At 42.3% G+C, this 1,153,433-nt stretch overlaps 2 protein-coding genes and 5 non-coding genes across 25 annotated transcripts; 5 read left to right on the top strand and 2 right to left on the bottom strand.

Annotated features, from left to right (window-relative positions):
• Positions 1–109,622: 109,622 nt before the first annotated feature.
• Positions 109,623–109,760, top strand: LOC114810883. Its single transcript, XR_003758573.1, has one exon. It is a non-coding gene; the product is annotated as a small nucleolar RNA SNORA7 (small nucleolar RNA).
• Positions 109,761–206,709: 96,949 nt separating this feature from the next.
• Positions 206,710–207,181, bottom strand: LOC100079173 (nudC domain-containing protein 2-like). Its single transcript, XM_039911313.1, is given in 2 exon segments — positions 206,710–207,067; positions 207,069–207,181. Coding segments are annotated over 2 exon segments (471 nt in total).
• Positions 207,182–227,658: 20,477 nt separating this feature from the next.
• On the bottom strand, positions 227,659–1,106,824 carry KCNMA1 (potassium calcium-activated channel subfamily M alpha 1). 19 transcript variants are annotated; one of them, XM_029059250.2, is made up of 32 exons: positions 1,106,480–1,106,824; positions 855,216–855,377; positions 633,991–634,052; positions 563,622–563,715; positions 557,792–557,903; positions 516,694–516,769; positions 499,199–499,274; positions 496,452–496,622; positions 494,801–494,892; positions 471,376–471,486; positions 466,539–466,644; positions 464,839–464,921; positions 460,122–460,191; positions 443,373–443,528; positions 414,498–414,607; positions 398,555–398,623; positions 395,467–395,478; positions 387,017–387,103; positions 384,046–384,122; positions 380,502–380,510; positions 345,800–345,893; positions 329,164–329,287; positions 321,836–322,060; positions 315,892–316,084; positions 279,933–280,046; positions 277,839–277,922; positions 273,419–273,549; positions 253,017–253,211; positions 248,581–248,699; positions 245,463–245,687; positions 243,271–243,299; positions 227,659–233,268 (listed from the first exon to the last, which is right to left on the bottom strand). In XM_029059250.2, the coding sequence occupies exons 1-32, from the start codon at positions 1,106,786–1,106,788 to the stop codon at positions 233,114–233,116; spliced, it is 3,732 nt and encodes a 1,243-aa protein (XP_028915083.1). In that variant the 5' UTR covers positions 1,106,789–1,106,824; the 3' UTR covers positions 227,659–233,113. The 19 variants fall into 19 exon arrangements, with proteins under 19 accessions (XP_028915083.1, XP_039767491.1, XP_028915084.1 ...); XM_039911557.1 differs by having other exon boundaries at positions 227,659–233,265; positions 1,106,480–1,106,821; XM_029059251.2 differs by lacking the exon at positions 380,502–380,510.
• LOC114810637 lies at positions 383,226–383,363 on the top strand. Its single transcript, XR_003758332.1, has one exon. It is a non-coding gene; the product is annotated as a small nucleolar RNA SNORA7 (small nucleolar RNA).
• Positions 732,323–732,460, top strand: LOC114810897. Its single transcript, XR_003758587.1, has one exon. It is a non-coding gene; the product is annotated as a small nucleolar RNA SNORA7 (small nucleolar RNA).
• LOC114810794 lies at positions 760,023–760,161 on the top strand. Its single transcript, XR_003758487.1, has one exon. It is a non-coding gene; the product is annotated as a small nucleolar RNA SNORA7 (small nucleolar RNA).
• Positions 998,272–998,409, top strand: LOC114810386. Its single transcript, XR_003758086.1, has one exon. It is a non-coding gene; the product is annotated as a small nucleolar RNA SNORA7 (small nucleolar RNA).
• Positions 1,106,825–1,153,433: the final 46,609 nt, after the last annotated feature.

Below are 1,153,433 nucleotides of genomic sequence, written 5' to 3'. Positions count from 1 at the left end.
CTAGAGGAGCTAAGTGTGTGGACTGTGCCTGAGTATGCAATCAGTGAGGTGAGGTAGGAGGGGGCAAGGTGAATGAGTGCTTTAAAGCCTATGCTTAGGAGTTTCTGTTTGATGTGGAGCTGGATGGGTACCCCCTGGAGATTTGCACTTTTTGTAGAAAAAATGATCAGGGCAGCAGAGTGAAGTATCGACTGGAGTGGGGAGAGACACAAGGCAGGGAGGTCAGCATGGAGGCTGATGCAGCAATCAAGGCAGGATAAGATAAGTGCTTGGATCGGTTTAGTAGCAAAGCGTGGATTTGGGTGACCTGAAGGCTGAACCGACTGGATTTAGTTACAAATTGGATTGACGGAGAGAGATGAGTCGAGGATAATGTCAAGATCACAAGCTTGTGAGATAGGGAAGAGAGTAGTAGTAGAAATGGGGAGGAGAAGATCTGGGTGGGAAGATGAGGAATTCTGTTTTGGACTTGTTTAATTTGAGGTGCTAGCAGAACAGCAAGTTAGAGGTTCCTCAAGGCAGGAAGAAATGAGAGACTGCAGAGAAGGAGAGAGGACAGGGCTGGATAGGTAGATTTGGGAATCATATGGAACCAGGGGAGTGAATGAGATCTATAAGGGAATGAGTGTATGTGGAGAATAGAAAGGGGAACCAGAACTGAGCCATAAGGGACCCCTGCTGTCAGAGAGTGGGAGGCAGAGAAGGCAAAAGAGACTGAGGTAGTAGGAGAACCAGGAGAGGACGGTGTCAGAAAGCCAAGTTTGGAAGATGCTTCAAGGAGAAGAAGGCGGCCCACAGTTTCTGAGAGATCTAGGAAGATTAGGATGGAGTAGAGGCTGACAGATTTATCAAGAAGGAGGACATTGGTGACATTAAAGAGGGCAGTTTCCATGGCAGTAAGGGCGTGGAAGCTAAATTGGAGGGGGTCAAAGAGCGAACTGAAGGAGAAAAAGTGGAGACAATGGATGCAGAAAACTCTCTTAAGTAATTTAAAGAATGGTAGGAGGGGGGGTGGGGCAATAACTGGAAGGAGCTGTGGGGTCAAGAGAGGGTTTTCTAAAGATAGTAGGTGCATAAGCCTGTTTAAAAGCAGAGGGGATAAAGCCATTGGAAAGTGAACATTGGAAAATGATGGTCAGGGAAGAAAGTAAGGAGAGGGCAAGTATTTTGATAAGATAAGAAGGGATGGGGTCAGAGGCCAGGTGGTGGGTGTAGATTTTGTAAGGAGGTGAGAGACCTCCTCATGAGATACCGTTGGGAAAACTGGGAGAATTGAAGAGGGTGCAGTGAGAGGGAGGGGTCGGAGAGGAGCAGGGGAGATTTTACGGCATTCACAATCCTTTCTTGATTGCAATGTGCCAAGTGGATAATAATAATAACAATAATAATAATAATGTTGGTATTTGTGAAGCGCTTACCATGTGCAGAGTACTGTTCTAAGCGCTGGGGTAGATACAGGGTAATCAGGTTGTCCCAAGTGAGGCTCACAGTTAATCCCCATTTTACAGATGAGGTAACTGAGGCACAGAGAAGTTAAGTGACTTGCCCACTGTCACACAGCTGACAAGTGGCAAAGTGGGGAATTGAGCCCATGACCTCTGACTCCCAAGCCCGTGCTCTATCCACTGAGCCACGCTGTAGCAATTGATTCCCAGTTTTAAACTGGGATGTCATATTATCCGAGGCTTTGTTTTACAGAGTCCTAAAAATATTTCCACTGACCTCCTCACTTTTTATTTTCTGTCTTGCCATTTGCTAATGCGTATGGTCCATAAATTACATTTATGGAACTGCTCAAGGATTCAAATGTGACATCTGTGTGGGGTCCAAGTCTCATGGCCTTGGTTAAGCTTGGAGAGAACTGCAGCTCTGCAGAGCATTGATTTGGTCTGGAGTCTAATAATAATAACAGTAATAATAATAATAACAACAGTACTTGTTAAGTGATTTCTATGTGCCAAGCACTGTTCTAAATACTGGGTAGACACAAGGCAATCAGGTGTTAAGCAGGCTGGGGTTCACACTCTCATCCCCATTTTACAGATGAGGTAACTGTGGCACAGAGAAGTTAAAGTGATTTGCCCACAGTCACACAGCATACCCATGGTGGACGCAGAATTAGAACCCAGGTCCTTCTGACTCCCAGGCCCATGCTGTGTCCACCAAGCCACACTGCTTCTTCCATGCTAGCCCCTCCCTCTGAGAGATAGCCTCCCAGAGTATGAGCTGGCCTTCTTGCTTTCTTCTTTATTACTGAGTCATTGGCCACTGTGGTGTGCTGCCTAGGTGATAGAATTCTGTTACACTATTTAGCTCTGTATTCCCAATATAGAATCTTGGTTTCTATGCCCAGATTTTTTGTCGCAGACCGATTCATAACCTTGGTTTACTTTAGACTTATTGTCAGCCTAGCTGATCTGACAAAGTAGGTTACAATCCTTGGCAAGTTTTGTTTTTTTGTCTATAGGCTGCACTCATCTGCTTACAGCAGTTCTTGAAAGGCGGACTCTGGGACTGCAGATGACACCTGAAGTTGGCCGACTCAAAAGAGTTATCCAGAGGTGGGAAAGTGCATTCTAAAACTTCCTCTTCCAGCCCCACACAAGATATGAAAAGGAACCAGGCCCGATTTACTCCACTTATAATGCAGAATGGACCAGTCAAGCATCCTGGTTCTGACCCAGCCATTTATGCTATCATTAAGAAGTCTCAGAGCCTTGGTGAATTTTCCATTAGTAATAATAATAATGATGGTATTTGTTTAGCGCTTACTATGTGCCGAGAACTGTTCTAAGCGCTGAAAAACAGATAAGCAGTGTGGCCTCCTGGAAATAGCACAGATCTGGGAGGCAGGGGACCTGAGTTCTAATCCCAGCTCTGCCATGTTCCTGGTTTGTACCCTTGGCCAAGTCACTTAACTTAACTTAACTGTGCCTCAGTTCCCTCATCTGCAAAATGGGGTTTCAATTCCTGTTTTCTCCCACCCACTTAAACTGTGAAACCCAAGTGGGACCTGATTATCTTGTCTCTATCCCAGTGCTTAGTACATAGTAAGCACTTAACAAATGCCATTATTATTACTATTATTATGTACCCCAATTATTATTATTATTACTGAGTACCACTATTATTATTACAGAAGATAATTGTTTTTCCAGAAATTTTTAGAGCCCACAGTACTGATGGCATGAAAATATTTTGAAAGATCTATGAAAACTGTGCCGAAATCTTAGGGCTGTGGCCTAAACTTTTCCTATACGTGCCATGCTGCAAACATCATGATCTCTAGAGCATGCTTAGAATTCCTTAACTCCCATTCTCTCCTAGACCCCCTCCAATCTGGCTTCCGCCCCCTCCACTCTACCGAGACTGCTCTCTCTAAGGTAACCCGTGACCTCCTTCTTGCCAAATCCAATGGCTCCTACTCCATTCTGATCCTCCTTGACCTCTCTGCTGCCTTTGACACTGCCAACCATCCCCTCCTCCTCCATAGCTTATCTCACCTTGGCTTCACGGACTCCATCTTCTCCCGGTTCTCCTCTTACCTCTCTGGCCGGTCATTCTCGGTCTCCTTCGCTGGCGCCTCCTCCCCCTCCCATCCTTTAACTGTTGGAGTTCCTCAAGGGTCAGTTCTTGGCCCTCTTCTGTTCTCCATTTACACTCACTCCCTCGGTGAACTCATTCGCTCTCACGGCTTTGACTACCATCTCTACGCAGATGATACGTAGATCTACATCTCCGCCCCTGTCCTCTCCCCCTCCCTTCAGGCTCACATCTCCTCCTGCCTCCGGGACGTCTCCACCTGGATGTCGGCCCACCACCTAAAACTCAACATGAGCAAGACTGAGCTCCTCATCTTCCCTCCCAAACCCGGTCCTTTCCCAGACTTCTCTATCACCGTGGATGGCACGACCATCCTTCCCGTCTCTCGGGCCCGCAATCTCGGTGTCATCCTTGACTCGTTTCTCTCATTCACCCCACACATCCTATCCGTTACCAAGACCTGCTGGTTTCACCTTTACAATATCGCCAAGATCCGCCCCTTTCCTCTCCACCCAAACGGCTACCTTACTGCTACAGGCTCTCGTTATATCCCGGCTAGACTACTGTGTCAGCCTTCTCTCTGACCTCCCTTCCTCCTCTCTCGCCCCGCTCCGATCTATTCTTCAATCCGCTGCCTGGCTCATCTTCCTGCAGAAACGATCTGGGCATGTCACTCCCCTTCTTAAACAACTCCAGTGGTTGCCTATCAACCTCCGCTCCAAAGAAAAACTCCTCACTCTAGGCTTCGAGGCTCTACATCACCTTGCCCCTTCCTACCTCTCCTCCCTTCTCTCTTTCTACTGACCACCCCGCACGCTCCGCTCCTCCGCCGCCCACCTCCTCACCGTCCCTCGGTCTCGCCTATCCCGTCGTCGACCCCTGGGCCACGTCCTCCCGCGGTCCCGGAATGCCCTCCCTCCTCACCTCCGCCAAACTGATTCTCTTCCCCTCTTCAAAACCCTACTTAAAACTCACCTCCTCCAAGAGGCCTTCCCAGACTGAGCTCCTCTTCTCCCTCTACTCCCTCTACCACCCCCCCTTCACCTCTCTGCAGCTAAACCCTCTTTTCCCCCTTTCCCTCTGCTCCTCCACCTCTCCCTTCCCATCCCCTCAGCACTGTACTCATCTGCTCAACTGTATATATTTCCATTACCCTATTTATTTTGTTAATGAATTGTACATTGCCTCGATTCTATTTAGTTGCCATTGTTTTTATGAGATGTTCTTCCCCTTGACTCTATTTATTGCCATTGTTCTTGTCTGTCCGTCTCCCCCGATTAGACTGTAAGCCCATCAAACGGCAGGGACTGTCTCTATCTGTTGCCGACTTGTTCATTCCAAGCGCTTAGTACAGTGCTCTGCCCATAGTAAGCACTCAATAAATACTATTGAATGAACGAATGAATGAAAAAGTAATTATTAAATGCTTACTGTGTGCAGAGCTGTGTAGTAAGCACCTAGAAAGTATAAAGAGGTTGAAATTAGAGGAATCCCTGACCCTCAATGGATTCATAATCTAAGTGGCTCACCATAGTGCCATATTGTCACCTGAAGCCATATTGTGATTCTGGGAGCATTCCGTTGATGATATTCTTCAGAAGCCAATCCAGGAATATCCTGGCTAGAAATTTCCAGAGAATAGAGTATAATGAGATGTCTCGATCATTGAAATTTTGATTGTTCTCTTTCTTCTTGAATACAGTGATGATGGTGTCATCTTTGAGATGCTGAAGCATTTCATCAGTCTTCCATATGTTAAAGAAACACTTGCATAAGTGTTTAAGGAGGATGTCTCCTCTAAGCTTTTGTATCTAAGCAGATCAACCACTGGATCGAGGCGCTTTGACATTTCTCCAGGCTCAAACTGCTGCAGTGACAATCTCCCTTGTGGGACAAGTCCCACGTGTATGTACTTATTAGATGCAAGGTTTGTCTTTGAACTCAGAAAGCAAACTGGAGGCCTTAGGGCTTCAAGAGCCTGGGTTCTACCCAATGTCATGACCCTACTGGTACAGGCCATTGTTGAAAACTGGTTCTTTTGACTCCATCCTAAGTCAAAATAAGGAGGCATGAGCACTGTCTCTTCTTACTTTGATGATATTTAACATTTTTCAGTGGGTTCCATCATTTCCTAAGGGTTTTGATTTCAGTTGAGTCTCCCACTAAACCAGTGCACTGGTGCAATGGCTAGCAATGATTTTCTGACATTATTTGAGCCAGGTTATATATTTAGTCAAAATGAATAATTCATTCACATTAGTAGAAAAAAATTCACTAGATTTGGATAAAATTAATTCACCTGATAGAAGAGGGAGGAGGCACAAAGATAGCGTTAGATGGTTAACTCACTGTCAAGTGGTTCGGAGGTCTTAGACCAATGTCATTACCCTGCCCTACAAGGGAGATATTCTAACTCCTGCCGTAGGCATTTCCAAAATGCTGATTGGGCAATGCAGGGGAGTAGGGTGTGGGAAGGTCAGCGGGAATCATCAGAGCACATCCTCAGCGTGATAAACATTTTCTCTGGTTCATCGGAGAGAAACCGAGGTTTAAAGTCCACAATTTATGAGGAGGAGGAAAGGGCCTGCTGAGTGTTCCAGATGCATAAAGTGCATCATGTCTCTGATTGTGTCCAAAGATTGGCTGCAGAACTCCCCTACTGTGGCAGGCTAGGTTTGGCGAAGCAGTGTTGCCTAGTGGAAAGAGCTTGGGACTGGGGGTCAGAGGACCGGGGTTCTAATATTGGCTCTGCCAATTGCTTTTCCAATTCCTGGGACAAGTAACTTAATTTCTCTGTGCCTCAGTCTTCTCAGCTGTAAAATGGGGATTTAATACCTATTCTGTTCCCACTTGAGACTGTGAGACCCATATGGGACATGGACTGTGTCTGACCTAATTAACTTGTACCTATCCCAGCGCTTAGAACAGTGATGACACATAGTAAAGTACTTAACAAGTAGCACCAAACAAACAAATACAGTGACTTTAGGGAATGATTGTTTAATGTTATTCTGAGCTGCTATCTCTTCTTCCATTTGATAACCATTCTGAAGAAAAGGTATTGTTTGCATTCCCTTTAGGCATTTAGACGATATCAGAATCCTCTTCTCACCTTCTTCCTCTGTTTATTGACCCTTTCCTCAAAAAGCTGCCTCCAGATGAATTTCTCCCCTTCTCCCAAAATTAAACTGAATCTGCAAATTAAAGTTTTTTTCATGCCAACACTAGCGCCGAGGCTGGAAATAGATATTTCCTTCTTCAGCTCTTTTGGAGCATATAGTGTGGCTGTTTTAATTTCTTGATTCTTTACATAATCAACTAACACTAATCTCCTTCTGCTCTGTCCCCATTTGTGGAGATTGTGGTATGGGGAGAGATGTGATGAGAGGTGAGGAGACAGCATGACCTAGTGGAGGTCCTGGGAGTCAGAAGATCTGGGTTCTAATCCCAGATCTGCTCTTGGTCTGCTGGGTGCACTGGACAAGTCACTTACCATCTCTGTGCTTCAGCTTCCTCAAATGTTATGGGAATAAGATGCTCTCTATCTTTTAGACTGTAAGTTGTGTGGAACAGAGATTTTTTTTAATGGTATTTGTTAAGTGCTTACTAGGTGCCTGGCACTGTTCTAACCACTGGGGTAGATACAAGATAATCAGGTTGGGCACTATCCCTGCCCCATGGATTTATCTCCATTTTGAGGTAACTGAGGCACTGAGAAGTGAAGTGATTGGCCCAAGATCACACAGCAGACAAGTAATGTAGCTGGCTTTAGAACCCAGGTCCTGCTGATACCCGGGGTCTGTGTCTCATCCATTAGTCCATTGCTGTTCCTCATTGTGCCTGGCTTGATAATTTTCTATTTTTCCCAGATCTTACACCATGCTTAGCCCAGGTCAGTGTGTAATATTTCCCAATATTATCATTGGATGTACCTCAACCTAAAGGCAGGACAGAGGAAGTAGAAGTGGGTTAACTGTTTGAAGGGTGCTGTTTTCACTTGACATAAAAAACTTGTTGAACTTAATGCCCTTCAGCATATATTGCTTCCTGTGATCGCAACCACCCAGACAGATAGACTCCAAGTGAAGACCAAATGTTGACACATCATCAGGGGTCCCAGTTAGGATAATTGCACAGGAAAAGCTTGAGGTAATGGTCAACAAGTATAGTATAAAGGCTGAGGAAAATGCTTGTCACTGCTGCTCACTGTGCTCTGAAGGGAAGGCAGAGACAACCCGGCCAGAGGGACCTCTTTAGCCTGGACACCCATGTGGGTCTAGTTTGGTCCTTACCTGAACACTGGACAAGACTTATCATCTTGCAGTAGGAGACCTCCATGCCCGTTTTGGGCGAGGTACAGTTGTATTCTCTGCTATCCCTGAATCTTTGACTTTCTGTTGATTGCCTACTGAAAATTAAACTACTTTCTGACTAAATGGAGGTGGTCATTTCCTCAGTGGCTCCAAGACACGAACCCTGTAACATAATCTCGTAATGAGTTGGCCACTCGGGTCTCAACAATCAGCAGCAGCAGCACGGAACTCTTCCCTCAGCACCCAAGGAGCACATCCCCCCCAGCTTGAAGATCCATCTAGCTCAGACTCACTGCCATGGGGGAGTCCAATCCAGGCAGTTGCTCCCAAAGGGAAGCAGCACTCTGCTGAGCCAGGAAAACCAGGCAGGCAAGACGTGATGGGAATCCCAGCCCCTCAGCCCAAGCCAGAGCGGTCTGTGGTGTCAGGACTAGTTCCAGCCACGAAGTGATCCAGCTATTTTGTTTATTTTTAAATGGTATTTAAGTGTCTACTATGAACCAGGTACTGTCCTAAGCGCTGGAGTAGATACAAATTAATCAGGTTGGACACAGTCCATTTTTCATGTGGGGCTCTCAGTCATAATCCCCATTTTACAGATGAGGTAACGAGACACAGAGATGTTGTGACTTGCCCAGGGTCATAGAGAAGGCAAGTGGCAGAGCTGGGACTAGACCCCATGTCCTTCTGACTCAGAGGCCTGTGCTCTAACCACTAGTCCACACTGCGTAAGGCTACAGGTACAGAAGAAAAGTGAAGTATCCTGGGTCCAGAAGTGGCTACCGCAGATGGCACTGGTCCGGCCATGTCTGTTGCCCACCTTACCCAGACATACAATAGTTTGGTCATTCATTCATTCATTCAATAGTATTTATTGAGCGCTTACTATGTGCAGAGCACTGTACTAAGTGCTTGGAATGAACAAGTCGGCAACAGATAGAGACAGTCCCTGCCGTTTGACGGGCTTACAGTCTAATCGGGGGAAACGGACAGACAAGAACAGTGGCAATAAATAGAGTCAAGGGGAAGAACATCTCGTAAAAACAATGGCAACTAAATAGAATCAAGGCGATGTACATTTCATTAACAAAATGAATGGGGTAATGTAAATATATACAGTTGAGCAGATGAGTACAGTGCTGAGGGGATGGGAAGGGAGGGGGGAGGAGCAGAGGGAGATGAGGGGAAAAGAGGGTTAAGCTGTGGAGAGGTGAAGGGGGGCGGTAGAGGGAGTAGAGGGAAAAGGGGAGGTCAGTCTGGGAAGGCCTCTTGGAGGAGGTGAGTTTTAAGTAGGGTTTTGAAGAGGGGAAGAGAATCAGTTTGGCGGAGGTGAGGAGGGAGGGTGTTCCGGGACCGCGGGAGGTCGTGGCCCAGGGGTCGACGGCGGGATAGGCGAGACCGAGGGAGGGTGAGGAGGTGGGCGGCGGAGGAACGGAGCGTGCGGGGTGGGCAGTAGAAAGAGAGAAGGGAGGAGAGGTAGGAAGGGGCAAGGTGATGTAGACCCTCGAAGCCTAGAGTGAGGAGTTTTTGTTTGGAGCGGAGGTTGATAGGCAACCACTGGAGGTGTTTAAGAAGGGGAGTGACATGTCCAGAGCGTTTCTGCAGGAAGATGAGCCGGGCAGCGGAGTGAAGAATAGACTGGAGCGGGGCGAGAGAGGAGGGAGATCAGAGAGAAGGCTGACACAGTAGTCTAGCTGGGATATAACGAGAGCCTGTAGCAGTAAGGTAGCCATTTGGGTGGAGAGGAAAGGGCGATCTTGGCGATATTGTAAAGGTGAAACCGACAGGTCTTGGTAACGGATAGGATGTGTGGGGTGAACGAGAGAGACGAGTCAAAGATGACACCGAGATTGCAGGCTTGAGAGACGGGAAGGATGGTCATGCCATGCACGGTGATAGGGAAGTCTGGGAGGGGACCGGGCTTGGGAGGGAAGATGAGGAGCTCAGTCTTGCTCTTGTTGAGTTTTAGGTGGTGGGCCAACATCCAGGTGGAGACATCCTGGAGGCAGGAAGAGATGCGAGCCTGAAGGGAGGGGGAGAGGACAGGGGCGGAGATGTAGATCTGCATGTCCCTGGATCTGGGCTGAAGCATTTTCCAGGGGTGCAGTTCCCAGGCTTACAGTGGCACAGATCCTAACAGGGACACTGTGCAGGGGACCAGACTCATTCTGTACCAGAGCGCATGTGATGTCATGACATGCTAAATATGTCATATCATCCTGGATCAAAGCTGACTGTCGATCTCCTCCCATCACTGAGTTCCCTGCTCCTGGGACCAACCCCACCACGAACATAACATTCCCAGCTACCTCATACTGGTTGAAAGATCTTTGAGGGTCCCCTTCATTCAGTGATATTTACTGAACATCTAAGATGTCCAAAGCACTGAAATCTGCCAAAAAATGCAATAAAGGATGATTAAGACTCAGTCCCTGACCCTTAATAGGTTCATAGTCTAAAGGCAAGTGCTGGAAAGTTGGAGATGGGCATACAAGGAAAGATTGTCCATTGTTAGAATGACTGTCCTTTAATGATTGGGGTATTTGTAAGGCACCTATAATGTGCCAGTCACTGTGCTAGGCACTGGGAGTAGATACCGAGAAACATGGCTTAGTGGAAAGAGCATGAGCTTGGGAGTCAGAGGTCGTGGGTTCTAAATCCCAACTCCACCACTTGTCAACTGTGTGACTTTGGGCAAGTCATTTAACTTCTCTGTGCTTCATCAGTTACCTCATCTGGAAAATGGGTGTTAAGACTATGAGCCCCAACTGGTACAAACTAATAACCTTGTATCTCCCCCAGCACTTAGAACAAGTGCTTGGCACATAGTAAGCACTTAACGAATACCATCGTTATTATTATTATGCATACGATCATCTTGGACACAGCCCCTGTCCCATACAAGGCTCACAGTCTAAGAGATCCTTTGGGTCCTGGAGTCGACTGCCTTAAGTAGTGTGACATAGTGGATAGAGCACGGGCCTGCGAGTCAGAAGATCGGGCTACTAATCCGAGCTCCACCACCTGCCTTCTGTGTGACTTTGGGCAAGTCACTTCACTTCTCTGTGCCTCAGTTACCTCATCTGTATATTGGGGATTGAGACTGTGAGCCCCACGTGGGACAAGGACTCTGTCCAACCTGATTACCTTGTATCTAGCCCAGTGCCTAGAACAGTACTTTATACATAGTAAGTGCTTAACAAATACCATTATTATTATTATTATTATTCTCATCCCTTTATCTAAATATCCACCATGCTTCTTACACTTTAACCAGAAAAGAAGTGGAAGTGAGGTGTTTACTTTTACATCTATAAGATCTATGGGTCAAAAATCCAACACAAAAATGCTTGAATATATGTTAAAATGAGTATGTGGAGATATTTTACTCCGGAGGGAAAACGGGAGGAGATTAGGGGTGACAAGTTGCTGCAGAGGGAAGACCAAGATAGCAGCATCACAGGTGAGTGAGGAGAAGAGGCAGAGAACACTGGCAAAACGTGTGCCCAAGAGCAAAGTGGAAATTGTGGCCAGAGATTGCAGTTCAGATGGAAGGGGGAAAAGAGAAGGCTTCAGAGCAACCAAGAGAGCAAGGATGGCAGAGTTGAGAGTTGAGAGTTTGAGGGTGAAATCACTCCAGGCAGAAAGCAGAAAGTGTTCAAATAGGTGGGAAGAAGGATAGAAGGCAAAGTGAGATTCTCCAAATTCTTTGCCCTAGCTGACACTTGCCTGCTTTGTGACCTTGGGCAAGTGACAACTTCTCTGTGCCTCAGTTTCCTCCTCAGTAAAATGGGGATTTAATAACTCTTCTCCCGCATCTTAGCACAAGCCCCATGTGAAACAGGTACTATGTCCAACCTGGTTATAGTGTATATATCTCAACATTTATAACAGTGTTTGGCACATGGTGATCAATTTCTTCTCCTTCTCCTCTCCTGCTCCTCTTCTTCTTCTTCTGCTGCTCCTCCTCCTCCTCTTCCTCCTCTTCTTCCTTATCCTTCTTTTCCTCCTCTCCCTCCTCCTCTGCCAATTCACTGGTGAACAATTTAAACCAGGAATTGAGACCGTTTCTACAAACACCAACACATTTTTTTTGTGAGAGACAGACACTTTCCCAGAATCATGCCTTCAAGAAAGGTACTGAAAATGGTGATAGTGATGGGAGAATGATACTAGAGGAGAAACAAGACCCAGCTGGTTAGCTAGGAATAAGCATGTTATTTTTTGAAACCACTCAGTGAAAGAAAGAGGAGATAAGAACAAATAACTTAAAGAGAAGCAGGGAACCCTGAAAACTATTCCATAAACATCCTTCTTCAAAGCATTTAAACAGAAGAAGCCAGGAAGTGTGTCTGATGGCATTTTCCAGATCTTAAAATTTAGAACTCTCTGTAATCACAGTTCCAGAAAGCCAGGTGAATCAATCCCTTTTTGATATAAACAGCAGGAGCTTTGAATCATCTTAAAAGTTGCCTTTTAGGGGAGGTGTCTTGTGATGAGCTCGCCTGTGGTGGTACTGTTAAATCAAAGTTGATCTTGTTCCGGTCTTTCTAACAATTGGATTCAGCTTTCAAAGCAGGAGTTTCACAAGTCTGCAAAGACTAGACATTGTTGAGGATAGGCTTAATTCATGGTCACAGTGCATTCCCAAAGCATCGTTGCCATTTTGGTGTCCTGGACTTCACTGAACAGTAGCCAGGAAATATACCATTTGGTCTCATGAAGAGTAAGTGCTCTGCCTTGAACACTATTAACTCAGATGTAGATATGGAAAATGTATTTGTGAAATTTTGACTTTATGGTAGCCATCTTATTAGTCAATGGGGACAGCTATAATAATGATTATAGTACTTGTTAAGTGCTTACTGTGTACCAAGCACTGTTCTAAGCGCTGGGGTAGATACATAGTAATCAGGTTGTCCCATGTGGGGTTCACAGTCTTAATTCCCATTGACAAATGAGGTAACTGAAGCACTGAGAAGTGGTTTGCCCAAGGTGACACAGCAGACAAGGGGTGGAGCCAAGATAAGAACCCATGTCCTCTGACTCCCAAGCCCACGCTCTTTCCACTAAGCCATGCTGCTTCTCTATAAGCTGACAGCAAGTGTCCATTGCCAGAAGTCCAGGAAAGGCTATTCTGAGAGAACAAAACTTGCCAGCTCTTGCAGGGTTGGCAATGTTAATTTGTATCTGATTCTATTGTTCATCAGTCACTCCATAGTACTTACTGAGCACGTACTATGTTCTGAGCTCTGTACTAATCATGTAGAAAAGAACAATGTGAACCCCATATGGGACAGGAGACTGTGTCTGACCTGATTGTGTTGTATATACTCCAGTTCTTAGCACAGTGCATGTCACAGAGTAAGTATTTAGGAAACACTATGATTATTAGTTATAAGATAGTAGTTAGAATAAATAATTCCAGCCACAAGAAACTTTCAGTACAGTGGAGAGTTGGACATGACACTAATTACAGATATAATTACAGATATGAAGAAGGAGAGACTAAGGTAGAAATAGCAACATGGCCCAGTAGATAGACCACTGGCTTGGGAGTCAGAGGTTCTGGGTTCTAATTCTGCTCTGCCACATTTGCAGGGTGACCCTAGGCAAGTCACATCACTTCTAGGTGCCTCAGCTACCTCATTCTGTAAAATGGGGATTAAGACTGTGAGCCCTATGTGGAACAGGGACTGTGTCCAACCTGAGTAGCTTATATTTACTCCAGCGTTTAGTACAGTGCCTGGAGCATAGCAAGCGCTAATGAAATACCATAAGAAGTAGCAATTGGGAATACAGACAATCTGTTACTTTCCTGAGTTGCCCCAGAAGTGAGCCAACTTTTTAAAATAATGCCTCTCCAGATCTTTAATATTTATTAGTAATAATAATGATGCCAAGCACTGTCCTAAGCACTGCAGTAGATACAAGGTAAAAAGATCAGGTAGAGTCTCTGCCCCACATTGGGCTCACAATATAAGAAGGGAGAAAGTTGTTTCCCACTGACCAGATAAGGAAGCAGAGGCACAGAGCAGTTAAGTGACTTTTCCAATACAGAGCAGACCAGGGACAGACCCAGTACTCTACTAGGAACTTCCTGACTCCTAATCCTATGCTCTATCCTCTCTATTCTATGGCAGAATATGGTGCAGTGCTTTCCTCTGCCATGTAGAAGTTAATGATGGCCATTGGCTGGCCACAGGAGTCCATACGAAGCTATAACGAAGGTCCACCCACCTAACTGTGATCAGTTGTATTGACGAAGCTGTTGTAGCTTTAGAAGAAAAATAAAATATGAGAGCAGAACAGAGATCTAGAAAATGTGGATAAGCTGTCAGATTCTTCAGAATAAGAAGCTGTACTGACGAAGCTGTTGTAGCTTTAGAAGAAAAATAAAATATGAGAGCAGAACAGAGATCTAGAAAATGTGGATAAACTGTCAGATTCTTCAGAATAAGCCTTAAATAGCGCTTCTGGGTGGAACCTCATTTCACTTTCTGGTGGGTGCTCTTTAAACATGATCCTTTCTGTAAATTTGTTCACCTTAGATCACCAACTGGTTAGTTCACAGAAGAAGTGAAATCAGTTTGGTTTTGAAGCCTGAATTGGTTTGTCAGTTGAATTGTATGGCCCTTGCCCTGCTGTTTTGTCCTTTGGATGGAACGCTGCCCTAGTTGTGTTCACAAACCATGCCCTCCCTCTTCGTATCTGACAATTACTCTCCCGATCTTCAAAGTCTTATTGAAGGCACATCCCCTCCAAGAGGCCTTCCTTGTCTAAGCCCACATTATGTCCTCTCCATTCCCCTCTGCGTCATCCTTGCACTTGGATTTCACCCCTTTACTCACCCCTCCCTCAGCCCCACAGCACTTGTGTACATATCCATAATTTATTTATTTTTATTAATGTCTGTCTCCCCTCTAGACTGTAAACTCATTAGGGGCAGGGAGAATGTCTACCAACTTTGTTATATTGGACTCTTCCAAGCGATCAGTACAGTGCTCTCTACACAGTAATCACAATTTATTGATTGATTGAGAAATGACATTGAGGGGTCCAACAACAAATAATTATAATAATAGCTATGGCATTTGTTAAGTGCTTACTATGTGCCAGGCACTGTACTGTTAAGGGTGGATACAAGCAAATCGGGATGGACACAGTCCCTGTCCCATGTTGGGCTCACCGTCTCAATCCCCATTTTACCCATGAGGGAACTGAGGCCCAGAGACATGAAGTGACTTGCTCAAGATCACACAGCACAGACAAGTGCGGAGCTGGGATTAGTACCTTCTGACTCAAAGGCCTGTGCTCTATCCACTACACCATGCTGCTTCTCAACAAAGAAAGCAAAGAAAGCAACGGGGCACGGTGATTGTTCAGAAGGCCATCCCTGATTAACCCTCATGTCCCCACCATTTTCATATCTCTTCTGCATCACCTACATACTTGGATCTGTACAAGCACTCTGATACTCAACTCACCCACAGCTCCTCAGAACCTATGGTGCATGCCCTTATAATCTTCTGCTTCCCCAATCTGTAATTAATTTTAATGTTTACCTCTCTCCACTAGATCATAAGCTTTTTGAGAGTAGGGGTAATGCCTACTAATTCTACCATTTTGTACTCTCCCAAGGGCTTTGTACAATATAGTACCCCTGGATAAATGATTAGTGGTTTGGCTCTTATTCTCTTCTGGATGGAGTAAGTAGAGCCTCTTACTTCACCAATAGCTCCATCACCAACATAAAATCTAGACTCAAATCAAGCTGGAGATGTACAGTCCCACCTCCTGCTTTTCCTGTCACCTTAGTGGGCTCCCATCCTCCCCACAAAGCATTAGGAAAATAGTTAAAGGTGGTATTCACCCTTGATTTTAATCCAGTTTCTCTCTCCAGTGCTAAACTTTACTGAGGCTACCTAGTTCCCAGACTGTCATCCGTTTAGTAACAGTTTATGGAAAGGCACTGAAGGCCTAGTCTTTAGGCCTGAGAATTTCTGTTTGTTTTTTGACACATTTTGCCCTCCCTGTATCTCTCACATTGACTGGGGTGGTGTGATTTGAGGGTAGACACCTGGATGTGGCATGAAACATTTAACCTTCATAAATTCATTTTTATCTTGATGAAGTCCCTACCTCTCCGAGTCTATTTCCAGGAGAGTGTCACAAGAGATTATCAAACTGTTTGGGCAAAATAAACAATGACTAGAACTCTGAACAAAACACTAAAGGAGCCTTTCAGACACTTTGGAGACTTTCCTTTTTCCTATCCCTTTTCGTAACCTTTTCCCAAAGAAGATGATAAAGAAACCTCACTCATTTTATGGACACAAATTAGTCCTCCGTTTTACTGCCAGCTCTTCAGAGGATTGACTAAGGGCTGTAAAAGGAGGAAGTGAAATTGACTAGAAAAGCAAAAAGCATCAATTGGCCTTTCTCAAGCTGCTAAATTCCCTTTTTCTCCAGTGGCTATCCGGTAAATTTAAACACTTGAGGAGTCATTGTTCTTTACTTAGGGAATTTGAAAGAGACTTTCATCTGGTTCCTCACTTCCTTTCAGTTAGTAGATACTGCAGGGTGTTATACGCAGCATGGAGTAAATCCTTTTACCTCCATCAGAGTCCCAAATAGTTTGACAGATTACACCTTGTCCTACAGGGAAATTCTAAGACTATGAGTTGAAAAGGTACCCTCTATTTATGCGTTTTAATGTAGAATCTTTCAGTCCAATGCCATTGAGTTAGTAGTCAGTGGTTCAGCAAGAAGTCAGGAAAATGGCATAAAATCCCAGGACTGGCATGAAATTTACATGAGAGAAAAGAAAAGGGAAAGAATCCTTTGTATGGGATAAAGGAAATGCCACAGTGTATCTGAGAATGATCATTTTCCATTCACAGTTGATGTGGAAAGAGTCAAAAGGCTTTAAAAAACTGGGAGTATTTCCAGATTCAAGTGCTGCTGAGACCCAACTCAAAAAGGGTTAGTTGAAATGGGCAAAGAGGTCCCCAGAGTGAAATTACCCAGTTTAACTGTGTGAAACAAGTTTGACTTTCCATAATCAGTCATTTGAAACTAAAAGAATATCCAGAGTTCTCAAGTTGCCTTGGGAAAAGGAGGAAAAGGACTATTTATAATATCAATTAAAGCCAATGGGAAAAAGGGTGGAATGAAGAAGAGTTTGTGCTGTTTCTCATTTTACAGTCTTTTTCGTCATCTTAAGTTAATGAGAATGCTAATGTATTTCAAGAATGTTTATATTTCTGGAGCTGTAATGTGCCCTAAACCCTAGATTTTCAGTTTTTCATCTCCTTCTCTCTTTCAAAATCTCTCCGGGCTTTCCTGTGCCCTGTCACCTTCTAAAATATTTGCTCTCACCTTTCTTTCTTCCCCAACAGCCATTTCCACTGCTCAATCTCTGACGACTCCTTCCCCCCACCTTCAAATATCCTCAAGTCTCCTCTATTGTAAAAAGGTTCTCTGGATCCCAGTGCATCCTCCTGCTATCACTTCATATCTCGAAACCCTTCACTGACAGAACTCCTTGGGTGCCTTTTCAACTCATAGTCTTAGAATTCCCATCTAGGACAAGGTGTAATCTGTCCAACTATTTGGCACTCTGATGGAGGTAAAAGAATTTACTCCATGCTGCGTATAACACTCTGCAGTATCTACTAATTGAAAGGAGTTGGGTTGCATACAACTGCTCTTCTACCTCCTCTCCACCAACTCCCTTCCTTGCCCACTACAAACTGGAGGATTGGATGGATTTTAGCGATGCTGTGAAAGTAGAATTGACAGGATTTGACAGGATTTAGTGACAGGTAACAGAGATGAATTGAGGATAATGCCTAGGTAATCTCTGAGGGCAGGGAATGTATTTGTTTATTGTTATATTGTACTTTCCCAAGTACTTAATACAGTGCTTTGGACACAGTAAGTGCTCAATAAATTAGATCGAAAGAAGGAATGAATTGTAAAACAGGGAAGGGTGGTGGTGCTGTCTACACTGATAAGAAGATCAGGGGGAAGACAGGGTTTGGGTGGGAAGTTGACGAGTTCTGTTTTGGACATGATAACTCTTGCTCAATTCTGTCAGTTTTTCTTCACAACATTTTTGGGATCTGTGCTTTCCTCACCTCCTAAATCCAAACACTTGTCATATTCCAAATACACGACTGTGTCAGCCTCCTCACTGCCCTCCCTCTGCCAGCCTCTTCCTCTCCAATTCATTAACTCATACTTCTAAAGCGTCATTCTGTTACTCATTCCTCTCTGCTTCAGCCAGAAACTCTGGCTGATGGCCACTGGCTCTAAAGCACTCCATTAGCTCTCTCCCTCTGGCTTTTCCATTCTCTTCTCCCACTTCCATCACCTCACACTCCTCATTCCTTCCAAACCCCTTTAATTCACTGGGCCTCATTCTCCTTAATCCCACCCTCTGGATGTGGTTTCTTTGGTAGATCCAGCTCTCTCAGCCACATAGAAGTCTGCTCAGCATAAAAACTTTGTAGAAGTTCACTTTGGTATGAAGCTTGAAGCTCCTTTGTTACCAATTTATGTCATTCTTCCAAAGGATATTACCCAGTTGTCACAAAATGTGTGTTTTCACTACATTTACGGGTAGAAAACGCTACTGTCGAAATAGGAAATATTCTTCTAGCACTATATAAGCCATCTGGGCTGAACACAATTGTTTTGTTTGAAGAAATGGCTGGGTACATATGTGGTTTGCTTAACTAAAATCAATTAATTAATCATATTTTTTGAATGCTTACTGTGTGCAGGGCACTGCACTAAGGGCTCGGGAGATTATGACACAACAATATTAAAGATGCATTCTCTGCCCTCAACAAGCTTGTAGTCTAGAGGTGGAGACAGATATTTATATGAATACAGGCATTATGAATATGTAAATAAGGTCTGTAGGGCTAGGGAGAAAGGGTGATGAATAAAGGAAGAAAGTCAGGAAGATACAGAAGGGAGTCGGAAAAGAGAAAATCAGGGCTTTGTCAGGGACATGTGCCTTCAATGAGGCTTTGAAGGCTGGGGAGAGTCACTGTCTGTTGGATATGAAAAAGGACAGCTTACCAGGCCAGAGGCAGGATGTGGGCGATAGGTCGGCGGTGAGATAGAAGAGATTGAGGCATATTGAGTAGATTGGAATTAGAGGATTGAAGTGTGCTGGCTGGGTTGTAGTAGGAAAGTACTGAGGTGAGGTAAGAGAGGGCAAGATAATTGAGTGCTTTAAAGCCAATGGCAAGGAGTTTCTGTTTTATGTGGAGGTGAATGGGCAGCTACCAGAAGTTCTTAAGAAAATGTGGACTAAACCTTTTATAGTAAAATGATGTCGACAGAAGATTGGAGTATTGGTTGGAGTAGAGAGGCAGGAAGCTGGGAGGTCAGCAAGGAGGCTGATATAGTAATCAAGGTGGGATAAGATAAATTCTTGGATTAAGATGATAGCTGTTTAACTGGAGAGGAAAAAACAGATTTTGGTGATGTTGTGAAGGTTGAACTGACAGGATTTAGTGATGGATGAAATATGTAGGTTCAATGAGAGAGGGGAGTAAAGGATAACTGAACTATAGAGCAAATGTGCCTTAATGTAAGAGGAAGATTTTAGGAGAACTGAGTCAACTTGATTTTTTTAATTTGCTTTCTACTTCTTTATCTTGCTGGGCACCATTCAATAATGTTCTGCTTAGGTAGCATAATTCCATGACACCATTAAGTTTATTTTATGCCAATGAAAACCTCTATTGCTTGGAGTATCCCTGGATTTGACTGATATCAACCTTAGTTTTTTTTCAGTCTTAGTTAGATCATCGGACTGGATTGATATAAGGATAATTTTCTGTGGGACTTTTTGTGCGTGCAACTCAATATGTACATTCATACATTTGTATACATGTTCTTACATAAATTTGTATACATGTTTGAACTGTCTTTTAAAAACTAGGCACTCAGCCGCCTGTCAACCCTATCAAATCAGGACATTACCTAGAGGTTCTTCATTCTTCAACCAAACATAAAATTAAAATGTGAATATTTCCAAGCTTGGATAATACAAAATAAATCTCCCTAATACTTTGAGGAGTTTATATGCCAAATTATTCCACTTTAATGGAAAAAGAACATAAATGTTAAGGAATTCATGTGTATCTGAGTTGTGCAAATCCATCTTGCAAGGCGGTATATAACAAAGGTCAGAGATAGCCTGGTTCTGGGATTTGTGTGGTCCATCATTCTATCAGAAAATGTGCCCATATTCCCTTTACAACATTGTTTTCGAGCCTGATTTCCACTGCCGCTTTCTAAATGACAAAGTTTATTGGCCTGCATTTTGATATGCGTAGAAGAAACTTGTCCTGACAGTTAGAGGAGGCAGTAAGAGCAAGCAGCAGGAAGTTCTGCCCCAACCCCAAATGTCAACTCTTCCCCAGCCAGGCAGCAGAGGCAACCTGATGAAAAAGAGAGCAGACACGTAAAAGTTTCTGACGTGTGTCACAGATGCAATCATTGAGCCACTGCTCATGATGTTGCCTGACATGACAGTGTCAGAGTCACTGAGGTGGCTGCAGGACATTCCAAGTTTGGTGTGTGTCGCTTTCAATCTTCGTCACACCATGTCCAGAAAACGGAAAAGTCAAGTCGACAAGCCATCAGAAATAGTGCAGAAAACTTAAAAGTATACTCCCTTGTCTAAATGATATTGAAAAGCACAATAGCTCATCACCAGTTGTCCCAAAGGAGGAAATGATGCTGAGTCTGTGAGCCGACTCCTTGGGTTCCTTGAATTCTTTTGCTTTTCCCAGTAAATTCTCTAAGTCATGTGCATAAACCTGTCAAGTAGTTTTCCACATTTGGCTTAATACATGAATTGGGACATGCTATATCACGTCATTTTTTCAAGTCAGAGTTTCTCCTCCATGCTCATGGCAACTTCTGAATCTTGGGAATCGACGATCCCCTCAGCAAATCTTCCAGGATCTAAATATTTTGCAGACCTGTTGCTCTCCCTAGGCCTAGGATATGATTTATAATTGGAATGTGCAGCCAGCTTTTTGGTAACGCTGTTGAAATTATTTCATAAATATTACTCTGAAGTTTTCTTTGAAATATTGCTTCATTTAACAGCCTGCCAGAAGTCAAATATTTTTGGAAATAATAATCCAGTAGTGGCCCTTCATGGAGCAGGTTGCTACAGAGCTCCCTGGATAGAGAACCCTACCTGGTGAGATCACATCCGGAGGGTATCATTAATTGTCACTAATTTTTGATTGATTATACAGATGAATGCGTAATCTTCAAACTGCCTTTCAATCAAGTGAGAGGTCATGTTTAGTTGAATGTTTCCAAGTTGAGTAAAGTGACCTTTTCTTTCAAATTTTGCAAGCACAGTCAGAACTTGATAATGCATTTTTTCCAAGCAAAGTGTGCAATTTCCAATTCCTCCCCATTAAAATGTCAATGGTACATTTGGGCCATCGGGCTCATTTTATTTAAAATCTGTTGATGATTCAGGCCTAATGATAAATCCAGTATGATTAAAAGCTTTTAAATCTCTCTGAATTTTTAAATGGTATTTATTGAGTGCTTACTATGTACAAGACACTGTCCTAAGCACTGAAGTAGGTACAAACTAATGATGTTGGATTCAGTCCTTGTCCCATGTGAGCCTCATAGTCTGAGTAGGATTTAACCCCTATTTTATAGATTAGGAATCTGAGACACAGAGAAAGTGACTTTTCCAAGGTCACACAGCAGCTAAGTGGAGGATCAAGGAATAGAACCAGATCCTCTGCCTCATAGGCCTATGCTGTTTCCACTGGGCCACACTGCTTCCCTATTGGATTGTGAATATGATGGTGAAAGTGATAGCTGGCATCCAGAGAGAGTTCCAGGGGCATTGTGACCGGCTAGGATTTTTTTTTTAAATGCTATTAAGCATTTTCTACTTGTCCGGAACTGTACTAAGCACTGGGGTAGATACAAGCTCACTAGGTTGGGTGAGTTTAGTTGCTGTCCCCCATGAGTCTCTCAGCCCTAATCCCCATTTTATGGATGAGGAAACTGAGGCCCAGAGAATTTCAGTGATTTGCCCAAAGTCACACAGCAGAAAATTGGTGGAGCCAGGATTAGAACCCTGGTCCTTTTGACTCTCAAGGCCATACTCTATCCACTAACCACATTGCTTCCTGAGACAGTGAGATCTTGGGATGGGAGGACCCAGAGGAGTCTACTTGTATACATGGTTAGATAAAGGAGAATAGAAAGAGAATTTCACCATGAATTTAGAATTTTAAAAATTAGCTAAATTCCCCAAACCTCCTGGCAAAACTAGTGACTACAAAGGAGAAGCAGTGTGACATAGTCGAAAAAGCTTGGGAATCAGGGGATGTGGGTTCCAACTCCAGCTTTATCACTTGCTCCTGCGAGATCTTGGACAAGTCACAATTTCTCAGTTTCCTTATATGTAAAACAGGGTTAAAAGACCATTTCCTCCTCCTAGTTATATTGAGAACTCCATGTGGGACAGGGATTGTGTTTGAAGTGATTATCCTGTATCTACTCAGGTGATTAGTACAGGGCTTGCCAAATACTAAGAGCTTAATGAACACAATTATCATCGTTATGGAAGATCCTGCATGACCTGTGAGACTAGTGAAATTTTATATTTGGGACTGAGCTTGTTAGGAAGCAATGAATATATAAATGAATGCATCATGCCTGGTCATATTTGCTCTCAACAACTCAAGGTAAGAATCACCTCCTTGGATGGCAGAGAGCCTGCTTCCTTGGGAGACCAGGACTCCACTGTTTGACTGTTCAGGAAGCTTCCCATGGACTACACCTCAGCTAAATATATCTAACACTGAACTCCTCATCTTTCCTCCCAAAATCTATTCACCACCTAATTTTCCCATTACACTTGACAATACCACCACCTTCTCATCATCAAGGCCTGCAATTTTGGCATCCTTGACTCCTCCCTCTTTTTCAACTGCTTCCTCTTTTTAAAATGGGAAGCAACATGGCTTAGTGGAAAGAGCACAGGCTTGAAAGTCAGAGGACCTGGGTTCTAATCCCAGCTCTGCCCCTTGTCTGCTGTGTGATCTTGGGCAAATCAGTTAACTTCTCTGTGTCTCAGTTACCTCATCTGTAAAATAGGGGTTGACACTGTGAACCCCCAAGTCAGACACAGACTGTGTCCAGCTTGATTAGCTTGTATCTACTCCAGCACTTAGTACAGTGCCTGGCACATAGTAAGCACTTAAAAAATACCATTTAAAAAAAACTTCTAAATTCAATCTATTTTTAAATCCTGTCTGTTTTTCCTAAACATCTCTCTCACATCTGCCCCTTCATCTCCATCCAAAAGGCCACCAGTGTGGCACAGGTATTTGTCATATTTCCTTTGAATATCAGTCTTCTCAGCAGTTTCCTTGCCTCAAGTCTCTTTTCTCTCCAGTCGATCTGCCTCGCAGATCATTTTCCTAAAATGCCACTCTGCTTCCATCTTCTCAATCCTCAAAAACCTTCAAAAACCCTATTTCCCTTTGCATCAAATAGAAACTTCTGAAAATTGGTTTTAAGAACTCCACTCTCTCCTACTTATCCATTATCTTTCCCCTTTACATCCAGATTTCACTCTTTGCTCCTCTCAAGCTAAACTACTCACTGTCCTCTTGTCCTCTTGTCTCCCACTTCCTTAAACCCTTGCTCACATTCTTCTTCCTATCTGGAACTCCCTCCCTCCCCCCCCCATCCAATCCACCAGAGTACAGCTCTTCGTTTCTTAGAGAAGCAGCATGGCCCAGGCTATATCCCCTTAATTAAGACCTTTAACACTTCTCCACCCCCAACTCCATGCTTATTTAGTCACAACTTTCTATAGACTTCTGTACCTACAGTCTTGGATACCCTATTATTTAGGCACTCACTGATCTTATGCTGTCGAGTCATCTCCAATCCACTGTGATGCCATGGACACATCTCTCCCAGAAAGCCCCATCTCCATCTGCAATCATTCTGGTAGTGTATCCTTAGAGTTGCCTTGGTAAAAATACAGAAGTGGCTTACCATTGCCTCCTTCCACACAGTAAACCTGAATCTCTGCACTCAACTCTCTCCCTGCCGCTGCCCAGCACAGGTGAGTTTTGACTTGTAGCAAATTACCTTCCACTCCCTACCCACTGGCCAAGCTAGGAATGGAATGGGTATGTCTCTGCTTGCGTCTCCCTCCCTCGAGACTGGTAGAGTACTGGAAACTCTTTAGGTGTGACCCTGAGAGGGAGACTCACTCATCTACAAAGCTGCTGTTACTTTTTCTTTTCAATCTGGGGAAACAATGCGAGAAGAGGGAGGAAGTAGGACAGTTGAGAGTGAAGTTCATTTAGAAGGTGAGCTTGGGAGTAACCAAGAATTCAAGCTGCTTAACAGTGAGTGAAATGAACAGTATGTAAGATGGAGAAAGCTGGTTGAGGACCTTGATGTCAAGAATAAGAGGTTACTGCTTAATGTGAGCAGAGGTGTGTAGCCTCCGAAGACTTGTGAAGTGGAGAAATGAGAAACAAAAGATGCTTCTGAAAGGTGATCAATCATATTTATTGAGCATTTACTATGTGCAGAGCACTGTGCTAAATGCTTGGGAGAGTACAGTACAACAGAATGACATGTTCCCTGTGCATAATGAGCTCACAGTCTCTGTGCTGCAGCTTGAAATAAAGATGAAGAGGAGAGAGACTGGAGTCTGGATAGCCAGTGAGTAGTCTGGTACAGAATTCTAACCATAGCATGACAAGAATTTGGCTAATGGGAGTAGCTGTTCAGATAGAGAAGAAGGGACAGAGCTGAGAAATATAATAGAGGAAGAAGTGTCATGATTTAGAATTGAATGAATGAGAGATCTAGAAGGCAGTGAGGAGTTAAAGTTGACACCAAGGTTGAAGCCTTCTGGTACTGAGAGGATGGTGTTCCTATCAGCAGAGAAAGGAAAGTGAAAAGAAGTAGGTTTAGGAGGGAAGATTAGAAGTTCAGCTTTAGACACGTTAAATTTGACGTGTAAGGTGGATCTCTGAATGGTTATGATATGAAGTCAAGCAGAAATGAAAGATGGTAGATTTTGAGATGTTGGGACTGAAGAGTCAATCAATCGATCATATTTATTGAGAGCTTATTATGTGCAGAGCTCTGTACTAAACACCAGAGTGAGTAAAATATAACAAGATGGTAGACTCATTTCCAGTTTACAAGGAGCTTACAGCCTAGAGGGGGAGACAGACATTTATATACATAAATAAATTACAAATATCTACAGAAATGCTGTGGGGCTGAGGGTGGGGTGAATAGAAGGTGCCAATGCAAGTGCAGGCTTGTTTTGGTAGTCTTACCTACACAGTGGTGACTGAAGCCAGGTAAGTGGATAGTCTTGCTGAGAAAGTGATGTGCAATGAGAAGGGTGGAGGACCCCAGACAGAGACTTCTGGGGGTAAATTAGTGAATGAACAGTGGAGAAGGGCCAATGAATTAAGGCTCTCCATCACCTTGCCCCCTCCTACCTCTCCTCCCTTCTCTCTTTCTACTGCCAACCCCATAGGTTCCGCTCCTCTGCTGCCCACCTCCTCACCGTCCCTCGTTCTAGCCTATCTCGCCGTCGACCCCTGGCCCACGTCCTCCCGCTGTCTTGCAAAGCCCTCCCTCCGCATCTCCACCACACTAACTCTCTTCCCCTCTTCAAAGCCATACTGAGAGCTCACCTCCTCCAAGAGGACTTCCCAGACTGAGCTTCCCCTTTTCCCTCTGCTCCCTCTGCTGCCTCTCTGCCCCCCCCCCCTTCACCTTCCCTCAGCTAAGCCCCTTTCCCCCCGTTTCCCTCTGCTCCTCCCTCTCTCTCTTCCCCTCCCCTCAGCACTGTGCTCATATGCTCATTTGTATATATTACCTTATTTATTTTGTTAATGAGATGTATATCCCCTTGATTCTATTTACTGCTATTGTTTGTGTCTGTCTGTCTCCCCAGATTAGACTGTAAGCACATCAGTGGGCAGGGATTTTCTCTATCTGTTGCCGAATTGCACATTCCAAGTGCTTAGTACAGTGCTCTGCACATAGTAAGTGCTCAATAAATACTACTGAATGAGTGAATGAGTGATCAGTGACAATGGAGAAAAGAAAGGTTTGCATCTTGATGGTGAGACCAAGATGTGAATGTTTTTCAACGAAGGATCCCTAAGGAACTGGAGAAGAATTTGGATAGGAAGAGGAGGAGGGAGCCTGTGTCATTTCTGGAAGGGGCTGGAGAAATATAGAAAAGGATTTTTTAAGTAAGGTGAAATCTGAGTGTTTCTCTTTCCCTTTCTCTTTCTCTCTCCTCCCACTTTTTACTTAGGCCTTAAGCCCATCCTCTATATCATGATCCAAAATTGTATTACCTTACAAAGGATATGGTCTGGAAAATAAGGTAGATGAAAGCTCAGAGTCAGAAGGCCAGGAACCTTTATAGAATGAAGTATAAAACTGGATTTTAGTAACGTCCTTGTCTTGGTCATTTTGGCTCCCAGCCAAAGGCCTTGTATAAACATGTGATAGAAAAGAAGAAGATACTTCAAAACCACAGGTTAATGCCTTCTGGGAAGGCTACTATTTGAAAAGAGACTGACCTAAAGACACTTTTTTTTTTAGTTTGAGCTTTATGAGATTTCCTGCTAATCCCAATTCCTATCTTCATAAATCTCACGTGATTACAAATGAAATTTAACATTCCACTCCTGCAGCACATTTAAATATAATAATTCCACTCGAGAAAGCAAGCAAACAATGAAAAAGGGGTAATAAATTTTCCTTCGCTTAGGCTGAAACTGGAAGATAAGAAGAGAAGGCAGGGGGAGAGTGAGGGAGGGGGTGAAAGTCAAAGAGGCCAAGGTGAAGGGGAGGAGAGAGAGAGGAAAGAGAAGAGAGAGAAGAGGAAAGGATATGAGAAAGTGTGGTTGAAAGACTGTGACGGTACCCTCTCCTCAGGTTACGACTTTAGAATTGAGATGCTTACTTTGCCACCCTAATTGAGTCTAGTTAGGGTGACAGCTATAATAACAGTTGTTCATTATTTATCTTCAATGCAGAGACCCTAGCTGCTGCTTTCCCATCAATGTAGTGGGGATTTATGCACAGAATTCCCATTAGCTTTAATAGGAGTTACCCCCCTATATTAAATCACCAGGTTAGTGACAGAAGAAGAACCCCTTATAGCATGTTACTATTTTTAAGAATTTATTTTCCTCTCATCACTGACTTCCACTGCAGCCCACATAGCCATACCAATTGTATGTCATCCGACTTTCAACAGGAGACATTAATCCTGAGACCTCTGTGGAGTGTGACATTAGATCTGAATATTGGGTAAAAAGAGGGTGAAAGATCCAAGTGAAATAGATATGGTCAATTTCACACCAGTCCCATCTCAGCTCAGACTACACAAAAGCAGGGCTAACCTGATGGAGGATATAGGTCGTGCAGTCCGTCACTGGTTTCAATGAACCCCGACAACTATTCCTTGTGCTCTGTTCTAGGCCCTGTTGATCGACATGGGTCATTTAGATTGAATGTTTATCAGGGTCTATCTTTGTAGGTCCATAACCTTGGCTTTATCCTCGACTCATATCTCTCTCATTCAGCCCACAGATTCAATCTGTCACCAAATCTTGCCAGTTCTACCTTCAAAACATCACTAAGATCCACCTTTTCCTCCTCATCAAAAGTGTTACTATGCTGATCCAAACACTTAACCTACACAACTGTGACGGACTACTGTATCAGCCTCCCTGCTGACGTCCTTCTGCTGTGTCACCTTGGGCAGGTCACTTGACTTCTCTGGGCCTCAGATCATTCATCCATAAAATGGGGGTTAAGAGTGTAATCCCCATGTGGGACGTGGACTGTGCCCAACCTATTAACTTGTATTTACCCCGGTGCTTAGAACAGTACTTTGCACTTGGTAAGCACTTAACAAGTATTCTATGTATGTGTCTATATTTCCTGTCTCTCCCCACTCCAGTCCTTATTTTACCCTGCTGCCTGGATTACTTTTCTAAATAAACAATAAGTCCACATCTCCCCAATTCTCAAGAACCTCAGATGGTTGCCCATCCATCTCCGCATCAAACAGAAACTCCTTAACATCGACTTTAAGGTACTCAATCAGCTTACCCCCTTTTACTTCAACTGGCTGATTTCCAACTAAAACCCAGCCCATATACTTTGCTCCTGTAACGCCAACTGACTCACTGAACCTCGATCTTGTCTGTCTTGCTGCTGACTCCTTAGTCATGTCCTTCCTCCAGCCTAGAACTTCCTCCAAATTCATATACAATAGGCCAACACTCTCGCCACCTTGAAAGTCTTGTTAAAATCACATTTCCTTGTAGAAAAAAATATCTCCTTGTTAAAATCACATAAAATCATTAATGTAATAAATTAAAATAATTGAATTTATTTTAATTAATGCCTGACCACTGCTCTCCCCACCTTCAAAGCCATATTAAATTCACATCACCTCCAAGAGGTCTTCCCTGATTAAACCCCCTTTTCCCCGATTCCTTCCCCTTTCTGTAGCGCCTATGCAATGGATCTGTAAGCACTTGATATTCATCCCACCTTCAGCTCTTTCAGCACTTTCATGCATTCAGTCGTATTTACTGAGCACTTACTCTGTATAGAGCACTATACTGCATATCTGTAATATCTTTATAGTCATGACTATTTCCCCATCTAGGCTATAAGCTCCTTGTGGGCAAGAAAGTGTCCACCAGCTTGATTTTATACTACTCGCCCAAGTACCTATTACAGTGTACTGCACACAGTAAGTGCTCAATAAATACCATCGAATGATTGATTAATGTATGTCCTTCTCTAGACTATAAGCTCCTAGTGGGCAAGGAACGTGTTTACCAATTCTGTTATATTATAATCTCCCAAGCACTTAGTTCAGTGATCTGCATGCACTGAGCACTCAATAATCCATTAATTTCTTAATTGATTGTGGGTATTCAGCGATTTGCCCATTCCTCATCTTCAGCATTTTAATCAAGATGGCAGCATTTAGTCTAGATCTCAAAGCTTGATTTTGCCAAAAGTTAAATGGGGCAGGACGTCTCATTTGTCACAATTTTTGGTGGTTTTCGAAGAAAGGCAGGGAAGGTGGGAGATATTATTATCATCAATAGCATTTATTAAGTACCTGCTGAAAAGAAGTGTTCTAACTGGGAGATAGTAGAAAATGAAGACAGGCACTCCGTGCCCTTCAGGTATTTATTATATAATATGAGATGTATGCTTTGTTCATCCAGGCTAGGGACAAAGGTGTCAGTTCTTATGCTTCCTATTTTTTCCTTGGTACCAGGTTGTTTTCTGTCTTACGATCTTCAGGCAGGAACTTCAAATTATCCAGAAGGCATCTGAGGATGACTTTTACTAGAAAGCCACATCTTTTCATTATTTAAGTACTCAGTTCCCAGGACTTTTAAAAATTGGTCTCTGATTGAATTGGTCTAATTCAGTCATAAAAAATTCAGGAAATGCAGCAAAGCACCATGGATATACTACATAGAAAGAAAACCAAGATAATATTGAAAACAAAGAGAGGCTGGGGAATGTCCAGCTGATGCTTCTTGGTTCAGGAAGGTTAAAAGTAATTTGGAAGTTACTGGAAAGTTAGCCTTTACAATGAAGGCATTTCTCTTCCCTTAAAACCAGGTAAAGCCACGGGGAGTTCAGCAATGTTTAACACTTTCCCTCCAAGGCCCAGTGCACTGAAGACTATTCAATGCACCTTATTGAAGCTGATAGTGAATGAATTTGTCCCTGTAATTGAAAGAAGATGAACCTATCCCATTTTTTGAGCAATTGGACCACTTATATAAACATACCTGGGTTCTGCTTAACCTTAAATCAGCCATAAATTTTAAACCTGGCCCCGGATACCAGCTGCATGAAAGCTAGTTCCAGAGGTGATCCTACCCCCTGCTCAACCGAATAAAAGACAAATACTTTAGGTACCTTTAGTATATACCACACACATATCCAATCTAACCCACCTCGTCAATGTCGGTTCAACCTTCATAACAGTGCTAAATCTGCGTTATTCTTGCCATCCAAAATACTACTACTTTAATCCAAATATTTATACTATCCGACCTTGATTATTGTATCAGCCTCTTTGCTGACCTCCCTGCCTCCTGCCTCTACCCAATCCAGTCCACACTCTTGCCCGTCCATTTCTGCATCAAGACTTCAGCTTTAAAGCACTCAGACATCTTAACCCCTCCTTCCTTACCTCCTTGATTTCCTACTACAACCCAGCCCACACATTTTGTTCCTTTAATTCCAACCTACTCACTTATCTCAAGCTCATCTATCTCGCCACTGAACTCTAGCTCACATCCTGCCTCAGGCCTGGAAAACCCTCCATCTTCATATCTGACAGACTATCACTCTCCCCACCTTTAAAGCTTTATTAAAAGCATATATCCTAAAAAAGGCCTTCTCCAACTAAGCCCCCATTTCCTCTTCTCTTGCTCTCTTCTACGTTACCCCTGCACTTAGACTTGCATTCTTTATTCATCCCCTGACCCAGCTCCACAATACTTATGTACGTACCTGTAATTTATTTATTTACATTAAGGTCTACATCCTCCTTTAGGCCATATCCTTGTTGTGGGCAGGGAACATGTCTACCAACTCTTACGCTGCACTCTCCCAAATGCCTAAAACAGTGATCTTCATACAGTAAGCACTCAGTAAATATTATTGAATGTTCAATTGATCATGGTGTTATTCATTCACTGGGGTCCAGCCGTGGCTCAGTGGAGAGAGCACGAGTTTGGGAGTCAGAGGTCATGGGTTCGAATCCCTGCTCTGCCACTTGGCAGCTGTGTGACCATGGGCAAGTCACTTAACGTCTCTGTGCCTCTGTTCCCTCATCTGTAAAATAGGGATTAAGACTGTGAGCCTCATGTTGGACAACCTGATTACCCTGTATCTACCCCATCACTTAGAACAGTGCTCTGCACATAGTGAGTGCTCAACAAATGCCAACATTATTATTATTATTATTCCAATTTTTTTCCATGTGATTTATTATTTCATCTAATGCATACTGTCCACATTAATCCCTTTTAATCTCAGCCCATATTTTCCTGCTTGCCAAACATCTCCAGTGGTCACCCATCCACCTCTGCATCAAACAAAAATCCTTATCATAGGTTTTAACGCACTCAATCACTTTGCCCCCTCCTATCCTATGACCCGGGACACTCACCTCAGTCATCTAACACCAACCTACTTACCATACCTCGATCTCATCCATCGTTCCATCAACCACTCGGCACCTCCTACTTCTGTCCTGGAACTCCCTTCTGCTTCATATCTGACAGACCACCATTCTTCCCTCCTTCAAGGCCTCAGTTAAACCACATCTCTTTCAAGAGGTCTTCCCCCGACTAATCACTCCTTTCCCCTAACTCCCCCTAGCTTCTGCTTTACACTTGGATTTGAATCCTTTAAGCACGTGATATTCTTCCCACCATCAGCCCCACTGCACATATGTACATATCTGTAACTTATTTTAATATCTGCCCCCCATTTCTAGACTGCAAGCTCCATATGGGCAGGGAAGTTGTCTACCAACTCTGTTATACCATACACTCCCATGTGATGAGTATAGAGCCCTGTGGACAGTAGACACTCAATAAGTACCAGTGATTGATTGATTGATTAAATTAACTTGATTTTCCAATATTTGAAAAAAGCATGCCAGCGAAGGTGCATGGACTTGGTAGTGAAGTGGAAAAGTGGGAAGAAGTAAGTTTTCACAAAAGCTTGGGTCATGCAACCCTTTAGAGCTAAACGTATGAATCCTTTAACACATGGGGAAACCAAATTGGTTGTTTATGTGTTTACATGGATTTTCCTGCTTTAGTGAGTAATGCTTTTATGCAACAGACCGGTTGCTTTATCTGTAACTCATTAATTTATATTAATGTCTATCTGGCCCTCTAGACTGTAAGCTGGTTGGGAAGCAGGGAATGGTTTATAGTTATATTGTACTCTTCCAAGCACTTACTACAGTGCTTTGCACACAGTAAGAGCTCAACAGATATGATTCACTGACAGACTGATTTATCAGAATGGCAGTTTACATAACAGTTGGCCCACAGGAGCACTGGAATTTATTCAGCTATCGCTCTTTAGAGTGAACTTCGGGAAGCTACCCCACTGTATCCCTTCTGCATAACATTTTTAGATCAATCTCCAAACCGTTTCTAGATTAGGAGTTTCCTAATGACAGGGTTATTTTCTAAAAGCATCAACCAGGCAATAAGCATCATTCCTGGAAAGATTTGGTGGGGAAAGGGAGGGAGGGAGGGAGGGCCTCCGTGGTGAACCTACATAACTCACTCTGCTGAAATAGCTCTTTCTCCTCACCCCAAGCACCCTCACATGGCTCACCTTTTATAATATAATAAAGGATGAAGCGGTTAAATACATCACTGATTTGCCAATAATAGGTGTTGGTGTATAAGTCTAACTGGCAGTCAGACAGCCGTGGGTATTGATTTTACTGTCTAATGGCTGAGAGAGATGTTATCTTGATTAATTAGAAGTCAAAAACAAATGCATCTTGCTTCTATTAGATCTCCAGGCTCCCATTCTTTTTTTATTCTTCTGGGGTTTTTTTGATTTTTTATTTTTTCGAGAACCGCATGTGCCTCTCAAATGTTGGAAACTGAAAAGATCCTAGGTTAGAAATGAACAAACCTCTATTGTTTCCGTTGTCTCTTCTGTTCATGTGTGATGTCATTGATAGCTGAGAGACCTAACATCTTTTCAACCTCACTTTTGAGCTTATTGAATTTTTTTGTACAGAGATTAACAAAAGAAAACATGGCTTGTCCTAGGGCCATCACCACATCCTAACAGCAAAACCCTTAATTTTCTGGAATGGGGCATATGGCATTTGGTTTCTTGTCTCTGATGGATTTGCAAATGGTGGGAAAGCATGTTGCCTTTGGGTGATTAAATGCAGCTCTCTCTGTATCTGTAACTAACTGACATTGGAGACCTATTCCCAGAAGCAACATTATAAAACGATAAATAGGTGACCATAATTTAACCAGATCCCTGAGGATGAAAGCTATTAACATATTTTTTAAAATAAAGATCATGAGATTAATAAGTCAAAAGCAACGACTGCAAAAAATTCTGGGAGAAGTGAAATTGCTTTGGAATCTTATGAGCTCTGCCACAGTTATTTGAAATTAAAAATATATTAAATGATTTCAAAATATCAGATTAATCAATTAATTATATTTATCGAGCACTTACTATGTGCAGAGCAATGTACTAAATGCTTGGAAGAGTACAGTATAATTGAATTAGCAGAGACAATCCCTGCTTATCTTGAGTTTACAGTCTAGAGGGGGAAACAGACATTAATATGAATAAATAAGTAGTTTATAATATATAATTTAAAGATGCATAAGCACTGTGTGGTTGGAAGTGGGGTCAAAGCTCAAAGATTGAAGTGTATAGATGACACAGAAGGGAGAGATAGCTGGGGAAAACAGGGCTTAATTGGGGAAGGCCTCTTGGAAGAGATGATATCTTAATAATGCCCTGAAGGTGGAGGGAGTGGTGGTCTGATGTATACAGAAGAGAATGGAGTTCCAGGTTAGGGGGAGGCTGTGGGAAAGAGGTAGTCAATGAGAAAGACAGGATTGAGGCACGGTGAGCAAACTAGTGCTAGAGGAGTGGAATATATGGGCTGGGCTGTAGTAGGAGATTTGTGAGGTGAGGTAGGGTGGGTCGAGGTGATCAAGAGCTTTAAAGTCAGTGGCATTAACAGTGGTACTGTTTGATGCTGAGGTGGATGGGCAGCATACTTTTGGTAATAATTTCTATAACTAGGGCTGATAAAGTACTTTCCTTTTGAAACTTTGTGCTAATTTGAATAAGGAACCCATATTTTTTTCCTTTGGCAGCCAGAACTTTCTATGGTTGCTCTCAGCCAGCCTCAAACTATTTTGTTCAAGTTTTTCTATTTTGAAGATTTGCAGGTTGTTTTTTTTTTTGAATGGTTGTTGAAAGTGGGGAGCAGGTTCCAGAACCTCTAATTTGCCTGTAACCGTATTCATTATCAAATCCAGAAGGGGGCACCAACAATTAATCAATCCATTGTATTTACCAAGCACTTACTTTGTACAGAGCAGTGTTCTAAATGCTTCGGAAAGTGCAGTACAACAGAGTTAGTAGACACTATCTGATTACTCTCAGATTCACAGTTTGGCTAAGATGGGATATGAGGATGGATGAGAGCAGGATACCTAAGCAGCTCACTACAAATTCAAGCAGGGTGGGCAGAAGAAATGTTACAAATGTTGCAGTGTTTCAAAGACACATTAAAGAAAAACTTCAAGCAGCAGAGCAGAGTCATTGACTTCTAAGAAGCCCCAACAGCAGAAATACTATGCAATCAATTGGCTAATAATATTTATTGAGTGCTTACTCTATGCAGAACATTGTACTAACACTAAAAAGAAGATTTTTGACTACTGGAGATATGCACTAATGAGACAGAGAATCAGCTCTGTTAATCCAATATCTAGCATCCCACATACTAAATGTAGGAAGGAATACAGGTTTTAATTTGGAAAATACATTCAGAAACATTCTCATAGGCCATGTGACTCTGTCAGCAGCAACATTCTTGAACACGGAGGATAAGAATTAAACATGAGCATATAAATCATATAAAATATTGAAAGTATGGTCCAGTGGATAGAGCACGGGCCTGGGAATAAGAGGATCTGGGTTCTAGTGCTGGTTCTGCCACATATCTGCTCTGTAACCTTGGGCAAGTCACTTAATTTATCTGTGCCTCAGTTACCTCATCTGCAAAATTGGGATTAAGGCTGTGAGACCCATGTGGGGTATGGACTGTGTCCAACCTGCTTAGCTTTTATCTATCCCAGCACTTAGTACAGAGGCTGGCACATAGCAAGTGCTTAACAAATACCCTAAAGAATGATTAAAACATGAAACTAACATGAAACTACCTCCAAACTTTTCATTCTAAATTGAAAGCATGGTTTCTACTCCCTGGAAGGTAAGATACAAGATGAAGCCACAAGAGTTATCATTCGGACTTTTATTTTATCTCCAAGGGGGTTGTAAGTAGAAAATCTATGAAGAGAATGAGCAAAAAGATTTAAGAAAGCATCCAAATCTCCATTCTGGAAGTCTTGGAGGATTATATTGTCCTGAGGTGAGATAGAGATCAAATGGCTAGTCACATCACAATATCCCCCATTCTCTAACCAAGATTCTGTCCTACATCATCACGGTATTTTGGTTTTCTTCACCAGGGTTAACAGAGTGGTATATTATTACAAATCTATTTAATTGGATCAGAAATCCAGCTAAATCCAGGTAGATACAGTTTTTAATTATGTTACTGTTTGTCTCCCTTCAAGACCATAAGCTCGTTGTGAGCAGGGAACGTGTCTACTGACTCTTTCCTAAACCTGGGAATGCCACTTGTCTGCTGTTTAACTTTGGGAAAGTCACTACACTTCTCTGTGCCTCACTTACCTTAACTATAAAGTGGGGATTATGACAGTGAGCCCCATGTGGGACAGAGACTGTGTCCAAACTGATTTGCTTGTATGTACCCCAGCATTTAGTGTAATGCCTGGCACTTAGGAAGCACTAAACAAATACCACAGTTATTATACTGTACTCTCCCAAGAACATTGCTCTGCACCATACACTGCTCTGTATACAGTGAGCACTCAATAAATATGATTGCTTGAGAGTGAAATGGTTTACAATGATCCAGATTTCCCAGAAATGGGAAGGCTGAAACTTGGGCAGAAGTGGGGGAAAAAGGATTTGGGAATGAACTCTAAACAGTCAGTAGAAATGTGGAACTGGAAGGATTTCCACCCTACATTAACTTCTTCCCCGAATTAATCCTCTCACTTCACCGGGATATACACACTGCACGCGAGGGGAATGACTGGAGAAACCTGGCCTCCAACAGCATACGATTTATAGATGAAGAATGGTTTAAAGAAACAAACTTTTAAAGTTTCTCACTAAATTAATGTGGGTTTTTCCAAAGGGTTTACCTGAAAGTGTATAAAATGCCCACACTTTAGCTATTCAATTATCCCCTTTCTCCTTACTGTGCAGGTGCTTCCATGAAGGAAAATCGTCTCAGCTATGGTAAACTATAATCATTCACAGAAAATAAGAAATACAAATATCTCTTAAAAAGGACAAGGCATAAATGAAGGCTGCTCAAGGGCAGTTCTAATTGGCACTCTTACCATTTATTCAAATTCTTGCTACAGCTCACTCTGCTGTTTAATAAAATGAATAGTTTCTATAGCAACCACAGCATCTCTGGGCTTTTTCTATGGTTCTTGTGTGGTGTCCAGAAAATAGCAAATAAATAAAAACAGTTAGGTAGACAGACAAAAGCACACATGGACAGATTGATTAAAAATGTAGTCTTTGTAGCCTAACAAGATCCTGCATTATGGAAGATTTTGGAAAACACCTAACATTCATTCATTCAATAGTATTTATTGAGCGCTTACTATGTGCAGAGCACTGTACTAAGCGCTTGGGATGAACAAGTCGGCAACAGATAGAGACAGTCCCTGCCGTTTGACGGGCTTACAGTCTAATCGGGGGAGATGGACAGACAAGAACAGTGGCAATAAATAGAGTCAAGGGGAAGAACATCTCATAAAAACAATGGCAACTAAATAGAATCAAGGCGATATACAATTCATTAACAAAATAAATAGGGTAATGGAAATATATACAGTTGAGCGGACGAGTACGGTGCTATGGGGATGGGAAGGGAGAGGTGGAGGAGCAGAGGGAAAAGGGGAAAAAGAGGGTTTAGCTGCGGAGAGGTAAAGGGGGGTGGCAGAGGGAGTAGAGGGAGAAGAGGAGCTCAGTCTAGGAAGGCCTCTTGGAGGAGGTGAGTTTTAAGTAGGGTTTTGAAGAGGGGAAGAGAATCAGTTTGGCGGAGGTGAGGAGAGAGGGCGTTCCAGGACTGCGGGAGGACGTGGCCCAGGGGTCGACGGCGGGACCCCTGATTCTTTCAATAATGCATCAACCTGTGGTCTAATAGGCTCATGTTGTTGGACAAGCATTCCCTAATTCCCAAACAAAGTTTTAGTCAAAACATCTAGTAAAAACACACATTCTAACATAACTGTATGTGAATGTGTGTTTAATGATGTTTATGAAGTGCTTACTATTTGCCCGGCACAGTATTAAACACTGGAGGAGATATAAGGTAATCAGGTTGGACACAGTTCCTGTCCCACAGGGGACTCACAATCTTTACAAATGAGGTAACTGAAACACAGAGAAGTTAAGTGACTTACCTAAGGTCACACAGCAGATTACAATTTAGGGTTTAGCAACCTAGGCCTTCTGACTCAGGCCCATCCTCTTTCCACTAGGCCGCACTGCTTTTATTGTATGGGTCTGGGTGTATATGTGGGGAGGCGTGTATGTGATATAATAATAATAATAATAATGATAATGGCATTTGTTAAGTGCTTACTATGTGCAAAGCACTGTTCTAAATGCCAGGGAGGATACAAGGTGATCAGGTTGTCCCATGTTGGGCTCACGATCTTAATCCCCATTTTACAGATGAAGGAACTGAGACACAGAAAACTTAACCAAAATCACACAGCTGACAAGTGGAAGAGCCGGGATTTGAAGCCATGACCTCTGACTCCCAAGCCTGAGCTCTTTCCACTGTAAAATGGAGATTAAGACTGTGAGCCTCACGTGCGACAATGTGATTACCCTGTATCTACCCCAGCGCTTGAAAAGTGGTTGGCATATAGTAAGTGTTTAACAAATCTCAACGTTATTATTATTATTCTAATTCCAGATATGCTACTAGCCTGCTGTGTGACCTTAGACAATTTAAGTTCCCTGTGCCTCAATTTCTTCAACTATATAGTGGAAAGCAAATAACTGTTCTGCCTCCTCCTTAATAATAATCCTAACAGCAATGATAATTGTGGTGTTTGTTAAGCCCTTGTTATGAGCCAAGCATTTTACTAAGTGCTGGGGTAGTTACAAGATAACCGATTGAACAGTCTCTGTCTCATATGGAGCTAACAGTCTAAGTAGGAGGGAGAACAGGTATTAAATCCCCATTTTAAAGATTAAGAAGATAAAGCATAGGAAAGGTAAGTGATTTGCCCAAGGTCAAACAGCAGGCAAGTGGCAGAACCAGGTTTAGAACCCAGGTTCTAGGATTCCCAGGCTTATCCAATAGGCCTCAGTGTTGAGGCCCAGCTAAAGTCCCTTTGACTGTGACCCCTTAGGTGGAACAAGGAGTGAGTCTGATCCGATTGTACTATATCTGTCCCTCCACTTAACACAGTGCCTGGCACACAGGAAGTGCTCCACAAATACTACAGTCATTACCATTAATATTCATAATTTTGTGGTTATTATCACTGCACACCCTTAATCAGGAGAAAAGACAATTTGTAATTCTTAGATCCATTTTCGCTTCTCTCCCACTGCGCTCATCCAGAGCCTGCAGGGTCCTTTCTTTTCACAGGACTTGGTAGTACAACCTGAGATGCCTGTGGGGAAACTAGGTCACACCACTTTTCTTAAACCAAATAAAAATATTGTTTACTGTATTTTAAAAGTTCAGGTTATTTTGAATCATTGCAACTTGGTTCTGTGACATATCAGGGTGAATCATTTATTCAGTGACATTTATTTTCTTTCATCATTTTAATGGCATTTGTTAAGCACTGACTATATTCCGGGCACTCTTCTAAGTGCTGGGGTAGATATGAGCTAAGCAGGTTAGACACAGACCCGTCCCACGTGGAGCTCACAATACTAATCCCCATTTTACTGATGAGGTAACTGAGGCACAGAGAAGTTAAGAGACTTACCCAAGGACGTACAGCAGGCAAGTGGCAGGGGTGAGGAGTCATGTCCTTTTGATACCCAGGCCTGTACTCTTTTCACTAGGCAACACTGCTTCCCTAGAGAGAAGAGAGTACTTGGGAGAGTACAACTGTGGACTCAAAATCACCAGGAGAAATTTTGTTCCTCTCGCCACAGCTTCCAACTGACTTTTGTTTTTTATTTCATGCATTTCATATTTGTCTTTACCCCTTATGCTGGATTGATGTTTTGGTGTTTCAGTGCTCCCGATCTATCTGCCTACGGTCTCTGTGTCCCTTTCTTCTCGCACACCCACTTATATGCACAGATTGTGAGACCCTTGAGAATAAGGTCCATGTCTAATTCTCAGTGATTAGTTGCAGTTTTTTTGCACACTGCAAGAGCTGGAGAAATAGTGGACAGAGCACAGGCCTGTGTCAGAAGGTCATGGGTTCTAATCATGACTCTGCCACTTGTCTGCTGTGTGGCCTTGGGCAAATCACTTCACTTTTCCGTGCCTCAGTTACCTCATCTGTAAGATGGGGGTTGAGACTGGGGGCCCCATGTGAAACAGGGAATGTGTCCAACCTGATTTGCTTGCATTCACGCTAGTGCTTAGTAAAGTGCCTAGCACATAGTGAGCGCCTAACACATACCACAATTATTATTAATGAAAACTTCTAGTACCAACAGAGGCAGATTTTTTTTTTTTACTAGGCTGTTTTTCATCTTGGAGGTAGTGAAAATGACAGGGCCCTGGGAACTTCCTCAAATCTTTTTGCCTAGGTTAAAAGCCCAGCAAGGAAATATCCTCAACAGACTATTTTACTTCAGCAACACGGTCTTAGGACCGAAGGACAACAGTATCTAAGTTTCCAATTTGATTTTCCAAATAAATACCCAAACCTGAGCATCTCTGCCCTTCCTCCTTCTCCAGTTAAACCCTAGAAGAATTAAAAAAAATTAACTTTAAAGAACTTGACGGATCATTAAATCATCCCAGAGACATCCATGGATTATGAATAAATAAATACGTATGTCGACTCCAGTGAAATCCTTTTTAATCTCCCCAACCATCCATGAGCATTTGGGAAATCAGCCGTAAGCCCTGAAATGCTAGCCAGGGCTGAATGAAGAGCAAAGGCTATTTTCCTAGATTTGAAGTTGTCATTTGAGGCTGACTCAGTCTGCTCTAAAGAAGGTCCTGGCTAATCCATCCAGGTTTACTCTTTCTGCCCCGCTCTGACTGACAGGCCTGCCCCATGAATGTCCACGGGAAACTAGCATCAGGGAATGACATACAGTTTGATAACATAAGATGCTTAGGTTTTTTGGCTCAAGTGAGATGTTCAGAGCTAATAGCCCTGCGAGCAGAGTTTTAGCTGCGATCTGCACCTTGAGATATCGGTTATGTCTGGCTCAAGAAAAAGGGGAAAGAATAAGAGCTTATTTCTAGAAAGGTTTCCGATGAGCAGCGTTTGTCATTGAAGGGGGAGATGGGTATAATTAGCTTGTCAGTCTAGTTTGGGCTGAGCTGGCTCTCTGTGGTAAGAAAGATGGACTAACTGCCAGAGGAACTGACAGGCAGTCGATAGCGCGGCAATTAATGTCATAAATAATTCTAGAACCAATTACATCAAAATGGACTCCGAGCTTTAAAAGGGAACAGAATTCCCTTATTCTTCCTGCTAACAGCAAGAAACAGCTTTCATTTTTCTCTGTAATTACTTTTCATTGTATATAACAACACCATAGAGCTTTTTCTGTCCATATTTAAACCTTGTCGCTCTTGCCGCCTTTCCCCCCCCCCCCGAACTCTGCCTGCCTCCCTCCCTCCCTCCCTCCTTTACCCCACAAGATAAGGCTGTTACGGTCGATCTTCACTGGAGGTGCACTGGGGTGAATGTATAATCTTTTAACTTGGCTTATACATGGTAACTTCTGCTACACCTAAATGATTAAGAGCCAAGTTTTCTAAAATGTCATGGACAATGACAGCAGAGAGCACCAAACAATGGCATTTGGAAATGAAGACATTTGTGAAATAAATGGATTTGTCTTATTATTTTAAAGGTTGCTGTGACTTTGCTTACATTGAACATATTGATTTTTTTTTCCCTCCTCCTGTACAGTTACAATCGTGGAAGCTGAGACAAACTATTCCCTTTACGCAACAAACACAATTCAATAAAGCCCATGTGTGTTAATGGACATTTTGTTCCAGGCAAGATCAGTCCCTTTTGCAAAGCGTTTTGCTTAAAAGCCATTTGCCAGCACTGAGTACTCTTAAGCTATTTCACTGTGCATTACAGTACATATGTAGATAAGCAAAGTCTATTATAGCCCTAATATCAAGAGTACACAAGCCTGCTAGGGCTAATAGCCTTTTTCTCTAGCCCCATCAATGGTTTCTGCTTAAGGGAGAAGACTAGAGTTTAGGGAAGCAAATTACTGTAGTATTCATTCACAGCTTAGTTCGGCGCCTGACAAACATTTCCAACTTTTCAACCATGGTGGCATTTACTCCCGAGAGGCTGGAAAACGGTTTATGAAGTTCCCACATTCTCAAAAGCAGAAAAAGCTGCTGATATCCCATACAGATTAGTGATTATGATCTGGAGTTATAGGACCTGCAGCTGATCAGCTCACCCTTTAGCACTGTGTGACATAGCAGTGTGGGGTAATTACAGTGGGAGATTTTAGAGAACACAGGATAATTAGGCCAGCTACCAATGCACAGACCCTGACATTCATCTTATTTAAAACTAGAGATGCTGCATTCTCCTTAATTCCAAGCTCCCTTCTTCTTCACCTGGCCCTCCCCTCCGCCTTCCAGAACCACAGCGATAGAAACCTCTTCAGCTAAAACAGGTCTTCAAGACAGAAAGGGCTTTGGTTTAGGAAGATTACTCACTGGGTTTTCTGTTCCTTTGTAGTGGGCTAGTCTGCTGGACAATAGCTACTCTTATGGAGACACTAGTCTTGATGTGGCGACGCTTTTCCACATCTGCTCCCCCGCCACCCGCCTCCAAGCTCGCAGTAAGCAGATGTGGCTCTGCCAGATGCAGAGCATCCAGATGGTGAACAGGGTGAGAGCGCCCAAACAGCGTTCTCCGAATGATGAATTTGGTTCAGCACAGGTTGTAAGTTCCTCTACTATATTGTAAGCTCCTGTCTGCTCTGTCACCTTGGCCATATCATTTCTCAGTGTTTCAAGTTCTTCATCTGTAAAATGGGGATTCAATACCCATTTCCCCCCAGTTCAGACTGGGAGGCTCATGTTGGGACAGGGACTGTGACTGATCAGATTACTCCAGCATTTAGTACAGTGCTTGGCACAAAATAAGAACTTAATCCGTGGTGTTTATTGAGCACTTATTGTGGGCCAAACTCTACATTAACAAATACCACAAGCCCCTTGTAGGCAGGGAGGCTGAGTTCCAACTTTGACTACCGTTATACCATTATAAAAATAACGTTAACGTTGGTAAATTCCAACCTTACTGCTACAGGCTCTCGTTATATCCTGGCTTGACTACTGTGTCAGCCTTCTCTCTGATCTCCCTTCTTCCTCTCTTGCCCCGCTCCATTCTATTCTTCACTCCGCTGCCCAGCTCATCTTCCTGCAAAAACGTTCTGGGCATGTCACTCCCCTTCTTAAACACCTCCAATGGTTGCCTATCAACCTCCGCTCAAAACAAAAACTCTTCACTCCAGGCTTCAAGGCTCTCCATCACCTTGCCCCTTCCTACCTCTCCTCCCTTCTCTCTTTCTACTGCCCATCCCACACGCTCCGCTCCTCTGCCGCCCACCTCCTCACCGTCCCTCGGTCTCGCCTATCCCGCCATCAACCCCTGGGCCACGTCCTCCCGCAGTCCTGGAATGACCTCTCTCCTCACCTCCATCAATCTAATTCTCTTCCCCTCTTCAAATCCCTACTTAAAGCTCACCTCCTCCAAGAGGCCTTCCCAGACTGAGCTCCCCCCCTTTTTTTCCCTCTGCTCCCTCTACCCTTCCCCTTCACCTCTCCACAGCTAAACCCTCTTCTCCCCCCTTTCCCTCTCTTCCCCCTCTCCCATTCCACCTCCTCAGCACTGTACTCATCTGCTCAACTGTATATATCTTCATCACCCTATTTATTTTGTTTGTTTTGTTTAATGAGATGTACATCACCCTGATTCTATTTATTTGCCATTATTTTTATGTTCTTCCCCTTGACTCTATTTATTGCCATTGTTCTTGTCTGCCTGTCTCCCCCGATTAGACTGTAAGCCCATCAAAGGGCAGGGACTGTCTCTATCTGTTGCCGATTTGTACATTCCAAGCGCTTAGTACAGTGCTCTGCACATAGTAAGCGCTCAATAAATACTATTGAACGAATGAATGAATGGTATGGAGCTAAGCAATAGTAATAAATTACAGGAACAACCAAGCACAATGGTGGTGAGCACCTGCCTACCTTCAAAGGTGAAGGGAGTCCTTTGCTGGGCCTGAGAAAGGTGGAGAATCCAGGGTGTTGGCTTAGTGGATTTATAATTATTCTTATTACTTTTTTAGTACATACTATGAGTCAAGCAAGGTACTCAATGTTGGTGTAAATACAAGATTATCAAGTTGAAAACAATCCCTTTTCCAGGTGGAACACACAGTATAAGCAAGAGGGAGACTAGCTACTGAATACACATTTTACAGATGACAAAAGTAAGGCGTGGAGAATTTAAGTGACTTACCCAAGGTTTCACAGCAGACAGGTAGCAGAGCCGGGATTAGAGTCCACGTCCTCTGACTCCAGGTTTAGCTCTCCACTGCTACTGATCCAACTTCTACTGCACCAGCTCCCAGGATTTCCCACCATGATGGCTGCTGGCCCTTCCTGTTGGCCAAAGGGGGAATTTTCTGGCCATGCTGGTCAATCAATCAATCAATCAACCAATTGATCATATGTATTGAGCACTTACTGTGTGCAGAGTACTGTACTAAGTGCTTGGGAGAGTACAGTATAATAGAGTTGGTAGACATGTTCCCTGCCCACAAGGAGCTTACAGTCTAAAGGTACTGGTCTTCTGTAATAGGGGATATTTGTGCCTGTTCTGCCTAGCATGGAACAGAGGGTCCCATCACTTTAATCAGTTCTATTCTCCCTCCGACCACTTGCTACTAGGCACTGGACTAAGGCAGACTTTCTTAGATGGTGGCATCCTGTGTCACAAGACTTGGGGGGGAAAATGTCAGAGGACTTGGAGGGTATGAGCATGACCACTGAAAAGCATAGTGGCCTCCTGGAGGGAGAATGGGACTAGGAATCAGGAGACCCAAAGTTAATGATGTTGGGATTTGTTAAGCGCTTACTATGTGCCGAGCACTGTTCTAAGCGCTGGGGTAGACACAGGGGAATCAGGTTGTCCCACGTGGGGCTCACAGTCTTAATCCCCATTTTACAGATGAGGGAACTGAGGCACCGAGAAGTTAAGTGACTTGCCCAAAGTCACACAGCTGGCAAGTGGCAGAGCCGGGGTTTGAACCCATGACCTCTGACTCCAAAGCCCGTGCTCTTTCCAGTGAGCCACTCTGCTTCTGCCCCTGGCTCTGCCTTTTGCCTATGGTGTGACCTGGGTCAAGTCACTTAAGTTTTCAAGACTTCTTTTTCCTCATCTGTAAAATGGGGATTAAATATCTTTTCTTCCCCTCCCTTAGATTGTGAGCCCCATGTGGACAGGGCCTGTATCAATCTGATTATATTGTATTTAGCATAGAGCTTGGCACATAGTAGGCTATTTAAAAATACCGTTATGATTTATAAGTTTATGTTATCCTTGGCATGGAGAGGTCATAGGATTTCCCCTCCTAGAGTATATTTTAATGTCTACCTCCTACTGTAGATTTATTCATTCATTTATTCAATCGTATTTATTGAGAACTTACTGTGTGCAGAACACTGTACTGAGTGCTTGGGAAAGTACAAAACAACAATAAACAGACAAAATTCCCTGCCCATAACGAGTTTACAGTCTAGGGACAACCTTACATTCTAGAGGTAAACTTGTGTGCATGGATCTTGTCTACTTACTCTATTGTATCACACTCCCAAACACTTAGTACAGTGTTCTGCCTAGAGTCAGTGCTCAATCAACACTGTCAACTGCTTTCTGAGAAGTAATTAATAAACATTTTCTGCACTGTGTGCTCACATAAATCTTGGCTCGCATATATCACTGTAACCAAAATGTACACAGGCTCCATAACCCTTTGTGAATATTTTATGGTTGTTTAGATTTGAATGTAAGATAGGGAAATATTGCATTTTTCATGTAGATTTTTATGTTGGTTTAGTCTTCAGATTATTCTCAGGCAGAACTGCAGAATTCTGAATTGAGCTAGAACTTATATTCCTTCTATACTTTTTTAAAATTACCTAACTTTCCTTTAGTTCTTTATAAATTTTTTTTTGTCTTTAAATAATATCTGTGGTACTGGATTTGTAATATTCCATTTAATTTGTATTTATTCGCTACTGGGGATAGTGGTTAAGAAGTTATATTCAACTATCAGGACCAGGCTAGTCACATTGAACTGCTTTGGGAATTGTTCAAGTCATTTAGAAACACCTTGAATTATATGCAGAGCTTGATAGCGAATACAAGCTTCTTGTCCCAAGAGTGATCAATGCTTCTGTCTTAATATGATCAGACATTTCACTTGAGGCAGAACCTCCATGATTTTCTAAGTTCCATTCAGCGCGTGAAGGGCTTCAGCTGGCCTGGAGAGTCAGAGGGGAGCCAAAAGCAGTGATAGGAATGGCAGTGGTGTGAGATAATACAGAGGATTTATAATTTACCAAGTTCTGAAAACTTTTGAGGTTCAGAAAGCCCTCTGAATTTCTTCCCCAGCAGGTTCTTTTCCACCCTCGCCTTCGGATCTTATCTCCATCCAATCGGTCATCCTGTGGGGACAGCGAGGTAAATAGACTCAGCATGTTTCTGATTCATTTTATGTCTAAACCAACAAAAATGCAGCTTTTTTTCTGACTTCTTTGATCTTCAGGATGGCCAATGAACCTCTTCTTTAGAAAGTGTAAGTGGCTCTTTATCAAGAGTAAACAAGCTCCAACCTCAGCGGTTTCAAGTTCAGTTTAAACCCCTCAAACCACCAAGTTCAATTGCATGCTAAACTCAGCAGAGACAGCCATCCTGTTGGGACTCATTAGGTGGTTAGAAAACTAGGGTTGTTCTTGGCTGATTGAAAGTTACATTGAGAGTGTTCTTTCCGGACTTTGATTTCCCTTCAGGTTCTCTGGGAGATGGTGGGGCATTTACTCTGGAGCTCTGGCAGGGTGGGAAGGGAAACCTATTTGTGAATGTGACTTTAGCCCATAAAGTGCTGCATTCATGGTATAGAAGGGCCCATTCTTTCTCATATTTGTTATCTCTGGTACAGCCAGGTAGACAGCTTTATTGTTTGACCCGGGGTGGGTAAAATAGAGGTTACAGGTCAGATCTGAATGGAAAGCGAGGCACTCAGGTCTGTGTAGTGGGCGGTGGCGAAGACAGAAGCAGTGGTAATTTTTCCCCGCAGCAGTTCCTGTCTGCCCCTTGAGCCTGCTTAAGGAGAAATTCTGTGGCCTCCAGAGTAGCTGACCCATTAGGGGTTGTGCCATATGGGGTTTTTTGGCTGTATTATCTGAGTACTCAGAGCCAGGTAGAAGCTGCTACAGGCAGAATTTCAGCCATTTCCACCTCATGAGAAGCAGTGTGCTTAGAGGATAGAACACGATCCTGGGAATTGGAAGGACCTGGGTTCTAATCCCAGCTCTGCCACTTGTCTGCTGTGTGACCTTGGGAAAGTCACATAACTTTTTGGTGACTCAGTTCCCTCATCTGCAAAATGGGGATTAAGACTGTGAGTCCCATGTAAGACAGGGACTGTGTCCAATCGATTTACTGGTACCCATCCCAGTGCTTAGTACAGTGTCTAGGACACAGTGAGTGCTTAATAAATTCCACAATGACTATGATTATTATTATGAATAATAATAAAGCCCCTCTTAAAGCCCCTTTTCCCCTGCCCAACTTTCTCCACACCATGCTGTCAATCAGTTAACCAGTCAATCAATGGTATTGATTGAGTGCTTACTGTGTGCCAAGCACTGTAGTAGGTGCTTGGGCGAGTAAAATAGAGAAAAGTTGGTAAACATAATCCCCTCCCACATGAAAGGGTAGGTGGGTACAGGCATTCTGGGTAACACAATTTGACTGGTAAGTGCAGTCTATTTGGTCTAATTCTAGGATGAAATATAAATGTAACCTTACCTTGCTCCTTCCTACCTCACCTCGCTACTCTCCTGCTACAACCCAGCCTGCACACTTTGCTCTTCTAATGCCAGCCTTCTAATAGTACCTCAATCGTGTCTTTCCCACCGCCGACCCCTCGCCCACCTCCTGCCTCTCGCCTGGAAGGCCCTCCCTCCTCAAATCTGACAATTACTCTCTCCCAATTCAAAGCCTTATTGAAGCCACATCTCCTCCAAGGGGCCTTCTCTGACTAAGCCCTCCCTTTCCTCTTCTCCCACTCCGTTTTGTGCACCTGACTTGCTCCCTTCATTCATTCCCCCATCCTAGCCCCACAGCACCTATGTACATATCTGTAATTTATTCATTTATATTAATATCTGTCTTCTCCTCTAGACTCCAAGCTAGTTATAGGCAGGGAATGCATCTGTTTATTGCTATATTGTACTCTCCCGAGGACTTAATATAATGTTCTGCACACAGTAAGTGCTCAGTAAATACGACTGGATGAATGAATTAAAGAATGAAATCTCCGTAGTGTGTATGGAGGTAAGATATATATAACCTTTTATTCTAAAATCAAATCAAATTGAATGGTAGTTTAGTTGGTTAGCAATTGCATTCTATATGTGAGGGAATCCTACAAACTATAGTAATAAGAATATTTGTTAAATGCTTACTATGAGTCAAACGCTATAAGAACATGTCTCCCAACCCTGTTGTGTTGTACTCTCCCAGACCCTAGTACAGTACATTGCACACAGTGAGCACTCAATAAACACAATTGATAGATTACAAGCTGGGTTAGATACAAAATAATCAGATTGAACACAGTCTCCATCCCACATGAAGTTCACATTCTCAGGTGAAGGGAGAACAGGTATTCAACCCCCATTTTACAAATGAGTTAAGTGTGATGCAGAGGTTACATGACCTTCTTAAGGTCATACAGCAGATGAGTGGCAGATCAGGATTAGAACCCACATTTCTGATTCCCAGGCCCATGTTTCTTCATAATGACCATGCTGTGTCTCAAATTACTCCACTACCTCAACTAGATTGCTAATAGAGTACTTACCCATCATAGAAAAAAATTAAAATAATCATAATAATTATGGCATTTGTTAAGTGCTTCAATATGTCACATGCTGTTCTAAGCACTGAGGTAGATGCAGGTCAATTAAGTTGGACACAATCTCTGTCCCAAATGGGCCTCACATTCTAAGTAATTTAAGTCTTTTAGGAGCTATCACCAGTTGTTTTTGTGGAAGATAGAAAATTTAGAAACGGTGTACGATAAATGTTGCCAAAGTATGGTCTAAAATAGATTTATAGCCAAGACCTAAATGAACCTGATACCTGACTATTTCTGAATGAGGAACTTTCCCAGGCACCATGTTGGTTTGCACTTCCATGGGACCATCTGAACCTACATAAGGTGAGTAAAGGCCTATTGAAGCCATTTTTGATCCCTGCCCATTAATCGCAGCAGAACTTAATCTGTAATAGAAGAGGTGTAAGGGCTCTGCAAATCGGTGCTTCACCTGGTTATTTATTAGAATGTGCCTTCCTGATTCAGATGGCTTGAGAGCAGTTGGGAGACAGTTTGAAAGGCAAAAGTTGCCCTATTTCACTTTGCCACACCATGCTTCCTCACTCCCATCTTGGGCGCTTCTTGTTTCTTGTTTCCTTGCTGGCTCTGGGTATAAATCTTTCCCCAGGAAGTGACTGAAAATATACCTGATGAACATTATCAAACACAAAATTCTTACTTTAAGGTGAAGGTCAAAGTGCTTGAAGGGCTAGAAACCATGCTTACGAGGAAACAAACCGTAGATTTTATGGTTGACTTTACAGGGAAAGTTGCTAACTGGGATGGAAAAATCCTTTCCTGGACATAGAGTTTAAGTTGGAATGAATCCCCTCCAGGAACTCTGTGGGATTTGTACCAGTGGAAAGGGGATGACAGGGTTTTGGATCAAGTCCATGAGACTGTTGACACTTCTTCTGGGATCCTGGGTACCAGAGTTCTATCCAGAATTTTCAGGATCACTGGGCGTCCATAGAACTGTGACACAAAACCCGCTTGGCAGGTGGAGGAGACAGCATGGATAGTGGAAAGAACACAGGACAGAGAACTGAAAGACCTGTTGTGTGCCCTTGACCAAGTCACTTAACTTCTCTGAATCTCTATTTTCTGTCTTTGAAATGGGGATTCAATACCAGTTCATTCATTCATTCATTCATTCAATAGTATTTATTGAGTGCTTACTATGTGCAGAGCACTGTACTAAGCGCTTGGGATGAACAAGTCGGCAACAGATAGAGACAGTCCCTGCCGTTTGACGGGCTTACAGTCTAATCGGGGGAGACGGACAGACAAGAACAATGGCACTAAACAGCGTCAAGGGGAAGAATGTCTCGTAAAAACAATGGCAACTAAATAGAATCAAGGCGATGTACAATTCATTAACAAAATAAATAGGGTAACGAAAATATATACAGTTGAGCGGACAAGTACAGTGCTGTGGGGATGGGAAGGGAGAGGTGGAGGAGCAGAGGGAAAAGGGGAAAATGAGGCTTTAGCTGTGGAGAGGTAAAGGGGGGATGGCAGAGGGAGTAGAGGGGGAAGAGGAGCTCAGTCTGGGAGCGCCTCTTGGAGGAGGTGATTTTTAAGTAAGGTTTTGAAGAGGGAAAGAGAATCAGTTTGGCGGAGGTGAGGAGGGAGGGCGTTCCAGGACCGCGGGAGGACGTGACGCAAGGGTCGACGGCGGGATAGGCGAGACCGAGGGACGGTGAGGAGGTGGGCGGCAGAGGAGCGGAGCGTGCGGGGTGGGCGGTAGAAAGAGAGAAGGGAGGAGAGGTAGGAAGGGGCAAGGTGATGGAGAGCCTTGAAGCCTAGAGTGAGGAGTTTTTGTTTGGAGCGGAGGTCGATAGGCAACCACTGGAGTTGTTTAAGAAGGGGAGTGACAGGCCCAGATCGTTTCTGCAGGAAGATGAGCCGGGCAGCGGAGTGAAGAATAGACCGGAGCGGGGCGAGAGAGGAGGAAGGGAGGTCAGAGAGAAGGCTGACACAGTAGTCTAGCCGGGATATAACGAGAGCCCGTAATAGTAAGGTAGCCGTTTGGGTGGAGAGGAAAGGGCGGATCTTGGCGATATTGTAGAGGTGAAACCGGCAGGTCTTGGTAACGGATAGGATGTGTGGGGTGAACGAGAGGGACGAGTCAAGGATGACACCGAGATTGCGGGCCTGCGGGATGGGAAGGATGGTCGTGCCATCCACGGTGATAGAGAAGTCTGGGAGAGAGCCAGTTCTCCTCTTAATTAAACAGTAAGCCCCCTATGGGACAGAAAACATGCCTGACTCAAAAATCTTATTCATTCAATTCATTCAATAGTATTTATTAAGTGCTTACTATGTGCAGAGCACTGTACTAAGTGCTTGGAATGTACAAATCTTATATCTATCCTAGTGCTTAGTATCTTGCTTATCACATATTCAGCACTTAATATTATTTGTTACTATTATTAACATTATTATTAATAATGATCTGAAACAGAATTGGGTTAAGAACTATGTACCAAACACTGTGCTTAGTGCTGGGTTAGATACAAACTGATCAGGTTGTTGCACATGGAGCTCAGAGCTTTAATCCCCATTTTACAGATGAGGGAACTGAGGCACAGAGAAGTTAAGTGACTTGCTCAAGGTCACACAGCAGACAAGTGGAAGATCTGGAATTAGAACCCATGACCTCTGAATTCTAGTCTCGGCTCTTTCCTCTAAGCCACGCTGCTTGAATCCAGGGATTTCTTAAAAAATTAGAGAGATTGGAGCAGTTATGAAGCAAATAATAATGAGGATAATATATGAATATATGCAATGATAATAATAATCATACTAATTAAACATTTACTGTGTGTCAAGTTCTGTGCTACTATCCAGGGTATATTATCATTATTATTATTAAGGCATTTGCTAAGCATTAACTATGTGTCAAGCAATGGGGCAGATAAAAGTTAATCAGATTGGACACAGTCCCTGTCCCACTGGGGCTCACGGCCTAAGAAAGGGGAATGGGTATTTTGTCCCAATTTAGACATGAGGTAACTGAGTCACAAAAAAATAAAATGACTTGCCCAAGGTCACAAGCAAGAAAGTGACAGAGCCAGGACTCATACCTAGGCCCACTGATTCCCAGACCAATGTTCTTGCCACTATTTATTCATTCATTCAACCAATCATATTTATTCATTCAGTCAGTCAGTCATATTTATCGAGCACTTACTGTGTGCAGGGCACTGTACTAAGCACTTGTACAACTGGGCAACAGATAGAGACAACTCCTACCCATCAAAGGGCTCACAGTCTAGAAGGGAGGAGACAGACAGTAAAACAAAACAAATAGATGGGCATCAATAGCATCAACATAAATAAATAGAATTATAGGTACATACACATCATTAATAAAAAGAAATAGAATAATAAATATGTACATATATACACAAGTGCTGTCGGGCAGGGAGTGGGGTAAAGCAGAGGGAGGGAGTAGGGGTGATGGGGAGGGGAAGGAAGGGGGAGCAGAGGAAAAGGGTGTCTCAGTCTGGGAAGGGCTCCTGGAGGCTGAATTTCCCTTCCCAATGCAATGCAGGACAGATTGGTCTTCTTGTTTTTTTGTAGAAGTTCTGGGATTGCTTGAGTCAGCCTCCAAGGTGTCTTTTCCCTCCCCTCCCTCAATATAAGGTTACCATAATTAAGCCTCCACTCGAGAAAGTCCAATACCATTCATTCATTCATTCATTCATTCATTCATTCATTCATTCGTACTTAATGAGTGCTTACTGTGTGCAAACTTTCAGTAGGGCTTTGAAGGGCGAAAGTGAGCTAGTTTGGCGGATGTGAGGAGGGAGGGCATTTCAGGCCAGAGGTAGGATGTGAGCCAGAGGTCGAATGTGGGACGGGCAAGAACGAGGCACCGTGAGGAGGTTAGCTGTGGCAGAGGAGCGGAGTGTGAGGGCTGGGTTGTAGAAGGAGAGAAGGGAGGTGAGGTAGGAAGGGGCAAGGTGATGGAGAGCTTTGAAGCCAATAGTGAGGAGTTTTTGCTTCATACGAAGGTTGGTAGGCAACCACTGGAGAGTTTTGAGGGGGCGGGTGACACTAGGCCACAGAGGGAAATGGTATTTGTTAAGCACTTACTATGTGCTTACTATACTAAGCACTAGGGTAGATAAAAGCAAATTGGGTTGAACATGGTCCCTGTCCCATGTGGGGCTCACAGTTTCAATTCCCATTTTACAGATGTGGTGACTGAGGCACAGAGAAGGAAAATGACTCTCCCAAGGTCACACAGCAGACAAGTGGCAAAGTCAAGATTAGAGCCTGTGACTTTCTGATTCCCAGGCCCATTCTATATCCACAACTCCCTGGTTCCAATTCCTGGCATCCTCAGGGCTCCCCTGTACAAAAGCATTGGCTTATTAATGTGGAAGTTGAAGGAGAGCTTAATGAACAACTCTGTTCTTTCTCTGTCCAGGGGAACTCTGGGTTCAAGATTCTCCTTTGCTGAATTTCTCTTCCCAATGCAATGCAGGACAGATTGGTCTTCTTGTTTTTTTGTAGAAGTTCTGGGATTGCTTGAGTCAGCCTCCAAGGTGTCTTCTCCCTCCCCTCCCTCAATATAAGTTTATCATAATTGAGCCTCCATTCGAGAAAGTCCAATACCTTTCATTCATTCATTCATTCATTCATTCATACTTAATGAGTGCTTACTGTGTGCAAAGCATAGTACTAAGCACTTGGGAGAGTACAGTACAATAAGAAACAGACACATTCCCTGCCCACAATGACCTCACAGTCTAGCACTTACAATTTACCTCACAATGTACAATTGTGTGCTCACAGGAACACACATTCCACTACTACGTGTCACAAGGATCCGTTCCCTCCTGACATCCTTTGAAAGAAGACATTTTGGAATTACTATGGGGATGATTGCAACTTTCTGTACTTTTTTTCAAAATGTAAAGTGGATTTCTTAAGGGATTTTCTCTGGAAAGCAACTCTACCCTGCCAACCCTTCTTCTCGGTCCTCTGGGCTTTACCCAGGCTCCTGACCCTCTGCCCATCTCCTCCACCTCCAAATTTCTATCATTAGGCAGCCCCATTCCCCTACTTAATAGCTCGCTCCTGCTGGCTGTACTGTTCCTGAGCAATAATTTGTCATGGATTTGGACCTGGCATTTCCCACCCTACCACCACTAACAAAAAGAGAATGTAAAAGAAGAATGAAATTTAACATTAGTGAGAAAACATAAATCTCCTTTAACATACACATTGAGGAAATAGAAAGTCCTGCTTATACACACTCATTCAGACAGGGCCAGATCCTCCTTCTCTTCCATACCTCATAGAGACCTTCCCTGGGGCTTTGAAAGGAGCTTTGCTTCTGGGAGAGATGTGTAGGTTGGAAAGGGGATGGGTAATCTGGCCCATAATAAATAATTCATTTCTTGAGAGAAGGACACTTGTTTCTCATTTATCTTTTCCTGTCCAAGTGAACATGAAAAGCTTTGCTGGGTATTTTCAGGCAGCACACTTGATGTAAGTGGGAAAAATTAAAGGGATATTTGGATCTAGTAAACAAAAGCTCCTAGTGAAGAAGCAGGGTACCGAGTGTCAGTAAAATTAAAATTAAAATCTGAAACTATGTTTCCTCTATATTTCCTCTAGAGGTAAAACCATCCAAAGAAGAAGTCTATTGGCTGTAGCTCCTGCTTTCATGATTTCAGTGGAAGCCTTGTAAAGCAAGGATATAATTAGCATGAAAAAAAAGCAACCCCCCTAGATTCTTGGAAAATCTGATGTGTGTTCGTAAAATGCTTGGAGGCATAAGAAGATGAGTGATAAATGTGTTCATGAGTACTCCAGGGAACCACCCATTTGCTTGTTAGAACACACACTCTCAAATTCAACCCTGACTGTATCTCCAAGGGGTCATGTAAAGAAGCTTCCTTCACGACCAACTTAGTCTAGCAAGCAGGAAGTTCCATAAGAGATGTGTGTCGGAGTCTCTGAGGAACATGTTGTACCTCCACCTAGCTTTGGCTTCAAAGCCAGTTTATCATTTTCGAGGGGGTTTTGGTTCAACCTGAGTTTACATATCATCTGACGCACATTCATTTGATGAAATCTGGGTTTTGGCTTTCACTGCCTAAGTTCAGCTGCTATGTACACAGTGTCAGCAATATGGAAAAGGAAAACATGTGTTGAATGCATCTACTGTGTCTTGGGTCTCTGAAGGTCACTCGCTCAAGTAATATATGGTGCTAGTGTTGGTGGCTCAAGGTCAAGTCATCTTGCTTTTCATAATGCATAAACCTGAAACTCTCCCAGACACCAATCATCTGACCTAAACCTTGGAACAAATATTTTACTAAGTAAATCAGTGAGCATGCTGGCATTTCTATTAACCTTCAATGCACCGCTGACAGAAAATGAATAATGATAAATAATAACTCAAGCCCGTAAATCATGCTTAGCATTAAAGGGGGAAAAAATTGCATTAGCTCGCTGACATCTGTTAGGAGAAGATCTGAGAGAGTTCTTGGGAAAGGTAGAAATGGGGTTGGGAGGGCAGCCCTTTGGCTGGACAAGTTGATTTTTGGTTTGCCAAAGAGGTAAATTGGTGAAAGGATAACTTGATTTAGTATCCGTGATGCTTTAGGAATGAGGAAACCCAAGTGAGTAGTAAACCGAAGTAGGAAATCTTTGGTGTGGGTTGCCCAGAGGGTACTTGGGTCTCTGCCCTCTTGCTGAATTTTTATTGTGTATCTAATCTACTATAGGAAATTGATGCCCTCTTTTCAGAAGCAGATTCCTACATAAAAATTTCCAGGTACCAACACAAAATCGTGTGGGAAATGGTCAAACCAGCTCCAGAAAGAGACAGACAATTTGGTTCACTGGGAAAGAAGGGGATTAGCAACCTCTTATGGCTGAATTCCTCCAACCCTTTTTTTTAAAGTATGGTTCAGTATTCACTATGTATCAAACACTTTTCCAAGTGCTGGGTACAAGTTAATTAGGTTGGACACAGTCAGACATAGGCACCAACTAATGACTCAGAGAGGAGACTAAGAGGTTCCTTTAAGAAAAACTGCAGCAAAGGTCCATAAACTTGCATGGGTGTGTCAGGCAAAGTCTGTGTCAGGGGATAGAATTATTTCTATTTTTTCTAAAAGGGTGAAAATTGGATACTTTGTAGCTAAATGACAGACTAAGACCTGTTTTGTAGCTGATTTTATTGGAATGACTACATTTACACTGCTATTTCTTGCAACAATGAGGAAAAAGGAGACAAAACTATTCTGATCATGGTTTTATGAAGAGGCAAATCTAAGTCACAATGATGCTTTCACTCACAGCACTTCGAAGACTGAATGATGAAGTGATATATAAAGTCTAAAGAGTCAAGGTATAGGACATAAGCAAGTCACTGAGTATTACACATAAGCAACAAAGAGGTATAGATAAATGAATCAGATATATGGTGCATCGGACCCATAATTCTGACTCTGATAGTGGAAACAAAAAACACTTAGAGCATGAGGAATTTGATGATGGCCCTAACTGACACAGAGCTTCGTGGCTGGGGATAGACCATTTATAATCCCTAACTTCTTTCTCTGGCAACTCTTTATGGATCTCTCATCTATGAGCCAGCTAACCTAACTTAACTTTTCCCAGGATCATCCCTTTGCTTATCAGAGTGGAAAGGAATGCAAATTTTTCACTAGAAGCCACGTGGCTCAGTGGCCCGTGCTTGGGAGTCAGAGGTCTTGGGTTCTAATCCCGGCTCTGTCACTCATCAGTTGGGTGACTTTGGGCAAGTCACTTAACTTCTCTGTGCCTCAGTTACCTCATCTGTAAAATGGGGATTAAGACTGGGAGCCCCACGAGGGACAACCTGATTACCTTGTATCTCTCACTGCACTTGAAAGAGTGCTTGGCATGTAGTAAGTGCTTAACCAATACTATCATTATTATTATAATGATGGTATTTAAGGTCCTACTATCTGTCAAACATTTTTCTAAGCACTGGGGTGAATAGAAGTTAGTCAGATTGGACACAGTCCCTATCCTTCTTGAGGCTCACAGTCCAAGGTAGAAGGAGGACAGAAAAGGAATCCTCATTTTCAGATGAGGAAACTGATGCAGGTTAAAATTAAGTGATTTGCCCAAGGACACCCAGAAGGCAGGTGGCAAAGTCGAGAGTAGAACCCAGGTCCTCTGACTCCCAGGCCTGTGTTCTTTCCACTAGCCCTCTTCATGCTGCTTGTTTAGACATGCCTGATCCCACCTCCCCATAGCTCTGTCACAGCCGCACAAGTGCGCTAAGCGCAGGGGAAAGGCAGGATTGCACACTAAGTGCTTACTACAGTGCTCTGCATGCAGTAGGAGTCCAATAAATACTGACTTTCCTAAGCCCTCCTTTCCGCTTCTCCCACTCCCTTCTGCTTTGCCCTGACTTGCTCCCTTTATTCATCCCACTCCCAGTCCCAGAGCATTATGTACATATCCGTAATTTATTAGTTTATAGTAATGTCTGTCTCCCTCTCTAGACTGTCAGCTCATTGTGGGCTGGGAATATGCCTGGTTATTGTTATATTGTACTCTCCCAAGCAGTTAATATGGTGCTCTGCACACAGTAAATGCCCAATAAATACATTGACTGACTGAATAAATACCATTGACTGATTTACTGCTTTTTCTGCTCCCAAGGCCTCCTCACCCCGGTCTGCCCACTGTCATCTTTCTCTGCTCCCTATTCACTCCAGCCTTTGTCCCTTTGGGTGGAAAAACCTCCCACTCATTTCTGGGATCCTGAACCTTCAGTCCCACATCTCTTCCTTTGCCCTCCCCACACCACATCTTCACTGGTATGCCAAATCTACCTGAATGACCTTATTTCTTTAATAATAATAATAGTATTGTTAAGCGCTTACTAGGTGCCAAGCACTGTTTTAAATGCTGGGATAATCAGGTTGGAAACAGTCCCAGTCCCACATGAGGCTCACAGTTCATTCATTCATTCAGTAGTATTTATTAAGCACTTACTATATACAGAGCACTGTACTAAGCACTTGGAATGTACAATTCGGCAACAGATAGAGACAATCCTTGCCCACTGACGGGCTTACAGTCTAATCGGGGGAGACAGATGGACAAAAGACAAACTGAATCACGATAAATAGAATCAAGGGGATGTACACCTCATTAACAAAATAAATAGGATAGTAAAAATATTTACAAATGAGCACAGTGCTGAGGAGAGGGGAAGGGAGAGGAGGTGGAGTCAATCCCCATTTTACAGATGAGGTAACTGAGGCACAGAGAAGTTAAGTGACTTGCCCAAGGTCACACAGCAGACAAGTGTTGGAGGCAGGATTAGAACCGATGAACTCTGACTCAGTCACTAATGCTGCTACAGAACTCTGATCCCTTCATTTGGTATGCTTCTTCAAACTTTTGATGTTGGTTCCCTGCATGCTGCCTATGGTAGCAGGTTCCATATGCTTAGATGGTAGGAAGAACAATGGAGTTTTATGCTCCTTCACGAAAGTGCTAAGTTTTTGTAAATAAAAGCAGTGTGGCCAAATGGAAAGAGTACAGGAGTGAGAGTCAGAGGACCTGGTTGTAATCTCAGTTCTGCCACTTGCCCACTATGTCACACAGGGCAAGTTATTTCATTTTTCTTTTTCTCACGTTCTCATCTGTACAAAGAGGCTAAAATACCTGTTCTCCTTCCATCTTAGACTGTGAGCTCCATGTGGGACAGGGACTGTATCCAATCCAATTTAAGTTGTATCTACCCCAGCACTTAGAACAGTGCTTGACACATAGTAAGTGCTTAACAAATGCCATAATTATCATATGATGGCCTTTCACCTTTCTGTATCTCCGTTTTTCCTACAGGGAAGAGAACTGAAAGCACTCTGAGACCACTAAAAGTTATCACAGGGCAATAGTTCTTTCACATCATCAGTTAAAGGTGCGTGGTGGATATTTTTGGTCTTGGTCTTCATCAGGAGGTGAAACATTTGAAATATGTAACTTAAGATATGATGCATTTTTTTTTTCCACTTTCAAGACAGGCACTTGTAATTTAAAAAGTGATAAAAATCTGGAGTTTCCCAAGTGCCTAATATTGCTTACAGGTAACTGGAAAACTAGAAAGATTGTAGAAAAAAAAAATAAAACAATTTTGCACAAGATTCTTTGTATACCTCTTAATGTTGATTTCTGTTTCTTATTTTCTCTAGTTGTTCTTAACATCTTAACATAATCACACTGGACTAGAGTTTTCATTTTTTTCCCCCATCCGGTTTTTCATTCTGCTTTTAATTAGAAAACAAATAGTTGGGGTGTAAAGGAAAGAAAATCCTGAAAATGAACATTTTCCTAATGGTTTATTTTTGTTATGTATATTGCAATTTGAAATAATGAAAATCGGGAAACGTGAAAGGTTTAAGGTTTGCATGGTGGGTTGAAATCATTCTATTTTCCAAGTTTGAATTTCAAGTTGAGCTTCATTATGCAGTATTTGCAATATGAGCAAGCTAACAATGCCATAAAACCTCAACTTTTACATTTTCTGACTTTAATGTTGCATTACTGTGGCTTTTGCTTTTAATATGCTGCATAAATACAAAAACGCATATTTGGAAGTACAGGTACATCATGCATGTTTTTACTTTTATTTTTAAATATGGCTCTTGAAAAAACAAACCGTTTGCTCTGTGGTACTGTTGACTTTTGTTGAGGGCAGGTGCCAGAGACTTAGGGCAAGGTGAGTTACTTAGGAACAATTCCCGATTAATATGGAAATCTGTTATGAAAGATAGAAGTTTTTTGCTTCCACCACAATTTGCAAAGGATTTTCATTATGAAGATAGAGAGTTCCTGGGAAGGTCATGCCTAAGCCTAAGACTAGATTTAGTTTAGATGGCCATTACTTCACCAGTCCTCTCTAATGAGTCAGCAAGATTCCTTTAATTTTGTTGGGTAGCTGGGATGGTTCAGTACCTTGTTTGCTCTATTCCTAATAGTGCCATAAAATGCTGTTCAAGTTGGGTAGTGGAGAGAAGTCTCCGGATGAGTTGCTACATATTTTGCCTGAACTAGACCAAACACTTCACTGTCTGAATTTGGATAATTAGTGCACAATTGTCTCCTCTCTCTGGAAGGGGTAGTGTAGATTCTTTACTTTTCAGTCCTTTTCTGCCCACAGGTTTTTATTTTGGATTGTGTCTCCGTCATCTGGATTGACTATTGGGAGTCCATATATCTCCAAATGTTGGCTGTCTACTTACGCTTTACTCCTAACTCTTCTCTCATACACTAGTGTAAAATGACTGTGTAACTTGGGTTAGTGACATGGGACTGAAGCATGGAGGGCATTATATCTTCCTCATGACACTTTGGTCAAAAAGGATCTTCATTATCGTCGGGTACTCAGAATGTTTTACTGGGATGGGGAAGTTAAGAGAGAGATGGGAACTTGAATATTTGCTCCCATACCAATTGTCTTGTCAGATTATTTGATGCATAAATATCCTTCTAGTCTCCCAGGAGAAGGTTCTTGTGCTGATTGATTCTGCTTTTCATGGAACCCCGATCAGAAAATACACTGGAAGTTAATTTACATGTCTCCTTTCAGGAATAAGAGCTTCCACTCCTGAAAAAAGCTGAAGACACTTACCTTAGAGGCCTCCCTCAGATTTCACCAAAACATGAGGAGGAAGTAATGACTGACTTTATCCATTAGAGGTGAGGCATGATTTTCATGCGTGAACTGATATGGGCTGAGGACAGGGAGGTGGCTGGATTCAAATGGATGCAGACTACAAGCCTTGGAAGTAGAGATGACAATGAATCAAAAATTATCTTTTGATACTTGCCAACTCATCCTTGAAAGGGAATTTCATCCAGCAAAGAGTGTGTGTATGGGTATGTGCGTGTGTATGTGTGTGTGAGGAATAGAGCGGACATTTCTCCACACAAACATGGAATTCAGAGTACCTAGTTGAAACATGGGGATTCAAATACTGCTCCACTGTCAGAGACACGAACCTTGATCAGAAGAGGCTATTTATAAAAGTGATTTATCCCCTGTTCTGACTTGACTTAGGTTTCTCTAGAGAAGGGCTAGCCGATCCAATAAAAACCAAGGCAAATGGCTTGTGTTTTGGAGTCTGGTGGTGTCTGCTCCCCAAGAGAGACTCACAAATTAATTTTCATATTTTAGCACTTCCTCAGTAACCAACTCTAAAATGGAAAGCTCAGCAGTTTATCCTCTTAATCTCTCATCTTCTTTTATCCCCTTTTTTCAAATAAAATTAAATCAGTTAACCACAATTTAATAAGCACTAAAAAGTGTAATGAACCAGATAATGAAGAAGAGCCCATATCCTTTCCTTTATCTGCTTTGTACTTAATTTATTTTGCATGTTTCTCCCACACTCCTCTGCCCCAAGAGCATTTCCTAAAGTATTAGAATTTTAGATAAATGTTTCCATTTGTTTCAAATGAAACACAGTTAAAGTTTCTGATTTGAAGAGCCACTCTCATCCGATATATAGATGGTTCACCTGCCCCAACCTCCTGAGAGAGGGGGGACAGTGCCAAAGCTAATCACAAGCAGTAAATTTCACACCAAGCTTTTTTTTATGGTATTTGTTAAATGGTTTCTAAGTGCCACGCACTGAGGTAGATATAAGATAAACAGGTTGTACCCAGACCCTGTTCCATAAAGGACTCACAGTCTTAATCTCCATTTTACAGAATGAGGTCACTGAGGTACAGAAAGGTTTAATGACTTGGCCAAGGTCACACAGCAGACAAGTGACAGAATCAGGATTAGATCCCAGCTGAGATAAACCAGCCCTTGGGGTGCCAATGAATTCCACGTACCCAAACTACGGTGTGAGGGAAAACATTTTACAGAACTGGATTCAGACAGGCTCACCTCACAACCTCATGTGAGCAGAAGATTCCTGCTGACATTCCCTCACTGTCAGAAAGAAAGACTGCGTTAGCGGGGAAGGGATCACCACAGGGAGTCCGATCAATATTTCAGGTGAGTTGAAAATGGGCAGTGGATTGAATGAGACCTAAGACTAGAATTTAGAGACTGAGCAGCAGGAGTTGAAGACCAAGGCCAGACCTGCACAGAGAAAACCATGGTTGCTATCTAGAGGCTTGTTCTAAAATAGTCTGTCTCAAACAGAAAGAGTGGTTCCCTTGGGGACCATCTCTCTGAAAGTTCTGTGGCCGGTACATAGAGCCCTGAGCAGGTATTAGTGATATAGAATAAGCTGTGGATTATATGTCTTTTGGATCATCATTCTCCCTGCAAGCTTTCTCCTTCCTAGCGTTAATTTCCTATGATAATACCAGCAGCGAAATAATCAGTGGCTTTTGTTTCTCGGTTGGAGGAATGATTGAGGTTGATTGTAAAGACCTCAGGGACCTGTGGGAAAATGTGGAGAACCACTGATCTCAAATGAAATACTACTCTCAAGATCTCGGAGCGACCTTCATTTGGGTCTGGTAACCCTAGAGGCCTGTATGTCTGGGAAAGGTAAGCCCTAACTGCCAAATGTGTTGCAAATTGTCTGGTACCTGCTCAATATTATAAATGGCTCCCTTGGGGCTGTTGGGCTTTGCTACAGAACTTTAGCCAGGTCTGGTCCTTCAAAATGAATCCTTCTCAGAGTCCATAATGTAGGCTCGGGTCTCCGCAACAAACTCCTTTCTGTTTGCAACCAAGTGAGTTGTTCTGGCTGTGACTGCTGAACCCTCTCTAAATATTGTGTGGCAGCCACACTGCATTGGTGTTAGTGGAAAGAAACACCAATATATGCATGATTGAGCCTGGTGAAACTTCCCAGCAATAAAAGTGGGAAAAATGGGACCTGGTTTAGATAAATTTTCGGTGCTCCTTGCAGGGAATGTATCTGCCAACTCTACTGTACTATACTTTTCCAAGCTCTTAATACAGTGTTCTCACAGTGTTCTCACAGTGTTCTGCACACTGTGAGCACTCAAATATCATTGATTGGCTGATTGTTTTTCCCAACCTTTAGACCCAGTGCTTTTGAGGAAAGATTCCTCCTTTAAAAAAAAACAAAACACAGTATTTTTAAGCACTTTACTTTGTGGCAGACATTGTATTAAGTGCTGGGGTAGGTACAAGATAATCAGGTTGGACACAGTCCCTGTCCCACATTGGGGCTCATAGTCTAAGTAGAAGGGAGAATAGATATTCAATTCTCATTTCGTAGTTGAGGAAACTGAGGCACAAGATTTTAACTGACTTGCTCAAGGTCACACAGCAGGCAAGTGGTGTAGCTGGGATTAAAACCCAGGTCCTCTGCCTCTCAGCCCCATTCTTTATCCACTAGGCCAGGCTGCTTCCCTCTTCTCCTGCACATGCTCTCCCCCTCTAGATAATCAAATAGATCCCCACTTTTCCTCTTCTAACGTCAGTAGGATAAGAAGGGATTTTCTTGAATGGGTTGATTAAAATGTAACAGCAGATCTTCATTTTGTGTCACTGTGTCTGTGACTAATAGCCATGAAATTTGTGCCACAAATAAATAATTGGTCTTTCAGCCATCTCCTATGTCTTTATAGACATGCAAACATGATCTATCACAGACAGCCAGAGACAACTCAATGAGCATAATCTCTAGATCATAATAGATCATGTTACATTTGTATACATTCAGGAACATAATTTACCGTTAAATGGTGCCAGGACTTGCATCACAGAAATGATCTCTCAGCGGTGAAGAACACTTTGGCTACATTACACACACTGTGATTTTAAAAATATTAATAATATTGTAACCTAAAGGTTTGCTTTATGTATCATAAATCTTAGTGTATCTTCTTTCTCTATGCTCAATAAATATACTTCTCATCAACTTTTAATTATGCTGTTTGCATTATTCTGTCCTGAAGAGGATAGTGCTCACTAAATCATCTCCTTCTAATGTACACCACAGCATAAGTTTAGTTAATTAAACCATATATTTTATTAGTCCTTGCAATTCCATCTTGTAAAACTATGTATTACTGTGTTGGAGGGGGGAAAACATAAAACAACACAGTAAAGCTTTTTTAAAATTTATGACAATGGAGTTTAAGATGACATTAGGCAAAAAGTTTAATGCAGTTTTCCACGTCCAGTGCTGCTGCCCTGTGGTTTATTTGTGAATTTCGAGCTATGAAGAACAACTGAATACAGGAGAGTGTTGGGAAAGACTTACTCAGTAGCTATACCTGTTGGTCAAAGAAGTGTCTCTGGGAGAATTTTCAGAAACCGAAAGCAGCTCGTGCTTCTCCTGCTTTGAGATATCTAGGACAAAAGATGCGACTCATCAGCCTTTCCCTTTTAGGCCTGACTCAGATATCAAGGTTATTGTTTTCTAAAACTTGAAGGGTGGAGGGAGTTTACTTATGATGGGCATGAGGATGAAGTGAGTTGGAAATGGGAAGATAGTTCTGTTATCACTTGCTCTGGGTGGTGAGAAGCAGTGTGGCCCATTGGAAAGAACATGCTATTGGGAGTCAGAGACCCTGGGTTCTAATCCTAGTTCCACCATTTAGCTGCTGTGTGCCCTTGGACAAGTCACTTAATTTCTCTGTTCCTCAGTTACCTCATCTGTAATGTGGGGATTAAGAATGTGAGTCCCCTGTGAGACGTGGACTGTGTTCAACCTGATTATAGTGTATCTACCTGGCCCATAATAAATGCTTAGCAAATACCACTGAAAAAAAGATTGGGCCAGTGGAATAATGACAGTGGCATTTGTTAAGTGCTTACTATGTGCAAAGCACTGTTCTAAGCCCTGGGGTAGATACAAGGTAGTCAGGGTGTCCCATGTAGGGCTCACAGACTTCATCCCCATTTTAGAGATGAGGGAACTGAGGCCCAGAGAAGTTAAGTGACTTTCCCAAAGTCACACAGCTGACAAGTGACAGAAGCCGGATTAGAAGCCTTGACCTCTGCCTCCCAAGCCCAGGCTTTTTCCACTAAGCCATGCTGCTTAGTGATGGATCAGCTCTTGATCCAAACAGCTTATTTCTTAGCAAAGTGATTCAAAAAGGAAAGCTTTGACTTTGCTGTAAATTGACAGATCCCTTCCTCCCAATCACATGCCTTACACGGATCACCTTGGAAGTTTTCCAACAGAATCATCACTCTAACAATTGCTGTCCTATGATTTCCACTTCCATTCTAATTTGATTGATATATATGTCCTTTATTAAAAGAGAGGCTATAATTATTTTAGGATATCAAGTCACCAATGACAATATTTGGGCTTCATTTGGTCAGGTTCAGCCTTCTGGCTAAAGTGGAACTCTCTACCTCAAGAGTGTTCTGTCCCTCTCTTGTAGAAAGGAAATGTGCAAGGAGGTGGGTGTTCATAAGACAGAGTTCAAGTAGATAATACTTTCCATAAAAAGGACATAAAATACATGTTACTTGAACTAAAAGTATATATGAAAAGGTGAAAGTAATAATAATAATGATAATAATGGCATCTGTTAAGCCCCTACTATGTGCCAGGTACCATACTAAATGCTGGGGTAGACACATGATAGTCCCTATCCTCCACAGGTTTCTCAGTTTAAAGGAGGGGGAGAATAGGTAATTAAACCCCATTTTACAGATGAGAAAATTTTGGTGCAAAGAAGTGAAGTGACTTTCCCAAGGTCACTTGGCAGGCAAATTAGCACACATCCCCCCCTTTAAAGCCCTCCTGAAAGCTCTACTCCTCCAGGAGGCCTTCCCAGATTGATTCCCCCCTTTCCTCTGCTCTTCCTCCCCTCCCCATTGCCTGACTCCCTCCCTCTGCTCTACCCCCCTCCTCACCCCACAGCACTTGTGTATATATGCATATATTCATTATTCTATTTATTTTATTAATGATGTGTATATATCTATAATTCTATTTATTTATATTGATACTATTCATGCCTGTCTATTTGTTTTGCTTTGTTTTCTTGTCTGTCTCCCCGTTTTCAGACTGTAAGCCTGTTGTTGGGTGGGGATTGTCACTATTTGTTGCTGAATTGTACTTTCCAAATGCTTATTGCAGTGCTCTGCACACAGTCATCAATGATGATGGCATTTTCTAAGTGCTTACTATGTGCAAAGCACTGTTCTAAGCGCTGGGATAGATACGAGGTAATCTGGATGTCCCACCTAGGGCTCACAGACTTCATTACCAATTTAGAGATGAGGGAACTGAGACCCAGAGAAGTGACTTGCTCAATAAAGTGCTCAATAAATACATTTGAATGAATGAAAGTTGCAGAACTTGGATTAGAATCCAGATCCTCTGTTTTCAGGCCTATGCGCTTTCTACTTGGCCACAGTGTTTTTTAACTGGGGTTTACATTCATCTAATATTAGCCTAGTAATCTTCCCCATCACAAATCCTTATCTACAGTTTTAAAATTATTAATCAATTGATGGCATTCATTGAGTGATTACTGTGTGCAGAGGACTGTACTGAGCTCTTGAGAAAGTACAGTATCGTTAAGTTGGGAGAAATAGTCTTTGCCTACAAGGAGCTTTCTGTTCAGAGGGGGAGAACAATATTAAAATAAATTACTTCTAGGATTCCAAAAAGGTTTAGTAATAGTAATGGTAGAAATGATATTCTTTGTATGCTACTAGGTACCATGTGCCATCCTAAGTGTTTGAAAAAGTACAAGAAAAGCACAAGATAGATTGCCCGCCATCAAGGAGCTTGTACTCTATCATAGGAGGCCGACATAAAACTATTTGTAAAAATAAATGCAATAAATAATTGAATGTACAATTGAATATGCATATAGACGCAAGGGCTGAGGATGAATATAAACTTGTACAATAATAATGGTATTTGTTAAGCACTGTACTAAGCACTGGGGTGGATACAAAGAAATTGGCTTAGACATAGTCCCTGTCCCACATAGGGCTCATAGTCTTAATCCCCATTTTACAGATGAGGTAACTGAGGCACAGAGAAGTAAAGTGACTTGCCCAGGGTCACACAGTGAACAATTTGTAAAGTCTGGATTAGAACCCATTCATTCAATTGTATTTATTAAGCACTTACTGTGTACAGAGCACTGTACCCATGACCTTCTTTCTCCCATGCCTGTGCTCTACCCACTACGCCACACTGCTTCTTGGGTTGATATGACTTAGAATGTTGGGAATTGACTAGGCAAGACTTGTTGGAGAAGGTGGGATTTTAGTAGGGCTTTGAAGATGAGGGGGGATGGGGGCTTAAGTCAGGTAGATTTAGGAGTTTACCCAGTCTAGGTTTGATTAAATTTCCTCTTCAGCAGACCCTCTGCTATCTCTATCTGGGCTGTTTTACTCTCCATGTGGCCAACTGCCTTTCTTCCATTTAATTATTTTACTTTGTCCCAATCCCAGACTACTGTAGTATTGCTAAATCCCTGGAAAAATGCAATAGAAGAAAAAAATACCATTCCTGCCTTTGTGAAATTCACATTCTAAAGGTCCCCTCACCATTTCCCTTTGAGGGGAGAATCTACTTTCCCCTCCATTGCTAGATGTCCTCCTAATCACACAAAAGAGTGACTGCTGGACTTACTAAGGGACATACATGTACAAATGTTTGCACAGGAAGTGCTCCTATACTGCTGTTTCTTCTTTTGGTTCCTGAGCTTTGCCCTGCAAGTCTCAACCCTAAATTGCAGAGATTTCCCATGATAATCCCATGACATTACCTTATCTCTACCTTATACAGCCCACTTCTGGAAAGATTTTCTGTGATGACCTAAGAAAAAAGACTGAATTATAAAATAGAAACATATTTTTTATATTACATTTATATGTCTAAATATATGACAAAATGCTGTAGAGAAAATACTAATCCTTTCAAAGACCAGCCTTAGTCCATCTATAACTGGGAGAAGCCTGGATTTTAGAAGAAGCCACACCAGACCCAGCCGCTATTTAGCATGGAAAGAGGGGATGGAGCTGTCATAATTCCACTAAGTTGAGGAAAGAAACAGTGTAGTTGAACATGTGAAAAGAATGAAACAAACAAATGTAACCTCAGGTGGAGCTTGTAACTTCCCCTGTGGGGAAGCAGTGCTATGACTGTACCCAGGCCCAACCAAAACTTCAGCTGATGCGTGTTGTGAGATATTCTGCTTTAGACCTCTGGGACATAGGTTAGAGTGAGTCAATTTAATATTCCCAGTTTCAGCTCTCTCTACCTTATGAGGCACAGTCTTTGTCTCAGCAGAGTCCAGGTGATCAGTTTTTGGCATTCTTCCAAAAGGTATTATTTTACTCCTATGCCTCTGACAATGCCTCAGTTTCTCTCCTTGGCTATACTTTTGCTTCCCATCCTCTTACTGTGCGCATTCCACAAGGCACATTTCTGGGTCCCCAATCCAGATACACAGTTAATTTGCAGTTTGCAAATCTACAGGTCCCATGATGAAGGAAAGGTTACAAGGAAACTTTTGTTGATTGGTTTCTTCCAATTAAAACACATTTTCAATCTACCTTTCACATTCCCTCCTCTGATTGACTACCTCAGGCCAGATCTGTTTGGAGGGCAAATAATAATAATATTAGTATGTAAGCGCTTACTATGTGCTGAGCACTGTTCTAAGTGCTGGGATAGATACAGGGTAATCAGGTGTCCCATGTGAGGTTCACAGTCTTAATACCCATTTTACAGATGAGGTAACTGATGCACCGAGAGGTTAAGTGAGCTGTCCAAAGTCACACAGCTGACAGTTGGCAGAGCCTGGATTAGAACCCATGACCTCTGACTCCTAAATCCATGCTCTTTCCACTGAGCCATGCCGCTTCTCTATAATTATGATATTTTTTATGCACTTACTATGTGCCAAGCACTGTTCTAAGCACTGGAGTAGATACAAGGTTATCGGGTTGTCCCCAGTGGAGCTCACAGTCTTTATCCCCATTTTACAGATGAAGTAACTGGGGCACAGAAAAGGTAAGTGGCGGTAATTCAATCACAGAGAAGTGAAGTGACTTGCCCAAGGTCACACAGCTGACGAGTGGCAGAGCTGGGATTAGAATCCATGATCTCTGATTCCTAAGCCCAGGCTCTTTCTGTTAAGCCACGCTGCTTCTCTAGCTTCCTTTTGAGTGCTTATGACACTCCAAGTAGGCTTTCCAACTAGGGAGAGGAAGGAGGAATCTAGGAGTTTCACTCTTAAATGTCTCATCCTGAGGAAAGCTTAATTATCATGAGAAGCAGCATGGCCTAGAGGAAAGGCTGTGGGAGTCAGAGGACTTGGGTTCTAATTCCAGCTCTGCCGCTTGTCTGTTCTGTAACCCAAGGCAAGTCATTTAACTTCTCTGTGCCTCAATTATCTCATCTGTAAAATGAGGATTAAATTCCTCTCCCTTCAATTTCAACAGTGAGCTTCATATGAAAAAGAGATTGTAGCCAACCTGATTATGGCATTTATTAAGTACTCACTATGTGCCAAGTACTGTTCTAAGTGCAGGGGTAAATACAACCCCTGCACTTAGAACAGTACTTGACACATAGTGAGCACTTAATAAATGCCATAATCAATTATTATTATTAAGGAACTATTGATGCCTTACAAGGGACCGGCTTGGAATTCAGTCAGTTAGGAGGAAGGATTGGGAAGGACAAAGGTGGGCCAGGTATTTGGGGAAGAGACTCTCAGCCATTTTGGGGAGACAGGTATGAGCAGTGATCCTGCGAGAACAGAACACAGGGAAAGCTCAGAGCTGAGACCCTGGAAGAACAAGGGTAATATGCTCCAAGAAATTGGAGGTAAATGGGTGGTCTTTCCTGTAAATAGGAGGGGAGTATCTTATCCAGGGGACCTAGGAGACAATATGCTTTGTGCTAGGAGCTTTTCTCCTGCTTCCCTGCAAATATCCACCCAAAATCTATGGTTTTCTTCCTTGCTGGGAGCAAGATGGTGGGAAGTGAGGAGCTGGGACCAAGGCTTCCAGTTCCGTGAAAATTAAATGTAAATGAATGGTCTCCAGCCAGGCAGTGTTGGGGGTGTCTCACCCAGAATGGGGCCAAGGAGAGCTTTCCTGGCAGGCTTTCTCCACATCAGTCCATCAACCAATCATATTTATCGCTTGCCCAAGGATTTCTTATCATACAAACCCACCAGCAATCTCCATCTCCTATGCCCTTATTTATACCCTTCCTCAACAATGTGCGAATACATATATACACAGAGACACTTATATAATAGCACATTCAATTACTTTGAATAATCTATTTGTGTGTGTGTGTATATATATATATATATTGTTTACAAGATGTTCTTCCCCTTGACTCTATTTATTGCCATTGTTCTTATCTGTCCGTCTCCCCCGATTAGACTGTAAGCCCGTCAAATGGCAGGGACTGTCTCTATCTGTTGCCGACTCGTTCATTCCAAGCGCTTAGTACAGTGCTCTGCACATAGTAAGCGCTCAAATAATAAATAAATATTGAATGAATGAATATATATATATATATTTCTGTCTCCTCCGTTACAGTGTAAGTTCTCTGTACTTTCCAAACATTTAGTATAGTGGATTGTAGTCAGCAGCCACTCAATAAATATTGCTATACTCAACTACTATATTACCACTGATACTAATGTTGTGATTGAGGTAAAGCATTGGAAAAGGAAAAAATGTGATTAGTCCCTCAGGAATTAGGATTGACAGATCAGAATGGGTAGACAGTAATTACGAACACAGGTACTTCTTATGTGATTCAAAGGGAGGAAAACCTGAAACACTGAGACACTGAACGTGGGAAATGATAATTTCCACTCATACAAGATTAGTACGGTCCTAACAAATTTAGAACAGGTGACAATGAAAGCAACAGATTCACAAGAATATTTTCAGTACTTTATTTTCTGGGGTTGAAGGTGGGAGGGCTAAAATGCTTCTTGCGGTCCCTGTAGCCAATCTTGGTAATCATGCCTAAGAGATAGATCATAAGATGGTATTTCCTGTGGGATTTTGCAGAATTTGCTTTTTCCAGTCAGGGACAAATCTGTCATTCACCAAGTTTCTGTTGACTAAACATTGCAGTTATAATTAAGTAGGATTTGAAATAATCTGCGTTACTTTTGGAAATGTTTTACATAATCTCAAGTAGAGAGTTGATAGTACAAGCTTGGGAAAAAAAGTGTTCCACTTCAAACATTAGGGGATGTTTTTTGAATACCTCCCTAGGTAGTAAATGTGTTTTGGGAGAAAGCATATGTGGCAGTAGGTAAAGCTAATTTTAATGCACATTTTATCACAAAATAAATGACTACAGCAATTCGATTTTTCTTATCCTCTTGAATTGACTGTAGAAAATGGAATTGGATGAGTGCTTTGGGAGATACTTAGAAATTAGAAAATATTGGGATATCTTGAATCAGTATTGGCAGAATGAATGCTATTTTTGTTGTTGTTTTGTCAACCTTAAGGAGGTTGAGACTTTCAGCTTCTCTGTTCCTCAGTTAACCTCATCTGTAAAATGGGGATTAAAAACTGTGAGCCCCATGTGGTACCACCTGCTTATCCTGTATCTGCTCCAACACTTAGAACAGTTCTTGGCACATAGTAAGTGCTTAACAAATACCTTCATTATCATTATAACTGCTAGAAAGCCCTAATTCATTCAATCTTATTTATAAAGCACTTACTGTATACAGATCACTGTACTAAGCACTTGGGAAAGTACAATAACGATAAGAGTGACAAATTCCCAGTTGTGCCTTACCCGGCTAAATCAACCAAGTGCTCCATATGTTAGCTGTGATTGTCCCATTCTGGCAAAACACATATCAATCAATCAGTGGTATTTACTGAGCTCTTCCGTCAATCTACCAATGGCACTGAGTGCTTACTCTATGTAGAACATTCATTCAATTGTATTTATTTAGCACTGTACTAAGTGTTTGGGAAAAGACAGTATAGCAGAGTTAGTAGACACAAATCCTGCCCACAGGGTGCTTACAGTCTGGAAGGGGAGACAGACATTAAAATCACTTAGAGAAAATCACTTAGAGATAAGGGAAATGGAAGAGTATAAGGGTATGTCCAAACTACTCTTATTTCACATCTCCCTCCACAGGACAGAAGGGTTAAGGCTAGCACCCAGAGTCTAGGCAGATCTTTAGGTGGGAAGAAAGAGAACTTAGGGCCAACTATCTTTCCAGCCATTTTGGGTCAAATATGCAAACTTCAGCCAGTCAACAAACAGGAATAAGAGACTAATCCCACCAACATGCTGCTTTGCCTGCTTGGGCTCAATCTAGTGTTTTCCAGTCCTGCTGTGCTGATTTGCAGCAAAAATACTTCCCTTCTGCTTGCTTGAAAATGAGCCTGCTAGGGTTAGGATTTCTGGGAAGCAGCCGGGAGCCATTCGCTTTTTATTTTTATCAACCTGACCTAAGTTCACTCTGTGCCGACATGTGGCTTTATTCTTTCTCAGATGGAGAGAGCCTTCTCAGAAGAGGGTGTTACAGAAGTTGGTTGAAAGCAGCACTTGACTTGATATAATGAGTAATGTCTCATAAACAAGAGCTGGAGGACTTTAAACTAGGCAAGGCAAGTGAGATGGGGCTCAGAGGGCCAATGCCTGACCTAAAGTCAATTAAGTTGCAGTACGTGTGAATTTTAATAGGACCCTGATTTTGGCAGGGGGAATAACAAGTGTTTCTTGTTCTCGGCTCCTTTAAAGAGACCTGACCCTTCAGCTGACAGGAAGGCCAAGTTGATGAGCAACCCAGCTGTGCCTTATATGGGACAATTACCTCGAGTTACCCTGCTGAGTTGCTGGAGAAGGGGAGGCCTTAGAATCAGGCTGAGGGATCTGAAGAAAATTTGAAGGAGAGTTAAGTAGAGCAGGGAGATGTTTTGAAGGTGAGCCTAAGCTTAATATCTGCTTTGGGAAGTGGAGGTCCAGATGATTCATGATTTTGTGAAGAGGAAGAGTCTGAGATGCAGAAAGATTGGGTAAGCCACAAATCAAGTGAAAGTGACTGGACAACTCCTGTGAGTAAGGAGCCTAAGAGATAAAGATGTTTGGGCTGTTCAGTAGGCAGTGATCACCTCCTTGCTGTACTCCTGAAAGTAGATTAACTAAAGATAATTTTGTTTGGCAAATATGTTGAGGTTTAGCCTGTGTTCTTGAGAATCACAGTTGTTTACGGCTAAATCTTAGTCCTAGGTTGCTCTTTTCTGGACATCTGTAATTTTACTCACATCAGGTATCAGCAGTGACTGTGGGATGCAGGTAAGGGATAAATGATGATGATGATGATGGTATTTGTTAAGGGCTTACTATGGGCCAGGCACTGTACTAAGCAGTGGGGTAAATACAAGCACATTGAGTTGGACAGGATCCGTGTCCCATGTGGGGCTCACAGTCTCTATCCCCATTTTACAGATGAGGTGAGGCACACTGAGGTAAAATGACTTGCTCCAGATCACACTGAAGACAAGTGACAGAGCCAGAACTAATAATGTTGGTATTTGTTAAGTGCTTACTATGTGCAGAGCACTGTTCTAAGCGCTGGGGTAGATACAGGGTCATCAGGTTGTCCCACGTGAGGCTCACAGTTAATCCCCATTTTACAGATGAGGTAACTGAGGCACAGAGAAGTGAAGTGACTTGCCCACAGTCACACAGCTGACAGGTGGCAGAGCAGGGAGTCGAACTCATGACCTCTGACTCTGAAGCCCAGGCTCTTTTCCACTGAGCCACTGACTCCCAGGTCCATGTTCTATCCACTACAACCTGCTGGAGGTAGGGCAAAAAATGTTTGGTGACCTAACTGGGTAAACCATTCAATTAATTTAATGATCAGGATCAGAGTGGGTGACTGGACCTGAAAGTCAAGCTGAGGCCTTTCATATGGTATATGCTTGTAGCTTAGAGGCTCTGCCTTTATTTTCAAGTGCCTCTGTTTGGGCACGTAGGGCTGTCTTGCTCACACCCAAGTTCTTAGTACAATGTTTTACACAAAGTAAGCAGAGAAGCAGCATTGCCTAGTGTTTAGAAATGGGCCTGGGAGTCAGAAGGATATCATTTCTAAACCTGGCTCTGCTATTTGTCTTCTGCGACCTTGGGCAAGTCATTTACCTTCTCTGTGCCTCTGTTACCTCATCTGTAAAATGAGGATTAAGACTTTGAGCGACATGTGGGATAGGAACTGTGCTCATCTTGATTAATACCCCAGTGTTTAGTACAGTGTCTGGTACATAGTAAGCATTTAGCAAATATCATTAAAAGAAAAAATAGCATTCAAATGGCATTGAACGGAACCCAGCTCTTCAGATTCCCAGGCCTGTACTTTTTTTTGTAGAGAAGCAGCGTGTCTCAGTAGAAAGAGCCCGGGCTTGGGAGTCAGGTCATGGGTTCAAATCCCGGTTCAGCCGCTTGTCAGCTGTGTGACTTTGGGCAAGTCACTTAACTTCTCTATGCCTCAGTTATCTCATCTGTCAAATGGGGATTAAGACTGTGAGTCCCATGTGGGACAACCTGATCACCTTGTATCCTTCCCAGTGCTTTGAACAGTGCTTTGCACATAGTAAGCGCTTAACAAATGCCGTAATTATCATTATTATTATTATTTCCACTAGGTCACGCCACTTCTCACAGCTTAGAACTGGACTCTACTCTGGGTTTATCATTGTGTGCAGGGCACTATACTAAGCACTAGGACAAATGATGATAATAATTGAGGTATTTAGGCACTTACTACGCTGTTAGAGTGAGAGGCAGAGATTTCCCTCAAGGTACTGGGAGTCGGAGGACTTGGATTCAAATCCTGGTTCTGTCGATTGCTTGCTGAATTACCTTAGGCAAATCATTTAACTTCTCTATTCTCAGTTACCTCATCTGTAAAGTAGGGATTAAGTCCTTGTCCCTCCAATTTAGACTGTGAACCCCATGTGGGACAGGGACAATGTTCAACCTAATAAACATGTATGTATCAGCTTTAATTACTGAGTGCTTGCTTTGTGCACAACGTTGTACTAAGCATTTGGGAGGATGCTTAACAAACACCTCGTGGATAGAGCATGGACCTGTTTTCTAATTCCAACATGTCTGCTGTATGACCTTAGGCAAGTCACTTAACTTCTCATTGCCTCAGTTTCTCATCTATAAATTGGGGAATAAGACTCTGAGCCCCATGTGGGAGCCCATTGTTGGGTAGTGATTGTCTCTATCTGTTGCTGAACTGTACATTCCAAGTGCTTAGTATAGTGCTCTGCACATAGTAAGCGCTCAATAAATCCTATTGAATGAATGATAGAAACTGTGTCCAACCTGATCTTGTGTCTGCTCCAGTGTTTATATAGTGCCTGGCACATAGTAGGTGCTTAATCAATGGCATTTATTGAACATTTACTATATGCTGAGCACTGTTCTAAGCAATTGGAGTACAACGCAACAAATACCATTATTATTATTACCATTATAAAAAACTATTGTCTCCCAATCCCTTTCCCTATCCACTGGGCCATACTGCCTTCACTATAGCTATTAGTCATACTATCTGAGAATGGAGTGAGTAGCAGCTCCATTCTGCTAGAGAGCTTAAAGAAACAGCGTGGCTCAGTGGAAAGAGCATGGGCTAGGGAGTCAGAGATCATGGATTCGAATCCTGACTCTGCCACTTGTCAGCTGTGTTACTATGGGCAAGTCACTTCTCTGTGCCTCAGTTCCCTCATCTGTAAAATGGGGATTAATTGTGAGCGTCACGTGGGACAACCTGATTACCCTGTATCTACCCCAGCGCTTAGAACACTGCTCTGCATATAGTAACCACTTAACAAATACCAACATTAATTAGCATCGAATTAAGTCATTCATTCAGGCCATGAAGCACACCAACTCCCGTGTGTCTGGTAATGTTGCTGCTTGAAATCTTTGGACCTGGGTGACATGGGTGCAAAAGAGAGGGACCTGAGTGACTGCAAAACCTGCTGAAGAATGCCGAGTGCTTGTGGAAGTCTTTTAAAAGCATGTTCTCTTGTAAACAACTCTTATCGAGTACTGATTTTATTGTTCCCTAATTCTCCCTCTAATGGCATGGGCAAAATCTGCTTGTGTTCAGCAAAAAACAGAGTTTGAAGGTGCAGCTCTTGAAGAGCAATAAAAGTGTCTTGTTCTCTTAACTGCCTGTAAAAGAGCTAAGGAGCCCTAGCTTTTTGTCCCTTCTTTATCCTCCCTTCATCGCCCCTCTTCAATGGCTTTAGGTGGGGTTGATGGCAGGGATTCTTCTCTCTAACCTCCATTATAGAACAGGAATATGACCTGAAGCCTTGAATCAGAATGTCGGATGAAAACTCAAACAGGCTGACCCAGAGCTTGCTGAGACTGGGGCATTGTTTCAGAGGATTATCACCAGGGTCTTGGAGGGAGATAATGTTCTCTTTTTGACTCTGCCTCCCTAATGGATCCCATCTGACTAGCATCACTCTCTGATTCTCTAGTTATGGAATACCAATGTCTTTGGCTGTTATTTTTTTTGATGGAGTAAGAACAGTTGGGCCTCTGATGTGGCGTTAACAGTTAAATGTTGTATTAAGCATTGAATCCTAATGTTTACTTTTCTAAAAAAAGAAAATGTAGGATGTGTGTGGTCTTAATTCTACTCCCCTCTTCCCCCCCCCCCCCAAACGTTTTTCTTTAACAGGACTTTTTTCACTCTTTCACTGCTTTATTACGTGTTGCAGCCACAGATTGCAATGAAAACAGCATGGACCTGGGTTCTAATCCCAACACTGCCAAATGCTTGCTGTGAGATGTGGGCAAGTAATTTCATTCATTCAGTCAATCGTATTTATTGAGTGCTTACTGTGTGCAAAGCACCATACTAAACACTTGGGAGAGTACAATATAACAACAAACAGACACATTCCCTCTCTGCTAAGAGCTCACTGTCTGCAGGGGGAGACAGACATTAATAATATTCATAAATAAATTACAAATGCATGAAAATGTGTGGTGATAGAGTAAATAGATATGGTTCCTGCCCTTGAGGAACTTACAGTCTATTGGGAGGGAAAGATTTACTGGCTGTTGTCCCTGTCTGTTTAACCCTATAGATAGATCTGGCAGTGATGCAAATAACTTGGTTCTACAGGGAATGAAGTAGGGAATAATGCTTTTCTTTTGTATAGTGTTATTTTTCCAAAGCATTTTTCTTTTCATTATTTAATTTTATCCCCACAATATTCTCATGAGGGCAAGGCAGCTATTGTCCCTATTTTATTGATTAACCAATCAATCAACCAGTGATATTTGAGTTTTCCTGTGCACAGAGCACAGTTCTATGTGCTTTGGAAAGCACAGAAACGTTGGTAGTTGAGCTTACAGTCTAGAAGGGGAGATGGGCATTGATATAAATATTTTACAGTTTTGCTCCTAAGTGTTTTGGGGCTTAGGGTGTGGTGAATACCAAATGCCCGGAGGGTTCATATCCAAGTACAAGATTCTTATAAATGAGGAAACTGAGGCACAGATAAGTTGAGATTTACCCAAGTTCAAAAAGTAGGCCAGTGACAGAGCTGGGGCTAGAACCTAGGTCTCCTGACTCCCAGCCTTAAGCTCATTGTGCTAAACCACACTGTCTCCTGTTGGATACATCTTTTTGGGTGGCAGGCTTCATATTCATTCATTCATTCATGCAATCATATTTACTGAGTGTTTACTCTGTGCAGAGCACTTTACTAAATGCTGGGGAGAGCACAAAACAACAATAAACTGGCACATTCCCTGGCCACAGTGAGCTTACAGTATAGAGGTGGGGAAATAGACATTAATATAAAAAGAGACAGAAAATGACAGATAAGTGCTGTGGGGATGGGAGGGGGGAAGAACAGAGGGAGCAAATCAGAACAATGCAGAAAAGAGTGGGAGAAGAGGAAGGGGGGTGCTTAGGAAAGACCTCCTGGAGGAGTTGTGCCTTCATTAAGGCTTTATACCAGGGAAAGTGTTCCTTGAAACTTTAGGTGCACTGTGCTCCATTGTACTGGGGAATATGTTTTCCCAAAAACCATAAATGCAATTTACTTTCCTAACTCCTGACATAATTACTGAGCCCTATATATAATGACAAAATATGCTGCCACCTCTCTCCCATCCAGTCCAGTGTAGTGGATAAAGCTATTTTTCTATAGCTTTAGAAAAATAGCTATATCTATATTTTCCCCACTCCCCAAGAACCTACAGTGGTTGCCCTTCCACCTCCTATGAAACAGATATGGCTGTAAAGCATTTGATCACATTGCCCGCTCCTACGTCACCTAGTTACTCTCCTGATACAACTTGGCCCGCGCACTTCGCTCCTCTAATGCCAACCTACTTATTGTACCTCATTCTTATCTATCTTGCTGCAGGCTTCTCGCCCACATCTTGCCTCTGGCCTAGATTGCCCTTCCTCTTCATATCCAACAAACAATTACTCTCCCCTCCTTCAAAGCCTTATTGAAGGTATGTCCCCTCCAAAAGACATTCCCTGACTAAGCCCTCATTTCCTTTTGTCCCACTACCTTCTGCATCACCCTGATGTGCTCCCTGTGTTCACCCTCACCTCAGCCCCATGGTACTTATGTACATAGCCATAATTTATATTAATGCCTGTCTCCCCCTCTAGTCGGTAAGCTTACTGTGGGCAGGGCACGTGTCTGTTATATTGTACTCTTCCAAGTGCTCAGTACAGTACTCTGTGCACAATAAGCACCCTATAAATGATTGAGTGCCTGCACTCTTTCAGGTTTCAGGATTCTTTATGATGGGGGAAAGCTGAATCTACACCTCAGTGCAGCAGGGAGAAGATTAGCATCCAACCTTATGGTATGGTGGGCCTGTCCATCAGAGTGGGGCAATTTTCTGGCTCCAGTGATTTGTGTCACAATTTGAAGTAAACCGTCTTCCTCTTGCCTAGTACCTCTTCCTCAGGTAAGAAAAAGTCAATAAATGTTCCCTGATTTTCCTCGCACTGAGAAAAAGAATCCTTGAATTTGGTCTGCTAGCCCCAAACCTGTCAGAAAGAGTGGATGTGTTCCTTTAGAATTTTTCTTATGTCTGTTCCACACTATCCACAGCCTCATAATGGGGAATAGACTAAAGGCAAAGATGTAGTAAGTCAAATGAAAGTCCTATAGACTGAAATCTTCAAGGATGTTAAAGTTCTAGCACCTTGGGTTCAGGCTTGGAGGAATTCTATTTTTAATCTGAATGATTTCTCTGCATCCCCAGAGCCACAAATCTGGGATCTGGGAAGGTAGAAAATGAGAGCAAATCATCAGCACTGAATCCCTGATCGAAATGACATCATCATATTAGGCTGGGACATTGATTATCTAGTTTAGACATCATAAATTCCATCTCCACATTACATAATGGAAGACTTCAATATGAACCATTAAGACTTCTCAGTTTCTAAATCTATACCCATGCTCCTTTGAAGCATTTTGAACCTTTGTTTTCCTTCCGATGATGTCCCGGATTTTATTCTTTAACATTGCCCTTGATTTATTATATGTCCACATTTCCCTGGGTAGTATCATCTTTTGAGTTATACATCATCGGAGTGACTCATTCTGATGATGTATTACACCAATACATCATCAAAGCTCCTTGCTCTGCCGTTGCACTAATGATATGTTAGTGTAATACATCATCAGAGGGAGCTGCACCCGTGATGAATGGCTTGGATGGTGATGGTACTCCATGGAGAGAGAGGTTGAGGAGCAGGTTCAATATTGGCACAGGAGAAAAATCCGTCAATATGGAACATAACTGCTTTCTGGGTAGCAATACTGATGCTAAATTAGCACCTTTGCCTCGATTCTGGAGCCTTAAAGAATCACAGGAACATATGTTATCCCTGGAAGAGGGATGAATTCAGAACTCACGGGTAAAGAATATTGCAGAAGAAAGAAGAGGTGGAACTATACCAATCGCGGAAAAGTTAAAGGTTATATATGGAGTGATAATTACTGGCTCCTTGGGAGGGTGGATGAATGAAGTGGGGCTGAACCAGGGCCCTGAGGAGCTGAAGGGGAAGTGGCTACAGAAACCACTGACTACACTGGGAGAATGGAATATTAAATGCTGAAGAGAGAGCAGAGACTGGAAAAATGTTACAAATGTGGACACACCTGTTATTCGCCCCCCACTCCCAGGAATGGGCTAGTATTCTTATGTAGGTATTGGGCCCAGGGCTATTCTTCTTCTGGGTGTTTTTTTTTCATTTCCTTTGGCTCCAGATGAGTTTTCTTGCATAGGATCTTCAGAAGGCAGAGTCAGACTTTATCTGCCACCAAAAAACAAAACAAACAAAAACAAAAAGCCTTTTGTAGAAGGTTGAGCTAAATATGTTAAGTGAGGGAGCATGATCTTAGCTTAGCAAAACTGTGATATGCCTACTGTCGATTGTACCTGCATATTTATGCGCTACTGTGTATGTCCTAGAGTCAATCTGGCTGCTTGGTCTTGTCACCTGACTCTGAGTGTTCTGGGCAACCTTCTAATTTCTACCTTCTATACTGCTGCAATATAAATAATGATGGCATTTTATTAAGTGCTTGCTGGGTGCTAAGCATAACAGCAAATCAGATGTGACAGTTCCTGTCCTACACCGGGCTCACAGTGTAAGAGATAGATAATTGTCATATTTAAATACTTATAGGCTAAGCACTAGAGTAGATACTAGGCAATCAGATCAGATGCAGTCCCCATCCATGGGGCTCAAGTCTAGGGGGAGGTAGAGCAGGGATTTATCCCCCATTTTACCAGTGAGGCTTCTGAAGCACAGAGTGATCAATCACTGGTTTTTACTGAGCACTTGTATGCTGAGCTCTGTACTAAGCATTTAGAGAGTAAACTACAACAGAGTTGGGAAGCAAGTTTGCTCCCCATGGAGCTTACAGTCTAGAAGGGGTGACAGACATTGAAACAAATTATGGATATAAACAGAAGTGCTAAGGGTGGGATGAATATCAAGTATTTAAAGGGTATAGATCAAGTATATAAGTGATGCAGAAGGGAGAGGGAGTAGGGACAATTAAAGCTTAGTTGGGGAAGGCCTCTTGAAAAAGAGGTGGTGAAATTTTTTGTGGTTTTTTTTGTTTTAATAAGGCTTTGAAGGTGAGGAACAGCAATGATCTGTCATATATAATGGGGGAGGGAGTTCATTCCTTTAGCCGTATTTATTGAGTGCTTATTGTGTGCAGAGCACTGTACTAAATGCTTGGGAAAGTACAACACAACAAAAACAGTGACATTTCCTGCCCACAGTGAGAGTTCCAGGCCACTGGGAGAACGTGAGCAAGGAGTCAACAGTGAGCTAGATGAAATCTAGGTACAGTGAGGTGGTTGCTATTAGAGGACTCAAGTGAGTAGATTGGGTTACAACAGATAATCTGCAGGTAAGATAGAAAGGTGGAGGTGAGCTGATTGAGTGCTTTAAAGCTGACGGTATGGTGTTTTTCTATTTGAATAGCCTCTCCCCTCTAGACTGTAAACACACTGTTGGAAGGGAACATATGTAGTCTACTCTCCCAAGCGCTTAGCACAGTGTTCTGTACACAGTAGGTACTAAAATATTGATGATGATGATGCAGAGGTAGATGTATGTGCAACCACTGAAAGTTTTCTGAAGAGTGGGGAGAAGTGGGGTGAATGTTGCTGTTTAGAAAAATCATCTGGGCAGCAGTATAGTGAAGTGTAGACTGGAGTGGGGAGAGACAGGAGACAGGGAAGTTAGTGAGGAGGCTGATGGGAGTAAAGGAGGAATATTATAAATTCTTGGATGAGAGCTGTAGAGTTGACAAGGCAAGGGGTGGAGTTGGGTTTAAAACCTGTGTTTTTTAAGTCCTTGTCCCTCAACCCTTACACAAGGTCATGCTGCTTCAATAACTTTAGGTAGCTCCTGTACATTGAGTGATCAGGTATCTTATTCCTGTTTTAGACCTGAGGTGTAAAGTGAAATAATTTGCCCAAAACCACATAGCAGGTCTGGGCAGAGCTAGGATTAAAATACAGGTCTCCTTACACCCAATCTCTTGATCTTTCTTTTAGGCTTTGCTGCCCCATGACTACTAAGTGATAATGGACTAAGAGGAAAGATTCCATGATTTGTATTCTTCTATGATCATCTATTTAAATGACCATATCTGTAATTTATTTATATTAATGTCTGTTTCCTCCTCTAGTCTGTAAGCTAGTTGTGGGCAGGGAATGTGTGTTTATTGTGATTTTGAACTCTCCCAAGTGCTTAGTACAGTGCTCTGTACACAGTAAATGCTCAATAAATATGATAGAATGATTGAATGACCCCAAGAAGTGTTGAGAAGCAGAGTGGCCTAGTGGATGGACCACAGACCTGGGAGTTAGAAGGATCTGAGTTCCAATCCCGGCTCTTCTGCCACTTGTCTGCTGTATGACCTTGGGCAAGTCACTTAATTTCTCTGTGCCTCCATTACCTCAGCTGTAAAATAGGGATTAAGACTGTGAGCCCCATGTGGGACAAGAACTGTATCTAATCCTACTTGCCTTTATCCACCCCAGACCTTAGAACTGTACCTAGCACATTGTAAGTGCTGAACAAATGTCACAATTTTTATTATTAGTGTTATTCTCTTTTGTGAATAGCTGAGAATAGAGAGACCACTTCCTATAGCTGATGTGGGGGCAAATGAGTTTGTAGTGCTTAATTGATAAGAATGGATTTTCTAGCTTTCTGGAGAATGGGTAAGGCAGAAATGGTCAAGAGGGACCAGTGTCATGAGGATTCTGAAATTTTGCTTCTCAAGCCAGTGCATCCTGCAGATCTCTGTTTGGGGTTTTTCTGCCATTGTTTTGTTGCGGCTCTCCTTACGTGTCTGTCACCATTCCCCTCTCTTCCTTTTTATTTTTGGATTGTGTGCCTTGCTACTTGTATATGCTTTCTCAGTGCTCAATAGAGTGTCCTGATTACAATATGCACCAAATATGAATACTGCTAGCAATACTATTCCTAATATCCTTTGAATTCTTGGATCTAGATTTCCTAGTGATTCTTACTAGTTTTCTATGCTAAACCCCTTAGAAATAGGGAGGAAAGGAAAACCCTAATTTAATCAATCGTATTTACCGAACACTTACTATGTGCAGAGCACTATACTAAGCACTTGGAAGCGTACGATACAACAGAATTAACAGACACATTCCCTGCCCAAAATGAGCTTACAGTTTAGAGGGGAAGACCAACACTAATATGAATGAATAAGTAATTTATGTAACTTAATGGTAAGCTTTGAAGGTGTGGAGAGTGCCATTCTGGTGTATATATGGACAGGGAGAGAATTCCAAGCTAGAGGGATGAAGTGGGAAAGGGTTTGGGGGTGAGATGGATGAGATTGGAATACACTGAATAATTTGGGGTGAGGGAAACAGAGTATACAGCCTGGACTGTAGTAGGAGATTAGTGTGGTGGGGTGGAGCAAGCTGATTGACTGCTTTAAATCGAAAGTAAGGAGTTTCTGTTTGATGTGGAAGTAGAAGGGTACCCAGTGGAGGTACCTAATAATAATAATAATAATGATAATGTTGGTATTTAAGTGCTTACTATGTGCCAAGCACTGTTCTAAACACTGGGGGTGATACAAAGTCATGAGGTTGTCCCGCGTGAGGCTCACAGTCTTCATCCCCATTTTACAGAAGACGGAACTGAGGCCCAGAGAAGTTAAGTGACTTTCTCAAAGCCACACAGCAGACAAGTGGTGGAGCCGGGATTAGAACCCACAATCTCGGACTCCCAAGCCCGGCTCTTTCCACTGAGCCAACCAGTGTGTTTCTTGAGGAGAGGGGAGACATTAACTGAATGTTTTTGTTCATGATTTGTGCAACAGAGTGAAGTGAATTGGAGTGGGGAGAGATAAGAGGCTAGGAGGTCAGAGAGGAGGAAGATGAGGTAGTTAAGGCACGGTAGGAGACATGCTTTGACATCAATACGGTAGCAGTTTGGACAGAGAGGAAAGGGTAAATTATAGAGATGTTGTGAAGGTAGAACTGACAGGATTTGGTGACAGATTGAATATGTGGGTGGAATGAGAGAGATGAGCCGAGGACAACACCGAGGTTAAGGGCTTGTGAGGTAGGGAGGATAATGGAGTTGTCTACAGTGATGAGAAAGATGGGGAGGACAGGGTTTGGCTGGGAAGATAGGAGTTCAGTTTTGGATATGTTTAATTTGAGGTTTTATAGGGACATCTAAATAGATATATCTTAAAGGCAGGAGAAAATATGAGATTGGAGGGAAGGAGAGAGATCAGGTCTGGAGATATAGATTTGGAAATCATCTGCATAGAAATGACAACTGAAGTCATGGGAGCATATGCATTTTCCAAGAGAGTGGGTTTAGAGGGAAAATAGAAGGGGACCTAGAACTGAGCCTTGAAGGGCCGCTACAGCCAGAGGGTGGGACATAGAGAAGGAGCCAGCAAAAGAGACTGAGAAGAAGCAGTTGGAGAAATAGGAAGAGAACCAAGAGAGGGCAGTGTCAGTGAATCCAAGGTTGAATAAAGTTTCAAGGAGTAGGGGGTGGTTTACAGTGTCAGAATTGACTTAGAGGTCTTGGAGGTTGAGGATGTGGAGTAGAGGCCTTCAGATTTGGTGAGAAAAAGGTCATTTGTTGCCTTAGAGCTATTTCTGTGGAGTAACATGGGTGGAAGCCAGATTGAAGGGGATATAGGCGAGAATTGAGTGATGGAAACAGCAAGAGTAAACAATTCACTCACAAAGTTGGGAGAGAAATTGTAAGAGGGAGATGGGGTGATAACTGGAGGGAGCCATGGGGTCAAGGGAGGGATTTTTTTTTTTTAGGATAGGGAATACATAAGTATGCTTGAAAGCAGTGGGGAAGAAGCTGTTAGAAAGTAAATAATTGAAGATGGCAGTCAAGGAGGGAAGAAAGGAGTGGGGGTGAGTGCTTTAAAAACATATGAAGGGATGGTATCTGAAGCACAGGTGGAAGGGGTAGATTTAGAGAGGAGGTGAGAGATTTCATCTCGAGTTACTTCAGGGAACATAGGGAGAGTCGAAGAGGGTCAAGGAGGATTAGCCGTATTAGTGTGACTACTACTAATACTCTTTGACTTCTGGGGTTTGACATTCCTAGCTATTTTTACTAGATTTCTATTCTAAACCTCTTAGAAATTGGGAGAAAAGTGTAACTTTCTTTATAAACACTATAGTATCTAGATATTCTGGGGTAAAGTGTTATCATGTTTTGTGTCCAAAACTGAACTCAATCTGTTTATTCACCACTCATTCAGATGAGGAACCTGAGGCTCAGAGAGGCTAAGTACCTTTCATGAGGTCACACAGGAGGCTAGTGGCAGAATCTGAATCTTCTCACCCCTAGTTTCTTTCCCTTTCCAGTAGTCCACACTGTGAGAGTAAAACAAATTTTATTAATATTTCCTTGTAATCAACCAATCAGTGGTATTTCATAAGCACATACTGTGTGACTATAAGTTTGTTGTGAAGCACTTAGTACAATGATCTGCACACAAGCACTCAATAAATGTGACTTATCGCAGAGCACTGTACTAAACATTTGGGAGAGTACAATACAGTTAGAAGCGGCCCTGAAGGAGCTTACGTCTTCAGTGCTGTGAAAGGAGATATGCCTTGCCACTGGGTATTTTGAGGAGAAGTTTCAATTGTTATAATAATAATAATAACAGTGATAGTATTTGTTAAGGGCTTACTCTGTGCCAAGCACTGTCCCAACTGCCATGATAGATACAAGGTATTCAGGTTGGATACAGCCCCTGTTCCACATGGGGCTCACAGTCTTAATCCCCATTTTACAGATGAGGGAACTGAGGCACAGAGAAGTTAAGTGACTCACCCAAGGTTGCACAGAAGACAAGAGGTGGAGCCGGTATTAGAATTTGGTTCCTTTCGACTCCCAGCCCTGTGCTTTATTCACTAGGCCATATCTGACTTTTCTAAAATGGAATAAAAGTGAGTAGGTGCCTTTATTTAAGTGCATACTATGGGCCAGGCACTGTCCTAAGCACTGGAGTAGATCAAGATAATCAGGTTGGACACAGTTCCTGTCCCACTCTCCATTTTACAAATGAGGTTGCTGAGGCACAGAGAAGTTGAGCTTTACCCAAGGTCACACACTGCAAATGAGTGGCAAAGCCAGAGAAGAACCAGGTCCGCTGACTCCCAAGCCCATCCTTTTTCCACTAGGCCATGCTGCATCTCACTTTGGCTAGAGTGGTTGCTTATAAATGGTCCCACTTCTATTCGTTGCAAATAACGCTGCAGACTGGATTGTAATGTAACCAGTTGCAAACATTTTGTCAGTAATTTAACTATTGAAAATTTGCTTTCCTTCCTTGGGAGTGGACGTTTCTGTTGGTTTCAGGATTACATTAGTTGCTTGTGAAACAATAAGCACTCTCACTGGATGACTGCCTCAACTCAATCCATTACTCTGTTATGCAGCCCATCTCTGCACTCAAAACTCAAACTGTGAATGAGAAATTATGTGTAAATTGCTATCCATAGCATTGGGACAAGCAAAGCTGAGCATGCTACAGTGTTTGAAGGAACAGCAACATCAATCCAAATCCAAATTTATATCTGTCTTAAGTCTTTGATCTGAAATGTAACTTGAGACACTGGCTATACAAAAAAAAAAAACATGCATAAAGGGCGATGAAAGGAATTATGACAGCTGTGTACTTGTGGCTGAGTAGTCTCTGGAGCTGGGTACTTGGGCTTAAATCCAATTCGTTCTATTCTAATAGACTGTGAAGTGGAATTCAGGTGACTGTTATACCAAGAATAGGCTATAGTGAAAATCTCACTGAGGCAAATCAATGAGTTGTTGGAGCATATGGATATGTTACTATCTCTGGTTAAAGTGAGCATTTAAAAAATAAACTGCTCATTCCTGGCCAAATTCTTTGTGGTATGTTAATAGTAATGTGTTGTTATTGTACTCTCCCACATGCTTAGTACAGTGTTCTGCATACAGTAAGCATGTATAAGTATGATTGACTAATTGGGTTTTCATGTGAGAGTAATCATGGGGTCAAGGTCATGACAATAACCACCTGGGTTTCTGACGCCTGTGTAATCTGGGCTCTGCCATGGTCTTGTTGGGCCATTTGCAGGCAGACCACCAAGGTCTCTGACCTCAATTTTACCAACTTCAGATCATAAATATTAATTTAAACTCTTAAACTAAACAATTTTTTTTGTTATGGTATTTAAGTGTTTTCTATGTGCCCTGCAGCTTTCCACTTGTTTTCCCTATCTATCCACCTACCACTCCTCCCAAGCTGAATTTTTAATGTGACTTCTTGCTTTTTTGTGGCATTTGTTAAACATTTACTATATGCCAGGCACTGTTCTAAGCAATGAGGTAGATACAAGGCAATCAGTTTGGACACAGTCCATGTCCCTCCTGGGGCTTGCAGACTTAATCCCCATTTTACAGATGAGGGAACTGAGGCACAGAGAAGTAGAGTAAGTTGTCCAAGGACACGCAGCAGAAAAATGACAGAGCAGGGATTAGAACCCAGGTTCTTCTGACTCCCAGGTCCTATTTTAATCACTAGATCACATTACATTTGAAGCTTTCTGCTTCCCCAGGCTGAACTCCCTCCCTCTTTAAATCCACCAGATCACAGGCTCTTTCTTGTCTTCTAAAATCTTGCCTCAAGAGGCTTTGCAATTCATTCATTCATTCATTCAATAGTATTTATTGAGCGCTTACTATGTGCAGAGCACTGTACTAAGCGCTTGGGATGAACAAGTCGGCAACAGATAGAGACAGTCCCTGCCGTTTGACGGGCTTACAGTCTAATCGGGGGAGACGGACAGACAAGAACAATGGCAATAAACAGCGTCAAGGGGAAGAACATCTCGTAAAAACAATGGCAACTAAATTCACAACATCTCTATCATTCAGTTGTATTTAATGAGTGCTTACTGTATATAGAATACTGTACTAAATGCTTGGAAGTGTACAATATAACATAGCTGGTAGATAAGATCCCCGCACACAATGGGTTTACAGTCCACAGGAGACAGATATGTACATAAGGGCTGTGGGGCTGAGGGAAGGGTGAATAAAGGGAGCAAAAGAAGTATTAGGGTAACACAGAAGGGAGAAGGAGAAGAGGAAATAAGGGTGTAGTCTGTCAGCTTGTTGTAGGCAGGGAATGTCTGTTATATTTTATTTTTCCAAATGCTTAGTACGCTACTCTCTCCACAGTGAGCACTCAATAAATACGACTGATTGTAAGGCCTCTTGAAGGAGATGGGCCTTCAGTAAGGCTTTGAAGGTAGGAAGAGTGATCATCCACTCGATATGAAGAGGAAGGGAGAAGGCCAGAAGTTGGACATGGACGAGAGGTTGGTGGTGAGATGAGATGAAGCACAGTGAGGAAAGCTGGCACTAGAGGAGCTAAGTGTGCAATTTGGATTATAGTAGGAGAATAGCGAGGTGAGATAGGAGGGGGCAAGGTGATTGAGCACTTTTAAAGCCGATGGTAAGGAATTCCCGTTGCTGCAGTGGTGGATGGACAACCACTGGAGGTTCTTGGGGAGTGGAGAAACGTGGACTGAATAACTTAGTAGAAAAAATGATCTGGGCAGCAGAGTGAACTATGTACTGGAGTAGAGAGAGACGGGAAGCAGATAGGTCAGCAAGGGGAGTGACACAGTAATCAAGACAGGATAGGATAAGTGCTTGAATGAATGAGACAGCAGTTTAGATTGAGAAGAAAGGCTGGATTTCAGCAATGTTATAAAGGTTGAAACGAGAGGATTTAGTGACAGAACTGAATATGTAGGTTGAATGAGAGAGAAGAATTGAGGATAGTGCCAAGGTTGTGGACTTGAAACAGGAAGAACGGTGGTGTTGTCTACAGTGACAGGGAAATCAGAAGGGAGGACAGGGTTTGAGTGGGAAGACAAGAGTTCTGTTTCTTTCAGACATGTTAAATTTAAGGTGTCTGTGGGACATGCAAGTAGAGATGTCCTGAAGACAGGAGGGAAATGGGGTGATAGGAGGGAGCTGTGGGGTCAAGAGGTGACATAAGCATGCTTGAAAGCAGTGGTGAAGAAGCCACTGGAGAGTAAACAGTTAAAGATGGAGGGGGCAAGTTTTTGATAAGGTGCAAATGGTTGGAGTTGGATGTACAGGTGAAGGAGGTGAATTTTGAGAGAAAGCTAAATATCTCTTGAAATACTGCTTGGAAAGATGGAAACGTTGAAGAAGGGACAGGAAGAAGGAGGGACTGGAGAGAAGCAGCAGGGGAGATTTTGGGCAGACCATGCCTGATAGGGCAGTGGCCATGGGTATCAATAAGGATGGAGAAGTAGTTTTGCTGAGAAGATGGGAGGACAGAGTTAAAGGGTGCAAAGATGAACGTGAGGTGGACAAGGTCATCCTGATAGCTAGGTTTGCACAAGCAGTGCTCTGCAGCTCGTGCACAGGAGCGAAGGAAGTAGACTTTGGATGTGATCCAGGCCTGTGGGTTAGTGGTACAAAAGCAGAGGAGGGATAGGGGAGCAAGAGAGTTGAGTTCAATAGAGAGGTGGTGTTCGAGGCATCAGTTTGGACATCAGGGAAAGGCAGTTTGTGTATGGAGGCTAAACAAGGCATGGTAATTTGAGAAAATTAGATGGGGTCAAAAGATTGAAGGTCTCTGCGGGGGGGAACAGAACGTTTGGAAGGAGGAGGTGTGTGGAAGAGAAGGCAGGTGAGGAGGTTGTATTCAGTGGGATTTCAGAGTAGGTGAGGGCAGAGCTTGTACAGCAACTAGAGATGATGAGATCGAGTGTGTGCCCAGATTGGTGAGTGGGTAAACTAGGGCGACGCAAGAGGTCAGTGGAGTTGAGAGCAATAGAAAGTAGGCAGCGGAAGAGTGGTCTGGAAGGTCTATGTGAATATTGAAGATACCAAAATTTCAATGTAGAGATGGAGAAAGGGTGAAGTGATGTGTGAGAGAGAGATCAAAATGGTTACAAAGGTTGGAACTGGGCCTGAAAGTTAATAATGCTGGTATTTGTTAAGCACTTACTATGTGCAGAGCACTGTTCTAAGCACTGGGGTAGATACAGGGTAATCAGGTTGTCCCACGTGAGGCTCACAGTTAATCCCCATTTTATAGATGACGTAACTGAGGCACATAGAAGTGAAGTGACTTGCCCACAGTCACATAGCTGACAAGTGGCAGAGCCGGGAGTCGAACTCATGACCTCTGACTCCGCCCAGGCTCTTTCCATTGAGCCACAAGGGTCATCAGGTTGTCCCACGTGAGGCTCACAGTCTTCATCCCTGTTTGATAGATGAAGAAACTGAGGCCCAGAGAAGTAAAGTGACTTGCCCACAGTCACACAGCTGACAAGTGTGGGCCCAGAGTGTGGTGAAGAGGGAGAACATATCGGGAGCCGAGGATGGACCTCAGGGTCCTCTAATCACAGTGAGTTGGTAGAGGTGGATGATATGGGTTGGGGGAGTAAGAAGGAAGTGGAATCTTCCTCTTTTCTGAAATAGTTTGGAGGAGTGGGTAAAGATGAGCCCCTATCTAGAGAAAGCAGAAAGGGAGACAGTGTCATCTGAGAAAAGCCAGGTTCCTGTGGTGGCAAGGAGGAGCGGTGACTAGATCAGGAACAAGATGAAGGGAAGTTTTCCCATAATGGAGCCTGGATTCCACTGGCAGCATTAAACTGAGGCTGCTGAGAGGGGGTGCCGTGCGGGGGGGAGATGACCGGCACTAGGGGTGGAGAGGAATTGGATGGGAGTGAGCTGATGGGGCAGGCAGTGGGTGGGGAGGGGTTGGATAAAGGGGATGATAGGAAGGGAGGAGACGGATGGGCCGATTGGAGGGAAGGGATTGAGGTGACATGTTGAGATCCTGAGATCCAAGAAGTTTAAGAGTTGTAGGCGAGATTATCAACAGCAATGACTGCATAATCCGGGGTTTCACGATTGAATTGCTTAATCCTTTGCGGGTACTTAGGTCTTTTGAGAGTGAAGAGGGGAATGGTTAGGGGGAAACAGAAAGCTGGGTTGATGTAAGGGCAGGCAGCTCTTGATGTGTAAAAATCTGGGTCCTTGTCACCTGAGTGTCAGACACAATCTATGTTCTCCACTGTGGATTCAGGATAGGTGGCAGGGAGATCAGGGAAGATGAAGGAAAGGCTGCTTCTGGGCTTCAGAGCTTGAGGAGCAAAATCTCAGTGTCTTGTCCCTAGTCATATCATCCTGCTAGCCACCCTTCATACTTATACATTTATACCCATCCTTGCACTTGCGAGTTTATGTTCAGTTATTCCCAATGCTTTGTCCTGAAACAGTCCTACTTGCTACTTGTTCCTTCTCTTGCTCTCACTATAAATAATCTTTGTCTAGATTCCCCATTAAATTATAAGTTCTTGAAATCAACTAATGTTCGATTTCCTGTACTGTTGTGAGCACTAAGTATAGGACTCAGTAAATATCACTAATTGCTCATCTGATTCGGAAGGTAGCTTTTTTTGGCATTCATTCTAATGTTTAGCAACATATACCTTTATGTATCTTTGTAGGCTTGTTTGTAAACGAAGCATTTGTCAAGTTATTTCTTTGGGACTCCTTAACTTTTAGGCAATGCTTAGTCATTAGCTTGATGAAATAAACAATTGTTTGTTTGTTGCATGCTACTTGCCTCTCTTCTCCTAAGGACCCATGTTGATGATCATGATGAGAAGCAACGTGGCTCAGTGGAAAGAGCACGGGCTTAGGAGTCAGAGGTCATGGGTTCTAATCCCGGCTTGGTCACCTGTCAGCTGTGTGATTTTGGGCAAGTCACTTCACTTCTCTTTGCCTCAGTTACCTCATCTGTAACATGGGCATTAACACTGTGAGCCTCACCTGGGACAACCTGATTACCCTGTAACTACCCAGCACTTAGAACAGTGCTCTGCACATAGTAAGTGCTTACAAATACCAACATCATCATCATCATCATAGCAGTAACCGTGGTATTTGTTAAGAGCTTATTATATGCCAAGCACTCTATTATGTTTTGGGGCAGATACAAGATAATCAGGTAGGACACAGTCCCTATCCCACATGGGGATTACCATCTAAGTAGGAGAGGAACAGGTATTTAATGTCCAGTTAACCTCTACGTGAGATACAGATTAATTAAGTGACTTGCCCAAGGTCCCATGGCGGGTAAGTGGCGGAGCCAGAATTAGAATACAGGTCTCCCAACTCCCAGGCTTGTGTTCTTTCCATGAGGCCATGCTCCTTCAAAGATCCTCTGTGTTGTCTTTGACAATAGGCAAAGCGGTTTCTTCACAGAATACTTATAGCCAGATCTGAAGCAGGTTCGGTAAGCAGATAACTTCATAGACAATTCTGAAAATGTAATCATTACAGTCCTGTGGCTCTGATATACACCCATGACTTTATGAAGTTGATTGCAGTAAAGGATATTAGAATTGAAGGTTGAAGGGTATTTACACAAAGAAGCCTTAATAGCTAAAACATTTTGGCAAAATAATTTGGTTTTGACTCAGCTCTTGGTGGATGTTTAAACACTATATTTCAGCAAAAATCTAAAGTCTATTATTAACAAAGGAAAATTGTTAGTCACTGGGAACCATAATACTGTCTAGCCTTGAGGAGGAACAATTAATTATCATCTCTTTTGTTTTTATTTTAATTAAACACTTCACACATTTAAAGTATTTCACAGATATTAATTACAGAATTAATGCACAAACATAAATTATACATGTACAGAGAAGAGACGAGTCTCTAAATCAGGGATAAAAGAGCTGCTAGCTTGAGTCTTGCGCTTTTTGGGGGCAGAAATTACACCACAGTGGAAAAGGATATTTAGTGGCAGGAAAAGAATGAATTAACTTGTTAAAGTTTTTAATGTGGAGCTGATTTCAATGCACAATTTTATGTTCAGAACAGTTTCTCTCAGGGAAAATTGCATTTCAGGATCAAAGAGACTTTGCTTGTTGACTGTCCATGTTGCACCTATGGCAGTGCGTATAAATATAAATCTCACGAGTTAGTCATCTAATAAATCTAGTTCTGTTTAGGAGAAGCAGGGAATCTTTTGGTCCTTTTCTGTGTCTTAACCTAGTAGGGATTCTCATAGTCCTAGGCTTCTAATGAAAGACAACGTTATTTTTCAGCTAATCAGTATCCTGGTAGTACAGTACTTTTAAATAGGACCTTTCTTCGCCAATAAATATTTTTTTTTTCACCAAGAATGGCACTGGGTCATGTTGAGGCATTAGCATGCTCTCTGTCCCAGTCCCCTGGTAAACTCTTAATGTCTCTTGTGAAATGATTGGCTGGGAAGGGGTGCGATACATGACTTTCATTCACTCATTCAATAGTATCTATTGAGCGCTTACTATGTGCAGAGCACTGTACTAAGCGCTTGGAATGAACAAGTTGGCAACAGATAGTCCCTGCCGTTTGACGGGCTTACAGTCTAATCGGGGGAGACAGACAGACAAGAACAGTGGCAATAAATAGAATCAAGGGGAAGAACATCTCATAAAAATAATAGCAACTAAATAGAATCAAGGCGATGTACATTTCATTAACCAAATAAATAGGGTAATGAAAATATATACAGTTTAGCAGACGAGTACAGTGCCGAGGGGATGGGAAGGGAGAGGGGGAGGAGCAGAGGGAAATGGGGGGAAAAGAGGGTTAAGCTGTGGAGAGGTGAAGGGGGGTGGTAGAGGGAGTAGAGGGAGAAGGGGAGCTCAGTCTGGGAAGGCCTCTTGGAGGAGATGAGTTCTAAGTAGAGTTTTGAAGAGGGGAAGAGAATCAGTTTGGCAGAGGTGAGGAGGGAGGGCGTTCCGGGACCGCGGGAGGACGTGGCCCGGGGGTCGACGGCGGGATAGGCGAGACTGAGGGACGGTGAGGAGGTGGGCGGCAGAGGAGCGGAGCATGCGGGGTGGGCAGTAGAAAGAGAGAAGGGAGGAGAGGTAGGAAGGGGCAAGGCCTTGAAGCCTAGAGTGAGGAGTTTTTGTTTGGAGCGGAGGTTGATAGGCAACCACTAGAGGTGTTTAAGAAGGGGAGTGACATGCCCAGATCGTTTCTGCAGGAAGACGAGCCGGGCAGTGGAGTGAAGAATAGACTGGAGCGGGGCGAGAGAGGAGGAAGGGAGATCAGAGAGAAGGCTGACACAGTAGTCTAGCCGGGATATAACGAGAGCACGTAGCAGTAAGGTAGCCGTTTGGGTGGAGAGGAAAGGGCGGATCTTGGCGATATTGTAAAGGTGAAACCGGCAGGTCTTAGTAATGGATACGATGTGTGGGGTGAACGAGAGAGATGAGTCAAGGATGACACCGAGATTGTGGGCCTGAGAGACTGGAAGGATGGTCATGCTATCCACGGTGATAGGGAAGTCTGGGAGCGGACCGGGTTTGGGAGGGAAGATGAGGAACTCAGTCTTGCTCATGTTGAGTTTTAGGTGGTGGGCCAACATCCAGGTGGAGACATCCTGGAGGCAGGAGGAGATGCGAGCCTGAAGGGAGGGGGAGAGGACAGGGGCAGAGATGTATATCTGTGTGTCATCTTCGTAGAGATGGTAGTCAAAGCCGTGAGAGCAAATGAGTTCACCAAGGGAGTGAGTGTAAATGGAGAACAGAAGAGGGCCAAGAACTGACCCTTGAGGAACTCCAACAGTTAAAGGATGGGAGAGGGAGGAGGCGCCTGCAAAAGAGACCGAGAATAACCGGCCAGAGAGATAAGAGGAGAACCGGGAGAGGACGGAGTCCGTGAAGCCAAGGTGAGATAAGGTATGGAGGAGGAGGGGATGGTCGACAGTGTCAAAGGCAGCAGAGAGGTCAAGGAGGATTAGAATGGAGTAGGAGCCATTGGATCTGGCAAGAAGGAGGTCACGGGTGACCTTAGAGAGAGCAGTCTCGGTAGAGTGGAGGGGACGGAAGCCAGATTGGAGGGCGTCCAGGAGAGAATGGAAGTTAAGGAATTCTAAGCATCCATTGTAGACGACTCGTTCTAGGATTTTGGAAAGGAAGGGTAGTAGGGAGATAGGGTGATAACTGGAGGGGGAAGTGGGGTCAAGAGCGGGTTTCTTTAGGATGGGGGAGACGTGGGCATGTTTGAAGGCAGAGGGGAAGGAGCCATTGGAGATTGAGTGGTTAAAAATAGAAGTTAAGGAAGGGAGGAGGGCAGGGGCGATGGTTTTAATAAGGTGAGAGGGAATGGGGTCCAAGGCGCAGGTGGAGGGGGTGGCACTTGCGAGGAGGGAGGAGATCTCCTCTGAGGATACTGCAGGGAAGGATGGAAAAGTAGGGGAGAGAGTTGGTGGGGGGGAGGGGAGAGGCGGAGGGGTGACCTTGGAGAGCTCAGACCTGATTGTGTTGATTTTTGTGATGAAATAGGTGGCCAGATCATTGGGGGTGAGAGATGGGGGATGGGGAGGAACAGGGGGCCTAAGGAGAGAGTTAAAGGTCCGGAACAATTGGCGGGGGTGACGGGCATGGGTGTCGATGAGGGAGGAGAAGAAGTTTTGCCTGGAGGAGCAGAGGGCAGAGTTAAGGCAGGAAAGGATAAATTTGAAGTGTGTGGGGTCGGCTTGGTGCTTGGACTTTGGAATAGAATATCTCCTGGTTCACCACAGCAGCAGATGACCCCATCTGTTGCTCTTGGATTTGGCCCATGTGCTTGGATTTCCTCCCTTTATTCACCCCTCCATCAACCCCACAACACTCATGTTCATATCTGTGATTGATTGATTTATATTAATGTCTATCTCTCTTCCCCTAGATTGTTGTTGTGGGTAGGGAACATACCTACCAACACTGTTATATAATGTACTCTCCCAAGTGCTTAGTTCAGTGCTCTACACATAGTATGCACTCAATTGATGCAATTGATTGATTGACATGAGAAGCAGGGTGACCTAGTGGAAAGAGCACAGACCTCAGGGTCAGAGGATATGGATTCTACTCTTCAATTTGCCATATGCCTGCTGTGTAACCTTGAACAAGTCCTTTAATTTCTCTGTGCTTCAGTTTGCTCTGTAAAATGGAGATTAAATACTTCCCTTTAGATTTGGAGCTCTGTGAGGACAGGAACTATCTGATATAATTGCATTATACTTCTCCCAGTACTTAATATTTGTTAAATACTCAGATATAGTGCAGTGCTCGGGAAATATTTAAGTAATTACTATGACAAGCATTTTACTAAGAGCTGGGGAAGGTACAAGATACAAGGCACAGTCCCGGTCCCATAAGGGGCTCCCAGTCTAAATAGAAGGGAGAACAGGTATTGAATCACCATTGTAAAGATGAGAAAATTTAGACCCAGATAATCTGTGACTTGTTCAAGGTCACTCAGCCAGTGGCAGAACTGGCTCATAACCTTGGTGTTATCCTCGACTCATCTGTTTCACTTAATGCATACATTCAATCTCATGAAATCCTGTAAGTTCCACTTTCATAACATCTCTAGATGGTAGGGGAAGAAGCCTGGGTAGTGGATAAGGAGCAGCCCTGGGAGTCAAAAGGCCATGGGTTTTTAATCTCAGCTCTGCCACTTTCCCATTGTGTGGGTAAGTCACTTCACTTTTCTGGATCTCAGTTACCTCTTCTGATAAATGAGGATAGAGACTGTGAGCCCCACATAGGACAGGGCCCGGATTGTATCCACTCCAGCGCATAGTACAGTGCCTGGAATGTAGTAAGAGTTTAACAAATACCACGATGATGATGATTATAATTATTATTAGAATCCCCCCTTTCATCTTCATGGAAACTGACACCTTGTTGATCTGCACACTCTTCCTTGACTACTGCGTCAGCCTTCTCACTGACTTCCCTTCATTTTTTCTTTCCCTTTTCCAGTTCAATTTGTTGTCCAGTTCACTTTTCTGAAAACTTCTTCAGTCCAAACTTTCCCGATTCCTCATTGACAGTCTGTCTCCCCAACTAGGGTGTAAACCCGTTTTGGCCAAGGAGCGTGTCTACCAACTCTGATATATTGTACTCTACCAAGTGCTTAGTACACTGCTCTTCACCCATTAAGCACTCAGTAAATATGATTGAAACCTCCAGTGGTTCTCCGATCAACCCCAAACAAACAGAAAGTCCTTACTGTAAACACTTAGGCACTCAATGAGCTCTCTCTCTACTACCTATCTACTACAACCCAACCAACACACTACACTCCTCTAATGCCAAACTAATCTCTGAAACTTGATCTTGTTTATCCCACCAACATGTCCATTCTCCAGTCTGGAACTCCCCAGCCCCTTCACATATGATAGACCACCACTCTTCCCACCTTCATAGCCATATTAAATCACATTTTCTCCAGGATTTCTCTATTTCCCTTACCCACCCTCCTTTTACATCAACTATGAACTTGGCTATTTATCTCAATTCTTTTGATGCTCACCCTGGCTTCATAATACTTTTATAAATATTCTTATACTCTTTTTCCTGTCCTTAGTCTATTTTAATTTGTCTCCTCCTATAGACTGTAAGCTCCTTATAGACAGGGATCGTCTATACCATTTCTCTTGTATTCTACTTGGCCATGCTCCGCATATCAAGCACTCAAATACCATCGATTAGAACCCTGGTTTTCTGACCTCCAGGTCATGCTCTTTCCACTAGGCCACACTTCTTCCAGGGCTGGTCACATAGTAACTACTTAATATCATTATTATATTGTATAATATATTATTCTGTATAATAATATTAGATGAGGAATTTTCTTCTACTCTACAAAATTCTAGGAAAGAATAGGAAAAAAATTGAAAAAAAAAGGTTAAGGGTCAAATATGGACAAAGTAGATTAGCAGGATATAGAGACCAAGAGACTCAGTATTAAAGAAGACCCACTACAGAGAAATTAATACATTGCATAGTTGACACAATTTAGGAAAACACCGATCCCAATGACCTCAGATATGGAAGAGTTAAGGGCAAGAAGTGCTTTAAAGCAGGAAGCAAAAACACGAGAAAATTTAACATCAGAATGCCTAGGAGACAGGAAGTTCTGGACTCAGTCGATGGAAACCGGAGCAGAAAAATCATAAATTTAAATGAAACTGGATGAAATAAGGAGAATGGAGAAATGAGAGTAATAAGTGCAAAGACAAGATGCGGAGGGCTAGTAGACAAGTAAAGCATTTTAGGAATGAAACACAATAAATACATTAAGGGAAGTAATAAAATCCTAAGTACTATTAAAACATCATATTTTGGGATATTAAGAGTTTTATTTAGAGAGGAATGAAAGGGGAATGGCAAAATGGATGCAAACTATATATGTTATGTTCTAGAGGTAATTGTAAATATGTAAGTAGGGTACCTTTCAATTTCCAAAAGATGTTTATCATGAAAGGAAATATCTTTGATTTTTGCCAAAGCAATTCGGGAATACACCTTTAATAAAAATGACCTAAATTTAGCTAGTACATATGCCCAGTGTTTCAAATCGCTTGTGCTAACAAGAACCTTTTATCATGCAGAGTATGAGCCTCGATCAAATGCTAAAAACAAATGTAAGGGACTAACAAGGGCCACGTGAGCAGATCAACCCTTAATAATAATAATAATGTTGTTTGTTAACCGCTTTCTATGTGCAGAGCACTGTTCTAAGCACTGGGGTAGACACAGGGGAATCAGGTTGTCCCACGTGGGGCTCACAGTCTTAATGCCCATTTTACAGATGAGGTAACTGAGGCACAGAGCAGTTAAGTGACTTTCCCACAGTCACACAGCTGTGTGGCAGAGCCGGGATTCAAACTCATGACCTCTGACTCCAAAGCCCGTGCTCTTTCCACTGAGCCATGCTGCTTCTCCGAACTAAAGAACTAAGATGGCTGACAGACTGACAGGATCAGAAAGGTGGGGGGTTAGGGATTCCTTTAGAGGAGGTGACTTTTTTTCAGAGAGATTTTGAAAGTGAGAAGGGATGTGGTTTAAAGCCAAGTAGGAGGACATTCATTCATTCAACTGTATTCATTGAGTACTTACTGAGGGTAAAGCACTTGGGAGAATACAATCTAACAATAAAGGGACACATGCCCAGCCCACAAGGAACTGAGAGTGTGGGACAGGGACTGAGTCCAACCTTCTTAGTTTGTATTTACCCCAGCGCTTAGTATAGTGCCTGACACTTTGTAAGCACTTAACAAATACCATGATTTTTAATATTACCTCTCTTCCTCCTTGATCCCTCAGCAGCCTTCGCTTTGGGAAGAGTCCATCACATGGCAAATTGTGGGGAGAGACAGGAGGAGAGGCTTATGAGGAAAAACCACTTTGTCATTAGGAGGTCCTCCTGACTCCTTCTATCTCCCTCCCTTTTCCTCCCTCTACTCACCCTCAAATAAAAGGCCTCCTGTTCTGTCCATCCCCTGCTCCCCACATTGAGGCTGCTCATAGTTTCCCTACCATCTCTGGTAGATGGTGCTAGAATGACACCACTGAGGATCACATGGGGGAGGCCCCCGCTGGACTGGCCAGCCTAGAATTTCAACTTCTTAGCATATGGCCCAGGACATAATGCACAGGATGGTAAGAATTTGGGAACAATGGAAAAATGGCATCCAAATGAAGCAAGGTAAATCTATTTTATAAGCAGCCCTTAGCTAGAAAGACAATCCTTAATCATCCTCCCAGCATTGACAAAGCTTATCTCAAAATGAAGACAACAGAGAGCAAAGCTCCACCGGAAGCAAAATCCCCAGTGTAACTGAAAGTCATATCAGAAACAAACTTTGATGTGATTCTGCTGAAACAAATGAAAACCCAAGTACTGAGAATCATAAATCTTCAGCACCTAAAGACAGTAATTGACAATAGGAAGGGAAAAATTGGATTGAGTATTACTTTCCATTTAGTTTACTTGTTAGCTGGGTACATGTAAAGTATAATTTCAAATAGAAATATAATAAAATCCTATTTTAAGCAAGCTGGGGATATATGAGTAAATGCTCCTGATTTTTATCAAAGGGAAAGGTTTTATCTTAGGTCTGTTTGAATTCAGAACTTTTTCTGGATAAGATTAGGAGAAAAGAAGGACTAGGCAAAGGCAGATTGTTCTTTGGGTATGCAAGTCTGCCCTTTTTAGAAGAAAAAGAAATGTCTGAGAGGAAATGGCTTGTGGCAGGTTTCTGAAAAACTGAGCTGAAGGATTTATAGATCCTAGATTGAGCTGAAAGCTCAGGCACTTGTACCTTCAAATCTTCTTCTGATAGCAAACCCCTTCTGTGACTTTGGTCTTTCTACATGGTTTTAATTTTCTCATCTATAAAGTGGAGATGATGGGGTGTTGTGAAGGATTGTACAGATTTTTTCAAAGTTCCCTGAATACTTTTAGAAAGCCTAAACTGTCTTATGCATTTCCCTTCAAGAGCTAATATAATTAAACTTCTTCTTCTGCCCCACCCCATGAGTTTACAATTACATGCCTACCATAATCGAAATTCACCCCACCACAAAAGCAAAGCCCATGGGATGCCATTTTGAATGAGAAGATGGAAACACTTGGGAATCATGGACAAAGCCATGGTAGTCCAGTTTTTTCTTATCTATAATTTTTACCCTCATATCAGGAAAAGAAGATATACCATCCTATCCCAAATCCTATGCTGTTATTTAAATTTAACGAATGAATTCTCTCCCACTTTAATATCCAGTGTTGACATTCCATTTCTGATCTAAATCGACAACAGCCTTTAACCACTTAACTAAGTACTGGGGATTAAAATTTAGACCAGATGGTAGCATATTTCTTGAGTCTAGAGTTGGTCATAGCTAGCATTGTTCTTGAGTCTCATCTCTGACTGCAGAAAGCTGGGTAGGATTATAGTGTCTGGCTAATGAAAGTGATGGAACACACTGCTCATTCTAAGAGAAAATATTCGTTTTGCACAGACTACCCTTTGCTTTATTATCTGTGAGCTTGTGGACAGGGATTTGAAGATTGACGTACATCTGTTAAGGGCAGAGTTTGAAGTCAGCGGATTGGGATGTACTCTTCCCAAAGTCAGCTGAGAATAGTTATGGACTCGTTTCCAGAAGAGGAAAGGGGCTAAAGATGGATTCAAAAGGAAGAATGTTCTTCTCACAAAAGCATGTTGAGATCCAGGAAGAGGGCGGTTCTACCTAACAACAGATTTTCTGTCCACCAGACGTTGTAGAGATTTGATTAACACGGTGCTGCCTAGTCTTTAGGGTCAGGGCTGATAGTATTACAACCATGACAAGGAGTTAATGAATTTACATTCACCAATCCATACAATGCTAAAGATTTTTCTGTCAGGATTAATAACCAAAAAGAACAGAATATACTTTCTGATATACGGCTTTACTTTGAACCACTTAACAAAATACTGCCATGGGGTTCAATATCTGTGGAACTCCTTGCACATCAAGATGTAAAACTATCTTGACTGTGATTATGGTCCCATAGTGTAAACCATTTTGGAATATATATTGAGTGGAAATGCACTTATCATCAATGGCCATTAGGGTTTGGGATAAACTTGTCAACAGAGATCAATGGCATCAGTATAAGGCCATATATATCAGTTAAACAGGAACAATGAAGGTAAAACTTGGTGAAAGAAGGTCCCTTCAGAGTGGCCAAGAATTCTTATTGGAGATTGACTGCCCTTGAAAGCCACTGGTGTTGGATTTGGATATGACTTCAACTCTCATCCTCCTAGACAGCAGCACCGAATAGTCTACTGTCTGTGCAGCTCAGTGGAAAGAGCAGGGGCTTGGGAGTCAGAGGTCATGGGTCAAATCCCGGCTCTGCCACTTGTCAGCTGTGTGAGTGTGGGCAAGTTGTGAGTGTGGGCAAGTCACTTAACTTCTCTGTGCCTCAGTTACCTCATCTGTAAAATGAGGATTAAGACAGTGAGCATCATGTGGGACAACCTGATTACCCTGTATCTACCCTAGCACTTAGAACAGTGCTCTGCACATAGGAATTGCTTATCAAATACCAATATTATTATCATCCATTGCACGTGAAAGAATCACTTGCCTTCTCGCCATCATTTGAGCTGCTCTTGCGTCTCCGGTTGCAGTGGGCCTGGAGACCGAGGATCTGTGTCCAGCTATCTGTTGTTCCAGGAAGGGAGGCATCAGTCCCCTTTTTTGCAGCTGCTACTACTGTCTGGGAAGGAGGAGGAGCAGTGGGGAATCCAACTATTCAGGTGTGGCTCAGTGGAAAGAGCCTGGGCATGGGAGTCAGAGGTCATGGGTTCTAATCCCGGCTCTGCCATCTGTCAGCTGTGTGACTTTGGGCAAGTCACTTCACTTCTCTGGGCCTCAGTTCCCTCCTCAGTAAAATGGGGTTGAAGACTGTGAGCCCCACGTGGGACAACCTCATTGCCTCGTATCTACCCAGCACTTGGAATAGTGCTTGGCACATAGTAAGCGCTTAACAAATGCCAAAATCATTATTATTATTATTATTTTAAGATACAAACAGTACCACTGTCTCCAGTTCCTAAATCCTCCTTTCTCACACTCTGGTCCTGCACTACCTAAACTCCAGTGTCCTCAGCAATGCCCCAGGAGATGGTAGGTGACATTATGGAGGCTCTCTGCAGAGAGAACATTGGCCTAGACTGAACCTTTGGAAGAACCAAGTAACAAATCTTTATTGAATACCCTCAGAGAATGCAGCCCTAGCAGCTGGGATGTATTAGAGACCAGACATGGTCCAGTAAGAAGGATAGAGTCTGTTTCAACTTATACATGATAGTATAGGCAAATTATTTCATTCATTCAATAGTATTTATTGAACACTTACTGGGTGCAGAACCCTGTACTAAGCACTTGGGAGAATACAATACAACAATGAACAGACACATTCCCTACCCACAATGAGCTTACAGTCCAGGGTTGGGGACATAGACATTACTATAAATAAATTACAGATAAGTACATCTTGCCAAAGTAAAAAATACTGAAAAACTACACAATTGCAAAACATGTTGGAGGGGAAGCATGTGAGAGGGTGAAATTAGATGAGAATGAATATGCCAAGTTTTTGGCTGAGGAAGATACTCTCTTTCTCTCCTTGTGAGGGTGAACAAAAACTGCTTGTCATCACATCTAGAACACCCCTACCATACCCATCAGTATTTATATCTTATCTATGATGTCCCAGTTGGTGTCTGGGAGGTTGATAGCAATGTATCTGATAGACATGGCCTTGATGGGATGAATCAATCCTTAAAATAAAGTCAGAATGAAATAATTTGCTACAAATTTCATATTTAATTTTTTTCTGAGTGAGAATGTATTCTGGAGAGTATTCCTGTGTTATCTCCAGCTTCTCTAGAGCAAGTGGAGTGAAAATCTTCTCCCGCAGCTGCCCTGAATGAGAAGTTAGAACATCCTACTTCTTACCCTTCCCTCCATCCAATTTGTAAGAATTTATATGTTCTAAACTTGAATTAGCCCTCTCATGATCTCATCTCCATGAAATCCAAATGTCACCTACCCATTTGTAGAGAAAGCAAGTTATTTGCATCACAAAATGGGTTCCATCTGAATCACCCGACAAGGCACCTGTGGGTTGGATTTTAGTGAGAAGTGTCACCTGCAGGGATGGAGGACTCTCCACCAGTTGTCCTCAACTACTTGGGCCACTTTGCTTTGACAATTTCCTGAAGAATAATGTTAGTGCTGAGATTAAAAATTGGGCCTCAAATAGCCCTGGATTATATGAAAAGAGCGATAAAGCAATATCAATCAATATTTAACTCCTATCCTTCAAGGGAGCACCAATTATGAAGGATATTAAATGTGATTTACTTGGTAAGTAATGCTGTTGGCTAAGTTTATATCCCATTGAATGTAACCATCCATCATCCTAGCTTCATGCACTTTGGGGCAATATCACATGACATTACCACTCAGCTTTCCCCTAAGCCAAATGGGGCTACTGAGAGTTGGTGCAGTAGATCCCTCTCTGTCACCTTTCCTCTAATAGTACTGTCATGTGCCGATTTGAAGTGTACTAAAATGCTGATCAGGACACATTACTCAAAGATGGTCAATGGCTCCCCAATTGTTTCATGAAAAAAATAATCACCCCGTCACCTCCATTACCTTCCATCATCTGGCTCCCTCTTCTCAATCAAAGGATATATTAAGACCTTACTGTGTGCAGAACACTGTACAAAGTTCTTGGGGGAGTACAGCAGAGCAGACACCTTTCCTAACCTCAGTGAGTGTTCCCTATTTCTCCTTCTCCCCCTTTCTCCCTCTCCCCTCTCTCCCACCCTGCTTTGACAATGGGCAAGGGGCCCCTGCCCTATTGATTCTACTTGTGAGGTTGATGTTGGTTTGACTGACTGCAGCAGTTGGTTTTCTCTGAGATCCAGATGCTTCTTCGATAAGGTACAGTAAAGCTTTGTCATCCTCTAGGCTGAGGAAGGGGTAGGTGCCAGTTAGCCCAACTTCCAGGTATCTGTCCCTACAAAGACTCCTGGAGCAAGCTTTTGTGGAAGGTCAGGGGGAACTGCACAGAGCTTGAATTTTCAGGTCTTTCCCTACTATAGGGACACTCGTAAGCATTCTGATCATTTGAAACCATTCCTGCTTGTAAAAGTTTCTCTGTAAGATCTATCAGCAGGTTTGCTCTTTGCTGGGGTAGATGAGAAGTACCTTTCATTAATACAGTATTAGATAATGAAGCTCTTTCTCTGTCTACCTGCGTTCTCAGCCACTGTCAGAACCTTTCCCACTCTCCTTAACCACTCATTCAATCCTGTTTCAATGTTTACTGTGTGCAGAGCAATGACTAAGCTCTTGGGAGAACTCAACAGAGTGGGTAGACATGTTCCCTGCCCACAGCAACCTTTCAGTCTTTAAGAGCTTTTGAGCAACACTTCATCATTCATAATGAGGTGCAGCATGGCCAAGGGGATAGAGCAGGGGCCTAGGAGTCAGAAGGTCATGGGTTCTAATCATGATTCTGCCACTTTGCTGCTGGGTGGTCTTAGACAAGTTGAGATTGAGATTGTGAACCCATGTGGACAGGGATTGTGTCTAACCTAATTTGCTTGAATCCACCTCAGCACTTAGTATAGTACCTAACACATAGTAAGTGCTTACCAAATACCACAGTTATTATTATTATTAAGGTGATACTGGGGTTCAAATTACTGTCATTTTACATTTGAAATTTGAAATAACTTGGAATGGGGAACACTGTTACCAGTGTTATCAGTGCCAAAATCAATGAGCTACATTTTGTCCTAAGGTTATTCGAGATTGTAACTCACAGGACTACATGAGAGATTGATGTTTTCAACACTGAAGACGTTTACCCAGCTCAGCATCTAGATTTACTTTGCTTTCATAGCCGGAAGGGAAAGTTCTGTGCTGTCCATTCCAGAGGGACCAGATCTGAGTCCTAGCAAACCCCAGAACAAGTTTGCATTCCATCTGAGGCAAGAAACTTGGGACTCCATCTTATTCTCCTACTTCTCATCATACTGATTGTAAAACACATTTCATTCTAATTTATTTTTCTGATCACTTGTGGGCTGATCAGTGCTTATCAGGGTTAGGGTTTATATTAAACGGTGAATACTTAAATATGTCGCTTAGTCAAATCCAATTATTTTCCATTTATCTTTTCATCTCTGAACCCTAGGAAAGTGATAGACTACTAATTTTTTTAATGTTGTCCAATCTTATCAGACCCTCTCCCTGTTCTACACAGGGCTTGTAGTCTCAGGAAGAAAAAGATCAGGTACTCCCCATTGTGTAGAAGAGAAAACTAAAGGATAGAGGAATCAAGTGACCTGTCCAAAGTCACACCGCAGGCAAGTGATAGAGCCAAGATTAGAATATAGAATGTAAGGTCACTGTGGGCAGGAAATGTCTGTTTATTGTTGTACTCTCTCAAGTGCTTAGTACAGTGCTCTGAACTCAGTTAACGCTCAATAAATACGATTGAATGAATTAAAACCCAGGTCTGCTGGCCCTCAGTCCTGGTACTCTTTTCACTAGGCCACTCTGGTTCTCTAAGTCAGGATGGAAGTGAAAACATATTACAATGATTTTCTGGCCCCACATTGGGTCCTTTGCAAAGGCTTACTTGACAGGATCGAACAATAATATCTCAGTTTTCCAATGTAAATCATTCCTCTCACCGCTCATTCTTATCCATATGCCATGATTGAAGCAAAATGCTAAGCTTGCATAGTCAACCTACTCTGCAGGGGAGTGTGTTTTCATTTCTGTTCACTGCTTTATAATGCTGTTGATTTAACATCTGTAAGGATTTTCAGTAAAAACAATAGTAACTTTGGAAAACGTGAGAGCTTAAATCCTCTGCTGTGAGGATTGCTGGAGTTCAAGAAGTTCTCCAGCTGAGCTTTGCAAACCAAAGTAAAACATCTGGAGTCATCCCAGAGCTTTAGTTGCAGTATAAACCCTTATTCTGAGATTGCAGAGTTCATAAAATTCAGGCTTAAGCAAGTGTGGTCTCTTGGCTTGTAGAGGTTCCATTATGTGTGTCTGTGCTTCAGGAAGAATCAAAGAAGTCAGGAAGAAAGGGACAGTGAGAGAGATCAATTGGTCAATCAATCAATGGTATTAATTGAGAAGCAGCATGGCTTAGTGGATAGAACCTGGGAGTCAGAAGGACCTGGGTTGTAACCCTGGCTCCACCACCGGTCTGCTGTGTGACCTTGGGCAAGGCACTTTGCTTCTCTGGGCATCAGTTACCTCATCTGGAAAATGGCGATTAAGAATATGAGGTCTATGTGGGAAAGGGACTGTGTCCAACCTGATTAACTTGTATCTATCCCAGCTCCTAGAACTTCGCTTGGCACATAGTAAGTGTTTAACAAGTGCAATTATTATTATTTTTAAGGGCTTACTGTATGCAGAGCACTGTAGTAAATGCCTGGATGTGTCCAATGCAATAGAGTGTGTAGACATGATCTCTGCACTTAGGGAAGTTACAATCTAGTGCTTAATACAGTGCTTTCCACATCTTAAGTACTAAAATACCAATTATTGATTGTTTGGGAAAATAACCTAATGGAAAAGCATCGGGGGGGGGGGAGGGGGGGTTAACTGAGGTTAATGGGAACTGCTGGCACCCCAGAGGAGTGGATGAATGGGAACAACCTTTCTTCACTCTGAGAATAGTCAGAGCAATAGGGTAAACTATCCAGTTCTTTTCAGCATTTCTGTCTGCCAAGATTTGGCTTCAGAATCAGGGCTCACTCGGTAAGAAATTCACATTTCTGAAACAGAAGACACATAAAACTAAAAATTGCATATGCCAGAATGACTCGTATCTTGGGGGTTTCCTGATGGATTCCTAAAAATCACAGATCCATTATATCTCATTAGTGGCATATGCTGGTTTTAATGTGCTTTCAGCAAGTACTTACAGAATTTCTCTCATTTTTCGGTGCCATAAAGCGAATCGTCCCAAAGCTGTATTCATCTGGTTCTTCCCTTTCGCTAATAAAGTTTATTTATTGAAAATGAAAGTCAAATTCTCATCCCTTCATGATTAGTGCCAAAAGAACTGTTGCAAACTTTGAATTATGGGCAGGAGGCTGAAAGACAAAGGTCCCCACCCAAACCACACACAGACACGTGTGCACACATGCTGAAAAATATGTCCCCTGCTTATGTTGGCCTGGCAGGGTTTGCTTAACTGAGAGATTTCTTTTCCTTTATGAAGAAGAAACTCTACATTGCTCTCCTCCTCATGTGGAATGCCAAAGCCAGCCTTTCTATCAGGTAACATGTTATGTGGATGGGGGGACTAGAACAGTCTAATTGAAAAGAGAAGAAAGGATATTAGTCAATCATATTTATTAATAATAATAATTGTGGTATTTAAGTGCTTACTATGTGCCAGGCACAGTGCTAAGCGCTGGGGTGGATACAGTCTTTGTCCCACCTGGTGCTCACAGTCTCAATCTCCATTTTACAGATGAGGTAACTGAGGGGCAGAGAAGTGAAGCGACTTACCCAAGGTCACACAGCAAACATTTGATGGAACTGGGATTAGAACCTATGACCTTCTGGTTTCCAGGCCCGGGCTCTATTCACTACACTTAGGCTTAGGTTTGCATACCAAAGATAATATGTCGTCAATTTGTTCTAGCAATGGTCCTTTGTTTTTGAACTTTCAGACCCCAACATTCAATAAATGGTATTTTTTAGTGTCCACTGTGTGTGCAGGTCACTGTACTAAAACACTGGGGAAAGTACAAGGCAATAGAGTTGGTAGATGCAGTCGCAGTCTTCAAGGAGCTTACAGTCTTTCCTGCTTATTTTCACTTCAGTCTTTCCCAAAGTACCCGCTGTAACTAAAATAGAGGCAAGGAATAGGGTATTTGGGGTGGAATAGCCCCATTTCTCTTTCTATTTCCATACTTATTTTGTCAGAGTAGCTGGGTATTTTGATTAAACTGCCTTTTACATGGTTAAGAAACATTCATTCATTCAATCGTTTTTATTGAGCGCTTACTGTGTGCAGAGCACTGTACAAAACACTTGGAAAGTACAATTTGGCAACAGAGACAATCCCTATTCAATGGGCTCACAGTCTAGAAGGGGGGAGACAGACAACAAAACAAGTAGACAGGCATCAATAGCATCAATATAAATAAATAAAATTATAGATAAATAAGCATATTAATAGAATAAGAAATATGTACATATATATACACAAGTGCTGTGGGGTGGGGAGGGGGGTAGAGCAGAGGGAGGGATTCGTGGCAATAGGGAAGGGAGGAGGAGCAGAGGAAAAAGGGAGCTCAGTCTGGGAAGGCCTCCTGGAGGAGGTGAGCTTTGAGCTTTCATATTCCAACAATAGATAACTATGAATTATTTAAATAAGGCAAAACCCTGGTGGTGGTATTTATCGAGTGCTTACTGGATACAATACACTACACTGAGAACTTGAGTAGTACAGCAGAAGTATACAACATGTTCCTTGTCCATATGGAGCTAATCAATGGTATTTATTGAGCACTTAATGTGTGCAGAGAACTGTACTAAGCACTTGAGAGAGTACAATAAAACTGAATGGGCACTCTAGTAGGGAAATAGGCAGGAATATTTACAATCAGTAGAATCAGAATAAATAGAATTGAATTGTCAAATATTCCCATACAAGTGATGCAGATGGACATAGGTACATGTATACATAAGTGCAATACAGATTGGTGTAGTTTTAAACTACTTGGATTTACCTACTATTGGCTTTCAAACTGTTATCCCTTTTCTTAAGCTTATTGACTTAAGCTTCATTGAATTCGTATGTAGTGTTTAACAAATGGTGTCCATATGAGTTTGAAATGGGATTTATTTCTGGGAGGAAATGGTATCATTTTGAGTGATATAATGCCTTTCAGCTGTTGGATATCATTCTCTGTGGTGGGTGGTAACTTTAGCATCCAGTTCAGCATGATTAGTCTTGCTACCACCCGGAGAGGCTCATTTACAAATTCAATTCTTTTCTAATTCAGTCTAACAATCTCATGACTGTATCCTAAAATGTGAGGCAAGGATGTGCTCAGAGTCCTGGAAACCAAATCCAATACTTCACTCCAATGCTCAGTTTATGGCCATCACATGACCAGGTAGTAAATCACCTACATTCCCTTGGCTAAAAATTGGAAGAGGCAATTTTTCAGGAACTAATTTGGAGTTAGTAGTTGTTCCGTGATTGGTTATTGAAAGCTCCATATTTTCATTGACTGCTGAGCTCCTATCAGCCAACCAGTAATTATATAAATATTTACTAAGCTGCTAGGAATAAGGTATCAAAGGATACGTTTGGGATAAAATCTCCAAAAGGTGAGACAGGCTTAGGAAACTGATTTTTTAAATGACCGATACGTACATTATTGTCTATCCTATCTGTTGATTTTTTTTTTAATGTAGCTTCTTCTGCCAGCTACCACCCATAGGATGCAGGTGTCCTCCCTTGCCGATATGTGTGAGACCAATCATATTTGCCTAGAAGACTTTAGGAACTTGTTGTAGTCCAATTTGATGGTGGAGGGGAGGCTCTGAAGGAGAGAGGTAGAGGGTCAAGACTGGTGGAGAAAGAGTTCCAAGATTCAACTTTCCAGAATAGGACTTCCAGGGGCTGAATCAGTGGAGAGTAGATGAAGGCAATAGGTGTGAAGTTATTTGTAGACAGGTCCAGGAGTTTGAATAAGTATGAGAAAAGAGAGATGGACCAATAAATAGCTGGAGGGAGGCATGAGATTGAAAGAGGACTTTTATGAAGTCTAATCCTTTCTCAAAATCCAGTACCTAAAATCCCCTCTCAGTATTGCACCTGGAGAGTTTCCAATACTCTACCAGTCTCAACTACAGGAGGGAGAGTCAAGCAGAGACATACCCAATCCAGTCCTAGCTTAGGCAGTGACTAGTAAGTGGAAGGCAATCTGCTACAAGTCAAAACTTCCCTGCGCTGGGCAGCAGCAACATGGGAGAGAGTTGAGGGTGGAGACTTATGGTTTACTGTATGTAAAGCACTTCTGTATTTTTACCAAGGAAACTCAATGGATACACTTCCAGAATGATTGCAAACAGAGAGTGGGGCATTCTGGGAGAGATGTGTTCATTGTGTCACTATGGGTTGAAAATGATTTGATGGCATGACACAGAACAAGTATCTAAAATGCCTCAATCTTCATCCTCAGGAAGAATGTCTTTATTTCTAACCTACATCTCTCCTTTTGCTATTTTTTATGGCACTTAAGTGCTAACTATGTGTTAGGCACTGTATTAAGTGTGGGGTGGATATAAGTTAATCAGGTTGAACATGGTCCATGACCCACATGAGGCTCTCTATTTTAACCCCCCAATTTGCATATGAGGTACCTGAGGCAAAGTGAAGTGACTTGCCCAAGGTTACACAGCAGAGAAGTGACAGAGCTGGGCTTAGAACTCAGGTCCTTCTGACTCTCAGGCCTGTGCTCTCTCCACTAGACCAGGTTTGCTTCTCTGCAGCTATTTTATCTCCTTCTTTCTATTCTGTCTGTGAAAAAGACCTTAATGGGAGCCAGTGAAGCCTATTGAAGAAAGCTCAGGATTGGGAGTCAGAAAACCCAGGACTGAGTCCTGACTCTGAGGTTTGTCTGCTTGTGACTTGGGCAAGTCACTTGACTTATCTGTGCTTCAGTATCTTCATCTGTAAAATGAGAATAAAATGCCTGTTCTCTCTCTGAGATAGAGACAGAATCTTATATATTATCCATACATATTACAAACTCACCGTAAGTAGGGAATATGTCTGTGTATTGTTTTATTGTACTCTCCCAACTGCTCAGTACAGTGCTCTGAACACAGTAAGCACTCAATAAATACAATTGAATGAATTAATTTCCATAATTTATTTATCTACATTAATGTCTGCTCCCCCTCTAGAATGTAAGCTTGTCGTGGTCAGTGACTGTGTCTCCCAACTCTGTTATACTGTACTCTCCCAAGCCCTTAGAGTGCTCTGAGCAGAGAAAATGCTCAGTAAATCCAACTGATTGATTATCTTGTATCTGTCCCAGTGCTTAGCATGGAGTTTGGCAAGTAGTACATAGTTAATACCATTATAATTGCCTTCCAGATTATTCTTTCTCTGTACATTCATGGAGAGTACATATCTGTAGTTAATTTATTTGTATTAATGTCTGTCTCATCTTCTAGACTGTAGCTGGCTGTGGTCAGAGAATGTGTCTGTTTGTTGTTATAGTGTACCCTCCCAAACGTGTAATCCAGTGCTTTGCACACAATAAGTACTCAATAAATACGAATGAATGAATGAATGAATGAATGAATGGATAAAGCAGAAGCTTGGGAATTGAGGTGACCCAGTCAGTGTGACTCTCATTACTAGAACTGGTGCTCATATCCAGGAGTTTCCCTTCCTATCAAACAAATCATCTCCCTCTGCTCCATATATTCCAACGCTGCTCCTGTCAAAAGAGTTTCAGAACCAAAAAGATTTCATGTTTAGACATTCACCAACCTCCTAGTACAGCCCTGAAGAGGATAGTTGAACATGATAAGGAATGGCAGCTTTTTTGAGTGGAAACTTAGAAAAATTAGTTTGAAAATTAAATAGAAACTCCTCCGCAAGATAAGAAGATTTCTGAGGGCAAGGATCATGTCTACTTACATCTATTTCATGCTTCCAAACAGTATAGATTGAAACTTGCTAGATTTTCTTTGACTGCTGCTACTGTACAGTCAAAAGTCTTTATACATATTGAACCCTAAAGTAATAGAGTTAGTGCTTATATCCACCAATTCCTCTGTGAATTTACATGGTTTATTGTTCTAGTGAATTATTTATTGAATGCCAATGGCATTCTGCATTTAATACCAGACATGGAGTCCTTGCCTTGAGGCTTACAACACTCACTGCGGGTCCATATGGAAATGATGCTTTCTTGAGTTTTTTTTTTTTCTCATAATAGGTGCTTAGTACAGCCTGATATATAGTAGGCACTTAACAGATGCCATTATAAAAAGGTGAAGATGAATCTTCACTGGAGAATTAACCTTAAATATCCCCATTCAAACAAGCGTGGCTACAATCCATTTAAATCTATTAAAGGAAAATTCATAAGAATTGGAATTTAAAGCAAGGTTTAGTGGATGGAGCTCGGGCCGGGCAGCCTGAAGGTCACGGATTCTAATCCCAGATCCACCACTTGTCTGCTGGGTGACTTTGGGCAAGTTTCTTTGCTTTATGGGCCTCAGTTATCTCATCTGTAAAATGGGGATTGAAACTGTGAGCCCCACGTAGGACAGGGATAGAGTCCTTGTCCAATTTGCTTGTATCCACCCTGTACTTAGTACAGTGCCTGGCACATAGTAAGCTCTTAACAAATACCATAATTATTATAAGCCACTGAATCAGGATTGATAGATGAATGTGAAGTGTTGTATTGAGGTTAAGAATGTAGGAATATAGTTTCCAGGAACAATTTAAAGAAGGCAAGACACAGGATTCCATATGGCCAACATATTGGAAACTTTGGTGGGTTTATTCAGCAGCAAGAGAAAGAGAATGGAGGAGAAATAATCAAGCCTGATGGATGAAGAAGACTATTCATCCATTCGTATTTATTGAGCAATTACTGTGTGCCGAGCACTATTCTAAGCACTTGGGAGAAAACGGTGGAACAATAAACAGGTACATTTCCCTGCCCACAATGAGTTTATGGTCTGGAGGAGGTATATAGAAAGCAGGAGGCCTATAATGATGCCTCAAATTTTTTCTCTCTACAGTTAGGAACTGGTCCTCCTATATATAGTTATGGAAATATATGATGATGTGATGTTGAATAGTTGGGATAATTTCTGAGGAGAGAAAACTGGTGAGATTAATTATTCATTCCTCAAAAATTCACAGGAAATCTTAATTACATTTACTCAAGAACAAACTGATTCCTGGAACCCCATTGCTGGATTGACTCCAGCATGGCTTAGTGCAAAAAGCATGGACTTGGGAGTCAGAGGTCAGGGGTTCTAATCCTGGCACCATCCCTTGTCAGCTATGTGACTTCGGACTTAACTTCTCTGTGCCTCAGTTACCTCATCTGTAAAATGGGGATTAAGACTGTGAGCCCCACCTGGGACAACTTCATAATCTTGTATCTTCCCCAGCTCTTAGAACGGTGCTTGGCACATAGTAAGCACTTAAGGTATGCCATTATAATTGTTATTATTATTATTATTATTATTATTATTTTTATTTAACTAGACTACAACTCCCGCCTTGTTACTAATCACTAACTACAAGAAGCTGTGTGGCTCAGTGGAAAGAGCCCAGGCTTGGGAGTCAGAAGTCTTGGGTTCTAATCCCGGCTCCGCCACTTGTCAGCTGTGTGACTTTGGGCAAGTCACTTAACTTCTCTGTGCCTCAGTTCCCTCATCCGTAAAGTGGGGATTAAGTCTGTGAACCTCACTTGGGACAACCTGTATCCCCCCCAGCGCTTAGAACAGTACTTTGCATATAGTAAGCACTTAACAAATACCATCTTTATAATCAGGAGAAGAGCTGCATGCATGTCAATCATCTCATATTTGCAAGACTATATTAGTCTTCATTTCTTGTGCTCTGTGAGTGAAATGCAACCCCCATTTTAGGAGTGAAGGTTATGCTTGCCGAAGGGTTACCTGAAAGAAGGTCTACACTAGACTGGCCGAGGACTCTTCCTAGAATTCTAGTGCTGTTGAAACAGTAGTTTAAAACCGAATTTAAAGGAAAGGATGGGATTTTCTAAAATATGCTCTTTTTGATTATAATTAATGTTGCTTGTTACATCCAATTTGTCCTTGATTTTCTGATCGATATTTAGATTTAGCAAAAGTGATTTTACACCTTTTTTCTATAAAGAGCAATACCTGTTCTCACTGAGTTTAGTGTATCTTGTCCAGGCTCGTAATCATGCCACTGTGAGATGGGACAGAAATACCTTTGTGAGGCAGTTATATTTAAGTTTGGTGGCCCCAACCCAGGCATCGGAAACAGTTTCATTCAAGTTAGATGCGCAAAATTACAACCGTTTGCGCAGTGGAAAGAGCACGGGCTTTGGAGTCAGGGCTCATGAGTTCGAATCCCAGCTCTGCCACTTGTCAGCTGTGTGACTGTGGGCAAGTCACTTAACTTCTCTGTGCCTCAGTTCCCTCATCTGTAAAATGGGGATTAACTGTGAGCCCCACGTGGGACAACCTGATTCCCCTGTGTTTACCCCAGCGCTTAGAACAGTGCTCGGCACATAGTAAGTGCTTAACAAATACCAACATTATTATTATTATTATTACTAGAATTGAAATTATTTTTCAAGGACATGGAAGGTTGCAGCATCAGGTAAATTTGAGGTGCTCTATTTAGAAAACTCATCTTGGTGCTAAGTAGAAAAACTAGGGACTGGTTTACCAAAACAGGTGCAGAAGTCTGAGGAAAGACCTGAAGGGTGCAGGTAAAGGCCAGGTCTTGTACAGCCATGGGAGTCCTGACGGAAGCTTACAACCAAGCCAAGCAGACCTCTGGAGGCCAAATTAACTGTCACAATACCCCCTTGATCAGTTTTCTCCAGTTGTTTCCTTGACACAAATGGAGATGAGGGAGATCTAAGCCAATTGACAGGAGGCACTAATCATCTCTTTCAGGGGGCTCCCTCTTCTAGATAGAATAACCTAGGGAAAGTCCAAAGAATCTTACTGGGATTTCAGTCCAGATTGCTATTCATCAGTATTCCTTTATGTTCCAGGTACCATAGTGAATAGGACTTGTTCCTAAATCAGGCCATTTTCCATACCTCTGGTCTCAGGCAAGAGCTCTCATTGGGCACTTTTCCACCTACTGTAATTTACACTGCTTTGGAAACTGAACATGTGGAATTATTGATAACTGATTAGTTTACTAAATACATAAGAGACTGAGAATTCATAGCATTTCTGTTGAAGGACTCAGTTAATTGGCCTATGGTGAGAAAGCACAAAAACAGCAGATCTTCTCCCAGGTTACCTTGGTTTTGGATGATAATCACAGTTTAGCTGTGGGAAGTCATGATCCTTGGACTACAGGGATGGGTACTTGATTGCGGGGGTGTGGGGTGATTTTCATGAGAGGCATTAGTTTGGATTGCAAATCCGGCTGGGTATCCTGTCAGATCTTCCAATCCCTAGAAGAAGGGGTTGAAGAATCATGACCCAACATGGTGTCACATCCTCAATCAATCAATTAGTGGTACTTGATGAGTTCTCACCGCATTTAGAGTATTATTATTATTATTATGGTATTTGTTAAGCGCTTACTATGTGCCAAGCACCGAGTGCTTGGGAGAGTACAACACGACAAAGTTGGCGGACATGTTCTATGCATACAAAGAACTTAGAGCCTAAAGGGGCTGACATGATTGACATCTGCCAGTTAGGTGACGCAATCTGACTCCAGCCTAGCACCTAACAATAATAATAATTAGGTACTTTTGAACCACTTACTATGTGCCAAGCACTATTCTAAGTGCTGGAAGAGACAAGCTAATCACGTTGGACATGGTCCCTGTCCCACCTTGGGCTCGCACTCTAAATCCCCATTTTTTTACAGATGAGGTAACTGAAGCACAGAGAAGTTAAGTGATTTGCTTAAATTCTTACAGCAGACAAGTAGCGTAACTGGGATTAGAACCCATGACCTTCTGACTCCCAGGCCCGTGAGCAGCGTCGCTCAGTAGAAAGAGCACGGGCCTGGGAGTCAGAGGTCATGGATTCGAATCTCAGCTCTTCCACTTCTCAGCTGTGTGACTATGGGCAAGTCACTTAACTTCTCTGTGCCTAGTTACCTCATCTGGAAAATGGGGATTAAGACTGTGAGCCTACTGTGGGACAAACTGATTACCCTGTATCTACCCCAGTGTTTAGAACAGTGCTCTGCACATAGTAAGCGCTCAATAAATACTATTGAATGAAGGAATGAATCACCAGCTGGAGAAATTCATGCAGATTCCTCTGACAGAAGAAAGTGTGCAAGCATCCCCAGCAGAAGAAACTGTGCATGTCTACCTAGTAGGAAAACTATGCACATGTACCCAGCAGAGGAAATTGTACCTGTATACCCAGCAGAGGAAACTCTATGCTTATCTCCAGAAGAGGAAACTGCATACATTCCCGGAAGAGTTAGTCAGTCAGTCTATCTTATTTATTGTTTACTGTGTGCAGAATACTGTACTAGGTGGCTTGGAAGAATACAGTATAATTATAGACATATTCTCTGCCCACAACAAGCTTACGGTCTAGAAGAGGAGACAGACATTAATATAAATAAATTATAAATATGTACACGAGTGCTGTGGGGGTGGGAGGGCAGGATGAATAAAGGGAGCAAGACAGGGAGACGCAGAAGGGAGTAGGAAAAGAGAAAAGTAGGGCTTAGTCAGGGAAGACCTCTAAGAGGAAACCTTGTGTGCATTCCCAGCAGAAAGATTGTGTGTCCGTCTCTGGGAGAGGAATCCTGGCAGCAGGGACTCGTTCCCCGTGCCCCTGTGAAGGGACTCGGGGCAGCAGTCTTGTAGCTGGGTGCCCGGGTCCCATTTCACTCTCTACCCTCTGCAACCCCCACACATCTCGAGCAGAAACATCTGCATGCCAGAGATTTCATCCCCCTAATCCTGGTACTGGGGCAGCTCTAGAGGAAGAGGGGCCCGAGAGAGAGATGAAAGTCATAATCAAAGAGGGAGTGGCCGCCTATGAATTCCTAAATAATTAAAAAGGGGAGAACATAACAAGTATTCTTAAGTGCTCTTCCCTGCCTGCCCTTCCTCCACCTATCCCACCTTCATTTCACTGCTGAAATGAGAGTCATGGAAAGTCCCACCTCCCCTTCCCTGGCACCACTCCCTTGTCTCATGATCAGGTGACTTCATCATTTAACCTTGAGAAGCAACTTGGCCTAGTGGAAAGAGCACGATCCTGCGAGTCAGAGGATGCGGGTTCTAATCCCGGCTCTGCTGTGTCTGCTGTGTGACCATGGACAAGCCTCGTCTATAAAATAGGGATAAAGAATTTGTGCCCCATGGGGCACAGGGACTGTGCCCACCCTGATTACCTTGTACCAACCCTGTGCTTAGAACAAGGCTTGGCACATAGTAAGCACTTAACAAATACCACAGTTATTAACTGTGAAGACAGTCCATCAGGAGCAACTATAAACTGTTTATCAGATCATCCTCAAAATTTCTCCTGATGAAAGTGTCACTGTGCAGTTCGTGCCGATCCATTGTAGAACCAAAGGGATCTATAGGCAGTTGGATGGGGGTAAATTGACATCTTTGCTGCTCTCCATCAGCTATAAGTGCTTGGACTGTGCCTCATTGTTCATTCAATCATATTTATTGAGCACTTACTGTGTGCAGAGCACTGTACTAAGCCCTTGGGAAGTACAATTCAGCAACAGAGGCCATCTCTGTCCACAACGGACTCAAAGTCTAAAAGAGGGGGAGACAGACATAAGCAGTAGTCAGACATTGTTCTCTCTTCACTGCTACTGAACAACCACTTTTCTTGATCTCTGCTAGATTATAAACTCCTAAAGGACAAGGATTCTGTCTACAAACTGTCCACAACTATACTTTCCTAACCTTTCTACTGTCCACAAGTATGGCGTACAGTGTTCACTAAGTTTTTTGTACAGTGCTAGAAAAATGCTCTAGATTGTAAGATTGTTGTGGAGAGGGACTGTCTGTTCATTGTTCTACTGTAAAAATGATAATAATGTTGGTATTTGTTAAGCACTTACTATGTGCCAAGCACTGTTCTAAGCGCTGGGGTAGATACAGGGTAATCAGGTTGTCCCATGTGAGGCTCACAGTCTTCATCCACATTTTACAGATGAGGTAATTGAGGCACCGAGAAGTGAAGTGACTTGCCCAAAGTCACACATCTGACAGGTGACGGAGCTGAGATTAGACTCCATGACCTCTGACTCCTAAGCCCGTGTTCTTTCCACTGAGCCACACTGCTTCTCTCCCAGGTACTGAGTATAGTGCTCTGCACATAATTAGGGCTCAATAAATATGATTGAATGAATACCATTCCTTGATCGCTTCTTAAAGTAACTTCCATTTTCCTTAAAATTCCATTCATTAATATATCAGGTAATAATAATAATAATAATAATGATGGTATTTGTTAAGCACTTACTATGTGTCAAGCATTGTTCTATGTTCTGGGGTAGATACAAGGTAATCAGGTTGTCTCACGTAGGGCTCACAGTCTTAATCCCCATTCTACAGATGAGGTATCTGAGGTACAGAGAAGTTAAGTGGTTTGCTCAAGATCACACATCAGATAAATGGCACAGCTGGGATTAGAACCCACGTCCGCTGACTCCTACACCCGTGCTCTTTCCACTGTGCCACGCTGGAAGTCAGGCACAATATAAAACCACTTTTTTGTTACAACAGGAGCTGCTTTCTTAATGCAGATTTTGCTGAGATGATTTCTTTAATCCATTTAGGGCATTTGTTAATGTCTCCTTCAGTCTACATCAGCAGTTCTGAAAGTCAGGGTGTAAAAACTGTACTGCTTTACTTTCTTTAACCCTTCTGTGCAGGTATGTTTTCTTTTCTTCATGTGTAAAGTCTTACTGAACCATGGTTAGTGTTCATTTCTCTTCCTGCTGATTCATTAGGTGCTCCCAGAAATATGACAGTGCTTCTTATACGCATTTGGTACATGCTGGGTAGCTCTTGAGATGTTTTCTCCTCTGTACTGAGTTTTGGAAAAATGTCTCTTGGCAGGAGGCAATGATTAGTAACAGAGAAGTAGTGTTTCCTCGTCTAGCTGAACAAAATTAATAGGTCTTGGTCTTATGTGACTTGTAGATTTCAACCAATTAGAATGCAAGTTTAAGTAAATAGAGTTTCCAGGAGAGTCTTGAGCTTTCTGCTATTCCTTTCCAGTTTCCCCTGTTTGATCCATTTCACCCTCACTGAACTTGCCCTCCTCTCTGAGCCCTTCTGATGGAACCACTGTTTCTGCTGGTAATACTCAGTTTCATCAATTACCCTGTATCTACCCCAGCGCTTAGAACAGTGCTCTGCACATAGTAAACGCTTAACAAATACCAACATTATTATCGATTGTTAGTTCCTGTGAGTCACAAAGCTAGGGACATGTCTGAAGAGCTCATCAGCTTTGACCGTCAGCGGCAGATGCCTGAGTGTATGTTGTTCATTTTAATCATTTCTTGCTTTATTGTCTTATGTATTGAGCATTTGCAATTTTTCAAAGGTTCTTCCCAAACTGTATTTCTAATATCAAAGCCGGCATGGACTTACTGCACCTTCAAACATATGAAATAATTCTAATCAACCTAGTTTCCCTATTTGGGAGCACTAAGTGATAGGATGGAGTCTTGCAGCCAAAGGCAATGTGGTGAAATCCTGACTTATAGATGCTATTTCTCATATTGAAGGGAATTTGGAGAGAGGCAGGAAAGAAGGAGATGACAAAAGGACTAGGTGAGATCTGACTCTACTATTTGCAGTATGCTTCAGAAAAGTGAGGCCTCGTGACCATGGGGCTGAGATTGAAGACACATGGGTTTTAGTCCCAACTCTGCCACTTACCTGCTGTGTGACCTATGGTAAGTCATTTGAAATGTCTATGCCTCAGTTTCCTCATCTGTAAAATGGGGATTGAATACCTGTTCCTCCCACTTAGAATCTGAGCTCCATGTGGGACAGAGCCTGTGTCCAATCTGTGTCCATGCTTCCATGTGGGAAGCAGCATGGCTCAGTGGAAAGAGCCTGGGCTTCAGAGTCAGAGGTCATGAGTTCGACTCCCGGATCTGCCACTTGTCAGCTGTGTGACTGTGGGCAAGTCGCTTAACTTCTCTGTGCCTCAGTTACCTCATCTGTAAAATGGGGATTAACTGTGAGCCTCAAGTGGGACAACCTGATTACCCTGTATCTACCCCAGCACTTAGAACAGTGCTCTGCACATAGTAAGCACTTAACAAATACCAACATTATTATTATTATTATTATTATCTACCCCAGAATTTAGTACAATGTTTAGTGCTTAGAAGCAGTATGGTTTAGTGTATAGAGCACGGGCCTGGCAGTCAGAAGGTCATTGGTTCTAACCTCAGCTTTACCACTTGTCTGCTGCGTGAGCTTGGGCAAGTCACTTCTTTTCCATGCCTCAGTTTCCTCCTCTGTAAAAGGGGATTGGGACTGTGAGCCCACGTGGGACAGGGACTGTGTCCAACTTGATTTGCTTGTATCCAACCCAAAGCTTAGTACAGTGCTTGACACAAAGAAAGTGCTTAACAAATACCATCATTATTATTATTAATGATTGGATCTATTCCTACATGCTTCTGCTCTCTGCAGCCATGGCAATGTTTCTACGGAGAAGCAGCGTGGCTCAGTGGAAAGAGCACGGGCTTTGGAGTCAGGGCTCATGAGTTCGAATCCCAGCTCTGCCACTTGTCGGCTGTGTGACTGTGGGCAAGTCACTTAACTTCTCTGTGCCTCAGTTCCCTCATCTGTAAAATGGGGATTAAGACTGTGAACCCCACGTGGGACAACCTGATTCCCCTGTATCTACCCCAGCGCTTAGAACAGTGCTCGGCACATAGTAAGCGCTTAACAAATACCAACATTAATTAATTAATTACTCCAACCATTTATGGATGGTACATCTGTCTCTCCCATTAAATTGTAAAATACTTGAGGACAGGGTCTCTCTTACTCAAATGTAGTCTCCCAAGAGCTCATAGAGAAGCAGTGTGGCTCAGTGGAAAGAACATGGGCTTAGGAGTCAGAGGTTATGAGTTCTAATGCCGGCTCTGCCACCTATCAGCTGTGTGACTGGGGGCAAGTCACTTGACTTCTCTGTGCCTCAGTTACCTCATCTGTAAAATGGGAATTAAGACTGTGAGCCTCACTTGGGACAACCTGATTACCCTGTATCTACCCCAGTGCTTAGAACAGTGCTCAGCACATAGCGATTAACAAATACCAACATTATTATTGTTGTAGTGCTCTGCACACGATAGATGTTCAATAAAGCTGTTGCTTTGTTGATTTTACTATGAAGTAAAAGACCTTATTGGGAAGTTGGACCAGGGCCAAAGCTGGGGGAGACTCGAGCTTGCTTAATGTTAAAAGTGAGGCTAGGGCAGCAGTTGAGGTAAGCCAGAACTTTCCAGAGCAGAACAGAGAGTACTGGTAAAATACTAAATGCCAGTATTCCCATTCTGGTTTGAAGTATTTAAAAGTGGACTCTACTCTGGGCAAAAAACCGTGTGTCCATTTTGAGTTCTTGGGAGACTACAATTGAGTAACACGGATGTGACCATTTTAAACAGTGGGAGAAAAGACAATGCTACAGCTGCTGAGACTCCTCTTAGGGTCACGCCTGGAGAGTTTTCAGGGCTCTACCATTCTCGACTACAGAAGGGAGAATCAAGCAGAGGCATAACTGTTCCATTTCTAGCTTGGAGAGTGGCCAGCGAGTGGAAGGCCTTCTGCTACAAGTCAAAGCTCACCTGCGCTGGACAACAGCAGCATGGAAGAGAGTCTAGGTGGGAGACTCGTTTTCTGCATGTTAGGAGGCAATGGTAAACCACTTCCATATTTTTACCATGAAAACTCTATGGATACACCACTCGAATGATTGCAGATGAAGGTGGTGCGTTCTGGGAGATGTCTATAGTGTCACTATGGGTCGGAGATGACTCAACTGCATAAGATAAAACAGCTGCTGAGAGAAGAAGCAGGTAGAAATTAATGCAACAGTTATTAAACATAAGTTAATATTGGCACGAATGTAAGCTAATGAGGATAAGTAAACCAATATAAGCACTGAGGTTAGCTGATAGTTGGCACATTACCTGCCCATAAGGAGCTTACCATTGGAGGTTTTGGAATGGGAAGACTTGTGCAGTGAGATGTTTCAGAAAAATGATTCAGACAGGATAGTGAAGTCTAAACTGGAGAGGGGAACATCTGGAGGCACAGAGGTTGTGGGGAGTTTGCCCTTGTTGATTCGGGAAATGAGAAGTATTTGGTCCCATATGGTGTCATTCAGCCATCGTATTCATTTAGTGCTGTATGCAGGCACTGTACTAACTTGGAAAAGTACACTATAGCAACATAAGAGACATATTCCCTGTCCACAAGGAGGTATTTGGATGGAGGGGAAAGGGTGGATTCTGGAGAAGTTGTAAAGAATGGTCAGGATTTAGTGACTGACTGGCTCTGGGGGGTTGAAAGAGAGAGAAGAGTTACAAATAAAGACAAGGTTGCAGGCACTGGGAGGATGATGGTGTTGCCAATAGTAATGAGAAAGTAAGAGGGAGTAGTGGATTTAGGCTGGGGAGATGAGTTCAGTTTGGAATGTATTGTATTTTAGGTCCTAATGGGACACCCATAGAGTGATATCCTGAAGGTAGGAGGAGAGGCAAGATTACGGAGTGGAGAGTGGGACTAGTGAGGTATATTTGGGGGTCATCTACCTAGAGGTGGTAGTTGAAGCCATAAGAACAGATTAGCTCCCCTAGTGAGGGTGCGTAGATTGCCAATAGAAGTGGGCTCAGAAATGGGTCTTGCGCAAAACCCACAGGAAGTGGGAGACAGATGAGTTGCCAAAGGACACTGAGAAGGAGCGACCAGAGAGGTAGGAGTATAAGTAGGAGAGTAGAGTGTCAGAGAAACCAAGGTTAGTGATTCCAGGAGAAGGGCTTAGCACAGTGCCCAGTGCTTAGTATAGTTCTGGAGTACAGTAAGTGCTTAACAAATACTATGAAAAGAGCTATTCCACAGTGTCAAAGGCAAATGAATGTTCAAGGTAGTTTAGGTTGGAGTAGAGTCCATTAAATTTTATGAGAAGATTGTTGGTGTCCTTAGACAACAAAGCAGTTTAAGTGAAATTCAGTGGGCATAAGGGAGGGGTTTGGATGGAGATGGGGAAAAGCTGGATGGTGCAGTAGGGTCAAGAGAGAGGCTTACTAAGGATAAAAGACATGTGGATATATTTAAAAGCAAAGGAAAAAGGGACATCAGAGAATGAGAGTTAGAAGTAAGCGCTCAATAAATACGACTGAATGAGTGGGCACAGTACTTTTGTAAGGTATGAAGGACGGATAGGGTCGAAGGTGCAGGCGGAAGGGGTAGATTGAGAGGTAGTTGGGACATCTTCCCCTGAGGACAAATGGGGAGGATGAAAGAAGAGGTGGGAACTGGGGAGAGGAGTGAGAGACTGTGTGACTCTGTGCAAGTCACTTCACTTCTCTGTGCCTCAGTTCCCTCATCTGTAAAATGGGGATGAAGACCGTGAGCCCCACGTGGGACAACCTGATCACCTTGTTTCCCTCCAGCACTTAGAATAGTGCTTTGCACATAGTAAGTGCTTAACAAATACCGCCATTATTATTATTTGAGGTATTCTCACCTGAATTCCCCAATTTGGATTCTGACAACTTATTTTGTCCCCTACTACCCTGCACAATTGGATTAGGGACCACTGTTGTTAAGATGGTTTTGAGTAGACTTTCTAGTTCTGGTTGGTCTACACACCATATGTTTTGGAGTTCCTTCGGAAAGACCTGGCCAAAACTAAGAGTTGCAAAGTTCCAGAATGTATTTAGAGCATATATATTTAAAGTATTGTCAACCATCTTTCACATTCGGGTGAACATTCACTGCAACAAATCTTATCCAAACTGGTTCTTCCATCACTAACAGAGATGAATCTTGCTTTTCCTGTAATTACTTCATCTCTGGTTATACAGTGAGTACATGATGAAAGCAGGAAAGCAACATAAAAATAAACTTGCAATGAAAGGATTACAGTAAGGACAAAGAAATGCAATTGTATGGCTGTGCCACTAGAAATACATTTCATTTTCATCAATCAATGGTATTTAGAAGCAGCATATTGTGGCAGAAAGAGCATGGCTGAGATTCAGGAGGACCTCAGTTCTAATCCAGGATCTACCACTTGTCTGCTGTGTGACTGGGAATAGTCACTTCACTTCCATGTTTCTCAGTACCTCATCTGTAAAATGGGGGTTAAGATGTGATCCCCATATGGGATAGGGCAGTGTCCACCCCAATTATCTTGTATCTACCCAGAGCAGAGTATAGTGCCTGGCTTATAGTAAGCACTTAACAAATACCATAATTATCATTATTATTATTTATTGAGCATCTACTGAGTGCAGAGTCACAATTTATCTTTTAAACCTTTTGCCTAGGGGTAATGCAAACTGGAGACATTTCAAGTGAGAAAGACGTGTGAGGTGTTTTGGAGGGGATGGATAGGGACTTTGTGAGTCCCCAAACACTTTTACTGTATCCAAGAGTAGGTAAGTTATTGTGCTTCTGTTAAAGTGGCTTCCTCAGCATCGTGTTAAAGTTTGGAAGTTCTAGCCCTTAAGGCCTGGAAATCAAGACTTCCCCTATTAATCAATCAATTGTATTTACTGAGCGCTCACTGTGTTGAGAGCCCTGTACTAGGCACTTGGGAGAGTACAATATAACAGATATGCTAGAAGCAATCCCTGCTCATAATGAGTTTACAGTCTAGAGGGGGACAGACGTTAATATAAATAAATACAAAAGTCATGGCTATGTACATAAGTACTATGGGGCTGAAGGAGAGGTGAATAAAGGTGCAAATCTAAGTGGAAGGGTGTCACAGATGAGAGTGGAAGAAGTGAAGGTATTGAATTACACCTTAGTTTGGGAAAACCAACAGGTTTGTATGAGAAATGCAGCCAAACCCATTGGTTTCCAGGACTAAGCTGTAACTCCTTATATAAATGACAATGGTCCTGTAAAGAGGTTTGTGCTTTTGACAGGAACAAGCCAGTTTGGGCTTCAAAGCTGTATTTGCCCTTTCTTACCTGACCATAAAGAGGCTTCAAGTGCATTTTTCTAGCTCTACAAACTCACGACGAATATAATTTCCTAGATGCAAGGATTATCTCTGATATTTAAGGGATGCTAATTGGAAGCAGAGAAAATAATAATAATGGTATTTGTTAAGCGCTTACTTTTGTTTCAAGCACTGTTCTAAGTGATGGGATAGATATAAGGTAATCAGGTTGGACACAGTCCCTGTCCCAAGTGGGACTCACAGGCTTAATCCCATTTTACAGATGAGGTAACTGAGGCATGGAGAAGTGAAGTGATTTGCCCAAGGTCACACAGCAGACAAGTGGTGGAACCAGGATTAAAACATGTGAGCTCTTACTCCCAGGCCTGTGCTCTATCCACTGCTCCATGGTACTAATCATTACTTCGACTCTGACTTTGAAACTGTGAGAAGAATCCATGTGAGAAAGTGCTCCGAGACACAATGTCATTTATTCATGAATTCATTTAGTCGTATTTATTGAGCACTTTGTGCAGAGCACTGTACCAAGCACTTGGAAAGTACAATACAGCAAAAAAGAGAGACAATCCTCCATGCTCAAAGGAGGATGTAGAGTGCTTTGTTGTTTTGGAAAGTCATTCCAACAGCTGGGCAGTAGGAACTTTCTGAATCTTTTTTCAAACGTAGTTAAAAAAGATATTTGAATGTTTCCCTGCCAGTAAGAGGGCATGTTCCTATAGCTAATGACTGGTTGAAGAAGTGGAGATTGTTGGTCATTAAGTGTTGTGAAATGGCTGATCGCCAGGTCATTATTAGTATTAGAGGCTTAATAGACATTTTTTGTCCCTCCAATTTTTACCTCCAGAATCTGGTTGAACCTCCTAGTTAATGTATTGATGGAATCACTGCATCACAAGATATGGAATTTTCCTGGGATCAGATGCACAGAAGAGTTATAGTGTGAAAGCAGAAATTGTTTCTCTTTCTGGTATATCTATTAGAAAAGGTTAAGACAGCTTGTCCTGGTGGAAAGCATTGGCTTCAAAGCTCTCCTTTACCTTGCCCCTTCTTACCTCACCTCACTCTCTCCTTCTAAGTTCCAGCCTGCACACTCTGCTCTGATGATGTTAACCTACTCACTGTGGCTCTTCTCCCTTGTCCCACTGTCGACCTGTGACCTGGAATGCCCTCCCTCCTCAAATCCACCAAACTAGCACACTTTCCCCCTTCAAAGCCATATTGAAAGCTCCCCTCCTCCAGGAGGCCTTTCCAGAATAAGCCCCCTTTTTCTCTGCTTCCTCTCCCCTCTCCATTGCCCCAACTCGTTTCCTTCACTCTACTCCCCACCCCACTCCACAACACGTGTGAGATATATACACACTTATAATTATAATTCTATTTATTTTTTATTAATCATTGATATATGTATATAAATATATATATATAGTAATTCTATTTATAATGTGCTACTGATCCCTGTTTACTTGTTTTGTTTTCTTTCTCACCCCTTCTAGATTGTGAGCCCATTGTGGACAGGGATTGTCTCTATTTGTTGCTGAATTGTACTTCCCAAGTGCTTTGTACAGTGCTCTGCACAAAGTAAGTGCTCAATAAATATGATTGAATGAATGGGCCTGGAAGACAGGAGATTTGAGTTCTAATTCTAGCTCTGAAATTTTCCTGTTGTGTGAGCTTGGGCAAGAGAAATTAATTTCTCTGTGACACATTTTTCTAATCTGTAAAATGAGGATATGAGACTCTTCTCTCTCTCCCTCTTAGACATATGTGGGACTAACCTGATTATCTTGTATCTATCCCAGGCTTTGGAACAAAGATTACCACATAATCAATCAATGGTATTTATTGAGGGCTTACTATATACAGAGCTCTGTACTAAGTGCTTAGGAGTTCACAACATAATTAACAGGCCCGTTCCCTCCCCATCATGACATTATATAGTAAACACATAACAAATACCATTATTATAATTAATCCTAATCCTGTGTTTCAATTGTATCTAGTAAACCCTGATTTTAATAGGACACCCAGAGGACTGGAAATGTGAATAAAGTTAATATAAAAGTAAAAATAAATGATCTCCGATTTTCTTTAGCTATTTTTTCTTCTGTATCTTCCTTTTGGGACCAGTTTCTACTCTTTGTCCCATATTAGGGATAAGCAGCTAACAAAAGTGATACACCTCCTCCTATCCTTCTGGGGAAGTATTGTGTACAGTGGCTTTGCTCCTGTAAGAAACTCTGCTAGGTCCTGTCAGTATTGCCCTGAAAGCTTAGTTTCATTGAACATTCTGGGTATTTTCTTTTACTTTAAGGTTCTCCTATGGCTTCAGTCATTTTCCCTAGAGACGCAACAGCCCTTTTCGTCTTTTGAATAACTGTTCAGAATTCATAGAGCTGAATTTACAATAAAGGACTTGCATTCTGAGAATTAAATTTAAAATATATGTCCCTGATTCCCCACTCATCTCTCCCCATCTCAGTCTTCGAGTCTTTGCTTTGTGAATATTTGCTCACAACTTGCTCATTCTCTCTAGGCCTGTCAGAGCGGAAAGCAAGTCAAGATTAGTGGAAGCTGGTCAGGTTGATTAACAGCCACCAATTAAGCAGCTCCCCAGTGAAAGAAAGGAGCATTCTTTAATTCTTGCCACTGGAGAATGTGGATCTCAATACCTATTACCCAGATTGTCAACTGGGATTTGGGAAATGGGACTAGTTGTATTCTGTCAGCTTCCTGCTGAGCGACCTGGGAATCTTGCTGACAATATATCTGGAAGAGTCTCCAGGTCTCTGCACAGTCTCCTTGCTACAGTTGACTAAAAACACTTAAGACCAGAGAATGAAAAATAATAATGTATGATTACCTGTATTAATGGGAATTTCAGGCTATGTTGATCATCTCATGCAGGGAATGCAAATTTGTAGGTTGCCTCATAAATTATTATATTTGAACACTGATGTGTGTTTTTCCACAGTGATATGTTAAAAAGGAAGCAGCAGTCCTAGTGGGTAGAACACAGGTCTGAGAGTCAGATGACCTCGGTTCTAATCCTGACTCTGCCACTTATCTGTTGTGTGGCCGTAGGCGAGTTACTTAACATCTCTGGGCCAGTTACCTTAACTGGAAAATAGGGATTAAGACATTGAACCCCATATGGGGCAGGGATTGAGTCCCACCTGATTATCTTGTCTTATGCTGTTGAGTCGTTTTGGAGCTATAGCGACACCATGGACACATCTCTCCCAGAACGCCCAGCTCTCCATCTGCAGTCGTTCTGGTAGTGTTTCTTGGTAAAAATATGGAATTGGTTTACCACTGCCTCCTCCTGCTCAGTAAACTTTGAGTCGCTGCCCTTGACTCCCCTGCCACTGCTGCCCAACATGGGTGAGTTTTGACTTGTAGCAGATTGCCTTAGCCACTGGCCAAGCTAGGAATAGAATGGGTATGCCTCTGCTTGACTCTCCCTCCCATAGCCAAGTCTTGCGACCCTGAGAGGGGCCAACCTGATTAGCTTGTATCTATCCCAGCTCTGAGTACAGGGCCTGGCACATAGTAAGCACTTAACAAATGCCTTAAAGAAAAAGCATGATAATGCAAATGGACTCTCCTGGTCATAATTTAGTTGTTGCATGTGGCTGAAGAGCAGAAGCCAGACAACACGCCCACTGGTTCAATAACAATAATGGAAACAAAGGATCTTGCCCCTGTAACTGGCTTAGAGTGAGAGCAGGTAAGGCCTGGATGGGGGGCTGACAATTTCCTATGCGGTCATCTCAAATTTCCTGAAGCAAATTATGGCAAGAATGCCTATTTTCATTTCTCTAACCTGGGTCCCAGTTCTTAAACTCCCAGTGTACAGTGAATGAATGCCAAATTCTGAGGATGAAGTGAATAAGATCTGAAAGGACTCTCAGACCATTCTTCTAGTGCTGGTGGATGTTGATTGGCAGCCCTTGAGATTGAAATCCTCTGTGTGAGCATGCGGCCAAAGAAGGAAAGAGAAGCAAAGGTGGGGCCCTCTCCAGAGTGATTCACCAGCATGTCAGGATCCATTTTAAGTGGGCTTAAAAACAAATTTCTCTGGGCCCTGAGAGATGTTGCTGACTATTAACTGGGGATCCCTTGGAATTGTCAGTGGCCACAATCATGGTGATTTGGTCCCTGCTTCCCGCTACTTAAAAAATGGCTTCAGAAATTTCTCCGCAGAAACTTGGTGAGTTAAAGGAATTCAGTGGATTTACAGCCCATATCTGCTACTGCCTGGAATTGTGGCAGGTGGCTTACAAGTCCTCCCAAGGGGGGTCACAAAGGCAAGCCTATGGAACACATAAGGGTAGTGTAATAATGACTGAGGAATTTGACCAGGTCCAGCATAAACAAGTGATTCTTCCCGAATGAGGAGTTTTGAGGGCATATTGTCAGGGATTTCTGAGCAAAAGCCCTAAAGGGTCTAGAGCATTACATATGAAGAGACTTACTGGTCCTAGTTCACCAACGGTGGTCTCTAGTAAAAGAGCAGTAGTTTTTCTCTCCTTCATCCTGAGAAGAATGGGATTATTTTCAAATGGATGTAAGACCCAAGGGGAGGAAACCTGTTCAATTATATTGAACCTACTCTTTCTATTAAGGAGAAAATAAACACGTTTGTATTTGGGCATTTTAGGTTATCAGTCTGAGCTTTTTATGGAGATCTCAGAATTTGTCAAATTCTGGAACTCAGTTACTTCCTATGCTCATTCATATTTTTGTGACTCACTGGGTTTTGGATGTTACTGTATTTTTATATTAATTTCAGAATAACATTATCTGGTTAATATGGCCAATAAATGCAGCTGGGGACTAAAATAAATTTTAAAGAATTTAGGAATCATGGATTTTCTCATTTTCAGGTTTTCTGGATGGGATTTAACATCCTCCCTCCCAGCCCACCCCACAGTAGCTTCTATTTTCCTTTTGATTGAGTAGGTTAGTAATCTGGACTGATAAACTGTGGGGAAACATGATGCAGACATAAAGATTTCCTCAAGCAAGTGTAGAATGGCTCCAACTAAAATAAAAGAAGTACTTTCACAAGACATAGATCCTTTTTATCATGGCCTTTGGTTAGGCATTTTCAAAGTAGCTGTTAAATGTAAAGGTGAATGAAAGTGGTGTCCTCATTGGTCACTGTTCCAATTTACATTCACAGAGAATGTAACATTAATTTATGGCTATTCTGAAGCATGTGTCTTAACTGAAGTGAGTCCAGCATTGTTTATACTGAGAAATACAAATTCATGAAAACTTTTATGATTTTCCTGGTAAATTTTGTGTGCCATATCTGCTGCTTTTCCAATGGATGCACATTTTTATTAGAAGATTTAACATTCACTTTGAGATCTTAGGATGAAGATTCAATGAATAAAATAATCTAATTTTTTAAATTACTAATGTATAAATACAACATTTCGGTTATGCCTTGTCTTGATGCTCTATCACCGATCCATAGCGACTCCATGGACAAATCTCTCTAAGAATGCCCCACTCTCCATCTGCAATCATTCTGGTAGTGTAGCCATAGAGTTTTCTTGGTAAAAATAGGGAAGTGGTTTACCAACGCCCTTCGAGTTTCCACCCTCGACTCTCTCCCATGCCACTGCTGCCCAGCACAGGTGAGTTTTAACTTGCAGCAGATTGCCTTCCACTCACTAGCCAATGCCCTAGCTAGGAATGAAAATGCCTCTGCTTGTCTCTCCCTCCGGTAGCGGAGACAGGTAGAGGACTGAAAACCCTCCAGTTGCAATCCTGAGAGGGGAAAAGCTTATGTACACACCTGTAATTTATTTATCTTAACGTCTGTCCTCCCCTCTGGACTGGAAGCTTTTTGTGATCAGGAAATGTGTCTATCAACTCTGTTGTAGTCTCCCAAGTGCTTGGCACAGTGCTCACCACAAAGTAAGTGTTCAATCAATGCCACTGATTGATTTGGGATTCATATTTGCAAAATTATAAGACATCATGCCAGGAAGCTATTTACCTAGGAAATTCCATCTTCTGATTATTGCTGTGTTTGGCTGTAGAGTGAGTGCTCTCTTTCCATATAATGTGCTTTGCAAATGCTGTAATATGTGGTAATGAGATTAGTGTGAGCCCCTCCAGAAAAGATTAGGCTGGGAATATTTATCGAGATTGTTCTTTAATTTGGTGAAGAGATCTGGTAGATCATAAGCATTATCCTTAAGAAGATAAAGCATAAAATCTTGTGTGTGCCTTTGTTGTGTTACTTTAATTCCGTTAATCGCCGTAGGTAAAGATTAGCTGCTGTTGTCAATTTAATTCAGCTTCAAACAAAGCAACAAGGTCACTTTTTTCCCCCTTTTCTCTCTCACTCTCTAGTGGTGTGTATTTTCTTTTTTTCTTTTTTTTTTTTTTAACAAACGGGATTGAGTTGTCATGTAGTTCTAATAGGCAGCACAGGGAATCATTAGTCCACCTCAACGCCCTGACTGATGGGCATTTCACTTCAATCATCTGACTGAGCACTAGTGGCCCAGTACTATTGACACCATGTCAGGGCCGAGAGAAGATGCCTTAATCGGCTCAGACACTCTCTGCATTGATTTGACAAGTTGCTGTAATGACCTTCTTGTTTTTCTGAAGGATTACTGTTTACTCAGGGAGGTGCTGCCGACTAAGTGTACTTCATTGTCATGGAAACTATTTATTGTTGCAACTCGATCCTGTAACCTTAGTGGCATGTGACATTGATATGAGACACTGAATATTTCAATGAAGCAGTCCACTCCAATAATACTAATCTGAGTTCATTAAACAGCTTCACAAAATCCACACTGAAGAGATAAGAAGAAATTAAGAACCACCCTAATGAAATATCCTTCAAAAGCCCATTTCCCATGAACTGACTGTGTTCTAGAAGCCACGTTTGGAGAAATGGCCCTGTGGAGGTGTATGGCTGGGTCCTCTGTATGGCTGGGTCCTCATTTCTTTCCCACCCTGCATGGTATTATGTAGGATGCTTACCAGTTTCAGGTTATAAAGACCCTTGGATTTAAAAAAAGAGAGAAAAAATGGAAGAGCAGCTATTAACTTCAAATTGTTGCTAAAATCCTGCCTTTTCTCTCCATCCAAACTGCTATTCCTTCCTTCCAAGCACTTATCCTAGCTGGTCTTTACTCTTGCATCAGTCTCCTTGCTGACCTCCCTGTCTCCTATCTCTCTCCACTCCAGTCCATAGTTCACTCTGCTGGCCTAATGATTTTTATAGAAAAATGGTCAGTCCATGTTCCCCAAATCCTCAAGAACTGCCAATGGCTCCCCATCCTAAATATTGGCTTTAAAGTACTCAATCACCTGGCCCCCTCCCATTGTACCTCAATAAATGCTTACTTCCCTCCTCTAATGCCAACCTACCCAATGTACCTTAGTGTTGTCTATTTTGCCACCAGCCCCTTGCCCGTGTCCTCTTCCTTCAGGTTCATTCATTCATTCAATCAATTGTATTTATTAAGCACTTCCTGTATGCAGAGCACTGTGCTAAGCACTTGGGAAAGTAGAGTACAACAAAAAATAGTGACATTCCCTGCCCACAATGAGCTCACAGTCTAGAGAGGGGGAGACAGACATTGATACAAATAAATAAAATAAATGTATATACAGATATATACATAAGTGCTGTGGGGCTGGGACGTGAGTTAAAGAAAAGGGATTAAGTTGGGGTGAGGCAGGAGGGATTGAGAGCTGAGGATAAATTGGGCTTAGTCTGGGAAGGCCTCCTGGAGGAGATTCATTCATTCATTCACTCATATTTATTGAGCACTTATTGTGTGCAAAGCTCTGTACTAAGCGCTTGGTAAACTACAATATAACAGATGCATTCCTGCCCACAACAAGTTTACAGTCTAGAGGGGTAAAGAGACATTAATATAAATAGATTAATGGATGAATAAATGAATTACAAATATATAAATATATATATATATGTGCTGCGGGGATTGGAGGGAGGATAAATGACGGAGCAAGTAAGAGTGGTGCAGAAGGGAGTGGGAGAAGATGAGAAGGAAGGTGTCTTGGAGGAGATGGGCTTCAATAAGGCTTTGGGGGGAGAGAGTAATTGTCTGCCAGATTTGAGGAGGGAGGATGTTCCAGGCCAGAAGTAGGGTGTGGGCAAGGGACAGGTGCAGGCGAGATCAAGGCACAGTGAGAAGGTTAACACTAGAGGAGTGAAGTATGCGGGCTGGGTTGTAGAAGGAGTGAAGTGAGGTGAGGTAGGAGGGGACAAGGTGGTGAAATGCTTTAAAGCCAATGGTGAGGAGAAGATGGATGGGCAACTACTGGAGATTCAGATCTGACAGAATCATCATACTCCTTACCTTCTAAACCTTACTCAAATCACATCTCCCCCGAAGATGCCTTCCCCAACTGAGCCCTCATTTCCCTTACTCCCTCTCCCTTCTGAATTGCCTATGGGCTTGGATTTGTGACCTTTATTCACCCTACCTTAATTCCCACAGCATTTTTGTAATAATAATAATGATAATTATCATACTTGATAATTGTTTACTATGAGCCGAGAACTGTTTTAAGCACTGGGGGTAGATACAAGTTAATCACATTGGACACAGTCACTGTCAGTCATGGACCTTACATAAACCCCTCTTTACAGATGAAGTAACTGAGACCCAGAGAAGTTAAGTGATTTGCCCAAGGTCACACAGCATACACATGGCAGAGCAATAAGTAGAGTATATTGTACTCTCCCAAGCATTTAATACAGTGCTCTATACACAATGCACACTCAGTAAATATGATTGATTGGTTATCTAAAATGTAGACGTTCCTCACCACCAGCTGTAAGGCACTCAATCATCTCTCTCCCTCTTAACTTACCTCACTGATCCCTTACTGCAACGGGGAAAGTGAGGGTCTCACATACTGAAATCAGGTGGGCTACAAAAATGTAACTGATGAGAGGAGAGAGATTTCTTCTCTTCAGGGGTGAGATTTATGGGGTTTGGGTTTGTCTTCGATTGAGTACACCAAAAAAAATGGTTCAGAACATCATCTCCTGTGATTCCTTACTTCAAAACATGCCCAACTCCTCACCTTGGCACTATTCAGCACTCTGTCAGGAAAGAAGCCTGTTTGAGAGATCTTGTTTTCCACCCAATTAACGGTGTTTATGAATTTGAAGTTGAAGAGCATTTCTCTTATTTAAGGATTATATTTGTTTTCTCTCTCTCACGTTTCAGAAGCATCTTTGTGTCACTCTGTCAGTTTAATTCTTCCAAATTCCCAAATGTCACTGGTTGGGAGAGACATCCAGGAAGTAATGAATCACTTCAAGGCCTTATCCTGAAGTTACAGGTGTATATGCTGGCTCAGTGGAAAGAGCACAGTCTTGGGAGTCAGAGGTCATGAGTTTGAATCCCGGCTCTGCCACTTGTCAGCTGTGTGACTGTGGGCAAGTCACTTAACTTCTCTGTGCCTCAGTTACCTCATCTGTAAAATGGGGATTAACTGTGAGCCTCACGTGGGACAACCTGATTACCCTGTATCTACCCCAGCGCTTAGAACAGTGCTCGGCACATAGTAAGCGCTTAACAAATACCAACATTATTATATGCTGGTATGTGTAAGGGAAACAGAAAATTTGCATCCTCAAACATGGGATGGGAAAGTGATAGTTTAAGCCACTACTTTGTTCGATATTTTCTTAATCAATCTTTGCTGCTTTAGTATGATAGGGAGAAATAGCATGGGCCAAGGTTTGGTATTGTTAGGTAGGTGTGTGAATTTTAAAGGCTGACTGAGAAAAAGATATTTTGACTTTGCTTGCAAAGTAAGACAAACTTCATTGAGATCAGCTGCTGCTTAGTATGTGAATGAATTTAGGAGCTGGGAAAGAGGATTCTTCCACTAATTAGTTGGTTAACTCTTTTGGATTGAGGTGAACTGCAGATAATTTTTAGTATGTATCCAATATGTTGGTCAGAAGGAGTGGATCATAGATTATAAATTCACTTTTTGAATTTGAGATGAGTTTTTCCACAGATGGTCTTCACCACCCTCTTTCAGCTTCTTCTCTATTTGCTGTTTGAGGATTTTTTTTTTAATTATAGGCGCAAACAAATGACATGCAAACAATTAGGGAAAGATTATCTGATTTAAGTACTTACCCCTTTTCAATCTTGCTTAGAAAATATTCATTCATTCAATTGTATTTATTGAGCACTTTACTGTTTGTAAAGCACTGTACTGAGTGCTTGGGAGAGTACAGTAGCAGAAGTAGCAGAAGCAGCATGGCTCAGTGGAAAGAGCACGGGCTTGGGAGTCAGAGGTCATGGGTTCGAATCCCAGCTCTGCCACTTGTCAGCTGTGTGACTGTGGGCAAGTCACTTCACTTCTCTGTGCCTCAGTTACCTCATCTGTAAAATGGGGATTAACTGTGAGCCTCACGTGGGACAACCTGATTACCCTGTATCCACCCCAGCGCTTAGAACAGTGCTCTGTACATAGTAAGCCCTTAACAAATACCAACATTTTTATTACAGTAAAGCAACAAACAGACACATTCCCTGCCCTTAACAATCTCACAGTCTAGAGTGGGAGGCAGACATTAATATACATAAACGAATACATAAATGAATAAAGTATGAATATACACATATATATATGTACATATATGTGCTGGGGGGATGGGAGGGAGGATAAATGAAGGGAGCAAGTTGGGGTGACACAGGAGGGAGTAACAGAAGAGGAGAGGAGGGCTATCCAGGGAAGGCTTCTTGGGGGAGATATGCCTTCAGGCTTTGAAGTCGGGGAGAGCAATTATCTGTCTGATATGAGGAGGGAGGGCATTCCAGGCCAGAGGTAGGATGTGGGCGAGATTTCGGTGGTGAGATAGATGAGATCGAAGTACATTGAGAAGGTTAGCATTAGAGGGATGAGGTGTGGGGGCTGGGTTGCAGTAGGAGACTTAGCGATGTGAGGTAGGAGGGGGCAAGGTGATTGAGTGCTTTAAAACCATTGGTGAGGAGTTTTTCTTTGATGTGGAGGTGGATGGGCTGGAGTTTCTTGAGGAGTGGGGAAACATGGTCTGAACATTTTTGAAGGAAAATCATCTGGGTAGCAGAGTGGAGTATGGACTGGAGTGGGGAGAATGGAACCAACTCTGATGTAAAATGGAAAAAAATATTGAATTATTAGGCTGAAATAGCAGTTGATCATTTCTTTGAAGGGTAAGAATAGTTAGGGAAAAAGATGTTGGTGGCTGTATAATTCTCCAGATAGGTCCTAGGCCCTTGGGAAGGGCCTTTTAGGAAGTGGCAGATTCCGCCCTCAGAGTGGGATAATGGAGATCTGGACTCCATGTACAGTAAGTGCTCAATAAATATGATTGAATGAACCACACCTCACCCCCTATTTCTATTTGTCTCTCCACCTTCCCCTGAGATGGGGGCTAGGGGAGGGAAGACTACTGTTATGGGTCCCAAACTCTTGGTCTCCAAGGGGTAGGAAATATGAGCTTGATTACCCCCTCCCCCCTACCCCACCATCTCCATTGCTATCTTTATCCACTCACTTATTCTCTAAACAGCAAAAATGGGGTCTGATCGACATCAGAGTTGTACTAAACCATAAGAACTAGTATTGTAAAGACAAGCAACTCATTAGGATTGGAGGAATGAACCCAGTGCATGAATGTGCAGCTGTAACTTTTTAATACCATCTTGTTGAGTTCAGCTGCAAAACCAGCTATATCCAGAAAACCCTTCCTATTTGTTAGTTAATATGAAAAATATAGAAGTGTTTATGCTCCTGAAAATTTTTAGTTGGAGGAAAATGGTTGGCTGGGAAAATTAGAGCAATTTTGGTTTGAAAATGCATTACGGGGAAGCCCAGAAAGGATCCAGGGGTCCAGCAAAGACTGTGTCCTCATGCCAGCATCAATTCAAACTCATTTTCTCATTTCTCACTCCAGCCAGGCAAGCCTCTTGTACTGCAGGAAAGAAAAGGAAGACCATTGTCAGTTCTGCTGCTCACATTAATTTCATTGTGCTCACGCTTTCCTTCTTCGTGTCACTAAAAATGTTATTTATTGATCCTGCTGACACCGGCAGTAAATAGAGCTCGTGATGTTTTACATCGTTGATGAGAATGCATGACCCATAACTCATCAGCCCCAATCTGATTGCACATCATTCCCCTTCTTCTTTTTTCCTTTCCCTAGATGTATTTCATTATGTAAGCGAGAATTAATACACACGGGTGGAAGAGAAATGAGTTCAGTTGGTTTTATGGCAAGTGTTAGGAAGGTGCACATTTTCAAAAGCTCCCAGAGAAAAATTGCCAAGTGAGCTTTCCCCACCGATAATACATCTTATTCCTGCCACAAACCATAATAGATTTGGGACCAATGCACTTTGGAGCTTGAGGGTAGGCTTTCAGTGCTGTCTAAGGGCAAAAGTGTTCACTGCCTGCCGAAATAAAGAACTTCTCAGCCACCTGCCATTTAGTCAATCCTTTTTTTGTTGTTGTCGTTGTTGTTTGTTACGTTTTTTTTCTTTGTTTTTGTGAGGTTTTTTTCATTACTAAGCCAAGAATGCCTTTCAAACTAAGGATTCTGTAGCTGACCTTTTGGACACTGTCAAAACCACAGGTGTATGTTGTTATTGAGCTTCTCTCACTACATACTCAGGCCTAGACTGGACTAGAAAAACTGGCTAGAAAACTTTGAGAATTGGGCAACTCTTTTAGCTTTAACCAGGAGAAGAGGTTGGTTGATTTTGGTTTGTCTTAAAAGGACTGTATCACTTACAAAGAGAGTTGGGGCTAGAAAATGTATTTCCCCATGTTCCCCAGCACAACTTTTCTGCTTTTCTAGTTCTGACTTTGTTCCCATAGAGCTGAGAAAATCTGGGGGCCATGTTGCTCTTTTTCTAGTTGTTTTTGTGTTCTCATTGTTTCTCTTCCTTTCTGTGTCTATAGCCTACCCCCTCCTCCCTTCCTTCCGCCCCTCATTCTGATATTGGAAATTCCTCATGGGCCAGAGACCATATGTAAGTCTCATCCTGTATGTCTTTCCAGGTATCTCTTCCCAGCTCTCATGGCAGGATTTGCACATAAATGTTGAATAAATATTCTCACTACTACTGAAGCGTACAATAGAGTTCATAAGACATGGAATGTGTCTACCAACTCTGCTATATTGTACTCTCCCAAGCATTTAGTACGGCACTCTGAACACAGTAAGTGTTCAATAAATATAATTGGTTGATGAATTAGGGTGGTTTCACCATTACTGTTTCCTAGAGCTGCTCCCTACCCAGGTCTGCCTGTCTGGCTTTTACACAGTCTTGAGAAATATGAGAATATGAAAATATTTTTGTTAAAAAAGAAGAAAAGAAAAAAACTTTACTTCTTTGGAATAATATTCGGGGAAATTGTCTGTTTTTGTGAGGGAAGGATTTTATATGATATAAGAGCTTGGAGTCTCAGGCTGGTCTAATTTCGTTTGTCACCACTTGGTTCATTTACTGTTTGCCAATGGAAATGACACACCATCTTTAGACGTTTGTTTCATAAAGACTACATATTTTCAGCCTTTGCTGCAACATTTCTGGTTTCTCACATTTGAAAGTGGATTACAAATGAAATTTAATACAGACTGTTTTGTACCAGGAAAATCTAATGCCCTACCTCCACCTCACTAATGAATGCCAAAATCATCATAAAGTCAAGCTTTATGAATAATGTATAGCCTCCAATTAAGTACAAATGTTTCAGTTCTTGTAATGGGCTACTACTGGCAAAACCAGCTTTAGTAATGGCACTGATGATAGGATGGTGGAGGGGGGAATTGGGGTTTGAAGTTCTTTGTTTATTTTTGACACAACTTGCAATACCCTCTAAAATTTGAGCTCTGGGAATTTAACCTCCCACTGAAGTTATCAGAGATGCTTTTTTCAAACCCTAAGTATGCCTTGTATTGAATTTCTAGGTCCCCAAACATCTTCCTTAATAATCTAGGGACTGTTGTATGAATATATGCCCTCAGGCATCAGAATCTGCAACTACAATTGGCCTGGAAGATGTCTGTGTGGACCATCTCATGATGGGACAGCTTCAAAGAAAAATTCTCTAGGCTGTGAATTCCTCCAGAGGGTGGAGCAATATGGGTCACTTCCTTTCTTGCCCTCATAGTATAATGTGAAGACTTAGCATGGGTTTGAATGGTACATATGCTTGGTACGACAGTCCTAATGAGTGTCCCTCATGACTGAGCTCCTTGTGAGAAGCAAATATGTCCACAAATAAGCTGTATTGTTCTCTCCCAAGTACTTAGGTCAGTGCTCAGTACATAGTAAGCACTCGATAAATACCCTTGATAGATTAATTGATTGTCTTGCAATGGAAAAATCACCATCTTTGCCACTGAACAGTTTCATTGTCATGGTGAAGTCACACATCAGCTCTTTGGTGATCAGTTTCCTCTACATTGCTAAAGCGTTTCTTGTCAATTCCCTGCACTTTGAGTTAGCCAGCTCAGCTTAATATCTGGGTATTTACCATAATAATCGTAATTATTATCACTGGTTTTTTTAGCCTTTTACTAAATATCAAGCACTGTACTAAGTACCAAGTTAGACACAAGATAATCCAGTGAGAAACAATCTCTGTCCCACATGGGGCTGACAGTGCAGTGAGCAAGGAGAATATGTATTTAATACCCACATTGCAGATGAGGGAACTGAGTCACAGAAAAGTTTAGGGACTTACACAAGGTCACACAACAAGCCAGTGGCTGAACCAGGATTAGAACCAAGGTTCTGACTGCCAGGTCTGTGCTCTTTTCAGTAGGCCATGCTAACCACCTGCATTATTTTGCGTTTCATGATGTAAAACCTACTGACATTCATGTCTTTACTGCTTTCTTAATCAAAGGCAGTCCTAATTTCCCCAAACATACATAAGGGGAAACATACACATATTGTCAGAGCATCTTGTCAATCATATTTACAGACAGAGGCAAAATCATACCATTAGGAACATCATGCTTATGAGAAGCAGCATGGATTAACGGAAAAAGCATGGGCTTGGGAGCCAGAGGTCATGGGTTCTAATCCCAGCTCCACCACTTACCAATTGTGTGACTTTGGTTCAGACACTTCACTTCTTTGTGCCTCAGTTACCTCATCTGAAAAAGGGGGATGAAGACTGTGAGCCCCATGTGGGACAACCTGATAACCTTGTATCCAACCAGCTCTTAGAACAGTACTTGGCACATAGTAAGCACTTAACAAATACCAAAAAAAAAAAAAAAATCATCTTGGAGAGCAAAGAACAGGTATATGTGCATATACACATTCATATATATAAAATTACTCTGCTGGTTCTACAGATTGGGGAAGTCAATGCCCAGTTATGCTGCAATAGTGAAGAGTTGTTGAATAATGTCCATAAAATACATGAAAATACTGATATGTTGATGGTCTTACTTGTAGTATTTAGCCTCTAAGCTTCTAGACTGCAAGCTTCTTGAGAGCAGGAAATATGTCTATCAACTCTGGATGGGGGCGACATTTGGGGGGTGAGAGGAGTGTAGCCTGACAGATAAAGTGTGGATCTGGGAGTCAGAAGGAACTGGGTGCTAATCCTGGCTCCTCCACGTCTCTGCTGGGTGACCTTGGGCAAGTCATTTCACTTCCTCTGTGCCTCAGTTCCCTCATCTGTAAAATGGGGATGAAGACTGAGGGACTGTGTCCAACCTGATTACCTTGTAATAATCATAATAATGATGGTATTTATTAAGCGCTTACTATGTGCAAAGCACTGTACTGTGACTCCAGTGCTTAGTACAGTGCCTGGCGCATAATAAGTGCTTAACAAATACAATTAAAAAAGCACTTAATATAGTACTCTGCACATGATAAGTGTTCAATAAATACCATTGATGATCGATAGTATTTAGCTTTGAGAAGCAGCATGGTGTAGTGGAGAGAACATGGCATGGGAGTCAGAAGGACCTGGGTTTTCATCCCAGTTCTGCCACTTGTCTGCACTGTGACCTTGAGCAAGTCACTTAACTTCTGTGTCTCATTTGCCTCCATTGAAATGAGGATTAAGACCGTGAGCCCCATGTGGGACATGGACTGTGTCCAACGTGATTGCCTTGTATCTACCCTGGTGATGAGTACAGTGCCTGGCACATCGTAAATGCTTAAAAAAATGCTATAAAACAGAGAGGATTTTCTTATGATTACACCATTTAAGGAGTATGTATGTAAGCATATATATAATACACTATCCTACCACTGACCTGAAATGCCCTCCCTCCTCACATCAGCCAAACTAACTCTTTTCCCTTCTTCAAAGCCCTACTGAGACCTCACCCCCACCAGGAAGCCTTCCCAGATTAAGTCTTCCCCTTCCCTCTGCTCCTGCTCCCCTCCCCATTGCCCCTACTCCCTCCCTCTGCCCTACCCCCTTCCCCTCCCCTCAACACTTGTGTATTATTTGTTACTCTATTTTATTAATGATGTGTATATATCTATGATTCTATATATCTATTTTGATGGTATTGACGCCTGACTACTTGTTTTGTTTTGCTGTCTGTCTCCCCATTTTAGATTGTGAGCCCATTGTTGGTCAGGGATCGTGTCTATCTGTTGCCGAATTATACTTTCCAATTGCTTTGTACAGTGCTCTGCACACAGTAAGCGCACAATAAATACGATTGAATGAATGAAATGTGTGTATTTATAATATCTAGCTTATATTCAGTGCTTACCTTTCTTCAGGGGGGCAACTGGTACCGAAGCTGACATTCAGAGTAGGTTTTAATATCTCAAGTAGAATAACACCTTTCCTTAGAGGCCACATCAGTTCAATTGCACAGGTACAAATTTATTGAAAGTGCTTGGGTACTTAGCTTTTCTCTATTGGCACTAATGGAGTTCAAATTTATAGCAGGGTGATGAATTTCAGATAAGAGAACCATTACCTTACAACAACATTAAGAAAAAATATATAACTATGATTGCTGAACCTCAACTGAGTGTTGTTTGAATGTGGGCAAGATGGATGTAGTGGGTTGACATTTCTGAAACCAATTCTTTCTATGTCAAGAGGAAGCTAACCCAGAGGCTTGAAAATATTTCAGAAATGGCACTGGAAATGCAGAATTCATTACTATTTTCATTCTTTTCAGGAAACATCAAGGTTTTTCCCTGATGATGAGAGGTTCTCATGCTGTTTAAGGGGTAGTTAGTAGGTAAGGAGGCTATGAACATACAAAATCTATTTATCTGTAGCCTTTCTAAGGGTTTGTTGTTCTAGCTGCTAAAGGAGACAGGGGAAAAGACAGATCAATCTTGGCCAGGCACTTCAAACGATTTCTCAGAAGCACTCTGTCTTAAACAGCTGCCCTTTAAGTTTAAGTTCCGGAATGAAGTAATAGCCACCCCACCTCTTAAAAACACTACTGAGAAATAAGACGGAATGGAGACAAATGACAACCAGCCACATTAATCCCTTCTGACCTTCTAGAAAAGACAACAGTGAGAGAGAAAGAAGATGTGAAAATTCTGTAGTTAAAAAAAGAAAGCCAAAAACAAATGAAAACCCAACAACATACCCACAAAAGCTTAAATCAGGGTTTGAAAACAGGAAAAGGTAAGAATGGGATTCAATTTTAAATTTATTTTGGTGAGACAGACTTATTCAAAATAACTGTTAAGGTCTATGTTTTCTAAAGACCCTGAACATAACTAATAGGGTTAGAGAATGTAAATGGTTACTTGAAATAGTTAACTTTTGGAATCAAAGCCTCTATTTTTCCTAAGGAGCATTAGAAGTGGTTTTTTTTTTAAAATTTTTCCCATTTTGAATTGTGCATGACCTGGAGAAGATCTGCCAACCAGCCCACAGTCTAGCGAAAAACTCTCAATTTGTTACCTTGTAATCCCTATCCAACCACTCAAACTGATCTGACTTTCTAGTGTTCAGAGAACCCTTCATTTTTTTATTTTTTTTTAACCCAACTAACTTTTCCAAGTTCATTTTGGCAACAGGAACTGTCAAATCTTCTCCTGGATTTGGTTGTCTTGACACTGCCCAGATCACAGTAGAAGATAATTTCTCCTTTTGGTCCAGTTTTAATCCTTCTCAAAATTTGTAACATATAATTAAGGGAATTTTTTAAAACATTCTGGAAATATTAAATTGATAAATAGTTTCATGTGGTCCTGATGACTTGATTAATTAATCACTGAGCAGTGGTACCACTTCAATTCATATGTCAATTCAGACTATTTTTGGGAAATGATTTGAATCTATTGGTAATGAAATTGAAAAATTTAGGAGGAGGTGTTTGACTCCAAATGACAGAACTCATATTTAACACAAGAAATGTAGCAGTTAATGACAACATAAAAGCACCATGAATTATTTTCTAGATTATGTATTACAGCATCTTTCTATTCAAACAGCTCATACTTCATCAGCATGAAAATAAATGGCCCTTAATCACATACTTAGAAATTTATGATGTGATTTAAAATCAAGATTCTTTCAAAATAAACAAAGAACACGATCTTCATGCATACTTACATTACTTTATAATCTCCCAAATTAGCTCAGAGGGATAAATGAACAGATTCTGTTAATATTATAGCTATAATCTGGTGGGGAAAAAAGTACAGTATCTCTCAAATCTAATTACTTTTAAACCTTTAAAATAGTTTATTTTTTCTTTGCTTTAATTCCCTGTCTCACACAATGTTTTTAGCATTTTTGTATGTTTCCATTAAACTTTTAATTTTCAGGCAGACTTCTATATTAATTTAAAACTTCACCTCAATATAAAAAATAATTATTATGCTTGAAATGTCAATGGAAAGTGCACTAATCAATATTTAATCTATTTAAGGTGTATACAAGATCACACTTCTGTGTAATTAACTCAAAACTACATAATGAACACATGCATATTTAAATTTTTATTAATATTTGTTGGGAATCTTTAGATCAAGCTGTTTTATGGGTTTAAATGCAAGATATAAAATTAAAATGTTTGTCAAGATGTTTTTGGAGCAACTATTAAATGCAAGCCTTAATCATTTTTTACCATACTTAAGGTTCCTATGAAATTCTAATACTCTCACTAAGAATGAAAGATTATTTTGCTTTAAATGAAATTCCACATTAAAGGATGCCTAGAAGCTTCTAAAATATTTTAAATGTTCAAATGCTAAATTTCAAGTATGAAATGTGGGAGTTGTTTAAACAAGAAAATCTGAAATAATTACTATTTGTGAATGTTTAAGAAAATAATTGTTGGAGACCCATTTAATAACTAGCAGTATGTTAGTGTGTGATTATCATATGCTTTTCAATCCCCTGGGTTCCTAAAGTTCCTCAGACTTTCATTACACTTGAAAGGATCTCTGAAGTAAACCTACCATAATCTAGTGCTTGGCACATAGTAAGCGCTTAACAAATGCCATAAATATTATTATTAGTCATAGGCATATAATTTGTTAACAATGAGACATCATTATGCCTCTCAGGGGACACGTGAGAAAGCATGTATATGGGGAAATTATCCTAAACCATATTAATGACCAGATAGTTCAGAATGGAAAATGAAACTCAGCATATGAGGCCCAGGACATGTTGCTTTGAGCAGGTTTTGATGAGCAAACTTTCAAACTTTGGAAGTTTAGGTGTTTTTCAGTGATGTGTCCCTAGGTTTAGACTCCACATTTTATTTGAATCATTTTTTATCCTAAATTTCAAAAGATTCTCTGAATAGTCTGGATAGCCATCTTCATTATGCTGCCTTAATTCAACTCCACTTTCAGCCATGGCACATAGACAAAGCAGAAGGTGAAATACAATCATTTACAATTATCCTTTTCATTTTGCCATTCATTTGATCAAGTAGAGGACTTTTGTTTCATTCAGAATGGTTCATTTGCTCCTACTCCAGTTTATCAATTCTGAACCAGGTAATTGAGACAGATTAGGGACAACAGATTATCTTTCCAGTGGTGAGCATAGAGTAAGTAAATAGTGGTAAATACAATTTTATTCTAGTGAATAAGGGATGACTTAGGTCATGAATTCTCCTGGGCTATAAGTGATCAATTGATCAATCATTGGTACTCACTGACAGTTTATTGTGTGCAGAGCAATGAATTACATGCTTGGGAGGGTACAATACATCAGAGTTAGTAAAAATGATCCCTGCCCACAAGGAGCTTACAGTCTAGAGGGGAGACAGACATTAAGATAAATAAGTCGTGGATATGTACATAAGTGTTGTGGGGCTGAGGTGAGGTATGACCATCCATTCCTTAAAGGGTAAAGACCCAAGATTATAGTCGTTCCAGAAGGGAGAGCCCATTACAAGCCCATAACCTTGACTCCTTCCTCTCCTTCAATGCACATATTCATTCATTCAATCATATTTATTGAGCGCTTACTATGTGCAGAGCACTGTATTCAATCTGTCACCCAATCCTGTTGGTTCTACCTTCACAATACTGCTAGAAATCTTTCCTTTCCTCTCCATCTAAACTGCTACTATGATGATAATAATTGTGGCTTTTGTTAAGCGCTTACTGTGTGCCAGGCACTGTACTTAGCAATGGGGAGATAAAAGCAAATTGAGGTGGACACAATCCTTGTTCCTCGTGGGGCTCACAGTCTGAAGCCCCATTTTACAGATTAAGTAACAAGTGAAGTGTCTTGCTCAGAGTCACAGAGCAGACATATGGTGGAGCAGGGATTAGAACCCATGGCCTTCTGATTCCCAGGACCAAGTTCTATCCACTAGGACATGTGGTTTCTCTATCCAAGAACTTACCCTAACCCACATTGCCTACTGAATCTGCCTCCTTACTGACCTGACCCACCTCCCGTATTTCTCCACTCCAGTCAATGCTAAACTCTGCTGCATGGATCATTATTCTAAAAAGAATGTTCAGTCTACATCTTCCCACTCCACAAGACCCTCCAGTGGTTGGTCATCCATGTCTACATCAAATGGAAGTCTTACCATCAACTTTAAAGCACTCACTCAGCTTGCCCCTCCTACCTAACCTCTCTGATCTACTACAACCCAGTCCACACACTTTGCTCCTTATAGCACAAACTTACTCACTGTGCCCCAATTTCATTTACCTGGTTGCCAACCCCTTTCCCAAGTCCTCTCGCAAGCTTGGAACTTCCTCCTACTCCATAAATACAAGACCACTGTTCCCCCCAACCTCAAAGGCTTATTAAGGTCATATCTCCCCGAAGAATCCTTCCCCAGTTAAGTTCTCTTTACCCCAGCTCCCTCTCTCTTCTGCAATGTATGTGCATTTGGATTTGTGATGTTTGGGCATTTGTATTTGCCCCACAATCAGGCCTTCGACACGTATCTATAAATGATTGTAAATTTTTTGTTCATAATGTCTCCTCCTCTAGACTAAGCTTGAGGGAAGGGAATGTGTCTACAAACTGTTGTCTTGTACTCTTTCAAGAACATAATACAGTGAGCTGTACACAGTAAGCACTTAAATACCATTGCTGATGATGATGATGACCAGAGGGAGTAGCAGAAAAGAGGAATGACTCTTGGAGGAGATGTGACTTTAATAATGCTATGCAGGTGGGAGAATGTTGGCCTGTTGTAAAAATGCAGGGGCAGGGAGTTTCAGGCCAAAGAAAAGACATGTGAAAGAGGTAGGCAGTGAGATAGACGAAATTAAGGAAAATGAATAAGTTGGCAATAGAAGAGCAAAATGTGTGGATTAGCTTTTAGAAGAAAACTAGCAAGGTAAGGTAGGAGGCAGAGAGGTGATTGGCTTCTTTAAAGGTAATGGTAAGGAGTTTCTGTTTGATGTGTTGGTGGACGGAAAATCACTGGAGATGCTTCAGGAGTTGGGAGGTGTGCACTGAAATTTTTTTTTTTTAGAAAAATGATCCAGACAACAGAGTAAGATATACTCTGGAGTGGTAAGAGACAAAAGGCAGGGAGATCAACAAGGAGGCTGATGCAGTAGTCAGGGCAGGATAGGTAAGTGCTTGGATCAATATGGTAGTAGTTTGGATGGAGAGAAGGTATGGATTTTAGCAATTGTGATGGTTATACTGAGAGGATTTGGTAATAGATTGAAAGAAATGGATTGAATGAAAAAGATAAGTCAAGGATAATGCCAAGGTTAAGGGCTTGAGAGATAGGGAGGATAGTGGTCATGGTTACAGTGACAAAATAGAGGGACAGGGTTGGGTGGGGAGATGAGAAGTTATGTTTTGGACATGTTTAGTCTGAGATGTCAGTGGGACATACAGCTAGAGTTGGCCTGAAGGCAGGAGGAAATGATAGACTGCAGAAAAGGAGAGAGATGAAGGCTGAAGATGTAGATTTGACAATCATATGTGTAATGAATCAATGAATTGTATTTATTGAGCACTTACTATATGAGGAGCATTGCATTAAGTGCTTGGGAGAGTACAATATAACATGGTTGGCTGACACCTTCCCTGAACATAATGAGCTTACATCTAGACAGGGAGCCAGATAATATAAATAAATTACAGATATGTACACAAGTGATGTGGGGATGAGGAAGGGCGAATGCAGACTATAAAAGGGTGACACAAAAAGGAGTGGGAAAAGAGAAAATGAAGGCTTAGTGAGGGAAGGCCACTTGGAGAAGAAGTGCTTTCAATTAGGCTTTGAAACTGGGGACAGTGAGCTCTGCCAGATATGAAGAGACAGGGATTTCAAGGACAGAGGCAGGATGTGGGCAAGGAGTCAGTGATGAGATAGACAAGATTGAGGTCAAATGAGTAGGCTGGCATGAGAGGAGTGGAGTATGTGGATTGGTTTGTAGTAGGAAATCAGGGAGTTAAGTTGGTGGGGAGGGGACAAGGTGATTGAGTGCTCTAAAATGTGAGCAGATGAGTTCTCCAAGGGAGTGGGTTTAGTTGGAGAATAGAAAGGGATGTGGAACTGAGCTTTGAGGGATTCCCAAAATCAGAGAAGGAGGACTTTGTAGAAGAGACTGAGAAGGACCAGTCAGAGAAATAGGAGGAGAACCAGGAGAAGACCATTCATTCAATCATATTTATTGAGTACTTACTGTGTGCAGAGCGCTCTACTAAAAGTGCTTGGAATGTACAATTTGGCAACAGATAGAGACAATCCCTGCCCAACAACAGGATCACAGTCTAAAAGGTGGAGACAGCAAAACAAAACAAGTAGTCAGGCATCAATACCATCAAGATAAATAGAATCATATATACACTTGATTAATAAAATAGAGTAATAAATAACATATACAAATATACACAAGTGCTGTGGGGAGGGGAAGGGGTTAGAGCAGAGGGAGGGAGTAGGGGGAATGGGGAGGGGAGGAGGGGCAGAGGTAAAGGGAGGGTTCAGTCTGGGAAGGCCTCCTGGAGGAGGTGAGCTCTCAGTAGGGCTTTGAAGAGGCGAAGAGAGTTAGTTTGGTGGATGTGAGGAGGGAGGGCATTCCAGGTCAGTGGTAGGACTTGGGCCAGGGGTCGACGGTGGGACAGGAGAGAATGAGGCAACATAATAATGTTGGTATTTGTTAAGTGCTTACTATGTGCAGAGCACTGTTCTAAGCACTGGGGAAGATCCGGGGTAATCAGGTTGTCCCACATGAGGCTCACAGTTAATCCCCATTTTTACAGATGAGGTAACTGAGGCACAAAGAAGTTGTGACTTGCCCACAGTCACACAGCTGACAAGTAGCAGAGGTGGGGTTCGAACCCATGACATCTGACTCCCAAGCCCGGGCTCTTTCCACTGAGCCATGGAGGTTAGTGGCAGAAGAGCGGAGTGTGCAGGCTGGGCTGTAGAAGGAAAGTAGGGAAGTGAGGTAGGAGGGGGCAAGGTGATGGAGAGCTTTGAAGCCAAGAATGAGGAGTTTGTGTTTCATGCGAAGGTTGATTGGCAACCACTTCAAGACACTGTCAGTGAAGTCAAGGTTGGATATTGTTTTCAGGTGAAGGAACTCTACAATGAAAGCAGCTGAAAGTTTGAGGAGGATTAGTATGGAGTAGAGGCCATCGGACTTGGTAAGGTGGTCAGTGATGACCTCAGAGAAGGCAGTTTCCATGGACTGGAGTTCACTTAATTTATATAATACATTTTTTTCTTCCTCTTGAAGGATTTGAAATTAATTAGTGGATACTTATGAGAGATGACAGTGCTTTGGAAGGTTCCCCCCCTTCTAGAGTGTGAGCCTGTTGTTGGGTAGGGATTATCTCTATGTGTTACTGAATTGTACTTTCCAAGCTCTTAATACAGTGCTCTGCACAGAGCAAGTGCTTAATAAATATGATTGAATTAATGAATTAAAGTTTGTAAGTTATTCCTAATGGTGCTAATTTTACCATTAGGTCTGTGTGGTTATCTTATTAATGAACATAACTATGGGTTTGCCTGGTTAACTAGAAACCTGAGGATTGCACCATGCATCTTATATTTTCCAGGACAGGATCATGCCAGATATAATTTGAACCCAGAAGTCCTTTTCCAAACAGTTGAAATAAAGAATTTATACTGACATTTACCTTGTCTCCACTTGAACAGGTCAGAAATGTATTCCCCCTTCAACTGGCTTCACAGCTATCCATTTCCAGGTTGGATGGTTGATTTGTGGGCCAAAGCTTCAGTTGTGACATATTCCATCTCTCTAGACCACAAGTTAAAATCTCAATCATTTTGGCAGCCGTGGAAACCTCACTATGGCCAAGACTTTGGTTTTTCTTTGAAGTGTGCATCATTTAAAAGTGAGGTTCCTTTATTCAGTAGCATAAATAAGATAATTTTTTCTTCAAAAATAATTTAAAATATCTCTTGATATTATCTGGATGAAATGTCTTTTTTTTTCAGGTGAAACCAGGACCATGGTGGTGATACCTCCAGTGAGGGGAAAGTCAGGAGGAGGACAGTATTTGCGTGGGAAGATGAGGAGTCCCATTTTGGACATATTTAGTTTGAGGTGTCAAAGGGGCACCTACGTTGAGATATTCTGAAGGCAGAAGGAAATACGAGACTGTAGAGAGAAAGAAATATCGGTGCTGGAGATGCAGATTTGGGAATGACCGGAATGCAGACGGTAGTTGAAGACATGAGAGGGAAATGAGTTCTGCAAGAGAGTGGGTGCAGGTGGAGAACAGAGGGGGACCTAGAGTTGAGGGACCCCCACAGAGGGTGAGATGCAGAGAAGCCGGTGAAAGACACTGATAAGGAGTGGTCAGAGAGACAGGAGGGGAACCAGAAGAAGAAAATTTACACCTGCTCTCAAATTCCTCTCCTCCAATTCTCTCCTGGGCCCACTCCAATCTGGCTTTGTCCCCCTTCACTCCATGGAAACCACCCTCTCAAAGGTCACCAATGATTTCCTTATTGCCAAATCAAATGCAGTAAGGACCACTCCTTTCTCCTGGAAATGTTGCCCAACCTTGGCTTCACTGACTCTGTTGCTGACTTGTTCATCCCAAGCGCTTAGTACAGTGCTCTGCACATTGTAAGCGCTCAATAAATACTATTGAATGAATGACTCTGTCCTCTACTGATTCTCCTATTTCTCTGGTCATTCATTCTCAGTCTCCTTCACGGGCTCCTCCTCTGCCTCTCACCCACTAAATGTGGGTGTTCCTCAAGGTTCAGTTCTCAGTCCCCTTCTATTCTCCAACTACATTCATTCCCTTGGAGAACTCATTCGCTCCCACAGCTTCAACTACTATCTCTATTCTTGATTATTAAAAAACAAGTGTTTTCATAAATCTACATCTCCTCCCCTGATCTCTATCTCCATGTTCGCGTCTTCTCCTGCCTTCAAGACAACTCTCTTTGGTTGTCTTCTGGTCACCTCAAACATAACATGCCCAAAACAGAGCTCCTTATCTTCCCACCCAAACACTTTCTTTGCCCAATCTTCCCCATCGCTGAAGACAGCACCATTATCCTTCCTGACTCACAAGCCCATACGTAACCTTGGCATTAACCTTGACTCCTTTCTCTCATTCAACCCATATAATGCCAAGGTTACGTGCGGGCTTGTACATATAAAAAAAAAACAAAAAAAACACAACTCCTCACCATTAACTTCAAGGCACTCCATCACTTCTCCCCCTCCTACCTCAACTTACTTTTCTCCTTTTACAACGCAGCTCACAAACTTTACTCTTCTGCTGCTAACTTTCCCACTGTGCCTCGATCTCACCTGTCTCACCTCCGACCCCTGGTCTGCATCCTACCTTTGGCCTGGAACGTCCTCCCTCTGCAAATCAGACAGACAATTACTCTCCCCACTTCAAAGCCCTACTGAAAGCACATCTCTTCCAAGATGCCTTCCCTGACTAAGTCCCACTTTTCCTTATCTCCCACTCCTTTCTGCGTTACCCTGACTTGCTCCCTTTGCTCTCCCCCCAACCCCACAGCACATATATGTAATTTATGTCTGTTCATTTGTCTTGCTGTCTCCCCCCACCCCAGACTGTGAGCTCACTGTGGGCAGGGATTGTCATTCTTTATTGCTGTATTGTACTTGCCCAAGTGCTTAGGATAGTGCTCTGCACACAGTAAGCCCTTAATGAATACGATTGGATGAATGAATGAAAAAAGAGTGTCAATGAATTTAAGATTAGTGTTTCCAGTGGAAAGGGGTGGTCCACAGTATCAAAGACAGCTGAGAAATCAGGAAGGATTAGGATGAGGAGGTGTGTGATGGGGATACGATTTGCATAACAGGCATTTGATTGGATTACGAATGTGCCTGGGCCACCTAGCTTCGAGGGTCCTGTGGAGTCAAAGGAGGCCTTTTTGACATAGGGAATACATGGGCATGTTTGAAAGCAATAATGAAGAAGGGGAAGCAACACAGCCTAGTGAACAGAGTATAGGCCTGGGAGTCAGAAGGTAATGGTTTCTAATCCCTGCTCCATCACTTGTCTGCTGTATAATAATGTTGGTATTTGTTAAGCGCTTACTATGTGCAGAGCACTGTTCTAAGCGCTGGGGTAGACACAGGGGAAGCAGGTTGTCCCACGTGGGGCTCACAGTCTTAATCCCCATTTTACAGATGAGGGAACTGAGGCACAGAGAAGTTAAGTGACTTGCCCACAGTCACACAGCTGATGAGTGGCAGAGCTGGGATTCGAACTCATGAGCCCTGACTCCAAAGCCCGTGCTCTTTCCACTGCTGTATGACCTTGGGCAATTCGTTTAACTTCTCTGGGCCTTAGTTCCCTCATCTGTAAAATGGGGATTAAGACGGTGAGTCTCACTTGGGACAACTAGATTACCCTGTTTCTATCCCAGTGTTTAGAACAGTGCTTGGCACATAGTAAGCGCTAAACAAATACCAACATTGTTATTATTATTAAGAAATTCTATTTATTTTTGCTTCTATTTGAGAAGCAGCATGGCTCAATGGAAAGAGCATGTCTTGGGAGTCAGAGGACATGGATTCTAATCCCAGTTTCACCGCTTATCTGCTGTGTGACCTCGGGCAAGTCACTTCACTTCTTGGTGCCTCAGTTACCTCATCTGTAAAATGGAGATTAAGACTGTGAGCTTCACGTGGGACAACCTGATTACCATGTATCTATCCCAGCATTTAGAACAGTGCTAGGCACATAGTAAGAATTTAACAAATACCAACATTATTATTATTATTATTATTATTATTATTATTTTATGGGACAGGGACTGTGCCCAACCTATCTTGTATCTACCCCAGAGCTTAGAACAGTGCCTGGAACATAGTAAGTGCTTAACAAATACCATTATTATTATTATTATTATTATTATTATTATCATTTTTACTATTAAGCCATTGGAGATCAGTTGAGCAGTTGAAGATGAGGGCAGAAAGAAGGGAGGAAGCAGGTGTTTGATTAAGATGCGAGGGGTAGATTTTAGGAGGAAAAAAAGAGATCTCTTCTTGCGATAACCCTGGGTAGGTTGGTAAAGTTAAAAGGCGGGCAGGAGGAAGGTGGGATTGGAGATGTGCAGGGGAAACAGTGGCACTATTGTACTGTAGACGTGATCCAGGGTTGTGGATTGGTGGTATGAGAATGACAGAGGGTCAGGGGAATTGAGTTCAGTGGAGAGAAGGGAGGGAGTGTGGTGTGATGGAAGGGATGTGGACCTGAAAGCTGGAGTTCCCGGGTTCAAGTTCTGGATCTGATACCCATTCCCTGTGTGCCTTAACCTCTCCATGCCTCAATTTCCCCAGCTGTAAAGTGGGGGGGGGGGTAATAATATATGAACCCTACCTTGAAGGGGGGTTGCAAGGAGTAAATAGCTAAATAAAGTAAGGTGCCATTTTTTCTCCAGACTGTAAGCCCGTTGTGGGTAGGGATTGTCTCTCTTTATTGCTAGATTGTACTTTCCAATGCTTAGTACAGTGCTCTGTATTCAGTAACCGCTCAATAAATGCAATTGGTTGATTGAGGGCAGAGTTGAGAGTATGGATATACTAGCAAAAAGCAATGTTATTCGTGGGTTAGACTAAGAGTCTAATTAGCCTAGTAGTCTGACTCAGTTGCAACAAAATGCTTAATAATAATAATGATAATTGTGGCATTTGTTAAGTGCTCCCTATGTGCCAGGCACTGTTCTAAGCGCTGGGCTAGATACAAGCAAATCAGGTTAGACACAGTCCCTGTTCCACATGAGGCTCACAATTTTAATCCTCATTTTACACTTGAGCTAAATGAGGCACAGAGAAGTTTAGTACTTTCCCAAGGTCACACAGCAGTCAATTGGCAGAGTTAGGATTAGAACCCTGGCCCTCTGACTCCCAGACTATCTATCTATCTATCTACTAGGTACAGATAGATACAGAAGGTATCTATCTACGCTGCTTAGAAGAACCTGTGATGGTTACACTCTATGCCATTAATCCTACTGATTTGAGAGGTTCCATCTAACATCCCCTACACAACTTTCCCCCATTACACCTCTAGCATTCTCTCTAATGACTCATCCAATAATTTGTCCAAATCCCTGGTGAACCTGACACTTTCTGTCTACATAACTTCCTGTGATAAAGAAGTCCATATGCTTATGCTATTAAGGGCCTGCATCCCTTCACAGCCAGAACCTGCTCAAGATATTTTACTGATTTAGTAATTCATTCATTCATTCAAACGATTACTGTGTGCAGAGCACTGTACTAAGTACATGGAAAGTACAATTCAGCAACAGATAGAGATAATTCCTACTCTACAACGGGCTCACAGTCTAGAAGAGGGGAGACAGACATCAAAACAAGTAAACAGGAATCAATATCATCAATATAAATAAATAGAATTATAGATGTATACACATAATAAAATAAAAGGAATAATAAATATGTACATAGATACAGAAGTGCCGTGGGGCAGGGAGGAGCAGATGAAAAGGGGGGCTCAGTCTGGGAAGGCCTCTTGGAGGAGGTGAGCTTTCAGTAGGGCTTTAAAGGGGGAAAGTGTGCTAGTAGAAGAGATGTAGAAGGCAGATGAACCATGAAACAAAATGTCTAAGTGCCCGAAAGTCAAATCATATCCTCTACAAATGGCCAAATTTTCCTGCAATTTTGAACCAATTCTCTTTAGAGTTAATAATAATACCAATAATAGTGATGATAGTGGTATTTGTTAAGTGTTTACTAGATATCAAGCACTGTCCTAAGTGCTGGAGAAGATGTAAGATAAGCCAGACACAGTTCCTGTCCTACATGAAACAGTCTAAGTAGGAAGGAGAACAAACATTGAACCAGAGAGGAAATTGAAGCAGAGAGAAGTTAAGTGACTTGCCCAAGTTACCCAGTAGTATGCGATGTATCTGGGATTAGAACCCAGGTCCCCTGACTCCCAGACCCATATTCTTTGCACTAGACCACACTCGCCCTGCTCATGGTTCCCAGGTTAGTTAGTTATTGTTTATTTTACTGATTAGCTATAAAGCATAAGAGCCATTGTGTTGACTGGTGGATGACAGTATTCCATATTCAAATACTTCTTGATTTGTATAGGTTTCCTGTAGAAAATATACATTTTTCTTTCCTGAAATATGAACCTTCAATTCCACAGTGAAACTGATATTCTCGGTTACAATATTAAAGGTCCATTGTATCGAACTCTAATGGCAGGTTTCAGTGTCAGTGTTTCAGGGACTTGGGTCTCATGGTTCGGAGGAATTCAGCTACCTCTGGTAAGAGTCGAGTTCTCGAGTTTAATCCCTCATTAAAGCATGTTTGACTTGTTTCTAGAAATTGCTTTCATGAACTTCATAATTTTCAATTGCTGTTTTGTCAAATCCATTGTGTTTGGGGTACTTGATAGAGAAGCATCACATCAAAGTTTACTAACAGAAAGTCATGAGGAATTCTAATGGTAGCTACCTAGTATTTACTAAGCATGCAACAGGCAGAAGAAAATTGCATTACATCCACTAGAATCTGAAATGGTATTACTACTAACAATTCTGCTACTAATAAAAAAAATGGACAGGGAACATGTCTACCAAGCTCTAGGGCATTATATTCTCCTAAGTGCTTAGTACAGTGCTCTGCACACAGTGAACTCTCATTAAACACCAATGATTGATATGTGTTAAGCACTTACTATATTCCAAACTCTGTACCCAGTGCTGGGGTAGATGCAAAATAATCAGGCTGGACACAGTCCAGTGGTATTACTTACTAGAGGTACTTGTTAATTTGATACCCAACAAATTATAGAGTTCATTGGTATCTTTCCTAGTAAGCTCTAGGGAAAATATATACTAACTGTCAGTATCTTCCCAACCTGTCTGTCACTTTTTATACTGTTGATAATTTCCATAGAAACTTGTCATTTTGTTTTACACACTCAGCCACCTGATTTCTATTCTACCTCTCTGAACACTCACTCTTTCATTTGCTGATTTACTTTCTTCTACTCCCACTAACTTTGGGAGTCTTAAAAGACTCATTTCTCAGTCCTCCCTCCTTTTAATTTTGCACTGGATGCATCAGTGGTATTTATTAAGTATTTACTGTACACAGAGCCCTGTGCTAGTTTTTTAGGAGAGTTCAGCAAGGCAGATAGACAGGATTCTTGTCCTTAAGGAGATTTGAAACTTACACTTTAGGAGAGTAAATCCATTCCTTTGGTTTTAGTTACTATCTCTATACAGATGACTTTCGATTATATTTTTCCACTGCTTACCTTTCAGCTAGTAATAATCATCATAATTGTGGTATTTGTTAATCATTTATGTGCCAGGCACTGTACTAAGCACTGAGATGGATACAAGCAAATGGAGTTGGACACAGTCCCTGTCCTGCATAGGACTCATGGCCTCAATCTCCACTGTACAGATGGGGGAACTGAGGCACAGAGAAGTGCAGTGACTTGCCCAAGGTCACAGAGCAGACAGGTGGCAGAGCCGGGATGCTTAATAATGCTCCTCCTCCTTCCTAAACATCTCCGTTTTGTGGATCTACCAACACATGAAACTGATATGAACCAAAATGAACTTGTTTGGCCTCCTAAAATCCCTTCCTAGCTGTTCAATCACTGTTGACTACTATCCTCTCTGTTCTACTAGCTCACAATCCTGCTGTCAATTTTGACTCTTCCCTTTCGTTATCTCCTACCTCCTATATTTGCTCTGTCTTTTTTTTTTTTTATATTTGTTAAGCGCTTTCTGTGTGTCAGGCACTGTTCTAAGCACTCAGATAGCTACGAGCTAATCAATTTGGAGACAGCCGGTGCCTCAATTGGGGCTCACAGTCTTAATCCTCCTTTAACAAATGGAGTAAATGAAGCACAGAGAAGTTAAGTGACACAACCAAGGTCACACAGAGGTCACACAGCAGACAAATGACAGAGTCAGGATTAGAACCCAGGTCCTTTAGACTTCCAGGCCCGTGCTCCATCCACTAGGCCATGCTGCTTCCCTAAATCATGGGGTGTCTTCTTTCTACCCTTATTTCATAAATCTGCCCCTTCTTTTCATTCATTTATTCATTCATTCATTCAATAGTATTTATTGAGCGCTTACTATGTGCAGGGCACTGTACTAAGTGCTTGGAATGTACAAATCGGTAATAGATAGAGACAGTCCCTGCCCTTTGACAGGCTTACAGTCTAATTGGGGGAGTCAGACAGACAAAAACAATAGCAATAAATAGAATTAAGGAGATAAGCATCTCATTAAAACAATAGCAAATAAATAGAATCAAGGTGATGTACATTGCATTAAACAAATAAATAAGGTAATGAAAATATATACAGTTGAGCAGACGAGTACAGTGATGAGGGGAAGGGAGAGGGGGAGGAGCAGAGGGAAAGGGGGAAAAAGAGGGTTTAGCTGCAGAGAGGTGAAGGGGAGGTAGAGGGGGAGCAGGGGGAGCAGAGGGAAAAGGGGAGCTCATTCTGGGAAAGCCTCTTGGAGGAGGTGAGCTCTAAGTAGTGTTTTGAAGAGGGGAAGAGAATTAGTTTGGCGGAGGTGAGGAGGGAGGGCGTTCCAGGACCGCGGGAGGACGTGGCCCAGGGGTCGACAGCAGGATAGGCGAGAACGGGGGACGGTGAGGAGGTGGGCGGCAGAGGAGTGGAGTGTGCGGGGTGGAGAGTAGAAAGAGAGAAGGGAGGAGAGGTAGGAGGGGGCAAGGTGATGGAGAGCCTTGAAGCCTAGAGTGATAAGTTTTTGTTTTGTGTGGAGGTTGATAGGCAACCACTGGAGGTTTTTAAGAAGGGGAGTGACATGCCCAGAGCGTTTCTGCAGGAAGATGAGCCGGGCAGCGGGGTGCAGAATAGACTGGAGCGGGGAGAGATAGGAGGAAGGGAGATCAGAGAGAAGGCTGACACGATAATCCAGCCGGGATATTATGAGAGCCTGTAACAGTAAAATAGCCGTTTGGGTGGAGAGGAAAGGGTGGATCTTGGCGATATTATAAAGGTGCTACCGGCAGGTTTTGGTGACGGATTGGATGTGTGGGGTGAACGAGAGAGCCGAGTCAAAGGGAACAGGGGGCCTAAGGAGAGAATTAAAGGTCCGGAACAATTGGCGGGGGTGACGGGCATAGGTGTCAATGAGGGAGGAAAAGAAGTTTTGCCTGGTGGAGGAGAGGGCAGAGTTAAGGCAGGAAAGGATAAAATTTCTAATGGATAAGGTCGGCTTGGTGCTTGGACCTTCGCCAACAGTGCTTAGCAGCTCGAGCATAGGAGCGTAGGAGGCGGACAGAGGTGGTGATCCAGGGCTGTGGGTTAGTGGAGCGAGAGTGGCGGAGGGAAAAGGGGGCGAGAGAGTTGAGATGAGTAGAAAGGGTGGAGTTGAGAGCGGTGACCTGATCAACGAGAGTGAGAAGAGAGGACAGAGGGGCAAGGTGGGGAGAGATGCTTTTGGAGAGATGGATGGGGTCAAGAGAGCAGAGATCTCTGTGGGGGAGTAGTATAGATTTCCACCCTTAGAACCACAACTATGATTCCAACTCTTGCCACTTTCCAGCTAGGTTACAGCAACAACTTCTTTATTGGTCTCTTCAGTGTTCGCTGCAGACCACTGCGAAATTATCATTTGAAGCCTATCACTCCCATGCTCAAAAACCTCCCAGTGGTTACACATCTTCTCACACTGAAACAAAAGCTCCTAACCCCCCCATCAGCTACCTCCTTCTGACCTATTTACTCTCTTCTCCTGCTTCCCCAGACTCATGTTCTCTCCTGCTCCTAAAATGACTGCCTAATTCTCCCTAGCTTTTGACTCACTACTCTCTCACTGTTAACACTTTTTAACCTACCTGGAAAGCCCTCCCTCCTCACAGTCACTTCAACACCCCTCCCTGCTTTAAATGTTAAGATGAGATAATTTTAGTTGACAGGATAAGAATTAAATAACAAGGTGATGGAAAAGCACTTTCTCCTCTTATTGTCTGTGCTTTGTAACAGGAAGAAATCAACATTGCAAGCAGATTCAAAAGGTATTTTTGGTCTGTCTCCTCTCTGTACCTAAAATGCCTTTTTCAAAGGGCAGAAAAGTTTGAAAGCCTGCCTTCTGATCAGTGTTCTTCAACTAAAGTTGGCCATAGAGCAAGTATACCTCCAGTCCTAGAAAACTATAATCCTAGAAAACTAAGAAAGTAACTTTGTTGTCTCCTGGAGAAAATCAACAGAAAAAAAACATTTGCAAAATGAGAGAAAGGAATGGTCTTTCTCTATGGAGTCCATTCAGGATTGGGACTATTAAAGTTTGGGAAAAGAAAAAGAATTCAGGGAGTACATCTTACCCTGCTCTCCTAGTTTGAACATTTTAACCTCCCGGAATGCATCTTCTTGAATCAGGACATTTAAACAGGAAACAGCTACCGATTTCATTTATTACTCAGTATGTAGAAGTCATAAGTTACAGCAAATCTGATTCCCCTTTCATTATTGAACACTGTGAGGTGAAAGTTTTTAATGATTCTTTACACAAGAATACCATTACTGTCACCATACACCACTACACCATATATTAGAGCTCTTTACATTTCCAAACCAAATTGCCATGAAATTTACATTTGCTCTAAAGGATTCAAGTCTATCACTATTAATTTTCTTCTCCAAATTACGTTTAATTATCATCCATATCCACCTGGAAAGAAACCCCTTTTGAATTCCTGTCTCTATCTAGATATAAAGAAGTCTCTCTGAAGCATGAATCTTAAAAAAAAAATCCATACCCCTGACTTATCCTTGCTTCTGTCTTTAGGTGTACAGCTTTCTTAGAAATATGAAAATGAAAGGTTCAGTTGGCACCAAGTTTCCTGAATACATAAGACATCTGGTCTCTCTAAGTGGAAAAAAGTAAATTCCTTTAGCTCTTGCCTCTGGGCAATTAGGAGAGACATATTCCATTTTAAGATTAAAAGCAACTTTGAAAACTCACTCATGATTGACTGTTTAATGGTTCATACTCTACATCCAAGGAAGCATCTTTGAGATCCAGTTGTCATCCTGGAGCTTCAAGGATGATCTTTAATTTATTTAACTCTTTTTATTAGCTTCAGAACTCTGAAATAAATGTGTCCCATGCCCCCACGAAAAATATGAAATTCAATACAGCATCAGTTTTCTCTTCAGATCAAAAACATCACTGTTTGAGATTTCATTCTCCCCTGTTCTGTCACACGAATGAATAAATGGCCATGCCACATGTACTCTTTGCCTGATTAAGCAGCTCTTTCATCACTCTAATCTACTACTACCCCTCACTCTCTGCATCTTGAGCAAAGGCCATCTATGATTTCCCGCTCCATCCATGACACTCTTCTGCCTCCCTCCTTGTCCTCTATTTCTCAGGCAGGAAAACAATACAATAAATGAGTACAATGCATGCTTGTCGTTTCCTAGTGGGACGCAGGATGGCCATTTATGCACATCTTCATCTATTTCTGCAGATTTCCTGACAGCAGCTACAGAATAACAAGGATGATAATAATGATTATGATGGTTTTTGTTAAGCACTTAGTATGTGTCAAGCACTGTTCTAAGCACTGGGGTAGATACAAGCTAATCAGGTTGGACGCAGTTCCTGTCCCACATGAGGCTCACAGTCTTAATCACCATTTGACAGAGGAGGTAACTGAGAAGCAGAGAAGTTAACTGGCTTGCCCAAGGTCACACAGCAGACAGGTGGTGGAGAGGGAGTAGAACCCAGGACCTTCTGATGTCCAGACCTGTGCTCTATCAACGAGGCCAGGCTGCTATGAGAGATAAAGAGTTATGTTATTAGCACTGTACTCTAAAATCAATCAATCAATAGCACTCACTGGGTGTTACTGTGCACAGATCACTTTACCTACCATTTGGTAGAGCACAAAATGATGAGTATACATGATGCCAGCCTCGATTATTTTACAGTCCAGGGGCAAAACCAGACACATAAATAAATTCAGATAGGAGAATATATAAGATATGCACATAAGTGCAACAATTGGGTGTGAGTACCAGAGTTTATAGATGGTGTGGAGGGGCTGAAGCGGCAGGTGAGAGATATATGATTAGTAGATGAGAGAGAAAGCATGGGAGACCTCCTGGAGAAGAAGCTATTTCAGCGATTTCCAGATGGCTTCAAAGATTAGGGAGGGCTGCACAAGGTAGGTTATCTTAAAAGGAATGAAAATTGCAAATTAGGGTGGGTAAATGTGAATAAGTAGGAGGGAGAGAAATGATTGAGTGCTTTAAAGCAAATGGTCAGGAATTTCTGCTGGATGTGAAGAGAAACAGCATGGCCTAGTGGAAAGAAATCGCACCTGGGGGTCAGAGGACCTGTGTTCTGACGATGACTCTACCCTTTCCCTGTTATGTGACCACTTCACTCCCCTGTGTCTCAGTTTCCTCATCAGTAAAATGGGGATTCAATAGCTGTTCTCCCTTCCCCTTGGGATGAGAGTTCTGTGTGGAACAAGGACTATGTCTGACCTGATTATCTTGTACATATTTCAGTGCTCATTATAGTGTTTGGTGCAAAGTCTTATCTTATGCTGTTGCATTGTCACTGACCCATAGAGAAGCCATGGACACATCTCTCCCAGAACACCCCATCTCCATCTACAATCATCCTGATAATGTATCCAATAGGGTTTTCTTGGCAAAAATATGGAAGTGGTTTACCATTGCCTTCTTCTGTGCAGTAAACTTGAATCTCTTTCCTGGACTCTCACTCATGCTGCTGCTGGCCAGCATGGGTGAGTTCTCTCTTGTAGCAGATTGCCTTCCACATGCTACCCACTGCCCAAGCTAGGAATGAAACGGGCATGCCTCTGCTTAACCCTTCTGCCCATAGGCAAGACAGGTAGAGTACAGGAAACTCTCTAGGTGTGAACCTGAGAGGAAGTTTGGAGAATAGTAATAATAATGATTACGGTATTTAAGTGCTTACTATGTGCCACACACTGTTCTAAGCTCTGGTAGTAAGTGCTTAACTATGATGATGATGTAACATTTGGTGATTTTGAAGGAGTAGGAAGGTAGGATGAAAACAACGGGGAGACCTTGGAGGTAGGGAGGTGAGAAGGCAGATACAGCAATCATACCCGGACATTACAATTCACTGGACCAGCATGGAGACCGTTTAGACAGGAAGGGCAACAGAGGAAGGAATTTGGCATCAAAATAAATATGAGGGTAGGAAGAAAGAGGAGGATTCAGACAGGGATAATGCCTAGGCTCTGAGGGTGAGAGGCAAGGAGGATGGTGATGGTGTTTTAAACGTGGTGGAAAAGTTAGGTGGAGGAGAAAATTTGGAAGGGAAGATAACGAGTTCAATTTAGCACTTGTCACATTTATTCACGTAATTGTCCCACTATATAATTTCTGTTACATTAAAATGGAGGAGGGACTATTACGTAGGTCATCTAAGAATTAAGTTTTATAATAAAAGGAGCAGGACAAAAAACAAGAGGAAATAAATGGGGAAAGGAAAAGAAAGTTAAGAGGTCACTTGAGACTGCATCTTTTATTACTATTACACTCTCCTAGGTACTACACTCAATGAATCAGTCCTCTCACTTCCTTCTTCTTCTCCTAGAACATGCCCGATTCCAATTCCCCATTCCCCATAACTAGTCTGTTTCTGCTGTGTTTTCATGTTCTGACCCTGCTCTGCTTGCCTCTCCCAAATGTGCACTGTTTTCATTACTAATAATTATGTTGTCAAAAAAATGGCGTTTTCTTTGCTCCTCAAAAATTGGGATAGACAATTATGTTGTGGAAATAATTATGCAAGTAAATATATTTTCGTTGAGGTGTGTCAGTGGGTCATTCATCTAGACATGGTCTCCTGGAGACAGGAGGAAATGAAAGATTTGAGTGAATTTGGAGGTCAGGCTTAATGAGGTAGATTTGGGAGTCATCTGAATAAAGATAGTAGTTGAAGTCATGTGAGTGGATGAACTCCCCAAAAGAGTGAGTGTACACTGAAAAAAGAAGGGAATCCAGAACACCCAGCCCCAAACTGTGAGAGTCCCTCAAGATTCAATTATGGGTAATTTTTAATTCTTCAACTATAGTCTTTCCCTTGATAGAAACTACTATTATCATTCCCGTGGCTAAACTACCATTTCTATGCTTATGATTCCCAAATCTACCTCTGTAACTCCAACCTGTCTCCTCTCCAGTCAATCAATCAATGTCTTTTATTGAATGCTTACTCTCTGCAGAGCACTATACTAAGTTTTCAGGAAAGTACAGTACGATAGAGCTGGTAGACATGATCCCTGCTCACAAGGACCTTACAGTCTTGAAGGGGGGGACAGATGTTAAAACAAATTACAGAAAAGGTAAATGGGAAACCATATAGACATTTATAAGAGTATAAAGTACACTTCGTAAAGAGAGTATAAGTGAAATGGTAAGTGAATATCAAGGGCTTAAGGTGTAGAGATCCCGGGGCATAAGTGATACAAAGGGAGGGTGAATAAGGGAAAAGAAGGCTGAGTCAGGAAAGAACTCTTGGAGGAAATATGATTTTAGTAATGAATCAATCCTATTTATCAAGCATGTACCATGTGCTCTGCCTAAGAACTTGGGAGAGTACAATATAACAACAGACACATTCTGTGCCCACAGTAAGCTTACAGTCTAGAAGAGGACAGGTTTTAATATAAATAAATAAATTGTTGATAGGTGCATTAGTGAATACAGGGAGCAAATCAAGGTGCGTAGAAGGGAATGGGAGAAAAGTAAATGAGGGCTTGCCCAGGAAAGACCTCTTGAAGGAGATGTGCCTTCAGTATGGCTTTGAAGTGAAGGAGAACAATTGTCCTGCAGATGGTGGTCAGGAAAGGAGAGAAAGGAGGGAGCAAGTATTTTGAGGAAGGTGTGAAGGGATGTGGTTGGATGTGCAGGTGAAGGGGGTAGATTTTGCGAGAAGGCAGGAGTTGCTGCCGGGAAGGATGGGAGAATTGAGGGAGGGATTAGAGAGGAGCAGGGCAGATTTTTTAGAGATCATGCCTAGTAACTTCAATTTTCTCAATAGAGTAGGTAAGCAGGTCATTAGGGACAAATGATGGAGGGAGGGGGGGCAGGAGGATTGAGGAGGCAGTTAAACATCTGGAACAACTGGTGAAGACAGTGGGCATTGTTGTCAATAAGGAAGGAGAAATAATTTGGCCGGTCAGAGACGGGGGCAGAATTAAAGTAAAAAAGGATGAACTTGAGGTGTACGAAGTCAGCTGATATCTAGATTTTCACGTCATGATCTGCAGATCATGCATATGAGCAAAGAAAGTGGACCATGGTGGTGATCCGGGGCTGTGAAATGGTGGTACAAGAAGACGCGATGAAGGGAGAGTGAGAGAATTGAGAGTGAGAGTGAAGTGAAAGTGAGAGAACTGAGTTCAGTAGAGAAGGTGATGCTGAGAAGGTCAATTTATTCATCAAGGAAGGGTAATTTGGTTATGGAGGCTAAATGGGGCATGATGAATTAAGAAAATTGGATGGGGTCAAATGATGGGAGTTATCTGTGGGGGAACAGTACAGATTTGAGGGGAGGAAGTGTGAGGAAGAGAAGGCGGGTGAGGTTGTGGTCAGATAGAGGGATGTCAGAGTTGAGAAAGGAGAAGAGTTGAGAGAGTTGAGAAGAAGTTGAGAGTTGTACAGTGACTAAAGCTGATGAGATCGAGTGTGTGTGTCCAAATTCTTAAGTGGGTGAACTGAGATGGAGCAGGAGGCCAGTGGAGTTGAGGAGGGATAGAAAGTGGGCAGCCGAAGGGTCATCAGGAACATCTACATGGAAGTCCCCAAAGATCGATGAAGGAATGGAGAAAGAGAGAAACAATGTGATAAAGGGATTGAAATGGTTCAGAAAGGTAGAATTTGGGGACTGGGGAGGGGTACATGACTGTGACTGGTAACTGGAGTGGGTGGTAGAGGCAGATGATATGGGCTTCCAAGGAAGGGAAATAGAGGGATGGAGTAGGTGGGATAGTGTGAAAGCAGTGAGTCTGGGAGACCCCTCTAGAGAAAGTAGAAAGAGAGACTGTAACCTGGAGAGAGCCAGGTTTCAGTTACAATGAGGAGGAGCATTGATTGGGTCAGGAACATTCATTCATTCAATCGTACTTATTGAGTGCTTACTGTGCGTAGAGCACTGTTCTAAGCACTTGGAAAGTACAATTTGGCAACAGAGACAATCCCTACGAAACAGGCTCACAGTCTATCGAGGATGAAGACAAGGTGAGGAAAATTGTGGTCTGATGGATGTGAAGGGGTCAGGTGGGGGAGTTTCAGGCCTGAAGGAGGACATGGGCAACGTGGCGAGACAGATGAGACTGAGGTACGGGGAGTAGGGTGGTGTTAGAGGACTCAAGTTTGTGGACGAGATTGTAGTAGGAAATCAGCAAGCTAAAGGAGGAGGAGAGCTGTTTTTGTGCCTTAAAGGATTCCACAACAGAATGGTGGATTTGTACTTTACGGAATGTTAATCAGGCAAAATGCTTCAAGATGATCTCATAAAGTGGCTTTTGATAAATTATCCCAGCTGGCTCTCTACATAGTTTAGATTACAAAATCTCCGGACCTTCCGAGTAGAGGGTGGCTCTGGGGAAGAGGGAAGCGGGACTTTGCGTGAAGCTCCAGAGGAAGGAAACCAGACTGACCCCGGGAGGCATGCACAATTTCCTCCACTGTTCCAGTTCATTTTCCTGGAATCTGGAGGGGCAGTAGGGCACAGACCACCCCTCCCCCCACCTTTAAAGCTCTACTAAAGTCATATCTTCTCCAAGAAGCAGCGTGGTCTAGTGGAAAGAGCAAGGTCCTGGGAATCAGAGAACCTGGGTTTTAATCCCAGCTCTGCCACTTGCCTGATGTGTGACCTTGGGCCAGCCACTTAACTTCTCTGTGCCTCAATTTCCTTGGCTATAAAAGTGGAGATTATACTCTATTCCCTCCTACTTAGACTGGGAGCCGCTTGTGAGAGAGGGACTGTGTCCAATCTAATTATCTCCTAACTACCCCATCATTTAGTGCCATGCGTGGCACATAGTTGGTGCTTAACAAGTAGTTTAAAAAAAAAAAGAAACCTTCTTGACTAACTTTTCTTTTCCCCAAACTATCCACCTTCCCTATATTCACTTGGATTTGTCCATCTTAAGCATTTGGATGTTCACCCAACACCCAGACCCAAGGCACTTATGTACACGTCCCTCTACTCTACCCCTTCCCATATCTAATTTATTTTAATGTTTGTCTCCCTCACTTTGTATGCTCCTCATGGAAAGGAAGCATGTCTACCATCTCTATGATATTGTACATTAGAGAAGCAGCGCGGCTCAGTGGAAAGAACCCAGGCTTGGGAGTCAGAGGTCATGGGTTCAAATCCCTGCTCTGCCACTTGTCAACTGTGTGACTGTGGGCAAGTAACTTAACTTCTCTGTGCCTCAGTCACCTCATCTGTAAAATGGGGATTAAGACTGTGAGCCTCACGTGGGACAACATGATTACCCTGTACCTACTCCAGCACTTAGAACAGTGCTCTGCACATAAAAAGCACTTAACAAATACCAACATTATTACTATTACTCTCCCAAGTATTTAATATAGCTCTCTGTGTAGAGTTAGTACTCATTAAATATCAGTGTTTGATGGATTGCTTTTTTTCTCTATTATTAGATTGAGACTCTCTGCAGGTAAGGGATGAGAAGCAACAAGACCAAGTAGATAGAGCATGGGCCTGGAAGACAGAAGGACCTGGATTCTAATCCCAGCTTTGCAGCCTGTCTGCTGTGTGACTTTAGGCAAGTAATTTAACTTCTCTGCACCTCAGTTTCTTCAACTGTAAAATGGGGATGAAGATTTTGAGCTCCAATGTGAGACATGAGCTGTGTCCAACCTGATGAGCTTCTATCTACCCCAGCGCTTAGAACAGTGCCTGGAACATAAAAAGAGCTTAACAAATACTGCAAAAAAATAGGGAATGTGTGTCTTGATACTTTCATCCTCTCCCAAGTACTTACTAGAGTGCCCAGCACTAAGTAGGTGCTCAATAACTAGCATTGATTGGTATTTCATTTTGTTTTTTCCTTCTTTTTTGGGGAAGGGGAGATAAAAGCTGCCTGGTCCCTGGGGACAGGGAACATGTCTACCAACTCTGTTGCATCGTACTCTCCCAAGCACTTAGTACAGTGCTCTGTACCCAGTAAGCACTCAGTAAATACCAATGTTGATCATGTCTTAAGCAAACCTATCCTACCTGCACATGCATAACCAAAAGTTTCCACTCTTAAAGCCTATACTGACTTTCAAATGAAAAGGACTCACAAGCAATCTTTAAGGTTGGCTGAATAATTAGTCAGCTCTCAATCTATTCGAATTCCTACTTCAAACATGGCTTGGCCAATTGCACCAGGCTTTTAATATAGTGTAAACCATTGCATTTCCTAGAAGAACTCTTCTAGGTTACTTCCTCTGTTGCACCTAGAGTAGTAGTAATAGTATTTATTTAGTCCTTCTTATGTGCAAAACACTGTATTAAGTGCTGGGATAGAAATACATAGATGAGACATAGACACCGTTTTTGTCCCCAGCAGACCCACTGACTCAGAACGAGGTTGGGGCAAAGGAGGTTGTTGGGGACAGGCACTGAAGGAAAGGCAAACAAAGGTACAAGAGAACAAAGATGATGACAAACGTATGAGAGGATCCAAGGATTTAGGCCTCCACTTTGCTCAGAGTAGAAGACACAGATAGCTGGTCACATTCTCTATACCACGAGAAGCAGCACCTGATCACTGATCACTACGCCATGAGAAGCAACATGGCGTAGTGGATGGAGCACAGCCCTAGCAGTCAGAAGGTTCTAATCCCTGTTCTTCCATTTGTCTGCTGGGTGTCCTTGGGCAAGTCACTTCACTTCCCTGTGCCTTAGTTACCTAATCTACCAAATGGGGATTGAGACTGTGAAGCCCATGTGGGACAGGGATTGTGTCCAACCCAATTTCTTGTATTCAGCCCTTAGTACAATACTTAGCACATAAGTACTTAACAAATGCCATTATTATTATTATTATTATTCTCTACATTTTAGGAGGTCAGAAGGTGTACTGCTGGTGGGCGAGGGCTTCCCTGGGCTGGAACAGGAAATCATGGGAACCTCGGTGTTCTGGGGAAGAGGCAGCATCCTCGCTCTCAGCCGGGCCCTGGGGATTGGGAGTCGGAAGAGTGAAGGACAGCTCACAAAACTGCAGATTGAATGATCTGTTTGTGGATGTAGGGAGGGGGAATGATAATAATAATAGTGATAACCTTATCACTGTCGCTCAACCTTATCTATCTCACCTCTGACCACTCATCCACATTCTGCATCTGGCCCAGAACTCCTTCCTTCCTCATATCTGACAGACAGTGACTCCCCCCTTACCCCTTTCAAAGCTTTACACAAGGCTCATCTCCTCCAATAAGCCTTCCCTGACCAAGCCCTCCTTTCCTCTTCTCCCATTCCCTTCTGCATCACCCTGACTTGATCCCTTCATTCATCCAGCCCCACAGCACTTATGTACATATCTGAAATTTATTTATATTAATGTTTGTCTTCCCCTCGACCGTAAGCTCGTTGTAGGCAGGGAATATGTCCACTTATTTTTGTACTGTACTCTCCCAGATGCTTAATACAGTGCTCTGCACGCAGTAAGCAATCAGTAAATACGTTTGAGTGACTATGCCCTTACTATGTGCCAAGCACTGTACTATGAGTTGGGGTAGATACAAGGTAATCAGGTTTGCACAGTGCCTGTCTCACATGGGGCTCACAGTTATAACCCCCAATTTACAGATGAAGTAACTGAGGTACAGAGAAGCAAAATGTTGCCCAAGGTTATACAGCAGACAGAGTAGCAGAGTTGGGATTAGAAGCCACATCTTCTGACTTCCATACCCACGGTCCTTCCACTAAACAACACTGCCTATAATGACATGAGCTTAGACCAAACCTTTTCAAACCCGTTTTGAGCAGCATTTGCTAGTAAAACTCCAATCTTTTTTAAGCTTCCCTTTATGAAAGGCGACTACCACTTTCCCCATTGGAGAAGAGTGCTAGGCAAGGCCCTTTCCTTCCTTTCTGAATCTCCCTCGTCAGAGTCTTGAATCCATGTTGACGGCCTACAGGATAAACAGAACAACTTAATTTGTAATCTTAGGTAGAAAATGATAGCTGCGCTGTTTCTGTCATTGAGCACTCTGCCAGTTTAAACAGCTGATTAGTCAGCTCCCCTGGAATCGATCTGCATCAGTTCCACCTGCATGCACCCACCAGGAGCCACTTTATTGTAAATCAATCATTCTGAAAACATCTCACAAAGGGGCCAGTCCGCACTAACAAGCCGTCAATTTAAGTTGCCTGTCTGGTAGGGCTCTACAAATGAGGAATGCAGCAACATTTATTCAAAAATTATCCTTTCAAGTCATTTGCAAGCGAGGTTCTGGGTTTCAGAACCTGTTTTGGGGATCGGGGCAGACTGCACAAAATTAGGAAGTGTGGGTACATGTATGTGTAATGTGTGATGTGAGGGAGACCACAGACCAGGAGCTCGAATAGTAATGGATGGGATAGACGGCCTTCATTACCCCAAGTCAGCATTAACGGTTACTCAGCGACTTCTTGTCCTGCCCTTATGCCCCATGGGTCTTAAGATCGATCCCTGGAGTCAGAGAAGTTCTCCTTATTCCTTGACAAGATGAATTGTTAAATTCTCACTGCGCAGATAGCAGGTCTGCCAGCTAACTATGGTGGAAGCTCTGTCCCCAGGGAACACATGCAGATATAAGACTTGATCTTTCAGTCCTTCCTGAAGACATTTCCAACTACCCTAAATAAAAGAGAATCAAGAAGGACGTAGTCTCCTTATTTTTTCCTCTGTCGGTTGCCTATGCATCACACTTACGTGGACACAAAAGCAGTGGAAAATTGCTTTTTTTTTTCCAAGATAACAACATTGTTGAGAGTCCCCGCAGAGACTTATTTGCTTAAAAGAACCATGGTAACAACTTTAGTTTACAGGGTGCAGCGAAAATGATCGCGTGCAACCTGCTATGTTAATTTGCTGACATATTATTTCCCTGCCAATCCCGCACATTTGAGGGTAATTGTAGGATTATTATTCCCCGGTAAATGTTGTATCAAAAAGAAAAACTAAGGCAGTAGAAGTTCAAATGGTAGAAACGAGTACAAATAGCAATAGGCAGGTAGGGAGTTGACTGGCTGTAACCCAGGCAGACACTGCTCCCACTAACTTCGATGGGGGGTTTATATAGGCACAGATGGGTGAGCCAGGCTGACTGTCTCAAGGGAGTCAGTTATAGTAATGAAACATTACAAGTTAATGGTTACAAGGTAACACGGTTAGAAGGAATCAAGGATTTATTAGAAGCCTGCAGAAAAAAGTTCTAACGGAAATGAAGTAACCACGGATTTCATTTTCCCATCACAAATTTCAAACTGTTGCTGTTAATGTTAATAACTACTTCTACCTGACCAATCAATATCATTGTTCTTTGCTCTTCCAGCAAATTCATGCTTTGAGGATCTGTTCCGTGACTTATCTTTCCTGCATTTCCATCCGTTCATTTCTGGATCTACTGTTGCAGGTTCTATTTCCCAGGAACTTTAAGGGCAGTAACTCTATGTTATATTGCTCCCTCTATTACCCCACCAAAAACATCTAACTCTAGGATGCTGGTCACAGTGGGTGATTGATAAATGCAATGAAATGTCTGGTCCTCGGAGGAGATCAATCAATCAATGGTATTAATTTAATCCATCAGTCGTATTTACCCAGGACCCGCTGCATGCAGAGCACTTGGGAGAATATGACACAACAGAGTTGGTAGACACGTTCCCAGCCCACACGGAGCTTAGAGTCTTGTTGGGGAGATTGATTTGTGTAAATCAATTATGGATATGTATACCATCATCATCAATGGGATTTATTGAGTGATTATTAGTAGAGCACTCTACTAAGTCCTTGGGAGAGTACAAAATAATAATAATAATGTTGGTATTTCGAATCCCAGCTCAGCCACTTGTCAGCTGTGTGACTGTGGGCAAGTCACTTTACTTCTCTGTGCCTGTTACCTCATCTGTAAAATGGGGATTAACTGTGAGCCTCACGTGGCTGATTACCCTGTATCTACCCCATTCCTCCCTCTGCACATAGTAAGCACTTAACAAATGCCAACATTATTAAATATGATTGAATGAATGAATGAATGAAATAGGTAAGGACAATGTCTGGACTAATCTTTCTCCTCCCCTCTGTGTCGACTATGCACTTGGCTAAGCACCCTGTATGTACTTTGATTCTCACACCATCCCCAGAGTTCCTAAGAAAATTCTTATTCTTAATCTATTTTAGTGTCTGTCAGCAACTTGTGAGCAGGAAATATGTCTACTAATTCTTTTATATTGTACTTCCCCTAGCACCTAGTACAGACTTAGTACTAAGTACTTAGTACTTTTAGATTGTGAGCCGGTTGTTGGGCAGGGATTGTCTCTGTTGCTGAATTGTACATTCCAAGCGCTTAGTACAGTGCTCTGCACACAGCACTCAATAAATACAATTGAATGAATGAATGAATACTTAGTACTTACAGACCAGTATTGACCATAGTAGGTGGTCAATAAATACCACTGATTGATAGAGAAGGACAAATAAGATGATCAGGGATACAGGGCAGCTTCTGTATGAGGATTGTGAACAGAATAGGCTTAATTCATCAGTCAAGAGTTTATGCGGAGCACTCCTTGTGTGCACAGAGAACACCACTCCTTTAAGAGTACTATCAAGAGAACAGCCACAATCCCTCTACCTCAAAAAATGTTTAACTATCATTTCCAATCTGAAAAGACAAAAGGGGACACAGTTTACAAAATCATAAAGAGAGTGGACAGATGAGCACAGGATATTATACACTGAATTCACAAGAAGATGAAGGGGTGTCTATTGAAGCTTGAAGGAGATATGTCAGAACAGATACAAGGAAACACTCCTTCACCAGCTGATACTAAGTATTATCACAAGCAGAAAGCATCAGTCATTTCAAGAAGGAGCTGGATACATTCATGGATGAGAAGTCCATGATAGGGGGAGTTGGGGAGGTTAGAGGACCATCCCAAACCAGGAGGATGAAGGGAAATTCCCAGCACCATGCTTCCACCCAGATTTCTGCCTCTGAGAAGGGGTTGTGAGCTTAGTTGGTTTATGGCAGCCTGGTCAAGTGCACAGAGTAATGGCCTAGGAATCTGAAGGTCCTGGATTCTACTCCCAGTTCTGCTATTTGTCTGCTGTTTGGTCTTGGGCAGGTCACTTCACTTCTCTGTGCCTCAGTTACCTCATCTGTAAAATGGGGATTAAGACTGTGAGCCCTTTGGGGGACAGGAAGTGGCTCCAACCCAATTTGTTTGTATCCACCCCAGTGCTCAGTACAGTGTCTGGAACATAGTAAGTGCTTAACAGATGCCACAGTTATTATTATTGTGATTATTAGAGATACTAAGCTTATTGCTGTCACCTAGTTGTTCTTTTAAGCAGCATGGCTCAGTGGAGCACAGGTCTAAGAGTCAGAAGATCTGGGTTCTAATCTAGGCTCTCTCACCAGTGCATCAGACCTGCGTTATGGGATCCCACGTCCACCTGCTGGTATGAGCAAGGGAGCTGGATAGAACAAGCCTAGGTGAACTAAGAGGTATATTGACTTATTTATTTGGTCCCACTCGCACATGTATGCCAAAAAGGTAATTAGAAACAGCAAGCAAAAAAGTCAGGGCCAAGCAACTGGCTTCACCTAGGTCCTCAAATATACCAACGAATTCTATTTTCATGATGCTAGATTCCAGGTTTCCATAGGAAAGATGAACCAGCCTCCCTATATTCCTAGCAGGGCCACTCTAGAGAGGATGCCCCTTCCTCTGGGTAGAGAAGAATGCTAGTCCTGCTAACAGGTACCTCATAGCGCTACAAAAGGTCTATTCCCAGGTACCAATTTTTGGGGAGTCTGAGGTGGCTATGCCCTGCCTTGTTTTGCTCATTACATCAGGGTTGGGTGACTATCCCTTCCTTATCTAATCTTATCATCAGCAGCTGTGGGTAGGTGTTGCCCAAAGGTGCCTTCTGGCTCTGAGAGATATGAAAGATACATGACGGGAATGGTACGCTCGCTTCAAGCAAATGATGAATTGGTTAAACAAGGTGGAGTTCCAGGCCTTAGGCCTGTCACAGTCTCTACTACTTGTATGCTGTGTGACTCCGAGAAAGTCACTTAACTTCTCTGTGCCTTAGTTACTTCATTTGTAAAACTAGGAATAAAACACTTCTTTTCCCTGCCTCTTAGATGGTGGTCCAGGGAATGGGTCTGATCTGCTTACACTGATTCTGCTGTAGAATTTGCCACATAGTAAGCACTTAACAAGTACAATTATTATTATGATTATTATTACAAGCCTAAAATAATTAAAATTGTTACATACTCTCAAATTTTTGACTCTATCATGAACTTCAAAGTTCACTCACTACCGCACCTTGTCCTTTCTACCAGTAAAGATCAAGGGAAACGTTTGACAACTTAATTTTTTTTCTCAATCATTTTTCCATTTAGCTCACTTTAAAAATTCTCCATTGAACTGTTTCCCCCGACTCATTATTTGCCCCCAAAAGGCATTCAGTTTGGCAAACATGACCACACTGTTCTCCACAGCTGACTCATTTCTGGTTCATTATGGTCAGTTCAACCAATCAAGAAATTTATTGTGTCCTTGCCCTTCTACAGAACACTGTAGTAAGCATTTGGGAGACTACAAGAGTTAGTAGATATGATGATCCCTGCCCTCAAGAAGTTTATAAACTAATGAATTCCTCAAATTGGTTACTTGGTTGGAATACTTATAAGTCATTAAATGCAAATTGCAACTGGAAAAAATATGCATTTTGAGCTATAGAAAACTTTTTTATTTTTTATTAACTTTTTGTTCCCGAAAAATTCTGGGTCCTTTCCATCCTTAAGATGTGCTGTTCTAAACAAGCCCCTAACCAACCTAATGGAGAATTCTCCATTACCTCCATTTCACCTTTGCTGTCACCCCTTGAAAGAGAACACTGGGCCATTTGGTCGAACCACTGGACTGACCCAGTTTGGCATTTCTTGTTCTCACCTGAACAACTTTTCAAAAGGTCAAGTCAAACCTCCAACTTTTAGTTTGGGTCCTGAGCCCTCTATCCTAGAATGAACTAATTGTAAATACCTTTTATATATTCCATTTATAGACAATTGCCCCATTGTTGCCGTGCATTTCCATTTCCATGTGCATTTAGCGATGTGTTGTCTGGGTCTTGTAAACTTTTGGCAGGAAAGAGTGCACTCTGATCGTGCCCAGCTTGGTACCTTGCATTAGTTCAATTTGATACTATAAAAATCCATTTTAGCTAGGAGAAATGTTTACCTAGCTGTCTGAGTACTTCCTGAGTATTAGAAAACTATAAAAGTTTACCTTTTCTTCACTACCTTCTCCTTTTCTCCGTTTTGTTCTTATAGTTAACCCACAATTTATATTTTAGCTCATATTTCTATATATTCTCCAAGCACTTTGGACTGTTCCAGACACACAGCTGACACTAAAGCCATGTTGCTGAAGATTATGACAGCTTCTGTAAAAGGTAGCCAGAAGGCAAGGGACTTTAACCTCGTAAGAAAACTCCCTAGAAATGAGGCTAACTTGAAATTATAGGAGACAAAAAAGGGGATCAAAATATAATCACTCAATCAATCATAGAATCTTGGCTCTGCCCCTTGTCTGCTGTGTGATTGTGGGCAAGTCACTTCACTTCTCTGTGCCTCAGTTACCTCATTTGTAAAATGGGGATTAAAATTGTGAGCCCCACGTGGGACAACCTGATCACCATGTATCTACTCCAGCACTTAGAACAGTGCTCTGCACATAGTAAGTGCTTAACAAATACCAACATATTCATTGAACACTTACTGTGTACAGAGTACTGGGCCAAGTGCTTGGAAGAATGAAATATAACAGAGTTGGTAGACATGTTCCCTGTTCACTATGAGCTAACCGTGGCTTAGTGGAAAGAGCACAGGCTTGGGTATTTGAGGTCATGGGTTCTAATCCCAGCTCTGCCACTGATCAGCTGGGTGGACTTTGAGCAAGTCGCTTGACTTCTCTGTGTCTCATTTACCTCATCTGGAAAATAGGGATTAAGACTACGAGCCCCAGGTGGGACAACCCAATTACCTTATATCTCCCTCAGCACTTAGAACTGTGCTTGGCACATAGTAAGCACTTAACAAATGCCATCATTATCATTATTATTACCATAAAAAATCTCTTATGGACATATTTTTGTCTCTGTGAAATACTTTGCAATTACTTATTGACTATGGACCATTTTAATGAAGGTTTTGAGAAACCAAGTTTTCTCTGAGTCTTGGGAGGGAGGAATGGATAGTTTGGGAAACACAAATGCAAACACTGAGTCACCTGATACATCAGGATGTGTAGTAGGAAGAGACATTGTGTGGTCTATCCAAGTTACTGATAGCACTTAGTGGTGTATTATTCCATCATTTAGATCGCTTTTCCTTCCTCTTTCCCTGTTTTTAACTTTGTCTCCCTCTTCTATTATTCCAAATTCTTGTTATTTTTTATCCTCACATGGTATTCGTTAAGTGCTTACTATGTGTCTCATCATTTCTTTTTCCTTCATCCTGCTTTCACTAGTGTCCGTGGAAATTTCTAAGCCATCTCTCTTATGGTGGTCTTAAGGCTAAAGCAGTTACTGACCTCTCCCCCTCCCAAGTGATCAAGCAATTTTTTTATTATTATTATTATCTGCAGAGAGGTTGTCAGGGGTTGAGAACTATGAGCAGCTAACACTGGACACGCTCTCACTGCATGATGCACGTCCTCTCTCCCCTGCCTCAACTGGAGCTAAACCCCAGGTTTCTGCCCTTCTTGCCTTTTCTTCCCACGTCCTGGAATGGCATATTGTCTTGCTGGCTTTAACAAATTCATTCAGTCACATTTATAGAGTGCTTACTGAGTGCAGAGCACTGTACTAAGCACTTGGGAGAGTACAACACAACAAAAAAACAGACACATTCCCTGCCCACAACAAGCTTTAACAAAAATAGGCAAAAATAAATTTATAAGTTTGGTACTCAGAATTCAGCCATCCTTCTGCCTACCTCAAACTAACTTTGTGCAGAATGCTTTACAAGAACTGGGATAGAAACTAGCAAAGACTCATGTGGCCCAGAGCTTCTAGAATGCCGGGAACTCGATGTTCTTGTAGATTATTGATGATGGACTACTATGAGAGAATAGCTTACTTACATAGTTATTTGAACAATGGAGAGACTGTGATGGTTTTATAACAATGTGCCTGGACCTTTGAGGACTTTTCCCTCCAAGAACTGTTTTTTTTCTTCTTTAATTTTGTTTTCTTGGATGGTTGATTTTGATATTTATTGTTTGGTATTTCTCTGTTTTGCTCTGTGTCTGTTTGCCCTCATTTAAATAGGTGGACCCCTTTTGGGACAAGGATCTGTTTAAGATGTAATGATCCCAACATTTAGTATAATGCTCAATAAATGTCTTAAGTAGACTGGAAGAGAGGACTAGGAGACAAAACTCTATCTCCACCAGCAATTCAGGATGACTTTGAGAACATTGTTGTCATCTGTCATCAGCTTTGTCATTAGTGGGATCACATTATCATAGGTGTAACTCTAGCTGTGCCCACACAATCTTAATCTTAAATGTAACCCCCACAGACGATGTAAAGTAAAAAGAAAAGAGATAATATGAAGATTTGAGGCCAATAGTTGATTATTTTCACCTGAATGTGTCAGATAATTTTCCACAGGGTTCTAATACCCTCTTTTAACAGAACTTCCCAGATTATCCATAAAACAGAAATAATTCCATTCTAAATGGAACATTGCATTACAAGCCATGGAACTCTACTGTGATCTGTAATGCAGAAATGAACATAAGCGACATTCTCAAATACCTTACTATATGTTTGCAACCTTTATGTTAGATAATCTACTGGATCAAGAGGTGAATACTGATCAGAGGTAATAGACCCCATCCCATAAGAAAGGGCCATTAGATCAGAAGCTGGGAAAATAATATATCTAAAACCTCAAATGTGGTAATGAAAGAAACACAAGCTGCCTGGCACTACAATTTTGTATTACATAATGCCTACAATTATTTTCAAGCTGCTGATACACCTGACTCCCTCCCAATTTGCATTCAATTTCATTTAACCACAAATCTATCAAGAATGCTTCCTCTTTGAGTGATTTATAAATGCCGTATAACAGAATTTAAAAAAAAATAAACATTTAATTTTTAAAAAGTGAGGTCACAGAGTAGGAGAAGCAGAGTTGGCCTAGCGGATAGAGCAAGGGCCTGGAAGTCTGAAGGACCTGGTTTCTAATCCTGGCTCTGCCACTTGTCTGCTGTGTGTCCTTTAGCAAATCATCTAACTTTTCTATGCTTCAATTACCTCATCTTAAAGTAGGGATTAATTCTGTGAGCCCCATGTGATACATAGACTGTGTTCAAACTGACTAGCTTATATTTACCCCAGTGCTTGGCACAGTATCTAGCGCAGAGTAAGCACTTAACCAATGCCATATAAAAGAAGAGTAGATAGTGCTGAAAATCATCTCTGTGAAGAGTAACTCCAGCCTATTAATGGACCCCTGAACTTTTACCTTTATTCTTTCTACTTGAAAGTATGGTAAAAAGATTATGTAGTCAGTAAAGAAATACAGGGAGAAGAATTTAGGGGATATAAATCTGAGAACCACTAAAATAAAGACCAGGCAGCTGGCTCATACCATGGGTTTGTGTCTGTTCTCCTGAAGCCACCTTCATCCTAGAACACAGGTAAATCCTTGTAAGGAAACTCTGTTTTTTTGGCTTTTCCATCAAAAACTTCAAAATAATTAAAATCCCATGCAGAAAAAATCTCCCTATGGATTAATCCAGCAGTACAGCAGTGTGGTCTAGTAGTCTGAGCACAGCACTGGGAGTCAGAGGACCTAGGTTCTGATCCCATTTCTGCCACTTGCCTACCGAGTGACCTTGGCCAAGTCACTTAACTTCTCTGTGTCTCAGTTTCCTCATCTGTAAACGGAGATTACATTCCTTTTCTCCCTCCTACTCAGACTATGAGCCTCATTTAGGATAGGTATTACATATGACCTGAATTTCTTGTATCTACCCTAGTGCTTAGAATGGTGCTTTGTATATGGTCAGTGCTTAACAAATATTATGAAGATGATTGATGAATCTGAGAGGCATTTGGAAGGTTTTGATTCAACATCCAGTTATGGAATATTCTTGTGCTGCCTTCTGTACTCCAGTTTTAGTAGGATTTTATCTCCTAGTGCCATCTGAGTGTATGTTGGGTATGGAAAAGTTAAAAAGTACTTTGAGGCTACCTTCCCTTTTGTAATTACTGTACTTCCTAGGGCCCACCTCTACCAGTATGAGGCCAAATTGATCATTGAAGAAGTTGTGAAAGTCAATATTAGTCTCCACAAGCCGGGTTTGAAAGAAATCATTATGCTAGTTGGAAAACGAGCAGAGCTAAATGAGGGTTATCCCACTGCCTCTTCTTTCTATTCTCTCTCCCTTAGGATTTTTCTATCTGATGATGGAGAAGTTTGTTTACATGGGACAAGAATTTCTGGTCTCTTGACACAGAACAAGAGGTGGGGGAAAGTAGGCGAGGATGGGACTTGGTATAAGTGAGAAGGACCAGCACAAAGTTGAGGACCAAATTGGACTTTGTAATCTTGTGATTTTTGAAAACAATTTGAAAGGTTACACTACCATCTCTATGCTGGTGACCCAGGTCTACAACTCCACCCCAAGGTCTTCCCCTCTCTGCAATCTCTAAATTTCCTCCTGCCTCTTGAACTTCTCTACCTAGATGTCCCATGTCACCTCAAATTCAACCTGTCCAAAACTGAAATCTCATCTTCCCATTCATAATCTCTCCATAATCTTTCTCATCATTGCAGACAACACTACCATCCTTTCTGACTGACAACCTCACAATCTTGGCATTTTCCTTGACTCAGCTCTCCTTCAGTCCACAAATTCAATCAGTCACCAAATCTTGTTGATTCTATTTCCATAATACCTCCACGATCTGCTCTTTCTCTCCATTCAAACTGTCGTCACACTGGTTCAAGCATTCGTCTATCCTGTCTTGACTTCTTCATCAGCTCCCTCTCTGCCCTCACTGCCTTCAGCCTATCCCCTTTCCAGTCCATACATCACTCTTTGCCTGAATGATTTGTCTAAAACACAAATTGTTCTGTACATGTCTTTTCATTCAAGTACGTCCAATAGTTGCTTATCCATCTCCCTATCAAACAGAAAATCCTCACCATCGGATTCAAGGCGCTCCTTCAGCTGTCTTCCCTTATAATTTCCTCCTGACACCCTCACTGAAATGCGCTTCATCCACTACCAACATACTCACTGTCTACTGCTCTCTGACCAAAAACAGATGCCCGGAATCTCCTTCACACATAGTTGTTTACCACCATCATTATATTTTCCTGAGAGCCGAATGTATCAATTAATCAGTACTGTTTACTGAATACCTAATATGTGTAGAGCACTGTTCTAAGGGCTTAGGAGAGTGCAGTAAACTAGTCGTAATCCCTGTTCTTAAGGAACTTTCAATCTTCTCTAGGTTTCAGATGACTATAAACACTGGAATGTGAATGTGGGTTTAACAGCATCCCAGTAATACTATGTGACTCTTGAATAAAAGGAAAAACACTTCAGTTAATTAATCGATAATAACTCATTGAAGCTTTCATTAATGACATTCAAGTAATTCTCACTGAAATTCTGTCCCTTGCTAGCATGCTTTCCTTTCTCTGTCTTCTTCCTCTCTTGTTATTTTAAACCTTTCCCCCAGCCTCCTTTTTTTATTTTTTCATTTGTAAGCATTCCAGCAAGGGCTTGCAATTTTCAGCACTTAGAAGAGTGCTTTACAAATATAAGCACTTAAATACCATCATTATTATTATTATATCATTATTATTATTATTTTTGTCTATCTAGTATGGCCTAGTGGATAGACTACAGGCCTGGGAATCAGAAAGACCTGGGTTATAATCCCAGCTCTGTCACTTGTCTTTTGGGTGATTTGGGGAAGTGGCTCTAACTTCTGTGTACCTCAATTATTTCATCTGTAAAATGGGGATTAAGATTGTGAGGCCCATGTGGAACATTGAATGTGTCTAACCAGATTAGCTTGTATCTACCCAAGTGCTTAATACAGTGTGTGGCACATAATAAGCGCTTAACAAATGCCATAGGCAGGTTTTTCCCTTTAGACTGTAAACTCGTTGTCGGCAGTGAATGAGTGTTTTTATTGTTATATTGTACTCTCCCAAGTGCTTAGTACAGTGCTCTGTACAACAGTAAGTGCTCAGTAAGTATGACTACAGTCTAAATATAGCTCCTGATTGATGTTGAATGTACTTATTTTTTATTGTGGTTAAATACATCGTATGGCCCATTCATTCAATTATTCAATCGCATTTATTGAGCACTTACCATTTGCAGAGTACTATACTAAGCAACTGGGAGAGTACAATAAACAGACACATTCCCTGCCCACAGTGAGCTTACCATCAAGAGGATGAGCTTACTGTCTAGAGACTAAAAGTCTGAGGCTTTCCATTAAAAAATGAAGATAAAGACAAACAGGGAATAAGAATCTTGTTCAGTTATTCTCAAGGTGAAAAGAATGGTGATGACTTTCAAGCTGTCCAAATTTGGCCATAGACCAATCTTATCTTTGAACTCAAGGATCCCAACCCAAGAATTAGTGGCTCATAAGCTGATATTAGTTGGCACATGGAAATGCTCTACAAGCAAGTACTAGGTAGGTACTTGCTTGTAGAAGTTCTGCTAGGGAAGAAACATTTTGGAAAGGGAGAGGGAAAATAAAGTTAGTCACTTGGAATCTGACTTCAGCACATCTAAGGGAAGGGTGGAAATTAAATCCATTTCATTTCTCAAAGCCTTAAACCAGAATTGCAACTTTTGTTTGTACAGATTGGTGGTGCCGAACATCAAACTAGAGGCCAGTAAGGGCAGAGGAAGTGGGGAGGAGAGGTGGCCTTTCTTTCTCTTTCCCCCCCAGCAAACACACACACACACACACACACACACACACACACCCATATATATATATATAGATAGGTCCATCAAAATTTGGCTGTCTGCAGTGATGGGAAAGATACATAATATGATGAAGCTTGGTAGCAGGCATGTGTGATTGAACAGACCAATGAAGAGATAACATTTGAAAGCTTTACAGCTCGGAAAGCTGTTAGCAAGCTGGTGTCCCGTTCATCATGTTTAATTTTACTTTTACTACCCTTCATTTGCTTTGACGGGTTGATGTTGCCATGGTGCAGTTGGAATTCTCATAAAAGTGCTGTTACCCTTTCAAGATGGCTATTTTTTTCTAGGGTTTATACCACATTTTATAGTTATGTCAGAAGGTTTACTTGGTTTATGAATTCTCCAAGCTCTGAGATTGCTGAAAAAAACCCCTCTGGATGGCATTCAGTCTTTGCCATTTAATTTGTGATCCTTTAACAGCTACATCAGTGTCTGATGTCCTGACACAATTAGAAAGTTATCACTATGCATCTCTTGACTAATATCAGTAAAGAAAGCACAGATATCCTCACCCCCAGAGAAAGCCAAATCAACTGGCAGCACAGGGATTTGTATTTCCTTTCTAGCTCAAACTCCATCTAAATATTATGTCGATTGAAAGAAAAAGTAGTAATATATTAGAGACTGGTGATCAACTATGAAATGCAAAGATTATGTGACCATATAACTGAATGACTCATTTATTTGCTCTACAAAAATTCATGTTTGGTATACTGAAGAAAAAATGAGGTTTTCCTCAGTCACTAACTGATAAGGGAACATACCTATCCCAGAGGAGTTTGCTGTGCTACTTCTGAGAAGACCTTCTCCTTGTTAATCATACTGCTGACCCTGGTCTTTCCTCTCTTTTGCTTTCTCTTTAAGAGAAAATGGAATCAATCAATCATATTTTTTGAACACTTACTCTGTGCAGAGTACTAAACTAAGGGCTTGTAGGGCTTGGGTATGCGGATGATACCCAAATCTATATCTCTTCCCTTGTTCTCTCTCCTCCCTCCAGGCTCACATCTCATCCTGTTTCAGGACATCTCCACTTGGATGTCTTCCTGCCACTGGAAACTCAACATGTCCAAGACTGAGCTCCTTATCTTCTCTCCCAAATCCTATCTCCTGTCCTCTCCCTGACTTTCCCATCACTGTGGACAGCACTACAATCCTTCCCGTCTCACAAGCCTGCAAACTTGGTGTCATCCTTGACTTTGCTCTCTCATTCACCCTACATATCCAATCCATCACCAAGACCTGCCAGTCTCACCTTCACAACATCGCCAGTATCTGCCCTCTCCTCTCCATCCAAACTCCTTCCATGTTAGTACAATCACTTATCCTATTCGGACTGGATTACTGCATCAGCATCCTTTTGATCTCCCAAACTCCTGTCTCTCCCCACTTCAGTGCCTGCTGCCTGGATTATCTTTCTACAGAAACATTCTGGGCATGTCAACCTCCTCCTCAAAAATCTCCAGTGATTGTCTATCAACTTCTGTTTCAAGCAAAAATGCCTCACTACTTGGCTTCAGAGCTCTCCATCACCTTGCCCTTTCCTACATCACCTCCCTTCTCTCCTTCCACATCCCAGCATGCATATTCCGCTACCCTGGTGTTAACCTTTTCACTGTGCCTCATTCTTGCCTGTCCCACTGTCGACCCCTGGCCTACATCCTACCTCAGGCCTGGAATGCCCTCCCTCCTCAAATCTGCCAAACTAGCACACTTCCCACCCACCCACTCTTCAAAGCCCTACTGAAGGCTCACCTCCTCCAGGAGCCCTTCCTAGACTTAGCTCTCCTTTTCCTCAGATCTCCATCCCCTCCTCATCGCCCTGACTCGCTCCCTTTGCTTTAGTGGGCCCCGCCCCCACCCCTGCCCCCAACACTTGTGGATATATGTACATATCTATAATTCTATTTATTTATATCTGTGTTATTAATGCTTGTTTGCTTGTTTTGATGTTGTTGTTTCCCCTTCTAGACTCTGAGTCCTCTGTGGGCAGGGATTGTCTCTCATTGTTGCTGAATTGTACTTTCCAAGTGCTTAGTACAGTGTTCTGCACTCAGTAAGCGCTCAGTCAAAGCAATTGAATTAAATTGAATTGCTGTGTGATCTTGGGCAGATCACTTAACTTCTCTCTACCTCAGTTACCTCATCTGTAAAATGGGGTTTAATAATTGAGCCCCAAGTGGGACATGGACTGTGTCCAACCCAATTAATTTGTATTTACTCCTGCACTTAGAACAATGCTTGGTATATAATAAGCACTTAACAAATCCCATTTTTAAAAAATAAACCAAAAGAAAACAACAACAACAAAACCTGGAACAACAGAAGTACCCAATTTACCTGTTAACATGGTCAATCAGTGAGAAATTTAATAGGTGTCACATTGTTCTGTTTCTAAAATAAGTACCTCGGAACCACAATTTTTAATCTCAGCTTTATGAAAGTAGGATTTATTTGTATGGATACTTACTGAATAGGGATAATAATAATGGTATTTGTTATTAGTAATAATAATGATAATTGTGGTACTTGTTAAATGCTTACTATGGGCCAGGCACTGTACTAAGCGCTGGGATGGATACAAGCAAATCGGGTTGGACACAGTCCCTGTCCTACATGGGTCTCCCAGTCTTAATCCCCATTTTACAGATAAGGTAATAGAGGCACAGTGAAATGATGTGTCTTGCCCAAGGCCACACAGCAGACAAGTGGCAGAGTTGGGATTAGAACTCATGACCTTCAGATTCCCAGGCCCGAACTCTATCCATTATGCCCTGAGTCCCAAGCACTGAATAAAGTATAGGGGTAGATACAAGATAATCAGACAGGACACAAGTCCCTAACCAAGGAGGAGCTCATTGTTTAAATAGGAGGAAGAATAGGTTTTGAATTATCCTGAGGTACAGAGCATTAAAATGACTTGTCCAAAGTCACAAAACAGGCAAATGGCAGAACCAGGATTATAAAGCAGGTTATCTGATTTCCCAGGCCCATGCTCTTCCCACTGGGCCCTACAAACTACAATATTAACTTGAATTAATGTTAAAGCAATTTTTGAATGAGGTTTTCTTATTTCCCTGCAATTTCTAAGATAGTGGAAAAAGATCCAAGAGTATAAAAGACACAGGATAACATTTTCAGGTAGTAGGCTGGGTTTCACATTTCTGTTTTTTCTCCATTTGTTCTTCTCCTGAAGAACTGCTGACCATGATCTAAAGTCAGCTATTTGAGAAACCCCTGAATATTATCCAAAAAAGGTTTGACAGTGAAGGTCTTGCTGTACAGCTTTTTCTGGTTGAATTGCAGCATTTGCTGAGTTCAAAGGACTGTTTCATCTGCCAATTTTAGTTCTATCTTCTGACAAACCCCCAAGGTAAGCTTCCAACTCTGGGGTCTCCATGACACAATATTTTGGCCGGAGAGAGATACTTTCCTGCAAAGAAGATTTGTGGGTCTGCTGACTTCCACATCCCAGCCTGCTGATGAGTTTTGGGGGCAGAGCGGAAAGATTTATAAATGACTTCTCCAGAGATTGGATGTGGGCAGCTGAATAGCTCTTTGGGGGTTACAGAATCAGGATATCACCTTCAAATCCCTCTCTTTTGCACTCTCCTACTTTTCGCTTAGCCTAAGGGCTTGTTCTCCACTTTCCCCCTCTCCCCATTGGAAGCTCACACTTTACTGATATCGAGTTATCGAATAACCAATTTTGTACTTACCACCATCCCCACCTATTGATGTCAATAAATCAGTGGTATTTATTGAGTGTTTACTGTGTGCAGAGCATTGTCCTAAATGCTTGGCCAAGTACAGTACAACACAGTTGGTAGACATGATCCCTGCTCACAAGGAGATTACAGTCTACAGGATGAGAGAGACATCAGTTATAGATTAGGGGAAATAGTAGAGTATAAGATTACTAATAGCAATAATAATAAAAATGATAATTGTGGTCTTTGTTAAGTGTTTACTGTGTGCCAGGCACTGTATTAAGCACTGAGGGGTGTACAAGCAAATCGGGTTGGACACAGTCCTTGTCCCATGTGGTGCTACCAGTCTCAATCTCTATTTTACAGGGATCAAGGAATTGAGGCACAGAGAAGTGAAGTGACTTGCCCTAGGTCACACAGCAGTCAAGTGGCAGAGTCAGGATTGCAACTTGCTACCTTCTAACTCCCAGGTCCGTGCTCTATTCACTACTCCATACTACGGGACTGGGGTATAAGTAGCCACGCCCCACAGATTTTCCTTACAAACCAGAAAGAGATGGCTAACTCTCTATGTGTGATTTCTCTTTGCCCATTTCTACCTCTGGATCTCCACTAGTCAACCTATTTTTTCAGATATCCATCCTTGGTGAGAATCCTAGGGATTTCTGGGAAGATAGAGAAGGATGAGGTAGAGACTGGCTTCTCCTCTTTGAGCCTCTGTGTCTGGGATGCCAAACAATCAATAAATCCATCAATAGTAAGCGATTGAGATGTTCTGGTACTCCATTTCTGTCTGTTTCAACTTTTTACTTTTACTGCTTACTATGAGCCAGGTATTGTACTAAGCACGGGAGTAGATATAAGTTATTCATAATAATAATAATGGTATTTGTTAAGCACATACTATGATTAAAACTCATGACCTCTGACTCCCATGCCCATGCTCTTTAACTAAGCCATGCTGCAGTTTCAATAATAATGATATTTGTTAAGCACTTAATATGTGTCAGCACCTCTACTAAGCACTGAGGTGGTTACAAGCCATTCGAGTTGGACACAGTCCCCGTCCCACATAGGGCTCACAGTCCCAATCCCCATTTTCCAGAGGAAAGGACTAAGGCCCAGAGACGTGAAGTGACTTACCCAAGGTCCCACAGCAGATAAATAGCGGAGCTGGGATTAGAACCCATGACCTTCTGCCTCCCAGGCTCAAGCTCTATCCACTAAGCCAGGCTGCTTCTCTACAACATCCCTGTCCCATATAGGATTCACAGTCCTAATCGTTTTTCAGGTGAGGTAACTGAAGCCCAAAGAATAATAATAATGATAATAATTTTGGTATTTGTTAAGCGCTTACTATGTGCAGAGCACTGTTCTAAGCGCTGGGGTAGATACAGGGTAATCCAGTTGTCCCACGTGAGGCTCACAGTTAATCCCCATTTTACAGATGAGGTAACTGAGGCACAGAGAAGTGAAGTGACTTGCCCACAGTCACACAGCTGACAAGTGGCAAAGCAGGGATTCAAACCCATGACCTCTAACTCCCAAACCCGGGCTCTTTCCACTAGGCCACGCTGAAGTCAAGTGAGTTGCCCAATGGCACATAGCAGACAAGTGGTGGACCTGGGATTATAACCGAGGTCCTTCTGACTCCCAGACCTGTGCTCTATCTGCTAGGCCACACTGCTTCTTTTGGTATCGGTTTAGTGCTCACTAAATTAGGACTTTAGTTCTCCATATAGTTCTCCTCTTCTGTTCTGCATATATCCTCACTCCCTTGGTGAATTCATCCGCTCTCAGGGCTTCAACTATCATCTCTGTGCAGATGACACACAGATCTACATCTCTGCCCCGTCCTCTCCCTCTCCCTTCAGGCTCGCATCTCCTTCTGCCTCCAAGACGTCTCTAGGGATGTCTGCCCGCCACCTAAAACTCAACATGACCAAAACTGAGCTCCTCATCTTCCCTTCCAAGCCCAGTCCTCTCCCAGACTTCCCTATCACCGTGAATGGTACGACCATCCTTCCTGTTTCTCAGGCCCGCAACGTCGGTGTCATCTTTGACTCGGCTCTCTCGTTCACCCCACACATCCCAGCCTTCACCAAAACCTGCCGGTCTCACCTCACCTCACCTTAATATCGCCAAGATCCACCCTTTCCTCTCCACCCAAATGGCTATCTTACTGTTACAGGCTCTCATAATATCCTGGCTGGATTATTGTATCAGCCTTCTCTCTGACCTCCGTTCCTCCTGTCTATCCCCGCTCCAGTCTATTCTTCACTCCGCTGCCCGGCTCATCTTCCTGCGGAAATGCTCTGGGCATGTCACTCCCCTTCTTAAAAACCTCCAGTGGTTGCCTATCAACCTCTGCACAAAACAAAAACTTCTCACTCTGGGGTTCGAGGCTCTCCATCACCTTGCCCCTTTCTACCTCTCCTCCCTTCTCTCTTTCCACTTCCCACCCCGCACGCTCCACTCCTCTGCCGCCCACCTCCTCACCGTTCCCCATTCTCGCCTATCCCGCCGTCGACCCCTGGGCCACGTCCTCCCGCGGTTCTGGAATGCCCTCCCTCCTCACCTCCGCCAAACTAATTCTCTTCCCCTCTTCAAAACCCTACTTAGAGCTCACCTCCTCCAAGAAGCCTTCCCAGACTGAGCTCCCCTTTTCCCTCTGTTCCCTCTATCCCCCCCTTCACCTCTCCACAGCTTAACCCTCTTCTCCCCGCTTTCCCTCTGCTCCTCCCCCTCTCCCATCCCATCCCCTCAGCACTGTACTCATCCGCTCAACTGTATATATCTTCATTACCCTATTTATTTTGTTAATGAGATGTATATCACCTTGATTCTATTTATTTGCTATTGTTTTAATGAGATGTTCTTCCCCTTGACTCTATTTGTTGCCATTGTTCTTGTCCGTCTGTCTCCCCCGATTAGACTGTAAGCCCATCAAAGGGCAGGGACTGTCTTTAGCTGTTGCTGATTTGTACATTCCAAGCACTTAGTACAGTGCTCTGCACATAGTAAGCGCTCAATAAATACTATTGAATGAATGAATGACTTGGGTCATGAAATCATTTCTGACTTTTAGACTGTGAGCCTGTTGCTGGGCAGGGATTGTCTCTACCTGCTGCTGAGTTGTACATTCCCAGCGCTTAGTACTGTGCTCTGCACACAGGAAGCGCTCAATAAATACGAATGAATGACTAACCAGTCCCTTCCTCCTCCACATGGGATCTTTGTAGACTCTCAGGAATAAGCTGCACATTAAACAGAAGCTGATTCTGTGCTATGGGCTTGGGTTTTCCACTCTTCCTTCTTGAATAGGTTGGAAACCAATGATAAGTGCAGTTTACGCTCAGGGCATGAGTTGTTTTCTGGAACACGGTGGTTGAAACGGGCACAGTACCCAGGTGAAATATGCTGCTATCCCAGTTGAAAAACTAGGGCCTCAGCACTGTTGTAACCTCACCATTGGCTTAACAGGCAGTAAATTTTAATCGATTCACCTAAGAGTCTTTTATGGAAGGAGAAAGAAAAGGCACTGGCTTGTAAGAGAAGTGGGATTAGGAGGCCCTGACAATTTCACCAGTGTGTCTCTAATTGCCCATCTCTAGTTTTAGCCGAGTGGCACTTAAATAACATCGTAATTACCTTTGGTCTCGAAAGAGTATTATTCCATTTGGGTCCCTTGTTTCAGGTTCCATTCTTAATTGCCTTTTCATCCCAACAGAAGACATATAGGGGCAACAACTGCACTGTTGAAAAACAATTCATTGTATCAGTCACTAGACCTCATAACAGAGCACCTTAATAAGAGCAAGTTCTTTACTTCTTGAAAGTGTAAGATGGATAATGTTCATAGTCCATTATTTGAACAAGGGTATCTGACTTATGGCAAATCTATCTGGAACGGCATTGTAGAACTGTATTTTATCTTTACGAAATGTATTTTATAAAAGTAGGATATTTATTTCTGTGCAGAAAGGAATTTAAGCAAAAAATTTCTCTCTAATGTTTGTTGAATCATGGGAGAATGATGAGGTGGAAAAGAGAGATATATCAACAAACCAACTTGAAAAACTTGGTTGTATTTTCATTTCAGGGAGAAAGACTGAGCTAAGAACACCCAATGGTACTACATAAAATACTCTTCTCCTTCCAAGTCAAGCACATTGCCCAGAACTTCCCAGGGGAAACATCTCCATTCTCTATTGCTAAAATTTGCACAAGCACACGATCAGTTCTTCTTTCCCATACATCCTCTTTAGTGCTGGTGAAAGGGGGTGAAGATTTATGATCTTGGATGATGACAACCTTTGTTTATCTACAGACCAAGAAAGCTCCAACTCTTCATTTCCTCTGTAGTTGTTCTATTAATGCAGCTTAAAGCTGAGGCCTGAAAAGACCAGGTGAGGAGGGAAGTTCATTTTTGGACTTCATTCTGATTATATTTTCAACAGTTTCAAAAGCACCAAATGTGAGGTCATATTTTTGTTTGTTGTTATTTTTATTATTGGGTAGGAACTAAATTGGGGGAAGTAACTCATTTAATGTTTTAGCTCCCCGAATAGAAAATTCTAGGTGTCAATTATCTTGGCTAAGTAGGTTACATGTGCAAGCAGCCAAAGCAGAGAGCATTACTGCCCATCCAGGTCTTCTACAGGAAGAGAAGTGATACTTCAAGAGCTTAGTACAGTGCTCAAGTGATTAAAACAGAGCTCTGTACAAAGTAAGTGTTCAATAAATACCATTGATTAGTTCTGGAAAAGACTTCTAAAGTTGGGCAACTTCTTTCATTCATTCAGTTGTATTTATTGAGTGCTTACTGTGTGCAGAGCACTGTACTAATAATTTTAATAATAATTTAGGTATTAGTTAAGTACTTACTCTGTGCAAAGCAGTGTTCTAAGCACTGGGTAAATAGAAGGTAATCAGGTTGTCCCACATGGGGCTCACAGTCTTAAACCCCTATTTCCAGATGAGGTAACTAAGGCACAGAGAAGTTAAGTGACTTGCCCAAAGTCACACAGCTGATAAGTGGCAGAGCTGTGATTAAAACTCACAACGTCTTACTCCCAAGCCCGTGCTCTTTCCACTGACCCACGCTGCTTCTCACAATGGAGGGGGAAGGAGAAGCACTTCATATATTTCTTTGACACATACAGCATATTGAGAGGGCTCAGATTGGAGCACATAAGGGACAGAGAATGGGCTGGTGTGGGGAGAGGGCAGAGAATTGTTGGATGACTTCCTGGGTCAGCGGAACTGGAATTAGAAGCCAGGTCCTTCTGACTCCCAGGCTCGTGCTCTATCCACTAGGACATGGAGTTGGGAAACATTGACTGATTTTTTTTTTAAATGACTTGTCATTGGGTAGTGAGACTGTAGCTACTATGATGAGCATTCATTGAGTGCCCCACATAGAGTGCACTGATCTGATGAGTGAAGCAGAAGGAAAACTTCCCCAGTGTCATGGGAAGCAGAAGAATGAGGGACTGATATTGCCATTGCACTTGGATTTCCACCCTTACGTCAACCCACCTTCAGCCCCAAGGCACTTATGTACATATCTGTTATTTATTTATTTATATTAATGTCTGTCTCCCACCTCTAGACTGTAAGTTCCATGTGAACATTGAATGTGGCTTCCAACTCTGTTGTAGTCTCCCAAGAGCTTAATATAGTGTCCTGCATACATTAAGTGCTCAAATACCATTGATGATTGTGGTGATGATTAGAGGGAGCACAGGTAAAGCAGGCTAATTAAGGAAGGACTCTTGGAGGAGATGTGGTATCAATAAGGTTTTGAAGCTGGGGAGAATGATGGCATGTTGTATATATGAAGGGAGAGAGAGCTCCAGGCCAAAGGGAAGACAGGCAAAAGTGTAGGAGGCAAGATAGATGAGAACAAGGGAAGTGAATAAATTGGCAGTAGAAGTTCAAAATAAACTGATTAGGTTTTAGAGGGAAATTAACAAGGTAAGGTAGGAGAGATTGAGCTGATTGACCTATTTGAAGGCTATGGTACAGAGTTGCTGTTTGATGTGGAGGAGGATGGACAAACACTGAAGGTTCTTCAGGAGTGGGGGAGATGTGCACTGAACATTTTTTTTTAGTAAAAAATAGATTTTTAGTTCCTTGGGGACAGGGAAAATGTCCTCCAACTCTTATACTCTCCCAAGTGCTTAGCATTGTGCTCTGTACAGAGTAAGCACTCAATGAATACGATTTATTGATTGATTTAGTATTGTACTCTCTCAACTGCTTAGTACAATGTTCTGCACATCGTAAGTGCTTAATAAAAAACATTACTTGATAAATTGATAGAAATATAGGTCTTGATTCCTCCTAAATTATTACTGTATTAAGAAAAATAAGCTACCTACCAAGAAAAGGTGAAAAATGAGACATTTTTAAGAGACCTGCTTACATTGCTTATTAGATTGAGCTGTCTTATTGGGAATAAACTAGGCTTGCTTCTCTAATTCAGAATTCACTCATTCATTCATTACACTTTGTTTTAATGGTTTGTTTGTCCTTTTCTTTGAACTATCTCCCTTAGACTTGCACGGCTGGCAGATTTTACAAAGGAGGGTCAGGTTTAACCCAAATGGACTTTGTCATGTTGTCAGGGCTCTGATTCTAAATCATTTCAGGGACTCACACTGTAAAGTCTCTAAGGAGCAGCCATCAGAGAGGATTCCCATGTAATTATTAATTCAAAATTATTATACTTCAGAAATAATCCTCTCACCCGCAGCCTCCAAAGAGGACTTTCTTCTGGCCACGTCAAACTCCATAAATTGTCTAAGAGACATTTTCAGGAACTGCCTGTCATCAATCCAGACTCAGTCCACTGTAGCTCATTCAGTCGTTTTCATTGAGCCTTACTTTGTGCAGAGCTCTGTAGTAAGCACTTAGGAGAGTACAATATAACAATAAGCAGAGACATTCTCCAGAGGAGGTGGGGAATCTCACTTCTTGCATCTCACTTCCATCCCTGGAATTCTTATTTCTTTTAGGTCAGTTGTAATGTAGTTTCCCTGATTATTTTGTGGGGGCTGTAAGTCTTGGGGACCTGTAATCCTTTTCACACTGAGTGCTAATGTTGTGTGGCCTCTAGAGTGCCACTGCAAGGCCTTTTGCTGTTGGCTGCTCTGCTTTTCCCCTTCACAGTTCATCTTTAGGAATCTGTTTCTCCTTTTGCCTACTATCTGGTCAACCCCAGTTGATCTCTTCCAGTTCTTCTTCAGCATATTTCACAGCTTGGAAGCATGACTTTAAGTTGCCTTTCAGTGCCCTGCTCCATTCATTCATTCATTCATTCAATCATATTGATTGAGCACTTACTTTGTGCAGAGCACTGTACTAAGCACTTGGAAAGTATAATTCGGCAACAAATAGAGACAATCCCTAGCCAGTGCGATCACAGTCTAGAAATTCCAATGTATGTTTAGACAGGAGAAGCAAGAGAGTATAAGGATATGTATATAAATGCTGCGGAGAGGAGGAGAATGGGGAGTCATTTCTATGACTTACTAACTTACCACTTGGGGATGTGAGTTTAATTAGATTAACTATTGTCATCCATCATCCATCTTCTTCAAGCATTTAGCCCAGTGGAGTTGGGTTGAAATGAGCAAGACTTCGATGCTGGAATTTGACAGGATTCCAGAACTATGTTAGTGGTGATTTTGCCTCACTGTTAATGTGATTCAGAGATGTCACTGATGATACCCCCTTCCTCCTAATAGCAGACAGATACTTGTTCTCCCCCACTTCAAAGCCTTACTGAAGGCACATCTCCCCTGAGAAACCTTCCCCGACTAAGCCCTCCTCCTCTTCTCCCACTCCCTTCTGTGCTGCTTTTACTTGCTCCTTCATTCTTCCTCCCTCCCATCCCCACAGCACATAAGTATATATCTGTAATTTATTCATTTATTTATGTATATCATTTATATTAATGTCTATCTCCCCCTCTAGACTGTGAGCTTGTTGTGATAGGTGATGTGTCTGTTGTTATATGCAGAGAAGCAGTGTGGCTCAGTGGAAAGAACACTGGCTGGGGAGTCAGAGATCATGTGTTCAAGTCCTGGCTCCACCACTTGTTAGCTGTGTGACTTTGGGCAAGTCACTTACCTGCTCTGTGCCTCAGTTACCTCATCTGTGAAATGGGGATTAACTGTGAGCCCCACGTGGGACAACCTGATCACCTTGTATTCTCCCTAGCACTTAGAACGGTGCTTTGCACATAGTAAGCGCTTAACAAATGCCATCATTATTATTATACTGCACTCTTCCAAATGCTTCGTACAGTGCTTTGCACACAGTAAGTGCTCAATAAATACAATTGGATGAGTGAATAATAATGTTGGTATTTGTTAAGTGCTTACTATGTGCAGAGCACTGTTCTAAGCCCTGGGGTAGATACAGGGTAATCAGGTTGTCCCACGTGAGGCTCACAGTTAATCCCCATTTTACAGATGAGGTAACTGAAGCAGAGAGAAGTTAAGTGACTTGCCCACAGTCACACAGCTGACAAGTGAGTCCCACGTGGGACAACCTGATTCCCTTGTGTCTATCCCAGCGCTTAGAACAGTGCTCGGCACATAGTAAGCGCTTAACAAATACCAACATTATTATTACTATTAAGTGGCAGAGCCGGGAGTCGAACTCATGACCTCTGACTCCGAAGCCAAGGCTCTTTTCCACTGAGCCACGCTGAGTGAATGAATGATATTGTCTAGAAGACTCAGCTATACCCGACTCATTTCTGTGAGTCTCATTTGCACAGGAAAGGTCAGAAATTTCTACTACTATTTAGACCTTCAGCTTGTTCTAAAACTTGAACTCCCGAAAGATATGCTGCTTTTCTATGTTTTCAGGTAGAGGTGGAGGAGACTTCAGCTGGAATCCATCGATCAATCGATTAATTAATGGAATTTATTGAACACTCTCTGCGTGCTGGGCCCTGTTTTTGAGAGAATATAATGGGAATTGATAGGTAAGGGGCTTGCAGTCTAGTAGGGGGAGTATGTGTTAAAAAAAATTACAGATATGAGAAGCAACACAGTACCAGGATATATATGTAAGTGCTGTGGGGTAGGGTAGAATGGTTAGATCATTTCTAAGATAGACAGCTTTGGGGTGAGAGTTGTTTGTGACCAATAGACATTGGAGAGAACAATGTGGTCTCCAGGGAAATCTCCCATGGCTTCAAAATGGCACAGTTGTGAAATCCTATCCTTGCAAGAAAAGGCACCCCCTTTATCCCAATGCTTAAGAAGGGAAACCCCTCTGAACTCCTCGAAGGACAGGGTCCATGTCTATTTCCCACCTGTATACGCTTTCTTAGAACTTAATGAGGTGCTCGGCATAGTCAATCGTATCTGAGCTCTTACTGTGAGCAGACATTCCAAGCGCTTAGTACAGTGATATGCACATAGTAAGTTCTCAGTAAATACTATTGAATGAATGAATGGACGAGTACAATACAACACTGTAAGACACATATTCCCTGCCCACAATGAGCTTAGAGTAGTAAGCATTTAATAAATACTATTAGTACTAGAACATTCTGGCTATCACTCTGCTATTGATCTGATGACATTTCTCCTTTATCATGTCTGAGGGAATGCTCCCTTGTGCTGGAGTCACCCAGCGGAAAAGCCGCATGAGCCTCGATCCTGTCACTTCTGGTGGTCCGCAGGTTGTGTGCAGAGGCCAAAGTGGACCTGACTGAGTGCGGGCTGTGTATGTTTTGCTCATCAATGATTGCAGCATGGGATTGACGGTGGCCTTTCGCTGGCACGTTTCTGCTTTGCAGCAATACTGTGCTCATCCGCAAGCATTCCCTCAGCATGTGAACCACACCCCACCAAGGTGGGGTGGGGAGTGTAACTGCTAGAAGCAGGAGAGTACCTGCTTGGGCTCTGCTATCAGTGGACAAAGTTAGCAGACAAAGTACTACCAGGGCATGGCATGTGGCAGGCAGGTTCAACGGGAAACCTGGGTGGCTCGTTTATGATCCCTGATAGGAAAACGGAAACCCAGCAGCCCCGGAGTAAGGCAGATTGGTTAGTTGCGCCACCAAAGAAATGGTTTTGGTCTGGGCCATATTTCTCAAAATGCAATACGGCATCATTAAATTGCTTGGCATTTCATCAAGACTGTAAGCTCGTCTCTAGACTGTGAGCTCATTGTAGGCAGGGAACTTTTCTACCAACTCTGTTATAATGTGCTTTCCCAAGCGCTGGCTACAGTGCTCTGCACAGAGTAAGCACTCAATAAATATGACTGACTGAATGATATGAACTTGGGTGTCAGGTGTCACGTACTGTCTGTACCTTTCTGGCTGGGGATGTCAGTTCCCCAGGCTCAGAAGAGCAGGTGGGAGGGGATAGTGGGGATGTGGAACTTCTTAAATCAAGAGGCAGCAACTGGAGGTAAGATGGACCTCCTGAGAATGCCCTCTCAGGATTAGATGTAAAACCTCAATGAAATACTTCTCACTCTTCTGTTCGCAACTGCAATAATCATTGCCCAATCAGATGGTCTAGAAATCAGGTCGAGTCAATGACATTCAAAAAATATGAATGGCAATGATAATTGTTGTTCTCAGCACTGGGGTAGATACAAGTTTATCAGGTTGGACATAGTCCCTGTCCCATATGGGGCTCACATGCTAAAGAGGAGGGAGATAGGTATTTAATTCCCTATTTGCAGATGAGAAAACTGAGGCACAGAGAAGTTAATCAATTTGCCCAAGGTCACATAGCAACTGACAGAGTGGAAACAGCATAGGCCTAGGATTCAGGAAGTATGGGTTCTACTTCCAGCTCTATCTCTTGTCTGCTGTGAAACCTTGCCCAAGGTCACTTATTTTTCCTATCCGTCAGTTTCTTCATCTGTAAAATAAAGATAAGAATACCTATTCACCCTCCTACTTAGACTATGAACCCCATGTGGGGCAGAGACTATGGTTAACTTTATTTTCATATCTATGCCAGTGCTTAGTACAGTACTGGGCATATAGTAAGTGCTTAAGAAATACCATAGTTATTAATATTATAATACCAATCATTTTCAGTTACTTTGATTACTCTATTTCAATCAATTAACTGCTGACTTACTTACAGAGTACTGTACTGAACACTTGGAAGGGCACAACAATAAAGTTGGTAGGCATAAAGCTTGCCTTTAAAGAGTAAGCAATCTAGTGGGGGAGGCAGATAAAATAAATTATACATAGGGGAAGTAACAGAGTAAAAGGATGGAGACATAAATGCAATGGGTGTGAGGTGTATGGACTCACTAGCATAGGTAATGCACTAGAGAGGGAAATTAGATGGGGGATTAGAGATTAATCATAGATGAATTCCGGGAGGAGATATGATTTTAGTAGGGTTTTGAAGATGAGAAGAGTGTCTATCTGTAAATGGTTGCACGCTCCTTCAATTTATAAATCAATTAAAAATAGGTTTCCAGGATTTACTGTGTGCAGAGCACTAGAATAGATGCTTGGAAGAGTACAGAAATAGAGTTGGTACACAAGATTCCTGTCCACAAAAATCCCACCACTTAGTGTGGAAGACAGACATCAAAAGAAATTCCAGATTGGGGAAGCAGCAGAATATGAGATAGGCATTAAGCACTGCAGGAAGGAAACGAGCTGGAGTTCACAGAGAGCTGTCCATGCTACCACCTCCAAGGTGGGTGGGTGAATGGTAATGTTCACACGGAGGTGGCGACTAATAATAATAATAATAAGAATAGTAGCATTTGTTAAGCACTTAGAGTGTGCTGGGCACACCAGCAAATCAGGTTGAATGCAGTCCCTGTCCCACGTGGAGCTCAGAGTCTTAATTCCCATTTTACAGAAGTTAAGTGACTTGCCCAAGGTCATGAAGCAGACAAGTGGCAGAGCCAGGATTAAAACCCAGGTCCTTTTTTCTCTCGGGCCTGTGGCCTATCCACTGGGCCACACTGCACCTTCCCCTCAAAGCAGGAAAGAGATATAATCTGAAGCGGCTTTTTTTATCTTCTCAGGAGGGTTTGTGCAATCCAAGGTCCAGATGTCCTGTGGAGGTTACCATGGGGTCCCCTCAGAGGTGGAGAGTAGTGGGAGGGAAAGGAAGAGGCTTGAAATGGGTTTGAGCTGTGGCAATCGATCAGTGGTACTTATGGATTGTTTACTATGCAGAGAGTTGATAGATACTCCCTGCCCTCAGAAAACTAGTGTATGAGGCAGATGTTAAATTACAAATAGAGGAACCAGCAGAGTATAAGTATGCACATAAGTGCTGTGGGCCTGGGGTAGGGTGAGTATCACAGTGCTTAGTGGGTACAGACTCAAGTGCTTAGATGAGAAGAAGGGAGGGAAAATAGGTGGAGACATGAGATACTAGTCAGGGAAAACATCTTAGAGGAGAAATGATTTCTATAGGGCCTTGAAGATGGAAGGCAGTGGTGATCTATACTCTGAAAGGAGTTCCAGGCAGGAGTGGCTGAGCTGAGTTGTGGCCAAGACAGAGGAATTGAAAGGATAGAGGTGGTGAAGGGGAAAAGTGAAGAAAAGAAAAGTCCTTTACCTTAGCAACTTCTTAAAATCAATGTAACACCAGGAACTTTGGGAATGCTGGGATTATGGTTCAATTCTCCTTGCAGAGACCAGTGTTGGATGTCAGTTCTGAGACAAAAGCACTGCACCGGAGGATGAGAAAATCATTCAAACTCTCTTGGCTGACAGGGAGTTGCCATTCATGATTGGTTCCATTGTCCTGAGAGCTGTTCTAGAAGCTTCAGGGCAACATTTCTGATTTGAGGGGATGAGTAAATGTGTGTGTTTCTATGCAAGGATCATTATGCTAACCATGCTAGTTCATACGCACATATTTTCAATCTTTGTCTTTATATAAATGTAGCATTTATGAAGTCTAGAACGACCTAATTCATGCAGAAAGGGTCGGGATTTAGTGGCCAAAATCCACCAGTTAGTGAGGGGATGATCTGGCTGGGGGTGGGGGTAGGGTGTGTGTATATGTGTGTGTTTTGAAGCAACTCAAAGTGTCTTGACACCAAAGAAAGTGACACACCATGAAATGATGGCCATGAAATGCAAGTACACTGCAAATCATTCAGAGGCACAGGCTCAGAATCAGAGCCCTGCAGAGCTGATGTATAGGCTGATGGTCCCTTTTAATATGATCTTCCAACAAACCTTTCATAAAATTCATGACTGTTGCTGACCTCTGTACCATGTTCTCCTCAAAGCAAGAAATACATCCACATATTTACGTGTATATATATGTTGCAGCTTTATAAAGCACTGCAGAGAAAACAACTGGGAGAAAGATGAGAGGAATTCCTATTCACCTCCCCAGAGACGCTAAAGGCAAATCTTCAGTCAAACAGTTGATTAAATACCTCATCAAATTAGGCGGTCTTCTAGCCTGCCAGGTTTTGTGGTCAGGGAACTTGTCTACATACTTTATTATATTGTTCTCTCCAAAGTGCTCAGATCAGTGCTCTGCACACAGTAAGCGCTCAATAAAAATGATGGATTGATTGTTCAGCTCCAACTGACTGCCATTAAGAGGCTGGAAATAGAATTTCTAGCATTTGGAGAAATGACATCGCGACTGACTGTCCTTTGCAGGAATTTGGGACTTTTACCAAATGGAGCATTCTGTAGGGGTTTTTAGCTTACTGTAGATTTTCAGGATGTCACGTGTTGGGTAGGAGCTCATGGCAATGCTCATCACTGGGTAACAGGTTTAAGCCCTAATGGCTTAGTCTTGGAATCCAGCATCTCTGGCACTTCCCCTAAAGTTGAAGTGCTCCTTTGTTCTTCGATAGTATTTCTATGGTACTTTAAATATGGGAAGCACCATGGTCTAATGGAAAGAGCACACTCCTGAAAATCAGAGGATCTGGGTACCAATTCCAGCTCTGCCAACGGCCTGCTGACAAGTCACCTTCGGCATGTCAGTGTACTTCTCTGGGTCTCGGCTTCCATTCAGATAAAATGGAGATTTAATGTCTGTTCTTCCTCATACTTAGACAGTGAGCCCTAGATTGGACAGGAACTGCTTTCTACCTGATTATCTTGCATCTACCCCAACTCTAAGTACTGTGCTTGGTACATAGTAAGCACTTAACAATTTCATCTCCTTATTATTATTACACTGCAGTGTTTTGCAGCTCTCTGGGAATTATAGGCTGTTGAGCCTTACGCTCGGTGGGTCAAATTCAAACTGACGCAAGGTTACTTCAGATCCACGGTCTGTAGTGAGGACACCCCTGATCTATAGGATCACCACTCCTCATGATCGTGGTTATCTTAAAATGGGCTAGGTCAGCTGCAGCCCATTTTGGTCTTATCTGCAGGTAGCTAAAAGCTGTCTCAGTTCAGCTGGTCTGTAGTCCTGAGAAGCTGTATGTAATAGAGAGCAGTAAGTATAGCCTAAGCAATTTACAGTATAATGAATTTGTTTTATTCTAGTTCTGTCTGGGCTATATAGCTCCTGCCTGCTTTCCTGTTGTTTTATTTACTCCACAGCTATTCTCATTTTTGTAGCTATTCCCTTTAGCTTGTACACTTTAAGGTCATCCTAAGGACAAGATGTTGCTTCCTAGAGATGAGTTGTGAACAAGTGGCGCATGGGCTATGGGTGGTGATTCTTTCCCTTTCCTTGGACTCTGGAATCTAGTAAATAAAGAAAAATATCCCACTGCTCAAGATTTAGATCCTGAATTCAGATTTTGAGGTCTGTGTCATTGAGACGAATGCCCACGAGTAAGGCACAACAGAGTAGTTACTGAGAAAGATAAGGTGATTCAGTACAGTGCCTTGGTAAGCTGTAATTCAAAGAAGTAGAGACGGTTTATTCGCAGCTACTAAAATGTATAAGGGCAGAGCCCAAGTTCTGTATATTGTTGCTTTCCACAATAGTAGCTTCTTTTTGGAGAAGGAGTTGGATTTTTGGAAACATAATCTAAACTGGGAGCATTGCAAATTAGTTGGTATACCACACTGATATTGTTAATACCCTTGGCAGGACAGGAATATGGGTATAATAGTCACTGGCCCAGCTCTATAAATATTTTCATTATTAGGGCAATGGATCTTAACCTTCATCCAGTACATTTGATTAATAGAAATAGTATCTGGCCACTACAGAAAGCCGGCTTCCCATTCTTCTTTCCTGGGCATCGTGAATGTGCCTGGTCTAAATGGCTTCATTTATATGTGAATACAAAAGAGATTAGTCTTTAATTATTTCTGGCACATGCCCTTTAAATTCAGAGCGGACAAATCACAATGAGCACAGGGTAATACATCCTAACAGGTTACAGTGTCTCGAAGGATTTGTTGATTGACACCAAAATTGTTTTTTTCTCCCCCTTCTCTGATTGATGGGATGGCAGGTGTGAAATGATAGCAGGGCCCTGTAATAATGTGTCAAAAGACCTTAAATCGAGACTAATGTGACCTCAGTGCTAAGTTTCCAAATGTTTGTATGATGGCAGATGTTGGGGGGACTACAGTCTTGGGATCTGTGCCTTGGGGACGACCGACCATCCTTTAAATTGAGATCACTAGAAATTTGGAGGAAATATGCTCTAGAACTTCGATTTTCTTCTTTCGTGGCCGGCCGATGAAGGGAATCAAAAATTGTTCTATGAATTCTGCCTTGTATAGGTGATAGACACTGGGGAAAGGGAATGCGACCATTTATTGTTGTATTGCACTCTCTCAAGCACTTAGTACAGTGCTCTGCACATACAAAGTGCTCAATAAATATGACTGACTCACATTTCAAATTTGTCTGCTCTGCATGTGACAAAGACACTTGTAAAAAGCAGCATTTTGTAAATGGTATTTGTTAAATGCTTGCTATATTTCAAGCACTGTTCTAAGTACTGGAGTGGGTGTAATTTAATCAGATCAGGCACAGTCCTGGTCCCACATGGGGCTAAGATACTAGACTTGTAAACTCCTTTCATTCAATAGTATTTATTCAATAGTATTTATTGAGCGCTTACTATGTGCAGAGCACTGTACTAAGCGCTTGGGATGAACAAGTCGGCAACAGATAGAGACAGTCCCTGCCGTTTGACGGGCTTACAGTCTAATCAAAACTCCTTGTGGACTGGGCAGAGTTTACCAACTCTGTTATATTGTACTCTCCCAAGAGCTTACTAGAGTGCTCTGCACAGTAAGTGCTCAATGAATACAACTGATTGAATTATGAGGGATTTCAAGTATTGAATCCTCATTTTATAGTTGAGAAAACTGAGACATGGAGAAGTTAAGCAAGTTACCCCAGGACACACAACAGGCAAGTGGCAGAAATGGGATTAAAATTGAGGTCTTCTGACTGCCAAGTCTGTGCTCATTCCACTAGACCACATTTCTACTCTCTGCATTAGCTGGGGGTGTATATTTTAGTGCCATTGTTCTTGTCTGTCCGTCTCCCCCGATTAGACTGTAAGCCCGTCAAACGGCAGGGACTGTCTCTATCTGTTGCCGACTTGTTCATCCCAAGCGCTTAGTACAGTGCTCTGCACATAGTAAGCGCTCAATAAATACTATTGAATGAATGAATGAATGAATAGAAGGACTACAGTTCTTTTGGGAATTCGCATTCAAAAAGAAACGAATCTATAGTGTTTTGTCTCTATGGTGAGAAGGATACACTGCTCTGCCCTCCTCTCCCCCACCCACAAATGTCCACAGAGATGCTACAGGAAGAGAAACAAATTAAGTCCCAAAGGCCTAAATCCATACAAGGCCAAATGTTCCCTTCACTCCGGGCTGTGTTGTGCTTGGTCACAGAAGGCTGAATGCACAACTTCTCTCAGTTGCAAAGTGTTTCCTAAAATGTGGACCATTTGGATGGTAGTAGCTGGATGTTCTGCACAAGAAGGAAGGAGGGTGGATCTTTCCTTTATCCATGGATGTGTATATCATCGTACAGAACAATGCACAGGAGCTAATAGTGCTTATGATGTCTTGGCTAGGCATTCAGGGTCCTGCATCCTCGCAGCCCTAGCAGCCCTAGCATTACTAAATGAGTAAGTGATGAGGTTAGAGAAAGATCCCATTCATTGTGGCCTCAAAATGTTCACCTTCGAGATGTGGAGTTTCTGATCTTTTCCAAGGTTTTTTTTTTTTTTCCTGGACTGCACCCCAGAGGTTTCCCTGGGTTATTCCTGAAATGGTTGACAGAATGGTTGACACTTGACATCCAGGATTTGGGCTAACATCAAATACAATCAGAAAAATTGTCCTCTGCCTTTAACATTTTAAGGGTTTGATTCATTTTTCTAAACTGTAGTCTTTCCCAAGTATGAATAAATCTACACGCCAGGTTCATCTCTTCCACTCCCACCTATGAATCTGAATGCAAGTGTCAGGACCCACGCGCATGCCCTGAGTCTCTGTGAGAGCTTTTTGCCTATCTGGAGAAATCATTTGACTTCTCTGTGTTGCATTAGACCACTGTCATTAACGACAGGGGTGTCATTTTGATGTGATCTGTGAGGCAGTGGGAGCTTTGAAGTTGAAAGATAGAACAGACGCGGATAAATTGTACTCTGAGTAGGCTGCTATTGCACCATTATTGCCAGCAATTATTTCACCAAGTGACACATCTGATAAAAAGTCAGCCGCTTTTCTCCAAGAAGCATCTTCCATAGTGCAACAATTTCTGCCTCTGTGTGTGTGTGCTGTGCGTTTTATCAAGCTGACAAAAGCTTGTTAGTTTTCTAGGCTGAAGCCTTCAGCCTTACTGTTCTGCTTCCTGTTGGTATATTCATATTTGGGTTTGGGGATTTTGCCTCTTCGGTTGGTCTTTCAGCAAGGTTACCTCTACCTATTCCCAAAAGGGCAGTTCCACTCATTGTTTCCCTTTGTTAATCTCCCTCTATCTGTCTGTCAGTGATGCCTTTGTTGGGGCTTTGTTGGTGGCTGTGATTGTTATCGTCCAGATAGGAAGATAAGTGCACAGTTTATTTGCTTGAGCCAAAATGAGTGGTTAAAATAAACAAAACTATTTGAGGCCTCATGTCACAAATGAAATAAGGTGGATTCTACAGAGGCCTTCTCTGGGATGAATAAATAATACTGGAGAATTTCAGTGAATGGTTATTCTGGCCATTCTTTAAAGACATGAGAATTTCCATGCATGGATATTCTGGCCATTCTCTAAAGACAGTCATTGTCTCCTCATCGTTTATGTTACTGGGTTAATGGTTGTGTATGAGAATAAGCAAAGTGAATGCCAACTACCATAAAGGGAAGGTTTGCCCTTTATCGGAGCAGAGGGCAGGGAGAAACCTGCTTTCCCAGCACTGATAATGCCCAGTCTGCCCAGTGCTCCTTCTCAAGCTTCTCAAGGTGGGAATTGGTCGATTTAAAATGTCGAGAAAGATTTCACATTCTGGGCCCCTGACCATGACAGCCTTTAGGCTTCTTGAATTATTCAAGCTTTTAGTTCTTGCTTGCTTGCTGTTCATAGCTTGTCCATTTTTCTGATGCTAAGAAGTAACTTCCCCCGCTACTTCAACTCCTTAGATTATAAACAATTTGGGAATGGCTAGATTACTGTGTCAGCCTGCTCTCTGATCTCCCTTCCTCCTGTCTCTCTCCGCTCCAGTCTATTCTTCACCCCGCTGCCCGGCTCATCTTCCTGCAGAAATGCTCTGGGCATGTCACTCCCCTTCTTAAAAACCTCCAGTGGTTGCCTATCGACCTCTGCACAAAACAAAAACTTCTTACTCTAGGCTTCAAGGCTCTCCATCACCTTGCCCCCTCCTACCTCTCCTCCCTTATCTGTTTCCACTGCCCACCCCACACGTTCCGCTCCTCTGCCGCCCACCTCCTCACCGTACCCCATTCTCACCTATCCCGCCGTCGACCCCTGGGCCACGGCCTCCCGCGGTTCTGGAATGCCCTCCCTCCTCACCTCCACCAAACTAATTCTCTTCCCCTCTTCAAAACCCTACTTAATACTCACCTCCTCCAAGAGGCCTTCCCAGACTGAGCTCCCCTTTTCCCTCTGCTGCCTCTATCCCCCCTTCACCTCTCCGCAGCTAAACCCTCTTTTCCCCCCTTTCCCTCTGTTCCTCCCCCTCTCCCTTCCCATCCCCTCAGCACTATACTCGTCTGCTCAACTGTATATAATTTCATTACCCTATTTATTTTGTTAATGAGATGTACATCACCTTGATTTTTTTTATTTGCTATTGTTTTAATGAGATGTTCATCCCCTTGATTCTATTTATTGCTATTGTTCTTGTCTGTACGTCTCCCCCGATTAAACTGTAAGCCCGTCAAAAGGCAGGGACTGTCTATGTTACCGATTTGTACATTCCAAGCGCTTAGTACAGTGCTCTGCACATAGTAAGCACTCAATAAATACTATTGAGTGAATGAATGAATGAACAGTGGCAGAGTTTACTTACAGTTTCTGCTCTATTTCTCCAGCAACTAGAACATAATTTCGCTCATTTGTATATATTTTTTATTACCCTATTTATTTTGTTAATGAGATGTACATCCCCTTGATTCTATTCATTGCTATTGTTTTTGTCTGTCTGTCTCCCCCGATTAGACTGTAAGCCCATGAATGGGCAGGGACTGTCTCTATCTGTTGCCGATTTGTACATTCCAAGCGCGTAGTACAGAGCTCTGCACATAATAAGCATTCAATAAATACTAATGAATGAATGAATAATTTTATACGAGGTAGTGCATTTGGTAAATATTGGAAACACTGATGGTGGGAGTGGAATTTGACATAATAATAATAGTGATTTTGGTATTTGTTAAGGGATTATTATGTGCAAGGCATTGTTCTAAGTGCTAGGGTAGATACCAGTTAATCCAGGTCCCCCACAGGGTTTAAAGTCTAAGTAGAAGGAAGAACAGGTATTTAATCCCCATTTTACAAGTGAGAAAATTGAGGCTTGGGGAAATGAAGTGACTTTACCAAGGTCACGGAGTCAGACAAATGGCAGAGCTAGCATTGTAGTAAAACTGATACAAATTGTCATAGATGGATTCAAGAAAGGTGACCTGCCTGACCAAGAGGTGGGGTTTAAGAAGCAGCATGACCTAGTGGAAAGAATAGTGGCCTGGGAATCAGAGGACCTTGGTTCTAATCCGTATTTTGCCTCTTGCTTATTGTATAACCTGGGACAAGTCATTTAACTGCTCTATGACTCAGTTTCCTCAACTGTAAAATGCAATCCCTGCTCTCTTTAGTACTTAGACTGTGAGTCTCTTGTGGGACAGGTATTATGTCCAAGCCCATTGTATTTTACCTTCCTCAGTTCTTAGAATGCTGTTTGAAGCATAGTAAGCATTTAAGTACCATTTATTATTAGTATTATTAAGAAGGTACACAAAAGGTATGCAGTTTGCTAACCTGTGGCGATTCCCACAAAAAAGTGGTACCTTTCGATCCCTCGAGTTGCAAATGTTTTTATGTTTGTCTCTCTTGTAGAGTATAAACTCCTTGTGGTCAGGAATGTGTCACTTCACTGTTCTGTATTTCCCAAGCACTTAAGAAATGGCCCATACTACATGAGAACTCAAAATTCCTTCTACTACTAAAGATCATTAAAATAATAATAATGATAATAACAATGATAATAAAGGTAAGAATTTACTGTATGTCAAGGACTGTACTAAGTATTGGGATACATAGGATAATAGATTGGATGCTGTCCCTATCCCACAGTCTAGAGAGAAGGAGAACAACTATCCTATCCCCATTTTACAGGTTTTTATTTATCAGAGACCTGCCAGGGAGCAACAGGGTGGTAATGCTAGGTTACCTGTCAGGACCTAAGATCGTCTATGATGGTGTAACAAGGGGCTGTTACCCACTGCTTTCTGACCGAGGTCAGACTACATATAAAGGCAGTGATGTGTGTGGACCTGGGGCTTTTTTCGCTGGAGCATTCATGAATTTGGGGGCTGCTATCCATTTGGAGGGGCATTCTGCCTGTGAGTCTTGTAAATCTCTGAAGGATGGGAATTTTTAAGTGGAAAATAAACTTCACTGAGCTACAACCACCTTTGAGGACAGAGCCTGGTACTCTTCAGTCAATCTGTATTGAACATGTACTGAATGCAGAGAGCACTGTACTAAGCAATTAGAAGGATCATGTCTACTAACTCTATTGTATTGTACTTTCCCAAGTGTTTAATACACAGCTCTGCCCACAGTAAGCACTCACTGAATACCATTAACTGATTGATTGATTCTCACATAGCACCTTCCCTGGGAGGGACATTCATTAAGTAGCATTTATTGAGCACTTACTATGTGCAGAGCACTGTACTAAGCGCTTGGAATGTACAAATCGGCAACAGATACAGTCCCTGCCCATTGACGGGCTTACAGTCTAATAGGGGGAGACAGACAAAAACAATAAAAATAAATAGAATCAAGGGGATGTACATCTCATTAAAACAATAGCAGTAAATAGAATCAAGGTGATGTACATCTCATTAACAAAATAAATAGGGTAATAAAAATATATACAATTGAGTAGATGAGCACAGTGCTGAGGGGATGGGAAGGGAGAGGGGGAGGAACAGAGGGAAAGGGGAGGAAAAGAGGGCTTAGCTGAGGGGAGGTGAAGCTGAGGGGGTACAGAGTCAGCAGAGGGAGCAGAGGGAAAAGGGAAAGCTCAGTCTGGGAAGGCCTCTTGGAGGAGGTGAGCTCTAAGTAGGGCTTTGAAAAGGGTAAGAGAATTAGTTTGGCGGAGGTGAGGAGGGAGGACATTCCAGGACAGCGGGAGGATGTGGCCCAGGGGTCGACGGCAGGATAGGCGAGAACAGGGGCTGGTGAGGAGGTGGGCGGCAGAGGAGCGGAGAGTGTGGGGTGGGCAGTAGAAAGAGAGAAAGGAGGAGAGGTAGGAGGGGGCAAGGTGATGGAGAGCCTTGAAGCCTACAGTGAGAGGTTTTTGTTTCTTTATTTTCCAAGACTGGAAAAGTCTGGGCCTCCTTTGCTGTAGTTTCCTGGGATTTCTGCTACACTGAAGTCAAAATCAGGATTCTCATTTTGGAATCTTTCCAGCGTAAGTTTCTTCTGCATCTGGTCCTGGACCCAAGGATCAGCCACATAATTGTTCTCTAATAGAGAACTCCAACAATTTCCAGCATCTCTCTTGGCCTTGGTGAGAACGATGCGCACCATTTTTCTGTCCTCTAATGTCCACGTTCCCTCATCCACTATTGTAGAATCAAAGAGCTTACCCTGGAGGATGTGGCGGCCGTTCAGGTGGAGAGCTAGGTGGCGGCTGTGCAGGCTACAGTAGATGTCCTGCGCTGGTACCTGGCGGCACCCGGACCTCGATGACCACCTCATCCAGGGTCTGGTACCACCGGCCCCATGGCATCCCGCACCACACCACCCCGCTGCGCTCCTCAAAGCAGCCCGACATGGTGGCCAGCCCTCCGCCCCCTCCACCCCCCAACCGTCCTCCGGTTGTGAAGGATACCAAAATATCTGCTTTTTCATGAGTTGAAATGGGGCATTAGTAAACGGGTAGACAGAGAAAATGCTGGAAGACACAACACCTCAAAATCTTAGCTATTCCTGTGAACAGCAGGGAGAAGAAAAGCATACTGGTATATTAATTTCAGAAACAGGTAGATTGTTTTGAATGGAAGTTTTGGGAAGGTTGTGACACAATAGGAGAAATAAAAATGACACCAGGCATGGTGTGGTCAAAAGGAACAGGACACAAGGGTGATTAAGGTCTGCCCAGGATATGGAAGGGATTGATGATCATACATTGATTTTATCAGTCACATTTGCATTTGCCAGTAAAATCCTATCTCCTCTAGAGTCATCTTTTAAATTGAATAACTTTTAATATGTGTGAATCATATTCATATAGATATGAATATTTGTGTGTGTGTGCATGTGTTTCACCTCTCAGGCTCGCACCTAGAGAGTTTCCAGTTCTCTACCAGTCTCGACTACCGGGGGAGAGTCAAGCAGAGGCATACCCATTCCATTGCTTGGGCAGTGGCTAGTGAGTGGAAGGCAATCTGCTACAAGTCAAAACTCACCTGTGCTGGGCAGCAGGGACATGAGACAGAGTCGAGGGCAGAGACTCAGGTTTACTGTGTAGAAGGAGGCAGTGGTAAACTGCTTCCATATTTTTTCCAAGAAAACTCCCTAAATACACTACCAGAATGATTGCAGATGGAAGTTGGGAGTTCTGGGTCAACTGTATCCACGGCGTCTCTATGGATTGGACACAACTTGACAGAATAAAAGAACAACAACACATGGATACCTGTGACCTGTATGATTGTCTGTGGAACTAAATCCCTGTGAGCTCTAGTAGGAAAATTTTGAGTATAATTTTTTCAGCTTGGTAATTATTTAAAAAGTTACAATAAGTGAGTTTAAAATACTTTAATTACTAGCAAAGATTTCCCTTCCTGATTTTCCAGTATATCTCCAGAGAATCAGGGAGAGAGTTACAGATTGGTCTAGAGGAAAGAGCACATAACTGGGAATCAGAAAATCTGGTTTCTAATCCAGGCTGTATCACTTTCCTGCCGAGTGACTTGGGGAAGGTCATTTAGCATTTCTATTTGTTTCCTTGTCTATAAAATTCATTCATTCATTTATTCATTCAATAGTATTTATTGAGCGCTTACTATGTGCAGAGCACTGTACTAAGCGCTTGGGATGAACAGGTCGGCAACAGATAGAGACAGTCCCTGCCGTTTGACGGGCTCACAGTCTAATCGGGGGAGATGGACAGACAAGAACAATGGCAATAAATAGAGTCGAGGGGAAGAACATCTCGTAAAAACAATGGCAACTAAATAGAATCGAGGCGATGTACAATTCATTAACAAAATAAATAGGGTAATGAAAATATATACAGTTGAGCGGACGAGTACAGTGCTGTGGGGTTGGGAAGGGAGAGGTGGAGGAGCAGAGGGAAAAGGGGAAAAAGAGGGTCTAGCTGCGGAGAGGTAAGGGGGGGTGGCAGAGGGAGTAGAGGGAGAAGAGGAGCTCAGTCTGGGAAGGCCTCTTGGAGGAGGTGAGTTTTAAGTAGGGTTTTGAAGAGGGAAAGAGAATCAGTTTGGCGGAGGTGAGGAGGGAGGGCGTTCCGGGACCGCAGGAGGACGTGACCCAGGGGTCGACGGCGGGATAGGCGAGACCGAGGGACGGTGAGGAGGTAGGCGGCAGAGGAGATTCAATACCTGTTCTCCCTCTCCTTTAGATTCTGATCCCCTGGTGGAACAGGGACTGTGTACAATATGATCTTGGTTCTACCCGAGCACTTAGCTGATACTAAGTATTTAAATATCAGAAGAAGAAGAATATTTATTTAATTGATAGCACTATGTTAGTAGAACAAAGAATTAAAGTTCAAGCTAGATATAGCCTTGGTCTTTAGTTTAGAGTTTCTGCTCCATCATTCACTACCATGGCCTAGGACCTCAGCATGCGTGCTTTAACCTACGTATTTAACCTCAGCATGCGTATTTAACCTTTAATAGCAGCCTTTAAGAAAGAGTGGTAATGAAAAGCGTTTCTGAAACTGTGCTCCCATTTTTTTGGCTTAAAAAGAAGAATATTCTATCTGCACAATCCCAACAGCCACCGATTGAATCAAAGGCTTATAAAGAGTCTGTATTCCACAGCAAGTGATAGGAGCCATCCTGCTCATGACTCTTGGATGTCCTTTAAGTACAAAAAAAGTGCCTGCAGATGAATTTGAGATGATGAAGGAATGCTAAGGGAAAAGAGGAAAACTGAAGTAGTTAGTAAATTTAAAGAGACCCTTTGTCATACAAGTCAGCTGTCTGAAAAGCTGAGTTATTGACATCACATGTGGCAGATAATCGCATCAGCAAGGTGAAACACGCTAGATGCTATGCTCTGTCAACTGATTAATTGGATAACACTTCTGATATTGCCCAAATGTGCATCTTTGCTAGATGGACAGTGGCACAGTTTTATTTTGCCTGCACTCTCTTTGCTGAAGCAGACAAGAGGTCCTGATGCAGTGTGTGTACCAGCTAGAATATCTGCAAACTTGGAATGGTTTAAAAGTTTTAGTTGTCACCCCGAAAGAGATTCTGAAAAGAAGTGTGAAGCAAAGGGATATGAAACTATAAAGTTGGTTTTTTTACCCTGAATACTCTATCATCATCTGTAGTGTTTATTGTGTGTAGAGCAATGAGCTAAGTGTTAGGTAGATTCAGAATGCACACTCCTAACTTCAAAAACCTCCAAACTACTCTTTTTCTCCTGGGTTATACAAAATCCTTTAATTATTGGATTTAAGGTTTTCCATCATTGTCTCCCTCTTTCTTATTGGTGCTCTCCTTCCCACCACACCCTGTGTGCTCCTCCCAAGCTAACTTTTTTCATTAAATGCTGCTCATAATTATCTCATATCCAGGCCATAGTTTCCATTTTTTTTTCCCTACTTGGAACTCCATCCCTGACTCACTTCAAACAAAACCTTGACCATCTTCACCTAGAAAAACTTATTCAAAATGCCATCTCCTCCAAGAAGCATTCCCCAACTAATCCCCTCCCATCACGAAAGCCACTCAGCACTCAAGTTTATGACTGCTTTCTTTAATAGCCTACTTGCATGTTTGATAATCTGTATCTATTTTATCGCTCTTTTACCAGTAGATATCTTGTCTGCCTTCTTTGTTTCTTTTATTAGACTGTAAGCCCCTTGAGTGCTGAAATCATGTCTCTTACTTCTATTTTATGTTTAGCACATAGCTCAGTGTTCTGCACCAGAATGTGCACAATAAATGCTACTGCTGACAGCTTCACATCCCACATATGCTAAACCCTTGGCAAGTGACACTGGTATTCATTTATTTTTCATCATCATATTTTTACTGACTGTCTGCAGTGTGTTTATGTTGGCCTAAGAGGGAAGTAGGAGAGATTCAGTGTGGATGAAGACTTTCAGTAACCACTTTCTTCAGGGAGGGATTTCACTGCAGCCTTACTAGGCTTGTCCTTTGAAATCTCATAAGTAAAGAGTCCAATTGCTACGCTGTGTGCATTTGAGCTAGCAGATTGACCTCTAACTTTGGGCAGGGCAATCTTCCTCCATCATTTTCTCTTTAAAGATTTTCCATTTATAGTCTCTATGGTCCGGGGACACTGTGTGCAACTTTCCTAGTAACATCATGCCCCCTTAGACTCAGTTTTAGAACAAGAAGGAGCTTGGCAGCTGAGGCTGTAGTTACTCGGTCCTTGGTTTATGGGGTAAACCAATTCAGGAGAGACTATCAGCCTGGAAGGTTTAGATTGGGCAGTAGGTATTAGATTTTCAGGGGTACTGGTTGTGGGTCTGCCAGAGGGCTTCTCTGCTAAAGATATAGCAGTTCCGACCCTGGACATTTAGGATACCCTAGGGACTGAGAAGCAGCAAGTTGCCCTACAACTTCTGTGAGCTTTGGGGCTATTCTCATTGGTCAATGCCACCAAACATCTGACTGCTTTTGCATTAAAATATTAAAATGAATCTCTATCGCTCTCTAAATCCCTCCTAGCTCATCAGAGGAGAAGTGCAAGTGGCAGGTAACTCCAGTGAAGGTCTTTGAGTTTCATGCAGGATAGAATTCAGTGATATGGTGACAGAAGCCTGCCTAACATCGATGAATCTGTGTAACTGACATTTTCTCCTCACCCTGAATCCTAAAGTTGGCCAAAGTGGCACAGGAGTGTGTGACATTTCACAGGACACCGTTGCCACCATTCATGTGATATTTCCAATCGGTTTTTAGGGAGGAATCCCCAGAGCTAGCCACTGAATCCTAATATTAATAATTATGGTACTTGTTCAGTGTTTCCTATGTGCCAAGCACTGTTCTAAGCACTGGAGTAGATACAAGTTAATCAGGCTGGACACAGTCCCTGCCCTCTATGGGGTTTATAGTGAGGGCAGGGGCTGGAAAGAGCTCTCATCTTTCTGAAGGCCCCTGAGTCTGTTAGCAGAGGAACCACTTAGCCTCTCATCTTCCAGATGTTCCTCTCAATCCCCTTCCCAGTTGTTGCAGATTTCTGCTCTCCCTATTGTGAAGCAGCATGGCATAGTGGATAGAGAATGGGCCTGGGAATCAGATAGTCATAGGTTCTAATCCTGACTCTTCCACTTGTCTGCTGTATGACCTTGGGCAAGTAACAATTTATGTGCCTCAGCATCCTCATATGTAAAATGGGGATTAAGACTGTAAGCCCTATGTGGGACACAGACTGTGTCCACCCTATTATTTTGTATCTACCCCAGTGCTTAGAACAGTGTCTGGCACATAGTAAGTGCTTCATAAATGCCATAATTATTCATCCCCATTTTCCAGATGAGGTAACTGAGGTACAGAGAAGTTAAGGGACATGCCCAAGTTCACACAGCAGACATGTGGTGGAACCGGAATTAGAACCGAGCTCCTTCTGACTCCCATGCTAAGTCATCCTGCTTCTCCATGGCTATTCCCAACCAGGATGAGGACTTCCTTGGGGTTTCTTGCAAATGCACCTTGAGATTATCCCAATTATTTGCTCCCATTCGCCCATGACTGTTGGTTCAGTTGGCCAGTAAGGGTCAGCAACAGGGGTACTAAAAGCCTAAGGTGCATTTGATTGGATGATGAATGTGCCTGGGTGCTCGTATCTGACCGTCTTCTACTCGGTTGAAGAGGTTGATTTATGATCTCCTAATGAATTGCCACCACTGACTTGTTCCTGCAGGGGGCATTTGATTGTTTGAAGTGTCTGTCAATCATAAGACAGAATCGGATGTGGGCAATATTCATTATTAACATATGCATGTCTGCTCCAGTTAATCCAAAAAAGGTGAGGGGAAGGAGCCAGTGTCTGGTTCCGGGAAGAGGTGGAAGCCTAGGAAGGATGATAGCCTATTGTCTTTAAAACTGTTACCTCCCATTTTTACGGGGTTTCCAGCTGGGTAAAGTTTTTCTTGACTGGTGGGTACAGTTTAAGTTAATAAAATTGTCTTGCTACAATTATCTTACAGAGTTAATGCACAGATACAACCAGAGGCCAGCATAAGCACTTGTCTTATGCTGTTGAGTTGTAGTTGTCTCTGACCCATAGCAACTCCATGGACACATCTCTCCCAGAACGCCTCACCTCCAACTGCAATCATTCTGGTAGTGGATCCATAGAGATTTCTTGGTAAAAATACGGAAGTGGTTTACTATTTCCTTCTTCTGGGCAGTAAACCTGAGTTTCCACCCTTGACTCTCCCGTGCCACTGCTGCCCAGCACAGGAGAATTGGTAGAATCAAACTCTTAGCATGCCTTATCAACTATCAATAAATGGCAAATAGGTCAACTTGTGGGGCTGCCTATTAAGCTAGATGAAAAATTCCTTTGAAACCCATCTCACATTAACTGGAAATAATTAAAAGTGGGGTGGGGCACAGGAGAGAGTATTTAGAATACTTAAATTATGGTCTTCTCCAGTTTTCAAAAATGGCCATGTAGGAGTCCAGCTCTGCTTTAAAATATTTAATTTACTCCCTAGGGTTGGAAATTGGATAAAGGCTGGGGGTGATGGTTGGGAAAAATTTTCATCCAAATGAGTGGACTGTGTGGAGCTGTGGCCCACAGACTCCTTTGTGTCTCTTTCCTTCATCCTCCCTTCATATAGTTGTGTCTGACTTTCAATCACTCCTCTGAGACTGTTTAGAAAACCCAACGGAGTCCTTTGTGTCTCTTTTTACCCTTTCCCCCCTTGTGTCTTCACCAAATGAAGTGAAATGTCTGAATTTCAATCACTCATTAGTAATTGTTTAGAAAATATTCCAGTTTCCATGATTTATTTAATTATTTTCTTCTTCTTTAATTCTAGTAGATTTTTATTTTTTGCCTACCTTAATCATATAAGAAGCCACCGTCCTTTTTATTATTTTTTCATATCTCACTGAAGCAAAAGTCAGTCATCAGATTTAATTTTTTTCAATTTTAGGGGTTTTTTAAAGTATTGAGTTCTATGTGCTGAGTATTATCCTGGGTGCTGGATAGCATGACTGCAAACTGTATCATTCCACTTAATCACTTCATATGAAAGTAATTCTTTTTTTTTTCAGATCTGTTCATTATTTTGACCATCCACTCTCATGCCTAAAGTTGATTTCCATTTTAAACTAACTTTGGCTTTCACAGATATAATTCTTATATCCTGATAAGATGTGAGAAAAAAACTCACTAGAACACTTTCATTTTATCAGAAAAAATGTCTTTAATAAAGCTTATTTTAATCATAAGTACTGAGGATATAAGGTGAAAAATGGGAAATAAAAAATAAAGAGCTCTTTTTGCATTCTTTTTGCATCTATTCAATCTGATTTTAAGCTTTAAATCTGTTAATGCAAAACCTAACTCCAGGCATCACCTATCTATCACATATTACTCAGCGAGTTCAACACTCACCTCCCTTTAGTAAAAAGTCAGTTGTTCAGCTTTAAGCAAAGTTGATTAGGTAATCTCCTAGCAAATATAAAACTTAAAACCTTCCCCTCCATCACACATCAACATAACCAAGTAGTTAAAATATGTGTACTTTTATAGGAAACTAAAAGACTGTTTTGGCAAATGTTAACATGAAGAAACTGAGGCACAGAAAAGTTAAGTGACTTGCCTAAATCACACAGCAGGCAAGTGGTGGCACTGAAATTAGAACCCAGGGTCCCTGAATCCCAGGCCCTTACTTTCTCATTTAGGCTCTTCCCTTCCTCCTGGGTGCCCTTAGGACTGAAAGAGGGGCAAAAGAGAAAGGGCAAAGCAGCATGGTTTAGAGAAAAGACCACAGTGTCTGAGAGTCAGCGGACCTCGGTTCTAATCCCAGCTCCACCATTTGTCAGCTGCATAACCTTGGGCAAATCCATTCACTTCTCTGTGCTTCAGTTACCTCATTTGTAAAATGGAAATTACGATTGTGAGTCCCATGTGGAACATAGACTATGTCCACCCCGACTGGTTTTTGTCTACCCCAGCGCGTAGATAAGTATAGTAAAATTGTGGTATTTGTTAAGCTCTTACTATGTGCAAAGCACTGTTCTAAGCACTGGGGGGCACAAGGTGATCAGGTTGTTCCACATGGGGCTCACAGTTGTTTTTTTAATCCCCATTTGCATTTGGCAGATGAGGTAACTGAGGCACAGAGAAGTTAAGTGACTTGCCCAAGGTCACACAACTGACTAGCGGCGGAGCCGGGATTAGCCTGGCACGTAGTAAGCATTTAACAAATACCATAAAAAAAAAATGATGGGGAGGAAGGTAAGTGCTTCAGCCCTTCTTGCTGCTGGTGTTCCTACCTGCATTTTCACTACTGTTTCTCCTCCTGGCAGGAGACGGTTGAAAATGTTGGCGGGGGAGGGAATATAGCACACCACCCTAAGTGGTAAACCTTGAGCAAGAGCCCAATTTACCCAATGGAAAAGGAAGTCCTCATCCTGTGATTGATATGCTGGGCGACCGTGGGCAAATCACCTAACCTCCCTGTACCCAGTTTTCTCCTCCCAACAAAATCTTGCCCCCTCCCTTGGGGTGGTCTTGACAAGAGAAATGAGCTCACGTACATGTGTTAGCAAGTTACTTTGGATTTCAATCAAATGTATTTTTTGAGCACTTAGCACTGAACTAAGATCTTGGAAGAGTATAATAAAACAGAGTTGGTAGATTCACTCTCTGCCCACAGTGAGTTTACAGCCTTTTTTCTGCAGAATACTTATTTTCTGTTTCCAGAATGCATCTCTATAATTTTCAGATGCTTTGGCAAGGGCATCTTGACAACATTAACATAGCCCTGGAAAAGGTTTCCTTTGCCTTTCCTATTTGTACAATAGGAACCTTGCACACTGGGATCCTGACTGAACCATCTCTGTCACTTACCTCCTGTGTGACCTTGGCCAAGTCCCTTAACTTCTCTGGGTCTCTGTTTCCTCATCTCTAACATAGGTATTAAGTACTTGTTCTCCCTCCCTCAGTAGACTGTGAGTCTCATGTCAGACAGGGACTAGTTCTGACCTGATTTTCTTATATCTATCCAAGTGATTAGTACAGTGTTTGGTACATAGTAAGTGCTTAACAAATATTATTATTATTATTATTATTGTTATCATAAGCAGCGTGGTCTAGTGGTTAGAGCATGGGCCTGGTAATCAGAAGGACCTGAATTCTAATCCCAGCTCCACCACTTGTTGTCTGTGTGGCCTTAGGTAAGTCATTTTATTTCTCTGTGCCTTATTTACCTCATCTATAAAATGGGGATTGAGATTGTGAGCCCACTAGAGACAAGGACTCTCCAACCCAATTTGCTTGTATCCACCCCAGTGCTTAGTACAGTGATACATAGTAAGCATTTAACAATTATTATTGTTATTAGCATTATCATTATATACAGGAATAACCACCTTTCTGAGATCCAGTAGCTATTTATAACATGATCACAGGGCTTACTGTCCCTCTCTGGGCCCATTCTATAAACTTCTTCTGGCAGCTCTTCTGAGGGGGACTCTGTCCACAGGATCTTTCCTGGCCATTCATCATCACTCTCTGTGAACATCTAAAATGGAGACCTTTCCCCATGTCTGTTCCTTGCCTAAAATGGGTCTGGATATTCTTCCTCAATTTCCTTGATCCCCTCTGCCTGCCCAAATTTCTCCCATGTACTTGGTTGTGCTCTAGTTATGTCACTATGCAAGTGATTGGCATCCCTTGTAAGCACAACTTTCCCTTTGTAAGAGGCCTGAGCAGTTTTTTGGTTTTTTTAATGGTATTTGTTAAGCAATTACTATGTGCCAGGCACTGTACTAAGCACTGAGGTAGATCTGCCTGTCTTGCCCTGGAAATTTCTACTACTCTCTTATCTCCGTATTGGGCTTAGTGTAGCCTGGATTGTCACGGTCTCTTTCATCACCTTATCAAGAACTATGGCATCTGTCTTAAAAAAGAAAAAAAGAAAAACAATTCAGACATATTGCAATTTCTAAAATTGCCTTTTCTTCATGCTTTCCTTTTGCTCTCCTTTTCTTCTGATCCACCTGATTAGCTTGTATCTACCCTAGCACTTAGTGCCAGACGCACAGTAAGTTCTTAAACAAATGTCCGCAAGTTGTTTTCAACGCATAGTGACTCCATGGACACATCCTCTTCAGAAAGTCCCATCTTCTATAATAAAATCATTCTGGAACATGTAACTGTAGAGTTCTCTTGGTGAAGATACAGAAATGGTTTACCACTGTCTTCTTCCAAGTAATAATAAAAATAATTATGGTATTTGTGGAACGCTTACTGTGTGCCAGGCACGGAACTAAGCATTGGGGTGGATACAAGCAAATCGGGTTCTCCATTCATCCCTTACCGTGTCCTCTCCCAAGCCTGGAATGCCCTCCCCATCCATACGTACCAGACCACCAATCTCCTCACCTTCAAAACATTATGAAGTTCACACCTCCTCAAAGAGGCTTTCCCTGATTAAGTCCCCTTTTCCCCAGCTCACTCCCCCTTCTGTCACATCTGTGCTCTTAGATCTGTGACTTTGAGCATTTGATAGTCAGCCCACATTCCACCCTGCAACACTTACATACATATTTTTAAGTTGTATATTATAAATTATTTACATTAATGCCTGATTTCCCCTCTTGACTACAAGATCGTTATGGACAGGGAATTTGCCTGTTACATCTGCTGTATTGTACTCTCCCAAGCACTTAGAACAGTGCTCTGCACATAGTAAGTGTTCAATAAATACAGTTGATTGGTTGATGGATTGAAAAAAATTAACATAAAGGCAGTTAAAACAGTTGGGTTTAGAACAGTGTTTGACACATAGTAAGCACTTAACAAATACCATTATTATTATTATTCTACTACATATTCTCAGCTCCTGGTTCTGGGCACACTTTAGCTACCCAGTAATGGAAAAGTCTAAGCCAAAGCATCAAAGTCAATTCATAGGCAACAAAAGCAAGGGAAAGAGTTAAAGGCGACTGATCAAATGATCAAAACATCGATCAAAGACGATGGCAGAGACTCAAGCTTTTAGCCCGGGCCTGGGAGTCAGAGGTCATGGGTTCTAGTCCCAGCTCCACCACCTGTCTGCTTTGTGACCTTGGGTAAGTCACTTCAATTCTCTGGGCCTCAGTTGCCTCAGTTACCTCATCTGTTAATTGAGGATTGAGACTGTGAGGCCCACATGGGACGGGGACTGTACCTGGGAGTGAATGAAGGGTACAAATGCAAATTAATTTGCATAGAGAAGCAGTCTGGCCTAGTGGAAAGATCATGGGCCTGGGAGTCAGAGGACCTGTGTTCTAATCCCAGATTCTCCACCTACCTACTGTGTGACTTTGAGCAAATCTGGGCCTCAATTCCTTCATCTGCAACATGGGGATTCAATACCTGTGCTCTCTCCTACTTAGTTTGTGAGACCCATGCTGGACCTGATTATCTTGTTCTTCTATCTACCTCTCTGCATAGTACAGTGCTTGATACATCATAGGTGCTTAACAAGCATCACAATTGTCATTAATTACTAAGTGCAATAGAGATGCAGAAAGGAGAGGGAATAGCAGAAATGAAGGCTTAGTCGGGGAAGGCCTCTTGGAGATGTGATTTTAATAAGGCTTTGAAGGTGGGAAGTGTGGTGGTCTATTGGCTATGATGGAGGAGGGAATTCCAGGCAAGAGACTGGCTGTGCTCAAAGGATCAGTAGTGAGATAGACAAGGTAGAGGTACAGTGAGCGGGTTGGCATTAGAGGAGCCAGGTCAGGTTATTTAGACCTGTTTGTCACAGTTCCATTGGAATTAAAGCAGTGCAAATCCATTATTCATATTTTGGTGCCTCTTTGGCTTAGTCTTTAATTCCTTGGTCCATCTTGCTACTCTCCGATAATTGTCTAGGCAGAATATATTTTATCTGCTGCTGCAAAGCATTTAACGTTGATTTTTGTAAATGATCTACTTTGATTTTTGCTACAGGGAAATTTTAGTACAAATTCACATATTTTATCAACAAATGGAAAAATGTGGAACGCATTCATCATACTATGTATACAGAGCATGCTAATTTGTGACAAACTATCTCAATCTTTTATTTGTCTAATCTGTCACTGTTGATCCTTTCTGAATACTTTATCCTTTATTCAGATCCTGACTATGGAGTGAATTTGGCAGTTGAGTTTGTTTAACTGATGGAGATCATATGTTGAACAATTATGATCACTAACACAATTCAGATATTTTGAAAATATCAGAGAAAGCAAGTGGAGTATCTAAAAGATACATGATTTAAGACTGTGATCTTCATGTGGGACAGGGACTGTGCCTGACCTGATCATCTTGTAACTGTCCCAGTTCTTATTACAGTGTTTGGTACATAGTAAGCACTTAACAAATACTAATATCATTATTATTACTATTAGAGTAAAGCCCCATTCATAAAGAAAGTGAAGAGTTACCCAGGGCTGGTAATATGGAGGCTGAATGTCAATAAATTCAAATTAGGGTCTACGGATTGTTTGCTGTATTTTGAAAAGCTGAAATCTTTAACCAATTAAATATCAAATTCTGTGTTTTTATTCACTTTCTTTTTTTCTCATTCAATCAGTCATATGCATTGAGTGTTTACTGAGTGCACAACATTGTACTAAGCACTTGGGAGAATACATTATAACAGACACATTCCCTGCTCACAGTGAGTTTAAACTATAGAGGGGGAAATAGACATCAATATAAATAAATAAATTATGGGTATCAATCAGTCATATTTATTGAGTACCTACTATGTGCAGGGTACTGTAGTGAGAGCTTGGGAGAGTACAATAGTACAGAATTATCAGAAACGTTTCCTGCCCATAACAAGCTTAAGTGCTGTGAAGCTGAGGGAGGGATGAATAAAAGGTGCAAATCCAAGTGCAAGGTTGACACAGAAGGGAGTGGGAGAAGAGGAAATGAGGTTTAGTTGGGGAAGGTCTCTTGGAGGAGATATACTTTTTAGTTAGGTGTTGAAGGTGGAGAGACTCATTGTCTGTAGGATATAAAGAGGGAGGGAGAGAGGGCATTCCAGAGCAGAGGCAGGACGTAGGTAAGGAACACGGTGAGAGAGATGAAATTGAAGTACAGTGAGAAGGTTGACTAGGAGACAAGTGTGAGGGCAGGTTTGTGGTAGGAAATCCGGGAAGTAAAGTAGGAGAGAGCAAAGTGATTGCTTTAAAGCTTACGGCAATGAGTTGATGTCTAATGTGGAGGTAGATGGACAACCACTGGAAGTTTCTGAGGTATGAGGAAGCATGAACTGAGCATTTTTGTTGAAAATTGATCCAGTAAGCCGAGTGAAGTATGAACTGGAGTAGGGAGAGGTAAGAGGCAGGAAGGGCATCAAAGAGGCTGATGCAGTAATCAAGGCAGGTCAGCACCATGGCCTAGTGGAAAGAGAATGGGCCTGGGAGTCGGAGGGATCTGGGTTCTACTCCTCTACTTGTCTACTGTGTGACCTTGGGCAATTCATTTAACTTTTCTGTGCCTCAGTTACCTTATCTGTAAAATGGGGATTAAGACTGTGAGGCCCCATGATGATGATGATGATGATGATGTTGGTATTTGTTAAGCGCTTACTATGTGCCGAGCACTGTTCTAAGCGCTGGGGTAGACATAGGGGAATCAGGTTGTCCCACGTGGGGCTCACAGTCTTAATCCCCATTTTACAGATGAGGGAACTGAGGCACAGAGAAGTTAAGTGACTTGCCCACAGTCACACAGCCGACAAGTGGCAGAGCTGGGATTCGAACTCATGAGCCCTGACTCCAAAGCCCGTGCTCTTTCCACTGAGCCACGCTGCTTCTCTAAGCATGTGGAACAGGGACTACACCCAACCTGATTGGCTTGTGTCTACACAGAGCTTACTAGACTGCCCTCGTAGTACGGTGCCTTGTCTTGTCTTATGCAGTCGAGTCATCTCTGAGCCATAGTGACTCCATGGACACATCTCTCCCAAATGCTCCACCTCCATTTGCAATCATTCTGGTAGTGAATCCATAGTTTTCTGGGTAAAAGTACAGAAGTGGTTTACCATTGCTTTATTCCATGTAGTAATAATAATAATGATGATGATGGTATTTGTTAAGTGCTTACTATGTGCCAAGCAGTGTTCCAAGTGCTGTGGTAGATACAAGGTAATCAGGTTATCTCCCTACTCTTCAGAGAACGCCAGTGACTGCCCATTCACCTCTGCATCAAACAGAAACTCCTTACCACAGACTTTAAAGCACTCAGTCAGCTCGCCCTATCCTACCTCGCCTCACTGATCTCCTTTTACAGCCCAGCCCACCCACTCCACTCTTCTTGCATGAGCTTGTCTACTTTGCTCCATTCTCATCTATCTCTCCACTGATCTCTTTCCCACATCTTCCCCCAGCCTGGAATGCCCTCCCCATCCATAATAATAAAAATGTTGATATTTGTTGAGCGCTTACTATGTGCAGATCACTGTTCTAAGCGATGAGGTAGATACAGGGTAATCAGGTTGTCCCACGTGAGGCTCACAGTCTTAATCCCCATTTTACAGACGAGGGAACTGAGGCACAGAGAAATTAAGTGTCTTGCCTGCAGTCACACAGCTGACAAGCGGCAGAGTGGGATTCGAACCCATGACCTCTGACTCCCAACCCCAGGCTCTTTCCACTGAGCCCTGCTGCTTCTCCAGTATATGCCAGATCACCACTCTGCCCCCCTTCAAAGCATTGTGAATTTCACACTTCCTCCAAGAGGCTGTCCCTGATTAAGCCCTCTTTTCCCCAGCTTGCTCTCCCTTCTGTCACATCTATGCTATTAGATCTGTGACTTTGAGCATTTGCTAGTCACCCCACACTTAACCCCACAACACCTACATACATATTTTTAAATCGTATTTTATACATTATTTACATTAATGCCTGATTCCCCCTCTTGACTGTAAACTCGTTATGGACAGGGAATATGTAGGGTGATTCTGTTGCACTGTACTCTCCCAAGCACTTAGTACAGTGCTCTGCACATGGTAAGTGTTCAATAAATGCAATTGATTGGTTGATGGATTGAAAGACATTAATTTAACACATTTATTTATGTGAATTATGATGACTACTAACTGTCACTGAGGGTCTTCCCTGCTCCTCTCCCTCCTGTCACTTCCATCTCCCTGCCACAGCTCCCTCCCTGGAAGGACTTCTGGAACTCCAAATTTGGGGTGCTTTGGAAAGAGAACAGGATCTGGGTCCTAATCCAGTTCTGCTTTGCTTTGTGACGTTCATTGTCACTTAACTTCTCTAGGTCTCAGTTTCCTCATCTGTAAAATGGAGATTCAACACCTCTTCTCCCGTCTCCACAGACTGTGCGACCAAGAGGGTAGGGACATGGGCTTTGTGCAACCTGATTAGCTTTTATCTACTCTAGCACTTTGTACAGTGTTTGGCACATTGTAAGCACTTATATCCTGAAATTGTTGTTTTTATTATTATCATTATTAAGGAAAAGAAATTATGCTGGGCCATAAATGGATTTTGAGTAGTCAGTGACTGGTATAAAAATGGAAACTCTAGTATACAAGAGTTTTGTAGTACTTCAGTCTCCTAAATAGACAAGTTCCTCAGATCTGCATCATTGCAGTAATAACGGTAAGGTTAAGAAGAGCAGAAAAGAAATTTGGCAGTATTCCATCTATCAATTTGCTATTCAGCTACGGATTTGCTAATACAATCATAGAGATTTAGATCTACATACAGAAGCAGCATGGCCTAGTGGATAGAGCATGGGCCTTGGAGTCCAAAGGAACTGGGTGCTGTGTGACCTTGGGGAAGTTACTTCACTTCTCTGGGCCTCAGTTACCTCATCTGTAATTTGGGGATTCATTCAATAGTATTTATTGAGCGCTTACTATGTGCAGAGCACTGTACTAAGCGCTTGGGATGAACAAGTCGGCAACAGATAGAGACAGTCCCTGCCGTTTGACGGGCTTACAGTCTAATCGGGGGAGACGGACAGACAAGAACAATGGCACTAAACAGCATCAAGGGGAAGAACATCTCGTAAAAACAATGGCAACTAAATAGAATCAAGGCGATGTACAATTCATTAACAAAATAAATAGGGTAACGAAAATATATACAGTTGAGCGGACGGGTACAGTGCTGTGGGGATGGGAAGGGAGAGGTGGAGGAGCAGAGGGAAAAGGGGAAAATGAGGCTTTAGCTGCGGAGAGGTAAAGGGGGGATGGCAGAGGGAGTAGAGGGGGAAGAGGAGCTCAGTCTGGGAAGGCCTCTTGGAGGAGGTGAGTTTTAAGTAAGGTTTTGAAGAGGGAAAGAGAATCAGTTTGGCGGAGGTGAGGAGGGAGGGCGTTCCAGGACCGCGGGAGGACGTGACCCAGGGGTCGACGGCGGGATAGGCGAGACCGAGGGACGGCGAGGAGGTGGGCGGCAGAGGAGCGGAGCGTGCGGGGTGGGCGGTAGAAAGAGAGAAGGGAGGAGAGGTAGGAAGGGGCAAGGTGATGGAGAGCCTTGAAGCCTAGAGTGAGGAGTTTTTGTTTGGAGCGGAGGTCGATAGGCAACCACTGGAGTTGTTTAAGAAGGGGAGTGACATGCCCAGATCGTTTCTGCAGGAAGATGAGCCGGGCAGCGGAGTGAAGAATAGACCGGAGCGGGGCGAGAGAGGAGGAAGGGAGGTCAGAGAGAAGGCTGACACAGTAGTCTAGCCGGGATATAACGAGAGCCCGTAATAGTAAGGTAGCCGTTTGGGTGGAGAGGAAAGGGCGGATCTTGGCGATATTGTAGAGGTGAAACCGGTAGGTCTTAGTAACGGATAGGATGTGTGGGGTGAACGAGAGGGACGAGTCAAGGATGACACCGAGACGTCCCGGGCCTGCGGGACGGGAAGGATGGTCGTGCCATCCACGGTGACGGAGAAGTCTGGGAGCGGACCGGGCTTGGGAGGGAAGATCAGGAGCTCAGGGATTAAGACTATGAGCTTCATGTGGGAAAGCGACTGTGTCTAACCTGAATGGCTTATACCCACCCTGCACTCAGTACAGTGCCTGCCACATAGTAAATGCTTAATAAAGTAATGGTATTTTTTAAGTGCTTACTATGTGCCAAGCACTGTTCCAAACACTGGGGTAGATGCAAGGTAATCAGGTTGTCCCATTTTCCAGATGAGGTAACTGAGGCACAGAAAAGTTAAGTGACTTGCCCATAGTCACAGAGCTGACGGATTATAACCCATGACCTCTGACTCCCAAGCTTGTGCTTTTCCCTCTAAGCCATGCTGCTTAACAACTACATCATTATTATTATTATTATTATTATGCATTTCTAAGCATTATTGTGTTATACATTAATGTCAGAATATTCAGGTATACCACATAAAGCTTGGCACCAAGGTCAAAAATAATTTTACTCTTTCTTGGAATGCCAATCGCTTTGTACCAAATACAATGATAATGTAGTAAATATATATTATATTTATATAATATAATGGAACTAATAGCTTTTGTTAACCACTTACTATGTTCCAAGCACTGTATTAAGCATTGGGGTAGATACAAGATAATCAGGGCAGACAAAGTCTTTGTCCCACAAAGCGCTCATAGTTTGAAAAGGGGGTGGGAAGGCAGGTATTTAATCCCACTTTTACAGATGAGGAAAGTGAGGCACAGAGAGGTTAAGTGATTATACCAAGGCCATAGCCCGGGCAAGTGATAGGGTCAGAATTAGAACCCAGGGCTCCTGTCTCCCAGGGTTATGTTCTTTCCACTAGGCCATGATGCTTCTCTGACGTTTTATGAAGGGAAAAATTTGACAGTGTAAAATCTTTTGGATTTTCACTGGAGTATTTTAGGAAAGGGTCTTGAAAGCAAAAGTGTTTTAATGACATAGTTAAGCACAGTCTTAATCAACCAATCAACAATACTTATTGAGTGCCTACTGTGTGCAGAACCCTGTACTAAGTGCTAGGGAGAGTACAATATAACAGTTGGAAGGCAGGTTCCTTGCCCCTGAGGATCCTAAATCTAGAAAGGGAGTCTCCTGGAAGCCAATAGAAACAGTCAAATCTAACACTTGAAAATCAGGAGCGAAGAGGTAGTATTCTTTCATCTGACAGACCACCACTCTTCCTACCTTCCAAGCCCTCTTAAAAATCACATCTCCTCCAAGATGTCTTCCCTGACTAGCCCTCCATTTTCCCTACTCTCCCTCTCTTCTGTGTTACCTGTGCAGTTGGATCCGAATCCCCTAAACACTTGATATCTACCCCCAACTCTTGATATTCACCCTGCAACACTTACATAACATAGCTTTACACGCTGCCATTTCCCCCTATCTGGAATTGGTTTTAATGTCTGTCCTTCCCTCTAGACTGCAAGATCCTTGTGGGCAGAAAATGAGTTAGCTAACTCTACTGTGTTGTTTCCGCCCAAGCACTTCGTACAGGGTTCTGCATACGGTAAGTGCTCAATAAATACCACTGATTGATTGATCGATTGTAGCAGGGGTTCTACTCCTCTAGCAGAAGATTTGGAGAAGAATGGGGCCAGTTAAGGAACTAGGGGCAGCCACTGAAAGTGCCCACAACCATTTAGATACTCCTGGGTACCTAGATCCAAACTCTCCACCCCAATGTGTGTGACTTTTCTGTCCCCACTCACAGCAACTAAACTCCCCCCCCATCTCCCTGGTTGTCTGACACTCCCCTACACTTAATTTGGATTCTTTGAACTGTTACACTGTCCTTTTCTAGCCAGTTTGATAGGGATCGGTGAGAAGCAGCGTGGCTCAGTGGCAAAAGCCCAAGGTCGGGATTCAGAGGTCATGGGTTCTAATCCCTGCTCCTCCACTTGTCAGCTGGGTGACCTTGGGCATGTCACTTCACTTCTCTGTGCCTCAGTTCCCTCATCTGTAAAATGGGGCTGAAGACTGTGAGGCCCACGTGGGACAACCTGATTACCTTGTATCTACCCCAGCGCTTAGAACAGTGTTTGGCACATAGTAAGCGCTTAACAAATACCAACATTATTATTATTGGGACATCTTGCCACTACTGTCACCATCATCCCCTTCCACAGCCTATGGTTCTGGCCATCCAGGGCTGCCACACTGGAAGCTAGAATCACATTAGGGAGGGTGGGTGGGGCAGAGAATCCATGGACTGGGAACTGGGTATGACTGGGCTGGGAGGCTTGGGAAGAGGGAGGGGTCAGAAAAGGTTTCCTGTTGAATTTTAGATTTGCAAAAATCTAAAATCTTGAATGACAATGACTTTAAGAGAAAAGGATTGCTTTGGGGCTGGCATGGACCCTTATGCACTCAGGATGTATTCTTCAGTCACAGGACACAGAGCCAGCCCCAAATCAATATCACTTTTTCTTTTTTCTTAATGGCATTAATTGCTTACTAAGTGCCAGGCACTGTACTAACCACTGGGATAGATAGAAGCTAATCAGGTTGGACGAAGTCCATATTCCACATGGGGGTCCCAGTCTTAATCCCCATTTTACAGATGAGGTAATTGAAGCAAAGAGAAGTAAAGTGACTTGCCAAAGACCACACAGCAGACAAATGGAGATCCTTTCTGATCTCCCAACCTCCTGTCTCTTCCTGCTCCAGTCTATAATTCACTCTGCTGCCCGGATTATCTTTCTACAGAAATGCCCTGGGCATGTCACCACCCCCCCCCCAAAAAAATCTCCAATGGTTGCCTATCAACCTATGTATCCAGCAAAAACTCCTCATTATTGGCTTCAAAGCTCCCCATCACCTTGCCCCCTCCTATATCACTTCCCTTCTCTCCTTCTAAAGCCCAGTCCGTACACTCTGCTCCTCTGCCGTTATCCTCTTCATGGGCCTCATTCTCACCTATGCCGTCATCGACCCCTGACCCACATCCTACCTCTGGCCTGGAATGCCCTCCCTCCTCACATCTGCCAAACTAGCTCTCTTCCCCCATTTAAAGTCCTACTGAGAGCTCACCTCCTCCAGGAGGCCTTCCCAAACTGAGCCCCCCTTTTTCCTCTGCTCCTCTTCCCCCTCCATCACCCCTATTCCCTTCCTCTGCTCTACCTCCTTCCCCTTCCCACAGCACTTGTGTATATTTGTACATATTATTATATTTAATTAATGATGTGTATATACCTCTAATTCTATTTATCTTTTTTGATGCTATTGATTCCTGTCTACTTGTTTTGTTGTCTGCCTCCCCCTTCTAGACTGTGAGCCCATTGTTGAGTAACAATAATAATAAGAATGTTGGTATTTGTTAAGTGCTTACTATGTGCAGAGCACTGTTCTAAGCACTGGGTAGATACAGGGTAATCAGGTTGTCCCACGTGGGGCTCACAGTCTTCATCTCCATTTGACAGATGAGGGAACTGAGGCCCAGAGAAGTTAAGTGACTTGCCCACAGTCACACAGCTGACAAGTGGCAAAGTCGCGATTCGAACTCGTGACCTCCGACTCCCAAGCCCGGGCTCTTTCCACTGAGCCACGCTGCTTCCTAGCGTGGGGTAGGGATTGTCTCTATCTGTTGCTGAATTGTACTTTCCAAGCGCTGAGTACAGTGCTCTGCACACAGTAAGCGCTCAATAAATAAGATTAAATGAATGAAATGGTAGAGGTTGGATTTGAACTCAAGGGCCTCTGACACCCAGGCCTGTACTCTTTCCATTAGGTCATGCTACTGCTTCCTAGGCCACAACGGCTTTTGGCAAAGACAAATCATTTGGAGATGTTGATGCTATTTAACTGACTCTTATTGAGAGGAAAAAAAGTGATGGGACAGTCTTTTGGTTTGATGCCACATTTCTTGCCGAACCAATCTGCTGCATGAGATAACTGTTAGAAAAAACACAGGAGGCACTCCTTGTTTTAGAACACAAATACATAAATTTTAATCTGAGAAAAATACAAAATGAAACCATGTACAAGTTATGTACAAACCCTTTTTACAAGACAATATATTTATCACTGGATATTACAGATGACGGGTAGATCGATTCTGAGCACCAGCATTTGTTCTCTCTCACTAATAATCCCTATTTAAATGAAAACAAAACAAACCCAAAAACACAACGATGAATCAGCTACACTCCTTTTTCTTGATGAACTTCTAGGTAGAACTCTGGGTGTGCTTTCTGTTTCACCCCCAAAACAAGCCTCAACTGTGGAATTCCTATAAGGTACCTGGGCTGTAGGAAAAAAAAACAATTTGAAGGCAGGATTTAGTGTACATCATGGGAATTTCAAAGCTTTAATAACTTCCAGGAAAACTTGGGTTTCTGTTTGAAGTTTTGCAATTTTTAGGCACCAGTGTCTAATGCATTACCAAGGAGAATGAGAAGAAGCAGAAAGGAACAGTTATGGTTCTAGTTCCTTGCCATAGTTTAAAAATTATTTCTGAAATCTTAAAGGAATTAGAGGCAAAGAGTTCAGCAAACCTTTGGGTAAAGGCCACAAACAGTTCTCCTCCAACTGATTACCGAGGAAATTCTCATTCCCACATTTGACAAATCCAGCATCAGTAAAACACTAAGCTGCCAGAGTGGAACTCTCTGTATGTGTTGGCCTCATGTGTATATTCCCTCATGGTACTCAAAATAGTATATCCTGATGAGCTACCCTTTCTTTATTAGAAATAACAATTATGTTTGAGAATTTTGGTGTCATTTCCAATCTAGTTCTGAAACTAACCACCAGTGCTCCACAGTTCCAAAACTGTGGCATTTGAGAGAAAGTAGTGTACAGCACAGTGTTGTAATTTACAGAAGGTGGTAATTATTTAACATCTACTACATAATACGAAGGTTTTTTTTTTTTTAACTTGGCATCTGGGGATGCGGGAAAACTGTAAATGCAAATAAATGCCGTGTAATATTTATCTCAGGAATCTTAAAGTCTGCTGAATTCCAGAAGGCATTTATGATGTCGAACAGATAGAAGGGAAAAAATAAAAGAAAGAAGCCTACATTGTTAAAAATCACAGAGGATAACACTGCCTCCCTCTTATAGATGATATTATTTTGATCTCTCTGAGAAAAGATTTGATTTGGGGTTCTCTTGGGAGATAATATGCTAAGCAGAATTTATTAAATTATATAGGATTAAAGCACACTGTTTTGAGAACTCTTTTACATGTTTTAATATTTTGTCTCATATGCTCATGACACCGATATTTCAGCTAGGTTAAAATGAGCCTTTTTTCTAGTAGTTATCTTCCCTTGCTGTTTTCCCAACACATACAACCAGTTCAATGGAATAGGGGAAAAACCACTCAGACTACTGGAAAGATAAACATGTTAAATATACATTTCCTAAAACCCAAATGGCTAGTAAAGTTACAGAATTTCCCCACAAAGGAATAACATTTCTAGAAATGTATTTCAAAAGTTGAACTCCCCAGTTCCAATTTCAACCAATTAGGAACGCTGACAGAAAAGGGATATTTCTTTGTACGATTGTTCCCTCCCAGTGTCCTCTACAATAGAAGAGTAAAGAAAAATGGTGGCCTGAAACCCGGAAATGGTGCTTTCCTCCTTCCCTGGAGTTAAACACGGACCCTGATTTGATTTAAAAGCAAACTGCATGGAGAAGGATGGAGATGAGGTAAGATGGCCCAAATTTCAGTCTGCCTCTTTTACCTTCTTCATTTTTCCATTTTGCCCAAAAGTTTTATTCTCACAAATGGAATGCTTTGACTAATCTATTGGGAGGAGTAGGCTGATAGGAAAAGGAAATGTTTGATGCAATTGAGGTATCAAACCCAGATGGAAACCTTGGACTGAATAGCCAAGTAGGGAGAGATTAGTGATCCGAGAATGGTGGAAGAGGATGGGCCTGAATAGCTGAAAGCAGGAACCAGAGACGTTTTAAATTTCACCAGAACACCATACCCATGGAGAGATTGTAGGTATCAGGGACAAATCTTGTCATGTTTAAGAGTAGATTTGGTGACCAGGGAAACCTAGGCTTTGAATTTGGGCCCTTGAAGTCAAAGATTCAATGTGAACATTTCAGACAAACCAAAAATGCATCCATCAAAGCCAGAAAATGTGAAATGATGTCAGGGACTCTGCTACTATACAGCTCCTCTGCTGTTGAATTATTGCTTTTATAATGCAGCAATTTGACCAGCTACTCTTTGCTCGATAAACTCAGCTCATTGGGTTCCATTCCTTCTCTTCCCCTCTACCTTGGGCCTAAACCACATCTCTTCAGTACATATGCATCGCTTCCTCCTGTTGCTTTGGCAGGAAACATTTAAGGTGTGCATTAGGCATTGGCTGGAAAAAAAAACTGTTTCACACATTGTCATGTGAAGATTCCCTGGCCATGCTGTTTGCCATAGATGCTTGTTTGTGAATAACTTCGAGTCAGTCATTCATCTAAAACATTCCAGAGTTATGCTCTGAAAGACCCTTAGTGACTTCTCTGAGGAGGTGGTGGTGCCGCAAACACCAGGCTTTGTGAGATTAGTGAGCGACCTGGGAGAAAGACAACATATTGGTTTCAAAGGGAAAGATGATTAATGTTGGGTAGAGATCTCAGTAAATCCAGCGCTTAGAACAGTGCTTGGCACATAGTAAGCGCTTAACAAATACCAACATTATTATAACAGCTTTGAAAGTAAAGGAGCTTTGTAATGTATGTCCCTGAGAATTCTGATTTCTCTCTTTCCAGTTGATACTAACGCCTCCCAGAGACCAATTATCTATGGATGCTAGTCACCCACCTCTTCATAAATACGAGTTTAAGAAGAGTTGTCAATTAGCAATTTTATTGGCCAAAGAACATAACCATTTGCTTATTAAGGAGAACTCATGACCTAATTCATTAAGGTACCATGGCAGAGGGGCCAGCTTTTCCTCAAACAAGTAGTTACCATCACCTCACATTAATACTACTGGTCTACAGAGAAAGGTCTTGGCTTCGGTTTCAAAGTCATAACTTTTCAACAGTGAAGATACAGGTATACGTGGTTTAACCCCTTTGACTTAAGTTGCACAAATTTTGGAATTAATGAGAGACCATTTGATCCTTTGTTCCTAGAGGGCCTGATCGAAGATTGCTGTCTAGGTTATTTACTAAACTCTAGGAAATGCCCAGCATTCAGGTAGCTTTTAGAAAAAGTTCACCTTTGCTTTCCTACACATCCAGGACCTTTTCCCCTAATGAAGGATACTAAGTAATGGCACCGTCCACAGTTCTAAAAGTAATGCACTGAATATCAGCGTGCCAACTAGCCTAAGCAAATCAAATGTATTTGGAAAAGGTGGAGACCAACGCCAATATACCTAGCAAGAGTCAATTCAGTCTGTTCACCCAGGAAGGATATTTTTGCCATTCATTAATGAAAAAGGAGCATTGGCCAAACTAAAGCCTTGAAGATGTTTCTAATGCAAAAATGAAAATGAAAAGAATGCCTCCTTGCTGCAAAAGTGTAGTCTCACAATTAGGTTGGGTTTTTTTTCCCCCTCCTTTCATTTGGGAACCATGAAATGGGTTTAATCCTGTCAATTTTGTTCTCTGAATAGGTTAGTGATTATAAATATTTGAAAGACAATCCCATCTTACAGACATATCCACAGTTCTTTTTTTATATAGCTAATTCTACTAAATGGAAAGACAAAGTAATCACAGTCCAAAACGTCACTCCAGGACAAAGCCTACTAAGGTGGCCGTGTGAATATATTACTACTGCAGCCAGTGGACAAACATTAAAGCTGAGATAGTTTAGCTTAGTAATTGGAGTACATAGTGGACAGAAGTATTAATGGTGAGTGTACTCAGTTCCCATCTAATTCATTGGTATTTCACTAATGTAAATAGTTACCACAGTATGCTGGATTTTGGCGTTTGAAATTCTGCAACAATCACAAAGACTGAAAGGGTAACCTCCATCCACCATGGGACTTTGGGTGTTTCTGTTTCTTTCATTTTTCCCAAGTCCCAGCATGTTTACAAAAACCAAACAAAATAAACCCAATAGCTTGTCTGTTCTTCATCTAGAGACTTTGGATTGCATGTATCAAGGATCGAGCATTTCGAGGTGAAAGACTTGCTAAGTTGTTCAGAACATCAAAGACTCGGGTGACTATAAATTCTGCATATTGCAGTGAAGCTAAGAAACATCACAATTATGTTTGATGGCCAGAATAAGGTGCTGACCATTCTTTGAAACTGTCGATACCTTTGATTTCACCGCTGGCTGTTTTTAAAGACCTGTTGTAATATGTTCTTTGGTTTCCTAAATTTTATTTTCATGTTGTTCTAACAGTTATGTGTGCAATGTCCCAGTCAATACAGGAAACCCACAAATTATACCACAGGCTAAGAACTTTGAAACCTGGGCCTCCCTTCTCTTCCCCCGTAAAAATCAAAGGTATTTCCAAGGTTGAACTTACTCAGCAAATGATATTTGAAAAAAATGAAAGAAGAAGCCAAGTGGAATGCAAACTTCACATCCATTCAGAAACAAACAAGTACTATGCACTCATCTGCCCATAGTCCCTTGGCTTCTATGTTGTCCACTAGCCTATGGAGGAAGCAACTTATCCACGATTCTTTATGGATCTTAGAGTGATCAATGACTTTCCAAGATTTGCAAGAATGTCTTCCCCTCTATATAGGTCATAAAGTCATGAGGAATCCAGAATGAATGCTAAACATACAAAAATATGACTTTCAAATTTGAAAATAAATACATTTCTGTTTATTAAGAGCTGGTGTCAATGCTGAACAAAAAGCACATCTTCCGGTAAAGGAATGGGGAGGGAACTGTATTTATTTTTCTCTATCTCTCCTTTTAATTTACCAAAATACATGTACACCAGGTTGGAACTCTTGGAACAGTTTTATTTTGAAATTTGATCCCCTTAATTACAACTTTCTGTGGGGAGGGATTCCCGTGGGGAGGAGACCATCATTCTCCTTGGAAACAGAGGCAGGAAAAAGATGAACGTTTCCTTAGGAGTCTGGCCACATAACCAGTTTGGCTCGTTGTTTGGCAGGGAAGATACTGGATGATGGAAAAAAAGAAAAAATATATATTTTCTTTCTAATAAATAAAAATAATTTAAAATGTTAGAGGCTATACATGATTATTTTGACTATGTTCACTTATAAATGAAATATTTTCCAAAATACATGGAAGCAGTATTAAAGGCAGACAAAAAGAAGGAACTGTCTACTTAATTTTTCTCATAATGCTTGTTTTTCACAACTTTTCCACCAGTGATTCTGCATGTTAGAGGAAAAAATGTCACATCACCATTTATGAAGTTTGTCAGGCTTTAAAAAAAATAGTCCTGGGCTCCTGGGAGTCAACATTCATCTTCCACTTCTCTGATTGGTGGTATCAAGCTGCTTGTCGATTTATATTGGTTGATCTGATTAGCCATATGGGTGCTCATTGGCTTGATTTGAATGTTTCTGGGATAGGCATTATCCGGTTCATCTGTAAACCATTTCTTTTCTGCTAAAGAGCAAAATAGGTAGAGATGGAACAAGGAGGAAAAATGAGAAGCTTAATTAGTCCTATGGCAAGGCAGTCAGAAAGTTCATTGAAAAAAGGGCAATCAATAGAGGGAAGCAGCTGAGTAATTGCTAAGAAATACAGAGCTGGAAACACGTTCCCCGCAAACACCTTTAACCCAAGTTTTAAAAGTTTGCGGCAAGTAGGTGAAGGTAAGCAGTAGCGTGTGCCCTCTGCTGAGCTATGCTCTAAGCTAAAATGAGCATCAGAATTTGAGGAAGAACCACACTCCAGAGGACTTGAGCTTGGTTGCTATGCAATGGTGTGGGAATGTGTAGGTCAGGAAGTGTGGCTGAATGAATCAGATAAGCGGTGCTTGTACACTGACTGTATGTAGATATGAAAAATGCCCCACAAGGCAATTGATGTTAGTGGAATGCTAATGGAAAGTAAGTGCTCACACAAGTTTTGGAGTGGACTCCGGTCACGAATCAGGCAAAAGGGCACAGTGCCCTTTGTACTTCCTTCATAGTTTAGGCCAGGTCTATACTGACGATGATGGCATCTTCCGTCGCCAATCAGGATGAGAGTAAATCCCGAGACCTTGGGACCGCAAAAATTGTTCCTGCTATACTGAGCAGATATATTTAAACGGATGTTACCTCTACCTTATTTTTTATTAAAGGATGAAATACTTGCATTTTCAGGTTGGCTGGCTGTCAGAGTAACCAAAGGCCTTGTGTTTTGGGTTAAGACTATTTGGGATCTTAGAGATCTTTGAAATGGGCTGGCATAGATTTCACCACACAAAGCACAGCCTAGTAGATAGAAGACAGCCCTGGAAGTCAGAAGGAACTGGTTTCTAATTCCGGCTTTGTCACTTGTCTGCTGTGTGACCTTGGGCAAGTCACGTCACATCTCTGGGCCTCCGTTACCTCATCCATCAAATGGAGATTAAGACTGTGATCCCAAGTAGAAGAGGGACCGTGTCCAATCCGATTAGCTTGTATCTACTCTGGCACTTAGAACAGTGCTTGACACATAGTAAGTGCTTAACAAAAACCATTATTATTATTCCTAATATAGGTGATTAAGATATAGAGCTATTCAACTTAACCTCCAAAGGGGAGCTAGAACATCTTATAGGGCTTTAGGGGAATTGGTGGCTTCAGAGGAAGTTCAAAGTCACAAAAATGGGAATTGCTAGTTAATCAATCAGTGCTATTTACTGAGCACTTACTATGAGCAGAGCACTGTTCTAAGCACGTGGGAGAGTACAATACAAGAGAATTAGCAGACACATTCTCTGCCCATAATGAGTTTACAGTCTAGCTAGTCATCTAGCCATATTTTCTGAAATGCCTTCTCCTGGCCAAGTCTGGCAGAGTCTTCTCCCTCTCCATCTGGATGATTATTTTTTGTGTATTTTCAACATACCCCCGCCATTATCAACAGTTTGATGGATCTATAGAGGCGAGAGATGGGTCATTAAGGAATTGAAAATGCCTGAGTTAAACTATTGAAAAGGCAGTAATCGAGCAAGTGGTGTAACTCTTCAGTGAACTATTATGTCTGTGCTTTGTATACCATGGTCTTCTGGTAGACTTGAAAGCAAAACCACCTCGCTTGTGGACATGTGTTTCTGGATGTATTAGCCGAATTATAAATTAAGCATTTAGGATTAGGCTTTGAAAGATTATGAAGAAAGGAGACAAAGACCTAGTAATTGTTTTCTGTTAGCTAAATAGATAGAGCTCTGAAAATCCCCGCTGAAGTGGGCAATTGTTTTTAGAAGCAGCACCTGCCTTTGTTCAATGGCTATTTCCCCCTCAAGTAAACTTCGATCCTTCTCCTCCCTCTCTCTGCTGCTCCTGCTCTCTCACCTATTATAATTAAGTTCACTTTGATTTGAACAGATTGGAAGATAGGAATTCATAATGTTACATCCAGCATAGTGAAGCTAACTGATTAAGTGCTTTAAATTATTCTCCCTGACAGAATGATAAAGTTACAATCTGTTCTGAGATGATCTACAGCTTGCCAGGCTCCTACAGCTTCTTTCTACATTCATTTATCTTTTTGTCAAGCAGAGGAGTTTTTTTTAAAGATTCAATTCCATAGATCTTTTAAAGTCATCAGCACATCTGAATTATTAATGAGGCTTTAAAGGCAAGGCTCTTCTGATGGGCTGGTTAAAGAAAAGATTGTATAAAAATCTAGGAATGTGTACACATCAAAATAATTTCAGCTCCATTTAAAAAACCATTTAGTTCAAGTGTGACATATATGAACCATTATGCATTTGTGGAAACCAATTTTATGTGATCTACGATTAAACTAACCTTTCAGAGAAGTGTAAAGTGTGATGGTTATCATGTTTTAAAAGCACTGCAGGATCACCTAAACAATTTCAAACTAACAGTTTTCAAGTGGTGTGTGGGCAAAATGATTTGGAGAGAAATTAAGCATTGTGTAGTATTATCTCTACACTGGTTTAGGGTTTTTATGGCCAAAATGTTATCCACATTTATTTTGCATAGTGTCCTTACGGAAGTTATGGTATTCCATGCTAGACTGTCAACTCTCATGGTATGAATGGTTAGGACTGAAGTTTTTGAATGATCTTTTTGGGTAAAAGATCAAGGAAAGTTTCATTAGAACTGCTTTTTCTTGAATTTTTGTAACAGCTACGGAGAGCAACTTTTAAAAATTCAGGCTTTACGGTTCCATTTGCATCAGTATTTTTGACCTTTCACAGTACAGAGATAATCAGTTTCCTTCTGCTTGCCATAAGAAATGCAGAGCATTGCTTGCAGAGTCCAGTCTTCTTTCTGACTCTTTAAAATTCTTACCATGAAAATCACAGCACAAATCCATCCGCAATTTCATCGCTTATGTCTCTACCAAATGGCACCGCCACATTCAAATCATTTCCTATGGGATGCAGAAGCAATGGTTCTTGCTATGAAATGCCAATTTATTTTTTAAAAGATTCCTGCATTAAATGCAGTGATTGTGAAGAACTTTAGTTATTTAAGAAGGAGAGAAAATGGAACTAAAAGAAATCTGGATTGTGTTTTAGAATGGAGGAATCTTTTTATAATGTATCCTCAAGAATATCATATATCTTATTCCTATCATCTGAGTTTCTCAAAGCACTTTACAATAAATGCCTGGTGGCAAATATTAGTGATTCCAATTCAATCTGCCTCCACAGAAACTATTCTGATCATGGAGGGAGTGTAAAAAGAGATGTGAATATGGTTTCATTAGCTCCTTTCTAGTAGCAGTGGGTGGGTAGGTAATTTGTCCCAAGGAACTAAATCTCAGCCACCTGAATATGGAGAATGATCTAAAAGGCATTTCACAAAGGCTTTTCCTACTCTGGCATTTTCACAGAATCCTGGGAATAAGAGCCTTGAAATATGAGTAAAGACCATATCAAGAAGTTCAAGAGAAGCAGCATGGCCTAGTGGTTCTAATCCCAGCTCCATCACTTGTCTTCCTGGTGACCCTGGGCAATTTACTTATCTTCTCTGTGTCTCAGTTACCTGACCTGTAGAATGGAAATTATCACTGTGAGTCCCATATGGGACATGCACAGTACCCAACCTGATCATCTTGTATCTACCCCAGTGCTTAGTACTGAACACTGAGATCCTCATCTTCCCTCCCAAGCCCAATCCTTTCCCAGACTTCCCTATCACCATGGATGGTACAACCATCCTTCCCATCTCTCAGGCCCGCAACCTCGATGTCATCTTTGACTCGTCTCTCTCGTTCACCCCACACATCCGATCCGTTACCAAGACCTGCCGGTCTCACCTTTGTAATGTCACCAAGATCCACCCTTTCCCCTCCACCCAAACGGCTACCTTACTGCTACAGGCTCTCGTAATATCCCGGCTTGACTACTGTGTCAGCCTTCTCTCTGATCTCCCTTCCTCCTCTCTCGCCCCGCTCCAGTCTATTCTTCACTTCGCTGCCCGGCTCATCTTCCTGCAGAAATGCTCAGAGCATGTCACTACCCTTCTTAAAAACCTCCAGTGGTTGCCTATCAACCTCCACACAAAACAAAAACTTCTCACTCTAGGCTTCAAGGCTCTCCATCACCTTGCCCCTTCCTACCTCTCCTCCCTTCTCTCTTTCTACTGCCCAACCCGCACGCTCCGCTCCTCTGCCGCCCACCTCCTCACCGTCCCTCGGTCTCGCCTAACCCGCCGTTGACCCCTGGGCCACGTTCTCCCGTGGTCCTGGAATGCCCTCCCTCCTCACCTCCGACAAACTAATTCTCTTCCCCTCTTCAAATCCCTACTTAAAGCTCACCTCCTCCAGGAGGCCTTCCAAGACTGATCTCCCCCCTTTTCCCTCTGCTCCCTCTACCCACCCCCCTTCACCTCTCCGCAGCTAAACCCTCTTCTCTCCCCTTTCCCTCTGCTCCTCCCCCTCTCCTTTCCCACCCCCTCAGCACTGTACTCATCCACTCAACTGTATATATCTTCATCACCCTATTTATTTTGTTTAATGAGATGTACATCACCCTGATTCTATTTATTTGCCATTGTTTTAATGAGATGTTCTTCCCCTTGACTCTATTTATTGCCATTGTTCTTGTCTGCCTGTCTCCCCCGATTAGACTGTAAGCCCATCAAAGGGCAGGGACTGTCTCTATCTGTTGCCGATTTGCACATTCCAAGCGCTTAGTACAGTGCTCTGCACATAGTAAGTGCTCAATAAATACTATTGAATGAATAGTACAGTGCCTGGCACATAGTAAGTGCTTAAGAAATTGCTTAGAAAAACACAACAGGCTATCACTGAATAAACTGGTCCCTTGAACAAAGTAGCGTTGTGTGAGGTCATTTTTTCCTCCATTCCACCTCAAAAAGGCTCTGTCATTTCTAGTACATTCTTTAACCTCCAGAGAGGGGATTAAAGCATACCATTCAACCGCTACCCTGCTGCAAGTGAGAGAGGTTGTGGTAATAACATTTCTGTTTGTATATATGCATACATCTGTCTCATCCATTAAAGTGTAAGCATCTTGTGGGCGGGGAAAATATCAGTCTTGTAGTTCCTGAGTTTTTAGTACAGTGTATTGCACCAGAGGGTGCAGTGTAACTTCCTTGTGCCTCAGTTACCCTCTCTGTAAAATGGGGATTAAGACTCGGAGCCCCACGTGGGGACAAGGACTGTGTCCGGCCTGATTATCCTCTATCTACCACAATGCTTACTTCAGTGCCTGGCACATGCCAACTTGTTCATTCCAAGTGCTTAGTACAGTGATCTGCACATAGTAAGTGCTCACTAAATACTATTGAATGAATGAATGAACATAGTAAGCACTTGAGAAATGCCATTAAAAAAAGTTGTTCAACATATCTACTTATTTGTAGTACTTCTTCGGATTTCTTTGGGAGGAAGATGTTATGGAAAATAAAAATGGCAGCCATTGCCAGGAGTCATTTCCAGGCCAACCAATCAGACAGGAAGATGTTAGCTACATGTGGTGGTCCTGTAGGAAGAGGAGGTAATGTTTGCCTGGGATTTTCAATGTGACATTTTACCAGGAGAGCCTTTCTTGGTGCTTCTAGAAAGTGATCTACTGGAAATACTGCAATGCCAAGGAAGGCCTCAGGAACCTGTGGCAGTTTGGTTGTGCTCTCTGTTCAGAGAAGGGTGGAGAAGGGGTGTCATTTACTGCCTACAACAACAGGGCTAACTCAGCTGGGATAGGAGAAGATGAGTGGAAGGAGTCCAGGTTCTGGCTCTATGGAAACAGAGTGCTGGCCTGGGGCATTTACCAGGCTAACTTGGCTGTGGATTGTTAGGTTGGTTCTGTTGTAAGAACTAGTAGAAATCTGACAGAGGCTTAGTACAGTGCTCTGTAGACAGTAAGCATTTAATAAATACCACTGATTAATTGATTAAAGTATGAAGGATGCAACTGGATCAATCCAGATCTAGGTAAATCAGTCCCGTTCCTTAAGCACAAGTTGCAGCAGTGAACTTTATTTTCACAGAAAGGTATGGCAGACTGATGCGAGGTAAACGAGGGGACATTTTGTGAATTGGTTTGAGTGCCTCCCTTACTTTCAACTCCTCCCTCCAATTCGATCAATCGATCAACAGTATTTATTCAGTGCATACTCTGCAGAGTCCTAAACTCCTGGGAGAAGACAACCAAACTGGTGGACCTGATCACGGCAATCCAAGAGTTTACAATCGAGCAGGGGATTCAAACACTAAAATAAGTTGCAGGTTGGGAAAGCAGCAGACCTAAAAGATATGCAAAGTCACTACTCTGAGCCTCAGTTTCCTCATCTGTAAAGTGAGGAACTGTAAGGGGGCAAGAATGGTTAAGATTGAAGTTTCTGAATACTTTTTTGCATCAGCGCTTAGAACAGTGCTTGGCACATAGTAAGCACTTAACAAATACCATAGTGTTATTATTATTATTATAAATGATCAAATTCAGTTTCATCAGAGCTGCTTTGTTTGAATTTTTGAAACTGCTACAGAGAATTGTTAAAAATTCTTAGACTGTGACCAATCTGATTATCTTGAACCTAACCCCAAACTTAGTACATAGGAAGCACTTAACAAATACAACTGTTATTGTCACGTACATAAACTCTAGGTGGGGAGTGAATACACAGGTGTTTAAAGGAAGTGCTATGGGTGGGGGCAGGGTAGAGAGATTAATCAAGGAAGACCACTTGGAGGAGATGAGATTTCAGAAGGACCTTGAAGATGAGGAGAGCAGTGTTCTGTCTGATGTGAAAAGGGAGGCAATTCCAGGAAGGAATGAGGGTGTCAGCAAGAGTCCAGCCGAGGGAGAGAGATATGAGCATGACCCTTCCCATCTGGGATCTGGATCCTTTTTTGGAATGTTGAACTCGGTTTCTGGTCTAGATCTGCCAGGTGTCTGTTCTGAAAAAGCGTGTGCACTGAGGCCTGGCCACTGAGTATTGAATGGGAAATCAGAGGACCCAGCTATACTACGGTAATTGCATCCATTTGCTAGTCCCAAAGGAGCTGTCACCGCTGTAGAATTTAGCCTTTTCACAGTAAGTACTCTCAGGGGAAGAAATGGAAAAGCAGAAAAGATGATGTAGCAAAGGTACTTGGAATAATTGGACACATTTCTGCAGCCCCACAAGCTATGGTGTAGAGATAGTGTCTGAAGGAAATAACTTATTTTGGGAAACAGCAGTTAAAATAACGGAAGCTAACAATACATTTAAGCATTTGAGGAGTATCAAGTTTTTAATTTGTTTTTCTTTAGTTTTTCTTCCTCTCTTCACTCTAGCTGCAGACTTAAGATAGCAAACCATTAGCACAGAAGGCTATTTCCAGTATCTGGAACCTCTCAGATTGGTACTGTGGCATATTCCGTGTGAATGTCTCATTAAAAATATGAAGATCTTAAGACAAGATAATGGGAACGCAAGGTTGAATCTGACTGAAGACAGCATGCCTATACATGGATATTTCATCTTCTTTCCATCTGTTTTCTAAGCACTAAAGAGCAGTGTGGTCTAGTGGAAGGAGTAGGACCTGGGCATCAGATGACTTGGATTCTAATCCCAGCTCTGCCAGTTGCCTATGTGATGTTGTGTAAGTTACTTAACTTCTCTGTGCCTCAGTTTTCTCATCTGAATAATGGGGACTGTAAGCCCCATTTGGGACAAGTACTGTGTCCAATCCAATTAACTTGTTTCTACCCTAGAACTTAGAACATTGCAAGTGCTTAACAAATACCATATTAATGATAATAATAAAATACTGACATGTATCGTGTGTAAAATACCCTTCCGCCATTTAATGTTTTGTTACATTGTATTTTTCCTAACTTGTATGACTGATGGAGTCCTCTCCCCCAAAAGTCTCTCCGGGAAAAAAAAACGTCCTTGCGATGCAGTCGGGACCACTTGATAACTCAGTCATTGTGTTATAAGAAAAGTGAAACATGCTTTGAACTTGATTGAGGCATTGAATTGTTTTTCCTTTTCCTTGACTTACAGAGAGTCTGAAGTTTTTGCACTCTATTTCTCCTTCAAGAGGTCAGTTTCCAGAGGAAACTGACAGGTTTATTTAATTGCTCCTTTGGGATGCAGACAGTTCTAGGCTTTTCTTTTACCAGAGTGGAGTCAGTAAAAGGTTCCCTTCTGGTTCTACCAGAGAATGATTCTACCTCCAAGCTTCTCAATATAAGTTCTTTACTTTTCACCCTGATATTCAACGGCTCCCTCATCTTGGAATTTACAAGCCAGATTGAGAAATTAGTTCATGCATTAATATAGTGTGGGGAATCTTAACCTGACTTTTTTTGTAAAAGGAAAGTAATTGGATAGTTAATAAAAGTTTTCATAGTCTATCTAATCATTCTCTACATTTATGAGTTGGGAAAACCCATTGCTGACAAATGCTTACTAGTGTTTGGGGGATAATGATCTCTTTCTCTCTCTCCTAGAAATGTTAATGTGACGTCTGGAAAACATGAATATTGCTGGTTACTGGGGATCGCCTGTGCTTTTGACTATTTAGTCAAATAGGATTTCAGGTCCTTGGTATTTTAGTCAAGTGGGTGTTGAATGCTGCTTCTTTAATTAAGAACAATTGGGTTTGCATATGTTAAAGTTGTTCCTCTGTTTTGAGGAGTAGCAATAGTTCTCTTTAGTCGATCTTCCTTTTCCAAAACATTAATTTTTCCCCAATCCTATGTGCTATTTATATTTTGAAAGTTTATATTGTTTGAACTCTCATCTCAATGTGAATGGATGAATTTCTCAGAGTGGGGGTTGATATGGATTCTGAGGAGATGAGGCTGCTGTGTAATAACATAGTGGAGGAAATAGGGGCTAGTCAATTATTTTCAAAATCATAAATCATATGATCCTAAAATCATAGGAGCACCCTGGTTCCTGAGTACTAGAACTACATTCCCATTGTTCCCCTATATCTTTACCCCTGAAAACACAATTAGTGAATACAAATAATTTCCAATTATCCACCTGATACTGGGGGCAACACTGGCCTGGATAATTTAAACTCACTCATTTTTGCCATCAATTTCAACCTCCCTATCCACCAAACCATTTAGCACAGCGGCCGACAACTTGACACTTAGCAAAAGTAATTCGTTTCCACTCCTTTCCCTCTCCTGTCCTTCCTACGATCAGATTGCTAGTGAATAGAAATGCATCCATAACTGATAGTCCTCAGAAGATAGGCAGGAGGAACTCTGGAAAATCCACAGACAATCAAACCCCAAATAATTAGGTTGACTGCAACACAAACACATACAATCATTCAATTCTAAGCCTTGATTATTTCCAACTGACTCAAGTAGAACAGTACTTTTTTGGCTAATAATCCTCTTCCCTGTTAAAAGAAAAAAACAGAGGAAAAATTAACCCCAAAGCATGTTAACCAGGTGGAAAGACTGCAAACGCTTTCCAGAAATGTTAATTCACTGGCATGATAAGTCGATTCAGGGTATCACCAAGAGAAACGGAAAGATGTTCATAGGTGTGGACAGACTGATGGGAGGGAATGAGATGATGGTGGGGTGGGATTGGTAAGAGGAGGAGAAGACAGAGCAGTCGGTGGAAAGATGCTTCTTTTTGAGCAAGATTCCCAAGAGGGCCAGGAGCCCCGTGCAAGTTAAAGGCAAGGCAGATGTGGTTAAAGAAAACCGGGGATCGAGCAGCAGTAGCGGCAGCCTCTTTACTTCTGGCTCGGGGTGGGGGAGATAGGGTGAAAGTTGTAGGGGCAGGGGTGGAGGGGGAAGGTGAGGGAGGGAAGCGGGGAAGGGTAGCAAAAAAACAACACAACCCCAAAACCAAACAAACAAACAAACCGGAAATGAAAATAAACAAACCAATAACTGAATAAAGTTTGTAACTCTTTTGTTTAATTTCACAAGTTTTCACAAGGACAAAGTTATAGAAGGGAACCCACAGCAGTTGCTAGGTCATGCAGAACCATTAATGATCATACCTTGGCCCATTCTATTCATCCTTGTTGCACTTTAGAGAGAGAAGTAAGCTATGTAAGTTTTACAATGCTTTTAAACTGTCATATTTCCTGTTGAGCACTTTAACTGGCATATCCTTGTAGTTATAAATGTTCAGAGGGCATAACTTTATAACTTTCTTTGCAAAGGATACACGAAGGTGTCTTCATGATCCATAACTAGCATATATAGAGTTATATAGAGCGCTATAAATAGATATATATTTTGAACAAAAATCATTTGAAAAATATTCCACTCATAAGACTTCTAACCCCATTTAAATATATTTCCTTCTTCACTCCTCCCCACTCCCACCTCTCCATTTCTGTTTAGAACACTGCACTGTCCTTCTGTACTGTGGGTGGTGGATGTGAAGTGGGGGAGGGAAGGGATGTAATTCCTTGCCAGGTTTTGTCAGTAAAAGTGCTTGTCAATTCACACAGCAAGCAAATCTCCAAAAATAACATGCTTGAGGGCATAGGAGATCAAAAACATTATTCAGAAAAACATCTCTTTAGATTTGGTACATGTATGACGATTCCCCCCATCACCCCAACCCCCAGGCACAGTAAAAAAAAAAAAGTTTTCCAAATACATACCCCCCTTTCCATGCTGGGTAGCCCTTCCACAGAGACACCAAAAGAAAAAAAAGTGGTATGGGGTGGTGATATATTTTAGGAAGAGTTCTTCCTCCTCTAGCCCATACCTTTACTTTGAATGAAGACCAAAGTCTATACTTGGAAAAGATTTAAGTCTTTTATCTAAAGGTATTTTTAAAATGAATCCATCCCACTACTGTGGTGATTTTTCCCCCCTGCAGAATGATTTACCTAGCCGTGGGGACCTAAAATTTTTGCAGGCTTTCTGGCATACTGAGGAGTTTACCCAGCTGATCTGTCAGTTGTTTTTGAAAGACTGTGCTAAGATAGCTCCAACAGTAGGGGAAGGTTAGCAGGTGGGCTAGTGAGCTGTTGGCTTCACTAAATCAATTGTGCCCCGAATCCACATGATGGTTTAGCAAGCCTCTTCTTGGAAAAGTCTACAGTTTGCTTCTTTTTTGTATCTTCCATTGCTGTTTCCTCCCACCAGCCTCAATAGACTAGAGGGGATTCAGGCCCTCACAAATCAACCTCGGAAAAAGGGGGTTAAAAATGGTCCTGTGAGGACGAGTGGAAAAATACTTGCTCTTTTCTGAACACTATTTATTCTGTACATAAGGTGAACACTTCACCTTTTAAGATGTAAAAGTCCCAAGAAGGCAATTTTTAGTGAAGACTACCTGATATTTATGATACATATGGCTTTTCATCCCAAATGTCAAAAGTGAAGTTAAAATAGCTATTCAGAGGCAGCATAAATACACAGTATAATAATTTAATATGCAATTAGATCTCTTTTATACTTCATTTAAAAATCGCTAACGTTTTTAAGAGCTCCATGAACTGAATACTTCAGGTTGTGTTTATTCCAAGAAATTACTAAGAGAGAGTAGTATTGGGAAGGAAGGCCTAGAGGAGAAGCAGAGAAGTTCCTGATGTTATATCTTTCTCCAAGCTGATGCTTGTGAAAACACTCTCTCTGCTTTTCCAATACTTCAGGCTGGATGTGGAAACATTCAGTAGCTTTGCAGTGGATTGATTTTTTTAATTTCATTTTTTCTACTTCCAAATAAATGTACTAACTTCCTCAGAGGAAAATTTCAAAAACATCCTGCCCCCCAAAATAAATCCCCCACCAAAAGCACCCTGATACATCAGCATTAAATAACTTTCTTTCTTAAAGAATCTGGACATCAAGAACAAGTGTTGATCCTGAATACACTATCTTCTGATATGTAGCATAGTCACTGCAGTGAGTTATTTATGTTTTCAACATGTCTATGGGTTTTGGGTTTGTTTTGAATAGAATCATAAATAACTTTTGGTCCGTCTGCTTTGTTGCTGTTGTGCTTAAGGGTTTTATGGTGGTGAAATAAAAATGACAATCACATGCACACCGTCATACATATGCAAAATGTTTAAAAAAAAAGGGGGAGGGGGAGGAGTTGGGATGGGCGAGAACTCCAGGGAAAACCGGGAAAGCTATTGTTGGGAAGACTGGGAGAATGCGTGGAGGAGACAATTTCACACATGATAGGAGGGGATGCACGTATCAAAGTCTTTCTTCCTGCACGTACTTCTGTTTGTCTCGAGAATCCCTGGCCTTGGGACGGTGTTGTCTGTTCGCGGTGGAGGGGATGGAGTGAACAGAGGAGCTCTTCTTGCTGGAGGAGTGGGAGGAGTGGGAGGAATGAGAGAGGCTGGCCCGAGATTGGCCAGCGTTGTGGTCAAACTGCATTAAACAGAAGATCAAGTCTGTCGGCACGAGCTCAAACTCGTAGGGTGGATTGGTGATGACATACCTAGAGAGGAGGAAGAGGAGAGTTCAGACTGTTAATGGAAGTGTGGGGGGGTAGCCAGAAAAGTGCAGCCACTCGGGGTAATGAGGGCTGATAGAGGCCTCAAAGAGGTCACATAACTGAGTCCCTGTTTCCCGTCAGTGCTGTGCCTAAAACATCCCAGACCCATGGTGGCCTCTCCTTTTCTTAAGTATCTCTCAGGAGGGAGATTGTGCAGTCTCCCCTGTCCATGTGTAACAGCAACCGGTCAGGAAGTTACTCTTAACTCGACTATTTTAATCCCCCAATCTTCGGAGAGAAGCAGCGTGGCTCAGTGGAAAGAGCCTGGGCTTTGGAGTCAGAGGTCATGGATTCTAATCCTGACTCTGCCGGTTGCCAGCTGTGTGACTTTGGGCAAATCGCTTAACTTCTCTGTGCCTCAGTTACCTCATCTGTAAAATGGGGATGAAAACTGTGAGCCCCATGTGGGAAAACCTGATCACCTTGTAACCCCCCAGCGTTTAGAACAGTGCTTTGCACCACCATTATTTAAGTCCAGGCCTTCATGTTTAGTCCTGAGTAGATTCTGGGTAAGATAAAATTTACTATACATGAAAACTGTCTTAGGCTTCTCCTCAGGTTTAAAACTAGTCCATACCTAGGCTTTATAATATATGCTCCTTTTTAAGCTTTCTTCATGTGTCTCCATTCTTGGTTGCGCTCAACCATTTCCAAATTCTCCTTCATAACGTTTATAAAATACAAACAGGACCCTAGTTAGGAGTTTTGTCCTGAATATAGGGAGATTATTTCCTTTTGATTGCAAAATCCAGATTCTTTTATCTCAGTCCTAGCACATTTGCCCTGTCTCTGGTCCAGATGAGAGGGGCAACATCTCTCCTCCTCCTACCCTACTTCTGTCCTAGCCTAAGATGCTCTCTCCATTTTCCCTGGAAGGCCACCTTCCTCCACAGTCGATCACTAAGCCTATGGGAGGGTACAATTAAATGGTATAGCTACCCCTCCTTTCATTCAATCATATTTATCGTGTACTTTATTTAGTAGAACACTGTATTAAATGCTTGGGAGAGTACAATGTAACAATAAAGAAGACACATTCCCTGCCCAAAACAAGCTTGCAGTCTGGAGGGACTATGGGGCAGGGAATGTGTCCAGCTTCCATTTACCCATCCCCCTGGTTTTCAGCCTAAAACATCTCCGTACTCCCCCCATCCCCCGCCAACTTACCTGCAACCAATCCAGAGGCTAGGAAGAGACCTAGCCTTATTTCTCTTATAAATGTAAGGATCTCTCCTTACGTATCAGACTTGCTCTTTCCTGACTTTGTCCAACTTATCCTCCTTGGTGCCAAGAACCCCTTTCCCCTGTTGACACTTCTCAGCTTAGATTTAGGTTGCTCTAGAAGAGTGTAAACTCAAAAACAGTTCAATTAATACATTCACTGGCCTGAAGTCTGGATATTTGGACTCTAATTTCTGTTTTAGGTATCTGAAAATTTCATATCACCTTTCGAGAAACCATCTTCTCTGCTTGTGGAACTATGAAGAAGGGACTTTTCAAGGTTTAGGTAAGCAGAACATCTCTAGAAGCAATGCACATTGCTTGGCATTGTCTGTTCAAATAATGTTAGAGGGTGTATTGAGCTCAATATCAACAATATTCAGAAATAGCAAATGTTTCCTAAATGAGCTTAGCCATGATACATGCTAATGATTACTGGATTCTCTAGTATAACCTGTGCCCATGTTCTATCTTTTCCTTGGCTTCCTATGTGCTCTGGTATCTACCTATTCCAGCAGTGAATAGATCTCCTCTTTGTGAATAGGATTTCTGAGTCATCCTTTGAAGATGCCCCTTAAAGCAATGATGATTAGACATAGGGGTCACATAACTTTTTGTGTGTGCAGGGACAACCAGGCGGTTAAGCAGGAGGTGGACCATTCACCAACCACAGGGTGAATGTATGCATATAATGTGTCTTTATGAAAAATCGATATAAATGGCTGAGAAGCAACATTACCTAGTTAGTAAAGCATGGGCCTGGCAGTCAGAAGGACCTGGGTTCTAAAGCCAGGTGGCAGCTATGTGATTTTTGGCAACTCATTTAACTTCTCTGTGCCTCAATTCATTCAATAGTATTTACTGAGCGCTTACTATGTGCAGAGCACTGTACTAAGCACTTGGAATGTACAAATCGGTAACAGATAGAGACAGTCCCTGCCCTTTGACGGGCTTACCAGTCACCTCAACTGTAAAATGGAGATTAAGACCGTGAACTCTATGTGGAACATGGACACTGTCCAGTTTGCTTATATCTACCCGAGAGCTCAATATGTGCCTGGCACATAGTAAGGACTTAATAAATACCTCGGGTATTATTATTATCATTATTATATCTTGGCTTTCTTGTCTAGTTTGTTGTTTGGGGTAGTGGAAACACTTTTAAAAACTACTGATCTCGATTTCTATTATTCCTCTTCATGCGAAGGCACAGGAGTTCAGCCACCTAGACCTGTGGCAGGTGAAAATATTACGAATGAAAACATAGTGATGATTTGAATGTTTTTAAAACACCAGGTAATCATTCAGAACTGCAATTTACATGCTTCTCAAAATATAGGAGAATCAAACTTCTTATCTTATATGATAATGTATATATACATATATAGTATAACATATATAATACATATATCTGTGTGTGTGTGATTGTGTACATCTCACCAGCAGCAGTGAACTGAAAGAGGAAATCTTCATAGCAGTACTGACACTGGTTGTTCAAAAAAAAAAACGTTGAATCATTAATAGGCTGAAAACACTGGAATTTTCTGTGAGACCCAGGCATCTCAGGAGAGCACTTGCTGCACTGTCGTAGAGAAGCCCAGAGTGCAGGACTCACCGTTTTGTGCACTGACTAGGTGTGCTCAGATGGGCGTCCCTCAGCCGGTAAATTCCGAAGCAGAGCATGTTGTATGTTTTCAGAGCTTTACAGAACAAATCTCCATAACAGCCACCATCCTAGGAAATGGCACAGAAAAAGAATACCATTTTTATTTTTCTTGGGACCAGTGTTAAGGGAAAATCCATTTTTGAAAAAGTTTTGTCTCTTTTTTTTAAAAGCTTACCCAGCTAGACAGAATGCTTGCCAATGAACAAGGTCATGCCCCTTTTCCCACTCCCTGCTGCATCGCCCTGACTTACTCCCTTTATTCACCACCCACCCCTGTCCCCAGCCCCACAACACTTATGAACATATCCATAATTTCTTTATATCAATGTCTGTCTCCCTCTCTAGACTGTAAGCTTGTCTTGGGCAGGGAATGTGTCTGTTATATTGTTTTGTCGAACTCTCCCGAGCACTTAATAGAGTGCCCTACACACAGTAAGTGTTGAATTACTACAATTTATTGAATGCTTCATCAGTCAGCTGTGTTACAACCTGATGCAGTTGGGTAACACTGATCAAGAATGATTCATCCACAGACTTAATCTTGGCACTCGATGATAGTCAATGGGGTGTGCCCTAATTGCTTTATCAGTGACTTTACCCTGTATATGGAAGAGTGGATAGTGAATGACCCCAAATTTATTTGTAAAATATTGGCTTGGGCAATAATAATCATAACTATCACCATAACCATAACATTAACAAAAACAATAGTGGTAATAAAGCATTTGTTAATTACTTGCTGTGTGTCAAGAACTGTTCTAAGTGGTAGATTATTGGTACATACAAGTTCATTAGGTAGTAAGCAATCCCAGTCCCATGGGGAGCTCACAGTATAAGTAGGAGGGAGAAGAAGTATGGCATTCCCATTTTATAGATGCGATTCCTGAGGCACAGAGAAGTTAATTGACTTGCCCAAGGTCACCCAGCAGGCAAGTGGCAGAGTAGAGATTAGAACCCAGGGCTTCTAACTGCCAGGCCCATGCTATACTGCTTCTCTTCTCTGGGATATGTGTCTGCCTCTTGTGGGCAGGGAATATGTCTAACAACTCTGATATATTGCATTCTCCCAGGTGCTTATCACAGTTCTCTGCACACAGTAAGTGCTCAATAAATATGATTGATTGATTAATTGATTGCACACTCTTTGGGTTCAGGTTAGGGGTGATGGAAGCTAATATATATGTCTAGAAATGTAAACAGGGAATTACCAAAATCCTCCTTGACATCTTGACATATGGGACATCACGGAACGTGGGGTCTCTAAAAGAGTTACAAATTTTTTTGCTACAGCATAAAAATAACTATTTCTATATGTTTTTGTTTATTTAACTGTGATGTCAAAGTCATTCTGGTGATAATTAAAATCACAGTAAGGAGAAAAGGCAACAGCGAGCAGTACGGTGACACCCTGCCGTAGGTAAGAACTGTGTGAAAAGCACAATTTGCAGAGTTTGGAAATGGTGGTGAAGAAATGTGTTTCCCTGGAGCAAAAGGTTCTACGTATTGAATAATGGGGAAGCACAGTTCTAATCATCTTTCCATCTCTCTCAAACAAAGCCTTCTGTCTTGCTAATATGGAATGCATATGATGATGAACTTAATTGAATATGGTGTTATGGGAATAATAACGTAAAATGATTTCACCAATAATCTTGGGACCTGTGGGATGATCCCTGTCATCCACCCTGGAGTCTGGCCACCTTTCAGAGCAGAGCCATGGTGGTTGGAAAGGGCAGTGCTGAAATAAAATTTGCTAGGAATAAATAATAATAATAATAATAATAATGTTGGTATTTGTTAAGCGCTTACTATGTGCAGAGCACTGTTCTAAGCGCTGGGGTAAACACAGGGGAATCAGGTTGTCCCACATGGGGCTCACAGTCTTAATCCCCATTTTACAGATGAGGGAACTGAGGCACAGAGAAGTTAAGTGACTTGCCCACAGTCACAAAGCTGACAAGTGGCAGAGCTGGGATTCGAACTCATGAGCCCTGACTCCAAAGCCCGTGCTCTTTCCACTGCGCCACGCTGCAGCATGGCCTACTGGACAGAGCATGGGCCTGGCAGTCTGGACCTGGGTCCTAATTCTGGCTCCACCACTTGTCTGCTGTGTGACCTTGGGCAAGTTGCTTCACTTCTTTGTGCCTCAGTTACCTCATCTGTAAAGTGAGGATTAAGATTGTGGCCCCATGTGGGTCAGGGACAATGTCCATCCTGACTGTCATGTATTGAGAAGCAGTGTGGCTCAGTGGAAAGAGCATGGGCTTTGGAGTCAGAGGTCATGGGTTCGAATCCCGGCTCAGCCACTTGTCAGCTGTGTGACTTTGGGCAAGTCACTTAACTTCTCGGTGCCTGAGTTACCTCATCTGTAAAATGGGGATGAAGACTGTGAGCCCCATGTGGGACAACCTGATTCCCCTGTGTCTACCCCAGCGCTTAGAACAGTGCTCGGCACATAGTAAGCGCTTAACAAATACCAAAAAAAAAAAAAATCTACCCCAGTGTTTATTCCAGTGCCTAGTACCCAGTAAGCACTTAACAAATACCATTGCAAAACAAAATAAAACAAAAAAAAATAAACAAAAAATGCTTTTAGAAAAAAAAAAGCTAGATTGGGTTTATTCGAACAATCATAGGAATAAAAAATGTCCCTAGTGTGATTGGAAAAAGGGATGCTATTATTCTTTCCCAATTCATTTACCTGTTTGCAGTGGGCATATATGGTCCATTTCTTTCCTTCTTTAGGCCCAATGCATTTTGCACAAACCATGAAAAGTATGTAGAATTTGTGGAGAAAACCCAGGTCTCATCATATACTGCCCTAAAATCTTCTAGGTTACTCACAGTTCGTGGGGAAACAAGTAGGCCATTCAGGAATTTTCAGGCTAAAATAGAAACTAGGGTTTATGGGTTGAGCTGTGACTAGGAGTTAGGTCACAATCTTAATCAAGAATCAGCATGGCCTAGTGCATAGAGCATGGGCCTGGGGCTCAGAAGACCTGGGTTTTGACTCCATGACTCCAGCTCTACCACTTGTCTGCTGTGTAATTTTGGGCAAGTAATTTAACTTCTCTGGGCTTCATCTGTAAAATGGGAATTCAATACCTGTTCTCCCTCTTACTTAGATTGTGAGGCACATATGGATAGGTACTGTGTTTGATTATCTTGAATTTGCCTCAGGACCTAAAGGTCCTTGGCACATAGTAAGCAAGCACTTAAGAAATATTATTATCACCCTCATCATCATCATCATGATTATCTTTAAGGAAGAAATACTCAAGTGATCAAATTGGAATTTGCCCTGGAGATATATCAGCTCTGTAGGGTTGAGCCTTGTGAAAAGACACATTTTTATGGCCTCTAGAGGTAAGGTTTGGCTGGCAAAACCTCCCTTTTTGAGGTGTTTGAATGTCAAGGGTATTTGATATTTGGTTGAAGAGGAAGAAGGATAAGTGAACGCTTTTTCACTTGCCAGGAAAAATAGAACAGGTAGTAGAGGAAACTCCAAGGGGCAGCAGGGTACCTTCTGAGAGACAAGGACCATGTCTAATTCCCATCTCTGTATTGTCTACCAGAACTTAGTACAATACTCTGATACCGAAAACACTTAATAAATAGTAGGAGTAATAACAATAATTAATAATTTTGATATTTGGTACTAAACGCTGGGGTGGATATAAGCAAATCGGATGGGACGCAGTCTCCATACCACGAGAGGCTCAGACTCTCAATCCCCACTTTACAGATGAGATAACTGAGGTCCAGAGAAGTCAAGTGACTTGCCCAAGGCCAAACAGCAGACAAATGGCGGGGCCAGGATGAGAACTCAAGACTTGCTGACTCCCAGGCCCGTGCCCTATCCACTACACCACACTACTTCCCATTATCAATTGTAGTAATACAGTGCTCTGCACAAAGTAAATGCTTAATCAATACCATTGATAGATAAAAAAATAGTATTTATTAAGTGCTTACTGTGTACAGAGCATTGTATTAAGTACTGGAAAAGAATATAAAGTGGGAATTAGATGTAGAACTAGTCCCTTGAGGGACTCCATAATAAATCTGATTGAATGAATATTAATAAAGGTGAGGTTGTGGGCACGGAATATGTCAATGAACTCTGTTATATATTTATATTGCTTTCTCCCAAGCACTTAGTACAGTGTTCTGCATAAGGTAAAAGCTCAATAATTATGATTGATCAAGAGAGGGCTTGAGACAGACGCATGGGGAGCCATGAAACAAAACATTCAAACAGCAAAAGAGACAAGGTCAAATATATAATCCACAGTATCAAAACCAAAGTCAGTAGGGAGTTGTAGCTGGGAGGAGCAGAATTTCAGGCTCCTCATGATTCAGAGTCAGAGTCCACCTGAGCTTACCCCTAGATCAGCAAATGGCCCGTCAAGCAGAGCTAACTGAGCAACCCGACACCGGTCTCTGTTTGCAAGTGTTTGGGGCGTGCTGTAGCCACCTCTCAGCGCATTCTCCTCTGCGATCAGCGCTTCCAGCTCTGGGGTAGCTCCTCCCGTTACCAGGGTCCGGATCAGGGTGAGGATATTGTCATTGAAGTATGTCTAAAGAGATCAAATAAAACTCTTAAAGCAAATACCATTAAAGTCACAACTGAAGACATTCAAATTCAACTTTACTGGATTTGTATTGCTTAAAGTTCTAGGCTGTCTCTTCAAATACTTTTATGTTGGAAGTGAAAAGACAGCAGCCTCCAATTACTCCAATTTTTTTTCTGTCTCATTAGTTTCATACACCAGGGCCTTTGTTTAGAAAACCAATTCATTCACAGTTTTATTACCGGACTATAATTTGAATGATTTTTTATATTCTTTATGGGCAGGGAATGTTTGGGTTTTTTATGGTATTTGCTAAGTGCTTATTATGTACCAGGCAATGTAGTAGATACAAGATCATCAGGTTGGACACGGTCCATGTCCCACATGGGGCTCAGAGTCATTCATTCATTCATTCAATCGTATTTATTGAGCGCTTACTCTGTGCAGAGCACTGTACTAAGCACTTGGAAAGTATAATTTGGCAACAGATAGAGACAATCCCTACCCAACAATGGGCTCACAGTCTAGAAGGGGGAGATAGACAACAAAACAAAACAAGTAGTCAGGCATCAATAGCATCAAACAACATCAATAGCATCAGTCTTAATCCCCCTTTTCTAGATGAGGGAACCGAGGCACAGAGAAGTTAAGCGACTTGCCCATGGTCAGCCAGCAGAAAAGTGGCAGAGAAGGGGTTAGAATTCAGACTCCTAGCCCTGTGCTCTATCCACTAGGTCACGCTGCTTCTCTTCCAACTGGTCTACCAACTCTGTTATATTGAATTCTCCCAAGTGCATGGAACAGTGCTCTGTACAGAATAAGTGCTCAATAAATACAATTGATTGATTCTCTTCCTTGGCATTAGTGGAGGTACAGTGGTTTATCATTATCATTACACTGTAGTCAAGAGCTAAGAGGCTTTAGGACACTTGGTTATAAACCACTGGGCTGCACTCAAAGCTTACAGAGGTTGAAAGCCCTCTTCAATGCACCAGGGGATGCTTTTTGCTACTAATGTCGTTAATTCTTACTGTGGCAGAACTCTAACCTCTGGACTAAACAATTTATTAGTGACTCGAACAGCATTCGGCCATAATATATCAATTAAGCATTTGGAATTTATTCCACAAAAACTCTTCAGGGTATGGAGTAAGTGTAGTGTATCAGAGATTTACTCCACTGAGATTTTGCCAGCATTTGGACTATTGTTGGCAAACAGTGGGCATTTAAAATATTAGTCAATCCACCCATCATTGGTATTTGATTATTCCTTATGTGCAATGCACTGTACTACACACTTGGGAAAGTACAAGTGTGCCACGTGTCAACTGTGTGACTGTGGGCAAGTCACTTAACTTCTCTGTGCCTCAGTTACCTCATCTGTAAAATGGGGATTAAGACTGTGAGCCCCATGTGGGACAACCGGATTCCCCTGTGTCTACCCCAGCGCTTAGAACAGTGCTCTGCACATAGTAAGCACTTAACAAATACCAACATTATTATTATTACAATGCCAAAGGGTAAGTAGAGATGATCCCTGCCCATAAGGAGATTACAAACTAGAGGGGGAGACAGGCGTTAAAATGAATTACAGTTGGATATGTACATACGACTTGTGGGATTGGGACGGGGTGAATATCGAAGTGCTTAAGGGACTAATTTCCTTTAATGTCAAATGGATGGTTTCAAGTTTGCTTAAGTTGGACTGTCTAGTTCATGAGACAGCCCAAGTATCTGGGTACCCTCAACACAGAGAAGCAGTGTGGCTCAGTGGAAAGAGCCTGGGTTTAGTCAGAGGTTGTGGGTTCTAATTCCGGCTCTGCCACTTGTCAGCTGTGTGACCTTGGGCAAGTCACTTAACTTCTCTGTGCCTCAGATACCTCATCTGTAAAATGGAGATGAAGATTGTGAGCCCCACGTGGGACAACCTGATTACCTTGTATCTGCCCCAGCGCTTAGAACATTGCTTGACACATAGTAAGTGCTAAACAAATACCAACATCATCATTATTATTATTCATTTAATTGTATTTATTGAGAAGCTGAGTGAGTTGCCCAAGGTCACAGAGAAGACAAGTGGAAGGGTCGGGATTAGAACCCAAATTCCCCGACTCTCAGGCCCATGCTTAAACCACTAGGCCATGCTGGTTTTGGGGGGGAGGGGGAAGAGTCTATATCCACAGTAGCATATTAAGTTCATTTGCTTTTTAAATCTCGAAGTCATTACCATACCTATTTTTCCCCCTCAGTGTTGAAATCTGGACCAGCTATGAAACACACCTTTTTTTGCTGGGTTAAATTTGGATGGGCTTGAAGGGGTGGAGCCTGCTGTGAAATGGTATGCTCTTTTTCACAGAGAGAGAAAGACTTTCAAAATCACTCTTCCGCAGGCAGAAGTTTGGAGAGGGATCTAAAGAATTCTTCAGTGCGCGAATAAGTTATCTATGGGCCTAATCTATCAGCGTGATGGACTCGGTATTCTCGGCCGGGCAAGGCCCGCGAGATCTATCTTTTCCACTGCACATTCACCATGGGTAGTAATGCCCTGAGCAGCAGCAGCAGCATCTGGGAATGTGATTAATGATGTATATCTGTCAACCTAGTATGCGCACACTACCACAGGCAACAAGACAAGTGCAGAATAAGACTTCCACCTCTGACTTTGCAAGGATATAAGATGAGGAAGGAGAGGGCCTACAATCTCTTATAATAAGACTAGTTTGGTGAGAAAGCTTTCTCTCAGTAAAATCTTTGAGACAGGCATGATGATATTAATAATTATGGTAATTGTTAAGCACTTACTATGTGCCAAGCAATGTACCAAGTGCTGGTGGGATGCCTACAAGCAAACTGGGTTGAACATAGTCCCTGTCCAGCATGGGGCTCACAGTCTTAATCCCCATTTTGCAGATGAGGTAACTGAGGCACAGAGAAGTGAAATGACTTGGCCAAAGCCACAGAGCAGACAAATGGTGGAGCTGGGATTAGAACCCAAGACCTTCTGCCTTCCAGGCCCACGCTTCTTGGTGGTTAGAGCACAGTGAAGTGCTTGATTGCACAGTGTTCCTGCTGTAATAGAGAAATCCTCAAAATTCCACCCATTACATCTGAAAACATCAAGCACCAATGTCCCCACCTTCAAATCATTATTAAGGTCATATCTCTTCCAAGAGGCCTTCTGGGATTAAGCCCTCTTTTCCCTGTTCCCCATCTCCCTCTTCCTTCTGAGTCATCTATGCACTCAGATCTATGACTTTTAGGCAGTTGATATTTCCCCACCCTCAGGTGTACAGCACTTATGTACATGACCTTTATTATGTCATAAATTTTCTGTATCAATGTCCGTTTTCCCTCTGGACTGTAACCTCGATGTGGGCAGGGAACATGTCTTCCAACTCTTTTACCTCATACTTTTCCAAGCACTTAGTACAGTGCTAAATAAATACCACTGAGAGATTGGCATTTATAATCCCACTGGGGACTGAAGATGATTTATTTGCACTCCTGAAGTCGACTGGGTTCATTCCCTTTTTCATATGTGCTTTCAGTAAATTAAAGAGAAGATTGCATTTCCTCCCTCAACTCACATCTCCTTCCCAAATCACCTGTAGAAATTGAATTAAACAATAATTTGTATTACACAGAGGGAATTTCACTTTCTCACCTGTGCTAGTCTTTAGCACATCATTCACTTCTAGAAAATTAAGTTCATATATGCTCAGTTGATTTTGACTCAGTTATTGCTCTTTTACCTGCTGTCTACCAACTGGACTTGACTCCCACCAAAGCACAATACAGTGCTCTGCTCACCCTACACTATCGACTGATAGCTTATTCTCTTGTAATAGGGGCTTCATGACAGCAGCGTGTTTCTCCTTTGCAGGTGTGACCACCATAAAGGAGGCTCATGTCACCATCCACCACCCAGGCAAGTCTTTAAAATTAGTTTTCTTTACAGGCGCTGCCTTCCATCTGACCTATCCCCTATCCAATCCATCTCAAAATTTTTCCATCACCACGGTCCCCTTCACCAGATTCCCAAACTGCCTCCCCTAGCCTCTGTACTAACCCGTCTTGCTTTATCCTGCTGCAGCTGTCTCTGCCCCATTTTGGCAGTGCTCGTGACTTCTAATCCTGGCTCTGCCACTTGTCTGCTGTGTGACCTTGGGCAAGTCCCTTCACTTCTCTGGGCCTCAGTTACCTCAACTGTAAGATGGGGATTGAGACCGTGAGCCCCATATGAGACAGGGACCGTGTCCAACCCTATTTGCTTGTATCCACCCCAGTGTTTAGTATAGTGCCTGATACATAGCAAGTACTTAACAAATACCACAATTATTACTAATTATTATTATTAACATTGCAGCACACACCTCCCACACCCAAGCCTGTGAGGGAAGGCAATGGGCCTGAGTAGTGATGGAGGTCAGAGTGAAACTACTGTCACTTTCTCCCTTTCCCCAGGCCTACACCACCCATCCCAGCTCTGCCACTTGTCAGCTGTGTGACTGTGGGCAAGTCACTTCACTTCTCTGTGCCTCAGTTACCTCATCTGTAAAATGGGGATTAACAGTGAGCCTCACGTGGGACAACCTCATTACCCTGTATCTACCCCAGCACTTAGAACAGTGCTCTGCACATAGTAAATGCTTAACAAATACATTATCATCCCCTTCAAGTTCAGGGTGTTTCGGACAATATGGACTGTAATGAATCCACGGAGTTTATATGGTACGGGGGTAGCAAAGGACACGGGGAATATGGGGACATGGCATGGGGTGGGGAGGCTTAGGGGCTCTAAAGGGATTAAAGTTTAAAGAGTTAGAGGAAGGCAAAATAAACACGACCTGGGGCAAGGGAATGGTGGGGCGAGAAAAGAAAAACATATTTTGAAATGGGTCATCCGGGTGACAGGTAGCAATGTGAGGATAAATTTAACTGGGCATGCCTGGGATGGCAAGCAAAAGACACCAACAGTGCTCACCCATACCTGGGATGACCGTGTCTTTGATGGAAAAAATGTGTGCAGTAAAAGGTAGTGAAAATGCAATTAGAGTTTCCTACAAGAAGTACCGCAGTGCAGATGTTAAGACATTTTTTGTTTCTAGGCGGCAAACCCAGAACTTCAGACAATCTTCCTTATGGTCATCTTTCTGCATAAATACTTGTGAGAGGGATGTGACAAAGAATGGCTGTTTCTCGTGAGTAAGAAACTTTTAGCTCACATGGGCAGAAACTGGATGGGGCATCAGCCCTACTAGAAAGGGGTTGTTCCAAAAGTTTGAGCTAAAGATCAGTCTCTCAGCAACAGGCTTTGGTGGAGACTTTGATTGTTTGACTCCATGCCTAAATAAACAAGACCTGACATACTCAATGAGACCAATACTATATCTGAAAGTAAGTGGCAACAGAGGTTGTTTGGAGAAAATGTGATGATTACTTCGCTTGACATCAATCGATTAACCAATCATCGTATTTACTGAGTGCTTACTGTTGCAGAGCATTGTACTAAACAACTGGGATAGTCCCATGTAACAGAGATGCTAGTCACATTCCCTGCTCACAATGAGCGTACAGTCTGAAGGGGGAGACAGACATGAATAGAAATTAATAAATTATGGATATGGACATAAGTGCTGCGGGGCTGAGGGAGGGATGAACAAAAGGAGCAAATTTAAGTGCAAGGGAAATGCAGAAGGGAGTCCCCTTCAGGAACCTCAGTGTATCCCTGTAACATGCCTAATATTTCCTCTGATAATCCATTAGCGAATACTTCTTACTTATGGCTATCCAAACTTTTGATTCTTTGTGCCTCTGCAGACTTCCCTTGGTAACATATTCCTTTGGCTGACTTTGAATTTACCATTTTTACGCTTCAGTGGATGCTGGCTCGTACTGCTGTTGTGAGATCTGATGAACAACAAAGCCCTGATCTCCCCATCCATGCTCTTTGTGATTTTGAAAAAACCTCAATTCATGACCCTTCTTGCGTTTTTTTGTTTCTAAATACAGCATCCTAATGCTTTCTGTCTATCCTAATTCGTAAGCTATTCCATGCCTCTGATCATTCTCATGATGACTTACACTTTGCTAAACTCTCATCCTGGTCTTTTCCACTCCATCTGGATTGGAATAGATCAGTTGTGAGAGATAAGTCATTTTGCTGACTGCAAGCGGAAAAAAAAAACCCACCACCGAATATAACAATCTAAAAGATTTCAGGAGAAAACAGTGAAACTTCTCCTCTTCTGAAGTTTTATACCTGTAGAGAGATGGTTTTGAATTTACAGATAGTGAGACTTTATCAGGGCATGGACTCCTGATTGATAAGATCAATATGGTAGTAGGAATCTCTTTGGTATTATGAGCATGTAAAGATTCCTATGCTAGGCTAATGCATCTTTTACCCATAAGTGTCTAGCACTGCTGTCACCATTTCCTTCTGATCACCATGATCTTGAAGCCTCTACTTTTTTTATGGTATGAAACCATCGCCCCTGCCCTCCTACCTTCCTTAACTTCTATTTTTAACCACTCAATCTCCAAGGGCTCCTTCCCCTCTGCCTTCAAACATGCCCACGTCTCCCCCATCCTAAAAAAACCCGCTCTTGACCCCACTTCCCCCTCCAGTTATCGTTCTATCTCCCTACTACCCTTCCTTTCCAAAATCCTAGAACAAGTCGTCTACAATGGATGCTTAGAATTCCTTAACTCCCATTCTCTCCTAGACCCCCTCCGATCTGGCTTCCGTCCCCTCCACTCTACCGAGACTGCTCTCTCTAAGGTCACCCGTGACCTCCTTCTTGCCAAATCCAATGGCTCCTACTCCATTCTAATCCTCCTTGACCTCTCTGCTGCCTTTGACACTGTCGACCATCCCCTCCTCCTCCATACCTTATCTCACCTTGGCTTCACGGACTCTGTCCTCTCCTGGTTCTCCTCTTACCTCTCTGGCCGGTCATTCTCGGTCTCCTTCGCTGGAGCCTCCTCCCCCTCCCATCCTTTAACTATTGGAGTTCCTCAAGGGTCAGTTCTTGGCCCTCTTCTGTTCTCCATTTACACTCACTCCCTCGGTGAACTCATCCGCTCTCACGGCTTTGACTACCATCTCTACGCAGATGACACGCAGATCTACATCTCCGCCCCTGTCCTCTCCCCCTCCCTTCAGGCTCGCATCTCCTCCTGCCTCCGGGACGTCTCCACCTGGATGTCGGCTCGCCACCTAAAACTCAACATGAGCAAGACTGAGTTCCTCATCTTCCCTCCCAAACCCGGTCCTCTCCCAGACTTCTCTATCACCGTGGATGGCACGACCGTCCTTCCCGTCTCTCAGGCCCGCAATCTCGGTGTCATCCTTGACTCGTCTCTCTCGTTCAGCCCACACATCCTATCCGTTACCAAGACCTGCCGGTTTCACCTCTACAATATCGCCAAGATCCGCCCTTTCCTCTCCACCCAAACGGCTACCTTACTGTTACGGGCTCTCGTTATATCCCGGCTAGACTACTGTGTCAGCCTTCTCTCTGACCTCCCTTCCTCCTCTCTCGCCCCGCTCCAGTCTATTCTTCACTCCGCTGCCCGGCTCATCTTCCTGCAGAAACGATCTGGGCATGTCACTCCCCTTCTTAAACACCTCCAGTGGTTGCCTATCAACCTCCACTCCAAACAAAAACTCCTCACTCTAGGCTTCAAGGCTCTCCATCACCTTGCCCCTTCCTACCTCTCCTCCCTTCGCTCTTTCTACCACCCACCCCGCACGCTCCGCTCCTCTGCCGCCCACCTCCTCACCGTCCCTCGGTCTCGCCTATCCTGCCGTCGACCCCTGGGTCACGTCCTCCCGCGGTCCTGGAACGCCCTCCCTCCTCACCTCCGCCAAACTGATTCTCTTTCCCTCTTCAAAACCCTACGTAAAACTCACCTCCTCCAAGAGGCCTTCCCAGACTGAGCTCCTCTTCTCCCTCTACTCCCTCTGCCATCCCCCCTTTACCTCTCCGCAGCTTAACCCTCTTTTTCCCCTTTTTCCTCTGCTCCTCCACCTCTCCCTTCCCATCCCCACAGCACTGTACTCATCAGCTCAACTGTATATATTTTCGTTACCCTATTTATTTTGTTAATGAATTGTACATCGCCTTGATTCTATTTAGTTGCCATTGTTTTTACGAGATGTTCTTCCCCTTGACTCTATTTATTGCCATTGTTCTTGCCTGTCCGTCTCCCCCGATTAGACTGTAAGCCCGTCAAACGTCAGGGACTGTCTCTATCTGTTGCCGACTTGTTCATCCCAAGCGCTTAGTACAGTGTTCTGCACATAGTAAGCGCTCAATAAATACTATTGAATGAATACTTACTACGTGCCAGGCACTGTTCTAACACTGGTTAGATACAAGTTAATCAGGTTGGACACAGTCCAGGTCCCACATAGGGCTTATGGTCTTAATCCCCATGGTCTTAATCCCCATTTTACAAATGAGATAACTGAGGCCCAGAGAAGTAAAGCAACCTGCCCAAGGTCACACAGCAGACAAGTGATGTAGCCAGAATTAGAACCCAGGTCTTTCTGACTGTCAGGGTCGCTTTATCCAGTAGGTCACGTCTCTTCGATTGGGCACCAGTCCATTTCTGGTACTGCCCTTTAGGCTGACCCTCCTTCTCTTTCTGTCTCCCAACAGCCCAATGCTATCATTTGAAGTTTTGCTCCATGCCCTTTCATTTGACCATATAATATTTTGTTTGGGGATTTTGCTATCAACCATTCTCCTTCTGCATTCTGCCCTGCCAGACTGAGTTATGATGAGAGTAATGTTTTGATGTTGATGGACTCAGATTCCAGGGCCATGCTGTTTGTCGGCCCATCTCGCTGCTTGACGACATGTACTGTGCTCAGGTAGTGTTGGTGGAAATGCTTTGAATGTGAAGTGCGGCACCTGTAATAGGCCTTCATCTCACCAGTGATAAGCAAGGTGGGATACTACATCGACTCTTCAGGTCTTCCAGTAGTTGCCCATCCACCATAGCATCAGATAGGAACTCTTTACCATAGGCTTTAAAGCACTCAATCACCTTGTCCCCTCCTACCTTTCCTCTCTGATTTCTTACTACAACCCAGCCAGCACACTTCACTCCTCTAATGCCAGCCTCCTCGCTGTACCTCAGTCTCATCTATCTCGTCACTGGCCCACGTCCCATGCTCTGCCTCTAGCCTGGAATGCCCTCCCACTGCACATTCAACAGATGATCACTCTCTTTACTTTCAAAGCCTAATTGAAGGCACATCTCCCCAAAGAGGCCTTCCCTGACTAAGCCCTCATTTCCTCTTCTCCCACTCCTTCTGTGTCACATTTGTACTTTGATTTGCACCCTTTATTCACCCCTCCCTCAGTCCCACAGCACAGATGTACATAGCCATAATTTATAGTAATTTCTCTCCTCCACTCTTGACTGTATGCTCGTTGTAGACAGGGAATGTTTCTACCGACTCTGTTATGTTGTACTCTCCCAAGCATTTAGAACAGTGCTCTGCACAGAATAAGCTCTCAATAAATATGATTAATTGATTGTTTGGTCTGAAACCTGATGCCTCATTGATGCCACAGTACGTCTTCCAAGTTCCAGAAGGACACACTAGTCTTCTTAATTCAGACTTCCACCTACTCATCTAGCCTTGCATCTGTCAATCAATCAGTGGTATTTATTGAGCATTTATTAAATGCAGAGAACTATACTAAGTGTTTAGAAGAGTACAATACAACATAATTAACAATAATCAATTGATGGCATTAATTGAGCAGTTACTATGTGCAGAGCACTGTAGACACATTCCCTGTCTATAAAGAGCTTACATTCTAGAAGACTATATTGAACAAGATGCCACACAGGTAAGAGAATTCAGTGACAACATTCAATACTATCTTCCTGAAGGCATTCAACTCTGCATCATCCAGTCTCTCTGGGCACATGGTCTTTCCCTGCCTTGTTGCACCTCGAACTCGGTGAGTCCGATAGCCCTAAGCGATCGGTGTTTCTTGTCCGTAATCTGCAAGGTTATGGATGAACTGGATGGGGGAGTCAGAAATAATGAGAAGCAGCATGGCTCAGTGGAAAGAGCACGGGCTTTGGAGTCGGAGGTCATGGGTTCGAATCCCGGCTCTGCCACTTGTCTGCTGTGTGACTGTGGGCAAGTCACTTGACTTCTCTGTGCCTCAGTTACCTCGTCTGTAAAATGGGGATTAAGACCGTGAGCCCCACGTGGGACAACCTGATCCCCCTGTGTCTACCCCAGCGCTTAGAACAGTGCTCGGCACATAGTAAGCGCTTAACAAATACCAACATTATTATTATTATTATTATTAATTGATGGACTTTGGTCGCCTCTCTCCCAACTCCTCCCATGCTTCTCTCTGGTTCAGACTCCTCTTGGTGGTAGAACTGAAGTGAAAGAAAAGAACGGCAAGTGGGAACTTCACCTGTGATTTATTTTAACATCTGTTTCCCCTAATAGATCATAAGGTCCTTGAGGGCAGGGAACTTGCCTACTTACTCTCTTGTATTCTCCCTAGTGTTCAGTACAGTGCTCTGCACAGCAGAAGACTTACTTAAATACCATTGATCGAATAACTGATAGTTTTCCAGGTTCAGGAAAGAACATAGCTCAGAGCCCCAAACTTCTTCAGGCTAATAGCTGATCTGTAGCGCTTTGCTGACTCCCGAGAGGAAGTTCAGAATCATCGGCATGCCTTCTCGTGTCTCCAGGTAATTCAAATAGCTCGTTCCACCATGTCCTGTATGTCTCCATTTCCATGTAACATCGTTTCCTGTCTGTCTTTGCCTATGGAGGAATTGCCTGCTTGGGGTTTCACATCTGTGTAGAAGTTATGACTAAAGAGACCGATAGGGGAATGAGCGTTCTCTCCAAAGTTACTATCAGTGGAATGTGCACTTTGGTTGGGTCCTGTTGCCGTTGTTTTCAGTGCCTGTCTCTGGTTCTAGTTGTGGTTGGTGTCATGGAGTCCAGATGGCACCACAGAATTTAGGGTGATGTTTTCCAGTGTGTGTAAATATAGGCCCGTGTATTGGATAAAATTCCGAGCAGGGAAATGCAGGAAAGCATGAAACATGAAATTTTGAGTAAATGACCAAACCAACCAATTCCAATATGGATAATTGAGCCCGCAGTGCCACCTAGCCCACATTGTAGTGTTGTTGAAAGTGACGTTTCAGTGCTGCTTTCCAGTTTGCTCAAGCATTTTTTTTAAGTATAATTACCAGAGCTTATGTTTCACAGTTAATGCTGTCAAGCCTTTTAAACTAATTGGTCTTTTATAGAAAATTTAACTGGAAATTAACACATCTTTTAATAACATTGCTTTAACTTTAATGACATTTTGCCTTTCGTTTATAATTGCTCTAAAATTGTCATTTTCCATGTCATAGTTGCCATTTTTTATAGTTGCTAGTTTTCATGTTGTTTTTTTCCTATGAGCCAAGAGAATCGGTTGATGATTTTCATCTATTTTTGGCTTGGTTTAGTAGTACTAGGAGGTATTTCCTTATCATGCAGAATTCAGGCAAAGACCCAGGGTGCGTGTGCACAGACAAACACAACTGATTATTGCCAATCCTAAAATTGCTGCCATCGGCACTCATTAAGGTAACACTTTGACAAAACACTGAACTCTCTGAAGACACTGTTTTCTAACCACAAGCTTAGTTCAACCTGAACCCTTCAGACAGATAACAATAATAATAATAATAATAATCGTATTTGTTTTGCGCTTACTTTATGCCAAACCTCTTCTAAGCTCTGGAGTAGATACAAGGTCACAGTCTTAATCCCCATTTTACAGATGAGTTAACTGAGGCACAGAGAAGATAAGTGACTTGTCAAAAGTCCTACAGCTGATGTGGCAGAACCGGGATTAGAACCCATGACCTCTGACTCCCAAGCCTGTGCTCTTTCCACTAAGCCAGGCTGCTTCACCAATATATCATTCTAGAAGCCCGACTCTAACATCTTATTTCTCCAATCTACGAGTCGGAAATGACTCAATGACATTTCATTCCATCATATTTGTACTAAGCGCTTGGAAAATACAATTCAGCAATAAAGAGAGACAATCCCGGCCCATAGTGGGCTTTCAACCACTCTCCCTTCTGTGTCACTTATGCACTTGGGTCTCTACCCCTTTGAACACTTTGATATTCACTTCACTCCCAGCCCACAGCACTTGTGGGCATAGATTATACACTGCTGCTACTTCTAGCTGTAATTTAGTTTTAGATCTATCTCCCCCTCTAGACTTTAAGCTCCCTGTGGGCAACTACCAACTCTACTGTATTGCTTTCTCCCAGCTGCTTAGTACCGGACTCTGTATAGAGTAAGTGTTCAGTATATATATAGTAAGTGCCATTGATTGATTGTTTAACAGGTGCCCGGGGCCCAAATAAATGGTGGACTTGTGAAAGGTAAAAAACTTGTGTCTATCTCCTCCTGCCTTCAGGACATCTCCATCTGGATGTCCGCCCACCACCTAAAACTCAACATGCCTAAGACTGAGCTCCTTATCTTCCCTCCCAAACCCTACCCTCTCCCTAACTTTCCCGTCACTGTGGATGGCACTACCATCCTTCCCGTCTCACCTGCAACCTCGGTGTCATCCTTGACTCTGCTCCCTCATTCACCCCACACATCTAATCCATCACCAAAGCCTGCCGGTCTCACCTTCACACATTGCCAAGATCTGCCCTTTCCTCTCCATCCAAAATGCTACCTTGTTGGTACAATCTCTCATCACACCCCAACTGGATTACTGCATCAGCCTCCTTTCTGATCTCCCATCCTCCTGTCTCTCCCGGCTTCAGTCAGTACTTCACTCTGGTGCCTGTATTATCTTTTTACAGAAATGCTCTGGGCATGTCCCCCACCTCCTCCAGTGGTTGCCTATCAACCTTCATATGAAGCAAATACTCCTCACTATTGGCTTCAAAGCTCTCCATCAGCTTGTCCCCTCCTACCTCACCTCCCTTCTCTCCTTCTACAGCCCAGATCACACACTCTGATTCTCTGCCGCTAATCCCTCACGGTGTCTTGTTCCCGCCTGTTCCTCTGTCTACCCCCGGCCCACATCTTACCTCTGTCCTGGAATGTCCTCTCTCCTCACATCTGCCAAATTAGCACACTTTCCCCCTTCAAAGATTTACTGAAATCTCACCTCCTCCAGGAGACCTTCCCAGGTTGAGCACCCCTATTCCTCTGCTCCTCCTCCCCTCCTCATCGCCCCTACTCCATCCCTCTGCTCTACCCCACTCCCCACCCCATAACACTCGTATATATATATGCATATATTTATTATTCTATTAATTTTATTAACAATGTGTATGTATCTATAATTTGATTTATTTCGATGTTATTGATGCCTCTTGGTTTTATTTTGTTGTCTGTCTCCTCCCTTCTGTACTCTAAACCCATTGTTGGGTAGGGATTGTCTCTATCTGTTGCCGAATTGTACTTTCCAAGTGCTGAGTACAGTGCTCTGCACACAGTAAGCGCTCAATAAATATGATTGAATGAATGGTAGAGGGATGTCCTATAGCAAATTTATAGTCACAAGCCCTGCACCTAAGGCAGGGCTTAAGTATGCACCTAAGGCCTGTTGTGAAAATATTGTGGATTCTGCCTGCTTTGATGCACTTGCATTTTCTGACTTTTAAAAGTGGGCCCCTCGACCTGCAGGGATTGTGTGGGCTGCTTTGCTGTGTGACCTTGGGCGAGTCATTTTTCTTCTCTGGGCCTCTGTTACCTCGTATGTAAAATGGGGATTAAGAGTGTGAACCCATGTGGGACAGGGACTGTGATCAACCTGATTACCTCATATTTACCCCAGTGCTTAGAATAGTGCTTGGCACAAGGCAAGCACTAAATAAACACCATAGTTCATTTATTATCATTATTATTATTATTGTTATCATTATCATCCAGGGAAGTATGGGATGAGGTGGGGAGGACTGGTGCGGAGAGGAGAGGCAGCAAGAATATCAGGCTTAAAGGGGTTGTGCTCTTGGCTGAGTCCTGAGTGGGCTCAGATTGGCCTGGGGGAATCAGTGGTATTTATTAAGTGCTTATTGTGTGCAGAACACTGTACTTAGCACTCAAAAGTCTACTCAGTACAACCCAACCCCTAACATTCCATCGGCATGAAGGGACCATCTCAGTGAAAATTTGGCACCACTGTACTTTTTAATTAAAACATGCTTTCCAAAGCACATTTGCCTTATGTGAGTGAATGCAGGATGAGGAAGATAGGCTACTTGAGCTTTCTGATAATCTTGCACTGGAAATCACAGATGGTTTGTATATTGTTTTCTAAAATATCACTGTTGTAGTAAAGTGTGATCCATCAATCAATCAGCTGTATTTATTGAGCACTCACTGTAGAAGTGTTTGGGCGAGTACAATATAGGAGAGTTGGTAGACATGAGATAGAATGGGATCTAATATAAGCACCGGTTCTGTTCCATGAAGTATCTTTAACAGGACAACATGTATTCTTCTCTATTCTCAATCAATCAATCATTGATATTTATAGAGCAGAGTACTTTCCTAAGCACTTAGGACAGCATAATACAACAAAGTTGGTGAACACATTCCCTGCCTACAAAGGAGCTTACAGTCTAGAGGGGAGACACATTAAGATAAATAAATTATGGGTACAGATAGAAATGCTGTGAATCTGAGGGTGGGTTGAATATCAATATATATATCCCTCAATATATTTTGTTCTTCTAAAGTCTTCCCCTCCACAAAGGGGAGTTTTGAAAGCACAGATGCCAGTCCACTCTGATTACAGAGGGCTCCAGAGCCTGAGATAACTACCCTACCGTTGGCCAAGGGGAAGGGGAAGACAGGTGGCTGTCTTTTAGTATAGCTGCTTTCCAGGCTCTCCTAGACCATGCCAAAGACTAGCGGAAGAAGCTGCATGGCTTACTGGAAAAAGCACAGGCCTGATAGTCAGGAGACCTGTGTCTTGATGAACTTGACAAGTGCGAGCTTGGGAAAGTCACTAAATATCTCTGGGTCTCAGCTGTCTTATCTATAAAATGGGAATTAAAGACCTGCTCTTCCTCCATCTTAGACTTTGAGTCCCATCAACCAATTAGTCAGGCACTGTGTCCAATCTGATTTCACTGCTTCTAGCCCAGCACTGAGCATAAAGTTTGGCAATAATTAAGTGCTCAGCAAACACCACAGTTGTTATTAACAGAACAATAATAATTCCCTGCATGATTTCCTACTAGGCCAAGGGCATCTGCCTGCCTTCTTGGGCCAGTTGTGACAGACTTGGCAAAATGACCCTTTATTAAACTATTGAGAAAAAGCATTCTCTAAAGGGGTATTAAGTGGAACATATGCATTCAATATCTTTATGGTCTTAATTGTGAATGTTATTTGGCATTTGGAATGGGGAGGGTGAGTTTGGCATTTGCCACTTGCCCGTTGTGTGTCTCTTAATTTCTCGATGCCTCGGTTTCTTCATCTAAATGGTGATTCAAAACCCGTTCTCCCTCATGCTTACAATGTGAGCCCTGTGTGGGACAAGAACGATGTCCAACCTGATCACCTCTATTCAGTTCTGTGTTTGTCACATAGTAAGGATTGGTACATAGTAAGCATTTTACAAACACCACCATTATTATTATTATAAATAGCATTATTATTATTATTATCATTATGATTATAAATGGCAGCACCACCCTTCTGATAACTTAGTCTTCAAGTGGTGTAGGTGCCTGCATATTAAGGAATGGGTAACCAAGAATCTCTGAACCTCAGATTTGGCTTACAGCTTGGAGAACTACAGAGTTCTCTATTATGCTAGTCTCAGTTTCTTGGATTTGCTACATGGATGAGACCTCTACTTTACTGAGCTTCTGAGTATCCAGACAGGCCTTGCTATTTGTCTGCAGTGAAGAAGCAGAATGTGTCTCAAAGGGCTAAACAGGTGAATGGAAATATGGGTCAGAACAGCTTCTCTTCTTTCCACAAAAGGGAAGCAGTGGGGCAGCACTCAGAGAAGGTTGGTAAGTGGAAAATGCAGCAAGAAATAGACTTCTAAGGTCAAATGTTTTGATGGCAGAGGTCACCGCTTCTCTGCCAGTTGGGACCTTTGCACATAATAATGGATGCTGCTAGTGTCCAAGAAAAGAATGTCATCCTTCAGTTTTGACAAGAGTCAAAGGCTTAAGCACAAAGCCAGCTGCATCTACTGGTTGACAAGTGCCATTTGTGGTCACTGGATACTGGACTGAGAAATTAGATCATAACTGCCCTTGGATAGCACTGCAGTCCTGCCATCACTTCAGACTACAATCCTCAGCGTTTCATTACCAAAATGACTCAGACTACAAGGACGATCAGAAAACTTGTTGTCGTGGCTCTGAAACCAGTAACTGGAGTTTTAGTTGAATCTGCTTTTTGAATTTGCCTTAAAGAATGCACTTTCAAATTGTGATGGTCCATTCTGAGCTGTCTAGCCGTAAACATCATTATTCTCTCATAATGTACTTCTGCTGTTGATTAGCGAAATAAAGCCACAAAGTTGCATCTGTAACACCCCTATCTGTTACTCGAAGAATGCCTGGCATAAATAGACAGATTATCCCTTCATCAGATGGAAGCAGGACCCAGCAGGAGTTGAATTACAAAAGACAATGTTCAGTGAATGTTTAGACACCTGATTAAATGGCAATTCTGGGAAGAGTGCTAGAAAAAAGAAATTATGAAAATTGAAATGGACTTGTGTTTAAATGTGGTTTGTGAATGCCTGCCTAAACTGGAATGCTGATCTCAGGCTTCCGTTGCCTGGAAGTCTCTCACTCACAATGGATATTTATTCTGTCCCTTTCTTAGCTGCTTTTAATTACCGCTTCTATCCTCAATTCTTTACTAATCCCCAGCCTCTTCTGAAAAAACAGAGTCGCCAATTTACACTGAATTGTTATCTAGAAATCTAGCTGTTTTTTGAACCAGACCTGATTCCAAAACCTCACTTTGGAACGCCTCCACTCCAGGTAATGAAAACCTGTCCTAAAATGTCAACCCACAGAAGCAGACTAATTAGTCACGAGTGAGTTAAGAATGACTTAGATCACCTTTAACAATTCAGAGGTTTCCTCACATTCTTACCTGAATAGGAAGTCTTATAAGAATAGATTATCTGGAGGATTTCTGATACAATGTCAAGTCCAAAAAGAATGACTTTTCCCAAAATGTTACATCTGGGTATGCTCACAACTGAGACAGAAAAAGGAAAGGCTATGCATCTATGGAGATATTGTTGAACATATATACTGAAAATACTGTATCCTTAGGTGTATATGTCATGTTTATGAAAAGACAATTTTGAAGACTGTCCATGGGCTCCCGAAGTCCCGCCCTATCAAACAAAAGCTCCTTTCAAGTGGTGTTAAGGCTCTCCAACAACTCATCCAATCTTACCTATCCAGTATTCTCTATGCGCTATTATCCAGTTTGTTCTTCATATTCTTCCCAAGCTACCTTTCTGACTGTATCACCTCTCTCTCAATTCTCCCACTTTCCATCCCTTAAGGCCCACTCTCCCCCTTGATGGGAACTTCCTCCTGCTCCACATTCAAAGAGAAGCCACCTGGCTTAGTGGATAGAGCACGGGCCTGGCAGTCAGAAGGACCTGGGTTCTAATTCTGACTCCACCACATGTCTGCTGTGTGACCTCGGGCAAGTCACTTCACTTCTCTGCGCCTCTGTTACCTCATCTGTAAATGGGGTTTAAGAGTATGGGACAGGGACTGTGTCCAACCTGATTACCTTGTATCTGCTCTAGCACTTAGAACAGTGCTTGGCATGTAGTAAGCACTTAACAAGTATCATGATTATTATTATTCAAAGATCAGCTAAGATCCTACCTTCTCCATCAACCTTGTCTGATTATTCCCAGCACTCTAACAGATGCAAACCCAGCAGCCATTACTAGAGGTTAATGTTCTCATTGCAGACACCACAGTACCTTTGTGGGTATATTTACTCAACTGCTCAACTGTCTTGCCTTGCTTTATGCTGGAGAGTCTTCTCTAACCCAAAGTGACACCAAAGACTCATCTCTCCCAGAATGCCCCACCTCCATCTGCAATTGTACCGGCAGTGAATCCATAGTTTTCTTGGTAAAAATACAGAAGTGGCTTACCACTGCCTCCTTCCATGCAGTCAACTTAAGTGTCTGCCTTCGACTCTCTCCCATTGGCAGTGCTTGCTTTGTGCCCCTGCCCAAGCTAGGAGTGGAATCGATTTTCCTCTGCTTGACTCTTCCTTCTGTAGTGGAGGCTGGTAGAGTACTGGAAACTCTTCAGGAGTGACCCTGAGAGGGGTTACTCAGTTGTAGATTCACTTATTGATTTTGACATCTATTTCTAAACAATTTTATGTCTGTCCCAATTCGAGAATAAACTCTTTGTCGGCCAGGAATGTTTCACTTCTTTCTTTTTTGTACTTCTCAAATACCTGGAACCAAGTGGGTGCTCAATAAATATTAATAGCATGACTTCTCAGAGAAGATATGGATTGGAATTTTCTTTGGCCTACTTGGTACTCAAGGGAAATGAGCCAATTCCAGTTTTTAACCAGTGGCTCCCCTTTACCAGGCAGAGAAAAGTCTGCTGCTGAGGATCTCATTCACAGTTCTTTGAAAGCATGCAGAACTCTATTTCCATGAAGCAGTTTGATTTAAAATGGACATCTGAAGAAGAGATGCTAATGAGAAATGTTTTCCAGGTTTGTTTGACTTCTTTTTTGATCTAATGGGACATTACATAGATCTAAAAAATATCGCTTAGTATACTGCTCTGCACACAGTAAGCACTCAATAAATATGATTGAATGAATGAATAAACATTTTAAGTCAATCACAGCAACAACAGAGTCTTAAAATATCTTTATCAGGATCAGAGGTAAAGTGAAATTTCTAAAGGGATGAATTTGGGAAATAATTTTTAAGTATATTTAATTTTAAGTATATTAGGCATAGTTAATGGAGTTCAACATAAGCTGTTTGTGCAGGTCCCTTCACTAATTCCAGCCCTCTTACCAATATGCCAGTGCTGAGAACATTGAGCATTACTCCCCATGAGAGGCTCTTTGGTGCTGGTAAAGCTGACTGCTAGCTATGGAGTTTGGTCTGGTATCTGTAGAATAGGTCTCGGTCAGCTGATAGGGAATCCCCTCTGCTCTGGTTTGGAAAACATACCCAGAATAAACCCTCATTGCCCCTATTCACCCTTCCCTTGACATCACCTATGCACTTGACTTGGATCTTTATCACTTAAGCACTTGTTATTCATCTCAGCCTCAGCCCCACAACACTTTTGTACATTTCCTTAGGCTCTGAGATGTCTCTTATCTGCAATTTATTTTACTGTCTCTCCCTCTAGACCAAGGGCAAGAATCATGTCTGCCAATTTGTTGTGCAGTACTTTCCCAAGTGCTTAGCACAGTTCTCTGTACACAATAAGCACTCAATAAATACCATTGATTGATTAATTGAGGACTCTCCTGAGATCATTTTAGACTGTCTTTGAAAGGACTCTAGTGGATGGTTGACTCTTTTTCCCCTTTTATCCCACTTTTTGTTCCTTAAATAAAGGAAACAACATAAGCAATTTGAAAACTATTTGGTGTTAGGGATAATAAGTTAGGATCATCATCCTGAAGCCATCATTCTCTCTTTTTTCATATGCTTTGACCCCTTATTGATGAGGACGATGATGATAATGATAATAATAATAAAAACAATTTAATAGCTGTGGGATTTGTTAAGTGCTATCTAGATCCCTAACACTGTACTAAATGTTGGAGTAGATAAAAAAAGAATTAGGTTAGACATAGTCCCTGTCCCACATAGGAACCTCAGTCTAAGGAAGAGTGAAAACAGGTAATGAATCCCAATTTTTTCGATGAAAAAACTGAGACCCAGTGAAATGAAACAACTTGCACAAGGTCACACAGCCAGCAAGCTGCAGATGCAGAATCAGAAGCCAGGTCCTCTGTTTCCCAGGTCCGTGTTTTTTCCACTATTTCACATGGTTCCCTTACCCTCCTGTCATTCCTCCTTTACCGAATTGCACTTTGAGCAGGATAACACTGTTGTGATACTCTGGGAGAGAGAGGAGGGGGGTCAGAATTTACTCACCGCACTCATTAGGGAGTCCAACACACTGACAGCAAATGCCGTCCCACAGGCAAATGGCTGTGTGAGGTACAGTTCGGTATCAGGATCGTCGTCGTCATCTTGGTCCAAAAACTGAACATTAGTATCATTCACTGGAAAAGTCATAGAACACTGATTAGTCTTTGGTGCACTGGCCACCAGAGTTACAAGAGGTAAGTTGGCCTAGAAAGAGTCAGCTGAGTCTTTGACGTCACTGAAAATGAAATCAAGATGGAAGTGAAATGGGTATGGAAAAAAATTAAAATCTGCTGTTGGCTCAACAGTGGCTCTCCTAGTGCTTGGAGAATACAGCAGGCAAGCCTCTGGGTCCCCAGATTGCACTCCATTGAGGATAATTTCAGTTGCTGCCAATGTTTTATTTTGGAAAGGTCTGAGGATAATGGCCAAGTGGCAAAGCCCCCACTTTGGAGGCTGCAATCCCCAGACAATATACACAGATGCTTTTGGACACTACAGTCCTGAGAATCATTCCAGCTGCAGAGGCAGGATCCAGACTCTATTACAAAAACCTGGGATCATCACCAGGCCTGGTATGAGAATGTCAAAATGACACAGGCTGGGGGTATCCAAACTGGTGTGGAATAAAAAAGCATTCACTGGCTGTGTTCAAAAGCCATAGATAGGACAGAGACTCAGCCTTATCCCTGTTAAGCCTCTGGTTCCATCTCAAGTCTGGGTCAAAAGCCCAAGTTGGGCACATAGCTAGACCTGGCTGCTTTCCAAGTTAAATGCTTTGCATTCTGATTTGGATGTGGTTACCAGAGTTTTTCCTTTCCCTTTTCAACAGCTTAATCTTTTATGAAATTCTTCTTAAGCAGACTCAGTGTTTGATGCTGCTATTTCATTTCCACATGAGGACTCCTCAAGGACTCCTCAGGCATGAAAGTGCAGACTGATTGGCTGTGTCACTGAGATGTCTTTAACTTATTAAAAATTAAATGACAAATTAATTTCAATTCCCATCTTGGGTTGGGAAATTATCAGTTTTGCAGAGCAAGTTTGAAAAGAAAAAGCACTGCTGATGCCTGAAGTAATTATTGTGTTTTAAGGCGCAAGCCAATAAAGTTTCCCATTCCTTCCTGACTTCAAGAACTGCTCTTCTTTTTAAGAGACAATTTTGCTCTCAGTGACATTATTAACTCTAGTATTTAATTCCCTTAGGTTTGGTTTTGTTTGAACTCTCCTTCACACTCCTGTATACATGTCTGTTCTGTTCATTATATCGGTACTTGAATTGTAAATATGTTTCTGCCTTTCCCCCACATTAAAATGCACGTTCCTTGAGGGCAGGGAAGGCACTGCTTTGTTATTTTATACTTCCCAAGTAGCTAGTACAGTGCTCCACATCAGGTGGGTGCTCAGTAAATGTTTCTACTCTTTCTACTGCTATTTTGGAGAGAAGGGCAAAAGATGACTTTAAATTTTTAAGGCTATTGTACTCTTTCCTTAGAGAAAGAGTTACAATATCTTGCAGTTTCTGTCATCTGAAATCAGAAGCCAGCTTGATCCTACCGTTAGATCAAACCCCCAACTTTCTGAGTGTGCCCAGACAAACCTCTTCCTTCTGTTCCTCCTCCTTCCACTGGACCTGCTCATTCATGACACATTAACAGCGTGGCAAAGAAGATCAGGCATATAGATTGTAAGCCCCTCATGGGCAGCCAGTCACTGCCTCTAAGTCAGTTGCATCGTATCCTCCCAAGTGCTCAGTAGAGTGCTCTGCACTCAGTAAATACCAGTTTGACTTAGAGATTCTTGATGATTCATACTAATGACAGCCAAATGCTCCATATATTAGCAAACAACTGGGAATGACTGAAAAAAATGATATAAACATCAACTGGAGTGTGAGACTAAATGCACTTTGCTCATTATTCTGATGAGCAGAGTTCAGTTTTAATTACCGATAACTCATGGTACATGAGTCAATTTGCTGTAATAAGCTTTATGAAATGAAGAGTGTCTTTGAATGTGAGCCCCCTTGACAGCTCCTACGGATTAAATCTTTGCCAAGAAAAGGGAGGAGACTGTTGGGATTTAGGGAAGAAAAACTGGGATTGTTCTATCCCATTACAGGCTACAGACCCAAGACAGATATTTAAGAAGCTACTTTCCTTGACATATAGAAGCGAAGTTGCCAGCAAGATTATCTAGTTCTAGATGGGCACTCATTCGCGTTGTGGGTTCCAGAATTGAAAAGGGATGTGGAAAAGATGGAGTACAGGAAGTGGAAAAAATGGTTCATGGAAAAAAAGTCAGAAGTCTGGGATTTTACTCTGGAAAGAAGCCCAAAAGTAGATTTAGTAAAAATTTTAAAATTAATGAAACATAGACGATGTTGACCAAAATCCTCTCCATTTTCATGGAACAGGATGAAATGGAGCTTGAATTGTGGCACTCCAAATTTAAGCTTGCTAGAACAAGGATCGTTCAATCAGTGTAAGCTGTATGTAAGATAGCAGCTGAGGAGGGTGAACAATAGGAAAGCGAAGGCCCGACTTGCCTCTTAAAGGCCCATCCTCAGCACTCATGTTCAAAGGTACATTCCGTTTACATATTTCATTTATACATTTCTCTGTTCTTCAATTATTTGTTCAGGAGCTTTTGTCCTACTGCATTTCGACTGCTTCCTTTATACTTATACTTCCTCTGGTTTTCCCTATGTGGAAATAACTTTCATCTGCTCCGAGCACTTTTTTTTAAGGTATTTGTTAAGCGCTTGCTATGTACCAAGCACTGTACTAAGTGCAGGGTTGATACAAGCTAATCATGTTGGAAACAGTCTGTGTCTCACATGGATCTCAGAGTCTAATCCCCATTTTACAAATGAGGCAACTGAGGCATAGAGAAGTCAAGTGACTTGCTCAAAGTGACACAGCAGGAAGTGGCAGAGCTAGGATTCAAACCCAGGTCCTTCTGAATTCCAGGCCCAACCATCTTCTAGGCCACCCTGCTTCCTGAAGGGAGGGAACTCGCACTGTACTTTCCCAAGGACTGAGGGGGCTTAATTGGTGATCTGAACAATTGACTGATATACAGCCTTTAGTTGCTCAGTAAATACTGGATGACTGAAAGAGGTCTTTTCAATACAGGTGAGAATTCTGGGTCTCACATATGCTTCAATTGTGAATCTGCTGTCAGAGGAAGGACTATCTATAATCCTGTTGTCTCAGAGTGTCTGCTGTCTCTGTGAGACTGGGAAATCTAGTTCACCTGTCCAAGGTCTCAGCACGATGCACTGAACAATAGAAGAGGCTGATTCAGTTTTAGGCCCAAGACAGAGATATTATAGGACTTGGTTGGATTTTGTCTTCTGATAAATAGCCACATCTGCAATAATGCAGTGCAGAATGGTTGACAATTTATTCTTCCGTTTCTGGACACATTACCAGGAAAATTACCACCTGTAAAGTCCATTCCCTGTCTTGAAATATATTTTGGACCAAGAAAATGGAGTGTTAGTTTCATTTGCCATTGCAAGGAAAGGTGCTCTTTCCCAGTAGCACTTTTACTACCTACATCGGTCAAAGTTGTGAGGCTGATCTCTGATTCTTACACATGCTGCCGAATTGTTTGGTAGCCGATGTCATTAATCAAGTCATGGCCAATCTTGTGTGAACTCTATTAATCAATCATGCAGCTGTAGCTTTACTTGGTGCCTTTATCTTCTTGATGTGAATCTGCTCTGAATTTCCTAGCAAGGTCCTTGAGTTTGACAGGACTGAGCTTCAGAGTGCAGAATGGCACCACAGTGGTTGCTAATCTAACACTTCCCAGCTCTCTTGAAATCTGGCTTTAGTGAGAAAGCACCTCCCAGGAGCTTGGCTGCTTTCATAGCTTCAGGACCTTTCCTCCCGAGAGAAGGCCCAGCGAAAAAGCAAAATAAAGTAATAATAAAGGAAAACAAACAGCTGAAGGGAAGGCATGATCAGGGGTTTTATTTTTTGCTTCGTATACTTCTTGGACTCCCTATGAGAGCCGTGAAGATACGTCAGTCAAACTGACAGTGGGATGGAGGTAAATAGAAGTCGTGGGGAAGGAAGAGAGGAAAGAGAGATGGAAGGAGGAAAGAAGAAGGCGTGGGGGGGGTCCAGGCCAAAGAAAAAATATACTGGTGCAAAGATGCCATGGAAACAGCTGCCAGATCAGACAGGTGTGATCAAAGCCTTACTGATGCTGCGTGAAAAAAAAAATCATTAAGAAAAGCCAGAACAAGACTGTCGATTCTAATCAGAACCACAAATAAAATACATTCAAAGCAGTGCCGTGAGGGTAGTCCCTCTGTTACAGCCAGAGAAATAAAGTACAAGCTGATGACTGTCAGAACACCAACAACCGAACAAAAGAGGACACCGACGTGAAGGAAAAAGGTACTTCTTACCCAGTTCAGTTATCATTAGAATGTGGGTCCCACTGTTTTTTTCCTGACTGATTGAAACCAAAGGCAGAAGTTTGCCAGGTTTAGCTAATAGGGTACAGCAATGATGAGGTCGGGGGGAGAAGGAGGGAGGTAGGGGAAAGGAAAGAAAGTACAGAAAGAGAAAAAAAAGTGAGGGAATGAACAGGCCATGTTCTAAAAAAAAAAGGACGAAGGACCACATATCAAATTTGAATTTGCCATTAAAAAAAAGAAATACAGGAACTCCCCTACTTCACGGTACCATCCGGTTACACACAAAGGCACAGCCGCACCAAGAGTCAGAGCTGAGTGGCCGGTAGGAAACACTACGAGCAAAGGCCTAGCAGTTAAGGCCTACTATCATTATTATTTTGTTTTTCACAACCAGTGACACTCTAACTTAGAAAATAATCTTAAAAGGACTCAGCTTGTACTGAAGAGTATGGCATATACTAGAATTGAATCTAGCAGGAAGGAAAATGTGGTTTAGTTATTCCTTTAAGTAGCATGTGTTTTCACTACCTGTTTCCGTTGGAGCACGATTGGGAAATCAGGACACTTCCCTCCCATGATGCACATCTGTCTGGCTAGATTACTATGGGATTGGCAGAGGAAACAATTGAGCTCATTCACATGACACCAGTATAGGCGAGATTAGATGAAAGTTTTCCTTAGTGCAAAATTTGTCAAGAATTTTAACACTGTATTAGAGCATTGAATACATTACACACTCTCCCCTGCACTGTAATATTAGCAAGTAATTGTGAGGTTCTCCACTAGACTGAAAGTTCCTGGAGGGCAGGGATCATGTAGACAGTAAGCTCCTTGAAGGCAGGGATCACATCTGTCTACTTTAGTCTACTGTACTCTCCCAAACATTTAGTACAGTACTCTCCACACATTAATTGTTCAATAAGTGCCTTTCATTTTCGCATGCCAACTCTATGCCAACTCCCAAATGCTTAGTACAGTGGTCTGCCCATAGGAAGCATTCAATAAATACCACTGATTGGTATTTCACAAACAGTGAAAATCCCAGTGCAGACAAGAGACTTTTTGAGAGACATCCTCTAGTGGAATATCTATTTTTGACTTGAATCGGCCCAGAACTAAACAAATGTTGCAGGGATTGCTTGGCAGCAAACCTATTATTTTTGGAGCCAGTTACCACTAGTAAAATATGGTCTCGATTCAGCACAGCTATCTGATTACAGGCTGAATGACAGGCATTTTTTACCCACCCCCGGGACCGTCTCCCTACCCTGATGCCTCCTTGGGAAGGTCTGAGAAAGTGTTATCAAACTTTTAACCCAAGAGACGCAATAAGCAGATATGCAGGGAAAGATATTATATACAAAAATGCTAGCTCAAATGCCTGCCTTCTGTTGTCTAAAATATGAGGAGGTACTTGAATGACTGAATGGTAAGAAAGGGTCCTATGGTGGAAAACAAAATAGAACTGTTTTTTTTCCAGATTGTTCCCAGGAACAACAGATTGGAGCAAATCACAAAATATGGGCAGAAAAGAAGAAATAAGGGCACATTAGGCCCCCTAGTTGTAAGGTAGATTCCTGGCCCAATCAGGATCCTAGTCTAAGAACAATTTCACAGGTGAGAAGCAAACAAGAACTGTCGTACATTACCTCAAATGGGAAATCAGGTAAATTACAGGGATTATGACAGAATGAATTAGTCTCGAGTCCCCTTTAGCCTGACTGAAAATGGAGCTGCTTCCTTTCATGTCATTCAAAACAGATGAGTTTGAGAACTCATTTTTCTTGAAGAGGTATTTCTCCTGCCCTTTGCAGTCATCATCACTGTGCTGTACCATTCAATGATATTTATCAATCAGTGGCATTTACTGAGCACTTACTGTGTTCAGAGCTCCGCACTAAGAACTTGGAAGAGTACAATACAGTAGAGTTGACAAACATGATCCCTGCCCACGAGGAACTTAGAGGCTACAGGATAAGATTCCAACCTTCAGACTACAGTCTAGGTACATAAGAATTATGAGGCTTTCACAATTAGGGAAATAAACATATTTTAGGACTTTGTCCTCCCATTCTCCCTTACCCAGCTCAGTAATGATGGGGATATTGACTCCGGTTGTGATGGATGGCTGACGTAACATCCCATGGACTGGGCTGTTGTCGGGAGACGATCTATCCATCCCTGGTGGCGTGAACCCTGCAGAATCAAATGGAAAGAAGAGGCAAAGAAAGAAAAACAGCACATTAGAGGTTGCAGAGTGTTTGACACTTTATTCTGCTAAGAATCAGTCATGACAGTAACTAGAATAGTTACAATTTGAAGTAGTGATGTAAATAAAGTATCTCTACCTGGAGGTATTTTTCAAAATGTCAAAGGATGATGCAGTGATTGTTTTAATAAAACTGTGGTATTTGTTAGGTGCTTACTATATGCAAGAACTGAATTAAGTGCGGGGGTAGATACAGGTTTATCAGGTCCCACGAGGGGCTCGGAGAGTAAGTAGGAGGGCAAACAGATATTGAATTCCCATTTTGCAAATGAGGGAACTAGGGCACAGAAGTTGAATGACTTGCTAAAGATCACACAGTAGATAAGTGGCAGAGCTAGGACTAGAACCTCTGACTTTCAAGCCCATCGGTCCCTGAGTCAATTGCCAATCCTAAAGTCATCAATATAATGTTGGGGTCAGGTCATAAACAAGACAACAGAACTGAATGATTAAAAAAATACATTTCTTAATTCAGACCTTGGGAGATGAAAATGTGAGTCTAGGTTGTAACAAACCTAAAAGAATGGTTTCAGTATGATATTTATAATAATAATAATAATAATTATGGTATTTGTTAAGTGCTCCCTACATGCAAAGTGCTGTTCTAGGCACTGGAGCAGATAGAAGGAAATCAGGTTGTCCCATGTGGGGCTCACAGCCTTAGTTCTCACTTTAAAGATGAAGTAAAGTGAGGCACAGAAAAATTAAGTGACTTGCCCAAGGTCACACAGCAGACAAGTGGTGGAGGTGGGTTTGGAACCATGTCCTCTGACTCCCAAGCCTGTGCTCTTGCCACTAGGCCATGCTGCTTCTCTATTTATACTTCTTTATACTATTTCTAAAAAAGATCCTAAAACAATTTGATTTATTCACAAAAATTAATTCCATGCAAATTGACCTATCTAGGCATTCCTAGTGATATTACATGAGCCTCCAGGTGTTCAGTCCCATTGACAATGTGTGGGAGACTTTGGCATATTCAATATTGAAGAATCAGGTCAGCTTTCAGTCTATTGGCAGTTTAGACTTTGAGGTTTAGGAGTGCATAAATTAATTCTTAGCTACGAGTTGTAATTGGTAGCCAAGAGATGATTGACTGCTAATCCCTTCTTGTTAATAACAAAGAGGTTTTTTTTTTTCTGCTCAAACTCTTTGGTTCGGGTCGAAACAGATGCACCTCAGGGTTCCTACAATTCTGGGTCCTCCTGGCTCTGAAGATCTGTGGAAAGCTGAGTAAGTTCTGGACACCATGGGAGATAATCTGTGTCCAGAGGGACCATGATCTGAACCCTAGTGCAACCTGGTATGGCCTATTGGAAAGAGCACAGACCTGGAATCCAGTGGACCTGGGTTCCAGTCCCATCACTGATGGGTGATCATGGGTCAGCCACTTAACTTCACTGTACCTTATTTTTCCCAACTGCAGAATGGGAATTCAATATCTGTTCTCCCTACTACTCAGACTGTGAGCACTTTGTGGGACAGGGAATTCATCGAACCTGATTAACTTGTATCTACTCTTATGCTTAGAACAGTGTTTGACACACACTAAGCACTTAACAAATATAATAGCAATAATAATAATAGAACTATGAGTCCCAGACACAAACCCTTCAGATTCATTGGATCCACGAGTCTCTGACGAGTTCTTGTGATGCCTCATTCACAAACACAAACCTCTGCTTTTCTCTCCTTCCTCATTGTTTTTCTCCCTCTTTCTCCCTGAACCTCAAATAATGTTTTAAGTCAGTACATTTCAGAAATGACCCCAAAGATTTGTGAAGAAACTACATCAGGCCAAATGAATTATTGTCCTCTCCTTGGTTTGTTTCCTTGTGGTGCACTCTGACATTTAATTGTAACCAAAAGACCATATAAAGCTCAGGGAAGAATTTTCAAAGGTTCTCACAGACTTTTCTCCTGTTTCTCATCCTCCCTCTCCAGCTAGTAAAGGAAACTGAAAAAAAAAGTGGTTGAGCTTTAAAGGAAACTGAAAAAAGTGGTTGAACTTCTTTTGTTTCCTTTACTGGTGACTCTTCTTTGCCTTACCCTATAACTGTGGGTTTTTTCATCGACTCAATTCTGGGTTCTCTGCTCTTCTTGCTCACATTTATCGACTTTTACTATGACTCACATCATTTCAGCTATCACCACTAAGAGGAAGACAAACTTGGTGCCATTTTGAACACATCTCTTACATATAAATCTCTAAATCCTTTCAGACCTTCTATAATGTTTCCTTCCTCTCCACCCTTACCACTGACACTCTGTCAAGCCCTCACATCTACTAACTAAACTACAGCTGAACAGCTGTTTCACTTGTGACTTCACCTGGACCTCTTGTCCTATGCCACCAAGTCGTCTCTGACCCATAGCGACGGCATGGACACATCTCTCCCAGAACGCCCCATTCTCCATCTTGCAATCGCTCTGGTAGTGTATCCACAGAGTTTACTCGGTAAAAGTATGGAAGTGTTCTACCATTGCCTCCTTCTACACAGTCAACTCGAGTGTCCACCCTTGACTCTCTCCCATGCCGCTGTTGCCCAGCCCAGGTGATTTTTGACTTGTAGCAGATTGCCTTCCACTCGCTAGCCACTGCCCAAGTTAGGAATGGAAATAACGTTGGTATTTGTTAAGCGCTTACTATGTGCTGAGCACTGTTCTAAGTGCTGGGGTAGACACAGGGGAATTAGGTTGTCCCACGTGGGGCTCACAGTCTTAATCCCCATTTTACAGATGAGGGAACTGAGGCACTGAGAAGTGAAGTGACTTGCCCAAAGTCACACAGCTGGGAAGTGGCAGAGCTGGGGTTCGAACCCATGACCTCTGACTCCAAAGCCCGGGCTCTTTCCAGTGAGCCACGCTGCTTCTCGTGAGCCACGCTGCTTCTCAGAGGAAATGCCTCTGCTTGACTCTCCCTCCCATAGTTGAGACTGGTAGCCAACTGGAAACTAGAGAACTAGATAAGCAGCGTGTCTCAGTGGATAGAGTTCGGGTTTGGGAGTCAGAGGCCATGGATTCGAATCCCGGCTCTGCCACTTGTCAGCTGTGTGACCATGAGCAAGTCACTTCACTTCTCTGTGCCTCAGTTCCCTCATCTGTAAAATGGGGATTAACTGTGAGCCTCACATGGGACAACCTGATCACCCTGTATCTACCCCAGTGCTTAGAACAGAAAACAAAAAAAAACCTCTCCAGGTGCGACCCTGAGAGGGGTCCTGGGGCATCTGCTCTCTTCAAAATATATCATATATATAGCTGCATGCATCATCTTTTAAATTGTCCTCTTCAAGGACCTCCAACAGCACTTCCTCTTACATAAAACAGAAGCATCTTAACCATTGGTTTCAAGGCAATTCCTCAGATCCCCCCCCCAAACTTCCCTATACAGTCTCTTTTAACACTAGACTTCTAATCACATTTCCTTCCCTTTAAAAGAACTCCTTTCTCAGCATTAGCTCCATCAAAACACATCCTACCTTGGAAGTGTGGAAAGAGTATAGGCTTGGGAGTCAGAGGACCAGTATTATAATCCTGGCTCTACATTTACCTGCTGTGTGACCTTGGTCAAATTTCTTAACTTCTCTATGTTTCAGCTCCTTCATCTGCAAAATAGGGATTAATTATCTGTTCTCCCTCCTTTTAAGACTCTGAAACCACATGGGACCTGATTATCTTGCATTTACCTCAGCACTTAGTACAGAGCTTGGCACATATTAAGCATTTAAACATACTAAAATTATTACTCTTATTGTTATAATTCTTTGAAGCCCTCCTACAAAATCACATTCTCCAAGAGGCAACTCCCACTTCAACTCCAACCTTCATCAAGATAGGGCACAAAAGCCACCCTACTAGTCAAGTATATCTCCATTTATTTCTTATTTAATTACTTATTAGTTATTTCATCATTTGTAGTATTCTTAGGGAAATTTTCCACATACATGTTGGCTGTGAAGATAAAACAGGAAAAATGTTTGGCACACAGATTGGTAAATTCACCAGTGACCTATCGACTAAAGTTGGCAATGTAGCCTAATGGAAAAAATAGGTGTCTGGGAGGTGTGAGATCTGGGCTCTAATCTCCAATCTGTCAAGCATGCTGTGTAGCCTTTGAGGAATACTTTAACCTCTCTCTGCCTCAATTTCTTCCTATGTAAATGGGAATGTTCCCTGCTTTCCCTATCCTGAAGTCTGTAAGCTCGATGTGGGAAAGAGATCATGTCTAGTCTAATTATCTTGTACCTACCACCATGCTAGTATATTGTTAGCGCTAAATATCATAACTGGTATTATATACCAAAAGCAAGACCTGAAGGATGTTCATATTACTGTTGCTGTACATGATGCTTAGGGCAGAATTTATGATTGTGAGATTCATATTTTTAATAGTATTTGTTGAAGTGCTTACTACGTGCCATGCACTGTACTAAGAGCTGGGGTAGTTACAGATAAACAGATTGGACATAGTCCATGTCCCACATGGGGCTCACAGTCTTAATTCCCATTTTAAGGATCAGATAACTGAGACAAAGAGAAGTTAAGTGACTTCTTAACTTCTGGTCATGTGTTCTAATCCTGGCTCTGCCACTTGTCAGTTGTGTTATTTAGGGCAAGACACTTCACTTCTCTGTGCCTCAGTTACTTCATCTGTAAAATGGGGATTAAGACTTGAAGCCTCATGTGGGACAACCTGACTACCTTCTACCTTCCCCAGCGCTTAGAACAGTGCTTGGCACATAGTAAGTAATTAAAAAATACTATCATTATTATTACTTGCCCAAAGTCACACCGGAGACAAGTGTCAGAGCCATGCCACTTCATGCAGATTCATTTAAAACTTTTACTCATTTGAAACCCATTATATGACAAAGTGACATTAAATTTGCCCAAGTGTGGCTCAGTGGAATGATCTAGGATCTGAGAGTCAGAGAACCTGGGTTCTAATCTTGGATCTGACACTTGACTGCTGTGGGACCTTGGGCAAATCACTACCCTTCTGGGCTTCAATTTCCTCATCTATAAAATGGGGATTCAATACCTGTTTTCCCTAGGACTTGGAATATCAGCCCCATGTGGGAGAGAGACTTCTCTGATCTGATAATCATGTACCTAAGCCAGTGCTTAGTACAATGCATGGAAGATATTAAGTGCTTGGCATATATTAAGTGCTTAAGAAATAGCATGATTATTTAAAACTTCTTAATACCTTTGAAGCAGGCCTGATAAGTAAGATACTCAATTATGCCTCTCTACCACTGTGACTCTCTAAGAGTCTGGGAGCTTCAAGAAATTAATATCAGGACAGATTTATTTAAAGTAATGCTGAGCTCAAAGACTTACTTGCAATCAACAATACCTTGTTGAACCTCATAACAGAAAAAAGTGTTTATTACTGAAGCCTATATAGTGACATATACAATCATATAAGAAATGTGTGCAAAGCAATGCGACACAAAGACAGAGCTACAAGGCTGTGTAGATCAAAACCAAAGTAAGGACTTCTCTGCAAGGATTCTCATCCACCCGAACCTGAGGGTGATTTGAGTTGACTCCACCCTCAAAACAATAAAGATGGAATCTTGCAGAGAAAACAATAGTCTTCACTCATCACCTAAATATAACTTCCCTCCTGGAGAATAATTACACCAATGAAGAATAGCTTGTGTCCCAAGAGTTGAATACACCATATCAGCCCTTCACCAAGTTTCTACAGTAGGAACAGCTGTGAAGCATGGTAAATTTCCCAGACGGATGGTGTTCTAGCTGAGATTTACAAAGAAGTAGAGAAGAGACTTTTTATGAAATTCTGAGGAAATGCCATAGGATTTCAATAATGCTACCATGATTACCTTCTTCAAGAAGGAAAGGGAGCTCACAGTTGAAATTATTATGGGACCTCAGTGCATTTCATTGCTGGCAAGATAGCCTGATTCTTCAGCGGACAAATAAAAAGCCCATGCTCACAGACTCGTGATATGGCCTCGGACTACAGAAAATATGATCTTCGCTGCATGTTCACACATGGAGAAACAACAAAACCTCTCTACTGTGTCTGTGGACAGAAGGAAAGTATTTGACACTATTTAGAAAGGGAGCGTCCATGAAGTTGAAGGAAGCGAGAGGTCAAGGAGGATTAGGACAGAGTGGAGTACATATGACTTGGCAAGGAGGAGGGCATTGGCAATCTGGGAGACAATGGCTAGCTGAAGGTGGCAGTCAGGGAGAGAAAGAAGATGAGTAGGTATAAGTGCTATTAGAAGGTGAGAAATGATGGGGTTGGAGGCACAAGCAGAACTTAAAAGGATTTTATTTTCTCCCTTAGACTACCCATGTTTATATACTGTAGTTTTGGAAGGAAATAATTGTTTCTTTAATTTGTTTTCCAAGTATTATGGTTTGTATAAAAAGCTAAAATAACACTGGGCCCACGTTTGCAAATCCCTTAGGCATCTGATTCCAGCCTATCATATAACTGAGGTGATGAATTTTCTTTGCTATCTATTTTCTTCGTCAACAAAAGTGAAGGGAAAAACGAAACTGTTGGTTTTTTTTTATCAAAACTTTCATTCAAAGGCATGGAAAACTACAAGTGACAGCTGTGTGGATTCAGTGAATGTGACGTTTTTGAATTTCTTCAACTTGACAAGTAAACACCTTAAATCGGTAATGCTATATGCATAATACATGGCCCGTATTTTGACATCCATCATCAAATGCTGACTCGAGGAAATACGGGTTTGTACATCAAGGAATGGCATCCATAAAGCAGGAAAAAATCCAGGTCACCGGGTTTTAGGAGAACGGTATCTTATTTCAGAGTGAAGAAACAAGATATGGCATCATTTCGGTTTTACTTTACTTAAAGATTCCATTTACTCTCGTGAAAAAGACTCAGCTCCTTGGCAAGAGACCTTCATTTAAAAACAACAGCTCTTCCCCATCACCCTTCCTCATTTTGCTTTCAGATTCCATTTTCTCCTTCAGTCACCAAGCCTTAGTCCATTAGCACTCAGCTGATAAAAAAGGGTGGACGGCTACCCAACTGTAGTTGGGTGTAGAAATTACCCCTAGGAGACTAAGCTTCCGTCAGCACAAGAAATTCTGCCTTAATGAAACTCTTCCTCCTTCACTCTCCCTTGATTTGATAAGAAGCAAAGAGCTTGGGTCTATTTTCATTTTGGTTTTGCTGGAGAGACACTGAATTAGAGAAAGCATTTTTTTTCTTTTTTGGATGATGAAATCCATTACCGGAAAATTAGTCAGGAACAGCAATCCACTGTCCCCAAAAGACCTTTTCCATGCCCACAGAAGCCAAGTTTGGTTTGCTGAAATCTGCCTTTCTTTGCAAGGGAAAAAAATCAAATGTGCTACTACAAAATGAGTTTTAGGGACTGATTTGTCTAAATTTTGCAATGGTGTAGCAGTTGGGGAAGGATCTAAGCTTTGTTTAAGCTATCAACTTTATTGGCCTTACAATGGGAATTTTTCTTTTTTGATAGCAGATAAAACCTTCATTGAACTCTAACTCCAAATATGCAGTGCAACGTTGTATTTGGTGTGCATATGCTAGCGGCACATAAAATATTCTCTAGAGGTTCTAATCAACATCTTAGTGAGTAATGAAAGAGGGAAACACTTCTTCATTAGTTAAACTAACACACGGGAAATTAATTTTTAAAACAACCACTTATTTAGCTGGGAGAGATAACTAATGGGTGAGGAAATGGGGAGAGAAGGGAAAGGCGTAGAAGAGAAAATTCTTCAAGTGAGAATTCACTTTGAATTCCCTTCATGACCAAGCAACACTGTTACATCAGTCCAGTACTTGGCTCCTTGGAATGTGTCATCATAGTAACTGAAGTAACTATGCTCCTATAGTAACTAGATAATAGGAGCAGAATGTGAGCAGAAGTGTCCCTCTAGAATTTGTCTCATCCTGCACTTAGCAAGGAGGGGAAGTCCTTCTTGGGCTTTGGCAAATTCAATCAGTCCATAAATCAACAATATTTCAGTCCCTGAGTGCCTAATGGGTGTTGAGCACTGCATTAAGTAGCATGGTAAAACAAAATCCCTCAAAATTGTTTTCTCCATCCTCATAGACTCCTGTGCTCATGGTCCTCACCAGTTGTTCCAGTCATTTAACTCTCTCCTCAAACTCCCTGTCCCCTGGCCTCCCCCATCTCCTCTCCCTGATGACCTGGACATGTACTTTATTGAGAAAATTGAAGCCATTAGGCATGATCTCCCTAAAATTTATCCTGCTTCTTTCCAGTCTCTCCTTCAAAGCTCAGTTTTGGGCCCCCTTCTATGCTCCATGTACACCCACTCACTTAGAGAACTCATTTAATTGTACTTTCCAAGTGCCTAGTACTGCGTTCAATAAATATGAGTGAATGAATGAATGAATTTAGCAATAATAATTATAGTATTTGTTAAGAGCTTACTCAGTGCCTGGTACGGTACTAAGTGATGGGGTGGATACAAGCTAATTGGGATGGACGCAGTCCCTGTCCCACATGAGGCTCGCAGTCTTATTCTCCATTTTACAGATGAGGTAACTGAGGCACAGAGAAATGAAGCGACTTGACTAAGGTCACACAGCAGGCATGTTTCAGAGCTGGGATTAGAACACATGACCTCCTGCTACCATGGATTCAACTACCATCTCTATGTGGCTGATTCCCAAATCTTCATCTTCAGCCCTGATCTCTCTCCTCTGCAGTCTCACATTTCCTCCTGCCTTCAAGACATCTCTACTCGGATGTCCCACTGACACCTCCAACTTAACATGTCAAAAACAGAACTCCTTGTCTTCCCACCCAAATCCTGTGCTCCCCATGACTTTCCCATCCCTGTTAACAGCACCACCATCCTTCCTATCTCACAAGTCTTGGCGTTATCCTCGGCTCCTCTCATTCAACCCACTTATTCAATATGTCATTAAATCCTGTCCATTCAACCATCACAACATCGCTAAAATCTGCCCTTTCTTTTCCATGCAAACTGCTACCAAGTGAATCCGAGCACTTGTCCTATCCCACCTTGATTACTGTACTAAGAGTTTGAGAGAGTACAAAGTGTCTAATAGAGGGGACAATGTTCATGGCCAGGTGAGTGTTGCCATGGAGGGAGGGATTTGGATGGGTTTGGGAGGAGATTTACAGAGGATGAGGTAAGGACAATGATCTACAGGAAAAGGAGAGTATTCCTGTTCCACAAAACCCTAGATCTGCTACCCAAGGGCCAAACTGTAAATCTCTCACTCAGCCTTCTTCTTAAGGAAGATTGGAATCAGAGCTGAAACCACAAAGAAGCTTCAGGCTATCTGTGCTGTTTTCTTCCTCTTATTTTGCCTGCATTATTTAGATCAGGAACCCACAACATTTTCTCTGCATGAGAGCACAGCAAAATGAAACTTTTGAGCTGTTGTGCTCAGAGATCCAATCTTAGGTCCTAGTGTGATATCTGACACCAACGTGCCATATTGCATACGGAACAGGGCAATAAAATCACTCCCCCATCTTGGCTGCTTCACACTGGCAACACACCGACCGTGAGGGAAAGGAGAGGAAGGAAGGGGAAAGTTAGGAAAGAGAGGGAAGGGAGTGTTAGGGAAGGAAGTAGAAAGGGAAGACAGGCAGAGGAAGAAGGAAGAAAAGGGAAGGAAGCATAGGGGAGGGAAATCCCTCACTCAATGGGGTGAGGATTGCCCAGTCCAAATGGCATAGGATTGGTGTCTGTTGAGCGTGAGACTGGACCACTGCACTTGGACTATTTTGGGGTCAGTGGCCACCTCCACTGCCAGTCAAAGGGTCCTGAGCGGGTTGCCCGTTACTGAGGCTTCCTGTTACTGACTCTTCTTGCCCTCAGAAGCAATGGGTGGGACTAAGCCCAGTGGCCCAGGCTAGCTGCCGGGCCTCTAGGCAGGCTGAGGCAGTCTGCGGTACATCTTGGGAGCAGAAATGCATGTTGTTTAGGTGGGGAGCTCCTCAGAGCCCAAGACCTTAGATGAGAGCTTAAACTACCCTACCTGAATATTTTTTTAATGTCCGTCTCCCCATCTAGATCGTACGTTTGTTGTGGGCAGGGAATATGTCGGTTATAGTGCTCTATTGTATTCTCCCAAGCATTTAATACAGTGCTCAGCACACAGTACACATTCAAAAAATATGATTGACTGACTGCCCCAACCCCTACCACCCCTGGCTGAAGAACCACATTTAGTTTGAAGAAGAGTCCAATATGGGTATCGAGCTACAAGTTTAGCCATTCTAGCATATATTTTAAGCACTTTCTGTGTGCAGAGCACTGTACTAAGTGGTTGGGAGAGGAGAGAAGCAGAATGACATAGTGAGAAGCAGCATGGCGTAGTGGATAGAGTGAGGGCCTGGGAGGCAGAAGGTCATGGGATCTAATCCTGGCTATTCTACCAGACTTTGGGCAAGTCACTTCACTTCTCTGGGCCTCGGTTATCTCATCTGTAAAATGGGGATTGAGACTGCAAGCCCCAAATGGGAGAGGGACTGTGTCCTACCTGATTTCCTTGTGTCCACCTTGGCACTTAGTACATTGTCTGACACATAGTAAGTCATAGTTATTATTGAGCACCTAACAAACACCATAGTTATTGTTATTATTATAACAGGCATATTCCCTGCCCACAACAAGCTTATATTCTAAACAGGGAGACAGATCCATGTTTGATGGACAGCACTGAAGTCTAAGAGGGGGAAAACTGTGAGTGAACAAGTGAGTCACATCAGCACGTTTCCCAAAATCATCCTGTTGCTTAAAAGGAGAAGCAACCTGGCTTAGTGGAAAGAGCATGGGCTTGGGAGTCAGAGGTAGTGGGTTCTAATCCAGGCCCTGTCATTTATCAGTTGTGTGACTTTGGGCAAGTCACGTCACTTCTCTGGGCCTCAGTTACTCAGGTGTAAAATGGGGATTAAGACTGTGCGCCCCACATGGGACAACCTGATTACCTTGTATCTACCCCAGTGATTAGAACAGTGCTTCACACATAGTAGGTGCTTAACAAATACCATTATTATTATTATTATTATTATTATTGTTAAAAGCAGCACCTTGCCCATGTGTACTGATCTGTTCCTTATGTAGAGACATGAGTGTCAGGAATAGACTTTGATTTCTTTCTACTTAAAATAGCAGGAATTAAAGGATACCCATTGTAGCTCCAATTTAACTTGTTTAATCTGTTGATGCCCATTAAATGTTTTCCATATGGGGGAACTCAAAGCACTTACAAAATCTGATTCCATTAAACCTCCAACTCCCCAGGAGGGCAGGTGAGATTTCTTATTAATCACATTCTAGGATATAGATGGAGATGTCAAGGTAAATGCTGCCTCCAATGCTCCCAGAAGATTCAACATAAAAACCTAGTTCAGATGCATTGGCCAAATTATCTTTTATTGTGTGCATATAAATGATGGTTAGAAATCCATATGCTATGTTAAACTAGCCAAATAAATTAGGCCAAGTCACCTCGGTTTCCTGAGACAGGTATTCAATACGAAGTTGTAAAAGGGAAAGATCACAGTTAAAAATGATCTATAAAGACACGTTAAAACTCAAGAGAAACATCTCAGATTATGTTATCTTTGAGATAAATTTCCTGGTAATGCAAAAAAAAAAAAAAAAAGAGGCAGCAAAACCAAATGTCACAGTGAACGAAGATCAATAAAAATATTTTGATAAGTAAATGCAACAATACTATTTAACACATGATTGGCAACTGCTGAAACATAAATTATACAAATTTCCCATTGCTGCTTATGGGAAAATTATGCAGATTAGAACTTGATTAGGCTTATATCATGAGACTCAATTTGGACTTTTAATCTATTAAGCTCCAATAAATGAGGCATCTGAATAGCTCCCCTGAGCAAGTACAGTAATAACCACAGCAGTCATTTTCGCAATATGTATTCCAACAAATTCTTCAACAGAGGAAGTTAAGAAAATTCCATGTCTAGGAGTACAATTGCCTTTTAACAGAGAAAAAAAATGCAAGCAGACTTGAATTGGGGAATAGATTTTTATAAATGGTTGCAAGAGAAATCTAGTAGGGTCAAACCTCAGATTAACCTTGTGGTTTTTTTTTCCTTTTTTGAATGGTTTTCAGTGGTAGTCTATGAAGTTAGCATCAGCCCAGTCAATCTTGGCCTGACATTATTACAGCCCCCATCTCTCCTTTCAATCACTTAATCATATTTGTTGAGCGCTTACTGTGTGCAGAGCACTCTGTTAAGTGCTTGGGAGAGTACACTACAACAGAGTTGGTAGACGTGTTCCTTGCCTATAATGAGCTTGATTGACCTCTGCTGCAAGCTCAATAAAATTATGTTTTTGTATAGATATGGCAGTTTCTCTGCAAGGCACAAGGCCAAATCCTTAATTGCCTTTAGAAACTTTGACTGAAACTTTGCTGGAAATCTGCTGGAGTCTCATAGGTAGAGAGTAAAAGCTCACATTTCGTTTCACCCTAGACACTCAACCACCTTCAAAAAACGACACAGGTAATGATAATAATAATTGTGGTATTTGTTAAACACTTGGTATGTGCCAGGCACTGTTCTCGGCACTAGGGTAGATAAGAGCTAATCAGGTTGGACACAGTCCCTGTCCCACACGGGGCTCACAGTCTTAATCCCCATTTTACAGGAGAGGTAACTGAGGCATAGAGAAGTTAAGCGACTGCCCTGAGGGAAGAGAGTGGAAATTAAAGTTCTCCCTCAGGGTGCACCTAGAGATGAGAATTCCCACATAGTGTGAAAAGTCACCATCTAAAAGTGATTTACTATCAGATCTCTCAAATCTGAACCAAGTTGTTGGATCTCATCTTGGCTTCCAATCCAGTCGTTCCCCTTCTAGGGGTGGAATACTTGAAACATTTCATCATCTTTAATGAATGGAATATTTATTGAACATGCACAAATTCACCCTCATTCAGTGGGATTCTAAAGAAATCCTTCCATTATCTTCCAAGGGAGGAAATTACTATAACTTGTCTTTTTTCTTGCATACAATTCCTAACCACCACTGCACTGGTGTTTTACTATAGCTTTTTCTGAAGATTTTTGCCCACCTTGAGAGGATTCACCTCCTAGAGCATATGAGTGAAGGTGCAATATAAATGATCTTCCTAGTGCTTCACCCCACTCAGCATTTTGGAAGAAAAACATAAAGACTCTAAATTCTTTGAGTAGATGGACAATATATTATAAATACATATAAGCTTAATAAAAAGAATACAAAATTGAATCCTCCCCAGAACTCAACTCACTAATTTTGCTCCTAAATGGTATCATGTTTTATAATAATAAAAAGCATAGGCCACCCCAAATGAGCATGCATTTGTAGCTTAATTGTATTTTATATTGTTTAAGGAGTAAGTATATGGAGGCAGAAGATATCACACAGCAACCATTCCTGAGGAGCTCTAATTGATGTATGAATTTTTTTAAATGAAAATGTTCCATCATCCTTTTCTAGTACCTCGAGGCAGGTATTATCCCTCTTTTACACATGAGGAAACAGATACAAAGAGGGGATGCTATTCCCTCAAGGTCATCAAGAATTCAGGGTGGAGCTAGGAATATAATGTCAGTCTCTTTCCCTGTCAGGGGCTCTTTCCTCTAAAATACACTGGCCCTCAGGATGATTAAAATGACTCCATCAATTAGAACCTTTCCCTTCATGCTAGATTACATTTCTAATAAACTGGAGGAATATTATAATATCCAAGCAAAGACAGAGGTATAAATTGCAAGGCAGCGATACTAATAAAATTACAGAAGACCGACCCCCATGCTGCCAAGACCATAACATTTTTGTTTCCAGTACACCAATATTTTTTCCCTCTTCATTGATCCTTAATCCTGGATACATAGGGTGCTCATTAAAATGATCGATTGACTGAAAATGTAACCACCTTTACGTTATAAACAGCGTTTTCACAGTCTTGGTGTTATGGGCTTTCATTTTAACATTTGTCATGCAGTTCAAATGCCATTTTATATTTAAAATGCCAAATGCCAAACATATCCCTGTGCCAAGGAATCCCTGATTGTTTAGTTTATTAAGACCCAATAGGCAACCCAGCAGAATCAGAGCTAGTAAATCACAAACGTACTGAATGTTCATATCTTACTTGCACAGAAACATAACTAGCTGAAAAAGACATATTTGCCAAGGAATTGAGTACATTCACATGCAGTTCAAGCACAGTAATTTCACACCATAAAAAAATTTCACCAAGCAATATTTGAAAGTTTACTATTTCCTAGAGGTTACTTGTCACATGCCTGCCATATTTTAAAATGTTAAGCATGCTTTAATGTGTTTCAATTTACCCCCAAAATTTAATATAATTTTGATAAAATGCTCTAAGCCTTACCCTGAGTTTTCTTAAATTTCTGAATATGCTATGCATGTGAGAGTTTTTAGTAGATATAATTGGATGAGCCAGTATTATGAAGTTTGAGGTATATCACCTCCACTCTTACCAAAGATCATTTCTATTTGAGGTTTGTTGGCAGTAAAACTGGCTTCTATCCTTAAATGCTCTAAGTATCCCCCTTCCCTTGTTTCCCAAATATCCCTTCTTTCTTAAAATCAATTTATTTCTTGGATAGTGCTGGCCTGTGGAGTACTTCCTAATATTATTATTATTATTATTATTAGGATATGTTCTCCTCTTCCCTCTAGACTGAGAGCCCGTTGCGGGCAGGGATTGTCACTCTTCATTGTTGTATTGTACTTTCCCAAGCGCTTAGTACAGTGCTCTGCACACAGTAAGTGCTTAATAAATATGATTGAATGAATGAATAAATAGGAGAGGGGGGACACTACTCCCCCATAGACCCTTTCTACCATCTCCATTCTCTCCATCAATCAATCATTCAATCCATCAATGTTATTTATTGAGCACTAAATGTGTGGAGAGCACTGTATTAAGAGTAGTACAATATAATAAAGTTGTAGACTCAGTCACTGCCCCAAAGAGGTTAACAGTCTAAGGGGAGACAGGCACTAAAATAAATAGCAGATAGGGGAAACAGGAGAGTATAAAGGTATGCACATAAGTGCTGTGGGACTGTGGTGAGTATCAAAGTGCTTAAGGGATACACAGCAAAGTGCATGGCTGGAGCAGAGGAGAGGGCAATTAGCGGGGAAATGAGAATTTAGGGAAGGCCTGACAAAATAAGTATGTAATAGTCCTCAGTCAACATCCACACCTACTCTTTGTCATCCTCTGCTTAATGGAAAGAGCACAGGCTTGCGAGTCAGAAGATGTGGGTTCTAATTCTGGCTCCACCACTTGTGTGCTATGTGACCTTGGGCAAACCACTTAACTTCTCTGAGCCTATTACCAAATCTGTAAAATGGGGATTAAGACTGTGAGCCCTATGTGTGACAACCTGATTACTTTGTATCTACCCAGCACTTAGAACAGTGCTTGGCCCATGGTAAGTGCTTAATAATTACTATAATAATAATTATTATTATTACAATGAGCAGCTGCCTACGGGAATGGGCAGAGGTTTCAGAGACCCTTGTGAGTCAAGACCCAGGGGTGAACGGCCCTATCAGGCTGGAAGACATACTTGGGTGGATAATAATTCTTAATCTAGATACAGTGGTAGCCATTGAATCTAGATACAGTGGTAGCCATTGCAGCTTCCTCTACCATGAGTCCTTGCTTCTGTGTCTTCCTCTGGCCTGAAAACTGTCCAGCGACTGGACATTTTCTTCGGGAGATCAAACTTAAAATGACTGATTCCCCTATGTTCAATATAATCCAAGGCAAATCTGGAATGAAAAACTCCCTCCGGAATCGAAGTGCAAGGTCTGGCCAGAGGTTGTCCTAGTGGCATTGGCTAAATCAGTTTCCCAAAAAAGCAAAATCGGGAATTGACTTCGTATCACAAGTTAAAAAGCCAGAGACGCAATAAACCCCAGATTAAAGTAATGACTAAATTAACTTGCTCTACCTTTCTTTTTCCCCCAGGTGTAGCTCAGGCAGACACACTTCATCACAAGAAGATCCCTTGTGGTTTGAGTCTCAGAGGAGCAGGCAGGTAGAAACCAAGGCTAAACCAGCTAAACCAAAGCTAATTGACTGCCTGAGGAGGATTAAGCCCTATCCCGAAGTCAGGTGGGGCTTTCCCACTACTGACAGAAGAGTCAGCCTCATCCCAGAGTTCTCCAAATGATTCTGGAGGTATATGTGTGTTGGGGAATGGAGGGGTTAGGTGTTCGACTTGGTGCAGTGGATAGAGCATGGGCCTGGGAGTCAGAACGTCATGGGTTCTAATTTCAGCTCCGCCATATTTCTGCTGCGTGACCTTGGGCAAGTCATTTCACTTCTCTGGACCTCAGTTCCTTCATCTGTAAAATGGAGATTGAGACTGTGAGCCCCACATGGGGCAGGGATTATGTCCAACACAATTTGCTTTTATCCACCCCAGCGCTTAGTACAGTGCTTGGCACATAGTAAGCTCTTAATAAATGCCATAATTCTTCTGCTCATTATTATTATTACTTCACTTCTCTGTGGCTCAGTTACCTCATGTGTAAAATGGGAATTGACTCTGTGAACTCCACATGGGTCAGAGACTGTGTCCAATCTACTTTGCTTGTAACCACCTGGTGCTATTAGTGCTTGGCACATAGTAAGCGCTTAAGAAATATCCTTTTTTCTTTTTCTTCCAGGCTTGTGATCTTGCTATCACCATATCTGAGGCAATCCACACAAATCTGCCATCCTTATGGCCACTTTTTAGTTTGTGAAACCCCAAGGGAGCAGAGCCATCCGTGTATTCATTTTCAGAGTTTAGTACAACACTCTGCATGCAGTAAGTGCTTAATTAAAAACTATTACTACTGCTATTTGTTCCCCAGAAACTGGAACCACTGGGCAATTGCCCCAGGCCTCTTCCCTCACTTACTCCAGCCCTACATACTATGAAAAAGGCAGGAGCTGGTAATATGTTTGAGGAAGAAAATAAGAAGTTTGGGACTTAACGAACTGCAGGTCACTAATCAAGGAAGTGTGTCAGTGTATTCTTTTCTGAGAGCAATTAGGACTGCAGAGTTTAAAACAGGAATTATAGGGGGAAAAAACTGTCCTTATGGGTCATACAAGGACGATAGCCATTGCAGCCAGAGATCAGTGAAGCTCCCTCAAGTTGTCAGAGGCCACGAAACCACATAACATTAAAGGAATGAAAAACAGCAGAAATGGAATTAAGAAATCAATTGAGCTCAATTTAAAATGAAACCCTTTTAAGTAAACCTGCCTGATTCCATTTTCTTGCATCGAGCAAACTTGTGTTAGGACAGATTGTCTAGTACCTGGATGGAACCTCAATATCCTGTTAGAATTTTTTCAGTAAAGTAACTCATGGCAGGAGCAACATGGGTATATTTCAACTGCCTCCCTCACCAATTCAGGATCTAAATAATTCTCCAAGTTGTCAAAACATGAGATGATCAAGGCCAAATTGTCATTTTTTGATCACTCTCAATGTTTTTGGTTCTACGCTCAAGGCCTCTATCTAGCCGGTTGCCAGTTCTATGATGACAACTGGTGAATGGCAGAAACACTTAGTGGCTGAAGGAAGGAGAGTCAGAGGAACTCTCCAATAGTATTTATCCCAAAATCTAATGTTCAAGGGCTTTCTCTTCATGTGCTCTTGCACACAAACCAGCTAGCTTCTGAGAAATGTTTTGACTTTCTTCTCCAAGTTATGATTAAACTGCTGTGAGATGGTGATTGTCAGACAACAGCTGGACAGTCCCCCTCCCTGGATGATCTTTCTCTTTTCCAAGCCTCCTTAACCTAGGTGCAGTTGACAAGAAAGCTATTAGAGCTAGAAAACCTAAACACGACGAAAGTTAAGGAACGCTTTTACATGGATTCCCTTTTTGATCCGGCAAGACAAGACAAATCCGAATGTTCCGGCTAATGACTTATTCAGTTTCCACCGGAGAAGACATGCCCACAGCTCCCTGGGGGCAAAAGTCCTATCTGTTTCTCCCAAAGCTGCCCAGATGTTGAAAAAAATAACCATTTGCTAAATAAACAATATTGGCCCGAACCAGGGAAGATGCCACACCTATGAGACTAGCTGCAACTAACGGTGGAACTCTTGTAATCTCCATGACATATCAAAAGTTCCATTTTCTTAGTGTTAGTTTCATAATCAAGATGCTCTCAGTACCACTGTGGGCTTTGGAACTATTTTTAATTTTAATTTAAAGAGCAATTAAAGAAAGACAATGGATACACTGGATAATAAAGTAAGTGATTAGCAGCATGCAAATGACAAAGGCTTAATGATAATACCCTCGCTATTCTCCAAAGGGCCCGTGGAGAGAAAATCCTTCCGACATGTGGTTTTTCAGCTAATGTGCCTCAACCCACAATTACAACATTGCTGACACCATTAACCACTGAAACAACATCTCTTTGTGAAATCCTTGTTGTCTCATTAAAATGGAAAGGGTCAGGTAATTTACCAGCTTTGTATGTCTAGTTTTGTTGTTGGTAATTAGCAAGCATTACCCAGCATGGACTCCCACTGGGAGCTAGGGAAACTTTGTGAAATATTAAGAGGAACTCTTTATGTTTCACAGTAACACTGAAAACATGCACTTCAAGGCCCCTACTTCTTGTTGCATTCTGAGAAACTAAAATCTGACTTGAGAGAATCTAATTTGGGGAGTCCCACCGGTGACAAAGCACTACTTTGGAGAGACAGTGTGCAAAAACTGAAGCTCAATTATGCTCTTGAACAACTGGGTACAATTTCCTTCCTCTGCCCTGTTTGCCAAATAATGTTTCGGGAATAAAGAAAAACAGCTACAGAAAGTTTTCTTTTTGGACCATGTTTGTCATTCAATAAACAACAATTCAAAATATTATACTCTGTGAAAATCTGGAGATTTGGGAAACGCATTGTGATGTCTTCAGACCGTCGACGTCCACCTCCTAATTGAAGCCTCCCATCATCATCGTAACGCAGCGTTTCTAACATTTGCTATCACTCGGTGTGTTGTCAAAGAGTGAAACGGTATCTTATTCTTTAAATGGAACTTTCGGGGCATAAAACACATTCCAATAAAAGTGAACAGAAAATTATGAATTCATTAAACTACTTTGGTATCTTGCGTCGTTTATAATATTTATATTCCGACTCGTGTAAAATATGCTTTAATATCTTTAGGCAACTATACGAACTTAAATATTTATAAAATGGCTAAAGATAAAGTATGGCCCTCTTATTCCTACATACAGATGATATAAGGCGTGCAATCAAAGACAATAACACTTTCCACCCATTTGTCACGTTAAAGGAGCCTCTCAACTTGAGATCCCTGGTGTACCATCTACATAAGAGTTGTTGCCTACATAGGCAACTCCAGAGGAGTTTGCTCCTTAAAAACTACCAAGAGTGCTATACTTCACAGAAAACTGGGTTTTCTGAAAATGGAGACAAAACTATAAATTTGCAAGCAAAACAGCTCCAAGTGGGGCTTCAAAATACTGCTGTATTTATCTCTGGGACATCTGGGAGCAGGAAGCATTTTGATTTAATATTTCATAACATGGAGGCAATTGCTTCCTTGCCCGTGTATAATTGATGCTCATAAAAGAGGGTTGTTTTTTTTTAATTTTCCTTAGCATCCGAAATGCAAATAAATAAATAAATAAATGGGAGCTATACCTGCATAATAGGTGGCTGATCTGGAGATGTGGAACCACAAATAATCACAATAAAGAGAAAGCCGCCGTGAATTTATAATCACCTGGGGACTATTAAACAAGGGTTTATAGAATAAGTGAGAAACCTCAGCCATGATGTGCTGTATTATTTACCTTCCTTGTCCGTTTTTATTTTATTCTGATCCTAGATGCTAGTTACCTCATGGATGAATAATGGGGGAAATTCAAAAGTACTATAAGTCAGGCTAATCTCATCCTGCACTCTCACCCCGCTACCCAGTTCTTCCTATTTCTTCCCCTTTGTGGCTGGGTGACATGAAAGGAAGGAGGCTAGAACTGGGAATTTAGACCTCTGCCATGGATATTTTTCAGCTTTCATCACCATCAATGGATATGCACTGAACTCCCTCAGTGGGCTGACTACTATGCTACTTGCAGTAAAGGAAGCCACAGGAGACTTGGCTTCTGGTCGCTGGGAGCTGACTTTTGAAAGGTTATAAAGCCTTGGTGGAACCAGATTTTATGAAAAGATGTCATTCAGCCTTCACATCTCAATTGGATTCCCTAAAGGGATTTTTATTCTGCCTAGGGCTCCTCTTTAGAAAAACAGTACCAACACTATAAGCCGTAAGCAACCTGGGTTTACCTCACTTTACAACCCACCTGACCTACAGTAGGACTCAGCAGAAGAGCTTAAATTGGATATATATTCTTACTGTGATGTATGCTGCTGATTTTCACATTTCAAGATGATTCTGCCTACATAATCACTGTCCACACGTACTGTATGACCCATCAAAGTCTGATAACTGACCAGCAGGCGTCTTGTTCCTGTGAAAGCGCCCTCTGGTTAATCTACTCTTGGTAGGACCGATTGCTTTCTGTGAGTTTGCCTCTTTGACTCCTAGGTCTTGAGTTGCCCCACTCAAAATGAATTGCCCCATTTTTGATTGCTGTTTGCTCTGCTTATTGCTGCTGTTTCCCAGCAGTCAATATAAAGTTGAATGGCTTAGAATTCCTCTTCCATGAGTAATTTTGGAGACAGGAGAAGTGGCTTAATGGAAAGATCATGGGCTTGGGAGGCAGAGGTCATGGGTTCTAATCCCGACTCCGCCACTTACCTGCTGTGTGACCTTGGACAAGCCAATTAACTTCTCTGTGCCTCAGTTACCTCATCTATAAAATGGGGATTAAAATGTGAGCCCCAAGAGGGACAACCTTGTATCTACCCCAACACTTAGAACGGTGGTTGGCACACAGTAAGGGCTTAACAAATACCATAATTGTTATTTTTATTATTATGACAATAATAATGATGACGATAACAATAACCTACCAAGTGTCTACTAATTGTCTTGAAGTCCCTCAAACATATGGTATAGTGCTCTGTCCTCAGTAAGCACTCCATAAACACTACCGATGAATTGAATGATTCCTTGTAAAGTGATTACCAAGTGTCAAGTATTGGACTAAGTACAGAGTAGGTCAGACCTAGTACCTTGTCCCACAAATGGCTCACAGTCTAAGTAGGAGGAAGAACAAGAATTTATTCCTCATTTTGCAGGTGAGAAAACTGAGGTGCAGAGAAGTTAAGAGGATTGTTCAAGGTCACACAGCAGACAGGTGGCAGAGCCGGCACAGAGAGAAACGGCATGGTCTAGTGGCTAGAGCACAAGCCTGGGAGTCAGAAGGTCATGGGTTCTAATCCTTGCTCTGCCACTTGTCTGCTGGGTGACCTTGGGCAAGTTGTTTCGCATCTCTGTTCCTCATCTGTAGAATGAAGATTGCAACTCTGAGTCCCACATAGGACAGGGACTGTGTCCAACCGGATTTGCTTGTATCTAGCCCAGAGCTTAGTACAGTCCCCAGCACACAGTAAGCACTTAACAAATACCGGTATTATTAGAACCCAGGTCCTCTGCTTCCCAGGCCTTTGGCTTTCCTCTAGGCCTTGCTGCTTCAAGAATTCCATTCTAATTCACCATAAAGGCTCCACTTATCCATCTTTATGCATTCTTGGCACAGCAGAACTGAGTTGAGGCTGTAGTTCACCTCTTAAAAGACAGGGATGTTCTGTTGGCCCCACAAAGCCTGATATAATTATGGTATTTGTTAAGTGCTTACTATTTGTCTAGCTCTGTTCTAAGCCCGAGGGTATATATAAGTTAATCAAGCCAAACACAGTCCCTGGCCCACATGAAGCTCACAGTCTAAGTAGAAGGGAGAACAGGCATCGAATTCCTACTTTACAGTTGGGGAAACTGAGGCACAGAGCCACTAAGTGACTTGCCCAAGGTCATGCAGCAAGCAATTGGAAGATCTGGGTTTACAGCCCAGTTCATCTGACTCTCCAGCCCATGTTCTTTCCAATTAGGCCATGCTGCTTCTCCACCAGGCTGGTGTATACCGCTTATGTTCCCCAACGTGCTTTGCTTATATCGATCAATCACTTGTAGTTACTGAGAGCTTATTGTGTGCAGAACAATGTACTAAGTGCTTGGGAGAGTACAATATAGCAATATAACAAAGCCCATCACTGAAGGCCCATCTCCTCCAAGAGGCCTTCCCAGATTAAGCCCCGCTTTTCCTCATCTTCCACTCCCATCTGGGTCACCCTGACTTGCTCCCTTTTCTCTTCCCCCCCACCCCACAGGACCTATGTGTATGTATATATATATATATATATATATATATATATATATATATATTTTTATGTCTGTCTCCCCCGCCCCCACCCCCAAGACTGAGCTCATTGTGAGCAGAGATTCTCTCTCTTTGTTGCTGTATTGCACTTTCCTAAATGCTTAGTACAGTGCATTGCACATAGTAAGCACTCAATAAATAAGATTGACTGAATGAATGAATGAACAATATCAACGGAGCCTGTTTTGAAGTAGGTCTTTAGTTCATCTTATCTCTTCTCTGGCCACTGCCGGAGCTTCCTCCTGGGCTAAACTCTCCATAAAAGATGGTCTTATCTGGTCAATCTGCCATCCATCCATATGGGATGACTCCATCATCACTGCGGAGCTATGGTGATCACTAGCATGATGTCTCGGTGCCTTTTTGTCTACCAGGCAGCATGAATGGACTTGCTCAAATTGTGTACATACTGTTCGGGCAGAATCTGTGCCTCATACTGCCTAGCAATGCTGTGACAACAGCAACATGACAGACATCGATCACTGCCTGCAGGCTTGACTCCACCTTCTTCGCTCTGCACAAAGTAAGTTCTCAATAAATACAACTGATCGATTGGTTGACTGATCGATTCCAGAGCTGACATTCCAGCCTTCCAACTGTGGCTCTGGCCGTGCCGATAAGTCTTACGACAGGATCGTCCAGTTGCATGGTTTGTGAGAGTGGGCTAACCAAGAGGAAAAATTTTAGATGAATTTTAAATTTAGCCCAATCTGAGTTAGATGGGCTAAGTACTTGGACAAGCTTGGAATTGTCAAGGATTCCAGATATCACTGTATCACTGATTCCAGATAGGTAAGTGATCTGGAGCAGAGTTCTCTATTTGATCGCCTCACTCTTCTGTCAACAACAGCAGAATGAACCGATGGTATTTACTGACACTGTGCCGAGCATCGTACTAAGTGCTTGGGAAAGTATAACTGTGTTGGACAGTCTGACAAGTTGGCTGAAAAATATAGTTTTTTTTTCAAAAAATTTATATTTGTTAAGTGCTTACTCTGTTTGAAGCACTGAGAAGCAGAGTGGCTTAGTGGATAGAGCTCAGGCCTGGGAGTGACAAGGACCTGGAACAGTGCTTGGAGCTTAGACTAGTGCTTGGCACATAGTAAGCGCTTAACAAATACCATCATTATTATTATTCCAGTTCCACCACTTGCCTGCCATGTGACCTTGGATAAATCACTTAGCTTTCCTGTGCTTTAGTTGCCATATCTGCAAAATGGGGATTAAGACTGTGAGCTCCATGTGGGACATGGATTGGGTCCAACCTGATTACCCTGCATCTACCCTGACACTTAATACAGTGCCTGGCATGTAGCAAATGCTTAACAAATTACCATATCAAAAAGCTCTCTGGAGTACGTATGAGCTAATCATGTTGTATACTGTCCATATCCCACTTGGGCCTCATAGTCTTAATCCCCATTTTAGAGATGAGGCAACTGAGCCACTGAGAAATTAAGTGACTTGTCTGAGGTCACACAGCAGACAAGGCAGGGCATGGGTCTGTTTGTTGTTCTATTATACTCTCCCAAGCACTTAGTATAGTGCTTTGCACACAGTAAGTGCTCAATAAGTACAACTGAATGAATGAATGGATGAATCAGGTTTCGAACCCAAGTCCTCTGGGTTCTGGCCCATGCTCTTTCTACTAGGCCATATTGCTTTTCCTGAAAGTCAATGTGGCTCTTGGTCCGGATGTGGTACTGACGTGATCTCTGGCCCCAAACAGCTACAAGAGAGCCAAATCAGGATCTACATATGATCTTCATTGACTTTGCAAAAGCTTTTGACTCAGTAATTTGCTATGGCCTGAGGGCCTATCTTCTCATATTTGGCTGTTGGGAAAACTCTGTTAACCTTATGAGGTCATTTCATGATGGAAAGACAGCCATAATATTCATTCATTCATTCAATCAATTGTGTTTATTGAGTGCTTACTCTGTGCAGAGCGCTGTACGAAGCTCTTGGAAAGTACAGTTCAGCAACAAAAAGAGATGATCCCTGTACTGTGTCTTGATGACACAAACTCATTTTAACATGTGGTGCAAAGGAAGGATGCATTCCCACACCAATCCCTTTTACCATCCTAGTTGGTGGTCTTGCTGCCTGATGTGTTCAAAGGCATGGGACGTGGGGTTTACCTGCAGCATCATCTAAATGGTGTATTCTTGAATTTGCAACAACTTCGTGTGAACACAGAGGTGGGAAAGGGTCTCATCCATGAAACAGTATACTCAGATCATGCATAAGAGTGGCCTGTTCTCTTGGTTGCACACAATAACAGTTTTATTCACGTAACTGCTTCCTTGGCATAAATTGTCCCACACCTCTTTTTGAGGAGAAAATAAAAGGTTTTTTCATTCCATATAATTGTAAGCCGTGATAGACGTGCACACTGGGAGAGGAGGAGCAGAAGGAAGAGAATGTGACAACACAGTGGGGTGGAAAGTAAGAGGAGGGAGTTTTCCTTAAGACTGCAGCAGGCTGGGAAGAGAGAGTGGAAGTATGATTTGCTTGTACCCACCCTAGCACTTAGTTCAGTGACTGGAACCTAGTAAATGCTTAACAAATGCTATAATTATTATTATTATGCCAACCGAGTAGGTGAGAAAAATCGATTCATTAAGACTGCAATGGGCCAGGGAAGGAGGAAGAGATGGGCAATAGTGGGACAACTCTGAAGAGTGAGGATCAATCAGTCGATTTGCTGTACTTATTGAGTGCTTACTGCGTGCAGAGCACTTTACTAAGTGTGTGGTAGAGTACAATATAATGATATAACAGAGTTGGTAGATTTTGGTAGACACATTTCTAGCACACAATGAGTTTACAGTCTGGAGGGGGAGACAGATATTAATATAAATAAGTTATGGATATGCACATAAGTCCCTGGAAGAGTGCAACAGAAATAAAGAGAATCAATCTCAAGTGCCCTCTCAATCCCCATTTTACAAATGAGGTAACAGAGGCACAGGTAAGTGAAATGACTTGGCCAAAGGTACAAAGCAGACAAGTGGCAGAGCCGGGATTAGAACCCAAGACCCTTTGGCTCCCAGGCCCGTGATCTATCCATTACACCCTGCTGTTTCTCTATAATTATGGTATTTGTTAAGCGCTTACTATGTGCCACGCATTGTGCTGAGCTCTGGGGTGGGTACAAGCAAATCGAGTTCGACAAAGTCCCTGTCCCACATGGGGCTCAGATTCTTAATCCTCATTTTACAGAGGAAATAACTGATTCTTGGAGGTGACTTGCTTTAGGAGGGTTTAGAAGATCAAGGAGAGTGGTGGACTGTCATATGTGATGAGGGATGGGGAGTTTGGGGCCCAAGGGAGAATCTGGACAAGGTGACAGTGATAGGATAGTCGAGATCGAGATACGGAAAAAAGGTTGGCATTATAGGAGCAGAGTATGTGGGTTGGGTAGTAGCAGGCGATCATTGAGATGCCATAGGAGGGAGAGAGTTGATTGAGTGACTTAAAGTCGAAGGTAAGGATTTTCTGTTTGATGCAGAGCTGAATGGACAACCATTGGAGGCTTTGAGGAGTTGGGAAATATGGACTTAGCATTTTTTCCAGAAAAATGACACGGACCTTAGGCGGAAGAGCCAGGGGCGCAACTATATGTTCATGGGTGTGGGAAGACAAGTTGTTCCCGTGTGTATCTCCCCTGCCTTGCTGTATATGTACCCGTGCTAGATAGGGATACTAAGAGATCAGCAGCATGGCCTAGTGGAAAGAAAGTGGGCCTGAGAGTCAGGAGGCTGGGCTCTCATCCTGACTTTGCTACCTGCCTGCTATGAGATCTTGGGCAAGTCACAACTTCTTTATGCCTCAATTTCCTTACCTGTAAAATGGGGATTAAATGTTTGCTCTCCCACCCACTTTTACTGAGATCACAAGTAGGACTGGGTTTGTGCCTGACCTGATCAGTAGTACAGTGCTTGGCACATAGTAAGTGGTTCTCAAATACCCTTCCTCAATGCGCACAAACACACACACACACACACACACACACACAAAACCACCCACCAGTAAAAACAAGATAATAAAGCAGTCAATTTGGCTGAGCAGGGAGGAATGTTTCACTAGTACCAAAAAAACACTGACACAGATCTGGGTAGAGAAAGAAGAAGAAGGCTTACAACATGCTAGGAAAGACTGTGGTGAGGTAATATAAGGAAACATTTCTGACAGGAGAGCACTGAATAAGGAAGTTCCTCTGGTTTCCTCTGCAAGAAACTCACAGGACTTATGTACATATTCATCTGAACTTTATTTTAATATCTATCTCCCCTTTGAGTTTGTAAATTCCTTATGAGTCTTTACCTACTCTTTTGTATTGTACTCTCCCCAAGCACTTAGTTCAGGGTTCTGCACAAAGTGAGCACTAAATCAGTGCGATTAATTGACAGATCGAATGAGATCAGGGCCTTATATAGCACTTATCTCACCTTAACTATTTATTTTCCAATCCAGCATCAACTTGCTTGATACCGATAAAGATACACATATATATATATAGTTTCTAGTTAATAGCATAGTTATATACTAGTTATGCAACCACCCCCCCCAAGCTCGCTCCCACAGCTTCAACTATCATCTCTACGCAGATGACACCCAAATCTACATCTCCTCCCCTGTTCTCTGCATCTACATCTATAACTCCACCTGGATGTCCGCCCGCCACCTAAAGCTCAACATGTCCAAGGCTGAGTTCCTTATCTTCTTTCCCAAACCCTGTCCTCTCCCTGACTCTCCCATCACTGTGGACAGCCCTACCAGCCTTCCCGTCTCACAAGCCAGCAACCTGGCTGTAATTGTTGACTCTGCCCTCTCCTTCACCGCACACATCCAATCCATCACCAAAACCTGCTGGTCTCGCCTTTACAACATAGCCAAGATCCACCCTTTCCTCTCTATCCAAACTGCGTCCTTGCTGGTACAATCTCTCATTATATCCCGACTGGATTATTGCATCAGCCTCCTTTCTGATCTCCCATCCTCCTGTATCTCCCTGCTTCAGTCTATATTTAACTCTGCTGCTCAGATTATCTTTCTACAGAAATGCTCTAGGCATGTCACTCCCCTCCTCAAAAGCAATAATAATAATAATAATAATGTTCGTGTTTGTTAAGCGCTTACTATGTGTAGAGCACTGTTCTAAGTGCTGGGGTAGATACAGGGTAATCAGGTTGTCCCATTTGAGGCTCACAGTTAATCCCCATTTTACAGATGAGGTAACTGAGGCACAGAGAAGTAAAGTGACTTGCCCACAGTCACACAGCTGACAAGTGGCAGAGCCAGGATTCAAACTCATGACCTCTGACTCCCAAGCCTGTGCTCTTTCCACTGAGCCACGCTGCTTCCAGTGGTTGCCTCTCAACCCTCTCATAAAGCAAAAACTCTGAACTCTTGGTTTCAGAGTTCTCCATTACCTTGCCCCCTCTTACCTCACCTCCCTTCTCTCCTACAGCACACCCCATACACTCTGCTCCTCTGTTGCTAACCTCCTCACTGTGCCTCGTTCTCGCCTGTCCCACTGTCGACCTCTGGCCCATATCCTACCTCTGGCCTAGAATGCCCTTCCTTCTCACATCTGCCAAACTCTCTTCCCCTCTTCAAAGCCCTACTGAGAGCTCACCTCCCCCAGGAGGTCTTCACAGACTGACTCCCCCCTTTTTCCTCTGCTCCTCCTCTCGTCCCCATCACCCCTACTCCCTCCTTCTGCTCTACCTACTTCCCCTCCCCACAGCAATTGCATATATTTGTATGTATTTATTACTCTATTTTACTAATGAGGTGTATATATCTATAATTCTGTTCATCTATTTTGATGGTATTGATGCCTGTCTACTTGTTTTGTTTTGCTGTCTGTCTCCCCCTTGTATACTGTGAGCCTGTTAATGCATAGCAATTGTCACTATTTGTTGCCAAACTGTACTTTCCAAGTGCTTAGTACAGTGCTCTGTACACAGTAAGCGCTCAATAAATATGATTGAATGAATATATAACATAAGAGAGCAAACATACTGTACATCTGATCTTTGGGATCTGAAAATGTTGCTGATAGTGAGAATAGTGAACACCAATTCCTTCCTCATCATATGCATGCAAAGATCATCTCTTGCTATCCCTTTTACTTCCTTGAGTACCCAGTACCGATTTCATTTCTCCCTCTTGGTGTTTCAGCCTTCTTGAATCCTCTGCTCCAAGAGAATCACCTCATTTCTAATTGCTGGATACCAGGCTGGTCTGTCTTCTGCTGGTATCTCCCAGTTTTAAAGGCAGAGTGAAACAACACCTTAGGTGACCTGGCATCTACCCTAGAAATTCAATAGCCAGACTTCAGGCATTCAGGATGTACAGCAACTTGTGTCCACCTCTCCATAGAGATCTGCTTCTAGCAGAGGGCAGTCGCTGTACTCCTACTCCAAAGTGGTGTTGTGCTGTTAGGAGTACAGTTGTTATAGACAACCAACAAGGTATAATGGATAGAGCATGGTCCTGGAAGTCAGAAGGTCATGGGTTCTAATCCCAGCTCCACCACTTGCCTGCTGTGTGACCTTGGGCACGACACTTCTCTATGCCTCAGTTACCTCATCTTTAAAATGGAGATTGAGACAGTGAGCCCCATATAGGACAACTTGATTTGCTTGTATCCTCCCCAGCGCTTAGTACAGTGCCTTGCACAAAGTAAACACTGAACAAATGGCATTATTATTATCATTATTATTAAAGGGGGAGAGGAGTAGCTTCCCTTCACGTAGCACAGAAAGGAGTGATCTTCCTCCAAAGAACAATGCTAATGAGGCCCCCTCCAAGGGAGTGCCTTCTCTACTCCCCTATCCACATTGGTTGGAGACTAGATTTCTTCCTGATAAACCAGGGGACAATTAATGGATAACCAAGTCCAGATGCTCCACATTCATTAACATATAAGTTGAAGGTCAAAGAGGACAATCATCACTCACACTCTTTCACCAAGCAGTCTGTCACCTTGGAGGCCCATTTGATCTGCCCCAGTACTGCTATTTTCCTGTGTTCTTGTCTGCCCTATGAGCTTCTGAAGTGGTGTTCAGTCCCCTTTCCTTAACAGGCTGTGGAAGCTGAGCGTAACTTCAGGGTAATGTCCTAAATACCAACATTCCCTTTCTTATTTAAATGTCAGAGTTTAAGTGGTCTGGATGGGGATGAAAGAGGAGCAAAATAATTTGAATTATCCCAGAAAATCAACTTTCCCGAGAAGGCTCCTCGAAAGATTCAACACTGAAATTGAGAAAACTCTTGGATTTTTGTCCTTTCCAGCCCAAGTTAGTGCTTAGGCATTTCTCTGTTTGACTACAGGCTGGAACCAGCATTGATGTGATCAGAACACTGAAAAAGACCTCTGTAACATCTGGTTTATGTTCCTGAAACTAAGGTTTTCCTTGTCTGCATTTGTCTTGTCATTCATTGCCTGAGTTAAAACGTTAATCTGCCCCATTTTGTGATTTGAAAAGAGGCACTTTATTCTGTCGGATTTTCCTTCTTTATCCTGCTAGGATCCTTCACTCATGGAAGAACATAAATTCTTCCAAGCCTAAGAAGAAATAGAAGATCCTTCACTGCTTTGTTTTCCTTTTTAATTTCCTCCTTCTCCAGGAGTCTATTACAGGGATGGTAAAAGGAGGGCCTTAAAAGGATCTTTGTGGTGAAATACGCGTGTAGGAAAAATTCTCATAAGTTGAAGTCATTTAGAAAACAGCTGCAATTGTTGCTTTGCTGAAATAAATCTGCACTGTTACACTGCGATCTGTCTTGTAATTTCCACAGAAGAAATGCTACAGTTCACCCCCATCCTGTACTTCAGACCTGCTTGAAGCCATAAGCCAGCTTTTCTTTATTGTTTAGTAAGCACTTTTAATGAAATGTACTGCTCTTATTATATAGGACTCAAAATAAAATCTAAATCACTAACCAATAAAATAAAATTATTGCGCTGGGTATCTAAAGTTACTACCCAGAGGCTACTCCAGTACAGTATTTATAAATCTCTAAACAGTTAAGTGTAATTGTCTTTCTAGTTTTTGGGAAGGGAGCCAATAGTCGTTTCAGTTACAACTGAAGAAAAATATTTGAGCGTGGAGCTCTGTTCATTGGGTGAGCATAAGAATTAGAAAAGCAACCCACCATTTCAGAATTTAAAAAGCATATATTATGGAACTGAAATTTTCGAGTGGAGTTAGTCTAAGAAATAGCCAATAGCCAGACTGATATCTAAGTGTGTTTGCTGTATGAAATGGAGCGACGAGAAGCCAAGGATATGCATGTGAATGGCAGTAGGTCTCTGGAAACTGAGAAGATAAGGGACACATTGAGGAAAAAAGGACTTTGAAAAGTGATTTCAAGGAATGGGAGGTGATGTGGGAAATTATTAGTTAGGTTGACTAAGCAGTTTCCACCGAGGTAAAATTTGAATGCATTCCAAAAGATGGCAACCACTTCAGTCCTCTGGGACAGTGGAGGATCTGAAATTCACCAATAAATCCCTAAAGAATGGAGTTGAATTAATACCCATTCTAGGATGCAAGATCAGTGGAAGTGGCCATTTTTAACCAGAAAACAATGGAGTATCTGAGAAATCAATATTTGAGGAATCAACTCCTCAGATTCAAACACATAACCTAGTAATCATAATGATAATAACTGTGGTATGTGTTAAGGGCTTACTATGTGCCAGGCACTGTACTCAGTGTTGGAGTAGATATGGAACTAACACACAATGATTGGTCTTTCCTAAGCCTCTAGGACTCCACCTTCTAGCCGAGCTTAAAAGCCAGCTTTCAAACAAATAAGGGGCAACTGGAGAATGAGGGTGTGTAGATGCATGCCAATGAGTCTGGCCTTTATTGTGACTGGGAATAAAACTGTCAGTCAGATCCATGCAGGGATACCAGCATGGACTGACACAACAGTCAGTTGGAGAAGCAGCGTGGCTCAGTGGAAAGAGCATGGGCTTTGGATTCAGGGCTTATGAGTTCGAATCCCAGCTCTGCCACTTGTCGGCTGTGTGACTGTGGGCAAGTCACTTAACTTCTCTGTGCCTCAATTCCCTCATCTGTAAAATGGGGATCAAGACTGTGAGCCCCACGTGGGACAACCTGATTCCCCTATGTCTACCCCAGCGCTTAGAACAGTGCTCGGCACATAGTAAGTGCTTAACAAATACCAACATTATTATTAACAGTTTTACTCCCAGAAGTAGAAACCACCCCTCTTTCTCTCAGTTGTGGAACTTTAGGCACGCAGAGCACGCTTTGTATTTGAAATGCATAAAACATGTTACCAATCACGAGAGCCATGATAGAGCTAAAAGGGATGCAATGGCAGGCAATCACTCAAGAAGATTTTTCTATTGCAAACTGACTGGCTCTGCCACATTTCTGGGGAGAGAGGCCCTCAAAAAGCCAAGAGACAAAAAGTGAGGGAGAATCTACTGAAATAATCAATCAGTCATATTTACTGAGCACTTTCTATGTGCAGAGCTCTGCACTAAGTCCCTAGGAAAGCACAATACAACAGATGATAACCATATCAACATCTCCTCCCCTATCTCTCTTCCTCTCTCCAGGTTCGCATCTCCTCCTCCCTTCACAACATCTCTACTTGGACATCCTCTTGTCACCTCAAATTTCACATGTCCAAAAGAGAGCTTCTTATCTTTCCACCCAAACCCCATCCTCTCCCAGACTTTCCCATCACTGGAGATGGCACCACCATCCTTCCTGTCTCACAAGCCAGGAACCTTGGCATTATCCTTGACTCCTTTCTCTCCTTCAGCCCACATATTCACTCTGTCGCCAAATCCTGTCAGTCCTACCTTCAAAACATGGCTAAAATCCTCCCTTTCCTCTCTATCAGACTGCTACCATGTTAATACAAGAACTCATCCTATCCTGCCTAGATTACTGCATCAGCCACCCTGCTAATTTCCCAATTTGCAGTCTCTCCCCACTCCAGGCAATACTTCACTCTGCTTCCCTGATCATCTTCCTGCAGAAACGTTCAGAATATGTCACCCCCTCCTCAAAAATCTTCAGTGGTGGTCTATCTATATCTGTATCAAACAAAAACGCCTCACCGTTGGCTTTAAAACTCTCCATTACCTTGTCCCCTCCTACCTCACATTTCTTCTCTCCTCCCCAGGTGCTAACCTTTTCACTGTCCCTCAATCTCACCTGTCTTGCTGCCAATCCTTGGCCCACATCCTGCCTCTGACCTGGAACAACCTCCCTCCTCAAATCCACCATAGAATTACTCTCCCCCTCTTCAAAGCCTTACTGAAGACACATTTCCTCCAAGAGGCCTTCCCAGACTAAGCCCCATTTTTCCTCATCTTCTACTCCCTCCCGTGTCACCCTGACATGCTCCCTTTTCTCTCCCCTGCTCTCCTGGTCCCATAGCATTTATGTATATATCTGTAATTTTATTTATTTGTAGTGATGTCTTTTTTTTTTTGTATTGGTGTCTGTCTCCCCCGCTCTAGACTGTGAGCTCGGTGTGGGCCAGGATTGGCACTCTTTATCGTTGTATTGTACTTTCCCAAGAACTTAGTACAGTGTTCTGCTCTCAGTAAGTGCTTAATGAATATGATTGAACGAGTGCATGAATTAGCAAACAAATTCCCTGCCTAAAATGAGCTTACAGACTAGAGGGAAAGTCAGACATCAGTATGAATTAAATTAATCTACTGGTAACATTCTGGACACTAAGGAACAAAATAATAATAATAGTATGTGGTATTTGTTAAGTGACTACTCTGTGCCATGCACTTTACAAAGTGCTGGGGTGGATATAAGCAAATCGGATTGGACACAGTCCCTGCCCCACATGGGGCTCACAGTCTCAATCCCCATTTTACAGATGAGGTAACTGAGGTCCAGAGAAGTAAAGTGACTTGCCCAAGGTCACACAGCAGACTAGTAGCAGAGCCAGGTTTGGAATCCATGACTTTCTGACTCCTAGGCCTGTGTTTTATCCACTATGCCATGCTGCTTAGGGTTGGGGTTGCCTACGATCCATAAATTCATCTAGCTGGGTAGTTGTATCTGTCCCCGAAAAATCTGGTGAAATGACAAGCTGAAACCTTCTACTGCCACATCATTTATGGATCTCTAAATATTTTTATGAACTTTACTGACACCACCAATTTTAACTTATGGTTATGAACTGTCTGTGAATTTACATACCGTTGGCAACCTTAGGTGACGTTTCATACCATACATAAGGGGAGCAAGAGAAGTCAGATAAACTATTTTTAAACAGTGTTGCCGGACAGTCAAATAAAAGGCAAAGAGAAAGAGAGAGACAGAATGTGTGACTCTGTGTAAAAGGATAATGATCTCCACAGCCCAGAAAGTTATACAAATAAACTGGGACTTTCAGAAGCAGGTAGCCCAATGTTAAATACTGATTGCACACTTCTTTGGAAAGAGAATCACCTTCATCATCAATGCTTTTCAACTGAGCACCTTGTGCATGGGAAGCACTGAACTAAACTAAGTACAGTAGAAGCAAGATACACTAGTACAGCCCCCCAGAAACTTATGATCTACCTTAGCGGACAGACGGACAAGAATTATTGACAAGTCACAGAAACTAGAGGGAGAACAAGGATACATCTGCGAGAAGTACAAAATGCATCAGGATGAAATAGTGTATAAGTCTTAGTCTAGAAAAGGGAAAAAAAAAGTAAATAAACCATAGTCTGGCAATATCCCTCCATGTACTGGCTGATTTAGGTTGAAACGTTTTCCCCAGATAAATGAGTGTTAAATAATACACAAGATCTTCAGCCAAAGGGAAGTGACAGCCGCTCTGTAAATAAAGGCACTTAGCTGCCGGTAAAGAGCTGAAAAGTGGTTCTGATCTGATGTTTGCTGACCAGCAGAAACAGCTTCACCTGCTTTCTAGAAGTGTCACTGCAGTCATGCCTACTGTATATTAAAACAGCATCTCCTAGACTAAAATGGCTCATTGGATGTGCTATCCAATAAGGTTGAGGCCTCCTATGGAACTAATTGTTTCTGACAACTGAGCCAAAACATTCAAGATCTTTTAGGAAAGCAGGCAGTAACAAAGTGTCAGTTCTGAAGCAGTGGGTATCACGGGAGTGAAATTATAACAGATAAGGGAATGGGGAAGTTGATGCTTTCTAAAATGTGGAGACACGACTTAAGAGCCCAGTTTTCAGATGCTGAATGGAAGATGAACAAGTGTCGGAAACATACACATTTTTAAGTCAGGGCATCACACCACAGCACAGTTGGAAGTTCATAGAAATTTTCTATGGGATGAAAATCCAAGTTCAATCAGAGGATACTGCTAAATACTATTTGATGTTATCTTTCACTGGTCTGAATGGAACAAATACCTCAATCAAGCCCTAACTCAGCCATAGTCAATTTGGGTCAGAAATCCCAGTTTGGTTTGGATGAGCATCTGGGTTTGATAGATGATCACAGTAACTTCTAATCACTATCTGAATTCCACTTTTTCTCTCGGACAAGAGGCCACTAATGTAATCTAGGGGAGTTACAATCCAACACACTGAGGTTTCCCATTTCATTTCCAATGTATTACTACATCCAGGAGACATATCCTGCTCTCGGAAAAGAACACACAATTCCACCTGAAGCCATCAATGGGCAACCTAGCTGTCCACTCTACTTGTTCAGAATTAATCTTGGAACTGGAAGGAAAGTGTACAATAATCTTTGGGATGATTTTTGATGGACTTTACTGGTACTACCTCACCTAGTCACCCAGGGCAAGGAACAATTTAATCTGAGAAAGTTGTAGGACATGTTGATTTCATTTCTTTTATTTCAGCACTTCCCTCCCTTACCGGATGAGAAGTATGGTTTAAAAAAGAAGTTAGCAGTCCATCTGATGCTGTGCTGTTTTCTGGTAAGATGGATGAACGTTAACAAATATCCCTTGATTAATCTTGGGATTGTGACGGAGTCACGCAAGAGCCTTTGTCAGACTGAACCGTCGTGACTCCGCCTCGGGTCTGGAAAGGGATGGGAAGTTCCATATGCAACCAGGCCCTCCCAGTAACGTGACCCTTCAGATCCAAAATGGGCTGCCCATTTCAACGGGAGAAGGACGAAGCTACCCCTTTAAGAGCTATCCTAATCATCAGCAGACTTCACTGTCAAACAAACTGATGTAAGGTTCTTTGAATTACTGAGTGAGGGATATTCTTCCTGCCAAGCCCTGTCCCCCGTAGGCACTGCAGGAAAGTATTATAGGGCAGTCCTTACCTTGGGAATTAGCCTGTAAGACCCCGATGCTGTCATCAAACTGCATAGATTTGATGTTGAGTGACGCCAAGATGCATTCCTTGTCCTGCAGCGAAGTATCATCAATATTATTCTGATTGGCTGACAGGATAACGCACATGTCGCAGAGGTTGATGTTGACAGCCCTTAAATCAGCCCGGCTTAATGGTGTACCCTTTGGCACAGAGGGAGAGAGAGACAGAGAAAAGAGAGAGAAAAAGAGGAGGAGGAGAAGTGGTACAAGTGAGAAGGGGAGAGGAAAATAAAAGAAAAACAAATTAAAGATTGAGCAGGAGCTCTGGGAAATTATTTAACAAGTATCTTTTTTATGTTCTGACATTAAGCTGCCCTAACTATATACCAGGGAATAGTTGCTATGTGCTAATCTAAAGGGTACTTGATGCTGATGGAAGCATTTTAGACTCACTCTTAATACTCAGCCAAGCTATTTCTCACAAACAAGGATGAGAAAGAATACGAACATTCTACATCTCCTCTCTGTCTTGAAATTGTTTTGATTTAAGTCCCCATCATGTGGCAACCTCCGGCATTCGGGATGTAATGAGGGGCTGCTTTTAAATGACTGTTTACCTAATACCAAGCTCCCTGAGTCTCTGGTTAAAGAATAGCACTTCAAATTAGACAGCTCCAGGGTCCTAAGCATTTTTTTTTGTAAGTGCCTGGAAAATAACTTTTTAGAATGGGCTGGCATCCTAGTATTGTTGTGGTTGTTTTTTCTTTGAGTGGCTTTTGTTAAGTGCTTACTATGTGCCAGACACTGTACTAAGTGCCGGGGGAGGTACAAGATAATCAGGTTGGTCACAGTCCATGATCCACAAGAGGCTCATGATCTTAATCCCCATTTTATAGTGTGGTAACTGAAACACAGACAAGTGTCTTGCTCAAGGTCACACAGCAGACAAGTGGCGGAGAGGGAACTGGAACCCAGGTCCTTAGAATTCCTAGGCCAGTGCTCTATCCACTAGGCCATGCTGCTTCTCTAAGTGTATATCACCATCGGTGGGGAGGAAGGTGAGCTGCATTTAAGAGTATTTGGGAGTGGCAGAGTTCCTCAAGAGGGCAGAAATTATGGCATTCACATCACAAAAAAACAAGTTTTGAAATGAAAGTGGGACTTAGGTGGGATAAGGAAATATACTTCAGAGTTTAATCAACGATGACAATCCCAACATCAAGAAGGATTTATCAACACACCTGTTTTCCTTAGCTAAGAATTTCGACAGGTGCCCCAGTGAAACCCAAGGTTGAATTCATGGTCTGATCTTGGATTTCTTTTTTATAGCAGTCATTCTTCTGTAACTTGGTAGATGTAGTTTCGAGTAACCTCATGTTAGGAGAAAACTGTGGCATAGTAACTATTGAGTCAACAGGAATCCACAAGTCAGGGTATGGATGATTTGAACAACATGACTGACATTTTACATTTATCTTATTTGAGTATCTGTCTCCCTAACTAGATTTCAAGCAGGGATAGTGTCCATTAATTCTAGTGTACTCCCCAAGTCCTGGGTACAATGCTCTGCCCAGGTTAAGTGTTCTATGATATTGATTGATTTTTCAATGCAAGTTCCTATATTATGTCCATAATTAGCAGAATGCATCACATCCTTACAACTCAGAGTTCTTCTACAATACTAAATCTTGTAAAGTAACAGAAACACAGAGAAATGAAGAGTACTAAATGATACAGTACAGTTAGTCTGGGAAGCATGTTAGTAGAGAAGCAGCGTGACAGTGGAAAGAGCACGGGTTTGGGAGTCAGAGGTCATGAGGTCTAATCCCGGCTCCACCACTTGTCAGCTGTATGACTCTGGGCAAGCCACTTAACTTCTCTGTGCCCCCGTTACCTCATCTGTAAAATGGGAATTAAGACTGTGAGCCCCACGTGGGAACACCTGATTACCTTCTATGTACCCCAGCACTTAGAACAGTGCTTGGCACATAGTAAGCACATTATCATTATTATTATCATATCTTGACTTAAGCCTTGTCCTTATGCATAACCATTTCTTCCTACACTGAAGCTACTTGTGTCAATCTGAGGGTCACATTGCACCAAAACAGACTTGTACTGTGGGAAAGACATTCTTCAACACTTCCACTGTGTTAGTTCCAAATTGTGTAAGGAAAACATGTATTAGACCTATTACTATCATGATTTTCTTAGTATTGAATTTTAATTTGTACATAAATTAGGGAAGCAGTATGGCCTACTGAAAGGCCTGGGAGTCAGAGGACCTGGTTTCTAATCCAGGGTCTGCTACTTATCTGCTGTGTGACCTCGGGTATGCTATTTAACTTCTCTGTGCTTCAGGTCCCTCATCTGCCTTCTCTGTGCCTCAGTTCTGCAAAACAGGGATTCCAAACTTGTTCTCCCTCCAGCTTAGATTGAACCCATTTGGGACCTAATGAGAAGCAGCGTGGCTTAGTGGAAAAAGCCCAGGCTCGGGGGTCAGAGGTCGCAGGTTCTAATTCCCGCTCCACCACTTGTCAGTTGTGTGACTTTGGGCAAGTCACTTCACTTCTCTGTGCCTCAGGTCCCTTAACTTAAAATGGGAATGCAGACATGAGCCCCATGTGGGACAACCTGATTAACTTGTTTCTACCCCGGCACTTAGAACAGTGCTTGACACATAGTAAGCACTTAAGAAATACCAACATTATTATCATTATCATTATTTCTTGTGCCTATACCAGTGTTTAGCTAATACATAGTAAGCTCTTAAATTATCATCATTGCTTTACTATTATACACAAAAGTAGACTGTCCACTGATGTGCCTGAAACTAACCTGTACCTATTGAACATATACGCATGGGTCTGTGTGTATGTACGTGTCTGTGTTTAATATTAGAATGATCAATTTCTCCTTTAGACTGTAAGCTCATAATGAGTAAGGGAATGTGTCTACCAACTCTTTTAAAATCTACTCTCCCAACCTCTTAGTACAATGGTCTGCACATACTAAGTGCTCAATAAATATGATTGATTGAAATATGATCGATTGCTAAGGAATTATCAGAGATTCAGTGTGAAATAATTTTGATTTTTTAATAAGGAAGAAAGTATTGTTATCTTCTAAAATGTTCTCAATATATGGACATTTATCCTGCAACATGACATATTTGGGAGTTCTCCCAAAACCCTATGTCAACAACTGTTTTACAGGGAAATTTAGGGTTAAGGGAAATATGGCTCCGAAGCAATTGAAATATAACTTCTACTCCACCAGGTGAAATTCAAGAAGGTTGCAGAAGTTAAGTTGTATAAAATTTGAACGTCAAATGATCTATTACACTTCTTTCTGTCTTTTGAAAATAATTTTTGCTTAATGGAAAGAGCACAGGCCTGGGATTCAAAGAAGCTGGATTCTAATCCCAACCCTACCATTTGCCTGCTATATGACTTTGGGCAAGTCTCTTAATTTCTCTGGGCCTTGTCTCAAAAATTAGGATTTAAATACTTGATCTCTCTTTGTACTTAGACTGTAAGCCTTGACAGGGAGGGACTTGATAGGGAGAGAAGCAGCGTGGCTCAATGGAAAGAGCACGGGCTTTGGAGTGAGAGGTCATGGGTTTTAATCCTGGCTCCGCCACTTGTGAGCTGTGTGACTGTGGGCAAGTCACTTAACTTCTCTGTGCCTCAGTTCCCTCATCTGTAAATGGGGATTAAGACCGTGAGCCCCACGTGGGAGAACCTGATTCCCTCGTGTCTACCCCAGCGCTTAGAACAGTGCTCTGCACATAGTAAGCGCTTAACAAATACCAACATTATTATTATGTCTGCTTTGATTATATTGTATCAACCTCGTTACTTAATATTAGTGCATGATACATAGAAAATACTTAAATGCCATTATTATTATTATTATTTTCTGACATTTTTAATAATAATAAGAAGAAGAAATCATTTGCAAGTATTTAAAAGGCATTGTTTATAACAAAATGATTTTAGGCAGTGTACCATGGTTTCCAGTGATACCAATGATAAGTGCTAGATAAGAAGCAGAGAAATTGGTTCAGTGGAAAGAGCATGGGCTTGGGAGTCAGAGGTCATGGGTTCAAATCCCGGCTTTGCCACTTGTCTGCTGGGTGACCATGGGAAAGTCACTTAACTTCTCTGTGCCTCAGTTACCTCATCTGTAAAATGGGGATTAAGAGTGTGAGCCCCATGTGGGATAGGGACTGTGTCTGACTCAATTAGATCACATCTACAGCAGTTCTTAGAACAGTGCTTGACACATAGTAAGTGCTTAGCAAGTACCCTAATTGCCACATATCTGTTGTGTAACCTTGCTGTGTGACCTTGGGCAAGTCACTTCACTTCTCTGGACCTCAGTTATTTCATCTGTAAAATGGGAATTAAGGAGTGTGAGCCCTCTGTGGGACAGGGACTGTGTCCAACGTGACTAACTTGTATCTATCTCAGTACTTAGAACAGTGCTTGGCACAGAGTAAGTACTTAATGAGTACTATTATTATTATTACCATCATTATTAGTTAACAAATACTAGTCACATTTTTATTTTTCTTATTAATTACTACCTTGTTCTTCATGAATTGAATCCTCTAGAAAAAGGGAACATTCTTAAAATATATGACATTTTGAGAAGAAATGTTTTTTGTTTTTACTTCAATGTGTTTTATTTACCTTGGTGAGCATATCATATTTATGAGTCCAGTATTTAATGGTTCTTAGAAAATCAATAGTGGTATGTCTATACTAGCCATATGAAATAGTTCCTTAGTAGAAAAGGGCATGTAGAGATATAACCTAATTCTCCTGCCTCACTTGTATTATACTTAAGCCCCCAAAATAAAGAAAATCCTGCAATAAAAGTTGAGTTGATATTCTCAGTGGTGCCCTTTTTCAATCTTGATATTCTAAAAATTGAAACCAATTTCCCTGATATTGAATTAAAAGAGTTCTTCATTGTTCTCTGAAAGAGTACAGCTGCATCTTTGATAAATTCACAGAACTATGTTTTTCCACAGCAAGGACAAAATCTGACTTAGGGAAGTGACTCCATCAGCTATTCTGAATAGCAAATATTTGCTTTTTTTAAAAATGAAAAAAATGTGTTTCAGTTTTAAAGATTTTCAAATTGGAAGATGCATTCACTGGAGATAAGATTTTAAGCAAGGCCATCCCAAGTCAGCACAATGTCTCACTTGTTTCAGGACACTTCTGACACTGGCCCCAAAAACTGCAGGGAGGAGTGGAAGGATGGTAAGAGTGTGCAGGGTTTCTGTAGTACTCCCCCTGCCCCTTCCTCCCATTCAGAGCAAACCTGTCAAACTGATTTGATTGACTCACTCCAAAAACAGAATTGTTCTTGGGTTAAGAGTCTGGCGGCCTTAAAATTTTCTACCTGCTAAGATCGGAATCCGTATTAAATTGTAATCACCACATGACAACAAACGAATGCAATATGGAATTGAAATGCTATCAGGCTGTTTAAATGCAGTGGAACTGAGATCAGTATACTGCATTCAGAGATAAGTATGCCCACTCCCATCTATGTACAAAATTAATAAAAAGGAGGGTTTTAAAAGCTTTCCAAACATGAATGTTGTCATACTTGACTACTGCCATGGTATCACGTAAACCACACATCAGACAATCACTGTACAAGGTCTAGGAGCAAGTGTTCGAAAGCTAATGAGACTAGCATTTGTGATGCCAACTGAAAGTCATTCTCAACGAGGGAATTGCAGCACATTTCTTCTAATAAGGTCTCCCAGGACTTAGTTCTCCCAGAAAATGAAAAGGGGCTGGGCTAAATCCTGAGTTTTATAACCAGGCAAAGAGGAATGCCTCAGATTAGAGGCACTATGTTTCTTTTTGGTTGGGAATCTTTCTTTTTTCTTTTTTTTAAATATCAATCATGTGCATCTAAACTTACAGGCAGTATTGAAACTTTAGGGAAGTTATGCAGAGTCTCCCATTCTCTCTTTAAGTATTCGATGGATCCCACAAATACTATATGTTTGAGTTCATGGTAATGGAAGTTGCTTGCTCGGAGGGGCATCACTAAATTCCTCAATCCAATCAATGCAGACGTGACGTCTCCGAATATGCAGACCACGACGTGCCCGCTTAAAACTGTCATAGCAGCTTCACTTCGAGTCTGAACAAAAAACACAGAAAAAGAGAAGGGGGATAAGAAAACATGTTAGATAATTGAGCCTGGCACTTCAAGTGTTTTATAAACTCAACAACCTACTTTTTGATTTACTAGCCTACCAAATATTTCACCAGAATGCCACTGATGAGTGTGAAAATCAGTTGCCTGAAAACCAACAGGGAAGGTCCTGAAGATACTTTTCATTATTCATTATCATATTTTTATTTACCCTGTCCTGTGGGTGAGTATCAATTTGCTTGGCTGTAACAAATCAATGAATTAAACTGCACAGACAAGAACAAACAGCCCCAATAAATACCGCTTAGTTATATGAATCATTATGTTGAGATGCACTGTCGAAATAGCTCTTCGGGAGGAAATATTTAAACTTTTGTGCTAGAAATAAAAAAGAAAATATGTGATGTAAAGGAGAAACCCTGGTATTGGTATTTAAACAAAACTCCAAAAAAAGTCAAGGGCTGGATTTCCATCTAAAATCATCAGAAATTATTCTAACATATGCAGTTTGGAGACAGAGATTAAATGAAAGAGCTGTGCATGTGTGTGTGTGCGTGTGTGTGTGTGTTAGAAACATTCATTCAATTGTGTTTTTTAAACACTGTCTGCAAAGCACCGTACTAAGCGCTTGAAAAATAGCACAGTTAGTAACCAAGTGTGCTTAGAGAATCAGCATGACATAGTGGATAAAGTCTGGGCCTGTGAGTCAGAAGGTCATGGGTACTAATCCTGGCTCAGCCTCTTGTCTGCTGGGTGTCTTTGGGCAAATCACTTCACTTCTCTATCCCTCAATTACCTCATCTGTAAAATGGAGATTGAGACTGTGAATCCCATGTGGGACAGGGACTGTGTCCAACCCATTTAGCTTGTATTCACCCCAGCAATTAGCTCATTGCCTGGCACATAGTAAGTGCTTAACAAACACCATAATAATAATGATAAGAATATTTTCAGGGAGGACTTATTGTCACTTAAAATTTTTGCTCATGATTTGAATCTTCACTCACTTCAGACCTGATGTAAGAGGGGAAAGTGCTGAAAAGACATGTGGAAACAAGTGAATAGCCTTTGTCCCACAACACTGAGCTCTTTATGTCTATGTGCTTGAGGGCAACATTTTAGATTTAACCAGTCCCTTCCATAGCCACTGGGGATGGTCTCCGATTGGTGAGACATCATTTGTTGCCTGACACTGCCTCCTTAATTGGAGGGAGCCTATCTCATACTAGAAACTGTCTCTGAATGGAGACCTAGCTCAACTGACAGGGTACTGACTCTCATTCATTCCATCAATCATATTTATTGAGTGCTTACTGTGTGCAGAACACTGTACTAAGAGCTTGGGAGTGTACAATACAACAATAACAGACACATTCCCTGACCACAATGAGCTTGGAATCTAGAGGGAGTATCTCCAGACGACTGGAGAGGACCAGTGATGAGAGCCTGTGAAATTAGTTCTAGAGCTGTTGATTCATAGAGCGCCTCTTTCAATTTCCAGTGGCTGGCTGACACCAGTGCCAAACAGCACTGTGGGATTCCATCACCCATAAGCAGGAGCCATCGCCCAAGCCAGATATCAAGTTAATGAGAAGATGTGCAGAATCATAGTTTATGACCCAAAGAGCTACTTGCAAATCCCATTTTATTTAATAAGACTGTTTCTATTCTGTCATGAAAAAAACAATAACTTGAGGATTCTGAATTCAGTTTTGATTTTCTTCACGTGGTCACTTGTACTGTCTCAGACAGACATTGACTGGATGTTTAAATCGAGTTATTAATTTAGTGAAGGTTCTTTCAGTTGGGCAAAGGAAAAAACCAAAACAAAATCCAAACACTGAAATGGCACCAAAACCAGGCCAATAGCTTTCTCTCTGGTCCTTCAGAGCTAGCTTGGAAAATATTGTCTTTGGTTGGGTGTCAGTATTGCCTTGGTTACCAAGGATAACCACCAACTAGTCTATGATGCTCTGGTACAGCATCAACACTGCTGCAGTTTTGCATACCCTTGCGAAGTGCTGCACCTCTGCTCGTGAATCTTCTCCTATGCATGTTCATCAGAAACATGTCTGCAGGGAAGAGAGGGTGCAAGAGATGCTTCGCAATTCACTATAAACTGGCCTCAGTTACCTCACTTGTAAAATGGGGATGAAGACTGTGAGCCTCACGTGGGACAACCTGATTACCCTGTATCTACCCCAGCGCTTAGAACAGTGCTCTGCACATAGTAAGTGATTAACAAATACCAACTATGAATAATTATGGTGTTTATTAAGCACTTACTATGCTCATACACTGTGCTGCCTGGATATCAGACAATCAGATCTGACCCATCCCTGTCTCATCTGAGCCTCAGAATCCAAAAGCTATAATTAGGATCTAGCTTCCCAGATCTCCTTGACTGGACCGTCTCATCCATTATTCTTAGTGGGAGACTTCAACATTTCTTCACCATCATCATCAATGTTAATAATAATAATGATAATAATCATAATAATTATGGTACTTGTGCTTAATATGTTCCAAGCACTGTTGAAACACCTGGATATGACCAAGCCTCCACATCTTTGGCCTGATATATTGAATTGCTACCGATTTTCACTCAGAACATTTTGCAGAAATATTCACTCCTATAGAGTCGTAAAGATGGAAGGGATCCAGAGAGGTCATCTGGTTTATCCCCCAGCTTCCAGGCAAGTGAATAATTAAACTATTCTTTTTTTAAGGGTCTTCAAAGATGGAGACTCTATTAGTATTTTGAATTGACCAAATAATATTTATTAAGCACTCCGTAAACACTATCTCGGCTAACAATAGGGATATAATCTCATATTATATATACTATATAATATAATCTCAGCTATCAATAGGGATAATTGACTCATGAATGGACACTGATTTTCAAGCAATATTTGAGGAGTTATTTTTAAGTAAGTGAATGAAGTACTTAGGAGAGAGAATTTTTAGTTCAGGTGCAATTCAAGCATTTCTGGAGGATAGTAGGGAAAAAAAGCACCACATAGATATTTCCAATATAATGACCATGAGCCAAGATTTTTTTGTGTGTGTGTTAATCACCTATAATGTCAAATGTTTCCCAGCATGCATGATCTAAATATGAACACCATCCCTTTAATCTGCAAAACCAGACATTCTTCATCATATCTCGATGTACTAAGTCTTTGAAATAAGGCTTTGGATGGTTTTGCTGGTCATACATACAGTTCAACTACAATATTGACAGTTTTCAGACCAATCAGTTTTCAGACAGTTGTGTCCAATCTGATTGCCTTATAATTACTCCAGGGCTGAGATCACAGTAAGTGCTTAATCAGTACCATAAATAAAAACAGAAAAAAATTAACCACGTGGAAGTTCAGAACTGCCTAGTTCTGAACAAGTTTTTTAGACATCTCTATTTTGGTTTTATCACTGCCGATGCTCTGCCAGATGTCATATTGTGAATGTACTTTTTGGGGTCTCTAATATAACCCAAAAGGAAGGAAGTTCTATTTGGAGCACGGGAGAAGGAGAAAAGGTTGGTGGCAGAAAAGAGTATAACAAAGAATGACATGAGAAGCAACATGGCTTAGTGGATGGAGCATGGGCCTGGAAGTCAGAGGGTCACGGATTCTAATCTGGCCTCTGCCACATGTCTAATGTGTGACCTTGGATAAGTCACCTAACTTCTCTGGGCCTCAGTTCCTTCATCTGCAAAACGGGGATTAAGGGTGTGAGCCCCAGGTGGGACAGGAATTGTGTCCAACCTGATTAACTTGTACCTACCCTAGTGCTTAGAACAGTGCATGACACATAGTGCTTAACAAGTACCATCATTATTATTATTATTATTACTATTAATAATTATTATTGAAGAGCTACTGGCTTTGGTGGCAGCATGATCTAAATAAGTCACAATTAGGACCACAAATGTGGCCTGTGGATAGCGTTCTGGACTCAGGTGTGTGACTGTGTGGGTCAGGAAACTTCTCTCCCTTCCTGAGCATCCTGCTCTGAGAAATGAAGAAAACAGCATCTAATTCACTAAATCAAGGATAACGTTTGAGGCCTCTCCTACAGCATTATGAGGAAGACATTTAATGGAAGGTTCTTTTCAGATGGAAAAGACTGAAGAACTAGTCTCTTTCAGCACCTCAGAAGCCCAAACTGAAAAAAATAAAATGATCACGGACAGAATTAGACTGTAAGCCCGTCAATGGGCAGGGATTCTCTTTATCTGTTGCCCTATTGTACATTCCAAATGCTTAGTACAGTGCTCTGCACATAGTAAGCGCTCAATAAATACTATTGAATGAATGAATGAATTTAAAGCTCCACATGTGAACAAATAATCTGGCCTCTAGACTGTGAACTCGTTGTGTGTAGGGAATGTGTCTAATTATGTTGTATTGCTCTCTTCCAAGTGCTTAGTAAAGTGCTCTGCACACAGTAAGCACTTAAAAAATATGACTGTCACTGTTTTTACCTGGCTCTTGTATGCCATTATGAATTCTATTATAGAAATAAGCAAATTTTTTGTCCTTTTTCTCTTCTCTACCAACCCCTGCCCCCCCACACACATACTCACATTGTCTCTCTCTCTCTCTCTCTCTCTCTCTCTCTCCTTTACCCCATATACTGTACATGGAGATGGCCCCTTATGATCTCCAACATCTCCAGAGAGGCATATTAATTTCAAATGGCCAGATCAAACTATGGTTGATTTAGTTCCCTGAATTGACTGCTGTTATTGATTCCTTAAATGCCAATATTGCATTCCACAACTATGTCAGGGTTATTACAGCAACCCCAGAGGAGAAGCCAGAACAAGCTTACATACCCTGATCGTTAGGAGGAAGCAGGGCTGTCACCGTTATTGGATTTACTCTGCAACAGTGCAGGGAAATCCAAGATACTGGTCTCAAGAAAAGCTTTATAAACTGCGACAAACATGAGGATCCACTGGGGAGCTCATTTCAAATATCATCAGTTTTGGGTTGGAGATCGGGAGTTAGTTACTGGCCGCTCGAAGCCTGAACAAGTATGAATATGTGAACACTAGCAGTGGAGACTCAGCTGCTGACTGTAACGGCTTGTGATGGGACGCCTAATTATTTTTAATTGGCTGAGTCAGCTGGGTGGCTAGAAAAGTGTAGCAAGTATAATGAACATGAACGGGACCCAGGAAAGTGTCTGAGACTGCTCTGTGGAGTCTGAGAGGAAGGAGAGGGCAGGGGACTGGGATACAGGTAGAGTCAAAAGGCCTCTGAATATTAAACTCTGGCCTCATTTACCATAATAATAGTCAAATGCTTATTATGTGCCAAGCCCTGTACTAAGCATTAGGGTAGATAACAAGAATATCAGGTCAGGCACAGTCCCTTTCCCAACTGGAGCTAACCATCTGAGAGGGAGGGAGAACAGCTATTTGATCCCTGGTTTATAGAGGAGGAAATTGAAGCCCAGAGAAGTCAAGTGACTTGGCCAAGGTCACACAAACAGGTAAATAACAGTAGGAAGGTGTTATTTTTACAACACCTCAGTTCCTCCAACTGTAAATAAGATAGACCCTTTTAACATACCTCCCTAGGTTGTTTAGAGACAGGATTGTCTGGCTTAGGAGGGAGTGGATGGGCGAAGCTCTTGGATCTTCCCTTAGCCAGATTTTGGACAAGTCACAGAATCTCTCTTTGCTTCAGTATCCTACCTCCTTCAGAAGACTTTTCTTGATTAATTTTTCTTCCTCCAAGGTCATATCTTCCCAACTACCACCTCAGCATTTTTATGTCATCTTCACACTTTCATTCAATAGTATTTAATGAGCACTTACTATGTGCAGAACACTGTACTAAGCGCTTGGAATGAACAAGTCGGCAACAGATAGAAACAGTCCCTGCCGTTTGACGGGCTTACAGTCTTCACATAGAACCCCTAACAACACTTCTGGACATACTGACTTTCATACTCTTCTATTTTAGCACTCACTCATTCACATATCTATCTCTCCACTATCTTTTTCCTCCCTTCTGCAAATCATTTAGTGCTTGTCTCTTCCATCAGACCATAAGAGTGGAGTGTGTATCTAATTCCATTTTACCCTCCCTGGTGCCTCATAGTTTGCACATAGTAGGTGCTCAATAAACACTGGTGACTGATTGATAATCCCTGTCCATTCCCAGATATCCTGAGGATTCAATAGAGGTGCTGTGTTTTGTAATATTTCAAGCCTGTAGAAACATCCCAGTGAGGCTGTTTAATAAGTGCTATTTGACAATGAATCTGAAAAACGCAAACCACAACCCCAGTGTTTTGAAACCAAAATATCTGATCGAAGAGATTAGATGCCGATCATTTATAAGCAAAGATGGACCATGTTTGCTATGTTATCACGTCCACGAAAGCTCTCTGGCTTTCAGATTGGAAGCACCAATTGCTTGGTTCTTTATTTCTAGGAAAGTAGTCCTTCCAGTCCCTGAGTAAAAGAAAAACCACATGGAACTCAAAATAACTCTTCATCTGAAATAGTTCTTAAAAAACACAGAGTCCCTTAAAAAACTGAATGCAAAAACATGGAGACCAAGGACTAAGATTTTTGTGGAATTGCTTGAAAGGGAAGGGGGAGACCTAACAAAGCCAGTTTGACATGTCTGATGCATCCCCCCACCAAAAAATTCCATGATTAGAAGCCAACAATCCAAATCATTGCTATTTATTGAACACTTAACTGTGTGCAGAGCACTGTACTAAGAACTTAGGAGAGTATAATAGAACAGAATTATATATCACAAAATAACCTATAAAGATGGAAAATGGGCACTGTAACCTCAACTTTACAGGGTCATTCTCACCTTGATTTCCAAAAAACAGCATGAAACCTTGTGATTTGGTCAAATTCAATAGGAAAGAGAATTGAAATTGTGGGACCTAAATTCCTAATTTCAAACCAATTGCATTTTTTGTTGTGGTGTGGTTTGGTTTGGTTTTAAATAGCATTGGTGTGTTCAAAGCAGAAGACAGATGGTAAAGTCCATGGCCATTTAGGCCAAAGTAAGACAGAGTGCAACACTTCTTTCTGAGTCACCTACCAGAATGACCTTCTCTATCTCTTTGGCTGCACACCAGTGAAACATCCCTGTAGAATCATATTTTTTCACATTGGAATCCATGTTGTCGATCTGTTCATTGCCAGGAATTAACAAGGGGTCATGCCTGTAAAAGAAACAGGACAAGTGGAAAATACGTAATAATTAATAATTATGTTACTTCTTAAGCACTTATTGCATACTGAGCTTCCTTGGGGTAGATACAAGATAATCATACAAGATACAAGGTAAGTGCTGGGGTAGATACAAATAATCATGTTGGACTCAATCCCTGTCCACATGTCACTGACAGTCTACGAGTAGGATTTAATCCCCATTTAACAGAAGAGAGAAAAGAGCCACAGGAGTGAAGTGACCTGCCCAAGGTCACACTGAAAACAAGTGGTGGAGTCAGGATTAGAACCCAGGGCCTCCGACTCCCAGGCTCATGCTCTTTCCACTAGCCAATGCTGCTTATATAAATTATGGATGGGAATGTATTCCAAGAGCTGAATTTTAGAAGAGATAAAAGCCCAAAGTGAAATAGTCATTCTGAAAGGTGGCTCTTTCATTTTAATCTATTCCCTTACAAACAGTAGAAAAGCCATCGCTACCATTAACGTTCTAATAAATCCTCTTACATTTTGGAAGGGGTCCAAATATCACCAATTAACTTTAAACATCACCTCCACACCTCTCTAACCTGTCTCCTGGAGGCCCCAAAATGTCCTCCCCTCTTCCCTCCCCTTTCCTCCCTACCCCTAAAACCCAAAAGGTTGCTATTAACTTTGGCAGCAAAGTGGGAGGAATAGGAACAGAGCCTCATGCTGACTGACTGGCATGAGGATGGAAAGCCAATTACTTGCTCTATCTGACTAAAACTCCTGATGCGATGCTCTTCACAGTAAAAGCTTTAACAGGCTGCACTTTAAATATTTTAGCAATTTGCCCAATCAGATTTTGCTTTCCCAAACTGAAGTCCTTTAAAGATTCAGCAGGCTGTCACTTCAGAGCAGATTGACTACCAAATGTCCACATCTGGAATACATAATTTCAATTCTAAACAACAGTTGCCTCCTCTTTCTTGACAACTGTATCGGCGTTAACCTTCTAACTGCTTCCACATCAATTTTTTTTTCAGACCAGAGAATTGCTCAGATGAGAAGTCAAAGCCCAGGAGCATCTTAATAAACTTGCCTTGAATACACTGAACCACATTCACACTACACTGCCAGATGTATTTGTTGGGAAGCAGTGATTAATAGGAGAAGAGTTAACAAAAAGACCAAAATGAAGGGCATGGGAGGCCACTCTGTGGGCATCTACTGGAATGGTAGCAATGTCCTGGAGGGTACAGAGGAAGGATGCCAGAACAGAGGTATTTTCTTTGTCAGCTGCCCTACTGAGAGCTCACCTCCTCCAGGAGACATTCCCAGACTGAGCCCTCCCTTTCCCTCGGCCTTTCGTTCCCTCCCCATTCCCCCTATTCCCTCCCCACAGTGTTTGTGCATATTTGTATATATTATTTATCACTCTATTTTATTAATCTCCCCCGATTAGACTGTAAGCCCGTCAAATGGCAGGGACTGTCTCTATCTGTTGCTGACTTGTTCATTCCAAGCGCTTAGTACAGTGCTCTGAACATAGTAAACGCTCAATAAATACTATTGAATGAATGAATGATGTGCATATATCTATGATTCTATTTATCTCGATGGTAGTGATGTCTGACTACTTGTTTTATTTTGTCTGTCTCCACCGTTTAGACTGTGAGCCCGTTGTTAGGTAGGGATTGCCTCTACCTGTGCCAAATTGTACATTCCAAGAGCTTAGTACAGTGCTCTGCACACAGTAAGTGCTCAATAAATATGAATGAATGAATGAATCCCAGCGTTTGGTGGAATGGGAAGGCTGGTGGGAAATTTAAACAGGATCTGTCCCGCGTCAGATCACGAAGTGGCTGTTTCAGTGGATCACCCCCGAGGAAGCATGGCGGAGTGGAACTGAGAGTCAGGAGATCTGGGTTCTAATCCCAGGTTTGTCATGCTGTTTGGTGTTGAGAAAGTCACTTAACCTCTCTGAATCTGAGTTTCTTTATCTTTAAATTGGAGAGAAGATACCTGTTCTCCCCATGTCATAAAGTGCAAGCCTTAAGTGAGACAAAGACTACGACTGTGCTATCTTGAAAGTGAACAAGCTTTTAGCATAGTGCTAGGAACATGAGAAGCAGCGTGGCTCAGTGGAAAGAGCACGGGCTTTGGAGTCAGAGTTCATGGGTTCGAATCCCGGCTCGGCCACTTGTCAGCTGTGTGACTTTGGGCAAGTCACTTAACTTCTCTGTGCCTCACTTACCTCATCTGTAAAATGGGGATTAAGACTGTGAGCCCCACGTGGGACAACCTGATTCCCCTGTGTCTACCCCAGCGCTTAGAACAGTGCTCGGCACATAGTAAGCGCTTAACAAATACCAACTGTTAACATAGTACTTATTTAATAAATACCATAATTATCATTACTAATATGAAAAAGGCATTTAGTATGTTAGGTATATTTAATTGTATATTTGTTAATTTTAACTCATGGTCAATTTTATTACTCATTCTGATTTTTATCTGGGCACAGTTGCATAGTTTTGTTTCTAGGTGGATAAGGATTACTCTTCAGGGTTAATCTTCTTTTGCGTATAGTATAGTATAGTATACACAGGTACTCCAAGTATAGTAGCTGGAATAGGACTTGGCACATAAATACCAATGATGATGATAAATACAAATGAATTGATTCCCAAGAAGAATGGTAAATAACCGGGCAGACATAGCCTGGAGCTATAAAGAAAGTCTGATCTTGGTTCTGTCGCTGTCTTCCTGAAATCATTCCTAATTCTGCTGGGCCTCAGTTTCCCACTCAGTAAAATGAAGCTAATCCCATTGATCAAACTCTTATAGAGCATCGGGGGAATGAAAGTACTACAGAAAAGTTTAATGACGGATTAAGGTTGGAGATGTCCTAAGTAAACAGAGAAAATCTAGCAAGTTACATTTTTCACATCTATGTTCTTGTGGTTCCACATAACACCCCCAATGTCCTATGCTACAGATTGGGCAGACTTGATTTAAAATGCCATTCTTTCTGGATTTGGCAGCAGACAGAAAGTCTTTTATCATCTTAGGAAAGAAACTAAATGCTAGCCTACAGCAGCAAACTGAAAAATCCTGTCTGTAAGACAAAAGCCTAGTGAAACCACAAATCCCCGTTCTAACAAGTGCTGTGAGGAAGCCAGCATTATATTTTAAAGAGCACTGATTCCCTTGAAGGCATACACAATAGCCCCCATTTTATTTTGCTACGGATTCTTTAATTTTGGCCTTTCGAACTTTGGTCATAGGTAAAAGTAATATGTAAAAGGACAGTAAGCTCACTGTGGGCAGGGATTGTCTCTTTATTGGTGTACTGTACTTTCTAAGCACTTAGTACAGTACTCTGCAAACAGTAAGTGCTCAATAAATACGATTGACTGAATGAAGGAAACCACCTGAATGTTGCAGCCATTTTTTGTGCTTCAACTTGGTTTTCCATTCCCATTTCATGGCTGATCTGAACCTGTCTCGGTATATTGATCAATCTTATTTATTGATTGCTGCATACATAGGACTGTACTGAGTCTTTGGGAAAGTACGATATAAGAGAGTTGATAGACACATCCCCTGCCCGCAAGGCACTTGCATTGTAGGTGGGGAGACAGACATTAATGCAAATAAATTAAGGATATGTACATTAGTGTTGTGAAGCTGAGGGAAGGGTGAATATCAAGTGCTTAAAGGGCACAGATCCAAGTGCATAGGTGACACAGAAGGGAGAGGAAATAGGTGAATAGAGAATTTAATAGGGGAAGGACTCTTGGAATAGATGTGATTATAATAAGACTCTGAATGTGGGGAGAGTTGTGGTCTGTCATATAAGATGGAGGATATGGGAAAGGGCTCAGTGGCAAACAGCGTGGCTTAGTGGAAAGAGCACGAGCTTGGGAGTCAGAGGTTGTGGGTTCTAATCCCGGCTCTGAAACTTATCAGCTGTATGACTTTCGGCAAGTCACTTAACTTTTCTGTTCCTTAGTTAGCTCATCTGTAAAATGGGGATTAAGACTGTGAGTCCCATCTGGGACAACCTGATAACCTTGTATAACCCCCAGTGCTTAGAACAGTGATTGGCACAAGGTAAGCACTTAACAAATACCATCATTATTATTAATAGACAAGCAGCGCGGCTCAGAAAGAAGTAGTGTGGCTCAGGGAAAGAGCATGGGCTTAGGAGTCAGAGGTCATAGATTCAAATCCCAGCCTTGCCACTTGTCAGCTGTGTGACTCTGGGCAAGTCACTTAACTTCTCTGTGCCTCAGTTACCTCGACTGTAAAATGGGGATTAACTGTGAGCCTCACGTGGGACAACCTGATTACCCTGTATCTACCCCAGCACTTAGAACAGTGCTCTTCACATAGTAAGCGCTGAACAAATACCAACATTATTATTACTATAGATGAGATCGAAGTAGACAAATAAGTTGGCATTAAAGGAGCAATGTGTGTGGACTGGGTGGTAATATGAAAGCATGGAGGAAATTTCGGAGGGGGTAGGCTGATTGAGTGCTTTAAAGCTGATGATAAGGAGTCTCTGATGCTGATGTGGAAAGGCAACAATAGGAGATCCTCGAGGAGTAGGGAGACATGGGCTGAAGGTTTTTTTTTAGAAACACTGTAGAATATGCATATAGTAAAAGTAGTATATATGCTAACCTTTATCTGAAGCCTAGTTCTAAATGGTATCTATCAATACTGCTTGCATGGATAAGTAGAAGGCATTTGGGGCCTCAAGAGAGAAATCTCGATGAGTAAATTGAACATCAAGAAACCTATTTCTTGGTTCCTTGGGAATATGCCGAAGACTGATAAAATGTAATTGCCTCTAATTTGTTTCCAAATTCTCCTCGGATCTTTGGAAAATTGGAAGGTTTTCTCATGCACGATCATTTGCTCTGGTGGCTGGTAGGAGGAACCCAGAGAACAGTCATTCCAAAGACCAAGAGGATAATAATAATAATAATACTTATAATAATTGTGGTATTTGTTAAGCACTTACTATGTGCCAGGCATTGTACTAAGTGCTGGGGTGGATAGAAGTAAATTGGGTTGCACGCAGTCCCTTTTCCAAATGGGGCTCACTGACCTAATCCCCATTTTACAGCTGAGGTAACTGAAGCCCAGAGAAGTGAAGTGACTTGCCCAAGGGCACAACAACAGACAAGTGCAAAAGTCACCATTAGAACCCAGGTCCTTCAAAGTCCTAGGCCCAGGGTGTATCCACTAGGCTACACTTCTCCTCGAGAGGACACCTGCCTTTCTTAGATAATGCCAACGCCACTGAAATTTCCTTCATTCACTGAACTGACTTGGGCTCAACTCCTGGCAAATCATTTTTCCACTATGTTGCTTTAGAGTAGATAGGTGGAAGAGGTTGGGAGTGTGAAAAGTGGAAGTTCTCTTGCTGGTTGTATTGACCTCCAATTTGGTTCACATAGGCACTGGCCCACCTGGAGTTTCCTTGGGTTTCAAGGGTGAAGATTATTTAAGAGAATAGAGTTAGACGGCTGGAGAGTTGTATAAAATTGGTCTCTCACTTGTCAATTTTCACTATATCCAGCCTAAGAAATTGGTGCAATTAATATGTTTCTGATGTTAGATGTTTGCAGCCAATACAGGTGCTATTAATAGAAAAAGGATTTAGTGTTTCTAGACTCCAACTGAATATTTCATGATGTGTGCATTTTTCACTATTATTTAGTAGGCTCTTTCGGTTTAATCTCCGTGTTTTTGGTTGGGTCTACATCAAGGTGGAATGATGATGTGTCACAGTCACACTTCAGTGAAGAGTGTGGCTCATTGAGAATAGCTATGAATGTTGACACACTGCCCCAGTGGAGTTTGCCAATTGCTTTGTGATGAGAACACCCTATCTTTGTTTCCTTATATTATGCTTTGCCGGTGACCCAATGTGGACCCATAAAGATGGTGTTAAATTCTAATGAGAATTTGTTGCTTGTGTATGTTACTATGATGACACACTCTAGCTGACCTTTACTTTCACAAGTTAATCCGAGCACAGATCTAAAATACTTAGCAGGATAGGAACACAAATCTAGGGGCAGAAAGTGTGTTTCTTTCAATCTCCCTCTCTCTCTGTCTCCCCCCACCCCCGACCCATCTTCTCCCTCTCCCTCTCTTTTTCCTAATCCTTCTCTCCAGGGAAGAGATGGGACTGATATAGTCTGTATTGGCAAGGCCAAGTTAGGTTTTAGAAGTTATTTTCTTGTAAAAAATTTATCTTTTGGGCTGAATCCACATGGAGGAAACCAGATGACGAGTCAATTTAATATCAGAGAGGATTTTGCTATTCTGGCTGTGTAATGATTTTGGACACCTGCCTCTAGCTTGCTTTGAGAACTCTTGAAAACCTGTCCTCCAGATTGATAGAGTGTTTGTCACTTTTTAATCAATCAATCAATCAATTAGTGGTATTTATTGAGTGCAAACTGGATACAGAGACTTTACTAAATGCTTGGGAGAGTGCAATTCATCAGAATTGGTTGACACAAATTCTGTCCTCAAGGAGGTTACATCCTAGTGTGGGAGACAGAATCCACTGATGAACCACAGGGCAGTTCTGGCAGCCTGATGGTCAGATAAAGGAAAACAGTGTAGATGTGGTAACACCCGGCATCTGTCATTCTAGCAGAATCCTCAGTCAATTAAGACACATTATCCCTAATGCACCTTGAGAGCAGGGATCATGTCTATCCCATTCCCTTCTGCGTCCCCGATTGCTCCCTTTAATCATCCCCCCCTCCCAGCCCCACAGCACTTATGTACGTATCTGTAATTTTATTTATTTCATGTCTGTGTCTCCCAGAGAAGCAGTGTGGCAGAGAAGCAGCGTGGCCTAGTAAAAAGAACATGGGCTTGGGAGTCAGACGTCATGGGTTCTAATCCCAGCTCCTCCACTTGTCAGTTGTGTGACTTTGGGCAAGTCACTTCACTTCTCTGTATCTCAGTTACCTCATCTGTAAAATGGAGATTAAGACTGTGAGTTCCGCGTGGGATGATCTGATTACCTTGTATCTACTCCAGCTTTTAGAACAGTGTTTGGCACATAGTGAGCGCTTAACAAGTACCATCATTATTATTATTGTTATTAAACTTTCTGGGGGCACAGAATGTGTCTGTTCTTTTATGCTCTCCCATTTGCTTAGTCCAGTGCTCTGCACATAGTAAGTCCTCAATAATTACAATTAATTGATGGACTACTAATGCTAAAGTAATTCCACAAGCACTTTTGGAACTCTTCACGTGGTAAGTGCTCAATAAATGCTATTTATTGATGACTTCAATCCTATACATCTATCAACCTGACTTTCCTGAATTGTCCCTGAAAATTCTAGCACTGAATCATCCTTACATGAGCTTGTAATGGGTCAATTATTGTTAGCACCACTAAGACTCATCCAGAGTCCTTTTTTTTAAAAAAATCTGACATTAGGTCTGCCTCATGGTTGACTGCACATTGGTCAATCTTCCAAAATTTACTGACTGATTTTCAATCCTTTTATTCCAATACAACATTGACTAATATCTTTCACTGAATATCCTTTTATTGTTATTATCATTATTATCATCTTTGCCAGGAGCAACCCTCTCAAACCGGGTTAAGTTCTTCCATTCAAGAGACATGCAACCTAGACTGTAAGCTTGTTGTGAGCAGAGATCACATCTACCAACTTTGTTGTACTGAACTCTTCCAAGCACTTAGTACAGCGCTCTGCACATAGTTAGAGTTCAATAAATACCACTGACTCATTGATTGATTGATTGATGCAATTCCTGAAATCAGCCATGTTCCATGAAGCCAGTGGAAACCTTGATTGGGTAATCAATGACGGTAGCTCACCTCTCAGAAGAAAAATAGATTATCGACCACACACTGATGAACAGTTTGTGGTGATAAAGGATCATCTCTTTTCTTGTTAATTTTTATAGTATTTGTTAAGCACTTACACTGTTCCAGGTACTATATTAAGCACTGGGGTAGATACAAGCTAAACAGGCTGGATACAGGCCATGCTCCTCATATAGCTCACGGTCTTAATCCCATTTTACAGGTAAGGTAACTGAAACATAGAGAAATTAAACCACTTGTCCAAAGTCACACAGCAGACAAGTGGAAGAATGGGGATTAGAATCCAGATCCTTCTGATTCCCAGGCCTGTACTCTTTCCACTAGGCCACACTGTTCATCTACGGAAGGAACGTGGGTTCTGGGAATCAAAAGACCTTGATTCTAGTTCCTTCTCTGCAAGAATGAGAATGTCTCCTGGTGTGATGCCAGCAGTGGTGAAAATTTCTAACAGAAGAAGCTCCTAATGTAGAAAGATGAGGTGGACAGACCCAGCAGGAATCCTGAAAAAGTAGCCTGACTAACATGGGCTGAGAAGACCACAGTGGCTTCCAGAGCAAATTCCTGCAGATCTGTGGTTCAACACAGCATAGCATCAACACTTTAATGTAGTCACTTTGGCCACCAATGTTTCCTACTTGTAAAATGACCTCTGCTTGGAAATCGTAACTTGCTGCACCCCTGTCGGCCTACTCACTTGTCGCACTTTGGGTCAGAGAAGCAGCCTAGTGGCTAGAGCAAGGGGCTTGGAGTCAGAAGGACCTGGGTTCTAATTCCGGCTCTGACACTTGTCTGCTGTGTGACCTGGGGCAAGGCACTTCACTTCCCTGGGCCTCAGTTCCCTCATCTGTAAAATGGGGATTAAGACTGGGACATGTGGGACAGGGACTGTGTCCAACCCAATTTCCTCGTATCTACCCCAGTGCTTAGTAAGGTGCCTGGCACAATATAAATACTTAACGAATACCACAACTATTGTTAGTAGCAAAATGATGGCAGGGGGCAAGAGAGGACAAGTGGCTTTCTAGCCCTGTAATCAATTCCTTCTCTGAGGTCCTTGGTCCTAAGCATTAAAACCAGAGATAGTTGCTCAGTCTTGATGGATGACACCATCAACTAGATTTTGCCTGCTATCACGGCCAAGAGGTAGAAAATGGATAAAATATAATTTGGTCAAACCATTCTCTGTAAAGCAAAGCTTATAGCAGCAATGTGAAAATAAGAAATGACTTCTCATTTGATTATTCTGACAGCTCCCTGGCTAACATGATTAATTTGTATCTACCAAAGCTCTCGGTATAGTGCATAGAAGCTGCATGAGAAGCAGCATGGCTAAGTGGGACGAGCACAGGCTTGGGAGTCAGAGGTCATGGGTTCTAATCCCAGATCCACCACTTGTCAGCTATGTGACTATGGGAAGTCACTTAACTTCTCTGTACCTTAGTTACCTCATCTGCAAAATGGAAATTAACACTGTGAGTCCCACGTGGGACAACCCAATACCTTGTATTCCTCCAGCGCTTAGAACAGTGCTTGGCACATAGTAAGCACTTAACAAATGTCATCATCATCATTATTATTATTATTAGAACCTATTAAGTGCTTAACAATACCACAAATATGATTAAAAAATGGCTCTTCTGCTCAACAAAAGATAAACTCTTCATTCTTTCAACAACTCTTCTCCCCTGAAATAATATTCGTTATGGAAGTGACTTTTCGGGATTTGGGTTGTACCAATTTATTGGGTGGGCTAGAATAGGGTGAGCTGGGATGGACTGGGATGTTAAAGAACATTTGGGCTTACACACACAAACACACATATGCTCGCTCTTTCCCCATTTCTTCTACCCTTACAAATGAGGACACCGACAACAATGACACTTTGTCGAGAAGGCTGTTTGTCTAAAGATCTGTGTCAAGTACACCCTTCCACTCTGAGAGGATGGGACAAAGTATCTGTTTGATCTTCAGGCCCCTTGGGCTTAGTCACATGCTGTATGTTTAAGCTTTAAGAGGTAGCTTGACTCAGCTGAACCGACATCTCCTTCTCCTCAATTCATTCCACTCAGTAGCAGGAGTTATGAGAGCAATAAGTATAGAGGGCTCTGAGCCACGCCAACCTAAGCAATTCTAAGTGAATTGCTGGCATGAATCCAGGCCTTTCCACCACTTTTTTTTTTAACCACCCTTGATTCCTGAGACATTCCCTTCCATTGAGTAGCCACTACACCTGCTGGATTCCCACACCGAGCTGTCTAAATGCAGTTGGAATGACCCCTCGAGAAAATCCTGAAAACGATGGAGAAGAAGCAGGACTTGACAAACAGGTTTATTTCCTTAACGACCTAGGGAGAATCAAGCATTTCTTCCTTTCCTTTTTATTACATCAGTAGAGAGAGGGACCCATCATTTCTACCTACATATTTTCCTGTAATGGAATCCTTACCTTTCCCTGTAGGCAGTTAATGTTAGCAACTGATAATCCTTAGAGATTTGGAACAAGACAAGCTTCTTAAAATATACACTTCCCCTGCTCTTGACACCAACTCCTGAGCTTCACTAATCAAATTACTTGGGCCTCTGATTTTATTTTAAGTCTGATTATTCCCTTTCCAGCCCTTCAACAACTGTCCCTAAAAAAATCTTTATAAAGTGAACAAATTCAGGCTCAGAGGCCTACTGGTTTCTTGGTGAGTCAGTAGCGGTGCTGTGTGTTGGGGATGCTAAAGACATGGACAGTCCCTAACAAGAAAATCAAGAAGTTGTTTACCCATTCCATGACTGACTGTCCAAAACAACACAGCCCATATTTTCCAAAACTGTGCACTGCAAAATAATCTAAGGAGTCATAAGGCTTTGAATGAAACTAATGTGGAGTATAGCATCTCTGCTGCACATCTGTTTCTTGGTTCACGCCACAGATTACTGGTACTGTGGTTAAGGTCATTGTGAAATCTCCTCTGAAAGTTTTAGAAAAGAGAAAAATTCTCATCTTGGATGGCTTCAATTTAATTCTTCCTAAGAGCAAATATATGAATTAGCTGAACTCTTTAGAGCCTTGCCCAACTGAGGATTTCATGACTCCATTAACTGCATTGGAATGGTCGCTAATATGTTGTGCCATAGTCAATCGATCAATCACTTACTTTCTACTGAGTACTCACTGTGTGAAGAGCACTGAACTAATTGCTTGGGAAAGTACAATATAATGGAGTTGGCAGACATGATCTTTGCCTAAAAGGGGCTACAGGAGGAGACACACACTAAAATGATCAAGCAGTCGATCAGGGGTATTTATTGTGCACTTATGGTACGAAATGGTCTGTAATGTACTGTAATAATAATAATAATGATAATGGCATTTGTTAAGTGCTTACTATGTTCCAATCACTGTTCTAAGCACTGGAGGGCATAGAAGGTAATCAGGATGTCTGACATGAGGCTTACTGTCTTAATCGCCATTTTCCAGATGAGGTAACTAAGGCATAGAGAAGTTGAGCATCTTGCCCAAAGTCTCACAGCTGACAAGTGGAGGATCTGGATTAGAACCCATGACCTCTGACTCCCAAGTCCTTGCTCTTTCCACTGACCTATGATGCTTCTCAGCACTCAGAAGCTCAGAGTCTAGGGGAAGAAGCAGATAGTAATATAAAGGAATTGTGGATATTCATTCATTCATTCATTCAATCATATTTATTGTGTGCTTACAGTGTGCAAATATGTGCATAAGTGTTGTGGGGCTGACAGTGGGTGATTATCAAGTCCCAAAAGGTACAGATCCAAGTGTGATGTTGAATGGAGAGGGAGCTGGGGAAAAGAGGCTTAATCTGGGCAAGTCTCTTACAGATGAAATTACAATAGGGGAAATAGCCGATCATAAGGACATGTACATGTTGTGGGGTGGTGTGAGTACCAAAGTTTTTAAGGGGTACACAACCAAATGTATAGTTGAGGTGATAGGAAGGCTCATTTATTCTTCATAAAACATACTGATTTGGGGGATGCTTAAATGGGGACTTTCCTCCTATAAATCTTCTTGAATCAAAGGTCTCCTGCCAAATGAGGTCCAAAGCCCCAAGCTTTCAGTGAACTGCACCAACATTCCACTGAATCTTCAGGAAGCATCTATTGGAAGGAACTTTTACACAGCTACTAGGGTGTTGCTTAGTGCATCACAGTAATGTATTCATAATTTAGGTAGCAAGGCAGGAAACTGTCCTTTAAGGGGAGTAACCTCAGTCCTAGGAAAACTGGGCTTGAAATAATTTGCCCCAGAAAAGGAAAACAAAATAAAGTAACAACATAAAAGCTAGTAAGCTCCAAAGCCCCTGACATGTCTAGCAGAATCTTTAGCTGCAACCAGCCAATGTAAACTCCTTAAGGGAAGGATCTGGTATAGCAGCTCTGTTTCTACCATACTCTCGCCAGCACTTAGAACAGTAGGTCTGTAAACAGTAAGTGCCAGTGAATACTATTGATTGACATCATGCAGAAGCACATTTTAATTGATAAAGCAACTGTTTCTTATATCCCGTGCCTAGACATTTGCTTCCTTGAATCTAGGTGGCAGAAATATTCAACTGTTCTACAGGTACTCCAGTTCAATCTTGAATCATTCTTCCTGCTCTATAGGTTGTCCAGATGATGGAGAGTGGTTTATAGGTACATAAACCTCTCAGAGTCCCAAATGAACTTAAGCAATGGAAGGGAGACTGAGAGAGAAAAGGAGAAAGAGAGGGGGAGAGTGAGAAGGAGGAAGGGAGGGGGAGAGGAGAGAGACTCTACCTATGTCATGCTGAAAACTACAATAGAAAATAAAGTGATCTAGTTCAACGTAGCCATGAGTGGGGGGGTACCAGTGCCCAGAAAATGAACTCAGGAGTTTAAAAAAAGAGTGCCATCTAGTCTCAAAAGGCTTTCAAAATGACAAGGCAACAGCAAAAATATATCCACTGTGAATCCTAGAATCCATTCTCTGGAAAGAAACAAAGGGTCCTCTGTAAAGTAAGAGTTGGGAGAGATCACTGTCTAGAAATCAGAGTTGACCAGTAAAAGAGAGAGAGAGAGAAAAAGAGAGATTGATGCTGGTGTTGGTGAGAGATGGCCATTTTCCCAATCTTATCTTGTGGTTTGAATCCCTAATTATCACGTGACTCTCAGACTAAGTCACGATCTCTGTAGCAAATGGAAAGAGGGGATTCCAGTGGAGAAACCCAGCAGCAGGGTGAAGGAAGAAAAAGAAGAAGGTCCAGTTCTGATGAAACTTGGCCTGTTCTCTCTTCTCCTAGCCCTGCGTTTAGCAATTCTGATGTGCTTCTGAACAGCCAGCCCAAGCTGGATGGCTCCTCTCCCTTAGTCCCTCTTCAGCAGGCAGGGAAAGCAGGATCCACTTTGAAAATTTCCCCCCATCATGCAAACTGACACAGGCATGATTTTCAAAAACCCACAGCCAATCTGTTGATCATTACTTATTTACAAAGGCCTTTGGGCACAAAATCCTGTAAAAACCATCCTTGATACCGTATACACTAGCTTTTTCTGCTTGTGGAAAAAAAGTACCCCTTAGGCTACCTCAAACCATCACTTTCTATTGCACATAAAATGTACCGTGTAACACTAAAGTATTTAATATATATGGTATAATATATCTACAGGAAAGGCATTTGTGTAGAAGTATGTTACCCTGGATTTGGTAATTTGATGTTTTGCTGAAGGCTATGACTTGAAAAAGCCTGCACTTCGCACAGAGGACCTGTCATCTCAGTACCCAAGAGCCAGCAGAATAAAGAAGTACCCTTAAGCAGCAAAACTTTGACACAGCTTTGAAGCATACGAAAACAGTATAACTCCCCAGAATTATTATTACTCAAGATCAAAGGAACGAGGCATACTTTACATAGCAAACAGGGACAGGGTGCTTGACTCGAAAGGTTTTAGTCTTTTTTTTTTTTCTTTTTTGCTTCTCCAAATTTAGGGAAACGAAAGCTCCCATGATTTTCAACTTTAAATGGATAAAACTATTAGCGCGAGATAAGAAGATTACCCAAAGGTGAGTAAATTGAAGATGAATGCTAGCATGACAACTGGCATCATAAAAATGAGAAGCCTGGCAGTTTGTTCATTTTATTTCTCCTCATAAACTGTAAACAAGCATGTAAATCAGTGTCATCCAGGCAGGGCTGAGCTAACAGGAAGGCAGAGAACCTTTAACGATACATTTAACAGGAATAGATGGTCAATGGTGGGGGTGGGGGGTTGGGGAGGGGCAGAGCTGGCTGCATTACCCTCTGAGAATCAATCTACCTATTTTTACAGACCTGCAGACTAAACACTGAAGGAAAAAGGCTTGAAGATATGCCCTTGAAGACGCCCTAGACAAGTCAATATGGTAGTCAGGAATGGATACCTATGGGCACTGGCAAAGTAAATAGAAATGGAGAGTAGAATAATCATTATTACCTATCTATAGCCAAAGTGCACAGGCTGACAGAAGGGAAAATTCCTGGAAAAGAGTGATATTCCATTTGGTTTCAGAATTTGCCAGAATTTGCAATGAAAGCATTTAACAGGGTCACATAAAACCCCAAAATACTTTTAATGCATTGCAGTTTAAGATCAATATATCAAAAACTGAAGTCCTTACCTTTGGCTCCAAATCCCTTTCTCCACCCAGTTTTAATCAATCAGTGGTATTTATTGAACACTTACTGTGTGCAGAGTGCACCAAGCATTAGGGAAAGTGATTATATTGTATCAGTATAGTTATTTACAGTCTCATATTATAAATGTCATAGAGTTAGGACATGCAATCCTTGACCACGAGGAGCTTACATCCTACTTCCTCGACAGTATTACCAGGATCACCCCATTCCTCTCCATCTTATCTGCCATCACACTGATCCAGGCACTTATAACCCAACTTGACTTTTGCACTGGCCTCCTTGCTAATGTCCCTGCCTCCAGTCTTTCTTCTCTCCATTTCATACTTCACTCTGCTACCCAGACCTTCCAATTTTTCAAAAACCTCCCAGTGTTTCCCATTCCTCTCCACATCAACTGGAAATTCCTCACCATTGCCTTTAAAACACTCAATCAGCATTTTCCCTTCTACTTATCTACTGTCTTCTCTGACTACACACTTCATTCCTTTCAAGCAAACCTACCTTCTGTGCCTTGTTCTAAACTCTCCCATCTCCATCCTCTGTTTTTATAGTATTTATGTGTCAAGCACTGTTCTGACCACTGGGGTAGCTACAACATAATCAGATATAACACAGTCCCTGTCCCGCAGCAAGATCACAGTCTAAACTGGAGGGAAGAGGAGTTAAAATACATTTTCTAGATGAGGTAACTGAGGCACGGAGAAGTTAAGTGACTTACCCGAGGTCACACAGAAAACAACTGGCAGAGGTAGGAATAGAACCCAGGTCCTCTGACTGCCAGGCCCAAGCTCTTTCCACCAGGCCATGCTGCTTCTCCACCCTCTTGCTTGTGACTTCCCTTTAAATATTTGACAGAGCGCAGATCTCCACTTCAAATACCTCCTGAAAATACATCTCTCATTTCTCACATCTCCCAAATGCCACTTCTTCAGTCCTTTCCTTCCACCTAAGCACTTAAGAACTTATAATATCCCCTGAAACACTTCTGTATTCATTTATATATGCTATTACTTTTTCCTGTCTTCAACTTACCTGTATCTGCCTCCTCTGTTAGACTGTAAGCTTCTTGACGGCAGGAGTCATGCATATCAATTTCTACTGTATTCTCAAGCATTTAGTATAGTGTTCTGAACACAGTAAGCACTGAATAAATCTTTTAGGACTGATCTGAAGGGGGATATTGGTCTCAAGTCTCTGCTTAATATTTTTGGGATGCAAGAGCTTGGACAGATGTAGAGAGACGAATAAGCTAAGAAAGGCCAAGTGCAAAGTGTGTTTGAATAGTTTCATCCAATGCTCTTAAGGGATAGACTTACCTACAATGGAAAAAAAAAATCCTGTATTTCATAATTAATAATGCTTTTAGCTTGAATAAAACTCCATTGGTTTTGAACTTTACTTTAGCAAGTACATAGATTATTAGACTTTTTTATCAGTCAAAATCAATTAAGAGAAATTTGATTTCAATCGACAGGATAAAAGGAAGGTAATATTCAGGTTCATTTTTGATTGTGATGATACATCTCACATATGGCCTTAAGTACAGAAAACAGTACTCAGAGGGCCTCCAACAGAAAGAGAATTGCCAGAGGCAAACTAACCACATACACTCTTCTGATTGGTCCCAGCTATCATTAGTGCCACTGCTGTTTAAGAACTACATGCAGACGGGACAGGGTGACAGCTAAGACTTTAAAGTCTATGTATTTTTCAAACAGCTTTTCAAACTGTTTTTCATGACAGAATTTTTTTCAGCTCTATCATTAGCTGCTGACAAGCTGACAGAATAAATACTTCAGCCTTTAAGAAGTCATCTAATGATCTCTTTTCCCCCTTCCTCCCACTGCTGTTTTTATTCCCCACTCTGCATTTGTGTATGTGGGGGTGGAGGGGAGGACAGTGGGAAAAGGGAGAAAGAGGAGGTGGGAGGAGGATGAAGGAACCTGGGCTTCTTGCAGTTCCCCTTTTCTTACCTCATCAGCTTAGGTGAGGAATTCGGTGAATTTCGCATGCCTCCATTTCGTTGCTTTTTTTTGGGTGACAGAGTTGACGGCTGCTCATCTTCAACTGGAAAACAGGCAACTCATGAGATTATGAACAGTCTGGGAGAGACTGTGAAATACAGGCAAGATACCAAAGGACACACACTCAACGCTCAGTCATTCACTGGTAAATTCGCTGCTATCATTTTGGACCCAACAAAATACCAGATGTGTTAGTCAAAGAGGCTGGTTGAGGAAGGAGAAAGCAAAGACATCATCCCAACATGACAGACCTTTGAACATAGGCGTTCAAAATGACATCATAGTTTTACCCAGCCTCTATTTCAAGTCACAAATGCCACCCACCCAAAAAAAACAACAACAACAACAAAAAAAAACCTTCCACAAAAACCAAGAAATGGCACCAGCAATCATATTATTCAGTCAGTTAATTTTGGTTAATGTGAGCTACTGGCTGTCAAGATTAGTGTTCTAAATATATCAAAAAGATAAAATTCTATTTGAAACACCAAAGTAACAGCTGTTAGCCTGCGTCAGCTAACAAACCAACTATCAGTTAGTTCTTGTTCCTCACATGCCAGACAACAGGGCCTTTAACACGAGGCGAGGTTTACAAGAGCGATTTAGTTGGTGCTTCAATTCAGCAACATCACAAATGTTGCTTCAATTGTGCACGGATCTCCAGCACAACTCAGGTCCTGCCACTCTTCCCTTACAAAAGGGAAGAGAACAGGATGCTGATGAGCCGATTTGGTCCAACAAGCATGAATATACTGAAGTGAAAGAAAATCGGCAGAATCAGTCAGATGGGGATGGGGCTCCCGCTTAGCTCATGGTGCATGAGGTGAAATGGTTCTTTTAATGTAAATGGAGTGTCTTTGAAACCAAGGGCTATTTTCTAAATATAAAATCACTTAGCTCATTAAGAGAGGTGTAACTTCATCTCCATTAGCGCAAACCCACATTCTAATAACCATTGTTAGGCATTAACTTTCACAGGGTCTCATTTTAAGATCAAGATGTGACAATGAGCAGATTTGTACCATGTCAGGTACCATAGGGAATCAGCTTCAAATTTCGGGTTTCCTCCACCCTATTTCTACCGTTCAGGCTAATGCTGTAATATGACGAAGGAAAAGTGCATCCTTGGAATCCTATAGTTGGCTGTGAAGCAGACTAGGAGGAAATGCAACGTAATCCTAGGTTGCATAGCTGATATATTGAGAGTTGAGAAGAAAGCAATTAGCAGTGAAGATGTTTAACATTTAACACACATAAGCAGTACTGTAAGGCTGGAAAGGTATACCTAAACATATTTTTCAGAAAAGAAAACCACAACTAAACATGCACTGTTAGATCAATTGAAGAGTTAGTAATGAATAACCTTCACAGCAGTTCTCCGTTAATAAGGAGCTGTAGTTATTGTTTCACTTTCTCTTTGAGATAGCTTTTTTACTTCTGCACTTTCCTCTAGCACTTGTTCATTTCAGTAGTTTGAGAAAACATTGTTCTCTATTGGAATTGTCCAACTATGCATACCCAGTAGAAGGAAACAACATTGGGATGAGGGGAAAATGAAGATGCTGATATGTTTATAGTAAAGAAGGGAACTGAGGATCTATATATTCTAGCACACTACCTGATCCCATCTGTTCCAGTAAACCTAGTCACATGATCTCCGAAAGAGGAACTCAAGTTGGTTGCAGAATTTCTCTTTTTTATCAAAAATGAATATCCAGAGCCAAATCCCACGGAGATTAAATAGCACAAAAAAGATGAAAGAAAAAGTACGCTGCATAAATGGTATTGAAAAAATTAACTTCAAGTTACTGGCAAGTAAGTAGCAGCTCCGAGCTTGAGGAGAATTAATCCACCTGAGAAAAAGTTCATCATAATCATTAATATGATTAAAAATATTGTGTGTTCTGTTATCAGTTCTATAGGCTGAAAGATGCCCTTTAAAGAATCAAAACATATGGAAGGGCTTGTCTTAATTCAGACCAGCTGTAAAAGTCCAAAATGGCCTGTATTAGCTGAGTAGACTGTTTAAAAAAGGGATTTTAAAAAAACCCAAAACGAAGCTTCCTCTGGTTAGAGTGACTTATGCTTTCTACTTTCAAGTGCTAAAGATAAGTCCAATTTGGATCTTTCATACTGCATAGTCCAATACAGTTAGCTCTTTCCAAGGCTACCAGATGTTGCCACGGTATCGGCCAATTCTGGAATGAGCCTGAATTAGTGTAGGCCCAGAACAGCTGTCATCATCGCTAGCATTTCTCTTTATGTCTACAGCTTGTTTCCCCTTTGCATTGTACACATAATAAATAATCTCCCTCTTTAGTTAAGTGCCTATCATCTTTTTACCTTGTCACTGTCTGTTTTTACCTACAACACTTTACAGCTCTATGGTTGCAAGTTAATACCTGTGACAAGAGTCTAGTGAGACACCCCATTTTGATCATAAAACTGCCTTACTTCAAGCCAGGGAGCCATTTATTTTCATTGCAACCAGAAAAGATCATCCATCATCATCAAATTGCATTTAAACTGGGATTTGTTCTCTTAAATGAAGCCTGCGCTCCAAGGATGCATCCTGTATTCACAGTCTAGAAATGTAGATTTGATCCCTGAAGAGGAGAGGAAAAAGCATCACAAAGCTTAAATAGGTGGATGTTGCATAATGGACTCTACTCCATATGGCACCAATCCTATAAGATATAAAGTGATATCTCTTATTAAATGTTAGCCCCTTTAATGATTATTCTTTATGTGATCTTAATCAACTTAAAGAAAATAGATCTCATAAGATTTTACTAAAGCTATAAAATATCATTTTAATTTCATAGTTCCCGAGGGTGTCTGCATGAGATGAATAAAACTCGAATGGAAAGGCCCCGAAAGTACACTCAAGGGAGACTCAACTATTCTGTTGTATTCTACTCTCTCAAAGCCTTTAGCACAGTGCTCTGTGCATAGTAAGGGCTCCATAAATACCATTGAATGATTGATTTAGAAATCTGTATTTAACCTTCTGCTTTGGCTAAATTAAAATACACTCTTATCTTTAATATTCTCACTTGCCTTCAGTCCTGAGAGAGTCAGATTAAAATTCAGTCATATTTTGAAATCCTGCTTTCCCCGTTTTCTTCACTGTGCAACAAGCTCAGGGATCCAACATGGAATTTTTATGGGACCTGAACACCATCAAACCTCTGAGTCCTCATAAAATTCAAGAGCTTGTTTTTGCACGTCCCTAAATATAATGCTAAATCCACTCCTGTAACAACTCCGCACTCACTTGTGTAATAGGCACAGAATATAACAGTTTTACAGTTTCGGAAGACTTGGTGCTAGAAAAATGTCAGGAAAATCTAATGAGGCTTCAGCTACTCTGGTTGACACTAGAGTTTAATTTAAAGTTACAATGATGTTTTAACATGTTTGCTTATACTTGAGGAAAGAGGATTCATTATTTCAATGACATAACCTCCAGACAACGTCTGTGAATTGATTTAAGATGTGGTGGTAATTCTAACGGCCTTAATGTGGAGTTGAACATCTGTAACAACATTTTACTTGACTTTTCATTGGCAATCTGCTTTTCAAGTAAAAGAAAGGCAATGTCTTCCAGAAATACTGACCAGAACGCCAATTTTTTTTTAAAGGTCATCTTTTTACTAGATGTTGTGGTGATCTGTTTTGATCACTAACTGAGCCTGGTTGAGGGTATCGTTTAAGGTTTCACCATTGCTAGATCATAAACTCCTTGAAGACAGGGAACAGGTCCTATTAACTCTACTGTTCTCTCCCAAGAGCTTATACACAGTAGGTGCTCAGTGAATACCCTAACATGAAATAAAGCAGACAGCAAACTTAAGAAATCCAGCAAAACCAAAATGTGAATTTGTGATGAACCACGCATTCTGTTCCAATCCAGAGGCTAGTCTCTCTTCCCGTCCCTCCTGGAACAATGATGGTGGAGCCTTTGTGACCAAAGGACTGAGAGTGGGTTATGTGCCACTGCCTGGAATTAGAAATACCTCAGAGCAAATAGGACACAGAAGATGATAAAAGCCCAGCCACCCAGTATGTGCTACTGCCTGGAATTAGAAATGCCTCAGAGCAAATACGACACAGAAGGTGATAAAAGAACAAGCCACCCATACACATTAGTTGACTAGCTATCTCCATTAAGTTATTAATCACCACATCTGGAGAAACCAAGTCCGGCAAACATTTTACAGGCCATTAGTAATGTCATTTTCACAGTGAAACACTCAGAGTCATGCAAAATGCTTTGATTGCCTAGGAATCCAGCTAAAGGGGCTACCTACGGGTATCTTGGGCCTGCCCCAGATTTGGGGGATGGAACCGGTATTTTCCAGGCAAGCTGAATGCCTGTTGCAATCTACAGTAAGTAGATTTTCCTTGTTCAACAGAGCTCAGCAAGTTAAGGTGCAGCAGCGAGGGGTGGCTGGGCTGGAGCAGGCTCCCTTTACGATTATTAACAAGTGGGACTGGTTCCGGGAGTCCTTCACTGGGCTTGGTCACAAGCCGTGAATTAGAAGGTGCTTTCTTGAACTGAAATGCGCGTTTGGGGTAACGTGATCTAGCTTCATCCTTGACTGCCGAACGATAAGAAAAAAATGGAAATTAATCTTTTTATTAAGAGGATTTCAAGTCAATTTTCAGAAAAGATGAAATCAAAGCTATCCAATCAAGCCAGTTGATACTGTCCCAGCTAGAGAGAGAGAGAGCAGATTTTCCCCCAGCCTTGTTACTTCGGTTAACAGTGTTTCATTGGTGGTGGCAATACTTGCTGAGTGATTGTTCAGTGATGACCAAAGTTGAGCAGAATAAAAACTAAATATAAAATGTAAATATAAAAATTAAAATTAGAGAAGTAGCGTGGCTCAGTGGAAAGAGCACAGGCTTAGAAGTCAGGGATCATAGATTCTAATCCTGGCTCTGCCACTTGTCAGCTGTGTGACTTTGGGCAAGTCACTTGACTCCTTTGTGCCTCAGTTTCCTCATCTGTAAAATGGGGATGAAGACTGAAAGCCCCAAAGTGGGACAACCTGATTGCCGTGTATCTACCCCAGTGCTTAGAACAGTGCTCGGCATATAGTAAGCACTTAACAAATACCAACATTATTATTATTATTAAAAACACCTCAAATAATTTATTTCCCATCAATGCCAACATTTCGATAAAGGTCTCTGGGCTGATTAGCTGCAAAGAATGATTTCTCTCTCCACTTCTACTTAAAGTGACAAAAGTCACAAGAATTCATCATTTAACAGCTGACCAGATTTTTGTGGCTTATGCAGTTGTGCACCAACACCTCTAAGTATACCTATCATGTTTTTCCATGTTGTGTACAGAGGCACCAGTACCTGGAAGTCATAGGATACACTGGTGACTAGGTATTGTGGGAGATAATGTTTTCAGTGAAGCAAAGGTGTATTATGGGGCTCTTCCAGACATACTATTGATAACTCTTTTCTTGTAAATAAGATGAAGGAAAAATTAATAGAAGGGAAATATAGCAGTATCATTTTCAATCATTTTCCAAGCTGATTCTTGAAAAGATTTTCTAAGTGGCTTAAAATTGGAATATCTCAGCCTTGTTTTATGAAGCCTAACTTATGCTTGTTTCTTTTACAGTTGAACACCAGAATGGAGGGAAGAAATAAGCATCAAATGCAACCTGTCATTCAGCAAAAAAAAAATCCAACTCTCACAGATTTTGTGATTGACTGCCTGTTCACTCAAGAGGTGTCACCTATGGGTTATTCTGAGAAAAATGATCACCATTATCTATTTCTATCTCAAACATGAGCAGTGGAGATGTATTCACCAACTGATGAGATAAAAGCGATACTGAAGGGCCCCAAGTCCTGCCAACTAGTAGGCCTTCACCGTCTGCTAACTAATTACTGCTTCCTATCCAGGTACAGTAAGGAACAAACACAAGATTCCAAAAAGGTAACCACAAGGCTTTGGTAAAACAATCCAATTGCAACAATTATCTTTGTGCTATGGAGGACAGATGAAGCATTAATGGAATTATTTAAAATACTTTTTGAAATAAATGTAATTATCATTATTAATGGTATTTATTAAATGTTTACTGTACTAACTGCTTGGAAGAGAACAGTATAACAGAAATGGTAGACTTGGCCCCTGCTCACAAATAGCTCAAGGTCTAGAGCTACAAGGTCTTTGTAATTAGAACAAAGGAGGAGAAAGCAAAAGTCAACTACTGGTTAAGAAGTCTAATAGAAGTACCTGAAAAAAACTAGTTGGCAAGGTCAAAAGGTTAATTTGCACCTTGAGAATAGTTGGATTCACTGCAAGAAATAGAAAGGATTTTTAAAGAACCGGACATACCCGACAGATGAGTATTTCCAGATGAAATTTGAAGATTATTAATAAGAATATCCATTGGATTTTTTTTTCTGTAGGTTAGAAATACTGGGAACCTTCCTTGTCTTTTGGACAGATCAGGAACCCCTATATGGGGAAAATAAGATCCCTCTCCTTCCTCACCAAAATTAATTCAAAGGATAAAAGAACAGATAACTCTTCAGTGTTTGCAAAATACTTTTCTCCAGAGGTCTTTCACAACCAAAGTTCAATTTCCTAAGATATTTCAGGTGCAGTCCTTCATAGAAGCAGAAGGAGAGTTCAGATACCTTCCTTTTGATCTTTTAAAATCCTTTTTATCCATATCTTTCTATGAAAGTTGGACATTCTAGACCAAAGTGGGAAAGCATTTTTGTGGAAAGGAGCAAAACTGGGGGGAGATGCAATCACATGAAAAAGGCAAAACGTAATGGCAATGTGATGGAAAGTATCACTCTGGTGGCAAGAAAGAGCAGACTATAAACCATGCTCCATGGAGCAGGGCTGAATCTCTATCAGTAGATTTTGAACAAAGTTGAATTGCTCAGAACATTAAAGGACATTCATTTGGGAAAATGTCCATTCGGCTGTATGAAACTAGCAATAGATTTTGTTGGAGTTAACAACCAGTTATCGTCCTTGTTCTAGTTATTAGATGGCAGACTTGGATCGTTTATGTTAGAGACCATTAACACAGAGTTAAAAAAATATTTATTGTGTGGGATGATCCAATTAGAAGAAAATTTATATATACATGTTTCCTTGATCCATGAAGCCTTTTATGCAGTGATCTCTGCAGACAGGCTGAATACAGTACTTGAAAAAAGTTCCAGAAAGAAATCACATTTGTAGAAATTGGTTTGTTTCCAAATTCAAGGGCAATTGTAAAGAAAATATAGGGTCAATATTCAATCTCTGGATCAGTGGTTCTCCTACTTCACATTAAATTTAGTTGAGTCCACGTTGATTAGCACCTCAACATTGTTTGAAACAAATCTATTAACTAGTTTGGTTGCCTCTGGCTGTCATCTTTAGATTTCCTGAGACTGGGCCTCATTGCAACCTCAACTAATTTTCTTTATCATCAAGCCTGAAAACAGGGTATTACTTTGAAAGAAAAACATAAAGATGGTGTCTGAGAGATCTGTCTTCCCAAGGACAGACGATGGAGACTGTGAAACTCAAAAGAAAGAGGGAACATAAGAACCTGAATTTTTTTTTTTTAATAATTTTCCTAATTGTTTTCCCTCAAATTTGAAACCGGAAAATAAACAAACTCCAGGGTACCTCCCCTTCTGGTTTGGTTTTTCTCTCAGCAGACAGAAAAATCGGCTCCTCTTTAACCTCCACCAATAGTGAAGTACCCTCCTTCCACCTATCAGACCAAAGACCCCTCTGGCTGATTTTATGCCTCTCAACTCTTGAGTCATTTCCCCCTCATTTTGGGCTCTTTATTCTCCTTCCCTCTTCTTAATAAAGAAATTTCCAGTTCCGGAAGCCTATTAGAATGATTCACAATTCAAACTAATTAGCTTCAGGATGGGGTGGGTAGGAGGTAGAATCAGTAAAGAAAGTTGGTTACAGATTTTGGATTTCTAACCATTACTGGGCTCCAGGGTCACTGAGGTTTTTGGTTGTCCACAGCAGTCCGTAGGGCTTTCTTTTTCCTAATGCAAGCAAGTTTAGGCTCTGCAATCCACCACTTAGGGAATTAGACTTCTACCAGAAGCAATTTCTCCATTCCATTAATATTTGCTGGGAGTCCACTCAGTACCCAGTACAAGACAACAGATTAACCATTAGACTAGCTATGTTGAAAATATACAGCTTCAACCTTTCCCGGGCTAGCTCAGAGCGATATAGAGATGATTATTTCAACCGTCAGCTGCCGCATAGATTTAAACCCCTGCACAATAACTCCTGGATTCATCTGCCCCTTGTCAAACTTGCACAGCTTTAGTTACAGGATACGTGGTATGGCAGTTTCACTGTGGATCTAGAATAATCCAGACGGCTGCTGTCTCTTTGTTAACCGGAAGCCAAACTGATGAGTTTGTAATGCATTTCTTATCAAAGGTAGCTTCAGCAAGAAAATGTATCCCATCAGTTGCCTGGAATCTAACTGGCAACAGAATATGGCTTAATCGGAACATCTTTGTTATTTTGACTAAGAAATATAGAATTCCTTATGCATCCCTTTAAAAACATTTTATGCCCATGAATTATGTATTTATGAATTTATAATTATTACTTGCTTTTTCTGCAGCCCAAGCAATGAAATCACTGACTGAAGACTACAAGGCCTTGATAGATACAAGAATTTTAATTTTAGAAAACCTAGTCAGTGAGTGTCTAAAATGATCAAGCAAAGAAAGGATTGCAATCTTCTCTTACACATGCATTTAGAATAAGATGGGCTTCATTTTTTTCTTGAAAGAATAATGAATATATTTTACATATATTTACATGCACGTTGTCTTTCTAGGGTATTTATGCAAGAGTGTAGATACATAGAAACTCCCTACTACAGGTATTGAGCAGTAAAACAAAGATATTGTCTACAGATGAGCAAGTGCCACATATAGAAGATTTTTAAAGATGGCACTGGTAGAATATGCTTCTATTTGGAAAATGGTCAGAAATCCAGAGGCGAGGTCATTTAAATGACGGTGTCCAACTTGATTTGCTTGTATCCACAACAGCACCTACTACAGTGCCTGGCACATAGTAAGTGCTTAATAAATACCACAATTATTATTATTAATATTAATAAATAATTGCAATTTTCCCACCAACTTTGAAAGTAACAATTGCCTGGAAATGGAAAAGCTATTCCACATAAGTAGGAAAGAATACAGATTTCACTGAGTTACTTGTAAGGGTCATGGACTGGGGGAACCTTTGAAAAATCAACATCTCTTTCATGGGATGGTCCACTTGAAGCCTTATTTGTTTTTCTGCCTAATTGCAGGGGGGTGCTCTCTCATTGGAATGGCTTCTCTCCTTGCCGAAAGCTTTTTGCTCAAGAATGGCTGCAAATAAATGCTTTTATATACCCTAGTCCACTATTCTTATCTATATATTGAAATTTGAATATAGATCCTTCCGTTGCTCCCCTTATCTTCTCAGTCTAGCTCCCCAAACTCCTTCTACTCTCATGGCTAAACCCATACGTGGACTCTGACCTTCTTTCTTGGACCTCTTTGATCAAAAGGCAGAGTTTCCTTCCTATCGCTCAACTAATCCATGTTCAGAATTCCCAAACTAGTTTAACCCATTAGGATAAACACATTGATCTTCAGTTCGAAAGGAACACTCACAGTTACACAGAAAATACAAGGCTGATTTTTCATATCTATGAAGAAGAGTCTATTTCTCTGCTGATTTACAGTAGTTAGTCTCTGGGATCTTATTCTGACTCCTATTTTGGCTCTTTGTAACATTCATCTTACTTTTCTTGTCATCCCTTGAAAGTTACTTTTTCCCTCTGATTGACGATTTTTTACCCTAGCTATTTATCCAGACATTAGATGCTTTTTAGCTGGCTTTTAGAAGAAAGAGCAAAAGGATATACACTCATTAGTATCCATTTTTTGAAACCATTTGCCATGAACCTGGGGCCCTATTACTCAGGTCAAAAATTACTAATTGTCCAGGCTTATAAACAAAGGAAAGAATGAGAGATTAAGCTTGGCCTCATCATGATGGGCTACCCATGTAAAACAAATGCTAATGGAAAAGATGAACAAAAAGGGAAAGCAATTGCAATTACCAAATTTACACTGGGGGTAGAGAAGGGAGGTCTAGGAAGGGGCCATTTTGCAGATTCCATAAGAAGGGAAAACTGTATCTAGAGGATCCTAGAAGTTTCCTGCCTCTGGGGAAATTATGGAGCAACAAATTAATCCTATGCTATTTCATCAGGCAACACATCAAAACCTGTGGAATAATAATAATAATAATGTTGGTATTTGTTAAGCGCTTACTATGTGCCGAGCACTGTTCTAAGCGCTGGGGTAGACATAGGGGAATCAGGTTGTCCCACGTGGGGCTCACAGTCTTAATCCCCATTTTACAGATGAGGGAACTGAGGCACAGAGAAGTTAAGTGACTTGCCCACAGTCACACAGCCGACAAGTGGCAGAGCTGGGATTCGAACTCATGAGCCCTGACTCCAAAGCCCATGCTCTTTCCACTGAGCCACGCGTGAAGGATATGGGAGTTCTCAGGTCCTAGAAATTATTTAAGGATTTTTGCTTGCTTGTGTGTGTGTGTGTGTGTGTGTGTGCAGTGGGCAGGTAGAGAGAATGGGTTTTCGTTTCTGCCCAGGCAACAGGAGTTTCTGTTTGTTAGGTAACCACTCCTAATGAGTTTTCAGCATTGACATCATTCTAATTATGGGTACCGACTCTGTTTGTTTTATCTAAGAACAACTTCCCTCCCATCACCACTTTCCTTTTCCTTGCAAGAGAAAATTCACTCTTTCCTCTTTCTGGCAGTCTTCCAAGGCCCCTTGCCCCATTCACTGAAATCTGTACTCTTGGGCTCTTTCAGTGCAACAGAGATAAAGGGCTGTGGAACTATAAACATTTACCCAGTATTCCTGTCTGCTTCTTTTAATGCTTAGACTTGCTTCCTGGAGTGGCACTGAAACTGGCTCACAGTACCTTGATCTCATCTATCTCACCACAGAACTTTCGCTCATGTCCTGCTTCTGGCCTGGAACACCCTCCCTTTTCATATCTGACAGACAACTCTCTCGTCTTTCAAAACCTTATTGAAAGCACATTTCCTCCAAGAGGCCTTCCCTATGCCCTCTCTTCCTTTTCTTCTACTCCTTCCTGAATCTCTCTGACTTGCTCTCTTTAATCATCCCCTCTCCCAGCCCCACAGCGCTTATGTACACATCCATAATTTATTTATTTATATTAATGTCTGTCTTCCCCTCTAGACTGTAAGCTCAATGTAGGCAGGGAATGGGTCCATTTTATTGTTATATCATACTTTTCTAAGCTCTAGTGCAGTGCTCTGCAGACAGTAAGCGCTCAATAAATACAAGGGATTGATTGAGGGTAGTGTTAGATTGTGCTCTCTCTCACCACTCATAAGCATGTTTGGAATTCTACATTTTCTGCTTCTCTTGTGGTTGGGAAGGGTAAAGAAGGAAGCCACTGCATTTTAAGAAGTTTACAAGTTCCATTGTCTTCATCTTACTCGGACCATCTACTCAGCGTCATGCCCACCCAACCTGGAAGCAAATATTATATACATGCATCCAAGTCCTGGGCAAAAAGAGTGAGAGAGAGAGAGAGAAGGGTACCTGGCAATTATTCCAGTCCTTTAGAACTCTTATTTCTATTCTACCTGGAGCATTTGACAGGAAAATAAATTTATTTAATGCTTGAGAAAGGGATCCTGTGAAATCTGTATGGTTCATTCTTCAGAACAGAGCTCTATAAATCTAACCTTGACTCCAGCTGAAATTATTTCCTTTCTTCAACCATTCTAGCTGGCTGTTAAGTCCATCCTACATTAGACACAGGATTCAGAAGAGTGGTTTCTTGGCTTCATTTTCCAGTGCAAACTCTGCTAAATAGCACTGTTTAACACTATTATCAAGACAACATATTCTAGTCTTTAAGAATGACACTTTCCCCCCACCTTATTAAATTCCGGTTTTGTTTATTCTCTCCTAAATAGAAATTAACCTACAGATTTATGTTACATAAGAAATGTGCAGAGTATTACCTAATTTGGTGGGGAGGAATAAGGTATTTGGGAAGGAGTTTTCAAAATATTTCCCTGAATATCATTATTATAGCTATCCTTTGAATATTATTTTTTTAACAATTTTCCAATTAAAATATAGAATTTCTCCCTCTTTTTGAAATGGACATTGAACAAAACATCTTGAAATCAGTTGTACTTTTCCCTCTGCTTAAAAATTGTTAATTCACTAGTCTTTTTCTTCTCCTTCACAGGTGTACACCATTACACTCAGTCACCAGAGTAAAAGAATTGCCGAATTAACACATTTCAAATGGACAGTCGTGCCTCTCTATCTGCCTTTGGGAAAGAGAAATACTAAAGATGAAGCTACCTCACAGCCCAGGCCTGCCCGCTCTACCATGAGTTTAAACCCAGATTCTAACTGCAACGTTCTTTGTTTCAACTGGCTACTAAACCATTTTCTAACAAAGGAATGTTATGTTTAGCTTCTGTATGTATAATGTCAGAACACATTATACCTGAACAAAAAATACCTCTTTTTAAGCCTAAATGGACTTTTGGAAGATAAATAAGCTTTGGATAAAAGTGGAACTTCTCTTCATTATTGTAACACAGAGGAAATAAATACAGTTTATCTGAAAAGGTAACATACACCTCTTCACACAGACTGTACATTTGGATTATGTAGATAATCATTTAGGAGATATACATATTTCTAATGCCAAATCAGGCAAGTTCCCATAAGTATATTTTATCAGGAGAGATATGATAGTGTGTAAGTTATTTCTTAACAAAATGGAATGAATATCTCAAACCACAGAAACAAAAAAAAAAAGAAAAGAAGAGATTTACTTCAAACTATCATCCATCACTGGTAGATTATTTTATTTCTGGAAGAACAGCACCATCTGCTGTTCACAGAGTATTTGAGAACTTTTATGGCTTCTCTCCCACTTCTCAAACCAAACACACACACACACACACACACACACACACACACACAATTTCTCAGATGCTGCCACACATAGTGATTTTATGACCAGTCTGCATTTTTTTTAACACACTGGTTGCAGTTTAATAATCCTAGATTACCTGAAGCATTGGTGGTATAAAACGAATTTGACAAACTAATTTTAATATGTAAAGTACTATCAGTAATAATAATGTTGGTATTTGTTAAGCGCTTACTATGTGCAGAGCACTGTTCTAAGCGCTGGGGTAGACACAGGGGAATCAGATTGTCCCACGTGGGGCTCACAGTCTTCATCCCCATTTTACAGATGAGGTAACTGAGGCACAGAGACGTTAAGTGACTTGCCCACAGTCACACAGCTGCCAAGTGGCAGAGCCAGAATTCGAACCCATGATCTCTGACTCCAAAGCCCGTGCTCTTTCCACTGAGCCACGATCAGTCATTCATTAAGCATCCAAGTTAGTCTAAAGAAATTGCTCTCTTGTACATACAGGATACTACTGAATACTCCAACTTGATTGCTTACAGAAACATTTTTACATGCAGTTGTATGCTATTGAGAAATCAGCTAAATACATCACTATTTCCCCAAACCAAGAAACTTCCTTCACTGGAGATCAACCTATCATATTTACTGGGCACTTACTATGTGCAGAGCACTGTACTAAGCGCTTGGGAGACTATAATGTAACAGAATTAGTAGACACATTCTCCATCCATAGCTAGTTTACAGTCTGGGAAAGAGCTATTTTGCAGCCTTCTTCATTAGGAGAGTTTTTCTTAATTAAAAAAAAGTTCCTTAAACTAAAGTACTCCTTAGTAAATTCCCAAATATAACAAACACCTAAGTTATAAATAAGAATACTTCTCTAATATTATACTTGAAAAAATGACCATAGAGAAAGTATATCACTGCTACAGAGTGCCAGGTAGCATCTCCTGTCATTTTTAGGTAAATGATTGCAAAATATTGGAGGCAAAGGAACACAATAAAAAGAAGAAATGGAAATGTGATGGGCTACTCTGATTATATCTGCAAAGGAAAGTGTGAAATAAATTAATACTAAAACATTTGAAGTATATTGTAGTTTCACTGCAATTGATCTTTATGAGCAAGCAAAGTCTGGCAATATCTAAAGAGTAGAAATGAAGTGCAGCCTAGGAAATCTAGTTGTGATAACTAATGACTGCACTACTTACAAGCTGTGATTTGATCTCTATCAGAAAAAAAATGCACTGAAGGATAGATAGATGCAATGGGAATCATTATTTTTCACATGAAAGAAAGAAAAACAAAGTGGGATTCAACAAATGAAAAATGACTGCATTTCTGTTATCTTGATTGGATCTCAAACAAAAATACCATGCTGATAACATGCAAGGGCATACAAAAGGTAACACCAGGTGACTTAAGATTGTTCTATGAAAAAAGGTTGATCTCATTTCACACACATCTGATTGAAAGTTCTCTATAGTTTCTAAAAGTTCCGGAGATTAAATCTATAATGAAAAACAACAGTTTAAACAGTATCAACATTGGCTGGGTTTATTAGCATTTTCCAAGAGGAGGGAGAGGGGAATCACCTTCCTTGGAGAACTTTATGAACAAGATAGGCACTCTTTTCCTTAGACTAGCTTTTAACAAGTCTTGCCTGGAACGAGGGGAATGGATTCGATGAGTTTTGGAGGTTGCTGTTTCCCACTGTTGGGTGGCCTGGATCACAGATAGAGGTTTTATTTCCTTTATGGTATTTGATAAGTACCAAAGCACTGGGATAGACACAAGCTTAGCAGGTTGGATGTGGTCCCTGCCTAACATGGGGCTCACAGTCTTAATCCCCATTTTACAGATGAGGGAACTGAGGTATAAAGAAGTTAAGTGACTTACCCAAGGTCACACAATAGGCAAGAAGCTTAGAATTTAAGGGTTACAACCCATCCATCGCTAGGAAGGATAGTAACTGGACTGGCTGAAAGTTTACATTATAATAATGGTATTTGTTAAGTGCTTACTGTGTGCCAAGCACTCTTCTAAGTGCTGGGGTAGATACAAGGTAAGCAGGTTGCACATGGAGCTCACGGTCTTAATCTCCATTTTCCAGATGAAGTAACTGAGGCACAGAGAAGTTAAGTGATTTGCCCTAAATCACACAACTGACAAGTGGTGGAGCCGGGATTAGAACCCATGACCTCTGACTCCCATCCTGGGCTCTTTCCACTGAGCTACCATTCAGAGGTGGGAGATAGGTTTCAAATATGTTGGAGGAAGACTTTCTTTTTGTGGTGGGCAAGGAATGCTAGTGGTGGCATCATAGCCAAGCTGCAAAAGTCGTTTTTGGGTTTAACACCTCAACAACAAATCAGTACATGGAGACAAGCTGGGAACAGCAGGAGAGGCAAAAGGGCAGCAGGGAAATCAGGACAGGGTTTATGGACTGTCAAGACACTGAGCTGGGGGCTTAAACTGCCTAAATGGAGAAAATGTCAGGGCGTGTTCATGCGATGAAGATAAGGCCCAGGCAGCATTTGTAGGGTTGGTTGTGTTTTCTCTGGAGGGGATAGGGGGTGGTGAGAGGCAGGGAGCAGGGGAGGAGGGGAGGGAGAGTATACATGATTAAAGACACAGAAACCTGGATTCATAGGAAAGGGGATAAATTAAAATCAGCAGGAAACAGAGGAAAGAAGCTTGCTCAAGCCAGAAGTGCATTAGTGGGATTCTGAGGGCAAAACAGTCTCCAAAAGGAGTGGATAATCCTCCTTCTCCATAGCCCTCCTCTAAAATCCCTGGGCTTCAAAAAGCCTGAGCTGGTAGAAAGAAGAATCCATTAATATCCCCTAACTCTCTATCAAGTTCAAAGACCAAGGGTGATAGCCGATTCAAAGGGAGAAATACTGCTGGTCACTTCTGAAGGTGCAGTGTGGCCAGAGATTTAGCTAGGCGGGAATAGTGACAGCTACTAAGTGAGTTGGGTAGCTCTTAAGAAACTAATATGAGAAACTATTATGTTGCTCTGGGGAATTTCTTCAGCTCTGAGAAACAAGGAGGAAGACAATCAGTCAAAGTGGTTTTTAATCATCTCCTGGGGTATATAAAATTTCCCATGTATTGTATATAACTTAGAACATAGTTCTGGACACTGCTCAGGAAAACCTAATTTTTCCCTGGGTGGTATTTTGGTAGATTAAACTAGTTGGGAATGGTCAATTTCCACGGAGGATAAGGCAACGGTTTCACATTTAAACAACAGCAGGAGAGACTAGGTAAGACTTAAAGAAGAACTCAGTGAGGGTTAAACATGGGAATGGTTACTAAGAGAAGCTGAGCAATCTTCATGCTTGGAGGCTAAGGCAAAAACACTGTCTAATGAAGACTGTTTAGATGCAATCTTTCCTGGAGTGAGAGAAAGGAAGGGCCAGTGGGTGAGTGGGTGTTGGGGGTGGGAGGAAGATAACTGAATCCTCAAGAAAAGTGACTAGCCAATTTCTCTGTTTTGAGCTCCATTTCAGAGTTGGAATGGATGAGGTACCTTGCCATCCACAACTGAGGTGAAGAAAGACTGAGGCAACATTTGCCCAGGGGAAAAAAATCATGCAACCATGAGCTTGGAGTTATCAGATAAAGGACACTGTGGGTCACAGGTGAAAAAAAGACTGTTCCTCAGAACAGACCATAACAGATCTTTCAGGAGCTAACAGAAGATGTACTGTGCAGCCTTTAAGATTACAAGGAACTCCTTCCCAGGAAGATTTCCTTACTCTTCAGTAACAATGAACACAAATTTGGTCTGAGGGGGATTATAAGGGTGGTGTTAAACCTAACAGATCCTGGTTATGCAATTCCCTCCAGATCCCTCCTAGCACTTACATAGCATCTGCATTCATAAACCCATCAAAGAACAGTGGGAGAATCCAGCATCTAAACACACACACATACTAAGTACATTCAAAGTAATTGTATGTTGTGTGCCCTCTTGTTACTTGTGCTTTATGTTTAATAGTACATTTATCTAGTAATCCCATTAGAATATCAGCTGATCAAGGACTTCATCCTTGTCTTGCCTTACCTCAGTACTCACCAATCTTCATTTTAATTGTATTTTCTATCACATGATACTGCTCATCACACCCTGGGAAACTATCATTTTTATTGGCATGGGTAATAGTGTCATTCCACTAGTCCCAATTAAATGTCTTCTTTCGTTTATGAGTATTGGTTTTTAGAATAACTCTCATTTAAGCTCATGCAATGTATTAATGGCAGCATTGCAAATCTGAAATAGTCAGCCCCAATTAACATTTATTGGGCATCCACTAGGTGAAGGCATTAACACCCTGAACTAGCTGCCTGTCTTCACAGGCAAGAGTATCTGCCCAAATGTAGGCTTCATCCAATCTTTCTGGAATTGAAGTGACAACCAGAAAATGACACTGACATATAGTCATGATACTTGGTATAGAGGATAGCCACTCTTCATGTATACAAAGTGGATGGGTCATTTCAGTTACCAAATAATTAACAATTCCTAGCATGCTGCCAATCTCCTCTCTTCCAGTTTACCTGTCAGTGCTTTTTTCCAACTTTCTCCTGATAAGGGAGAGTAGATTTCACATCATTTTCCCATGAATGTCACTTTGCCCTTTCCTAGCTTAAATTCAAGTGCTATCCACATCAACATTGTTAGTATTATCATTTTATTGTTGTGGTGATCCCTTTACTGTTTCTCCCATCTTCCCATTTAATAGCTCTAGTATCACTATGCTTTAAAGCACCATACCAGACATCCTCTGAATTGGACACACCGCCATTTATGAGGCCACTTCTAATTTCACAACCTGACTTTCAAATATCTCACAAGAATGATCAGAGCCAAACAATTTTCTTTGCACGTGTATACATATCCTTATATGCTATTACTCCCCACTTAGAGTTTAGTGTCTATCTTCTCTACTATACTAATTTCCTTGAGGGCAGGGATAAGTTTGCTACTAACTCTATTATATTCTGCATAACGTAAGCACTCATTAAATACTATTGATTGATAAAAATAAAATTTCAACTGTAAAAAATCCATAAGGCCCTTTACTCAATGTTTTGCTAATATTCATTCATAATGTGTGCTATTATATATATAAATTTGCATACATATTTTATATATGAGCTGAGTCCAGGACTATGTTCTAAGTTATATACAATACATGGGAAATTTTATATAACCCAGGAGATGATTAAAAACCACTTTGACTGATTTTCTTCCTCCTTGTTTCTCATAAAACTATCAGAGATGTTTTATGCCATAAATTTCTTACTTGACACATTTTCAGCAGTACCATATTCAGAAGTTCTATCAATATTTATTTTAGTTATTACAGATGTATTTAGGTCAAACGTACAGGATGATAGCATTCAGGGTCCTACTAGAACCCCTTTTGGGTGTCATAATTGCTTTAATTAATCTTCTGGTATCCCCTAATTTTCCATGATTTTTCAAAAGTAATAACAGTTGCTCAATACATGCAAAGCTCTTTCCCTATTCCCTTAACAGATTTTTGGTTCGGTACTTTTGTCTGAATGCACTTCCACCTTCTCTTCCACAAGTTTTACCCTTGTTCTTGGCATGTTGGGTCATTTGGGCTGCAGGATATTTCTTTAATGTTTCCTCTCTCCCTTGTCCCAACAGACGAGAGATCTGCCTATCAAGTTTTCAGTTTTTCAGTTTGAACCCAAGAAGTTGCTCCAAATTTGCCTGAAAATTGAGTCTCTCTTTGGAGACGCAATCCAATTGGCCTAATTCAGTCCTCATAGATGTTCTCATGATCTGTAACTCTGAAAGATGTTTCACTGGCACTTCTTTCAGATGATCTCAGAATAACCATTTGCTTTCTTCATTCTCTTTTGTCTGTAAAACCCCTTTATGCTAGGTAAAATTTGTCTCTACCGAATCCCAGAATGATCCTTGATTGGGTCAAGTCTTTTATTCCAGTTGTCATTTTTCTGCCTCTCCCAAAGCATTTCTATGCTGCCTGTTGCATTCAGGGGATTAAATGGAAGCATTAAATTACAGTTTTCCCCTAGGTCTACCACCAGGAGAGGAAAGGAGAGGAACCTCTCTGCTGGAGAGATTTTAGGCCATTTGAACTGGGATGGATGAGAGTTTAGAGAAGAAAAGTACATTTGAGACAGAGTAACATTCGAAAGATCTAAATCAAATTTTTAAGGGAGGTTTTCCAGAGACTGGAATGGGAAGAAATACTTCAGCATTTTTACCAATTACTGAGCACCTTCATTATGGCTGAGCCATCACTGTTGAAAGCAACCAATCTTCTGAAGATTGAGGAAATGTTTAATTAGTCACTCCTTTCTTGTCAAGGGCAGTTGGCCTTAAGGGAATAGCTTTGCTGGTTGTCAATGACCTAAAAAGCTTTCTGAGTGGTTGAGCCTGTTCCACCTGTTGAAGTAGGAGATTGTTCCTAAATATCGATAAGACCTAAACTTTAATTAGACTATTGCTGCAGTAGAACCATTCTCACTCTGAGATGCTGTCTTTCATACTGAGCAAAAGCTCCCATTCATAGGTAATGGAGAATTAACAGGACTATTCCACAGGGTGCCACTGGACGATGACCACCACTTATCTCCACTCTAGCTTACAAGTACACAAAATGTCAGTGAAATGAAGACAGACTCACACTTAAAGCAACCAAGTTTTGAGGATGGAAAAGAAATAAAGAAACAAAAATTACAGTATGATACTCAGAAATGCCACATGATTTCGAGGTTTTTGTGTGATGAAACTTCTCAGGAAATATGTTTTGCATTTCAAGTGGAGTAGAAAAAATGGTTGAAGACGGCAGTGGATTTCAACTGAATAGGATAAGAACAGTTTTTCCACAGATCTAAGAAGATGTACAGTCTCTCTGTGATAGGAAGAAGGGACAAGTCTCTTTTCCAAATTCAGGGACTCAAAGACTTATACATATAATTCCCATTAGCCCAAACTGTGGCTACTCCATTACTAGAGTCTGGGCTCTGATATTAGGCTCATCTTTGAGTCCTCTACACTGGGTATTTGCATAATTCTTCTAAAGTTTGCTAATTCTAATTGTTTTTAGAAGGGATTAGAAACTAGCTCCATTCTGCACCCTCACAGGAACTTAAATATATGTGCGAGTGTGTGTGTGTGTGTGTGTGTATGTGTGTGTGGGTGCGTGAATACACACACCCATACCCACACCCACAAATATATATGTAAGGACATATTGGATAAAGAGAGACAGGGAGGGAGGTTCTGGGATAGAGAGCATTAACAGCCTTGGGGACAGTGACCGCTCTTTGGCTGGAAGCCAGCACTTGGAGTTCTTTTTGTAATTCCCAACACAATGAAGTGAAAATGTCTTTTAAGTTTTCATAATTAAATATGCATCACAATGGGCTGTTAGGTCCATTTAGGAATATGTACAGATAGAATTCTGCTGTCTTCAAGGCTAACAAAGTTTGAAAATTTTTTCACACACCATTTGTATTTTTGAACTTTTCCTCATTTCTGGTGATTACAATAAAGCGTAAATGTTCTGATACTACTTTAGACAATTGCCCACAATTTCCCTCATATTAATTGTGCTTAGTTTATATTTAGATGGTGGAAACATTTGCAGGAAAGTTCAGATGTAGACTTAAAGAGGGGAGCACTTTTCCAGTGGACCTCATTAGGGCTAAATCTCCTTTTTAACCCATCCATAAATTGCCCTGTTTATTTTTTCAACAATACTTTCAATAGAAGACACACTGAGGCACAAATCATCATTCTGTGCCAAGATCACATGGGACTGGGTCAAATGGAAGTCGGAATTCTCTGGGCTGATCCCACTGTTTTGCCTATGAACCTCCTGGCAATATTTTAAATCTATGAAGCTAAATTACAAATGTCTCTGCTCACACTGGTAAAGTATCACATCGAAATAATCTGTACCATATGAAGAGGGAGACTATGGGATTATTAAGAACAGGGGAACGAGGGATCAGCTGCTAATTTCAGTCTGGATGTAATCGGATGCCAGAGCCAGATAATGCTTGTGCCTGTGAGCCAGGCGAGGGTTTCTAGAAGAGCTTTACACCATTATTGGTCTGATACTAATTTGAGACCATGCCCAAACACATTACAACAAATTAGCTGCAGATCCGAGATGGCGATCAACACGGGGGTCTTTCCTAAGCAGGGTCCCGGGGACATCCCCGCCTAAATGTGCTGCTCGCTCCCACAGCTGTTTCTAAAAGCTTCTTCCCAGAGGCACATTTAGAACTAAATTAAATGCAACTTTGACTTAATTAACGTTTTAAATGATAATGAATACAACGCAGATTCATAAGAGGCATTTATATTGTGTTGTAAAATTGATAAAAATTTAATAACTCTTTGTTAATAAGTTATGTCTCTCCAGACCCATAAAGCCTAAGGCACTGAAACCTCCAGTCTGGGGTCTAATCTCAGCTCCCAGTACAGGTGGAACAGGGAAGCGGGAGACTGACTTGACATTTGCTCTAAGCTTGCTGTGGATCAAGCCTCTGCTTGTTCATCACTACTTTATTTCATATAGTAAAGGTCAGAATTTGGGCTCAGGGCAGAGCTGTGACAGAAATACTCAGAGGAAAACCAAGTTGGTCCTGGCATCTGTCGCTTGAGATCGTGGGGGAAGAGCACGGATGGAGAGCTAACTGGCTAGCATCTGTCCTACACCAAGGAGGTAACAAGAAGAATCTGCTGCCTGGTGGTAAGGAACTGTCAGGACGAGTTCCGTGACAACCAGCAACATCCAGGAACTGCAAATGCAAACATAATTTCCATGTCACCTTGCATGATTCGGGCTGTTTAACTCACTCTTTGGGATCCAGGCAGCATCTTTGTGGACTCCAACCTCTCATCAAGGCAAGTCACTCACCAATCACTTCCTCCTATCCCTGGAAAGACACACTACTGAGAACCACAAGCCTGAAGGCCCACAATAACCTCCTGCTCGTTTTCCATCCTGCCTTGCTTCATCCTCTGACCCTAAAACTTTTTCCAATGGGCCTGCTGCTAAATTTAGCAACATCTATGCCCTGGGCTAAGGGCACTCCATATTCACTTTTCTTCTCTCTAAACTGTAAACTTATTATGGGCAGGGAATATGTCTCCTAATTCTGTTATATTGTACTTTCCCTAGTGCTTAGTACAGTGTTCTGCACATAGTAAGCCCTCAATAAATATCACCGATTGGTGTAGTGGATAGAGCGCGAGCCTAGGAGTCAGGAGGTCATGGGTTCTAATCCTGACTCCAGCACTTGCCTGATGTGTGACCATGTGAGAGTCACTTTAGTTCTCTGTGCCTCAGTTGTCTCATCTATAAAATGGGGATTGAGACTGTGTGTCCCACATGGGACAGGGCTGTGTCCAACCCGATTTGCTTGTATCCATCCCAACGCTTATTATACTACCTGGCACATAGTAAATGCTTAGCAGATATCACTATTATTATTATTATTATTATTATTTCAGTCATCATTATTTCAGAAAGGCAAGTGACTTTCTGACCTACCCACTGATCATTTTCTCACACCAACTCACTTGGAAAGATGCCTGCATCGTTATTTTTTTTTATATTCAGGTAGGTTGAGTGCTCCGATATGTTTCCTCCCTCTCAGTATTTTCCTAGTCCACTAGAAACAGATGCAGACATATTCATTTTTACTGAAATGCCATTTTCTCATATCCTCTATTTCTCCAGAAAACAAACTGAAATCATTTAGATTTCAGAAATAGGAGGAAGAGCAGAGTGATTGTGCTGCTGACAGAAAGGCTAAACGTTTGTAATGGCAAGGATTTGCCTTTTTCTGTTCTGTCACTGATTTGGGGGAGGTGGAGAATGGACATTTCAATACAGTCCGAGACGGGCTTTATATGCTTGTATATAGTGTCTATGTGAGTGCTTGAGCCTAACCGAATATGTTCGCGTGCAGGTAAAATGAAAGAGACCAGGCCAACTAATGAGACTGCCCTCCTGGAATGTGATGAATTAAATGGATTAGGGCTTGCTTTAGGAATGGAACCTGGGATCTTGGAATCTGTGGTTCTCCCACAGTAATCCATAAGACAGTAGATAATAATTAGGGGTGGTTTATGTTTGAGCGTAGTTTAATATGCTAAATTTCACTTCAGTTGGCTCTGTGGCACTGTCAGCCTAGGTGTGTCTCAGCAGACTAAGTTTCCAGTGTCACTGTCTCCTTGGTCACTGCCCTGCTGAGTTTGCCTACTTCAAAATGAAATTTGTTTGTTTGGTGATTTTAGCTTTGTTAACAATCTATTAGTACCCAACATCACAGCTATCAAAAACCTGATTTTAGGGAAGTTGCTTCTGTTTATTATTTGATAGGACTTTAGATCATATTAAGTTGACAGACTCTATACTCTGCCTTCAATCTTATCACACTGGATTTATCCCCTTCACTGAACTTTTTCAAACGTCGCTGGCAGGAAACCCAATGCCAGAAACAAAAGTAGTGTACAATTTAAAATTAGCTACACCACTTTGCAAAAGGATGTACGTAATCATCTAAGCCTAATCTCTAGTAAAGAGAAACCCTGGCATGAGTTATACTCGTTTTCTAACTCCAACTATTTCAAGTTAAAGTCTGAAGATTGGCTTTTCTTCTTCCAGATGAATCATTTGTTTACTTGGCAATGCTGGATGTGTGTGACAAACACCACGTGACTTGTCTCAGCAGGTTTGAATCATTATGGCTATTATTGCATCACTATACAATCACTTTAATTGCTCCTTTCTATTAGACTTAATGAAAAGCCATCAAGTAGGACTGAGGTAATACTAACCCACTCAAACCCAGAAAGGATGGGCCATTTTACACAACTGAATTGGAAAAAATGGAGCTGATTATTCCTGCAGGGCTTTTAAAATTAAATAAACTTTGATAGGTCACTGTACATAGAAATTACAGTTAACTGTAAAAAGGCTCGGGTCACAGATGTAAATGACACATCCATCTTTTCGGAGAACTCTCCATCCTGCCGAGGAATGGAAAAAAGTAGATCATCCTTAATCAAAAGGTTATTCTAACTTACTCTTACCTATTGTACTTGAGAAAATGTACAATTCTGTACTACACATAAATTCATTCACAAGGAAATCTGTAGAAGACACCTGGTTAGCAGCCTCAAAAAGGAAATTGGTGTTCAGTATTTCCACAAAGATGTATCTAAACCAGGGCAAATTTCTGTAAGCATCAAACTTTCATGAATATTTATAATTTTAATGCTTCTTTACTCCTTTCTGAAGCATCCTCTTCACCCAGTTCAAAAAGGCTCACATAATGGTCTGTGTTTCTATTTACCTTGAAAATGAAAAGCCCCATCCTTTTAAAGAAAAAGAAAGGAAAAAAATGCATTAAACCATCTTAGAAGCACACTAGTCCAACTGGGAAACTGCAACCAAAGCAAGCCCCGTAATAGTATAATGACCTTTAATGAGTGTCTGGGGAAACAATACAGTCGTAGCATAAAAGACAAAGGGCAAAATCCATCACGGCTGCACTGACACTAATTTAAAATGATTTTCAGAACAACTAAAGAATGTAAGAGAGGTAATCTGATCCACCCATCTGACCTCACTTTGATTCAAGGGCCCTTTCCCTGCCATTTCTAATTGTCAAACACTCTACATTTCACATCTGCTCATATTTAATGAAAAGCCCACTCTCACCACCATTCTTTGAGTCAACTAGCTCTGTCAAGATGGGCATCATCCAGCCCCCACTGCATCGCTAGGGAAACACAGTGATTTCTATTGAAGCTCTGCCAGTGGAATTCTGCATGGATATATATTTTTTTTAATTGGAAAAGAAAGGCTCATGTGGATTGGGAAAGGAGCTTGAATTGGTATTGATTTTTCTTACTTATTATTAACGGTCAAAGGTGAGTGGTCTCACACAGGGAAGAATGAAACCTGTTTTCATTTGATGGAGTGATGACGGAGGGAAGCCAGTCAAACCAAGGATTCAAAAAATCCTCCAGGCTGTCAATACCAGTTACGCCTTGAAATGGAATGCCCTGAGAAGCAGCGTTGCCTAGTAGAGCACGGGCCTGGGAGTCCAAAGGATCTGTGTCCTAATTCTGGCACTGCCACTTGTCTGCTGTGTGATCATGGTCAAGTCAACTGACTTCTCTATACCTCAGTTACCTCATCTGTGAAATGGGGATTCGACTTGCGGGACATGGACTCTGTTCAACCTGATTAGCCTGTATCTAAACCAGGGATCAGTACAGTATCTGGCACAGAGTAAGTGCTTAACAAATAGCATTAAAAAATGAAAAAAACAAAAGACCAAAAATCCACTCAGATCTCCCTGTTGTACTACTAGGGACCATGCTATTAGAACTGGGATGCTTTGGACTGAATGGCCAATACAATCCACAACACTTTCCCCATTTCCCCTTCCCTGCACCACTAAGACAATACTGCAACTGTTCAAATTAAGGTCAGCCCCTAGTAGTACGTATACTAGTACGTGTGGATGGGGGAGATTTCATTCGCTGCCATTTCCCAGTGGACGGTATCCCACTTTATGGTTTGGGTTACCAGCTCAATTCACCATCTTGAGATATGCTTTTCATTTCTACAGGGTTCAAGATCAGTAATTTGACACAAAGAGAGTCTTATTATAATGCTAGTATACATATGCAAAAATGAAAAAAAAAAATCGGCTCCCTAGTGGGAGAGCCCATGGAGGAGTTAGGCCATTACGTATGGTCCACACTTAGTAAGTTGCTGAGTTTGAAGCAAAGCCTAGGCATGGAGCTTTCTGATAATTGAGAGGTTCCTGAAAATTTGAAATGTTAGAGCCTAGTTCTTCCAAGGTGGTAACTGAACTAACCTCCTACCTGACCCTGGTTGACATGGAGTAAGAGAGTTCTTCCATCAGGAGAATGAATGAATCTTAAAGAGCTAAAAATCACACAAGGAAAAAAGTGACCAGGTCAAATAGAGCTCCAGTTCCAAGCAGCATCCGTTATTAAAAATTCCCTTCAATCCCAGAGCTAGCAAATTTCTTCCTGCTACATTTGTGCCTGCACCGTTACTGATCATTAAGCTGGAAATACACAGATTTCAGCCCAGAATATTTGCATTCTTCACCATAGGTAAAGCATTAACTCTACCATTCGATTGCCATTTATAGGTATGAAATAAATCAGACATCACCAAACTGTACTATCAATGCCTTGCATATTACCACAAAAACACGCTGGTTCAGAAGCACACAGAGCCAAATAATGAGTCACAAAAATTTGCAAGGAGACATCCACAAAATATAGAAATACAGAACTGGATAAAACACTACTACTTTAGGCAAAGCATCAGCCCGATCGACTCGAGGAACCACAGGGTACGACACAAGACGGGATGAGACCACAGACATCACAGACATGGAACAGCATGTGTCGGTGTTAAAACTTACAGGCACGTAAACTGGTGGAGCAATCATTAACAGAGACAGAAGAAAGTGGGAAGGCTCTCTCAAGGGTGTCCATGTTACTATGCACACTGCCTGACATGCAAGAGCAGTCACGCTCAGAACGTCCGCAATCAAAACAACATGCCAGTTTCATTCTCTTGTAGATGGACATCTTGGCTATAACCATGTGTTGGATGGGAGGAGAGGAAGAGCAGCAGGTTAATGGCAAGGTTATATACAACAAGGCAGCTGGAAGGTAATTTGAGGGATTTAATACAGGCCTTAGTTTATGTTAACAGTCTTGACCCAGGAAAAAACAAAATGAAACAAAAAAAAATGCACTGTGATTATCGATAACAGTTTGGCTGTACATCAAAAGCACGGGAAAAGATAAATTGTCTCTATACTCCTCAAGGCTTCTTTTTGTGAGGTAAAGTGGGTGATCACAAGCAAAGGGAATTGCTGATTACAATCAGGATTTGGATGAAACGAAGCACAAATTAAAGACGGAAAATCTGAGCAATATTTCTTTTCCCCTTGGAGTGATTACTACAGAAGGTAAAATATGCACCCAGGCCAATCGATTAAAATTGTTCAAGTATAAGAAATGATTGTTGCAGAATGCAAAAGTTCTCTTTTATATCACCGTTTCCACTTCCACCTATTCCTTAGTGTTAAACTGTGTCTGAGATTTTTTTTTAATTGAAAAATTAGATGCAATGCAATTACATGTTGATATAGAAGCTGAAGATGTCTTCACTGAACTTCATGAAAAAGAGTATACATGATGCTGTCAGGAGTTGAAATTTTCTCGACAGAACAAACATCCATTTCTGTCCATATAAGAAAGGCAGCTACTATTGGCCAATTCTGCATGTTTGACATTAAGGCAGTTTGCAGGAGAGGTATCACCAGAAAATTCTAAGATGTTGGTTCACTGGAATGTGCTGAACCGTTCATGGGTGTCATTTGTGCTTCAAGCTGAAGGAGTTTGAAAACCATATCCACTTTACCAAGAGACAATCCTGATAGCAATCAATTGATATATTTTGGAGGGCTGTGAGGAGGGGTGAAGGGGGATAAGAGGGAGGTAGAGGAAATTTCCCAAATTAACAAAACTCCGATTCCAAGAAATCAACATCTCCAATGAGATGAGTGAAGAAATGATTTAGGGAGCATTTCATCTGCATCGACTACAAATGGAAACATAATTGATTAACTACCTGGATATATCACTCTGATGCTCCACGACCCTTCTCTGTAATTCAGCAATCCAATCATATTTAAATGCAAACATGAGAGGCTCTTTGCTTCTTGTTTCTGATGTTGTGTTTTACAAACGTTACTGAGAATGGCTTTAACATGAACTGGCCTGGTTCTCTGGGCACAGAGAACAGGGTTTCTTGTTCAAGACTTACCAGTCAAAAGCAAACCCTTCAAGAGGCCACAGGAGCCATCCTTCAGTATATTGCTTCAGTTAGAAATGGTCTTTTTCTCATAGAATGGTGGCTGTGTTATTTTAAAATATGGCTCGTGGTTTTGCCATCTTTGAATGCTACAGTCACCAGGAAGAGGGTTTTAAATCTCTCAAATGGGTCAAGTCCTGTTCTAAGGCCTTTATGACTTGCCATACAGTATATTTGTCAAGCAGGGGTAACATTATGATTGTGAAAAACAGGCACTGGGGGAGATGAATGAGTGATCTCTTCAGCAGCAACTCCATTCCTCTAAAACTTTGCTCACATTTCCAGTGGCATGTTCTTTTAGAATCTTAGCCAAGTTATCTTACAGCTGTTCAGATATATCATCATGCAGCATCACCGCGTTCACTGCATGGTATATCATTCCTCTCACTTTAGCTTTTAGGAAAAAGGTTCCTCTTGTGCCTTTGAACCAAAGGAAGCAGAAAGAGCATTTTGTGAATGCTCGTCTTTCTCCTTTTAGCAACGCGCACCAGAGATGGAGCATTTGTGGGGAAGGGCATCTTTAAACAAACGTACAGACATTACTCATTCAGCCTTTTCTTACATTTCCAGAAAAGGATTGTATTGGGCATGCAAGCATAGAACTGACGGATAAGAAGTTTGATTATTTTTTTTTTTTACAGAATCCAAATTTGTTATAATGATCCAAACAATATATGACTAGCTAGCCAGCTAATGACAGCGAGATTTGCTACTTGTTCTTTTCATCATAATTCAGCACGGTTGAGGCAATGCAACAGTTTTTTTGTAAAATTTCCTCAGAAAGACACGCTGCCTCATGATTGGCCCAGGACTCCACCATTTACTACTACTGTCCCTCCATTTCTTCTAGTGCTACTCTGTTTTGATTTTGGAGATTGTCTTGAGGCCAACAAAGAGGCAGTGAGTAGAGAGAGGAGAAATGCTGGTGAAAGGAACAAGGATGGCAAATTCTTTAATGCTGCTGTGAATCAGGTGGACATGCTGATTTCAGGCTTTCCTGGGGCTAATGGAGCTGTGCTTCACACAAGCCATGGGCCATGACTCCATGGGGTCATTCTTGTTCATGTTAGCTGGGCCCTGGGCTTTCAACATTCACTGACACAGATTTAGGGAAGAAAGGGAATTTTTCCATTGGAAAATTATTTAAAAGAGGAAAAAAGAAAGCCGGCTTTTCACAGACATGTCAGCTATATCAAGAATCGCAAGAAAAAGAAAGAATGACTTTGTTTTTGCTGTCAAAACTGCTGTTGTGAAAGATTTTGAAAAATCAAATGCTGTGGTGGAACAGAGTGCCCCCCAAATTTTGTAATGTTATGTTGTTGGTTAGTAATAGTCACTGGTTTTCATTTCCATGCTGCCATTTTTTGTCAATGTACAATAATAGAATATGACACATGTATAAAAAATACCATCTCTAAGGGTTAGGACCGATGGTGGGGGTGGAATAACTTTTGGAACTATTTTCATCAGAATTAAACCAAATGAAGTGGGCAATTTAAACCTCCTTCCCAATAAAGGGATTCAGAATGAAGCACAATTTTAAACCGAAGTCTTTCAGGGACTGTTTTTAACTATTATTGTTGGTTGTTCTGGAGACCATGCAGCATTTAGAGCTTTCATATTGTTAGCATGCAGGAAACAGGCTCTATCCTGGTAATTTTAAGCAGCAAAAGTGCTCGGCTAGAAGATAATTAACCATTAAATAAGCAGTCTCATATCAAAGCAAAATATTCTTTATAAAGGAAAACATGCTATTACTGTTTCATTCCTTTCTCAGTCATTTAACATTCATACCAAATATAATATTGAAATTAAAAAGATGAGAACATGAGATATTAGTAGGAATGATACGTGAGAGGACCAAGGACAAGACATAAATGGTTAAAGATGTTTCGGGCACAGACGTAATTTCTAATTGTCAAAACCTCCGCAAATGCCACTACAAAATGATCATCAGCAGGGAGATTGGGGCTCCCTTCATGATCTTTGGGAAGACTATAAATCATCAACCCAAGTTCAGTTATTCATGGCCTGATATTATTTTACCTATTTCTGACAAATCACCCTCAGAACAGAGCTGTCTGGCCTAGCAAACAGTTGTTCAGTCATCAGTTGGGGTGAAAAAAAAAATAAAAGCACCACATTTTACTCTTTACATTATTTAACAGATAATTTCAATTGCCTTTTGATGGCAAAAATACCAAGATGTTTAGAGCAGGGGCAGCAGAGTGCAGTTCCTATGGAGAATAACTACATTCTTAAAATGTTAAGGCTGGTATGGCACTTAACTAGAGAAGGCTACTTCAAGTCTCAATTTGTTCTGACTCTCACCACCACCTTCTTGGTGAGTGTCTATCATTGTCACATCACAGCTGAGTGTATAGCTGATTTGTAAATGGCTCTCTACGGAGAGCTTCAAAGACTGGCGATCCAGCTGAAGGGAAAGAGAGGCAAGTTCTGATATTAAGGTGCCATTTACAATTCAGAAGTACCTACTCAGAAGCGAAGGGCAATTTGGAAAGATTCAGATTTCACTGAGAAGCAGCAGTTCCAGAACTACTGCAGGCAGGACCGTCTACTTCTCTCTCCTCTGTTGATTGTTTTTTTTGTAACCATTTGCCCATGGGTCCCTCCAACGTCCCTAGACCCTTCCACTCAGAAAATAACTTTTCCTGTACTGTGGTAGGAAAATATGCCGTAGATCTATGAGGACACCTAGTGGATTGCCGCTGTACAGAGGCTAGTGAAGGAAAACTTAGGTGAAAAGATAATTCGATAGTGAAGAGGGCCCAATTCTCAAAATTGAAACGGGCAGTGTCATTTCAATTCTCTAAGGTCTCATCATTATGGTGGAAATCTTATGGCAGTGAAGAGGCCTTTAGGAGGAAATGATGGCAGAGAGCCACAACCGGCACTTGAGATAAGCCGGATCATGCTCTTTTGGCAAAGTTGATGCACACCAGCCTAAAAGACCAAAAGAATTCTTCCACAGTGAAGTTTTAGCTTCCTTTGAAAATAAAGTGGTAGCAACTGGTTTTCTTTTAGAAGAATAAGCCAACCTATATCCCTATTACTTTATAATTCCAGGCCCAACAGGTGTACTTTTCAAGGAACTTTCAAGGGGAAGCAGCGTGGCTCAGTGGAGAGAGCCTGGGCTTCGGAGTCAGAGGTCATGGGTTTGACTCCCGGCTCTGCCACTTGTCAGCTGTGTGACTGTGGGCAAGTCACTTAACTTCTCTGTGCCTCAGTTACCTCATCTGTAAAATGGGGATTAACTGTGAGCCTCACGTGGGACAACCTGATTACCCCATATCTCCCCCAGCGCTTAGAACAGTGCTCTGCACATAGTAAGCGCTTAACAAATACCAACATTATTATTATTATTATTACATGAAGTTTGGGGTGCTGGGTCCCAGGCTATCTGTCTAGATTCATCAGATACCCTTGAAATTCAGTCAACAGGGAGTAGATGCAGTAGTTGGAAAAAAGAATCAGTGGCAGATGCTAACATGTAGAACAGGCTGGTCACTTTCTGACTTGGGATCTTTTTAAACTTTCCCTCCACACAATAAAATGACTTTGCCAGGAAAATTCATTACAGTTTTCTAATAGCAAGTATCTAGTTTTGATGAAAGTATTAGCAAAATGAAGAAAATCCAGCCTGAGGATAGGTGTTTTCAGTTCTGACTGAAATTTACACAATCTCTTGGAAATATTTCATATATTTTCCATTGAGAAAATGAAAACTTGGTAAAAATGACCCATCCAGATTCAGAATTTCCTCACCAGTGCTATTTTATGTTGAACTTTTGCACTCCTAGGTTACAGTTAATTATTGCCTAAATCTTTCACATTGAGAGGCATTCTCTATAAAATATTTATACAAATTTTCTGACAATGTGGATGGCATGTCTTGTAAGAAGCATCTGCCCGCTGCATTGGGAAATTAAATTGTCAGCCAATTTCCAACCAATTTCCAATTACAGAAACTTAATTTCCTGGGTGGTGAGAAGAGCAGAGTTGATCTTTCACATATCAGGTGAAGTTTGCCAACTGGACAGATTGAAAAATAAACTAGATGTCTCCAAGAAGAATTAACACATAGAAAAGTACTCTACTTTTTTCAGTCTGTACTCTCACTTTAAATTTCCATTATCTCAAAATCTAAAGGATTATTTACCACCGTAGCCAAGGAAGTGGTTACTTTATAGTGAATAGTAGCTAAAATTAGAAATTAAGATAAAATATTCACCGACACTTCCATGATTAAACTTTGGCTTGATGTGCTACCTGGAGAGAGAGTATTAATTTATTCAGGCTCTAAAAACTAGGCATGATGTCTTCCCTTATCTAGTCATCTATCATTAACATCTAAGGGAGGAGGAAGCTCCTCAAAGTGCTTTTCCAAGAACCGAAAGCAGGATTAATGAAATCTGAATAAAGTTCTAGACTGTAAATTCCTTGTGGGCAGGGAACACGTCTACCAATTCTGTTATAATGTACTCTTCCCACTGCTTAGTATGGTGCTCTGCATACAATAAAGGCTCAATAAATATGATTCTTAGGTCGACTGAGTTAGTTGGTGGCTACTAGTGTGTTTTCTTTCATTCCCAAAGATAAATGTGGAGCGAAAGCAGGTAAATATGGAAGCTGAAAGATGTTTCTCAAATTGATGCCTTGGAGGTTTTACCTTGTGTGGGGATAGTGTTCAGTGAATAGTGTCAAATGTTATGATTCCAAAGAATGTGGGGTAGGCCATGTGCAAGTGAAGCATCTGATGAAAACCAAAAACTCTGGCCCAGGTAAAAAAATCTATTCAGAATTCAGCTACTACATCATTCTTCCTCCATCCCTTGGGAAGTTGCCTGGTCATACTTACCAATACTACTCTGAAGAAATTAAAACAGAATCAGTTAAATATGCTCAGAAAATCTTGGCTACTTATCCAATGCAAAGCTTAGCTAGACTTCATTTTCTGAGAGTGCTTTTCCAGTAGAATTCTACACATCTTGTTGAAGGCCAGTAGCCCATCAGGAAAGCAGAATTGCTTCAGCTGTTCCATAAAGGTGTGGGTCTGTAAATCGAGAATTGAGGTAGACTTTTTCTGGCTGTGTGACCTTGGACAAGTCACTTAACTTCTCCGAGCCTCAGTTTCCTCATCTATAAAATAGGGATTCAGTACTTGTTCTTTATCCTACTTAGACTGTGAGCACCATGGGGGTCAGGTACTGTCTCTGACTAGATTATTTTATATGTATCCCAGTGCTTAGAAAGGATAGTGCTTGGAAGACAGTGCTTCATAATATTATTATTATTGTTATTTACTATTATTATTCTAGGTCAACAAGTCACTATGGGGGGTAAATTCACTCAGTTGAGCCTCCTGAGTACTACTTATGGCCACAGAATTTTTTTTTTCAATAGTATCCTTGTAGTCTCAGCAAAGAAGTCTTTCAAGCTGCACACTTTGAACCCCCAGGGTATCTTACATAAACAATTGGATTTGTCTTGGATAATCTTTAAGGAGAGATGTGTGTCACTAACTCTACTGCAAGAGAAACTATAAGGCCTTGGAAATAATTACCACTATAGAGTTCCTTTTATACTCTTAAGGGCATTTTAACTTTTGCATTCCTAGTTTACAGTTAATTATTGCCTAGGTCTTTCACATAGAGAGGCACTTATAAGAAGTACATTCTCTATAAAGTATCTATACAAAACATACAAAATTATTAATTCATACACATATACAAGTTTTGCATAAGTATATAAAAGTACGATATACTTTGATTTTTATATAGCACTTTTATTACCGAAATGTATATATGTAAATGCACCATACATCTTAATCTTTCTCTGTTCGTATATGTGTATATATCTATATCATCTATACCTATATTAATAGACGATATAGGTATAGATATAGATATGCTTGAAAAGGTATTTTGATCTCCAGTGCTGCTGAATTTGAAGGCCCAGCTGGAAAAAGAGAGATATCTATCTATCAATCCAGCTATAGATTTTTGATCACCACTGCTGCTGAGCTTTAAAGCCTAGCCGGGAAGATGTGGGGGAGGGAGAAATAGGGAGAGAGAGGGAGAGAGAGGAAGAGAGAGAGAGAGAGAGATCTAGCTAGGCTTTAAAGCTCAGATGCAGTGGAGAACAAGAATACCTTTTCAAACAGAAGTCTGCCAATGCACTTCACTCTCTAAGGCCTACAGAAGTATAGTGGTAATTACTCCAGGCTAATTGGTGGTCCCTACAAAGTAATGAGACAGGTCCAAAGTCATTTAAAGAAACACCATTGTCTTGGTCTTATTTTTAGTTTGAAAAATAAGACAGTGGTAGAAGCTGGTGGGGGTGAAAGGACAGGGCAGGAGAAGTGGAGAGGATGCATAGCTGCACCTTCCTTCCACGTGTTTTTCTGTGGACAGTGTTGAAGAATGAGAGAGGTGTGGGTATGATGTTACTGCTCCATGCAACATAAATATATATTAAAAAAAAGAACTGAAACTATACAGATATAAAAAAGAATCTTTTCTAGAGAAAGACAGGTTGGACCAGATTCTGGGCTACAGGGAACCCGTTTTACTCACAATAGATCACTACCAGTGTGCAGTTAAAATATAGTAGGGGCCGTGTTCCAAGGCAGCAAGAGAAAAAATAAATCAAAAATATGTCAATTGTCAGAGATTAAAGAAAATTCCTTCAAACACATCAATTTATACATGATCTGTCCCTGAGGGTTCCCCTTTCTGCAAGCTTAGAGGCTGGGAAAAAATATAAACAATTAGACCAGGTTGGTTAAACAGATGAAAGGAGAGAAGGGAAAAGCAAGTTGCTCAGAGAGCTTTCATCTCAGCACACCATTGGCTTTTCCCCCTCTCATTGAAGAGCTACATTAAAGTCAAAAGAAACGGAAAGGGTAAGCTACATAACCACCAAATGGCCAGCTACTAGTGCACAGAATTATAACAGTAGAGAATTTCTCCAGACAGTGTGACGTGAAAAATCAGGGCTCATCCGCTGGAGGAGGAAGGGTTAGAGAAAGAAAGGAGGGAGGAAAACTGGAGGAGGAAAGCATGGTTACTTTAATTATCCCTGCAATTGTGGAGATGAACCACTCTTCAGTGAATTATTAATACCCAGACTAACAAGTTTGGACAAATGGCTATGTGGGGCAGGTTCATTTCTAGACCATGACAATATAGACAGCGTGCCTTCAGCCAAAATGGGAGAAGGGGTGAACCCTCAAATTCATGACTAAATAATCCCAATTTTACAACTAGGTCTGAAAAGGGAAGTAATTAATGCACTTTTAATTAAGTTTTTTTTTCAAGGAAAACATGATTTTTTAAATTGTCCATTCACTTGTATATGGAGGGTGTTTTATTTCCAGTGATTCCTTTTATGCTTTCTCATCTGCATTTTTCCCTCTGTAATGCTTGCTGCTGTGGCTTTTTAATTAGAAAAAAAATATTTGGACAATTCACTTTGCTATCCAATATTAGCTTGACAGCCGAGACCCACACTGTGGCAGGGGGAAAAAAAAGACTTGTCATGTTTGCTTTAGCCTTGGAGAGACTGCATTTTTCTAGCAATTTGTGCTGCATATGACGAAGAATCATGTGCTTCACTAGCTGAACTAACTTTAAGGAAGATTAAGAGAATACAATGATTACCATGATGACAATCTTTCAAAAGTAGAGAGCTGAGGGTGGCTGCCACTTGTGGTATGGACTGAATCTAATGGGGGAAAAATTCCAAAGCATCAGATTCAGGTTTCTTTCTTGTCATTTTCTTTATTGGGAGCTATTAGGTTTCTTCTACATGACTTGTAGAATTATTGAGGCTTAGAGGTTCCATTTTGAGCCTCTTCCTCCAATATCAGCCCCTTATCCTTTAATTTCCCCTGGGTGGCCATATTGACATAAAAATGACAATTGCTGCCTGTGTAGATGGATGCTTGGCCTGATGCAGTACGTTACATACACTTTCGACAGCTTTGTGGCTTTGAGGCTCGAGGAGCTCCTCCTTTCTTCCTGGCAGTCAAGAAGAGGAACTCAGAGACTTTATGTTCTTAGAGAAGCAGCGTGGCTCAGTGGAAAGAGCACGGGCTTTGGAGTCAGAGTTCATGGGTTCGAATCCCGGCTCGGCCACTTGTCTGCTGTGTGACTTTGGGCAAGTCACTTAACTTCTCTGTGCCTCAGTTACCTCATCTGTAAAATGGGGATTAAGACTGTGAGCCCCACGTGGGACAACCTGATTCCCCTGTGTCTACCCCAGCGCTTAGAACAGTGCTCGGCACATAGTAAGCGCTTAACAAATACCAACATTATTATTATTACATGAATGAAACATGAGGTGGACAGTAGGGCCTCAGGTTCAAATAGTTCTTCTTTCCGGACCTTCAAAATGTCCACGCTGGGTGTCTCTATCCTGAATAAGAACTACGAAGGCAGAGCAAAATGCTCAACTAATCTGACAGAGCTGGCCATGTGTACTTTGGCCACTGAGTTTTTGCAAACTCTGGATTCACAGAGTGTGGGCCGATCGATTACAAAACTGATCACCCTGAAGGTAAAATGCAAAAATAGACCTTCGTATTCTTACATTTTGAGAAGAATCTACATCCATCTGTCTTACGATACTGAGCTGAAGGGGCTTTTGAAAGAAAGCCCTTAATGTCTACTTAAAACATGCCATTAAGTGGTTTAAGCTTGTTTTACCAACAGTTGCTCACTGAAGATGTACTGACCTAGATAACAGGACTGGGCTCTTTCTCTCACACAAAGTGGTCTGAGTTCATTTACCAAGCATGTGCATGTACATATTAATGAAAGCTATACATTGATTTACATCTAATTTTGCATTCAATGTACCTACCACCAAAGGGAGAATAGTTTTCCTTAAGTGTTCTTTGCTGTAGCTAGCATCATGTCTCTGGCTAGGAGAAGACTTAGAGCATGTATCAGTTCTCCAGGAAACAACTGAAAGTCCTCAACTGTGTCTCTATCTTTTCATTAAGTCCCTAAGGATAAGCAGTGTGGCCTAGTGGAAACAGCACAGATCTGGGAATCAGAGGACCTAGATTCAAAACCTGATTTTGCCACGTCTGCTGAGTGATCTTAGGTAAGTCACTTAACTTCTCTCTGCCTCAGTTACCTCATCTAAAATGGGGATTAAATCTCAGTCCCTCCTAGTTAGACTGCAAGCCTCATGAACGTCAGGGGCTGTGCCCACTATGATTAATTTGTATCTACCCCAGCGATTAGTACAGGGCTTGTCACCATAAGTATTAATGACTTACTGGAAGTAGAGCCCTCTCGGAGTCACAACTGGAGAGTTTCCAGTACTCTACCAGTTTTGACTAAGGGAGGGAGAGTTAGGTAGAGGCAAACCCATTCCATTCCTAGCTTGGGCAGTGACTGGAGAATGGAAGACAATCTGCTACAAGTCAAAACTCCCCTGTACTGGGCAGCAGTGGCATGGGAGAGACTCAATGACAGAAACTCAAGTTTATTTTGTGGAAGGAGGCAGTGGTAAACCACTTCCATATTTTTACCAAGGAAATCTGCATCCAGAACGACTGCAGATGGAGGTGGGGTGTTCTGGGAGAGATGTGTCCATGGAGTCTCTATGGGTCGGAGACGACTTGACAGCATAAGACAAGACTAGAAATAGCACAGGTCTAGAAGTCATGAGACTTAGATTTGAATCTTAGCTTCACCACCAGCTTTTCATATCATCTCAGTGAAGTCATTAACCCTTCTCTGAGCTTCAATTTCCTCATCCACAAAATGGGGAAAAGCTACATAGGGAGCCCAGTGTTGGACAGGGATTGTGTCTTATCTCTTAACCTTTAATCCACTTCAAGGTCTAGCATAGAGTAACTGCTTAACAAATGCCATAGTCTTTATTTTTTAAAACTAGAGAACAGTTATAATTGTCTTGATACTTCCATTTTACAGGTGAACCACATGATCTGTTTCAGGCGGTAGAAAATTTATCAATCACATAGAAATTTACTTACATTTTCTTTGTGCCACTGTTGAACGTGTATACATGAAAGAAAACCTAAGGTTTGAGAATCCCTCACAGGGACATGAAGTGAAGAGGAGGAGAAGAAATATTACTTACGCCGTTTGCAGCCACATTTTTTGATCCTTTTGGGATCTGTGATGTCATCATGACAGGCCTTGCAGTAAAAAAATGCCCTGGAGAGACAGAACAGAAAAACTGACACATTTCTTAATCCGCACAAATGAAATTAGTCCCATATTTCCCTCCTGCTACAGCGCCAAATTAATGAAACATGCCAACATTAATTTCCTCTCGACTTTGGAAAGGTTTAGACATTTGAAGATAAAAATGTTTGCTGCGAGACCATTCATTTCAAACACAAGCCTCTTCTAGCCAAGTTAGTGCTTCTTCAAATAAACTTCCATAACGGTAATTTGGAGAATGCCTGAAAATATGACACAGTAGATTGTCTCATTTGTCTTTCATCATTGAGAGCAACATCCAGTGCACCTCATCAGAACACATGTGGGCTTTGCCATTGGCAAGGAAGGAAGTCACTCAGATCTCCAGAATCCTGCAATATGGGATAAATATTTAAAGAGCCTGAGATTAAACCTGAAGACAGAAGACATTGCTCCCTGAGTACTACTTTTTTTCTTTTTGTCTTGGCCAATGATATCCAGTAAAAAAAGATAACCCAGAGAGAGTCTGTACTTCACAGAAATTGCTATAGTGCTCCCCACTCAAATTAAAAGAGCAACCTGACCCTTTCAGAGTACTTCTACTCTTAGTCCAAACTGTGGCCATGGAAAGAGAAGAAAGAAATGGTAGAGAAGGAAGGGTCAGTTCCAACAGTGTTATGTTATTAAATTCAACCAACCTTTCAAGGTACTGCCAAAGACAAACACAAAAACTCATCCTGATGCTTGCTATGTGCATGTGATATGCGGGTTATGCGTTCCATTAGAGCATTCCCTAATGGGGTTTGATAGTTTAATATAGTATAATACATCAGGAATTTAAAACCTAATAATTGATAGAGGAAAAGAACACATCAGACTGTGCAAGGATGACAGTTGTGCATTCTGAACGAAGTACTTGTCATATCCTTCCTCAACTACTGCATCAGCCTCCTCAAAAAGATCCTCTGAAACAGTGGTGCATTCTATTTTAACAACTATGGTATTTGTTAAACGCTTACTATGTACCAGGCACTGTACTAAGTGCCGGATTTGATAGCTCTCTAACAACTAGGTTGCTACAGAAACTTGTACAGTAATAAGTGGGGCTGAGAAAAAATTATATGCCTATTTTGGGGTTATGCAAAATTCTTTCCTTAATATATTTTGACTGTCTTCTAATCTCAATAAACTTGGTATATACCGAAAGTGGATAATCACTCAGTGTTGCAGGGGGGATGTTAGTTCCTTATGGGCAGCTGACATGAGAAGGAATGTGGCTTAGTGGAAAGAGCATGGGCTTGAGAGTCAGAGGTCGTGGGTTCTAATCCTGGCTTCTCCATTTATCAGCTGTATGACTTTGGGCAAATCACTTAACTTCTCTGTGCCTCAGTTACCTCATCTGTAAAATGGGGATTAAGACTGTAAACCCCATATGGGACAACCTGATTACTTTGTATCTCCCCCATTGTTTAGAACAGTGCTTGCCACTTAGTAAGGGCTTAAGAAGTCCTAGAAGTATGATCTTTTTTATTCTCCAAGGTGTTCTGTACAAAGTTGGCACTCAATAAATACCATTGACTGATTGATTGATAGATACCTCTTTTCTTTGAACTGGAGCAATTTACCAAGCATTTTTTTTTTCCCGAGAAACAGAAGAAAATCTCTCCATGATCTACTTTGCCTAAAAATTCAGGAAGGATGAGAAGATGAGGAGGAAACAGAAGTAACAACCACAGTATGCGAGTCCCAGTTGTCAGTTCTTCGTTTCTTCACTTTTCCACCCTGTTTGGAATGGATCTCCTTCCAGAGAAGAAGATAACAGTCCAATCCAACATGCCGGCATTAAAAGTAGATTGATCAATTTTGCCAAAATATCTGGAAGTCTTTTTCAAATGAGAATAGTCTTTGGTTCTTGGGGCTGGTCATGTTTCCATTCCTATGAGTTGAGGGGTTTTGAGGTCCCTACTTCTGAAATACTGGGCATGGGCTTTTGATTTGCTTTATGCTCTCAGGTATTCACTTTTTCTTGTTACAGATGAGGGGGTAGACTAACAATACATACCGTATCAGAGCAATGTACTTTTCCTTGACAGAGCAAAACAAACAAAAGCACACTGTTAAGTTCTGTTATAATCTCTAAAGTGTCCTCTGTAGTTTTCTGCAAACTTTATCCATTTAAAATCCCTTATTGGCAGTTCACTCTCTAGCTCAGCCTGGTGTCCTAGCTGATTGTGTATTTTAGAGTATCATAAAGCAATTAAATGAGACTTATTGCCTAATCCAATTAGTAATATTTTTAAGTGCTCACTGGGTTCATAGCAGTGTAGTAAGCACTGGGGAGAGAATGAAAGAAGTAGAAGTCAAAGTAAAAAATGGATTTGAGCCACTGCATCAAGTTTTTGACTGGTCACTTAAACATCAATAGCCATTCCTTAATGGTGTGACCTCTTAAGTACACAATTACTTTTACTTCCTGACATTTGGTAATTCAGGCTCTCCCACTGAATGACTGCTAGGATGTCATTTTGTAGTTATGGTGTCCTGGGAGCCATCAAAGCTTTGGTCTGTTGAAGTGGTTGTTTAGCCACGAAGAAAACCACTATTGCCTTTGATTATTGGTAGACCAGTATCTGAATTGGCTCTATCAGGACAAGCAGATAGAAAGTAGAAGATTGTCAATTTTATTTGGACTATGTGATTCATGGGGAGGACTGATTCAGGTTAATTCAGGACTGAAATTCAAAAAATTAAAATATCTTTCTACTAGCTTGTCCAACCAGGTACACGTTCTCAAATCATGTGAAATTCAGTGGGGTAGGAACAGTGGAAAATACAAAAGTATTACATAATTTGGTAAGCAACTTTGAGATGAATGAAGCAGAATGAGAGAAAAGTATAGACTTTACCTTTTAACTTCTTTGGCATCACTTGCAATGAAGAATCCTAAAGTACCTTCTTGAATCTTCAGATGGTTTCCAGGGTTGATTAATATGCTGCTCAGTGAAACACAAATAAGCAAAGATGGAACATCTGTGAGAACAAATCTCATAGAACTTTTTAGGCTACATCATATTCCTATTCATTATAGGGAGCACATGAGGCAGGCAGGGCTATAAGGATATCCAAACCCAAACTTGCAAATCTGTGCCCGAGACCACGGCCCTAACAATTCACCAGCAGAAGTTCCAATATGAATGCTTTTATTCAACTCTTATTTGGTTTCTTTGTGTACCAAATTTATAACAGTGTGCTTCTTCAAGAAAATGAGGAAACCGAGATGCCGGTGCCGTGGTGTTTTTGCTGGGGCAGCTTGCTTTGCCAATTTAGGTATGTGAATTGGATACATATCTTATAGGGTCAGTGTTTCAAACCCTCTGCCCCAAGAAATTACTGCTGCAAGTCACTGAAGAGTAGCTCTGCTCAAATAACAGATTGTAAGCTCATTGTGGGCAGGGAAAATGTCTACCAATTTTGTTGTATTGTACTCTCCCAAGTGCTCAGTGCAGTGTTCTGCACAACAATAAATTCTCAACAACTATCATAGATTGATTGATAAAGTGTGATTTTCACTTGAATGACAATGGGATCCCTATATGTATAAACATATATCCACACATAATATATTAATGAGGGGAATGGTACAAGACAACTATTGCGGAGAAAAACAGAAGATCTGCATAGCACCTAGGAAATAAGAATCAATACACAACCCATGTAGGAAAAAAAACAAGATTCACCATCCTAGGTAAGGCACACCTGCTAATTTAAAAGGTAGATGTCAATCTGAAGGTGACAGAAATAATATAATATTGTCTAAGAAATGCTGTTTTCAATAAATAAAATTTTCTAAAATCCCAACTAGCACAATACATTGGTCCTATCCTTACTGTTCAAAAGGGAAACAAGACTCTAAGTATTCATTGATATATTTAAAAGGGGGGCTGAACTGGTACATAACTTAGGAAAAAAATCAAGGGAACCTGTTGATTGCCTGACTTCGGGGGATTCATTTTCATTCTTTGCAAATCTAAGAGTAGATTGAGGTAAAGTTTAAAATGGGCTAAAGAAAAATGACCCAAGGGGGCTTATTTGGAAAGATGTTGAACATAGCAATAAATGAATTGGATGCATTACTTTGATTTGCAAAATCTGAGCATTTGAGTTAATATTTTGAATTAGCCTAAGGGAAGTTAAGTAAAGAACCTAGCAAAATAAGATGATGTAGTCATGTGCAATAATACAAAATTGACCTTAGTGGAATCCTGTTGCGCAGGAAGATCTCTAGCAAGGCTCTTCTCAAAAAGGGAATGGTTTGTGGTGCCATGAATTCACAATAAACCAAGAATGAGATATGTGAAAGAAAGTTAATCATTCATTCAATAGTATTTATTGAGCGCTTACTATGTGCAGAGCACTGTACTAAGCGCTTGGGATGAACAAGTCGGCAACAGATAGAGACAGTCCCTGCCGTTTGACGGGCTTACAGTCTAATCGACTAGTCAATCTTATTACCAGCTAAATGATACCATAACCCCAATGATGAGTTGACGCTCCTGGCTCCTACTAAACAGTTCAAATGACTAGTCATAGTTCAGAAAAGGTCAGGTCTTCACTGATGACATGACAGGCCACCACCAAAACATACTTTCAAAAAAAAAACCTCACAACTTAAGTACAGTATATCAATTATGTTTCCATACTATTAAATAAATCCAAACCATGGGCATTTTTCTTAAGGCCACCACGATTTAGGATTCTAAACTGAGCACACTGGAATCATATATATCACATACTCCACAAGATTGGTGCAAATCAACCCCAGAGAAGTCAGTTAATTTAGGTGCATCCTTAAAGATGATAAAGGGTACCCTTAGATCAGCGCTCATTTTACAGGAGTTAAAAAAGCTATTGAATGACACATTAAATAGTCTATGATGATCTTAACAATGAAAATCAAAAAAGAATCCTGACACTCATCAACTCTGTGGTGACATGTAGATGCAAAACAAGCTTCTCAAATAATGTGGAGTATTTCTTTTCCCACATAATACACTTCATTACTTAATATCCCAGTAATTGAGAAACCAGTGTCATTCTAGAAGACAAAATGGCATCATAATTCTTACAAGTAAATCATTTCCTCTACTTCTCTCAATTCCTCTTTGCAAAGTGAATGACAGTTGGTGGAAGCTAAATATTTCTATTGTAGGTAGGGTTTATTTATGTGACTAACAAAAGTTTTAGTTCTAATGGGACATTCTTGTTATTTATCAAATGACTCTGTGATGTATGCAGATTAAGCAAAGTCCTACCAGGTCCCAAGAAACACCTTTTGGGCAGGCCAGAAATTCTCCTGGTGAAATTCTAAAAGATATCCTTCTGGCAGTGCTAATCATCTCCAACTTTTGGTGATTATTCCAGTGTTTCTTTTACAATGACAGCTTTATTCGTTTCAATCACAGAGTACTACAATGTGACTAAGAAGAAGTTTGAGGTGAGCAAGTTGTAATAGCTGCATGTCTCAAACTCCACCACCTGCCCAGATCATCTCTGCCTATGCCCATTCCCTCCCCCTCTTATTCCCTTTGCATTGTAGCTCCTAGTTGTCCAGCTAGCTTCTCACATTACAGAAAGATCCTCCCACCAATATTTTACTCTTAAGATAAATGTGTTCTCATTTCTATTCCAAGAAGAAATACAAAGTAAAATGAACCCCAGGGATGTGTTAACAGTTTTGAACTGGACCTCCATTCTTTGTCAAACGTCAAGGGTTGAAGGGATCTTCTAAACCCTCCTTCACATGAATTTCCCCTGCTCAAGAACTCCCACTCAACAGCAAAATCTGTTTTATCTGAACTTGTCTCTTTCAAACTTTTCTAAAATTCATCCTCCTCAAGCAAGTCTACCCTAATTAATTCCCAAACCCCAGAGTAGTACCAATTCAATAGTCACCCTTTATTTATTTTCTTTCTGTCCTTAGCATTCATGTAAACCTATGGGTTTTTTTGGATATTTATATATTATTTAACAACTTCATCCTGGAATTTTGATGTACTATGCATTGGATCTTTGTTCTTCTTCCTGTTCCCATGATCTTAGTAGATATAATTGTCTATTTATCTTCCCCATTAGATTGTAAGATTTTTGAGGACAGGAAACATGATTCTTGCTTCTTTTCATTCATTCATTCATTCATTCATTCATTCATTCAATCGTATTTATTGAGCGCATACTGTGTGCAGAGCACTGTACTAAGCACTCAGTAAGTACAATTCAGCAACAAATAGAGACAATCTCTGCCCATAACGGGCTCACAGTCTAGAAGGGGGAACAGTGACATCGAAACAAGTAAACAGGCATCAGTATGATCATTATAAATAGAATTATAGATATATGCATATCATTATTAATAGTAAATAAAATTATAATTATATATATGTACATATATACACAAGACCTGTGGGGTGGTAGGGGAGAATAAAGGGAGCGCGTCAGGGCAATAAGGAGGTGAGTACTTTTCAATGTTTAGTATGGGGCTTTGGACCCACTAGGTACTCAGTAAATACTGATTTATTGAAGTCCTCTGAAATATGATCATTTTATAATTTTAGTCCCAAAGGAATAACTTCTTAGTGAAAAAGTAAAGTTCAGTGAAGTACACTGTCATGATTAAACCACTGGATCAGTCTCCAAACTCATCCTCCTGCCTCCAGCCTCCCCTATTTAATTCAGAGTTCACATTGTTGTCATGACCAGCACATGTTTCTCCACTGCTCTGAAACTGCCCCTCACCCTCTGTACCTAAAAATGGTCTTTTTTTATTAGCTTCGAGGCTCTCCACAAGCTTTTTCCATCTTACATATTATGCACGCTTTGTCTGCCACCTTCCAGTTCATGCTCTTCCCTCTTCCCAAGCTCACCTTCTAACGGTACCTGATACTAGATTCTGCTTGTTTTTATTGTATTTATTAAGCACTTGTTATGTGTCAGGCACTTTTCTAAGCTCTGTGGTAGACACAAGCTTATCTGGTTGGACACAGCCCCTGCCCCAAATGGGGCTCACAGTCTTATCCTCCATTTTACAAATAAGGTAACGGAGGTACAGAGAAGTTAAGTGACTTGCCCAAGGTAACACAGCATACAAGTGGCCGCCCTAGCATTATGACCCAGGTTCTTCTGACTCCCAGGGCCATGGTCTATCCACTAGGCCATGCTGCTTCTCCAGTACCCTACCCCAATCCTTGGTCTCTCTTTCTTCCCCCTTGAACTATGCCAAACGTCTGCCACTCCATCTTCAAAGCCCTCCTAAGAGTTCACTACTTCAGAGAAAAGTTCCATGATTAATTCCCAACATCCCTAATTGTACCGACCCATCAGCCACCCTTTATACCCATCCTCAGTACTGACATATGACTATTTAATTGTGCAATAAATGATTTAGCCCTGCTGTTGACCCAGTGGCTCCGGGAATCAGGCGATCCAAGCTCCACTCTAGGCTCCGATACTAGGGGAATGCCTGCTAGGGTTATGTCACTAGTAGTCAGGATTTCTGCCCAAAGGAGCCCCAGTGGTGCTCCGTAAAATGAACAAGCCTCTAACAAATTCTGGAAAATAGCAGATAATGTGGGTGGCATAGATCCCAGAGGCTACCAAGTTAATCACCTCCTGGACCATGGCAGTGGCTACTTGAGTGACAAATTGGTCTTGCTTGGTTAAACAACCTTTGTGTGCACTTCACAGTGTGCTGAACCCCTGGTCATCTACACTTCACACTCTCTACTCAGTGGAGGGCAAGAGAGTGAGAATGGCTCTGCACAAGCCATTATCACTATGATAAATTGCTTTGTGCAGACACTTTGACCAGAATTCTAATATCCGAGGCTCACTCTACATTCTTGAAAGGAGACTCCATAAGTGTTTTCAACTACTTACTATCATCGGGGCACATTCATTCTATTCCTACCTGCATCTTGCTCTTCTTTCTGTTACCACTATTTATAAAGCTTTAACGTCTGTCTGTCCCAATAGACTGTATTTTCTTTGTGGGCAGAGATCGTGTCCTTAGCTCCCGCTTCACTTCTTGTGCCTTTTTCCCACCACTCTCATTGTCGACCTCTTGGCTCATGCCTTCTTTCCTATCTGGAACTTCTGCCCACTTCACTTCAAGGAAACCACCGGTCTCCCTATCATCATAGCTCTTCTGAAGTTACATTTCCTCCAGGAGGTCCACCCTGATCTCAGCTCCCAACCCCAATTTCACCCCAAATGGTACTTTGGCAACTCTATACATTAAGCTCCTTGTGAGCTGGGATCATGTCTACCAACTCTATTGTATTATTCTTTCCCAAGTGCTTAGTAGTGCTCTGTACTCAAGTACTATTCATTGACTGATTAATTAAGCCCATGGATACTCACCTCATAGCATTTAAGTACATATTTCTTCCTTCCATATGTAATGCATTTTAAGATCTGTCTTCCTGACTATTTGAGGGATCAATAGTCCCTCAAATTAAATTCCATTGCACTCTACAAAGGGTATAGTGCAACGCTCTCTCGTGTGAAGCAGCATGGCCTACTGAAAAGGGAGACCTGGGTTCTAATCCTAGCTCCATCGATTGTTTGCTGTGTGACCCTGGAAAAGTCACTTAACTTCTCCTTATCTCAGTTTCCTCACCTGTTGAATGTGGATGAAATGCCTGTTCTGCCTTCCTTTTAGTCTGCGAGACCCATGTGGGATTCGCATTGTGTCCGACTTTCATTCAGTCGTATTTATTGAGTGCTTACTGTACTGCAGAGCACTGAACTAAGCGCTTGGGATGTAGAATTTGGCTATAGAGACAATCCCTGCCCAACAGCAGAGACTTGATTACCTTATATCTACCCTAGCCCTCAGTACAATGGTTGGCACTTAATAATCAGTTGACCAATCCAAGGTATTTATGGAACGCTTACTATGCACAGAACACTGTACTTAGCACTTGAGAGAGAACAATACAATGGATTTGGCAGAATAGGTGCTAACAAATACCACAATTATTATTTTTATTATCATTATTATTATTGCACCCAGAATCACTGCTCAATAAATATTATTCATTCATTGAACAGTTGTTTAGTACAACACTCAATAGGCTCTGAAGTACTACACTATTTCTCACTTTGGTCAACAACTAAATATTCTGTCTGGCTGCCTTTCTTAAGTCTGTGTTTTTGAGTGGCAGGGAAAGGCAGCTGAGGAGAACGAGGGAGTTTTCACTGATATTTGAAAGAAAAACTTCAGTTAGCTCTTTTCAAATTGTTGAGCAAAATTTTAGCCCCATTTGAAAATGGTTTTGGGTGCATTTGAGTTTACACTTTCACTTTGTGTTAGATGTACTGTACCTTTTCACGGGCATTAAAGACTATAACACTATTACATTAATACCTCTACTGGTAAAATAATAGCTGGTAATAAACAATTTGCATGTAACAAGTTAATGGAGCATCATTAACTGGAGTAAGCATAAATTAAAAGTAATAGGGCAACCATCTAAAACCCTGGTTTCAAGCTGCACCCTGCAGAGTGGGCCTGCTACATATTTCTATGTTGTTTTCAATTTCTACAGAGATTTCAAATCAGTTCTACTCCTAAGGGTGCCCCAGCAAAGTGGAAAGTGTTATTGCAGAGCCTAGTAAGTGAGGAGACAGTTTTAAAGCTTGCAAGCCCCATAATGCCCTCCCTCTTAGGGTACTATTTGTTTCTTCTGGGTGTTAAGCTATGTTCTGGTGTGCAGTTCTATGTACCTCTACATAGAACATCCTACTAGATCTCCAAAGGATACAAAAAGACACAATTTCACTTTACATGCTACAGGAAATTCAAACCAAGTTAACCACATATACACAGAACAACAAAGGTTGCTCCCAGGCGTTTAAATCTTAATCCAAAATATTTTTCTAGGTGATGAAAATAAGGATTTTTCTGGTCTTGCATAAGGAAATCTTAGTCATTTTCAAAAGAAAGATTTTAAAAGATTCTTGGGAAGATGGGGAAAAATGATTCACACAAGTAGAAGTACATAACCTATGCAGAAGTGTGATGATTTGCTCTGGGAGCAAGCCATATCACTTTGCACCAAACCTTTTGACATTAATCATGCTTACATAAGGAACATGCCTCCACCACAGGGAAAGATTACTCAAAAGTCAAAAGCCAAAACTAGAGGTGCAACCACTGCATATCCTTGAAGATGCAAAGTGTTGCAGTAACTTCTCTGCAGTTGGATCATATCAATAATGCCAAACTGACAGGAAGTCACCTCTTTTCACAAGTATTTTTAGAAACACAAAAGAGTAAGACTCTAAGAGGAAACATACACACACACTCACAAACGAGAACAGGACAAGATAGGACAACAAGGCTTAGAAAGATGAAAAGAAACAACTTGACGGAAATGTTAACATGGTATGGTTATAACAGAAACCTGTCAAACAATTACGTTGGCTGAGCTTAATCTGCCTTTTAATAATCCTATCAAAGAAGATTTGATAGGTCATGCTTCGTGCAATACATAGCAGCAGTTAAACAGGATACAGGCAAAAGATGAGCTCAAAACAAGGTCCATTAAGGATTATGCAAAACACATTTAAAGATGAGAAAATTACCATGCATTTGTTTGGATAAAATATATTCATCCAATAAAACAACTGTGCACAAAATTTTCTATGGTTCCTTTGGTATTAGACTACAGAAATTTCACTGGATCCTGAACAGGAATTAAACCGCTCAAAAATTTTATCAACAAATCAAATCAAGACAATGCTCCCTGCTAGAAGCAGAAGTAAGGAGAAATGTAATATGCCCTGTTAAAAAAAAGTAGTTTCAAGAAAGACATAGGAAGGGAAAGAATGTAGAGGTATAGAGATGATATGTACACAAAATGGTATCACAAAATCTGGAGAACACTGAGAACACATAAATACACTACAATAACAGACGAACTATGAGGGGACACTTCATAGTCTTAACATGATTCAGCTGTGAAACTAGTTCAATGACAGTTAAAAAAAAAGATTGCGGTCTATTCATAAATTTAAGTTTTCTGCAAAGAAGTTAGTGCATGATCCACAAGTACTAACAAATAAAACACATTAATGCAGCTAGAAATTGCTACATATTTTAAATGGGATCATATATATAAATATACATATATATATATAGTTATAGACTGTTATAATCATATATATATATATGTACACATATATATGCAGATAGGTGTTATCTTCCTGAATTCTTGACAATGGGTTAGTCCTGAAGTTAGAAGGAGTGAAGGTAGGAGGGTTGAGGTTGAAAGGAAAGTTAACGAAGAGGGCATACCGCTTTCGACTTCTGCAAACGACAAGAAAAACATTTCAAATCAAACATTTTTATAAGAAATTGACTTATACCAGAAGGAATAAAGTTACAAAATATCCTCCATTTCAATTTCTTTAAAGAACATAATGAAATGCAAAATGTTTATTTTTCTTTTGAGAATGAGGACAAAAATGGTGGAATGAGAAATTGAACAAAGAAATAAAATGGGTGAGAGGAAGGGGCACATGGGGAAAAAGAGGCACATTTTGGATTTTAGTATCTCATTACTAAGAAATGGAAAGAGAATAAGAAGGGAGACCATGAGAAATAGACCATGTGCCCAAGATAATTTTAAAGAAAATGAAAATAATCATCAGGGGAATGATAGAGATTTGGATTGTATCTTCACACTTTGAATGGTTATTGAGCATTGATGAGTCCCTGTGTTGATCTCAAATGTATTTATCCATGTTGTCCAGACACATCTCTTCCACAAGAGCTAAATTATTTCTACAACTAAATCAAGAGGCATTTTGCATTAAAGTTTGGGAGAGCATAGAGGAAAAAAATCCTTAAAAAAACTTACCTTAAAACCTATTCCTATTAATTTTTCCAAACATGATCTTTTTAGGTTTGGAAAATATGTGAAGTACTCTAATGACCACATGAGAGCAATGAAAATAAAATTTGATTTCAACAAAGAGAATAAACTTGTTTTGTTGCTCTTACTGTTGTGGTTATGCTTTGTTCCCTGTAGTGAAATATTAGGACCACTGATTTCAACCTAGAACTTGAGACAAGATTAATCTTCAAACTTTTTTAGTAAGAGATCAATTAACCTATTTCTACATTTATCCAAATGGCTAGTTTTGGTAAACATAGTCTATAATTTCATAGCAAACCCTAGTTTAACTGTGGTGTAGTATGTTTTATCCATAGTGTAGCTTGCCATGGTTCTTACTTCAGGTCCCATTCTTCACCTGTTTCTCTTCTATATGGGCAATGATTGCAAATAGAACATGGTACGGTAGAGGTAGATAGCACTTTGGCATACCCTTAAAAGAGATGGCACTTCATGCTCCCGTTCTATAGGGCAGGGTGCTGCAATTTACCCTTGCTATTGCCTTACTTCATAGGAAATGTTAAAGACAATTTTATGAGCCAAGATAAATCATGGCTAGTCTGTCTCAGTAACTGCTGCTGCTTTATTACCTTGTCTAAACATAAATAATACTAAGAGAACAATTTAGTCTTATTAATTCTGTGGTGGAGGAATGGGGCTTAAGCCCCCTTGAGTGAATCGAAAACAATTCAGAAGAACAATTCAGGAAACAATTTGGGTTTGAAAAACTAGCAGTGGCATGGAAATAACCTCTAGCATCTCCTGTGTCACCACACATTTCTCTTCTTTCAACAGGGTGGTGAAAAGAACAGCCAATAATGATGCAGTCTTATAGAGACACTTAAGCACTTGACAGCTGAAATTCATGTTTACTCAAGAGAATTCCAGTGTTCCTTAAATAGGAAGAGATTATTTGACAAAATGCTAGAATGTTCATATGTTTTTGGATACAATCTGCCCTTGCCAATGTACCAAACCTTTTCATAGTAATAGATTTCAGTTTTCCAGCTTAGAAATAAGCAACAATGGCGCAGTGGAAAGAGCATGGGCTTTGGAGTCAGGGCTCATGAGTTCAAATTCCAGCTCTGCCACTTGTCAGCTGTGTGACTGTGGGCAAGTCACTTAACTTCTCTGTGCCTCAGTTCCCTCATCTGTAAAATGGGGATTAAGACTGTGAGCCCCACGTGGGACAACCTGATTCCCCTGTGTTTACCCCAGCGCTTAGAACAGTGCTCTGCACATAGTAAGCGCTTAACAAATACCAACATTATTATTATTATTATTGATAACTTTATTTTTAATTTTATCCAAGTCAGAAAACCTCTTAGAATAATAATGGGTTTAGGTAAAACAATTTTTGGAAACAAAAATATGAAAGCATTATTTAGATGTTAAAAGCTCTCATCTTATATTGCATCTAATATTTCTTTAGTGGATTGTGCTTTAATGAGCCATATTTTCCCAGTCCTAAACTACCCTCTACTTATAAAACAGACACCTTTATCCTCTTTCAAGCCACTAGAGTCCTAGTCAGTAAGTAATTTCTCAGTGGACTCAACCTTAAATACAGCTTCAAAAAATGTATACTGTGATGCAAGAAAGTAGTTTGAACTTAGGGAGAATCTGGTTCAACACAAAGATCCTCTGGTTGAGGAAATGATTGGAATATTTTCTGGTTAAAAAAAAGGAGGTATCAGAGGGAATATTCATTATTGTTTCCAAAAGAGTTGGAATGTGTCCAACAGCCAAAAAACAGAACACTATATTTCAACTTTCTTATATTTTAAAGAATAATTCCTTAAGAACAATATATCTTCAAGACATTAAAATGGCATCATGATGATGGAGACAGACAAGCTCACCGTGTCGCCTGACCACTACCATATATCACCATGCTATAGACTCCAACCAGGCCTATTCCTGTGTCAGTTTGACTTCCACATAATTAAGAGTGAAATAATTAAATGCAGTACTTATGTGATTTTAAGCTCCTTGGAAAAGAAACTGATCATTTGCACCTGGGCTTTATAGTTGCACAGAGAGAAGTCCATATAATACAAAATGGGTTGCCTGGAATTTGGTTATAAAAAGGTGATTTATTCCTACCTACTCACACCAGAAGATTCCTGAGCTAATCATCTGTCCACTTTATCCAGAGGTGCTTTATCACATGGCCTTCTTAACAGGAAGTTGAGCAAATCAGATTACAAATATTGTAGGATTTTTTTCCCTTGTTTTGTTTTTGTTTTTGCTGTCTGGGGAATGAGTTAGTAAGAGGGAGCCGGAGGGATGGGCATGCACCTAGATGCTCAGGTAATCTGCTGATTTGAAAATGATAGCTATATAGAAAATCCATGCTTACACTAGTTTGGAGAGTGTCCCTGGGTAAGGGAAGGACTGAACCACCTCAAAAAGGAAAACAATTTAAAAAGAAGCAGAGTAAATGGCCTGAGGTGCAATGTCAGCTGTTGAGTCTAAGCTACTTACCGGCTTTCGCGATTGGCCGACTTGTATTCTATGGCTATCATTAAGAGTTTTAGCTTCACAAAGCACAGTCTGCAACAAGAACGGAGAAACCTTACAGTCAGTACTTCTGAATGATTAAAGCTATATATAACACTGTTAACATCTTTCCATTTACTAATGCAAACATTGTCTGTGGAGATTCTCCTTTTACAGTGCTCTGCCAAGGGGGTGACATCTTCTGTATCACTCCCATTAACCTGCTCTCTCACAAATGATAAGGTGCTAAATGTTAAAAGAACAATTTCCGGATGACTAAACATCTATTTCAAGGGGGGATATGGCCTGGGGTTTTAAAACGAGCGAGATTCATTAGTCCTACATACTGTAGCAAAATGGAACTATAACGGGAGGGAGGTATTTGGAGAAGCTAAGCCTGTTATTTGTTTAAATTTCAGTCTTGTACTTAAAAGCCCCTTGTTGGTACTCCAGGTGAGCCTACTGCACCCAGGATGAAGATGATACACAGTCTTGGAGTAATTATACAACATTTTCCCATTACTCGTTGATTACTGTATCAGTACAGCCTTGATTACTGTCTTAGCCTCCTTGTTGACCTCCCGACCCTCTCCATTCCAGTCCATACTTCACTCTGCTGCCTGGATCATTTTCTACAAAAATGTTCCGCCCACGTTTCCCCACTCCTCAAGAACCTCCAGTGGTTGCCCATTCACCTCCACATCAAACAAAAACTCCTTACCGTCAGCTTCAAAGCATTCTATCACTTTGCTCCCTCCTACTTCACCTCAGCTACCCTTCTACTACAACCCGGCCTGCACACTTCACTCATCTAATGCCAACTTACTCATTGTATCTTGATCTCATTTATCTTGCCACCGACCCCTCACCCACGTTCTGCCACTGACCTGGAATGCCCTCCCTCTTCGTATCTGACAGACAAAGTCTTATTGAAGACACTCTCCAAGAGGCCTTCCATGACCAAGTCCTCATTTCCTTTCTCCTCACTCCTGCTGCATCACGCTGTTTTTCTCCCTTTAGTCACCCCACCCACCTCAGCCCCACAACACTCCAGTGAAAGCTCAATGTCGGCAGAGAAGGCATCTGTTATATTGTACTCTTCCAAGCACTTAGTACAATGCTCTGCACACAGTAAGTGCACAATATATACAATTGATTGGTTAATTGATTAATTGACTTATTCCACACCAGTTCTATGGGCAGGAAATCAAGATCATACCTCCACTGTAGTCATCATTCTCCAAAGCAATTTTTGAGAGGAAAGGAAGGGGAATACAGTTCTCTAGCCTGGGAGTGAAATTTACAGCGTCACTAGCTGTTAGGAAGGGAAGTCTGAAAGTCCCAAACTCTGCAGACCTTTTGCAAGAATACCAAAGAATATGGAAAAGTTCAATCTGCCTTTGCTGTTGAGGAAACCCTGCATTCCATGGAATTTTATTAAACAGACATTTCCTGAATCCCTGTAAAAAACCTTTGTTACTCCAACATGTAGATGATTTGCAAGGGCCCTTATTAATGCAAGTGCATTTTAATGACCGAGAGTTTAGAATGATAATGAAGATGTTTTGAAAAATCATTTCATATATTCAACTGCATCAGGATAAGTCCCATGCTTAATTGAAGTCCCATGGAGCACTGATAGCATGTGCCCTTTATGGAGTTATAAATTATGGAGCTGAAATGGTTTTTAAAAATCTCAATAAGTTTATGCAATGTTTATGGAACCTAATTACTGGGTTAAATAACTACTTTCTAGCAAATAGTGTTAAACATAAAAAAAGATACTTTTTTTATTAAAATTATATGGGTCAAGGAAATGTTCATTTGCTAGTCTCTGATCGACAATTTCTCAAAATTTTGGCCTCAATATTTATCAAATTAAGAATCTCAACAGTACTAAATTAGCTTGAGTCATCGTTTCTTAAAGGTACCTTAGTAGTCTTAAAATATTTATTCCTTTCCGCAGATTGAGAAATTAACTCCCTCCTCAATACTGGGTTCAAGACTAATATATTTGAAAGGTGCCCTGATAATCTCCATGAATTCCTCTGAACCACCACTCCCAAGGTAGGTTATTTTTTTCCATTTTACATGCAAGGGAACAGAGCTAGTGTTCTTATGACTTTGTTGCTTTTTTTCCCCACTGTGCATCACTTTAAGGTAAACTGTGATTTTTTTCTCCTTATGCTGTACTACACTACTACACATTTTGTCATTTATTGTTGCATTGTACTCTCCCTAGTGCTTAGTACAGTTCTCTGCACATAGTAAGCACTCAATAAAAATGGCTGAATTAATGAATGAATTTATTTAGGTTAATGAAATGTCTCCTCTGGTTATATAGGCAACAGAGTCAAACCAAAAACTTCAGGAGCCAAATAATAAATTATTGACCTGGTGGAGAGACATCTTTGAAGTAGCTAAGTAGGGATTAGAATTTAGAGTTTAGAGGAACCTTATTCTCAACCTATTGCTTAATCCAGTAAGGGCAAGTGAGTACAGCCAAAATGAGGTAGGTATGACCATTAAATCATTACAATGGGCACAAATCTAGTGAAAGTACTTACTATTACTATTAATAATAATGATAATTGTGGGTATTTTTAGGAGTTTACGATGTGCCAGGCCCTGTACTAATCACTTGGGTACATGCAGGATAATCAGGTTGGACACAATCCCTGTCCCATATGGGGCTCGCAGGGTAAATAGCAGGAAGAAGAGGTATTGAATTTTTAGCAGGGAATGTTTCTGTTTATTGTTGCATTGTTCTCTGCCAAACGCTTAGTATAGTGCTCTAAACACAGTAAATGCTCAATAAATACCATTGAATGAGTGAATGAATCTCCATTTTACAGCTGAAAAACCGAGCCACAGATAAGTTAAGCGACTCGCCCTAAGTCACACAGCAGGCAATTAGTGGAGCTGGAATTAAAACCCAGGTCCTCTGACACTTGGGTCCATGGTCTTTGCAGTAGACTATGCTGCCTTGCGGCTAGGGCACAGCCTGAGGGTAGGTATATGAAGGTAGGTCATGAAAATGGAAAGATACTGATCAGAAGGTCAGATTTTACACCCAGCACCCAGGGACTGAGGAGGGCAAATACAATAAGTTGACTTGGCCACCTTGTATGTCTCTGAACTGTCAGTCTCAAGCACCCCAACACAGAGTGGATGCTCTAACCCCAGGTATGGATACACCACCACAACGATTGCAGATGGAGGTGAGACGTTCTGGGCGAGATGTGCCCATGGCGTCGCTATGCGTTGGACACGACTTGACAGTATAAGATAAGATGAGACAAGATGGATGCCTGCATCCTCTGTTGTAGTCTGCTACTTGCCTAGAATGATTTCAGAATCAATGTGCAGAGAAATCATGTGCAACAAATGCCAGCATGCCTTATATGGAGGTACCTGGAGTGTATGAAGACCACACTGCATTGAGTGGGTGGTAGTGAGGTGTGAGGTTCATCTTAGAGCACCGGGAGATATTCACCTCCCCCTCTACCCACACCCTTTTTACTCATGTCTAGTTTCCTCACTTGCCATTTCATTCCCCATGAACTCCTGGGTCTTTTCATCACTTCTAAAGCCCCCTAGCTATCTTTCCCCTCTCAAGACTCATTTCTGCAGGTAAAATGTGGCACAATGCTTAGACTATGTTGGGCATCAATTAACCAGTCAGTCAATAGTATTGATGGAGGGCTTATTCTGTGCAGAGCACTGTCCTAAGCATTTTGGAGATGTCAATAGCATACAATAGAGTACAATGCTGCCCACAAGGAAATACATGTTTTAACAGTTTATAACGTTAAGGATCAGAATAGAAATTTTAAAATTCCACTACCCAGGGTGTTCTATGAGAGAAGTTGTGGCTAGCTGCAAAATAATTATAGGTATATGGGAAAGGGCTTTTCAGGAAAAAAAGTCACTTGTCACAGAAACGTCTTAAACTAGCAATCTGCAATAAAATGGTTATAATAGCAAGTGAGATTATTTTTTTTTGGTAATTATTAAGTAGAGCTCTTTGAAATTTGACAATGACATTATACAAAGGCTTTTTTTTTCTCTTTTACTGCCGGCATCATCTGTTAACTACAGTAGTTGGAACACAGATGTTCCTGAATAAAAGCTCTTAAGAATCAGAGTGCAACTGTTTCTACCTACCCTGAGGGAAATAAACTGTTCTTGGCATTAAATTAACTCCCCACCACCCCCTGCCCTTACTGGAAAGATTATATGAATTAGACATGTAAACCTGCTGTCTGGTTTGCACCCTCCCCTTCACAGTGGGATCAATGTGTTGGGATGCAAAGGTGTAATATTGAGCCACGACATATTCTCTACTTTTGGTCTTTGTAGTAAGCACTGTTCATAGAAGAACATATTGCCTAGATGACATCAACCAACCAAAACAGGTGTCATTACAGATTCTTCAGAAAATTGGAGATTTTCATATAATTTACAGGAGACAAGATTACCTTTCAAATAAGAGAATGAAAAGGTTCAGATTTTGTTATAAAATAGGTTATTAAACTGGAAAGATCCTTTCTTTTAAGGAAGATGGAGGTTTAGGACTCAAAACAGGCTTCTCTGTTCTATATAATTTTGTTTTTTTCCAGATAGATGAGATAAAATGCTGACCAAATAGCAACAATTCTGACAGTATCAGCCCTTATTTACTCACTGCCTGACTGGGAGACTCTCAGTAGGCTGCATAGACTTAACCTCTCTGTACTCCAGTACAACGTACCAGCACTGTATTTATCCAGTGAATTTAATTCTCATGAGTGCAAATGATGGCATTTGTTAAGTGCTTAACTATGTGCCAGGCACTGTACTAATGACTGTGAACCTCCATTTTTATGTTAATCAAATTTTTTATTATTATTATTACTATTATTATGGTGTTTGTTAAGTGCTTACTATGTGCCAGGCACAGTACTAAGCACTAGGGTGGATACAACACTCAGGCCTGGGAGTCAGAAAGTCATGGGCTCTAATCCGAGCCCCACTATATTATGTGACCTTGGGGAAGTCACTTCACATCTCTGTGCCCCAGTCAACTCATCTGTAAAATGGAGATTGAGACTATAAACCCAATTTGCTTGTATCCACCCCAGTGCTTAGTACAGTGACTGGCACATAGTAAGAGCTTAACGAATACCACAATTATTATTATTGTTCTTATACAGGCAAATTGGATTGGACGCAGTCCCCGTCCTGAAAAAGGTTCAAAATCTTCATTCCCATTTTACAGATGAAGTAACTGAGGCACAGAGAAGTTGTCTGTCTCCCCCTTCTAGACTGTGAGCCCGTTGTTGGGTAGGGATTGTGTCTATCTGTTGCCAAATTGTACTTTCCAAAAGCTTAGTACAGTGCTCTGCACACAGTAAGCGCTCAATAAATATGATTGAATGAATGAATGAAGTGATTTGCCCAGGGTCAAACAGCAGGCAAGTGGTGGAGCTGAGATTAGAACCCATGACCTTCTGACTCCCAGGACTGTGCTCTATCCATTATGCCATGCTGTTCCATTTTTTGAGTGCTTACAGTGTGCAGAGCACTGTACTAAATGCTTACTCTTTTTCTTATTTGTAGGTCATTGAGACAAATCTCTCTGTACAAACTGATAGGATTGACAGGGACTCTGCTACATTTCTAAACCAGAAAGGAATAACTTTAAGAGTTCCACCCTCAACCCGCATCAAACTGTACTCTTCAGTAGAATCATCTGGGCTGAAGCTCATAAGAGTAATTCTGCTTCAGTGTTTCTCTGCTGAATGTACATAATTGTGTGCGTGTCTCATGGAAAACATGGTAGTGTAAGAAGAATCAAAACAAGTTATCTACTTGGAATGCTTTATTTTTATATCAGGCGTAATGTAATAGGAAGAGCATGAGCTTGGGAATTCAGTGACTCATATTCTAGTTTTAGCCCCTACACTTTCTGGCTGAGTGGCCTTGGGCAAGTCACTGAATTTCTCTGCACCTCAGTTTTTGTTTTTGTAGAAAAATGATCCAGAAGCAGATTGAAGTATGGACTTGAGTGGTGAGACAAGAGATTATAGAACAAGTCCCATATTGACAAGGAATAGATCTGATCTAATTATCTTATACCAATCCCATTTCTTAATACAGTACTTAGTACTTAATAAATCATAGCATTGTAATCAAGGGCCAAAGTACTCACTGCTTCTGTAATATAAAGGACCAACTTGGACTTTAAGGAAACATAAAAAATAAAACACTTTCAAAGGGACTGTTTCTTTTTCTCCTTGATCATCAAACTGGGACAACGGAAAAACCACTGATGGGGAGTCAGAGGACCTGGGTTTAATCTTGACTCTGTCTCAACTGCTGTGTGACCTTAGGCAAGTCACTCAACTTCTTTGTTCCTCAATTTCCTCATCTGTAAACTGGGGAATGTATTATCTGTTCACCCTCCTACATGACTGTCAGCCCTCTGTGGGGCAAGGTCTGGGTCTGAACTGACTACCTTGTAATTCCAGTGCTTAGTAGAATGTTTGGCACATAGTAACATTAATGATAACCACAATTATTAGTATGATTATTAGTATTAATGAACACCAATATATGTGTTCATTTTAGTGATCATGTCTACATGATTTTGGCTGCCAACAGAACTTCTTTTACTGGCTTTACCACCCGATCCTGAAAAAACCCTCCCTTGACCCCACGACTCCCTCCGGTTACTGCCGCATCTCCCCCCTACTGTTCCTCTACAAACCCCTTCGTAGAGGGAGTTTTCTTAAATTCCTCTTCTCCAATTCTCTCCTTGATCCCTTCCCATCAGGCTTCCTTCCCCTTTACTCTACAGAAACTGCCCTCTCCAAGATCACAACTGATCTCCTGCTTGCCAAATCCAATGGTCTATGCTCCATCCTCATCTTCCTCAACTTCTCAGTTGCCTTCGACATCGTCGACCCCCCCCCCCCATTTTTTTGGGAATATTATCCAACCTTGGCTTCAGTGACATTTGGCTTCAACCTTCAACCTTGCTAAAATTAACCCTTTCCCTCTCCATCCAAACTGCTACCACATTAATCCAAGCACTTATTCTATCCCACTTTGATTACTGTATCAGCCACTTTGCTGATCTCCCAGCCTTCTGATTCTCATCTCTCAAGTCCATACTTCAATCTGCTTCTGGATCATTTTTCTACAAAAACCATTCAGTCCCTATTTCCCTAATTCTCAAGAGCATCCAGTGGTTGACTGTCCACTTCTGCATCAAACAGAAACTCATTACCTTTGGCTTTAAAGCACAAATTCATCTTCCCCCCTTCTACCTTACCTCATTGTTTTCCTACAACAACCCAGCCTGTATAATGCATTCCTCTAAAGTCAACTTACTTCCTGTACCTCATTCTCATGTACCTCACTAACAACCTCTCATCCATGTCCTGCCCCTGGCCTGGAATGCCCTCCCTCCTCATATCTGGCAATTATTCTCCCCATCTTCAAAGCCTTATTGAAGGAACAACTCCTCCAAGAAGCCTTCCCCAACTAAACCCTAATTTCCTCTTCCACTCATTCACTGAATCATATTTATTGAGCGCTTACTATGTGCAGAGCACTGAACCAAGTACTTGGGGAGGTACAATACAACAATAAACAGACACATTCACATTCCCGCCAACAACAAACTTACTCCGTTCTGTGCCACCCTGGTACTCAGTTTGACACCCTTTATTCACCCCTGCCTCAGCCCCAAAGCACTTATTTGCATACCCATGTTATATTGTTCTCTTCCAAGTACTTAGTAGAGTGCTGTGCAGCCAGTAAGTGCTACATAAATACAGTTGATTAATTTGGCAAATGATTAATGATCATTAGTTGGTATATTTCATACTATGTGTCCTCATTTCTAATAAATCTCCCAAGTTTTCTTTTTACTTTTGGTTTTATCCCTGCTATGTAGCTCTATTAGGAAGATTCACAGTTCAAGGTTTTTAAAATTGGATAATATATTGCAGTTATGATTTTAATGTTTCTGTCTAGTGAAAATAGTGCTTTTAGAAGAAAAATCTTACACTGCCCTGAACGCATTAAGTTTGATTGGGCAAAAGCAGCCAAACTCAATGATATCCTTGATCATCAAACTTTATGTGTCAAAAACAAAATTCCTCATCAACTCAGGCAAACACTCCACATGACTGTCCTCTAATGGTAGACAACACCACCACCCTCCATGTCTCATAAACCCAAAAGGTTGGCATTATCCTCGAAAAATCTCTCTTATTCAATCCACACATTCAATCTGTCACCAAATCCTGTCAGTTCTACCTTCACAACATCTTGAGAATTTGCCCTTTCCTCTCCACCCACACCGCTTGCACCCAGATACAACATTTATTTTACACAACAATGGATACCTTATCAGCGTCTTTACTGAACTTCCTGCCTCCTATCTTTCTCCTTTCCAATCCATACTTCACTCTACTGCCTAGATCATTTCTCTGAAAAACAACCTCATCCATATCTTCCCTCTTCTCCAACACCTACCATAGCTGCCCATCCACTTCTACATCAAACTGTAACTCCTTACCATCAACTTGAAGGCACACAATCAGCTCTCCCCCTCCTATCTTTCCTCACTGATCTCCAACTATAATGCAACCCACACATTTCCCTCTTCTGAAGTCCTATTCTGTACCTTGATCTTGCCTATCCTTCCATCAACTCATTGCCCACATTCTCCCCCTGTGCTGGGAATCAATCCCCCTTTAAGACTCTCCTAAAAATACATCTCCTTCAAGAGACTTTCCCTAAATCCTTATTCCCCCCACCTACCCTCCCTTCTCTGTCATCTATAAACTCAATTCTGTAGCCCTTAAGGACTTAATAATAATAATTGTGGTATTTGTTAAGCACTCACTATGCGCCAGGCACTATACTAAGTTCTGGGGCAGATACACGATAATTGGGTTGGACACAATCCTTGTCCCACATAGGGCTTCCAGTCTCAATCCCCATTTTCCTGATGAGATAGTTGAGGAACAGGGATAGATATTTTTCCTATCTGTAATTTACTTCAATGTCAGCCTCACCCTCTGGATTGTAAGCTCCTTTTCGGCAGTCATTGTGTCTGCTAACTCTACTAACTCCCAAGCATTTATTACAGTGATCTGCATGGAATGATTGATTGATTGATCTCCTGTGTGATCATATAACCACATCTCAACCAGGGTTTGGGGTTCAGATATCTGGGGGAGAATATGTGTGACTGTTTTTACATAAATATTCAATCGGAAGTACAACCTACTTCAGAAATACGATAGTTCACCAAAGCCAGCCAGCTATTCCACATCAAATTGGAATTTTAACTACTCTATAGGCTGCAGAGGGACACAGAGAAACAGCATATTTTCAATACATCTTTTGTCCTAATCCCTTCTGAGCAGTAAAACCTAATACAATTAAGTTTTATATTTTTACAGTAATAAACGGCTAACTAATATGCTCACTGTGAGAGTCAGTACTTGAAATTTTGTGTGTTTGAAGCCTCATTCCTGATCATGTGGCTTCCTCTGCCTCCCATTCCACATCTAACCTTTACTTAATACTGTTTTTTTAATTAATGATAAAAAAACTAGGCTTCTCCTAGACTTTTTGAGAAGCACTTATTTCTCAAGATAAGAGGGGCCCATTCACTGGCATTGAAGTGATTGCCTGAGACTAAATTTGTTCCCAAAGAGAATAGACAACTGATCTGAAGGTAGAAACCAAGTCTCCACTCTATGTTCCAAGGACTAAATCAATCGATCAATCAATGGTATTTAATGAGGACTTACTGGGTGCAGAGAAGCGTATTAGGTGCTTGGGAGAGAATAATATAATAGAGTTGTAGACATAACCCCGGCCCACAAGGAATTATGGTCTAGAGGGGGAGATATAATTTAAAATAAATTATAGATAGGCGAAATGGAAAAAATAAGGATATGTACGTAAGTACTGTGAAGATGAATATCAATAATATTGGTATTTGTTAAGTGCTTACTATGTGCAGAGCACTGTTCTAAGCGCTGGGGTAGACACAGGGGAATCAGATTGTCCCACGTGGGGCTCACAGTCTTAATCCCCATTTTACAGATGAGGGAACTGAGGCACAGAGAAGTAAAGTGACTTGCCCACAGCCACACAGCTGAAAAGTGGCAGAGCTTTAAGGGGTAAAGATTCAAGTGAATAGGCATTAGAGAGGGTAGGGTGAATAAGAGAAATCGAGACCCTAGTCAGCAAAGTCCTTTTGAAGGAAGTATGACTTTTTTCAGAAGGCTTTGAAGGTAGGGAGAACAATCGCCCATTGGATATGAAGAGGAAGGGTGTACCGGGCCAGAGGGAGGATGTGGACAATAGGTTGGTGATGAGAAAGATGGGATGGAGATACAGTGAGCAGGATGGCATTAGAGTAGAGGCCAGTAGGCTGGGTTGTATTCATTCATTCTTTCAGTCGTATTTATTGAGCGCTTACTGTGTGCAGAGCACTGTACTAAGCACTTGAACAGAACAATTCAGCAATGAAGAGAGACAATACTTGCCCACAAAAGGCTGACAGTCTGGAGTGGGGGAGAGAGACATCATTACAAGTGAACACGCATCAATATAAATAAATCGATTTATAGGTATATATATATATATATATATATATATATATAAGTGTTGAGGGATGGGGATAGAGAGGGATGAGCAAAGGGAGTAAGTCGAGGCAACGTGGAAGGGAGGGGGAACTGAGGAAAAGGTGGCTTAGTCTGGGAAGGGCTCTTGGAGGAGATGTGCCTTCAGTAGGGCTTTGAAGAGGGGGAAAGAGTGATTGTTTGGGGGATTTGAGGAGGGAGCACATTCCAGACTAGAAGTAGGACATGGGCCAGGGGCCGGTGGCGAGGCAGGTGAGATTAAGGCACAGTGAGAAGGTTAGCACTAGAGGAGCAGAGACTGTGGGCTGGGATATAGGAGAGAAGGGAGGTGAGATAGGAAGGGGGAAGGTGATGGAGAGTTTAAAGCCAACAGTGAAGAGTTTTTGTTTGAAACGGAGGTTGAGAGGCAATCACTGGAGATTTTTGAGGAAGGGGGTAACATGCCCTGAATGTTCCTGTAGAAAGATAATCCAGAGTGGAGTTAAGTATGGACTGAAGTGGGGAGAGGCAGGTGGTCGGGAAGTCTGATGCAGTAGTACAGTTGGGATAGGAGGAGTGATTGTACAAACATGGTAGCGGTTTGGTTGGAGAGGAAAGGGGTGGTAGTAGAGGATCAGCGAAGTAAGGAAGAAGAGGGAGAGATTATTGAGAGAGCCTTAAAGCCATTAACAATTGTAAGGAGTGTTTGTTTGATGTGACTACGTAATGGGTAACAATTGGAGGTTTACGAGGAATGGGGAGGCATGGACTGAACATTTTTTTATAATAATGACCCAGGCCTCCATGAAGATTTCTTTCTTTTTTTTTTTAACAAAAATCAAATGATAAAAGTAGTTCATAAAAACAAAATACATTAAAACATCTTTAAATAAAATTTTCCTTAGGTCTGATTTCTGTCATTCCGCAAGCGAACCCTCTAATCTACTTCTAAACAATTTTCTAATCTTGGTTTCCCATAATAATGATGGTATTTGGTAAGCACATAATGTGTGTCAATAACTATTCTAAATTCTGGGGCAGATACAAGTTAACCAGGTTGGACACAGTTCCAGACCAACATGGGGCTCACAGTCTTAATCCCCTATTTAGAGATGAAGTAACTGAAGCACAGAGAAGTTAAGTGACTTGCCCAAGGTCACACAGCAGAAAAGTGGTAGACCTGGGATTAGAACCCATGTCCTCTGATTCTCAAACCTGTATTCTATCCACTTGGCCGTGCTAAAACTCCCCCATCATATTTTAAGCCCTTGGAGGGCAGGGATTACGTTTACCAATTTTATTTTGTCAGAGTCTCCCATGCACTTAGGACAGTTCTTTGCACACTGCAAGTTCTCAGTAAATATCATTGATTGATGAATCAACATTACTCTAAGAGAAGGTAGACACAGCATAGCTGTGGATAGAGCATTATTAATTATTATTACTATAGCACGGGCCTGGGAGTCAGAAGGACCTGGGTTCTAATCCAGACTCCACCACATGTCTGCTGCGTGACCTTGGGCAAGTCACTTAACTTCTCTGCGTCTCAGTTATCTCATCTGTAAAATAATTGAGACCGTGAGCTCTGCATGTGATGGGGACTGTGTCCAACCTGGTTAGGTTACATTTACCCCTGTGTTTACTACAGTGCTTGGCACATAGTAAGCAATTAACAAACACCGTTAAAACAAACATACAACCCCCCCCCCCCCCGGAAAAGTGTGCACCCACTAAGTAAATGGAAAAAGGTGATATAAGGACAGGCTGGGGCAAAAATGACCTTTCTCTAAGGTGTCATTAATCTCTCATCTGTCCAACCTTTAATAATAATCTCCCTTTCACAGTCCCTTAATTATTATTTATATAACTGTAAACTCCCAATATAAAAGCCTGACAAGATTTGCATGGTCAGCTAGGAAAACTGCATGAGAATTCATGGTCCTGTCACAAAACTAAAACTAATCAGTCTATCAATCAATGGCATTTATTAAGCACCTAGTATGTGCAGACAATTTATTTCCTTATGCCTAAACTGACAATGTCCAGGGTTAGCCTGGTTAGCCTGGATTTTTACAGTTGTGCTGGGCCCTTTCAGAGAAATATAAACCATTCTAGAAGTAGGTCTAATATTGCAAACTTTAATTGTTGAAAAGCCCAAGTCTGTGCCATAATGGAGCACTGTGGCCTAATGGAAAGAGCACAGGACAGAGAATCAGAGGACCTGGGTTCTATAACCGGCTCAATCGTGAGCCCACTGTGTGACGATGGCAGTTGCTTAACTTTTCTGTGGCTCAGTAACCTCATTTGCAAAATGATAGTTTCAATACCTGTTTACTTCTTACTTAGATTGTGAGCTCTATGTGGGACAGGGATCGCAAAATGACAATTTCAATACCTGTTTTCTTCTTACTTAGATTGTGAGCTCTGTGTGGGACAGGGACAGTTTTTGACTTAATTCTTTTTATATCTTCCCCATTGCTTAGAACAGTGTTTGACACCAAGTAAGCACTTAAAAATCAGCACTTACTATTATTATGACCATCATTATTTCTGAGTAAGAGTATACTTGTTATGAACTCAGCAATCTGGAATTTGTAATCGGAACATCTCAGAGTGCTGGGGAACTTTAAGTATATAATGGAAGCTTATATCAGAGAAACAGAAAATACTGAAAAGAGCATCAATAGTGGATGTTCCCATTTAACTAAAAAAAACCCTCTAAAAAACATTAAATCACAACTCCACCTTTTGTAACAATAATAATAAGTTGGTATTTGTTAAGCGCTTACTTATTACAGCACCTGGCAATAATAAGCATTTAACAAATACCATTAAAATAAACAAATACACAAACCCCTCCAAGTGCACACCCACTAAGTAAATGGCAAAAGGTGATATAAAGAGATATCTGATATATATATATATCTTAATAGCTTACTATGTGCTGAGCCCTGTTCTAAGCACTGGAGTAGATACAAGGTAATCAGGTTGTCCCATATGGGGCTCACACACTTTTAATCCCCATTTTACAGATGAGGTAACTGAGGCACCGAGAAGTTAAGTGACTTGCCCAAAGTCACACAGCTGATAGGAGGCAGAGCGGGGATTAGAACCCATCCTTCACTAATGCCTTCAATAATGAATCTTAATAGTAATGATGGTGGTTACTTTTTGTCAAGCACCACGCTGGCTTAGATAAAAGTTTGCAGGCTAAGAGGGCAGGAGAATGGTATTTTACCTCATTTACAGATGAGGAAACTAAGGCACAGGGAATTGAAGGAAATTGACCAAGTTCCTAGAGCAGACAAGAGGTAGAGCTCTGTCTAGACCCAGGGTCTTCTGACATTCAGTTTCAGGATCTATCCACTTGGGTCATGGATGGTCATTCCTAGCACTGCCCACTGCTTCCCTCTCCCTATTCCCTTCCATTTCACTCCTCCAACCTCCTTATCCCTTCCTCAACTGATGTACGACTACTTGGGCATGCCCACACACCCGCACACATACACACATTCAGCACCTCTGCACTGAGTTCCAACTTTACGACACCTTCTGTTGGCACCTTAGCTCCAGAGAAAATAAATGACGCTCCAGTTCCTAGTTTGCGTTCAGTGAAATGGCAGCCTGCTCGCTGATGAAATTCTCATCTCTAGTGCGTTATGAATCTACCCCTTTAGCAATGAATTCTTCCAGCCCCAAGGAATGGCAAATTATAGTTCCACTCAGTGCTATAAAATGTTATTGGTTGCATATTGTTTTAGTGCACCACGTAATTACGGAAATTGCTCTGAAAATCTGTATATTTTATCTATACTTTAGTTCATCCAGAATGCTCCCCAATTCTTTTTCTCCTTCATGAACCAGTTTAAAATATATTTGGGTGTCCTTTATGCCATCTGGAAATTAAATAGCCAATTCTTACTGTAATGAAAATACTTGTGTGTCAGCCCAGTGATATACAACACTACACTCTAATTACGGCTGTGCTTTAATTAACCTGAATTGAAGAGTGTTATCATTAAACTGCTGGTAACTTTGAGTTATAGCTTTTCTTTAATTTAAACTAGAAAACACAGATAATTAAGCCTCCAGATAATCAAATGCTTGAGGAGAGCTTCAATGTTTTGGGATGTTCCTAAATCTCATTAAACGTCCTTCCTTTATTGATTATTTCTACCTCAGCTGTATCATTGTGTTAAAGGAATAATAGTTCTAAATTGAAAACATTCTTAGTCACATCAGGATTACTTTTATTTCCAGAAACCAAGAGGAACACATACTTAATTATCTAACAACAGGATAAGTCTGGATGATTTTCTCTTCCTCATTAACCTATTTTGTATGAAAGTAACTCAATCAAATAGTATTTATTTAGGCATTAGGAAGACAGATATGACCTCCTCCCATTCAGTTTATTCAATACAGTGGTTTCAAGAGTCTAAGACAGTGCAACGTGTTGTTTCAAAATGCTCAATTAATCCAGATTGACTGAAGGGTAAGTGAAAATATTTAGTGAATAACCTGCAAGTTGGGTAAATTAAGAACACTAAACATTTTTTTTTAATGATGAAGAAGAAAGCCAAGGTGGAGACAGTTCTTTGGCTAGAGTCTGAAGATCAAAACTGAGTACACTCAGTCTCAGAAAGAGACTTGATAAATGATATAGTGTCAAGATAAAAATCATTTTCCAAATCCTACTCACTTTTCCAACATTTTTTGTGCATTCAGTTTTTCACAGATCTGAAGGGCTGAAATTATAGGAACTGCCTTTAGGGGGAACGAGGAAGGTGAGGAATGATTGCTCAGATTTCAGTGTTGGCAATCCAGCTGTTAAGGATATTTTTCACATCCTGCAAGACCTTTGTGCGGAATTCAACACTTGATGGTGAGATTGGATAGTGAAATTGGAAGGGAAAATGATTTTTCCTCACAGGAAGATTGCAAGACCTTTCCCAGGAAATCTGAGACACAGGTTTTCATATTAGTTAATACGAAATTAATACTTACATGCAAAAATCTGCATGCAGGTTGACAAAACTTTACTTCAAATAAGTAAACTAAAATCAATGAATTAATTCTTGAAATTTATGGCAAATGTGGTGTCAGACAGAAAGGTGAGACCCATAGTAAATTGAGAGAATTGGCTGGAAACCCCTTCATTTTTCAAGGGCATGAAGCAGTCTGGGACACAGGGACCACTATGGAGGTTTGTCATCATACAAGAGCCCTTCTCCAATGAAACTCTTGATATTTCCTGAGAACAGAAGAATATATTGTTAATGTCTACTTACTCACAAACTGTAGGGAAGGACAGACCCACGAAGGCACTAGATAGATATTCTGTATACATTTCATTAGAGACTCCTTCCAGATAGTACTTCTGCCATGTATCCTCCTCAATCTAAGAGAGAAACACAGGAGCGGGATTGGAACAAAAATGGATTGGTTTTAAATGTAAAGGAGCTTGAAAAATAATTGATTTAATGTAAAGATAGTTGTAAAAAACGATTAACATGAAACTGGCAAGACCACTTTGATCACCTAGAACAAGTATTGGTAACATATCAAAAGGAGGAATGGGAGCACATTATACATTGGTCCTGATTTCTAAGCCCGATGACTCACCTTCACCACATTTTCCAGATTGGCCCTCCAAACACTTAGGAGAGTGCAAATCAGTCAATATTGCTGATTGATTGATTCCTCACTTAATGGCAACTTCACTACCAGGTATTTCAGAGAACTCTAAAAGATCATTTGAGGTGAAAAGACTAGGACATAGCAATTACATACTAAGCTAAGATGTCTGAAGAAACTGGAAATGGAACATTTTGTCACTGCTAATAACTTTTTTTCTCTGTTTGTATAGTTCAGGTTTTAGTTCCTGAGCCACACTGATATATTAGCTAACTGCAGTTGCGTATGATAATATCCATCCCAGTTGAATGTATTTCAATTAGAATTTTTTTCCTATGTAACATTGCATTTTGTAAAATTTTAATAAACTATGTTGAGACAATCCAATTTTTTTAAAAAAGGCCTTTAATCAGTCTGGGAACTATGAGAATTGTAACTTTTTCCTATTACAACACATTTCACATGAGATGTAGAATACTTTGATTATCATTCTTTTTTGGTTCCTTAGAAAATATTTTCAAGCCCTTTCTTGGGCACTTCACTCTTTCACTGTTTCCTTTATCTTCCAAGAAAGTCCTCGTAACTCTGAAGTCTTCTGTAGAACAATCTACATATTTTGTAATTTGAGCTTATTGTTTCAAGTTCAAGAGAAGAGTGCTTAGTTTGTTCACATATACTGGGGTTGGTTTTACCATGTAACTGAATCTTTTCAAACTCCTTGTGTGAGTTGTCTTATATTTATTGAACACTTACTGGTAGAGTGCAATATAACAACATAACAGACTTGGTAGACACAACGTCCCTGGTTCTTCTCCTCTAACTTAATCCTCCTCAACTTTTCTGCTGCCTTTGACTCGTGAGGACCATGCCCTTATCCTGGAAATGTTGTCCAACCTTGGTTCCAATGACTCTGTCCTTTCCTTGTTCTCCTCCTGTCCTTCTGACCTCTTCTCAGTCCCTTTCACTGGTTCCTCCTCTGCCTCCCAACTTTTAACTGTGGGGGTCCCTCAAATTCCGGTTCCCCTTCTATTCTCCATCTGCACCCAATCCCTTGGAGAACTCTTTTGCCTAAGGGAGTTATCTTCAGACATTGACTCCATTACCTCTCCTCCATGTCTCTTCTTAAGACCCTCCAATCTGGCTTCCGGTCCCTCCGCTTCACAGACATCTTCCTCTCAAAGGTAATCAGTGGTCACTTTCTTGCAAACTCCAACGGCCCCTACTCCATCATTATCTTACTCAGCCTCTCAGTTCCCTTCAACATTGACAATCATCCCATTCTCCTGGAAATATTATCCAGCCTTGGCTTCACTAACACCACCCATTACTGGTTCTCCTCCTCTCTCTCCGGCTGCTCCTTTTCAGTCTCTTTCACAGGCTCCTCCTCTTCCTCCCACCCCCTAACTGTGGGAGTGGCTCACGTCTTAGTTCTGGGTCCCCTTCTATTCTCCATCTACACTCACGCCCTTGGAGAACTCATTTGCTCCCATGGCTTCAGTTCCTGCAGCTATGCAGATGATTCCCAAGTCTACATCTCCAGTTTTGATCTCTCTCATCTGCATTCACATTGCCTCCTGGCTTCCAGACATTTCTACCTGGATGTCCCACCAACATCTACTCATCATATTCCCATCCATCCCTGCCCTCCCCATGATTTTCCCATCTTAACACCACCATTCTTCCTGTCTCACAAACTTGTAGCCTGACATTATCCTCGACTTATCACTCTCACTCCCTTCACGTATTCAGTCTGTCACCAAATCCCGTCAATTCAACAGTCACAAAGCTAAAATTCATCTTCTTCTCCAACCAAACTGTGACCATATTAATCCAAACACTTATCTTTCCCCGCCTTGATTACTGCATCAGTCTTCTTGCTGACCTCCCCACTTCTTGTCTCTCCCCACTCCATTTCATACCTCACTCTGCTGGCTGGGTCATTTTTCTACAAAACCATTCCGTCCACGTTTCCCCACTCCTCAAGATCCTCTAGTGGTTGCTCAGCTATCTCCACATCAAGTGGAAACGCATATCAGAAACTCATATCAGAGGCTTTAAAGCACTCAATCACCTTGCTCCTTCCTGACTTCCCTGATTTCATATTGCAACCCAACCCACACACTTCTCTCATTTATTTCCAATCTACTTACTGTATTTCAATCTCGTCTATCTCAGCACTGACTCCTGGCTCACACCCTGCCATTGGCCTGGAATGTCTTCCCTTTTCATAACCAACAGATGGTCACATCCCCCATCTTCAAAGTTTTATTAAACACATATCTTCAAGAAGCCTTCCCCAAGAGAAGCAGCATAGCTCAGTGGAAAGAACATGGCCTCGGGAGTCAGAGATAGTGGGTTCTAATCCCGGTTCTGCCACTTGTCTGCTGTGATCTTGGGCAAGTCACTTAACTTCTCTGTGCTTCAATTCTCTCATCTGTAAAATGGGGATTAAGGCTCTGAGCCCCATGTGGGACAAACTTATTATGTTGCATCTACCCCAGCGCTTAGAACAGTGCTTGGCACATAGCAAGCGCTTAACAAATACCAACATTATTATTCATTTCCTCTTCTCCCACTCCCTTCTGCAATGCCCTTACACTTGATTTGCACCCTTCATTCACCCTTGCCTCAGCCCTACCACACAAATGCACATATCCATTATGCATTTATTTATATTAATGTCTGTCTCCCCTCCCTGACTCTATACTGTAAACCCTTTGGTGGCAGGGAATGTGTTTATTAACTCCATTATATTGCACTCTCCCAGGCACTTAGTAAACTGCTCTGCATACTGTATGCACTCAGTAAATTAATTGAATTGAATTATTTTGCTCAACGTCTTCTTTTACCATTTCTATGCTGATGATTCCCAACTCTATCTCGCCAATACTGATCTTTCTCCCTCTCTGCATTTCCGCATTTCCTCCAGCCTTCAGGACACCTCTACTTAAATGTCCCTCCCACAACTCAAATTTACTGTGTCCAAAACATACTCTTCATCGTTCCAACCAAATCTTGTCCTCCCTGTCAATTTCCTATTGCAGTAGACAAAACCAACATCCTCCAAGCTCTAGATTATAAACTTGATGTGGGCAGGGACCATGGGTACCAACTCTGTTGTACTGTACTCTCCCAACAGCTTAGTACAGTGCTCTGCACACAGTAAGCACTCAATAAATACCATTTATGATGACAAGCCCAAAAGGTTGGCATCATTCTTGACTCACCTTTAGCATTCAACCCACAGATTCAATCTGTCAACAAATCCTGTGCTACTTTCACAACATCTTTAGAATTTGCCCTTTCCTCTTCATCCAAATTACTATCATGCTGATTCAGGCACTTGTCATTTCCTGTTTTGACTACTGCATCAACCTCCTCGCTGACCACCCTGCCTCCTTTCTCTTCCCTCTCTAGACCATAATTCACACTGCTGTCAGGATCATTTTTCAGAAAAAAAATATTCTGCCTATATCAACCTACTCCTCCAAAACCTCCAGTGGTTGCCCATCCACCTCCACATCAATTGAAAACTCCTTAGAGTCAGCTTTAATGCTGTCAATCAGTTTGCCCCCTTCTTCCTTACCTCACTGATCTCCTATGACAACCCAATCCACACATACTCCACTCCTCTAAAGAGAAACTAGTGTCTCCTGCCATGGACATCTTGCCCACATCTTCCTTCAGACCTGGATTTCCTTCCACCTTTGCATCTGCCAGTCCACCACTCTCCCCACTTTTAAATCCTTCCTTAAATCGTATCTATCACAATAGACCTTCCCTGACTTGGTCCTTATTTCCCCTATCCACCCTGCCCTTACCATCAACTATGACTTGGCTGTACCCATTAAGCACTTTGATACCCCACGGCCCAGTGGCAAGAGCACGGGCCTGGGGAGTCAGAAGGTCCTGACTTGTCTGCTGCATGAATGGGCAAGTCACTTCACTTCTCTGTGCCTCAGTTACCTCATCTGCACAATGGAGAATGGGACTGTGAACCCCAAGTGAGATACGGACTGTGTTCAACCTTGTTTGTAGGTATCCACCCCAGAACTTAATACAGTGCCTGCCACGAAGAAAGCTCTTAACAAGTACCACAACTATTTTAGCACTTACGTAAATATCATTATAATTATGATTTGCTCATTTGTGTCATTTATATTAATTCCCACCTCCCCTTATATACTGTAGCTTCTTGTCGGGGGGTTGCATCTACCAACTCTATTATATTGTACTTTCCAAGCCCTTAGAACAGTGTCTGTACAGAATAAGAACTCAGTAAATGCCACTGATTGTTTGATTGATATAGATATTCATTAGTATTTACTGAACACTTACTATGTGCAGAGCACTGTACTAAGCTTGGAATGTACAATTTGGCAACATACAGAGACAATCCCTGCCCAATGATGGGCTCACAGTCTAAACAGGGGAGACAGACAGCAAAGCAAAACAGAACAAAACAAAATAAGACAACATCATCAAGATAAATAGAATCATGGACATATACACCTCATCAACAAAATAAATAGGGTAATAAATAATATATACAAATATGCACAGTGCTGAGGGTGGGGGGAGGGGGAGAGCAGAGGGTTGGGGGGAAGGGGAGGGGAGGAAAAGGGGAGGGAAAGGAAGGGCTCAGTCTGGGAAGGCCTCCTGTGGGAGGTGAACTCTCAGTAGGGCTTTGAAGAGGGGAAGAGAGTTTGTTAGTAGATCCATAGCCACATAGGGTTACATGCATGAATAAAAAAATGACTGCTAACTCTAGGTATTGATTGGGATATGATTCATTTTGAATGGTAAAATCTCAGCCGAAAAGCATATTTTCTGTCGACATGCTTTTAGTGCTGAATGACCAAATTATTTCATTTAAATAAGAACTTTCACATTTTGAAAAATAGAAATTTTACAAAGTAGTTAGTAAAAAGAAACCACAATTATAGTGAGCTGTGGAAACATCTGGTCATCAAGGATGAGAGTAATAACTAGTGACACAGAAACAACCAAAACAACAAGTGCAATTACTTGCAACAGAGAGAACAGCTTACAGTACTTGCCTTTTTGACATGCATGCTATTATCAACCACTATGATACACAACTACAGCATTTATAAAAGGCAGAATTTTTAAAAAGCACACCTTAATGGAGGCCTATTATCTACATCTCAATTACTCAAAATTTTAATTTTGCACTTTCAAAAATCATATGATCTACTTTGAACAAAATTACATAATTACAGTAAGACGTTCTGGCTACGAGGAAAGCCAAAATTGAGTTATAGGAAAAAAAGGTGTGTAGTTCATGACCCAAGATGTAATACAAAATCCAACTGGCTTTGTGCATGTACAAATTTAAGAACAATATGGGCAACCTGCTAAGGGCAGAAATGTTAATGGGTATTAATGGAGAAAGGATCTGGAAAATCAGCTTGCTCAAGAGATTTTTTTTTCCTTGGGGGCCATTACACAATTTATCAATAATAATATTGGGAATACTATAGAGACAGAGCTTATCACAGATCTAAATCAAAATCTCTGGCTTCTCATATTTACATGTCTTAACAAAAGGCTCATTAATGACATGATTCGGTTTGAGTCCTAGGAAATAGCTTATGGCATCTGATAGTGTACAGCATCTACAAATCTATACTCAATTTTATCCCAGTCTTATAGACATCACCAATGGGGGAGTACATGGGCCGAAAATGTCCACAATCCCAGCCGTACGATGCACCCAGGGACAACTGTCTACTATGTGGTCTTTAATTTAAAAAGGAGCCACAATGGATTGCAACTTAAAAAAAAAATCTTTGCTGCTTCTGTACAATTTTTACCATTAATTTACTTTTGACTGATGGGAATATATAATTCTACTGGTATTTAAACCACAAAATTTAAGGCACAGAAATGAAAAGTCAAGGAAAAGTGCCAAAGTGAATTTTTCAGCCGCTCAATAATCAATCATAGGAGAAACACATCCTGAGGCAACAATTCATCTATGTCTAACATGTCAAACTACAGCTGTTTTAGAGAGAATCAGGACAGAAAGTCTTGCAGTGTGATGTATAGTAAGGTTTTAATCAAGTCTATCATTGTATAGTCATGCAATTGTTGTTGCCTAGATGTGCAGACAACTATGTATACACCAACTTCTCCTATAACCAGGGGTTTCAATCTTGCAGGGTCCCATGGTAAGGAAAACTCAGATTGTAATACTTTACTCTGTGTCTAGAAAATCCTCTCGTCACAAACACAGAGGCTCTTCAATACTTCAATTTCAGTTTCGCTTGAAGCTTGATGCCACATTGGCACAACAGTCTGACGGCTTTCTAAAGGGCAGGCCAAACTTCTTGATTTAGTTCTCTACGTTCTGGGCTCTCAGGCCATTATTGAAGAGTGTGCTAATTTGACAGCAGAATTCAGTGACAGCATTCAGTTCTGATGATCTGCAGATGTATGTTGGGTTTTTCTGGAACAGGCTATTACATAACCTCAGCAGTTTTCAGAATTGGTCAATACAAAGAAATAGGTGAATTGTAAAATGGTTCACACTTTCCCAGTTATTTGTGCCTGTTTATGAGTGTGTTCTTGGATCACAGTCATATAGAAAAATGACTCCTGCGTCACTTTTTAAGACTTTCTGCATTGCTCGGTTGGGGAGTTGGAAGGACTTCCTAGATGATTTAAATATATTCTTCCTCTCCATTTTCAGGCTCCTATTTCTATCCTACAGCTTGTCTACATAGAATCAAGGTCAGGCATTCAACACATAATCCATGGAGAAGCAGTAGGGTTTAGTGATAGAACACGGGCCTGGGAGTCAGATGGACCTAGGTTGTAATCTCAGCTCCACCACATGTCTATTGTGTGACCTTGGACAAGTCACTTAACTTCTCTGAGCCTCAGGTACCTTCTCTGTAAAATGGGAATTAAGAGTGTGAGCCCCATGTTGGACAGGAACTGTGTCCAACCTGAATAACTTGGATCTACACCAGCACTTAGAACAGTGCTTGTCATATAATAATAATAATGTTGGCATTTGTTAAGTGCTTACTCTGTGCCGAGCACTGTTCTAAGTACCAGGTTAGATATGAGGTAATCAGGTTGTCCCAGCTGGGGCTCACAGTCTTCATCCCCATTTAGAGATGAGGTAACTGAGGCACAGAGAAGTTAAGTGACTTGCCCAAGGTCACACAGCTGAGCTGGGATTATAACCCATGAGCTCTGACCCCCAATCCTGTGCTCTTTCCCTTAAGTCATGCTGCTTCTCAACAAATACTACCATTATTATTATTATGTCCATCTAAAGTCCAATTTCCGCCAAAAAGTCTTCCCAATTAGTTCTCAGCACTCCAAGTCAACAAACTCACTACCCATTTCCAGAAGCTAAGCACTTATTTATACCTATTTTATGGACTTTTGTATATATGCTATTCAATTGTGCATGTAATATTTTGAGCACGCTACTTGTAAATATTTTATGGCTCCCTCCACCATTAGACTGTAAAGCCCTTGAGGGCAAGAAACGTGCCACCTCTCTGTTTTGTACTTCCCAGTACTATACTACTAGTAGAGCAAATTGGAGGTGAATATAACTGACAGTCATAAATACTGTTGGGCCCCATTATACAACACATTCATACTAGAGATATGAATGGAACTGTTCAAATCTTTAGTTTGCAAACAACATGTTTGGTTCAAAAGTTAGTATGTTGGTAAGAAATGGTAGCTTCTGGAATGGTTGGGGAACTCCATACAACTCAATGCTGAACTTAACAACTGGAAACTAAATTTTGTTTGTTACATTTTCTGCTCTTGTTCCTGTCCGAACACCTTGAATGGGTTGTCTGTATTCATTGCCTCCCTTTTCTCTCACCCAACTTCTATCTTGATCCATTACAAATGGGTTTTCTCTACCTCCTTTTCATGAAGACCACACTCTTCCAGATCGTACAATCAAGTATCACGGGCACGGGTCTGTCCTAATTCTCCTTGACTTCAAGACCAACCTCCAGCACTACTGATGAATCTCTACTCCTCTACAACCTAGCTACTTGCTTTCAAGTAGCTAAGTATATATTCTCCTGGTTCTCCTACTACATCTTTTATCTGTTCTTATCAGTTTCCTCTTCTGGCACTTTGGCTACCTCCCACCCATTTCTGCGAGTGACTCAAGACTCTGTTCTGAGGCCCTTACTTTTCTTGGGCTACATCCACTCCTCTACAGCTCATACACTGACACAATTCCAGTTAACATTTCTATGCCGATATAACAACCAGTGGTATTTATTGAGGACTTACTGTGTGCTGGAAGAACACTGACCTAAATACTTGGAAGAGTACAGTAGAATAGAATTGGTAGACAAGATTTCTCCCCACAAGGCGCTTTCAGTCTATAATAGGAGTGCAGGCATTTGAATAACATCTACCTCATTATCTCCAATCTCTCTACAATTATGCAAGATTCTTTACATGGCTGTCCCACTGACATCTTAAACTGAATTCATCTTCCTTCCTATACCCACAATCTCCTAACCCCACCATATTGTTGACAACTCCATAAATCTCTGTGTCCCAGAAACCTGTAACTTTGGTGTCATCTTTGACTCTACCATCCCATTCACTGTTACTAAATTCTGCCAGTGGTTTCTTTGCAATATTTCTTATATCCTCCCCATTCTTTCCAATCAAATGACCATCATCCTGTTTCGTGCCCTAATCTTTGCTAAAATGGATTTTTTTATAAATCCATTCACTTATAACCCTAGTTTTAAGCAATCAAAGTGCTTGGGATAATACAAGTCAGTAAAGTCGACAGACATGATCCTTGCCTTCAAGGAGCCAACAATCTATTGGTGGAGGCAGATGTCAAAATAAATTTCAGATTGGGAAAGTTGTAGTGCATAAGGATATGGACAAGATTTTTGAGGGGCTAGGGACAGGGTAACTGTTTTCCTTCAAAAACGTTCAAAGTTTTCCCACTCCTCAAGAAACACCAGTGGTTGCCCATCCACCTCTGCATCTAGCAAAATTTCCTCACCATTGGCTTTAAAAAGCACTTAACCATTTTACCCCTTCCTACCTCACCTCGCTGCTCTCCTACTCCAAAGCAGCCTGTACACTTTGTTCTTATGGTGGTAACCTGCTCACAGTACCTTGATCTCATATATCTCACTGCTGACCTCCTGTTCACATCCTACCTCTGGCCTGGAACACTCTCCCTCCTCGTATTAGAAAAATAATTGCCCTTCCTGACTTCAAAGCGTTATTGAAGGCACATCTCCTCTGGAAGGCTTTCCTCTCTTCTCCCACTTCCTTCTGCGTGGCTTATATGTGCTCCTTCATTCATCTTCCCTCCCTTTCCCACAGCACATATGCATATATCTGTGTATATATATGTAAATTATTTATTTATTTATGTATTTGTTTATATTAATGTCTGTCTTCCCCTCTAGACTGTGAGCTTGCTGTGGGCAAGGAGTGCGTCTGATGTTATATTGTACTTTCCCAAGCACTTAGTATAGTGCTTTGCACACAGTAAGCACTCAGTAAATATGATTATTATTAATAGTAGTAATAAAAATAATAACAGAACAAAGTGCATAGGTGATGTAGAAGGGAGGGCAAACAGAGTTAGGGGAGGGCTCTGCCCTCTTCAAATTGTACTATACTAAAACCTGTCTGGATCATCATCCTTAAACATTTTTCTGCTCACTTCTCTATCCTACTCAAAACCTTCAAGAGTTGTCCATTTTCCTCCACACCAAACATAATGCTCCTGACCTTTTAAGTTAAGCAGGAAGTGTTGGCTCTCTAGAAGGCCTCCTCCCCACCACTCTTGTTCAGCTTTGGTAGTTCCAGTGAGAGAGGCTGCACCCGGAGACAAGGCCGACAAGGGCCTGAAACAAGTATGAACTGCTTTTTGAAGTTGTGGTTTCTTAATCTCCACTTTACAGATAAGGTAACTGAGGCACAGAGAAGTTAAGTGACTTGCCCAAGATCACAAAGCAGACCAGTTGTGCAGTTGGGATTAGAACCCAGGTCCTTCTGACTCCCAGGCTCATGCTCTATCTGCTAGGCCACTGTGCTTCTTGCTTTGGGTTGGGGTGGATAAAGGAGGCTGATGGGCAACTTGCAGGGATTGGTGGGAGGAAGATTCAGGGACATGAGGTGGGGCCATATGGGGGCTGTGGGGAAATAATCTATGAGGAGAAGGAAGAGAAAGTTTAAAGAGGAGAGATAGGATTACCCTATTGCGAGGAAGAATTACCCAAAAGAGTTGACATGCCTATTTTACCTCCAGTGAAGTATTGTGTTGGACCCAGGAAACTGAGCTAGTGCCACAAAGAAGGCTAGTGTTGTAAGGTTGGACAGTTGAACCACCATATAACAAAAGTTACAATCATCTTCACTTTAAAAAAATCATAAATTGAAGTTGGTCTAGATTCCTTGGGGAAATCTACTTTTCAGGCTAAAAATGACCAAAAGCAATGGGAATTAGAATTTACTTTCATTTTACCTCTTATCTCATTTCAAGTCACCTACTGATGATTTAATTATTGTACACAGCACAAGACAACTTCATCTGAATAATATTTCCTGCGTGGTTCAGTGGAAAGAGCATGGGCTTTGGAGTCAGAGGTCATGAGTTCGAATCCCAGCTCTGCCACTTGTCAGCTGTGTGACTGTGGGCAAGTCACTTCACTTCTCTGTGCCTCAGTTACCTCATCTGTAAAATAGGGACTAAGACTGTGAGCCCCATGTGGGACAACCTGATTCCCCTGTGTCTACCCCAGCGCTTAGAACAGTGCTCTGCACATAGTAAGCGCTTAACAAATACCAACATTATTATTATTTAACCTCTGAGTTCATTTGCAATGTGGCAATTCTCAACTGCTGCCTTTTTCAGATTGCATTCGCTGAAAAACACTAAAGATTACAGATTTCCAAAAACTCTCAATGAAATGTCAATTAAAACAAATAACGCTCTTGGTTGATGGTATGCCAGATAACCGGTTGCCTAGGCATTGGATGAGTAAATAAACAATTTCTAAAATGAATTTCATTGGTGGATGTAAACCAAAGCTCTTATTCCCAGATGAGTGGGCTGCAGACTATCAAGTCAGATTTTGTACATTAAGTGTTTGAAAAAAAAAATCACCATACCTGAACCATGACATATTTCAGACCAGGATTAACATAACTTTAAAGGACTTACCACACACATAGAGGGGCAAGAGTACAACATTTCTTCTCTCAGAATCATATTTGAACCAATGTAGAGACAGATTAATTGAAACAGACTTCTGATGCCCCTTTTCTTTGCTCCAACAAGGATAAATAAGTTTCTTATAATGCTATGACTGTCTTTTAGGGTTATCCCCACCATAAACTGACAGAGAGGACTCCATAATTACCTTTTGGCTCTGTTTTTTAGAAGAGATTCTTCAAATTGCTGGGAACATTGCACCAATCGGAAGTAGATTTCAATTTGCCAGGGTTTTTACTGTGTGTGTGTGTGTGTGTGTGTGTGTGTGTGTGTGTGGGTGTGTGTGGGTGTGAATCCCCAGATGGTATCAAGGGAAGGTAAATTTGTTACCTATATTTAGTACAGGAATTATGTCCTTTTCCCTCACCTACAAAGTTGGTCTACAACTTTGAGGCCTTGTGTTCAACCTGAAGATTCATCTGGTGCTCACTTTACAATAGGACAATTTCCTGAAAGGCTTAAACTGAAGTCTGAGGTTTCTTACTTAGAGGAGAGTGACCAGCTAGTCTCCATTTTTAAACAGAAAATTCCACTGCCCTTCATTTCTATCTGGATTCGATTTTGCCATCCGAGAGGCTGAAGTGGGCGTTCAGCCGGCCATCTCGCTAACTGATTCTGTTTCAGTGACAGCAGATTTGTAACTTAAGTCTCTTACCTCTATACAGTATAGGCTAATAAAATTTGAGTCCAAGAGCCTAGATTTCAATTCAGAGCAAAGGTCTCACTGTAAACTTTGCCTTGTTGGCTATACACAGCTATTGTGAGAGAGAACATAAATCCGACCTGTTTTAAGTAGTGGGGTGTCTAGGAAGGCATATTGGTTATTTCTAAACCGGGCATCAAACGTTCAACTTAGGCTTTATCATGTTTTCATAGATGTCTGTGTGGATTATCATTGTTTAATAAGAATTTTCCCAAAAAGTTGATGATTAAGGCTTATGGAGCATCGCCCCGGGCCCACCCAAAAGGCATTCCTTGGCTCAGAGGTAGCAACTGTTAAAATGATGGGGGGGAATCTTCAAGTGCTGGTTGGGGTGGGTCAGAATCTTCAGTATTGAAAAACTTAGTAAAAATATAGCATTGCATTATAATTACCATAATCACTGTCTCCACTTTGAATGGACCAAAATATATCCACTTTTGTTTAAATAACCTCTGAATGAACAAAATGAATGATAGACTAATCTGGGAAAGGATTCAAAACAGGGTTAAAAGATAGTAATCTAAGAGTAATCATTTTGGCAATTCATCTAACCCGGGACTGTAAATGAGTTCCTGGTGGTTGAATCTGTACATATCATATTGATTAAATAAATTAAAATCCATCTTGATATTATCAGAAATAATTTTCTTATTTCCTTCTTTCTGAAGCCAATTTCTCAAGAAATTACATCAGTCTTTGCATATCACTTTCTTCTCCACTGTTTGCCTGTACTTCATTGAGTTGCCTCACTTTAACATTCAGAGCACTTGGCAGAAATCGCATCCTGTCAACACCCACTACAGGAAACAAACTAAATGAAACCAGAAATCATTCATCATTCATTCACCATCTACTGAATATCCAGTGTGTGGATAGCTGTCTGGCATCAATTGTAATTTTTACCTGGGCTCATGAAGGAGATAGATAACTTAAAGCATGTCCATGCGTCCAAATTCAAGGAATGCATTTTTAACTTTTATTGTAAATTTCCCAGTTGCCTAGTACAGTTCTCTGCATACAGTAGGTGGTCAATAAATGATGTTGTTGATGGGGAGGAGGAAGGAGTCTGTGCATCAGGAAGAAGCAGCAGCTGTTCAGGATATTGTTCTGCACACAGTAAGTGCTCAATGAATACAACTGAATGAATGAATGAGTGAATGACTGAGCGGACATTATTTCAAATTATTTGTTCAGTTCCCTGCTTCTTCCATTAATAGGGAGATGTGAGTGGTCAGAGTGGGTCTCTGCCTACTGATTCCACCCAAATACACACTGGATTATCACTTAGGATTCCAAGGATAAATTCTTTGGAAGTTTAGCACTGTTGAAGGGCTTCTAAAGTATAGTCTGCTGAATGCCAACACTTGACATTATCACTATTATTATTGTTACATAATAATAATTAATAATTGTGGTATTTGTTATGTGTTTACTCTGTGCCTGGTGTCCTAAGCACTGGGGTGGACACAAGCAAATCCGGTTGTTCACGATCCCTGTCCCACATGGGGCTCACAGTCTTAATCCCCATTTTATGGATAAGGTAACTGAGACTCAGAGAAGTGAAGTGACTTGCCCAAGGTCACACAGCAGACAAGTGGTGGAGCCAAGATTAGAACCCACAGCCATTGGCCATGCTGCTTTTTTTGAATATACCACCTGAAGCTGCTACTCATGTTTAGGGTTGGGTAGAGAGGCAGGTTCCTGAGTTAATTACGAGAGGTAAATTCATTATGATAGAGGCACAGGTTCTTGGTACAAGCCTCCAACTGCCTCATCTCTCCATCTCGGCCGAACATACCATTATCAAAGTGCTGGGTGGAGGGTAGTACTTTACAAGTGCCCAGTACGTGCTCTGCACACAGTAAGTGCTCAATAAATACAATTGAATGAATGAATGAATGATTCGCAGGCCACTGGAAGATGAATTCACAGATGGGAGAGAAAAGAGTATTAGACCATGAGAAGGAGTCTGGCCTAGTGGAAAGAGCACGGGCCTGGGAGAGAGAGGACCTGGGCTCAAACCCCGGCTATGCCAATTGCTTGCTGTGTGACCTTGGGAAAGTCATTTAACTTCTCTGCACCTCAATTCCCTCAACTGTAAAATAGGGATTAAATGTGAGACCCAATGAGACATGGACCATGTCCAGCCTGATTTGTTTCTATCTATTCCAGTGCTTAGCATAATGTCTGTCAAATAACATTTAAAACAACAACAACAACAGGCAGTTCATTCTCATAAGTTGGGGTCATTTTTGCCCAAATTTATACTATCTCCAAGTCCTGATTCTTTCTCCTGCTTGGACTGTGAGCCTCATGTGGGACCTTATTGTGCTGTATATACCCCAGTGTTTAGGAAAGTGCTTGACACATACTAAACAAGTATCAATTATCATTATTATTATCTGAGGTTTGGATTTTCCCATTTCTCTTCACAAATGCAGCTTCCTTACTGTAGAATCCCTGGTTTTAGCTTTGCCCAATCCAACAATTCTACATAGAGTACATACACACAGTCATTTTTGCTAAAGTTTTAACTGATTCTTTTTTAGTCAATTTCCTCTTCAAGAAGGGTTCAGTCACTCTCGCTTGCAACTTGATTCCAATTAGAGCTCCTTGGCACTTCCCAGCGGACAGTGTGATGTGCTAAAAATTGTTTTGACGCTATTGGACAGACTTTGTTCAAGGATCTCTTTTTTGTGATTGCTCCATTTTATTTGACTACAAACAGCATGTGGGTGACAGTCCACCTTGTAAATATTCCTTACTCTTGTCTCTCTGTCCTCCAACTCCTTTTTCAGACTCGACCATCCAGCTGGCATCTCTCTGGACCCTAATCCACTGGATCCCAGTTTCCCCATCTCCAAAGCCTTCTTAAAACTCCTACTCCCCCAGGAAGTCTTCCCCAATTAATTCACAGGATGCCAGTTACATGAAGCCAACAGCCATCCTTCACATTGATCTATTTTATCTTATCCTCAGCATATATGTATATTGAGTTTCAGATTTTTTTCACTTATTTCACCCAAACATTTTTGTGCTTCCTGTTATTATGTCTTTGTTCTTCCTCCTTTTCCCACTCTTTATAACAAATTTTTGTCCGCCTATAGCCACTGTTTTATTTTAAGCTCCTTGAAGGCAGTGACCATATATGTGTCTTAAGTCTGTTATAATCTTTCAAGCGTGCTTTGCATTCATTCAATAGACATTCACTGAAAACAACTGATGATGATGATGAAAACTGATGGACTGAAGCTAAAAGTAAGATATAGCACTTGGAAAACGTAGGAAAGAGTCAAATTACACAAGCTCTGCCATCAAAGAACTACAGAATGATGGATCTGTAATCTCTCATCCCAACTGCCCCTCTTTGTAGGTAGTAGGAGGTGTTCCATCAGATATGAGAGCTTTAACATTCATCATGACTCTAACTTGGGGGCAGTTCATTAGACGTTGGTGCAAGAGACCACATTTCTCTTATCGACCAGTTAAATATTCTTCTCGGGCTTCCTTCTCACTGATGGAAGGTACGTTGAGGAGATCACTCAAGTGTTCTTGTCATTTCTTCAGGATTCCCTTCTTGTCTAGGATGGGTGCTGGGGCAGCTCTATTGGTTTGCACTGTCTTGGATCTCTTTAGTTGGAATGTTGCATTACTTGTTCTAAAAGCCACAGTGTAGGTTTTAATAAACATACTATGTCACTGTCAAGAGAAGTTGTCATAAGTTCTTTGATCTAACAGTCATCCTCATCAAACAAGCTCTGGGATTGTCTGCTAAACAAGGCTACAGTTTTAATTGCTGCCGGGCAGGGAGTATCTTGCAGCTATGCCTAGTAGCGGTTATGAAACAAAACGGAGTGCTTCCTTTTCTTTCCTTACAAATTCAGAGGTTCTTCACTCTCTAAGGTATTGATATCTTGCCTCTATAGAGGCCAGTTGTGCTCCCTTATTTCATCCCTACTGAAAGTTTGTGATTATTAAATAATGATCCCTCCATCAGTCAGCAGCTCTCAAAGCAGCAATGATGGAAACATAATTCAGGACATATTGATGGAAAATGATATAGCAAATAAGGAACCACTGCTTAGAAGTGGGACATATCTGAGGTATTTTCTCTTACTTAACAACAGAATACTTTGTAGATGACTACAAATTGATTTTTAGTAAAGCCACTGAGTGAAATCATGTGGACAATGATTCTTTTCAAATTTCAGTATCATTGTATTTTCACTGAAATATATTTGGCAATCACTTTCAGTGAGTATTGTTATCAATAATAATCATATTTATTCAATGCTTACTATAGACCAGGTGCTGTACCAAGCACTTGAAGATCTAAAGTAATCAGATTGGACACAGTCCCTGTCCCACATGAGGCTATATTGATGCCTGTTTGCTTGTACTGATGTCTGTCTCCCCAGCTCTAGACTGTGAGCCCATTTTGGGCAGGGATTGTCCCTCTTTATTCCTTACTGTACATTCCAAGTGTTTAGTACATAGATTGAGATGAATCTATCTAGACCTCAGAGTGTTTCTTTACCAATTTTGGGTTTGCGGCTTGTGTTGATAATAGTAGGAGAAAGTTTCTGTTTAAAAGCGATATGTAGGGTAAAATGCTCACTGATGCCTCTTGGGAAGTTTGGTAATCTTGATATAGCAATTATCTGTTGTATCCAGGGGTCTTCCCACACAAGAAGGAAAGCCAAAAGAAGGAACATTCAATACCTCTGAAATTCATCAGGAATTTTGTCTTTCGGGTAGTGTTTCAATATTGGTCCCATCCATGGTTAGCTTGAGTTCAAAATATGTTGTCCTCCTTTGTTTGTGAATGTTGTTCATATTTCATTGCACTTTGTTTTTTTTATTATTGTCAATAATAATAATGATAATTGTGATATTTGTTAAGTGCATACTATGTCCCAAACACTGTACTTAGCTCTGGGGTGGATACAAGCAAATTGGGTTGGATACAGTCCCTGTCACACATGGGGCTCATAATCTTAATGCCCATTTTATAGATAACAGGCACAGAGAAGTTAAGTGACTTGTCAAAAGTCGTACAGCAGACAAGTGGAGGAGCAGGATTAGAACCCAGGTCTCCTCTTGGGCTGGGAACCCAGTACTCCCAAGCCCTGCTCTATCCACCAGGCCATGATACTTCTTACAAAAGACAGCCTTGTTTCCAGCTGGTGGGTCCCCCTTACTAGTATTGATATCGGTCAGTGGTATTTATTGAACACTATACTAGTACTTGGGAAAGTACAATATTCAACCATTCATTGAATCATATTTCTTTTGTGCTTACAGTGTGCAGAGCACTGTACTAAGCACTTGGAAAGTACAATTCAGCAACAAAGAGAGACAATCCCTGCCCACAATGGGCTCACAGTCAAGGAGGGGGTACAATATAACAGTTAATAGACGTGTTCCCTGCCTACAAGGACCATAATGTCCAAGAAGACATCAGATGACTTTTATGTCTGGTGTTCTTTTTTAACACCTGGCACCTCTTTAGCTCAAAAGTGCTGCCTATGTTCAAAGCGATTGGGTAAAGGAATACAATCTCTCTGTACTAAAGACAGGAGTCAGAGACAGTAGGCAAGCAGGGTGCGTACACACACACCAACACATACACATGCAATTAGTTTACAAAAAGTTTCTTGAGAAACAGTGTGCCCTCCTGGAAAGAACACAAGCCTGGAAGTCAGAGGAGCTGGGTTCCAATCCTAGCTCCACCACTTGATTGCCTTGTGACCTTAGGAAAGTCACTTAACTTCTTTGTGCTTCAATTACCTCATTTGTAAAATGGGGATTAAGATTGTGATGCCCATGTGGGACATGGACTGTATTCTACCTGACTTTCGTAATAACCTAATTCTTAGTATAGTGCCTGGCACATAGTAAGCTCTTATAAAAAAAGCAAAATGGCAGTTGCCTTGTTAAAATCACATCTCCTCCAAGAGGCCTTTCCTGACTAAGCCATCATTTACCCTACTCCTTCTCCCTTCTGTGTCACCCTTGCACTTCAATTTTTACCCTTTAAGCACTGGATATTCACTCCACCCTCAGATCCCTCACACTTAGGTATATAACCATAATTGATTTCAGTGCCTGTCTCCCTCTCTAAAATGTAAGCTCCTTGTGGACATTTAACTTAGTTTACACATCTGGTATATGACTCAAGAGCTTAGTCCAGTGCTCTGCAAACAGTAAGTGCTCAATAAATACGATTGACACCCACTCCTGAAAGATTTAATAAGGCTACTGCCCCTTTCCCAAGTCACTCTATCTTCTTTCATTGGAAGGGGTACAGTCTGTGATGTTTCTTACCACTTACTGAGGTCAGAAGCCCCATTTCTAACACTGAGATTATACTGTTCTAGGCAATTTACAGATAGGGTAGAGGCTCTTTGGCTCAAGACGACTGCACTCTAAGATTTATCCAGTAGCTTGCTATCACAATCCAATGACTCTCTGATTTCACCCTCCAAAAGCATAGGAAATATTTGAGCTGTGTGTGGTCTAGTAAAAGGAGCACATGCCTAGGAGTCAGAGGACCTGGGTTCTAATTTCAGTTCTGTCGCTTGCCTAGTATGTTACCCTGAACCAGTCACTTAACTTCTACACGCCTCATTTATAAAATGAGCATTCAATACATTTTCTCTCCCTCCTACTTAGACTGTGAATCAATATTGGGCAGGGACTTTGATCTGATCATCTAGAATGCATCCCAGCACTTAGTACAGTGCTTGGCATATACTAAGTGCTTAACAAATGCCACAGTTATCATTATTACACTCTGTTAACTAGTCCTGCCCCTCTAGGCTAGCAGGAAATGCTAAATGCCCACCCCACCTTTATGATAGCAGTCTTTTTACAAGATGCCCATTCTACAGATAGTAATTATTTAGGCACTCCTACATAATTAATATTTACTCAGTTTAGGGCATGAATTCCAACAACGGTTATACACCAGAGTTCTGTACTTGATCCAGGAACAACTACCAATTCCCCATCTGGCATGGCGCATTAGGCTCATTCCCAAGGTTACCATGTCCCTGAAACACAGCTATAAAATTCCCTGGCTCTTTGGTCACCTTGTCCACAAGTCCTTAAAACTATCAATTGATAGTATTAATAGCACTGTACTAAGCACTAGAGAGAGTAGTTCCTTCGTAGTTCACTCTGCTGAATCCCACCCTCCCTGCTGACCTCCCCACCACCTCTCTCTCCCCATTTCACTCCATACTTAACTCTGGATCGATTTTCTAAAATAAAATTAGTCCACATCTCTAATCCTCAAAAATCTCCAATGGTTGTCCATCCACAGAAACCTCCTTACCATTGGCCTTAAGGCACTCAGTCAGCTCTCTCTAGCCTTACCTCACTGATCTCCAACCCAACCACAATCCAACATACATACTGCCCTCTTTGAATGTCAGCGTAATTACCGTACCTAGTTCTTGTCGTTCTTGCCACCAATCCCGTCCTCATGTTCTCTCTCTCTTTGGAAACTCCCTCACCTTTCACTTAAGCCAGATCACTATTCTCCCCACCTTTAAAGCCCTACTAAAATCTTATCTCCTTTGAGAGGTTTTCCCCAAATACATCCTCATTTTGCCCATTCATGCTCCCTTCTGAGTTGCCTAGGAACTCTGATCTCACTCCTTCAGTATTTGATATTCACCTCGGTCCTACAGCATATATGTCCATATCCTTACACCCTCCTATTTTCCCTAGTGGTAATTCATTGTAACATCCATTTCCCCGTCTAGACCATAATGTCCTTATAGGCTGGGTTTATGTCTATCAACTCTATTCTGTTGTACTCTCCCTAACGCTTGTACAAGCTCGGCACACAATGAGCACTCAATAACTACCATTAATTGATGGATTCCGGTGAATACCCATTTACTTTGTAAACATTTTCTCAGGTATCTTGGGAAGCCACTTGGGCCAGGGAGTCAGAGGGCCTGGGTTCATTCATTCAATAGTATTTATTGAGCACTTACTATGTGCAGAGCACTGTACTAAGCTCTTGGAATGTACAAATCGGCAACAGATAGAGACAGTCCCTGCCCATTGACGGGCTTACAGTCTAATCGGACTGTATGGATTCTAATCCTGGCTTTGTTACTTGTCTGCTATGTGAACTTGGACAATCACTTAGCTTCTCTATGGCTCAGTTACCTCATCAGTAAAATGAGGATTAAGACTGTGAGCTCCATGTGGGACATGCACTGTCTCCAACATGATTATCTTGTATCTACCCCAGTGCTAATTACAGTGTCGGACACAATGTAAACCCTGAACAAATATCATGGAGAAAAAACCAAAAACTAATTTGAGTACTACAGCTGAAGACACCAGGTGAGTTAGTGACAAGTCATGGAAAACTGATTCCTTTTGAGATGGGTCAGTCAGTCAATCGTACTGATTTATTCAATTGTATTTATATAGCACTTACTGTGTATAGAGGACTGTACTACGCACTTGGAAAAATACAGTAAAACAACAGACACATTCCCTGCCCAAAAGAAGTTTAAGAGTCTAGAGGATCCTGGTGAGTGAGCAGTTTTATGCTCTAGAAACTCCTTAGTTTGTCAATCAATCAAGCAATCAGTGGTATATTTTCAGCACTTACTATGTGCAGAGCACTATATTAAGGGCTTGGGAGAGTATTGAACAACAAAATTAGCAGCTGGCCTGGAGTATATCTGCCCCTTGGCAAGCAGCAGTTTGGGGAGTTCCATAAGCCAGAAAGAAGAGAGGCTAGGAAGAGAAACTATGGCAGAACCAAGATTGGTCTCACCGTTTCTTGAAAGCCACATACCCATCAAGGGAATTTTGAGCCGGTAGGTCCAGTGTCTCTGAATAGTAAAGGCTCTGGGTTCATCCTAGCCCATCCAGGCTCCCTGTCTCCCAGTTTTAGCCCTAATCAGCACCTGCCTGGGCTCCTCTCCTCTCTTTTTATGGGCAAACAAAGCAATGGATCCGGGATCCTGAAAACCAAAGCAGCCCAGTATTCCCCACCCCATTACTTACATGAGTGCTTATGTTGTTTTATTAAACACAAAGAAAGCAATATTGTGCAAGAAAATATTCACAAAGGCAAAACTTTAAGGGCCACAGAGGAAAATTACAGGAGAGTCTGGACCCCTCATCCCTAGGACCCTATACCCCATGCTTGATCTGCAGGCCCCCGCAGTGGTATTCATTCACAAGTGAAAACCACAGCCTCTCTCAGGCATCTCTCAATGATCTGGAATTTGGGAAGGATTCCTTTGACTGTGATCAAGACTTCCCCTGGATAATTTTACTTGGTGATTTTCCCTTCCTGCTTCCCCTCAGAAGATTGTTTTTCGGGCTTCCATTCCATCTATTACCTAAACTTATTCCCTCTGGATCCAACTCCCTGTTTACTGCCGTCTTCGTTCTGTTACTGTTTCGCTCCACTGTGCTCCATCCTTTTCATTCCCTCCCAAAGCTTGTTGGACTTATTAGCTTTCTTACATACCCCTTAGCAAGCCATTTATCACTGCACTCATTCAGCCTGTTTCAGTTCATAGCACAAACTTTCACATTTGCTTCTGAATTTTAGGATGTTCAAGCTGAGAGGCAGAAGGAGTTAGCCAAGGAGAATGCACCTGGCTTCAGAGCTGGGCACCTCGCTTCCATCCTTGAGACTGTAAGCTCATTGTGGGTAGGGAATATGTCTGTTATAGTGTTATACTGTATTCTCCCAAACCCCTTAGTCCAATGCTCTACACACAGTAAGCTCTCAATAAATATGATTGATTGATTGACTGATACTTGTCTCCAGCAATAAACTGTCCCTGTTGCTTTGGGGCAAGTGACTTAATTTTCTCAAATCTGCCTTTCAATCTGATAATAGGAAGGATCATAATATTCACCCCAACCTACTCTCCAGCATTCACTGACATACTATTAGGGTCCTACTGTTTATGTATTTCTTAGCCAACCAGATCACCTATCACGCAGCTGTCTGCAAATGCACTGATCAACAAAACACCGGGCCTGAATGCACCAACCCAATCTTAGCAACCTCTCTGTCATTTATAAACTCTTCAGAGCATATAAAATGTTGTCATGCCCTTGAAAGTGCTGACTGCAGGCTTGAAAATTTTGTCCAACCAAACTTAGAGCATATATTAATACCTTCATACTATGTTTATTGGCTGATTGCCTTTAATGTGTGATGGAATCCCAAATTCTGGAGTTTATTTTTTTTGTCACTTACCAGTTGTATTTATTGAGCACATACTTTGTGCAGAATATTGTTCTGAACACTTGGGAAAGTAAAATATGACAGAGTTGGAAGCACATTACCTGACCATAAGAACCCTCCTGTCTAGAAGGGGAGACAGTCTTGGATATAAATAAATTACAATTTGGTACAAAAGTGCTGTGGGGCTGAGGATGGGGGTGAATAAAGGGGGCAAATCTAATTGCAAGGAAGATACAGAAGGGAGAGGAGGAAGAAAAAAGGAGAGCTTTTAAGGCTTGCAGAGTGAGGAAACTGGCCATTTGTCAGACATGAAGGGGGAGGGAGTTCTAGGCCAGATGCAAGATGTGAACGAGGGGTCGGCAGTGATTTAGAGCATGGAGATGCATAACTAGTTAAGACGTGTAAACCTGGAAGGGTGAGAATTGGTGTAACGATTCAATTAGAGCTGAAATTAATCTTCTGAATATTAGAGAACTGTTTTGTTCCCCCTCCCTCAGATCAAAATAATCTTCAGCTTGTATTTTGAAATGGATTAAACAACTCTGCGAAGCTATTGGCCAAGGGGCCTGGAGGAAGGTGAGAGCAGAGTATTTAGGCCGTTAACTCCTCGAGGGTGGGGATCGAGTCTACCATCTCTTTTGTATTGTTTAGTGCTATGTATGTAGACAGCGCTCGAAGAATGTCATTGATTGATAGGCTCCATCATTTCCAGTGCCAGATTTTGACATGGAAGATTTTGACAAGCATGCCTCTTGCTGCTTCTCATTTGTAATATGAGAAGAGAGAGGCTCATCTAATTTGAATAGGAATCTTAGAGGCTTCACATCTTATAATTTATAAAAAGTTTTAAGATCTTCACCAAAAATTGCCATGCAGAGTAAAGTAAATGTACTTAACCTAGAGTCTGATATAAATACGTTGCTTTTTTAAAAGAGTTCTAGCTGTGAATGACTGGATATTAGTTTGAGAGAGACTCACAAAAGTGAAAAGAGAATCTTAGAAAAGTCTTGTTTTGCTTTTGACCTGAGACCTGTTCATGAAGATAGGGCCTTTTATTCCAATTACATTACATTTTCCTGCAAGATAGAAAAATAAATTTGCTGCTACTTTACTAGTTTATGTCATTAAAACCTTTAATGTGTAACTGTGATTTCTTCTTTGTCAGCAAGCACACGGTCTTTATGCTCCCACTGCACGTTACGTAACCTTTCTCCAAGGCCCTTCCTTTTGTTCCTTTCAGTGCCAATAGCAAAATAAAAGATTCCATATGTGATTACAGCCATAAAACCAAAAGGAAAATATTAGACTCAAATATAACATTTTGGGGTTTCTAAGTTTGTTTTACCTTTAATGCTGGGCAGACAGTTTACACAAATCATTTTGCTGCAAAGTAAGGTATAATAAGTTAAATGTGCTCCTTGTCACCATCAATCATGTACATTTGTCTTTGATTGGCCAAACGTTTAGGACACATTAAGTGACTTTCTAATCATGTTGAGAGGGAGAAAACAGGGGTGAAAGTTTTCATATTTTTATACAGAAATTTCATTAACATTTTCTGGCAATCTCTTCAGATTTTCTCTGGGGTTTTTTGTTAATTGATGCTTTCCTGGAGTGTTTGTAAAAGTCAGAGAGCTCTGCAATTCAATGTACTAGAGATTAAAAGGGCTCCCAGGGAAAGCAACTCCTATTTCCCTACTTGTGGAAGAATCCATGAATTGTAATCGCCATACACCTATGGAGGACGGCAGGTTTCCTTTAGGATGGAGAGGTAGCAAAGGGTAAGTTCCATCAAAAGATTTTCTCCTTCACTTGGCAATGCTTTTTCTGAAGCAGAAATCCAAAAGGACATAAGGAAGAGGATGAGGAGGAAGAGGATGGAAAGAGATGTTCACGATTGCAATGAACTGAATGTGACGTTAGATTTCAGCAAATTCATGCCAATTCGCGGGTGTTTATTTTGCTCCCTAAGTATGTTTAAACAAAGAAGTGACGGGCATCTCTGGCAACAATACATCCAGTGGGAATTGGCTTAAACCAATGCTAACCAGGCCCCCTTTCTTATGTTTTATCAAAACAGTGTAATTTAGCAGGAGGGCCCTTTCTGGGGCAATTTCTGAAGTCACTCAATGAACCAATATCCCGCTATTCATGGACAAACATTTTCTATTGTGCAGGACTATCTGGCCCGGGAAGGCACCAAAGGGGTAAGCTAAACAATCAGAATTAATGGTCCAAACAATATTAATAGAAAGCTAAGTGTGGATTTGAATAGAGTTCTGTTTCCCATCACTGAGAAAGGCATCTTATCTGGCAGTACAAATCAGCCCAGTCTAGTTCTAAGCTTCTACTGTGCTCCGAGGCCATTTGGCATGCTCCTACACAATCTAATAGACTAAAGGTGATGAAAACAATCCCTTGGCATTTCTTACTTTAGTAATTATCTAGACTCTGTTGCACCGTACTCTCCCAGGCACCTCGTACAGTGCTCTGCACACATTAAACGCTCAATAGATACCACTGATTGATTAATAATCGTGTCAGAGCATTCTGGGTAGCTGAAACATTTCAAAGTAGAGTTGACATCTTCGTTGAACTGATATTAACCAATATCCAAGGTGAATAACTTCCTCTCCAACTTTCTCAAAATAGTGAAACTTGCCTGCCTTCTTCAGGCTTGTCTTGTTCTGATTTATAATTTAAGCCTAGTACATAGTAACTATGTCTTCCCTTGTGATTATTGTCATTGTTGCTTATTACTTTTATTTTTTAACATTTATTGAGCTACAAAGTCCTTTCAGCAACAGAAAAACAAAGAGGTTCCTGCCCAGCGGGATTTAAAGTACAGCCTGTACTCAAATGCTAAATAATAGTAATGATCTCTAGTGGATAAAGAATGCCTCACTTTCTCTTCTAAATGGTTGCCGGGCTATGTTGAAGGACTGATGGGTCCTCTGCCAGAGGGGTTGTGAGTCAGTAGTGAGTGAAACAATTTCTGTAAACAGGAATCCATTTAGTAATTTTCCCCCAAAATAACATAGAAGGCTTTGTGATCATTTGGGATTAGAAGGCACCAAATCCAGGATATAAGACTCATTATTGTTGTGCTTGTTGTGACTTCAAGGGAACCCTCTGAGCTGGGATTTGGAGGTGCAAATACACAAACTAGAAAGCCTTTACATTCTACTTCATTTTTTTTGTTTTTTTTTTTAAAAAAAAACATCCTCACTATACAAATATTTCTAAGTTTCTGAAAATGGGAACAGGGATAAGGGAACAGTCAGACACTCACTCAATCATTAATGTGTGCAGAGCACTGTACTAAGGACTTAGGAGAGATGGATTTGGTAGACATGTTCCCTGCCCACGAGAAGCTTACATTCTAGAAAAGGAGCTTATAGTCTAGAGGTTAATGTCTAAGAACTGAATTTGGAGGGCCGAATAACTGGGATGAGAAAGCAACCCCCAAAATGAAGGAAGGACCTGGATATTGGGCTAAAGGAATCTGTGAATTGATTGATTGATCGATTGATGGAACTGTGTCTCTGGAAGGGAAATGTTTTCCCACTGACTCTACAATCTTGTCCCAGATCTGTCGCCTCACAGTGAGCATGGCTGCAGGGGATCCCCTGTACTTCAGGGGTCTTCAGTAAAGGATCACAGAAGCAGTTGAGAAATCAGCAGCTCTATTCATTTACTTGACCTGAGCCTCCAAGTACTATTCAGGCGTCCTCCAAATCAAGCATAGAACATGTAAAAGCAACCCCATTGGTGTACAAGCCTCATTTGGAACAATGTTAAACCACAGGTTACGTTAGAAGCAGCATGGCCTAGTAGAAAGGGCATGGGCCTGGGAGTTCGAGGACCTGGGTTTTAATCCTTACTCTGCCATCTCACTGCTGCATGACCCTGGCCAAATCATTTCACTTATCTTTGCCTCCGTTACCTTATCTATAAAATGGGAATTTAACTCCCTTTCTCCCTCCTATGTAGATTGTGAGCTTTGTGGGGGCCGGGAACTGTGTCTGTCTATCTTGTATCACAATTATTATTATTATTATTCTCTCTCAAACACACACATACAAAATAAACACACATACAGAAAGTAACTCTAGAGACCAGTTGCTCTTAGCCTAGTAGACATTCCAGCTCTCAAAAGGCAGTCAAAGTGGGGCTGGGTTGGGAACATTGAAATGTTATTGCCAAGAGAAGGAATCTTAGTGTGAAACACCAGCCCTACAGGATGAGTCATCGTGTACTAGAATAAAGGACGCATGAGTCTCCTGACAGCTCTTAACTAAAGAGGTAGAAACAAGACTTCTGGGTCATTAATATTATTGATACATAAATAATGATAAATCCCAATACAGATACTACTACTAACAATACTAATAGTAAAATGCATGGTATTTGTTGAGGTCCTACATTGTGCTAAGCACCGTACTGGGTTAGATACAAGATAATCAGGTCGAACATAGTGCCTGTCCCTCATCAGGCTCACAATCTAAATAGGAAGGAGAACAGGTATTCAGTTCCCATTTCACAGATGAAAAAACTGAAGCACAGAGAAGTTAAATGACCTGTCGAAAGTCCACACATCAGGTAGGTGGCAGAAGTGGGATTAGGACCCAGGTCCTCTGACTCTTGAGTCTTTGATCTTTTCACAAGGTCACACTGCTTCCCATTTGGAAAAGAACCTTCTAGAATCCACTTCTTAGAAGACTCATTCAGCAGGGCAAATACTCTTACTTCTTATAAACTAAAATGGCAGGGGAGTGTATATCTATGCATTCCTGCCATATAAATAGAGTCTCCCCAGTAACTCTTCCAAAGGAATTCAGACTTTCCTAAGTGAATCTCAACTGCCAAAAAAAAACAAAACACCCAAAAAAACATTCAGACAACTGCTGCCAGTTCCTGCCAGAGATAAATTTACCTCCACTCAACTGGTCACAGAGGAGGAGAATATAAAGGATTTACATTATTTGGGCAATATAAAGCCCTTATATTGAGGGGGCTGGGCCTACCAGCTCCTTCTTCTCACTAACCAGCACTACTAGGAACTGAATCTGGCATCAGTGAGGATGGAAAGCTTTTCCCCTTCTCATTCTCACATCCCATACCGTTTAGATCCCACACACAAATCCACTGCATGCAGCTCACTATAGGAGGGAATCCACAAGGGCTGGACTGGCCCAGTTCATTGAGATTCCAAGAAAATCCTAGCAGACTGGTCCCCATGTAGACTGGTCTGGGCTACATCTATGGGGGATGGGTTGAGGAATGGAGCTTGCCTGATCATCTCAAGAATAATTGCGCAGTAAAGTTTACTAAGCCAATGTGTCCCTGGATTTCCACCAACACTTGCCCATAAAAGGGCTACATGTTATATACCAGCATTCTCAGTCTCTTCAGCAGACAGAGGTCAAACACTGTTGACTATGTTTGAAGTGGACAAATTTCTTTCAGTTTCCAAGTGGGTCTATGTTGATGATCTCAACCGTCAATTTATGCTCTCTAGGCATGTGCAACACTCTCAGAAGTCCAAAACTAGCTCCACGATTTCGGTTCCAACATACTGTGTTGTCTCTGCTGAGGGGTAAATGGGCTAGGTTCTGTGTGTGAACGTTGGATTTTGAATGCATCCGAGCATATGTGGTGTGTCTTTCCTCCCCCCAGGTAGAATGGGTGGTCCCACAGCCAAGTCTGTGGGTGAGAAGAGTCAGGACTGACTGGCGGTGATGGGCAGTGGCTGGGGCAGACAGGGGTCTCAACCTGAAGGAGGGGGAGCATCATGATACTGTATGTTCAAATAACCATTGCATGTAAGCCCTGCCGGGTTCTTTGATTGTGAAGAAATAAATAAATGAATTATGTTGTTGGGGTTTGGGCTTCGGCTCAAACACATGGTCTGTATTTATTCGCACAGTGAGAGGTCCACCAGCCACTTGATGTAAAAGAGCAAAATGATAATTCTTTTCTTTAGGCGCTTCGGTGCCATATGGAATGCATATAAATCATATTTTTGTTTTAGCAGAGGCTTTGTTGATAGATAAACATGTGGTTTATCTAAAAAAAAGAGGGCTGTGCTTTGAACAATCATTTAATGGCCATGGATGTGCCAAATAAAAATAAAAACATAATTTTGAAAGAATCTGGCTTTCTGCCCAAATCCGTAACGAGGAATTTCTTCCTGACCAAAGTGGTTAATGCACGTCTATCTGTTTTGAGTTTAAGCCTTGCTCTCTACTCAACCCCACGACAAATTGAATCGCGAGCTAATGCGCTCTAATAAGATGAGACGTTACCTTTATGAATGACCTCATGGAGAAGAGGTTGGCGAGCATGGTGGAGAGGCCCTGCGCCAGGCAGCTCTGGGCGATGAATCCCAGCTTCAGTTCGGCGAGGCAGATCGCGTCATCTCCTTCTTTCCAATTCCAGCTTGGGATATTGAGCAGATGGGCCTGAGGAAACAAACAGAGAGGTACAGAGCCCTGCTTTTTAACTCTTTCAGGAAACGTGGCCAAGACCGAATGGCAGATTGGAAGTCGAACCCTCATATCCAGTGTTGCATTCCCTGCTGTTTGCGGAGCTGTAAGTAATAAGTGTTCAGCGCTTAGAACAGTGCTTGGCACATAGTAAGCACTTAACAAATACCATCATTATAGAAACTGTGGTATTAGTTAAGTGCTTACTGTAGGCCAGGCACTGTACTGAGTACTGGGGTGGATAAAAGCAAAGCAAGTTGGACACAGTCTTGTTCCACATGGGTCTTAACCCCCATTTACAGATGAGGTAACCTGATCACAGAGAAGTGAAGTGACTTGCCCGAGGTCACACAGCAGACAGGTGGCAGAGTTGGGATTAGAACCCACGACCTTCTGACTCCCAGGCCCCGGCTCTATCCACTACGCCTGGGTCCTTCTAGGTTGGGCCATATTAAGAGAGATGTCTGAAGAGGTGGAGTCCAGGATCTCATACTGACTGGGGCAGTGCGTGTGTTTTTTTTGGGGGGGGGGCATCAATCATGGCTTCCCCCTCCCAATTCCTAAACTGGTTTGGGATTGGGCAGGCAACACGCAGATCTGTCAGGGGCCAGAGTCATGGACGGTGGTTGCCGGGATCTAGCTGTGACTTTGGTTCTTGTCCATTCCCGTTGCGGGAGACTTCCTTAGATGCTCTTTCCTTTCTTCCTGGGACTGGATCATGAGCTCGGGAGGCACCAGTCCTGGCCACTCATCAGCCCTGGGCTTTCTGGCCACCCGTTAGCCCAGTCTGGGCCGCAACCATCCACTACCCTGGGGACCAATGCACAGCAGCAGTAAGTCATTCCCGCTAGCAGCAAAGGCCTAGGGCGGGGGGGGGGGGGGAACTCCAGGGAGAGGGTGGAGAAGGAGAAGGAGCTCCAAAGTATTGTACGGTGCTGGGTGGTCCAATTCCTGGGCATTTCATCTTCCTTCAGTCAAGATGTACAGGATGGGAATGTGCTACCCTGCTAGCCAAGCTCTGTGTTAGTTCTCCTGAGTTCCAGTAATATAAATGGGAGGGCGACCTCCCTGGAAGTGAAGAGAGTCCCTCCTCTAAACCCCAAATCCTAGAAGCCCACAGATGGAAAGGGTGGCCTTCCAGTTAAATAGAGACATTTCTCAGGATGATTCAGCTTGGCATAGTGGAAAGAGCATGAGATTGGAAGTTGAGACCCAGGTTCCAATCCCAACTCTGCCTGCTGTGTGAACTTGGGCTAATCACTTAACCTCACTCCGTCTCTGCTTTCTCATCTACAAAAGGAGGATAATATACCTGATCTCCTTATGATCCCTGCAGTCCTGACAAAGAGGAAACACAATAAATATCATCTATCATCACAACACTTGGATGATCTAAGGCACAGAGAATCGAAATGCCAAAATTCATTCAACTGTATTTATTGAGCGCTTATAGTGTGCAGAGCACAAAATGAAGAGCCAGGTGAGAAATTCTGCTCAGCATTTGATTCGCAAAGGACAGAGCATTATCACATTGTGAATTAGAGTCCCCGAGAGAGGAGGCCTGTATTCTCAATTTCTAGCTCCACCCATCCTGGTCCTGGTGTGTATTAAATGAATCCGGTGTGTTTTCAATCAATCTCTCAGTATTTGGTACAGTGTTCTCAATAAAGCCTATTGATTGAGTGTTTTCAATTAATCACTCAATCAGTAGAATTTGCTGAGAGCACTGTATTAAATGCTTGAGAGAGCACAATACAACAGAGTTGGTAAAAACGTTCCCCACCAACAGGGAGCTTATAGTCTAGGGGACGAGATGGACGAGAGGGTGGGGTGAATACCAAGTACTTAGAGGCTACAGATCCAAGTGTGTAGGTAATGCAGAAGGGAAAGTGAGTAGGGGAAATGAAGGATTAGTTGGGGGAGGCCTTTTCGAGGAGGGATTGGAATTTCAGTAGGGCTTTGAAGGCAAGGAGAATAGAGGTATGTCAGATATTATGGGGGAGAGAGTTCCAGGCCAGAGAGGATATGGACAAGGGGTTGGTGGTGAGATGGATGAGACTGAGGTACAGTGAGTAGGTTGGTGTTAGAAAAGCAAATTGTGCAGACTGGCCTGAAGTAGGAAAGACAGGAGTGAGTAAGCTTTAAAGGTGATGGAAAGGAGTTTCTGTTTTTCAGGAAGGTTGCTTCCATTTTCATAATTTAGGACTCAGGACCATATCAATCAATCAATGGTGTCCATTGGTCACTTTCTATGTGCAGAGGAGTGCACTGCATGCTTGGGAGAATACAACAGAATTAGCAGAAAGACTTCCTGCCCATCTGTTGTAGTCCTGGTAGCCCAACCTAGCCTCAAGTCTCAAGTGATAACTTGAGTTGCATTTTCTTAGTCAGTGGGTTGGGGAAAGCTCCGCTCATCTTTTTCAGCCTTGTTGATATGCACACATGTTCCTGTGCCAAGAGAATCTGAACCTGCCATATACAGGAAATCAACCCAGTGAGTGAAGAAGCTGGTAGAAAGCAGAGAACTAGGGTGACCTAATGGAAGGAGCCCAGGACTGGACCTGAGCTCTAATTCTGTTGTCGAACTGTACATTCCAAGCACTTAGTACAGTGCTCTGCACATAGTAAGCGTCCAATAAATACTATTGAATGAATGAATTCTGGCTCTACATTTGCCTTGAAGCTTAACCTGAGACAAGTCACTTACTTCCCTGTGCCTTAATTCTCTCATCCATCAAATGGGGTTCAAAAATTGGTTTTTCATCCCTGTTAACTGAAAGCCCCAAGTGGGACAGGGATGAGATCCCACTTGATTATTTGTATCCACCTCAGCACTGTAACCTTGGCATTATTTTCGACTCATCTCCCTCATCAAGCCATCTATTCAATCTGTTACCAAATCTTGTCAGTTCACCCTTTGCAACATAGCTAAAATCAGCTCTTTCCTCTCCATCCAAATTGCTACCATTTTAATCCAAGCATTTATCCAATCCCACACTGATTACTGCATCAGCCTCCTTGCTGACCTCCCTGCCTCCTGTCTCTCCCCACTTCATACTTAATCATAATAATAATAATGATGGTGAATGTTAAGTGCTTACGATGTGACAAACACTGTTCTAAGTGATGGCGGAGATACAAGGTTCATTCATTCATTCAATTGTATTTTACTGAGTGCTTACTGTGTGCAGAGCACTGTACTAAGCACTTGGGAAGTACAATTTGGCAAAAACAGAGACAATCCCTACCCAACAATGGGCTCACAGTCTAGAAGGGGGAGACAGACAACAGAGCAAACAAGTAGACAGGCAGCACTACCATCAAAATAGATAAATAGAACCATAGATAAATGCACATCATTAATAAAATAGAGCAATAAATATGTACAAATATATACTAGTGCTGTGGGGAGAGGAAGGGGGTAGAACAGAGGGTGGGAGTAGGGATGATGGGAAGGGGAGGAGGAGCAGAGGAAAAGGGAGGGTATAGTCTGGGAAGACCTCCTGGAGGAGGTGAGCTCTCAGTAGGGCTTTGAGGAGGAGAAGAGAGTTAATATGGCAGATATGAGGAGGGAGGGGATTCCACGTCAGAGGTAGAACATGGGCCAAGGTCAGTGGCAGGTCAGGGGGGAACAAGGCACAGTGAGGAGGTTACCAGCGGCAGAGGAGCGGAGTGTGTGGCCTGGGTTGTAGGAGGAGAGAAGAGAGATGAGGTAGGAGGGGGCAAGGTGATGGAGAGCTTTGAAGCCCATAGTGAGGAGATTTTGCTTCATGTTAAGGTTGATGGGCAACCACTGGAGATTTTTGAGGAGGGGAGTGATATGCCCAGAGCATTTCCGCAAAAAGATAATCCGGGCAGCAGAGTGAATTACTGACTTAAGTGGGGAGAGACTGGAGGATGGGAGCTCAGAAAGGAGGCTTATGCAGTATTCCAGTCAGGATATGATGAGAGATTGTACCCGCACGGTAGCAGTTTGGATGGAAAAGAAAGAGTTGATCTTGGTAATGTTGTGAAGGTAGGACTGATGGGTTTTGGTGACGGACTGGAAGTGTGGGGTGAATGAGAGAGCAGAGTCAAGGATGACATCAAGGTTGTGGGCTTGTGAAATGAGAAGGATGCTAGTGCTGTCCACAGTGCCAGGAAAGTCAGGGAGCGGACAGGGTTTGGGAGGGAAGATAAGGAGCTCAGTTTTGGACATGTTAATTTAGGTTGCCCCAGGTGGGGCTCACCGTCTTAATTCCCATTTTTCTTATGAGGCAACTGAGGCACTGAGAAGTGAAGTGGCTTGCCCAAAGTCATTTAGCTGACAGGTGGTAGAATCAGGATTAGAACCCACAACCTCTGACTCCCAAGCCCCTGCCCTTTCCACTATGTCATGTTGCTTCTACTTATTTTTCTACAAAACCATTCAGTCTATGTTTCCCCACTCCAGAAGAATCTCTAGTGGTTGCTCATTCATTCATTCATTCATTCATTCAATTGTATTTATTGAGCGCTTACTATGTGCAGAGCACTGTACTAAGCCCTTGGAATGTACAATTCGGCAACAGATAGAGACAATTCCTGCCCAACAAAGGGCTCACAGTCTAAACGACAGGCTCACAGCTTCACAGAAAACATAAGCTACTACAACCTACTACAACCCAGCCTCCACCCTTTGCTCCTCTAAAGCCAACCTACTCACTGTACCTCAATCACATCTATCTTACCACTGACCTCTCACCCATGTCCTGCTCTTGGCCAGAAATGCCCTCACACCTCATACCTGACTGGCGATCACTTCCCACTTTTAAAATCTTATTAAAAACACATCTCCTACAAGAAGTCTTCCCCGATCCAGCCCTCATTTCCTCTTCTCCCACTCCTTTTTGCGTCACCCTTGCACGTTTTATTCACCTTTCCCTCAGTCCCACAGCGCGTATGTACTTATCCATAATTCATTTATTTATATAAATGTCTGTCTCCCCCTCTAGACTGTAAGCTCTTTGTGGGCAGGGAACTTGTCTACTAACTCTGTTATATTGTTTTCTCTCAAGTGCTTAGTAAAGTGTTCAGCACACAGTAAGCGTGCAATAAATATGATTGATTAATTGGTTGATACACAATCAGTCAATGATACTTATTGTGCACTTACTATGTGCAGAGAACTGTACTATCAGGAAAGTACAATATAATAGAGTCGGTAGATGTGATCCTTGTTAGCGCTTAACAAATACCGTAGTTATTATTATTGGGTGGAGAGTAACCATCACAATAAAAATGATCATATTAATAATAACCAAAGCACTATGAATTTGTATAGAGCTTTTATCTTGCCCAAGCACTTCACATTTAGAATCTCATATTGTCCCCACAAAATCCTTCTGGAAAGGAAGAAAGTCCACAACAAATCATTTTGGGCATGAAATGCCCCAACATCAAAGAACCCTCCATTTGATGGTTCACTATTCCTAGCCTAGTTTGGAGATTGCGTTCAGTTCCTTGCCTGTTGCTCTGAAATCTAACAACAACAACAATGTCGGTATTTGTTAAGTGCTTACTATGTGCAGAGCACTGTTCTAAGCGCTGGGGTAGATACAGGGTCATCAAGTTGTCCCACGTGAGGCTCACAATCTAAATGCCCATTTTACAGATGAGGTAACTGAGGCACAGAGAAATTAAGTGACTTGCCCACAGTCACACAGTTGACAAGTGGCAGAGGCAGGATTCGAACCCATGACCTCTGACTCCCAAACCTGTGCTCTTTCCACCGAGCCACGCGGCTTAATAAACCTTACTGTGACCCAACTACTTGACGTCTGCTTTGGTTCGAAGTTGGGTTGGAAAATGTCTTATTTTTGTCACCGCATGTGGGAAGAATGGAGAAACACGCATATGGAAAATAGTGAGGGCTGTGTAGAACGTAGATTGCTGACCAATCTACAATGACCAGAGAGGAGAAACCTTCAAATTCAAGACAACAGATAGGTCAGGTGCTATCAGGAAGCTTTCTTTCTTAAGAGGCTGTCCTCTGCTTCATGTCAGCTGAAATGACCCAACCTGTATAACTCAGTCAGACTGCTTGCTCCCAACCCAGACCTGCAGAGCCTCCATCTGCCATCTGGTTCGAGTTCTTTATTTAGACATATTTTACATGTCATTACACATGAAATTCAAGTTTGTTTCATTCCTTGGATTGCCTTTGCTCTCCCTGCTGGCAGGGATACTGTCTCCATTCCCTGACAAGAGGTCGCAAAGGGAGGAGCATGAAAACAAAACAGATAGATGTTTTGCCCTAAGAACTTGAATTCTCGCTTTGTTTCTGGCTCCTTTTTGCTTTCATTTAAATGGAGGTTTTGAGCTGGTGGAAAGTCCAGATGAAGAGCTTTGGGGTCTCGGACAACTCCTCTAATTCAGAGAATACAAAAAGAATGTAATAATAATAATTATAATTATAATAATTGTGGTGTTTAAGTGCCAGGCACTGTACTAAGCACTGGGGTAGATACAACGTAACTGGGTTGGACAGTCCCTGTCCCACATTGGGCTCAAAGTCTTAATCCCTGTTTGACAGATGAGGTAGGTGAGGCCCAGAGAAGAAAAGTGACTTGTCCGAGGTCACACAGCAGACGAGTGGAGGAGCAGGGATTAGAACCCAGGTCCTTCTGACTCCCAGACTTATGTTTTATCCACTAGTTCATGCTGCTTCTCCTAAAGTAAGAAGGGAAGTTTCTTGTACCTAGCATTGTGGCTCTGCTTCTCTCCAGTTAAGAACAAATTTCCTTTTGGAAGACATGGATGTTCATGGGATATTTATTCATTAGCTTTAAGTCACCAAGTCCTGCTAGCCCCAAAATGACAAATACACAGGGAAACAATTTAATATGATTATTTAGTTGTGTCTTGTGTAATATTCAGCCTGCTGTACTCTTTGATACAGCTAGGCCAAATGCAAACTCACCACTCACCATCCCCTCTACAATGTAAACTCACTGTGGGCAGGGATCATGTCTACCCACTCAGTTATATATTACTTTCCCAAGCGCTTAGTACAGTATTCTGCAAACAGTAAATGCTCAATAAATAGGATTGATAGATCGATTCATAGAGCAGCAGCTGTCAAAACTAACCAAAGGTGGTGACCGCTCTCAGAAACATGATCTGCATCACTGCCTTGGACATGATGGGCCCGAAGAGGACTCAGTGGGTAATGTAGCACTTTTCCAAAGATGGGGTAAACAGGCACCTCAGATCACCTGGCTAGTTCTTGGCTTCGGACCCCAGCAGTTCAATAGTTCAGTAGCAGTTTAGTAGCAGTACAGAGAAGCAGCATGGCCTTAGTAGATAGAACACAGGTCTGGAAGTAAGAAGGACCTGGGTTCTAATCCTGACTCCACCACTCGTCTGCTGTGTGACCTTGGGCAAGTCACTTCACTTACCTCACTTACCTCATCTGTCAAACAGGGATTAAGACTGTGAGCCCCATATGGGAAAGGGACTGTATCCAACCTGATTAATGTGTAGCTATCCCAGCATTTAGTACCATGCCTGGCAAATAGTGAGCACTTAACAAATACCAGTTTTTTAGTGGCTCTTATCTCTGAAAAGCTAGCTCCACTTTATTCCCTGCTCCAGAGCTTCCTATCCTGTTACCATGCCAAGGACCAGAGCAAAGCATTGGATGGTAGGCTTGGGGTGCCTGTTTTCTGGCCTTTGGCAAAACACAATGAGCTACCCTGGGCTGAGCACTGTGAATGGGGTCTATTGGAAAGAGTGTGGGTTCCAACTGCTGCTCTGCTGCTTGCCTGTCATGTGATCTTGGGAAGTCACTTAACTTCTCTAAGATTCAGTTTTTTCACCTGACAAATGAGGATAAAATACCCGTTCTCCCTCCCTTTTAGGCTATGAGCCCCTTTGGGACAGGAACTATGTCTGATCTAATTAACTGGTACCTATCCCTGCGCTTAGAACAGTGCTGGGCACATAGCAAGCATGGCATAATGGATAGAGCATGGGCTTGGGAGTCAGAAGCTCATGGGTTCTAATCCCTGCTCTGCCACTCGTCTGCTGCGTACCCTTGGGCAAGTCACTTCACTTCTCAGGGTCTCAGTTACTTCATCGGTAAAATGGGACAGGGATGGTGTCCAATCTGATTTGCTTGTATCCACCCATGCGCTTAGTACAGTGCCTGGCACATAATAAGCGCTTAACAAATACCATAATAATTATTAATAAATATTATCTATTCAATGTAATGGCTACGAGCCGCAAGAGACCCATGATCCAAGTCGCACTTGCACAGATTGTTGTCTTTCCCATTGGAATATGATGCTCCTATGGGTGTTACTAGCTATTTATGCCTCTTGACTGGATTTAGCTTAGTTTGGAGGACAGTGAAATTCTTAGAAAGGTGTCAGAGCTAGCTTTCTCATTTCCCTCTTGGAGACTATGGTATTTCTTCCATGAGCTATATGCTGAAGAATAAGTAATGTAAGAGCACAAACAAGAGCAATAATAGTAATTAGTTTCTTAAACACTCACTATATTCCAAGTGCAGTAGTAAGTGCTGAGGTAGATACAGGTACATAGTAAGCATTTAATACCACAATTCATACTATGATTACTAATAATAATAATTGTGTCAATAATAGCAATAATGATAATGCAAGATAATCAGGTCATTTCCAGACCCTGTCTCACGTGGGACTCACAGTTTGAGGTTAGGAAAACAGTCATTTAATCCCCATTTTACAGTTAAATCACTTCTTTATGCCTCAGTTACCCCACCTGTAAAATGAGGATTAAGACTGTGAGCCTCATGTGGGGCATGGACTATACCCAACATGATTACCTTGAATCTACCCAGTGCTCTGTACAATGCCTGACACATAGTAAACACTTAACAAATACCAAAAAAAAAATAATGAGGAAACTGAGGCACAGAGAAGTTAAGTGACTTGCTCAAGGTCACATAGCAGGCAAGCAGGGAAGATAAGGAGCTCAGTCTTGGACATGTTGAGGTTTAGGTGGCGGGCGGACATTGAGGTGGAGATGGGATTAAAAACCAGGTCCTCTGACTCCCAGGCCTGACTGTCCTCTTTCCACTAGGCCGTACTATTTCTTTCCCTCCTTCCTAAACTCTTGCAGGCCTGAAACACTTTTCCATTTTTCAAGCTTTCATAGTGGGGTGATTTCTTGGTATTATGGAAATCAGAGCCTACCTCTAGATCAAGGACTGAAGTAAATGTGGCTGCGACTAAAATCAAGCAGGCTAGGCAAAAAAAAAAATGACCAATGGGAAAATGGAGGGTCCCTTAAATACTTTCCAATAACTAAAGTAAGCCTTCAAGATGAAAACGGCTGCATCAGACTACATTCTCTTGTAGAATTGCTTGGTTGTCGAGGATGCTAAAATTCAACTTAGTTTCTTGAAAACATACTTCTCAGCATTCATCTGAAGGAGGCTCCAAATGGCCAGCAGTTTTTAATCTAAACTCAATTTACAAGTGGAGTAAAGCCTTAAAAAGCTCCTTTGAAATACATGAAGAAATAAATGAAAATGAAAGTAATGGCCTTTTGGAAAGAGCATGGGCCTGCGAGTCAGAAGGACCTGGTTTCTAATTCGGGCTCTGCCAACTGCTTGCTGTGTCACTTTGGACAAGTCACTAAACTTCTCTGTGGCTCAGTTTCCTCAGCTGTAAAATGAGGATACCTGTTCTCCCTCCTATTTAGACTGAGAGTCCCTTGCAGGACAGGAACTCTGTCTGACCTGATTAACTTGTGCCTATCCCAGCTATTAGAAAAATGCTTCTCTCTTCAGGGGTGGCCTCTTCTTCTTACACTCCCCCAGACTCACTGGGAAAAGAGAAGGTTTCAGCTTCCTTCTCGTGTCCCAATGCCGCTTTCGCACCATCCTTCCTTCCCCTTCCTTTTATTTCCCCTACTTTGCAGCTCATATCATCGGCCTCTACCACCCTCTTCAGATTCTTGTGCTGTCATCAACCACCCCCCAGGTCCCACCTCCAACTTCTTTAACTATTTTGACCCCTTTCTCACCTTCCTTCTCTCTTTGTCCATGCTCACCTTGATCCTTGGAGCCTACAACATCCACATAGATGTACCCGTTGAACCCTCTGCTGCCTGTCTTCAATCACTCCTCAACTCTGCTGACCTCTTGCTCAACCCCACCTTTCCCACCCACCAACTTGGACACACCCACGATTTCATCATCTCTAACCACTGCACAATCTCTACCCTCACCAATTCTGAAATCCCTCTCTCTCACCACGATCTTCTCACTTACCTCCTCTCCCACACTCCTCCTCCCTCTGTACTATTCCCCCACAGAGATCTCCGCTCTCTCAACCTTATCCATCTCTCTCAGCACATCACAACCAAATAGCCTCCATACCCATTCTACCCACTCGATGACCAATGGATGCCCTCAGCACCAACTTCTCTACTCAACTCCCTCCATCCCCTATCCTTTTGTCATTCTCGCACCACTAACCCACAGCCCTGGATCACCTGCACTGTCCAACTCCTTCCCTCTTACGCTCGAGCTTCTGAATGCTGCTGGCGAAATTTAAACATCAGGCTGACCTTGTCCAGTTCAAGTTTGTCCTTTCTTGCCTTAACTCTGCCCTCTCCTCTGCCCGGCAAAACCATTTCTTTCCCTTACTGACAAACCTGCCCATCACCCTCGTCAGTTGTTCCAGACATTTAAGTCTTTTCTCAGGCTCCCCGTTCCCCACCTCCCCCATCCCTTGCCTCCAACTATCTGGCCATATATTTCATTAATAAAATTAACACAATCAGGTCTGAGCTCCCCATAATCACCCCTCCCCCTCCACCACCCCCCCTCCTCCCAGCCCTCTTTTCAACTTTCCCATCCTTCCCAACAGTATCTTCACAGATCTCCTGTCTCCTCTCTAGTGCCACTCCCTCCACCTGAGCACCGGACCCCATTCCCTCACACCTTAGAAAAACTCTTGCCCCTTCCCTCCTCTCCTCCTTAATACCATCTTCAAGCACTGTCTCTCCAATGGCTTCTTCCCTACTGCCTTCAAACATGCCCAGATCTCCCCCTTCCTAAAAATACCATTTCTTGACCCCACTGCCCCCTCCAGTTATCCCCACCTCCCTCCTACCCTTCCTTTCCAAACTACTTGAGGAAGTCGTCACACTCAGTGCCTCAAATTCCTCTTCTCCAACTCTCTCCTGAACCTTCTCTAATATGGCTTCTGCCACCTTCACTCCATTAAAACCACGCTCTCAAAGGTCACCAATGACCTCCTTCTTGCCAAATCCAATGACTCCTACTCCATCCTAATCCTCCTCAATCTTGCAGCTCCCTTTGTCACTGTGGACCATCCCCTTCTCAACACGTTATCCAACCTTAGCTTCATTGACTCTGTCCTCTCCTGGTTCTCCTCTTATCTCTGGCCATTCATTCTCAGGTTCCTTCATGGGCTCCTTGTCCCCCCTTCCAGAAAGAGCACAGGTTTGGGAGCCAGAGGATGCGTGTTCTAATCCCAACTCTGCCACTTGTCTGCTGTGTAATGATTATGGGCAAGCCACTTAACTTCTCTATGCCTCAGTTACCTCATCTGTAAAATGGGGATTAAGACTGTGAGCCCCACCTGGGAAAATCTGATTACCTTGTATCTACTGCAGCACTTAGAACAGTGCTTGCCACATAGGAAGTGCTTAACAAATTCCATAATTATTACCCCCTAACTAAAGGGGTTCCTCAGGTTTCAGTTCTTGGTCACCTTCTATTCTCCATCTACACTCACTCCCTTGGAGAACTCATTCGCTTCCACAGCTTCAACTATCATCTCTATGTGGATGACACCCAAATCTATATCTCCTCCCCTGTTCTCTCTCCCTCCCTCTAGGCATCTCCTTCTGCCTTCAGGACATCTTTACTTGGATGTCCTCCTGCCACCTAAAACTCAACATGTCCAAGTCAGAGCTCCTTATTTTCCCCTCCCAAATTATGTCCTCTCCCGAACTTTACGGTCACTGTGACCAGAACAACCATCCTTCTCCTCTCACAAACCTATAACTTTGGTGTCATCCTTGACTCCACTCTCTTACTCACCCCGTATAACCAATCTGTCACCAATGCCTGCCGGTCTCACCTTCACAACATCGCCAAGATCCACCCTTTCCTCTCCATCCAAACCATTACTATATTAGTAAAATCACTCATCCTATCCTGACTGGATGACTGCATCAGCCTATCACTCATCCTATTCTGGCTGGATGACTGCATCAACCACCTTTCTGATTTCCCAACTTCCTGCCAACCTTCCCAACCCCACTTCAATTCATACTTCACTCTGCTGCCGGGGTTATCTTTCTCCAGAATGTTCAGGGCACATCACCCCACTTCTCAAAAATCTCAAGTGGTTGCCTATCAACCTCACTATCAAACAAAAACTCCTCACTATTGGCTTCAAAGCTCTCCATCACCTTGCCGCCTCTTACCTTACCTCCCTTCTCTCCTTCTACATCCCAGCCTGCACACTCCGCTTCTCTAGTGCTAACTTTCTCACTGCGACTCCATCTCGCCAGTCCCACCATCGACCCCTGGCCAAGATCCTATCTCTGGCCTGGAATGCCCTCCCTCCTCAAATGTACCAATCACCCATCCCCCATTCAAAGCTCTACTGATGGCACACCTCCTCCAAGAGGCCTTCCCAGACTTAGCCCCATTTTCCTCAGCTCTCCCTCCCTTCTGTGTTGCCTTGACTTGCTCCCTTTGCTCTTCCTGCCTCCCCACTACAGAACTTATGTATATATTTTATATCTATAATTCTATTTATTTATATTGATGCCTGTTTACTCATTTTCACATCTACTTCCCCCTGCTCTAGACTGTAAGCCCAGTGTGGATAGGGGTTGTCTCTCTTTATTGCTGAATCATATTTTCCAAGCACTTAGTTCAGTGTTCTTCACACAGTAATGCTCAATAAATATGATTGAATTAATGAATGAATGAATGTTTGACCCATAGCAAGCGCTTAACAAGTATTATTAAAAAAGATTTCTTGGAATGTTTGCCTTTTATTACTTCCCTCTTTATGTAATCTACTAATCCAAGATTTTAGTCTTGAAAATGCAGAATTACAGGAAGGAACACTGTAGAAATCTCATCTACTGAGCAATCAGTGAAACAACTTTGGAGAATTTAGAGTTTGAGTCATCAGTGTTGGCAGTGGTGTGTTCTGTAGAGTGGAGACTGACTGTCCAACTATCAACAAATGAATAGGAACTGCAGCGGCACCCATCAAAACCATCTGCCTTGCAATGTGAAGCTCTGGTAGTGACAGCCACCTGCTGAGGGCTGGCTATTGGCAGGAGATGGGCAACAATCCACAAGCCATCGGCCCATCACTGACAGCAGGCTTCACTTGATGTGATGGCCACTGGTGTGACTCCATATCCAATAATGGGTCAGCCTTTGCCAGCAATTAAGAAATAATGGGATGGTACCAATGTGATTGGCACAAGAAAGTCTTCCCTGGTTTCCTGATTCCCTATAATAAGGGGAATGAGGCTTGAAGAACAGGGAGTTCTCTCAATATCTATACAGCAGGGAGTTATTGTGTTAGATAAGACACCTGAACCCAGGTATAGAGTGGACTCGGATCCCAAGGTTTCATTACTAAGAGAACCTGCTCAATTGCAAATGGAAACAGGAAGTACTTGCTACTCTTCCTCCCCCAAACCTGTTTTCCTAGGGTCTCCCTGATCTGCTAACTGGGCGAATATTGCATTTGGGAGGAAAGACTGTATGGTATTTTGTAGATCATCAAATCACAGGAAGAAGACAAAAGGCTAAAACATCCCTTCCTTCCCATTACCTATTCCCCTAAATCGTGCACCCCTATGTCACACTTTTCAAAAATCTGAAAATGGCCTGAAATATAAGCTCATTCTCTGGAAGTGGAAGTTCAATTCTGGAACTTCCTCTGTGGTCTAAGATTACGATTGGGATGAATTAGGTTTTAAAGATCTTCACCAAACATACATCAGAGTCTCTCCAGCTCAGTTTCTGCAGACTCAAAAATCACATTGAATATTGAGTAAGCAAAGGAAAATGGAGAAAGTCTGACATTTAAGTCATTCTTCTAGATTCCTTCATGAGTTATAGCTGGGTTTGAAGTTTTATAGTTGTGTGTGAATTAGGTTTTTACCATACAAATCAGTTTTTTGTTTAATCCTCTTCACACACACACAAACAAAAAAAAAAGACTAACTAAAATTTGTTTAGTTTGTCTTAAAATTTTTCAAACTGGACAAAATCTATTGTGGCTGAATCAGATTGGATTTGTAATTCACAGCTGATTTTGTGCATTTATGTAATGCTCATATCCCCCTCAGCCTTTTCCCACCAAGAGTGAAATTAAGCAATCAACAAAGAAGGAATCTTGGAAGAAGCTCTGTGCAGTTTGTCTCAGATTATCAAGGCACTGAAGACATCTCATGTGTAGATAAGCAAAGAAGTTGTTGAATTGAGGAGGCTATTTGACTTAAAAATGAATGATGTTGTTGTTGAGTTAAATGTACTTCATTCAGAGGAACCATTCCATGAACATCCCATTAAACTTGACCAATCCTGTGCCTTATTCCAAGATTCCAAAACAGGTAAAGAAGTAATCATTTCTCTACTACCAACTAAAATCTTAAGGTTAAAAAATGTCACATGAATTTTCAAGAAAATAGATGATCTTATAATTACGATTGAAGACATGATTCAGTGAATTACTTTGATTATTCTGTTTTAAATGCCTTTACGTTTATCTCCTCCATTAGAGTGCTCTGCACATACTAAGTGCTCAATAAATGCCATTGATTGATTGATGTGGGCAGGAATATGCTACTTGCTTGCTTTCAACTTTCCAATTAGCTAGTACAACATACAGCGCCTGATGGGTGCCTCAATAAATAATATTACTACAACTAATAGCATAATGAGAGAGGAGTTCAAAGAGGCACTGAGATGTTAAGAAGAGGTTAGCCTGCTACAAGGTCCTTAATGAAGTAAAGGAGAAGGCTATTCAACCTAATCTGGGCAGATCTTAATTAAAATTGATACAACAGTGTGACAGTCAGTAGAACAACCTTCAATGTCTGCCACATCCTGAAAGATTTATAATCATATAAAAACACTTAGTTGATGTAATGTTATACTTTGAATTGCTCCGATTTTGGCATGTTTATCATTACATTACATATCATGCAAAGGAATTTCATATTAGTTTTCCAGAGATTACAAAACCGATCCTAATCTACAGAACGTTAAGTCTATGAGAAAACAAATCCCACAAAATAACCATTTATGACACAAACACATTTTCAAGGAACATAATTTGGTTATACCACGGGATAAACTTGTATCCTAAAATTAAGTAGCATCTTGTTATGCATACTAAAAATAGCTGTGATGTTGTGCATTTGTTGGCCATTTATATTCACTGCCTAGTAGAAAGAGTATGGATCTGGGAATCGGAAGATTCATATCTGAGTTCCAACTCCGCCACATGCCAACTTCGTGACCTTGAACAAACCTCTTAACCATTTCTTTAATGGTATTTTTGCTTACTATTGTAATGGTTTTGCTTAATGGTATTATGCTTAATGGTTAAGCGTTTATTATGTGTTAAACTTTGTTCTAAGTTCTGGGTTAGGTATAAGTTAATTAGGTCGGATCCAGTCCCTGTCCGGCATGGGGTTCATGGTCTAACTGGGAAGGAGAACAAGCACGGAATCCCCATTTTACAATTGAGGAAGCTGAGGCTCAGAGAAGATAAGTGACTTGCCCAAGATCCTTTTGACTCCCAGGCCCGTGCTCTTTCCACTAGGCCATGCCTCTTTCTAGGTTTCAGTTTCCTTATCTGTAAAATGGGGATAAATCCAACTGTGAACCCTATGGGGGTTAGAAACTATGTCTGATCTCTAAGCTAATATCTACTTCAGTGCCACAATTATCACTTGATTCATTCAGTCGAATTTATTGAGCGCTTACTGTGTGCAGTGTACTATGTACACACACTGGAAAGGATTAATACTAGTGAAAAAACAGTGTCCATGCACAGGTTTGTGTGAACCATAAATAGAACATAAAACCAAAATTAACAAAAATCAATGTATCTGAATTAAAAAATTAAACTTCCAATTGCCTCCAGAATTGTTAAATTTTCCAGTTTACAACTCCAAACCCTAGTGGTATCTGATTTGGGAGCAGGAGACTATTATCATGGACATATGAGGCACCAGGGAAAAAAAGGAGTCAAATTAAATTTGGCAAAATTGTAAAAATGACCTTGGCTTTTTCCATACATGGTGGCATTCAAATCAAATTAATTTGTAAATAGACAATCCTTTTATTTTGGCCTCACTGTTACTTTGGGATATGCACGTTAAGATATTCGTGGGAGACCATTTCCAAGGAAATCTGTTTCTTTTTATCTTATATATAAAAGGTAGATTTTGGAGTCTTGGGGGTGAGGGGAAAATTAAATGGGAAATGGAAAGTCTTTGGAGAAATGCCATCATTTCTTGTTATTACAGTCTTACCTTGTTGTGATACTGCAGCATCTGAGTTATAATTCTTATCTTCGGGTGGTAATTCTTTATGGAAATTACTCTAAAAAAGAAAGAAACCAAGTCGAGGAAACAGATAAACAGATATTCTTTCCAGCAATTGCATGCACAGTTTTATTGGCCCACTTTACTACTATCACTATAAATATTCTGGTTTGCTTTTCACCAGCTCCTAGAAGTACAGGCACAGGAAAGGGATGGTTGATATTGCTCAAGTTAAAAAACAGATGATTCACAACAAAGGAAAATAAAAATCAAGTGACTAATCAGATTGCCCTATAGAGAGCCCAGAAAATGACAACTCTTTTTGGTTAAATGCATCCCACCTCCACACATTTGTCAAGAAGCATATGTCAGTGGACATTTATTTTCACTTTCCATGACCCTTCTCCACAGGAGACTGATAAACATTTCTTGAAACAGTCTCTCTGGGAACTCTTGCTAACTATACTTATCACACCTTTTTTGTATGCATATGCTTTAGCTCTGTACGGATTCTAATAAATTCTAATTCTAAACTCTAAGACAGATGCAGGTGGTCTCTGTTTTGTAGGAATCTGGGCTCCATTACTTACGGTAAGGTTAGGTCTTGAGAACTGAATGGAAAGAAACCAAATGCAACAAACCCGGAAAAACTTGGAAGTTTTGGGAAGCAGCGTGACCTAGTGGGAAGAGCATGGGCCTGAGAGGTCCTGGGTTCTACTCCCAGTTCTGCCTCTTGTCTCCTGTGGGACCTTGGGCAAGTCACTTAACTTCTCTGTGTCTCAGTTCCCTCATCTGTAAAATGGGGGTTTCAATACCTATTCTCTCTCCTACTTAGATTGTGAGCCCCATGTAGGACCTAGCTGTCTGTATCTACCCCAGAACTTAGTACAATGTTTGGCACACAGTAAGTGCTTAATGAATACCACAGTTATTATTACTATTATTATTAATAAAAACATTTTAGGGGTAAGTGGATTCAATTTCTAACAGCACATAGGAAAAAAAGGTGTTTTGTTGTAACCACCTAAGGTTTCTTCAGTATGGCAAAAGATAACTTGGAGTCGAAATTTGAAAGAATGAAAGGAAGGGGGTCACCCAGACCCCAATATCATATAGTGGTACCCAGGGAGATATTTTCTTCTACAATCGAAGCTGAGTTGCTTTACTAGGTGTGAAGAACCAGAATCCAATGGTCTCAATCAGAATGAGGCAGTTGCTCAGACTTTCAATGAGTCTCACCTCAGTCAATCAATCAATAGCATTTATTGAGCATTGACTGTGTGCAGAGCACTGTACTAAGCACTTGAGAGAGTGCAATACAACAGAGTCGGTGGATCTGTTCCCTGCCTGCAACAAGCTTACAGTCTAGAGGACTGTAAGCTCAGCTCGTCTCCTCAGCCAATAAGAAACATTTAAAGGTCCCAGTGGTAAAGGCCAGGCTGAAATCTTTTCTGCCTCAGAGATGGACCTATGACACTGGCTCAACACCCTTGCTCTGAATAATTTCCAGAAAGAGACAATGTCAAAAGCCAACTTGAACAAGCATGAGCCATTTTGTTAAGGAAATTATTCTCTTAAACAAAGCCTGTATGGATTCAAACACATTTACAAGGAGCAAACACCCTAGAAATATGTGTGGGCATTCTGCTGGATTTTATTAAATTAGCCACATTAAATTGATTTTTGAAAGTAGAGGCGAGAAGGGAGGAGGCCCATATGTCTGTAGCTAGCTCGCTCTGAGAAAATGCAGCACGTGCATTTTGGAAGTGAATTATTTTAAGTCCTTTCTCTGCATCACCTCACATTGGGCTTTCTCAGTTGAAGAATTTCATTTTATTTTTTTATAAGGGTTGCATCTGTTCTGCCTATAATTCAGGAAATGTAAGACTATGTCAACCCACAGAAATTGGTTCATAACATTGGCTAATCCTCCGTGTTAGCTAATTTCAAAAGTATCTTTGACATTTTAATTTCAAAAAGGGCAGACTGGTCTCATTAAACTACAGTCACAGGAAGAAAATAAAAATAAGAGAAATCGAGTCTATTTTAACCCTGCATTTTCCATTTTCTTTTGGCTCTCTTGGCTTTTGAGATTATAATTAAGCCATATGTTTTCCTTACCTATAACCACATTTTCCCTCGATTAATTATTGTTGTGACTTGTTATCATGACAACCACCCAGATATTGAGATGCTTCAATAAACTTCAGATTTGTGACTTCTACAGCATGGTCAAGTGGAAAGAGCATGGGGTCTGCGAGTCAGTGGACCTTGTTCTAAATTTGTTCTAAATTTTCTCTCTGTTGGGTGACTTTGGGCAAGGCACAACTTCTTATTGCCCCAGCCCCACGTGGAACAGGGACTATGTCTGACCTGATTATCTTATATCTACCTCAGTACTTAGTAGAGTGTCCTTACATATGCGCTTAACAACTACTATAAAAAAAAATACACATCTCCCTGATCCATTTCAGAGTTTGAAGATAATGAAAAGTAATGTCTTTGAGGGTTTAATTTCATCATTTAGGATTACTGGTGTGATGGAAAGTGCATGGCACCGAGGAGTTAGGAGACCCATGTTCAAGTCTCAGTACTACCATTAAGCTGCTGTATGGCTCCGGGCAAGTCATTCCCGAAGTTATGGTGTAGTGGATAGAGCATTGGCCTGGGAGTTAGAAAGTCATGGGTTCTAATCCTGACTCTGCTACTAGTGTGCTGTGTGACCTTGGGCAAGTCATTCACTTCTCTGTGCCTCACTTACCTCCTCTATAAAATGGGGATTGAGACTGTGTGCCCACGTGGGACAGGGACTGTGTCCAAGCTGACTGGCTTATATCCACCCCAGTGCTTACTAAAGTGCTTAATAAATACCAAGATTATTACTTAACCTCTCAGGGCCTCTGTTTCCTCATCTATAAAATAAGGATGAGATAGATTGTGCGACCCGTGTTCTACATGAACTGGTTTCCTCTCATGTTATTTATATCTACACCAGTGCTTAGCACAGAGTAAGCCCCTAGTAATGTCATGAATGCTATAACAACAATAATAATGATGATAACTTAACATAGCAAGAGGAAACAGATACAATAGGTTCTACTACTTTATGTGATGTTTCAGTTGTAATATGCTGTGATTGGACCCCCATACCACCAACTTTAGAAGACAACTAGCTGGTTGTTCACACTTCATACTGAGGGCAGTCATTCTGGCTGATCGACTCAGGATAGGAGAATGGGGGATTCTCATCACAGGCCAAAGGGCCAAGTGCAAAAACGACACGTTCTCCATCCCTTTATTTCCTGGTGGGCCACAGGCTTCTGAGAGCTCACGCATCAACTTCTACAAAATGACCACAGTATGCATTTTTGTTGGAAGAAAGTTAGTGGAAAAAAAAAGGATGGGCCAGATGTTGCCTACCAGACACATGCCAGATGCTGACTGGAAAGGCATGCTCAGTCTCAAGGCAGTAGAGAAATAAGTCCCCTTTCCCCACACTCTTCCACTGTTGCATAAGTGTAATTAGACTTAGACCACCTACTGAGCCAAAGGTAGGGCAGATGGGAGCAACATTATGAGGGGAAAAATAAATTTCCAAAGACCGAATGAATATCGAAGGGGTGAGGACATAGGTATCTTGTCAAGGCTTCAGAAAATGGAGTTTCTCAATGCAATCCAATGGACCCTTCAAATTAGGGTATATCGCTTTCCAGAGTTCAGTGGAATTGAAATATATTCATTCAGTTCTTCTCCCTTTAGCCTTCATCTTCATCTTTTTCCTACTTCTCATAACAGCCCATCATTTATACTGGGAAATGTCTCGAGACACTCTATAAATTCTCGGGCCGGAAACTCTTATTGTGTTTCCTAAAAGAGCTATAAGAAAGTGATTATCTGCCCAGACATCTGGTGTGCTGGGGCAAGTCTTAGAGTCCTTGGGAAGAACAGAAACCCTAATCATTTTCCTCTCAGAAAGGAAAATAATTAAACCTTTTAATGGGCCGATCATTACCCCAAGATGACTAAAGCACAGCTGTGCCGGTCCTTACACGGAGTAGCCGTATGTCTCGTTAGACACCTAGACCATGGCAACCCCGTCCCTGGGAAAATAATGTTTTCTTTAAGGTAGTAATGGCAGGAGCGTGAGGAAATCTTGTCCTCTCTCATCTTTGCTGACTCAATATTACTTGGCCTCTATTTTAACAGCTACATCTTTGTATGGCATTTTAAAAATGGTGTTTACTACATGCCAGACACTGTACTAACTGCCGGTGGTAGATACAAGCTTAGCGGGTTGGGCTCAGTTCGTCCCACACGGGCTCAAGGTATTAATCCCCATTTTACAGATGAGGTAACTGAGGTACAGAGAAGTTAAGTGACTTGGCCAAGGTCAGAAAGGAGACATGTGGCGGAGCCAGGATTGGAACCCATGTCCTTCTGACTCCCGGGCCCGTGCTCCATCCATTAGGCTGCCCGCTTCTCATGTCCTGGTTTAAGGTTCTAATGTCACCACTCTCCCTATCTCCAGAGATAAAGCCTCAGTCTTCTGTCTCAAGTTGTACAGATGGACACTGTACTTGGTTTTGGATAAAATACTCCATTGGGATGGGATGCTTCCTGGAGAAACCGAAAGAAGAAGGAGCAGGCAGGTACACTCAAGGAAACTGAAAACCCAGAACACATTTCCCAGACTCCCTGAGGTTACCTCATAATATTGGAGGCATCTTCAGCGTCTGGGTCAGCGCAGTACTTATTGGCAAGGATTAGGCATGCATCTGCTGACTCTATCTAAGACACCGAAGGAGAAAAAAAGCACAAAAACATAAATAGCTGTATTTGTAGTTTATCTCTGCTGACAATTTGAGGGAACCTGGTGTTTCTCAGAGGAAAGGGCCAGGAGATTACATTTTTCGATGAGACCGTAGGCTACAATTACTTCTTATGCCATCAACACTTCATTTTCTTGCCCTTGGAGAGCACAACATGTACCTTGGTAACTGTTTGTTTCATTTTGCAAATTGATTTGCATTCAGGAAGCTCCAAGTTCTTTGTTAAATAATTCAGTTCTACAACTCTCTCTCTTCAGTTTACCTAGCCTTTCCCCCTCTTTCTGCCATCCCCTCTCCCTTTCGCCTCCTCCCTCCATGCGATAAGACATGGATGTGTCAGTATTCTCTTATAACTATCGGAGAGTTAAACCTGTAGGAGAGAAGGCAATAGCAATCAGAAATCAACCCCTCATCCTCTACGTTTAGCTGTTGACTTCACCGCAATGAAGAGCAAAAGAATAGGCAGATTTAACCCTGTCTCTCAAAATCTGAATATCCCCACTAACATGGTATTTCATAATCAAGTGGCCTAATTCAGAGATGGAAAACTATCCCAATGACTCACACCTTTATCATTAATATTTGTTTCTCTGGGGGGCACAACCTCACTGAATCGAGACTGTGTTTTATCAGTATACCTGAAGGCCATGGGCATCCAGCAAATGCTATAGGGGTTTTCTGGGAGTAAAAGAGTGGGTAGGGTAGAAGGAAATAAGAGAATAAATAGGAATTTGGGGTTATAGAAATGTTTTTTTTAAAAGCCTGTTGCACTACTGAAAATTCGAAAAAGGAATGTGAAATTTCCCAAGGGCTGGAGAAGAGTTCTTAGACACTGTCAGTAAAAGCTCTTCTTTTGGACACTACATTGACTTATTATTTGCCACAGATTCTTCTGACTTGAGGATTGATTGCTCACACCCCATTAAAATGGCAAAAATAGGGCAATATGGCCTTATTATGTCTTTTCTTTCCTAAACCACAAGGTTTGTTGTACAAAGCTTTAGTCCTTTAACATTTAGGGGCTAATGTACCTTTCTTCCTGGGACTAACTATCAGAAACTTCTCTGTTCAAGAAATTCCATTTCCTCAAGTGTCCAGAAAAATAAAGGCATCATTTTCTTGTTGGGAAATTTCCCTTCCATTATTTTTTCAACATCCTCAATCTCCTCTGAGAAAAGTAAAGAACTCCATTGCCTCATTCGATTACATTTAACCGAGAATCACTTCGGCCATAGGATGAACCATATTGCAATCAGTTATCTGCAGGAGAATGAAAAGTATTCTTCCATGATGGCTGTGGGTCACAGGGGAGGCCTTGTAGCTCTAGTTGATTCTGACCAACAGAACGCTGCTGGTTCCTGCATCCCAACCCTGGAAAAAATATTTCTCTTTGTGAAATAATTGCTTAAGTTGGCCGCTCCCCCACCTTCAACCTACAGCACTTTTTCCACAAATGAATGTCATCTACCAACACCTGAAACCAAAAGCATGAGCTCCTAGCAGGTACTCAATAACTACTGGTGATGATGAGGGTAACGATGATGATGGAAATGATATGAGGACAGCTACTCCTTACCTTGACTCTAGCCAAGTCATGTGGATTGAGGACTGAACCCTGATAAAATTCCACCTGAGTAAAATGTCGTTTAAATAGAGCTTCGAGTTCCAGGTTTGGAGAGATACTGTATAAAAAGAAAGAAGAAATGTCCATTAGCATAACAGAGGCTCCACCATCTTTTCTAGCTGACTTCCCCTATCCTGTTTCCATAGACTTCTCTCTAAGATCCCAAATATCACCAATAGGGGTCAAAACACTGCTGTTTTCCTCATGGCCATGGCCTATTCACTCATTCAATAGTATTTATTGAGCACTTACTATGTGCAAAACACTGTACCAAGCGCTAGGGAGAGTACAATACAACAATAAACAGATACATTCCCTGCCCATTACAAGCTTACAGTCTAGAGGGAGCTTATAATTCCATCTCAATGGTTGAAGCCCTTCCATCTAATTTGAGTTACTTGTTCTGTTGTTCTGTTCGGTTCTGTGTCCATTTTAGTCCACCCACTCCAAACTCCTCTTAGTTGAAGAAATTTGCAGGGGCTATTCACTCATGAGAACTGGGAATTCTCTCAAAAAAGACTGTCTGGGGTAAGGAAAATAAGGGCGCATCAGGTATTTGCAAGCATCAACAACTACACCGCCAAAGTGACTAGATACAATAATGTTTACTAATAGGTGTAGTCCTGTTCTTTTTAAACTCTTTTTTCAAAGCAGCGATGAGTTGGTTCTTAAACCCTTTGAAAGGGCCAAAATGAATTAAAACAACCATTACAGAATAAACTGTCAGTGAGGCCTATACGGTGAGGAGTCCCAATATTTACCAATGCATAAACATCATTTCCCTTCGGTAAAGCAAACACTAACCTGATTTACCTAAGGAGCCGTGGCTCAGCACCACCTGGTGTGCTTTGAAAGCTTCAACAATCGATATTGAAAATGCTAGTAATCATCTAATCTAAAATCATCAAGTGTCAACACTGGTTAAATCAGTCATCAGAAGACAAAAAAGATAGCAGTCATTGCAAGTCCAACCATCATCCTGCCTCTCCTTATGCCTATTAGGAAAATTGGAGGTGGACTATGTCTTGATAGAAAGGCTCTCCTAACAAAAAAGGTTCTACTCCATTTATGGGAAATTTAAGATTTAGCTCAACTGATATTGAGGGTTTCTGTTGAATCAGGCTCTTCCCCAAATATGCCCTCGTTTCCTCTTTTCCCACGCCCCTTTGCATCACCCCAGCACTTGGGTCTGCCCCCTTTATTCACCCCTCCCTCGGCCCCACAACAGCCTTGTGCTTATCCTTGTTTTTTAAATTATTATTGTCTGTATCCCATTCCAGATGGTAACTGCCTTGTGGGCAGGGATTATGTTTACCAACTCTATTATACTGCATTCTCCCAAGCATTAGTACAGCACTCAGCACACAGTAAGTTCTCAGTAAATATCACTGATTGATTAATCAGTGGAAGAGTGTGCCTGACCAATTGAAGTATGTCTCCAATCGAAGGAAGGCAAAAGGTCGAATGAGGGTCTCATCTCTTGGAAGGAGCAGCTGGTCTAGAGATAGTTGAATCAGAAGCCCAGGGCTATGATTTTGATTTTGTTAATGACAAAGGGAAACCTCCTCCCACAGGTCTATCAACTAGTCACTTAGATAGAAGGCTTGCTTTAGGATGGGAGAACCCTGTAGCCTCCAGACCATATAATCATATTGCTAAAAGGGTCTCAATGGGCTGTTCTGACCTTCAAACAACTGAAAACTTGAGCATCCGCAAAAAGGGTTGGCCTGCCCTATTTTTCGAGATTTCCAGGAGATTTTACATCCTTCATTGTTTCACTATGTTTACTTAAGGTCAAGAGCTTCCTCTTTAGGCCTAAACAAGATCTCTTTCTCCAATTCCAGCTTTGTCTTTCAGTCATCTCATAATGAATAATGAATCTTCATATGCAAAAAGACACTCATTAAGTTCCCTGAGGAAAAGGGGCTTTTTGATGCTAATTCTAGGTGTGCGGTATTGTCGAGGGACTGCAGTAGCAGGTATCTAGAGAAAGATGGTCCTTACTCTAAAACTGGCCCTTGCTCTTCCTTGCCCTTGCTTGGAATGGACTGTACTTATTTGAGATACTTTGTAGAGGAAGTTTTCCTCCTCCCCAGGAAGTGAACTCCCCCTATCTCTGTTCTATTATACTCCCCCAAGCACTTAGTACAGTGTTCTGCTTATGGTAAGCATTTGATAAACACTATTGATTGATAATTGGCAGAATTTCACCTTTACTGTAATGTAGTTAGGGTACACATCCCTAACTCTGTTGTATTATACTCCCCCAAGCACTTAGTACAGTGCTCTGCCCTATGGTAATCATTCTTGTCTGCCTGTCTCCCCCGATTAGACTGTAAGCCCATCAAACGGCAGAGTGTCTCTATCTGTTGCCGACTTGTACATTCCAAGCACTTAGTATAGTGGTCTGCACATAGTTAGCGCTCAATAAATACTATTGAATGAATAAATACTATTGATTAATTGATAATTGGCAGAATTTCACTTTTACTGTAATATGAATTGTAGAGAGGTGAAATCTTTGATGAGGTAGGGAATTTGGTGGAAGGCAAAAAAGAAGGCTTGCAGTGAAGCTCCATACTGTGATTTGGCAGTTTGGTGTGAGACTCTTCAGCAGGTCCCAACTCCAGGAACACCATATCTAGACACACAATTTTGTTTTTTGCTTTTTATAATGACATTTTTTAAGTGCTCACTGTTTGTCAGGCACTGTACTAAGAGCTGGAGTAGATACAGCTAATTAGGTTGGACACAGACTATATCCCACACGGGGCTCACAGTCTTAATCACCATTTTACAGATGAGATAATTGAGGCACAGAGAAGTGAAGTGACTTGCCCAAAGTCACAAAACTGACAAGTGACAGATCCAGGATTAGAACCTAGGTCTTACTGACACCTAGGCTCATGTCCTATCCACTAGGCCAAGCTGCTTTTCACAGTTGAGTTTCCCCAACACCTTAGGAGTATATAGCCTGGCGGTAAATTGGACATTTTTCCAGGAGCATTATCTCCCTCAGTAAGCGCTCAATACATACGATTAAATGAGTAATGGAAAGATCATTTATTGCACTGAAGCAGTGTATACACTTTGCTCACGACCATATACTAAAAGGACTCCAGTAAGTGTGAAAGAGATACTGCTTCTCCTAACCAACTTTACTACCTCAGAGTAAATTTAGGTCCTGGGAGAATTGGGTTTGCTATCAGCAAGGGCCCTCTGACAGTTGTGATTATTTTTTCCATTTCCAACTGATGAGAGTACATGCCACTCCAGTTGCCATTCTTTTAATGTTCTTCATTACTAAATAGCTATTGTCTCTGCTGTTGATAAGAGCAATCAGGCAGCAGTTTCTCTGTAAGCCAACTCGAGCTTGATGTTAAGATCTCGAGAACTACCAGGGATGAACAGGGTTAGTTAAGCAATAATGCCTATATGGGAGGATATCACTGACTGGCTGGAGGAGTGTGATTAAGTTGGTCATTAAATGTGCAGTAATGCCCAGTGCAGATCATTTATGTCCCCATATGCTCCAAGAGTAAGGATAAAAAAACAACCATAATCGTGTCCCTAAATCACTTTTGTTAATGTTAAAAGAGTTAAAAACAAACAAAAAAAACCTTGGGGTCCTGGATGTTACAGGAGGATGCTCCCTGGTTGGTTTCTAAGCCACATATTTCAGATATAAAACTTCCATATTATTTTCTTACAGATGACTCTTTGCAGGCGGGAATCATGTCTATCATATCTATCGTTTTGTAGTCTTCCAAATGCTTAGTACACTGCTCTGCACACAGTAAAGAGAAGCAGCATGGCAGAGTGGATAGAACACTGGCCTAGGGGTCAGAAGGTCTTGGGTTCTAATTCCAGCTCTGCCGCTTTGTCTGCTGTGAGAGGGCAAGTCAGCTAAATTCTCTGTGTCTCAGATACCTCATCTATAAAATGGGGATTAAGACTGTGAGCCTCAAGTGGGACAGGAACTGTGTCCAACCTGATTTGCTAGTATCTACTCAGCACTTAGTACAGTGACTGGCACATAGTAAGCCCTTAAGAAATGTCATTATTATTATTAATTACAATAATAATAATAAAACATAATAACTATCATTGACTGATGACCTGCCCATGTATGGTTTGCTCACTTCCTAGAATCTAAAGAAGTTTAGATCCAAATGACAATTCACCAAATTATTTTAAAAAATCACCCCAAATTATAAGATTGCACTAACCAAAGATTGTCCCCTTTGTCTGAATTATTCTTGCTGTCTCTTATTATAGCAGAATAGAGATTCGTATTTGAGAACAAAAGGGTTTTGAACAATTAGACAGGGAAATGCTGATACCCCCAAGAATGTTAGAAGGGAACACACTTCTTTGGGTCAATATGAAGTCCATTATTCACTTGTGGGTTTTGAAGAAACCCGAGAGGGGAGGGACTTACTGAGATATTCATTAGCATTTGAAGAAAATGATCAAGTATCACACTCCTGGTTGAACACCCTGGATCAAAGGGTGGCTAATTTCTAAAACACTTGGATCAATACCAGTGTTATTCAGCCTAGGGCAGATCTACCTGTCAGTAATTCATTCAATCGTATTTACTGAGTGCTTACTGTGGGCAGAGCACCGTAATAATACAACAATAAACAGATACATTCCCTGCCCACAGTGAGTTTACAGTCAAGAGGGGGAGACAGACATTAATATAAATAACTTCAGAAGTTACCTAACACAGAAAGTCTCTCTACACCTGCGTGGGTACCGTCTCCTCAATGAACGAGCCACTTACTTGTGAAGAAAAACTATCTCCACGTTGACATCATCGCGGTCTTTGTGTAGGAAGTCCTTCAGGAAGTTAGACACACTCTCCAGAGTGATGTGGCCACAGACAACGATGTGCCTGTGACGAAAATGGCCAGGTTAACAAGAGCCAGGACCCAGAAACAACCCAGCACCAGTAGGAGATAAAGTAAAGTGGCAGCTGCATGGGAAGCAAGCATTTCCTCTAACCAACATTCCTCCACCTTACTTTCATCTGCTGAGAGCCAAGAGACAGAAGCAGCACTAGTGATTAGAAACTTAAGGACTGAAAATTCATATAGGGTTTAACTGGTGCCATAAAAAAATTATGAACTTCTATATATGTTTCCTAGCACTTATGTGTTTATGTCCCCTCAGTTCGTTTAGTTTGACATTCTAGGATATATTTGTGCATTTGTCTTTCTATTTAAAATGTATGCTCCCTTTGGGCAAGAAATGCTACACATAGCTGTTCTGTACTTCTCAAGTGCCTAGTACACTATGCCATACCAAGCAGGTGCTCAATAAATGCTAACCCTCCAATTAAAACAAAACCACTTGGCCAGATAATTGTATTTACTTAACAACAATGGACATTATGCCTGCTCTTACATACTATATTACTGTGCCCTTCGAAATGCATCTCACTCCTTTTCTGCTCACAAAGACTCTTCCTGGGAGATTGACTGTATGAGTCTTGGTTTATGACACAGAGTGGATCAGGTAATGAGATAACCAATCTTGCTGAAATGATTATTTTTGTGTGTGCATGAAAGCAGTCTGTGTTATCAGTGAGGTAAGTGTACAGCCTGACATGTTATAGGTTTTGCCAGCCAAAGCAATATAAAGGAAATTTTGCATTTTTCAGCCATAACTCCCCCCAAAATAGGAATATGTAACACTTTTCAATAAGTGGACATTCCTCAGCATTAGATGATAATGGAATGCCTACAAGAATCAGAGGCTGGCCAAAGAAGATGGGAACATTACTGGCTCTGTTAGGCTCTGAGAGATTTCTAGGAAACCAAAAGAAATAACCTGAGAGAGGGCAGAAAGCCAGCAGACTACATTCAAACATCTCTCTCCTGGTGGCATTTCTTCCTAGTAACGGGGCACAGTTTGTGACCAAGGCAGAAGTGGATGCAGGGTCTCTGCCTCAGGGGCTACTTTTTTGATGTGAGGTTGGTAAGGATGACATTTATTCACTTGTTTCAAAATTCTTTGATTAACAAACTCTCCTCTGGTTCTGAGTTTTCTCATCCACTGGTTTTCATTACACCACTCTGAATGAGGGAGGCAGTTCTGCTCCTGCCCTTGAGTTGCCGCTTTTTTCCTTGACATTTTCCGTTGCTGCTTGGCCAAATGGGAGAGAGGAAAGAAAAAGACCCCAAGAGACATCTAAATGGACCAGATTTCTTCATAGCCGAGAGCCGATCAGTAGGGTCACCTCTTTCCCAAAGAGATGCAACCAAAAAGCCAAGCCCAAAAGAGGCACAATTTCGGCAGCTTTGCTGGCTGGCGCTTGAGACTCAAGCAGGTGGTAAATTTGAAGCAAGGTCATTTCCTGGGTAAAATTCAGAATGACCAGATCTCCTCCACTTCTTCACTGTTCTGTGCAGATTATAATAAGGCAGGGACTTCACTGGCTGGAAGCAACACACATTAGGCGACAGCAATGATGGCTGATACAGTGTTCCATTAGAGGCCATTACAGGAGCCTGCCCTATCACTGTAATTTGGTGCTTGACTAAGTATGTGAGAATAATGCAGTAAACTCATTGGTGAATGGATAATGATGCAGAACGAGTGAAAATCAATAATATGCATGATGCAGTTAATAATATCACCATTATGTTCTGTTATTGTTACGGTGATACCGTTAGTGATCAGGCAAGCTGAGGCCATAAAGGGAAGATGCTAATGTACCCCATCTGAGGGGGTTGCTTTAACATGATCTCTCTATTCTCAAGACAGCAGAGAGAGCCCTAGACCATTTTCCAGTAACAAGGGCACTTTCCAAATGGGAGACGATCGAAATATAAATGCATATGCATTTGTATGGAAAAAGAAAGTTTTAAATATGACGAACGAAACACAAAGGACACATGACTATAACGGGTTTTAAATCTTCCAGAGAAGAGTGGCATCAGGAGCCCGCGTCTCCAAATTCCAACACCAAAAATGACAAGTATCTTCCATTCAAATCTACCAGACAACTGTTACTCTAGTTCAAGCACTTATATCCCATCCCAACTTCTGCAGAAGTCATTTCACTGATCTACCTCTCTGCCTCAAATCCACCATACCTTGCCAATTGTGCACTTAGACATTCACAGCTACCCAGAGCATTTCTGCACATATTGATTTACAGACCATATTTAACCATGTATTCTATAAAACCATTTTCTCTTTCTCTTGTCTGTGCCTGTTTCCCCCAGTAGCCAATAAGCACCTTGAGGGCAGGGACTGTGTTTTCTAATTTTATAGTTCTCTCCAAAGCACTTAGAACAATGCTCTGCATGGTTTCAGTAAAGATAAGAGCATTATGACCCATTCATCAGAAATCCTCCAGCTGATCCCGTAAGCAGCACTTTATCTCACTGTCTTATTCATTCATTCAATCGTATTTATTGAGTGCTTACTGTGTGCAGAGCACTGTACTAAGCACTTGGAATGTACAGTTCAGCAACAGATAGAGACAATCCCTGCCCAACAACGGGCTCACTTATCTATAGTGTAGGTGGCTTCAAGTATGTAGTCACCAGCCTAGCAAGAAGGAGGTAGAGCTGGGGAAGAGGGATGGTGGGACAATTCTGCGATCCCTTCTCTCTCCCCCTCCCCAGGGGCTCGGTATTATCCCTTACCCTCAGTGCTTTCTGTCCCCTGGAGGGGCAGAGGTCTAAGTATGACATCTCTGGAACTGCCTCTCCAGTTCATACCATACTCTGTGGCCTGGATCATTTAAAAAAAAATATTCTGCACATATAGCCCCTCACTTTAAGAAATGTGAATGGTTGCTTACCCATAATGGCATCAAGTAGAAAAGTCCTCACCAATGGATTTAAAACACTCAGTGAGTTCTCTTCCCCCTAGATACTCGTACTCCTCTCCTACTATAATCCAGCCTACTCGCTGCACACTTCTAATATCAATAAATCAGTTTACCTTGTTCTTATCTCACCGGTCATAGACTCCTTGTTCTCATCTGCCCTCTCCCATCACATCTGGCAGACCACCACTTTCCCTATCTTCAAAGTCCTACTAAAATCACATCCTTGACAGGAAACCTTCCCTGACTAATCTCTCATCTCCCCATCTTACTTTCCCCCCTGCATCAATTATGCACTTGGGTCTATAGTAGTAATAATAGTATTTATTAAGCACATACTGTACTAAGATTTGGGACAGGGCACACAAGTAGGAATTAGGCATGGGCCCTATCCCTTGAGGGGTTCACAATCTACAAATAAAGGTGGGGAGCAGGGAAGAAGGGTTAGAGACAGACTCATTGGGAGCAGTGAAACACGGACACATTAAAACATCTAAAAGGACAAGGACAAATATTCTATACACAAAATAAAAACAAATCAGAAAGGAGATGTGACTAGACAAACATAATTTTAGTCAATCAAGCAATGATATTTACTGAGTTCATAGTGTGTGCAGAGCAGTGTATTAAGTGCGTGGGAGTAAAATCAACAGAATTAATAGATGTGTTCTCTGCCCACAAGGGGTTCACAGCTTAGATAAATGGAGAGAGATACTAAAACAAATCACAGCTATGCACATAAGTGCTATGGGGTTGAAGGTAGGGTGAATATTAAGTGCTTAAAGGGTTAAGATCTAAGTGCATAAGCTGTGCAGAAGGGAGAGTGAGTAGGGAAAGCTGGGGAAGGCTGCTTGGGGGAGAAGTTATTTTAGTAGGACTTTGAAGGTAGGGAGAGTGGTGGTTTGTTGGACATGAAGGAGGAGAGAGTCCCAGGACAGAGAGAGGATATGGTCAAGAAGTCAGCAGTGGGATAGATGAGATCAGGGTACAGTGAGGAGGTTGGCATCAGAGGACTGAAATGTGCAGGCTGAGTTGGTAATAGGAAATTAGCAAGGTAAGGTGGGGGAGGGGAGCTGGTTGAGTGCTTTAGAGCTGATGGTAAGGAATTTCTGCTTGATGTGATGCTGGATTGGCAACCATTCATCCATTGAACTCTATTTATTGAGCACTTACTCTGTGCAGAGCACTGTACTAAGCACTTGGAATGTACAATTCGGCAACAGTTTGAGACAATCCCTGCCCAACAACGGGCTCACAGTCTTAAAAGGGGAGACAGACAACAAAACAAAACAAGTAGTCAGGCATCACTACCATCAAGATAAATAGAATCATAGATATATACACATCATTAATAAAATAGTGTAATAAGTGATATATACAATAATCACAAGTGCTGTGGGGAGGGGAAGGGGGAAGAGCAGAGGGAGGGAGAAGGGGGAATGGGGAGGGCAGGAGGAGCAGAAGGAAAGGGAGGGCTTAGTCTGGGAATGCCTTCTGGAGGAGATGAGCTCTCAGTAGGGCTTTGAAGAGGGGAAGACAGTTAGTTTGGCAGATGTGAGGAGGGAGGGCATCCCCAGTCAGTGGTAGGGCGTGGGCCAAGGGTCGATGGCGGGACAGGCGAGAATGAGGCACCGTGAGGAGGTTAGTAGCAGAGGAGCAGAGTGTACAGGGTGGGCTGTAGAAGGAGAGAAGGAAGTTGAGGTAGGAGGGGGCCAGGTGATGGAGAGTTTTGAAGCCAAGAGTGAGGAGTTTTTATTTCATGTGAAGGTTGATAGGCAACCATTGGAGGTTTTTGAGGAGGGGAGTGACATGCCCAGAGCGTTTCTGTAGAAAGATAATCCGGGCAGCTGAATGAAGTATAGACTGGAGCAGGGAGAGACAGGACGATGGGAAATCAGAGAGGAGGCTGATGCAATAAACCAGTCGGTATATTATGAGAGCTTGTACCAGCAAGGTAGCAGTTTGGATGGAGAGGAAAGGGCAGATCTTGGCAATGTTGTGAAGGTGAGACTGGTAGGTTTTGGTGACCGATTGGATGTGGGGGAGGAATGAGAGATCAGAGTCAAGGATGACACCAAGGTTGCGGGCCTGTGAGACGGGAAGGATGGTAGTGCCATCCACAGTGACGGGAAAATCAGGGAGAGGACAGAGGAACCACTGGAGGTTCCTCAACTGCAGAGATGTGTACTGAACAATGGATTCTGTACCCCTAAGCACTGTGACACCAACTTCCCCAGCACTTCTGTACAAATTCTTATACTTAGTTCTTCCCTACCTGTAATTTATTTTGTCAATCTTCCCAACCAGAGTGTCAACTTCTTGAAAAAAGGAATTTTGCTTACCAGCTCTATTTTATTCCCCTGAATCACTTAGTACAATGTTTAGTAAATATCACTGACTTATAAATTGATAGTGTACCTCAAGAAGTTAGCCAAATCTATTGGAGGAATGAGTGAATGAATGATGGTATTTGTTAAGTGCTTACTATGTGCCAAGCACTGTTCTAAGCGCTGGGGTAGATAAAAGGTAATCAGGTTGTTCCACGTGGGGCTCAAAGTCTTAATCCCCATTTTATAGATTAGGTAACTGAGGCACAGAGAACTGAAGTGACTTGCGCAAGGTCACGCAGCCGATAAATTGCGGAGCTGGGATTATAACCCTTAACCTCTGACTCCCAAGCGCATGCTCTTGCCACTAGGACACTGGATAACTATCAGTGCTTAAATGGACCACAATCAATTAGAAATGAAATCACTAACAACTAGCCAAAGGAAAGGCATGTGGAGACAGCATGACCAAGTAGAAAGAACATTCATTCATTCAATAGTATTCATTGAGCGCTTACAATTTGCAGAGCACTGTACTAAGCACTTGGAATGTAAAATTCGGTTACAGATAGAGACAATCCCTGCCCAATGACGGGCTCACAGGCTAAACATGGTATTGGGAATCAGGAGAACTGGGTTCTTGTCCCTCTCTGCTGCACATAGTAAGTGCTCAATAAATACCATTGACTGATTGAGTGGCCTACTGTGTGACCATAGGCAAGTTACTTAGCCTCTCTGGGCATCAATGTCCTCATCAGTAACTTAGGTATAAACTATTTGATCTCCATCCTTATTAGACTGTGAGACTTGGGTGGGACAGGAACTGTGTCTGATCTGATTATTTTGTTTCTACTCCACAGCCTAGAACAGTGCTTTGACATATAAGTGCTTAATAAATACCATGACTAATAATCATTATTAAGGAAACAAAACAGACTCTGTTCATTTACTCTGTTAGACTCTCACAAGCACTTAGTACACTACTCTGAACATCATAAGAAATTAAAAAAACCCAATGATTAATTATTCAAGTAATTTTGAGTATGGTTCAGTGGAAGATTTGCAGATGACCCTCAATCACATCAAAACAAATCAACAAGGAGTGATCTGGTGGAATCATCTGCAACATTTCTGCCTGAGAGGTGAGGAGCATTCTTTATAGTCGGGCACAGACCTTATCATTTTTATACAAGATTCCCCAAAGTGGGGAATGAAAAAAAGAATTGCTAAATAGAATGAGTGCCCCATGGATTTATCCAATGGGCTGTTCTGTGGGGATTGTGGGGCTTTCATAGTCCAATGTTCAATGCAGGTTATTCCGCTAATAATAATAATGTCAGTATTTGTTAAGCGCTTACTATGTGCAGAGCACAGTTCTAAGCGCTGGGGTAGATACAGGGTTATCAGGTTGTCCCACATGAAACTCACAGTCTTAATCCCCATTTTTCACAGATGAGGTAACTGAGGCACAGAGAAGTTAAGTGACTCACCCACAGTCACATAGCTGACAATGGCAGAGCTGGGATTCGAACCCATGACCTCTGACTCCCAAGCCCGTGCTCTTTCCACTGAGCCACGCTGCTAACATTACCCTTAGTAAGAATTCCAGTTTCTTTCCAATGCCACAGATCTTCAGTTTTTGAAAAAGCTCTTGTGAAGACAACTGAACCAGTTGTCCAACTGACACTAAAGTCTCTAACCCATAGTGACTATTTTGGAGGAAGTTGAGGGATTGTTACCATGAGGTACCACAGCACAAATGAGAATGGTATATTCTTCTTTTCTGGTGCAGAAGTTATGACTCAAAGAAGACTTCTTTCTTTCCATATTCTCAATATATTTTGATAAAATACCCGTAAAGTTTGGGGACAACGTGCCTAATTGAATGTACCACTAAATACGATACTTTTCCCCTGCAGCACTATTCCTCAGAAAATTAAAAAAAATCCCAAACATTACTGGAAAATAAGTAGGGAGAAGCTGAACGTGCAAATGACTCGCCCAAAGTCCCACAGCACAATAGTGTCAATGCTAGTAAAGTGAACTGGAACTCCAACTGCCAAATCATTGTTTCTGGGTCTAGCTGCTTGCCAAGATTGATTCCAGGAACTTCAGTTAGGCAGCGTTATTAGTCGGCACTGTGCCATATGCATTTGCAGTATATTCCGAAGCAATCAATATTATCCCGTAAGTCTTTATAATTAGCTTTCACTAATCTTAAGTGGATGCATGAAAAAAAGGGATTGATTGTCCTCATTTGGTGCTAGCTGTTTATACTGTTTTAGAGAATTTTTTTTAAAAAAAATCTTCAACTTCAGAATAATTCCTGAGGTGGGAAACAGTCTTTATCCAAAAGGAAGAAAAAAAATTCCTTTCAAAATAATTGGTATTTTTGCTCAAAAAAGAGAGATTGATTGAAAACAGATTGCCTTTTTGCCCAAGGAGAGTTATTAGGTACATTATGGAAAACTCATATTGTTCCAATCTGTCTTATATCTGATTTGAAGATTTACGGCTTCCCCTTTTGGTGCCAATAATCATTTCCCTCCATTTCTTTTCTCCTTACAGTGAAAGTTATCAAGGAGCCAACATATTGAAAATGTTTGAATGCAGTTAAGAATGATGGATAGGGGAAAGCCTGCCACTAATTCAGGCTCAGTATTTGAGTGCCTGCTTCATCGAGCATATTTCTGATGGCTGCTGTGAGGCATTGCTGGGATCAGGATGGACAACCAGTGAAAGGGAGCACTGTCTTTTACAGAAAACTTTTCAGGATTTTAAACAGATTCTAGTGGAGAAGCGTAAGGGAGAAAACGAAATTCAGATCTTTCATACTGCTAACTTGGACACTGAAGTATTGTATAAATGTAAAAAGGTTCTAGGATGTGTAACATCTGAAACACAGCGATCAGTTTTATTCATCTTCATCGAAGTGGCGTGAGAATACCAGTAAACAGCATTGCAGATGAACTTTAAATCTAATTTTAACATAACTGTCCTGCTGGGTTGAACTAAATGGCCGCAACTCCATTTCCCTCTTCAGATCCTGACAGCTTTCCTTTAAGATCCCATTAAAGACTTTTCTAGTTTACTTCACTCCTCGGATGAAGCCCTATAATGAGACTCAAATAAGATAGAATGTATATGGGGTAAACATTATTTTCCTGGCAGTATTCACCTTAACTTTATTCTTAAATGTTGCACCTGCTCAGACGCACAAATCCAAGATGGAGGTAGCCATGCATTTCTCCCTAGCCAGAAGAGCTCTGCAGGTGTCTCTACAGAGAAGCAGCATGGCCCAGAGAATAAAGCAAAGGTTTGGGAGCCAAAGGGCCTGGGCTGTAATTATGACTCAGACACTTGCTTATTGTGTGACCTTGGATAAATTACTTAACTTCTCTTTGCCTCAATTTCCTCAGCTGCAAAATGGGGATTCAATATCTGTTCTTCCTCCTCCTTAGTCTGTAAGCCAGATATGGGACAGGGACTGTCACCAGCATAATTAACTTGTATCTATTCCAGGGCTTAAAACTATATTTGAAACATAGAAAGCACTTAAATGCCATAACACCCCACTCCCTGAAAAAATCCCCAAAGAAACAAACCCCCCAAAATATTAAGCTTTTGTAATGGTAGGATATGTATGTGGATACGAATATGATCAAACATGAATATAAACATGGATACAAACTCTGATCATGCTTATATATAGACAGCATTGCATGTCGTGGAGGGTGGTGGCTATTACAATCAATGAAACTATGTTTATTTATGAAAAAATTCCAGAGTTCATCTGGAGACTTCTAATTAATAGATGTTGTTGCAGAAATCAACAACTACACTTGGGGTGGAATACCAAATCTCTTGAGCAGTAGACACCCTACCACTATGTAGGGTGTAAACAAATCGTGAGAGAGGTAAGCAGGTGATATTTTCAAGGGGCTCATTCAAACTCATATGGCGGCAATGTTTCGTTTTATTTGGGAATTGAGTATCACCTCCAAATGTTCTAAGGACTTGAACAATAGGAGCAAGCCTACACATGGCATTTTCTCAAAGAAAGCACTGGTGATTCAAAGAGTCACCGGAGTAATATGAATGCAGGTAAAAGCTTCCCACGGGCATTCAGCCATACAATTATCACCAGAATTAAATGAAGAGATAAAGTGTAGAGCAGAAAATCCACTCTAACATTTCCAACAACCTGAGACTATGGAAATGGAATGACTTCCGGCAGGGAATCTGTCTATTGTTATATTGAACTTTCCCAAGTGCTTAGTACAGTGCTCTGCCCACAGTGAGCACTTAGTAAATTCAACTTGGCCTGACTTGGAGAAGCAGCATACCCCAGTGGAAAGAGCATGGATCTGGGAGTCAGAAGGACCTGGGGTTAATCTTAGTTCTGCCACTTGTCTGTGGGGTGACCTTAGGCAAGTCACTTAACTTCCTTGTGCCTTAGGTACCTCATCTGTAAAATGGGGATTAAAGCTGAGAGCCCCATGTGGGACATAGACTGTGTCCAACCTAATTTGTGTCTACCCCACTGCCTAGTAGTTTACCTGGCACACAGTAAGTGCTTAACAAAGGTCACAAAATAAGTTAAAAACTTAGCTGAAAAGGTATGTATTTTTGCCTCAAATCAGACTCCTTGGCAGTTCATCTTTAGATTGCTTTTTAACCATTCTTCACTCCGTGAAGACAATATAAAATATAAGGCTCTGGGCTGTTTATTTTTAAAGATGCCATATCCATTTTTGCTGGATCAAGTATAAAGAACTTGAAAAACCCATAGCCATCCTGTCATAATAAATCATCCAGAGTAAATTGAAAATCCTATACAGCTTTCATGGACTACATCGTGCTCACTTTGTCAAGTAAGTAAATGAAATGTGGCGTATATCGATCTAGATGTCTCTGTAAAACTATAATATTTATATCAAATACATATGCTTGAATTTATTTTCTGTCTTTTTGCTGAAACTTCTAATCATGCCTTCTTGGTCTAATCCCTACCTTTCCTTTCCTTCTCTCCACATCATTAGCAGGCTGACCCAGCTGGGAACATACTTAGAGATGAACTTGCCAGTGGTGCATTCCAGCATTTCATCATGAGGGGAGGATGAGGTAGGAGAGCAAGGGAAGAGGACCTCAACAGCAACAAAATGTACACACTGCCAGGACCAAAAGCCTGTGTTTTCTTTCCTCAGCTGACTTGGAATTATTCTTTTTCATCAACACTTGTCCATCCATGATTCACACACAGGGGCAGCACTTAAGTATTCTCGGCTAGTTATGCTCTTAGCTCTAATAACAGGTTTTATTATTATTATTATTGAATTTGTTAAGCACTTACTAAGTGCCAAGCACTGTTCTAAGTGCTGGGGTAGTTACAAGCTAATCAGGTTGTTCCTCATGGGGCTCACAGTCTTAATGCCCCTTTTACAGATGAGGTAACTGAGGCACAAGAAGTTAAATGGCTTATCCAAGTTCACACAGCAGACAAGGGGTAGAGCCGGGATTAGAACGCATGTCCTCTGACTCCCAAATCCTTGCTCTTTCCACTAAGTTCTGCTACTTTGGGCTCAGGTGTCTGAACTCTCCATAATTAGTTTTATACATAAATTTATTCCCATCTAGCTTTACTAAGTGGACCAAGCCCATAATAAAAACACCAGTGGAAGAAATTGGCGATGCTACTAAAGTCTCCATCACTTTCTTTGCCTCACTTTCCTATATGTCATACAGCAGAACTGATGTGGTTTCTTTGAAAAAGTAACAACATATGGAACACAAACAATGTCACTAAAGCATGACAACAGATTCAGCCTACGATGAGCCTATATTTTACTGTCATTTTTCAAGGAATGGAAAAGGAAGAGCCAATAAAGATGACTAGCTGTGGATATCAAATACTAATCATCTCACAAAAGCTAATCTGGGAACTGCAAATGAGAAAGAAACAAAACTAGTCAGGGCTTGATGATTCATGATAAGAGACAATAAGGTGCCTTCTCTCAAAGATTTTATGTGTCTTGATTGCTAGTTTAATATTTAGTCATTTCTAAAGGAACCTTTTCCACAAACCCCTAGAGGAATCTGTTCCAACATTTCCCACTCCTCGCTGTCAAGAACTTTACACTTCATTCATTCCTTTGATTATATATATTGAGTGCTTACTGTGTGCAGAGCAATGTACTAAGTACTTATACTCATCTAACCTAAAATTATCTGGCTTCATGTAGCCCTCTGCAGTTCTTTAACCTCAGTGGATCTGAGTGATTAGATTGAATTGATTGAATTAGATTGCCGTGAAACCTTTGGTTGTCCCAAAATAAGTCAGTCTTCCCTTTATTGGTCTTCTTTCCTAAGTAACTTTCCTCTGATCTGAATGGAGTTTACATTCAAATTAAGTCATTGAAATCTGCTTTGATCTGAGTGCCTTTACACCTGTGCCCCGATGAGGAGAGGATTTGGGGGAAAGCAGGAGCTATTCATTACATCTTTAACATGTTTGGGCATAGCACTGCTACTTGGCAGCATCATGTCAGAGCGAGCAGTCTGTTGTTCATCCAGCGGAAAGAGCATTGTCCTGGAAATGGAGACAAACCCGTGTTCTAGTCCCGGTTCTGCCTAATGGGCCTTTGTCATCAGGGGCGAAGAATTCTGACCCAATACACCGACAACTTAGGGTGTACTATGTACATTGAGGTGCACAGGGCCACTTGTAATCCTGAAAAATATCTAGGGAAGATCACAGAGTTGACCAAAGGAACCACCTGCCAGGACATAATGCTGAGAACTTAGCATCAGCATTTTTCTGCAGTCCCTTCACCTGTAAATGGGTCCACAGAAAATAATGATAATAATTATGGTACTTGCTAAGCACTTACTATGTGCCATGATAGATACAAGTTAATCAGGTTGGACACAACCGCCTCACATTGGGCTCACACTCTTAACCCCATTTTGCAGATGAGGTACAGAGAAGAGAAGTGACTTGTCCAAAGTCACACAGCAGACGTGGCGGTTAGGATTAGAACCCAGATCCTTCTGACTTTCAGGCCCATACTCTATCCACTAAGCCACGACACAGTCACATGCACTTCACAATATGCTGTATCCCTGCCTACCTACTTACTGCATTCTGTTATTCAGGGTGAATATAATAATAATAATAATTATGGTATTTGTTACTATGTGCAGAGCACTACTCTAAGCGCTGGGGTAGATACAGGGTAATCAGATTGTCCCATGTGGGGCTCCCATTTTTTAATCTCCATTTTTACAGACGAGGTAACTGAGGCACAGAAAAATTAAGTGACTTGCCCAAGGTCACACAGCAGACAGGTGGCAGCGCCAGGATTAGAACCCACAACCTCTGACTCCCAAGTCCTTGGTATTTCCACTAAGCCATGCTGCTTACAGTGAGAATGACTGCACAATTCTGTAGCAATTCTATTGCTACATTCTTGATTTTGAAGCCTCAGAACAGAGGTTTGTCCCAAATCCCCCATGGGAGACTATGGTATCTGGGTAGGCCTGAGACATTCTTGATATTTTGGGATGGATTATTGATATTTCCTCTAATGATCCAGCTGACTCCTCAAAGTGGCATACCATTGCCCAGATTTCAGAGAGGGCACTGAATGATTAGGCTGTTGAGAAGCAGGGTAGTTTAGTGGAAAGAGCACGGGCTTGGGAGTCAGAGGTCGTGGGTTCTAATCCCGGCTCCTCCACTTGTCTGCTGTGTGACCTTGGGCAAGTCACTTAACTTCCCTGTGCCTCAGTTACCTCATCTATAAAAATGGGGATTAAAAAATGTGAGCCCCACGTGGGACAATCTGATTACCCTGTATCTATCCCAGTGCTTAGAACAGCGCTCTGCACATAATAAGTGCTTAACAAATACCATAATTATTATCATTATTATGTCCTTGTCTCCTCCCGGAATAAGTGTGATTAGTGAGAGAATCCTGGAGTAAAAGCAGCAGTGGTCAGAGAGGTAAGTATGCATGGCTTAATCTTGTTGAATTGAATGGAAGAGAATTAGACTAAGAAAATACATTTTGGCCTGGATGAGAGTCAGTCCAGAGAATGGGCCCTTCTACAATAACGACTTGCACATCATTTCTCCTTCACTCTCTGTTACACCAGTTGATCCATTGAAATTATACTTACAGGCTGCAAAAGCAGACCACATACCTCAATCTTAGACTGTGAGCTCCATGTGGGACAGAGAGGGAGTCCAACTGATAAACTCGTATCTACCTCAGGGCTTAGACAGTGTTACGGGCAGGGAAAACGTTTGCTAATTCTGTTGTACTGTACTCTCCCAAGCACTTATTACAGTAGTCTGCACACAGTAAGCACTCAATAAGTACAATTGATTGGCATATACTAAGCATTTGTACCATAAAAATATCAATCGTATTTGTTAAGTGCTTACTGTGTGCAGAGCACTGAGCTAAGCACTTGGAAGAGTTCAATATAAAAAAGTAGACATGTTCCCTGTCCACAATGAGCTTATACCTGTAATCAACAGAGCAAACTGTCAACCTTTTGTCTAAAAACAATGAAAGCTCACGAGTGCTGTCAGACATGGTCACCATGTTACAGAAAGTGTGGGAGACCCAGTGAGAAAGAGTGGAGCGATGAACTAGCAACGACACAGTAGCATCAACCACACTTTCCCCTACTGCTCTAATTCTTCAAAATATTCTCTCTCTGACACACACACACGTACACAAATGTAGGCAAGCAGTTCTGCTACAAAACAGCGGAATTAGATCATGTTCTTTGAACAACACGCTTCCGTCTGGATATTCATTCATTCATTCATTCAATCAACCATATTTCTGAGCACTTACTGTGTGCAAAGACTGTGCTAATTGCTTGGGAGAATACAAAACAACAACAAACAGACTCATTCTCTGCCCACTACGAGATCACAATCTATAGGGGGAGAAAGACATTAATAAACATACATAAATAAATAAAAGATGTATACATATGTGCTGTGTGGATAGAGCACCGTGCAGGGTTGGCAGAAACAGTTAATCTAATGTTGGTATTTGTTAAGCGCTTACTATGTGCCGAGCACTGTTCTAAGCGCTGGGGTAGACATAGAGGAATCAGGCTGTCCCACGTGGGGCTCACAGTCTTAATCCCCATTTTACAGATGAGGGAACTGAGGCACAGAGAAGTTAAGTGACTTGCCCACAGTCACACAGCCGACAAGTGGCAGAGCTGGGATTCGAACTCATGAGCCCTGACTCCAAAGCCCGTGCTCTTTCCACTGAGCCACGCTGCTTCTCAGTTGTGCACATGTGTGTTGTCTTGGACATCAATCAATCTTATTTATTGAGCACTTACTGTGGGCAGAGCACTCTACTAAGGGCTTGGGACAATACAGTATAACAGAGTTGGTAGACACATTCCCTGCCCACAATGAGCTGAAATGAGCCCTACAGTGTGTTTCTAAATATCAGGTTCTGCAAGAACACATTCCACATATTACAGAACAAGGGTTGTGTGAGTTTGTGGAGGGGGTGTGGAGAGGGAGTGGGTTAAACGTTTTGGTTTCAAGATTTTTTTTCTACACACATATTTTAAAATACTCTGCCACCTTCACAAATTATCTACTCATACATTTTTCAAAGTGATCTGTCGAAAGATCAACAAACTCCAGCAAAATCCCTACGAGTGATATTTTGAAAAGACTGGGAGATTTCCTGACTGGCTGAAAAGAAAAATGTCCCCCAACCATCACCCCACAATTCAGTGACAAATTCTCCTCAGCACAGCTTGAGTGAAATAAATGTAATTGGATCTCCCTGAATTTTTTCAGCAGTTGTGCTGTCTCTTCACTGCTTTGAATGTAACATCTGATTGCTCAATATATCATGACCAAATTACTTGGGAACATGGGGAGATATTACACAATTATAGGCTTAAATTCTTCTGATGCCTAAACAAAAGAATATGAAGCTCTAAATGAGAATAAAGGATGGTCAAACTGGGAGCCAAAGGCATTGAAATTAGAAATAAAATTCCAAGTTTTTTTTTTTTTCAATCAGCAAGGACATTTGGGAGTAAAATTGAGACTGGATGAAGATTGAAGATTTCATGGCATGTCTACTTTCATTTCTATTCTTGCTTTCAGAATCATTTTTGTAGTATTTTGCTGAGTATGTTGAAAAAGGAGGAAAGAGAAAAGCAGGGAAAAATCCCCACTTTATTCCATTAATGCCAACATAAAATTAATATAACTCGTTAAAGATGTCTAACGCTGTCTAAATGTGGCTTCATCTTTGAAAAGAGTGGAAGTTGAAGATGGGGTTATAAAATAGATCTTAATGTCACACGCTTTTGGTGCCTTTCTTTTAGTGTAAAACCTCTGAAAAATATAAGGGATATTTTTTCTATGCCATTTCAAAAATCTTTTTTAAGTCCAACTCTAATGAAAGCAGGATGTCTAATCAGAGCAAGATGGTCTGCCAACTTAAATTATCTGTTTGTCTTTCTATTTACTGTATCTGTCTGTCTACAGTTCTTCGGATCTTTGTGAAGATCTGTCATTGAAGCCTATGTTTCTTCCTCAGTGGAATCTCTACCAGATGATCCCTCTTGATGACATGTTGATGGTTTGCTAATTTATGACTTTCAAAATCTAGAAATCTGAAGAAATTCAGAGGCAGTCACAGAGATTGCCAAACCAGGAACACTAATGGATTATTTAACCAGGAATTGAAGGTTTGCATAACATGTAATGCTTCAGACACATTTCAGCTGGCACTCTATCTTTGGGAACTTAATATCGAAATAGCTCTGATTAATTATAAATGACATCTTGCAGAAAAATCACTGACTTGGCCAGTTTACAAATTCCAATACTTGTTGAATAATTAAAGCAAGTTCTTGAGAAGCACCGTGGCCTAGTGGACACAGTACGGGCCTGCGAGTGAAAAGGACCTGGGTTCTAATGTAGGCATCTGCCCACCCTCTGACCTTGGGCAAGTTACTCAACTTCTCTGTACCTCAGTTACCTCCTCTGTAAAATGGACATTAATGATGTGAGTCTCATGTGGGACATAGACTGTGTCCAACCCAATTTGCTTGTATCTACTCCAGTGCTTAGTACAGTGTCTGGCACATAGTACCATAAAAAATGGCTTCTAACAGAGATAAAGAAACTAGAGGTTAAAAAAAAAATCCATATAGTCCACTCCTCTTCCAGTATATTAAATTTCTCTCTCCACTCTATTTCCATGTACTTGATTCTACATTTTGAAAAAGACCACATTGATCTGTGATCTTACGGGGAACATTTCACCACTTTGACTTGTGGATCAAAACCACAGCAAGGGAAATTAAAATTAGATTTGGGGAAGAACGTCCCTGATCGAAAAGACTGGTCACATCCTGAGGAAGGTTGTGCAAACCCCTTAGCTATAGATCTTCTAATATCCACCAGATATCTGGAACAGACTTAGTGAAGCCTGGCTAAAGGAAGGGAATGGAATAGATGAACTCTAGATGGCCTTTCTAGCTTCAGACCTGGTGTTTCAACTGATCCAGTTCAGGAAACCACAAATCTAGGTAACAGCTCTGGGCTACTCACAGATGAAGAAAGGAAATAAAACCATAAACACTGATGGTCAATAATGTTGTTGGGAACCAAATGGAGCCCGTGATTTGCCTTGAACTGCCCATTTGCCATACAAGGCAGTCGGGCTAACGTTCTGATATTCCTTAGGCTCTTTTCTGGAATTTTTTTTTTTAATGTTAAGTGCTTACTCTGTGCCAGGCAAACTGTAGTGTTGGAGTAGATACAAGATAATTAGGTGGGGCACAGTCCTTGCCCTATACTGGGATCACAGTTTAAATCAGAGGGAAAACAGGTATTTAATCCTCATTTTATAGATGAGGGAACTGAGGTCCAGAGAAGTGAAGTGACTTGACTAAAACCAAAGAACAGACATGAAGCAGAACAGAATTAGAACTGAGATCCTCTGACTCTAAGGCTTGTATTCTTTTTCGCTAGGCCACACTGCTTCCCTAGTTATTTTAAGACTCATTGGTGTTAACCTGCTGAGAGTCTGAATCTTTATAGGAGAGGCCTTCCTCATAGTGTTGTTTGGGTAATTTTTGATTATTCAGGTGAATAAATTCCCTTTTCTTTACTGCCCCTATTGATATGTGACTTTTTCACTGTTCATTCATCTCTCAGTTACAGGGTGATCGGGGAGGAAGGGGAAATTCACATCAGTTACCTTCACCCTTTGCTAGTGACACTGGTAACTAGGCTAACTAGAGGAGTAGATTAGACATTTTGGCTGAAATGAAGTGTCCTGTTGACCTGGGTGTTTCTACTTTTCATGCTTTTAGCCCAGTCCTTCCCTTTGCTACCCTCTGGCCTTTTACTGGTAAAATGTGGGGGTGAGCAAACTTCCTGATTTTTTCCTTCCTTCTGGACTAACACCTCAGTCAGAAAAAGTTTTGAAAGATTCAAGACAAAGGTATCAAAGCTTCTCTTGGCTAAGGGTAGGATGCAAATGGAAAAGTAAAGAGTTTTTAAAAAAGGACCACAGAAGTTTCTGTAAAAAAATGAATAAGTAAATAAATGGAGATAGGGTGCAGAAGATAACTTTTTGATGGTATTTGTTAAGTGCTTACTATGTGCCAGTCGCCGTACTAAGCACTGGGGTAGCTACCAGCTAATCATATTGAACACGTAGAACTCACAGTCTTAATCCTCATTTTACAGATGAGGTAACTGAGGCATAGAGAAGTGAAATGATTTGTCCAAGGTCACTCCAGCAGACAAGTGGTGGAGTCAGGAGTAGAATCCTGGTCTTTCTGACTGCCAGCCTCATGCTCTATCCACTAGGCCACCCTGCTTCTCTAAAACTAAAAACTATTTTAACGTGTGGAAAATAACATAAGCAATTCCTCATACAGCTTCCACAAACAAAAAATAGAGGATGAATCACAGTATTTCACTGATTCATTCATTCAATAGTATTTATTGAGCACTTACTATGTGCAGAGCACTGTACTAAGCGCTTGGAATGTACAATTCGGCAACAGATAGAGACAAACTTATATATCCTTTCCCACTAGTGGTTTTCTTAAGAACACGACTGGGTTTTCCAACTGCAACCGTTTCCCCCCACAAAGCATTTTACCAAACCTTTCTTTCCTGCATCCAGCCTATGTAGCCTTTTTTCCCCACAAATTTAACTCAGTTTCCTGCCTCCTAACTACTAATTTCTATGCTCTTGATTCCTTTCAAAACTGAGGAAAGAAACGTCTCCATTTATTTGGCGGCCTGAAATCATGATGAGTATCCAACCCAGCTCACTGGTCCTAGGGCCTGCTCAGGTTTCAGGGTACAATGGTCAAATCATTAGAACAACTGTACTTCTGGGCCGATCCCCAGCCGCGGACTCTCGTTACAAACACAGCACTCTCTGTCCATGTGGTTGAGTTCTAAACTGGAGGTTAATGATGGTTGGATTCTTCTTTGTTGCTGATTATTTCTCCTGGCCTCCAGCCATGTGACCTCAGGCTGTGATCTTGTCAGCTCTCATAAAGCAACCAGGCTCAGCCTGAGTCACCACTCAAATGTGTAGGCTTTAACAGAAATTTCCAGAGGGCCAAGCGATGCAACCTGTTGGAGTGTGTGGTGGTGTGAAGCGTATGAGGGCACAGAGGTAGGAGGGGTTGCTGAATTACTGACTGCTCCCGCTCATCATATCCCCTCTCCCCTTCTCTCCTCCTCACCCCAACTGTTCCTCTTGCTCTCTCTTGGAAGAGAATTGTAACTTTGAAGGTCTAGCCAAATCTCAAATTGGATCGTTTCATTTTGCATATCTAAATCCTTCCCTCAAGTTCAAGGGATATGGTATCCTACTTCTCTTCAGGACAGGAGGGCTTTCTTATGAGTTTTTCTATTCAACAACCAGTTTCACCACATAATTACTTCATTTGAGTAGTGGTTTAAGCATCTGGTGTCAGTATTTATATTCCAAATACCTAGGATGATGAAGTGTAACGTATTGGTTAAAACTTAGATACTCATCGCATCTTGGTACCTTGATAAACTGACAGCTATTAGAAACTTTTTTTCAGGGTACAGGTTTACAAGGAAAGACACTCTGTTTTTTCTGACAAGCTATCTTTCATTATCACTATGTTCGAATAAGATAGGCATATCAGCTGAGATACCTTGTATTATCAGTATGCCTGAATAAGTTATGCACATCAAAATAGAGACCTACAATGTGCCCATGATTTAATTACTTTTTATGGAACTCCAATTCAGCAACATTTGGGAGCATGGGTGTGCATAAATAAATGAAAATTGACATTTATGCATAAATGTATGCAGAAAACAACATGCTATTTTAAGAGCCTCAACTATATCTTTCAACAAAGTTTAGCCGGTTTCATTTTACAAATACATTTACTTTTATCTGGAAACTTTTTGACATTAGAAATAGAACAACTGTAGTTTCTCATTATGTTTGCTGCCAGAACCTATGCTTGGTTGCTCAACTAAAGACCTTATATTGCTAATTACTACCACATGCCCATATCCCCAGTGAAATAAAACTTATTGGTCCTGACAGCCTATTCTCTCAACACTGAATTCCAAATGAAAACTCAAATTTTGGCCAAACATAACATTTCATCAATCTTGTTCTACTGACTGGAAAAACAACATCAAACGAAGGGTGCTAATGGCTCTTTATTACTATGCCATTCCTAAGCTTATATTTTCTGATGAAAGATCTAAGTGACCAAAGGGCTTCTTTAAACTACTTAGTAATTAGCTTTTGAACCGGGAAACAATGCGTAAAGAAAATTGAACAGTCAAGGTGCCGATGACAGAACCGACTCTCAGTCAACAGGGCATATAGGCAGTGAAGACCCAGAAAGAGCTAATAAACAAAGAACATATATAAATAAAGCACTCCTTCAAATAAGGGGGGGGGAGAGAAAGAGAAAGAAAAACAGTCTAAAAGTGATGATAAAATAATGAGGCAAAGCGCAAAAGCCACTGATATAAACCTTCAGGATGTGGGTGGTTTGAGTCAAAATCAGGGCTAATTTCTAAATTCCTTTAAAACAGTGATTGGTTCCAGTAACAAAATACAACATCTGTTGCTTTTCTTGGATTCTTGCATAACAAGTCCCTTTAAGTGACAAGCCACTGCACTAGAGAACATTATCACTATTTCTACTTGACCTATACAAATATATTTAGTGAAAGTGTACATCTTGAGCAAAATAGAAGTTACTGACATGTATGTGCATGTATCTGTGCATCTCTATATGTGTGTCTGTGAATCTGTTTTTATGATTTTGTGTGCGATAGCAGCCTTTCGATCAAACAGCTTGGTGAGATCAGGACCGATGCTTTGCCAGGTAAACGGAAAGGGGAAGTAACTGAGTAGTTTATCTGACGGGTGGGAAAAGGAGCAAAAGCATCCAAAAATTTAGGGGATTATTTTAGGTTCTGCAGGTAATAATAATAATAATGTTGGTATTTGTTAAGCCCTTACTATGTGCAGAGCACTGTTCTAAGCGCTGGGGTAGACACAGGGGAATCAGGGTGTCCCACGTGGGGCTCACAGTCTTAATCCCCATTTTACAGATGCGGGAACTAAGGCACAGAGAAGTTAAGTGACTTGCCCACAGTCACACAGCTGACAAGTGGTAGAGTCGGCATTCAAACCCATGATCTCTGACTCCAAAGCCCGTGCTCTTTACACTGAGCCACGTTGCTTCTCTACTGGTACCTGCTTCTCTGCAGGTACCTACTATTATTTTAAAATCATAATAGAAACTTTCATTTAGAGAAAGTGGTCCTTCTGAATTATTCATAAACTCAGACTGATTATTAAACACTATCCTATTCAAATTGAGTAACACGCATATGTTTGTTTCTCAGTGAGGAAGAGGAAACCATTTACTGCTTCACCCAAGACAGTCCCGTTCTACTGTAGGTTATCAAAGCAGGAGCATCTCTGGTTTTTTGTAAGGAAAATTTTATTCCCTAGAAGTTTCATTGGGCTGATTCTTCTTTGTTTAACTACTGTATAGCAAATGTACCATATGGCCTTGGAATATGCTAGAAACATGATGCTTTTCTCTCCGAGGTAGAGGGAGAAGAATCCAATAAAACTCTATGGGGCCTAGTGGAATGAGCACAGACTTAAAAGGACCTGGGTTCTAATTCTACCGGCTATGTGACTTTGGGCAAATCACTTACCTTCTCTGGGCCTCAGTTTCCTCATTTTTGAGGGGGGAATTCAATACCTGTTCTCTTCCTACTTAGACCATGAACAAGCTGATAATCCTTTAGAGAAAAGTGCTTGTCACACAGTAGGCAATTAACAAATTAACAAATACCACAAATATTATATTTATTAGAAAAGCTGGCTGGGCCTCGGCCAAAGTTGGAAGGAAGCCATTCAACTGAAGAAGTGTGGCTTAGTGGAAAGAGCCTGGGCTTGGGAGTCAGAGGTCATGGGTTCTAATCCTGGCTCCCTCACATGTCAGCTGTGTGACTTTGGGCAAGCCACGTAACCTCTCTGTGCCTCAGCTCAGTTTCCTCATCTGTAAAATGGGGATGAAGACAGTGAGGCCCACGTGGGACAATCTGATTACCTTGTTATCTACCCCAACACTTAGAACAGTGTTTGGCACATAGTAAGTGCTTAACAAATACCAACATTATTAATGGAAATACAAGAGTAAAGAAAAGAAAATTATACTGAACTAAAAACTGTTGCTGCCATTCAATATGGGATAATTCTTATGTGGGCAGAATGGAGAAATTACCCCTTACTACTTGTATAGGGCAGTGTTGATCATCTTGGTAATCCCCCCCGCAAAAAAAAGAAAATGCTTCACCCACATAAAGACAAATGGCCTAGTGAATAGACCATGGGCCTGTAGGTCAGAAGGCCTGGGTTGCAATTTCGGCTCTGCCACTTGCCTACTGTGCGACCTTCGACAAGTCGACTTCTCTCTGCCTCAGTTACCTCATCTGTAAAATGGGGATTAAGACTATGAGTCCCCTGTGGGACATGGACTGTGTCCAACCTGATTAGCTTGTATCTAGCCAAGGGTTTAGTACAGTGCCTGGCACATGGTAAACACTTAACAAATACTGTTAAAAAATGGGCTCTTCCATTGGAATTGATCCAATGATTCAAACATCCTGGAAGAGGTAATTTTTCTCTCCTGAGTGAGTACTATGACAGACTATTTTACTTCTCCTGGCTGAAGTCCAGATTAGCCTCAAAAAGGCAATATCACCTTATAGGTGATAAAAAATTGCATTTTCCAAGTTCCTGTAAGAACACAACTCATAGTGTAGTAATGCCTCATTTTAGAAGTAATTATGTAATACAAAATAGTGACAGGGATTGTGGGTAGATGTATTTTTTCCTTTTTTTTTTTTGTTATGCTTTATTTTGGATAGAATTGACAGGCTAAACCAGATGTTCAACAGTAGCTCAGTCAGTATGATTCGGGTGGGAAAGAGCAGGGAAACTTTCAGAAATCCTTAATATGGTTACGGATCACTTCCGGTATTGAGTCACCAATTATTTTGGAAATAAGGTGAGCGACAAAATTGTAATTTGTACCTTAGCATGGCTAAGTCCCTAAATCCCTAAACCAAGAATGACGACTACCTGGGGGTAACATCAGAAAACCCACTCAAGCCAGACTGTCTCCCCAAGAGCTCCTGGGGAGTTGAGTCAGATATTACCACCTTCAGGGCTCTCTGAAGTCACAGAACCACACTTTCTCTGATGCAACTTACTTTCTGCCTCCATGTTTGTTAAAAGTCCCGCCGAATTTATTCCGATTCAGGATGAGAGCAGCAATTTCGGGCACGTAGCGGGCAAACATTGCCTACATGCATGAAACAAAGAAAGAAAAAGAACAAAAAAAAAGAAAATGGCATGCAGAGAGGGTTCTACTGCAACGGAGGCAGCAGAGCCTCTTGGAATACTTACTTTCTTCCACTAACCGCACTATAGGAACCACCGTATTTCTTGCGGTTTCCTATTAACTCTATGATTTCAGGGACGTAGCTGGCAAACATGGCCTAAGAAGAAGATAGGAGACAGAAGAAAAGACTAAAAAGAGAGGCCAAAGAAAGGGGTGGGGGTGATGTTTTCAGAAGATTGGTCATTAACATCGGAAAATGCAAAAGAATTAGGTCTTTTAAAAAGATATTTGAAAAAATACAAAAATAAAAGCACAAAAAAGCAAGCTCTTCTAAAAACATGGGATGCAACACAAAATATTGGGTGTAAAGATGGAAATCTGGAAAAGTAAATCTGTCAGAAAGAAAAAAACACAAAATAAAACAAGACCAAAGTAAAATGCAACTGGTGTCTTACTCTTCTTCCTGAGAGAAAAATTAAAAGGAGAAAACCGTGCAAGAAGAAAAAGTAAAAGTCTGCCATTTGTAAAATAGAAGAACCACTTTATTTGTAAAATCAAAAGACCAAATGGAGCCATGAGTTTGTCGAGAATTAAAAAAAATCCAAAAAGAATGCAAAGGAATGTTGTGAACCAAATTAATAGAGTAAAAAGTTTTGTCTCGTTGTAAGATTACATGAGAGAGAAGGTAGTAAGGAGGAAAAAAAAAACTGCCATGTTTTGTCCAACAAACCTTATCTGTGGCTGGATTATTTTAGGAACTGTTCCCAGTAAACTTGAGCTCTTCACTGGTAAGAATTCTGTCAGTCGAATGAATGGCTGATATAATATATACATGCACATATACATTTATACGCATATTCAAAATGCATATGTCATATACATACAGTATGTAGAGAGACGTATGTATACATATAAATGTACTTGTAGTGTATACATTCTGTCAATATGTGTTTTAATCATGACTTTACTTGTAGACTTCATATATCTAAACATAAACTTGGCTATTTGAAAAAGACAAAATGCAGCCACTGCTGAATTGTTCCTGACATTTTATTTTGTAAATGGAAATATAACAAAAAGGCAGTTTAGAGCTATATAAATATCTGTAGGAAATGATACAATGGATTGGCTTAAAAAAGAAAATAAAAATTGCTTGTTTTGGTGCTTAATGTGGTTTGACTCTAAGAATGTCTTTTCATGAAATGATTACTTTGTCAAAATGAGCAGGAAGATCACTGTTTATCATCCTCTGATTCCATTAAGATGCTCTTTTGGGCAATCCCAAGCCACAGTGTTTGTTGGAAGTTTGGGGTAGGAACACAGAGGGAGGGGAAATGCTCTTGAAACCGCAATCTGCCTAAAGAGTATCAATAACATCAAAAGACATCGTGCAATGGTATTAATCTGGGCAGAAGACTAGACTACATATAGCATTACTAAAGAGAATAGTATGTACGCTTATTGACTTACACTGAGAAAATTAATTATATGTATTAGCGCTCTTATGCATCTCCATGCAAGTTGATTTGGCTTGAGGAAATACTTGCCTATGTAAAACAAGTGGTATGGACCAAAATGTATAATTACGTTTAACCTCGCCAGATTGTAACTCTTACGTTACTTTTTTATAACCCAGGCCCAGAGCAAAAACTATAGGAATTTTGAAGCGGTTAATAACGAGTGAAGACAGCAACAATAATGATAATATAGTTTTACCAGTCCCCCGAGGATGAAGAAGACCATGAAAAGGCGACCCAGGGTTGTTTTTGCATAAACATCTCCATAACCAACTGTGGACATCGTAACCATTAGCAAATAAACGCATTCCCAGTATGTAAGAGCTTGGTTATTTTGGAAATTTTCCCATGGATCCCCTGAGTTCTCTACCTAGGCAAAGAGAATATGAGAAAAACATTAGAATAAAGATGCACAGACAAACCCCGTGGCAGAACACCTTAATGTTAGATTTGCTGTTCTCACATATTCCCCAATCAAACGCTTGCTCGACTGTCCACGCCAAATACTGCAGCCTCGTGAACTAACCGGGCTCAAGTTGAGCACTGAGTTGATGATCTGATACTTTTGTTTGGTGGAGGTGCGATTCAGAGGCTGGGTGAAATGTAGCCAGTTTGGGGAAAATGGATTTGGGTCAATTTCTCTTCCCATCGTACAACAACACTGGCAGAAGGCTATGTAGAGTTGTCACTTCACTCTTCTGCGAAGGCTTTTTTTCTCGCTGGATTTCTGTGGCTTTTATTCCAAAGCAGGAATCCAATTCATCACTTCTTTCTTTGGCTTTTCTCATATGTCTGTGCACTCCTCTCTCGTGCCATACTTCCAATTCACATTTGCCGGAAAACTATGTAACTGATTGGGTCTTCCTGTGGTACGGCCGATGTGCAAAAGGCAATCCGTCTTCAGCTTCAGGAAATAGGAACCTCAACTTCACTGCAATAAGACACTGGCTTATTCCCTGGCTTACAGAGTGGAACTCTTATTTAGAAATGTGTTGGACACACTGTGACTTCCATCATCTAATCCAGAGGGAAATCCCCCAGGTGAGCACAGTAGAGAAGCTTCCCCTCTGCAAACTGTCAGCCAAGGACAGTCACAGGATGATTATAACTAATACATTTTTGCATCTCATTGGATTTAACCACCTAATGGGACCAATATAACTCTACTGAAGTTCCGCTGTTAGTCGGTTAAGTATTGCTAAGGTTGTCTACTACTTCCAGACTTCTTCTACTGCCTTAGTTTTGAAAACCCATGTCAGAGTACAAAGCATTAAGGTATATGGTTTGGGGGCTGGGTTAGATTCAAATCTTTTCACCCTTTTGTAAGATGAATAGCTACTTTTGGGCATGGAATGTGTCTACCAACTCTGTTATGTCGTACTCTTACTTTGCACACAGTAAGTGCACAATAAACATGATTGATTAACTTGGCTCAGTGGAAAGGGCCTGGGCTTGGGAGTCAGAGGTCATGGGTTCGAAGCCAGGCTCTTCCACTTGTCAGCTGTGGACTGTGGATGTCACAACTTCTCTGGGCCTCAGTTACCTCATCTGTAAAATGGGGACTAAGACTTTGAGCTTACGTGGTCCAACCTGATTACCCTGCATCTACCCCAGCGCTTAGAACAGTGCTCTGCCCATAGTAAGTGCTTAATAAATACCAACATTATTATTATTAACATCCACCTAATGACTTAGTGGGCTGTACCACTAACCAACCAACAGGTCCAATTTTTTTTTCAAGTAAGCCTTTTTTTATCATGCTTTTTAAGCACTTAATATGTGCCAGACACTGTACTAAGTACTGGGGTAGATATAAATTAATCAGATTAGCCAGAGTCCATGTCTCACAAGTGGCTCACGGTTTTAATCCTTCTTTTATAGCTGAGGAAACAGACACAGAGAAGTTGAGTGACTTGCTCAGTTCCACACAGCAGACATGTGGCAGAATGGGGATTAGAAGGTCTGCTGACATCCTGGCTCCAGGTCTTTCCACCAGGCCATGCTGCTTTCCACAGGCCATCCTTTGCCAGGATAAATCCGGAGTCTTATATTAAAAGTGTCTGACTACTAAACTTATAACCTCAGGGGCTTCTTCCGCCTTGGAAACAGCCCAAAGTCCAAGGAACCTAAACTCTTGGTCAATTTGAGATTGTTTCCAACTTCAGGCTACAAACCGACTCTGGAACATTACTGATTGTACTTCGGTCTGAATTAGTTCTGCTCGAACATGGCATGTTGTAAATAATCATGTGAACAAACAAAACAAAAATTAAGTTGTCTTCTTCCCTTCTTCAGGGAAGGAATGAAGAAAAGTTCATAGAGCATGGAGAGTTTCCCGAAAAATGCCATTCAAATTTCTTAGTTTTTCCAAATTTTCTCGAGTTTTTTTGGGGCTCTATTGCCATCTTGTGGCCAAATATCAATCCTGCAAATTTGAACTAAACGAATCCAACTAAACCTCAAAATGTGATATTAATGATATGAACATAATAATAATAATGATGATGATGATGGTATTTGTTAAGCGCTTCCTCTGTGTAGAGCACTGTTCTGAGCGCTGGGGTAGATACAGGGTAATCAGGTTGTCCCACGTGAGGCTCCCAGTCTTAATCCCCATTTTCCAGATGAGGGAACTGAGGCCCAGAGAAATGAAGTGACTTGCCCATAGTCACACAGCTGACAAGTGGCAGAGGCAGGATTCGAACCCATGATCTCTGACTCCCAAGCCCGGGCTCTTTCCACTGCCCCACGCTGCTTCTCACACCTGGAACTAGCTTTGGTTGGAAACTCAGACAGCTGTGCAAGTTTCCCCGCTTCGAACCGTTTCACTCTATCTCTGTGTCAGTGTTCTCTCTCAAGCTTAGCAATTTCAGGGAATAAAATAACTCAGAGAAGGGTGGTTTTTTCCATGAAAGGAGTTAATAAAGTATCTTCCACTATACTTACCAAATGTATGAACCCAGCTGCTGTCAGCCACGTGCTGATAAATATTGAGAGCAGATTCACCAGCTTGATGGAATTGCTGCACGAGCAAACAAAAGAGTTACAAGAATGGCAGGGGTGAGATGTTCCCAAGACCTGCAGTGAGAGTTCTGTTCTTATTCTCTCCCTCAGCCACTTCCGATCCAAAAACGTCAGAGGGCTGGGGAGTAAGGGTGGGTGAGAGGGTGTGGAGGCGAGAATAAGTGACTGCAATCGAGCTGGGACCAAACCCTGGGCTGGAAGCAAATGAGACATAGAAAGGGTGGAAGCTATGGTTTGCCACAGTAGTGGAAGGAAATGATATGAGGTTTAACGTGTCCATGTCTGAAAGTGTTTGGGTATCTGCCCTTGTCTCTAAAGGACAGTCACTTGTCTAGTCTTCACTTGGCCTGTCCCTTGGTTGGGACTGCTAAGGCACCAGAAGGCCCAGTATCCAGTATTTTAAAATATCTAGGCTCCTTCTGCCTTAGCCTCAGATCCTAGCACTGAGTTCCATGTCTCAGAACCAGAAATGTGGGAGGGAAACCCAATTCATTTATTCAGTCATTATTTATAGAGAGCTTACTGCGTGTAAAGCACTGTACTAAGCGCTTGACCCAATGGCTAGGAATGAGGGGGGCTGCTGTTCAGGAGTCCCCCCACAAAAAGCATTCTAAGTTCTCTCTATTTCCACAAAAGCTCTGTATGATAGCATAATCTGCATAACATTGAAAGCACAGAGTATGACTTGGTTAGTCTGGTGTAGGTGAGTATTGTCAATGGCCATTTGATTTAACTCTTCTTGCCTTATCTCTCATAGAAGTCGGTGAAAATTTTGTATAAAAGACACTGAGTCGCACAATCTGAATGTGCTCAACTTAGATTTATTAAAGACACTTGGAAAAATCTCTACTCCAAAGGCCCATGATCTCAGTGCCAAAACAAAATCTCATGAATAAGAACCAGAGGGGGAAAAATAGTAAATGCCTTGCTAAGAAAGAAAAAATGACTTTAGAAAAAAGTTGATTCCATTTGGTGGTCCCCACCAAAAGATGGCTGATGAGAGAAACCTGCTGAAGACCAGTTCTTTGTCAGAAGGGAAAGTACAATGGGACAATGCTTCTTGGGAAGACTGGAAATGAAGACAAAGGAGGGTCATTTAGAGACACTCAAGTATGAACACAAGATTTAAATCTTAAACACTGAAATCACTCACTACTTGGGCTATTAATAATAATAATAATTATGGTACTCCTGTTGATGGGACTGTGACCCCGTTGTTGGGCAGGGATTGTCTCTGTTGCCGAATTGCACATCCCAAGCGCTTAGTACATTGTAAGTGTACTTAGTACAGTGTACAGTACTTAGCACACAGTAAGCACTCAATACATACAATTGAATGAATGAATGAATTTGCATTTACTATATGTCAAACACTGTTCTAATCACTGGGATAGATACAAGGAAATCAGGTTGGACGCAGTCCCTGTCCCACATGGAGCTCATGCCCTTAACCTCCATCTTACTGATGAGGTAACTGAGGCCCAGAGAAGTTAAGTCACTTGCCCAAAGTCACACAGCAGACAATCTAAGGAGTCAGGAATAGAACCCATGACCTTCGGATTCCCAGGTCCATGCTCTACCACTACACCATGTTGCTTAAAGGTAGACCTGAGACTAGAAGAAGGGGTAAATTACAATAAGGGCTTAGTACAGTGCTTAGTGCTTGGTACAGTGCTCTGCACATAGGAAGAGCTCAATACAGTGCTCTGCACATAGGAAGAGCTCAGTAAATATCACTGATCATAATGACTATTCCTAAGGTTTAGGGTAAGGTAGAAACTGAGGTTAAAACTAGCGATCAACGATTAACTTCATTAACAAGAGTATTGTTGATCACTCTTATTTTAATGGCATTTGTTAAGTGCTTTCTATGTGCCAAGCACTGTTTTAAGAGCTAATGCTGATGAAAGGTTATCAGGTTGGACAAAGTCCCTGTCCACATGGGACTCAGTCTTGGTAGGAAGGAGTAAGATCTAATTCCCATTTCACAGATGAGGAAACTGAGTCAGAAGGTCATGGATTTTAATCCCGGCTTGGCCACCTGTCTGCCATGTGACCTTGGGCAAGTCACTTCACTTCTCTGTGCCTCAGTTACCTCATCTGCAAAAATAGGGATTGAGACAATGAGGCCCATGTGGGACAAGGACTGTGCTTGCATCCACCCCAATGCTTAATACAGTGCCTGTTAACAAATACGACAGTTACTTTTATTATTACTCTCCCTAGTGTTTAATACGATGTTCTGCACACAGTAAACACTCAGTCAGTCATATTGAGCCAATCAATATGACTGATTGATAACTGAACGTTAGCTGATTGATATGTCAGGACTGAGTTTGTCATTTGTCCCTTTCAGTTGCACGGCAGTCAATCAATTGTATTTATTGAGCACTTACTGTGTGCAGAGTAATTTACTAAGCACTTAGGAAAGTACAATATAACAGATTTGGTAGACATGCCGTGTTCCCACAAGGAGCTGCAAACAGTGCCTTAGGATTTTTTCTATTCCTTGAATTATCCTATTGTTAGTCCATTGGACCGAGTACTGCACTAGGAAGCAGGAGAACCGGGTTCACGTTTTGGTTCTGCTTGAAAACCGATTGATCAATTCATTATTATTTGAGTGCTTCTGTGTGCAGGATATCTATTAAGCTAATGCGGGCAACTGCCATCTTCAACCGTGGCTCAGTGGAAAGAGCACGGGCTTTGGAGTGAGAGGTCATGGGTTCGAATCCCGCATCGGCCGCTTGTCAGCTGCCTGACTTTGGGCAAGTCACTTAACTTCTCAGTGCCTCAGTTACCTCATCTGTAAAATGGGAATTAGGACTGTGAGCCCCACGTGGGACAACCTGATTCCCCTGTCTACCCCAGCGCTTAGAACAGTGCTCGGCACATAGTAAGCGCTTAACAAATATCAACATTATTATTCAACCGCTCACTTGGCCAAGCCTCCTTCTGCACTGTTTTCAAGCTTGCCCATGCATCCCTTGTTCTTAAAAAAAAACACAAAAAACCTTTATTGATCCCACAGGCTCCCTCCAGTTAACACCACATTTCCCTCCTAACATTCCTCTCCAAACTCCTTGGGCTACTTGTCTGCACCTTCTGCCTCTACTTCCTCTCCTCCAAGTCTCTCTTTGACTTCCTCCAAACTGGCTTCCCCCTTTCACTCCATGAAAACCGCCCTCTCAGAAATCACCAGTTACCACCTTCCAACCAAATCCAATGGCTTCTATTCCATTCTAATCCACCTTTGACCTCTCAGCTGTCTTCGACACTGTCTAACCTTGGCTTTACTAACATTGTCTGCTCCTGATTCTCCTTCTCTCTGGCTGCTCATTCACAGTTTCTTTTGTGGGCTCAGGACATCTCTATCTGAGGGTCCCCCAGACACTTCAAACTAAACGAGCCCAAAACAGAACTTTTTATCTTTCCACTCAAACCCTGTCCTCCCCCTGTCTTTTCCAGCACAATACCGTCATCTTCCCTGTTCCACAAGTCCGTAACCTTGGCATTATCCTCGGCTCATCTCTCTCATTCAACCCACACATTCATTCTGTCACCATATACCATCTGTTCTCCCTTCACGACATCTCCAAAATTTCCCCTTTCCTCTCCATCCAAACTGCTACCGTGCCGGTTCAGGCCCTTAGCATATCCAGCTTTGACTACTGTCTCTTTTCGGTTCTTCCGGCCTCCTGCCTCTCCCTTTTCTTGTCCATACTTCACTCTATCTGGATCATTATTCGGAAATAGCTCCCCACTCCACTCCTCCAAAACCTCTACTGGTTGCCTATCTACCACCACATCAAACAGACACTACTTACCATGGACTTTAAGGCAGTCAATCAGCTTTCTCCAATTATGTTATCTCGCTGATCTACAAAAACCCTAATCACACACATTGTTCCTCTAACCCTAACTGACTCTCTATACCTTGATGTTGTCAATTCCCTGCCTTTTCACTTTCTGCACTCCCTGCTCTTCAGAGTCACGCATGGCAGATGACACTTCCCAAACCACTAGCCCTATAATCAATCCTTATACTGCCTATAGCACTTCTGTATTTGCTCAGTTTACTTATTTTGATCACTTTAGTTCTAAACATTTTCATACTTGTCATCCCAGTTAGAGCTCCTTGTGGGAAAGAACCTGTCAGGTTGCCATTCTGTACCTCACAAACTCCTCTAATAGTCCAAGCACCAACTGGACACTCAAATACTACTACGGCAATCATTCTGGACAGCAAACTCCAGCGTCATTTCTTGCTCTGATATGAAGACCAAGAACTACATGGATCATGAATAATAATAATAATAAAAACGCTGGTATTTGTTAAGTGCTTACTATGTGCCAAGCACTGTTCTAAGCGCTGGGGTAGATACAGGGTAATTAGGTTGTCCCACATTGGGGCTCACAGTCTTAATCCCCATTTTACAGATGAGGTAACTGAGGCAAAGAGAATTTAAGTGACTTGCCCAAAGTCAAACAGTGGGCAGGTGGCAGAGCTGGGATTAGAACCCACGACCTCTGACTCCCAAGCCAATGCTCTTTCCGCCAAGCCACGCTGCTTCTCATGGCTAATAATAAAAATAATAATAATGTGCCAAACACTGTTCTAAGAACTGAGGTAATCATTCAATCTTTCAATTCTATCATATTTATTGAGCACTTACTATGTGCAGAGCACTGTACTAAGTGCTTAGGACAGTACAATGTAACAATAAATAGACTCAGTCTCCTTCACAGGCTCCTCCTCCCTCTCCCATCCTCTAACTGTAAGGGTTCCTTAAGGGTCAGTGCTTGGCCCTCTTCTGTTCTCCATCTACACTCACTCCCTTGGTGAACTCATTCGCTCTCACGGCTTTGACTACCATCTCTACGCAGATGACACGCAGATCTACATCTCTGCCCCTGTCCTCTCCCCCTCCCTTCAGGCTCGTATCTCCTCCTGCCTGCAGGAAGTCTCCACCTGGATATCTGCCCGCCACCTAAAACTCATCATGTCCAAAACTGAGGGCCTTATCTTCCCTCCCAAGCCCTGTCCTCTTCCTGACTTCCCTGTCACTGTGGATGATACGACCATCCCTCCCGTCGCTCAAGCCCGCAACCTTGGTGTCATCCTTGACTTGGCTCTCTCATTCACCCCACACATCCAATCTGTCACCAATGCCTGCCGGTCTCACCTTCACAATATAGCCAAGATCCACCCTTTCCTCTCCACCCAAACGGCTATCTTACCGGTACAGGCTCTCATAATGTCCCGACTGGATTATTGTGTCAGCCTTCTCTCTGATCTCCCTTCCTCCTGTCTCTCCACGCTCCAGTGTATTCTTCATTCCGTTGCCCGGATCATCTTCCTGCAGAAACGCTCTGGGCATGTCACTCCCCTCCTTAAAATCCTCCAGTGGTTGCCCATCAACCTCCGCACGAAACAAAAACTTCTCACTCTAGGCTTCAAGGCTCTCCATCCCCTTGCCCCCTCCTACCTCTCCTCCCTTCTTTCTTTCTACTGCCCACCCCGCACGCTCTGCTCCTCTGCCGCTCGCCTCTTCACCGTCCCCCGTTCACGCCTATCCTGCCGTCGACCTCTGGCTCATGTCCTACCGCTGTCTTGGAATGCCCTCCCTCCTCACCTCCACCAAAGTAACTCTCTTCCCATCTTCAAAGCCCTACTGAGAGCTCACCTCCTCCAAGAAGCCTTCCCAGAATGAGCTTCCCCTTTCCCCTCTGTTCCCTCTTCTACGTCTCTGCTCCCCCTCCAACCTCTGCTCCCTTCCGCTTCCCCCCTTCACCTCCCCTCAGCTAAGCCCCCTTTCCCCTTTTCCCTCTGCTCCTCCCCCCTCCCTCCCCCTCCTCAGCACTGTGCTCATTTGTATATATTTTTATTACTCTATTTATTTTGTTAATGAGGTGTACATCTCCTTGATTCTATTTATTGTGATTAAGTTGTCTTGTTTTTGGCCGTCTGTCTCCCCCGATTAAACTGTAAGCCCATCAATGGGCAGGGATTGTCTCTATCTGTTGCCGAACTGTACATTCCAAGCACTTAGTACAGTGCTCTGCACATAGCAAGCGCTCAATAAATACTATTGAATTAATCTAATCAGGATGGACACAATCCCTGACCCAAATGGAGCTCACAGTCTAAATAGGAGGGAGTAGGATTTAATCCCATTTTACAGAGGAACTGAGTCACAGAGAAGTTCAGTGACATGTCCAAGGTTACACACCAGATAATTGGCAGAGCCAGAATTAGAATCTAGGTCTTCTGACTCCCAAGACTCTGCTCTTCCCACTATTTAACAGTATATTATACTGAGAAGCCATGCTACTTCTCTATGGATGCATCTGATTATCTGTAAAGAGACTCTTGGAAAGTCAAATCAGTTTTAAAATATGAACGGTGAAAGAGTTTTGGAAAACTGTCATGCTGAAAGAGATCATTAAGTTCAGATAAAATGATAGTATAAGATTGGTTAGTGCTTAATTTTCTTTAGCACTTTCAAGTGGCTTCAGAACATGTCCTAAAATGCTGGATAAAGTGGTAAGATTCAAGAATTATTATATGTACTTTTCTTATGAGTGTCCCATTGTGATTAGTCATTCATTCAATCACATTTATTGAGAACTTACTGTGTGCAGAGCACTGTACTAAGCACCTGGGAGAGTACAATATAATAATAAACAGACACATTCCCTGCCCGCAGTGAGTTTACAGACTAGAGGAGTAATTTGACTAAAAGCCTTCAAAGCTGCAAATAGCATCCAGGAGAAACAGCTGATGGTAAGGGGAGGTAGATAGGAAAGGTGGTGGATTACAGCAAAAGGAGATCAATTTAGTTTGGTTGGGCACCGAGGAACCCCTCATGGCCTCAGTGAAAACACTGGCAATATTTTGCAGTCATCTTAGGAATTAAACACATGTTATATATCAGGAGTCTCAGTGGCCTTTTGCTGTTTTTGAGACAACATAAAATATAATAATAATAATAATGTTGGTATTTGTTAAGCACTTACTATGTGCAGAGTGTTCTAAGCACTGGGGTAGATACAGGGTAATCAGGTTGTCCCACGTGAGGCTCACAGTCTTCACCCCCATTTTACAGATGAGGTAACTGAGGCACAGAGAAGTTAAGTGACTTGCCCACAGTCACACAGCTGACAAGTGGCAGAGCCGGGATACGAACCCGTGACCTCTGACTCCCAAGCCCGTGCTCGTTCCACTGAGTCACGCTGCTTCTCTACAATATATTATATATTGGTTATGATGATGAGAGTGTTAGTACTAGAAATATTAATGATGCAACTGAGGGTTCCTGTGTCTCATGTACCTTCTTAACCACTGTTTCTGGGACTACACATATTAAAAAGACCCAATATCTGATTACTCTTATGATTAGAAGCATCATTACTGTTCTCTTGAGGATTAGGAATTAGCTTCCAAATGAATTCCTAGATTGGGATGGGACACAAATAGTTATGCTCTTGATAAATACCACTGATTGATTGAGATCCACTTTTAGTCTATGATCTCCATACACAGATCATCAGTGAATTGCAAGATCGGGATGTGGTGTCAGAGTGAGTGGCAGGGAGCCTGGTACCATGGCAGTGGTAGAATGGACATGTGGGCATGATGTGAGGGGGGTAAATGGGGTGGGCGGGGGCCCGGGGCATTGTGACAGTTAAAAATGTAAATGCCGGCCTAAGCTGACAGCAACTCGTGAGTTAACACATTCTCTCTGGAGCAGTGGAGGGTTAAGATCTAGAATTTAGGGCGAGCGTGAGGTTTTATATGATATTGTCACACTGCAGTATATGATAGCAGGACATACTGAATTTATGCTGCTGAGAAGCAGTGTGGCCTAGAGGAAAGAACATGGCCCTGGGAGTCACAGGACCTGGCTTCTAATCTCAGGGCTAAAACTTGCTGCTGTGTGACCTCGGGTAAGTCACTGAATTTCTCTGTGCTTCAGCTTCCTCATTTGTAAAATGGGGATTAAATTCACATGTTCTTCCTTCCCTCTTAGACTGCAAGCCCAGTGTCATGGACATGACCTATCTCCCACCTGATTATCCTATTTCTTATCCCAGCAGTTAGTATGATGCTTGGCACATAGTAAGCCCCTAAAGAATACCACTGTTTTTGTTATTAGTAGTAGTAGTAGTAGTACCCAAAATGACATAAAGACATCCTTCAGCATTGCATTACACTATTAAAAATAATAATAATAATAATGGCATTTGTTAAGCGCTTACTATGTGCAAAGCACCATTCTAAGTGCCCTTGCAATGAAATGACATCACATGGAAAGACAGAGGGGAGAACATTTTTCCTGGCCTTGAGCAACTACAGGTTTCAAGTCAGCGCTATCCCAAACTGACCTTAAACTGGTAGGGAAACAGCATAGTCTAATGGCAAGAGTACAGGCTTGGGAGTCAGAGGACATGGGTTCTAATCCCAGCTCTGCCACTTGTCTGCTGTGTGACCTTGGGCAAGTCACTTCACTTCTCTGTGCCTCAGTTATCTCATCTGTAAAATGGGGATTAAGACTGAAAACCCCACTTAAAACAACCTGCTTACTTTGTATCTACCCCTTTGCTTAGCATACTGCCTGGCACTTTATAACAAAAATGATAATTATGAGCCATTCAGAAATGGATCTTATCATACACTGGGAATAGTTTCTTACCAACTCCCACATTAAACTTTCTGTCTAATATTTGACCAAATGAATGGGTAATAACATATAAAACAGAACCCACATCGAATTAGGAAAGATTGCTATTTTAACTCTTTTTCAGAAGGAGTCTCCATAGGGCAGGAGGAGAAACGAATGGATGGAGGACTTGAAAATTCCTCCAGCTAGTGGAAAAATCTGATTCTCTAACATCAAATGAAATATTTTTGTAATTAATCCTCTACTCTGACATACAAAATGTGAATCAGATCCATCCCACATAACCTTTAGTGCTATAAACTCTCATTGCACACTTAAGAAGAAATGTATAGTCCATAAACATAACATTATAGGAATTGATAGCCCATTAACAAGTCACATATAGTTGTATAATCAATTATACACAGTTTTACATAAACTGTGAGCCTGTTGTTGGGCAGGGATTGTCTCGATCTGTTGCCGAATTGTACGTTCCAAGCACTTAGTACAGTGCTCTGCACATAGTAAGTGCTCAATAAATATGATTAAGTGAATGAATAAATACACAAGATGTGCTTTGAAAGATACAGATGGACTCTGCTAATCTGAACACTAAGAGAATTTGGCCCATTTTTTTTTTTTTTTTTAGTCACTAGGTGGTGCAAGCTCCTCTGTTTATTTTATGAAGACCTTATTTTGCAGAGATTCCAGATGCAGGAGGAAATAAATTCACTGGTGTTATAACTGCCTGGTGAGAGTAGACCAGCAAAATCAGTCCCTGCTTAAAGGTCAACTTTACTGCCCAAGATAGTACTGAATGTCTAAACTGTCATGTCCTATAAAGCTGAACAAGAAGTAGGATTTAACATTTTCCCAACATCTAAAAGCTAGGAGATTAGATTTGATTTTTTTCCTGGGGATTTCCCAAGCTATAGAGGACATAAATTATTATTATTTTTTTTTGCGGGGACTCTGGATCAGTCTTCAGGAAAGCAAAAGGTAAGCTCAGGCAGATTATGTTGGACATGGCTTTGCCCTATCTGAAATTTCTTTTAATATCTGTCCACTCTAGAAGACTGTAAAGTCCTTGAAGATAGGGAACGTTTCTACAAATTCTAATGCACCATACTTTCCTAAGCCCTCAGTACAGCATTAGGAGTTGAGCCTCCTAACTTGCTCATTTGATTTCACTAGGAAAAAAGGGGGCTTTTCCTTTGAAAGGAAGCATTCTTTCTCCTCCTTAACATCTCCTTCTCCTCTGCTCCAGAGGTGCCCAGGGCTTTCCCTAAAGTGAGAGTATTTGGGTACTATTCTGCCCTGAGAACAGGATTCTCTAGAGCACCCATAAGAGGGCAATGAGGACCCTTTCTTAGGGCAACCTGGATTGGCGCAGCCCTGCAGAGCCCTACTCTTGGGAAAGTACAGGGAGGTGGCTAAAGTCTGGGTTGGGGTGGAGGCAGGTGGTGGGGAGGATATGCAGGGAGGGAACATTTAAGGGAAAATCTTCCATTTGTAAATCTATTTCACCCCAGCCCACAGGTGGCATTCTGCTGCTGCCGCCCCCCTGCCCTTCCTGACAGGATTCCAGGTTGCTCCAGGCCCCCTAACTAAGGGCCCCAGCTATTTCCCTCCATCATAATCATCCCCCCCCAACACACATTGTGGCAGATATCCAAAATCCCATTTGTGGGGAGATTTGGGGGTCCCTTTATCTTGGACCCAAATTGTCTGGGAGAAGGGAGAGGTAGAGATACATCTGGGTCACCCACAGTGTTAGTTAGAGAATAGATGAGGAAATTGGTAAAACGTAGAGTGCCCCCTTAATAGTCTTTCACTGAGTAAATAGCCCTGTGCTCCTTCCTGCTTACTGGGGTGGTCCTGTAGATAGGTGTACACAGGTACACAGTAATCTTTTCCTTTCTGGAGAGCTTAGATCGGAGCAGATCCCCACAGGATGCAACAGATAGACTGTGAGTTGGTTGTGGGCAGGGAATGTGTCCATTTATTGTAATATTGTACTCTCCCAAGCACTTAGTACAGTGCTTTGCATACTATAAGCCCTCAATAAATATGATTGAACGAATGAATTAACTTCTAGGGGACTGGGGTCATGCCATTTGATCAATTCAGCAGGGCACCAAACAAAATGCAGTCCACAGTGAAAATGGGTTGACATACTTTCTGCTGGAGTTTCCTTTGGAAAGGTAGAAGAATAGATTTATCACCACTATAGGGGCAGAGAGAATCATGAGGATGTCCTGTGTCTTTTACAAAAGAACCTTGTTATCCAGGAATCATTCTTGGCCTATATCCCACCCTTCTAAACCACCCTAAGAGAAATCCCAATTGGTCCTGCCATCAGGAAGAGGGACCAATTTTTTCCTAGAAGTCTTTAAGACTTGCCCCAGGGGTATTGTGTCCTTTATGAAATCCACCCCGGACTTCCAGTCTGGACCTAAATATAGATGCAGGATTAGTCACAGACAATTCCCTGCTCCCTAAGCTCTCTCTAACATCTGTGCAAAATCCCTCACCCTGAGCTCTTTCTAAGCTTCTGAGTTATTTATTTTTTTAAGTTGTTTAAAAACAAAATACAAATGCTGTATTAGAACATGAGGGAAAAATGTAATCAATTTTATTACAACTTCAAGTCCTATGCTTTCAGTCAAAAACAACCCATAATTTTAGTTCACTGAAGAGACCGGCCAGAAGTTACAAAATATTCCCTGGTTTTTACCAGCCTTCTATCCACATTCTGCTATGAATAATAAAAGGCTTTAAAGCAACATTCTTTGCTTCTGGTCCATTAACAAATATTTTAGGTCCTGTGACTACCAGGAATAATGCCCTCAAGGCAAGCATTTTAACCTCAGCGAATAACTTTCCGACCAAGAGACTGATTTAGCTCCGATTTTAGAATGATGAAGTTCATTCAGAGACTCTGAAGTCAGCTCATAAAAATCCAAGACAGTTGGGCATTTTTCCAAAGCTTGGATAATTGCACAGTGAGCAGAAGCATCCGTTATAATACACCACTTGTGGTGTACAAAGTATTTTAGCCTCTTACCCTAGTGCACATCATGAATGGCCCATGGTCTGATTTGCATGAATGAGATTTGTCTCTTTAATCCTTTTCAGCTACTCTCTTCTCTGTGGTGTCCCTTCGGTCACCCTCCAGGTTTCCCCATCTGCCTCTCTGAATTGATAGTTTTACTAATTCAAACTGGGGAGGCGACTAAGGAACCTGATCAATCACTCAATGGTCTTGATTATGCACTTACTCTACACAGAGCATTGTACCCTGTCAATAAAATAAGTAGATAGTAAAAACATTCTGAGTAGACAGGTACTTCAGATCAATTCTCCATAGGCAAGGGAAACCTCTCCTAGCAAAATCTTCATTCATTCACATCCACTTCAATGATCCAGATTTGCAAATAGGGGGAATTTGAAAAATATCTTCCTGTAGTCACTAATGAGGTAATTTCTGGTAGTCCTCATATAGCAAAGAGGCAAAGACTTCTAGAAGAAAGCATTCCTCAGTCGGAGAGTAAGATCCTTGTGGACAGGCAACATTTCACTTCTCTGTGTTGGATTTTCTCAGACAGTTAAGAACTGTGCATCCAGTGAGCCGTCAATGAATGCCATTACTACTACATTACTGCTGCTGCTGTTGCTGCTAGGTCTCCTCTGGAAACAAAACTACTTTTCTTCCTGCAGAGACAACGTCTTTCACTAAACATCTCCATCAGGCTTCTCTCCTTTAAGTTAGCGGAACACATGTTTAAGCCATGAAGGATAAAAACCAACACTTATTGCCCTAAGTCCTTGCTTTCCTGTCTGGATCTATGGTTGGGAATTGGGAGCCACTAGTCAGAGCTTTTTCATCAGAATGAAGGAGTGAAACTAATCATCTGTGAGATATTGGAAGATGGTGGGGGGAAGGGATTGTGCAAACCCAATTAATTTGTAATAGTTTATAGTAGTTACTGGCAGAGAAGGACAACTTGCACCTTTACAGTGGAGAAGAATCAAACAGGAGGAGAGAAAAGGTTGTAAAGGCTTGTAAAGGAAGGAATAGAGGGAGTCAGAGGACATGGGTTCGAATCCCGGCTCTGCCACTTGTCAGCTGTGTGACTGTGGGCAAGTCACTTAACTTCTATGTGCCTCAGTTACCTCATCTGTAAAATGGAGATTAACCGTGAGCCTCACGTGGGACAACCTGATTACCCTGTATCTTCCCCAATGCTTAGAACAGTGCTCTGCACATAGTAAGCGCTTAACAAATACCAACATTATTATTAGTAGAAAGAGCATGGACCTGTGAGCCAGAGAACCTGGCTGGTTCATTCTTTCTTTCATTCATTCAATCATATTTATTGAGCGCTTACTGTGTGCAGAGCACTGTACTAAGCACTTAGGAAGTACAATTTGGCAACAGATAGAGACAATCCCTACCCAACGACGGACTGGTTCTAATCCTGGCTCTGAAAACTGGTGTGCTGTGTGACCTTGGGCAAGTCGCTTAGCTTCTCTGTGCCTTAGTTACATTATCTGCAAAATGGGGATTTTATACCTGTTCTCCCTTCTAGATTGTGAATGCTGTGTGGGACAGGAACTGTGCCTGACCTGTTTATATGGTAGCTTCCTCAGTGCATGACAAAGTGAGTCCTTAACAAAGACCATTATTATTATTATTGTTATTACCACACACATGAAAAAATCCTGACCCTTACTAGAGCACCTTCTACTTACAGGGCTGGATCCTAGTCTGCAGGTACCCTGAGTCTCAGCTATAAAGGCCCAGATCAGGTTGACACAAAGCTAAGTATGATTGAGTTAGTCTGGGTTCACTCACTTTTACAACCTTCTTGGTTTGAGCATTTGGGACAGTAGGGTATACAGTGGGGTTCAGAGTGTGGTATTTGGGATGCCAGTGATAGTAGCAGTAGATACTAAGACTAGTAGTGGGAAAAGTGTTTTCTGAAACCCCACCGTACAAGAGCTAAACTTCACTTCTGAGTTGGGGTGGCACAAATGTGCCCTAGCTTTGCAAAGATGGAGTTCCATCTCGGCTGCTGCCATGATTCAGGGTTCTGTGTGGGCATGGATAAGACAAACCCTCAATTTCCAGTCTATGTAGGGGTTTTAAATGGTGGTATTTGTATTTGTTAAGCGCTTACTCTGTGTAAAGCACTGTTCTAAGCGCTGGGGGATACAAGGTAATCAGGTTGTCCCACGTGGGGCTCACAGTTTTAATCCCCATTTTACAGATGAGGTAACTGAGGCACAGAGAAGTTAAGTGACTTGCCCAAAGTCACACAGCTGGCAAGTGGCGGGACCGGGATTAAAACCCATGAACTCTGACTCCCAAGCCCGCGCTCTTTCCACTGTACCACGCTGCTTCCTAACTATCTTGTCCACGTCCTGCCTCTGGCCTGGAACGCCCTCTCTTCTCATATCCAACAGATGATTACTCTCCCCCACTTCAAAGCCTTATTGAAGGCACATCTCTTCCAAGAGGCTTTCCCTAAGCCCTTTTTTCCTTTTCTTCAACTCCCTTCTGCATCGCCCTGACTTCCTCCCTTTATTCTCACCCAGCCCCACACCATTTAATAATAATAATGGTTTGTTAAGCGCTTCCTATGTGCCAAGCACTGTTCTAAATGCTGAGGTAGATACAAGATTATCAGGTTGTCCCACGTGGGGCTCACAATCTTCACCCCCATTTTACAGATGAGATAACTGAAGCACAGAGAAGTGAAGTGACTTGCCCAAAGTCACACAGCTGACAAGTGGCGGGACCGGGATTAGAACCCACGATCTCTGACTCCCAAGGCCAACCTCTTTCCACTAAACCATGCTGCTTCATTTATATACATATCTGTAATTTATTTATTTATATAGATGTGTGTCTCTCCCTCTAGACTTTAAGCTTGTTGAAGGCGGGGAATGTGTCCATTAAATTGTTATATTGTACTCTTCGAAGCACTTAACACAGTGCTCTGTACACTGTAAGCATTCAATAAACATAATCTACTGACTGAGTGCATACTGTGTGCAGAATACTGGGTTAGGCACTTGGTAGAGTGCAACAATAAAGACATGATCTCTGTCCTCAAGGAGTTAGATTCCCGGTTTGTTCAAGTGGATGGCTTGATTTCCTAAGAAAAGAATGATTTCCTTTCCTGGCATCCAATTCAGGTCCTCTCCCTGTCCCAGGCTCCGAGAGAGGTAATGAGTGCTTGAATTTCTTCCTGACTCAATTGGAGAGTAGGACTGAACTTGAACACTCGTCCTCCCAGTGATGGGAAAATGATGTGCCCCTTCCTCCCTTGGTGGTGGACATCGGACACCCAAACTCAGGTACCGTCACATGGTTGTCACCTAGCAGCGGGTGTGATGTCATGACATCATTTGGAAGTCTGCCTGATTCTACAGCATTCCTCTGGGGGACCCTGGTCCCTACTCCCACCCCCTTGCTTCCGAGCCATTACGATCCCCTCCTAGGCCCTTTTTCACACAAGAGACACTACCAAGTCAAGGGATTCCATAGAGGGACATTTTCAAATTGTCAATCTCCACCACTGCCCTGATGCAGAAGTCTCATTCATAAGCCTCTGAAGTTGACCCCGTTGGAGAAAAATCTGAAGGTAGACTGTAAAACCCCTCTAGACTGTAATCTCCTTGTGGTCCAGGAACATATGTACCAGCTCTGCTATATTGTACTCTCCAAAGAGCTAAATATAGTGCTCGGCACACAGTAAACACGGAATAAATGAGATTTATTTAGTGATTGGATGGACGTTTGCTCCCTCTTTGAAAGATCTCAACCCTTTGAAATGAGGAAGGGCTGGGCTTGAGTTATTGAAAAGGGAATAGTTAGGAGGGCTCACCTTCTTAGCAAGGGAATATTCCTTTGAAATTTATCAGCTACTGCTCAAATGCCTTAAGGCCTATATCAAAGGAGAGCAGATTCTACTGTGAATGGCTTTCCTTTGGTTTTCAAAGCCATACCAAATTTATGCAAAATTTATTACCTATGTGCATTTACTATTAGATCAGTTTCTACTTCATTTGCACTTGATTCACCAGATCTGGGCTTCTGTGCTCCAGGCACAAACAGGTTTTCACATAAGGCTACTTATTATCACTTCCTCAATCATATTTATTGAGTGCTTACTGAGTGCAGAGCACTGTACTAAGTTCTTGAGAGAGTACAATATAACAGAGTTGTCCCTATAACTCAACCTCTCCTACCATTCCTAGTCCTTGGGGCTGGGAGGGAATGGCTTGGTGTTCACCCTCTTTCCTCTTGGAGAAAAAGCATGGACTAGTGGAAGGAGGACAGGCCTGGGAATCGGAGGATCTGGGTTCCAACTCTGTCTAAGCCAATTGTTTGCTGTGTGACCTCCTTGTGCCTCAGTTCTCTTGTTCTTCCTCCTACTAAGACTGTAAGCCCCATATGGGACAGGAACTGAGTCCAACCTAGTTAACCTGTATCTACCCCAGCACTTAGAACAGTGTTTGGCTCATAGTAAGCACTTAACAAAAACCACTGAGAAAAAGAGCTCTGGGGTTTAGGGGAGAGTAAGGGAGAGACACACAGTGGATTCCTATGGAACACTTGGTCTTCTCAAAGAGAACCCTTCGGAGTGGCTGCCAATGGACGTTAAATGAATTTTGAAAGTAAATGATTTGTCTTTTGTAATATGAAGCTTGGTACCACCCCTTACATTATTTCTATTCATTTTTTCTGAGGTCCAATTTTTTGTGATACTAATAATGATAACAATGGTATTTGTTAAGCACTTACTATGTGCCAAGCACTCTTCTATCAGGTTGTAATCAGGTTGTCCAAGTGGGGTTCACAGTCTTAATCCCCATTTTACAGATGAGGGAACTGAGGCACAGAGAAGTGAAGTGACTTGCCCAAAGTCACACAGCTGATAAGTGGTGGGGCTGGGATTAAGACTCACAGTCTCTGACTCCCAAGCCAGTGCTCTTTCCATCCAATGCTTAGAACAGTGCTTTGCACATAGTAGGTGCTTAACAAATACCATCATCATCATCATTATTATTATTATTATTAAGCCACTGTGCTTCTCTATGATGAAATAATAGATTGAGTTAAATAATAATGGATTTAGTTAAAATGTGGAAGCATGGATTTCCTAATTAATAAGCATAGCCATCACTAACTCTTCATTCTACTTCTCATGGTCTGGGCTAAGGAAATACATCCATTTTAATCATCCACAGCTAATATTAGAGCAACAGGTAATGATACAGGACACTGCCTACATTAAGATGCTATAGCTTAGAATGAATCAAGACCAAACTCATGGTTTTCTACAACTTTTAACCTATTTCCCTGCTACACAGTTGACGACACCATCTTGAGGGTGCATAGCACTTATTTTTCCAAAGTGTTTTTACATCAATTCTCTCATCTCATTTTTACCATAACCTCATTTTCCCAGTTTTACAAGTGAGGAAACTGAGGTCCAGATAGGTTTAAAGACATGTCCAAAGTCAGTAGCTGAGCTGAGACTAGATTCCAAGTCTCCTAACTCCTAGACTCATGCTCTTTTCTCTAGACCATGATGTCTGCTGATCATAGCTTTTTTTCTCTAGGCATCAATAAATGCACATGTATCTCTAACATTTCTAAGGCTATTTAAGATAAGAAAAACATCACTGAACATTAAAATTGAAGATCAAAACTCAAGAAAATTGATTTGAATGGCTTACCTGGTTTTTAGGATATTCAGAAACTGCAAAATTTCTGAAAACTGTATCAATCTGAGAGCTCTCAAAAATCTCAAACCTGTAAGGAGAGAAATACAATTGTGTTATTTCAGTAGTTGGTTTCCATGCTCATTATGCTATCTGACATACTGCTATCGAAGCCAGTGAACTACAAGCAATGGGGAATTCAAGTCATAGAATACCTTGGAAATGTTCTTTCATTTTGAGTGGTTGGTGAATTGTCCTGCTTGACTCTCAGTGCAGAAAAGAAGCCAGAGAAATGTCTCTATCCTGGCCAGATAAAGTCAGCAACATACAAAATTGAGTCTTATTAGAAGAAAGCTTAATAATTCCTTGAAATTGTCTTGAAAAGCCTCCTTTGAAAAAAGCTTTTAAAAACAAAGAATTCTTCCAGCTTTCCACCTTCAGTGTCCAGGTTTAGGATTCTGGCAGCTCATGGCAACCCCGCTGTTAAATGCAGCTTATGAGCAAATCTGATAACCTTCTGTTTTCAGTGAAGGTTTTTTTGGATTTTTTTTCAAAGACCTGATTAAATGGGCTAATCTGGAGTGGAAATTTCCCAAATTCCAAAATGGATACTGATAGAAAAATTGAATTTTAACAGAGTCCGGTGTCTGAATTGCAATTCCTTGCTAAAGCACTAGTAGTTTGTACATGAACACAGAAGAAAATATAATACAAGGGTAAAAAGTGCTAAAATTTCTCTTTTATAGAGAATGCATAATAATTGTCCAAAAAATCCTGTAGTGAAGACATGTTATTTTTGTAATATACAGCCAATTTAGGAAATAAAATGGGATTCTTGAAAGACATAGTTGTCATTCAGTTGTCATACAAATATCCAAAGTTTTACATCAATTGTGATGACGACTTTTTCAGTTATTTGAAGTACAAATTTCATAAACTATTTTTTATGATCCTAGAATTGACCTTTATTGTTGGTGTTCATATTTCAAAATATCACACTGTATATACAGCTGCCTTTCCTACTGGATGAAAGCAATGCTGACAGTAAATTTTACTATGATGGATGAGGAGCAGCATGGCCTAGTGGATAGAGACCAAACCTGGGAGTCAGGTGGTCATGGGTTCTAATCCTGGTTCAGCCACTTTTCTGCTGTCTGACCTGGGGCAAGTCACTTCACTTCTCTGGGCCTCAGTTACCTCATCTGTAAAATGGGGATTAAGACTGTGAACCCCATGTGGGATAGGGACTGTGTCCAATCCAATTTTCTTGTATCCACCTCAGCACTTAGAGCAGTGCTTGGTACCAAGTACATAGTTAACAAGTACTATCAATATTATTATTCATAAAGACGTAAACTTGAGACCAATGAAACCAATAACAACAACAACAATAGTTTTGGCAATTGCTGAGCTGTTTCTATGTTTCAGCACTGTGCTAAACACTGGTGTAGATGCAAAACAATCAGATTAGACAGGCTGCCTGAACTAATGAAGCTTACAGTCTAAGGGAGAGGGAGAACGGGGATTCTATCTTCATTTTACAGATTGGGAAACTGAGGCAACAAGAAGACCATTGACTTGCCCAAGGTTAGTCAGTCAGTCAGTCATATTCATTGAGCACTTACAGTGTGCAGAGCACTGTACTAAGCATTTGGGAGAGTACAATATAACAATAAACAAACACAGTAGTAGTTATAGTATTTATTAAGGGCTTATTTTATACAGAGCATTATATTAGACTCAGGGAAAGAGGAAACAGGTGGGAAATAGACATGGACTCTGTCCTTTGAGGAGCTCAGAAACTTATGATTTAGACTACTCCTCCTGTCTCTGTCCTGAGCAGTTTCCACTAGGAAAGAACTCAGATTGTCCTTTTATTTTGATGTCAGTTTGCTGTGTCCTGGAATGGTTTTTTTGTCACTAATATTGTTTTTAAGATTTTTGCACTCCAAATGTAAAATTCTCCAATTATGGTTATCTAGGGAATCCAATTTGGTTTGGGGGAGGTGAGTAATTTTTTTGACACATTGTCAGTGAGCAGAGCAGTGAGCAGTATCAGGGATCAAGCGACCCCACCTTAGACTTCCTTCTTATGTAGGACTTCAGTCTTCGGTAGGAGGTATCCCAGTATGAACAGGACATAAGCTTAATATGTTACTTTTCACTAGTGGTAATGAGTTGCACTGAACCATTCACATACTTTTGCCCAGTTTCCCGGGGATGAGGTTGAGGTACAGTGAGTAGGTTGCTGTTAGAGGGGTGAAGCATGTGGCCCGGGTTTTAGTAGGAAATAAGAGACATAGGGTAGGAGGGAGAGAACTGATTAAGTGCTTTAAAGCTGATGGTAAAGAGTTTTTGTTTGAAGTGGATGTAGATGGGCACCCGCTGGAGGTTCTTGAGTTTGTTCTGGGCAGGGAACCTGTCTACCAACTCTGTTATACTGTATTCCCCCAAAGGCTTAGAACAGTGTTCTGAACTCGGTGAATGCTCAGTGAATACAACTGATTGATTGTGAGGAGAATTATAGCAGCAGAGAGACATATAGACTGGAGTGGGGAGAGGACAGGAGGCAGGGAGGTCAACAAAGAGACTCTCAAGAGTCAACAGTCACTGATAAATGCTCGGATCAGTATAGTACACAGCTTGGTTGGAGAGGAAAGGGTGTGTGTTAGCAGTGTTGTGAAGGTAAATAGTAATGGTGGTATTTGTTAAGTGCTTACTATGTGCTGGATGGAAACTGACAGAATTTGGTGACAGACTGAGCCTGTGGGTTGAGAGAGATGAATTGAAGATTCATTCATTCATTCGTTCAATCAATCATATTTATTGAGAGCTTACTCTGTGCAGAGCACTGTACTAAGCACTTGGAAAGTACAATACAGCAATAAGGATGATAATAAGAGGATAATGCCAGGGTTATAGGTTTGTGAGATAGAGAAGGGTATTTGTTGCAGAGATAGGAAAGTCAGGGGGAGAACAGAGTTTAGGTGGAAAGATGAGTTCAGTTTTAGACATGTTTAGTTTGAGGTGTCAGTGGAACATCCAAGTAGAAATGCCATGAAAGCAGGAGGAAATATGAGACTGCACAGAAAGAGAGCGGTCAGGGCTGGAGCTAGAGATTTCGAAATCATCTCCATAAAAAAAGTATTCAAAGCTGTAGGTGCAAATGAGGTTTTTAAGGGAGTGGGCATAGACGGAGAATAGAAGGGGACTCAGAACTGAGCCCTTAGGGACTCCTGCAGTTATGAAAGTTGTGCTCAAAGAGGGCCACTCAAGCCATGAAGGCCCATCCTCAGCAATTAACTGCCAGTTCTCCACTCAGGTGCGGCATCATCTGAATCCTTCTTTTCCATGTTCTGAAGAATTTCCCTCATCCTTTCTGGGCAGTGGGTTTCCCAGTTTCAGCTCTCAACAAAACAGCAACTGTTTGGGTATCTCCTCCCATGTCCCACTCAGGCAACTTGTATTAAGGTGAGCATAGCTTTGATTCTAGTAGACTGAATTTGTTCTGGAAATTCACTGTTTGTGATCATTAGGATTTGATATTGTGTATGGCCCGTAAGTGAACCACTCAAAGAGCCAGATGTGACACCTTGGTGAGGTCTAGAGAACACAGCTGTGAGAAGTCTGGACAACATCTGTCAACCTTTAGTTTGGCCTGGGGCCTTAAAGCAAGCCATCTCCACATGCTATTCAACAGTCTTCTAAAGACTACACTTAATCATCTTGATTCAAGTTTCTACTTGCTTGTCTATAACTGTGTCCTTCATTAGTGTGTTGTTTAGGTAACATAATTTTGTGAGAGTAATATTTACATATGTGTGTGTGTGTGTGTGTGCACATATACATACATTTATACACATACATTTACACATATATATTTTGTTAGTACAGTGCTAAGTGCTTAGTACAGTGCTTTGCACACAGTAAGCGCTCAGTAAATACGATTGATGTATTTATATGATATATATATATAACATATAATGTTTATCATATATTTGCATATAACATACAACAAAGCAGGGTGGCTTAGTGGAAAGATCACAGGCCTAGAAGGCAGAGAAAATGGCTCTTACTTGCCTCGGGCAAGTCATTTAACTTCTCTGTGCCTCAGTTACCTCATCTGTAAAATTGGGATTAAAAGTGTGAGTCCCATGCGGGACAGGGACTGTGTCTGACCTGATGACCTTGTATCTACCCTAGTGCTTAGAGCAGCACAGAGTAAACACTTCGCAAGTACCAAAATTATCATCATTATATATTATATATAAAATATATATTTTTAGTTGGGTATGTGGTTTCCCTGGTGTGAACTGATGCTTTATCTTAGGGTTTTCTTTAGGTTTCTCATCAGGCTGTAAAGTCTGACTGATTCAGTGATGTGGTTTACAGTCATTCGCATGCCCTTCTTGGGTGTAGGCTTTTAGAAGACAGTTGTCTGCATACTATAAATCTTGAACGACTGTTTCTACCACTTAGGATGATGCCTAGAAGTCCACTGAGTTGGAAGGGCATCCCAGAAATGAAGAAGCACCATCTAACACCCACAGTCAGGTCTTCTGTTACGTCCTCCAGCATGGCAGCATAGAAGAAACTGAGCAGTACTGGGCCCTCTATACATCCCTGTTTCACTCTATTGGCATTGGGGAATGGAACAGACAGGGCATCCTTGGACTTCGCTTGGCCAACAGTGCCATCATGAAATAGTTATTAAATCGTAATGAACTTTTCAGGGGAGCCAAATAAGCTTAGTAATGTCCAGAGCCCAGATAGACTTGATGGCAAACTTCAGATTCTACCCACTGCAGGCCTACCTTCTTCCCCAACAGTAAAACACTTCATTTATGCTGATTTTGTTCTTTGAATGGAGGTTCTAGGACCATTTCTCACAAGGAAAAGCTACTAGTGAGAGAGAAATTGACTTGAAAAATAGGTTTAAAAGGGGCACAAGTGCAACAAGGATACAGAGAAAGTGATGGATATGAGGATCCTATGAAAGAAACTTCTTTTAAGTGGTGCAATTTAGAATTTTTTTATAAAAATTAATTGTTAGGATAAATAGGATAAATAGGATTATATCAGTTTCTAATAAGAGGGAATGCAAAATGATGGTGCTGGAAGGAGAAAAGGACTAAGGTACAGGTGTTCATTATAGAGAATTGCTAAAACCATCTTGCTCAGTGAACCTTGATGTCTTCTGTCTCACTGATGCTGAACTTCTGCTCACATCCCCCTTTAGGCCTGGAACCCACTCCCTACTAATATCCAATAGACCATCTCTCTCCCCACCTTCAAAGCCCTACTAAGGTTACACCTCTTCCAAGAGGTCTTCCTTGACTAGGTCCTCGATTCTTCGATTGGCTACCCCTCTTCGTTGTCTCTGCACCTGGATCTGAACCCCTTAAGCACTTGATATTCACTTCATCTCCAGCCCCACAGCATTTGTGTATATGCCTTTATATTCTCCCATTCCCCTATCAATAATTTATTTCAGGATCTGTCTCCCCCTCTAGAACGGGAATTCCTTATGGGGAGTTAATGTTTCTGCCAACCCTATTCCACTGTACTCTCCCAAGCATCTATCATAATGCTCAACCCACAGCAAGCACTCAACAAATACCACTGATTGATTGAATGTGTCATATGGTGTATGAGATTGCGAGTGCCCAGTTGAATTAATGAAAGAACAATTTAAGATGGATTAGTAATAAGAATGTAGGAAGCAGCTCATCTTAGAAGCATTTCTGGAATAGGAAGGGAAAGTAGTAATTATTAAGTATTCACTTGTATCAATCAATGGCGAGCATTTGCTCTCTGCAGAGAAATGAATGGCTACATGGCAGATTTTCCTGGCTAGACCATTATCCTGTTAAGCATTTTTATTCCCTCCTGCCAAATGGTTTCCTCCTGGCCCTCTTCCGGAACCACACAAGCCTTTGGAAAATGGAGCTCTTCTCCAAGCGGTTACTACTCTCTCGTTGATCTGACAATGAAACTGTATCCCTCCCATAATACCAAATTGTCATACTTCCCAAAACTGCTATCTGACTGGACCTGAATGGTCGAGTGAAACCTCTAAACAGATTATGGCAATGAAAAAGCTGAGTCATAAATGTAAGTATTGATGGAAAGATTGAAGAAACTCCAAATGAGACATTTCCAAATACAAAATGAAACCTTCCAGTGGGTTTTCAAGCCAGTTATTTCTCACCTCAAGCTGTGGAGGTCAGGTGCAGACTCTACATACCATTACAAACTACTGATGATTCTGATTTCTCCCCCACATCTGAGTCTCTGTGAGTAAATCACTGGGTTTAGCAAAGAGCATACCTGATTTTATCAATCCCCTCAGACTGCTGTTGTTGTTACCCCCAAGAAATGAGGGAATAGTTGTTAGCATCACTGGTCACAGCAAGGTTTTTCATACAGCTTCTTATCTCCCAGCCCTTTCCCAAATCTCATCTCTTCATCCAGGTGCCATAGATAAAGAGTTAACCGTGAAGCAAATCAATCCATGGTATTTATTGAGCCATTACAGTATGCGGATCTCAGTACTAAGTGCTTGGGAGAGTACAATAAAGTTAGAAGACACGAGCTCGGCCCTCAAAAAGAAAAGCGAGAACTATAACTGCAAAAGCTGAAGGTCTTGGTGTGTCCTGCATTGTAAACTCTTGACAGAGTCTGTAGACCATTTTCCCCTCTCAGAGCTTCACTTTCACTAACAGGCTTTGCTGTTCAGGTCTTGTGTTTGACCTCAGCTTCTTTTTTTTTTGCATTGCCCGATATGAAGGAAACAAAATCTCAAACACTCTTAGATTTACTATGAATCTGTTTAGCTCTGAAACCAAAATAACCCTTTAAAATCATACGCTTCAGACTGTAAAAATAATACATCCCTCCTGTCTCATTTCCACAAACCTTTGTGAGTCTGTCATTTGTCTCCTCTCTGTAACAATCATCCACCTTTATGAGCGAAGAGTGTGGGGGCCGAAACAGAGAGGGGAGGGGGCACACTTAGGAGAGAAGAGCAAGGTTGGAAGGAGGGAGCAGGGGAGAAAAGAGTGGCAAAAGTAAAACTGCCTGCTTCCCCAGATTTTTTTTAGAGTACTCTTCATTTTGTCATTAATATCATCATAGTTCTGCTTTGTTATGTGCTTGCCCTTTACTATAGCTATTTAGGCATCCAGAAAGTAATATTGCCATATAAGTCTATTTTCTAATTTGACCTTTATGTGAGACAAAGGGCATTCAACAGAACACATTCCTGCAGCCAGGATCCAAGGTGGCAGGGTGGAAGATGATAAAATGTTTGCATTTCAGCCTCCAAGCAGGAAACTGGGAAAAGAAAGGAAAAAGCAGAAGGAGGAAGATAGTTCATAGATGTTGTAGTGACAGAAGAAGAAACCTAAGAGGAGAACCAATGGGAGAAAGATAGGAAAAAAAGGAAAGCAGAAATTTAGAAGAAAATCAAACAGTGGAATTTTGTGATGAAGCTACCATGGGGAAAGTATTTAATTTCCCACGAGGCTGTAAAAGTGTGCAAATTATCCCAGAGGTGGTCCACAACTGCAAGATGCCACTTTCACCCTTTTCCAACACTTAAAGGAGCTAAATTTTCTGCAGACATAAGAGGAAGAAAGAAGCTTCCCACCACTCCTGTGACAGGGATAGAGGTCTGGCACCCTAGGGAGCAGAGTGCCAAGAAGAATAGCTTCACGGGACACGACCTCTCTGCTCTAGACTGTGAGCCTATTGTTGGGTAGGGATTGTCTCTATCTGTTCCCGAACTGTATTTTCCAAGTGCTTAATACAGTGCTCTGCACACAGTAAGCATTCAATAAATACAATTGAATGAATGCCGTATAATATCACTGTTTATTCATTGCTAAAATGTTAATAATGATAGTGGCATTTGTTAAGCACTATGTGTCAGGCACAGTTCTAAGTGCTGGGGTAGATATAAGATTCATTCATTCAATCGTATTTATTGAGCGCTTACTGTGTGCTGAGCACTGTACTAAGCACTTGGGAAGCAAGATAATTAGGTTGCACAGAGTCCCTGCCCACAGGGGCCTCACAGTCTTGATCTCCATTTTACAGATTAAATAATTGAGGCCCAGAGAAGAAAGTGACTTTGCCCAAGGTCATACAGCGGACAAGTAGTGGAGCTGGGATTAGAACTCAGTTCATCTGACCCCCATCCCAGTGCTCTTTCCACTAGGCCATGCTGCGTCTCTACAAGTATTCCAACACATTTCATCTTGTCTGTGGTGTGATTTCTTGTGTTTGTACAGAGCCTATTTCTGATTATAGATATTTTTAAAAAATTTAATTATCCTCTTACTATCCTTGTAATAAAACAATTGTGTAGTTGGGGAAATTAGAACACAGGGAAAAACCTGGCCTGTCCAGGAGGACATAAAGTGTCCGGATCACTAAACTATCTACTACCCTCTCCATATTCAGGCTGAAGAATAATTCATTTGAAGGAATCATGTGGGAACTTGGAAACAAAGGGAAGATCGAGTGACCATGAAGAATAGCTTGGCCTAGTGGAAAGAGCACACTGGCCCAGAAGCCAAAGGTCATGAGTTCTAATCCTGGCTCTGCCAGTTGCCTGCTGTGTAACTGGGGCAAGTCATTACACTTCTCTGTGCCTCAGTATCCTTATCTGTAAAATTGGGATTCAATGCCTGTTCTCCCTCTTAATTTGATTTTTTAGCCCTTTGCGGCTCACAGAGATTGTGAGATTGTGTCCAACCTAATTAATGTGTTTCTACCCCAATGTTTAGAACAGTGCTTGACATACAGTAAACGTTTAACAAATACCATAATAACAGTAACAATTATAAGGACTTCCAACATCCACAAAGAACGAGGTGTTTTCACACCATCTTAAGCTTTAGCCTTTCCCGAATCACATAGTACAGTGCTCTGCACAGAGTCAGCACTCAATAAATATGATCGATTAATTGACTGATTTAGGATCGATTACAGCTCTCTTCACCCAAAAGATTTTTTAGCCTTCTGAGAAGCAGTGTGGCTTAGCTGAAAGAGCACAGGCTTGGGAGTCAGAGGACATGGGTTCTAATCCCAGCTCTGCCACTTCTCAGCTGTGTGACTTTGGGGAATCACTTAACTTCTCTGTGCCTCAGTTACCTCACCTGTAAAATGGGGATGAAGACTGTGAGCCCCACGTGGGACAATCTGATTACTTTGTATCTACCCCAGCACTTAGAACAGTGCTTGGTACATAGGAAGCGCTTAAGGAATACCAACATTATTATTATTAGTAGTCACCAGAGATTTCTTTACAGTATTAATACGAGGACAGAGGTGAGTGAATTCTGTGGAGATATCAACCGGTGGCTCTAACACATCCTAAGTCCTGTGAAATGCAACTACGGAAGAAGGGGTCCCATGTGAACCCCAAATCACTAGTGTTGGTAGCTCCTGCTCTTCCCTTATTTTTCCTTCAAGATCCCAGTCCCACCTTAATGATAACAGAGGAATTCTAAATGTGGTACTTTGTTGTTGTTGTTGTGTTATGCTGTCGAGTCATGACACCATGGACACATCTCTCTCAGAATGCCCCACCTCCATCTGCAATCGTTCTGGGTAGTGTAACCATGGAGTTTTCTTGGTAAGAATATGGAAGCGGTTTACCATTGATTCCTTCTGCTACAGATAAGAAATCCAGATTATAAACAGACCTCGAACGTCGACACAATTAACTCCTGAAACCTGTGCGTTAGTTCGACTACCAGTTGGAACTAGTTTTCTCACCAGAACATTGCTGAAAGCTAATTGATTCATTTACTCAGTAATATTTACTGAGCGCTTACTGTGTGCAGAGCACTGTACTAAGCACTTGGAAAGCTCAATTCAGCAATAGAGGGAGACAATCCCTACCCACACACCAGGATATAATACAATCGATCACTGTCTTATTAAGTGCATATTATGTGTAAATCAATGTAATCAAGTGCTTGGGAAAGTACAGTGGATTTAGCAGACCTGAATCCTTCCCTCAAGGAGCTTACAATCCAACAGGGGAGAGAGTCATTAAAATAAATTACAAATGGGGGATTGTGTTTTTCCCCTTAGTTGTAAACCCTTGCAAACCTACTCTTTGTGACAGAATGCAAAAACTGAGGTCATGCCAGCAAGCCATTGTTTATTAAAACATAGATTTTGTTCTAAATGTTCTAGTTCTAAATGCCTTTATTAAGCTACTGCTTATCTACTGAAGAATGGCAAGGTTGATCCCAAAAGTCTTGAAAACTTTTGGAACAAGTTTGGAGAGTGAATCTCTCCCTATCTCTTATTTTCCTTTTTTTAATAAACCAGTTACTATGTGCCAAGCATTGTGCTATGTCCTAGTTAGATACAAGATAATCATATAATAATAATAATGTTGGTATTTGTTAAGCGCTTACTATGTGCAGAGCACTGTTCTAAGCGCTGGGGTAGATAGAGGGTAATCAGGTTGTCCCACGTGAGGCTCACAGTTAATCCCGATTTTACAGATGAGGTAACTGAGGCATAGAGAAGATAAGTGACTTGCCCAAAGTCACACAGCTGACAAGTGGCAGAGCCTGGATTTGAAACCATGACCTCTATCAGACACAGCCCCGTCTCACATGGGACTCACAGTCTCAGAGGGAAGGAAAATAAGTATTGATCTCCATTTTGCAGATGAGGAGACTGAGGAACAGAGACATGCTTCTAATAGCATGATCTAGCGGAAAAAGTACGGGCCTGGGAGTCAGTCAATTTTATTTACTGAACGCTTACTGTGTGCAAAACACTACTAAGCACTTGGGAGAATACACTCTAACGATAAAAAGACACATTCCCTTGAGGACCAGGGTTCCAATCTGTCAGTTGTACACTGTGTGACATTGGGCAAGTCACTTAACTTCTCTGATCATCAGTTTTCTCATCTGTAAAATGTGGATTCAATATCTGCTCCTCTAACTACTTATACTGCGAGTTCCCTGTGGGACAGGGACTGTGTCCAACCTGATTAGCCTATATCTGCCCGCCAGCTTAGAGCAATGGTTAGCACAGAGTAACTGCTTAACAAATGTCATTATTGTTATGTTCTGCTTCTGGGAATAACATTTGTAACAGAAAGCAAATTCAATCTAAAGACAGGGGCGCCTCTTTATCTTGTCTTGGTCACTTTAAAGGGTACATGATATATCAAAGGAATTTTACCTTTGCTTTTATGGAGAGCAACAAAAAGGAAACTATTGTAACTATTAGAGGAAATAAAATAAATCAAATCTTGCAGTTTGAGATTTCCTCTCAAGGTTACTTCTAGATTGGGGACAATCCCGGGGGATTCAATTTGCCTCTGCAATCAATCAACGGTATTTACTGAGCGCTTACTGTCTGCAGAGCACCGCAGTAAGGAGTGGAGTACAAGATGACAGAATCGGTCGACCCGTTCCCTGCCCACAAGGAGCTTTCTGAAAGAACAAAGAAGTTGGATACAGAGGAACCTTACCCCAGGAAGAGCTGACCCGATAGAAAGCCATCAACGATTGCCGAAAGCTCTGTTGCTCCTCTTTCTCAGGCATGTGGGGGCCTCCCTTCATCCGGTATCCATTTGGGAACAAATCCCCGAGGGACTTTTTGCGCCAAGTCGCTTTGCACGACTGGGTGCGTGGGAAGCCGGGTGGAGAGTGGTACACTAAAATCTTGCTGGGAATCATGGCTAGAGCCAGGACGAGGCAGAGAGACGATGGAAGCGTTTCAGGCTGCCTGCAGGTTCATTCCTTGCCCGTCCCAAGAATGCAGAAGAGCAAAGCCTTGCCCTAAACAAGCACACATTCTTTCTGCTTCAGTGGAGCATCTGTTCAAATAGGTCTTCTCCCAGACCTTGGAGAGAGGTGGGCGGTCTCTCCATTTGCTGTCCTACCCAAGGAATTAACGTGTTGCTGATGTCACAGTGGAAGGAGAGCAATAACAGGATGCATTCTCCCTCCCAAATGAAAAATCTTTAACACCCACAAAGCTGAAAGAACATAGGGACATCGGAGAAACAGGCAGGCAACACAGCTGCTGCCCTGATCCACGATGTCCTGCAGCTTATGAACAACCTTCTATCCGGTTATTACCATATAAGCTCCTTTTGAACAGAGCTGGGTGGGGGAGGTAGAAATTGGGACCCCCTAAATGGGGGGTGATAGCCCTTCCAGCATTTGAAATACCTCTCCCCATGCAGAAGGAGGCCGGAGGATTAGAGAGAGAATTTTGTATCCTCATTACGTGAACCAGAGCGGCCGTTAACTTCATTGCTGTTTGCAGGCCATTTGGATAAGATTTAGGGCAGTTGGGAAAAAAAATTGAAATTTGCTATCACCCCATCCCTTCACTCCTCCCTGCCTCTGCTAATCCCTGGATTATTAACAACTCTAAGATTTAATTTGAATAACTTTAGCTATAGACAGCAAGTCCTGAGATCAAAACCGTGGGTGCTGAATAAGCTCTGAGAAGAGGAATCTTCTCAGCCAATGGAAGCTGTACACTCCAAGGCTTTTAAGCTAAAGATCTTAAAATGTACGATGTCACTACCTAATTTCACTGGCCCAGCACTGCAGGAGGATGTGTTTTCTGGCCAAGGTCAGAGTTCTGTGGCATAACTGGGCTGAGCATCTCTCTAGCCCAACCCTGACTGGGTTCAAAAGTCAGTGAGATGCCACAATTAACAAGGAATGGGAGTTTGTCATTATCTCTCAATCACCTTCTATCAACTCCAGTGCTCTGGGCATTTGCTTGCTGTACTCGCGCTTAGGGCAAGTCTGACCTCATGAGTCTGCTTCTGTCATCAGTTTTATATCCTTTCCTAGTGAGTCTAGCTTCCTCGTTAATAATCATCCTCTCCTTTGGTATCAGTTTCAAGTAGTCCAAACTTTAAAAACAGAAGAAAGAAACTAAGTCTAGATGTCGGGAACAAAAGAACCCAGCACAAAAATAATAATAATGATGTTGGTATTTGTTAAGCGCTTACTATGTGCAGAGCACTGTTCTAAGCGCTGGTGTAGATGCAGGTTAATCAGGTTGTCCCTCGTGAGGCTCACAGTCTTAATCCCCATTTTACAGATGAGGTAACTAGGGCACAGAGAAGTTAAGTGACTTGCCCACAGTCACACAGCTGACAAGTGGCAGAGCCGGAATTTGAATCCACGACCTCTGACGCCCAAGCCCGTTCTCTTTCCACTGAGCCACGCTGCTTCAAAGGAATAAAATTTCTTGAAATAGACTGCAAGCTCCTCGAGGTGAGGGAGAGATCTTCTGTGTTCTTTGCTTCTGTTGAACTTTCCCACAGAAGAGCTGCTCAACAAACACAGTGGAATAAGTGCCCTATTCCTGAAAAATGATCAGTGTAGTTTGTGTGTTATAAATATTGACTTGGTGATGAGAATTCTGCCTCAGAAGAGGTAATGGCAGCTTTAGCAAAGTATTAGAGGATTCCACATCATCAGAGTGGAAATAATTTCTTTCAGGATTCATGGTCAATTAAGTCTCTGCTTTATCAAGTTTGAATTGGAAGTAGTCCTGCCTTGTTCTTCTTAATCCAGCCATCCCCATTCTGGGAAGTTTCCCGGATCCTTCCCAGGGGATGAGATTCTGGACTCGTGCAGTCTCCCCCTCGCTCTTCTCCCCGACCACTTCCTATCCTTCCCACCCTCTGTCTTTCCCCAACACTCCACTTCAGTGGAAAGTGGGGAGGGAGAGGCAGAAGACAACGCATGGCTAAGAAGACCGTAGCATTAATGGGTTCATAGCGACAGAGGGAGAAATGGAGCACATTTCAAGTGAAGAGAAGACAAGGATGCAGGAGCAAGGTGGGGATATAGGGTATAGAAATCCAGGGACTAACTGGGAGTGAAGAAAAGGAGGGCATGCACTCTCACATCTTGGGTGGGGATGGTTTGACATAGTTTGACTGGATGGAGTTGAAGACTTAATTACAGAGGATCCAAAGACACCCCTAAAATCAATCCCCTAATGGATTGATGGATGAGCCTTTGTCCAGAGACTTCCAGATAAGGAACCTGTGCTGTGGAATAGATTGAAGTACTGGTAGTTTAGCTGCACCACTCACAATCTCTCATCACTGCTAGTCACAAACAACAACAAATGAGGAGGTAGGTAGGGGTGTCCACACATTTTAAGGTGAACATGTATATATTTTTTTGGTTTACATACAGGAGCCATTCGTGGCTGAAAAGGCCACAGAATTGTACCAATCCCCGGGTCTCCTCCTATCTCTCTGGGTGTTCTTTTCAGTCTCTTTTGGAAGATCCTCCGTTGCCTCTCACTCTCTAACTGTAGGAGTCTAATTAAAATTACATCTCCTCCCAGAGGCCACTTTCAAATAACCTCTCATTTCCCTATTCCCACCGTCTTCTGTGTTACCTGGGTTCTTGGATCTGTACCCTTTAAGCATTTTGCTATTCATCCCACTCTCAGTCCTACAGAACTTACCTATGAATCCATAATTTATTTTAATATCGGTCTCCTCCTCTAGACGGTAAGCTCCTTGTTGGTAAGGAAAGTGTTTACCAACTTTGTTGTACTATACTCTCCCAAGTGTCTAGTACAGGACTCTGTACTTGTAAGCTTTCAATAAAAAACACTGCTTGATTAATTGATTGTGAAAGAACCATGATAGCTGCTGCTGCTGCTGCTTTTACTGTCCAGGTTAGTCCGGGATTTTTTAAGATTCTTGCTGGGGCTGCCCGTCTCAGTGGAAAGAGCACGAATTTGGGAGTCAGAGGTCATGGGTTCGATTCTTGGCTCTGCCACTTGTCAGCTGTGTGACTGTGGGCAAGTCACTTAACTTCTTTGTGCCTCATTTACCTCACCTGTAAAATGAGGCTTAAGACTGTGAACCTCACGTGGGACAACCTGACTACCCTGGTCCACCCCAGTGCTTAGAACAGTGCTCTGCACATAGTAAGTGCTTAACAAATACCAACATTATTATTACTATTACCCTAGGAGGTTCTGGTCAGAAAACCTTCACCACCAATGGTGGAGCCCCAACAGGCAGAACCAGAACTAGAATACAGGTCTCCTGATACCCAGAGCAGTGGTCTTTCCACTGGACCAAAAATCAATCTACCAATTAATGGCATCTATTGGGCATTTGTTGTGTGGAGAGCACTGTACTAAACACTTTTTAAAATGGTATTTCTAAAGTGATAACTATATATTAAGTGTTGGGGTAGATATGAGCAAATCAGGTTGGACACAGTCCATGTCCCACATAGGCTCAATTTCAAATACCATTTTACAGATGAGGTAACTGACGCACAGGGAAGTTAAGTGACTTGTCCAAAGTCAAAGAGCTGATAAGTGGGGAAGCCGGGATTAGAACCCAGGTCCTCTGACTCCCAGGCTCTTGCTCTTCCACTAGGCCCCTCTGCTTCCCAAGTACTTGGGAAAGTGTAACACATTAGAGTTGGTAGATGCAATCTTTATCCACAAGGAGTTTAAGCCTACCAACAGCAGCGTAACTGTCTGGTAATTTATCAGAGGCAACCTCCTATTTTATTTTGCTTGATATGCCAGCCTCTGATACCATGACATATTGTTGTGGTTTTGAATTTTTCTAATGGTATCTGTTAAGTGTTTACTATGTACTAGGCACTGTTCTAAACTCTGGAGTACAAGCCATCTCTACTCAGAAACAGTAATTTCTATGGCATTTTCCTCACATGTCAGAAGCTAAATCTGCCTTAGTTCACAGTCCCTTTGGCCAGATTTACTCTGCACACAGTAAGCATTCAATACATACCACTGAATGAGTGACTGATCTATACTTGCCCTTCCATATTAAAACCATTTATCTTCCCTATGCTTAACACTTGAATTCACCACCCTAGTGGTTCACTTTAATTCCCTAGCAATCCTGCATTTGTGACATCAGGTCTCCTTCCTGACCTGGTGGACTATGGGAAAATCTACTAATAATACTGATAATTGTGGTATTTATTAAACACTTACTATGAGCCAAGCATTGTTCTAAGCGCTGGGGTAGGTACAAGTTAATTTGTTTGGACACAGTCTGTCCCATCTGGGACTCACAGTCTTAATACCCGTTTTACAGATGAGGTAACTGAGGCACAGAGAAGTGAAGTGACTTACTCAAGGTCACACAGCAGACAAGTGGTAGAGCCGGGATTAAACCCATGACCTCTGACTCCCAGGCCCCTGCTCTTTCTGCAGAACATGCTCCTTCTGTCCTGACATTACTTTGATTCATTTTGCTAAATCTCCAGCGCTCTTTTCCAAAATAAAAAATCTGAATTAAATGAAAAGATTCAGCATAATCCCCCTTAATCTTTGCTAATGTGTGTAACCTCTGGCCGGGTGGCTAATCCACATCCCTGTGCAAGGAAAGCAACTCAGTGGGGTTGAGACTTTGGGATGCTCCAGGTTCTTTTATCCTTTCTTTGCCTGGGGGCCCAGGGCTGCTTACTGGATTTTTGGCTACCAAGTGGGAAATGGGAAATTACTACCTATTAAGGAAGCAGAAGCCATCAACCAGCCCTTTTGTCTCCAGCATGTCCTGACCAGAAGTCATCTAAACTTGTTCTCTCTCAGGCCTCTGTGGAAGCTCGTTATGGCCAAAGGGAACGGATCTTAGTCTTCTACTGTATTTGTTGAGTACTTACTGGGTGCCGGGGTTCTACTAAGTACTTACTAGTATCACTGTAAGGAGCAGTGTGACCTGATGGATAGAGCATGTGCCTGAGAGTCAGGGGATCTGAGTTCTAATGCCGGCTCAGCTACTTGTCAGCTGTGTGACCTTGGGCAAGTCGCTAAACTTCTCTGTGCCTCTGTTACCTCATTATAAAATGGGGATTGAGACTGTGAGCCCCATGTGGGACAGGGACTGTGTCCAACTCGATTAGCTTGTATATACATCAGCACTTAGTACAGTGCCTGGAACATAGTAAGCACTTAACAAATACCCCAATTAATATTACATTACTAGTACTACCATGGAAAGGAGATAGATGCATATTCATCTGAATCAGTGACTGAAATCTGATGATTTTCCTTGGTTTTCCCAGGTCTCTCTTTGTGTCTACCTTTGTGTTCAATTTTAGTACTGAAGGGCATGTGTAGGGTGAGTGACCACATATCATTAGGTCTTTCTGAAAAATCTTGAATTACATCCTTTATCCCATTTTAGGCAAAGTGAGATATAAATTCCAGTACCAAGTATTCAGGTAAATCACCTCCTGTCTTAGTGAGTATTCCTCTGTGTTTCATTTGTCCTAGACTGTAAGCTCAGCTCCAGACTGTAAGTTCATTGTGGGCAGGGAGCGTGTCTGCCAACTGTTATATTGTACTCTTCTAAGCGCTTAGTACAACTGTCTGCATAAAGTAAGTGTTCAATAAGTATGATTGATTCCTCTTGCACCACATATCCTCTAATTGTGGGTATCAACACAACTCTGTCTAGGATCCCTACTATTCTTGGTATACTCTCACTCGGTCTCTGGATGCTTATCCCATCTCATGCTTCAGCTCCCACTTCTTTGCGGATGACTCCTTCTCAAATTTATTCCATCCTCTCATCTAATCTACAAACTCTCATTTCCTCTTGCCTCAAGGACATTTTCACATGGATGTTCTGCTGGCTCTTCAAAATCAACATGTCTAAAATAGAAATTGGCTTCTTCTTTCCTAAACTCCTGCCTAACTTTCTCATCTCCATCAAGAACACCACCATCCTCCCTGTCCCAGAGGCCTGCCACCTTGATGTCATCCTCCACTGCTCACTGTCTTTCAGTTTCCAGTTTAAACCAACTGATAAATCCCTCCAATTTTTCCATCATAACGTTTGTTGGAACCATGTCTTGCTCTCCCCACAGCTAACACCTTGGTCCAAGGTTTGTCATATCACAGTTGCCTACTAGATTCTGCCTCCAGTCTGTCCCCACTTCAATCCCTCCTTCATACTTCTCAGAGCTCATTTTAAAACACTACAAGGCACCCACCTCTCCTCTCCTTAGAATTCTGGTGAAGCATCCAAGCACCTACCCATCTCTCTCTGGTTCAAATGAAAACATACTTGTAAATTAGTTTGCAAGCTTCTGGTGGGCAGGGACTGTGTGTTTTGTTCATCATACCCGCTGAAGCAGTTAGTACAGTTTGTTTCTCTCTGAAGGCTCTGAATAAAATGTCATTAATTGATAGTCCAAAAAATTCCTCAGTAGGCTTCAAGGCTCTCTATCTGCTCTCCATATCCTACCTATTGACTCTTTTTATCTGCTACTCCCCAATTTTAACTCCTTCCCAACTCACATTTTAACTGATCTCACTTTTGACTTACCTACCTTCAACCCCTCACTCATGCTGTCCTTCTGGCTGGAACTCCCTCCCTTTCAGATCTACCATTCCACCCTCTCCTCATCACCAAAGGCCTCTAACCCGTTCCTCTGATCAAAGAAGATTCCTGTTCTTAATTCATAACACCTAAATTGTGCCAACCAGAAGCCATGCTTAGCCCTTTTGTAGGTTATTCCTGTCCTCAACATTTATGTACATATGGATATTTATTCATTTATTCAATTATTTTTGCAACTATATCTTCCTGATATATTTATACTACTGCCTATTTCCTCGTTATTCCTCCTACACTCATCATTTCTAAATAATTTTTGTCTGCCTTCTCCCTCTCTAGATTATAATCTCCTCAAGAGCCAGGAGCATGTCTTCTTTCTGCCGTGTTCTCCCAAGTGCTTAGTAGAGTGCTTTATATTCAGTTAGGTGCTCAAACAGTATTAATAAGTGATTGGCACCACCCTCTTCTTCATCCACCCCGTGCCCCACTCCCTCCAATAAATTTTCTAGATTTAAAATAGCAAACACAAGCCAGTCTAGGCACTCATGGCTAATTAGCCATGTTCCACAGAGGTAGTTTGGAAAGTCCAAAATGCCTTAATGATGTCACTTTTAGCCACTCTGCCGCCTGCTGACTTAGGGGCAGTTCCATAGGTGCACTGAAATTTTGGCTACATTTTCCCCCTTCCCCTTCAGATTCATTCATTCATTCATTCATTCATTCATTCATTCAACAGTATTTACTGAGTCCTTACTATGTGCAGAGCACTGTACTAAGCACTTGGAATGTACAATTCGGCAACCGATAGAGACAAAACCTGCCCAATGACGGGCTCACAGTCTAAACGGGGGAGGGAGATTGCCAGACAGCACTTATGTATAAATCCAGAATTTATTTAGTTATGTATTAATCGTACTCGTCAAATGCTTGGCATGTACCAGGCACCGTTCATAAGTTCTAGGGTAGTTACAAGATAATCAGGTCGGAAAACAGTCCCTGTTCCACAAGGAGCTCACAATCTTAAACTCCATTTTACAGATGAGGGAACTGAGGCTCAGAGAAGTGATTTGCCCAAGGTCACACCGCAGACAAGTGGCAGAGCCAGGATTAGAATCAGGTCCTCTGACTCCCAAGCCCATGCTCTATACATGAAGTCCATGCTGCATCTCTATTTATATTTATATTATATTTATATCTGTCTTCCCCTCTAGACTGTAAGTTCCTTGTGGGCACAGAATATTTCTCCCAACTCTGTTTTATTTCATTATCCCAAGTGTTTAGTACACTGCTCTGCACACAAGTGCTCAATAAATACCATTGATTGATTAATTGCTTTCTGTGGGATGTACAATAATGGCTCTACTATTTGTCAGAGTGCAGCCATCCAGGCCTCGATTCACACCCAGGCTTGGGCTTATTTGATTTGGTGAAGCGCCAGCATATTCAATTTACATGTCTTTTTTCAATTTAAAATTTAAATGATCACAACTCCCACATTAAGGCTATTCACCCTATGCTAAAACTGGGTTTTGATGAAGATAAAGATATTCCTTGGCTGCATTTCAGTTTGAAAATATGGTTTTCATTCAAAGTAGACCACTTCTCATCTTAGAATAGCAGTTATATATTCACCAAGCAACAGATCTTACACTTTATATGAATTTACTTCATGTATGTAATGTAGATTGATTTCTGTAGGTTTCCCATTATCCTGAAGCCCTGGGCTTCGGGCCCTAAAGTCTCTCAAAAATGTGCCTTGAAGCTGTCATGCTGTTTGTTTCCCAGAATTTGCAGTCAATCCATCAATCGCCGGTATTTATTGAGCGATTACTATGTGCAGAGCACTGTACTAAGCACTTGGGAGACTACAACTAAATTAGCAGACTGCAAACCAACACTCTTCTAAGGCCTGAAGATGGTATCCTTCTAACTGCCCTTACTCATCAGGGTGGAAGCCTTCACTTAGGTACAAGATTTAATTTCATCTAAGAGTGATGATCGATCAATTGATGATATTTAAGTGCACACTGTGTACAGAGCATCATGGAAAGCTCTTGGAAGAGTACAGAGAAGCATCATGGCCTAGTAGAAAGAGCACTAGCTTGGGAGTCAGAGAACACAGGTTCTAAACTCAAATCTGCCAATTGCCCACTGTTTGACTTTGGGAAAATTAACTGCACTGTTTCCTCATCTGTAAAATGGGCATTCAACACCTGTTTCCCTCCTAGTTAGTGAGCCCCATGTGGGACAGGGCTTGCATCCAGTGTGATAAATTTATATCTACCCCAGCCCTTGGAACAGTACTTGACATAGAGGAAGCGATTAAATATTATCATTATTATTATTTTTGTTATTACAATGCAACAGAGTTGGTAGGAATGAATCCAGCCCTTAAGGAGCATACAACCTAGTGGAGAAGATGTACCAAAATAGAGAAGTCAAATAAATAGCAGCTGTAACGGCAGGGTCAATCATTCATGTGGACATTTGCTTAATATCTATTTGCCATCAGATAACGTCTTGAAAGGCATTTTACAGAATATTACCTCACTGATGAAGATAGATCATTATTAAACAATGATCCTTGATCTCCAAGACATAGAGTTTGAACAACAGGAACAATTTCATAGATACGAAAAGCTCCAAAAGGCAGATCACTGACTATGAAAATGCCTTTAATAAGAATGATTTATGTGCTCTCATCCAGTATCTGATATTTATTTGCCGAAGTAAATAAGATCTTCAGTTACTTCATTATCGGACAGTAGATTCCTCCTATCTTTAGAGCTGAATTGAAAACATCAATAAATGGCATAACGATGATTATTTTTATAAACTCTCTAACTTCATAAATTCCCCTGTGCAGTACAATACACGATGATAAACTCTCCCTTATTCAGGATAAGCCATGATGTGTGTTGTCCTGGTCCCAAGTTAAAGTTGCTGGCCCCATTAGTCATTTCAGTGTAACCAAGAAACAAAATTTGAGTTTAACTTCTGTTCCTTCCCTGCTCACCTATTTTTGGGGGTGTTACTGAGCAATGAAAAGTCCTCAGGAAAGGCACAGAGGAAGGAAGAGAAATTTGGAGCTATGCAACCAATAATTAGATCATCACACTTGGAAATAACGGAAAGTTATCTGTATATGCCCCTATAAGTATTCAGTGGCAAAGATCAATTCTTGCCAAAGCCTTCCTGTCCTCCACTGAACTTATCTCAGATCCACCAGATGCTTCTGAATGCATTATTTCTGGAGAACTAAATATATTAAGATGCCTAATTTCATAATGGTCCCAGTAATTCCAGGCGGATGGCAATTGGTACAAGATGTAACATCTCAGTGGACTCACCTTGTGGAGCGATTACTTTCTATAAATGCTAATTGCAGCTCATTGATCGAGAAAGATGTTACATATTTCAGAGAAATTATTGAGTCAGCGAGTCCGGCAATTTCTCCCTGCATTCAAGAGGAACCAATTGCCTTCATCTGTGATCTCCCTTCTTCCGGAAGAGGTCATTTGCAGGACGAAGAGAGGCCAGCCGGAGCTTCTGAGGTCTTTAATACCGAGGCGGAGGAATTTCTAGGGCCTATGAAGACGTCCACGAGAGTGGGGAATAATGGGGCTCCCTGTAAAGAGTGAGATGAGGCCTCCAAGAGGCCTTCCCTAACTAAGCTCTCCTTCCTCTTCGCACTCCCTTCCGCGTCTCCCTGACTTGCCCCCTTTATTCATCCCCTATCCCAGCCCCACAGCATTTATGTACATATCTGTAATTTATTTATTTATATTCATGTATGTATCCTGTCTCCCCCTCTAAATTGTAAGCTCATTGAGGGCAGAGAATGTGTCTAATTTATTGTTATAGTGTACTCTCCCAAGTACTTAGAACTGTGCTCTGAACACAGTAAGTGCTCAATAAATACGATTGAATGAATGAACTTGGATTGTGTCCAACCTGATCATTTTATATCTACCCCAGCACTTAGTACAGTGCCAGGCATATAGTAAGCGCTTAACATATATCATTTAAAAGGAAAACAAACAAAATGCCTCAAAATGCAGAGATCCCAGGGGACAGATTCTCAGGAGGGAATTGCTGTACCACCCCGCACTGGCTAGGACCTCTACAAGTAGAGAAGCAGATGGCTTAGTGGAAAGAGCCCTGGCCTAGGAGTCAGAGGACCTGGGTTCTAATTCTGATCCTGCCACTGGTCGACCTTGAGCAAGTCACTTAACTTCTCTGTGCCTCAGTTTCTTCATCTTTCACTCCTACTTAGAACGTGAGCTCCACTTGAGAAAGAGACTGTCAGATCTGATTACCATTATCTTCCCCAGCTCTTAGAACAGTGCTTGGCACATAGTAAGCACTTAACAAATAATAATGTTGGCATTTGTTAAGCCCTTACTATGTGCAGAGCACTGTTCTACATGCTGGAGTAGATACAGGGTAATCAGGTTGTCCCACGTGAGGCTCACAGTTCCCGTATTACAGATGAGGTAACTGAGGCACGGAGAAGTTAAGTGACTTGCCCACAGTCACACAGCTGACAAGTGGCAGATTGGGATTCAAACCCACGACCTCTGACTTCCAAGCCCGGGGTCTTTCCATTGAGCCACACTGCTTCTCTGATAGAGAAACAGCAAGGTGTAGGGATAAAACCTGGGCCTGGGAGTCAGAAGGTCATGGATTCTAATCCTAACTCCACCACTTGTCTGCTGCGTGACCTTGGGCAAGTCTTTTCACTTCTCTGTGCCTCATTTACCTCATCTGTAAAATGGGGATTGAGACTATAAGCCCTACATGGGACAGGGATGTGTCCAACCCGATTTGCTTGTATCTACACTAGCACATAGTACAGTGCCTGGCACTTAGTACAGTGCCTAAAAAATACCACAATTATTAAATACCATTTTTAAAAAAGTAATATATGGCAGATATTTCGAGAGAGCTCAAAGCTAGGACTTTCCTCTCCTCCAGGTCCATCAGAGTTGCACTGACCTTGATAAAGCCACAAGCTAGCTTATCTACCTTTCAACAGTGAACGATCTTGTTCAAGAAAACTTAAAAGAAAATAGATTTTGAGCTTTCTGTTTGTTGGAGCTTTTCTTCTTTATTATTTTCTAAAAGCTCAATACATAAATTATACTGTGTGCTAGCGAATCTATGGCCCATAGTTGTGAATTACAAGATCATAATTCTACCGGCAATCTCAGATGTTGCCATAAACCATCAGAGAGCTGTAGAAAACTGTAATGTAGTTTGATTTTTTGAAAGTCCCAGTATGACATTCAAGGCCAGCAATTAAAAGACATTTAATTTATTGCTTTTAAGAAATGTGTATTGCAATAAAGAACGGTTAATGATCCCGTTTACTTGGCTTCTTTTCTTCTGCCTATTTTGCTCATGGGTATGCAACAGGGGTCCTATTTGTACAAGGGGTGTTTGATTGGATTACAGATGTGCTTGGGCACCTCTATCCACCTCCACCTAATAGACAGAATTGATTTATGATCCATTAATGAGCCACATCCTCTGACTGATATCTGCTAGTCCTGTAATGCAATCTGAAGTGGGAAATGTTGCTGGGAAGTACCTGAGTCTCAGAATGCTGGGGTCTGGCTCCTAGGGAATAGTGGGGAGAGGTGGACACTTTGGGTTCTGGCTCCTTCGTGGGCGGGGGTGACATATAGCCACCATAGCTTTGGGCCTCCACCCCTCCTGGGGACAGAGAGGATGTGAAGGGGGGCCTCCTGCTAACTACCATTTCTCTGGAAGATGGCGGGGATGGATAAAAGCACCAAGCACAGCTACAGGAGGAGGAGGAGGAGGAGGAGGAATCCTCTAATGCTTCACCTTCTCCCTCCCCCAGCTTGTCACTTGACTGGTGATGACATCATTTAAACCATCTACACAATAGATGAGGGGCTGAGATAGAGCAGCCACTTAGGTGATCTTGAAGGACTTCACCTAATAAACAGTTTGTAGCTGAAAATGTGCTAATCCTTCATGGAAGCTTCTTCCTTATTTCTCGGTCTTTTTCTCTCCTTCCCACTTTTAATAGTGGCACTTGTTAAGCACTCACTATGTGTCAGGCACTGTAGTAAGCCCTGGGGTGGATACAAGCAAACTGGGTTGGACACAGTCTCTGTCCCAGGTGGGGCTTACAGATGAGGCAATTGAGGCATGGAGAAATGAAGTGACTTGTCCAAGGTCACACAGCAGACAAGAGTCAGAGCCAGGATTAAAACCCATGACCTTCTGACTCTCAGGCCCAAGCTCTATCCACTATGCCATGCTCCTTCTCATAGGACTGGTCTCTCTGTCCCCAGACTGGAGCTTCCCTATCATTCAGTCAGTCAATCCTACGTAATGAGCGCTGACTGTGTGCAGAGCACTGAACTAAGCATTTGGGAGACTAAAATACAATGATATTGTATTGGTCCTTCTAAGCCAAACGAAGTTCGACCTCTTTATCAGGCTGGTATTGGTTGAAAAATTTCCCACGTAAATTTCAGTTAGCAGCAGAGTGATCGGTGATGATATATCTCCATCTGATTCAGAAGTGGTCTCGCTGTTCCTCTGTTGCTTCCCCTACCTGTATTTTTCTTTTTTAGTATCTTCTCCCCAGGTAGATTTTAAGCTCTTTAAAATATAGGTTAGGCCTATTAACTCTACTGAACTCTCCCAAGTGATTGGTACAGAACTCTGCACACAGTAAGCACTTAATAAATCCAACTGATTTAACCTATTGATTGATTGGAAGACTCTTCTATGGGTCAGCTCCTTTCACTGCATTCCATCTCTTCACCCCAAAACCCCATTATCCCTTTCCCAGAATACTTGACCATGGAATTACAGCTAGGATGAGAAACTGGCGAAGGGAAGAAGAAGCCAAGCAATTCTTCATTAAACTAGTTGTGCTGTATTGGGGGATTAAAGGGTCTTGGATAGAGCCACAAGTTTTTATTCCTTGAAAGCCTCAGGGAGGCTCCTTTGCCAGCTTCCTCCCCATAAACAGGGCTGGTGTCATACTGGAATTGAACAGCTTCAAGCTAAAGTAGACTAAACAGCTAATAATTCAGCTCTGCTCTCATTCACTCTGTGAAGAGCATCCGATGTGAAATCACATCACTCTGTGAAATATATTCCTTTGAAATATGAGTCTGTTTCTCTGTAGGGCACCAGGCCCTTTAATATTCTCATGCCCATCTAATGCAGTAGAACCTTAGCAAGGATAGGACTCTTTATTAATGGAATCAGAGTACTTTCAGTGGCTTTTGCCAGTAGACCAACTTTCAAAGATGGGCCCTCAGGGAAGAAATGAGAAATGTCTACCACACAACCGCTTACGTTAACTCCTTCAGGTCAATGCGGGTGCACGGATACATGGGATTCCATTTGGAGGATTCACAGACAATGGTCCATTCACAGACAATGGTCCTGGTAGGAATGCTAAAGCTTCAGTATAAATACCCTGCTAGATTGTAAACTCTTTGAGGGCAAAGATCATGTCTACTTTACTGTACTCTCTCAGGTGCCTAGTACAGTACTCTGCACTCATAAAAAAGTACTATTAATGGACTTAATGATAAATCACACATGCAAACTGATGGGCAGATATGACAAAGGCAAGCTCTAATTTGCCACGCACTGGAGTGATTCGGAGTCCTGTTTTTCAAAGGATTGTATACGTTGGCAGAATTTGAATATTTTACTTAAAAATAAGATAATTTGCATTTCACTGTGCATACAATTTGTCTTTTTTTAGTGTTAAAATACATAGAAGTTCCTGAAACACTTGCTTCTACTTTCTCCAAAGCTCCTGTTCCTATTCTTCCTTCCAAGTATGTCTCCATCCCTTTTGAACAGCCTAGGGAGGTGGTTGGCCTAGTTTACTCTTAAGGAAACCTGGGAGTCAGGAGATTTGGATTCTAGTCTCAGCTCTACACCTGGACTGATGTGTGACCTTGGGCAAGTAACTTAGCCTCTTTGGGCAAGAGTGTACGATGTTCAGGGCAACTCACAACTTCGACTGGAAAAACAGTTCAATTATATTTCACACTGACAACAGGAAAACCTAAACAAAAGTCTTGCGAGAACAGGCAGTTCGGGTTTTGGTCACGAACACTCTGAGTGAAGAATGCACTAATTTATACCTATCATCAACACTCATGAATGCTTCTATAGTCCTTTATTTTAACCACTCTGGTTATAGTGGGGAAGCAGCATGGCCTACTCGAAAGAGTACGGGCTTGGAAGTCAGAGAACCTGGGGTTCCAATCCTGGCTGGGTGTCCTTGGGCAAGTCACCTAACCTCTCTGTGCCTCAATTCCCTTATCTGCAAAATGGGGGTTTAATATTTGTTCTCCCTCATATCTGTCTTGACTGTGAGCCCTGTGTGGGATATGATCAACTTGTATCTAATAATAATAATAATGTTGGTATTTGTTAAGCGCTTACTATGTGCAGAGCACTGTTCTACGCGCTGGGGTAAACACAGGGGAATCAGGATGTCCCACGTGGGGCTCACAGTCTTAATCCCCATTTTACAGATGAGGGAACTGAGGCACAGAGAAGTTAAGTGACTTGCCCACAGTCACACAGCTGACAAGTGGCAGAGCTGGGATTTGAACTCATGAGCCCTGACTCCAAAGCCCGTGCTCTTTCCACTGCGCCACGCTGCTTCTCTACCCCTGCTGGTATAGCGCTTGGAACATAGAAAGCAAACTGAACATGTATCACAATTATCAAATGTTTCTCTCGTCTGGTTAGTGTATAGGGTCCTTGTTGCCAGGGATTATGTACTACTACTTCTGCATGGCAGAATGCTGGATTTGAAGTCAGGAAACTTGGGTTCTAGTCTGAGTTCCATCATTATTTGCCAATGTGACATTTAGTTAGAGGCTGACTTTCTCTATGCCCCATTTTTCCCATCTACAAATTGGGAAAAAAAGTATTCATCTCTCCTTACATCCAGAAAATGTTAATCCAATAAATGTGAGATATATGAAAATGTAAGCTCATTGGAAACAAGTTGCTCTATAAAGTTCAGGAAGAACAAAGCACTGCAAAGCCTCCTTTTCACTGACAATTTGCTTTCTTACCTAATAATATCTAAGTGTTCTGCAAGTCTGGACTAATTTACTCTAATGTTTAGGGAGCATTTTCAGTGTAGCTCATATCAGTTTAAAAATCTCATAAAGCTTAGGCCCATCTTGTTTTCTTGTTTTCACAGAAACGGAACAATTTCTGTGACTCAGCTGGATGATGCACCCCACCTTTAAAAGCCATATAAATCCCACCACTGAAACAGAAACTGCATCTTATGCTGAGTAAGACCTTGGACAACTGCTATCAATTAAGAGAAAGTTATTGGGAACATCACCAACGGTGCATTGAATAAGGTCAGTGTTAAAAGAGATCTCCTTCAACCTGGCTTCTCAGGCCACACCACCGAGGGAGACCAAGCAGAATTGACTACTTTTCTGAACTGACCTATTAGAAACAAGTCACCCCCAAAATTTCATTCTCTACTCATCATCAACTGCCATTTATGTCTCTTAGTTTTCACCCAATGACAATTCTTTTTCTCTTCTTCCATTTCTACACTTCCTCTGATTTTTCTGGCAGATTTTCAGTCCATTGTCTCCACCCAGAAAAACAAAATAGACAGCAACTGTCAAATGAAAAATATTTCATCCTCCATATTGGCTTGAATCTGCTAGTCACTTTAAAATATCCTATCTGAAAATGGCTCCATCTATTGCAAAAATGACCTCTGAGACTCGACATTAGGTCAGGATAAACTCACTAATTTCCCTTGGGGTAGGAAAGAATTAACAACCCTCAAAGAGTTAAATTAATATAACTTTGTGGTGACGATTTTGAACACTTTGATTGCATTCAATAAACACTAGCCTTAAATTCAAGTTATCATTAATGTTTCTTCTTCAGTTCAAGTTTGAAAAGCATATCTATTCAAAGTCTGGGCATTGTTTCTTTTTTTAAACTGACAGCTTGTGTGGAAAAAAAGAAAATATTTCAGTCTTTCCTCTACTTTCTACTTACTTCAGTGTTTCTTCTACTTTCTTCTACAAACTAACACAAAAACGTGAAAGTTGATAAGCTTACTCATATAGTTATAAGGGCAAACAGTTTCAGAGCAGTATTAATCACCTTAAGTCTATTCAGCCTGAGAGTTCCAGTACAACTTTAGTTTTGGGGCAAGGTTCTACTTTCAGTATGGTTTTAAATTTCTAGTTTATTTTGAGGCATACCTACCATGAATACAAATTTATTTTAAACCTCAATAGTTGATACTCTCTTTGAGGGTTTGCTATTGTTTATGGCTTATATAAAGATTTTTCCTTGGTCTGTGGAACAAATTTGCCATCTTTTAAAGAAGAAGCCTGTTTGGGGCAAACCATTTGTCACTGTAAAGTCACAAAAATTAATCAGTGTGTGAATTCAATTTTTTGGTTAACCTGATCTCTAGCTGTGGAAAAAACAAACAGTAATTTTATTAGACTGGTTTTCCTTTCCTATTTTCTCTCACTAGATGGCAGAAATGAACAACAAATATTTCACAAACAGAGAGAAAATGAGATGATACCTGTTTGGAGAGCCTTTGATGATATCTTTGGTAACAAAGCAGATGCCTGGTGTATCTTTTCTGCATTCCATCTCTACCATCGTCCACCTAAACCCACCTAGACTGTGAGCCCAGTGGGGGAGATCTATTATGTTTATATCTACCGTTAGTGCTTAGCACACTGCTTGGCCCAGAATAAACAGCTAATTTAGGTAAATTAAATGAAAAGTAGTTATCTAAGAAAATATGTCTTTAGTCAGAAGCTGGTAAGCACGTGGATTGTAATTCCAGAACACTGGGCGGGCCCCAAGTCAGTAATTTCAAATGGGTCATTTTTCTACAAAAACATTCAGTCCATGTTTCCCCACTCTTCAAGAACCTGCAGTGGTTGTACATCCACCTTCACATCAAACAGATACTCCTGACCATTGGTTTTAAAACACTCAGTCACCTTTCCCCTGCTTAACTCATCTTGCTTTTCTCCTACTAAAACCCAGCCCTCACAATTCACTCCTTTAATGCCAACCTCCTCATTGTACCTCAATCTCATCACTGGGCATCACCCATGATTCTTCCCTGCCCAGCCCTGCCTCTCTCGGATGGACCATCCCACCCTCTCTCTGCCATCTACACCCACTCCCTTGGAGTCTTGTCTTGTTTTTGTCTGTCTGTCTCCCCCGATTAGACTGTTAGCCTGTCATTGGGCAGGGATTGTCTCTATCTGTTGCTGAATTGTATATTCCAAGCTCTTAGTACAGTGCTCTGCAAATAGTAAGTGCTCAATAAATACTAGTGAATGAATGAATCTATCTCGCCATTGACCTCTTGCCCACGTACTGCCTCTGACCTCAAATGCCCTCTCTCTTCATATCTGCCAATGTGCCTTACAGAAGGCACATCTCCTCCAGTAGGCTTTCCTGACTAAACCCTCATTTCATTTTCTCCCTCTTCTTTCTGCATCACCCTGATTTGCTCCCTTTATTCATTACCCCCTCATCCCCACAACAAATTATGTATATATCTGTAATTTATTTATGTTAATGAATGTTTTTCCCTCTAAACTGTAAGCTTGCTGTGGGCAAGGAATATATCTGTTATATTGTTATACTGAACTCTCCCATGAACTTAGTACAGTGTTCTTCACACAATCACCACTCAAGAAATATGATTCATTTGGATAAATTGCCCATAATCATTCGGAATACAGTAAGGAACAGAGAGAAAAATAGGATTTAGTAAGTTCCTAATTAACTAATTATGGTATCTGTTAAATGCTTACTATGGGCCAAGAACTGTACTAAGCACTGGGGTGGGAACAAGGAAATCAGGTTGGATACATTGCCTGTCTTACGTGGGGCTCACAGTCTCAATCTCTAGTTTCCAGATGAGGTAACTGAGGCACAGGGGAAATGAGGTTATTTGCCCAAGATCACACAGCAGACATACGGTGGAGCAGGGATTAGAATCCATAACCTTCTGACTCCCAGGCCTATGCTTTTTCCTGTAGGCCATGCTGTTTCTCTGTGATTAGTCATCCAAAAAAGAAATCATAATGCTATTTCTGGTAGCATCCTGTTGCTGCTTTTTGAGACAGAACTGGGCTGCATGGGTCTCACCCATTATGACATTTCTTATTCCCTTATGATCTCAGAGTTACTGGTCATGCCCTTTAAGTTTCTAAGTAGTCTCCACCAAACTCAACAAGAGCTATGGAAACTGGTATATAATAGGAACAAATGAAGAATAGCAACTGGTAAATAATTGGAACAATAAACCCAGGGCCAGATCAGGACAGCAGCTGACAAATACTTCCAAGGCAGAATAAAACAAAGTGATATATGGACCAAAGTCTCAATGTTCAAAATCCAGCCTGGACCTGCAGAAACTGTAGTTTCCTAAAATAGTCTCCTGACATATTCCAATTTACTCTACTCTTCTGGATGTCCTCCTATCTGAACACGTTCAATTGATCAATCAATCAATGATATTTACTGTTTATTATGTGCAGAGAACTGAACTAAGCTCGTGGCAAAGTGCAACGCGAAAGAGGTAGCAGACACATTCTTGTTCCACAACAAATTTATGGTCTACAGGGGGCGACGGACATTAATATAAATAAGTAATCTATAATATATAATTTAAAGATAAGTACATAAGTGCTTTGGGATAGAGGGTGGGGTGAGCAGCATGGCCTAGTGGATAGAGCACGGGCCTGGGAGTCAGAAGGTCATGGGTTCTGAACCTGACTCTGCCACTTGTCTGCTTTGTGATCCTGGGCAAGTCACTTACTTCACTTCTCTGTGCCTCAGTTGCCACCTCTGTAAAATGGGGATTGAGACTGTGAGTACCACATGAACAGGGATTGTGTCCAACTTCATTAGCTTGTATCAAACCCAGAATTTAGAACAGTGCTTGGCACATAGAAGCAGTTAATAACTATTATTATTATTATCATTAAAAAAAAGCTCAAAGTTCACAGATCCAAGTGCACAGATGACTCAGAAGGAAGAGGAAGTGGGGAAAAAAGGGCTTAGTTGGGGAAGGCCCCTTGGAGAAGATGTGACCTCTGTCTTAGCTCCTTTACTATTAGATGACTCAGAAGGAAAAGGAAGTGGGGAAAAAAGGGCTTAGTTGGGGAAGGCCTCTTGGAGAAGATGTGACCTCTGTCTTAGCTCCCTTACTATCTTTTTGCCCTTTCTCCTCACAACTCTCAAGTGTTTTATTTCAATGGTATTTAAGTGCTTACTATTTGTCAGGTACTGTTCTTTAAGTGCTGGGATAGATACAAGTGAATTAGGTTGGACACAGTCCACATCCCACTCGGGTCCTCTCTTCGTTTTCCAAGGGATTTCATACCCTCACAAGATTTCAGGTGCCATCATTCCATAGGTGACTCCTAAATCAGTATCCCCAGCCCCACTCTATCATTAGCTTTACTAATCCACTTTGCTTGTAGAAGAAGCTTGAACCTTAACTCTGTTTGAAAGTAACCTCCTCATCTTCCCTTCTTACTCTTATCCTCTTCTTAGCTCACAACCTTTGTATTATATTTGACTCTTCTAACATTAACCTACCACATTCGGGCTGCCCCTAAATCCTTCTAATTTTTTTCTTTTTAACAATAAGAAGAAGAAGAATGATAGCATTTAATAAGCGATTACTATGTGCAAAGCACTGTTCTAAGCACTGGGGGGATACAAGGTGATCAGGTTATCCCACGTGGGGCTCACAGTTTTAATTCCCATTTTACAGATGAGGTAACTGAGGCACAGAGAAGTTAGGCGACTTGCCCAAAGTCACACAGCTGGCAAGCAGTGGAGCCGGGATTAGAACCCATGACCTCTGACTCCCATGCCCGGGCTCTTTCCACTGAGCCATGCTGCTTCATTAAAATGCTTTTAACATTTTACCAATCTACCCCTATTTCTACAATTATTGCTACCCTCACCATGCCCCACTGGATTAATACAATGGTCCCCTTCCACAATACTCCCACCCCTGCAATCTATTTAATCTACTTTTGAAGTCTTTCTGAAAAGTCACTACCTTCAAGAGGCATTTCCTGACTTTTCTCCAACTCTCCTACTCATGTCACCTTCTCTGCCATCTTAATCTTCATGCATATATCTGCGAAATTACTTGTATTTCTTTCTATTTGTACCTATATTCTTTCTTTTACCTAGTATATATTTTCCAGTTAATGTCTGCTGGTGTCCCACACTGTACTGTAAGTGGGGACCGTATTCTTGAATACTGCTGAAAATTGCTAGGTATCTAGTACAGTTCTCTGCTCACAGTAGACACAAAATCAGTGCTATAATCCTCACAACTCCCAACTCATGGAAAAACTGGGTGCTCTTCTGAAGAGTCTTCATATACAGTGGAGTCTAAGAATCCCTCTGGAGGAGAGATTCCTGTGATAGGTGAATCAACAAATCCTTCTTTTCTCTTCTGTTACCAATGAGTTCAACCTCACTTTAGAATTATTCATTCACTCATTCACTCATATTTACTGAGCGCTTACTGTGTACAGAGCACTGTACTAAGTGCTTCCGAAAGTACAATTCAGCAACAAAGAGACAATCCCTGCCCACAACGGGCTCACTGTCTAGAAGTGGGAAGACAGACATCAAAACAAGTAAACAGACATCAGTGGCATCAATATAAATAAATGGAATTATAGATATACACTTCAAAACCAGTAAACAGGCATTAATATAAATAAATGGAATTATAGAATTAAAGCCATTCTCAAAGAATAGGGCTGTTTTTCAGATAATTATGAGCTGAAAAGGACATGGGTTGTTCAGAGATATTTTTTCCCTTAATTTTTTCTATATCTGTCAAGATTTTCCACTTCTGCTACTTTATCAGGATAAGGGTTCTCTGGGAAAAATATTCAGTACTTGGTTTGGAAGATCATGTCTCCATAAGCATGTGCCCCAAAACAGAGATTAAGGAACAACATCCATGCTAAAATATTCTTGCATCCCCAAATGCATTACCTAGTGACATTCATTTTTAGTATGGTATTCCAATTCAGTGTGTGACAAAGTCAGGCAAATCTTTGAGGGTTTACAATTTGGGTCCTTCTTTAAAGTGCGACTCTTACTGTAAAATAACAGAGAGAGATAACTGGAAATCTCTTAAAGTGAAATAAGTGCCCCAACAATTACATTTCAACTGTAATTGAAATGGCAATCAGTATACGGCAGTATATCCAAGCTTTTAGCATGGCACTTCACTAAAACCTAAACCACAGTGCAGAGGCTCAACAATGGGCTCATTTCTTTTACCATACTGCAATAATTCAGCTCCCGAGGCAATTATCGCACTATGTAGCACTTCTCTTGCTTCTTAAGAAGGAAAGAAAAGCTTAGGCATCACACAGAAATATCTGTAAAGTGAAGGTAGCCAATTACCTGTAAGCCAGTATCAGGGTAAGCATCAGTGTTTAACAGGCTGGTGGTAAAGAATGTTTACTCAGTTAAGAGCAGACTGCATAACCTTGAAGGAGAGAGGGCAGTCTAGTGAAGAAGTCTTGATAAATTCTTGGTATCTGTCTACGAAGTTTGGCAGCTAGACTAATCCTCTCCTTGCCCATTAAAAAAAAAAAAAATTGGGGGAATTTATTTTCCAGTTCACTCCCGTAGACTTGGCAGTGGAAATCAGCCAAGCATTCTTTAAAAGGAGGAGGCCACAGATTACACCAGAACAAAGTTAAAGTAGAATTTCGCACAACAAGACCAGGATTTTGTCATGATCTTAGCAGTCACCAAGTTGATTTATTTCAAAGGAAAAAGTGAAGACCAGATTCATTTTTATATTGGACCACTCAGGAAAATCTGATCCAATCCATAAATATAAGACTGGAAGAAAAATGCCTCTGTAAAATCATTACAGTTTTATTTTAGGGTTTTTTTTAAGAGATCTTTCTTTAGGGAAGCAGCTTGGCCTAGTAGAAAGAGCACGGTCCTGGGAGTCAAAGGACCTGGATTCTAATTTGGGCTTCACCACTTGTCTGCTACGTGACCTCGGGCAACTTCTCTGTGCCCCACTTCCCCCATCTACAAAAAGGGGAATCATTACCTGTTTTCCCTTCTACTTACACTGTGAGTCCCATACGGGATGTAATTATCTATCCCAGTATTTAGTACATTGCTTGGCAAATAGTAAGTGCTAAACAAATACCACAATTTATTACTATTATTTCTTGGGCATAGGCTTTGTCTAATATGACAAATTAACTGGATGATCTCTGAAAGTCAATCAGTGGTACTTATTGAACACTGACTGTGCAGTAAGTGCTAAATGCTTGGAAGAATATAGTCCAACAGATTTGATAAACAGGTTCCCTGACCATGAGTTCCCCCTATTAATTATGAAATTCTGATTTAGGTGTAGCTTCAGTTGCCACAGAGGTAAAATGTAATTGTTAGAAGAACAGAAAGATGGTATAGGCAAGATCAATCCCCAGATGGCTTCAAGAGAGATGAAGGAGAGAGAAACACTTGGTCTGCACAATCACCACACTTTCTCCAGAAATTATATCAGTTTAGGCTAGGCTTTTTAAAGGATGCAGTTGCTAATAGTTCTAATAGTTCCCCTCTTCAACCTATTTCATCGCAACACAGCAATTGTCCAGAAGCTAGGCCTGCAGGGGGAACCAAAACCATTCTGTTCAAAGCCAATAAGCTAAACTTCAGTTTGCCCATAACCGTGGCTTCAAAACGACTGGAGAAATATCTGAAGCTGTGGTAGATTTGTGAAGAATGATAGATCTTTGTGAACTGGTTAAGCAGACATGATCCCAACCCAGTAATTAGCGTTGCCTTGCGGATAGAGCACGGGCCTGGGAATGAAAAGGACCTGGATCATAGTCCCGGCTCCGCCACTTGGGCAAGTCACTTCACTTCTTTGTGCCTCAGTTACCTCACCTGTAAAACTGGGATTAAGACTGTGAGTCCCATATGGGACATGGTCTGTGACCAACCTCATTACCTTGTATCTTCCCCAGTGCTTAGAACAGTGCCTGGAACATAGAAAACACTAAACAAATATCATTCAAAAAACCCCACGATTGGTTTTATAAGATCTCCCCTGGTCTACCACCACTTTCTAAACTGTTCTCTACTCAGATTACCCTGAGCAAAGAACCATACATCCAATTACCAGTTTTGGCACTGATCAAAAAGTTAACTATTCATTTTATGATTCCAGAACAGATTAAATTAGGGAGTTGCCCTTCTGTGCGTATCATTCAGACTTGAAAACCAGAATATTTATTTTAGTTAATTGAGCCAAAAAACCTAAATTTATTTTTAATTCTTCTCCTACATGTTTACTGCCTCACAAACTAGATTGCTTCAAAATCCTCATGGCATCAATTTAGGTTCCTCTGCTTCAGTTTCACTTTGTTCAGTGAAATAATGTAGTTTTAAAATAAAGAGACTTGGAATTTTAAGAAGCAAAGCAGTACTAGTAAATATGTTAAGATAGTGGTAAATAAGCTTCACTCTCCAGTGAGTCCAAAAGCAAATCACTTCCTTCCCTTCTTCAATGACACATTGTAGCCCATCATCCTGGTAACTACTTGGGATCTAATAGAGCTGCAAATTGAAGAGTTCAATAAATACTCCCTGTTGTTCTATGAGGTAGGAGCTGCGTTCTTCCAGAGTCCATAACCAAGAAAACCCGTGCTGTAGAAGTTACCCATGTGCAAAGCCATAAACACATACGTTTCTTTTAATACCACATCACACTAATGACCCAATAGACTTATATTGTTGGAAGGCAGCATGAGAAGCAGCGTGTCCTAGCAGAAAGAGTACAGGTTTGGGAGTCGTAGGAGCTGTGTTCTAATCCTGGTTCTGCCACTTATCTTCTGGTGACCTTGGACAAGCCATTTAACTTCTCTGGGTCTCAGTTGCCTCATCTGCAAAATGAGGATTCAGTATCTGTGCTCTCCTACCCCTAATCCCTGGCCTTTTCACCCTCAGTGACCCAAGGACAATTCAACCCTCTCTACTGGGTATCACTGGATTAAGTTGTTATTGCTGTCACTTACTTCCCCCACCCCACCATGAACTTTCAATCCCCCCATCACTCCTGTCAGCCCATCCCAGTCCTCTCCTCCCACCTCACCTCCCCAACTCCCTCTATCACCTAATTCCTCCCCTACCCCTTGTGCCACCCCAACTCTCCTCCCTGCCCCATTCCTGTAATCCTGTCTCAGCACCACTTCTAGTCATCCCTTTCCCCTGTGTGGGTCCCCGTCAACTCACTGTCATCCAAATTCTCCCCACCCCTCGCACTGTGCCCTCCTTCACTGCCTTCCCCCAGGCCCATACACAGTTTCAGCCAAGTGTGGCCTGTGGAACCTCCGCTCCATCTTGGGGAAGCGTCCCTTCATCCTTGACCTCTTACTGACTCAATCATTTCTCCTCTTCACAATCCCTGAAACCTGGTTCTCCCCGGACGACACGGTCTCCCCTGCTGCTCTCTCCAGTGAGGGTCTCATCTTCACCCACTCCCCCAGTCTCACTGGAAAAGGAGGTTTTGACTTCCTTCTCGCACCCCAGTGCCACTTTCACATCATTCTACCTTCCCCATCCCCTTCTTTCCCTTCCTTTGAACCTCATATCATCTGTCCTTACCACCCACTCCAGATTCTTATAACTGTCATCTACTGCCCTTCACATAGCACTTCCAATTTCTTTCACCATTTTGATCCCTTTCTCACATTCCTTCTCTATTCTTCATACCCACATTAATCCTGAAAGACTTCAAAATTCACAAAGATGTTTCTGATGACCCTTCTGCTGACCACTTGCTCCCCTAACCCTTCATCGATCTAGTATGACTAACCCACAGGCCTGGGTCATCTGCGCAGTCACCTCCTTAGCTCTTGTGCATGAACCTCAGAGAGCTTCTGGCCAAAATCTAAACATCAGGCCAACTTGGTCCACTTCCTGTTTATCCTTGTGTGCTTTAACTCTGTTCTCTCTTCTGCCTGGCAAAATTATTTCTCCATCCTTATTGACCCCCATGACCATTATATCATGTGTATATATATATATTACTATATAATATATTTTATATAAGCGCTTTCTATGTCAAAGCCATGGCACAGAGTTTGCACGTAGAAAGCGCTTATATGAAATATATTATATATGAATATATACACATGATATAATGTTATATTATCATCACTATTGCTATTATTACTATTAGAAGAACTTTATCTAATTTTTCTATCAAGGGTTTCCTAGCCAAAACACATAATGGAAACACGAGTCAGCATGGCCTGTATAAAGGGCACAGACTGGGAATCTTAGGCAGAGATTGTCTTTATTGCCAAATTGTACATTCCAAACACTTAGTACAGTGCTGTGCACACAGTAAGAGCACAATAAATAGATTGAATGAATGAAAGGTCCTGAGTTCTAAATCAGCTCTGCCAGTTTCCGGCTGAGTGACACTGGGCAAGTCACTTTATTTCTCTATACCTGTTTCCTCCTTTTCAAATTGTGCATTTAATGCCTGTTTTCCCTCCTACAGTGGGATAGTGCCTAGGTTGAACCCGATTAACCTGTTTCTACCTCAGCACTTTTAACAGTGCTTGATAAATAGTAAGCACTTAAATAAACACAATAACACTGTTGATAATACCAAGGATAACAACTGAGTATACTGATGCCATTTGCAAGAGTCTTCCCTGCCCATTACCTTGATGGGGGTAGTCCAATCAGCAAAGTGGGACTCTTTAAAGTGTTAGGGAGATTGATCAATCAATCAATCATATTTATTGAGTGCTGTGTGCAGAGATTTGAAGAGTACAATATAACAGAGTTGGTGAATACATTCCCTGCCCACAATGAGTTTACAGTCTAGAGGGGATCAATGTACATTAATATAAATAAATGAATTACAGATATGTACTTAAGTGCTGTGGGGCTAAGGGAGGGTGAATAAAGGGAGCAAATCCAAGGTAAGGGCGATGCAGAAGGGAGTAAGATAAGAGGAAATGAGGGTTTGTCAGGGAAGATCTCTTGGAGGACATTGTTGGGAGGAAGTGATAGTACACTGGAATTACCAAGAATGTTCTGGAAGTAGGTCTCTGTCCTGTGTCCCAAGAAGCAGGGGGGCATTACAGGGGAGGTCACAGACTAGAGACATAAATTGGTTCCAGATATTTCCTGCCAGAATTTGAAGTCTTTGAAACAAGAGGAGAAAACAAAAATGAATCTAGGATTCTCATTTTCCAAGCAGGGCAGTTGGAAATAGAAATAGGTTAGAATGAACTTGTTTCATTCTTGTGATGTTTCTGACCATTAAATATGGGGCATGCTTATAAATAAAAAGAAAAGCAACACTTTCCTGCCTGGCCCACTGAGTGGGTTATTTCTGAAGTCTAAAATGGGACTGTTGAGGAAGAGTAGAAATATCAAAGACAATTATGGGTTATTGGAAGGAGCTGGATTTGAATCACAATGAGGAATTCAGCAACCATACGTTAAATATAATTAAATATATTTTCCCTGTGACTGGTTACAAGGAACATACTCAGATATCAACAAATGAAGGGAGATAGTGTAATGGAGATTGGGTTTGACAGAGAAAGAGTGTAACTCTGATTAATTATGCCACCACCAAGTAGAGGACTTCTCTAACTAAGCCCTCACTTCCCTGTCTAAACTCTCCCTTTTATGTCACCTGTGCACTTGGACCTGTTCCCCTTAAACAGGCTGATATCTACTACTCCTCCAGTCCCATGGCACTTATGTACATATCCATCTGTAATTTATTCATTCATTCAATTCAATCAAATTTATTGAGCGCTTCACAGCTCCATTTTACCAAAGATGTACCTGAGGCACAGAGAAGTTATGACTTGCGCAAGATCACACAGCATGGTGAAAGAGGGTGATGATAGGACAAGTATAATGACACTCAAAAATATTCCTAAAACTTCATTTTTGCCAGTAGTACAATTTTTATCCAACTAACGGGTTGCATAATTCATTGATATGAGTTTTCTGTCATTATTTCTCCCTGTCATTCATTCATTCAATCATATTTATTGAGCACTTACTGTGTGTAAAGCACTGTACTGAATGCTTGACCTGTTGAAGTGCTAAACAGTACTGACAAGCCCAAACTCAGGGCCCAGAAGGAGAAGTAAATAGCCTGCTTCGTTTACAAACCACATAAGAAGCTCCAGAATAATAGTATTCCCGGACTTTACACTTGGAAATGCTCTCAGAGGTATAATGTAGGAGTAGGAGGGCACATTATTAACCTGCTCTTGGGAAGTTGGACAGTCTGCCGATAATTCGCCTCCCCATGGTTCGCTGCAGCTTAATGGACAGAAGGGTAATCCAAAGGCATGCCACCGAAGCAGAACTGGGTTTTCTATCTCGTTTCAGCAGAAATACTGGAGAGGCACCACTAAGATACACCACAGGTTTGCATCTGCCATTTTCATCGGAACTGGCAGTGAGTTACTCAGGGATAGAAAGCAGGGGCTCTCACTAGTGAGCGGAACAAGTGGATCTGGATCACTCCTGTATCACCTATTCACCCTGGACTTTACGGAAACAGGCGCAGAGAGAGATAGTTCAAGGCTGAACTCTCCCAACCTGATTTCTTTTATGGAGGACTAAGTCATTCGGTCCTAAAGAGGAGGATAGGCCACTCATATGCACGTTTTCAGTATGTGCCTGCCAGTGATATTTAATAGCGTAGAAATCGTCACTGATTGGAAGGGATTGTCTCGTCTGTTCTGGGGGCAAAGAGATAGCTTTAGATTTGCCTTTTTTGCCATAGAATTATGCAGTGCTATGGACATCATCAGAGTCAGACCATGAACTCCACAGCGAGGCTCAGTGGCAAGAGTCCGGACTTTGAAGTAAGAGGTCATGGGTTCGAATTCCAATTCTGCCACTTGTCAGCTGTGTGACTGTGGGCAAGTCACTTCTCTGGGTCTCAGTGACCTCATCTGTAAAATGAGATCCCAAGGGCGACAACCTGATTACCCTGTATCTACCCCAGGGCTTAGAAGAGTGCTCTACACATAGTAAGCCCTTAACAAATACCAACATTATTATTATTATTAGAAGTAGACCCCTGTGAGATGAACTCAGAATCAGCAACTGATAGGACACAGTTTTTGTTTTTTCCCCTCAGTCCCCAAGGACTGAGTATCTGGATGGGTATCTGGTGTTCCTCATGGGATCACCGTCTCTCCTAGAAAGTGAATTTGGCAAAGAGAAGCTTGAAGTGAGGTTAACACCAAATGACTGTTCTGCTATTTCAGTCCTGTGTTTTTTTGGTTGAGGGGCACGAGTCTGATCCCTAAGTCTTCTTGGCCATGGGGCGATTGCTTCAACCCAGCAATTTTAAACTAATTGACCGTAAATACAACTGCCTAACCTCAATCTCTCCCTCCATTTAGGATGGAGTTCCACAGTTAAATGTTTCAGCAACTTCAAATCAGGAAACTGCTCGATTGCAACCAAGGGTGCCTGAATGGAAAGCAGAGGTTTCTGGAAGAGGGAGCAGTTATAACCTACCTTTGCTTCTCTGGTCCACGGCGCAGAACATTTGAATGTAGCGAGTAGGGGAAAACAGTATTCACTTACCCAGCCAACTTCTGTTTAAATAAACTGACACAAACACTGGAGGGACTGTGAAGAAATCTACAACTGAGTTAACTTCCAGCCAAAACCACAGCTTATCGTTGGCTGCAATGAACTGGAGAAAGAAAGAGAGAAAAAATGCAAAGGATTGAAAAAAATCCATTGGTGGTAATAATCTATATCCCCTTTTCCAAACATTAAAACTGAATATCACTGAAGGAATTGAGAGAAAAGCATTTAGGACTTTCAAGTGAACTTGAAACAAGTACTAATTCTACCTTGAGTGAGATACTTGGGTTGTCATTATTAGCAACGTCCTATAGAAGTACAATCTCCTCTCGGGAGACAAGCAAAGTAGATTTTTTTTTTTCCTTTGAGTTACTAGAGGCCGCATCAAGACCCCCTAAGGGGCTCTTCTCACTGGACTTTCGCTTTTGTGCAGAATACTCACTAAAAACCTACTAAAGAATGGGAAGCAGTGTGGTCTGATGAGAAAAGCATGGGCCTGGGAGTCAGAGTACCTGGGTTCTAATCCCAGCTCTGCCATTTGTCTGCTGGTGGCCCTGGGAAAGTAATTTCACTTCTCTGTGCCTCAGTTGCTTCATCGGTAAAATGGGGACTAAGACTGTGAGCTCAATGTGGGACAGGAATTTTGTTCAAACCTAAATAGCTTATGTCTACCCCAGTGCTTAGTTCAATGCCTGACACATAGTAAGTGATTTAAAAATGCCATTAAAAAAAAATCAGCTAGGAAGAATTGTCCTCTAATCTTTATTTCAGTGTTGAAATTGGGCAGCAAAACACTCAGGCTTTTATTCTGACTAGGATCCAGGGAACTCTGAAAAGTCAAATTGGGAATATTTTGATATCATGGCACCATGTTAAAAATGACATGTGTGAACCTGCTACAAAGCACGAAGATTTCCAAATCCCATGGGAAACACTCCTTTAACGCTCTTAAGGGTCAGGAATTGAACTGATACTTATCTTGGCTAGATGCTGCACTTTGGCAGCCACCATGACTCTGTGTAAGGTAGAGGGGGAAGAATAGGGTTGAAATCAGTTTGGGAGGTGAAATATATTCACATTGCAGGAGTCAGGGTGTTGGTGATTACTTATTTCTTTGTGCTCACCTGTAAAATATAGCTAATATCACCTACCTCACAAAGATGTTATGAGGACAAATTTAGAACACTAATGTTAAAGTGCTTTGTAAAAGTCAATATTGCTACTTGTAAACTATTCTTGTAAAATTTTGAAAGGGGAAATAAACCCACTAGATTATAAACTCCTTGAGGGCAGGGATTTTGATCTTGATTAACTTGTATCTGCTCTGGAAATTAAAAGACTGCTTGTTCTATGTAAGCATTTAATAAGTGTCATTATTATTATTGTGTCTACCAACTCAGCTGTACTGAGTACAGTGCTCTGCCCATAGTAAGGGCTCAATAAATGCCCAAGGATTGATTGAATGTGAGCTACCAAATTATCTACGGATCTTGTTATTCATGTGTTCCTGACTTCACATATTGATACATAACAAAAAAACCTGACCAAATTCAGAAAATAATATTTCTGTATAGGTCCTCTCAATAGGAAAATGAAGTGAATTTCCCAACTGTAAAACTAGGAATCCACTTCAAAACTCTTGCCTGAAAACACATAATATAATCACCATGCTAAGCAAGCACTGAGAATAATATGCTGTGCCCACAGTGAGTGCTCAAAGTGTACCACTGATTGATCGAAGAATCAACTTCGAGACAATCAATAAAGGATTAATTCAATGTAGTGATGGAAGACTATGATATTAAAGCTAAGACTTTGCCCTCTGAGTGAAAATGAAGGTGCCTACACCCACACACCCCATACACTTAGAAAAATATTCTTAATTAAGCTAAATATTCAATTAACAGCATGAGTCTAGGAAAGACTTTCAAAAACTCTACCACTTTCTTCCTGGTGGCTCAGCGCAACCAGAGCACGGACTTGGGAGCCAGAGGTCGTGGGTTCTAATCCCAGCTCCTCCACTTGTCAGCTGTGTGCCTTTGGGCAAACCACTTAACTTCTCTGTGCCTCAGTTACCTCATCTGTAAAATGGGGATTAAGACTGTGAGCCCCATGTGGGACAGCCTGGTTACCTTGCATCGACCCCAGTGCTCAGAACAGTGTACACAGTAAGAGCTTAACAAATACCATTATTATTTTTACACAGAAAATCATAAGCACACAGCACTAATGTCCATATCTGTAATTTCTTTATTTATATTTGTCTGTCTCCCCTCCTAAACTGTGAGCTCACTGTGGGCAGGGAATGTATCTACCAAATCTGTTGTACTCTTTGAAATGCTTAATGCAGTGCTCTACACACAGTAAGCACTCAATAAATATGACTGATTGACTGTAGTAGTATTTTGCCTACTCAATTAGCTCCAATTTATTCAGTTAATCCCAGCATTTAGTACAGTGCTCGGTGCTTAGTACAGTGCCTGGCACATAGTAAGTGCTTAACAAATACCGTCATTATTATTACAAATTACAGGAGCGCAGGGATCATTTCTTCTACCTCTATAGTACTCTAATAAGTCCTCAGTATAATGTTCTGCACCCTTTAATAAGATTGTTAAACAACGAAGGAAAAGAAACAGATGAGCAAATGATGGGCTTCCTACAACTTAGTCTCTTAGTCTTCTGAAATACAGTAATAACAATAGAAATTATGGTATTTGTTAAGTGTTTACTATGTGTCAGGCACTGTACTAAGCGCTGGGTTGGATACAAGGAAATCGGGTTGAATACAGTCCTTGTCCCACATGGGCTCAGTCCTAATCCCCGTTTTACAGATGTGGTAAGTGAGGCACAGAGAAGTTAAGTGACTTGCCCAAAGTCACACAGCTGGCAAATAGCAGAGCCGGGATTAGCCGACATAACCTTCTGTCTCCCAGGCCCATCCTGTATCCATCATGCTGCCATGCTGCTTTTCGATGGTACTGAATACTGGGACTAGTAAGCAGTAGAAAAACACTGAATGGCATTTTACTTGTCTGTAACTGCCCTCGGCATAAACAGGATCACAGATTGCCTTTGTGCTTGAAGGTGTATTTGTTTTTTTGCAATGGGATTGATAAGGGTGCCATGGAAATAAATGAATAACTTCAATAATTAATGTCTTAATGTCTTATGTGGAAATAAATTCACTGTCACAGCAGGATAACTTCGAGGGCTATCTTCATCAGTCTGCAAGCAATTGTAAGGCCACAGTTGAAGCACTGAACTTCTAGAGAGCTTATGAAATCATGATTAGCTCATAATAATTAGAATTATCACCATGCTTTCTTGTATAGTCACCTAATTTCCAGTAAATTCACAGAACTTAATCTTGCACTATTCTTTATTGTGAATTTGAGGATGTTCCTTTGGAGGAAAATCTAATAATACAACCACCACCCAAAAAGGCAGCTTACGTGCTTTGGATAGCTACATTTCCCAAAGGTATTTGATAATAATTGTAGAAGGGAAAACAAGTTGTAAGGGCTAATACTGAAGTAAGATCCATAAATTCGACTGCAATTTCCTACTAAAGTTGTATATATATATATGTACATATATGCACATATGAGCACAAAGTGTCTTACAAATATATATTTTATATCATACTATAATTTGCTCATATATAAAATTAAATAATTAAATAAAATAATGAAATGATAAAAAATTAGATATAATTAAATGAAATAGTCCATAACACTGTCTACTGTGAACTAGTACTTTTGGTTCTCTCTTTTGTAAATTTTTTTAATGGTATTTATTTAGCACTTTTTATGTGCCAGGCACTATACTAATCACTCGGGTAGATAAAAGCCAATCAGCTTTTACACAGTACCTGTCTCACATGGGGCTCACAGTCTTAATCCTCATTTTACAGAGGAGATAACTGAAGCACAGGGAAGTAAAGTGACTTGTCCAAGGTCACACAGCACAGAAGTGACAAAGGCGGAATTAGAACCCATGTCCTTATGACTCCCTGGCTTGTACTCTATCCAGTAGCCACACTGCTTCTTTTTAAAGTGGCGATTCATTCATTCAGTCATATTTATTGAGCGCTTACTGTGTGAAGGGCACTTTGGGAGAGTACAATATAGCAATAAACAGATACATTCCCTGCCTAAGATTCAGAAGTGAAATATCCCAGTCTTCAAAGAACCTAAGGGAATAGGATTCTTGATATCTAAAAAGATAAAGGTGAGAGATGTTAAATCTGTGGTATTTTCATTCTTTTTTCCTCAGAGGAACTTGGAATGGCCAACTCATTTGGTTATATTGGAAGATATACTGAATATTTTACCTGTGTTCCAGGTAAGCTCATTATGGGTAGGGAACATGTCTACCAACTCTGTTATATTGTATTGTTCCAAACACTTAGTACAGTGCTCTGCACCCAGTGGGCACTCACTAAATACGACTAACTGCCTTTGAATTTCAAACTATTTGTTTTTTGAGTTTTAGTTTGTGCTTTACACTCTATTGCTTGGAAATAGCCATGCCCTGAGTACAAATTTAAAGGGTCCACTTACAGAAGGGTATGGGCAGTCCAAAAAAATAGAATGGGACCTAACGTCTCATGAAAAACGTTCTTGGAAATGCTTTATCTAATGAAGTGTATTTGAAAAGTACAGCTAATCCCCAAAGTGAAAGCTGTGGACATTTTAAGATACATACAGGGCTTCTTTGGTAACAACAGAAGATAGCAGAAAGTTTTAAGGGAAGGGTAACAGTTTAGTGGAGAGAGCACGGGGACTGAGAGTCAGAGGACCTGAGTTCTAAACCCATCTCTGGTATTTGCCTGCTGAGTGACCTTGGGCGTGGTCTAAGTTTTCTCATCTGTGAAATGGGAAATTAATATCTCTTCTCCCTCCTACTTAGACTGTGATCCCCATGTGGGACAGGGACTGGTTCTGACCTGATTACCTCATATAATAATAATAATAATAATAATAATAATGGACTTTGTTAAGCACTTACTATGTGCCAAGTACTGTTCTAAGCACTGGGGGAGATATGAGGTAATCAGGTTGTCCCACATGGGGCTTACAGTTTTCAGCCCCATTTTACAGATGAGGTAAGTGAGGCACAGAGAAGTCAAGTGGCTTTCCCAAAGTCACACAGCAGACAAGTGGCAAAGCTGGAGTTAGAACCCACGACCTCTGACTCCCAAGCCTGTGCTCTTTCTACTGAGCCACACTGCTTCTCATTTCTGCAAACACTGCTTAGAATAGTACTAAATCCTTAACAAATACTGTGATGATGATGATGATGATTATTGTCGCTATTATTAATATTATTATATATGATAATGTTGGTATTTGTTAAGTGCTTACTATGTGCTGAACACTGTTCCAAGCGCTGGGGGAGATACAGGGTAATCAGGTCATCCCACGTGAGGCTCACAGTTACAGATGAGGTAACTGAGGCACAGAGAAGTGAAGTGACTTGCCCACCGTCACACAGCTGACAAGTGGCGGAGCCGGAAGTCGAACCCATGACCTCTGACTCTGAAGCCCAGGTTCTTTCCACTGAGTCACATTGCTTCCTAGATACAAGTTCCCAAGTGTAGTTCTCAAAATACCCAAAAAACTGAGATATGGGTATTTATATGTGTCTAGTAAAGGTAGTCTGTGGGCATGCCATCCTGAATGCCATTTTCACTTCTTATCCTGCCCTAATTTCTTCAGTTTTAACTGGTCTGCAACAATGATGCTGATGAGAACAGCTTGCCCCAACCAAGAGATGGGCACCTCCGTCCCTACTGAAAGTAATATTTTTCAGCACTTACCCGCAAGCCAAAATAGAGGAGGAAGAATACGTTGAAAGCCATGTCGATCTGTAATGTGAAATCTTTGTAGAAATTCTGGCAGGATTCTATTGGGCTATTAGACAGGAAGAAGAAAAGGCAAGAGGTAAATCAAAGGCATTTGCTCTTTCATAGTTCTGAACAGTGCTGCTTCGTGGAGGGAGGGGGAGGTGAATCCCCATTGAGAAAAGAGTTGGCTGTTCAATCCCTGTGAAACTCAAGCAAGCATTACCAAAAGTTCCATTTATTCATCCATTCATTCTCACTTTCCTTTTTTAAGATCATTCAGTTGAGTGAAAAAAAAAATCTAAAGAGGATCATGCAGATACCTTGAAGAAGAAAAAAAAAACGAGCAGCACCTACTGTTATTTTCGGTAATTCCACATTAACCCTTAAAGAACTGACTTCTCTCTTTGTGAGTTTAACACCAAGGGTAAGAACAGTCCACAGCCCCACCAAGGAAGCTGAGAAATAAAAGCTGTTTGGCATTAGACATCATGGCTGCATTCGCCACCTTTGGAAATTCTTTAGGAATTAAAGAACTCAGAAGGATCCCGGGTGAGCTGTTGAGTAGAGATTCCTGGTTTGCATCCTTTGAATATTTTGTTCTGGCTAGGTGGCTACTGACTTTATATGCGGCACTCTGATCTAGGGAGAGGAGGATAGCTTACTGAGAAAATCAAACAAAATAACCAAAAACATTGTGGAATTTGAAGCAGTACTCTAAGGGTTAATTTTTGCATGCAAGTCAATTGCTTCGGTGAGGGTCAGGCCATAGCCAATGCGAACTCTAGCAGATTCTACACTTTGGTCACAAGAAGGCAGTCCAAAGTGTACTACTATACAAACTGGTAGTTGGCTCCAGTGAGGGTTATTGGTGGATTTCTGGAGGATTATGCTAGGTGGGGAATGGATAAATCTTACAAACACCTCAAAGCTCCAGTTGGAAATGAACAATATCTCATATCAGACTCAGACTATGAGAATTATTGGGCCAGAAAAGAGATGGTGGGGGAAGAGCAAATTATTTTCCAAAAGCGAGAAAATAGTAAACGCCTAGAATCAAGAAACAGCTAGGTTTTGGGGGGTGTGTGGGGGTGTGTATGTGTCAGTCTGTCCGGGTGCTGGGTAATGGGAGAGGAGGGCTTCCTCATATTAACAGCATGACAATTACTTTTAACACAATACCAGTTAGTATAGTTGCACCTCTGAGCCAAATGCTAAATGGTTCAACAGGCAAGAATCTATGCAGCTCATATCAGGGTGACCTTCTTGAAGGCATGGAAAGAAAGTACGCTGGATTTCCAGCTAATTACACATGCACTTATATCAACCATTCCTAGTGTAAAAGTTCAGTACAAGTCAAACATGCCAACTCTCGCCTTCCAATTCACATACATCCAAAATATATAGGGAAATCATCACCTAGACTTTAAAAACAACCAGAATTGGCAATTAAAGAGACCTCAGGGACAGAGAAGATGCTTTTGAATCTTTAAAAACTAAACGGAAACTGCCAGATTTAGTCAAGGCATGAGAATTATGAAAAATAGGCCCTGAAATATGGTGAGAAGAACATCGAAGGTCAAAAGCAGACAGGAACAATACTGTGACGCTGAGCTGAGTTATTTTCTGTGATGTAGGTTTCACACATTTAGAATCAAAATGGTAAGACTCAAAATGGCAAGCCACGACTTAATATGAGCATCTTCTTTTACTGAGCATTTCCTTTGGAGAAATTAGTAATAAGGGCAACTACAGAATGGTTGTTTGAAGACCAACTTGCTTTTTATTACACACCACAGCTTTATTGAAGAGATACTTGCTTTGGACTAGTCTGACAGAACTAGCATGCTGAAAAGCTAAAGAAATTCTGACAAGTTCTACTGAGAAGCAGCATGGTCCAGTGAGAAGCAACGTGGCCTAGTGGATAGATCACAGGCCTGGGAGACAGAAGGATCTGAGTTCTATACCTGTGTCTGTCATTTATCTGCCGTGTGACCTTGGGAAAGTCATTTAACTTCTTTGAGTCTCAGTAACCTCATTTGTAAAATGGGGATCAATACTGTGAGCCTTAAGTGGGACATGGATTGTGTCCAACCTGATTAGCTTGTATCTACCCCATTGCTTAGTACAGTTCTTGGAACATAGTAAGTGCTTCACAAATACCATTTAAATTTTTAAAAATCACTGTCAGAAAGGCAACTAGCCTCATTCTCACATCCTCTGGTTTATTTATTTTGTGGAGTCAGGAAACTTTGAATTGGACACAAATTAGCAAAGCACTGTAAGCATACAACCTCTGATGAAGTAGGCGATTTAAGAGAGCCAACCAAAGAGATACCAAAGAGAAAAGTAATCCCTCACATTTAGAAAAGGCATTTCTTAAGAACTTAAGGTTTAAATGGCATCAAGGGAAATAGCCTCCACGAACTTTCTAAGCATACAGATCTCACCAGAAAGATAAAACCATTTTCTTTCTTCTATTGAGAGAAGTAGCCGATATATAATTGAAGGTCTAACTGTTCTGAAGGGCACTTTGCAGTTCAATAGACAGCAAGGACATTCATTTATATCTACTCATTGAAAAAATCCAATTAGACAGATGCTTCCAGTAAAATCACTTACTGAAACTATGGTTGGAGTATTTCCATTGGTCTCCCTTTTCTTTTGGGAGGAAAAGTCTACCTTTCATGCATGAATTGAAATGTTAACGATAGCACTGGGAGACAATGTAGAATTAACTTGGGGCAGTGTATCCTAGTGGGGGAGATTTGTTGGGGTAGATACAAGTTAATCGGCCCCCACAAAGTCTAAATAGGAGGGAAAACAACAGGTCTTGAACCCTATTTTGCAGATGAGGGAACTAAGGCACTGAGAAATTAAATGACTTATCCAAGGTCACACAGCAGAGCTGGGATTAGAACCCAGGTCCTCTGACTCCCAGGCCTGTGCTCCTTCTACTAGGCCATACTGCTTCCCTGTCATGCTTGTCATTCATCTGCAGTGTGATTTCTTTGTGTCTCCATTTTCTCATTTAGATTTTACTAAATCTAATAAAGTTCTACTCTCTGTCTCTTTCAGACTGAACTCCATGTGGAACAGGATCAGTGGATAATCTGATTTCCTTATATGTACCCCTGTGCTTGGCATGCAGAAAGTGCTTATTAGTATTAGTAGTAATAGCAGCAAAATGGAAACGTTAACCATTCAGTCATATTTAATGAATGCTTACTGTATGGAGACCACTGTACTAAGTGCTTGGAAGAGTGCAATATAGCAGAGTTGGTAGATGTGTTCCCTGCACACAGTGAACTTACAGACTAGAGGCTTGAATACAGTTTAACCTTTAATGATATTTAGAGTGGCTTATTGGAAAGAGTCTGGGCCTGGGAGTCAGAAAACCTGGGTTCTAATTCTGGCTCTGCCATTTAGCAGCTGTGTGACCCTGGACAAGCCTGATTCCAATCTCATTATCTTGTATCTATCCCAGACCATAGAGCAGTGCTTGGAAAGGTGTAAGTGCTTAACCCCGTATCAAAATTATTAATAATACTATTCATACTTCCCCTTGAAATAATGTATCATCACCCTAATAATTGTAGTATTTATTACGTGCTTATTAGGTTCCACTAGGTTGTAAACTCCTCCACTAGACTGTAGCTCTATGTGGGCACAGATAGTGTTTACCAACTTAATGGATTGTATTTTTCCAATTGCTTAGTATTGTGCCCTGTCTAATGTAAGCACTTAATAAATACCACTGATAAACTGATTTATAGACAAATGTAGAGATTGAAGGGTGAAGCAAATCCTTTCAGTTTTAGATAATAATAATAATAATTGTGGTATATGTTAAGAGTTTACTATATGCTGGGCATTGTACTAAACCCTAGGGTAGATACAAGATACTCAGGCTGGACACAGACCCTGTTCTGCTTGGGGATCACAGTCTTATTCCCCATTCTACAGATGAGGTAACTGAGGCCCAGAGAAATTAAATGACTTGCCCTGTGCCACCCAACAGACAAGTGGTGGAGCCGGGACTAGAGCCTATGACCTCTGACTCCCAGGCCTGTGTTCTACCTGCCAAGAAAAAGAAATATTTGGGGAAATAATTAGAATGCAACTACCTAGGCCTAGTCGATGGACTGCCAATTGATAATCATAAAGTGTTCTGTCTGACTGAAATATCATTTTAAGAGTAAAAAAAATAAGAAGTGGAGGTGGGGGGAGGTATGTGGCAAAGGTTATTTAAAAATCAAAAGGAAAGGTTAACTGGTTTTGGAAAATAAATCAGAAGCACTTCAGTAAACAACTGGGTGAAGGTTGAGAGCAGAATGAGAAAAGAAATAATCTTTTCACCCATGTCCTACATTATATCTCCTTTATATTCCATTTCTGGATTGGTTTGATGAAGACTTGCCTGGAGGCAGGGGGCTGGAGTGAATGACTTTCCAAGTTGCTTCTAACCCTAAGCTTCTCCTTCATCCTTTATCAATACTCTTTTCTATCAGCATTAATACACTCTGTTCTTTGATGAGCCCCAAATAAAAACCCAATCAGGAAATACAACTTCAACCCCAGCCTTAGCAAGAGTGTGAACAAAGTTCAAATTATCGGATAAACAGATTCCCTAAAATAGTGTGATGTGTCTAGTGGAAAGGGCATGTAGACCTAATTTCTAGTCCTAACTCCACTGCTTAGCTGTGTGATCTTGGGCAAATCAGTTTCTGTGAGTTTCACTTTGCCCATCTGTATACTGGGGATAAACTATCTCTTCTCCTCCTACTTAGACTCTGATCCTCGTGTGGGTCAGGAAGCATGTCCAGTCTGATTTATCTGGACTCCACCCCAGCACTTTACACAGTGTTTTGCACAAAGATAGCACTTAACAAATGTCATCATCATTGTTATTGTTACCACTATGATTCCAGTCATCAGTATGGTCAACAGGACAAGCAAACATAGATTTTATTTCTGGCTTTGCAGATAGTGATTCAGCAAATCCCATAATAATTCTCAGACCTCAGTTTCTCCAACTAGACAACAGAGCTTTCTCTCCCTTATGTAATCGACAGTTTTGATTGTGCACTTACTCTATGCAGAGCTCTGTCTGAAGTCCTTGAGATATTACAATTTCTTACCCAAAGGTTTCATATACTGATTAGATTTTAAAGTCTTCGCATCCCTTTGAGAGGTTTTCTAAACTAGTAGATATTACTACTTTCCTGTACTTATTACACTTTTGGATTTGGATTTCTCCTTTTCATTTTCTAGCATGCTTCTTTGGCCAGAGGACACTAATATGAAAGTAAAAGTAGCACCTTTATCTGCAGTACAGTATCGATCCTGAATACCAGCCAGTTGGCTAAATAGTTTTGTTGGAAAGACCTCTCTTAGAGTCTTGAAATCAATGTCTATTAATCTCTCCAAAGGCTAAGGGCTTTTAATTTTGTCTTTGTTCAGTAGAGCAGATATGATCCAATAACCATGATCATTTGCCGTGTTTGGGCTGATTCCATTGAACTGTGGGCTAAGAATAGGATTTTTGTGAGGTGTTTTTAAATTTGAGAGATACAATTAAGATAAGACTTCCCAAGAGTACAGATCGCTTAATTATGTTCAGAAAAGCAATACACAGATGATTTGGATGGTAGATTAGTTGTGCTGTGTCACCCATGAAGCCATCTTGGCTCCAACAAAAATATATACATATATTTCTCCTGGAAGCTCAGAGAGAGAATGATACAGCCACCACTCATTCATCCCCGAATCTTTACAAGAGCTGGGAAACATAAATTCACTTCAATGTTCCTTGAACTTTTCATCTGTTAAAGTAGCAGTATAGTAGTTAACACCATCACACCTACCTCTCAGAGTTGATATGAAAATTAAGTGAATAGCTGTCATTCTTGTTCAGATTCTTAAAATAAACCACAATATAAATATTGGCAAATTATATTACTATTAATATCAATCAATGATATTTATTGAGGGCTCTCTATATGTACAGCATAGAATACAGTAGAGAAGTTAGACATGACTCCTGCCTTCAAGGAGTTTACAGATTAGAGGGAGAGAGAGATATTGAAATAAATTACAGATGAATATGCACATAAGCACTAGTGGGGCTCGGGGAATAAGGTGACTATCAAAGTGCTTAAGGGGTACAGACCCAAGTATTGTTACTATTATTGTTCCTGAGAAACAAGATTGTGATCTACTTTTCCCAAACCTGAATTTTCAGGAGGAGGAAGTGTTGAAAAACAAAACCATTCCATAAAATCCGGCTCGTTTGGTAGTAAGATTTAACACTCAACTGTACATATTACAAAATTAGTGTGTTAGCTACTTTGATTTGAAAAGATAAGGGGGTGATAATAAAATTTACTAATAATGATGGATTTATTAAGCACTTACTAGGTGCCAACACTGTCCTAAGATCTGGAGTAGAGTTACACAGTAATAAAATCTGACACTTTCCCTATCCCATCCAAGGCTCTCAATCCAAGAGGGATTACTCCCATTTTACAGATGAGGAAAAAAGCCAAAGTTAAATGATTTGCCCAAGGTCACGCAGCAGGCGAGTGGCAGAAACGGAATCATAACCTTTGATATCCTAACTCCCGATCCTGTGTTCTTTCCCCTAACCACTCTGCCTCTGACACTGACTCAAAATAGGCCCACCCATCTGTTCCTCTAAACCTAATCATAGAATGCTTAAAAATGGGAGTCTGTGAAGAAGTTCATTTATGCAATGAGAGTTCCTGAAAATGTATTTTACTAATTATGTTTTGCCAGATAATGGACTTTTAGTTCAAGTACCCAGTGATGTGTGCGGCAAACTACTGTGAGGAGGAAAAAACATCAACAGAAAAAATGCCCACTTTTTTTGCTATTTCATGTTGAAGCCTTTAAGTGGGGGGACTTGGGACGGACTATGTATATACAGACAGCCTCCCACTAACTGAATCAAAATCTCTTTAATTTATATTGGAATGGGTTGCTGAATATTGCTGGGCATTTTATTCTCCAGAGATCCAGACAAGATAACACACAAAGTCTTTTCCAAGTTTAGTCTTTTTCTTTCCAACCTTCTCTCAAGGAGATCTTTTGTCTCTTTTCAAAATCTTACCTCTCCCCCGGCATTTCTGACGGCATCCCTTTGTATCTTATTAAAACATTTGCCCCTTCCCTTCATCCCTCCCTGATGGTCATCTTCAAACAATTATTTTCCAATGGATTCTTCCCCTCTGCTTTCAAACATACCCCTGTATCTCCTATCTTAAATAAAGCCCCTCCATCTACCTTACTGCACCCTCCATTTATCACCCTAACTCCCTCCTTCCATTCCTCTCTAATGTCTCAGTGAGTTGTTTACACCTGCTGTCTCCACTTCCTATCCTCTAACCCTCTCTTCAACTCCCTGTGATTTGATTTCTGCCCCTTCCACATCACTGAAACAACTCTCTCCACATCACCAGTGATCTCTTCTCCGAATCAACACATTCTACTCCATCCCAGTCTTCTTTGACCTCGCAGCTGCCTTGGACATCCCAGCCCATCCCCTTTCCCTGGCAACATTATCTACCTTGGTTTAACCGGCAGTGTCCTCTCCTGGGTATCCTCCTATCTCTTTGGCTTTTCCTTCTCAGTCTCACCAGTTCCTCCCCCGCCTCTCATCCCTAACTGTGGAGACCCCGCAAAGCTATCCCATCACTGTTAACAAAACCATAATCCTCCCTTTTTTGCAAGTATACACTATCTTGGCATTATCCTCAACTCACCTCTCTCCTCCAAACAGCATACTCACCACATCCTGTCAGTTCTTTCCCCACAGCAGCTCTACAATCTGCCCCTTCCACTCCATCTGAACTGTTACCATGCTGTTCCAAGGCCTTTCGTATCCTGTCTCAACGATTGCATCAGCCTCCTTGTTGACACCTCTTCCTTCAGGTTTTCCCTTCTCCAATCCATACTTCGCCCTGCTGTCACTATCATTTTTTTTAAAAAAAACTCCCTGCACTTGTCTCCCAACTCTTTAAAAATTTCCAACGGTTGCCCATACATCTCCACATCAAAAAGAAACTCCTTAAGGTTTCAAGGCACTTCTGTTTAACCTCTCTCAACCCCTGCTACAACCCAGCCCTATTCTCCCTTCCTTCTGTGTCATACTTTGGTCTTACTCACTAACCATTTTGAAACTCACCCCACTCCTATCTGCATAGCACTTATGCAACACATCCTTAGACTCCGTTTCTTCTACCTGTAATTTATTTTAATGACTCTCTCCTTGATCAGATTCAAATTCTTTGTTGACAATGACTGTGTCTACCAACCGTACTGTATACTCTCTCAAAGCACTCAAAAATCCTCAATAAATACCACTGATGGATTGAATTGATTTCAGGAGATTGCCTACTTCAAGAGAAGCAGTGTGGTTTAGTGGAAACGGCACAGGCTTGGAAGTCAGAGGATGTGGGTTCTAATTCATTCATTCATTCGTATTTATTGAGCACTTACTGTGTGCAGAGCACTGTACTAGGCACTTGGAAAGTACAATTTGGCAGCAGATAGAGACAATCCATACTTCAAGGTCTAGAAGTGGGGGACAGCCAACAAAACAAGTGGACAGGCATCAATAGCATCGAAATAAATAAATAAAATTATAGATATATACACACCATTAATAAAGTAAATAGAATGATGAACATGTACAAATATGCCCAACTGCTCTTGGGCAGGGAAGGGTGTAGAGCAGAAGGAGGGAGTAGGGGCGATGAGGAGGGGAGGAGGAGCGGAGGAAAAGGGAGGGCTCAGTCTGGGAAGTCCTCCTGTAGGAGGTGAGCTCTATGTAAAGTTTTGAAGGGGGGAAGAGAGCTAGTTTGGCAAGTGTGAAGAGGGAGGGCAGTCCAGGACAGAGGAGGACGTGGGCCAGGGGTCGACGGGACAGACGAGAACGAGGCCCAGTGAGAATGTTAGCTCCAGAGGAATGGAGTGTGCAGGCTGAGCTGTAGAAGGAGAGAAGGGAGGTGAGGTAGGAGGGGGCAAGGTGATGGAGAGCTTTGAAGTCAATAGTGAGGAGTTTTTGCTTCATAAGAAGGTTAATAGGCAACCACTGGAGATTTTTGAGGAGTGGGGTGACATGCCCAGAGCCTTTCTGTAGAAATCCCGGCTCTGCCACTTGTCTGCTGTGTGACCTTGGGCAAGTCACCTAATTTCTCTGTGCCTAAATTATTCATTCATTCATTCATTCAATAGTTTTTATTGAGTGCTTACTATTTGCAAAGCACTGTACTAAGCGCTTGGAATGAACAAGTCAGCAACAGATAGAGACAGTCCTTGCCATTTGACGGGCTTACGGTCTAATCGGGGGAGACGGACAGACAAGAACAATGGCAATAAATAGAGTCGAGGGGAAGAACATCTTGTAAAAACAATGGCAACTAAATAGAATCAAGGCGATGTATAATTCATTAACAAAATAAATAGGGTAATGAAAATATATACAGTTGAGCAGATGAGTACAGTGCTGAGGGGATGGGAAGGGAGAGGGGGAGGAGCAGAGGGAAATGGGGGGAAAAGAGGGTTAAGCTGCGGAGAGGTGGGGGGGGGGTAGAGGGAGTAGAGGGAGAAGGGGAGCTCAGTCTGGGAAGGCCTCTTGGAGGAGGTGAGTTTTAAGTAGGGTTTTGAAGAGGGGAAGAGAATCAGTTTGGCGGAGGTGAGGAGGGAAGGCGTTCCAGGACCGCGGGAGGACGTGGCCCAGGGGTCGACGGCGGGATAGGCGAGACCGAGGGACGGTGAGGAGGTGGGCGGCGGAGGAGCGGAGCGTGCGGGGTGGGCGGTAGAAAGAGAGAAGGGAGGAGAGGTAGGAAGGGGCAAGGTGATGGAGAGCCTCGAAGCCTAGAGTGAGGAGTTTTTGTTTGGAGCGGAGGTTGATAGGCAACCACTGGAGGTGTTGAAGAAGGGGAGTGACATGCCCAGGTCGTTTCTGCAGGAAGATGAGCGGGGCAGCGGAGTGAAGAATAGACTGGAGCGGGGCGAGAGAGGAGGAAGGGAGATCAGAGAGAAGGCTGACACAGTAGTCTAGCCGGGATATAACGAGAGCCCATAGGAGTAAGGTAGCCGTTTGGGCGGAGAGGAAAGGGCGGATCTTGGCGATATTGTAAAGGTGAAACCGGCAGGTCTCGGTAACGGATAGGATATGTGGGGTGAACAAGAGAGACGAGTCAAAGATGACACCGAGATTGCGGGCCTGAGAGACGGGAAGGATGGTCGTGCCATCCACGGTGATAGGGAAGTCTGGGAGAGGACCGGGTTTGGGAGGGAAGATGAGGAGCTCAGTCTTGCTCATGTTGAGTTTTAGGTGGCGGGCTGACATCCAGGTGGAGACATCCCGGAGGCAGGAGGAGATGCGAGCCCGAAGGGAGGGGGAGAGGACAGGGGCGGAGATGTAGATCTGCGTGTCATCTGCGTAGAGATGGTAGTCAAAGCCATGAGAGCTCATTTGTAAAATGGGGATTAAGACTCTGAGACCCAGGTGGGACAACTTGATTACCTTGTAACTACCCAGGTGCTTAAAACAGTGTTTGGCGTTTAGTAAGCGTTTAACAAATACCATAATTATTATTCAAGGAACTAGTATCCTGGACAGTCCATAAGATTGCCCAGTCCCTGATTGCCCCTGCCTGATCAATCTGTCAATGAATGGAATTTTCTGAACCATCCATGTGCAGAACACTGTGCTAGGTGCTAGGAGAGTAAAACCCAACAGAGTTGGAAGACATGCTCCCTTAAGTACATCAAATTCAATAACAATGAAAGGGCACTTTAGAGTATTAGTGCTTGCTAAGCAATCATTCAAGTCCCTTCAACTGAAATTCTCACCAAAAGTCCTGTTATTTTTTTTTCCCCAATAGGCTGTCTTTGCTGGCCTGTTTTCACCCCTGCCCCTTCACACCACCACCTACTTGATCTCCCTTTGACATAAAGGACTTTCTTAAACAAAAACTGCCCTACCTAAGTAATTCAAACAAATCTTCATGGTGCTAAGCTCCCAAAATAGAAATTAGTCTTCAGGAGTCAGGCAACTCCATTGCTGTGAGTGTAATGGATGGGGATCATGTTGATCTCAGACTGGTTGCAGAGCACAAGACTAAAGCCTGAAAAAGAATTTGAAGTAAACAGTGGTAATCAATGACAACTAGAAACCAGGACCAATAACTGTGAAATTTTTCAGTATCACTTCATTTACATTACAATGGAATAGTAACGAGACATGGGTGCCTTAACCATGGCAGCATCCCTATTTAGTTCCATATTAGGGAGAGAAAAGCATCTACCCAATTTATCCTTACCCATACAAAGTTTGGCACCTCCCTGCATAAATTCAGCAACCTGATTGCTCCAACCGAGGGCCCTGGCTTCTTAGGGACAGCACTATATCATCACTGTCCAAAGATGAAATCACAAGAATGTGTAAAAAGACAATTGCTCCATTAGGCAGCTACATCATTTTGAAACCCAGAAAGTGCTGTCAGTGATCACCATGGTACACAGTATTTGTTTCATATGAATTTATATGTTGATAAAGAACAATTATGATATTTTAATAAGGTAGTTAAAGCTCTGAGATCAGTCTTCCCAACATGTCTGCAATCGAAAACAATTATACTTTCTTTTCTTTAAGAGAAAAAAACTGTCTTCAGTTTTGCCTTTTTTTAACTCACAGCTTAGATCTAAAGTACTAAAGTATCCCTAAGAAAACTGTTTGTGAAGAGGCTAATGGCTTCACAGTAGAATTTGAATGCCTGTTACTTGACACTACTAAAGACTGTCTTTGGCCTGTTACATTGTAATCTTTCACGGCTGACAGTGAAAAGATGACCAACCCCAACATGTAGAAATAATCAGGGCACATGGTTAAAAATACAATTCCAGAGGAAATGTATCATTACATCTGAAAGCTCAACAGAAACCCAAATGTACTATAAATATGTGGTAAAGTTTAATTCGCGTGCATTTTAGTTTTAAAATTCTGATCTTACCAAGTAATGTCATCCAAAAAGTTTTTTTTTTTCAATTTCCTTTCCAATTTCTTTTGGATGAGCACTTGAAATATTTGTTTATAAACCAAAATTGGCTACTCCTTAGCATACTTCAGAAATTCATCATGATCAACTCACAGTTCTGAGCTTGAACAGCAGTAGTTGCCATTTTCATTTAACACACAATTGTCCCTAAAGATATAGTTTCTGTTTCATTGTTCATGCCTCCTCTTACTTGCTATCAGTTTTGAATTCCATCTTCACATCCCTGATTTTCTCTGAGCCCGTGATTTAGGCCCAGGAAATAGATTTCAATTAATTTTTTTTGACCCTTGGTCATATCAATCTATTCCACTACTTACTTTTCTGGAGAAAGTCTTCTTCTTAGATAACGTGTGATGAGATTTAATCAGAAAGGGGGGAAAAATCATTCATCAGATTCCCACGTCCACTCTATTTGAATTATTTCTTTTGTCCTTTGGAAATGCATAAGCAACTCAAATTCAGGGAGAAAATTCTCAATTTATGCTGTGCCAGAGGATACCTAACTTTTGTCTTGCTTAAATTAGCAACCAAACCCAGGTTGGTGACATCTTGAATGGTTGACTCCTTAGCAAAACCTTACTGATCTAATAATAATAATATAATACTACTTGATAAGTGCTTATTATGTGCCAAGCACTGTTCTATGCACAGGGTTAGAGACAAGGTAATCAAATCAGACACAGTCCCTGTCCCACAAGGTCCTCACACTCTTAATCCCCATTTTACAAATGAGGTAACTGAGCCATAGAGAAGCTAATTTATTTGCCCAAGGTCACACAGCAGACTTGTGGCAGAACCAGGATTAGAATCCAAATCCTCTGACTCCCAGACCCATTCTTTATCCAGTAAGCCATATTGCTCCCCATACATGATATAAGAATTCAAACCCTAGCTCAAGGTGGAACATTCTTTCAGTTTTCTGGTGGCTATGAATGCAGTTAAATGAATTCAGTCCTCTATAGTGTTCTGAGGTGTCTATTAGCCATTTAAAATGAGATGCTTTACAGGAAACTTCTAAGTGCCACATGATGGGGAAAAACTGGTTTTGGTCATCTCCTCAAACCTTGAACTAATAAGCTATGATTTTCATATTCTGGATCATTTTTAATATTTTTATCTACAGGTTGATAACATGCTTGTGATTCCAAGTGAATATGTGCCATTAAAACTAGATAAACAGTTAACTATCAGGCAAATGAAAAGAAAGAAAGGCAAAGGTTCAATATCTGATTTTCAGAGTACACCGACCAATAATTTGCCATAATTACTCAGATGTTACACTTAGCAAGTTAATGTCCATTTTTCTTAATTCTAATGTGACTAATCAATGTTAATATTCATTTTTTTGCAAATTGTGATAAATAATGACCACTAAAATATCGGATTGTCATATATCTGTGAAGAACTATCCCATTTCTCTCTTCTCTCCCATCCTTAGTCCTCTACTTTCCCTTTTTCCCACCCTTCTTCCCTTCCCCACCTCTTTTCTTTGTCTCTCTTCATTTGTTTTCATACTTTAGGGCATAACCTTCAACTAGGAATTTCCTAGGAGGAGGCATGATTATTCACACAAGAAAAGATTTGATTTGTTAGAGAGCATGCTTTAAAGAGACGGGCACATGTCCTCCACCAAATATAGAGAATAATTTTTAGTGGTGTCTCCTCCCCAGCCCAGCAGAAGATTGCTTTCTAAAAACCTGAAATGCAAAACTTTTGCAGAGCCGCCGAACTATTAGGCAGGAGTTGTACTAATTGTAGTGAAATTGCTTTTGCTCATTCATTCATTCAATCGCATTTATTGAGCACTTACTGTGTGCAGACCACTGTACTAAACTCTTGGAAAATAAAATTTAGCAACAAATGGATTGAATATGTCACTCAAAAGGATTTAGTGGATGACCACTTCTGAGCACTCTTTTAGTAATAATTAATGTTGGAAAGAAGAACCTGCATTAAGTAGCATCCTGCTGCCTTTGCCTTTTAGGAGAGAAGCAAGTTCTGGCATGTTCAGAATATATGGGCCTGGAATTTAGAAGTTACAGTAAATGAGATTATCTATATTTTTATTTCCTCTTCCCTGTCATATAAAGGAGAGGTTTATATTAAACTGACTCCTTGGAAAGAAGTGGTGCAGCCTGTTCCATGTTCTGGAAATCAAGGGTTTTCACCTTTGATAAAGAGAACAAAATCTAGGAACAGTGACATCTTGATATTCCCAGAAGTTAACACTCTGGAACCCTGCCGTGAACCATAAGTGGCACAGTTTTTAATCCTATGGCAGCTAGGACCTAGGATCCTGTTGCCTCATCATCATCCAAGTTCTGTAATTTTATGGTATTTGTTAAAAGTTTACTATCTGTCAAACATTGCTCTAAGCGTTGGGGTAGGTACAAGTTGGTTAGGTCGGATCCACTTCCGGTCCTGCACAGAGCTCACAGTCTTAAGTAGGAGGGAGAACAGGTATTTCATCCCCATTTTACAGTTAAGGAATGAGGCACAGAGAAGTGAAGTGACTTGCCCAAGGTCACACAGCAAGGAACTGGCAAAATCAGGATTAGAATCCAGGTCCTGACTCCCGGGCCCAGGCTCTCTTCACTAGACCACGCTGCTTCTCCAGCAATGCTGCTGCTCTTTACTTCCACAAGCTCCCAATTCTTTCAATGCCACCCCCCCACCACAACCATCCATGCTGAGTTCAGGAAGATTCCCTGTTTCCTAGAGGGAGCAGGAAAATTTAAGTAGCAGTCTTGGCAGGAACCTAACCCCACTTCTATAATAAGGTGACTATTCTGGAGTGGGCATTGTTGTGCTTCTTCTATTGCAGTCCACAAAACAGATGATCACTGAGGGCGCCGCAAAAAAAGAGACACATGAATGATATATTTCAATAGTATATTTCAAAGTCCTTCCAGAAACACCATTAAATTCAGTCCTTATCAGTCTAGTAATTCACACAAATACTTTGAATCATTTTAGGAGGCTTCGTAGAAGGAACAGAGTCCTTAGCTCATCTCTTTCCCACTGCTTTGGATCTTTGAGTGCATTTTGGAATCCATCAGCTGGCATCCTTGTCATTATGGGTGCATTTCTCAAATAATATTTCGGTATGGCCACCACAATGCTTCTTGAATTAATTCTGGTTTGAAGTTGAACTTAACAAGATTATTTCAATCAATCATGTTTTTTGAGCAATTACTGTGTGCAGGGCACAGTACTAAGTTCTTGGGAGAGTACACCGTAACAAAGTTGAGAGACACATTCCCTGCCCATCAGAACTATATAGTTTAGAGGAGGGAAAAGTGGAGAAAAAGCGAAGGAGAGATATTTCAAATATTTGAAAAGTACTATTTTTAGTGACATTTTTGTTAATTGTATCATTTGTTAGGACCCACCAAACATTATTTATTGGGTGGTCATTTGCGTTGTCATGCCATATTTGTGAGCCAAATGTTTTTGAGTGAAGACCTCTCTGGGGCATCTCTTTTCATCATTCCCAGTCCTATTTCATTTTTTTTTTTCATTGTGGGATTTTGTTGAATAAATAGCAGCGTAATAGATTGAAACTAAGTTGAGTTAACTAGGGAAGCAAATCTGTGCCCGATACCTTGCAATTTCAAAAGTAAATTTTAGAGTTAATGGTGTAAAAAATGATTTTTAAAACCAGACTATTATGAATATCAATATGCCAGAGTTATTTACCATTCAGATATTTGAGATTTAATGAGGATGAGGATGGGTGATAATGGAAAATATTTACAGAAGCAGCGTGGCCACGTGGAATGAGCACAGGCCAGGGAATCAGAGGATCTCAGGTCCAATCCCAGCTCCACCACTTGTCTTCTGTGTGACCTTGGCTAAGTCACTCAACTTCTCTGTGCATCAGTTACATCAGTGGTAAAATGGGGAATAAGACTGTGAGTCCCATGTGGGACAGGGACTGTATCCAAGGTCATGGGTCCTACTCCCAGCTTCTCCACTTGTCTGCTGTGTAACCTTGGGCAAGTCACCTTACTTCTCTGGGCCTCAGTTACCTCATCTGCAAAGCAGGGATTTAGATTGTGAACCCCATGTGGACAGAGACTGTGTCCAACCTGATTTGCTTGTATCCACCCCAGCACTTAGTACAGTACCTGGTCCAAAGTGAGCACTTAACAAATACCACATTTAGTATTACCTACCCCAATGCTTAGTTCAGTTCCCAGCACAAAGTGCATTGTCTTTCACACTATCCCTCTCTCTTTTTTGAAGTGATATTTGTTAAGTGCTTACGATGTGTCAAACATTGTTCTAAGTGTGGGGCTGGTACAAATTAATAAAGTTGGAGAAAGTCTTTGTTCCTGCCTGAGACTCACAGACTAAGTAGGAGGGAGAACAGGTATTTAATTCCCATTTTGCAGTTGAGAGAACTATGATACAAAGAATAATAATAATAATATTGGTATTTGTTAAGCACTTACTATGTGCCAAACATTGTTCTAAGCGGTGGGGTAGATACAAGGTAATCAGGTTGTCCACGTAGAGCTCACAGTCTTCATCCCCATTTTACAGATGAGGTAACAGAGGCACAGAGAAGTTAAGTGACTTGCCCAAGATCACACAGCTGAGAAGCAGTGGAGCAGGGATTAAAATCCATGACCTCTGACGCCCAAGCCTGGGCTCTTTCCACTGAGCCATGCTGCTTCTCCAGTGACTTGAGAAGTTAAGTGACTTACCCAAAGTCATGCAGCAAGCACTTGACAGAGGTGGGATCATTCAATTCAATAGTATTCATTGAGCACTTACTATGTGCAGAGCACTGGATCAGTACCCAGGTTATCTGACTCACAGACCCATGCTCTTTCCACAAAACCATGTGACCTAGAACAGTGTTTGACACATAGTAAGTGCTTAAAAAATTCAATTAAAAAAGTGGTAGGGCTGGATTAGAATCCAGGTCCTTTGGCTCCCATCCCTGTGCTTTAACCTTTTTCCACCCTTTTCTATTGTTTGAGTTTACTTCCTAACCAGCTCTTCTATCTCCCTCCTGCATTGTTTCTTCAGCCCATTTGGTGAACAGTACCTTAGGAGATATCTTTTTCATTTTAAAGCAAGTCTCCAACATCCTTCAGGTGAGCAGGGAACATATCTACCAAATCTGTATAGTCAACTCTCCCAAGCATATAGTACATTGCTTCGTACACAGTAAGCACTCAATAAATAAGACTGAATGATTGATGGATTGAAAATTAGGGTCATTTTCTCCATTTCTGAGACCTATGGAATGCCTGCTCTGGAGGAGCTTGTATATTTAACCAGGGTCTGACTTCTCCATCCTTTCATTTAAGCCTGAGAACTTGGGGATCTAGAATAAATTAACTTATCCTATGGGTGAAAGACAAAAATAGACAGGAAAGATAAATCTCTTCAATTTCAGGAATCCTAAACCAGTATTGCATCCCATTTTTTTTCTTTAATTCTTTCATTTCCCTTCCATTGCACAGAGACCCTCTCAGCTCTCCTAATTCATATCCAGAAGTGGTCTGGGACTGGGAATAGACACTCTTCCTATTTATATTCATTCATTTCATAGATATTGCACAACCGAGACATAAACATACGGCTTTCTTATCCAATCTCAGAGTTGTATCACAAATGTTTTTAGGTTCAAATAAAATGTCATTTAAAAACCTATTATGAGAAGGGAAGGAGAAAACCGTATACTTCATCACCTAGGTAGCATTTCCATACAACCTTAAAGCAAAAAGAGATTGTGATGTTATAAAAGTGGCTTAGTTAAAAATCACACTTACTAACCAGGAATGCCAAATGAAAATCTGAGTAATTCAAAATCTTGACTTCAAGCTAGTAGCCGTAAGGTTCCCCCTAAGTGGGGGAAATGTGGTCAGAATTAGACTACCCATCAAATTTTATTTACCGTGTTGTTTGATGAAGAGTATTTAAGACACATCTGAGAACACATGCGTGAATGATATCACACTTAAGAAATGTTCAAATGGCTATTAAAAATACTGCTGTTTCACTAATTCCCACAGACGCGTCCTCTTGGGATTCGGAAGGGGTAGGTAACCGATTGAAGATTTAGAAAACCAGGTGTATCGAAACACAAATGAGTATCTGTCTAAGGGAGGAGAAAAAAATCTCTCTGTGGGTTTTCTTTCTTTCAGATTAAAAGACTGTTGAGCTTAGTTGCCTCTCTTTTAAGTATCACAATTAATTTAATCCTGCAAGAGTTTAATTCCAGCATACTGAAATTCAGTTCATTTAGAATGGTAGCTGCTTGAATTCAGTCCATGCAGTCGATGCAGTTACTGCATTCAGTGCACTGGTCATCAGAAGAAGCACGCTGACATGCACAGGCAGCAAGAGAATCGAACTGAGCTAATCCCAGAGGAGACAACCAAAAGGGTGAGGTTGCATCATGCAATGAAACCACAGCTTGGCCTTGGCTGCCATGCAAAAAAGACCTACATCAAAGAGTCTGTAGTGCGGCTCCTAGGTAAGAGTTGATATGAAAGAGGTGAGTTACTTCAGCAATGAATAAAAGACACAGGCTGAAAATGTTCATACTACTGTCAACAAAACACTCTACATAGCACCAGCATTACACATGAAAGAGGCAGCACTTTGGAGGGCAAGGAGGAGGAGGAGACGGAACTATTAATTACTCTAATGAGCTGTTCCAGCCGGCTGTCCCAGCCGTCCTTTATTATACACACTTAGGTATTTTCTTTACAAAGTAACCTCATTAGAGTTCTTCAAGAAAACCGTAATTTTCAAAATGTTTTGAAAATTCAGGAAAAGCAAGGCATTAAGTTTACAATGATACACATCGTAATTTTGCATGGCGACAGTTCCGTTATGAAAGCAGAGCTGAAGTTGGTCAGGGAGACATGGAGACATTTAAGTGCCAATATTTTCAACCCTTCCATCATATTGACTCCATCACATACTCCATTGCCTTGAAAGATTAGTAAGGTAGTGAAAGCTTGTAGGACATCACGAGTCAGTTATGATGTGGGACCTTCAGATACTGAGCCCCACTCTAGCTCCATGACCTATAAACACATTCATTATTCAATCACCTCTTTCCATTCAATCAGTCAATCAACGTGGTAACGAATTTGAAGACGGAATTTCAATGCGCCTATATCTTTCACACGATAGAGTTGCTGATTCGTCCTCTGGTAGGTGAAGTTATTTTGAGTGAAACTAATAGACCAGTAGATAATGTGAAGAATTGAAAGAAGAATGAGTCGACTATACCGCTTGCTTTCCTGACTATTTGGTCTAATCCCGGCTCTGCCACTCGTCTGCTGTGTGACCTTGGATAAATCACTTCACTGCACTGTGTCCAGTTACCTCATCTGTAAAATGTGGATTAAGATTGTTAGCCCCATGTGGGACAGGGACTACATCCAACCTGATAACCTTGTATCTAGCCCAGAGCTTTGAACAGTGCATGTCACATAGTAAGTGCTTAGAAAATACCAATATTATCTTTCTTATTATTACTGATAGGCCCTTAGATGTTTGGGATATAGGTTTCTTAATGACTTGGTCTTTGACAACGGGTAAATACTGATGTCTACCTTTTCACTGCAGTATCTCAGCTGCTCAAAAACCTGGAGCACATTTCTGAGAACAACAAAATTTACTACTTTTTGAGTTCCTCACTCATCTCTTTATGACAGGTTCCTCTAAGTGACATTACTCATGAAGATGAGAAATAATGTTTGATATTGAGGTACCCTAATTCAACTGTAGGGGTTTCTCAAGGGTCAGTTCTTGGCACCCTTCTGTTCTCCATCTAGACTCACTCCCTTGGTGAACTCATTCGCTCCCATGGCTTCAACTATCATCTCTATGCAGATGACACCCAAATCTACATCTCCTCCCCTGTTCTCTTCCCCTCCCTCCAGGCTCATATCTCCTCCTGCCTTCAGGACATCTCCACCTGGTTGTCTGCCCGCCACCTAAAACTCAACATGTCTAAGATAGAGCTCCTTATCTTCCTCCCAGACCCTGTCCTCTCCTTGACTTCCCTGTCACTGTGGACAGCACTACTATAGTTCCCGTCTCACAGGCCCACACTCATGGTGCTATCCTTGACTCTGCTCTCTCATTCACCCCACACATCCAATCTGTCACAAACACCTGCCAGTCTCACTTTCACAATATCGCCAAGGTCTGTCCTTTCCTCTCCATCCAAACTTCTAGCTTGCTGGTACAAGCTCTTATAATATCCCAACTGGATTATTGCATCAGCCTCCTCTCTGATCTCCTTTCCTCCTGTCTCCCTGTTCCAGTCTAACCTTCATTCTGCTGCTCGGATCATCTTCCTACAGAAATGCTTTGGCCATGTCACTCCCCTCCTCAAAAACCTCCAGTGGTTGCCTATCCACCCTCACATGAAACAAAAACTCCTCACTCTTGGCTTCAAATATCTCCATCACCCGGCCCCCTACTACCTCACCTCCCTTCTCTCCTTCTACTGACCACCCCGTACACTCCACTTTTCTGCCGCTCACCTACTCACTGGGCCTCGCTCACACCTGTCCCTCCATCGACTCCTGGTCCATGTCCTAACTCTGATCTGGAGGGCCTTCCCTCCTCACATCCTCCAAACTAACTCTCTTCCCCTCTTCAAAGCCCTACTGAGAGCTCACCTCCTCCAGGAGGTCTTCCCAGACTGAGCCCCCCCCTTTCCTTCTGCTCCTCCTCCCCTCCCCATTCCCCCTTCTCCCGCCCTCTGCTCTTTCCCCTTCTCCTCCCCACAGCACTGTGCATATTTGTATATATTATTTATCACTCTATTTATTTTGTTAGTGATGTGTATATATCTTTGATTCTATTTATCTTGATGATATTTACACCAGACTACTTGTTTTGTTTTCTTCTGTTTTGTTTTGCTGTCTGTCTCCCCTATTTAGACTCTGAGCCTGTTTGGGGACAGGAATTGTCTCTGTTGACAAATTGTACATTCCAAGTGCTTAGTACAGTGCTCTGCACATAGTAAGTGCTCATTAAATACGACTGAATGAATTCCAGAAGTTGAAGTACTTTACTGCTAGGAGCAGAGGACAATAAAGTGCAAACCTTACTACTCTGCCCTCTAGACTGGAAACTCCTTTTGTGCAGGGAATGTGTCTACCAACTCTGTTATATCGTACTTCCTAGGTGTTTAACACAGTGCTCTGCACATGTTGAATGCTCAGTAACTACCACTGAGTAATTACTTGATTTGCACTTGCGGAAAGTTTCAGTGGACTCTGCCCACATTTCTTCCAGCTGCTACAACGGTTCACAGCAGAGAGGACATTGAAGCTGGGAGAGAGAAGGAGAAGGAAGAAGAGAAAGAAAAATGGAGGTGTGGATAATCATACAAATGTTTTAGGACCCAACAGAGTATAACTCAAGCAGTTGCTCTATTTCCTCTGCCCGTATTACAGCAAAGCATTGAAGAATCATTCAGAGAGGTTAATTGGCTGGACAAAATTACATTGGAAGTGAATGGGGGAGCAGCTACAGCACTTTCCATCTGTTCATCTTTGAATTCATACGCAGGAATGCAACCCAAGATTCTCAATTTCTAAATATTCACTCTAATGTCAGACCACATGTTTTTTCCTCTACTGAGGCAAGGTGTGTTGCTGGCACCAAATACATCATTATGTGTAGAAATGAAGTGTTTTACTGCAGCAGCAGCTGCACAACACATTTTTCCCTCTCCATAATCTCCTTTGCCCCAGAAAACTGTGGTGGATCCAGATTTCTTGCATTCATTTCAGTATGTAAGAGTACAGCATTTTCAGTAATAAAACAGAAATGTTACATTATTTAAATGGCCTGGAATAATCATAAACTTCTATATTGCTGCAATATTTGAGAAGAACACATATAAAGACTATAGGGAAACCCTAATCTGTGTGTTTTCCTCATTCCTCGCAGTTAAAACTGTGTGAATACACACTGAGTACATCCGGAAAAAGAGTACAACTACATCATCTCCTTCTCTGTATATTTTGTATCTAGTCCAAATCTTCTGAATGTTGGTAAAGATCTTATTATTTATTCATTTCATATTAATATCTGTCTCCCCCTCTAGATTGTGAGCTCGTTGTAGGCAGGGAATGTGCCTGATGTTATATTATACTCTCCCAAGTGCTTAGTTCAGTACTTTGCACACAGTAAGTGCTCAATAAGTATGATTATTATCCTACAAAAGGATTTTTTAAATTATTATTATCCTTCAAAAGGATGCTTTTTATAGATTGCCTATGTTTTCTAATAAGATTGGGCACTATGAAGTTACCTTTAATGAGAGTGAGCTTATTTTAAATAATGAAAATGCATCTGCTTCATTTCACGTATGCTTCAATACTTCGGCATTTGGGGAAAGAATAATAATTTCAAATGAGCATGAATGTTTGGGTTCAGGCCAACACAAGTCTGGATTTCAAAATTCAGGAAAAGTAACATTTTCTGTAAATGAGTTGCCAAGATTCCTTGACACTCAGTGAGCCCACCATCCTACTACATGTGCAATGGAAACTTTGTGTCTTTTGGCTGATGAAGTGGAAAGGGAAAAGGCCTATATTTTCATCACTGTTGCTGCCAGTTTCATGCTCCTTAGGTACTGGGCTATTTGTTTCAAGGCTACTATAATTACAAGGCTACTACGTGAAGAAATACCAGATGAAAAACTATTGAAAGAATAGGCATGAAGGAATACAATACAATTAACAAAGGCTAATATTCCTCTAGTAGCTTAATGCTCTTATGTGATTGAGTTAGAATTATATCAATGTAACATCAGGTAGCTCTTTGGTGACCAAATGGAAGAAGTTGAGCGGAGTAAAACCATTTGGTATTGGGTTTATTCAGGGAAAACTACAAGCTCTCCAGGGAGGTTGGTACAGAAAAGCCTTCCTGATTAGAACTTGATTTTCTGGATATATTGGTGTCAGTGTGACTTGTTGCTCAGCAATTATTAGACAAAATGGCTAAAGCACATTGTTTGGTAATACAAATACAATGCAGTTAAAATAGTATATCTATGTATTAATATGATCTCCAACTGATATACTTTCTTTTTTACAAGGGAGTTAGTTGAAAAGGGAAAAGTGAGATTTCTGCTTCCCCCGGAGGCTTACAAAGAAACAGCTGTGATTAGGGAAGGCCTTGGAAATGCTTTAAACATATATTTTTTTCAAATAGTATTTAAGTGCTGATTATGTACCAAGCACTGCACTAAGCACTGTGGTCGATACAAAATAAGCACATTGGATGCAGTCAGTCCTTGTCCCACATAGAGCTCACAGTCTTAATCCCCATTTTAGAGATGAGGTAACTGAGGCACAGAGAAGTTAAATGACTTGCCTAAAATCACACAGCAGACATAATCGGTGGATTTGTGTTTAGAACCCAGGTCCTCTGGCTCCATGGCCTGTGCTCTTTCCACCAGGTGACACTGCTTCCCACAAACTACGTCATGCTTCCTCTGCTGCTTGTCTCCCAACGAGTGGGATAGACCTTACCTGAATCACCAAAGAGCAACTTTCTTTTTACCCCAAATTGTTGTCTCAGAAATGCAGAAAAACACTACAGCCTAGTGGATAGAGCATAGGCCTGAGTATAAGCAATAAATACACTTCAGCTGGAGGCCAGAAAGTACCATCCTGTGGCCAATTTGGGACAAAAAGAGGGTACTGTTCTTGCTTTTAGTGCAGTCACATAAGGACTAGCAACATAATATTTTTGAATTGCATTTATTACATGCTTACTATGAGCCAAGCACTCTACTAGGCACTGAGGTAGACTCACGGTAAAATAGGATTTCAGTATGTGTTCTCCTTCTGTGGGACAGGGACGATGTCCGACTAGATAATTTTGTTTCTACCCCAGCACTGAATACTGAGCAGGTTCTCAGTGCTGAAATCTTAAAACTGAGGCTCACCTCTCATTCCCAAGAGACACACCACATCACAAAGTCCTCAAGCCATCCAGTTGATTTCAATGGTGGCGCAAAATTAGGATTGTTTTAGGGTCCAGAAATCTGGAAGTATGAGGGTGGGTTTTTTTTTCTTCTCTGGAGTTCTACAGAAGCTCTGACACTGAATCCCTCGCTTCTGTCCCGCAAAATTATTTCTCCATACTTAATGACACCCATGCCCATTATCCACTCCAGTTGTTCCAGATTTCAAAGCCTTGTCTCCCCACCTCCCTCTTCCGTTGCCCCTAATAAACTGACTATCGACTTTATGGAAAAAATTGAAACTATCAGGTGTGATCTCCCTAAAATCTCCCCTGCTCCACTCCAGTCCCTCCCTCCTCTTGCTTCCATCCAAGTAGAGAGATCTTGAAGGGAAGAGGAAATGTGAGACTGCAGCGAGGGAGAGCGATCATGGCTGGAGAATTAAGACTGCGAGCCCCACGTGGGACAACCTGATTACCTTATATCTACCCCAGACCTTAAAACACTGCTTGGCACATAGTAAGTGTTTAACAAATACCATAAATATTTTTGGTATTATATAACATCATTGTTATTATTCATTCATTCAGTAGTATTTATTGAGCACTTACTATGTGCAGAGCACTGTACTAAGCGGTTGGAATATACAGTTCGGTAACAGATAGAGACAATCCCTGCCCATTGACGGGCTCACAGTCTAATCAACGGGCTTACAGTCTAATCGATATGATATATGACATGATATTATTATCATATTTTGCATTCAGTAGCCACTCAATAAAACAATTACTATAACTACTATGACTTCCACTTTTCAGCCACCAGCTGCTACGGCCATCAGCAGACGTTACCTCCGGTGATGGCCAAGGACAAAACAGATGAGCTGGAGCTGCTTGGTTATTCTGCGGGGCAGTGTACTGCATCTTGAAGACAGCTGTAATTATTTGAGATGAAACACTTGCGTCTCAAAAATAGGCTAACTTTTAAAGTACCATCAATTCATCCTATGCTTAAACAGTATATCCTGGCCCCCCCTTGTAATCCAGTGTCATGTTTTGGCTCTAGTTTCACTCTAAAGAGAAAGGAGTTGGGAATCGCTTGTCGGATGACTTTTCAGACTCTTCCTTTTCCTCACTGGAGATTTTTGGGAAGCAGAGATAAAGGAAGGGCAGAGTAAATGAAGCGGCGATCCTAAACTCCAATAAAAAAGGCCTTGTGCTTGACTAGAGTCTGTAATCCCTTGTCTCATTATGGGCAGGGAACATGGCCACTAATTCTGTTGTATTATACTCTCCCTAGTGATGATGATGATGACGACGATGGTATTTGTTAAGTACTTACTATGTGACAAGCACTGTTCTAGGTGCTAGGGAAGATACAAGGATATAAGGTTGTCACAGATGAGGCTCACTGATTTAATCCCAATTTTACAGATGAGGGAACTGAGGTCCAGAGAAGTTAAGTGCCTTGCCCAAAGTTGCATAGCTGATAAATGGAAAAGGCAGGATTAGAATCCACAGCCTCTGACTCCCAAGCGCGTGCTTAGTACGGTGCTCTGCACAGAGTAAGTGCTTAATAAATATTGATCGATTGATTGATAATGATGGCAGCCACAACAGTGACCAGCAGGTTCACGGCAGGCAAGATTGTAGACATCAGGCTCTTTCATGGGGCTTAAACAGCCATTGCAGCAGCACGGGAGCCCTGACCTCCATCTTGTCCCCAGAGCATGCCACTAGGCAGAAACTAGGATGAGGCAGGGATACTGCCTATCCTCATAAGACTCAGATTGAGGCCCAGAGGACCACCTAGTCCAGCCCTGGGTCCAAGTGAAGGTGAGAGAAATAGCTCCACTTCTGGATGCTTTCCAGCTCCAAAAAATAGGAAGTGTTAGCTTTGACTTCCTACCCTACCCAACATGATGTGGGATATAGCCGATAGCTTGCCCTTGATGCCGATAGTATGGGGGAATGGCCATCCCTGGCTGCCATGGAACTGCGTGTCAGGTACCAAATATATTCATTCATTCATTCAATTGTATTTATTGAGCACTTACTGTGTGCAGAGCACTGTACTAAATGCTTGGAAAGTAGAATTCGGCAACAGATAGAGACAATCCCTTCCCAATATGGGCTTACAGTCTAGAAGGTGGGAGACAGACAACAAAACAAAATAAGTAGACAGGCATCAATAGTATCAATATAGACAGAATTATACTATAAATGTATTATTAATAAAATAATGGAATAGTAAATATGTACAAATATAAACAAGTACTGTGGGGCAGGGAGGGAGCAGAGGAAGGGAGTAGGGGTGATGGGGAGGGGAGGAGGAGCAGAGGAAAAAGGGGGCTCAGTCTGAGAAGGCTTCCTGGAGGAGATGAGCTGCACATTGAATCCCCTAGTCAACAGTATAGAAAAATTCCATCACTTTTTGTTGAATTTTATATAACAAATGCTAAATTTCAGGAGTTTGTCTTAAATCAATTATTTAAAATTCTGACATTTACCTATCACTCACTCTAATGTTGATGCATGGTTCTCATTCCTAACTCATTATACTCATCACCAGGGATTAATACTCTGCACTAACTCTAAACTGTGCACATGCTTGATTGTAAATTCTTGGGAACAATTTGTAATGAATCAGGTGAAAAAAATGGAATAGGGCACCTAGGGAAAACTGTTTTTTGTCATATAAATAAATTTATTAATCACTTACTATGTGTCAAGCAATGTACTAAACACTGGTGTAGATTCCAGACAATCAGGTCCCACATGGGGCTTACCATGTAAGTAGGAGGGAGAACCAATGCTGAAACTCCATTTTGCATATGAGGAAACTGAGGCACAGAGTTAAGTGACTTGCCCACAGTCACACAGCAGAAGTGGCGGAGCCGTAATTAGAATCCAGGTCCTGTGACTCCCAGGCCTATGTTCCTTCCTCTAGGCCAAGGTATTTACCAATGTAAACAATAATCCAACAACCTTTTCCATATCACATGATCATAAACAGCACCCTTTGCTGCTTAATTGCATTTATTGCCCACATGGAATGATGATGTTTCCATTTTGTTACAAGACTGTCACAATCAAAGAATCAATCATATTTAATAAATGCTTACTCTGTGCCACACACTATAATAAGCACTTGGGAGAGTACAATATAGCAGAATTAGCAGACATGTTCCTTGAACATAAGGAGCTTAATTTTCTCAAAAACCCATAGTCCAAACACTTTCCAAAATCTATCCGTTGCATATCAGGAGAGCTCTGATCTGCTCTTGCCTCACAAATATCCAATACTTCATCATCTGAGGTTGGCTGAATTGTGGACTCTAAAACGTTTCTTTTGTCCAACCTGTTTGGAGTGACCCCATTTCAGGCTGTTGTCAGTCTTGCTTTCTTATGCACCCTTTTAGCTAGGGACCATGTAGGGAATGTGTCTCTCAACTCTCCCAAGTGCATAGTACAGTACTCTGCCCACAATAAGTGCTCAATAAATACCACTGACTGATCGATTGATCGACTATATCCCACCTAATGGAGGTTTGATACCTTGAGTGTTATTTTGGCAGTGTAATGAAAACACATAAGAGGTTACTTTGATCAAATTTTAGATTGGAATGCTAATAAAATACACTATGGTTATTTATAACAAAATTAAACTGAATATGTTAATTCTAGATGAACTATAAAAGTGAGAGTGGAAATATGCACTTCCTAAACTTTTCAAAGATTACACCACCTACGGTAAACGTTTGAATTTCAAAAGGTGTCTAGTTTTACAAAGATAAAATCAAAAGTATTGCAATAAGTGCTTTCTGAATTTTTTAGGAAAAATTTGCCCTAAAAATGAGATCATTTTGGAGTCATATTTGCTCTAGCTGCTGCACCCTGGGGGATTAGTAAAATAGACAAATGCCTGGATTCTAAAAATTTACCTATATCCAAAAACTGAATATAGTTTCTCAAGGTATTTATCATTTTGAACTCTGTCCACTTATCAACATAAATCCTTATATTAAAATGAGCTCTAAAAACCCCGTTTGACTAAAAAAGCCTTTTAGTTGGGATTTAATGGGTTGAAGGTTATATTGAAAGAAGCAGCATGATCTAATGGATGGAGCATGGGTCTGGGAGTCAGAAGGACCTGGGTTCTAATCTCAGCTCCACCACATGTCTGCTGCGTGACCTAGGGCAAGTCACTTCACTTCTCTGGGCCTCATTTACCCCATCTGTGAAATGCGGTTTAAGACCGTGAGCCCCATGTGGGTCAGAGACTATGTCCATCCTGATTACCTTGTAACTACCCAGTGCTTAGTACAGTGCCTGGCACATAATAAGCACTTAACAAATACCACAATAAAAAAAAAGAAGAGTTAAATGTCAGAAATTCTGGTCTTACAACTTTTGACTCCTAAAGCAGAGTGAGATATTGCCAGGCCTTAATGGCCAGTTTGAGGAGAGCTCAGCAAAGGCCAATCTCAGCCTTTGAATTCCTTCTGGGCCTGTGACTCTGAGTGACTCTGAGGTTGGATTCATCTGAACAAAACTGGACCTTGCTCACGGAAGAGTTTTAGCAGTTAGAGCAGTGGTTACAGGGAAGTAGTAATATCATTTACTGAGCACCCATTTGGTGTAGTGCACTGTATTAGATACTTGGGAACTATAAAATAATGAAGTTACACTTCCCCTGCCCACGACAAGCATAAGCTTTGTCATATGCCGTTGAGCCATCTCTGACCCATAGCGACGCCACGAACACATCTCTCCCAAAACGCCCCACCTCCATCTGCAATCGTTCTGGTAGTGTATTCATAGATTTTTCTTTAAGACTGTGAGCCCCACATTGGACAACGTTGTTGGTATTTGTTAAGCGCTTACTATGTGCCGAGCACTGTTCTAAGCACTGGGGTAGACATAGGGGAATCAGGTTGTCCCACGTGGGGCTCACAGTCTGCATCCCCATTTTACAGATGAGGGAACTGAGGCACAGAGAAGTTAAGTGACTTGCCCACAGTCACACAGCCGACAAGTGGCAGAGCTGGGATTCGAACTCATGAGCCCTGACTCCAAAGCCCATGCTCTTTCCACTGAGCCACGCTGCTTCTCAACAGAGGGCAGCAGACATGTGGTGGAGCTGACAACGTGATTACCTTGTATCTCCCCCAGAGCTTAGAACAGGGCTTGGCACATAATAAGGCCTTAACAAATACCATCATCATTATTATTATTATTGGTAAAAATCCAGAAGGGGTTTACCACTGCCTCCTTCTGTGTGGTAAACTTGAGTCTCTGTCCTTCATTCTATCCCATGCTGCTGCTGCCTAGCACAGGTGAATTTTGACTTGCAGCATTTTGCTTTCGACTTGCTAGCCACTACCCAAGCTAGGAATGGAATGGGTAGGCCTGTGCTTGACTCCCTCCCATAGTTAAGACGGTAGAGTACTGGAAACTCTCCAGGTGCAACCCTGAGAGGGGAGCATATGCTCTAATGAGGTGGAAAACACCCAAATCTTTACAACACTGCCCGAACAAATGAATTGAGCAGATATGAATATATGAGGGCTAAGGGGGAAGGGAGGGGTGAAAGTAAGTTCAAAAGTGCTAGAGATGGCTAAAAGGGTGTCCATCAGCCTCCACACCAGTGCACAGTAGCCTGTCATATCATGGGGTGTGGCACTAAAAAGTGGCACTAGAATTCACTTCTTAGAGGTGTTTAAGTACTTTGCAGTGAATCCAAAAAGGTCTAAACCTTCTAGATTTGGCCCAGATACAGGCTCTCATTATATCCCGGCTAGATTACTGTGTCAGCCTGCTCTCTGATTTCCCTTCCTCCTCTCTCGCCCCACTCCAGTCTATTCTTCACTCCGCTGCCCGGCTCATCTTCCTGCAGAAACGATCTGGGCCTGTCACTCCCCTTCTTAAACACCTCCAGTGGTTGCCTATCAACCTCCGCTCCAAACAAAAACTCCTCACTCTAGGTTTCAAGGCTCTACATCACCTTGCCCCTTCCTACCTCTCCTCCCTTCTCTCTTTCCACTGCCCACCCCGCACGCTCTGCTCCTCTGCCGCCCACCTCCTCACCGTTCCCCGTTCTCGCCTATCCCACTGTCGACCCCTGGGCCACGTCCTCCCGCGGTCCCGGAACGCCCTCCCTCCTCACCTCCGCCAAACTAATTCTCTTCCCCTCTTCAAAAATCTCACCTCCTCCAAGAGGCTTTCCCAGACTGAGCTCCCCTTTTCCGTCTGCTCCCTCTACCCCCCCGACCTCTTCGCCTCTCTGCAGCTAAACCCTCTTCTCCCCCTTTCCCTCTGCTCCTCCCCCTCTCCCTTCCCATCCCCTCAGCACTGTACTCGTCCGCTCAACTGTATATATCTTCATTACCCTATTTATTTTGTTAATGAGATGTACATCACCTTGATTGTATTTATTTGCTATTGTTTTAATGAGATGTTCTTGCCCTTGATTCTATTTATTGCTATTGTTCTTGTCTGTCTGCCTCCCCCGATTAGACTGTAAGCCCGTCAAAGGGCAGGGACTGTATCTGTTGCCGATTTGTACATTCCAAGCGCTAAGTACAGTGCCCTGCACATAGTAAGTGCTCAATAAATACTATTGAATGAATGAATGAATGAATGTTTTTACCATCACTGGACTGCATTGATTGTGGGCTTCTTTGGACAGGTACAGGCAGGGTTTGGTCCTGGACAAGGAGGAACAGGACAGGGATGACCCTCATAGGCCCCTTGTGCATCAACCTCATCATTAACATTTACCAAATTCCTCTCAAAGGCAACAGGAATTGTTGGGTGGAACAATGGAGAGATAAATGAGTGAGAAGGATCACATTTGTCTTTTGGGCCCTCAGATTTCCCTTTTGTCTTTCTGGGGTGGTAATGCAGGGGGGAGGGATATTATGTAGGCAAAGAAATAACAAAGGGAACCATGTTAAAATTACCCTGTTAAAAACAAAAAATAAAGCACATTTGCTCATTAAGGTAATTGCAGTTTTTGAAGGTATTGAGTCTTAAAATATTGCAGTTACTCATAAAGGATATACAGTCAGTCTAGTGTTCGTAAAGAGTCTCCCCGGTTTAGACTGTGAGCCCGTTGATGGGCAGGGATTGTCTGTATCTATTGCCAAACTGTACATTCTAAGCACTTAGTAAAGTGCTCTACACATAGTAAACACTCAATAAATACGATTGAAGGAACGAATGAGTCTTTCAATACAAAGTGATAGTATTCATGATAACTAATATTCTTAACTTGTAAAATCTTCTCTCTTTACAACTGCTGGGAGAATCCCACATAAGGTTTACTAGGGAATCCTAAATATTAAACAGTTACATTGTACTTTGCTATGTAAACTACATAATTTTTCTTAAAAATGCATTCATATTTTAAAAGCCACCTCCCGATGATACATCCTTTCTTAAAAGTCACATTGCATATTCTGAAAAACTCATGTTATTCTACCAAATGTGCCCTTTCCACCTCTCTGAATTACTATACCCTTCCTTGATAGTCTCAAGGACTGGAGGGAGTCTTTCAGACTTTAGACTTTAGGAAGTCAAGCAGTTGTGACACTGTAATATTCTCTAGACCATCTCAGGGATGGGTACGTATCAGCCTGCAGAAAACATCCTGACCTACTGGGAGCTAATACTTGAACCCTCTGGGTCTATCAATGAGAAGCGACTTTTTTTTGTAGGACCCTGAGGTACTGTAGAGTCAAAATTCCACTGAGCTCACTACATGATGAATGGACAAATATCCCTTATCGACTCAACGGCCACCTAAATTTAAATCTCATTCTGGGGATGGAAATGGATCTTGGAGTTGGGATCAAAGAATAAAAAGAGGGAGGTGGTGTAGGATTAGGTTAGAGATACGTAAAATTGTGGGTGACGAGCAAACCTGATATTTACTTCAGCAAATTTCCAATGGGTTTAAATTTGAATTCAGTGTCCTCAAATCTATTTTCCTTCTCACTCGTCAATTCCATGTGTCCCCCAGCAGAGACTCTGCATCTCATCAAAGAAGTACCAAGATCAGATTTCGTGAAAGACCACTCACTTATCTACCACCTTAATAATAATAATAATAATAATTGTTTCTCACCTATGTCCTTTAGGTCTGTATCCCTTGAGCAATTTGATACTCACCCTATCCCACCAGACCTACAGCACTTTATTAATTAATTATGGTATTTAAGAGCTTGCTATATGCCAAGCATTGTTCTAAGCACTGGGGTAGATACAAGGTAATTAGGTTGTCCCATGTGGGCTCACATTCTTAATCCCCATTTTCCAGATGAGGTAACTGAGGCACAGATAAATTAAGTGGCTTGCCCAAGGTCACACAACAGACAAGTGGCGGAGCCAGTATTTGAACCTACAACCATGTATTTATGGTTGTAATTATATACATATACTTATTCGACATTTACCCTATCCAAAATTAATTTTAATGTCTGTCTCCCCCTGTAGATTGTAGCTTTGAGGGCAGAGATCATGACTATCAACTCTATCATATTGCACACTTCCAAGGGCTTAGTACAGTCCTCTGCACACAGTAAACACTCAATAAATACCATTGATTTATTGACTGGATGGAGAAGTCCAGGATTGGACCCTACTGTTCACAGTGCTTACTCCATGTCACTTCCCTCATCAGCCCCACCAATGAGGTAAAATAAAAAGAAACTGATTTCTACAAAGACCACCATGGAACTTGTTGGGATGTCTCCATTCAAGAGTTTGTTGCAAAAGCTACAGTTTTTTTTCCTGCTCACAAACCAGTTACTGATGATCAGCAGCCTTATATTTTTATAACAATTTCTACTTTACTGTTTATTTATGTAATTGGTATAATTAAATCTAATTATATAATTGCTTCAGATCGAGCAATCACATGATTAGAATTGGTGAAATTGTTGAAATTCCATTGTTATGATGTGTAATGATACAATGATAGTGGGTAACAATGTGGTATAATTTGCAGGAAGCCATGTGAGGAGTGAAGACAACTTTAGTTGGGAGGATTACCCATTAGGATCTGGGGAATGGTCAAATAGTTTTAAGTGATCAAGTTGAGGTTTCCTCAAAGGAAAAACAAAGTTAATTTTGGACTGACATAATCTCATATTTTGGTGTTGCTAGACCAGGACAGGTAGTTGGCAGTTCGAAACCCAGAAAGTGAAATGAACTTATATTGCAAAAGCAGTCTGCAATTCCCTGTGTGATATGGATCTCCAAAATGAGAACGGCAAAAACCAATCAATAGTATTTGTTGAGTGTCCTTTACTAAGGGCTTGGGAGAGTTAAAAAAAATCAAAAGAACAAAATAATTTCCTTGTCCTCAAGGATTTACAATTCAATGAAAGATCTAAAACCCAGAAGTAGCCATAAATGGTAAAGACAGAATTTGAATAGCAAATCCTCATTTGGGGGTTGTCAACTTTTCAAACTAGTTTTGAGAGGTGCACAAGAATTGCTTTGGAAAAGTATGAATGCACTACAACTGTACTGATTTAGTGGTATAATAACCTCTCATGAGGGAAAGCTCCACAAAGTAAAGTTGGCCACAATTATGAATTCATTCATTCATTCAATCATATTTATTGAGCACTTACTGTGTGCAGAGCACTGTGCTAAGCACTTGGGATAGAAAATACAACAATAAGCAGACACATTCTCTGCTTACAATAATAATAATAATGTTGGTATTTGTTAAGCGCTCACTATGTGCCAAGCACTGTTCTAAGCAGTGGGGTAGACACAAGGGAATCAGGTTGTCCCAAGTGGGGCTCACAGTCTTAATCCTCATTTTACAGATGAGGTAACTGAGGCACCGAGAAGTTAAGTGACTTGCCCAAAGTCACACAGCTGACAAATGACCGACCCGGGATTTGAACCCATGACCTCTGACTCCAAAGCCCGTGATCTTTCCACTGAGCCACGCTGCTTCTCTACAGTCTAGAGTGGGAGAGACAGATATTAATATAAATAAATTACAGACATGTATATGTTTTGTGGGGCTGGGAGGAGGGAAGAACAAAGTTAGCAAGTCAGGGAGATGCAGAAGGGAGTGGGAGAAGTGAAAGGGTGTGGGGCGGGGGGCGAGGGGGAGATCTTAGTCTGGGAAGGTTTCCTGGAGGAGATGTGCCTTCAATAAGGCTCTGAAGAGGGGGAGAGTAATTGTCTCCGGGATACGAGGAGGCAGGGCATTCCAGGGCAGAGGCGGGATGTGGGCGAGGTGTCGGCAGTGAGATAGGCAAGACCGAGGCACAGTGAGAAAGTTAGCATTAGAGAAGTGAAGTGTGTGGGCTGGGTGGTAGTAGGAGAGCAATGAGGTCAGGTGGGAGGGGTAAGGTGATGGAGTGCTTTAAAGCCAATGCTGAGGAGTTTTTATTTTATGTGGATGGAAAAGTATTGGAGTTTTTTGAGGAGAGGGTTACATGTCCTGCATATTTCTGTAGAGAAATGATCGGGGCCCCAGAGTTCAGTGTAGACTGGAGTCGGGAAAGGCAGGAGGCTGGGAGGTTAGCAAGGAGCCCGATCCAGTAATCCAGGCAGGGTAGAATGAATGACTGTATTAACCTGGTAGCAGCTTGGTGGAGAGGAAAGGACAAATTTTAATGATGTTGTGAAGGTGAGGCTGATAGGACCTCGTGATGGATTGAATATATGGGTTGCATTAGAGAGGAGAGTAAAGGATAACGCCAAGGTTACAGGAAGGATGGTGGTGCCATCTACAGTGATGGGAAAGTCAGGGAGAGGACAGGGTTTAGGTGGGGAGATAAGGAGTTCTGCTTCAGACATATTAAGCTAAGGGTGACAGGAGAGCATCCAATTGGAGATGTCCTGAAGGCAAGAGGAAATGTGAGCCTGCAGCAAGGGACAGAAAGCAGGGCTGGAGATGTAGATTTGGGTATCATCCTCTTAGAGGTTACAGTTGAAGGTCTGGGAGTTAATGAGTTCTCTAAGGGAGTGGGTGTAGATGGGGAATAAAAGGGGACCCAGAACTGAATCTTGAGGGACTCCATAGTTAGGGTGTGGGAGGCAGAGAAGGAGACCCCCAAAGAGACTGAGAAGCCAGAGAGATAGGAGAACATGAGAGAACAGAATCAGTCAAGCTGTGGTTGGATAATATTTCCAGGAGAAGAGGGTTGTCGACAGTGATGGCAGTTGAGTGGTTTAGGAGGATTAGGATGGAGTAAAGGCTGTTGGATTTGGCAAGATGGAGATAATAATAATTAATAATTATGGTATTTGTTAAGCGCTTACTATATGCAGAGTACTGTTCTAAGCGTTGAGGTAGATACAGGGTCATCTCGTTGTCCCACGTGGGGCTCACATTTTATAATCCCCATTTTTAATTTAAGTGACTTGCCCAAGGTCACACAGCAGACAAGTGGTGGAGTGGGGATTCGAACCCCTGACCTCTGACTCCCAAGCCGGGGCTCTTTCCACTGAGCCACGCTGAGATCATTGGTGACTTCTGAGAGGGTGGTTTCTGTGAAGTGAAGGGGACAGAAGTCAGATTGGAGGGGGCAAAGAGAGAATTGGAGGAGAGGAATTTGAGACAGCAGGTGTAGACAACTCGCTCAAGGAGTTTGGTGAGGAATGGAAGGAGGGAGAAGGGACAATAACTGCAAGGAGCCATGGGGTCAAGGGAGGGTTTTTTTTTTTAGGTTAGGGGACACATGGGCATGTTTGAAAGTAGTGGAGAAGATGTCATTTGAGAGCAAACAGTTGAAGACGGCTGCAAGGAAGGGGAGGGAGGGGGCAAGAGTTTAGATAAGGTGTGAAGGAATGGGGTGAGAATTATCCTTTAATACTAACTGTGGCCCCTTTCAGGATTGCACCTGGAGAGTTTCCAGTACTCTACCAGTCTCGACTACAGCAGGGAGAGTCAAGCAGAAAACTGTCCACTCCATTCCATTCCTAGCTTGGGCAGTAGATAGCGAGTGGAAGGCCATCTGCTGCAAGTCAAAACTCACTAGTGCTGGGCAGCAGCAGCAAGGGAGAAAGTCGAGGGTGGAGACTCATGTTTACCACGTGGAAGGAGGCAATGGTAAACCACTTCCATATTTTTACCAAGAAAACTCTATGGATACACTACCAGAGCAATTGCTGATGAAGACAGGGTGTTCTGGGAGAGATGTGTCCATGGCGTCGCTTTGGGTCGGAGACCACTCGATGGCATAAGACAAGACTAACTGTGGCATTTGTTTAGCATTTACTATGTTCCAAGCATTATGCCAAGTGCAGGGGTAGATACTAGACAATCGGGTCGGACACCATCCATGTCCCACATGGGGCTCACTGCCTAAAGGGGGAGAGAGAATAGGTATTTAATTTCCATTTTAAACATGAGGAAACTGTGGGACAGAGAAGGTAACTGTCTGAGGCAGAGGCAGAATTAGAACCCAAATCTTCTGACTCTCAGACCTTTGCTCTTTCCACCAGTCCACACTGCCTTTTTGGAAGGTCCTTCTAAGGTCACAAGGGACTTCAGTGTCATGGAAGGTACTTAAACTTAGATTTCCTCTATTAGATAAAAAGGCCAAATTACATTGCGCTTTAAGTGAAGATGACCATCTTCTCTATCCTGTGTCAGTGTAGGTTGGCAGAAGAACTAGATCCATAAAGGCAAATGTTAAATGTGTGATAGATGATTATGATGTTGATGAGGATGATAAAGACCTCAGAATATTACTCCTAGAGCCCTGACATCTTTGGTTAATTTTCCTGCCAGTGAATGTACAAATCGTGTGTGATGTTTTTATTCCAAAGATCGGTTACTTTTATATGAAAGAAAATTACAAATGTATGGCTGTGCATGATTTTATCTAAATCTCCAAATGTATTTTATTTGAAAATTTCACTCAGAGAACACATTTAAGGATTTTGCTCTATACTATCATCAAGCTCATCACAACAGCATCTCTTGAATTTATTTTTGTATAATAAAGATGAAATAGAGTGTACATTCTCTCTCTCCCTCCCTCTAGGCTAACTTTACATAGGTTACTAAATGATTCTCTCAAAATGTGTCCAGTGACGTTTTTGTCAAGAGAGATTTGGGATTAGCCCTCAGTTAAAGTTCAGCAGGTGAGGGGCCAATCCCTTGAAAAATGGGTTTTTTAATGGAAACTGATGAGAGCTGCCTGCCAGACTTTCCTCCTCATTTTTCTTCTCCAGTAATTCCTGTTGAAATCCTCATCCACCAGAGACCGTTATTACACTTTAGAAATAGAAGAGAAAAATAAACTTACAGTCACCGCTCTCTAACCAACCTCGACCAAACCACAATAAAGGACTCCCTCAGTGCACATTCTATCTATTGTTATGATTATATTTCTACTTCAACACCACTATCCATTAATAATAATAATGTTGGTATTTGTTAAGCGCTTACTATGTGCCGAGCACTGTTCTAAGCGCTGGGATAGACACAGGGGAATCAGGTTGTCCCACGTGGGGCTCACAGTCTTCATCCCCATTTTACAGATGAGGTAACTGAGGCACCGAGAAGTTAAGTGACTTGCCCAAAGTCACACAGCTGACAAGTGGCGGAGCCGGGATTCGAACCCATGATCTCTGACTCCAAAGCCCGTGCTTTTTCCACTGAGCCACGCTGCTTCTGAAAAAAGCCAGGAAAATCACCTACCAGGTTTGGGAATACAAAGGATGGGGAAAACTTTCAATATGAATTGGATACCATATTATTTCTAAATTTCTAAATTTGGAGGCAGGTATGTTCCCTAATAAGATCAAAGTAGATAATTTTATTAATCAATCAAATGTATTTATTGAATGCTTATTATGTACAGAGTATTGCACTAAATACTTGGGAGAGTACACTACAACAGAATTAGCAGATACGTTCCCTACCCCTAATGAGGTTATACTAGAGGTCATCTCCTCCCTTCTTCCATCCTAATTTATCATTCCAATCTATCCCGCTTAGTTTCTTATATATGTATATCTACTTTTACCCCAACAGATACAAGGAACAGGATTTTGAAAGTACCCCTGTTTAAGTTCTAAAGATCATTCTGGAAATATATTTGTATTGACCCTATTCTTTTTTATGATATCTGTTAAGCACATGCTGCGAGCCAGGCACTACACTAAGTCCTGGAGTAGATACAAGCTAATCAAGTTGGACATAGTCCGTATCCCACGGGGCTAACAGTCTTAATCCCCATTTTACAGATGAGTTAAATGAGGCACACTGCAGACAAGTGGAAAATTTGGGATTAGAACCCAGGTCCTTCTGACTCAAAGGCCATGCTCTTATCACTAGGCTGTGCTGCTTCTCATTTTGAGGCTATGGAGAAGTTTGAATCAAAGCAGTGTTGTAATTTGTAATTTCTCCACTACAGAAATGAAAGCAATAGTTGATTTTGGACTGTAGAATAGATGTCTATATTCCAGTAGAATACTGGCTCTTCCTCCATCTCCAACAATAACTCGCTGAACCTCCAGAATCAAACTTCATTGTAGAATGAACTGATGCCCCAATTAAAACTATACAACTCAAGATTACCAACAATATTTTCTTAAACTTCCAGAATCAATCTTTAAGGCAAAATGAACTGATGCCCCAGTTAAAACTATGCAATATGTAGCAACGAATGAAAAACACTCTGAATGAGTGACACAAATGGTACTGACAAAAAAAAAGAGTATGTTGAAATATTATTTTTTGTCAGGAAGAGTTTAATGGAATTTCTCCTGAAGACTATATGGAGAAAATAAGAAAGGTTTTTCAATTGTAAATTGAAGCTCAATCCTTTCATGAACATGGTCCACTCAATTACTCCACAAAAGTGAAACATTTGGGTTAATGGGTCTCATGGATATTGACCAACCAATCAATTATAATTCTGTTGATCATGTCTTAGGAATTAGAGGAAGGTGGGAGGAGGAAGTTTTCAAACAACACAGTAAAAATCAACTTTCATACAGTACTATATCCCTTCTGAAAACTGGGAGTCAATTGCTAAGGTCAAACCTGCATTACACACTGCTAGTAAGAAGGGAGTGACTGCCTTTGAGCAAAGTTTCAAATCAATCATATTTCCTGAGTACTTACTATGCCCAGAACACTGTACTAAGCGCTTGGGAGAGTGTAATACAGCAGAATCAGCTGGCACTTTCACTGCATATAATGAGCTTACAGTCTAGAGAGAGCGAGTTCTTCACAGATAAAAGTGTATAGCTTTCACTTTGATAAGTGTTCATTTATCAACAAGGCTCAAAACTACTTCATTAATGACTCTTCTTTAGTAAGGAGGGATTCTTCAAAACTCTCAGCCGGTTTGCTATTTTTCAAGAGGAATTAAGGGGAAATGTTCTGCATTTTCTGATTATATTTCTCCGGGACATAATCCTAAACTGCCCTGGGAAGAAAAAGAAGAAAGAAATCTCTTGCACAATTCCAGCTACCTTAGTGTAGGGGGTACTGTGGGTCTCCTACAGTTATTACAATTGTTACAATTTTGATGCTAAAGCAAAAGTCCAAATGCAAGGCACCTCTAACTCTAACTAGATATGAGCCTGAGATCCTGTTCTAGTGTTTACTTTGCATTCAGTGAACACACATTCACATCCGATGCTTAGTGTTCTCAATTAACTCTGAAGTCTTCTTATTTCAAAATGTCTGGATAAATGGTCATTGGGTTTCCGGCACATAAAGATTTGAATTTTGGAGCAAAAGACTGCATGCAGTCAAAATCGAGTAACCAAAGAAGAACAGTATTAGAACCAGAAAATAGTTGATAGAATAAAAAAAATCTACTCAAGTCAATTTCTCTGAGGGGCTTTGCAGGTCCCATTATTTCACCATTATTTCAACTTTAAAGCTCCTATTTCAAACACCGGGATTTTCAAATAAATGCATATTTTGGTCCCGGCTCCAAATTCCCCAGTCTTGGAAAGAGAAAAAGATTCAGGCAGCCTGTAAGCTCCTTGAAGTCAGGTGACATGTCTATTGACTCTCTTGTACTCTCCCAAGCTTTTAGTTCAGTGACCTGCTCACAGTAGTTACCCAACAGCTGGTGGCTGCTAAGAATGCCAAGGAAGAAATAATGAGACCAAAGGAATTAGATAATAGTCACCTGAAGGATGAATTCTCACAAAATGTTTGTCTTCCTAGTGAAGGAGAAATGGGTTCATCAAATCATTAAAGTTCCTGTCAACAAATGACTAGTACATGCATCATCCTTAAAATGATCTGAAATGTAGACGGTACTAGTTCAGTCCTCTGCTGAGAACACCATGGCACAGGGAAAGAATGGGTAAACGGCAGTGATCACCCCCATTAAAAAACCCACAGAAGAAAGGACAACACTGCGTCTCTGCTGAGCAGCCTCACTAAATTGGAGGAACAGTACACTTCCCATCCCTTTGTCTGTTTCTGATTAGCATTTCACTTCAGCAGATCCTTTAGTAGTTGGAATAGATCTGAAATCAGCCTTCTCCCTACTGAAAGAGACTCAAGCAATGCCAGGATGGAATCCTCAATTCTTTTTAAAATGAGGATCCCATCCTGGCATTCCGTGAGCTTTTTTTTAGTGACTTGCACTTGAGAGAGTTCAAGAATTTCCACTGGAATTCCCTCTGTTCTCCAAGCAATTGAGAAGGGAGTAAGTCAGGGAATGAACAGGCAACCAGAAGGGATGTTCTATAGGCCACGTAAAAAGAAAGTCCAGTACTGAGCTACACTAGGTGGTCTCATTTAAATGAGTCAGCACGTGACCTATTCTGTTTAGGAAACCTCCAAACGTCACACTTTCCTATTAGGTTCTGGGGATGAGGCCTATATCTAGTGAAACACACTTACTGTCAGGGGTAATTTGTTCAAGTTTCAGGACTGAAAGCAATTTCGGACCATAAAAATCATGTTTCAAGGACAGTCTGTCAAAAACAATTCCATTTCTATCACTTCCAAGGGAGAAAAGAACTGACAACTGACATTAAGTAATCAACAATCTCATCACCAGGGGTCATTTATCTTACATAAAATACTCCTGCCTAGCACAGGACCTGATGTATTCTGAGGAAAAGAAGAATAAATCATACAGGAAGCCTTCTCCTATAAATTCACCTCAGCCCAGTCATGTCAGCCCACCCTCCCCCTTTCACATATATTCTATTCCCAACTTCAGCACTTATATAGCTTTCTTTGTTGTATATTCAATTATTTATTCAGGTAGTTCATCCTGGTAGATTCAAGCTATTTGGTGTCAAAACCTTTTCTTCCTCCTGCTTCATTTGTCCATATTTTTTGTCTGTCTGTCTACTTCACTAGATTGTAATCTCTTTAAAAGAAGGGAGAACGTGTTTACTCTGCATTGTGCTCTCCCAACCAGGTAATACAGTGCTTAGCTTTCAGGAGAAGCACAATACTGTTGATGGATACAAAGTGCAACGAAGTCACTGATTGGCAACAAGGTGAAAACATGACCATTAATGTTAACATATTTTCCCCGGCCTAGTGCTAAAAACACAGGATTGGAAGTCAGGAGACATGAGTTCAACCCCAGCTTCACAACTGGCCTGCTGTATAATCATCACTTAACCTCTCTGGACCTTAGTTTCCTCCTCTGTAAAATGGGGATAAGATAGATTGAGAGTCCCATACAAGATAGTGACTGTGTATTCTTGGATCATCTAACCTAGCACTTAGCATTTAGTAAATACTTAAGAAATGCCGCAGTTAATTTAGAAAAGCACAAGATGACGAGGCATATCGGGAGGTCTTCCATATTTCCAAGTTTACTCCTTGTCCACGAGAATAATCTCAATTTGGGGAGATTCTCCCTCCGGCTGTTAACATGCTCTCTGTACTTTGAGTTGCTCAAGGGAGACAAAACCTCCTTCAAGAAGATACTTTTAAAAATGTTTATTGAACTTATATGTAGTCTATCTTCACCTCTATGCAATATTTTCCTTTTCAATCCACATTGGAGTGTGTGGCATTTTAGGCAGTCATTCAATGTCTGCTGTTTCTACTGAGTACAGCTACAGATTGGGGTAAAAGAGAGATCCTCACTGAGAGAGTGAATCCATAGAGCTCAGGGAGGCAAAGAAAATGTTTTCCCATAAATATGTCTGAAAAACAGCTCATGGGAAGTCATCACTCTACTAATTAACCAGCTTAATACCATGGGTTACTTCCCAGCCTTAATGATGACTTTGGGTAAGACCTTGCACTAATCACATCATCAACCTGGGCCTCTGTGTCTCAGGGCCTCAGACACGGGAGTGGTAGAGAAGGCTTCCTTCTAAGGGTTCTTTCGCTGAGGATGAATGTCTTGGAAAGCACTGTCAAATACAAAAGACTCCACAGATGTTAAAAATAAAATAAGCTTTCTCATCCTAGTGGTAATTGTGTGTTTGGCTGGGAAGAAAGACAGAACATAACCTCTATGGGTGGGTGGCTACAGGAACGTTTTGTAATGTTTTCCAATTAAGAATATTTGAAAGAGCATATTCATTAACAGTTCTGGCTTTGCGAATCCCTGGTTTTATCCTAGTTTTTGGAAGGGCGGTCAAGCTTTCAGGAAGCAAGAACGTTGTGAGCTGCAGGGCTATCTGTTGGTGATTTGGAGGAACTAGGGTGAAAAGTGAGGGCTACAGGACTGGATTGAGCGGGGCTCTCCTATCCACTCCCTCACTCTCTCTCAGCCTATAAAAGATGATGATGATGATAAGGACAGTAATGATGGTGTCCCTAACTATGCCGAGCAGGAGACTAGTTGTTGACTTTCAAAAAGTTGTTTAATGGAAGAGGAAAGAGCAGAATCTTTGTTTTCACAATGACCTCCCCCTCTCAGGGTCGCACCAGGAGAGTTTCCGGTACTGTACCATTCTCTAGTACGGGAAGAAGATTCAAGCAGAGGCATACCCATTCCATTCCTAGCTTGGCCACTGGCTAGCGAGTGGAAGGCAATATGCTACAAAGTCAAAACTCACCTGTGCTGGGCAGCAGCAGCATGAAAAAGAATCGAGGGCGGAGACTCAAGTTTACTGCACAGAAGGTGAAAGAGGTGAACCACTTCCATATTTTTACCAAAAAAACTCAAATGATACAATGCCAGAACAATTACAGATGGAGTTAGGGTCTTCTGGGAGAGATGTATCCATGGTGTCACTATGAGTCAGAGATAACTCGACAGCATAAGAAAAGACAAATTAAAATGACCCAGTTGATGACTTCATAGCATCTCATATTCTTTGCTTTGAGAAGTCAAAAATGCCTCCTTAAATTTGTTGGTATATGTTTTTGACATGTAAACAAAAAATTCAAAGTTGTCCATTCTGAATCAAATAAATATTTGTATACATATTACATATAGCACATGCTTTCTTTTCTTTTTTTCAATGTTAATGGAGTGTTTCAGCGAAGCACTGTTGCATACAAATAAGCATGACTCGATTTAAATGGAAAGTCATGTTCTTGGAATCTCCATGGGAGAAACTACGGGGCTTGCCTACCATTTATAGTTCTATGGCTTCCTGTACAATCAATAAATTGTATTTATTGATCTTTTACTGTGTGCAGAACAAGTACCAAGTTCTTGGGAGAGGACAATGAAACAGTAGATACATCTTTGACTAAAGGAGCTTAGAGTCTAACATATAGGGTTAGATATTTACCTTAGTCCTCTCCAATTTTAGGTTACTCTCCACAGGCTCTAGAGCAAATTACAAATGTGATCCATCCAAAAATGTATTCAAGAAATTCAGGAAATTTCATACAATTTATTCTCTTTAACTTCCTTTCTCCTCCTGTCCCAAGCTAAAACAAGTCTGTCATGTGAGAATAATATTTTGTATGTGGGGATGAATACCTCAGTCTATATAAAATGAGCCATGAAGAATTCAACATTAGTCACCTTTGACTTTACTCAGTCTTCACGATGTCAGTTTAATTTGTTTCTGCTTAATGTGAAGTGGATAACTCAATTAATCTGATTACTTTTTTAATTGTCCATGAAGTTCCTGCATTGCTGATGCTAAGGAGTCCCCAGTGCATCATTGTAAAAAAAAATAGATTTAAATGTCTGCATTGACAAGCTGTTCAGTTTAGGTTTCACCTTAAAATTGGGGTCTGGAGAAATATTGATATATTCAATCATTTTATATCTGATAAAGCATTAACAAATAAAATAAATATGTTTCTCTTTTTCTTCTAAAATAATAGCAATAATAATGATAATAATGGTATTTGTTAAGCACTTACTATGTGACAGGCACCGTACTAAGCGCTGGGGTACATACAGGCAAATAGAGTCAGACACAGTCCCTGTCCCATGTGGGGCTCACAATCTCAATCCCCATTTGTAACTGAGGCACAGAGAAGTGAAGTGACTTTGTCTTAATCCTCCTTGACCTCTCAACTGCCTTTGACACTGTGAAACATCCCCTGCTCCTGGATATGTTATCCAACCTTGGCTTCACTGACTCTGTCCTCTCCTGGTTCTCCTTTTATTTCTCTGGCCATTCATTCTTTCTCCATCACAGGCTCCTGCCCCTCCTCCTCCCATCCCCTAACTGTAGGGATCCCTCAAGTTTCAGTTCTTCATCCTCTTCTATTCTCCACCAACACTTACTCCCTTGGGCAACTCATTTGCTCTGATGGCTTCAACTCCCATCTCTATGTGGATGATACCCAAATCTACAATCTCCGCCCCTGTTCTTTCTCCCTCCCTCCAGGCTCGCATCTCCTCCTGCCTTCAGGATATCTCTACTTGGCCGTTCTCTGGCCACCTCAAACTCAACATGTCCAAAACAGAACTACTTATCTTCCTTTCCAAACTCTGTCATCTCCCAAACTTTCCCATCACTGTAGATGGCACAACCATCCTTCCCATATCATAAACCCATAATCTTGGTGTCATCCTTGACTCCACTCTCTCATTCAACCCACATATCCAATCTATCACCAAATTCTGTTGGTTTCACCTCACAACATCGCCAAGAACCATCCTTTCCTCTCTATCCAAGATGCTACCACATTAGTACAATCACTCATCCTATCCCTACTAGATTACTGTATCAGCCTCCTTTCTGACCTCCTAAACTCCTACCTCTCCCCACTTCAGTCCATACTTCACTCCGCTGCCCGGATTATCTTTCTACAGAAATGTTCAGGGCATGTCAGCCCCTTTCTCAAAAATCTCCAGTGGTCTCAACCTCCACAACAAGCCAAAACTCCTCGCTATTGACTTTAAAGCTCTCAAACAACTTTGCTCCTTCTTACCCCACCTCCCTTCTTCCCTTCTACATCCCAGCCCGCACATTCTGCTCCTCTGGTGCTAAACTTCCACTGTGCCTCGATCTTGCCTGTTTCACTGCCGGCCCCTGGCCCAGTCCTACCTCTGGCCTGGAACTCCCTCCCTCCTCAAATCTGTCAGATGATCACTCTCCCCCCATTTAAAGTCCTACTGAAGGCATACCTTCTCCAAGAGACCTTCCCAGATTAAGCCCCGCTTTCCTTAGCTCCCACTCCCTTCGCATCAACTTGACTCATTCCCTTTTCCTCACAGAACTTATGTATACATGTATATATCTATAATTCTATTTATTTATATTGATGCTCATTTACTTGTATTTATTCATTCAATAGTATTTATTGAGCCCTTACTATGCACAGGGCACTGTACTAAGTGCGTGGAATGTACAATTCAGCAACAGATAGAGGCAATCCCTGACCAATAACAGGCTCACAGTCTTGATGGCTGTCCCCCCTCCTGGCCCTCCAAGACTGAGTTGGTGTGCACAGGGATTGTCTCTCTTTATTGCTGTATTGTACCTTCCAAGCATTTAATATAGTGCTCTGCATACAGTAAGCGCTCAATAAATACGTTTGAATGTATGAATGAACTTGCCCAAGGTCACACAGCAGACACGTGGCTGAGCCGGGATTAGAATCCATGATCTTCTGACTCCCAGACCCATGCTCTATCCACTGTGTCCATGTGTTTATGTGATTGGAAAATAATTATAACTGAACATATTTGAAATACATAAATTCCTGAAGATATTTTTCCATTTACCTAAATCTCTGATGCAGCTCAATCATCAAAATTGCACTTTGCTTTTTATGTGTTCATTCTTCTAGCTAGTTTAGTCAGGTAAAACGTCTAATAGTGGTAATAGTTTGTGTTTATGTGGCATCTTTCTCTGAAGAGCTAAAAGAAGTTAGCAGACCTTATGACGTTAATCTTCACACCATCTCTATGTTGTCATGATTGTGACTGAGGGCATCTGGGTGTAAGTGAAACTGGAAAGATTTCTGAATTGGCCTAGAGCCACCTTAATCAGCTGTCAGTTGTGGGCAGTTGTGTCACTGTTTATTGTTGTACCGTATTTTCCCAAGTGCTTAGTACAGGGCTCTGCACACAGTACATGCTTAATGAATAGGATACAGAGGAGCAAGTCCTGAGGAGGCAATGGAGGAAAAAAAGTTGGAGCTAGAGGGACTTATATGAAATCTGGATTTCTGTGAGAAGGGAAAAAGCAGAGAAGCTCTATTATGTAGCCTTATTATGGGAAGGAGTGATTGAGAAACATCAGGTTACACAACCAAAAGAAAGACAGCAGACACTGGAGTGAATGTATTGCCTTTTAACATGAGACTGGATTTCAGAAGAGGTTTGTTTCAAACATTAGTGGCTATAAGCAAGTACTGTTGATAACAATCAACATTAACCACATACTTTATGCGTGCTTTTTCTAGGGTACAGTCCAGTAATATAAATATTAGAAGTGAATCCATTACTTCTAATTCATTAAGTTCTTCATTAGGTTGAGATCGGTGTTAATATGACCGTGCCTGGTGAGGGATCTTCTCATCTGTCTAGTTACCAAGGGGTGATGTGCCCAAATAACAAACTGTACCTATATAAACGTATGGCTTCTCTCTGGAGCTAAAAGAACTTTCTAATCAAGACCTCATCATTCATTCAATCAATCAATGGTATTTATTCAGCACTTATTATCTACAGAGCTTTGTACTAAGCGCTTGGGAGAATGCAACGGAATTAGCAGTCACATTCCTTCCCCATAAAGAGCTTACAGTCTAGAGGAGGAAATAGATATTACTATGAATAAATAAGTAATTTATGATATATAACTAAAAGTTATGTACATAGCCTATGTCATGCCTCAAAAGCCTCATATAAATTAGAGTGGTGCAATGAGTTTGCTAATTCCACTAAATGTACTGGGGATAACCTGGGGCTTCAAAAGATTATCAGTGAGCATTTAATACGCATTCTTCCTTCTACTTAAACTGGGAGCCCCTAATTAACTTGTATCTATCCCAGCACTTGGTACAGTATTTGGTATATAACAAGAACATAAGAAATCTGGGGATTATTATTACTAATAATTTTCAATGGAAATTCTTAAGCACTCACTATGTGCCAGACACTGTATGTAGCACTGAGCTAGATACAAGTAATCAGGTTGCTTACTGTCCCTTGTCCCACGTGGGGCTCACAGTCTTAATTTCCATTTTACAGGAGAGGTAACTGAGGCTCAGAGAATTTAAGTGACTTGTCCAACATCACTAAGCAGTCAAGTGGCAGAGCTGGTAATTGAACCCATGTCCTCGGACTCCCAGGCCGGTGCTCTGTCCACTAGGCGATACTGTTTCTCAGTTATTATTGCTATTATCATCATAGTAATGACCACATTGCAGCCCTCAGAGATACAGGAGTGCAATAGCAAAGCCATATACCACAGGCCATTTCTTCTCTTCGTGGCTTAAGGAGTACAGTACCTGTCACAGCAGAAACACTCCTGCACAATTACTCATCTCCATGGAAGCAGAAAAAGGGTAATTTCTTTCCCAAATTCACAAAGAGGAAAGTATTGACAGAATTTAACTGTGTGAAGTCACACTTGAATGCCCATCGATGCTATAGCAGGAGGAGCGAGGTGAAGACTCACCCATCAAGCCACAGGTGATGTCAGCACTGAGCAAGGATTGAGTTGAATTTTCCATTCTAAGACTCTTAATGGGGAGAAGGAGTTTACCAACAAAAGAGGTTTAATCCGCTCACCCTAAGATATTGTGCTCCAGGAGCTTTTTCTAAAGCTTAATTCTACAGAGTAGATTCACCACCTTATCCACCAGAGAGGGTGATTCCACTGCCATCAAGGACATCCCAGAACGAGGTCTTCCTGTATTTCTTATCCCTAGTGAATAGGCTCACTCAAATGCAGGAACCAACTTGAAAGCTTTCCATTTAGATGGTAAGCTCTTTTAAGGGAGGGATCATGTTTACTTTTCAACCCATCAGTCATATTTATTGAGCACTTATTCATTCAATCTGTGTGCTGAGCATTGTACTAAGTTTTTGGGAGAGTACAAGATAAAAGTTGGTAGATATGTTCCCTGCTCCTTAGCTCACAGTCTAGGGCAGGATATAGGCAATGATATAAATGAAAAACAGACAACTTTAAGTGATATGGGACTGAAGGAAGGGTGAATAAAGGATGCAAATCCAAGTTCAGGAGAAAATCCCTACTTTACTCTCCCAGGTTTTTAGTATCATGGTCTCATTCAATCGTATTTATTGAGGCCTTACTGTGTGTAAAACACGGTACTAAGCACTTGGGAGAGCTCACAGTCTAGAGTTCTATTTTGACTACCTCCCAATTATTTCCATCACAAGAGCTCTGCACAGAGGTGTTCAATAAATACTATGGATTGTTACAAAGTGTATTCTTTCAGAAAAGGACTCCACCCGAAACCAAATTCCTAGGGGTACACAGAAAGGCTCAGGTCAACCTTCGCAAGGCCTGGAGTCACTAGGGAACTTCTTCCTCTACAATGCCGACAGCTATTTCATATTTAGTCGGTTCACAAGATAGCCTATAACAAATATACCATCCCACTCTGCCATCTTGAAGATTAGTGAAGACAAATTGGTGGAGGATGACTCTTTCCCAAAGCAACTTCCACTCCAGGTCAAACTGGACAGAGAACTGGGCCAAGCTGGCATCTTACAACAACCATAAAATTCTATATTTGTTTTGTTTCAGTGCAGTGGTTACACTTTCTTTAGGTACTAGAGATTAAACAAATGTAATCTGCGCTTAATGATGATGAATTCTGCACACGGTAAGTGGTCAGATACAAATGAATGACTGACGTTTACTTGGAGATGTGAATTGCAGTTGTATGAATCTCCGGTGCAGTCTGTTAAAAACCGTTCACTCGCACATCATATGGATGTAGAATGAGGTGGAATGAAGCGAAGCAGGCTCCTTAATGCAATTGGTTTTCACTTTCCCCAAGATACTTCCATTGTTCCAGGACATCCAAGACTAATCACTTCTATATTCTGGACTCTTTGACAAGTGCTAGTCACCAAATCCCACAACCTGAAAGCGTCCTGAGTTCAAAGAAGTGATGAGACTGCATGGTTGCCTCTAACTGCTCTTAATTATTGATGCTACCCTTTATCATCAGTGTTTTATTATTCATGTTCATGTTATCATTAAATGGGAAAAAGCTTTATTATGCTCTTCTCTCATTCCTCCCACTGAGGGAGAAAAGGCATGTATCATGTGGTGAGTTAAAATGGCATAAATGTTTTTCCTGTCTCTCTCTAGTGCGGCCCATATTAAGTCTGAAGATCATTTTGTCTTTAACAGAACTACCAAAACACCCTTTTTGAGCTCTTCCTCCCTTGTGGTCTGAATAGGGAGATCGGGTCTTCAAGAAAATTGTGTGGCCATCACCTCCCTGGCACTCTTACCCTCACACTTGTTAGCATGAAGGACATTTCCAACTTAGCAAAGATTCAGAAGCAGCTCACCCCGACTGACTCCCCTCCAGACAGGAGCCGAGTTCTGAAAAATCCTCCCTGCTCCAGTCTGCACTGAAAGATCTTTGGAAGATTAATGATGTCTGGTGAATACAGCCTCACTGCTACATTTATCACTTTAAGTCAAGTATGAAGACAGACACTGGAGAGGCTGTTCCCTTGCAGATGTCAAGTAGAAAACTCAAACAGGATTGCCAAGCCATGACAATCACCCTGGATCAGCTTCTGATATTGGAGTTTGGACTTGTTCATCTGAACAGAAACTTGGCTACTGACCCCTTTAATTCAGGTTTTCACTTGATAATAGGGTGTATCTCAGATAGAAACTCAGATCTGGAATCATACTTTATTTAGAGGAAAAACATTTTTGCTGATGCGGTATGGATAAAAAAAGTTCTGGTCTACCCAGGCTTGTTTGGTTAGATCATTAGAATCCCACTTGTTAATTTTCAAGGTAAGCCAAGTTTGATAAGGATGAATAAAGCTGGCAGAGAGATGAAGTTTCTATTATAACAACTAATAATGCTTTATTCACTTTTTGGTTGGTTATTTACTTAACACAAGGTACATATATACATTCTATTAATGCTTATTAGAATCCTAGCACCCTCTGACTTCTTTGGTCTGGGTTTAACTAGTTGTAAAAGAAAATTGTCAGGCCTCTGCATTAAAATAATTGAACAATTTAAAACAGCATTTCTTCACTTCTAGTTACATCTTCAAAAACACTCCCTTATGATTAACAACCTTGTTTAGAAAGCTCTTGCAGTTTATAAACAATGGTGTTTATGTTTATGAAGCCCTATGTTCTTTTCAGAGATGACTGGCAATAAATGATATACAGCTCCATGGTTTTACAGATTATGGAAGATTATTCCTCTACAATAAGCAATGTTTGCACAAAATAAAATGAAAATAGAATTAAGCAGAGTTGGAAAATTGGTTTGAGGATAAAAGAATGACAAAGGATTGGACCAGAACTCTAATTAATGAAAGAAATTCAGGCAGTATAGCATTAAACATACAAGGGTTTTAATAAAACCATTTGTTTGCATAATTCTAAAACTAAAGACTGTTTCACATGCCAAACACTGAGAGTCCCCCCAGTTCTTTCACCACCTCGCTGATCTCTCTTTAAATGGGTGCAAACTGATTCCACTCACAAGACCTGCGTGATTTATCCTATATAGGACTTGATGCACCATAACTGCTTGTTTCACCTACAGAGACGCAACCATTTGACATACCGAGAAGCATCATAGCCTAGTGGAAAGAGCCTGGTCTTGGGAGTCAGGGATTCTAATCTTGACTCCATCACCAGCCTGCTATGGGATTTAGAGCACGTTATTTAGCAACTCTATGCCTCAGTTTTCTTATCGGTAAAATGGGGCGTAAATACCTGGCCTCTCTGTCCCTTCGACTGGGAGTCCCATGTGGGACAAGGACTGTCCAATCTGATTGTCTTGTACCTAAACCATTATTTGTTCTTCTCCTAATCCCTACTGTATCTCCCTTATACTTGGATTTGCACCCTTTATTCACCCCTCCCTCAGCCCCACAACACTTATGTACATATAGGTAATTAATTTATTTAATAAGTAACTTCTCCTCTACATTGTAAAGTTCTTGTGGGCAGGGAACGTATCTGTCAACTGTGTTATATTGTACTCTGCAATGTTCTGGGTACAGTAAGTGCTCAATAAATGCGATTGATTGATTTCCCCAGCACTTAGTACAGTGCTTGGCACATAGTAATCACCTAATGAGAACCATAAGTATTATTATTATATAACATCGGTACCGCAGTGTTACTGCAGCAGTAAAAGTGACCTTCTTTAAGAGTTGAATAGCAGCATCCCGGCCCAGCCCCGCATTGACAGAATGCAAGAAATATGTCCTTGGAGGTTCATGAAGTTGTCAAGGACCTAGACGATTTAATGAAAAACACTAAAAAAAGAAATTCCTTCCCATTTTACGCACAAGTAAGGGCATAAGGAGTAGATGCCCTTGACAACATGTAATTTTCCTTTTGCTAAATTTCCCAAAAAAAAGAAAAAAAGGAAAAAAGGAAAGGATATTAAGAAAGCTAATGACTGCTAGATGTCTTGAGAGGTTAGGTGGGCTTCCTGATTGCTCCTGAATCACCAAGGACCCTCCAGTCGCTCCAGAATTAGCAAGGATCCTCCATTTGCTCCAGAATCATCAAAGGTTCTTCAGCTACTCCAGAATCACCAAATAATCAAAATCACCAAGGATAAATCAATACATCTCTCAATCATTCAGTGAGTGGTTACTTGTGGAGAATTCTGTACTAAATGCTTAGGAGAATACAATATAACAGAATTAGTAGACACGTTCCCTGCCCACAAGGACCTTACAGTTTAGAGGAGGTGACAGAAAAGAATATAAATGAATAAACTAAATTATCGATATGCAAATCAGTGCTATGGGGCTGAGGAAGGGGTGATCCAGGGTGCAAGGGTAATGCAGAATGGAGTGGGAGAAGAGGAAATGAGGGCTTAGTTAGGGAAGGCCTCTCGGGAGAGATGTCTTTTTAATAAGGCCTTGAAGGTGGGGATAGGAGAAGGGAAGGTGTTCTAGGCCAGAGGCAGGATGAGGGCAAAAAGTTGGCAGCAAGGTAGATGAGTTCAAGGTAAAGTGAGTAGGTTGGAAAGGATCACAGTTCCAAAACAGAATTCCTTAACTTTCCAACCAAACCCTGTGCTCCTACTGTAAAGCAAAAGGAAAATTACATGTTGTCAAGGGCATTCCCATCACTCTAGACAATACTACTATCCTCCCTAATTTATCGGCCCATAACCTTGACGTGGTCTTCATCTCATCTCTCGCATTCAACTCACATAGTTGAATAGACTCAACAGGCTCATAGACTCATTCTGTCACCAAATCCAGTCATTCTACCTTCACAACACTGCTCTAGACTGTAAACTCAGTGTGAGCAGTGGACATGACTACCGACTCTGTTAAATTGAAGTTTCCCAGTGCTTAGTATAGTGCACTGCAAGCAGTAAATGCTCAATAACATGATTGATTAATTGATTGCTAAAATCCACCCTATCCTCTCCATCTAAACTGATACTACTCTGATCCAAGCACTTAGCCTATTCCAACTTGACTACTGCATCAGCCTCCTCACTGACCACCCTGTCTCAGGGAGCCCATTCTGCACTATTCTGCACGGACTGTTTTTCTAAAAAAAGGTCAGTTTATAATAATGATAATTATGGCATGTGTTAAGCGCTTACTATCTGCCAGGCACTATACTAAGCTCTGGGGTGGATACAAACCAATTGGGTTGGACATAGTCCTTGTCCCACATGGTGCTCACAGTCTTAATTCCCAATTTACAGATGAGGGAACTGAGGCCCAGAGAAGTGAAATGTCTTGCCCAAGGTCACACAGCAGACAAGTGGCAGAGCAAGGATTAGAACCCAGGTCCTTCTGACTCCCAGGCCCATGATCTTTCCACCAGGTCATGCTACTTCTGCAGTAAATAATTAATATCACTGGTTAATTGATTGGTTAGTCCTATTTGCATCCGCCTCCATACTAACATTTTCTAACTAAACCTTAGCATTTGTTCTCTGACAACTTCCATGTCAATCAATAGTATTTTTTGACCACTTTCTGTTTACAGAGCACTTGGAAATGAACAACTGAGTAAGTAGATGTCCTACCTGTCCTTGAGGAGTTCATAATCTAGAATGAGAAACAAACTAAAGTTTACAGATAAGAGGAAGAAGGGAAAGTGGATATTTACATGATTCACTGTATAAGTATCAGGGCATGTAATATGTGTGTGGAAGTGAGAAGCATTGTGATTCAGTGGAAAGAATACAGGATTGGGAATCAGAGGTCCTGGGATCTAATCCCAACTCCACCACTGATCTGCTGTGTGACATTGGGTAAGTCACTTAACTTCTCTTTGTTTCTGTTACCTCATCTGTAAAGTGCAGATTTAGCCCCATGTGGGACAGGGTCCGAGTCCAACCTGATTACCTTGTATCTACCCTAGTGCTTAGTGCAATACCTGGAATATAGTGAGTGCTTAACAAATACCATTAAAATAAAATAAATAAATGAAAATAAGCGCTACGTGAGGTTGTGAGATCACAATCTCTGAAGTGGCTCAGAAATGCTAAAGTAGCAATTGAAGGGGATAAAATCTGAGTAGATTAGAAATGAATCAGGGAAGGCTTCCCTAGAGCTGTTTGACTTCAGGAGAGCTTTGAAGATGGGAAGAGCTGTGGTCTGTAGGATTTGGAGGGGAGGGGGAGTACAGAAAGAGGAAAGGATTTGAGCAGGAGATCTGAAGTGGGAAAGAGAAGCAGTGTGGCCTAATGGATAGAGCACAGGCCTGGGAGTCAGAAGGACCTGCATTCTATTTCCAGCTCTGCCACTTGTCTACTGAGTGTCACCTGAGTAAGACACTTGACTTCTCTGGACCTCAGTTACCTCACTTGTAAAACAGGGATTCAGGCTGTGAGCCCCATATGGGACAGGGACTGTGTTCAACTGGATGTGCTTGTATCCACCCTAGCAACTAATACAGTGCCTGGTACATAGAAAGTGCTTAATGAATACCACAATTATTATTAAAGACAAGAATGAGGAATAATAAGTAGGATACCTTGTATTTGGTACCTTGTAGTAGGATACCTTATAAGTAGGCCACACAGCAGGCAAGAGGTAGAGCAGAGATTAGGCCCATGACCTTCTGATTCCCAGGTCCGTGCTCTATCCACTATGCCAGTAAATGCTGTGGCAGGTATGAGATGAATAGAGTGGATAGAGTACTTTACTCACATGGGGCTCACAGTCTAAGGAGGAGGGAAAACTGGTATTTCATCCCCATGTTCCAGATGATGAAATGAAGCACAGAGAAGCTATGTTAACTGCCCAAGGTCACATAGCAGACAAGTGGTAGAGATGGGATTTGAACCCAAGTGAATCCACTAAAGAAAATCGAGCACCTAAATCTTTGAAACATGAAAAATCTCACTGACTGATAGCCTCATTACCCCCACTTCTCAAAACCTGACCTAGTAGTCGAACAATCAGTGGAATGGAGCGAAGGAGGCAATCTGTCATAACAACTTCTGAGACACTAGGTAAACGAGGAAAGGTTTTATCATTCCCTCCGAATTCAGTCCAGGTTTGTCACTAAAGAATACATGGGGACTTTATTGTGTGGCACTCAGGGCTGAGTTCAGGCAAGGTCAATTTGAGAGAACCAAAATGAATGACTTGTGCTTTAGAAAATCCTCAACTCTTCATGCTGTAGAGCCAAATATCCAAATCAAGGGCACAGTCATCAAAGGGTCAGGGCCCACAGTGGTCTTGATACATTAGCTAAGAGAAGAAGCTCAAGGGAAGGATGTGCTGTTTATGTGATAAATAGGCTATCTAGCCAACTTTAGCCTTACGTTCTTGGGGATTATGGGTGATTTCTCAGTTTTCTATCTCACTTGCTGGAATGGATCTTTATTAAGTGGCATATTCCACATCAATAGATCCATTTTGAATTTTCAGAGAACTATGGTTAAGGAGAGAGCTCCAGAAGATTCCCAGCCCTCCCCCACCAACAACAGTGTTTGTTCAGTCTACATGCTCTAAGGGAAATCTCCCAATTCAGAGCCCTGAGGATTTTTCCAGGGGTCTGAAAAACTGGGTTCTCTGCTCAGTTTTTCCAAATGATCCAGCTTGTGATTGGCAAACAGAGTGCCTGCTCAGTGCTCTCAAAGCTCATTAGACTGTGTCAGGCATGAGAAACATTAAAAGCTAAGGAGGAGATCTGGCTTCCAATCTGGCTCCCGTCCCCTCCACTCCACCGAAACTGCCCTCCCAAAGGTCACCAATGGTCACCAATCAAAGGTTACTAGTGACCTCCTTCTTGCCAAATCTAATGGCTCCTACCCTACCCTAATCCTCTTCGACCTTTCAGCTGCCTTTGACACTGTCGACCATCCCCTTCTCCTCAACACATTATCCAACCTTGGCTTCATGGACTCTGTCCTCTCCTCTAATCTCTCTGGCCATTTATTCTCAGTCTAAGTCACGGGCTCCTCCTCCCACTCCCATCCCCAAACTATAGGGGTTCCTCAAGGGTCAGTTCTTGGCCCTCTTCTGTTCTCCATCTATACTCACTCCTTTGGTGAATTCATTTGCTCCTAAGGCTTCAACTATCATCTCTAAGCAGATGACACCCAAATCTACATCTCCTCCCCTGTTCTCTCTCCCTCCAGGCTCGTATCTCCTCCTGCTTTCAGGACATCTCCACCTGGCTGTCTGCCCGTCACCTAAAACTCAACATGACCAAGACTGAGCTCCTATCTTCCCTCCCAAACCCTGTCCTCTCCCTGACTTTCCCATCACTGTGGACAGCACTACCATCCTTCCCGTCTCTCAAGCCCACAACCTTGGTGTCACCCTTGACTCTGCTCTCTCATTCACCTCACACAGCCAATCCGTCACCAAAACCTGCCAGTCTCACCTTCACTACATCGTCAAAACCTGCCCTTTCCTCTCCATCCAAACTGCTACTTTGCTGGTACAGTCTCTCATCATAGCCCAACTGGATTACTGTATCAGCCTCCTCTCTGATCTCCCATCCTACTGTCTTTCCCTGCTTCAGTCTGTACCCTGCTGACCATATTATCTTTCCACAGAAATACTCTGGGCATGTCATCCCTCTCCTCAAAAATCTCCAGTGGTTGCCTATCAACCTTCACAAGAAGAAAAAACTCCTCACTACTGGCTTCAAAGCTCTCCATCACCTTGCAGCCTCCTACCTCACCTCCCTTCTCTCCTTCTACAGCCCAGCCCACACACTCCGCTCCTTTGCCGGTAACTTCCTCACAGTGCCTCCTTCTCACCTGTCCCGCCGTCAACTCCTGGCCCACATCCTACCTCCGCCTGGAATGCCCTCCCTCCTCACATCTGCCAAACTAGTTCTCTTCCCCTCATCAAAGCCCTACTGAGAGCTCTCCTCCTCCAGAACGCCTTCCCAGACTGAGCCCCCCTTTTCCTCCACTCCTCTTTCCTTCCCCATCACCCCTACTTCCTCCTTCTGCTCTACCCCCTTCCCTGCCCCACAGCACTGGTGTACATTTGTAGATATTTATTAATCTATTTCATTAACAATGTGTATATATCTATAATTCTATTTATCTATTTTGATGCTATTGATACCTCTCTACTTGTTTTCTTTTGTTGTCTGTCTCCTCCTTCTATACTGTGCCGTTGTTGCCTAGGGATTGTCTCTATCTGTTGCTGAATTGTACTTTCTAAGTGCTTAGTACAGTGCTCAGCACAGAGTAAGTGCTCAGTAAATATGATTGAATGAATGAATGAAAGGAGAGAAATCTCCAAACAGGAGGGCAAAAGGCTGTGCTTACAAAACATCATTTTTCCTATTTGTTAGGAGTAAAGCAAAATCCACAAAAAGACATACATTGCTTTTCCAGTAGTAAGAATGGAAATGAACATTAAAGGTTTAAAATATGCCATTCATAGATTTTACAAATAGACACCCTTGGTTTAGAGGAAAAACATGAAAACAGGTCATATAATAATAATAATAATGTTGGTATTTGTTAAGCGCTTACTATGTGCAGAGCACTGTTATAAGTGCTGGGGGAGATACAGGGTAATCAGGTTGTCCCACGTGAGGCTCACAGTTAATCCCCATTTTACAGATGAGATAACTGAGGCACAGAGAAGTTAAGTGACTTGCCCACAGTCACACAGCTGACAAGTGGCAGAGATGGGATTCGAACCCGCGATCTCTGACTCCCAAGCCTGGGCTCTTTCCACTGAGCTGCAATTCCTGCTCCCTCCTACAGGTAAAGATCAATGTGAAAGTTAATCATTGCATTTATTGAGCACTTACTATGTGCAGAACTCTGTACAAAGTATATGGTAGAGTTCAATATAACAGAGTTGGTAAACATGTTCTCTACCCATATAATGTGAAAGTGTACTGGAAAATAAAGTCACTATATGAATTTGAGGTCCTATTACTGGGAAATTCATCCCATGTGTTCAAATGGAAAAGATATCCTATTATACTATAATCTTCTGCTTTTGAAGTCACTGTTTCCACTTCAATACGAATGTGGAAGTGGAACTTTCCTTCTGGCTGAAGCAATTAACAACTCACTAAGATCTAATAATAGGCTTATTAGATCTTTTCTGATTATATTTTCTTATCTTTCAAAATTCCCTGTGGGATATTTTAAGATCGCTTCTCTTCCTTGCTGCCAGACTCTCTGCAATGTAAGGATCCAGGTTAGATCCAGGGACACAGCAAAGAGGATTATGGGGTAGAACACAGGGCAGGAGAGAGAGGCCACTGGGTGGGGAGAAAGTGGAAAATCTCGATCTTAGACCTTAGGGGAGAATCTGCAGAGGAAGTGTCCAGGGGAGGTTGGTGGGATCGAGGACAGGAAAACTCTTGCTTTCTAACCTCTCTTCCAGTTCCAGGATGGAAGGGGGAAGATGAAAGTTAGTAACCTACTAACACATACAGGCTGGTTAATGGGCGTGGGGGATTTGGGTCTTCCAACTTGCCCTATTTCAAAGAGGCAGTGTCCTTGCAGTAGGGATTTCTCTGTTTCACTGGATGGACTTCAGACTGCAGTGTATTTCCTTTAATGGAGAAAGCAAATCTGAAGAGGGGAACTGCCCCACTCAGATATTCATGGAGTAGGGGATAAGGGTGAAAGGAAAGAGGAGAGGCAGATTTGACTACTCATGCCACCAAGCAGGCAGGTTTCTTCTGGCCTATCACTCCTAAAGCTTTCTGCATTAGTTCTGATTCCCCTGGCACCCTGGAAGCAACTAGTTGGTGAGTGGGCAGGGGAGTGTGTTTGGTACATTGTTATATTGTGTTCTCCCATCTGCAGAGTATGGTGTTCTGCACACAGTAAGTGCTCAGTAAATTTGACTGAGATGATGAGAACTATACCAATCTTTAAGAGAACTGCACCTCCACAGTGCAGATAAATAAGACAGCTCTCAAATTAAGGGTTGCGAAATGGGTAGAGGTGTATGAAATAATAATAAGAATAACAATAACAATAACAATAATAATGGAGGGATTTAAGTACTGACTTCATGCCAAGAACTGTTCTAAGTCCTGGGGTAAATACAAGATAATTAGGTTGGACACAGTCCCTGGCCCTCAGTGGACTTCCAGTCTAGGTAGGAGGGAGAACAGGTATTTAATCCCCAAGAGACAACAGAAGCACCTAAAAGTTAAGTGACTTCCCCAAGATCACACAGCAGGCAAATGTCCAAGCCAGGATAGGAGCCTAGGTTCACTGACTCCTAGATCCCTGTTCTTTCCACTAGGGAGGGTGGTTTTACTTCTTACCATGCTTTTTCAAATGGTCAAAATGGAGGCTTTATAGCTCTTATTTGTGGACAACTGTATCAAGGACTTTGGAACCAAACAGGGGCCAGCAAAACATTTTGTAACCCACTTTGGGCTTACTGAGGGTAGACTCATTGATGACCCCCAATCCAAAAAAAACATAGGATTAGATGAAATCTTTAGAGGCCATTTTGTCTCTTTCCCTTTTCTAGACAGGACTGTAGCTAACCCATTCTAGTTTGTAGAACTGTAACATTTTTTTTTAAATTAACACTAGGTATTGAATTATTTATTTTAAGAGTTTCTAGGGTTGCCAAGCCCAAGAACCAGTTCTTTATGGTAGAAACTATCAAGACAGGGCAAAAACATGCCTATTTAGATTTTACTTCTCTTTCTGTCATATACTGCTAAGTGGCTATCTGAATTCCTCCTCTCCTTTGCCTCTTATTACCTTCTCAGTCTCCTGTCTCTGGCATGATCATCTCCTGCTTTCTTTAGCAATCATAGAATAGCTGGCCCCCATGATTCGGCCATGATTCGGCAGGGACAAAGGCATCAAAAATGGCAAGGGCGTCCTTGCTGCAAGCGATTCTATTTTTAAACCACAAATGACTCATCAATGACCGGGGTCTTCCAAAAGCTACAATTTGTCAAGCTGTCAGAAAGGAGAAGAAAAATAAATGAAAGAGAGGTCATGTCCACAGTTCATAAACCTGATAATGAGTTTATGATTTTACTCTGAAAGAAGCAGTAGACGAGAGGACTTCCATGTCCTTTATTTTGGAGATAAAAGGAAGCTTTGTTAGTGGATATACATCTCTCATTTTCTTTCAGCTGATTCCAAATGTATTGCGGTCTTTTCATCAGACAAGTTTCTAAGACCATTTTTTCTTCCCTGGTGCTAGGAAGTTCTAAACTTTTGACTCTGTGCTAATGGTTAGGACTCACCTATTCATTAGCTATTTAAAGTCTCTTTTCTGACTCCCCTTCCTCTCCCTAGCAACTCTCTAATCCTTCACCATCTGATGTTGCATTCTATCAGCAGCTGCTCTACTGTTCTCTGCCTTCCGCAGATGTGAGTTGCTCTTTTGAACACCCTGCCCTTGAACTTTCTCTACCCATAATTTTCCAGCCCCAAACCATACAATAAAAATGTCAGTTAGAAATTGGGAAAATTTGAAAAGGACGTAAAGAAAGAAAAAGGAACAGCAGTTTGAACACAATGATTCCTCTTTCTATTTTTTACTGTTTAGGGAAAGGTTAGATGAATGTCATGAATTTTCCTAAAAGGAATAGAGGAAGACTGTACCACTGATTGTAGTCACTCACTTTGGAATTGGGAGATGACATTTATGTTGATTGCAAGAAAAAAGATCTGCTGTCCTTCTGAACAGGGTAGAAAAACATCCAGCTTTTTGGGGTTTAAAATGCCTCCGAATAAAAATTCTTAAATACCAATGGGTTAATAAAATTAACATTCTGAGGACAGCAGGCAAAATATACACAAATGCAAAATAATAATTAAGTACTCTTGCCCTGTAGATAAAGAAATGGAGCTCATTGTTTAGAAAATATTCTCAATTTGGATGCTGCAATATAAGCAAAAACCATCTGTTTCAATTTAGTGGTGGTAGAGGGGAGGAGCAGGGAGAAGGAAAGGGATTAATGGACTTCCATTTTTGAAGAATTTGTATATCTTCCAGTAGCCTGGAGGTTAGCAATTGTCCTTATCAATATTCCTCTCTATATAATTATTAATTTCTGCCCCCTTAATTGCTCTGGCACTTGTCTGCTGTGTGACCTCTGGCAAGGCACTTCATTTCTCTGTGCCTCTGTTACTTCATCCGTAAAATGGGGATCAAGACAGTCAGCACCATGTGGGACAGGGACTGGATGCAACCTGATTATCATGTATCTACCCCACTGCTTAGTACAGTGCCAGTACATAACAAGTGCTTAACAAATACCATAATAATAATTTTAAAAAACCTTAGTGAGCTGAGAGGAATGAGCTTTCCATAATAATAAAAAAAAACCTTAGAAAGCTGAAAGGCATGAGCTTTCTTGCTCAGCTAATACAACGAAGGTTTCTTCAAAGTCTGAGTTCAACAGTTGAAAGAGGTAGAAATGTGTGATGGAAATGATCAGAGATGCCAAAGCTTGGTTCCTATTTGTAGTATTTACTAGTTTTTTTCCTAAAATGACAATTAAATCCTGATCAGGACCATACGTCAAAAAAAACATATTACCAGTATTGTAAAGTGAAGGAAACCTAGCCATAAAAATGGTTTGCTCAAGTCACTTAACTCCTCTGTGACTCAGTTTCCTTAACTGTAAAATGCAGTTTAAATACTTTTCCCTTCAATTTAGAGTGTGAGCCCCATTTGGGACTGGGACTATGTCCAACCCGAATAACCAGTATCTGCCCCAGTGCTTAGAACAGTGCTTGACACACAGTAGGTTTTTAACAAATACCATAAAACAAACAAAACAAAAATTCAAGTCTGGGCAAGATATCTATAGAGGAGAGTGAATTTTCAAATTCCTGACAATCAGAATGAATAATCTTTTCCATTATTTGTACAATTTTCGTTTCTGGGACTATCTAAAATCCAGCTAAAAACCAGCAAAGAGAGAAGATTTGCCAACTTTTGCATGCTGACTTCTTAGAAGGGGGAAGACCATAAAATAAAACGTTATCAACTTCTGACCTTTATATGCTTTATTTTGCTAACAGCAGGTACCTTTTTTCTGTGACATTAAGCTTCATTGAAGTCACCAGTGTTCATGCCTTGACCTTCACTTTAAATATATGCAGTATTAAATATTCATAATCCACTTAACCCATAATGAGGAACAGCTGAATTTCAGCATAAATCAAAAGACAAAATATCTTCACTCACATGTGAATCACAAGGTCCTAGAATGCTACTGGAATAAATGAAAACACTGAAGGCCTACACATTTTACTATCTCAATATCTCTCTTATACTTGAAATTCTAAAAGAAAGGGTGAATAATAGATTATGCATTTTCATGTGCCTTTGCCTTTTGCCAGCACCTCTGGTTTTCTTTTTCTTATTTTTTAAAAATTATTCTTCCTATATCTACAAAAAGTTCATAAGGAGGAGAGTGACTTTGTCACCCAAATCGATCAATCAATTAATAGTAGTTTTGCCTAGTGGATAGGGCCCGGGCCTGGGAGTCAGAAGGACCTCGGTTCTATTCCTGGCTCTGGCACTTGTCTGCTGTGTGACCTTGGACAAGTCACTTAACTCCTCTGCACCTCAGTTATCTCATCTGTAAAATGGGAATTAAGACTGTGATCCCCACGTAGAACAGGGATTGTGTCCAATCTGATTTGTTTTTATATACCCCAGCAATTAGTAAAGTGCCAAGCACATAGCGAGCACTTAACAAATACCACAATTATTATTAGTAGCATTTATTAAGCACATACTGTGTGTACTAAGTCCTTGGGATACTATAGTATCCCAAGTAAGTGACTTGCTATTGTATAGCATTGTATTGTAATAGCATTGTAATAGCATTGTATAGTATTGTATACTATAGTATCCCAGGTCATAGCATTTGTTATGATCTTTGGCCTCAAAAAGCTTGAAATCTAAAGTGACAGACGTTAAAACAAATTAGAGATGAAAGTAAGTGTAGACTTAAGAACTGTGGTGGGGAGAGGATGGGAGGTAGTTATCCGAGAGCTTAAGTGGCACAGAAATTCTTGGGAGGCTATTAAGTGGGGAGATTAGGAGTTCACCAGTGAAGGTTTCCTGGAGGAGATGAGATTTCAGAAGAGCTTGAAGTGGGGAAAGCAGTGGGCTGATGAATGCCAAAGAGACCAAGCAGCCCGGAAGGACTAAGCGAGACTGTGAGCCTCGCTGAGGGAGAGGGATCATATCTAATTCCCTCCGGTGTATTCTTTCCCAGGGTTCAGTACAGTGCTCTAAACACCATAAACACTCAGTAGACACTATTACTACACCTACTAGGTCAGCAGCAGGGAAGACAAGGAAGATGACACGTTGAGTAGGTTAATTTAAAAGGCACAGAGAGTGTGAGCTGGGTCTGTAACAGACAAAGAGAGCAGAAAGGTTGGAGGACGAGAGTTGATCAAATGCCCTAAAACTAGTCATCAAGCATTTATGCTCGATTCCGAGAAGAATGGGAAACAATGGAAGGTTTTGAGGAGTGGGGAGACATGTGCAGAAAGACATTTTTGAATATGTGAGCAGTGTGGTTTAACAGAAAGAGTACAGGCCTGGTAGTAGGAGGACCTGGGTTCTGATCCCGGTTCCATCACTTACCTGTGGTGTGACCTTAGGCAAGTCACTTACCCTCTCCGTGTCTCAGTTCCCTCATCTGCAAAATGGGGATTCAATATCTGTTCTCCCTCCTGTGAGCCCCATTTGGGACCTGATTGTCTTTTATCTACCACAGCATTTAGTACAGTGATTGACACATAGTAAGCGCTTAACATTCACCACAATTATCATCTCTATTATTATTATTATAACTGACATGATGGAGCAAAGCTATGATTTGGCATGTGCCTGGATCAGCACAGTGGTCATTCTGATGGACAGGAGGGAGCAAGTTCTGGTAACGTTGTGGACAAAATATGGACAGAACTTGGTGACAGACTCAATATGGAGGTTGAACAAGAGGGAGGAGTCAAGAGTAAAAACAAGCTTTCACATTTAAGAGATAGGGAGGTTGGAGGTGTCATCTATGATGGGAAAGTTAGATGAAGGAAAGGATTGGGTGGAAAGATAAGGGGTTCAGTTTGGGACTCAATAGGACATCCATGTAGAGATGTTATAGAGGAAGGAAGAAATGTAAGATTGCAGAGAAATCAGAACTATAGGATGAAGAGGATGAGTTCTCCAAGGCAATGAGTGTAAATTGAAAGGAGAAGGTAACTCAGAACAGAGATTTTTAGGTACACTCACAGTTAGGGGGCTTGGGGCAGAGAAAGAAAACTATGGAAAGAGACTAAAGAAGATCATCCAGAGAAGAGGTAATAATAATAATCAGAATAGATAATAGTAAATAGTAATATTTGCAATAATGGGTAAGTACTATTTGCCTAGCACCATACTAAGCATGGGGGTGGATATAAGAATATCAGGATAGCACAGTCCCTTGTCACATATGGAGCTCACAATCTAAGGAGGAGGGACAACAGGTATTGAAATCCCAATTTACAGATGAGTTATCTAAGGCACTGAGGTGATAAGTGACTTACCCAAGGTCACACAGCAGGCACATGGAGGAGCCAGATTTAAACCATAGGTTGCCTGACTCTGAGGCCCATGCTTTTTTTTTTTCCCTGAGAAAACGGTCAGAAAAACAAATACAAGACAGTATTTCCAGGAGAAGGGAGTGGTCTCCAGAGGCCATAATGAATAAGAGATTGAGAACGATCAGGACGTAGCGGGGTACATTAGATCATTGGGGACTTGGGAGAGGGCAGTCTCCACGGAGCACAGAAACAAACCTCTAAAGGGTCAAAAACAGAGTTGGAGAAGTTGAAGTGGCGTATACAACTCACTTTTCAAGTTTGAATAGGAATGGGAGGAGGGGAGATGGGGTGATAGTGGTTTTCTCTGTTTTAGCGTAGGGAAAACATAGGTATGCTTCAACCAATCAATCAGTCATATTTATCGAGCACTTATCGTGAGCAAAGCACTGTACTAAATGCTTTGGTGAGTACAATACAACAGAATTGTTAGATACATCCCCGATCCACAGCATACTTACAGCCTAATAATAATAATAATGTTGGTATTTGTTAAGCGCTTACTATGTGCCGAGCACTGTTCTAAGCGCTGGGGGAGATACAGGGTAATCAGGTCGTCCCACATGAGGCTCACAGTTAATCCCCATTTTACAGATGAGGTACTGAGGCACAGAGAAGTGAAGTGACTTGCTCACAGTCACACAGCTGACAAGTGGCAGAGCTGGGAGTCGAACCCATGACCTCTGACTCCGAAGCCCAGGCTCTTTTCCACTGAGCCAGCCTAGAGGGGGTTACAGGTAATAATATAAAAATGATATTGATATGTATATAAGTGCCGTGGGGCTGAGGAAGAGGGGAATAAAGGGTTCAAATCCAAGTGGGAGACAAGGAAATGAGGATTTAGTTGGGGAAACCCTCTTGAAGGAGAGGTGAACTTAATAAGGCTTTGAAGGTGGGGAGAATGATTGTCATATATGAAGAGGGAGGGAGTTTCAGGCCAGAGGCAGGACTTGGGTAAGAGGTCGGTGGTGAGATAGACAAGATCGAGGTACAGTGAGTAGGTTGGCATTAGAGGAGTGAGTGTGCAGGCTGGGTGGTTGTAGGACAATAGAGAGGTAAGGGAAGAGTGGGGAAAGTGATTGAGTGCTTAAAGGTCTATGTTACGGAGCTTCTCTTTGATAGGGAGATGGATGGGCAACCACTGGAGGCTCTTGAAGAGTGGGAAAATATGGACTGAATGGCACATAGGAAAATGATTTGGGCAGCAGAATGAAGTATGGACTGGAGTGGGGAGAGGCAGGAGGTCAGCAAGGAGGCTGATGCAGTAAGCAAGGCAGGAAAGGAACAATGCTCGGATTAACATGATAGGAACTGTAAAGTCACTGTGTGATAGGAATATGTTTGTTACATTATTGTGTAGTACTCTCCCAAGAGCTTAGTAGAGTTTCCTGCACACAGTAAGTGCTCAATAAATACAACTGATTGATTGGCCTCAGTGACGCCAGGGCCAATAAGCAAAAAGAGATGGAAAAGTACCTAGCTGGCTCAATACATTGAAAAGGATGCAAACAAGAGACAGAAACAAAGGTAAACACCACATTAAACATTTGATGACTGCTGCTAATTAAAGTGAATTTTTAATTGCTCTTCGCGTCGGCAGGAAGTTGACAATTTCACTCACTCAAAGACACTGCAAAACACGTCTGTTTCAATAATTTTTGCCACTGCAGAAAGGCACAATCATAACTTGGAAATGTAACAGTGGTGAACAAGGGCGTGCTCTTCTACTTTACTTCCCATGTTCTCTAGGAACCAGATCTCTATTACCCGATTGTCAAAAGCCAGGGACTAGACTAGCCTGTCTTTGTTACAGTTCTCGGTGAGTGCCTTGCTGTTCATGGCTGCCCAGATGCCAGAGGCCGAGAGTTCCAGTCCCAGGGCTTTAACCACGAAAGTCTTCCTTCACATTTCTTTCCGGACCCGAGACGAGAGCAGTCAGCTAAGCACAAAGGTCATATAATATTTCCCAATGACCCATTCAGTCTCTCGTTTCTTAAAAATCTCTCTTTCAAATACATTTTTAAAACGTTACTGACTTGCCAGTGACGTCAATCTATTTTCCCCAGCCAAGGATAACAATGAGAATGAAATTCATAAAACTGGCATTAATACCCGGAAAGCTTGCCCACTTGATTAGATACGAAAATTAGAGATTTTTCAAGTTAACATTTTTCATGAGTCAAATCCAAAGTGCAATACTGCTACTATTAAACCTACTTAGTACTGCAGAAGAAATATTTCTTCTAGATAACTCACGGCATTTTCACATTTAATATCTAATTTCATTACTACTTCATCCTTAGAGGGGTAGAAAGAACAGGGATTATTAACCCTTTCTAAAATGGGAAACTACGTGGCCTAGTGGAAGGAACATGGGTCTGAGAGTCAGAGGCTCTGGGTTCTAATCTCAGTTCCTCCACTTGTCTGTTGTGTGGCCTTGGACAAGTCACTTAGCTTCTTTGTGCCTCAGTTATGTCACCTGTAAAATGAAGATTAAGACTGTGAGCCCCGGGTGGGAGGTGGACTGTGTCCAACTTGATTAGTTTGTATCTACACCAGTGCTTACTACAGTATCTGGTACATAGTAAGTGCTTAAAAAATACTATTAAAATAAAAATTATGAGAGCAGGGAAGATCAGAGAAGGACTTGCCCAGTTTACCTAGCACTTCGGAGAGAACGGAATCCCTGTCTTATGACTCAATGGGTTTTACTGTTTCCCTAAAAAGATTCTTAATTTTAAAGCCAAGCTCTCGTTATTCCTGGCTATGTTTTCATATTAGAATGCTTTCTGATTAGTAAAGTTAGTAGTTTCCTGTCCAAGGTACACCACCCTTAAGTCAAGTTATAAACAAGTACATAGAGTTCTTGGTAGCCTAGAAGGCTTTAGATATCTCTTTCTACTCTCCCACATGAGCATAGAGCTTCTTAGCTTCATCTAACGTATGATATGCAAGATCTTCATATTTTTCATGTTGTTAATTTTAACTCATGAAAGGGGTCAATCTTTTGTGACCCAAAACTTCTGGACATTTTAATTAATCAAAGGTCATTAAATGGCATTTATTGAGCATTTACTATGTGCAGAGCACTGTACTAAGCACTTGGGAGAATACGATACAGCAGAATTAGCAGACTGATTAATAGCTGAAACATTCAACCTCAAGAAAAATTACTCTAGAGTAATCTTTCATAAGACTGAGCATGTGCCACTTAGCATTCTGGGACAAAGTGAAGACAATAATTGTGCTTATTATAGTGTTACTGACTCCTGAAGAATGAATTAACCCAAATCTACAGAGGATATACTCATAAGGAGTGGATAGGAAAATACTAACACCCTGAGTGAAAAAGGTCACAACTCCCAGCCTGGAAAAAAGAAGAGGTGGATCCCAGGCACCAGGAAGCGGGGAATTCTCAAAACAATAGATGACTGGCAGAGTTTTCCTATGAAATTAGTAGTATCTCAGCTCAAAAAAACCAGGTGCAGGACTAAATGAGAATGTGGATTAATTCAAATAATCACTTACACTCTGCTCCTCCCTTCCCTATTGTTCATTTAGACCCTTTTTGAATCCCTGATGAAAGGAGCACAAAAGGAAGTTGGAAAATGTCCTACGTTCAACAAATACCGCAATATTTAGTAGTGGCTCTATTCCCGTCTGATCTCTGTAAAAATTGGTGATATTTGGGCTTTTCAGGAACTGTGTCTACAGCTTAGGCATGCTAAGGAATGACATTCTATGCACCCTTTTATAAAACTGAACATTTTCTATCTCAATCAAAACTGAGCAACAAGGGAGCAAAAGGAGCAGAAAAGAGAGAACAAATTGGGAGGCAATGACTCCCAACTCATCAGCACATTCAGTATCTGGCCACCCCGTGCCACCCTCCACCCCTCCAGAGGGTGGTAGATGAAATCCTGAAGATTCTTCTTCTGCCACAGGCAGTGATGATGTGTATAAAAGTAACATCACACAGGCAAAGAAGATGGGGTTATCTCCTTCTCCCCCAAAGGACAGAGTTCAGAAACAGGACCGGGGTGATAAAAATTCATGAGTTCAGCACAAGTGGGATTCAGAAACCAACTGAATAAGCACAGAAAGAAAGTTCATTAAATCTCATTCCTCCCCCAGCTCAAAAACATGAATTCTTGGAGTTTCAAACAGTTATTTCTTCAAGGTAACATGAGTCTTCAGAATGTTCCAAGGAGGAAGTTGGGTTATCCCACACCTCGGAGATCTTTCGGCTCTGCAAATCTGTCTGTAATGAGTTGGTGCAGCCCTGACTTGAAGTAGGGGGGCTGACCTGAATGGCCTCTGGAGGACACTAGCAGCCCTGGATTCTATGAATCACAGTCACTTCCAAAGAAGGAGCACAAGGAGAGTGCTTGGGAATCTGTTTCTGCTGAGCTTTGCCTCCGAGCGCCCTGACCCTCATGACTTTCTGGTCTTTACATGCAAATCCATGACCAAGTGGCTGTAGGAAACTTAAAATCAAGGCACCTATCATGTGGTATTGAGAAGAATAACAATCCCTCAGATTGAACAGTGACTACTTTGAAGGACATCACGTTTCAAATGGGTTTCTTGCTAGGTTCCCGGCCACTGAGATGTTTCAGACAAGCCAAGCTGGAAAGAGTCTCCAAGATCTTCGCTTGTTAGAACATATTCAGAGGCATGTAAGACTAGGTTCAAGCCAAAGGAGGAGAAAATATTCACACCTAGGAGTTTGTAAATAGAGAGTCCACAAGAGGTAGGGGTCATGGCCGGCACCTTCGTCAAACAGTAAAATCTCTAATTATGGTTTATGACCCATAAAAAAGCCCACCTCTCTCTAATCGCCCCAATTCAGCTCCCAATTAGTAAACTGGGTTATGTGTGAGGCTCTGGACACTGAGTGGTTCTGGGAATGTAATCCTAAAGTTTCATAAAGTGAATATACACATTTTAAAGTACCGAATGGGTGATCTCTCAACCCGGGGTTTATGCTGCCAAGAACATTTTTAGCCTTGCCCTCTGAGTTGGGTGCCCACAGGGTATTGCTGAAGTCTTTGTTACTTGAACCATTCACTAGGGCACTTATTTAACTATTTCCCCCCCTCACCTTGCAGAAATCCAATTTTCTCCTGTATGCCTTCCCCTCACCAGGCACACAACTCTATTTGGAACTGATTTTGCTGCAGAAGTCTCAAGACTGTCTTTATCCTGGCCAGGATGATTTAGAGAAAATGAGACCCCAAAAGAACCCTAAATTTGAAGGCAGAGAGCATCTCATAATACATCCAGTGAAAATCACGGAGAACCTCACGTTGCTTCCAGATGAGGTCCTCCATGATACTCTTGGGATATTCTTTATGGAATTGCCATAGTTTCATTTAAAATCCCCCTTTCCTTCTGACATCTTCAATTCTGTTTCAGAAACATCTCTGCCTACCTGAATCAAAGGGGTTTTCATAGTTTTGGGGTAACATCCTGCAGCTCAAAAGTCTTACTCTTTCCCTCCCTGAATAGCCAGGCAAATTTTACCATCTTTCCCAAAAGCTCTCCTCTCTGAAACCAATGCAGAAGGCCACGCCTGGCTCTGAAACCGCTTCATTCTGACAATTAGTGGAAACCTGGTGCTGAAATGGGCAAATAGAATCATTTTAAAGTCCATGCTTGTTTTAGGAAAGAATAAATGAATCGGAATACTCACTTGGAGGAATCTATGAAGTATATTACAAGTGCACCAATGCTAAGAGCGAAGACTAAGACAACCTGTAAGAGAAGAGAAAAATATCATCACTAAGAGTAAGCACCAGAATATTTATTCTTTGATGTACACAGGATAAACTAACCATAAAACACTTCACCATTTTCTTTCAATAGTGAGCCTGCATTTGAAACCTGTTACTATTATGGCTGTTTCTTTTCAAAGAAAAATATAAAAAACAGGGCCTTCTCCAGGAAAGGCAAATGTTTTCTGAAAAATAACTTTTTTCTGAAGTCGATAAATACATTTTAACATATTAACTGAATCTTTTCTGTTTTTAAGTGGGATAATATTCTCTTACTGGTTCCCATAAATATGTACAAGAAATATGAGTGTGTAAAATACATTTGATATATTTAAAAAAATACATTCTATGATATGTATTTTTATATATATACTAATCCATTATTCTTCGGCCAAGCTGACTCCCTTAACCTTGTAACTGCAGGGTGCTTTATTTTGTATTTTTAAGTAGTTTCTTTATTACAAGATACTCATTACAGTATTCTATCCTGACTCTTAACTGTAGGCAGTTTTAAATAAATTCTGTCTAGAAAGCAAGTAAAGTTCTGGTGTGAATATGGACACCCACCGACAAGGACTCCAATTAGACATATGTAGAAGCATATTTTCAAGATAAAACTATATAAAGCTCATACATATGAAAATGTAACAGAGAGAGGTGCATATATAATTTTCCAATACTATTTCTTAAGTAATGTATGTTCCATATGCTCAATTAGATACTGTACTAGGCAATTTAAAAGTAAAGAGGCCTGTTCTGGAACTTATACACTATAAAAGGGTAACTATTAAATATGCAAATAGCACAGAAATTCATGATGGTAAAAAAGTTTAAATAAGTGGGCATGCATATTTGCGTATCTATATTTGATTACATTCATGACACCTACACACATATTTGTTGTAAAGGTGAATAATAAACAGCCTGCTGGAATGTTTGCCAAGTCTGAATTCAAAAATTAGTTGGTATCAAAGAAATCTAAGTGTAAAGGAATCACAATAAAACAATTCCAATCAGAAAAATTGTTCATTGCAAATAGGTGAATTTTCACAACTTGATAAATGCTATTTTACCGAAGAAATATCAAACTTCTTTTATGGCATCAAATCCTGGAAATCGCTCTGACCCTTTTACTAAATATTTTGGTGATCAAAATGTAATTATTTTGACTCAAAATTAATCGAAGTATATTGTCAGTAACTTCAATTAATACCACTTATCCTTTGCGGCAGCGTCACATAAGCCTCTGAAATCTCATTTGTTAACTCATACATAAAATCAGGATTCCTGTTTTTCCTCCTTCCCAACATGAATAATATGAATAATCAGTATTTTAACAGTAATAAGAAAGCAGCATAGCCTAGGAGAACGAATGGGCTTGGGAATCAGGGGACCGGGGTTGTAATCCCAACTCTGCCAATTGCCTGCTTAGTGACGTGGGTCAAGTCACAACTTCTCTGTGGCTCAGTTTCCTCATCTGTAAAATGGGGATTTGATACCTGTTCTCCCTCTCCTCTTGACTGTAAGCCCCATGTAGGACAGGAACTGTGTCCTACCTGATGATCATTTATCTACCCCACTATTTAGTTGAGGGCTAAGCACAGAGTAGGTGCTTAACAAATACCATAATTATTATTATTATGAAGTAGCAAAGAAGATGGTCTAAAATTAACCTTGGCCTCTGCTGCCATCTGAGAGACAAGCACAGCAGTACCTATTCTTGGTCTCATTCCCCAGATGCCAAAGAGAAAAGGTCCTGTAAGGTAAGAGGGAGGAAACTGTTCATTCATAAATGGTCAGAGAGCAAATAATACCACCTGTTTTGTTGTGTATTTGGTGCTAGATTGGATTCTAAGTGGAGATATTTAGACCAATAGCCTTGAAATCCTTGTCTTGGGAATTCCGCAACTTAACGGCATCAAACCCTGGAAATGGCTCTGACTCTTTTCCTAAATTTATTTGGCACCAAATGTCTATCAATCAATCAGTCAATGACAGTTATTGGGTGCCTACCATCAGCAGATCCCTGAACTAAGCAGTTGTGAGAATTTAATACAATAGAGGTGGTGGGCACATAGCCTGCCTACAAGGAGCTTACACTCTATGAGAGACCACCTTGGAAGTAATGATTTTATTATTCACTGGAAGAGCCTAGGATAAAGAAGTCGCATTAATTGATTAAAGCTGTCTTTTTCCAGTACCCAAAGAGTGTTATAATGGGCTGCTTCTTTAAGCAGATAAGGCTCTAACAGTAGGGAGGAAATCCTGTGGAAGAGGCAGCTTCAAGGTCTAAATATGTCATGGCAAAATTAGACATTACTTGACAGGCTGACTGAGGAAAGGAAGTTAGAAGTAACAATCTCCAAATTTCCCTGAAAGTAGGGCTGGAAAGCCACTCATCAGATCACCACCCAAAAACAAGAATGTTTTGGTTCCTACTGCTGAGTAAAGTCTACCAGCTTTAATGAATTCTATTCTCCCAAGTGTTTAGTGCAGGGCTCTGCACATAGTAAGTGCTCAACTAACACAATTAATTGATTAACAAACAGTGAGTTCCCCTTACATGCTCCTGGGTTACAGAGGAATCGTGGAGCTTTATAATACAGCATAAATTGAATCGGGGGCTAGGTGCTTGAAAAACCTCCTCACAGGGACATGCATTCTTTGTTATGGCACATTATTGGCTCCAAATTCCTCCCACAGTAGGGACAATAGATTGGGGACAGGAAAAAGTACACATTCTCCCCCCTCTTATAAAGTTTTAATAAAATTTCAGATCCTCTCAGCAGGAAGCCCCTAGCTTCAAATCTCCCCCGGATACTAATTTTGGTTTTTTAGAAACATTCCCGCCTTGTCTAATGAACTTTTAAAAAAGTTTCATATCCTGGTGACAAGGACCAATCAAAGAACCCAGCTTATATGGGGGGAAAACAATGAGAAATAGAGTCTTATAATCTTTCTGTCAATTATACCCTTCGACTGAGTGAAGGAAGACTAGATAGAGGTGCCAGGGATGCCCATAATACAATCAGACATACTTTAGACAGGCCAACACCTGAAGATACCCACGACCGGCAAAACTTTGCTTAGTAAGAACAAAGGCTAATAAAAAAGAAACTGTTAGTATTATACACTTGTTTCCAGCATCTGCACTGCAAGAGCCATACTGTGCTTCTTGGTCTCTGTCAGAAGCTCATTAGCTACTGAAACAAAATCTGAGAAGCACAATATGATTCCTGCTGTTAGTGCTGTGGGAAGAGCATGGCTCTGGGAGCGAGGAGACATGGGTTCTTGTTTCAGCTCTGTAAATAGAGGAATGTCTTCTGGGTCTATGCCATCAGTGCTGACTGAAGAACTGCCTGGGGCATTCTGCAAGGCGGGTAGACCTCAGCAGAAATCATGAGTAACAACTAACTGGCTAATGAGGGTGGCAAAAACCACAGTGACCACTAAGGTGATCTCTTGCTGGGTTATGCTCCTACAGAGCAGCTCCAGTGCCAAGTCTCAATCGCTTTGGCTGTAAATGGATCTTGCACACAAATCAACCCTAAAAACGATTGCATGCACTAACATTTCAGGACAGAGATTTACCTGTCATCCTCAATGGAAGACGGTCTTCTTCATCATCATGACTGCATTAGCAGTAAACAGAGAACTACCTTGTAACTCAAATTCATGGTTACTATAGTCTTACTGGCAACAAGAAATTTTTAAGCATCCAGATTAATTCCCTGTATATTCCTACAGGGAATAATAATTACGGTATTCATTAAGCACTTACCACTTGCCCAGGCAATGTACTAAGTGCTGGGCCGGATACAAGCCAATCGGATTGTACGTAGCCCCTATCTCAATCCCCATTTTACAGATGAGATAACTGAAGCACAGAGAAATAAAATGACTTGCCCAGAGCCCCATAAGTGGCAGGGGCAGGATTAGAATCCATGACCTTCTGACCCCCAGACCATGCTCTACTCACTACGTCATGCTGTTCTTCAATGTATCAATCCCTACTATAGAAAACTAAGGTCACTTAAAAATCTATATGGTGTTTGCCAAAGTGGTCTACAATAAATTGACGGTGGGGTCTAAACTCTCCAGCTGGAAAGGGCATCTGGTTGGCCCATATTGGAGAAATGACTGAACCTGCCTTCAAGATGAGATCAGGCCAAGGTCAGGACATGGGCCTCAAATCCACATCAAAGTTTGGCAACCAGTGGCAGCAGGTCTCCATCTGAATATCAAATTCATTTTTTTTTAAATAAGTTAAACCCGGGTGGGAAATAGGGGATGATGATGTAGGAAGCAATTCATGAAAAATATAATGACGAAAGTAAATATGAAGGTCGCAGGCAACGCTAATAATCTTGATCAAAAAAAAACTGTGAGGAGATGGAAACACTGCAAGATCTTTAGCTAGGAGCCAGGCCCCTGCTCTCTAGTCTGGCTCTGAAGCATCTCCTGATCTGGTCTGAGATTAATAAGCATTGAATCTCACCCTACTTTGAAGTCATCTCTGGATTCCCATTTCCCTGAAGTCCTTTTCTGAGACATCCTCTTTGGCTGATTCCCGTCTGCCTACTGTCTGTCCCGACTCCTGACCGTGACCAGCCTGTCTTACCAGTCACCTATTCAGACCTCTGCCTATCTGAAAATATTGCTCTGCATTGATAATACCTCTCTGCCCAGGCTGGGAAACCTGTCTTTTTGTATCACTTGTTTCCTGAGACTGACAAGTGGGAAAAAATCTAGACTTCCTTTACTTCCATTTTACCTGTCTTTTTTTTTATCTTGGTCCTTTTAGCTGGCAGACTTATCACCTGGACTAGCAATTACAGGAGTGTTTTATGCAAATGATGGTGCAGCTGCAGATCCTAAATGGGACTCTGGGAGAGAGAATTCAACCCTGTTCAATAGGGAGGAGAAGAGGGGAACCAAAGTTTCCATGTTAGTCTGTAAACTCCTTGAATGCAGGGATTGGGCCATTTCCTGTGCTGTATGTTCCCCAAAACCTCTCAAAGTGATAGAGGAGTTGTGCAGTAAATGCTGTTGATGATGAAGATGATGGTGATGCAGACAATTATAGATGAATTATTCTGAGCTCATAGATACAGTATTTTTCAATACCCTGATGCTCCAGTGGATGAAAGAGTGGAAGAGATGAAAAGATATATTTTTAGTGAAAGTGTACCAGGACATCAAGATACATAGAGAAACAGTGTGGACTAGCGAATAGAGTCATGGCCTGGGAGTAAGAATAATAATAATAATAATGATGATGATGATGGCATTTGTTAAGCGCTATGTGCGAAGTACTGTTCTAAGAGCTAGGGAGATACAAGGTGATCAGATTGTCCCACGTGGGGCTCACAGTCTTAATCCTCATTTTACAGATGAGGTAACTGAGGCACAGAGAAGTTAAGTGAGTTGCCCAAAGTCACACAGCTGACAAGCGGCAGGGCTGGGATTAGAACCCATGACCTCTGACTCCCAAGCCCGGGCTCTTTCCACTGAGCCATGCTGCCTAATCCTAGTACTGCCACTTGTCTGCTGTGAGACTTGGGGCAAGTTGCTTAACTTCTCTGTGCCCTCAGATCCCTCGTCTACAAAATTGAGATTTAGTATCTGTTCCCCCTCCTTCTTAGACTGTGAAGCCAATGTATTACCTGATTATCTTGTATCTACCCCAATGCCGAATTCAGTACCTGGCACATAATAAGCATTTAACAAACACCACAATTATTTTTATTGACATATTATCAATCACTATTTTGGTAGTGCCCCCATCACAAGAGTTACAACCTCCTACAAGAAACCTCTGACAGGGCTCTGGAAGTTTTGAATTTGAATGTCGTTGCCAGAGGAATCACATTATCTACCTTGCATGGTGCTAATTACCACATTTCTGTGTTTATAGAAAATATGCATATGCTGTATGGTGATAAACAGCACAATGTGATATTTGCAAAGAGCCAGATTTCTAAAAACAGAAGCAATTTGATTAATGTCATTGGAACGACAATCTTTCTGATTCTTCTATTTTTAAATCATTGGGACTAGTGGTATCATTTATTCATTTCAAAATGTGCTTATAGCATACTGATACCTATGGGTTTATGTGTGTGTGTGTGTGTATGTGTGTATTTGTGCAAAGTAGAATTATTCCCCAAAGTGATCCAGCTCTGCCAGTCACAGTAATGAGGTTTCTGTTCATAATAAGCATCAATGCTCTTACAAAAGCAATACCAGTCTGTGACAATATATTTTCTGTTTCAACTAACACTTTTAATGGACAATAGGAAGGGTTTCTGGATTGGAACACTTAAGAAAAAATTGAATTTGACAAAAGCTGAGGGAATCCCTGTAGAAAGTCTAGAGGCAGGAGGATGACCAGTTGGTCTCTCAAAGTCACGGTCCTTTCTATTCCCAGGATTCTATGGTTCTATTTGTTGGAAACCTGATTTGATCAAATATCTCTTTCCAGCCCCATTCTTTATCTTTACCTCTGCATGTAGACATCTATATCAGACATATTTCTGAATATTTCTGCTGTCCCACTGCGGTATAGGGTGTCACTCTGATTTGGGGAAAGAGGGGACTCCACATCATCTCTCTCTTCCACCCTCACCATTTTCCCCACCACCACCTTGACTTTGGCAGAGCAAGCAAAAGGGTTAAACATGGAATGGTAGGAGAGGCATGTGAGGAAACACTACTGGGTCATTCATTCATTCAATTGTATTTACTGAGCGCTTACTGTGTGCAAAGCACTGTACTAAGCGCTTGGGAAGTACAATTCAGCAACAGAGACAATCCCTACCCACAATAAATAGGAGTCAGAAGGACCGTCACATAACTCAATTAGAGTGTGAGGTGGGGACAGTCCTCCTGACTTCTACTTCCTCTGTTTCCTCTCAGAAAAAAAGGCTTCCCAACCACCGCTGATGAGACAGCCCATAGATCCCTTCCATCTCTTCCACTCTCAGGGTGGTGACACTGTAATGATGTCATCAAGAGTCATGGTGTGGGAGGAGGGGGTCCCCCAATGGATAATGCAGCCCCAAGTCCAGGTTTTAGTTAATGCAGCATTGACAAGTATTGATCACATCCACAAAACGATCTTTTTTTTTTTCTACCATCATGTACAGTGGTAAATTGTGACACAGCATCATTCCTGCCACTTATTCCCCAGCTTTGTTCTGTCCCAAGCTAATCTTCTAACTGTGCCTCGTTAATGACTCTGTCATTTCTAAAATATTACTTATTTCTTTCTCCCGCTTCTAATCTGGGAGAACATATCCCTCCCCACCTTCGAATTTCTCCTAAAATGTTATCACAGGATTGAAGAGTGCCTGGGTCATGAAGGAAACAGAATATATGCTCCTTTGGGGTTTTAATCATTCCAATTTTAATGACAATGGGAAGATAAAAGTAATGGGAAACTATATTGGGTGTCTTAGATACTGGGCCAGGGAACAAACTGGAGCGAAAATAGAAATAGTTTGCTCCAAGAGTTTCTGATTTCTAGGAGTAAATAGTCAATTCTGAACAATGTAGAGTGCAGAAGGATGGGGAGAAGAGAGCTCTGAAATGATCAAAATTCAATAACTTGAATTTAGTTATTAGGTCGGGTGGGCACGATGACAGTTGAGCCGGCTTTCTCAAAATCATTTATTCTTGATAAACTCCAAATATCCATGGTGACCAAGAGCTTTCATTTTCATGGGAATTGATCTACTGCAAAACACCAGGGTTTTGGATGCCTCTTAAACATCCTTTCCCATCAAATTTTGGAGCCAAGCTGCTCTCAAGGAGAAAAATCAAAATATATGTATTTCATTTTTTGTTTCCCTTAGCCACTTTCTAATGGAGGTTCAGAAAAATAGCAGATTATTAGAAGGCAGAAAAAGGAGCAATCCGAAGTCTGGATAATTCACCAACCAGGTCATCGTTTCTAGAATAAGTGACAATTGGTTGAGCTTGTTATAGAACTTGTCAAAAACCCCTCACAAAGTATGAGAAAGAGCGATGGGAGAAACCAGCTTGACAGTTTATGGTAGGAAGACAAAATCAGTTTTCAAGGGCATTACAAGGTCCCTGGACCACTGCAACAGCTGAGAATGATAGTCATGAACTCCTTAAGTACGGGCAGATCACCCATAAGAGAGCATCTCTTAGCTGTCTGAAGCCTGCCAAAGTCACTAAAGAATGTGGCACGGTCACTCCATACTGACCAAGATGTAATCTATCAATCAATAGTACTTACTGAGCTCTTACTGTGGACAGAGCACTGTCTTAAGCACTGGGGAGAGGATGTTGAAAGAGACATGATCCCTGCCCTCAAGGAGTTTACAGTCTAGTACTCTTCATGGAATTTGCTCTTTGGTTTTAGAAACAAATCATAAACATATCAATGTTCAGGGAATGGTGAGCTTCTTCTCATCCACCACATGGGACAACCTGATTCCCCTGTGTCTACCCCAGCGCTTAGAACAGTGCTCGGCACATAGTAAGCGCTTAACAAATACCAACATTATTATGATGCTGGGGGAATGGTAAGGGAAGCTTAAAGCTTTTATAGGTTGGTTCCAAATTTATTATTAATTCTCAGGGATTTTTCCCAAAGACTAATAGCCCTAGGAGGAAATCCCTCAGGAGACATTTGCCCCCTGCTTCCAGAATCCTTTGCAAAGTCAAAGATTTTCTACATACGTTCATGCTACCCTTGGGGAAAAAATACAGTTACTTTGTAGAATCTGGAAAGCATCTGAATCTGTCCATCGTCCTTCTGGATTGTTTGCTTTTTTCCCAGTGTTTAATCTCTAAACAAAACAGGACTAGTATTTCCAAGCAATCTCGAGGTTATTGTAAACGAAGAGAACAAAACATTTTTAGGAAACTATGGTAAATATTTTGACAGTTCCTTTATGGGGCACAAAAGTCCCCTGAATTTTGCTCCAAATTTCAGAGTGTTCAATTTGACTCGCCAATGTGATTATGCCAAAGTACTGTACATTGATTCATGAAAATCTGTGGAAACCAAGTCATCAGAAAAATAGTATAAAGCAAGAAAATCAGATGAATTTAAGATTAAAGCATACATAAGGGGAGAATAAAAAATGCACCAGCAGTTTCTCTTTTCCTTTTTTTTTTTTTGGTGGTATTTGCTAAGTGTTTACTATGTGCCACACACAGTACTCAAGTAGGTACATGACGATCAAGTTATAGTCCATGGCCCTCATGGGGCTCACGTTCTTCACCCCCATTTTATAGATGAGGTAACTGAGGCACAGAGAAGTTAAATATCTTGCCCAAGGTCACATGGCAGAGAAGTGATGGAGCTGGGATTAGAACCCAGGTCTTCTGACTCCTGCTGGCTCTGTTAATTTCTACTTTTGGAACATCAAAACACAAGGTGAAGTAACTGTGTTAGCATTAATATGACCTCTAGGCCTGATTATTAATTATCTAAAAATTAGAGGACTGGGGTAGTAGGACCTAAGATATTCCTTCTTAGGATATTCTATTTTGTGATCTCAAAGAGCACCTTAATCTGTGACCAGCAGATCAGGCCAGATTAGGTGTTGAGGTTTAAAATATGTGTATGGCCATGTTTGTCCTCGGTAAATCTAATAAGTATTTTGAGACAGTTTACGGATTCCCAGGCATCTTTGCTTGTAGTATTAGGCTCACTCTACTGACATTCTAACTGGGCTTTTGAGTATCCTAAGGTAGTGGTACAGTCAGGGAGACACATCTGGGAGCTGGAAAATCCTGTAAAATGTTCTTTGGCAGTCAGGCCAATACAGTGATATCAAGGTTCTTGAAGCAGCATCAGTGGCAGGATTAATGGAATATACTCCAAATACATTCATCTTGCCTGCCACGATGCACCTGCTATTAACCTTAGGTTGGCACTTAGTATTAGTTTGCCCTGGGCAGATTCAAGCTAAGAAATATTTTCTCATGGAAAAATATCTTCACAAAGCATGCTAGTCACAGCCAGAGTGTGCCTCAATTTATGCTGACTCCTGACTGGGGAGAAGACCCAGGCAAAAAAAAATGTTCCTGAAACATAGCTCGTTTATTCAGAGATTGTGACTAAGGGGAGGCTCCTCACTGCTCCTTGGATACATTTCTCTGTTACAAGAGTGGAAGCTTGGAGTGACTTTGATGAATATCACTTTAGGGTGAGTTTTTAGAGGAACTTTTCAGTCAAAATAACCTAGGAAAGGTTCAACCAACAAACCAACATAGGGGGGAAGGGAGAATCAAGAATCACTGGTGTTGGGACAGGGAACTTGTCTACCAACTCTGTTTACTGTACTCTCCCAAATGCTTAGTACAGTGCTCTGCACACAATAAGCACTCAACAAATACAATGGATTTACGGATTGATAGATTGGGTACTCTCATTCTGAAATTTATGAAATACAAGTAATGGGTAAAAATGAGGTTGTTGCAGAAACTCTAATGATTCCCAAACAGTAAAGTGTAATGGAGCAGGCATGCGGCATGGAGAATTAAACAATCGAGAAAATCAGGATTTTTCAGGTTATTTCTTTCCTGGGGGCCTGTCATCAATCTCTTCCTACCCCATTTAAGCATGTGGGCTCCCTGGGAGCTAGGGACTCTTCCTGAATTATTATCCTCATACTTTTCTTTTCCCAGCCCGAAGTATAGTATCTGGCACAAAGTAAGTAAGTACTGGCAAAAGTACTAACTACATAGTTAGTAGGAATAATTCAGGTCCCAAATCATCTCTTTCTTTATGGAAATAGTCACACTGAGTATCATCCAGCCTAGTTACCTCAATTAGATTACAGTGTGTAGATTGTACTATAAACTGGTGGGTTCCATCTAAAGCCCTTTGAGATTAAAGGTATAAAGGGGATCAGGGAGGATAGAAAGGGAGGTTAGGAAGTAGTGAAAAATTTTTAAATGTTTATAATGTATAGTTTGTTTCATAATGTATATATGTTCAAGCATAGGACTATAATTCCTATCTATTCAAAAATCTACATATATAATCTAACATTGTGTTTGCAAAGAAGGAATAAAGTGGGAATTTCAGTTTGTTCAGATTTTAAAAAGCATCTCTAAATATCACCAGAAGTTTGAAATTCTAGTTGATTTTCTCTCACCATAAGCAATTCGTTCTCCAGAGTGAGGGCTTGCCGAGTGGAGAGCACAAAATACCTCAGGACACTTGGTATACAAATATTTTACAAAATGAAAGAGACACCGTTGTGCAAAAATTCTCACTTAAGTTACCCAGCTGTGGTAAAAGAATGAAATTAGAAAAGGCAGCTAATTTTAAAAAGAGTCTGCTTGGAAAATGGCATGCAAGCCAGAAAATCTCACAGAAGTTGAGTTCTTCAAGAGCTGCTATGGTAATAAAACTGCTGTTCTATTTTCTTTACTTCATAAAATGGTCTTTTTTTGCATAATTTTCCCACTATAGGAACCCATGGGTCGACTTCACCCTCAGTGGCATTATCTTTGATTACAAAAGACAACTAGATGCAGCTTTCTCACTGTCGTGAAAACAGACAAATAAGATACATTGGCATCTCATTTTCATTTTTTTTAAAAAAAGACCTTTCTGTCTAATTACTGAAAAATTCAGGAAAGAATTCCATCTGTTGGCGTGCTCCAAAATTTGAAGTTAATGAGCATTTTGAGTAACAGCTTGGCAATATGACTAAGTGTATGTAAATTTGCCAATCCTGCTTTTATTTTAATTTGGTTACAACCCACAATGCTCCCACCCTAAATAAACCAAACCCCAGCACCTTATTACTTTGACACTTTCCTATGGAATTTGTCAGATGCTATATTTGTGTTCTCTTCATGCATAAGTCCGAAATTCTCCCAATACCTAAATAAAAGTTTCCAAGGAAAACCATAATAACAATAATAATCATAATAATTGTGGTATTTAATAAGCACTTACTATAAGCCAGGCAATGTTCTAAGGACACAAGCAAATTGGGTTGGACACAGTCCCTGTCCCATGTGGAGCTCACAGTGTCAATCCCCATTTTACCAGTGAGGGAACTGAGGCCCAGAGAAGTGAAGTGACCTGCCTAAGTTCACACAGCAACCAAGTGGCAGAGCTGGGACTAGAACCCGTGACCTTCTGACTCCCAGGCCCATGCTCTATCCACTACACCATGCTGCTTCTCTATAAGCATCTACAAGTGGTAATTGGCCTTAGAGTCAATTTAAAACAAGCAAAAAAAAAAAAAGCTAAGAGAAGAAAACATAAATTACATACTCTTCCATTTGATGTATATCTATTAAACCCATAACCAATTTTCTCCTTGTTGAAGTGTTTGTTTTCTTCTCTTAGTAGACTCTGAATTTCTACTCCTATTCCTCATCCTCTCCCATGCTTGATTTTACTCCCGGGATATAAAGCTGGTGTAACATTGCGGGGAGCCTAAAGGCTCGTGGCCAAGCACAGGTAATCAGAGTTCTTAGACCAGTCTGGAAGCAGCCGGTGACCAAAATGTGACTTCTGTCTTCTGTCTCCCTCCAGACTGTAAGCTCTCTGTGGGCAGGAAACGTGTCTACCAATTCTGCTATATTGTTTTCTCCCAAGCATTTAGTACAGTACTCTGTACTCAGCAAGCTCTTAGTAAATATGATTGATTGATAGTTTTCTCATCACCCCCCACCAAAAACTGGTGGATTCCATCTAAAGCCCTTTGAAGTCAGAGGTGCTAAGGGGATCAGGGAGGATAGGAAGTGGTCAAACATCTTAAAAATATTCAGTTGTCTCTCCAGGTTATTTTAATAATATAATAATAATGACAATTTATTGAAAAAAATGATGTCACTAAGTGCTAAACATTGTGCTCAGCACGGGGAAAAATATGAGATAATTAGATCAGACACAGGCCCTGTCCCACACCGGAATCGGAGTCTAAGAGGAAGGGAGAACGGGCAGGGATTGCTTCTATCTGTTGCCAAACTGTTCTTTCCAAGTGCTTAACATAATGGTCTGCATGCGACTGAATGAATGAATGAACAGATAGTGCATTCAAAGGAAACTGAAGCATAGAGAAATTAAGTGACTTGCCCAAGGCCATTCAGCAGGCAAGTGGCAGAGCCGGAATAAAAATCCAGGTCTCATCTCCTCTCTCTCAGACCTGTGCTCTTTCCACTAGGTCACGCTGTCTCGTCAGCATACATAACTGCCTCAAAACCTAGATAAAATAGCTTCTTAGCAACAAAGGCAGTTTGTGGGCAGGGAACGTGTCTACCAGCTACACTATACTGTACTCTGCCAAGTGTTTAGTACGGTGTTTTGCATGTAGTAAGAGCTCAATAAATAAAATACATGGATTGCCAATCCCAAGATTAGTCGGGCGGGCAATCATATTTATTGAGCATTTACTGTACCAAATGCTTGGGAGAGTTCAGACACATTCCCTGTCCACAGTGTGAGCTTACAGTCGAGAAGGGGGGGACGGACGTTAATATAAATTAAGGTTAATGACAAATTAGTGACATACCAGTGCAAGGGGAGGAAGCCCAGCCTATTCAGGATCCCAAAATAGTGTAGGTCCTTGAAAACACCTGGTTCTAGGGACTACTCAGGAGGGATTGAGAGAAGCAGCATGGCCTAGTGGACAGAGCACAGGCCTGGGAGTCAGAAGGATCCGGGTTCTAATTCTCGCTCCACCACTTGTCTGCTGGGTGACCTTGGGAAAGTCACTTCACTTCTCGGTGCCACAGTTTCCTAATCTGTAAAATGGGGATTAAGAGTGCGAGCCCCATGAGGGACAGGAACTGCGTCCAACCTGATTAGCTTGTATCCAACCCAGCGCTTAGTACAGGGTCTGGCTAATCGTAAGCGTGTAGCAAATACCATAAAGAAGAAGGAGAAGAAGGAAGGGGAGAGGGAATGTTAAATTAAGAGAGTCCAATTAGCTTCAGGTCATCAAAATTCACTTCTATTGGACTCCAAAGACATCCTTGCCCTCAAGCTCCAACACACCCTTGTGTAACACTAGTTGAAAGGTCAGAAGGAAGCAAGAGGAAGGGAAGGGAGAGAGTGGGGAAGGGGTGGGAGACACAAATGTTGTTACCAAGTCTACCTTCTCTTGATAACTTTAAATCAGAAACACGCCTCTACCAGATGAAATAACAACACTGAAAGGATTTTGTTTTTGTTTTTCTGGATTATAAAGCAGCAATTACCTGACTGAAATCCAAACAATGCTAGACAATCACTGCTATCACCTTTAACATGTCTTCAGTATTGCTTTCCCCCTCGGGCCCTCCCCTTTTTACTGGCAGCAGTTAGAAAATGTGCCCAGGCTATGCTTTCCAAAGCTGGGAATCCTTCCAAACAAATTCTTGGTGCTGACAAACTGTGTGTCTCTGAGCGCATCAGTCAATCAATTGAATTTATTCAATGCTTATTGTGCGCAGAGCACCGTACTAATAGCTTGGGAGAGTACAATAAGACAGAGGTGGAAAGTCCAGAGGATCAAAAACTAGGCTTAACGCTGCTAACTTTTCTATGACTTGGCTTGGGAATTAAGACTGTGAGCCCCACGTGGGACAACCTGATTCCCTTGTGTCTACCCCAGCACTTAGAACAGTGCTCTGCACATAGTAAGCGCTTAACAAATCCTAACAGTATTATTATTATTATTATTATTCCTTCTCCTCTGATTTGGGGTCTCCACTGAAGGTTGCCAGACTATTCTGGCACAATGGGAAGCATTCTCATGGGGCACATTGGAAGCAGCATGGACTCATGGCAAGAGCACGGGGTTGGGAGTCGGAGGTCACAGGTTCTAATCCCAGCTCCGCCACGTGTCTGCTGTGTGACCTTGGGCAAGTCACTTAACGTCTCTGCACTTCACACTTCACTTACCTCATCTGTAAAATGGGGCTTGAGACTGGGAGCCCTTTGTGGGACAGAGACTGTGTCCAACCTGATTATCTTGCCCCAGCAATTAGAAAGTGCTTGACACATAGTAAGTGCATTAATTACAATATCACCAAGATCCGCCCTTTCCTCTCCACCCAAACGGCTACCTTACTGCTACGGGCTCTCGTTATATCCCGGCTAGACTACTGTGTCGGCCTTCTCTCTGACCTCCCTTCCTCCTCTCTCGCCCCGCTCCAGTCTATTCTTCACTCCGCTGCCCGGCTCATCTTCCTGCAGAAACGATCTGGGCCTGTCACTCCCCTTCTTAAACACCTCCAGTGGTTGCCTATCAACCTCCGCTCCAAACAAAAACTCCTCACTCTAGGCTTCGAGGCTCTACATCACCTTGCCCCTTCCCACCTCTCCTCCCTTCTCTCTTTCTACCTCCCACCCCGCACGCTCCGCTCCTCCGCCGCCCACCTCCTCGCCGTCCCTCGGTCTCGCCTATCCCGCCGTCGACCCCCGGGCCATGTCCTCCCGCGGTCCCGGAACGCCCTCCCTCCTCACCTCCGCCAAACTGATTCTCTTCCCCTCTTCAAAACCCTACTTAAAACTCACCTCCTCCAAGAGGCCTTCCCAGACTGAGCTCCTCTTCTCCCTCTACTCCCTCTATCACCCCCCCTTCACCTCTCCGCAGCTAAACCCTCTTTTCCCCCTTTCCCTCTGCTCCTCCCCCTCTCCCTTCCCATCCCCTCAGCACTGTACTCGTCCACTCAACTGTATATATTTTCATTACCCTATTTATTTTGCTAATGAAATGTACATCGCCTCGATTCTATTTAGTTGCCACCGTTTTTACGAGATGTTCTTCCCCTCGACTCTATTTATTGCCATTGTTCTTGTCTGTCCATCTCCTCCGATTAGACCGTAAGTCCATCAAATGGCAGGGAGTGTCTCTATCTGTTGCCGACTTGCTCATTTCAAGCGCTTAGTACAGTGCTCTGCACATAGTAAGTGCTCAATAAATACTATTGAATGAATAATTATTATTATTATTCTCCTCATTCTTTTTATCTGAGAAGACTGCTTTCCACTTTCAAAAGTGTAATCCAGCATAGGCAACACCAAACAGAGAGTAAAGGGGAAACTACAGGAAAAGTATCTCTCCCACATATTCTCTGTAAGGGACAGCTTGGAAATTTGGTCTTTTTGATCAATATCATCAACAGTCATCAATAGGATTTATTGAGTGCTTACAGCGTACAGAGCACTGCCTTAAGCACTGGGGAGAGTACACTACAATAGAGTTGGTAGACAAGTTCCCTGCCCATAACAAGCTTACAGTCCAGAGGGGGAGACGGACATCAGTATAGATAAATAATTTATAATATATAATTTATGGATTGTACATAAATGCTGCATGGCTGAAGGTGGGAACAAATAGCAAGTGCCCCAAGGTCACTAATCATTAGCCACAAATCTAGGCACATTTAATTGCTAAACCCTGTGAGATTGCTGGACAACATGCTGAATGTTGTTTCACTATGAAATCTGCAGAAGGTAAACTGCAGTTCAAGCAGCTCCCAATCTTACGAATCTCCAGCCCAAGGGAAGGCTAGACTGCTAATGGCTCCACAGAGGGTAATTTAACTTCTGTGTGTAGATGGGAAAGTATGCAGTAAGAAAACCACATGCTCCACTTTTATGGAACATATGTTTTTCTAATACATTTTAATCAAACAACAATGAGTTTCTCTGCCTTTCTCAATCTTTCACTTACTTTGGCAGAAAGACTGGTCAAAATCAGTCATGTTACATCAACAACAGCTTCGGACAATCTATGTGCCTGGTAATTCATCTCTTGAAAAATCCTCCTTCAGAAAAATAAGGTACGATAACTTGTACTCTGAGAAGTGAGAGTCGATTGACACTGCATATTCTGGAAAACCGCCGAGAGTTGTAATATTATATATAATTGTGACATCTGTTAAGCGCTTACAACGTGCCAAGCACTGTATTAAACACTGGGGTATATAAAAGATTAAAAGGTCATCTTGGGCAAGGAACATTATACTCTCCCAAGTGCTTAGTACAGCGTTCTGCACTTAATAAGTGCTCAATAAATACTATCTATTGACTGACAGAAGGGAGAACAGGTAAGGAATCCCCATTTTACAAATGAGGAGACTGAGGCTCTGAGAAGATGAGTGACATGCCCAAGGTCACACAGTAGGCAAGTGGTGGAGCCAGGATTCAACCCCAGTTCCTCTTTCTCCCGGGCCCTTGTTCTTTCCGCTGGGCCACATGGTTGAAGTAGAATTACGATATGAAGCATTTAGTAACTGCTTAATAAATATGACTGAGTGAATACGAATGCTACAAATATAAATTGGACTTGAATGATAGGTAAACCTATTGTATAAATCACATAGGATCTTAATCCTAACTCTTTCAGTCTAGTAATATTTATAAAGGCACAAGAAAAGGAGTTGAATTACTCTCCTCTCCCCATCCCCCAGTCATTTAATGATGGCATTTGTTAAGTACTTACTATGTACCAAGAACTGTTCTAAGCACTGAGATAGACACAAGTTAATCAGCTCAGACATAATCCCTGTCCCACAAAGGACTCGCACTCTTATCCCCATTTTACAGAGGAGGTCAGTGAGGACCAGAAAAGTGAAATGATTTGCCCAATGTCACACAGCAAACTTGGTGAACCCATTATTTTGTTAATGAAATGTACATCGCCTCGATTCTATTTAGTTGCCATTGTTTTTACGAGATGTTCTTCCCTTTGACTCTATTTATTGCCATTGTTCTTGTCTGTCCGTCTCCCCCGATTAGACCGTAAGCCCGTCAAACGGCAGGGACTGTCTCTATCTGTTGCCGACTTGTTCATTCCAAGCGCTTAGTACAGTGACTTGCACATAGTAAGCACTCAATAAATACTATTGAATGAATGAAAGGTCCTTCTGACTCCCAGGCCCATGCACTCCCCACTAAGCCACGCTGACGTAATTCTTAGTGCCAATCCCCGCCCCTTGGAGAATTTCGAGTCTTGCTCTATCCAGAGCCGAGATGAAACAGTTATTTATCTGTACTGAAATTTTCAAGCATTCAAAATTGTATTTTAAGCCACCTCTGGCTTCTACCAATTAGGAATTGTTTCATCATAAAGAAAGTGAGTCACAGGAAAGGCTTAGTGGAAAGAGCACAGGCGTGGGAGTCAGAGGTCATGGGTTCTAATCCCGGCTCCACCATGTGTCCGGTGTGTGACCGTGGGCAAGCCACTTAACTTCTCTGTGCCTCAGTTACCTCATCTATAAAATGGGGAGGAAGACTGTGAGCCCCACATGGGACAATCTGATTACCCTGTATCTACCCCAGCACTTAGAACACTGCTCAGGACATAGTAAGCACTTAACAAATACCATCATCATTATTATTATTATTCTCTCTCACTAGACCCCAGCTAGCAGTCTCACTCTCACCTCTACCCACCGTGCTTTCCTAAGCATTTAGTGCAGTGTTCTGCACTCACTAACTGCTCATTAAACACCACAGATTTATTGATTGATCTGAGTGGCCTTACCTGGAGGTGGAGAGAATTGAAGGGGAGGTGGGTGGAGGAAGGCTGTGAAATTGGAAGGGCCCCCTCTCCAAATTATACTTCTGCATCAAACCCCCAACCCCTAAGCCGATTATGGACCTTCCTTGCCTAGCAGAACTCCCGCTCAACTTTTAATTGGGAACAGCAACACCTTTATTTGTATCGCAGAAATTCCCCCAAAAAACTCAAAATAACTTCCAAAAAATGGAGAGAATACAACGTTCCTGCTCAAAACCAAATCACCAAATGACCTTCCAATGACTGCTTCTCTCTGTATAGCCTGGGGTGTTGGACACGAAAAAGGCTTTGCAGCTGATGGAAAAAAATTTAAATGAAACATTAGTATCCAACATCCCTGGAGAAGCAGCGCTGTCTAATCAATAGACCATGGGCTTGGGGGTCAGAAGGACCTGCATTCTAATCCCTGACCTGCCACTTGTCTGCTGTGTGACCTTGGGCAAATCACTTCACTTCTTTGTGCCTCAGCTATCTCATCTGTAAAATGGGGATGATGACTGTGAGGCTTATTTGGGAGAGGGACTGAGTCCAACCTGATTAACTTGTATCTACTCCAGCACTTAAGCACAGTGCTTGACACATAGTAAGCACTTAACAAATACCGCCATGATTATTATTATAAAGAAATAATGTTGGTATTTGTTAAGCGCTTACTATGTGCAGAGCACTGTTCTAAGCGCTGGGGTAGACACAGGGGAATCAGGTTGTCCCACGTGGGGCTCACAGTCTTAATCCCCATTTTACAGATGAGGGAACTGAGGCACAGAGAAGTGAAGTGACTTTCCCACAGTCACACAGCTGACAAGCGGCAGAGCTGGGATTAGAACCCATGACCTCTGACTCCAAAGTCTGTGCTCTTTCCACTGAGCCACGCATCACCACCATCTCAATTCTTTCCAGGTGCTGTGAGGTGAGCTTCAGAGAATCCCTCCTGACCTCCACCCTACCACCACCCCCACCCCTGAAGGGAAAGCACCCTGAAAATCAAAGAACCTGTCCATCTGATAATTTTTTCAAAACGCAATTTGAGAGAGAGCAGCCTATATTCTTCAGGGGTCCCTCCTGGTCTCCAAATAGTCTAACAGCCTTTATCCTTTATCGGGGGCGGGGGCACAGCAGCTATAGCGTGAGAGAGAAGATGCAAGCAGAAACAAGGCCCCCACCTCCTGCAAGCAAGGTAGAAAAATTTAATTTACATTTTGAAGAAACTATCGGGTGAGTACAGTCTTCATTATTCAGGGGACTTTCTCCAGCCACCCAGCCTTCAATTCTCTCCAGCTACCTGCTGAAAATTTTAGGGCCACTCAGATCAATCAATAAATCAATGATATTTAATGAGCACTTTATAGAGTGAAGAGAATTGCACTAAAGTCCTGGGAAAGCGCCATGGGGTGGGGTGGTACAAGTGGGATTGCTAACTCCGGTGTAGTGAGAGAGAAGCAAGAGGTGAATCATCTAACTTCATTATACCTCAGTTTCCTCATAGTAACAAAACAATTTATTAAGCAGTCACTGAGTTTCATGGTAATCAATCAGTGGTATTTACTGTGTGCAGAGCACTGTAATGAAGGCTTGGGAAAATTCAACAGTGTTGACAGATCTGTCCCCTGCCCATTTTAGTCTAGAGTGGTGGTAGGTATTACAATAAATTACAGATATGTACTTAATATACCTAAATACCTATATACCTAAATCGATAGTGTAAGGTGACTATCAAGTGGTTAAAGGAAGAACTATTCGTAGAAGCTAGAATTGGCTTAAAATACAAAGGAAGGTCAGGCATGATAGTGGATGGTCAAAACAATGAACAGACTATTAAAAATGGATTACTTTAATTAGTACTATTAAATCAGGATGTTACAATTTCCAGTCACCTTATCCATCATCCAAGCCAATATTATCACAAACTGATGATTGACTGACTCATGCTTCAGAGAGAGATGAAAGAGAGTCAAAAGCAGGAGCCTTCCTATTAATTCCCCAATACTTGAAAATGTGAGAAGAGCATAATTCTGTATATTTGTAAATTCTCTTCTCCACCTGTCTGCCCCAACTCCTCATTTCTTCAGCATGAAGCAGCGTGGCCTACTGGATGGAGCATGGGCCTGGGACGTAGAAGGACCTTGGTTCTAAATCCCAGCTCCACCATTTGTCAGCTCTGTGACCTTGAACAAGTCACTGTACTTCTCTGTTCCTCAATTTCCTCATCAGTAAAGGGGGGATTAAGATTATGAGCCAGTGTTGGACATGGACTATGTCCAAACTGATTACCTTGTACCTATTCCTATGCTTATTACAGTGCGTGAGACCGGCCTGAGATATGTCCACAGCTGTCTGACTGGAGCGAGCCAAAACGACTCCTTCTGGGGAGGCCCGCTATCATGTTTTCCTGAAAGTGGTACGATGCTCTTAGTTGTTTAAGTATGGGGAAATGTTTTGTAGTTCATGGGAAGAAGGCCATGGTTTGTAGATATAGCCCAAGGTTGCACTTAGCATAGATTAAACATCTTACCCAATTCCCCTAAACCTTCCCTGCCTGCCATTCCATGAAATGTTTATATGTAGATTAGGGCCCACATGGAAGAAGCTCGATGTCGCATGCACAGGCAGATAGTCTTTTCCCAAATATGGCAGTGATAGGGTATGCTCACCCGGTTAGTTGGTGGAATATAGACTTTTCATTCATTCAATAGTATTTATTGAGCGCTTACTATGTGCAGAGCACTGTACTAAGCGCTTGGAATGAACAAGTCGGCAACAGATAGAGACAGTCCCTGCCGTTTGACGGGCTTACAGTCTAATAGGGGAGACGGACAGACAAGAACAATGGCAATAAAATAGAGTCAAGGGGACGAACATCTCGTAAAAACAATGGCAACTAAATAGAATCAAGGCGATGTACATTTCATTAACAAAATAAATAGGGTAATGAAAATATATACAGTTATACAGAAGACTTCCAGCTTCCACATCCACGCTTCCCGCTCACCCCCTCCCCAGATAAAAGCCATGTGCTCCTGGGTATAGTGCTGCTCCTTGCAACCCGGTGGGGCCTTGGTCAGCCCGTAGCACACTCAGCTTACCCAGAGTCGCCCAGTCCAAAGCTCCATAAGAGACCCGCCGAGTACCAGAGAGGAAAAGGGCTCCTTTTGGATAGAGGCCGGTTACATGCGAGCAAATAACCCCATGGTTGGGGTGAAACATTGTGAACCCTAGGGTTTGCTCGTAGGACGCTAGGGGATGAAATAACTTGGCTTGTGGGACCCTAGAGGATGTAATACATTTATGTATTTGGTGCATTGGATCCACAGCTTTCGTAGGTTTATTGCATTTAAAGCCATAGTTTTCATAGCAAAACTCTGTTTCCGTTTATTTCATTCTTCCACGCCTGGATCTAAGTGCCCATGAACAGACCTCTCCTCCTTCAGGTTATGTCAACAGTGCCTGGCACAGGAGTAAGCCCTTAAGAAATACAACAATTATTATTATTATTCTCCACCTCCATTTTAACTTCGGAGTGAAACTCCTCCTCCAGGGTCCTGGCCCATCTCACAAACCTCAGCCTCCGTTTTACCCAGCTCAGGCTGTGGGACTTGTATGGAAGACAGAGTCAAGAGACTGACTGGATCGTGTCACATGACTTTCAGGTCAGCATCCCGCCTCCCTCTTTTCTGTCATCGTGCCTCTGTTTGGAAAGACCGGCAACTTCGTAGTATAAAGTTTTCAGAGGTGAAGTTGGGCGATCCTATAAAAGCGCCGTTGAATAGGATCATTTTGATGGATTAAGCTTCATTAACATGTTGTAAAACAAAGTATGCCAGTCATGGAACCTTGTATAGGACTTTGGAGGTAGTTTGGTTGGCTACAAGGCAGTGGAGCCCATTCCACTTCAGCCAGACAGAGCCGCCTCATAAACTTCATCGATTGGTTGCTAAGAAACTAACTGCTGATTTTTCTCTCAGCCCCACCTCTCCTGGGCTGTGTCCTTCTCCCCGGAGAGGAATCAACTCATTATAAGGATTCCCAAACACGGGCCAAATAGGATGCCTGGTGCTTCCCTTTCATGATGCAGATATCATGCTGACTGACCTCACCATGCCCTAATTTCTCATCTGTGAAACTGGGATTAAATACCTGTACTCCCTCCTACTTAGACTATGAGGCCCCGGTGGAAGAGGGACTGTAACCAAACCAATTATCTTGAATCTACCCCAGTATGTACTATCGTGCACGGCACATAACAGGGGCTTATAAAATACTTCAACTACTAAGTACTTATAAAGGTTCAGTGGAATTAGTAGGAACGATCTCTGTCCTCCCCAGGAATTTACAATCTAGCAGGGGAGACAGACATTACAGGCCCTCAGACCTTGCAATGCTTTAGATTACAGCAAATAAATACCCTTGTTTATTTTTTCCTAGATTCAGTAATACTCAAATTTAACAGGTATCAGTTAATTCGAGGGAAATCTTCATCTTCTTGATTTTCTATCTGTGACATCTGTCATTTTGGCTTTCACTTGCTCTCATTCAAGATTAATATGTCTTTCATATAAAAGAGTCCCTGTGCATCAAAGCAAGCATAGAGGAGCCTGATGACTTAAAAAGGGATCCAAGAGTGATGAAATGTACCTACTATTCAGGACTTCAATTTTCCCAGGATGCTACCGTCCCCCTTAACCACTGCTTTACTCTGCCTTAAACTTACTATTGCTTTCCAAGCACTAGGGAGCATGTCATTGAGCTTGAGGTTAATTGGAAATTTCACCAGCCTTTCCACCTCCAGCACCAGTAGAACATCCAGCTTTAAAATATCCAATTGGCAGAGAGTCAAAATAATAAGCTAATGTGATATGGCACCGAGCGACGAGAACGTAAAGCCATAGGAGCCCCGTTTAGTGCTAATGTGAGCTCACAAAGTAAGAGTTTCACACACAGATGGCAAGCTGGAGTATTAACTGACCCACTTCTCTTCATCATCCCTTGTACAACAGCCCAATAAGAGGCCCTAGATTAACGTCCCACTGTTCCATGGACACATCAGGAAAGACCAGCTGTTCTAGGGTATTTTGGAAGGGATATGGAAGGATGGTGGATCTGTGCTTCCCTTCCAGTGACCCCACTTTGAAAAATATGATTTTGTGTAATTGGTAATTAGGATCCCTAGTTTCATTCCTGACCCCACTCTCTTCTCACCCTCACATCGCGTATTCTTGTTGGAATTAGTTCACTCTACAAGCCTAAAACTTATTCTCACTCACAGCCAGAGCTAAATACTCTGCTGGATGTAGAAAACACAGCTTGACTGTACTGTGGCTCTCTTTTCGATCCACCCAGTAAGAAAGGTTCTGTCCTGGATTTGTGAGTTAAACAGCATATGCTTATGGTCTTCCACCCCAACTCACTTGTAAAGAAATGATTCTAGTTGGATGCCAATGCCTCCTCACTTGTCAAATGCTACGTTTGGCTATGGGGAAGGGTAGTCCTTCTTATGAGGAATTAGGAAATCAATGAAAAAGGAAAAAAAAATACCCAGCAGCCTACCTTCTCAACCGCTAGCTAATTAAGAAAGTTGAGGCTGTTACTGTGACAGTTGGATTCTGAGCTGTGAGGAACCTGAAACTCTGTTCTCTAGCCAACAGCAACTCATTGTATTTAGTGTATTCATCATCATCTCTATCTTTTACATTTCTTTTGTTTTTATTGGTTAATATTTCCTTATGTGTCTGTCCCCAACTTTCTTTTCTCCTGATTTATTCTTAGATTATGAATCACTTTGGGACATGGGAAGCAGCGTGGCTCAGCTGGAAAGAGCCTGGGCTTCGGAGTCAAGAGGTCATGGGTCGACTCCCGACTCTGCCACTTGTCAGCTGTGTGACTGTGGGCAAGTCACTTAACTTCTCTGTGCCTCAGTTACCTCATCTGTAAAATGGGGATTAACTGTGAGCTCACGTGGGCAACCTGATTACCCTGTATCTACCCAGCGCTTAGAACAGTGCTCTGCACATAGTAAGTGCTTAACAAATACCAACATTATTATTATTATGATGATGATGAACTACTTTGGGATCAGGAACTGTGTCTTATCCTCATCTATACATATTTTTTCCCCCAGCAGTTAGTACAGTGGTTTGCGGTCAGTAGGCATTTAATAAAACCATTACTATTAAATGTTTCACTCTTTTCATTGACTTTCTGCTACTTTTATTTGATTTATTTGACCCTTCCAATCCCCAGTGCTTTTCTCAGCTTGCTACATATTTTCCCAGCTTACCTCAATTAACCTAAAACATTGCTGGTTGGACTCCGGCAATTTGGGACAGCTTAAATAAAGCTTTAGAGGATGGAATACCATATGGGAGCCTCTTACACATTAAAATAATCCTAGCAGGAGCAAACTGGACCTAATAATAATAAAGGTCTTTTGACCACCTGGATGAGATTAGCAAGGAGAGTTTAGATATATGGGAGATACCCATAGGGTTTATGAAAACTCCGATCTGGCTTGTAAAGTTTGGAACTTGTAGAAATTGACCTTTCCATAAAATTCCCCTCCCCCAAATCAATAGTACTTTATTAAAAAAAGAAGCTGCATTGGCAGTTTTACTCTTTAAGCCAAATAGAAACTGATGTTATCTCACAGTTATAGTTGTTGGGAGTCAAGTGGTATTTAAACAACTCAAGTCTGAGTTTCAAACATGTATCTGAACACCAAATTTCTAGCTAAAGAGGGATGATCTAAGGTCAAAATTCAGGAGTCTCATTTCTACCTTTTTCAACAGTAACCAAAATATGGTCAAATCAGAGTATATACTAAGGTATGGCTTTCAGGAATTGTTTCTAATTAACAGGCCACTGGGTTTCAGACCACCGAGAGTAAGATTGGGCTTAATCAAGTTATTTTTACCAAATAGGGACGCAGGAAGACAATGGATCAAAGTAGGACTTTGATAAGGAAAAATATTGTCCCTGGGAGATTAAAAAATGAGAATATTTTTTTTCCTTTTCCTCTTAAAGTCATGCTAAAATCTACCTTCTTCCTGTGTTCCTATTGCACATGAAGTGAGACTGGACTGCTGGATGATGGCTAGGACTCAGAGTTAGACACTCGTTGGAACCTTCTACGGAATAGCCATTCCGGCTTCAGAACAAGAGCTATGAGGAATTAATTTTGCAATCTAATTACTAATACCAGGTCTTCCAAATATGCCCCAAACTCTAAGTGATCATCTTGTAATGTGATAGCGCCTCTGAAAAAAAAGTAAAAAACTTTATTCCTATTACAAGCACATTTGCCCTTACATGAGCAGTGAGGAACCTGCAGTGGAGAAGAAGCCATTGGAAAGTGAACTTCTGTAGATGGCAGTCAGTAGGGAAGAGGGGATGGGCAGGTATTTTTGACACAATGCAAAAGGATGGGATCAGTAAGGTGGAGGGGAAGATTTTGAAATGGAGGTGAGAGATCTCCCTTAAGATGTTACTGGGAAAGACGGAAAAGTCCAAGAGAGCACAGGAGGCGGGAGGGGCTGGAGAAGAGCAGGAGAGATTTTAAGGAGATCACACCCTGGACGGTTTCAATTTTCTCAATATGTATGTGGCCAGATCATAGAGGAAAGCAGTGTGAGAGGTGGGGGAACTGGAGCTTTGAGGAGCGAGTTAACTCTGGAACAGCTGGAGCAAGTAAAGGGGGTCAGTAAGATAGAGAAGCACTGCTGTTGGCATAGGAGAGGCAGAATTAAAACAGGTGAGGTCTGATTTGAGATGAACAAGGTCAGCCTGGTGTCTGGATTTCCTCCAGCAGCATTTCACAGCTCAAGCTTGGTGTGGAAAGAGGCATAGCTGTGGACGTGATCCAAGGGTTGCACGATTAGTGGATGTGAAATTGAAATTGGGGGGCAGGAGACTAAGGAAGATGAGTTCAGCAGAGAGGATGGGGTTAAGGGAATTGCAGTTTGTGCATCAAGAATGTAGTTAGGGACCATGGGAGGAGATCATATGGGGCAATGAATGACTTTAGACAAACTAGAGCGTGTCCAAAGATTGAAGGGATCATAAGCATTGTCCATTTTCTGCCTATAGTTGTTCCGAGGTTCACATGCGCGAACAACCAGTGGAAGTCAAAAAATGGCCTCCGAGCCACCAATCCTACACTAAACCTTGAAGCGCTGCCTGGACAATAAATGACATGTGGCAACTGAGCTTTGTAGCAATATTACCGAAGGTCTGTTGGAACAGAAAAACTGATAACCCAATCCCAATTCAAACAACTATTGGGCATTGCTCCATGATAGTGTCCATGCAGCGAATAATAATAACAATAATAGTATTTATTAAGCACTTACTATATGCCAAGTACTGTTCTAAGCGCTGGAATAGATACAAAGTTATCAGGTTGTCCCACATGGGGCTCACAGTCTTAATCCCCATTTGACAGATGAGTAAACTAAGGCACAGAGAAGTGAAGTGACTTGCGCAAAGTCACACAGCTGACAAGTGGCGGAGCCGGGATTAGAACCCACGCCTCTAACTCCCAAGCCCATGCTTTTTCCACTAAGCCATGCTGCTTCTCATAATAATAGTGGTATTTGTTAAGAGCTTACTATGTTCCATGTACTGTTCTAAGCACTGGCGCAGATACAAGGTAATCAGGTTGGACACAGCCTATGTCCCTCGCAGGACTCACAATCTTGATCCCCATTCATTCATTCAATTGTATTTATTGAGCACTTACTGTGTGCAGATAAAGCAACTGAGGCCACGAGAAGTGAAGTGACTGCCCAAGGTCACACAGCAGACAGGTGGCAGACCTGGGATTTGGAATCCCTGACCTTCTGACTCCCAGGCCCATGCTCTATCCACTGCCCTGAGCACAATAAAGCAAAGTCATCCAAGGTTGATTTCAAACCAATGACTTAGAGGTTGAGCAAAAATGGCTGCAGCACCCAAAAACAGCTACCGCATCTCATAACACAGAGAAAATTGACCCTTATAGGGATCGGCTTCATGATCCCAAATCGGAGTTAGGAGTCATATGTGACAAAGCAGAAGACCGACCAAGATTGTGCCAAAACAAGTCCCCCCAATAACTTCTACACTTCAATGTTTTCCACTCTCTCCTTCTGACAAATGGACTCTCTTTGCCCACTTCTTCCAAATTCCATTCTTCACTCCCACTAAATTCACCTTCTAACAACTTCACTTTCAACTCTCCCATCTCCAAAACCTGACTGATGCTCCCCTAGCCTGGAACTGCCTTCCCTTCCAAATCCACCCGACCACAGCTCTCCCCGTTTTAAGGCCCTCCTAAAATTCTTCTGCTCTGTGAAGCCTTTCCTCATTAATTTACACAATCAATTGGCAGTGTTTTTTGAATGCTTACTGTGTGCAGAGCAGTGTACTAAGTACTTGAAAGAGGAAAATATAGTAGTTGGTAGACATGATTTTTGCCCACCAGGAGTTCAACAGTCTACAGGGGAGATAGACATTAAAATAAATTGCAAAGAGGGGGACATTATAGTTGCAACAGATGAAGCAGCATGGTGTAGGAAGCAGCAAGGTATAGTGGATAGAGCACAGGCCTGGGAGCCAGGAGGTCATGGGTTCTAATCCTGACTCCACTCGTCTGCTGCGTTACCGTGGGCAAGTCACTTTACTTTTCTCGGCCTGAGTTTCTTTATCTGTAAAATGGGGATTGAGACTGTGAGCCCCATGTGAGACAGGGACGGGGTCCAACTTGATTTGCTTGTATCCACCCTAGCGCTTAATACAGTGCCTGGCACATAGTAAGCACTTAGCAAATACCATTATCATTATGACGAACACTACCCTAAGTGCTCATATACTTGAATCCTATCCTCAGCACTTTTTAAAATATATATATATATTTTGGTATTTACATATTTATCTGAGCATTTGATTTTATCAGAAATTTTATCCTGATAATAGTAATAAAAATAACTGTGGTATTTCCTAAACACATACTAAGTGCCCATTGAAGCAGCGTGGCGCAGTGGAAAGAGCACGGGCTTTGGAGTCAGGGCTCATGAGTTCGAATCCCAGCTCTGCCACTTGTCAGCTGTGTGACTGTGGGCAAGTCACTTAACTTCTCTGTGCCTCAGTTCCCTCATCTGTAAAATGGGGATTAAGACTGTGAGCCCCACGTGGGACAACCTGATTCCCCTCTGTTTACCCCAGCGCTTAGAACAGTGCTCTGCACATAGTAAGCGCTTAACAAATACCAACATTATTATGTAATAAGAACTGGGGCAGACATAAGCTAGTCAGGTCAGATACAGTCCCTGTCCCACCCGGGGCTCAGAACATAAAAGGAAGGGAGGACAAGTCTGTAATTCCCATTTTACATATGAGAAAACTGAGGGACAGAGTAGTTAAGTAACTTGACCAAGGTTATTCGCCAGGCAAGTGATAGAGTCAGGATTAGAACCCAGCTTTCCTGACTCCCACTCCCAGGCTCTTTGCACTAGTCCATGGTGCTTTCCTGATGTGCCTGTATTTCTTTCTGTATTAGTTTTGTTTTTCATCCATCCTTCAAAATTGGTAAGTACTTCCAATCTCTCTTTCCTCACAATTAGATTGTAAGCTCCTTGATGGCTGGAAAAGCATACTAAGCTAGTGCTATGCTTTCCCAGTAGCTCTGAACAGGCCCTAGGACTCAGGAAGTGTACAATAAATGACATCGATTGATTTATTCCTTGCACGACATAAAAGCACCTCTGCAGAGTGAAAAGGGCTCCGGTCTCATCACAGAAAAGAAAGGAATTGTGAAGATATGGAAACAATATAACAATGGGCTAACACGCCTTCCCTATTAAAGATGAAGCCCTTCAAAATATACAAAAATTTTCCAATGTAACCGAATATTCAGGAAAAAGTTCAGTCACCAGAGCCATGTGAATAATGACAAAGCATCTGGACATATAATAATAATTACTAATCATGGTACTTTTCATTCATTCATTCATCATATTTATTGAGCGTTTACTGTGTGCCAAGCACTGTACTAAGCATTTGGAAGTACAATTGGCAATAGAGCAATTCCCTACCCCAACAACGGGCTCACAGTCTAGAAGGCGGAGACAGACAACAAAACAGAGAAGTAGATAGACACTAAGCGCTTACTATATGCCACGTACTGCTTGAAGCAGTGGGGGTAGTTAAAAGTTAATTAGGTCAGAACACATTCCCATCCCATATGGGGCTCACACTTTAACCATTATCTTTTACCGATGAGGTAATGAGGCACAGAGAAGTGACAGAGCAGACACGTGGCAGAGCCGGGTTAAGAATCCAAGTCCTTCTGACTCCTAGGCTCATGCTCTATCACTAAGCCACATTGTTCTCATATCTCTTGAGATCCGTAAGTGTGGATGGGACACCCTGCTTTAACATTATTTAAACACATTTTTCCTGAGTGATACCACCAACATCACCCTCTCCAGATAGAAATGGTGAAAGATCAGATCATGACAATTAAGGCATCTCATTTTTCTTTATTGCAGGCAAGATCCTAGTTAGAGTATTCTCGAACCAAGCTAAGAATATAATAATGCGGTATTTGTTAAGCGCCTACTATGTGCCGAGCACTGTTCTAAGCGCTGGGGGTAGACACACGGGAATCAGGTGTGTCCCACGTGGGGCGCCACAGTCTTCAATCCCCATTTTACAGACGAGAATAGGCAGCGGTGGCTTCAGTGGAAAGAGCACGGGCTTTGGAGTCAGAGGTCATGAGTCGAATCCCAGCTCTGCCACTTGTCTTGCTGTGTGACCTTGGCAAGTCACTTCACTTCTCTGTGCCTCAAGTTACCTCATCTGTAAAATGGGGATGAAGATCTGTGAGCCCTACGTGGGACACCTGATTCCCCTGTGTCTACCCCAGCCCTTAGAACAGTGCTCTGCACATAGTAGCGCTAACAAATACCAACATTATTATTATTACTATCTGAGGCACCGAGAAGTCAAGTGACTTGCCCAAAGTCACACAGCTGACGAGTGGCGAGCTGGGATTCGAACCCATGACCTCTGACTCCAAGGCCCGTGCTCTTCCACTGAGCCTACGCTGCTTCTCTATCACTGAACAGACGACACTCCTGGTACTGGAGAATGAATTCAAATCAAAAGATGGCAGAGCAGACCAGATCTTTGGAGCATATCAAATACAGAAAAATGTAGAGAGCAGGATCCAGACCCTCTATATAGTTTCCAGAGGCCTCTCATGCTGCAGCAGTGGTGGCCTAATGGCAAGAGCATGGGGCTGGGAATCAGAGGACCTGGTTTTTAATTCCACATCCTCCAGGTACCTGCTGCGCTGATCTTGGGCAATTCACTTAACTTTCTGTGCCTCAGTCCATTTCACTGGAAAAATGGGGATTACAGATTAGTGAGCCATCACTGGGACGAAGACCGTATCCAACCTGATTATCCTATATCTACATACTGCTTAGTATAATGTCTGCCAGCATAGGTAAACGCCTAACAAATGCCACAAAAAAAGTCAATAGAATGCTTACTGTGTGCAGAGCACTGTATTAGGGTGCTTAGAAGAGTTCAGCCTGACAACAGAGTGGCAAGTCACACTCCCTGCTTACAACGAGCTCAGACTCTAGAAATCTGCTACCCTGCAGATTACATTAGGATTAGAGATGTTGGTATTTGTTAAGCGCTTACTATGTGCAGAGCACTGTTTTAAGCGCTGGGGTAGACACGGGGGAATCAGGGTGTCCCATGTGGGGCTCACAGTCTTCATCCCCATTTTACAGATGAGGGAACTGAGGCACAGAGAAGTTAAGTGACTTGCCCACAGTCACACAGCTGACAAGTGGCAGAGTCGGGATTCGAACTCATGACCTCTGACTCCAAAGCCCAGGCTCTTCCCACTGAGCCACGCTGCTTCTCTGTGATGAAGAGATGACTTCCTGAAGTCAGGGCTGGCATGGTCAGAGATGGGGTGTCCTGTTGGATGTCTTCCTCATTATCAGTGAGGAAAAGCCAGATGAACAGTGGGCCCAGTACTGTTCAGCTGACTGTATAAAGTCCAACTGGAAGCTGTAACAAGTAGTGTGGATACAGGTGTTAGAGAATGAGTCCAGTCCTCAGGGAAACTCTCAACAGACGTTACCCAAAGCCCTAGAGGCAAGAACCTTGAGCTAATTCCCTCAAGCATTCCATACTTGGCAGAAGTATCCACGTTTTACGGGTTGACAGTAATTCTAAAGGAAGCCAAGACAACTCTGGCACCAGTGAAGTCGTACATGTAACCAAAAAACCCAGCATGAAAGAGGTCTAGGTAGTCACAGAATGCAGTTCCCTAGGCAGTGCACAGACTAATGATTCTGGGTTAGACATGGAGGTAGGAAATCAAATCCAGGAGGTGAGTACATTTTTGGCACTCTGTCAAACCAAGTGCAGAGGCAGTGTATCATTAGACTTGTTGCCAGTGGTGATTTCTTTGGGTCCAAAGGACATTCACATGTGTAATTTATTTTCTTCCATAGGTGAAAGGAAAGTCTGTGAAATCGTCAAAGTAGACGTTCAAGAGGGCTGCGATCTCTTTTGGTTCTTAGGCAGCCACTCCTGTGATCGCTGCTGAGAAGCGTATGTGCCTCATGGATAGTGCATGGGCCTGGGAGTAAGAAAACCTTGGGTTTTAATACCTGCTCCCACCACTTGTCTGCTGTGTGACCTTGGCCCAAGTCATTCATGCTCTGGGCCTCAGTTACCTCATCTGTAAATGGGAGATGAAGAACGTAAGCCCTCTGGACAGGAACGGTGTCCAGCTGATTACTTTGCATCCACCCCAACCTCTTAGAATATGCTTAACAAATACATCATCATCATCATCACAAATTAGCCTTCAGAAGCTGCTGCTGCTTCTCTCAAGGAGAGGGTGTAAAGAAGTCAATGCCCTGGGCATTTTCCACTCCATTCATTCATTGAGTTGTATTACTGAAGCGCTTACTGTGTGCAGTCCATGTACTAGGTGCTTGAAGGTAATTCAACAACAAAGAGAGGACAATCCCTGCCCATAATGGGCTCACAGTCTAGAAGACTTGCATGTGTGTGGAGGGGGGGGGAAGGGCTGTGATAATTAGACCCAACCAATAAAAATATATTTAAATTTTTCAAGGTAGACATGTGATTGGACATAAGGTATGATCCATAACGGACATCAGAAGGTTTAGGGAAAGCTCCTCATAATAACGTGTCATTTGTTAAGCTTTCACTATGTACCAAGCACTCCGCTAGATGCTGGGTCACAGTACAATCAGATCAGACTCAAGAGTGCATTGCTTTAAATACGAAGTTCAGTAGAGCCAAAAAAGTGTACCTTGTCATCCCTGGGCACTTTTTCTTGAAAGGTCAAAGTGATTCACTCCATTGGTGAAACATGAGATATCTTGAAGATATTGGCGGTCGAAACCCTTATTTCTGTTTGCTGTCTTTCTCTCAGAAGGTTGGTTATGGACCCCAGCTAGGGTGGTGGGGCATTAAGGATGGGAGAAAACTCATCTTCCCCAGTTTAGTAGATGTGAATAGCGGTAAGAAAGGTGGAGATAGAGCTTTTTACACCAAAAGGATTCCAGCTCTTAAGGTTTTGGTTCAAGGAGTCTGATAGTTTGAAACAGCAACTTAATGCAACCTGGACTTGCAATCACTTTCTTGGTTAAAAGAGCTATTCAACCTCAGTCATTTCAAACTTCTTGCTTTCCTCTAGCAATCTGCCTTGTGAAATGAAACTAAACAAGAGGCAGTCAGGCGAAGCAACAAACATAATAATAGTTGGGCAACACTTTAAGGAAATCATCTACACAGAGAGAACCCAGTACAAAATATTCAAATCACTTAAGATAGAAAGATGTGACCCAGTAAGCCACTGTTATTTGGGCATGAAGATTCACTGATCACTAACACCCAACAATGGGACAGCACTATGGCAATTTAAGGAAACTCATTCACGAGGTCTCAGAGAGGGATCTGACGGTCAGCTCAACTAGTTGCTAGGGAAGGATGTGATCTGTAAAGAAGACCGAGTCCCATTGACTAAAGCCTCCTCAACCTTGACTGCCTCACTTCCCAGGGGACCTTTAAGCACAGACGAGGGGCAACCTCCTGCTCGAGTGATTTTTAATTTGGACGGGCTTGAGCAGGGCAGTATTTCCATTGACACAATAGGCAGTCACTCCATAATTTCGATGAACAGAAGAGGAATAAAGGCAATGACAAATTGCCGATTTCCAAAGGAAAATAGGTACACAGAGAAAGTGTTTTCTTCTTGGTGACACAATACCCCCATCCTTTCCCTATCTGGTTACACGAACATGAAACACCCTTTCTGGCTTAGGAAGAGGAGACTGATGGGTGTTGGAGTCATCAGTTTCAACCCAACTTTAGCCTAGATCAACTTGAATCCAGAACTAACCTTTGTCTCATTTTCCAAAGTGGAGGGTGGTGGGGAGGGAAGGGTAAAAAACTTTAGGCTAGACTCTGGGAGCAGTTTATACTCTCACACTGAAATGGTTATTTATGGAGATTTGGTCTCAAAACTGCCCCTCTGTATTGCTAATGTTAATAATGGCAGAAATCACGACACTGTCAGAAGATCAGGTATTAAAACTAATGAGAAAAGGGCTTAGGTCTGTTGGAAGTCAACTGTCAAAGAGATACAATGGGAAATCATTGGAACAAATTAGAGATTGGGGTAGGGGAGAGTGATTGAGTACCCTACACTAATGATTAGTGTAGAAATTTATAGATTGGTGAGGTTTAAAGGTCAAGAGAGATGCAACATAGCCTAGTGAATAGAGCACGGACCTGGGAGTCAGAAGATATGGGTTTTAATCCTGGCTCCACCACCTGTCTGCTGCATGACCACGGGGCAACTCACTTAACTTCTCTGGGCCTGATTTATCTCATTTTTAAATGGGAATTAAGACTGTGAGCCCCACGTGGGATATGGACTTCTAAATTGATTATTTTGTAGTTACCCCAGTGCTTAGAACAGTGCCTGGCACAGAATAAGTGCTTAATAAATATCATAAAGAAAAATAAAAGAGAGGAAGGGAAGCAGCATGGCCGTTGTGGATACAGCACGGTCCTGGGAGTCAGAAGAACTGGGTTCTAATCCTGGCTCTGCCTCTTGTCCACTGAGTGACCTTGGGCATGTCTTGTCACTTCTCTGTGCCTCGGTTACCTCATCTGTAAAATGGGGATTAATAGTGTGAGCTCCATGTGGGCAAGGAACTGATTAGCTTGCATCCACTCCAGTGCTTATTACTGTGCCTAGCACACAGTGAGCATTCAAGAAATACCATCAAACAAAAAAGCAAGACACAGGGAATGGGAACTAAATGTTCCAGCTGAGCTGAAAGCAGACAGTGGGGTGGAGCGGTCTGGTAGCTTTCTGGTGTTTTGATATCTAAAAGAAAAGGATCCTGAGGGTGGTAGGGAACAGCCTCATGAATGTGTTCATGTTCCATGCAACAAGGATCTGTTTTGGAAAAAAAAATGGTGTTGTTTTGGGCTTTGGGACAGTCAGACTACAAAGTAACTTTATTTATTGCCATTGTTCTTGTCTGTTCTTGTCTGTCTCCCCCGATTAGACTGTAAGCCCGTCAAACGGCAGGGGCTGTCTCTATCTGTTGCCAACTTGTTCATTCCAAGCGCTTAGTACAGTGCTCTGCACATAGTAAGCGCTCAATAAATACTATTGAATGAATGAATGAAAGTAACTAAGCATTCCTAGTGGGGATGGATAGAGATATATATAAATATATGTATCTGTCTATATGGGGAGGGAAAGAGAAAGGTGTGGTGGGGGAGGGACGGAGAGAGAGAGAAGAGAGCTTGAGAGAAAGAGAATGCGTGCACATTAGATGGTCTTCAAATTAGAAGATGATGCAGTTAATGATTGAAAATAATCAATGAAGTATCCACAATCCATCCTACCTCTGGCTGCTAATGTGTTTTCCACTTGAGTGCCTCTTTATTAGTCTAGTCTTGCCAAAGGTATGCAGTGCACCTGATTAGAAGTTACTTAATATCACAAAACTCATTTAGAAACCATAATGAACTAGTGCATTCCTTATTGGAATTTCTAGGAACGAGCTCTGTACTGGATGGGATTTAACAATTTTCACAACTTTACTTTCTGATCTACAAGTACAACCATGAGAAGTAGTACGGCCTAGAGGAAAGAGCACTGCCTGGGAAGTAAGAGGACCTGGGTTCTAATCCCAGTTCTGCCATTGTTCGGCTGTGTGGCCCTGGGAAAGTCATTTAACTTCTCTGTGCCTCAGTTACCTCATCTGTAAAATGTGGATTCAAACCGTGAGCCACCTGTGGGCTACAGATGGTGACCAATCTGATTACCTTGTATCAACATCAGCACATAGTATGGTGTCTGGCATATAGTAAATACTTAACAAAGACCATTAAAAAAGTACAAAATTCAATGGCAGAATATTATGCACTGTTTAAAATTGGAAAAGCTATCTGTTACTCTAAGGAATCCTTAGAAACATTTTTAAAAAGTAAGAGACACCTGTTTTAAGAGGAAAATATTTTTAGCAGTTTCCTCTCTAAAGTGACTGGGAAAAAAATCAGAAACATCCTCAGAAATGTCCTCAAGGTGGTTAGATAACATTTAAGAAATACCTATAGCAACAGTCATTCATTCAATCGTATTTATTGAGCGGTTACTGTGTGCAGAGCATTGTACTAAACAACACCAAAAAGCCATCATTTCACCCAACTACTTCAACTTCTTCAGCCAATGCTAGCACTTGAGTATATATGTATGCCAAATTATATTTATATATTACATTTTATTTTCAACAGTTTATTCAGATTCATTATTTGTAAATATTAAATGCCTATCTTGTCTGTTAGAATATAATCCCCTTAAGGGCAAGGAATATGTTTCTACTGTACGTTCTCAATTCTAGGTCTGTGCATTACATCCATTATTCACTAGTAGTAACTATTATAATCACTAGTAGTACCTAGTAACTAATTATTTGTTCAGGTACAATGAAACTTTCATTAAACCTGGATAACTTTCAGGATTATGAGTGCAGTAGGGAGATATGAGCGTACCAGACAGTCTAAATTTCTGCAATTTTTTGTTATTATAAGGTTTCTAAGTAAATATTCATTATGGATCTCCCACTAATCAGATTAAGCCTTTATTCATAGTCATTTCCAATCCAAGTGTAAAGCTTTAATGCATCCAGAATAATATTCCATGTTTAATACTCCATCATTAACTTGGTTTTCTTTAATTATATGGCAGTCTCACAAAGCTTTGAGTCATCTTTAAGATTCACTGCCAAGACTGTGGTACATTAAATTTAAAGTGGCAAATATCTTAGTAAACATATTTTTATTGAAAGTAATTCCTTCGCGATACAGCATATCCTTGACAAATGTAGCCTTTTCTTTTCCCCAATGCACCCAAGAACAGACACATAAATATCAGAAGTGAATGGGAAACAGAAGACTCTGAAGTTACAGTAAGACTTTTCCTAAAATCCAGAGACATTTCAATCTCCCAGTCTCTGATTATCCATTATAATCATCAACATGCAAGGAGAAAAAGTTCAGATGAGAAAGTACAGATAAATCACAGGACCGGTAATCAGAAGCCCTGGTTCTAACCCCAACTTCTCAACTTGCCTGCTGTGTGACTTTGGGGAAGTCACTTAGCTTCTCTTTGCATTAACTACTTCACCTGTAAAGCAGAGGATTCAGTAGTGGTTCACCATCCCTCTTGATTGGAGAGCCCAACTTGGACCAGAGACTATATCTCATTTTAGTGTATCTTCCCCAGGGCTTAGCATAGTGCCTTTGCTTAAGGAATACCGCAATTATTAGCATTATCGTCCTATTTACTATTAAGTACAAGAAGAGTCACGTAGGATCGCACAGTTCTCTCCTAAAGTGGAGTTAGGGAAGAGACTGTAAGCTCGCTATGGGCAGGGAGTGGGTCTGTTTATTGTTGTGCTCTGCTCACAGTAAGTGCTTAATAAGTAAGTCTGAATGAATGAATGGAGGGAGAAGAAAGGGGAGGTGGAAGGAGGAAGGGAAAAGAGTGGAAGAAGGTTCAGATTCTTGAGCCCTGGACCATATCTTGGATTGAGTTTCCAGAATCCAGGGTTCACATTCCAGGATCTGGGAGCCCATTGCCCAGACCCCAGATGCAGGAGCTGCCCTGCCCAGGACTGTCCAGGCTATGGCGACAGGAGCTGCTCTCTCCTGCCCAGACCATGGCTGCCGGAGTTAGGAATATGTCTGTTTATTGCTATATTCTTTATTGCTATGTGGTACCTTCCCAATTGCTTAGTACAGCATGAGAAGCAGTGTGGCTTAGTGGAAAGAGCACGGGCTTGGGAGTCAGAGGATATGTGTTCTAATCCCTGCTCTGCCGCTTGTCTGCTGTGTGACCTTGAGCAAGCCACTTAACTTCTCTGCCTCTCAGTGATCTCATCTGGAAAACGGGGATTGAGACTGTGAGCCCCACGTGGGACAATCTCATTGCCTTGCCTAGCTGCCCCAGAGCTCAGAACAGTGCTTGGCACGTAGTAAGCATTTAACAAATACCATAATTAATTTTATTATTATAATACTTTGCAAATAGTAAGTGCTCAATAAATATGATTGACTGACTGACCCTGTCCAGACTACGGGTGCAGAACTGCCCTGTCCAGCACTTCCCAGACCATGATCGCAGGAGTTACCCTCTCCTGTCCAGACCATGGATGCAGGACTGTCCTGCGTGGCACAGCCCAGAGCATGGCTGCAGTAACTGACCTCTCCTACCCAGACGGCAGAAGCCTCAGAAACTCCATTATGGAGAATTTGGTGGTGAGCTCTGGGGACCATAAAGGTATCTAAGGGGGCTCCCAGAGCACAGCAGCTCCTGAGGGAATTTCTAGTTTGTCTTTTGTCTCTTACCCTGAGCTAATACAGTGATATTTAGATCCTGGAAGAGAGGAAGATGGGATTCTTTAAAGAGCTCATGGTCTAGTGGAAAGGGCACAGGCCTGGGAGTCAGAAGACCTGAGTTCTAATCCCAGCTCCATCACTTGCCTGATGTGTGACCTTGGCCAGGGGATTTATTTTCTATGGGCCTCAGTTCTTCATCTGTAAAATCAATCAATCAATCCATGGTACTTAGTGAGTGCTTACCACGAGTAGAGAACTGTATTAAGCACTCAAGAGAGAAATTCACTATCTTTTCTCTCCCTTCCTTAGTTGGTGAGTCCCATGTGGGACAGGGACTGTGTCTGATCTGATAAGCAGCATGGCCTAGTGGAAAGAGCCTGGGCCTAGGGGTCAGAGGGATCTGGGTTCTAATCCTTGTTCCACCACCTCTCTGCTCTGTGATCTTGGGCAAATCACTTCACTTCTCTGTGCCTCAATTACTTCTTATGTAAAATGGGGATGGAAGACTGTAATAAACCCCACGTTGGACAGGCACTGTCTCCAACCCGATTACACATCTCCTCCAAGAGGCCTTCCTTGACTAAGCCTTCCATTCCAACTTCTCCCACTCCCTCTTGCGTTGGCTGTGACTTGCTTCCTTTTATTCACCTCCCCTCAAACTCCACAGAACTTAGGTACATATCTACAATTTATCTATTTTTGTTAATGCCTACCTCCCCCTCTAGAGTGTAGGCTAATTGTGGGCAGAGAATGTGCCTGTTTAACAATAATAATAATAATGTTAGTATTTGTTAAGTGCTTACTATGTGCAGAGCACTGTTCTAAGCACTGGGGTAGATACAGGGCAATCAGGTTGTCCCACATGAGGCTCACAGTTAATCCCCATTTTACAGATGAGGTAACTGAGGCACCGAGAAGTTAAGTGACTTGTCCACAGTCACACAGCTGTCAAGTGGCAGAGCTGGGATTATTATTACTATTATTATTACACTGTACTTTCCCAAGCAGTCGGTACGGTGCTTTGCACAGAGTGAGTGCTCAATAAATATAATTGAATGATTACCTTGTACCTATATCAGCACTCAGTACACTACTGGGAACATAGTAAGTGTTCAACAAATACCGAAATTATCATATTATTATCCAAATGTGTTGTATGTAACCCAGTGCTTCGTACAGTGCTATTATTAAGCACTTATTATCATTATTTAGTGTCCTACTGTTGTGGGACATCACATCACCTTCTAGTCAGACAAGTGTGTTTCCAGCAGAAAGGTCCATAATTCTCTAACAATTTTGTAACCAAAACACCTAACAAAAATGTGCATTACGAGAGGACCGAATGGATAAGTTGCTCAAAGAACTCATTGGTAGGTGAGCTGGGGACCCCGCTAAACAAATATTTGATCCAACATTCTGGTAGGCACGATGCTGATAAAACCATAAAGATCTTTAACAATGTATTTAAATCATGCTTTCTCTCCAAGATCACACACAATTCAAAGCTAATCATACTAACGATGCTACCAAGAAAGAAAGCCATTTCCCTTGTTAAAAATGTGTTCACTGTCCTATTTGTTTACCTCTTTTCTTGGCAGTGCACTGGGTTAATTTATTGCCCAATAAACCAGAGGTACTGGCAGGGTTACTGAGATTTGCTCACTGGATGGTACGTTATATCATCGAAGCGAATGGAAGCATTTCTGCCAAAAGCACTAATACAAGCGTATTAGATGGCAAAAAGGCAGGCTGGCGAATCCCAACTCCATTTGCTGTGAAATAAACACAGGGGAAAGCCGTGAGCTGAGGTTTAAGGTAACAGCAGGTGTTGAATAATTTTTGATTTCAGGAGGCATTGGGGAAAGTTATATTCATTACTCAATTACCATTTAACTTTCATCTTATTGGATGATAAACGTTTTTGATGGGCACTGTGCTTATAATCAGGCAAGCTCAGAAAGAGGTGAGAAGTGGGGAGGCAATGGAATTAAGCTGCAGGACAAAAGAGATTTGCAAAAGCAAGCTTCAAAGAAAATTCTTCCCATTAGAAAATAATAACTGTGGTATTTGTTAAGCACTTCTTATGTGCCAAGCACAGTACTAAGCCCTGGGGTAGATACAAGACAATCAGATTTCACACAGTGTCTGTCCCATAGTGGCATAAGGGGAAGGGAACACAGGTGTTGAATCCTGATTTTACAGTTAAAGTGATTGGGGAGGAGAGGTGTTTAGTCATTTGCCCAAAGTCACCCAACAGTCAAGAGACAGAGTTGGGATTAGAATGCAGGCCTCGTGACTCCCAGGTCTGTGATCTTTCCACTAGACCAAACTGCTTCTCAGAAAACAGTCACAAAAGTAATGAGCGATCCCTCCACCCCCAACCAACACACACACACACACACACACACACACACACGGCTAGTTGTCTTGCTTCAGGTACAATAGGAAAGACAATTAGTGTCAAAAATGTAGGTGTAAGGAGATTGCTTTTCCACGATGTGACTGGGTCCAGGATTTAGGGGTTTCATTCAGCAGCCTAATGCATTTTTAAACCTCCTGAATGATTTATGCCACCTAACCTAGAAAAAGATTAAACCGATTCCCACATTTGTTTCTCAAGCAATCGTCAACATGCTGAAAGGTTCAATCAACCAGGTCCTATTAGGGAACAGGGGTGCATGACTTGCAACATCATTTCTTCAGTGAGAGAATAAGGATTAGGTCTCCTCCCACAAAAATGCACCTGTTTGACATTATAATATCGGGCCCGCAGAATGAGGGAAGATTAACATTGTCCCTTCTGTAGAGGAAGCAAAATAGCGATTTAGCCAGTGTTCTGGTTTCTCTTGAATGACTCTGGGGTGGTGACACCTTAGGGACTCAGTGTGCCTATTGATGACCAGCCATAGTGATTAACTGACAGTCTGACAGTTGGGAGATGTGGCAGTGAAAGTCTGAAAGTGGACTAAAAAGCCCTCCACCAGCTAGCCACTTTGTGCCTTTTTTGCTCTTTTCTCCCAATCCACCACAGCTTAAACGCTTCCCTCCTGGCCATTCTTTGCTCTTGACTCTTCTGTCTCTGGCCTATTGTGTATCCTCAACCACTTTAATAGAAATCCCTCCTTCCTATCACATCCCTTCCCATCTTCAAAGTCCTTCTTAAAAAAAAAAAAACTCTTTCTCCAGGAGCCATTTCCTGACTAATCTCCACCTCCTCCATCAGATCATTCTAACATATAATGATAATAATAATAATAATAGTGGTGTTTGTTAAAGCATGTACTGTGTGCCAGGCACTGTACTAAACTCTGGGGAGGATACAAGCAAATCGGGTTGGTCACAGTCCCTGTGCCACACGGAGCACACGGCTTTAATCTCAATTTTACAGATGAGGTAAGTGAGAAACAGGGAAGTTAAATGACTTGCTCAAGGTCACATAGCAGAAAAGTGGCAGGGCCGGGATTAGAATCCAGGTTCTTCTGGCTCCCAGGCACTAAAGCATAATATTGGAGTATTTACACCACTTTTTAGTTTAGTTTTTTTTTTGGTGGCTTACTTTTATTGTTACTAAATATATAGACATGTTTTACTTCATTCTCATTACTATTTTTGTCTGTGCCCTTACTTCTTTAGATTCTAACTTCCTCAGGACAGGGGGTTTCTTTTACATCTATTGAATTTCCCCAAACACCTAGTAAACCCTCAAAAAAGAGTCAGTTCTGCCATGATATCTATTTTGCTAGACAATATGGGGAGAATGCAAAAGCAGAATCAAGGCACAACCTTCCATGAGTAAACTACTAACTGGATATAACATGATAGTGTGTTGGAAAAAACATTTGTGTGAATGGCTATGATGTCAGACCTGGGTTGGGTCATAAACAGTGAACTTTCCTTATTGCAGCATTTGATGAATAGAACTCACTGTACTGATAACTTTGTCATTTTATCTGTAATGATAATAATGTAATAATAATAATGTTGGTATTTGTTAAGCGCTTACTATGTGCCGAGCACTGTTCTAAGCGCTGGGGTAGACATAGGGGAATCAGGTTGTCCCACGTGGGGCTCACAGTCTTAATCCCCATTTTACAGATGAGGGAACTGAGGCACAGAGAAGTTAAGTGACTTGCCCACAGTCACACAGCCGACAAGTGGCAGAGCTGGGATTCGAACTCATGAGCCCTGACTCCAAAGTCCGTGCTCTTTCCACTGAGCCACGCTGCTTCTAATGAGGGTGGATCCACCCTTAATGAGGGTGGATCCATTTGTATGCGTCAATAGTAAGCAGCAATGAGTTAAAGTTCTTTGGTGTCTGTCAATGTATCCCTGCATCTCCAGTTTTTATGGTATTTGTGAAGTGCTTATATATAGGGGAAGCAGTATTCTAAGCACTGTGGTAGCTACTAGTTGATCAGGTCTGACCTGGTTCTTGCCCCATATGGGGCTCACAGCCTAAGTTGGTGGGACGACAGCTATTAAAGCCCCATTTTGCAGTTGAGAAAACCAAGACCCAGAGCAGTTAAGTGACTGGCCCAAAAACACACAGCAGGCAAGAGACAGATCTGGGATAAGAACCCAGGTCTTCTGGCTCCCAGGAATGTGCTTTGTCCTCGGGGCCACACTACTTCCCTTCCGCTCTTTCCTTGCCACCAATCAATGGAATTTCCTGAGTGTAAACTCTACGCAGGGCACTGAATTACAGAAGAAGACAATTCCTGCTTTCAAGGAGCATATAGTATAGCAGAGTTAGACATTGATTCTGGGTGCTTTTTTAGCTTGTTCTGCATGTCACATCATTGTGAGCGGTAAAGGCTGCAAAACACTGATGATGTATCATAATAATCTCTTATTTAGGAGGTAGAAAATAAGGTTAGTAATTGTGAATGGATGTTTGGCCCACAGATAATGCAACATGGCCTAGTAGAAAGAAAAGAGACCTGGAAGTCAGGAGACCTGCAATCTAACCTTGGCTCCTGGGTAAACTTGGGCATGTCACTTGACTTCTTGGTGCCTCGATTTGTATTTGTATTCTACTCACCTAAGCTCTTGGGACCAGTGCTCTGCGTGTAGTAGGTGCTCAATAAATATCATTGATTTCTTTGTCTTTACAATGGGGATTAAAGATCTGTCCTCCCATCCCCTTAGTCTGTGAGACCTAGAGGGATAAGGACAGTGTCTGATCTGATTGTACTCAACCTGCCCTAGAATTTTGTGCAATGCTTGGCACATAGTAAGCACTTAAGTACTGCCACAAAGATTATTATTTTTAGCTTTTCAATCCCAAGAGGTCTGATGACTTTTTTCCACCTTTCAGTATCATTACCTGCCAGGTCCTGAAATCACTCAAGATGATCAGCTTGCCAAAGATAAAAAAAAATCCAGTTTTTCTAGCCCGTGGAAGTGGAATTCTTGAAAAGCCCCACACTGAGGACAATTTGTGCCATAGGACTTGTTTGTTTAGACACCATACATGCACGTACGAATTATTCCTTCTGACACCACAGCACATTATGTCCAAATGGGCTCCATGTTCTCAGAGCACCTTTTCCTAATTCCCAGAAGCATGGTGCTTTGAAAACGAGTAGTGAACACACACACTGTGGTAAAAAAAATTTGTGACTGCACAAAAAATAGCAATCGTACATATTCATCTTTATATTCCCAGAGGGATTCATAGAAGCAGTTCTCAAAAAGCTAAAGCAGAAATATACGGGTTAGAAACAAACAGCTTCTGCCTGGGCTGATCTCCAAGTTTCATATAACTCCCTCCTTCCAAACTCCAAGCATTCTAGCAGAAGAATGGCAGGGGACCATTAATCACAAGATTAACCACTTGCCTCCAGTGCCACATCTCTTTTGTCTTATTTCGTACAAAATTTAGACTTCTGTTCACGGACTGTAGGAACAAAACAAAGACCAGGCTCCATGATGAGGGGAAGAGGCAGAGTGTTGGCTGTGTACTTTCTGGGTTGTGTCTTCTGGGAAACACACTATGCTGGGCGTGTGCATGTGAGGAGAGGGAAAAGGAGAGAGGGAGGGAGAGAGGGGAGGTAGGAATGAAGGATAGCGGAGACAGACACTAAAATAAGTCACAGGTAGAGGGAAACCGCAGAGTTTAAGGCTCTGTGCTATGGCCGGGAGGGAATGCTGTGGGGAGGAGGTTAGCCAAGAATTTAGGGGATGAAGACTTAAGTAAATAGAGGATGCATTAAATGTTGAAGTGGTAACTGGGAGGTGGAGGCACAGTGGAGAGCTGAGAGATGAATCAGGGGAGGTCTCCCAGAGGACATGTAATCTCAAAGAGGGGAAGAGAAGTCATCTACTGGATGTGAAGGAGGAGGGAGGGCCTCGCAGGCTTCTGGCTTTATTTTATAACTCCTAAATGAGGCCTCTAAATAAGTATTCTGCTCACTCGGCCATTCCTGGTATTCCCGAGACCTTGGGTGCTGCTGTCTCTTCGTCAGAGAAAGAGCATTCCAGGTCTCTTAATTGCATAGGCATTAATAATAATAATGTTGGTATTTAAGCGCTTACTATATGCAGAGCACTGTTCTAAGCGCTGGGGGAGATACAGGGTAATCAGGATGTCCCACGTGAGGCTCACCGTCTGAATCCCCATTTTATTCATTCATTCATTCATTCAATAGTATTTATTGAGCGCTTACTATGTGCAGAGCACTGTACTAAGCGCTTGGGATGAACAAGTCGGCAACAGATAGAGACAGTCCCTGCCGTTTGACGGGCTTACAGTCTAATCGGGGGAGACGGACAGACGAGAACAATGGCAATAAACAGCGTCAAGGGGAAGAACATCTCGTAAAAACAATGGCAACTAAATAGAATCGAGGCGATGTACAATTCATTAACAAAATAAAGAGGGTAACGAAAATATATACAGTTGAGCGGACGAGTACAGTGCTGTGGGGATGGGAAGGGAGAGGTGGAGGAGCAGAGGGAAAAGGGGAAAATGAGGCTTTAGCTGCGGAGAGGTAAAGGGGGGATGGCAGAGGGAGTAGAGGGGGAAGAGGAGCTCAGTCTGGGAACGCCTCTTGGAGGAGGTGATTTTTAAGTAGGGTTTTGAAGAGGGAAAGAGAATCAGTTTGGCGGAGGTGAGGAGGGAGGGCGTTCCGGGACCGCGGGAGGACGTGACCCAGGGGTCGACGGCGGGATAGGCGAGACCGAGGGACGGTGAGGAGGCGGGCGGCGGAGGAGCGGAGCGTGCGGGGTGGGCGGTAGAAAGAGAGAAGGGAGGAGAGGTAGGAAGGGGCGAGGTGATGGAAAGCCTTGAAGCCTAGAGTGAGGAGTTTTTGTTTGGAGCGGAGGTCGATAGGCAACCACTGGAGTTGTTTAAGAAGGGGAGTGACACGCCCAGATCGTTTCTGCAGGAAGATGAGCCGGGCGGCGGAGTGAAGAATAGACCGGAGCGGGGCGAGAGAGGAGGAAGGGAGGTCAGAGAGAAGGCTGACACAGTAGTCTAGCCGGGATATAACGAGAGCCCGTAATAGTAAGGTAGCCGTTTGGGTGGAGAGGAAAGGGCGGATCTTGGCGATATTGTAGAGGTGAAACCGGCAGGTCTTGGTAACGGATAGGATGTGTGGGGTGAACGAGAGGGACGAGTCAAGGAGAACTCATCCGCTTCCACGGCTTCAATTATCATCTCTAATAATAATAATAATGTTGGTATTTGTTAAGCGCTTACTATGTGCAGAGCACTGTTCTAAGCACTGGGGTAGATACAGGGTAATCAGGTTGTCCCACGTGAGGCTCACAGTTAATCCCCATTTTACAGATGAGGGAACTGAGGCACAGAGAAGTTAAGTGACTTGCCCACAGTCACACAGCTGACAAGTGGCAGAGTCGGGAGTCGAACTCATGACCTCTGACTCGGAAGCCCAGGAGATGATATCCAAATCTCAGTCTCCTCCCCGTTCCCTCTCCCTCCCTCCAGGCTCAGCGGAAAGAGCATGGGCTTGGGAGTCAGAGGTCATGGGTTCGAATCCCAGCTCTGCCACTTGTCAACTGTGTGATTGTGGGCAAGTCACTTCACTTCTCTGTGCCTCAGTTCCCTCATCTGTAAAATGGGGATTAAGACTGTGAGTCTCACGTGGGATAACCTGATTACCCTGTATCTCCCCCAGCGCTTAGAACAGTGCTCGGCACATAGTAAGAGCTTAACAAATACCAACATCATCATCTCCTCTTGTCTTCGGGACATCTCCACCTGGATGTCCTCCTGCTACCTGAAATTCAACATGACCAAAACTGAGCTCCCTATCTTCCCTCCCAAACCCTGTCCTCTCCCTGACTTTCCCATCACTGTGGACGGCACTACCATCCTTCCCATTTCACAAGCCCACAACCTTGGTGTCATCCTTGACTCTGCTCTCTCATTCACCCCACATATCCAATCCGTCACCAAAACCTACCGGTCTCACCTTCGCAACATTGCCAAGATCTGCCCTTTCCTCTCTATCCAAACGGCTACCTTGTTAGAACAGTCACTCATCATATCTCGATTGGATGACTACATCAGTTTCCTTTCTCAACTCCCAACCTCCTGTCTCTCCCCACTTCAGTCTATACTTCACTCTGCTGCCTGGATTATCTTTCTAGGGAAATGTTCAGAGTATGTCATTCTCCTCCTCAAAAATCTCCAATGGTTGCCTATCAACTCCATATCAAGCAAAAACTCCTCACTATTGGCTTCAACGCTCTCCACCCCCTTGCCCCCTCCTACCTCACCTCCCTTCTCTCCTTCTACAGCCCAGCCCGCACACTCTGCTCCTCTGCCGCGAACCTCCTCATGGTCCCTCTTTCTCACCTGTCCCACCATCAATCCCCGGCCCACGCTCTACCTCTGGCCTGGAATGCCCTCCCTCTTCATATCTGCCAAACTCACACACTTCCCCCCTTCAAAGTCCTACTGAAAACTCACCTCCTCCAGGAGGTCTTCCCAGAGTAAGCCTCCCTTTTCCTCTGCTCCTCCTCCCTTCCCCAGTCGCCCCGACTCTTGCCCACAGCACTTGTGTATATATGTATTAATTTATTATTGCATTTATTTTATTAATGATGTATGTGTTTATAATTCTATTTATTTTTTATTGATGCTATTGATGACTGTTTAATAGTTTTGATGTCTGTCTCCCGCCTTCTAGACTGTGAGCCCATTATTGAGTAGGGACTGTCTCTGTTGCTGAATTTTACCTTCCAAATGCTTAGTACAGTGCTCTGCACACAGTAAACGCTCAATAAATACAATTGAATGAATAAGCAAAACTTTACCTTTGATCCTCAGCGAGACTGAGATCAATCAATCAATAATCAAAGGTGTTTATTGAGTCTTCATTTTATTCAGAGCATTGTACTGTCTGGAAGAGTTCCAAACAACCAATTGACATGATCCCTGTTCTCAAGCAGCATACTGGAGTGTAGGAAACAGATACTAAAAAAGATTTTAGGTAGGGGAAGGTCCAAATTCTCAGTGTGGAGCTGCCAGGAAAACATAGGAAAAAAATAGTAGACTCTACGTTTGTTTCCTTCTTCTAGAACAGACATTTACTCAACAGTTGTCTGATGGCTCGGTAGTAATTCAGTTTCTTTTGTATATCTAATGGTATTTATCTTCTTTTGTCCTCGGGGGCAAGGCTTCTTTCTTCTCTAGGTTCTGAAACTTCCCATCCTATTGGTCATTAAATGATACCAGATACCCTATACATGCTCAATACAGAAGCAGCGTGATCTAGTGAATAGTGCACAGGCCCGGGAGTCAGAAGGTCCTGAGTTCTAATACTTGCTCAGCTGCTTGTCTGCTGTGTGACCTTGGGCAAGTCACTTCACTTCTCTCTGCCTCAGGTGCCTCATCTGTAAAATGGGGATTAAGACTGTGTCCAACCCAATTCCTGTATTCACCCAGCATTCAGTACGGTGCCTTGCTCTTAATTTTGGTATTTGTTAAGTGCTTACTATGTGCAGAGCACTGTTCTAAGCGCTGGGGTAGATACAGGGTAATCAGGTTGTCCCACGTGTGGCTCATGGTCTTAATCCCCATTTTCCAGATGAGGTAATTGAGGCATAGAGAGGTTAAGTGACTTGCCCACAGTCACACAGCTGACAAGTGGCAGAGCAGAGATTCGAACCCATGACCTCTGACTCCCAAGCCCGTGCTCTTTCCACTGAGCCATGCTGCTTCCAAATTTTATTATTATTATTACGTTTGGATGAAATGAAGGAAGCCTGGGCAGGTCAGGATTCCCCAGTTCTTCTTCTTCTTCTTCAATCAATCAATGGCATTTATTGAGCACTTACAGTGTGCAGAACACTGTATTAAGCACTTGGGAGAGTACAATACACAGAGTGGGTAGACTTGTGTGCTGGTACTGAACACTTTAGGGAATTAGTTACTATCAATCAAAAGCATTTGTTGAGCATATGACCTGTGTGACACAATTTATCTGATACTCTGAAGTACCTCATTGGAGTTCTGATTATGGAAAAGAGAGAAGTATTTCCTTTCTCCTTTTAGCTGACAACTTTCGAAGGTCATCCAACTGCAGAAATCCTTCTTGCCTGAAGTAGTTGCATTAACCTTGGCACGATTAACCATGTCTACTTCACCTCCTGCCAATCATCTCCTTTGTTTCAGGTTCTCATATCATTTCGCTTAGAGAATACAAATATCAATCTGCCAAAAACACATTAAAGTTTTTTGGTTTTTCTGAGACGTATTTTATACCTGGGTAGAAAAACACTCACATGTGACTTTACCCCATCTGCTTCTTAATAGCTCAATATTCAGAGACCTTGTTTTAAATCCATCAGGCCATAGAAATGCTACAGGCAATATTCAGGACATTTCAGCGTGGTTCGCAGTTTGAGCACAGAAAGATAAGAAGCAAAATATGGGCCAATTTGGGTATTTTGAAGCAGGAAGAGACCTCAGATAAATGATCTGATACAGTACCTCATCCAGGAAGAAGAATAACTAAATTATCCTGGAAAGACAGCTGGCTAGTTTTTCTTTTGAAGATATCTAAGAATCAAGATTCTATAAAAGCTTCCTCGGTAACCTGATCCAGAATTTTTCACTTTTACAGCCAAAAATTCTTCTCTTGGGTCCAAATATCTCCAACTGCAAATTTAACCTATTTCTTCTTTTCTGATCCTCTCTGCTTGTGAAGAAATACCCCTCAGCACTATTCTTAAAACGACCAAAAAAAGCTTCACATTTCCATAGTTCCACTGCTCCACAGTCATCTATTCTCCCAACTAAGCAATCAGTCAACAGTACCTGTTGAGCACTTACTGTGTGTAGGACACTGTATTCTGTGCTTGGGCGGGTACAACATACCAGACTCATTCCCTGCCCACAACGAGCACCTAAATTCTTTTAATATTTCTTAATGCAATATATTTCCCATTTTTTCATCACTTTTGTCACTCTACTCTGGATCCTCTCCAGCTAATCCATATTCTTTAAAAGGAAAAAAACCACTAAATAATCCAAATTGAAACAATAATAATAATAATAATGCTGGTATTTCTTAAGCGCTTACTATGTGCGAGCACTAAGGGCTGGGGTAGATACAGGGTAATCAGGTTGTCCCACGTGAGGCTCACAATTAATCCCCATTTTACAGATGAGGTAACTGAGGCACAGAGAAATGAAGTGACTTGCCCACAGTCACATAGCTGACAAGTGGCAGAGCAGGGAGTCGAACCCATGACCTCTGATTCCCAAGCCCGGGCTCTTTCCAGTGAGCCACGCTGCTTCTCAAATAGCAGGATCTAACTAAACATTCAGTCAGTTGTAAATATTGAGTGCTTCCCGTGGGCAGAGCACTGTACTAAGTTTGGGAGAGTACAATATAACAACAGACACATTCCCTGCCTGAAACAAACTTACAGTCTAGAGGGGAAAGAAAGCAACAATGAAGGGAGACAAACATTCAACATTCTGATATAAATTATAGTAGAAGTTATACTCCCAGGTCTTATAAGACCTTATCCTATTAATGCAATGTAGCATCATATCTGGATTTTAATAATGAGATCAAATCACTGAACTATTTATTGGTTGATTATTATATACCAGAACACTCTGCTAAACTCTTGGGAGAGAATAAGGGAGTACAATTCCTGCCCTCAAGGAGCTTACATTAGCCCATTTTGGGATCATCTAGGGCCCCCGGGTCATTTTCCTACTATTTGTTGGCCCAGTCAGTTTTCCTTTATTCGGCATTTGTATATACAAAATGACAAGCACAAAAGTACTAGAAAGAAGATGAGGCACACATTTGAATTCTTATAGACCTCTGTTTTCCATTTAGTCTACTATGATTTATTTTTGATTAGACTGTGAGCCCGATGTGGGACAGGGACTGTATATCTACCCCAGCCCTTAGTAAAGTTTTTGGATCATAGTAAGTGCTTAACAAATGCCACTTCTCTTCATAATAATCCTAATAATAATAACCAAAGAAATCCCCATCCAGTTTCTATCCCTTGGAATGATGGAAATATTCAGGACTCCAGAACTCAATTTATAAACAAAATTTCAGCTACAAATGACCAAAAATAACAATGTCTAGTCTCATAAAATGCAACTGCATATCCAGGGTTGCCAAAGGGATGATAAAAAGCATACTGTATAGTTTTAGGATACAAACTGTGGGCTAATAAACTGAGCTCCTTAACTTCCCTCCCCTTCCCTCTGCTCCTCCTCCCTTCCCCTCCTTCCCCCACACTCTGCTCTTCCCCCTTTCCCTCCCCGCAGCACTGTGCTCATTTGTATACATTATTACCCTATTCATTTTGTTAATGAGGTGTGTATCTCCTTTATTCTATTTATCTTGATGATATTGTCTTGTTTAGTTCTGTTTTATTTGCTGCCTTTCTCCCCAGTTTAGAGTGTGAGCTCGTTATTGGGCAGGGATTGTCTCTATCTGTTGCCGAATTGTACATTCCAAGCGCTTAGTACAGTGCCCTGAACATAATACGTGCTCAATAATACTACTGAATGAAGAAGAAGCAGCGTGGCTCAGCGTGGCTCAGTGGAAAGAGCACGGGCTTTGGAGTCAGAGGTCATGAGTTCAAATCCCAGCTCTGCCACTTGTCAGCTGTGTGACTGTGGACAAGTCACTTAACTTCTCTGTGCCTCAGTTACCTCATCTGTAAAATGGGTATTAAGACTGTGAGCCCCATGTGGGACAACCTGATTCCCCTGTGTCTACCCCAGCGCTTAGAACAGTGCTCTGCACATAGTAAGCCCTTAACAAATACCAACGTGATTATTATGAATGAATAATAAGGCAGTAGACTGAAGGCACTAAAAAAATTTCTCTGGCTACTGTTCACTCTTCACCTCTCCTGAGAGAACCTAATTGATAGGGAACACATTATGTTGTTGGAAGCCCCATAAAAATATATACTGCAAATATATAGTAGAAAGGCCCAGAGAAACCATTATGACTGTCAGGAACAAAGTGGATACCAATGGAAGTGAGGCCCTGATGATTTACCAAGCCTTGACTGTAAAGTATTGATTTCCTACTTCCATGTTTTTCTAGTCATGGAAGATTTTTTCAAGGGTGTGAAATGTAACTACAATGTGACTCAACAATTTTTGAATTTCTAATAAGTCACTCATGTGGTTTTAAATTACCTGTAGAATGATTACTTGGTTAACAATTTATCGCAAGTTTTTTTTTAGTGAGGAATGGTTTGGGGTTGAGTTTTTCAAGCTTTTTGTAATTTAGGTTTTTGAAATGGAAAAAAGTAACTTTTTAGTGGAATATGTAAAAGCACTTCAGGCTGCTTGAGAAAGAGAATTCATAAGAAAAATGTATTCCAAACGTAAAAATAAAAATCCAACTTAATGGCCAAACAAGTCAATTGTAAATTATCAATTAACTCTGTTCATCCAGGAATGTCCACACTTCCAAGTAATACTTTCCTCAGGATTTTGGAGTGGAGATAAATGCCACTCCTAAAGATCATAAAGGAAGTCTATGACAGACTTCACTCACAAATGCTTTTCCCAGTCTGACCAGCAGATTACACTCCTATCCACCCTGCAGGGAACGGGATATTGTTCAACTCTGTGACTTTCATTAATCATGAAGAAATACTACTTGCCCCAAAAAGGAAATAACTTTCTTGCAATTTCAACCAGAAAAACAACAATATAACTGAAGCTTATCTAAATTCTCCCCAAATATACCCAAATTACTCTAAATAACAGATTTAATCCAACATTTGCACTATGAGAGTCAGAAAAGTTGAGAGATTTGATCATTGTGAGATATTGCACTCGAACATAAAGAGAAGAAGGTTTATTTATTTCCCTGGGCATAAGACGTATACAGCTCAGACAAAGGAGAGAAAGTGTATTTTGTTGGAAAGATTCCAACAGACTCAAACACCTCAGAGTTCCATTATCACACCTGACTTATCCCTAATGTCTCCATTTTTTCTGAACTGAACATAAATTCTGAAGACATTAATCCTGTCAGACACAAGATAGATTTCAAAACTATTCCAGCGGAGCGAGATGCACAATTTTTTCCTCCACCTTGGCATAGCTTCACTCAAAGACAGGATCATTATCAAAGAATCAAATTTCTACAGCCATAGTTATTTTTTTTCTACATTCACAACTGAAATAAAGTTGCCACTCATTCTCATTTCACCTGGAGAATAAAAGTGCTAAGCGAGGCCATATCAGAATCTAGGTGGACTTTTAATCCATATATTTAGCCCTGTATCTTGGATTAGTGCTTTTTTTTTGGTATCTCCTCAACTCCTCTCTGTCTTTCAGCTCTCACAGTCATCCAACTTCCACATCCTGCCAATTTATCCTCCACCACATATCCTAGCTCTGCCTTCATTCTCTTCAACCCCAAAAACTGCCATGCTGCTCCAAGTTGTTTTCATATCATCGAGTCAATCATAGTTATCAAACTTTTACTGTGTGCATAGCACCGTACAAGCACATGGAAGAGTACAATAGAACAATATAATAGAGTTGGTAGAAACGTTCCCTGCCCACAATGAGTCTAGAGGGGCAGATGGACAATAATAAAAAGAAATGATATTTACATAAGTGCTATGGAGCTGAAGAAGGGGTGAATGAAGGGAGTAAATAAGGAGTGGGAGAAGAAGAAATGAGGGCTTAGACAGAGAAGGCTTCTTGAAGGAGATGTGCTTTCAATAAGGCTTTGAAGGTGTGGGAAATAATTCTCTGCTGGATATGAAGAGGGAGGGCATTCCATCCAGAGGCAGGATGTGTGTAAGAGGTCATCTGTGAGATAGAGTCCAAGGTACAGTGGGTAGGCTGGCATTAGAGAAGCGAAATGTGCAGGCTGGGTTGAAGTAGGAGAGTAGCCAGGTGAGTGGGAGAGGGCAAGATAATTGAGGGCTTTAAAGCCCATGGTAAGGAATTTCAGTTTGATGCTGAAGTGGATGGACAACCACTGAAGGTTCTTGAGGAGTGGGGAAATATGGCCTGAACATTTTTTGTAGATAAATGATAATAATAATAATAATGACGGTATTTGCTAAGTGCTTACTATGTGTAAGTTCTAAGTGCTGGGAGGGCTACAAGGTGATCAGGTAGTCCCACACGGGGCTCACAGTCTTAATCCCATTTGACAGATGAGGTAACTGAGGCACAGAGAAGTGAAGTGACATGCCCAAAGTCACACAGCTGACAAGTGGCAGAGCCGGGAATCAAACCCATGACCTCTGAGTCCCCATCCCGTGCTGTTTCCACTGAGCCAAGCTGCTTCTCTAACGATCCAGGCAGCAGAGTGAAGTACAGTCTGGAGGGGGAGAGGCGGGGAGGTCAACAAGGAAGCTGATAGAGTAAACAAGGTGGGATAGAATAAATGACTGGATTAATAATAATGCTGGTATTTGTTAAGCGCTTACTATGTGCAGAGCACTGTTCTAAGCACTGGGGCAGATACAGGGTGATCAGGTTGTCCCACATGAGGCTCACAGTTAATCCCTATTTTACAGATGAGGTAACTGAGGCACAGAGAAGTTAAGTGACTTGCCCACAGTCACACAGCTGACAAATGGCAGAGCCAGGATTCGAACTCATGACCTCTGACTCCCAAGCCCAGGCTCTTTACACTAGGCTGCGCTGCTGATTAATGTGGTAGCAGTTTGAATGGAGGGGAAAAGGTGAATTTTAGTAATGTTGGGAAGGTTGTACCAACAGGATTTAGTGATGGATTGAATATGTGGTTTAAAGGAGAGAGATGGTTCATTCATTCATTCAATAGTATTTATTGAGCGCTTACTATGTGCAGAGCACTGTACTAAGCGCTTGGGATGAACAGGTCGGCAACAGATAGAGACAGTCCCTGCTGTTTGATGGGCTTACAGTCTAATCGGGGGAGACGGACAGACGAGAACAATGGCAATAAATACAGTCGAGGGGAAGAACATCTCGTAAAAACAATGGCGACTAAATAGAATCGAGGCGATGTACATTTCATTGACAAAATAAGCAGGGTAATGGAAATATATACAGTTGAGCGGACAAGTACAGTGCTGAGGGGATGGGAAGGGAGAGGGGGAGGAGCAGAGGGAAAGGGGGAAAAGAGGGTTTAGCTGCGGAGAGGTGAAGGGGGGGGTGATAGAGGGAGTAGAGGGAGAAGAGGAGCTCAGTCTGGGAAGGCCTCTTGGAGGAGGTGAGTTTTAAGTAGGGTTTTGAAGAGGGGAAGAGAATCAGTTTGGCGGAGGTGAGGAGGGAGGGCGTTCCGGGACCGCGGGAGGATGCGGCCCGGGGGTTGACGGCGGGATGGACGAGACCGAGGGACGGTGAGGAGGTGGGCGGCAGAGGAGCGGGGCGTGAGGGGTGGGCGGTAGAAAGAGAAAAGGGAGGAGAGGTAGGAAGGGGCAAGGTGATGGAGAGCCTCAAAGCCTAGAGTGAGGAGTTTTTGTTTGGAGCGGAGGTTGATAGGCAACCACTGGAGGTGTTTTAGAAGGGGAGTGACATGCCCAGATCGTTTCTGCGGGAAGATGAGCCGGGCAGCAGAGTGAAGAATAGACCGGAGCGGGACGAGAGAGGAGGAAGGGAGGTCATAGAGAAGGCTGACACAGTAGTCTAGCCGGGATATAACGAGAGCCCGTAACAGTAAGGTAGCCGTTTGGGTGGAGAGGAAAGGGCGGATCTTGGCGATATTGTAGAGGTGAAACCGGCAGGTCTTGGTAACGGATAGGATGTGTGGGGTGAACGAGAGAGACAAGTCAAGGATGACACCGAGATCGCGGGCCTGAGAGACAGGAAGGATGGTCACGCCATCCACGGTGATAGAGAAGTCTGGGAGAGGACTTGGTTTGGGAGGGAAGATGAGGAGCTCAGTCTTGCTCATGTTGAGTTTTAGGTGGCCGGCCGACATCCAGGTGGAGACGTCCTCAAGGCGGGAGGAGATGCGAGCCTGAAGGGAGGGGTTAATGGAGAACATCAAGGTCATGGGTTTGTGAGACAGGAAGGATGGTGGTGATATCTAAAGTGATGGGAAAATCAGGAGAAGGACAGGGTTTAGGTGGGAAGAGATGGAGTTCTGTTAATTTTGAGGTGTCGGCGGGACATACAAGTCTTGAAGGCAGGAGGAAATGAGAGACTGCAGTGAAGGAGAGAGATCAGGGATAGAGATATAGGTTTGGGAAACATCTGCATAGAGAAGGTAGGTGAAGTCAATGTCAGCAAAAAAGTCCTCCAAGGGAGTAGGTGGAGGTGGAGAATAGAAGGGGACCCAGAACTGAACTTGGAGGGACACCCACAGTTAGGGTGTAGGAGGAAAGAGACTGAGAATGAGTGCTTGGAGAGATGGGAGAACCAGGAGGAGACAGTGTAAGTGAGGCTGAGGTTGGAGAAGGAAGTGGTAGACATTGTCAAAGACAACTGAGAGGTCGAGGAGGATTAGGATGTGGAGTAGAGGCCTTTGGATTTGGAATGAAGGAGATCATTTGTGACCTTTGAGAGAGCGGTTTCTAAGACAGAGACTAGATATTTATTGTCTATATTATAGACAAGGAAACAGATATTGAGAAATTAAGTGACTTGCCCAAGGTCATAAGGGCAAGTGGTGGACCCAGGCCTGGGATCTGGGTCTCCTGATCATTACTGCCTCTGTTCCAAACTGGAGAAAGGCGGCTCTTGGGCCACCTCGTGTGAGAAAAGGGAAGCTGGAGGCAGAGGTTTGGCGCGCAGTCAGCACACACACCCAAAAGCCCAGTGAGGCAGCTGTTAGCTCTGTAGCATTCTATTTCATTATATGTGGATGAGATCATAGGGAAATATCTGGGCAGCCAAGAACTTAATATAGTAATCGGAAAATGCTGTAGATGCCATAGAAACCCATTCTTAGTACCCAAAAAGGCTAGAAATCCAAACAGACCATTAATACACATAGACGTGATCTACCTTTCTCACCTTTTTGAAACACAAAAAATCACAGAAGCATTGCTAAACCTAACCAAAGCACCTGAGGGGAAAACGCTGTAGAAGTCAATAGTCTTAACAGAGTTTTCCTCCAACCAGCCTTCCCCAATATTGATTTATCAATGTTCTGAATCTCATCAACGCTTCAGCGCTTGGATATTTATTTTTGACTATGGTCAGCATTTATGAATATAGCTATATTTGATTGAACATTTAACTTGATTTATTCTGATTCCACAGCTTGCTAATATTTATGTCTATCTTCCTTATTAGAATAGAAGCTCCTTGGGAGCTAGGAAGATTTCTTGGGCTTCTGTAAACTCCTTGAAGGCTGGGATCGTACTCTTGTAATCTCCCAAGTGCTTAGCAGAGTGTTCTGCATAGAGTAAGCAATCAATATATACCATTGTTTGTCTCAATGACTGTATTTCCAAAGGACCCAAGGCAGTACACTACATTGAGTAGGCTTTCAATATATGCCACTGCTACCTAAAGTAGTATTTAGGATTGAGTTGTTAAGTGAATGTCATCATACATGTCAGATCTCTTAGCTACAAAAGATCAGGCTTTTCATGGGGTTTTTTAAGCACTTACTATGTGTCAAACGCTTTACTAAGTGTTGAGGTACATACAAGATAATCAGGTAGGACACGGTCCCTGTCCCACATGGGGTGCACAATGTAAGAGAGTGTTCAAACAGGTATTTAATCCCCATTTTACAGATGAGGAAACTGAGGTACAGAGAAGTTAAGTGATTTACCTAAGGACACACAGAAAGAATGTGTCAGAATCTGGATTAGAACCCAGGTCCTCTGGCTCCCCAGACCTGTGCTTTATCCTCTAGGTCCTGAAGCTTCAGTTAAACTCCAATTACTCCCTGCCTCTACCCTCAATAACAGCGGGCTGCAGAAACATAAATGCCTAGCTAAGGCAGGGAAAAGCATTAGAGAAAACCGATTTCAAATCTTAGTAGGTCACATTTTCAAAATACCCCAAAGGTATGAAGTCTTTAACTGAGTTTAAGGAACAGGTCAAGTAGTAGGTCCAACAAGAAAAACTGTTGAAAATGATCAGAGATATTGATAAAAAAGGATGAGAGTTTAGTGGGAAGAACATTTTCCTAACTAATCCCTAACAGCGCAGAGATTGCCCTTTATACTGCCACAATTCCCAGATATCAACCTCCAGCCCAGATCAGACTTCATCAGACGAGAACTATGTCAGTGAAATGACTCGGGGCCCCTGATGTCATGTTAAATGAGACGGAAATTCCACCTGCCATTCACCAGTCTTCTAAAATCAATTGATTAAAAGAATATTATGCTTCCACTGATCTCCAGTACTGGCCTCTAACATTGCAATTTAACATTGCCCTGATTTCAGCATTTGCCCCTCACTCCATTCACTTTTTTTTCTTTTTTATGGTATTTCTTAAGCACTTACTAAGCACTTAGGACTTAAGTACCATGACCGCCCATTTAGATTTAGACCACCACTGACCACACCCCAGACCCTGGTGTCTGCTGTCCTACTGCAGCTCTTAGGGCCCCAGCATATACCTCTAACCAACCCCCACACTGCTTGTTCAGAATACTGCACAAGTTCCCTTCCACGTCACTTAGGAAACTCCATCCCAACCTATTTCACACAACCCCGATGAGCCCCTTGTTGGGTAGGGATTGTCTCTATTTGTTGCCGAATTGTACTTTCCAAGCACTTAGTACAGTGGTCTGCGCACAGTAAGCACTCAACAAATACAATTGAATGAACAGAAAAAAGGAGACCCAGCATGGGGCTGCCTCCACAGAATCTCAGAAAGACTGTGGTGGTTGCTGGTGTACCATGGCCCTGGGTGAGACTGTAGACTCTGAGATGTGGGGAGCCTAAATTTCTGCTCTTCTACACCTGGTACCCTACTGATATGCTTTTGTCTTCATGGTCATCTTTCCTTATGCATTTGCTGCCAGTCCCCTCTCTCCCTTTTAATTTTTAGATGAGTTCTTCCAAGGAACAGGGATCATACCCTAGTGAAAAGAACACAGGCCTGGGACTTGGCTTCAAATCCTAGCTCTGCCCACTGCCTGCTCTGAGACCTCGGGCAAGTCACTTAACTTCCCCATGTCTCAGTTTCCTCATCGGTAAAATAGGGATCAAATACCTGTCCTCCTTCCTCCTTAGACTGAGAGCCCCATTTGGGATTGTGTCCAATGTGATTAACTTGAATCAACCCCAATACGTCGAACAGTGCTTGGCACATAGTAAGCAAATAAAAAACACCATCTTTATCAAATCCCATATGGTTATTCTTTCCCACTACAATGCACAATAAGTTCAATCATACTTACAGAATGTGTACTATGTGCAAAGCACTGTACTAAGCACTTGGGAGAGTACAATACAACAACAGACACATTTCCTCCCCATAATGAGCTTATAGTCCAGAGAGGGAGATGGCCATAAATAAATATATTACAACCATATACAGTAAATACTTAATAAAAACTAATATAACTATTCCTACAACTACTTTAATTGAAGAACAAGGGGCTAAAGAATGGTCCAAATGGTAGAAGCTTACTTTGGCAGAGGAAAAATACAAAATTTGGCATTGGATATTATTTTCCTCATCTGATTGAAATAAAAGGATCTATCCATGAATAACTTTTCTCTCCCCTTATGAATGACATAGTGCAAGGGCACTATTATGCTGGGAAGGAGGTAACCTTATGACAATGAAATCTGGAGTTTTAATAGCAATTGAGTGTAGGTACGGCTCAGTAGCAATGACTTTATTATCAGTTCAAATGAGATAAGCAGTAGGACAAGGAAATTAAAATGTTAGCATTAAAGCTGCACAAAACATAACCAGCCTGAAAGAGATAACATCTCTTGTTGAAGCTTGATAGACAGCTTTGAAATGCATCTCTTTTCCAAAGAGAATCTGTTAAATTGAAATTATTACACTAAATGACAGCATTGTTCCACTGTAAATATACATAATTGGGTATTAGATAATTACCAATTTAAAGTTATAGTGTCAAGTGGTAAACTCCTTTCTTAGAATATCTGGGAATGATACCAGATTTGAACTACTTCTGACATTTTGCAATAATACATGGTCTGCAACATCATCATTTATAAAAACTTTCTTTAATCATGATTATTTTCAATATAGGTTAATTCTATTTTACTACAGGGGTTTAATAAAACCTGAGACATTTAGTGAGGCTTTTTTTTCAGGATATAATTTATAGATGATGTTCAGAATGGAGAAAATGCATTTTGTATTTCATATGCATTTAATACTCTAATGGTTCAATGCATTAGAATATTCTGACTATACAGTAATATTATTAAACAACAGCTAAATATAGGTCTCAGTCATTCAAAACTGTATACAGAAGAAATAAATATTGCTGTGAAAGCTGACATACCTGACAGCAAGCTGCAGCAGAAATACTATTTTAAAAAAATAGATACAGATACGTATATAATTGAATTAGTCCATCTCCAGAAAAAGGAATAGAAAAACAAACTGTTCCTGATGACACCTAGCAACAAAACTTTCAGCCCATTTTCAATCTGGGGCAAGGATTGCCAAGGGTAGCAAGAATAATTCAAAAACACCAGCGTCATTTAGTCCATAGACTCAGTCTCCTTCACAGCAACCTATTTACCACAGCTATTGAACTGGAAAATAAATTAACTGAACTTTGTTTTACTTTATTTTCCCTCTCCTATTTTCCTCCCATGTTGGTTACAATCAATAGTGAAATGACCTCAAAATTGGTATCACGACCTAATAGCGGAAGTAAGGACACTTGATAATCAGCTCTTGCATATTCAATATGATTACAATTAATATTTTAAATGGAAAAAAAGTATAGTAACACAGCCTTGTTTCATATCCCCAGGTTTCACTTCCAAACCTCAGAACTCAGTGGCAGAAATCAAGGGAGGGATACACTGGGATCTCGCATGGCCTAGTGGATAGAGCACAGGCCTGGGAGTCAGAGGACCTGGGTTCCAAACCCAGTTTCACCACGTGTCTGCTGTGTGACCCTGGGCAAGTCACTTAACTTCTCTATGCCTCAGTTATCTCATCTGCAAAATGGGGATTAAAACTCTGAACTCCAAGTGGGACAGGGAGTGTGTCCAACGTGATTAGCTTGTATCTACCTCAGCATTTTTCAGATGAGGTAACGGAGCACAGAGAAGTCAAATGACTTGCCCAAGGTCACACAGCAGACATGTGGCAGAGCCTGGATTATTACTATGATATTTGTTAAGGGTTTACTATGTAGAAAGTGATATACTAAGCATAGGTAGAAATAAGTTAAACAGGACAGACACAATTCCTGCCCTACCAGGGCTCACAGTCTAAAGGAGAGGCAGAACGGGTATTGAATCTTCCCCATTTTACAGATAAGGAAACCAAGGCCCGAAGAAGGTCAGTCACTTGTCCCAGATAATAGGTCAGGTAAATGGCCAAGCTGGGGCCTGTATGTAAAAAGCCTCTATATGCACTTCATAATCTACTTATCTGTTTCCGACTTGTACATTCCAAGTGCTTAGTACAGTGCTCTGCACATAGAAAGCGCTCAATAAATACTATTGAATGAATTGAATGAATCTACTTACTCACCTTGCCTACCCAATGGACTCCATCCCTGATCAGGAACACTGCTGACAGGGAAATTAGAGGGTGAGTGACCCTGTGTGAACCACTAGTATTATAATCAATCCTTTGGCACTGTAATTATTGTAATTGTAGTATTTGTTAAGCAGTTACTATCTACCAAGCACTGTACTAGACATTGGGGTAGATACAAGGCAATCAAGTCCCACACAGGACTCACAGTCTAAGTAGGAGGGAGAATAGGGATTGAATCCCCATTTTGCAGATGAGGGATCTGAGGCACTTAGAAGTTAAGTTACTTGATAAAGTCACACAGCAGACAAGGGGCAGAGATAGGATTTGAACCTGGGTCCTCTCACTTCCAGATCCATGCTCTTTCCATTAGACTATACTGTTTTTACCTGTCACACTGCTTTCACGTCCTGCTTGTCAATGCTGGAAGCACAACTTCTTGGTCTTAAAGTCTCAGGACCAACCTTAGTACAGTGCTAAGCACTTAATACAGTGCTCTGCGCACAGTAAGTGCTCAATAAATATGACTGAATGAAAAACTTTATCTGTCATTCTTAATAGGATACTCCATTATCATCTCTGTGGTGATTAAAGCTTTCAAACTAATATCCTAAGGCTTTTGTATTGGTCTAGAGAGAAACCTTGACCCAGATATTTTTAAAAGAGTCAGTTAAAAGAGTTACCTGTTGAGGGTCAGAGTAGACATGAACTCTCATTTCACAATGAGATGAGGCCTTCGAACAATACAACTCCCACATTTACTTGGGAATAGTGTCTCTACAGTGAAATCAGCCAGCTTGCCTAATGAATGGCTCACAGCATATCAGAGCTCATTCAGATACACACCAAGTTAATTGACACTGTTGTTAAATAACTTCAGGATGTGCACTGCTCTAACAGAGTGAATGAAAAGAAAGACTCAAGATGAAAGCAATACAAATTACACCTCACCCACAGGGGAGACTATATAGATACCTGCTCTTTCTGATGAAATGAGTTTGCTTTTTGTCCTGTGAGACAAAAAAAAGCTCTAATTAAACACTTTTAAAACTACAGAATTTGTTTTCTAGACGATGGCAAATGTGCACAGTTTCCAAGGAGAGAAAGTTTTGCTGAAGTGGAGGAATAACTTTCAAACTAAACCAAAAGCCCACAGAGCTTCTCCACAAATCACACATGTCACTTTGAAAAGCAGACAAGCCACTTGATCACTTAACAGATAGCAGGCTTCCAAGACACTCAAAACCACAATTGAAATGTTAACATGGCCTTATCTCAAGCTGCCCTGGCAATGAGCTCTTGTCATCACTGAACCAGACTAAGTCACTCTAGTGTCTCTGAAGCAAGATGGACTTTTGATTTAAGATTAAAAATTCTTCTTCACTTGCTACACATACCTGTGAAATATGGAAGTTTTCGTTCCCTTCATTATCTTAGTGAGAAAGTTCTTGAAATTAAAGAATTAATGGGTGAATTAGGACAGATTGATGACTTACTTCTCAGAGACCCTCTGTTTTCAAAGAGAGATTACTGAGCAGCATATAGCTTTCAATACTGATTAATCACACAATCAATCAATGCTATCTATTGAAGACATTCTGTGCCCAGCACTGTATTAAATGTTTGGGAGAGTACAGTACACAAGAGTTTGATAGTCACATTTCCTGCTTACAACCTAGAAGGGGAGAAAGATATTAAAATAAATTATGGATCTATACATAACTGCTTATATCCTTATTCTTTGTGTTTCTCATTCAAAGTGACCCAACAGAATATCTCTGAAATAACACGAATTCTGTCATGGACTGGAATATTTAGATTGATTCAATCGGTCCAGGCAACTTGATGATTATTGCCTGAGACAGTTGAGTGGCAAAGCGAGAAAAAAATTCCATTTTTTGGGAGTTTGAACTGTTGAGCACTATTGCTCTGTGTTATTTTGACACCCTCTTCCTTCTATCTTCCACCTACTTGGTTACAATCTCCTAATACATCTACATTTCTCTCATTCAACAGATTCACTGTCTAAAATCACCAAGTGACGCTTGGAAGCCAATCCCCAGTTAATTCTAACAGAACTTTTTGAAAGAAAAAAGGCTTTCTTTTTGTTTACAGTGATAAAATTATCTGAGAAATTTCTTTACTCATCACCCTGCTCCATTATGTTGAGATTTCATCAAATTCCCCCATTAGGGTGCAAACTCATTTTGGATATCAGTGCTTGGCACATTGGTAGTGCTTAACAACTACCATAATTATCATTATCATATGGAATGTGTCACTTCTTTATTCTGTGCTTACCTACCGCGTACACTAAAGTATGCCAATTTAACTGGGGGATTAATAAATGCTGGAATTACTACTACTGGAATTTGAAGACTTCTTTCCACTCAGTGACATCGACTGAGCAACCAGACATTAGAAAGCACACTGATAGATTTATCTGAACATGGTACATCAGAGGTCTACCAATCACTGACAGAAGTTTAACCTTCCAGAAAACGAAGTCCGCTACCTGAATTAGTTCCCTGACAGCCTACTGCTGGCAAACTGTGCACTTCACTGCACTGTGCATTAGTGTGACAGACTCCAATCAGGGGAGGCTAAATGTTGAAGGGTAGAGCAAAAAGACAAAATATAGTGATATCTCCTATGATTCAGCTTTCAGAAACTTCTGCAGGGCTGACCAGGCTCTGCTTCGGCTGAGGGGAGAGGATAACAGCAGAACACAGCCCAGGTTGGAGAGGTGTGCAGTGGCTAAGAGCAGGTAGGGAGTGCTGTTTTGGAGCTCTAACCTGGATTTTATAGAGTATCTGGTACTGTTCCCCATCTTCTCCAGAGTTGTGCTGCTGAAGCAGAGTGGCTTAGTGGCTAGAGCAGGGTCTGGGAGTCAGAAGGACCTGGGATCTAATCTTACCGGGGTGGGGCAGGGGGGAAGGAGGGCAGAGTGATGCCCCTTCTTTCCCCTTCTTCCAACCTTGACCCAAATACAATTTCCCTTTCTTTTATATATGAAATTTCCCAAAGTGGAGTGAACTTCTATAATGTCTTAGAAATGTTCCATTTCAGAACCATCTAGGTCTAGTGACAAGAGCACAGGCTTCACAGTTATTCATTCAATAGCATTTATTGAGCACTTACTATGTGCAGAGCACTGTACTAAGCGCTTGGAATGTACAAATCAGAAACAGATAGAGACAGTCCGTGCCCTTTGATGGGCTTACAGTCTAATTCATTCATTCATCCATTCAATAGTATTTATTGAGCGCTTACTATGTGCAGAGCACTGTACTAAGCGCTTGGGATGAACAAGTCGGCAACAGATAGAGACAGTCCCTGCCGTTTGACGGGCTTACAGTCTAATCGGGGGAGACAGACAGACAAGAACAATGGCAATAAATAGAATCAAGGGGAAGAACATCTCATTAAAGCAGTAGCAAATAAATAGAATCAGGGTGATGTACATCTCATTAACAAAATAAATAGGGTGATGAAGATATATACAGTTGAGAGGATGAGTACAGTGCTGAGGGGATGGGACGGGAGAGGGGGAGGAGCAGAGGGAGAGGGGGGAGAAGAGGGTTTAGCTGCGGAGAGGTGAAGGGGGGGGTAGAGGGAGCAGAGGGAAAAGGGGAGCTCAGTCTGGGAAGGCCTTTTGGAGGAGGTGAGCTTTAAGTAGCGTTTTGAAGAGGGGAAGAGAATTAGTTTGGCGGAGGTGAGGAGGGAGGGCAGTTGTAGAGGTCAGTATCTGCAACAGCTTTTTAGATGCTCGCTTTGCTACTCTAACACCAACATACACACTGTACCTCGTTTTCATCTGTCGTGCTGACAACCTCTCACCCATATCCTGCCTCTGACCGGGAATTCCTTCCTCCTTCACATCCGACAGACCACCCCTCTCCCCACCTTCAAAACTTTATTAAAAGCACACCTCCTCCAAGAGGCCTTCCCTGACTAAACCTTCATTTCCCCTATTCCCTTTACCTTCTGCATCACCTTTGTACTTTGATTTGTACCCTTCATTCAACACACCCTCAACCCAACAGCACTTATGTACACGTCTGTAATTTATTTTAAAGTCTGTCTTCCCCTCTAGACTGTAAGTGCATCGTGGGCAGAGAATATGTCCACCAATTCTAGTATACTGCACTCTCCCTAACACTTAGAACAGTGCCCTACACTGTAAGACTTGTTCATCCCAAGCGCTTAGTACAGTGCTCTGCACATAGTAAGCGCTCAATAAATACTATTGAATGAATGAATGAATAAATATAATTGATTGATTGATCTTCAATTTGATGGCTTGTGGTCATCATACTTTACCTTCCAATCTGCCAAAAGCCATACGCTTTTATTTTGTTTTCTACTTATTTTGCGTATTGATAGATCAGGTTACTTCTCCCACTTCCTTTCTGCATCACCTTGTACTAGGATTTGCACCCTTTATTCACTCCTCCCTCAACCCCATAGCACTTATGTACATAGCAGGAATTTAATTTATTCATTTATATTAATGTCTGTCCTCTTCTGGATGGTAAGCTCATTATGGGCATATTGTATACTCCCAACTACTTAGTCCCCTCTCAGGTCACACCTGGGGAGTTTCCAGTACTGTAACAGTTTCGACTATGGGAGGGAGAGTCAAGCAGAGGTCTGTCCATTCCATTCCTAGCTTGGCCGGTGGATAGCGAGCGAAAGGCAATCTGCTACAAGTCAAAACTCACCCGTGCTGAGTAGCAATAGCATGGGAGAGAGTTGAGGGAGGAGAGGCAATGGAAAACCACTTCCATATTTTTACCGAGAAAACTCAATGGATACCCTATGGATACCAGAACGACTGCAGATGGAGGTGGGGCGTTCTGGGGAAGACGTGTCCATGGAGTCACTGTGGGTAGGAGGCGACTCGACAGCGTAAGACATGTACTTAGTACAGTAGTTTCCACAGAGCAAGTGCTTAATACTTATGCTGGATTGATAATAGTTTTACACACAAAAAAGAGTATCTTTTTATAAAAAAGAAAAAATTAATGGTGTGTATTAAGGTTTCTATGACAGAGCTGAATGAAAGTATCCAGGACTTATATCATGGAGATTTTCAACATTTTTGTAGAAAACTATATTTTTTGAAGCTGATTTAGACTTTAGAAATCTGAACAACAGCACTAACTATATGAGGTGACAAAGAATGAACAAAGAAAAGGGACATAAAATTTTAATATTCAAGAAGTTCACTAAATCTAATTTTATGTTTCTTTTTCCACACAAAAATGAAGAAATACAGCTCATAGTATAAGACAGATATATTTACAAAATTTCTAAAAACAAGGTTTTCATTCATCATTCTACCTATTACCCTGACACCTCACTGCTAAATCAAGTATTAACCTCTGGATTATTATCCTGAGACCCTATTTCTGTCATTTAGATTGTCCTCAAAAACACCTTAATTACAGCTCAGCAACACCGATATCCTAGGAGTCAATGCTAGTTTGTAAATCCCAAAATGATTGGATTCAAAAATAAAGCTATACTGAAAATATTTGGATAGAACATTCATCAACCCTAAAATTTAAACAGGAAAAGGTACTGCAGCCAATAATTTAACTCCCAGGTGTAACTCCAGAGAAAATGCAATTGTCATGAACTAAACCTAAAGATATGGTCATTGTGCTACACATATAAATCAATTTAAGCAAGAGACAATTTTAAAATCAAAATTTGTGGGAAAGCTACAATATATTAATCCTTTCTCTAGACTATATATCAGAAAAGGAAATCTACCAATAGGTGATACATCTATCTAGGTTCCAACTTGATTTTTCTTCTGTAGCTAACTGGAAGCGTTGAGTGGCATCTAGGAAACTTAAAATATTGTGATAAAGCTTTACTGTGCAAAGTGGTTGGGTATTAATTTTGTCTGCTTACCATCCTGGGAGAATAAGTCATACCTAGAACCCCATTCTTAATGTATTTCTTAGTATTTATTGAAGACAGGTGATGGGGGAAAAAAAAGTTTGCATATTTGTTCAAAATTTTTATCTGGACTCAGTTTGTCAGTGAGGGCTGTCACCAAATTTTCAACTATGAAGTGAGAGATTGAAAGCCTTTGACTAGCATTAGTAAATAATAAAATATTGAAAAAACTGCCTTCAAAGAAACATAAAATGGTCAAAACATCCAAAACATGTCAAATACTGCTCTACTGGCATTTAAAGCCTCCTCTGAGAGGCCTTCCCTGGCAGGGTCTTCGTTTATCATATTTGCCCTACCTTCTTACCCCTTAAGTACTTAAAATCCACCCCACACACAGCACCACAGCACTTTTGTACATATCTTTATATTCTGGCATTTCCCCTACCTGCCATTTATTTGACTATGTCATCCCAACTCTAGACTGTTCATTCATTCAATCGTATTTATTAAGTGCTTACTGTGTGCAAAGCACTGTACTAAGCACTTGGGAGAGTAGAAGCAGCGTGGCTCAGTGGAAAGAGTCCGGGCTTTGGAGTCAGAGGTCATGGGTTCGAATCCCGACTCGGCCACTTGTCAGCTGTGTGACTTTGGCAAGTCACTTAACTTCTCTGTGCCTCAGTTCCCTCATCTGTAAAATGGGGATTAAGACTGTGAGCCCCACGTGGGACAATCTGATTCCCCTGTGTCTACCCCAGCGCTTAGAACAGTGCTCGGCACATAGTAAGCGCTTAACAAATGCCAACATTATTATTATTATTAATATAACAACAAACTAGCACATTCCCTGCCCACAAAGAGCTTACAGTTTAAACTGCGAACTCTGTGATAACTCTGTTATATTGTATGCTCTCTAGAACTTTGTACAAAATAGGACTGATTGATTGATTCATATGTAGAGTGTAAGTTGCTTGTGAGCAGGGATGGTGCTTATAAACTCTATTGCATTGTGGTCTCCTAAGCACCTAATACAGTGCTTTGCAAACATAAGTGCTCAATATATATTGAACATAAGTGCTCAATATATATCTATATATATATATAGAGAGAGAGAGAGAGAAGCAGCGTGGCTCAGTGGAAAGAGCACGGGCTTTGGAGTCAGAGGTCATGAGTTCGAATCCCAGCTCTGCCACTTGTTAGTTGTGTGACTGTGGGCAAGTCACTTAACTTCTCTTTGCCTCAGTTACCTCATCTGCAAAATGGGGATTAAGATTGTGAGCCCCACGTGGGACAACCTGATTCCCCTGTGTCTACCCCAGCACTTAGAACAGTGCTCTGCACATAGTAAGCACTTAAATACCAACATTATTATTATTATTATTATATTAATGATTGATTGACTGAAAACTCCAACTTGAAGAATGTAAACCCAGGTAATCTGGCCAGGTAGAGTAGGATGGACAAAATTTAATACCAGTTCCTTACCACATCAGTCCTCTTCTCACTTCTTCATTTTTCCTTTTATGTTTGCTCCCCTCCACTTCTCTCTTTCCTCTCCTTTTTTCCCTAACCACTTCCCCATCTCCTCACCTTTCCTTCTTACCCCTTGTCTCACCAACGTTGCCATATTGTCCCTTCTTCCATCATATCTCCTTGTCTACCCTTCCAACATGAATGGGGAAATCAATCAATTGTACTTATCGAGCACTTGCTGTTAGAGCGCACTGTACTAAATGCTTGGGAGACTACCATATAAGAGAGTTGTTAGACATATTACAACATCAAGTATTCATCTACTAAATGTGGTGTGTGGTGGCTAATCTGACATTTAGATTGTTTGCTTCTTTAATCAGAATGTTATTAAGAGCCTTTCCTGTATTTTGTACACGGGTTTTCATTAATGAAGTAACAAATCTCTTCCTTAAACAATAGCTGCATCACATTCAAATGTCCCTGGCTCATTGAATATAACTGCCAGTGCATACAAATGATTTGTCACAAATACATTTCATTATTGCTTATCCACTAATGACCTAAATGTAATTTTCTGAAAATGGTAATTACCATTAGAGAAGCAGTGTGGCCTAATAGATAGAGCACGGGCCTGGGAGTCGGAAGAATCTGGGTTCTAATCCCAACTCGACAACTTGTCTGCTGTGTGACTTTGGGTAAATTACTTAACATTTACGGGCCTCAGTTACCTCTTCTGTGAAATGGGGATTAAGACTGTGAGCCCTATAGGGAAGAGGGACTCTGTCCACTCTGTTTTGCTTGTATCCTCCCCAGTGCTTAGTACAATGCCTGGCACACAGTAAATACTTAATAAATACCACAATTAAGTACCACAATCATTACCAGCAACTAGGAGGAGATCAGTGGTCAGATGCTAAGTGGAAGGTGCTAACGTTCTCACTGTGCCTCGTTCTTGCCTGTTCTGCCATCGACCCCTGGCCCACATCCTCTGGCCTGGAATGCCCTTCCTCCTCACCTCCACCAAACTAACTCTCGTCCCCTCTTCAAAGCCCTACTGAGAGCTCACCTCCTCCATTCATTCATTCATGCAATAGTATTTATTGAGCGCTTACTATGTGCAGAGCATTGTACTAAGCGCTTGGGATGAACAAGTCGGCAACAGATAGAGACAGTCCCTGCCTTTGACAGGCTTACAGTCTAATCGGGGGAGATGGACAGACAAGAACAATGGCAATAAATAGAGTCGAGGGGAAGAACATCTCATAAAAACAATGGCAACTAAATAGAATCGAGGCGATGTACAATTCATTAACAAAATGAATAGGGTAATGGAAATATATACAGTTGAGCGGACGAGTACAGTGCTGTGGGGATGGGAAGGGAGAGGTGGAGGAGCAGAGGGAAAAGGGGAAAAAGAGAGTTTAGCTGCGGAGAGGTAAAGGGGGGGTGGCAGAGGGAGTAGAGGGAGAAGAGGAGCTCAGTCTGGGAAGGCCTCTTGGAGGAGGTGAGTTTTAAGTAGGGTTTTGAAGAGGGGAAAAGAATCAGTTTGGCGAAGGTGAGGAGGGAGGGCGTTCCAGGACCGCGGGAGGACGTGGCCCAGGGGTCGACGGCGGGATAGGCGAGACCGAGGGACGGTGAGGAGGTGGGAGGCGGAGGAGCGGAGCGTGCGGGGTGGGCGGTAGAAAGAGAGAAGGGAGGAGAGGTAGGAAGGGGCAAGGTGATGTAGAGCCTTGAAGCCTAGAGTGAGGAGTTTTTATTTGGAGCGGAGGTCGATAGGCAACCACTGGAGTTGTTTAAGAAGGGGAGTGACATGCCCAGATCGTTTCTGCAGGAAGATGAGCCGGGCAGCGGAGTGAAGAATAGACTGGAGCGGGATGTTGGAGTTCCTCAAGGGTCAGTTCTTGGTCCTCTTCTGTTCTCCATTTACACTCACTCCCTCGGTGAACTCATTCGCTCTCACGGCTTTGACTACCATCTCTACGCAGATGACACGCAGATCTACATCTCCGCCCCTGTCCTCTCCCCCTCCCTTCAGGCTCGCATCTCCTCCTGCCTCCGGGACGTCTCCACCTGGATGTCGGCCCGCCACCTAAAACTCAACATGAGCAAGACTGAGCTCCTCATCTTCCCTCCCAAACCCGGTCCTCTCCCAGACTTCTCTATCACCGTGGATGGCACGACCATCCTTCCCGTCTCTCGGGCCCGCAATCTCGGTGTCATCCTTGACTCGTCTCTCTCGTTCACCCCACACATCCTATCCGTCACCAAGACCTGCCGGTTTCACCTCTACAATATCGCCAAGATCCGCCCTTTCCTCTCCACCCAAATGGCTACCTTACTGCTACGGGCTCTCGTTATATCCCGGCTAGACTACTGTGTCAGCCTTCTCTCTGACCTCCCTTCCTCCTCCTCCAGGAGGCCTTCCCAGACTAAACCCCTCTTTTCCTCGGCTACCCCTCCCCTCCCCATTGCCCCAAATTTCTCCCTTTACCCTATCCCTCCTCCTGGCCCCATAGCACTTGTGTATATATGTACATATCTATAATTCTATTTATTTATATTAATGCCTGTTTACTTTTTTAAATGTGTATATACCTATAATTCAATGTATAATGATGCTATTGATGCCTGTTCACTTGTTTTGATGTCTGTCTCCCCCCTTTCATTCATTCAGTAGTATTTATTGAGCACTTAGTATGTGCAGAGCACTGTATTAAGCACTTCGAATGTACAATTCGGCAACAGATAGAGACCATCCCTGCCCAATGATGGGCTTACAGTCTAATTGGGGGAGAGAGACAGACAAAATAAGACAACATAATTACGCTAAATAGAATCAAGGGGATGTACACCTCATTAACAAAATGAATAGGGTAATAAAAATATATACAAATGAGCACAGTGCTGAGAGGAGGGGAAGGGAGAAGGACAGGAGCAGAGGGAAAGGGGGCTTAGCTGAGAGGAGGTGAGGGGGCAAGGGGAGCAGAGAAGGAGAGGGAAAAGTGGAAGCTCAGTCTGGGAAGACCTCTTGGAGGAGGTGAGCTCTCAGTAGGGCTTTGAAGAGGGCAAGAGAGTTAGTTTGGTGGAGGTGAGGAGGGAGGGCCCTCCAGGACAGCAGGAGGACCTGGGCCAGAGGTCGACGGTGGGATAGGCGTGAACGGGGGATGGTGAGGAGGTGAGCGGCAGAGGAGCGGAGCGTGCCGGGTGGGCAGTAGAAAGAGAGAAGGGAAGTGAGGTAGGAGGGGGTAAGGTGACGGAGAGCCTTGAAGCCCAGAGTGAGGAGTTTTTGTTTCGTGCGGAGGTTATTAGGCAACCACTGAAGGTTTTTAAGGAGTGGAGTGACATGCCCAGAGCGTTTCTGCAGGAAGATGATCTGGGCAGTGGAATGAAGAATAGACTGGAGTGGGGAGAGACAAGAGGAAGGGAGATCAGAGAAAAGGCTGACACAATAATCCAGCCGGGATATTATTAGAGCTTGTATCAGTATGATAGATGTTTGGCTGGAGAGGAAAGGGCAGATCTTGGCGATACTGTAAAGGTGAGACCGGCAGGCATTGGTGACGGATTGGATGAGTGGGGTGAATGAAAGAGCCGAGTCAAGGATGACACCAAGGTTGTGGGCATGTGAGATGGGAAGGATGGTTGTACCGTCCACAGTGACAGGGAAGACAAGAAGAGGACAGGGTTTGGGAGGGAAGATGAGGAGCTCAGTTTTGGACATGTTGAGTTTTAGGTGGCAGGCAGACATCCAGGTGGAGAAGTCCTGGAGGCAGGAGGAGATACGAGCCTGAAGGGAGGGGGGGAGGACAGGGGCAGAGATGTAGATTTGTGTGTCATCTGCATAGAGATGATAGTTGAAGCTGTGGGAGCAAATGAGTTCACCCAGGGAGAGAGTGTAGATGGAGAACAGAAGAGGGCCAAGAACTGACCCCTGAGGAAGCCCTACAGTTAGGGGATGGGAGGGGGAGGAGGAGCCCATGAAGGAGACCGAGAATGAATGGCCAGAAAGATAAAAGGAGAACCAGGAGAGGACGGAGTCAGTGAAGCCAAGGTAAGATAAGGTGTGGAGGAGAAGGGGATGGTCAACAGTGTCAATGGCCCCTTCTAGACTGTGAGCCTGTTGTGGGCAGGAATTGTCTCTCTGTTGCTGAAGTGTGCTTTCCAACCACTTAGTACAAAGCTCTGCACACAGTAAGCACTCAGTAAATAAGATTGAATAAATACAATAAATACAAGTGATGAATAATGGTAAGCCATCCCAGTGTACAATGCTAAAAAAGGCAGCTATGTAGCCAACAATATTTTTTAGCAATCACCAGATACACAGTGCTACCGGTCATTTTATAGAATTCTTACTGAAAGGCCACTTTCCCCAGAGCCTTTATCCCAATTAAGTTCTCTTCTCCTCAGATTACATCCTCATAGTTACCACTTAAGAGCTCAAAACAGCTATTGACTTTTTGTTCATGTTGTTCTCCATACTCCACTACATCAGCATTTACACAAGCAGTGTGGCTTAGTGGATAGAAGATGGGCCTCGGAATCAAAGGAACTGGGTTCTAATCCTGGCTCTGCCACTTGTCTGCTGTGTGACCTGGGGCAAGTCACTTAACCTCTCTGGGCCTCAATTACCTTAACTGTAAAATGGGGATGAAGAGTGTGAGCCCCATCTGGGACAAGGATTGTGTCCAACCTGATTAACTTCTATCTACCCTAGTGCTTAAAACAGTGCTTGGCACTTAGTAAGCACTTAACAAGTACCATTACTATTAAATCCATATTTCTATTCTCCTCATCCTGTGATTTATTTTGTGTTTGCTTACCTTGCGAGATTATGAACTCTTTGAGAATGAGGATCATGTCACCTAACTCTGTTGTAGTCTACCGAGGGCTTAGTAAAGTACTCTGCATCCAGTAATAATGATAATAATAATAACTGTAGTATTTGTTAAGCATTTATCAGGTTCCAAGCACCTTAATAAGCACTGGGGTACATACAAGCCAAGTGGGTTGGACCCAATCCCTGTCCCACAAAGGGCTGACAGTCTTAATCTCCGTTTTACAGATGAGGGAACTGAGGCTCAGAGAAGTGAAGTGACTTGCCCAAGGTCACACAGCAGACACGAGGCGGAGGCAGGATTAGAACCCAGGTCCTTCCGACTCCCAGACCCACTAGGCCAATCTGCTTCTGTTACCAATTCGCAATAGACATGTGATAAATTCTTTTGACTAACAGATAAGCTTTTGTGATGACCTGTAACTTTTTTGAATTTATTTGGAAAATAGGTTTACAATCTCAGGCTCAAATTAAGGGATTGAGGAATAAAAATCAAAATGAACCCCGATCATTTTCCTCTTTTCTCTAGTCAAGCTCAGGCTGGATTCTTATCCAGAACCCATGACTCCTCTAGACTGTAACATCACTGTGGGCAGGGAATATATGTGCACTTAGTACAGTGCTCTGTGTGCAGTAAATACTCAATAAATATAACAATGAATGAATGAAAAAGCTCTAAATATAGCTCTCCTTAGGTGAAAAAGTTATCATTAAAATAGTGCCTCTCCTAATACGTCTGCTCCCAGAACTCTGAAAAGGGACCATTTTAATCCAAATCATATGTGACTTCTGATAACCTAGTGAAAACTGACTAAACCGACATCCATTTGTTTTACACAAGGGTACATTCAAATCCATTTCCATTCCTTAATTATTAGATGCCCAATAAACTTCATTAATTCAAAATTACTTTTTACCCCTGCATTTGAATGGATGGGACTTTGGGTAATCAGTGCTCAAAGCACAATTTCCCTTAGCAGAATGGCTCAAAACTTGTTAGAGACCAGCTAAACTCTTAAATTGTTCTGTTGATTCTTCCCAAGAGAAGAATGGCCTAGTGAAAACAGCACAAGAATGGCAGTTGAGATACCAGAGTTCTAATCCTGGCTCCTCCATTTGCTTGTAACGTGACCTTGGGCAAGCCCCTATTTTCTGTGCCTCAGTTCCCTCCTTCTCCTCTCAGAATATGCTCCTCATCTGGGACAGGGACTGTGTCCAATTTAATTTTCTTGTATTTTCACAAAATATTCTTGCTTGATACACAGTAAGCATTTAATAAATGCCATCATTTAGACACAGATAACATGGCAAGTCCTGAAGCTGCATATTAGATGAGAGGTTTGGTTTAGTAGCAAATTATTTTGACTTTTAAAGTGCATTCATTGGCTGTCTCGACCCAAACTCATAAGAAAAATCATAATTTTCTGATAAGCAATGGGTTCTTGTGACAAATTATCAAAGAACAGTATACTTTAACTCATAAATGAAGTTTCACTATCACCAAGTGACAAATAATGATTGCATTTGTTAAGTACTTACTATGTGTCAAGAACTTCGGTAAGCACTGGTGTAAATACAATTAATTTTGGTGTACACGGTCCCTGTCCCACTTTCTAAGTAGAAAGAACGACAGGTATTGAATCCCCATTTTACAGATTAATAAATATTTTATCACACATAGTTTTTTGTACTTTTCTGACTAGTTTTCATCAAACCTGACAAGTCTCCCAGCCTCGACCATAGACTTGCTTTGCTTTTCTATCGTCTTTGTAAAGCACTTACTAGGTGTCAAACACTGCTCTAAATGCTGAGGTAGCCCGGTATGGGCAGGGATTGTCTCTCTTTATTGCTGGATTGTTCTTTCCAAGCTCAATGGAAAGAGCCCGGGTTTGGGAGTCAGAGGTCATGGGTTCTAATCCCAGCTCTGCCACTTGTCAGCTGTGTGACTGTGGATAAGTCATTTAACTTCTCTGGGCCTCAGTTACCTCATCTGTAAAATGGGGATTAAGTCCGTGAGCCCCACGTGGGACAACCTGATGAGCTTGTATCCTCTCCAGCACTTAGAACAGTGCTCTGCACATAGTAAGTGCTTAAAAAAAGCCATCATTATTATTATCATTATTATAATAAGTGCTCAATAAATGTGACTGAATGAATGAGATAGGTTCAAGTTAATTAGGGCATACACAGTCCTAGACCCGAATGGGGCTCACAGTTTAAGAGGAAGAACAAGTATTTAAAACCCATTTTACAGTTGAGGAAACTGAGGCCCAGAGAAGTTAAGTAACTTCCCCAAGGTCACACAGCAAGCAGTTGACAGAGCTAGGATTTAGAACCCAGGGACTCGGACTCCCAGACCCGTGCTTTTTTCACTAGGCCTCGCTGCTTCTTTGGCTGCAAGTTTGCATGAAAAACGCAGAGAAATAGCCATTGCTACTCACTATCCACTTGTACGACAGGGTATTTCTCCTATAGGGTTGTTATAATGTTGTCATGAGGCAACTTTATTCTCCAGGAACTTGATTGTCACATAAAATAAATGGAATCTTTAGCAGGTTCCCAGGGATAGCTCATCAACTTCTTTTTATATCTATCTAGGGGTGCAACAGTAAATCTTCCATGACTGCCTTCCCATATAGAATCAGAATCATGGATTCCTTCCATGTTCTCCAAATACACGCAGGCTCCCCTCCCCCACTCCTAGGCCTGATGAATGCTGAATCCATCTGGCCCAATTGCTACCCACTTAACAAAATGGCACTTTTACTATAACATTCATGAGGCCATTTGTCAAGTCAGTGACACAACACCACAGAAAAAACAGATGTGAAGCCCCACCTGCCAACCTGCTCAATGGAAATGTCTGCAGGCCAATGTAGCATTAAAGGGAAAAAACGACAGAGAGAAGCAGAAAGATAGGCACGTACAATGAAAACCTGGCAAAGGCTTTTCCTTTTAGCCTTTATTGTCTTTTTTATATAAATGTTTTTTCCATAGTACGTGTGCTGTAAGATTGCATTTTATTTATTAAATCAGTCTAGACATATTCCCTGAAACCGGAATTAAGATCCTTCCCATAGATTGTAAACTCCACCCTGCAAACTGTAACCTCCTTGTGTGCAGGGATCGTATCTACCAACTCTGTTGTATGGTACTTTCTCAAGCACCTAATACAGTGGTCTGCACACAGTAAGTGTTCAGTAAACGCCACTGATTGATAATGGCATTTTTTGAGCACCCATTTTCACAGTGCACTTTACTAAGCAACTGGAAAAGTTCCACAGAAGCATAACACGTGGTCTCTGCCTACGAGTAGCTCCTGCACCTATAAGGGACATTGATAAAAAAACTACTCACAGATGGTGGAATTGGAACGGCTATATACAAGTGCTGAAGGAGGTATAAAGAAATACATAAGTGCTACTCAGGTTGCTACGACTAAGGGCTCTGGGACTTAACTGAGAAGATTGGAGGAGGTGGGGTTCAGTTAGGTTCTAAAGGGGGAGATGACTGAGTTGCAAAAAATTTACTAGGCCAAGGAAATAGTGTGAGTGAAGGGTCAGAGGATGGAGAGATGAGAGTGGAGTACAGTTAAGAGATGAGTTTGGGAGGAGTGAAGTTTGTGTGCTGAGGAGTAACTAGTGAAGAGCAAAGAAATCTGAAATGGAGAGAGTAGGGGGGAGAGCCCTGAAGCCAACTGGAGAGTTTGTTTGATAAGGAGGGAATCAACAACCACTGGAGGTGTTTTGAGGAGTGGAGAGATGTGCTGAGCAAAATTTCAGGAAAATGATCCAGGCAGAAGGGTGTAGTACAGAAAAGCAGTGTGGCCTAATGCGTAAAGCACAGGCCTGGGAGAAAGAAGGACTGGGTTCTAACCCTAGCTCTCCAACTTGTCTGCTGTGTGACCTTGGGCAAGTCACTTAACTTCCCCATGCCTCTGTTACCTCATCTTGAAAACGGGGATAAAGAATGTGAGCCCTATGTGTTACAGGAACTGTGTCCAACCCAATTACCTTGTAGCTACCCCAGCCCTTAGTGCAGTGCCTGGCACATAGTAAGCAATTAACAAATACCACAATTATTATTAGTAGTAATATGGACTGAGAGGTTGAAGGAGAGACCAGAGGCAAAGGGACCAGTAAAGCTATTGATATAGGTGGCTAATTGGAGTTACTGAAAGTTCCACAGCAATTTCTTTGGCTCTAAACTTCTGACCATTTCTGTAAATCGACACAGAAAACGCCCCACTATCCCACTATCTCAGGAAGTAGAACAAATGAAGTGATATCAGCCAGAGAAACAGTTAAAAACGCCTCAGACTGGAGAGAACCAAGTCTCCCAAACACTTAGTACAGGGTTCTGCACACAGTAAGTGCTCAATAAATATGATTGAATGAATGATTCATTCTTTGCCATAGATTTTATTAGCACTTCTAAATCACAGCTCCAGAGAAAAAGAAGATTAATAGGTGTGATAGCAGAACCTCAAGTATTGAGGTAGATGTGCATTCATTCATTAATTCATTCAGTAGTATCTATTGAGCTCTTACTGTGTGCAGAGCACCGTACTAAGTTTTCTTATGAAAAATGGACTCCAAAAAAAATATTAACATAAAAGAGAGATGACTACAATGGACTTGGAAGGACTGAGTCACCTTTTTAATATTATAAGAATGTAGAACACTAATTCAGAAAAACTTGCTTGTGGGAAAGACTGTGCTTTGAAACTGGATTATGGCATATGCTCTTTTAACCTTGGGATAGGGCCATTAGAATTCTAGGTACTGCAATTCTTTAATTCCTGGGTATTGTAGTGCTCATACTGAATGTTTCAGTTTTAAAGATCTGCATTTCAATCAGTTAATCAATGCTACGTTATTGATTACTTTTTGTGTGCAGAGTAATAAGCACTGTGGAGAGTACATTGCAACAGAGTCGGTATTCACATTTCCTGGCCATAGCAAGCTTACAGTCTAAAAGATGGTCTTGTGGCTCACGTGCCTGCTTCTTCATTTGTAGCCACAATACCAGAGAATGGGGGTAGAAAGCCCTTCAGGAAGCCAGCTCTTTTGGGGGCAGAGCGCTGGACTAGACAAGTCAATCTAAATGATAGCTTTTCCAGGGATGGAAGAGGTGATACAAAATTAAGTCACTGATTAATGGCAGGGAGTACCAAGTATTTTCTGAGTTCTCTACCTGGGAAACACCCTGAAGGGAAGTAAGAACCCTAAATTGCCCAATCTATTCCTGTGTTCAAGCTGAAGAAGTTAGGGACACACTGGCTGCAGACAGGAAATCTCTCCAGGGATGGTGGAATCCTAGAAATTCTAGGTGTAGGTCCAATTCATCACGTACAATACACATTTACACACATGGCCCATCTACACATGTAGAAGGAGGGCTACAAGGGTTTACTAACCGTTTGGTTTGTTTAAATCATAGTTAGGGAAAACAGTTGTCTTCCTGAGATATTTTCATGCAGGTCATGCATTCTGTTCATCTAGTTTGATGCCTGTCTACTTGCTTTGTTTTGTTGTCTGTCTCCTCCTTCTATCCTGTGACCCACTGTTGGGTAGGGATTGTCTCTATCTGTTGCCGAATTGTACTTTCCAAGTGCTTAGTACAGTGTTCTGCACACAGTAAGTGCTCAGTAAATATAATAATGTTGGTATTTGTTAAGCGCTTACTATGTGCCGAGCACTGTTCTAAGCGCTGAGGTAGACACAGGGGAATCAGGTTGTCCCACGTGGGGCTCACAGTCTTAATCCCCATTTTACAGATGAGGTAACTGAGGCACCGAGAAGTTAAGTGACTTGCCCAAAGTCACACAGCTGACAAGTGGTAGAGCCGGGGTTCGAACCCATGACCTCTGACTCCAAAGCCCGTGCTCTTTCCAGTGAGCCACGAAATATGATTGAATGAATGCAGGTCTACCTCAATACTTGAGGCTCTGCTAGCACACCTATTGAACTCCTAATCCTCTGGAGCTATGATTTAGAAGTGCCAATAAAATCTGTGGCAAAGAAGTCCCTCAGGCTATATATTCAGTAAACAGTATTTATTTAGCATTTACAGTGTGCAGAGCACTGCTCTAAGTGCTTAGGAGAGTACCATATAACAGAATTAGCAGGCAGGTTCCCTGCCCATAATGAGCTTACAGGACACAGTCTAACCTGGGAAGCTACAAAACCAAATCTCACTCTTAGATGCAGTCCATCCTACGTTCTGTTTTGCTGGGAGAAGACTGTCCTCTTTTCACAAAATTAACAAAGACTCTACAACTCTCCAAGCTTCTTCCTACGAAACAATGACTGTTACTTGTCAATGTTCTGGTTGAATGGCGATTACACTTACCTAAAAGAGATAGTCCTTGTCACTTGGGTAGGATTTAGGACAAATAGCAATTTCCCCCCAAAAATATCCAGTCTCCATTAGGGTTCTTGTCCCTTATTGCCTCCTTTGGTTTGACAGTATACCTGTATTCTGGGCACATTATTAGGATCCTACTCATAGTTACGAGAAGAAGGATTGCTGGACTGACATGCATACATAATAGAACATCCTGGGAGATAGCCAGGCAATAAGCTCACAGAGCACATCTCTTCTCAGGAATCATGAAGAGCAGAGAAGTGAGGAATCTTCTAGAACATTAGAATGGTGGTATTTGTTAAGTGCTTACTATGTGCAAAACACTGTTCTAAGTGCTGGGGCGATACAAGGTGGTCAGGTTGTCCCACTTGAGGCTCACAGTTTTAATCCCCATTTTACAGATGAGGCAACTGAGGCACAGAGAAGTTAAGTGACTTGCCCAAAGTCACACAGCTGGCAATTCATTCATTCATTCAATAGTATTTATTGAGCGCTTACTATGTGCAGAGCACTGTACTAAGCGCTTGGAATGAACAAGTCGGCAACAGATAGAAACAGTCCCTGCTGTTTGACGGGCTTACAGTCTAATCGGGGGAGAGAGACAGACAAGAACAATGGCAATAGAGTCAAGGGGAAGAACATCTCGTAAAAACAATGGCAACTAAATAGAATCAAGGCGATGTACAATTCATTAACAAAATAAAATAAAATAAAGCAGCACAGCCGGAATTAGAACCCATGACCACTGACTCCCAAGCCTGGGCTCTTTCCACTGAGCCACGCTGCTTCTCTAAAACAATGTTATTCAGAGCAGAATACATAATATGAGAGGATCTTCTGTAATTCCAAACTTTCTTCTTGCTTAGAGCAGAAGGGGGCCATTTGTTATGATGAGGTTAATATGTGTGGGCCCTTTCTCTATTTTTAAACAAATTATTAAAATAGGAGAATCATTTGTGCCAGAGTTAATTCAGTAGATCTTTTCAGTTGAGTGGAATTTGTCCACTGAGAGGTAGTTGAAAGATTTGGTTCAAAGGTTAGAAGAAGCCACAGCTTGCATATTAAAATATATATATACTCTTAGTTAAATAATGTTCACAAACAGTAATTGTGCAATAAATACCATTAAAGTAATTGATGAACATTGCTCTCAGTGAAGATGTATGATTTGAATGCAAGTTTGTGCCCATTGTCTGATATATATATGGGCCTCAGCTAGCCAATGTATTAACTTTTTTTCTAAGTCCTGTAGATATGATTTAGAAGTACTAATAAAGTCTTTGGCAAAGGAGTCTCTCAGTCAGGTTATATATTCAGTAACCATTCAATAGTATTTATAGAGTGCTTACTGTGTGCAGAGCCTTTTACTAAGTGATTGGGTGAGTACAATAGAGAAGCAGCGTGGCTCAGTGGAAAGAGCACGGGCTTTGGAGTCAGGGCTCATGAGTTCGAATCCCAGCTCTGCCACTTGTCGGCTGTGTGACTGTGGGCAAGTCACTTAACTTCTCTGTGCCTCAGTTCCCTCATCTGTAAAATGGGGATTAAGACTGTGAGCCCACGTGGGACAACCTGATTCCCCTATGTCTACCCCAGCGCTTAGAACAGTGCTCGGCACATAGTAAGCGCTTAACAAATGCCAACATTATTATTATTATTATTACAATATAACAACAAACAGACACATTCCCTACCCACAATTAGCTTGCAGTCAAGAGGTAGAGACATATATTAAAATACATATAAATGAAATAATTAAAGATATATACATAAATTCTGTGGGTCTGGGAGGGCGATGAATAGAGAGAGCAAGGCAGAGGACACAAAAGGGAATGGCAGAAGAGGAAAAGAGGGAAGTCAGGGAAGTCAGGGAAGACCCCTTGGAGGAGACATGCCTTCAATACAGGGGAGGGTCATTTTCTGTTGGATATGAGGAGAGAGGGCATTTCAGGCCAGAAGCAGGACATGGAGAGGTTGGAGGCGAGATAGATGAGATCAAGGTACAGTGAGAAGGTTAGCATTGAAGGAGTGAAGTGTGCAGGGTTTTAGTAGGAGTGTAGCGAGGTGAGGTAGGAGGGACCAAGGTGATTAAGTGCTTTAAAGACAAAGTTGAGGAGCTTTTGTTTGACACAAAGGTGATTGGGCAACCACTAGAATTTCTTGAGGAGTGGGGAAACATGGCCTGAACATCTGTAGAAAAATGATCTGGACAGCAGAGTGAAGTATGGACTGGAGTGGGGAAGACAGGAGGCAGGGAGGTCAGCAAAGAAGCTGTTACAGTAATCCAGGCAGGATAGAATGAGTGATTGTATTACCATGGTAGCAGTTGGATGGAGAGGAAAGGGCAGATTTTCCCAATGTTGTGATGGTGGAACCAAAAGGATTAAGTGATAGATTGAACATGATGGATGGGTTGAATGTGAGAAAGGACTCAAGGATAATGCCACAGTTAGGGGCTTGTGATACAGGAAGGGGATGGTGCCACCTACAGTGATGGGAAAGTCAGGGGGAGGAGAGAAAGCCGATGGAGTGCCTTTAAATCATTTATCAGGGTTTTAACTGCTTAATGTGGAGAGAAATGGATAACTATTGGAAGTTTCTGAGGACTGGGGAGATAGAAGCAAAATGATATTTGGGAAAAATAATCCTGGTGCCTGAGTGAAGTAGAGTCTGGAGAGGGGAAAGATTGGAGGCAGGTAGATAAATTAAGAGACTGATGCAATTGTGTCATCAGGATATAACTTGGCTATTTGGATAGAGGGGAAGCGGCAGGAAAATCTCACCTCCTCCAAAAGCTTTCCCTGATTAATTATCAGCATCCTCACCTTTTCAACCCCTCAGCTTCCTCTTGTATCTACGTATTTCTTTAAATTACATCTACTCACCCTCCTTACTTGTGAATCAGTGTATATTCGATTCAACATTCAACATAGCCCCACAACACATGTACATTTCCGTAATTTATTTATTTACATTAATGTCAATCTCCCTCTCTAGACTGTAAGCTCACTGTGGCAGGGAACGTGTCTGCTAACTCTGTTATAATGTACTCTCCCAAGGGCTGCGAACAGTGTTCTGCACACCAAAAGTGCTCAATAAATATGAGTGATTGAACATTCCGGTTTATATGCTCTGATTCCACTGCTTTTGAATATTTCTATGTCCATCTCCCTCATTAGTGTGTAGGATTATTTTGTGCTTCTGTGGTAGTGTCCACTTGGAAGAGTGCATTGCGTTCAGTTGGTGTTCAATAGAGAATACTACCACTACTATTCCAAATTGTATATTTTCTCCCAGCACTTAGTACAGTGCTCTTCACCCAGTAAGTATTTAATAAATACTATTAACTATTATTATAAAGTGCTGTGGAGTTAAAATAGGATGAATATGGCAGGTGGAATCAAAAAAGGAGTCTAAGATAATACAAATGCTGCGCACATCAGAGACAGGAAAAGTGATTTTGTCAGCTGTGATGTGAAAATTAGGTGATGTGATCTGTGTCAGCCTGTCTTCCCAATTAGAGTGTAAGCCCCTGGAGGTCAGGGATCCTATTTTTTGCTTCTACTGTGCAACAAACAAGCATATTTGTTACGCACCTATTGCATCATACTGTACTAAGCTCTTAAAGGGTTTAACTGACTCTAACTTCAAAGATTCAACATAATCAAGTGCCTAGAGCTCTGCACACAGTAGGCATGCAATAATTTCTGCTGATGGTGTTTTAAGTCACTTTGGTATGCTAAGATGAAACCACACAAATCTTGCCCTTGTGCACTATATGGTGTCTTTCGGCATGAAAAGCATGATTTTTTAAATACAGTCAGGGTACTTTATATCTCCCCTCTCGGGGTTACTTTTGGAGAGTTTTCAGAAATCTACCAGCCTTGACTATGGTAGGAAGAGTCAAGCAGAGGCATACCCATTCCATTCCTAGCTTGGCCAGTGGCTAGAGAGTAGAAGATGATCTGCCACAACTCAAAACTCACCTGTGCTGGGCAGCAGCCTCATTGGAGAGAGTTCAAGGTGGAGACTCACGTTTACTGCACGGAAGGAGGCAATGGTAAACTACATTTGTATTTTTACTGAGAAAACTCTAAGGATACACTATCAGAATGACTACAGATAGAGGTGGGCTATTCTGTCTGGGAGAAATGTGTCCATGACATCGCTATGGTTTGGAGATGACTCGATGGCACAAGACAAGACTTTACGTCTGACTAATAATTACAGAATCAATCATATCGATTAAGTGCTTACCATGTGCAGAGCACTGAACTACGCACTTAGGAGAGTACCCTGCAGTGGAATTAGCATTCATATTCCCTGTACCAAACAACCATGTATGCCCAAAGCATCCTCTTTTGTAGTCATCAACTTCAGCAATGAAATGAAATTTAACAGATCTGCTTCAAATTTTAATATCAGGGATTCTCACTGCCTCAGAGTCAAGAGCTCAGCATGGTGTCATAGTAGGTGTCCTGATCATTTCTAAGGATTGCTCACTTCTGCTGACTCAGTCTGAGGCATAATGACATCCTCCAAATGTAGGTTGAGAAATCAGAAAACTCACTTTAATTGGTGTTCTTTTTACTTCTTGAACAATTTTGCTGCCCGGAAATTAACTTTTTCACTCAGTTAAGATCTTCAAACTTTCAGGTCTTTTCTTCTTAGTCTATCTCCAAGAATATTGAAAACCTTACTCCTTAGCTGATAAGTGCTTACCATTTCCTCGAGAAGGGAGAATGAAAGACAAATGAAAATTATTTCTCCCAAGACAGACAGTCTAAGAACTTCTGTAAAAGAGTATTCTGATAAGCCTATTAATAAACAACAGGTGAAATTTTGTGTTTTTGAACTTTTTTCTTTTTTTAAGTACACTGCAATTTTCTCTTTCATTTTCACTGGTTAATTTATTCTTGGTCCCCTAAGATATCAGCAAGAGAAAAATGAACTGTTTTGCCTACCAAAATGACTCCTCACTGGTCTGGAGAATTAACAAAAGTTGGCTTCAACTACACTTTAATTAACCCTCTGGAGAGAATGGGGCTAAGTTTCCAAGATGTATTTGGTGAATAAATACCTTATTGGACACTCCGTGTTTAATTCCAGGAGAAACTGGCAATCCAGATTGAAAACTGCACTAGGAATTCTGAGATGCTTTTAAATCACAATAATGGGAACAGCTAAAAATGGCTTAATGTTTTAGAACCATCAGAACAAGTGTCTCAGTGTCTCAGAGACCAAAACGAATCTGAGCTAATTAAAGTGGCATGAAAAACAATCTCTCTTCCCCAGTCTCTGGGGGATTGTGAGACAGAAAAGGAGGAGGTAGGAATGAGGAATTTAGGATCTTCCTAACTCCCAAATTCCTAATAATAATTGTCATATTTGTTAAGTGCTATGTGCCAAACACCGTACTAAGTACTAGAATGGACAATAATAACAGAAGTCGAATAATAGGGAAGCAGTGTGGCTTAGTGGAAAGAGCATGGGCTTGGGAGTCAGAGTTCTACTCCCAGCTCTGCCACTTGTCAGCTGGTGACTTTGGGCAAGTCACTTCACTTCTCTGTGCCTCTTACCTCATCTGAAAAATGGGGATTAAGTCTGTGAGCCCCTCCTGGGACAACCTGATAACCTTGTATGCCCCCCAGCTTCTAGAACAGTGCTTGGCACATAGTAAGCGCTTAACAAATAACATTATGATTATTATTATTAATTATAATAGATGATTAGGTAGGACACAGTCACTCTTCATGTGGAGTTCCAGTATAAGGTAAAGGGAGAAGAGGAACTGAATCCCCCTTTTTTTTTTTTTTTACAAATGAGGAAACTGGGGTACAGAAATATCATGTGACTTGTCTGAGGTCACACAGCATGCAAGTGTTGAAGCCAGGATTATAACCCCAGTCCTCTGTCTCCCAAGCCAATTTTCTACCCCTTAGGCTATGGAAGAAACAGCTGAGGAGCAAGTGGAAAAGCAAATAGGTTTTCCTTGCTCACAGCTGACAAAATCTTATTCAAAAATCATTGCAGGAAAGAAAAAAAAAAGGGCTAGACAAATTCTGGAGAACACAGGATTTATTTTTTTTATTTGGTAGCAGTTAACTGAGGCTTATTTGAAGATAAAATGGGGTGGGGGTGGTTTAATGGTTTGGTGAGCTGGGGGTTCCTGTCTGCAGTCTGTTGAGGGTCTCTTGGACCCAACTGTTGTTGGGACCTTCTTCTCTCCCTTTCCTCCCAACACAACTTTCCTTCCTTTCACTTATCCTTCCTTCCCCTCACTCCCATTATTCCAATGGCCTCTAAGAGGCCCGCCTAGGGCATATCAATAAAGAGTCCAACTACAGAGCACTCTGAATGCCACTCTCATTTCATCTAGTTGCACATTCCCTCTATTTCTGCATTACACTGTTGACCTTCTTAATCTTTCCAGCTGCTTTCTTTTCACCCAGGAAAGTTGGTATCTGAGGTGATAGGATTTAGAAAAATACTTCCTCCATTGCAAAGATCTTAAAATAATCATTAGATTTTAATAGATTGAGCATTTTTATTTGTTTTCAACCATCTGCTACTTTTAAAAATATGGGCTCTAGCGATTCCTGGTTTCTTGGATTCTCCTGTTCAGACTTTGGCTGGAAACGACCCACAAAATTGCAGGGCTCGGTGCCACCAACAAGCCTCATTTGGCCAGTAAAAGTATCTAGTATCCTGTTGTATGAGCCTCCAGTGGGGAGTGATTCTACAGACGAGGTAGACATCTCTAAATAATAGTAATAATAATTATGGGTTTTTTTGTTACGCATTTCTCATAATGATGGTATTTGTTAAGCGCTTACCATGTGCCAAGCACTGTTCTAACTGCGGGGGTAGATACAAGATAATCAGGTTGTCCCATGTGGGGCTCACAGTCTTAATCCCCATTTTACAGATGAGGGAACTGAGGCACAGAGAAGCTATGTGACTGGCCCAAAGTCACACAGCTGAAAAGTGGCAGGGCTGAAATTAGAACTCATGACCTCCGACTCCCAACCCGTGCTCTTTCCATTAACCCACGCTGCTTCTCAAAGTGCCAGGCACTGTACTAAGTGCTGTGATAGAAACAAGCTAATCGGGTTGGACACGGTCCCTGCCCTATGTGGGGCTCACAGTCTCAATCCCCATTTTACAGATGAGGTAACTGAGGCACAGAGAACCTAAGTGGCTTGCCCAAGGTCACAGAGCAGATAAGTGGTGAAACTTGAATTAGAACCCATGTCCTCTGACTCCCAAACCTGCTCTCTATCCACTATGCCACTCTGCTGCACATAAGTGCTCACTAAATAAGATTAATGATCACTCTTCCCACCTTCACAGCCTTATTAAAATACATCTCCAATAGGTGTTCACGACTAAGCCCGCATTTTCCCTTTTCCCATTTCCCCTCTGTGTCACTCTTGAGGTTAGATTTGCATCCTTTATTCACCCTTCTCTCAGTCCCATGGCACTTATGCACATATCCATAATTTATTTATTTATGTTAATGTCCCTCTCCTCCTCTAATCTGTAAGCTCACTGTGGGCAGGGAACATCCCTACCAACTCCAGTGTAATGTACTCTCCGAAGCACTTAGGACAGTGTACTGTACACAGTAAGTGTTCACTGAATACGGCTGACTGATTCAAAGCAAGTTTGACAGATTTCATTAATGGTCTCCAGCAGAAGCCTCTCGAAGGACAGTAGAGATGGAAGCTCTGATTATACACTGATATAGTAGCCAACTGAAGCAGGATTGCTGAAAAAAATCTCCTGATTAATCTTCCATTTTTAGATATTTTAATTCTTTCAAGTGAGGCTATCTTTCAACTTCAACCTTCTGGAGATACGGCCCTCACTGCTGACATCCAGAGGGTCATGCCGTTCACTCTGTTCCCGCTGATCCTAAAATCCGATATGTAGAAACAATCCCTGAGTCAAACTCATTGCAAGGATCCATCAGCTGTTCTCTGCCTAGGTGGTGAAGTTGGCTCAATCATTCAGAAGCCTGATTCTGCTCCTTCTCTTCCCTACACAACCCCCTGGTTTGGAGAGGCAGAAAATAACCATGAGAGTGCCAATTTTTCCTCCAAATTCCTTATTCTATCTCTTGCTTTAACTGACTTCGTTGAGAAAACCAATTTCTTGTTTATCCATAGAAGAAATGATATGTTGAAGAAGAACAGGTTCTTCATGGATCAAAATATTTCTGACTGGTGGATTGCAGTAGAGGTGGAAATGTTGTCTTCCTGTTTAACCTTGAATGGTAGAGGCATGAGTATTCTCTATCCAAGAGTTCCTCAGCTTAACACTAGGCTTCTGTTCTGAGAAGAGGCAATTCAAAGGGAAGCCAATGTCAACTGAACTCCGTGGTATACTGAATATGGGGTTTAGTTTGCAGGGCCCTACAGTCAATATAAATAAATTTGTGCTTTCTTCGCAGAAGTTCAAGATTACATCTTCATCCCTCCCAAGCCTATTCATCAAGTGAGGTGGGAAGGGAGTGGAGGAGGGAAAGGGCATAAGTGCATGTGTACTGACTGTATTCCCTTGTTTTTCATGGTTTATTTCCATGTAGATCAAATTAGAGATACTGCTACCAAACATGGAAGTTAGAACCCTTGATTTCTGTTTCTGTGGGACTGAAGGCAAGCCCTCTTCCTTTTTTGTTTCTTTTTCTGGGCTTCAGTAGTCACCAGGAAGATCAATTTGCCTCTAGGTCATTTTCAGCTTATTCGTTTGGGTGAGCCCAATGAAGCGTAAGCGACTTACGATATTTGGTACTTAAAAAAGACTGGTCATTGTGACATTTGCTCTGCATAAATTTCCAATCAGGATTTTCAAGTTGGTCCTCATGCTATGAATCATCTGTCCTGATTATTATGCTGTCAATGCTGATCGTTCATATTCAGCAATAGACATCACTAGAAATGCTCTACAATAAAGTCAGTCCTTCTGCTAATTCCTTTGTGACTGTGCTATTTGCCTGCTAATTGTGAACTTGGGTAACTCAGTAAAATTATCTGTGCCTCAGTTTGCTCATCCGTAAAATGGGATAAAATAAAACTTCTCCCTCTTTCTTCGACTATGAGCCTCATGTGGGCCAAGTATTATATTGGAGTATTATCTTATCCTGCCTTGATTACTATATCTGCTCACTGGTTCCTTTCTCTCCAACTCCAGTCCATGCTTCACTCTACTGCCCAGATCATTTTTCTACAGAACTGTTCAGTCCATTTTTCCCCACTTCTCAAAAACCTCCAGTGGTTGCCCATACAGCTCCACATCAAACAGAAACTCCTTACCATAGGCTTTAAAGCTCTCAATCACCTTGCGCCCTCCTACCTTACCTCGCTGATTTCCTATTTTATCCCAGCTCACAGACTTCATTCCTCTAATGCCAACCTACTCACTGTACTTTGATTTTGTCTATTTTGCCACCAATTTCTCTCCCCATATCCTGCCTCTGGCATGGAACAGTCTCTCTCCCAACCTTCAAAGCCTTATTAAAAGCACATTTCCCCCAAGAGGCCTTTCTCAACTAAGCCCTTATTTCCTCTTCACACATTCCCTACTATGCCACCCGTACACTTGGATTGGGCCTTCCCTCCCTCAGCACCCCTCAGCACCACAACATTTTTGTTTATATCCATAATTTTTTAAAATAATAATTATGGCATTTGTTAAGTGCTTACTATGTGTCAGGCACTGTTCTCAGTGCATACAAGCCCTGTCCCATGTGGGGCTCACAGTCTCAATCCCCATTTTACAGATGAGGTAACTGAGGCACAGAGAAGTGAAGTGACTTGCCTGAGGTCACATAGCAGACAAGTAGCAAGGCCGAGATTGGAACCCATAACCTTCTGATTCCTAGGTCTGTCCTCTATCCACTACACCATGCTGTAGTGGATGTCCACAATGCCTATGTTCCCCTCTGACTCTTGCTCTAAGGTCACTGTGGGGAAGGAATGTGTCTGCCAGTTCTGTTATACTGCACTCTCCCAAGCGCTTAGTACAGTGCTCTGCACATAGTAAGTGCTCAATACATAGAATGACTACATCTAATCTGATTTTCCAGTATCTACCCCATCTATTGGCACAGACAGGACTTTGGCATATAATAGCCCCTTAATGAAAATCATTATTATTATTATGAGGCTACAAGGAAGTGTAAATAAAATTCCAAGGAGATTGGAAAAGGTATCATTACTTTTGGAAAAAACATTGGAAAGAATACATTTCATCCCAGCCCATTTCTAACCTCTTTTAGTTATCTAATTGATTTAGCGAGACTGCATTGAAGAGGTCAGTCTTTCCAGATGAGTTAGCTCAGAAAGGCCAAGGTCGAAGTGTTGAATTTCTGAGCACTTGGAAGCTGGGTTGACATTCAGCAGGCTGAGAAGGATCTTCTGTGAACATTATACTGCAGCGAGCCTATGGGCTCAACAGTTCATTAAGAGGGGACAAGCAGGCTAATCAGCATTAAGGTGTCTCACTCACAGTGTTTACCGCATACAGAAACACTTGCAAAGGGCAGACAGCCACCACAGAGCTTAGCTGTCCCAGAAAGTAAAACAGTCTAACTTCAGCTGATATAACTTGCTTCCCATATTTAGGGCTCCCAGGTCTTAGGAGATCTGTTTCTTCATTAAACTATTGCCATAATTTGTTTATGGAGTTTGTGTTTAGCTGTTCATATTACAAGGAAGAAAAATCCCATTCAGGCAGGACATCCAGACTCCTCCCTAGATCCAGGGATCAAATCCAGTCCCCATCTGAGGATAGTCTCCATTCCCTTTGTAAGTTTTCCCCAAAAAATAGAGTGAGGTTCTTATCAGAGAAATAGCTAATATCACTGGCACAATCTGGAAGCTTCTGCAAGAAACTCCATTGACTCAACTGTTTTTTATGTCCCCTTGTGAAAGAATAAATCCTCGGTATTGTGGCCCAAGGGGAAAAGAAAGTTCATTATGCAGCTGCCTATTCCATAGATAAGCAGACAGGTTCTGGAACTTTTTAGGATGTTTCTTGCCAAGTAAAAGTTGAGAAAGACAAAAAAGCTCTCGGTTTGACTTTTTTTTCTCTTTTAAGTAATCTGTGATGAGATATTGGTGAAGGAAGAGGTTTATTAAAACAAGATGAATCCTTTCTAAGATCAACTCTACGTTATGGATTACGATCATTCATTTCCTCATTGTTTGCAAAGCAGAACATAAAAATAAAACCAAAAAAAAAAAAACCAGCTGTGGGGGGGAAAAAAAAGAACCTCTTCAAAATTATAGATTATATCAAGCAAATCCACCTAGATTTATTCATGAGCAGTGACAATCCGGCACTTCAAAAGTCTCCTATAAAAGGCACCGATGCCGCAAAACCACTGCACGTCAGAGGCAGAGCCTGGATGGGTGGGAGAAAGATGCACAGCAATCTGATGCCTCATTTAAACTAAGAGGGCTTGCTAAATCTGGAGCTGTTGTTCTCTCTGAGGAAGCTGTGGGGATGCAGCTGTCAAACCAAGAAGCCCAAGCTGGGCTGCCGAGGAGTTCCTGTCAGGGCTCACTTTCTGATGGTCTCTCTCATCTGGGTTCCCGCCCCTCGGCTGGGGATGACTCAGAACTCACTGTTGAGGTAATGCAACTGGTTAGGAGTAACAGGGGAAACAGTGTGTACTAGGGGATAAAGCTCAGGCCGGCGAGTAAGAGGAACTGAGTCCTTGCTCTTCCACTTGCCTACTGTGTGACCTTGAATAAGTCACTTCTCTGTGCCTCAGTTTTCTCATCTGTGAAATTAATTTGAAATACCTTCTAATTAGACTGTGAGCCCTGTAAGGGACAGGGACTATGTCTCACCTGATTAACTTGTAACTACTCCTATGCTTAGAACAGTGCTTGACAGAGAAAGTGCTTAACAAATACCATTAAAAAAACCTCAAAAACTGCTCACCCTTAGTCATTTCCCTTAAATCTCCTTGGGATTTAATTTCTTTAACATTTCTCTCTGCCACCCAACCAATATTTCATTCTGTAGAACATTGAGGACAAATTAATTTATCCCAACTCTTGAACCACATTGAGGTTATCTGATGCATAACTCCTTGTGGTACCAAATTTACCACTAACTAGGTGAAGGAATGTTTCCAAGTGTTTGTTTGATTGCCTTCCTTTAGCCCAGCCATCAGTCCAGTGGAAAGAGCACTGTAAGGGAATCAGGAGACGTGGGTTCTAGTCCCAGTTCTGTCTGAGCAGTCCACATTATCAATGGTGAAGGTTTCAGAGCAAAGAAATCACCTAGGTCGTTCTGTGAGGTGGACAGGCTCTGTTGGGAGTTCTGGGAAAAAGCTGAATAATGTGAGGAATAAAAACCACAACCCACTATCATAGGAATAACCTCCTGGCTACAATAATAACAATAATTATTGCATTTGTTAAGCTCTTATTATGGGCCAGGCTCTGTACTAAGCACTGGGATGGATGCCAGCAAATCAGATTGAACACAGTTCCTCTCCCATGTGTGGCTTACAGTCTCAATCCCCATTTTACAGATGAGGGAAATGAGGCCGAGAGAAGCCAAGAGTCTTGCCCAAGGTCACACAGCAGACAAATGGCAGACCCAGGATTAGAACTCATGAGATTAGAACTCATGACCCTCTGATTCCCAGGCCCATGCTCTACCCACTACGCCATGCTGCTTCCTCGGCACTACCCTTTCGCCCTTTCTTCTCCATTCAAACTGCCATCTCATTAATTCAAGCACTTATCCTACCCTGCTTTGAATAATTCCTCTGTCTCCTTGCTGACCTTCATACCTCCCCGTCTTTCCCCACTCCACACTTCACTCTGCTGCCCAGATCAAGTTTTACAAAACCATCCAGTCTATATTTCCCCACTACTCAAGAACTTCAGGGGTTGGCAGTCCCCTTGCACATCTAACAGCAGCTCCTTACCATCGGCTTTAAAGCACTCAATCACCTTGTCCCTGCCTACCTTCCTCTCTGATTTCCCACTCCAACTAAATTGGTACACTTTGCATCTCTAATGCCAACTTACTCATTGCTCCTCAACCTTGTCTATCTCGCTACCTAACCCTCGCCCACATCCTGCATCCGACCTCCAACTCCCTCCCCCTTCATATCCAACAGACTATCTCTCTCCTCACCTTTAAAGCCTTTTTAAAAATCGCTTCTTCTCCAGGAGGCCTCTGCCAACCAAGCCCTCATTTCCTCTTCTCCCACTCCCTTCTTTGTCTCCCTTGTATTCGGGTTTGTACCCTTTATTCATCTCAGCCCCATAGTACATATGTACATAACCTTAATTTATTCATTCCTATTAATGTTTGTCTCCCCTTCTACACTTTAAGTGCCTTGTGGCAGGGAATGTGTCTACTAACTCTATTATATTGTACTCTCCCAAGCACTTAGCTCAGTGCTCTGTACACAGTAAACACTCAATCAATACCACCGAATGATTACCCTGCAGTCCCTTCAGCTGCCTAGAGTCATGCCTGGAGAAATCCTACATATGAACTTCACCTGCTGCACAATTACCCATCTATTCGCTTTTTGCCTTCTGTGTCCGTACCCTCATGGGAATGACCCTGGCAGAGATGAGGGAAAGAGTGTGAGTGGTGGTTTGTAAATGCCTATCACAGTGACCAATTCATGGTGCTGAAGTCAAAGGAACAAAGTTCATACTTTTCTACTGACTCCATCCATCTATTTGCACCTACCCGAGCTTTAATTCGGGCCCCTGAGCCTTGGCCTTGTGGGACTGGGAATGGGATAATTTGTCTAAACCCTGCATTATTGTGTAAACTGAAACCTCATCTTTATATTGTTGGAGTCATGGTTTTTCAGTTTCTCCCATGACCTTCCATAAAGTGACCTGAGGTCCACGACAACTAAATAGAGTAAATTTGGAGTAAATATAACCCTCAGCTACTTAAGGGAACTGGAGATACCTTATAAAACTCACTAGTTCACTTTGTCCTTAGATCTAAGGCAGTTTTTTGGACAGTAAGTTCTTCCCTTGGAGAGGACACCAATTTGTTTAAAGCTCTCATGAGTTGATCTAGTTAAAAGGTTTGTTAAACCTAGAAATGGCTCATTTTTCTACCAATACTCACCAAGTATAAATTCTGGGCTCTCTGTGAAATCAGATCTGTCTAGTTTAGGGCCTTCTGACCCTGAAGATGATAATTAATGATAGTAATAACAACAACAATAAGAATTTTGGTATTTATTGACCACTTTCTATATGCCAAGCACTGCACTATTAGGATAGCTACAAGATAATCAGGCCCTACCCCACATGGGGATCACAGTCTAAGTAGGAGGGAGAACAGATGTAGAATTCCCATTTTACAGATGACAAAACTGAGGTACAGAGAGGTTAAGCAATGTGCCTAAGGTCACACAGGAGGCATGTGGTGGAGCCAGGCCTAGGACCCACATCCTCTGACCCCCAGGCCTGTGACCTTCCCACTAGGACAACTCCTTCCCCTAAACCTAGGTATCTGAAAGTAGCTGTGCCGGGGTACTCCCCATTTAACCTACCTATATCCCCTCACACCAAGATGATGACATGAGGATAACGACCAGGCTGGTCTGAGACGTAGGTGAAATGCATTACCTGTCCAGTTTCGCTAAATTTGAGCTGCATATTTCCCAGCAATCCTTCCCCAATGACCAACTTGGGAATCCAAGATTTCCAGCCTTAACAAATAGGGCTGCTATGCCCAATAACAATTGCTAATATGTGGTGTCACTGTTATATCCCTTCTAAACAAGTGCCAGAGTCCCAATTACACAACGTTATTGAATCAGACGTATCTTTTATTAAACATTCCTTTCAATCACTGGCTTAGTTCCCACACTAAAGAATTCACTAAAGGTCAGAGGCTAACAATATGTTATCATCCGTTTTAGGTAGGACAATTCCCCAGATCCTGTACAAGACCTTTTGATCTTCAATTAGCACACCATTTGAGCTTCCCTAATGTGTATTTGAAAATGCGGTTTTACCCCAACATTTTGCAGATCATCATACACTTAACTGGGTTGGGCAAGTCTCTGTTTATGACAGAATGATGATAAAGGAAAGGTTTAAAAAAGACCCAGTTACTGTCCTTAAGAAATCAACTGAGAGTTGACAATGTACCTTTGGGTGTTTCAGAAGGAGAAGAAACTTTAAGAAGAAACTTCGATGATTCTTCTCCCCACATTCTCGTATCATTCATTAGAAGCAGGTGTGAGTCTTCTTCAAGCAGAGAACAGTGACCCAAGTACTGCCTTTGACTGTGTACTCAATTAATCAATCATTCAGCAATATTTATTGAGTACTTGCTGGATGCAGAGCTCTGTACTAACCACTTGGGAATGTGCAATGCCAATGAGTTAGTAGACAATATCCCTATCCTATGTGGGACAGTAATGGTGTCCAACCTGATTATCTTATATCTACCCCAGTGCTCAGTATAGTGCCTGGCACATAGTAAACCCTTAACAAATTCCACAATTATTATTATCACTATTATTATTATTAAGGAGATTACAGTCTAGAGAAGGAGCCCCCTTAGACTGTATAAACAGACTTTAGACAATCTACCTTTCCAATAGTAGGACAAAGGATTGGGGGGACGGGGGAGGGGCAGCTGCTAAGTAAAGACCTACCTATGTAATCTCACACATTATGTGCTACAAAATGATGCAGTAATTAGCCTGTTTTCAAACAACAAAGGCTGGCACTTCATAAAGTCTTGGTCACATCACTATTCAATCTGTAACCAACTCAAAGATCTTTCAAAGATGGATAGATGACATTGAAGCACATGTTCTCTCTCTGCAGTATTTATACCATGAAGAAAATGAATTTCTGCTAAAACTCCTGCTGACAATGACCAGTGATATATGAACAGATTTTTTTTTGTCCTAAAACCGAATCCAAATGAAGGCAAAACTTAATTCCAAGAGTACCCAACTAAATTACCATATACCATATTACCATATATATATTATCATATACCCACTGAAGTATGGATCCAGAGCCAACATAGAGGTCTCAGGTTAGACAGACATGCCATCCCATCTGAAGACTCACCAGAGAAACATTCTGCCAGCTTTAGCTTCAACACTGCCGGGCCATCTATGTACCTTTTGGTCTAAATTAATTAAGCGAATATCTCCTTCCAGAATCACTTGAACCAATCTGATACTACTAGCAAATATGTACCAGGCAGAGCAAACACATACAGATGTTCAGTAATCTCCGAGAATAAAAAAAAAGTACCTCTGCTGGGAAAATGCAGAATATTACATAGGGAATGGACAGAATTAGAGCTCCCATGGCAAAATTTCTGGGAAATTATGGGCTAGAGGAGCCAAATCCTTTAAGAGTAAGCTGGTTTCACATTTCCTATTGGTAATGCTAATTTTCTAATGGGATAAAATGACAAAAAAAACACAACAGTCGGTCCATCCTGAATTTTGATGTGGGAAAGGACTTCTAGATTGTTATTCAGATATTAGGGTCATCAGACCCCACAAATCAATGTTACTGCTGCCATCCAAATTCAACTTTAGGCAAAAATATGATTATCACCTTCATGCTCTAAATACAGGGTGTGTTCGACAACTGGCTAAACCCATCCACAGTTGGCCAACTAGGAGGTATTGCCAGATGTAATTTGATCATTAAACATTCAAAGCACCTCTCCTACAAAATCCAATAAAAAGGATGTCAAAACAGTATGCTTTCCAAAAGGACGGTCTCTCTCGGCAAGTTAATTCTAATACATTGATAGGCAGATAGGAAGGCATTATAATCTGGCTGTGCAAACAAGTCTTTTCAGATATAAATTTTGCTGATAGACATTGAAAATTCTTACAAAATAACCCAGATTAAAGATGGGGAACAGGAAGGTGGAAGAAAAGATGGGGACAAAGATGAGGAGGCTGGTGCTTTGGCCTTTTGTAAACCAAGTATTATTATTATCATTATTGTGGTAACAATAAAATATATAATTACTGTATATTGCAATATGTAATGCATAATCATATTTAATAATGATAATAGTAATATTTGTTCAGTGCTTAACAAATATCTCTATTATCATCATTATATATGATGTTTGTGCCAAGCCCTGTACTAAACACTGGAGAAATACAAGATAAGATGATCAGGTAGAGTTCCTTTTCCATACGGAATTTACATTCTAAGAGGGAAAGAGAACAGGTATTTTATCCACACTTTGCAGACAAGGTAACTGAGGAACAGAAAAGTTAATTGACCTGCCCATGGTTGTATAGCTGACAAGTGGCAAAGCTGGAATTAGAATCCAGGTCTTCTGACACAAGGCTCATGCTCTTTCCAAAAGACCACACTATTGTCTGTTTATATATAATAAAAAAATCATTAAAACATTTGTCTTGGTTGAGTACTTAATATGTGTCTAAGCACTGTGCTAAGCGTTGAGGTAGCTATGCTACAATCAGATCAAACCCAGTCTCCACCCTACACAGGACTCACAGTCTAACGGGGAAGAACGGGTATTTAATTTCACGTTTTCCAGTTGAGGAAACTGAGGCACAGATAAATCAAGTGACTTTGCCCCAATTCTCCCAATAGGCAAGGAGCAAAGTTGGGACCAGAACCCAAGTCTCCCGACTCCCAACCCCGTGCTCGTTCCACTAGGGCAACCGGCTTCAGGAAACAGGTGGGGGAGCATTGCACCGGCATAAAATTTCCATTTACTTTTATTCTTCACATTTTTCTTTGCTCATTTTTAATGTTTATAATCAGTGTGGTACTGGATGAGTTTAATGCACTCTGAAAGCCTGGTTGAAGGGACTTAATTGATCGACTCCCAGAGAATGAAGTGCATAATGGCGATGATGTGTTGTACTCCATGAGTAAATAACCAAACAAAGCTCTCTGCTAATGTCCCGAGCTTCCCTCTTTCCTGCTGAGCTATTTTATATACTGAGAAAAGGTAATTTAGCTGCCCGCTGGCGGCCACCGTTGTGTGAGATCATTTTCCCCAGATTTGGCTTTCCTAACTCACAAGCCCACTCTCAGGGTCGCACCTGGAGAGTCTCCAGTACTCTGCCAGTCTCAGCTACGGCAGGGAGAGTCAAGCAGAGGCCTAACCATTCCATTCCTAGCTTGGCCAGTGGCTAGCAAGTGGAAGGCAATCTGCTACAAGTCAAAACTCACCCGTCCTGGGCAGCAGCGGCACGGGAGAGAATCGAGGGCGGAGACTCGAGTTTACTAAGCGGAAGGCGGCAACGATAAACCACTTCGGTACTTTTACCAAAGAAACTCTTTGGATCCACTACCAGAACGATTGCAGATAGCGGGGCATTCTGGAAGATGTGACCTTGGTGTTGCTGTGTGTAAGTAACGATTTGACGGCATAAGACAAGACAAATTCACCAGCAGGGCTTTCTCTCTCCTTTCACTGGAGACAATATTGTCTCTCCTGTTTTGGACCAGAAGGGTGCTCTGACTCCCAGTCCTTAAACCCTGAGAGCTTTAAATATTTCATTCATTCATTCATTCATTCAATCGTATTTATTGAGTGCTTACTATTCCAAGAGCATTGCTTGGAATGTACAGTTTGGCAAAGAGACAATCCTTGCCCAACACAGGCTCACAGTTTAAACAGAGAAGACAGACAACAAAACAAAACAAGTAGTTTGCCATCAATATCATCGAGATAAATAGAATCATAGATATATACACATCATTGAAAAAATTGAGTAATAAATAATAAATACAAATATGCACAAGTGCTGTGGGGAGGGGAAGGGGGAATCTTGTGAGAAGCAGCATGGTCTAGTGGATAGAGTACGGGCCCAAGAGTCAGAAAGTTGTAGGTTCTAATTCCAACTCCACCACTTGTCTGCTGTGTGACCTTGGGAAGTCACTTCACTTCTCTGTGCCTTCATTACTTCTCTGTGCCTCCATTACCTCATCTGTAAACTAGGGATTGAGACTGTGAGCCTCACGTGGGAAAGGGATGGCGTCCAACTAGACTGTGAGCCTGTTGGGTAGGGATTGTCTCTGTTTGTTGCCCAATTGCACTTTCCACGTGCTTAGACAGTGCTCTGCACCCAATAAGCACTCAGTAAATATGATTGAATGAATGAGTGAATCTGATTTCCCTGTATCCACCCCAGAGTTTAGCACAGTAACTGGCACACAGAGTAAGCGCTTAACAAATACCACAGTTATTATTATTATTACTACAATTATGCAGTGAGGTGAGCTAGTTCATGCAGCCATGCCCTGGGACGGTGAGTTAGGGCAATCCTGGGTCAGCTACTTTCCTGCTGTGTGACCTCGGGCAAGTCACTTCACTTTCCTGTGCTTCACTTTCCTCACCTGCATAATGAGGATTCAATGCAGTTTTCCCTTCAACTTGGACTGCGAACTCCATATGGTACAGGGACTTTATCCAAACTGATTACTTTCTATCTACCCCAGTATTGAGTATTGTGTTTTTCACACAGTAAACACTTTAACAAGTACAATGATGATTAATTCTTAATTGCTATTACAAGGATCTGCTGCTGAGGCCGAGCAAGATATCTCAATCCTCTAACTCCTACACACAGTAAGAGACTCAAAAGCTTAGCAAGATTTTTTGCTATCTAAAATCCTCACATAGTCTTGCTCCCTATGGAAGAAGGCAATTCAACTTCTACTTGGGACCAAACACTCCTGAGAGAGATCAGTCTCGTCAGCCAATTAACCTACAGCATTTAGAACTTCCTCTGACACTTTTTGGGGTGAGAGAAAGCAGGCAGAATCCAAGGGTGACAGAAATCATAAAGGCAGATGAGCCTTAATTTCCTAGAGATTGCTAAGAAAAAAAGAAAAAAACAACAAAATACACTTTCTGTAAGAGTCGATGTCAAAAGTTGCACAGATGATTTACTATTGAGGAAGTCAAGTAAATAAGGAAAATGATACAATCCTGATAATGAGCACTTGGAATCCCTGAAGCGCCACAAATGATCTATCATGTTCTTACTGCAATTCTAAATGAGACATTAGCAATGAAATCATGTATTTGAAAGAGGAGGTAAAATGATGGGAAAGAATAGGTTCAATTTGAGAGAATCAGAGATAAAGTAATAGCAACAAGACAAGGGATAATAATGGAAGGAAGCATTCCATTTGGAGTTTCACTAATGGAGCTACTGGCTTCACTTTTGCTTTGTCCTCTCTACTCCAGGACTAGCTTCAAAACTGCCATATATTTCTTCTTTGATTGGGACCGATGAAGACACAACCTACAGTTACACATTCCATGGAGTTGTAAGAGCCCATCAATTCTGTCCTGAAAGCCTCAAATCTGAGAGAAGAAAATTAATATTTTCCAGATACTAAAGTGGCCCATCACCTCTGAGCATAACACCTGGAGTGTTTCCATTACCCTACCAGTCTTGGCTATGGGAGGGAGAGTCAAGCAGAGGCATAACCATTCCACTCCTACCTTGGGCAATGGCTAGTGAGTCTAAGGCAATCTGCTACAAGTCAATACTCACCTGTGCTGGGCAGCGGTCACACGGGAGAGATTCGAAGGAGGAGACTCAAGTTTACTTTGCAGAAGAAGGAGATGGTAAACCACTTTCGTATTTTTACCAAGAAAACTACGGATACACTACCGGAACCATTGCAGTTGGAGGTGGGGTGTTCTCGGACAGTTGTGTCCATGGAGTCACTATATGTCGGAAATGACTCGACAGCATAAGATGACAAGAAAGGGGCCTATAAACTTTACCAAAGGTTCTGTAAGTATCTGTACACAGATGTTCAGAATTCAGAACATGTATTTTGTTCATTTTGTTTATTAATACCAGGGAATTTGAAAATCTTCCTGGGCTTTCTGTTGCCCACATCACAGGTTTTCCACCAAAGAGATAACAGACTCCTCTTGTACTAGTTATTTAAAACCAAATGGCAAGACAGTGACATCATCAAGAGTCAATGGGGTTTAGCCAATTGATTTAATCCCACTTTGGGGACAGACCTAGCTGACGTCCATCCATGACCACTCCTACGAGGCTCTGAACCCAATGTTGATTGTCACCCAAGCCCAGGAACAGAGACCCTAATGAATCAATCATATTTACTGACTGCTTAATGTTTGCAGAGAACTGTACTAAGTGCTTGGGAAAGTACAATCTAACAAAATTACCTTCCCTGCCCTCAACAAGTTTATAGTCTAAAGGAGGAGACAGACATTAATATAAATAAATGACAGATATGTAAATAAAGGCTGTGAGGCTCAGGGAGGGGTGAATAAAGGGAGCAAATCCAAGTGCTTGGGTGATGTAGAAGAGAGCGGGAGTAGACAAATGAGGGCTTAGTCAGGGAAGATATCTTGGAGGAGGTGTGCTTTCTTTCAAAAAGGCTTTGAAGATAGGGAGCGTAATTGTCTGCTGGAAACCACAGGTAAGGCTTACTGATGGGCAAGATTAGAGAGCGGCTATGACCATATGGAAAGAGCACAGACCTGGGAGTCAGAGGACCTGGGTTCCAATCCCTGCTCCACCACTTGCCTGCTGTGTGACCTGGGCAAGTCACCTAACTTCTCTGTGCCTCTTTCCTCATCTGTTAAATGGGGATCCAACACCTGATCTCGCTCCTAATGTAGACTGTCATTCCTGTGTGGGACAGAGACTGTGTATGACCTAATTAACTTCTATCTACCCCAGGACTTAGAACAGTGTCTGACACACAGAAAGTGCTTAACAAATACCATAATAATACCAATAATTAGGGCGAGGAAGGAGTGGCCACCAATGGATGCCCACTGACTCAGCCTCTCCCGCTCCTCTCCAATCTGAGGCAATCAGGGTGTATCTCTCCCCATACTTAAAAAATTGTATTATAGTCCTCCAAAGTAATTACCTTCTTCTGTGCTAAAATATTACCTCACTTAGCATTCATATTGTGCTTCCTACAAAATGAGTACTTCACATATCCAAATCACCATTATGTCCCTAAACCACATACGAAATGATCAATTAAGGGAATCACAAGAAAATAACAAAACTCATGAATGATCAAGGAATGACCCATCCAGTATGATGAAGACTGCTTTTGCCAATGACTGATTTTGATTTGGATGGTATCGGTTTACTTCACTTGGTGATTCTTGATTCATAGACATTTGGATTTTCATGATTTGTCATCATCGTGACTATCAATTCTTTGTTTCAGTCTAAATGCTTATGAATAATTTCATTATCCCAGAAGTAGAGCACCAGACAAGATCATTTCAGGCATGTGGGATATGATGATAGCACACTGGCCCTCCCATGAGGAACTGTTTTTCACCTGCCCACCCCATTACTGACAGAACAAACATTCTTTCACTCTGCCATTGACAGAATGGATTTTAATTACTTAGAACATGCTACATTTGTGAAAAACTACCCCAAGAACACTATCAAAGCCCAATGACTATGCAGGATGTATGCAGGAGAATGTAGAAAAGGAACCCCAGGCTACAATTTTCTAGGAGCTCAGAAATTAAACTAAACTGGGTCAGCAATTTTGTTTGGGTGAAAGACCTGGACATCCTGGCACTTCAGACAGTGATGCTTGGGATTTTCTTGTCAGTGTGACTTTCCCACAGTATATTCTGAATTGACAACTCCACAGAGTAAAAGCTTACTGCCCTGCTGGAAGAATCTTCTAAAGATTTCGATCCAGCTGCTCAGAAATTTATTGATTTATATAAATTCACAGGTAGAAGATCTAGCCCTATGGCTTTACCATTCCTACCAGAGAAGCAAAATGGCACTGTGGATAGAGCAAGGGCCTGGGAGTCAGAAGGTCGTAGTTTCTAATCCTGACTCCTCCACTTGTCTGCTGTGACCTTGGGCAACTCACTTCACATCTCTGGGCCTGTTACCTCATCTGTAAAATGGGGATTGAGACCGTGAGCCCCACAGGGTCAGGAACTATGTCCAATCTGAATCTCCTGTATACACCCCAGGGCTTAGTACAGTCCCTGGCCCATAGTGAGCGCTTAACAAATACCATAATTATTATTACCAAATCAGCAGACATCATCCTTCTAGGAAGTCAATCCATCAGTCATATGTATTGATCACTTATTGTGTGCAGAACATTGTACTAAGCACTTGGGAGAATACAATAGGATTTGTAGATATGAGTCCTGACTTCAAGGAGTTTGCCACTTAACTACAGTGACCTTGGGCAAGTCATTTCACTGGACATCAGTTACCTTATTTGCAAAATGGGATTCAAAACCTGGTCTACCTCCTATTTAGATTGTGAGCCTTATGTGGGACCTATCTTGTATCTACCCCAGTTTTTAATATATTCATGGCTATCAAGTCCTTAGCCAATACCAAAATTTTACCGTATGAACTTAGATTGACCAGCTGTCAAGCCCCGTTTTAATTAAGACTATATAACAGTAATAAATCAATAGCATTTATATATTTGTTCAGGTATTTGTAAGTGCTTACTTTGTGCTAGGCACTGTACTGAGCACCGAAGTAGGTCCAAGATAATCAGGTTGGACACTGGGGCCTGTCAGTCTTAACCCCCATTTTACAGATGAGGGAACTGAAGCACAGAGAAGTGAAGTAACTTGCCCAAGATCACACAGCAGACAAGTGGCAGAGCTGGGATTAGAACCCAACTGCTCTGACTCCCAGGTCCATGCTCTTTCCACTAGACCACATTGCTTCTCACTTATTTATTAAGCACTTTCTGTGTGCAGAGCACCATACTCAGTACTTGGCAGAGAACGATACAATAGAGTTGATAGATACGTTCCCTGCCCACAACGGTCTAGAGGGGCTTTGAGTCTAGAGTGACTATACAGTGTACATAGTGAGACCATTAGTAATGGAGACTGTTCTTCTGAAGATAACACCTTGTGAACAACCCCTGATGCTTCAGGAATTTCTTGTCTCACTTTATGGTATTTGTACAAGCCAAAAAGGGCAGTTTAGAGATTGCTTGTCTCTAAAAGCAACAAAATTCACACACCCAAATCTTTCAAAAGCTGCGCTTTTATCTCCCAGAGTTCTGTACAAGCTTGTTTAATCATTGACATTTTGAATGCAGTACAGCCTAGAAATTCCAACCCAAGGGAAGCACCATAGAGGTAAAAGTGCTCTCAGCCCAGTAATAATGGTGGTATTTGTTAAGCGCTTACTAGGTGCCAAGCACTGTTCTAAGCGCTGGGGGGATACAAGGTAATCAGGTTGTCCCACGTGGGGGTCACAGTTTTAATCCCCATTTTAAGATGAGGTAACTGAGGCACAGAGAAGTTAAGTGACTTGCCAAAGTCACACAGCTGGCAAGCGGCAGATCCAGGATTCGAACCCATGACCTGTGACTCCCAAGCCTGGGCTCTTTTCACTGAGCCACGCTGCTCCTCAGTGTTTGATTTAAAGTGAACCTTGTCCACCAAATGGGGAAGGTGGGGATCCAGTTCTTCAGTTCTACTGGGATGCATATACATAATACTCCAACAGGAAAGTTGGATCACTGTGCTGTATTTCATGGCTTCACCCCCTAGTCTGATATTGAAGACACTGTGCTCTTGGAAAACCCCACGTGAATGAAAATCTAAACTGCAAATTTTACCTGCTCCACTGCTCCACTCGTGCACAAATCACATCATCCAATTCCAAGGAGCACTGTATCCAAACATCTCCTGAGTCCCTAATAGAATTCTAGACAACACTCTTTAGAGAAAATGTGCACTATGGCAGAACACAATGTACTGGATTTCTATTGCAATGGTTAAGTACCCTTTCTCTCTGTTTCTGCAGAACTCTATTATGCCTTTTAATACTATTTTCCAGATCCTATATATAGGTCTTCATTTTCAAAGCTTATGGTCTTGATGATAGCTTCTTATGTATTCGTGAGAGCGTGGCTGTAAAGCCTGATAAGTCACCATTACAATCTTGCACGTCATTTGCATACGAAGATATTTCCGGACTGAACTGTTGCAGCTTCTGCAAACAGGCCCCCCAATCTGTGTTTTTGAGCTGCCTCTTGGGTCCCTGATCTTTACGAATCCTCCAATCAACAGGAACCAGCCCTTTTCTCAATTGTTGCTTGCCAGCGCTGGCCTGGCTTTTGTTCTGGGCTCCCAACAGCCCACTCCCAAATCAAATTCCTTGGGACTGTGCGGCATCGCGTCTTTAAATATATATTCTGCCCTCCCTGTCGGCCCCGCGATACATCGGCTGACCCCGTTATACATCGGCTGACCCCGTTCTCAACCATTTGCCGTATGTCCCCATGTGTTGCAATGAGCAGTGCTGACTGCATTACAGTGCCTTCAAGTCGCTGATCTTGAAGTCACGGTCCTTGGGGGATAATGGTTAAAAAATGATAATAAGTATGGTATTTGTTAAGCACTTACTACATGTCAAGCACTGCTCTAAGTATTGGGGCACAAACAAGCTTATCAGTTTGGACCCAGTCCCTGTCCCACAAGGGGCTCACAGTCTTAATCCCGATTATACAGGATGAGGTAATTGAGTCCCAGAGAGGTTTATTGATTTGCCCAAGGTCACAGAGCAGACAAGTGGCAGAGTCGGAATTAGAACCCAGGTCCTTCTGAATCCTAGGCCCATGCTCTATCCACTATGTTATGCTGTTTCTAAACCACCAAAGAATCCAGATGTATCTTCTGTAGTTGATCCAGTCTCAGCCACGTGAAGGTGAAGCAGTACAATTATTTGTAAAATGGGGCCGATAATACAGGCTTCTTCCTACCTCACAGGGCTGGCTGAGGGTAAAATGAAAGAACATGTGGTAGTTCTTTGGAAAGATAAGTTTGTACAGTGATTTATTATAAATCACTATATTATATACATATCACATATATATTATATTACACATATTATATATATGATTTATTACAAATTACTAATACAGTGATTTATTATAACTATGTGGAGACTCCTGCCCTAGGAGCTTGGGGAACATATAGAAGTAGTGGAAGATGTGCTCTCTGCCCTCAGGGTGCTTACCGTTTCATGGCGAAAACAAATAAGCGTAAATAAAAAGCAATGAATATTAAGTAGATAATCAGTTAGATACAGTTGATGATGATGATGTTGGTATTTGTTAAGCGCTTACTATGTGCCATGCACTGTTCTAAGTTCTGGGGTAGATACAAGGTCATCAGGTTGTCCAACCTAGGGCTCACAGTCTTTCATCCCCATTTTACAAATGAGGGAACTGAGGCCCAGAGAAGCAAAGTTACTTGCCCAAGATCACACAGCTGACAAGCGGCGGAGCCAATTAGAACCCACGACCTCTGACTCCCAAGCCCGGGATCTTTCCACTAAGCTATGCAGCTTCCTTTGTGGGTGGAGATTGTGTCTACCTACTCTATTAAATCATATTCTCCCAAACGCTAAGTGCTCTGCACATTTTGCCTAATAAATAGCACGAACTGATTGATTGATGTGGGAAGGGAGATGGCAGTGGGTTGAAGACGAGACCATACGTCTTCAGTAGTTGTGTGTGTGTGTGTGTGTGTATTTATTTACACTTATTTTTATGTTATCTCCCCTGTTAAGGTGTTGAGCTCCTTGTGAGCAGAGACTGCACTATTCACTCATTCTGTACTTCCCAATTGCTTGGGATAGTGCATTGCACCCAGTGGGCACACAAATGCTCTTTTCACTACTATTATTACTACTGTGAAACTTAAGAGGGATGGTTAGGAGATTTTCTTGGGAGATATGAAGAGACAAGAAGCTGTATGGCCTACTGGAAAGAGCATGGGCCTGGGAATCCAAAGGATTTGGGTTTTAATCCCAGCTCTGCCACTTGTCGCTCGGGCAAATCACTTAACTTCTCTGAGCCACATCTGAAAAATAGGAATTAAGACTATAAAGCCCTGATGGGACAGGGACTGTGTCCAGCATGATCAGCTTGCATCTACCCCAGCACATAGTAAGCACTGAACAAGAATCATTAAAAAACAAAAGAAAACATCAACAAAAAAATCCAAATGGGGCATAGGATGCAGCAGATAGGTAACATGGACAGACCGAGATTTCTGAAACTGATAGTAAGGAGTATCTGTTTAAGGGAAAAAGCAGTAGAGAACTAATGGAAATTTGGGAAGAGGAAGTGATGCACTCCAAATTATTCCAAAAATTATATATGTAGTTATAGTAAGGTAGAAGAATTTGGGGAGATGCTGGGGTTACTGGTTGTAAGGGTGGAGAGAAAGGGGAGGATCCATGAAACATTGCTAAGGGAGTACCATCAAGACCTAGAGGTGGATTGAACGTAGGAAGCAAATGAGAAGAGTCAAAAATGACAAAGTTGTGAGCTCCTGAAAAAAGGGATTTCAGAGCTTCTTTACTCCCAGGCTGATTGAAATTTGTATTTAGATATCCAAAACCAAAATTAGACCAGAATAGTCATTCCTCAAAAAAAAGAAAGAAAACAATGGGGAAAGTAAATTACTGTAAAAAGTAAACAAATCAATACCAAAGTCCCTCTTTGTTAAACCATGCTATTATGAAAAAAATGTTTTTGGGGATTTTTTTTTTCCCCTATCACTTTCCTTTCCATGAAATACTATTCAAGGTTCAAGAGTTAACATAAAACGCTAATGACTATTTTCATCAGGGGAACTACATTTTCCCTCAAAAGAGCTCTAGATCAGAGAGAAAAACAGGGATGTTAGGGTTGTCATGGCAATGAATATACTGTCTTTGCTCACTGCATTGAAGTGAGGACTAGAACACACAAGCAGGGACTGTTAGAGCAGAACTGATAGGGCAACTGCAGGCTTCCCTTTCCTTTCAAGTTTTTGTATTTAACAAGCACAGATAATGTTTTCTGAAAACTGGGCTCCCAAGAGCAATCATGATTAAACAAAATACCATGCATAGACCTGCAGGCCAGGTTCCTTTTCCCATCTGTTATACATCTGAGAATCTCTGGGACTATTAAAAATGCGCCCTCCACTCTCCATAGAAAGAGCTGTCCATCTTTGACCTCATCCACATCATCAAATACTGCACTTCATACGTACTCATCCATATAGTGCTATCAAGGTTAATCCATGTAGACCTGGTCACTGCCTGTTGTTGCTAATATTCACTTCCCAGGCAAAAATAATAGAGGATGAAGGTAATTTTAATAAAAGTAATAAAATAATAATCATAGTGGCATTGACTGTGAGCTCACTGAAGGCAGGGATTGTCTCTCTTTATTGTGGTATTGTCTTTCCAAGAGCTTAGTACAGTGCTCTGCACACAGTAAGCACTCAATAAATATGATTGAATGAATGAATGGAATTTGTTAAGTGCTTACTATGTGACAAGCATGAGGGTAGGTACAAGCTAATCAGGTTGGATACAGTCCTTGTCCCATATGGGGCTCGCAGTCTTAATCCCCATTTTACAATTGAGGAAACTGAAGCACAGAAAAGAGAAGTGACTTGTCCAAGGTCACACAGCAAGCAATTGTCAGAGCCGGGATTAGAACCTAGGTCCTTCTGACTCCTAGGCCCATGTTCTCTCCACTCAGTCATGCTGCTTCTCTGTTAAACAGTTAGTATGTACAAACACTGTAACAAGTGCTGGGATTTATCAAATATAAATTGATCAGGCACAGTCCCTCTTCCATGTGGGGGTCTGCGTCTGACAGGGATGGAGAACAGGTATTTTATGTCTTTTTTACAGATGAGGTGACTGAGGTTCAGAGAGGCTACGTGACTTGCTCCGGGTCATACAGTTGGTAACTGACAGAACCAGGATTAGAATCCATATCCTCTTATTCCCACGCTCACGTCCTTTCCACTAGACAACACTGCATTTGGAAAATAGGGTTGAATGGGAGGAGTTTGGGGCCTATTCCAGATGGATGTTAGGTATGAGCAGAGTATGGGGTGAGAGGAAAAGATGGTCGGAATAGATTGGAAAAGGGATGCCAACTCATCTGCCACAGTAAGGTCTCTTTGGATCTGTTGTAAGGAGTTTAAAACTGTTCATTTAGCTGTCTAATTCCCACCTCTCCTTATTGAGCCACGACTGCTGTAGATGAGGTTCAAATTCATGAATACACTGATGGTTCTGACCCCATGATCTCTAAACAAACGGGACTGATAAATCTAAGTAGTATTGTTCTTCCGATACTTAATTTCAGAATGGATGGTTGTAAACCTACTTATCCCGAAATTGGCTACGCTTTCAGTCTTCTCCAACATTCCATTCCAGCCCCTTGGGCCCATCCCTGGTTTCAGCTCAATATTTTGACAACTTCCAGGGACAAGCCACCATGACCCTGCTTTCCCCCATTTCTCTCTGTGGATTGTAAACTCACTGTGGATAGGGAACATGTCTGCCAACTCTGCTGTATTGTATTCTCCCAAGCAATTAGTACAGTGCTCTGCACACGATAAGTGTTCAATAAATACCAATCAATCAATGCTATTGATTGAGTGCTTACTAAGTGCAGAGCACTGTTCTAAGCACTTGGGAGAGTACAACACAACAGAATTAGCAGAAAGGTCCCCTGATTGATTGGTTGTTTGGATGAGGAACTAGCTGACCATTCTAGTTTTCATGACACAATTACCCTACACGAAAACTGCTACAGTCAGCTTGAAAACGACCAATTGTTTCTTCAATCTCTCTTCAATCCTGTCCATGTATATATCTATAATTCTATTTATATTGATACCTTTCTACTTGTTTTGATCTCTGTCTACCCCCTTCTAGACTGTGAGTCTATTATGGGCAGGGATTGTCTCTCTCTATTGCTGTATTGTAGTTTCCAAATAGTACAATACTCTGCACACATTAAGCCCTCAACAAATACGATTGAATGAATGAGAAATTGCTAGCAGCCTCAATTTTAGGAAAAATTCATCAGACTTTATTAGCCTACTAGCTTTATTGTTCTCTTCTGATAAAACTCTGAATCTTCACTCCAGTATATAGTTAGGACACCAGCAAGTGAAGAGGAATCCAGGATTGAAATGCTTATGCCTTGGGCCTCTGGGATGCATATTTACAACACCCACAACCCCACCCATCATTCCCATTTCAAACCCCCCATTGCATCATCCTGGGAATCTCATGCCCTGCACCATCCCAGATAGAAGCAGAAACAGTAATGCACCACTCCCTGCCACATCTCAGGTATGTGACCTTGGGCAAATCCCTTAACTTCTCTGTGCCACGGTTACCTAATCTGTAAAATGGGGATTAGGTCTGTGAGCCCCACGTGGGACATGGGACTCTAGACTGTAAGCTTGTTGTGGGCAGGGAATGTGCCTTTATATTGCTGTACTGTATTCTCCCAAGAGCTCAGTACAGTGCTGTGCACATAGTAAGCGGTCTGAAGGTCGTGGGTTCTAATGCCGGCTCCCCGACTTGTCTGCTATGTGACCTTGGGTGAATCCCTTTACTTCTCTGGGCCTCGATTATTTCATCTGTAAAATGGTGATGGAGACTGTGAGCCTGAAATGGAGCAGGGAATGTGTTCAACTTGACTTGCTTCTATCCACTCCAGTGCTTAGTACAGTGCCTGGCACATAGTAAATGCATAACAAATACCATCATTATTATTAAAAAATACGATTGACTGACTGACATGGACTGTGTCCAAACTAACCATCTTTTACCTATCCCAGCACTTAGCAGAGTGCCTGGCACATAGTAAATGCCAACAACAACAAAAACAAAAAAAAAATAGAAAACTCTCTCAAAGAGTCTGAAACCATATCATGTTGGTGTATATTTCCAACCGCTGAAATGAGGATATGGGTAATCAGAACGTGAAGGGGTAACTGGACTTGTGCCCCTTATTGGCTTTAGGGTCGTGGTAATGCTGCCACTTTCCAGCTTCCGGGCTCGCCATAAGGATTCATGGAAAGAAGATGACTAGCAGAATCCATAGAGCTTAGCGGGGCCTGCCAATCAGATACAGTCTGTGTGCTCAGGCAAAATTTCTACTTGCCTCAGTCATTCCAAACCCTGAATTCCTAGTGAACCAAAGAGACTCTCGAGTCAGTAGGGAATGACCTTTCTTGTTCCTTCCTCCCTGGTTAAGGCTATTTGGCAGCATTGACACATTTCGCTGGCTTTGTGATCCATGCATTATTCATTATCTGTGAAAGACCCAGACCACTTCCTTGCCTGCATGTGATCAGAAAGTTCCAACCTTGTAACTGGTGCTCAGAGGAGAAACGATCCAGGGGACGGAGGGCAGTGTTTTCACAAAGATTTATAGATGGTTTGACATTTTACAGAGCACATGTATTAGGACAGATTTGCAGGAAGGATTGAGGCTTCCAAAAACTTAACGTTTTGTGAGTTATTCGATCAGGTCTGCCTCCCATCTGATCTATTTTCCCTTGACCTTGAAAGATACAACAGCCCATTTCCACTCTGGGCCAACTCAGGCTTCTAAACAACTCATTTAAGGAGCCTACAAATGAAGAAGGCCCCATGAGGGGGAACAGACCTCGTAGAGTGAGGGAGGTAAAGGAAAATAGGAGAAAAATCTCAAATGAAAATGGGAATCAGAGTCCTTTCCCTTTCCTGCAAACATTGAATTTATCGTTGTCTAAATGGCATTACTTGGATAAACTGCATTTGGTTTATAATGGCTTGCTGACTTGGTTCCAGCCTGAGAAGTCGTTAAACCCAAGTTAGAGACTTTTATTAGCAAACACTTTTAGTGCCGGTATAATATTCGCCTAAACATAAAAAGTCCACTTTAGCTCCCAGTGCCACAAAATCTCCTATAATCAGACTTCTAAAAGTCTGTAGGACTAATAGTCTGAAAAAGAAACTAATCAATATACAACAAGTAATTAAGGTTCTAGGTCACTAAAAGTAGCACTTTTCTTCTCATTACCAATTTCAGCAGAGCCCAGGAGAACACAGCCATCTCTGCACTTTTCCCTTTCCTTTTCATCAAGCATACTAACAAGGCAATGAAGACTGAATTCCAGACTCTAAAATTCACTGCTGACATACCACGACCCTAAAGCCAATAAGGGGCACAAGTCCAGTTGAACATCAGATGCTGGAAGTGTGCTTGAGTGGAATAGGAACCACTCTGAATCGATTCCTGATGTTTCCCATCTAGAATTTTCATGCAAAGATTAACTTCCTGGGCATGGGTGATCTTCACTGACATCAGGTTGCATAATCCTTACCATCTTCCAAATTCTTGGAAACTCTCCTATGTGAAATGTGCCCTTCCTTTAAAAACATCACTACCTGTCACAGCCAAAACCAGAAGCAGTAGAGGCAAAATCCATGATCTGAAAATGACTGTTTATGAAAAACCTGAAGAGCAATTGATTTTGAAAAGATAATATATTATCTTTATTTACCTCATCTGTAAAATGGGGATTAAGACTGTGAGTCCCACATGGGGCAACCTGATTCCCCTGTGTCTACCCCAGCGCTTAGAACAGTGCTCGGCACATAGTAAGCGCTTAACAAATACCAACATTATTATTATTACATTATTATATTATATGACATTCAGTGCAGGAGAATGTGTGACTTCGGGAAGTAGTCGGAAGTATGCTCAAAATTGAGGCGAGAAAGAAAAAAATCAAAATGAAAAGTGAAGGGGAGAAGAATGCAAAAGATTTATAAAACCAGATACTCCCTAAGCTAAAATACATGACCAAATAGAGCAAGTACCAATAACAGGCCTTGGAGTTGAGCCATGTATATTTCTTCTTTTAACTTTTATTTTCCACTAAGTTTCATCTGGAAGTCAGAACAGACTAGGGGGAAGCAATATGGCCTACTGGAAAGATTACAGGCCTGGGAGTCAGAAGACCTGGGGGGTTTAATCCTTTCTCTGCCAGTTGCCTGCTGTGTGACCTTGGGCAAGACACTTAATATTTCTGTGCTTCCGTTTCCTTATCTATAAAATGGGAATTTGATCAATCTGTTCTCCGTCCCTCTTAGTCTACAAGCCCATTTGGGACAGGGTCTGTGTCCAGCATGATTATCCTGTGTCTACCCCATCGCTTATTATAGTACTTGGCATATAGTAAGTTCTAAAATATCATAAAATAATAATAATAATGATAATCAACATTATTATGTCTGATATATGTCCCCAGAAGGCTATAACTCACATCAGAAACCACTGGACATAAATTCTTATAAACATTCATGTTTACCTTGTGCACAAGTTAAATGGGAGCATCTATATCTTGATAGGTCTTGCAGCCTGAGAGAACCCAATGCACTATATGAGTAATAACCCATTCTTGCTATCATAGCTATTACTAATTACAACCAAGACAATTTTTCTTCCAGTTCTAAGATCAATGAAATCCAAAGCAAAGAGTTGAATGAACAGCTTGAACGTCTCAAAAAGCCCCAAAACTCAGAAGAATGCGTCTTTGGAGAGCCAATATAATCAAATAAAGTAGCATCAGTTTACTGAAGACATTATCTAGGTTGCATAATTGTCCTGGCTAGTTTACATCACAGCTGTTCCCAGTGTATGGTTCATTAAATAATGAAGTCTTCATTAGCCTTTCCATCACATGCATTTTTTTCCACTCCAATAAAGAATAGTAAACCTCATTAATATGTAATTTCACTTATCATCTGATGTGTAAAAAGGTGGGCTTATTTTTAAGAGCTATTTTATTAACTGAAAATTAAAACTGCATAATTTAAGATATATTCATATTTGTGTGAAGTTTAAAAACATATAAGCTTAAATTTGGGATTTGAAAAGGCACTGTTCTTGAAGTCCCCAAAGGACATGGATTGGACTCCTAAAACAGCAAAATAGCCTTGGGAACAGGATCCTCCTTCCCTGGTCCTCAAAGATGAGAATTCTCCAGTGCTTAGTTGTTTGTGAATTAGTAAGAGCCTTGCTGGAATCTAGACTTTGGCTTCCTGTGGTTGTTATAAACATGCTTTCTACATTTCAGGCAGTTCTCCAAAAGTTCCTCCCTCTCACCAACCTTTGAGTGGCTTGTTATTCTAACTCTAGAAGGATGCATCCATCAGTCAGTCGTATTTATTAAATGCTTAATGTGTGCAGAGCATTGTATTAAGTGCTTGGGAGAGTACAACATAGACACATTCCCTGTCAAGGATGAGCTTACAGTCTAGAGGAGGAGACAGATATTAATATAAATGAATTACAGATATGTATCGAAGTGCTGTGGGGCTGGGAGGAGGGGGGGAAATAAAGGGAGCAAGTCAGTGCGATGCAGAAGGGAGTGGAAGAAAAGGAAATGAGGGCTAAGTCACGGAAGGCCTCTTGGAGATGATGTCCCTTCAATAAGGTTTGACTGCGGGTAGCATAATTGTCTGTTGGATATGAGGAGGGAGGGTGTCCCAGGCCAGAGTCAGGACATGGGCAAGAGGTTGGTTGGAAGATAGATGAGACAGAGGTACAGGGAGAAGGATAGCATTAGGTGAGAGAAGAGTGTGGGCTGGGTTGTAGATGGCGAGTGGTGAGGTAGGGGAGGAAAGGTGATTCTCACTCTAGGCTTCAAGGTTATCCATCACCTTGCCCCCTCCTACCTCTCCTCCCTTATCTCTTTCCACTGCCCACCCCACACACTCTGCTCCTCTGCCGCCCACCGCCTCACCGTCCCCCGTTCTCGCCTATCCCACCGTCGACCTCTGGGCCACGTCCTCCCGTGGTCCTGGAATGCCCTCCCTCCTCACCTCTGCCAAACTGATTCTCTTCCCCTCTTCAAAACCCTACTTAAAGCTCACCTCCTCCAAGAGGCCTTCTCAGACTGAGCTCCCCTTTTCCCTCTGCTCCCCCTCTACCTCCTGTTCCCCCGCTTTCCTTCTGCTCCTCCCCCTCTGCTTTCCCATCCCCTCAGCACTGTACTCATCCGCTCAACTGTATATATTTTCATTACCCTATTTATTTTGTTAATGATATATACATCACCTTGATTCTATTTATTTGCTATTGTTTTAATGAGATATTCATCCCCTTGATCCTATTTATTGCTATTGTTCTTGTCTGTCTGTCTCCCCTGATTAGACTGTAAGCCCGTCAAAGGTCAGGGACTGTCTCTATCTGTTACCGATTTGTACATTCCCAGCACTTAGTACAGTGCTCTGCACATAATAAGAGCTCAATAAATACTATTGAATGAATGATTGAATTGAGTACATTAAAGCCAATGATGAGGAATTTTTGTCTGATGTGAGGGGTGGTTGGGCAACCACTGGAATTTCTTGAGGAGTGGGAAAACATGGCCTGAATACAGAAAAATGATCCAGGCAACACTGTAAAATATGGACTGGAGTGGGGAGCGAGAGAAGGCTGGGAGGTCAGCAAGGAGGTTGATACAGTAATCAAGGCTAGATAGGGTAAGTGACTGATTTAACGTGCTAGCAGTTTGGGTGGAAAGGAAAACATAGATTTTAGTGATGTTGTGAAGGTCAAACTCACAAGATTTAGTGATGAATTGAATATGAGGGTTCGGTGACAGAGAGGAGTCAAGTATTACACTAAGGTTACGGGCTTGTGAGACACGAAGGATGGTGGTGCTGTCTACAGTGATGGGAAAATCAGGGAGAGGACAGAGTTTGGGTGGGAAGATAAGACTATAGACTGAAGAGCACTATATGAAGTACTTGGAAGAGTACAATGTAAAAGAGTTAGTAGATCCATTCCCTACCCGCTTCTCGTGGTTACTTCTTCCAAAAAATCTATACGGATGATTTCTAAATTTCAAACTTCCCTTTAAAGATCTTATCTTCCCATTTTGGCAGCTAGGCCCATTGTTTAAATGCATTTATTTTATTCTGTTATTGATTCAAGTCCAGAAGTTATGCTGAATGTCCAGCAGTGTTGAGAGGGGAATAGGAAACATTTTTTTGAATTGGAGATTTTTGTATTTGAACAGTATGAAACTTCCTCTTCTTCAGAGCATTCATTATCAGGATCTAGAATTCTACCAGCAAATGGATGGGAGAAAATACACTGAATTTTGCCCTGGAGATATTTACGTACTTTCTAGACTTAAGTACTTTCCTCTAAACTGTAAGCTTGCTGTGTCAGGGATTGTGTCTACCAACTTTACTATATTGTATTGCTCAAGTTCTGACACCCCAGCTCACAATAAATGCTCAGTAAATATCACTGATGATGACAGTGTCTAAATGCTTTCAAAATCTACTCAGCCACTCCCTGTAACTCTGAATTTGCTGGATGCTAAGATCCAAACCCAAGAAACCTACTGTTTTGCTAAATCAGAAATATATTTTGTTGTTATTAAATGACAGTGAAAATTATTATTATTATTATGGTATTTGTTAAGCGCATACTATGTGCCAAACACTGTTCTAAGCGCTGGAGTAGACACAAGTTAATCAGGTTGTCCCACGTGGGGCTCACAGTCTTAATCCTCATTTTACAGCTGAGGTAACCGAGGCCCAGAGAAGTTAAGAAGCTTGCCCAAAGCCACAACAGACAAGTGGCAGAGCCGGGATTGGAACCCATGTCGTCTGACTCCCAAGCCCGTGCTCTTGCCCCTAGGCCATGCTGTTTCTCATATGTGACATGACATAATATACCCCTATAAATGGAACAGTCAGATAGAACTGCTCCTCGTAATTACTCTATAAAGAACCATTCAAATCCTATCAGCCAAGGTTTGTGGTCTTAGGGTGAACTCTAAAGGCCAAAATAGAATTTTAGCTTCTCAGGGAAGACTTGAATGTCAAACTCCCTCGGATCCCTTCGGTGCTTCTTACCTCACAAGGATCAGGGTTAGGATGCTACACTTCGGTTATAAGGTTTATAAGACAAGAATTCCTGTAGTGAGAAGCAGCGTGGCTTACTGGAAAAAGCCCAGGCTTGGGAGTCAGAAGACGGGGATGCTAATTCCAGCTCCGCCACCTGTCTGCTGTGTGATCTTGGACAAGTCACTTAACTCCTCTGTGTGTCAGACATCTCATCTGTAAAATGTGGATTGGGACTGTGAGCCCCACGTGGGACAACCTGATTACCTTGTATCTACCCCAAAGCTTAGAACAATTCTTGGCATATAGTAAGCGCTTAACGAACGCCACCGTTATTATTATAACCAAGAGAATAAAGTGAGTGTGGGAAGCGACTGGTGACAGTGATAGTGGGTTCAACCAGATTAGCTTGCATCCACCCCAGCATTTAGAACACTGCCTGAAACATAATAGTGCTTAACAAATACCACAATTATTATTATTAGGTTGAAGGTATAAAAGAATAAAGTGGTCAAGCTGTAAGATCCAGTTTGGGCCCCCAGTACATCCCAAAGAATGCTGAGGTTATCGCCAACATCCTTCACAGGCTTGTAGGTAACCAAGTCCACGATCAATTAGTCAATAGATCAACGGTGTTCATGGAGCATTTACTCTATGAAGAGCACTGAACCAAATGCTTGTGTAACTACAATATAATAGAGTTGGTAGACATGATCCTTGCCAACAGCCCTCCTGTGTCTATAAGTAGCCCCAGAAAAAGCAGCAGTGGAAGGTTAAATGCTGAGTAATTAACACGTTTATCCATCAAAGCAAAATTGCTCCCTAGAGATCTGTCATATTGCTCTTGGTTTAATTCTGTAAACGGTTACTCTAATTCACCAAAGAAAATGAAGAGGAAAGACAATGGCAGTTACCTTATAAACAACAGCTGAGACCGATTATTTACCCATATTGAAAAAGAAGGTATTTTCTTTCAGAATTTCTCCTAATGAAGAAGCACACCTGACAACTTCAGAATCCTGGGGTTGAATAATTTTAATTGCACCACATATTTGAGAGAGAGAAAATATTTTTCCCCAATCAATGATATTTATTAAGTACTTATTCTGTGAAAAGCATAGCACTAAGCACTTGGGAGAGTACCATAAAATAAGTAGACATGATCCCCACCCTTCAGAAACAAAGTATGATGTGTTTTAAATATAACCATTTCTACAGAATTAGAATTGGGATACATAAGCACAACCCCACAGTTATTGCTGTTGCTAATATGGTGAGGAACATCATCCTAGCCATGAAAACAGACAGCGATGAACTCAGAAGCCTACCCTACTTTCCCCAAACACACGTTCTTCGATTGACCAAAATGACCCCAGGCACAGTTTGGCGGTGAAAGCCTTTGGGGAATATCAACAGAAGCCCAGATGCTTATGTTTCTCAAATAATTACAGTACTTGTTAAACTCCTATTATGAGCCAGGCACCATACTAAGTCCTGGAGTAGATACAAGATAATCAGGTTCCACAGGGGATCAGAGCTTAAGTAGGAGGGAGTAGGATGTAATCCTCTTTTTACAGACGAAGAAACAGAGGCACTGAGAAAATAAGTGACTTGCCCAACGTCACCCAGAAAACAAGTTCAGGAGCAGGGATCGGAACTCAGGTCCTCTGACTCCCAGGCCCATGCTCTTTCTACTAGGACGTGCTGCGATAACCTATCCCACCAAGGTAGAGGATTCTTCCATTAGCGTGGCATTTAGTGTTAGACTCGCAGGCCCTATTAGGAAAAAAAATGATAATTTATATGATGTTGGGCCTACTCAGTCCCCATCAGATAGGGAATTGCTCAATGAAAGCTTGGCAGAATGGAAACCGCAGTACTTCTCTGCTCCAGAAGCTCTCCTGGGCTTGAAATATCCAACAGAATAAGAAAAAGGATGAGATGAAATAAAAAAAGAAGGAAAGGAGAAAGGGTCCTGGCGGGCCATGGAGAGACTGAAATTATGGCTAAGGAGCATTTCCATTCCCACTTAAAGTTGACTTTATGTAGAATTTTACCTATGGGAGTAGGGCAGGCTAAAGACCGAGTACCATATTCCAAATGAGGGTTTAAAGCAAGGTTGAGAGTGCAAAGGAAAGACGCATTTCTTGGATCACTAAGATTTTTATGTCTCCAAATCTAACCAAACAGAAATAAAATGAGTATGTCTCCAAATCTAACCAGAAGAAATAAAATGAGTTGATGTCTCTAATGCAGCTGTTTTTCTCTCTCCTCAAAAAGAGGCCAAATCCCATTTTTATCAGCAAGGGCTGCACTTTTTCCTCTCAGAGATGTTTATGCTTGGCTCTCTCTTTGATAGCCTCTTGCCTTGTAAATGGATGCTGAACAGCTGTAATCATTCACAAGTAGCAAAATAGCCATAAATATACAGGGTGGTAAAGAGGGAGCAGGGAGGTGAGAGGAAAAGAAGAAAACAGTTCCTGCATTTTGGAAGTGTTCATGTTATTAGTTCTCTTGATTAGATGCATAAGTTTACAAGTCAAGTTAGGCTGAAGAAAAAAGAAATGTGATTAAATAAAATTACACCCTGTTCTCCCTTAGGCCTATCTCCTATCAGAATCCTAAAAAATGTTTCAGAGAGAAAGAGTCCTGTTGTTATTTGCTGGCTTCTCTTCCACCTAGGTTCTCTCCTGGTTCCCCTCCTCTTCTTGCTCTATAGTCACATGCTGAGTGACCTTGAGCAAGTCACTTAACTTCTCTGTGCCTCAGTTCCCTTCAGTCCATACTTCAAACTGCCCCCCGGATTCTCTTTTTATAGAAACGCTCTGGGCATGTCACCCCCCTCCTCCTCAAAAATCTCCAGTGGCTGTCTATCAACCTCCATATCAAGCAAAACTCCTCACTATTGGCTTGAAAGCTGTTCATCACCTTGCCTCCTCCTACCTCCCTTCTGGCCTTCTACAGCCCAGCCTGCACACTCCGCTCCTCTGCCGCTCACCTCCTCACCGTCCCCCGTTCCCGCCTATCCCGCCGTCGACACCTGGCCCACGTCCTACCGCTGACCTGGAATGCCCTCCCTCCTCACATCCACCAAACTAGCACACTCCCCTCCTTCAAAGCCCTACTCACCTCCTCATTTCCTCCAGGAGGCCTTCCCAAACTAAGCCCCCCTTGTCCTGTGTTCCTCCTCCCCTCCCCATCACCCCGACTCGCTCCCTCTGTCTAACCCCCTCCCCTCCCCACAGCCCTTGTGTATGTATGTACATACTTATTATTCTATTTATTTTATTAATATGTGTCTATAAATCTATTTATTTATATCGATGCTATTGATGCCTGTTTACTTGTTTTGATGTGTGTCTCCCCCTTTCTAGACTGTGAGCCCATTGTTGGGTAGGGATTGCCTCTATCTGTTGCTGAATTGTACTTTCCAAGGGCTTAGTACAGTGCTCTGCACACAGTGAGTGTTCAATAAATATGATTGAATGAATAAATTATCTCATCTGTAAAATGGGTATTAACACCGTGAGCCCCAAGTGGGACAGGGACTGTGTCTAAGCTGATTAGCTTATATCGACCCCCGTGCTTAGAACACTCCTTGGCACAGAGTAAACACTTAACAAATACCAATATTAATATTATTGTTATTATGCTGGTAGCCTGCTCGCATGACTTCAGCTACCACCTTCTATTTCATAATAAGTGTTCTATAAGGAGCATTGTGCTACATCCTGGAGTAGATACCTGTTCTACAGGTAGGAGGGGGAATAGGTTTTAAACCCCCATTTTACAGATGAGAAAACTGAGGCAGAGAAAGACACTGAGACACAAAGTTTAGTGACGTACCCATCATGCGAGTTCAGGCTCTGCTACCCCTCCTAAATCTGTGCTCTTTCCACTAAGCCACATTGCTTCTCTATTCAGATAATTTCCAAATCTATCTCTTCAGCCTCAACCTCTCACCCAATCTATGAGCTTGCATATCCTCTTCTCGAGGTCATTTTCACTTGATTATCTGACAAATCCTCTTTCTCTTCCAAGACATTTCGCCACTTGGTTAACTGATCAGCACTTTAAACTCAGCATGTCAAAAACTGCATTTCATACCTTCCCTCCTAAATTTACTCCTCTTTCCTTATCTCTGTTCATTTAACATCTTCCTTGTCCGAGAAGCATGCACCCTTGGTGATATCCTTGATTTTTTACTGATTTTCAACTTTCATATTCAATCAACTCTTTAATCTTGACTGTTCTTCTCTACGACGCTTTCCTCATCTTCCCTTTCCTCTCCATCCTAACAATTACCATCTGGGCCCAAACTCCAGTCATATCGTGTCTCTTCCACTGTAGCAGTCTCTTCACTTTTGTTCTTGCCTTCAGGCTCATACCCTCTCTATCTTTATTACCCACTACTGTACAGCATGATCTTAAAATGTTGCTTGCCACATAATCTCGCCACTTTTCAAGTACCAACAGTGTCTAACAATCTCTCATCATGTCAAACAAAAACAGCTCAAAGCTGGCTCAGAGGCCCTTCACCAGCACTATCCATTTTACATATCAACTCTCTTCACTAACTAGACCCCAGCTTGCACTCTTCTCCCTTTCCAATCTCCCCTCAATGTTCTTCACCCTTGATTTTCCTGCCTCGAACCCTTTACTCACAAATTCCCCCTCCTTGCAAGCAATTTTCCACACTTTAACTCTACCTTTGAGGCTTTTTTAAAAAAAAAAACCAAAACACTTCTACCAGAAAGGCTTCCACAAATCTTTACACCCCATTCACCACAGACATTGAATAAATGGCTGATGACTAAGGTCACTGGAGAAAAATGCGATTCTATTCCACCTCACCCCTAGGGGAAATCATAGCCTTTCTTGAACAATAACTTGGTGTGGTGCATTGATGCTTGATATTGATATTTGATGCTTGGAAAAAACAGAATTAAGAAATGGCATGCTCCCTGCCCACAAGAAGCTTATATTCAGAGTGGGGAGAGGAGCACTCTGTTATTAAGGTTTTCTTAAAGATGATCATATGGCATCACTTACTCTGACATCTTCAAAGGAAGAGCATTTCACTGAAACATACCCTGACATCATTCTGGCTCCCAACAACGCTTTTGCCACCCTGATAGAGGGGAGGATAGAACTGCAGCATGAGGACTTCCAGATTTTGGGAATGTTGGGAAGCTTTGCCTGCAGTTATAGCCATCTTCAGAATAGCGGGGCACCGGGCCCCGGAAGCTCCATGCCTGGCATGGCAAAGATGGGGTCAGACTTGGCTCAAATGTCCTTTAAGAAGCCAGATTTTTTTTTAGGCACTTCTTAAGTGCTTACTATGTGCCAGACACTGCACTAAGCACTTGTGTAGATTCAAGCTCATGAGGTAGGACACAGTCCATGTCCCACATATGGAGTGACTTGTCCAAGGTCACGCGGTAAGAAGTGCGGTGTCTTGCCCATGGTCACACAGGAGACAAGAGGCCAAGCCAGCATTAAGGCCCAGGTCCTTCTGAGTCCCAGGTCCATGCTCTACCCATTAGGCTTGCTGCTTCTTAATTCTGCCAGAGCACCAGAAATCTGACCTTTGCAACCTGGAGGATCCTGGAGAGGCTGAGATGGTTTCTAATTAAGGTCTCTTTATCGGGAGCAGAGGGGAGTTTGAGGATTCTCACCTCCAGGATCTGTTCTTCAACTTACCCTTCCATGGTTCTGCTGGTTTGTTAACTAAGATGTTTTTGTTGTTTGTTACCCATTTGTTATCTGTTGTCTTTGTCTGTTTAACCCCAACAAGATTGTAAGTCCCATGAAGGAAGGGACTGTATCTAATCCGTTATGCCTGTATCTATTTCAGGTCTTAGTACAGTGCTTGACATTTAGTATGCTTTTAAAAAATAATATAACTACTCCTATAGAGGTAGATCAATACAGGGTATTTAATCTTCAATAGTATTTATTGAGCTCTTAGTGCGTGCAAAGCTTTGGGAGAGTACAATACAACAGAGTATTAGACACCTTCCCTGCTCACAATGAGTTTATAGTCCAGAGCGGGAAATAGACATGAATAAAAAAAAAAGTCATTTACTTATATAAGCTGTGGGCTGAGGATGAGGTGAATACCAAATGGCCAAAGAGTACAGACCCAAGTACATTCTCAGAAAAAGGCCTTTTCCTTTATCTGATTACAAAAGTGATTAAGCATAAACTGTCATCTTCTAAGGCATTTGCTGCTGAATCAAATGATGTTGTTTGAATAATCTGTGAGCCTCTGAATTAAATGTTGAAACTGATGTCTGGATAATTACCCTACACTTTCAAAGAACACGTCCACACTAGATCAGACCAACTTTTTTAATTGGTGTCTTTATTTTTGATATGATCCTGGGGACAAGGAAACAGTCTGGTTTTCTCCTTGTGGCTCAAAATAACCCACATTGGTGTCTGCTCCAGGAAGTCATTATGGCTGCTTGTTAGATTTCCTAGAGGGTTTCAGATCCCTTCAGCCCCCAGAAAAAATATCATGGAAGATGCAGTACTTGTTAAACAACTCTCCATATCCCTGAGGAGCTACAGCCTAGAGATGCCCTGATTTATTGTGTTTCAGAGATCCCTCCCTATTTTGCCCAGAATTCTGCATTTATGTGCAATGTGCAAAATCATTATAGGCCCAGTCAGTCCATCAGTCAATGCTATTTACTGAGCTCTTACTATGGGCTGTGATCTGTACTAAGCGATTAGCTAGAATACGATGCAAAATGAAATATATGGTCCCTGCCCACAAGAAGCTTAGAGTAGAGGAGAAGCTTACAGTCAGCTCCTAACCAGGGATTAAACTGCTTCCTGTCTAATGAAAAAACTACTAAATATGAAATTTGTGCAAGTGCCTGGGAATGGGAAGGGAATCAAAAGGACAAAATCTAATCCACAATACACACACACTTGGGTCACAAAGAAGCAATTCAGCTAATCACTTGTCCCTTGCCAAAATACAAATAGGATGTAAATTTTCTTTTAGTGGCACTAGACATCATATGAAAGTATTTTTTTTCAGCCATAAAACACTGGACTAAAGAGAGAGGAACCATCATGGAGACCCAGGAGGGATACTGTCCTGGTGAATAAAGGTTGTGTTATTCTTTCTGTCTGGTGTGATACAAGGTTTTTAACTTTTTCCACCTTACTCCTTTTACTTTTGTTGTTACGGTATTTGTTATAATCTTAAAATGGGCCTGGCACTGTATTGAGTGCTGGAGTAGATTCAAGCTAATTAGAGTGGAACCACTCCATGACCCACATGGGGCTCACAGTCTTAATCTCTCTTTTACAGATGAAGTAACTGAGGCACAGAGAAGTGAAGTGACTTGCCCAGGGTCACACAGTAAACAAATGGCAGAAAGAGGATTAGAACCTAGGTCCTTCTGACTCCATGCTCTACCCATTAGGCCATGCTGCTTTTAATCAGTAAATGAAATGGGTATTTACTGAGTATATACTGAATGTTAGGCACTGTATTAATCATTCATTCATTCAATTGTACTTGAGTGCTTATTGTGTGCAAAGCACTGTAAAAAGCACTTGGGGGAGTACAATATAACAATAACAGACACTTTCCCTGCCTGCAATGAGTTTATTTGGGAAAAGACAGCAGGTGGAAGACTTGTTCCCTGCCCTCCGAGAGCTTGCAAGTGCTTTTTTGCAAGAAAGTGGAAAAGATCCTCCCCACCCCATTTCTAAGTCAATTTAAGTATCTAATCAGCAATGGCTTACTAAGTGGGTGATGGCACAATGGCATCTGCTGTTCTTGTGGATTCAGATACCATGCCCAAAAGTGGCCTGTTCTCCCTTCCAATTATCTCAATAATTGGTGGGGATTGAAGGGCAGGCAGTGGCAGGTCTCATAAACTCTGGAGGAGGACTCTTATGTTGGGTATGCAGTATTCATTCATTCAATCATATTTATTGAGCACTTACTATGTGCAGAGCACTGTACTAAGTGCTTGGAATGTACAATTTGGCAACAGATAGAGACAATCCCTGCCTAATGACGGGCTCACAATCTAATCGCAGTATAGCGTGACAGCCGCCATTTTGCAGAATTTTTGTGACGTGCGGATAGTCCTAGACCGTTTCTCTGGTGAAATCCCTGACCCTACCTGTTAGCTTCAGAGCCATCAAATTCCCTTCTCATTTCTGCATGGCCTCAGTGCCACCTGGGAGCCATGAAACTCAGCAGCAGAAGCCAGAGTGGAGGGAGACTCAACACTTCATTTTTTTTCATAAAGGATATAAAAATGTCTTGTCCCATTAATACCAGACAGGAGACAGGCCAGCTGAAAATTAGGCTGTCTGGTATAAATCACCACCCCAAAGAGAAAGTGTGGGGTGACTCAGTCTTAACCATAACCACTACCACACACACACACACACACACAAAAAAAAAAACAACAACTCTCAACTGCTCCTGAGTCAACGGTATACCCTGCTGATGGTAAAACATAACATTCCCCTCTTAACCACTGATGTCTGAGTAAAGGGAAGCAGCATAGCCATTTGGATAGAGTCTGGACCTGGGAGTCAAAGAACTGGGTCCTAATCCTGACTCTATCACTTGCCCGCTGTATGCCCTGGGGCAAGTCACTTACCTTCTCAGTGCCTCAGTTTCCTCATTTGTAAGATGGGAATTAAATGAATCCATCAATGGTACTTAACTCTTGTGTGTTACAGTGTTGTGCTCAGTGCTTGGGCGAGTACAATACAAAAGTCGGTAGACATGAGCCCTGCCCACATGGAGTTAACTGTTTTTGCTCCTACTTAAACGTTAGCCCCGAGTGGGACAGGGATTATGTCTGACCAGATGGTCTTTTATGTAGCACAGTGCTTGGAACCTAGTAAGCACTTCACCGCCACAATTATTAACAGTATTATTATCACTATCGATGCTCACTTGAATAGTTAGAGGCCAGAAAATTTGTAGCTCTATATTTTCATGGACCCCCTCGCCCTCCTCAGGATCTCACCTGGAGAGTATCCAGTACTCTACCAGTCTCAGCTACTGGAGGGAGAGTCAAGCAGAGGCATTCCTATTCCATTCCTAGCTCGGCTAGTGGCTAACGAGTGGAAGACAATCTGCTACAAGTCAAAACTCACCCGTGCTGGGCAGCAGCGGCATGGGAGAGAGTCGAGGGCGGAGACTCAAGTTTACTGTGTGGAAGAAGACAGTGGTAAACCACTTATGTACTTTTACCAAGGAAACTCTATGGTGTACTATCAAAATTATTGCAGATGGAGGTGAGGCGTTCTGGAAGAAATGTGTCCACGGAGTTGCTATGGGTCAGAAACGACTCAATGGCATAGGACAGGATTTTCCTGGACAATGTGTGCAAGTGAGAGAGAGAGTCCCTTTTGAAGCCATGCACACTTACGGATGCTGTCTCATTAAGATCAACAGCAGTACAATCTTAAAGTCAAAGGGCATATCTACTATCCCACTATCATCCACTAAATTCCTGGAAACTTAAAGCTCCTCGTGGTCAGGGAACATGTCTACCCATTCTGTTAAAGTGTACTTTCCTCAGTGATTAGTAGAATGCACAATAAGTACTCAGTGAATACCATTCATTTAATGATTGGTATCAATGAATCCATCTCGGTATTGCATTTCCAAAGATAGATGGCAGGACGGGTTTGTGCTCAATATTTCAGTTTAAGAATGAATCGATGCTTTGGTCCTAAAGTTTAGGGGCAGGTATTATCTCCTCCCTAGGGCATGTAGCTGTAACCAAGAGATTCTCAGAAGTGCTGATAATAATCATTATTATCGTTATTATGGTATTTATTAAGTGTTTATTATGTGCCAAGAACTGTACCTAGCACTAGCTTAAGTAGAACACAATCAGATAGGACACAGTGCTTGCCTCACATGGGGAACACATTCTAAGGAGAAGGGAGAAAAGGTACTTAATCCCCATTTCACAGAGGAGGAAACTAAGACACAGAGAAGTTAGGTGACTTACAGGAGGTGGCAAGATCAGGATTAGAACCCAGGTCCCCTGACTTCCAGGCCAGAGCTCTTTTTTTTTCATAAGGTCATACTGTTTCTCTAATGACTCTGGTAAGTTGGTAATCACTCTCTTCAGCATCTCAGACTTCATGTCATCTCAGCATCTTTACTTCTCAGTCATAACTTGGAATCAATAGTTCAGAATAAATGAAAGTGGAAACAAGTTTTAAATTAATATTTCTGAATCTCATAAAATGTGTTCACTTAGAGCTACATTGCACTGTGGAGAGACAGAATGGAAGCACCCATATATGTTCAAAACTTCTGGCCCGGACCTGGGAGTCAAAGAACCTGGGTTCTAATCCCGGCTCTACCACTCATCTGCTGTGTGACCTTGGGCAAGTCACTTAAATTCTCGGTGCTTGTTTCCTCTTTTGTAAGATGGGTATGAAATCACTCAATCAGTAGGAGGAGAAACACAAGGAAAATGGGAAAGAGGCTCTGGGTGCAGTATTTTCCTTATTGTTGCACAAAAAAATGGATTCATCCTTCTGCGGAATGTCAAGTTAAAATTTCTCTTGGCACTTTCAGATCTTACCCAAGTGACTGGGGCCCTAGAAAGCATGAAGTTGCTCAGCCAGAGCACCCTGAATCAAAGGCCGCAGGGTCGATGGTTCAGTAAAAGAGAAACACAGAGACACAGATTAAACCAGTCATAGGAGGAAATTGCCACTGTGTCAGCCGATACCCCTTGACAGCTTGGAACTAGGTTGACTAAGTAATAGGATGCTACCAAAGAAAAGGAGACAAACCAGGATGTCAGTGCTGGCTATGAACCCAGGATGGCATTGTGGCAGTCAGGAACCCTAGGATTACACCCATTCTACTTGCTTAGACCAGGGGAACAGAAGACAAGCTACAATTTGCCCTCATGTCAGAATCTGGGCTCCATGTGAGTAAAAATATGCCAAGGACCCTACAAACAAGTGAACTTTGGGTCACACCTACATAGTCATATATTTCCACTATGACTGGTGTCACATTCAAATTCACAGTGTGCACGTATGTTTGTGTGTGTGTGTGTGTGTGTGTGTGTGAGAGAGAGAGAGAGAGAGAGAGAGAGAGAGGGAGAGAGAGAGAGAATTGCAGAACTTAGCAGGTCAATGAGAAACACTGAGCTAATTGCAGAAGTAATTTAGCAGGCCAATGAGAAACACTGAACTCTAATGAAGGACAACCATCTCTTCTATTTTTAAGATTTCACTGGTTTGTCCAATGGCTGTCATCCACTCTCTGAGCAGCATGTTTGCAACAGATGTTGCTACAATAAAGAGATCTATGCCGGAGGTGCTTATTAAACTGTACATGGCAGCAGAGACAATTTACTGCTCCACTGCCTACTCCTTCTGACTCCTTCATCAACTTTTCCTGTTGTCACAGGCTTGGTTATTTTCCCAAAGCAGTGTAGCACTCTCTAGCATGGCTTAGATGGGGACAGAATGAGAAAGGGCCAAAGGAATTCTAACACTTCTCAGTCGAGGTGTCATAAGGAGGCCACTTGCTAATTTGAGTGCAGGAGTGAACTTGGAATCGAGCTTTCAGGGGATGCAACATTGAAGGGGTGGGAATCTGAGAGGGAGACTGCGAGAGATAGGAAAAAAAGGAGGAGGAAGAGGGTAGAAAGAAAGAAAAGAAGGAAGAAGGTGTAAGAAGAGGAGAGGAAGAAAAGAAAAGGGGAGGACAGGAGAAGAAGAAAAGATGGCACTTGAGAATAGCAGTTCATTCTTTAGCTTGCTTTCCTAAGTGCCCAGTACAGTGTTCTCTACACGGGAGGAAGCTTAATAAATGAATTGGTCTTCCTTGCTGTGGTTTTGCCACCTCACCCACCTCTTCTGCTTATCCTTCCTCTTCCTCATTTTTCTCCTTTTTGGCTTCCTCTTTATCCACCTCTGACACCAACATTGTCAGCTAACTCACCTTCATTAGGCTAAGGAACTGGACCCGAAGCTACTTTCTCCCCCAGACCTAGCCTCTGTGAAGACAAGGGGTCTGGAGCAGCCAAAACCCTACCCTGCCGGTGAAACCATGGCCCACCCATCCACTGCCAAACAGCTCCCTTCGTCCACTTCTCTCCAGGACATAATAATGATGATGAATGGGATAATTGGTGAGCAGCTACTATGTACTAAGTGTGGGTAGAGACAAGATAAGCAGATTGGACACTGTTCCTATCCCATATGGGGCTCAAAGTCTAAGGCCATGTCTAATTCCCATTTTGCTGATGAGGAAACTGAGGGGTAAAGGAGAGCAGCATGGTGTAGTGGATAGAGCACGGGCCTGGGAGTCAGAAGGTAATGGGTTCTAATCCCAACTCCACTACTCGTCTTTTGTGTGGCCTTGGGCAAGTAACTTCATTTCTCTGGGCCTCAGTTACCTCATTGGTTAAATGGGAATGAAAACTGTGAGCCCTTTGTGGGACAGGGACTGCATCCAGCCTAGTTTGGTTGTATCCACCAAAGCACTTTATACAGTGGCTGGCACATAGTAAGCACTTAAATACCATTATTATTATTATTATGAATGGCTTGCCCAAGGTCACACAGCAGACAAGTGGTGGAGTTGGGATAAGAACCTAGGACCTCGACTCTCAAGCCTGGGTTCTGTCCATTAGGTCAACCTTATTCCCTCTCCGCTTGCTCCTTCCAAGTTCCCCATATTCCAATCCACATTCGGCTGTCCTGCTTTCAACTCCTTTCCATCTTCTCCCTCCAGTCCGTAATCTTTTCCTCCTCTAATCTATTAGACCCCTCAATTCTCCCCATCTTTGAAGCCCTCTAAAATCCAAATTCCACCAGGCAGCCATCCCAGATAAACTCACAAGACCCCAGTCCAGCAGGCACCACTGGCATTTACATATTTCTTACCCCCAGGACAGATTTATATATGTGTGTTTATTTCTTCGTTCAATCTTTTATGGGTTATTTCTTCCTGACACGTAAGCTACATGCAACTATAATATTCTTCTTCTTCCCACTCCCATTATTTCTACATAACTCTCATGCATTTCCTCAAAGAGATTTTCAAGAACAGTAAGTTTCTTAAGGGCAGGTAATATGTGTCCTGCTCTTATTGTACTCTCCCAAGCTCTTAGAACAGTGTTTGCACTCAGAATGAACTCAACAAATTCAACTAAATGAAAAACGTTTTGAGGCCCTGGTGTTCCTCTAGCTCATTTCTTCTGGATTCAGCCAGAATTCTGTTTGAGACCACTGCATCACAAAGCTTCTCCAGCCTTTTTCCAGGCCTCTGAGCAGCACTATTGATGGCTCTGTTCCATGTCCTACCCTGGCTGTGACACTAAGCTCCGATTATCTCTGGTTAAAATGGAAAAAAAGGTCTTTCAGAGACCTCCATTCTGACCCCCAGTTGGAAGCAGTTTGGACACACCTTCCAGATGTTTGCCTAATGGTTTTTCACGGCCTTGTGGATAGAGCAGGGGCCTGGGAGTCAGAAGGACCTGGGTTCTAGTTCCAGCTGGGCCATTTTTCTGCTTTGTGATCGGCAAGTCACTTAACTTCTCTGTGTCTCATCTGTAAAATAGGGATTATGACTGTGAGCCCCATGTAGGACAGGAACTGTGTCTGACCTGATTACCTTGTATCTACCCCTGCGCTTAGTACAGTGTAGTGGACCTAATAAGTGCTTAACAAACACCATTTTAAACAAATGTATATTTTTGACCTTCATTGAGAAACTGTAGTGGCTCTACACTGGGCCACATCTTCCCACCACCGCCGCTGCTTCAGAGTTAACTGCATTAGTGATTGTGGTATTTATTTAGTGCTCACTATGCGCCAGGGACTGTATGGGATGGATACAAGCAATCGCCATGGGACTGTTGCTGGGTGATGGGCCATAGCGGAAAGAGTCCAGGCTTGGGAGTCAGAGGACATGGGTTCTGATCCCAACTCCTCCACTTGTCTGCTGTGTGACCTTGGGCAAGACACTTCACTTCACTTCTCTGTGCCTCAGTTCCTTCATCTGTTAAAATGGGGATGAAAACTGTAAGTCCCACGTGGGACAACCTGTTTACCTTGTATCTACCCTGGCACAGTGCTTGGCACATAGTAAACACTTAACAAATACTATCATCATTATTATCTATTCAGAGCATATCTGCTGCTTCAGGGTCAATGGTTTGGCTATGGGACCGTGACTGGGTGAAGGGCCATCTAGTCTTAGCTCCCTTGTCCACTCCCCTGACTAGCAGCTGCCGTAAAAGTCACTTCTCCGGCACTCAGCCCGCCTGTGAGTCACCAGCCATCCAGCTGTTCACCACAGAAAAACATCGGGCGCAGAGTACCTAGGATTTGCTGGGTCAGAAGGCACAGTTGGTAGGGATTCACCGTGACAGAGAAGAAAAGGATGCTGGAAAACATCCAAGGTTCTGTCAAACTCAGAGTGAAGAAGCCTGAACGGGTCAGGAAGGTGAAACTCTGTTTATGGTACACTGCCAAGGAAAGAGATGAGCTATTTATTACTAATAGGACTAACACCCCAGAGAGGAAATCATTGGGGAAATCCAGTAAAACAATACATCTGGTAAATCTGGGAAACATCTCTCTGGAAAAACCACTGAGAGAACCTGGAGTTTCTAGCCCTTTCCCGGGGCGGTCTGGAGAGCAGAGTGGGATCTGGACCAAGATCCCAGTTTGGGGCTGCTAGAGGTAAATTCAGCTGGTCCCAGTGGATGTTTTCCACTAAAATCTCAGTTGTTGCCCTAGTTTCCCCAACTTTGTTTTCATTTCCACTTACTTGGGAGGGATAAGAATTATAGAATGCATCTAGGCAGTGAGACCCAAATCAAAAATTAGCCGCCGCAGAGGTGATGATCCCAGCTATGGGAACCGGGCCCTGGTTCTGGCCATCACTACAGTTTTCAAGTTCAGGTCTCTTGTCTTTCTGGCCCAGGTTACAATCCAGGCTCCCAGGGCAGATGCAGGTAGAGTAGAGTTTAAGCTCACTGTGGGCAAGGAATGTGTCTGTTTACTGTTATATTGTACTCTCCCAAGTTTAGTACTGTGCTCTGCACACAGTAAGCGCTCAGTAAATATGATTGACTGACTGACAGGTGAAAGGGGATGGAGAGGAGGCAGGGGAAGAGAGATGACTTGTGAGTTGCACTGGTCTTGGAATGGGTTTTGCGACGTGTTAACTGCTACAGCAGAAGCAAGAGCTACTGCCCAAGCCACCAGTTCTTTCCAGTTAGAAGGGCTAAACAGAATGGTTTAGCTAATGTGCCTGAGAGTTCTGTTTCCTACTATAGTTATTACTTTTACTATCAGAGTGCTTTTCCCTTGGAAACTCCACTTTGATTAGTTTATCTTTTTATGGTATTTGTGAAGTGCTTATTATGTGCCAGGCACTGTACTAAGCAATGAGGTAAATACGAGCTAATGAGGTTGGGCACAGTCCATGTTCCACTTGGGGTTCACATTATTAATCTCCATTTTATCAATGATTTAACTGAGGCACAGAGAAGTGAAGTGATTGCCCAAGGGCCCACAGTAGACAAGTAGAGGAGCCGGGATTAGATCCCAGATCCTTCTGATTCCCAGGCCAGTGCTCTATCCATTAGGCCACGCTACTTCACAATTTGCAATTAAAGTCATTGGCAGATCACTCAAACTTTCCACTGTGGCTAGTAACACAGATTACTTAGATTCATTCACACTAAAAATATATTCCTGTCCTGAACTAACTGGGTTGTCAAAATGAGAAAGGATTTTATTTTTCCTCTTGAATCATACTCAGGCTCAATTATTTGGAGTCATGTGAATGTGAAGACCCACAAGATGTCTCATCCAGGCTATAGAGTTAAACAAGCAATGACTCCTGCTTTTCCCTTAATTAGGCAGAAATAATGAATTTGACAAGTGTACAAAGAAAAAGAAAAATGCCTATAGAAAGAACTATTGTTCTCCTCAGAGGACAATATAAGTATTAATGTGGCATTTGTGGAAGAAGCAGCATGACATAGTGGATAGAGCGCAGGCCTGGAAGTCAGAAGGTTGTGGGTTCTATTCTCACTCTGCACTTCTCTGGTGAGTGACCTCGGGCAAGTCATTTAACTTCTCCATGCCTCAGTTTCCTCATCTGTAAAATGGGGATTAAGACTATGAGCCCCATGTGGGAAGGGGACTGTGTCCAACCCGATTTGCTTGTATCCACCCCAGCGCTTAGTACAGTTCCTGGGATATAAGCGCCTAACAAATACCAGAATCATCATTATTATTACTATGTGTCAAGTGCCATACTAAGCACCAAGGTAGATACAAGACAATCAGTTTGGGTACAGTCCTTGTCCTACTTAGGGCTCACCATTTAACTAAGAGGGAGAATGTGTAGTATTTAATCCCCACTTCATAGATACGGAATGTGAGGAACAGAGAAGTTAAGTGACTTACCAAGGTCACACAGCAGGCAAATGGTAGAACCAGGATTAGAAACTAGATTATTTGACTCCCAGGCTCAGGCTCTTCCCACTTCTGTCAGGGCTGCATTTTCCTTTACTACTTGTGTTCCCTGTTGGCAAGGTAAGTTTGATGGCTTTCTCAGGAATATAGCAGTCAGTAAGCTGTGACCTTATTAGAAAACTTATCTGTATTGATTCTAAGGTTTATGGATTCTACTCTGACCATGGTTTGAGGCAGCAACTCAAACTTGCATGGCATTTTCGTGAGCAAAACTATATTTAAATGACTCTGGCTTGGGAGTCTGAGGTTGTGGGTTCTAATCCTAAATCCACCACTTGTCAGCTGTGTGACTTTGGGCAAGTCACTTCACTTCTCTATGCCTCAGTTACCTCATCTGTAAAATGGGGATTAAGATTGTGAGCCCCATGTGGGACAATCTAATTATCTTGTATCTATCCCAGCACTTAGAATAGTGCTTGACATATAGTAAGCGCTTAACAAATACCATCATTAAAATTATTAAATAAATGATTTATAAGTAAAAACTTCAGTGTGCACAAATGCCTAGAATGAAAGGGAGTCCGAGAAAAGGAAATTAAAGAAGAGCAGCAGAAGCACCAGGTCACTGGAGCTTCCTGGAAAACCCTACTAAACTCAAAGCACTAAAAAAATTAACTTACTAGTAAAAGGAAAAAAAAACACTTCAGCAATACCAAGAGAGAAATCAGTCTTGCCTGACAGCATTTAAATTGAATCTCTCTGAGAACTACCCACGATTTTAAGTGGAAGTTAAAGCTATTAAAAAGTCTATGCAGTAGATTAAAATTTAGAATGCTATTTTAATAATATCAAATTCTACTCAATTTCAGAAGGCTGTCATTTTAAGCTCAGCCCATTTAAAAGCACTTGACAAATTAGGTAGGATGCTGAAAAATTGGAACTAAAGTTGGCAGGTCTGCCACCAGACTCATGGATGGGAAGAGGGCCCCTTATTAAAGGAGCAGAAAGGAAAATCCCCTATTCCACGTAGAAAAAAATAATTTTCAAATAAACCCATGGGCACCCCATGTGATGCTTTTTAATCCATCTGCTGGTCACAGTAATGGTAATTATATTTACCGAGAGTCTTGTGAGGTCATAAATTACAGATATGTATTGTGGGACTTAGGGAGGGGTGAATACAGAGGACCAATTCAGGTGCGAGGGTGATGCATAAGGGAGACAGAGTAGGGGAAATGAGAACTTATTTCGGGAAGGCCTCTCGGAGGAATTGTGATTTTAATAAGGCTTTGAAGGTGGAGAGAGAAATGGTCTGTCAGATATGAAGGGGGAGGAATCCGCAGGCCAGAGGGTGAACGTGGGTGAGGGGAGAGTGACAAGATAGATGAGATCAAGGTACAGCGAGTAGATTGGCGTTAGAGCAGCATGAACTAACCTTTATTTTTTTAGAAAAATGATCCAGGCAGCAGAGTGAAGTATGAACTGGTCTCTTCCAAATCAATAAGCTATATATTCTGATGTTATATATTCGGATAAATAATGATTAATATGATTAATCTAACCCACTTCCCATAACAGCTATTTTGCTAGAACATCATTTTTTCTGGAATGTATGCAAATTTTAGCTCTTGATTTAGCCGGCATTGGGCAACTGCAAAAATGACAATCGTCATTCTAGATTTATCATTACAATATGTATACACTGAATTATAGAATGTTATCACAGACAAGCTGATACCATCAAGCGATGTATCTTTCTACCTGTTTGTGTCTCCAAGAAACACTGAGAAAAATGAGATCACAGATGATTAAAGATGTTTCCTCCAGCATAATTTAAAGCATGATTAGGTTGTTCCTCATCAACCACCCAGCCTTCTAAATTTAAAGAGGGGAGAGGGGATTGTCCTTCCCCAAGACAATTGGCAAATTCATTCAATCATATTTATTAAGCACCTACTGTGTGAAGAGCACTGTACTAAGCACTTGGGAAACAACAATAAACAGACACATTCCCTGCCCACAACAAGCTTACAGTCTAGAGGGAAATCACATAAAGATATTTCCAAACCAGAAGAACAAACAGTCTGTGTACAAATGGTATGTGAGGTTTCTTTCCTCCATGCAACCACCTCAGGTGTCACAGCCACCTCGTTGGTGCCCTTTTTTTTAAAAAAGCACAGAATTTTCCATCCATGATCTTCCATTTCCTTCCTGGCATCTCCTTCTCTCTCGCTAACTCAGAAATTCTGAATTCTTTCATTTTCTCTCAAATTCAAAGAGGAGCAAAAGCCAGATTCCTATGGATCTCAAAATAACCTCTGGGGTTTGGCATTCAAAAAATCAGCCATGAGGACATCTATGCAACACTTTCCCTTAGATGCAGAACTGGCTTTAGCCCTGTAGCTAGATTTGTGCATAAGACCCAGGGTCCCAATCCCAAATTACAAAATGAAACCACCCCAGCATTGACTCTAAAGTATTTTTTTTATCACCAGACTGGGCTCTTTTGAAGCTGTGTTCTTTGATGATCCCCGGCATATGCTCTGATTTGCTTCAAGGCCATAACTTCTCACTTTGAGGTAATGATCAGATAAAACATTCTGTGTTACCACAAGCTGTGCCCTTCCTTCCTTCTATTTTAGGTTTTTTTTTTTCCTAATTGGTTGCTTAATCAAACCAAATTTTCACAAGAAAGTGTGTAAGCATTTGTGGTTTCAAAAATAAAGTCGAGACAAAGGAGTTACCATTTAGTTTGTTTCTTTTTTCACTCATTCAGGGTAATAACAATAAGCTCTAGTCTCCCATTCCAGACTCTTCAAGGCTCAAGTCTCACAGAAAACTACTTTCCTCTTCAAAGCCTTATTGAAGGCATATCTTCTCCAAGAGGCCTTGGAGAAGGCCCCCCCAACCATCTTCCTCTTCTCCCACTCCCCTCTACGTTGCTCTGACTTGGTTCTTCCCACCCACCAGCCCCAGAGCACTTATTTACACCCCTGTAATTTATTTGTTTACATTAATGTCTGTGTACCGCTCTCTAGACTGTAAGCTCATTGTGGGCAGGGAACGTGTCCATTTATCATTGTACTGTAATCTCCCAAACACTTAAAAAGTCCTTAATAAATACGATTGAATGAGTGAGTGAATGAATGAAATGTGATTCAACAGAGTTAGTAGACATGATCCATGCCCACAGCGAGTTTATAATCTAGAGGGAGCTCTCAGTCTAGAGGACTGTACCGCTGTCTATCATTGTTATTAAATAGAGCAGTGACAGCCTGGAAGAATTAAAATATCCACTGCCTAAATGCTAAAGTTCATTCATTCATTCAGTAGCATTTATTGAGTGCTTACTATGTGCAGAGCACTGTACTGAGTGCTTGGAATATACAATTCGGCAACAGATCGAGACAATCCCTGCCCAATGAAGGGCTTACAGTCTAATGGGGGAATAATAATATTGGTATTTGTTAAGCGGCCACACAAAGCACTATTCTAAGCCCTGGGGAGGATACAAGGTGATTAGGTTGTCCCACATGGGGCTCACGGTCTTCATCCCCCTTTCACAGATGAGGTAACTGAGGCCCAGAGAAGTGAAGTGACTTGGCCAAAGTCACACAGCTGACAAGCGGCGGAGCCGGGATTTGAACCCATGACCTCTGACTCCCCAGCCTGTGCTCTTTCCACTGAGCCACGCTGCTAAAGTTGCCTCGATGTACCTATGGGTCTAGATGGTTTCCAGGATGCATAAAATAGATATTCTGCAGTTTGAATTTAAGCTCAGGTAAGTATCTCTATACAGACTTGACACTAGTTCTCCTAGTAATGACGAGTCAGATTCTTCCCTGTGAATGAGGAGAATATGCTGCTTTAGGAATCTGAAAGAATTATGCAGAGAGAGAAAATCCACTTTATTCTCGTCTCCCCACTCCCTCCCTCCTGCCCTCCACATCCCAGAGCATAATACAAGGATGTCAACTGACATTCTTGCCCGGTGCACTCAAAGAGGCATAGCTTACTGCCGGGATTTGCTCGAGGGCAGGGTTGTAAGGATGTTCGGCCTGTGATTCTGCTGTCAGTGTCTCACTTGATCTAAGGTCTCTCCCCAACGTGGTTTTAAAAGAACTGAACTGGGTAGGAGGAAGGGCAGGGAATTAAATTCAGGATGTCCCACTTGAAGAATTAGTTTTCCCATGAAGCAGGCAGAAGTACATGCCTGCTTTAGCTGGGAGTACTTTCCTCTCTTTTCTTCTTAACAGTGTGTTTCTGGGACCTCTAAACGCAGCTGGGAGAGTCCAACTCAACAAAAAACACTGTAAATGGAAATGACCGTGGCACGAGAGAGAAATGAGTTCTTTGTTCTTGTCTGTCCGTCTCCCCCGATTAGACTGTAAGCCTGTCAGAGGGCAGGGACTGTCTCTATCTGTTACCGATTTGTACATTCCAAGCGCTTAGTACAGTGCTCTGCACATAGTAAGCACTCAATAAATACTATTGAATGAATGAATGAATGAATCAAAGTAACTTCAGTTATCGCAACTACAATCGTTCCACAAACTAATTCAACTTCAAAATCAGGAAGTCATTATTCTCTTTAGTCTCAATGTGAGATGTAATATTTGTGGATATCTGGTACATAAACAGTAGCTCTTGATCTCAGCAACAAATGAAAATATATTTGGTTGATGTTCATGCTAAACACCATAAAGAACACCATAATATGCAAAAATTCATAGTAATAGCAATAATGTGGCTGTTAAAGTAATGAACTCTGTGGAAACTGAGGCAGAAGCGACTTTCCTCTAGGACACAGAGTCATCTGAAAAATCAGATGCTCATTCCTTCAATAGACTAATATTTTCTTGATCACACAAAAATGACACTGTAAAGTATTAATATAGAGAAGTTAATGGTTTTTGTAACCTACAGAGTTAACACTGGCAAATTCATTTCTTTTCTGTCAAGAGATCTCATGAAGGGTATTATCAGAAGTTAATATCTAGTTCCATTACTGGACACATTGAAAAGTACTTTGGAAAATTGAGCAAGATTCTCATGCAGATCATGAGCCCCAAATCCGATCACCATTATACATTATATGTCAGGCTTGCACCCAGAGTTTCATTTGTCTTTAAACTTCTGAAAATATTGCCGAATGACTGATTAGAAAATTGCACTTTCTGGGCAATGGACTTCAAAGGTGAAACTGTGCCTTCAGTTTATGTTAAAGCTGATATAAGGCCTTGTTTACAGTTCAAACATGGCTCCCATCAAGGTCACTTCTACTAAAAGATGCCTTTTGTTCTTCACTTGGGTTAATTCTTTCACTTTCTGTTTTTGTTTGGTTTGGGTTTTTTTTATCTAAAGTTATTGAATAGAGGAACTTACACCTCAGTGACTATAACAGCTTTCAGAGTTACCCAAACAGCATAGATGCAGAGAGACAGAGACCCATCTTCTAGCTAGTAAGACTGATTCCACCTGGCTTATTTGATTGTGCTTGCTCCGCAGGTCTGCTGCCAGAGCTGTTGGTTGCTAAAGAGATGGCTGCATGACAGTGGCTGCGGAAGAATATATCATTAAATGAAAATGATGGTCAGGAGCAGAGTTGTCTAGTGGATATACCACATGCCTGAGAGTCAGAAGGAACTGAGTTGTAATCCCAACTCTGCCATTTGTCTGCTGTGTAACCTTGAGCATGTCACTTCACTTCTCTGTGCCTCAGTTATGTCATCTATAAAATGGGGATTAAGAGTGTGAGTCTCATGTGGCACAGGTACTGGGTCCAACCCGATTACCTGTATCTACCTCACTGTTTAGAACGGTGCCTGGGCACATATTAAGTGCTTAACAACTACCATAAAAAGATTACTATTATTGGGGGGTTAGATTTTTCTGTTAGGACAAAGCATGAAGCTCTGTCTCAAGGACAGAGATAGGGCTGTGACAATTTACCTTGGGTGATGCATAAAAGCCTGAAGATTTCACCTGGCTCTTCTCATCTCTCCTTATGATTGAACTTTAGCGTGTGAGATGGTTCTTTAATTTGTGTGAGCTCTCCTGATATTTAATTTCTGCCATCTCTGACATCTTGCATTTACATTACATTGTTTTTGAGGCTACAGTAGCCACTCTATTAAAAAAAAAAACACCATGGCATTATCATGGCAGATAAGAGAACAAAGAAGCTCTTGGTCTTAGCAGCTGTGATCATTCTGGAAGGATGGCAAGCAACAAATATATTGATATTTTTATTATTCATATATTTGCTTATGCATTCAGTTTGTTCAGAGTTGATTCATTTTGGTGTATTAATACTCTTTCCTGTCTACCTTTGATTTCCTCTGGCGTTTTCTATCTGTAAATAACGTGGTCTGTCTTCCGCATTAAACTGTAACTTCCTTGAGGGCAGGGAATTGGGGGTCTTTTTAATTCTGTTCTCATTTATTTAATCGTTATTTATTGACTGCTAACTGGGTGCAGAGTACTGTACTAAGCATTTATCCCAAGCTTTTAATATAGTGTCCCACACTCACTGAAGAGATGCTCAGTAAATGTTTCTAATTGATTATAATATCTCTTTCCTCCCGTGAACCTAAAAGGTGGAGCACATGGTTAAAAAAAAATCAGAATTAGAGTAATTCTGGATTTTGAGGCTGCATTTAGAGCATCATAAATATATCTAGCCCTCAACCATAATCACGCATTATCAGTCACAAAATTCATTAGGGTAGGTGCATAATTGAATTGAAATGTGATTTGAGGATTTCATCATTCTCATCATCAAGAAATATCAAAGCATATATAGACAGTTTTTATAAGCATATGCTTTTAGTATGCTATTTGGAAAGAATACTATTAGGGATTTCAGAACATTCTTCCTTCCTACAACATGAGGCTGATTAAAATACAAATTCTATCCACACAAGAGCTAATTCAGCATCAGGCTTAGCAGTTCCTTGCTCTCGGGGAGCTTTCACGCTAAATGGAGTGACAGTATTGCAGAGAGGCAGCATGGCTTACCGAATAGAGCACAGGTCTGAGAGTCAGAAGGACCTGGGTCCTAATGGCTCTGCCATTTATCTGCTGTGTAACCTTAGGCAAGTCACAACTTCTCGGTGCCTCAGTTACCTCATCTGTAAAATGGGGCTGAAAACTGTGAGCCCCATGGGGGACATGGTCTGTGCCCAATCTGATTAGCTTGTACCTACCCCAGCGGTTAGTACTGTGACTAGCAAAACAATAACACGAAATACCATAAAAAAAAAAAGCTCCATTAAATTGTAAGCTCCTTGGAGGCAGCATTCATGTATACCAACCCTACTGTACTGTATTCTTCCAAGATTTTAGTGCAGTTCTTGGCAAACTCTCATAAATACCACTGATTGACACACCGCCACTTCACTTCTCAGCTTCTCCCTCAACCCTAACGAAATCACCTCTGGCCCATGGAGTCGCAAAAGCCTTACATAATCCCTGGAACCCACTGATATACCAGCCTCACTATACTGCATTACACGTTTATGATGCTTTATGTTTTGAAAATTTACAGTGCTAAATTTAATGTGTTGAAATAACCAAATGATATAAAAGAACTCACTGTTACATAACAATACAGGCATTTGCATTAAGAATGTCTGACGTGGTCTTCAAACCATCTATCCATTGTCTTCAAACCAGTAATTCCCATCGTATAAATGGTTATTCAGCATCACAGCTATGAGCACTTACTGTGGTAAGTGCTCTACACACAGTAGACACTCAATAAATATCACTAATTAACTCATTTACTAATTATATGCCTAGTAGGTACTAAGTGCTGAGATAAATACAAGGTCAACAGATGGATGCACATGGGATCTCACATGGTGCCCACAGTCTAAGTATGAGGAAGAGGAAGAACAGAAATGGAATCCCTACTTTACATATCTAGAAATGGAGATATGGAGAAGTCAAATGATTTGTCCATGATCACACAGCAGGCAAGAGGCAGGTGTGGGATTAGAACCCAGTTCCTCTGACTCCCGGAACCATGCCTTTTCCACTAGATGAGTCAGTTTCACCTAATGGACAGAAAGCTAATCAGGCTTTTCTGACCCTCTAACTCTAGCTCCCAGGTAGTTACAGAAAGCAAAGGGATGGTAGCAATGGGATGACGTAGTACAATGTTGCTCACAATATGGATAGCAACTGACAATAATAATAATAATTATGTTGGTATTTGTTAAGCGCTTTCTATGAGCATAGCACTATTCTAAGCACTGGGGGAGATACAGGGTAATCAGGTTGACCCACTTGAAGCTCACAGTCTTAATCCCCATTTTACAGATTAGGGAACTGAGGCACAGAGAAGTTAAGTGACTTAATAATAATAATGTTGGTATTTGTTAAGCACTTACTATGTGCAGAGCACTGTTCTACCCGCTGGGGTAGATACAGGCTAATCAGGTTGTCCCACGTGAGGCTCACAGACTTAATCCCCATTTTACAGATGAGGTCACTGAGGCACAGAGAAGTTAAGTGACTTGTCCACAGTCACACAGCTAAGTGGCAGATGGGATTCGAACCCATGACCTCTGACTCCCAAGCCCATGCTTGTTCCACTGAGTCACGCTGCTCTCCTGACAATCCAACCCAATGGGAAAATACCAAATTCCCCTATTTATAGCCAGATCACAAATCAGACAGTATTAGTGTCATTTCGTTGCAGGCTGAATTCATGAATTTTTCATATTTTTTCAGCATGCCATTTTTTACCATCTATGAAGAAGCAGCTCAGGCTCTCTTGCTATACATCTAGGTAAAAAGAAAACTGATCATCTAGCTAGTGTAGACTGTAAAGAAGATAATTTAAAACACTTTAAAACCCCTCAATTTTTTCTTAATTATCAGAAAGATTTTTGGCAATTCTGTATCCCCTTACTATAGCAGACCTGGATGAAAAGACCAGATCTACGCAAATAAAGTGTGGATATACTTATAGTTAAAAAAAGAAAAAAAATTCACTTTTCCAATCTATATTCTAACCAGAGGTAGTCATGAAAGATAACCTTTATTCTGGATTTGTCAGGGGGAAGATTCTGTCTCTTTTAACTAAAGAACTGACTTTGTGAAACAGAATTCTTCTAGGAAGACTGTTAACCCCATGGGAATTGAAGGAGTTAAAGTGACTCCAGCAGCCTCCTAAACTTCAATAGAGACAAACAAGGGGAAGAAATCCAAAATTGAAATATTTTTTACTTTAAACCATACCTTCTTGGACCCATTTTCTAGTCTCCTTCTCCCATTCCCATTCTGACCATTGCATGCGTCACTGGCTGAGGATAGCGACATAGTGGCCTACCATTTGAGGGTTAAAAAGAGTCCTGTCCCCAGTAGGCTTGAACTAAATGCCTGGCATTTTACTGAGAAGACCTGGCAAGAGGTTTCCCAGGTTTTCATAGACTAAGGAGGGCTGTTCTAGCCCTTCTTTGTGAGACTAGAATCGCCAAGTGATTAGGACTTGATTCCACTTTTAATTCGCACATTTTATTAAGTAGGGTTAGAGAGCATGTCTGGTGGGAAGTTACTTGCTTTCTCATTTGTGAATCTTTTACATCCTCAATGGACTCCTCCAACCTATTCTTCTCCTTCTAGTCTTAGAATAATCAATACCCTCCCTTATTCTTGTATCCATTATATAATAAGTACAAAGTTCATTTTCACTGTATGAATTATTCTTTTAAATAGATATAGCTGTCCCTCATACTCAAAGATACCACTGACAGTGAAGTTCAGCTACGTGGGTGTGGATAGCTGAAATTTTTGCAATAATATCACTAAGCAACAATGGAAGGGGATATAATGAGAAGGGGAATGAGACACCTAGGGATTTCTCTTATTTTCAGGAACTAGACTATTCTCCTTATTCGTATCCAGGTAGACTCCCAGATTTTACTATTAATCCCTATCTTAAAATGCAATCATAAAATGGAAATATTTATATTGTGTGCTCCAAATAAAACACAAACAAACATATTTTTAAATCCTTACATATGCTTGACCTCCTTCTCCCATTAAATCTGTATTACTCCCTCACAGAGACCTCCACTCTCTCGACCTCATCCATCTCTCTCAGGGCATCACACCCCACCTAGCCTCCCTACCCACTCTACCCACTCTTGATGACCAAATAGATGCTCTCAATTCCACCCTTTCTACTCAACTCAACTCACTTGCTCCCCTACCCCTTTGTTGCTCTCGCACCACTAACCCACAGCCCTGGATCACCGTCACTGTCTGCCTTCTTATGCTGGAGGCGCTGAATGCTGCTGGAGGAAATGTAAACACCAGGCCAACCTTGCCCACTTTAAATATGTCCTTTCTTGCCTTACCTCTGCCCTCTCCCCTTCCCAGCAAAACTATTTCTCTTCCCTTATTGAAATCTATGCCTATCACCCTCATCGGCTGCTCTGGATATTTAACTTCCTTCTCAGGCCCTCTGTTCTTCCCCTCCCCTATCCCCCACCCCCAACGACCTGGCCACCTACTTAATGAGGAAAATTAGCACCACAGGGTCTGAGCTACCCAAAATCACCCCTCCCCATCCTCCACTGCCCCCCAACCCCCTCGTCTACTTTCCCATCCTTCCCAGCAGTATCTTCAAAGGAGATCTCCTCCCTCCTCTCAAGTGCCACCCCCTCCACATGCACTTAAGACTCCATTCCCTCCCATCTTATAAAACCCTCACCCATTCCCTCCTCCCCTTAACTTCCATCTTCAACTGCTCACTCTCCAACAGCTTCTTCCCTTCTGCTTTCAAACAAGCCCACGACTACCCCAGCCTAAAAAAAACCCTCCCTTGATCCCATGGCCCGCTCCAGTTATCGCCTCATCTCCTTCCTACCCTTCCTTTCCAAACTCCTGGAGCGAGTTGTCTACACTTGCTGCTTCAAATTCCTCTCCTCCAACTCTCTCCTGAACCCCCTCCAATTTGGCTTCTATCCCCTCCACTCCACTGAAACCACCCTCTCAAAGATCACCAATGACCTCCTTCTTGCCCAATCCAATGGTTCCTACTCCATCCTAATTCTCCTTGACTTCTCAGCTGCCTCTGACACTGTCGACCATCCCTTTCTCATCAACCCATTATCCAACCTTGGCTTCACTGACTCAGTCCTCTCCTGGTTCTCCTCTTATCTCCCTGGCCATTCATTCTCAGTCTCCTTTGTGGGCTTCTCCTCCCCCTCCCACCCCCTGACTGTAGGGATTCCTCAAGAGTCAGTTCTTGGTCCCCCCTTCTATTGTCCATCTATACTCACTCCCTTGGGTGAATTCATTGGCTCCCATGGCTTCAACTATCATCTTTTCACGGATGAAACCCAAATTGATATCTACTCCCCTGTTCTCTTTCCCTCCCTCTAGGCTCGCATCTCCTCTGCCTTTAGGACATCTCTCTTGGATGTCCTCCTGTCCCCTAAAACTCAACATGCCCAAGACTGAGCTCCTTATCTTTCCTCCTAAACCCTGTCTTCTCACTGACTTTCTCATCACAGTGGATAACATTTCCATCCTTGCTGTCTCACAAGCCCGGAACCTTGGTATTATCCTTGACTACACTCTTTCATTCACCCCACATATACAATCCCCGTCATGCAAACCTGCTGGTCTCACCTTCACAGCATCGCCAAGATCCACCCTTTCCTCTCCATCTAAACCGCTACCATGTTAGTACAATCACTCATCCTATACTGACTGGATTGCTGCATCAGCATCCTTTCTGATCTCCCTACCTCCTGTCTCTCCCCACTTCAGTCTATACTTCACTCTGCTGCCCAGATTATCTATCTACAGAAACATTCTGGGCATGTCACCTCCCTCCCCTCCCTTCAAAAATCTCCAGTGGTTGACTTTCATCCTCCGTATCAAGCAAAAACTCCTCACAATTGGCTTCAAAGCTCTCCATCACCTTGCCCCATCCTACCTCCCCTCCCTTCTCTCCTGCATCCCAGCCCAAACACTCCACTCCTATGGGGCTAACCTTCTCACACTGTGCCTTGTTCTCGCCTGTCCTGCTGTCGACCACTGGCCAACGTCCTACGTCTGGCCTGGAATGCCCTCTCTCTTCACATCCACCAAACAATTACTCTTCCCCCCTTTGAAGCCCTACTGAAGGCTCACCTCCTCCAGAAGTCTTACCCAGACTAAGCCACTCTTGTCCTCAGTCCCCCCTCCCCTCCCCACTGCCCCTATCGCTCCCTTTGCACTACCCCACCCTTCCCGCCCCAAAGCACTTGTGTAAATATGTACATATCTATAATTCTATTTATTTATATTAATGTCTGTTTACTTGTTTTGATGTGTATATATCCAATTCTATTTATTTGTCCTGTTACTATTGATGCCTATTCACTTGTTTTGATATCTGTCTCTTCCCTTCTAGACTATGGGCCCATTGTGGGCAGAGATTTGTATGTTGCTGAAATGTACTTTCCAAGTGCTTATCACAGTGCTCTGAACACAATAAGTGCTCAATAAATATGATTGATTGAATGAATTAATGATATGCCATACTGTTCCCCTTAAGGATAGGTCTGGACTCTTTTTGGGGCGTAGGCAGTTAGCTAAGTGATGACAATAACTAAAAAATAATAGAGCATTGCTAAAACTAATTAAAATATTACATTAATATTCTAAAATTAATATTCCACTCTTCTAATATTTTCATGCAGCAAGATTGGTTTTCAGAAAATGTGTCATGTATTTTAGGAGCTTTTGACCATTTGATGTCCTCCCTACTGCTTCATCTGAAGAGGAATAGAAGGGCTGGTGACAGAGTCAGTTCTGGAGAGCTTCAGGGAGAGTGGTTGGCAGAAGACCTAGGAAACTCTGGTTGGGAGAGGAGGGGAGAAGCCAGCAAAACCAGAGTCTCCATGCCTAGGTCTCTCCCATGTTGCCCTACGGTTTAGAGACTTAGATATGAGGAAATGCTGGGGAAGGAGGGACAGGGAAATATGAATGGGCACTTTGCAGAGAGAATACAGATGCAAACGGAGAACAAAAATCTTAAGGACATGAGGACTAGGATAGAACAGGCATCAGAAACCTAACAGACCAGAAAGCCTCTACTTCGAGTCCTTTAGCTCTGATAGGAAACACTTGGGACTTTCAGAGACATGGGATGTGCTGGCCTGGAAATCTAGCTCAAAACATTGGGTGAACTCAGATAGAGAGGACTCTCTTTAGTCATTCAGTCAATTGCATTAATTGAGCGTTTACTGTGTGCAGAGCACTGTACTAAGTGCTTGGGAGAGTACAATAGAACAGTAGACACATTACCTGTCTGCAAAGAGCTTACAGTCTAGAGGAACAGTCTACAGTCTCTCTTTAGGTCTCCTTCCTCTCATCATAAATTCCCCTCAGCTAGATTACTGATCTCTGCCCTGGCCACCACTGCCACCTCCCTTGTCCTTTCCGAAATTCTCTCCTACTAGATGTCACCTCAGGCTCCAATATTTGAATGGATTTTTCTACTAATACTTTTGAAATAGTGAAGACCAGTACGCTTAGGATGACTATGTACTCTAATATGGTAGGGCAGTCCTGAAAAATCTGCTTTCGTGTCTTTTCATTCAGAAATGTACCCACCCGAGTCAAACCTTGGTCCAAAATGTTTTCCAGACCAGACTGCTCAGCGAGGAAGGGTTTATATCTTGTTACAGCTTGGGGGAACTGTAATTTCTGGTAATAGCTTAGTTATCCATGTTATTTCCAAGTATTTCTGGAAAACGGAGTTCAAAGGGAAAGTGGTTGCTAGAGACTACCACTCCTTTGTCTCTGCAAGACAATGAGCCTTCCCCAGACTTGCATATTCTCCCTTTAAATATTGTCCTTCTAAGAATTTAGGACAGCTACATCATGGTCAAAAGAATGAGCTTCAAAAACCCTCTGATTGAAATGCAGTAAGAGAATTTCAGGGAAGGAGAGCAAAATTACCTGATCCAGAATGCAAAGGAGCTAGTTCATCTATACTTCCCGTTCTTTCATTCATTCAATTGTATTTATTGGTGCTTACTGTGTGCAGAGCACTGTACTAAGTGTTTGGAAAGTACAATTCGGCTAAAAATAGAGAAAATCCCTACCCAACAACGGGCTCACAGTCTAGAAGGGGGAGACAGACAACAGAAGAAAAAGAGTAGACAGGCACCAATACCATCAAAATAGATAGAGTTATATATGAACATATATATATATATATATATACACATCATTAATAAAATGCAGTAATAAATATGCACAAATATACACAAGTGCTGTGGGGAGGGGAAGGGGATAGAGCAAAGGGAGGAAGTGGGGAAATGGGGAGGGGAGGAGGAGCAGAAGGAAAGGGAAGGCTCAATCTGGGAAGGCCTCCTGGAGGAGGTGAGCCCTCAATAGGGTTTTGAAGAGAGGAAGACAGTTAGTTAGTGGAAGAGCATGGTATCCCAGAAACCACTGGAACTTTCTGGGAGGAATTTGTCTTCTCAGTCAAAGGAGGACAGTACCACCCAGATCTGAACAGACCACTGGGCAGAACTTAGGTTTCCCACCCCCTTCCTTCCAGGGTTGGGAGTGGGGCAGGCAGTGTTACCCACCAGTCCCCATACTTTACTCTGGTGCCCAGACCATTTTTCTACAAAACTGTTCAGTCCCTGTTTCCCTACCCCTCAAGAAAGTTCAGTGATTTTTCATCTACCTCAGCATCAAATAGACAATCCTTACTATAGGCACTGAAGTCCTCAATCACCTTGCTTTACAACTCTGATTTCCTGCTACAACCCAGCTCGCACACTTTGCTCCCCTAATGCCTACTCACTGTACCTCAATCTTGTCTATCCTGCCTCTGGCCTGGAACTCCTTCCACCTTCATATCTGACAGACCACCACCATGCCCAATTTCAAAGCCTTATTAAAATCACATCTCCTCCAAGAGACCTCTCTGACCAAACCCTCATTTCCTCTTCTCCTACTCCCTTCTGCCTTACACTTGGACTCATGCCCTTTATTCACCCCACCTTCTGTCCCAAGCACTCATGTACATGTCTTTAATTCATTTATATTCATGTCTGTCTCCCCTTTTTAATTTTGCACTCCTTACGGGTAGGAAACCTGTCTGGCAACACTGTTACATTGTAGCTTAGCATAGTGTTCTTTACACAGTAGGTGCTCAATATATAGGGTGGATTATTACCTGAAAAAAGGATAAATTTTGTGCTTTTTTTGGTCCCTGTTGGTAGCTGCTTCCCTGTTTTCTGATCAGTACTGCCTAGAGAAGATTTCTATCTGGGTGACATTTTTGTCTATTTAAACCAATTCCCATGGTCATCTTACTTGCAGTCATTTAAATTTCCAACTTTTCCATCTACTTCCCCAAGCAAAAGCCTTAGACTCAGGAGGTGCACACAGCCAAGAGCAAGGTGCTTTTCATTTGTGGCTTAAAATTTTGTGCTTTTAAATATCATTCTGTAAAACTCTGTTTTTGCATATCTCTGTTGCTATCCTTTCTAGTTTTAACATTTATTAAGTCTTGACTTACATCATTGTATACTTAGAGATTCTGGTCCAGTTATGATCACTGCCTTTGCAGATACATAATGGATTTGGCTAAAATCTAAAATCCCTCTTTTTTTTTGCTGTTTTGGTTAAAATTCACATTTCTATTATCATTTTTACTTGTGCCAAGTTCAACCAACTGACCCCAATCTCACGAAACATGTTCTGAGTCTAATGGTTTATAGTGCTCTGTACACAGTAATCACACAATAACTGTCATTCATTGATTGATTGGAGAAGGGTAATTTCCAGTCTCTTTTCCTTGGAGTCATTATTGATACTTCCCCATTTACATTCACCCATAAGTATCTAGTACAGATGTCGTTGGAGTACTAATGTTCCCCATTGTCAGGAATTTTCCTCACTGACAATAATCACTAGCAGAAAACCCTTGCTGCACAGTTTCTCACTGCTGTATCTACTCTCATATCCAGCTCTGCTATTTTCTCTTATCACTCCATCTGTCACTGTGGGTTTTATTTTGCAACTCTTGACAAGTGTCACTAACGAAAATCTTTTATACTATGTTGCATGTTTCAGACAATGCCAAAGAACACCTCTTTTCTTTTGAACAGTTCTGAATTTGGGGAGGGATCTTTAAAAGGAAGAGTTGGGACTCCAAACAAAATGCAATGTATTTATTTATATTAATGATTGTTTCCCCCTCTAGACCATAAGATCATTGTGGGCAGGGAACTTGTCTACTAACTCTGTTACACTGTGCTCTCCCAAGTTCTTAACACAGGGCTCTACACAGAGTAAGCAGTCATTTAAATACAATGGATTGATAATGCAAATTTGTGAAGAGTTCCATATGTTTAAGCCACTCTATCCTAAAATCACATCTCCTCCAAAAATACTTTCCCCGACTAAGCCCTCATTTCCCCTACTCACTCTCCCTTCTGCAACACCTATGTACTTCAATCTGAACTCTTAAGCAATTGCTATTCGATCAACCAGTCATATTTATTGAGTCCTTACGCATATGCTCTTAGGGTACAGTGTTTGCTTCAATGCTAAAAGAAATAAGTGATCCTTTCCAGCAAAAGCAATTTGTAATCTATTTCAGAGCCCCCAAATAAACTAAGCAATTCATATTTTCACTGAGCTTTACAACTATTAACATGCTCATTTCAGAGATGCAATAGCTGAAGTGCAGAAGCCCCTAAGTATTTTCCCCCATGGTCTCACAAGAGACAGAACTTGAATGAGTTGACAGAAGAGGAACCTCTGCCTGCTTTTGTGCACAACAAAAATGTTTCCATCAAAACTGTGACTGTAGCATTTTTTATTTTAGGCGACAGCGTCAGAGACTGAGCAAGTACAGCTGAATCCTCAAGCCCCAGGTGGAGTCTGCAGCACTGGGTGTTAGAGGAAAATCATGTTTTGCTTTGCAAAGTGAGACAAATTGGTATGAAATTGATTGTAAGATGAAAACAAGGAATCTCATGAGATCATTTCTACAGAATCACTTTGAAAAACATAATTGCACTTTGAGGCCAGGTTAAATAGATTTTAATCTTCATGAATTCCATCCCTTGCACAGGAGGAAAAGCCTTGTCCTAATACTAATTTCAAACACAGTTTGAATGATGCACAATTGTTTACAAATTTCCAGACAACCAAAGACAAAAAACAAAAAATACAAAAGTGTTTCAGTTGCATCACTCTAAAGAAAAGGGGGCTTGAAGGCCAAGCAGAGGAAAGTGTCAACAGACTACTTGTTTAGCTTTGTTCTGTTTTTCTTTGCTAATTCTCTTGTTTAGACTGTGAGCCCGTTTATTGGGCATTCTCTATCTGTTGCCGAATTGTACATTCCAAGCACTTAGTACAGTGTTTTGCACATAGTGAGTGCTCAATGAATACTATTGAATGAATGAATGAAAAAGGGGGAGGACAGAGAGGAGAAAGCAAGTCAGTTTATGGATATGCTCAATTATGGACTGATCAATGGAAAGTCAAAACATCATCCCTATGTTTTAGAGAGTCCTCCAAACTAGCTTTTCATAGATGAATTAGTGAGAGTCTCAGCATATTCTCATTTGGTGATGAAGATCATCTCCTCTCAGGGTCGCACCTGAAGAGTTTCCAGTACGCTACCATTCTCCACTATGGGAGGGAGAGTCAAGCAGAGGCCTACCTAATTCCATTCCTAGCTTGGACAGTGTCTAGCGAGTGGAAGGCAATCTGCTGCAAGTTAAAACTCACCTGTGCTGGGCAGCAGTGGCATGGGAGAGGGTTGAGGGTGGAGACTTAGTTTACTGCATGGAAAAAGGCAGTGATAAACCACTTCTGTACTTTACCAAGAAAATTCTATGGACACATTACCAAAACAATGCCAGATGGAGGTGGGGAGTTATGGGAGAGTTGTGTCCGTGGCGTTGCTATGGATTGGAAATGACTCGACACCATAAGACAAGACAGTGAAGATCAAGTGAGGAGGTAAAAGTAACTATGTATAATCCCCAGAATTCTAGGTAGAGACTTTAGAGTTTCCTTCCTCTCTGTCCAACTCTAGCATTTATTACAACCTTATACCAACTATGACATGTCCCTAAAACCACAGAATCCAGATGGTCCTTCAGAATGGTTGACAGTTACTTAACCTCACAGGGCCTTGGTTTCCTCATCTGTAAAGCAGAGACAATACTACCAACCTCTCCTTACTTCACAGAAATGTTGTGAGGAGAAAAATGAGGTAATCAACATGAAAGAGGATCAGAAAAATAAAAGCACTATATAAAATTCAAGGTATTGTTCTATCAAAACCCAGCTAGGATGGGAAGGAATCTTGCATTGAAAGGGATTGGTGGTATTCATTTGTCCCAAGGTGATGACAGAAGTCAAACCAAGCAGGAGCATTTGTTTAAAAGAAAATAACTGAATAGATGGGTCTGAATGTGGATTTGAATTATGGGTTAATAATGAAATTAACTGACACTGATGTATGAGGATCATCATCATATTCCAAAATAAATTGTTTCCTGAAAATCCTTCCAGCTATTAACCAGCTAGACTCTCAGGCTTGATTACTTAGTCAGCTACAGCAGATTTTAAACATAATTAACCAGATTCTCCCTAGGGATGTATGTCCTTCCCTGAAAACATGTTAGGTGCTTAGGGAAACACATTAACTTTTCCAGAACACAAGAAGACCAGCAACCTACATGCTTAGTTGTCTGAGTCAATTCAACTCCAATTCCTTAATTTATGACTTGGAAAGAAGCTAGGCTTGAGTGAGAAAAGGATCTAATGATGTGAGGGTCCGAACTGTACTTTCCAAGTGCTTCATACAGTGCTCTGCACACAGTAAGTACTCAATAAATAAGACTGAATGAATGAATGAATGAATGAATGTGAGGGGTTTGTATTTTTTTTTAAATCATGTAAACTGATGAAGTTCAAAGTCAGCACACACTGTCAAGTTGCAGACAGGGTTGGGTAAATTCTACTAGGAAACTAGCCTAATTTCTACGAAGTCATGAACTCTGGGTGACCAGATTTCTTGGAGTGGGTTTTTCTGAGTAGTAATTTTGGGGGTTGGTGACAATAGGCGTGAAGTCTCTAAAGGACAGGGAAAAGATTTCATTCCTTGCTAGCTGTGGCCTTCCTCTCCCTGAAAAAAATGTGGACCACTTTGCAGGGCCTGGAATGAATGCCCAATTGCCCTTTAGGGTAGCCTAACCTCAGTGCAAACTAATTGACCCCTCCCTTCTCCAGAGACTCATACCCCTATTTTGAGTCATCTGCCGTGCAGTACTGATGTATTTGTTTGATGAATTATTAAGGGATAGTAGCATGGGTGAAGGTTAGATGGACTTTCTTAGTCCACCAAAATTCTAACTGCAATGAAATGGAACTGGAGTTTACTAAGGAACGGCAGGGACTGTCTCTATCTGTTGCCGAATTGTTCATTCCAAGCGCTTAGTACAGTGCTCTGCACATAGTAAGCGCTCAATAAATACTATTGAATGAATAAGGAAAACGAGCAACTGCAGATATGCCCTCAGCTACAGGGATGGATACCACTATGGGGCACACTCAAAAACACATCAATATTTTGGAGAAAGATACCTCTTTCCTATTAGGTTGGCAAGCCAGATGCCAAATACTTAGCATCAGTCCCTCAAATCCACAAAAAACAATCTCCAGAATGCAAAATTAGGATTTTGATAACTATTTCTTGATCCAGGCTTTCCTATTTTTTCACAAAGCTTAAGGAGATTAATGGGCCGATCAGTGAATTATAAATGAAGACTGCTTGCATCAAGACATTACCACTACAAATGATTAGAAATCTGCTTTTTCTCCATCACAATTACAGGGAATCTTTGGAAATGTCTGCTCAGTCAGACTGCAGAGTGGCCTTCCAGAATATGAGCTGCATTTCAATAGATGTTTGGGTGCTTCTAAAGCAAGACAAGTTTGTTGATCTTCAGTTATTTCCTTTCTTAGTCAAGCGGGCCTTAATGAAGCCTGGGGAATTAGCAGTTACCACATGGGAAGTTGTCTTTGCTGAGAGGGGTAGGTCAAAATAGTTAACACATATTAGATCACACTGTTACCCTGTAAGTGAAGTCAGGTGCCTGCTCATGCCAGCTCAGACCATTGGCAAAATATCCTACATTTGGGGATAGAAATAGTCAAAAAACTGCCCAGAGATACATTTTTAGTAAGGGCTGAATTAAACCATAACTTCAATCAATTAATCAATCACTGGTATTTTTTAAGCTCTTATTGTGTGCAGGGCACCATACAAGATGCTTGAGAAGGTATAATTAATCAGAATTACAATTTGGAAACAAATCAAGATTGAAAGGTAAAGATGACTTATGCTACCCAGAGTGTCCTACAAGTAAAAGGTGTTTAGGGTAATAAATCAATAGTGATTATTGAGTGTTTATGGTTTACAGAGCGCTGTACTAAGCACTTGGAAGAGTACAATATACAGAATTGGTAGACCTAATCCCTTCCCACAAGGACCTAAGAGTCTAGAGGATTGTAATATATAGTAGACATTAGCCCTGCCCTAAAGAGGTTCACAATCTGGCAGTTTATGGGACACAGGAGCAAATTACAAGTTCGAGGAAGTTTATAACTGTCCTCAACTGCCGCAGGGTTTGTACTTAGTGTAAAAGTTCACACATGGCAGTAAGGGGCTATACAGTGGAAATATTAGAAATCAATTAAGGAAGGCCTCTTGGAGGAGATTTTAAGATCCTTATTGACAGGATCTTTTCTACCTTCTCTATTGTATTCTCCCAAGTACTTCATATAAAGCATTGTACACAATCAGCATTCAGTATATGCCATTGATTGATTGAGAAGGGCTTGGAAAATGGAAAGAACAGATTTTTATCAAATCGAGTCTGGTTTTCCTCCTCAGCAGTTCCAGAATTAGCCCCTTCCCCTCCAGCCAAATAATGATTATCCTGCTGTAGACACTGCTTATCTTCCAGTTTGACGGCTGCAATAGCCTTCTCACTGACTTCCGGCCCCCAGACTCTCCGCTCTTCAACCCATACTTCACTTGACTGCTCAGGTCAACTTCTTAAAATATCATTCTGCACAGCTGTGCCCAGTCCTCCCCCATTCATTTCTCCATCATGAAGGAACTCCAGATCCCTGGCTTTAGGGTAATGAATCAGCACTCTCCCTCCTACTTATCCATTCACTTTCTCCCTCCACCTCAGCTCATACTCATACTGGGATCCAGAAGGACCTAGATTTTAATCCCACCTCCACTATTTGTTTGTTGTGTGACCTTGGGCAAGTCAGTCCCCTCATCTGTAAATTGGGAATTCAATAACTGGTTCTCCCTCCTACTTAGAATATGAGACATTATATGACCATTGCACAGAAAACAGATTTGATGAGGACTGATCAAATCGGAGGACTCCACAGATATCCTTCTAAAATTCATCTATACCCTCTCCATTTTGAGGGCAAGCAGGGGATAATACACTGGGCAAAAGGTAGAACCTTTGGGAAATTATACGTACTAAATTTAGCATGAAACTCTCAACATTACCGTTTCAGAATTTGTTTGCTATTTTTCATTCTATCTTATTCCCCTGGTTGCCCTTCAGATGTATGAAGAATGACTTTCAAACAAGCACATTCTTTGTTTACTTAACAGAGACTTCCACTTGTTAGGAAATATGGCTTTTAAAAAAAATTAAGCTTCCCTTTAGAAACAATAATTTAAATTAAAGGGGAAAATGTTCCCTCTTATATCTGTTTCTTTTTTGCAAAATGATTTTTATAGACTGTCAACCATCCATTTACAGAACTATGATGAAGCGCCATTTTTCCTAGCTAGGTTCTGATTTCCTTCATTATTAAAAGTAACCACAAGGGGTTCAAACATAAATATAACCCACAAAAAACAAAATCAACAAATTAAAAAATTGAATAATGGAGTTTATGAAGAGAAGGAAAGTATATGAATAAGCATAGATTAGAGAAAATATGACCAACCAGGAGAAAAGGAAACTGAGGTGTACAACATAAGACAGAAATCCTAATGGTAACAAACAGGGCAGAAAGAGGAGGAAGGACTATCTTCTTCTGAAAAATATCCTATATGAGATAGAGGAAGTTTTATATATATTCTCCCCATTGAATTCTGCTTATTTTTAGTATGGAAGATTGAAAAATTCTCTATTTAGCTATCTTTTATCATCTATTTTATCATCTATTCTAGAGAAGCAGCGTGGCTCAGTGGAAAGAGCATGAGCTTTGGAGTCAGATATCATGGGTTCGAATCCTGACTCTGCCACTTGTCAGTTGTGTGACTGTGGACAAGTCACTTAACTTCTCTGTGCCTCAGTTACCTCATCTGTAAAATGGGGATTAAGACTGTGAGCCCCACGTGGGACAACCTGATTCCCTTGTGTCTACCCCAGTGCTTAGAACAGTGCTTGGCACATAGTAAGCACTTAACAAATGCCAACATTATTATTATTATTTTATAAACCCCAATTTTAAACCCCCAAGGGGTAACTGATCTGAGTTCTGCTAGGAAGGGGTGTGTGTGTGTTTAGGGGGTGGGAGGGTTTGTTTTTTGTTACTCAAGACACAATTGATGCAAAACTCTAATTCATTTGTATGGGTGTAACTGAAAAGAAAAGATGTATATGGAATGAAGACTTCATTCCAGAAAGTCCTTCTTTTCCACAAGGATTTATTTGTCCCGGGCAGTATCTGGCATTGTTAACAATTCTGCCTCTTCAATTCCCGGTTTAACCAAAGTCTCTGCTCAAGGAGATAACCCTTCACTTGACTGTTGAATGCAAGGCTAACCTGTCAGTGTGGCTGTTACCTAAGAGTCTGTTGCTATTCCTATGTCTCACTTTGTATCTATAAAGTGCATTTGCTTTCCATCCTCAGATATGTCCCTTTTCAATTCACCGTAGAGCAGCTACTTGGGTATCCTGCTATTGCTCATTTTCCTCACAGCTTAGAGAACCGCATTGGAGGATCTCACAAACCAGGACCTCCTGTCTTCTCATTTGTCACTGTACAGCTCATTTACAAATGCTAAAGAATCTTCTCAAGAGACCTGATGTCCTTCTCTGGAAGGTCCACATCTCTCATTTTGGTAGATCCTTCAATTTGTTATTAAACCTTGTTGCTGCTTGATGCCACTTTGTGGATCATTTGCCAAAGGAGCTGCTGGCCTTCTTGATTTAGTGTTCTACCATTGTTTATTTTGCCCACAGATACATAGCACTGACTGGAGAGCACAATTTGAGGCCAACCTTACATTCTTTGTTGCCAAAGAAAGTCTTCACTTGTACATTGTAGGGTTTCTTTATTCCAGCTAATATATAAATTATTTTTCTTCAGCCAAAGTGCTTGACCAACTGCAAAGCACAGTTCTTGTTAACAGTAATAAATAATAATTATGTTACTGTTAAGCACTGACTATCTTCCAAGCACAGTAATTAAACACTAAGATAGATACAAGAGAATCAGGTTGAACACACAGTCTCCCTCCCACATAAGGCTCACAAGCTAAGGGAGAACAGGGATTGAATCCCCATTTTACAGATGAAGAAACTGAAGCACCAAGTCATTAAGTAGTTTTCACAAGTGGTAGAGCTGGGATCATAACCCAGGTTCTCTGACTCCTAGGCCAGTTCTCCTTCCTCTCGACTGTGCCTCAAGAGTCCAGGCATCATGATATAGTCATCGGCCCTCGGTTGAGTATCTCAAAAACATGCAATGATGCCCAAAGTTGGTAGACTCCCTGCTAATCCCTGGTACAACTGATTCCTTCTTGAAGGTAAGGACACTTGACTAGAGGTATCAAGATCACTGTCAGTCCTCTAGCAACTGAAATGGAGTCAAATATCTTGTGGGTTTAAGATATATAATTCTTTGGGGACAACTGACCTTATAGCTCTTCCAATCATTCCCAGGTTCGAACCTGCTGGGAATCGGATGAAGGTAAAGATAAAATGTGTCTTCCTCCTTTTTGTGAAGAAAATGGGTCTATTTTCAATCCTGGTTCTCCCACTAGTCTGTCCTGTTATCTTGGACAAGTCACTTAAGTTCTTTGCGCCTCAGCTCCCTCATAGGTAAAATTAGGCTTCAATACCTGTTGTCTCCTCTCTGCCACATGGAAAAGAGACTTTGTCTGATCGGGATTATCTTCTATCTAAGTATTTGTTACAGTGCTTAGCACATATAAAAGTGCCTAAACAGCACTATTATCACTATTATGTGAGATTATATGTTATTATATGTGTCATCATATGTCATTATATATGAGAAGCAGTGTGGCTTAGTGGAAAGAGCACAGGCTTGGGAATCAGAGGACATGGGTTCTAATCCCAGCTCTGCCACCTGTCTGCTGTGTGACCTTGGGCAAGTCACTTAACTTCTCCTTGCCTCAGTTACCTCATCTATAAAATGGGGATTAAGATGGTGAGCCCCACAAGGGACAACCTGATTACCTTGTATCTTCTCCAGCACTTAGTACAGGGCTTTGCACATAGTAAGTGCTTAATAAATACCATAATAATTATTATCATTATACTTAGGCCTGTAAACATAGAGCAACCAAGCAGTTCCAAACAGAGGTAACTAAATGGACAGAATCGTTTCTCTTTACAAATTTAACATTGGTTTCTCTGAAATTCTTTGGAATGATTTTGAATGTTTTTGCCCTTAAAAAACAACAGGTTATTTGTTTCCTAACCCAGAACAGAACCATGGCAGTAGCTCAAGGTGAGCTGGGGTGTGGCCTTGCCCACAAGGACAATGATATGGATTTAGAGTCCTGAGGATTCTTGTATAGATCAAGACCTTAGAAAACCAAAAGTCTGGGGACACCTTTCCTATACTTACTACACTAGTATAGTCTGGGACCCAAAGTCTTTTAGGCCACAATTAACACTGTTAACTCCAAAGAAGACTGGCATAGAGTGGATTTCCTGAATGTGCCCTAACTGAAAATTTCTCATACTGCCTATGTGGCTCTAAAGAGTTTTCACAGACACATTAGGTTTTCTTAGGAAATCACATTCCAAAAGGGGGGGGGCGGTGTGTGTGTGTGTGTTTAACCTATTGTACAGATATGACACCTTCAAGGTTACTTCCTCTGCACTCCTCTGGTCTCACCCCACTCCAGCCAGACCCCACCCCAAACCTGGCCCTCACTACCCCGAATCAGGCCTTCTACCCAACCCTCTTTATCTCCCTTATCTGGGAGGAAACATGGTAGATACAGGGTAAATAGAGGTGACTTTCTAACATGCATCTACTCTCATATTTTTTGAGGGCTCATGTGACTAGCAAAACTCAGAAGTTAAGCAGCTGATTTGGCCTTAGTCCCTAGCCTCACACTACCTCTGATCAGTATGGTACACCTGAGGCATTACCCTCTGGGAAGTTACATTTGAAGTGATTAGAAGATGTGGGCTGTTGCTGGGGTTGACAGATACATTGGCCAAAGTGCTGCCAAGAACCCTCTTGGGACCGTAGAATTGGGAGGGAGGGAGGAAGGAAGGAAAGATGTGGACTGTACTGTATAGACTGTGCCTCAAACTTGTCTGTCTCACCACTGACCCCTGGCCAATGTCCTGTCTTTGGCCTGGAATGCCCTCCTTCCTCAAATCTGCCAGACAATTACTCTCCCTCCCTTCAAAGTCTTGCTGAAAGCATATCTCCTCCAAGTGGCCTTCCCAGATTAAGCCCCATTTTTCCTCATCTCCTACTCCCTTCTGCATCACCCTGACTCGCCCCCTTTGCTCTCCCCCCCACCCCCTGCCAACCTCCCAGCACCAAAGCACTTATTATATACCTGTAATTCTGTTTATTTATATTGATGCCTGTTCACTTGTATCGATATCTTGATATCTGTTCACTTGTAATGATATCTTGATGCCTGTTTACTAGTACTGATTTTTGTCTCCCCCTTTCTAGACTGTGAGCTCACTGAGGGCAGGGATTGCCTCTATTGCTGTACTTTCCCAAGTGCTTAGTACAGTGCTCTGCATACAGTAAGTGCTCAATAAATACTACAGAATAAAATGAATGAATGAATATCCTTCCTCCAGATACCAAAATTGGACCAGAAAAATAACCCAAAAGGGCAGAAATGTGCTATCTGAATTTGAAAGATGGACAGATTCAAGAAATATTTCAGAGAGTACTATTCAGAATACCGGCTACCTCAAAAACATGATAATCTGTGCAAACGCCTTCAGCAATACTGTTAAAGAGAAGAAAAGGACACAGGCACAGATTAATGTTACAAGAGCCATCATTTTTGAGCTTCTTGAATTTACTGCAGGTTAAAGTTGGAAACTTTCTGGAATAGACAATACACTAAATGACTATATCATATGTCTCATTTGGACTCGGTTGAGTCAGTGATTGAACATCTGTTTAACTGCTAATTGTCACCACTTTCGAACTCCAGTAAATAGCACCCTGGGGCTCTGAGCTAGGGCTTGTGACAAAAAGCAATGCCCCAGAAAGACTCAAGTAAATCTATATCTATCATATATCTGTGGGATGGGGCATATATATATATATATATAAGTATGCCTGGATGTGTTACTGTCCTATGCTTTTGAAATGGACTCTTGATGCTAAAATCCTCTACATATATGAGCGAGTTACTGAAAAGACCAGTGCGAGAGCAACATATCCTGTGTCACATGTTGATACTTAAGGAGAGAGCAAATAACATTATTACAACCTTCAGTTTGTAAGTCCCTCGAGGGCAGGACCATATTTTCTCCTTTTGTTAGCCATTCCTAGTACGACCTAGTTCACTAACAGGTGGTATGAAGATCGTAATGAACTATACACCTAAAATGTGTCTGGTTCATCCAGAGCCTGTCACTGCTTTTGTATCCACTTCCTGGTATCTGATCTCAGCAAAGCCTTTGCACAAGGACAGAAATCCTTCTCCCTATTGCTACATGCAAAGCTATCTTGTCTCTACGGGTAGTCTCCCAACATCCCATCGTATTTCACATAATTTAAGATTGTGCATCAACATGGCTTCATATGGTTTATTCTGCCTTCCCTGTTTACATATGTCCCATTTCAGTTCACTATGCAACAGCTGATTAGGTTTCATGCTGCTGCCCAAATTTCTCACATATCCTAACTAATGGAGCTGTAATGCTCTGAGCATTGCTTTAATGCTAATGAGCTAACTGCATTCTAGGATCCCACTGTTGATATTCTGATCCTGCCATTTGATGTTGAACTTAATTCCTAGACAGCTTTGGTGAAACTAATATGTCCAGGCCTAACATCCACATAGATGGTTAGACAGAGCAACAGGCTTTTATACTTTTAATTTACCATGAGGTTTGATGCCCTTATGTCACCACACTCTGTTTTGGTTTCTGCCAAAAGTCACGCCGACCATTCTAATTCAATTTCCTATCTCATTTTCCTGGCATTATTAGATATAATATTGCCTAGATGGCAGGATTTGGTGATTGTCTTAATTTTTGTGTTGATGAAAACCCTTAATTGGCTATAGGTGGTCCTGGGTATAAGTTGAGACATAACTGGTTTTCTGCAAAGTAAATTAGTAACCACTGGCATGTCTTCTTGTATGTGTCTCTAGAGCACAGTCACCAACTTAAAGCAATTCCCCAAACCACTGTCACGAAGAGTTTCGAAGAGGCTCAAAGAACACTGAGATGGAATGTTTGTCTGATATCTTCTCTGACCTACAGTTTAAGCCTCCTGAAGCAGCAAGCTTGGTGCCTAAATAAAATTCTTAAGCAAAGCTAGTGGGGCTTTGAGGCAGTGCAGAGGTTTACTATTTCAATAGCTGTGTGATATTTTCAAGAGTGAGGAACCAGGTAAAATGGTCTGTCATCAACAACAAGAAATAGGCCTGGAAGCCAGAATGTTGTCAGCTGTGGACTAAAATACAAACCCATGTGTAAACAAACAAACCTCTGGGTTCAGCTAAGGTAAATAGGTGAACAAAAGAGCTTGTATGTCTCCCTGGTGCCAAACAGGGGACTCAATTTAAAGGCCCTTTAGGTAATAAGCAGGCAACAGGACATTTATCGAAAGTATTTACTACCTAGATTTTCTAAAAACCTCTGAACCAAAGGATTCCAGGTGGATTGAATGAAGCATAATCCTCCATTCTTCACTTGAAATTTAAAGAAAACTAAATCTACTTTGTGAAACTGTAAAACATCCTTCATAATCAGATCAAAATATGCACATGTCAAAGTATTTTTACCCAAATAGCTGTTGGTGTGCATGCCACCTCCTTTTTGGAGAAAGATGCTGAATATTTTATCTGAAACTTTATGTTCCTTTAAAGATCCCTTCATCTTCAGAAGAAGGTGGATATTTTTCAAGATGCCGAGGGCCCTCAGGGTCCTCACACTGAGCAAGGAACATCCTTTTCCGTTACCCTTAGACTCAGTAGGGGCTTAGTAAATACATTTTCCTCTACTACTAACCCATTACTTTTTTTAAAAGGGTATTTTTTGAGCGCTTTCTGGGGTAGATACAAGCTAATCAGATTGGACACAGTCCATGTCCTATGCAGGGTTCAAACTCTGAATCCCCATTTCACAGGTGAGGTAATAGTAACAGAGAAGTTAAGTGATTTTCCCAAGTTCACACAGCAGACAAGAGGTGGAGCTGGGAAGAAAATCCAGGTCCTCTGACATCCAGTCCCATGCTCTTTCCACTAGGCCACACTGCCCCTCAATTTCCAACTACAACCCAGTCCTCACTCTTTGCTTCTCTAATGACTAAGTGTACCTCAGTCTCATCTATCTTACCACCAACCCCTTGCCCACATTCTTCCTCTGATCTGGAGCTCCTTCACTCTCCATATGCATCGATGGGCAGGGATTGTCTCTATCGGTTGCAGAATTGTACATTCCAAGCGCTTAGTACAGTGCTCTGTACATAGTAAGCGCTCAATAAATACTTTTGAATATACAACAGACCACCGCTCTCCACACCTACAAGCCTTATTAAAATCACATCTCCTCCAAGAGGCCTGTCCTGATTAAGCCCTCTTTTCCTCTAATCCCTCTCTCTTCTGCAATCCCTTGATGCTCACCCTTCCAAAAACACTTACGTACATATCTGTAATTTATTTATTCATAGTACTCTCTATACCCCCCTCTCAACAATGAACTTAAGTTCAGTGTGGGCAGGGAACGTGTCTACCAACTCTGTTCTATAGAATTCTCGCAAGAGCTTAGCTCATTGTTCTGCCCACAGCAAGTGCTCAATAAATGCCCCTAATTGATGACTGCTATCCATGTCTGCCTCCCCCGCTAGACTGGTAAATTCACTGTGGGCTGGGAATGTGTCTGTTATATTGAACTCTCCGCACTTAGTACAGTGTTCTGCACACAGTAAGTACTCAATAAACATGATTAACTGACTGATAAAACCTTCTCTGATAAAGCAAGATGAAGTGGATTACATCTTAACCCCAACATAGACAGCCTCCCATAAAGTCCTCAGCATCGTGCGAAAAATAATGCCTGTTATTTCTGTTATGCCCTTAAGCCTGATGTGTAAATTCAGCCTCTGTTATCTGTGAACTCCACTACTTACCTCCCACTCATACTGACCCATGGTCTGAGAAGTCTTGGGAGGCCCCATTCTGCATCCCAATCTGAAATGGTTCTCTGGGGGTGACTTTGGAATCTCTCCCTGGAAGATGATTCAATGTTGCACACCAAAAAATCATCTTCACCTAACAGTAACACAATTGACATGCAGCCCTCATTTTTCTTTCAGATGAATAAAGTAGAAAGGCAAATGACAGCAGGGAAACTAATGAAATCCTTGCAGCATGAAGCAAATAACGTGAAGTATATTCCTGTTTAATTGCTTCAACACCTCCTTCACAGACTCTCTGGCAATTAAAAAATATCCAGACGTGATGAAGACAATCAGTGTTCAAGGTCAGAAGATTTTGGAAAGGTGTGACAAATGCCTAGTTATCATTTCTAGTGGGGTTATAGATGACGTTAAGCTCCAGTTCTCCAAGGGGAAAGAAATCATATTATGAGTTGCTCATTTTCAAACCCCCCTAAGGATTTAAAGGAAAAATTCCAATTGTTTCTACCTCATTGATGGCTGGCATTATGGTGTCACCGGAGGTTCTTGATGTCCCAAATCACTACACTATAACAAGCTCAGGTAGGGTAGGAGCCAGCTCTGTAATTCTTTCCTGCTGAATTTGTAAATGGGAGGGGCTGAAGTGAAATCTGGTATTTTCTAACCAATTCCAGGTACCTAATAATAACAATAATAATAATAGCAATAAATACTTGTTAAATGCTTAACATGCGTCAAGTACCATACAAAAAGCTGGGATGGATGCAAGATACATGGGACTCACAGTCTAAGAAGGAATAAGAATAGATACTATTTAATCCCTATTTTACATATGAGGACATTGAGACACAGGGAAGATTAAGTGACTGGTCCAGTGGGCAAGTGGCAGGACCTAGATTAGAACCCAAGTCCTATGACTCCCATGCTTTCTACTAAGCCACATAAGAAAGTCTTGATAATTCATGGGCAAGTTGCAAAGTTTTTCAGTTTTCCAAGGCTTTAATAATAATAACAATAATATGATAATGGTATTTGTTAAGCACTTACTATGTGCCAAGCACTGTTCTAAGCGCTTTACCCTCAGCAATGTCATTCACCAGCTGCCTGCTCTTGTGGCCACTTTACTATGCACAACAACCCACTCAGAGTGCTCTAGTGGTTAAGAGCAGGTGAGAAACAGAATTTTTTAAGGTATTTGTTAAGCATTTACTATGTATCAAACACCATTCTAAGCCTTGGAATATATCCAGAGAACCAGGATGGTATAGTGGATAGAGCACGGACCAGGGAGTCAGAAGGTCATGGGTTCTAAACCTGGCTTCACCACTTGTCTGCTGTGTGACCATGGGCAAGTCACTTCATTTCTCTGGGATTCAGTTATCTCATTTATAAAATGGAGATTGAGACTGTGAGCCCCATGTGGGACAGGGACTGTGCTCAACCCAATTTGCTTGTATTCACCCCAGCACTTAATACAGTGCCTGGCACATAATAAGCACTTAACAAATACCATTATTATTATTATCCAAGTAAATCAACCTAGATGTTCAGATGTACTATGTGAGAAGCAGCGTGGCTCAGTGGAAAGAGCACGGGCTTTGGAGTCAGGGCTCATGAGTTCGAATCCCAACTCTGCCACTTGTCGGCTGTGTGACTGTGGGCAAGTCACTTAACTTCTCTGTGCCTCAGTTCCCTCATCTGTAAAATGGGGATTAAGACTGTGAGCCCCACGTGGGACAACCTGATTCCCCTATGTCTACCCCAGCGCTTAGAACAGTGCTCGGCACATAGTAAGCGCTTAACAAATACCAACATTATTATTATTATTGTTATTATTACTACGTGTTGCTCAGGTTCTAAATAGGAGTGAGAACAGGTTTTGAAATCCCCATTTTGCAGCTGAGGAAACCGAGGCCCAGAGAAGTTATGTGACTTGACCAAGGTCACACAGCAGGTATATGGCAGACCTGGGATTAGAACCCAAGTCTCTCTGGATCCCAGGCCCATGCCTTATCCACTAGGCCACCCTGCTTTCCCATGAGTTTGCTACAGGGTTTTGTGGGTTGTTTTTTTTGAAACGGAACATCAGTTATTCATGCTCATGCAGTATCCTGTAAATCTAATGGAGATCTGGGTGTGCTATGATTAGTATATTCCCAAAGTAAAGCATTCTTTTATTTCCGTCACTAAATATCTCTTGCTCCCTTCTGAAAATAATGAAAGCTTGGATTCTGGCATAGAGGTTCTAGGATAGTGAAGGAGGTGGGGAGGAAGCAGTTGAGATGTGATATTGAACTGAGAGGATGCAAGAGATCTCTAAAGCCATTATCACTCTGAGTTGGCATATTGTCACAAAAATATCACAGTTTAGTCCCTTCCCTTTATGTATATAGATATGCGTTTGTATTCAAAGTTGTCACAACTGATGACAGAATTCACTTGAATATTTGTGTGACTGAAAAGCCAATAGAGAATCCACAGTTCTGGCCACTCTAAAAGGCTGTGCCATCTTGTATTGATGTTTGCCATATCGGACACTGTTTTTTCTTTCCTTATGGGTCTCCAGGGCTCTCAAAGCCATTCTAGCTCCCTAGCTACAGCAGCCAACTGCCCAGACAACCCTGATTATTCAATCACAACAGTCATATTAATTCAAACTCAGCATCCCTAGGTCTCTGGCCAGCAAAGGTAATTTCACAGGAGGACCTGGAAGAGAGGGAATCCAAAATGATTTGGGCAGAAGAGAATGATGGCGATCTGGGCAGCAGAAGTTGGCACGTTTACCTGGCACTGCTGGGGGTTCAGAATGAGTTACTATTGTTGAGAGGGGAGAGAGTTGAGGAACACCAATATGAGATGAGGGAGGGAGAGAGAGAGATGGAAGCGGGGAGAGAGAGAGGGAAGGGGGAGAGAGAGCAAAGCCTGGAATGCCCTCCCTCCTCAAATCTGCCAGACAATTACTCTCCCCGGCTTCGAAGCCTTATTGAAGGCACATCTCCTCCAAGAGGCCTTCCCAGACTAAGCCCTACTTTTCCTCATCTCCCATTCCCTTCTGTCACCCTGACTTGCTCCCTTTGCTCTGCCCCCACACATCCCCACAGCACTTGCATACGTATCTGTAATTTTATTTATTTATAATGATGTCTATTTATTTGTATTGATGTCTGTCTCCCCGTCACTAGACTCTGAGCTCATTGTAGGCAGGGACTGTCTCTGTTTATTGTTGTAGTGTACTTTCTCAAGTGCTTAGTACAGTGATCTTCACACAGTAAGTGCTTAATAAATACTATCGATTGAATTAACGAATGATAGAAAAGAGAGAGAGAGAGAATGTAGGCACAAGCGCTCAGCATGGCCTAGAGGAAAGAGCATGGGACTGGGAGTCAGGGGACCTAAGTACTAATCCTGACTCTACCACTGCCAGCTATGTGACTTTGGGCAAATCACTCAACTTCTCAGTGTCTGTTTCCTCACTTGTAAAATGAAGAGAAAATACCCTTCCTCCCTTCCATGTAGACTGTGAGCTCTGTGTTAGACATGGACTGTGTCTCAACTGCTGATTAACTTCTATCAACCCCAGTGTTTAGTACAGTCCCTGGCACACAGAAAGCAGCTAAATTCCACAATTACTATTATTATTATTATTAGTGTGATAGGGGAAACAGAGAGGGAACAAAAGATACGCTTCCAAAGTGAGATAACGGATGCAGTGTTAGGATGGAAACATACACCTTCAAGCGGCATAGTTTAAGGAAACCGAGCCTTCTTTCAAATCAATGTTCATTAGCTTTAAATATTCAATAAGTTATACTGATTGATCTCAAGTGAGGCAAGACTGAACTTCAGTAGTTTGAGGAAATATCTAACCATCTGCTTTGGCAACTCCATCTCTCCTATTGCTTTCAAGTTCTTTACTCCGGTCATAGCATTGAGAGGTCTAGGAGCCTTAGTAGGGAAAGTACTTAAACAGGCAACAGGAGCCCTGGGATCTATTTCTGGATGGGTCCCAAGAATGGTGACCTTGGGCAAAACTCTCAACCTTCTTGAGCCTCTGGGACCCGCATTGGTGCCATTGGAATAATAATACTGAGGTTCATTCCATGTTGTGAAGATTAAAGAAATGTAGCTATTTTAGTCTCCGCACACAAAAAAAAATTAAAAGAAACAGGAGAGGGTCAAGAATAGCAACCTAAAAATGCTTTGAATAAGAGAAACTATGTCCTGGGAGTAATGATCTGGGAGCTGAGACTGTTTAACTTAGGAAAGTGAAGATAAAGGAGAGCTCTAAAAACTTTTTCCAAGTATATGAGGGAAAGGGAACAAGACCAGTTCTCCATGCCCACTAAGAGCCAGACAAGAGGAAATGAGGCAAAATTTAAGGAGATTCTAGTTGGGTGCAAGGAAGAACTGTGTGAAAATCAAAGTGATAAAATACTGAGGATGAAGATTCCATAACTTCTCTTGGTAACCTATTTGTGTCCTTAAAGGTCTTTAAACATTTATCTTCATGGTTTAGTTATTCTCTACCTAAAGTCAGGAAGCTGGTTCAGATAATCTAATGCTATGTTTGTCTGGAGACACTTAATTACATGGTGAGCCTCATATAGAATGGGAATTGTGCCCAATATGACTACCTTGTATCTACTCCAGGACTTAGTACTGTGCTTGGCACATAGTAAACATTTAACAAATATTATATATATATATATATTAACTCCTGGGACAGAATGTCTACAAGTTCCATGAATGAAAACAGTTCTCTAACTAGGTCTGACCAGTCCTTAGCACTGGGCTGTCATGACATAATGACTCTTTTGCATTTCTACATTTCTTTCATTCTCTTAAAAGCCATAATATTAACCTCCTCCTGTACTTAAATGACTGCACTGCTTTGAGAGTTGGAAAAAAAAAGTATATGGACAAGGGCAGTGATTATGTCTACTTAACTGTATTGAACTCTCCCATTCCCTTAGTACAGAGCTCTGCACACAGAAGTGCTCCATAAATGCCACTGATTACGGGATCAGTAAATACCATTGTATCCTCTCAGGGTCGCACCTAGAGAGTTTCCAGTATCCCAGTCTCATCTACGGGAGGGAGAGTCAGCAGAGGCCTACCCATTCCATTCCTAGCTTGGCCAGTGGCTAGCAAGTGGAAGGCAATCTGCTATAAGTCAAAACTCCTGTACTGGGCAGCAGCTGCACGGGAGAGGGTCAAAGGCAGAGATTCAGTTTACTGCATGGAAGGAGGCAATGGTAAATTACGTCCATATTTTTACCAAGAAAACATTGTGGCCACACTACTAGAACAATTACAGATGGAGTTGGGGAGCTCTGGGAGAGATGTATCCATGGTGTCACTATGGGTCAGAGACGACTAGAACGGCATAAGATAAGACAAATACCATTGACTGATTATTGTACTTCCTCAAGGGCTTAGTTCAACAAGATTGTTAGCACCTCTGCAAGACTGTAAACCCCTAGAGAGCAGAGACCATATTTACCACCTGTATCGTATTCTCCCAAGTGCTTACTACAGTGCTCTGATAACAGTCAGGACTCAATAGGCTGAATAGGACATGGCTACTCTCAGATTACAAAATCTGAGAGTAAGGGTCTGCAGACTGTTGGCAATAGTCAAAGGTTGAAGAGGCATGGAGAAAAAATGTTTGAGAACGTGTAAACTTTGAACACTGTAATGATAATAATAATAATGATACTTGTTGTCCAACACTTACTCTGTTACCAAATACTATAGTAAATGCTTGGGTAGATAGAAGATGCAAGAGAGAAAGCAGTCCTCCCAAGTGGCTCAGTGGAAAGAGCCCGGGCTTGGGAGTCAGAGGTCATGGGTTCAAATCCCAGCTCTGCCACTTGTCAGCTGTGTGACTGTGGACAAGTCACTTAACTTCTCTGTGCCTCAGTTACCCCATCTATAAAATGGGGATTAACTGTGAGCCTCACGTGGGACAACCTGATTACCTTGTATCTACCCCAGCACTTAGAACAGTGCTCTGCACATAGTAAGCGCTTAACAAATACCAACATTATTATTATCCTGTATCTACCCCAGAGCTTAGAACAATGCTCTGCACATAGTAAGCGCTTAACAAATACCATCATTATTATTATTATTATAAAGCACAGGCCTGAGAGTCAGAAGGACCTGGATTCTAATCCCGGCTCTGCCACTTGTCTGCTGCATGATGTTGGGCAAGTCATTTCACTTCCCTGTTCCTCAGTTGTAAAATGGGGTTTAAGATTGTGAGTCCCATGTTGGATAGTGACAGTGTCCAACCTGATTATCTTGTACCTACCCCTGAGCTTAGAACATGCCTGGCACGTAAATGTGCTTCAAAAGTATATCAAAAAAATCAGGTTAGACGCAGTCCCTGTCCCACATGGGGCTCACAGTCTATGTAAACACTATCTCAAAGTGAGAGTCTCGCATTAAAATGCAATGGCCAGATCCCAAAAGAGTGTTAAAAGACAAGTTCTATAATGTGAGATTGCTATACTTGCATTCTGGGACAGTTCACTAGAAGCATGCAATTTTTAATGAATCTAAGGAGAGAAATTAAAACAAAAGTTTGAGAGGCAGATAGTCTAATGGGAGGCAGTGTTGCCTAGGGAAAAGAGCATAGGGCCTGGGAATCAGGAGACCTGGATTCTAATCCTGGCTCCACCACCTACCTGCTGGATGACCATAGATCCAATCACAAAACTTGTCTATAATAGTTGTGGTAATTGTTAAGCGCTTACTATATGCCAAGCACTCTATGAAGCTCAGTTCATCCTATATTCCCTTTAAAGTTCATTTTGCTCAGCTGCAAAGTCTTCCCCATCCGTGAAAATGGAGATTAATAGCTCCATTAATTGAGTGAGCTCCCGTGGTGACGGTGTACATGGAAACACTGAGATCGCTAGATGGATCGGCAGACAAGTCCAATTTTTGTGCTGTCAAGGTGACTCATAATATTAAGAATAGCTTGAAATTCCCTTTTTAAACTGCTCCAGCATACATGCAAGCCTCCAATACATCATTTCCAATTCCTTTTCAATAGAGCACATTTCAACTAAGTAGTCTGAGGCAGTTTTAGCCACTGTTCTCCCCAAAGGTGTTTAAGGTATTAAAACAAAAGAAATACAGCAATTCAGTCAGTAGGACTGTCTTCCTCCAAAATACTCCTTGACTTGCTTGATGAACAGGTAAGCTCTGTCTAGCTGGTTGTATCTCAGTTTCCCCACTTAGATTATTCTTATTTCTTGACATCAACATCATTCTCTTCTGCACATTTATTTATTTATACTAATGTCTGTCTCCTCCTCTAGACCGTAAACTCATTTTGGGCAGGGACTGTGTCTGTTCATTGTTATATTGTACTCTCCCAAGTGCTTAGTACAGTGCTTTGCACACAGTAAGCGCTCAATAAATATGATTAAATGAATGACTCTCCTAGCCTCTATGTGGGCTCATTCACACTCTAGCCACCACAAGAGAGAAACCAAAGGCATTAACCCTATTTTTTTTTTTGGCAGTTTAGCCAATTTAAGACTCTTACATGGTAAACAATTAATAATTATAGAACAGAGACGGGTCATAGACAAGTAAACCCCGTAATGAGCCCTGTTGTCCATTCAGGAGCTGAAATCCAGAATCTTTGTGTGCCACCTCAATTCTAAAGCCTCATTCTGGCTTCAAATTAGCATGCAGACTCAATTTAATCAAATCTTATGGTAAGAGTTCACCACGGACAACAAGGTAGCTGGCACACTTTTCCTTAGGGAGAATACGCAATTGGTGCTAGATTTCCCATTGCCAAAAGACAATTAGTACTATCAAGCTAAGATAAATACTGGCCCAGAAAAAGCAAAAAAAGAATAGTGGAGAGGGAAAAATTTTATTTGATACATAGCAAGTTCATTGCAATTGATTAGGATAGATATTACACACGTACCATGTGCCACACGCTGAGATAGTTACAAAATTGTCATATTGGAAACCATCCCTGTCCCACACAGTGCTCACAATTAATGAAAACTGGGGTTAGAATCAGACTCTCCTGATGCTGCTCTCTCTACTAGTCCACACTTAATGTTTTATAAGAAACTGCTCAGCTTTAATTTCAAGATAATATGAAGCTACACAGAGAATCATTACTACTTTAAAAACCGATTTGAAGACTTTTGTTTGGAGGCTTTTACATAACCAAGGAAGACAGGATTTTGATTGCTTCTGAAAAAGAAAGGGCTTACCTAGATATTTTTTGTTGTTGTTCAGCCCCTCCAGAAAATTCATTTTTAAACATCCAGGTTGTTCTAGAGGTTTATAAGTATTTCTAATCTTCAATTTATTTATAATGTTGCTCCTCTGGGTAGGATCTGAGGTTTTCCATCAACGTTGCTCATACATTTGGTGCCCGCCTTTGCTCCGTCACCAGAATTAGGGATGAGAAATGCCAGATTTCCATACACTGGCTTTCATTAGAAGAAACACACAGTACTAGCAGGGTAAGCTCCTTGTGGGGAGGGAACTTTTCTGTTGACTCTGTCATATTGTACTCTCCCAAATACAGGGCTCTGCACACCATAAACTTTCAATAAATACCATTTCTTGATTAGTAATAGTAGCAGTAGAAGAAGAAGAAATGGTAGTAGTAGGTTTAGTTTGAATCTGCTCACTTTAATTTCAGGATAATATGCACCTTCACGTAGATATACACCCACTGAAACAGTTGACTTGAAGACAAGCCTTTTTTTTGAGGCTTTTACATATCCAAGGAAGATAGGATTTTAGCATTAGTACTTACTGAGTGCCCACTTTGTTTAATGCACTTTATAACAGGGACTTTTCTCAAGAAAAACTCCTCACTATTGGCTTTAAAGCACTCCATCACTACACCCCTCCCACTTCACCTCGCTTTTTTTCTTCTTCTACAATCCAGACCACACACTTCGCTTCTCTGGTGCTAACCTTCTCACTCTGCCTCAATCTCGCCTGTCTTGCCGCCAGCCCCTGGCTCTGGCCTGGAAAGCCCTCCCTCCTCAAATCAGCCAGGCAATTACTCTCTCCACCTTCAAAGCCTTACTGAAGGCACAACTCCTCCAGGAGGCCTTCCCAGAATAAGCCCCACTTTTCCTCATCTCCCATTCTCTTCAACGTTGCCCTGACTTGCTCCTTTTGCTCTTCCCCCCACAGAACTTATGTATATATACATAATTTTATTTGTATTAATGTCTGTTTATTTCTACTGATGTCTGTCTCCCCCACCAGACTCTGAGCTCACCGTGGGCTGAGAATGTCACTGTTTACTGTTGTACTTTCCCAAGCACTTAGTACAATGCCCTGCACACCGTTAGTACTTAATAAATATGATTAAATGACTGAACAACAAATATGGGTTTTGATCAACACCTATTCAGTAGTTTCATATCTATTAATCAATCAACAGCATTTGTCGAATGTTTTTTGCGTGCAGACCCCTGTTTTAATCACTCAGAACATTACAGAGTTGGCAAAGAAGATCCTCTGCCCACTGGGGACTGTAAGCTCACTGTGGGCAGGGAACACCGCTGCCGACTCTGGGGTATTGTACTCTCCCAAACGCTTTGTACAGTGCTCTGCACTCAGTAAGCACTCAGTAAATACCATTAAATTAATTGATTAAAATCTAGTAGGTAGCATGGTACTTACCCCTTAATTAAGATTGACCAGCTACAGGAATCCCCTCTCCAGCATGGCAGAGACAGGGCAAAGCAACTGTAGGAGGATAGTCTAGCTAGATCACCCCCCACTAAAGCTGCAGGTCACTGCACTAAGAAAGACCCATTCCCTCCATGCCAAAGGAGGGAATTACTCCAAGTAGTCACTTGGAGCTCCTTTTAAATCTGCCAACCCCTAGTTCCACAAAGACCTCCTTTGCAGGAGGCCAAACTGTAGAACTCATTCATTCATTCAATAGTATTTATTGAGCACTTACTATGTGCAGAGCACTGAACTAAGCGCTTGGAATGTACAATTCGGCAACAGATAGAGACAATACCCGCCCACTGACGGGCTTACAGTCTAATCGGGGGAGACAGATAGACAACAACAATAGCAATAAATAGAAGCAAGGGGATGTACATCTCATTAACAAAATAAATAGGATAATAAAAATATATACAAGTGAGCGGATGAGCACAGTGCAGAGGGAAGGGGAAGGGAGAGGGGGAGAAGGAAAGGGAAAGCAGGGGGAAAAGGGGCTTAGCTGAGGGGAGGTGAAGGGGGGGCAGAGAGGCAGCAGAGGGAGCAGGGGGAAAAGGGGAAGCTCAGTCTGGGAAGGTCTCCTGGAGGAGGTGAGTTCTCAGTAGGGCTTTGAAGAGGGGAAGAGAGTTTGACAGAGGTGAGGTGGGAGGGCATTCCAGGACAGCGGGAGGATGTGGCCCAGATTTCAACGTTGGGATAGACGAGAACGGGGGACAGTGAGGAGGTGGGCAGCGGAGGAGCGGAGGGGTGGGCAGTAGAAAGAGAGAAGAGAGGAGAGGTAGGAGGGGGCAAGGTGATGGAGAGCCTCGAAGCCTAGAGTGAGAGGTTTTTGTTCCGTGCGGAGGTTGATAGGCAACCACTGGAGGTTTTTAAGAAGGGGAGTGACTTGCCCAGAGTGTTTCTGCAGGAAGATGAGCAGGGCAGCAGAATGAAGAATAGACTGGAGCGGGGAGAGACAGGAGGAAGGGAGATTAGAGAGAAGACTGACACAATAATCCAACGGAGATATTACGAGAGCCTGTAGCAGTAAGATAGCCATTTGGGTGGAGAGAAAAGGGCGGATCTTGGCGATCTTATAAAAGTGATACCGGCAGGTCTTGGTGACGGATTGGATGTGAGGGGTGAATGAGACAGCCGAGTCAAGGATGACACCAAGGTTGCGGGTTTGTGAGACGGAAAGGATGGTCGTACTGTCCACAGTGATAGGGAAGTCAGGAAGAGGACAGGGTTTGGGAGGGAAGATGAAGAGCTCAGTTTTGGACATGTTGAGTGTTAGGTGGTGGGCAGACATCCAGGTAGAGACGTCCTGGAGGGAGGAGGAGATACGAAGTTTTCTAACTAAGGACTAGTTCCCCTGGAGCAGTGGGGAGTCTGAGAATTTTCACCTCCAAGATCAAATCTTTGGCCTGATGCCGTCATATTTGCTTGTTGACTCTGTTGCTTGTGGTTTGCACTCCATTGTCACTATAATCTTTATCTACCCCCAGGGACTGGGTCTGATCTGTTATGTTTGTAATTAGTCAAACACTTAGAGTGCCTGGAATATAGTAAATACTTAATAAAACATCATGACTAAGCCAAGAAAAGAAGGTTTCATCAACTGTGGGGTGGAGTTGTAGCCACTTGCTTTGTGGTACACATCAGGAAATTGTTTTTGAAAGACTGTTATAACTGTGGAATATCTCAAAACTGTAACCAAATCTTTCAAGCAATTGTATTTATTCAGGACTTACTGTGTGCAAGGCACTGTACTAAGAGCTTGGAAGAGGATAACACAATATAACATAAGTAAATCTTCTCTCTTGATCATTCATCAGCAAACTACATAAAGGTCATCACTCTTAATAAGTTGATTACTTATGTGGTGTAATTAGGTGTACATTCTGAGATGAATGTAGTATTACGTAATCATTTTATACAACCTACATACTAATCACCATCTCTCATCATCAGTTTTAATCATATTTATTGAGCGCCTACAGTGAACTTGGATAAATGCCTGATGTCATTATCTCTAGTCACTTTACAACCTCCACCTTCAACAACTCTGAAATTCCATTAACCGACCACAACCTCCTGACCAGTGTTCTCTCCCACATACCTCTTCCCCACAAATCTATCCTGTTTTCCCTGACAGAGACTGTCAATCTTTTGCCCCACTCCAACTTTCTAAAGTCTTCATTGACCACTTGGTCTCCTTGCTTTATTTTTTTAATGGTATTTGTTAAGAACGTACTATGGGTTAGGCAATATACTAAGCTACTCAGGTTGGACACAGCCCATGTCCCACACGGGGCTCACAGTATTAAACCCTGCCTTACAGATGAGGTAAATAGGCACAGAGAAGGTAAGTGACTTGCCCAAGGTCACACAGCTGGCAAGTGGTGGATCAGGATTCGAACCCATGTCCTTCTGACTCCCAGGCCCACACTCTATTGTCTACACCATTAGTTGCCCAATCACAAATTGACTAAGAATGAAAAAATTCCTCCTTCATTCTAACTGTGAATATGGTCAGTCTGCTCAGCCCTCCCCAGACTCTCTAACAAAAACATGCATGCTTTGGGATGAGGTAAAGAGGAAGATCTTCCTTAGAAAATGAGCTTCGGTGACGAATGTCATCATCTCTACGACACCAGGAATGGAATGACATAGCTCATCCCCAGCTCAGTACCCAGAAGAATAAGAACAAAGGTGCTCTTTTTCAAATTATTTAATGGTATTTGTTTAGCATTAACTATGTGCCAGGCATTGTATTAAGTGCAGTCTCACTGGGGGCTCATCAACTTTATCCGCATTTTACTGATGAAGTAACTGAGGCACAGAGAAATAATAATAATAATAATGATAATGATGATGGCATTTGTTAAGCGTTTACTATGTGCAAAGCACGGTTCTAAGCGCGGGGGCGATACAAGGCGATCAGGTTGTCCCATGTGGGGCTCACAGTCTTCATCCCCCTTTTATAGATGAGGTAATTGAGGCTCAGAGAAGTTAAGTGACTTGCCCAAGGTCACACAGCTGACAAGTGGTGGATCCAGGATTAGAATGCATGACCTCTGACTCTCAAGCCCAGGCTCTTTCCACTGAGCCACGCTGCTTGGGGGGAGAGAGAGGTAAATTAGGACAGAGATATTGACTCTGTTTAGATAAATTACCCAAGTTCCCTACCTATCTACCTAGGGAGAGGTAACTCTGCTGTCTTGAGACTTTAGATTTCATTCTATGCTGAATCAAGTTTGTTACTTTCCTGGAGGAGGGTGGGCTGATGGAAAAAAGGCTTGAATTGGGAACTCTTCTTTACTAATTGCCTGGTTTAAGCATAATTGCTTCAGCATTTTCCTTCCAGAAGTGACTAATGCAAATGCAGGAAAGCAATGCCTCTTCTCCACGTCTGCTCCGTTAAAAAGCACAAAGGCCCAGAGCATTTTCGTAAGAAACTAAGTCAGGAACAGAATGAGGATTGAAATAAATATGGAACAGGTCTAAAAAAAGACCACTCTTGAAACCTAGCCGCATGACCACTACTATTCTTCAGACTTCTCATGCTCAGAGTGTACATCCTCTGTATGATGAGAATAAGGGGAACAGCTGGGAAAAATTTTGCAGGCTAGTAAAAATGTGTGGGCTGAAGGATTCTGTTGATCCTATTTAAAAAACTGAGCAATAAGGTAACAATGGATAGCAATTCCTCCAACTGCAAAAGTAATGAATCCTGTGATCACCCCGATCTCATTATTGCATTATCCTCTGTTGCTGGGCCAAGGTAATCACTATATGTGCACAATTTGTACTTAATATCTGACCAAAGTAATGAAAATACATTGGGATATTTATCTGACTATGATTAGATGGCATCTGTATATGACAGCAGTTGGTGAAATGATAATTGTGAGCTAAAAATAAGTAGATAAAGTGGGCAAAATTCTGAACTCGCATTAAAAAGCCCAAACTCTTTCCATCCAAGTCCCAAGCTTCCAATTTGCTTGGGAAATGAGGTTCAATTTACAAGGCATTTTAACTAAGAACCAAAGGAGGTTACTTAAATCAAGGGAAAGGTGCTGACCCCTTTACTTTCCTTGTACTATAATCTGCCAAAGGAGAGTTAATGCTGCCGCTAAAAACAGACCAGATTAGGGGTACTTGCAAAAGTAGGTGAGGTAGCAACTCCATTCAGATCGAAGAATTGAATTAAATGTTTAAGGTGAAAATTTAGGTGTCCAAGTATAATTGGCATAATGGACAGAGCACAGGCGGGCCTGGAACTCTGAAAGTCATGGGTTTTAATCCTGGCTCCACACCTTGTCTGTTGTGTGACCTTGGACAAGTCACTTCACTTCTCTGTGCCTCAGTTACCTCATCTGTAAAGTGGGGATTGAGACTGTAAGCCCCACATGGGACAGTTCTCTGCACACAGTAAGTGCTCAGTAAATACTATTGAATTTGAATGAATGACAGGAACTGTGTCCAACCCGATTTGTTTGTAACCACCCCAGAATTTAGTACAGTGCCTGGCACATAGTGAGTGCTTAATAAATACCATAAAAAATTATCGATTCTTTTGCTTACCCATTATTTTGTTTTCTTTCTTCAGCAGTTTGCCATAGACACCCTCTATGGACACACTGTATGCTTCCCTTCCCTCTATCATCTTCTCTGACTTCCTCCAAATCTCTTACTTCTTTTCTATCCCCAGAATACTACTCTCATAAGAGTCAGTGCACAATCTGAGCCCATTTGCCTTTCCTTCTTGCTCTAGATCTTGAAATTCAGGCATGGGGAACCAGTCAATGCTATTTATTGAGCACTTACTGTGTGCAGAGCACTATATTAAGCTCTTGAGAAAGTGCACTATTACAGTGGGTAAACACGATCCATGCCGACAAGGAGCTTATGGTCTACAGGATGGAGATGATCTACAAAGTTCAACCTAAGGTAACAAGAGAGTTTTCATGGCAGTGCAAGGGAGCACTGACAACTTTTGAGTTTCTTAAAGTGAATCTCATGGGTACATTTCCCAAGGAAGGGTGTAGGTTGAGTCGGTGTAAACTGTCAGATTGACAGCTGAGCGTCAACTCCAGCCATACACTTAAGAATGAAGAGAAATGGGAAGCAGCATGGCCTGGTGAAAAGAGTCCGGGCCTGGGAGTCATTAGGAACTGGGTTCTAATCCCGGCTCTGCTACTTGCCTGCTGTGTTACCTGGGGCAAGTCACTTCACTTCTCTGTGTCTCAGTTACCTCATCTGTAAAAGAGGAATTAAGACCGTGAGTCCCATGAGGGACAGGGACTGCGTCCAACCTAATTAGCTTGTATCTACCCCAGAGCTTAGAACAGTGCTTGTCACGTAGTAAGCACTTAACAAATATCATCATCATCATCAAATGAAATAAAAACATCTCCATGAATGGAGGACCACTCAGCTGAGCTCTTCCTACTACCTCTGCATGTCATAAATCCAATGTGAAGCACAATCACATTTATAGAACAAATGGGGGAACTTCAAGCAAAAACTACAAAGCTCTAAATTTCCAAAGGGAATAACACTTGCTAACCAGCCAACAAATGTGGCAGCTCTCCAAGCTGCACTGAAGGTACGGTGGTAGGTACAGATCCTACGACACAATCACTCAACTTTGCCGAGGAGTATTTCCCACTGGGTGGGACACAGAGCTCCGGCATAGAGATTTGGGAGTAAACAAAGCCATAGCAGGAGTGGGGAGTAAAAGCAACAGCTTCTAGCCTGAAGGACGAGCCTTATATGGCATTCTCCTCTCCTTTTGCACAACCTTCTTCTCTTCTTGGCCTTTCTTAAGCTTGAAAAGGAAAAAAAAACCAACTATAAATGTCCTTAATCCTTTACGGATTATTCCACTCTCTTGCAGGGATCCTGACAAAAACCTTTATGCCCCATAAAATATCTCATATATTTTAGGAGAGACACATCACAAACCTCACTCTTTTATTACCTAAACGGCGCATCACTCAGAATGGTATTCCAGCCACTCTTCTGGACTTCCAGATAGATGATAGTAATTAGAGGCAAAAAGCACTCATGCCCATAGTTGGTATGTTGCTCTGATTAAGCTCATTAACCCCTTTAAAAAGAAAAATCGATAGCTCTTTCATTTATAGTAGTGCTGCAAAGCTACGAAATTGCGACACTCCCAATAAACACACTCCCAGTACCATTTTCCCTCACTCTCCAAGGAGCTAACTTACTGTCAATGATTGGTGCTGATATCACCCATCTCTATAACAAACTTTTGCATCAATTCCGAAAATGTATATCTGGCCTCGCTACTATACGTCGACCACTGCTTAAGTGCTTTCTACACCTGAAACTGTTTGCCACCCCAATCCCACAAAGAGAGAATGGCCAATAATAATAATGTTGGTATTTGTTAAGCACTTACTATGTGCAGAGCATTGTTCTAAGCGCTGGGGTAGACACAGGGGAATCAGGTTGTCCCACGTGGGGCTCATAGTCTTAATCCCCATTTTACAGATGAGGTAACAGACACAGAGAAGTTAAGTGACTTGCCCACAGTCAAACAGCTGACAAGCGGGAGAGCTGGGATTCGAACTCATGACCCCTGACTCCAAAGCCCGTGCTTTTTCCACTGAGCCACGCTGCTTCTCTTATCCCACTTGTTCTACTGCTACTTCTCACGGTAATAATAATTTTGGTATTAATAAAGTACTATGTGCCAAGCACTGAAGGTGGTGCCAGGGGAGATACAAGATAATCAGGCCAGACCCAGTCCCGATCCCACAGCGGGCTCCCAGTCTAAGTAGGAGTGAAATCAATCTCCCCATTTTAGAGATGAGGAAACTGAGGCCCAGTGAAGTGACTTGCCCAAGTTAGCAAAGCTGGCAAGCCCACTGCACAAGCCCTATGTACATATCTAATTTCATATATGTGTACTGATGTCTGTCTTTCCTCCCCCAACTCCCACTAGACTGTAAGCTTATTGTGGGCAGGGAATGTCTGTTTATTTTTGTATTGTACTTTCCCAAAAACTTAGTACAGTGCTCTGCATGCAGTAAACGCTCAATAAATACAAGTGAATGAATGAAAGTAGTGCTCTTTCCACTAGATCATTCTATTTCCTATGATATGACATGTGACCCAGACAGCAAATTTCACATAGAGAAAATAAATCCCCAAAATCATTTTTTTTCCTTTGGGTGCATAATTTTTAACTTGAAATCACATTACAGTCCAAGAAATGAGCCCTATTTAAAGCAAATGCACCTCTATCTCGTCTCCAAAGGGCAACAGAGCCTTCTTTATTTTTGTATCTTTGAGAACGTTAAAACTTACCATAGTTAAAGCAGGATCTATAATTTCTAAACATATTGAGCACCCCCAGTGCTGCTCTGCTTCTATGCCTTCTTTTAATGGGCCAGGAAAAAATGAGTTTAAAACTTTATATTGGAGCTGAAACCCCCACAGTCCTTTCTAGTTAAAAATAGTCTTGTGATACAAACATTATTTCTCTTTGGTTCTCCAGCTCCATTTCACAGAATTTAGCAAAGGAGAAGAAAGGACAAAAGGGAAACAGGGGGACTTCACAATCTCATCACAGAAAATGCAGCACTGAAAAAGACAGTCCTTCTACCAGAGGCACAACACAGACCCAATCCGGTTAAGAGCATCGAGGATTTCTAGGATTTGAAGAAGCAGCATGGCTCAGTGGAAAGAGCACAGGCTTGGGAGTCAGAGGTCAAGGGTTCTCATCCAGGCTCTGCTGCTTATCAGCTATGTGACTTTGAGCAAGTCACTTCACTTCTCTGTGCCTCAGTTCCCTCATCTGTAAAATGGGGATTAAGACTGCGGGCCCCACGTGAGACAACCTGATCACCTTGTATTACCCCAGCTCTTAGAATAGTGCTTTGCGCATAGTAAGCGCTTAACAAATACCAACATTATTATTATAAACCACTACTTGCAAAAGCATAAGAATATTTCTTATAGTTTTCCAGCAATGATTAAGGCAACATTTTCTGTCAGAATGCCAAATTCAATCCACATTTGGCGACAGTTTACACAAACTGCTACCAATTAAGGCCCCACCAGACTCAATAGAAAACAAACCCAAAGTGCTCATTTTCTGCCTGTGTACAGAACTGTGCACATTCTTTTTCCCAAATTTCCCAGGACCATCCTCAGGCCAGACCAAGGCCCAGAAGTAGGAGGAAAGGAAGAGGAGAGCAGTAAGTGAGGTTAGATTAGCTGCACTGCTTCCCTGAGTCCAAAGGAAGGCTCCTTGAGGGCACTGAGGAGTTGAAGAACCCAAGAAAAATAACATCCCTTTAGCCCACAGAGGGTAATTTCCTGGATTTAAAGCAACTGAAATATTCAAAACCGGTTGAAATAGAAAATCTGAAAAGAAGCTCGGTTGGCCAATATAATACAGTATGTGGACCATTTATTTCCAACATTACACCCGAGGGAAGTTTTGCATTGTTAATCGCCGATTTCAGAAATACATTTTCACCTCAATAATTTTTGTTGTTGACTGAGCCAGGTTGGCCACTTTATTTTCTCTTTCTTTTTTCAGCTTTTCAACACTTTACTTTGTCCATGTTTCCTTTTGTCAGTAAACACAGCCATCAGTTTACCTCATTCCAATCCTATTTGCCCTCTCCACGTCTCCAGATCTGTCTGATAGTTCCACCATTTGTCTCTAAGCAAAATGAATAAATGCCTCCGTGTTAGATCATTTTGCTACGGTTTCCCACTTGACTCTCTCACTGTCTAGTTGTACCATTCCTTCAGCCATCCCAGAAGCCAGTAATAATTGTGGTATCTATTTTTTAATGGTATTTGTTAAGTGCTTCTGATGTGCCAGGCACTCTAAGTGCTGGGGTAGATACAAGCTAATCAGGTTGGACACAGTCCCTTTCTCACAAGGGGCTCATTCTTAGACCCCATATTACAGATGAAGTAACTGAGGCAAAGAGGTTATGACTTGCCCAAGGTCCACAGAAGACAAGTGGTGGAGCAGGGATTAGAACCAAGGTCCCTCTGACCCCCCATGCCTGTGCTCTATCCTCTAATCTATCCTGCTTCTCACCTAAGTGCTTATTACGTGCTAGACACTGTGGCAAACACAGAGGATAATGCCAGATATTCAGAGTGACCAGAGTCCCTGTACCACGTGGGTATATTTATTTTCCTTAATGTATGTATCCAAATTTGCTTATAATATACATCCATTCTTAGCCCCTTTGCTAGTGTTTGTACAAACTGCTGTTTGCCTTGAGGAATTTTGTCAATTTCTCCATTCATCCAGGCACCTAATACAATGTTGGTACCCCATAAATGCCCAATTAATTCTGACATCGGTGCTGCTCGTGCATTTCTCCTGTACCACATTAAGCAATTAAGCTTTGTTAGCCTATTCTCATCAGCAGTGTCTGTAATGCGTATTGAATGCCCACGTGCACAACATTATTTTTCCGGGGAGCATGCAAAATATGTGGTCTCTGTTCTCCAGAGTTTATAATCCAATTGGGGAGGCGAGAGTGTTAATTTGCCAAATTTATACAGCTCACCAAATAATGAGATATATCAGTCATTAAAAACAGAAGTGGAACATACAATTAAACAAATAAAGCATACCCCTTGTGTTGACATACACACGAGTGCTCCAGTGGTTAATGAGGAGACCTGAGCAGAAAGCTGGGAGACTATTCAGAAATTGCTTCTTGGACATGACCTTCCCAGAGGCCACAAAGGAAGGGAGATTTTCGCAGAGCAAAGTGAAGAGGTAATTTTATTCAGGGGAAATACATAAACAGTGGTTCAGGTAGACGGACTGTCTGTGAGGTGCCGTTAACACGAGTGGGGAGAGGAGAGTGGTAGGTAAGGAAAGAGCATATGGAGAGTCTTGAAAATGATTAGAAACATATATTTTAGATGAAATTAAATGAGTAGCCAACAGAGGTTTTTGAAGAAGCACTTAAGGAGACTCCTGCTTGAGCCACAAAGATCAACCCCAAAATTTCAGAATCATCAATCGAGGCGGGAAAATTGAGATACCTGACCTCTATCATGAAAGCTGTTCCAGCAGCTGGATAGCTTTACCCAATGTTAATTGCACCAGGTGTTATAAATAAGCATTTGATCCTTTCAGGCTCAGAGCCTTAAAGGCATTAGGCAGAGTCTGAAAAAAAAACCCAAACGTGGTTACCTTCAGATAAGAATTAAAGAAAGTGGGACCAAGCACTGTTCTGAGAACTGGGATGGATACAAGATGATCAGGTTGGACTCAATTTCTGGCCCATATGGGGCTCACAGTTTAAGTAAGAAGGAGCAGGATTTAATCCCCATTTTACAGATGAGTTACCTGAGGCACAGAGAAGTTAAGTGATGTGCCTATGGTCACACGGGCTTGTGGTGGAGTCAGGATTAGGACTCAGGTCCTTTGACTCCCAGGGCCATGCTCGGTCCACTAGGCCACACTGCTTCTCTTTAATGAGAAGCAAAAAATCCAAGGGCTCCAACATATGTCTTTTAAATCAAACTGAGAATGGGGATCAGGTCGGCTAATTTTATTGCATTCTCCCAAGTGTTTAATTCACTACTCTGCACAGGATAAGAGGTCAGTAATATCGCTGATTGAATGAAGCTTGCTCCTCCTCCAGGTCATTGCTATTCCTTTCCAACAGGTACATCACTGTTAGGACCCCAGTAAGTGAGAGAAGTCACAGTGGAACATTTTTCTACGTGCTGTGGCATGTGCCAGGAATACTGGGGCAGAAGGAAATTTCCAAGATAAATATGTACATAACATTTGATGTGGTATATTCAAGATGAAACTCAGGTTTGATGCAAAAGAGGGTCCTCAATCTTAACAGCATTTGAGGGTGAAGTGTGGAAAGACCACAGATCTGGGGATCAGAAGACCTGGGTTCTAATCCTTGTTCTTCAAGCAGGGGAATGCCTTCTGGAACTATACCGTCACACATTCCTCAAGATAGATAGACCCAGCAAGAAAACCCATTATTCATTCATTCCATAGTATTTATTGAGCACTTACTATGTGCAGAACACTGTACTAAGTGCTTGGAATGTACGATTCGGCAACAGATAGAGACAATCCCTGCCTATTGACAGGCTAAGGTGGGCATCAAAGACTGCAGTAGCTATCAATCAATCATTCAGGGGGTGTTTATTGAGTGCTTACTTTCAATCAGTGGCATTTATTGAGTGCTTGCTATGTGTAGATCACTACCCTAATCTCTTGGGAGAATATATTACACTCTGTGGTATAAGCAGACACCTTCCCTGACCATAATGAGCTTAAAGTCTAGAAGCAAGGGCTTGTTAAGATTAAAATGTTAGATAGCATTGCCCTTTATTAATGGCATTTGTTAAGCCCTTACTATATGTCAAATACTGTTCTAATGGCTGGGGTAAGTGCAAGTTAATTAGTTCAGACACAGTCCTTTTTTCGCTCAGGACTCCCAGTCTAAGTAGGAGGGAGAATGGGTATTTAATCCCGATTTTCCAGTTGAGGAAACTGAGGCATAGAGAAACAAAGTGACTTGCCCAGGGTCAAATAGCAAGCACTTGGAAGAGCTGCGACCTGAAGGCAGGTCCTCTGTCTCCCAGGCCCATGCTATTTCCATTAGGCTATGCTACTTAATAATAATAATAATAAGTATGACATTTGTTAAACTGTTACTATGTGCCAGCACTGTATTAAGTGCTGAGAAAGATACAAGCAAATCAGGTTGGACACAGTCCCTGTCCCACACTGGGGTCACAGTCTTAATCCCTATTTTACAGATGAGGGAACTGAGGCACAGAGAAGAGAAGTGACTTGACCAACCTCACTCAGCACAAACTAGAGAGTATGAGTGGTGCTGCATAAACCTCCAGCAGGATAATCTGTTCCTCCACAGAGGTTCTCTCTCCATTCTGAAAGCCTGTCTGTTGTTCTCAGTGGGAGAATCCATCAGCACTATGGGTAAAGCACAGGAACATGGGCAGCAAGGTATTTTATACTGTTTGAACAGCTTGACGTGAGTTAGGAATAGACTCCCAGAACCTGCTGACCTAAGTCAAGAACAGTGGAATGATGGAAAGGGAGGGGAAAAAAGTCCTCCTTTCATCACAGTATTTTGCTTCGATGACTTCTCCTTCTCCATGTCAACTGGGAACTGTCATTTTCCTGCCGAGTCACTTCCGGCGATTCCTCCTCCCAGCGAGCTATTCAGCTCTGATGAAGGGTGAGTGGATGGGTGAATCATGCAACTCCAGCCATCTTATCCAAAACAATTTGTTCAGCAGTAAAACAGCCTATTTGATGGGAGTTGAAAAGCACACCATCCCAGCTGGCACGGAAGGCTTTCTTGCATGTCCGAGAGCACGTCAACTCCAAATAATGTTTACCGTGCAGAGAGAACATATACCTTTTCCCCAGCCACTTACGGATACTGATGAAAAAGGTAGAAAGTTCCCTATGACTCAGAACAAAACTAGGAACTTTCTGCATTGTGTTATACTGGGTGTTAGTGGATATGAGTCAGACAGAGGTGCAAAGAGAGAGAGAGAGGGAGGGAGAGAGGGAGAGAGGGAGGGAGGGAGGGAGGGGAGAGACACAGAGGTGCAGAGAGAGAATGAAGGCAGATAGCTTGCAAATATGCCCTGAAGCCCTGAAAATTAAAAAATACCTAAGGCACAACTTCCTACACATCCACAGTCTACACTTAGGATGCTAGATATTAGGGGCAACATTTAATATGGAATGAAGCAGAATCTAAATGTTTGGTGACAGATTTGGGGAAACTTTGGGCAAGAAAATCCTAAATCTCTACTCTTCTGGGATTCTTAGTAATACTAGCAAGTGCAGTAACAATATTTATTAATCGACCACTGGATGCACTGCACTGAACTAAGCATTCAATAAAGCACACCAGAAAAATGATATTCATTCCTCGCCCTCAAGGAGATGGGCATAAGCATATTTTCAATTAGAATAACAAAATAAATGTATAACTGGACAAACATAGAAACACTTAAAATTGTCCCGGAAAGAGCACGGGCCTGGAAGCAAGAAGAGGTAGGGGCAAATTCAGACTCTGCCACTTGTCTGCTGTGTGACCTTGGGTGAGTCATTTAACTTCTTTATGCCTCAGTTTTTTCATCTTTAAAATGGGAATTCAATACCTCCTCTCCCTCCTACTTAGACTATGAGCCCCATGAGGGACTGTGTCCAACTCTACCCCAGTGCTTAATACAGTGCTTGGCACATAGTAAGCACTTAATACCAAAATTACATTATTATTGCTGTTATAAATACACTTCCATATACTACCTTTTGAAGCTTAGGACATTTAGGGTCAAATTTGGGATGCAACTGGATCTAAATCGCATTATTATAGTGAACTGGGAACTTTCACAAGGAAAACCTTGTTTGTTTACGATAGCTAGCAAAAATGACTGAACAAATAAGCTTTTTTGACAGAGTACCATTTACTATCACACAGACCTTCAGCCTTAAATTGTCACAGGTCCTTGCTGTTGTGCTAAAAAACAAGTAGCATCAACAACACCACAATCACAACTCTATGGTCACATCCTCTACCCCTGTTTTGGTTAGCATAGCTGTGGTTTTATGTTGCTTAATACGTGCCAAGCACTGTAGCAAGCGCTGCGGTAGATACAGGTTAATTGGGTCAGACATAGCCCCTGTCCCACATGGGGCTCACATTTAAGTATTAACAGGGCAAGTATTAATTTCCTGCTTTCCTCATCTATAAAATGGATAGTATAGGTAGTTTGCAGCCCCAGTTATTCTGCCCAATCTCATTTTTTTCTATGGTATTAAATACTATGTGCCAAGCACTGTACTAAGCAATGGGGTAGATACAAGCTAATCAGTTTGGATGCAATCCATGTCCCATTTAGAACTCACAGTCTTACTCTCCTTCTTACAGATCAGGAAACTGAGGGACCAAGAAGTTAAGTGTCTTGCCCAAGCTCACATAATAGGCAAGTGATGGAGTCAAGGTTAGAACCCGGGTCCTTCTGACTTCCCCGTCCATGCTCTAGCCATTAGGCCAAGGAGCTTCTCAGTCTTCTGCCCCCTAAAGACTTCATTGCCTGAAACTCAATATTCTCTGACACTAACAAGACCACATGGACTGATCAGTTGTTGAATTTAAGGAGACAGACTGCCTCCAACACCAACCCCAGGCGGGGGGGATAGTAGATTCCCGGGGTTTTCTCCTTTTAAAGTCCACGTAAGTAGGAGCTAATCTGCTAAATCTTTGCAAGTCAAATTTCACAAGACTGTACCAAAGGCCTACCTCCTGTCTAAATATTGAACAGACCCTGCTCCTTTCATCCATCATTTTGATAATTCTATCAAAAAGACAGATCGGGTTTTTCTGGCATTCTCCATTTCCATAAACATGCCATGGCAGTTTATTGCTCACAACCCGCTGTTCTCTAAACATTTACTGGTTTTTCCATCTGATCGTGACCTCTATTATATGATATAGTGTTTCTGCCAAATTGCTGGACAACAATCTCCAGGCACATTTGTGTTTTTCCAAGATGGGTACCACCCTTGAAAGAACTTTCAGGAAGGTTAGCTCAGTCTGGATTATTATTATATTTGTTAATCATTTTCTTTGTGCCAAGCACTGACCTAAACAGTGGGACAGTGATCCATTAATCAGGTAAGACACAGTCCCTGTGCCCATAGACTTCACAATCTAGAGGAGAGGACCTAATGAAAAGAGCATAGGCCTGAGAAGCGGAGGACCTGGATTCTGGTCTTGACTCTGCTACATTCATTCAATTGTACTAAGTGCTTATTTTGAGCAGAGCACTGTTGTGTGACTTTGGACAAGTCACTTAACTTTCCTTTGCCTCGGTTGCCTCATCTTTAAAATGGGGATTCAATACCTGTTCATCCTCCTACTTAGGAGAAGCAGCGTGGCTCATTGGAAAGAGCCCTGGCTTAGGAGTCAGAGCTCGAGAGTTCTAACCCCCTCCGCCACTTTTCTCTGTGCCTCAGTTCCCTCAGCTGTAAAATGGAGATTAAGACTGTGAGCCCCACTTGGGACAACCTGATCACCTTGTATCACCCCCCGCCCCAGTGTTTAGAACAGTACCTTGCACATAGTAAGCGCTTAACAAATACCATCAGTAGATTGTGAGCCCTGAGTGGGACAGGGACTATGTTCGAAGTCATTTTCTCGTATCCTTCCTAGTGCTTAGACCAACAGGGCTTGGACATACTAAACCCTTAACAAATACCATGATTATTATTGTTATTAACAGGTATTTAATCTGCATTTTATAGATGAAGAAACTGAGGCTCAGAGAAAGTTAGTGACTACGGTCACACAGCAGGCGAGTAGTAGAGCCACAATAAAACCCAGGTCCTCTGACTCCCAGGTCTATGCTGCTTCCACTGGTTGAAGGGCAGAATGCTCTGTGGAAAGCTCTGCTTTCAGTTTTGCTAATGCTCCCTGTGCTCTCCCTTCTCTGTGTGCCTGTGTGAACTGGAAGTGATCAGAAGCTGGTCTCCCATATAATTCTTCGGACTTTACCTTGGCATCTCCTGAGCCCTCGGTTGCAATGGTTAGAAGAAGGTGAGGAAGGCTGAGATACCTTAATTCTTTGTAGGTAATATATTTCATAAACCCGAGAAATCCCTCAAATTGGAGAAATAAGAGAGACCCATCCATAGTTCAAAGACTCCCAGGCAATTAATATGTATTCTGCTTTCAGTATGTTTCCAAGCCCTTGCACAGGGCTTTGCACACAATAAATGCTCAATAAGTGATTATGACAATGAGGATGATTAGGATGATGATGATGATGGAGAATTGGTTGGGTACAGTCCTTTGGGACTCTGGAGTACATCCAAAACCAAAACTTAGCCAGCAACCATAATAGTTTACCAATCTGTTTCCAAAGCTAGATATGACCCCCAACTTCTCTTTTCCCTTTGTTCTTTCTCCCCTCTTTATCCCAAATCTTCTTTAGTTGTCAGTACATTGCATATGGGTCTAGAAATAGAAAGGGCACATAATATTTCACAAAGCCAGATTTCTAATGGAAGAAATGATGCATTCGTATTTTGAGGAATATTCAGCTTCCGAGAATTCATTGGTGTTTCAATCCACTCTGATTTTTCAAGAGGCTATTTCCCTGGAGTACTCTATTGGGTAGAGAGCTTTCCTACAAGCAGATATCCACTCCTATTGTTGGGAGTTGGACAACAATTTCACACAAAGAGTTCTTTAACGTAACCATCTGCTGGGCACATAGATAATGGTGCCCTGTAGTATCCTGTGACTCCCAGGCCCAAGCTCCTTCAATTAATCAATCAATAGTATTTATTGAGTACTCTGTACAGTAAACACTTGGGAGAGTACAGTACAACAGAATTAGCAGATACATTTCCTGATCACAAAGAGCTTACAGTCTAGAGGGAGAGCCAGACATGAAAATAAATGAATTATGAATATGTATATAAATGCTGTGGGACTTCAGGTGGGGTGAAAATTAAGTACTTGAGGGTACAGATCCAAGTGCACAGGGGATGCAGAAGAGGAAGGGAATAGGAGAAAAGTGGGCTTAATCAGGGAAGGCCTTTTGAAGGATATACATTTTAATAAAGATTTGAAGACGAGGGGAGTGATGGCCTGCCTAAGAAGGGGGACCAAGTTCCAGGCCAGAGGGATGACATGGGTTAGGGGTCAGAAGTGAGCTAAACAAGATCAAGATACCGTGAGTAGGTTGACATTAAAGGAGCAAACTGTGCAGACCAACTTGTAGTAGGAAATCAGTGAGGTAAGGCAGAAGAGAGTGATTTACCCAGTCCCATCAAAATAAGCAGCTCAACACTATCTGAAATAGATAGGGGAAGTTAGAGTTTCTACTCCCCTACAGGACAAATCATGAACATCACTACGCCTCTGTTTTCCTACTTGGGAGCAACATCAATCAACCTGCCAAGCATCTTCATAAACCTCACCAAGGTCTGGGTTGGGGTATTTAGGAGAATTGTGAATGAGAAAGAGAGAACAAGATGAGGACATATTTGAAAGGCTCACTTCTTGGCTTCACAATTCACAGCTGGAAATAAATCACACCACTAAAACCAGGCCCCTCTACCATCAATTTATTACGGCCCTGTTGGGTGAAAAACGATGGTCATGATAGAAGTGCCTGGTCACCCAGATGGGGAGGAAAGGGAAAGGCCCAGATGGAAAGCTTCTGCCAGCGTCACTAAAGCCAGCAACCAGAGAAATTTTTCTGAGCACCTCTAGCCTCTGCTGCCTCCAGAGATTGTTCAGCATATGCTGAACATTAGTGCTGACCTCTATTTCGAACAGATTGCACTGCTAGTCCTGGCGAACATAAACAGTGAGGAGACTTTGGACCACCCATTTGCAGGGAGAGTTGATTCCATAAGATGGAGGTGTGCCATCTCACAACAGGCTCAATGTCACGCCCAGTCAACATCAGCGGTCCTTGATGGCTCAGGTGCTCCCCAGCATTTAGTAGTCCATTGCTCCCAAGAGCTTAGTACAGTACTCTGCACACGTAAGCACTCAGTAAATACCAATGATTGATTGATGTGGGAACCCAGAATATATGCCCTTTTGCTTGAACATTTCAGTAATTAATTTGGACAGATAAGTCTTTTTTGTAACATCTTGGATTCCAGTTTCTCATCTGCCCAGGTGCCCTTCTTTGTTAAGGTAAGCCCTTGTTCTGAGAGGCAGATATGTCCAAGAAGATGCTCCATTTCACCAAAAGACCTTCTGTTTCCTTTTCCTCATTCATAAAAATGGGAATATTCCTCTTTTTTAGCACGGAAAGATAAGCCAAGATGAAACTGTTTGTGGAATCTTTGGTTTCCCAGATTTCCTTCTTTAATTTTACATGTACACTTGCTGCTGTGAGCTCCTACTGCATCATCACTAGATTAATGTTTCATAAACCACATGAAACTATTTGAGAGATGCAGTCAGTCACACAGATCCCCCCAAAAAAGGCAGAGAAACAGGGAGATGGCAGAGAAACAAGGACAGGGAGATGGAGAGAAACAGAAATGAACAGATAGCCCAAGAGAAGTGACAGGTTTATTTGTAGGTTTCTTCTAGCTTTTTCATCACTAGCCTAATTTTAAAAGAACTGGTCATAGAAATGCTGACATTGTTGCAGATACAGTATTTCATAGTAAGACATTTTAAGAGAACCACTGAACTGGTTGGGCAGAACAGAAAATGCTCAGTTTTCAGTATCAGGTGGATTTGAAAAGACCTCTTCCAAGGAGACCCATTTCCTAAAACCAGAAAACACTTAGGCAATTTAGACGCTAGAGTCAAGTGGACTTTGTGCCCTTGACTCTAGGCAGAGAGATAAGGACATAATAATAATAATAATGTTGGTATTTATTAAGCCCTTACTATGTGCCAAGCACTGTTCTAAGCGCTGGGGTACATACAGATTGTCCCACGTGAGGCTCACAGTCTTAATCCCCATTTTACAGATGAGGTAACTGAAGCAACCAAGAAGTTAAGTGACTTGGCCAAAGTCACACAGCTGACAGGTGGTGAAGCTGGGATTAGAACCCATGACCTCTGACTCCTAAACCCGTGCTTTTTCCACTGAGCTACGCTGCTTCTCGTGGACACAAATGGGTGCAGTACCTAATGTAAAAATGCTTCTCTCATTTGGACAACAAACCCATAACAGTGAAGATGAGAGGCTCTATGTTTGCTCATTCATATTTATTGTGCGCTTACTGTGTGCACAGCACCAGACTAAGCACTTAATACCGTACTAAGTGTTAGCACATGTCTTAGTACAAGAGAAGGAGTGAAAATATTTTCAATTTCCCTTCAACTACTCTTGGAAGCCAGGCCAGGTCAGGCTTGCTGTACAACAGAAAGACAGGTAACGTGTCCTAAAAGAACCCCCATGGTCAATTAGGGTGACCATTTGCTCAGTTTCATACTGACGGTCTGGTCTCCTATCAGTTATGAATTCAAGAGCATGAACCTCCATTCCTGCTCATCTGAGATTTCTATTTTCAGCACCAAGGCTCACTCATCCTACGCTGCTCCAACCGATTTCTCCTCCCTGACACTGAGATTTCTCTTCCAGGGTGCCTCAGCTGGCCCAGAACAACTAGCATCACCTATGACAGAGAGTTGCCCAAGAACACAGAGCTGCCAAGCTGCCCTCACCCAGCCTAGGAGGTCAAACATCAGAACCATTGCCCAGAGTCTCCCCTTCAAGACAACTGGATCTCATTCCCCAACTGCTTCAGCCAAGAAGTAACCTTTTCTTCTTCTTCCCTCTCCCTACAGCCCCAATTTAATACACAGTGGAGAGCACTAAACAGGTGTGGCTGTCTGATACCCTGGTAACAGCTCGGCTTTTTTGCATAACAGCAGCTGCCTGCCTTCAAGTCATTCCAGCCCACTGTTTCTGCCTAACCATTCACCTCTTCATTCTCAAGGGCCCACATTCAATTCAGCAATTAATCACAGAACCATCAGATTAAGCAGTTACTCCTGTTGAAAACCTCACTTCTAACTACCATGTCCCTTCAACACCCTCCCTCCAATCAGCACTTCCCTGTACTCCCTTTCCGGGACCCTTCCTCATTCCCCTCTATCCTACCCCTCCCCACCCCCTTTGGCTGCCTCATTTCTCCTCCCCCAACCTTTCCCTATATCACTTTGTTCCCCAGTGACACTTTTGCACCATTCTACCTCCCCCACCCTACTTTTTCCCTTCCTTTGTAGCATATACCATCCACCAGACCACGCGATAGTGTAGATACAAGCTAATCAGGTTATATATAGTTCACATCTCACATGGGGCTCATAGTTATAATCTCCATTTCACAAATGAGGAAACAGGCTCAGAAAGTTAAGTGACTTGGCCAGGGTCACACAGCAGGCAAGTGGGAGAGCTGGGATTATTAATAATAGTAATGTTGGTATTTGTTAAGCACTTACTATGAGCAGAGCACTGTTCTAAGCGCTGGGGAAGATACAGGGTATTAGATTGTCCCACGTGAGGCTCACAGTCTTAATCCCCATTTTATAGATGAGGGAACTGAGGCACAGAGAAGTTAAGTGACTTGCCTACAGTCATACAGCTGACTAGTGGCAGAGCTGGGATTCAAACCCATGACCTCTGACTCCCAAGGCCGTGGTCTTTCCACTGAGCCACGCTGCTTCCCAACTCAGGTATGAGCTCTACTCTAAACTCACTGTGGAGAAGGAATGTGTCTACCAACTCTGTTATTTCTGTACTCTCCCAAGTGCCAAGTTAAGTGTTCTGCACACATTAAGAGCTTAGTAAATATGATTAATTCATTGATAGGACATGCTGTTTCCCTACACAACCCAGCCCACACACTTAGCTCTCCTAATACCCACCTACTCGCTGTTCCTTAATTTCATATACCTCATCGTCAGTCGCTCTCCCACGTCCTGCCTCTGGCCTTGAATGTCTTTCCTCTTCTTATCCGACAATCACTCTCCCTACCTACAAGGTCTCATAAAAGCACATCTCTTCCCAGAAGCCTTCCCTGATTAAGCCCACAGTTCTTCTCCCACTCCCTTCATCCCCACTGCACTTGAATTTTCATGCTTTATTAATCCCTCACTCAGCAATTATGTACATATCCGTAACGTGTTTGTTTATATTAATGTATGTCTCCCCCTCTAGAGTGTAAGCTCACTGTGGGAAGGGAATGCATTTACCAACTCTGTCGTACTCTCCCGAGGGCTAGTACGCACTCAATAAATACCACTGATTGATTGATTGCTGGGAATTAGTGTTTATATTCAGAGGAACCGGGGAGGATTTGGAAAAAAAGGTGGAGGGGAGGAGCTGGAGGAACAGGGACAGAAAACTTGGAGAAACTCTCCAAGTAAGGGTGGTTTAGGGTGCAATTTGGTGGAAGTCCAGCCCCGATCTCCCTCCCTCTCTGCAATCTTACATTTCCTCCTGCCTTCAAGACATCTCTACTTGGATTTCCTCCCATCACCTCAAACTTAATGTGGCTAAAATTGAACTTCTTATCTTCCCACCCAAACCCTGTCCTCCTGCTCTCTTTTCCATCACTGTTGACGGCACCACCATCCTTCCTGTCTCACAAGCCCGTAACCTTGGTATTATCCTTGACTCCTTTCTCTCGTTCCACCCACATATTCAAGCTATCACTAAATCCTGTCAGTTCTACCTTCACAACGTTGCCAAAACCCGCCCCTTCCTCTCCATCCAAACTGCTACCACATTAATGCGGGCAGTGTTCTTATCTCGCCTTGATTATTTAACAGCCTGTTTTCTGACCTCCCTGCCTCCTGTCTCTTTCCATTCAAGTCCATACTTCATTCTCCTGCCTGAATCATTTTCCTTCAAAAACATTCAAACCATGATTTCCCACTCTTCAGCAAACTCCAGTGGTTGCCCATCCACCTCCGCATCAAGCAAAAAACTCCTCACCATTGGCTTTAAAACACTCAACCACCTTGCCCCCTCCTACCTCATCTCGCTGCTCCCCTACTACAACCCAGCCTGCACACTTCCTTCCTCTGGTGTTAATCTTTTCACTGTTCCTTGATCTCGTCTATCTCGCCACTGACCTCTCGCCCACATCCTACCTCTGGACTGGAAAGCCCTCCCTCCTGATATCAGACAGAAAATTGTTCTCCCCAACTTCAAAGCCTTATTGAAGGCAGATCTCCTCCAGGAAATCTTCCCTAACTGAGCCCTCCTCTCCACTTCCCCCACTCCCTTCTGGGCTGCTCAAACTTGCTCTTTCATTCATCCTCCCTCTCTTCCCCACAGCACATATGTACATATCTGTGTATATTTGTAATTTATCTATTTATTCATATCAATATCTGTCTCCCCCTCTAGACTTTAAGCTCACTGTGGGCAGGGAATATGTCTGATGTTATACTGTACTCTCCCAAGTGCTGAGTACAGCGTTTTGCACACACAGTAAGCACTCAATAAATATGGTTACTATTAGTAGTAATAATAATAAGTAGAATTCCACAAAAATTGTATCTATTCGAAGTCATCGTGTAACACTGTGGCAGAGTAGAACCCATTTGATGTCGCATGCATCTGGGGAATCTGTTTTTTTCCATGTTGGGGATCCAACACCGGACACTAATTTTGGAACAAATGCTTTTGCCTTTGTAGAGCTAGAATTGTAGAGCTAGAACTGTACCATTTTAGGAAGGCACTCAGTTTATCAACATGTTGTGGATTTCTAAAACATACAAAGTATATGCATCAATCCTTTTCAGGATTTATTTACTTAAAAATGATTTTACTGTCCTAAAAGGCAAGTGGCATGACCACAGTATCTCTTTCATTAGCTTCAAAGATATCTCTTGGGATTTCAACTGGTTCACGAATAAGGGAAAAAGTCACTGCTGCGAGAATGTAATGTAGTCAACCACCTTGAAACCACCACTCAGACCTTTGCAAATAATATCCTAAAGTGATGCAATTTGACATCTACATACATCTAATTCAATCACTTACTCTATAAATTTTCCAAAACCTGAGATCAGAATTCACTTTGCGGCTTACCTCTTAGCCATTTTTAGGCAATAGCTCCTCCTCCCATTTCTAATAAAGTAATTCATTTTCTCTAAGAGCTGTTGTCTATGTCTCTTCCTTCCGCTGATCATCAGGCCCTGAGGGGAAAAGCTTTCCCTAAAAGGATATTTCATTTCTCCAAAATAAGGGAGATGGTTACTTGCTTGTTTCCATGAGTATAAAGCCTGTGTGTGAGCATCTCTTCCACACTTGAGGACTCAAGTACACTTGAACAGTACTCCACACTTGTTCAAACTTTCATTAGAGTATTGTGACTAGTTTAGTTCGCTTCATTTTCAAAGAAGATGCAAAGACAAGCAAAAGTCAGTCAATTGCATTTGAGCGCTTACTGTGTGCAGAGCACTGTAGTATGTGCTTGGGAGAGGCCCATATAGCAATTCATTCATTCAATCGTATTTATTGAGCACTTACTATGTGCAGAGCACTGTACTAAGTGCTTGGAATGTACAATTCGGCAAGAGATAGAGACAATCTCTGCCCGACAAGGGGCTCAGAGTCTAAAGGGGGGAGACAGCAAAACAAAACAAGTAGTCAGGCAATAAACAATAAACAGCCATATTGGGAGAGTACAATATAACAATGAAGAGCCACATTCTCTGCCCAGAGTGAGTTTATTATCTAGAGAGTGAAGCACAAATGACTCTAGGTATGTAAAATAGGTCCTGAAAGTTTACAGAAATTATGATTAATTTGAAGGAGACGATTAAGAGATGATGAGTGTCTTCAAAGAAATGAAGGACATTTATTAGAACAGACCAGATCAGTTCCTCATTTCCACTGACTGTGGATTTACAGAGGTGGGAGAGAACTATCAGTGGCATTCGGAAGTCCTCTAGCTCAGAAAGTGTCTAGGGTCCTATGAGAGTTGGGATTGACCACTTTACTTTTCTGTGTCTCAGTTACCTCATCTGTGAAATGGGGATTAAGACTGTGAGCCCAAGGTGGGGCAACTTGATTACCTTTTATCTACCCCAGGGCTTACAACAGTCCTTGGCATATAGTAAGCGCTTAACAAATACCATAATTATTATTATTATTTTTGACAGCTGTATCTCTGCCTGCCTACTCTCTCATTGCCTTCTATACCTTAGAAGCAGCATGGCCTAGTGGAAAGAGTGTTGGAATTGGAGGACCTAGGTTCTACTTCTAGCTCGGTCACTTGTCTGCTGTGAGACCTTAGGCATATCACATAACTTCTCTGTCCCTCAGTTTCCTCATCTGCCATATGGTGATTCAATACCTGTCATCCTTCCTACTTAGACTGTGAGCCCCATGTGGACGGGGACTGTGTCCAACTGGATTAAAAAGTGTACCTACCCCAGCGCTTAGTACAATGCTTGGCACAGTAAGCGCTTAACAAATACCAACATTATTATTACCACAAGAAGAACACAACTGGTAGGGATGAGAAAGTACAAGTGGCCTTTCACAAACTGCCATCACTGAAAATAAATTCCTTTTTTCAGGTTATAGTCTCAAATCTGAGACATGTCTGTCATTCTCAGAAGGATAGTCCTCTATGATTTGCAAATCCTATAACTGTGAATCTTCCATACTTTAAAGAGTGTCACCTCAGTCAATAGGATTTTATGGAGCAAAAGTGTCATAGATATGGAAAATGGCCATTACAATCAAACTTTATGAAAGACCCCCCACTCTCCATTTTGCAAATCCTACATCTCTTCTCCAGGACTATTTCCCTGACCAACTTTATCACCTATTCTCCCTCTCTTCTGCATCATATATAACCTTTCATCTCCCCACTATATTCTCCCCCTCCCTCCTGCACATGCACGTAAGTCCATACCTACCAAACATGTCGATATTCACCCCTACACGTCAATATCCTTATGCTCTCTTACTCGCAAGGTGAGTTTTAGGAAATGGTCTAAAATCCAAAGACACTGATATCAAAGCAAAGATATGTGGCAAATCAAGAATCGCATTTGGACTATACACAGTAAGTTTGTTTTTTATCTTGATCCAACAGCACTCTCCTGAAATGTCTTTTAAAGAATATAATCACAAAGTCTATATTGTGGCAAAGCAGACATGATTTCTGTTGAGTAACAAATTCAGGAGTGGAACAGGGAACAATATCAAAACCTGTATATGCAGTTAATAATTGTAACTGTTCTTGGCTTTCCAAAATATTTGACATTATCAGTAGCCCGAGGCTCTTGGCAGGTCAAAATGTTGTCTAGTTCATCTTCTTCTTATGCTTGTTCTTATGCTTGACATGAATAAACCACCTGGAACCTGATACTAGCACTTTCAGGAAACTCTTCAGATTCTTCAGGATATAAATATCATGTAGAGCTCCTAAATCAGTAATCCAGGAATTGATACACACTGAGAACTGGGTCAAGGCATACACCAAGATGCCCTGCAGGTAAGCATGGATTCCTCTGTTGAATCAACGTTTCCATGGGCTAAATTGAAGGTGACCAATATTACATTCCAGCCCGAACTTTGGTTTCCGCAAATTTCATCCACCTCCACATTGATACATTTACAACCACTGGTAGAACCTGAACACACAATCTGTATTATTTGTAATTATTTTGTGTGTTTTTTCCACTAGATTATAAAATAGGGGGGAAAGAGTTTGCATTTTCCAGAGCTATTGTACTTTTTCAAGAATGCTCTGTAAAGGGTAGAGACTCACAAATCAATCAATCAATCAATCCTATTTATTGGATACATATTGTGTGCAGAGTACTGTACTAACTGCTGGGGAGAATACAACACAACAATATACCAAACACACTCCCTACTGATAGATCATCTATGTCAGATTATCTGATCATGTTCCACAGTTTCCTGCTCACCAAAGTAAAAACCAAAAGAAACAATAACAATAAAATGACCCTGTTTAATACTTTCTGTGTTCAATTGAAAAATGGCAAAGGATGGTCTCCTTCTAATGCTTACCTCAGCTTCCTCTTGACTAGCAGTTAAACTAATCATGTTAATATGCCTAGATTGTTCCAAATCTGTTTTCCACAGGTATTTGAGTTCTTAGTTTATTTGACCTGAAAGTCCTTTTTTGTCTAAAAAAAGGGGATGTTTTATTGCCATCAGGAGCTTCAAATATATTTCTCCTTTGTCAAGGTGAAAGGCATGATAAGAAAATTCTTCAGAGAATCCCACATTTCATAACATGTACAGGATCAAAGAACTGGAAATGAACTCTAGTGGTCAGCTAGCCCATCCTGCTTTCATATGTGACTCCTTTGACTTATATAAATCAGCATACTTCCCTACTCTGCTATTTGTACGTATTGGGAGCACATTCATTCATATATTCAGTATGCAGTTGTTGGTATTTATATTGGGTTTCCTTGAATGGGCTTTAGATACCTACCTATACCAACGTTGACCATTATAAATTATATGCTTGTTTGGGGCAGAGGTCACTGAGTTTATTAACCTTCACATTGCAAAATACAGTGTACTGATAAGCTCTTAATCAATGTTTTGGGTTGTTTTTTTTTAAATCAAGAGTATTGTACTAGAACCACCCTAGAAAGATTAAAACCAAAAATCCAGTACAGAGCCTTCACTGCCTCTTTTTTCAAAACTTTTCCTAAGGTTTAGATATATTACACCAATTTCTCCCCCTCATCAGCCCTGTCACTCACTGAAAAAATTAAGGATTGGTCAAACAGGACGTATTCTTCAATAACCTATTCATTAAGCTAAGCCCCAGCAGTTAATGATTATCATCCCTTGTTAGGCTCATTTTTGCTGGTGAGGAACTTCAAAAATACCAACAAATACACTACATTCTCTGGAGAGCTTCCAGGGAGCTTTTGACAATTGAGAATCAAGGAAGTGATTCATGGGAGTTGCGGAGCTGATTTATTGTACTTTTTTTCTTCTATATACCTTTTTCAATCAAAAAGAAATATCTCCTTCACATTATATGAGTATGAGATGCACATATTTCATTAGGTGCCTCCCTGAAGAAGGAAACAAAGTGGCACAGAAAAAGAGAAGGAAATTGGACAATGCAAGCTATCAGTGTAGGTGGATTCAAACGTGGCACTGGGTCACACAAGCGGGGCAAAGATAAATTAAACCTGGATCTCGGTCATGGGAGAATATCTAGCAAATAATTTTTCTTGATTTATTTTTCATTTCATTGACACTAGGTCCGAGGAGATATTCAGTGGTCAAAGAAAAGACATCTTGAGACCATCCAAAGAAGGAAAACCATTAATAAAATTTTAATACCGAGGATGTAATTTAGGCTTCACTTTGAAAATACCTTTTTGTGATCATCAGTCATTGCTCTGTCAAATATGAAAATGGCTTGTGCCATGTAATGTGGTATTGTTATTGCCTGTGCAATTATTCCCTGAGCTTGGACATTAAAGGTGATTTAATTAAAATTGGAAACACGCTGTTTTCAATTTGCTCATTTTACTCCTGGAGAGAACATTTAATCTGATGGTTGGGAAAAAATCCTGTCTCCTCACCAAGGACTCCTGAGTTCTCTTTTCAGTTTTGCTGCAGGCTTAGTGAATGACCTTGAGGGCAAATTTTCTGTGTTCCCATTTCTCTCCTCTCAGTAGGAAAAAAATGTCAGTGACACAGGCTCCTCCTCTCAACAGGGGCTTCAGGCATAGCAGAATGAAGACGTTCGTGATTTCGAGAGAATGACTTCATTGTGGAAAAGTAATAATTGATCAAAATATGCATCTATCCACCTCTGCACTGAGACAGTGACTTCAGTGGGTGCACATATGATCAGGAGTTCCCATGTGTTGTCCCCAGGCTTGCCGTAACAAATAAATGCATGCGTACGTAGAAAGAGGGAAACGTGCTCACTGGGTTTTAGACAAGCCATCGTTGCCATGGAAACCAGCCATCCTCACCACATTTTTTTTTACCCGGTTCTTTTATCACACAGTGTCTCATAAACCCCAGTGGAGAAGCATTGTCTCTGTACCTATGGAAACCTGTAAAATAGCCTCCATTATTATCGCAGTCTATTAAAGCAAATTTAGAACACACCTTTTTTGATTCAGCACAGAGCACTGTATTGTCCTGGATGCTACCCACTGCAGAATAAAACAAAGGACTTCAACTACCACTAAGCGGGAAACAGTTTATAGGCACACAGAGACAAGGCATCAAAAGTGTTTCACCCTTCGAAGCAGAGGTTGCAAAAGCAGCCACTGGTTCTGATGAAAGTGAGCGAGGAGCTGGAAATTCATCATCTGTCTAGAGAGCTGCTATCCATGCTGGGGTTAGATCTAAATGAAACCTATATCCTCTTACTATTGACCCTAACATTATGGTGTTAGCATTTTCCCCACACCTTTGCTCTATAGATGTGTTTAAACCTTAACAGGATCCCAAAGTATTCTAAACCACATCATCTTTTGTGGGGAAGAAAGGGAGCTGGTTTCAGAAGCTGCTGCCCAGTTGAGGAATCAAGCCAGAACTGCTCCCAGTGACAGAGAAGCCATTTCTGGCCAAGGTCAAAACAAATTACAAGTAAGAAGAGCCCGTCCCTTGAGCTAGCTTTTCCATCCATAGATGATCAGGGTCTGGATTTTATTTCCAATCTGATGCTTGGCAACACTAGATATCAGTATCAACAACATTTATCAAAAACACATCCTCACCAGTGTAAACACCGGACTAGGCTTTTGAGAACATAGAGTAGTAGGAAACAAGATCCCTGCTCTTGACCTCACAATTTAGTGGGGAAGCGATTAGGATAAACTTATAAATACACCAGGCATAAGAATGAGAGAGAATAAATATAAATGAGAAGGAGCAAGGCCTAGTGGACACAGCATGGGCCTGGGTTCTAATCCCAGCTCTGCCGTTTGTCTGCTGTGTGACCTTGGGCAACTCCCTGAACTACTCTGTGGCTCAGTTACTTCGTCTACAAAATGGGGATTAAGACTGAGAGTCCCATGTGGGACAGGGATTATGCCCAACCCAATTACCTGTATCTACCCCAGCCCTGAGTACAGAGCCTGATGCATAGTAAGTGCTTAACAAATACCATAATTATTTTTTTTTATTATCCTCTCCATATTCATACCAGTGAGTACAGCTTCTATACCCGAGTACCACCTTTGGGACAATTCCTGAATTACAGTAGGTTTCTCCCTCCCACTGCTGACCGAGCCCAACCCTGAGAGTATCAAAACCATCATCAGCCCAGTGCTTTAATTCACTGTTCCCAAAAGGAACCAAAGATCAGATATTTGATTCACCTACTAGGGCTCTAACCCTAATATCACATTAATAATAATGGCACTTAGTAATAATAATAATGGCATTTAAGTGCTTACTAGGTGCCAAGCTCAGTTCTAAGTGCTGGGGGAGATAAAAGGTATTCAGGTTGTCCCTCGTGGGCCTCACAGTCTTAATCCCCCTTTTCCAGATGAGGCACAGAGAAATGAAGTGACTTGCTTGCCCAAAATCACACAGTTGACAAGTGGTGGAGCCGGAATTAGAACTCAGGTCCTCTGACTCCCAAGCCCGGTCTCTTTCCACTGAGCCACGCTGCTTCTCGTTGCTGCTCACCTATTAAGCACTTACAAATTGCCAAGCACTGTAGTAAGCACTGAGACAGATACAAGATAAGCAAGCCCCACACAAGAGGCAGCAAATCCCCATTTTGCAGAGGAGGAAACTGAGGCCCAGAGAAGTTAAGTGATTTGCACAAGGTCACACAGCAAACAGGTGGCAAAATCAGGATTAGAACCCAACTCCTCTAACTCCAAGGCCTGTGCTCTTTGCATTAGGCTACACTGCAGCATTAGAATGGAGTTAATTGAGCAATTAATTGGTCTAGTGCGTAGAACACAGGTGTGGAAATTAGAACCTCGATTCTAATTCCACCTCCTCCACTGCTCAGCTGTGTGATATTGTCACTTCACCTCAGTTACCTCATCTTTACAATGGGAATTAATACTGTGAAGCTCCATGAGGGACATGGGCTGTGTCCAATCTGAGTAACTTGTATCTATCTCAGCGCTTAGAATGATACCTGGTACCTAGTAAGTGCTAAACAAACACCCTAAAAACCCTCCAGCTTTGGTTCCCTTTCTTTCTAGACAGCAGCCATTATCAGTCTGCTCCTCCAGTTTGTTCTGGTAGTTTGGCCAGAAACCATGGGGAAACCTTAACTTTCTTAGCTATTAGAGTAGATAGAACATTCAGAAATATCTCCAGTTGCATGAAAGCAATTACCAAACACTTTCATTCATTCATTCATATTTATTGAGCACTTTGTGTTCAGAGCACCATACTAAGCGCTTGGGAGAGTACCTCAGACACATTCCCTACCCACAAAGAGCTTACAGTCTAGAGAGGAGCTTACAGACTAGAGGACTGTACACAAAAGGATGCATTCAATATGTGCAGAAGCTCTGGAAACTCAGCAAAAATAGGAGTCTCATAAATCAAACTTTATTCTAATATTTTCCCTTGCTTTGAAAAAATCATAATACTGGGTTCTAAGCAAAACCCTGATTTTCTAAGCTATAGAATGTTTCCAATGAAGTGGAATGTGGCAATCTAAGAAGGTGAAGGATCTCAAGTGAGAAATGAGCCAAGAAAGTTATCGGTAAAGGTTATTCTCTGCCAATTTTCTCCCAACTGCACTCCCATAAATTCCTAATTAAAAGTGCCTTTTCCTAAACAATGGAATTAATACTCAAGAGATGTTGTACTTTGAAGACACAACATCTGAAGAGTAAATTTTCCTGTAACCAAGTTATTTTCCTCATTATTTGAAATCCTATTGCTGGAGAGACCACTTTTACCTGAATGTCAATTAGAAAACCTTAGAAAAAACTTTGTGTCTCCTTATTTTATCCTCTCCCACCCAAACTCTGACTTTCAAAATAACATCATTACTAAGATTTCGTTAGTTCAAAACTGAGAACTGAGAAAGACTGGCCTTTACATGGGAGTGAAAATAGCTGGAGGATGAACCACTGAAGTAGAAAACAGGAAGAAACAGGGTGTGGGGCTCCTAAATCAAGAAAGGAAAAGATGACACACCAACCCGGTGAAAACATTTTCAGCATTTGGAAGAGAAAGAGCTTTCTGAGTGGTATGAGTGGTGAAAGTAGGGAAGGATTACATTGAAGATGTTACTGTTGTGTACTAAGGATGGCATTTGGAAAATGAACATTTATAAGGGAGGATATACTGAATTCTCAAGTGCTACAGGATCAGTAAGTCATGTCAACTATATTTATTGAGCACTTACTGTGTGCAGACCCCTGTACTAAGCACTTGGGAGAGTAAGAGTGGCTCTAAAATCTAAAATCTAGGAAGAATTGTTGAGATGGAAAAAATTCTGAAAGTGGGAGGAAATTTTGGAAATATTTTGCACAATATCTTATTTTACCCCCTCCATACAATTATTTCAACCTAGGCTCCTCCCCATTTTCTTCAAATCTCCATCTTTCCCACCTGCAGGATTTGAAAAGGGAATTTCTGGTGTTTTATGCCATTCAAATCTCCCTAACAAAAAAAAAACAAAACCCTTTCACTTTCTCACTCCCCATCATTCACATATGAACCTTAACAAGAAACTGACCTTCATTGACTCACTGTGAATAAACTTGAGAAAAAAACTTAAACTTTCCCTTGTCTGTTTCCTACTCAGTTAAAAAAAAAAAAGTACAGATGTTCTACTGATTTGGGGAAGAATTAGAAATCAATTTATGAGAAAATACTTGAAAGCATTGGTACAGTTTTTATTTTCAACTCCTTTAAAAATCAGTAACTGACACTAGACTGAAATTAAAATCTCCAAATTATCAAGAACCAGTTCTTTTATAGAGAATTAATGCAAGGTTGTAGTTTAGAGAAGTTAATTTTACTTATCATTTAAAAATCCACGTCCATAATAATGAATGGCAGGAATTGTAAGTGGCAGCTCTCAAAAATAAACTAAAATAATGTAATTTGTTTGCTGTTGCTTTTTATTTATTTTTGCACCTTCTCTTTATCTTTCCATCTCATCCCGGGGACATATGTTGACTATTCTGTCGTTTGATATGTTGTTTTACAGATTACAGGCACTATTAACTGTAGTTTGTTGTAGGCAGGGAATGTATCTGCCAACTCTGTTGTGCTGTACTAACCCAAGTGCTTAGTACAGAGCTCTGAATACCGGTAAGCGCTCAATAAATACCATTGATGATGATGACATAAAATTTGTTGAAAATACATAACTGCAAAGTACATCAAATTTTCTTAGAGACAGTGTGCCACTGTGGACAACCTCACCCTCCTGTCTATGTCAACTTTACACTTACATCTGTACCCCTTAAACACTTGACATTAACCCCACCCTCAGCTACACAGCACTTAGGTACATATCCTTATATGATGCCATCTCCTCTGGCTATATGAGGTTTATTTCAATATCTGTCCCCCATTTTAGACTGTAAACTCCTTATGAACAGGGATTATGCCTATCAACTCTATCATATTGTTCTCTCCCAAGCATCCAGTACAGAGCTCTCCACACAGTAAGCATTCAGTAAATACCATCATTTGTCTCATTGATCATACTAAATTAAACATCTAACAAATGCCTTCCTTTGACAGCAATGTGCCCCTTCTTGAAACTTTCCATAAAGTGAGACACAGATCTTCAAGGGCAGGGACTATTACCTTTCACTTTTATGCTTTCAAGCACCCAGTACAGTTGTGTGCACAAGGTATGGACTCAATAAATGCTAATGGAGTGGATAAAAAGTGGACATGTACTCAGAAATAAGAAAAAGTTGACTAATGTTGAGAAGCTGAGAAGTAGCATGACTTCATGGATAGAGCATGGCTCTGGAAGGCAGAAGTTTCATGGGTTCTAATCCCAGATCTGCCACATGTCTACTGTGTGACCTTGGGCAAGTCACTTAACTTCCTGTGCCTCAGTTCACTCATCTATAAACTGGGGATAAAGAGTGGGAGCCCCACGTGGGACAGTAACTGTGTGCAACCTGATTAATGTGTATCTAGCCCAGAGTTTAGAACAAGCGCTGGACATATAGTATGTGCTTAATAAGTACCATAATGTAATTATCAATTTGGAAAGACCTCGGGCCCAAGAGTCAGAGGACCTGGGTTCTGATCCTGGATACACCACCTGCCTGCTGGGTGACTTTGGGCAAGTCAGTTGCCCTCTGGACAGTAAGCTCATTGTGGGCAGGGAATGTATCTGTTTATTGTTTCATTATACTCTGCCAAGCACTAATGAATTTATTACCCGTTAAGTGGGACCTAGATCAGATGAGACATGATTTCTCTTCTGTAATATTCCAACTCTCACTGTTTACTAAATTAAAACTAAATTTAAAGAATGTAATCTTTTTCAGTAATTCAGTATTATTTGGAAATATTAATAAAGATCAATTTTTGAGGAAAATCAACTCAGCACCTGCATCTCTTGTGAGTGTTTTTTAAGTTGTCAAATTCTTATAAGTCTTTAAGATAATTTTTTTTTCTTTTGCACTGTGTTGCTTCCTCTTTCCAATCCCCCCATGTGTTTTTACTGGTTATTATTATTGATAAATCTTCCATTTATGAAATGTTTATACGTATGGAGAGACAGAAATTGCCTGCCTCCTGGAGATGAACAAATGTTCATGGGTAAGGTTGCTTGCCTCAGCAGCAGTTAGGAAAATTCAGCTAAAGTTCGGTAAAATAAGCAAACATACTGCAACTGAGAGCAATGAAGGATATGCACTTGTGCGCTCAACACACACATTCATACACATATATACCTCCTCCAATCTCGTCCCCTTGGTATAGGGGATAGAGCACGGGCCTGAGAGTCAGGAGGTCATGGGTTCTAAACCCATTTCTGTCACTTGTTTGCTATGTGACCTTGAGCAAATCACTTCACTTCTCTGTGCCCGTTACCTCATCTGTAAAATAGGGACTGAAACTGTGTGCCCTAGATGGGACAGAGACTGTGTCCAACCAGTTTGCTTGTACCTAGCCCAGCACTTAGAACAGTGCCTGTTACATAGAAAGTGCTTAAAAAAATACCAATTATTACACAAACACTCACACACACAGACACACACACAATGGGTTTTTATTTGCTCAACTGTCATATCCCAGGTCCATCTCCTTACAGTAGAAGAGTAATAGTAGAGAAGCAGCGTGGCTCAGTGGAAAGAGCCCAGGCTTGGGAGTCAGAGGTCATGGGTTCGAATCCCAGCTCTGCTATTTGTCAGCTGTGAGACTGTGGGCAAGTCACTTCACTTCTCTGTGCCTCAGTTCCCTCATCTGTAAAATGGGGATTAACTGTGAGCCTCACGTGGGACAACCTGATTACCCTGTATCTTCCCCAGCGCTTAGAACAGTGCTCTGCACATAGTGTTTAACAAATACCAACATTGTTATTATTATTATTATTAGAGTAAAAGAAATGGACCAAATTCAATTCATAATCTGGGATTAAGTTTTTAGTGGGAACTAATTAATCACTGGTATTATTTGAATGCTTACTATGTATAGGGCACTGTATACAGTGCTAGGGAGAGTACAGTATAACAAACTTTGCAAACTCATTCCCTGCCCATAATAAGCTCACAGTCTAGACAGGGAAAACTATACCTACACATGTAAACACACGGGTTTGTCGACACTTTTTACATATATTTGAAGATGTAGATCAGGAAACTATTTTGTTTCAAACAAATGTTTAAGTTTCTCTTCAACTCTTAAAAAAGATAAACTGAATTATGTTTCCTCAAAACTCTTCTAAAGATGCTGCAATTGGACTAGAAAAATACCTAGATCCTGGAAATAATAAACAACGAGGAAAAGATATTAATGGAAGGATTATATAATTAATTGAAATCAAACTTCATGCATAGCTTTTGGAGAAAATCTCTAAGGAAGAGTCCATTCCTCAAATATGCATTTATTGCTAATTTTTCAACTCATGTTTTCTTTGTCTTTCGAAATTAACCAGTTCTTCAGCCTGAGTAATGACCATTTGTATCTGTTATGTATTTCACAGTCATCTCTTATATTCAATGTGCTGTGAGATTACCAGATCCTTAGATTAATAAAAGGAAGGTGTAGGCAAGCAACAAGATTAAGATTTCTGTAATATCTTCCTCGAGAAAAATATTCTTCCAGTGGTGTAACAGAAGACTCCATTAACCAACTGGCATCGGTTCAAGGGAAATTATCTTGTTCACCTTAATTCCTTAATTTCAAAAACTGGCTTCTGTAGAAGGTTAGTTTTCATTTCTTTTTTTATTCACTTAAAAGAGATTGCTGGTTTTGTGTTGTCACTTTCTTCATGGGATACTTCAACTCAGGTTCTACAATTTTCATTTGCTGAGTTATTGATTAGGGGTTTCTTTGATCCAGAGGACTTGAGTCTTTGCCATTAAAGAGGTGTCAGTTTCCACTCTCCAGGACACAGGAATTTTGCTCCCAAATGGCTGTGGCTGAGAAGCAGCCATTCCTTCACCTTCCCTCTCCCTAATACAGGAAGGGGCTAGAATCAGGTGTCCTTGGCTTTTGAAAGTGTCTATCTGAGGCAAACATGTTTTGGAAAGATTAATTTTCCTATGGAAAAATTTCTTATTTTTGCCAAGTTTCCACACGCACCCAACTCAAGACTTAGAACCTCCCTACTGATAGTGATCCCAGAGCCACGTAAACAAACCCAAGGCAGACATCACTACCCTTGTTTCCAAGCCCTCCCCACTGCCTAATGGAATTAAATATTCCTGAATCACAAGAATATTTCAGGATGTTCTACCAACTGTGCTGTATTGCATTCTCCCAAGTGCTTAGCACAGCTCTGAGTACAGTAAGCACTCAATAAATACCATTAACGATGATGAGGTTACACATCCATACCCTACTCCCAACCTGGAAAGCCTCAGAGTTCAGGAAAGCCAGTGGTAAGGTGGATGGAGATAGGGGTCACCACTACCCTTGAGCAACTACCAGCAACTATGGTCATCCCTAGAACAATCCCCTGAAGAATCCACAGTCTAGAGGCATCTAGAGCAGTGCCTACACATAGTAAGAGTTTAACAAATACCATATAAAAAATTTCACCATCAAAATATTTTGATTGGGTGTCAGCGCCATAGTCCGATTAGTGCTGGAAGAAACAGGGTGATAGGTGCTCCCTCTGACATCTATCCCAAATCCCAGGAACTATGAATGTACCATTTCACATCCCTTTCATTCTGGAAGAAGCCTTGTCACCTAGAAGAAACAATGAGCCTCGGAGCTGAAGGACCTTTTTTTTTTTTGCGGTTGTAGTTTTTTACGGTATTTGTTAAGAGCTTACTATGTGCCAGGCACTGTATAATGTGTTGGGATAGATATTGGTTGATCAGGTTGGACATAGTCCCTGCCTGGCCTGGTTGAGCCCACAGGTTGGTTTATAGTCTTAATCCTCATTTTACAGCTAAGGTAACTGAGACACAGAGAAGTTAAGTGACTTGTCCAAGGCTACAGAGCAGACAAGTGGTAGAGCCAAGATTAGAAGCCAGATCTGACTCTCAGGCCCAAGCTCTACCCATTAGGCTATGCTGTTTCTCATCTAATCCTGACACCGCCTCTTGTCTGCTGCGTGACCTTGAACAAGTCATCTAACTTCTCTGTGTCTCGGTTTCTTTCCCAATGCCAACTCGCCCTCCAACTTCGACTTTGAGCCCCGTGTGGGACAAGGACTCTGTCCAACCTAATTCTCTTGGACCTACCCCAACACTTAGTGCAGTTCTTTGCACATAGTAAGCACTTAGAGCAATTAGTACAATTATTATCAATTAACCAGTGGTGTTTATTTTGTGCAGCACACTATACTAAATGTTTGGGAGAATACTAATCAGTAGAGCTGTTAGACATGATCCCTGTCCTCAAACAACTTTCAGTCTAGACAAGATCCGTTTGTCTCCAGGATTTAACATTTTTCAGTAGAATTGTAATCGTAAGTTGAAATGGAGTGTGAAAATGTTAGCACTATTAAGAAAAATGAGGGATCCATTAAGCCTTCTTTGTTCTTGTCAAGTCGCCATAGAGTTATGCTCAAACAGATGCATTAAGTTGGATTTTGTCAGTCCACAATCTACTTCCAAAGAATAAATGCAGACATTTTCACATTCAGCTTTAATATTTTTCAGGCCACTAGAGTATCATTTAATGAATAAAGAATACCTTGCCTGTTTATAGTGTTTTTATTCCCCAAGTATTTCCACATCTATCATTTCCATTTTTCCCCATCAAAACATCCCTGAAGGGAGATGTTATCTCTAGCTCATTAAAACTAGAGAAAGCTCAGCCTAGAAAAGTTAAGTTGAATTATCCAAGGTTTCTCAGTTACTCAGGGCCAAGACTTGGAATAGAACTCTGTCCAGTGCTCTGTTCACTAGAACATTTTGCTTTCAGGGACACGAAAGGCTCAAAAGTCTACTAAGTCATTTAATATATTCCCATGGAGTAGTTTACATACTGGTTCTTCTCTAAGGGAAAGTAATCAATCAAGTGTACTTATTAGGTACTTACTGTGTTCAGAGACTGTACTAAGCACTTGGAAGTACAATTTACTAAAGTTGGTAGACATGTTCCCTCCCCCAAAGAACTTACAGTAATTAATTATAAGCACCTTTAAGTAGTTCAACAGAAGAGGAAGAGGAATGAAAGAAGAGAATGAGATAAGGAGGTGAAAGCAGGAGTAGTAAAGGGCAAATGGTAAAGAAATGTTACTGGAGAACTATGAAGATAGGCAATAAAAGGAAGGAGTTGAGGAAAAAGAAATGAAAGAGCTCAAAGTTGTATTCAAGTCAAAGATTTCAGTGAGAGGTTAGCAGCTAATCACCAGGGCTCAAGAAATGTGCAATGGGCAATAAGATATATTTCTTTCCTTCCTCTGGCTTGGGGTCTGAAGAGAGCAATCAGAATATACCAGAAGCGAAGCTCAGTCTCTAGGTGAAATCAATCAATCAGTGGTATTTATTGAACATTTAATATACTCAGAACACTATACTAAGCACTTGGGAGAGTACACTATAACAGAGTCAAAAGACACACTCCCTGCCCAAAACAAACTTACAGTCTAAAATAAAGCACATTCAGAATCTTAACCACAACTTCCCAGGCAACAATATGAGCAGAATATAGCAATTGGTGTTTTCATCCCAAGACTAATGCAAATTACAGCTATTCTTTTCCAGGAAGCTATTTTCTGCCGGCGAGGAATAAACGTGCACAGAACTCACATACCTTTCTGAAATTATATTTAACTGCCGACGTGTCCACCAGATGTAGCTGCTATGTGATTGAAATTCTGTCTAGGACTGTAGACAAAATTGCCAGTCTATTCCCCTAAACTCTAAGTCCTTGTGGGCTGGGAATATGTCTATCAACAGTGTTGTATTATATTCTCTCAAAGGCTTGATACAGTACTCTACACACGGTAAGTGTTCAATACATAGAATTCATTGACTAATATGCCATAGTGCCCAAATCATACTCATTTCCTTAAGGGCAAGAAACTAAGAAATGTCATGTCCAGAACTTGAAGCCACCAGCAGTTGAAATGATTATCAGGATCAAGGAAGAAGCTTTTGAGTATCAAAAGGCAGGGGATGTGTCTACCAACTCTGTTATATTATTCTCTCATAAACACTTAATACAGTGCCCTACACACAGCAAGCACACAATAAATGCGATTGGTTGACTGATCCATCAGTTAACTGAAACAGGAAAAAAGGCACTGCACCCTTTGCTAGAAATGACTACCAAAACTCATTCTCTCTACTAAGTGAGATTAGGAAGGAGGGCGTGAAAATGATTGTTTTTTGGCCTGTCATAAAAAGAATTATGGTATTTGTTAAGTGCTTATTATGTGCTAAGCACTCTACTAAGTGCTGGGGCAGAAAAAGATAATCAGGTCAGGCATGGTCCCCATGCATATGGGGCTCACGATCTAAGCAGGAGGGAGAACACACATTGAATTCCCATTTTACAAGTGAGTAAACTGAGGCACAGAGAAATTAAGTGACTTTCCCAAGGTCACGTAGCAGGCAAGTAGCGGTGACAGGATCATTCCAAGTGCTTAGTACAGTGCTCTGCACCTAGTAAGCGCTCAATAAATACTATTGAATGAATAGAACCCAGGTTCTCTGGCTCCCAAGCCTGTGCTCTTTCCATTAAGAAACATTATCTCTATTTCTGTTTCTAAGATAATTTCCCATGATGTAGTTTCTTCAAAAGCAATCCTGCAGATGATGACATCTCTTTTTTATCGTAGTACCAAAATGAACTCATAAAATTATGAGAGATTCATTTAGGAATAATTTTTATTTTCAAAATGTAGTCACTGTCTAGAAGTCTAGACACTTTGTCTTCTGGAAAGGAATGCATTTTGAATTTCTTACCTTTCATTTAGCAAAAGGATCCTCAGGGAAGACCACAATTAGAAATACACTTCCTGGGTCATTTTACACTGGGAACAGACTTTTGTCGGGTGGGTCATTCAGAAAGGGACTGAAATCCCAGAGGGATGGAAAGAATAGTACACCAAATTCTTGTTCCCTTCAAATATGTGTTCACATTTGTACTGTCACAAGGTAGCATGCCTCTTCCTAAACTTAGTTTAGCAAACTAAGCTTGGTAGCATAATCTCTCTCATGTCTCTGACCATGATTTTCCTGGCACATGTCAGTGAGGCATGTGCTAGCAAATCTTCCATAAACATTCTGATAACTTCTTCATCATTGCTCCTCCATTTTTGAGCCTTATATCTAGATGAATGATCTTGAACCTGAAACTTATTAACTTATTTTGAAAAGCTTCAGTTTAAGATTATTTTTAAAACAATTTTTACCCATGTCTGCACAGTACATATTTGGATACCTCAACCCAAGCCTCTCTATAAAGGTGTGAACATATATATATATATATATATATATATATGTGTGTGTATATATATATATATATATTGAACTGCCCACTGCCTTCCAAAATGAGTAGAAAAATAGGTAACAATAGGCACTTAGAAAAGCATTAAACGAGATCCTTCTAGGTGGAAAATCAACTTCTTGGGGACACTTTCAGTTTAGTGCATTGTTTTTGACAATATCCATCAATCCCATGATGGTTATTTCATAGCCTAGAAAATGGAAAATCTGGCCTATCATCCTCTCTCATGATCGAATTGCTTCTTAGGAATGGCATGCCGATTTAGAAGCTTCTTTTTCTCTTGAATCTTCAGGTACAACCTATACTCCTGAAACGGCCTCAAAAATGGATATAAAGTAACTGAAAATGACATTTATTATCGGGGTCAGCATAAGGACCAGTTACATAGAGAGGTTATTCTGAAATCTCCATGGAACTGGAGATTTAAATTTTTTTTCTTTTTAAGCATTATATGCCAGGCACTGTACCTGCTGGGGTGGATATCAAATAATCAGGTTGGACACAGTCAGGAAGCAGCATGGCTCAGTGGAAAGAGCACAGGCTTGGGAGTCAGAGATCATGGGTTCAAATTCCAGCTCTGCCACTTGTCAGCTGTGTGACTGTGGGCAAGTCACCTAACTTCTCTGTGTCTCAGTTACCTCATCTGTAAAATGGGGATCAAGACTGTGAACCTCACGTGGGACAAGCTGATTACTCTGTATCTACCCCAGCGCTTAGAACAATGCTCTGCACATAGTAAGTGCTTAACTAATACCAACATTAATTCCCATTTCACAGATGAGGTTACTGAGGCACAGAGAATTTAAATGCTTGCTCAAGGTCACACAACAGGTAAGTAGTGGAACTGGGATTAGAACCCAGGTTCTCTGATTCTCAGGCCCGTGCTGTTTTCAAGTAATTGCCGAGAAGCATCGTGGTGTAGTGGACGGAGCACGGCCCTGGGAGTCAGAAGGATGTGGGTTCTATTCCCTAGTCCACCATTTATCTGCTGTGTGACCTTGGGTAAGTCACTTCACTGGGCCTCAGATACCTCATCTGTAAAATGGGAATTGGGACTGTGAGCCCCAAATGGGACAGGTACTGTGTCCATCCCAATTGTATTCATCCCAAAACTTAGTACAGTACCTCACACATTGTAAGCACTTAACAAATACCAAGATTATTATCATTATTATTTTCACTAAGCCATATTGTTTCTCAATTGTCTAAGCTTGATAGTGGGGCAATTCTCTGCCTCCAGTAGCTTCCCATCCATTCCAAGCATCATCCTGCCACTAGTGGGACATCTCTATTGGCCAAGAGCAGTAGCTAACTATTATTTGGAGAGGAGAGACTCGGCATAGGTCATAGGAACCTATTCAGAAGCTGAAGGAGGTAACCCAAATGTTGACCTGTCCCAGGGTGTGGAGGGAAAAGGCTGACATTTCTGAAGCCACCCCATTAGCAGTAAGATGGAACAAGGTAGGCAAATGATTCACAATAAGGAAAATGAGATCAAAAAGGCGGGCCTATATTTGAATGTCAAGAAAACAAGATCATGACAACTGGAAGTTTAACATTTGTAGTGGATGGAGAAAATTGACATAGTTGACAATTTTTCTCTCCTGGGATCGATAATCAGTAATAAAGGAAATAGTAGCCAAGAAATATGTTGAAGATTAATGTTTGGAAGACTTGCTATGAAGAGCCTGTAAAAAGTCATGAAATGTGTTGATGTAACTATTGCCACAAAAATACAAATTGTCAACTTTACAGTGTTTCCAGTGACACTATATGGATGCGGAAGCTTAACAGCGAAAAAACGGGATAGAAAGAAGATCAACTCTTTTGAAATGAGGTGTCGGAGAAGGCTTTTGTGAATACTATGGACTGCCCAAAAGACAAACAACTGGATTTTAGACCAAATTAAACCAAAATGGTCATTGGAAGGCCAAATGACTAGACTTAGATTAGCATATTTTGGACATATAATCAGGAGGACTAATTCTTTGAGAAGATACTAAGGGTAGGAAAAGTCCAGGGAAAACATGGAAGAGGCAGACCAACAGCTAGATGGAAAAGACCCTAACAACAATAATGGAAGAGCCATTAGAACAGTTACGGATTACGGCAGAGGACAAGACGTTCTGGAGAAAGTATATACATGGAGTCGTTATTAATTGCAAACGACTCCACGGCACTTAATAATAATAACAACAACATACTCAAGTGCTCACAGAATCTCATGTTGATGTTTAGCTATGACTTCGGGTGCCACTCCCCCCCAGACTAAAAATGATACTTAACTACACTCCAGGTGCCTCCCCCACTTCTAGACTAGAAATGATGCTTAACTACCACTCCATGTGCCATCCCTGCTTCTAGACTAGAATAATGCTTAACTACAACTCAAGGTGCCACCTCCATTTCTAGACTAGAAATGATGCTTAATTACCACTGCAGGTGCCCCTGCCCATTCTAAATTAGAAATGAGAAGGATGCTGAATTGTTTTCCATATCTTATCTCATTTACCTCATGAGTTTTTCCTGTGACATCCAGAGACTGAACTGTAAAGCTGGCCCACTAATCCCAGCCCACTCCAGACTATGCTACCTGCCCAGTCACCAAAGCAAGGTGGTCCTGACTTTCATGACTATTAATCGAGTTGAAAAGTGAAAGCCTAATTTAGTTAGAAAGCTAGAATATATTTATCAAATGCCATCAACTGGTCCTTCTGGAATTTTCCAGAACTCTCACCGATTTCTGTTTCATTGATGAAAACACAGCGCTTTCTAAAGGGAATGGCTGCCTGCAGCAAATGTGCGGACATCCTCTCTTTGTCATCATAAGAGAATGAGCCCACGGTTCAGAGATCTTCATCACAGTGACTATCAAATCCTGCATCCCGACAGCCCATCCTAAAGTGAGGGTAAATTTCAGGAAGGCTTACTGGTTCACTCGCTCTGCTCCTTAAACTTCCCCTTTCCACCAGACTGGGACTGATTAACCCCTTACTGGCAAATTTCTCCTGGACAATAATAGAGCTTTTTACATGCTTCGGAGCTAAGAGTCAAATTTTACTGTTGGGCTACGTGTGAAAATTAAAAAGTTACTCTGTCATCAAACCTCCAATACGTCTTTCTGTTCCAAGACACTCACTGCAACATACTGCAATTCAGGACTTAATAATGTTGGTATTTGTTAAGCGCTTACTATGTGCCGAGCACTGTTCTAAGCGCTGGGGTAGACATAGGGGAATCAGGTTGTCCCACGTGGGGCTCACAGTCTTGATCCCCATTTTACAGATGAGGGAACTGAGGCACAGAGAAGTTAAGTGACTTGCCCACAGTCACACAGCCGACAAGTGGCAGAGCTGGGATTCGAACTCATGAGCCCTGACTCCAAAGCCCATGCTCTTTCCACTGAGCCACGCTGCTTAGTGAAGAGTAGCGTGACTCAGTGGATGAAACACAGGCCTGGAAGTTAGAGGACTTGGGTTCTAAATGCCTGTTCCACCACATACCTGCTGTGTCACAACTTCTCTGAGACTCAGTTGCCTCAACGGCAAAATGGGGCTTTGATAGCTGCTTTCCCTCCTACTTTTGCCTGTGAGTTCCCTGGGGGACAGGGACTCTGACTGACCTGATTAATTAGTAACTTCATCAATGCTTAGCACAGCGCTTGGCATATAGTCAACACTTAAAAATTACCACAATTTTTAGTGGCACAGAGCCAAGAACAACAACAGTGGTGGGTGCTATAGTTTTGACTCCTTGGGATCAAGTTGTCAGGGATCATGCAGTGCTGCTCACTGGTCCAGTCAATCATATTTATTGAGTGCTTACTGTCCGCAAACCCCTGTATAAAGTGCTGGGATTGGATCATTGCAGTGAAACAAAGGAAATAATTCTGATTATGAAGCACACAACATACCTAGCGCACAGAAAGTGCTTGGAACACCAGAGAACAGTATCTTTTCTGATGACTTTTATGGGTCTGCAAGCAACATGTCCCAATTTCTACAGACAGCTCGAAAGCTGAGGGGTGGGAGGGAGGATAGAGGGAGGAGTGATGAAGTCAGGGTGGAATGAACACTAGCAGATGTAAAAAGAAGGTAAGTTGGGGAAAGTTTTTGCTCCCTGAAGATATTTCTCATCTGACTGCAAGGCTGATTGACTAGCTAAGAGATTTGGGGTCATTGTTTCATCATTCAGAGACTCTGTTTCTTCAGTTAAATGGGGAGCAGCTTGGGATAAATTTAAGGAAATAAATAGATGTGAATCTATGCTCAAGTGGCTCTAAGAGGCAAGAGCCAAAATCCTTTCTCCTCCACATGCCTACAACTTCCTCTAACTTCAATGGCTTCCTGGGGAGTGAAGTTTGGCAAGTAGGATTTCCAGATATACAATCATTTCATTTTTTTTTAATATATGAGAATTTGGAATTGTGACAATTTTCATCAACTTCACTAAAATACAACCATTTAGCGATGCCTCATTTCTCGGTCTTTGCATGACATATAATGATATTCTCTTCAAAACTGCCAGGAAAGTGGAAACGTATGTACAAGCTTAGAGAATTTGAAATTTTCTGGAACTGCTCGAGGATGGAGTTTTGCCCAGAGAGAATGTGTTAACTTGTGGAGAGGACCCAAATGGAAGGAATGTTATTCAGAGACTTTGGGGGATAATCACACACCAAAAAAGCTAAAAGGAAAAATGATACTAGTTCCTTGGGCATGCTTCATATATTTAATTAAGTACATTGCTCATGTGCTGACGCATTTTAGTCAACTGGCCTAACTTCAGTTTCCATCAGCATGACGTTTAAAAAAACTAGCCATTTGACTGTACCAACAGGATTACATTTGAAAGGCATATTTGACAGTATTTCCTTTCATAATTGAAGAATGGTATTTATTGAGTGCTCACTGTGTGCAGAACACGGTACTAAGCTCTTGGGAGACTACAAAAGCACTTTGGAGAGTACAACCTTTAAAATCAAAATAAGTTGAATGAAAAATGCAAAGATCCACTAAGGTAGTGCATTAGGGAAAAAGTTTAAGGTGGAGGGTGGGGCACACCTATTTTTTGCTACCCCAAGTGTGTATTTTCAGTTGGTTGAATTAGAAATACATTTTTCTAGATCAATGTTCACACACTGACGTACTTATCCAGAAAAACCTCGGAGAGTAGCAATACCAAGACATCCATTTTCCCACATTGTGTCAGGAGATAGAAGAGGTGAGGACAGTGGGGAGGAGAGGAAATTGTTACAGAGATATGCTAGACACAATGGCATCAATAGGCAGTTCTCAGGGCTGGGCATGCAACTAAGTACCAAGCCACCCTGCTATCGTACCAAGAAATGTTTGGGACATGGATTGTGTCCAACCTGATTATCATGTTTTTACCCCAGTGCTTAGTTCAGCCCCTGGTACCTGTTAAGCACTTAACAAATACCACAAAAGTACCTAGAGCTTACATCTCTCACTCTACTATGGGTATTCATTGCATCCAACAGGTAGAGAGCATTTCTCTAATTAACAGGCAAAGTTGGGGCCAAGGAATTGGCCCAGCTGTTTTATAGAAGGAAATGGAGGCAACTACACTGTGTCACTTTCCATGAGTAGACAAACTCAGCGTCAGAATTTGAACTCACCACATGCGAGCCCCACGTGGGACAGGGACTGTTTCCAACCTGATTTGCTTGAATCCACACCAGCACTCAGTACAGTGCCTGGCACATAGTAAGCATTTAACAAATACTATTATTATTACTAAATTCCCTATAGTTTTTTTTTTTTCTCAGGTCAGACAGGTATAGTGGGTAGAGCATGGACCTGGGAGACAGAAGGTCATGGAATCTAATCCAGGATCTGCCGCTAGTCTGCTATGTGACTTTGGGCAAGTCACTTCACTTCTCCGTGCCTCAGTTACCTCATTTGTAAAATGGGGATTGAGTCTGTGAGCTTCACGTGGCACAGGGTCTGTGTTCAACCAGATTTGCTTGTGTCCACCCCAGTGCTTAGTACAGTGTCTGGAACATGGTAAGCACTTAAATACCATAATTTTTATCAATGTTATTATTAGACAGGGAGGCAGATCTGCTCCTTCTGAAAATGCCCAAACAAGAGAAGGACGACGTGGCCAAACTCTGAAAAGTTAAACTGCTTGAGTGGCACTGTGGTGCTGAAGATTCTCTTGTCTACTTTGGTGTGACAATATCAAATCTCTGCAACCAATAGACCAAGGACAAATCAAGTGCCTTAGGCTGATCACCTGTCCACAACAGCAAACAACTGTGCCCAGTGTGAAATCTAGCCCCTAAAACCTTTTCTATTTTCCCCAACCTTTGCCCAGTTCCTAGCATGGCCTTCTGACTACTGAAGCTATCCAGGCTGATGATTTAAATTAACTAACAACTGTAATTGTTCATGGGAGGCTTTACCCAGTAAAACTTCCTCCAGCTCCTACCCACTAAAGTGGCAACAGTTTCCACACCATCCAAGCTTGCGGCATTGTTCATCTGGGGCTTGGAGATAGCAGACAAAGAGGCCCAGATGTTAAGGAAATTTTCCAGTGTGATACGTCAAGGAAAACTCATTAAAAATTAAAAAGGGAAATTCTGAAAAGCATGATATCTGTTCTTGCTTCTGTCTCACTGTTGTTGCAAGAATAAACATTTTAGCATTACCAGGTAAATGACCTTTGGATGTAAAAGAAGTTTTGTCCTGTCTGCCCTCTGCCTCTAAGAAAACATCGCTCTGGATCCAGATGCCGTCCAGCTGAAACAATTAGATTTCTCTTAAGGAAAAGGAAGAAAAGAAATCTCCGTAATAATCCCTGAATTATCCAGAGTATGTTCTATTGCTGGGAGTCAACTACTTCTAATTGCTCTACCCGCTCACCAAGCTGAAGCCACAACTCCAACCCTCAGAGGAAACCATAGGAGACCAGATGATGTACAAAGCCCTAAGTGAGCAGCCTAAGATCTGGGCATGCAGGGAAGTACAGTTCAGAAGAAGGCAAAATCTCAGTGGAAGCGAATGCCGGCAGGATTAGACCATAAAGGCTCAGACGCACATTCATCCATTGAGGGCACTTCACACAGATGCTGACGTCAAACCCTGCAACATGATCCCAACTGAGAATCTGTTCCCCAGGAACTGACTGTGAGAGCTGGCATTGCTGGTTCTTGTACACTGTAAGGCAGCAGACTCACTTCCATTTTCATCTTTCACCAAGTTCAGGAAAAGTCCCAATATAACACTGAAAGAGGCGCTGGAGTGGACAAAAGGAAGTCATAGAGAGATGACAGTTTTTAACAATACTTGGGTCTCTCCGTGTTAAAAACACTTCCTTCCCTTGGCAAGGAACTCAGAAAGCAGTAATCTGATCACTTTTAAGCAATCACACAGCTCTAAAATTCAATTACACCTTTTTTTGTCCCTTTTTATTCAAGAGACAAAGGTGGTTTAGAAGTGGACATGGGAATTGATTTTGATTTATATACCATGCTCCATAGAGTTTTTACTTCTAGAGCCCCATCTATCTTCATCTTAAGCAGGAGCACCTTGTTAACACTGGCCTCTTGGGTTCAACATTACTGAAATTCTCCTAGGTTGGCAAGATTGAAAATTCATAACCCATGAGGGAAGCCTTGGGGTGCTCCCTAAACTTGACAACATGGTTTGTTTGTATAAGCCAAATAGGAAACAGTATTAGCTTCCTGATGGTGGAAGTGGTATTTATTCAATGCCCACTGTGTGCAATGCACTGTTCTAAGCATTTGAGGAAAAAGTACTACAGAAGCATGAGGCATACTCACAAGGCATATTCCTTGCCCACAAGGAGGTTATAGTCCAATGGCAGAAATTTGCAGAGTGATCAATAAGCAACTGAAAATACAACTGACTGTGCGACCATGTACAAATTTGGTGGGAGAGAGGGGAATATGTTCCAGGCTAGGCAAACTATGTAAGCAAGGACATGAGGGCAGAGGAGTCTCCTCCTCTAGATTGGAAGCTTGTTGTGGGCAAGGAACATGTCTGCCAACTGTTATATTGCATTTGTACCAAGTGCTTAGTACAGCGCTCAGCACAGGATAAGCATTCAATAAATATGACTGATTAACAATACCCATCCTGCTCTTCATTTTCTTCTCCAGCAAAATTTCCTGTGAAATCAAACCGGGGAGTCTCGATTGTATTTCCTGCCGATAGGATGCTAACTGGGCAGAAGAGGCCTTCATATGGAGATGGAGATTTAAACAGAAAAGCAAACAAAAGGAGATTCAGACTTTAAAAAAAATTCTACAGAAAACCCTGCTTTTCAATGCTTTGATAACTGGTCACACTACTCTTAACCTGAGGGTAACCTAGCAATTAATCCAAATATGTACAAGGGGAAGCCAGAACTTTAAGAGAAGGCAATTATCTACTGGAAGAGACTGGGAAAATGGAAAAGTGACATCTGCAATAGTCGTCCCGGTTCTTCCTCTCCCAAGGGCACTCCAACTCCATTCCCCCCAGAGTGGTGGAATGTCAGGATTCTAGTCACTGGCCGAGCAGTACCCTGCCCTTTTGTGGGCACCCATAACCAGATCTGATTCGCCACAAGCGGTCTCATGGAAAACTAAGTCAATATCAAATGGACAAGAAGATGAACATAAACATGAAAAAGGAAGATTAGGAGAGGCACTCATGAAGCCTACCAGGACTCTGCCGGTTAGCGTCTGGGCAGAGATCATGACCCCTGCCCAATCTTTCACGGAAGTCATCCAGCCGACTTCTGCTGCCACCACCTCCTCTTTTTCATCCACTGGCTTGAGCGTACCATCCGCCTGTGTAGTGCCATTGTTGATCTTCTGGGCCTCCTGGAAACAGAAACAAAAGACATTTGGGACAGAGCCTAGGCAGCAAAAAAAAAAGGGGGGGGGGCTCATTGTAATTGATACCTATTCTCTCTCTTTCTTAGACTGTGAGCCCTATGAAAATCCAGGACCCTGTCTGACCAGATTATCTTAATATCTTGTGACCCAGTACAGTGTGTGGCACATAGTAAACTCCTTACAAATACCACAGTCATTATTTTATCATCATCATCAATTCAAGTCATCCTAAGAGGACTCGGTCTGTATCCTGGTTGATTGAAAAGTGACCCAGTCCAAGAAGGGTCAGGAGGGCTGCCTCCAATATGTTAAATGGATGACCTTCAGTGGGTTATTGTGTCTCTCTATGACTGATTCAACACTGGCAAACCAAGAAAGTAAAGTCAGGTACTGCCAAGTACTAAAGCCCTTGGAGTGGGCTGACACAGAAAGATAAATAAAACAGAGAGAGAGAGGAGAGAGAATGAAAATAAATACAAAATACTGCTATTATGCTCACTACTCTCTGCCAGATAAAAATCCAACACACTTTAGCACATAGATACGAAAATAAGAAAAGTTGTCTTAAGTGTTAGGGATAAGTTTAAAATGAAAAATTATCACATCCAAAGTGAATCTGTGGGGGACCACTGAGAAGATTGGTCACTGGTGCAGTGAGGTAGGGGAAGAGGAAGGAGAAGGAAGAGAATGGGGAGGAAAAGTGAAGGGGGGGGGGAAATGAGGAAAATGGAAGGAAAGAGGAAGAGGGAAGTCTCAGGACCAAGCAACTCTCAATCTTCTTGATGGGAGCATCAACTCCAGCAGCTCCAGACCCTGAAACCCACCCTGCTTTCAGAGCATGTCTCAATTTATCTGGCCGTGAAGGGGAGGTGTGGCCACATCTTAGTCCCACGGGGCTCCAGGGCCAGAGGTGAGAGAGGAGCCTCCAGTCCCACATTGGAGCCCAGTGACAGGTCTCGGGGACAGGTGTTCTGTTCCATTGTTGGAACCAAAACATGAAGTGGCAAACGTGGCTCCACTTCTCCCCACTTTCTGATTCCAAGGGATGGGAGAGGTCAGCCTCCTGCCACTCTGCACAAATCACTTTGGGAAAAACCTAATGGCTTCATTTCCTCAAAGAGACATCTCGGTCCCCATGGAGGTGTCTCTGAATGGGGCTTTCTTTGAAAATTAAACCACAAGCCTGTGTGCAGCTCTCATTCTTTCACTCATTCAATCATTTATTCATTCATTCAATAGTATTTATTGAGTTCTTACTATGTGCAGAGCACTGTACTAAGCGCTTCGAATGTACAAATCGGTAACAGGTAGAGACAGTCCCTGCCCTTTGACGGGCTTATAGTCTAATCGGGGGAGACGGACAGACAAGAACAATAGCAATAAATAGAATCAAGTATCAAATAAATAGAATCATACGTATTCAGTGTTTGAACAATATTATTATAAATAAATTCCATATAGGTACATATGTGTTGTGGGGTTGTGAAGGGGGATGAATAAAGGGAGCAAGCCAGGGTGACACAGAAGGGAATGGGAGAAGATGAAAAGAGGGCTTAGTCAGGGAAGGCCTCTTGGGTATCCTTTGTGTTACACGCAATCAATAATAATCTGGGAAAATGGGTGGTTGTTTTTTTCAGTGTAATCTTCCAGGTAGCCCATAAGAGTACGAGGTTTTAAAGCCTTTCAGTCATGCCCTCACATTCTCGTCAAGACACGTGCCTGCAACTTTTCCTCGAAGCATCCTTAGCATCCTAACTGTAGGTTTTCAGTTGTGTTGCTGGGTACAGTGTGCTTGTCTTCTAATCTGCAATCCACCACAAACTCATTCCACACACTAAATTCTGTGAGAAGAAACTCCTCAGGGAGGGTCAGCCATGTCTGGACTGTATGTGCCCCCATATGCTGATTGTTCCCCAGAAAGTATGAATTCAAATTAAGGCCTTAAAAATATTCAAGGGCACCTATGTAAAATTTCTTAGCTTAAAATCATTGGAATTCTTTTTCCAAGCAAGCCAATGTAGGAGACTGCATTGCAACAAAACATAGTCATTATTAAGAGTGAGAGAAACAAAATGCACAGCTGAGAATCTTTCTCCGGCTGCTGTGTTGATAGTGAGCCACTGTTTTAATGGAGGGGTTTGATGCAACAGAGGAACTCCTCCGTCTGTAGTTTCTGCCCCTTGTGGAACTCAAAGATGAAAAATCAGAGGAGTACACCGAACTGACTGATGATGAGTCACACTCATCGGAATGTCTATCTGTCACTGGAGAATGCTGCAATAAGGAAGCTGCTTATTGCTGGTTTCTCTGAGCTCCAGCCCAGGCTGCCCCAAAGGATGCTGGGAAAGGAAGGAAACTGAGCCAGGATAGATGCTAGTGCATTATTTAAAATCATATCATCCACATCCGGTCATAATATTTCATGAGGCATTCGGGGTGGCAAGATTTAGCCTATTCATCACAATGATATTGTTCCCATCTCAGCTACACTGTTGCAAAGTCACTGCTTAGCCAGAACACGTAAAAATGTAACGTAGAGAGACCGGGGCCAAGGGACTACTCTTTTTAATGAGTCTTTTCAGCCCACTTCCAAATGTGCCATGAAAACAGTTGGCATTAAGGTATCCCTTGCCCCTGGCAAGGAGGAACAGAGCAGAAGGGTTAGTAGAGTCCTGCATTTGTGTAGGGGAAAACTATTAGTAATGACAATTATTATTATTATTATTATTATGGTACTTGTTAGGCACTTACTATGTGCCAGAAACTGTTCTAAGCACTGGGGTAGATGCAAGCAAATGAGGCTGGACACAGTCCCTGTCCCACATGGGACTCACACTTAGAGAAGCAGGGTAGCCTAGTGGCAAGAGCCCGGGCTTGAGAGTCAGAGGTCATGGATTCTAATCCCTGCTCCGCCACTTGTCTGCTGTGTGACCTTGGGTAAGTCACCTAACTTCTCTGTGCCTCAGTTACCTCATCTGTTAAATGGGGATTAAGAACTGTGATTCCCCATGTGGGACAACCTGATTATCTTGCATATGAATCCAAGAGATAGAAACCCTACTAATAATTCCAGCCTAGCCCTAGGAATATGTGCCCGCAGTATCTATATGTTTCCACACTAAAGCAATTAAGTGTATAATGATTAGAAGTAATAAAATGATTGCCTCAAATCCCTTTAGACTGTGTGTTTCTGGACCGATCATAAGGTAATTAAAATAATGAATGGCTTATAAAAATGTAGGTAATCGGATATATCTGCCATCTACTTGTTTGTTCCCGTGATTTATTCTGCTCATCAAATGAAGGAGTTTTGATTTTGAAGGATCTGTCTGCTCTCCCACTCCTGCCTCTCCAAGCTGGATCAGTACCTCTTCTGCTGCCTTTTGGCCAGCATTTCCAATGAGTGAGGGACAGTAAACCAACTTTGCAAAAGGGCAAAAATGTGAAAGGAATCTTGATTGGCAATCCAGAGAAGTGTGCCAGAGCCAGACTTTCTTTCCTGGCACGATACCTTTTTGCTTCAACTCATTCATTCATTCAAACATATTTATTGAGTGTTTATTGTTTTACTGTACTCTTCCAAGAACTTAGTATGGTGGTCTCTACACAGTAAACGGACACATACCCACAACGAGCTTAGGCACTGAAGTCCACGGCTGAGCGCTACGCTACTGATCTAGATCTTTCAGGACACTCTTTCCACTACATCTCTGCTTGGTGTGCAAGGACCCTCAAAGGCCTAAGGGTTTAGTACAGGGCACCATACACTGTAAGCACTCACTACTATTGACTGAAGTAGTCTGGGCACAAAGAGACACATCCCTCCAGAGAAATACCACTAGTTCCACCTAAAGATTTCAGGGGATAGAGCACGGGCCTGGGAGTCGGGAGGAGCTGGGTCCTAATCCTGGCTCCGCCACATGTCTGCTGTGTGACCTTGGACAAGCCACTTAACATCTCTGGGTCTCAGTGACCTCTTCTGTAAATGGGAATTAATGATGATGATGATAATGATGATGGTACTCGTTAAGTGCTTACTATGTGCCAAGGACTGTTCTAAGCACCGGGGTAGGTACAAGGTTATCAGGTTACCCCACATAGAGTTCACAATCTTCATCCCCATTTTACAGATGAGGCAATTGAGGCACAGAGAAGTTAAGTGACTTGCCCCAAAGTCACACATCTGACAAGTGGCGGAGCAAGGATTAGAACCCATGACCTCTGACTCCCAAGCCCGTGCTCTTCCCACTAAGCCACACTGCTTCTCTCAAGCAACATAGAGCTCCCAAACTACCGGACCACAGTTGTCAATTTAGCTAATCGGGACACGAGAATGGAATCACACCCGAAAAACATGCCTACTCAGCTTGAACCATACAGATGTCAACCAAACCTCTAATGCATGAACACATTCACTGTTTGCTTATCCCATTTTATTTGAATTAAACGGAAGCATGGCATGATTACCTCAGGCAGACAGAGTCCCCAAGAGAGCAGGCACCAGAAGCAAGTCTTCTGATTCGTATGATCAAGGCTCTTCTATCCTGTGTGACCTTGGGCAAGTCACTTCACTTCTCTGAGCCTCAGTTACCTCATCTATAATATGCGGATTGAGACTCTGTGTGTGCCCCACATTGGGACAGGGACTATGTCCAACCCAACTTGCTTGTACTCACCTTAGCGCCTAGTACAGTGCCTGGCACAGAGTAAGCACTTAAATACCATGTTTATAATTATTATTACCCACAGCACCACACTGCCAGCCCAGACTGGCTTCCTGAGTTTAGTGATCGTGTTCAGTCTCCTGCTTGCATTCAGAGGCAAAGAAGAAATGTAAACAGCAGGTATAGTTCTAGCAGGCAAGAGAACACCTCTCCCCTCCTTTCCCTCCACAACAAATGCAATACATCCACACTAAAATACTACTGTGTTGGGGAAGGCTAAATTAAAAAGGATGAGCAAAGCATCCCAGGAATAGAACTTATGTCTTGGTGGGATCACCCAGCCTCAGGGTTTGTATGGTTCAGAATAGCAGGCCCTCGCAAACACCAGACAAGGAGTTGCACATGCAGTGTGTAACATAAAGATCCACGTACCACTTGGGAGAAGAGAGGGGCGGGGAGGGTATTAGGGGGAAGAGAATCCTGTTTCCACCACTGCTATGTTCCCTTCTGAATTCCCTTGGAATACAGGCATTTCTTCTGAGCTACAGAATTCAGCAGCAGAAGCCTCAGTGTTGAAAATTAAAATACCAGACATAAAGGCACCCAGTGCTTTCTCCATGCCTGCTAGGGCCCAGAACAGCTGAAAAGCAGACTGTCTACTATAAAACCAGCTAACTGGCCACCTGACCTCGGAATCTTCTCCTCCTTAGGATAGGTGCATGTGTTGAGGACACCCTCTACTGACAACCACTTACAGCTGCAGCAATGTCAAAGATTGAAGGAAAAGAGAGGGAACGCAGTGAAAAGAAGGAAGAAGACAGAAATGGAAAAGGAGCTACAGCGGCTGGAGAAATGGAGAGAATAATAATAATAATGATGGCATTTGTTAAGCACTTACTCTGTGCAAAGCACTGTTCTAATCGCTGGGGGGGATACAAGGTGATCAGGATGTCCCACGTGGGGCTCACTGTCTTAATTCCCATTTTACAGATGAAGTAACTGAGGCACAGAGAAGTTAAGTGACTTGCCAAACACAGCTGACAAGTGGCGGAACCGGGATTAGAACCCATGACCTCTGACTCACAAGCCCGTGCTCTTTCCACTGAGCCATGCTGAAGGCAGGAGAGAGGGAGTAGCAGGAGGCATGAAAGAGGAAGAAGGAAATGAGAGGAAAGATATGGGTGAGTCTCTAGGTTCCAGTTGTCGTGACCATAGGATTCATTTTATTATTAACTACAATAAGCCGCCACTCCACTAAGGATTTTTAGTTTTTAATTAGTTGTTCTCAACTGATGCTTCTTTTCACAATAAAGTAAAATTCAAGGTTTTCCACTGAGAAAGAAAGTGCTGATTAGGATAAGCGAGGAGGGGGAAAAGAATCTCTCTGATTCTCAATATAACTGAGGGAAGTGCTGTCCAGGGCTACCTCGGATAAAAGCCCAGCGTGACCCTGATTAAGACCTTTTGCTCCCTCAAGGGAGGAAGCTCCTTGTGGGCAGGGAATGTCTGTTATGCCGTACACAGCTTTAGACATTTCTTTGCACACAATAAGATGACTCAGTCATCTTCTAGAATACACACACTCCCTTACAGCATACCAACTGGAAGGAAGGGAGTCAGAGTACCGGACTGTTGCCTTAGAGAGGGTACAAATTCTCATTCGTTTCACACTTACGTCTACTTGCCTGTTAGGTAGGGCTATTCTGCTTTAATCACAACTGGGCCTCTTTCTTGGTGTGTGAGCTTAATGTTCTCTTTAGTATTTGAGCACCCGTGTGCAACACAACGGACTGAGAGCTTAGGAACATACGATAGAAAAATCAAGGACAATCACAAACATCAAAGAGCACACCATCTAATGGGGGAAGATAGGCCTGTAGAGAAAGATAGCATCTATCTGCAGTAAAAACACTTTGAGTACTCTGATTGACACAAAGTTTCAAGCAAACCAAAACAGAAAGAAAGAAAAATGCAGTTTATTTATTGTCCCCTTATGTTTGCTGCCTGAGTCAGTTGAATATGTTGCCTGATTTTCATCTAGTCTACCCTTATTCCTTTAAATAATAATAATAACAATTGTGGTATTTATTAAGTGCTTACTATGTGCCAATCACTGTTCTAAGCACTGGGGTAGATACAAGGTAATCAAGTTATCCCACATGGGGCTCACAGTCTCAATCCCCATTTTACAGATGAGGTAACTGAGGCACAGAGAAGTTGAGTAACTTTCCCAAGGTCACCCAGCAGACAAGAGATGGAGCAGGAATTAGAACCCATGACCTCTGACTCTCAAGCCCATGTTCTTGCCACTAGGCCATGCTGCTTCTGTGAACCTTGGCTTAAGGTCCCTTAACCACTTGCACCAGTACTTACAAGACTTTTTTATATAATTATATATGGAACCCTCCCATAGCATGGTTTTTAAACAGAACTTCTCTATTTTGAATGTGGCCCACAGAAAAAAAAACATTGCTACCACAGACTCACTAGCCCCATCACTTCACTTAGCTTGTCATAATACCAACATTTATTATTATTACACTTGATGTTTCCTTTTCGCCTGCCCCCCTTCCTTTGTTAAAGGGTGGTCAGATGTTTTTTTCTGAGACTGTGCAGCCAAACCAATCCCTTAGTCATGCCATTCCCCCTATACCACTCATCTGCATTCTGACTCTAATGCAGGGTTCAGGGATGACTTGACACTTCCAGAAAAATAGAAGGAAGTTCCTAGATACCTTAAACATGCTGACCTGAGATATCAGATATGACTCCTCTCTCAGCCCAGTTTCAACAGGAAGTCCCTGCCAGTCACTCCTGCTGAGCTGAACACTGTTAAGATACCAGACAAACTACACCTTCTGGTGAAAGTGCCAATCTCCAGCTGAGAGGAGACACCTGCTACACCATTAGATGTGCCAAGGTCATTTAAGCGCACAGGCTGGGTGGCTGAATCTGAAGAATCGAAACTATTCCTAGGAGATGGCAGCAAAGGGAGAAAGGAGAGGAGCCAGCCCTCAACCAGTGGAGGCAGAAAAATCATCCCAACGTCCTCTGCAATTTAAGGCAGAGAAAGAGAGTTGACAGGTCTCCTCAAGTGCTACCCAGACTTCAGAGAATTCCATCCCTCCTTAATGTTCTCTTAATTCAAGGGGCTTCTCTACCCCCTTCTTGTTGGTAAGAGAGGGCAACTTTCTCAATCTGGGTACTGTGTGGTTAATGGGATTAATTATTGACAGTCCCGAAGAAATGATGCAATCTTCCTTAAGGTGGGAGAAGACCCAGGAGGACCTGCAACACAAATGATTTGTCTTCACACAGTTTCTTTATGAAATATTTACAAGCTGTTGGAGAGAACATGATATACCCAAATCTGGGGAAATCAGGAAGATCAAGGAAGAGGTTCGGTCTCCTGCATCTGAGCAAGGAGGAAGCATTTTCAGCCCCAGCAGATATTGCATCCCAATTTCTTGCATGTGCTATGTCTGGACTAAAATGTTACCAATAGGAGTTATTATTTTCCTGACATTTCTGTTGGAGCTCTGAAATATCCTTCATCTCCCCCCACTAAACTTCAACATCTGGTCTAGAATAAAGGAGTCAATTATTCCATCATGACCCCTCTCCCCTACATGTTTCCACCTTTCTTCAGCAGATGCCACCCGGCCTCACCACTTCTAGATTGGGAGCTCATTGTGGGCAGGGAATGTCAGTGTTTATTATTGTACTTTCCCAAGTGCTTAGTACAGTGCTCTGCACACAATAAGTGCTCAATAAATATGATTGAATGAATGAGAGCTTTATAATTGCTTTTGGCCACACCGACTAAAGGTGGAGGTGGTTTCTTCTGCTTAGGGCCTTCACAGAGGGGTTTTGCATTCATGGTTTGCAATCCCAATAACTTGAGTTGCTTTCCCTAAGACCATACTTTCTCCCTATCCTACTTCTCTTTTTTGGCCTCTCCTAACATAATTTGTCACTGTGCCAGGCCTCCCCCAAAGCCCTGGGGTGATTAGAGAAGTTGGCCCAACATATTCCACCAGTCTTTCTATTAAAAATGCCATCACCTATAATAAGGGACAGTGAGACAGGGAAGGAGACGTCCTCCCTAAGACAGCGCTGAAATATAAACACTGAGAGTCATCCTTCACGGTCACAGGGCATAGATAATGGATTGCAGATGACCATAGCAATGCTGACAGGACAAAATGAATGTTGCCATTCAAGCTGAATGGGTTTTTAGGGATAGGTGGTTACAGTAGCCTGTGCTGTCTCATGCTGAAATTTACTGTGGACAAGGGTCGGTGGAAAAGACCCCCTTTCCTTTCTTTTCTGTTTTCCACTCCTTTGAAAGGGGATCCCTCATTTTGCTCAGAAGTCCCTGAAAGTCTTTCCAAAAGGGGCTTAATTGATTTAAACTGTGAATCCCTAAAATATCATATTTATTGAGCACTTACTGTTTGTAGAGCACTGTATTAAGCACTGAACTGGAAGTGTTTGGGAAAGAGGCAAGAAATAACTTATTTCTCTGGAATCAGCAAATCTCACCACTAGATGTGACTTCACACTCCATTTGCAGTTTTCCATACCTGCACAGCTTCTAAAGTTATAAAAAGGAAAGCCAAGTGCATGGATCATAAATGAGCTCCACATGGGATTGTGTCTGATCTGATTATCCTGCATCTGCCCTAGAGCATAGCACAGTGCCTTACACTGGGCAAGTACTTAAAAATACTATTTATTATTATTTGATTGATTGCAATCAACGGTATTATTGAGTACATACCATGTGCAGAACGCTCTACAAAGCACTAGGGAGAGTATAATATAACAGATAGTAGATTAGTTCCCAGCCCAAAATGAATTTACAGTTTAGATGGAGAGCCAGGAATTAATATAAGTAAATTTCAGATATGGTCAAAAGTTCTGTGGGGCTGAGGGTGGGGTGAATTTCAAATGCTTCAGTGGAACAAATCCAAGTGCACTGATGACATGGAAGGGAATGTCCAAAAAGGAAGTGCTATGCTGAGACCAGTCAGTGGTGATCCAGCCCAGCATCTTGCCTCAGTGTGTGTGCACCAAATGGGATGTTTGGAGGAGTTGGGGGTGGGTGTGTGTGTGTATGTTGGTTTCCCTGACAGAGGGAAACTCTTCTCTTGACTAGACTCTGGGAATGACAAGTAGATAAAGTACCTGTATCAGTCCCCAGACTCTCAGACACAAAAGGAATTCAGTTCTCTCTCAGTCCCTTAAGTACAGGACAAATAGCTGAATGATGATTCCAAGCACTAAAGAGCAAGGTGCAGCAGTGAAAAAACACATTTTTCCAAGGGCTAGATAGTCCATTATATTAGGAGGATTAGCCAGATTACCTAAAACAGCTAACACATCTAGAATTATAATTAAGAGTTACAAAGGGATACCATAAGCAGTGCTTTCCTAGGGAGGATTCCCAGCTATCAGTGGCGTGTGCCAAATAGAAGAAAAGATATGTGATCATTTGGAGAGCAGCTGCATCAAGGGATTTGGGACTGAGGCTAAAAAGAGAACGAGGACAGAAAGTGCTTCTTCTGCTCAGGAACCAGAAATAAGTGGCCGTTCTTTATAGAAAAGGGGAAAAACCTCACAGGTAGTGATAACACAGGCAGGTAAGTGATAATATTACAGCTTTCAATAGCTGTGGTACCTACCAGCTTGATTACTCTGGTTTGGGTCCCTACAGTTTTGAAGGAGGGTCCCTCTAGATTGTAAACTCCAGGTGGGCAGGAAACATGTCTTAACAACGCTGTAATTTTGCACTCGCCCAAGCTCCTAGCACAGTGCTCTCCACAAGGTAAGCTCTCAGTACATAATAATGTTGGTATTTGTTAAGTGCTTACTATGTGCTGAGCACTGTTCTAAGCGCTGGAGTAGACACAAGGGAATCAGGTTGTCCCACGTGGGTTTCACAGTCTTAATTCCCATTTTACAGATGAGGTAACTGAGGCACCGAGAAGTTAAGTGACTTGCCCAAAGTCACACAGCTGACAAGTGGCCGAGCTGGGATTCGAACCCATGACCTCTGACTCCAAAGCCCGTGCTCTTTCCACTGAGCCACGATATTATCGATAGATGAATTTGAGGGAGTATTAAACTGCGAGCCCGTTGTTAGGAAGGGATTGTCTCTACTGCCAAAACTGTCTCTATCTATTGCCAAATTGTACATTCCAAGTGCTTAATACAATGCTCTGCACACAGTAAGCACTCAATACGATTGAATGAATGAATGAATCGGTCAGAGGGAGGAGATAGAAATTGGGTCCTCTTGGGGAATGGATATACAGAAAAAAGATTAGTCTTCAGAAGGAAACGTTCAGAGGTTTGGAGATAACAGCCCATCAAACATTACTATGAAATTTTAAGGATGATATAAATACACATCATCACTTTTTTGGAAGCTTAGGACCTGAGGAAGGGGCAAAATGGATTTTGGAGTTTGCTTCAGCCCTCATGTCTGTGATTCATTAAACACAGTGGTTCAAAGTTATTTATATTTCAAAATGGCCATATTTGCCATTAAAATTAAGCTGAATGTGAAACTTTCATTGCCAATGTACACATTTTACCCAATACTTAAGTCTCCAAAATAATCAATTTCACTTAGCTTAATTAAATGAAAATATAAGCATCAGAGTCCTTATGATATGGGTGACAGTGACTTAATAATCCTGAAATTTTTCCTGAACTAGCAAAACAAAAATGTGGTTTAGTGGAAGAGCCAAAGATCTTGACAAGGAGCACAATTTACTAATCTGAAATTTCTTAGGGGTTTCCAGATTTTAGAGTCATCCAACCTCGGTACCTGCAGAGTAAGGGCTTTGTTACCCGAGTGTTGAAACAAGCAGTGTGGCTTAGAGGAAATAGCATGAGCACTGGAGTCAAGGGCCCCTGGTTCCTAATGCTGACCTGCTGCAGGATGTTAGGCAGGTCACTTAGCTTCTCTGTGTCTCAGTTCTCTTATAATCGTGGTACTTGTTAAGTACGTGACGGGAAACAGCATGGCATAGTGGATAAAGCACGGAACTGAGAGTCAGAAGGTTACGGGTTCCAATCCTGGCTCCGCCACTTGTCTGCTGTGACCTTAGGCATGTCACTTCACTTCTCGGGGCCTCAGTTACCTCTTCTGTAAAATGGATATTAAGAGTGAGCCCCATGTGGGACAACCTGACTACTGCGTATCCACCCCAGGGCTTAGAACGGTGTTTGGCACGCAGTAGGTGCTTAACACATACTAGAATTATTATTATTAGGCGCTTACTATATGTCAAGCATTGTTCTAAATGCTAAGGTGGATACAAGATAATCAGGTTGAACACCGTCCCTGTCCCACCTGGGGCTCATAGTCTAAGTAGAAGGGAGTAAGATTTAATCTCCATTTTACGGTTAGGTAAATGAAGCACAGCAAAGTTAAGTGACTTGTCCAAAGTCACAGAGCAGATAAGTGATGGAACCAGGATTAAAACCCAGGTCTTCTGACTCCCAGTCCATGCTTTAACCAGTAGGCCACACAGTTTCCCAATACCACAATTATTATTTTTAATGGGGTAGGAGGTAACCTATTTCCACACAGGAGACTCCTAGTGGGCCCAAAATGCAGAAAGCCATCTTAACTCCACCCTAAGACAAAAGGGGTCAATGGTTCCTTTGACTCAGATTAAATCCTAATATGAAAGTATCTGGGTGTGAACAAAATGGAAAGACTAGAATGTGAACAGTAGACGTGTGATACTTCAGACCCAGTGACTAAGGTACAAAGGGAATGTGTGCTCCCAAGTTTTTTGTTCAAACTTTTCTACTTGTTTCTCAGAAGGAATATTTCACTACACAAACCAATAGAACTATTCAACTTAAATATTGAGAATAATGATTATAATGGTCTATTTTTCATATTCAAGAAGCATATTTATTGGTCAGGCAAACTACTGGGGTTTAATAATGTTTAGTATTTCATTTTACATTGTCACAGCAATGAGATAAAAGCAACAGAATAGATGAAATATAGAATATCAACTAAACCTAGGAACACAGTGTTTCCATTCTTATTTCAAATCCGAGGATATAGAACTTTTCATAAGCTCTATTCCCCAAACAGAAATTCCCTAACTCAATATTAATTTCCCAGCTGTAACAGGAAAATTTCAGCAAAAGGATTTTAATTGCCATTCCTCAGTGTAGCCACGTTGCTAAATATAACCCCTAAAGTTCTTAAGACTTTTAGATCAGAAGTATCATTATTTATGGTATTATTGAAAAGAGGGGGCTTTTTCTGTTTGATGGAAATTTGCTCATTCTAGAAAAATTTCCACCATATTTTTTTTTAATCATATCCTAGTTTGTGCCTCTATGAGAAGCAGCATGGCCTAGTAGGAAGAGCAAAGACCTGGGAGTCAAATGACCTCGATTCAAAACCCAGTTTGGCTAATTGTTTGCTGTGTGACCATGGGCAAGTGACTTACCCTCTCTGTGCCTCAGCTTCCTCAGCTGGAAAATGGGGATTCAATATATGTTCTTCCTCCTACTTAGACTGTGACCCAAATGCAGGATAGAGACTGTGTCCAACCTGATTAAGTTAGATCTACCCCAGCACTCAGAACAGTGCTTGACACATAGTAAGCACTTAACAAATACTATTAAAAATTAAATACATATATACTAAATATATACAAACATTTCCTGGGGTTCAAGTTCTTCAACTGACATATTATCCAGACTTACTTTAGAATCTGCCAAATGGTTCTCAGATTTTTTCAATACATCAGTTTCAGTACATTAAAATGATCATGCATTTTACATTTATTGTCACCTATGAAAACCTTCACAATAGCATATGTATATGCTCTGTGTGTGCGCGTATACACACACACACACTCACACAGAGTCACTCCAATGTGAAAGACAATCAATAACATTCTGAAAATTCCCAGTTCCTATATATGCCAAACTTTTAAGGACTCAGAAGAGTTTTGGCTTCACATCAAGGAACCTGCCGCAATTAATTCTTGGATTCATTTTTTCAGTGGGTTTTACTGCACAAACCCTCAGGAGTATGAAAGCCTATGGGAAACCAAGGCTTGGCAGGATTCCAGGATTAAAGTAATTGTTCACTGGAATGATCACAAGCCTCTTCAATGTATAGAATCAGGGTAATAAAGGGAGCTGTCAGTTTCTTCTGCAAGTCACTTAACTGGAAACCCATCTTGGAACAGAGGACAAAATCCATTTTAAAGATACCACCAAGCACCAACTCAAATGATCCAGGAAGTCAGTGACTGCTTAGAGAAGCAGCATGGCCTAGTGGAAAGAGCATGGGTGTGGGAGTCAGAAGGATCTGGGTTCTAATCCCAGCTCTGCCACTTGTCTGTTGTGTGACCTTGGGCAAGTCATTTCATTTCTCTGGACCTCAGCTACTTCATCTGTAAAATGGGGATTAAGACTCCCATGTGGGAGAGGGACTACATCTAACCTGAATGCTTGTATCCACCCCAGTGCTTAGAACAGTGCCTGGTACATATTAAGTGCTCGACAAATACAATTACTATCATTTATTAAAACAGCAGCAGCGAGGCCCACTGGACCAAGAAGGACACTGCTTTTTTAGGACAGGCATTTCAAGAAGACTGTGACATCCAGAGAGAGTGAATCAAAAACTTTTCCAGACAGACATTACAAATCATAAATGCAACACACAGCAAAGGACAGTCTTGTCTCGCCCTTATGGAAGGGGTTTTGGTTAACATCAGTCTTTCAGCTACACCCTGATGTGGATAAAATATCGTCACTAGCTCTTATACTCAAACCCAAAATTCAGCTCTTCACAAATACTCAGTGGGAATCAATATTTCAAATATGTACTTTCCCTTCCTTCTTTTTCTACTGCCAATGTGTGGATTTTGCTTCTCCCCATTCTGGGTTTTGGCTTAACTTTTGTTCAGCTTCTTTAGAGTGCCAGGTTGTTGTATAAAACCATAATTGCCCTCTCTGGTTCTCCCACACCCGGTTAGCATGCCTGGGTTTCCACCACGACAGCAATGTACAGGACAGTTTTTGTTGGCTTGTTAATAAAAAAGTAATCAAGGGGACATTTCCATTTCTATTTCATTTTAAATGACTTATCCTGTTTTCATGCTCCATCCAAACCTGAATTGAGAGCCTAGCTAGCTGGAGAACTAGGCAGTCTCAATGCCTCCTCTTTGGCTCCAGGCCTTATTCATCAATCTTTTTCTGTGGGCTGGGCCACCTCCAGGCCTGGCAAGCTAGGAGACAGAGTGAGCTCACTCCAGGCTTTGCTGTGTGTGAACCATTCTTGAGAGAGGTTTTTCCAGAGTCGTATCAGGTTTCCTCCCCAACTGTCACTGGAGGACTATTTTGCCTAACATGGTTGAGAAATCGCTGAGAAAATGGTGTGATTCAATTTGGCCTAGGTGTCAAGCTTTCCATCCAGCCTGGGCACAAGGAGTCTCTGGGCCAGACCCCTGAGCACACAATATACTCATTTGCTCCACCCTATCTTCAGTCAGGGTGCCCTCACATAAGGGAACCAGCCCTCTCTTTCCTTAGAAACAGGAGACCACTCCTAAGAAACAAGGGCACACCTCCCCACTAAACCATTAAGGTAGCTAGCCACCCTCATTTACTCCTATCCTCCCCACTCCTGGACTGGTGAATCGAGTTACAGTGCACAAGCCATAAATATTTAAAGAGCTGTGGTGTCAGCAGATAAATAATTAAATTTTTTAAGGCCACGTACTTTTCCCCAAGGAGCCCAAAGCCTTTCAGATTTTTTCCCTAAATCTAGAATGCCTGAGGGATGTTAATCTGAGGACGGGGGTGAAAAGACACAGCAGCACACAACCCTCTGGCCAGGGACGATACGAGGCCTAAAGTCAGAGACACTGCTTGCACTTTTAGCTGCTGTGCTCTTATCATATTAATAATTCACCAAGATTGGACTGTTTAACCAGCCAAGTGCTTTTTCCCTAAGGACCTACAATCTCTCTCTCGCATGAATCCAGACATGGAATCCATTAATTACGGGTCCTTCATGGGATTCCTTGATTTCCTCAGGGGGTAAGAGGTCACGGTGTTCATGCCGCTCCCCCAAGAGTGGGAGAGTGGAAGGACCAGAGGAATGGGTGTGGAAAGCAAGTGGGGATTGTGGGGGTCAGGATGGGGAAGAAGAAGGAATGAAGGGAGGAAAGACAGGACAGGAGCAATGTTTGAAAAGCAAACTCCTCGAAGTCCAGGACAAAATGCTGTGGGCCCAAACGTTGCAAGATTTCCTATTAGCTGCAGTGAAACTGGGTTTTGACAAGCAAAATAAACGCACTTAAATCATCATGATGGGGGGAATAATAATAATATAATAGTTGTTAAGCCCTTTCTCTGAGCCCAAATCTTGTGCTAAACTCTGAGGTAGATACATGCTTACCAGATCAGACACAGTCTCTGTCCAACATGGGAATCTCAGCCTAAGTAGGCGGACAACAGGTATTGAATCCTCCACTTTACAGGTGAGGAAACTGAGCACTTGCCCAAGATCATTTTGCAGGCAAATTGGGGAACCAGAACTAGGACATCAATCTCCTAATACCCAGACCTGTGCTAGGCCCTGCCACCTCTGGGTTGTGTCTTTTTTATCCTTTAAATGCCAGTTTGAACTTTCAAGAGCTCGTGGAACACTGTCCACCCTCATCTGTTGTAGCTATTCAACAGGCAGTCACATCCTTCTCAATCTCTAGCAAAAGAGGACAGAGATAGTCAACTCGCAAATTTTATTTAGGGAGACCCAGATGTCCCTCTCATTATTCAATGTGTTGGGGCTAAATATCAGCTTCTCAGATTTATCAGGAAAGTAAGTCAACATGACTGTCAAGCAACGTTTTCTAAGTGCCCATCTCTTTGAGACATTCTCTTCATCACACCTTGTCTTGCTTCCTTCTATTCATCATTTATTTATTCATGTATATTAATGTCTGTGTTCCCCTCTACTCTGTGAGGTCGCTATAGGCAGGGAATGTGCCTGTTTGTTGTTGTATCATACTCTCGAAATTGCTTACTACAGCTCCTTGCACACAGTAAATGCTCAATAAATACAACTGAATGAATGAATTGTCAATCAATGGTATTTAATGAACACTTCCTGTGTGCAGAGCATTTGGAAGAGCACAATGTAATAGAGTTGATAGACATGTTCCCTGCCCACAGTGAGTTTTCAGCCTAGATGGGATGGAAATCAAATGAAAAGTACCAATACGGTCGAGGTCCCTCAGCCCCTTTTTTCAGCAGACCAGATGGCTGGTAGATCCCTGATTTAGATGCAAGCCCAAGATCTATCCTTGTTCATTAGGCTATCCCCTGAGAAAGAGTGAAACAGGGGCCTTCATTGTTCTGGCAGTCAATTTAATCAATTTTATCTTATTCAATCATTCAATTGTATTTATTGAGTGCTTACTGTGTGCAGAGCACTGTACTAAGAACTTGGGAGAGTACAATATAACAGAATTAGCAGTCATGCTCCCTACCCGTAACAAGCTTACTGTCTAGAGAGGGAGGCAGACTTTAATATGAATAACTCATAATAAATGATATTCATACATATACACACACAAAGATCAAATACTTAAAAGGCACAGATCCAAATGTATAGATGATGCAGAAGGGAGAGTCATTGCTGTGATGGTTTTTGCACTTTTGTACTTTAATATCCTTAATATCTTATTTCTTTATTAGCTAGCCTACCCCCTGGGAGAAGGTGAAATGGAGGGCTTCATACATTTATCTTGTTCATCGCTGCAATTGTTGTTGCTTTTTTTGTACTTTAATATCTTAACTAATTTGGTAATGTATTGGATTTGTGCCCTGACACTCCCTTAGCCCAAGAATGCTATTTTAAAAATCTAAACTGTGTAAATGAGCAAACAAGTAATAACCCTATTTTTCTTCCCCAATTCTGTATTCCAATAGTTCTGCCTCATACTGTTGGAGAGTAGGAAGGAACCATCAATGGGTTCTTAGTGATAAAAACCTAATTCCTCATTTTACTGAGCTGCCAATGCCCCTCTGATCTGCTCTACTCAAGAGCAACTATGAGAGTTATTGTCCCGTCCGTGCACCTTGGTTTCTGTCAAATTATATCGCATACTCATTCTTTGAATAGGGATTATGCTTTTTTAATATCCAAGATTAATCAATCGATGGTATCTGTACAGAGAAATCAATATGTACAGAGCACTTAACTAAAAGCTTGGGAGGATACAGTACAACAGAGTTGGTAAATGCATTCCCTGCCCACTGGGAGCTTACAGTCTAGAGGGATAGACTGACATGAAAATGAATGACAGATATGTATGAAAGTGCTGTGAGGCTGGCAATGGAGTGCATATGAAGTTCTTCAAGGGTATGGATCCGAGTGCAGAGATGACTCAGAAGGGAAAGGGAGTAAGGGGAATCAGGTCTTAGTCAGGGAAGATCTTTTGGAGGAGATGAGACTTTTGTACACCTTGGAAGGTGGGGAGAGTGGTGGTCTGTCATATACGAAGGAGGAGGGAGTTCCAGGCCAGAGAGACGATGGGGTCCAGGGGTAGGTGCTGAGGTGCTGCAGATGAAGTAACAGGCACAGAGAAGTGAAGTGATTTGCCTAAGGCCTCACAGCAGACAAGTAGTGGGGTTGGGTTTAGAACCCATGACCTTCTGACTCCTAGGTCCATGCTCTATCCACTACTCCATGCGAAGACAGAAGTGACAGGATTTGGTGACAGACTGCATATGGGGGTTGAATAAGAGATGCGAATTGAGGGTCCTTGAGAAGGGAGTAAAAAGTCTGAAACCGATGGTGCAAGCAATGAGCATGGTTAATCAGTAAAGACCAAGACATATTACTGCTAGAAGGAGGAGTGGGCAGAGTTACAAAGCAGGTGAGGATATTCAGGCAGCCAAAGACAACAGCCTACAGAGAAAGATATTTGCACCTCAAGCTTGTCAACTGACAAGTGACACTGAGGTAGCTACTAAGAGATCCAGATTGAAAACATTCCTCAAAATAGTAAAGCAAGCAGGTTTCTAGAACTTCTCTTTGCCAGATCCTGTTGCAGCTCCTCTCTGAATCCCCCATAAATGAACAACTCTTGTGTTGGGATGGATACTGTCAATCCTTTTTAAACCATAACAAGGCCACTGAGAACAAGGCAAATGCCCATCCGCTGATGATGGATTAGGCGATTGAAGGTAAAGGGCTTCACTGAGCTAGCTGAGTCTCAATTTTCTCATGTGCAAAATGGAAGCAACTTCAACCTCCCTTGAGGCTCTGAGGCAAGAAAACAAAACAAAAAAAGCAGTAATTCTCTTAATGACCCCAAGAGCCTAGCTGCTGTATAACTGTTCAATTAAATAGAAAAGTGAGAGCTAGTGGGAGTGCCTTAAAATGCCATGGTTCATTTAAGAATTCACTTACATAAAAAACAACAAAGACAGTTACAAGAATTAAGAGGAATTATCACCAGCCAGCTATTTGCATTTTCCCTGACTATTCCTTTAAGCCAACTCCTTGTCACCATAAACTAAAGCCCTAGAGCATCTGTTTTGAGTTTTCTGGCCTGTCTCTTTTTGGAGAGCACTCCTAGACTTGTCAAGGCAGCAGAAGTTCCACAGCTGACAGCAGATGCTGGAGCCACCAGATGCCAAACAAAAAGCTCTGTGACTCAGAGTTCTAATAATCCTGGCATTTAGTGACGTCTCACTAAATGGTTCATTTTTTTAAACCCACGGCTTTCAGCTGGGCTTCATTCACCCAGGAAACCCATTAAATTCAAGTCCAAACCTTCCTTTTCCCCTCTGTTAGAAAAATGAGAGAGGGTAGCCAGAAAGAATGAAAGGAAGAAAATCTTTAGAATTTGGAAGAGGTCAGTTTTGTAACTATTGAAAACTACTGTCATTAACTAGACAACGTGACCCAGCAGAAACTCAGCTTTGAGCAATTCACTGAACCACTTTCTGATTCAGGTGTCCAATGTATTAGTTTCCTCTTCAGCCCAGAAGGTGATTGGGATTGGATCTTTACTGTTCTTCAAGCTCCTTTGAGAAAGGTAAAGGATACTAGTCCAAGGGATTGTTATTACTGCAGAAAATCACGGTTAGACCACAGTTTTGTCTGATTGGCAGAATAATCTTCTGCTCCTGAGAAGAAGGGCACACTTCCCATGAATTCCACATTTGACTCGGGTGTAGTGGATAGAGCACAGGCCTGGGAGTCAGAAGGTCATGGGTTCTAATCTCAGCTCTGCCACTCATCTACTATGTGACCTTGGAAGAGTCACTTCACTTCTCTGTGCCTCAGTTATCTTATCTGGTAAAATGGGGGTTGAGACAGAGCCCCACATGGGATAGGGACTGTGTCCAATTCGAGTTACTTGTATCCACCCCAACGCTTAGTACAGTAGTCGGGCACATGGTAAGCACTTAAATATCATCCCTGCACTTCTACAGTGCTTGGCACATTATAAGTTCTTAAATACCATAATTATTATAACTCATAGGAATCAGCTACATTTCCTTCTGTCTTTAAATTCAGTGTGAGTCTGACCTTTACTCTGTACAGTGGCACGCTCCACAACTTGAAAAGGTCATAGAGAATATGAGGAAGCAAATGCCCAAAATAATTAAACATCTGGGAGATGGATTAAAGGAACTGGACAAAGAAAAGGGAGAGGAGCCTAGCGCAATCATCAAGTTTACATCTTCTTTGAGTACAATGGGCAATGCTTTACACACACACACACAAAACACTCAAGGCTCTGAAGGGGAATGTTATATAAAATAATTGTGGTATTTGTTAAGCATTATGTGCCAGGCATGGTACTAAATGCTGAGGTAGATAAAAGCAAATCGGGTTGGACACAGTCTCTGTTCCATGTGGGGCTCATAGTCTCAATCCCCATTTTACAGATGCGGTAACTGAGGCACCAAGAAGTGAAGTGATTTGCCCAAAGTCACACAGCAGAAAAGTGGAAGAACCGGCATTAGAACCCAGCTCCTTCTGACTCCCAGGCCCGTGATCTATCCACTAAGCCATGCTGCTTCTCTTCTATAGCCACCGGATTGTTTCACAACACTGGGCAAGCAAAATGGCCAAGAGAAGTTCCACGGTTTCCTTTCATTTAGAAAGAGAATCAGCTTAAATTGGTCTGGGCCCTGTTCATCTTCCCAGGCATTGGCTGGATGACCTTTAAACAAAGGAAGAAGACCTTGCGCGTGGGGCAATAGCCCAAAGCCCTGCCATCGAGGGAGCGGGCAGCAGCAGCACAGGCCTCAGGGTTGTGGCACCTTGGCTGTGGGCAAGGTGATAGCCAGTTCAGGGACCATCTTGAGTGGGTAGCTGCTATGCCTCTCTCCCCGAGTTTTCCAACTGCAGTGAGATGGGAGCTGCCACTAATAATTATTATGGCATTTGTTAAGTGCTTACTAGGTGCAAAGCACTGTTCTAAGCGCCGGAGAGGATACAAGGTGATCAGGTTGTCCCACATGGGGGACAACAGTCTTAATTCCCACAGTCTTAATTCCCATTTTACATATGAAGTTACTGAGGCATAGAGAAGTTAAGTGACCTGCCCAAAGTCACACAGCTGACTAGCGGCTGAGCCGGGATTTGAATCCATGACCTCTGACTCCCAAGCCCATGCTCTTTCCACTGAGCCACGCTGCTTCTCGACAGTCGAGCCTGCCCGACTAGGTCCTGCTCAAGGGGACAGGAGAACCCAATGGGGTGAGACGGAGAGGGGGTAAACCTGCAAGAGAGGGTGGAGCTCTGGGGCAATAGCCACCCCAGGTCGCGTATCGCCTCAGCCCTGAACGGTGCCACTGAAAGACTCTTCCAGCTCAAGAAAATTGACTTGCAAATTCCACTGTGAATGGCTCCTGGAAATGGAGGCTGCCCCTGAAGCCAGGTGACTTTCAAAAATTCCAAAAGATGGGAATTGAAAACTCAGCACCTGACTTCTATGGACTCCACAGACCATTTACGGTAAAGGTTGCCTGTGAAAGGACCAGAAATCAGTCAGGAAAGAACAGGGTGAAATCATTTGTTCAATAACTTGCTCAATCATTTCTTCGATCCCCTCTAGATGTAAGCTCACTGAGGGGAAGGAACTTGTCCATCAACTCTGTTACATTATATTCTCCCTACTACTTAGTAAAGCTCTGCACAGAATTAGCCTTCAATAAATACAATTGATTGATTGATTAGCTCTCCATCCCCAGAACTGTACATTCCAAGCGCTTAGTACATTGCTCTGCATATAGAAGCGCTCCACAAATGTGAATGAACCGTGAACCTTGGGGGCACAGACTAGATGGACTCAGAAGTAAATCACAAATACCAGTAACCAAATCCATCCCAGTCACCTCACACCTGAAGCAGCGTGGCTCAGTGGAAAGAGCCTGGGCTTCGGAGTCAGAGGTCATGGGTTCGACTCCCTGCTCTGCTGTTTGTCAGCTGTGTGACTGTGGGCAAGTCACTTAACTTCTCTGTGCCTCAGTTACCTCATCTGTAAAATGGGGATTAACTGTGAGCCTCACGTGGAACGACCTGATTACCCTGTATCTACCCCAGCGCTTAGAACAGTGCTCTGCACATAGTAAGCACTTACTCATGGGTTCGAACCCCGGCTCTGCCACTTGCCAGCTGTGTGACTTTGGGCAAGTCACTTAACTTCTCGGTGCCTCAGTTCCCTCATCTGTAAAATGGGGATTAAGACTGTGAGCCCCACGTGGGACAACCTGATTCCCCTATGTCTACCCCAGGGCTTAGAACAGTGCTCGGCACATAGTAAGCGCTTAACAAATACCAACATTATTATTATTATTAACAAATACCAACATTATTATAAGTCACCCCTTTGAGCCTCAGTTCCCTGAATCAAGAAGAGAGAGGTGTCTCTCTGAGCCAGGCAACATTATCCAGAACAAAATGAATGATCTGATTCATGCTTTTGTTACCCTGAAGGACCCAGGCAGTTCACCATGCTAAAGTGAACCGCAATAGAGAAGACTCGCTAGATATTTTTTTCAGGCTGGCATTTGAATTAACAACTCTTCCTTCGGAGACTGTAGCTCAGAAGCGGAAGCAAGGACGAGCGCAATAGCTCAATGTCAGTCGGCAGAAAGGCGAAATAGGAATGTTTCAAAGAAACTGCACCCCGGACGATTCTCTTGGTATTTCTAAGCATGGCATTAATCCCTTCCCACTCACTTTGATATTCACCTCTCCCCCAACCCCACAGCACCCACCTACAAATCCATTTTAATGTCTGCCTCCACCTCTAGTCTGTAAACTATTGTCTATACCTACTCTTTTGTATTGTAAATCAATCAGTGGTATTTATTGAGTGGTCACTATGAGCAAAACACTGTTCTAAGTGCTTGGCAGAGTACAATTCAACATTAGCAGTAACATTCCCTGCCCATAACAAGCTTACATTCTAGAGGGGGCCTCTACTCTTGTACTCTCCCGAAGGCTTAGTACAATGTTCTGCCCCCAACAGACCATCAAAAATGCCACTGATTGACTGACTGAATAGTGACAAATCAGAAGCAGCGTGGCTCAGTGGAAAGAGCACGGGCTAGGGAGTCAGAGATCATGGGTTCAAATCCTGACTCTGCCACTTGTCAGCTGTGTGACTTTGGGCAAGTCACTTAACCTCTCTGTGCCTCAGTTACCTTATCTGTAAAATGGGGATTAAGACTGTGAACCCCATGTGGGACAACCTGATCACTTTGTATCCTCCCCAGCGCTTAGAACAGTGCTTTGCACATAGTAAGTGCTTAACAAATGCCAAAACTATTATTAAATCAGGAGTTCTACGTATCTATTACCAGGATGTTTTGTCCTTTCCAACAACTCGCTCAAACTTTGCCTCTTGGGAGCATATAAAAGAGCTTTTCTCTTCTTCCCCAACCTCCCTAAATTTCAAAAAATTAGCCACCATGTAAAAATCATTCCTTCCACCAAATCCACTGTACTCCCAATTTTCAATCATGAGATGATTTAAATTTTGCACTAGATTGTAAGGTCCTTGAAGTCAGGGATAATGTCTACCAACTCTATGGTATTCTTCCAAGTGCTTAGTATTCATTCATTCGATCATTTATTGAGCACTTACTGTGAGTGGAGCACTGTACTAAGCGCTTGGAAAGTACAATTCAGCAATAAGGAAAGACAATCTCTGCCCACAATGGACTTACAGTCTAAGATAAACAGCCATCAATAGCATCAAAATAAATAGAATTATAGCTAAATACACATTAAAACAAGTAAACAGGGATTACTATAAATAGAATTATAGATATGTAAATATATACACAAGTGCTGTGGGATGGGGAGGGGGTAGAGCAAAGGGAGCTAGTCGGGGAAATGGGGAGGGGAAGCTGAGGAAAGCGAGGGCTTAGTCTGGGAAGGCCTCTTGGAGGAGGTGAGCCTTCAGTTAGGCTTTGAAGGGGAGAAGTGTGATAGTTTGGCGGATTTGAGGAGGGAGGATAATCCATACCAGAGGTAGGACGTGGGCCAGGGGTCGACCACAGGATAGTTGAGAACGGGGCACAGTGAGGAGGTTAGCGGGAGAGGAGTGGAGTGTGTGGGCTGGGCTGAAGAAGGAGAGAAGGGAAGTGAGGTAGGAGGGGGCAAGGGGATGGAGAGATTTGAAACCAGGAGTGCTCTACATGCAGTTAGCACTCAAATACCACTCCTAAAATCCCACCTCCCCTAAGAAGCTTTTTTTTTTACAACACCCAAGTCATAACAACCCAACACCAACACAGCAGCAAGTGCATAAGCTTGGGAGTCAGAGGTCATGGTTTCTAATCCCTCCTCCACCACTTGTCTGCTGTGTGACCTTGGGCAAGTCACTTAACTTCTCTCTGCCTCAGTTACCGCATCTGTAAAATGGGGATTGAGACCGTGAGCCCCATGTGGGACAGAGACTGCGTGCAACCTGATTGCCTTGTATCTACTCCAGTGCTTAGAACAGTACTTGGTATATAGTAAGCGCTTAACAAATACCATCATTATTATTATTATTATTATTTAACATATTCAGGAGCAAGGTAGCATACTTGGAAAGGGCATGCGGTGAAGAATCAGAGGACCTGTTTTCTAAGCCTAGCTCTGCCACTTGCCTATGTGACCTTGGGGAAATCACTAAAGTTCTCTGTGCCTCAGTTACCTCATATGTAAATGGAGATTAAATCCTCCTCTCTCTAATTTAGACTGAGCTCCACATGTCAGACAAGGACTATGTCCAACATGACATCGTCCGTCCGTCCCAGTGCTTAATACAGTACATAGTATGCACTTAAGTACCAAAAGAAAATTCCCTATTCAGAAATGTATATAGGTATGTTCAGATTATTTATTCAGCCAATTTATCCTGACATATTTGCGCAGCTTCATTATATTCTTCCTCTTCCTCCCACTATTTGTAAATAATCTATATACTTCTCCAAATAGACAGTTCTTAAGGGCAGGGGGCATGTGCTTTGAATCTGTTGTACAGAAGCTTTGCACTCTGAGGTTCCCAATAACTACAACTGAATGAATAAAAGTTCCAGAGACAGAAGGAAGTTGACCCAGAGGCACATATAGAAGAGGAGAGGGAAAGCTACCATGGAATTTTGAATAGTCTCACTCTTCGTCCATCTACAGTATAGATGCTCATTTCCAAAAATGCCGCAGACTGATTCCTACTATAAAGAGCCTGTTTAGCTCAACTAAAGAACACCAGGACACACAGTGTCACAGGTAGTGGTTGGTAGATTTCAATCTTCTTCTTAATAATAATCACAAATTATGATTAATAGTAATAATAACAAATCTTGGTTAGCATTAAGCACTTTGTATGTGCCAAACACTGTGCTAAGTGCCAGGCAAAATACAGGTATTCTGATTAGACTTCTTAACTATTGGCTTCAAAGCTCTCCATCACCTTGCCCCCTCTTACCTCACCTCCCTTCTCTCATTCATTCATTCAATCGTATTTATTGAGCACTTACTGTGTGCAGAGCAATATACTAAGTGCTTGCAAAATACAATTCAGCAATCCTGCACACTTCACTCCTCTGCCGCTAACCTCCTTACTGTGACTCGTTCTCACCTGTTCCACCATCTACCCCTGGCCCATGTCCTACCTCTGGCCTGGAATGCCCTCCCTCCTCACATCCGTCAAACTAGCACACTTCTCCCCTTCAAAGCCCTATTGTCAACTCCTCCAGGAGGCCTTTCCAGACTGAGCCCCCCTTTTCCTCTGCTCCTCCTCCCCTCCCACTGCCCCGACTTCCTCCCTCTGCTCCTTCCCACTCCCTGTCCCACAGTACTCGTATATATATGCCCATATTTATTATTCTATTTTATTAAAGATGTGTATATACCTATAATTCTATTTATTTATATTGATACTATTGATGCCTGTCTACTTGTTTTGTTGTCTGTCTCCCCCGTTCTAGACTGTGAGCCCTTTGTTGGGTAGGGATTGTCTCTATTTGTTGCCAAATTGCACTTTCCAAGGGCTTAATACAGTGCTCTGCACACTGTAAGCACTCAGTAAATACGATTAAATGAATTAATAAATTAGACACTCTAAGGAGAAGAGCAAATAGCTTCTTCCTCACCTATGCACTTGGATCTGTACACTTTGGGCACTTGATATTCACCCCACCCTCAGCCACACAGGACTTATGTACGTATCTGTAATTTATTTTATTGTCTGTCTCCCACTCTAGACTGAGTTCCTTTTGGGCAGGAAACGTGACGACCAACTCCACTGTACTGAACTCTCCCAAGCAATTAGTGCAGTGCTAATCAAATCAATACTGTTGATTAACAACCTCCCACACACACTTAATAGATAAGGAAATTGGGTCACAGAAATATTAAATGATTTGCCCAAGGTCACACAACAGGCAAGTGATGGAGCCAGAACTAGAACTCAGTTCTTCTGACTCCCAGTCCCCTATTCTTTCCACTAGGCCATGCTCCCTCTTCAGAGGTTAAGTTTTCTTCTTCCACGAAACACCCAAACAGAAGCTGGATCTGCATGGAGCCACATTCAGATTGGATTGGCTTGGCATACCAGGGGATAAAATAAGCTCCAGATGAGAAAGTCTCTCGAAGTCTCTCTTTAGGAATACTCAACCTTGTTTCACTTAGCTTTGCGGCCCTCAAACGTTTAATGTTAATTTGCAACAAATCGCCTTATCATAGACTACATGTGGAGGTTTTGGAAGTCTTTTCAGCCCTCCTGTAATTCTCATTATGACCTCGCCACAGTTTCGCACTCATATTACTCTGTCTCATTTCCTCGGAATGCATCCTTTCCGTTACTGTGCACCAACATAGCCGTGAAATTGCTTTGACAATACTAAAACACATTGAATGGAATTCAAAATTGTCATCAAAACAAAAAAACAGCAGAGGGTCAGTGACAGTGTGTAAGATGTTCTGTTGGAGCCACAGGGGGAAAAAAACAAGGATCATAAGAGCAAAAAGAATTGCCATCTGTCAGGTCTGACAAAGACTCATCCTACCCACTACTTTGTCTCTGGAGATAAAGGGTACTCGAAGAGGGACTTGCCCTATTTCTCTCCATTCTCCTGGCTAAAAAATGTGCTTTCTAACACCTAAACATTTGCCTCCATTAATAGTGGGACGAAGGGGTACAAGGGATTAAGAAACCTGGGGTCCTTTTCCTAAATGTGGCAGTCACTTTGTAACTTTTGAGCAAGTTGAATTCTCAAAGACTCAGCTTCTCAATAAAGCAAGGAGTAATGGTGGAAAGCAAGATATGTTCAAAACAGCAGGCCCTAATGCCGTGCACTTCCTTAAGTACTAATAAATAGTGAGCACCCACTTGATGCAAGGCCCTGTGTTGAGCACAAGGCAACAATGACTTGGCCACATACTTTATGATAAAAATTAAGACAATCTCCTTAAAATCTCTTCATCTCCTCTCCAGTCCCTCCCTTCTCCTCACCCCTCTTCAACTCTCCCATTTTTACCAACAGTATCTCAAGAGATCTCCTGCCTCCTCTCAAAATACACCCCCCTGCACCTCTGATCTCAAGCCATCACACCTTATCAAAACACTTAGTCCCTTCTCTCTTCCCTCCCTGATCATCATCAAGTGTTCTCTCCAGTGGCTTCTTCCCCACTGCTTACAAACACGTTCATTTATCTCCTATCCCCCTGAACCCTATGGCTTCCTCCATGTATCACCCCATCTCCCTTCCACCATTCCTCTCCAAGCTCCTTGAGCAAGTTGACTATATCCACTGCAACAATTTCTCCTCCAATTCGTCCAATCCCAAGCACTGCACTCAGCACTTGGGAAAATGCAAAACGATAGAATTAGTAGCCATGATCCCTATCCATAAGATGTATAAAATCTATCTGGGGAGACAAACAATAAAATAAATAACAGAGAGGAAATGGCAGTATGTGAAGATATACACTGCACTCTCGTGGGTCACCAGCAATCTCCTTCCTGCCAAATCCAATGGCCTCTACTCAAACTCCTCCTCAGCCTCTCATCTTCCTTCGACACTGTGGACCAACTCCCCCTGGAAACATTATCCAACCTTGGCTTCACTGACACGGGCCTCTCCTGGTTCTGCTCCTATTTCTCTGAAAGCTCATTCTCAATCTCTTTTGTGGACACCGCTTCTACTCCCACCCCTAACAGTGGGAGTCCCTCAAGACTCAGTCCCCTTCTATTCTCCATCTACACCCACTCCCTTGGAGAGCTCATTTGCTCCCATGGCTTCAACTACCATTTTTAATCAGAAAATTTCCAAATCGACATCTCCAGCTCTGATCTCTCTCCTTCTCTGCAGTCTTGCATTTCCTTCTGCCATCAGAACAACTCTACTTGGATTTCCTGCCGTCACCTCAAGCTTAACATGTCCAAAACGTAACCCCTCATTTTCCCACCAAAGCCCTGTCCTCCCCTTGACTTCCCCATCGCTGTTGACAGCATCACCATCTTCCCTATCTCACAAGCCTGTAATGTTGGTATTATCTCTCCTTTAACCCACATATTCAATCTGTCACCATATCATGTTAGTTCTTCCTTCACAATATCGTTTAAATCTGCCCCTTTTTCTCTAAACTGCTACCATGCTGCTTTGAACACTAATCCTATTCTGTCTTGACTACTGCATCAGCTACTTGACTACTTGACTACTTGACTACTGTTGACCTCCCTGCCTCCCGCCCCTTCCCCTCTCCCAAGTCCAGCCTCGCTCTGCTGTTCGAATCACTTCTCTAAAAAAGGTTTCCACACATCTCCACAATCCTCAAGAACCTCCATTAGCTGTCCACCCACATCTACATCAAACAGAAAATCCTTACCACTGACTTTAAAGCATTTAGTCACCTTGCCCACTCCTATTATACCTTGCTGATTTCCTACTACTACCTTGCAAATTGCTAGGAAAAGTCCAGGGAAAATAGGGAAGAGGTAGACCGGCAGCTAGATGGATAGAAACCATAACAACAATACTAGAGGAACCATTAGAAGGGTTGCAGATTATGGCAGAGGACAGGATGTTCTGGAGAAAGTATATCCATGGAGTCATTATGAATCAGAAATGACTTGACGGCACTTAATAATAATGATAAACCTTGCAAATTCACTTCACTCTTCTAACACCAACCTACTCACTGTGCCTCGATCTCATTTATCTCACCATTGACCCTTTGTCCACATCCCGCCTCTAGCCTGGAATTCCCTCCCAATTACTCATCCCACCTTCAAAGCCTTATTAAAATCACATCTTCTCCCCAAGGCCTTCCCTAACTAAGCCCTCAAGTCCCCTACCCACTCTCCCTTTCGGGTCACTTGCACTTTTCCTTCCCCCAGCCCTCAGCCCCAAAGCCCTTATGTACATATCTATAATTTATTTTAATGTCTGTCTTCCCCTCTGTACTAAGCATTTGGGAGAGTACAATATAATAGAATTAGTGGGCACGTTCCCTGCCCATAATGAGCCTTGTGGGAAGGGAACATGACTACAGATCATTTTATTGGAGTCTCCCGTGTTCTTAACACAGTGCTCTGTACAGATTGGCACTCAATGAACACCGTTGATTGACATTGAGGAAGAGGCTACCCATTCCTGACTCATGGGGAGCTTACACTCAGTAAGTGAATGTTACTGCTGTAATGGGCACTTAGTTTTTTGGGCTTTTTTTTAGAATTCACGGAAGATGAGCAAAGTCCCTAAGGACTGCTTATCTTTAAAAAAGGAGGAAAAGGATCACCCTAGAAACTACCCATCAGTCATCTTCCCATGATACCCGAAAAACTACTGGAAAAACCTGTAATTTATCTGCATCTGCCATTTATTTTAGTGAGCATCTTCCCTACTAGATTAACTCCCAGAGGGCAGGAATTAGCTCTTCTAATTCTATTGTAATCCCTCAAACTCTTAGTACCCTGAGGAGCAGCATGGCCTAGTGGATAGAGCATGGGCCAGAAGGTCCTTGGCTCTAATTCCAGCTCTGCCATTTGTCTGCTGTGTGATCTTGGGCAAGTCACTTCACTTCTCTGTGCCTCAGTTACTTCATCTATCAAATAGGGATTAAGACTGTGAGCCCCATGTGGGGCAGGGACTATGTCCAACCCAGTTTGCTTATATCTACCCCAGCGATTAGTACAGTGCCTGGCACATAATAAGTCCTAACAAATACCATGATCATTATTATTCTGCACACAGTAGGTGTTCAATAAACATCACTGATTAACAAATGATCAAACAATCCACTTTTACCCAGATAGAAGATGAACTGTGTTGGAAAACTCTAGCTTAACATGGAATTGAGAAGGAAAAATTGGGTCAGCAAGTTAATAATAATGATAATAAGGAGAATAATGGTGTTTAGGCTCTTACTATGTGCCAGACATTGCTCTAAGCACTGGAGTGGTTACAAGCAAATGAGGTTGGACACAGTCCCTATCTCATGTGGGGCTTACAGTTTCAACCTTCATTTTACAGATGAGGTAATTTAGGCCCAGAAAAGTGAAGTGATTTGACCTAGGTTACACAGCAGGCAAGTAGTGGAGCCAGGATTAGAACCCATGACCTTCTGATTCCCAGGCCTGGGCTTTACCCACTATGTCATGTTGCTTCTCTAAATTAAATCCCATTCTATGGTAAAGTAACAGGTCACATAGACAAAGAAGAAGCAATAGATTAACATGTTACAATTTTGATTCTGGTAACAACAATAATAATGATGGTATTTGTTAAGTGCTTACTATGTGCCAAGCACTGTTCTAAGCACTAGGGTAGATACAGAGTAATCAGGTTGTCCCATGTGGGGCTCACAGTCTTAATCCCCATTTTACAGACGAGGTAACTGAGGCACAGAGAAATTAAGTGGCTTGCCCAAGGTCATACAGCAGACAAGTGGCAGAGACGGGATTAGAACCCACATCCTCTGACTTCCAAGCCCGTGCTCTTTCCACTAAGCCACGCTTTTGGTTAAAATAGCATTTTAATTTACAAGTTGGAAAAGCAAATGGTTGATCACAATATTGCAATTACGGTGTCTCTCCAGGTGGTTGCCCAGATAGTGACACTCGGGCATCAATACCAAACACATATTGAGTAGCAATAGTATTTAGGAGTAGTATTTCTTAAACCCTTACTGTGTGCAGAGAACTACACTGAACACTGGAAAAGAATACCCAGGTGGAAATTAGGCACAGTATCTGTCCACTCAGGAGGTTCACAATCTCAAAATAAAAAAGGGGAGAATAGTTTGTGACAGATACACATGGAGCAATGAAAACAAGCACTAAGACCCACTAAGGACTGGTGTTCAACAGTTATCACTTCTATTTAAAATTTTTACTGAAGACCTGGGAGAAGCTGGCTCATCACAAACTGGGGGAATATGTTAATGATTGAATTATATTCCCTATTTTTCAAGCAGTGAGGCCTAGTGGAAAGAAAATGGACCTGGGAATCAAAGAAATTAACTGGGTTTTCATCCCGGCTTTACCATGTACCTGCTGTGTGATCTTGGGCTAGTCACTCAATTTCTCTGTGTCTCGGTTCCCTCTTCTGCAAAATGAGGATTCAATAGTTCTCCCTCCTGCTTAGACTGAGAGCCCCAAGTGGGATTTGACTGTTTTGTATCTATCCCAGCACTTAGTAAAGGCTTGGTATAATTTTCATTTTCAAGTAAACTAAGATAAAGCAGAAAGATGGCCCTCCAAAACCATGATGAAATTCAAAAGGGAGAATGTAAGGTAGTCTGGTTAGAGATTAAAACAAAGAATAAAAATGCAGGATGAAAAAAAAATTGACGGAACACAGCGACAGTTGGATAAGAACCTGGAGATCACAGTGACCAAAAGGAAAATACGTCAACCATGTCACAAAATTATTAGACAAGGAAACGTCACCAGGATGTAGCAACAGGAACATTATAGGTAAGAACTGGGAAGCAATTAATTAACCGTATTTTGCACTGATCGATGACTCAGTACAGAACTGTGGCTACTTTGGAACCTTCCTGTTAAAAAAAAAAAAAAGATGTAGAGAAATTAGAGAGTCCAGATAAGAGGAACTATGATCAATCAATGGTATCTATTGAGCACCTACTGACTGCAAATCATTGTACTAGATGCTTGGAAATTACGGAAGGGGCAAAGGGAATTGGGGGTTTAACCCAGAAAAGAGAAGCTAAGGAGCAACTTATTACCTGCAATAACATGAAGAGCTTTTTTTGAACGTGTCAACCAACTCTCACATTGTATTCTCCCAAGCGCTTAGTACAGTGTTCTGCACATGGTAAACAGTAACTTGAGAACTGGCCATCAATACTAATGCCAGAATTGTACAGAGCAGGCTGCTGGTGACAGGTACCAACAGACAGGGTTGTTACGAATACTAACCTGAGAGACGTTGGGTATTTCGGTCAGTCAGTCTATTGTATTTATTGAGCATTTCCTGTGTGCAGACCACTGTACTAAGTACTTGGGAGAGTAGAATATACCAGTCACATTCCCTGCCCACCACGAGCTCACAGTCTAGAGGTACAGTCTATTTCCCTCCGATCTCTAGCGGACAGCTGCTTTCTACCACTTCTCCCTATTACACTAGCCCTCTAGAAAGGCCTTCTTTTCAGAGGAGCTGAAAGCTTGTAGTTTGCGCCTTCCATTCTGAATTCATCCATGCCAATCCTTCTCTTCTGACTTCCTGAACTCTCAACCCATTGCACCGGAGAAGCCATGGGGTGGATCTATACCTTAATAGCTCATGCTGGCACATGGAATAAACAGGCTTGCGATCTCCCAGAGATCTGAGTTGGAAACTGGAAAATAATTCCACGAAATGGGGAAAAAAACAAGAAGCCCTTTTCCCTTCATGAAATAATAATTGCAACAGAAGATGATGGCTTGTCTGCCCTGTCTACAAAGCCCCGCAGGAACTAAGACAACTCAGGCAAACTCGAGAAATTGGCTTTTAAGACAACTGATTGTACTTTCTCTGAGAGAGAATTCCATCTGTAAGCTCCTTGTGGGCATGGAACTTGTCTAAACAGAGTTGGTTAGTGCTTATTAGAGTGCTCTGCACACAGTGACTTCAGCCCCTGCTTTGCACACCATAGACAGCAGAGCTACTTCCACACTAACACATGCAATTGGGTCTCTGAACTTTGGGTGTTTAACCTCCTCTCCACAACACTTACACACATATATATGAATTGATAATAATAATAATAATAATTATGGTATTGGTTAAGCACTTACTATGTGCCAAGCACTGTTCTAACCACTGGGACATATACAAGTTAATCAGGTTGGACACAGTCCCTATCCCACATGGGGCTCACACTCTTAATCCACATTTTACAGATGAGGGAACTGAGGCACAGAGAAGTGAAGTGATTTGCACAGAGTCAAGAGCAGACATGTGGCAGAGTCAGGATTAGAACCCAGGACCTTCTGACGCCCAGGCCCGTGCTTTATCCACTAAGACTCGCTGCTTCTCCAATCATTTACTTATATTGTCTGTCTCTACTCCTAGACCATAGGCTCACTGTGGGTGGGGAACACGTCTTCCAACTCTGTGCTACTATACTCTCCTAACTGCTTAGTACAGTGCTCTGCATGGAGTAAGCACTCAAATGTCACTGATTAACACATGCCCAAGGCATTTGGGGCCTGAAGCAGCTCATTGCTCTACCTGGCAGCCCTTCACTTGGGGAGCAGCTGCAGCGTCTGTCCTAGTCTGGCTTTGACCACTCCTTGAGCCTTGAATTTGGAATTCACTCGTGCCAACCCTTCTCTTCTGACATGTTAAACTCAAGACATTATGGTAGGAGGTGGCTGGAGCACTCCCCTCCCCAGTTTGAAGAGCTCACTTTTTCTCCACTCCATATTTTGCAACCCAGAATTTTAAACTCATTAAGGTTTGGTGTGGTGAGCAAAACCAAGCTGGAGTACATGAAAGCACACACACATTTATACTTGGTGTGTTTGTGTCAATTGACTTACACATTTATCACTTTAAAGGCTAAGAAGCAGGATTTAAAATTGTAAGTCCGCTTAGGCCCCCAGAGACTCTAGACTAGGACTCTGGGTATGTGGTAAATGCAAATTATTTATTATGACTGGAATGACAGGAGTGAGTAGTGATCTCCAAGTTGGCAAAGAAGGGCAAATAAAATCAAGTTCAACATCAATCCCACCGTACTCTCACAAACTAGCAATTTTGTTGTTCCTCCTGTCACCACCTTAGTCCCTTCCCAGCCCATGTGACTGCTGTCAGCCATGCTTATTTGAGCTCCCTTTGCAAGCCAAATCTCATGAGATATCACGTCACCTACTCTCCTGACATCCAGATACACAGCTGCTTCTATGTGCCCTCCGGGTGCTGATTTTGAACTTCAGCTGGGAAAACAACAGAGCTCTCTAGGTAGGGTTTGCTCAAGGAAATCCCATTCTGAAATTTAAATCAGGACATAGCAAGGAAGAGAAGAAGGTGACCCAAATGGAATAATACAGGACAATACGTGACTGATCAGAGACAATTAAATTAGACCATGGGGATGAAAGTAACAGGGGCAACCAGGCCATCCCTGGGCACAAACCTTTCTATTGGCACATTCACCCCGAGAGGGCAACATCCTTCAAACAGACATCAAACGTGGCTTCTTCGCCGATGAGGTTTTTCAAATTAGCTGTCATTACTGAAGCACAGTGTGATGGCGGAAAACCTACGTGACTATTACTTCATCCTATTTATTGAGCACTTACTGTATGCATAGCATTGTACTAGGGAAACAGGATGGTCTAATGGAGAGAGCACAGGCCTGGGAGTCAGAAGGGCAGGGTTCTAATTCCAGGTCCGCCTCTTCTCCGCTGGGTGACCTTGGACAAGTCATCTAATTTATCTGTGCCTCTGTTTCCTCATTTGTAAAATGGGGATTAAGACTGGGATCCCCATGTGGGACAGCAACTGTGTCCCACCTGATTAGCCTGTATCCACCCCAACACTTAGAACAGTGCCTGGCGCATATTAAGTGGTCAACAAATACCATCATTATTATTACTAAGCACTTGTGAGAGTACAGTTTAACAGTAAATGAATAAAGTGGGTTGCATTGCATTCCAAGATGGCACTGAGATGGAACCACTTTTGCAAGAAAGGTGGCCAATGAAGATACTCCAAAAAAAAAAAAAATCAGGTCCTGAGATTCACATGATATCACATTTTCATCATCTTTTCCCCCCATTTCCCTCTGCTCCTCCCCCTCTCCCTTCCCATCCCCTCAGCACTGTACTCGTCCGCTCAACTGTATATATTTCCATTACCCTATTTATTTTGTTAATGAATTGTACATCGCCTTGATTCTATTTAGTTGCCATTGTTTTTACGAGATGTTCTTCCCCTCGACTCTATTTATTGCCATTGATCTTGTCTGTCCGTCTCCCCCTATTAGACTGTAAGCCCGTCAAAAGGCAGGGACTGTCTCTATCTGTTTCCGACTTGTTCATCCCAAGCGCTTAGTACAGTGCTCTGCACATAGTAAGCGCTCAATAAATACTATTGAATGAATGAATGAATGAACATTACGCTGTCCTACAACATAAGGTATAATGACATAAGGTATAACATGATGACATTATGTGAAAGCCATTTTTGTAGATGACTGCTTGATTCTGTCCAAACCTAGAACATTTTAATGTGGTACCCTTAGCCTCTTCCCTCCATCCACCAAATTAATCCCAAATCAATGTGTTCCCCCCCAGGTCATTCTGAACAGAGGTGTCATTCACATGGTGACAGGAAGCATGGTGGAGGGAAGCTTAGTACCCCAAATTCAAGTAGTGGACAGTTAGGTGCTCGGGATTGAAGTTGTATCAGTTAGACAGTAAACAGAACAGATAAAAACAGAGCTGTCCAGTTCAACTGTGAGCCTCACATGGGACAACCTGATTACCCTGTATCTACCCCAGCGCTTAGAACACAGTAAGCACTTAAATACCAACATTATCATTATTATTATACCGGGTGAATGACTGAGGGGTACCCTACTTGCAAATGTTAAGTTCCTTGTGCTCTGGGTCTCCATCACTCCCTTTGGCTCAGGGGCCTCCTTTTGGCAACCCCAAGGATGAAATATCGGCATAAGGGCTCTCTGGTATGTCTCAAATGGAGTTGAAAATGGGAAATGCCCAACAGAAGGGGACAGGCCTGCTAGGCTTTTGGTTGTGAGGCCATTTATTGAAACCCTGTCCGATCCTTCCTAGGACTACAGCCAAACTTCTGGTCTACTTGCTCCCTGGCCTTCTAATGTCATATATTTACATAGTGTTTACTCTTCCATCTGTTTACTCATTTCAGCTTCACAGGCCTGGGACATTTTCTGGGCATTTTGCAAATATAAAAACCGGAGAATGACAGAACTTAGGTGGGCCGTTACCTAACCCAGAGACAAAGAGAGGAGGAGGAGAATGGGGAGAGAAAGGTCCCTCTCTCTTCACACGTCCTCATCCAAGCAAAAGTGAGAACATTTCCCCATCCATGAACATCATCTATAGGTCAACAACTCTCCCACACTGAGTAGGCCTGACTCCAGGGCCGGTTTCCATTGTGAGAACTGCAGTTTTGGGGGGCAGCAAATCCAAGGGTACTACTCTGCCCAGAAGCATGGTCTAGTGCAAAGAGCATGGACCTGGGAGTCAGAGGATGCGGGTTCTAGTCCTGGCTCTGCCACGTGTCTGCTGTGTGAACTTGGGTAAGGTACATAAATTATCTATGTCTCAGTTACCTCATCTGTAAAATGGGGATTCAGAGTGTAAGCCCCATGAAGGACAGGGACTGGGCAGAATTTGTATCTACTCCAGCGCTTAGAACAGTGCTTAGCAAATAGCTTAACACCATAACTCTCATTATCATTAACTTGTTCAACATTTCTACATGTGCAATTCACGTTCTAGAAATCGCATGATTCCTTACATTGACACTTAGGGTGTGTGGAAGCGGTTTTGTCTGAACTGCTCCTTGTAACTTTACCCCTTTTAATAATGACAAGTATAATAGCAATCAATTTGGATGCTATCTAAGTTTAATTAGCTTTTTGTCAGAAGTTGCTCATCACAGGAAGCCCTCCAGCCCAGGCTCAGCTTATCTCACTGATTACCAATTTTATTCTGTGATTTATTCCTTTCTTCCTGCCACCAGCAACTCTGACTTTGAAGTAATAAACTAAAGGCAGGGGTCCAACGCACTCATTAGCAGGGAACCTTGTTGATCATTTCCCCACGTGGTAAAGAGCTGCATTAAAAATGCTGTATGTTCTGCACTTCCAACAGTGGAAAAATCAACCTGTCCCAAAACAAGGAACTAAATGTTTCCTGCATCCTCCCAGGAACTCCAGGGGACTAGTTTCTATTGGATTTTAAATAGTTCAGTTATTAATCAATTGTATTTATTGAGCATTGACTGTGTGCAGAGCCCTGTTAATAATAATGTTGGTATTTAAGCGCTTACTTTGTGCCGAGCACTGTTCTAAGCACTGGGGTAGACACAGGGGAATCAGGTTGTCCCACGTGGGGCTCACAGTCTTCATCCCCATTTTACAGATGAGGTAACTGAGGCCCAGAGAAGTTAAGTGACTTGCCCGAAGTCACACAGCTGACAAGTGGCCGAGCCGGGATTCGAACCCATGACCTCTGACTCCAAAGCCCGTGCTCTTTCCACTGAGCCACCCTGTTCTGAATGCTTAGAAGATTACATTATAAGAGGTTGGTAAACATGTTCCCTGTCCACAACGAGTTTACATTTCTGCCATGTGTGTGGTTATCTCAAAGCAGCATTGCCCAGAGGAAAGAACGTGGGCCTGGGAATCAGAAAACATGAGTTCTAATCTTGTCTCTGCCACTGTATGACCTTGGGCAAGTCACAATTTCTCTCTGCCTCAGTTTCCTCATCTGAAAATGGGAATTAAATCATCTTCCCTCCAACTAACACTATGAGCCCCATGTGGGACAGGAACTGTGCCCAACCTGATTATCGTGGCTCAGTGGAAAGAGCCTGGGCTTCGGAGTCAGAGGTCATGGGTTCGACTCCCGGCTCTGCCACTTGTCAGCTGTGTGACTGTGGGCAAGTCACTTAACTTCTCTGTGCCTCAGTTCCCTCATCTGTAAAATGGGGATTAACTGTGAACCTCACGTGGGACAACCTGATGACCCTGTATTTACCCCAGCGCTTAGAACAATGCTCTGCACATAGTAAGCGCTTAGCAAATACCAACATTATTATACCCCTGCACTTAGTACAGTGCCTTGTACATAATAACTGCTTAATAAGTATGCTAATAAAAAAAAGACTTCAAAATGGGCCTTTTGAGGTAGCAGTGGAGTTGGTGAAATCCTTAAGAGCCCTGGCTTTTGGAGAAACAATAATGAAAGACAACCCAAAACGAATCCTATCCACCTAAACTAATTCTAAAACAGCATCCTCATTAATTCTGTTGGATATCCCATTACTTTCCAAGGCTAATAATTATAATTAGGGTATTTGTTATGTGTTTACTATGTGCCAAGCACTGTTTTAAGTGCTGGGGTAGGTACAGGGAAATCAGGTTGTCCCACATGGGGCTCACAGTTTTAATCCCCCTTTTACAGATGCGGTAACTGAGGCACAGAGAAGTTAAGTGGTTATCCTAAAGTCACACAGCAGACAAGTGGCAGAGCAGAGATTAAAACCAAAGTCCTCTGACTCCCAAACCAGTGCTCTTTCCACTAAGCCACGCTGCATCCATTACCATGAAGCAGCAGCAGTAGGTATCAAGCACTATTTCTAAACTGGTAATCAGAGTGAAGGGAAAATTTATTTCCTAATCACAAAAGTGGACACAAAATTAAAAAAAACCCTCCAAAAGCATGATACTTCAATGAGCCCTGAGTCTGCTGGTAAAGGCATATTCAGTACGTACTAACATACAAGAAAAATCAAGAGCAATTTTGCCAAGAGACTTTCAAGCCCCATTCAATTGCCTAAAAATATATTCTTAATGAACTGATGAAGGACAAAGAAACATCTCATTATGGCCCCAATCACACACCCTGCCCCCCTTTCCCAACAATCAATAATGCAGCTTTGATAGGAGTCACAAAAATCACAATTATTTGCAGTATAAACTCCCCATAAAAACTATCCATTATCCTTTAGAGGCAGCAGATTCTGATCTCATCTTTTTAAAACATATGCACTGACATGCACAAACATAGGCATCCATATTTTTACAATATCATATGCTTAAAGGAAACTTACTTTTGTCAACGAAGTGCTTTGTACTTTATGAACACTATGAACAGTGAGTAATTACATGGGTATTAAGAGCCTCAAATTCCAAATATATTAGGACCATATTTTCTCAACAGTTGTTATGGGAAACAACTTAGTCTTATTTCCTTCACAAAGACAATCAGGCTGATTTAGTTAGGCTTCGGGCCTCCCTTGGGCCAGGTTTAACTAGCACCTGTGGGCATGTGCAAATGAAATTGGGAAGGATCTTAGTTTACAGCACCTGCAGGTTCCTGTCTAGAGCAACAGAGTGGGAGGAGGAAAGGGCAGAAAGGTAAGTGGTCTAGTGACTTCAGAGTCAGAAGTGCCTGGTTTCTAGTCCTGGCTCTGCCACTGGGAAAAGCTTGGAAAAGTACAGTATAACAACATGACAGGCACATCCCCTGCCCACAGTGAGCTTAAAGTCTAGAGGGGGAGACAGACATTAATATAAATAAATTACAGATATGTACACAAGTGCTGTGGGGCTAGAAGGGAGGATGGATAAAAGAAAAAAGTCAGGGTGACGTGGAAGGGAGTGGGAGAAAAGTAAATGAGGGCTTAGTCAGGGAAGGCCTCTTTGAGGAGATGAGCCTTCAATAAGGCTTTGAAGGCAGGAAGAGTAATTGTTAGTTAAATATGAAGAGGGAGGGCAATCTAGGCCAGAGGCAGGATGTGGGCGAGAGATCAGCGGTGAGATAGAGGAGATCGAGGTACAGTTGAGATGGTTAGCATATGAGGAGCAAAATTCACGGGCTGGATTACAGTAGGAGAGCTGCAAGGTGAGGTAGCAGACGAGGTGACCCTGCTGAAGGAGAGTGATGATCTCTGGACTGGAAATAGGCTGGAGAGGATGAGCTGGGTCAAATTAGCACAAATCACCTGACCTTGTAATCTGTGTACTAGAGGCTTTCATGGGACAAACGTTTATGCTCCTCCCTGATCTGGACCAGGGCTGAGTCTCAGGGACTATGGTGCCATAGTTCAGCCCAACACCAGACTCAACCCCCAACCCCTGTCCTCCCTTTGTGGGGTGAGTCACTTATGCCAATTTTCCTGGGACTCCAGGTAAGCCGCTTGATAATCCCCTTCTTCCGGCCGCTCCCTATCAATAAGTATCATTTCCTGAACACTTCTTTTAATAGTAATTGTAAAGTGCTTACTACCTGCCAGGCACTGTACTAAGTGCTGCGGTAGATACAAAATAATCAAGATGGACAGAGTTCGTGTCCCACGCGGGGCTCACAATCTTGACCCCCCTTTTACAAATGAGGGAACTGAGGCACAGAGAAGTTAAGAGACTTGCCTGAGGTCATACAGCAGGCAAGTCAGTCAGCAAGTCAATTGTATTTATTGAGCGCTTACTATGTGCAGAGCACTGTTCTAACCATTTTGGAGTACAATATAACAATAAACAGACATATTCTCTGCCTACAACAAAGTGACTGAGCCAGACTCCTTTGACTCCCAAGCCCATGTACTTTCTACTAGACCACACTACTTGAGCAAGAAAGCACTGTACTAGGCACCTGGAATAATACAAAAGTAGTAAGACATTTGTTCCCTGCTCACAAGGAGCTCACAGAATCCCAAGCCACCTGGATTCAGCCCATGTTAAGCAATCATCAATAGGTATTTACTGAGCGCTTACAATGTGCAGAACACTGTACTAAATGCTCAGGAGAGTACACCTGCCTGTCTTCAATTTTGGAAACATTCAGTCCAAATCTTAGACCAACCAAAGCTAGCGCAGTGCTCTAACTCGCCCAGGGAAACTCCATATTCACAATGTTCTGCATTTCTCTCCAGGATCACTGACTCGTTATTCTCATTAATCAGTACCATCAAAGAGGAGACATTATTGCTTTAAAATATGGATGGAAAGGCACAAAATTCTGAGTTAAATGGAAAACAGAATGTTCTCGATTCAAGCCTTATCCCCAAATTGTCACGGAGAGTGTTTGATGTGCACAGGTCTGATTGACTTTCCCACAAGTTATACAGCTAATATCTCTGAAAGTTGCATCCAATGATACTCTTTGAAAGTCATTCTGTAAGAGGGTTTGGGGGCTTAACTTAGACACTGCAATTCTTAGGTTAGAAATAGCTTGGCATCTCCTGGAGGCATCTCAGACCACGTCCAAGAGGTGCCAGGTGAATAGAGGTTTGCAGCGCTGTGCGCTGCCCTGGGGCAAAGGAAACGACCACTTCCATGATATATTCCGGATGAGAGCATCTGAAAGATGCCAAGAACCATTTCAGTATGCTTGTCCCAGCCAGACCACACTCTGAAATATCTGATTTAGAATGGATGACAATCACAAGATGACCAGGGGAGGGAATTGTTTTCTATTTACAGCCTGCAGCTAAGCTAATCAGCCTAGGTCTACAGCTCAAGAGCCAAGAGCCCCTCTCCCTGTCCCCACCCCCAAAATTGCTTGTGACCTGAAAGAAATCAGAGTTAGGGCAAGAAAAAATATTAATGAAAATTAAAAGCACTAACCCCCCGTCCCATTCTGCCCTCAAAGGAAGAAGTGTAGCCTAGAGGAGAGAACACTGTCCTGGGAGTTAGAAGACCTGGGTTCTAATCTTGGCTCTGCCACTTACCTGCTCTGTGATCTTGGGAAAGCCATTTAACCTCTCTGTGCCTCAGTTTCCTCATCTGCAAAATGGGCATTTAATATCTATTCTCCCTCCTACTTAAAATGTGAGCTCCTTGTGGGACTTTCATCTTGTAACTACATCAGCACTTAGTATGGTGATTGGCATATAATAAGTGCTTAAAAAATACCGCAATTATTATTATGACTACTGAGTACAGGTCCTCTATTTCACTGGATGTCATCAGATAGGACACTAGTCAATCAACCAGTTTATTCAGTCATTCAATAATATTGAGCACTTACTGTGTGCAAGGCACTGTATTAAGTGCTTGGGAGAGTACAATATAACAATAAACAGACACAATCCCTGCAATCCCTGCCCACAATGAGTTTACGATGGTATTCACTGAGTTCTTACTGTTTGCAGAACACTGTACCAGGCCCTTGGAAGAGTAGAATATAACAGAATTGGTAGAAACATTCCCCACCCATAACGAGCTTCTCTAGTCACCTAGCTATGACTGAGGTGAAACTGAAGCCACATGCTTTGGATATAGATGTAGGGATTAAGCTGCCAAAATGTGTGGCCATCAACCACATCACTGCTAAGAAACTGGTGAGGATGAGAAAGGCAAATGAAAATGCTGTGGTCTGAGATTATGGTCATTCTCTCTTGCAGACCGTGAATAAGCACATCTACATGAAAATGGAAACTTATAGAGAAATATCTCTTCCAGTATCTCTCAAGGATCAAGATTCTGCCACAGGCTACGGGGGTTCACACAGGGGTGCCGTGGTCCAACAAAGAGAATGAACTTCAAGTTGAACTTCAGAGAGCAAAAGAGTATTTCAGCAGTCCACCTTGTAACTTTTCCTGGACTGTTCCAAGCCTGTGCAGACTCAGCAGTGCTTAGAACATTTAGTTATTTCCAGTGATGCAAATAGAGATGACTCAAAGATCCTCTGGGTCAGACATGGTGAATAGAAAAATGCTATTTTTAATCTTATTGACCATAACTAAATTGCAAGGAAATTAATAATACATGGTCTTTGGAATTTATGCTTAACTAAAAACACTTAATCTTTTTCCTTCTAGCAAGAAGTTGACCTACCAAGTGGGTTACCAGCTCTAATTTCCCCTTTGGTCCATTTGCTTAATATGGAAATTTTTGACAATAACCTCAGCTCTCCCCAAAGGGAAGGCAAATTAGAATCATCCAGGTTTCTCTTGTTTGACATCCTCGCTCCCCGCCTCCACCCAAGCAACCTCACCTCTTACTTCCTCCCTTATAGTTTTGGTTTTTAAAGAGAGTAAATTGACACCATTAAATTGGGGAAGGAAGAAAGAGAAAAGCAAGTTTTCATGGTAAAGTGAATCTGACATAATACTAAAAAAAAAAGGGTAAAGATTGCATCTTTAGCAGTGTGTGAGAGGGTCAAGGAGATGACAGTAATATAAATTAGATTCAGAACTACCCAGACTTAACTTCTCTTCACATTTTGACTACTTCATTCCATATATTCATCCCCGCCATGAGGTGGGAAGGGGAACTTCCTTATCTGTTATTTTTAGTTTGCTATCAATTACAATTAAACTTTGGTAGAGAGAAAGTTCATTAGGTTGTGAGCCCCATTTGGGATTGAGTCCAACCTGATAAACCTTTATCTACTCCAGCACTTCGTCAGAAGGTTTTGGCTAATATCATGGACTGCCCGAAATACAAACTAATGGGTTTTGGAGCAAATTAAAGCAAAATGGTCTTTGGAAGGCCAAAAGACTCGACTTAGATTAGCATATTTTGGACACATCATCAGGAGGACTAATTCTCTGGGGAAGACACTAATGTTAGGAAAAGTCCAGGGAAAATATGGAAGAGGAAGACCAGCAGCTAGATGGACAGAAACCATAACTATTATAAGGTAAGAACCATTAGCAAGGTTACAGAATGTGGCAGAAGATGGAACATTCTGGAGAAAATATATCCATAGAGTAACTATGAATCAGAAATGACTTGATGGCACTTAATAATAACAACTCTAGCACTTAAAACAGTCCTTACCACATGGGAAGTGCTTAACAAATACCATTATTAGTAGTAGTAGTAAAAGAAGGGGAAGACACTGAGCCAGATGGCAAATCAGGTTTAGCTTTTAATCTGTGGATTTCGTGCTATCTTTGTGTACCGTGGCCACAGAGTCGGCTGTAGATCCAAAGAGAGAAACCACGGTGCCTCATCTTGACTCCTTAAAATGATTGGCTCTTAACTGATCAAGAGCTTTCTGGGAATCAATTTGTAGTATTCCTCCTCTTTCCCTCTCCTGTTGCCTTGACATTCAGAGCTCAGAACAGAAAGAAGCAAAGGGGGAATCTGTTCAATAATAGTAATAATGATGATGATAAGAAAAATAGTAGACTCTAAGCTCATTATGGGCAGGGAACGCGCCTGCTAATTCTGTTGCATTGTGCTCTCTCAAGTGCTTAGTACAGGGCTCTGCACATAGTAAGTACTCAATATCATTCATTCAATCATATTTATTGAGTGCTTACTGTGTGTAGAGCACTGTACTAAGCACTTGGAAAGTACAGTACAGAAATAATAATAATAATGTTGGTATTCGTTAAGCACTTACTATGTGCACAGCACTCTGAGCACTGGGTAATCAGATTGTCCCACTTGAGGCTCACAGTCTTCATCCCCATTTTACAGATGAGGGAACTGAGGCACAGAGAAGTGAAGTGACTTGCCCACAGTCACACAGCTGACAAATGGCAGAGCCGGGGTTCAAACCCATGACCCCTGACTCCCACGCCCATGCGCTTTGAGAGACAATCCCTGCCTATGACAGACTCACACTTGGAGTTGGGGGTGGGGGGGGTTAGGAGGGATGAGGAGTGGAGAAACAGACATCAATACAAGTAAACAGGCATCATTATAAAGAAATAGAATTACAGATATATACATATAGACATATGTGATTGATTAATTGATTAATAACAGGGATGGTATATATTAAATGCCTACTATATGTTAAGCAGTATACTAAGTACTGGAGTAGACACAAGATAATCAGGTCAACCGCACATCTGTCCCACATGGAGCTCAGAATTTAAGGGGGAGAGAGGATATATATTGCATCTCTATTTTACAGATGAGGAAAATGAGGCACAGAGAGGTTAAGAGATTGGCACAAGGTTACACAACAGACAAGCGGCAGAGCTGGGATTAGAACTCAGAACCTCTGCTTCCCAGGCCTGTGCTCTCTCCAATCCTCTGCTTCGCAGGCCCGTGCTCTGCCCACGCTGCTTCTCTTTTTAACATGCAGTTGGAATATTCCATAGTTGGGTAGGATACGAGAAGAAAGGAAAAATAAGGTATCTAAATGATTTCCTTAAGTTCTTTTCCTGGAGAGGATCCATAGGTTTGCACATGGCACTTTGCCTAACTTCCCCCTTCCTCTCACCCAGAAATAAAGGCATCTACAATGTAGAAAGCCAGTCCTCCTTCCCCACAGCTTTCGGCACAGGAGGAGGAGATAGGAGAAGGTTCCCTTCCCACATATGTGTTTGTTTTTAGCCTGTGTTTGCCTAAGCACCTAGATACCATGGTGATGGGTGTCACTGAGCTATGGAGACAGAGATGTATGAATACAGAGAGCATCTGTGAGCCCGTTGCTGGGCAGGGATTGTCTCCGTTGCTGAATTGTACATTCCAAGCGCTTAGTACAGTGCTCTGCACACAGTAGGCGCTCAATAAATACGATTGAATGAATCTGTGGTTTTACACAGAGGAACAATCTTCGGCGGCTTTGGTATCTCACCCTTAGGAGACCGAGATCACTAGAAAGTGGCAAGTTCCAGAGTTCAAATCAGGGATCTGACGGTGTCTTCACCTCTACAGACTTATTGGGGGCAGGGCCTGTGTCTGTTAATTGTTAGATTGTACTCTCCAAAGTACTTAATACAGTGTTCTGCCACAGTAAGTGCTCAATAAATATGATTGAATGAATGAACTTCTGGCTTTGGGGGCAAAGCTGCTGCGGGAAGCAGGATGCCAAATGTCTCTGTTCACTTCCCCTCATAGGTTTGGAAGTGAGCAGAAAAAATAAAAATCATTCCTCTTCTCTAAGGCTTTCCCTCCAAGGTAGAGAAACCCTAGATGAGGGAGTCTGTAATTAGAGTCACCAGCCTTCATATGGGGAGTATCTCAAGAGAGTCCCCTGGAGAAGAGGGCACAAAATGGAAGTCAGTGGACCTGGGTTCTAATCCTGCCTCCATCACTTGCCTAATAATAATTATGGTATTTGTTAAGTCCTTACTATTGCCCGACATTATTCTAAGCCCTGGTATAGAGATAAGATAATTGGGTTGGACATAGTCTCTAGCCCACATGGGGCTCACAGTTTAAATTCCCATTTTACAGATGAGGAAATTGAAGCATAGAGAAGTTAACTAGCTTGCTCAAGGTCACACAGCAGGCAAGTGAACCTAATGTGTGATATTGGACAATTCACTTAACTTTTCCATTTCTCGGGATACTCATTTGTAAAATGAGGTTAAGTTCTTTGGACTCTAAACCGTGGGTGAGACAGGGACTGCGTCCAATCTGATTATCTACCCCAACTATTAGCATCTTGGTTGGCATATAGTTAGGACTTAGTACCACAATTATTATTATCACTATTATTTCAAGGCACGTTTTTACCCCTAACCTATTTATCTGTGGCTTCTTGAACCCTATCCCCATCGGCAGTACTAGTGATATTTATTGAACAGAACAGTGCCCTGCTCACTGTAAGAAAATGCTTGAGGAGGTACAACAACAGTAATAATAATAATGATAATGGTACTTATTAAGCACTTCTTATGTGCCAAGCACTGTTCTAAGCTCTGGGGTAAATACAAATTAATCAGGTTGGACATAGTCCCGTGTCCCACACAGAGCTCACACTCTTAATCCCCATTTTACAGATCAGGCAACTGAGGGCCAGAGAAGTGAACTGTCTTGCCCAAGGTCACACAGCAGACAAGTGGCAGAGCCGGGATTAGAACCAACGACCGACTGACTGCCGGGCCTGGGCTCTAGCCACTACAGCATGCTGCTTCCTGATTCCCGCTCAAAGGAGCTTACATTCTAACCGGTATGGACAAAACTCTTTATAAACAATGAAATCAGAATAAATTGAATTTTCAATGGAAATAAGCACAACTACTGCTGATTGATATAAATTGACACGTAAGTGCGAGCGGTGATTGAGGGGTTGATATGTCTGAAGAAGCAGCGTGGCTCAGTGGAAAGAGCCTGGGCTTGGAAGTCGGAGGTCATGGGTTCGAATCCTGGCTCTGCCACTTGCCAGCTGTGTGACTGTGGGCAAGTCACTCAACTTCTCTGTGCCCCAATTATCTCACCTGTAAAATGGGGATTAAGACTGTGAGCCTCATGTGGGACAACCTGATTACCCTGTATCTATCCCAGCGCTTAGAACAGTGCTCTGCACATAGTAAGCGCTTAACAAATACCGACATTATTATTATTATTATGAGATTAATTAGGGAAGGGGGTGGGATTTTATCTCTGAAGGTAGAGAGGACTGACGTCTGATGGATTTGTTGGTGAAGGGAGTTCCAGGCCAGGGAGACAGAATGAGGAAGGGATTGGAGAGAGGCAAGATGAGAATGGGATACAATTTGGATATGGGCTTGAGAAGAAAAAAGAGTAAATTGGGGCCTAGTGAGTGAGGACGGTCAATTGGTAAGATGGAGAGAGCTAGTGGAGAACCTGGAAGCCAGTAGTAAGGAGTCTTTGTTCAGTGAAGAGGGATATGGGCAACTTTTGGAGAGTTAAGAGGAGAATGTATCTACCAACTCTATGTACTCTCCCAAGCACTTCGTATAGTGATCTGTACACAGTAAGCACTCAATAAATGCAACTGATTGACTGACTGAGACCTTCCCCACCTAAGCCCTCATTTCCCCTATTCCCTCTTCCTGCTGGATCATGTGTACACTTGAATCTGTACCCTTTAAGCACTCGATATTCACTCCACACTACTTATATACATATCTGCAATTAACTTATTTTAATGCCTGTCTCCCACTCTTGATGGTAAGCTCCTTGGGAGCAAGGAATGTGTCTACCTACTCTGTGATGGTACTCTCCCAAGCATTCAATTCAGTGCTCTGCACTCATTAAGCACTTAATAAACACCATTGATTGACTGATTGACATGAGTGCTCGGCCCTGTTCCAGGAGGATGATCTGGGTGGCAGAACAGAATTTAGACTGAAGCCGGGAGAGGCTGGAGGTCGGGAGATCGGCAAGGAGGTGTACATAGTAATCTAACTGCGATGCAAGAAGTGCTGGAAGCGGCTAGTGCAGTTTGGGTGGAGAGGAAGGAGAGGATTCATTACATTTTTTTGTGGCGGAATCCATAGTCTTTAACAGTTGATTGGATGTGAGAGATGAATGACAGTGAGGAATGACAGAGAAGCAGAATACTATATCTGCCTCTTCGCTGACCTCCTTTGCCTCCTGTCTCTTCCCACTTCAGTCCACACTTCACCTTGCTGCACGAATCATTTTTCTAAGTTCAGTCCATGTCTCACTACTTCTCAAGAACCTCCAATGGCTGCCCATGTACTTTCCCAGGTGCTTAGTACAGTGCTCTGCCCACAGTAAGCAAATCAATAAATACAAATGAATGAATCTACCTCCTCAAACAGAAATTCCTTACCAATGGCTTTAAAACACTCAATCGTCTCTAGCCCCCTCAACTTACCTCACTGAACTGCTACAACCAAGCCCACACTCTTGGCTCCTGTAGCACCAGTTTACTCACTGTGCCCAATCTCTATCTCACCCCCAATCCCTTTCCTACTCCCACCCCTAGCCTAGGACTCCCACACCATCCATATACACCTGACCACCAATCTCCCATCTTCAAAGCATTATTAAGGTCACATCTCCTCCAAGAGCCCTTCCTTGACTAAGCCCTCTTTTCCCCAGCCTCCCTCTTCTGTCTGCATCGCCTTTGCACTTAGATCTGTGACTTTTGGGCATCAGATAGGTGCCACACCCTCAATTCCATAGGACCTGTGAACATAGCTTAAAATTATATATTACAAATTATTTATATTAATGTCTGTCTCCCCCTCTAGACTGTAAGCTGGTTGTGGTCAGGGAACAAGTCTGCCAACTCTGTTATCCTGTACACTCTCCCAAGTATTTAGAACACTGCTCCGCACAATAGTAAGTGCTTAATAAATATCTCTGATGAGAAGTAGCATGGTCTTGTGGAAAGAGCAGTGGACTGGAATTCAGAGGAGTCAGAGGACCTCGGTTGTAATCCCAGCTCTGCCAATTACTTACTGTGTAAAATGGGTCTTCCAATTTAGACTGTGAGTCCCACTGGGGGCAGGGACTCTGTCCAACCTGATAAACTTGAATCTACTCCAGCACTTAGAACAGTGCTTGACAAATAGTAAGCGCTTAAGAAATACCATAAAAAAGGATGACACCAAGGTTGTAGGATTCAGATATAGGGAGGATAGCAGTGTTTTCAAGACAGATGGAAAAATTGGGAGTAATGAAGGGTTTAGAAGACAAAATAAGATATTTAATAACTAAGGCACTTTTTAAGTGCTTATTCAGTGCCAAGCATAGTACTGGGATAGATAAAAGATAATTAGGTTTGACACAATCCCTGAATCACACAGTCTAAGTAAGAGGGAATAATATTTAAACCCATTTTATAAGAGGAAACCGGTACAGAAAAGTTAAGTGACTTGCCCAAGGTGATACAGCAGGCAACTGTCAGAGACAGGATTAATAATAATATTAATAATGTTGGTACTTAAGCGCTTACTATGTGCCAACCACTGTTCTAAGCACTGGGGTAGAAATAAGGTAATCAGGTTGTCCCATGCGGGTCTCACAGTCCTAATCCCCATTTTGCAGATGAGGTAACTGAGGCACAGAGAAGTTAAGTGACTTGCCCAAAGTCACACAGCCGACAAGTGGCAGAGCCGGGATTAGAACCCACAACCTCTGACTCCCAAGCTTGTGTTTTTTCCACTAAGCCACTCTGCTTGTCTTGTCCTCTGACTCCCAGGCCCATACTCTTTATTATTATTAATTATGATAATAATGAATACTGTTGTTGAGCACTCAGTGTCAAGCACTATAAAAAGGACCGGGGTAGATTCTTGATAATCAGGTTCTTCATGGGGCTTGCTGTCTAAGTAGGAGGGAGAACAAGTGTAGAATCCCCATTTGGCCATTAAGGGAACTGAGGCAAAAAGAAGTTAAATGATTTTCCCAAGGTCACATAGCAGACAGGTGGCAGAGCTGGGATTAGAACCAGGTGCTGGGATTAGAACCAGGTCCTTCTAACTCCCAGGACCATGCTCTATCTACTAGGCCACGCTGCTTTTGAATATGCTGGGTTGAAGGGGCTGACTGACCATCCAGAGGTACATATCCTGGAAATGAGAGGAGATGAAGGATTGGCTGGTGGGGAAATGAGGTCAGAGCCTAGTCTGGGACCTTTCCCCAACTACAGCCCAGACCCTCCTCTTCCCCACTTCACCCTACCTCTCTTAGGGCCATCTTTATTTCTGAACATGGAGTCACCAGAGGAAAGCGGAGAGCAGTAAAAATGGAAATCCCATAGACCTTCAATAAAACCCTCAGGCCCTTGAGATAGCTGACCACAGCAGAAGCTGTTTTTCTCTTTACCAGCAGTCTGCTTGCCAGTTGAAATCTCCACCCTCCAGAATCTGAGTCCTCCAAGTCGCTGTTTGAAGCCATTGTGCAGTATCATAGGAGATAACACTATGTTAATACAATTGCTCATCCTATCCCTCCTGGATTACTGCATCAGCCCCCTTGCTGACTTTCTAGCCTCCTGTCTCTCCCCACTCCAGTCCATACATCACTCTGCTGCCCAGATCATTTTTCTACAAAAATATTGAGGATGTGTTTCCCCACTCCTCAAAAAACTCCAGTGGTTGCCCATCTACCTCCATATCAAACAAAAACTCTTCACCATTGACTTTAAAGCACTCAATCACCTTGCCTCTTCCCGCCTTGCTTCTCACCTACAACACAGCCTGCACACTTTTCTCTAATGCTAACTTTCTCACTGTGCCTCGATCTCATCTATCTCACCACCAACCCCTCACCCTCGTCCTACCTCTGGCCTGCGTTGTTCTCCCTCCTCAAATCTGACAGAAAATTTCTCCCACCCCACCCTTCAAAGCCTTACTGAAGGTACATCTCCTATAAGAGACCTTCTCTAGGCCACTCTTTCCTCTTCTCCCACTCCCTTTTGCATCACCCTGACTTGCTCCCTTTTTCATCCCCCCTCCCTGCCCCAAAGCACTTATATACATATGTAATTTATTTATATTAGCGTCTGTCTCCTCAGTCTAGACTGTAAGTTCTTTGTGGGCAGAGAATGTTTCTGTTTTTTGTTATTAATAATAATAATATAATTATGGTACGTGCTAAACAATTAATATGTGCTAAGCATTGTTCTAAGCACTGGGATAGATACAAGTTAATCAGTTTGGACACAATCCCTGTCCCGTATGGGGCTCACACTCAATCCCCATTTTACAGATGAGGTAACTGAGCCTCAGAGAAGTGAAATGACTTGCCCAAAGTCACACAACAGACATATGGCAGAGCCAGGATTAGTATCCAGGTCCTTCTGACTCCCAGGCCCATGCTCTATCCACTAAGCCATGCTGCTTCTCTTCTATCGTACTCTCCCAAGTGTTTAGTACAGTGCTCTGCAGATAGTAAGTGCTCAATAAATACGATTGAATGAATGAAAGATGAGCTGTTGAACTTCAGGGGAGTTTGGAGGTCTAGGGTCCAGTTCAAATCATGAACAGCTGAGCCCAAGAACAGACTGGAACCTCTCTCCTGGTCCCCTTCTCCAAAATCATCAAATTTGTTAGATTTAGAAGAACTCCGGAAGGGGGCATAAGGAAATGTTGTCTAAACTTTCTCCCTTCCAAAGAAGCTTGTAGGTTTGGGGACAATCTCCTAAACCATCCACTTTTCTCCCTCATTCTCCAACCCTCCAACTGTGTATGGAAGTAAACTCACATGTTTTTAAAGACTCTCTCTCTTCCCCCAAATACTGCAGGCAATGAAATGAAGCACAGTGTAGGTGGACCAGCAGTGGAGAACCCTTAAATAGCTCCTAATCTGTTTGATCTGGGTTGTTAATAATGAAATGGCACCTGTTAACGAACTTCTAGCAGAATTAATTTGCCGCATAGCAATTATAACCACTATCAGCTGGTTCGTGAGATTCCAAATGCCATGAAATATGCTTGTGATGTTTTCGTGTTAAGAAGGTGAGAGCTTTTACTCTGCAATAATAATAATAATACTCATAAATATTAACCTTCTTACTCATAAGCATTTGAAATGGCATCTCTGTGACTCTCCAAATGTTTCCTCGGCATTCACAAATACTCGTGGTTACTTTGGGGAAGTGGCAAGTGAAACTTCCTCCACCTCATCCTCAAGGAAAGGAAAGGCCAGTGAAGTACAGAGAGGGAAAGGCATTTGCTCCAGGGAGAAAGTTGGAATTAAAGAACTCAAAATAGCCAGTTCCCATGAGTGGATATTGACTAGGGGTAAAGAGTCCAGGACAGAATACCTGGGTTCTAGTTCCAGCTCTGCTACTCATTCATTCAATCATATTTATTGATCACTTACTGTGTGCAGAGCACTGTACTAAGCACATGGGAATGTACCATACAACAATAAACAGGTACATTTGTCTTCTGTGTGAGCTTGCGCAAGTTACTTTATTTCTCTGTGCCTCACTTTTCTCATCAGTAAAATGGGGATAAAATACCCATTCTACCCCATCCCCTTGAGATTGGGAGTCCTATTGTGTCCAAATCTGATGATCTTGTAGGGACCCCAGAGTTTATTAACTCAATATCAAATGGCAAGCAAGGCTTATGAACAATTAAGTTCTGGAACAGTCAGTTTCCTAACACTGAAGCAATGCTCACCTTTTGCACAGTTTTGCAGGGTGGGACATGTCAGAGGAATGACAGCTGCTATATGGGAAGCTGAAACTGGGAGTCAATTGCTGAATACTTCTTTCAAGAAGGGAGTAGTTCTCTTTGAACATGTTATGTATGGAAAGACAGACAAGGAGGCAAGGGGAAACAGGGCCAGGCTCCACAAACACTATGTACAACACAAGGAACAACCTTTTCATATACCTGACTTGGCCAAGAATGTAAATCCCACATTGGCCTTCTCAGACAGATACACACACATACATACACACATCACATGCAAACACACACTCATAGGTGAAGAACTACTAAATATAGAGTAGTGCTTGGTACATATTAACCACTTGATAGATACAATTATTACTATAACTAACAGATCCTGTTCTATAGTGTTTATGTGATAGCCCGTGTCCTTTTTTCTGGTCACATCTGATTTGGTTTCTTCACACTTTGCTTCAGCAGGATGGATTAATAGATAATTCACCAAAAGGACTCAGGAGTAGCTTTGGATGGAAAAGAAGCTCTATACTTTAAGAACCATGATAAAAGAATGGGCAGTCCCTGGCTGAAATTCATGCCACACTACACGGACACTCTGAAATTCTACAGTGTAGACTGCATGAGTTTAGGTGTGCCTAAATAGACATGTGGGGAAGGGGCCCTGAGCTAGGTTCAGTGAAATCTTTTCAGTTTCCATGATTATTTTTACCTGAAAAATCCAAAGAAAAAACACCAATGGAACATTTTAATCCAGTGGTATGTCTTTGATCCCAGCCCCAGCAGTCATCCATCTGCAAAAGTTCTCACCCAGAAAAAATAGATTTTTTTTTTGTTTAAACTATTTCTGTGACCCAGTGTGGTCACACATATAACATGCCATAAACCCAAAAAAAAGGGAAACAAAATCTCTCTAATGTGGTTAGTTCAATGAATCCCTGAAAATTCAAGTCTCTAAATTCAGAATTCTCACCAGGGGTCATGGACTTCAGATTATTTCAGTTGCAAAATGCTGTCCCATAGAACTCAGCAGGAAAAATAAATATGAACAGCCCGTCCTGAAATCTGAACTCTACAGCGGGAACAAGTTCAGTACAATTAACACCTAGCAATAGAACTTCTTGGACTCCCGGATGGAATAACTCTAGGCCATAGAGGAAATTCAATCACTGCAGAGCTGTACCAACAAGCCACTTACTGTCTGCAGATGTCACCACAGTAATTAGTTAAGGTTGAGGAAGATTAACAAATGTTAGGCTGTGTCCCTGATTTAAGCTCTGCTGGGGAGAAGTCCGCCAGAAACCGAGCAACCTCCCGGGCCACAGAATGGGCCCCGAGGGGGCCTGCTCCATGACACATTTAGAAGCCGGTTGTAACAATATAACCGGGGGATTCCTGGGCAGAAGTATTTTCTCCCTTACTGGCTGGTTGAACGAACTTGAAGGCCTACATACTGTACCTCAGAAGAGCAGCCACAAAAGAAAGAAGCAGAAGGAGAAGTAAAAAGAAAGACCGGATCAAAGTCGGCATTAGAACCCAGGTCCTCTGGCTCCCGGGCCGGTGTTCTTTCCACTAGGCCACGCAGCTTCTCTAGGACACTCTGCGCACCTGGTCCTGGAAGAAGAGTGGCACCCACTCGTCAAACCCCCGACCCACCGAGCATTTTGCTGGGAGAAGAATGATTCGGTGACAGGGACTGGGGGAACAGGTGGGGCAGCAATCGGGGGGGGGGGGGGGGGGGGGGAACTGGGATTTAGGGCTCCAGCACAAGTTAAGCACTGAATTTGTGCATTAAAGCATAAAGGGAAGGAACACTGGGAAACCAGAGTTTTATCACATAAACAACCCTTCTCTTTTGGACTTCTGCCTCAGAGTGAATCCATGACAAACACAGCATAGCTGTGAAGGTGCCTCCTGCTGACTGACAGCAGAGGAAGAAGACAAAAGCGGAGTCTCACAAGCCTCTCGGGGTTTCCTTAAGTTCAACATAATATGTGTGGTACTTGTTAAGTATTTACCATGCCCCAAGCCCTGTGAGAAGCAGCATGGCCTAGTGGAAAGAGCATAGTCCTGGGAGCTGGAGGTCTTGGGTTCTAGTTCTGGGTCTGTCACAAGTCTGCTGTGTGACCCTCGACAAGTCACTTACCTTCTCTGTGCCTCAGCAACCTCATCTATAAAATGAGGACCAAGACTGTGAGCCCTACGAGGGACAAGGGACTGTATCCGACATGATTACCCTGTATCTACCCCAGTGCTTAGAACAGTTCTTGGCACAGAGTATACTACAATTATTATTTTTCCCTCTAGACTGTAAGCTCATTGTGAGCAGGGAATATGTTTACTGTTGAATTGTACCCTCCCAAGGCTTAATTCAGTGCTCTGCACCCAGCAAGCACTCAGTAAACACAATTAAATGAATGAATGAACAAAATATAAGCAGATCAGGCAGTTCTAGTTCCACATGGGCCTCATAGTTTAAGGGAGAGGGCGAACTGGTATCTTATCTCCATTTTTGTAAATGAGGAACCTGAGGTATAGAGAAGTTAAGTGGCTTGTTCAAGGTCACACAGCAGGTAAGTGGCAGACGCAGAATTAGAACCCAAATCTACCGACTCCCAGGCCTTCGCTCTCTCCACTAGTTCACAGTGCTGAATTACTCTCCCCACTCTATTAGGGGACTTTTCACTAGAGATATTGGTCTAGCTTAAAGAAAAATATGTTATGATACTGGGACTCATAGGGCTTTACTGTCAGACTATAACCTATCTCTACTCTCTTAGGGTTTCACTCTTTTTGGGACTAATTATGTTGTATTATACTTATTACGTTGTATTACACTCTCCCAAATGCTTAGTACAGTGCTCTGCACATAGTAAGCACTCAATAAATAATACTGATTGATTGGCTGACCCTGGGGAACCTAGAGCTGACCTAGTAATGAGAAGCAGCATGGCTCAGTGGAAAGAGCACGGGCTTGGGAGTCAGAGGTCATGGGTTCGAATCCCAGCTCTGCTACTCGTCAGCTGTGTGACTGTGGGCAAGTCACTTTTCTGTCCTTCAGTTACCTTATCTGTAAAATGGGGATGAAGACTGAGAGCCTCACAAGGGACAACATGATTACCCTGTATCTACCCAAGCACTTAGAACAGTGTTCTGCACATAGTAAGTGCTTAACAAATACCAATATTATTATTAGTAATGGCTTAGACCGCCAAAGGAAAATGACACTTTCTACCTAGCACTTCATGATAGATGCTGAGTGCCAGCAACAGCCAGTGAAAACCAACAGGACTGGGAGCCTGCTGCTGGCTGAGAAAGAAAGCCTCACCTGCTCTTCCGACTGTGGAAAAAGAAACCCTGTCCGAGATAAAAGTTCAATAGCAACAATCGATAAAGGCTTCAGATTCAGATGCTGCTTTTAATTTGCTTTAGCCTGTGGCAGGTTTGTTGCTCGGTTTCTAATTTCATGCTTGGATTCTGCCTCATGGCACAAAGGAGGAACTAAAGCGTCAGTGGCTTTTAGTACTAAATGGGGAAGTGAATGTATCCATCCATCACCATTGGGTTTGAACTTGAAACTTAGGGAGTTTTGGTTCCCAAGGATTCTGTCACTGGTTCAGTTGGTTACAGCTTTCTGCCACTGTTCTCCAAGCAAAGTTCAGATTAACTCACTGTGAATGCCTACCTGCTAGTGTGAATGTATTATTTACCAGAGGCTCATGCCCTAAAAACTGTACTAAAGCATTCTCTGTGGCTTGCTCTAAGCAGGATTCTGAGAGATCACTTCCACATCAATAGAGAACCCAGGGCTCTTCTGGGAGGATTCTTGCAAATCCATACACTGCACGGACAGAAATGTAGAGTTTAGTTAATAGCCCAAAGACACACCATTGGAGAAATCAAATTGTTGCATCTTTTAGGAAAGAGGGGACGAGTTCATTGTGGGCAGGGAATGTGTCTGTTTATTGATATATTGTACTCTCTCAAAAAGTTAGTAGGGTGCTCTGCACAAAGTAAACCCTCAATAAATGTGATCGAATGAATTCCAGAAAAAGAGATCAAAGGAAGAAGCAGTGACTCTGAACGCAAGCTGACCTCTCCCTAAAGTCACCCTATGACACTTTACTAGGAGCAAGAAAATGCAAATGAATCAATTCACCTACATCTGACCAGTTTTCCCGTTCCCTGGTGACAGTTAAAGGTTTGAACTAATTTCAAGCATATACATATTCTTACACAATATTTTCCCTATCCCTAATTCATTTTAATGTCTGCCTCTCCTTCTAGACTGTAAGCTCATTTTGGCCAGGACATGTCTACCAACTCTATCATACTGTGTTTTCCCAAGAGTTCTATGAACAGTAAGTGTTTGATAAATACCACTGATTGACTGGAAGATACCCAAGGCATTTCTTATCCTAAATGACCATGAGCCCCGGGAAGGAATATTTGGATTGGAACAAGGCAGCCTCGCTGCTTATCTCCCTGCGTCCAATCTCTCCTTTCCCAGGCAAAACTTCATTCTGCTGCACGGATTATTTTCCTAACACATTATTCTTCATATTTCCCTCCATTCTTCTCTGCATCAAGCAGAAAATGCCTGACCATTGTCTTCCCAACACTCAATCAGTTCCCTCCTTACTACTCAGCCTCACTCCTCCCATCAGCTCGCTTTTCTTTCCTCTCCTCTTCTTGTTACCTACCACTTCTTCACACTCTCTCTTTGGCCTTGAATCCCCTCCCACATCACATTCTGCAGACCACACTTCTCCCCTCTTCAAACAATCCATTGTATTTACTGTTTACTATTTGCAGACCACTGTACTAAGTGCTTGGAAGAGTCCAATATAACAGAATTGGTAGCTATATTCCCTGCCCACAGTGAGTTTACAGTCTAGAGGGGGAGGTTTCCAGTCTTCTGAAATTGCATGTTCTCTAGAGGGTCCTGCCTTGATGAATCATCTCCACACCCATATCCCCCATCACCTACTCTCTCTTGAGCAATTCTGTGTCACCTAAGAACCTGGGTACTCACACATCTTCCCATGAAACAAAATCTCCTCACTCTTGACTTCAAAGCTCTCCATCACCTGGTCCCCTCCTACCTCACCTCCCTTCTTACCTTCCACAGCCCAGCCTGTACACTCCAGTCCTCTGCCACTCACCTCATCACGGTGCCTCGTTTTCGCCTGTCATGCCGTCATCCCCGGCCCACGTCCTACCGCTGACCTGGAATGCTTTTCCTCCTCACATCTGCCAAAGTAACTCTCTTCCCCTCTTCAAAGCCCTGAGAGCTCACCTCCTCCAGGAGGCCTTCCCAGACTGAGCCCTCCCTTTCCCTTTGCCCCTCCCCTCCATTCCCCCTACTCCCTCCCTCTGCTTTTACCCCTTCCCCTCCCCACAACACTTGTGCATATTTGTATATATTAGTTATTATTCTATTTTATTAATGATGTGTATATATCTATGATTCTATTTATCTTGATGATATCGACACCAGACTACTTGTTTTGTTTTGTTGTCTGTCTCCTCCTTTTAGACTGTGAGCCCACTGTTGGGCAGGGATTCATTCAATAGTATTTATTGAGCGCTATGTGCAGAGCACTGTACTAAGCACTTGGAATGCACAAATCAGTAACAGATAGAGCCAGTCACTGCCCTTTGATGGGCTTACAGTCTAATCAATTGTCTCTGATGCCAAATTGTGCATTCCAAGTGCTTAGTACAGTGCTCTGCACATAGTAAGTGGTAAATAAATACGATTGAATGAATGAATCCGCACTGCACTACATATCTTTACACTTTATTTTTTCCTCTTACCTGCAATTTTTTGCTTCTGTCTCCTCACTAGACTGTAAAGTTCTGCAGGCAGGGATCCTATCTATTAAATCATATTTATTGAGTGCTTACTGTGTGCAAAGCACCTGTAATAACTCTATTATGAACTACCCCAAGTATTTATAACAATAATAATAGAAATAATGATGATGGTATTGGTTAAGCAGTTACTATGTGCCTAGTACTTTTCTAAACCCTAGGGTAGATGCCAGGTAATCGGATCGTCCCACGTGGGGTTCACAGTCTTAATCTCCATTTTACAGATGAGGTAACTGAGGCACAGAGAAGTTAAGTGACTTGCCCAAAGTCACACAGTTGATAAGTGACAGAGCGAGGATTAGAACCCACGACCTCTGGCTTCCAAGTGCTCTTTCCACTACTTGGTACTCTGGCTTTATCAATTGTTCTTGATGCTTCTACCTTTTTGTTGTTTTTTTTACTGAAAGGTCGGTAGCACCTTTTCGAGAGTCCGGTGACTACCAGGCAGCAGACTTTTCACCATGACCTAAAACACTACACTAAATGTTAAAGAGCTTATAATTATGAAGGCTGTTAAAACAACACAAGGCTTGGACTGCTGTAGATAGTCTAAGAGTTTAGAGCAGAATAAACAGCAGGACTTCTGATGTCATGTCAAAAAAATGTAAGGGGTTGCATTCCATCAGTATCTGTTCAAAGGAAGACCTTTGGGGGTTTTTTTGGTTGTCTTTTTTCTTGCAAGAACATCACCTATCATTACCTAGAGTATGAATAAGAATTCAGGGTGTGTCTACCCGAACAAAGACCTTCTTCAAAAACTCTGAACTTTGTGCACACTGGCACAAACAAGAACAACGGAAACAATTCAAAGCTAAGGGTATCAGCTGTTGCCAAGTGCGTATTCTTTGTACGGGTGGTTCGTGTAAACATGCATCTTTCTTTTATAAACTCATCTATGTATGAGTTTGCCCTCCTTGCCCTCTCCTCCACCCAACAAGAATGTTTCTGCATCCTTATTGACTCCCATACCCATTGCCTAAGCCAGCTATTCCAGAAATGTAACTCCCTCTACAATCTGCTCCCTCCCTGCCACCCAGCCCCTCCCATCGTCTTCCCCTACCACATACTTTATTGATAAAATTGAAATCGGGATGATCTATCTGAAATCTCTTGTGATGGTATAGTGCTAAGTGCTTAGTACAATGCTTTGCACAAAGTAAGTGCTTAATAAATACGACTGAATGAATGTTCCTCTCCAGGCCTTCCCTCCTTCTGCATCCTCTTCGACTCTCTCATCTATTTTAGCCGTACTTCAAGAGGCGATCTCTCGCCAGTCTCATAATCCAACCCTTCCTGCTGCACCTCTGACCCCATCCCTTCAGACCTTATTCAAACACTTGTCCCCTCCCTTCCGTCTTCCCTCCATGATCACCATCTTCAATCGTTCAGGTTTAATTGGCTTCTTTCCCACTACTTTCAAACACTTCAGGTATCCCCTATCCTAAAATATCCCTCCCTTGACTTCCCTGCTCCCTCTAATTACCACCCCATCTCCCTCTTACTTTTCCTGTTCAAATTCCTTTACAGAGTTATATATAAACCCACTGTCTTCATTTCCTCTCCTCTAATTCTCTCCTTAACCCCCTCCAACCTGGCTTCTGTCCCCTTCACTTCATGGAAACTGCCCCCTTCTAGGTAACCAATGATCTTCTTACCAAATAACAAATCCAACAGCTTCTACTCCATCATAATCCTCCTCAACCTATTAGCTACCTTCAACGCTGTGGAACTCAGCATGGAGTAGTGGATACAGCATGGGCCTGGGACTCAGAAAGTCATGAGTTCTAATTCCCATTCTGCCATGTATCTGCTGTGTGACCTTGGGCAAGTCACTTCACTTTATGCCTCAGTTACCGCATCTGTAAAATGGGCATTGAAACTGTAAACCCCTTGTGGGACAGGGATTGTGTCCAACCCTCCATGCTTGTGTCTACCCCAGCGCCTAATACAGTGCTTGGCACACAGTAAGCGCTTCAAAAGTACCATAATAATTATTCAGCAAAAACCATTATTATCATTATTGTTATTAAAGGCTCCCAGAACCAGAGATGATGAGACGCTGAAAGGTGAATGAGATCAATAGAGAAGCAGGTACAACCGCCAACTAGCACAACAGCAGAGTTGAACAAAGAGGGTAACATGGGAAAGTCTTGCTAACCCTACAGCTTCTTTGTTCTCATTTCCATGAAAGGCCCCACTGAATGCACACAGTAAAATCTCAAAAAAATACCGTTGATGGATTGATTGACCCTGTGACTTCTTAGTTACCAGCCCAAACTAGAACCTAATTTGCTCATCAGAGGACCAAGCAGGAAATAGCTTCTGGGGCGGGACAGGCAGTAGACACCCAACTTTTCAATAAGTGAAATAATGGTAGGTTTGACATCAACACTCCTATCCTATTTCCTAAACACCTTTGAACTAATTCCTGTTAATTTTTCCTTCAAATGACCACAGTAATTAGAGGGATGGATGTTCTTGTTCACACTAATCTCTTCTCAAATTCTGACCGCTTCTCCCAAAAGGATAATGACCAGGTGTTCATCATCTAACTACAGTAGAGCAAGAGTAAAGGAGGCATCAGATTACCAGGTGGGTTGATCGGACATCAATCAGTAGTACTTACTGTGTGGAAACCCCTGAACTAAATCTTTAGAAGAATAAAGTAGGAGTAAAACAATACTCCCGACCCCTCAAGTAGTTGTTTAGCCGGGACAGTAATGGATCTGATATTCTCCTATGCCACAATCCTCCCCATCCTCCTAAAATCCCATCTTCTCCATGAAATCAGGGCTGAGAGAGTGGGATTCGTGCTGTGCAAACCATTACCATTGTAATCAATTCCTTCTGGCAGGTTCTTGATCCCAAAATGTTTATGACTGGGCTGATGAGAATGTCAGCACACTTGGTCTCCACCAGCATTCTGGTCCCCTAGATTTCAAAACATTTCTTTCACCATTTACCCCAAATTCACTCTAATCTAGGCCCCTACCCACTTTGTGTTTTCTAAAGTTCAGAAATGTAAGATATATGTCAGAAGCCAATTTCCACCATCCATAAAACAGTATACCTGGCACCTAATCCACAAGCATCTGGTTTCTAACTGGGCAGGTAGGTCATTCCATTTGTCAGCTGTGTGACTGTGGGCAAGTCACTTCACTTCTCTGTGCCTCAGTGACCTCATCTGTAAAATGGGGATTAACTGTGAGCCTCACGTGGGACAACCTGATGACCCTGTATCTACCCCAGTGCTTAGAACAGTGCTCTGCACATAGTAAGCACTTAACAAATACCATCATTTAGTTGCCATTGTTTTTACGAGATGTTCTTCCCCTTGACTCTGTTTATTGCCATTGTTCTTGTCTGTCCGTCTCCCCCGATTAGACTGTAAGCCCGTCAAACGGCAGGGACTGTCTCTATCTGTTGCCGACTTGTTCATCCCAAGCGCTTAGTACAGTGCTCTGCACATAGTAAGCGCTCAATAAATACTATTGAATGAATGAATGAATATTATTATTCCACATTTTCCTCAATGCAGACTGGAGTAAACTCATCTCTAGACTGTAAGCTTGTTGTGGGCAGGGAATGTGTTGATTCTTGTACTGTACTGTCCCCAGGGCTTAGTACAGTGCTTTTGCACACAGAGAGTGCTCAATAAATATGATTGAATGAATGAATGAGTAAGAGGATACAAGGGCTGGCAAAGACATCAGAAGCAAGGGGAAACCTTATACAGGAGTGTCGGACTGCTTGGCAGAATACAATATTTTATTTTTTATTTTTAATCTGGCCACAGCACAGTGGGGTTTCAAAAGTGGCTGGACTCTTCGTAACCTGAAACTTTAGAACCCCGTTCTTCCATTTTGTTTTGGTTTCATCTACACTGAATCCAACTATTTCACAACGCTTCTCTTTTAAAATGATGTGAAACTACTCCAGATGAGGATGAGTATCCATAGTAATTTCACAACATGGAAACATTTTTTTGTTGTTTTACTTTTCACATTCTTCTAGTAGAGGGTCTACACCATTCCCAAGGAGTCAGGCCATTGTTTCTTCCTCTGATTTTATTTAAATTTGAAATGTTGCTAAAAAATTCATACCAATTTCCCCTAAATCGCTGACGCTTCCCTTTGGCTATATTGAAACAAAGAAAGAACATCAGAGATGACAGCCCCTCCAGCCTTATGTGGGTGCATATCAGATTGAGAGAATAAAGCCAACTTGTCAATAGGAAGCCTTCCTAAATGCACAGAGTTCCCTTTACTCTGAAATTTATAAAGCAGAGCCCCCTCCCATACCTCTTCCACTAAGTCAGATTCACTCAGGAATTCACATTTTGAGAAAACAAAAAGCAGACTACACCTTAGGACAGGATTTGTGCGTGCTTGAATACAATTACCTCTGCCATTCACCACTGTACAGTATGAAAACTAGGTCAGGTCACGTAATCCCATTCATGTAATTCCATATTTTCCTTTCCATTCAGTTTTTTGTTTTTCAGTGCATTCAGCCCAAGGAAAAGCTATTTCATAAATAAATCAGAAAGGTGCCATACGATTTTACAGCTTTATGTGACTTAACATTTGAAAACAAGTCAATTTACATCTGACCTGATCCACAACTCTTATGAAAACATTTTCCAACGCCATTTTAAAATCATAATCAATATATTCCAAAGGAGAAGGAAAAAAGCTGGATGTGGTTACCATGGATAGAGCTTCTTTTCTTTCCTAACACCCATTTTCCTCTCTCCTGGGAAGGGAAAGACCAACCTTTTCTGAGAGAGTCAGAGCTAAAAGCCTAGTTTTAAAAAACGAGTCACGGAGGGCCTGGGCTCCACAAGCTTCTGTTCCAGGGATAAAAACTCCACAGTCCAAACTTTGAAGGGTCTGAGCCACCCCAGAAAAATCAGGACCCCTAGCCTGGACTCCATAGTTCAGGTTAAATGGCCAGTGGCTGGATTGCCAATCAATGTCTTGTTTAAGAAGGTCCTGGGATGAAATTTAAATCACCTAATCAGGCACTAGTATTCACTGAGCACTTACTATGTGCAGAGCACTCTTATGTTCTTGGGAGAATACAATAAAGTAGGTAGACATCATATCTACCCTAAAAGAGTTTACAGTGTTGGAATTTACAACTCCTGTTAATGACCGCAAGGGAGGGGATGAAGCCAATATGAGGCCCAGCCCAGGAGAGGGGCCTTTCAACCTAGTTCCTCCATCTGAGAAAAAACATCCCATCCCAGGCCAAGAAAAAGTCATAAAATTAAATCACCTCATAAACACCACCTACTTAAAATGTTTACTGCCTTTTGGGATGTGCTGAGACGAATGAGGTCCTAACCACAAGCAGTCACAATGTTTTGCTCTCACCTTTTTCAGACAACTCTAAAGCTTCTTCATGTCCCAGGATTCAAATAACCAATTTCAACTCCATATTGTACCTTCAAACCAAATGAAATTTATGCCAAATTGTTTCAGGAGAATTCCCCTTAGAGTATTCTGGAACTTGTTTCCTTCATCAACGTGAGACTTTTAGTGATTCTGATGGACTCTAACCCAGGTGCAAAAAACTAAAAACAAAACAACAAAAACTTCTATTATTCTCTGTTCTGAGGCACCAGCCCTCTCATAAGGATCAACGTTCTGGAAAACCTCAGGTCAAGATTGTCAGCTATTTTCACCCAGAATCCCCTGTACAGAAAAAAGTGAAACTGCAAACATGGAAAATGAGATGCTCAAGAGCATTACTAAATAAAACGGTCTTGCTGCTTCTCCTCTCTAACCAGCCCACATTCCGAAGGATGTAGAGATAATGGTAGGTGATTTTTTTTTTCTTGAAAATAATTTGATCTCTGTGTTCCTTTAAGTATTTATAACTTTCAGGTGTTTTCTCTGACTTCCTTAATGTCCATTATTATTAAGCACTTTTCCACATGACACTACATAAAGCATATTTTAAAGAGACCATGTTCTTTTCAAATAATTTATGCCTTTTAGGTTTTCAGCATTGAGATGGGGAACCAAGCACCAACCATATGAAAATAAGAAGTTTATGGGCAGCCCTTGAATCAGTGAACTGTTAAGTGAACTGCGTGTAGAAATGGGTGAAAAGGTTATGGGGAAGAGTTTGACAGATAATCAATTCCTACCAGGCAAGTGTCCTTGGTGCTCTAATAGCCAAGGCCCATTTAAGGAAAGAATCTCAGATTCTGTGTTGTGAGAAATTACCAATTAACCACACCCTTGATTTCCTAAACTCCATGTACTTCAGCAGTGCTCTCACGGGTTTGGTTTCTCTTATTTGCTATGGCATTGTTACTCTCAATCACCTTTCCGCAAAGCAGATTATGCCCAATTCAAAATCATAACAGTGGCTATTCAGCCTGTAATGGGTGCTTGTTTAGTCAAGATAAACAAGGCCAAATGCCAAAAGGAAAGCAGGTCCAGAGCAGTTTAATTGGTAACCTGCTGAGGATGGGACGTTAATGATTCATGGCAGCTAGACACCAACACCCCCAAATTCTTTTCTTGTTCACCTAAATATTTTATAGGAGACACAATCAAAGGCATTTCTGTTTGAAAAGATTTTGAACTTCTCTTCCTAATTGAATATTTTATATATATGAAAAAAAGAACACAGAAAGTGGCATTCCCAAATGGCAGTATGAGCATGCAGCAGAGCCTGGTTACAATAAAAATGGAAAAGGCAAGCTTTTTCAAGTAGGAGGCCTGTAGTAGAGGAGAGGGGGAGGTGAACAGGGATGGAGGGAGAGGACAGGTGTGTGTTTCAGAGGCCATGAGCAAATCAAAGGCATTAGCTAACTCGTTTGAATGGCTGGATCAGATCCTTGCAAGCGAGTTTTTTTGCCAAGTTCCTATGTTCTGCTGGGCACCAAGAGAGAGCTACACATTTGGCTGCTTTACCAAAACCCCCCACGTAGCATGCTAACTCTGAAAGACTGAGGCGGAAATCAATCAAGGTCTATCAGAATCCAAGTGGGCCTGGAACTCAGCTCAGGGTGAGGCAAGGGAAAAACACAGGATCCTTGCCTCTATAGGGAATACCATTTCATTCTGCTATCCTTTGGAGGCCAGAGCCCCCGAGTATGTGCAAGCCCCACTGAGAGGACTTCTGCCAAAATAACTAGGTCAATTTTTTTAATGACATTTATGAAGTATTTACTATGTGCTAGGGACTATTCTAAGTGCTGGTTAAATAATAATAATGATGGTATTTGTTAAGCTCTTACTCTGTGTCAAGCACTGTTCTAAGCGCTGAGGTAGACACAAATTAATCAGGTTGGACACAGTCCCTGTCCCACATGGGGCTCGTAGTCTTAATCCCCATTTTACAGATGAGGTAACTGAGTCACAAAGAAGTTAGGTGACTTCCCCGAAGTCACAGAGCAGACAAGTGGCAGAGTCAGGATGAGAACCCAGTTCCTCCTGACTCCCAGGACCATTCTCCATCCACTAGGCCATGCTGCTTCTCTTTTTGTTAGGCTAAAGTGACCAAGGTTTGAAGAACTCATTGTGGAGCTCCCGAGAGCGGCCAGAAGTCCAAACGTCATCGTGGGGGAGGTGGGGAGGACAATGGGGAGAAAGACAAGATCTGAAGAGACAGGGAGAGACAGACAGGCAAGGCTGACAACCCTCATTATAGATAACCACATTCTCCACGTAGGCTACTTTTAAGGCAGAGCAGCTAGCAAAGCCAAATAGAATGAGGTGCAGGGGGGTGACCCAGCCTATTACTTCCAGCAACCTCTTCTCACAGGTTCCACTTCAGTCATTATACCTCACACCCTGGGAAGTCTGAGAAGGCAGAAGCTTTGGCGAGTAGTCAGTGAAAGCAGCAACAATATATCCATGGTGACCTCTTAACCTGCTGTTGTGATCTCTCTACCCTGATCAAATGATTTATTGTATTTACTAAATGCTTACCAGATGCAGAACACCATGCTAAGCACTTGGGAGAAAACACTGCAACAGAGTTGGTAGAAATGAGAGGCATGGGCCTGGGAGTCAGGGACATGGGTTTTAATTCCGCCTCTGCCACTTACCTTTGTGTGACCTTGGTCAAGTCACTTCACTGTGCCTCTGTTTCCTCATCTGCCAAATGGAAGTTCAATACTTGCTCTCCCTCCAACAGACTGGGAGCCCCCTGTGGGACCTGATGGTCTTGTGTCTACCCCAGCGCTTAATACAGTGCTTAGCACACAGTAAACACTTAACAAATACCCCAATACCTTAGAGTCTAGTTTCTCAGGCCGGACACTGATTCTCTAGGTGAAAGCAGGATTTTAGAGTATCCCTCTGGCCATCTTCCAGACGGTGGGACACGGGGGCAAATTTTGAGATATGCAATGTGGGCCATTTTGTGAAGCTCCAGGCCCACGATGGAAGCACTGAATTATACACCTTTAAGAGGCAGGAGACTTTGAGTAGCATGTCAGGAAACACTGGAGCAGTTAGCCAAAGACAGGAAGCAGCAGCAAATACTGACTTGTAAATAGTTTAAAGCACATTAATAAGAGCTTTCCTTACATAAAAATCTGCCCTTCCTTCCAGGATGAATGGTCAGAGAAATGAACACGGTCTGGTAGATAGAAACAGGAAGGGAGCAGGCTTTTTCCGATTACAATACAATAATTTAAATTAAGCAGGGTCTGGTGATCCAGAATTTCACTCTGTGTCTGCAATTCTGGATAAAACCTGGGAAGGGAGGAAGAGAAAACTCTTGATTGAAAGAGTAATCCGGCTTACCATTTCGCCCCGTTCCCTTCTTACTTTGGATAAAAGAGTGATAGCTGTAGAAAAGCAGCATGATCTAGTAGAAGGAGCATGGGTTCTGAAGTCAGAAGACCTGAGTTCTAAGCCTGGGTCCACCACTAGCTTGCTGAATGACCTTGGGCAAATCACCTTCTCCATGCCTTAGTTTCTTTATGTATAAAATGACATTAAACACCTGTTTTTCCTCCTTCCTTAACTGTGAGTCTTGTGTGGAACAAAGACTGTTTCAGACCTGGTCATTTTGTACCTATCCCGGTGTTTGGCACATACTAAGCACTTAATACCACAATTATTATTATCATTATTATTATAGCTACAAGGTAGTGTCTGCCTGTTCCTTCCTACCCTTTATCCTCATTCAACATTCTGACTTGGGGTGATCAGCTGGTATTCACTTATGGCTTAGACCCTCCGTATTAACTGATTCCCTGCAGATCTGAAAGAGTTAATGCTCCTCTCAAACTACCTACTTGTTCTTGAGGAGTCAAGAAAGCCCTGGGAGAAATGGAGTCACAATTATTATTTGCCTCTACAAAGACCACTTCTCCCATAATCAACAGATGAGAGCTGTTCTGTGAGCTAAGTAATTGATAGCACAAGCTCTAAAAATACAAACTAGGTTAGCACTAAGGATGGTTTATTGCTTCACAAGGGAGCTAATGCAGGTATTAAAATCTCAGTGGAACTGTAAACCTAGCAGCAGGCTGGCAGGCCGCTAGTCTTGTCAGAGGCAGGAAACGTGCTGTTTACTTTCAGGGCCCAGTGAGACAAAATAATAAGCAAATGTGGTGGGGAAGTTCCGATGTCAACAAGTTCAACAATGCTCTATTACAAGTGAGACAAACTCATTGCCATCTGTATGTGGGTCACACTTTTAAAATACTAGTCCACTTGAAATTATTAAAGGTTTGTTGTTGTTTTTTAAGTTATTGGTTTGGGTGAGAACTATCTTCAATATTTTCTCTCTGTCCTGAAAGGGGAACCAGAAACAAGAGGAGTAAAGATGCTCCATTCACTCATTAAATTGTATTTATTGAACGCTTACTGTGTGCAAAGCACTGTACTTGGAGATGCTGTCATGACGACCGCCATGGCCAAATGGTAAACTTGGGAATAGAGGACATGATTGTCTTAGTCTCACCTTTATTTTTCACCTATGGTGTGGAGACTCCCCCCCACCCCCCGCCCCCCACACCACACACACACTTCTTTTTGGATTTCTGGAAACATCTGAGCTTTCATTTCCCCAGTGGTCCAGCAAGGTAGGGAGGAAGGGGTAGTCAACAGCAGGAAATGACATGAGCCCTAATTTTTGCTGCAGCCACCAACATAGTGGCCACCACGGGGTCATCTTGGCAGGGTAATAATCATAATAGTAATAATGATGATGGTATCTGTTAAGCACTTATGTGCCAAGCACTGTTCTAGTGCTGGGGTAGATACAAGGTAATCAGGTTGGGCTCACAGGCTTCATCCCCATTTTACAGATGAGGTAACTGAGGCCCATAGAAGGGAAGTGACTTGCCCAAGGTCACACAGCAGACAAGGGGCAGAGCAGGAATTAGAACCCACATCCTTCGACTCCCAACCCCATACTCTTGTCATTAGGCCATGCTGCTTCTCTACTAGGCACCATGAGCCCATTATTGGGCACGGATTGTCTCTGTTGCCAAATTGAACATTCCAAGCATTTAGTACAGTGCTCTGCACATAGTAAGCACTCAATAAATACTATTGAATGAATGAATGCTGCTTCTCTATAGTACAGATGTCAACCCTTCCATGTCCCACCCTACCCAATGCACGTGCTCCATTTACTGAGGAAGAGACAGGAGCCCATGTTTCTGATTTTTAGTCATATACATGGCTGTAAACATTGGTAAAATAATCCCAGTTATTATGCCCTTTGGTAGCCTATATCCATCTGTAGTCCCTTAAATTCATACCCTACAAAATGCCTCAGAGAAGTTACGCGTTTTCAAATTCATGCCCATTTAGTCAAAAGTCCTTCAAGAGATCAAAACAGAGGTACTGAATGTCAGATATGATTCCCTACATCTCCACTTTCCCTTTTATGGTACTTGTTAAGCACTTACTATAGTCTTACTGCTGGGGAAGATGCAAGTGAATTAGTTTGGACACAGTCCCTGTGCCTCATGAAGCTCACAGCCTCAGTAGGAGGGAGAATAGAAGAACTGAAGCACTGAGAAGTTAAGTGGCTTGCCCAAGGTCACACAGCAAGCATGTGTCAGAGAGGAATTGGAACCAAAGTCCTCTAATTCCCAGCCTGTGTTCGTTCCACTTGGCCATGCCGCTTCTCTCTTGAGTTCCCTTCCTAATTAAATTCCGCATATATCTAGATACTGTTAGGTGAAGTCAGCAAAAGTTTTGAGGCTATGAAAACTGTTCACCAGCCCCAGACCCTGTCTTATACAACTAGTCAGGATGACATTCGTCAAAGTAGTAAGGCAAAGAAAAAAAACACAATCCAACAGTAAACTGGGACATCCTAAGGAAGTGTACTGAATAATAGCACTCTCCACACATCCTAGATGGGTTGTGCATCGGGCAAAAGATGGGAATCCTTGAACAAGCACTGACTCTGGTGGTGGCCCCAAGATCTGAATTTCTGCTGAAGTCCCTGTACCATGAAAGCTTTAAAATGACTGCCTGGTGTCTAAGCCTTGAGTGGTTCTGGGTTGTAAATACCTACCACAAAGAGGCTTGGGAAATTGAGGCACTTACTCCAGGTGAAATAAGGAGTAAGGCGAGCTCACTGAGGAGTTTGTAGCTCAGTTTCTCCTTCCACCAGTTCAGCACCTGAGTAGAAGGTGGGAGAAGCCCTTCTATAAATATGTAGTATGTGGGGATTTTGCTGTTTCTAGATTGGAGGGAATGAAGGGTTAGTGGTGATGTCTAATTGATCGTGACCTAGTGGAAAGGACACAGGCCTGGGAGTCAGAAGACCTGGGTTCTAATCCCAACCCCAGAACTTGCCTGCTGGGTTATCTTGGTAGAGTCAGCTCTTTTTTAAAAAATAATGATATTTGTTCAGCTCTTACTATGTGTCAGGAACTCTTCTAAGCACTGGAGTAAATGCAATTTAAGTTGGACACCATCTCTGTCCATATGGGGGTCACAAATACCAGGGAAAACATGTTGAGGAAACTGAGGCACAGAGAAGTCTAGTGATTTGCCTAAGGTCACACAGCATGCAACTGGCAAAGCTGGGATTAGAACCCAGGCCCTCTGACTCCCAGGCCTGTCCTCTTTCTACTAGGCCATACTGCTCTTCAATTTCTCTAGGTCTCAGTTTCTTCATCTGTAAAATGGGGATTCAATACCTAGGTTTCTTCCTATTTAGACTATTAGCCCCCCAGGGATAGGGGGCACTGTGCTTTGCCCAACCTGGTGAATCTGTATGTACCTTAGTGCTCAGAATAGTGACTGACCCATAGTAAGCACTTAAACACCACAATAACAATAACTTTGGCTAGACACAAAATAGCTTCTCAAAAAATCTTAATAAATATATTCAAGCTCACCCACAGCCCTAGATAATTTTGCTTGGGCTATCTTGGTAATTGAGGTCATTGCACAATTTTTTTTCTCCTTAATTTTCTGTATAATTTGTAAACCTATTAAAATTTCCTCCTTGCTGCCTGGTTCAACTCATTACCCAGAGGACAAGAGTTTGAAATAATTTATAAAGTCTCTAAAACTATTAAGAACAACAAATTTAACCTTGAAACAGTTTCTCTAATATTACACCCTTCAAGAAAGATTGATTGCATAGCACCCAACTATTATAAACACTGTAAAGTGGAATATGTTAACTAAAGTAATCAATACACATTTTATCATAAATTTGATTCCTGTACATAATCATCATTTTATGAATTGGCCTAGTGGACAGGGCCTGGGATTCAGAAGGGCCTCAGTTCTAATTCTGACTCCTCCACGTTCCGCTGCAAGATCTTCGGCAAGTTGTTTCATTTCTCTGTGCCTCAGTTACCTTATCTGGAAACTGGGGAGATTATGTGACGTGGACTACCTACATTGTATCTACCCCAGAGCTTAGCACAGTTCCTGACACAGAGTAAGCACTTAACTAATAGTGGAGAGTGCATGGGCCTGGGAGTCAGAAGGTCATAGATTCTAATCCCAGCTCTAACAATTAATAATAATAATGATAATGGTATTTGTTAAGCACTCACTGTGTGCCAGGCACTATTCTAAGTGCTGGTGTAGGTATTAGTAAATCATGTTGGATACAGTCCCTGTCCCACGTAGGGCTCGCAGTCTCACACAGCAGAAGAGCAGCAGAGCCAGGATAAGAACCCATGGCCTTCTGACTCCCAAGCTCGTAGTCTATTCACGACACCATCTTGTGACTCGTCTGCTGTGTGACCTTGAGCAAGTCATTCATTCATTCATTCAATAGTATTTATTGAGCACTTACTATGTGCAGAGCACTGTACTAAGCACTTGGAATGTACAAATCGGTAACAGACAGAGACCAGTCCCTGCCCTTTGACGGGCATCACTTTGCTTCTCTGGGTCTCAGTTACCTCATCTGTAAAATGGGGATTGAAACTGTGAGCCTCATGTGGGACAGGGACTGTTTCCAACCGATTGGCTTATATCCACCCCAGCACTTCATATAGTACCTGGCACATAGTAACCTCTTAACAAATACCACAATCATTATTTTTAAAATGCACATTTTGAAACCTCAATACAGTCTTCTCAGCAGCCAATGCATCTTATGCTCAGTGACTTGTCAACTGATAATCTTTCATTTTAATGCACTGTTAACACTCTTTACGTGTCATATCTCTGATGTGCGTGGGGCAGGTTTTATACAAAGCAACTGTGTTTTAATCAAACTGATGATTAATTGCATTTTTATGATTTAAAGTGCTTATTTCATGTGTTCATCCACACTGCCATAAGCAGTGCCTTTCATATTGGTAATTAATATCTCAGAAACACTTCATGGGATTTTTCAATAGCAACCCGGAAAGGAGGACTTCTTCCCCCATCCTCCCACTTTTTTGGCATTTTAATTTAGGTTGTATTCATTAATTGCCAAGATACATACAGGTCATTAGTGATGCATCCTCCCCCAATCAGTAACCTTCAAAGCACAATCTTAATGGAGCAGCATGGCCTAGTGGAAAGAGCTCAGGTCTGCGAGTCAGAGGACCTATGTTCTAAAGTCCACTCCATGACTTGTGTGCTGTGTGACCTTGGACAAGTCACTTACCTTCTCTAGGTCTCAGTTTCCTCATCTGCAAAATGGTGAGCTGTAAGTGGGACAGGGACGGGGACTCTGACCTGATTAATTTGTTTCTACCCCAGCGCAAAGAACAGTGCTTGACAAATATAATGATAATAACAATAATAAGGATAATACAATAATCAGGATAATAACTTCCAGTCAGATGTCTCCTTGCGGCAGTCCTGTACTATACTTTGGTAGATTCTTCCTAAGCAAAAAGCGGCAGTTTATCATCTCCCAATTTACATGCGATGAGGCAGTAAGAGGGTCAGGAGAACAAAGGGTTTGAACTTAACTAAAAGCAGGGACTCTCAATTCCAAGACTTTGCAGGGTACTTCATTTCCCGAGAGCCAGTGAAAGGGAGATGATCAAATATGCACTAGCCACAAGGGCACAGAGTGGGCTAATCAGTTAATGGCTGAAAAACACTTCCATTTAAATTGAACAGAAGCCCACCGGGGTAAACGCCAGCAATTCGATACAATATACGTTGGCAAGTGAATAAGACAAAGGACCTTTAAAAAGCCAACAAAGCTTTCAAAAATATCATGCAGAAAAACTGAAAGCCTGGCCAGGACTTGAAAAAAAAAAAGTAGCTAATCCGCTGAGTCAGTGAGTTCAAATAGATTAATAGTGATTTCAGGTTCTCCAGTGCTAGCAGGGAATGAGTCCTTTTACATTATTAAAGGAAGAGTAATTTAGAAATCCAGACTCAAAAGCAAACCCGCCTTTGCAGGATATTTGAATTTCCTAATGGATTGGTTCTTTTTCTTTTAAAGGCATAAGTGCTTTACAGCCAGTAGAAGTATCTTGTACTTCATCAAATATCCCCTGTAACCTCTGATGGTGAAATTCACCCTTTGGTGCCTAAGTGAATGAACTGCTTCTTTACCTCAACATTTAATGACAATAATAATAGTGGTATTTGTTAAGCATTTACTATGTACCAGGCACTGTAATAATAATGATGGCATTTATTAAGCGCTTACTGTAACAATAATAATAATAATAATAATGGTATTTGTTAAGTGCTTACTATGTGTAGAGCACTGTTCTAAGCACTGGGGTAGATACAGGGTAATCAAGTTGTCCCAAGTGAGGCTCACAGTTAATCCCCATTTTACAGATGAGGGAACTGAGGCCCAGAGAAGTAAAATGACTTGCCCAAAGTCACACACTGACAAGCAGCGGAGCCGGGATTCGAATCCCTGACCTCTGAATCCCAAGCCCGTGCTCTTTCCGCTGAGCCACGCTGCTTCTCTAAGCACTGGGGTGGATACAAACAGATCGGGTTGGACACAGTGCCTGTCCCACACTGGGGCTTACAGTCTTCATCCCCATTTTACAGATGAGGTAACTGAGGCACAGAGAAGTGAAATGATCTGTCCAAGACCATTCAGCAGACAAGTGGCAGAGCTGGGATTAGAAGCCATGACCTTCTGAATCTCAGGTCCATGTCTATCCACCAAGCCATGCTGCTTCCCTAGATAGACTCTGAGGCTGCAGTTTGGAATGTTGATCCACTGCCATCTGTGGAAAGAATAGGTAAGGATTTGACTACATCTAGAAGATCAGAGAATGAAAGTCAAAACTCTTGGATCCTATTGCGGACACTGCTGCCCAATTGTATATCCTTGAATAACCCAATCAGCCTCCGTGAGTTATGGTCACTTGGAGGGCTATTTCCCTTTCACTTGCCAGGATGGAGAACTAAATCTTCCAAGACACATGCAGAAATTGTTTAGTCAATCAATCGTATTTATTGAGGGCTTACTGTATGTAGAGCATTTAGGAGAGTATAATAAAACAATAAATAGACACTTTCCCTACCCATAGACTGTAAGCTAAGGGGGTCAGGTCAAGAATACTGAGAATAGGGTCCGTGCTCTGGAGCTGAGAAAGCCTGGCAACCTGTAGTTTCGGGGCTGCTACGGAGCTGCTTAGCATGTCTCCAGACAACAGGGAAGTTTTGTTTTGTTTTCATTTTTTAAATGTCATTTGAGCACTTACTATGTGCCAGCTACTGTACTAAGCACTGGAATATATACAAGCTCAATCAGATTGGACCCAACCCGCATCCCACATGGGGCTCACAGTCTTAATCCATTTTACAGATGAGGGAACTGAGGCCCAGAGAAGGGAAGTGATTTGCCCAAGGTCACAAAGCAGACAAGCGGTATAGCCAGGATTATAATAATAATAATTGTGGTGTGTGTTATGTGCGTCCTATGTGCCGGGCACTGTACTAAGCGCTGGGGTTTATATAAGCAAATCAGGTTGGACAAAGACACTGTCCCATATGGGGCTCACAGTCACAATCTCCATTTTACAAATGAGAATTGAGGCACAGGGAAATTAAGTGACTTTTCCAAGGTCACACAGCAGATGACTGGTGGAGCTGGGATTGGAACCCAGGTCCTTCTGACTCCCAGACCCGTGCTCTATTCATCAGATCACATTGGGAATGAAGAGAGGAAACCAGGAGAAACAGCCAGCATTTTTAGATCAACAACAAAGAGGTTGGCTTAGCTTTTGCTTTCCAGGCCCTCTAATGGGCACTTCTATGAAAATCCCTGGTCAAGGCTATTTTTGTTTTTAAGGGACATGATACTATTATTTCTACATAACAATACTTAGTACAGCGCTTTGCACACAGTAAGCACTCAGTAAATAGCACTGAATGAATAACTTGCTTGAAAATGAACAGCAGGCTGCAAATGTATAAATTCACAGTTGGATGGTTCAACCAGGGGTATTTAGAAAGCTGGGGATTAGTCAGAGAACTAGAAGGAAAGAGGAATCAAACATTCATGCCACCCAACTTGCTCATTTTTAGACTAAATGGAAAAACCCTCTCTCAAAAGCTCAAAACCCCTAAAATATAGCTACCTCTATAAAATCTTCTCCAGACATATCTCCCCTCCCCACATAATGGATTGACCTTCAATTAGAATTACATCTGCCTCAATCTTAAAATCTACTGCAATCCAGGTAGTGGAGGGAGTGAGAGAAGAAATTTACAACATTATTGTCTTCATGATTCTTAAAAGCAAGGCTGAGGAGATACAACCAAGTGGGAAGATCTATTTACAGAAAACAGATGTCGTGTTTCAAACTTTCCAAGAGTCGCTCTAAATACCTCAAAAACGGGGTCACCCGGGAGGGGTTTTTCCACAGGTTTTTGTTTGGCATTTCAAACCTCAAGCTTAAACCTTGCTCTTCCAACTGCCAACTTTGTCTCATCATGCGGCTTGGATTCAAGAATTCAATGTCCAATGACTCCTCAGGATCCAGTGTTCCTGGTCTGAAGTGTCACAATAATTTTTGTTTCTGAATCTTAAAGGGAGAGTTAAGATGGGTAAGAGGCTGTCTGATTCCATTCATTTAGCTCCCAGAAGAAATCTCAATTTGATCCCTACATAGTTCAAAAAGCACAGACCTGTCCCAGTCCCCATTAACCCAAGCTGAGTCCCAGAATTCTCCTGGGATCTGAGTGCAATCTAGATCTGATTCTAGCTTGGGGCTCATTTCCAGAGGGATCCATTTTGTTGCTATAAACAGTATTTCTGAGTATCAAACATCCCAAAGTGAACCCTACATATTTATAGCAATGCCTCCTTGCCCAATTAAAAATAAATAAAAACCCTACCTTACTTCTGTTTTCCAGGGATAATCAGAGATGAATCACACTTTAAGATCATTTTAGAATTGTGTCTACCAACTCTATTGTATTGTAATAACACTTCATAATTATCCTCATTAAGGTAATTCTTTTGCACTTACTATATGTCATGCACCATATTAAAAGCTGGGGTAGATATAAGAAAAGCTTGGACACATCCCTGTCTCACATAGGGTTCGCAGTCAAAGTAGGAGAGATTAAGATTTAATCTCCATTTTACAGATGAGGAAACTGAGGCACAGACAAGTGAGTTACAGAAGATCACACAGCAAAGCAATTGGCAGAGATAGAATTAGAACCTAGATCTGTGCTCTTTCCACTAGGCAACGCTTCTTCCCTGTCCTCTCCCAGATGGTTAGAACAGTGCTCTGAATTGTACTTTCCAAGCACTCAATACAGTGCTCTGCACACAATAAGCACTCAAATACAATTGAATGAATGTACACAGAGAGTGCTCAGTAAATACCATTGATTGATTGACTGAGGCAGTCAGGACTTCTTGAGGTCTCACATCAGGTGTCCCAGGATTTGGATCCCATGACAATGATGACTCCCATAGGGGACTCCAGGCTGCACAACTTCCTGTCACGAAAGAATCCTGTAGGATTCCTTCCATCACCTTCTAAAACATCACCCTTCACAACAGGCACTTAGCTGGAGCAATCATTGATGTATTCTTCCCCAAGAAAATGTGGTCAAAAGCTCATGGAGTGTAAAATGAATTCTGGATAGAGAGTGTGTGAGAACAAGCAAGGATCTAGAACAGCAGAAATTGAGAAAGTTGCTTTGGCAGCAAAATGAAATCAAATACAAAAAAACCCCATTTTTAAAAGTGGCTGATAGATGTCTGGGCCACTTGGACTTATATTGTACACTTTAGGTGGGTGGCAAACTGACTATGAACCAGTGGCAGATTTTGAAGTGTTATAGCAAAAATAGTGTAATGTAACAATCTAGCATAATGTACCTCTCTATAAATAGCTATGTACGATTTCTATTTTGGCCAGGTTCCCTGTAGCACCCATTAAAAGGGAAGGAAATCAGGGTATAAGCAGCAACAGCCATCCTATGTGTTGCTGATCTAAAAACTGACAACTGTACCTACTAGTGTTCGCTTTTCATTCTCTTTTAAATCTACCCGGTTTTGTCCTTCTCCCCCAACAGTTTTGCTACATTCACCGATTGCCAGGATGCCTCTTCTCCCAAACATCTACCTCAGCTCCTGCGTTACATAATTTCTGAGTATATGCTAATATTTATCCCAACTTGACACGAGCTGTAAGTCTAAAGTGTGACTTTGATATTATGCAAGAAAGAGTGTTGGCAACATCACAAAGCAGTGTTGCCTACTGGAGAGAGCATGGGCCTGGGAGTCAGAGGACCTGGGTTCTATTCCTGGCTCTGCCTCTGAGTGATGTTTGGCAAGTCACTTAACTCCTCTATGCCTCGATCACCTCATCTGTAAAATGGGGTTTGTGGCTGTGAACCCAATGGGACATGGAATGTGTCCAACCTGATCATCTTGTACCTACTCCAGCACTTAGTATAGTGCCTGGAATATAATAAGCACTTGAATATCATAGAAAGACATACTGAGTTGCCTAGCATGATGCATGTCATAGAGATGCTATCTTGGTCCAAAGAATAAGGAATGCAGGTTATTTTCTTAATACAGATTATTCAATGTGGCCAACTTTTTAGGTTGTCGGGCCTAATATGCTGAGACTACACCCCTCTCTTTTGAATGCCACTGTTAATAAGAATGGAGATACCATCTGCTTGTCTCAACAGGGCTAACCACAGTGAGGGCATTTGCTAAATATTAAATAACCCCAACAAAGGTAATTCTGGACAGTATGGTTTCTCATCATCTTTAACCACTCCTTATCCTGTTTCTCTACGTTTCTTCCTCTTCCCCTCACTTTCTGCCGCTAGAAAAAGAATTAAAGTACCCTTTTTAAGTTTCAAGGTCAGAACAGAGTACCCACAGGTGTATCACTTAGGTGAGCTCAGGTAAAGTAAGTCCATTTTCTTAGGGATAAGCAGTTCCAAAATGGGCTTTCCTTCCCCATTTTCACTGATGAATAAGATAAAACTGATAGACTAGGACTTGGCCTCTTGTGGGACCCAATACAATGTGAAACTGAAGAACTACTTAGACTCAGCAGTCAATGGAGAGGAGAGAAGATGAGGTGAAGGATCTTAACTGTTCTAATGTGAAGTAACCTCTACACGATTCCCTAAACTAGTGATGACGAAGAAGTGTTGGTGATGAAGAACAGTTGGTGAGAAAGAAGTGTTGCCTCAGACTCCAGGGACTCCTGGGGATCAGAGAGCAACTAGGTGCCCCTATTTTCCTGCCTTTGGCTTGTGCATGCAACTTTTCCCTAGAATTGTCCTGGGAAGGACTGAAAATGGGGAAGAGTGGACTCCTTAGCTGCAGAATAATTACTAGGGAAAAGGACGGCAATCATTCTAAAGTTAAAATAATTAAAATTATTAAAATAATCATTAAAATAATTCTCTTAACTGGCCCTAAAAGAGATGTATTTATAGCCAATGTGACAAGTTATTAAGGATCCAATTTAGAGGAGGCATTGGTGAATAGTATTTTGGGAGCAGGGCGTGAGCTGCAGGCAAGTAACAAGGAATCCTCACATGCCCCGGACTCGTTTCACCCAGCCGAGAAGGTGTTCCCTGGGAAGATGCCAGCAGCTCCAGGGTGTGAGCTTTCGGGTTCCAGGAGCCAGAGAGGTGAACTTTGTCGGTGCGAGCGACTTTTCCGCTGCATATTTCTCAATGCTATCACCTGCTCTTCTGGGTCACAAAGTTAAATGGGAAACCCTCCCAGCTGCTGCCAGTTGGATCTCTCTGGGATCTAAGAGCTCTGCAGAGTCTGTGTGGTACTGGGAAATGACTAAGTCATCCCTTTACAGGATCCAGCAAATCTTCAGGTTCAAGATAGAGGATAAATCACAACCCCTCCTCCTGCCAAAAAAATCTGGCTCTGGACAAGTCAACGTTATTTGAAAAAAAAAAAATCCAATGGAAAAGCACATTCTTCCCTCTCTCCCCTGACCTACAGTTCTCTGCCATAAAAGGGTCATCTTTCAACTTCCCTGTAAATTCTTATTTGCCCCAGTCTAATTTCTTAAAGAAACCTGGGTTTGCTAAAAATTTCCCAAGTTATCTGTAAAACTACCTTTCCACTTAATTAGACTGTGAGTCCCATGTGGGACCAGGACTGTGTCCAACTTGATTACCTACTATCTACCCCAACACCTAGTAAAGTACTTGATACAAAGTACTTAAGTACCACAACTATTATTATTATTATTTTTATTAGGCATGGGGAAAAGGTTGGAAAAGAAGAGAAGCAGCATGGCCTAGTGGAAAAAGCATGGGCCTGCGTGTCAGAAGGACCTGGGTTCTAATCCCAGTTCCACCACTTGTCTGCCATGTGACCTTGGGCAAGGCACTTCACTTCTCTGGGCCTCAGTTTCCTCCTCCGGAAAATGGGGATTAGGACTGTGAGCCTCATGTGGGACATGGACTGTGCCCAGCCTGCTTAGTTTGTATCTACCCCAGTGCTTAGTATAATGCCTGGCACATAGTAAACACTTAAAAAATACAATTTTTTTAAAAAAGAGAAGAGATCTTTATTTGAATCCTGGCACTGAACTGGATATTGGGTGAACAGTTATGTTTCTGGGTCCCAGACACTGCCAAGCTGTGCTCAATCCACTACGCCTAGCTACTCATTAAGGTCTTGAAATGGAGGTCTTTAAGCACTGTGGCCTAGTTAGTAGAAAAAGCACAGGCCTGGAAGTCAGGGGACCTGAGCTCTAATTCCAGCTCCATCCCTTGTCAGCTGTGTGACCTTGGGCAAGTACTTAACTTATCTGGGCCTCAGGTATCTCATCTGTAGATTGGGGATTAAGTCAGTGAGCTCCATGTGGACGGGCACTGTGTCCAGTCCAATTATCTTGTATCTACCCCAGTGCTCAGTACAGTATTTGGCACAAAGTAAGCACTTAAATTAAAAAGATATCACATTTTCTGTAAAGATTGGCTGGGATGGGAGGGCAGAAATCTTGTTTAGAGAACAGGGGCAGTTTCCTGCATAAGACTGAATCTAGCTCAACTAATCAATAATATTTACTGAGCACTTAATGTGTGCAGAGCACTATATTAAGTGCTTGGGAGAGTTCAGTACAGGAAAGTTGTTAGATGTGTTCTTCCAGAAATCACACATATCCCTTCTCTGAGGCCTCTTGGCAAGAAGTTTACAGCCAGTGATGATTTTGGGGTCACCAAATAAGACTAGGCCATCTGCCCTCAAAGGTTACCCTAGGAAAAAGAGACTGGAGAGGATATTGTAGCAGGCAGGGAGAAATAAAGGTCACTCCAAGTGGATGAGGAATTGGCTGGAGAAATACCACGGGGAAGCCAGGTCCGTGAGACTGGCGTACTGAATGTTGTGAAAGAGCCCGTGAAAGAGAGGCAGCCCTCGGGCCCTGGGTTATAAGACTGCCTTCTTCACCAAATAGTAAAGGCACCAGGGGCAAAGTCAGCACATAACCAGGAAGAGAGCCATCTAAGCGAGAGTTGCGAGTACTATTCATCCAGAACTCTGCCACCTGTACCCCAGCATTTATTGTACAGTGCACTGTACTAGGTATTTGGGAAGTACAGAATAAAGAAGTGATGTGATCCCTGCCCATAAATAGCTTACACCCTAATGGAGGGAAACAAACACACAAAAAAGTTATAACTCACATGTTCAAAATAAATAATTGTGTTCACAAACACACTCACACACGCACCCACAAACCGAGGTGGGTATAAATATGTAAGTGTTGGAGAGGACTGAAATACCTGCCCATCAATTTATTTCACTTTTGCGCTTCCTACCTACACCATTAGATTGCCTACTCCCCCATCATATTCAAGGATAGGAATGGTGACTTCTTTTCCCAAGTACCGCCAGTGCCTGGCATATAGAAAACACTTAACTAATACCATTATCATTACAGTGTTTGCACACAGTTGACACTCAATACTGGTGATGGTATAATTTCTCTTTCGCTAGACAAAACACCTGGCAGCCTCACAGGTAGATCACAGGATAATTAGAATTAATGTGTTTATTAGGAACTTACTTTAGGCCAAGAAGCCTAGAAATGGTACCAGTGGATAGAGCACAGGCCTGAGAGTCAGAAAGGTCTTGAGCTCTAATCCCGGCTCCATCACTTGTCTCTTGTGTTACCGTGGGCGGGTCACTTCACTTCTCTCTGCCTCAATTACCTCATCTGTAAAATGGGGATTGAGATTATGAGCACCATGTGGGACAGGCATTATGTTCAACCCGACTCGCTTGTATCCACCCCAGTGCTTAGTACTCTGCCTGGCACACATAGTAAGTGCTTCACAAATACCAGAATTATTATTATGATTAGAGGCATGAATCCTATCCCCATTTCAAAGCTGAAGAAAGTGTGGTCCAGAGGGGAAGAGACTTACCCAACGTCACAAAGCAGGCCAGTGTCAGAGCTGGTCTCCTGACTTCCTATCTCTGGAGTGTGCTGCTAAACTCCACATACCTGCCTCCTTCCAAGGGCGGGGCCAGATAATAATGATATCTGTGGTAACTGTTAAGTGCTTACTACATTCCAGGCACTGTACTAAGCACTGGGACGGATATAAGCAAATCAGGTTGGACACAGTCCCTGTCCCATGTAGGGCTCACAATCTTTATCCCTATTTTACAGAGGGGGTAACTGAGGCCCAGAGAAGTGAAGTAACTTGCCCAAGGTCACACAGCAGACAAATGGCAGAGCTGAGATTAGAATCCACAACCTTCTGACTCCCAGGCCCATGCTCTATCCACTACACCATGCTACTTCTCCTCTGAGACCTTCCCCTTCCCACCACCCAGCCCAGGATGCTGACGCTTGCCCAGATGCCCCAGAACTGGAGAAACAGTAATGTCTAAAGATGCCAGAATCCAGCCATCATGGTCAAGCTTCATGGGACACTAAGGTCTCAATCATCCTCCTCTCTGGAGAGCCTCCTCCGACAGTGGTGTAAACTTGCCATTTCCTGGAATATAAAGCTGGGACGTGAAGGGTCTCACTGTTCTGCTCTGAAGGACCTCACCTGGTATCACTAATTCTGTTTATTGTAATTGAAAATTAAGTAAAGGTTTCCACAATTTGTAATTGGCTATACAATTAAGTAATTGTTCTATTGTACTCTCCCAAGGGCTCAGTACAGTGCTTTGCACATAATTGTAGTGAGACCACAGGAAGCCATTCCGAGTGACTGTTTTTTGTTCCCGCGAACAACAACAGTGAAAAATGAATTCACAAAAGGAAATAGGTTGCTCTATTCCAGGACAGGTCATTGCGGGCTGGTCTGCGGGGCAGATCACGGAGGGGAGAGAGTCTCTCTCTCTCTCTCATAGTAATGGGCCTGGGCCAATCAAGTAGTGCCCCACTGAGCTGCCACGGTGATGCCCAAGGCAGATAAATGCAGTCACTTTGAATCGCACGGAACGGGAAGCAGCAGGCGGAGGCTTGCATGAGCAATCCGCACCGCCAGCACGGACTCGGGCATAGCCGGGCCGCCATGAACTTCTCCAAACCTTCCAAAGTGGGATCAGCGGGGCAGGCTCCCTTGACTGGCAGACTGGTACTGGACACTTGTTGGAGTGGGTGTGAGTGAATGTGTGTATGTTACTCGCCTGCACGGGGGTTAAGAATTAAGTAAAGGTTCCCACAGTAACCTTGGTGGTTTGGTTCATCACTCTGAACTTGTCACGGAGCGCCCGGTCTAGGAAATTCCTGGTTGGTATGAGTCAGTGGCTTGTGACAATAATAAGGGCTCAATAAATATAACTGATTGATATCATTTGTCTCTATTCCGTGCATTTAAGATTAACAACAGGAATTTGAATTTATAAGCCTCTAATTGCTTCCATGTTTGTCTTTCTCCTCAGATTTCAAACTCCTTGAGGGCAGAGGTTTCCCTCTGGAGCAGTTTTCAGTGCAAAGGAAGCAGTTCCTCAAAAATCTTGACATGATGATGATGATAAACTAGAATACTACTACTGTGACTAATAATAATAATAGTACATGTTAAGTGCTTACCATGTGCCAAGCAGTGTTTTAAGCGATGAGGTAGATACCGGTTAATTAGGCTGGACACAGTCCCTGTCCCACAGGAGGCTCACACTCTTATCCCCATTTTACAGATGAGGTAGCAGGCACAGAAAAGTGAAGTAACTTGCCCAAGGTCACACAGCAGACGTGTGGCAGAGCCAGAATTAGAACCCAGGTCTTTCTGAACTTCCAGGCACAAACTCTATCCACTAAGCCATGCTGCTTCTCTCACGATGTCATAAAAATTCCCAGTGCCGAAGCCCCAACACACATCTAGAGTCTCCTGCAGTGACTTTGAAAAGAAAAATGAATCTGTTTCCAGTCCAATTCCCCTTGGGGGGCTCGAGGAGCAGCAAGGAGAACTGAAATTAGAAATTCTAATTATTAGAAGCTCTTAATGCATTGAAAGATTATTTATATAGAGCACATGTCAAAAGGCCAGCCCCCCAAATGGGACAGATTATAAATCAGAAAACAAAGACGGTCGCAACTGGGAATTTCACATCACTCCATTATTTGATCTCCCCGCTCCTCCTGCTTTTCCGCCCCTTAGTTATGTACCCAGCACTGCATCTATATCATTCAAAACTTAAGCTCATCCACTAGGCGACTGTAAGCTCTTATGGGCAGTGAATGTGTCTGTTTATTGTTGCACTGTACTCTCCCAAGTGCTTACTACAGTGCTCGGCACACTGTAAGTGCTCAGTACGATTGAATGAAGACATTTTATTTTTCTCCCCTCACCAATCACACCTTTGCTAAACCATTATTCTCACCTTTTCTAAAAACTGTGGTATTTGTTAAGTATTTACAATGGGTCAAGCACTCTTCTAAGTTAACTGGGCCAAAATCAGCCCCTTTCCTCTCCCACTCCCTTCTGCATCACCTTGACTTAGTCCCTTTATTCATCTCCCCTCCTAGTCCCCCAGCACCTAAGTACATAGCTGAAATTTTATTTATTTATATTAATGGCTATCTGCCCCTCTAGACTGCACACTCATTGTGGAAGGGAATGTGTCTGTTATATTGTTATATTGTACTCTCCAAAGTGCTAAATAGAGTGCTCTGCACACAGTAAGAGCTCAGTAAATATGATTGACTGACTCATGACTAAGTAGGAGAGAGAACTGGTAATGACTCCCCATTTTGCATTTGAAGAAACTGAGGCGCAGAGAGATTGAGTGACTTGTCCAAGGTCACACAGCAGGCAAGTGGTGGAGCCAGAATTAGAACCCAGGTCTGGGTCTTGTCCACTAGAGGCTGCATCTTGTCCTCCTATTCACCTTCTAGGGCAAATTGTCCACTCACCACTGGCAATTATTCATCCATACTTGCTATACTGTTCATCTCAACCCTACTGCCCATTATTCATCTTTTACCTTTCCAAAACCTAGTACTTCACTACTTTACAGGACATCTTTGTCCATTATCTCCATTCTCTGAAAATGCCTTATAGGGTGAAGAAGGGAAAAAACATTATCTCCACATGTCGTGTGCAAAACCTGACATTCCAACACAGCGTCTTGTCTAAGAACAAATAGCTAGTTGTTGAGAGAGCCAAGGCCAGACCCTTGGCTGGCTGAATTCCAGACAGAGACCTACGAAGCAGCGTGGATCAGTGGAAAGAGCACGGGCTTTGGAGTCAGGGCTCATGATTTCGAATCCCAGCTCTGCCACTTGTCAGCTGTGTGACTGTGGGCAAGTCACTTAACTTGTCTGTGCCTCAGTTCCCTCATCTGTAAAATGGGGATTAAGACTGTGAGCCCCACGTGGGACAACCTGATTCTCCTATGTCTACCCCAGCGCTTAGAACAGTGCTCGGCACATAGTAAGCGCTTAACAAATACCAACATTATTATTATTATTACACTTTCCTCACCCCGATCTGCAAGCGTCAACAGCCAAGTGGCAGGTCGGAGGCCAGATGGGCTTATGATTTGGGCATGAGCAGGTCTAATTGTGCTGAATGATTGAAAGAACAGCCACTGTCGCTCAGTAAGTCTCAGCCAGGACCGGGCCCTGTCCCATCCAGAGAATGCTCCACCCTCTCTCCTTTATTTTCCTCTCCTTCCCGGTCCCAGTCCGCACTACTCTTCCCAGGAGGGAGACGTGCGACGTGGCCCAGTGGATAGAGAATGGGTCCGAATGTCAGAAGAACCTGGGTTCTAATCTCAGCTTTGCTGCACGTGTTCTGTGTGACCTTGGGCAAGTCACTTCACTTCTCCGTGCCTCAGTTACCCCCTCTGTAAAACACGAATAAAGAGTGTGAGCCCTGTGTGGGACAGGAACTGGGTCCAACCTAATTATCTTATATCTACCCCAGGACTTAGTGCTGTGCCCGGCAAATAATAAGAGCTTAACAAATACCATAGAGAAACAAACAATAAAATCAATATGATGTCCTGAGGGTCCAGAAGCACCCACCCTGCCTCTCTGTCATGAAAGACTCAGCTTTTACCCAGAGCAACCTGCCGGTTTCCCCACCCTGACTTGCTCCCTTTGTTCTTTCGCCCTCTCTGCCCCACAGCACTTACGTATATATCTGTGATTTATTTATTTGTATTGATGTCTGTCTCCCCCACACTAGACCGTAAGCTCGTTGTGGAGAGCGAATGTGTCTGCTTATTGTTGTATTGTACTCTCCTAAGTGCCTAGTACAGTGCTAAGTACACAGTAAATGCTCAGTAAATACAATTGTATGAATGAATGAATGCTCAAAATTGCAGGTCGAGACAATCAAGTCATCCTTTTTAACGTGTACAGGGAAGGCCCAGCTACTCTGATTAGTTCCTAGATCTAGCATCCTGACCGGGCACGGTCATCTGTTTAGCCGGAAGGCAAGTGTGACACAAGAGGAGTCTCACCTAAGGGTCCCCTGTGTGGGGGGCCTGATCCATACTCCAGCTCGATGAGAGTGAGAAAAGTACAGTCTCCAGCTCCTGCTGACACAGTCAGCGAGGAGCCGGTCGGTTGCCAATATCGATGGTGACATTTGGGCTCTGGACACCTGCCGACAAGGAACTGGCCTGAAGCCACCAACCAAATGAGCCCAGGGCAAGCTGCCATCAGATGGGAACAACTATACCCCTCTGCTGACCTGCATCTGAACTGGTGACTGAGAGGTTAAGGCTCAGTATCTCCCAACTACCCAAGAGAATCAACTTTCAAATGGAATCACCAACTACAGGCTGCAAATTTACAGTGACCAAGCATAGCCTAGTAAATACAGCACAGGCTTGGGAGTCAAAAGGACCTGGGTTCTAATCCTGGCTCCGCCACTTGTCTGCTTTGTGATCTTGGGTCAGTCACTTCACTTCTCTGTGCCTCAGTTACTTCATCTGTCAAAGGGGGATTGAAACTGCCAACAGGGACTGTGGGACAGGGACTGTGTCCAACCCCTATGCTTATAACAATCCCAGCACTTAGCACGGTGCCTGGCACATAGTAAGTGTTTAACAAATATTATTATAATTATGTGAAGGAATACCCCGAGTATCTGGAGCAGAGCAGACCTCAGATAACCTCCGGCCCACCACCCTTGCTGGATCTACATGGAACAGCCACATTTCATAATCCGCTTCTTGATAACTCCTCCTGGCGGGCAGGGATCATGTATAGCGACTCTTCTGTACTGTGCTCTCCCAAGTACTTAGTTCAGGGCTCTGCACCTAGTAAGAGCTCAGCAAATACCATTAATTGAAAACGTGGCCCATGCGTTTGGTACATCATAGTCTTGTGAGCACATACAGCATGTCTTAATGGCTGGAGCACAGACCTGGGAGACAGAAGGATGTGGGTTCTAATCCCAGTTCTGCTACATGTCTGCTGTGTGACCTTGGGCAAGTCGATTTACTTCTCTAGGCCTCAATTGCTTCATCTGTAAAATGTGGATTTAGACTGTGCGCCCCATGTGGGACAGGGAGTGTGTCCAACCTGTTTAACTGGTATCTACCCCAGGGCTTGGCACATAGTAAGCGCTTCACAAGTACAGTCATAAGTATTATTATTAGTAGTAGAAACAGCAGAGTGGAAGTAGGAGTCAGGAGGCCAGGGTTCTCATCTCAGCTCCACCACTTGCCTGCTGAGTGACTTTAGGCAAATCCCTTAACCTCTCTGTTTAACAGTTTTCTCGTCCTTAAAATGGGGATTAAATAACTCTCCTCCTTCCCCCTTAGACTGGAGTCTCTTAGAGAACAGAGACTATGCCTGATCTGGGGGAATTTTATGTACCCCAGTACTTAGTACAAAGCTTGGCTCACAGTAAGCACTTGGAAAATAGTACAATTATAACTATTAAATACAGAACTCCTATTGCTCAGGGAAACCTCAGGAGACAGAGAAAGGTAAAGACCTCTTTTTTCTCCCTCTGCTTTGTGTTTAAGTGGTTACAGCCTCTCTGAAAAACACTGGGAAGGATTAGCATGGAGGCACTAATACCATATTCTCTGGATAAACAGTGAAGATGGAGGAAGACAGTACAAGTTCCAGGAGAACTCTCACCTGCCCCATTTCACCCTCTCTAGCTCCACTATCAGATTTCAAAGCAGGAGGGAGCCAGGACTGACACAAGCCTGGCAACTTCCTCCTTATTAACAGATCTTCTCCCTTCTACTCAAATCTAAAGAGAAGCCATAAAGAAAAGCATTCATAGACAATAATTAAGTGGTCCTCTGACAGTGCAACTGGCCTGCTCACAGCATGAACAAGCCCTGTTGCCCCTTTTTATCCCACAGAACAAGGACTGAACTGGTAAGCAAAGAACCCAGTGCCAATCAACAGTGACCCCTTTCCACGAAGAGCTGGAGTTTGAGCTGGGGTGGAGTTGGGATGGGTTAGGGAGACAAAAAAGAGGAAAATACCACTCAAGGTGCAGCTCTGGCCAGAAAGAACTGCAAGGTTAATATGAAGTCTTTTGCTAAAGAATCAAGGAAGATAACTCAACTCCCTCAATTTTATTTCATCAAAGCAAAGAATTCATTAAAGGTTTTGAACAGTTCATTGATCAGACAGAATTTAATATTTGATAACCTGTGGTGAAGTGTTTCATAATGTAGTAAGTGTCAGGATGATAGACAGCCCCCTCAGCTCTCATTCATTCATTCATATTTATTGAGTGCTTACAGTGTGCAGAGCACTGTACCAACTGCTTGGGCAAACTACAATACAACAATAAATAGATACATTCCCTGCTTACAATGTGCTGTATATGCTTCTGCCCAAGTTAGTTCCACAGACCAGGGCAGAGGTATGAAGTGGACCCAAATCACCAAGAGAAAATAAAAGTCACCCTTACTACACATATGCACACATGCACAAACACACACACTCTATAATCATTTGCTACAATATCTCATTTGGGAAGCATATGCTGAAATGGCTTTGTTTGGGGGTTTCATCCCTGTAGTAATAACAGTCTGAATCCCCATTTTACAAATGAGGTAACTGAGGCCCAGAGAAGTGAAGTGACTTGCTCAAGGTCCCACAGCAGACAAATGGTGGAGCTGGGATTAGAACCGACTCCCAGGCCCATGTTCTATTCACTATGCCATGAGGACCGGATGCACAGGGAGAAGCAGCGTGGCTCAGTGGAAAGATCATGGGCTTTGGAGTCAGGGCTCATGAGTTCGAATCCCAGCTCTGCCACTTGTCGGCTGTGTGACTGTGGGCAAGTCACTTAACTTCTCTGTGCCTCAGTTCCCTCATCTGTAAAATGGGGATTAAGACTGTGAGCCCCACGTGGGACAACCTGATTCCCCTATGTCTACCCCAGCGCTTAGAACAGTGCTCGGCACATAGTAAGCGCTTAACAAATACCAACATTATTATTATTATTACAGGGAAAGTTAACAACGATGCTTAAAGAGGGGAAATGAAGTGTGCGGAGTCACAAGACTGTCAGTAGTCCACCAGTTTCTAGCAGATAAGTCCGCCATACAAGCAGGACCCATCACTCGGACTAGAAGACACCCTGAAAGGTCATTTTGTTCATCTACCTTCATGCATAAAACACACCTAAATCAGGCAGGTGAGACAGTCCTGCTTGCTAAGACCTTCAGCAAAGAGATTCCATAACCTCCTTCAAGCACCATTCCAGTATTTCTCACTCTTCCCTGACAGAAAGATTTTCTACTCCATCTAACTTGAATCACTCATACTGAAGTTTAAGCCCATTTTCTCTCGCTTAGCCCTTAGCTGAAGTGAATAGCTGTTCATGTTCTCTGGGCAGCATCTTTTCACTTATAGCCAGCTATTAAATCACAACCATTCTTCCACCCCCCGGCAAAGTCTTCTCTTCTCAAAGTTAAACAATTCCAGTTTGCCTGGATCACATCTCTTCCAAAATGAACACTCAACCTCAGACCCTTACCCCCAAATTCACACCCTTATCCAACAACCAGACACTTTTTTCAATCTCACAAAGAGATGAGCTCTAATCCTCATCTCATCCCCCTGGTCCTGGGAACAAGTACCCAAAAAGTCTGAGAGGCTCACACGTAGTTGAATTTTGCCAATGCCCCTTCAGCCTCCATCTAATTAATTCACTGAAGTGTGTAGAGAGGCCTGGGGGGGGAATCTTTTTTCACTGAGGCACCCAGCAGAGAGATTTGCATTTTAATTTCTTTTTAATTGGCTGCACTGTAAAAGATGGATGAGAAATACTATTTTTTCCCTAGCTCCTTCACTTTGCCCCCTCATCTTTCAGGAGGTGTTTGAGGAAGATGCTAGAAAACTAAGACCATAACCAGTTGGGCTCAGATCATTTTTTATCTTGTCTCTATCATTAGCCTAATTAGGAGAGGTGGATGCAGTACTCTCCCCCATTCTATTATGTAGTGGACTTTCTTAGACAGTTAATAATAAACAAAATGACAGGCTCTTCCCTCCTTAGACTAGTTGGTGACTTAGTCGTTACAACTAATAGAGAATAGGTTCCCTCCTCCTGCCTCTTTCTTTTTTTAAATGGTACTTATTTAAATGGTACTAATAATAATGATGGCATTTGTTAAGCGCTTACTAGGTGCAAAGCACTGTTCTAAGCACTGGGGTAGTACAAGATAATCAGGGTGTCCCATGTAGGGCTCACAGACTTCATCCCCATTTTACAGATGAGGGAACTGAAACCTAGAGAAGTTAAGTGACTTGCCCAAAGTCACACAGCTGACAAGTGGCAGAATCAGGATTAGAACCCATGACCTCTAACTCTCAAGCCTGTGCTCTTGCCACTGAGCCACGCTGCTTCCCTCCTACTTTCCAAACACTACTAAGAAATGGTCTAGATACAAGATAATCAGGTTGGACACAGTCTCTGTCCCACGTGAGGCTCACACTTTAAATAGGAGGGAGTAGGATTTAATCCCAATTTTATAGTAGAGGTAATGTAGACACAGAGAAGTTAAGTGACATACCCAAATCACACAGCCGACAGTTGGCAGAGCTGGAATTAGAAGCCAGGTCCTCCTACTCCCAAGCCCATACTCTTTCCACTAGGCCACACTCCCAGCTCACACTTACGAGGCTTCGGGAGGGTGTGGGTGAGTTCTGAGCTAGGATGGCACCTCCATAAAAAATGTAGGTTTAAAAAAAATCTGGTTAAATGATAAGCCAGGTCACTAGCCATCAATACCACCCTGAGCTAACCCCATCACGACAGCTCATGATGAGAAATAGGGCCAGGATAAGCCAAGGGAATGTCTATTTGCCAGATGTCTCTGAAAGGTGTTTTTCTTTTCCTGGAAACAGACATTTTTCACAGCAAAGTTACTCTCCCATCTTTATCCAAATTGACTTCACCTATAGGAAAGAGATGGCTAACACCATGCCCTCAAGAAATCTGAAACCAATACCACCCCAGGCTCTCCTTTGAACCTGGGGTAAGGGATTGCTCACTGCTTCGGACATTTATGGTGGGAATTTTAATGGGTATGTCCTTGTCCCTAAGAAGATTCAAACTAGAGGTGTGTGGGCCTGTGGTGTAGTAGGAGGGACCAATAAACAGGGAAAGAATGGCAAAGTAATTTCAATGTAAAATAGTAATTCAGTAAAAACAGCAAAAAGAAGAGCAATCCTTCACTTCTGGAAGGGAATGGTTCTTAAGGTTCCTTCTGACTCCTGGTAAAGTTGCTCCTGATTTTACCTTAATGTTTGTGATGATGATGATAATGTTACTGATTAAGGGCTTCCTCGGTGCCAAGCGTTGTTCTAAGTGCTGAGGTAGTTACAAATTAATCAGTCCCACATGGGGCTCACTCTCTTAATCCCCATTTTACAGATGAGGTAACCGAGACGCAGAAAAGTGAGGTGACTTGCCCCAAGTCACACAGCAGACAAGTGGCGGAGCTCAAATTAGAACCCAGGTCCTCTGACTTAGAGGCCCGTGCTCTATCCACTAAGCCATGCCGCTTCTCCTCAACAGCCAAGCTATTTATCCCAGTAGCGTCAGGCTCTGGCTATAGTTTTCAGGACCACCCCACACCTCCAGATTTTTGGGATGATCCCAGGCAAATGTCTTCTGGACCCCTGGGATAGACCAGCACTCCCAGCTTCACGGAAAGCAGACTCAACCCATTGCAACGGGAATCTGACTACAGATGGATTCCAGAAGACCCTACCTCCTTTGGCCAACTCGATTCTTGTAGTTGCAAGACTACCCCTGCTCTGAAGATCCACAGCCAACCTCAACCACTTTGGCACATTACAAGAAGTTATTAAAGAAAATTACTTTGTCCATTCAACATCAAAGTCATAGTCTCTCCGACAAAAGATGATCTTATTTAGCAATTCCTTAACTGACATAATTTACCAAGCGCTTAGTGCAATGATCTACAAACAGCAAGAGAAACAACATGGTCTAGTGAATAGAGCACTGTCCTGGGAGTCAGAAGGACCTAGGTTCTAGTTCCAACCCCACCACTTGTCTGCTGTGTGACTTTGGGCAAGAAACTTACCTTCTCTGGGCCTCAGTTACCTCATCTGGAAAATAGGGATGAACACTGTGAGACCCATGTGGGACAGGGATTGGGTCTAACCGGATTACCCTGAATCTACCCCAAAAACTTAATGCAAGGCACGTAGTAAGCGCTTAATGCCATGAAAAAGCAAGGCCTCAATAAATACCATGGATAGATGGTTGATGGAAACGGCACACTTTCATATTGAGTGCTTACTATATGCAAAGCACTGTACTAAGCACTTGGGAGAGTACACTATAACAATAAAGAGACACATTCCCTAGCAATTTGGACTGGATGATAGGGACAATTGGAGTACTGTGGCTAAAATCTGATTGTGGGAAAGGTCGTGGACGTGAACCCCTCTGACATTGAAGAGGGACTCTTCAAAAGAGAAAGCCCACCTGCTACTTGCCCCCATTTTTTTCTTGACAGTACAAAGCTAAGATTTGAAGTCAGTTTTCTAGAACAGTAAGAATCCTAAATCAGTCCACCCATAAAGCAGATAATCTACTGATTTCCTTGCCCTTTGTCTCCCTGTATAGACCTTGCCAAGCATTCTATTTCTCATTCCTTCTTGATATACATCTTGTCTGCATAACAAAGACATTAACTCATCATGACCAATATCTCGAACAACAAATAGACACAACAAAGACATCAGTGAAAAAAAAGTCCTGCCTAAAACAACTTTTCCTATGTGAAACTGCTCTTATGAGGCCTGTTATAATAAAAATGAACATGCACCAATCATAGAGACAGCTAAGCACCATCTGCATTAGTTAAACACTGATTTAGTGATGTTTGGAGCTAATTTACATTAAGACTGATTTCCGTTCATCATCTGGACCTCTTCAAGCAGGAAATAATTCAAACATCCATCCTCTCACCCAAGTGTCCTAATTAAAAAATCCCTTCCAGGAGATGCCTTGTGTTTTGTTTTTCAAGCTCCTTGTGGGACGGGAACTTGTCTATCAACTCTGCATTAAGTACAGTGGCCTGCACAGAGTAAGCGCTCAGTAACTACTACTGATTGATTTAACCAGGACTTAAACGTGATCAACCATCAAGTTTCTGGTAATAATACTAATAATAATAATGTTGGTGTTTGTTAAGCACTTACTATGTGCAAAGCACTGTTCTAAGTGCTGGGGAAGATACAAGATGATCAGGTTGTTTCACGTAGGGATCACAGACTTCATCCCCATTTTACAGATGAGGTAACTGAGGCACAGAGAAGTTAAGTGACTTGTCCAAGGTCACAGAGCTGACAAGCGGCAGACCGCCATTAGAACCTATGACCTCTGACTCCCAAGCCCGGGCTCTTGCCACTGAGCCACGCTGCTTCTCTAAAGGTGCACATTTGGCACATTCTAAGAAGTTACTAAAGAAAATTACTTTGTCCATTCAACATCAAAGTCATAGTCTCTGCGACAAAATATGACCTCATTTAGTATTTCCTAAATTCCTAAAGGGGACATAATATGGCTCAGAGAAGATCATGCCCTTCCTTCCCTCCCTCTTCAATAGAATTACCCTAGTCATTTGGGTACCAGGATATAGAGTATGGCAACTAGGAGAGAACATGTCAGAACCTGGTGAATTAAAATTCAATTTATCCCCTGGCTAAGAATTAATTCCCACACCACTTGGTCTGCAATGCACAGGTTAAAAAAAAAAAATCTGTAATTTATTCTAATGTCTGTCTCACCATCTTGACTGTCAGCTCTACCAACTCAGTTTTATTATACTCCCTCATGCAACTAGTATAGTGCTCTGCACATGGAAAGCACTCAATAACTTTAAATACCCATGTCTCCCCCATCCTAAAAAACCATCTCTCAACCCCACTTCCCCTTCCAGTTATCATCCTATCTCCCTCCTACTCTTCCTTTCCAAACTCCTAGAATGAGTCATCTACACTCACTGCCTTGAATTTCTCAACTCCAACTCTCTCCTGGACCCCCATCAATCTGGCTTCCGTCCCCTCCACTCTACCGAGACTGCTCACCCAAAGGTCACCCATGACCTCCTCCTTGCCAAATCCAACGGCTCCTACTATATCCTAATCCTCCTCAACCTCTCAGCTGCCTTTGACACTGTCGACCATCCCCTTCTCCTCCACACGTTATCTCACCTTGGCTTCACAGACTCTGTCTTCTCCTGGTTCTCCTCTTATTCTCCTTTTATCTTTCTGGCCATTCCTTCTTGGTCTCCTTCGCGGGCTCCTCTCCCCCTCCCATCCTCTAACTGTTGGGGTTCCTCAAGGTTCAGTTCTTGGCCTTCTTCTGTTCTCCATCTATACTCACTCCCTTGGTGAACTCATTCAGTCCCACGGCTTCAACTATCATCTCAATGTAGATGACACCCAAATCTACATCTCCTCCTCTGTTGTCTCCTCCTCCCTCCAGGCTCATATCTCTTCCTGCCTCCAGGACATCTGTACCTGGATGTCTGCCCCCCACCTAAAACTCAACATGTCTAAAACTGACCTCCTTTTCTTCCCTCCCAAACCGTGTCCTCTTCCTGACTTCCCTGTCACTGTGGATGGTACAACCATCCTTCCCATCTCTCAGGCCCGCAATCTTGGTGTCATCCTTAACTAGCTCTCTCATTCACCCCACACATCCAATCTGTCACCAAGGCCTGCCGGTCTCACCTTTACAATATCGCCAAGATCCGGCCTTTCCTCTCCATCCAAACAGCTATTGTGCTGGTACAAGTTCTCATAAAATCCCAACTGGATTATTGTGTCAGGCTCCTCTCTGACCTCCCTTCCTCCCGACTCTCCTCTACCCACTATGCCATGCTGCTTCAGGTCACATAGTCTCTGTCCCTCACAGGGCTTGCATTCTAAGGGAAAATAGGATTCAATCCCTATTTACAGGTGATGAAACTGAGAGACAGAGAAGTTAAGTGTGCCCAAGGTCACACAGGAGGCAAGTCAGGATTAGAACCTGAGTCCTCTGATTCCCAAGGCCCATGCTCTTTTCACTAGGTCATGCTCCTTCTTCACGCTGCAGTGGAAAGCCAAATGAATTTCCAGCCAATCAAAATACTGGATACTGAATGCAAAATACTTTTGGGATTTTTTTTTGTCCCACTTTTATTTCATGAATTTTGACATGTTTTTCCAACACTATCTCAAGAAAGCATATGGCAAGTGTCACATCCCTACAGCAGAACAGAGGTAGAGCCATTGAGACCCATGACCTACTAGCTCCCAGGCCCGTGCTCTATCCACTATACCATTCTGCTGTCTGAGCAATGCTTCTCTGAAAGGGAGCGGGCCAAAAAGATGCACTACATATCCATACACTCTCCCATTTCCCTTTCCCGCCTAGTCTGTAAACTCTTTGTGGGCAGAGATCCCGTCTACCTCCTCCTCTAGATTGTGAAGCTCCTTGTGGACAGGGAACTGGTCTACCAAATCTGCTATACGGTCTCTCCCTAGTGCTTAGTACAGTGCTCTACACCCAGTAAGTGCTCAGGAAGTATGATTTTTTTCAATGATCTTCGTTAAGCGCTTTCTATGCGTCAACCATTGCACTAAATACTGGGAGAGACATTAGCTAATCAGGCTGGACACAGTCCATGTTCAATGTGGCTCTCACAGTCTTAATCCCCATTTTAAAAATGAGGAAACTGAGTGAAAGAGAAGTTACGTGACTTATTTGAGGTCACACAGCAGATAAGTGGCAGAACTGGGATTAGAACCCAGGTCCTTTGACGCCCAGGCCACTGCTCTTTCCACTAGACCATGCTGCTTCTCACAAGTGATTAATTATATTGTACTCTTTCAAGCGTTTAGTACAATGCTCTGCACACAATAAGTGCTGCATAAATATCATTGATACTGAATTTTGATAGACAATATCAAGAGATTCTCTTAAAGACACTCACTCTCATAGAGGCAGCAAAATTGGTAGCATTATCTGAAAACTGAAAGACAACTATAGCACCATGAACACGGCATTCCTGATCATTTTACTGCATGTTCTTTTGCATGAGTCTAACACCAGCAAGCTCCCTCTCACTGAAGAGCAAAGTCCTCAGAATCCCAGGCATAAGGAAGGACGGAGCAAGGACAGGAGAGACATCTGAGGACCCCATTCCCCCCCACCTTATAAAAACTCTCACCCCTTCCCTCCTCCCCTCCTTAACTTCTATCTTCAACCACTCACTCTGCAATGGCTTCTTCCCCTCTGCCTTCAAACATGCTCATGTCTCCCCCAGCCTAAAAGATCCCTCCCTTGACCCCACTGCCCGCTCTGATTATCACCCCAACTCCCTCCAATCCTTCCTTTCCAAACTCCTAGAGTGAGTCATCTACACTCGCTGCCTCGAATTCCTCTCCTCCAACTCTCTCCTGGACTCCCTACAATCTGGCTTTCGTCCCTGCTACTCCACCCTCTCGGAGGTCACCAATGACCTCCTTTCTTGCCAGATCCAACGGCATGTACTCCATTCTAATCCTCCTCTACCCCTCAGCTGTCTTTGACACTGTCGACTATCCCCTTCTCAACACGTTTTCCAACCTTGGCTTCATGGACTCTGTCCTCTGCTGGCTCTCCTCATCTCTCTGGCCATTCATTCTTAGTCTGCTTCACGAGCTCCTCCTCCCCTTATTATACCTAACTGTAGGGGTTCCTCAAGGGTCAGTTCTTGGGCCCCTTCTGTTCTCAATTGAGACGCACTCCCTTGGTGAACTCATTCGCTCCCATGGCTTCAACTATCATCTCTACATGGATGATACCCAAATCTATATCTATTCCCCTGTTCTCTCTCCTTCCATCCAGGCTCACACCTCCTCTGCCTTCAGGACATCTCCTCCTGGATGTCCTCCTGCCACCTAAAGCACAGCTTGTACAAGACTGAGCTCCCTATCTTCCCTCCCAAACTCTGTCCTCTCCCTGACTTTCCTGACACTGTGGATGGCACTACCATCCTTTCCATCTCACAAGCCCACACTTGGTGTCATTCTTGATTCTGCTCTGTCATTCACCCCACACATCCAATCCATCACCAAAACCTGCTGGTTTCACCTTCACAACATCGCCAAGATGTGCCCTTTCCTCTCCATCCAAACCCCTATCATGTTATTACAATCACTCATCATTTCCCGACTGGATTACTGCATCAGGATCCTTTCTGACCTCCCAGCCTCCTGTGTCTCCCCACTTCAGTCCATACTTCACTCTGCTGCCTGGATTATCTTTCTACAGAAATGTTCTGGGCACTCCACCTCCCTTCCTCAAAAATCTCCAGTAATTGCCTATCAACCTCTGTATCAAGCAAAAACTCCTCACTATAGGCTTCAAAGCTGTCCATCACCTTGATCCTTCTCACCTTCTCTCCTTCTACATCCCAGCCTGCACACTCCACTCTTCTGGTACTAATCTTCTCACTGTGCCTCATTCTTGCCCGTCCCGCCGTTGACCCCTGACCCATGTCCTACTTCTGTCCTCCCCTCCCCAAATCTGCCAAAATTACCACACTTCCCCCTTCAAAGCCCTACTGAGAGCTCACCTCCTCCAAGAGGCCTTCCCAGGCTAAGCCCCCTTTTCCTCTGCTCCCCCTTGCCTCCCCATTGCCCTGACCAGCTCCCTTTGCTCTATCTCCACTTCACACTCCACAACCCTTGTGTATATATGTGCATATTTATAATTATAATTCTATTCATTTTTTATTAATGATGTATATATATCTATAATTCTATTCTATTTACTTATAATGATGCTACTGATGCCTGTTTGTTTTGATGCCTGTCTCCCCCCTTCTAGACTGTGAGCCTGTGGGCAGGGATTGTCTCTGTTGCTGAATTGTACTTCTCAAGCGCTTAGTACAGTGCTCTGCACACAGTAAGAGCTCAGTAAATATGATTGAATGAATGAAGTTCTGTCTCACTCTCTCTTTCTGGAACCAGGTGGCACTCTCCATCACTACCCACAACTAACCCTTCAAGCTCCAAGGTTAAAAATGAGAACAGATTTGCTTTTCAATTTCACTAATGGAAAAAAAAAGTGGATCTAAGCCTTAGCCTTCAATGCGTGAAAGTGTCTAAAGATATGACATGGACATACTGAAGGCACCAGTGAAGAACAAGGGAGAAAGCTACGCCTATGATATGTGCATTTTTAGCATCAGACTTCCTCTACCTTCTGAAATGCAATATGCTGGCCATCTGCATAAATTCAGGTCAGATCTGAAAGATCTCTGATGTCTAGGGAGCCTCAATGGCTCCTCTGAGATGTAAGTAATTCTATTTAATCATCATCAATTAATGCGAGTGCCCATGAAGTTGTACTAAGTGGAAATGTCAGGAAGAAAGGGAGGAGAAAAGGGGAAGTTCTTTTTGAAGAGTCATCACAAACAATTATTAAGCACCTATTGTTTGTGGCATAATTCTAAGGAGGTGAGCATACACTCATAATTCAATCGGAAGTGCACATAGAGGTAAAATGCACTGAGGCACTGATCAGTCGGGTCTATGTAAGCAGTAGCAGCAACAGCAATACTAACATTTACTAAACACCCACATCATCATCATCATATGTGCCAAACATTGTTCTAAGCACTGGGATATATTCAAGGTAATCAGGTCAGACACAGTCCTTTGCCTCACCTGGGGCTCACAGACTTAATCCCCATTTTATAGATGAGGTAACCGAGGCCCAGAGAAGTAAAGTGACGTACCCAAAGCCGCACAGCAGACATGCGGCAGACATGGGATTAGAACCCACGTACTCTGACTTCCCGACAAGTGCTCTTTCCACTAGGCCACGCTGTTTCTCACTTGGTGCAGTGCACTGGACTAGCTGCTTGGGAAGGACAGAATGCAGTGACATATTTCCGGCTCACGAGGAGCTTATGCTCAAATGGGAAGACAGCATTTAAAAATGTAATCAAAACAACTAATTGAATGTGCAGTTGAATAAATGTGTCTAGCTAAGGTCGGGTATAAATGAATGTGTGCTAGATATGCTTGGTGGGTTTCAGTGGGTTTGGGGAGCTGGGAATTTATCAGGAAAGGAATAGTCAAAGATGTGGGTCTCAGGAAGTTTTTCATTATGAGACGTCTGTCAGATATGGGGAGGGAAGGGAGTCCAAGCCAGGGGAAAGCATGAGGGCATGGAGGTGAGAGTCTCAGTGGCATAGTATGGCCGAGTGGAAAGTGCCTGGGCCAGAGAGTCAGAAGACCTGAGTTCTAATCCCAGCTCCAACAATGACCTGCTGGGTGACACTGAACACGTCACTTATCTGTGCCTCAGTTGCCTCATATACAAAATGGGGATTCAATACCTGCTCTTCCTCCCCCTTATAGTCAGAGGTCATAGATTCTAATCCCGGCTCCTCCATCTGTCAGTTGTGTGACTTTGGGTGAGTCACTTAACTTCTCTGTGCCTTAGTTACCTCATCTGTAAAATGGGGATTAAGACTGTGAGCCCCACGTGGGACAACCTGATCACTTTGTATCCTCCCCAGCACTTAGAACGGTGCTTTGCACATAGTAAGGGCTTAACAAATGCCATCATTATTATTATTGTTAACCCCTGGGTGGGCCAGGGATTGTATCTGACCTGATTACCTTGTATCTACCCCAGTACTTAGTATGGTGCCTGGCACATAGTAAGTGCTTGACAACTAACATCATCATCATCATCAGGGTAAAGCTAGGTTAATTTGGGAGGGAAAAAGTGGGTGATTTAGGGAAAAGTGTGTGGAAGACCAGAAACGCCATACTGGGGGAGTTGATGGAGAGTCTTAAAGCTTGATAAAGAGGGACACAGGAAGCCAGCCAAGGATTAAAGAATGGAGAGAGAACTGTGAGCTGAGTGATGCTTCTGGAAGGTGATGTGCTTCATTTGGGTTCACAGGAGAGGACTGGATAAATGTGGGAAGATGCTGAATGTTAGGTTGCCACTTTGATTTAACTCAGGCAGAGCTCAGAGGGAAGGATTTCTCCACTGCGTGTAAAGTGCTGAATAAGTGAGACCCTAGAAATACAAGTATCATCGTTGGCAGCCTCCTCTGCTATGGGACAGGTTGAGGCAGGTCATTAAGGCTAAACTCCCCCAGCCTTGCGAGGAGTGATCTCTGAGCTGGATTCTGTTGCATTTTGTCAATCGATCAATCAGTGTCATTTGTTGAGCGCTTTCAGTTTGCAGAGCACTGCAGTAATCACTTGGAAGAATGCGAAACAACAGACGTGGTAGAGCATTTCTTAGAATGCAGTCCAGAGGGGGAGTCAAATATTAAATTGAGGATATGTACTTAAGTCTGTGGGACTGAGGGTGGGATGAATATCAAGTGTCTAAAGGGTATAGATCCAAGTGCAGCACAGGCGACATAATAGGGGAGGGAGAAGGGGTCCTGAAGTCTATCGGCTTAAAGGGTGACGTTGGATACAGACCCTTTGTCCAGAAGGCATTTTTTAATTTTTTCATGGTATTTGTTAAGCACTTTCCATGTGCCAGGCACTGTACTAAGCACTGGGGTGCACTGGGGTGGATACAAGGTAATCCCACAGTCCATGTCCCATATGGAGCTCACAGTCATAATCCCCATTTGACAGATGAGATAACTGAAGTCCAGAGAAGCGATTTACCCGAGGTCACATGGCAGTCAAGTGGCAGATCCAGGACTAGAACCCAGGTCCCAGGCCTGTACTCTATCCATTAGGCCAAGCTGGGTATTCTCCCAGACATTAATGCCTGGGTCTCTTCCCTTCGGGTCTATCCCATCAAGCCCAGTCATAAAGATAAGGGATCAATGTTGCCACATGCCATATTTTATCTGGGCTGACTGTTTTCTGGGAAATAGCTGTTGGATGTTCAACACCTCCTGACTCATCAGCAAACACCCGGTACCTTGCTCTGCATTGTAAAGTCAATATTTACCCAGCTTCAGGGAGGTTACACCCCCTGCATTTCTGTTAAAGCAACAAGAAGGTTGTGGTGGTTTAACACAGGCAAGTCCACACTGCAGCAAGAACACAGAATCCTCATCCTCATGGAAAGCGCTGCGCCCTGGGAGTCTGAAGACCTAGATTCTAATTCCGGCTCCAACACTTACCTGCTGGGTAACGTTGGGCAAGCCAATAAACTTCTGTGCCTCAATTTTCTCAACAGTAAAATGGGGGCTTAATACCTGTTCTCCCTCCTACTTTGATTTTTAGCTCCACGTGGGACAGGGACTGTATCTGGCCTGATTAACTTGAATCTATCCTAGAGCTTAAAACAGACTGTGAGCCCATCACTGTGCAGGGATTGTCTCTATCGGTTGCAGAATTGTACATTCCAAGCGCTTAGTACAGTGCTCTGCACATAGTAAGCGCTCAATAAATACTACTGAATGAACAGGGCTTTACACAAGGAAAGAACTTAAATACTAAAAGTGATAAGAATAGTGGTAATAATAATCTTACAAGCCAAGTAACAACCACGAGCAAACATGACCAGACTGCCTGTCAGTCAGTGAATCAGATTTACTGAGCGTCCACTGTGGGGAGAGCACTGTACTAAGAGCTTGGGAGAGTAATGATATAACAATAGTAGAGAGACATTCCCTGCCCATGACGAGCTCCCAGTCTAGAGAAAAACTCTGGCCAAGCTTCTTGAGGAGCACTACATCTGAAAACTATCCCCACTGGAAAGCAGCAGCAGTGACCCAGCCACATGTCATTATGGCACCTTGCTGATTGAAGAGATCCAGACTGTACAGATGAGAATTTCGGGATAGAGACAGCTAAGCGCCACTTTCCTGGAATGAATTCCATCAATCTACAGCAATTTCATCTGTCTGGTCTTGAGGGTCTGGCCTGTCTGATCTGGAATGTGATAGAGGAGTTACTGCAGTGGGGACGAGAAGGAAAGGAATATCACTGTACCTGGCATCCAGCAAGGCAGAGGTCTACCTACCAACAGAATTCCTGGGACCCTTCTCCTTCAGCCCAAAGCTCAGGCTTATTTCTGATTAATGACAAAATAATAATGGCATTTGATAAGCGCTTACTACATGCCAGTCACTATACTAAGTGCTGGGGTGGATACGAGTAAATTGATTTGGACACAGCTCCCGTCCCGTGTGAGGCTCACAGTCTCAATCCCCATTTTACAGATGAGGGAACTGAGGCCCAGAGAAGTGAAGTGACTTTTCCAAGGTCACACAGCAGACAAGTGGCAGAGCAGGGATCAGAACCATGACTTTCTGACTCCCAGATCCATGCTCTATCCACTACACTGTGCTGCTTCTCAGGGAGTCATATGCGTTGCAGTGATACCTACCTTCCAACTCTGCACTCCCCTTAAGCCCATCTCTTCACTCTTTCATTCACTCAATCATACTGAGTGCTTACTGTGTGGAGAACACTGTACTAAGCGCTTGGGAGAGTACAACAAGAAACAGACACATTCCCTTCCCACATGAGAAGCAGCATGGCTTAGTGGAAAGAGCATGGGCTTGGGAGTCAGAGGTCGTGGGTTCTAATCCCGACTCCGCCACTTGTCTGCTATGTGACCTTGGGCAAGTCACTTAACTTCTCTGTGCCTCAGTTACCTCATCTGTAAAAATGGGGATTAAAAAATGTGAGCCCCACGTGGGACAATCTGATGACCCTGTATCCACCCCAGCGCTTAGAACATTGCTCTGTACATAGTAAGCACTTAACAAATACCATAATTATTATAGAGCTTACAGTTTAAGGTTGGGGGGAGAGACATTGATAAAAATAAATAATAATAATAATTATGGTGTTTGTTAAGCACTTTCTATGTGCCAGCTACTATGCTAAATGCTGGGGTGGATACAAGCAAATCAGGTTGGACACAGTCCCTATCCCACATGGGGTTCACAGTCCTGATGCCCATTTTACAGATGAGGTAAGTGGCAGAGCCAGGATTAGAACCCTTGACTTTCTCACTCCCTGGCTCATGCTCTATCCACTACGTCATGCTGCTTCTCTAATAAATTACAGATATGTAATAAGTTACAGATCTCTTCCCAGTCTAGCTTCAAAGTCAAAAACTGCTGAGTCTCTGAACTTGTTCTAGTCAATAAGAGTGCAAAACATCACTATTCTGGAGCCAAATAACACTCCAGGATGCTCCAGGGTTCAATATCGGGTCCTTCTTCCTGCATGGGCCTGGAGTTTATTTGTAGTTGTCCATCTCAGGTAGCCTGTGACTTAAACGCTGAAGGAAGCCAAAGTTGGAGGCTGCTGGCTCCCCTGCAAAATATCAGCCGATTGCCTGTTGTTTCATGATGGTGTTAAAACAGTGCCGACTGTGGCTCCTAAAGCTTGGAGTTGGGGAAGGATTCGGTGAGACATAAGAATCATTAACCAATGTCTCCCTTGAACTGTTTTCTATTAAATTCAAAAAACAGATTTGGTTATTCCAAACTGCCACCTGTCAAAATGCCTACTTGCACCTAAAATCCTTTAGCTCCTCCGCTCTTTGTCCAACTTATTCTGAGCTGTCCTGACTAGTTGAGCTGTCTTTCTAAACCCTACTCTTATGACATGTTGGGGCCAGAATGTGTCAATCTCTTATCACTTCTGAAGAATCTAACAGAATCTCCTGCAGACATTAGGAAGAAGGCTCTATTCCATATTTCATAGTTACTGAGTAACAAGAGCATATTAAGTGCCCTCCTGTCTGCCTGAGAGTACTTGCAGTGTAACTGACCCTACAGTCAATGGGTGATTTCAGGAGTGTTTACTGACCTCCCAAGGGTGTGTACTAAGGGAGCCTGCTGAAAGAGCCAGAGGTTGTGAAACTAACTCTGACAGAATATCAATAAACTGACTATCTCCTGTAACAAGGGTGTGGGCCAGGGTCTCTAAATCTATTCCTGGGTCTCTATCCTCAGCCAAAGTAATGTCCAAGAAATAAATATTTTTTAAAAGCTCTGACCACTGTGTTTCCTTCACGAGCAAGCGTTGTGAGTCTCCTCTATACTACCAGCTCTTGTGGGCAGGAAACGTATCTACCAACTCTCCCAAGTCCTTAGTACAGTACCCTCCACACGGTAAACATTTTACATGATTGTTTTACGAATAAGAACATTCAAAGGAGCATTAAAGCAAAACAAAACAAAGTCAAGGTTTCTATAAGTGAACGCTGAATTAAAATATGCAGGACATAGTTGGAGACTTTCTCTTTCAAGTGACCCCAAAACTACATTTTTCTGAAGTTGATTTGGACTTAAAAGACCAGACCAAAGCACTGTCCACAGGAAGTGCTCAATAAATATGACCTATTGATACCATCAATTGACTGGGGAGACTGGCTTTCCATTCTAAGGGCTGAAGACATTTCTAGTCTCACACCACTCGCCGTTCCTTGAATTGGTTCAACCTGATCCTGTGGTAAGTTGTTTTCAAATACAACGTTTTCCCAAACTATCAGGTAGATGGTGCACAGGAAATTTCAAGCCCTTCTGCCCCTTCCATTGATTCTTTCAACTTGGTTTTCATTTTAAAGGCATGCACATGTCTGAAAGAGCTCAGGGAAATCGATTAGAGCTTTGAATCTGTGAACCATCTGTAATTAGGAAATGCATCACTATTTTGAGGGAAAGTCATCTGCCTCACATAAACAACACACAACTACACAAGGTCTTTGCTTTGTCTCCTCTCGCCTATCTACCTTTTGACCATTTCCCTGATTATAAGCATTCCCATCATAGGTCGATAGAGTAGCAGCAAAGAGAGAGGATAAAAATCTAACGAGCCACTTTATGGCATTACCAAGTTAGGGGCAACATGAAAGAGGAAAGCACTACCTAAGCGCAGAAATAAGTTGGCCCATTCCAGTATAAAGTTTAGCTAAAAGTGGCTGTGCATGCTTTATAGGTTTCTTCTAATGAGCAGGAATGTGTCTGCTAACTCTGTTGCACTGTACTCTCCCATGCGCTTAATACAGTGTTCTGCACATTGTCTCCTTCATATGCTGTCGAGTCATTTCCGACCTATAGCGACTCCGCAGACACACCGTCGGCAGAACGTACCATCTTGTGTCATCAAGTAAGTGCTTACTGCACATTGTGAGCATTCAATAAGTGCCACTGATTTCTGTATTCTCCATTACACTACAAAATCTTCAAGGACGAGGACCACGTCTTCTGCTTCCTTTGCAACTCCCCACACCACTCACTTTAGCCATCTACATGGAGTTGCTGATTCACGAAAAATTCCTCTAAACTCAAGATCTTTGAGGGCAGGGATTATGCCTACTAACTCCATTGCATTGTACTTTCCCAAGCATATAATACAGTGCTCTTCACACAATAAATGCTCAATCAACACTTCTGACAGATGATGACAATATTTACAGAAGACAGTTCCCATCTGGAACATCAGGTATCCGTCAGGATGGGATGGAACATCCCATCTGGAACAATAAAAATAGGTAGAAACTTTCTGACACAGAAACCCAAGCTCTTCCTTAGACTTGGTATTTGTGGCATCTTCAAGAAATTCTGTACTTCCTTCCCATGGATTATGTAGCTAAATAATTCTCCATGTTTTAGTAATTTTATATTTCACTGCTACCATGATGTTGATCTAGGAAAAAATTTATCTGAGCGGTTACTTAGAAGAAAAAGTAGATTTCCTTTCCAGGTGACTCCCTAGCAGCTGGAGTTTCTAAATCCAAATCCCTCTAACAGATTAGGGACCATCCAACTTCTCCAGATACAAAGAAACATAGAGTTTATCAGATTGGTAGCTCGTTGTGGGCAGGGAACGTATCTTCTACCTCTATATTATTGTACTCTCCCAAGTGCTTAGTACAGTGGTCTGCCCCTGATAAGGAAACAATAAATACCAGTGATTAATACACACGATGTGACCTTCCAATTTACAGTCTAAGGAATTTTTCAGGAGCCAGAAACCATATCAGTGTTACTAACATTCCCCAAGCCCTTTACACACAAAAGTCCTGAAACCCTCTTCGGACATTAACTAGGAGAAATGAATAATTGTCTCCTTTTGCAATTGGGGAAATTAAAACCAGATAAGTGACAAGGTATGTCTGAGGTCTAGCAAGTTAACGTCTTCAGAGCCTTTGCATCCTACTTCTTTGGAACCTCCAAATTCTCTTCTATTTTGTATTTTTATTGGGTATCAATCATGGCACATGTGTTCTTTTTGTACCACATTCCTTGTACCACCCAGAACTCACAAGCTAAGCAATAGGGAGAGCAAGTATCTGATTCCCATTTAACACTCAGCACTTACTAGTCTTTAGCACTCAAATAAAAAATATTGTTACCTCTCTAGTTATAAATAGAACTTTTTGAAAGGGAAGGTGTCACTTTTTTATTCTGTGCTTCTGGAGCACCTAAGACAGTGCGCTGCGCCAAGTGAATACAAAATAACTGATGGTATTTGCTAGCGCTTACTATGTGTCAAGCACTGTTCTAAATTTGGGGTAGATACAAGCTTATTATGTTGGACATAGTCCCCATCCCACATGGGGCTCAGTCTCAATCCCCATTTTACAGAAGCAGTAATTGAGGCCCAGAGAAGTAAAGTGACTTGCCAAGGCAGACAAGTGGAGGGGCCGGGATTAGAACTCAGGTCTCTTTGACTCTCAGGCCCATGCTCTATCCACTAGACCACTGCTGCTACTCCTTCCTGCTACAACTTCTTCTAAGAGGATAATGACTTGTGCAAGGTCATCCAGAAGGCCATCTTCCTATTTCTAAAAGTAATTTGGATTCCACAGTGGCCTTTCTGGTTTGGGAGACCCTGCAAAGTATGGTGTGGGGTTAGAGAATCAGTTGTATTTATTGAACACTTGCTGTGTGCAGGACACTGTACTAAGCACTTGGGAAAGTACAACACAATATAACACACATGTTCTCTGCCCACAACAAGCTTACAGTGTAATAATAAAGGTATTTGTTAAGCACTTACTATGTACCAGGCACTGTATTAAGTGTAGGGGACACACACACACACATTAATATAAATAACATTTATTTATAACATAAATGAACTTTTAATATAAAGTGTATATATGACATATATAAACATATATATATATAAACATTTATTTATGGACATGTACATAAGTGCTGGGGGGGGTGTGGAAGGGTGAATAAAGGGAGCAAGTCAGGGCAACACAGAAGGGAGTGGGAAGAGGAAATGAGGGATTAGTTAGGGAAGACCTCTTGGAGTAGATGTGCCTTCAATAAGGCTTTGAGGGTGGGGAGGTTATCTGTCTGTCAGATATGAAAATGGAGGGTGTTACAGGATGGAGGCACGGCGAGAGGTTGGTGATGAAACAGATGAGGTTGAGAAGGTGAGAGGTTAGAGGAGCTAAGTGTGCAGTCTGGACTGTAGTAGGAGAGTAGTGAGGTGAGGTAGGAGGGGGCAAGGTGATAGAGTTCTTTAAAGCCAATGGAAAGGAGTTCCTCTCCGATGCAGAGATAGATGAGTAAGCACTGAAGTTTCTTGAGGAGTGGGGAAACATGGTCTGAACGTTTCTGAAGAAAAATGATCTGGGCAGCAGAGTGAAATACAATCTGGAGTGGGGAGAGAGGAAGCAGGGAGGTCAGCAAGGAAGCTGATAAGCGCTCAAGACTGGATAGGATAAATGCTTGGATTAACACGGTAGCAGTTCGGTGCGAGGAAAGTACTGATTTTAGCAATGTTGTGAAAGTTGAACCAACAGGATCTAGTGATAGATTGAATATGTGGGTTGAATGAGAAAGAGGAGTCAAGGATAAGACCGACGTTACAGACTTGTGAGACGGGAAGGATGGCGGAGCTGTCTACGGTGATTGGAAAGTCAGGGGGAGAGTCCCCATGAGATTGATAGACCAGCTTCCGATCCATGATTTTATTTTTATGGTATTTAAGTGGTGACTATGTGCCAGGTACAGTTCTAAGCACTGGGGTTGATACAAAGTAATCAGGTTGGACACAGTCCCTGTCCAACTAATAATCATAATAATAATGGCATTTGTTAAGTGCTTACTATATGCAAGGCACTGTACTAAGCGCTGGGATGGAAACAAGCAAATCAGGTTGGACACAATCCTTTGTCCCATGTGGGGCTCACAGTTCCAATCCCCTTTTACAGATGAGGTAACAGAGGCCCAGAGAAGTAAAGTGATTTGTCCTAGGCCACAGAGCAGACAAGTGGTAGAATGGGGTTAGAACCCAGGTCCTTCTGACTCCTGGGACCATGCTCTAACCATTAGACTATGGTGTTTCTCCAAGAGCCTGTTTAAAATAATTTATTAGAGAGACAGTTGCTTGAGCAGTGCCAAGGGCAATGAACCATTAGGCAGGCAGGTGCACCACAAAGAGAAGCATGAACATTCATTCATTCAATAGTATTTATTGAGTGTTTACTATGTGCAGAGCACTGTACTAAGCACTTGGAATGTACAAATCGATAACAGATAGAGACAGTCCCTGCCCACTAAACACACACACACACACACACACACACGTTAGGTTATCCTTCCTAATCTGTGGAAGAATATCCTCATCAGTCTGCCTCAGAGACCCATTTAGACAAATATAAGTAGTGAACACTAGGGTGGGGAATTAGGTGGAACCAGTTAGTCCAAAATTCCAGTTAACTGAGTCAGGTGTGAAGTCAAGACCTTCCCTGGGAGTGTCCTGAGGAAAGGGCTTTGCACAGGTCATATAGAAGCCTAGTGAGATCCACACAGAAAGAAACAAGCTCACCGTGGGCAGGGAACATGGCTACCAACTCTGCGTGTTCTCAGAGTACTTAGTACAGTGCTCTATACACAGTGAAGTAATCAATATAATTGATTGACTGACTGAAGTTTCTACAGAAGCCTGATAGTTGAATCCTGAGCATGCTTAAGTGAAATTACTCATTGGGAATGAAGCCCCTGAAAACCCTCCAGAATGAACTAGTGATCTGATAAGCAAACAGTTTTTTTTTGGACAGCCACCTCATGGTTTGCAACCCTGACCCCTCCAAATCATGGTGAGCCCCAGGGGGGCAGGGACAATGTGTCCAACCTCATGATCTTGTACAGAGCTTGGCTCATAGTAAGCACTTAAATATCATAATAATAAGAGTAATTATTATTAAGAATAACAGGAACAGCTTGTGATGGTGGATGAGAAAATCCGAGTCAATCAGTCATATTTACTGAGGCTCACTGGGTACAGGGCCCTGCATTAAAGGCTTGGGAGAATAAAATACAACAGAGTTGGTAGACATTGACCCTTCCCACAAAGAGCTTTCAGTCTAGAGGGGAAAAAGACATTGTATGTAAGTGCTGTGGGGATGAGGGAGGAGGTGAATAAAGGGAGCAAATCCAAGTGCAAGGGTGACACAGAAGGAAATCGGAAAAGAAGAAAGGAGGGCTTAGTCAGGGAAGGTCTCTTGGAGAAGTGCCTTCAAAAAGGCTTTCAAGCAGGGGAGAGTAATTATCTGTCGATATGAAGAGGGAGGGCAATCCAGAACAGTGGCAGGACATGGGCGAGAGGTCAGCGGCCTTGAGGCCTCCTAAAACAAACAATGATGTTCCCCCACCAACTTCATAAATCAAAGTTGAATCTCTCTCTCTCACACACACACTGCAGGGTAATTGGGTGTTTAAACAAATGTAGTGGGAAGGCTATGTTTCAGAAACTGGCATACATTTTTACCTGCACTTGAAATCATCACTATTTGAAGAGTTTGAGGGGGAAGTAAAAATTAAAAAAAAAAAAGTGGGAGGGGAAAAAGTGGGAATTTTATAATAATGACAATAATAATAATAGAACTTTATTCATAATAATAATAATTGTGGTATTTGTTAAACTCTTACTATGTGCCAAGCACTGTTCTAAGTGCTGGGGTAGATACAAGGTAATCAGGCTCTCCCATGTAGGGTTCACAGTCTTAATTCCCATTTTATAGAGGAGATAACTGAAGCACAGAGAAGTTAACTGGCTTGCCCAAGGTCACGCAGCAGAGAAGTGAAGGAGCCAGGATTGGAACCCACATCCTCTGACTCCCAAGCCCATGCTCTTTCCACTAAGCCACGTTGCTATGTGCCATGCCCTATACTAAGGACTGGGGTGGAGTCACAAACATCAGACCCCTTTTTCCCTCCCCCCCTCCTTTTTTCCCTCTGCTCCTTCTACCCCCCCTTCACCTCTCCGCAGCTAAACCCTCTTCTCTCCCCTTTCCCTCTCCTCCTCCTCCTCTCCCGTCCCATCCCCTCAGCACTGTACTCGTCCGCTCAACTGTATATATCTTTATCACCCTATTTATTTTATTTTGCTTAATGAGATGTACATCACCCTGATTCTATTTAGTTGCCATTGTTTTTATGAGATGTTCTTCCCCTTGACTCTATTTATTGACATTGTTCTTGTCTGCCTCTCTCCCCCGATTAGACTGTAAGCCCGTCAAACGGCAGGGACTGTATCTGTTGCCGACTTGTACATTCCAAGGGCTTAGTACAGTGCTCTGCACATAGTAAGCACTCAATAAATACTATTGAATGAAAGATCAGACACAGTCCCTATCTCACATGGGGCTCCCAGTAAGTAGGAGGGAAAGAGGATTCCCATTTTGCAGATGAGGAAACTGAGGCAGAGAAGTCAAGTGACTTGCCCAAGGTCACCCAGCAGGCAAAAGGCATTGTGGGATTAGAACCCAGGACCCCGACTCTCAGACTTTCCACTGGACCACGTTACTTTCCAGAGACAGTTTTGCAGGCAAATAGGACCCAACTGAAATGATCACTCTAGTCTGTCTCATGCTGGGGGAAGAAAGCACTCAGCTGGTCTCACTCCACCCACCTAAGAACAAATTAAGTTTCTCTTCGAAAAGCCAATACTCCCAACATACTGCTAAAAGCATAGAGCATCACATCTGAAAGATACTCAAACACATACGTAACACTCAAGCCACGGTTTCACTTGTGTACATATGTACATATTTATTATTCTATTTATTTTGTTAATGATGTGTGTATATCTATAATTCTATTTATTTATATTGATAATATTGATGCCTGTTTCCTTGTTTTGATGTCCATCTCCCCCCTTCTAGACTATGAGCCCGTTGATGGCCAGGTATTATATCTGTTGCTGAATTGTACTTTCCAAATGCTTAGTACAATGCTCTGCACACAGTAAGTGCTCAATAAATATGAATGAATGAAAGGAAAACTCCCTGGTGTCTCGTAAAAGTCTAAATGAAGAGTAAATACACCTCTTTGCCACCGAGAGTCCTGGTGAAGCCAAAAAGCAGATCTTGCCTGGCCATTGTGCTAACTACTGCAAAGATAAACAGTTGCAACGTGAGGTGCTGGAGAAAGAGAGCGAGTCGTTGGGAAAGTGAGCATAAGTCTTTAGCGAAAAGTAGGTCAAAAATTTTAAATTTAAAAAACAACTCTGGAATTCTAATTTTAGTAGCCATTTCACCTCTGTTGAACACTCCGCTGCAAGTTATTTTGAGAAGACCATTAGCCACTGAGTTATTTTTAATGCCTGGCAAATGACAGATGTCTCTGAAGCCAACAGCAGCTGAAGAAGGGCAATAAATCCCCAAGCTGAGGATGGATTTGTAGGTAGAACGTTCCATTAAGGACCATCCTGGTGGGGTTCTCCCACATTTCCAAGGATCACCTTTATATTCCAAGCCTAAATCTTGTGCTGAAGCCCTCCTACTTCTCACAAAATAGGACTTACTCCTCTCTCCCCGAGGAAGCCCATTAAAAACCCACTCCTCCCTCACAAAGCCAAACCCAGAGCAGCTAACCAAGGCTGGAGATCTACTAAGGAGCAAGATTTCTGTCAAAATGGAGCCCGGGGATTAGCGGACCTAACTTCAAGAGCATTTTATAGGGAGTGAATCATTTTTTACCGGGAGTGAATCAGTAAATGCTTTCACAGAGTCTGTCATTGATATGCAAAGGATTCCCACAAGGGTTTTGTTCTGCTCTGAGCAGTGTCTGAACCCAGCTGACAGGTACGAACAGCTGTACTTCAAAAGGAAAGACCAGGGAGGGAAGAACAGATACCAAATTGAACCCTAAAATGGGCAGCGTATTTCACTATCACTGGATTGCTAAGGGCGACCTTCTTAAGGTCCAAAACCTGCCGCTTTGTCTTGTATTTACCAGCCCAAGATTAGAAACTAAGGCTATGACTCTACACAAGCAGTGTCATCTCAGTATTTTCCCCAGAAAACTGGGGCCAAACTAATGTTCACCTTTCAATTTGGTCACATGGCTAGAATTCACCATCCTGACCAAAAATGACCCACCACAATGGAGATACCACCACCACCATCTCACAGACTCGGCTTGTTGGGGAAGTTGATTTAACTCATTTTACCACCGTTTTGCTCTCCAGTGGTTTCTTCTGCACTGCCTTCAAACATGCCCATGTCTCCTCCGTCCTAAAAACACCTTCCCTTGTCCCCAAGACTCCCTTCAGGTATTGCCCCAACTCCTTCCTCTCAAACCTCTCTGAACTCTTGAGAGAGTCATCTAAACCTGCCATCTCAAATTCCTCTCCTCCAACTCTGTCCTGGACCCTCTCCAATTAGGCTTCCGGCCCCTTCACTCCACCAAACCTGGCTGCTCAAAAGTCACCTACTATCTCCTTCTTGCCAAATCCAATGGCCTCTACTCTATCCTAATCCTCCTTAACCTCTCAGCTGCCTTAGACACTGTGGACTTCTCCCTTCTCCTGGAAGCATTATCCAACCTTGGCTTTAGCAACTCTGTCCTCTCCTGGTTCTCCGTCATCTCTCTGGCTGTTCGTTCTAAGTCTCCTTCGCGGGCTCCTCCTCTGCCACCCATCCCCTAACTGTGGAGGTCCCTCAAGGTTCAGTTCTGGATCCCCTTCTATTCTCCCTTTATGCTCACTCCCTTGGAGAACTCCTTCACTCCCATGGCTTCAACTACAATATCTATGCAGATGATACCCAAATCTACATCTTCTCCCCTGATCTCGCTCCCTCTCTCCAGGCTCGCATCTCCTCCTGCCTTCAAAGACATCTCTACTTGGATGTTCTCCCGTCACCTCAAACTTTACATGTCCAAACAAAACTCCTGATCTTCAAACAAAGCCTGACCTGTCCTGACTTTCCCATCACTGTAGATGTCACCACCATCCTTCCTGCCTTACAAGCCCATAACCTTGGCACTATCCTTGACTAATCTCTCTCATTCAACCCACATATTCAATCCATCACCAAATTCTGTCGATCCCACCTTCACATAGCTAAAATTCGCCCTTTCCTCTCCATCCAAAATGCCTACCACATTGATGAAACCACTCATCCAACAGCGTTGCTCGGTGGAAAGAGCACGGGCTTTGGAGTCAGAGGTCATGGGTTCGAATCCCGGCTCAGTCACTTGTCAGCTGTGTGACTTTGGGCAAGTCACTTAACCTCTCGGTGCCTCAGTTACCTCATCTGTAAAATGGGGATGAAGACTGTGAGCCCCACTTGGGACAACCTGATTCCCCTGTGTCTACCCCAGCGCTTAGAACAGTGCTCGGCACATAGTAAGCGCTTAACAAATACCAACATTATTATTATTATCTCGCCTAGATCACTGCATCAGTCTCCTTGCTGACCTCCCAACTTCCTGTTTCTCCCCACTCCAGTACATATTTCACTCCATTGCCCAGTTCATCTTTCCACAAAAATGTTCAGGACACGTCACCCCCTTTCTCAAAATTCTTCAGTGGTGGCACATCCACCTCCATATCAAAAACTCCTCACCTTCAGCTTTAAAGCACTCAATCATTTGGGCCCCTACTTCACCTCTCCTCTCTCCTTCCACAACCCAGCCCACTTCGCTCCTCTAGTGCTAACCTTCTCACTGTGCCTCAATCTCATCTGTCGCCGTCGACCCCTTGCACACTTCCTGCCTCTGGCCTGGAATGCCCTTCCTCCTCAAATCTGACAATTACTCTCCCACCCTTCAAAGCCTTATTGAAGGCAAATCTCCTCCAAGAGGCCTTCCCGAGAGGCCTTCCCAGACTAAGCCCCACTTTTTCTCATCTCTCACTCCCTTCTGCGTCTCCCTGACTTGCTCCCTTTATTCTTCCCCTGAGCCGACCAGCCCTACAACACTTATGCATTTATCTGTAATCTTATTTGAATGAAGCAGCGTGGCTCAGTGGAAAGAGCACGGGCTTTGGAGTCAGAGGTCATGGGTTCGAATTCCGGCTCGGCCACTTGCCAGCTGTGTGACTGTGGGCAAGTCACTTTACTTCTCGGTGCCTCAGTTACCTCATCTGTAAAATGGGGATGAAGACTGTGAGCCCCACGTGGGACAACCTGATTCCCCTGTGTCTACCCCAGCGCTTAGAACAGTGCTCGGCACTTTACAAATACCAACATTATTACTATTATTATTTGTGTTGAAGTCTGTGTCTCCCCACCTCTAGACGGTGAGCTAGTTGTGGGCAGGGAATGTCACTGTTTACTATTGTATCGTACTTTCCCAAGCACTTAGTACAGTGTTCCATATACAATAGGTGTTTAATAAATACAATTGAATGAATGAATGATAGAGGTGGATGCTGAAAAAGATGATGAAATGAACTATTCAAGCATAAATTCTCATGGTGAGACTGATACATCCTCCAGGGACTAAAACCCCAGCAATTAGTTGGGAAAGAGTTCACATTTCTGTGATCTGGAATCAGGCTTTGCCCACACTATCACCATCTTCTAGGAGAAACAGGGCCCACCCAGAGGGACCACAGTGTTTTCAACGGAATGTTAGTCACTTGGTACACAGGGGCTGGAGAGATGATTCACCATCAAGAGTCATTCATGCCCATCTGTTTATGCGGCCTGGTGCCCATCCAAAGCTAGCTGGGCCCTAGCCCTGGGGCCTCACTGCCAAGCAATAATTGGGTTTTGACAGACTGCCTGAATAGTACAGTCAGAATAATCTTTATGGCAAAAAGTCCCTTGGGTTAAGAAGGAGTCTAGCCTCGCACTCTTTGGGTTCCAGTAAAAGTCAGTCAATTGTATATATTAAGCACTTACCGTGTGCAGGTCACTGTACTACGCTTTTGGGAGGGTACAATATAAAGTCATTCCCTGCCCACAACGAGCTTACAGTCTAGAGGGGGAAACAGACAATTTAAATAAATGAATTGAAATAATTAATAACTTTAAAAAATGGCCCAGATCAATGATGCCCTAGCCAAGAGGCTATAAAAACCCACAGGTGATCCACTCTCAAAAAACAAGCTAGATCATAAAAGATTTAAGCTAGACATCAGACTGAACTTCCTCATAGCCAGGAGGGCAAGACCCCGGGAACGGTGACCGAAGGACAGAACCCTTCTCCAGAGGCCGAGAGGGCAGACGAAAGGTACTGTGACCCGACAACCTCATAGCTGGCAAGTGCACCAAAAAGAGCACAGGTCACTGGACTGGAACCTGAAAATGAGCTTGTGTTTTTGCTCTGTCGATTTGGGAGGTGGACCAAGACTCCCAACCTGGATTGCCCTATCACTTCTTCTCAAGGAGTGTGAAGTACGGGAACAGGTGACCCGGGGAAGTTGTGGAATGATGTCCCCTGGAGATCTGCAGGGAAAGGAAGAATACCATCTGCTCTGTTATACTGGACTCTCCAAAGCGCTCAGTACAGTGCTCTGCACACTGGAAGCACTCAATAAATACAATTCAATGAGTGAATTAATAAATACGATGGATTGATTGGGGTGATTTAGGTGTAGGTTTTGTTGGAAGCAGGAGGATTGACTAGAATATGACTTTGACTGAAAAAATATATTCTGGGTTTGACTAGACCCATCTCTCACTGACAGATGGCATCGCTAACTTCACACAAGTAACTGCCTCAATTTTCTCTTCTGCGAAACAGTGCAGTAATATAGGACCTAAAAACCACATTTCTTCATAAAACTCTGCACTTCATAGGAAGATTCAACTGGTCAGTCAATCAGTGGCATTTATTGGGCATTTACTGTGTGCAGAGCACTATACTGAGCACTTGGGAGATTACAGTACAGCAGAGTTGGTAATGATGATGATGACGATAATCATTATTGTGGTATTTAAGTGCTCACTTTGTGCCAGGTATTGTACTAAGTACTGCACTTGAAAAAAGATCATCAGGTCCCTCAAGGGGTTTACAGTCTAAGTCAGAGGGAGAGCAAATATTGAATCTCCATTTGGCCATTGAAAGAATTGAGGCACAGAGAAGTTAAGTGATACTTAACCCAAGAACACACAGCAGAGAAATGGTGGAACCAGGATTAGAACCCATGATGGAGACTAGGAGCTCCATAGAAGCAGCACAGCCTAGTGGCAAGAGCATGGGCTTGGGAGCCAGAGGTCATGGGTTCTAATCCCTGCTCCCCCACTCATCTGGTGTGTGACCTTGGGCAAGCCACTCTAGTTCTCTTTGCCTCAATTACCTCATCTGTAAAAACGGGGATGAAGACTGTGAGCCCCCCATGGGACAACCTGATTACCTTGTATCTACCCCAGTGCTTAGTACAGTGCATGGCACATAGTAAGCACTTCATAAATACCATAATAATAATAAATGTACCTTCAATAAGGCTTTGAAGAGTGAGAGAGTAGTTGTGGGATTTGAAGAAGGAAAGTGTTTCAGGTCAGAGGTAGGATATGGGTGAGGGGCAGGCGACAAGATAAACAAGATCAGTGTAGAGTGAAAAGGCTGGCCTTAAAGGAGTAAAGACCGCAGGTTGAGTTGTAGTAGGAGAGTAGCAAGGTGAGGCAGGAGGGTGGAGGAGGAAATTGGGCATTTGGGAAAAGGGGAAAATGGGGCAGACTGCAGTGAGGAGACAGAGAAATACATCTCCCTGCCATATAACAGCTCGGCATCACTCAACTGTCTTTTTTAGGCTCTCTGCATTCCTAAAACCTACATCCTCCTCCCTATGGAACCCTACCACAAGGCCCCTGTGACATGATTAGAAAGAGCCTACTCTCTTTCTCTCAACTTAGAGTTCTGACAATGCATCACCATATCGGAGCTCCTCATCTCCTGGATGACACAAAGCAGAAATCCCTCTTCTCACCCTGGAGCTTTGTTTTCAGACTGGCACAGACTGCTAGTTGACTCATCTTGTCTGTCATTCTGCTGCCATTTTCCCTCCTACACACCCCTTCCCCCATTCTCCACCTTGTTCTCCCATGTCCTCAGTGAGTCAGCGTTTGCCAATGGCTTGTTATTGCTAAGGGGAGAAACTTTTAAGACACTGACTCGGAATTACGATGGCCAACAAATTTAGGTCACAAACTCTCGATCCTCCTTCCCCAGTTGCTGCCTAAAACCCCCATTTATCTGCTGCTCTAGTTCTTCTTAGCAAGCAGTGAAAAATCAGAATAAAGCGTCCTGAAAGTAATGGGAAGGAGACGTTTGGATGATTCTGTAGAGAAGGAATTCCTCCACCACCAAGATGATATCCGAGTGGGAGATTTACCAATTCGTCACCACGTATTTGTGGAGCTCCTATATGGATCACAGCACCCCGCTTTATGAAGTGTTTGAGAGTATGAGAAAAGGAATAGCCTTGTCATCTGCCTTCAAGATATGAAAAAAGAGACATTGCAGACAAACACTTTGAGTGCTCTGCACACAGTAAGGACTCAGTAAAGATGATTGATTGTAAGAATGCACTGAGGAGGGAGGGGAGACAGCATATTGTTTTTGGCTTGATGAATGGCTGGATTTCTTTGGCAAAGTTAATTTCAAGTGGAAGTTTTAGAATTGTGATTTAAAATATGGGAGAGGTCAGTATGGCATATAGGAGCATGGAAGACACACCACATAAGTAATGGCTTGAACAACAGCTCAGAGACAGAGAAGTAGTAGTACTAATAGTATTTATTGATTGCCTACTGAATGCAAAGTATTGTATTAAGCATTTGCGTCCTGCTTCCATCCCCTCACTCATGATGGTCCTCAATCATTTCTATTGAGCGCTTACAGTTTGCACAGCACTGTACTAAGCGCTTGGAAGAGTACAGTAGCACAGAGCTGGAAGCTACGTTCCCTACCCTCAACGAGTTTACAGTCTAGAGTGGGAAACAGACATTAATATAGATTCCAGCTTGGAATTTCCTCCTTCCCCAAATGGGACAAACTACAGCCTTCTCCTTATTCAAAACTTTCCTGAGATCCCACCACCTCCAATAAGCCTCTCCAGATTAACTCGTAGCACCCAAGTTGTATAAGTGTTGGTATTTGTTAAGCGCTTACTATGTGCAGAGCACTGTTCTAAGCGCTGGGGTAGATACAGGGTAATCAGGTTGTCCCACGTGAGGCTCACAGTTAATCCCCATTTTACAGATGAGGGAACTGCGGCACAGAGAAGTTAAGTGACTTGCCCACAGTCACACAGCTGACAAGTGGCAGAGCCGGGAGTCGAACCCATGACCTCTGACTCCGAAGCCCAGTATAAGCCCACTGGACATTTCTAGCATTTAAGTAATTACCTACGCCCACTCAGAACACACACTCACAGGTATATTTGAAAGCAATACAGTAGTCAAGTAATTGAATATAGGCATACAAGCTATGGTTATTATTTGAATACTGTACTTGTAACTATGTCTATGTCCATCTTCCCTCCTCCTATTAGAGCATAACCTCAGACAAAAATGGCACGTTCCTTGTGGCTGGGGGCTTGCACTATCACATGGGAGACAGGCATATAAATATTTACAATAGAATGATGAGAAAAAAATTAAACCAATCATAAATATTGAGTGCTTATTGTGTGCAGAGCTCTAGTCTAAGTGCTTGGGAGAATACACTATAACAGATTTAGTAGACACTGTACAGCTGAATAGACACATAATCCCTAGTACTGAGGTTGGGACAATGTTAGAGAGGTCTGAAATGTAACTAGGTTGCAGATGTGGCTGAAATATAGAGAAAAATGAAAGAAGAGAGGAAGGTTTGGAACACTCAGGGTTTTGAAGGCCACCATGTAAACTTGCATTTGACCCAGTGGGCAACAGGAAATCACTGGGGTCTTGTGAACTTTGATATAGCAGAGAGGTAACCTCTTTTAATGATGTGAAATTTCTTCCCAGAGTAGTGACTTATAATCCAATTGAGAAAAACAACAACAATAATGGCATTTTTTAATACTTACTCTATGCTGAGCACTATATTAAACATTTGGATAGATGCACTATTAACAGATTGGACACAGTCCCTGTCCCACATGGGGCTAACAGTTTAAGTAGGAAGGAAAGAATGGTATGTAATCTCCATTTTACAGTTGAGGAAACTGAGGCAGAGAAAAGTTAACTGATTTTCCCAAGGTCATACAGCGGACAGGTGGCAGATCTGGGATTAGAACCCAAATCCTTCTGACTCCCCTGCCCATGATCTATCCATCAGTCCATGCTGCTTCTCGCTCTTTCAGTGATCAAATTCTCAATGCAGCCCAAGTAACTTATTGAATGTGACTAGCAGACATACTAGTTCCTTCTGTTGAGAATAGAGGGAAGAGGTGAAGAGGAAGGAGTGATCAAGGCCAAGCTTCCTGAAAAAATATGGATTTGTCAAAGAACCAACAATTTCACCTCAAGGGATGTGATGATAACTGTGGTATTTGTTAAGCACTTACTGGGTGCCAGACACTGTATTAAGCGCTGGGGTGGAAAGAAGCAAATCGGGTTGGACATAGTCCCTATGCCATGTGGATCTCAGTCTCAATTCTCATCTTTCAGATGAGGGAACTGAGGCATAGAGATCTGAAGTGATGACTCGGGAAGCAGAGATAGAATGACACTGCTGCTGCCTCCACTTCCCTGGTATGGAGGCATGCTCGGGACACTTCTTCCAACAGACATGTCACAGTGGGACTCATTTAATAGTCTCTGACCTCTCCCCCTCCTCAAGACTTAATGATAGAGGCCAGTTGTCCTCTATTTCCTTTCCTGGCTTTATGCATCATATTTATCTGCCTCCTCTATCAATTCCTTGAGGGCAGGGAACATGCATTTTCCATCCCAAGTACTTGCTCAAGGGCTCAGTACAGTGTTAAGCGTTCAGTTGGAGGTTAATAGATCCCACTGATTGGTCACAAAGTCTACTTTTTTTTTTAAATGAAAATACTATACAAAAGATGTATTAGACAGCCCCACAACTTCAGAGACCTTCAATTTGGTATGGAACCTGCGACCCCAGAAATAATAATAATAAACAATAATGTATGTGTTAAGCTCCAAGCACTGTAGTAACGATGGGGTAGAGACAAGATAATCAGGTTGGACACAGTCCCTGTTCTACCCAAGGCTCATGTAAATAGGAGGGAGAAGAGGTATTTAATCTAGTTTATAGGTGAGAAAAGACGAATTATGACTTGTTCAAGGTCACACAGTAGGCAAGTGGCAGGGCTAAGATTAGAACTCAGGTCCTCTGACTACTAGGCCCATGTTCTTTCCACTAGACCATGCCGCATCTGTTGTTACAACATTCTGTACCAATCTGCAAGTCAAACTGGGTTTATTCATTCCATGTTTTACTACTTCAATTATCTGTGCATTAGTGGAGTGCATTGTCTAGGTAGCAGATTTCATTGACATCACACTCTTCCTTAGCAAAGAAAAATCTCTGGGTGGGTGTCCTTCGTGCAGACATAAGATAGGAATTAACTTTGGTTTTCTTCAGATTTATTGTCAGTCCATAACGCTGAGCCAAATTTGCAAAGTAATTTATAATCATTTGCATGACTTCTTGGTAGGGACTCAAGTACTCCGTCAGCAGTATTTTGCAATTCTTGTACTACTGCTTCAAAGACTTGAGAAAACCCTTGTCAGCTGTTGATCGAAACAGTTTGCCAGTGGTTCGTAAGCAAACTCTGATGCCGACTTACAAATCCCTCAATGCACTCTCAAGTGTAGCAGCATAGAATTGCCTGAACAAGGTTGAATCAACCATAGAGCCCCGCCTTACGGCTACAGAAACAGAACCCAGCAAGGAATCATCATCTCTGACTCTGACATCACTTGGAGTAGTAGCCCAGAGATTCTCAGGAATTTCTCAGGATGGCCAAAATGGCTTAGCATTTGCATGAGTCCTGCTCTATGGTTGGTGCTGATTGCTTCTGTAAGGCTCGTGAGAGCAGTATAGAAGTCCTGCTGTTGTGTTCCTCTCGGTACTTCCGTGGTTTTTGCTAAGTGCTCACTACATGCCAAGCACAGTAGTAAGTGGTGGGGTAGATTCAAGATAATCAAGTCTCACATGGGGCTCGTAGACTAAGTAGGAGGGCAGAATGGCTGTTGAATCCCCATTTTATAAAAAAGGAAACTGAAGCACAGAGAAGTTAAGTGTTGTCCAAGTTCCTTTCCTCCCCTACCTCACCTTACTGCTCTCCTACTACTACCCAGCCCAAACACTTCACTCCTCCAATGCCGACCTACTCACTGTACCTCAATCTTGTTTATCTCACCACTGACCTCTCACCTACTTCCTGCCTCTGGCCTGGAAACACCCTTGCACTTCATATCCAAAAGACAATTATTCTCCCCACCTTCAAAGCCTTATTAAAGGCACATCTCCTCCAAGAGGCCTCTCCTGACTAAGCCCTCATTTCCTTTTCTCCCACTCTTTTCTGTGTCACCCTAATTTGCTCCTTCTATTCATCCCCCACCTGCTCAGCTTTACAGAACTTATGCACATATCTGTAATTCATTCTTTTATTAATATCTGTATGTCTTCTCCCCTCTTTGACTCTAAGCTCACTGTGAGCAGGGAATGTGTCTTATATTGTACTCTTTCAAGTGCTTTGGACAGTGCTCTTCATATAATAATTGCTCAAAAAATACGATTGTTTGGCAGATCCAGGATTAACACCACCATCCTCTGATTCCCAAGCCTCTGCTCTTTCCACTAGATTACGCTGTTTCTCCTGTATTGATCATACTGCAAAAGCCAAATCTGCTCTGCCACATTTTCTGCTGAAGCCACACTGAAAGTCAGGAAATAGGCAGAGAATATTAGAGAAAGTGTGGCCTAGTGGGAAGAGCAAGGGCCTGGGAGTCAAAGGACCTCGGTTCTAGTCCCGGCTCAGCCACGTGTCTGCTATTTGACCTTAGCCAAGTTACTTCATTTATCTGTGCCCCAGTAACCTCACCTGTAAAACAGGGATTAAATCCCATTCCCTCCTACTCAACTTGGGAGCCTCATGTAAATCATGGACTATGTCCAACCTGATTAATTTGAATCTATCCTAGTACTTAGAACAGTGCTTGGCACACAGTAAGTGCTTAAAAGCTACCGTAATTATTAATTGGACAGACCAGGACTTTTGGTAGTCTGTCCAGAAGGAAAATGGTTAGAATCTTGCCAGCAATGGAAACCTCCTCTTTTTTCTTGAAAACAGCGACCATAGTGGCATCTTCGAAGTCCTGAGACATGGCTAAATTGTTCAAATAATCAATGCTATTTATTGAATGCTTATTGCGTGTAGAACATTCTAGTAAATACATCAGAGCTGGTAAGTATGATCCCTGCCCACGAGAAGCTTACAGTCCACAGGCAGAGGCAGACATTACAATAGATTAGGATAGAGGGTGTAGAGTATAAGAATATTTACATAAGTAAGGCAGGATGAGTATCAAAGTGCTTAAAAGGATACCCAGCCAAGTTTCACATACTGTGGAAGAGCTTGTACAGGGGTCTGAGGATTATTAATCATTTATTGTATTTCTTGTATACAGATTTTTGCAGTAATGCTATCAGATCCAGATGCGTCCCATTTGTAGGTTCCTGGAGGTCTCTCCCATTCTGGTCCCGGTGGGGTAAGGACCCAGGGGGCCACATTCCACAAACAGCTGCTCTAAGGCTTCTGCGTCAAACCTCTTTCCTTGAATGCCCTCCTGCCCAACGGGTGTCATCATCGACCATATTTACTGAGCTCTTACTGTGCGCAGAGAGCTTGGGAAGGTACAAAAGAAAAGCAGAGTGGCTTAGTGAATAGAGCATGGATCTGGGAGTCAGAAGGACCTGGATTCTAATCCTGACTCCCCACATGTTTGCTCTGTAACCTGGAGCAAGTCACTTTAGTTCTCTGGGCCTCAGTTACTTCATCTGTAAAATGGGGATAAAATGTGCAAGTCCCATATGGAACAGGGATTGAGTCCAACCTGAATAACTTGTATCTATCCCAGAGCTTACAACAGTAACTGGTACATAGTAAGCACTTAAGTACCATTATTACTATCATTATTAATAATAATAAATACATCATTGGTATAGATATTCCCTTCCCATAACTGTCCCTCTCCCCATCCTGCGTGGGTATCGGCTGAGTTATAAAGGGGATTTAGTCAAGACCTCTGTGATTCAAGAGAGCCCTCAACCTTCAAAATGCCACTAGAAGACAGAAAAAGACTGCTTTCCTGAGGAGTGAATTGCTACCATCAAATTGCCCTTGGGATGTTTAGCTTCATGCAGTCATATAATACATATTTCATTTTCCCTTAGAAAGTACTGACTTTCTTTTAAAAAATAGCCTTGAGGGCTTCCCACACTTAGTGACCTGATCCTTTGGTTCGTAACTTCTCTTGTAGCTCCCCCTACCCTCCCTTACCATGTCCTCCTTTTCTCCACTCACTTTACTTGCAGTAGTGAGCGTGATTCCTTCTATTTGGTGAGACAGGGAAGCAGAGAGAAATGTACATACGCCGGAGTCCCCCCCGCCTACATCCAAATCCAAAAAGGATCTTAGGAGGTTTTTAAAGTCAGGCAGAAACCTTTGGTTGTGATTGACACCTTCTCTCGGGGTGTGCTACACACTGGGTGTAAATAACAGGGAAAAAAAAGAGTCTTAGTGTTGAGAAAATTCTCCCAGAAAGAGGATCATCAGAGTCCCATTTCCTTACCCTTGTTCTCAGGCCAAATAGAAGCACAAAAGGCAATGTTTACTACCTCAGACTGTGAGCTCTGTTTAGGTCAGATAATACACTCCGTCGGATTTTCTTGAATCTACCCCAACCTATAGAACAGTGCTAGGCACTTAGAAAAGGCTAAATAGCATTCTAAAAGAGATCTCTCAAAAAAAGCAGGCAATTTTTAAATAAAAATGTACACATGGTTAAGTTCAAGTATTTCTAAAGCCTTCAATGGCTGAGTTTTCAGAGTAGCATCCCAAGCCAATGCAAGAAATTACTTGGGAAAAGTAGTACCAAGCCACTAGAAACACAATTAGCCAAGCAATCATATTTATTGAGAGCTTACTGTGCGTAGAACACTGTCTAAGAGCTTGGGAGAGGACCAGTGACTACTCTCCTACTACAACCCAGCCCAAACACTTTGCTCTTCTAATGTAACCATCTCACTGTACCTCGATCTCATCTATCTCGCCATCGACCTCTCATCCACATCCTGTCTCTGTTCTGGAATGCCCTCCTACTCCTGAGAGATAATTACTTTCCTCTCCCTAAAAGCCTTATTGAAGACACATCTACTCCAAGAGGCCTTCCCTGAATAACCCTCCTTTTCTCTTTTCCCACTCCCTTCTGTGTCCCCATGACTTGCTCCCTTTATTCATCCCCCCTCCCAGCCCCACAACATTTATGTATATACCTGCCTCCCCCTCTAGAATATAAGCTCATAATGGGTAGGAAATGTATATGTTTGTATTATTGTACTCTCCCAAGTGATTAGTACACGTGCTCTGCAGAAGTGCTCAATTCATTTATTCAAATTTAAGTGCTTATGGTGTGCAGAGCACTGTACTAAGTTCTTGGGAGAGTACAATATGACAATAAACAGACACACTTCCTGCCCACAAAGAGCACGCAGTAAATCTGACTAGTAGAAAGGGCACAGGCCTGGGAGTCAGAGCACCTGGGTTCTAAGCCCATGATACATCGGGATATGCCATGTGACCTTGGGCAAGCCACTGAACTTCTCTATGCTTCAGTTACCTCATCTGTAAAATAGGGATTATATCCTCTCCCTCTGATTTAGACTTTAAAGGCTATCTGGCATGGGGACCGTGTCCAACCTGATTATCTTGTATCTACCCCAGCACTTAGAACAGTGCTTGACACAGAAGAAGCATTTAACAAATTTAATAAATCAAGGCAATAAGACAAGCAGTCAACAGTACCTTCGGCAGGGGCTAAGTATACTTTTAAGCATCTATTTCCCATGATCCATTAGATGTTTTAGGTAATCACCAAGTAAATACATCTATACCAATCAAAAAAAAAAGTCAGACCCTTTGGTCAATATACTTATCAAGCCATGAAGGAGAAAATTATTCCAATTAGCTTTCCACCTTTAAGAGAAAAAAAGCTTAAGACATGCCAAATTATGGTATACATAATCTTAACCAGTTATCCTAAATTAGCCAGGACCTCCCCGATTTTTGAAAAATGGTAATTTTAGAAAACTAACAAATGCCTTGGGATTGATTATATGGTCCTGGCAACCTGATCTTACAAAAAATATGCAGCTGTTCATACATACTCTCAATGCTTGGACGTCAGGATCTGTGATTGAGCAGGCTAAGTATATACTCAATTTAAATTCCACTGTATCCTAGGAAGTGATATGAACACCTTAGATGGCTGGGGGACTTTGACCCTCTCCCCACACTGCACTCTTTCTACCCCTGCTCTCAAAGTAATAAAGAGGAAACTGCATAAGTTGCATATGTTGCCCCATTTTGCAGCCCAAAAAGATATATGTTTGAGAGATGCTGAGTCAAGATAAATGTGAGGGCTCTTGCTTTTGTTTTTTTCACTGTTTTACAATATGAAGGTATCTGTGGAGTACAATGGCCCTATAGGGGTGCATAAATAATGCATCACTGTTACAGAAGAAAGGTAATTCTCATCTAAAACCCTTCCATTGCTGGATTGGAATAATTAAATGGTATTGTTTCTCTTGGGTGTAATATATGATGAGATCAGCCTTGCTAGAAATCTTCAGTTGAAACCAAAAACTCAACACCCCAGGGTTACTGTGGTATTGAGGTACCGGGAGAAGCAGTGTAGCCTAAAAGAAAAGAGTATGGGCCCAGCATTCAGAGGAGCTGGGTTCTCATCCCAGTTCTGCCACTTGACTGCTATGTGAACTTGTGCACATCATTTAGCTTCTCTGTGCCTCAGTTGCCTCAACTGTAAAATGGGGATTAAATCTAGCTCCCTACTAGTTTGTGAGCCCCATATGAGGCAGGGATTGTGGGCAACTTGGCCTAGTGGATAGATCACAGGCCGGGGAGTCAGAAGGACCTGGGTTCTAATCTTGGCTTTTCCACTTGTCTGCAGTGTGACCTTGGGTGAGTCACTTTACTTCTCTGTGCCTCAGTTACCTCATCTGCAAGAAGGGGATTAAGATTGTTAGCCCCGTGTAGGAGAGGAAATGTGTCCAACCTGTTTAGATTCTAATCTTTCCCTCCACTTAGAACAGTGCTTAACATATAAGTGCTTAGCAAATACCATTCTAATAATTACGATAAGAATAATAATCTTGTGTCTACCCCAGCATGTAGTACAGTGGTTGGCAAATAGTAAGCACTTAACAAGTGGCATTATTATTTTTACTATTAACTTCTTCTTCCTGCTCAGAACTGTCTGAATCTTAGATGAAGACCCACTCTCAGCTCAGTCCAGTTACCTTTCATTTAGAAGAAATCAGTTCACCCCAATATTTGCCAAATGCTGAAATCGAGCATGAACTGAATCCGCTTTTGAAGATTTTGACAGAACAGAGATATTTTGTTTTAAGACTCTCTCTCACTCTGGAAGCAGAATAAAACCATAAGACCAATTTAAGCTTTTGGCTGGAGCAGGACACAGGGCAATTCACCAGAAGAGCTTTCCTTTTCCATTCAATCAGTAGTATTTATTAAGCACTTATTATATGCAGAGCACTGAAGTAATAACTGTGGTATTTGTTAAGTGCTTACTATGTGCCAGGTATGTACTAAACACTGGGATGGACATAACAAATCAGGTTGGAAACAGTCCCTGTCCCAGATGGGGCTCACAGTCTCAATCGCCATTTTACAGATGAGGTAAATGAGGCACAGAGAAGTGAAGTGACTTGCTCAAGGGTGCAGAGCAGACAAGTGGTGGAGCCGGATGAGAACCCAGGCTCTTCTGACTCCAGGCCTGTGCTCTGTCCACTAGGCCATATTGCTTGTCAGTGCTTCCTAGACTGCACATATACCCCTCTCCAGTTGGACCTTCCTTTGTCCAAGCCAACTGCAGCTAATTTTGACCCAACAGGACCTGTGGCAGAGGCAAAGGGAGGAGAATGCTGTTGCAGTGTGCTTAGTGGGATTGCCAAGAGTGAGGGCTCTGTAAAGTCACCCCTTCTGCCTTGTGACAAAAGTGGCTTTGGCCAAATGATGGAATACAATACTCGAGAAGTCTGTCTTCAAGTGCTCAATCTGTCTTAATGAAATTGCTAGTATGCCATATATTTTTTATGGTATTTGTTAAGCACTTATTATGTGCCTGGCACTACACTAAACACTGGGATAGATAAAAGCTAATCCAGTTAGATACAGTTCATGTCCCACATGAGGCTCACAGGATTAAATTCCCATTTTACTGCTGAAAGACACAGAGAAGTCAAGGGACTTGCCAAAGGTCACACAGCAGACCAGTGGCAGAGCCACTTTGTAACCCAGCTCCTTCGGAGTCCCAGGACTTTGCTCTATTGGCTAGACCCGTGCTGCTTCATAATAAACAGGGGTTGTGTTCTCGCAAAGGAACGCTTGAGCTGTTCACCATCTCAATGGCAAGATCGTGGGCACAAATCATTTATTCCAACACTGTGTGGTGCTGGGTCTGAACAGACTCATGCTGTCAGATGTACACCACCTAATTCCTTAATACAGGACTAGACAAAAATACTTAGGGGGAAACATACGTTATGGAAGCATAGCATATAGCTTAGACAATTCATCATTTTGGAAGAGAACCTAAATTCTTATGATCTTCTTAAACAAAAAAGATTTCTAGAGCTTACCCAGTCCTAAAATTATTTTACTAGCTCTGAGTATTCATATTTCAAACCACCTAGATTGATGTATCTTTAAGTATTCTAGGAGTTTTATATGTTCATAATCTTCTAAATACCTCCCTTCAGTATCACACCTGGAGAATTTCCAGTACTCTACCAGTCTCGATTATGGGAAGGAGAGTCAAGCAGAGGCCTACCCATTCTATTCCTAGCTTGGGCATTGGCTAGCGAGTGGAAGGACATCTGCTACAAATCAAAACTCACCTGTGCTGGGCAGCAGCGGCACGGGAGAGAGTCGAGGATGGAGACTCAAGTTTACTGTGCGGAAGGAGGCAGTGGTAAACCACTTCCATATTTTAGCAAGAAAATCCTATAGATACTCTACCAGAATGACTGCAGGTGGAAGTGGGGCGTTCTGGGAGTGATGTGTCCATGGTGTTGCTATGGGTTGGAGACGACTCGGCATAAGACAAGACAATCTTCTAAAAGCCCTCATTTGTTAATAAGCAGCATTGGAGTTTTACAGATCAATAGAATTTCTGGAGCATCTCTTGTGCAGAGCATTGTGCTTAGTGTGCTTGGAAGAGTACAAGAGAATCAATATAATAGATCCATTCCCTAATGGACTGAACCTCACAGTTACCTAGAGCTTCAGGAATAAATTCTTACATAAAGTCGTTAACCAAACATCTACCAACTAGTGGTTAATTAGATTTTTTTCTGGTGGACCATAGTCTCACTAATATTCCTTCGGATGCTTAAGAAATGATAGCGCCAGTCATACTTTACTGATGACGCTGCCATCACGTCTACAAGAGAAAGACTGGCGGGAAATAAATACAAGAAGATCTTTCATCTTGCAAAAAGGCCTGAGAAACTCACCATCACGGTTGGATTGGAGACATCATGGAAGCCTGAGAGCCTCATGAGGAAGACTAAAGAAATCCCAAGTGCAGGAATCAAGGAAAATAGGGAGGGACTTCTAAAATGAACAGAAATGTAAGCAGGTCTACAAACTGTACTGACAATTCGCTTCTTCTGGCCTTATCTGTTCCATGTTCATATAAGAGATGCATAAAGTAGTGAATTATTGCAGTCAGACATTAAGGCAACCCAAAGCACACTCTTCCCTTATGATGCCCACAAATGGGAATTCTGGTCATTATGCAGCCACACTGACTCACATTTATTACATTAGCTCTCCAATCTCAAGCCCTTCTCCATGCGAACATGCCAACTGAACTTCTACAGGCAACAGAATAAATGTTTCATGGAAGGCCTCTGAGTCATAGATGGTCTATTAGACCAATTAGGAATTCTCCATTCTTATCTTTAGAAGTTCTACAGGTGAAAAAAAAATATCAATTAGCTCCCAGACCTCCCACCAGTAGCTCCATTTCATTTTGCCACAAGCATTAGAGTGTGTAGCTTCAAGCATTAGGAAATGTAGCTTCAACATGCTTCTTACTCATAAGGTGTTTTGATGCTTTTTATCCTGCAGATTTTTATCTACTTCAGTCAATCCACCCAGAATTATGCCTTTAGCTTGCTCGTGGCAAGCTACTCATGTCCACTGAGAAACACTCAAGATGAATCCCACCCATTAGTGTACTAAGTACTTTGAATGCTTCAGTTGTGGCCAACTAGAACAATATCCAAAAATATATGAAGGAAAATATATGAGGCCTGCTCAACCCATGGACTAGTCAAACTCAGCATTCTGGCTTCAGCAAATATCAATGGCCAGATACAAAAGGTTAACTTTCTTCTGGTAATAAGAAGAAAAATGATTGTAGTATTTGTTAAGCATTTCTTACGTGCCAGGCACTGCATTAAGCACTTGGATGAATACAAGCCATTGGGTCAGACACAGTCCCTGTCCCACATGGGGATCACAGTCTAAAACCCCATTTCACAGATGAGATAACTGAGAATCAGAGAAGAGAAGTGACTTGCCCAAGATCACCTGACACGTGGTGGAGCCAAGATTAGAACGCATGTCCTTCTGACTCCCTGGCCAATACTCTATCCAATAGGCCACACTGCTTCTCTAGCAGAACCGAAAGTTCAGAAGAAAATTAATTCAATCATATTTATTGAGCATTATGCTGTGCACAGCACTGTACTAAGCACTTGGAAAGTATAATACAGCAAAAGAGAGAGACAATCCCTGCCCACAATGGGCTTAAGTCTACGGTGGGGGTGGGGGGAGTGAGGGGAACACACAGGCATCAATATAAAAAGTATAGATATATACATATATAAGTGCTGTAGAGGGTGGGGGTAAAGGCCGGGGAAAGAGCTAAGGGAGCAAGTCAAGGTAACGTGGAAGGGAGGGGGAGCTGAGGAAAAGGGGGCTTAGTATGGGAAGGCCTCTTGGAAGAGGTGGAGGAGGTGGGAGGAGCAGTAGGGCTTTGAAGGGGTTCGGGAAAGAGTGATTGTTTCTCCTCCTAATGCCTCTGCCCTTTATGCCCAAAGGGTGAGGAAGTGTTTTCCTCATGCATTTTTCTGGATTCCCTGAGAATAATACAAGTTCCTAATTGATTCCTGATTTTAAGGCCTAACCTTGGGTTTTTTGAGATAAGGGGGGGTGCAAGAAGTGGAAAGAAGCTCTCTAGGAAATGGAAATTGAGCAACTGAAGATTCTCTACTAATTTAGCTGTAAGACTCATACTCCTTGTTCTTTTCACATACTTGCATAAATTGCTTTGGAGAGAATGTGCCCTTAAATAGGAAGAGGAAGGAGAAGAGGAAAGGGATGGGGGGAAGAAGAGGAGGAGGAGGAGGAGGACAGAACGGTTAAGAGAGATGAGTACACCTTAAAGGTTACATGGGGCCTCAGTTATTTCATACAACTTTTCAATCACCTTCGTAGTCTGATTTCTAAAAACATACACTACCATCCTGAGGGGGTGGGGGGCAGGGGAGGCGGTGTGAAGCCTGAGACAGGAGAATGAGAGGTGGACAGGAGAAAGCTCTGCCCTGAGCATTTCTAGTTCAGGAAGTCTCATTTAGCACTGTCCAGGAAATAGACTGTATCTCCAGAACTGCAGTCAAATGCAGGTTTCATTAAGCATTTTACATACCATGCCAGAGGAAATAAGGAACGTTCTTTCACCAACTCATGCCTACCCCTAGATAGACTGTGATGCGGTGATGGAAAAAGCCAGTTGTGCACATGTGAGCGGCATTGGTCCAAACATGAATATTAAAACAATCTCTCCTTAACTTGAAATTCTTCACACACCCAAGCCTCTTCTACATGGGGAAGAGTAAAATGCCCACTTTTAGCCTACCCCTGAATTATGGAAGCAGCAGCAGTAAGGTGTATGTTCTAAACTGTAAACTCGTCGTGGGCAGGGCATGTGTCTTTTCACAGTTTATTATTGCTTATTATTACCTGGCTTCTGATCCAGGCTCCCTCAGTTGCCTGCTGGGTGAACATGGACAAGTCACTTAACTTCTCTTTGCCTCAGTTATCTCATCTGTAAAATGGGGATTAAAGACTGAGCCCCATGTGGGAAAGAGTATGTCCAATCTGATTAGCTTGTATCTACCCCAGTGCTTAGAACAGTGTTCAACACATAGTAAGCGCTTAAAAATTATTTTTGCATTGCACTCTCCCAAGCACTTAGTACAGTGTTCTGCACACAGTCAGCACTCAGATGTGATTGACTGACTTTGCCCATTTGTTCCTCCCTGCATGCCCCTACTTGCACTGACTCTTCATATGCACACATACACTAGGGACCCAACTGGCTGAAATGCTCTGAAATGTCAATTACTCCCTTAAAGAAAAAGTTAAATGAACTAACCCTTAAAAAAAAAAAAGGACAGAAAATAAAATAAACCTCATCTAAATGGGGATGACTACCTTCCCAACTATTTAGCTCTGAGATTTGTATTTCAGTCAAGGACATCAGCACAGTTGGACCCCAAGGAAGAGAAAATCTTGGTATCTGGGCTCAGATGTCCCACCTATCCCTTTATTCCAGATTTTGCTAGCCCAGAGTCACTTGGGAAATCCTACATTCCCAATATTGCTCAAAGAGGTTGTGCCTTGCTTCCTGGAATAGGTCACTCACACAAATTGCTCATGATTTTGTCTGAATTCACAGGCTCTGCAATGATTCAATCTCCGCAAAAGGGCAAACAAGAATTATCTTAGGGTATAAATGCCACTGTTCCTTTAATTACAGTCATGAGGCTTGATCCCCTTCTGTTAGGGCTTCAAGTTGATTCCCATCCTTCTGCAGACTCTCCATAAAAATTCTTACACCCCCCCCCCCATCTCTCCTTTTAATCAATCAATTGTATTTATTGAGCTGTGGGACAAGCGCTGTACTAAACATTTGGGAGAGTACAACAGAGTTAGTGGACCATCCCTGACCACAATAAACTTTGAGTCTAAAGAGATTCCTTGTTACTATCTATTGCGAATGACTTCCATTTCCCATTATCCGGATGTTTAAGAGATTCTAGACGCGTTACTGAAGACAGTTTAACATTAAACTGAAGAATTTGAGAGCAGATAATGTCCTATCTGATTTCTCTGTTAATTATGTACAGACTTGCCTTGCTATTAATCCTGTAGAAAGGGCATCACTCTGGGAATCAAGAGTCCCAGATCTGCAGGTAGGCCATTGCCTGCTGGAGTTTTGCCATTTGTAGGAAAGGTTTCTGACTGAAGAACAATCTATTGTGTCCCTTGTGATGGACATATTCCATAGGAATCCTGAAAGACATCTGGCTAACATGATTGGAGAAGACTGTAGTGCTTACAATTTACTCTCCCCTGACGTCAAAGGCTATTGAAGACTCATCTCCTCCAAGAGGACTTCCCTGACTTAAGCCTGCTTTTCCTTTCTTTACTTCCTTCCTTTATCACCCTGACTTGCTCCTTTCATTCACCCCTCCCACCCAGCCCCAAAGCACTTTTGTACATATCTGTAACATTTATTTACATTAATGTCAGTCTCCCTCACTAGACTGTAAACTCACTGTGGGTAGGGAATGAGTTTGTTATATTGTATTCTCCCAGGCACTTAATAAAATGTTCTGCACACCGTAAGCACGCAAATGCGATTGACTAACTGACCAAGGCACCCACCAGTTGATTCACTATGCTACAGCACAGTGAGGAAGGAGGAGGAGGAGTCATCATCAACTGGAAACATATCTCTAACAGATCACCAAGAATACTCTGCCAAGCAAAAGCTACACAATATACACCATGGTTGCTTCCCTTGTCTGTAGGAAGTTCTCCTTTTGTGCGTCTGTCCTAGGAAGCGAAGACTCGGGCAAGAGCATAACAGTACAACGATATCAAGAGAAGGACTCACTCTTTCCTGTTGTGCAACCAGGCAGTTAGTAATTATAATTATCAACCTCACTGAGCTGTAAGGCACTGAAACAAAGATGATTCAGGAATTGGCACCAGCTGGACTGGAAAGGTCGGTCACATGTGCAAATGTGTGTCTGAGGTCTAGCTGTTCCGAAAATGGGTTCTTAGTCCATAAATTTCCTCTTCCCTCAAACATCTCCCTTCCTACTAAGTGTGTGAGCTCCATGAGGGACACCCACTGTGTCCAACCCAATTTGCTTGTATCTACCCTAGTGCTTAGTACAGTGCCTGGCACATATTTAACACTTAAATACCACAATTAGTATTATTACCGACAGAGTCACTCCAATATATAAGCCATTCAGCAATGCCACGAAACTCTAGGCAATCCCTCCTGGGCTCAACAGCCTCCACAACACCCATTCAGGATAAAAGAAGGGAGACGAATGTCCCCACTAATGTTTGGCCATTCACTAATGCAAGGCAATCACGATCACTCTTGGTTCCTCTAGTACATCACAAATCTCTCAGGATGATGAATCTGGTGACTTCCTTAAAAAGAGGACAGGAAATGTTTAGTGTCTCAGGCTACAGTTTGGGGAAATTGAAAAAGAAATCGAACTACAAAACTAATAGCATTAGATTGTGATTTTTTTTTTGGATAAATAACTGCAGAGCAAGGGAAGAATCTAAGGGCATGCTGTGATGCTCAGGCTGCATGCTAGACCACAGAGATTTATTTTGCTTTGCCTCTATTCAGACTCATCCCTAAGATCAGTACTGAGGGAGATGACAAAAGTTAAAAAATTAAAATAGTCACTCAACAGAAACTGTAGGAGCAAAACCTCAGCCACATTTTTATTAAATTGCACATTAAAAAAAGATAACTAGCTTAGTTGCATTTTCTTCAGAATGAAAGTGTCCAGAAGGCAGGGACTGCCTCTCTTAAACCTGGGCCCACATAACAGAAAAGTCTAATGACTCACCATTACAGCTTGTTGCAATAGAATAGGGCCACACTATTTCATGGGTAGACCTGCCACCAAACAGGACTTTCATACCCATTTTACCTCCTAGTTAGGACTGTGAACCCCACGTGAGACAGAGAATGTACATGATCTAATTATCTTGAATCTACTCCAGCAGTTAATATAGTGCTTGGCACATAGTAAGCACTTAACAACACAGATATTAAGCTGTGCGTATGCCCGTTGTTGGGTAGAGATTGTCTCTAATTGTTGCCGAACTGTACTTCCCAAGTGGTTAGTACAGTGCTCTGCACACGGTAAGCGCTCAATAAATACAATCCAATGAATGAATATCCTTAAGAGTAGAAGAAAAAACAGACTACTTGAGTAAACTTGAGAAGCAGCGTGGCTCAGTGAAAAGAGACCGGGATTGGGAGTCAGAGGTCATGGGCTCGACTCCCAGCTCTGTCACTTGTCAGCTGTGTGACTGTGGGCAAGTCACTTCACTCATTGGAAAGAACCTGGGCTTCGGAGTCAGAGGTCATGGGTTCGACTCCCGGCTCTGCCACTTGTCAGCTGTGTGACTTGGGGCAAGTCACTTGACTTCTCTGTGCCTCAGTTACCTCATCTGTAAAATGGGGTTAACTGTGAGTGAGCTTACCTCATCTGTAAAATGGGGATTAACTGTGAGTGAGCCTCACGTGGGACAACCTGATTACCCTGAATCTACCCCAGCGCTTAGAACAGTGCTCTGCACATAGTAAGCACTTAACAAATACCAACATTATTATTATTCTCTGGGCCTCAGTTACCTCATCTGTAAAATGGGGATTAACTGTGAGCCCCACGTGGGACAACCTGATCACCCTGTGTCTACCCCAACACTTAGAACAGTGCTCTGCACATAGTAAGCGCTTAACAAATACCAACATTACTATTATTATTATTATTACACAAACATCAGCCCTCTTCACTCATCAGTGGAGCATTTACTGTGTACAATAATAATAATAATAATAATGTTGGCATCTGTTAAGTGCTTACTATGTGCAGAGCACTGTTCTAAGTGCTGGGGTAGACACAGGGGAATCGGGTTGTCCCACGTGGGACTCACAGTCTTAATCCCCATTTTACAGATGAGGTCACTGAGGCACAGAGAAGTTAAGTGACTTTCCCAAGTCACAGCTGACAAGTGGCAGAGCCGGGATTCGAACCCACGACCTCTGACTCCAAAGCCCATGCTCTTTCCACTGAGCCGATTTGGGAAAGTACAACACAGCAAGACACATTCCTGCCCACGACGAGCTCACAGTCTAGAGGACCAAGGACCATGTCTACCTTCCATTTCTATACACTTCCCTAGAGCTTAGTATAGTGCTTTGCACATAATAAATGGTGAATACTATTTCTCTTATCTTGGATTTCTGCTGTTGCATCAGCCTGATTTTACCCTAAATTTCACAAACAGCAGGAGTGGTGATGGCAGGGGCAGCAATTCTGAGCCTCAATGTTAGTCATCATCAGCATCTGTCACTCAAAGTCCCTTGAATTGTGCATATTGGCTTTTCAGGCATGGGCGTGGAAGCTCCAGGAACAGGGAGACTGGATTTGAACACTGATATTCTGTGAACAACGGAAAGATCATCTCAAAAAAGGATCTGGGAAGCCCAGGGGAGGGAAAAAACTATGTGGTCAGGGATCATGTTTACTAATTCTATTATAGGCTCACAAGCACTTGGTTCACTGCTCTGCAATCATATTTACTAAGCACTTACTGCGTGCAGAGCACTGTACTAAGCACTTGGGGGAGTATAACATGACAGAGTTGGTAGACATGTTCCCTGTCCACAGCAGCTTACACTCTAGATGGAGAGACAGATATTTAATATAAATTACAGATGTGTGCATAAGTGCTGTGGGGCGGAGGGTGCCAGGTGGGATTGGTGGGGAGAGGAGCACGATGAATAAAGGGAGCAGATCAGAGTGACGTAGAAGGGAGTGGGAGAGAGGAAATGAGGGTTTAGTCAGGGAAGGTCTCTTGGAGATGTGCCTTCAATACGGCTTTGAAAGTGGGTAGAATAATTGTCGGATATGAAGAGGAAGGGTGTTCCAGGCCAGAGGCAGGATGTGGGCGAGAGGTCGGCGGCAAGATAGACAAGATTGAGGTACAGCGAGTAGGTTGGCACCACAGGAGTGAAGTTTGTGGGTTGGGTGAGGAAGCATCCAATAAATATCGACAATTGAGTAAACAGGAGAAAATGGGTAAAGGAAGGAAGCAAAAACATAAACAATTGCTATTTACATCCTTTATAAAACTTTGCTTCAAAAAAAAAAATCAATAAGTGCAGGAAACTTTTGACTATCAAGGGACATGTGGGCTGGAAAGCATAAATCATTGGATTCCAAAACTAATGTTATTAAATTAAAAAGTCTCACAGTTTGATGGTTGTAAACTTCCTCTTTCACCAGGCATTTTACCAGAGTTGTTGAAAAGGAAAAAAAAAAGAATTGTTTCATCGTATTTCTTCCCTGCCCACCCATTTGAAAAAGTGCTGATCATAAAGGAATGGCTCTAAAATGGGGAGAGGAAACAAATCTAGGAAATTATGAATAATAATAGTAATAGTGATATTCATTAAGTGCTCATTATATGCCAGGCTACTGAGCATTGGGATAGATACAAGCAAATTGGATTAGACAGTCCCTTGTCCCACATGGGGCTCACAGTCTTAAACCCCATTTTACAGATGAGGTAACAAACACAGAGAAGTAAAGTGACTTGCCCAAGATCACACAGCAGAAAAGGCGAGGAGCCGGGATTAGAACCTAGGTCCTTCTGAATCCCAGGCCTGGGCTCTATCCAGTAGGCCACACTGATTATCATCAGTAAATATTTATTGGCCAGTCAGAAAGCATTGTGCGGAATGAGTATGAGAAACCAAATTTTTATAAACACACATCGTATACAAGTTTTGGATTCACTAGACTCTAAGTGCCTCATGGGCAGGGATAATTATTACTAAACTCTTTGCATTCCCCCAAGCACTTAGAACAGTGTTCTTGCAAGCAGTAAGTTCCCAATTAGTGTCACTGATTCTATTTTTGAATAAAACCTGCTCAGTTTGACAGTTGTTTTGGGAGAAGGGAGTTTTGCATTGCAATTCCAGTTTGCATCCCAAACTATTCGAGTACACGGAAACATAGTTTACAGAATGCAGTGTGGCAGGATATCTGGAATGGCCACTGAAGTTCCCACATGAACTTTCTCCAAGAGCAGCACTGTCAATATGCAAAAACATGCAAATATATGCCAACTATGTAGTTGGTTTTTCAGTGCAGGGGCAGCAGTAAGTTTAATCATAATAATAATGTTGGCATTTAAGCGCTTACTATGTGCTGAACACTGTACTAAGCGCTGCGGTAAATGCAGGGTAATCAGGTTGTCCCACACGGGGCTTACAGTCTTAATCCCCATTTTCCAGATGAGGTAACTGAGGCCCCAAGAAGTTAAGTGACTTGCCCAAAGTCACACAGCTGACACGTGGCGGAGCCGGGATTAGAACCCATGACCTCTGACTCCTAAACCCGTGCTCTTTCCACTGAGCCACGGCACAATGGTAGTTAGCTGGTGACTAATAGACTGGACGATCCATTCCTGAACAGTTCAGTTACAAATGTCTAGAATTTCATCAAAAGTTGCCTAATGAGAGTTAATATCTTTCTTCCCCTGTAAACTTTTTTTAATATTTATTTCTTAAGTACTTTGTGCCAGGCACTGTATTAAGTGTTGGAGAAGTGGCATGGCTCAGTGAAAAGAGCACGGGCTTGGGAGCCAGAGGTCATGGGTTCGACTCCCGGCTCTGCCACTTGTCAGCTGTGTAACTGTGGGCAAGTCACTTCACTTCTCTGGGCCTCAGTTCCCTCATCTGTAAAATGGGGATTAAGACAGTGAACCTCATGTGGGACAACCTGATTACCCTATATACCCCAGCACTTAGAACAGTGCTCTGCACATAGTAAGCGCTTAACAAATACCATTGTTATCATTATTATTATTACAAAAGCTAATCAGGTTGGACCCAATCCTTGTCCCACATTAATCTTAGTCCCTGTTTTGCAGGTGAGGTAACTGATGCACAGAGAAATTAAATAAATAAAATAACTTATCCATAGCGCTTAACAAATACCAACATTATCCAAGGTCACACCGCAGACAAGTGATGGGTCCAGAATTAGAACCCAGGTCCTTCTGACTCTCAAGCCTGTACACTATCCTCTAGGCCACGCTGCTTCTCTATGGGCAGGGATCATGTCTACCAACTATATTATATTATACTTCCCCAAATGCTTAGTACAGTGCTCTGCAGTCAGTAAGTTCTCATTAAATATCACTGATTAGTCGAACTGACAGTATCTATTTCACGTGGGATGAATCAAGCAATTAGTACAGTGCTCTGCACATAGTAAGTGCTCAATAAATACTACTGAATGAATGAAATGACCAAGATAGAGGTAGTCATAAGCACACAATCTGAATTTAGGACTCCTGCTCTCTGCTTCCTTTTTCTCTGCTAAAACAAAAGAAGAAGTTGTGAGAGGTCAAGGATAGATTCAGGAGGCCTAGATATTCTTAGCTCTCTACTCTTGGCTTTCACTGGTGCTTGTGAGACCAGCATAATCTGGCACTTCATTTCTTCTGCTTTCTCAGTGTCTCTCAAAGCTCTGATGCCACCAAGCCTCACAGAGAGCGATACTTCAAGGGTATCCATTTGCATGTGTGAGTTTTGCTTTTGTTGATTTAAAGGCACAAAGGGCTTCTGATTCCTGCCAGACACCAGAAAGAAAACACAGGCATCGGAGCCAAAGGGTACATGTCCTAAGCCTTCATCAAGGACTTACTCTGCCTCTTCTCACAAGGTGAACTATTATAAGCTTTAGTCCAAACTCCATGATGTAACTAGTACCCAGCACCAACTCCAGGAGAGAAGACAATTTCACACAGGAAACAAGCTCCTAAACTGTCTTCCTCCTTCTCTTTAAATTATTAGGCCCATGTGGGGCAAGGACTGTGTCTGACCTGATTATCTTATACCTACCCCAGCCCTTAATCACTTACTATGTGCCAGATACTATACCGTAAAAAAACCTGCTGGAAAAGTAAATATCAATACTAAGCATTTGCGCTTTGGGAAAGTTCTAATTGGCTCTGTACTAAGCACTTGGTACGATACACAGTTGGTAGCACCTTTCCGGTCAACAATATGCTTACAGTCTAGACGTCTAGAGTCTACGAAGCCGCGTGGCTTAGTGGCAAGAGCACGGGTTTGGAAGTCAGAGGACATGGGCTCTAATCCCACCTCCGCCACTTGTCTGCTGTGTGACTTTGGGCAAGGCCATTAACTTCTCTGTTCCTCAGTTACCTCATCTATAAAATGGGGATTAAAAGTGTGAGCCCCACGTGGGACAACCTGATTACCCTGTATCTACCCCAGCGCTTAGAAGAGTGCTTGAAACATAGTAAGCACTTAAATACCAAACAAAACACTGTCTAGTGGACAGAGCACAGGCCTAAGAATCAGAAGGGTCTGGGTTCTAATTCTGACTCCGTCACTTCTCTGCTGTATGATCTTGGACAAGTCACAACATCTCTGTGGCTCACTTACCTCAATCACATTTATTAAGCTCTATGTACACAGCATTGTATTGAGCGCTTAGGAAAGTACAACAATAGACACATTCCCTGCTCACATCGAGTTTACAAGCTAAATGAGGATTAAGACTGAGAACCCCATGTGGGACAGGGATTGTGTCCAACCTGATTAGCCTGTATCTATAACAGCACTTAGAATAGTGCTTGACATGTAGTAAGCATCTAAATATCATTTTATTCTTCTTATTATTATTAGAGGGGGAGGCTGACTAATATAAATAAGTTAATAAGTTACAGATTTGTACCCTAAGTGCTGTGGAGCAAATACCAAGTGCCCAAAGGGTACAGATCCAAGTGAACAAATGACACAGAAGGGAGAGGAAGTCGGAGAAAGAAGGCTTAATTGGGGAACATAATATCCTAGCCCGGGGTGTCACCTGAACTCCATGTATGTGTGTATTTTGCCCAGAACACTTATGTTTTAGACACCAGTATCATCATGATAACTAATCCAGGACTTTCAGGGGCATGTGATGCAAGAGACACTTCCATCAGAAGCAAAAAATCGCTGAAAGGACTAATGTTCTAGTCATGTATTCTAGCTGAGCCAAGATATCCTAACCAGCCGTGGGATAATTTGCCCTGCTGTGTGTAAACACATATGGGTAACTGAAGTTCTCTCAGGCCCTCTCTGTGCCCTTGGATAATAAGCCATATATCTGGCAACAAGCTAACATACTTACCATTGGGGGCTAGGGAGCTTAAAGATTACCCATAGCATTTAGTTTAATCCAAATCAGCTTCAGGAGTGGCTAAGATTTGAGGCAGGATGGTTGCCACAGAATCTCAAATTTCTTTCGGCTCTTGTTTTTTATGAAAACTGAATTTATATACTTCAGGCCCACTGTGAGATTCATGTGCCAAGCATACCTTTTCCCAGACGTCTCTCTTTCTGTGGGAGGACCGACAAGACTAAGGCTACAGTGTCAGGAGGCAGAGCCCAGAGTTGACACCCAAAGACCTAACAGTGCAGATTAAAAATAATAATCTATGGCTTTAAAGCCACCTGGCTGGTATTTAATGTTTACTCACTGAAGATAATATCCTTGTTGCTATGCACCTGATGCCCACATATGTTTACTATTAGAAAGTTAATCGTGGAAAACTCTAAATTAAATGCTGAGGTCGGTTCTCCCCTCTTCACATTTCTCTTACTCACACTACAATTTCATCTTCCAGATAATGTTACCGGACTCTGTTGTTGGCTCCTTCCAATTTCTTGTCCAAGTCCCGCATGACCTTTCCAATCCTTTCAAATCCGATTCTGCATAAGACTTACACAGCTGTAAGACATAGGATTCTGTTGCATGGGATCTGATCAAATGAGAGGTCTGGCATTTTCCGCACAGCCAGCCAGAGGAATGCTCAGGAGAATATATCTGCAATTCTGTGACATTCATTAGATCACCATGGCTTTTAGTTTTCAGAGGTTTTTTTTTTTTTAAAAGAGAGAGAGAGAGAGACAGAGAGAAGGAGAGAAAGAGAGAGAGAAGGAGAGAAAGAGAAAGAAGCTTCTCTTTTGCTCCTGAAATGTTCTAGATTGATCTCAATCCTGGTGTGAAAGTCTGCACCAAGTCTCTTCAATCAGATCTTGAAAAATATGTGCTGTACCTTTTTCCCTTACTGGTATCTTTTCTTGTTTCAGTCATTGAAGTTTGAAGGTTAAAGTCATAAAGTATTTTTAAACCACTATTTTTGAATCTTATCAGCTCACAAACATTAAATATTATTTTATTCAGAAGATAACCATATAGGGACCTTCTCCTCTCCCCATGTTTAAAGTAGAAGCCAGGTATCCTGTCTTCCAGGTCAGTACTCCTCCATTTTATCTAGCCTCACCTTCATTTTATAGGCTTAACAGGATAAGTCGCTTGAAGTGCCTATGTGTCCCTCCCGTACTTTCTGCAGCTATACAATCAGAGATCCCCTCTCAAGGTCATACCTGGAGAGTTTCCAGTACTCTACCACTCTTGACTTTGGAAGGAAGAGTCAAGCAGAGGCCTAACCATTCCATTCCTAGCTTGGGCAGTGGCTAGTGAGTGGAAGGCAATCTTCTACAAGTCAAAACTCACCTAGGCTGGGAAGCAGCGGCTTGGGAGAGAATAGAGGGTGGAGACTCAAGTTTAACTGAGTGCAGGGAGGCAATGGTAAACCACTTTCATATTTTTACCAAGAAAACTCTATGGATACACTACCCGAGCGATTGCTGATGGAGGTGGGGCGCTCTGGGGGAGATGTGTCCATGACGTCGCTTTGGGTCAGAGATGACTTGACAGCATAAAATAAGACAGAGAGACTCTTAAAAGCTGAGCTATCAAATTTAAAAGGCAGAAGGCCCTCTGAACGGAACCAGAATTTGTATATACAGAGCTCCAGGATACCGTGATTTATGGTGATTTACAGTGTACCTTCCTGGCACTATAACATGCAGCACAACTGCTGTGATGCTTAGAAAGTGTGAATAAATACACTCCGTGAAATCTCTTTGGTATTTCCAAGAGCCAATTTTTCATTTCCCACTATCCTACATGTGAAACTTACATGGCACAGTTCTACTCCAGGGGATGGGGTGGGCACAGCCACAGTCCTTGTAGATACTGAACACACAGATGTACCTAACATCTCTATTCTCTCTACCCAAACTGCTGCCATGTTAATCCAAGCACATATCCTATCACACAGTGATTCTCCATCAGCCTCCTTGCTCATCTCGTGACTCTTCTCTCTCTCCACTCCACTCCTTACTTCACTCTGCTGCCCGGATCATTTTTCTACAAAAACATTCAGTCTATGTTTCCCCACTCCTCAAGAATTCCCAGTGGTTCACTGCCCATCCACCTCCACATCAAACAGAAACTCCTTACCTTCAGCTTTAAAGCACTCCATCACCTTGCTCGCTGTACTAACTTACTACCACAACCCAGCTCGCACACTTTCCTCCTCTAATGCCAACATAATTCTCATAATACCTTGATCTCCTCGATCTCACCAACCCCTCGCCCATATCCTGTCAGGAATGCCCTCCCTATTCAATTCCAACAATCATTTTCCCCACCTTCAAAGCTTTATTAAAAGAATATCTCCTCCAAGAAGCCTTCTCTAACCAAGCCCTCATTTCCTCTATTCCCACTCCCTTCTGCATCACTGTTGTGCTTGGATCTGCACTCTTTATCCATCCCTTCCTCAGCTCCGTAGCACTTTGGTACGTATCTGCAATTCCTTTATTTATATGAATGTGCATCTCCCCACTAGATCATAAGCTCACTGTGGGCAGGGAATGTGCCTACCAACTCTGTTACATTATTCTCTCTCAAGGGTTTATTACAGTGCTCTGCACACTGAAAGCACTCAAATAACAACACATGTAATACACTGGTCACACAACATACATAACTACTGGCATTGCCAGTCCATTTTGCTGTCCATTCAAAGCTAGAGTGCTTCTTCCAAGGTCCTATTTCCCCACAACTTGCTCCAGAATCTTTGTATTCCTTCCCAGAACTTTGAACATGGTCGTCACTTCCAAAGCTGCCAATTAGCAGGGAAAGAAGAAGGACACCTGCCCTCTCCCTACATGTTCCAGAAGGCAGTTGAGGTTGGTGGGATGACCCCAAAGCCACAAGAACAGAGTAAATGGGAGTGAGAGAAGGAAAAATGAGGAGCAAGTAAATACAAAATTGACTGGTTTACATGGATGACAGTAGGTGGATTTTTGGACTTCTGCCCCTGAAACAGTCTCCTTGCTGATCTCCCAGCCTCCTGTCTCTCCCCACTCCATTCCATACTTCGGTCTACAAAAGTTTTCAGTCCACGTTTCCCCAGTCCCCAAGAACTGCCAGTGGTTGCCCAGCCACTCCCGCATGAAACAGAAACTCTTCAACATTGATTTTAAAGCACTCAATCACCTTTCCTCCTATCTCACCACCCTTCTGCCCACGTCCTGCCTCAGGCCTGGAACACCTTCTCTCCTCAAATCCGACAATTACTCTCCCCTCCTTCAAAGCTTTACTGAGGCCTTTCCTCCGACAACTTCCTTTCCTCTTCTCCCACTCGGCTCTGCATCATCCTGACTTGCTCCCTTTATTCATCTCTCCTCCCAGCCCCACAGCACTTCTGTACGTACCTGTAATTTATTTATATTAATCTGTTTCCACCTCTAGACTGTAAGCCTGTGGGCAGAGAATGTGTCTGTTTATTGTTATTTTGGACCCTCCCAAGCTCTTAGTACAATGTTCTGCACACAATAAGTGCTCAATAAATACAGTTGTCATAGATGTCATAAACAGCTCTTCTGCCATATAAATTCTGCAGGAATGTACATTAGAATATAGGAGTGTGCAGAGTACTGTGTTAGGTGCTTGGGAGCACACAATTAGGGGAGGCAGCGTGGCTCAGCGGAAAGAGCCCGGGCTTTGGAGTCAGAGGTCATGGGTTCGACTCCCGGCTCTGCCACTTGTCAGCTGCGTGACTGTGGGCAAGTCACTTAAATTCTCTGTGCCTCAGTTCCATCATCTGTAAAATGGGGATTAAGACTGTGAGCCTCACGTGGGACAACCTGATTCCCTGTATCTACCCCAGCGTTTAGAACAGTGCTCTGTACATAGTAAGTGCTTAACAAATACCAACATTATTAATTAGAACGACAGACAGGCTCACCTCCTGCCCTCTAGGAGCTTACAGTTTAATGAATGGTTCCTCCTTACCAAGAGGACTCTGCATACAGATTTCATATTGTTCTCCCAGCTGATCCACCTCCTTGTATTTTCATTTATTTCTTCCAATCCAACATTTAAAAAGCACAAACAAAAAGCAATGAATTCAAGTTGAAATACCACAGTTATTCAAAAAGAAAAATAATGGGCATATTAAAAGAAAAAAAAGGCTATCCTCATCTCCACCATCCATCTGTCACTGTCCCAGAGTAGCAGAGAAAGCTAGTGGTGGAGAACTATAAAACAGAGTTTCCTATTCTGAGCAGTGTGTCTAAGCTCATCCTCTAGACTATAAGATCTCTGTGGCAAGGGATGTGTCTGCTGATTGTCATACTGTACCCTTCCAAATACAGTGTTCTGCTCATAGTAATTGCACGATGCATACAACTGAAAGAAATAGTTCATGCAGCAGCCTCCAGCCCCAGACAATCTGGTTCCCAAATGGTAAATTGCCTCAAGCCAATAGTTTCATAAAGGAATGAGAATGGGTCCAATTTTGAATAAGAGGTTGTGTTATGGAATAAAAGCTATTTTTCAAAGCAAGAAGAAATCATCGAGTACTGTACAGTGCCCGATGGTAAAGTTTTAAGCAGAGAATAGATTTGGAAAACAGTTCATATGGCATAAGAGGTAGAAGAGTAGTTCTTTATTTAGAAAGAAACTTTGAATAGGACTCAGCTTAACCTAAGTGTATTTTATCTCTGTAGAGATCTAAAAGGAAAATAAGACAACTATTACTTTTTATGCCTTAAAATGCAGTATTACAAAGTTTCAGTCACCTGCAGAAATTAACAGGATCCAGAATTTGGCTTATAAAGCAAAACCTATAATGTGATATAGTTATAGGCAAACGATATTTGCTATTAAAGAAAAGTTAACAGAGGAAGGATAACAGTGATCTCCCAAATTTAACTTATTAATTTTATGTTTGTCTATTCATTTAGGTATTGGCAAAGCTAGCCAAGAGATAACTGCTACGTTCCTAATGGAGTCATGTACATTAGACAATACCAAAAAAAAAAAAATAAAAATCAATGTTTCTTCCTCAGTAAGAACAGAAGACAGAAGAACAGAAGTTCATACTCAAAGCAGATAGCATTTCAGCACCAGCAGTCTGGGACCTCTCAAAATGAGTGATTTATATCAACAGGAAGCAGGACTGATTAGTGATCTCATGTGAGATCATGGAAATACAAATTGGTTCCTGCAAGTTAAGAGATGGAGATTTTTAGAGTTTCTTTTGCAGGAAGAGTTCTATTTACTTTTGGTTTCAGGGCTTAAAAAGGGATTCTTTTGCTGCACTGACAAAACACTCCTGCCTTTCCTATTCATTGAAAAGCAGTGTGACCTAGTGGAAAAAGCACAGGCCTGGGAGTCAGAAGAACTTTGTAGGGTTCTGTTATGCTATGTGAGCTTGTGCAAGTCACAACTTCTATTTGCCACAGTTTCCTCATCTGCACATTAGGGATTCAATACCAGTTCTTCCTCTTACTTAGACCCTCTTGTGGGTCTTGATGATTTTGTCTTTACCCCAGAGCTTAGTACAATGCTTGACACATAGTAAGTGCTTAACATAACAATATCATTTGCTTACTGAAATACACCTCTCCAACTACCAAGTGGAAACTCTTGCTTTACTCTTCACTTAGCCATGATAGAAAATAATCAGTGATATTTGAGTATCTGTGTCCATAGAAAACTCTATGGCTACAAATACCAGAATGACTATGAGAGAAGATGGGATTTTCTGAAGAGGGTGTGTCCATGGAGTCGCTATGGGTCGGAAACGACTCGATGGTATTTGAAGTAGACTGTGTGAAGAGCACTGTACACTAAATGTTTGGGATAGCACTGTACAGTAGAGTTGGTAGACATATTCCCTGCACAATCTTTATACTTCTGTGCCATTTTGTGCATGCAATCGTATTTATCAAGCACAGAGCATTGAATTAAGTGCTTGGGCGAGTGCACGAAGAGGGCCTGCTAAGATTTACTGCCCTTTCCTCAGAAACTCTTATGTGGTTTGCATGCTAATCGAAGATGATGTTAGTGGGTAGTAACACATCAGCATTTTTTTGGAAATGGGTTCCAGGCCCTTTAAGAGAAGAGACTACTGTTCACTTGCATTTTAGGCTCTGGTTTCATGCATAAGGTACTCTTACTGCCTCATACAATATTAATACAGGTCTGGCTCATGTGCTTTGGCAAGTTCCCAAACTTAAGTTCTACAGCATCACAGGGCAAACTAGTACAGAATTTAATTAGCCTGTTGTCCCTCCTACTTGGACTGTGAGCCCTGAGTGGGAAAGGGACTTGATTAATTTGCATCAACCCTAGTGCTTAGAACAATGTTTGACACATAATAAGTTGCTTAGCAAATACCCAAATTATAATAATTCTGCTCTTTCTCCATCTTTACATCTAAATCTCACACGCCATGTTTCCAGTTTAAGAACTCCAGCACTGAACCCCTGAAAACTGGACTAAGACACACACAAACAGGACCTGAAACTGGCAAATACAATAGGCCTGGAATGGATTGCCAAACAGACCTTACCCAACAGCAAGAACAAAACAAAGTGTTACTGACAGAAACAGCTGGAGAGCAAGGTGACTCCTGATAATATACCAGGAGACAGTCGCAAATTTCAAGTGCCTTTGCAACTTATTCCTCAGATGATCAGCAGGGCAAGGTAAATTAAAGGGCTCTCATGGTTCAAGTGACCATTCACATGGCTTTTGGTTGGTCTGTACCTTGTCCAGTGGGATCACAACACCAGATGTGTCTATGGTACTTCTAAGCACCAACCTCCATCCACCTTGCTTCCTGCAGCCAAGTCCCAAGGTTTGGAAGTAATGCTCTTATTTAGAGAGACCTGGAAGAGGAATGCACAGACCATGGAGCAAGAAGGAGGGTCAGAAGAAGCTCCAGATAAACAAAATCAGGAGGATTTTCTCTAAGTGTCACATCTATTGTGATCACAATACCCTAGGTGCCCGGTGTAACGTACTCTATGTCACACTGTCCCAGTGTTCCATATCTACAAAGGCCATCCGTGGCCTCACTGTAATCAATGAACATGTCTGCCCTACGACAACAAAAACGAGAACTCAGGACAAATCCCAGGCACCATCCCACATCTATCTCACTGCCAAACCCTTTCCCACCTCCTGCTTCTGGCCTGTATTTCCCTACCTCCTTAAATCTGACAGACAATTACTCTCCCAGCTTTCAAAGCCTTATTGAAAGCACACCTCCTCCAAGAGGCCTCCCCTAACTCGGCCCTCCTTTCCTCTTCTCCCACTCCTTTCTGCATCACCCTGACTTTCTCCTTTTAGTCATCCCCCCGCCTACAGACTCCACAGTAATTATGTACGAATCTGTAATTTATATTATCGTCTCTCTCCCCCTTTAGATTGCAAGCTGGTTGTGGGCAGGGAATGTGGCTGTTTATTGTGATATTATATTCTCCAAAGCACTTAGGGCAGTGCCCTGCACACAATAAGCACTCAATAAATATGACTGAATGAATCCTACAAAAAGGTTAATGATGTAAATGACGGCCTTAAGCTCAAACCCCAACTGCCTCCCTCCCACCAGACCTCAAAACACAAAAACAAATAATACCACAAACCCTCTAACTTCAGAAATGATGAAAGCCCAGATTTATGCAGAGGCTTAATTCAAAACAATGCAGGTGTGTCAAGAACAAAGTAGTATAATGGATAGGAGAGACTACTGATCTCTGCTCCAGTAACTAATGTCCTGTTGGTTGGTAGTGAGAGGTGGTCAGATTTGGAAGGCAGATACAGAGGAAGCCTACCGATAGAAGGAAAGTGCCTTTCGACCATGATTTCTTGCTGGCTCTCAGGGGTTGAATTACCCATGCATGCCACGCTAACCTACAACATGAAAGTCATTCATCATTAGGAAATGAAGAACAACAAAATCAGACAAGATCAAGTCGAGTTCAGATTTCTCTCTCCCTTGCCCCTTCCAAAAGAAAAAAAAAATCTCAAGTGACAGATGGTCAGCACAGGCTAGAAGGGAAACATGTGGTTCTGTTACTTAAGTGCTGGGATTGGGACTTCCTACTTAGCACGCCTATCCTGGAAAGCCTGCTTGGCCTTAGTAAGTCATTTGTGTCCTGGAAAAGAAAGGTTAAAGCATTTAAATCTGAAGCAAGACACTACGGCCTTATTAGAGGGCTAAGGACAGAGCCCACTGCAGTCTTGCATGGACAGGCCCTGAAGAGAGGGGAAAAAAAGACAACCATTACCTTAAGTGCTTATTGTGTGCTTAATGCTTAATGCACTTTGAGGTAGATTCAACCTAATCAGATCACCTTCCAAGTGAATGCTCTTTCCATTAGACCAAATTGCTTTATTGAGCACTAACTGTGTGCCGAGTATTGTAAGCACTTGGGAGAGTGCACTACCGCACAGTTAGTAGACCTATCCCTTGCCCACATTGAGCTTACAGTCTAGAGTGGGAGACCGACATTAATATAAATAATTAATTACAGATATGGACATCAGTGTTGTGGGACAAGGTAGGGTGAATAACAGGTTTCTAAAGGGTACAGATCTAAGTGCCTAGAGATATTCGCTCTTTTCCAGTGGGGCTCCATGTGGACCTGGGATAGTTGTCAATTACAGAATTGACGCTACAATTTAAAAATCAATAGAGAGCTAATGGAGGGGACAGTCCGACATCACCACGGCCACCGAGAATCGGGGGGTGGGTGTGGGAAATCACTGACTCAAGAGTTTTCCAATGACAAGTCAATATTCATCTGGAATCATTTCATACACAGAGCAGCAATTGAAAAACGCCTAATTGCCTCTCAGAAAGAGAGGGTCGCCATGTTCTCCATCATGTCTGGAAATCCCCCAGTATGTCATGCAATATGCCAACGGCAGAAACCCCAGACAGGGATGCTAAATCCATAATTTGCCTGAAATCAGATTCAATGAATTTGCTACTGTTCCAGCACAACTAACTCTTCTATTTATTATAATGTGGGTGAAGCCAGGCACAGCTTTAACAGAGCAATATGGCAAGCACCAGACCCAGATTCTCACTGGTGATGCTGGGAAATCCCTTCCCCAAGAACTATGCTGGGGAAGAACCAAAGGAAGGGAAAATGGGATAACAATATAATGAAGGGCTAGCAATAGACATTTAAGAAGCCAACATTGCCTTAAATAGCAATGTTAGACAACAGTATACTATACTGTATTGAATTTGTCACCTTTCATCCAGTTTGCATTAACAGCAATGAAGTATATTGAATTCATTTTAATGTCCATCTCCCCCTCCAGGCTGAAGCTTCTAGCAAGCAAGAAGTCTTGTACTGTACTCTCCCAAGAGCTTAGTACAGGCTCTATACACAGTAAGCACTCAAATGCCCTAGTTGGATTGAAATGGAGCTAATCCAGTTCCCAGTCTAGGCAATTTACACACTATGTTAAAGTTGTGAAGGAAAAGTTAAACCTTAGTCATCTGGATAACTGCAGAAGAAACTTTTTCCATCTAAATTATACAGAAACTGAGCCTCCCAAGGGACAGGGACAATGTCTAATTCCTATATGCATATTCTCTCTGAGTACAGTGCTCTGCACAAAGTGCTTAATACTATTACTTAAATTTACATGGTTAATAAATTGCCAGTTGATACAAGTGCTTAATAAATACTACTACTAGGATTTATGTCAACCTGCTATTTGTCTTATAGCATTTTTTTTTTCCTCTCAACCCTACACACTTCTACTGAGGTGCAAACTTTGGGTCTGGGATTAGCTCAATTTTCATATAGGGGGACACCTTAACATTTTGACTCCTTAAAATTTCCCCTAGAAAAAGGACACTCTCCTGCACAAAATACTTGCTATATTTGTACTCATTTCATCCTTCTCACTGGAAAAAAGAGTAGAACTATTCCAAATCAAAAGATCCTTTATGAGTATCTTTTCCTCATCAATGCTTCTGTCAGACAAAAAATCCTGGAAAAGCAGCATCCATTACCATTTGGAGGCCCAGTAGCTAGGATTTGTTATGTTATGGAATTGGGGGGAAATATAACCCAGAGCAGGGAAGACTTTCAGGGGAAAAATTGGGAGATTATTCAAGACTCTCTTTAAATCTAATTCTGTAAATTCAACCCCTCTGAAAAACAGGATTGCCTAGTGGAAAGAGCACAGGCCTAATCCTGACTCTGCCATTTGTCTGTTCTGTGACCTTGGTCATGTCATTTCTCTTCTCTGTGCTTCAATTACCTCATCTGTAAAATGGGGATTAAGACTGCAAGCCAAGTGTGTAATCAGTTTAATCACACAACCTGATTAACTTGTATCTATCCCAGCGCTTAGTACAGTGCCTGGCACATAGTAAGCACAATAATCAATAATAATAATAATAATTATGCCATTTGTTAAGCACTCACTATTTACCAGGCACTGTACTAAGGGTTGGGGTAGATATGGGATAATCAGATTGGACCCACTCCCTGTCCCACACGGGGCTCACAGTCTCAATCCCCATTTTACAGATGAGGTAACTGAGGCACAGAGAAGTTAAGTGACTTGTCCAAGATCACAACAGACAAGTGGCAGAGCACAGCAGAACACATGACCTTCTGACTCCAAGGCTCATCCTCTATCCGCTACATCATGCTGTCTCTAAAATGTGCTTCGGCCCCATTTCTAAGTGGGGATCATCCACGTGTAAGGCAAAGGTGAGGATGTTTTGAATCCTCAATCTTCTGATCCGAAGTCAAACACATTACCATTTGGCCAACCGTCTCCGCCTTCCCCTCTTATAAGAACATTTATTTCCTCTATCTCAAATTTCTTAATCTTCCATATTAGGGATTAGACTCAGTTGTAATCCTGCCTCTGTCAGTTGTTGTGAAAGCCTGGGCAAGTCATTTGACTTCTCTGTGGAAATGATGTCCCTGTCATCCCTCACCCTTCGGACTATGATCCCCATGTGGGACAGAGTGCTACTGGTCAGATTATCTTGTATCTACCTCAGCATTTAGTTCAGTGCTTGTCATATAGTAAATGTTTGGCAGATACTATTATTATTATTCCAGAACTGGTGTGTGTTGGCACTATCACCCTTCCAGTTCTTCTGGCCAGAGAGTCAAGCTGTCATGATACCAGATTTACTAAAGGGAGGTTCATGCCAACTTCTCTCTAGTGATGAGGCAGAATTGCTGAAGTTTAACTGCTCATTTTTCCTCCAGTACACCTTGTAGTACCAGTGGCCACCTTTACGCTCAGTTCCTGTGTCTGAATTATTACCATGAGCAGCTTCACTCCCTTCAGCTGGCTCATGGGGCAAGGTAAAACCCAGGATGCTGACAAAACAGACAATTTGGGTGGAACCAAATCCGCCGAGTAGCACAAAAGGAGCTTCCTGGATGATTTCTAGAGAGAGACCTACAGGCCCTTCGGCAACCCAGAATTGATATCTCCATCATCATTTCTCAGTCGAAGAAACTGTGACAGAGTTTAATTGGCCAGTCACCAATAATCCAAATCCTCCAACTCCAGTAATTTTCACCTACTACATGAATGTCTTTCAAATTCACAGAAGACAGTACTGACAATAAGATTTTATCTGCTTAGAGTTAAAAGTAACCAATTTCCAATCCTTTCCACTCTGTGAACACAAAACGCTCTGTCCTAGGCTACGCAGATTCATTTGTAGCTGGAGAAGCAGTGTGTCCTAGTAGATAAAGCACGGGCCTGGGAATCAGAAGGACTTGGTTATAACCCCGGCTCTGCCACTTGTCTGCTGTTGAGACCTTGGGCAAGTCACCACTTCTCTGTTCCTCAATTCCCTCATCTGTAAAATAGGATTAGGACTAAGTCATAAGTGGGTCAAGGACTTTGTTCAAACCTTTAGTTTGTATCTATCCCAGCACTTCATTCAATCATACTTACTGAGTGCTTGCTGTGTGCAGAGCATTGTACTAAACACTTGGAATGTACAATTCAACAACAGATAGAGACAATCCCTGCCCAACAACGGGCTCACAGTCTGAAAGGGGGAGAGAGAGAGCAAATCAAAACAAGTAGTCAGGCATCAACTTAGAACAGTTCCCGGCACATAGTAAGCACTTAATACCATAATTATTATTATTAGGGGATGTGTTTCATTTCTGTCTCTTGGGAGTCACAATCATTCTGATCAACAAGAACAGCCCCTCTCCTGCTGACTTCCTTCCAGGTTAGTCCGTTTCCCACAGTCTATAGGCATAATTCACCTTTATAACTGTATCATTCTCCTTTTCTGTAGATGTCCCACTTCCACACATTGAACAGTGGCTACTTGAATGTCCACCTGGCATCTAGTCTCCTTCCCTGCCTCAACCAGAAATGAATATAGTAGCATCTTTAAGTCGGTGGATTGTCTAGATTCCCAAGGAGGAGTTGCTATGAATTAAGACTAGCTACTCATTCAAAACGTGGTCATGCACCTCTTCCAACAAGACCAAAATATTAGGTCCCAGAGTTGGTTACAGGGCTTTTGAATACACATACACTAGCATCACCTTTCACCATCTAGTTCACTGTCAGAAAAGTTCTTTCCCAGTCATGACTTGAGCCTCCAACCAGAAACTTGGAACACTGATTGGAGGATGGGGGGAGGAAGCTCCCTAGTGGAGATAAGGTCGACTTATTAAATCTCAGCAGGATTGCTGCAATTCTCCGGACAACAGCCCAGAAAAGATTAAGTGATTCCCTGGCTATTCTTCAAGCCTATATCCAGGAAGAAGAACCCTGACACTGTGATGTTGTGTCTCTGTTCCACGTTCTGTACTTGACTCACTTTCCTACAAGAACTAGGACTATGGGTGGATCCTCTCAAGACTACTCCTTCTACCCTGGGCCTAGATCGCCTAGAATTGCGGCTCTGCCACTTGTCAGCTGTGTGACTGTGGGCAAGTCACTTAACTTCTCTGTGCCTCAGTTACCTCATCTGTAAAATGGGGATTAACTGTGGAGCCTCACATGGGACAACCTGATTACCCTGTATCTACCCCAGCGCTTAGAACAGTGCTCGGCACTTAGTAAGTGCTTAACAAATACCAACATCATTATTATTATTAAGCTTGCCTGGTCGCTGCCTCTTTCAAACGTTATGCAATCAAACATTTATTCAGTGCTTACTGGGTGCAGAACCCTGTACTAAGCACTGGGGTAGATACAAGATCATCAGGTTGGACACAATCCATGTCCCACGGGGAGCTCCTGGCCTTAACCCCAATTCACAGAAGAGGTAACTGATGCACAGAGAGATGATGTGACACCAAGGTCACATAGCAGACAAGTGGCAGAGCCAGGATGGAAGAATAGAAAATAACAGAGTTGATAGATACATTCCTTGTCCACAACAAGGTTGCAGTCTAAAGGGGAGGCAGACATTAATATAAATTACCTACATGTACTTAAGTGTTGTGGGGATGGAGGGAGAGGTGAATAGAGGGTGCAAATTCAAGTAGAAGGGCAGTTTAGAAGGGAATGGGAGAAGAGGAAATGAAAACCTAAGCCTAGTCAGGGAATGCCTCTTGGAGATGTCCCTTCATTAAGGTTTTGAATAGGGAGAAGAGCACCTGGCTGTTGGATTTGAGGAGGATGTTCCAAGCCGGAGGCAGGATGTGGATGAAAAGTCACTGGTGAGATAGATGAGATCGAGGTACAATGAGTAGGATGGCATTATTCATCCATTCAATAAATATGCTTACTGTGTACAGAGAACTGAATTAAGGGCTTGGCATTAGAGGAATAAAGTGTGCAGGCTGAGTTGGAGTAGGAAATTGGGGAGGTAAGAAGGAACAAGGTGATTTAGAGCTTTAAAGCCAAATGATAAAGACTCTAATTATAAGAAGAAATGTGGTACGTGTGGAAGCAGTGTGGCTCAGTGGAAAGAGCATGGGTCTGGTAATCCTGGGTTCTAATCCCAGCTTCTACACTTGTCTGTGTGACCTTGAGCAAATCACTGAAATTCTCTGTGCCTCAGTTTCCTCATTTGCACAATATTCTGGCTTTTTGATGGCTGCTTTCTGGTCAACTCTAAGACATTTAGGAAGGTCTTTGTCCTCCTCCACTCCCCACCACCACAGCCCTGCAGATCTGCTATCTGTCTTCTTTAATCACACTTTTCCAGAGGTTCCTCTGGGGTCTGTGTCCACCTCAGTCTCATCTGGCTAAATTGATCCATTGGCCCTGAATGTTACCCAGAAGACCTAGTGCAGAGTTGACAACCTCAGAGAATTATTATTTCTACAAACAGTATATTTGGCCCAAGGCTAGGTGAGGCTGAGTGCCCAGTGAACAGGAGTAGAGCTCTCCCAAGATATACAAACCCAGATTGGAAGGGGGGGGCGGGGGGAGGGAGGAAAAGAGGGAGGGAGCGTGGTGTTAACCAGAAAGTATCCAGAAACTGCAGTGCTCTCCCTCCCTTCTTCCGCCTCAGAGCTCTCACATCAATCAATGGAATTTTGGGGGCACTTACTATGTGCCTAGCACTGTACTAATCATTTGGGAGAGTTAATAGACATGATCCCTGCCCAAAAAGGGCTATTACTATGGCCCCTCCCCTCAGAAAAACCTGATCCGGTGGTAGGAAGAAGAGACTGTAGACTCTAGACTGTAAACTCATTGTGGGCAGGGAAGGTGTCTGTTTATTGTCTTGTACTCTCCCAAGCATTTAGTACAATGCTCTGAACACAGTAAGTGGTCAATAAATGTGACTGAGTGAATTAAGGAACTACTAAGGGGGTGGGAAGTGGGAGAGAAGAGATAGATAGAAGGGAGGAGGAAAATGGTAGGTAGAAGGAGTGGTAGAAGGAGGGGAAAGAAATAGGTGGGATAGAAAAAAATGGTAAGTATAAGAAGAGGAGAAACAATGAATAAAGTGTTGGGGTTGGGGCGGGGAGAAGGAGAGGAGACATGGGAGGAAGGGAAGGAGTGAGCATAAAAAGCATCTCCCTCCTCTTTCCACCCTGCAGCTAAGCACATGCATCACTGGAAAAGTGGGGTGGGCAGAGGGAAGCCAGAACGTCACAAGGTTCAGTGGAGAGGGGGACACTAAGCCTGAATGTGGGAATCTAACAGCCTGTGCACTCAAGGCTGGGACCCAGAACCCAGGTAGGCGATAGTGAGTGGCTCACCGGTAGAAAAATTCCTTGTGAGACATTGGCAGTGCTGTCGTCAGTTGGAGCAATTGCCCTAGATGTCACTTTCCTCCCCAGCTAAGCATCAGGGCCCCTGTGACCTGGGGCAAGTCACTTCACTTGTCTGGGCCTCATTTCCCTCACCTGTAAAATGGGGATTAAGACCATGAGCCCCATGTGGGACTGGGACCGTCCAACCTGATTTGCTTGTAACCACTCCAGTTCTTAGTACAGGGCTGGGCACAAAGTAGGTGCTTCGATACCATATGACATGAGCAGTCAGTTGAGATAAAGTCAGAGCCCAGCTATAAAGTGATTTTAGTATCTGTCTTCCCCAGTCAGTGGCATTTATTGAGCAGCCTTACGGTGTTCAGAACACTAAGCACAACACAATTAAGTTTGTAGACACAAATCACTGCCCACAAGGAGCTTGTGTATACAGGGGACGTCAGACATTAAAATAAATTACAGATAGGGGAAATGGGAGAATACAAGCATATTTACATGAGTGTTGTGGGGTTGGGGTCAACAGAGTGCTTAAGGGGTACACAGCCAAGCATGTACAGGGATAGGGGAAATGAGGGCCTAGTCAGGGAAGGTTCCCTGGAAAAGCAGCATGGTGTAGTGGATAGAGCATGGGCCAGGGAGTCAGAAGGCCATGGGTTCTAATCCCAGCTCTGGCATTTGTCTGCTGTGTGACCTTGGGCAAGTCACTTCACTTTCCTGGGCCTCAGTTACCTCCTCTGTAAAATGGGGATTAAGACTGTGAACCCCATGTGGGACAGGAACTGTAAACAACCTGATTACCTTGTATTTCCCAAACCACTTAGAATAGTGCCTGGCACATTGTAAGCACTTAAAAAAATACCATTATTATTATTATGTGATTTGAGGACGGTTTTTACACCCCCCCACTGGAATTGTAAATTCTTGTAGGGCAGGGGTTATGCTTACTAACCTCACTGTATTAAGTGCTTGAGAAGCAGCGTGGTCTAGTGGAAAGACCATGGGCCTGGGAATCAGACAACCTGGGTTCTTATCTCAGCTTTGTCAAATGCTGTGTGGACTTGGCCAAGTCACTTCACTTCTAAGTGCCTCTGTTCTCCCTCTTAATCAGACTGCGAGCCTAATGAGGCACAGGACTGTGTCTAACCTGATTCACTTGCATCTACCGCTGTGCTCAGAAGAGTGTTTGACATATAATAAGCATTTAAATACCATATAAAGGTGCTTGGGAGAGCACAAAACATAGCACAGAGTAGGCACCCGGTAAATACTATTGATTGGAGATGGATCTTTCCATCGTAATATCCCGGCTGCTCGGTAGTGACCCATTTAACCACCCATGCTTTGCTTAAGAAGTTCCACAGCAAACAGATAAGGGGACTGCAGAGCAATCAATCTATGGTAATAATAATACTATAATAATAGTATTTATTAAGCACTTACTATGTGCCAGGCATAGATCTATGAGCTGGGGTAGATACGAGGTAATCGGGTTAGATACTGTCCCTTTCCCACATAAAGACTCTCAATCTTAACCCCCATTTTACAGATGAGAGAAGCAGTGTGGTTCAGTGGAAAGAGCACAGGCTTGGGAATCAGAAGACATGGGTTCTCATCCCCGCTCTGCCACTTGATTTCTGTGTGTCCTTGGGCAAATTGCTTAACTTCTCTGTGCCTCAGTTACCTCATCTGTAAAACGGGGATTGAGACTGTGAGCCCCTCGCTGGACAACCTGATTACCATGCATCTACCCCAGTGCTTAGAACAATGCTCGGCCCAAAGTAAGCACTTAACGAATACCATAATTATCATCATTATTTTGAGAACTGAGGCACAGAGAAGTAAAAATGACTTGCCCAAGGTCACACAGCAAGCAAGTGGCAGAGTCAGGATTGGAACCCAGGTCTTTCTGACCCCAGACCAATGCTCTATCCATTAGACCACACTGCTTTTATAAATGGTATTCATTGATCACTTACTGTGTGCAGAGCACTATACTAAGCTCTTGGGAGAGTACAAAATAAAACAACAGAGTTGGTAGACGTGTTCCCGGCCCAGGCTCCTCACAACCTGGAGGCTAGAAATCTCCTTAGCCAAAGAGTCCAATAACCTTGCGCTTTCAACAAATCTACAGTCTTGAAAATGAAAGATGCTGGGTCACCCTTTGGTGTTTCATTTTTGTTGGAACATGATTTCAGTTTGCCATCTGCCTGTTGATGGAGTCCTTGACCTGCCATGTGATTTGTCCCCTCTGGCCAGAACTCAATCAAATGGCAACAGTACCTATTAAACACAGACCATTGTACTAAGCACTTGGGACAAGATCATATGGTAGATAGGCATGCTCTCTGCCCTTGGGGAGCTTCAGTTGAGTAGGAGACAGACATTAAGATAAATTACAGATAGGGGAAGCAACAGTGAAGAACAAGCAGTGTGGCCTAAGAATCAGAAGAACCTGGGTTGTAACCCCGGCTCTGCCACTTGTTTGCTGTGTGACTGTGGGCAAGTCACAACTTCTCTGTGCCTCAGTTACCTCATCTGTAAAATGGGGATTAAGACTGTGAGCCCCAAGTGGGACAACCTGATTCCCCTGTGTCTACCCCAGTGCTTAGAACAGTGCTCTGCACATAGTAAGCACTTAACAAATACCAACATTATTATTATTAGTACAATTTCTGGCATATAGTATGCACTTAAATGCCATTAAAAAAAACCAACCACAGAGCATAAAGATATGCTATGGGGACTGGGTGAGTATCAATGTCCAGACTTTAAGTGCACTAGTGGTGCAGAAAGGACTATAGGGTTTGGAGATGGGAAACTAGTCAAGGAAGGCTCCCTGGAGGAGATGTGCTTTTAGTAGAGCTTTAAAGATGAGGAGCTTGGAAGTCTGTCAGATATGAAGAGGGAGGGAGGAAGGGCAAGAGAATGGGGTGGCTAGATCTGATTTATAATAGTATTTATTAAGCACTTACTGTGTGCAGAGCATAGATAACTGGTGGGCATACTTGCTATAGCCCATACCTACCCCACTCCATCTGATGAATTCCCTGCACTAGGAATGTAGGGCTACCTAAAAAGCAACCGCCTTAAGAATTAGAGAGTCCACCTGTCTGGTGTTTCAAGCCAGAACCCGAGAGTTACTTGACTGAATTTTAATCTTGCTGACTTTAAAATGATAAATAAAAAATCATGCCAAAAACCTGGAGAACAGTTTGTTAATAAGAACATAATGATTCCTAAAGAAGCATTAGAGTGTCAGTTGAAATGCTTGCTTCACTGTCTCCCAAATCATCACAATGGCACCTTCCAGGCCATAAAACCTTTCATTGCTCCGACATGTTTGGGTCACTCTTTTTGCTTTAGCTTTTTTTTTTCTTTTGGCGGGGTTGAGAGGGAATGGAGTGGTAGTCTGTGCTTGTTATAATGATGGATGGGCAGACTGAGTAGCTGTAATGTACGCCGAGAGCTACAGATGGGAGAGCATTCCATTCTCCTGCCCTGCTTCCCATCTGCTCATCTCCAGACTAGTGCCCCACAGCGCTTCAGAAACAGATCCAGTGAAAACCACAAGCCTCAGGGTGAGGGAGAAACCATTCCAGGGGCCCCATTTGAGATGTGAAGAGTTTACTGTCTCTTCTTCTCCAATCATATTTTTAAGTGGCCTCTAACAACCCTACTGGGTTTGTGAAAAAGATTCATTCCTTTAAAATAAAATAAATGATACTTTGAGGTGCTTACTGAGTGTCAGGCACTGTCCTAAGCACTGGGGTAAGTACAAGTTAATCAAGTTGGAGAGAGTCAATTTCCCACACCCCGGGCTCACAGGCTGAATCCCCATTTTACAGATGGGGTAACTGAGGCACAGGGAAGTGAAGCGACTTAAACGTCCCAAATGGCAGACTCGTCCGACTTCTCTCAGGTCTGTTCTCTAGCCAGTAGGCCAGTCTGCTTCACATTTTACAGAAAGACAGCTGAACTGAGTTTCCAAAGTTGTTCTGTTCCTGACTTTAGTTAATCCTCAGTCAACTCACCCCCCTCCAACTTCACCTCAAAGATCTCCATTACAGCCCAGCCCCACACACTTTGCTCCTCTAGCACGAGTTTACTCACTGTGCCCTTTCTTCTACTTCACCACCAACACCTTTCCCAAGTCTTCCCCCTCCATATATGCCAGAGCACCATTCTCTCTACCTTCAAAGCAATAACAGGGTCACATCTTCTCCAAGAGGCCTACCTTGATTAAGCCTTCTTTTGCCTAGCTCTCTCTCCCTTCTGTGTCACCTATGCACTTGGATCTGTGACCTTTGGGCATTGATATATACCCACCCAACCCCACAAGTATTTATGTACCGATCTTAAAATTATATATTATAAATTATTTACATTGACATCTCTCTCTCCCTCTATACTTAGGTTTATTATGGTCAGGGAATTTGTCTATACTTTGCTATAGTGTACTCTCCCAAGTGGTTTGTACAGCACTCCTCACATATTAAGCGCTCAAGTACCACTGATATAATCCTAGGGAGAAAATGGCTCCACTCTATGTCAGTTTCTCGACTGCATTAATACACATGAACAATAGGCTCAGGCCCTTTTTACTGTTTGAAAGGATAAGCATAGTTCTATTTCAACTCAAGTATTTAGTAATCAGCCCTTGTATTCAGGGAGAAATGGTGCAAAGTAGCAGAGGCACCTGGTGATGGTGAATATAAATTCCCATCTGTGCTGTTCCCTCCTTTATGAAAAAATGGCAAAAGGTTTTAATGTCTTATCTCTTTCCTCAAGGAAATCAACATGTTTTGCAAAAACAACTCAACACAGCCAATTATATTTTACACCTATTTCCACCTGGACCCTTTCCCTTAATGCAACAATGGTAATTTTCTTAATAAAAAAAGAAACGACTTTCATAGGCGAGAGGCACCTGCTCAACTTTTGGCTTGCTGAGAGATGCCAGGGATTGAAGCTTTTGCTTTAGCAATCCTTGCAATGCTCTGGGTAATTTAGGGAAGGGAAAGTCTTGGAAATTTGCATCTAAGATAAACCAAAATTGGGAGTAGGAGTTTAGAGGAAACTCCAGCTCAGATCCCTTAAAACCTCTTTCATTGTAAATGTACACATAAGCTGAAACTGAAATTTCCTTTGTAGTGTTCAGGGGTTCTGGCTCCTTGACATTTTGTGTAGGAAAAGTCTAGCCTAAAATACTGCTTAAGGAATTTTTGCTGGGATTGTCCTAAATGAAGATTTTGAAAAAAAATCACTAAATATGGTTCAAAAACAAGAATCATATAGAATAGATAATTTCTCCATGGACGATGTCCCTGGCTTTCCCACTTCACAGACTTTGAATAGTACCCCTTCCTCTCCACATCAAGCATAAAAAAGTCAACCATTGGAACCTAATAATCAGTGACATTTGAGAGTTTACTGTATGTGGCACTCTATGCTAAGAACATCAAACACTTCAATAGAATAAACTCCTAGCCACTGTCTTTAAGTCACCCAGTCAGCATTCTCCTTACTACCTAGCCACACTCTTCTCCCACCTGGGCTTGCACAATCAGTTAATTGTATTTACTGAATGCTTACTGCATGCAGAGCACTATCCTAAGCACTTGAGAGAGAAGCAGTGTGACTCAGTGGAAAGAGCATGGACTTGGGAGTCAGAGGTCGTGAGTTCTAATCCCGGCTCCACCACTTGTCAGCTATGTGACTTCTCTGTGCCTCAGTTACCTCATCTGGAAAATAGGGGTTAAGACTGTAAGCCCCACTTGGGACAACTAATAACCTTTATCTACCCGAGCACTTAGAACAGTGCTTGGCATACAGTAAGTGCTTAACAAATACCATCATTATTATTATTATTACAACAAAGTTGGTAGACATTCCCTGCCCATGACAAACAGTCTAAAGGGGGAGAAAGAAATTAATATAAATTACAGGTATGTATGGAAGTGCTCCGGGGCTGAATAAAAGGGCGTACAAGGGTGACGCTGAAGGGAGTGGGAGAAGAGGAAATGAGGGCTTAGTCAGGAAGACTTCTTGGGAGAGATGTGTTTTTCATAAGCACGCCTCACTCCTCCCAAACTCACCAGCTCCCCATGTTTCATTCTCATCTCTCCTGCTGCCTACCTCTTGCTCAAGTGTTTATTTCAGTGTTCCAGACTCAGTAGGTGCTCAATAAATTGACTGATTGCTCATACCCTTCCCATTGCCTGAACCACCCTCCCATCTCAAATCCATCAGACCACATTTCGCCCTATTTTCAAAAGCCCTTCTAAAATTCCATCTCCACAGGACCTTGCCCAATTAATCTCAGGTTATAGTCTCTGACAGTTCAGGACTTCTGTATTCCCAACCTCCTCTAGTACTTATGCACAAACCTAACACACACAATAGGAGTCTCTAAATGCATACCCCTTTTTCTTCTTCCTCCAGCCTTTAAGTTATTTTAGTGTTTGAGTCCCCCTTTAAAGTGTCTCCCTGAGGGCAGGGATTGTGTCTACTAACTCTGCCGAACACTCCAGCCCAGTAAATATGATGGATTGATTGAATTTATGGTGTCAAGTTTAATCAGTCAAACAGAAGATAATGAATCACTGTGTCCTCTTAGCAAATCATGTGCCCTCTCTGGGACTCAATTTCTCCATCTGTCATAGGAATAATCTCTTCTCCACACAAACCCACTATAAACATAAAAATAGCAAAGGGAAACTTGCTAAATACAAGGTGACATCCTGCAGAGAGACTTCAAGGAGTTCCTCGTCACCAGTTTTTCCCCAAAATTAGAGCCGCAGTTCCAAGTCACCAAACATGAATTATTAAGTTTGGAGCATTCAGGTAGTTATAGCAGGACTCCCAAAATGCAAGGTGAATTTGTCTAACAGCACTGTAGTTAGCAAATCCTATCCTGACAGAGTACTGTTCTAGGCACTGAGGGAATACAAAATAAAATTATCATGACCTTTGAAAATATAACAGGGGGAAAAAATAAGCAAAAAGTACCCAAAAATATAGTATACAAGATTGAAGGTACAAGTGTCTGGAGTTCAAAGCACAAAAGATTTGTTCAAGTACTACATACAAATGTGTGTGAAATACAAATATATTCACATTTGAAGGATCTACGCGAGGGTTGAGTGGAGGGAGCTACTATGGGAAGACTTCATGGAGTAAACAGACTCTTAGGGGAGTTTCCAAGAAGCAGAGGTCATTGTATGTGAACTGGTGTTATATGGACTGGCTCAGAGGCTACCAAGTCAGGTATGGTAAGGAACCCAGATCATCTATCTACAAACACATCCTGGACACATCACCCAGCTCCTCAAAGAAACCCCGGTGGTTGCCCATCCACCTCCGTATCAAATAAAAACTCCTCACCATTTGCTTTAAATCACTCCATCACCTGCCCCACTCCTACCTCACTTCTCTCCTTCTACAACCCAGCCTGTACACTTTGATCCTCTAGTGCTAACCTTCTCACTGTGCCTCGATCTTACCCATCTCACCACCAACCCCTAGCGCATGTCCTGACTAGGGCCTGGAACATCCTCCCTCCTCAATCTGACAACCACTCTCCCTCGGTTTAAAGCCTTAGTGAAGGCACATCTCCTTCAAGAGGTCTTCCCAGACCAAGCCCCACTTTTCCTCATCTCTCACTCCCTTCCCCATCGCCCTGACATGCTCCCTTTGCTCTTGCCCCCTCCCAACCTCAAAGCACTTATGCACATATCTGCAATTCTGTTTATTTGCATTGATGTCTACCACCCTCCACTCTAGACTGTGAGCTCAGTGTGGGCAGGGAATGTCACTTTTTATTGTTAAATTGTACTTTCTTTCCCAAGAGCTCAGTACAGTGCTCTGCACACAGCAAGCACTCAATAAACACAATTAAATGAATGAATTGAATGAGTAACCATACCCAAAGCACATGCTCTATTAAGAGAAGGTTTTTGAGATGAAGGTTTGCCAGGATGGTGAGATAAGGAAGCAAAAAAGTGAATAGAAACAAATACAATATGATGATGGTAGTTAGCAGCGTGTCTTAGTGGAAAGAAAATGGGCTTGGGCGTTAGAGGTCATGGGTTCGCATCCCATCTCTGCCACTTGTCAGATGTGTGACTTTGGGCAAGTCACTTCACTTCTCTATGCCTCAGTTACCTCATTTGTAAAATAGGGACTAAGACTGTGAGCCCCACGTGGGACAATCTGATAACCTTGTATCTACCCCAGCGCTTAGAACAGTGCTTGGCACATAGTAAGCATTTAACAAATACCATCACTGTTAACTACTATTATGAGAAAATCTGATCAGATGTAGTCTGTCCCCTACAGGACTCATGGGTTAAGAGAAGAGGAGAGGGGACAGTATCCCCATTTTAGAGATGAGGAAATCGAGGCAGAGAGAGTAAAGTGATTTATCCAAGGTCACACAGGAGAGAAGTGTCAGTGGGACAAAGGCCTGGTCTGACTTCCAGGGCCATATTCTTATCACTAGTTAGAAGCCCCCACTGCTTCCATGACAGCAAAAGAGGTAGACTTTGTGGATGCAGAGCACTTGGAACTGAGATTCCTGAACTGACCATTTCAGACACACAGGCGTGAATTTCACCATCAGCGATACCATCTGAGGACAGAGGAGGACAACTAGAGGCTGAGAGTTAAGAAAGGGGACTTTTATAAATCAAACACTTCAATACTGACCTACTCTAAAAGAGCAGCTAAAGGAGTTGAAATAAATTCACGTGTTATTTAGGAGAGTTTTGGTTGGGTTTGATAATGGAGCAAAAGAAGGTCTCAGAGTAATGAATGCAAGGGACAGGGAGGAGAAGAGTGCTGTTTCCAGTGATGTGAAAGTCAGGTGAGGGTTTAGAAAGGAAGTCAAGGTGTTCAATCTCACCCTTCACCCCATGAAGTTTAGGAGACAACTTACACTTTTGGTTCACACAGCCCAAGGCCTAGGTGAGCATTCCTCCCAGAATAAGGGTTTTGCTGCAAATTCTCATTTTGTTTTTTACCACAAACTCAAAAATCTCAGCTAAAATGCCCAATTGTATTAGCATGGAGGGCCAAAACAGGACCTACAGCATGACTGGGTGATTTTTTGGGGTTTTTTTTTTTATTTTAAAAGGTATTTTGTTAAGTGCTTTCTATGTGTCAAATATTCTAAAGCGCTGGGGTAGGTACAGGTTAATTAGATTGGAACAAAGACCTTCATGGTGCTCACGGTTTAAGTAGGAGAGAGAATAGGTATTTAATTATTTAATCCCCCTTTTACAGGTGAGGAAACTGAGACCTAGAGAAGTGATTTACCCAAAGTCACACAGCCAGCACTTGGCAGTGCCAGGATTAGAATGCAGGGCCTGACTCTCAGGCTTGGGCTCTTTCCTCTGGGCCATGCAGCCGTCCCTGTGCCGATCCAGATTATTCCAAGCCAAACCCATGAGGGTCACACCCCTGATTGAACCCTCATGTCTCCAGGGTCTTCCAAATTCCTCCTGTAATCCCAGACCTTCACTGTTTCTGGAACCTTTTTAACCTATTCTACCCCATCCCCACTGCTTATCACAGATTTTAACGCTCTAGACAGCATGGCCTAGTGGAAAGAACAAGGACCTGCTGGTCAGAGGACTGGGTTTTAATCCTAGCTCTGCCAGTTGCTTGCTGTGGGACCTTAGGCAAGTCACTTAACATCTCTGAGCCTCAGGGTCCTCATCCGCAAAATGGGAATTCAGTGCCTATTCTCCTTCCTAGTTAGACTGGGAGCTCCATCTGGGGCAGGGGCAGTATCAAACCTGATTAAAATATTCATCCCAGCACTTAGAATAGTGTTTGACACATAACAAGCACTTAAAGACCATAATAATAAACTCCAAAGACCACATCTTGCCCTGCATCATCCTTCAGGAAGCCTTCTATCAACATGCCAAAGCCTTAGATGGCAAGGGACAGAAGGAGCCTCCGCAGGGAATTAGTCAGAGACACTAAAATTACATCTTCGCACTTCCTTCTTGTTTAGTGCCTTCCCCCGTTCTCCAGGAGTGCTGCTTCGGGAAGAAAATCTGTGTGGGGTTGGCTGTGATCACACAATCTGTGCTGGCATGATGGAGAAGATCATTTTCACTCTTGTCCACCTCTCACCCCTTCTTTCAAGACACAGTCACCTTCTAACCATCCTTCACTGACACTGGGAGAGTCCAGTAGATAACCAGGATGAGGTTACATTTTATTAGCGATTACAGACCCCTGTCCCCACACTGTACAATAGTCAGAATTGGAATCAAATTAAAATGCATTCAAGGCAAGAAATACACAGCCTATCTGGGACTCTTGTAGGCAAATTAGCTTGAACACATGAAAACATGAGATTGGCACTTAGCTAGAGCATGTCAAGTGGCAGGGGACTTAAAAGGCAGTATTTTAGCCAACAGGACAGGATCAGAACAGATAGAAAGTGAGTGGGGGCAGACAAATGATCAAGAAAGATGATCACCCATGTCTGGTCTATGTCCCTGGAAAAATATTTTTTCTCACCTATTCCCCACTAAAATTTGCCCACCTGTAAATTGTGGCCATCGTGGCGGTAAGATTCAAGAGAACAAAGTGTGCTGTTGCTCTGCAAAGAGGTACTGTATACACTTTGTAACAGAATTTGTACTCTCAGATCTCCATGGGAGACTGGCCTTTCCAACTACCAAAGCATAGGTGGGAAAGCGGCTAAGAAAAACTGAAAGAGCTAATAACAGAGGCATTATAGTTGACATATTTGCAAGTTTCAATTATTAACTTAATTGTGCAGAGGTGGGTTTAATTATTGCACTGAAATAGCTACTTGCCACCAACTTATCCCAGGGTTCCATCCTCAGCTAAAAAAGCAACCTAATAAAAACCTCTCATTCCAAACAGGTCCCTAGGTTTTTTCTGTGAACTATTAGAGAAGCATCTGGGTTTGATAGACACCATACAACTTTTCAGTTAGTCCCCAAACATTACAGAATACAGCATGCTCAGAAAGCTCTTACCTCTATCTTTCTTGGTTGCTAGAGGGAAGAGCAATGAAAGCAAGGCAAACAGAATATGAAGGAATGTCCAAATAATAATAATAACGGTACTTGTTAAGCACTTACTATGTGGCCGGCACTGTTCTAAGTACTGCAACAGCTACAAGCTAATCGGGTTAAACACAGTCTGTATCCCACACGGGGCTCACAGTCTTAATCCCCATTTTGCAGATGAGGTAACTGAAGACCAGAAAAGTTAAGTGACTTGCCCAAGGTCACACAGCAGACATGTGGCAGAGCCGGGATTAGAACCCAGGTATTTCAGACTCCCAGGCCTGAGGTCAATCCACTAAGCCACACTGCTTCTCACCTATAGTTGAGTGTCTCACCTACAACTATGCCCAAGATACAATCCCAGCTCACATTTTCTGATTGTCATCCTCATCTCCTGAACAACACTGAGGGTAAGTCAAAGGCATTTTCCCACATAGACCATGACCTTTTGAAAGCTTACTTAAAAAAGCCCTACCAACTCATCTCACTGGCACTGGGCATTAATGATAACTCCTGCAAGACTCTTGAGAAGTGGAAGAAGACATGGTAAAACCACACTTTGAACAAGTATAACTAATCCCTTCTGCTTTCCCCATTTAACTTCAGGAGATCATCAGACTACCAGAAGATTTATGATGGAATAATAAATCCAAGTCAGAAGAGAAGGCAGCTACCAAACTTCAGACCATGTAAGAGTTTGATGGATGTACCCCAAAATGTTACTGCTATATGGATGCTAGGGCAGGGGCCCAACATGGGTTCTGGCAGGGTGGAGTGGAAATTTCTTGGAGTGTCCAATGCACTTGAGGCAATTGAAACAGCTGTTAGCCCCACTGCCCCCACCTCCCCCCCACCCAACTCTTGTTTCCCCATCCACAACATTCCTTAGCACACCTCCCTCAGATTTTCCCATGGATTAAAAAAATTAAAATCTCCTACCTTCTCCTGGGCTTCACAGTCAAATAACTTGTTAAAGTGGTGAGAACTGTGGTCTACACATTAAACTATCCATGACCTGTTCTTGTCTCCCCCATCTAGCCATAGAACATTCATGAGGGAGGGGAATCTTACCTTAGCCCTGTTAGACTCTTTATCTCAACCTGAACAAAGAAAAGACTAATGTGTCACCTACCTTACCAACTTGCTGTGTAGACCCCCAAGTTGGCCTGTGTGGAAGCCAGAGAACACTGCTCTTAGTGATCAGCCACAAGGGGAGAGAGAAAGAGCCCACCTGATAGAAGCACTTGTACCAGATGCCCAGGTGTTCCACATTAGGTTGAGCCACACACTCAGCTGGCTCAGTTTCACTCTAATTCAGATGTCCTTCTACCACCCTGGATTCGGCCCTCCCTGCTCCTCACCCTCTAGCAGGTTGATACATTGGATTGGTTGGGATGTAAGGAACACAGCAGATCAAAAAGTCTGACTTTTAAGCAAAGGGTAGTAGGAGTGATTAGCATGGAGGCAGATTTTTTTCCTTTTAAGCTCACTGCACTTCCAGAGAATTCAGGACTGGGGAGGTCAAGAAGACTTTAGGGGAGCCACTATTAGGACCCTCCAAACCTGAAATGCCTTCTGACATCTTCTTCAGTCACATAAAATAATAATTATGGTATTACCTCTGTTCTAAGCAGGCAGGTAGATATAAGCTAATCAGGTTGTCCCACATGGGGCTCACAGTCTTACATCCCCAATTTATAGATGATGTAACTGAGGCACAGAGAAGTTAAGTGGCTTGCCCAACATCACATAGCAGACAAGTAGCTCTCCCCACTTCCTTCACAGCTCACCGAAAGCTAATCTAGTCAAACCCAACACTTAGTTGCTTAGTTTTAATGTCTCCCAAAATTTTTCTTTGTAAAATTGTATTTTCCTGCCACTTTCTTTTTCACTGCATTGAAAGATCCTCAAAGACAAGGTCCTAATCGGTTTTTTCTTTGCAATTCTGTCTGGCACCTAGTACCTTGCTCTGTTCAAAATGCTGAATTAGAACTGTAGTATTTGTTAGGCACTTACTATGTGCCAATTGTAAAGATAAGATAATCAAGTCAGACCCATTCTCTATCTCACCCGGGGTTCCCAATATAAGAGGGAGGGAGAATAGGTATTTATGTCCACTTTACAGATGAGGAAACTGAAGCACAGGAAAGTTAAATGACTTGTCTAAAGTCACCCAGCAGGTAAGTGGCAGAGCCAGAATTAGAACCCTAGCCCTCTGCCTCCCAGGCCTGTATTCTTTCCAATAGACCATGCTGCTTTTCATCGTTAACTACTGTTAAATTATGATGAGTAACAGTTGTGAGTCACTAGATCATTTTTCCAAGAAAGTTTATAATCTCCATCCATGGAGGAGTTTATGAACAGGAGTAGGTAAGAGATTTCTTAAGTGGAGGGAAGGATATGGACAAAATGACCTCTTTAGTTTCCTTTCAGTCCTGAGGGTAATAAAATGGAACAAAGCATTAAGACTTTTGTCTAATTAAGTGTTTATAAACAGTGAAAGCTCTCTTCACTCAGACTCTGTTTGTGTAGTCCCAATCTTAGTTTCTGAATAGCTCTTATTCCATTAGACCAAAGCCAAAAGAAGCCATCATAAATCCCTTTGATGCCCCTGAGGATGATACCTATTCTACACACTGACAATTTCCCTAAGGAAAACTAACCAACCAAGTTCACAATTTCACCCTGGAAAATGAATTCTTAGAAAATTTGATCACACACACACACACAAATGTTGCACTTCACACTCTTCCAAGCATTTAGTACAGTGCTCGGCACACAGTAAGCGCTCAATAAAGACAATCAAATGAATGAAATGTTACTCGTGCCAGGAGTGTAGTTTGCCATTCTCTAAAGCTGAGGAAATCACTCATTCATTCATTCAATAGTATTTATTGAGCGCTTACTATGTGCAGGGCACTGTACTAAGTGCTTGGAATGAACAAGTCGGCAACAGATAGAGACAGTCCCTGCCGTTTGACGGGCTTACGGTCTAATCGGGGGAGATAGACAAGATCAATGGCAATAAATAGAGTCAAGGGGAAGAACATCTCGTAAAAACAATGGCAACTAAATGGAATCAAGGCGATGTACGTTTCATTAACAAAATAAATAGGGTAATGAAAATATATACAGTTGAGCAGACGAGTACAGGGCTGAGGGGATGGGAAGGTAGAGGGGGAGGAGCAGAGGGAAATGGGGGGAAAAGAGGGTTAAGCTGCGGAGAGGTGAAGGGGGTGGTGGTAGAGGGAGTAGAGGGAGAAGAGGAGCTCAGTCTGGGAAGGCCTCTTGGAGGAGGTGAGTTTTAAGTAGGGTTCTGAAGAGGGGAAGAGAATCAGTTTGGCGGAGGTGAGGAGGGAGGGCGTTCCAGGACCGTGGGAGGACGTGGCCCAGGGATCGATGGCGGGATAGGTGAGAACGGGGGATGGCGAGGAGGTGGGTGGCAGAGAAGCGGAGCATGCGGGGTGGGCGGTAGAAAGAGAGAAGGGAGGAGAGGTAGGAAGGGGCAAGGTGATGGAGAGCCTCGAAGCCTAGAGTGAGGAGTTTTTGTTTGGAGCGGAGCTTGATAGGCAACCACTGGAGGTGTTGAAGAAGGGGAGTGACATGCCCAGATCGTTTCTGCAGGAAGATGAGCCGGGCAGCAGAGTGAAGAATAGACCGGAGCGGGGCGAGAGAGGAGGAAGGGAGATCAGAGAGAAGGCTGACATAGTAGTCTAGCCGGGATATAACGAGAGCCCGTAGCAGTAAGGTAGCCGTTTGGGTGGAGAGGAAAGGGTGGATCTTGGCGATATTGTAAAGGTGAAACCCGCAGGTCTTGGTAATGGATAGGATGTGTGGGGTGAACGAGAGAGACAAGTCAAGGATGACACCGAGATTGTGGGCCTGAGAGACGGGAGGGACGGTCGTGCCATCCACGGTGATAGGGAAGTCTGGGAGAGGACCGGGCTTGGGAGGGAAGATGAGGAGCTCAGTCTTGCTCATGTTGAGTTTTAGGTGGCGGGCTGACATCCAGGTGGAGACGTCCCGGAGGCAGGAGGAGATGCGAGCCTGAAGGGAGGGGGAGAGGACAGGGGCAGAGATGTAGATCTGTGTGTCATCTGCGTAGAGAGGGTAGTCAAAGCCGTGAGAGCGAATGAGTTCACCGAGGGAGTGAGTGTAAATGGAGAACAGAAGAGGGCCAAGAACTGACCCTTAAGGAACTCCAAGAGTTAAAGGATGGGAGGGGGAGGAGGCGCCTGCGAAGGAGACCGAGAATGACCGGCCAGAGAGATGAGAGGAGAACCGGGAGAGGACGGAGTCTGTGAAGCCAAGGTGAGATAAGGTATGGAGGAGGAGGGGATGGTCGACAGTGTCAAAGGCAGCAGAGAGGTCAAGGAGGATTAGAATGGAGTAGGAGCCATTGGATTTGGCAAGAAGGAGGTCATGGGTGACCTTAGAGAGAGCAGTCTCGGGAGAGTAGAGGGGACGGAAGCCAGATTGGAGGGGGTCTAAGAGAGAATGGGAGTTAAGGAATTCTAAGCAGTGATTGTAGACGACTCGTTCAAGGATTTTGGAAAGGAAGGGTAGTAGGGAGATAGGGAGATAACTCATTTCTATAAAGGTACCTATGCCTGTTTCTGTAATGCCTGTTTCTGTAACTCTTGCTTCATTTTACCTCACTTGGGTGCATGACAGTGTGGAGAAGCATTTTTTCCTCTTTGATTTCCCCTTCAAACTGGAAGCAGCATGGCCTAGTGGCAAGAGCACAGGCTTGGGAGTCAGAGGACACGGCTTCTAATCCTGGCTCTGCCATTTGTCTGCTGTGTGACCTTGGGCAATTCACTTCACTTCCCTGTGCCTCAGCTACCTCATCTGTAAAATGAGGATTAAGACTATGAGCTCCTCCTAGGACAACCTGATTACCTTGTATCTATCCCAGCACTTACAACAGTGCTTGGCACATACTAAGCACTTAACAAATACCACCATTATAATTATTATTAAAATGGAGATTAAAACTATGCACCCCACGTGGGACAATTGATTACCTTGTATCTACCTCAGTGTTTAGTACAGGGCTTGGCATTATTATTCTCTTAACATTAAAAATCGAACACCAGCACCCATAGATTCCAGGTTTGGTAGGTACTTCTTTGCCTCCCCTCAGTTTACTGACCAGAAAAAGGCCAAACCAACTCTGCTCCACTCTTTAGGGAGCAGATGGGAGTTGGCCAGTAATAGAGCTGCCAAGATGATGGTCCCACTTCTTGTTTGCCCAGCAAGCCATGACAACTTTAAGCTTCCTGGGTCTGGTGCTGACTGGTCAAAAAGACCTTCCCCAATTAAGCCCTTTCTTCCTCTCCCTGTATCACCTATGCACTTGGATCTGTACCCTTGAAGCACTTGATTAACACCAGCCTCAGCCCCACAGCATTTATGTCCATATCCATCTGTAATTTATTTCAGTGTCTATGTCTAAACTGTAAGTTTATTGCGGGCAGGGAATGTGTCTATCAAACTGTTGAATTGTATAATAATAGTAATAATAATTATGGTATTTGTTAAGTGCTGATTATGTGTCAAGCACTGTACTAAGCACTGGAATGGATGCAAGCAAATTTGGTATGGTCATAATCCCTGTCCCAAACAGGACTCACAGTCCTCATCCCCATTTTATAGATGAAGAAATGGAGGCCCAGAGAAGTGAAGTGGCTTGCCCAAGGCCATAGAGCAGGCAAGTGGTGGAGTCACGATTAGAACCCTTGACTTTCTGACTCCCAGGCCCATGCTCTATTCTCCCAAGCACTTAATACAGCACTTATCTCATTTATAAAATGGGAATTAAGACTGTGAGCTCCATGTGGGACAGGGACCGTGTCCACCCTGCTTAATTTGTATCTACCTTACCGCTTAGAACAATACTTGGCACAGTAAGCACTTAGGTACCATAATTACTAATTATTATCATTATTGCTCTGCACCTAGTAAATGCTCAGTAAATACCACTGATTGAGTGATCTTCTAGACTGTAATCTTGCTGTAGGCAGGAGCTGTTCTACCAACTCTGTTGTATTGTACTCTCCCAGGCACTTAGTGCAGTTGTCTGCCCAAGTAGTACTCAATAAATACCATTGATCAACTGATCTATTGTGCACTTCTGGGACCGTCTATCTCGGTGTCTTTCTTTGCCTTGTCTCTATATCTGTCTGACTGTCTTTCTGTTCCCTCTGCCATAGTTCTGTCCTTCTCTGTCTGATGGAATTACTCTCATTTCTCTATCATCTCTATTTTTGTTGTGTCTTGGTTTTTATCTTGGGCTCTGGGTACAACTCTCTAACCTTCTCCTTTCCTGATATCACCCAATTTCAAAGCATGTTGTGGGACGAGTAAGGTTGCTTCCAAAAGGCCTGACATTCCTCTAAAATAAAAGTTATTTTCACAACTGATTTGGGGAAATAGCCAGGCCAGTATGGTTGCAGCTGGCCAGGGACCAGTGATTACTCAATAAAAATAATGATGGTCCTTTTAAGTGCTTACTATGTTTTAGTACTGATCCAAGCACTGGGGTAGTTATAAACTAATCAGGGTGGACACAGTCCTTGTCCCACAAGGGGTCACAGTCTTATTCCCCTTTTTACAGATGAGGTAACTGAGGCCTAGAGAAGTGAAATGACTTGCCCGAGGTCACACAGCAGACAAGTGGCAGAGCCAGGATTACCACGTAGGTCCTTCTGACTCCCAGGACCATGCTCTATCCACTAGGTCATGCTGCATCCTCAAAAATTGCCCGACGCTTGGTACCCACCCTGCTACACTCTTTCCGAGGTAGTTAAATGAGCTCTTCATCTATAATGAAAGATTAAATTCAGCCTGTGCCCCTATGGCCACCTAGAAAAAACTGCTGAATTATTCACAATGATTCTTTTTGTAATGGTGCAGAAATTTTCCAGCCCTGGAGGGTCTTTTTAAATTTCAGAACTACCTGTGGAGACCTGAAGAGGCAAATCTCCTGGGCATGGGCTCAAAGTCCTGGTAAGAAATATGTTGAGTCATTCTATATGATGTTATCCTCCATCTTACCCTTGGGTCAAGACATTGGGAGCAGGAATAGGAAAGATTACATGTTCCTTGAGGGCAGGCAACCCTGGTCTTGCTTCCACTGTGCTTTTCCAAGTTCTTAGTACAATGTGCTCAATAAATATCATCGATTTAGGTCTTCTTTCACTGATTCTCCCATTTGGCAGGTCTCTTTAGAGATTGTGAGCAGGGAATGTGTCTATTAATTAGAGTTACTCTCACAAGCACTTAGGCTCTGCAAACAGTAAGCATTCAATAAATATGATTGATTAATTGATATCTCATCCTTCTTCCTACCTATAGACAGTGTTGAACCTTGCTCAGACAGCTGAGGACTGAAACTAGTTAGAATGCTTTCAAAATCTTCCCCTCTGTCACCCAGGGCCCTTCACATCCTAATATTATATGATTTTACGATCCCAGGAAATTGATCCTAATGGAAAGTGAATCCTCTCCCTGAATAGGTCATTGAGTCAACATTAATCACTTCTGCACAGGCAAGGGGCATGGCGTAGTGGATGGAGCATGGGCCTGGGAGCCAGGAGGTCATGGGCTCTAATCCCAGCTATGCCACTTGTCTGCTGTGTGACCTTAGGCAAGTAAATTCACTTCCCTGGGCCTCAGTTACCTCATTTGTAAAATGGGGATTAAGACTGGGAGCCCTATGGGGGACAAGGACTGTGTCCAACCCAATTTGCTTGTATCCACCCAGCACTTAGTATGGTGCCTGGCATATAATAAGTGCTTAATAAATACCGTAATTATTATTATTATTGTTACTATTAACAACTAAAGAATGGAGCAAAATATCAAACACACTCCCTGAGGACTCACTGCCAAGATAGTACCTGCCAACTAAAGTCCTACCTTTCCTGCTTAAGAGAGAAGCTTTTCTTAGCAACAGAGAGAGGTGGAGTCACTTGATGGAAAGATTGACATCATCAAGCACATGCTGGTTCCTTTCAGTGGAAAAAAGCTCATCCATTTTAGGCATGTAGCAAACTGGGCTGAGCCAACAGATCAGTCCCTCTCAAGTAAAGTAAACTGTGTGAGTCTTTGAGGAGATGGAAAATTTCCTCAAATAATAAATGGATAAAAGTGAACCTAAGAGTGGACATTATCATTAGTTTGTATTTTTGATTAGTTAGAATTTATCAAGTTCTACTGCATGCAAAGCACTGCGTTAAGCACATAGACATGGAGAGATGTGTTCTTGAAATTTTACAACCTATCATAATAATAATGGCATTAAACACATTGGTCCCTCACAATGAAAGAACTGAGAATTAACATAAGAAGGGTAGAAATGTGACCTCAAATTAAAAAAATCTAAAGGGTGGGATGAATGGTTATATTTCTTTGGAAAAAATCATTCTAGCCAAGGGAAAATTTCAGGACCACTTGTTCAAGCTGGCCAAAGGGTAGTAGTTAATGGCAAGAGCACAGGAGTGGGAGTTAGAGACGTGGGTTCTAATCCCGGCTCCACCAGTTGTCTGTTGTGTGACCTCGGGCAAGTCGCTTCATTTATCTGTGCCACAGTTCCCTCATCTGTAGAATGGGGATTAAAAGTGTGAGGATTAAAAGTGTGAGCCCCTTATGGGACACCCTGCTTACCTTGTATCTCTCCCAGTGCTTAGAATGGTGCTTGGCACACAGTAAGCACTTAACAAATACCATAATTATTAATTAGTAGTAGTAGTAACGGAATTTACTGAGTATAAAGACGGAGTCTCCCATCAGGAATGATGGATGAGTGTCGATCCTGAGACTGTGTTATACTAAGTGCTTCGGAAAGTGCAATAGAAGCAGCATGGCCTAGTGAAAATTAATGTGACCTAGTGGATAGAGCATGGGCCTGGGAGAAGGAAGGACCTGAGTTCTAATCCCAGATCTGCCACTTGTCTGCTGTGTGACCTTGGGCAAATCAGTGAACTTCTCTGTGCCTTAGTTACCTCATCTGTAAAATGGTAAACCTCATATAGGCCATGGATTGTATCCAACATGATATTCTTGTGTCTACCCCAGTGCTTAGTACAGTTCCTAGCTCATAGTAAACACTTAACAAATGCCATTAACAAAAAAAGCCACTTTGCCTTCCCAGAAGGATCCTACACTCTAATGGGGGAATTTAAATCAAGGGGTGGTTCAGTTTAATCCCAAAATAAGACCAGAGTTTCTGTAAATCTTCTGACTGTAATTTGCCAGTTGATTTGAGGATATTCATTCCCAGCAAAATGATGTTGTCCTGACCAGAATAGGTCACAATGCACTGAACAGGGATTCCTTCTTTGGATGAGAACATCTAAAATGCTGGTCTTTATGAAAAGTCCTGTGAATGGGCTTTCAGGAAGTGGAGGAGTTTCATTCTGAAGAAATGGGATCTGTTTCCAAAATAACAATTTATACCAGTTGGTCATTTTTTTTTTTGATGGGTGGTTCCTGGCGCATCTCTCCTCAATACAAGCTTTTTAACACTTTTCTCTGGGCTGCCCATTTAGCCTACTCTGTGAAAATCGGGTGGCTTTTTTATCTTCAAACTTAAATCTTTTGCCAGGATTCCTGAAGCATTTCGGGATTTTGGCCATCTAACTGGTGTTAAGAATGATGTATGAAGCAATCCAAGAACATCATTTTTCATTTGAGGGACTTTAAAAACGGCAGCCCAGAGAACCCAAAATAACATCTTGGAGATTACACTAAACAGATGAAAAGCAAAAGGTAAACAGACTCAACTCTGCCTGGGACAGAAGTTGCCAACCCTTTCCCACTGAAAGAATGTGTAAAGTTAAGGACATGAGGACATAGAAAGGATTATTCTTGGGGTTGTTGGGAGGTGGAGGAGTCTGTGCTGTACTACTACCTTAATGTATGGGATTAATTAATTAATCAATAAATCAATCATATTTATTGAGCACTTACTATGTGCAGAGCACTGTACTAAGAGCTTGGGAGAGTACAATACAACAAAGCTCACACATTGCCTGCCCACAGTGAGCTTACAGTTTAGAGAGGGAAACAGACATTACTATAAATAAATCATTTATAACATAAAATTTAAAGATATGTACATAAATGCTATAAGGTTAAGGGTAGGGCAAATATCAAATAGCTAAAGTTTGTACTGTCTGAAGCTTCTTGTCCGAGGTCCTCCAATAATAATAATAATGTTGGTATTTGTTAAGCACTTACTATATGCAGAGCACTGTTTTAAGTGCTGGGGTAGATACAGGGAATCAGGTTGTCCCACGTGAGGCTCACAGCTAATCCCCATTTTACAGATGAGGTAACTGAGGCACAGAGAAGTTAAGTGACTTGCCCACAGTCACACAACTAACAAGTGGCAGAGCCGGGATTCAAACCCATGACCTCTGACTCCCAAGCCCGGGCTCTTTCCACTGAGCCATGCTGCTTCTCTAGTAGTTAGCTATGGTATTTATTCAGGGCTTACAATTTACCAAGCACCGTAAATACAAGATAATCACATAAATGGACCTGTCCCACATCCCATCTCCTCTGAGAAGCCTTCCTCAATTCAATCTCAACACTCCAACTTGTCTACTTAATAGTCATCCTGATTAATCTTATCCCCATCTTCAGCAGTTATATTCATATTTATATTCAGAATGAATAGTTAATTTTTTCATTCATTCAATCGTATTTACTGAGTGCTTACTGTGTGCAGAGCACTGGACTAAGCACTTGGAAAGTACAATTCAGCAACTAATAGAGACAATCCCTGCCCGCAAAGGGCTCACAATCTAGAAGGGGGAGACAGACAACAAAACAAGTAAACAGTCATCAATAGAATCAATATAAATAAATAGAATCATAGATGTATACACATCAATCATAAAATAAATAAAATTATATATATATGTACATATATACACACAAATACTGTGGGCCGGGGAAGGGAGTAGAACAGAGGGAGTGAGTGGGGACGATGAGGAGAGGAGGGAGAGCAGAGGAAAAGGAGAGCTTAGTCCAGGAAGGTCTCCTGGAGGAGGTGAGCTTTCAGTAGGGCTTTGAAGAGGGGAAGTGTGTTAGTTTGGCGCATGTGAGGAAGGAGGGCATTCCAGGACAGAGTTAGGACGTGGACCAGGAGTCGACACTGGGACAGGCAAGGACGAGGCCCAGTGAGAAGGTTAGCACCAGTGGAGCGGAGTGCGCGAGCTGGGCTGCAGAAGGCCAGAAGAGAGGTGAGGTAGGAGGAGACAAGGTGATGGAGACGTCTGAAGCCAAAAGTGAGGAGTTTTTCCTTGATATGGAGGTTGATAGGCAGCCACTTATTCATTCATTCAATAGTATTTATTGAGTGCTTACTATGTGCAGAGCACTGTACTAAGCGCTTGGGATGAACAAGTTGGCAACAGATAGAGACAGTCCCTGCCGTTTGACAGGCTTACAGTCTAATCGGGGGAGACGGACAGACAAGAACAATGGCAATAAACAGCGTCAAGGGGAAGAACATCTCGTAAAAACAATGGCAACTAAATAGAATCGAGGCGATGTACAATTCATTAACAAAATAAATAGGGTAACGAAAATATATACAGTTGAGCAGACGAGTACAGTGCTGTGGGGATGGGAAGGGAGAGGTGGAGGAGCAGAGGGAAAAGGGGAAAATGAGGCTTTAGGTGCGGAGAGGTAAAGGGGGGATGGCAGAGGGAGTAGAGGGGGAAGAGGAGCTCAGTCTGGGAACGCCTCTGGGAGGAGGTGATTTTTAAGTAGGGTTTTGAAGAGGGAAAGAGAATCAGTTTGGCGGAGGTGAGGAGGGAGGGCGTTCCAGGACCGCGGGAGGACGTGACCCAGGGGTCGACGGCGCGATAGGCGAGACCGAGGGACGGTGAGGAGGTGGGCGGCAGAGGAGCGGAGCGTGCGGGGTGGGCGGTAGAAAGAGAGAAGGGAGGAGAGGTAGGAAGGGGCAAGGTGATGGAGAGCCTCGAAGCCTAGAGTGAGGAGTTTTTGTTTGGAGCGGAGGTCGATAGGCAACCACTGGAGTTGTTTAAGAAGGGGAGTGACATGCCCAGATCGTTTCTGCAGGAAGATGAGCCGGGCAGCGGAGTGAAGAATAGACTGGAGCGGGGCGAGAGAGGAGGAAGGGAGGTCAGAGAGAAGGCTGACACAGTAGTCTAGCCGGGATATAACGAGAGCCCGTAATAGTAAGGTAGCCGTTTGGGTGGAGAGGAAAGGGCGGATCTTGGCGATATTGTAGAGGTGAAACCGGCAGGTCTTGGTAACGGATAGGATGTGGGGGTGAACGAGAGGGACGAGTCAAGCATGACACCGAGATTGCGGGCCTGAGAGACGGGAAGGATGGTCGTGCCATCCACGGTGATAGAGAAGTCTGGGAGCGGACCGGGTTTGGGAGGGAAGATGAGGAGCTCAGTCTTGCTCATGTTGAGTTTTAGGTGGCGGGCCGACATCCAGGTGGAGACATCCTGGAGGCGGGAGGAGATGCGAGCCTGAAGAGGGGGAGAGGACAGAGGCAGAGATGTAGATCTGCGTGTCATCTGCATAGAGATGGTAGTCAAAGCCGTGAGAGCGAATGAGTTCACCAAGGGAGTGAGTGTAAATGGAGAACAGAAGAGGGCCAAGAACTGACCCTTGAGGAACTCCAACAGTTAAAGGATGGGAGGGGGAGGAGGCTCCAGCGAAGGAGACCGAGAATGACCGGCCAGAGAGGTAAGAGGAGAACCAGGAGAGGACAGAGTCTGTGAAGTCAAGGTGAGATAAGGTATGGAGGAGGAGGGGATGGTCGACAGTGTCAAAGGCAGCAGAGAGGTCAAGGAGGATTAGAATGGAGTAGGAGCCATTGGATTTGGCAAGAAGGAGGTCATGGGTGACCTTAGAGAGAGCAGTCTCGGTAGAGTGGAGGGGACGGAAGCCAGATTGGAGGGGGTCTAGGAGAGAATGGGAGTTAAGGAATTCTAGGCATCGATTGTAGACGACTCGTTCTAGGATTTTGGAAAGGAAGGGTAGTAGGGAGATAGGACGATAACTGGAGGGGGAAGTGGGGTCAAGAGCGGGTTATTTTAGGATGGGGGAGACGTGGGCATGTTTGAAGGCAGAGGGGAAGGAGCCCTTTGAGATTGAGTGGTTAAAAATAGAAGTTAAGGAAGGTAGGAGGGCAGGGGCGATGGTTTTAAGAAGGTGAGAGGGAATGGGGTCCAAGGCACAGGTGGAGGGGGTGGCACTTGCGAGGAGGGAGGAGATCTCCTCTGAGGATACTGCAGGGAAGGATGGGAAAGTAGGGGAGAGGGTCGGTGGGGGGGAGGGGAGAGGCAGATGGCTGACTTTGGGGAGCTCAGACCTGATCGTGTTGATTTTCGTGAGGAAATAGGTGGCCACTTAGCTATTCCATGTAACACATTTGCACTATTATATCTTTGTGCTTCCTCCTGCTCCCACTATTTTGTCTCTGTCTCTTCCTCAGTAGATTAATATCTTCATTCCCACCCCTCTCCCAGCCCTCACCAACTGGCTAAGATCCAGTTTATAAAATGTTCTGAGACCCAGAAATGAAAGGAAAACACAGTATCATATGCAGCAGGCTACCAGGAATCAATCAATTAATCAATCATTGTAGTGATTGAGCTCTTACTCTGTACAGAGCACTGTATTAAGTGCTTGGGAGAGCACGGTACAGAACTGGTCCACTATTGCACAAATTCCCACAACACTGTAGATGTTAGTAAACATCTATGTGTAAGAACTTGACAAAGTCCGAAAATAGTTGAAACCTCAACTGAACACTTGGGTGATTCAAATGGCCAACGAAGTGTGTTAACATACCTTCTGCATATGGCAGGGAATCCTCTCTGTTTTAATATCAAAATCTCCATATCCTGATAGTAGACTTGATGATAATATTCCCCCAAAAAATCATCCAAAAAAAAAAAGATACAACTACCCAGACTTAACCTGCCTAGCTCCTTTATTTTCCTCCAAGTCAGCAAAGCAAATAATCTGAACCTGTAAAATAGCACAGGGGCAAAGTGACCATTTCCATTTGTGTCCAGAACACTAGAATCTTCCCGATTCTTGCATCCAAGCCCTTGATCAACATCGATTCGCTGAGTATAAGAGGCAGAGAATTCAGAGCTCAGACTCACACAGGAATCCTCAAGATACTGAAAAGCAAAAACATTCCAGGTAGGATTGAGCTCTACCCAGGAGAGATCCTTCTCTATCAATCACTAAATCATATTTATTGAGTGTTTACCATGTGCAGAGCACTGTACTAAGCATTTGGGAGCATACAATATAATGTAATATACTGTGATATCTATCATTCTGTGAGAGAAGGGAGAGCTCTCCAATTTCACCACTCCAGGTACTAGTATTTTCCATGTTCAACTCACACTCGCATTAGAGGAACTTTACACAAACTCATCCTAATCACCAACATAAATAGCTCTTCAGTGAGATGGCTTACCCCACTGTGAGTATTCATGAGCGTGTTTCAGCCACTAGCTGCTAACTACCTACCTACCTCCAGAGGTGAAGAAGACAGAAGAGAGAAAGAATGGAGTGCCTCATGGAGACTGGAGGTCATGAAGTTTGATGGCGAGAGGAAGAGACCTCTTTCTTCCTGGCTGACTTCTCTCCCTTCCAACTTTCACTTCACTTTGCTCATGGAATTCTATATTGCCAACTGGGTTTAGAAGGACAAATTAGGCTGAAAGGGAAGAAACTGTTATGACTACAGCAACATCAAATTAAAGATTCTTTTGAGTTGATCCTGGGATAACCCCCACACTAATAATATTTTTGTATTATATATTGGTATTTGTTAAGCGCTTACTATGTGCCGAGCACTGTTCTAAGCACTGGGGTAGACATAGGGGAATCAGGTTGTCCCACATGGGGCTCACAGTTTTCATCCCCATTTTACAGATGAGGGAACTGAGGCGCAGAGAAGTTAAGTGACTTGCCCACAGTCACACAGCCGACAAGTGGCAGAGCTGGGATTCGAACTCATGAGCCCTGACTCCAAAGCCCGTGCTCTTTCCACTGAGCCACGCTGCTTCTCCAAGTACCTCATTCACCTGACCCGTTAACCTCCTTCACCACCTCTAGGCCCTGGAAGAGGGCTTTGGTTCCTATGATTAGGGAGAGAGAGAGAGAGAGAGAGAGAGACCAGCCCCACAATACTTATGTAAATATTCTTATTATACTCTACTATTTTCCTTATTCCTAATCTATGTTAATGCCTGCTTCCCCCTATCTACTGTAAGCTCTTTGTGGGCAGGGAGCATATCTACCAACTTTGTTGTATTTTCCCAAGCACTATGTCCAGCATTCTGCACAAAGAAAGCACTCAACAAATAACATTGATTGATGGATTGATTGAGAGAGAAAAAAAGAGAAAGGACCAGGAAAGAGGGTGAAATAGAGATGATATGGAAGAATAGGTGGCCGGGAATTGTTTGGGGAAATACTGAAGGATTCAGGAGTGCAGGCAGAGTCACAGTGATTCTTAGTGAGAATCTCAGCTAGACAATTCTGAACCTGGACAATTAACCCCTCTCTCCTATAGATATTGGAATGTCTGATCTCTTTTCATTCTGTTCACTCCTTCCAGTTGCCAAATATGAAAGAATCTTAGAGAGACATAGTAAGTTTAGCAATTTCAACACAAGAAATTGCAATGGCAAATGGCAAGTTGACGATACCTCTAGTCTCCTTATTGCACTAGTCAGTAACCTTGGCATTATCCTCAACTCATCTGTCTCATTTCAATCCACATATTCAATGTCACCAAACCCTGTTGTTCTTCATAACATCATTAAAAGTTGCCTTTTCCACTCCATTCAAACTGCTACTCCACTGATCTAAGCACTTACCAAATCCCACCTTGACTACAGCATTGACCTCTCACTCATCTCCTTGCCTCCTGTCTCTCCCCACTTCATTCCAAACTTCACTCTGCTGCCTATATCAATTTTTAATGTATTTGTTAAGCACTTACTATATGCCAGGCATTGTACTAAGTGCTGAGATAGCTGCAAGCTAATCAGGTGTGATACTGTGTCTATCCCACATGGGACTCACAGCCTTAATCTCAATTTTACAGATAGGTAAATGAGGCACAGAGAAGTTAAGTGACTTGCCGGAGATCACTCACTAGACAAATGGCAGAGCTGGGACTAGAACCCAGGTCCTTCTGTCTCTGCCTCTGAGGCCCACGTTCTATCCTCTAGGCCAATGTTCAGTTCATGTCTTCCCACACTTCATGAACCTCCAGTGGTTGCCCATCCACCTCTACATCAAACAGAAATGCCTTATCATTGGCTTTAAAGCACTCAATCAGCTCACCACCCCTACCTTACCTCATTGATTTCCTACGTGGCACATAGTAAGTGCTTAACAAATACCATAATTATTATTATTACTACTACAACCATCCCACACACCTCGCTCCTCTAATGTCAACTTGTTCACCATGCTTCAATCTCATCTCACTGCTGACCCCTCTTCCAAATCCTCCCTCTGGCCTGGAAATCTGCCCCCCTCATCTCTCTCTCTCTATTTATATTCCAGACCACCATTCTCCCCACTTTCTAAACCTTATTAAAGTCACGTGTCCTCCAAGAGGCCTTCCCCAATTAAGTCCTCTTTCTCCCAACTCTCTCCACATTCTGTGTTGCCTATGAAGTTTGATCTGTACTCTTTGAGCACTTGATATTTGCTCCACAGCACTTATGTATAATTCTGTAATTTATTACATTAATGGCTTCCTCCCCCTCTAGACTGCTCACTTATTGTGGGCAGGGAATGTGTCTACTAACTCTGTTGTATTGTACTTTCTCGTGTCCTTAGTACAGTGTTCTGCATACAACACTCAGTAAATACCATTGATTAATCAATTGATGGATTGATTGATATTCATACAAACTCCAAGTTGCTATAACTAACCTGGGGCTATAACCCTCAATGTTCTGGTTGAGTGCTCCAGGTAAATAAGCGCCCTTCCTACCTCCTCCGAACCTGGACCGAGGTTAAATAATCAACAATGCATGGATCTGGAAAAGTTTTATCTAGTTTGTGTCAGATTTTTCAAGGCATTGAAGAGCAGACAATAGGCTCATGACCAGGATAAGATTTGCATGAGAGGCATTTGTTTAGATTATGACTGTGTCTGAGTGTCCTAACAAATCTACCAATTCCTAGTAGAAGGGGTTGAACTATGACCCAACATGGTGTCACTTCCCCCATGATTGACATCTGCCAATCATATGATCCAATCTGACCTCAGTCCTGCTCCTCAACATGGATCCATGCTGCCAAGGTGGAGGTAGAGGAACCGGCCCGGTGTGGAGTCAAGGAGCCAATGGGCCAGCCCTCAGTGGAGTCAGCTCTGGCCAGATGTTGGGGGTGGTGAAGCCAGCTGAGATGGAGGAACCGGCCACCTGGCCCAGTTGGGCCAGGCCACAGCGCTCCCCAGCCTGGGAGTCACCCCTGCCCCCAACAACTGCTGGCCCCTGGAGCTGCCCCGACTAGGAAGGAGATGAGCATTTTCGTGACTGAAGCAGACCCTGCAATACTGTTTAGGAAATGAAAAGAAAAGTCAAGGCCAGATTTACTTTTTGTCAGTTTTTGAAATGAAAAGAAAACAAACATGAGGCTTCTCATTTCATCCATCACGGGCACAGCCCTAGACAGTTGCAAGGGAGTGAGCAAACCCGCCGCCCACCCGAGGCTGGGGCCAGAAGGTCTGGCGTCCGCCAAGGAGCTGCAGGAGTGTTCCTCTTTTGAGGGGAGGGAAAAGAAGACCTTCCCCAATCTGTCTGCCCCTACGGAGCCTGGGCTGATGAGCAGGGAAATGGGGCTCCTTCCTCATGCCCCTGCCAGAGTGGCCTCTTCATCCCCTGGAAAGGCACACAACTCCTCCCAAGGATCTGGACAGAGCCTCTTCAGTTTGTGCCCACCCTGGTCCAGCAGAGGAAACCATGAGCGCACCCTTGTTGAACAGTCCACATCCCCTGATCTGTGTGCCTGTGGATGGCCTGAGTCTCTTCCTCCCAAGTCCCTTCCCTCCAGTCTCACATCTTCTCCTGCCTTCAAGACATCTCTGCTTGGATCTCCTCCCGTCGCCTCAAACTTAACATGTCCAAATCAGAAGTCGGACTTTCTAGAACAGAAGCACCACTAACCTTCCTGTCTCACAAGCCTGTAATCTTGGCATTGTCCTTGACTCCTCTCTCTCATTCAGCCCATATATTCAAGCCATCACCAAATCCTGTCAGCCCCAACTTCACAGCATTGCTAAAATCCGCCCTTTCCTCTCCATGCAAACTGTTACCACATTAATACAGTCACTCATCCTATCCCACCTAGATCATTGCATTAGCCTCGTTTCTGCCCTCCCAGCTTCCTGCCTCTCCCTACTGCAGTCCATATTTCACTCCACTGCCCAGATGATTTGTCTACAAAAACGATCAGGATGTGTCACCCCCCTACTCCAGTGGTAGCCCATCTACCTCCATATCAGACAAGAACTCTTCACTATTGACTTTAAAGCAGTTCATCATCTTGCCCCCCCTTACTTCACCTAACTTCTCTCCTTCTACAACCCAGAAGCAGACTTTGCTCCTCTAGGGCTAACCTTCTCACTGTCCCTCAATCTCACCTGTCTCACCACTGGCTCCTAGCCCATGTCCTGCTTCTGGCCTGGAATGCCCTCCCTACTGAAATCTGACCGACAATAACTCTTCCACCCTTCAAAGCCTTATTGAAGGCACATTTCCTCCAAGAGGCCTTCCAAAACTAAACCCCAGTTTTCCTCATCCCCCACTCCCTTCTGTGTCACCCTGACTTGCTCCCTTTGTTCTTCCCCCTTCCAAGTCCCACAGCACTTATGTACATATCTGTTATTTTATTTATTTGTATTGAATCTGTCTCCCTCCTCTAGACTGTAAGCTTGTTGTGGGCAGGGATTGTCACTGTTGTTGTGTTGCACTTTCCCAAACACTTAGTACAGTGCTCTACACTCCTCCAACAATTTTTCTTTGAATCATTATCATCATCCAAAGTGTATACAAGCAAATCGGGTTGGACACAGTCCCTGACCCACAGAGGGCTCACAGTCTTAATCCCCATTTTACATTTGAGGTAACTGAGGCATAGAGAAGTAAAGTGACCTGCCCAAAGTCACAGAGCAGACAAGTGACAGAGCCAGGATTAGAACCCAGGTCCTTCTGACTCCTAATGATAATAATAATTGCGTTATTTGTTAAGCACTTACTATGTGACAAGCACTGTTCTAAGTGCTGGGTAGATAAAAGCTAATCGAGTTGGACACAGTCCCTGCTCATAGTCTTAATCCCCATTTTATTCATTCATTCATTCAATCGTATTTACTGAGTGCTTACTGTGTGCAAAGCACTGAACTAAGTGATTGGGTGAGTACAATATAACGATAATAATACAACAATAAACAGACATATTCCCTGCTCACAACGAGCTTACAGTCTAGAGGGGAAGACAGATATCAATACAAACAAATAAATTACAGATATGTAAATAAGTGCTGTGGGCTGGTACAGAGGAAGAACAAAGGCAGCTTTACAGATGAGGTAATTGAGGCACAGAGAAGCTAAGTGACTTCCCCAAGGTCATATAGCAGATACATGGCAGAGCTGGAATTAGAATCCATGTCCTCTGACTCCTAGGCCCGTGCTCTTTCTCCTAGGCCACACTTCCAGGCCCGGGCTTTATCCAATAGACTACCCACTCCCTGCTAGCCCTCTCTTTCCCTCCGCCCCTCCTCCCCTCCCCTTCCCCCTACTCCCTCCCTCAGCTCTACCCCCTTTCCCTCCCCAGAGTACTTGTGCATGTTTGTATATATTATTTACTTTATTTTATTAATGATGTGTATATATGTATGATTCTATTTATCTATTTTGATGGTATTGATGCCTGACTAGTTGTTTTGTTTTGCTGTCTGTCTCACCCTTTTAGAGTGTGAGCCCATTGTTGGGCAGGGATTGTCTCTATCTGTTGCCGAATGGCACATTCCAAGAGTTTAGTACAGTGCTCTGCACATAGTAAGCGCTCAATAAATACAATTGAATGAATGAATGAATGAACTGAATCATCTTGAAGGATTTCATGTGATTAAAGTGTCATAGCAATAAGTATGCCAAACCATCATGGAATTCAGATAACCAAAGACATCAGAGAAAAGGGGAAGTAACTTGCTTTGAAAATGGATGATGCAGGTTTTGATGAGTTAATTGCATCTCATTTAAGGTATCATTGACCAATGAGGACCACTCTGAACTACATGACCCAACACACCATTGCAAGGTGCCCGGAACAGATTGATACTATAACCCTTCATTTACTTAAAACTGTGAAATTATACTTTGGATTACTTTAATCAAAACTAAACAATAGTTTAGTTTCATTTACCATTATCATTTATGGGATTCAGCCATTCCTGCGGCAACCACAGTTTCAAGGAACACAATAGGGATGTCTCTGTGTGTGTGTGTGCATGTGAATGTATCTATGAACAGATATGTGGGCATTCATTTTTTCTCTTTCTTCCTAATTCTTAAAATCTGATTATTTTCCTGATGATTACATGCCTTCCACCCCAATATGGTTCTTACTAATGGCAAGAGGAAAAAAACAACTGCCAGATAGAAAGGATCTCTTCAAGCCATACTTGTACAAACAATTGCCTTACTGATTCCTATTGTTTTTTCCCTGATTTTCCAAACCAGAAATACAAAGTAATGAAGAATATCTACAGTCAAGGCAGTTCCTGCAACAGCATAATCAACGGGCCATATCCATGCCTGAGTAGACTAATCAATCAATTAGCGGCAATCAAACTTTGGTTTTATTTTTTGTCCTCTATTTTTACTCCTTGCACTAGCTGGTTATTTTTAGATTAATATAACTCACATAGGTAATGGAAGGTAATTATATCTGGCTAAAGAGTATAAATTGTAATATGCAAAAAGTGGGACACCATACAGCACAAGATTTTCTAAAGGTAAGTAAATGGAAAATGTACTCCCATAATGAGTTTGCAATGAAAGGGTGAAATAAGCCTTGTTATTTCTATCTCAGCAGATGCCAATCACTAACAAAAGGCAGTTTAATTTTACCAAAATCCATCAGAAACAGTACATATCAAGGAATATATTTAGCCTTTCAAACTACTGTATATCTATGTATTGTATATATGTATTCTTTTGCATATAGGCAGAAGTCCATATTTACAGATACGGTTACCAAAAAAAAAAGATAAGGCATAACAGTCGCATACATAATTTCAGTTTATGAATTTTCAAGGTAAAAACAAATGAACTGTAAAGCTCACTATATATCATAACCTCCCACATACCTCAATACAGTGAGGAGGGGAGTCAAACAGCCAGATGTAGGAGATTGACTGCTAGGGTTTATTACTGAAGAGCCACTTCAGGCATCTGTAATAGTAGACAGGCTCAGCAGGAATCCTGAAAATAGCTGGTTATCATGGGTGGCGGAGGCCAGAGTAGCTAGTGAGGCAGCTACCCTGGTGACCTCATCCTGGTGTATAGCACTGCAGCATAGCATCAACCCTATGTTAGGTCCATAAATGGGCCTCAAATCTAAATTTATTTTATACTCTTTCCACTCCTGCCCAGCTACTCACTTGCTACACCCAGTGCTCCAGTGGCAACAGGACAGACAGGGTAGAGAGATAATACGAATGGCGTTCCACTAGCACTAAAAAAAAGTTGGTATTTGTTAAGGGCTTACTATGTGCAGAGCACTGTTCTAAGAGCTGGGGTAGATACAGGGTAATCAGGTTGTCCCACGTGAGGCTCACAGTCTTAATCCATATTTTACAGATGAGGTGACTGAGGCACAGAGAAGTTAAGTGACTTGCCCAAAGTCACACAGTTGACAAGTGGCAGAGCCGGATTTGAACCCATGACCTCTGACTCCCCAGTCCGTGCTCTATCCACTGAGCCAGCACTAATAACCACAGGTGGCTTGCTGTCTCAGAGAAAGGGAGAACAAGTATTTCAACACCCTTTTTAAGGATGAGGAAACTGAAGTGCAGGGAAGTTTCGTGACTTGCCCCAAATCTCACAGCAGGCCAGGTGTTCTGACTTCCAGACCCAAGCTTTTTCCACTAGCATCAGTGGTATTTGTTGAACCCCCTCCCCTCAAAAAACTCCAGTGGTTTCTCATCCACCTCAGTATCAAACCAAAAAACTCCTCATCATTGACTTTAAAGCACTCCACCATCTTGCCCCCTCCTACCTCACCTTGCTACTCTCCTTCTAAAATGAAGCTCATACACTTCACTCCTCTAGTGCTAACCTTCTCACTGTACCTCGATCTCGCCTATCTCGCCACTGACCCCTAGCCCACGTCCTGTCTCTGGCCTGGAACATCCTCCCTCCTCAAATTCGAAAATTACTTTCCACTCCTTCAAAGCCTTATTGAAGGCATATCTCCACCAACAGGCCTTCCCTGTCTAAGCACCCCCTTTCCTCTTCTCCCATGTCTTTCTGAGTAGTCCTCACTTAATCCCTTTGCTCTTATCCCCAGGCCCAGGCCCAGGCCCATAGCACTTATGTATATATCTGTAATTTATTTATTTGTATTGATGTCTGTCTCCCTGCTTCTAGACTGTAAGCTCATTATGGGCAGGGAATGTTTCTGTTTATTGCTATATTGTAGTCTCCCAAGTGCTTAGTACAGTGTTCTGCACATAGCGAATGCTCAATAAATATAATTGAATGAATGCAATGAACTAAAAATTTAGGAAATGAATGAATGCAATGAACTAAAAACTTAGGAGATACAACAGAGGCACAGGTCATTCTTTCTATCGAAAAGCATTGAGGATAGACACAAATAAGTGCCAAGTGCAAGAGGGGGCTGAAGAGTTGATAAGAACCAGGATACTTTTAATGATTCAAGGAAGAATTGTTGGAGGAGGTGGGTTTTAGGAGGGATGAGGTCTAGAAGATATTCGGGGGTAAGAGGGCTCCGGACTGTAAGCTTCTTATGGGTAAGGATGGGTCAACCAACTCTGTTGCGTTGTACTCTCCCAAGTGCTTAACATAGTGCTATGCATATGGTAAGCACGCAAAAAAATGCCAATGATTGATTGATTGATTCCAGAGCCTGGAAACAACACGAGCAAGGGGTCAGAGGCAGACAAGGAAAGAGCAAAGTTAAACCAGAAAGTGGGCTTGGGATGAGTGAAGATTTTGAGCAGGGGAGTAGAGGGTAAAGGGAACCCATAAGTCATTAAGAAAGAACTGGTAGGGAGCCTTAATCCAAAGGTAAGGAGTCTTCTGGATATGGAGTTAGATAGGTAACCACTGGAAGATTTTGAGGTAAAGGGAGATACGTGTTGAATGATGTTTCAGGAAGATGATCCAGGCAGCATTTTGACACTTAATTGTCCAGGGAAGAGGCAGAGAGGCTAGCAAATAATAATGATGATGATGATGGTATTTGTTAAGCGCTTACTATGTGCCAAGCACTGTTCTAAGCAATGGGGTAGATACAAGGTAATCAGGTTGTCCCACGTGGGGCTCACATTCTTCATCCCCATTTTACAGATGAGGGAACTGAGGCACAGAGAAGTAAAGCAAAGAGGTCGATACAGAGAGATGTCCAATTTTTCTATATATATCTGACTTTCTGTGGGTCAGAGCAAAAGCCTATAATACAATAGCTTAAATAGATAATCAGTAAATAGGAAAGGAATAGAGTAGGATAGGAAATGGATAAACATTATTTACAGAATACATTAGGGCAATGTGCACATCATGTGATCTAATTTTTCAGCTCTTTAGAAACCAAATTATACAGTCCCTGCCTTTTTCAGTGTTCACCCAAGTGCTATGCACTGGTTAAAATTAAATTCATAGATAAAATTAAAACTCATAGATAACTTCTCCATTTCCTTCAAACCCCTCCTAAAAAGTCACCTCCTCTAGAAGGGATGCCTTCATTAAGCCCCACAATCATGCCATTCCTTCAACCATCTTGGCACTCGCATCTGTTTTTTTAATTATTTACTTGTGAGTGATATTCACATCTATTATTTCCCCTTTAACTATAATAAAGTCATTCCTATATGTCTACTGTCTTCACCAATAAACTGTAGGCAACTCAAAGTCAGGAACAGTATATTTTACTTCTGTTTTATGTTTCCCAGGGAGTTAGCACAGGGGTCTGCATTCACTAGGTGCTCAATAAACTGTTACTAGTGACACTAATATTATTGGTACATGTGATAATAATAATGATGACAATCAAGGGAGAAGGGAAAAAATGCACGGCTCTGAGGGAGTTTGAAATGACAACTGAAGACTTTGACCGGTAGGTCACCAGATCAAATTCGAGTTGGAAAGTCAGGTGGTACCACATGACAGCTGTTCAATGTCCTGGGTGAAATGAGGCCCTGGTTTCTGTCCAGCTCCAGAAGGACAGGTGTCCACATCAAAATAAGCATGAATTGACCCTCTTGTCAACAGGATCATCAGAAAGATCAAAGTGACTAGGGAGAGTGAGCCCCGGAATATTAGCCTTCTCCCCCGCTCAACCCTTTCCTCCATTCTGCACACTGGGGGTTTTTCATGTCAAGTCTGAGGTAAGAAAACTTAGAAACAAACCCTGCTCTCACCTCAGTGTGGAGTCACAGCAGAGTTGAGCCTCCAAAGCTCTCATCATTGAAGAGAAAAACCAGAGAAGTCCAGAATTGGGAGTTGGCACAAACTTGCACATATGAAAGATATGACTTTGGGCAGAACGCAAAAGAGGCCAAAAGGAAAGCTGTATAAAGCGTGCACTAGACAGTTTCATAAGTCAGCCCCTAAAGGCTTCACCCCCTCCTCTGAGCGGCTTTGTGGGTTTCCCTTCAAAATTCACATTTCATATTTCCTGTATCCTAAGTCCTTGACAAGGCATCCATAAACAGTTGGATTGCCTTTAATTTTTCAGGCTGAGACTGAAGCCTCTATAGTTACTTTGCATTTGATTTCCTGGAGAAGAATCCCCTGATCCCTGAAGAGAAACACTAGGATGTTCTGTCGCATAGTACCATCCCATTCCCTTGTGGCTAAGTAGTAAACATCCCTCGGAAAGTAAAATGCAGTCCCTCTGGGCACAGATCTCTTTATCGCCATTTCCTATTTTGACCAATAAGAAACCCCAGTGGGGTCAGACTCTAGCCAGTGAATGGAGACATAGGTAATTGAATCTTCTTAAGGATACATTTCAAGGGACAACCAAAAAAAAAAATCAATGATCACAGAGAACTGAGTCTGAAAACAATCTAGAGCCACAGTTACCCATAGAGCTGGTGTGAGCTTTCCAGATGGAGATAAAGGTATTGGCAAGATAGAGGGGAAGACTTCTTGGAATACAGATTGAGGGCAAGCATTGCATTCCTTGAGCAAACTGTTTCTCTGCAAAACCTTTGCAGGATTACTCTGGAAACAAGTGCACGTTCTCCAAGATGGAATTGGTTTGAATGAAATCTCTTTCAATGACAAATCACAATAATAAATACAACCCTCGGAATACTTTTAAGATTATATATCCCTGATTTAGTTTCTGTTCAAGATTGCTCAAAGACCTAACGTGACAAGTTGTGACCCAATATTTCCATGGCTCTTTAAGAAGCTCTCAACATTCCCCAAAGAGAATGGACCAACTTCACAGGAATCCTGGTGAAGCAGCGTGGCCTAGTGGGAAAAGCATGGAGTCAGAGGAGTTGGGTTCTAACCCGAGCTCTGCCACTTGCCTGCTGTGTGATTTCGGGCAGATCACTTAACTTCTCTGTGCCTCAGTTTCCTCAACTGTAAAATGGGGATTCAATACTTAGAATGTGAGCCCCTTGTGGGACAGGAACTGGGTCTGACCTTATTAACTTGTATCTACCCTGGAACTTAGAACTGTGCTTGACACATAGTAAGTGCTTAACAAATACCATTTTTAAAAAAATTCACATTTTCCCTGCAGAAGCCTGACACGCAATTCATTTCAGTATATATGAGGGAGGCTTCTAAATTTGGAATTAACAACTGAGGCAGGCTCATGAACAAATGTGTACCTCCGCAAAAGATGTTGTCAAAAGCAACAAAATGTGACATTTGAAAACAATTTTTACCTTTAAATATTAATCCGTCAAAATTGAGGTATGGGACAACAAAGGCACCAAAAGAAACGGCCTCCAAGTTCTGACCCACAACAATTATTATATCTAATTTAAATCCCAATTTTCAGTTTGCTTAGCAATATAATTTCCTAGCTCTTTCAATCATCTCCAAAATTTCACCAATAGCATTCCTACTGATTCAGTAACTGATTATTTTGGACACTTACATGGAGTTTATGTGGTAAAACAAATCTTTGTTCCTGTTGAATCTTCTATTCATTTTAATTACATCTTCCTTTGTCTCCAGTAAGCTATCCCTGAACGAGTTCTCAACATCCTGAGTCATGTCATCCCTTCAGCTAACCCTTACACTTATGAACTTTTTACCCTCTCACCCCTCATGGGTAATATGTGCTTAATTATTTATTCTGACCACTCAGTTTGTAAATATTTTTATGTTTGTCTCCTCTGCTAGGGAATGAGCTCCTTGTGGACAGGGAATGAATCAGCCACTGTTATTCTGTACTTCCCAAGCAACAGGGACAGTGTATCAGATGGAGTTGGTGCTCAATAAATGCTGCTATTCTACAACTACTACCACTAGTCTAAGAAGGACCGATTTTATAAAAACCAAACTACTTTCTCTCATTTGGGACCATTTAAGTAGCACACTAGTGGACACCAACTAAGGATACCTAAAAAATTTTTAAAATTAGCAAAGGTAACATGCTGTATGGATCACAGGATTAATTTCACAAAACTTTCCATTATAATTCTTAGTTTTCCTTTATTCTGGTCAGTTAAAAAATGACACTTCTGATCTGAAATGGTCCATGTTTGGTTTCAGTCCAAGAATGACTTTTCACTGGTTTCTGTTGTTAGCAATAAGTTCAGCTATTTATGATTTATACACAGTGGCTTAAATTTTTTTTAAAAAACTTGATCTTGTTTAAAAAAAGGGTTTATAAAACCCTAGTGGTAGTAAAGTTTGATTTTATTTAATTGCCATTGTTTTTACAAGATGTTCTTCCCCTTGACTCTATTTATTGCCACTTTTCTTGTCTGGCTGTCTCCCCCGATTAGACTGTAAGCCCGTCAAACGGCAGGGACTGTCTCTATCTGTTGCCAACTTGTTCATTCCAAGCGCTTAGTACAGTGCTGTGCACATAGTAAGCGCTCAATAAATACTATTGAATGAATGAATAAAGTTGAAGCTCAAAAGCCCTCATATTCTAATCCTCCTATAAATAAATAAGCAAGCGCTTAGTACAGTGCTCTGCACGTAGTAAGCACTCAGTAAATACTATCGAATGAATAAACAGGATCAGTGCTCAACCTGGCCAGGAAATAGATAATAAAGATAAAAGATTTTGGAATTCCTATTTGTAGGTATACTCTGTACTGAATTTTACAAAAAATTAAGTTTAATCAGTCGATCAATATTATTTATTGAACACTTATTGACTGAAGAACTAAGGCACTTGGGATAGTACAATACAGTTGACAGACAAGATCCCTGCTCTCAAAGAGTTTACACTCTAGCAAAGGAAACAGCCATTAAAATAAATTACATGTAGGAGGAAGAAACTCCCTGTAAAGATATATATAACTGCTGTGGGAAGATGGGAAGTGGGGCAAATACCTAATTTGAGGGCATGAATTCAAGTGCATGAGTGATGTAGTAGAGAGGGAAAATAGGGTGGAAATTCACTTTCTGTTCACTTTCTGTAATTTTAATCTCTCAAGCAGTCACTGGATCCTGTTGTCATCCTTCACTAGGCAGCTGTGTTTTTCTAAGTGGAATTCTCTGCTGCCATTTTACTGAAACTAGATGACATCTGGCATAAGTTATTTTGTAAATCACTTGTAAATACCCTTGTGGCTTTCCCATGTGGCTCTTGGGAAAGTCCTGATAGAGACCACTGTTCTGGCTCCTTGCAAAGGGACCCATTCCTTGACTAACACTGATGATCTGCAAATGCTCAAATAAAACATGGGAAACACAGAGCTCAGGGGGTTTCAAACCTGGACTGAGAATGCACGTTTAGCCCAGAGATCAGAGTAGTTTTCACCAAGTCTCTCAATCTCCCAAGAAAGCCCTCAGTCACTTCTGCTCAGCCTAGCCACCTGAAAATTCCCATACCAACAGCACTTCTCACCATGAAAAAGCTGTGGGAACTATTTGAAAATAAAGTTTTCAATTACCACTGGTATTTCTGGAGTCTCCTGCTGTTGGTAGCAGCTGTCTCACTGAAGGAAAGTGACGTTAGCAGGGGCTCGAACAACGAGAGGCTCCAGTGTTGGAATGTAAAATTCCTTCCTCGTTTGTACATTGGGCCAAAGGGAAACGTGGACAGCCTGAAGGTCCTTTTAAACTTATATTACAGTTAATAAGCTGCTAATGAAACTTTCACTTCTCCCTTTTTTGTATGCACCCATCTCTCGGCGTTCGGTAGCAACGGGAGATTAGTGTATCCTGGAAAAATTAAATTGCACCAGAGTTTCTACAAGAGGTGCTAACAAGGAGAAAAACCAAGTGGATTGAATTTCATTTGCTGCTGGAGGCGGAAAATGAGCAACAAAATAGACAAATTCTGACACCAAAAGGGAGAAGTAGGAGAAATAGAGGACCAGAATAACTTCCAGCATGGATCGTGAGTCCCCTCTACCTCTTCCTTTCCTTCACACCCACTCTCAACTCCCACACATCCACCAGGCTGTTGGTACAAGTCCATCAAATCACCTGCCTCAAATTCCATCTGGCCAGTAATAATAATAGTATTTGTTAAATGCTTGCTATCTGCCAAGCATTGTACTAAGCAATAGGGTAGATGTAGGTTAATCAGTTTGGATACAGTTCCTGTGCCACACAGGATTCACATTCCAAGGTGTGTGGGGGGGGGGGACGACAACAGGTATTGAATCCCCATTTAACAGATGAGGAAACTGAGTTAAGTGCCTTGCCCAAGGTCACACAGCAGGCAAGCTGAGGATCCAAGTTCTCTGACTCCTAGGCCCATGCCACTAGCCTCCACTGCGTCTCATCAAACACCACCTACTGCTGGAGGAGGACAAGGAAGAGGATTAGGTCAGAGCAGAAAGGAAGAAGAGAAGGAAATGGAGAAGGAGGAAATGAAGAGAATGAAAAGGAGCAGAGAGGGGAACAGAAAAAGCAAGGGGCTGAAAGAAAAGAGGGAAAAGAGAAATGGAAAAGACTTGTTCTGAGCTGAAATCCTGTTAGCTTGACAGGATCAGGTACTGAAGGCAATCAGCCAGAGTAGGTCTTTCCTGAGTGGCAAGCTTTGTCTCCTTGCTCACCCATCTGCTTTATGCCCACAGGTCCAATGGTAGAGCCCGGGCATGGCATTCCAAGGGTGGAAGGGAGGAGGGTGCCTGTATGTCTTGGCAGAATAGAGATGGGCTCAGATCCCAGCATGAAGTTCAAACTCAGTTCAAAGTTCAGGTGGCCAGAGCAGCCAGGTGAGGTTAATTGACTGAGCAAGATTTTTTAATCTTCCACAATCAAGGACTATATTTGTCACCATATTAACCACAATTATTTTCAGCTGGGCTGTCAGACATCACTGGGATCCATTCATCACAGCAAGGACCAACACAACACCATGCTTATTGTTACTATTAATTACCAATTAATTTGACATAAAATGCCACATTACTGCCATCCCTATCTGTCTCTTCATGGAACATGGAATCTTCCCCACTGATTTCTAAATAAATATGTTTCAACTGTTGAACACTTAACAGTCCCTGGAGGAACGCTTGTCACTTAAACACAATTAATCCTGATTAATATGTAGGAAACAATTAATAAAATGAGTAACTGTAGGACCCTTTCCCAACTGGGGAAGAAATGGACAGGGTATTCTGTTTTCATGGTTTTATTAAAAATGAGAACCAAATCAATCTTGTAGTTGGATTTAAAAACTCTACCAGGTTTTCTTAGATTTACAGCTTCTCAGAGCCTCTCTCACATTTACTAATCAATCATCGTTAATTGAGCAATGAAGGTATGCTAAGCTCTTGAAGAGAGTACAATATTTAGAAGACAGAATACTGTGCTCTGCACATAGTAAGCACTCAGTAAATACAAACGATTGATTACCTTCAAGAAGCTTAACGTTTCTCATAGCAAGGAACATTAGTAGCTTAAATATGTCTTAATTCCCATTCTGAGGTTCATAGTTTCAGTTGTGGTTAAAAAGTTTTTACCTTTTATAATTTGATTTCTTTAAGGCTTTTCATAATATTTTGCAGATTGTGGAGTCATTTGTGGACTTGAGGTAGCAGGGCAGAATTAAATTGTCTCTATTCACTCAGAAAATCCAGCTTTTCTTTGGTAATTCTCTGGGCGCTTTCAGAACCAGGTTATGCAGCTTAGGGTAGGAATAGATCAGGGTAACCCAGGTAATCCAGCTGGAAACTGGAAAAATAGGAGCAGAGCTTTGGGATGTTGCCATACTTCATAATGGGGAGGGGACAAGGGTTGGGAATCTGTAGGCTTGATACAAATAGTGGCATATTTGCTTTGGGTTTGGAGGGGTGACAAAATAAATCAATCAGTAGTACTTCTGAGCATGTGTTGTGTGCAAAGCACTGTACTAAATACTTGGCAGAGTACAGTGCAGTAAGTAGGTAAGATTCCTGCCCTCAAGTAGCTTAAAAATAGAAAACCAGAAGGAGTTTGGGTAATTTAGTTGACTTCCCTAAAAGGGAAATGACAGTTTTGAGAGAGGCAGAACTAAGGAGTTCTCTACCACCACCATTTGATGAATATAATCTGAATTTTCTCAGCAGAGGGCTCATGACTTCATCCCTTTTGAAATGCCAGAAAAACTGGAGGAGAGTGGGACTGGAGGAAAGTGGGACTGGAGTCCATTAATCCATCTTTATTTTCCTGATATTTCTTCACCTAATAATTGTGGCATTTACTAAGCCCTTACTATGTGCCAGGCATTGTACTAAACGTTGGAGTAGATATAAGGAAATTGGGTTGGACTATGGATAATTCTGCCATGTCCCTATTGAAATATGATCTAGTCTCCATGTTTGTTACTCTGGCTTCCCAGGAGATGAGCACCGCCATAGAAGAAGGATTTCTTTGGGTAAATATTTCTCTAAAGTTTATTCTTGCCACCATCAATGTTCAGGGAGCTGGGCCACAATTCTAAAGAGTCTCGCTGCTGAACTTCCCTGAGAGCAACAAGGAGGCTTGTCAATATTTCCAGCATTAGCAGAAGACAAAAAAAGAATGGAATCAAGGAAACACAGGAAATTAATCAATCAGAGGTATTCATTGAGTGCTTACTATGTGCAGAGCACTGTTCTAAGCACTTGGGACAGTACAATGCAAGAGAAATTATCAGACATGATCCCTGCCCATAATGAGTCTAGAGGGGGAGACATACATTAATCAATTAACTGTGTTTACTGAACATTTACTGTGTTCAGAACTCTATACTAAATGCTTGGGAAAGCTTGTAAAAAAAAAAGACGGTATTTGTTAAGCGCTTACTATGTGCCAAGCACTGTTCTAAGCACTGAGCACTGCTCTAAGTGCTAGCACACCTAACTCAGAGACCAACACGGGTTTTTATATTTAAAGAAATGGGTAACTATCAGCTAGTTCCATACCATCAACACCCCCCTCCTGACCTCGGAGATGACCGTGGAATGAATCAGAGGACTAAATTCCACTTACATTCCAAAATCGGTAGATCGTTTCATAGATGGTGAACTGAGGCACAGAAAGGTAAAGTGACCTGGCTCCATGTCACATAGAAGAGCAGTGGCAGAGAATCCAGAACTCCTGTAACCCAGTTAAATGTCCTGTTGATTAGCCTATGCTGCTTTTCTATGCTGTCCAGATCTGAACTACTTTGAACAGTCAAAGATGGACTTCTACAGTCAGGAACAATAGCCACCTAGAAGAGAGCCTGCATTATCTATTTTCATGCTTGGAACTTGCAGATAAAACCAGAACTCCCCATCAGCCCTTCCATCAATCCAGAATGAAACACTGAGGTGCAACTAGCCCAGTAGCACAGGTTCTTCCCAATAATAATAACAATAATAATAATTATGTTATTTATTAAGTGCTTACTATGTGCCAGGCACTGTATTAAGAGCTGGGGTGGATACAAGCAAATAATAATGATGGCATTTAAGCTCTTACTATGTGCCAAGCACTGTTCTAAGTGCTAATAATAATGATGGTATTTGTTAAATGCTTATTATGTGGTTAGCACTGTTTTAAGCAATGGGGCAGATTCAAGGTAATCAGGTTGTCTCACGTGGGGCTCACAGTCTTAATCCCCATTTTACAGATGAAGGAACTGAGGCCCAGAGAAGTTAAATGACTTGACCAAGGTCACAAAGCAGACAAGTGGCAGACCCAGGATTAGAATTCATGACCTTCTGACTCTCAGGCCTGTTCCCTATGCACTGTGCCAATATCAGCAAGTATGGAGCCCAAGAAAGAATGGGACTCACCAGAATGTTTGTACTTGTTAAGCATTTACTATGTGCCCAGGCACTGTACTAAGCACTGAGTAGATACAAGATAATCAGGTTGGTCACAGTCCCTGTCCTATATTGGGCTCATGGTCTAGGTTGGAGGGAAGAGGATTTAATTCCCATTTTGCAGATGAGGGAACTGAGGCACAGATAATTTAAGTGACTGGTACAGGGTAGCACAGCAAGTATGTGGGAGTTTTGGGCTTTCAACCCAGGTTTTCTGACTTTCAGGCCCATGCTCTTTTCATTATGCCATGCTGCTTCCCTTACCTTCTCCCAAACGTATACCCCCACTGGCTCCTTCCCAACCCTCTCCGTTGTAGAGCTTCTCTGAGCAGTCCCTCCCGAGATGGATAATAGTAATTCAGAAGTAGTGAGGGATGCTGGTGGCAATAATGACAGGCTCCCATGTAACTGCCATCTGAGCCAGCAAAACATGACCAGGTATTTTGCTTGAGAATCCACAATTTCAACTGTGGCCCGAGTTCTAATCCCATCTTGACCCGTTGCCTGCTATGGGACATTGAGCAAATCACTCTGGGCCTCAGTTTCCTCATCCATAAAATGGGAATTCAATAGCTGTTCTGCCTCCTACTTAGACTGTGACGCCCATATGGGACATGGACTATGTCCAACCTGATTATCTTGTCCCTACCCCAGCACTCAGTACATAGTAAGCACTTAATCATTCACTGTAGAGCACTGTACTAAACATTTGGTAAAGCACAGTATGACATTTGGTAGACATATTCCCTGCTCATAAGTAGATTGCAGTTTAGAGTCTAGTTTGCAATCTAAATAATAATTATAATATCAGGACCCAAAAAAGCACAATATCAGTGCTGGTAGTTGTAACTCTACTTGCTTGTCCACAACACACAACTTATTTTAGGGTCTGAAACCACACACATTTGCATGCCTACATTGACAGGAGGAATAAATGGCCACATTCTGCATCCTCAAGTCAGCCAGGAACCCTCAGAGATTTTGCCCCTCATATTCGGACTAGAGGAGTCAGAAAGGGATGAGGACGCTACTGCACAGGTGCTGCATACACTTTTGATATATCCCTAAATATGGATTGTATGGATATAATTAGTTTGGTTTGCTCAGGACTTGAGCTAAATTAAACTGGTGGGATTAAAGAGTGGCAGGCTCTGGATTCTGCTTACCACTGCCTAACCTGAGGAGGTTTGGAAGCATACAGAGAATATCACACATACCCAATCCAATTTATTTGGATTGTTTAATAATCTTAAACGTTTCTAGAGTAGCTAGTCAATCTGAAAGGGTTTCTGGTCACTACTGCCTTTTCCTCTTCTCAATGCTCCAGCCATTATATCAGTAACTGGAGCTGGTGAGACTTCTGTTCAGGTTGGCATCAAATGCCAAATGTTCATTCATTCATTCATTCAATTGTATTTACTGAGCACTTACTGTATGCAGAGCACTGTACTAAGCACTTGGGAGAGGAAAATACAACAACAAACAAATACATTCCCTGCCCTCAGTGAGCTTAAAGTCTAGAGAACATGCAAATTGTATGCAGATTAACCTAAATCTATTATGTATCAAGTGAACTCCTCAGGCTATTTTTGGAATTAGGCATTAACCCCAAGCTTTAGTGAAGCCATCTAACATTTTTCAACTCAATTCCCTTTAAGCCAGTAAGAAAACTCTTAATGACCTGTTGACGAGAAAAGCATGCTTTTGTGTCTGTTCACCATCCTCCCAGTATGGACCTGGCAAGGGTTGGAGGAAAGGGTCAGCTTGTCTTAAATTGTAATCCAACTCCCCAAATTATGACACGATCCAGAACCTCTCTGGCTAATGATTCTGGCTGTCTCCAACTGGAATCCACTTTATTCTTGTTGGCAGATGTTCCTCGGTCAAGGACAGGCTATTAGCATTGAAAAGAGCTCACCGGATGATAAATATACCTAAATAAAGTCTGTTTCTTTAAACTATGTAACCCACCAGTCCCTTGCAGGGGATATACAGAGAGTCCAGTAGTCATTCCAAACACATGCACCCTTCCCCACAGCCTCATCTGTGATCTCCCTCTAGATGAACACCTTGGCAGTTTGCTCTTGATGAGCTGAAAGCCATCTTGATTTCAAGTGATGAGATAGATTGCTTTGAGGTGGCCCTAATGAGCAAACCATCCCACCAGGATTGGGCAAGCAGCCGGAAGTCTCCCCACCCTATTGCACTTTTTCTCCTCTCAAACCAACCTACTCTCTGTACCTCTTTCATATCTATTTCGCCCTCAACCCCTCACCCATGTCTTATCTCTGGCCTGAAACTCTTCTTTCATATGAGAAAGACCACTACTCTCCCCACCTTCAAAGCCTTATGAAAATCACATCTCCTCCAAGAGGACTTCCCAACTAAATCCTCATTTCCCCTACTCCTTCTCCCTTCTGCGATGCCCTTGCACTTGGATCTGTACTTTTTGGGCACTTGATATTTACCCCACTCTCAACCCCACAGCACTTCTTTACATATATGTAATATATTTTAATGTCTACCTCTCCGTTTAAACCGTAAACTCTTTGTGACCAGGGGGCGTGTCTATCAACTCTATTCTGCGTTTCCCTTATACTTGGATTTGTCCTCTTCATTCATGCTTGGAGTAGTACCCTCTCCTTCCTACATCACTCTTGCACTTAGAGTTACCCTTTATTCACCCCACCCCCAGTCCCACAGCATTTATATACATATCCATAATGTATTTTATTGTCTGCCTCCTTTTTCTGACTGTAAACTCCTGGTGGGAAGGGAACATGTCTACCAATTCTATAAAACTGTACTCTCCCTAGTGCTTAAGACAGTGTTCTGCAGACAGTAAGTACTCAATAAATACGATGGAAAAAGTACCAAAGGATGTTGAATAATTCCCCATTTGCAATGTGTTTTCCAACCAATTTCTGTTTCAGAAGCCATTCCTCCAGAATAGAGAAAGCTCTGGTACCGATCATTCCAGGTGCTAGTGAAAAGAAGTAATTGGCCACTCCTGACTTCTCACAGCTGAGGCTAGACTAGGATTTAAACTCTGATAATCGACCTAATTTTAGAGCCTATAGAGAGAAGTAATTCTCTCCCACTCTTGAGCACCAGTCTATTTCCAACTTCTCTTCTCTACCGCAGAACTCCAGCCATCCACATACCTGCTTTCCTTCATTGAGGTTGTTTTCCAAACCAAGTTGAAAGGGTTGCCGTTACTCTGCTTTACAGCTCTATTCACAAAGTAATTGGAAATGTTAGCAAGACTGTGATAATCTCCAAGGGAGAGTCACAAATTGTAGCATTTTATTTTACTGTCCAATTGTGGCTGTACAATCTCTCTTCACTAGATGAAAGACTTTGAAATGCCATGATGTACAACTATTTTAAAATTTAAAAGGAACGAGAGGGACGAAGGGCAGAAAATGAGAAAGAACGAGAGTTGACTAAGGAACGGCTTGTGTCATTAATATACCCTGGCCTGTCAGCAATAAAACTTGCTGCAAAGAAAAGCCTCTCAAAATGCTCAGTAAATTTAGTAGAGAGACTACTGACAAACCATTCTGAAATTGAGGTTCTCTCATTGCTCAGAGAGTTGGGGGAGAGGAGGAGGGTGTGCATACAAGTTCCTCCCATCCAACTCTCAACATGAATTGCCGCTTTAATCTAAAATGACCATCCAAGAGCTGAGGAGCAGTCTGGCCCAGAGGTGACCCTTCTCAGTACAAGAGAATTAAAAAACACCAGGTATCTTAAGCACTCTGCAGTTACTCCAGAGATACTTGCTTCCAATCCACTAAGATTCCATTCTATAAACACCCATTCCTTTCTCACTATTCTGCCCGGCTTTAACCCTAAAATACAAGGATTCCCAAGAAACTCTGAACGGTCTTAACCCAGATGGTCTGCTCCATACCACCAAAGATGTAGCTAGGTTCCTGGAATAGATCACACATTCTTTCCAGGCCTGAGGGGAAATCATTTCCAAGGCTCTGCTGCCTGTAAGGTTGTCTGGTCTGTGAAAGTGTCCCGCCACCTTTCCACCCAGAACTTTACTCAATGTGTGTGATTTCCCTTAGCTTCCTGATACCTACTGAGGCAAAGCATGGGCCTTTACCAGAGAGACAGAAAAGTCCAGGTCTCTTGGTGATCTCTTTGCCTGACACCAGATCTTTTTCCTCAGCTGCCAAGGTAATTCAATCTCAGGAAGTCTGTAATGAGGAAAACCATATTTCAAGTTCCCAGGCGTTCCCTGCTCTGTGGTTGCGTTCCACCTTAGGCAGTGTGGCTCGCTTCTGAGCATGGAAGGCCAAACCCACTAGCAGATCGATACGTGACTGGACTGGCTCCATATGAAGATGGACGGAGGCGCAAATCACTGCTGGAGCCCATTCACTGGACCAACTTGGCCAAAATTAGGCATATTTAAAAAGCAAATTGGCTGCTGGATCTCAACCTCGGAAGAAATTTGCTCAGGCTTCTCGTTCAAGGATAATAGGACTGAAGCTGGGCCTGAGCACCACGTTAACTGCCTGGTCTTTGTGGTTTCATGCCCTTGTGGTTAGAGTGGCTTTTTCTAATGCCCATGGCTAATCAGCTTTGGTCTCCACCATAAGCCGCCCATTCGAGCTATCTTGTGAATGCCACATGAAAGCTCTGATTCAGCCCTGACTCACAGGGAGGAGCAGTACCCTACTTCCTCACCCAATCCCTCCCCAGACTGTGGTCTTCAGCTTCTTGGAGGTCTCCGGTTCAAACTTGACCATGCCTCAGTTTGGAAGAGGTGATGGAAGGCCCCATAAGAGAAAAAGCTTCCCCGTTTCCAGAGGGGATTTCTTCCTCAGTTGCTTCGTGCCAAAGGAAAAGCAGACTGGAGCTGCAAGTGGCTGGTTCCAGGGGGTGAAAGTGACCAACAACTGTTTCCTGGTTCGGGTTTCATCATTTGTTGGTGCTTTCATTTGACTTTGGTTTGGGGGAGGTTTTTGATTTGTTTTGATGGTCAATGGAAAGTAATTAGAGAAAATAAGCAGGAACTCCTTGTTTATGAAGTGTCCTTAATTAATTCAGAATCAGTTTCTGCAAAATATGTAACTTAATATGGAGCCATCAGTGTTTTTCTAATCTGCAACTATTAGAGTCATGAGAGGCAGTGTATCCCAAGGTCAAAGATAAATCTCTGAATACACTAGTAAGTTTCATGACCGTCTCACTGTCAAATGCCTACACAAGGATCCACTCCTCCAGCATCTATAGTTAGCAGTCAAGAGCATCAGGGTGTCTCTTCTTGTCTGCCAGTCAGTCAGTCAACAATGACTGAGTCCCTCATATCATGTTCATGAGTTACAGCGTGGCTTAGTGGCAAGAGCTTGGGCTTGGGAGCCAGAGGTCATGGGTTCTAATCCCGACCCTACCACTTGTCAGCTTGTCAGCCAAAACATTTCCAGTGAAATGGAGAGATTGGTAGCTATTGCTTTTTTGTTGCTTTTGTCATTCAACAAAATTCATCTGGGAAATAGTGTGAATGGCTAGTGTAGATAAGGCAGCAGATATGGGGCGTAACTTCCCTAGATGTGTCTGACTGGTGTGCCTGATGCCTGGGGATACTGGTAGCTCTCCCTTCTTCCATACTCCACTTTAAACTTCCTGGGACTTTAGAACCTGCCCAACAACAACAGATTGAAGGACATCAAAAGCCTGAGCTGGCCTCTGTCAATCAGACTGATGGGCTAACTGATGTCTGGGTTCCTGAAGTGGGCTTAAAGTAACATTATAAGCATTTGCTAACATTGCTAACATTGCCCACCCACTGCTTATGTTAGGTTTTCAAGGGAATCAGAGGACCAAGGCTCTAATTCTGGTTCTGCCACATGTCTGCTGTGTGACTTTGGGCAAGTCACTTAACTTCTCTGGGCCTCAGCTTCCTCAACTGGAAAAGGGGGATTCAATACTGTTCTCCCTCCTATAGGAGTCCCATGTGGAAGAGGAACTATGTCAGAGTTGACTATCTTGTATCTACCCCATTACTGAGTATGGTGCTGGACATAATAGGCACTCAATGAGTATTGTTTTATTATTATTATTATTATTATTATAGCTATTATTATTTACTGTGGGCAGAGCACTGTACTGAATGTTTGAGATAGTATGAGACTAAGTATGATCCCCACCCTCGCAGAGCTTATTTAGCTGGGGAGGCAGAGACTAAAATACATTACAGGTAGAGGGAAATAATAGAGTCAAAAAATAAAAGCATAAGTCCAGTGCGTGTGGGTGGAGGGATTTAAGAACCCAAGTATACTTATCTGGGATGGATGGAGGGAGCTGAAGGACAGCAGGAGAATACTGGTATGAGAGGGGAGGGAGCAGTGACCAATACTAATATTAGGAGTTTAATCTTATCAGAAGTTGCATATGGGTATTTTTCAGGGCTTCTGAGTAAGGGTGTGATGAGATCTAACAAATGTTTGAGAAAGATGATTCTTTCTGTAGTGTGTTGGAGGAATTGGAAGGCAGGAGAAATTGAAGCTTGGAAACCCAGCTAGGCAGCTGTTTCGGTAAACTAAGGCATGAAGTAGTTAGGGCCCAGATCTTATTTCTGACTGTGGGAGAAGGAGGAGAAAATACTAGAAATGTTCCTAAAAAAGAATTGGCAGGCTGAATGAAGGATTAGACTTGGGAAGCAAAAGAAAGTCGAGGAGACAAATATGAATCCAATATTGGACGTGAGGACTAGAAGAATAGTAGTAGTAGATATGTAAGGGAGAAGCAGCAGGGCCTAGCAAAAAGAGCATAAGCCTGGGAGTCAGAGGACCTGGGTTCTAATGCCAGCTCTGTCAATTGTCTCTTGTGTGACCTTGGGTAAATCACTTACTTTCTTTGTGCCTCTGTTGCCTATCTCTTTTTTCTTTTTAATGGTACTTGTTAAATGCTTACTATGTGTCAGGCACTCTAGTAAGCACTGAGGGGCTAGACACAGTCCATGTCCCACATGGGGATTACAACCTTAATCCCCATTTTACAGATGAGGTAACTGAGGCAAGGAGGATTAAAGTGATACACAGCAGACAAGTGGAAGAGCAGGGATTAGAACCCAAATCCTTCTGACTTCCAGGCCTGTGCTCTATCCACTAGGCACACTGTTAATACATGTTCTCTCTCTTAGACTGCGAGCCCCACATAGGGCAGGAACTGTGCCCAACCTATTTAATTTGTATCTACCCCAACACATAGAACAGAGCTTGACACATAGTAATCACTTAATAAATGCCATAATTACTATTAGAAGGAAAAATAAGGAAGAGTGGAAGTTTGGGGGAATCTAAGATAACATGTTTAATGTTTAATGTGTATAGCAGAGAGGCAGCCATGTAGAAAGGTGTCCTAGATCAAATTTGCCCCCAACTATCATACTTTCATACTTAGTAAGTGGTACACAAGTAGATTTTAAATATACTTTTGTCACTTTACTAATAAAATGTAAGGCTAGGGTAACGTGTTTCTTTACCTATACATTTTTCAAAGGTGTTAACGACTCCTAAATCTGATCTCTCCTTACTTATCTGGATTTGCTTGAAAGTTTTTTTCCTCCACCTCATTACAGACGAAAGAATTTTTATGCCATCTATAGAGATGAACTGTGAAGTGTGATCAGGAATTACGATCAATGCTCAGTGGTTTGGATTCTTTTCTCTTAACCAATCCTTAATAAACTTCCAAAATCTAAAGCTGCACTGTTCATTTTGAACAGGACAGGATTCATAAATAATTTGAATTTGATTCTAAATGAAACACTCTGTGAAGGAGCACAATTTCATTTCTCCAAAGACGTTAAAACTGTCTTGAAAATCCATCAATCAGGGATATTTATTGAGGACTTACTGCGTGCAGAACACTGTAGCAAAGCGATTGGGATAGTAGCATACAACAGACATATCCCCCGCCCATAGCAAGGTTACAGTCTAGAGGGGGAGATGGATGTTAATTTAAATCAATAAATTACAGATATGTACATACGTGCTGCAGGGCTGAGGGTGGGTGAATGCCAAATGCCCAAAGGGTACACATACAAGTGCATGGATGATGCAGAAGAGGGAGTCTGGGAAAGAGGGCTTAGTTGGGGAAGGTCTTTTGGATGAGACACGACCTTAAAAAGCTTTGGAGACTGAGCAATGTCTTTTCCTGTCCACTCAGTGCTAGAGTGACTTTCCAAACACAAAATAAGTCTAATGGCAGATTTTAACAGGGCACCCTGAAAAGAAAATGGAGGTTTTCTGAGGAGTGAAATAGTAGCTTATGTAAACAGCACGCAAAACTTGTTAAGATGAAATGAAGAGTTTACATTTCTCCCCAAGCAATTTTTGCTTGAAAGCAGAAGTCATTAAACAAGTATCTCTCTTTCCTAATTCCTAAGTATTGAAACAAAAAACTTGTCCCTAGCAACATCTAAACCTTTCTGCTGTCCAGTGCTCTTTATGTGGAGCTAAAACACTAGTTTTTTTAATGGGCTTCATTTATCAAGTTAAAGTGAATGGAGCTACCGAAAAGCAATGAGCCTATTTTCCAGCAACTCCCTTCAGGCAAGAATATCATTCTATTAAACTTTCAAGCCATCCACTCCCCCTAGCTCTACACTTCTAAAAAGATTCTTCTTGAATAGTGAATGTAAAATGCCTCTGCCTCTGGAAATCATGAGCACAATAGAGTTCACTCTTCAGAATGAGTCCAGATTGGCTCAAAGTCAACCCCAAACACCTTGATTAAGGGGAAAGAAAAACTTCAAGTACTCGGGGTAACTTCAAATCTTTTCAAGAGGTTAAGATAGCTCAGGCTTTCAATCCATCTACTATGACACCTCAGTTGAAATAAAGATATTTTCCCCTTCCCTGCCCACATTTCTCTCCCTCCAGTAGTAAATTTTCCTTTCTCAAAAGAAGGTTATTCTCATAGAGACCTCAGTCCTCTATCTGACCAAAAATCTACCTGGAAACAACACTTGGGGATGAGGAGAGAGAGGGAGACAATTGCCACACACCTCAGCAACCTGGGGTTATAGGTGTCAGACAGAAAAATGAAAATCGAGTGGTATTTACTAAGCACTTACTTTGTATTAGGCACTGTACTAAGTGCTGGGGTGGATACAACAAATCCAGTTAGACACAGTCCCTGTCCCACCTGGGGCTCACAGTACCGCCTACAACTCCACCAGCGGATCCAGGAGCAGGCCCACTGAAATGAAAGCATTCATTCACCTTATTTCATAAAGGCCACTTCCAAGCCCAGAGATGACTTTATCCCATTTATCCCAAATTAACCCAAATGAAGATATGATCAGATCCATTTTGCCAGCAGAATCTGGATCCCATTAATCCCACAACTCTGGGGGAGGACGGTAAAGACAGTTCCATGTTGATGAGTGAGAGAGGTGAAATCTGGCACATAGAAGTAGCCAAGGCAGGTCACAAAACAACATTCTTCTTATCTTTGAAGACACTGAGATGAACATTATTAAACCAACCCTCCTCAGCCTTCTTTTTGCTCATGTCCTGCCTCAGGACTGGAACTCCCCCTTTCATCTGACAAAGCTGTATTAAAAGCATATATCCTCCAGAAGACCTTCCCAACCAAGCCCTCATTTCCTCTTCTCCCACTCCCTTCTGCATCGCCCTTGCACTTGGATTTTATTCACCGCATCCTCAGCTCCACAGTACTTACATATAGTGTTTATTATATTAATTTCTGTCTTCCCCTCTAGAGTTAAGGTCAGTGTGGGCTGGGAATGTGTCTACCAATTCTGTTATAGTGTACTCTCCCAAATGCTTAGTACAGTGTTCTGCACACAGTAAGCACTCAATAAATACCAATGATTGATTGATTTTCTCCAGAATTAGCCTGCTTTTGCTTTTCCTCAAAGGCCTATTCTCCATCCCTTTAATCACCTTTGCTTGTTATGGGCGCATAATGTGTCTGCCAGCTCTGTTATATTGAATGCTCCCAACCACTTAGTACAGAGCTCTGCACACAGTAAGCTCTCATAAATACCGTTGATGGATATTTGTGGTTCTCTTGTGAATTGTCCACAACCCTCTAAAGAAGTGTACACAATACTCTATAATGCAACTGACTGTGATGAAGCCAGAAGAAATGAGCCAAAACCATAACTAAGGATGAACTCTGCCACTCTACAAATCAGCCTTCTAACCGCCTCTTGAAATGATAAGATCATGGCTTTTCAAATATTCTCAGAAAGTGATCGTTCATCAAAGACAGTGGTCCGGGGAAGAGTGGGTATGAAAAATATGTCTCCCTTTCCTCCTCCTCCTCCTTTAACCCAAATAGCACCATTGTAGTTTAGCCTAATTTGCCAGTGATTCTTCACTCTGAGGTTTGGGGATTACTCCCTTCAAAGAACCTTTCAAAGATGTCTGAATCTGAGGGAAACTATGACACCCATCGAGAAGACCCCATTGCCTTGGTGCCCTAAAGTTGAATTCTGGTGCTGTTCAGAAGACCCATAGTCCTTACACTCAGGATAATCTGCTGGGTCCAACTTTTCATTTTTCTGTGATTCTAAATAAAATAGATTGAAGATCACAATTCATGTGGCAATCTCACTGCAGGATCATATTTTTGTACAAGAAGGAAAGTAAATGGAGATGGTGGAGTGGTAGTGGTGAGAGAGAAAGCTGAGATTTAGCAAGAGGTCATTCTCCAGTAGGATGGGGGATACATAAGCAGAAGGTAAGAGACAATGACTATACTTTATCCAATGTGACCTAGTACCATCATCAGACTTTTGTCTCCTATTATTAAGCTTACTGAGTGAAGTTAGATGGAATCTGCCAAATCCACAAAGGCTCTATTCCATCCTAATCCTCCTTCACTTCTCAGCTGCCTTCAATACAGTGGACCACCTCTTCCTCCTGGAAAAGTTATCCACGGGACTCTGGCCTCTCCTGCTTCTTCTCTTATCTCCCTAGCCATTCATTCTCAGTCTCCTTCATGGGCCCCTCCTCTGCCTCCCATCCCCTAACTGTGGAGGCCCCTCAGTGTTCAGTTCTGGGTCCCCTCTATTCTCCATTTACACCCACTCCCTTGAAGAACTCATTCACTCCTATGGCTTCAACTATCACCTTATCTGCCCTCCCAAACCCTATCCTCTCCCTGACTTTTCCGGCACTGTGGACAGCACTACCATCCTTCCCGTCTCACAAGCCTACAACCTTGGTGTCATCCTTGACTCCGATCTCTCATTCACCCCACTCATCCAATCCGTCACCAAAACCTGATGGTCTCACCTTCACAACATTGCCAAGATCCGTTCTTTCCTCTCCATTCAAACGGCTAACTTGGTACAATCTCTCATCATATCCCTACTGAATTACTGCATCAGTCTTCTTTCTGATCTCCCTTCCTCCTGTCTCTCCCCACTTCAGTCTATACTTCACTCTGCTGCCCAGATTATCTTTCTACAGAAATGCTCTGGGCATACCATCCCCCTCCTCAAAAATCTTCAGTGGTTGCCTATCAACCTTCACATGAAGAAAAAACTCCTCAGTATTGGCTTCAAAGCTCTCCATCACCTTGTCCCCTCCTACCTCACCTCCCTTCTCTCCCTCTACAGCCCAGCCGACACACTCCACTCCTTTGCCTCTTACCTCCTTACTGTACCTCATTCTCACCTGTCCCACCGCTGACCCCTGGCCCACGTCCTACCTCTGGCCTGGAATGCCCGCCGTCCTCACATCCGCCAAACTAGCTCTCTTCCCCCCTTCAAAGCCCTACTGAGAGCTCACCTCCTCCAGGAGGTCTTCCCAAAATGAGCCCCCTTTTTCTCTGCTCCTCCTCCCCTCCCCATCACCCCAACTCCCTCCCTCTGTTCTACCCCCTTCCCCACCCCACAGCACTTGTGTATATTTGTACATATTTACTATTCTATTTATTTTATTAATGATGTGTATATATCTATAATTCTATTTATCTATTTTGATGTTATTGATACCTGTCTACTTGTTTTGTTTTGTTTTCTGTCTCCCCCTTCTAGATTGTGAGCCCATTGTAGGGTAGGGATTGTGTCTACCTTTTGCCAAATTGTACTTTCCAAGGGCTTAGTACAGTGCTCTGCACATATAAGCGCTCAATAAATACGATTGAATGAATGAATGAATTAATTAATTAATTAATGATACCCAAATCTACATCTTCAGCCCTGATCTCTCTTCCTCTCTTCAGTCTCACACACACATATATACACATATGAACAGCAAATTAAGGTTTCATCAACTTCATATTCTTTTCATGTGAATTCTTCCTTTGCACAAAGATACAGAGAGATTCAGTTATGTTATTCATATTTATGTCTGTCTCCCCATCTAGACTGTAAGCTTGTTATGACCCATTGGTTAGACAGTTTAGATTCTAAAGGAACACTGAGAGCTACCTGTGGGCAGGAATTGTTATGGGCAGGGAACGTGTCTGCTAATTCTATTGGATTGTACTCTCCCAAGCACTTCGTACAGTGCTCTAGACATAGTAAGTGCTCAGTAAATGTGATTGATTGATTTGTATAAGTGCTAATTCTTCCCTAGAGAATCTAAGTGGGTAGATAGAATCACTCCTGAGGAGAAGAAATCAGATGGATAATAAGGAATGGAAAGGCATGCATAAGATTGCAGAATGAATGGGTTTGAGATCTAAATCAAGTCAACTTTCAAGATTTGATTTCTAGTATCTTAGGGAGCCCTGTAAACTAGTGTCATAACCTTTTCTGAGCTCCAATTGGGAAATGCTAATCTGCCTTCCCACTTTCCTCTCTCTTCAGCTATACCAAGAAATGTTTTCTTCACTGGCAAGGCATTAAATATTCAGCCTCCTTGAGGCAGGAGAGAGAGCTTAAATATTGTAGTGCTCATTCACAATAACTGTTGGCCTGAACCCCAGAGGAATGAGTGGTTCAAGCAAGCAGGACATTATTGTCCAGTAGAGCCTCCCTGCAGATTGCCTGCCCTGGGTGGCAGTTTGGCCTTGTATTCCATCTCTGCTCCCTGTCTCCAGTTTACTCTATCTATGAGATGAAGATCATCCACTGTACCTGTGCAGCATGTGGACCTGGTTTTGCTGATTTATTGCATGTTCATTTTAATGAGACCCCAACTGCATCCAATTCCTCTTCCAGCTTTCTGCCCCTGCTCAGCTTCAGTGATGATGGCTCTGGATTCCCTTTCCCCTTTACCTTACCACCCCCCTCCCCAGAGCTTACAACAGTGCTTGGCACATAGTAAGCACTTAACAAATGCCATCATCATTATTATTATTTCCTTTTGTCTTTTATCTGGTCCTTAATTCACTCATTCAATCATATTTATGGAGCACTTACAGGGTGCAGAGGACTGTACTAAACACTTTTGAGAGTGCAATATAACAATAAACAGAAATATTCCCTGCTCACACGGAGCTTACGGTCTAGGCTAAGTGCTACTCTCCACAGTGACTTTGTCCCCATGCAGGAAAAAAGAGTTTGCTATACTATGCCCATTAATCTTTGAATTTCAATAAACATGGCTTAGTGGAAAGAGCACAGGTTTGGGAGTCAGAGGACATGAGATCTAATCCTAACTCTGCCACTTGTCTGCTGTGACCTTGAGCAAGTCACACAACTTCTCTGTGCCTCAGTTACCTCATCTGTAGAATAGGGATTAAAAGTGTGAGCCCCACGTGGGACAACCTGATTACCCTATATCAAACCCAGTGCTTAGAACAGTGCTTGGCACATAGTAAGGGCTTAACAATTATTATTATTTATTATGTATTACTCTGTACAAAATAAGTGCTTAATAAATACCATTGATTGATTGATTCCACTCCCAGTGCTTGGCTCCCAATAGTAACAAGTGTTTGAATGTCATTCAGAAATGTCAGATGAATTTTAGTTCTTTTATCAATGCAGGTGAATGTGACACTTTTAGTTCTCTGAAGTAAACTCCCAACTTTCCTTTTTTCTGAGCTCTAACCTTCCTAGTGAATCATTAATTTCATTAGGCAGGGTCCCTCGAATAACAGAGAATGGGGAGCATACCAAAAGCCCAGGAAAAAATTAGATAATTCAGAAAATAAATTGTGATGTAATGGGGCTAAACTTCTTACTGGTGCATATGTTTTCTTTTAATGTTTCTGCTCCCCACATGAGTTACAAGGTCACCATAAACTCAGTCTGTAGCAAACTACCTATGAAAAAACTAGTCTCAAAGCACTCGAATGAAGATTTTCCACATAATCTCCTGATTGGCATTGTGGCCATAAATGGAGATTAATCAACCCTGGTGTCTTCTCTCTCTGGTCATGCAACTGAGCAGTAGAACAGCTTCATTGTCTCTGTGACTGAGAATTGTCTGAACCAGAAGAAACAACTATGACTGTAGTGCCTTCAATAATCTGTCCAAGGTCAAGATTGCCTAGCAAGTTCTTTGAACATGGCTGCAAAGCCAAATATCTGGACTCGAGGATAGTGTAAATCAAAACATAGCAATTCATTCGGTAGTATGCTTACTGTGTGCAGAGCACTATATACTAAGCACTTGGGAGAGTACAACAATAAACAGACACATTCCCTGCCTCAGTGAGCTTACAGTCTGGAGTGGGGGAGACAGACATCAATACAGGTAAATAAATTACAGCTATGTACATAAGTGCTGTGAGGCTGGGAGGGGGGAAGAACAAAGGGAGCAGGGCAGGGTGATGCAGAAGGGAGAGGGAGAAGAGGAAAGGGGAGCTTAGCCAGGGAAGGCCTCTTGGAGGAGATGTGCCTTCAATAAGATTTTGAAGGGGAGGAAAGTAATTGTCAGATTTGAGAAGGGAGGGCATTCCAGGCCAGAGGCAGCATGTGGGCTGGGGTTGGTGGCGAGATAGGTGAGATGTTGGCACAGAGAGAAAGCATTAGAGGAGTGAAGTGTGAGGGCTGGGTTGCAGAAGGAGAGTAGCAAAGTGAGGTAGGAGGGGGGCAAGGTGGGGGTCTGCTTTAAAGTAAATAGTGAGGAGCTTTTGTTTGATGCAGAGGTATATGGATAACACTGGAGTTTTTTGAGGAGCAGAGTGACATGTCCTAAAAGTTTTTGTAGAAAGTGATCTGGGTGGGGAGACAAGAGGCAGGGAGGTCAGCAAGGAGGCTGATGCAGTAATCCAGGCAGGAAAGGATAAGTGATTGTATTAACTTGGTAGCAGTTTGGATGGAGAGGAAAGGGCAGATTTCACAGCCATTCACTAATATCACAGCCAGTAGCTCCACAAGGGGTCATCCCAAGACACCTACTGAGTTTCCTGGGTATTCCAAGAATGAGAAATGAATACTACTAAGGCAAGTCTGGATCATTCCCCAAAACATCTTCCAGGAATATTTATTTGTTTACGGCAGCAGATGGTTGCTTCTGGAAACTGCTTCTTACCAAGTAACTTGAGAAAAGATATGAATGAAAGGGAGTCATAGATTTTCAGACTAGAGGAATTTGTCCAGGATGGGGAAGGAAGGGTAAGGAGAACAGATGGAAAAGGGAATACAACGTTTCAGATCCATTCATTTGTTCGACAGTTTTTTGTTGTGCACTTCCTTGATGCTGAGTGTTCCACCAAGCACTGGGAAAAGGTAGAAGGATGATACATCAGACAAGGCCCGTAGTTCACAGATGGTTCACAGTCTATGAATAAAGTGGGGGGAGTAGGAGAGCAGAAGTGATGGGCCCACAGGGGAAAATTGTATAAAAACACCAAAAACAATGAAAATAATAGGAGCTGTAGCACATTATGGCTAAAGGAGCAGTTCTACGTTCCTCTAAAAATTGCTTCTCGGGTGTACCTAGGAGGCTGGTATATTTTTAAGACTTCAATAATAACATACTTGAGAAGAAAACAAACATGACATAAAGCCACAGAAAGGTTTCGTGTGAAAGCTTCAGTTACCAGAAAAAACAACAACAAAAAAAACATAGGTTCTCTACATCACATACTTCCCCTTTTGCCTGCAGGGTTCCTAAACTGCTCAAAATAGTGAGTGATGGAAATTCTAGTGCTAAACTATGGAAGATACCCTGGAAGTACTAAGTTGATGTTTCCTTTCTGATCTTTCTTCCTCTAATTTCCTTTCACTCATTGCATAATTTGGTTTGCAATGACCGTTGACCCTTGAAGGAAACCGTTCCTAAAGATGATGATCAATCAATCCTACCAGTCAATCATATTTTTTGAGCACTTACTGTGCATAGAGCACTGTACTAAGCACTTGGTAGACTACAATATAATAATAATAATGGTATTTATAGAGTTGGTAGATCTACCGGGGAGACAGACATTAAAATAAATTATGGATACATAAATAAGTGCTATGGGTTGAGGGTGGAGTGAATAAAGGGTATAAATCAAAGTGCAAGGATGTTGCAGAAAGGAGAGGGAGGAGGGGAAATGAGGGCTTAGTCAGGAAAGGCCTCTTGGAGGAGATGTGATTTGAATGAGGCTTTGAGGGTGGGGCGAGGGCCTGTCTGTTGTATATGAAGGAGGAAGGAGTTCCAGGTCAGAGGGAAGATGCGAGATAGATGAGATCAAGGTACAGTGGTATTTACTGAGTGCTTACTGTTCCATAATATTGATTGAGCACCTGTAATGTCCCACACATTGCAAAAAAACCACGATTTATAACCGCCCAAAATGGTTGAGCTAAGGAAAAAATAAAAAGACCTGTGTTCATTTCCTTGGCTTTGGGAAAGGACTAAAAGTTCAGGGTACTTGTATAGCTGGGTAACAATAAGGTATCAAACTTTACATAAAGTTGAAAGTCTATTAAGATATAGTGCTGTTCATTCTCTGAGGTCTGGACACATTTCAAAAGACACATCTTTGGACCAGTGATACCTGTTAACCACATTCATCTTCAAAAGATAGGACACGATGGCCAATAAAAAAGGCTTATACAATCAGCTCGCCAGAATTGAAGCAACATTCACACCAACACAGTGTCATTGAGTGGAACATGTGAAGTCCAGGATAGCAGGATGACCAAGTAGCTACTTGCATAGGGAAGCAGCATGGTCTAGCGGAAAGAGCATGAGCCTGGGAAACAGAGGACATGGGTTCTAATTCCACCTCTGCCACATATCTTCTGTGTGACTGTAGGCAAGTCACTTAACTTCTCTAGGCCTCAATTACCTCATCTGTAAAATGGGGGTTAAGACTGTGAGCCCCATGTGGGACAGGGAGTGGGTCCAATCTGATTATCCTGTATCTTCCCCAGCACTTAGAACAGTGCCTAGCACATAGTAAGTGCTTAACAAATACCACAGTTATCATTATTATAATTAATTGAAAGGGAGCACAAGAGAGAGACCCAGAAACCAGCTGATATTTGTTGAGTCTTTGTGTTTTCAGTGTTTTGTTTCATCTCTCTTTATGTGTGCCACCAATATGCTCACCCCCTTCTTATTTTTCGAGTGAGCCCCTCTAGAGGCAGGGACCTGTCTAATTCTCCCCTGAGTTTTCTTTCCCAATGTTTAGTACAGTGCTATGCACAGAGTTAGCACTTACTAAATACCATTACTGCCAATACCAATAACCAGCCTAGTGCGAGCAATTGGTCGAAGAACAGGAAGCTCTGAGAAGACTGGGAGAGAATGAGGCAATCCCAAAAAGAGGCAGAACCAGTAGAAGGACAATGCATCAGCAAAGACAAGGATGATCCATGAGCTCATCATATAGAAGATAGTATCAGAAGACAGCCACCTCTTCACCCATAATCAAACAATTGTATCATCAATAGCAATGCCTTTGAAAATGAAGGCCAGTTGTGTGTACTTGTGTATACGTGTACCATATGGGTGGGAATGAGTACAGACATTAATGTTAGAAGTAGTGTGGTCTAGGAGAAGGACCTGGGTTCTAAGCGCGGCTCCACCACTTTTCTGCTTGTGGGATCTTGGGTGTGTCACTTAGCCTCAATTCCTTCATCTACAAAATGGGGATTAAATATCTGTTCTCCCTCCTACTTAGAGTGTGAGCCCAATGTGGGATCTGACTATCTTATACATGCCACAGTGCTTGGCATATAGTAAGCATTTAACAAATGCCACAATTATTATTATTAGAGGTGTGTGACTTTTGATTAAATGGGGCAATTTTGCCTGTGTATATGGATTTCTTTTACCCTCTACTTCCTTAAATAACATCGAATGTCCAGAGGCAGTAAATTCTTATGCGGTGTTGAGGGAGGGATGGTGGTTTGATGAATTTGATACAGGTGGCTGTTCCAGAAATAAGTAATACACAGAATTAGGGACAGGAGGTAGCCAGCCAGTGATAAAATCCTTCAGAACAATGACATGTCATCGTCCTCTCCAACAACAAGTGTTTATTTGCACCCAGTGACTGCAAGGCATTGGACTCCACTTAATTATGTGTTTGTTTAGTGAAATTGCCCCATTCTTTCAATAATTAATTTTACCTCAGAGCTGAAAGACAATCTAGAAGCATTCCCCCAAAACCAAATAGGAGTTAATTAAAAAGAGCCTCATCCGGGACAGACAATTTGCAAAGAATTCCCAGTTGAACAGGAAGCAGCCTGGCCTAATGGTAAGAGCCCAGGTTTGGGAGTCAGAGGACCTGAGTTCTAAATCTTCCATTTGTCTGCTGTGTGATCTTGGACAGGATCCTTGACTTCTATGTGCCTCAGTTTCCTCATCTGTAAAATAGGAATTTACTCACACCAAGTTAGACTGTGAGGTCCATGTGGTACAGGAACAGTATTTAACCTGATTATCTTGTATCTACCCCAGAGCTAGCATAGTGCTTAGCACATAGTAAGTGCTTCTAAGTACAATTATTATTATTATTATTATAATCATCACCATAATCATCATATGGTGCTCTCAGACACTTTTCCAAGGAGTCCCATGCCAGAAACCTCATCCATTTTCTTTAAATGTTTTAGAATAAAGAGTTCATATAGCCAGTTGGATTTCTCTTGACTTTGGATCCCTGCCATATGTTCTCCTATGGCTTTCATCCTACTATAATAAAGGAGCAGTAGATATCATGAGCCATAGGCCAACTGACTGTCCTAGCACTGAGAATACAGCCACCATAAAACATAATACAGCCACCATAGGTTATGTGCCTTGGAACTAAGCAAACAAGAGCCAGGAAGCAAAATACAGACAAAATGTTCCACACTACTCAGGGATTTAGGCCACCCAACTGATGGGTAGTGAGCACCTGGGGACTGGTGTAAAAATGCAACTGATTTAATTTTAGCAAATAGGTTTGAAGGACATGGGGCAGCTACTCCTGGACATTCTCTGGCATTTTGAAGGCTGGGGGGAGAGAAGGAAAACCCTTTTTCCACTGAAACAGATACCAACCATTCATCCATTCATTCAATCAGTTGTTTACACAATTATGTTTATAGAGCTCTTACTGTGTGCAGAGCAATGTACTAAGCACTTGGGAAAGTACAATACAATATAACAATAAACAGACATTTTGCCTGCCCACAACCAGTTTACAGTCTAGATAACGAGCCTATAATCTAGATTATGTGAGGCCTGGAAGAATGGTCATATTGTCTAGCTGGGACTGAGATCTCTCATAGAAAAAGTGTCCAAAGGTCCCAGATTCAATTACGGACCTCCTGAAATTCCAGCAGTCTCAATGAACTGAATAACAACAAGAAATTTAGATGGGGTGTTTTTCCTCTAAGCTTTCATTTTCATAGCTCCTGATTGAATACAAAAATTTTGATAGGCATTTCATGACCCGGACCCCTGACTGGGTAAGACTAGGAATAAACAGGTAAATTTTTGAAAAAACCGAATGAGGCAGGAAACACATTTTATGAGAAGCAGTTCCCTTATTTCCTAAACTTAAAGTTACTGGGAAGACGGATGGGAATCTCAAAGCACTAAACTATTGCCAGTGATCCCATCTATCCATCTATCTCAGAAACAGAAAGTGAACATTAGAACCTACAGAGGTCATCTAGTCTATCCCAGCAGTCTCCAGAAAGGGCAACACTCTAAACCCTCCCAGTTAACCTGGAGTTCTTGGGGAAAGGAGATAACTTCCAAACTAGAGAGGTAATCCTCAGTAAGGATTACCGTGGCTCAAATTTAAGGCAGAGCAGGGAGACTCGGAGTCAATAAGAGAAAAAAAAGAAAGAGTCCATGCTCTGGGAGCCAGGAAACCTCATTCTAATCCCAGCTCTACGACTCCCACTGTGTGATCTTGGGTAAGTCACTTAACCTCTCTGCCTCAATTTTTCATATGTCAAAGGGGAATAAGATACCTGTTCCCTACCCCTTAGGCTGGGAGCTCCATATGAAACAGGAATTGTGTCTGATCTGCTCATACAGTATCTGCCACATAACTTAGTACAGTACTTGACACACTGTAATAATAATAATGGTATTTGTTAAGCACTTACTATATGCCAAGCACTGTTCTAAGCGCTGGGGTAGATACAAGGTAAATAGGTTGTCCCACAGTCTTAATCCCCATTTTACAGATGAGGTAACCGAGGCTCAGAGAAGTGAAGTGACTTGCCCAAAGTCACATAGCTGACAAGTGGTGGAACCCATGACCTCTGACTCTCAAGCCCATGCTCTTTCCACTAAGCCATGCTGCTTCTCCAACCAATGAACTAGTATTACTATTGTTTAAATAACGTCATTGCATCTAGGTGTAGAGGAGCAGAGGGCGATCTTCAACTCCATTTAACTTCAAACTACAAGGGCATATTCCGAGGTCATGTACAGTGCCCTGCACATAGTAATCGCTCAATAAATACTACTGAATGAAGGAGTCACTAAGTCCAGCTCTCAAATTGGCACCGTCTCAGGTAACCTTGCTAACCTTCACATCTGGACACCAGACCAGATCTGGAACCATCAATTATACCTAACATTCCCCGACTGCCTTTTCAAAATTTCTAAGATTTGCCAGTCCACCTTGGATTAACTTTATTCATGTTCATCCTACCTTCCTCCATTAGGCAACAACTTCCCTAAGGTAGGGACCTGTTTTCACGCCTCTATAACCCCTTCATCAATTACAGCACTATTCTTCACCCAGTGGGCCCTCAATAAACACCACTGACCGACTGATGAGGCGACTTCCTCAACTCAGTTTAGTTTCTAAAGGCAAAACTGCCTTGTGGGAAAGGAGATTCCAGCTGCCACTGCCACATGGTAAGAGTTAGCTTGCATAGAGCGGCCGATTAGGGGGTAAACAAATGCTGCGATTCACCTTTGTGGTGCTTTTTCCGTGTGTGGAGCAGAAACCATAATCACTCTGCTCTGTTCAACAACGGGATGTTTGGGCTCAAGCAAAATTGCATTCTGCATTGAATTTGCTTGAATTCAATTCTGTGCAGTTCAATGAAGAACTCAGCTCTTGCCAGGATTGTTTGTGGCTGGCATTACGGGGTCCTCTTCAAACACCAAAAAAAGAAAAAGAAAAAGAACTAATTTGTAATTTTAAAAAACAGAGACAAAGACGTCTGCTTCACAGCTGAAATCCAACTCATAAACACACCCACTAACAAAGCACCTTTTCTTCTGTGTAACTTGGACAAGAAAAGTTTTCATGGGCAACGCCAAGTCATGGGCTAAGGGAAAGGCCTGACACGCTTTCCTTCCTTATGCCAAAGTGCCTGCACCTTTGTCCTTCAGGGAACAGCTCTGTACATAATGCAAATGAGAGTTATGGTTTCTGTATTCTGTAAGTTCGTTGTGGGCAGGGAATGTGTCTGTTTATTGTTATATTCATTCAATCATATTTATTGAGCGCTTACGGTGTGCAGAGCACTATACTAAGCACTTGGAAAGTACAATTCAGCAACAGATAGCCTACCCAACAATGGGTTCACAGTCTAGAAAGAGGCCCAGAGTCTAGAATGTACTCTCTCAAGTGTTTAGTACAGTGCATTGCACATAGTAAGTGCTCGATAAATACAAGTGAATGAATGTTAAGCACATGCTATGGGCTAAGCTCAGTGGTAGACACAAAATAATCACAGAGGACGCAGTCCCTTTCCCACGTGGGCTCACAATCTAAGGGGGAAGGAGAACAGGTCTTTAAACCCCATTTTACAGATGAGGAAAGTGAGGTACAGAAATGTAAAGTAACTTGCTGAAGGTCCCACAGCAGGCAAGTGTCCTGCTGGGTCTCTTGACTCCAAGTCTGTTCTCTTTCCACTGGGACACACTGTTTACCCATACATGAGAAAGGGATTCATCCTACTAGATTTATTCCTTACTGGTTGACCATCTAAAAGACAGCAATGGAGAGTGAATGAACACACCAACTGGAGAGGCATAGAGAAGTCAACAGCAGGATAGGATTCTCCCCTTCGCTGCATGGACACTATCTTTCCACCCAAAATGGTAAAGAATTATGGGAATCAAATGCATTCCAATTTTCTGAGGGAACATTCAGACATTCTGTAAAGGGACTCTTGCAGTACCTTCCACATGAGAACGTGTAATAAATATTATTTGCTGATCGGAGCATAAGCCCATGAGAAATGTCAATGCTGGGTCAGAGCAACGGTCCATCCTGCCCAAGATTCCTCCTCTGACAGTGGCAACACAATCCTTGGTGAAACCAGTAATGGCTGCCCTCCTTGGCATCCATCTTAATGTTGAGAAATGCACCTGAACTTTTTTTCTAATGGTCTTTGTTTAGCTCTTACTTTGTGCCAGGCACCGTACTAAGCCCTGGGATAGATACAAGTTAATCAGGTTGGGCACAACATGAGTCTAACATGAGACTCACAGTCTTAGTCCCCATTTTTCAGATCAAGTAACTGAGGCACATGGAAGTTAAGTGATTTGCCCAAGGTCACACAGCAGACAAATGACAGAGCCAAGATAAGAAGGCAGGTCTTTCAGACTCCCAGGCCTGTGTGCTATCCATTAGCCCATGATGCTTCTGCAACTTTCCTCCACTACATGCTCAATTTTCCTTCTAGGAATTGCTTTTAGAGCAGACAAGTCAGAGGAATTGAATCAAATTGCGGTGGCCACATGGGATGTTTTAGAACAAATTGCTAAACTCCCATTTAAAAAAATTCATCGGAGCAGGATGAGGACTGCTCACCCATGAATTTATCCAAACCACTCCTAGAACTTCCTGATATTTTCCAGCCTGCCCAACTTTCTGTGGTAACAGATTTCATAGGCTGACCACACTCTGCGTGATGAAGTGTTTTCTGTTATGTGTTTTCAACTTACAACCCTCATCTGCAATTGGTGTTCCCTCATCCTCCTCTTGTGGGATGTGGTGGCCAGCAATTCCGTGTTTGTTCTGCCCACACCCTTCATGATTTGGTAAACTTCAATCATGCCCCCTCTCAGCCTGAAACTCTGAGAGGAGATGTAGCAGAGCAGTGTGGTCAAATGGGAAAAACACAGGCCTGGGAGTCAGAGGACTTAGGTTCCACCCAACTCTGCTGCTTGCCTGTTGTGTGACTTTGGGCAAGTTACTTCTCTGGGGCTCAGTTGTAAAATAGGGATTCAGTACTTGTTCCCCCTCCCTCTTAGACTGTGAGCCTCGTGTGGGGCAGGGATTGTGTTTGACTTCGTGAACTTGTATCTACCCCATTGCTCAGAACAGTGCTTGATGCATAGTAAGCACTAAATAAATGCAATAATGATAAGGAAGATAATGCAGAATGAAAAATCCTAACTCAGTCTTTTCTCTTAGGCAAGCCTCTCCACTTGCTTGATCCGTTTGTCTGCCCTTCTGTGTAACTTCTCCAGCTCTACTACATTCTTCTCAAGATGCCACGGTTAGTACAGAGCAAAGTAGTCCAGGCGATAGTGAACCATTGCTGTATTTAGGAGAAAGCTCTGCCTTCTGTTTTGTTTTCTATTTCTCGCCTGACAACATCTGGCATTCTGCTGACCTTGTAGCTGTTGCCACGTTGGGTGATTTTAAAGAACGGTCAAGAATGACTCTGAAATCTCTTCCCCAGATGACTTGACTGAAAGCTCGGAATCCATCATCACGAAGGTGCAATTTAGATTACTTTTCCCTGGGTGCACTGCCTTGTACTTTTTTTTAATTGTATTTGTTAAGCACTTACTATGTGACAGGCACTGTTCTAAACTCTGGGCTAGATACAAAGTAATCAGGTGGGAAACAGTCCGTGTCCCAGTGAGGCTCACAGTCTTAAACCCCATTTTACAAATGAGGTACCTGACACAGAGAAGTGAAGTGACATACCCAAGGTCACACAGCAAAGTGGCAGAGCAGGGATTCGAACCAAGGTCCTTTTGATTACCAGGCCCGTGCTCTGTCCACAAGGCCATGTTGCTTCTTGCTACTTGCTGACACTGAAGCCCAGCTGTCATTTTTTCAGCCCCCACATCCAACTATAGGAGATGTTCCTGAAGTTTATCTATCAATCAACCAATGGTATTTATTGAGCATTTACTACATGCAGAGCACTCTTCTAAGTACTTGAAAGAGAGTTGGTAGACACATTGCCTCTCCTCAAGTACCTCACAGTCTAGAGGGTGAGACAGATATTAAAATGAATATGGTTACATACATAAAACCTGTGTGTGAATAAAAAGTGTGTAGGGGATGCAGAGGGAGCAATAATTGTTTTATTTTGTTCTGTTTTGCTTTGCCGTCTGTCTCCCCCGTTTAGACTGTGAGCCCATTATTGGGCAGGGATTGTCTCTATCTGTTGTCGAATTGTACATTCCAAGCTCTTGGTAGAGTGGTCTGCACACAGTAAGCGCTTAATATATACTATTGAATGAATGAATGAATGAATGAATGAATATAGGAGAAATGAGGACTTGGTTCTAAGAGGTGATGTGATTTTGGAAAGTTTATCCCAGCGGCTTAGCAGGGTTTAATGTTACTTTGGTAATTTCACTGCACACTCCCTCCTCTAGATTGTTTATTAAGATGCTCAGTAAAACCAGTAGTAGCCTAGATAACTGGGGAACACCATTATTTATATTTCTCCATCCTGAAATTGAGTTATTCATCCCCATCCTTTCTTTCCTATCTTTTGGCCAGCTTTCTCTGATGACACAACATACCCTCCAATTCCATGGTTTTAAACCCCCTAGGTCTAACCTTGTGGAAGGCCTTTTAAAGATCTAAATATAGTATGTCTTCTATTCTATTCTCATGCTTGTTGGTCTTTTTAAGGAACTGCAGCAGATTAATGAGCTATAATTTCCTTTTATAGAAATCCTGTTGGCTTTTGTCCTTCCATCACATTGGGTGACTTATAAATAATAATAACAATAATAACGATGTTTGTTAAGTGCTTAACTATGTGCCAGGCACGGTACTAAGCACTGGGGTGGATACAAGCAGATCCAGTTGGGCACAGTCCCTGATTCATGTGGTGCGCACAGTCTCAATCCCCATTTTACAGATGAGGCAACTGAGGCCCAGAGAAGTGAAGTGACTTACCCAAGGTCACACAGCAGACAAGTGACAGAACTGGGGTTAGAATACAGGTCATCTGACTACCAGGTCCATGTGCCCTTTCCACTAGGCCATACTGCTTCTAATTATTGCTTCTACTAATGTTCCAGTTTTACCTGGGCTAAAATTCATTCCTGGAATCCTTTTTATAGATGGGAGCTTCACTGGCTCTCTGCCAATCTTCCTGCTACATTGTTTGTAATGGCATATTTCAGACTCTTCCTCAAAGTTCTGCAACTCCAGGTCACCACCCCTGCACACCCCCACTCCCACACTCACCCCAAAACACACATACCCCAAGAACTCTTGAGTGGAGGCCATCTGATTCCAGTGAATGGTCTAAATCTATTTTATCAATGTATTCTAAAACATCTTATGTGGACACTGCAATATGATTCAATTCTTCTGACCTGTTATTAAAAACAATTTGGGAATGGGAATCCCTATACTATCTTCCTTAATAAAGTCCAAATGATGTATTCTTTTAGTCTCTCTGCTCCCTCCTTTTCAACCTTTGGTGAACTGTTTACCACATGATAGTCAAGCACCTCTCTGAATCCATAGCTGGCTTCTGTTTTTTAGTAGCCTGTATTTGAAGAAGCTTTTGATATTAGTTTTGGCATCCTTTGTAAGGGGTTCCTATAGTTCACTTTTGTCCCACCCAACTTCCTGTTGGCACATGACCTGCCACTCTCACTCAGGTGAGCCTTCCAGTTTGAGAAGGATAAATTTTCCTTTTTGATGACGTCTTTACCTCTGCTGGTTCAGAATACAGGCTTTCTGTTTAGCCACCCATTTTCCTTATTCTGGGCCAATTGTTTTACCTAAGCCTCTAAAACCATGATGACACCAATGCATGTCAATACTCAGAAATGGAAATCAAAGAATTTTTGACCACTTTCACAGCAGTGGGTTCAAAAAATGTACCATAAATCATTACAAAGCTGTCCTTTGTATAGGAACTTGATGATGCAGACTGTTGGATAGCATCTCTGTGTGAATGTCACTGATGAAAATCTCCTACCCAACTTGACCATGAAAATACTGTGGGACATCGTTTCTGACCCCTGAATATTCAGGGTAAACATGACATTCCTAAATGAAACTAGTTAGAGATCGAGGTTACTGTGAAATGGTACTGTGATTTCTCTGTCAATGAGAGACTAAAATGGTGTCACCTAAGTTTCATAGACCTTTTTCTAGGACTGGAGGAAGGGGCAAGATATATCCTACTGCCAGCAGGATGTGGGCTTAATTTCTTGTAATGGCTTTGCTTAAAACCATCCGCTCTTTTATCTTTATAACCATTTTCAGCAATAGGCACAGAGAACTGCCGGCAAAGATAGTGGATAGAGTCTATAGTGCTGGACAGAATATCTTGGTAAGTATTAATAAATGCTATTACTATTATTACAACTGCTTCCACACTATAATAATAATAATTTGGTATTTGTTAAGCGCTTACTATGTGCCAAGCACTGTTCTAAGTGCTGGGTAGATACAAAGTAATCAGGTTGTCCCACGTGGGGCTCACAGTTTTAATCCCCATTTCCAGATGAGGTAACTGAGGCACATAGAAGTTAAGTGACTCACCCAAAGTCACGCAGCTGATAAATGGTGGAGTCGGGATTTGAACCCATGACGTCTGACTCCCAAGATCATGCTCTTTCCACTGAGCCACGCTGCTTACTACTACTGCTGTTTATGAGAAGCAGAGTGGCCGAGTGGAAAGAACACAGACTTGGGAGTCAGAGGACTTGGGTTCTAATCCCAGGTCTGCCACTTACCTGCTGTATGACATAGGGCAAGTCACTTAATGTCTCTGTGCCTCAGTTTCCTCATCTGTAAAACAGGGATTCAATGCCTGTTTTCCCTCCTACTTAGATGTGAGTTCCATGTGGAACAACAGGCACTGTGCCTAAACTGATTATTTTGTGTCTACCCCAGCACTCCTCTCTCGGGGGTCACCTGGAGAGTTTCCAGTACTCTACCAGTCTCAACTACGGGACGGAGAGTCAAGCAGAGGCCTAATATCCATTCTTAGCTTGGGCAGTGGCTAGAGAGTGGAAGGCAATCTGTTACAAGTCAAAATTCCCCTGTACTGGGCAGCAGCGGTATGAGAGTCGAGGGTGGAGTCTCAAGCTTACTGTGCAGTAGGAGGCAATGGTAAACTACTTCCATATTTTTACCAAGAAAATTCTATGGATATACTACCAGACGATTGCAGATGGAGGTGAGGCGTTCTGGCATAGATGTGTCCACGGCATCGCTATGGGTTGGAGACGACTCGCCAGCATGACAAGACAAGACCCCAACACTAGGATAGTGCTTGGCAAATAGTAAGCGCTTAACCAATACCACTATTATTATTATTATTATTATTATTACTATTCTTACTACTACTATGACTATTATGGCCTTGGCGGCAGCAGACACTGCTAGTCTCACCTATTTTTCATAAGTCACCCTTAAGTCTGGATCAAGTTGGCTTCTAGAACAGGTTGGGCTGTTATTTTCTCCCTTTCTTGAAAAAGGCATTTCATTTTTTCCTACTTTTAACCCTATTTTAATAATAATAATGATTAAGACTGTGAGCCCCACATGGGACAACCTGATCACCTTGCATCCCACCCAGTGCTTAGAACAGTGCTTTGCACATAGTAAGGGCTTAACAAATACCATCATCATCATCATCATGGTAGTAATATTCTTCAACAACAGCTTTCAGATTCTGAGCGCTGAAGCTCTCAATCAATCAATCAATTGCCGAACCCATTTCCCAGTTCTCCAGGGAAACTCTCCATGTTGGTCCTCAAGCAAACAAAGCACCTTCCACAAGCACATCCCATCCACACCACATGCACATTCCCATCCCACTGGCTCTAGTTCTCATCCCTGTGGCTTTTAGTCATCTGCCATTCTCTTCCTCTGCCATGGTGCCCTGTGGATAACCAGGAAACCTTCATCCTTCCCCATTATCTCTCTCACTGGACAACTAAGCAGAAATATCACTCCCCACCCCCTACCAGGTAGAGAAAGAGATCTAAATTGATTGAAAAAGAGTGACATGTCAACTAAAGCCAAGTAGCCAAAGTCCAGGGGTTGACCTCTTCCAATCATTAGCAAATCAAAGAAAAATTAATCCACTGAAAGAGTCACTTGTGGAAAAACCTTACTGGTGCTCTGTTAGACCAGGAAAGGTGCCGATTGATTTTGAACTGTAATTGGACTATTGACCACCAAAGAGTAAATGGCTGATTTGGTTGCAACTGGCCTTTTGTTTTTGACATTAAATGATTTATTAGAAGCTCTAATTGATACATCCACGTTTTTTGTTCACTCCCCCAACCTCCCTTCTTCTGTCTGCGCTTTTTTCCTGCCTTTATTTGAAATAAGAATGTGGCTCAGCCTAAACTGCAGAAGTATCTCTGAGGGATCGGAGATACTACTAAGATTCTAGTACAAGGTTCTGCACACTATAAGTGCTCAATAAATACGACTGATTGATCGATCAGATTTTTCACTGTATGGACCAGCACAGGGAAAGTAAATGTGTCTTTTTTTAACTGGAAGTGCTTGTGATTCTTGGACATTTAAAGTCCAAAAAAAATTGTAGCCACTATTATTTATCCTATTTAAAACAAAAAAGAAAACATAAACTCTCTATTATCATTTTCTATGAGATGGGTGGATTTTTGATAGTATGCCAAATCGATTAGACCCTAGTTTACCTATTAGCATCAACTAGACTCTGCCATGTTTTTCTTCTGCATCTCACGCACCCTTCTACTAGTTATAAACAGAGGGGTTTTACCTGGGAAACATGTTTTACATATGCAAATATCTAAATGTTTATTTATTTATAGGTGTGTGTGAATATTCCAAATACAATCATTTGGAAAGCATTCCTCATAAACTACTCCAACAGTCCCCATTGGTCAACAGGCAGTTGCAAGTATCAACTGCGAGACTGCCAAATTCAGAACACTGTACTAAAAACTTATGCAAAATGACCCAACCTTTGCTCAAGTTAAAGAGAGAATGCAGTGTTCATTTTCCCCCACTTTCTAATACTCTTTCCTCTATTTTTCTCCTAGAGTGTTAATAATAATAATAATAATAATAATAATAATAATAATAATAATAGTATTTGTCAAGCACTAACAATGTGGCAAGTACTGTTCTAAGTGCTGGGGTAGATACAAGGTAATCAAGTTGGACACAGTCCCTGGCCCACATAAGGCTCATAGTCTCAATCCCCATTTTACAGATGAGGTAACTGAGGCACAGAGAATTGAAGTGTTTTGCCCCAGGTCACACAGTAGACAAGTGACAGAGTCAGGATTAGAACCCACAACCTCTGACTCCCAAGCTGCTGCTCTTACCACTAGGCCATCTTTGCCATGCTCCACCTCTGGTCCTGGCATTTGTGTCATCCTCTCTTTGCCTCTTATCCTTAAGGGCAGAGAGCGTGACCACCTACTCCATTGAACTCCCCCAAGTGCTTGGCACAGTGCATGCTCAACGAATACCATTACCACCTCTAACATCATTATTCCTATCCCATTTAAGCATGATTCATTGGATCTCTGCATATGTTCAGTGCAAGTGAGGCAAGGGTAGATAGGTAGATTTGTGTGTGTAGATTTATGTCTTTTGAGAGTCAGAGGGATATGGGTATATAGGTGTACGGTATCACTCAATTAATCAATTAAATTTATTGGGAGCTTACTATGTGCAGAGCACTGTACTAAGCACTTGAGACAACACAACAGAATTGGTAGTTATGCTCCCCATCCGTAAGGAGCTTACAGGCTAGAAAGGGAGAGAGACATTAAAATAAAATACAGATATTCATTCAACCATATTTATTGAGTGCTTATTGTGTGCAGAGCACTGTACTACACTCAGTGGAAAGAGCCCGGGCTTTGGAGTCAGAGGTCATGGGTTCGAATCCCGGCTCCGCCACTTGTCAGCTGTGTGACTTTGGGCAAGTCACTTAACTTCTCGATGCCTCAGTTCCCTCATCTGTAAAATGGGGATTAAGACTGTGAGCCCCACGTGGGACAACCTGATTCCCGTGTCTACCCCAGCGCTTAGAACAGTGCTTGGCACATAGTAAGCGCTTAACAAATACCAACATTATTATTATTATTATTATACTATTCATGTCACTTCTCTCCTTCTATAACCCAGCCTACACACTTTGCGTCTCTGGTGCTAACTTTCTCACGGACTCCGTCCTCTTCTGATTCTCCTCTTATCTTTCTTGCCGTTCATTCTCAGACTCCTTCACGGGCTCCTCCTCCCCCTCCCATCCTCTAACTGTAGGGGTTCCTCCAGGGTCAGTTCTTGTCCCTCTTCTGTTCTCCATCTACACTCACTCCCTTGGTAAACTCATTCGCTCCCATGGCTTCAACTGTCATCTCTATGCAGATCACACATAAAGCTACATCTCCTACCCTGTCCTCTCCCCCGTCATCTCCCCCTCCCTTCAGGCTCGTATCTCCTCCTGCCTCCGGGACATCTCCACCTGGATGTCTGCCCACCACCTAAAACTCAACATATCCAAAACTGAGCTCCTCATCTTCTCTCCCAAGCCCTGTCCTCTTCCTGATTTCTCTATCACTGTGGATGGTACGACCATCCTTCCCGTCTCTCAAGCCCGCAACCTTGGTGTCATCCTTGACTGGGCTCTCTCATTCACCCCATACATCCAATCTGTCACCAATGACTGTCGGTCTCACCTTTATAATATCGCCAAGATCCGCCCTTTCCTCTCCATCCAAATGGCTATCTTACTGGTACAAGCTCTCATAATATCCGACTGGATTATTGCATCAGCCTCTTCTGTGATCTCCCTTCCTCCTGTCTCTCCCCACTCCACTCTATTCTTCATTCCGCTGCCCGGATCATCTTCCTACAGAAATGCTCTGGACATGTCACTCCCCTCCTTATAAATCTCCAGTGGTTGCCTATCGACCTCCACACGAAATAAAAACTTCTCACTCTGGGCTTCAAGGCTCTCCATCACCTTGCCCCCTCTACCTCTCCTCCCTTCTCTCTTTCTACTGCCCACCCCGCCCGCTCCGCTCCTCTGTCGCTCACCTCCTCACCGTCCCCCATTCACGCCTATCCCACTGTCGACCTCTGGCCCACATCCTCCCGCTGTCCTGGAATGCCCTCCCTCCACAGCTCTGCTAAACTAACTCCCTTCCCCTCTTCAAAGCCCTACTGAGAGCTCACCTCCTCCAAGAGGCCTTCCCAGACTGAGCTTCCCCTTCTCCTCTGCTCCCTCTGCTCCCTCTCGTCTCGCCCCTGCCCTCTGCTCTCTCTCTCTTCCCCTCCACCTCCCCTCAGCTAAGCCCCCTTCTCCTCTGTTCCCTCTGCTCCCTCTCTTCTCGCCCCTGCCCTCTGCTCTCTCTCTCTTCCCCTCCACCTCCCCTCAGCTAAGCCCCCTTTCCCTCTGCTCCTCCCCCTCTCCCTTCCACTCCCCTCAGCACTGTGCTCATTTGTATATATTTTATTATCCTATTTATTTTGTTAATGAGGTGTACATCCCCTTGATTCTATTTATCGTGATGAAGTTGTCTTGTTTTTGTCCATCTGTCTCCCCTGGTTAGACTGTAAGCCCATCAGTGGGAAGAGATTGATTGTCTCTATCTGTTGCCGAATTGTATATTCCAAGTGCTTAGTACAGTGTTCTGCACATAGTAAGCACTCAGTAAATACTACTGAATGAATGAATAAAAGAACTGTGCCTCCATCTCACCTATCTAGATGCCGAACCTGGCCCAAGTCTTACCACTGGCCTGGCCCTTGCTCCTCAAATCCACCAGACAATTAGTCTCCCCACCTTCAAAGCTGGCCTTACTGAAAGCACATCTCCTCCAAGAGGCCTTCCCAGACTAAACCCCACTTTTCCTCATCTCCCATTCCCTGACTCGCTCCCTTTGCTCTTCCCCCTCTCCCCCCACCCCATAGCACTTAGGCATATAGCTGTAATTTTATTTATTTATATTGATGTCTGTTTATCGTATTGATGTCTGTCTCCCCCTGCCCAGACTGTGAGCTCGTTGTGAGCGGGGATTGTCTCTCTTTATTGCTGTATTGTACTTTCCCAAGTGCTTAGTACAGTCCTCTGCACACAGTAAGCGCTTAATAAATATGACTGAATGAATGAATACTAAGCTCTTGGGAAAGTATAATACAAAAATAAACAGAGAAAATAATAAACAGTGATATTCCCTGCCCCCTATGAGCTTACAGTCTGAGGGAGGAGACAGACATGTACATAACTGCTGAGGAGCTGAGGATGGGGTGAATAAAAAGTAGAAATCCAAGTGCAAGGTCAGTGCAGAAGGGAGAGGGAGTAGGGGAAGTGAGAGCTTAGCCAGGGAAGGCCGCTGGAGGAGATGTGATTTTAATAAGGTTTTGAAGGTGGGCAGAGTGGTGGTCTGTCAGATATGAAGGGGTGAGAATTCCCCCTTAAAAACCAATGGTAAGGAGTTTCTGTTGGTTGTGAAGGTGGATGGGCAAACACTGGAGGTTCTAGAGGAGTGTGGAAAAATGGACTGAATTTTTTTTTTTAGACAAATGACCGGGGCAGCAGAGTGAAGCATGGACTGGAGTGGGGAGAGGCAGGAGGCAGCCAGTAGTGGCCAACACTAGAGGCCGGCTCGCCCCCATCCTTGGCTACCCGGATTGTCTGCCTCCACAGCCTCCACTGGATTCGTGCCAGGCTACTGTAGAGTAGCTAGTAGTGACTGACAGTAGAGGCTGCCTCTCGCCTTCCACCGTCACTGCTAGTTCTCTGATCTGTCTGACTGTCTGTCTCAGCAAGAGTCTGTGGGTGTCTAGTGTATGACAGCCGCAACCTAGTGGGAAGGTGAGAAAAGGCCATTCATTCATTCATTCATTCAATCATATTTATTGAGTGCTTACTGTGTGTAGAGCACTGTACTATGTCCTTGCGAAAGCAATAAAGTGAGGCAATCCCTGCCCACAAAGAGCTCACCGTCTAGAGGGGGTAGAGAGAGACATCAAAACAAGTAAACAATAAATAAATAAATAAAATTACATATATATGTATATATGAGTGCTTTGGGGCAGGGAGAGGGGGGAAGAGCAAAGGGAGTAAGGGTGAAGTGGAAGAGTGGCAGATGAGGAAAAGTGGGGCTTAGTATGGGAAGGTCTTTTGGAAGAGATGTCACTTCAGTGGAAAGAGCCTGGGCTATGGAGTCAGGGGTCATGGGTTCAACTCCCGGCTCTGCCACTTGTCAGCTGTGTGACTGTGGGCAAGTCACTTAACTTCTCTGTGCCTCAGTTACCTCATCTGTAAAATGGGGATTAACTGTGAGCCTCACGTGGGACAACCTGATTACCCTGTATCTACCCCAGCGCTTAGAACAGTGCTCTGCACATAGTAAGCGCTTAACAAATACCAACATTATTATTATTATTACTTCAGTAAGGTTTTGAAGTGAGGAAGAGTAGTTTGTCTCTTCTGGGCCTTTTCCCCTGGGATTTAGCTCAGTTATCTGCTCCTTATAAAGCAAAGACTGGGGCTGGGGAGACAACTGAGGCAGGGGCTGGGCTGGGCTGGGCCCCGGGCAGGGTCTGCTGCAGGAGCTGGAGCAGGGGTTGGGCCAGGAATGGCAGCTGGGATCAGAGAGCAAAGGTCTGGGATCAGCTGCCATTCAGCTATTTTGACTGCAGTCCCATTCCTCTGAGCAGCAGAGCTTCAGCAGGTAGGAGGAAGGGGAAACACTGAGCAGAGGAGTACATACGTTGTCCTACCACAGGACTCAACAGCTATGTTGTGGACTGTGAGCTCGTTGTAGGCAGGGAATATCACTGTTTATTGTTAAATCGTACTTTCCCAAGCACTTAATATAGTGCTCTGCATACAGTAAGGGCTCAATAAATACGATTGAATGAATGAATGAAAGCTCTCAGGGTCCCCACTGAAGTAGGAAAAGGTGCTGTCCTCTTACCAGGAAAGAAAACAAAGGCATGGAGCAGGGATGCATTTTATTCAACAGTTTGCTATGAACACCTTTGTCCAGCCAAATTTTAGTTTTTGCAGGGGGTAAATTTTTCACATTAAAATTCTACTTTTGTCCTGATTTTTCCTGAGGCAAACCTCATGTTGCTCTCCTTTTTAACATTAGCTGTGATTGAACTGTTTAAAGAAAAACAATGCTTTTAGTATTGTAGCCCACTAGCAAAATTCCACTAGTCCATTCCAAGCACCCAGCTGTCAACATGTCTGTGTGACTGACAGATAGCATCTGAGATTAGTCTACAATGTACCCTCCTTGCCTGTCCTTCCCCTCTCCTACCCTCCCGAACAGTGGCCCTGCCCCGGGGAATTTCAGATTAGTCCTCAAAGTACAGGCAGGTTGGCATCCGAAGCCAGTTCTAAAAATTCCAGAAAACTCCAGAATCCCAAATTTTCTATCACTGTGTCCCAGATAAGCCATGGCCTCTAGTGAGATGGGATAAAAGATAAAGTCTTTGGTTCATTCTTGGAAAAGGATAATTGTAGAGTCAGTTAACCTCCTCCAATCATATGTGACATTTCTTCCGTACGCTCCCAAATTCTTAATCCAGAGCTCTGCATATGATAAGGAGGGAATAAATACTATCAGCGCTCTGCACACGATAAAGACTGAATAAATTCTATCGACTGATAGATTTAGATGCTCAGGTCTTTGAAAAATGTTCCACCTTTCCTATTACTACAGGGCAATTAGTTACAATCAATCAATCCATCATATTTATTGGACTCTTACTATGTGCAGAGCAATGTACTAAGCACTTGGGAGAATACAATACCACAGAATTAGCAGACATGATTCCTGCCCAAATAACCTCCAAGCCTTCCAAAAGGAGCAGTAGATTTGCCTTATGGCAATTATTCCTCATTTGTATCTTTGATCAAGTCAGCAATTCAGCCATATGCTACACAACATTGCTGGGAGAGGTGGAAGGAAATGCTCCTTTGCTTTGGCTCTGATCTCCTCACCTTTCCTTCCCCTCACCTGGTAGCGGTGCAACAGGCAAGAAGTGCTTGTTCTCTGGTGACTTCAAATCTGCCTGTCAAGATGCCAAAGAAGTGGACAGGATGGTCAGCCTCCCTTTCCCCCCCTCCCCACCTCCTCCCTCTCCCCACCTCCCCACCACCACCATTACCACGCCATGTTTACTTGCTGTCTTTGTTTCTGCAATGGAAGCCTTACACTTGGGGAATTTTCCCTATGTAAGCCCACAATACTACATTCACATATAATAGGTGGGGGTAGCATGTGCTCTCCAAAGGAGCTAAAAATAGCACAACCTACAAGCATCCACTGAACTGGAAATCTTTTTTGCCAGTTCTCAATGGGCCATTCCTCTTCAACCTACCTGCAAGGCCTCATCTCTCTTCTCCAGTAAAGAAAAAGGAGGCAAAAGAGGTCAGCCCCTTTGGCTCAGGGCCCAAGCCTCTTTACCTAAACAAGAAGACATAGAGATGGTCTCTGAAGATTCTAAACAGCCTTGGATTCTGTGAGAAAATACTGTTTAGAGAAAAGCCTTCAGCTTACAAACCTTCTGTACCCTCATCTTTATACCTCCTCCCTAGACAGAGGGTGATTGTGAGGAAAATACCCACCCATTGAAGAGTTCTAGATGTCTATCCTCTGAAACAATCATAAACCTCCAGGATAACTAGGAAGAAGGAAAGAAAAGTATGAAAGGAGGAAGAGAGACAAAGAGAAGGTGGGGTTGAGAAGAGGAGGTAGGGAATTAGTCTTTTAAAAATAAGGAAATCCAAATCTCCTGAATGACTTAGATTTATAAATCTTTTTTGATTAAGCACATATTAGATTTTCCATTGAATAGAAATTTAAGGTGCATTTTACTTACACTGGATCTGGGAATTCAGGGGTTTTTTTCACCTTTTATAGGATTTCTCTTTTAAATAAGGTAATTTTAGAACTGCAGGTATTAGAAATAAATGGATGGAAACAGAAGGGTTACCCCAGCACTTAGAACAGTTCTCTGCACATAGTAAGTGCTTAACAAATACCAACATTATTATTATTATTATCTTCCCCATTCTAAGGTTTGAATAGAAGGCTGATAGTTTCTAAAGGCCACAAGTGTAAGTGCTGCAAATAACTTAACTTTACTCCAAATGACGTCTACAGCACCCCCTGAGTGTATGCATGTTTGTCTGTGATGTGTGTGGAGAGAAAAAATTAATTATATTTGGGTTTTTATTATTATTATTAATAGCATTTGTTAAGCACTTACTATGTGCCAAGCACTGTTCTAAGCACTGGGATAGATACAAAGCAATCAGGTTGGATAACAAACACAGTCCCTGTCCCATATGGGCTCACAGTCTTAATCCCCATTTTGCAGATGAGGTAACTGAGGCACAGAGAAGTGAAGTGACTTGCCCAAGGTCACAGAGAAGACAAGTGGCAGAGCTGGGATTAGAAGCCATGTCCTCTGACTCCCAAGCCCATCCTCTTTTCACTAGGTCACGCTGCTCTCAACCAGTAGTTAAGTGAGTGTCTAATGTGCAGAACACTGTAAAAAGCTCTTGGGAGAATACAATAAGCATAGAAGACATGATCCCTGTCCTCAAGGTGCTTTTAAACAAGCTTCAAAAATCTTCAGGACAAGTACTGATACTGAGCACCCAAGCCCCACCTTGAACAGAGACTCTTAGAAGATCTCAGATCATGGGCTATTGCTCTAAACTAGCAACATCCTCTTTGTTTAAGTAGACAGAATATGTGGAAGTGGAGAGAAATAGGGAGATACACTACACATTTCAGGTGAAGGACTTTTACAATTAGGATCCTGATAAATCTCATCTCATAACATTTGAATGAAAATATTTTTTGAACTTGCTGCTTTTATTTTATTTCAACGGAGAATGAAACTATGGGGGAGGAGGAGCTAGAGGAAGAGGGCAAGAAGGAGGGGAAAGAAGGAAATGCACCACCCCATAAAGACAATAAGGTTATGTGCATGCCCCAACACATACATCCTCTCCCTATGTCACTCACCACCTCTGCTGTGACTACTTGAAGACACAGATCCTTAACTGAAAAATTCAATTTACTGAAAAATGCACCGTGCCCCTACCCAACATTTTACTACTGATTCCAAAAAGATGTGTAACTGTAAAATGAATAAACAGAAAACTATTTTAATATCCTTTCCATTTAAAGAAGTAGACAAGATAGCATTTCAATCATTGACTCAAAAAAGAAAAAATAACAAGACTGATTCCCTAGATAATGAAAAGGTTTTTTTCAGAACTAAATATGCCCATGATATCACATGTGTTTTATTACAGCAAATAACCAGTACATAAATGCCCTTGTGATGCTGTCGTGTCTTCATGTGCTTTTGTACAGAGCCCCAGGAAAGGTTAAACAGTGCAACCAGCCACATTTCAGTAGGATTAAGACAGGTAGTATCTGTTAAATCCCAACTAATCATATAAGCAATATTTAATGACGTTTGAAAGCTGCTAGCACAATGGGCATCTGTAGTATGTTAGAGCGGTAGGGGTCTGTGGAACGTTCACCTTTAATATAATGGATACATTAATTAAATTGGTATTATATAACCCAGGTTCACAATGTAACTAAATGTCCAAAAAAAAAAATTTCACAAATGTTACTCAATATTTTTGAATTCTAATTTTATACATTTTTCTTTCTCTGTAACGGTTCTGGTAATCCTATTTCTGACTGAAATGTCCACAATATGTGGCAGAATAGACTATTTGTGAAATATACATGAAAAAAATATATATGAATAAGGATAGCTTTTGCTTCAGAAGAAGCACTGTTCACATGTATCAAGATATCAAGATCTTGTAGGGTGCCTGGCTTCTCTACATCAGTGGTTTCCAGAATTAGTGGTTTGCAGTATTTCACCTTAAGTTTCTGACATCCTTTCAAGACCCAAAGTCAACAGAAAAGCATCAGTGTAAGCATGGGGATGTCATCACAAAGTAATTCTGAAATCTTTATAATTTGCTTCTGTTTCCAGTAGGAATTCAGCAACAACAGCAACAAAAAGATAAAAATAGAGAGAAGCAGTGAGACTTAATGAAAAGAGTACGGGCCTGGGAATCAGAGGACCTGGGTAAGAATCTTGGCTCTGCCACTCACCTGCTGGGTGACCTTGGACAAGTTACTCAAATTCTCAGTGTCTTAGTTTCCTCATCTGTAAAATGGGGATTCAATACCTCGTCTCCCTCTCCTCTACGCTGTGAACCTTGTATAAGCAGGGACTTTGTGTGACCTAACTTTGTATCTAACCAAGCCCTTAGCACAGTGCTCAGCACATAGTAAGCATTTAACAAATATAATAATCATTATCAGCAAGACAGCATTCTCAGTAGTGTGTCTATCTTATTTTTGAAAAATAAGCAACCTAGAAGACATTTCATATTTTAATATTAGGGTCGCTCGCTCAAATTGCATTGGTATGATTTATAATATAACCAAAACTTTTCTGAGTCCTTATTATTGTATCACAATGTGGTTTGTCCTATCACATATTTAGTTCTGAACTATTGGAAAACCTATATGGTGAGAGCATGACCTTGTAATAATAATTTATAATAATTGTGATATTTTAAGCACTTATGATGTGCCAACATTGACCTAAGGGCTGGAGTAGATACAAGATAAATGGGTCAGACATAGACCCTTCCCACATGGGACTCACAGACTAAATATTAGGGAGGTGGGTACTGAATCCCCATTTTACAGAAGAAGAAACTGAGACACAGAAAAGTTTAATGACTTCCCCCAAGTCACATGGCAGTCAAGTAGAGAGAACCTAGGTCCTCTGAGCCCTCAGACCCCGAGGTCCTCGCGCTTTTCACTAGACCAGGCTGCTCCCGTAACAGATAGTGTGGGGAGGTCTCAATCAATGTGACTTGTTTCAACACCAAAAGTAAAAACGAAACTTAAGCATCTGCTTTGAATCATTTAACCTGCAACAGGTACACTGACACTTTCTCTACTGGTGTCCTGGTAGACTTTAGGCACCTTGAGGACAGGGATCATGTCTACAAACTCTATTGTTCTCTCTCAAACACCATCGATTGACTGATTGATTGATTGCCCTGCTCTGAACTGTTGAACCTTAATTTCATTCCTGGCTTTTGAGAAGCATTCAAACAATGGTAGTTATTGAGCACTTACTGGGTGTAGAGGACTGTATTAGATGCTTGGGAGAGTACAATGCAATTCATTTGATGGACATAATGCCTGCCCTCAAGGAGCTTGCAGTCTAGTGAGGGAGAAGTCGTCACAAAATCAGAATCGAAGGGCTGGAAGGGATCTCGTGACTTAATTTGGTCCCTGTCCTCAGAAAGTATCAAGGCTGGGGAGCAAAGCTCTAGGAAGTCAAAGTAAATATTTGCCGGATTTATAGACTAGACTGTAAACTCACTGCGGGTAGGAAACGACTCTATCACAACTCTGTTGGACTGTACTTTCCCAAGCACTTAGTCCAGTGCTTTGCACACAGTAAGTACTTGATACATGTCAATGATGGCCACTGATTGAGTTATAAAGAATTAAATACATTACTGGCTCAGTCTATTTTCCTCCCTCCCCTCTTTCCTTTTCTCTTCCTCATTCTCATCACTCATTTAAGATTTAACCAACTGAAGTTTTACTTAGATAAAACATTATCCAAGACCCAAACAAGGATTTTATCATTACCATTCAGAGGATGCCACATTTTATCCCTGAAATAAATGTGAGTCACTGGGGGCTAAAATAGATTCCTTTAAATATCGCTTCTAAAGAATTCAGGGATACACTACGCTGAAAAGTATCATATCAAATTATTACTGATTAGGACATTCAGAGTATTAGGTCTACTTATAAAGACCTAATAATCCTAGTTCTTTGCTCAAGTTGTCAACAATGTTTCCCAAATTCTCCATTTGGTTAACATTAAGGTTAGTTTGTTTCCAATGCAACTTCTTTCTCGATTAAAGAAGTCACTCTTACACTCTGAGTCAGTTCCCTAGCTCCATCTTCAGATCGTCTATTTAGGGCAAGAATAAGATAGTAAAGAAGGTTGTGTTCCTTAGAGGTTGTTTCCCTTCTTTGAGGTGAATCCCTTGTTTGCCTGATCTGTGCATTAAAACAAAAGGTGAAGAAAAGAAATTGTTTCTTTGGTAGGCTAATAATTGCAACCAGAATTTACTTCATATACCACTGAGCTCGAAAGGAATGGTGGTGGTTTTTCTTTCGAAAAGCTGGATGAGTGTTCACTACTTGTGGCTGCCAATAAGTGGACCACAAGGTTGCTAAATGGTCTGCATAGAGGAGATTTTAGTGGGAGAGGCTTGTGCAAATATAGACCTTAGAAGGCTAAGTACATGCCACTGTCACATCACAGAAGTGATTTCATGGGGACTGGAGCAGAGCCCCAAGAATGGTAGAATGTTATGAACCACTCATTCATGGTTCCTGAACAGGAGGGCATGGCTATTGATTCCTGTGGTCCCAACCTCTCAGATTGAGAGTCCCGAGTGTCCTATCTATTTATCTTGTTGTTTGGCACTTGGAAAGTGTTTAATAAAACACCATAACCAAGTAACTAACTACAAAACTGAAAATAGAGGGTCAGGAGAGGCAGCTTTCTAAACCTGCAAGAAATGGGTAAGCGGCCCCCAGGCTTTGAGGTTCTTTAGTAAAAAAGAAAAAATCATAGAAATGCACAGCATTCCTCATATAGACAAGCAACAAATTAGCCTTAGTTCCATATTCCAACCTTCAGTTTGAAATTCCCCACAGGTCTGCCTCTCCATCAAGCAAGAAGATCCGATCGGCTACTCTAGTTCCAGGCAATCCCTCTGCTCCTTACCCACAGCTGTCAGGTGGCTCCAAGCCCCCAAATCTCTCTCACAATCATGGATAAATAGACAGTCCAGGCTTCCAGGAGTTCTCTGCACACAAAGTAAAATCAGCATTTCAAAATTGCTCCCTCATGGTGGGGGCAGGAGAGAGGTGAAGCATGGCATCTCTGTAAAGAAATAAAGTAGTTTGGGGCAAGGTCTCCTCTTCCTGGTCTTCATTGCCCTGATTTTTAAGAGAACAGCCTGATTGACATCTTGAGGTACCCCTGCTCAGGAAGGGAAAGAGAGCTCAGATTTTACATGGACTATTAAAGAATAGCAGTCTCCTAGCTTGGCCTATTTACTATTTGTAGCCTAATAATGGTGGGGCAACTTCTCTAACCTCTGCCCCTTCCTCTCCACCCAACGGCCACCATACTAATCCAAGCACATATCGTATCCCATCTTGCATCTGCATCAGCTTCCTCGTTGACCTCCCTGCCTCCTGTCCCTCCTCTCTCCAGGCCCTATGAGTCAAATGACCCATATAAAGCAATCAGTGGTATTTATTGAGTACTTACTGTGTACAGAGCAGCTCTTACTGTTTTAAGCACCTGGGAGACTACAACACAATAGAGTTGGTAGACATGTCCCCCGTCCACAACCAGCTTACGGTCTAGAAGACTGTATTTTAGTATTTTGTATTCTATAGTCTAGCCTCAGCTCTGCTACTAGACTGCTATGTGACCTTGGGCAAGTCACTTAACCTCACTATACTTCAGGTTCCTTGTCTGTACAGTGTGAATATGATCCCTTTAAAATTGTGATTCCCATATGGAATAGGGACTGTCTCGTCTGATTACCTTACAGTTTTCCCCTTGTTTAGTAAGTTCATACATAATGAGTTTAATAAAAATAATAATAATAATGGCCCCCTGTCCAATGAAGAAAGAAAGGTTTTCACTGTCATTTTTCATAAAAAGGACCAGAATCTTCTCTCCTCAATGCAAGCTGAACCGCATTTCACTGGATCTTCTCCAAACACCTACCAAAGGAAAAAAGTTGGATCTGAGATACATACTTCCAGGAAAGTAACCAAAAAAAAAAAGAAACCCAGCAAAAAGAATGGCTCATTGTGAACAGAGAATGTATCTATCAACTCTGGTGTACTGTACACTCCCAAGTGCTTAGTACAGTGCTCTGCACAGAGTAAGCATTCAATAAATATGATTGATTGAAAGGTAAATAAATATTTAAATGTATTATTTCCTATTCAACCATTTCTGCAGCATGAATCACTTAGGTTAAAAGCTCTCAAAGAGAAATTTCAGAATACTAACTTTACTCTTGCTTCTACAGTGCCAATTACATTTCAAAATTGACCATTTGACATAATATCCCCAGAGATAATAACCGAATAACTCAGAAAATGAAAGCAAATTCAATCCTCAACTATTATGATTGGCAATTCCCTTTGTCCAATTTAGATCGCTCACCCTACACATGTAAATAAAGTGTCTCCATTGACACTTCTTAGTCAAATTCAGTCAACTCTCCATTATCCATAGCTTAGGGTATAGGGAAAACTTAATTGGTTGAAATCCATGGATCATTTAGAGCCCTCTTTTAGAATGATAGTTTCAAACTGGGTTCCCACCTTCACTGCTATCAGAAAGAAAATAAAAACATTTTGAATTTGAGCTACTTTATAATTTCCCTGCCAATTATCTGGTGTAGTCATTAGTGATCAACCAAATGACCAAAATGCAACAACAAATAGAAAAGGAGAAGGGGTCAGGATCCTGGGGTAATCCATAAATTGGTTCATCAGCTCCTGGATAACTGAGAGTTGACTGTATAGGTAGCATAGTTCAAAATGTGGAAACTGTTCTCCATGTCATCTGAAAGCTAGGACAGAGGAAATGGATTTAAATTAGCAGGAACATTTAGGTTTGAATCAAAGAGGAACATTCTCATGACAGTAGAGTTGCTAAATGTTTAATAAGGAAGCCCCAGAAATCTCCTTTTCTGGGATCTTTAGGCATTAGACAGACATGTATCTGCCTCAGATGACCTATGTGCAGTCTTACTTGGACCCACAGGGCTAAACTAGATGATCTCAGTGATCTACCATCTACCCTCTCAGAAGCTTCATCCTCATATTTGGTGTAGCCCGCCCAGTTCCTTTCGGAAAATTGGGCTCTAGGATTTCAAGAATAAAAACTTCAAAGCTTCCATAAAGGGAGTTGCCAGATGTCCGTTTCAAGAAGCTTAACCACAGTTACACCAATAGTCTTTAATTTTGCAAGTGGTTTGGCTGAATTTCCATCTCAGAAATATGAATGTTTCACCATGTACAGCCTGACCAAATGGCATAGGGTAGGCAGGTCATCAATGCAGCGAATGTTCCCGAAATGGGAAACACCCTTTCAAGTCTTCAGCACACACCCTTGTGAACGCAAACTGACCACCACCAACCTCCAACAAAGTAATGTTTTCTTTCCCTAAGGTTGGTGACTCTTTCTGCCCAATTAATTTTAAAGCCCAGTCTCAGATTCCAGCCCCTGCCAAAGCCTCGGGGCCAGCTATTCAGCAGTTATTCACTGGGCCCTAAACTAAATAACACAAGGAGGGTGATCATGTCCAAACAATCTCAGCTCTGTTCACTGTTCTCCACCTCTTTCTTCTCTTCCTCCTCTTCCTCCTGGTCCTCCCCCGTTCCACGTCCCCTTCTCTTCAACCTCCTTTTCCTTCTTCTCCACTACGCCTCCTCCTGTTCCTCCTCCTTTACGTGCACTCGTGCTGAAACATTCAAAATTCTAACACTTGAAAACAGGATGGTCTCATTTGCCTGGAATGGCTCATAAGAGTCGAGGGAGAGAGGGAAGGGGTATCAGCCTATCTCAAAGATGGTTATATGAATTCCTTTCCAGCCCTAAAGACTTCCCTTCAGATGTTCCCCAGAGCCATTGTCCTCAATCAAAAAATGCTAGGATTTTCCACTTCCTGTTTGGCAGTCTTCTCGTGGCTTTCCTCACAGTCTGCCCTTTGCCCCTTAAGGGTCCTAGTTTTGGCCAATGTCACCTAATTTCTCAAATTCCCAGAGAGAAACTTTGAAGGGGAAAAATTCAGGAAATCTCTTCCCAGATCAAAGCAGCACTAGAGTTTCCAGAAGCTACTCCATCTGACCTCAAGCCACAGGAAAATCAAAGGGCATCATCTATGGAGGCCCCGCAGATGCGGTGCCACATTAATACACCCAGACCACACATATGCACCAAACTTTATAATCACTGTTCATAGCATTCTTGGCCTGTGATGTGTCAGGACAAGGTATGATGTGCCACGATCTTCAGATTAATCAATCGTCTTTATTGAGCAGAGCATTGTACTAAACACTTGGGAGAGTACAATATAACAAAAGAACAGACGCATTCCCTGCCCAAAGCGAGTTTACACTGCCTAGGGTTGGAATAAGCAATACTTCGGGTTTCAAACTCCAGCTAATCTGACTGCAGGGGAAGCAGGAGACCAGGCGGCAGCCTGTGGTTTTGGGGGGAGTTTTTTGTTTGTTTCCTGGCATTTGTTAAGCACTTACTATGTGCCCGGCACTGTATTAAGCACTGGAGTAGATACAGAATAATCAGGTTGGATACAGTTCATGCCCCACACGGGGCTCACAGTCTTAATCCCCATTTTACAACTGAGACAACTGAAGTACAGAGAAGTGAAGGAATCAGAACCCAGACCACTCTGACTCCCAGGCCTATGCTCTATCTACTAGGCCATGTTTTATTTTTTAAATGATATCTGTTAAGCATTTACTATGTGCCAGGGACCATACTAAGCATTGGAGTAGATACAAGCTAATCATTCTATCCCACATAGTGCTCACAAGTCTTAATCCCCATTTTACAAATTAGATAACTGAGGCACAGTGAAGTGACTTGCCTGAGGTCACACAACAGACACATGGCGGAGCAGGGACTAGAACCCAGATCTTTGTGACTCTCAGGCCCGTGCTCTATCCACTAGGCCACGCTGCTTCTCTTGTCTTCCCCACATGTTTGGTATAAACGAGAAATGTTAAGGGTACACCTGTTTTTCCAGCTTCGTTTTTGTATAAAAGGTGAGAACTAAGCCCTCCTCTCGTCCCCGTCCCCCCCGTCCCCCCCCCCCCCCGGCCAACCTTCCCTTCAGCAGGTCATTTGAATTTAACCAGCTAACTAGGCCTCCAAAACTATTCCCACTCTAATCTAAGGGTTGTCTACCTTATTTAGAATGCTTAAAAATTCACGAGTGCCACCAGGACCTTTCCCTCCAGAGAAATGTCCTGACTGAATAAGGAGTTTCTTGGTTCTGAGGCTCAAGCATTGACAGACTGTGTCAGTCCCAGATCTCGAGTAATTATGAAGCACGGAATATGATCTGATATTTATATTAGTCATAGACCTGATGGTAGCCCAGCGTTGTTTTCCCAGACACAGCCATGGAGGTAGTACTTTGATAATTCATTGCAGGCCCTGATTGACACAAAACATTTAGCAGGACCTGGAGTTAAATCTGAAAGCACTGTTATCTGAAACACGGACTCAGCCCGCAGCACTACCAGGTGGAAGCTTCTCTGAGATTTAGTTAACCCACCCCTAAAATGATGAGAGGAAAATTAAGTGCAAGAAGCAAGGGAGAGGAGCAGGGGAGATGTCTGAAGCTGTGACAACCATTTGTCTGGTGCTCTTACTGTAAGGTTTTTAATCAATCTATCAATGGCATTTTACTGAGTGCTTACTGTGTGCAGAGCACTGTACTTACGACTGAACTAACCATCAGTCGATCGGTCAGTCGATCAATAGCCTTTACTGAATACTTACTAGATTCAGAACACTCTACTAAGTACTTGGGAGAGTACAATATAACATGTTCCTTGCCCATGAGAAGCATATAGCCTAGAGGAGGAGCTTACAGTCCAAACCCTCCCATTTATGGTCTTCAAGACAAAGTCAATAGAAATATAATATTTTTCAATAGTGAAAGAATGGCAGGCATCTTGTACTTATCAACTACTTCTCACCATGTCCACCATCCCGTCCCCCCCACCCCGGCACATACACACACACACACATATTTGTATGCAGTTATTCTGGGTTGCCGTATGGTGATTTGCATTTTCTTTTTTTTTAATGTTTATAACCCATCTCATCAATTCTAATTAGCCGGAAAGGTTTGCAGAGTTCACGAATTTGAAAAAAGGTAGCTCGTGGAGAGTGAAGGCAGACCTACAAACCAAAATGTTCTCAGAAAAGAGGTTTCAAATCTTCCACAGTTGACACAGATAATAAAAGAACTGCCTCCAATGAAACTGACCTTGCTTAGAAACTAGAACATCTGCTGAAGCAGAGGAGAGTTGAGTATGTAACAGCATGAACTGGTTTGGGGAATTTCTGTTACATCTGAATTTTGAGTTTTGTTTACACTTTTTACTAAATGCATTTTTTTTTGCTAAGAATAACATCTGAACATTTACAGAATAAAAGGCAGGAAAAGCAAAGAGGATTATAAGTGTAGAAGGAAAAAAAATTATACAAACCACCATAGTGAAATCTAAACCAAAGAAGGAAAACCTTGTAAAACTATTCGCTGCCACGTAAGGTATCTCAACCAAATACAATGGGCTGGAGGCAAGTAGTATAATTTTAGCAAATTCCAGAGGGCATTAGAAGATTCTGAGCAGGAGAATATAACAAGCTCTACCCTACCAATTTGGTCACAGAAGTAGCCTAGAGCTATTATCACAAGTGGCCCACCCCCGTTCCCCTGTCAAACCCTGCAATCCTCTTCCTTTCCTTTTTTCCTTTTATTTTTTCAATTCCACCTAAAAACCCTAAGATCACCAGCTTTCTGGTACTGTTCAGTCTAGTCAAACATCAGGCTTTTGTTTCACTGTAATTGCCCTCCCCAACTTATTCATTCCTGGGATGCATGCCTGAAATAAGCTGCCGTTCTAGGAAAGAAATTCTTTACTTGAAATTTCTGCACATTCCCTCATTGCAGACTTTGCATTAGTGTTTACTACTAGAGAGTGTGACTGCTTTAGAAGCCATATTTTTAAAATCCTTTAGTCAGAAAACAATTCAGTAGGCAATATTAAGACCAAATATCTCGCAGAACCTGGAAGACAGAAACCATTACCCAGATCATCAGAAGAGCCTATCATTATCCTGCGGGTGTTTTATGGGTGAGCTTTCTTTCCATGTGTATATGTCTCTGTGCTTTATGTCAAGTTCTGTTTTTCCTTAAAGAATGAGCAACTGATAGGGCTGACCCACTTGTCGGTAGGGAGATAACTGAATAAGAGGAATCTGAAAAAGCAGTTTGTTAAGAAGTAGTTGGCTCCAGCATTTGAGTTTCTAAGGTGGCGAATGAAAGCAGCGCTGTCAGTCACCTATCCCCTAGCAGTTTCCATACTCCCCAGTGACGCCTGTACCTTCCTGAGATTTCATGCTTTTCTTCGTCTTCAGCAATAACAAAAAAATACCCTGAAAATACAACATAGAAATTCCAGGGATAATGAACTTCTCCCTGAGATGGATTTTTCTGCTTAATTTCAACACACCAGCTTTTTCCCAAACACACATGTATTGTTTTTGTTTTTGTTTTTAAAGTAACATCGCAGCATTACTCTGTTATATATAGAATTATAGAGTCAGAAAGAGAGACTCTACAGGTTGTTTTCACTTGAAGTTGGTATAGTCTAAAGGTAACTTTCCCACAGAAAATATTATGTTAGGAGCATGAATGTTTGAACATACACACGCTCCCCTCCATCATCTCTACCCAAGCCTGGCTAGGTTCATGTCTATTACTCATCTAGGAAGCTATCAACGCTGTTATCTCCTGCCTCCCAGGACGTTGATTACACAAACTACTCCTCTTTCTCTTTCTTTTTTCCTTTTTACTTGGCAGTTTCCTTTCAATTTGCCCCTTTCTCTCCAGCTGGTGGGTATCGTTCCAAGGGGGAAAGAGGGCAGTGAGGGTAGCATTGAGACAAGCCAGGAAACCTAGCAACCATACATTGCAAGGTGTATATGCTCGTGTGTGTGTGTGTGTGTGTGTGTGTGAGCGTGCTTTGGTGGGCATCTGTATATCAGGAATGACTCAATCACACATTATTCCGTGAGCCATCTGTAAACCACCAGGAGAGGAGAAAAAGTAGAAGGTGAAACTGCCAACAACCGCCGACTCCTCCGGGGTCTCGGCACCAACCGCCAAGGCCCCGGTTCTGGATCCTGATCCCTCCCACTACCTCTGGGGCAGGCAGATAACCCAGGGAAGTTTGGTTTGGAGGAAGCAGCCCCTCAAGGGGAGGGCATAGAAATGGAGGGTTTGGAGCCCGGGTGTGGGAGAAGAAGGAAGCAAGGCAGAATAAAAAGGTGGGAGGGGATCTGCAGGGAATGGGGAAAGAGAGAGAGGGAAGGGGCTCGGTCCTGAGGTTGGCCCCTTTAGACTTCTGGAATACCCCAATACGTCCTCGGGAAGGAGGTTACCTTAACTCTGCACATACACACACACACACACACAAAACACACACAAAACACACATCCTTCTCCTTCCACTCTTCCCACTAAAAGTAGATCAGCCCTACACTGCCCCCCAGGGTTCTCCGCCTCTGTCTCTCTCTGAGATTTAACCCCTCTTGTCAGACCCTCCAACTGAAGGGTGCCCCATCCCTCCGTCTCCCCATGCCCTCCTGGATGGGGACGGATGGGGAAGGGAGTTTTGCCACCCAGAGTTCCTCTTCTGGGTCGGTCCTAAGGTTCGGGCTCGTTAGCGGTCTCCACTGTCCCGGCGTGGCCGGCTGGAGCGGGAGGAGAGGAGAGAGGGACAGGGGGACAGAGGGACGGGGGACGGGGGGAAAAGGGGAGAGGGAGTCCGGAAAGTGGGTTCGTCCAGGGACCACATCCAGCCACCCTCCCCGGTACCCGGCGGAGCCCCGGAGACAAGCCACTGCCCACGGACACCATCCCCAGCCCCACGGCCGGAGCGCCCACGGGGAAAGAGCCCCTAGGCGGCCAAAGCCACAAGCCCCCTCCCCGAATCCCCGGGAGCCCCAGCCCGGCAGGGACCCGGGGGTGGGAGAGGAGGGGAGGAAGAGAGAGAGAGATGGGATCGGGGAGGGGGAAGGAGGAAGAGGAAGAGGAAGAGAAGGATGGGGGGGGGGGAAGGCTGGGGGGCGAGAGAGAGAAAGAGGGCAGGGGGGAAGAAGGATGGGGAGAAAGGTTGGGGGGCGAGGGAGAGGCAGGAGAAAGGAGGATGGGGGAAAGGTTGGGGGAGAGAGAGGGGGTAGGGGGAAAGAGGATGAGGGAAAGACTGGGGGCGAGGGAGAGGGCAGGGAGAAAGAGGATGGGGGAGAGGCTGGGGGGCAAGAGAGAGGGCAACGGGAAAGGCTGGGGGGAGAGAGAGAGGGTAGGGGAAAAGAGGATGGGGAAAAGGCTGGGGGCGAGGGAGAGGGCAGGGAGAAAGAGGATGGGGGAGAGGCTGGGGGGCAAGAGAGAGGGCAACGGGAAAGGCTGGGGGGAGAGAGAGAGGGTAGGGGAAAAGAGGATGGGGAAAAGGCTGGGGGACGAGAGAGAGGGAGGGGGAAAGACGATGGGGGAAAGCCTGGGGGCAAGAGAGAGAGGGTAGGGGGAAGGAGGATGGGGGAAAGGCTGGGGGCAAGGGAGAGGACGGGGGAAAGAGGGTGGGAGAAAGGCTGGGGGCAAGGGAGAGGGCAGGGGGAAAGAGGGTGGGGAAAGGCTGGGGGCAAGGAGAAAGAGGTTGGGGGGAAAGCTGGGGGGCGAGGGAGAGGGCAGAGAGAAAGAGGTTGGGGAAAAGGCTGGGAGGCGAGGAGAGGGCAGGGAGAAAGAGGTTGGGGGGAAGGCTGGGGGCGACGGAGAGAGGGCAGGGAGAGCGACGGGGGAAGAGGAGAGATGGAGAGGAGGTGGAGGGTCTGGGGGAGGTGGAGGAGGAGGGGGGGAGGAAAGGAAGGAGGGGGAGGAGGAGGAGGAGGAGGGGAGCGGTCGGCAGTACCTTGCTTTTGCCCCCGCAGTGGCAGCAGACGGTCCACAGGTACTTGAGCGTCCGCCAGAGCAGAATGATGAAGAGGCCGCCGAAGAAAGTGACCATGGAGGAGGCCAGGAATGCCCACCACATGCGCTGGCCCCGGCTGTCGCACGGCACCTCCATGGTCACCGGGATGATGAGCGCGTCCATCTTGGGCTCTTGGACCGAGGCGGCGGCGGCGGAGGCGGAGGAGGAGGAGGAGGAGGAGGAGGAGGAGGAGGAGGAGGAGGAGGACGCGTCTAGGTTGAGATGGTTGGCGTTGAGATTGCCGCTCATGCTGAGACCGAGGGCCCCCGCTCCCGGGTGGCCGTGGCCTCCCCCGCCCTGCCCGCCGCGCTGCCCACCGCCCTGCCCGCCCTGCCCCTGCCCCTGCCCCTGCCCCTGCCCCTGCCCCTGCCCGCCGCCGCTGCCATCTGCCATAGTTAGCAGCGGGCAGGGGGCGCGGGGGCTCCTGCGGGGAGCTCCTCCCGCCGCCGGCGCCGCCCCGGGCCAACGCGCACTGCCATATTGCCCGGGGCCCGGGGCCCGAGGATGGTGCGACGCTGGCCCGCCTCACTGAGGGCCGCGGAGACCCCCCGCCCCCCGGACCTCCTCCTCCGCCTCCTCCTTCTCCTCCGCCCCTGCCCCGCTCCTGCCCCGCAAGAGGGTGGCAAAGGCTGGAAGGAGGCACCCTCCTCCTGAGCCCACCCTCTCCTCCTCTTCCTTCGCCCCTGCTCCGATCCTGCCCCGCAGGGGGGTGGCAAAGGCTGGAAGGGGGCACCCTGCTCCTAAGCCGCCTAAGCCCACCCTCTCCTCCTCTTCCTTCGCCCCTGCCCCGCTCCTGCCCCGCAAGAGGGTGGCAAAGGCTGGAAGGGGGCACCCTCCTGCTAAGCCCACCCTCTCCTCCTCTTCCTTCGCCCCTGCCCCGATCCTGCCCCGCAGGGGGGTGGCAAAGGCTGGTGAGAGGGGCACCCGCCTCCTAAGCCCACCCTCTCCTCGCCTCCCTCCGATGCCCGGACACCGGGGTTTGGGGGATCCCCTCCGCCCCCCCCCCGCCCCCGCCCCCGAGGGTCTCCTCCGATTATTCCGAGCCGCCAACTGGGTAATAAATAATGGAGAGGCTCAGCCCCCTGTCCTCCTCCTCCTCCCCGCTCCCCCGAGCGCCCCACCTCCACCCTTCTCTGCCTCTCCCTTTCTCCCCCCCACCAAACCCCCTTCCCCGCTCCGGCGGCAGCTGCAGCCTTAGAGGGTTTAGTGCATCCTCCGCTCCTCGCCCTTCGGCGCTCCCGGGGCCGGGGCCGGTGCCAGGGCCGGTGCCAGGGCCGGTGCCCGTGCCGCCGCCTAAACCTTCCTCCGGGGCCCCCGCCGGAGCCTCCTCCCCCCCACCAGCCCCCGCCCCCGGCTCCTGCTCTCTCCCTCCTCCTCCTCCTCCTCCCTGCTTCTCCTCCTCCTCCTCCTCCTCCCTCCTCCTGGTCCTCGGCGGGCGCCGGGGGCTCCTCGTTGCGCGCAGCTTAAGCACCTCGTGGGTTCGCTCTCTCCGCCGCCAGCAGGAGCAGCGGGATGGGGAAAGGGATGGGGAGCGGGATGGGGATGGGAATGGATGAGGAGCGGGATGGGGATGGATGAGGAGCGGGATGGGGATGGATGGGGAGCAGGATGGGGAGCAGGATGGGGACGGGAATGGATGGGGATGGGGAGAAGGATGGGAATGGGGATGGGGAGAGGATGGGAATGGGGATGGATGGGGATGGGGAGAGGATGGGAATGGGGATGGATGGGGATGGGGAGAGGATGGGAATGGGGATGGATGGGGATGGGGACGGGCTCGGCCGCCCGGTGGAGCAGAGGGAGGCGGAGATGGAGGAGCGCGGCTCGGGCTCCGGCTCGGGCTCTGGCTCCGCGGGGAGGGAACCTTTACAACGGGGCTTTTCCTCCCTTCGCCTTCCCAGCCCGGCGGGGTGTCCGGGGGGGTACCCGGGGGGTGCCCGGGGGGTGGCCGGCGGTGCCCGGGGGAGCGGGGGGGGCGGGGAGGGAGTCCGGCGGGGGCCCGCGCAGCTCTCCAAGGTACCGCGGCCCCCGGGCCCAGGCGGGACACCCAGACCGGTCCGGGGGGCGGACAGGCGGGGCCGAGGTGTAGACGGGGATGGAGAGACCCAGGCGGAGGTGTGGACGGGGGTGGAGAGACCCAGGCGGAGGTGTAGACGGGGATGGAGAGACCCAGGCGGAGGTGTGGACGGGGGTGGAGAGACCCAGGCGGAGGTGTAGACGGGGATGGAGAGAGGAAGGTGGAGGTGTAGACGGGATTGGAGAGAGCAGGGCCGCGGTGTAGATGGGGATGGAGAGAGCAAGGCGGAGGTGTAGACGGGGATGGAGAGAACAGGGCCGCGATGTAGACGGGGACGGAGAGAGCGGGGTGGAGGTGTAGACGGGGACGGAGAGGGCAAGGCCGCGGTGTAGCCGGGGATGGAGAGAGCAAGGCGGAGCTGTAGACGGGGATGGAGACAGCAGGGCCGCGGTGTAGACGGGGATGGGGAGAGCGGGGTGGAGGTGCGGACGGGGACGGAGAGAGCGAGGCGGAGGTATAGAAGGGGATGGAGAGAGCAGGATGGCGGTGTAGACGGGATTGGAGAGAGCGGGAGGCTGCGGGGTAGGCGGGGATGGAGAGAGCGGAGCGTCGAGCGAAGGGGCGGAGAGGAGGCGCAGCTCCTTGTCCCGGGAATGGGAGCGCGGGGAGGAAAGAGAACTCGAGAAAACCTCTGCGGGGCCGGACCGGAGCTGGACCGGGGCTGGTGGCGGCCAGAGAGGGCGATGCATCGGTCAGAAGGCGAAGTCCCGGAGCGGGCGGTGGCCACCCTCCGTGCCTCGGCTCGGGGGCGGGGGGCGTCCAGAAACGCCAGAGCCCCAAGGACCCTGAGGCCCAGCCACACAGTGCCTCTCTGCCCGACCTTCCTCCTCCTCTTTCTCCCCTTCTCCCCTTCTCCCCTTCAAGTCCCGCAGGCTCTCCCGCCCCGGGCTCCGGGGGAGGAGGTCTGGGTCAGGTCCTGGGGACTCGGTGTTTCTGGAGGGGGCCGGGGAGAAGAGAGAGGCATTGCCCTCCGACCCCCTAAAGTGCCCAGGGCCTCGTCCCGGGTAGCGGTACCCTGCTTCCCCGGGCCCACCTTGCCCTCTCCCCGGGAGGACTCAGAAGAAAGTTAGACACCCACGCTTAGCCCAGTGCTCTGCACGCAGTAAGCGCTCAGCAAATACGATGGATGGGGTGAGCGCTGGATCGAGTGGTTTGGACGAGGCTCTTCTTCCCCGAGGGCGCGTCGCCCGGCTGAGCATCCTGCCCGGCGCCGAGGGTTTCCCAGCCCAGGCCTGCAAGGGCCGGACCCTGACGGTGGGCACCGCCGACGGCTGGTCACTGCCTAGCCCTCCCTCAGCTCTGCCCTGCCCCCCTGCCCTCCTGCCCCCTTGCCCCCCTGGTCCCCCTGCCCGCCCCCTCCTACCTCTCCTCGTCCTCGCCCGCTAAAAGCAAAGACTCACCTCCCGGCAAGATCCACGGTCTCTTGTCTGCTCCTCCACCCCGCACGGCCCTGGGACTTTGGGGGCCGCTCTGGGGCCCTCTAACTAGGTTTCATAGTTTTAGGTGGTGGTGTTTTTTTCTTCCAGTCCACTCTGGACTCTCCCCTCTCACTGCCCTTTAATAATGAGTCAAGGGCCAGGATTCTCCCTGCCCATTCCTGCGAATCAGCCCTTTCCTCCAGAACCCACCAAAGCCACACTCGGCCCCGCCCCCCACCATCGGCTTTTGAGATCTTGCACAATTCAAACCCTGTTCCTTTTCCCCCCTTCGGACTGCATTTGTCGCCTTACTGACCGGACCAGCCACCGCTGATTGGACCGAAAGCCGGAGAATCTCTCCCTCCTCTCCCTCCCCTCCCCCTCCCCCCATTCGCCCGCAGTGTTTTCCCCAAAGTTTCCTGCTCATTAATTTAAGCCTAATTAGAATTAGTGCGTTCCTTTCATCTTTCCAGGGTGGAAACAGGTTCACGGAACTCTGGTTTCGTAACCATTTAGGTTGGAGCCCTCTGCGAGCGAAACCCAAGTCCCAGCACCCGACTGGCCTCGGAACTGGGGGGGTGACTGGTGGGAAGGGAGGCTGAATTCTGTCCGGGAGTTCTGGTTTGGGACAGGGAAGCCGGGGAGTGTTTTAGTATTTTGGACGGGGAAGCTGGGATCGGTTTTGATAACTTCTCTCGATTTACTAGGAAAAGCTGACCGGACCCACCAGGGAAAAAAAAAAAAAAATACCACGTCAGGCGATGGTCCAGGGAAAGCTTGGCTGGAAGGGTGACAGGTGTTTACGGTAAATCTAAGCGTGGAGGAGAAGGGAGACCAAAGGCAGAAAGGAGACAGCGATGCGATTTTACTGAGGAGGGAGTCGACCGGTACTATTTCCCTTTAAATACCATTTGATTCCAGTGATTAACTTCTCTGTTCCGTTGACATCTCTGTGCTGATTCACCCTGGCAACCAGGACTCCAGCTCAAGCCAAGCTTTGGAAGCCAGAGTCAATGCTGCAAGAGGAGAGGTGAAGGAGGAAGTTACCAAAGCATGGATAATAGAAGGAAAAAGTCGCTGAGCCTTCAGTGCTGCGTGAACCTTGAAGAAACTACCGCTTGACTGTCTAAGAGCCACGGTGGATCCCAACCCCCACGGCTGCAATTCTCTCGTGCGTGTAATCGTGGGTACGGAGAACCTCGGGGGCGCAGAGCTGTTCAATTCAATTTTCGAGGCCAGGGACCAAAGCTTCTACTGCTGTTGAGTGTTTCCCAGAGCTTAGCACAGGGCCCTGCCCGCCGTTTGCCCTCAATAAATGACACTCACTGATGAAGATGGTGATATTTTATAAAGGATCCGCCAATGCAGGAAACTGCCGGAGGCTGGCACGTCTCACCCGAGGGTACCAGAGCGTCCACGGTCACGTTCTCTCAGTGTTTTTCCCTTCCCCCCAAATCACTTCTGTCTTATCCAGTTTGAACTTTAACAAATTCAATTTCACCTAAGCTCCTATCACAGCCGGGCATTAAATTACTTGGATTACTTACTGTCAGGGTCTGAAGAAAACGAGACATAAAGATGAGAGCATCAGCATCTCAATGACACCCTCACCCCTGAGTCCACCGCCTCCCCCTCAAGCCCCCCACCCCCAGCAGTCCAACGTATCTCTTGAACAAGAAGGTCCAGTGTGTGTTCTTAAACTCCAACTAGCCGGCTCCAACTAAGAGAAGCTAAACTCCCAATAGCCCGTACCGACTACAGATTAAACACACCCGGTCTCTGCTCCCTAAGATTTTGCAGTTCAGGAGGTAGGAAAGCCCAGGTGACTCTATCAAAGGCGATCAAGTGAATGAATGAGAAGTTACCTCCAAGCACTCACTAGGATTTGACAGATAAATGAACCGAGAGCTATTGAAATGCAGACGCATCCTCCCCGCCAAGAATGGCATTACCCTAGGAACACCTTGACCACTAATTCAAGGGGAAACCTTAAGATTTTGCCCTTTGGTGCCGCTTGGAAGAGGGGTTTTGTCTGTTGGTTGATGTCTTTTGTTGTTGTTTGTTTTGATGTTTGTTGTTTTGTTTTTTAAATCTCCAAATAACGTTGTTCAGTCCCCCACCCAGTCCCAAAGTCAGACTTCCAGGGCCCAGGGAAAGAAAAGGGATAAATCATCAATCACTAAATTAGTACTGATTTACTACCACTCCTCTTAGTACAGCGCTCAAGCGCTTAGTACAGTGCTCTGCACACAGTAAGTGCTCAATAAATACGATTGAATGAATGAATGAACGGGATTTTCAGTAAGTTTAGGATGTGCTGAATCATCAGGCATCGTACTACTAAAATATAAAAATAGCAAATGAGGTTTGGTAGCCTAACAAAGCGTCTTCACTGAAGAGTCAATAAATATCATCGATTGATTGATTGGGTCATAATAAACCTCAGCTTGGAAGGATGGAATTTTGTATCTGAATAAATCTGAATACTCCAGAGAAGACTAAAGCATATTTATCGTAAGAACACTGTGTGCAAAGTTGCTTTCTAAACAAACAAACCATTTCAGGGCCCCCCAAAATTGTCAAATCTAAATAAACACCGACTGGTAGAAAAAAAAAAAGTATCCTGACTCAATCAAAAGCAGAGGAAAACTGGAAAAAAAACTGTTCATTTTAAAGCCGGTGTTTGCCCAGCCCTATGTTGAACGTTTTATTTTATTTTGTTCTGTTTGAGGCTCTGTCCTGGATCTGATCCCGTTAAATTGACATAAATCAGGATAATTTGAGGTGGCGGGGAAGACGGGGAACGGAGAGGAGGGGAAAGACTTCGTAAAATGGCTCCCTCTTGTGGCTCTTTCATGCTCCGAGTCGACCCCTTTTTCGCTCCGCTCCAAATCTTTATTTGGACCTGAATTGACTGTTTTTCTGTAATTTTGGGGGGGAGGGGGCGGGTTTCTTTTTTAATGGTACTTAAGTGTTTGCTATATGCCAGGCACTGTTCTAAATGGTGGGGTAGATTCAGAGAAGTTTATTTTGGATATGGTAACTTGGAGGTGTCGGTGGAACATCCAGGTAGAACTGCCCTGAAGACGGAAGGAAATGAGAGACGGACGAGGAGGAGAGAAGTAGGAGAGGGGTAGATTTGGGAGTCAGCCACATAGAGATGGTGAAGTTTCAGAGAAGTCGGGTGAAATTTCCAAGATCCCACAGCATTGCAAAGGCAGAATCAGGATCAGAAGCTAAATTTGCCTTTCTGTTTGGGGATAGTATGGATAAGAGTGTTTAAAGGGGAAAGAAGTCTAAAATGATATTTGACTGGGGGCCAAGTTAAGGAGACATTCAGGATTTCTGTACAGTTTGGTTTTTTACAGCATAAAAGAGTTAAATTGAGAGAAGGGTCCTCTAGACCTTTGAGAAAAGGATCCTCAACTCCACAGAAACTGCCCTTTCTAAGGTGACTAATGACCTCCTTCAAGCCATATCTAGTTGCCTCTATTTCATTCTAATCCTCCTCGACCTCTCAGCTGCCTTCAACCCTGTGGACCACCCCCTTTCTCCTGGAAACGTTAACTAATCTTGATTTTTACTGACACTGTCCTCTCCTCATTCTCCTATCTCTCTGGCCACTCATTCTCTGTCTCTTTCACAGGCTTCTCCTCTGCCTCCCACACCCTAATTGTGGGAGTCCCTCAAGGCTCAATTCTGAGTCCCCTTCTATTCTCCAGCTACACCCACTCCCTTGGAGAACTCATTCACTCATTCAACTACCATCTCTATGTGGCTGACTCCCAAATCTACCTCTCTCCTACTTCTCTCCTTCTTGGCAGTCTCTCATATCCTTCTGTCTTCAGGGCAGCTCTACCTGGATGTTCCACCGACATCTCCAAGTTACCATATCCAAAACAGAACTCCTCATCTTTCCACTGAAACCCTGTCCTCCTCATTTATTCCCCATCACTGTAGACAATGCCATTATCCACCCTGTCCCCCAAGCCCAGAACTTTGGCATTATCACCTCTCTCATTCAACTGACATGTTAATTCTATCACTGCATCTTACCAGTTCTACCTTCGGATCATCACTAAAATGGGCTCTTTCCTCTCCATCCAAACTGCTACTGTGCTGAGCCAAGCACTCAATATTATCCCTCCAGGATTAGTGCATCAGCCTCCCTGCCTCCTGTCTCTCCCCACTCCAGTCCTTACTGCACTCTACTGCCAGGATCATGTTCCTAAAAAAAGTTCAATCCATATCTCCCCACTCCTCAAGATCCCTCAGTGGTTGCCCATTCACCTCCATATTAATTGGCTTTAAAGCACTCATCAGCTCATCACCCCCCTCCCATCTTACCTCTCTGATTTCCTACTACAACTCAGCTCCTTGGCTTCCTCTAACACCAACCTGCTCACTGTACCTGGCTCTTATCTGTCGCATTCTAGACCCTTTGCCCATGTCCTCTCTCTGGCCTGGAACTCCCTCCTCCTTCATATAAAACAACCACTAACCTTTCCCACTTTGTAGTCTTATTCATATCACATCTCCAAGAGGCCTTCCCCAACTAAGGCCTCCTCTCCCCTACGCCCTCTCCCTTCTGAGTCACCTACACACTTGAAACTGTACCCTCCTTTAAGCACTTGATATTCACCCCATTCTCCTCCCCACCCCTCACCCCAGTACATATGGATAGCTGAAATTTATTTTAATGTCTGTCTTCTCTCTAGACTGTAAATTCCTATGGGCAGGGAACGAGACTACCAACTCTGTTACATTGTACTCTCCCAAGTGCTTAGTACAGTGCTCTGCATGCAGAAATCACTCAGTAAATACCACCGATTGATTATGAAGACTGTGCCTGATTCAGATTCAACCCTGAAACTCCATAAAACCACGATGATGACAGCAGAATTAGTTGATTCTCACATTCTATCTATAGGTCTTAACTTGGCCAAGTTATATACCTTTCTAGGCAATAATTGTGGTATTGGTGAGGCACTCACTATGTGCCAACCACTGTACTAAGCAGTGGGGTTGATAGAAGGAGATCAAGTCCCTTGTGGATCTCAGAGTCTAAGTAGAGGGAGGACAGCTGTTGAATCCCCATTCTGCAGATGATGGAACTGAGGCAAGGGGAAGTTAAGTGACTTGCCCCAGATCACACTGCAGAGCCAGGTGTAGAACCCAGATCCTTTGACTCTCAGGCCCATGCTCTTTCTACTGGGCCATATAATTATTCTATCTAGAGCTCTTCATCCAAACCTTTCTAGATATCCTTTTTTCTCACCCGGGGGGTAACACTTGCAAAAGGGACAAAAGGATAGGTCATTTCTTTATGTAAATAATCCCTAAAAAAAACTTACTGGGTGCCCAAAAGCACTCTGGAAAGCTACCTCTGAGAAGAAGAATCCTGTTTACTTGGAGAATAAAGTGAGCTCTGGAAACCTCCTAAAGCCAGCACATAGCGAGACTTGTGGTTTAGCAGTCAGAGACCAAAGCGAAGTGACAGGTGACTTCTGATTCCTAATCTTAGATCCAGACTCCAATTTCCTCTGTGGTCTTGGATGAATCTCTCTGAAGGAGGTGTGGGAGAGGGAGAAGTAATCACATGAATCCACAGATTAACTCATGCGAGGGGGAAAGAGGGGAATGGAGAAAGAGGGAAGGGGCCATTTATAGACACGTCATTGTTTTGGTTTCATAAACTACAGATTTTCTTGAATCTGAGCCTGAAGGATTCAAGATTAGATGTGGCTCATCTGAGAGACTCATCAAACCCATGATAGATGACCTACTTTCTTAGACTCCCAGGTTTTGACAGCTTATATAGTCCATATATAGTCCATATGTATGAACTCACTCTTCCACCTCCAGACAGGTTAACTCCTAAACAATCCATGAAAATCAACTGTCCCCTCTCTTCTTAGACATCTCCTGAGAAAAATGAATTTTCATAGTGCATTACAGAGATTCATCCGGGGTTCCAGATATATCCTCCCTGTCTGGCTTCCTCCACCAATTACCAGGGAAAGGGGGTCAGAAGGACTTGGCTTCCAATCCCGACTCTGCCATTTGTCTGCTGGATGACCGTGGGCAAGTCACCTAACTTCTCTGAGCCTCAGTTATCTCATTTGTAAAATGGGGATTAAAGACTGTGAGCCCCATGTGGGGTATGTACTGTGTCCAACCTGATTATCTTGTATCTACCTCAGTACTATGCCTTGGCACATGGTAAGTGCTTAATAAATACCATTTAAAAATAAACAAACAAAAAAGTTAACTACCGCCTCTTCTTCCTATTCTTCCTATTCCCCTATTCACAACACTGCCTAAATGCTGGGGCACAAGTTACCTATGGCATTCCAAACCAGATGCCCTCAATTTTCATATGACGGGAGCATCTTGTCCCAGGAATAGAGCTTTGCACTGGACTGGCCCAAACTTCACCAACAGGCAGCAAGAGGAAATGTCACTGACACCAAAGTTTGGAGAGAAAGTTGGTCAAAAGATCACTCAGTCATCCAAAAAGGTAAGGCCTCAATCAATCAATGGTAGTATTGGAAAGCTTACTCTGTACTAGGTGCTTCGGAGACTACAGTAGAGTTAGCAGGCATGACCTCTGCCTACCAGAAGCTTAAAGTCAAGCAGGGGAAACAGACATTAAAATAAATTGTAGGTAGGGGGAAAGTGACAGAGTTTAAAGACACGTGCTACAGAAGCGGCATGGCGTAGCTGATAGAGCACGGGCCTGGGAGTCGGAAAGCCATGGGTTCTAATCCCAGCTCCGCTGTTTGTCTGCTGGATGGCCCTGGGCAAGTCATTTCACTTGTCTGACCCTCAGTTACCTCATCTGTGAAATGGGGATTGAGAAAGTGAGCCTCTCTTGGGACAGGGACTGTGCCCAACCCGATTTGCTTGTGTCCACCCCAGCGCTTAGTACAGTGTCTGGCATGTAGTAAGCACTGAACAAATACCACAGTTATTATTATTAGCAGGGGGTGAGGGATACAGGTGATGCAGAAGTGCTGAAGTGGCAGTAGTGGGGAATTAGGGTGGGCAGATGAAAGATTGATCAGGGACAACTTCCTGGAAGAGGTGTGATTTCAAAACGGCCTCGAAGATGGGGAATGCAGTGATCGGCTTGATGTGAAATAGGAAGGAATTCTGGACAGAAGAGGGAGGGAGAATGAGAGTCTGGAGGTAAGAGAGATGAGATGGAGACACAGAGAGTAGGTTGGCTTTAGTGACAACCCTAGCAGGCTACTTTAAGATCCCCAGAGCGCAGAGAAAGCAAGACCCAGGAATTATCAACTGGAATCCTAAGAAACTGAAGTCTGGTGAGAAGGCAAAACCTACTTCGGATGGAATAAAAGATGATAACAGTGCAAAGGATGATGCCGCTGATCTGTATGTAGCTCTTCCATTAGACTAACTCCCTGAAGGAGAGCTTACAACTTACAACTTCTGAGTAGCAGAGAGGCTTTATGGAAAGGGCACAGGCCTGGAAGTCAGAGAACCGTAATTTTAATCCCGCCTCTGCCACATGTCTGCCATGTGACCTCGGGCCAGTCATTTCATTTCTCGGTGCCTTGATTTCCTCATCTGTAAAGTGGGGATTAAATTTTACTCTCTCCTTCAAAGACTGTGAGGCCCATGTTGGACGGGGACTTTGTCCAACCTGATTAACTTGTATCTATCCTGACACTTAGAATGGTGCTTGGCACACAGTGAGCACTAGACTCTAAGCTCACGGTGGGCAGGGAATGTGTCTGTTATATTGTTCTATTGTATTCTCCCAAGCACTTAGTACAGTGCTCTGCACACAGTAAGTGCTCAACAAATATGATCGATTAACTGATTGAGCGCTTAACAAGTACTACAGTTATCATTATTGTTTCTCTCTAAGAGCTAAGTGCACCATACCCAGTAGGCATTTAATGAACACTGTCGTCACTGATGATAAAACCCATCCTGGGCATCTTCACGGCTGCTCTAGTTGCTAAGACAAGCACAGTGTTAGAGCTCAAAGCAAAGACTCTGGGAAGTGACACCTGTCACTCATCAGGAGAACCAGGGACCCTGATCTGATTAAAATTCTGTTGAATGGCCTATGGCACAAAGGAGCTAGCAAATGAAGACTGGAGCAAGAAGTTCACAAGGGGCAAAAGAGGCCTTGTATGAGAATTAGCTCTCATCTAAGGAAGGTCCTCAAGTGCAACAGATAATCACTGCAAACGTGTTTAACTTATTGCACTACACCGAACTTGGACTTGTGGAAACATCATTCTTATTATCTCTAAATCTCATTTTCCCTCCCTCCTCATTATCCTCATAGAACAATTTAAAAGTGTAAATGGAACAAAGTAACCTACTAGCTGTCCTTCCAACCCTGGGTGATCTCGGGGTGGATATATAGTAACCTGCAGAAAACAGTTTATTTTTATCCGCATTTTGTTCTTCTGTAATGTTCTGAACTTAATGGCTTTCTTCAAAGACAGATTGGTTTGTATGCATAAGTGCCTTTTATTTCAGAAAGCAAAACATCTTCCTTTTAAAGTGTAATTATTCAGAGGGGAATTTCTTTTCTCTGTAATGTCAGGGTGGAAATTCAGGATAGGCCAGCGAAAAGAGAATTCATTTAGTTTGGTGAGGCTAGTGAAGCTGTTTAAAAGGGAATAATGTTGGTATTTGTTAAGCGCTTACTATGTGCAGAGCACTGTTCTAAGCGCTGGGGGAGATACGGGGGAATCACACGGGGCTCACAGTCTTAATCCTCATTTTACAGATGAGGTAACTGAGGCCCAGAGAAGTTAAGTGACTTGCCCACAGTCACACAGCTGACAAGTGGCAGAGCTGGGATTTGAACTCATGACCTCTGACTCCAAAGCCCATGCTCTTTCCACTGAGCCACGCTGCTTCTCTGTAACACCACATTGGCCATTGAAGCCGAAGGCACTTATGACGCAGTACTTTTTTCATCCCCTTTTGACACTGGCTTGCCTCCACAGGGAGGTGGGCAGCAATACCCACCCATTTTACAGCCGGGTAAATTGGGATCCCAAGAGGTGGAATCCAGTCCAAACATCAAGCTGGGTGGGAGGAGCGACTGGAGGAGCACAGCATTCTGGGGATCTTGAACGTCATCCTATGCTCAGCTCACAGGAGATCCTCCTCTAGAGTGGTAAAGATAGGAGAGGGATCAGGCTCCGATTCTGGACACAAGATCCTTCCTGTTTCATTCAATGGTATTTATTGAGTGCTTACTATGTGCAGAGCACTGTACTAAGCACTTGGAATGTACAATTCGGCAACAGAGAGAGACAATCCCTGCTCAACGATGGCTCACAGACTAATCGGGGGGGACAGAAGGCAGAGCAAAATAGAACAAAATAAAACAAGACAACATTATCACGATAAATAGAATCAAGGGGATGTACACCTCATTAACAAAATAAATAGGGTAATAAATAGTATATACAAATGAGGACATTGCTGAGGGGAAGGGGAAGGGGAGGAGCAGAGGATGGAGGCGGAGCAAATGGAAAAGAGGGGAGCTCAGTCTGGGAAGGCCTCTTGGAGGAGGTGAGCTCTCAGTAGGATGAGGGAGTCAAAGTTTGTTTTTGTTTTTATCAGAGATACTGACCCTACTGCTACCAGGTGATTAAGCTTGTTTCGGGAAACCTCCCTTGCCAATCTTTTCCTTTTCCTTTAAAATGCTAATTTGCTACTCTGCCTCCTTCCATCTCTTATTTCTAATAGGAACCCCACTGTCTGTTGAACCACAGCTGTGGATGTCCACCGAAGGCCCTAGGAGCCCTTGCAGGCATGTGGCTTCCCAAGTTAGCATCTACGTTTCCCATACCCTTCTGTGTCCCAACACGGCTCCAGGAACTCTTCCTGCAAATGATGCTTTGAACACAGTTGGCGAGAATGAACCTCTCCAGGGTTCTTCTAGGAGCCTGGGGTAGGCGGATGAAGCTTTGAAGTTACTCATCAACAAGCCAGAGTGATCCTCAGGTGAGGGTCTCCTGGGCAGAGAGACGGGGCCCAAGGTTCTGACAGCCAGAGCTCGGCAATGAACCAGGCTAATGGGAGGCAACTCTGAAACATGAAGACCGAGTAGGGTAAAGGGGCTGGGATGGGAGAGGGTAGACAATGAGACAGATCTTCAGAAAGAAGGACAAGAAGAAAGGACTCACAAAGAAGAGACGAGGAGCTAAAATTGTGAGAAGCAGCATGAGGTAGTGGATAGACCACGGGCCTGGGAGTCAGGAGGTCATGGGTTCTAATCCCGTCTATGCCACTTGTCTGCTGTGTGACTTTGGGCAAGTCACTTGACTTCTCTGGGCCTCAGTTCCCTCATCTGTAAAATGGGAATTGAGACTGTGAGCCCTATGTGGGACAGGGACTGTGTCTGACCTAATCACCTTGAATCTACCCCAGCTCATAGAACAGTGCTTGGCACGTAGTAAGCGCTTAACAAATACCATAATAATAGTTATTATTATTATTGTTAACTATCCCATGTTGGGAGGAAGGGCCCAACAGAGAGGAGAGAGAGAGAGAGGAAGAGAGAGGAGAAAAGAAGGGGAGCCAGATGGAAAGAGTAGGCAAGAGAGAAAGGCAGGGGGAAAGAGAGAAAACTCAAGCAAGCCAGGATGTTATTTCTAGACTTTTTTAACTTCTTAGAGCTTTATTTTCATTTAAAATACACAATTATGTTGCAACTATAGTCCATGTATTATTTAATAATGACAACTGAAAGACTTTAAAAATGACTCCTTCTGGATACTAGGACTCTTTGGAATTGCAATGGGAAAAGCCTGATACGCTATTCACTCAGGGCCCATTTCCCACAGTATGCTCTGGGCTGTGCAGTGCATTAGAGAAGGTCTCTAGAGATTGTGTTCCTGCCCCTCTCTTTCCTCAAGAGAATGATTTCTATCAAATGGCCAATAGGGAGAGCAGAGGAACTCTGTCCACTGAACATCCTTTTCTGAAAATGTCCTTGTGGAGGTAATTGAGAACTGGAACCAGAAATGGAGACAGAGGTAACCAACCCTCTCTAACCTAACCAAAGATTGGCTGATTAGCTGCCCTGATTAGGAATTCCACTCCCTTTACACCAAAGTTGAGGATTTATAATAAGCTCTGCCCAATCAATATTTTGAACTTGCTACATTGTCATGAGATGCTAGGAAATGTCAGCGGTTTTGTTTCATGGCTACTATTTACACTTGGTGTTTTCTAGGCAGCAAAGTCCCCAATCACCTGCTCCTGCCAGGAAAAAAATATAGTCAAGAGGTCAGGCCTGTAAACTGGATTCCTCTGTGGCTATTCAACGCCTGAGAGAAAGGATATAAATTGCTAAGGAAGGTGTGATTTAGTCCATTCATCTCTCTGTGCCTAGGTTTTCCCAGATGAAAAACGAAAACAATAGCACTTGCCTCCTTTCTCTTCTCTCTCTGCCCTCTCTTTTCCTTTGGGCAGCCAGTTATGATTTGCTTTGAGATCCTCATGTAGCCAGCCTCGGGTGACCACTCTTCTCCAATCTTACTTTCTGGACTGAACTCCATTTCTGTCCTCGTTATTCTTCGGTCAACCAGAGGAGCTCACCCCAATCTGCCAAGCATATGCTCTTCTTAATGTAGTCAATTACCACACCTGCACAGCACAGCCATTTAATCTTTTGCCCTTTTTTTTTAGTGGGTGGGAGCAAAGAGAGGAAGGAGAGTTCTTTTGGCCCCTTACTCTGCAGGAAGCAATCTGACCTTTCCAAGGTAATTAATTGGAAGTTTTCTAACAAAGCTGCTCAGGTGAGGAGGCAAGGACACAGCCTAAAGTGAACCAGACTGATCCGAAAGAAGCTGAATTTTCTCATGTATGAGTGTTTTAGGGACTGATAGGGTTTGACCAATGAGAGAATTAGCCTGTGATCAAGTCCATCCATCAGTCAGTCAATGATATTGATTGAGCACTTGCTCTTGGGAGAGTACAATACAACAGAGTAGGTACTGAGCACAGTGGACGGTGCATGATTTTGTAATGTCACAGGGAAACTAAAATTTGGATGGTTAAAAAATCTAGGAAATATAAAGTGAAAGAACCCTCAACATCTAGGATTACTGCCCTGGGCAGTCCTGCAATTTTCCTCCTTAATTATGCTCCCTCATAAATACAGACAATATATACAGATATGTATGTTCATGATTTATTCTCCAACAAAGACAGCTTGATTCCCTTCCACCTTGCAAGGATGTTGGAGGATCAAGAAGATTCTTGGAAAGGAAAAGAGGTTATGAAATTCCGTTCGGTGATGCAAGCTACATACTAACACCTGTCCTGGCAGAAAAAGTTGTGGCTCACGTAGAAATCAAGAGCACTCTGCTTTACTAATGGTAACAACCAATCGTATTTACTGAGTGCTTACTTTGTGGAACACTGTACTAAGCTCTCGGAAGAATACAATATAACAGAGAGGCTATAAAATTCTGATTGCTAATGCGCACTATACGCTATCATGAGATAGCATAAGCAAAACACACATTGAGTCATGTGTGATCATCTTATTGCAAATAATGCTTCAGCTACAATTTTTTAAATCCATTAATTCATCACATGATAGCTTGTGCCTGTTTACTTGTTTTGATGTCTATCCCTGCCCAAGGGGGGACCCTTGTAGACTGTGAGTCCGTTGTTGGGCAGGGATTGTCGTTATTCGTTGTTGTATTGTACTTTCCAAGTGCTTAGTACAGTGCTCTGCACATAGTAAGCGCTCAATAAATACGAATGAATGAATGAATGAATGAATGAATACTAACAAGGTACCTTGATGCTACAGTGTCTCCTTGAAAGACTAGTTTCCAGTTTCTAATGAAATGTTCATACTCAATTCTCTGATCTTGGGATCTTGTAAGTCATGTGGAGGCAACAGCCAGTGCTAAAACAGCCCTGCAAAAACGGGAAGAGTAATACTTAGCTGGGCATTTGGAAAAAGATGAAGATGAAGGGTAATTGATGACAACTGAAAAGAGAGGAGACAGAGACTCTTCAAAGAAATAAGTGGAATTCAGGTACAATCAATCATTCATATTTACTGCAGAGCACTTCATTATGCATTTGGGAGAGTACAGCATAGCGGAGTTGGTAGACAGGTTCCCTGCCTACAGTGAGCTCACCATCTAGAGGGATAAATTAATCAATCAATGGTATACATTTAGTGCTGATTGCAGAGTACTGCAATGAACATTTTGGAGAAGTGCATTACAATAGAGTTGGTGGGCTTGATCTCTGTCCACAAGGAGCTTATAGTCTGGTTGGGGAGACAGATACTAAAATAAATCACAGATGGGGTAATGGCATAGTGTAAGGATATATACATACATGTGGAGCTGGGAGTGGGGTATCAAGCTGCTTAAGGGATACAGACTCAAGAGCAAAATGAAACACAGAGAGGAGTGTTATTCAATCTGTCAATCATATTTACTGAATAAGAGGTTGAATAGGGTGGTTCTATTCTCCAACTACTCACACTCCCTTGGATAACTCACTCGCTCACACGGCTTCAACTACCACCTCTATGCAGATGATTCCCAAATCTAAATCTCCTGCCCTGATCTCTCTCCCTCTCTGCAGTCTCACATTTCCTCCCACCTTCAAGAAATCTCTTCTTGGATGTCCCGCTGTCACATCCAACATAACACATTTAAAACAGAACTCCTTATCTTCCCACTCAAACCCTGTCCTTCCCCTGACTTTACCATCACTGTAGATGGCACCACCATCCTTCCCATCTCACAAGCCCATAACCTTGGTGTTATACTTGACTCCTCTCTCTCATTCAACCCACATACTCAATTCATCACTAAATCCGGTTGGTTCAGCATTCACAATATCACTAAAATCTGCCCTTTCTGCTCCATCCAAACTGTTACCATGTTAATCCAAACATTTATTCATTCAATAGTATTTACTGAGCACTTACTATGTGCAGAGCACTGTACTAAGCACTTGGGATTTATCTTATCCCTCCTTGATTTCTATATCGGGCTCCTTGCTGAGCTCCCAGCCTTCTGTCTCTCCCCACTCCAGTCTATACATCACTCTGCTGCCTGGATCATTTTTCTACACTACTCAAGAACCTCCAGTGGTTGCCCATCCACCTCTACATCAGAAAGAAACTCCTTACCATCGGCTTTAAAGCACTCAATCACCTTGCCCCCTCCTACCTCACCTCACTACTCTCTTATTAAAACACAGCCTGCACACTTCACTTCTATAATGTCAACTTTCTCACTATATCTGGATCTTGTCTACCTCGCCACTGACCTCTTGCCCACATCCTACTGCTGGACCGGAACACCCTTCCTCTTCATATCTGACAAACAACTACTCTCCCCACCTTCAAATTCTTATTGGAGACATATCTCCTCCAAGAGGCCTTCCTGGACTAAGTTCTCCTTTTCCTCTTCTCCCACTCCCTTCTGATTTGCCATAACTTATTCCCTTTATTCATCCCCCCATCCCAACCCCATGGTACTTAGGTACATACCTGTAATTTTATTTATTTATAATTAATGTCTGTCTCCCCCTCTAGACTATAAGCTCATTGTGGGAAAGGAACGTGTCTTTTATATTGTTGCACTGTACTCTCTTAAGTGCTTCGTACAGAGCTCTGCACACAATAAGTGCTCAATAAATACGATTGAATGAATGAATGACTGACTGGAGAAATTACGGCATAGTCAGGGATGACCTATTGGAGGAAATGTAATTTTTGTAGAGTTTCGAAGATAGGGAGAGTGGTAGTCTGTCAGTAATGGAGCAGGAGGATTTCATTGCCACACACTCCTGTATTATCTGTTCCTTTTACCCTGGAAGTATTATCAGCAGTGTCCCATACAAGGAAGGACCAAGCCTGGCTTTGATCATGAGATCTAATGTGATCTGACAAATCGGAAGCTCGCAATACTGGGAGACCAGAAATTTGCTGTGGTTCTAAATCTCTGCAGCTTCAGGGCTTGAACAGAAGGCAAGCTCAAGTTCAAGCTCTCGCCCACCCGAAAAAACATCAAACATGAAGTATTTCCCTGTTCAATCTTATAACTATGCAGTCATCAAAGTAAACCCTGGCTTTTACAGGCTGAAAAGGCCAGTTAATTCTTCCTTCTGCCACCAGCCGGACCCAAGCCTGCCTGGATTTTGAAAAACCACTGAAAGGAAAAATGCAGTACAATAAGGCCCTTTATTCTGAGGAGAACCAGCACTTCAATTTCTATCACCTATCCTGTAACTCGCCCCCTTCTACAGTGTACTTTTACAGTTTATTATTATTATTGTGGAATTTAAGTGCTTACTATACTACTAATAATAATAATAATAAATGGTATTTGTTAAGCACTATGTGACAGATACTGTACTAAGCGCTGGGGTAGATACTGGCAAATTGAGTTGGACACAGTCCCTGTCCCATCTGGGGCTCACAGTCTCAATCCCCATTTTACAGATGAGGTACTGAGGCCCAGAGAAGCAAAATGACTTGCCCAAGGTCACACAGCAGACAAGTGGCAGAGTCAGGCAGAACCCACATGGGGCTCACAACCTTAATCCCCATTTTATAGATGAGGTAAATGAGGCACAAAGAAGGTAACTGACTTGCTCAAGGTCATATAGCAAGTAAATGGCAGAGCTGGGGATTAAACCCCAGATCCTCTGACTCCCAGCCTGTGCTCTTTTCACTAGGCTGTGCTGCATCTGAGCAAGTAATCTGGCTAGCTGGATTTGCAGTGCCATTAGCTATACAAATTATTAATTGTTATTTAAGAGATATATTATCATCCCAGAAACAGAGCTTCAATTAGCTACTGTACCCTGTGACTTTTATTTTATTGTACTGTTGTGTTTGTATTTCATATTGGCTTTGTGTTCTTACTGTTTGATCTTTTCCTTATGTTTTGTCACCTGTCTCCTTTCCCCTTCTTTTTTAGATTGTGGGTCCCTTGAAGGTCAGAAACCCTGTCTAATTCTCATCCAGGTATTATTATTGTTGTGGTTGTTGTTGTTAATAATAATAATGTTAGTAATTAATAATAATTGTGGACTTACTATGTGCACATGCTGTGTGTCAGGCACTGAGAAGCAGGATGGTATAGTGGATAGAAGATTGGCCTGGGAATCAGAAGGTCCTGGGTTCTAATCCTGGTCCTGCCATTTGTCTACTCTGTGACCTTGGGCAAGTCATGTCATTCATTCATTCATTCATTCGTATTTATTGAGCACTTACTATGTGCAGAGCACTGTACTAAGCGCTTGGAATGTACAAATCGGCAACAGATAAAGTCCCTGCCCATTGACGGGCTTACAGTCTAATCGGGGGAGACAGACAAAAACAATAGCAATAAAATTTCACTTCTCTGGGTCTCAATTACCTCATCTGTAAAATGGGAATTGAGACTGTGAGGCCCCACATAGGACAGAGACTGTGTCCAAACTGATTTTCTTGTATCCACCTGGCATTTAGTATAGTGCCTTGCACATAGAAAGCTCTTAATTACCACAATTATTATTATTCACTGTAGTAAGAACTGGGATAGATACAATATAATAGGGTTGGGCAAAGTCCCCATCCCACATAGGGCTCACACTCTTAAACCCCATTTTACAGATGAAGGCACAGAGAAGTTAAGTGACTTTTCCAAGGTCACATGGCAGACAAGTGGCAGAACCAGAATTAGACACAGGACCTTCTGACTCCCAGGCTCAGGATCTCTCCACTAGGCCACACTGTATTCTTTCCCATAGCTGAATACTGGGTTTTTCATCATAGTAAATGCTTGATAAAGACTATTACTAACTACTGCTACTATTCATTCAAAAGTATTTATTGAGCACTTACTATGTGCAGAGCACTGTACTAAGCACTTGCGCTGTATAACTACTACGACAACGACTACTTTACTACATACACTACTGCTAGGACTGCTGGCAGCACCACTGCCTACGGAGAAAAAAAACACAGGAACAGACAGATGAAGCTCTTCTTCGCAGACAGAGCCAGTTTGCAAACTTTTCTTATTTTCTTCTCTTCTCTCCACTTGGGTCTTCAAATCATCTAGCCCATTTACCCTTGGCTTTTTACGGAGTCACTCAGCATGGCATCTCTCTCAGATTAAAAAAAGGAGCAGGAATCTAGTGAGTGTGCTCTCAGGAACCTATTTTTAAAACTCACAGAATCTAATTATTTTTACAACCTAATTTTCACTTAAACGTTTGGCCTCCTCTGGGATTCTGTAATTACCTGCCCCATTTAAACAGGTGGCTTTGGAGTCAGCTGAGCAAGTAAAAGATATTGTTGTTTGGGGTTTTATTTTTCTCTCTTTTAATAACTGTATTACTTATAAATGGCTTAGCCAGTTTAAAATGCATTCCCAAAAAACTCTCTCTGGACTTGATCCAAAAAGGCAGAAGTCCAGGCCCCAACTGTGATATTTCAGGAAGTTTTATGTGACTGAAAAGAAGGGTTTAAGCTGATAATGACACCTGCCAGGGCATTGTAGGAAATTTGAGGCTGAAAATAATACCTGAAAACAGAATAAAGACCTGGTATGTTGCAGAACAGGTGGTGGTGGGATGTTGTTGATTCTGATGACTGAATGGAAAGTATGAATTTGGAGGGGGGGGAGGGAAGGCGGAAAGGGGCTTAAACCACACCCTTCCTCACACAGGCCTAATTCCTAGAGAAGCTTTAAAGATGTGCCTAATTACTGTACTCCTAAACTTGTGACAGGACTGTTTTCCTTAGTTCTCCTCACTCCCAACTCCAGCTCATCATTTCCTTCCTCCCACCCTTCATATATTTATGCTTAAAGCCACCACAACTTAATCATGGTCCCCCTGCTAGACACGGTGCGTAGGGCCACCACATTAGTGAGAGGCTCCGAGTCAGGAAAATGATGAGCAGCCTGGCATTCAAGTGAAAAGAGCCTCTCAAGTCAGAGGACCTGGGGTCTAATCCTGGATCTGGCTCAGTGGAAAGAGCATGGGCTTTGGAGTCAGAGGTCATGGGTTCAAATCCCTGCTCGGCCACTTGTCGGCTGTGTGACTTTGAGCAAGTCACTTAACTTCTCGGTGCCTCCGTTACCTCATGTGTAAAATGGGGATTAAGATTGTGAGCCCCAAGTGGGACAACCTGATTCCCCTGTGTCTACCCCAGCGCTTAGAACAGTGCTTGGCACATAGTAAGCGCTTAACAAATACCAACATTATTATTATTACTTGCTTGCTGGGTCACCCTAGGCAAGTCATTTAATTTCTCAGTGCTTCAGATTCCTCGTCTGTAAAATGGGGATACAATGTCTGGTCTTCTTTCTATTTAGACTTATAATCTTGTGTGGAACACAGACTATACCATCAAATCCTACATTAGAGACAGAGCCTGGGACATTCAAGAGTCTAGATTCTGCAAGTTGAGTCAGAGTTGAGAAGCAGCATGGCCTAGTGGAAAGAGAATGAGGCCTGGGATTCAGAGGACTTGAGTTCTAATCTCAGCTTCGCCACCTGTTTGTTGTGTGTCCTTGAGCAAGTCATTTGATTTTTCTATGCCTCAGTTACGTCATCTGTAAAATGGGAAACTTCATGTAATACATGGACTGTGTTCCACATAATTAGCTTTTGTCTATTCAAGCACTTAATATAGTGCCTGGAAGTAGCGTGGTCTAATGGCTAGAGCATAGGCCTGGGAGTCATAAGGACCTGGGTTCAAATTCCAGATCTGCTGCTTGTCTGCTGTGTGACCTTGGGCAAGTCACTTTTCTGTGCCTCAGTCATCTGTAAAATGGAGATTAAGACTGAGTCCCATGTGAGGCATGGACTGTGTCCAACCTGCTTAGCTTGTATCCACCCCAGTGCTTAGTGGTGCCTGGCACATAGTAAACTCTAAACAAATACCATAAAAAGTGCTTAGCAAACACCATAAAAGTAAAGATCTATAAGCCAGAGTAGAGCAATGTTCCTTTCCTATCTCCTTCTCCATAGCTAGTTCTGGTTAATCAATCTAGAAAGGGGAGGTCAGGGGATAGTAGCAGTGGTGAGGAAAGCAGAGGCAGGATTGTGACCATCTCCTTCCAGCTCTACCTCAAAAATGAGCTGAATGTGAGAACTCCTCTAATAATAATAATTATAGTATTTGTTAAGCAGTTACTGTGTGCCAGGCACTGTACTAAGCAACGGGGTGGATACAAGCAAATCAGGTTGGACACAGTCCCTGTCCCACGTGGGACTCAAAGTCTCAGTTTTACAGATGAGGTAACGGAGGCACAGAGAAATAAAGTCATTTGCCCAAAGTCACACAGCAAACAAATGGTAGAGCCAGGATCAGAACCCATGACCTTCTGATTCCCAGGCCTGTGGTCTATCCACTATACCTTGTTCCTTCTTTACTCAGGGCTGAAGTCTCAGTCCCCTCTGAATGGTGGGCTAGGCTACCCAGAGGTTGGGGAAAGAGAAACCAACCTAATAATAACAATAATAATAATAATAATGATAATAACAATAAGTTTCTATTTGTCTAGGGAATTCAGAAAGAGAATGTGGGCTTCTGGGTGGCAGGGAACCTGGGCTGAGACTTCAGATCCATCTGAGTGCTATTATTATTATCATAATGTTGTTGTTGTTGTTGCTAATAACGATACTGTATTTGGGAAGGGCTTACCAAATCGAGCACTCTTCCAAGCACTGGGGTAGATACTAGAAAATCAGGTTGGACCCAATCTCTGTCCCACATGGGGCTCACAAGTCTGAGTAGGAGGGAGAGCCCATTTTACAGTTGAGGAAACTGAAGTACAGAGAAGTTAAGTTACTTGCCCAGGGTGACACACCAGGCAATGCCAGAGCTGGGATTAGAAGCCAGGTTCTCTGACTCCTAACCCCATGCTCTTTTCACTAGGCTATGCTGCTGCTTAGTAATGGGAAATGGTGGGTAATGTCACCTGGGGACTGACCCAGCTAGAGAAAGGGGTTATGTCCCCCCCCCAGAGAGTGGGTCAGGGAGTTTGGAGTAGAATACAAGAACAGAGGCAAACCACCTAAAGCAGGAGAGCTGGGTTCAAGATAAAGATTAGAGACAATCTTCAATTTATGACGTTTTGAGTTACCAAAAAGACCCATTTATTTCTTCTACATTTACACCCTGCTTCAGCTTTATAACACATTCAATTTTCAGATACTAAGCTCCTGTTTGCCACCAGTTCTGTTTAGCACTTATTTAATGGTATTTGTTAAGTGCTTTCTATATGCCAGGCACTGTGCTAAGCACTGGGGGAATCAGGTTAAGTACAGTCCGTGTTCTACGTGGAGTTTACAGTTTTGATCCCCATTTTACAGATGAGGCAACTGAGGCACAGAGAAGTTAAGTGACTCGTCCGAGGTCACATAGAGACAAGGCGTACTGCTTAGATTAGAATCCAGGTTCTGTGATCCCCAGGCCCGTGCTTTTTCCACTAGGCCACGCCGTTTCTCCAGTGTACAGAACATCTCTGAAGATAAGATTTGACATGTCAACATTTCCTAGGTGATTCTTCCTGGTGATCAAATAACTTTGCCCTTTCCCTACCCCCATCTCATTTTATGCCTCAATCTCTCCTGCTCCTCTCCGACCCCCCTTTTTATGGTATTTAAGTATTTATTGAGCAGTTACTAGGGGTAAGCACTGTGCTAAGAACTGGATTAGGTCCAAGATTAGCAGAAGAGATTTAGGCCCTGTCTCTCATGGAGATCATAATCTAAGAGGTAAGGAGAGCAGTATCTTATCCCCATTTCACAGCTGAGGAAATCGAGGCAAAGGGAGGTTGTGACTTGACAAGGTCTAACGTCAGGCCAGTGGAAAAGATGAAACTAAAGCCTGGATTTCCTGATTTCTAGTCCTAATTTCTTCACACTGGGTCATGCTGCCTCCTTAAACTTTCTTTTCCTTTCCTGCCAAAATTGTTTCACATGTATCCTACAGGTAACTTTAGGCTAAGAGAGATGATTTGGAAATTTGGGCCCCAGTATTCTTCATCTTCAGTAGAAGCAGGGTGGTCTATGGAAAGATCTTGGGCCTGGGAGTCAAAGGATCTGGGTTCTAATGCCAGTTTTGCCTCTTGCCTGTAGTGTCACCTTGGACAAGTCACTTACCTTGGCTCAGTTTCCTCATCTGTAAAATAGAGATTCATGGCCTATTCTCCATCCTACCTAGATGGTGAGCCTGATGTGGGACAGACACTATATCTGAGCAGCCCCCAGCTAGGGGATCCCCATAATGATAGGGCAGATATTATTAGTCATCCGACAATTACCTCCACCCCACTCTTTCAAAGCTTTACTGAAGGCACACCTTCTCCAAAAGGCCTTCGCTGACTAAGCCCTCCTTTCCTCTTCTCCGACTCCATTGTGCATCACACTGACTTTTTTTCTGTATTCATCACTCCTCCCAGCCCCTCAGCGCTTATGTACATATCTATAATTTATTTATTTATAATAATGTCTGACCCTCCATCTAGACTGTAAACTCTCTATGTAAAGGGAATGTGTCTGTTCTATTATGGTGTTCTCTTCCAAGTGCTTAGTACGTGCTCTGGACCTAGTAAATGCACATTAAATATGACTAATTGACTGAGTTATTAAGCTTATTAGTGGCTTCCCAGAGTGAATATGTGAGCGCTAACAAGTTGTTAGCAACTGTTCAGAATTAAGGGGTGATTGTCATCAAGTCTACGAAATCATTCTTGCCCCTTATTCATCTCCCATCTCTCAACCTCGAACTTCTGACTGGAAGCTTCTTCTCTGAAACCATCTGTTAAGGTGCAGAAGGGTAAATCTCTCTTCCCTGCTCCCGTGTCTGGATCTCCAAGAGCATCTATAGGTCAGACTTGTCTCCATGGGATGTGAATTATGTGACCGCAAAGACCAGGCTTTCACTGTCTTTCACGCTGCACCAACAACCAGAGTAGAACAGTTATGCTCCTAGTTTGCCCCCAAACAGGAGGAGTTTAAAATAGAAGGACAACTCTCCCATCACAACATCAGCCTGGAATAATTGTCAACCCCTTGCGGTTCAGGGGAGATTTTGTTTGGCCAAGATGCCAGGAACAGAGGAAAATAAGGCGTTTCCTCTGCCTCTCCTTTCTGTTGTTCAGTTGCATCCTGTGCCCCTTGCATGACTAACCGTGAAGAAGTTTGTGTGGCCACACAAGAGAGGGAGGGAAGGAAGCAAACTCACCAAACATGAATGCAGACCTAAGAAGTTGGTTTTTTGGCCATAGCAGATGCCAACATGGGTAAAATTGTACATAGCTGGCATACTCTTCGGGACTAGGCCGTCGAAGAGAAGAAGGTGTGTCGATTCTTTCCAGCTTAATTCAGTCATTATTCATGCTCCCAGTTTTCCCTCCTACCCACCTTCCTTTTCCTTTTAGTTGGTGCGATATGGTTGAGTTGACCTTTCTGAGCTAATTCCACCTACTTTTGGCCAAACTCTTCTCACTACCTGGATTCTTTCCAAGACAAATGCAGAACACATAAGGATCTGGAAAACTGCCCTCCTTGTAAAAACAGCCCAGCAGAACTCCAAGTCATTTCTCCCGTTGCTGCCAGACCTCCACAATAATAATGAAATCGAGTTTTAGAGAGGGACCCTGAGGTCTGGATGGCTTTTTGAGACTTGATAGGCCTTCAGATAGAAGGGTTGTTCCCTTATGTCATTCAAACAAGTGACTTGCTTCATTCCAGTGATAAATACCCTAGTGGAAAAACCAAGTTAGAGGAAGATCCCATCTAGTCGGTGAATTAAAGAGCAGAGAGTCAGAGACAGGCTCCCAGAAAGAAAACCACAGAGACAGAAACACACGAGGAAAGGGATCCAGAGAGACCTTCCGAGAGACACCCAGGAAACTGAAACCCAGAAAGACTTGGAGAGAGAAAGGCCACATTATTCCTCCCAAGCAAATTTAATCATCAATCAATCAACCAATAAGTCATTCATTCATTCATTCATTCAAATTTATTGAGCACTTACTGTGTGCAGAGCACTGTACTAAGAGCTTGGAAAATACAATTCAGCAAGAAAGAGAGACAATCCCTGCCCACAACAGGTTCACAGTCTAGAAGGGGGGAGAAAGACATCAAAACAAGTAAACAGACATCAATAGCATCAATATAAATAAAAAGAATTATAGATATATTCAACATTAAAACAAGTAAACAGACCACATAAATAAATAGAATTGTAGATATGTACAAGTGCTATGATAAGGGGAGGAGGATAGAGCAAAGGGAGTGAAGTGGGGTGAGGTGGGAGGGAGGGAGGGGGAGCTGAGGAAAGGGAGGCTTAGTCTGGGAAGGCCTCCTGGAGGAGGTGAGCCTTCAGTAGGGCTTTGAAGAGGGGAAGTGTGCTAGTTTGGTGGATTTGAGGAGGGAGGGCATTCCAGGCCAGAGGTAGGACAGGGGCCAGGACTTGACAGAGGGACAGGCGAGAACGAGGCACAACGAGAAGGAATGTGAGGGCTGGGCTGTAGAAGGAGAGAAGGGAGGTGAAGTAGGAGGGGGCAAAGTGATGGAGAGCTTTGAAGCCAATAGTGAGGAGTTTTTGCTTGATACAGAGGCTGATTGGCAACCAATGGAGATTTTTGAGGAAGGGTGTGACATGCCTTGAACGTTTCTGTAGAAAGACAATCTGGGGAGCAGAGTGAAGTATGGACTGAAGTGGGGAGAGACAGGAGGTTGGGAGATCAGAAAGGAGGCTCACCTAGTAATCCAGTCGGGATAAGATGAGTGACTGCACTAACGTGGTAGCGTTTTGGATGGAGAGGAAAGGGCAGATCTTGGCAATGTTGTGAAGGTGAGACCAGTAGGTTTTGGTGACAGATTGGACGGGTGGGGTGAATGAGAGATCAGAGTCAAGGATGACACCAAGGTTGCGGGTTTATGAGACGGGAAGGATGGTAGTGCCGTCCACAGTGACGAGAAAGTCAGGGAGAGGACAGGGTTTGGGAGGGAAAATAAGAAGCTCATTCTTGGACATGTTGAGTTTTAGGTGGTAGGAGGACATCCAAGTGGAGATGTCCTAAAGAATAGTTATTGAGTAGCTTAGTCTGTGCTGAACCCTGCACTATGGACTTGGGAAAGTACATATTGTTAGTAGACATGATCCTTGTACTCAGGGATCTTACATTCTCGTTGGAGAGACAACATTATAATAAGTTACTGGTAAGGGGAAGTAACAGAGATTAAAGAGCTGAACATAAATGTAACCAGGAGGGCCTACGGATGAGTACTCTATTGCTTGGGTGATGGGGAAGTACTGAAGTGGCAGTAGAGGGTGGAGAAATGAGAGATGGTCAGGAAAGGCCTCTTACTCTACTTTCCATGTCTTTCTTCCAAAATGGAATATATTCCCCACTCAGCTTGCCAAACCATGCCCTTTCCTGCCTTCAGAGTCCCTCAAAAAATCTACTGTATCACTTAGGCATTCCTAATAACAATAATAATAATAATAATTATGCTATTAATTCATCATTTAATTCCCACCCCACCCCTCGGGCAGGGAATGTCACTGTTTATTGTTGTATTGTACTTTCCCAAGCGCTTAATACAGTACTCTGCACACAGTAAGTACTCAATAAATAGAAATGAATGAATGAATGAACCTTTCAGTCATCAAGGAACTCATGAATTCCCTTTGGTACTTGATCTTAGTACTTGGAAAGCAGCATGGCCTAGTGGATGGACCATGGGCCTGAGAGTCAGAAGATCATGGGCTCTATTCCGACTCTGCCACTGGTCTGCTGTGTGACCTTGGGCAAGTCACTTTGCTTCTCTGGGTCTCAGTTACCTCATCTTTAAAGTGGGGATTAAGACTGTGACAAGCGTGTATCTACCCCAGTGCTTAGAACAGTACTTGGCATTAAGTAAGAGCTTAACAAATACCATAGTTATTATTATTACTATTATTTTATGTAGTCATTTAGTGGAATTTGTTGAGTGCAGCATCATCATTATCACCAGTGGTATTTATTGAACGCTTACTATGTGCAGAGCATTCTACTAAGAGCTTAAGAGAGTAAAATACAACAGAGTCAGCAGACATGTTCCCTGCCCAAAGGAGCTTACATTCTAGAGGGAACACTGTATTAAGTGACTGGAAAAGTGCTATAGATACAATTCTTTTCTTCAAAGACCTTACGATATAATAATAATGTTGGCATTTGTTAAGCGCTTACTATGTACAGAGCACTGTTCTAAGTGCTGGGGTAGATAAAGGGTAATCAGGTTGCCCCACGTGAGGCTTACAGTCTTAATCCCCATTTTACAGATGAGGTAACTGAAGCCCAGAGAAGTGAAGTGACTTGCCCACAGTCACACAGCTGACAAGTGGCAGAGCTGGGATTTGAACCCATGACCTCTAACTCCCAAGCCCGAGCTCTTTCCACTGAACCACGCTGCTTGGAGACATACGTTAAAATAATTTACAGGCAGTTGGAACCAACAGAATATAACGATATGTACATAAGTGCTTCAGGGGTCAGGATGGGGTGAGCTTCAAAGTGCTTAGAACATACAGAATTAAATGAATAGGTGACTCAGAGGGAGGTGAAATAGGGTGAGGAGATGAGAGGTTTATTCAGGGAAGGATTCCTGGAGGAGATATCATTTTAGTAGGGCTTTGAAAATGGGGAGAATGGTGGTCTGTTGGATATGAGCAGGGAAGGAGTTCCAGGAAGGAAGAAGGGCATGAACAAGAAGTCAGTGGCAACAAAGACAAAATGGAAGCACAGTGAGTAGGTTGGTATTAGTGGAACAAAGTACATGAGCTGGGTTGAAGTGGGAGATGAGTGAGGATAGATAGGAGAAAGAGAGCTGTTTGAGTGCTTTGAAGCTGATGGTGATGGGCAGCTGTTGAAGGATTTTGAGAAGTGGGGACATGTGCACAGAATGACTTTTTAGGAAAATAATTTGTACAGCAGAGGGAAGTTTGGACTGAAGAGGGGAGAGCCTGGAGACAGGGAAGTCAGTGAGGAGACTGATTATTCACTTTTTGGCTAATCGTATCTAGCTTGCCCACGAAGTCAACCTGGTACCTCACCATGGTGGGGAGGTGGAAAGAGCCAGAAGAAAGGGAATACCTGCAGGGCCAGGCTATCAGTGAAGACAAAACCACCTACAGCAACTTTTGCGGTGGCCAGCTCAGCGAGAAGACAGGAATCCTGAAAGTAGTTAACTAATGTGGACAACAAGGACCTCATGTGTCAGTTTACTGGTGTATTGTACTCTCCCAACCACGTAGTATAGTGCTCTGGACACAGTAAGTACTCTAAATATGATTGATTGAATGAATGAATACTGAGGTGACTACTCTGCCCTCTGCCTGCTGTTAATAATAATAATGATGATGATGGTATTTGTTAAGTGCTTACTATGTGCCAAGCACTGTTCTAAGTGCTGGGGTAGATACAAGGTAATCAGGTTGTCCCATACGGGGCTCACAGTCTTAATCTCCATTTTACAGATGAGGTAACTGAGGCACAGAGAAGTTAAGTGACTCTCCCAAAGTCACCCAGCTGACAAGGGGCAGAGCTGGGATTAGAACTCACAACCTCTGACTCCCTAACCCGTGCTCTTTCCACTAAGCCACGCTACTTCTCTGACACTATGGCACAGCATTGACACTCTATTGTGATCATTTTAGCCATAAATGGGAATTACATGGAAAATTTGGGGCTGTCTTCCCTGCCTACTCACTGCTGCCTACCTGCTCACTTGTTGCATAACATGCCGGAGAAGGAACACAATTGGCAGCGCTAGTGGCACTGACAAACCACTAGTAATAATCATAATAATCATTGTGATATCTGTTATCTGCTTACTATGTGTCAAGCACTGTACTAAGCACTGGGGGAGATACAAGATAATCAAGTCCCACATGGGGATCACAGTCTAAGTAGGTGGGAGAGCAGGTATTGAATCTCCATTTTGCAGATGAGGGAACTGAGGCACAGAGAAGTGACTTGGCCAAGGTTCCACAGTAATGATAGTAGTTATAATAGCATTTATTAAGCTCTTGCTCTATGCAGAGTGTCATATTAAGCCCTGGGGAAGAAATACACAAATGAAGTAGAGACGAGGTCCCTGATGCCCAAGGGACTCACAAACTGAGAATGAGGGAGTGAGAAATGAGCGAGTGAGAGGAAAATGGCAACAGATATGTAAGAAAGAAAGAAACTCCAGTGGATTCCCATCCATTTCTACATTCATTCATTCATTAATCGTATTTACTAATAATAATGATGGCATTTAAGCACTTACTATGTGCAAAGCAGTGTTCTAAGCACTGGGGAGGATACAAGATGATCAGATTGTCCCACATGGGGCTCACAGTCTTAATGCCCATTTTACAGATGAGGTAACTGAGGCCCAGAGAAGTTAAGTAACTTACTCAAAGTCACACAGCTGACAAATGGCAGAGCCGAGATTTGAATGCATGACCTCTGACTCCCCAGCCTGTGCTCTTTCCACTGAGCCACGTTGCTTCTTTACTGAGTGCCTACCGTGTGCAGAGTACTGTACTAAGCTCTTGGAAAGTACAATTCAGCAACAAATAGAGACAATCCCTACCTAACAATAGGCTCACAGTCTAGATGGGGGGGAGACAGACAACAAAACAACACAAAACAAGTAGACAGGCATCAATAGCATCAATATAAATAATTAGAATTATAGATATATACACATCATTAATAAAATAAATAGAATAATAAATATGTACATATATACACAAGTGATGTGGGGCAGGGAGGGGGGTAGAGCAGAGGGAGGGAGTAGGAGTGATGGGGGGAAGCAGACGAAAAGGGAGGCACAGTCTGGGAAGCCCTCCTGGAGGAGGTGAGCTTTCAGTATTAAACAGAAACTCCTTACCATCAACTTTAAGGCACTCAATCGGCTCTCTCCCTCTTAACTTAACTCTGATTTCCTACTACAACCCAGTCCCCACACTCCACTCTTCTAATGCCAACCTACACACTGGACCTCAATTTCATCTAAGCTCCCCTCTAGATCATAAGCTCGTCGTGGGCAGGGAATGTGTCCATTTATTGTTATGTTGTACTCATTCATTCATTCAATAGTATTTATTGAGCGCTTACTATGTGCAGAGCACTGTACTAGGCACTTGGAATGTACAAATCGGTAACAAATAGAGACAGTCCCTGCCCTTTGACCGGCTTACAGTCTAATCGGGGGAGACAGACAAAAACAATAGCAATAAATAGAATCAAGGGGATGAACATCTCATTAAGACAATAGCAAATAAATAGAATCAAGGGGATGTACATCTCTTTAACAAAATAAATAGGGTAATGAAAATATATACAGTTGAGCGGACGAGTACAGTGCTGAAGGGAGGGGAAGGGAGAGGGAGAGGTGCTCTCCCAAGCACTTAGTTCAGTGCTCTGCACACAGTAAGCACTCAATAAATATGACTGACTGACTGACTGTTTTGTTGCCGATTTCTTTCCCAGATCCTCCTCTTGTCAGGAACTCCCTTCTCCTTCCTACCTGATAGACCACCATTCTCTCCACTTTCAAAGTCCTTCTAAAATCACCAGCTTCTCCAAAAGGATTAAGCCACCAATTCCCCTACCCATCCTCCCCTCTGCATTGTCTATGTACTTAGCCGTGTACGCCTTACATACCCAGCCCTGCATCTTCCTATATGTACATATTTTTATACTCTATTTCTCTTATCTATAATTGATTTTTGTCTCTCCTCCTGAAGACTGTAAATTCCTTTGTGGGCAGGAATCGTGTTTGGCAGGGATTCTCTACCATTCTATTGCATTGTACTCTCCCAAGGGATTAGTACAGTGCTCTGCATACAGTAAGTGCTCAGTAAATACCAGTGATCGATTGATTGAAAGGCCAACAAAAATACAAAGGAAGCAGAAAATGCCCAAAATGAAGGAAGCAGCAGTAATTCAGGCAAGCACAGACCTGGAGTCAGAGGACCTGTTTTAATCTCAGCTCTACCATTCCTGTTTTGTGACCTTGATCAAGTCATTTAACTTCTCCATGCCTCAGTTAGTTCATCTGTAAAATGGAGATTAAGACTGTGAGCCCCACGTGGGACAACGACTGTGACCTACCCTATTATCCAGTGCTTAATCCAGGACCTGGCACAAAGTAAGCACTCAACAAATACCTTTAAAAAAACAAATAACCAAGCTCAGAAGCGACAGCAGGTGTTTGTGGCAGTCACCTTTCCAGAGTTCTAAGATTGAGGCAAGCTCAATCTGCTGTTAGTTGATCCATACCCCAAGCTGAAATAGTGGAACCTGAGAGTCGAAGAGGTAGAGAAGCATCCTTACACCTGGCTAAGCCCCGAGAATCAGGAGTAACCGGAGTGATGGATGGCTCAGGCAGTTCAATGCCTCTGCATTAGTTCTAGGTCCTGAAGTCTTGGCGATTGCACTGAGGTTTGCCTTTCATCTGAATGGGAGATTCCATCACCATTATCCATCATCATCAATTTTTTTAAAATCCCTTCTTTTACCCATGTCTGTTGTGGGACCTTGGGCAAGACATTTAACTACTCTATGCCTCAGTTACCTCATCTGAAAAATGGGAATTAAGATATCTATGTGGGAGGAGGACTGTATCCAACACCTAATTAGTTTGTATCAACCCCAAGGCTTAGTACAGTGCCTGACACAGTAAGCATTAAATGCAGTGAAATGAAACAAAAAACACATAGCAACGAGGCCTAGTTGATGTTGATGCCTGGTTGAGACAGAGAAGCATCATGGCATAGTCGATAGAGCATGGGGTTGGGAGTCAGGAGATCATAGATTCTAATCCTGGCTCCACCACTTGTCTTCTGTTTGACCTTGGGAAAGTTACTTCACTTCTCTGTGCCTCAGTTACTTTATCTGTAAAACGGGGATTGAGACAGTGAGCCCTACATGGAACAAGGGATTGTGTCCAACCTGATTTACTTGTATCCATCCCTGCGCTTAGTGCAGTGCCTGGCACATAGTAAGTGCTTAACAAAAACCATAATTATTATTCTTTTGGTATTTGATAAGCATTCAAGGGTGTCATGTAGTTGTTGTCATTTGTCATTCCTTGCTAAAGTGGGCTTGACTTCCCCATTAGATTGCAAGCTATTTGCTGGCAGGTCTTGTAACTTTTTTTTGTGAGCACCTTGCCCAGTCCTCTGTACACCATCAGTGCTTAGTAGATGCTGCAGCTGCTGTGCAACTGTTGTTTCTGCTGCTGCTGCAGAGATAAGAGGAGAGATAGAAACAGAACTGGAAAAGTCACTGACTTACCACGTGGGGGTAAATCTCCATTAGTTTTTAGCTTTCTTATTCCTAGTTCCTTGCAGCCCTTGTGAATTCCGAGGCTCTCTGCCATGTTTCTTCATCGACTTTCCTTTCTGTATCTTGTCTCCTCCTTGGAGAAGTGTTGCTATGCTATTTAATCAGTCCCAATGGGGGTGCAAGAATTTATTGCTGGAAATTGCACAAGCTCCAAATGCAACCCAAAGCAGTTTTACTCATGATGCATTTGCATTCGGTGAGTTCAATCTCTTCATTAAGAAAAATGTTTAAATAGGTCAGACCAGTGGTCCAACCAGCCCAGTGGGCTGTCTTGAACAGTGGCTACAAGGCGCCCGTGGCAGATAACCTTCTTGACATCCACCTGCTCCCTCAGGAGGAATGGAGCAGAGCAAAGTGGGGAGGGTGAGATCAGAGGGGCAGAGAAAGAGAAAGGGGAGACTCAGGATAGAAGGAAAAAGGAAAGAAGATAGGGGAAAAGAGGACTGAGGAGGAAGGGCAAGAAGGGAGGGAAGTGAGGAGAAATAAAAAGAAAGAAGAGGGACAAGAGAAAAAGAGGGGAGAGAAGAATTTTCTGCTACTTGAACTTACTCAGCATTTGAAACGTTCCAGCAGCCCTACCAAACATCCCCAATACAAGGACACACTGTCTGTGATGATGATGATGACTGTGGTATCTGTTAAGTGCTTACTTAGTGCAAGGCACTGTACTAAACACTGGGGCGGTTACAAGCAGATCGGGTAAGACACAGTCCCGGTTCCACATGGGGCTCACGGTCTTAATCCCCATTTTACAAATGAGGTAACTAAGGACCAGAGAAATAAAGTGACTTGCCCAAAGTCACCCAGCAGACAAGTAGCAGAGCTGGGATTAGAACCCAGGTTCTTCTGACTCCCAGGCCTGTGCTCTATCCACTAGGCCACACTGCTTCAACAACATACCATAAATACTGTTATTCTGACAGCGCAATACCGCCACCAAGTCTCCACTGAATGTAGCAGAGCAGTCCCTTCCACCTGGACCACGGAGGCATCAGTGGGGAAGCACTTAACAAATGATCACCTATGAATCTACCACCTTGCCCTCTCTTACCTCACCTCTCTTCTCTCCTTCTATATTCCAGCCCGCACACTCTGCTCCTCTGGTGCTAACCTTCTCACTGTGCCTCATTCTCGCCCATCCCACCGTCGATCCCAGGCCCATGTCCTGCTTCTATCAGTGGTGCTGAGAGCACCTGAAGCCACCTAATTCCCAGGCTCCACAAGCCCAGGACTCAGACAACTGTAACTATAACCTCTCTGAGCATCAGCCTCATGGTTGGTGAATCTGCCTATGTGTCCCTGCAGTGCCTTGGTAGTGCTTCAGTGTGTCCTTGCAGTGCCCTGGAGATGCTGCAAAGTGTTCCTGCAGTGCCCCGGTGGTACTGTGGTGTGCCTGCAGTGCCCTGATGATGCTGTTGTGTGCCCCTGCAGTGCCCTGGGGGTGCTTACACCGGGGACTTGCTCTCTCTGCTACAGAAAGCACTCCCCAGGCTCCACAGTACTTTATATACATCACTTTATACTCTCCCTCTTCCCCTATCTGTAATTTATTTCCATGCCTGTCTTCCCCACTAGACTGTAAGTTACTCAAGGGCAGTGATTAATTCTACCAACTCTACTGTTCCCTCCAAAGTGCTTAGTATTCATTCAATCATATTTATTGAACGCTTACTGTGTGCGCTTGGGAAAGTACAATACAACAATAAACCACTGTTTATTGACATTCCCTGCCCACAGTGAGCTTACAGTCTGGAGGGGTTGGGGGAGGGAAACAGACATTAATAGTACTATCCTCTGTACACAGTAAGCACTCAATGAATACCACTGAAAGACTGATGGATGGCAGCCATGGCAGCCCTTACCTGTACTCTCCAACACCATCCTCCAGTCTCCCATACCTCCTCTTTCTCCCCTTCACAGGATGTTAGTAATGATATTTGTTAGGCTCTTACTACATGTTTAGCTTTGGAATGGGTACAAAATAATCAAATTGGATACTCTCTCTGTTCCACAAGGGACTCACAGTCTAAGGAGGAACAAGAACAGATACTCTAACCCCATTTTAAAGATGAGTAAACTGAGGTACAGAAAAGTTAAGTGGCTCAAGGTCACCCACATTTCAGCGACATAGCTGGGATTATTACTTGAGTCTCATGGTTCCCAGGTCCTTGCTGTTCCTCTTAGGCCACGTTGCCTAGGTTGAATCAATCCATCAATCGATCAATAGTATTTATTGAACACTTACTGTGTGCAGAGCACTGTACTAAACACTTGGGAGAGCATAATATAATAATAATAATAAAAATAATGGTATTTATTAAGTTCTGGGGTGGATACAAGCAAATCAGGTTGGATATAGTTGCTGTCCCATGTGGGGCTCACAGTCTCGATCCCCATTCTGCAGATGAGTTAACTGAGGCACAGAGAAATAAAGTGACTTGCCCAAGGTTATAGAGCAGACAAGTGGTGGAGCCAGGATTAGAACCCATTACCTTCTGACTTCGAGGCCCATGCTCTATCCACCATGCCATGCTGCTTCTCTAACATTCATTCATTCATTCATTCAATCATATTTTTTGAGTGTTTACTGTGTGCAGAGCACTGTACTAAGTGCTTGGAAAGTGCAATTCAGCAATAGAGATAATCCCTGCCCACAACTGGTTTACAGTCTAGACTGGGGGAGACAGACATCGAAACAAGTAAACAGGCACCAATATAAATAAACAGAATTATAGATATATAGATACATACATAAGTGCTATGGGTCGGGGTTTGGGGGGAAGAGCAAAGGGAGGGGTCGAAGTGAGGTGGAAGGGATGGGGAGTTGAGGAAATGGGGGCTTAGTCTGGGAAGGCTTCTCGGAGGAGGTGCATCTTCAGTAGGGTTTTGAAGGGGGGGAATGTGATTTTTTGGTGAATTTGAGGAGAGAGGGCGTTCCAGGCCAGAGGTAGGATGTGAGCCAGGGGTTGAGATGAGATGGGCAAGATGCAGGCACAGTGAGAAGGTTAGTACCAGAGGAGTGGAGTTGTGTGGGCTGGCATGTAGAAGGAAAGAAGTAAGGTGAGGTAGGCCAATACTGAGGAGTTTTTGTTTTATACAGAGGTTGATACCCAAAACTGGAGATTTTTGAGTAGGGGTGGTGACATGCCCTGAGAGTTTCTATAGAAAGATAATCTGGGCATCAGAGTGAAGTGTGGACTGAAGTGGAGAGAGGCAGGAGGTTGGGAGGTCAGAAAGGAGGTTGATGCAGTAATCTAGTTGGGATAAGATGAGTGATTATACTAACGTGGCAGAGATTGGTTAACAGAGTTGGTAGATACATTCCCTGCCCGCGATGAGGAAGAAAACTCCTGTCGGTATGCTTCTCCCTATTCTCATCTTCCACCCTATTGGCTCATCTTATTTCCTTTCCTCAGGTCAATCAATCAATTGTATTTATTGAGCGCTTACTAGATTTTACAAGATACAAATGTGTCCCATAGAACCTAAAGTGGTTAAGGGCATAGATCTTGAAATCTGGGGACGGTTCCAACCAAATCAGGACATCTGGTCACTTTAATCTTAATTTTAAAGGTCAATTAAAGGTATATTTTCCCTCTAATAACCCATTCCGGATGGCTTGTCCATGAATTTATCCAAACCCCTCTTTGAACCCTGGTGATATTTTCAGCCCGCACAACTTCCCAAGATAACAAATTCCAAATGCCTACCATCTGCTGTGGGAAAAAGTGATTTCTTCGGCTTGTTTTGAACCTACCACCTTCAAGCTTCAGTGGGTAACCCTTCATCCTGTTGTGGTGAGATCTATTGAACATCAGCTCTGTTTTCACCCTGCCCATGTCCTTCATAATTATGTCGACCTCAGCCGGTTCTCGTCCCTCTGCCTTTGACTTTCCATACTGAAGTATCCTAACCTTTTCATTCTCTCCTCATTCAGACATTTCTCCATTCCCCCGACTGTCTGGGTTGACCTTTTCTGTATCTTCTTCAGTTCTATCACGTCCTCCCTAACATGCAGAGACCAGCACTTGGCATGGATTTCCTAGTTAAGCCTACCGTGGTTTATACAGTGGCTCAATTCTGTCATTTGCATGTTTAGTCTGTCAGTCACAGAAGAGTAAATTCTAACAAAAGACTTGTTTCCTGTCTCCTGGAGCAAAAATTTAACCTGGCTTCCTTCTTTAAATGATGGTGTGGGTTGCAGGTGTGCCAGATTAAAATTCCCAGACCAGGGGTGAATGTGGGGTGGGGCTTCACAGAGAGGGATGTTTAGGAGGAAAGAGGTGTCTAAAGGTTGGACTCCTGAGAAGACGGTGCAGAAGAGGGGTTGAGGAAAAATTGAGAATCATACTTGGGTCCAGAAAGATCACACATTCTCAAAATTCATTCACTCATTCAATTGTATTTACTGAGCACTTACTGTGTGCAAAACTCTGTACTAAGCACTTGGGAGAGTACAATATGAGAAGACATGTATACACAGTCAGGGAGGAGGGGACATACACAGATACACACAGACACACACAAATGCACACGTCAAGGAGAGGGATATATAGACACAGGGCAAGCCCAAGGAGTGGGGAATGGGAAACACAGACACACACTGGGCTCAATACATAGAAAACAGTTGAGTCTGGCAGGAAGCCCCTCTCTGCAGAGAACGAGACAAGGGTTTAGACTGGGGTCTGGAGTGTGCACCCCCTCCTGAAGTCAGAGCTGGGCAGTGCCCAGGGCACCTGTTCCTGGCTCATGTCAGGAACCACAACTCTTTCCTCTCTTCTAAGGCCAGAGAAAACATTCCCCAAAGCCCCAAGGAAAATTAAAGGTATATGAAACCTATTCCAACGAGTCAGTCAGTCAATCTTATTTGTTGAGTGCTTACTGTGTGCAGGGTGCTGTACTAAGCTCTTGGGAGAGTACAATATGTCAACAGAACAGACATATTCCCACAAGTTTACAGTCTAGAAGGGGAGATAGACATTAATATAAATAAATGAAATTAAAGATTTGAATATGTCTTAGGGGACTGGGAGGGGGTATGGTTAAAGGTAGTAAGTCAGGGTGATGCAGAGGGATGTGGGAGAAGAGGAAAAGAGGGCTTAGTTAGGGAAGGCCTCCCAGAGGAGATGTGCCTTCAGTAAGGCTTTGAAGATGGGGACAGTAATAGCCACTTCCTGCCTTCCTTGACTAGAGGAGACAGTACCCAGAATACTGCAGAATTGGAACATTTCGGGAGGACGTGCATTCTGGAAAATGGATGATCCTGGAATTTAACCAGTATGTTTTGTATTTGTATTGGATCAGATAATAAGATGAACTCTGTTCTATAATGTGGGGATTCTCAATAAACCCCAAATTAAGGAGACCTTGCACTATGAGATAGGATCCAGTCCTTGGCCCACACAGGACTTACATTTCATTTAATTCCCATTTTACAAATGAAGAAACTGACTGAGGGCTATAAAGATTAAATGACTTGCCCAAGATCACCTCGGGGACAGTGGTGGAGCTGGGATTCAGGTGGAGTCTCCTGGCTCTCAGGTCTGTGCACTTCCTACGAGGACAGGCATTTTCTCACTTATATTTTATTATACCCTAAAGCGGTGACATTTGAAAAGACTTTGCTTCAGTCCTAAATTCATCTGCAGCTCTGGATCTTTAGATTCAACTCTGTTGATCTCAACTTTGCCAACAAGGGAGCCCTGTTGTTACAGCTTTAGACAGCTTCTTCCTTTCTCCTGCTTCCAAACAACAGCAGGGAATCCAACCATCTCCTGCCGATGCTAAAATTATATCACCTTTGTAAAGAAGTATGGCTTCAATAACTCTTTGAAAGAGTTGTCTTTCTTAGCAGGTGGTGTCCTGGGACGCTAAAAGCCTTTCCTTCCCTCGCATCACAACAGCAGTGGAGAAGTACTGCCAATCATCAATCAGTTCGTCAATAGATCAGCTTTCTAACTCTCGCAAATTCTCCAAAGTTCTTCTAAAGCCTCACCTTCTTGCTCAGAGTTCAACTAGAGCAAACAAGTTGAACCAACACCCTAAACCATGCTCAAAGCCCTGCTAGCTCCTCAGCTGTATCTGCTGCCGCCTTTCTCGAAAGTTTTAGTTACTGTTACTTTCTTTCCCCCATCATGATTGGGAAAGGGATCTAACAGGAATAGAAAACATTTTCTGTGCTTTAGAAGAGTGGTGGATAGTGCAGAGGCTTTGGCCTGAACTCTGAGCCCCTAGGAGGCTGAAATTCTGCCCCTCACATCCTAGTGATTCTGTTTTTATTTTGTATATTTGTCTGGGTTATGTCTTAATTTTTCTTCATTCCTGTTGTTCTGCCTCCAGTCCCTTCTGCCCACTAATGTTCTTCAACTGTGAGCCCTCCAAGGGTCAGAGACTGCATCTAATTCCCCTCTGTGTATTCTCTCCCAGGGCTGAGTACACAGCTCGGCACATGATAAGCACTTAATAAATACTGTTACTTTTACTTTATCTTCAGGGGTAAGTGGTGAAGCTGGCCTAGCACCAGGGCTGAGGTTATACTGAGTCTGAGTTATTGTTTCTGGTCAATCCAAAGCTTTGCTGTTAGGTGCCCATTTAAACAAGGACCCGGAGACACCTTCAATCTTGGCTGAAAAAACCTTATCAGCAATGGTATTTATTGAGTGCTTATTGTGTGCAGAACACTGTACTGAGTGCTTGGGGGAGTATGATACAATGGAGCTGGTAGACATGTTCTCTGCCCAAAGTGAGTCTAAAGTGGACGTAAGAATCTGAAGTCGGTTTCTCCTTCACCAAAATTCTTCTGTGGATCATTTCAAAATGTCTGATCGGATTTAGAATCTTTCCATGGCTCCTTCATTCTCACCTTTATCAACTGCTGACCCTCTTTCATAGAAATGCCAAGAAATGCCATTGAAATGAATGATAATTAATCTCCCATTTGGAATCTCAATACCTGAGAATTTGCCAAGAGAAAAATCTAATTCAGGAGCAAGATAGGCTGGCCAGTAGAGTTATCTCTACCTACCCACATTATTATTCTGAAAAGCCCCCCCCAAAGCTTCCAAAGTCCACTCGTTGCATGTGTTCTATTAAAGATAGCTCTCAGACTCAATCAACCATATTTACTGAGCATTTACAGTTCACAGAGCACTGTACTAAACTCTGGGAGAGTACAATATAACAGAGTTGGTAGACACGTTCCCTGCCCACAATGAGCTTACAGTCTAGTCTAGATCGCACAGGCAAAGCCCTTACTATTATTTGGAATTATTAGTCAACCAGAAGATATGAGTGATGGAACATTAATAGAATCATGTGTTAATTAAAACCTGGAAGATGGCATCACATCATTTCTCAATTTAGAACTCATTAGGCATTTGAGTTCAACTCCATTATGTTACTGTTGGTTGCAGTGTTGCTATGGGAAATTTGAATTACTCTCATGCTTGGACACTTGAAAGATTCTGAAAGAAGATGCTCAACATCATCTTCTTGTTCGGTGACTCCTATCTTTATAAATGAAAGACCATGATAAACATGTCCATAGGCATTTGTCTAACCCACAAACATGGGAAATGTCCCATGGGAATGAATTGCTCTTCCTTTTTTTTTTCTCCTTTTTTGATAGTTCCCAAACAGCTAGAAGTACAGCCTTGAGAATCCAACCAGGGCCTCAGATTCAGGATTCCTAAATTCTTTTTCTATTTTTGGCCTAGACCATTTGGTGTCCATACCCAAGCTACTCTATCCCCCTGGATCTTAATTTATCCTCTCTATAAAAAGGAACTAATAGTGGAAGTGGAGGCTTCTTTTTCCAAAACTTAACTAATGTTTGGGAACAGTCTGGCTTGGATGGAACTTCCCCTTCTACAGGCTTTTAGGTGCATTTCTATTTCTATTACATTCTATGTAATGTTTTCAAATTCACACGTGACAAGGACTTAGAAGCAGCCATGTCTAAAACTGACTCCCAACACTCAAGGCAATTAGGGTAAATATTTCTGCATAATTTTTGCATTTGAGTATTAGAGAATATGAGGCTGGGTCAACTTCAGGTGGTGATCGGCATACTTATTTCAGGATTAATGGGAAACCCACTGGATTGTGTTGCTCTGAAAACATGAGCAAAGTGACATTCAGCGGGAGATCGGATTGCATTATAATGAGCCACAAATGGCAGGCTTTGGAAAATAACTCTTGATTTTCCACTTTGATAATGAAATGGAGTCGACCTACAGCGGGTGACAATTAGGGGAGAGCGGCGTGACTTCACTTATTCAAAGAGAAGGCAGTGGCTTGTGACATCCAAAGGCTATATGTGCAGGATTCAGTGAGCAGAAGGACCCTCCAGCCCTGGATGCTTTTCTTCCCCATACTCAGATCATCACCAAAAAGGAAAAGAAACCAAATGTCCAAGTTCCACCACCCCCTGAATCTCAGTCCCCTCCTGGGAAAACAACTCACTGTGCTCTGACCCTGAAGTGATATTTAAAGGACCAGCTAGGCCCACGTTATTGATGTTATGGGGGTCATCTTTAGCACACTGCTTTGGGGAAAACTCCTAAGGAGGCTGGATTCAGCAGCATGCATGCTAGAGTCAGGGTTTTCCTTCTCGGGGACAGTCCTCTGGAAAATAGCTGTGGAAAGATTTTCCAGGTTGATAGTAAAATGAGAAGTCTTCCAGGTCAAGGAGGGTGTATGAACTCCTGGGGAAAGAACTCAACCTAACCCTACTACACGCTGAACCCTCCACTCATATCAACACGGGCTGCTAAGACAACTAGCAGATTTCCAGGAACAAATCTAGTTTCCCTGAGGTTGAAAAGTAAAATAGTTTTGTTACCATGGTACTACCATGCTGGAAGACCTCAAGATCTGCTTTCTAAAACACCACCAATTTTTCATCACAAGCAATGTATCCTTGCATTGCTAAATCTTTCAATAGTAATAATAATAATAATGATGGTATTTGTTAAGTGCTTACTATGTGCCAAGCACTGTTCTATCTTCCAGGGAGTCCACGATAGCAAAGCACCAAGTAGAAGAGTTAGTGTTTTGTTTTTTTAAATGATATTTGTTAAGTGCTTACTATATACTAAGTGCTGGGGTACTTACAAGATCATCAGGTTGGGCCCAATCCTTGTCCCACATGGGGCCCCCAGTCTTAATCCCCATTTTACAAATGAAGTAACTGAGGCACAGACATGAAGTGACTAGCCCAAGGTCACAAAGCAGACAAATGGAGGAGCTGGGATAAGAACCCAGAACTGTTATCACTATAAAAGCGATCATTATGGTATTTGTTAAGAGCTACTATGTGCCAAGGATTAGAGTCAGTATTAAGGATTGGGGTAGAAATACACAGATCAGACACAGTCCCTGTACCAAGAGGGTATCACAGTCTAAGGGGGAGGGAGAATAAATGTTTCAACCCCATTTTACAGATGAGAAAAACAAGGCACATCAATTCCTCAGCATAGATTATCACTTTTGAACCTCAGAACTGAGGTTCGCCCAGTGTTCTCATGCCTTCCGCTGAGCAGACCATTTTAGCATGACTGAAGTAAGACATATGGAAGAATTTCCCAATTTAGGATGAACAAAGTGGAACAATGAACAGAGGGGCTTTGGAAACCTTCCCCCTTAGGTTCAAAAATGAGATCAAAACTCATCTGCCTGTGATGTGGTAAATCAAGCCATCTTTGGTGGTGAAGAGATGGAGTGGCCTTTCATTCATTCGTTCAGTAATACTTATTGAGTGTTTACTCTATGCAGAGCACTGTGATAAGTGCTTGGAAAGTACAATTCAGCAATAAATAGAGACAATCCCTGCCCACAACAGGTTCGAAGTCTAGAAGGGGGGAGACGGACATCAAAACAAGTAAGCAGGTATCAATAGCATCCTTATAAATAGAATTATAGATTATATGGACATCATTAATAAATATAAATAGAATTGTAAGTATGTACATATACACACAAGTGCTGTGGGGAGGGGAAGGGGTGTAGAGCAAAGGGAGCAAGTCAGGGCGATGGGGAGGGAAAGACATCTAGTCACCTGGTCATCTAGTAGAGGTCCTTGATCCTATTTGAATTTATCAACCTCTCTACACCTAAATACAACTAAGCCACAACCAGCCTGTCCCTGTTTAGATCCGAGGCCCCTTCTGCTGACAATTCCCCAACTTCAGAAATCTCATTAGATTCCCATGTCTAATGTATAATGTTTAATGTCCCATGTCTAAGGTCTCCATTAAGGCCATCCCATATTCTACATGCTAGGAAACTGGGGACAAAGAAAACAACTTCTGAGTAAAAACAAGCTCATTATAAGAGTGTTCCCAGTTATCACAATGATCAGTATAATTCAGCTGTTATACAACAAGCAACAATATCCTTTTGTGAAGGGGATTCAACTGGTGTTTGCAATTTAGTGGGTATTTATCTTCCGGGGAGTATGAGGTTTCTTTATCAGTTCAAACTCTGGAAAAGAGTTTGCTGCAATGTGTTAGACCTACATTCTACAAAGCGATACTGATATTCTGTGTCCAGTGTAGTGTCTTATGCACAGTATATGAGTTTAAAAAAATGGTATTTGTTAAGTGCTTACTATGTGCCAAGCACTATTCTAAGCGGTAGAGCACTTAGGTGTTGAAAGGATGTAGAGAGAAACAGCATGGCATGGGCTTGCAAGTCAGAGGACCTGGGTTCCAATCCCAGCTCCATCACTGGTCTGCTGTGTGGGCTCGGACAAGTCACTTCTCTGTGTCTCAGTTACGTCATTTGCAAAATAGGGATCAAGAGCAGGTTGGGCAGGGATTATATCCAACCTAATTAATTTGTGTCTACCTCAGAGTTCCTGCATAGAGTTGGCACTTAACAAATACTATTTAAAAAAACAATAGATTGCCTATGAGAGGTCACTGTAGGCTTTGCTGTTGCTCTGGACCCCTTCAAATGTGCTATTTGAATGAGACAGATGCAGTGCTACAAAAATATATTACCACCCTGTCCTGAAAAAATACTTAATGTTTAATCTTGGTTGGAAAGATCGTTTAACACCAAGCCATTTTCGCTGTTACTCTGTCTCATCTCAAGCTAACCCTGCCAAAAAAGGCAGTAGGCTTAGAAAGTACTTTCCCCCATGAAGAAGATGAAGTCTTTATTTCCCACTGTGTTTACATCTCCATTGGTCTACCCTTCTATTACCCTTCAGGAAAACTATCTTTTGCTAGGAATTTTCCATTCTTTTTGTTTAAAACATTCAGTGGAACCACTTAACAACTGACAACTTCAGTTTACTTTACGGTATCCAATGGCCCTCTGTCCCCACAAGACACCTGCTTCAGTTAACACCTTCCCTGCATAACGGAAGTCAAGGTTCCACGGATTCATTAGCATGGCAAGAGCCAGAGGTCTCCTTCCCCTCTGAGGTTGATGAACAAATTGTGAGGAGAGTCCAGATAGTATTGTAGAATGTCCTACACCATGTCAGTCCATGTGTCATTAATGTTCACATCATTCTTGACATAACAATTCTTGAACTGGCCACCAAAATGCAATCTAACCTCTTCATTTCTATTAATAATGAAAATAGTAATAATTGGGATAGCTATTAAGCACTCGGTCTGTGCCAAGCACTGGGGAAGATACAGCACAATCAGATCAGACACAGTGTCTCTGACCTGCATGGGGCTCACAGTCCAAGGAGGAGGGAGAACAGGTATTGAATCTCCATTTTACAGGCAAAGAAACTGAGGCCCAGAGAAGTTAACTAACTTGCTCAAGGACACATGACAGGAATCCCACTCCCTCCTGTGTCACCCTGACTTTCCCCCTTTATTTATCCCCCCTCCCAGCCCCACAGCAGTTATGTACATATCTGTAATGTATTTATTTATATTAATGTCTGTCTCCCTTTCTAGACTGTAAGCTTGTTGTGGTCAGGGAATGTGTCTGTTTATTGTTACAATGCATTCTTCCAAAATGCTTAGTACAGTGCTCTGCACACTATAAGTGCTCAATAAATACAATTGAATGAATGAATGAATGAATGAATGATTAGAACCCATGTCCAATGACCCCTAGGTCACCCTGCTTCCCTATTAACATCAGTAGCTATAAGTCCCTGAGGGATTGGTAGGTAGGGTGTCATTTTTTCCATTTTAAGTCAAATTCTTACTTGTCCACAGCCCGATTCTTCTAGGTCCAGCCTAAGCCCAGTTCTTTTCAGATCCTGAGCCAGGATATTGCAGCCAAAATGCCTTGCTGGCTTAAATCCTACTCCTACTCATGACCACAGTATCTGCTTCATGTTAAGGAAAGAAATATGATCAAATGCAGAGAACAAATGAATCGTTGTCAAAAGACTGGAATTGCATTTCCAAGTTTGACCATCAGACACATCTTGTGACCTTAGGCAAGCCACACAGTCACTCTGATCTCAATTTTCCCATCAGAGTAATAGAGGTGGAAATGGAGATGGTTGAGAAACAGCGTGGCACAGGATTAGGAGTCAGGAGATCTGGGTTCTAATCCCTACTCATCTATTTGTTTATTGTGTGACTTCAGGCAAATCATTGAACTTTTCTTTGCCTCAGTTTCCTCATCTATAAATAGGGTTTAAAACACCTGTTTCTTTCTACTTAAAGTGTGAAACATATGTGGAACAGGAACTGTGTCCAAGCTTTATCTACTTTAGCATTTGGTTCAGAGTTTGGCACAGAATGAGCACTTAGCCACCACTATTATTATTGCTATTATTATTTTATTATGCTCTCTCCCCCCTACCTTGCTGATTGCCTTCTGCAACCCAACCCACACCCTGAAGCAGCCTGTCCTGGGGATAGAGCACAGGCCTGGGAATCAAAAGGACCTAAATTCTAGTCCCATCGTCACTTGTCTGCTGTATGACCTTGGGCACATCACTTCACTTCTTTGTGCCTCAGTTACCTCATCTGTAAAATGGGGATTGAGTTTGTAAGACCAATGTTGGACATGGA

The sequence above is a fragment of the Ornithorhynchus anatinus genome, chromosome 3 (genome assembly GCF_004115215.2).
Source record: "Ornithorhynchus anatinus isolate Pmale09 chromosome 3, mOrnAna1.pri.v4, whole genome shotgun sequence".
In the NCBI taxonomy this organism is placed as follows: Eukaryota; Metazoa; Chordata; class Mammalia; order Monotremata; family Ornithorhynchidae; genus Ornithorhynchus; species Ornithorhynchus anatinus.
Note: the sequence above shows the minus strand (reverse complement) of the source record. Positions and strands in the feature narration are given on the sequence as shown.

Coding starts and splice junctions, on each gene's coding strand:
- KCNMA1 (XM_039911560.1), bottom strand. CDS start 1,106,788: ATGAGCGGCAATCTCAACGCCAACCATCTCAACCTAGACGCGTCCTCC. Junction 345,894..372,442: donor CTCCACCAGTTTACGTGCCT/GTAAGTTTTAAC, acceptor CCTGTTTTCCAG/TTGAAGATGAGCAGCCGTCA. Junction 233,266..243,270: donor GATGAATAGAATGGGCCAAG/GTATGATCATTA, acceptor GCTCTTTAGCAG/AAAAGAAATGGTTTACAGAT.